Source organism: Grampus griseus (genome assembly GCF_964374135.1).
Source record: "Grampus griseus genome assembly, chromosome: X".
In the NCBI taxonomy this organism is placed as follows: domain Eukaryota; kingdom Metazoa; phylum Chordata; class Mammalia; order Artiodactyla; family Delphinidae; genus Grampus; species Grampus griseus.
The window spans coordinates 92925851-94079283 of NC_138999.1; the positions used below are offsets into that span (position 1 = coordinate 92925851).

The 1153433-nt window shown below is 40.5% G+C and overlaps 13 protein-coding genes across 25 annotated transcripts; 7 read left to right on the top strand and 6 right to left on the bottom strand.

Annotated features, from left to right (window-relative positions):
• Window positions 1-31537: 31537 nt before the first annotated feature.
• On the bottom strand, window positions 31538-89743 carry TSC22D3 (TSC22 domain family member 3). Of its 4 annotated transcripts, none has more exons than XM_082681800.1 (4): window positions 89561-89743; window positions 88500-88925; window positions 34201-34252; window positions 31538-33048 (listed from the first exon to the last, which is right to left on the bottom strand). In XM_082681800.1, exons 1-4 carry the CDS (start codon window positions 89653-89655, stop codon window positions 32818-32820), a joined length of 804 nt encoding a protein of 267 aa, XP_082537926.1. In that variant the 5' UTR covers window positions 89656-89743; the 3' UTR covers window positions 31538-32817. The 4 variants fall into 4 exon arrangements, with proteins under 4 accessions (XP_082537926.1, XP_082537928.1, XP_082537927.1 ...); XM_082681802.1 differs by lacking the exon at window positions 89561-89743 and adding an exon at window positions 89478-89492; XM_082681801.1 differs by lacking the exon at window positions 89561-89743 and adding an exon at window positions 89311-89410.
• LOC309839440 (COP9 signalosome complex subunit 9-like) lies at window positions 43225-45956 on the top strand (the record flags this gene model as incomplete). Its single annotated transcript, XM_082681192.1, has 2 exons — window positions 43225-43287; window positions 45649-45956. The coding sequence occupies 2 exons, from the start codon at window positions 43225-43227 to the stop codon at window positions 45826-45828; spliced, it is 243 nt and encodes an 80-aa protein (XP_082537318.1). The 3' UTR covers window positions 45829-45956.
• A 17909-nt stretch (window positions 89744-107652) lies between the features above and the next one.
• NCBP2L (nuclear cap binding protein subunit 2 like) lies at window positions 107653-110633 on the top strand. The gene is made up of 2 exons (XM_082681162.1): window positions 107653-107743; window positions 110043-110633. The coding sequence occupies exon 2, from the start codon at window positions 110115-110117 to the stop codon at window positions 110622-110624; it is 510 nt and encodes a 169-aa protein (XP_082537288.1). The 5' UTR covers window positions 107653-107743; window positions 110043-110114; the 3' UTR covers window positions 110625-110633.
• Window positions 110634-136230: 25597 nt separating this feature from the next.
• Window positions 136231-241091, top strand: MID2 (midline 2). 3 transcript variants are annotated; one of them, XM_082681440.1, is made up of 11 exons: window positions 136237-136287; window positions 139588-139661; window positions 148731-149446; window positions 165057-165152; window positions 218821-218928; window positions 220308-220456; window positions 229464-229591; window positions 230693-230836; window positions 237690-237851; window positions 239517-239724; window positions 240326-241091. In XM_082681440.1, the coding sequence occupies exons 2-11, from the start codon at window positions 139646-139648 to the stop codon at window positions 240726-240728; spliced, it is 2130 nt and encodes a 709-aa protein (XP_082537566.1). In that variant the 5' UTR covers window positions 136237-136287; window positions 139588-139645; the 3' UTR covers window positions 240729-241091. The 3 variants fall into 3 exon arrangements, with proteins under 3 accessions (XP_082537567.1, XP_082537566.1, XP_082537568.1); XM_082681441.1 differs by lacking the exon at window positions 139588-139661 and having other exon boundaries at window positions 136231-136287; XM_082681442.1 differs by lacking the exons at window positions 136237-136287; window positions 139588-139661 and adding an exon at window positions 148364-148455.
• An 8699-nt stretch (window positions 241092-249790) lies between these two features.
• Window positions 249791-297728, top strand: LOC309839088 (NACHT, LRR and PYD domains-containing protein 12-like). 3 transcript variants are annotated; one of them, XM_082680626.1, is made up of 14 exons: window positions 250455-250500; window positions 251490-251556; window positions 273799-273886; window positions 274930-274974; window positions 277659-279318; window positions 281291-281380; window positions 286777-286947; window positions 287061-287231; window positions 288855-289034; window positions 289727-289897; window positions 290006-290176; window positions 291076-291246; window positions 291365-291535; window positions 295662-297728. In XM_082680626.1, the coding sequence occupies exons 3-14, from the start codon at window positions 273817-273819 to the stop codon at window positions 295741-295743; spliced, it is 3153 nt and encodes a 1050-aa protein (XP_082536752.1). In that variant the 5' UTR covers window positions 250455-250500; window positions 251490-251556; window positions 273799-273816; the 3' UTR covers window positions 295744-297728. The 3 variants fall into 3 exon arrangements, with proteins under 3 accessions (XP_082536750.1, XP_082536751.1, XP_082536752.1); XM_082680624.1 differs by lacking the exons at window positions 250455-250500; window positions 251490-251556 and adding an exon at window positions 249791-249851; XM_082680625.1 differs by lacking the exons at window positions 250455-250500; window positions 251490-251556 and adding an exon at window positions 250072-250096.
• Window positions 283256-284533, bottom strand: TEX13B (testis expressed 13B; the record flags this gene model as incomplete). The annotated part of the gene is made up of 2 exons (XM_082681193.1): window positions 283256-283981; window positions 284075-284533. The coding sequence occupies 2 exons, from the start codon at window positions 284531-284533 to the stop codon at window positions 283256-283258; spliced, it is 1185 nt and encodes a 394-aa protein (XP_082537319.1).
• A 45191-nt stretch (window positions 297729-342919) lies between the features above and the next one.
• Window positions 342920-376005, top strand: VSIG1 (V-set and immunoglobulin domain containing 1; the record flags this gene model as incomplete). The annotated part of the gene is made up of 7 exons (XM_082646878.1): window positions 342920-342968; window positions 354339-354499; window positions 364624-364822; window positions 370599-370754; window positions 371147-371266; window positions 374792-374939; window positions 375702-376005. The coding sequence occupies 7 exons, from the start codon at window positions 342920-342922 to the stop codon at window positions 376003-376005; spliced, it is 1137 nt and encodes a 378-aa protein (XP_082503004.1).
• A 15525-nt stretch (window positions 376006-391530) lies between these two features.
• On the bottom strand, window positions 391531-398948 carry PSMD10 (proteasome 26S subunit, non-ATPase 10). Of its 2 annotated transcripts, none has more exons than XM_082680829.1 (5): window positions 398820-398948; window positions 396349-396447; window positions 395167-395313; window positions 394906-395072; window positions 391531-392688 (listed from the first exon to the last, which is right to left on the bottom strand). In XM_082680829.1, exons 1-5 carry the CDS (start codon window positions 398931-398933, stop codon window positions 392535-392537), a joined length of 681 nt encoding a protein of 226 aa, XP_082536955.1. In that variant the 5' UTR covers window positions 398934-398948; the 3' UTR covers window positions 391531-392534. The 2 variants fall into 2 exon arrangements, with proteins under 2 accessions (XP_082536955.1, XP_082536956.1); XM_082680830.1 differs by having other exon boundaries at window positions 392603-392688; window positions 394985-395072.
• A 242-nt stretch (window positions 398949-399190) lies between these two features.
• ATG4A (autophagy related 4A cysteine peptidase) lies at window positions 399191-462824 on the top strand. 3 transcript variants are annotated; one of them, XM_082680824.1, is made up of 13 exons: window positions 399191-399244; window positions 434506-434616; window positions 437970-438041; window positions 440136-440234; window positions 442620-442721; window positions 442943-443015; window positions 445363-445442; window positions 446151-446338; window positions 446460-446538; window positions 451015-451160; window positions 452587-452643; window positions 454068-454176; window positions 462276-462824. In XM_082680824.1, exons 1-13 carry the CDS (start codon window positions 399235-399237, stop codon window positions 462344-462346), a joined length of 1197 nt encoding a protein of 398 aa, XP_082536950.1. In that variant the 5' UTR covers window positions 399191-399234; the 3' UTR covers window positions 462347-462824. The 3 variants fall into 3 exon arrangements, with proteins under 3 accessions (XP_082536950.1, XP_082536951.1, XP_082536952.1); XM_082680825.1 differs by lacking the exon at window positions 452587-452643; XM_082680826.1 differs by lacking the exons at window positions 452587-452643; window positions 454068-454176.
• Window positions 462825-465779: 2955 nt separating this feature from the next.
• COL4A6 (collagen type IV alpha 6 chain) lies at window positions 465780-747648 on the bottom strand (the record flags this gene model as incomplete). The annotated part of the gene is made up of 46 exons (XM_082646879.1): window positions 465780-466040; window positions 466592-466878; window positions 467590-467781; window positions 468367-468483; window positions 469227-469373; window positions 470626-470724; window positions 470913-471074; window positions 471405-471521; window positions 481068-481193; window positions 481514-481585; window positions 482168-482275; window positions 482369-482476; window positions 482995-483069; window positions 483593-483656; window positions 485575-485756; window positions 486194-486319; window positions 486767-486910; window positions 487632-487802; window positions 489434-489595; window positions 489975-490196; window positions 491235-491342; window positions 491754-491825; window positions 494523-494576; window positions 497366-497549; window positions 498079-498258; window positions 498730-498890; window positions 500678-500782; window positions 501608-501748; window positions 502645-502752; window positions 503826-503895; window positions 505229-505282; window positions 505770-505814; window positions 507075-507134; window positions 513598-513651; window positions 514892-514984; window positions 515900-515941; window positions 516121-516156; window positions 516969-517031; window positions 519848-519883; window positions 521570-521638; window positions 524246-524362; window positions 530554-530598; window positions 531786-531920; window positions 622973-623056; window positions 747392-747443; window positions 747638-747648. The coding sequence occupies 46 exons, from the start codon at window positions 747646-747648 to the stop codon at window positions 465780-465782; spliced, it is 5121 nt and encodes a 1706-aa protein (XP_082503005.1).
• A 1933-nt stretch (window positions 747649-749581) lies between these two features.
• COL4A5 (collagen type IV alpha 5 chain) lies at window positions 749582-966920 on the top strand. Of its 3 annotated transcripts, none has more exons than XM_082681810.1 (51): window positions 749582-749696; window positions 845303-845362; window positions 851530-851619; window positions 858409-858453; window positions 860984-861028; window positions 861114-861176; window positions 863490-863543; window positions 864141-864167; window positions 867311-867391; window positions 869130-869192; window positions 870821-870856; window positions 870948-870989; window positions 871149-871241; window positions 872868-872921; window positions 873018-873074; window positions 873365-873409; window positions 874969-875022; window positions 876583-876624; window positions 878646-878778; window positions 885589-885762; window positions 886105-886188; window positions 889168-889260; window positions 891440-891510; window positions 891792-891983; window positions 892763-892931; window positions 894907-894999; window positions 895087-895191; window positions 899892-899989; window positions 901265-901415; window positions 907521-907634; window positions 912815-912982; window positions 913828-913917; window positions 914391-914540; window positions 915916-916014; window positions 917368-917457; window positions 917858-917997; window positions 937406-937532; window positions 940288-940368; window positions 941013-941111; window positions 941675-941725; window positions 943028-943225; window positions 951893-952026; window positions 954697-954769; window positions 954906-954977; window positions 955798-955926; window positions 956749-956847; window positions 958348-958560; window positions 963167-963344; window positions 965231-965345; window positions 965693-965865; window positions 966705-966920. In XM_082681810.1, the coding sequence occupies exons 1-51, from the start codon at window positions 749616-749618 to the stop codon at window positions 966784-966786; spliced, it is 5070 nt and encodes a 1689-aa protein (XP_082537936.1). In that variant the 5' UTR covers window positions 749582-749615; the 3' UTR covers window positions 966787-966920. The 3 variants fall into 3 exon arrangements, with proteins under 3 accessions (XP_082537936.1, XP_082537935.1, XP_082537934.1); XM_082681809.1 differs by having other exon boundaries at window positions 943028-943217; window positions 951879-952026; XM_082681808.1 differs by having other exon boundaries at window positions 943028-943213.
• Window positions 852152-852517, bottom strand: LOC309839846 (large ribosomal subunit protein eL39-like). Its single transcript, XM_082681811.1, has one exon. The coding sequence runs from the start codon at window positions 852466-852468 to the stop codon at window positions 852313-852315; it is 156 nt and encodes a 51-aa protein (XP_082537937.1). The 5' UTR covers window positions 852469-852517; the 3' UTR covers window positions 852152-852312.
• Window positions 966921-992827: 25907 nt separating the features above from the next.
• On the bottom strand, window positions 992828-997334 carry IRS4 (insulin receptor substrate 4; the record flags this gene model as incomplete). Its single annotated transcript, XM_082681858.1, has 2 exons — window position 992828; window positions 993535-997334. Coding segments are annotated over 2 exons (3801 nt in total).
• Between the last annotated feature and the right edge of the window lie 156099 nt (window positions 997335-1153433).

The following is a 1153433-nucleotide window of genomic DNA, read 5'->3' on the forward strand; positions in this document are numbered from 1 at the left end:
GGGCTACGAAGTAGTTGTTCTCCCACATCCATGGAACAAGGAGAAATGGAAGATAACTGGAGTAGCAAGGACTTTGCTGGGTGTGGGTAGGTAAGAACCTGGTGACCATCAGAAGTTGCAAACTGGCAGCTGACAGGCTGAATCCAGCCCTCAGGCATGTTTTGTTTGGCTCAAACAGTGTTTTCCAAAAACTTGAATTAGTTGCCAACCATTTAAAAAGTGGAAGATTTCACATAAAAATCCGTATTTCTGGCTTCTCTTGAAAAAGAAAATCTAGCAACTCTGGACCCACATGCCTGCATGACAGCGATTGTGGGAGGGGAGTGAGAGAGGGCTGCTTCCAGAAGGTCTCTCACACCACTGTTTCTCAAACTGTAATTCTCGGAGTAATCACCTGGGAGTTCTGTTAAAATGGACATGCTAATACCCAGCATAGGCAAATCCATAGAGACAGAAAGTATAAGAGTGGTTGCCCATGGCTGGGAGGGAGGAGGGAATGGGAAGGAGGGGAAATGGGGGGTGGAACGGGGTGATTGCTAATGAATACCAGATTTCTTTTGGGGGTAATGAAAATTAAACCAGATAAGGTGTGGTGGTTGGGACTTCCCAGGTGGTGCAGCAGTTAAGAATCCACCTGCCAATGCAGGGGACACGGGTTCAAGCCCTGGTCCGGGAAGATCCCACATGCCGTGGAGCAACATCGCCCGTGCGCCACAGCTACTGAGCCTGCGCTCTAGAGCCCGCGAGCCACAACTACTGAAGCCCGCGTGCCTAGAGCCGGTGCTCCGCAACAAGAGAAGCCACCACAATGAGAAGCCTGCGCAGGGCAACGAAGAGTAGCCCCCTCTCATCACAACTAGAGAAAGCCCGCGCGCAGCAACGAAGACCCAACGCAGCCAAAAATAAAATACATAAATAAATTTATTTTTTAAAAAAATAGGTGGTGGTTGCACAAGATTGTGAATCTAATTCTAGAAACAACTGAGTTGTCCTCTTTCAAAGGGTGAATTTTGTGGTATGTGAATCATATCTTAATAAAGCGGTTACTTTAAAAATGCAGATGCTGATTCAGTAGGGCCAAGGTGGGGCTGGAGAGTCTGCAGTTTAAACAAGCTCCCAAGCGTGGTCAGCGAGCTCTTCACACCACCGGGTTTCAACCTGTGCTGCACGCTGGAACCACGTGGGGAGTTTTAAAAACTACTCACGCCCGGGTCCCACCCCCAGTGATTCTAATAACTTTGGTCTGGGGTGAAGCCCGGGCATCAGGATTTTTTTTTAAAGCCCCTCACTTGATTCTACTTTGCAGCCAACTTTGAGAACCACTGACACCCCCTGGCCGCTTTCCCCTTTCCCATTTCCTTACTCGGGGGCGCCCTGAGGCATTTGACCCCTGCTTTGCTCCAAGCCCCTGGAGGCCAGCCTGGCCCTGCCCACTCCCCTCATCCCACCCTAGTTCTGGGATTCTGAAGCCAAACATTTCCTCCCCCAACTCCTCCCAAGTCCCTTGTTAGTGTAGGTTGTTTGGTTTTCTTGGGCAGCTTTGGGTGAGGACATCTGTCAGATGCTTTTGGAAAATCAAAAGAACTCCGATCTTCCCAGGTGCCTCGGTAACTAAGCCAGGACTCGCTGCCTGGACCCAGGCAGGGCTCCGCGGCCGCCCGGCCTCCCCGCCCCGCCCTCGTCTGGCTGCCGCAGGGCCCACGCGCCCTCCCGCTCTCCGGTGGCGCCGCAGGGAAGCCATGTGCTCGAAGGGGAGGGTGAGCGAGAGGCAAGGGATGCCGATTAGCCTTGATGCCCCCTAAGAACCAACCACAGGGACTCTTCCAGTGGGACAAGGACAGCAGGAGGGGAGGAGAGAGGGCGGGGGCTGGGGCGAGACCGTCCACGGAGGTTTACTGGGTAATTGACGATTGCGTGAGAGCATCTTAGAGCAGCAGCCCTGAGCAAGGTCCAGGCGTGGGCAAGTCATTCCAAGTGAAAAGAGGTTATAACCACAAAAAGAGAACATTTCGTTCTGAGTGGGAGGAAGACAGCTGGGCAAGGCCAATGGAAAGCCCCCCCCCTCTCCCGCGCCTCCAGCCAGCCTTGCTTTTACAGGACTGATACCATTTCCCAGATGTTTTAAGCATAACATCTGTATTTTTTTCCCCCACTGACTACTTATTTTCTCTGTGCAGTCGGCTTGAATATAGCTATTTGTGTCCTCTTTCTCTCAAGTGCTTGTCTCTTTTCCTAGAGATTGGAAAGGATTTAATTAGATTCTACCTAGAAGGTGCAGTGAAAGCTGGGGAAAAAGCTGGTGTTAACTCAAAGGCTAGATTGCTATAGCGATCCGAACTGATTTAGCACCGGGGACATTTTCACACTTGCTCTTGATAACTCCTGGGAGGTGCAGGGACAAGGAGGTGCCTTTGGAGGCCTGGTGTACAGTTTGGAAAGCGAACAAACACCTCCAGTGGTGGGTCACTGCCTGGCCCTCCAGGATCCCCTCTCTTTTCAAGACTAGCTTTGCCCCTTGGGTTTTCAGTGTGTGGTGTGAATCGGGGCACATGGGTGCCTGCACTGGAGGATGATAGCTGAGGGGCCACCGGGAGGGCTATGTAGGAGGTGATCTTTTGAGTTCTTTGAGCTCCTGTTCCTTCCTTCCACCCAGGAGATGATCAGAGATCGGCGCTGTGAGGGGACCCCACCCCTGCCCCCGTGCACAGGCCTGCTTTGGGCAAGAGCAGGTTTGGACATTCTCACAAAGCTCACTCCGTGGCGGCAGCTGCTCTCCCGCACTGAAAAAGTTCTGACCAGACAGACCCTTAGCATCTCCTCGGCCCCGCCCCGCGTAGCCATCTTGCTCTCTGCCCCTGCCCTTTGCCCTCTTTCTCTGGCTCCTTCTCCCACAATGGCACAAGAGATAAAAGGCAAAAGGCTGAGCTGTAGAGGCAAGTGGCTCTGAATTAGGATGAGAGGCCCCGGGAGGAGGCAAAGGTGGCCTGAGGGGGACAGTTCTGAGCTGTGACCCTGGGAAAAAAATCTGAGAGGGGAGATGGGCGTAAAGTCAAAGGGGGGTAATTATACTTCTTAAGATTTATTGAATGCTTACTAAGTGCCAGGTACAGGGCTAAATGCTTTACATGGATAATCTCATTTAATCCTCTCAACTATCCTAATTGCCACCATTTTACACCTGGGTAGTAGCAATTGTGGCTCGGAGAGGTTGAGTAACTTGTCCAAGGTCCACAGCTAGTAAAGGGAGAGTGAAGCTTAGACCTCAGCGCCATCTGAGTTTAGAGCCACTGCCCTTAGCTAGAGAGCCTCTTCACTGACCACATAATGGCCTCAGAGGTTACCAAGGAAGGTGCTGGCAACTCCAGCCCAGGCCCTGAGGGACAACTGCGTCCCACAGATCCTGAGGAAAGACAGCGGGGCTTGTGGGAAAAATCTCACCCCACCCTCTGTGACCAGCTTTGCAGCCCGAGACGATCCCTTCCCTTCTGTCAGCCGTAGGTCCCTGCCCTAGCCTGTGTAGAGCCACGTGCGGTGGGAGGAGCCTGAGATGGGACAGGATCAGAGGGCGGTGCAAGTTTCTGGGCTAGCTGGAAACAAATCAACACGCAGAAGCAGGCTCTTCCTTCTCGACTCTTGCGTCCCCAGGGAGTGCTAGGCTTGAGCTAGGAGAGTGTTCTAGATGTTCCTGGCCAGCACGGCTAAGATGGGGCATCTCTTTCATCAGCCGTGCTAAAAATCGCCCCAGAAAAGGCCAGCACTGTTTAGACACCTGTTGTTTTCCTCGATGCGAACCTTTCTGTAAGGGTTGGCAGTGGAGACCCTTCGGAATGTTCTTCGGGGTTGCCTGGTCCTTGCCCGGCAGGCAGGCCCTTCTGGCCAGGGACAGTGAATCACCCAGACCAGAACTGATGCATCTGCGTGGGAGAACACTGTGTGCTCTGGACTGGTGCCGGAGCCCGAGGGGAAAGGGAAGTGTGCAGGACTGAGCGGACCAGGAAGGACTGGGAGGGGCTTCTGCTCTGGCAGCTGCTCAGGCTCCTCCCCCTAAGCTTCGCCAGTGTCACCTCAACTCCCTCCCTCTGTGGCAGGAGGTAGTGGGAGAAGCCACGCGATGCCCGCGCTTGGAGGCAGCTCCCCCGCTGGCCCTGGGCATTGAGTCACAATCCCCATAACTTACTTCCCCAGCGTGTATTTAGCATTAGTGGAGGTCATCTGATTTGAGCTGGGTTCTCCTGGACTCCACCCCTTCTCTCTGCTCACCATTTCTGCCATGACTCAGGCCTTGAGCATCTGTCTCCTGCATTACTGTCAAAGCCTCAAGCTACCACCACCACCCCCTCAGCCCATTCCCCTTGCCACTACCTGAACCATTGTTCTGAAAGGTATCTGTCAGTCCTGTGGTTGAAACCCTTCAGTGGTTCCTCATCACCCCCCAGGGCACAGGGTAAACATTTTGACGTGGCATTCAAGGTTTTCCAGGTTTGGCCCAATCATGCTCTCCACCAGTGTAGGGATGCTGGATAAATGCAAGGGTGCTCAGTTAAATGTGAATTTCAAATACACAAAAAATAATTTTTTAGTTTAAGTACGTCCCTGGCATTGTGTCCGGTATTTTTATTTGTTAAATCTGGAAACCCTACTCCAGCCACATAGCCATTCTTACTGATATAGCCCTACTTCAGGCCCTTAGCATCACTCTCTTGGACGAAGTCGCCAGCATCCAGACTGACTCCTTCACCCCTGGGCTCTCCCTCTTCCAAACCATCCTCCCGTCCGCCCCAAGATGTTGCTCAGGCCATTCTCTCGCTGCCATCCAAGAATGCTCTTTGCATTTCCCACTCCTGTCCAAATCTTTCTCCACATTCGATTTCTTCCTCCATTATGCTCTGTCACAGTGTCCCAACAACGGTCACTCCCCCCTCTTCTGGGCTCCTGACACACCCTACTCTCCCACCTAACATTTGGTTATGTCATTGCTTCCGTTGCAACGCGCTGATCTGTGGAGAGTGTATCTTCTACACATCATGATGGCCAGCATCATGCCTCGTCCTTTTTATTCTCTCCCTCCTCCCACCATCGCAGAGTGGGGCCTCAGTCACTGTAGGTCGGTGGATCAATGCTTTCTTTGCTCCCTCACAAGACTGTGAGCTCCTCAAGGACGGTCTCTGGACTGAGTCTTCGTGCAGTTCTGTTTGGTTTAACAAACATTTCTTGAGTGTGTCTTCTGAGCCAGGATCTGTTCCCAACGTGAGGGTACAGAGATGGCATACAGGGGGCATAGTGGTGCTGCCCTCAGGGAACTCACGGTCTGTCTAGGGAGTTCTGATATGTATGGTTACTTACAAGGCAATGTGAACTGTGCAATGAATAAAGCATATACAAGGTGTAAAGTGCTTACAGAGGTGGAAGTGATGAACAGAAGTTGGGAAATGGGATGTCGGAGACATTATAGCAGAGGTTGTGCCTCTTTGGAGCGAGGGTAAGAGCATTCCAGGCAGGGGAACTTTGTGTGTAAGCACAAAAGCTTGGAGGCAGGAAAGAGCATGGTGTGTGTTAGGGAACCGTAGGGTCCGGTATGAAGGACCTGGAACAGTAACATGAGGTGTTTGGATGGTGAATGATGAGGAGCTGTTCAAGGGTTTTATCCCCAGTTTTATTGAGATATAATTGATATATAATATAGTATAAACTTAAGGTGTATGTGCTGATTTAATACACGTTTATATTGCAAAATGATTACCACAGTAAGGTTAGTTAACACATTCATCACCTAATTTTCATCTCATTCATTTCATCTCATTGGGCAGACTTGTGTATTAAGAGAGGCAATCAAAGCCCAACACAAAACACCACATACTGCATGATTCCACTTATATGAAATGCCCAAAAAAGGCAAGTCCGTGGAGACAGAAAGTAGATTAGTGATTGTCTGAAGCTGGGGGTGGGAACAGGAAGTGACTGCTAATGGGCACGAGGGACCTTTTTGGGGTGATGGAAAGGTTCTAAAATTGGATTGTGGTGATGGTTACACAACTCTAAATATACAAAGATCACTGAATTGTACGCTTAAAGCAGGTGAATTGTATGGTATGTAAACTGTATCTCGATAAAGCTGTTTCAAAATAAGAGACCATCAGTCTGGCCACAGTGTGGGAGATGGATCGGAGTGAGGCAAGCCTGTGTGGGGCGAGAGCAGTGAAGAAACTTCTGCAAAGGTCCGGGAAAGAATTAGTGAGCTCCGGTGCTAAGGCAGTGGCAGAGGGGCTGGGGAAGGAGGGTTGGAATTGACAGACACTTAGGAGGTGGAATCAATGAGATTCGGTAAACAAATTGCCTGGAGGGCATAAGTAAGAGAGACGGAAGGGTCCAGGGTGACACTCTGGTTTCTGGCTTTGATGGTGGGCAGGTGGTAGCACCATCGAGCCTCACAGCGCTTGGTATAGTGCCTGGCCCTCAGCACAGGTCTGTGGAATGAATAAATGATTGGACGAATGAATGAAGTGCATTCGTATCATCTCCTCCTGCTCTATTGCTCCCTCTCAGCCATAGGCTAGGCCTTTGGACCCCGGTGTACTTGTTTCCATCACTGCCTATTTGGAGGCATGGAGCGGCCTGGAGATTCCACTGTTCCCAATTTACCTCTAGGAAACCTGCATCTTATTTCTTCCCTTCCGGCCCAGAAACCACCCAAGCACACAAGGGGTCCCTGGTCTGGGGTGGGAGGCACTTGGGAATGGATGGCCACCTAGGCCCTGAGGACTCTTGCCATTGGCTCAGGACTCTTACACCCTTAAGCCCCACCCTCAACCAGACTCTCTCACTTATCCGCAAACCCACTCCCTCTCCCATCAATCAGCGATGCATCCCAAATGCTCAGGGAGCACTGCGTTCTTAGGCTTCCACTTAAGTTCCCACTCGCATCAGTGACCCGCCAGACCAATGGACCAGTGTTCCTCTAAGTGTTCTGTTTGGACCACCTGCCTCAAAATGATGTGGCGGGGGGCGACTTCCCTGGTGGCGCAGTGGTTAAGAATCTGCCTGCCAATGCAGGGGACATGGGTTTGAGCCCTGGTCTGGGAAGATCCCACATGCCGCAGGAGCAACTAAGCCCGTGTGCTACAAGTATTGAGCCCGCGTGCCGCAACTACTGAGCCCGCACGCCTAGAGCCCACACTCTGCAACAAGAGAAGCCACCGCAATGAGAAGCCTGCGCACCACAGTGAAGAGTAGCCCCCGCTCGCCGCAACTAGAGAAAGCCTGCATGTAGCAACGAAGACCCAATGCAGCCAAAAATAAATAAATAAATTAATTAATTAAATTAAATAACAAATTGACAGCAAAGTCCTTGGTCTATCCATTACTACTTGCTTCCTTTATATAAAAAAATGACTTGGGGCGTGTTTATTCAACACACAGATAGCTGGACCCCACACTTGACCTATTCTATCAGAATCTGCAGGGCTACTTTGGTTAGGGACTTCCCTGGCGGTCCAGTGGTTAGGACTCTGTGCTTCCAATGCAGGGGGTGAGGGTTCAATCCCTGACTGGGGAACTAAGATCCCACATGCCGCGCGGTACAGCCAAAAAGATTAAAAAGAATCTACAGGGCCGAGTAGGAGGAAGGAATGTGTGCTGCATATTTCTCCCTGGATGGTTGTGAGACCCAATAATGTGTGAGCGTGGATTGGGGGTGCTTGTGGCCGTGCCGCCCCAGCAAGCAGCCCCTGGTGGCCACCCGATGGACAGAGAGTCCTCCCCAAATGCTCCCTCCCACGGACATGGTTGTCCTTCCCCTGATGTTCACCTTCCTATCAGGAAAAACACTCGTGCCCTGCTGCTAATCAGGTCACCCTCTTGCACAATCTTCTGCCCCTCCTCCTTCCTCCACTAAGTTTCCACAGGACAGTCAGTGCTCAATGGCTCTCTCCTCTGTACTCCTGGCACTCAGCACAGTCTGCCATGCGTGAGAATTGTTTGTTTACATGGGAGCTCTTGAAGAGCCCAGACCAAGTCTGGGAAGACTAATACATTTAGACCAGCAGCCTCAAGGACACAGCCGGGCATAGAGTCGGTGCCTGATAGATACTAGGAGGGACTGAATCACTAAGGAAAGGAGCAAGAGGACTGAATGACATAAATCAAAGTCTTTCGCATTTGGCTTTAGGAATGACCGCATTTGCCTGACAGTGAGGTCAATAGGTCAACACCTCTGCGTTAGAGCCCCAGAGAGGGTGGGGACCTAGTGACCAAGCTAAGGGGCTATGGGGGTGATACTGTGGGCTGCAAGAAGCTTCATTCATTCATTCATTCATTGAAGCAATTTTTAGTGAGCTCCTCCTATGTGCCAGGCACTGCACAAGGTACCAAAGATAAAATGGGTGACAGGACAGACAAGCTTCCTGCCCTCACAGAGCTTACAGTTTAGTGGGGAAGACAGATGTTAAATAATTGCAGAAAGAATTATAGCTGGGAGAGGGCTATGAAGGCAAAAAACAGTGTCCAGTAAAAGCGTATATGACAGGATGACTTGAATTAGCCTGTTGGGAGTGGAAGGGCAACACTGTTCAAGGAGGTTTACCCAAGGAGGTGACCTTGAACCAAGATCATAAGCATGACCAGGAGGTAAACAGGCAAAAAACTGGGGAAGGGCATCTCAGGCAGAGGGTACAGCCACGTGAGGACCTGAGGCAGTTACAAGCTTGGTGTGTTTGTGGAACGTGCAGGAAGGCCGGTGTGGCTGGAACAGAGGGAGTGACAGGCTGGGGGTGCAGGAGATGACACTAGGCCAGATCACGTAGGGCCTTGTGGGTCTTCAAATTTTACTTAAAGCGGGATGGAGGGTTTTAAGCTGGGGAGAGGTACAATCTAATCTGTAGTTTCAAGAGGGTCTCCTGGCTGCTGTGTTCGTAATGGATTGAAGGGGGATGGGAGTGGAAGCAGAGAGACAAATCAGGAGGTTGTGATGGTCACCTGGCCGGGGATGGTGGCTATGGAGACCTCAGTGAAGGAGTTCAGCCCGCACATTTTACAGATGAGGAAACTGAGGCCCCGAGAAGGGGAATGACTTGCCCATGGTCACCCCGCCCCCTGGTCGTATTGTCCCACAAGAGGGTTACCAGAGAACCAAGCAGAGAAGGCTAAGTGGATTCTGGTAGGATGAATTCATGGATGCCTCGTGGCACATCTGGGGTTCTGGAAGCCGATGCAGATGCTTGGCGTGGGAAGGAAATGAAGTGTCTCTGGTATCCATTATTTGGGGTGCTCTGTAGTTCTACTGCCTGGGGGTGCAGTGAAGCCAGCACCAGCTCTCAGTCACATATCCCAACTCCGTGTAGTCTGGCCATTGCCCAGCCAGGAGCTAAGTACTTACTGGCCAGTTCCTTCCTGCCTCCATAGTATAACGAAGTGCTGAGCTGGGCAGAACTCCCAGAGCTCCTGGGTCTGGGAGCAAGCAAGCAGCAACCTCATGCAGGGCCATGTGAGGTCAGCGGGCGGGGCCTACACGCCTGAGCTTGTGTGGAATTGGCTGCTCATTGACACACCACTTGTGTGGATGGCCAATCACAAGAGCCACAGCATCCTTGCTCTTTTTTTCCCCTCTGCACTTATCCTTGTGAAAGCCACAGAACTTCCCACCACAAAGTGAGCTGGGGAGAGAAGTCCCTTCCCTCCCCTGTCCCACGCCAGGCCCAAAAGGCCTTGGGGAGAGGCACCCTGCTCACAGCCCAAGGAGGATGAATGCTTTGCTTTCCAAAGCAAAATGTTTGCTCTTTGGGGGGAACTCTGTTGAAGACCAATTAGGGAGAAATGACAGCAAATGGATGGTCAACCAAGGCTTTGCTGAAATAGCCTTGGCTGTAGATAATCATGAACCCTAGACAGGAGAATTCTCACAAGTCATCACCTGCTAGTCAGCATGGGTGCCCACATACACTGCACCAGCCAAAGTGGCATTTGTCATCTGCCTTCCCTGGGCTCCAGCAGGTCAGGCCTCTCCTCAGTACCTACCCATCTGCTTTGGGAGTTCCCTTCCTTGGGCAAGAGAGGCATTGAAAAAGTGGATTGAAAAGGGTCAGGGAATCTTTTCTTTTTTCAATTGAATTAGAGTTGATTTACAATATTACATAAGTTTCAGGTATACAACATGGTGATTCAATATTTTTATAGATTTTATTTATAAAATATATTTTATATATTTATATATATATTATATATTTATAAATATATTATATTTATAAAATATATTTTATTTATATATTTTATTGATTTTATAGATTTTATAGATTACTCCATTTATAGTTATTATAAAAAATTGGTTATTTTATAACCAATATTCCCTGTGCTGTACAATATATCCTTGTAGCTTATTTGTTTTATACATAATAGTTTGTACCTCTTAACCCCCTACCCCTATCTTGCCCCCCCCTTCCCTCTTCCCACTGGTAACCACTAGCTTGTTCTCTATATCTGTGAATCTGCTTCTCTTTAATCCTGTTCTTTCATTAGCAGGGTGAATAACCTCTCCCTAAGTCCATTTCACCATGTAGAAAATAAGAGGTCCAAGTAAATGCTCTCCAAGTTCCCTTCCAGTGGGGACATGCTAGGAGTCTAGTAGCTGCTGTGCACCAGATACCAGGCCAAGCATTTTACATTCCTCAACTCATTTAATCCCCACAGCAACTCCTGTGACATAGATACTATTATGCCCCACCTCCCCCGACTTTACAGATAAAGAAAATGAGGCTCAGAGAGGTTAAGCAACTTACTCAAGAACACACAGCTAGCAAAGGGCAGAGACGGGATCTGAGTTCAGGTCTGTCTGATCCCACACCCCACACTTGTAACTGCTTCCTTAAGCAGTGGCTTTACAGGCTCTACACCAAGGGCACCAAACTGCCCTTGAAGCCCTGCGAAGCTGGGAAGGCCCAAGACACAAAATGACCTTGCCTCGTCATTTTACATTTTGTGTGCCAGCCTGACAGGTTGGTAGAAGCAGGTGGACGCTTTGCTGCCATGAGCTGAGGGGTCAAGAGAAGGCCTCTTTCAATTAGTTCCTGGCAATGGTGCAATGGTGGGGTGTCCTGGGAGCCCAGGGAGAAGCAGAAGGGCACTGCCAGCTGGGAAAGTTGGCAGGAGGAATGCCTCATGAGGGCATCACCCGATTTATAGCTTTGGATCCCTCCCTCGCCTGGGTTCTGGGATGTCTGACAAATACTGGCCAGGTTCTCAGGTCTATACCCTAATGATATTAATGAGGGCAGGGGAGCCTAGTGAAAATTCAATAGACAAGTATAAAAAGTTTCACAGACTCTGTCTGCAGAAGTTCTTTTGAAGGTCTGCACAAAGCCGCAAGGTCTGCTTGGAAATCTTCGTCCAAGGAAATTATTAACCTTCCTCATTTCTGGAGAACGATGCTATTGGTTTATTAAATGCCTAAATTAAAGGGAGAGGATACAGTGCAGTTGGGGGTTTTCCATCATAATTCATCTGAGGCTCTCAGTCAGGGAAGTTCGAGCCTGGGGCTGACTGGGCTTCCTGACCACTTCCTGCTCCCAGGCTCCCTCCAACCCTGTGCCTCTAACAAGTTCAGGTCACTGGGAGTTCAGGTCTCATTAACCCTTTGAAGTCTGGGTGGATAAATCACAATTGAAGTCCACGAACCACGTCATGTACATCAAAGATTGGCCAGGGAAGCAATTGTTCCAGCGTGGATGCTTTTATTGTAAGGATCAAATGAGATAGTGTGTGTGTGTGTGTGTGTGTGTGCGCGCACGCGCGTGTGTGTGTGTGTATGTGTGTGTGTGAGAAAGCACTTTGTGATCCTGGAAGCACAGTAAACTACTTTTATTATTATTTTTCTCAATAGGATGGTTTATTTATTTACAAGATGCATGCCTGCCCTCATTAGGCACCTATAAACAAACCACGTTGGTACTCGTTGAGCCTGGAAAAGTACTAAACATTCTTTGTATTTCCTCCTGCGTTCTTCAAGCTAATTGACACTTAAGAAATTTCTGATAGACCTGGAGCCTTGCGCATGTGGAGCCAGTGTAATTTGCTGATTGTTTCTCCTTCACAAAGAATGTGAATCGCGGGAAGATGCAGGAGCGTTACCCAGCAATGCAGGGCGTGGGTTTGTCCGTTGCTCCACCCAGGAGGAGAAATCTCAAAGGGCAGAATTGTGTGCTGAGTGGCCGAGCAGCCTTCGTAGGCATTGGGATGGATCAGTCACAAAGACAGGGCAGCTAGGAAACGGAGCTAATGTCCTGAGGAAACCCTCTTCCAAAAATGCCTGAGGTGACTCTCATACATTACTGGTGGAAAAGAAAATGGATACAATCCTTTGGGGGAGAATTTGACAATATCTCACAAAATTATAGATGCATTTACCTTTTGACTCACCAATTGTATTTCCAGGGATTTACCCTGACAGTACACCTCCAACAATATAGAAATGCATATGCATTTCTATATAGAATATAGAAATTTCAACAATATAGAAATGCATATGCATGAGGTTATTCATTACAGCGTTGTTTATAACGCTGTTATAACGTTGTTTATAATATTTGCAAAATATTTGAAATTACCTAAGTGTCCATACATAAGAGACTGGTTGTATAGACTTTGGTACAGCCAAAGAATGGAGTACCATGCTGCTGTAAAAAGGGAGGAGGACCGTCTCTATGAACTGATAGGGAGTGATTTCTAGGATATGTTGGTAAGTAAAAAGAGCAAAAAGCAAAAAATATATATATCTGTAATATGCTTCCTTTTGTGTAAAAAGAAGAGGAAGTAAGAAAATATAGCTGCATCTGCTCACTTGTACAGAAATGCAAGAAGCATAATAGAATTTGTTACCTACAGAGTGGATGGGAACAGCACATAGTAGGTGCTTCATAGGCATTTCCTGATAATGACTGACAGGTGCTATAGAGGACACTGTGGAAGGAATGGTAGATTCAGCCTGGAGTATCAGGAAGAGTTTCTATTGCTGTCTTGAAACATGAGTATGTAGTCACCTGGTTGGCTGGCCATTATGGGAGATTGTTCCAGGCAGAGAGAAAACTTATGAGCAAAGATCCAGACAGGGGAGATAGCCCGGTGTGGAAAGTGGCTGGGACATTGGGTGGGAGGGGGGACTATTGTGAGAAAGGCTGGATAGGGCAGGCGGGAACCAGAATGTGGACTTTCCTTTATGTAATGATAGTGAGTTTGAATTTTATTCTATGTAACATGAGAAGCCATTGGAATATTTTGAGCAGAGGAATGATATGGGTCAGTTTCTGCTGCATCGATCCCTCTGGCTATGATGTAGGGTGTGGACAGAAGCGGGAGAGAGTAGAAGCAGGGGGCCAGTTCGGAGGCTACTGCAACCAGCCAGGTGAGAGGGGACAGTGACTTGGACCAGGAAGGTAGGAGTAGAGAGGGAAAGGAGTGGTCCTGTTCTGGATATATTTGAAGGTGCAGCTGGTGAGACAAATTGATAGACTGGGTGTAGGGGAGCATGAACAAGAAAGAGGAGTCTGGGATAACTCCTGGATATCTGGCTTTAGTGACTGGGTGTCTGATGGAGCCATTCAGCAAGATGCGGAACACGGTAGAAGGAGCAGAATGTGTGGGGAAAGGTCATGAGTCACCTTGGATGTTTCAAGTGTGAAGTGTCAGTGGATTGGGTCAGTTGGAAGTATGGGTCTGGGGCTCAGGGGAGAGACCTGCGCTGGGGCCATAGATGTGGGACCATATAGATGGAGGTTGAAAAGATGAGGCCAAAATGGGAGAGGTGTGTATCACAGTGAGGAGAAGAGGTCTGAGGGCAGAGTCCTGGGGAACACTAACAGGAAAGAGGGGCAGAAGATGAAAACCTCATGAAGGTGGCTAAAGAGAAATCATAGTAGAAACAGCAGGAGGACCAGAAGAGGGCCATGGAGGCCCAGGGGCAGGGAGTTGCAAGGGGAACACGCTCAGCAGTGCCCAGGGCTGCAGGGGGACCCCCAAGACAGGAGCTGCAAAGGGTCCATTGTGTCTGGCAGTCACTTCTGATCTTTGAGCAGATGGGAATCGGGGCTGGGTTAGGTGAAGCCAAATTACAAGGACTGCGGAGTGAGAGGAAGGGCTCAGTGAGGGGGGCTCTTCTTCAAGAACCTCTCACTGTGAAGGGAAGGAGTGAGGTGGGATGGCAGCTGGGGGAGGGGAGGATAAAGGGTTGGAGGAGTGTCATTATTATAAGGAAGAAACAAGGGAGCTCATTTTATCTCCAGAGTTAGTAGGCACACAATACTGAAAACCCAGAAGAGGAAGGACTTCACCAGTGGAGTTGGGTAGGGATGGGTGAGGGCCTAGGTGGCACAGAGAGCCCACAGATTGGGGTTAGGGTTGAGCAGGAAAAGGCAGACCTCTCTCTGAAGAGTTACTTCTCATGAAATCATTTTCAGCGCGAAGGAAGCAGCAAAGATCAGATTATCCACGTGTGACTCGGGGCTCTTTGTAAACTCCGAGAGTGCGGATGTAGTCATGTGTTAGTTCAAATAAGACCCTGTGCCGGGGTCACAAGCATCTGCAGAGGACGGTGTTGACAGAGGCACTAGTCGCCCGCTGGAAGCTGCAGACAGTGCACACTTCAGGTGCATTTGTACAGACTCAAACGCAGCTTCACGTACGCTTGGGAGCCTCGGATATTAATCAAGGTGAAAAGTCTCCCTTAAAACAAATTATGAGACTTTACAATTAATAAATAGGACCTAATGAGTGGGTTTGCCAATTGTTCTTTCCTGCTCTGGACTTTGGCCAGAAGCTGGAGGGCTGAGAACAGGACAGATAAACCTACATTGATAAACCTACATTGACACGTCATTATCACTTAAAGTCCATGTTCGTGTTGCACATCTTATGGGTTCTGACAGATGTATCCACCATCATAGAATAGTTTCACTGCCCTAAAAATCCTCTATACCCCAAGAATTTGTCCGTCCCTCCCCTCAATCCCTAGCAACCACTGACCTTTTTCCTGTCTCCCTAGTTTCGCCTTTTCCAGAATATCATATAATTGAAATCACACAGTATGTAGCTTTTTTTCAGATTGGCTTCTTTCACTTAGTTATAAGCATTCAGATTCTTCCATGTCTTTTCATGGCTTGATAGCTCATTTATTTTTAGTGCTGAATAATATCCCATTGTCTGGATATACCTCAGTTTATCTATCCATTCACCTACTGAAGGATATCTTGGTTGCCTCCCAGTTTTGAGAATTCTGAATAAAGCTGCTATAAACATCCATGTGCAGCTTTTTGTGTGGACATAAGTTTTCAACTCATTTGGGTAAATACCAAGGAGCATGACTGTGTGTGTTTAGTTTTATAAGAAACTGTTTTTTCCACATCCTCTCCAGCATTTGATGTTGTCAGTGTTTTGGATATTGGCCATTCTAATAGGTGTGTAGTGGTATCTCGTTGCTGTTTTGATTTGCATTTTCCGGATGGTATATGATGTCGAACATCTTTTCATATGCTTACTTCCCATCTGTATGGTGTCTGTTCAGGTGAGATGTCGCTTCAGGTCTTTTGTCCATTTTTATTTTTTTATTTTAAAAAATTTTTTGGCTGCAGCACGCACCTTGTGGGATCCTAGTTGCCCGACTAGGGATCGAACCTGGGCCCTCGGCAGTGAAAGTGCGGAGTCCTAACCACTGGACTGCCAGGGAATTCCCGGTCTTTTGTCCATTTTTAAATAGGGTTGTTCATTTTCTTCTTCTTTTTTTATTTATTGGAGTAAAATTGCTTTACAATGTTGTGTTAGTTTCTGCTGTACAATGAAGTGAATCAGCAATATGTATACCTACATCCCCTCCCTCTTGGACCTCCCTCCCCCCTCCGCCCCCCCATCCCACCCATCTAGGTCGTCACAGAGCACCGAGCTGAGCTCCCTGTTCTACACAGCAGGTTCCCACTAGCTATCTATTTTACACGTGGTAGTATATTTGTGTCAAACTTAATCTCCCAATTCGCCCCACCCTCCTCTCCCCACCCTGTGTCCACATGTTCATTCTCTACGTGTCCACATGTCTATGTCTCTCTTCCTGCCCTACAAATAGGTTCACCTGTACCATTTTTGTAGATTCTACATATATGCGTTAATATATGATATTTGTTTTTCTCTTTCTGGCTTACTTCACTCTGTATGACAGTCTCTAGGTCCATCCACATCCACAAATAACCCAATTTTGTTCCTTTTTATGGCTGAGTAATATTCAGTGTATATGTACCACATCTCTTTTTTTTTAACATCTTTATTGGAGTATAATTGCTTTACAATGGTGTGTTAGTTTCTGCTTTATAGCAAAGTGAATCAGCTATACATATACATATATCCCCGTATCTCATCCCTCTTGTCTCTCCCACCCTCCCTATCCCACCCCTCTAGGTGGTCACAAAGCACTGAGCTGAGCTCCCTGTGCCATGCAGCTGCTTCCCACTAGCTATCTAGTTTGCATTTGGTAGTGTATATATGTCCATGCCACTCTCTCACTTCGTCCCAGCTTACCCTTCCCCCTCCCCGTGTCCTCAAGTCCATTCTCTACATCTGTGCCTGTATTCCTGTCCTGCCCCTAGGTTCTTCAGAACCATTTTTTTTTTAGATTCCATATATATGTGTTAGCATACAGTATTTGTTTTTCTCTTTCTGACTTACTTCACTCTGTATGACAGACTCTAAGTCCATCCACCTCACTACAAATAACTCATTTTCATCTCTTTTTATGGCTGAGCAATATTCCATTGTATATATGTGCCACATCTTCTTTATCCATTCATCTGTCGATGGACAATTAGGTTGCTTCCATGTCCTGGCTATTGTAAATAGAGCTGCAATGAACATTGTGGTACATGACTCTTTTTGAATTATGGTTTTCTCAGGGTATATGCCCAGTAGTGGGATTGCTGGGTCATATGGTAGTTCTATTTTCAGTTTTTTAAGGAACCTCCATACTGTTCTCCATAGTGGCTGTATCAATTTACATTCCCACCAACAGTGCAAGAGTGTTCCCTTTTCTCCACACCCTCCCCAGCATTTATTGTTTGTAGATTTTTTGATGATGGCCATTCTTACCGGTGAGAGGTGGTACCTCATTGTAGTTTTGATTTGCATTTCTCTAACAGTTAGTGATGTTGAGCATATTTTCATGTGCCTCTTGGGCATCTGTATATCTTCTTTGGAGAAATGTCTACTTAGGTCTTCTGCCCTTTTTTTTTTTTTTTTTGCGGTATGCGGGCCTCTCACTGTTGTGGCCTCTCCCGTTGCAGAGCACAGGCTCCGGACGCGCAGGCTCAGCAGCCATGGCTCACGGGCCCAGCCGCTCCGTGGCACGTGGGATCCTCCCGGACTGGGGCACGAACCCGTGTCCCCTGCATCGACAGGTGGACTCTCAACCACTGCGCCACCAGGGAAGTCCAGAAGTTTTAATTTTAATGAAGTCCAGCGTATCAATTAGTTCTTTCACGGATTGTGCCTTTGGTATTGTATCTAAAAAGTCATTGCTAAACCCAAGGTCATCTAGATTTTCTCCTGTGTTAGCTTCTAGAACTCAATATTGTCATAGTTTTATGTTTTACATTTACATGTAAAGTCAGAGGACTGACACTATCTGACTTGAAGACTTACTATGAAGCTACAGTAATCAAGATCTTTGTCTAGACTCATCTTCTTTTGTATGTGGATGTCCAGTTGTTTGAGTACCATTTGTTGAAGAGAATACCTTTGCTCTGCTGTGTTGCCTCTGCTCCTTTGTCAAAGATCAGTTGAGTATATTTATTTGGGTCTATTTATAGGGCTGTCTTTTCTGTTCCGCTGATCTCTTTGTGTATTCTTTCACCAATACCGTACTGCCTTGATTACTTTAGCATTATATCAATAGTAGGTCTTAAAGTCAGATAGCGTCAGTCCTCTTTGTCCTTCTTCCATCTTAAGTTGCCCTAGAGTTTGCAATATACATTTACAACTAATCCAAGTCAACTTTCAAATAATGCCATACCATCCCATGGGCAGTGCAGGTACCGGGTTGGCCAAAAAGTTTGTTCTGGTTTTTCCATAACATCTTAGGGAAAAACCCCATAGAGCTTTTTGGCCAACCCAATATCTTATAATAACAAAACATCCTAATCCTCCCTCCCGTCCCTTGTATTATTACTATCAATCATTTTACTTATACATAAACACACATAATCAAATACATTATTGCTATTATTATTTTGAAAAAAATTGTTATTGTAAGATCAGTTAAGAATAAGAAAAACATTTATTTTACCTTAATTTCTTCATTCTCTGATGCTCTTCTTTTTGTCATGTAGATCTGAGTTTCTGACCTGTATTATTTTCCTTGTCACTGAAGAACTTCTTTTAACGTTTCTTGCAAAATAGGTCTACTGGCAACAAATTACCTCAATTTTCATTTGTCTGAGAAAGTATTTCTCCTTCACTTTTGAAGGATAATTTTACAGGGTACAGAATTCTATGTTGGTGCCTTTTTTCTCACAATACTTTAAATATTTCACTCCATTCTCTTCTTGCATGCATGGTATGTGGGGAGAAGTCAGATGTAATCCTTATCTTTGCTCCTCTATGGGGAAGGTGTTTTTTTCCTCTGGCTTTCTTCAAGATCTTTTTGTTTGTATATGATTTTCAGCAGTTCGTATATGATTTGTCCTTGTGTAGTTTCGTCAGCATTTGTCCACTTGGTGTTCTCTGAGCTTCCTGGATCTGTAGTTTGGTGTCTGACATTAATTATTGCTTTAAACATTTCTTTTTTCTCTCTTTGTTTTCCTTCTGGTATTACCACTTCATGTACGTCGCACCTTTTGTAGTTGTTCCACAGTTCTTGGATATTCTGTTGTTTTTTTCACTCTTTTTTCCCTTTGCTTTTCAGTTTTAAAAGTTTCTTTTGTCATATCCTCAAGCTCAGAGATTTCTTCCTCAGCTGTGTCCAGTCTACTAATGAGTGCTTCAAAGGCATGCTTCATTTCTGTTACAGTGTGTTTGATCTCTAGTGTTTCTTTTTTTTTTTTTTTTTTTGCAATACGCAGGCCTCTCACTGTTGTGGCCTCTCCCGTTGCGGAGCACAGGCTCCGGACGCGCAGGTTCAACGGCCATGGCTCACGGGCCCAGCCGCTCTGCGGCATGTGGGATCTCCCCGGACCGGGGCACGAACCCGTGCCCCCTGCATCAGCAGGCAGACTCTCAACCACTGCTCCACCAGGGAAGCCCTCTAGTGTTTCTTTTTGATTCTTTCTTAAACTTTCCATCCCTCTGCCTGCATCATCCATCTGTTCTTGTATGTTGTCTACTTTATCCATTAAAGCCCTTAGCATGTTATTCATACTTTTTAAAAATTCCTGGTCTGATAATTCCAACATTCCTGCCATATCTGAGTCTGGTCTCTGATGCTTGTTCAGTGTCTTCAAACTGTGTTTTTTGCCTTTTAGTATGCTTTTTGTTGTTGTTGTTGTTGTTGTTGTTGTTGAAAGGGATACATGAGGCACCAGGTAAAAGGAAGCAGGGTAAGTAGTCCTTTAGTGACATGGTGGTAAGGCATGGGGGAGGGGAAGCATTCCACAGTCCTATGATTAGGTCTCAGTCCTTCATGATGCTGTGGCCCTCAACTATGAACATCACCAGTGTGTCTCAGTTTTTTCCCCAACTTTGGTTGGAGTCGGTTGGAGTTGAGTACTTCCTTCCCCCAAGCTCAGCTAGGCTCTGGTAAAACCCCAGAAGGTTAGGCACTGGTTAATTGGCTTCTCCAGAAGGCAGATCTTTTTAAGAAGAACAGAATGCTCTGCTGTATTTCAAAATGATTACTTTTCACCTCCCCACTGCCTGAGCACAGGGAGTTTTGTTTTTTCTTTTTTTCCAACATTCACTCTAAGGACCTGGTTGAGCTCCTGGAGATAAAGTTCACAAAAGTATGATGGCTTCCCTATGGCTGGGTCCCCTGGAGTTTTAAAATCTCAGGCTTGTCCACACTGAGCCACCGGCAATTCATCAATTACACTTTAGGTTTTCCTACCCCAGTACTGGTTCCCATGGAGGTTTCTGCTCTAAGGTGTGAGTCTGTATCTGCTTGCCTGTCTCTCCAGTTTGGGGGGCAGCAGTTTACCCAGTGAGCTGACTTGTCTTATGAATCTAAGCCTTTTACTTGTTGTTGGATGGAGTGGTGACTTCTAAGCTCCTTACATACTGGACTAGAAACAGTAAGTCTCTATGGTTTTCTGTGTGTTTATTTATGGTTGGTTTCCCTGGCTCTGTAAGGACAGGAACCTTGCCTGTATTATTTGTCTTATATCCTCAGTGCCTAGCATTATGCCTGGCACATGGTAGGTCCTCAACACTCAGTGTATGTTCAATGAAAAAATAAGGGACCAGGAGTCAGAAGACATGGACCGTGTGATCTTGGGCAAGTCCCTTCCTCTCTCACAGCCTCAGCTTCCTCTCTACCTGATGTTGCTCTTGTTTGTTTCTTGATTGTCTGTCTCCCTCCACTAGAATGTAGGCTCCAGGAGATCAGGAACCTCATCTGTCAGAGAGTCTGGCACACAATATGTTCTCTATTAATATTTATTGAACGAACGAGTGGGTGACTGAATGACTGAATCTACAAAGGGCGGGGGTGGCTTTGGTAATTTGATGACAGGGATTTCTGGGAACTTTCCCTTTTCCATACCCTAACGGTGTGCCTGTCTGGGCTAGTTTTACGTACTCCCAAGAGAGCTTAATGCCTCGCTAGTAGAGGAACGGAAATAGGTCTCATGGGTTAAGATGATCAGAAGTGTATGGAAAAACAACTTGCCGAACTTTGGAACTCAGCAGCTTCCCTTCGTGTCGCCCAGGAGAACGCAGGCTGTGCTCTGACATGTGTGTCTGACAACAATTTGAAGCTTGATGTCGAGCCCTTCTAAACCACATAGACTTAGATAATGTGACCCAATTCTTTGGTTTTGCAAGGAAGGGGGTATGCAACCGGGAGAAGAGAATGCAGTTATTTACCGGTTTCTTCCTAAGGGCAAAAACCAGAATGTTCAGCATTCGTGGGAGGGCAGGACTTATGTTTTGCCTGAGGAATTCTTGCTAGCTGGATGGGCAGGGTCAGGTGACAAACTTCCACAGCTCAGCCTGGTACCAGAATGGGCTCTGCCCAGAGGCGGGAAAAATATTTTCTTTAAGTCCTAGTTTCCTCAGCATTCCCCAATCATGCCCTGGTGTCGCATTTCACAGGCTTGATGGGGGAGATCGAAAGTCATTAAACTGTGGACCTTCAAAGGAAACTCTTGTAGAAGAATTCAATTGGGAGCCCCGATGACCAAAGTTCTAAAGAGTCCCTTGCTTTTTGCTAAAAGCAAAATAAACCCATTCTTGGACCCTCTGCAAGGCAGCCACTGCCGATATGACATGGAAGCCTTTAGAGTTAGAAGGAGAAGGGAATTGAGGGAGCAGTCTGTCTTTAGGGGACACTGAATTGTCTATGTCGTTCTCCATAAGGTTGGCAACTGCTCTTCAGCAAGTTTGAAGGCTGTTGAAACAGATCCTGTATTCCTAGGTTTGGGGAACTAGGTGTGATTGGGTAATTTTCACCCACAAAAATCTTTTAGCTCTGCAAAATGCTACATTCCCATAGAAAATAATCCCCTCAAATGAGCATCTTCTCCACGCAGCCTGTCTGTCTGCTTTTCTTTCTTTCTTTCTTTTTGGCTGGGCCGTGCGACATGCGGAATCTTAGCTCCCTGACCGGGGATCGAACCTTTGACCCCTGCAGTGAAAGCACGGAGCCCTAACCACTGGACCGCCAGGGAATTTCGTGTCTTGAGTGTGACGTTGGAGGGTGGAAGACAGTGATGGTTGGTGGGGTGAGGCCGGACTCGCTCTGTTCCCACGGCATAGACCACACCTGCCTGCCAGCTCTGGTACATCCCCTTAGGTGGAAGTCAATGGCCACAGACCCTTTTATGATGCACTTTTTTATGCCTTCTTCCTCTTTTCTTCTTCTCTCTCTTTCTCATCTTTCAGTATATCCAAACACCCAGAGAAGAAACTTCTGGTTGTTTACTCCAACATGTATTCTTCTCTTCCTTATTACCAGTTGGAAGAGGGAAGGGAGACAGGGCAAGACAGGGGTAGAAGATTAAGAGACACAAGCTACTATGTATAAAATAGATAAGCAACAAGGATATATTGCACAGCATAGGGAAATATAGCCATTATTTTATAATAACTTTAAATGGAGTATAATCTATAAAAATATTGAATCACTTTGTTTTATACCTGAAACTAATATAATATTGTTACTCAGCTATACTTCAATTAAAAAAACCCCACAAAAATGCAAAAATATGTGCAAATTACACAACACCAAGTTAAACACTGGATCAAAAAATAAATCACAAGCAAAACATTGAGATGAGTAAAAAGAATACACTATGTATCAAACTTATACAGCTTAAGTGGTGCTAAGTAGAAAATGTATGGCTGTAAACATCTATCCATATTTAAGTAAAGTTTCAAATCAATACCCTAATCTTTCATCTTAAGAACTAGAAAAACAGCAAGTGAAACTCAAAGTAAGCAGAGAAAAAGAAAATTATAAAGGCAAACATGGAAAGTAATAAAATAGAAAGTATAGAAAAGTAGAAAAAAGTCAATAAAACCAAAAGCTGGTTCTAAGAAAAGATCAGGGCACGCGAGTGAGCTTGGTTGAAAGGAACTAAGCCCAGTCCAAATAGGCTGAGCCCTACAGACTCACGAGCTAAATAAATATTTATTGTTTTATGTTACTGATTCCGATGGTTGTTTGCTATGCAGTGTTATCGTGGCAATAGATAACAGATGCAGCTTCAAAAAAAAAACCTCACAAAACAGAAACTTAAATTTCTTTGGGGGTGGCCATGTATGCAGTTAAAGAAAACCTCCCTTAGGAGGAGTGGCCAGACTAAGAGCTGGCCAATGAGATGTAAGCAGAAGTGTTGTACAGTGTTTCTGGCAAGCTCCCTCAAAAGGAAGCAGTGATTTTTTCTTCCCCTTCCTCCTTTTTGTTGTCTAGATTGTGGATACAATGGCTGGAGCTTGAGCAGCCATTGTGGACAATGAGGCAACATGCTATAAGTCTGGTGGAGCAGCAACTTGGAAGAAATTTGGGTCTCTGGTGACTTTATAGAGTCACCCTATCAACCCTGGACTGCCTACCTGCAGACTTTTCTTATGGGAGAGATAAATGAACATCTATCCTTTTAAAGCAACTATTATTTTTTTTTTCTGTTATTGCAGCCAGAGCTAATCGTAACTAATACTATACAGTCTCCCTAAAATGAGACTGGAGCTTGACAAGTGGCTCCAGGTAATGGGGTGAAGTTTTATAGGTTAAAATTGGAGAAAAGTGAGCATTTAGACTGTCTTAAGGGATAACAGAGGGGATTTCTCTAGGCAAGAGGTATGGGAATACCACTAGGCTGTATGCAGTTTCCCTTCACAGTAAGCCCCAAGAGAACCCACATCACACTCTCAGATTTGTCACAGTATCCTCAGTGCCTAGGCCAGTGTCTGACACATAGGACAGGCTCAATTGAAAATTGTTGAAAGAATAAACAATTTGTTGCTTTCATAATTGACATAATCAACAGACAAATTTACATGTGTGATTTGAAAGACTGGGAAAGCTCCCTCCGTGTCCCCATCCAAAATTTCTTCCCTAACCTACCATCACCTGCTACAACATCTGAACCTCCCATAATTTTTTTTTTTTTTTTGCTGATCAGCATGTGTCAGGTCCTGGATTCAGCTCCGAGGATGTAGTGGTGAGCAAAACAGGTGTGGGTCCTGCCTTCAGGGAGCTTCCTGTGCAGTGAGGGAGAAACAACAAACAAAAATACGTGAACTAGTCATTCCCATTTGGGATAAGTGCAAGGAAAGAAACAATAATGGGGGAAACTTCTGTAGATAGGGTTAGGGGTGAGACCTGTCAGAGGAAGGGAGACAGCCAAAGGACAGGAGCAAACAGCCATGCAGAGAGTCGGGTGGCAGAGCTGGTGGGAGCATCTGGACTGAGGGAACCACGTGCACAAAGGCTCTGAGGTGTGTTTCAGGAATGAAAGACACTCAGGAGGGTTGGAGCTTGGTAAGAACGGGGGAGTGACACACGTAAAGGCTGGAGAGGTCAGCAGAGGCCAGATCACATAGGCACTTGTAGGCCATGCAAAGGAGTTTGGACTTTATTGTAAGTGCAATGATAAGCCTCTGATAAGCTTAAAGTAAAGGAATACTAGGATCTAGTTTTGCATTAAGAAAGTCGCTCTGGCTGCTGTGTGGAAGTGGACAAGGGCCAGTGTGCAAGCAGGGAGACCAATGTGTGAGGCCTTTGCCTCCATGTGAGAGATGAGGGTGGCTTAGACCAGGGAGCCGTGATGGGGCTGGAAAGAAGTAGAGGGATTCAGGGTGTGTTTTCGGAGGTGGAGTGGGTCACGCTGGGCGATGGATTAGATGTGGGAGCTGAGGGGGCGGGAGGAATCAAGCGTCCGGTTTGAGCAGCTGTGTAGATGGTGGTGCCTTACACTGAGGTCGGATACACTGGGGGAGTTGGGAGTCAAGACTTTGATTTTTATCAGGTAGATATTGATGTACTTGTGAAACATACATATGGGGCTGTCAAGGAGACAGTCGAATATTTGAGCCTGGAGTTCAGGGGAATGCTTAGGACTGGCAATATAAATTTGGGAGTCATTAATGGGGGGATGCTACTTAGGACCTTGGGAATAGATGGAACCAACCAGAGCGAGAAAGTAGGGTAGAGCCGAGCCCAGAGGCGCTCCAACATTTAGAGGAGGAGAAGCCTGCAAACGAGGCTGACAAGGGGCCATAGGGTTATTTGTATACTGCTCGTCATCCCCAGCAGAATGTTTTAGAGTTTGAGGAGGCTGATAAATAGCATCTTTTTTCTTCTGCCTGAAATCAGAATTGATCAAGAGAGACATACATATGAGTCAGAAAGGAGATAAGAATATCTCCTTTATTAATCATGAAGCTGCCTGGAGAAAGAGTAGAGCTGCCTGTAAACAGGCCTGTTACTATGAGCAGCCTGTCTCATCTGCCCTCTCCACATGGAGACAGGAAACCAGCACCAGGATCACAGGGCCCGGGTTTGCCCTGGCCCGTGCCTAGCAGAGGGCAGGGCACACAGCAGGTGCCGATGTGTGTGGCACGAATGGATGTCAAGATTGAAACCATCCTCACAGATCATCCAGGAATCACCTGGGGAGCTGACCAGTGCCGGTGCCCAGGTTACAATCCCACATCGATTTTATCAACATTTCTGGGGACGGAGTTCAAGACACCAGCATTCCATTAAACTCTTGCCAGGTCATTCCAATGTGCAGCCAAAGTTAATAATCATTGCTCTGGCCCAGTTCCTCCCTTTACCGATGGGGACCCTGAGGCCTAGAGCAAAAGGGTCATCTGTAACTCATGGGCTCGTCCTGGCCCTGCTGCCTACTGCATGAGTGGCTGGGACAAGCCTGTTTCTCTGTCCGGGCGTCCATGTCCTCCTCTGGGAAATGAGGAGGTTGGGACAGTTGATCTCAAGGGCCCCGCCCAGCACTGATGGCGTATTACTCTGTCCTCTGATCCCAGGTGTGACTTAACTCGCTGGGACATTGCCTGTCCCTCGAGATGCTTCTGCACGACGGTTAGGCTAGCTTTGCCCTTGAGATGTCTGGGTTCTGGATGGCAAAGGACGGCAAAGAAGAGATGTTTGGGACAGTTCGGGACCCACAGAGTCAATCTTTGGTGGAGAATTTGTCCTGTTTGTTCTTAGGCAGTGGCAGCAGGAAGTTCCCGGCAGAGGAGCCATGCTGAGGAAGGTCTAAGGGTCTGGGGCTGCCCCTGGGGCCCACATTCCTCCTCTTCTGGTTCCTGTCCTATCCTGCCCACTCTCTCCAAAGTCATCTCTTTTTCATTCCTTTCCTGCCCTCTCTCTTTATCTGCATCAGTCACAAGTGTTTCCTAGGCGAACCGATTCCCTCTGCCTACCCAAGATGACCTCTGTGCCACCCACCCACCTCCCTCCCATGTGAGTTTGGTGACCCACAGCTCGTAAGTGTGTTGTCACAATATAGGCAACCAGAAGTGATTCATGCAATGAGAAAGGCTGGGAAATAAGGCTGTAGGTGATTCCTTCCTCTACAAAATCACGTGGAGTGTCGGGGTGCTGAGCGATGTATCTGTCTTTAAAAGTGGCTTTTTCTTCAACAACTTGATAAGAACTCGATATGAGGATGAAGAGAATCTGGGGACTGGAAGGAAAACTGAGGCCTAGAGCCAGGAGGTAGCTGTACAAATCTCATGCCTAGAGGGCTCTTCCTGGCCCGGGTACTTCCTAGGCACGTGGCTGAGAATCGATCCTGGGTAACTGCTTTGTTTTGCAGGTTGAGAAGCTCACGTCTGGCGAGGACACCAATGACTTGCCCAAGGTCCTATAGCTTGTTAGCCAAAGACCAGGACAACAGCCCAGGACTCCTGACTCCTCTTCCTAGACTATCTCAGTTGCCTCATTCTACCCCAAAATGACCTTTAAGAATAGTTTAATTTAATAAGCTGGTGGGGTTTGTGCTAAGGACTCTGGAGAGGAAATGTCAAAAAGAATAGACCAAAAGATAAAGATGGGGAGGAGATCAGAAAAACCTCAGTGTTCCCTTGGGGCTTTTCTTGTCTTTCTCTGACACCTCCCAGCCGGCCCTCCCTCCTCACTGTGGGCGGCCTCTGAAGCGTGGCTCTGGGCTTTCTGCTTGGCCTCCTCTGCACCCACTTCCTGGGGCGCACATCCACTCGCATCACTCCAGCCCCTGTGACACGCAGACACACCGCATCTGGTGCTCCAGCCTCAGACCTCACATTTCTTTCCATGGCTGGTTCTGGGATATTTCCATATGGAAATATGCTTAGCTCAGCCAGAGTTCAAAATTGGAATTCATCTTCCCTTGGCAAATCTGCAGCCTTTTCCTACACCCCTGCCTCTTCGGTGCTTCCATTGTCTCCCAATCCTCTGGACTCCAAACTTTCACGTCACCTGAGGCTGCGGGGAGGGGGAAAAGGGGAGTTGGTGTTTAATGGGTCCAGAGTTTCAGTTTGGGAGGAGGAGAAAGTCCTGGAGATGGATGGTGACGATGGTTGCACAACAATGTGAACGTACTTAATGCCACTGGACTGCACACTTAAAAATGGTTGCAATGGTACGTTTTATGCTATATATATTTTATCACAGTTGAAAGGAAGAGAAAACACAAAACTTTCAAGTCATCCTTGACCTGTGGCTACTTTGCTTTCTCATCCCAACTCACTTTATTACCAGGTCATGCTGATAATTTTTTCACTTAGTGGTGGTTCCTCAAACTTTCACATCCTCCAGCATGACCAGGGGAGCTTGTTAGCGTTATCAATCCCAAGCCCCGCCCGCTCCCCTCTTTAGTCTGGGGGTAGGGCTTGGAATCTGCATTTTAAACCAACTTCCCAACAAACCTGAGGTGAGTGGACTGCAGACCACACTTGGAGAAACACTGCCCTACAGTGCCTTTTGGCTTTGTCCCTTTGTCTCTTTTCCACGACCCCCTCCCTGCCCCGGCTGGCCTTTATCACCTCACACCTGGATTACCGCAACAGCTGGCTTGCCTTCGGCTAGCCTTTCTCTGCTCCAGCCTCCCCAGCTGCCAGGACCCATCTTCTGCAAATATCTTTGGCATCACATCACTTCCCTGCTCAGAAGCTTACCATGGCTCCCTCAGACCCGTTAGGTCCTAGCTCGATTCAACTGGCTGGGAGCCAGCCAAGTTGGCCTCACATTCTTCCTCTTTCCTCCTTTCCTATTCACTCCATCCAGCCAGCTTCATTGGTCATTTTTAATCTCATGTTAGTCCCTCTGCTAGTTGGGGGTGGTCTCCTTTCTACCTCCCCCCACCCCACCCCCAGAACACCTCTGGTGACTTAGGGGGAATTATGAAAACTGTTGAGATTTTCCAGCCAGTTTCTCAATGCATCCATCTCCCCTCCCCTCCATCGTGGCCTGGCCATTCACTTGCTATAGGACTTCGGGCAAGTTGCTTCACCTCTCTGTGCCTTGTCTTCTCGTTCTCTCATCTGTAAAATGGAGATCTTAATGGTACATCCTCATAGGTTTGCAGAGATGATTAAAAGAGGCAATAGAAGTAAAAGGGCCTATAGAACATTGTCTGACACAAAGGAAGTGCCATGTGTCAGCTATTATTACTTAATCATTGTTATGATTGCCCCTCCCAGCGAGCTCTTCCCTGGAAACCGCTTCTGCTTGGAATAGCTAACTGGTGGCGTTCTCTGTCAAGCTTTGCCTGATCTAACAGAGGTAGTTAATTGTTAAGTATTTGGGTTCCAGCGAGCAGCTCTGCATGAGACAACCTGAGGAACTAGGCTGTCTACAAAGCAATAATTATGTCCATCGATTTCTAACCAACTAGGAGGAGAGGAGGTGAGATTTGAAATCAAGATTTTTCCAGGGTAAGTAGGATTATGTTAGGACACTTCAAAATACCCTAAGAGACATTGGGTTGTGCACGTTATTTCCTATGGTCTTTCTAGAATCCTTCTCCCTTACACGACATGTCCCAGTGGCCACGATTCCTCATCTGCTCACTCCCTGGGTTCCTTCTTGGAGCCTAACCAGAAACACCCTCTTCTGTGGTGGTTTCCAGCCTGGGAGCCCTGCACCTTGCACCCCTGAGGTCTTTGTCTGTAAATAATCTACCACCCACATTTCTGTTCTACTTTTCAAATCCACCTCTATGCTTTTGTGGCGAATACAGTTAAGTTCCTTTAAAAGCCCCATTGAATTCACAGTCACTGCTTGTCATTACGTGTTCTCTCTCTTTCTCAGAGAATACAGGCATACCTTGGAGATACTGCGGGTTCAGTTCCAGACCACGGCCATAAAGCAAATATCGTAATTAAGCAAGTCACATGAAGTTTTTAGTTTCTCAGTGCATATCAAAGTTATGTTTACACTATACTGTAGTCTATTAAGTGTGCGATAGCATTATGGCTTAAAAAACAATGTGCACACCTTAATTAAAAAATACTTTATTGCTGAAAAATGCTAACCATCAACTGAGCCTTCAGTGAGTCATAGTAACATCAAAGATCACTGATCACAGGTCACCATAACAAATATAACAATAGTGAAAAAGTTTAAAATATGGCGAGAATTACCAAAATGTGACACGGAGACAGAAAGTGAGCAAATGCTGTTCGAAAAATGGCACTGATAGATTTGTTTGACGCACAGTGGCCAGAAACCTTTAATTTGTAAAAAAGAAAAAAACAAAATGCAGTAGCCACGAAGCACAATAAAGTGAGGTATGACTATACTAAGAGTTCAACCACTCTCAGGTTGGGGGAGATCTGAGAAGAGTTTTGACATTTAAAAGGCGCCCTTGTTGACAAGGCTGTGGGAACCACTGCCCCATGGGATCACGGGGAGCCATGGGAGTAGCACGGAGCTCTCTGGCTCTCAGTTTTCTTATCTGTGAAATGGAGGTGAATCTTAAGTGCCTCTTTTTCTAAGGGCTGGCTGCGTGAGGATTAGATGAGATGATAGATAGGAGGGTCCTGGGAGAGGGGGCATGTCCAGGCAGGGGACCATTAAGGCTGCTGCTCTTCTGGTTCTTTTCCTTGTTCTGGGTCCAGCTGGACCAGCTGAGCCCAGAACACCAAAGCCTGTGAAGGTCTTTCCAGGAGCAATGTGTTCTTTTGCCTTTCCCCACCCCTGCTTGGTTTTCTGTGGAACAACAACAAGAGCTGCTCCTCTATGTGACTAACAAACAGCCACAAAGTTCCTCTTATCTACTCTAGCAACCGCTGCGGCCTTAGAAGTTGCAGTGTTTGTCTCTGTTTAGTCACGGTTGCCTAGGAAGCCAAGTTGTTCTCTCTTTCCCACTGTGTGACTGTGGGTACGTTTTTTCCCCTTTCTCGTAGGGAAGGGCTAGATGATCAGAGAGGGCTGTATACTTGCTGGGGCATCTTCTGAGATTGCTTTTTTCATCGGTTGGTTCTTGTTTGGCTGGAAATCAGGGCGTTGTAAGTCTGCAGATGAGCCCAAGAGTCGAGAAGTCTCTCAGTTCTTCCTGAGAGGGGGATGGGATGGGAGTAAGTGGGAACTTGGGGGGGCCCGGTTGGGGCAAGAGGTGGGGGAAGCTAGGGGAGTAGCTGCCTGATTCAGTTTGTGTCCATCCCAGCAACTGTGAAATCTGCACAGCCCCAAAATCAACCAAATGGGCAGGTGCAGACAATGAACTTGGCATCATGAGTAGGGAGGTGAGAAGCAGGGAGGGAAGTTGGGATTTGAGAGGCCAGCAAGCAGGGGTTTGTAACGTCCTAAGCGGTTTAGTGATTCGGAATGAACAGGCCAACATGTACGACCTCTACGGTGAAGGAAGCCTGACATTTGGAAAGTATTTAGGCAGCGACGGGTGCAAGAAAGGGAGCCAACACCTCTTGGTCCTTGAGGTTTATGGCTCAGGAAAATCAAGGAGTTCTTTTAAATTTCAAGTGACAAAGCGGGAGGTGCATATGTTATAGGAAGCTGAGATTGAATGGAGTCACTCACATTTGGGGTGATAGCCTCCCCTGGGAAACCAGGGGGCTTAGAACACAGCTCAGTGGCTCCAGGTTAGGGCGTGGTGGAGGAGACAATGAATGCCCAGAATCAGAAATGGCAGGACGCCAGATGCCAGAGACATGGGGCCAGGGAAAGGGTGATGGGTGAGGATGACCTTCAAAGAGAGGCAGAAGAGGGAAGTGGAGTCGGGATCATTAGACTTGGCCGTGCCCACGAGGCTGGTGGGTTTTGTGAGTGAACTTTCAGCAGTGACAAGTGGGGCAGCAGGGCTTGAGAGCATCTTTCCTTGGGGGAGAGGGATGGGGTTTGGGCCACCGCATACATTGTGTCCTTTCCTCACTGAGGCCCTCTTAGCTCCTTTGCCCATGTCAGGGGTCTCCTGTGGATTGGTATTAAAGAGAATGCACCAAGTAATCTGGATAATGTTTCAAAAGAGGGAAGGGGCCCACTCACATTTATTCAGTTCCTCACTTCATGCTCCCTCACATGGACCCCCTGTCCTTTTCTTTTGGACCTTCTTGGGGTATCCTTCCTCCCGAATCACCCCCTCGAGCTGAAGTTGTGTTAGTAGTCACCTCGCCACTCACTCCGAAGCTGTTATATGAAAGCAGGAGCAGGACAGAGGGATGGATGGAAGATTGGGTCCCAACTCGCCATAATAGCTGTGTGACTTTGTGCAAGTCACTGAAACGGGCTGAGCCTCAGCCTCTTCACCCGTACAATGGGGGTGTTGTGACAGTTACACAAGATCATGGCTGTAGCACAGGCCTGCCACTCAGGGGGTGCCGGTGAACGGACAGCGAGTCAGAAAACCAGTGCCCCTGGGGCCCCTACCGCCCACTCCATTTTAAACTCAGTAAGACACCAGGTTTATTTTTAGAAAAAAAAAGAGCAAACTTTATTGAAATTTCAAGCTACATTTGAAACATCAAAGTCCAAATCCTGGAGACATAACATCAGGATAAGATGTCAGAAAGTGGAAAGTGTTCTCACTGCCACAGAACTCCCTAGAGACAAGCTCCCTGAGCACATCACCCAGGCACCGTCGGGTCAAAGCCATTCCCTTGTCTATCCTTGTCCACAAGAGGACACCGGCAAGCTACTCATTCTGTTCATTTGCAAGTTTTCCAAAAAAAAAAAAAAGTTTTCGAATGACAATGTGGAGTTCCAGCTGATCTTCTCTCAACCCCATTCTATGTAGTCAGCACCAGTGAATGGTGGGTTTGGCATTCAAAAGAGGACCTCACATGTCTTCAGGGGACAGATGGGGCAAAGGTTGCAGCAGCAAGGCATTCAGAGGGTGCCCCCCCCACCTTTACTCTTTAGTTTTACTTAACCTAAAGGACAAACTGGATCAGCCTGGTAGATGAACACAGTCAAAGAATTAGCCTTAAGAGATAAGGGACCAGTCAATACTCCCAAAGCTGGTTAGGCCCTTCAACACATAGGTGTATGTGTATATGTATACATCGCTACACTAAGATACAGATCTAGCCCTATGGGTATATATACGCACGTATGGCTATATAGAAAAACTATGCCAACACTAACCAAACAGAACTTTGTAAGCGGTCATCCCAAAGCCGTAATCCCACACTGGGCTGTGCAGAAAGCCATGCATTACACCATATTAACCAACAGAAGGCTGACTTGGCTCAATCTCTCCCAACTGTGGCCCTGCCTTGGCGAGGCAGGGGAAGAGAGAGAGGCTGCCTCTGCTTAAACCACAACTGGCTTCTTCATAGGACAGTCGTTGTCAGGTGAAGCTGTTGAAGATGTCCATGGAAATGAAAAACCAGACCCCTTAGACTTTCTGGAGCAAACTGGCGGCCTGTCTCAAACTACCTTTCTCCTCTGCCAGTTGCAGCTAAGTTGCCCAGGCCCTGGGAGCCCCCAGGGCGCGGTGGCATTAGAGGCTCGCTGGCTTGGGGTGACGAGGCCCCATGCAACTCAGCCTCCAGAGACCTGCTCTTTGTCAGGGGTCTGTCACTGGAGTGGGCCCAGGTGGCCATGTCCTTGGGACATCTCTTGGCACCAGCTATGCTAGGTGTAAAGTTCTCCACGTGAGATGACGCTTGGGGAGCCAAAAACAAACTGGAAAGAACTAGGTAGAACAAGTTTAGTGGCTCTGCCCACCCTGAGGACAGAGCCACTTACACCGCAGAACCACCGGGGGCCTCGGGTGCTTCTGGGGTTTCAGGAGCTGGCTCCTCGGGGCTCAGACGGGACTGGAACTTCTCCAGCTGCTCTGGGCTCGCCAAGGTCTTCAAGAGAGTGTTTTCACGCTCCAGCTGGGAGTTTTTCTCCACCAGCTCCCGGATCTGCTCCTTCAGGATCTCCACCTCCTCTCTCACAGCATACATCAGATGATTCTTCACCAGATCCTGTCCCGGAGGAGATCACGACAAAGCTATCCGTTAGCCGCGGCGGCCCCTCTGCGGCACCTTCTCCTGGCCGTTGGGGCGCCTGCGCTGTCCCTCATGCTGCCAACCTCCAGCCTTCCCTCAGCAGCCCCTCGGAATGCTGGCCCCGCAGCCCTGGTCCTCCTGCCCCTTTCTCCGAAGCACCTAAACCTTCGCTCAGGAGAGCTGCGTGATCGGGGCCACGCCTGAGTTGGGAGCCCAGCTTTGAACTACATAGGAATTCCCCCCTGTAAGTTTCTGATGACTTTCAAAGCTGGCCTCCTGGAAGACTTTTGGGTGAGACTTCTGCTGGTTGGCGGTGGTATGCTATATCCCCATTTCCACATAAGGTCCCGCGGCTGGCCCAGATCCCAGGGAACACCTGCAATGCACCCTGTACTGTTGGTCTGCTTTACCCATCTCCACCAGGAGAACATAATGGGCTCTTCTGGAGACTTCTCCTGTCCACAAGACCCAGCATACTGAGCTGCAGCTGTCCTGCAGCCTGGCCGGAAAGGACACTGGCCCTGGGGGAAGGTACCCGGATGGCTTCATCCTCTCTGAATTCAGATGACTGCACTGGGGGCGGAGAGCTGTGTCATTAGGCTCCGGGGCACAATAAAGTGTTTGCTAAAACTGCTGGAGGCCCCAATCCCCTGCAGCCATTTTGGCTGCTTGGTGGAGTACGACCTCTACCTGGTGAAGGAGGGAGAAGGGGTGGGGTGCTTTGCTTCCTGTTTCCTCCCAACTCCTGACCCCAGCCCAGGCTCTGCAGAGGCACTGCAGTGCGGTGGCATCCAATGAGCTCTGGCCCCTGCCAACTGTGGGATGCAGACAAATCCAAGGGTCTGAGCTCCCTGCCCTGCCACGGGCCCAGGAGGGAGCCAGAGGCTGCTGCAAAGCCCTGGGATGGGAGAAGGAGGAGGAAAGGAGAGGGTCCAGCAAGGGTGGCCTGGAAATGCCCTAAAAGGTGCCACTCTGATGGGACTCTAGCTAAGGCCTCCAAGGGGACAGGAGGCAGGCTGTCAGCTTCCTCGGGCGCTTGGCTTTTGCACCCACCCGCTCACTGCCACCCTGAGTTACATAAGCAGTAGCCAGGTCTGGGGATGGGAATGACGCAGTGATGCCACTCACCATGGCCTGCTCGATCTTGTTGTCTAAGGCCACCACGCTGGCTCCGGAGGCACTGCCAAGACAAAAAGGAAAGCGACTGCGTTACCCACTTGGTTCCAGTCTGAGTACCTGGTAGTGGTGGCCACAAAGTCCTCCATCTGCCCCAGCTCTTCCTCTCTATCGCCTCGCTGGCCCGAAGTTCCGGGCACTTTGTCCCTAGGTCCCTCTCTGGCCCCTGCAGGAAGCTGCACCTCCCCACCCAGACCGGCTCCGCGCCGCCACCGCCCAGAGCTCCGCGTGGAGCAGCGCGCGGGTCCAGGGGCGCACGGGCCAGCGAGGCCTGCTCGGCGACATGCAAACAATGGGGGCGCGCGGCCCAGGGAGTCCCCGGCCGCCAGCCCATTCCGGCGCCGGCCCAGAAGGTCCCAGGCAAACCTACCGAGCTCCGAAGCTAGCTAGGAATTCCTCCTCGGCTCGACAGCTTCCGGCCTGCTCCCCAGCGGCGCACGGCGCGCGGCTAGCCCCCCTGCCCAGCCCAGGCCCACTGCCCCTCTGCCTCCGCCCCCGGCTGCAGCAGCTCGTTCTTACGGTGCAGCGGCCGCAGGGACGCTCCGACGGCGGATCCCAGCGCGGCGGTGACCCCCCCCTTCCCTGCGTCCCCTACCCCCGCCCCTTCCCAGGATGCTGCACCGCGGGGAACGGGGACCGGCGGCGCACGGCTCGCTCGGAGATCCCGCTCTCAGCCCAGCCCCCGCCGGCGCCCGGGCTTGGGAGCTGTGGCCAGGGGTTACCTGTTATCCAGCTTAACGGAAACCACATCCCCTCCAAGCAGGGAAGAGAAGAAGGAGATGTTGAAATTGTGCAGCTGGTAGACCGCCACCTCCATGGGGGTCTGATACATTTCGGTATTCATGGCTCGGGCTGCCGGGGAGCTCTGGCCGGGCTGCGGGCTGCGGGCTGCGGGCTGCGGGCTGGGCTGGGCGGGCTGGGCAGCCGCTGGCTGCTGGCGCGCTGGACGGGGCTGGGCTCTGCGCGTCGGGCCCTGGGGCTAGGAGGGGGGCGAAGGCTGCCGAGCGAACCCAAAGCCGGTCGGGCGTTCCAGAGTTGAAGGGAAGTGACTCGAGGGGTGTCACCTGGTGTGTCAAAAACTCCACGGCCGCCAGTCCAACCCAGACTCGGAGATATTTCGGCTCCTTCTTCTTTATATAGGAGGAGCCGGCTGCGTCACATGGCGTCAGCGGCATGCAAATGAGTCCTGTACCGGGCTTTGTGGCTCAGTTAAACCACATCCCCTCCCTGAACCTTAGTCTGGGACTGTAAACAGTTCAGCACTTTCTTGTGCCAACTGGCATCTCCAAAGAGGGCTCTGGAGATTGGTAAAAACCAAATGGAACTGATTTCTTAGAGAAATGAGAAGTACAAATGCCATTACAGGAGGTAGGAAGCCTTCAGTAGGGGGCGGCGCTGGTTTTAAAAGCTCTTCTTCGGATGTCCGCCAGCATACCTCCCGTGTCTTTGCAGTGCTGTCACAGGCCGCCCTCCCTGGACACCCGCCCTCACCATCAGGACCCTCACTCCTTCCTGGTGCCTGCCTTCTCAGCCTCTCTCCTGCACACAGACTTTGTCAGTTGCATGTCCCCTCACCCAGCCAGCTTGTCCACTGGCTTGCCCCCATCCGCAGCATCTATCCACTCACCTCCTCCTACGGATGTACCTGTCCGTGTACTGACACATGCACAGATCTGTGACATGCACGGACTAGCTAATCTGTACATGCCAGTGTGCATGTATGGAGGAGAGCATGAGTGTCCAGGAACTCAGATGAGTGGGGGAACATGTACAAGGGGGCAGCTGGGGGCCAGGTGGGTGACAGAGGAGGTGGGGAGGAGACAGTAGGGGAGTGGGCACTGCAGTGACCGCAAGATGCCAGCCCTTTTCTCTTTGGTCTCAACACCCTATTCAACATCATCCAGGATCTCATGTTCCTATTTTTAAAAACAAGATTTTGTTACTGTCCTATGAACAGCAAATGACAGCAAAACTACAAACCAAGGCTAAATATAAACCATCCCAGGAGAACACCTGCCCTGTGATTGGTCCAGCCACACACGGGGTTACAGGGTACTTCACAGACAAACAGATTCCAAATCACAGGGAAAATGAGGTGACTGTTGCCTACTAAGAGTTACACATGTTACCATCAAAATATATTTTCATTCTTTTAAGCGTCAAGCTTAAAAAAAAAAAAAGCCATCAGAGGTTTGAGGTCCTTTTATCCTGCTCTTTCCTAAGTGAGGCCACCTGGTGGTCTGAAGCAGAATTGCAGTCAGATGGAGGAACCTAGACCAAACAAGGGACAGGTGATGCAACTGGGAGTATTATTTACACCAACTCAGGGCCGTAAGAAGAACATTGGGTTTCACCACACATACAATAGTTTGGATGAAGTTAGGGCCAGTACCCATGAATCAGTTGGTGATTCAGGCTATGGTCCAAAGAAATACCCTAGTGCAATCAAGCTATTGGAAAAGTACTGGGGCCTCTTATCAGCAAAGAAGGTAATTATTATTTGCTTCAGGATATTTCACCTAACCAGGTACCTGGCACAGACACCCTGGCCAAGGCCCCAGTTAAGCCCAGTCTGAAGGCCTTAGTTTTCTTCAGGCTGCCCGTGCAGTCATGCCACCGAACAGCCAACATTTTTCACTATGACGTGGAGCTCCCATTGGATCCCACCGGTGGTAATACGTGCACAAGGGCCATTCTATTTGCAAAGGACCGACAAAGAGATCTACCCAAGCAAACCTACTGCATGCACTAGCCCAGGATGGTGATTTCCTTCACCCCAGTTTAGCTGGGAGACAATCCCAATCTCAGGATATCATGTTATCTTCAGGTCACAAACTCCCTGAACAAGGTGTTCATGCTAAGCTGCGTGTGGTAGACAGAACAAAGTGCATACCACATTTATAGGTCATCAAGAACATTATTTGAGCAAAAATAAAAAAAAACCTTCTTAAATCCAGAGCTTAGCTGATACTGGAATTCCCTGATATATTAATCTGCCCTCTGTGTCACATAGAGCTTTCTTGGTCCAGGAAGAGTCTGAGTTGACCTTTCATTGGCTTGTAAATCTTTCCTCAACTCACTATTGCTACCTACCCCAAGATTCCAAGGGAGATGATGAAAAGAAAGAAAGAGAGATAAATAAGCCGGGTCGGCAGGGAAAAAACACCACCAGGAAAACAGGGCATGGGACCAAAGAAAAACCAGCTCCTTCAATGGGGACTCCCTTATATGGAGACAGAGGCACAGAAATCCAGGTAGTTTGGGGAGGGGAAAAAAAACAACAGATGAAGTTTGCTAGCAAGGCTGTGTTTGAATTGTACATTAATTATACTTCAATTAGAAATAAGCTCGGCTTGAGACCCGCTGACAATAACAGCTACCATTAACTGAGCAACAGCTGTGGGCCAGGCACTGTGTTGGCTGAGTCACAAACCCTGTGGTGTAGGTGCTGTCACCATCATTTAACAGATGAAGAAACCGAGGGTCTGAGAGGCTACCTTGCCCAAGGCGGTGGCACAGCTAATAAATTATAGAGCTGGGACTCCAGCTCAGGTCTTCCTGAGTAGAGACCAAGTTTGTTCTTACTACACTTACTAGTGGGGGCAGGGAGTAGGTTTGTTGAATGAGTGAGTCAAGGAAGTTGGGGGACGGGTTGGAGGTGCCAGGAAAGTGGTGTAGAGGAAGAAAAGGTGAGGGGCAGGGAAAGTACTCCTAGGACTCCAGCAACATGGGGGACCAGAAGAATATACAAAATGTCCAAATGAGCTTCATAACAGGGCTTTGCTCACCTGCATTATTTCAAAAGGCAGCCACTGCAGTCCTTAAAGAAAGCCCTCTCTGCCTAGGAAATAGAAACTATGAAGCCAACTAGCTGGCTCCCAGAATGGACTCCACAGCGTCCCAAATTAGGTATGGAGTCTCATGACAATAATCACAGTCCAGTCAATTTCCAGTTTGTAACTGGCACCCTTAATTAACTCTTTCTCCCCCCTATACCTGCTGTGTCCAGCTTTTAGGAGAATTAAACCAACAAGAAAACAAGCTAATTTCAGGGATTTCGTTTCAGAAAAACAACTTTGAAAGGATGTCCCAGGTTCAGCCCACACTCAGCCAATCTCTCAGTCCCCTCTGCACCTCTAGTTTACCAACCAATAGTGAGAAGAGCTCACCCTGAGGGCTTATGATTCTCAGTTCGCAAATAATGGCTGGATCCCTGGATCGCAGGCTTTGCTAAAGGGAGACCACCAACCTAAATGTCTCTGTAGAAAGATTTTCAAACAGCAGGGGTAGGGGAGACAGGGGCAGATAGGAGGGGGAGAGGGAGAAGTTGGAGGAACCCAAAAGGCTTTCTGTGTAACCCTCGGCACACCGGAAAATTCCTCTGCCCAGAATAGCTGAGCCAAATGTTGCAGTGAGTGGAAGCTTGTGCTGTATAGGGTATCTGTGATCTGATCTAACTTTTCTGAGTAAAGTGCTGATCTATGAGGCTCTCAGCATCCTTGTGTCTCTGGAGGTGGGCCTCAGGCAGGAAACAGTGGCCTAAGGATTCAACAGCATAGCAACTCCAACATGTGTGTTTCCAAATTTCCTTTCTTCCATCCTGTGAGTTACATGGTAGGCTGGACCCAGAGCCACCGTGGTCACAGCGCCCAGCTGATGAGCCAGGTCCTTTGCTGGCTCTCGGTTCTAGGCCTACAGCTATGGGATTCTGTGATTAAACAGACACAGCTGACCCTCCCTCTCTCAGGGTGACTTTCTAGGTGGAGGGTGGCATGAGGAGGATGGGGTCAACTCCCACCGTTTCAGGTGGCCCTGGAAGCCAACTTGTTCCCTTTGAAGTGGAAGAAGGGTCTCAACATCGTCACCGTTCTGTTCCACTTCAAAAGCCAGACTCTCTAGGACAAGAGTCCTTCCTATTTCGGGTTCCCATGGTGCAGGAAGGCGGAGACTGGGCAGTCTGGGCCTCATAACCTGTGGGCAGGATCTCAGCACGCTGCCGAGGGGTGGGAGGCAGACTCAGGGTGGGTGCGGTAGGTAGGGGGTGGTGAGAAGGGGGAACATCTCACTTCCCTTTTTGTCACACTCAAAGCATTGTGTACCACGCAGCCCAAAGGAAACTCTTTATAGGCAAGTCTTCCTTATTTTCTACAGGGAATGTTCCACCCCCAAGGCTCGGCAATGTTGGCGGCGAAACACAGGGTCTTGCGGCAGGAGAAGCGGGAAAAGACACGATGCGAGAGGTGCGGGACAAGCCACCAAGCAAACGCTGCGTTAGGAGCTGGACAAGGAAATCAAAAAGGATGCTGAGCACCAGAGTGTTAGCACAGTTGACAGGGCGGCTGCAAAACAACCCTCCCCATTTACCCCTCCACGGCGGCCCCCTTCTGCCTGAAGCTCTGTCTACGTCTAGTTACTGACTTGTCCCTTTTTCTGAAGAGGCTGGGGGAATAAGGAGGCTGAAGTGCCATCATTTAATTTGTGCTGGCTCCACTCTTCTCTCTTCCCCTTGGTTCCACTCCAGTGTGGGAGACTATAGACAGGAAGGATGCTGCCACTTAATCTTTACTTTGGCCTCATGGAAAATCCCCAAAGTCCAGAAGGAGGGAAGCAAGAAGGAAAGACGGAGACAGACAAAGTGCCTTGTCCTCTGTGGGTCACGTGAACTGCCCTGCATGGCCAGGGCCCAGAACGTCGACTTTGGGGGGCAGGAAAACAGGGAGGAGGATGCGCACGCAGATGCAGAAGGCAGTGGTGGGCGGCAGGGAGCCCAAGAGGAATCGTGGTGGAGAGGGACACTGTCTTGGAAAAGTGGCTCTAGCAACTGATTTGGGCCAAACCCTGGCACTGAATGATGGCAGGAGCAATGAATTGTGCCTTTCAGCTCCCTCCCCAGACAGGATCCAATGTGAGCTTCACAAACAATCTCCCAGTGACACGAGGGATGACAGGCAGAACCAAACCCCATTTGGACAAGGCACTCCACTCCACTCACCCTCGTTCAAAGAAGTCAAAAAGGGCTCTTGTCAAATCACCTTTGTTACCCCAACTTTGGTGGCTAACTATGGGGGGTAGGCAGTCTCTCCTGGCATCTCAGCAAGACTGGAAGTACTGGCAACGTTATCCAGGAATGAATGCAATTTAGCTCAGTGGATCTTAAATTTCATGAACCTTGTATCAATATTTATGCTTGTCTCCCTTCTCTTTTTGCCTTGCAGCTGGGAAAATTTACGTCCATCATTTTTCTAAGCTCTCTTCTCATTTTCCACCATCCCCATTACCCATCTACAAGTATGAAACAGATATTCCTGAAAAAAGAGAATGTCAAATTAACCTCGGTAAATGGAATCCCCTCCTCCACCCAACACTAGTTGCCATCATCATTCAATACAATTCAATTCAACTCAATTCAAAGTTGATTGACTGCCTATTCAAAGTACAAGGCACATTTCAGGGAAATTAAAAACAAACAAACAAACTGGTAGTGCAGGTTAACAACTGTGCTTCCTTCCAGAATATCCTAGGCCTCTGGTGAACTCTGAAGTCTACCTACTGGTTAGATCTCAGTGAAATGTTTACTTCAGGAAAAAGCCTAGGGCTTGGGGGTGCTCAGGAGGGTAGCCTGGGGTTTGGGAAGGCCACACCACCGCCATCACCCCTGGCATCACTTCAGTCCTCAGAATCGGGCCCGCCTTTTTTCTCCCCACCCTGTCGTTTGGTCCGTGCCCATCTAGATGGGGATTAACATAGCAGCCACAAAACTTGGAATTTCTGTGGGACCCAAGGCTCCTCTGACATGGTGGCCAACAGTGTCAGGGTCCCTCACTCTGATTCCCTTCCTTTGTAAACCAGGGGAACAAAGCACAGGTCCTTAAGGGTCTCTGAGTTGCCAACCCCTTCCTTCTGAGAAGGGGGTCTATGTTTAGCACGGGGAGGAGGTCACCTCTGTCAACCTCCTCGTGGTCTTATCCTTGTTCTATAGTGCCCTCCCAGACCAGCGAGCATCTTCACGTGGGCAAATAAACTCCCTCATCACGGCCCACCTTCTGGGAATCCTGGCCCTCGACAGCCTTCTCAGGGGCTGGGAAAGGAAGCAGCAAGAACATGGCTACTCTCCGTGTTTGTTTGTCTGCACCAGCCCTCCACCAGCTTCTCCGGGCCAGGGAGACACTGGCAGGGCCTCTCCCCAGTCCTTTTGCTTTATGGAGCAGTCCCAAGAGCCGAAATTCCAAGCCTTTTTTTTTTTTTCTGGCAGTTGCCGGGGTTACTCTGAGTGGTATGTGAAGGACTTGGGACTATTGGCAATGCTTGGAAGACGAGAACCAGGAGAATCTTGCTGGGGACGCTGAGCCAGCAGACAAGGGGCCTGTGAAGAGGCCAGGGGCTCTGAGGTGCAGCACCTGACTCCCCTGTGGGCCCCGCTATAGAATGGGTGACCTCTGAAGTGGTCCAGGTTCCCTGGGGAACAAAACGACGGTAATAACGCCGGCCTCTTCAGGCGCGGGGGCTCCTGGGCCACGATGGGTGAGCATTATGAGTCTCCCAAGGCTCTCACATTGTACGCCCGAGGCCCTTGTTTAACTCACAGCAGAGCTATTCACCGTGGGCTCACTTGAGGTAGCTCCTTGATCCTCTGTTGTGCGACTCTGTGACTTGTGAGGAAAGGCTCTGTAATTGCAAAGGGCCTCTGGCTCTCCAGCCGCCTCCCCCCTCCCTTGGGTTTCCCGGATGGAAAGAAGGCAGCCCAGCTGAGGTGGGGGACGGTGGCAGGAAGGGGCAGGGGACACACTAGTCAGGAGAAGAGAAAGAAAGGACAGAAACAAGGCAAGCTTCTCCCTGGGGGCACCCCACCCAGCCCCAGCCATGGGAACAGAGCCAGGCAGCTCAAAGGCATGCGGGGAGGGGTTAAGGAAGGCCTCCTGCCCGGTTTGAGAATTGCTGACAAGGAATACACACACCTTATCAGGAAGAAAGGGCGGCACACAAGCGCGCACACACACACACACACACACACACGTTTATGCAAACACCCGTTCAGCCTTTGACAAAGTCTAATTCACAGAGCTAGGCACGCAGAGGGCATCATTCCATCTCTGTCTCTCTCACCTGATGCCAGCTTCGTGACCCCCAAAGGGGTAGTAAAGCAATAGGACATGCAAAGTGGCAAGGCAGGGCGCTGTAGACCCAGTCAGAGTGTTACAAGCCGTGGCCTCTGCTCTCTCTGACATCCAGAGCTGGCTGCGTGCTGTGCAGGGGTCATAGGTGACAGGCTCTTGGGGGAAGCTTGGAGTGGAAGTTAGGTGGGCATAGGGGGAACCAGCTTGAAGCTTCACACTGTACACCGGGCACAGGAAGTGCTGGTGCCGCCAGGTCCACAGTTTTCAAAGATGTCAATCACACATTCAAATGAAAGAGAAATAAAAACAAGCACCATTTGTGTACAATCAATCATGTGAATGCCTAGGAAATGATTCCCATAGGCTCCTCACGAGGACAGCTCTAAAGAGAGCCAGTCCTGGCATAGATGTCACATGTGACTGACGACCTGAGAAGTGTGATTTGAACGGCACTGAGAAAAATTCCTCTCAGTCCAAGCTGTTTGCCTGACCGGACTACTGCAGTGCCTACAAACGTCACCCTCGGAGTCATACCTTTGATTTATAATGGAATTCTTTACACTTTGAGGAATTAGGAAAGTTTTTTCTTCCAGTGCAAAAGCCCTGGGAGAGTACCACATTCTGCCACTATCAGCTATAAATACTTAAATAGGGATAAACTAAAGTTCTGTAATACTTTCAACACAGTAGTCAGTGGTGGATCAGCATCAGAAGATGATTAAACACACAGCAGGTACAACTTGCTGGTGGGCTGTGGAGGGAAAGAAATGGGTCCAGGTGAGGAGAGTATGGATATCCTGGGCTCCAGCCCTAGAAAATCTAGTAGAATACATCTGTGGCTTGAGAAGGGTACTTTCAGGAGATGAGGATGCAGCTCTTCTGGCCCCAGTCCATGGAACTGCTTTTGGGAACCACTGGCCTACAGGTGAGAGCCAGGACAGGATCTACCCGAAGACTCCCCAGAGTGCCACGACCACCACGACCCACTCTGTGTGACACACGATGATGGGGCTCAGCATATTCTGAGCCTAACATCTGTTCAGTCATCTCCTTCCCTGTCATGTCTGGCTACCTCTTTCCCTCTCACTCCTGAAAACTTGATCAGAACGTGAATGAGAGCTGCTATTAGAAAGATAACGCAAACTTGCTCTGATTTATAAATCAACCTTTGGCAAATTTGGCTTCTCTGTTAATGAGGAACAGATTGCTTCTATGACACTTCACAGCTGTCTGTGGGAACTCTTGGCCTGGGAGGTTGGAGGCGTGGGGGGCAGGTATCACAGGGCAGGAAGGGAGAAGAACCTGGAGAGAGGGAGAGAACGGAGAGGGGCTGATTTTTCTCCAACAGCACAGTCTGGTCAGTTAAGCTGCCCTATCCCCCTTCAACAAAAGCCAGCTCTCCTCCAGCCCTGTGGCTGTCCCTGCCTGGTCAAACGTGGATCCATTCCGAGGTTGGCTGGAGGGCTGTGACTCATTCCCCCCTCAGGAGCTTGCTGGGGCTGACTACAAAGACTTGCCAGGATCTCTGCAAACGTGCCCATCCCGTCCCTGAGCCAAGCCTTGCGCTCCCCTGCCCCTACCATCCGCATCCCATCCCATGGCTTGCAAGCGCCTCCAGGGCAAGGAGGGCACCCCTGCGGCTTACTGACTCCCCTCTCCCAAGGGAACTCACTGCTCTCTGTGGTACGCATCCGGCCTGTGTTTCAGTATTTTATTTTATTTTTATGTTTAATTTACACTGCCTGCTAGGTTTGGGGCTTAAATAAACAAAGGCTATGTTTCCCCCAAGGCCTGGACTTCCCGGTTGCCTGTGAGCAATAGAGTAACCCTTTTAACCTCTTTTCTTGCCCCTTGAGACACGCAGTGTTGGGGGTGGGATTGGAAGAGAAAGATACTTTGGGTCAAAAGCCTGGAAATTCTCAGTGCCAGCCTAAAATACCACCCCCTCGCTCTTCTCCACATGAATGTTAAGCCCCGAAGCTGCCTTAGCAAGTACAGACTTCCTTCAAAGGCCACTGCAAGACTGTAAGGGTTAAGGCACAAAAACGGAAAATTCAAAGTATTTGCATTGATTATTTGAAAAATCTACTTACAGATGTCTTTGTACCACTGAGCAAAGACAGAAGGGCCCAGGTCTTGGTGGGTGGAGCCTTGGCAGTGAGCAGCCTTAAAGGCCTATAGACTGAGCAGAGCTCGGTGGGCCTGCCTGGGAAAGGCTTCCTGCCAAAGCTCATACACCTTAAAAAATAAGAGGAACACTGGCCCCTGTGTCCTAGGATAGAGCTCTAACAGCAAAGTAACAAATCCTGGTCAACAGTTCTGACATCCTGTTATTTGCTAAAACTAATAATACTGTGGCGTTTGTTGACAGAGTTGCAGAAGAGCTAAAGTAAACATGGAAACTGAGGAAAGGCCAAGTATAGACGGTTACTAGCTCAGCAGTTGAGAAAAGGGAGTTTCACAGACACTCCTTGGACATCTGGGGGCAGTGGGGCCTGAACACAGTTGGGAGACAACCCAGAGGCATCTGTCTTGTCACCAGGTGATTTCTCTCTAACAATAGGCTGCTGCAATAATGGGCTTGACCCATGGAGCTGAGTCCTCAGACAGAGAGTAATGACAAGACGAATTGAGAGGGACTCTCCTAGTGCGTATGCCAGGGTAGGTGCCCCCTGAGAAACGCAGCTCTGGCACCCATTCTAAATGAACTAGGTCAAGTGGGAAGAAAATACGTCAGAAGGCCAGAGTTCCTTTTCTACCTTACCACCAGGCCCCCAGAACTGCTTAGAAGGCTTCTAAACCCCCTATGCTGCTAGCTCCTCGTTCATGAAATGGGAATGATGCCCCCCTGCCCCACATAAACAACACACAAGGTGTATATGTTTATGGACTCCCCAAAGTCTGGAAATGGAGATAACATTGTATAGTTTTTGCAGACTGATGATGTCCTTGACAACATGTATATATGTGCCTATGTTTCCAGACATGGTGGATATCCTATAGGCGGCATAGCTGAGTTCTTCAGGTAGTAAAAAGGGCCATGTGAATGCGATATGTGCCGTGATGAGTAAGGGCCCTGGTCCTCAAATGCTGTTGGCAAAATGGCTCACCAAACGAGCAGTCCTATCAATGCTGTTTCAAAGTCCAGCATTTCTAACTTCCTGTCCAGTTCCAGTTTGTTGTTTCCATGATTTCACAAGTTATGGATACTGCCTATGGGGAGGGGCATAGTTTGAGGGACTGATGTTCAGATGGAATCAACATTCAAAATTTAGTGTCTTGACAGGCGGAGGTGAAGCAGGCGGTGGACGAGATGTTTCCCGAGGGTGCCGGGCCCTACATGGATCTGGACGAGGCAGGAGGCAGCACAGGGCTCCTGATGGACTTGGCAGCCAATGAAAAGGCAGTTCATGCAGACTTTTTTAATGATTCTGAAAATCTCTTTGATGATGATGATATCCAGTGAGGTGTGTCCGGCGGTGTGTTTGCTCAAGTTTTGCCACGCGGTGGTGTGGCGGATCTCCTCAAAGGACAATTTCAGATGGTTCCAGAGAACTTGTGGAAATCACTTAAAATTAGGAGATGGTTAACCAAGAAAGAGAAGATGGTTTTAACCATCTGGATGAGGCCTGTTAATCTCTGAATGTGGTCAACTTTTGTCCTTAACTTCAATTAAAAAAAGTGATGTTATTAAAAAAAAAAATTTGCGTCTTGAAGGTCTTAGCAATCCTTCCCTCTCAGAGGACTTGTAACTTGCATGAAGTTTTGGCCTTGAGAGCTTCTCCAATGGCACAGTCAGTAATCAGCAGGACCCCTAGTCTTTCAAGCAGGACTGAAGGCACAGCGAGATACGATCATGACCACTGGAAGTGGACAGTGCAAATGGTCTCAAGTGAGCAGTGACTGGCTTTCTAGACTAGAATACAAGCTCTTCGAGGGCAGGGGCTTATCTTATTCATCACGGCACCCCCAGAGTCTAGACTAGTGCCTGGCACACAGTCTCAATGCCATAAACATGTGCTTAATAAGTAAAGAGAAGGTTTAGATAAGTATTAGAACTTGGCTAATGGCCTCCACAGGGAAGAACTACAGGCAAATTCATGAATTTGCCTCCTGTTAACATGTTAATTTGGGGACAATCATTGTACAAGAGCAACTCTGCAGTTAAAAACACGGAAGACTGGTGAAAATCAAACATACTTGGAAAACCCAACCCAAACACAATTTAACTGAGTAAGTGGCCACTAATGACCTAGAACCAAGGCCCGACCTCTTCAATAAAAGGGATAATTCACCCGTGTGTGTGCTCCTGGTTCTGCACTAATGCTGGGACTTTGCTCAGTTCCCATCTTTAGCTGGAGGGGCTGGGTCAGTTGGGAACAGGGCACCCACAGGGAGCAGTAGAGGGTGATGAAGCCCAGGAGGAGGGCAGCCAAGTCTCAGCTGGCAGTAACATCAAAGAGGGATTTCAGGCTAGCAAGCCTGATTCTGAGCAAGTGACAGCCACATAACTGGAACGATGTGGCGGGGGTGGGTTGCAGATAAAAAATCCATCCTGACTAAAAATACCCTGATGACCATCAACATAAAGGAAATTCTCACCATTAATGTCATCCTTGGGTTTGAAGTCTTGAGGGTCCCTGTTAAAATGAAAGGTCTTTCTCAGAAGGGGAACTATTTAGTTTTTCTCCGGGAAGGAACATGATGACCTGCTCACTGTGGTCCGAATAGTTGGGGGGCTTCTGGGAGAAGTGACCCAGGCTGACTAAGTATATAGACTAGGGGGGTACTGCCTGGGGTGGGCCATACAATGGGTCCTGGCTAACTGGTGGCCTTAGGCTTTCAGGGGACAGGCAAATGTGCCCAAATATTCCTGGACTCACTGTAAAGAAACCAAACTGCCTGAGTGGGCAGCTTTGAGTAGCAGAGTTTATGACAAAGGAGATTGTTTTCTCCTGCTCTTCTTGGTAAACACAAGCAAACTGTTCTGAAGAGGCCGCAAGGAGCAGTAATATATATATGTCCAAGCCCGACTCGGGGTATCTATCTTCAGTGCTTTCCCGTCCGGGGAATCTTGTTTGCATATGCTCATCAAAGCATCCTCCCTGGAAATCTCCTCCTCAAGTCCTACTGACTCACTGATAAGTTGGCATAGGTGAGAAATGGAAGGCTCTGTGACTGATAAGGGGTTGATGGGTTCTCCTTCCCCCTGGTAATTTCTTTTTACCAAGAGCCTCCTGTTGACCCAAAGGAATGCGTCCAGTGGGGGAAATGCCAGGCAGGAGGTCAGGTTGCTGGGGGGAGCTTTCTTTGGCCATCTTCCACCAGTCTCTGTTGGCAGTTGCCTTCTCTGCCTGTGTAGCAGGCGACTCTGGCGGCAGACACAGTACTCACACCAGAGCTGGCCAGGGCAGCCCTTGCCCCTCAGCACCCCTCTTTCTTGCCCTTGTAAAACTGGCAAAACCTCAGCCCCAGAACCCCACTCTAGCTTGACCAGGTGATGGCCAACTGCTTGATACCAGGCAGAGCTGGGCCGATGGAGGGAGGCAGGGGAGTAGGGCTGGGCAGGTTCTCCCACCCCCGTGGCTCTGTTGTGAGGTGCTGACAGCTGAGAGAGGACCTGAAACCAGTTAGCCTGGGGCTCCCAGCCAGCAGTGTATTTTCATCTTGTTTTGACTGGGACTGTCCTCCTCTGTGTAAACACGTCCATGTCAAGGGGAAGAAAATGTAGAACAGCTTAAAATAGGTGGGTGGAATGCATCCCACCCATGAATCACCAGCTCAGGGAATGCCCTGCAGGTAGGCCTTGCTTTAAGCAAACCTGACATATGAAAACCTTAATTCAACAAGAGGGTAGCGATGCACCGCTATTAGGTCTTGACCTATCACTGAGAGATCTCAAAGCCACATCTGGTCCAAATAATAACTTCAGTAGCTCCCATGTACTGATTACTTAGCAGGCACTGTGCTAAGAGTATATTCATTAGCCTTTTGAACGTTGTCAAGAGTTATGGATAACTGATAGTAGGAATTGGGTATCGTATTATCATTAAGCCCATTTTGTGGATGAGGAAACTGAGGCCCAGACAGGTTAAGTGACTTGCCTAGAGTTACCTGGCTCATAGTGGCAGAGGAGAGATGTGAACCTCTGGGGTGTGATTCTAAAGCTCCAGGCTGTCTCTAGCTGGGCATTTAACTTTGTCTTGAGATTTCTAGGCAGGGCTGCATTCTTGGCATGAATGTCCATTCGTGCTGAGCCCCCTTCATCACAGTTTGCAGAGGAATGATTAACAGGCCTTTATCAGGGTTAGGGTGGGGGAGCCCCCCAGGTGGGGGATGGTTCTTGCCACTGACTAAAGGATTCCCATAAGGGGGGCCCCCCTAGCATGCCAGGATCGGACAGATCTGCATTTCATTTCAGGCCTGGCAGACTGTTTAAGGGCAACTGCTTGACCAGACACAGGGAAGGTCCCTCCTAATTGCAAGTAAGTACAAACTACTCGACACCAGGCTGGGGTAGGGACAAAAAGACTCAGTATAATCCAGTATAAGGAAAGACCAAATGTAAACATGTATTTTGAAAAAAAATGTCACCAATCACAATGTTGGTGCAGGGCTGGCCCCCAGGCTAAACTGTGAAGTAGGAGTGTGTCTTCAGAACCTTCCTGCTTCATTTTTGGGTACCTTCTTCCTGCCTGTCCCTGCAGGTGACCTGTGCCCTCCTGCTGCCTAGGGTTCCATGGGGCCCCTCACTACTGTTTGCAGCTGCCTGTCTTCCCTAGCAATGCCCCCTTTAAGGGGGACTCTTAGTCTCCCTCCCCCAAATCATAAGGACCCAGCCCATCCTAAAGGACAAATCAGGAGATGTGTTTGTGTAAGTGATAAGTAGTAGCTTAACAGGTTTTCCCCAGATCATGGGGCTCTAACCCTTAGATTTCAGTCAGTGGTACAATTTTAGGCATGGGCGGGGGGTGTGGAGGTGGGCAGAGAACAAGCTGGGTGGGGGCAACAGTGGGAGTGGGGGAGACTGCTCGTCAGTGACCTTCAAATCTTGCCAAGTAGGCCATGTGCTCCTGTCAAGTCTGGGTCTGCATGGAGGGATAAGCGCTCCACCCTTACACTCATGCTGTATTGTTTCCAGAGCATGGTAGACAGGGCACTGGGATAATAGTCAGGAGACAGGAGTCTGGCCTGGTTTTGCCTCTGGCTACTGGAACAACCTTGGAAAAGTCTCATAACCACTCTGAGTCCCAGTTTCCCCTAAATGTAAAATGAGAGGATCAAGGCTGCGAATTTATAGTTATTTGGGGGCTTATTTGATGGATGATACCCCCATTTAGACTGGGAGCTCCATGAAGCCATATACCAAGGGCCTATAACAGTGTATGGCACATAGTAAGTGCTCAACGAATGGAATAATTGAATGAAGGAAGGAAGGAAGGAATGGCAAAAGTGACTTCTAAGGTTGCTGCCAGTTCCATCAGTCACAGCCTTGATGTCCTCAGATGCAGCTCTTTACAGCTGTGCCTCTGAGTGGAGAGGCCCAGGCCAAAGGCTGGGTTAGGCCTTCAGGCCCTTGCCCTCAGGACCAGAAGGTACAGGGGCAGCCTGCACTGCAGAGGGGCAGGCTCTGGGACCAAAAGCAGTAGGCAAGAGCTTCTGGGAGGCCCAGGAGGCTTGCAGGATGCTGGATGGGGTGGGGGTGTGGTAAGGAATGTAGGAAGGGAAGGGTCGGTCAGGAGAAGTCAGGAGAGTAACTTTTACACAGTTTTCTGTAAAACGGGAAGCTGAGATAAGAGAGACTTGATGGGTGTCTGGGCTGAGGTAGGAAAAGTGCCGAGTTGCATGGTGACTCAAGGTCAGGAGCTGGAATGGGGCCCAGAGCTCTCAAGCCTCTGCTCACCCCCTTGGGACTGGCCTCTGGCTCCAGGCCAGCTCCCTGAATAGCTCCCCTCCCCCACTCAGCCGTCCACAATTCCAGCTTCTTACGCCAACCTGCTTCCCTGTCCAGCTGATGCCTTGGCTGCCCCCTCCCCCTCCCCCACTGAGACGTGAAGTCCTCCCCCAACCTCCCTCCGAGACTCCGGTGCAGTCACCCATTAGACCTCTAGAAGCAGACTTGCCCACCCCCCTTCTCAGCATCGCCCGCATTCAGACTCTGACGCAACTCCTCACCTTCTTACGCAAAAGGCTGCCTCCCTCCCCTCCCCTCCCTTCCTGGCCTGCCCCCCTGCCCTCCCCTCCCCCACCCCACTCCGTGGCCAGGGCACTCTCCTAGGAATACTCCCAGACAATATTCTAAGGCGCTGAGATATTCTCGCGTGTCCCCACTCTTTCCTCTAGCACCCTTTCACGTTTCAACAGGAGCCACAGTTTCAATCCAGGAAAATGAATCTTTAAGAGTGAAATTTCAGGTATTAGTGAGTGGAGAGAGAGAGATTTATGGGGCAGGGGTCTTTCCCAGAATTCCTGATATAACGCTGTGGAGGTGGTTACCTCCATAGTCTGGATGCTCGTTAGACCAATTCTGTCTTTTGCTGCCCTGGGATTTGGGAGATCAAAGTTCTGGTCCCATCTCTGCCATTAAAACTGTCTGTGTGACCTTGGGTAAGTCATGTAATCTCACTGAGTCTCGGTTTCTTTATCTGTCAAATGGGAGTAATTACCCTTGCCCTACCCACCTCGACAGGGGTGTTTTGAAAATTAAAGGAGATGTGTGTGTGTGGTGTGTGTGTGTGTGTGTGCGTGTGTGTGTGTGTGTGTGTGTGTGTGTGTGTGTGAGAGAGAGAGAGATAGAGAGAGAGAGACCACTAACTGCAAGGCCCGGGACAAATATCAGGGATTACTCATTCAGGTTACTTGTACAGCCCTTTTTACAAAAATGCCAGTGTGCCTTTGGCCTGCCCCCTTCCTCTGTTTCTCCTCGAGGGCTTGGGCCTTAGCCAAATCTGGTCTCCTGTGTAACTCTGCCCAGCTTTGAGAACATCTCCCGCCCCTCCCCCAACCCCTCACCACCCATCCTGTCGCCCTCAGGCCTTCCTTCACCATCCAAGGGCCTCTTGCCACACTCTCTCCCTCTCTCGCAGCCCAGGGCCCAGGGCCATCCGTGTGCGCCGAGTGACCCTGCTCTCCCAGCCCTGACCTCAGCCCATCCCCATAAAAGCTTTGAAGAGGAAGGACTCTGGGGCAGGGGTAATGACTGAACTTGATGATTTGCTACAGAGGCTGAGCACAACGCAGAACACCCAGCATGCGCTCCAGAAACACATCATTGTTTGGTTGTGTGTGCTGAGGGAGACCTGGGGGTGGAGTCTGCTTTGGGGCTCCTGACATCGCACCAGATAGGCAACTGCTCCACCTCTAGATCCGCCAGGCCCCGCCCGCCTGGTCTTCCCACCCATCTTTCCCTTCACCTCTCAACCCAGAGAATGTGCTGGGCTCTTTCATCTCCAGGACCTGCATGCTAGAATGTGATTTGGGGCCTCCCTGGCCTAGCGCCACTGAGTTTCTCTGGTGACCCCACCTTTCCCCCAGGGACAAGAGGCTGAGAGCAGTCTGGGGCACCCTCTGAATTTCCCAGCATAAGCAATCAGCTCTCTCTGAAGGCCGTACCCAGGAATCTTCTCACCTGAGGAAACCTGGGTTTCCCTCTTCAGAATTAGGGGCTCCTGGGATTTTCCTAGGGGCTGGAGAACAATGCTTACCACAGTTCAGCATGGATCTAATAGCTCTGCTCCTATATTAGGTTGACAGCAGTCCCCTTGGCTGGAATGTCTCTTGGTCTAGCAAATACTAGAGAGGGTTTCTTCTAAATGGCGGGGGCAAAGCCCTTACTTTTATCCTTCAGGGCTTCGTTTCAACCTCCCCTCCCCAAAGGAGGAAATTAGAAGCAAAAGGTGACCTTGCTAGGCCTTGGCAGGGAACTGGTGACAGGGCGGCAACACAAGGCCTTATTTTGTTGGCCCCTGCCACCTGTCTCCCTCCCTCTGCCTGCTGTTGGGGCCCCATGTTGGCAGGCAGGTGGAGAGGAGGTGGAACTCTCTGGAGAGGCCACCTGGGAAAGCTGGTCTCATAATGAGAACCTCAGTCACCTGGAATTGGTTTTTCTTCACTCCATTTTTTCCCCTAAGAGGTTAACAATTCCAATCAGGGATTTGTTTAAGAGCATCCAATGAATGGGGCAAAGGTCACACAAGAGTACTGGGCTCTGAATCAGGAGAGAGACCAACTTTTGCTCCTGGCCCTGCCGTGACGTTGTTCTGTGACCGCAAGCTGGTTGAATTCCCTCTCAGGCCCTCAGTTTCCCCACCTGTCCAGACTCTATCTCTGGTCCTGGGCAGGGATCAGCGATGTATAAAATCCAAGGGTGTCAAATACTTAGTGATGGGCCCCTGAACCCTCTGTCCTCTGTGGAAGAAGCCCTGCCAATTTGAAAGCGTTTCCATTCCCCAAACCCCACTTGGAGCTTACCCTTTGGTGAGTCCACTGTAGCAGTCACCACCCTTAACATCTGGTCCAGGACCCACTCAAGACCTCTGTGCCAGGCGGTGGCTCCTTAACTGGCATGCCCTCCAACCAAGGCCCCCCTCACTGAACATGCATCCATGTCCCTCCCTTCCAATCTCTCCTTTGAGATGACCTCGCCCTGCCTCTTCCTCCCAATTCTCCTTGCTCTCCTTTCCCCCCAGCTCACTATTGCTCTGGGAAAACCATCCTTCTTTTCTCCTGGCAAATATGTCAGATACACACTGGCTGGCTTCCTCCTTAAATGGGCAATTCTCCCCTTTGGCCTACTTGGCATTGTCTGACCTCTTTTTGTTGTGTTTTGCCTTCCCACATATTCAGAGAGATGGAAGGAACCTTGAGGATCAACTAGTTCCAACCCCTCCTTTTATAGGCGAGGAAACAAATTTGAATACAGCAAATGACTTGCCCAGGGTCACATAGCCAGGCAGGGGCAAAGCCAAAACTCCATCCAGGTCTACCTGATTCTGGGGCTTCTGCTCCTTTACTCTGCTCCCTTACCCTTCAGGTAAGGCCTTAGCCCACCAGCTGCCATTCCCCTCTTTCTCCAAATGCACCTATTGCCCATGTCACACCGCTGAGCACTGATTCTATTCCCTAATTGTTTCCCATGTGTGTATCTAGGTTTCCCAACGAGAAAGTAGTCTACGAGGGCGGGAGCTAACTCATTCCTCCCACTTGAATGAGGCACAAAAAGGGGAAGTGAGCCACCTAAGGTCATGCAGCTCTCCAGTGGTAGAACTGGGAACCAGATCTAGGTCTCTGAGTCTCCACTTGGGGCCTCTTCCCACTATACCACGATGTGGTGCACCTCTCTTTTTATCCCATTTTTCCCATTCTGTACTGTACTGGGATGTTTCATTCTTGCTTCTTCTTTATATTCTTATCCTCCTTCTTAACTTCTGCATTTCTCACAAATCTGCTGGATTTTAGAGCTGGAAGGGACCTCGGGGATCATTAGTTTCACCTATCACTGCACAGATGAGGAAACTGAGACCAGGAGAGGGGAAGTCATCTGCTCGAAATCAGAGAGCTAATTAGTAGCCCAGCTGGGAGCCAAGTCCAAGTCACCAACTCTTAGTTCAGTGCTCTTTCAACCACCCTCTTCCTGTCTGCACTCTTTGCCAAGAGTCCTTCTTGTTTGGAAATCCCCCCTCCTCTGCCCTCCAGGTCCTGCAAGATCTGAGAGTGCTTGGGCCCAGGGTCATAGAGCATCATTGGGGAAAGGTAGAAGGAGCAGAGGCCTGGAACTGCCCATATCCTCCCACTTCCCACCCTGGAAGGCCCCAGCCTGGCCTTGCCGAGAGTGGTGACTACCAAGTATGTGTTGAGATAAAGCAATAGCCTCTCGGATTCTCAGTTCATGGCCTAGACGGTGGCGTCAAAGCCCGAGCCGGCTGCAAAATGAGGTCAGTTCACTGTCCTCCCAATGGAAAAATCTTGTAAAATCAATAGCACTTATAACGTCAACAGACCCGGAGACCTTTCCTGTTTATTTTTTCCTTCTTTCTCACCCACCCTGCTGTGAAGGCACAGACAACACAGGAATCTGGCCAGCGAAGCTGCAAAGGCCAGACCATAGCTCCCAGAGCCCCTGAACCGAATGGGGAGGGGTGGGTGCACATCAAGGTGTGAGTGACTTGTGAAGACCCCGGCCAAGGCCCTCCTGGCTAACCCTCGGGCAATGCTAATCAGATCCTAGGCCCTCCTTGGTAACTGGCACCTGGTTGGGAATAATCAGAAGCTGTCCGGAGCTCCAGTAGTGATTCTGGAAGCTCGGCCCTACCCGAGCTTTGCCACACTGGGCCTTCACTAAGGAAGAGAATAACTAGAAAGCCAATTAGACAACACCATGGGGCCTTCCTGCACTGGGAAGTGTCTGAGGCCCTCAGACTGGAGTGGATGTTGGCCCTTTTCCCAGACATCCTTCCTCCAGCCCCAGTGGGTGTATACTACCTTCCCTCCATGCACACAGAGAGTGGCTGCCCTCATGCTGTTATTTGCATGGTCACAAACAGGCTTCTTCCTCCTGCCCCGAAACTGGTCCTGAAACCAGACCACAGAGCCTGAGCCTGACATTTCTTCTATTAAATGCTGTCCTTTATATGAAAGTACTGTGAATTTATTCCAACCTGGATTCATTTCACAAATATTTACTGAGCGCCTACTCTGTATCAGACACTGGTAGCTTCTATCAACTGTGTTTTGTGCAGTTAAAGACTGCTGTACCTCACGAGTTCCAAACGAGCATGTAGGGTCAGATGAAGCTCGGGGGTCAGCTGCGAAGGCAGGTCCTGAGAGTAAGCGTGTACCATAGTGTGGGTCTCTGCACATCGGGGATACTGAGGCATGGGCGCCTAGGGTGGTGAGCTGGGAGATGCCACTTCTACACAGACTCCTAGGACCAGGGACAAACCTCACACACCAGAGAAGTTGTCCTGGGTAGCCGCAAGAGGCAGAGGTGAGGACAATCACAGGGCCTTCCATGGCTAAGGGACAGCTGTGCGCTCCACCCTCAGTCCTTGCCTGTTGACCTCGCAAGCAAGGCAAAGGACAGGACATTTTGGAAGGAGCGGTGCTCTCTTTTCTGATATGTCCCCCGGGCCCCTGAGTTTGGTTCCCTTGCTGGTCAAGAGGTATCCAAGGCATTTAAAGGCAACTAGGTATTTCTTCAGGGGACAGTGTTCCTGGTTAAACACCCACCCCCACCTCCCAAGTGCATGAACTTGACTTTGCAGCTCATCTTCTCCTAGGCAAGGTCTTGGTCCTGGGCCTGGTCCCCCAACCCTGCCCTCTGGGTGATCTTGCTAAAGGATGCCAAGGGAGTTGGTGGCAGGGGCTGGGAGCAGAGCCCAGGTTTCCTGGATCCTGGCCTGGCACTCTTGCCACCAGATCCCACTGCCTCTCCCTCTCTTCTCTTGCCCTTTGTGCTCTGTCTGCACCGTCTGGAGGCACGTGCCCTGCACCCCACTAGCTTTCACTGCATGAGATATTTCTGTCCGACACCAGTCAGCAGTTCAACCATATGGGGCATGGGGAGTCTGGCTGTCTGCTGCCCGTGGGGCCAGGCCCAGGTGGGGGAGGGGGAGGGCGGGTCGCTCTGCTGGTCTGGGATCCACAGAGCTGCAGCCCTAATGCAGTCATTTTTTTTCCAGGGGCCCTAGGTGGGGCCCCTAAGCTTAGCATCCCAGGGCTAGGGCTAGGTCACCGTGGGTCCCCACTCCCAGGGCTGTTGCTACGATACTGGGTTCTACAAGTGCTGAGTGGCACTGCCGGGGCCGGATGCAAACGGCATGCAGCAGGGTCTAGCTGTGAGCCAGTTGGCCAGCTGACATTTCAGGGTCCAAAGAGCTTGTGTGTACTGGACAAGCTGTTTATTGTGGTCTTGGCACTGCCCGGCCCTTCAGACAGCAACAAATGCTCCCAAACTGGGAAAGGAGAGGAAATAAGGAGACAGCCGTAGCCAAAGAAGACCTGGAATCTCTTTCCTCACACCATTTGCTCCCTGCAGCTGACATGGTGCTGGTGCCAACCATCGGAAGTGCCCCTGTGAGGGTACCGGAGGGGGCAAGCCCCACAAACCTCCATTCGTGAAGACCTACATTGCAAATCATGTACATGCCCACATCAGCATCCTTCCGACTGCCCAGCTCTCAGAGGCCACTGCTGAGGGAAGGTTGAGCAGTCAGAAAACACTAGGAATGAGAAATCTTGATGTCACAAAGTTTAAACACGCAGAAGAACTGGTACCCCAAGGCTGAAGGTTCTTCACACACACACACACACACACACACACACACACACCATCTTCAGAGAGATAATTATCAACAGGCCATGATAGAAATGGTCATTTCGAGTCTTAGCCTGGTTTTTTAAGTTACACTCAGGGTTGACAACATGCTGGGGAACGTGCAGCAAGGGCATGTGTATTAGAGCATAGGGTGGGTGGACAGATGAGACATAGGAGACCCCAAATGAGGGAAGCTGAGAAGCCAGAGTCCAGAGAAGTTGTAGGAAAGGTAGAGTTTCCCAGAAGACATTTGGCCCTATCCACGCCTGCGAGTCTAGTCTGGCCTATGGCCTGAGGAGAAGCCTTACTTGGGAGGGACGGAATCAGGGATAAGCGGTTGAACTCGGCCTCAGGCTCTTGACCTCCATACCTTGTTCCACCCAAGATTGTGGCTGCCAGGGCTGGACAAATGGAACTGCCAGAGTGCCTTCTGAGTGTCTTGGTCAGGTCCTCCAGTTTGTCTATGGTTTAGCACATAGTCAGTCTTATCAGCTCAGCTGTGCATGATAGATGCCTCCAATACACACACACACACACACACACACACACACACACACGGTAGCAGTAATGAACACCAGCAGTTAACATTCATTGAGTGCCTACTTTGCACCAAACATAGTTCAAAGCACTTCATATACAGTACGTATTTTATCTCAATTAACCCTCCCCAGTTTACAGAAGGGGAATCTGAGGTCCAGAGAGACGAAATAACTTAAAGTCCCACCAGGTAGAATGGCTGAATAGGGATTCAGTAGAGGTCTGGCTGACTGCAAAGCCTGTGCTCATTAAACTACAGGGCCCTTGTGACTAAGCATATGAATGTGCCCATTTATACAAAAAGCCTCAGGGAAGGAAGGAAGAGAGGGGTAAAAGGGAAGATTGGAGAGCTGGGCCTTGGAGAAGAACCACAATGGTGGAGGAGATGGTGGGCCATGGTGTGAAAGAGGGAAGATGGGCAGCAGAACGCCCACCAGATGCCAGAAGCTAAGATTATCTAAGTTTGCAACCTCACACCTCTTGGGAACCCCCAAGGCCCCCCATCATGGTGCTTGCCCTCACACCAGTACTCACTCAGTAAAACTGCTAAGGAGCAACCTTGGGGAATACACACAGACCAAGTTGCTGCCTCCCTCTTGGTAAGACCCAAGCTTTAAAGTGGTTTCCTCAGAGGCCAGGTCACCAGACATTACTTAAGCCCCCAGCACGTGGCAGGCACTAGGGGGATAGAGACAAACCCAACAGGCACCCTGCCCTTGAGATGTGGCAGGCTGGCAGAGGAGATGTTAGATTGGCCTTGAGCCACCCCCAGGGGTTAACTGGGGCTAACGGTGCAGGCTGTGCACAGTCAGGGAACAGAACGAAGCCCCTGGGTCTCCCCAGAGACAGGGCTGCTGCCTTTAGCTCCACTCACAGAGCTAGGCAGCCCAGCTGGCACCATTCTCCACTGGGTTGCTTCTACAAACGTAGCTCGGAGCAGCCTTTCAGGGCTGTGCCGGGACACTTTAGCTGACACACAGGGAGCCTGAAATGGGTGAGGGCTGGGAGAAGTGGTGAAGCCACAGGAGGATACCCTTGCCCTCTCGTTCTTTAGCTTCTGCCAGTGGGCCTCCCACCTCCAGCAAGGGGAGAACACTCTTCTTCAGAGCTCTCCCCCACCAGCCCATCGTCTCCTCCCTTCCTGGGAAGCCCAAGGCTTAGAGAAATGAGTCCAAGTAATTAACTAATTAATGAATATGGATGGGAAAGTTGCTGAGGTTGCTGGAAAACACCCTGTTGCAGCCAACACACACAGCCCAGTCAGGCACCCGCCTCCCAGCATGGGTGAGAAGGAAGCTCCGAGCGACTACTCGACTGTATCTCCCCAAGGCTCCAGCTGCATCAGAAGCACCCGCCACCCAGCAACCCCTCGCCCGATGCCAGGAGACCTGCCTCTGGACGGCACATCCCCTTGCAATGACAGCCACCACCACCCCACTCCAGCTGGGGCTACGATCTGCTCAGTTACTCGGCATCAAGGGTACTCTCTGTGGTCCAAGGAAGTCCGCCTGCGGGCTCTCCCAATGCAAAGTGCAAGGCTGCAGGAGATGGATGGATGGAGATAGGAGAAGGGGAGAGAAAAGCAGAAGGAGCAACCAAGAGGCACACACAGCTGGCAGGAGCCCATCTCCAGCTGTTGGGCGGGCTGTTTCCTTTGATAAAGCACTTGGCAGTACTCCCAGTTCTGTAGTTTCTGGCCTGCGAAAGCACACCCGGAGCACAAGCCTGCCTGTGGGAGGACTTCAGCCTTGCTTTGTTTTCTTTCTTTCTTTCATTTTTTTAAGCTTTAGAAGATGCCCCTCCCCTTCCAAGGAACCTCATCCCTCCCCCACACCTGGACAAAGTGAAGTTGTACCAACAGGTGATGTGGGCTGGGCTGCCAGCTGGTCGTCATAGAAAGTCAGTGCCACAGAGGCACAGGGGTGTGCAGTGAGGCCTAGGCCTGTGTGTGTGTGTATGTGTGTGTGTGTGTGTGTGTATGTGTGAGAGAGCGAGAGAGAGCGAGAGCGAGAGCGAGAGCGAGAGCGAGAGAGAGAGAGAGAGAGAGAGAGAGAGAGAGAGAGAGAGTCTGTGTTTGTCTGAGAGGCTCTGCTTGTTTGTTGTGGCTGACACTGCCTTCTGTGTGGCACACCATCACTGGTCTCCCCACCTAGCATCCTTCCAGGCTACTAATGTTTCCCCAGAAAGCACTGGGAAATAGGAGTCCCGCGGTCACGTGATCACACAGAACAACACGCCCTCCCTCAAACCCCTGGTCTTGTGGCTTTGTGGAAGCCAGTCTCCTCCGGCCCGTGTGAAATGAGGGGCCGGGCTTGAAGGCCTCCCAGGTCCCTTGGAGGAAGCAGAGCAGGCGCTGTAGCAGAGCCCCTGCCCCCTCGTCTCCCCCAGGCTCCTCAACAGCCTAATGACAAGCCGCCCCCAGGCCCCAGTGTCCCAGATCCCTGAGGGGAAGCTCATCGCCCGCCCGCCTGCCCGGGAGTGGCACGGGCTCCTCGCGGGGTCCCCAGAAGCCCCCACTCCCCGAGGGCCCCGAGCCAGCACCCACTCCCACACCCAGTCCGCCCCCGGCGCCCGGAGGCCGGGTCTCCCAGGGGGCCGCTCAGCTCGCTTCGCAAGGCTGCCTCCCAGGGGAGGAGGACCGGCCGGGAGGAGACACACAACTTCCTCCGCAGCCAGAGGGGGAGGCCCGGGGCGGCCCTGAACCACCGACCCGCCGCCCCACCGCGTTCATGGCCCAAACCGAGGGGCCGCCGGCCCTTAGCCATGGGAGAAGCCAGTCGGGAAGAAGCAAACACGGAAACAAACACAACCTGGGAACTGTGGACCAGCTTCCAAACTGAAAGTCCTCAAATATACCTTGGCCGCCCCCTCGCAAAAAAAGCATTTGCCTCATGAGAAAACCTAGGCACTTAGACTGCAGGATGGCAGAGCCAGAGCACCTCGGGGGATCATGTCGTCCAACCATTTCATCTTATGTATGGGGAAACTGAGGCCCAGAGTGAGGTGGAGACTTCTGCTGGTTAGCAGAAGAGCTGGCACTAGAAGTCAGGGAACTAGCCCAAAGAGTTCTGGGTCCTGGCCATGGTTGGAAGACGATATACCAACCCAAGGCCCAAGTAAGAATTCTGGGATCTAGAAGCTCTGAGTTGACATGGGCAGGGTAGCCCAGTGAGCTGAATGTGGCCATGAGGCTGGTGTGGGTCTGTGAGCACTTTAGATCCCTTTCACCTGTCAAGGGATATGCCTGTTGATGTTATGGGGCCATGTGGCCATCACACCTGGGGCTCAATGTCAAGTCGGAGTTGGGTTGGGGACCCCCGCTCTTTCTTGCCTTCACCTTTTCTAGAGTATTCTTCCTACCAGGGCTCAAGCTCTGGAGGGGGAAGAAACTCAGCCATAGTTTCTCCACCGGTTGGGGAGGGCAGTATGGGGGCAAGCCTAGGTATGTGACTTTTGCCACCTCTTTGGGATTCAGAGCCCACCTTGCTCCTTCACAGCCCAGGTATAATCCTCCAGTTGTGAACAGGGAAGAAGAAGTGGGTAGGCAGGAGTGCCTATCAGCTTCAAGAAGGTAATAAGCCTTAGATAGCTTTCTTAACTTTGAGCAAGCTCTGGGGTCAGATTGTAAGCAGATGGCAAGGCCCACAAGGCTAAGCCTGGCATGCTCAGGCTGAAATTATATCGACTGCGTCTGTCTTCAAGCCATGCACTGGGGCTCAAGCTGAGCTGACCCCACCCCCTCTGACGTAGCCAACCCTCCACTACTAGAAGCCACTAACCCTTCACTATGGCTAGTGTGGAAACAGCACCTGCTGTTTTCTGAGACACAGTGACCTGGATATCTGCGAGAAGCTCCATTAACATAAAGAGCTCAGCATGGAAGACAATCATGCCCAAAACTTTCAATACTTAAACACATGCTTTAGAACCTACTTTAACCACTTCCATTCCCCCTTGTTCTTGCTGAGGGCTGTGGTATTCAAGTAACAGTTAGAACAAGGTCCTTCTTGATCCCACCCATGAAGTTCTGCACCGAGATTCCAGACAGTTGCATTTACCACTTAATTCCACCCATCACTTTATAGAGACCATCATTTTATAAGACATTTTGCTATGTGTTATTTTACATCTGTGGACTATCTCTATCATTGTTCTGGAGTGATTTCTCTGTGTGTGATCTATCTCCCCAGCTTGATCCAAAGCTCCTGATGGGTGGGAAGCGGGCCTTTGGTGGCTTTTTCTCCCCTCCTCCCTCTCCCTGTAGCACTCAGGACAGTGGTGTGGCCAAGAGGATGGTCTCAATAGTGCTTGTTCAACTCAATAACAACAACTCGGGAGGCCAGCATAATTTCTGAATTCATCAGCAGGCGCATCCAGTGATGACGGAAATCTGCAGCTGGATGTATCCGCTGCTGTAAAGAAAGAGCTATTCTTGAAGGGAGGGTCACCCAAAGCCAGCATGTCAGTTGACTTAACTACCCCCTCCCTGTCCCATCTTGATGAAACAACAACTAAGCAGTTGGGACAAGAGTGGGGTGCCTCACACCAAGCGGCCATTAAGCCGAGGAGCTGGACATTCCATTTCCCAACATCCTCTATTCTGTTTCATCCATCTCTTTGGCAACAGAGTGTTAGGCTTCTTTCTAGGGTCGTTTCCACAAGTGACAGTCTCCCTGCGTCTAGCTGTGGGAAGACAGTGGACCCAGATTGAATTATTGATAGGAAATTATTTGAAACTAGAGATCATGTTTGTTCATTAATGGTTATTAACGTATACCTTGTTTATGGGTTTACCTAGGGGAAAATAAAAGAGGACTGGCTTTGATGGTGGATACACATTTATGGATGGGAACCTTGAGTATTTAGGAATACTTTTCCTAAAACACTCATTCCAGTCAGAACTGTCTCTAGGTTTTCCTTCTCTCCTGTTTCATAAGTGGCCTCACCAACTGAGTAGCTAGAAATCTTTCATTTCTAACAGGAAGAATACAGAGGTAGCCTGGAGACCTATGTTATAGCTGAGATTGAGAATTTAGCTAATATCTCTAACGAGTGAGCTACTTACTATTAACCTGGTCATTAATTAAGGTCATGGTTGCACTTCAATTGTCAGCCCCAAACATCTGTTTGTTTAAACCGAGGTCACTTCAGTTTATTACAGTTATAGCCACTGGTGAGATAATCTGCTTAGATTTCACAAGTATGTGTGAATTGCCTACCTCAGCCCTTATTTTCACAGAATAAGAGTTCTCTTGAAGGCACAGGGTCAGACTTAAGATAATACATGCTTTTCCTTCTCAATAGAACTAAAAACAAGGCTTTAATTAAGTCACCAAAATTCTCGGATTGAATATCTATATTACATTTCTTAATGATGTTAATCTGTCCAAGGGTGACCCACAGGATTCCCATTGATCCAAGAACAATCTTTAGGCAGACATTTTATTGGCTCGGAGATTGTTTCCCGATCATTCAGCACTGCCCTTCTCAATGGTGGAGTCACCCCCACTTTGTTGATAGAGACTGCAGGTGGCCTGGGAGAGGGGGGGCAGTGGGGAGGGATGATAGAGATCATGAAACAGAGAAAGGGGGGGAATGCAGAGGCAGAGAGCTTAAAGAGGTCTGTGAGTGGAGAAAAGGGAATAGGGGCCAAGATGGTTCTCCCAGGCAAGCCTAGGACTTGAGGAGAGTCCAGACATATACACCCTCACAAACCCTCACCACACACACACATACACACACACAGAGGCACACATGCCTCTTTTACATATACCTTCCTCACCCTGACTCTCAAGTCCCAAATACAGGAATAGGCTCAGATGGAGTTACAAACATATGTCACACACACAAGAACACCAACCCTCCCAGATGCCATCTTTCCAGCTGTCCCTTCACGAACACAAGTGTCCCTCCCCATCTACACATAAATATATTTACCATACATTTTCCATACCTTTTTTTGCATACGATTTGAACATATTTTTATGTACATTCCACATTACTACCCAAACTCCCTCCACACAACCAAGTCCTCGCATACGTACACAGCTACACACATACACACACTCATACACATCTTCCTTCCCATCAGAGGCCAAAAAAGTCTGTGCTCAATAAATTCTAGTGCTTTCTTCCTTGGTGCGTGGGATTTGAAGAAGTGGCTGGATAGCCAGGTGAACTAGAGAAGTGCTTTTCCTAGCATGGTTCTTAGCATGGTGGAAAAGTCCATCAAGGACATTTGAAATCCCTCACAGAGTTCACTCCCTTGGCCTATAGACAAGACACCAGCGGTAACCTTTAGCAGCTGCCAAAAGCATCTAAGACTCTCTTAGTTCTGCTATGCTAGCTGACCTTTGCAAGGAATCCTGGGTATTTTGAACCAAGAACATTTAGTATAAGAAACAAAACAAAACAAAACAAAAATAAAAATCTTTCCCTGACATTTAAGAACAATACTAAAGTGTCTGTGCAAATTCACCTGGCAGGCTTGGCCTGTGGCAAGATGGCAAAGAAGGAAAAGTTGATTTTAAAGCCCACCAGCCCTGGATGTCCTCTTGGAGCCTGTCCCCATCCGCCTCCCCATACATGCTCTGGAATCTCATTGTCCCCCACCAGGCTGCCTCTGTTCTGGCCAAAGAAGACTAGAACTGGGAAAAGGCTTTTGGATTCGACAAAAAGGAAGTGATGAGCAAGCTGAGAGTGTGCAGTTAGTCTATTAGATCTAAGATCCAGGTGGTGGGCACTGTGATCTATGCAGTGCCATCTGCATAGGAAGTCTACGGTCCAGTTAGTTTCTATCCAAGTCCCACCAGCCTGCCCATTAAAAAGTTGAAATGTGGCTAGGCTGAAAAGCAATCAGATCTGTTATTGACACTGTTTCATTCTGAATAGCACAGAGGACTAAAGGCTTTCTTTACTTAGTTCATTAGTTAGCTAACAAGCATTTTCCAAGCACCTACTGTGCATGGAGCACTGTCCCAGACACTCGCTCTTGCCATTGCTGCTTCTGCTATTTAATTTCTGAATACAGGCTGTTGCCAGACATCCAATTTTCTGAGTGCTTGCTCTGACAGGGAACAATGACTAATGAACCAAACATCAGGGAGGGCCCTCTGATCTCCAGCACAGAACATGCCCATAAAGGCAGAGTCTAATTTGTTCAGCAAGCAGCTGCCAATTCTTCTGGGATCTTAATTACCTGGAGCAGTTTATATGGGTGAATCCCCTTGGGAGAGAAACCCTGAACTCCGTCTTTCTCACATCCTATCATACGCCAGGCCCTACAAATGGCTTTAACCCCCAGCCACTGCACATGGGTACAAAGTCCAGGACACGGTGGTTCACCAGACAGGCATTCCGGCACTGCACACGACCCTCCTTCACACCTCTACACACACTCCCCTACACACACACACACACACACACACACACACACACACACACACACACACACACACACACACACACACACACACACACACACACAGCGGCAGCAGTGGCTTATAGCGGAAAGCACTCTGGACTGCAAGTTAGGAGATCTTGGTATCAACCCAGCTCTGCCTCTGCTTCTCTGTGTGACCTTGGACAAGACTTTTTCTGTCTCTGGGCTTCTGTTTCCTGTCCTATAACGTGAGGGGTGGGACTAGATGATCTCTGTGGACCTTTCCGGTTCTAGGACTTGACATTCTACTTCCTGAGTCCCAAGAGAGCTGTGTGACCAGGTCAGGTTTGTAAAATGGGGATAAGACAAGATGGGGGCAGTGGTCGACTCAAGCAGTCACCATCATGGAGAAGGGGATATCTCCTTGGGTCGGCCCCTCCCAAAGTTCCATTCTATTTCTGAAAAGTTTCACAAACCAGGCTGGGGGATCTGGTGGCACTGTGGGCTCTGCTGCTCCCTTCAACCTCATCCCCCTCCCCCATCATTTCTTTTTAACCCTTTTTCCAACTCTCATTCCTTTTAACCAGGCTTTCAGCTCATCCTGACTAGTTCCCTTTAGCAAGCTCTTCAGAGAGACGGATGATTAAATGGTCTTGAGAGTCTCCTGAGTCTGTAAAATGTAAATAACAGTCCCTGCCCTGGCGGCCTTCACAGGCTTTCCAGAGGATCAAATAAGATAAAGTCTGTGAAAGTGCTTTGGAAATTGTCAAGTGCTATGCAAATGCGAGGGATTATTATTAATGATGGTTGGGGAGGCAGCCACGTGATGCAAGGGGGAGCAGAGTGTCAACTTGCCTGCTCTCCTCACCATCTTCGCTGGGTGAAGGCACTGGTGTTGCCAGCCAGCTTGTAGCCGACTAACACATCAGTAGGGGTGGTTCTTTGATTAGCGTTACCCCCCATTGTCCCCTAGTAGAGTTCAGAACCAGAGGAAAGAGGACAAGGAAGGAGTAGGTTGATCTGGATATATAGAGAGTAAGGCCTAGGGTAGTGATTTTTTTTTCCTTACAAAAGCGAATCCTTTCTTTCAAACAGAGTCTCACATGGAAAACCCAATTTATAAAACAGATGAAAGCAGAGCTACTCTAGTTGAACTTGAGATGAGGCCCATGGATTCCCACTGGCTGGGCTCTCCGTTTGCCCTCGAGATCACTCTGGTGGCTCCCCAGGGCTCCAAAAGGAGCACATTGGAAAACTAGCAGTGTAGAGCAGGAGCTCTTGCCTGGCACCCAGTGCTCCAGACATCCAGGGGGCAGCCACAGCCTGGGCACTGGAGTGATGGGGGTACAGGGCATAGAGAAGGGGAGTGAGAGAATGCTATAGAAAGGCAGACAGAGTTGGGGGCAACACCTTTTGTTTACTCAGCAGCTTTGTCTAGGGTCCCAGGCCGGCATTCTCGGGTTACCCTAGAATGGGGCTGCAGTTTTGTGAATCAGTGCTGGAAGGCCTACGGAAAAACATGGGTCTAGAAATGGTAAAACAAAGGATGGGACCAAATGAACGTGAGCAGGGCTCCTGCTTTCTTATTTTGCTTTGAGGGGCAGGGGGTGTTGGGCCTGGTCAGGATTGGAGTCCAGAAGCCTGAGACATAGAACAAGGAGAGACAGCTGGGGAGTTGGGGGGTGGGGAAAGAGTAGGCTCCGTCCTGGAGCGCTTGCTCCATTTTCCCACCCTCCCCACCCAAACAGGCTCAGCGACAGGGCACGCTGACTGACTAGGCAGAAACCGATCAGATACTGCAGGTACAGGCTGAGGGTTCCAGGCCAGATAGGGGTATGTGTGTCCAAGACTTTCACACAGCCAAGACATGTGTTGTTGCTGACTCCCTAAGGCAGATGGAATAGTGTCAGGGATTTTGTTTGAGTCGCTGTAACTGGGAGGATATAATAATAATAATAAAAAATCACCTTAGACTAAATGATGCTGGCATCCGAGAAACATCCGGCGCTGGTATTTCTATATTATTCAGGCCGTTTGCAAAAGCCCAGCATCTTTCTCTCTGTGGAGATTCTTATTCCACATGTGTCTTCCCCTGATTCCTTTTGCACATGTGGTGGCCTAGAGCTCCTTCTCAAATTACCCTGAGGTAGCTGCTACAGAGACACGTTTGCTGTGCCAGGGCTGAGCAGGAAATGGGTAACCCAGAGCAGAGGATCAGCGGCAAAAGCCATTTGTGCTCGAAGGAAACGAGAGCATTTGGAAATCCGGTGTGCTTGGGCGGAGAGGAAGAGGTCGTTACATGGGCCCAGACAGCCTTTGTCCCTGCTCTTCTGGAAAGGAGCAGTGGGACCATCTCGAAAAATGTGTTGGATGAGAGAATCACTTGGCTAGAGGTTACTTCCCCTGCATAAGCCTGTGTGAGCACAGACACCAGGAAGGAGGTAGAGAGGGGGGCTCCTGAGGGGCCTGGGGAGGAACAGAACTCAAGGAGGAAAGAAGAGCAAATGAGCCAAAAATAGCTTAGCAACAGACCCCTTGGAAGGACTGTAACCCTTGCTCTGTAAGTGGTTAGAGCTCCTCCCTTCAAACGAGAATGGTTTTGCTATTACAAGTAATTGCCTCACTCTTGCTTTCTCAGATATTTAAAGTCAACTGAGTTAGGTACACACACACACACACACACACACACACACACACACGAGCGAGGATTTCCAGTTTCTTCCCAGCATCATCCAAAGTGCCTGCCTGGCTGGTGGGGGGAGGGCAGAGGCCAAGGCCGAATTTAGGCTCAGCTGGAGCCTTACCCCTGTGTATGGGCTTCTATGGGGATGGGGGCAGGGCACAGCCAGGACTCTCCCAGTTGCCTCTGCTAAAGTCAACTGCATCCCCTGGGATGACTTTGCACATACATGGAGAGGGTAGCTGCCTGCTTGGTATGATTTAAGGGGCTAAAGGTCAGAGGAACCTTGCCCAAAAAGGTCAGCTCTGCTAGCCCCCAGCTGAGCCTGCAGTTCTCACTTCACTTCCATCAAAGGTCTAGGTCTAAACAGAATTGTGACTTGGGCAGGGGAAGCACATTCAGTTACTACCAGCTGTTTACACCTTAGCTGGATTCACTGTACCATATTAGCAGTAGCAGCAAGTAAGCCTCCCTCAGGGGCATGGTTAAGAGGCAGGGTGATCAGGAAAGTTCTGGAACATGAGCTATCTATCACCCGGTAGCTGAGAGCCCTAAGCAGCTGGGGGTAGTTTGAGGGAACCTGTGCTAGAAAAGAGAAGGTCAAAACCAATTTCTACCCAGTTTGCCATTTTCTGTAGAATGTGCCTGCTTCCTCTATCCAGGCTGACAATGTTTCAGATTTGGCAATTAGGTTTACAACAAGAGAGATAAAATCACCTCTCCAGACAGAGGCATTTCCCCAGAATTCAGACTCATCGCCTCCCACATAACGTAGGGACCATGTGCTGGTGAGGAGGGATGAGATCTGGAGCCAGGAGTGTCATTCACCACCCTCCCTACTGGGCTTCAAGGCCTGGCATGGCCCACCCCTTGCTTCCTGAGAAGAGGAGCATGACAACAGTCACTAGTTTTTTTTCTTTCTTTCTTTCTTTTTGCTTTTAGTTCTTTATTTTTTTAATTTTTATTGGAGTATAGTTGCTTTACAATGTTGTGTGAGTTTCTACTGTACAGCAAAGTGAATCAGCTATACGTATACATATATCCCCTCTTTTTTGGATTTCCTTCCCATTTAGGTCACCACAGAGCATTGAGTAGAGTTCCCTGTGTATGTTCTCATTAATTATCTATCTTATACATAGTATGAATAGTGTATATATGTCAATCCCAATCTCCCAATTCGTCCCACCCACTCCCCTTCCCCCTTGGTATCCATACATTTGTTCTCTCTACATCTGTGTCTCTATTTCTGCTTTGTAAATAAGATCATCTATACCAACTTTTTCAGATTCCACATATATGCATTAATATATGATATTTGAGTCACTAGTTCTTTGTCATGGCGGGGAATCTGCTCCCTTGGCCAAGCCCCTGCCCTGGAGACAAAGAATAGGAAAGGAACACACAAAGAGCTGCACCTGGAGGCCAGGAGTCTGTTTCCGTTGGTGCTGGCAACAGACCTGAGTGGAGTGGGTGCTCCTAAAGACACTGGGTTGGACTTTGCAGCTGGGGTCCCTTGGCATTGGAGAAGCTAGAAGTCATCTGGACAACTAGAGCCCAAAAGATGGAGCCCTGCTGTCCAGCTTATATTCCCCAGAGACACCACGGAAGCCTAATGACATTGCCAAGGGAGCAATCCTGGCAGCCACGCTTCAGGGGAAGGGATGTGGAGCAAAGATGCAGTCCCAGGCTCAGCAGAGGGCCCATAGCCAAAATGTGCCCGGCAGGCAAAAATACAAACATCAATTCACAAAGACTGCAAAGAATTAAGTCTAGATAGAGCCCCCTGGCCTCTGTGGGCTGCAGGGACCTGAGGAACCCCATCCACCAGGTTGCCACAATGCCCATCATGGCAACATGGCATCCACTGCAAGCTGCTGTGACTGGCTCAAGGGTCTGGGGTCCGTCCCCTTGGCCTCTAACTGCCAGGAAAAAAGCAGCAACAAGCCTCCTTCCTTCACCTACAGCTTGGCCCCTGGCGGGATGCACCTGGCCAGCTCTGCTCTGTTTTCTTAAGTGTGTGCGGAGCCAGAGAGGAGCGAGGGAGGGAGGAAGGGGGTGAGGAGGGAGGATGGACTCGAGGAAGGGAGGAAGGGCCAGGATGCTGGCCTCCTGAGGTAGCCCGGATTCTGCATGAATACATTACTGACTGTGAAAGGTAGCAGTGCTGCCTCTTCCAATTCTAGCACTTCTGGGAGTCATTTCTCAGCTCACACTTCCCTCCTGTGACAAATACATAAATCCTTGGCTGAAGAGGCTGCCATGCCCCTTCCTGTCTCAGACGTGATTTTCCTCAGATGAATTGCACCACCTCCTTCAGTCTTGCACAGGTCGGGTGACCAGACTAGGCACAGTGCAACAGCCATCAGGCTATGGAGAAGAGGGAGAAGGGAACGACGATTTCCTGTCAACTCCCTGGCCCTGTGCCTCCCCAAGTCAAACTAGGTACTGGTAGGCAGACCCCTTAGACCTTCCTGGACAAATCCATGGCTTAAACAACTATATGACACATTCCAAAGACACACAGAGAAGATTTCTGAAAGCCAACTCCCAAGTATTTCTGGTGGCTTTTCCACTTTGTGAAATGTCTGTGGCAACACTTGGTCTCAGCTTAGCTTCTCCCTACACCCAGGTTCTCCTCCTAGTTTCTGTATACTCCAGGGATGCAAGCTCACTTTCATATGGGTCCAAATAATTAGGAAGGCAGAACTACTGAAAAAAGAAAACTAGACCCATAGTGCAGTTTGAAAGCTAGCTATACATGATTTTTTTGTGTAACTTTTATTTTCGATTATCTATGCCACAGGTCCAATGTTACCTCAGCCACGTAAAATTCAACTATGATCGTATTTGGAATCTGTGTGTGAGCAGATAATTTATTTTTGCAAGAATCTTCTTTATTTATGCTTGACTTGGATTGGTGTCAAAGTGACCCTGCATGCCTGAACACCCAGAGAGCAGCTCAAGGGTGTGTGTGTGTGTGTGTGTGTGTGTGTGCTGGCAACCTGGGATTCAGTGACTTCTATGGATAATCCCCGATGTGGATAATGAATATAAGAATAATCAAAGTATGACTCTACCCAGATACGAGAATGGGGCTATGTGGGTAGGGCAGCAAAAGACAGAGGTTGCAATGAATTATAAGCACACAATTTAGTATCATTAAGGAAAAAGCATGATCCTGGATGCTCTAAATAAGGAAGAAGCATGTAGGAACTCTGAGGTCATCTTCCTTCTCTATTCTATGGCCACTGGCCATTAATGAAACCCTACACTGTTCCAGTCTCCCGTGGGACAGCCAGCTCCGAGGGTTAGGGCAGGTGATTGGGTCCTCCGAGGTCCAGTTAATTTTGCTCCTTTCCTAACCTGCATTCTTGCAAATGTGTGTCACTGGTCAAAGGAGAGATTTGGGCGATTGGCTAAGGGCAGAGACGTGCCTGCTAACTCTCAGCTGTTACGGAGGACAGAATGAAGTTTCTGGTGGAGAATTTGGAGACTGTCTAAGGAATGGAGAAATACAAACTGATTCTAAGTATTTTTTAATAGATTTTGCTAATTTGGAAAAGAGAGCTGACAAAGGACATAATAACCACCATTTAATCATATTAAGGGGGTATATCTGAAAGCAGGAGGACAGAATTTAGGAGGAACAGTCTCAGAGAGCAGAGGTTGTTAAACACTGGAGTGTATGACCAAAGGACAATGTGGTATTTCCTTTCTTAGAGGTGTTGGAAGATCAGCTGTCTCTCCTTGAGCCTTTGGCTAAAGACAGTTCCAGGGACAATACAGGAAAGACATTCAAGGCTCCTGAGGTACAATCCAGGTGGAAAGCAGGAGACCTGACCCAAAACCTTTATCACCTTTCCACTTCCTTCCATGGCTCACCTCGCAATCCGCAAGGTGAGCCCTGGGAGGAAGCAGGACTAATAATCATGTTCCCTATCTCAGGGCAATGGAAGGAGGAAGTGGCCCAAGCTTATTTACACAGAGCCCATTACAAATTCTTGGCAGAAGTGGGAACCCTCTTGTACAGTTTGATTTTATACAAATTTCCCACCGAATCTTGCCCGAACCTGTCCGGAAATCAGCACCGGTTCATGCGAAATTGCTACAGTGACATATTTCCTGTCCTTCTACTGTGGCTTTGTGCATTCAGAGAAAGATTGGAACCTCTTTGACTTGCTTCCTGGATATACTCCTTAGGTTGGAGCTGAATATGTCCATGAACAATGCTGAGAAGTAGTCAGTGAAAGCTGGTGAGGACAACTTCTCAGTGCTGTGTCCCCGTGTGTGCCCGAGCATGGTAGAGACCATGCCCTGGAGCCAGGGAAAGGCCTGCTGCTGATCTGGAGTGTTGAGTGTCACGGGGCAGAGCAGGACACCAGAGATGTAAAAATAGCAGGGTGTTCTTACACTTGGAATCGGGCTGTCAGAGGGGGACTTCAAGCTAGGTGTACATGGACAAGACGATGTCAAGTCATACTGCATGGCTCCTATTGACCACTCTGCTAACACAGTGTGGTAGGATGGCCCCAAATCCAATAATTTGCCTACCACTCTCAAGATCTGGGCCATATTTGAGGACCACCAGTATTGTTATTTATTTACTACTTTCTCTAAAATAACTTAAAGCAGATTAACTTTTTAAAAATGCCTCCACCTCAGAAATATTTTTGAAATCATACAGTGTACACACTCCCCCCCATACATGTTAAATAAATAAATAGCTACAAAAATAGAAGAACAAAGTTAGTCCACGTACCACCTAAAATCATCTTGCACACCACCAGCGTATGTTTACCGCACTTGAGGGAACAGTGCCCTCTGTATAGTGCACGCAGATGGTCCCCACCGCCAACAAGCACGGCTTTATTTCCTCCTGCGATGTAAAGCCAGCAGGGCTTTAGAGGGCCGAATGGCCGGGATGCCTCCCTCACGCCTTCCTCTCAGGGCTAGAGCCCTGGCTCTTATTATTTTCTTCCTTTCAGGTGCCAGCCCCAGCCAAGGCTGGAGTTTGCAGCAGAACACAGGGCCCTTATTCTCGGTCAAGTGCTCCTTCCCTCGAGCTATTTCCCCTGCTGAGAATTCCTCACTAGACCTCACTTAACTCGGACAGTGCCCTCTGTGGAGTGGACTTCCTCAGCCTTGGCCCCAGGGGCTGCTTTGGCTGGAGTGCCCTAAGCCCACATCAGTCGCCTGCCTGTCCATCCCAGCACTCACATGGGCCCCAGCAACCTCCGGCTGGGAAGCTCGGAGCACGTGGTGCCCTTAGCTGGGAACACCGTATTCCCTGGGAAGCCAGCGACCCCCCTCTGAGCCTGCTCTCCGGGTGGTCAGGAGACAAAGGAGGCCCGCAGCAAGAACATGAGCAGTGGGGCTAAAGCATCCTGCAGGCCAGAAAGATTGTGCCAATGTTGGCTAAACACAAGGACTGTCTAACAATCAGGGCTGACCAACAAGGCAACCGGCTTGTGGGTAGATGCCTTCAAGCTGAAGCAGTGTGTCCACCCCCTGGGGATGCTTTACAAGACATTCTTGTTTGGGCTGCAGAGTTAAGGCCCTTCAGTGGCTTATGGCCTTTTTTGATGTTGTTGTTAAACAGATAGTCATTCCCCATCCCCATTTCCCCCAATCTGACCTGGACACTCTCAGGGTCCCTGGATACAAAGTCTTCAGACGAGCAGAACTGCTCTGAGGGAGGCGGGGCTGAGGCAGGGAGTTCCACCCACTCGGCCCAGAGCCCCCTAACTTCCACTACCCACCAGGAAATGCCTTGTAGTTCAGGGCAGCCCAGCTCGAAAATCCTCTGGTGAGGAAAATTAAGCCAGGTGAGGACCCAAACCCCTCCAACTTTAAAAGACACATGCAGATTTTTCTTTGTGACCTTATTTGGAAGTGTAACCTCTATTTGGTGAGGGCGGTGGCACAATCAACCTCCCGTCTTTCTTTCTGTCCTCCTCTAAACTCTCTCCTCTTCTCCTTTCCTCCCTTAAATTCACCTTCTCCCTGGCTTCTCCCCTGCCACCAACTCTCTCCTCCCTTTCTCCCTTCTTCTTTCCTTTCAGCAGTCCCTAAGGCACTAAGGAGGATCATAGCACTCTATATAGTGCAGCACTATTCCCTGTGGGAATTCTAAGATCCCTTGCAACCATGGGAATCTATGACTGATTAACTGAGGGGCAAGAAATGATTGTTGAACAAACTGAGCCAAGAAGAAGGAGGGTTAGCGGCGAGGAAGCAGAGTGTGCGGTGTTGAGGGTGAGGGTGCTAGGGCAGTAGGCAGGTGTCAGGACAGGTGGGGGCGGTTCCTCTTCTACTCACCCTCCCCACCACAGTCTCCCCAGCAGTGGAGAGGCTGGTGGGTACACGGTTGGCAGAGGACACTGGAGATGATCTACCATGTAGGGAACCCCGAGCTCTCAAGCCTCTTGAGAGCTCTCTGGTTAGTGAAATGGCACCTACTGTGGCTCTGGACCCTCACCATATAACCCAGGGAGAGATGACCCACTGTGAAGGAATCTGAAGGCAGTGAAATGTACCAAACACCAACATTCACCAAGCAGATTGGTTTCTGGTAGCTCATCTGGGCATTAGCTGGGGGGAGAGTAGCTATACATAGCAGCCGTCAAATTCTAGTCTTTCTTCTTAGGCAGTCTTTTAGGTCTGGATGTGAACATCCAAGACCTGAAAATCCCCCTAATTCGAATGAGAATTTCCACAAAGACACACATGAAGAACTCAAGAAACGCATTCTGGATTGAGGACCTGAGCTGTGGGGGTGAAGGCGCCACTGGGAGACATTTGGTGGAGGGCTCATTGGCAACTACACACTGACCACACCCCCAAACACCCTCGTTCTTGTTACTAACTCATTCCGAGCCCATCATCCTTGAGTTTCGAAAATGGACCCTAATGTTCTATTCAGCCTAGACCCTCTCTTGGAGTCACGACTCTACACATTTACCATCTTCTCCTTCCCTTTTTTGCTCATATGAACCCCCTCTTTGTCACTCCCACCATTCTAACATTCAGGGGTTCAATGACATATTCAACTGTCCATGCATCCCATCTACACACATCAAGATTTTAGAGATGTAGCCTTCCAGAATATCTGAATTGGAAGAGACCCTAGAGACCACCTTGTCTCCCCCCTCCCCCATTTTTTAAGTAGGGAAAGCAGCCCACAGAAGGGCAGGGAGTTACTTACTCAAGCTCAAGCATCAGATTGGTGGCAAAATCAGGATTCGAACCCAGATCTTCTGGATCCAAATCTGACCCACTTTCCACCACTTCGAGCTGTAGCTCCTCCAGGAACTGTGCCTCCTCCACGAGTTCAGTGTCCTCTACAAGCTGGGGGTCTTCCACGAGCTGGGGCTCCTCCAGCCTTTCCCCCTTCATCTCACTGTTGCCCAGGGAAACCTTGATTGCCTGGCTGGGGTTGGCTCCTGTCTCTCTCTCTCTCTGTGCCTCCCTCTCGCTCTCTAGCTCTCCCTCTGTAGCTGCCTGGCTAGGTGGGAGCAACTGGAAATTCTTTCCCAGGCTCAGAAGAAAAAGTGCTCAGGAGCCTTGGGGCCAGCCTGGGCTGGCTCAGCTGTGGAGGCGGGAGGAAGTTCCCGGCCCCGGCCCCGGGCCGAGTGCCTTTGGGGGCTCCCAGGCTCTGAGGGAAGGCTGGAGCTCCTGGGGCGAGCGCTGCCCTCCAGATCTTCTGCCGAGGCCAGGCCAGCTTCCTAAACTAACTCCCAGACTGAAGGGGAGGGCCGGATCCTCCGGGGGAGCCCAGACGGCGGCTCTGCCAGCCAGCCCCTGTGGTTGGAACTTTCAAAAAGACCAATGTTTCAGTAACTGATTTCTTTTCCAACCCGAACAGCAGGCCTTTCTGTCCCCCTTGCATGACTGTGGCTGTGGCATGCAGCCCCAGCCTGAGCAGAAGCAAGATTCCAGGGCTGGGACTCCGTAACATCCAAACCACTGGTCAATCCCGTTAAATGAAATCAAATTCAAAAACACCGTTCTTGGCATCAGGTAGACCCAAAGCTGGTCTCCTGGCATGGAGGTGTTGTGTACCTACTGGGATGGGATGTCCACAGCCATCTAGAGACAAGAAGTCATGAGGCCATTGGATCAAGAGAATCAGGAGACATGGTTTCTTTTTTCAGCTGGTCACTAATTGGCTGTTTGCTTTGTGGCAGGTACCCACCCATCCCTGGGCCTCAGTTTCCTCATCTGTAAGGGGTGGGCGTCAGACCGAATGGCTGCGGAAGTCCTACCAGTTCTGAGCTTTTGTGTCTCCGGCTAAGATGCATGTGGCAGCCACCAACCCTCGGGAGGGGGAAGCTCAAGGTCTTGAAGAGGCAATCCCCAGCTCCACTGCCCTCTGAAATCCTTCTCTATTTGCCAGCAATGCCAGTAGGGTGCCCTGGTGCTTCTGTAGGTCTTGATCTGTTAAAAATTTCGAAGCTCCCAGCAGCTCGTCCCCCCAACAGGAGGAAGACCAGAAGCCTTCTCAGTAATTTCCACCTGAGTGTGAATGAAGAAGGTTCAGAGAGCAAGCCTTGATAGGGAGAACGCTTGCCAGACTGGGCTGCAGGTGTTAGCTGGCTTTGGGCAGGATGGGGTGTGTGATTGACGGAGCAAGGAGAGGGGTCGGTGAGGGGACTGGTGAGAGAGGGAGATGAGGCAAGTCTGAAGAGGTTTTCTTCTGGCTCCACGTATGACTTGCCTAATGATAACGAAGGCTTCCCTTTACTGAGTGCTTCCTGGGGGCGTCCTCTCACTTAACCTTCCCAACCACACTTTCACCATTTTCTACACGAGGAAACTGAGGTCCAGAGAAGTCACTTGCCAAAGTCACAGAGTCTGTCAATGGTAGTCTTATCAGACTCTTCAGGAGCACACAGTGGCTAATGTCCTTCTCTACTCCTCAGCGGCTCCTCCAGGAACTTTCAAGGGTGAAGAAGCCCAACCCAGCTCCCCACAAGGGCCAGCACCTCCCACCTCCCTGGGACAGGAACCAGGGAAAGCAGAGTGGGGGCCCTTCCTCTCTGCAATCCTTGCTCCCCCAGTCTCTACAGCCCTGGGCACATCCTGCAGCCAATACTAGAATATACCAGCAAAGCCTCCCATGTTTGAATAGGAGACTGAAGATACAGCATTTTGGAGACATGGTCATTTTGGGGGGCCAGTTCCGAGTGTAATTTTCAGCACATTAGTTCTTTTTTCTCTTCAGTGACCTTCATCCTGTTCATCTGGCAGGTGATGAGCTCTTCAAAGCCTTTCTGATCCCGATTTTCAGCTGATAGGCTATTACGGCCCTTAGAGAATCACTCTGCCTAAATCATGGCTGCTTGATCTTGGCAATAAGAAAATTTCCTCGGAGGTTTGCTCCTATCTGAGGGCCCCAGTGAGCCAGAGGAACTTCAAAATCCACATCTTAGGGTATTAGCGGTGACTGGGTTCATTTTAACTTTCCTTGCTACTGATTTGGGGCAAGAATCCCTCACAGAGGGACACAAGCAGTGCCCAAGGTTTTAACAAGGTGACTTTTCTTTTTGCGGATTGTCTAATCCTGGGCGAAGCCCCCTTAGCCTGTGTTCTCACGGCTTCCTGCACCTTTTCTTCATTATGATCAATTGTAATGATATGGTTATTTGTGTAATTATTATTTGATGTCTGTCTCCACTACTAGATTGTAAATTTCCTGCCGCGGGGATCCTTCCTGGCTTGTTGGCTGCCACTTTCTCCCCTGTGTCTGATTTTCACTTGTGTGTGGAAGGAGAAATCCTCCTCTTCCCCATGTACCTGGGGTGGGCAGTCTTATCCCAATGCCCCCCACATTGAGATGCTCCCCCAAATTGTTAGACTATGGAGGATGGGTGTCCCATTGAAGCTAATTTGTCCAGGAGATAAGGCTGAAGGATGCGGAGGGGACCTAACCGCTCCTTAGTCTATTCCCCCACATGATTCCAGTCCTAGGAGAGTATATGCTAGCTTTCATGACTGTTCTCCAATGGAAATTTCATACACATTTCTATTATGAAAGTATCTTCCTAAAAACACCTTCGGGCTTCCCTGGTGGCGCAGTGGTTGAGAGTCCGCCTGCTGATGCAGGGGACATGGGTTCGTGCCCCGGTCTGGGCGTATCCCACATGCCGTGGAGCGGCTGGGCCCGTGAGCCATGGCCGCTGGACCTGCGTGTTCAGAGCCTGTGCTCCGCAACGGGAGAGGCCACAACAGTGAGAGGCCCGCATACCGCAAAAACAAACAAACAAACAAAAACAAAACAAACAAAAAAAACACTTTCATCTCTCACACAGGCACTTTCCTTTTCCTTATAAGCACCTACTCTGACTCCTTTGCTTTCCCCACCTGTCTATCCCCTTCTGTCCATGGTCCTTATAACCAGCCCTCTCACACTTTTATTCAGTTCTTTATTGCTATTGTTACCACCTTCCCCATATTTGTAATATAACATCCCTTGGTAATTTTGTCTAGCTTCTCTGAATGCTGGTAGGCAGGAAGTTCTTTCTGATATCTAATCGCAATTCTTCATGCTACAGTAGAGGCCTATTTCCTCTTGTTCTGTTCCTAGTGTGGTTTGGAAACAGCTAGTCACCATCTCTGAGTTGTAACTTTTCTTATATTTGAAGATCAACCTCTCTTCTCTCTCTCCACAACCCTCAGGCCCACCCTTAATGTTCCTCTCTGATCAATCATCTTAGTTCCTTTAGCCTGGCCACGCAGCTCCCTGAAGCTCCAGGCTTTAGCCCGTTGGCTAAACAAGCCTCTCTTCCCTTCTGCATTCAGGCTGTTTTTCAGCCTGGACAAATTATCTGACATTTGCAGCCCAGAAAATTTACACCCCAGGCCCCAGAAAGGAGTGCAGCCTGAAGCTCTGTGCCCCACTGCCTCTGTACGATGAGAAGCATTCATAACTCACAAGGAGGCCCACAAAGGGAAAAGAAAACCCAGACGACCCTCCCCATTCTTTTTCTTTACAGTAAATAATTTACAAAAACAAATTTTCCTCCCCATATGCTATACTCACTTTATCACTGGTCCCCAGGGCCAGCCTTTACGCATTTCCATACTGTCATGGACTATTTTTAGCGAAGGATGACGTTAAGTACTAGCTGCCCCGTGGGCTTCAAACTCATCTCTTCCTCTTGTCAGAATGCTGTCAGTCCTCCTCTTGTGGACCTGCTGGCCACTCATGGCCTAGAAATATTTCCAAGAGTGTGAGCAGCTACCTAATGTTATGACTTCAGAGGTTCCTGAGAAAGCCTCTGTCTAAACACGTCTCCTTTGGCTTGGGTCTGATGATTAGAATTTCAGCAATAGAGATTCATTTCTTTAGCGCAATATCACTTCCTCAGGAAGCCTTGTCTGATCCTTTGTTATACTCTCTGAGAGAAGCTTATTCCTTTTCCCCCTTGGCACATATTTGTAATTATACTTTCACTAGCGTGGCTCTTCTGGTTAATGTTCATCTCCCCCAGTCTACGGACTATCCCATGATGGCTGTGACCATGCCTTTTGTGAGTTTCCCACTCTATTCCCAGTGCCTAACGGTGAGCCTGTTACATGGAAGGCACGCAAGAATTTGTTGTTGCTATATTTGTTGTTGACTGAATCTGGTCATGAACTTAAATGTGAATTCTCCAGAGCACTGATAGGAAAGGGTGTGGGCGCGGATGCCCAGGACACTAGCACGGGGACAGGGCTGCAAGAAAGTAAGGTGCTGACCACAAGCAGCATCCTCCTTCCCCAGATGATCTGAGGCTGGTTCCTCTTTGCTACTCCAGCTCCCTCTCCTTTCCCGTCAGCTCGAGGCTTCCCTCCTTCCTCAGCCCAACCCCAGGACCGTCATTTATAGGGAACCTGGGAAAGAAGCGTTTGACCAAAGTAGAAGCGAGGCTAAAATGACACCCTGTGGGGCCTCCAGCGGCAAAAGGTATATATATTATCAGGGCAGCACCTTGGCACGCCCCTGCTTCTGTCACCCCCCCTTAGAAGGGGTCTGGTGGAGACTGTGCCAGAGGTGCACAGATGTGAAGCCATACCCCCAGGCTCCTCTGGTGCCCACCCTCAACTGCACTCCCAAGCTCAACGCTGCTGGTTCTGATGAGCTTTCCACAAGCATCCACGAGAGGTGCCTTCCTGCTCCCGGGCCCTGAAGGCCTCCACCTATCCAAGTCTAGCTAGGTCTCTGAGGGGAGGCTACTAGGGGCCAGCTTGCCCCGAGTCAGAGAGGGGCTATGAGAGGAGGGCCAGAGTAGGCCTCTCCTTCCTGAAGCTGGGTGACTCTGGGTTTCAGCCCAGGAAGAATAGAAAGTGTTCCTCACTGTTCCCACCGCAGCCAGCTCGTTCTGACCCATGAGCCCCGCTGGACTGGCAAGGTTCCCTTTCCCGCTCCCAACTAGAGAGCCCTACAGCTCTTCCCACAGGGCCACACCAATCCATTCTTTAAGGCCCTGCTGGAAGCCACAGCCAGAAAGAGACTCTCCTTTCCTAGTCTGCTTTGGCATCGCCTAAGCTCCGGACTTGCGGATCCAGGGAACAGCAAGCTCGAGGCCTTTCCCTCAAGGAGCAGAAGCCCCAGTGTGGCCTGCGGTGGCTCCGGTGGAACTGCTTGGTTCCCCGCCGGCCTTGGGATGCAGCTCTATCACTCTCAGCTCCCCGCAGCCCAGCCCGTGCCTCTGCTGCCTGCCTTCTGTGTCCTCTACAGTGCTTAGCGGGGTAGACATTCAATAAATCCGCAGTAGGCGCTAGATTACTAGCAGGCCCCTGGTCGATAAATGATGGATTGATTAACTGAAGTGCTTGGTCACTCAGTGCAGGGCCTGAGTTCATTCATTTCCCTGTGTACCTGGGGAAGGCGGAGTATATTGCCTTAAAACTGGGCAGAGGTTTTCTTTTTTTTTTTTTCTTTGTTTCTTTATTTTACTGCAACTGAGATGGTGGTCTTCAGCTTGTCTGAGGATTCATGACTCTGAGATTTGGATACAAATCATAACTGCTGGTAATTCCCAATGCCACCTTTTTGACTTTATCTCCCTGTTTCTTCCTCTTTTTCTCAGACAGGACAGCAGTGTCCCCAGCTACCCTCAACCTGTGAGCCATTTACCCCCTGGTGACACAGTGTGACAGGCTGGGCAAAAACGAGGAAAGAGAAGAAGAGGACTTATTGGTTTAGTCACAAACTTTGAGTCAATGCACTATTAGATCGATAGGGCTATTCTGTAATGTAGATATTCGAGTAAGCTTATTAGAGAAATACGTCATAGAATTCAGCAAGCCCCAGTTCACTGGGGGCTCAGTTGCACCAAACCGGTAATGCAATTTTCTGAACAGGCTAGGAAGAGAGCTAAGTATCACTGTGAATTCAGGCTAGCCTGGGGACTTTTAGACTTTGTGGAGAATGGATTGGTAATTGGCTTAGGCCTTCCTTTAAAAAGTTCCTCCAGCTTCCACTAAACCCTTCTCCCTAAAGTCTCCAGAACAGTACCTGAACCAACAAGCAGATAGATACAAAAGGAAGAAGAACTTCTGACACCTGTTTTGGGGCCCCTCCAGATGCACCAGGCTGACTCTTTAGCACCGTACCATCAGGTGATAGCAGGAGATGCCACCCACCCCCCAAAAAACACCCCAAACCACACTAAGCCCACAGCAGCTCACCTGCCTGGTTACATTTGCTGCTGAGTGTGGGGGCTCAAGAGGGAATCACCTTCACAGCCTGGCACTTGGCTCTGAGCAGATACTGGCCTGACACTAGGGAGAGCAGGCTGTTCCTCTGGAAGTGTAGTGAGCTCTACTTAGACCCCCATCAGGCTTCTGAATGCCTGGCCCCAGGGAAGTCTGCCACTGAGCAAGCAGAAGCTTGATGCCTCAGTAACCTGGCTCTGTTACATAAGGCACTACGCGAGATATGAGTCAGGGACCTCAGGCTGGCCCAGGCCCAGCCTAGTCTGGGAGTGAGGCTAAAAGGGAGGGGTGTGTGTGTGTGTGTGTGTGTGTGTGTGTGTGTGTGTGTGTGTGTGGTGTAAGCCAGGAAGGAGCCGCTGGAACCACTTCCCTTCCTCTCACTTCTCACCCCCTTCTTCCTCAGGGATAGCTGTAGCCAATCACTGGCCTAGAAAGCTCGGAGCGGGAATCCTGGCCAGACCCTAAGCTGCGAGCAGCTGCTCTCCATCTCCCCTGAAGAGAAGACAAGAGGAAGTAGGTTGAATACCCAAGGCTGTTTCGTGAGTAAATTCTTCCTTCGAGGAAGGATGGGGAAGGTCCCTGTGGGGCTTTGTCCACCGGCAGGGGCCTGATTTCAGGCTGGGTCTATTTGAGGAAAGTGGCTCCCAGAGGAGGAAGGCTGATAGCGTGCCTGGGGCATCACTGACCAAGCATGCTTCTTGCTCTTGTTTCCCCCTGGGCTAGTGTCTGCACATTGGGAAGCTTCCTAGTCAGTCTCCATGCTGGCTGGGATCTCACACCTCTTAAACTATTTCCAAAAGGGCAGTAGCTACTTTGGGGCAGGGATTTCCAGCTAGAAGGTACAAGTGAATTAGACTTGTCTGTAGAGAAGATTCCCTCCTGCCTGGATTAGCATTTGAAAAAGTTTGTTTTCTATTCTCCAGGACCCCATCTTATCACCGCTCTGACTCCTTCGCTAAGCTGGATTTCGGTATGGTACATGGTAGCTTCCATAAGCCATTTCCCTGCCCTGACTCCTCATCAAAACTGCTTTGAGGCTGGGATCTATCCTTCAGGCCTTCACAGAGATCCCATTAGCCCACAGGGTCCTGCTCTGCCAAAGCGGCGGCCCCACAGCGAAGCCCTAACCCTTGTCCCATTACTGCAAGCCTTGGGACAGTACATGTCCTGGGCCATTATTGCCTTCTTCATCTAAAAGGGAAATTTCATCTTTTTTGACCCCTGTGGTCAAGGAATGCTCTCCCTTGAGTGCACTGAGCACACAGATGCCCCACCAAATGGGTCCAAGCTTCGGGTCCAGGCAGCACATTGGCTTCTCCAGGGGTAGAGAGACTATTGCATGACACCAACCAATTTGTTATGTAAACCCAGCCAGCCATGGCAGATTATGGCTTTGTAGTTATCTTGAGGGCTGCCTTACATAAGAGGAGAAAGTTCAGGTAGGAGCAGAATCGTGATGAGCAAACACCATGCAATGGCCACCACCAGGTGCAGACATGGCCGACCTTATTCCTCTCAATCAGCCCACAAGGTGTGGGCAATGCTCTGCTGGGCTCCATCACTCAGGGGACCTGGAGACCCTGCAGCCATGGCCAGACACATGCATCTCCATTTTCCCAGACTTCCTGGCCTTCAGGACCTGTTATGGAAAGGATCCAAAGCTCTAGCTGGAACTGAAAGCTTGTTAGCTTATCTGGAAGTGCAAATATAAGCAGGATTGTTAACCTTCTCTTCAGGCTGGGAGGGAAAATAAGGTCATCCCGGAAAGAGTTCTTTTCTGAGGTGTGGGCTCACATGGGTCCATTCCTGACAAACCAGAGGTGGAGAAGGTGAAATCTGTGTTCTGTTCTTGCCACCTTTCTTGAAGAGCACGAGCATTCCATCTAGACCTCTCAAGCTCCATGCTGGCCAGAGCTCCACACTGCAGCAGGCCTTTCCAGAACTCCGGCCCCGTCTCTCTGCTTCTCTTCTCCAAACTTGGCTTTCCCATGTCCATTCCCATAGAACCCTACTCCCAGTGAACTGTCGCCCCAAGGAAAATTCTGATAAACTAATCCACACATAGTAGGTAATGACAAGCAAAGCCGTTACATGTTACTCTTTTAAAAAGGAAACCCTCAGGTAGTAAACCCCCGTAGACCCTGGCCATTCATTAGAGAGACACACTCAAAACTTTTGCCAGTTCCTAATTCATGAGCATCCTGAAATCTCATCATTTCTCTCATATGACTTCTACTATTTCTGTTGTTTGTTAAACTTCTTAGCTTTCTTTTCATTGTGATCACTAGCACTAGCAGTTGACTCAGGGAGGGGGTGTTCTCCCCAAAGAAGTAGACATTCACTCACTTCATGGGCATTACTACACTTGAATGGATTGACTAAGAGTAGAGGACCAAAAAACTGAGTTGAAAAGTAGGTGCTGGGCAACTCCACTCCTAGGTAGAGACCGAAAAGAATTGAAAGAAGGGACTCAAAAATATATGTGTATACCAATGTCCAAAGCAGCGTTCTTCACCAGAACCAACAGGTGGAAAGAACCCAAGTGTCCGCGGACAGATGAATGGATTAAACAAAATGTGGTGTATCCACACAATGGAATATGATTCAGTCATAAAAAGCAGTGAAGTACTGATACATGGATGGACCTTGAAAACATTACGCTAAGTGAACGAAGCCAGACACAAAAGGCCACATATTGTATGATTCCACTTATACGAAATATCTAGAATAGGCAAATTCGTAGAGACAGAAAGTAGAATAGAGGTTACCAGGGACTGGGGGGGAGGGGAGAATAGGGAGTTATTTAATAGGTACAGAGTTTCTGTTTGGGATGATGACAAAGTTCTGGAAATGGATAATGGTGATGACTGCACCACTGTGAATATACCTAATGCTACTGAATTGTACGCTTAAAAATGGTTAAAATGACAAATTTTATGTTATATATATTTTGCTGGTATATATGTACATACTAATACATACATATATATATACTTTATATACATATATAAGACACACACATATGTAATATATATAGTAGCTGCTAGTAGAGCAGTAGGGTCGGTCACTACCCAAAGCCTCTTAGCACATGGAATTCACATCTGTGCCTCAGCAAAAAGGCGATTTCTTACATATTGAGGTTCTCATGAGGTATACAAACCATAAATGTTAAGTTTGCAAATGCATTTGTGTTTTTAACAGAGAATGTGCCTTAATCCAAGAGTGCCTATTCTTTGTCAGACCACTAGGCACTCAGGAATTAGTTATTTTGAATTAACTTGGGCTAGGGAAGGACTTTCAAAGTTTGATGCCAAAAGCAAAAATCACGAAGGCAAAGAATGACAGACTTAACCACACGGAAACCCAAAACCTCTCTACAGCAAAGTACGCCATCCTCAAAATCAAATGGCAAATTAGTTGACAAAGGGTTGCAATCTCTAATTCAGGATTTCTTATGGTGTGGTCCAAGTACCACTGCGCTATGGGATAGAAGTTTTAGATGGTACAAGGACAGAAAACTGATCTTAGAATATGAATTTAGGCACTACAGCAGGCAGGCAGGAGAGTTTTGTCCCTCAAATCACACCATGTAAGTGGCTACGTCCTCAGAAATCAGGTCCAGGAATATACATTTATGAAGTCATTAGTCTGAAGATTCAGAGAAGCACACATAATTTTTATGCAATTTTCTGTCAGAAGCCTGATCTCTGAATCTACATCTTTCCCTTTACTGTTATATATACGTCAACAGGGAAGGTTAAATGAATTAGCACACATAAAACAATTAAAAATCTTTGCTATTATTATTTTCTGAGCATCTAAGTGTGGGGACCAGTTGTTGCCAGCTCAGAAGCTTAAAGGTAGACTCCTGGGGCTCTCCGAGCTGGAAGGGAACTCAGATTCAGAGCAGCTCAGATCACATTGGCTGATGTGCTCGGGGGCCAAAGGCAGAATAGAGCTGATTAAGTAGTTTTGGATAAAATCTCAGAAATAAATTTAAGGTTACAACAACAATGACAACAACAGAGTATGGCAAAAGCTCCCATTCCAGCTTGCTACACCTTACTGATCGGAGAATTAAGGCCTCTCAAATTTCAACTTTGCAAGTTTTTTAATAGACTGTATTTCAATTGGAAATTTTAGCTCTTTGCCCGGCATATTACATCTGCCTCTTAAGTTTTCCAGTTTTAGAAGCATTTTCAAACGATACGGTGTAGTCCCCTAATAATAGGGTGACCAACCATCCCAGTTTCCCTGGGACTGTCCCAGTTTGACCATTGAAACTCCTGTGTTGGTTGAAAGTCCTGGGATGGTTGGTCCCCTGACCTAATAAGGACATTTTAACCATTTGGTTAGTTTCTGGGATAATATTTACCTCTGCTTAACAATTCTTTCTTCATAGACAATTCTTTAGTGTCTTTCTGACCTTAGGTGGAGTCTTGGCTCTGCTCTTCATTGTAAGGCATCGGGCAAGTTATTCAATTTTCCCGAGCTTCAGTTTCTTTCATTAAAAAATGAAGAATGGTGATAACAGTACCCATTTCATTGGGTTGGTGTAACTATTAAATGACATTATGCAGCTATACTGCTTAGTACATGCTGTAAACACTCAATAGATGTTAGCTATTAATCTATTATAGTTATTAGTTACTTAACACAAGATTGAAGGGATGGTGTGTAAAACACATCATCTCCCCCCCCACCCCAGTAGTTTAGAGGCACCATTTACATACCAACGAGCTACATGGCCATTACCACTGATTCACATGTATATACACAGCACTGTTCATCAGGACTTCTACCAAGCTATCAGAATTACTGCATGTGGTTCATACCGAAAAAAAAATCACATTTAAACCTTAATAAGAATTTTCCAAGACTAAAGTTGTAAAATCTTTACAGAGGACCACACCAACAATTAAGCAGTCATCTAGCCAAAAAAAACCTTTACTGAGTACTGGGTGTATAACTAAAAGCCAAGGGAAAGCCAAGTAAGTGGAAAACACGCCCTACCCTCAAATTGCTTACACTCTTGTGTTCCAAGGAAACCAAGAGCTAAGCTGGGAGCCAGGGACAGGTCAAAGCAGACAAACCAGAGAGAAATCAAGAACTTGCCCCACCCTTTCTCCCAAGAATATAGGAGCCCTTGCAGCAGGGGAGTGGGCTGCAGGAGGAGGGGCAGGAAGAGTCGCTTCTCCAGAAGAGACAGCCTTGAAGGTAGACAAATTAGAAGAAAAAGACACCCAGGCAGGAATCTGAAATATCAAATCATTAAATGGAACAGAAGGAAGAATGATGGCTGTGGTATGAAGATAGAAAACCAGGGAATAAATGAAGTAAGAAGAGGAAATTTTCACTCGGGAGAAGACTGTCCAGCTCAGATTTTGGAGAAACCCCGTGACCAGTAATAATGGTCTCCTACTTTGCTAATGAGCATGTCATTCTAGGCAAAACCTCAACCAAACTGAGAATCTCCAATCTCGAAGGTCCCAGTTGTCAAGGCAAATGAGAGAATGCTTTGTCCTGCTATTGTCCCGCTAGAACCGTTAAGGCCGTTACCACAGGACCCTGTCACTCCCCAGCCTCATGGAAGCCTGAGGGCTTGAGATGCTCCCTCCACCAATGCTCTCAGCCCCCCACCCAACCTGGTAGCATTTCCAGGCTTTGCCAAGAACCGAACGTCAACAAGCAAGTGTCAGTGGAGTAGGTGACAAGGAGGTCTTGCCACTCAAGAAACCCAGACCACCAGAAAGCCTCCCAACGTGTGGCACAAGCGAACACTTCGATTTCAGGCTTTCAGTCTCACCCCTCACTCGCTTAGGTCTGACCCTCCCAGGCCTCCAACCTAGGAACCAGAGCCGAGGAAGCGTCCCCTCTTCTGTGTCATCAAGCCACTTCGGAGCCGTTTCTCTCCCAGCTGAAAGAGTGCAAGTGCTACAGGCGCGCTTTCCAGGTGTCTTGCCACCCCTCCCCCGCTGCCTATGAGCCCAGATCCCAGCAGATTGTTAGGAGCCTGTTAGGGCTTTCGCTCGGCAGGGTTGCAGCTGCTGTGGTCTGAATACGCTTGTAGTAATCTTTCACCAGAAATGAAGATTCCCTCGAAAACTTTTCCATACACAGTGTGGTTTCTTGGAGACAATGAGATAAATTGATGCGTAAAGTAAAATAATAGGTGAGAAAGGGCTTCGATGGCATGGAAAATGCCTGAAAATACAACCTGTTATAATAATGCTAATTAAGTCACTTGTCCCCTCCTGGAACTTCTGGGGCTGAGGACGCAAACCTGGGCTGAGCACTAAGTGAGGGTAGTTCTTGCCTAGCTCAATGGCTTTTAAACTTTCTTATTTGTGCCTCACTGAAAAGCCATTCAATTATTCAAGTATTCTGCGGGAGCTCAAAATTTCTTATTACCTTGTCTGAGCACATTACCTGCCCACAACCTGGCATCTCAGAACTAGAAGGAACCTTAGAGACCACAGAGGTCAGGCGGCTTGCTCAGGTTCACACAGGGAAGTAGAGCCATAACTTGTACTGCAACCCAGGTCTCCCACAGCGGGGTTTCTCTTTCTCTTACATAACCTGTGATGTTGAGAAAGAAGAAAATCCACCCGCTTGCACGCACGGACGCGCACACGCGTGCGCACACACACACACACACACACGCACCAGTGCCCTCTTCCTATGGCTCTAAGAACACCAAACACACCACTAGGTTTCCTGAAGTTGCCTCCCCTGCCTCAAAATTGCCTCAGTTGTCCCCCCAAGACCGGCTCTTACCAGAGTGTCTCATACTGGAGGACTGCAGCCACCTTTGGTCTTCCCATTGTGTTTCTATCCTTCCCTCTCTCTTCCTTGCCCTTCAGCAAGATTTCTAGAAAGCCTGACCCGCACTCCAACACACGCCTGCTATGACATGGATCATCCACCCTCCTGTCCTTAGGATGCTCTTTGGGGCTGCATTTAACCGTCATTGGAAACTGAAGGCTGTGATCCATGGAGGCGGTGCGGGGTCCCGCCTCATCCGGAGTTTCAAGAAATTCTCACAGGTCTCTAATTTTGCCTATCCCCCCCGCTCTCCCCGACACCAGCAGCAGCTTAATTTGTCTCAACGTTTTGTTTGCCCTCATCCTCAGTCAGGGCCACTCAGTAATTTTAAAGCCCTTGCCGTTTCCATCTGAGTTTGCATATTTGGAAATGGGCTTTTTAATGAGGGTGGGACTCAGATCCCAAGAGCTACACCCAAACCATCTAGGACTCTGTCCACCTTCTGGGCTCCAGCATCTCCCTAGGAAAGACTCTGCAGGCACCTTTCAAAACAGGGCTCCCACCTGCCAGGCTTCCCCTCAGCCGTACAGGAATCCAGGTAGCCTCAGGGTCCGGTCGTGGCAGCCCGGGAGCCCGACAGCCGCCCCCCCCCCGTGCCCCTTCTGGCCTTCCTGTTGCCCCTTTCTGTCAGAGGGGCGGGTCCAGCCGAGGCGGCTGCGAGCCGGGCCCGTGTGCCCACCCGCGTGCCCTGCCACCCACCTGTGGAAGAAGAGCAGGATGGAGAGCATGGTCTGGTCGATGTTGCGGTTGCAGATGCCCTCGTTGATCAGGTAGCAGGGGTCCCGCAGCACGGGCTCTAGCGAATCCTGCCGCATTATGCTGTTGAGCTTGTCGGTGTTGAGGTTCTCGAAGATCAGCTTCTCCTGCAGCTGCCGAAAGTTGCTCACGGTGGGGCTGCCCGGGTTGTTGTTGGCCCCGCTGCTGTCGCGCTGGAGCCCGCTGCGGTGGGCCAGGGCCAGGCAGCAGTTGCAGCAGTCGAGGCCGACAGGTGAGCGGCAGTCGGGCTTGGACTGGGCCATATTCTCCGCCTCGGGGGACGCCTGGCCCGCGAGGTCAGGGGCGGCCGGCAGGTGCGCGCCCGCCGGGCCGGCCTGAGGGGACTCCAGGGTGTCTGGGAAAGACAAGCTGTGAGGAGAAGAGTTGGAAATGAGCGCCGAGAGCCGGCCACCCTCGGCTCGGCCCCCTTCTGGCTGTGCCGCTCGGGGTGCGAATAGAAACAGCTGGACAAACAGCTCTGAGCGGATCCTTCGGGCTCACTTCCTCCTCTTCCTCCTCCTCTCCCCCACCCCCTCCTCTCCGGGCCGGGGCCGCCCCCCTGAGGTGCCACACGCGGCCCCAGAGCCGTCCCAAGTTTCCCAAGTATAAGCGGGGGCCCGGGGCGGACCTGTGGTAGCAGGAAGGGCGGTTGGCGGGGTAGAGGGAGAGCCGGGGCGCGCCCTCGCTCCCTCCCTCACGGGTTCGCTCCCTCCCTCACGGGTTCCCTCCCTCCCTCCCCGGCTCGCGGACTTGCCAGAACTCGGGCTCCCCGGGGCTGCGCCGGCGGAGCGGTAGCGGGAGCCGAGCGCGAGTGAGCGAGTGAGCGAGCAAGCGAGCCGCGCGTCCGGTAGTCGGCGCGGGGCCGTGACAACATGCAAATGACCCCTGGGGGGCAGGCGGACCACGAGGGGCCGCGCTTACCCCCGCGTGCTCCTCAGAGCCGGCGCGGTCCTGCCCCGCCCCCAGCCCCGCCCCGACCCCCGCACTCTAACGGCTGCCCGCACCCTCGCCTGAGGCGCCGGGAGCCCGGCCCAGCTCTCCCTCCCTCAACGCGCTCCGCGGCGCCCAAGCTCGGGCTCTCTCGCCGCTTCTGGCGCATCTTCGGCCAGAAATCCCCGAGAGCAGCCGCTCGGGGCGGCCTCGCCACCCCGGTCTCGAGCTCGGCGGGCGGGCCAATGTGTCTGTTCCCACCGCGGACGGGTGCCCCTACAGGAGAGACGCCGCCTTCGAGAAGCGGGGTGGCGGTGGTGGTGGCGGGGGGAGGTGCAGAGAGAGCGGTGGCCCCTGAGGAGAGTCTCAGGGCGCCGGGCACGCCTCGGGAGGACCCAAGACGGGCCTGGAACAAAAGTCACAGAAGCACACTCAACTGCTCCTTGGTCTCTGTCCCTTTCTTTTCCCTTCACTCATCTTCCCCTTTCCTCCCACTTGCTCTCTCCTGTCTCCCCTGAGCCCCAGCGGAGGCGGTCTCTGAGCTCGCTCCGGGGAGTGCCAGCCCCTCAGCGGGCTTCCCGCCGCCCCTGTTCCCTCGCTGTCTCAATCCCCCACCCCCCAGCCTGCCTTCTCTTGGCCCTTCTCCCATTCTTTATCTCAGTCTTCCTCTTTATTTACTCCTTTCTGCTCTTTCCTTTCTTTCTCGCCCCCCCCTTTTTTTTTTTTTTTGAGGTACCCGGACCTTTCACTGCTGTGGCCTCTCCCGTTGAGGAGCACAGGCTCCGGACGCGCAGGCTCAGCGGCCATGGCTCACGGGCCCAGCCGCTCTGCGGTATGTGGGATCTTCCCGGACCGGGGCACGAACCCGTGTCCCCTGTATCGGCAGGCGGACTCTCAACCAACTGCGCCACCAGGGAAGCCCGCCCCCTTTTTTATTCTTTTTCTGGATTCCTTTTCTTTATTTCCTCATTCACCCCTTTCCTCCCCCATTCCTCTTTTTCTTGCCTTGGTTTCTTTCTTCCCCTTCCTTTCCCTCATTTTATTTCCCCCTCGCTTCCCTCACCTCTGCACCTCCTCTTTCTCCCTAGTTTTGTCCCATCCTCCCCTCTTCACTTAGTTTCCCCGATTTTTCCAAATTTCCTCTCCCCTCCCTTTTCCAATCCCCACCTGCCACCTTAGGTGATCTCTGTCCTTACCCTTTCAAGGTGGGCATGTAAATTGATACAGCCACTATGGAAAAAGTGATACATACCAATAAATTGATACATACCACTATGGTATGGAGGTTCCTTAAGAAACTAAAAATAGAACTACCTTATGACCCAGCAATCCCACTACTGGGCATATACCTTGAGAAAACCATAATTCAAAAAGAGTCATGTACCACAATGTTCATTGCAGCTGTATTTACAATAGCCAGGACATGGAAGCAACCTAAATGTCCATCGACAGATGAAGAGATAAACAAGGTGTGGCACATATATACAATGGAATATTACTCAGCCATAAAAAACACAATTGCGTCATTTGTAGAGATGTGGATGGATCTAGAGACTGTCATACAGAGTGAAGTAAGTCAGAGAGAGAAAAGCAAATATCGTATATTAACGCATATATGTGGAACCTAGAAAAATGCTACAGATGAACCGGTTTGCAGTGCCGAAATAGAGACACAGATGCAGAGAACAAACGTATGGACACCGAGGGAGGAAAGTAGCAGGGAGGTGTTGGGGGGGGGGATAAATTGGTAGATTGGGATTGACATATATACACTAATATGTATAAAATGGATAACTAATAAGAACCTGCTGTATAAAAAATTTTTAAAAAGATTATAGGGCAATTGTGTCCAATAGAAATATGAAAATCACATATATAAATTTTAATTTTCATATAGCCATATTTTTAAAGTTAATTTTAATAATGTTTGAATAATGTAATTGAAAAACATCAATCTAATAGCCCTATATCAAACTCTAAATTTTGATAACAGAGAGAATATACTTTCTTTTCAGTTACTCAGAGAACTTTTACTAAAATTGAGTTATATAAGACTACAGAGAAAAGATCAAAAAATTCTAGAAAGTAGAGGAAGAATAGCATAGTGGTTAGCCTGTCTTGGGTAGATCCCACCTCCACCTTTGGCTAGCTGACCATGGGCAGTTTTCCCTTGAACTTCCTCTTTTCAAAATATCACCAATTAGAACAAGAACAGGCCATAATGCTCCAGCAATGTCCTGGTGGCCCCTGTGGCAGCTAACAGTCAATTAATGCTTCCGTTGCATGGAGGTCTCTTAAGAGGGAAGGTGGAGGGCAGGGGTAGAAGCCAGGATGGCCACGGTAGCTGGGAGCTTTGCAGAGGTTGGTGGGAGAGGCGGGGGAGGGGAGGAGGTAGGTGGCTCCAGGCAGCAGCTATTCACCAACCGTTATGGATGTATCTCAATATTTTAACAACTGGTGCAGCTTTATTATAACAATGTAACTGACTAACTAAAAAAAAAAAAAAAAAAAGAGGTGCAGAGATTGGATGTTCATGGGCACTGGGGTGGGGAGGGGGAATCTCATGAAACTTTGACCTGAGGGTTCTTGACCCTGAGGAGAAGGTGTCTTTGGAGCTGAGCTGAGGTGAAAGGGCAGACTTGTGGGGAGCACGGCAGGCTGATGCCCTGGGTCAAACCCCACCTTTGTGTGATGTAGGGATGCGCTGGGTGGGTAAGTGGTAGGGTTCTGGGGTGTCTCAGAACTTGGAGACCTGGAATACTTTGAATGCATAGGATTCAATAACTATTGGTTCCTGAAAAATATTTAAAATATTCATGATGTTCAGTTTTCACTCAAAACTCAAATGGATTTCAGTTTCAGTCAGCACTCCCCACCCCCCTTCTTTCACAAGCCCATGGCCCTTGCAATAGAGCAGTATATACTGCCATCTAGTGTTCAAGACTTTGAACATTTCCTGCCTGAGTCAGGTCTTGCAGAGACACTGAATTCCGCTAGTGGAATTCCACTTGCCTGCTAGTGGAATTCACACTGCACTGGTCCTGAGAGCCGGAGGAAAGAGGAGGTGGTTCCTGTACACTAAGAGGGCTTGATGGCCAGACTGACACCAGTTGGGGCAGAGCCACCCTCTTCTAGTGGCGCTCCACTTGCCTGAGTCCCTGTAGATTGGGCTTTCATAGATTTGACATTCCCTCTGTATGCCACGAGGATCACCCCCATGATTAGGAGCAAAGGGCAACCAACAAACTCCTGTTTCCAAGGCTCTTGGGTCTTATATGGGGCCCAGCAACTTCCGGAAATGGAAGGAGGGCCATACTCTCTCTGCTGTAGGGCCCAGAAAACCAAAATCAAGCTGTACCCCTGCTTCCTGACAGGATCCCAAGATAAGACGTGAAAGAGGCATTGGGAGGTCACTGACCAGTCCAGCAAAGCTGAGAGTATGCTGTGTTCTCACAGACTACTGAAGATTGTTTGTTCTCTCAAAACCCAATCCTTTAGATGCGTTAATTTCCCCTTTTCTTCTTCTTCGCTGTCTTTTTTTTTTTTTTAATGTTCTTGGGTAAAAGCCAGAGGAGGTAGTAGAATATGAAATTTCATATGCATTGTGTGGACTTATAGCCTACTAAATTGTTTTTTAATTACAGTGTTTATGATTTTCCCTCTTGTTTATAATTATTTTATGTTAAACATTATAACAAAATATATTAGCTCCATAAATGTTTATTTAAGTTGTGTTTTGAGACTTGCTGGGACCTTTTGCTTCTACACTTGCCTGAGTCCTCTTATCTTTGTGCATAACCTTGGGATGAGGCCCTGGTGGAAGTATTTCCTTCTTGGCATTTGGCACCATTAAACTCCAGATTTTGTCCCCTTGACATTTCTCTTGTTGTAGTCTTTGCTCGCAAGCAGTATTGTTAATAATTCAGTACAGCTTTGCATACTATATCCAGGCCTCTTTCCTTAGAAAGAGGAAAATCTAGATAGCTCGGATATAGAGTTCAGAAAGCTGTTGTGTGTTTGCATACAAGTCCAGCTTGTACTGACATATAGCATAACTCCCCGGGAAGGCTGACTGGGCAGGGCCTCCTTGACTCCTCTCTGTGAAGCCTTGCTTTGCTCACATATACTGTGTTGGATGGAGAGACTCCAAGTAGCAAAACGTTCTTACATAAACACAACAAGCAGAAGGGGCCCCCACTTGCAGACAGAGCTGGTGGCTTTCTGGGTGGAGTAGAAAGGGGAGAAAAGGGACACCTTCTTCTCAGATGGAGTCATCAACAGTCACATACTCTCCACTTGCCCTGTGCCAAGTATGGGGTTAGTGAGGTTTCAGAGGTAGATAAGACACAGCCCAAGCCCCCAAAGAACTCATGGTCTAGTTGGCAAAACAGATACGTAAACAGACAAATACAGCACAAACGGGAAGTGACGATGGAGGCCTGGTGTGTGTGTGGGGAGCACTGCTGGGGGAGTGTGAAGGAGGGGTCAGCTCTGGAAGGAGAGAAGGGCAATCTACATGGAAAGAGGAGAGAACAGAGGCCTGGAGGTGACAGCAGGGTGTATGTTGGGGGCTGCGTGTGGATTACAAAGAAAGTCGGTGTTACTGGAAAGTAAGATGTGAGAGATGGAACAATGAGAGTCAAGGCTAGAAAGGGATTTCAGGACCAGGTCTCAGGGGACCTTGTGTGAAGCATTAAGGAAATCCTCCTGCTTCACAAGTTTGCCATACATTTAACAATTATTAAGAAAAGGAATAGATATTACTTACTGAGGTCATGCTATGTGCTGGGCACTTTACATATATCATCTCATTTAATCCCCACAACAATCCTATGAAGTAGGTACTATGATTCCAGTGATGAGCTGGGCTTGGGAAAGTTAAAGAAGCTCTCATGTCACATAAGTAGTAAGTGGTGGCATTTGAATTTGAACCTACCCCTTTCCAACTTCAAAGCTTATGCCTTTTACCATTAGGTGACTTTTTAGTGATGGTTTATTATACATTTACAAAGTATAACATCTGTTTTAAGAAGATTGCATACTGCAAAAAAGTGCAATCAATGATTTATTAACAAATATATATATAACCACAATCTTATTTTTTTAATTTTTCAAAAATTTTATACAATTTAAAAAGTTACTTTCCATTTACAGTTATTACAAAATATTGCTATATTCCCTGTGTTGTACAGTACATCCTTGAGCCTATCTTACACCTAGTAGTTTGTACTTCACACCCCCCACCCCTATATTGCCCCTTCCCCTCACTGGTAACCACTAGTTTGTTCTCTATATCTGTGAGTCTGCTTCTTTTCTGTTATATTCACTAGTTTGTCATATTTTTTAGATTCCACAAATAAGTGATATCAAACAGTGTTTGTCTTTCTTTGTCTGACTTATTTCACTTAGCGTAATGCCCTCCAAGTCCAACCATGTTGCTGCAAATAGCAAAATTTCGTTCTTTTTAATGGCTGAGTAGTATTCCATTGTGTGTGTGTGCGCGTGTGTGTATACACATATATACACACATACATATGTGTGTATATATGTATATATACCACATCTTCTTTATGCATTCATCTGTTGTTGGAGATTTAGTTTGCTTCCATATCTTGGCAATTGTAAATAATGCTGCTATGAACATTGGGGTGCATGTATCTTTTCGAATTAGTGTTTTTGTTTTTTTCAGATGTATACCCAGGAGTGAAATTGCTGAATCATACGGTATCTATTTTTAGTTTTTTGAGAAACCTCCATACTGTTCTCCACAGCGACTGCACCAATTTACATTCCCACGAACAGTGTACAAGGGTTTCCTTTTCTCCACATCCTCGTCAACATTGGTAATTTGTGTTCTTTTTGTTGACAGCCATTCTGACAGGTGTGAGGTGATGTCTCATCATAGTTTTGATTTGCATTTCCCTGATGATTAGCGATGTTTAACATCTTTTCATGTACCTGTTGGCCATTTCCATTTCCTCTTTGGAAAAATGTCTCTACAGGTCTTCTGCCCTGACCAATATATTTAAAGACTTTTGTTTGTACTGTGGAGAGCCAGGAAGGAAATTGATAAGTCTGGTATAATAATTAATATTATAGTAGCTGATGGACTTCCCTGGTGGTGCAGTGGTTAAGAATCCGCCTGTCAGTGCAGGGGACACGGGTTTGATCCCTGGTCCGGGAAGATCCCACATGCCACAGAGCAACTGGGCCCGTGCGCCACAGCTACTGAGCCTGCGCTTTTGAGCCCGCAAGCCACAGCTAATGAGCCCATGTGCCACAACTACTGAAGTCTGCGCACCTAGAGCCGGTGCTCCACAACAGGAGAAGCCACCACAATAAGAGGCCCACGCACTGCAACGAAACTAGAGAAAGCCAGTGCACAGCAATGAAGACCCAGTGCAGCCAAAAATAAATAAATAAATATTTTAAAAATATTATAATAGCTGAATTTTTTATTACTACCATGGGCCAGGCACTGTGCCAAGTGCTTTACATGGCATTATCCAATTTAATTATCACAACAACCCTGTGAGATACTATCATCATCTCCACTTAAAAGATGAAGAAACCAAGGCACTGAGAGGTTATATAGAATATCTAGAGAATAGGAAGCTGCCGTCTAAGCACTTACAGTCTAATTAAGTTCAAGTCAAGGCATACAGTAGTTTTTAGATAAGTCCATTTCCCTACCATCAATATTTAATTTTGTTAAACTTTCTTAATGGGAGAAAGCAGAGTATCTTTCCTGAAACTTTCACAATTGTTCACAGATTTGTAGACTGCTATAGTTGGTAAGGGTTTAAAACCTTCTAGATCAGGGCTTCTATTTTTTTTTTGATGATTAGAAGATAAGGTTATATCTTTATTTAGTTGATCTGGACTTATAGTTAAACCATTTAAGAATTGTCCCGTGAAGGATTAAATCAATTTACATTGGGAAGAACCAATTATACAGACAAAAAAACAAATGATCTCAGTATCATGCATGCAATCTCTGAAAGAATCAGTTTCTTTTAAGAAAAAACATTATGAAATGGTAAGCAGTACACATTCAAAATATGTTTCTGTCAAGATTTTTTTTTTGGACTTACTATTTTTTAATGTAATTTTTTTTCATTTAAAATTTCTTTGGAAGCACAAAGAATAAATATAAACATAATATACAATATACGTATATAATATGTAAGTATAATATACATAAAATAAGAGGAAATAAATTAACAATTATTTCACCTTCTAGAAAATTGTGTTGAGTTTTTTCCTATTTGTCTCTATGCATTTATACACATATTTTGCATAATTATGGTTAGAACAAAGATCTAATTTGGTACACAGTTTTTCACTTAATATAAACAGTTTTATATAGTTTTATACAGTTCATAATTATAATTTTAAATGGCTACATAATATATTCTTTTATTTTGCATGCTCATATCAGCTTTATTATTTTCTACCTGCCAGCATCATTTACACAACTCTTTTTTTTAAGTTCTTTTTTCTCACACACACACACACACACACACTGTGTTTTATTTTTACAATAGATAAACTGACACCAAGCATTGTAAATGGATGACCACAACAAAAGCAACAATGATTGCAATTACCAAACACGAAACACCCTCATACTACGTCATAATATTGACATTCAGTCCAGTAATCCTCCACTGTAACCGCTCCTTTACTTTGCAGTGAAAATTGATTTGTATATTTTTTGCCTCTGAGTCCTTGTGGGATTTTTTTTTAATTCAAACAGAAAGTCACAAAAATTATAATCATCCTCATCAGTTCACTCAGTCCCATGTAATTAATTTTTTTTCATCTTAATCTTTGTTAGCACTTTTATGAATTCATCAGTTTTCCATTAGAGTTCTGAAAATGCTTATTCATTCAGTTCAGCTGTATAGTCAGTTACCAGAAACCTGTACTTGTCAGTCTTTTCCATGAATTCCTTGAAGATGAAACCCTTTTATAGGAACATCTTTGCAAAGGCAACAGAGTACACCCAGAACTGTCTGTAAATGACAAAAGACTTAAAAATGACCACGGTTAAAGATTTGATGAAAGTTCATAATAATGCAATTGACAAGGAAATTTAGTTATTTCTGAGATATACATTTTAAAGTAATAACTAGAATTATGACTTATAACATTATACCAGAACATATAAGATTTTTAGAAATTTCATGTAATGTCTGAAACATTTATATTAACATATTTCCATACAAATAATCCAAAGAAAGTTTAGTATTAGTTGGTTTTTTTGTTTGTTTTTTTATACTGCAGGTTCTTATTAGTCATCAATTTTATACACATCAGTGTATACATGTCAATCCTAATCGTCCAATTCAGCACACCACCATCCCCACCCCACCGTGGTTTTCCCCCTTTGGTGTCCATACATTGGTTCTCTACATCTGTGTCTCAACCTCTGCCCTGCAAACTGGTTCATCTGTACCATTTTTCTAGGTTCCACATACATGCGTTAATATACGATATTTGTTTTTCTCTTTCTGACCTACTTCACTTTGTATGACAGTCTCTAGATCCATCCACGTCTCAACAAATGACTCAGTTTCGTTCCTTTTTATGGCTGAGTAATATTCCATTGTATATATGTACCACATCTTCTTTATCCATTCGTCTGTCGATGGGCATTTAGGTTGCTTCCATGACCTGGCTATTGTAAACAGTGCTGCAATGAACATTGGGGTGCACGTGTCTCTTTGAATTATGGTTTACTCTAGGTATATGCCCAGTAGTGGGATTGCTGGATCATATGGTAATTCTATTTTTAGTTTTTTAAGGAACCTCCATACTGTTCTCCACAGTGGCTGTATCAATTTACATTCCCACCAACAGTGCGAGAGGGTTCCCTTTTCTCCACACCCTCTCCAGCATTTGTTGTTTGTAGATTTTCTGATGATGCACATTCTAACTGGTGTGAGGTGATACCTCATTGTAGTTTTGATTTGTGTTTCTCTACTAATTAGTGATGTTGAGCAGCTTTTCATGTGCTTCTTGGCCATCTGTATGTCTTCTTTGGAGAAATGTCTATTTAGGTCTTCTGCCCATTTTTGGATTGGGTTGTTTGTTTCTTTAATATTGAGCTGCATGAGCTCTTTATATATTTTGGAGACTAATCCTTTGTCCGTTGATTCGTTTGCAAATATTTTCTCCCATTCTGAGGGTTGTCTTTTCGTCTTGTTTATGGTTTCCTTTGCTGTGCAAAAGCTTTGAAGTTTCATTAGGTCCCATTTGTTTATTTGGGTTTTTATTTCCATTACTCTAGGAGGTGGATCAAAAAAGATCTTGCTGTGATTTATGTCAAAGAGTGTTCTTCCTATGTTTTCCTCTAAGAGTTTTATAGTGTCCGGTCTTACATTTAGGTCTCTAATCCATTTTGAGTTTATTTTTGTGTATGGTGTTAGGGAGTGTTCTAATTTCATTCTTTTACGTGTAGCTGTCCAGTTTTCCCAGCACCACTTATTGAAGAGCCTGTCTTTTCTCCATTGTATATCTTTGCCTCCTTTGTCATAGATTAGTTGACCATAGGTGCGTGGGTTTATCTCTGGGCTTTCTATCTTGTTCCATTGTAGATCAGGGCTTCTTAACCTTTTTTGTGCCAAGGATCCCTTTGACAATATAATAAAGCCCATGGATGTCTTCTCAGAACAATGTTTTTAGATACACAGAACACAATACGTAGGATTACAAAGGAAGTAAATTATATTGAAATGTACTTATAAAAATACTAAAAATGGAAAACTGTCATATAGTTATGTAAGTGCTTGTTATTAATGTAAGTAGCAAGATATGGATGCAGCTCTGATAACCACGGTAACTTCAAAGTAATGATGAGTGTAACAATATTTAAAGACATCTGTAATAATAGTAATGTGACATAAAACTGTGATTTCTACTGATGACAAAGTCACAGGTACTGCTAATACTACTGCGATCTATTCTCTGCATTTATAATGGAAGGAAATCTAAATTTCAGTTAGAGGTTGGTGAAAATACAGATGTAATATTTTTCCCTTGAAGTTCATTTATCCCCTGATTTTTTAAGAGTTCCTGTTCTAGACCAAGCACCTTATAATATTAATAACAACAGCTAACATGAATGAGCCTTTACTATATGCAAGGCACGGTGCTAAGGGCTTTACAACCATTTTCCATTTATTGCTCCTAGCAAGCCTATGAGGTAGCCTTGTTTTACAGCTCTCCAAGAGATGGAATTAATTTTCCAAGGTTACACAGCTGGCAAGTGGAAGAGAACGACAGAGATTTATTTTCTCACAGTTCTGGAAACTAGAAGTTTGAAATCAAGGTGTTGGCAGGGTTCTTCCGAGGCCTCTCTCTTTGCCTTGTAGATGGTTATCTTCTCCCCTGGTCTTCATGTGGTCATCCCTCTGTACATGTCTATATCCAAACATCCTCCTTTTATAAGGATACCAGTCATATTGAATTAGGGCTCACCATAATGACCTTGTTTTAACTTAATTACCTCTTTAAAGATCCCATCTCCAAATATAGTCACATTCTGAGGTATAGGGGGGATTAGGATTTCAACATATGGATTTTGAGGAGGAACATAATATCACCCACAACAGATCCCAGTTATAAGGATTCAGATTCAGTAGGTCTGGGGTGTGGACCAGGGATCTATAATTTTAAAAGGTCCCCAGGTGATTCTTATAGACAGCCAGGGTTGGGTTCCCAGCCACAGATTTTTCTTAGCACAGTGCTTGGACATGGTAGATGCTCCATAAATATTTGTTGATTGACCAAGAGGTGATGCCTGAACTGATCCTTGAAGGATGAACTGGGAAGGCTGAGCCCATTTTCTAGTGCCGAGTTGAGATACTAGATATACAATACTTAGTGCCTAGCACATAGTGAGAGCTCAATAAATGTTATATATTATTTTACCTGACCCTTTCAAACAAACTTGAAAGACAACCTGTGTTTGTACTGAGGCATAAATGAGATGATGCATGTAAAGTACTTAAGATAGTACCTGGTACATAATAAGTGCACAGGAAAAGGTGGCAGTGGATAGTGTTGGTGGTGGTGGTTTTATTTTAGGTTTTACTGGACCGAGATGGAATCGTCTATCTCTGATCTTCTGTGTTATATGACTCTGCAGTTTGTCCTGTTACATTATTTCATATATAGTGTCTCCAAGCGTGCTTCTATTTGAGATTTCCCTTATAACAAGCACTGGCCCAGCCACCACTACCACCATCACCAGTCATGTGGTGTGTTCATGTTGTAATCTCCAAAAGTGTATAGAAAATAGAGGAGCTGATGGTAGAAGAAATGGATCAGAACTCTGGTTGCCTTGGAAGATATTTTTGTGTAGTAAAGGGGTAGTCTCTTGTTTTCTGATCAGTACAGCCCCTGAAAACAGCTGGTAGAAGTGAATCAAAAGCTTTCCCCCTCTTTCTTGGGCACTTTCACTATCTGGTAGAGTGTACGTAGGCCACAGGTATGGTCTTCAGTCCAACCCAGTCTCCCCACAAGAGCCAGCTCTTCCTTCCCCACTAGCAGCTGATGATCAGTTTTCCCCCAGTTTCCCTAGCTAGTGCAAAACTCTTAGTGTTCTCGCAGAGCTTCATGGATATTGTAATGGGCATTCGTAAATGGTGGGTATCAGACTTTGCTAGCTTGCTGCCCTATTAACCCAGAGTTCCCCTGGATATAATCAATTTTCTTGCTAAGGACTTCAGTGAGAAGGCACAAAAGTCCTTTGTTTTTTCCATGGTCCTTTGTTATTAGCTTTCCACCTCTCTCCATCCTGGGAATCCTGTTTTCACCAGTCATCTCATTTTACCCAAAACAGTAGTCTTCTCCCTCTTTGTAAGGAAAAACTGTGTTGTACTTTCCTGAAGCTTGGATCTCCTCTTGAAAGAAGGAGGTAAGGGCAGAAGGAAGCCAAGTAAACCTGGGGGGTGGTTGTCAGGGTGTGGGTTGAGAAGGATGGAGGTTGGGGATGCTGTTTTCTGTCTTCTTCTCTGAACTGAGAATCAAGGCCAATTATAGAGAGCAATGCAGGAGGAGGGTAACCATCTCGCAGAGATAACTTGTAAGGCCTCTATATTGTTTGTAGATCCGAAGCTACTGATTAGGGGCCCCTGACCTAATATAGTAGAAAAATGGTTCGTGTTGTTCTTGCTGCTGTTTTTAATATCCTTCCTGAGGTGTATCTCCCTTCCTGTATTAGCTTTCTAAACCTTGATACTGTGCCCTCAGATTGATCTATTTACCCTACTTCCCGTTCCTTGGAGCTTTCTCATTTACCATTCAGCCACCTCTAGAATTCTGGAGTCGGTTTATCTAGCCCTTTGTCACCATTCCATATGTTGACATACAGGCAGCCTCCAACACGTACATAGGCTGAGATCTCAAAGTTCACTCTGAAGTCAATCGTTTGGAAGGTGACGTGCGTTTTTCCATAGGAGAAAAAAATTGTTAATACATGGTAGTTACATTTCCAGGCCAGCCCACAAAAGATATTTTTTAGCTTTAATGTACTAGAACAGTGGGCCATTTGCGATGAAAAAGTAGAAAATCTTCGTAATTCAGCAAAAACAAGAAGATAGTCCAAGGGAGTAAGAAATGCTTTAGCCTGACTCTGCTGGCTGGCGCTGGAATCAAGGAGGTTGAATTGGATGAGGAAAATGGGGCTTTCATGGAGGCTCTCAAGGGGACTTTGGAAGGCTACACTAGTTCTTTGTTATTTCTAACTTCACTTTGAAATGGATCGCTTTCAATAATAATGAGTACTATATACTGAGCACCTACTCTGTGTCAGGCCCTATGCTAGACAGTTTACATACTTTCTCTTCATTTCAACCTCACAAAAGCACTATGAGGCAAATACTATAATGACCTTTATTTTACAGATGAGGGAACTGAAGCTCAGAAAGGTTTATAAGCTTGATGAAGGTTATTCACACAGTACAATGGGAAACCAAGTCTGTGGTTTCCCACTCCCCAAACTCATGCTTTACGGCATGTTACCTGGCTACTCTTTTCTTTTCCTTATCTGGGCATATCATGAGCACTACTTTTAGGGCTCTCAGCCATAATTAGAGTTGTTTGTTAGCTTACAATGTAAACAAGAATCAGAGAAATCAAGAGAGGTGGAGGGAGGGAGAAAAGGAAGGAAGAAGGGAGAGAGAGTTTTGCTAGGCGAAAGTTCAGCTAAGAAACCAGGTATAGCAGTGCTTCTCAACCTGTACTGTGCGTTCAAATCACCCGATGCTGCTTCTGTTGCTCCACGGGCAACACTTTGAATTGCAAGGCCGTACAGTGCAAATGATAAACGAACAAACAAAACCCATTAAGCATCATTAATTTCTTGTTACTAATTTAATCGGGGTCAGCTTCTATACTGAACAGTCGCTTATTACACTCTTTTCTCCTGTGGGCTGTCCTAGGCCATCGTCTCTGCTTTGGGTCTGCCTGTCTGTTTCAGCTTATGCTCAACTGTTTTTTAAAATACAAGTGTTAAAGACATATGAGCATCTTCTACCACTCTGAGGCCTAAGCAGCCTCAATCAAGCATTACTTTCTCTTGGCACAAGCCAGATCTCTGGCCATGAGGTCCAGGCTTCAACAGCTGCTCTCAGCTTTCTGTGTCTTCCCAGGAACAGTCTTATAAAGGTGAGGCATGTAACACTGCTGTCCCAGCTCTTTCTAATTTCCTTTCTCAGAGCTACTGCCTTCATCTGGAGCAGGAAACAGCCTGGCTTTTTAAAGAGTCCAAATCTTTATTTCTTCCGCATAGTTGAAATAATACCAAGCATTAATTTAAGGCAGCCATTGAAAAGGTTCTTTGCAGAGTTCTCCTGCTAATTCCAGAAAGCCAGTAAAATTTGTTTCCTGGAAGGTTATTTGCTTTATCTTGCCACCTTCTCTCCTCCCTCCCCTTAGGATTTTGATTGTGATCATTTTGAGCCATTCTTCAAGTTTTTCTTCTATTTTTAGATGCTCTGACTCATTCTTCCCCACTAGCGAGAGTCAGGGAGAGCCTTCTATTCTAGCCAAGCTCTACTTTATGAAGTAGGAAATAGTCTCTCACAGTGTCTACAAATCAACTTGATGATCTGTGGCCTGCAACGACTCCATTGCTTTTCCATCTTCTTTAACAGTAGCCTTTCTAACTCCCTTTTCAGGTATGTATTCATCCAGCCTCCACTTTAATATACTAGGTAAGTTCACATTTCATCATTGGACACATGAAAAACTGTGCAGAAAAAGATTTGCAATCTTCTCCTTGTAACTTCTATCCATTAATCTTACTTTTACCATATGGAGCAGAAATAACCCTTCAAATGTATCATGAGGCCAGTCATATCCTCCTTTAAAGGTTAACTATCTCTTTGCTAGACTAAACATGCCCAATTCCTAATCAATCCACTCTAGTTTGTAAGTGTTCACTTTAAAATAAGGTGCCCAGGAATGGATGTACTGCTCCATGTTTGGTTTGACCAGAGCTGAGTACATTAGGACTGTTCCACCTTGTGATCTTCTAATGCGATTTTACTATTGTGTGGGCTTAAAAGAAGTCACTTCTTCACATTTATTGAGCACCTCCTTTGGGTCGGATACTTCACATCTACTAAGCAACTTCTCCACAGGTTCAGTGGCAGAAGTTCTCTGTTCTCTCTTACCCCGTGGAGCCAGGAAATGATATAGTTACCCTCTTCCAATCCTTCTTACTGTTATCTACAGCCCTCCAGGTCTCTCACTTACTGAGCACCTTGGTACCTCACTTATAGTCTCCCCAACTCTGGCCCTTAGATATGCTCAGCTTTCTCCTATTCAAAAAAGAAACAAACATGGACCTAGAGATTATCATACTCAGTGAAGTGAGTCAGACAGAGAAAGACAAATATCATATGATATCACTTATATGTGGAATCTAAAAAAATGATACAAATGAACTCAGTTACAAAGCAGAAATAGACTCACAGACGTAGAAAACAAACTTATGGTTACCAAAGGGGAAAGGGAGGGGGGAGGGATAAACTAAGAGTTTGAGATTAACAGGTACAAGCTACTATATATAAAATAGATACACAGCAAGGTCCTACTGTATAGCACAGTATCACAGAATCACTTTGCTGTATACCAGACGGTAACACAACATTGTGAATCAACTATACTTCAATGTTAAACAAAGAGAAACAAACAAGCAGAACTCTCCTTCGACACTATCCCTAACTGGTGCTCACCCTATTTCTTTCCTCCCACTATCGTAGAAGCTTTTCAAAAGAGTAGTCTACACTTATTGTCTCCTTTTCCTCACCTCCCATTCAAAAGCCAGCCCCGCCTCCCTCCACCCCCCAGTCTGGCTTTTCTGACCCCAGAACACCACTGTTAACTGCTCTTGTTAAGGAAACCAATGACATCCTGATTGCCAAATCCAACGAACAATTTTAAGTCTTTGTTTTACTGGACCTTTGTTTTACTGGACGTCTTTCTGCTGCATTTAACATCTCATTGTTGCTCCACGTCTGTCCTCATGCCTCTCTTTTTTTTTTTTTAACATCTTTATTGGGGTATAATTGCTTTACAATGGTGTGTTAGTTTCTGCTTTATAACAAAGTGAATCAGTTATACATATACATATGTTCCCATATGTCTTCCCTCTTGCGTTTCCCTCCCTCCCACCCTCCCTATCCCACCTCTCCAGGCGGTCACAAAGCACCAAGCCGATCTCCCTGTGCCATGCGGCTGCTTCCCACTAGCTATCTACCTTACGTTTGTTAGTGTATATATGTCCATGACTCTCTCTCGCCCTGTCACAGCTCACCCTTCCCCCTCCCCATATCCTCAAGTCCGTTCTCCAGTAGGTCTGTGTCTTTATTCCTGTCTTACCCCTAGGTTCTTCATGACATTTTTTCCCTTAAATTCCATATATATGTGTTAGCATACGGTATTTGTCTTTCTCTTTCTGACTTACTTCACTCTGTATGACAGACTCTAGGTCTATCCACCTCATTACAAATAGCTCAATTTCATTTCTTTTTATGGCTGGCTAATATTCCATTGTATATATGTGCCACATCTTCTTTATCCATTCATCCGATGATGGGCACTTAGGTTGTTTCCATCTCCGGGCTATTGTAAATAGAGCTGCAATGACTCTCTTGAAAGTGCCTACTCCTTGGCTTTGGTGATGCTGCTCCTCTCCTGATTCTCCTCATTCCTCTCTAGTTACTCCTTTATATGCTTCTTTGTGGACTCTTCTTCTGCCACCCGTTAAGTGCTGGTGTTTCCCAGGATGTTTCTCATTCTACACCTTTCCCTTAGATCATCTCATCCATCCCCGTGGTTTTATCGACTGTGCTGTTGACTCCCTAATCTATATCTATGGCCCCAGACCTCTCTTGTAAGCTTCAAGCCTGAATACTCAATTGCAACTAAACATGTGGGACATATGTGCCACAGGTACCTCAACACCAAACTGTGTGTCACAAATTCATCTTCCTTTTCAGATCTGTTCCTCCTGCTCTACCTACCCCATAACTACCATTTTGGTGACTCAGAACCTTATCCACAGTAGTCCAGGCCTGAATGTTGGGAGTCTTCCTAGACTCTTCATTCAACTAGTTACCAAGACCTGTTAAGTCTATCTTCTAAGTGTCTATCAGGTATGTCTTTTCTTTATATTACTACATTGTATTAGTCCAGAGTCCCCATCATCTCTTTTTTTTTTTAACTACTAAAATAGCTTCCCAAACGGTCTCCCTGACTCTGGGTCTACTCCCCTTTAATCTTTTCTCCATATTGGTACTAGAATGAGTTTTCTGTAACGCATATCAGATCACATCACTCCTCTGCTTCAAGCCCTAACATGGCTCTCCACTGCTTACTGGTAGAGTCCAAACTGTTCCACATGCCTTACAAGGTCTTTCACAACCTGACCCTGGCTACCCTTCTAGTCTTATCTTCTAGAATCCTTTCCTTACCTTCTTGCCCAAATGGTATCAAACTGAACACCCCACCATGCCTCCATGCCTTTGTACACACTGTTCTTTCTGCTTAGAATGACCCCTTGTTTTCCAGCCAAACCCTTATTCACCTTTCAGAATTGGACTTGATGTGTGTCTGGATAGATACACAAGAAACCAGTGGCAGTGATTTGCCTCTGCAGAGAACGGGGTGGCTGGGGCACAGTGTCAGAAGGCAGACTTGCTTTGCCCATCTTTTTGTATATCTTGTACCACAAATCTGAATCGGTTATTCAAAAAATAAATACAATGTGATCATTTTTTAACAGACTCAGGGATCATGTCCCCCTAGAAAGTCCCCCCCTCGTATTCCTCCTCTGTAGTTTTCTGTCCCTTCTCTGTGCTACCTCTGGGCCTAGTATGTGCTCCTATAAGTAGAATAATCACATTGTGTTGGAATTTATCTTGTAAGTTGCCTGACTCCCCAGGTTGTGAGCTCCTTCAGGGTAGAGGATGCGTCTCATTCTTATTTCCCTAGACTCTAGAGTGCTCCAAGAATGTTTATTGAATAAATGAAGAAATGAGTGAATAAATGAATGAACTATGGGATTATAAAATTATAAAACAGGACTCTTAAGCCTGTGCTCTTTCCAGATCTCCCTCACTCTGTCCTTTTGCCCTGTGTTGAATCTAAAAAGTATTACTTCACATTTATCCCTAAGTACTATCCATCACCTTGTCAGTTTGGGTTCAATCATCCAAGACTGCCCAGATCTGTTCAAAGTCCCTCCTAACTCTGTGTCATCAGCAGATTTGATATGTACTTATTCTGGGTCACTAAATCACAGAATTGGAATAATTTGTCTAGTGCCTGCTGTTTATTGAACACCTACAGTGTGTTAAGCACTGTGCAAGGTGTTTTCCCCTATGACCTTGTCACAGCATTTGCTTCAAGGTACGTGTTTTTATCTCCCGTTTACAGATGAGGAGATTGAAATCAGTGTGGTTAAGTACTTTGCCTAGGGTCATGTTGCTAATAAGTGGTAAAGCTGAGATTTGAACTGAGGTCTTTTTTTTTTTTTTGCGGTACGCGGGCCTCTCACTGTTGTGGCCTCTCCCGTTGCAGAGCACAGGCTCCGGACGCGCAGGCTCAGCAGCCATGGCTCACGGGCCCAGCCACTCCGCGGCACGTGGGATCCTCCCGGACCAGGGCACGAACCCGCATCCCTCGCATCGGCAGGCGGACTCTCAACCACTGCGCCACCAGGGAAGCCCTGAACTGAGGTCTTTTGACTTCAAAATTTATACTTGCTTCATAACACTACACTGGTTAAAAGGGGTGTCTACATTGCCCGACTACCGGGCAAGGGGTTCTCCAAGGCTGGCTTGAACTCCTCGGTGCCTAGTGTTCATTGCTCCCCAAGGCAGCCCATTCCAACTTTGGACTGCTCTGACCATTTCAAAAGCTCTTATTTGTAGGAAGCCAAAATTATAAATGAGCTGAACAAGACACAGCCAAGAATAGAGCTTTTTGGCTCACTCCTAGAACTTCCCTTCTAGTCTGACACCAAATCATTCGTTTGTTCAATCAGTTACAGACTCATTTCAACAAATAGCTGGAGCACCCAGCCTATATTCTGCCATCTCGTCTGCAATGAAATTATGGGAAACTTTGTCTAATGCCTGGATGAAATGAAATCCACTATAGCTATCACATTCTCTGATCTGCCAATCTAGTAACCAGGTCACAAAAGGAAAAAAAAAGGAAATGAAGTCTGGGAGGGATATTTGTTTTTTAACGGGGCAATTTGTCAATGACTCAAAGTAATGAGTTTCTAGCAGCAGACTTTCAGACACCATTGACAGGCTGTCAGGAAGATGATTTTGGGGCAGTGGTCTTCCTACTAAGTAGGAAGGGCCCCCCATTTTCATTGCTTTGAATTGTACAGCACCTGGTTTTATTTAGGCTCCCATTTCCGGCTTCTATGCTTTTATTTTTCTTTGTGTTCTACCCTTGCACATGTTTTCTCTATCTGGCTCTTTCCCTAAATTTCTACACCCTCCCCCCAAACACACACACACACACGCACACGCACACGCACACACACACACACCCTCCTTGTCATTTGAGAATCAGTGCACGCAGCCCTTCCTCTGGACACCTTCTCTGGTGCCTCCGAACTGGGACTGTTTCTCCTCCTGTGTGATGTAATGGAAAGTGCACGAAATATCCATCGCAAAGTAGATGCCCAATAAATGTTAGTTTCCTTCTCCCTTTCCCCAGGTATTTTGCTAAAATAGTATTGATCACACCATATCATGTTTTCTTGTTTACTTGTCTGGCTTCATCAGTCAATTCTGAATTCATGTGTTCTATCATTCAACACATATTTATTGCATGTCTACTGTATGTGCAAGTCATTGTTCATGCTAGGTGCTGTGGATACAATAATTTCTGAAAATCATACTTTCACTGTATCTTTTTCATTTTTGCATTTATAGCACTTAGCATAGTGCCTGGCAAATAAAGATTGCTCATTATAGGTTTGTTAAGAGAATGCATTTCCTCAGAAGAGTTTCTCAGAAGTGTGGTCCTTGGACTACTTGCATCTGGATCACCGAAGGGTGCAGGTTAAATGTTAAATGTCAGTTCCCAGATCTTGCTCTAGATCTGCTGAGTCAGATTCTCTTAAGGGTGGGCTTCAAGAAGCTGCATTTCAGTCTAGCTCTGCAGGTATTTCTTTCACACTAAAATTTGGGAACCATTGCAAAATAGGAGTCGGGGAGGGGGGAGAACTAATGCATATTTTTTAAAAGTGTAGCTAAAAGCAGTTGAATCATTTTTAATGCCTCCGACTACAGTAGGAAAATTTAGTAAAGGGGGAAAAGGGCATTCATTAAAATTATCTGGGAAGGTTTTTTAAGTAGACTTGGAATATTCAAATAATTAAATAAAAGTCTAAGATGATGAGTGGAATTATTGCTAGTAAAATCTAATCTTAATTTAGGTCAGATTTATGATGCCAGAGAGTTCTTATTTTTATAGAGCTTCTTGTGTACTTGATAGTACATAGGGATTCTGCCTAACTTAACAACACAATATATTGATTTCCATATTATAGACTTGAATCACAAATTTATTATTTTAAATCATAAAAGAGTATGCCACAACTGTATTTGCGCTTTGACCCTGATTATGTATGTGTTTTATCTGATGCCTAGTCCTTGATCAGGATGATACTAGTGCTCATTCTCCATGAAAATTTGATCCATTTTACTGTTTTATGCCGTATTTTCCGAGAGCATACTGTTATTAAATGTGTTCTTTGGTAATAGATGAGGTATGTAAGATCTGAGTCAACCAAAGGTAGCGTAACTTCCCTTTCAGGAAGACTTGCAAAATTGGATTTTATGACCATGTTCCTGGGGCTTTTGGAACTTTCTATTTTTGGTTTGCCTTGATGTGATCCTCATGGTCAAGAGCTGAGATGTCTATGCATCTGGGCACAAACCTCTTAAATATACACAGGTTTGTATTTCAGTTTCCCTCCTTGTAACTTTACTTTTGTTAAATTCAATCTAGGGTTTCTTTGGTGGTGATACTGCTGCTAAGCTGGATCGGGAACTGCTGCCCTCACAGCACCCACCGGGCACTATGTCCAAGGACCTGAGAATTCTGTACAGCGACTCCTCCCTGGAACTGAGCGAGTACCAGGGCCAGCTGTTTAGTAGCAACGACAATGAGCGTGAAAAATTACTGATGGAAAGCTCCACACTGTATGTGGGGAATCTTTCCTTTCATACAACCGAAGAGCAAATATTTGAGCTCTTTAGTAGATGTGGTGATGTCAAGAATGTTTTTATGGGCCTGGATAAAATAAAGAAAATGGCACGTGGTTTCTGTTTTGTAGAACACCATAACAGAGCTGATGCCAAAAATGCCATGCGATTCCTAAATGCGACCCACCTAGATGACCATATTGTCCACATAGCTTGGGATCTAGGCTTTAGAGAGGGCAGACAATATGGCCATGGCCAATCTGGGAGCCAGGTAAAAGATGAATTTTGTGAAGAGGAGGCTTTGGAAAACAGCCTCAGGTCCATGGTAGGAGAGGAATCCACCAGAGAAAAACCTGCAACTGTAGCCCCTCAAAAAATATATTAAAGAAAAATACCAGGCCAGCAAATAGCCCATTTCATAACAAATCTAAATTACTTTATTTGCTGGGCAGAAACCCTTTTGCTGTATCTTTCTCTCTGAAATGTTATTAAATGGTGCGAACCAAAATAGTCTCTTGTTCTTGTCTTAATTTTGAAGCTGGTTGTCAGATTACCAGTTTGATCATCAGATGGTCAGAAGTGAAGTGTTCTTCAGGAATAAATTAGGTACGTTAGATATGAGTCATGAAAAGCACAACTTCCCTTTCAGGAAGCGTCAGTTGGATTTTATGACCATGTTCCCAGGGCCTGAAATGATCATTGTTTTAGACTTTGCATAAAATAAAGTCAAAGAATTGGAAAACTTTAAAAAATTATTAAAAGAATACAAGCACATTATTTTAAAATATTAAAAAATCCAGAAGAGTCTATAATGAAAGCAAAAATCCTCCTGCCCCACCTCTTCCTACCCCAGGCCTATTCCCTGGGTAATAACTTTCAATTATTTTAGCAGGTTGTTTTGGTTTCTTTCCTGGTAGTTTCCTCCATATTTCTAAATAACATGACTGCTTATACTGTTTATTTTAATTTTAAATGTCATCTACTCACTCCCTGCTTTCATAGATGAGAATTTAGCTCACTTACACCCCCACTGGCACTTCTCTTCTCTCAATCCTCTCAATATAGTTTACAACACTTTACTTACATTTTCTATTGTTACATCACATAGGTTAGGTTATGCTGCAGTAAAAAACAACCCCAAAAGCCTTAGTGGCTTAAAAATCACTAAAGTCTGCTCCTCACACTACATTTCCATTGCTGATTGCCATGATCATGTTCCTTCTGGGGCCCAGAAATCTTATCTACTATCAGTAGTGTGAATCAGTTATGGTAATTCCCTCTTTCTTGCTGGTGATTGGTTTGGGAATCCACGCTTAAGCCAATCAGAGGTTTACAATCCCGTGAGATTAGTTATTAATAAGGTCATAGGTGGACAATGACCAGTGGGGTCCCCAGTAAGACAGAAATGAAAGATTTTTAATTTACGTTTGAAGGAGCGGTTGTCTCTCTCCTTCCCACTGGATGTGAATAAATATGTGTAAAATGATTGCTACAAGCAGCCTTCTTACAACCACAAGAGAAAAAATCCCTAGGATGAATTGGACTCTTTAGAAGGTGGGAAGAAGGACCAAAGAAACTGTGTCCTTCACAAAATTATCCAGCTGCCGAATCAACTAACCTTGTAGCACACACTACATCTGGATGTCCTATTATGTAAGAAAATACATTATTTTATCCTGTAAACCAGCTTGTTTACATGCATCTGAAAGTACTCTGATACCAAATACTTTTTCTTAATTTCATTCTTGTACAAAGAATTTAAATTGCACTCTCATGACCCCAAACTTACCTCTGCAGGGTTCATCACCTTTCATCTGGAAAGTTAGATAAAATCACCTTCTTACTCCTGACTCCTTCACCCTGTGACCTGAGGTTAACCTCTCCATTCAGTAACATTCTTTCCTGAGTAGAGGAGGAAAGGGAATGTCAATTTTTATAACTATTATGTTCCGGGAAATTTGCTAGAGGCTTTAAAACACAATTTCATTTACTCTTAACAGCTCTGTGCCCTTTACATAGATGAGAAAACTGAAGATCAGAGAGGTAAGGGCATCAACTAGTAAGTGGCAGAGCTGGGGTTCAAACCAAGGCATCCATGTCAATGATGGTGCCCTTAATCAAGGTACTCTATTATCTCTTTCCCTTATCTTCAGTCAGGCCAGGAGGTGGAAACCTCTCGTTGAGTTTCCTCTTTCTCAGGAAATTATCCCACTGACTACATCATATCTGAGCTCTCTCTCCCTCAAGCAAGCTTCTCAAGTGTGATCACCTTTCGGCCTTGACGTGGAGGATCACTCAGACTCCACCCAGCCATATTTATCTTTACTCTCTGGGAGAAACAGGAGTACCCGACATGCATTTCTGGCCAATTTAGCTTACTCTGCATACAGCAATGGAGTTTACTAACTTTTTAGCATCCCCTCTCTGTAACTTCCCTAAAACATAAAAAGAGATTTTTCAAGTCATGTGATTAAAATTTTGTTTTTATCACAGGATGTTTGTGGAGGAGTACCTTGGCATATCTCCCAACCACTCTTCATATTGGCTACCCACTTACCCTGCTCTCAAGGATGTCTTTAAGGATTTAACAATGTCCTATGAAGCATACTGTTGGTTACTTTAAAGGAACTTTCATACTGTATGGCTAGAGGACTCCTCCAGTAGTTCTTACAATATAACATATTCTTTAAAATCATGCTGAATAGGGGCTTCCCTAGTGGCACAGTGGTTAAGAATCCACCTGTCAATGCAGGGGACACGGGTTCAAGCCCTGCTCCAGGAAGATCCCACATGCCATGGAGCAACTAAGCCCGTGTGCCACAACTACTGAGCCCAGCTGCCACAACTACTGAAGCTCGCATGCCTAGAGCCCGTGCTCCACAACAAGAGAAGCCACCGCAATGAGAAGCCCACACACCACAACGAAGAGTAGCCCCTGCTCGCCACAACTTCACCGCGTGCAGCAACGAAGACCCAATGCAGCCAAAAATAAATTTAAAAATAAAATAAATAAATTTATTAAAAAATCATGCTGAATAAATCAACAGAATAAAGGATAAAAATCACATGATCAAACTTCAATAGATGCAGAAAAAACATTTGAAAAAATTCAATACGCTTTTCATGATAAAAATGCTCAACATAGTAGGAATAGAACAGGACTTCCTCACTCTGATAAAGGACATCTATGAAAACCCCACAGCTAACATACTCAATGATGAAAGACTGAAAGCTTTCCCCCTAAGATCAGGAACAATAGACTTTTATTCAATATTGTTCTGGAGGTTTTAAGCTAAGATAATTAGGCAAGAAAATGAAATAAAAGACATTCATATTTAAAAGGAATAAGTAAAATATCTTTACTTGCAGGTTGCAAGAGAAAATCTTAAGGGGTCCACAAAACAGAGAACTACTAGAGCTAATAATTCAGCAAAGTTGCAGGAGATAAAAATCAATATACAAAAATCAATTTCACGTCTATGAACTAGCAATAAAAAGTCCAAAATGAAATTAAGAAAGCAATTCCATTTAAAATAGCATCAAAAAGAATAAAATACTTAGGAAAAAATGCAAAACAAGAGTGCCAAATTTATACTCTGAAAACTACAAAATATTGTTGAAATTGAAGAAAACTTAAAGAAATGGAAAAATATATCCCATGTTCATGGATTGGAAGACTTATTAATATTGTTAAGAGGACAATACCTCCCAAATTGATCAATTGTTTCAGTGCAATTCCTATCAAAATCCCAGCTGGCTTTTTTTTTTTTTTTTGAGAAGTTGACAGGTTCATCCAAGAGTTCATATGAAAATGTAATAGAATAGCCAAAACAATCTTGAAAAAGAAGAACCAAGTTGGAAGGCTCACACTTCCTGATTTCAAAACATACTACAAAGCTACTGTAAACAAGACAGTGGTGTACTGGCCTAAGGATAGACATATAGATCAATGGAACAGAATTGGGAGTCCAGAAGTAAACCCTCACATTTACAGCCAAATTATTTTTGACAAGGGTACCAACACAATTCAATGGGGAAAGAATAGCCTTTAAAGCAAATGGTACTGGGACAGCTTTAAACGGATATCCACATGCAAAAGAGTAAGGCTGGACACCTACCACACAGCATATACAAAAATTAATTCAAAATGGATTAAATAACTAAAGATAAGAGCTAAAACTATAAAACTCTTAGAAGAAAACATAAACATAAATCTTTAAGACCTTGGGATAGGCAATGGTTTCTTAGATATGGCACCAAAAGCCAAAGAAGAAATAGATAATTGGATATCAACAAAAATTTAAAATTTTGTGCTTCAAAGGACAGCACCAAGAAAGTAGAAAGACAATCCACAGAATGGGAGAAACATTTTGTAAACCATATATCTGATAAGGAACTTGTATCTAGAATATATGAAGAATTCTTACAATTCAACAAAAAAAGACAAACAACCTAAGTAAAAATGGGCAAAGGATCTGAATAGACATTTCTTCAAAGAAGAAATACCTATGGTCAATAAGCACATGAAAAGATACTCAGTGTCTTTAGCAATCAAGGAAATGCAAACCAAAACCACAATGAGATGCTACTTCACAAACAGTAGGATGGCTATAACCAAAAAGTCAGATTCTAATAACAAGTGTTGGTGAGGATATAGAGAAACAGGAACACTTATACATTGCTGATGGGAATATGACTTGGCATGGCTGCTTTGGAAATAGTCTGGCAGTACCTTGAAATGTTAAGCAAAGGGTTGCCAAATGACCCAGCAATTCTTCTCCTAGGTACATACCCAAGAGAAATGAAAACATATGCCCACAAAAAAACTTGTACACATATGTTCATAGCACCATAATTTATTAGAGGCAAAAAGTGGAAACAACTCAACCGTCCATCTACTAATGAATGGATAGATAAAATGTGGTATATCCATGCAATAAAATATTATTTGGCCATGAAAAGAAATGAAGTACTGATACATGCTATAATATGGATGAACTTTGAAAACATTATGCTGAGAGGCACCAGTCAAAAAGGACCACTTATATGAAATGTCCACTGTAGGTAAATCCACAGAGACAGAAAGCAGATTAATAGTTGCCAGGATCCAGGGAGGTGTGGGGCAATGATTGCTATTTGGTATGAGATTTCTTTTTGGGGTAGTGAAAATGTTCCACACTGATTGTAGTGATGGTTGCACAACTCTATGAATATACTAAAGCCTTTAAATGGGTGAATTGTGTGGTATGTGACATGTCTCAATAAAACTGTTTAAAAAATCACACTGAATAAAAAGTTTGTTGGGGGCTTCCCTGGTGGCGCAGTGGTTAAGAATCCGCCTGCCAATGCAGGGGACATGGGTTTGATCCCTGGTCCAGGAAGATCCCACATGCCGCGGAGCAACTAAGCCCGTGTGCCACAACTACTGAGCCCTCATGCCACAACTACTGAAGCCCACGCACCTAGAGACCGTGCTCCATAACAAGAGAAACCACCGCAATGAGAAGCCCGTGCACTACAACTAAGAGTAGCCCCCGCTCACCACAACTAGAGAGAAAGCCCTCACACGGCAATGAAGACCCAGTGCAGCCAAAAATAAATAAATATATTAAAAAAAAAAGTTTGTTGGATATGGGCAGATATAGGGGGAGACAGGCTATTTTATCTGTGTATATCCTGGTGATATTGAAGTCTTCTTCAATTAAAAATTTATTGTATAAGACTTACCTTCCCTACAACCCTACTTTCACCCCCAATTCATCTTCTTTCAATTTGTTTTCTTTGATGGGTTTTTCTATGGTGCTAGCACCACCAACACTTTCCTTTGTGGGGAGGGGGGATATATATTTAGTCAGACATTTGGATTTGTTCCTGTATTCTCTTTGTCCTGATAAGGATAGGGCACTGGACCAATTTCTGATCTCAATCTAGGGATAACTGGAAATGATATATAATGCTACCTTTGAATCACTTCCTCCCTGAAAGACACTTTCTCTGTCCTCTTGAGGCTCTTGGATTTTTTATTTTTGCAACTGGACAGTGAGATTTTCATCTTCACCAATTTTCCAGACCAAAAAAGAAATCCCCCTGGAACTTTAACTAGCTGTCTCCAGTGGGTGTAAATTGGGCACAAGGTACAAAATAATGAACTGAGAATGGCCTTGTATCTCACCTCATAGGATCTCACATCTCATCTCATAGGATTCCCCCAAAACTCCCTTACTGAGATAATCCATGCTTTTCTCTAATAAAGTTCACTGTTTTATTATGTATGTTCTTTTGCTGGTGGGCAGATAAGACCTGCAGATAACAACTTATTCAAGGTTTACCAAGAAATCAGGGAAATGAAAAGGAGGGAAAACATTTTATAATGAGTTATAAATTTCTAATGAGTTATAAATTCTTTAATAGTCTTATAGTAGATTTCTAATTATTTTGAAAAACTGTGGTTTCACTATGTTTTTGTTTTTGTTTTTTGGTTTCACTATTTTTGAACTCATATTCATTAAATAATTATTGAGTGCCTACTATATGCCAGCAAGTCTGTAGGTTCTGGGAATACAACAATGAACAAGATGGACAAAAATTCCTGCCTTCATGGATCTTGTATTCTAAAAGGAGGAGACATAATAAATACATACAATATATATGTTGGTTGGTGATAAGTACTATGGTGTTAAAATAAAACACTACTTAGTGAATGAGCAGGTAGGATTGCAATTTAATATAGAGTGGTCAGGAAAGGCCTCACTCAGAAAGTGTCACTTGATCAAAAATCTTTAAGAGGTGAAGGAGCTAACCATTTGGATAATTGAGTGTGGTAGATTGTATGACTGTAATAATCTCTCTCATGCAGCATGCCCTTTTTGTAATGTGACTTTGCTACTCCTCCTATCAAGAAGTGGAGTTTCCCCTCTTCTTCTTGAATCTGGGCTGCTCCTGTAACTTGCTTTGACTAATAGAATGGAACAGGAATGATTTGTAAAATTATCTATGCTAGACCTTAAGAGGTTTTGCAGCTTCTGTTTTTACCCTCTTAGAACGTGGCTGCTACATAGAGAAATCCAAGCTCTCTTGATGTAGAAAGAGGCCACAAGAAGAATTAAAGTGCCCCAGTTGACAGCGAGCACGAAGGCTCCATTCTTGTGAGTGGGGCCAGACCTAGTCAAGCTGCCCCATCCAATACCATGTGGAGCAGAGATGAGCCATCCCCACTGAACTCTGCCCAAAGAGGAGACAGACAAAAAAAGGTAAGTAAGTAGAATAATTATAAAGTATAGTAAGTTCTACAAAGTAAACAAACAAGAGGCTAAGAAGGAGAATAATATAAGGGACCTAATTTATTTAGAAGGATTGGCCAGGGAAGGCGTATCTAAGGAAATGGCATTTGAGTTCAGACATAAAGGATGTAAAGGAATGGTGGTAAGAGTATACTAGGCAGAGGGAAAAGCGAGTGCAAAAACCCAGTCTCGAAAGAGAGCTTAGGTGTTTCAAGCACTTTTTAAAGAAGACAAGGGGGGCTAAAACAAGGGAGATGATTCCAGGGAAACAGACAGAGATTTGATTATACAAGGTCCAGCAGTTGATAAAGAATTTGTATTTTTCCCTAGGTGAACTAAAGGGTTCTAAGCTGTGTAGTGACATGATCTTTCATTTTAAAAGGGTCACTTTTGCTGCTGTGGGAGAATGGATTAGAGGGGTCAAGAATGCAAGTAGAGAAATTAGGTCCTATTGCAATCCAGACTTGAGTGGAAAGTAGTCCCGTTAGAGTGATGACAATGAAGATGGAGAAGTGTGACTAGCTTTAAGATATGTTTTGAAGATACAGCCTGCTGGGCAGTGAGGACAGGATACGGGAAAAGGAAGAATCAAAGATGACACATCGATTTCTGGCTTAGGAAATAGGATTGATGGTAGTGCTCACTACTGAACGTAAGGAGATGATTAGGGGACTCCAGACTTCAGTTTTGAATACATAAAGTGTGCTATATTTGTGAGATATCTTTATATAGGTGTCAAGTGGACAACCGGAACTCAGAGGAGAACTCTGATTGAAAGATTTAAATTTGGGGGTCATCAAAATAAAATACGGTATTTAAATCTATGGGAATGGCTGAGATCACCCATTGAGAGAACATAGAGTAAAAACAGAAGAGAGTATAAGACAGATCACTGAAGAATACCAATATTTTAAAATTAGCTAAAGGAGGAGCAGATAGTTAAGCAGAATGAGTAGTGGCTAAGCAGTTAGGGGGAAAATCATGGGAGAATGGTGTCAAGAAAGGCAAGAGAGACTGAATGCTTCCTCTCCCATTCCTCAGAATAGCTATTTTGACCCTATACTATGTACTTTCCTCCTTGCACTGCGTAGATGACTTTGCCTCCTACTCACAAAGAATATAGGCCATCAGGAAGGATATCTCTCTCACCAACTCCTTACGTACAAACTTACCTAGGTATGCACAGTCCCATGTTTTCTTTCTTTCTTTTTTTTAAAATTAATTAATTAATTTTATTTATTTATTTTTGGCTGCGTTGGGTCTTCCTTGCTGCGTGCATGCTTTCTCTAGTTGTGGCGAGTGGGGGCTACTCTTTGTTGTGGTGCATGGGCTTCTCATTGCGGTGGCTTCTCTTGTTGTGAAGCACGGGCTCTAGGCGCACGGGCTCCGTAGTCGTCGTTCACAGGCTCCAGAGCGCAGGCTCAGTAGTTGTGGTGCACGGGCTTCGTTGCTCCGCGGCATGTGGGAACTTCCCGGACCAGGGCTCGAACCCGTGTCCCCCGCATTGGCAGGTGGATTCTTAACCACTGCGCCACCATGTTTTCTTCCTTCTTAAGTGCAAATCTATCTACTCTCCTGTCTAAGGCTAATGCTCCAACGATGTGGAACTGCACCAATGTGCCCCATGCCAGCGATATCCCCTCTCTCCTGTATCTTTACCCTATTTCCACTTGATGTTTCCCCTGAGGCTATAAACTGGCACAAATCTGTCCCATCTGAACAACAGCAGCAGCTGCAACCACTACCACCACTGTCCTCCCTCTGGACTTGCCTCCACAGGCAAACTTGCTAAAAGAAGTCGAAAGTAAAGTAAAACTAGTTGAGAAGAAGTTGCTGTCTCCACTTCTTCATCTCAGAATCACTTCTGTGAAATTTTAGCTTTTTATTTGAACATAACTTCAGACACAGAAAACTTGCAAGAAGAGTTTTAAAAAAATCCCATTTTGCCCTTCACTCAGATGTCCCAAATGTTAACATTTTACCACATGTGTTTCCTCCTCTTCTCCCTCCCGCTTCTTCTTCTCCTTCTCCTTCTTCATGTCCCCCGCCCCCACCGCCACACACACACATACACACACACACATACACGCACACACTTACGTTCTGGACCATTTGAGAGTAATTTGCAGACATGATGCCATCTACCCTTATATATTTCAGAGTGTTTTTCCTAATAATAAGGATATTATTAGCACAATGATTATTATTAATTAAGGATATCAAGCACAATGATTAAAATCAGGAATTAACATTGATACAGTATTAATAACTCTACAGACCTAATTCCTAATTCAGATTTCACTGAATGCATTGTCCCAACAGTGTCCTCTGTAGCAGAAGAAAATCCTGGTTCGTGAGTAGCACTCAGCTTTCGTGTCTCCTTTAATCTGGAATAATTCTACAGTCCTTGTGTTTCACGACATTGACAATTTTGAAGAGTACAGGCCAGCTATTTCGTAGAATGTCCTTCAGTTTGAGTGTATCTGAATTTTCCTCATGATTAGGTTCAGATTATGTGCTTTTAGAAAGAGCATCACAGAAGGCCTGTGTCCTCAGCAAGCACATGATGCTGATTTGTCCCGTTAGTGGCCATATTAACTTTGACCACTTGGTTCAGATTCTGTTTGTTGGGTTTCTCTGCTGCAAAGTTATTATTTTTTCCCTCTTGTACTAATAGGTATCTAGTAAGGAAACACTTTGAGACTATATAAACATCTTTTTACTCAAACTTTCACCCACTAGTTTTAGCATCCACTGATGAGTCTTTATAAGAGAGAGGAAGGAGAGAAGTTAGAGAAGGTGATATGACATCAGAGGCAGAGACCGTGAAGGATATGTGACAAGATTACGCTGCTGGCTTTGAAGATGAAAGAAGGGGCCATGAGGCAAAGGAATGCAGGTGATCTCTAGCAGCTGGCAAAGGCAAGCAAATGGATTATTCCCTAGAGCCTCCAAAAGAACCAGTCCTATTGACACCTTGACTTCAGCTCAGTGAGACTGATTTTAGATTTCTGACCTCCAGAAGCATAAGAAAATAAATTTGTATTGTTCTAAGCCACTAAGTTTGTGGCACTTTGATAGCAAATGCAATAGAAATAGAAATACAATACAATAGGAATACAGTACAGTAGCAGTAAAAAGCTAATTCACTGGGGCTTCCCTGGTGGCGCAGTGGTTGAGAGTCCGCCTGCCGATGCAGGAGACACAGGTTCGTGCCCCGGTCCGGGAAGATCCCACATGCTGCGGAGCGGCTGGGCCCGTGAGCCATGGCCGCTGAGCCTGCGCGTCCGGAGCCTGTGCTCTGCAGCTGGAGAGGCCACAACAGTGAGAGGCCCACGTACCACAAAAAAAAAAACCAACAAAAAACAATTCACTTACCTCCTTGTTACTACACTGTCCTGCTTTTCCTACCTCTTTGGCTGCTCTTTTTCCTTCCTTCCAGGGGTCTCTTCCTCTGTCACTCCTTAAATAGTGAGGATCCCCCAAACTCTGTCCTCAGCCCATCTCTCACCTTATTTTGCAGCCTCTTCCTAGGTGAGCGTACGTGTTCTCATAATTCCACTGTGCACACTCATGATTTCCACATCTGTGTATTCAGCCCTTATCTCTTTTCTGAGCTCCCCATCCACATATCCATTTGTCTACTCAACAATTCCACCTAGTTATTCCCTACACTCCTCACACTCAACATGTCCCAAACTGATCTCATTATGCTTCCCCCACATTCTCCATCCCCATTTCTACCCAACGTCTGCTTCCCCTTCTGCATTCCCTGTCCCGGATAGTAACACCACCGTCTCCAAGTACCCAACCAGAAACCTGACTTTTTTCTCCTTCACTTATTTTGTCACAAAGTTCTAAATCTCTTTCATTTGTGCGCTCTCCTTGTTATCTCTTGCTTCACATATTGCAGTGGTTTCCCTACAGCTCTTCTGCTTCTGTCTCAACCCCTTCGAATGACTTCAGCTACCTGAGTAATTTTTCTAAAATGCAAATTTCATCATGGCATTCTTCTATTTAAAGCCATTCAAAGATTGCTCATAGCTTCTGGATAATGTCCATACTCCTTGGAATGTCATTCATGAACTGCCTTCGGACTATCTCACCAGCTTTTTCTTTTCATACTGCTCCATCCTCAACCTATGTGCCTACAATATTTTTTTAAAATAAATTTATTTATTTATTTATTTAGGGCTGTGTTGGGTCTCCGTTGCTACACGCGGGCTTTCTCTAGTTGTGGTGAGCGGGGGCTACTCTTTGTTGCAGTGCACAGGTTTCTCATTGCGGTGGCTTCTCTTGTTGCGGAGCATGGGCTGTAGGTGCACGGGCTTCAGTAGTTGTGGCACGTGGGCTCAGTAGTTGTGGCTCATGGACTCTAGAGCGCAGGCTCAGTAGCTGTAGTGCATGCGCTTAGTTGCTCCACAGCACGTGGGACCTTCCTGGTCCAGGGCTCGAACCCGTGTCCCCTGCATTGGCAGGCAGATTCTTAACCACTGAGCCACCAGGGAAGTCCTGTGTGCCTACGATATTATTCATTTATTGAAGTTACCATGTTCCCTTTGGCCTCTGTGCCACTGTGCCATCTTTCTGAAATGCCCTTCTTCCCCTGAACAACATCTACTCTGCCTTCGAAAGAAGACATAGTGTTTTCTTTTTTAAAGTCTTTATTGAATTCGTTACAATATTGCTTCTGTTTTATGTTTCCGTGTTTTGGCCACGAGGCATGTGGGATCTTAGCTCCCCAACCCGGGATTGAACACGCACCTCCTGCATTGGAAAGCAAAGTCTTAACCACTGGACCGCCAGGTAAGTCCCTCTACTCTGCTTTCAAGACTTACCTTTCCCTGGCTGCCCTCCTCCCACTTCCACTGCTTAGTAGGATCCCGTCCTACATGCTCTGTAGCAGCTTGTATTTATCGTATGTCAGTGCTTTATCACACTTTATTGTAATTGTCTGTTCACTTATCTTTCCCCTACTAGACTGTGGACTCCTTGAGGACAGGGACTCAGCACACACTGAAAAAATTAACGCTAGTATAATGAGTTTGATTTACATAAAGCACCAATGAAAACGAATCCAATTGTTTTGTAGTCACAGGCTTGTATTTTGTCTCATTGTATATGCATTGATAATTCCTTGAAGTAAAATATGACATATATATTTTTTTAAACATTGTTTTTTAAAATATTTTATTTATTTGGTTGTGCTGGTCTTAGTTGCAACTCACGGGATCCTTAGTTGTGGCTCACCAGCTCCTTAGTTGCAGCATGTGAACTCTTAGTTGCAGCATGCATGTGGGATCTAGTTCCCTAATTAGGGATTGAACCCAGGCTCCCTGCATTGGGACCACAGTCTTAACCACTGTGCCACCAGGGAAGTCCCAGATTTATATATTAATTGTCATGTATTTTGATATATTTGCTAATTCTCTCATTCTGTCCACCTGGACTCCATTTTCACTCCTTGAAGCTTATAGTTCCTTAGAACACAACTTAAAGTCCATTCTAAATGATTATCTTCAGTGAAGAGGTAATTTTCCACAGTCGCACAGAACTGAATTCTTCATTTTCTCCTACAAGCTTATCAGGAGTTAGAGAATCTAAGAGTTGAAAAAGATCTTTATAGATTTCATTTTCCAGTGCTTCCCGACACTGATAGCTCATCTGAGGGAGCCTGTAAATATACAGATTCTCATGCCCCACCCAAGAGGTACAATACAGTATAATCTGAGATCAGTATTTCTAAAATTTTCCTCAATTAGTTCAGATGAGCAACCAGTGTTTAGAACCCTTGATTGGGTCTAATCATCTTACCGGTGCTTAAATACCCTGGATGGCATTATAGCATATACAATTCTTCTTAAACTTTAAAGTGGAATTTTACTCGGTAGGTCTGGGTAGGGGGCCTGAGACTCTGTATTTCTAGGAAATTCTCCTATGATACAATGTGGCTGGTCCTTAGGCCACACTTTGAATAGCAAGGGCATGAAAAGCACACAATGGTGGAGTCAAGAGAAACCTGGGTTCAAATCCTACTTCTTCTACGTAGTAGTTATGCAACCTTGGGCAATTTACTTCACTTTTCTGATCCTCAGTTTCCTCACTTATAAAATTGATATGATAATGCCTCATTGGGCTGTCGTGGAGATTTTTTTTTAAAGAATACAAATTGACACAGATATATTCTTTTGAAAATTCAAGCAATCCAAACCAATTGAACTTTCTCTTCATCTTGATTATGCAGACACATTCGAAGAGAACATCTTTACAGTACTGTGCCTTCCTATACAGAAATGTTGCTGTGTATTTGTCTTTATGTGCCATGATTAAATTAAATGAAATAATGCTTTAGAAACACTTAGCATGGTTCCTGGCCATCTTAAGTGCTCAGAACATGGTAGCCGGTAGCTTTAAAAAAAATTGATTTTGGAAAATTTCAAACACACACACTGTAAAGAGGACAGTATAAGTGAATCTCCATGTATCCATCACCCAGTTTCAACAATTATCACCATATGACTAATCATGTTTCACCTGTACACCAACCCATGTCTCCTTCCTCTGGATTATTTTAAAGCAAATCCTAGACACACTTCAGTGTGTATCTCTGAAAGACCAGTCCCCACCCCACCCTTATCTCCCTCTCTCTCTCATTAAAACCATCATGCCATTATTTTCACCTAAAAATTGAACCCCAAAATCTTAATGTGATCAAATATCCAATCAGCATTCAAATATCTCCAATTATAGCAAAAACAGTCTTTTGAAGTTGGCTTGTTCAAATCAGGGTAAGAATGGAAGTTGTATTATTCTTATTCTTATCATCATCATCATTATTATCATTTCTACCACACAACTCTCCAGCCTTGACCTCCAGTGATGAGAAGCTTACCAGCTCTCACCCCAGTTCGTTTTTATTATTATTTCTTTTTTTTGTGGTGTGTGGGCCTCTCACTGTTGTGGCCTCTCCCGTTGCGGAGCACAGGCTCCGGATGCGCAGGCTCAGCAGCCATGGCTCACGGGCCCAGCCGCTCGGCGGCATGTGGGATCCTCCCAGACCGGGGCGCGAACCCATGTCCCCTGCATCGGCAGGCAGACTCTCAACCACTGTGCCACCAGGGAAGCCCTCACAGCAGCTCATTTTATTTTTCGATAGTGTGACTATGAGGTTTCCATTCAATATAAAGAAGATTGCTGTCTCCCTGTATCTTCCATCCATTTGGGTCTTACATGGAACAAATCTGCTCCCTCTGCTCCGTTACAGCCTGTATTAGTTTCCTGTGGCTGCCGTAACAAAGTGCCACAAACCAGGTGGCTTAAAACAGAAACTTATTGTCTCAGTTCTAGAGACTAGAAGTCTGAAATCAAGGTGTTGACAGGGCTATGTTTCATTTGAAGGCTCTGGGGAGAATCCTTTCTTGCCCCTTCCAGCTTCTGAGGGCTCCTGCTCTTTGGGTTGTGACACCACAATTCCAATCTGTGCCTCCTGCTTCACCTGACCTTCTTCCCTCTGTGTCTGTGACCGAATTTCCTTCTCAGAAGGACGCCAGTCATATTGGGTTAAGGGCTGACCCTATGCCAATATGCCTCATCTGAATGAATTGCATCTGCAAAGACTTCATTCAAAAGTAAGGTCACATTCTGATGTTCCAGAGGTTAGGACTTCAACATACCTTTTGTGGAGGGGGCAGGACACGATTCAACCCATAACACAGCCCTTCAAATATTTGAAGAAAATAATCAAGTCCCTTAGAGTCTTCTCTTATCCTGGTTAAACCTTCCCTGTTCCTTCAACCATTCCTGAACTTTGGCTTTATTTTTTTCCAAACCACTGCCATTTATTGAATAATCCAACTGAGCCCACTGATTGAAATGTTGTTCAGGCATAGTTTGACCATGCAAATAGACCCACACTATCTCCTCCCCGGTTCAACATACTCTATTTCTATCACTGCAGCTTAGGTTTGACGTATCATTTCCTCTACCTCCCCTCATCTCAGGCTGAATTGGGTGTCCCTTTTCTGTTCTTTTGTTTTACCTTTATCATTGCACTTACCACATTATGTAACAATTATTTGTGTGAAAAGAATTAAGGGTGTTATAAGTCAACCTAATGAGCCAACAGTATGTTATGGCCATAAAATAGTTGATTCATCAAATATTAATTGAATTCTTATTATGTGCCAGGCACTGTACATGGTGTGATGGATACAATTTTGAATAAAGCATAGTCCTTGCCCTCAGGAAACTCATAGTCTAATGAGGGATACGGGCATGTGAACAGACAAGAAAAATATGGCTGGACTAGTGCTGGGATAGAAGCAGGATGCTTTGGAAGCACAGAAGAGGAAAATCTAACCCAGCCCAGGATGGGACATGTTAAAGAAGCCTTCTTTTAGGAAATGATGCCGGGGCTGAGTCTGAGAGAATGAGAAGAAGTCTGCCAGGCAAAGGGGGAGTGAGAAGTAGAGAGGATGGGCATCAAAGCAGAGGCTGCAGCATGAGCAAAGTCATAGAAGTGTTTGGAGAATTGCAAGGTTGCAAGCAGTTTGGTATTGTTGAGACATTAGCTGTGAGCGAGGCAGTAGCGTGGGAGATGAAGCTGGCAAGTTTGAGATTTGCATGGCCCTGACGTAGCTTGGATTCCATCTTGCAGGTAATGATGAGTTACATGATCATATCTGCAATTTCAAAAGCTCATTCTGGTGGCTGTGCGAAGGGTTGGACAGGGTCAAAACTGGAGGCAGGGAGATCAACTAAGAGTTGGTTACAGTTACTAGGTGTGTGATGAGGTGAGAAATATTTGAGAAGGAAAATTATCGAGATTGGCTGGGGGGGACTTCCCTGGTGGTCCAGTGGGTAAGACTCCATGCTCCCAATGCAGGGGGCCTGGGTTTGATCCCTGGTCAGGGAACTAGATCCCGCATGCATGCCACAACAAAGAGTCCACATGCCACAACTAAGAAGTCCACATGCTGCAACTAAGAGCCGCATGCCACAACTAAAGATCCCACATGCCGCAAGGAAGATCCTGCATGCTGCAACCAAGACCCAGCCCAGCCTAAATAAATAAATAAGTAAATATTAAAAAAAAAAGATTGGGTCAGGATTTAGCTATGGGGGGAGTGAGAGGAAGTGAGGAGGCAGAACTGACTTTCAGGTTTCTGGTGTGGGAGGGACTGGGTGATGCCATCAGTTGAGACAGGGAATATAAGAACAAAAATAGATCTGGGGAGGAGATACTGAGTTTGGTTTTGGACATGTTCAAGTTGAGGTACCTGCAGGATTTTTCAGACTTGGAGTAAAGTTCTGGCCTGGAGTTATACATTTAGGTGTCATCAGAGCAAAGGTAAAAATGAAAACAATGAGGATGGATGGGACCATCTGGGAGAATTTGGAAAGTGGGAGAAACCAAGGACCCAGGATGAAATCCTGGTCAACACCTACGGGTTGATGGAGGAGGGGGATCACATGAAAGAAAAAGCAAGAATAGTCATAGAGGTGTGAAGGGAACAAGGAGAGTGTGGTGTCATGGAAACCACAAAAAAGAAAGAAATGAGCAGCAGTGTTAAACGACACTGAAAGGTCTAGTAAAATAGGGATTCCAGGAAAGAACTTATTTAATGCTTTGCTAAAATCCAAAGAAATCCAAGATTCCATTTGCTTATTCTTCCTAACAATTAGCCTCATCAAAGAAGGAAATCAGGTTAATTTGACTTATTCTTAGTGAAAACATCTCCCTTTAATAATCTGAGCATTCTAGAATTTTTATTAAATGGACATATATTTATTGAGCATTTAACTTATGCCAGGCATTGCACTAGGCTGTGTTCTAGGCTCATCATTAGTAGACTAGACAGAAAAAAATCCCTTCTCTTGTGGAGCTTGTAACTGAGATACACTATAGCTATGATTCTGACTCCAATTCCGATGAGTGTCAGGGGTTGTCCCCATACCACCAAGCGATTTTCCCACACCAGCCGAGTGTCCTACAATTCAACTCAATTCTGACACTATCCACCTGGACATAAATGTTAGAACACACAGGTTAAGGGCTCAGTCCTATAAGACCCCCACACCTTTAAATGTCAATCACAAGATCAGATTGTTGCCTGGGCTTCTGACCCACTGGCTATAGATTTGAGGTTCCAACGACCCCCTCCTTGAGTTCAGTTAATTTGCTAGTGCGGCTCACAGAACTCAGAGAAACATTTTACTTACTAGACTACCAGTTTATTATTAAAAGATATAATTTTAGGAACAGCCAGATGGAAGAGATGCATAGGCAAGGTATATGGGAAGGGACACCGAATTTCCAAGCCCTTTCTGAGTACCCAGTCTCCCAGCATCAACATGTGTTCATCAACCTGGAAGCTCTCCGAACCCTGTCCTTTTGGATTTTTATGGAGACCTCATTACACAGGCATCACTGATTAAATCATTGGCCATTGGCTATTGACTCAACCTCCAGCCCCTCCTCTCCCTGGAGGTCCCCTGACAACCAGCATCCTACCTTGGGTGTGGTCCAAAATTCACCTCATTAACATAACAAAAACACATTTCCCACTCTCATCACTTAGGAAATTCCAAGAGTTTTAGGAGCTCTGTGCCAGGAACAGGAACAAAATTCAAGTATATATTTCTTATTATAAATCACAATATCACAATAGCATAATGCTTATGAGCCTGGGTCTAAATCCTGGAATCACCACCTGCTAAACTATATGAGTATGGATAAATTACTTAATCTCACAGCCCTAGTTTCTTCGTCTGTAAAATGGTGAGACTAAGGATTATTGCCGGGAAGTTATTATTAAGGTTAAAAGAGCTAATACACGTAAAATGCTTTGAACAGTGTCAGGCGCATAAGAGCTCAATAAATGCTAGTTTTTCTGCTGTGTATGGGGGCATGGGGACAAGCCAATAAATAAGAAAATATGCATTAGTGCAATGGAAATAATTAAAATAGATTTGAAAGCAAGTAAATGCATAGTTACTTTAGATTGGATTGTCTTACTCTAAGACAAGGATGTTTGAGTTGAATTCTGAACAAAGAGGAATTAGCTGTGTAACAATCCTGGCAAAGTACACTCCAGGTAGACCAACTATGGCCCTTGGGCCAAATCCGGTCCATAGCCTGTTTTTGTAAATAAAGTTTGATTCTTTACATATTATCTGTGGCTGCTTTTGCTCAGAGATGAGTAGTTGCGACAGAGACCATATGGCCCAAAAGCCAAAAATATTTACTGTTTGGCTCCTTAGAGAAGTTTGCCCACCCCTGCTCTAGGCAGAAGGAATAGCAAATGCAAAGGCCCTAGGCAGGTATGAGCTTGGAGAGCTCAAGGAACAGAAAGAAGTACTGGAATGGGTAAGAGGAATGAATGGTAATGAATCTTGCCTCAGACCCACATTAAGTCCACACTGGTCTGTAGTTTGCAGAATCCACCTTCCTTCCCCTTTTGAAAGCCATTCATCTCCAGTCTTTGAGGATCTGATACTGGTACTTCTCCCTTGTGTACGATTTTCCAAGGATCACTAACCGTGGTTCATCGATTGTACTTGCAGGTTCTCATTGCCTAGGGAGTAATTCATCTGGGCCAGAAGATTTGAACTTATTTAGAGCAGCACTCTTAACATATCGCAGGCCAGTCGATACTAACAGTAAGCACTATCTCCAACCACAGCTTTATTTTAAACTTGAATCCCATTGAACTTCATTTCACTGATATTTTTGACTTGGAATTTATTGTCATGGATCTTAAGTTAACTCTGATTAATATCCATTATATATATATATTTATAGATATACATATCTATATGTTTGTCTATACATATCTATACTTGTCTATATCTGTGACAGTATTTCCAAAACTGTATTTTGAGAGATGCTAGTATCCTGTGAGATATTAATAAGTGAGTAGAACATGAAAGTTCCACGGTCAAATATATATGGTAAATGCTAAGCAAAGCTAAAATAGGTTTTATTTCTGGCAGGACTTCTTAAAGCCTTAATATGCTAATGTGTGCTGTGAGTCTCTGAGAGAGAGATTCAGTGTGCAACATTTCCTAAACTTACTTGATCAAATTCATTTTTCTTAGAACACCAGTTAGTACCCCAAGGGACACTAGTGTTTCTTGGGTCAGTTTGAAAATCTCTGGCTTTTAGGCAGTTGAGGCACTGAGAAATGTATCTGGCCTCCCTGCGTGAATCTGCTATAAATTTCTGCCAAAAGATCCTTTTCATGTGATATTCTCATTGCAGATTGAAAGTTGGGGTAAATCTGTATCAGTGTGATTAAAGTTATCTCTGGACTGTACTCTTTCCTGATTCTTGCCATCCATCCGGCAAATATTAGCACCTACTATGAGCTAGGTCCTGTTCTAGGTGTTGGAGATACACCAGTGATGGAGACAGACAAGGTTCTCGTTCTCGTGGAATATATATGCGTGCATGCGCGTGTGCATGGCGGGGAACATATAATAAACACATATGATAATTTTAGCTAGTGATAAGTGCCCTGAAGGGTGTTATATCAGAGAGTAATGTGAAGGGGTAACTTTAGATGGGGTAGTCAGGGAAGGCTTCTCCGAGTATGTGATGCATAACCTGAAAGAAGGAACTAGAACAGCTATGTGAAGAGTGGAAGGAAGAGCACTCCAGCAGAGGGAGAGAACTTGCAAAGTTTTGGGGATGGCCAAGAGTTTGTGGTTCAAGGGGTGTCGGAAGGCTAGTGTGTTTGGATTGTAGTGAGCAAGGGTGAGAGTGGATGGAGTGGGAGAGGTAGACAGGGGCCAGCTAATGCCAAGTCTTATAGACCATGTCAAGAAATTTGCATTTTACTCTAATGGCCATGAGAGGAGAAAGTAAAATGGTCAGATTTCCATTTTTAAAAGATCACTTTGATTGCAGTACTGATTGCAAGAGGGCAAAAGTAGAAGAGGGGAGACCCAAATTAAAACTTGATGGATTGAACATTGGGTGTTGTGGAGGGGAGAGCATCAAGGATGACATCCCAGTATCTGGTTTAAGCAATTGGGTGGGGTGCCATTTGCTGAGATGGGGAGGACTAGAAATCAATAGGTCTCTTTTGGTCACATTAAGTTAGCGCTGTCCGTGAGGCATCCAGGTGGAGATGTGAAATAGTCAGGTGGAGATGTAAGTCTGGACTCAGGGGAGAGGTCTGAGCTGAAGAGCTAAAGTGGGGATTGTACTTAAATCACGGGACTAGAAGAGGTCACCTAGGAAGTGTAGCTGTAGGTGGAGAAGACAGCCAAGGACCAAGGCTTGGCTCACACCAACCTTTAGAGGTTGAAGAGCAGGAGGAGGAAGCAACAGATCCCGAGGAAGAGGCAGTGAGATGGGAGAAAAACCTGGAGGATGTGAAGTCACAGAAACTAGACCCTAAGTGACCCGGTGCGCTGGTTAGGAAGTCACGGTGAGCCAGAAGGTTTAGGCTTGGCCCTAAAGATTAAAGCTCTAGGAAGCCCGTGAGCCACAACTACTGAGCCCATGTGTCACACCTACTGAAGCCCGCGTGCCTAGAGCCCGTGCTCCGCTACAAGAGAAGCCACCGCAATGAGAAGCCCACGCACGGCAACGAAGAGGAGCCCCTGCTCACCGCAAGTAGAGAAAGCCCACGCGCAGCAACGAAGACCCAACGCAGCCAAAAATAAATAAATAAAATAAATTTTTAAAAAAGAAAGCTCTAAAAAAAAAGAGAAAGCTCTAGGGAAATATTTACCAATGTACTATAGATTTCAAACAGATGCGTTCATTGTAACAAACACAATAATTCAGATAAATTACAAAATTAATGAAAGCAATACCAAAATATAGATCAAAAGTGAATAAGAAATACCAGGAGCATGCCATTTCTTCATACTGGGAATGTATTTATTTTGAACATGGCCTGTTCACAACTGGTTTTAGAACAATGTCTTATTGATGAGCCCGTGCCAAAGTACTTTTCACCATCCTGTTAAGAGCCCCCTGGTTAGAAAAGCCTTCAGTCAACCTCTGGATTTCAGACAACTAGCTGCTTCTTTTGAGAGCAGCATGAAGGTTCCCTTCTGCAGAAGCAACAATGCTCTTGTGCAACAAAATCTCCCTTCTGTGATTTTTTTCCTTCTGAAACAGACTGGGTTCTGTGCTTCTCTCTGTAGAAAGTATCTGGAGCGTTCCCCTGCCTACCCCGCCCCCCTATTTGTAGTTAGAAAAAAAGAGCCCATGAGCTGTCCCTTTCATACTCTCTCGGACTCTGGTGTCCTGAGTCTGCTTCAGATTAATTCAATTAAACACCTCAAGCTGAATCTGTCAATCGTCTTTTTTTTTTTTTTGCCATGGGCCTGATTTACTCTGTTAATAGGATCAACACATGTTATATACAAAGGTAACCATTAAATAATTATAAACAAATAATTTCACCCCATACTCCCAGCTGATTTTGCATCTCCTGCCAAATACAAAACATTTACTTTAATACATTTACAGCGATAATTTGCATAAAACTACTGAAAGTGGGGATATTTTCAAAGCAGCTGCTTATGTGATGTGATTAGCAAAATCTCCCTACCCCATCCCCATCCACCCACGCTATTCGTCATTGCTTTGAGTTAATACATTGAAGCCCTCTGTTAAAATTAAAACATTATCTACAGAGACAAATGAAGTTATTAACATTTAGTTCAAATTAGTTGATTGAAATCCTTAATCAGTAAGGTCCTTTGTGAAAGGAACCCAGAAGCAGTGTTAAGTTTTGAGGAAGGAAAAGGAAAGGTCCAGAATATGGGCTGCTGCTCGGGGAGGGAAGATGGATTTGGGGCACTCTGTATAGAGCTCTGGTAAGCCAGGGAATAGCTTGAAAGCACTGGAAGCTCAGGCGGAGGGGAGACTGCTAAAAAGTAAAGGAAAGGGTGGTTTCTAAAGGACAATAAAAGCCATTAAAAGCAAGTCTCCTTTAAGTGACAGTTCTGCCAAGAGCCAGCTAGCTTGTTTCCGGTGTGTCTATGATGAAAGTGGTCATTTCTTAACATTTTAGAAAATTCTCCAGCTCTCTGTAGGGATCATATCAAGTGAGGTTAAGGAATTCTCAGGCGTCAATTGACTTCTGACTCAACTTTGGGATTTTTGGAGACATATCTTAAAAAAAAAAATAACTACAAAAGAAATTCTCATTGTAGAATATTCAAACAGTTATAACATACATAGAATCAAACCTGGGGACTTCCCTGGTGGTCCCGTGGCTAAGACTCCGTGCTCCCAATGCAGGGGGCCTGGGTTCGATTCCTGGTCAGGGAACCAGATCCCATAGGCGGCAACTAAGAGTTCGCATGCCGCAACTAAAGATCCCACGTGCAGCAACTAAGACCCAGCACAGCCAAATAAATAAATAAATATATTTTTTAAAAACCACCTTGAAAATAAAACCTGAACGACCCCCTCAACATCCACCACAATTCTAGGCTCACACTATTTTACACTGTGCTTCCAGGTTACTTTCTATGCATTTACTGGCATATACATACATCTATTTTCTTACACAAATACAACAAGCTCTACCTGTTCTGTATACCTCCTTGTTCTTTATAAAATTTGTTTTATTGTGGTAAAATGTACATAACGTAAAATTTACCATTTTAACCAATTTTGAATGTACAATTCAGTGGTATTAAGTACATTCACAATGTTGTTTAACCATCACCACTATTCAATTCCAGAACTTTTTCCATCATCCAAAATAAAAACTCTGTAACCATTAAAGAGTATGCCCTCATTCTCCCCTCCCCTCAATCCCTGGTAACCTCTATTCTATTTTCTGTCTCTATGCTCCTCTTTCTTGCAAAATTGTTTTTGAAAAGGTAATACACAAACATTATAAAAAAATTCAAACAATACAAAAGGGCAAATACAATGTTAAATACCTCTTCTCCTATGCTTGACTCCCAGGGAACCAGGTAATCAGTTTCTTAGGTATCTTTACTGAAGAGTCTGTGCGCATACAAGCACACATGGACAGACATATACCTTCCCCCCTTTTTTACATAGTAGTAGCAAATCATACACAGCTTGCTCTTTTCACTTAATATCTGCGATATATAAATATATATAATACATATATATATAATTCTTATACATACACTTCTGTTATGCTAGGATCATTTTATTTCTGACTCAATTTTTTTAAATTAATTTTTTATTGTGGCAAAAAGCATATAACATAAGATTCACCCTCCTAACAATTTCTAAGTGTACAATACCATATTGTCACCCACATGCACATTGTCGTGCAACAGATTCCCCAGAGCCCCTCACCCCAGTCCTGCATGACTGAAACTCTACATCCACAAAACAACTCCTTCCCTCCCCTTCCCTCCAGCCCCTAGCGTGCACCATTCTGCTTTCTGTTTCTATGAGTTTGACTACTTTTGGTACGTCCTATAAGTGGCATCATACAATATTCGTCCTTCTGTGACTGGCTTATTTCACTTAGCATATTTATCCTCAAGGTTCATCCATGTCATAGCATATGATAGGATTTCCCTCTTTTCTAAGGCAGAATGTATATGCCATATTCAGTGCATATACGCTGAATGTATATGCCACATTTTCTTTATCCATTCATCTCTCCATGGATATTTAGGTTGCTTTTAATTCTTGTTATTGTGAATAATGCTGCAATGAACATGGGGGTGCAAATATCTCCTTGAGGGTCTGCTTTCAATTCTTTCATATATATTTCCAGAAGTGGGATCGCTGTATCATATGGTAGTTCTATTTTTAATTTTTTGAGGAACCTCCTTACTGTTTTCCATAGCAGTTGCACCATTTTACATTCCCACCAACTGTGTACAGTGTTCCAATTTCTCCACATCCTCACCAACACTTACTATTTTGTTTTTTGTTTTTTTAATACTGGTCAGACTAACAGGTGTGAGATGATATCTTATTGTGGTTTTAGTTTGCATTTCCCTGATGAATAGTGATGTTGAGCATCTTTTCATATGCTTGTTAGCCATTTGTATATCTTCTTTGGAGAAATATCTATTCAAGTCCTTTGCCCATTTTAAAATTTTATTTATTTATTTATTTATAGCGGTATGCCAGCCTCTCACTGCTGTGGCCTCTCCCTTTGCGGAGCACAGGCTCCCGACGCGCAGGCTCAGTGGCCATGGCTCACGGGCCCAGCCACTCCGCGGCATGTGGGATCTTCCCGGACCGGGGCACGAACTCGTGGCCCCTGCATCGGCAGGCGGACTCTCAACCACTGCACCACCAGGGAAGCCCCTTTGTCCATTTTTTAATCGTGTTATTTATTTTGTTATTGGGTTGTAGGGGTTCTTTACATATTAACCCCTTATCAGATACATGGTTTGCAAATATTTTCTCTCCTTTCTTGACTTTTCACTGTTGATTCTCCTGTTGCACAGAAATTAAGTTCGATGTAGTCCCACTTGTCTATTTCGCCTGTGCTTTTGGTGTGACTCTTTTACTTCTCTCAGGGCCAGACTTTCATCAGGATAGCTTGGTTGTGATTTTTGCCTTCCTTTCCACCTCAGTACTCTCTAGCACATTGTTTTGTTTTGTTTTTAAATAAATTTATTTATTTATTTTTGGCTGCCTTGGGTCTTCGTTGTGGTACGCAGGCTTCTCATTGCCGTGGCTTCTCTTGTTGCCGAGCACAGGCTCGCGGGCTCTAGAGTGCAGGCTCAGTAGTTGTGGCGCACAGACTTAGTTGCTCCGCGGCATGTGAGATCTTCCCGGACCAGGGCTCGAACCCCTTGTCTCCTGCATTGTCAGGCAGATTCTTAACCACTGCACCACCAGGGAAGTCCTAGCACATTGTTTTACAGGGGTGTTGGCTAATTACTATTGGTTCTCTGATGGGATACACCCAGAATTACCTTAATTTTTCTGGAATCATTCCCATGGAAGGTAATGCGAGGCCTGTGTGAGAGGGGGTTGTTTCCTCCCATTTTCTCACTTCTTTCCCTTTCATCTCCCCTTTTTCTCCCCTTCCAGAATCTCCTCTGGGGCCTCCTCCTTCCCTCTCCCACCCTCCTCGTGAGTGGGGCAGTGGTCTCTGAGACAATGACAGGTCAGCCCAAGGGCTTACTCCAGACCAATGAGCGCTTCTGGGTTCCAGATGGACCAATTAGCTTATTAGGGACATTGAATACCTGTATGGCTGGCATCTGTCCCATTGTCCTCTTATTAACGACCCTCTTGTCCATCAAGGATTTGAATGTGTAAATGAAGCCGTATTCTCTCTCCCATTTTTTTTTGTTTTGTTTTTAAATTTTGGTGGCTTTAATCCATCCCCACAACTTCTGCCCAAGGCCAATAAAACACAGCCATTCTCCCTTTGTAAAAAGAAAGAGGGGTTGGGTTTCCTTCAATTGTCTGCCCTTTTCTGTCTCCTCCACTATTTTTGTTTTACTCTGTAGTTAACTTTGCATAGAGCAGCTTCGCCCGAGGACCTGTGCGGTGGACCTAGGCACTCTTTTCTCACTGCCGGTTGCAACCGCCTTTTCGTTGTTCTAATCTGGGGGTTTGTGGGACCAGGGGCTTGGCGGCTGGGAGAAGAGTTTGGCCAGAGCCTTCCTTCTGCATTTCACACACATTCTGCTCTCGCTCTCTCTCTCTTACTTACACACACACACACACACACACACACACACACACTCTCACACACACCCGTTCGGGCCCCTCTCCGTGTGTCTTCCTTCAAGATGACAGGGCGCTGGAGAAAAGGCTGCTGGAATCAGCTGGTAGGTACAGTAGTAGCCCGAACCCCACCCACCCGCTGCCTTTGCTCGCTCAGGTTTCTCCGGTCACTCCTGCCAGGGGAGAAAACATGTAAACGCGCCTTCAGAGGAGGGGCAGGGGGAGCTGGGAGCGGCGGGGGCGGCGGAAGGTGAGCCGGGGAAGGTGGCCGAGCACCGTGCTGCCGGGCCCTTCCCAGAGCTCCCTCGGGGCGGCAGTCCCAGCCCGGTTCGCCCCCACCCCATCCCCCTTTTCGTCAGGATTGCCTTTTTTTCCCCTCCTTCTGCGGCGGCGGAAATGACAGTGTGGTGCTGCCGCGGTGTCATGGTGCTGCCCCTGGACTGAGGAGCGAAAACTCTAAGTTTGTCTCGGGAGACCCAGCCGCGGTAGCTTGGCGGCCGCCGTGCTGTCCCCGGCGGGGCGCGCGGGCGGGCGGATCCCGGCTGCTGCGCGGCGGCGGCGGCGAAGGCGGGCGGCGGCCTAGAGCGGCGACGGCAACGGCGGCAGCGGCGGCGGCGGCGGCCGGGGAGCTCGCGCCGGAGCCCGAGCCAGTTCGCGCAGGAGGCAGGCGAGCACCCGGCGCCCTCGGGCGCGCCGAGGACATGGCCGGCAGCCGGGAATGCTCTGGGTAAAACGCGCCCCCTCGCCGCGGCCCTGGGGGCCGAGCGCCACCGCAGGCGCAGGGCTCGGCCCCGGCTCGGGCCGCGTCTCAGGTGCGGCCGGGGCCCGGCGCGGGCAGAAGGCTGCTCCGGGGCTCGGCGGGGCGTGATGACGGGGCCCGCGAGGCTCGAGGTGGCGGCGGCGACGGAGGGCGCCCCGGCCCGGCCCTGGCTTCCCGTTGCGCCGCTGGGGCCCGGGCACCCGTCGCTGCCCTCCTGGGACGGAGTTTGCACTCCGCGATGCGGGGCGGGGGCGGGTCCACGGCCTCCCGCGCAGCCCGGTGGGGCCGGGTGCGGCCCCTCGAGCGGCTCTCCTGGAGCCTGGGTGCTAGTCTGGGAAAGGGCACCGCCGCCTTCCCACGCTCCCGCGGCCGGCAGCCTCCTCGGCCCGGGCGGCGCCCCTGGGCCGCCCGGCGGTGGCTGCTGCGGCAGCCGGTTGCTGCGGACAGCCTGCCCGCAGGAAGGCCCGGCGAAACTTAATCCCTTTGCTGCCGGGGGAGCGATCCTCGAGTCTCCGTCTGGGTGGTTCCTTATTTCTGGCCTAGCTGTGAAAGCAGCTCAGTGGGGGAGAGGGAAAACTTATAGGTGCCCAGGACAGGCTGCGACTGAACCCGGGAGAGGTGGGGTTTTTCCATTCCTGGCTCGTAAGAATTAAGTAAATAACGGCGGAGTAGATTTACAGAAACATTTTCGGTGATAAGGATTAGGTTACTTAGCATTTCGTATGCAGCGCATTTCTTGGAGGTGTTTCTTCTCGGAGCAGGAAATTGGGATCCTGGGGTCCTTAGGTTCTTCACTTTCTCTCTTCCACACTCCCCTACCCGCCTTCACGCTCACTCGCCTTCTTCCTACGTGGTCGTCACACATCTACCTGCCCACCCGAATCTCTCACCAACCACCCGTCCCCTGGACTCCTCCCCATCAATCTGTGCACTCCCAGCCTCCCAGCCATGCAGCCTCTGGCTTGTGAACCACTTTGCCTTTTTGAGGGTTTCTGAGTGTGGGGAGGGTGCATGGTGATGGTTGTTTGTGAAGAGGAGCCCTTATAAAGGAATATATTAGAGGCTATGTAAATAGACAAGTACTACTGTGTGTGAGTTGATTCTTCAGATTCTCAAGTTGGGCCAAGAGGTCTGCCTTTAACCCCATTCTGTTCCCTCCCAGTACTCTAATCAGTTCTCTGGCAATGTTCCAAAAGAAGGGAAATGCTGAATAGGGAGACTCCCTCCGTACTCTACCCGGGCTGGTTACCCCTAACCCTCACATGCCCCTTTTCACTTCTCTCCACTGATCACTGCCCTGGGTGGGGGAAGAGTCTTTGCTATTTTTCTATATTCCTGCCCAATCAATTAACTTAATGCAGATATATAATGTAAATTAGATTTCTCCTGATTGTTCCTCACACCTTGATTTATGTGCTTGAAATACAAATCTAGGAGCCAAGAAGATCAGAGAGTTCATTCCCAAATCTGATGTTGCATTGGCTTTGTGGCCTTAGGACATTCCTGTGACCTTTCACTTGTATGAAAGGCATCATATTGTGTACTGGCTATTGTGAGTCTTGGCATGGCCCTTTGAAGATGAAAGGGTTCTATAAACTCTCAGCACTATACTTTTCGAAGAAAGTTCTTCATTTACCTTTTATTGGGGTAATAGATTGGGTGTAAGTAGCAACCCTAGTTTACTGGGAACCCTCACTTGCCATTATTAATCCCCTTGGGAGGCAAATATATCACTCTACTTTGGTCCTAAGTCTGTTTCTTTTTTTTTTACTCTCGTGCACATGCAACTGAATGAAAACATACATAAAAGTAGGCATACAGAGTAATTGGCGATTATTTTACACTAAGGCTTGAATCATATCTAATGTACTCCAACCTGACAATCTGAGTCAGACTCATTTGAAAACATAACCTCACTAATTTTTAGCCCATATGGGGTCAGGTAGTTAATTTCTACTGAAAAGTGGCATAAATAATTTTAGTCATGGCTACCTGAGCATGATTAGCATCTAGCAGTGGTGAGTCAATAATATTTATTAAAAGCACCTACAGCGTGCAGAATCCTCTGTTGACTGGTCTAAGGCCGCAGCCTTGGCCTTGTATCTTGGCCTCCTGCTTGTTTAAGGCCTACCTCCTTACTTGCAGCTCCGGGATTAGGCCAGGGAGGGGCTGTGCAGGGCTGGGGTAGAGGCTATAGGGACATGAAGGAGCAATTGTTTCCCTCCCATTCACTTTCGTGACTACTAGACTCCTCATCTAGCATGTTGTACCTTGCAAGGCCACCCCCCGGGGAAGTACTGCCGCAAATCAGAATGACTTGCTTGCTTCATGAACATATCATCTGAACAGTGCAAACTGATTTAGGTGAAATTGGTTTAGTTAATCCCTCCTCTAAGTGCAGGGCAACTTGCTCAAACTTGTATATCCTAAAGCAGTGCCAGTGGAGTCTCATAATAGCGTCCAAAAATTGCTGTGGGTAGTGAGCCTGTCCATTCCCTCATCCCTCCTCCCATGAAATCTGCTGACACCATGACAGTTGAGAAGGAAACTGCAGAAGGAGTATGTCTTTACTACTTGGTGAAGAGGAGAGAATGTCCTCCCTTGACTCTGTCCCTTAGTACTCAGGTTCTCTCTTTCCCAACAGGGACAGACAGCCCTAAAAAGGAGGTGAAGACAGGGCGGAGGCACAGAACGTGTCTCAAATGGCTGTTCTCAGAGGTACCTGCTTGGCCTTGTGTGTGTGTGTCATTCAGTCTCTATGGGTCTTGGTAAGTCTAGCTGTTAGGCCATGGTCCTCTGCTGCTAGTGGAGGCCAGGGGGTGTTCCATTTCCAGTTAGCATTAAGTTTGTGGTCTTCTCTTCTGTGCAAAAGGGGAACATGTGGTACTGTGTTTGTGAAGCACCTCCTTACTTAGGCTGAGTGCCTTGACTTAGAGCATTGCATCACCAAGATATGACATGTAACATGTTGATACCGGATATACGACAGTTCAGGAGAGTTCACAGTTGTTCACTTTTTGATGAATGAAATTTGGGTACCAAGGTGGTGTTGTGCTAATGTCTGTATTTCAGGTCTCTCAACAAACATTGTGTTCATCACTGAGCAGTGTGAAAAATAGACTAGAAAAGTGTTTCTCAACCAGTGTGTTGGATCATGCTAACATGTGAGAAGACCAGATGAGTGGTGTTGAGACAAGAAGTTCCAACTCCAATGATCCCCTCTGTACGGGCTGCTAGCCCTCTTTTTATTTCCCTTCTCTTCCAAGGATCAATATATGTTTCTGTCTCCATTTTCATGAATTAAAACTCTGCTAAGAGTCTTCTGTGGGCACTGGAGGTTTGTGGCTCTTTCTACAGTTTCTCTTTTTCCATCTTCCCCTTCTCCATGATCACAGCCAGACATATTCTTTTTGACAGTCTCCCAGCTCCTGCATTGCCCTTAGAAATCCTGTAAGCTGCTAAGACTACTAGATGGTTAAAGTATGGGTGGTGGAGGGATTTTGAGTAATGTGCCAACATCCACTACTCCCTTCTCTGTGTTGGGTTCAACTGAATACATAATAAGGGTGTTGGTTCTGCCTAAGTGGGTTAGCAAAGTATCCTTAGGAAGACTTGTTCTACTTGGGTTCTTTTCTCCCTGCAGAGCTCTGACTGCCTGACCTTGGGCTTTGTCTCAGACTCTTTCCTGCAGGTCAGACTCCTCTAGTTGATGAACAGCATCCCCAGTCTCTGAATCTTCCTCTTACAGAGACCAGAAGATCTGATAACAAATTCATTATATAACCTAAAATCCTCCTGAAACAGAAAATCCCGGTATTTACAGTTTTCCCAGTTAGGGGTATAATGTATGGGCATGGTAGACAGTGCTAATGCAGGACAGTGACATGTCTGAATGTATACAGCCCAGAGATAGAAAAATGGTTTACGGTCCAGAATCCTCCATCGCTTTGTCTATAGCCCTTTGTTCAGTGTTGCTAAGATCCATGTGGTTCCCAGGGGAGTAGAAGCTTGATTTCAAATAGGCTTCTGTTCTCTGTCCCTTGTCTCTGACCTGAACTTGGGGTCCTCTCAGCCTAACACTCAACAGCATGCCCTACATACATATATTGCCAGTTTTATTCTGTAGAAGTAGAGATGACTGCCCATTTTGGGGGGGGGCACTGAACATTAAAAAATTTACAAATATTTTATTGGGTAACAGATTGGGAAAAGCAGTCCTAGAATAGATGGAAAGCTGTGCTGGTAGCAGTAGGTAAATTAAGTTTGTTCTCCAATCTGGAAACTGCTAGTGTAATTGGCATTAAGATAAAGGTGTTATGAATTATACTTAATGATTTGTGACAATTATCATGTGTTACCTTGGTAAATCTATTTCTTGGTTACTTAGATTAATCTATTGTGTTTGTAGCAGATCTAGGACTTTTAGTTCTGCTATTGTGATATTCCTTTTAATGTTTATGATGACTATATTGTATAAAATAGCCAATGGCTGGATTTAGGAGCTAATTATTAAAAAAAAAAGATCATTAAGGAACTTCCCTGGTTGAGACTTCGCCTTCCAATGCAGGGGGTATGGGTTGGATCCCTGGTGGGGGAGCTGGGATCCCACATGCCTTGGGGCCAAAAGGCCAAGACATGGAACAGAAGCAGCATTGCAACAAATTCAATAAAGACTTTAAAAATGGTTCACATCAAAACCATCTTTAAAAAAAAGTATAGGTCTCAAGTCATTAAAAAAATCATTAAATCCATGTACTGTAAAATATTAAGTAGGCTTTAATAACCTATTAGACAGGAACTGGCTCTGGTGCTGTCAGTCTGTAATCAACCTCCAGTCCTGAGCTCACCCTGTGTGTGATAAAAGCTTAAGAAAAAAGAAGAGAGACAGTTCTTCCCTTTGCGGGGGACTCCAGTTTAACAGGGGAGACATATGAGCATAATAAATACCACAAGAAGACTCATGGCCCTCCGGAAAACTTGTGGGGGAGTGTAATTGTCCTCCGTTATGTCAACCATGCATTTGGGGTGAATTTCCAAACATGTGCTATTTCCTTAATAACTTGCTCTGTATCTGTCATCTGTGAATGTGTGTTGAGAATATCTGTATTTTTAAAGCAAGTTAATAATTTTATTTTATTCTCATCTGATCCTCACAAGAGCCTGTGAGATGGGTAGGGCAGGTATTTTTCATTTGACAGATGAGGAGGCTGTGGCCCAAACAGTTTAAATGTCTTACCTGGGATCACTCAGCTAATTCAGTTTAGAGCTAGGACGACAACCAGGCTCTGTTGTGAGGATCAAATGAGATAGTGGCTTTGGAACCATTTGAAAAGTGTAAAACTGGTACACAAATGTAAGGTGACTGTTATTATTAATTATGCTTACTGACCGCCTAGCCTCTTTTTTCTGGGTTTCTATTTTCAGTCTATCTTTTTAGGGTGAGAATTCTATGCGTTGTTGCCTTTTATGTTCCCAAATGATCATTTCTGAAATTAAAGAGGTCTTTTCCTACTAATAGTATTCTAGGATTTGGTTGTCTTCCTTTTCTTCCAAAAGGTGTTGTCATTAGTTTGTACTCCCATGGGACTCTCCTCACCTTTAGTTGTTCCCTGGAACACCCATTATATCTTCTTTGAAGTACAACAGGCAAAACCAGCCACTGTCCTTGGGCACCTTGGCTTAGCCAAGGGTAAGTAATGCATTTTGTTTATTTCCAGTTCCTTTCATGATGATGCCCATTCTTGTCAGCCTTTCTTTTCTTTTTCTTTTTCTTTTTATTTTTTGGTATGCGGGCCTCTCACTGTTGTGGCCTTTCCCGTTGCGGAGCACAGGCTCCGGACGCACAGGCTCAGCGGCCATGGCTCAGGGGCCCAGCCGCTCCGCGGCACGTGGGATCTTCCCGGACCAGGGCACAAACCCGTGTCCCCTGCATCGGCAGGCGGATTCTCAACCACTGCGCCACCAGGGAAGCCCTGTCAGCCTTTCTAGTCACACTAATAAATAAGACTTGTGTCTTGAGGAGCTGGTTTTCAGTAATCCAAGGTGTCTTTCCTATGTGGTAACAGATAGCAAGAGCTCTGTAATAATAGGATGTCAGAGCTGGAACACATGTTAAAGAGATTGTCTGGTGATTCTAGTCCAACTTGAATGACATTTTACAGTTAAGGGAACATCAGACTAAGCCAGGACTCATTTGCTCATCCTCCAAGGCAGAGAGGCAGTTTCTGGTGTTTTTAGGAAGAGCTCATGGGACATTACTGTTAATATCCTGAAGAATGTAAATTCTACAAGCCAGCTGAATCCTCATTGTACAGCCCAGGGGTCAGGTTGGGTTTTATACTCATGGTCTTTCTGTGAAGAAAGGGAGACTGTGGCTCCTCAGGGAGGTAATGAGAGCCCAGACCCGTGTTCCGTGGATCTGGAAGATGAACACTAGATGGAATATAAGCTGTTGAAATAAGTAGGCATTTAATTATGTTCAAATAACACTTGAAATAATAGCATTCTGCCAAGTGCAGATCATGACTTCTCTCTCTGATCAGAGTTAGCCGAATTTTGGATTTGAAGGGCAATGCTGAAATCAATCTTTCATTTTGTAAGTGCAGAATGTATTATTTTTATTTTAATCGTCTGCATTGAAAACTCCTCCTTTGTATTTCTATCTACTCACACAGTCTTATGATACCTTCTTAAAGTTTATTCTCATCAACTTTTTTTTCAGGAGTCTCAGCCTGAAGGGGGGTGCAGGGTGACGATAAGCCATACAGAAACAGTTTTATACTAGAACAAGGGCAAATACATAAGCATCCTTATTTGACTACACAGCAGTAACTAAATGATATGGAAGGGAACAAATCAGTGGATGTGGATGTGGGCATTTGTTTCTTAACATGGCATTTGGTCTGCCCGCCTAGGCATTTCATCAGTGCATTTTTATGGCAAACCATTGTGTTTTCTGGCAAAAGCTTCATGATTGCCTGTCATTCAGTGACACTCTACCAGGTTTACATCCTGTCTTTATCCTTAGTGTATTCTCTAATTCTGCATAGATTAATGATTCACAAGCTTTTTGAAGTTGCAGCACTGCCATTGTTTTATTTTTTGTCCTACCACTTCCTCCTGTACTTCCTAAAGGTATTTTGTGATCTAGGAGTCAAATATTTTTTAGGAGTCTTATCATTTTTAAATGAATAAAAAATTGGGAGCTGATAATTTTCTGACACCCATTGATCATTAGAGATGTCCCAGGTATTGCAAAACCTAGACAGGGAATCACTAACCTAGAAGAGCAATTGAAAGGAGTAAGCAATTCAGTAGAGTTTAGAAATAGTACATAATTACATAGTTGACAGTATGGAATAGTGGTTAGGTGTTTGTTCACACTCTGGATTGTGGGTTTGAATCTGTTTTAAAAATTAAGGTAAAATCCATATACCATAATATTCACCATTTTAAAGTGTACAATTCAGTGGGTTTTAGTATATTCACAAAGCTGTGCAATCATCACTGCTAAATCCTAGACATTTTCATCATCGTCAAGAGAAAACCCATACCATTAGCAGCCACTCTCCATTCCCTCTACCCCCATGCCCCCCGACCCAGGCCCTTGACAAACACTAATCTACTTTCTGTTCTTATGGGTTTGCCTATTCTGGGAATTTCCTATAAAGGGAATCATATAATCTGTGACCTTTTGTGACTAGCTTCTTTTACTTAGCATAATGTTTTCAAAAATTATCCATGTCGTAGCATGTATCAGTACCTCATTCCTTTTTCTTGCTAAATTATATTCTGTTGTATGGACATACCACATTTGTTTATCTGTTCATAAGTTGAGGGACATTTGGATTGTTTCCACCATTTGGTTATTGTGAATAATGCTGCTATGAACATTTGTGTACAAGTTTTTGAGTGAGCATATCTTCAGTTCTTCTGGATCATATGGTAACTCTACATTTAACATTTTGAGGAACTGCCAAACTATTTCCCAAAGCAGCTGCATCATTTTACATTCCCACCAGCAATGTATGAGGGTCCCAATTTCTCTATATCCTGGCTGACATTTGCTATGTTTTTAAATTATGGCCATCCTAGTGTGTGTGAAGTAATATTATAGGTATCCTAGTGAGTGTAAAGTGGTATCTCAATGTGGTTTTGATTTGTATTTCCCTAATGGCCAATGATGTTGAGTACATTTTCATATGCTTACTGATCATTTGCATATCTTCTTTGGAGAAATGTCTATTCAGATCCTTTGCCATTTAAAATATTTTTTTGCCTTTTTATTGTTGAGCTGTAAGAGTTCTGTGTATTTCTAGATACTTGACCTGTATCACATGTATGATCTGCAAATATTTTTCCTATTCTGTGAGTTGTCTTTTCACTTTTTTGATGGTGTCATTTATAGTACAGAAGTTTTAAATTTTGATGAAGTTCAATTTATTTTTTTTCTTCAGTTACTTGTGCATTTGGTGTCATCTAAGAAACCCTTGCTTAACCTAAGTTCATGAAGATTTACACTTACGTTTCCTTCTAAGAGTTTTATAGTTTCTGTGCTTACATTTAGATTGTGGATCCATTTTGAGTAAATTTTTATGTATAGTGTGAGGTAGGGCTGTAACTTCATCCTTTTGCATGTGGGCATCCGGTTATCCCAGAACCACTTGTCAAAAAGATTATTATTTCCCTGTTGAATGGTTTTGGAACCCTTATCAAAAGTCAGTTGACCATAAATATAGGAGTTTATTTTTGGACTCTCAGTTTTATCTGGTTTTGAATCTTAACTTTGCTACTTGCAAACAAGTGTGACCCTGAACACATTACCTTTTTTGTTGTTGTAAAATAGTACCTGCCTTTTAGAGGGTTGTTGTGCCTGGCACATGGCAAAAGCACAATAAATTTAAAGGGGAAATGTGCTTAGGTAATCAGGGAGGTAGGGAAAATGGGAGATAGGTTGAAAGGATGCTGAAATATTAGGAGTGACCAGAACAAGGTGGCCTCATAAATGAGAGATGAGATGAACAGATGTTTGGAGAAGTTGCAAAAATACTCAGTTCCCCGAGATTGTAAAATAAAACAGAATAGAAACAGTATAATAGAAAAAGTTACTTACCATAAGGAACAGAGTGTAACCATCTTATATTATTCTCTATACAGCCGAAATCAGTTAAGGTAGTTATTTTAAAGCACTGATGTTTGGCTTTTTTTCTGCCAAGGACTCTTTTGAGAACATTTTGAATGCTATGGACAACCCTCTCCCCGTGAAAGTGTATATATGATATACATACAGCATCCTTTAAACATTTCTAGAAGTTTCAGGAATCCCTGGTTAAAAATCCTATTTTGACCTTATCCAAGGCAATCCTGACCCATAGCATGCTTTCCTAAGCTTAGTTTCATAGTGAGGTTCAAGTGTCTCACGTAGTCAGGAACAACTTTTAGGACTGCAGGAAAATTCGCAGAGCTTTTCCTCTGTACAGGAGAATTAATATGGCGTGATCCTAAGATTTAGAAGAGTTGTGGTACTCTAATTGTTTTTGTAAAGGTTACAACACAGAGGCAGGTCTATCAGCAATGCATCTTGACCAACTATAATTTTGGCAGGAGGCCTTACTCGATTCTCCCAGGTAGCTTCCAACACAGACACTGAGGAATGCAGACCTGCAGTTCTGGAAGAGGCAGTAATAGAAATGCAGAGTAAGGTGGAGATGGGCCTAGAAGAAAGAGGTATGATTCTGAAAGGGACTAGGAGTGAGAGGCAGATTCAGAGAAACTCAGAGGGACACAGAGAGACACAAATAGAAGTGGAAACATGGTGTCTATAAGCCCTCTTGTAAAATAGTCAAGATATTTGTCAAGTGAAGGAGGTGAGATGATTGAAATAAAGGTGTGTGGGAAAGAGCACAGGCCTTGGCATTAGACTGCCCCAGTGCTCTGGGTGTGTGTGTTCCTGGTTCATTTACTTAATAACACTGAGCCCCAGTTTCCCAACCATAATATGCATATAGTATTAGTACCTTCCGTACAGCCTTCCTGATAGAATTTAATGAAATATTGTGTGTAAAGTTCTTAACATGGCACTCAGAATACAGGAGGTACTCAATAAATGCTAGGCCCCTTTTTAACTTCCTCTACTTGAAGGGATCCTTCATTTAACAATTTTTAAATACTCTGTGAGTGTGAGGCACTGTACTATGAATAAAAATATGAAATAGTTGATGCCCTCAAGGAGCAAGGAGGGTTAGCTGGAGACACAGATGTGTAAATGAAATAAAACAGAATGTTCTGGAAGCCACCAAGTGGTTGAAGTGATAAACATGTTCAGTGAGAGAACTCCTAGGTTTCTAGGCTTGGATGGTGACATTCAACAGATAGGGAAAATTGGAAGAGGAGCAGGTGTTTTGTTTTGGGGGGCAGGGAAGAATAGCAAGTTCATTTATGGACATGTTGAATTTGACCAATGGAACTACCAAAGGCAATATTCCTGCTTTGAGTGGAAGTTGGAATCTATCATCTCTAAAGTCTCTTCCAATTCTAAGATTCTATGATATATGTACATTTTAATTGTTTTACTTTTTCATCTCTATAGGTGAATGCTGATAGATGTTATAAGCTACAAAATACTAGCCAACAATTTCCAAGCTCTTGTAAATTGTAAAATAAGAACACCACACACCTCACTTTTAAAAAAAGTGGTTATACAAACATCAAACTTATCAAACCAACTGAGAGTGACCATTTTACAAAAAGATTCTTCACTTTTACAGTCCAATTTCCTATAGATTTCCATTAAATAGCTAGTTAGTTAAGTGCACTTAAAAGGTTTGATTTAGAAACAGCTTTTAGGGATACATCTATTGTACTTATGCACAATGTATAATTGTACTCAGTATTTAAGTTTCCTGTGAGAGGGCTATGCAGATATCTCTGACAGATGACAAAACCTGAACAAATACCAGTGGCGGAATCAAACTTTCAAGCCCTGATGAGAGTCTCCGGTGATAGTGAGATGATGAACAAAAGTTATTCAAAAGCAAAAGATGCCTTTCTCTTTCCTATAAATAAGATTAACACTTTAAACCAACAAAATATATTTTATACTTTTTATATTTTAATATTTTTCCTATTTGTCTCTAGTAACTCAGTTTACTAGAAATAGGATGGAACAGAAATTTCCATGTGTGGTAACAGGAAGTAATTCAAGTTCACACATCGGAAGAACTTATTATCCTGTGCTGAGAACTACATTTTTCTAAAGCTCTCTCTTCTCTTTTTATGCAGGCTCTGAGAATGGGATCATTTCAAGAACTAGAGAGTTAGTTTCAAATATGGCCTTGTTTTCCTTCCACTAGATGTGAAATAGGAGCAGCCTCTGTATTTTAACTGGAAGTAAAATAGAGAACAATATTGGAGAATGGAGACTGAGAATTTGGCAGGGCCTCAGGTGCATCATAGTCCAGGACAAGAGATGTCAGTGGAGAGGGTGTGTGAGAGACTGATCCGCACCAGTGTGGTGAGTTGGAACAGGAATGTGAGTCAGTAAACCGGGATTCAGAGATGGCCTCTAGTTTCTGTTTATTAGTGCAGGAAAATAAACCCACGCATTTGTCAAAAACAAGGTTTAAAGGGGGAGAATGGCTTTTTGATTAATTCCCAGCTCACTTTCTTATTGCTCCAGCATCCCTGGGGAATCCAGCCTGTAAAACCTCCATTGGTTAGTGTGTAATTATGCTACATCCACGTTTCCTTTGGAAATGCTTAATGACTCTTGCTTCGTGTTCCTTGCAGGTGAAAGCCCAGCCTCTGCGGTTCTTAATGCCTCAGCAGGATTATTTTCACTAAAGATGGAAACACTGGAGTCTGAATTGACCTGTCCAATCTGCCTAGAGTTGTTTGAAGACCCCCTTCTGCTCCCTTGTGCTCACAGCCTCTGCTTCAGCTGTGCCCATCGCATCTTGGTCTCGAGCTGCAGCTCTGGTGAATCCGTTGAACCCATTACTGCTTTCCAGTGTCCTACGTGCAGGTATGTTATCTCACTGAACCACCGGGGCCTGGACGGCCTCAAGAGGAATGTGACTCTGCAGAACATTATTGACCGCTTCCAGAAGGCTTCCGTTAGTGGACCCAATTCCCCAAGTGAGAGTCGCCGGGAGAGGACTTACAGGCCCAGCAGCGCCATGTCTAGTGAGCGAATTGCTTGCCAGTTTTGTGAGCAGGACCCGCCAAGGGATGCAGTGAAAACATGCATCACCTGCGAGGTCTCCTACTGTGACCGTTGCCTGCGGGCCACGCACCCCAATAAGAAACCTTTCACCAGCCACCGCCTGGTGGAACCAGTGCCGGACACACATCTTCGAGGGATCACCTGCCTGGACCATGAGAATGAGAAAGTGAACATGTATTGTGTATCTGATGACCAATTGATCTGTGCCTTATGCAAACTGGTGGGGCGTCACCGAGACCATCAGGTCGCGTCCCTGAATGATCGGTTTGAGAAGCTCAAGGTAAGGGATCTGGGAGATACCCCTTACACGACTTTGTCTCTTTATACACAGTTATACAGTTAGCAAGTTCCTTAATAAACCAGGTCACTTTTTCTATATGACAAGTGAATTAACTCCAAATTCTTCTCGTGACAAATAGCCTCCTCGCCTGCAGGCTCTCACTGGAACCTGTTTCATCTGTTGCACAAACCTGTTTGCGTTCGTTCACCTCTGGCCAGTTCTGGGGGAATTAGCCTATGGCTCATACTAATAGTACGGCCAGAGAAACAGCAGCCTCTCTCCTCTGACAGTGATATATTGTACCCTATATATCTTTGCCGTGATCTTTCTACCTCTTCTTTTAAGTATGTGAGTACCCGTGTAGGTGTATTACAATTAGCATATGTGCTGATTTGCATATATATGCGTATAGCTATGGGAAGGTTGGGTGTGTCTCCGGTATGTGTGGGTGGAGGTGTCTGAGTGTATCTATGTAGGTGAGAGGTTTTTGTGGAGGACAGTAGTGTATGTGTTTGCACACTCAGTACACTAAATAAGCAAAGTTTTGGTACTGGCCACTACAAATTGCCACTAAGCCCTTAAGAGGGGGCTAATTCTAAACCTGCCTTAAAAAACAGAGCAAAACAAAACAAACAGCCAAAAAAGGGACTTCAGTGTACCACGAAGTTAGGAGGGATAATCAAATACCTGAACTAAAAATTTAAACTGAAGGCAATAAATATTTAATCCAGTATCATATTTTGTGCCAGTGTTGGTTTTGAAGTGCTTGTTTGCAGTCTCTGCCTGGGAAGTTCCTGTTCGGTTGCCAGAGTTTTCTGAAGTTGTTGTGCCAGCATAGTATTTATATGCAAGTCTAAGTGCCTATTTTTTTTAAAGCACTACTACGTCACGTTGATGTTAACAAATGTCAGATCCAGCAAAATTGTTTTAGTCCCATTGCCTGTCTGCTACGTGGCTTGATTTCTCTTAAGAAGCTACTTAACAGAAATTCCAGAAAAATAAAATGTTTAACTGAATAATAAGATTACCACTCCAAAATCAGGCCTAGATATATAAGCCAAGCTGGAAGGAAGACCCAGATGGGATGGAAGGAAGGCAATAAAAGAGTGGAGATCTTCCTCTTGCCATGCTATGGAAAAGTCATTGTAACATATGTAAAAATTATGATGTTGGTGAGGGTAGTAATACTCAGAATAGGATACATTTTCCCTTCTGTAATTTATTGAAAACAATATTGAGAGTGACATTGACAATGGTTTGTGCTGTTTTTGATTTTTTATTTACATTTAATATTTATAAATTTGTACAAAGTTTAATGTTTGTTGATTTCACTAAGGGTGATATTCTCATTCATATCAAGACTGCAGAGAGCAACAATCTCAGTGGCTGCAATTCTTTTTTTTTCTCATTTTTAATTTTTATTTATTTCTTTAACATCTTTATTGGAGTATAATTGCTTTACAATGGTGTGTTAGTTTCTGCTTTTTAACGAAGTGAATCAGCTATACATATACATATATCCTCATATCTCATCCCTCTTGCGTCTCCCTCCTACCCTCCCTATCCCACCCCTCTAGGTGGTCACAAAGCACCGAGCTGGTCTCCCTGTGCTATGCAGCTGCTTCCCACTAGCTATCTATTTTACATTTGGTAGTGTATATATGTCCATGCCACTCTCTCACTTCATCCCAGCTTACCCTTCCCCCTCCCCGTGTCCTCAAGTCCGTTCTCTACATCTGCATCTTGATTCCTGTCCTGCCCCTAGGTTCTTCATAACCATTTTTTTTTAGATTCCATATATATGTGTTAGCATACAGTATTTGTTTTTCTCTTTCTGACTTACTTCACTCTGTATGACAGACTCTAGGTCCATCCATCTCACTACAAACAACTCAGTTTCGTCTCTTTTTATGGCTGAGTAATATTCCACTGTATATATGTGCCACATCTTCTTTATGCATTCATCTGTCAATGGACACTTAGGTTGCTTCCATGTCTTGGCTATTGTAAATAGAGCTGCAGTGAACATTGTGGTACATGACTCTTTGAATTATGGTTTTCTCACAGTATATGCCCAGTAGTGGGATTGCTGGGTCATATGATAGTTCTATTTTTAGATTTTAAGGAACCTCCATACTGTTCTCCATAGTTGCTGTATCAATTTACATTCCTACCAACAGTGCAAGAGGGTTCCCTTTTCTCCACAACCTCTCCAGCATTTGTTTGTAGATTTTTTGATGATGGCCATTCTGACTGGTGTGAGGTGATACCTCATTGTAGCTTTGATTTGCATTTCTCTAATGATTAGTGATGTTGAGCATTCTTTCATGTGTTTGTTGGCAATCTGTATATCTTCTTTGGAGAAATGTCTATTTAGGTCTCTGCCCATTTTTGGATTGGGTTGTTTGTTTTTTTTTTTATATTGAGCTGCATGAGCTGCTTATATATTTTGGAGATTAATCCTTTGTCAGTTGCTTCATCTGCAAATATTTTCTCCCATTCTGAGTGTTGTCTTTTGGTCTTGTTTATGGTTTCCTTTGCTGTGCCAAAGCTTTGAAGTTTCATTAGGTCCCATTTGTTTATTTTTGTTTTTATTTCCATTTCTCTAGGAGGTGGGTCAAAAAGGACCTTGCTGTGATTTATGTCATGGAGTTCTCTTCCTATGTTTTCCTCTAAGAGTTTTATAGTGTCCGGCCTTACATTTAGGTCTTTAATCCATTTGGAGTTTATTTTTCTGTATGGTGTTAGGGAGTGTTCTAATCTCATACTTTTAAATGTACCTGTCCAGTTTTCCCAGCACCACTTATTGAAGAGCCTGTCTTTTCTCCATTGTATATCCTTGCCTCCTTTGTCATAGATTAGTTGTCCCTAGGTGTCTGGGTTTATCTCTGGGCTTTCCATCCTGTTCCATTGATCTATATTTCTGTTTTTGTGCCAGTACCATACTGTCTTCATTACTGTAGCTTTGTAGTATAGTCTGAAATCCAGGAGCCTGATTCCTCCAGCTCCATTTTTCTTTCTCAAGATCGCTTTGGCTATTCAGGGTCTTTTGTGTTTCCATACAAATTGTGAAATTTTTTGTTCTAGTTCTGTGAAAAATGCCATTGGTAGTTTGATAGGGATTGCATTGAATCTGTAGATTGCTTTGGGTAGTATAGTCATTTTCACAATGTTGATTCTTCCAATCCAAGAACATGGCATATCTCTCCATCTGTTTGTGTCATCTTTGATTTCTTACATCAGTGTCTTATAGTTTTCTGAGTGCAGGTCTTTTACCTCCTTAGGTAGGTTTATTCCTAGGTATTTTATTCTTTTTGTTGCAATCGTAAAATGGGAGTGTTTCCTTAATTTCTCTTTCAGATTTTTCACCATTAGTGTATAGGAATGCCAGAGATTTCTGTGCATTAATTTTGTATCCTGCTACTTTACCAAATTCATTGATTAGCTGTAGTAGTTTTCTGGTAGAGTCTTTAGGATTCTCTATGTATAGTATCATGTCATCTAGTGGCTGCAATTCTTAGACTCCTAAGATGGTAGGCCTTGGACTTGGTCTAGTTGAAGCCCTATGCCTTAAAGTGGTATAAATGGAGGCTTTGAGAGGTTAAGCAATTTGGTCAAAGTCCCAGAACTGGAACTGGAACTCAGCTTCTAGAGCTGAGTTGAATTAAGTACCTTTCTATTGCAGCCTGCTGTCACTTTGTTTTGCACCTAAATTTTCCCTATGAAATGTGATTTGAAACTTACTTTTATGCTCCAGCAACTGCACATTTCATGGGTCACAGATAAACGGTTAACAGAGTCAAGGAAAAGACATAGTATAAACTTAGAGTTTTTTAATGGCAAGAGTTGGGGGCGGGGTGCAGGAAGAGTGGGGGACATGGAGAGGTAGAACAATCTCTTGCCAAATATTTGCAGGTGTTGGAACTATAATAAGGCATTGGCCTTGAGAAATATTCCAAACAGAAAAATCTGTATCCATATGTACTGTTGAGATAACAAAAGACTGGATAGAATAAGCCTGTATCTACAGAGCACCAGCTTTTTGAAAACATCCGAAAACATGAAAACATTGGATGATTGATTAGATATTTGGCATCGTGCAGCTATAGTCCTTGTCTCCAGGGATAGATGGAACACAAAAGTATTTTACCAAAAGATCCTTTACTCTGTAACTAATCAGTAATTTTTGGAGAAAGAGAGGCCAAGTTTTGAATCGTTCCCCTTTAAGTTTTTAGGAAATGTGCAGAAAATTCAGATTATAAATTAAGTGGAAACTTCTTTGCTCATTTTTGGACGGAGAGTGGAAACATATGAATCATTCCCAACCGTGTGGTTTGTTATGTTGTCTGGAACATCTTGGGCTTTGAGGGGGGAGAGGGAGGTGCTGCTTGTGTGAGAGGGGGATGGAGTGGGGTAGGAGTCACTTTGGTTTGGTGCCAAGTATAAAAGGATATTAGTTCTCCACATTAAGCAGAGAGGAAGTCTGACTTTTAGTGTCACATATCCTCACTTCTTTGAGTTAATTTTAATTTAGGAAAGCATTTAGGATTATCCCCTTAATCTGCTTGATTCTTCCCCAAGGAGAAAGGAGAAAGCCAGCTGTCAGAAGCTATAGGGGAGATGGCCTTGAGTATACTCCCCTGGCCCTGAGAGGAGCACGGGAGTCCTACAGGAGTAGGGAAAGGGCTTTGACTTTCTGGCCAGTGACTGATACAGTGTTTGTTTGTACTTTTTTGTTCTGGAGACTCGTTGTTGGCGTTTATAACTACACTTTTTTTTTTTTTTACTAATCCCTGATTAGGATTAGTGGTCTCTAATATTTATTTGTTCAGTAAAGAATAAACAGATCATTACATTATAAATGAAAGGTCAGAATAACCAGAAGCCAGCCTGTCATCTTAACATGTACTCTAAATGGACTAGAGGGTTTGGGATACCTAGTATAGTTTATTATCCTTAGTTAATAGTCCAGTTTACCTAAATATCCTTCAGAAGGCTACCAGTGGTTCTTCAATTTGAAAGAATAATTGTGTTTATGACAGTTATTACAGTTGTAAGGCCTATCAGAGTAACTATTTTCTCTATCACTTTTCATTTACTACTTCCAATATATATCTTAGTTCATGATCTGTGTTGCGTTTCTAGTGCTTCACATTTTAGAGTTTTCATTGTCACATGACTTCCTCCCCTTAGAAAAGACTGATATTATTGTATTAATAAATGTGGCTTTATAAAAGAGGTCAAATTTGGGTGACTCTCTATTGGTGACTCAACTCAATATTCCAAGTTCTGTACAACTTGGTTCTCATGCTTGCCCAGCTGTCTTTTCTTCCTGCCACTCTCAAACATGTTACCTTCACCTGTCCAGTCTAACCTAACTGTCTGCTAAACATACTACTCTCTTTCCTGACTCTTAACTTTCACTCATACTGTTCTCTTGGCCTGCTTAGGAATCCTACCTATTCTTTAGTGCTCAATTAAAATCCCACAAGGCCGCTCCAACATACCCCTGGGGGCCAGGCACAATGTCTTTTATTTCTCCAATGTCTTCCTTAGTGTCTAGCACACATAGTATATGCTCAAGAAATCCAAGTGAATTAAATCTTTGTAATGGATTTGCAGTAAGTATACCAGCATCTATAGCTTGTTTCCATACTCATAAGGTATAAAGCTGTCTTACCATTATGAATACCTTAGAAGTCTGGGGAGAAAAATCTCCTGTGAACTACTGATAATGTTCAAAACCACAGTGTTAGCAAAAGTACGACATGTCCTTAATTTTAGGTGCCTATCCATTTTGATTGCTGGATTTTCCAACTGCCTAACCCCATGGTGACATCTGTATAAATCAGATGTGATTATTGTAATTCTCTTTGAGAGTGATGGCTTCACATTTCCATGCCCACAGCCTGCCAAAAATATAGCTGATGAAAACCAGGGGGAATAGAGGAATTTCCTGAAAGGAATAAACAAGTACATTTTCTTTATCTCATTACATTTCCACAAATTCATTACTACAAATAATTCTTTTTTTTTAAGATATTGGAAATGTCTGTTTCTTTTTTTTAAAATATTTCTTTCTTTCTTTATTTGGCTGCATTGGATCTTAGTTGCGACACGTGCGATCTCACTGTGGCATGCAGGATCTTTCATTGCTGCGTGCCGGCTCTTCCTTGTGGTGCGTGGGCTCTTCATTGTGGCATGTAGGCTTCTCTAGTTGTGGCGCGCAGGCTCTAGAGCACACGGGCTCAGTAGTTGTGGCTCGGGCTTAGTTGCCCCGCGACATGTGGGATCTTAGTTCCCCAACCAGGGATTGAACCCATGTCCCCTGCATTGGCAGGTGGATTCTTTTTTTTTTTTTTTTTTTTTTTGCAGTACGCGGGCCTCTCACTGCTGTGGCCTCTCCCGTTGCGGAGCACAGGCTCCGGACGCGCAGGCTCAGTGGCCATGGCTTACGGGCCCAGCCGCTCCGCGGCATGTGGGGTCTTCCCGGCCTGGGGCACGAACCCGTGTCCTCTGCATCGGCAGGCGGACTCTCAACCACTGTGCCACCAGGGAAGCCCGGCAGGTGGATTCTTAATCCCTGGACCACCAGGGAAGTCCTACAAATAATTTTTAAATGTAGTTACATTTACCTATCAGGGGTCTTGTTGTTATAAAATATAACCTGGTATTAGAGTAAGCTTTTTGTTATGGGAAAGTAAAATACACACACCACACACACAAAGAGAGACTGAGACAGAGAGAGCTAAAGATTGCCAAAGAGAAGGGAGATATGAAACTTGGAGAATATTCAAAGGAAAACCACAACGAGAGTCAAAAGTTTGGAAAATATGATATTCTAGAATCTTATCATAGTTGGTCACTTGTCCTTCTTCCTACTCAGTCACTCTATCATCTACCCACCCAGTCTCACTCAGCCACCACCCTTCTCCCAGTTGCTTGTCTACTCACCCACTCCTGTCTGCCAAAACAGATACCCTCTCAACTTATCTACCAATGGACATTTGACTGTTTCTGAACCAGTATGAATATGAGTATAAGAGAAGGAAGGAGAAATATCTTTATGAGAGACTGGGTTGAGAGGGCATGTTTGCATACATCTGTATGTGCCATTATATACGAGTGTGTGTATTTCTGCATGGGTGAGCGGCTGAGAATTTAATCTGTGTGTGTCTCTGTGTACCTATAAATGTGTGTCACTGTGTGTGAGGAGGAGAGAGTGCCTGTGTTAGTCTTCTGTGGGCTTATCTGTGGATAACTTGGGTGTGAGGGGGCCATGAGTGTAGGGCAAGTTTTCTGTGGTCACCCTAGGGAGAGTTAGGACTTCAGGAGAACCTATCCTGAGACTAGGGATCTCCCTAATAAATGAGCCTCATGATGAGACAAATCTTCAGTGGAGGCCAGGGTGGGTTACCATAGCTGAGGGAACAGAAAAAGTTGTTTCTCACTTTCACTCACTTAGGTACTGAATCACAGTAGCTAAATATAAGAGCAAAGCATTTGTGTCTAGATTTGGACTCTCTAAGGTATGGTGGTGGACATGTGTGCATGGGGTGGGTGTAATATCTGTCATGGGGTTTTTCAGCAAAACCAGCCTTCAGCTCAACAATCGTAAAATCATTCTTGCTTGTAGATCTTGCTTCTCTGTGGTCTCTTAATTGTCCAAGACTTGCTCCCCGTTACTTATAATATGTATAAATCTGTACATGTTTTGTATGTGTGTGAGAGGGTAAAAAATGCATATTATTCCATTTCTACTCGAACTGTGTGCTAAGACTCATTTGAACCCCCCTTTCCCCCCTCCAATAATTATATTGATTCTCTGGCTCTACTCTCACATGGTATTAACAGGACTCTGTGTTGGAAGATGTTTTCTATTGTTTCTTAGGTTTGAGAGCAAGTTTAGCTAGTGGATACTCCAACTACCTGTGTTCTTATCTTTCTGTTTTTCTTTTATTTCTTTTGTCCCAAGTCTCCTCCTCATCAACATCTGAAAGAGCTAACAATCATCAGTCTGAGAACAGCTTACAAAACACTGACTCAGAGATTGTTCTTGGGTGGATGAAAATCCTGTCTGTTATTATTGGGCAAGAGAACATGTTACAGAAATATAATATAGGTGAAGAAAGATTAAGGAAACAAGAATTATTGAACCCAAAGAAGTGAGGTTTAAAGGGGAAAATGTGATAATGACACTCAAGTTCATAAAGGGTTGATATAATGAGGTACTCTCTTGTTCTTTATCTCCCCTGAAGATGGACCAGACAAGAAGTTAAACTGTAGCCCCAGGGTGTTAGGCCAGGGGCTCATTCATTCATTTAAAAAACAATTAATGAACATGCACTTTGTTTATTAAACACTTAAATTGTTCAAGTCATTGTAGTAGGAGCTGGGGACACAGGAACTAAGGCACAGTGCCCGCCTTACTGAGCTCAAAGCTCAGTAAGGGAGATAGGTAAGAACATCTTCGAATTCAGTCTGGTAAGTGCCATGGCAGAGGTTTGCACAGGGTTCTCTGAAGCACAGAGGAAGGGTCAGTGAAAGGAAGTCATTGGGCTCAAAAGCAGGGAATCATAAATGAATTCCTTGGAGAAGAGGGCCAACTGGAGAGAGACTGTGAAGAAAGAATTGACAGGACTTGGAGAACGACTGTAGTGGTTATAGATGATGGAGAGAAAGAATTAAAAAATGATTTTTGAGGAGGAGATGTCTTGAAGAATGGTGGTATCGGTTACAGAAACAGAGAAATTAGGAAGGGACTAGCAGTTTGGGGCGATGACTTCAGACGAGTCTGGAGGTGCCAAGCACTAGAAAAGGGGTTGCGGTTCCAGTGAAAAAGACAGCACATCCCAGCCCTGGTGGAGGTGTCAGCGTAGTGTGCAGAGGCAGACGAGTGAGGACACAGTTACAAGACAGTGTGGTGAGTCCTGTGGCAGTGGAGGCACGGGGCGTGTGTGTGTGTGTGTGTGTGTGTGTGTGTGTGTGTGTGTGTGAGAGAGAGAGAGAGAGAGAGAGAGAGAGAGCTCATAGGAGGGGCATCAGAAGAGACTTTGGGTGGCGTTAGAGACTTTAGGTGTCCCTCCTAGTTGGGGGACAGGGATGGGGTCAGGGACAGGGAGTGTTCTAGTCCAGAGAAAATAGTTTGTTCAAATATCTGGTGGAGATAGAGCATGGGGCACTCTCAGAACTGAAAGGGCAAGTGTTCCAGAAGGGGTTGAAATTCAGACCTTTGTGGTGGCCGAAGGATCAGGGCAAGAGACATAGGTTTGAGGGTCTTCAGCGTGGAGGTAGAGCCAGGCAGTAGGGAGCTGAATGAAGGCTGAGGAGTGAGTCTTGCAGCACACTCCTGGTCTAGAAGGTAGACAGAGAGGAAGGGCAAGTGAAGGAGAAAGCGGAGGATGTGTATGAGAGGCAGGAACCGAAGAGGAATCGTGCAAGTGGAATACAATATGGAGGCCTCCGGGAAAGTAGAGTGGTTTCAGCTCAATATTATCAAAATGAACACTGGATTTAGGTTTTTAGTATAGGTTTTCTTTTCGAAGGTCCAAATAATAATTTATACATTTAAGCTAGAGATTTAACCATGCTATGCAACTGAACAGAGGGAAAAGAAAAGAATGTGGGATTGTTTGTGTAACATTTCTGATAAGGGGACCGGGAGAGGGTGTGTCTTTGCTGGATGATTTCAGAACCTTCTGAGAAGAGGAGGGCTGGCCACCTGTTTCACCTGGCTTGAAGACCAGTCTGGTGATCCCCAGCAAACCTCAGGTAGAGTAGACCTCATACCTCCAGTATGTCACCTGCATCTCATTCTGGGACATAGCCCGTGTCTATACAACAGCGAATAAATGTTTGGGGAAAGAATAAACTCAGGCATAAGGGTGTGGGCTTCAGTTTGTGGACCAGATGGTGTGTTCTGCTGTTGAAAGGCCATATGTAATTGATACATAAAGTGACAGACTGAAGCAAAAGCAAAGTAAGTATTTTAAGACAAGCAGTTAAAAAAAGAAGGCAGAATGTGACCCCAAAAGTGTGCTAAGATTTTGGCTGCTGGCTTTTGGAAGAGCTGGGAACATCAGTGAATAGACAAGATGTCAAAAAAGAGCTTATTAAAGAATAGTAACGGGGTCACTGGATCCGAGTATTTTTAAAGATGAAGTTGTCTTCTATCAATTGGGGAGGCTCGGGTTTGGGGTGGGTTGGCCCTTCTTCCCTTCACTTCTTTTCGAAAACTTCAAGGTTCAATTCCCACATCAAAACAGTTGGGATCTTGTCTAGTTTTAGATAATGTTCGCCTTGTACCTTGTAGAAAGTAAGAGAGAATATAGGCATTCAATGGCAATAAAACATGTTTCAATAGAACAAACAGGAAGGCTCTGACCCCTTTTTAGGCTTCAAGACTCGCTGTGTCAGGTAGGTGTATGTAAGTGTGCTCATACATGTGTGAATGCATGTGCCTTCCCGGAGCATGACATATGAAGAACACAGTCAAGTGTGTGCCATAAGGGGACTCTCTGGCTTCAGTGAAGAGCTGGTGTTTGGACATGTAGCTAGTTTTCTTCAGGGAGCCAATGAGAAAGTTATCTGAAATAACCTGTGTCTAAAGAAGTGGAAAAAAAAAAAACCCCAGCAATTATTTGAGAGTGTTAGTGAAGCCATTTCTTTTTATGGGAAGCTGTCTGGAAGAAAAATAGCCTGTGCCTAGCTTTCTCAGAAATAGCAAAACATTTTCCTCTTTGGGGAGGGTATAACAGAACACAAACAGGCCAAGTCTATATGACACAAATGAAGTGGAACTTGGATAAAAATGGAATCAGTGTAGACTGCCAATTTAGCTAACTTGGGCCTTTTAAAATCTCAATTATGCAAATCAGCCAAATCTTCCCCTCACTTTGTGCTGTTTAGACACATGTACAGTTTTGTGAGAGCTCTAACAATGTAGCCACCTGGAGGTGTGGAGGGTCTCACAGTTTCATAGCTGAAATGGCTTCTCTAACCTTCACACAGGGAAGCACAGGAGGGCCCAGAGCTAACCTCCTGCAGCAGGAAATGGGAGCTTCATCCTGCTCTCCCTGCCAGCCTCCTGTCCAGTTTCCTCCCGGCAGATATCTCCATTCCAATCTCCCCTGCCACTTGGGCTCTCTCGTTGTCACAGTTCAAGTGTTCTGAGAAAGCTGCACTAACTAGGCTTGGGCAGAAGGAGCCTGGCTCAGTCACTAAGTGGACTGCATGAGGAAAGAACACAGCAAACCGGTTCTTCACAACCAAGCAGCCACAACAACAACACAACAAAGAGACGTGTTTAGTTTTACATAAAATTTTGCGCACACACACACACACACACACACACACACATCCTTTGTGTTTACTTAGTCTGCGTATAGACATGATAATTACTTGGCCAAGTCAATGAAATTCATACCTAGAGTGGCCCAGAATTTCTAGTTCGAAATGATTCGTCAGGGCTAAGCATGATAAGGAAGGGTGAGGAAATCAACTGCATAATTGCTTCAATTCTCTGCTTCCCTTTGCATATGTTGATTATTGAGAATCAATTCCAGCTTGAGAGGCGGCTTTAATTCCTGGTAAATGAATAGGAAGTGAGTAAGTAAATGTTCGGTGTTTCCCTCAAATTATGTCTCGTAATGTAAGAAAACAGTGGCAAAAAGCCATCAACAGATGGTGTTTTCATTAGCCAAAGATTTATTTTTCAAAGCCTTTTCATATTAATGAAGTAAAGATGAAATTAGAGTCATCTTGTCAGTTCTAGTTCTGGATTGCTAAAATGTGCTGGCATTCTGCAAATTGCTAGGGGGCCAGAGCAAAATAACCATTTGCCATAATGTTGTGATGGAGACCCAAGGTCCGTAGTCTAACCAGACCCCAAATTATGTGTTCAGCCCTAATTTTTGTTTTCAGTGGCTTTACAGAAGCTGTGAGTCTCAGTTGTGGGCCACAAATGAGGAACACACAGCAGGGATCTTAGTCCTGCTCTGCATTATGAATTATTTATAAGATATCAGTTTCCTGACAAGTGTTGCAACAGGTTGCATACACTTGTTAGAAAACATTCTCCCCTTGGAATCCCATGTTTGAAAGAAAACACATTACAGTTGAAACACAGATTTCTTACACCGTATCTGCTCTGAGTTCCTCAATCTACATTATATTTACCTAATATGTCCATAAACTCATTTGTGAGACATGGAATTTCCACTGATCTAGGAATCTGGACCACTCTGCGGGAGGAAATCACAAACTGATTGGGCCCGTTACACATGCCCACTCTCTAACTTGAGCTGGACCTTTTCATCAAACTACAGCTCCATCATATTCACCTTACGTTCGAATTTTTGAAGAGGACTCCAGACTTGTAGCCTCCACATCGTCACTATTGACATACTCACTAACCCTGTACAGTTTGGCATTTGCTTCCAAAACTCTACTGAAACTCCTTTTCCAAAGGTCACCAGTGACCTCTAATTACCAAATCCAGCTGCCTTTACTCAGGCCTCGTATTTCTTGCGCTCTCTGCATATCTGAGAGTGACAAATCCTTTCTTGAAATGTGTTTCTCTCGATTATCCTCTTAGCTTGGCCTAGATCTGCATTACCAACTGCTTTGCATATTGCACTCTCCTCCTAACCAGTGCCCCTGCCCCCAGGCTCTCCTGTCTTAGTCTGCCCCACATAGGTTGATCTCATAAATGCAGCCCTGATTATGTCATAATCTTGCTCAAAACAACCTACAACCAAGATGACTCTACCCAGCAAGGATCTCATTCAGATTTGATGGAGAAATTAAAACCTTTACAGACAAGCAAAAGCTGAGAGAGTTCAGCACCACCAAACCAGCTTTACAACAAATGCTAAAGGATCTTCTCTAGGCAAGAAACACAAGAGAAGGAAAAGACCTATAATAACAAACCCAAAACAATGAAGAAAATGGGAACAGGAACATACATATCGATAATTACCTTAAATGTAAATGGACTAAAAGCTCCCACCAAAAGACACAGACTGGCTGAATGGATACAAAAACAAGACCCATATATATGCTGTCTACAAGAGACGCACTTCAGACCTAGAGACACATACAGACTGAAAGTGAGGGGATGGAAAAAGATATTCCATGCAAATGGAAACCAAAAGAAAGCTGGAGTAGCAATTCTCATATCAGACAAAGTAGACTTTAAAATAAAGACTATAAGAAGAGACAAAGAAGGACACTACATAATGATCAAGGGATCGATCCAAAAGCCTTTGGTAAACCCCTACTGCTTTCAAAAATAGATACAGACTCCTCACCTAGACATTTAAGACCTTCATAACAGGGCCTCTGTCTCCATTTCCAGCCTGTGCCCCTCTATTTTCTTGTACCCTCTGTTCTAGTCAAACTCACCTCTGTTCCCTGGATGTGTCCTATGCTTTATTCCCTTTTGCTCATGCTACTCCCTGTGCCTGGAACGCCCTGCCTGCCTCCATCTCTGTCTATTAAAATCCTGCTTATCCTTCAAGACCCAGCATAATTTCACCTCCTCTTTATCTCTGAAGTCAAACCACCTTGAATAGAGTAGGTGCCCAATACCTTTTGTATTAAGTAGAAATGAAATACCTTTTGTATTAAATCTCCGAACTGCCATTTCTTTTTTTTCCCCCTGACATCTACTTAGCTTAGAACTCATGTCCAAATCAACAATTGCGGCCCTTTGTTTTTCCTGTTTCTCTCCCTTTTTCCTTGCTGAGGAGAAGACCACAGATTGAGATGGTGGTGGGGTTAAAGAAGGCCAGGGGAGACACTGTATCCAAGCCAAGAAAAATGGAATAAATGGTGAAAAAATCACTCCCATGGGCATAAAGCCAAAGAAACCAAGCGAGATCTGGCCAGAAGCAGAGATTAAGCTGATTCTCATAATCCAGATTGAGAACAAGTGAGATCAGACTGCCTGTCCTAGAAATACATATATCTGTGGGAATACTCCTCTGGGATGGATTCATGGGACAGTGCCAAGGGTACTAAGGAGCCACAACTACCTAGCGGAGAAGAAAGGGGCCAACACGAGTCCTCTCCCCTTCTTCCCACTATCCCTTGCCCCCTCTCCCCCCTGCCCGCCCCGCCCAAAGCATGCACTTTGAACAGCTATGAACCATAGGAACCATGGAGACAGCAATGAAGCAATGAACACAACCAAGGGAAGGAATGCTGTGCTAGCAGGATAAGGACCAGGAAGTTGGGGTATTCCATTTGGAACAGACTTTGTGGGGATGTCGGGATGGTGAGTGAGAGAGGAGTGGATATTGGGGCAGGTCCTGGAAGAAGCAGCCGTCAGAGCTGAAGACTTGGAAATGAGGAGGAATAAAAAAAGCCCATTACCAATCTAGAGTGAATAACATTCTATTTTGTTCACATGAGGAATGTAAGAGAGTAGCTTGCTCAACTGAAAATATGCGAGGAGGTCTTAGTACAGTTTTAACTTATGTTATAATAAACAGATTTGCAAAGCGCTGCTAATGTTTCCCTAAAAGGATCTATGTCCCAGTAAACAACAGTAAACAATGGATGTCCTGTCTTGATACATACAGCTAGGCTTTGCATTTTGAAGTCTGGCATTTCTGTAGGCTATTGCTTAGTGCCAAAGGAGGGAAGCTGTGAGATACAACGCTAGATTTTGATGAATTCCACACTGAAAATGCCATCTTTTTTTCTGAAGGAACCTACTGATAAATATAAAGTGTTATCAACAAAGGCAAAAAAATCATGGACTACTGGGGCAAAGCTGTATCTGAAGACTAGAGACCTGGATTCCAGTCCTAGCTTTGCTACATACTAGTTATATGACTGTGCAAAACACTTTAAGCCCACTCTGCAGCTCAGTTCTCTCATCTGTAAAATGCTGACATCTCCTACTTCATAGACTGTCATAATTATTAAATGATATGTATGAAATTGCCTAGCATAGTGTCTGACAAGTAGTAATTGCTCAATAAATTATAGTTTTCTTAGTCAACTCATCTGTAAAAAAGAGAGAATAAAATCTGTTCTCCCTATGTCACAGGATTACTATGAGGGCAAAATGAGATATTGACTATGAAATACTTTTTTTTTTTTTGGCGGTACGCGGGCCTCTCAGTGTTGTGGCCTCTCCCGTTGCGGAGCACAGGCTCCGGACGCGCAGGCCCAGCGGCCATGGCTCACGGGCCCAGCCGCTCCGCGGCATGTGGGATCCTCCCGGACCGGGGCACAAACCCGTGTCCCCTGCATCGGCAGGCGGACTCTCAACCACTGCGCCACCAGGGAAGCCCCTATGAAGTACTTTTAAAAGTTAAAAAATATTATAGAAAACATAAAGTTGCTTTAATGTTATTAAATTCCTACATTCACAAAGTCATGAATGTCATTTTTTCCCCAATAATGACAGTCTGGAGCAAATGTACAGCATCATTACTTGCACCTAGAACAGTGCTTGGCCCATGTGCAACGAATCTTTGAAATATTTGTTTACTGACTGACTGATTTCCACGTGATACTGGGTCTCAAACTCATTGAACATGTCTTCTTTTTTCCCCTCTTCCCCGTTTCCCTCTGGCTTCATACTCTGCGATGGCAGCAAACTCTGGAGATGAACCTCACCAACCTGGTTAAGCGCAACAGTGAACTAGAAAATCAAATGGCCAAGCTAATACAGATCTGCCAGCAGGTTGAGGTATGTAACAGAAACATCTGTCATTCTTTCGAAGAACCTGGATCAGGCGATCCTTTTGGGGGGACTTGTTTTGTCAGAGTGTAGCTCGGACATTTGGAGTGAAGGGCTGAATGATCATTGTAAGAAGTCTCATTCCTTTAGGATGCCTGTTCCAAGAAAAGTGGCAGATAGCTATTGTTTAAAAAATAATAATAAGTGGTGGTGGTGGGTTGGAGAGACATCAGTCCCAGGGGCAATCCCTTCTCCTTTTCCAGTAGCAGGTGGTGTGAGAATCCAACATGAAGTGTGTTTCTTTCTTCATCAGACTGAACATCCTAGCTCTTTAAAAAGATTGCTAGGGAGTAAGGGAAGTTGGGAACCCCAGGTCCTCAGGGTAGAGCGAGGTTTGTTCAGTGCAATATTGTTTCTATAAGAATATCATCAGAACTGCTTCTCCTCTTCCTAACCTCTCCTCCCTTCTTCCCCATGCACCTTACCTGGTCCTCACTCGTCGCTTTTCCACTTATTCTTGTCATCAACAAATGGTATCTGTGTTAGAGTTATCTGTGAATTATCAAGTGTTGTACCATATGAGATTATCTACATCAGATCTCAGAACAGAGCCTACAAGAGGAGTCGACCTCTTCATAAGTGGACATAATAAAACAAAGATGTTATTTCTCTCTTTTTTGCAAGAGTGTGAAACTTCAGCCATAGCATTTGGTTTTGTGTTGCTTTTGTTGAAGAGGTGATGGTAGGTAGGGCTTAAAGTGTAAACAGGGTCGGGTAAAATATTATACAGGACTCCTCATGGGCAGTGGTTGGATAAAAATGTTTCTGTTTATAAACCTGATAGTCTAGTTCTAATCTTACTTGTATGACAGAAAATGTAATGGTTCAAGTTTATTTTATTTTAAGCAATAAAATAATTTTATTAAGATCTCATCTCTTAATACCTCCTGGGGAGTCCTATTTAAGAGAATGTGGAGAGTTTTCTTATAAGGCAAATAATCTTCTTATATAAGTAACCACTCCTGATTGTTTGAATATCTTAAAGTATTGGGTTTCTTAAAGTAGATTTTTGTTGTATGATGAGCATACCATAGCAATTTAATCCCTGCTGGGCACTCCATTTGTGGAAGAGACTGGTGCTATAGGTAGAGTACACAGGATACCAGTTAAACTCAGGTGTGAGATTATGGAATGGGGTGGGGAATTTAGGAAGAAGCATAAGGAATGGAAAGAAAGAATGCTGGAATGTAAGTTGGAAAGTTGGTTTCTGAACTTGACTCTGTCATTAACCGGTAGTATGAACTTGAGTAAGTCATCTAGCCTCTCAACTTCAGTGTCCTTACCTATAAAATGAGGGATTGAACTGAATACATGACCTTCAGTGTCACTTCCAGATTTCTCAAGTCGTGATTCTATGAATGGTTGCTTTCTTTATTCTTTTCTTTTTCTCTTCGGTCTCATCCTTTCCAAGAGGGGAGAAGCAAAACAAGGCATTTTAGAGTGGTTTTCAACTATTCAGATTCCCTTTATGTTCTACTCTATCAAAGCTTCTGATTATGCTGTTAGATTACAGTATAAGAAACCCACACTGGTGAAGAGACAAGGAAGTATTGTGAGCAGGAGACAAGATAAGAAATCCCTTGGTTTAGAATTTACATGATTGAGGGTGGGGCAACATCTCATAGTGAATAAAATGTGGTTAGAAATTGTAATCATCACTTCCTCATTCTCATCAAAAAGTTATTTAAGTAGAGAGCAAGTTGTAGTCAAATTAGCAAAGTAAGCAGTTTATTTTCATTGCTTATTCACTTTAGCACCTCTCTAACATTTTATCATTCCACCCCCCTGCACCGCTCCCGCCCAGGGAGTTTATCACTCTGGCCAGCCTCACCCAAACATAGCCCTGTTCCAACCTTTCCCAGCCCATCGCACCAATCAAACCTTTATGATTCAGGGCCCTACTCTTTTCAAGTGGCAAGGAGCTAGTCTCATAAAACAGTGCATCATTGTGTTAGTGGAGGAGGACTCATCCTGGTCCTCCAGGTTATAGGTGATGTTTTCACAGTGCCTTTCTGAAGTTAGTATTCCTGCTTGAGCCTTCAGGAGATAACACTAGTGGTGCCAAATGTAAGCAAAGTAGGTGGGAAAAGTAGCCCCATGGCAACCAGCAAAGGAAGGGTTTAAGAGACTCCCTCGGGATGCTTACTAATCCTCGGCCAATCGTCTGCTCTGGTACACAAAAGGTCACCTTTTATTAATACTTACTTATGCATAGCACTGTACCAGGTACAAAGAAAACAGCATAGACACAGTATTTACCCTCTGGGGGCTTACATGTTATACAAATCCACCCTGATGTGGATACACATGTGCAAGAAATACAGACAATGGAATTGAAATGTTAACTGAGAATTGGGAAAGAATCTTGAGATACTGCATTACATGTCAAGGGCGAGAGTGTATTTTGGGAGTTAACTTCATGGTCTTATTCAGTTTAGGATTCTGTCTTTGACAGGGGCCCTACAGGATGGTTTATGGAAGGCCATGGCTGTGCTCTATGACATCATCCCTTCTGAAAGGTTAGGGGTGTGCCCTAACTTCCCCATAATAATAGGGTGAATCCAGGGTACTTATTATGTTCGTTCAGCACAGAGCCTGTGTGTCCAGAAGGCTTCAAGACAAGCCCTGGGATTAGAAATGCAGTTAAAGAAGAGATTTGAGACTTCATAAATGCTTACAAATACTTTATAAAATGAAATAAATAGTAGGATACTTTCATGTAAGCCAGACATTAAGGGGTGGTTTGAATTTTTTTCATTTTATCTAATCCAGATTTGTCTATTGGGAATGACTATATTCACAGTGTAAACCAGGCATTTCACATCGGGCGGGGGTGGAGGATACCAGCTAAGGCCCTTCTGAGAAAACTAGAATAGGCTATTTTCCTGCCAAACCTGTTCCCCTTCCTGATTGTCTGCAAATGTTTTTGTCACAGATTGACTTTTCATAAAAGAGCCATAAATACTGCCTCCCTCTCCTGGTTCTTTCTCCCTGTTCTCTATTCTCCTCAGAAAGTAAACAAAGCTGCAGTCTTCCTATTATTACAGAAACAGAGATTAGGATCACCACAGATTTGTTAGCTGAATTCTTTGGTAATGCAGCCTGTTAGAGTCACTGCCCAGCTTTCAGAATTCAGTGGATAGGCAGCTGGAAAATATTTTCTGTCGGGGCTGGAGAACATGGGAAGGAGGGAGAGGCAGGCCCAAGACTCCTTTAATCTGGTTAAGGAAGGGCATGCTCTGACCTTGCTACTCTGGCCACTTGATCTCTATATATAGTTCTTTGTCCGGTCTCATCAGGCATCCTTTGTTTACATTTCCAAAGGAAATCTCTGTTTAATGCATAGCCAAGGGAAAATGTATACCAACAGATGAATAGTTCCTCTTGGCTTCCAAGTCTGCATGGTTTTGTGAATAAATAAGCATTCCGGAAAATATTGAGGGGAAGAAAAATGGTTAAATACTTAGTAATCAGTCAGGCAACAACATTTCTTGAGCAAACGCGATGTACTCAGTGTGGTAGGTCATTTGGGGGTTACAAAAGAAACATATTTTTTTGATGACCTCCAGAAACTTTTATTAGTCTAGCTAGGGACAACCCAGTATCGAGAGAGAAAGAGGAGTATTTATAACACAGCGTGCAGTACAGGGAGCACAGATGAATGTAGTATAGCCCTTCTGTGTTTACTTTTTTAGTCTTCTTGTTAACTTTTAGGGCATGGAGCACATTAAAGCATTGTCCTGGCTATTTCGTGTGCCATCTGTTTTCCTCCCCTCCAGAACTGCTGCAGGACAAATGGGTTGGTCCATCCCAGAAGCTCCATGGGCAGATTGATTTCTTTCTGGCTCTTCTCAAGCCTTTTAAGGGGCTGGGTGGCATGGCTGTTTAGCATTAAGAGAATGAAAAAAGAAAGGAGATGAGCTGGAAGAGAGGGAAAGGCTTCCCTTAGTTTGGGGAATTTCAGCTTTTCATCTTGCCACCAGGGCTTTGCTCCAGTAACTTTCAGAAGTCTTAGAGCTCAAACCGTAGGTGGCTTGGAGTTCTCCCCTTTCTGCTCATGTTGCTCATTGAAATGGTATTTGGTTTGGGAAGAGCAAGACTCAATGTCTGACTACTTCTCCAAGCATAAAAATAAGTGTCTTAATAGAAATTAGTTAAAAAAACACACCACTATGGATGACTTCAGCAGATGATCCTGAAATGTTTTAGAGTGGTCGGGCTAGAAGCAATAATAGAATCTAAATCATTAAAGCACAAATATGTTTGTTGGAGGGCTCTTCTGCAAGCACGGAGGACATGATAAAATGAAGGAATGATTAGACTGAAGTAAGTGTGATTAGGGAAAATTTAATGGATAAAATGCATTTTAGCCAAATGTTGCAGGAAGAAAAATAAATTCCTCCCTCTGCTGAGACAGAGAGCAGTGATATTAATGGAGGTGAAAATGAGCAAATTATATGGGCAAAGTGGTACACTATGCACTAGGTATACACTGGGTATATAGAGATAAATAGCAAATGGTCCCTGACCTCAAGGAACTTGCTTAACAGGTAAAATGTCAAATATAATGTGAAGTGATGATTACTGTAATGAAGGTAAGTGCAAGATGACAAGCTAGCATAGAGAAAGAAACAACTAAGTCTGCCTGAGGGACTTAGGAAGGACTGCAAAATGGAAATAAAAATCAAATTGTCTTGAAATAAGAGTAGAATTTTGCCCAAAAAATGAGAAAAGGGAGCAAAGGGAGCACCATGTGGGAACATAGAAGGGTAAACAGCATAGAGGTGTTCAGGAAATCACAGAAGTTTGGTTCAGCCAGAATGTGAGATGTGACATCATTGCAAGAGGTGAGTGTGGAGAAGTAGCTAGGGCCTGGATAGTGAAGGGCCTTGTATGCCATGCATAGGTGTTTGGACTTTGTCCTGAACACTCTAGGGACCCATGGAAGGATTTAAAGTAGGTGAATAACTGGATAAGGTCTTCATTTTAGGATTGCTCTGGCTGTAGTATGCAGGATGGAGCAAGGATCAGGGGTCAAAACTGAAGGTAAAGAGACCAGTTCGGTGGCTTTTCCTGATCCATGCAGAGATGAAAGCCCAACCTAAGGCAATGGCAGTAGGGCTAGGGAGCAGGGGATAAATTCAAAACACATTTGTAGTAGGTAGAATCAATATGACTTGGTGGTCAGTTAGATGCAGTGGGTAGAGAGATGAGAGAATAGTAGGGTGATCTATAGGTTTCTGGCTTGGGTAACTGAATGGACGTGTTTCCTTTAACTAGGTTAGGAAATAGATGGAGTTCTTTTTATTTTTTAAATTTTAACATTTTTTTTGAATTTTATTTTATTTTTTAATACAGCAGGTTCTTATTAGTTATCTATTTTATACATATTAGTGTATATAAGTCAATCCCAATCTTCCATTTCATCCCCCCCCACCCCACTGCTTCCCTCCCCCCTTGGTGTCCATACGTTTGTTCTCTACATCTGTGTCTCTATTTCGGCCTTGCAAACTGGTTCATCTGTACCATTTTTCTAGATTCCACATATATGCATTAATATACAATATTTGTTTTTCTCTTTCTGACTTACTTCACTCTGTATGACAGTATCCAAGTGAATCCACGTCTCTCTACAAACGACCCAATTTCGTTCCTTTTTATGGTTGAGTAATATTCCATGGTATATACATACCACATCTTCTTTATCCATTCATTTGTTGATGGGCATTTAGGTTGCTTCCATGTCCTGGCTATTGTAAATAGTGCTGCAATGAATACTGGGGTGCATGTGTCTTTTTGAATTATGGTTTTCTCTGGGTATATGCCCAGGACTGGGATTGCTGGGTCATATGGTAGTTCTGTTTTTAGTTTCTTAAGGAACCTCCATACTGTTCTCCACAGTGGCTGTATCACTTTACATTCCCACCAACAGTGCAAGAGGGTTCCCTTTTCTCCACACCCTCTCCAGCATTTGTTGTTTGTAGATTTTCTGATGATGCCCGTTCTGACTGGTGTGAGGTGATACCTCATTGTAGTTTTGATTTGTGTTTCTCTACTAATTAGTGATGTTGAGCAGCTTTTCATGTGCTTCTTGGCCATTTTTATGTCTTCTTTGGAGAAATGTCTGTTTAGGTCTTCTGCCCATTTTTGGATTGGGTTGTTTGTTTCTTTAATATTGAGCTGCCTGAGCTCTTTATATATTTTGGAGACTAATCCTTTGTCCGTCGATTCGTTTGCAAATATTTTCTCCCATTCTGAGGGTTGTTTTTTCATCTTGTTTATGGTTTCCTTTGCTGTGCAAAAGCTTTGAAGTTTCATTAGGTCCCATTTGTTTATTTGGGTTTTTATTTCCATTACTCTAGGAGGTGGATCAAAAAAGATCTTGCTGTGATTTATGTCAAAGAGTGTTCTTCCTATGTTTTCCTCTAAGAGTTTTATAGTGTCCGGTCTTACATTTAGGTCTCTAATCCATTTTGAGTTTATTTTTGTGTATGGTGTTAGGGAGTGTTCTAATTTCATTCTTTTACATGTAGCTGTCCAGTTTTCCCAGCACCACTTATTGAAGAGCCTGTCTTTTCTCCATCGTATATCCTTGCCTCCTTTGTCATAGATTAGTTGACCCTAGGTGTGTGGGTTTATCTCTGGGCTTTCTATCCTGTTCCATTGATCTGTATTTCTGGTTTTGTGCCAGTACAATATTGTCTTGATTACTGTAGCTTTGTAGTATAGTCTGAAGTCAGGGAGTCTGATTCCTCCAGCTCCGTTTTTTCCCCTCAAGATTCCTTTGGCCATTCAGGGTCTTTTGTGTCTCCATACAAATGTTAAGGTTTTTTGTTCTAGTTCTGTAAAAAATGCCATTGGTAATTTGATCGGGATTGCATTGAATCTGTAGATTGCTTTGGGTAGTATAGTCATTTTCACAATGTTGATTCTTCCAATCCAAGAACATGGTATATCTCTCCATCTCTTTGACTCCTTTCATCAGTGTCTTATAGTTTTCTGAGTACAGGTGTTTTACCTCCTTAGGTAGGTTTATTCCCAGGTATTTTATTCTTTTTGTTGCAATGGTGAATGAGATTGTTTCCTTAATTTCTCTTTCTGATCTTTCATTGTTAGTGTATAGGAATGCAAGAAATTTCTGTGCATTAATTTTGTATCATGCAACTTTACCAGATTCATTGATTAGCTCTAGTAGTTTTCTGGTGGCATCTTTAGGATTCTCTATGTATAGTATCATGTCATCTGCAAACAGTGACAGTTTTGCTTCTTCTTTTCTAATTTGTATACCTTTTATATCTTTTCCTTCTCTGGTTGCCATGGCTAGGACTTGCAAAACTATGGCGAATAATAGTGGTGAGAGTGGACATCCTTGTCTTGTTCCTGATCTTAGAGGAAATGCTTTCAGTTTTTCACCATTGAGAATGATGTTTGCTGTGGGTTTATCATGTATGGCCTTTATTATGTCGTATATGGCATAGGTCCCATCTATGCCCACTTTCTGGAGAGTTTTTTATCATAAATACGTGTTTAATTTTGTCAAAAGGTTTTTCTGCATCTATTGAGATGATCATATGGTTTTTATTCTTCAGTTTGTTAATATGGTGTATCACATTGATTGATTTGTGTATATTGAAGAATCCTTGCATCCCTGGGATAAGTTCCACTTGATCGTGGTGTATGATCCTTTTAATGTGTTGTTGGATTCTGTTTGCTAGTATTTTGTTGAGGATTTTTTTTTTTTCAGTACGTGGGCCTCTCACTGTTGTGGCCTCTCCCATTGTGGAGCACAGGCTACGGACGTGCAGGCTCAGCGGCCTTGGCTCACGGGCCCAGCCGCTCTGCGGCACGCGGGATCTTCCCAGACCGGGGCACGAACCCATGTCCCCTGCATCAGCAGGCGGACTCTCAACCACTGTGCCACCAGGGAAGCCCTTTGTTGAGGATTTTTGCATCTATATCTATCAGTGATATTGGTGTGTAATCTTCTTTTTTTGTAGTATCTTTGTCTGGTTTTGGTATCAGGGTGATGGTGGCCTCATAGAATGAGTTTGGGAGTGTTCCTTCCTCTGCAAATTTTTGGAAGAGTTTGAGAAGGATGGGTGTTAGCTCTTCTCTAAATGTTTGTTAGAATTCACCTGTGAAGCCATCTGGTCCTGGACTTTTGTTTGTTGGAAGATTTTAAATCACAGTTTCAATTTCATTACCTGTGATTGGTCTGTTCATATTTTCTGTTTCTTCCTGGTTCAGTCTTGAAAGGTTATACCTTTCTAAGAATTTGTCCATTTCTTCCAGGTTGTCCATTTTATTGGCATAGAGTTGCTTGTAGTAGTCTCTTAAGGTGCTCTGTATTTCTGCGGTGTCAGTTGTAACTTCTCCTTTCTTATTTCCAATTTTATTGATTTGAGTCCTCTCCCTCTTTTTCTTGATGAGTCTGGCTAAAGGTTTGTCAGTTTTGTTTATCTTCTCAAAGAACCAGCTTTTAGTTTTATTGGTCTTTGATATTGTTTTCTTTGTTTCTATTTCATTTACTTCTGCTCTGATCTTTACGATTTCTTTCCTTCTACTAACTTTGGGTTTTGTTTGTTCTTTTCTCTAGTTCATTTAGGTGTGAGGTTAGATTGCTTATTTGAGATTTTTCTTGTTTCTTGAGGTAGGATTGTATTGCTATAAACTTCTCTCTTAGAACTGCTTTTGCTGCATCCCAGAGGTTTTGGATTGTCATGTTTTCATTGTCATTTGTGTCCAGGCAGTTTTTGATTCTCTCTTTGATTTCTTCAGTGATCTGTTGATTATTCAGTAACATATTGTTTAGCCTCCATGTGTTTTGTGTTTTTTACGTTTTTTTCCCTGTAATTGATTTCTAATCTCATAGTGTTGTGGTCGGAAAAGATGCTTGATATGATTTCAGTTTTCTTAAATTTCCTGAGGCTTGATTTGTGACCCAAGATGTGATCTATCCTGGAGAATGTTCCGTGTGCACTTGAGAAGAAAATGTAATCTGCTGTTTTCCGATGGAATGTCCTATAAATATCAATTAAATCTATTTGGTCTGTTGTGTCATTTAAAGCTTGTGTTTTCTTATTAATTTTCTGTCTGGATGATCTGTCCATTGGTGTATGTGAGCTGTTAAAGTCCCCCACTATTATTGTGTTACTGTTGATTTCCTCTTTTATAGATGTTAGCAGTTGCCTTATGTATTAAGGAGCTCTTACATTGGGTGCGTGTGTATTTATAATTGTTATTATCCTCTTCTTGGATTGATCCCTTGATAATTATGTAGTGTCCTTCCTTGTCTCTTATAACATTATTTATTTTAAATTCTATTTTATCTGATACAAGTATTGCTACTCCAGCTTTCTTTTGATTTCCATTTGCATGGAATATCTTTTTCCATCCCCTCACTTTCAGTCTTTGTGTGTCCTTAGGTCTGAATTGGGTCTTTTGTAGACAGCATATATATGGGTCTTCTTTTGGTATCCATTCAGCAAGCTGTGTCTTTTGATTGGAGCATTTAATCTATTCACATTTAAGGTAATTATCGATATGTAAGTTACTATTACCATTTTCTTAATTGTTTTGGATTTGTTTTTGTAGGTCCTTTTCTTCTCTTGTGTTTTCCACTTAGAGAAGTTCCTTTAGCATTTGTTGTAGGGGTGGTTTGGTGGTGCTGAATTCTCTTTGCTTTTACTTGTCTGTAAAGCTTTTGATTACTGTCAAATCTTAATGAGATCCTTGCCAGGTAGAGTAATCTTGGTTGTAGGTTCTTCCCTTTCATCACTTTAAACATTTTGTGCCACTCCCTTCTGACTTGTAGAGTTCCTGCTGATAAATCAGCTGTTAACCTTATGGGAGTTCCCTTGTATGTTATTTGTCGTTTTTCCCTTGTTGCTTTTCATAATTTTTCTTTGTCTTTAATTTTTGTCAATTTGATTACTATGTGTCTTGGTGTGTTTCTCCTTGAGTTTATCCTGCCTGGGACTCTCTGCACTTCCTGGACTTGGGTGGCTATTTCCTTTCCCATGTTAGGGAAGTTTTTGACTACAATCTCTTCACATATTTTCTCTGGTCCTTTCTCTCTCTCTTCTCCTTCTGGGACCCGTATAATGTGAATGTTGTTGCGTTTAATGTTGTCCCAGAGGTCTCTTAGGCTGTCTTCATTTCTTTTCATCTTTTTTCTTTATTCTGTTCAGCAGCAGTGAATTCCACCATTCTGTCTTCCAGGTCACTTATCCATTCTTCTGACTCAGTCATTCTGCTATTGATTCCTTCTAGTGTATTTTTCATTTCAGTTATTGCATTCATCTCTGTTTGTTTGTTCTTTAATTCTTCTAGGTCTTTGTTAAACATTTCTTGCATCTTCTTGATCTTTGCCTCCATTCTTTTTCCGAGGTCCTGGATCATCTTTACTATCATTATTCTGAATTCTTTTCTGGAAGGTTGCCTATCTCCACTTCATTTAGTTGTTTTTCTGGGTTTTTATCTTGTTCCTTCATCTGGTACATAATCCTCTGCCTTTTCATCTTGTCTATCTTTCTGTGAATGTGGTTTTCGTTCCACAGGCTGCAGGGTTGTAGTTCTTCTTGCTTCTGCTGTCTGCCCTCTGGTGGATGAGGCTGTCTAAGAGGCTTGTGCAAGCTTCCTGATGGGAGGGACCGGTGGTGGGTAGAGTTGGGTGTTGCTCTGGTGGGCAGAGCTCAGTAAAAGTTTAATATGCTTGTTGCTTGTCTGCTGGTGGGTGGAGCTGAGTTCCCTCCCTCTTGGTTGTTTGGCCTGAGGCGACCCAGCACTGGAGGCTACAGTCTCTTTGGTGGGGATAATGGCGGACTCCAGGAGGGTTCACACCAAGGAGTACTTCCCAGAACTTCTGCTGCCAGTGTCCTTGTCCTCATGGTGAGACACAGCCATCCCCCGCCTCTGCAGGAGACCCCCCAACACTAGCAGGTAGGTCTGGTTCAGTCTCCTCTGGGGTCACTGCTCCTTCCCCCTGGGTCCTGATGTGCACACTACTTTGTGTGTGCCCTCCAAGAGTGGAGTTTCCCCCAGTCCTGTCGAAGTCCTGCAGTCAAATCCCACTAGCCTTCAAAGTCTGGTTCTCTGGGAATTCCCCCTCCCGTTGCCGGACTCCCAGGTTGGGAAGCCTGACGTGACGTGGGGATCAGAACCTTCACTCCAGTGGGTGGACTTCTGTGGTATAATTGTTCTCCAGTTTGTGAGTCACCCACCCAGTGGTTATGGGATTTGATTTCATTGTGATTGTGCCCCTCCTGCCATCTCATTGTGGCTTCTCCTTTGTCTTTGGATGTGGTGTATCTTTTTTGGTGAGTTCCAGTGTCTTCCTGTTGATGATTGTTCAGCAGTTAGCGTGATTCCGGTGCTCTCACAAGAGGGATTGAGAACACATCCTTCTACGCCACCATTTTGAACCAGTCTCCCCAGAGTTCTTTTTAGACATGTGAGGTTTGTTGTGCTGTCAGTCAGAGAGTCTTGTAGGAAATGCCTATTGGACAGCTGGCTGGATCTGGAGGTCAGGAGAGAGGTCTGGGAAAGGGATAAAGACTTGGGAGTCATCTAAGTGGCACTGAAAGCCACGGAGAATGTACAATGTACAATGAGAAGAAAGCCTAGGGCACAGAAATCCAATTGTTTGTCACTCAGAATACAACAACAAACTGAATTTACAAAAATAAATGGAAAGACTGTGGAGCTTTTTATGAGATTACTGAGGGTTGGCGTGTGTTTAAAAAATTAAATATCAGGAGGAAATTTTTCATTTGTGGGAATAGTCAACATTTTAGAAATTACCTCTGTAAAGACTATAATAATAAGTGACACTTAATGAAGATTTTTCATATATTGCAGGTAATCACTTTATATGTGTTAACTCATTTAATCCTCACAACACTATGAAGTAAACACTTATTATTCTTGCTTTACAGATAAAGACATTGAGATACAGAGAGATTGAAGTGATTTGCCAAGGTCATGCTGCTAGTAGGTAACAGAGTGGGGATTTGAACTCAGGCACTTTAGCTCCAGAGCCTCTGCCCCTAACCACCCCATTATACTTCCTTTTGCAAGGCCAAGGTACACATCACTTGGATGTCCCTTGTTTACCACCAGTGGTTCCTGACTCATCATGAGGATGGCTTGTAGTCAGTAAGGAGAATGATATATGGGTGTGAATTCTGGAAGAAAGCAAAAGAGAAACAGATGGAGCAGAAGGGAGGAAGAAAACTGACAAAACAGAGGCTGAAAATAGCAAAGGAAGAGAGGCCTTCAAGGTGTGGAACTTTTGATAGAGTCCATTGGAGCAGCACCATTATACAGGAAGATATCATTAATGACCTTTGAGGGAGAAGGTTCAGTGGAAAGGTGAGGATAGAGTCAGAGAGGTCAAAGAGAAAGTAAGTTGTAAGGAAATGCACGCTGTGAGAAGTTTGATCGTGAAAGTGAAGAGGGAAATAGAGTGGTAGTTATTATCCTTTTGAAGTGCAAAACAATCAGACTCACAAACACTCGTACAATATTCTAGTTGTTTATTTTGTTACTGGGTAGCTAACAGTAGGAGTCACTAGATCCACTGACTCTGACCACACATACTTCATTTCCCATCCTGACTTGGCTTCCAGCCATCTTTCCAATCCTGGGCCCTCCTGCCCAGCTCCAAGCCTCAGTTTCTACAATTCACTCCTCCTAGAAAGTGTGTAGGTTCTGGGATGCAATGTGATGTGGTAGCTTTGGAGTTGGGCATACTAGCTGTGTAACCTTGGACACACACATAACTTCTCTGAGCCTCAGTTTCATTATCTATGACACTTAGACTAATCATATTTTGAAGGGAAAGGTAGTACATGTAAAACACTTGCTACTGTAATTGGCAGATAGTCAAGGCTCAGTAAGTGGTAGTAGCAGTAGCAGCAGCAGCAGCAGTGACAATAGGAGCGGTTGTTAGTATTAATCGTACTAGTAGTACTAGCAGTATTTCTGGGCACCTCACCTTTGCCAGAGATTCCTAGCCCTGACCTCAGGACTTCTGGAGGATCATCGTTATTTCTGAGGGTGGGGAAAACAGTCAGTCCCCAGTGCTCACAATCAATCTTAAATTTAACACATGAACCAGAACTTTCCTTGGGAAGGGCGAGTGGTAATGAAATTACAGCACTAAAAATGTTGGAAATCTCAGCCATATGGCCCTATTTAATCACCCACCAACAACTGTGCAAAGGTGGTACACTAAAAAGGGTTATTATGTTCAATAAGCTGCCGGTTTTCAGTTACTGAATTAAACAAATTTTATTTAGTATGGAAAAGTTCACTGCCCTTCTTTACTTAAGTAAACTTGCCTGTTATCCTGCCCAAATTCCTCTTGATTACTGCCCCAAAGCAAAGGCAAAAGAAAAGTTTTGGGGAGGGACAGATGCTTTCACCTCTAGTGGTTTTAAAAACAGAGAGTTAGTTCCAGTTGCACAGCAACTGTTAGTTCCAGTTGCACAGCAACTGTTAGTTCCAGTTGCACAGCATAGCGATTCAATATTTATTTGGGATTTTAAAATGTTTATTAGCCAGAATGTTCTGTATTTTTGTGGGAGATGGAAGAGCAAGAGCAGCAGACTTAATACTAAGCTCCTGAGGACGATTTGGGCTACCAGTGCCTGGTGAAAATGAAATAGCTATTTTGAAACCAGTGTGGAATTATGGGTGGAGAAAATGGTTTTCATGAACAATGGGAAATAAGTACATAGTGACCTAGTCAGTCTCTGCATTTATACTACTGAAATGACTAATTCAGAGTATTATATTCAATCTTATTAAGTATACGGCAATTAATATTTAATATAGATGAAAAACCTAAGCCAACTGTGCAATCTGAAGTGTGGGCATAGCCTATTCTTATACTAGCAAAGAAAGTGCTTTATAATTTTCCAGATACCTAATGTGCTTGATTCTTTTTCAAAAAACTCTATGACAATTCTTGATATATTCCAGTGAAATAAAATTTTTGAGGACATTAAAGGTTGCATTTGAAACATTTGGAGCGTATGGACACATGACAGGGTTGTAAGGATAAAATGAGTTAGGATGAACATTGTTTTCCCTCCCCTCCTCCCCCATATCTATAGGGCATATAAACTTTCCAGTGTGGCCATGTTTTCATAGTCAGAACAGTTCATACAGGCATGCACTCTTGTTCTGTTTTTGCCCTTTTTTTTTTCAGTGCAGTGAAGCTCATTTTATAGCTCCATTCCCCATCTGCTGCCTTCTTCCTCCAGTTCCCGTTTCTCAGTGTTCAAATTCTATGTTAAATGACCAGAACACTTGCCTAATGTTGGACTCTTCTGCTTCCTCCGCTCTTTGCACAATCCACCCAAGTTCCCCATTTCCAATGTGCTCTTGGAAAGTTGGTGGAATTCTAATAATTCAAGTTAAAGCCCTATCAAGCCTACCCTGTACCTTTAAATGTTTCCAGTTCCACCCCTACCTCCAATCTCTCTTGCCATCAACCCATCCAAAATACCAAACAAATAAAACAAAACAAAGACCAAAAAAAAAACCCTAAAATGGAAATGACTACCACTATAACAGACATGCACACAGCCCTTGAAACGCCCTTTCTGTCTCTTCCTGTCTAGAAGAGTCCAGCTGTATGATATGGTAAGCAGAGATTGGGAGTGGGAGAGAATCGTATTTGAATCATATGTGCTGGTCTTTGTGCTAGAGGCATTCTTGTTTCTAATCTCAGTGTTTATGACGACCCTGTGATAATGTTGGTGATATCCCCATTTTACAAATGAGGAACCTGAGAGTGAGAGAAATTAGATGACTTATTCAAGGTCACACATAGAGTAAGCTCGGGCTCTGTCTTGCATCTCTCTGACTCTGAAGTCCATGTTCTTTCCGCTGCACTATTTGTTTACTTGCCACGGATTCACTTGTGTTCAGATAGAAAGGAGACGGCTTAGGATGTCCACTGATTTTCCTCCCTTCATTAAACAGCTCCAGAAGAATAGATGATCTACTGGGGGCCTTGGCATTCCTGACTCCATGGTAAGCCTCTTATGTACCTGTATTTGATAGCCCAGAGTGGCTCTCTGTCCTAACAGCCCTTCGTGGGGTTAGGAAGCAGAGGGAGAATGGCTGCTGGAGTTGGCAGAAGGAAGCAGTAGTGCCTACAGTTAAGGCACTTACTTGCTCAGATTATTTTTGGGCCATGAGACCCAAGTCAGGGGTTGAACACAGAGTGGGCAGCTCCAGGTATTGATACTGACCATGGTCATGCGGTCAGTTTACTGTGGGACCCACACTTCCTTCCTGAGACCGTTTTGCTGGGTCATCCTAGGGCATGACTGTCGTCTCCATGCGACACAGATTTTCTTAATTATTACAAAAGAGTTTGGCAGTAAAGATTTACTCTCAAAAAGTGTCCTTAATCTTATCATACTTTGACTATAACTAATAAATATAATACCACAGTGACTGCAAATATATGGATCTCCTCAGAAAAAGTGCATATATTGTTACTATTTTTAAAAATTCAATTTATTTAAAAAAAATAGAAACAGTTCACCCATTTCTCCCATCCCACCCCCATCCCTCACCTCTGGCAACCACCAATTTGTTTTGTATCTATGAGCTTATTTTTTTAAAATATTTTTTACATCTTTATTGGAGTATAATTGCTTTACAATGGTGTGTTAGTTTCTGCTTTATAACAAAGTGAATCAGTTATACATATACACATGTTCCCATATTTCTTCCCTCTTGCGTCTCCCTCCCTCCCACCCTCCCTATCCCACGCCTCCAGGCGGTCACAAAGCACCGAGCTGATCTCCCTGTGCTATGCGGCTGCTTCCCACTAGCTATCTACCTTACATTTGGTAGTGTATATATGTCCATGCTTCTCTCGCTTTGTCACATCTTACCCTTCCCCCTCCCCATATCCTCAAGTCCATTCTCTAGTAGGTCTGTGTCTTTATTCCTGTCTTACCCCTAGGTTCTTCATGACATTTTTTTTCTTAAATTCCATATATATGTGTTAGCACATGGTATTTGTTTTTCTCTTTCTGACTTACTTCACTCTGTATGACAGCCTCTAGGTCAATCCATATCCCTACAAATGACCCAATTTCATTCCTTTTTATGGCTGAGTAATATTCCATTGTATATATGTACCACATCTTCTTTATCCATTTACCTGTCGATGGACATTTTGGTTGTTTCCATGTCCTGGCTATTGTAAATAGTGGTGCAATGAACACTGGGGTACATGTGACCTTTTGAATTATGGTTTTCTCAGGGTATATGCCCAGTAGTGGGATTGCTGGGTCATATGGTAGTTCTATTTTTAGTTTTTTAAGGAACCTCCATACTGTTCTCCATAGTGGCTGTACCAATTCACATTCCCACCAGCAGTGCAAGAGTGTTCCTTTTCTCCACAACCTCTCCAGAATTTATTGTTTGTAGATTTTTTGATGATGGCCATTCTGACCGGTGTGAGATGATATCTCGTTGTAGTTTTGATTTGCATTTCTCTAATGATTAATGATGTTGAGCATTCTTTCATGTGCTTCTTAGCCATCTGTATGTCTTCTTTGGAGAAATGTCTATTTAGGTCTTCTGCCCATTTGTGGATGGGGTTGTTTGTTTTTTTGTTATTGAGATGCATGAGCTTATTTTTTTTAATTAAAAAAAATTTTTTTTAGATTCCACATATAAGAGAGATCATACAGTATCTGTCTTTCTCTGCCTGACTTATTTCAGTTAGTATAATGCCCTTGAGGGCCATCCATATTGTCACAAATGGCAAGATTTCGTTCTTTTTTTATGACTGAATAATATTCCATTATAGAAGTATATCGCAATTTCTTTATCCGTTCATCCACTGATGAACACTTCGATTGTTTCCATGTCTTAGCTATTGTAAATAATGCTACAATGGACCCGGGGGTGCGTATTTTTCAATTAGTGTTTTCATTTTCTTGGGGTAAATACTTGGAAGTGGAGTTGCTGGATCATATATGGTAGTTCTATTTTTAATTTCTTGAGGAACCTCCATACTGTTTTACATAGCAGCTGCACCAATTTACATTCCCACCAAAAGTACACAGGGGTTTTCTCCACAAGGTTCTTACTGCCTATGTTTTCTTCTAGGAGCTTTATGGTTTGGGGTGTTATGTTCAAGTATTTAATCTATTTTGAGTTAATTTTTGTGTATGGTATTAGGTAGTGGTCCAGATACATTGTTACTATTAACAGTGGGCCCATGTCCTTTGATGGAATGATTATTGAGAAGTGCATGTACACCCACGGAATCAGCTATTTACCACCTCAGGACAGAAAGAGAATTCCACATCTCAGCCCATTCCCACTACCTCTCCTCTCACCTACATCATATCTCGAATCTAAGTTTACCCCATCTCAGGCAGTTCTAGGAACTCATTACTCCTAAGAGCTTTATATGCTCTTTATAAGATTCATTTAATCTTTACAATAACCCTATGAGATAAGTATTATTATTATTCTCATTTTACAGACGGGGAACCTGAGGCACAGGGCAGGTAACTAATTTGTACAAAGTCACACAGGGAGTAAGTGGCAGAGTGAGGGTTTGTATCCAGTTAGGCTCTAGAATTCATGCTCTTAATCACTATGCTGTATTAAAAGTGAAAGGCAAAGCTAACCAGATCACTTAATGGCTCTATGTGCAGTGCCTTCCAAGTTGCTGATTACTGTGCCTATGATCTGGGTAAGGACAGACGTCTGTCTATATAACCAGTCTTGGTGTGTTATGTGAATGTGTGTCCATGTGGGAAGGACATGATGTGTATCTGGAGCAGTGTTTAGGCATGCCCTTCTTTGTGGTGATAAGCTTCCTATAGAACATGCATCTTAGCACCCTTGCATATGCTATGCATCTCTCTATTTCATACATGGCTGACTGAGCGTTCATGTCGTGTGTGTGTGTGTGTGTGTGTGTGTGTGTGTGTGTGTGTGTGTGTGTAGGGGGTATATTGTAAAGAGGATATATGTGGAAAGAAGAACATGTCTAGTGAGAGAATTAGTGTTTAATTAATTAAACATTAAACTGGGTTGTGAGGACTGCTTTGACATCTGTTTTTTTTTCCCCTCAAAGGGTTCTTTCCAAACCCTCGGAATTTTCCCCATATAGGGGAAGAAACTGGGAAACAACTAGAGGAGGTTGTCTTTTGTTTCCTCTGATTGGAAACATTGTCTCTTGTGTTCAGAGCAGTTTTTCAGCCCTCTTTTCCTCCATATCCCAGGCCTGTTCCACTTTCTTCTAGTAACATCAAAAGCATGAGACAATCATTGGCTTTGGAATAATTTCTAAACCAATAAAACTTTAGCCAAAAGATTGCATTGTACCAATGGGAGTCCATGTCGCATAGAATCACACACTTCTGCCTTTAGCTCCTCCACTCCCAATCTATATACAGGTAGTCACGCATTGGCACACAATGGCAGGCTTACGAGTGCACAAAGACGTCTTCTTTGAAACATCTCAGGTGGAGGGGCAAGCACAGGACAGGAGGAGGATTAGAGAAGAGGGCGAGAAGACCAGGCAGGAAGGGATCACAATGGTACACTGTGAGAAAGTATGTGAAAAGGAAGGGGGAAACAATCATAAGATGCCAGTTTAGTATATAGTGCACATAACAACGAAATTCTTGCCAAATCTGTGACGTGTTCTAGGATCTGAAGAGCTCTGAATCTTCTAGCCTCCTGGGGCTATTCTGGGCTTCTGATTGCCACCGAGTCATCAGCCAAGAAATCCAAACTATTTTAGGAGGATTCCATTGGCTTTCGAATGAAGTGGAATTTATATTATATTGGTAGCACAGATAGAACATTTTATTTAAGAAGAATCTGATCTCACAGGTGAGTAGGCAAGTTGCATATTGTCTGCAGGCCGGGGAGTAGAATTAAACATCTTCATGCTTTCGCATTCCATTTCTGTCAATAACAGGATATTGGCAGCAAACCATCTGAAAAAAAACCCACTGACCTACAGCACCATGCTTAATGCTAACCTACTGTACAGCTGGTAACACAGTGACACATCGTTAGCCCAGGCGGTAAAAGCAAATGGTGTTCCCAGGATATTAGCGTTTACTATTTATGGCCTTCCTTTTAAAAAAATAACTACCCTTATAGAGAGTCAGTAAAACTTCTGTCACTTTTCCTATGTGAACCTTTATCAAAAGGTATTTATTAAACTCCACTCAGTGCTTAGCATTGTGCTAAGTACTACGGGGGACTAGAGCAGGTATGTAAGTCACTATCCTTCTCTTCAAGGACATTATAGTCTAGTTGGGGAAACAAGAACTAACAGTATAAGCAATGGTAAACAATATAAAATAATTGGGTCCTCAATTGTGTGATGAGGGCTATAGGAGTTCAGAGGAGAGGGAGATCAAAGAAGGCTGACATTATCATCACTCTCATCAATAGCTAACATTTGTTGATACTTAAAATGTGCCAGGGGGCTTCCCTGGTGGCGCAGTGATTGAGAGTCTGCCTGCCGATGCAGGGGACACGGGTTCGTGCCCCAGTCCAGGAAGATCCCACATGCCGTGGAGCAGGTGGGCCCGTGAGCCATGGTCCGGAGCCTGTGCTCCGCAACGGGAGAGGCCACAACAGTGAGAGGCCCGCGTACTGCAAAAAAAAAAAAAAAAAAAAAAGTGTGCCAGGTATTGTGCTAAGTGCTTTACACATATTATCTCATTTAATACTCTCAGCTACCTCTGAGATAAGCATTATTATTATTATCCCCAAAAGATAAGGAAACTCAGATAACTAAGTGACTTATCCAAGGGGAGTAATAAAACCTGAGACTTAGAGAGGCAAGGAAGGACCTGATCAAAAAGGACCTTAAGAGCCATGTTAAGAAGTTTGTAATTCATCCCGAGGTCAGAGGGAGGCCAGTTGAAAATTAGAACGAAGCCGTTTTAAGCCTGGGAGGAGTGTGTTTTTTTAAAAGATTATGCTGCCTAACTGCTGGATTAAGAACACACTTTGTATTGGGAAGATACAGACCAGAGACAGAGGGACCAGTTAGATGACTATTGTAGCATAGTGCCTGGTACATATGTATTAGGCACTCAATGCCTATTTGTTGGATGGCTGGATAGATTAAGAAAGAGATTCTAGTGGACAGAACTAGTGAAGTAATAATAAAGGATAGAAAGGGATAGGTTCAAATTATATTTAGGAGGTAAAATATATGGGATTTAATGATTAATTGGATGTGGAGGGTGAGAAAGAGAAGTTAAGAACAATGCCCAGGATTTCTGAGGGGCTGGTGATGCCATTCATTCATTTAGGGAGTATTAGAGAAGAATCAGATTTAATGGAAAAGTGTGGGGGAAGGAGATGAGTTCAGTTTTGGAAACACTGATTTTATGGTTCCTGTGGTTATACAAATTAAAGTGTCCAGTAAACAGTTAGATATATGGGTCTAAATTTCAGGAGGGAGATTTAGGATGGAGAGAAAGATAAGTGAGGCAAATAGGGATCTTTTTGGGGTGACAGAATTATTCTAAAATTGGATTGTGGTAATGGTTGCACAGTTCTGTAAATTAATAAAAACTCATTGAATTCTCTAGCAGCACTATTTACAATAGCCAAGACATGGAAGCAACCTAAGTGTCCACCAACAGATGAATGGATAAAGAAGATGTGGTACATATATACAATGAAATATTACTCAGCCATAAAAAAGAATGAAATAATGCCATTTGCACCAACATGGTTGGACCTAGAGGTTATCAAACTAAGTCAAGTAAGTCAGACAGAGAAAGACAAATATCATATGATGTCACTTACATGTGGAATCTAAAAAATAATACAAATGAATATACAAAATAGAACAGACTCACAGACTTAGAAAACAAACTTATGGTTACCAAAGGGGAAGAGTGGGGAGAGGGATAAATTAGGAGTGTGGGATTAACAGATATACACTACTACGTATAAAATAGATAAGCAACAAGGATTTGCTACATAACACAGGGAACAATATTCAGTATCTTATAATACCTATAATGGAAAATAATCTGAAAAAAATATATGAAAAAAATCATTGAATTCTCCACTTAAAATAGATGAATTTTAGGTATGTAAATTGTATCTCAGTAAAGCTCCTTTTTTTTTTTTTTTTTGCCACGCCACGCAGCATGTGAGATCTTAGTTCCCTGACCAGGGATTGAACCTGCACCCCCTGCATTGGAAGCACAGAGTCTTAACCACTGGATCACCAGGGAAATCCCAAATAAAGCTTTTTTTAAAAAAAGATAAGCAAGGCACTGGCATATAGGTGGTATTGAGGCCTTAAAACTGGATAAGGTTGGGCTTCCCTGGTGGCGCAGTGGTTAAGAATCTGCCTGCCAATGCAAGGGACACAGGTTCGAGCCCTGGCCAGGGAAGATCCCACATGCCGCAGAGCAACTAAGCTCGTGCTCCACAGCTACTGAGCCCACGTGCCACAGCTACTGAAGCCCGCACACCTAGAGCCTGTGCTCCGCAACAAGAGAAGCCACGACAATGAGAAGCCCGTGCACTGCAATGAAGAGTAGCCCCCACTCGCCACAACTAGAGAAAGCCAGCGCACAGCAACAAAGACCCAACACAGCCAAAAATAAATAAATAAATAAATAAATTTTTTTTAAAAATGGATAAGATCACGAAAGACTGAGGGTGATAGAATTCTTGGAATACTGGCATTTAAGGTTCAGGCAAAGGAGTTAGAGTGATCACAAGGAAAACTAGGAGAGTTAGTGTCATGGAAGCCAAGGGAAGAGAGCATTTCCAGAAGAAGTAAATGGATGATTTTTTTTAAACTATAGGAGAGACTTAAATATCTTTAAATGTCAATGGGATCCAGGAACCAGTTGACAGAGAGAGGTTGAATGAAGGAGAGAGAAGGGAAGATTGATTAAGTGAGGACCCCAAGAGGGCAGGAGAGGATGAGTTGCAGAGCACAGGTAGAGGGATGAACTTTCTAGAGGAAGAGAGACACCACTTTTTTATAATGCTAGAAGAGGGCAGGATGGCTGAGGATGCAAGTATGTTTGTTTATTTGTTTGTTTTGAGAATTTGAGGGAATTTTCTGGAATGAGTACTATTTTCTTTGTGAAGAAGGAAGTAAAATCATTTGCTATGATTTTATTGAATATTATGAGTGAGAAGGGAGGTGGTGGCTTTGGAGCTTTGAGGACTGTGGAGATTTGAATAAGCTACTGTGGAGAGGTGGAGAGAGCTGTCAAGAGAATCACTAATATAGGATTAGTAGGAAACGTTGAGAGCCTGTTTGAAGCTGGACACCACGAATTTAAAGGGGAATCAATCTATGCTTGTGTGATCAGCATATAGGTCGCACTTAAACCCACAAGAATCAAAATGTTGCTTAGGTGAGAAGAAGGATGGAGATGTGTGTGTGTGTGTGTGTGTGTGTGTGTGTGTATACAACAGATAAAAGGTTAATATCACTAATATTGGAGATATCCAATATTGTATTATTATATTAGTGATGTTAACCTTTTATCGTCTCATGTTGTGATTTTTTTCCTGGTTTGTCATTTATCTGTATTTTCCTATGTCTTTTAGTTTTTCTGGCTTGTGGAGGAAGGTCTCCCCTCCTTAAACATTGTTTTCATATTTTCAGTGGTTTTCTTTTCTGTATTTCAAGCCTTTAGTATACCTGGAATTTATTTTAGGGTACAAAGTTTTGAAATTTATCTTAGGATATGTAGTTTTGTTTTCTTCCAGATAAATAACTCCTATGCCAAGACCATTTATTCACACAACAGTCCTTTTCCCATTGCCATATATTGGGTTTCCATATGTACTTGTGCCTATTCTAGACTCTACTCTGTTCTAATGATTTAATTTTCTATTCTTATGCCAATACCGTACTATTTTGATCATGGTGGCTTCATGGTAACTTTTTTTTAAACATCTTTATTGGAGTATAATTGCTTTACAATGGTGTGTTAGTTTCTGCTGTATAACAAAGTGAATCAGCTATACATATACATATATCCTCATATCTCCTCCCTCTTGCGTCTCCCTCCCACCCTCCCTATCCCACCCCTCTAGGTGGTCACAAAGCACCGAGCTGGTCTCCCTGTGCTATGCAGCTGCTTCCCACTAGCTATCTAGTGTATATATGTATATATATGTATATATCAGTGTATATATGTCCATGCCACTCTCTCACTTCGTCCCAGCTTACACTTCCCCCTCCCGTGTCCTCAAGTACATTCTCTATGTCTGCATCTTTATTCCTGTCCTGCCCCTAGGTTCTTCAGAATCTTTTTTTTTTTTAGATTCCATGTATATATGTGTTAGCATACAGTATTTGTTTTTTCTCTTTCTGACTTACTTCACTCTGTATGACAGTCTCTAGGTCCATCCACCTCACTACAAATAACTCAGTTTCATTTCTTTTTATGGCTGAGTAATATTCCATTGTATATATGTGCCACATCTTCGTTATCCATTCATCTGTCGATGGACACTTAGGTTGCTTCCATGTCCTGGCTATTGTAAATAGAGCTGCAATGAACATTGTGGTACATGACTCTTTTTGAATTATTAAGCAACTCTTTTAGGTTGCTTCCATGTCCTGGCTATTGTAAATAGAGCTGCAATGAACATTGTGGTACATGACTCAGGGTATATGCCCAGTAGTGGGATTGCTGGGTCATATGGTAGTTCTATTTTTAGTTTTTTAAGGAACCTCCATACTGTTCTCCATAGTGGCTGTATCAATTTACATTCCCACCAACAGTGCAGGAGGCTTCCCTTTTCTCCACACCCTCTCCAGCATTTATTGTTTCTAGATTTTTTGATGGTGGCCATTCTGACCGGTGTGAGATGATATCTCATTGTAGTTTTGATTTGCATTTCTCTAATGATTAGTGATGTTGAGCATTCTTTCATGTGTTTGTTGGCTGTTTATATATCTTCTTTGGAGAAATGTCTATTTAGGTCTTCTGCCCATTTTTGGATTGGGTGGTTTGTTTTTTGTTATTGAGCTGCATGAGCTTCTTATAAATTTTGGAGATTAGTCCTTGTCAGTGGCTTCATTTGCAAATATTTTCTCCCATTCTGAGGACTGTCTTTCAGACTTGTTTATGGTTTCCTTTACTGTGCAAAAGCTTTGAAGTTTCATTAGGTCCCATTTGTTTATTTTTGTTTTTATTTCCATTTCTCTAGGAGGTGGATCACAAAGGATCTTGCTGTGATTTATGTCATAGAGTGTTCTGCCTATGCTTTCCTCTAAGACTTTTATAGTGTCTGGCCTTACATTTAGGTCTGTAATCCATTTTGAGTTTATTTTTGTGTATGGTGTTAAGGAGTGTTCTAATTTCATTCTTTTAAATGTAATTGCCTAGTTTTCCCAGCACCACTTATTGAAGAGCCTGTCTTTTCTCCACTGTACATTTCTGCCTCCTTTATCAAAGATAAGGTGACCATATGTGTGTGGGTTTATCTCTGGGCTTTCTATCCTGTTCCATTGATCTATATTTCTGTTTTTGTGCCAGTACCATACTGCCTTCATTACTGTAGCTTTGTAGTATAGTCTTAAGTCAGGGAGCCTGATTCCTGCAGCTCTGTTTTTCTTTCTCAAGATTGCTTTGGCTATTTGGGGTCTTTTGTGTTTCCATAAAAATTGTGAAATTTTTTGTTCTAGTTCTGTGAAAAATGCCATTCGTAGTTTGATAGGGATTGCATTGAATCTGTAGATTGCTTTGGGCAGTATAGTCATTTTCACAATGTTGATTCTTCCAATCCAAGAACATGGCATATCTCTCCATCTGTTTGTATCATCTTCGATTTCTTACATCAGTGCCTTATAGTTTTCTGAGTGCAGGTCTTTACCTCCTTAGGTAGGTTTATTCCTAGGTATTTTATTCTTTTTGTTTCAATCGTAAAATGGGAGTGTTTCCTTAATTTCTCTTTCAGATTTTTCACCATTAGTATATAGGAATGCAAGAGATTTTTGTGCATTAATTTTGTATCCTGCTACTTTACCAAATTCATTGATTAGCTCTAGTAGTTTTTTGGTAGCATCTTTAGGATTCTCTATGTAGAGTATCATGTTATCTGTATGGTAACTTTTAATATTTGGTAATATCTTGTATTTCTTTGTCATAATTTTCCTGCTATTCTTGGATATTTTGTTCTCCATATGAACTTTAGAATATTTTTATCTAGTTACTGAATATACTTAATTTGGATTGTGGTTATCTTATTACATTGGGAAGAAATGGTGTTAAATCATCCCAAACAGAATCATAGTATATCCCTGCAGTTTTTTACGTTTTATTTTTGGGAACTTCTCTTTAGTATTTTATTGTATTCTTCAAATAGGTACACCTTTCTTGTTAAATTGATCCTTAGATATCTTACGATCTTTTCCATGTTGTGAGTGGATTGCTTTTCTATTTCCATTTAAAATAGCATGTGGAGGAAACTCTTGATTTTATGTCTTTTCTTATATGTAATAATCTTATCAAAGTAATATTTTTAGAATTTTTTAAAAAGCTAGAGTCTCTTAGGTTTATTTGAAGCACTTAAATCTCTTTTTTCACCAATATTTATATCAATTATTTAATTTTCTTATTTTCTTTTGCCTCAGCTAAAACATTAAAAACACTGTTGAATAATAGTGGTGATATCAAACAGCTTTGCTTTGTTCATGTTCTGGGACAGACCTTAGCATTTCCACCATTGACTATCATGTTGTTATTTGCTTTCTTTATTATATTTAAAAGTTGTCCTTTATGTATAGTTTTTATTTGGATTGCCTGCTGAATTTTGTTTAGAAACCTTTAAGAATGTATCAGTATAATCCTGTATGTTGATATATATTTCTAATGTTGAATAATTCTTTTATTTCTGGAATAAACCCTGTTGGATTATAGTGTTTCATTCTTTTGTAACCCTTCTGGATTTCATTTTCTATTTTATGTAGAGTCTTTCCATATATATTCAGAAGTGAAATCAATCTATTGTCTTATTATTTCTGGTACCTTTTTTAGATTTCTGGTATTTTGGTTATACTAGATTCACTAAATGCAATTGGGATCTTTTTATCTTTCTCTGTGGTCTTCATAGTTTAAGCAGCATGGGAATGATCTGTTTTCTAAAGTGTTTGTGGAACCCAGTTCTGAAACCATCTGAACGTGGAGTCTTAAAAAAAATAATTACACACCTTTAATTCCAGTCTGGCCTAAAGTTATCAGTCTCTCTAGGTTTTTTTACTTCTTCATGGGTAAAATTTGGTAGTATTTAATAGATTTTTCAACTGTATGCTGTAGGTTGCATGTAATATTCCCTTGTAATTACTTTTATATCCATCTAGTGGTATGCTGCAGTTAGCTAGCCAGTTGCGCACATTTCTGGGTTAAGTGAGTACACATTGGTAACTTAAAATCCACCATGGTGGGAGTTTTTACACCATGAAAATCAGCAAGCACTACAAATAGAGGGTTTTTTGAGAGCCGATTGTTAAATGTTTACCAGCATACTATTGTCTGTATCAATGAGTATATCTCCTTTTCCACTGTTTTTTTTTTTTTTTTTTTTTTTTTTTTTTTGCGGTATGCGGGCCTCTCACTGTTGTGGCCTCTCCCGTTGCGGAGCACCGGCTCCGGACGCACAGGCTCAGCGGCCATGGCGCACGGGCCCAGCCGCTCCGCGGCATGTGGGATCTTCCCGGACCGGGGCACGAACCCGTGTCCCCTGCATTGGCAGGCGGTCTCTCAACCACTGCGCCACCAGGGAAGCCCTGTGTTTTCTTTTTTGTTTGGCTTTGCTTTCTCTCTTTTTCCTTAATCAGGATTTTCAAAGAACCCACTTTTTTTTTCCTTTAAGTTTTATTTTATTTATTTAATTTTTTTTTTTTTTTTTTTTTTTTTGCGGTACGTGGGCCTCTCACTGTTGTGGCCTCTTCCGTTGTGGAGCACAGGCTCTGGACGCGCAGGCTCAGCGGCCATGGCTCACGGACCCAGTCGCTCCGCGGCATGTGGGATCTTCCCGGACCGGGGCACGAACCCGTGTCCCCTGCATCGGCAGGCAGACTCTCAACCACTGCGCCACCAGGGAAGCCCTATTTTATTTATTTTTTATACATCAAGTTCTTATTAGTTATCTATTTTATACATATTAGTGTATATATGTCAATCCCAAACTCCCGATTCATCCCACCACTGCCACCCTCTCCCCCCGCTTTCCCCCCTTGCTGACCATATGTTTGTTCTCTACATCTGAGTCTCTATTTCTGCCTTGCAAACAGGTTCATTGGTACCATTTTTCTAGATTCCACATATATGCATTAATATACGATATTTGTTTTTCTCTTTCTGACTTACTTCACTCTGTGAGACAGACTCTAGGTCCATCCATGTCTCTACAAATGACCCAATTTCATTCCTTTTTATGGCTGAGTAGTATTCTATTGTATATATATACCACATCTTCTTTATCCATTCGTCTGTCGATGGGCATTTAGGTTGCTTCCATGACCTGGCTATTGTAAATAGTGCTGCAATGAACATTGGGGTGCATGTGTCTTTCTTTTTTTTTTGTAATTTATTTTTTTCTCAGTTTCCCCATTTTTTTTCACACACACACACACTGTATTTTATTTTTACAAGACATATATAAACTGACACCAAGCATTGTAAATGGTTGACCACAACAAAAGCAACAATGATTGCAATTACCAAACACGAAACACACTCATACTATGTAATAATATTGACATTCAGTCCAGTAATCCTCCACTGTAACCGCTCCTTTACTTTGCAGTGAAAATTGATTTGTGTGTTTTTTGCCTCTGAGTCCTTGTGGGACTTTTTTTTATTCAAACAGAAAGTCACAAAAATTATAATCATCCTCATCAGTTCACTCAGTACCATGTAATTAATTTTTTTCTTCTTGATCTTTTGTTAGCACTTTTATGAATTCATCAGTTTTCCATTAGAGTTCTGAAAATGCTTATTCATTCAGTTCAGCAGTATAGTCAGTTACCAGAAACCTGTACTTGTCAGAGTCTTTTCCATGAATTCCTTGAAGATGAAACCCTTTTATAGGAACATTTTTGCAAAAGCATCACAGTACACCCAGAACTGTCTGTAAATGACATAAGACTTAAAAATGACCATGGTTAACAATTTGATGAAAGTTAATAATAATGCAATTGACAAGGAAATTTAGTTATTTCTGAGATATACATTTTAAAGTAATAACTAGAATTATGACTTATAACATTATACCAGAACATATAAGATTTTTAGAAATTTCATGTAATGTCTGAAACATTTATATTAACATATTTCCATACAAATAACCCAAAGAAAGTTTAGTATTAGTTGGTTTTATGTTTTTTTTTTATACTGCAGGCTCTTATTAGTCATCAATTTTATACACATTAGTATATACATGTCCATCCCAATCGCCCAATTCACCACACCACCATGCCCACCCCACTGCGATTTCCCCCCCGTGGTGTCCATATGTTTGTTCTCTACATCTGTGTCTCAAGTTCTGCCCTGCAAACCGATTCATCTGTACCATTTTTATAGGTTCCACATACATGTGTTAATATATGATATTTGTTTTTCTCTTTCTGACTTACTTCACTCTGTATGACAGTCTCTAGATCCATCCACATCTCAACAAATGACTCAATTTCGTTCCTTTTTATGGCTGAGTAATATTCCATTGTATATATGTGCCACATCTTCTTTATCCATGATAGTTTCATTTTGATTTCATTAATTTAACTTTTCAAAAATGAAATCCTTCCTTCTGTGTCCTTTTAGTTTATTTTATTGTCCTTGAACAGTTTGTTAACTTGAAAAATTAATTCATTTATTTTTCATCTTTATGCATTTTCCTGAGTAGAGCTTTAAGCGTACCCTGTAGATTTTGTTACTGTGTGCCTTTTCATTCTTTTCTATAAAATCAAGAATTTCAGTTTTAATTTCCTCTTTGATTCCAAAATTGTTTAGGTATATGTTTCTTAATTTCCAAGTATTTAAAGATTCAGGAATTCATATTCTTGTTATTTTCTTCTTATTTTACAGGATTATAATCAGAGAAGGTAGACTATAAAATCTTTTAAAAATGTATCTGTATTATGTTGTTCTTTGTGGTGAAGAACATGATGAATTGTAAATGTTCCATGAATAGAAGAGAAGAATGTATATTTTCTGTAGGGTGCAAAGATCTACATGTAACTTTTTTTAAAATTAATTAATTAATTAATTTTATTTATTTTTGGCTGTGTTGGGTCTTCGTTGCTGCACACAGACTTCCTCTAGTTGCAGCTAGCAGGGGCTACTCTTCATTGTGGAGCGCGGGCTTCTCATTGCTGTGGCTTCTCTTGTTGTAGAGCATGGGCCCTAGGCATGCGGACTTCAGCAGTTGCAGCATGTGGGCTCAGTAGTTGTCGCTCGTGGGCTCTAGAGCGCAAGCTCAGTAGTTGTGGAACACAGGCTTAGTTGCTCCGTGGCATGTGGGATCTTCCCGGACCACGGCTCAAATCCATGTCCCCTGCATTGGTGGGCGGACTCTTAACCACTGTGTAAACAGGGTAGCCCACATTGTTTTACTGATATTTTTTTCCCATATTCTCTATGTCATTGATTATTTTTTAGTCTGAAACCTACTTATTTCATCTGTCTGCTTCACACTGTAACTGTATATTTTCCCCTTTTCATTTCTCCTATTTTTAAGAATATGTGTTTCCTAGAAGTGCAACTGACAGGTTTTTTTTCTGACAGTTTAAAGGAAAGGCGCATCTTTAAAGTTATTAATACATATTGTCAACATTCTCTGTTCACCAAGGCAGTTTACACTCCCACCAGAAATGTACAAGGGAGCATATGGGGCTTTCCTGTGTTTTCCTCTACCATACTGTTACAGAATGCTACTGAATTCAGTCAACTCCACCTAGCCTTTTCGGTCTTCTTTATAAGAGAAGAATCATTGGATGCCAAGCAGTAGTTAAGAGCAGGAGCTCCCACAGGATTAGGGTTAGGGCTGACAAAATTGACATGTCATCCAATAGGCCTACTAACTCCTGTTGCAAGGAAGACTGTTGAGTCTCTGGGGTTTGGGTTGTTTCCATACAGAACGAGGTCAGAGAAATCAAAAGCAGTTGTGAGTAAGCAATTAAATATCCCCATGTTGGTCCTTAAGTAGTTTTCTTCACAATTCCTGCCACCCCCGCATCCCCCAGCTTCCTCACTCTCTTTGTTCTGCCCAGTGATGACTTTTTCTTCTCTCCAATATCTTTCAAAACTTGTTTTCTGGGACACTGAAATTCACAATGCTTTTATTTATTTATTTATTTATTTTTACATCTTTACTGGAGTATAATTGCTTTACAATGGTGTGTTAGTTTCTGCTTTATAACAAAGTGAATCAGCTATACATATACATATGTTCCGATATCTCTTCCCTCTTGCGTCTCCCTCCCTCCCACCCTCCCTATCCCACCCCTCCAGGCGGTCACAAAGCACTGAGCTGATATCCCTGTGCTATGCGGCTGCTTCCCACTAGCTATCTATTTTACGTTTGGTAGTGTATATATGTCCATGCCTCTCTCTCGCTTTGTCACAGCTCACCCTTCCCCCTCCCCATATCTTCAAGTCCGTGCTCCAGTAGGTCTGTGTCTTTATTCCTGTCTTACCCCTAGGTTCTTCATGACATTTTTTTTCTTAGATTCCATATATATGTGTTAGCATATGGTATTTGTCTTTCTCTTTCTGACTTACTTCACTCTGTATGATAGACTCTAGGTCCATCCACCTCACTACAAATAACTCAATTTCGTTTCTTTTTATGGCTGAGTAATATTCCATTGTATATATGTGCCACATCTTCTTTATCCATTCATCTGATGATGGACACTTAGGTTGTTTCCATCTCCGGGCTATTGTAAATAGAGCTGCAATGAACATTTTGGTACATGATTCTTTTTGAATTATGGTTTTCTCAGGGTATATGCCCAGTAGTGGGATTGTTGGGTTATATGGTAGTTCTATTGGTAGTTTTTTAAGGAACCTCCATACTGTTCTCCATAGTGGCTGTCCAATTCACATTCCCACCAGCAGTGCAAGAGTGTTCCCTTTTCTCCACACCCTCTCCAGCATTTATTGTTTCTAGATTTTTTGATGATGGCCATTCTGACCGGTGTGAGATGATTTGCATTTCTCTAATGATTAATGATGTTGATCATTCTTTCATGTGTTTGTTGGCAATCTGTATATCTTCTTTGGAGAAATGTCTATTTAGGTCTTCTGCCCATTTTTGGATTGGGTTGTTTGTTTTTTTGTTATTGAGCTGCATGAGCTGCTTGTAAATTTTGGAGATTAATCCTTTGTCAGTTGCTTCATTTGCAAATATTTTCTCCCATTCTGAGGGTTGTCTTTTGGTCTTCTTATGGTTTCCTTTGCTTTGAAGTTTCATTAGGTCCCATTTGTTTATTTTTGTTTTTATTTCCATTTGTCTAGGAGGTGGGTCGAAAAGGATCTTGCTGTGATTTATGTCATAGAGTGTTCTGCCTATGTTTTCCTCTAAGAGTTTGATAGTTTCTGGCCTTACATTTAGGCCTTTAATCCATTTTGAGCTTATTTTTGTGTATGGTGTTAGGGAGTGATCTAATCTCATACTTTTACATGTACCTGTCCAGTTTTCCCAGCACGACTTACTGAAGAGGCTGTCCTTTCTCCACTGTACATTCCTGCCTCCTTTATCAAAGATAAGGTGACCATATATGCGTGGGTTTATCTCTGAGCTTTCTATCCTGTTCCGTTGATCTATCTTCTGTTTTTGTGCCAGTACCATACTGTCTTGATTACTGTAGCTTTTGTAGTATAGTCTGAAGTCAGGGAGCCTGATTCCTCCAGCTCCGTTTTTCGTTCTCAAGATTGCTTTGGCTATTCGGGGTCTTTTGTGTTTCCATACAAATTGTGAAATTTTTTGTTCTAGTTCTGTGAAAAATGCCAGTGGTAGTTTGATAGGGATTGCATTGAATCTGTAGATTGCTTTGGGTAATAGAGTCATTTTCACAATGTTGATTCTTCCAATCTAAGAACATGGTATATCTCTCCATCTATTTGTATCATTTTTGATTTCTTTCATCAGTGTCTTATAATTTTCTGCATACAGGTCTTTTGTCTCCTTAGGTAGGGTTATTCCTAGATATTTTATTCTTTGTGTTGCAATGGTTAATGGGAGTGTTTTCTTGATTTCACTTTCAGATTTTTCATCATTAGTGTATAGGAATGCCAGAGATTTCTGTGCATTAATTTTGTATCCTGCTACTTTACCAAATTCATTGATTAGCTCTAGTAGTTTTCTGGTAGCATCTTCAGAATTCTCTATGTATAGTATCATGTCATCTGCAAACAGTGACAGCTTTACTTCTTCTTTTCCGATTTGGATTCCTTTTATTTCCTTTTCTTCTCTGATTGCTGTGGCTAAAACTTCCAAATCTATGTTGAATAAGAGTGGTGAGAGTGGGCAACCTTGTCTTGTTCCTGATCTTAGTGGAAATGCTTTCAGTTTTCACCATTGAGGACGATGTTGGCTGTGGGTTTGTCATATATGGCCTTTATTATGTTGAGGAAAGTTCCCTCTATGCCTACTTTCTGCAGGTTTTTTATCATAAATGGGTGTTGAATTTTGTCGAAAGCTTTCTCTGCATCTATTGAGATGACCATATGGTACTTCTCCTTCAATTTGTTAACATGGTGTATCACATCGATTGATTTGTGTATATTGAAGAATCCTTGCACTCCTGGAATAAACCCTGCTTGATCATGGTGTATGGTCCTCTTAATGTGCTGTTGGATTCTGTTTGCTAGTATTTTGGTGAGGATTTTTGCATCTATGTTCATCAGTGATATTGGCCTGTAGTTTTCTTTCTTTGTGACATCCTTGTCTGGTTTTGGTATCAGGGTGATGGTGGCCTCGTAGAATGAGTTTGGGAGTGTTCCTCCCTCTGCTATATTTTGGAAGAGTTTGAGAAGGATAGGTGTTAGCTCTTCTCTAAATGTTTGATAGAATTTGCCTGTGAAGCCATCTGGTCCTGGGCTTTTGTTTGTTGGAAGATTTTTAATCACAGTTTCAATTTCAGTGCTTGTGATTGGTCTGTTCATATTTTCTATTTCTTCCTGATTCAGTCTTGGTAGGTTGTGCCTTTCTAAGAATTTGTCCATTTCTTCCAGGTTGTCCATTTTATTGGCATAGAGTTGCTTGTAGTAATCTCTCATGATCTTTTGTATTTCTGCAGGGTCAGTTGTTACTTCTTTTTCATTTCTAATTCTATTGATTTGAGTCTTCTCCCTTTTTTTCTTGATGAGTCTGGCTAATGGTTTGTCAATTTTGTTTATCTTCTCAAAAACCAGCTTTTACTTTTATTGATATTTGCTGTTGTTTCCTTCATTTCTTTTTCATTTATTTCTGATCTGATCTTTATGATTTCTTTCCTTCTGCTAACTTTGGGGTTTTTTTGTTCTTTCTCTAATTGCTTTAGGTGCAAGTTTAGGTTGTTTATTCGAGATGTTTCCTGTTTCTTAAGGTAGGATTGTATTGCTATAAACTTCCGTCTTAGAACTGCTTTTGCTGCATCCCATAGGTTTTGGGTCGTCGTGTCTCTATTGTCATTTGTTTCTAGGTATGTTTTGATTTCCTCTTTGATTTCTTCAGTGATCACTTCGTTATTGAATAATGTATTGTTTAGCCTCCATGTGTTTGTATTTTTTACAGATCTTTTACTGTAATTGATATCTCGTCTCATAGTGTTGTGGTCGGAAAAGTTACTTGATACAAGTTCAATTTTCTTATATTTACCCAGGCTTGATTTGTGACCCAAGATATGATCTATCCTGGAGAATGTTCCAGGAGCACTTGAGAAAAATGTGTATTCGTTGTTTTTGGATGCAATGTCCTATAAATATCAATTAAGTCCATCTTGTTTAATGTATCATTTAAAGCTTGTGTTTCCTTATTTATTTTCATTTTGGATGATCTGTCCATTGGTGAAAGTGGGCTGTTAAAGTCCCTTTCTATGAATGTGTTACTGTCGATTTCCCCTTTTATGGCTGTTAGTATTTGCCTTATGTATTGAGGTGCTCCTATGTTGGGTGCATAAATATTTACAATTGTTATATCTTCTTCTTGGATCGATCCCTTGATCATTATGTAGTGTCCTTCTCTGTCTCTTCTTATGGTCTTTATTTTAAAGTCTGTTTTGTCTGATATGAGAATTGCTACTCCAGCTTTCTTTTGGTTTCCATGTGCATGGAATATCTTTTTCCATTCCATCCCCTTGCATTCAGTCTGTATGTGTCTCTAGGTCTGAAGTGCGTCTCTTGTAGACAGCATATATATGGGTCTTGTTTTTGTATCCGTTCAGCCAGTCTGTGTCTTTTGGTGCGAGCATTTAGTCCATTTACATTTAAGGTAATTATCGATATGTATGTTCCTATTCCCATTTTCTTCATTGTTTTGGGTTTGTTATTATAGGTCTTTTCCTTCTCTTGTGTTTCTTGCCTAGAGAAGATCCTTTAGCATTTGTTGTAAAGCTGGTTTGGTGGTGCTGAACTCTCTCAGCTTTTGCTTGTCTGTAAAGGTTTTAATTTCTCCATCAAATCTGAATGAGATCCTTGCTGGGTAGAGTCATCTTGGTTGTAGGGTTTTCTCCTTCATCACTTTAAATATGTCCTGCCAGTCCCTTCTGGCTTGCAGAGTTTCTGCTGAAAGATCAGCTGTTAACCTTATGGGGAGTCCCTCGTGTGTTATTTGTTGTTTTTCCCTTGCTGCTTTTAATATGTTTTCTTTGTATTTAATTTTTGACAGTTTGATTAATATGTGTCTTGGCGTGTTTCTCCTTGGATTTATCCTGTATGGGACTCTCTGTGCTTCCTGGACTTGATTAACTATTTCCTTTCCCATATTAGGGAAGTTTTCAACTATAATCTCTTCAAATATTTTCTCAGTCCCTTTCTTTTTCTCTTCTTCTTCTGGGACCCCTATAATTCGAATGTTGGTGTGTTTAATGTTGTCCCAGAGGTCTCTGAGACTGTTCTCAGTTCTTTTCATTCTTTTTTCTTTATTCTGCTCTGCAGTAGTTATTTCCACTATTTTATCTTCCATGTCACTTATCTGTTCTTCTGCCTCAGTTATTCTGCTATTGATCCCTTCTAGAGTATTTTTAATTTCATTTTTTATGTTGTTCATCGTTGCTTGTTTCATCTTTAGTTCTTCTAGGTCCTTGTTAAATGTTTCTTGCATTTTCTCTATTCTATTTCCATGATTTTGGATCATCTTTACTATTACTATTCTGAATTCTTTTTCAGGTAGACTGCCTATTTCCTCTTCATTTGTTAGGTCTGATGGGTTTTTATCTTGCTCCTTCATCTGCTGTGTGTTTTTCTGTCTTCTCATTTTTCTTATCTTACTCCTTTTTGCAGGCTGCAGGTTCATAGTTCCCGTTGTTTTTGGTGTCTGTCCCCAGTGGCTGAAGTTGGTTCAGTGGGTTGTGTAGGCTTCCTGGTGGAGGCGACTAGTGCCTATGTTCTAGTGGATGAGGCTGGATCTTGTCTTTCTGGTGGGCAGGTCCACATCTGGTGGTGTGTTTTGGGGTGTTTGTCGACTTATTATGATTTTAGGCAGCCTCTCTGCTAATGGGTGGGGTTGTGTTCCTGTCTTGCTAGTTGTTTGGCATAGGGTGTCCAGCACTGTAGCTTGCTGGTCGTTGAGTGAAGCTTGGTGTTGAGATGGATATCTCTGGGAGATTTTCGCCGTTTGATATTACGTGGAGCTGGAAGGTCTCTTGTGGACCAGTGTCCTGAAGTTGGCTCTCCCACCTCAGAGGCAAAGCACTGACTCCTGGCTGCATCACCAAGAGCCTTTCATACACACGGCTCAGAATAAAAGGGAGAAAAAGTAGAAAGAAAGAAAGGAAGGAAGGGAGGGAGGGAGGGAGGGAGGGAAAGAAAGGAGGAAAGAAAGAAAGAGGATAAAATAAAATAAAATAAAATAATTAAAATAAAAAATAATTATTAAGAAAAAAATTTTTTAAAAAAGTAAAAAAAAAAAAAAAGGATAGATAGAACCCTAGGACAAATGGTGAAAGCAAAGCTATACAGACAAAATCTCACACAGAAGCATACACATACACACTCACAAAAACAGAAAAAGGGGAAAAAATAATAAATCTTGCTCTCAAAGTCCACCTCCTCAATTTGGGATGATTCGTTGTCTATTCAGGTTTTCCACGGATGCAGGTACATCAAGTTGATTGTGGAGCTTTAATCCGCTGCTTCTGAGGCTGCTGGGAGAGATTTGCCTTTCTCTTCTTTGTTCGCACAGCTCTCGGGGTTCAGCTTTGGATTTGGCCCCGCCTCTGCATGTAGGTCGCCGGAGGGCGTCTGTTCTTTGCTCAGACAGGACGGGGTTAAAGGAGCCGCTGATTCGGGGGCTCTGGCTCACTCAGGCCGGGGGGAGGGAGGGGCACGGAATGCGGGGTGAGCCTGCGGTGGCAGATGCCAGCGGGACGTTGCACCAGCCTGAGGCGCGCTGTGCGTTCTCCCTGGGAAGTTGTCCCTGGATCATGGGACCCTGGCAGTGGTGGGCTGCACAGGCTCGCAGAGGGGAGGTGTGGACGGTGACCTGTGCTCGCACACAGGCTTCTTGGTGGCGGCAGCAGCAGCCTTAGCATCTCATGCCCATTTCTGGGGTCCACGCTGACAGCCGCGGCTCGCGCCTGTCTCTGGAGCTCCTTTAAGCAGCGCTCTTAATCCCCGCTCCTCGCGCACCAGGAAACAAAGAGGGAAGAAAAAGTCCCTTGCCTCTTCGGCAGGTCCAGACTTTTCCCCGTACTCCCTCCCGGCCAGCCGTGGCACACTAACTCCCTGCAGTCTGTGTTCAAGCCACCAACCCCAGTCCTCTCCCTGTGCTCCAACCGAAGCCCGAGCCTCAGCTCCCAGCCCCGCCCGCCCTGGCGGGCGAGCAGACAAGCCTCTCGGGCTGGTGAGGGCCGGTCAGCATCGATCCTCTGTGCGGGAATCTCTCCGCTTTGCCCTCTGCACCCCTGTTGCTGTGCTCTCCTCCGTGGCTCTGAAGCTTACCTCCTCCATCACCCGCAGTCTCCGCCCGCGAAGGGGCTTCTAGTGTGTGGAAACCTTTCCTCCTTCATGGCTCCCTCCCACTGGTGCAGGTCCCGTCCCTATTCTTTTTTCTCTGTTTATTCTTTTTTCTTTTGCCCTACCCAGGTACGTGGGGAGTTTCTTGCCTTTTGGGAGGTCAGAGGTCTTCTGCCAGCATTCAGTAGGTGTTTTGTAGGAGTTGTTCCACGTGTAGATGTATTTCTGATGTATCACTGTTGGGCCCCCAGGAATTACTTCTTCTGATCTCTTGCCATGTCTGAGTTCTTCCACAATGCTTTCTTAATGCATGAAAACTGCTGTACAGAGATTTGCATTTTCAAAAAATACATACATTTCTGAAAACAGAATTTTAAGGGTCAATAATTTAAGTGGAAAGAGTGCATGGTACTGATGGGGTCTTCCATTTTTTTACACCATGAAACAGCAGTATTTAATTATTCATTAGAAATATACATGTCCTTTGAAAAATCGGTATTAAATTCCTCTTCGTAAAGTATCTGATTCAAAGAAATCAACTGTAAAAGCATGTTTTTTACATAATTGGGAAAATTTAAATATGGAACAAGCACTAGATGAATGATATTAAGGAATTATTTTAGTCATTGTGATTGTGCAATAAAATATCCTTTTATTTTTGAGATGCAAACTGAAGTATTTAAAGGGTAGAATAATATAATGTCGTAGATTTGCTTTAAAATACTCCAGCAAAAAAGGGAAATAAATCAAACAAGTATAACAAAACGTTGATGGCTTTTGCAGCTGGGGGGTGGGTACATGAGGTTTTTATCTAGAGGATGCCTAGCTTTAAATATGCTTAGAAAATTTCATAATAAAATGTTTACAATGGTAATAGTGATGTATGTTCATTGCAACCAGTAAAACAATGCTAAAATGAATAAGGAAAACATTTTAATCTTCCCTACCCTCTCTCCAGTCAGAGTCACAGCCTAGCTTATTTTCTGTCTGCTGAATCCATTTCTATCAAAGTCCTATATCCCCCCTCTCGGGACTAGCCCAGTTTTCTCCCATGCCCACTTTATCTTCCTTTTTTTTGGTCACATTGTTTGAAGCTCCTCAGTGAGGTGAATGTGACAACAGGGAAAGATCCAGGTGCAAGAAGTAAACCACATTACTATCTAAAGACAGACCACAAGAATTGGCTGCTTGTGGATGCATCCTTCCTTAGAAAATGCAGTTGGAATCTGGTGCTGGAGATGTGAGATTTGAACTCTAAGGGATCTTAGAAGTAACTGAATAAGTTAGTTCATTGTTCAAATAAGGCCAACCCAGCCCTTTAGGTTCTAGATGAGATTAAGAAGAATGAGAGAATGGAAGTAACTTCCGAGTAATAATTGAAGCCTTTAAATGATTTGGGAACACATTCATATGTGCACCATACACACCTACATGTTTTAAATTCCAAAACTATCTCAAGTAACCAACAAAAGATTACAGAAATATCAGCTGTAAATGATAAGCCATCAAGAGTTGAAATGCCAGTCATCCTATTTTTACAGTAATATAAATAAGTATAGACATAAACCTAAGACTGAATTTCAGCGTTCTGGGAAAGAAGTACTGCATATTTCCAGTCTAGAGTAGCAAGTAGGGGTGTGGGAGGAGTGGGAAAGGGAATTAATATTTATTTAACTCCTGCTATGTTCCGGGTTCTGTGCTAAGGCTGTTATCTCTATTTTCTCATTTGGTTTTTAGAACAATCCGTGGGATAGGTGACAGTGCTTCTGTTTTACTTGCTGGAAAGATGGGCTCAGAGATGTTAAGTAACTTGTCTGAGGTCACTCAGCTTATAAGTGTTAAAGCTAGAATTCAGACTCAGACCTGCTTGACTTTAAATCCAGAGCTTTTTCCAGTCTACTTTTTGCCTCCCGGGAGAAAAAGGTGCTGAGAAGAAATGGCACCTTAGCACATGAAAACCCTCAAAAAGAAAAAGAGGAAGGGTGCTTTTTCTCTCTAGTTATAGCTACAAAGAGAGTGATCAAAGAGCAGGATTTCTTTGATGGTTAGAATGAAACACGGGGAATCTGAAGGAGCCCTGGCTTTGAAATTAGAAAACCTAATTTGGGTTGTAATTCCATTGCTTCGTAGTTTATATGACTTTGATAACTCACTTTACCTCTCTGGATCTCAGTGTCCTCATCTATAAAATGCAGACAGTAATGCCTGCCCTAGCAATCTTGTAAGGTTGTTATGAAGATCAAATGTAGAGATCAAATATACCTGAAAGCAGTCTCTAGTCTAAACCAAAACAACTACACAGCTATATTAACTACACAACTGTAACTAATGATTTCCTTGGTTATAGTAACATTGTATTAAGATGATCAGCTCTTTGGAATTTCCCAGCAAGTCCTTCTTGCTTCTCCTTTTCTTTGTATTTTCTCTAGGAGCTACTGGATTTCCCAAAGTGAGAAACTGAGCCCTGAGCCCTAGGCGGAAAGTAAAGACCCAAAGTAAATCACATTCTGTGCCCCCTTATACCGTCACTATTTATGTATGGGTGAATCAGGTTAAGGGCAACATCAAGGGCAGACTTATAAGGGAAAAGAAGCTCCCAAAAGGTAGCCTTTTGTCTGAGCAAGTGTGAGGTTGGGGGACACAGACCTACCTGCTTTGTCCTAGTGAAGGTGGACAGAGATTATGAATAACAGGAATTATACACACACAAGCACATATGCAAACACTCACACATATGTGAGCCTCAGGGTCTTTTCACCATAAGGCAATGCCCAACAGGATAGAGTCCCTAGATGTAACCTAGGGCCATCGCTGTTTCCAGTAATACTTGCATAATACCATACTTTCTGTTCATATTTTTGACAACTGCCTCTCATCTTTCCTCATCAATACCACAGGCAGGCTAACTGGTGAATCCCTGCTCTGTAGAGCAGGGATTGTGTGTGGGAAGGTGCATATTCATCAATGCATTAACAAGTATTTTAATGAGCCTCCAAGGTATAGTGCTCTACTATGCTTGGAGCTCAGAGTACAGGACAGATGGGGTCCTCTCCCTTAGGGAGCACCACAGAGGAAACTGAAACAGAATGTAATTACGGTATTATATTTTTGTAAGTGAGGGAATGTGTTAACTTTCTTGCTTACACCCCTATTTCTTCGAGACCCACCCTAATATCTTTTGGGCTCTGAGCCTGGGGAATTGTGTTAATTATGAGGGAGCCCAGAGCAGAAAAACAGAGAATAACAAGCTTGAGCCAGCCAAATTCCTTCCCAGCCAAAGATGTGAAATGTAATCAGTGTTTTGTCAGAAATCAGCACTTGATCTCCTTTCTGGCATCAGCCTTCTGCTCTGAATGGAGGGGGAAGGTGATGGTCTGGCTCCTGGTAGGAAGAGAGACCATTTTATCTTCAGATGCAGGGTGAACTCTGTCCACCAGTGTGGAGGTAACTACATTTGGGCATGAGATCTAGATGCTTAGGTGTGGGAAGAAGAATAAGAAAAGGGACATGGTAATCTCAGAGAAAAGCAAATCGTGACCCAGTATGTTCCAGAAAGCAAAAAATATGCAGAAACTGAATAAAAATAAACCAGATGATAAAACAGTGCTTGCTTGTTTGTTCGGCAGAAAACCCTAGAAGATATAGTGGTTTTAGCAATAGTAGTCACAGTCATCACCATCATCAGAGCAGTAGTAGTAAAACAACAACAACAACAACTATTTGACTACCTATTATATATCAGAAAATGTATTAGGTGCTTTATTTCTGTTGCTTAATCTAATAAGCATGTACAAAACCCTATGAGGCTAGATACTAGTATCATCCTAATTTACAGAATAGGAAATTTAGGCTGCTTGCCCAAGACCAGACAGAGCTAGGAGGCTAACCTGAGGCTAACTTCAGGTCTGACTTCAAAGCCCATTCTTTTAACAAATTTCAGTTTGGCTTTTGGTTCAGTAAAGATAAACCCCTACCCCAGGACACCCAGGGATCCTTCCCAGCGAGTGCCCGTGTGTGTGTGTGTGTGTGTGTGTGTGTGTGAGTGTGTATGTGTGTGTGTGGGCGCGCGCACGCTCTCTCTCAGTCTCTCTCCATCCCCAACCCCATCCCCACCAAGATAGCCTGACCAAGAGCTCTCCTCAGGACCCCTTTATCTCCTTGCGCTTTCCTACATAGAAACTCCTTAGCTCTGGTCTCTGTCCTGGCTCATGAGGCAGTCAGGACCCCTGGAAATACGTTCTCAAGGCATCTTTGTTACCTACTCACAGAACTGGACTTTTTTCTGGGGTCTCCTTTTTCACTGATGCTCTCGTACAGAATTTTTCAGGTCCGTGTCCTGAGGCTCTTTCCTGGTGCTTCTCTGTCTTCTTTCCCTACCCCCCAACTCCTCCACCCTCCGCAGCTTAGAAAGCAATATAGGCTCTTCTTCAGCTCTTTTCACTCTTCCACTGGGGCCCTTGCTCTTTCTAGTGACCATCTTCCTTTTCTGAACATGGATCCAGTGTTTTTTTTCCTTTTGTCATCTGAAGTCCCCTGTCTCATAAAGAATGACTTATTTCTCAGAATTATGGCTTCCCTGACCTTAGCTGTCAGAGTGTGAATTTCCTTGGCTCTCGCAGTAGATTCCTTGTTCTGTATGTATATAGGAAGTATCAGGATACCAAAGCCAACTCTCAGAAACAAAGGTCTTGGGGAGGGATGCTTATGTCAGACTTGAGTACAAAGTAGGGCTAAGTGCTCCCCACGGTCTAGTCTGAGGCTAAAGAAGGCATAATCTTTCATTGGCTCGCCCTGCTCTCTTTCTCTTACATAGTTCTGTGGTTGTGAAAGGTAGTTAAAAGGAGGACTTGGGGAAAAGCCCTAGACTCGGAATCAGGAAACCTGGTTTCTGATACTGGCTCCGCCGCCGCCCACTAGCTGCATGACCTTGGCCAGAGTGGCCAGTGCATCACGTTACACTGCCTGCTTCGCTGTATTAGAATTACCTGATTCTGTTTTGTGTCCTTCATTGGACTATAAGCTTCTTAAAGGCAGTGGCCATGACCACGCCATATTCATTTTGGAAACCGCAATTCCTAACTGGTCTCTCTGACTCATGCTGTCCCCCTCTAATCCATCTTCCACATTGTTGTGGGAATGATCTTTTTAAAATGCAAAGCCCACATGTCACTCCCCTACCACAAACCCTTCAATGGTTCTCCATCACCATTAAGATAAAGATTTATAAGACCCATCATGATCTGGACCCTACCTACCTCTAGCATGTGCTTTTTACTACCTGCACTTTATAATTTGTTCATTCATTCCACAGATATTTAAGCATATTTCTGCCTTGGGCCGGGCATTGGGAACACAGTGTGAACATGGCCCCTGCCCTCACAGAACTTCCACTCCTCCCCTTTTCTCCTGACTGACTACTACTTGTCTTTTAAGACTCAGCTCAGGCATCACCTCCTCCAGGAAGCCATCACACATGCTCTGTACTTCTCTCTCTCTCCTTACCCCGTGTACCTGGAACACCCTATGCATGCTTCTGTCATAGCACTTCTATGTACTGATCTGTCTCCCCACCAGACTGCAAACTCTGAGAGCGGGTACTGTGTCCTATCAACTTTTTTATACCCAGCACATGGCTTGGTACACAATAGGTATTGAGAAAGGATAACTGAATAAACAGTACCCTCTGGTGGCTGACTGTTGTAAGTATAATCTTTTATGCATCATAAGGTGAGTAAAGCACAGCCGATTATCCAGAGGAGGTAACTTTTTCTTTCTTTTAACATTGGGTGAAGAACCATTTCAGAGTATGTGATCTCCTAGCACCCAGGTTGTTATTCCGATATCTTTCCAAATCTTCCATAATGCAGCAAACAATATGTAAATGATAGAACAAAATTACCATTTTGAGTAATTATGTAAAAAGAAAACGTTAAGGGAAACTTGTCTCATGTAATGAAGAAATGTAATCTAGTATACAGTTTTGCATTTGTCCTTTATTTCAGGGCCAAAATACTCACATTCATTCATTAATTCAACAGATATTTGTTGAGTACCCACAGTGTGCCAGGCATTATTCTAGGTGTAGTGAACAAAACAAAGTCCTTAACTTTAAGAAGCTTACATTCTAGTTGGGGGAGACACACAATAAACAAATATGTTTTTATGAGAGGTTATAAGTGTTATGGATAAATATAAACCAGGGTGCGAAGTGGAGTATGAGATGAGATGCCATTTGAGCAAAGGCCTGAAGACATATTAGTTATAGCTTCAGAAAAATACATAAATGTTGGTTCACCAGACCTGCCTAAATCATTGTGGGACATCTAGAGTTTTCTTTCTTTCTTTTTCTTTTAATTTTTTTTTTCTTTTAAATTTTGAAATAAGTTTAAGCTCATATAGAAGTTGCTAAAATAAACCTAAGTGTCCATCGACAGATGAATGGATAAAGAAGATGTGGCACATATATACAATGGAATATTACTCAGCCATAAAAAGAAACGAAATTGAGTTATTTGTAGTGAGGTGGATGGACCTAGAGTCTGTCATACAGAGTGAAGTCAGAAAGAGAAAAACAAATACCGTATGCTAACACATATATATATGGAATCTAAAAAAAAAATGGTTCTGATGAACCTAGGGGCAGGACAGGAATAAAGACGCAGACATAGAGAATGGGCTTGAGAACACGGGGTGGGGGAGGGTAAGCTGGGACAAAGTGAGAGAGTAGCATTGACATATATACACTACCAGATGTAAAATAGATAGCTAGTGGGAAGCAGCCGCATAGCACAGGGAGATCACCTCAGTGCTTTGTGACCGCCTAGAGGGGTGGGATAGGGAGGGTGGGAGGGAGGGAGGGAGATGCAGGAAGGAAGAGATATGGGAACGTATGTATATGTATAACTGATTCACTTTGTTATACAGCAGAAAGTAACACACCATTGTAAAGCAATTGTACTCCGATAAGATATGTTAAAATAAGTAAGTTCCTGTATCAAAAAGGGAACTGTAAAAGATCATTAAAATCTAGCAATTTAAAAATAAAAAAAATAATTTAAAAAATTAAAGAAAAGAATTTACTAAAATAATAGAGTTCCAACATACCATTCATCTCCTCTTCCCCAGTGTTAACATCTTTCATAACCATGTAACTATCGCAATTAGGATATTGTCATTGGTACAATATTCTACTAAGCAAACTACAGACCTCATTCAAATTTCACCAGTTTTTACATGTACTCAAACTTTGGGGGACGGGGGAGTATGTGTATTTCCATGAATTTTATCCCATGTATAGATTCGTGTAATCACCACTATCATCAGAACAATACAGTTTCATCACCCCCAAAAACCTATGGGGTGCAAACTCTTTGTCGTCACATCTGCCCCCTGGCAACCACTGATCTGTTCTTCATCACTATGTAACTTGTAGAATATTATATAAATGGAATCACACTTTATGCGACATATTATGATTTGCTTATGCCACTCATCATAATGCCTCTGAGATACATTTAAGTTGTGTGTATCAATAGTTTTAAAAAATTTTATTGTTGATGTTCCACAATTTGTTTATTCATGCCTCCACTGAAGAGCATTTCGGTTGTTTTTGGCTAATACAAATAAAGCTGTTATAAACATTCATGCAAGTTTTTTGTGTGTTTAGACATACATGTTCATATCTCTAGGGTAAATACACAAGGGTGAGATCTAGAGAGTTTTATATCTTCAGAGGGGGTTATAAGCAAGTGCTGTGCTTCACAAAACAAGCAGTAGAGTAGGAAGAACACTGGATGGGGAGTTAAAGGATCTTGCTCCAGCCTTGCCCTGTCATTGATCAGTAATATGATGTTTTTTTTTTTTTTTTTTTTTGCGGTACACGGGCCTCTCACTGTTGTGGCCTCTCCCGTTGCGGAGCACAGGCTCCGGACGCGCAGGCTCAGCGGCCATGGCTCACGGACCCAGCCGCTCCACCGCATGTGGGATCCTCCCGGACCGGGGTACGAACCCGCGTCCCCTGCATCGGCAGGCGGACTCTCAACCACTGCGCCACCAGGGAAGCCCTAGGCCTCATATTTCTATCTGTAAAGTGAGGAGCTAGGAATTGATGATTTCTTCAGTCTTTTTAAGATCTGACAGTTCGGTAGTTCTGAAGAGACAGAAAGGAGGTTTCTGCCTCACATAGGATTTATAGCTATATATATAGAATCCCAGGTGCAAACCTAGATTATGCCTCTCCTACTTCTTGCATGTTCTAAACAGCAACCTTGTGTGGAAAGAGAATATGGGGGAGAAAGTAACTAACCCTAAGGCTACCAAGGTTTGGGGGTCTGATCCCTGAGGAGAAGGGACTCCAAAGCCAACAAAGAATTGCCGCACGGCACAGGGCCATTCCTAAGGCATGTATGTGGAGCAAATTGTCCTCTCTGTTGCCAAAACTTTTGTTAGTTAAACTCAGGGTGAAATAAATATGGAATACGTGTATGTGTTGATACACATGTGTGTGCATTATATATTCTAAATGTTACATTATATGCATTTTTATACTATATATTATTTTCAAAATCAGGAGGGAATTACACAAAATGTTTGTAATAGTTAACTCAAAGGAATGTGATTATCTTGAGAGGCAACTCTGAGAGGAAAAGAAGTATGTTTATGAACACATTTTCTCTGTCTCTGTTTCTCCCTCTCACTCTCTCTCACACGTGTGCGCGCGCACGCACACACACACACACGCACGCACGCACGTATGCACGCTGGTTAAATCACAGACAAGAGCCAGGCTGCCGGAGAGCAAATGCTAGCTCTGCCATTTACTAGTTATATGTATGACCTTTGGGCAAATTACATAACCTCTGCGTTTCTCAGTTTCTTTTGTAAAATGGCAATGATAACAACAGTGCCAACTTCATAGGGTCAGTGGGAGAAGTAAATGAGTTAAAATATATGAAGCAATTAGAACAGCACCTAGCACATCGTAAGCACCCACAAGCTGACAGGAAACGTGTCTGTCAGTCGATGTCCATGTGTCTCGAGGCCTCCCACAGCATGGATCCCTGGGCCCAATACGCTAGGGTTCTTACACTTCAAGAGATGGCCTGGCTGCTACCTCCTCAGCCACACTACTTTTCTAGTGTGTGTGATCCACATCCTAGATGGGAGTGATCCACGCCCATCCCCCACCTACCTCTACCCTGCAACCCCTCATCTACTTCTCTGCCAAGAAATTAAACTTAAGCACTGAGGCAGTAGGTTGCTTAACTATGCCTCAGGAATTCTTCATTTTTTTGTCTCCTAAGCTGCAGTTACTCCAGTACAGGGGACTCAAAATCCTATTAATAGTTTTACATGTCCCTCAGTCTGTTAAGTGACCCCCTCCCTCCCAATCCAATGAAACAGATAAAATTCATAAAAACAGCCCTACATCATTTAGTTATTTTTATGTAAAGCTGGCAGAATCATCTTTGAAATGTTGCAGTGTTTTGCTCTGGAAAATGAAAAAGAAGGTAGTCTCGTCTTCCTCTTCCTGTTATACATTTGAACCTTCCTTATACGAAGGGCTGCGGAGGTGGTGGTGTGTGTGATGGTGTCCTTTAAAGTGTGATCTGGATCAACACCTTAGCTTAGATGCTGCCACAGTAAGTGCAACATCTGTATCATAAACATCATGGTTTCTTCCCCCCCCCCAGCTTTATTGACATATAACATTGTGTTTTAATTGACATATCTCACATATAATTGACATATAATATATAACATTGACATATAACTGACAGAAAACATTGTGTAAGTTTAAGGCGTACAATGCGATGATTTGATATGCTAATATATCACAAGATTACCACAATAAGGTTAATTAATACATTCCTCACCTTACATAGTTACCTGTGTGTGTGTGGTGAGAATATTTAAGATCCACTCTCATAGCAACTTTCAAGTATACAATATAGTCTTGTTAAGTATAATCAAGGAATCTAAAAAAAAACCTGAACTCATAGAAACAGAGAGAACATTGTGTTTTCTTGACTGCATCGTTACGAGAGTAATGAATTCTTTGCAGCTCAGCAAGGTGACAGAGTTGTTCGTAACAATTCCTTGATAATCCGTCAGATGTTCAATTTACCTCTCACTTTTCCTTCTCATCTCCTTTGCACAGAAAGTGGCTGCGTGTAGAATGAAGGCCTCAGCCTCTTTTCTCTGACATTTTGGAGTCTGAGAAGGTGGGGCAGTGGTCACCTGGGTGCTCCTGGGCAAGAATGGGAAGTGAGAAATGTGTTGTGCCCTTCCACTTCTTGGAATACTATGCCTGCTTTTTCTCTCCACCTTGTTCTCAGCTAAGATGGTTAAGGTGTTACTATGGCATTAAGATCCAGACATTTAATCCAGGTACGTTCAAAGACTCCAAATGACAGTGCAGCTTTCCATAATATATCTGCAGTCTCCGTTTCTAGCCTTATTTCCCTCCCTTGCATCTGTCAGGCTGATCTGCTTTACCCAAACACGTTCTTTGCTTTCCTGCCTGTGTTTTCGCTCATGCTATTTATAGTATTCTCTCTGCCTGGAATTCTCTCCCCATAAACCTCATCCTTCAAGACCAGCTCAGCTACATGAAACCTTCCCTAATCCCCTGATTGTCCTTTTCGACAGGCCAAATTATTTTCCCTTCTCTATGCTCTCCTAGAGCTGTGTTTGTATTCTATTGCTTGTTCTGCTATTCGTTAAATTGTAATTAGCTGAATTCACACTCATCTTTTGCACTAGGCTGTAAGTGCCTTGAAGGCAGAAACTGAGTCTTTTTCATCATTTTGGTCCCACTCAGGAACCCTTGTATGTGGTGTGGGCACTCAATAAGTGTTTGTTGAAATAAAAACATTTCCAAATGATCTTTAATGCTGGCATTTCAAAATCTCCTAGGGGGAAGGGGAAGATCTATTTGGGCAGAAGGTTTCAGGAAATAATCATTTATTTATTTATTTTACTTTTGGTTGCACTGGGTCTTCGTTGCTTCGTGCGGGCTTTCTCTAGTTGTGGCGAGCCGGGGCTACTCTTTTTTTTTTTTTTTTTTTTTGCTGGGGGCTACTCTTCGTTGCGGTGCACGGGCTTCTCATTGCGGTGGCTTCTCTCGTTGTAGAGCGCGGGCTCTAGGCGCGTGGGCTTCAGTAGCTGTGGCACATGGGCTTCAGTAGTTGTGGCTCATCAGCTCTAGAGCGCAGGCTCAGTAGTTGTGGCGCACCGGCTTAGTTGCTCCGCGGCATGTGGGATCTTCCCGGACCAGGGATTGAACCCGTGTCCCCTGCATAGGCAGGCAGATTCTTAACCACTGCGTCACCAGGGAAGTCCAGGAAATAAACTAAGCTGGCATTGATCTTTTAGAGTGGAGTACACTAAGATGGAGATGCCGAGGAGGAGTTCTATTACCATGTAAATAAATTGCACTTGAGTCTGGGTAGAGGGCTCATCCACTATTTCATACATATTGTTCCACCTGAACATGAAATCTCAGTTCATCCTGAACTCCAGTGTGGTGCTCTGCAGGACTGATGGACGTGACTGAGCTTAGGGGAAGGTATGAGTGGTGAAGTTTCTCCTGGGGGTGGGCTGGAGGGAAGGCTGATGAACTTAAAACCCAGAGATAAAAGACCTATAGAATGAGTGTGTGGGAGATCTCCCAAGAAACTATGAAATAAGCTCTCTAAAAGAAGGGAAGGGTAAAAGGTTAGTCCATTTACATTTCAATAGGGAACAGGAACAATGACCAACATAACTTTGCAGTCTCTTAAACCTTGGCAACTTGTGGCTTTTGTGAGCCCCTATGTATTGATTTCCTTGTAGTGACCAGCAAGAAAATCCTTCAAATAGAGAATGTGTGTCTTTGTGTCAGAGAAGGATGGAAATTGGGGAAGACTAGGTCTGACTGGGTTTAATCTTTGGGCTGGGAGGTAGGAAAGAACTACAGGAAATAGAGTAGGGTGGGCAGTTGGAAAGAAACAGGAGAGTCAAATTCTTGCTGCCTTTGGGAGGAAAGAAGAGAGCACAGAGCAGAAAAGATCTGGAGCTTAACAGGAAGGCCCATGTTCCCTAGTGCTTAGGTCTTGGAAGACTGGTGCTCAGACTCAGTCTTAAACATCAGAAACTGCCCTTCCTTTACACAAATAGGTTGCCAAGATTACTGTAATGGTATTTTCAGGGAGGATAGATGTTTCCACAGACATAAAGCCATTTAGGCAAACCCACTAATCTAAACCAAAGAACAAACTTCAAATAAAAAGCTTGAGTCTTCCACAAACCACCAACCAACTAACCAATGAACCAACCAACAGATCAACCGACCAAGAATGCCTATCAATATAACCCCAGTTGTTTTCAGCTGACGGTTAATAAGCAAGTGAAATACCTCACTGCATTTTCAAAGAAAACTGCAAACATGGAAAATACCAGGGCTTTCAAGTGCCTTCCAAGCAATTTGAGATGTTTTATTCACATCATGAAGACAGATTTTCCCTGGAGTATTTCCTGTTCAGAAAACACTTAAGGACCCTGCTCTTTTGGGCTGCTTCTTGACATGGAAAGATTTTAATGTCACTGCTTTAACTTTAGTTTGGGATTTTGCCTCTTCAGCCAACTTTCTGCTCTACTAGTTGCATCTGGCTGTTTTATCTTGCCTGATGCAACTGTCCAAACCCCACCCAAGCTCCCTCACTCAACCTACATTTTCTCTACAAAATGCATTTACTATAGTATATTTTCTAATGTTTGCCATTCCTATTTTGATTTTTCACTTTGCTAAATCCATCAGTAAATGTTTCTTATGTGTTTGTTATGTTTAAGGCATTGTGTCTCTTACAATGGGAGAAACAAAGTGTCATAAAACCTTTCCTCAAGGAGCTTGCTGTCTAATTGAAGATTTTCAAGCAAGGGGGTGCGTCTCGTATTTGACCGTTCCTTTCAGTTCCTGTTACCCTCCTCGGCTAGGCCCTGTTCACATCACAATAGCCTCCTAAATTGTCCCCATGCTTACTATTACCCCCAGTCACATTAAGCCCAGTTCATCTTCTTAAAAAATTTAATTATAGTCATTCTCCCACCATCTTAGCCTCTCCCCCCCTTCCCAAATTTTCAAAGATACCATATTGTCTAAAGAGTAGGGTTCAATCTCATTAGCTTGGCTCAAAATTTCCCTCCTTCTCACCTTTTAAATCTGAGTCCTATCCATCTCCAAGGCTCAATTCAAGTCCCACTTCATTCAAGCGTCTTTCCTCCACTTCCCCACTGAGAGTGATCTTTCCCTTCAATTTCTGTAGATTGTAGCCTTCACCACTCATTGATATTTCACTTATGCTAACTTGACTTGTTTGCTTTACATGTATGAGGCTTTCCCCCATAAAATTGGCCAAGGAACCAATAAGCTGAAGCCCTTATCACCCTTTGTACTATACATTTATTGAGGGCAGGGCCTGAGCATAATGCATTGCACACAAGAGATGATTAATACATGGTTGATGATGAAGATGGTGATGATTTTCCCTGGTTTCAGGGTGTAGGGTGGATTACGGGGGGCGGTTACAAAGGAAAGATTCTAGAGGCAGGGGGATGAATTAATGAGGCTTTTACAATAATAGTCCAAAAAGATGATAAGGGCTTCAATTTATTGTTTCCTTGGCCCAGAGCCTCATTGTATTACGAGAAGAACTTTAGTGAGATTGAAAAGAAAAGGAGGGTAGGACTCTGGCAGGACTGCTGTGAATTTATGTGGGGGATGAGGGAGAAGTAGGTAACTGAACCTGAGCAAGTGCAATAATGATAGTAGAAATAACCAAAAAGAGGAAATCAGAGGTGGAAGCTGGATTTAGAGGGAAAGTGATGAGTTTGTTTTTAGAGGTACTGAGTTTAGGGTAACTTGAGTAACCAAGTGGACATGTCTGGCAAGCAGTGAGATACTGCCCCCCGTTCAATTCAATGCAACATATATTTACTGAACACAGACCACATGTCAGTCACTGTGCTGGAGATATCATCAAATACGACACAGCCCCTGGCCTCCAGAACTCACGTTTGATCAGGGAAGACAAACTAATAAATTCCTGTAATGTAGTAAATGGTATAATAGAATTATATATAAAGTACTATGGGAATATAAATAGGGAACCAACTGTATCCAAGCAGATGAGAAAAAGTTTCAGAAGTGATGATCTTTGAGCTGGGCTTGGAAAGATAAGTAGAACTTTGTTCAACAAACAAATAATGAAGTGACTTTCCAAGTGAAAGGAGAGTCTTGAGCAAAGGCACAAGACATGGTTGTGCATGGCCTTCTAGGGGAACAACAGGTAGTCTGAAAAGACTAAACAGAATGGGATGACAAAATAAAGATGGATGGTGCAGAAGAAGTAATGATAGTCAGGAACTGAAGACAGGATTCTGTTACACTACACTGGAGAGGCAGTTTAGTGTGATGGTTAAAGGTGTGGACTCTTAAAGTCAGACTCCGTGGGTTCACATCCCATCTCTGCCACTTACTAGGCGTGTGGCCTTGAGCAAGTCACTTAGTCTCTCTGTGCTCAGGTTTCCTCATCTGTAAAATGGGGCTAATGTTACGTCCTTCATACGGTTGTTTTGATGATTGAGAGAGCTAGTATATAAACTGATTAGGACAATGCCTGGCATGTAGTGAGTGTTATGTCAAGGTTAGTCCAAGGGCTGAATTATAAGAAACAAGGCACCATACCACTGTGTACTATACCATCAGCAGCCTCAAGAGGAAACTATAAATGGGAACTAAGTCTCCAGATAGTCTAAGCACAGATCCAGGGAGCACTAGATGAATCTCTTATTCTCACATGAGTGGGAGTTCTTTGAGAGGGTGATATTATCTGCTTTGGAAAGGTAGATCCAATTTAGGGAGAGAGTGAGGAGTCTGAGAAGACAAACTAGAATGGCCTGAGTGGGACTGTTCATTCAGGACAAATGGAAGCTCTCATTGTGGCATTTGCCCCTTGGAAAGTGGAAATAAAACAACAAGGTTGAAATTCGGCAAGCATATTTTATTTCAGTTAGGTAAGAAACAGAAAATTGGCCAGCAGGGACCTTAGAGGGTGAGAGAGGAGGCGGCAGGGTCCAGCGACAGGTATTTTGCTGGGCTTGGGCGTATGTAAAGGAGCCCTTTGAAGAGGGCTAGCAGTTGGAAATGCAGCCCTACCTTGCTAATGAAGCACATCTGGCCACTTGAGTTTTGGTGCTCTCAAGTAACCCATTGTCTATTCCTCGGCTTTTTAGAGCTCTACTCGAGTGATCCTTGAATAGACTCTTGGAATGATTGTGCTTCCCTGTGTGACTGCTGCTGAAATGGAACTGAACCTTGTCCGCCCACCTCGCCAGCCAAGGGGTTTCCCTTGACACGTCTTGGTTTGAATACTGGTCTCACCACGTCCCAGCTGTGCAATCTTGAGCAAGTTGCTGAAATTCTCTTAGCCTCAGTTTTCACATCTGTGAAATGGAAATAAGAATAGCTCCTATATTATAAAGTGGTTCTGATAATTATAAGAAATAATTTATCTATCAATATAAAGTAATTGACACATTAAATGCTTAAAAGAAGTAAGTTCCTTTCCCCTTCCTTTCCTTTTACACTTAGGCAGCCCAAAGATCCTCTGCCCTCATTTTAGCCCAGCTGGGGACTTCACATCATCTAATGTCAACAGTAATAGAGATGGGCAGAAGGACAAGTCAGTACATGGGAAGACAATGAAGAATGGTGGCTTTTTTTTCACCCCCTACCCTGACTTGACAGTAAAGATATTTTGATATAGCCAGTATCCCCAAGTAGGAAAGGTATTCAGATACTGGACAGCCAAAGTGAGAAATATCTACTAAGACATGATAACAACTATGTGAAAATATATCTACACAATCATATATTTAATGTGAAGATATAGCTATGCATTCATATATTTTAAAATGGAAACATTTTCTATATTTTAGAAAGGAACAAGGAAAACTGAAAACACTTTTGTTAGGATGATACAAATATGTTGTTGTAATGTTATCTTAATATTCTTGTGCCTGTGGAGAGGGGTCCTCTTTCCCTGATGTACTTAAATCTCCTTACCCTCTTTCCAAAAGAACAGTAGGAGGACAGGGTGCTGGAGTAAAGGGAATTTCACAGTGGGAATAATATGCCCCCATCTCATCTGTCCTTCTGCCCAGCCTCCATTAACCATCATGATCTACCAGAGGCCGGAGAGCTTCCTATCTGTGGTGCTTCAATGCCCTTGCATCATTAATATCATCATCTCTACCCTTCTTCTAGGAGTGGATCTTATGAGGGAGGTATGGAAGAAGTTATGCATGTTTAGCTATCAGTCCGAACCTTTGAGAGCCCGCAGTGGACAAAGGCAGAAATCACTGTGTAACACTCTGGACTTTCTTGGCAGGTGAATACTGCTATGCATGAGGCAAAACTTATGGAAGAATGTGACGAATTGGTAGAGATCATCCAGCAGAGGAAGCAAATGATTGCTGTCAAAATCAAAGAGACAAAGGTAAAGCACAGCAGTTCAGTGAGGCCAAGGCCGAGTTGACTTTACAAATGTCCAAGCTTCAAACCGATGGTTCCAGTTTGAACTTGGATCATGAAAGCAAGAAGAAATGAGGTTTTAGGGAGATGGGCAAAGAAGAAGCAATATTTTGGCCTAGTGCTATGAATTCAGTCAAAATGATGGCAGTTCTGGGGTGTTGGAAACGTTCTATATCATGACCTGGTTGGTAGTTACATGGGTGTGTGTATATGCAAAAAATCATGGAGTTGTACACTCAGATTTGGGTGCTTTACTGTGTGTATGGTATAAGTCAATACAAAAAGAATACAAAGTAATGGTAGAAATGTGGACCAGAATTACAGAAGGATCATGACTGCCATTGTAAGGACTTTGGGCTTGATCTGAAAGGCATTAGGAAATCATCCTAGTTTCTTAGGAAGGGAGAAGACTGATAGATACGGCAGAAGTGTGCAGTGTAGATCAGAATGGGATGATACTGAAGTCAGGCAAGCATGTTATGAGGCTTATGGAATGATTCTTGGCATGAGTTGATGAAGGCCTAACCAGGGAAGTGGTAGCACAAATGGAAGGGAAGAGCGTAGCAGGCATTGCTAGCAAGGAAATGATGGGAATCATCGACTGATTAGATATAAAAGATGAAAGAGAGAGAGAGAAGACTTCCAGGCTTTTAGCATGGGAACTGAAGAATCGTGGTCAAGAAGCTCAGGTGTGAGCCTCTATGCAGCTCTATGGTTTTACGCTTGCTGGTCTGCTGGTCAGTATAGTGATTGTGAGCTCATGCTGTGTGTACAGTGTGAGAAGTTATGAGAGCCTGGAGTGATAGCCATTACTTTGTGCCGTGCTGGGTGGTTCCAACTAACACAGGAACTGAAGTGTCCGAGAACACAGATCTGTGAACACATAGGTATGCTTAAAGATGCTTAGAGAAATATATACATAGAAATGTAGATACTCATAAAGAAAAAGGAGGTGCTTTTTATTAAACATGTATGTGACAATAAAGTGTCAACAATGGTGATCTCCGGGTGGTAGGGTTTCTTTTTATTTTCTAAATTTTCTGTAATGACCACACATTGCTTTTATAATAAAAATAATTAATGTGATCAATAAAAAGAGGAGGTAGGTAACCTGGAGTATATGACTGTGTTGCAGGGTAAGTAAGCGGGCCGTAGGTGGTAGGAGGGGTTGACAAAACACACATGGTGGGTAGGGTGACAAGGTGAGTGCTTAGTACAGGGACCATGGGATGTTAATAGGTCTTATTTTTAGAATCACTGCAGCAGATCTCCTTCATGTTGTCTTATCATTTTTAATTAACCACTGGATGTGTTATCTTATTTTTCTTTTGCTAATTCTTTAAGGTTATGAAACTGAGAAAGTTGGCACAGCAGGTTGCTAATTGCCGCCAGTGTCTCGAACGCTCAACGGTCCTCATCAACCAAGCTGAGCATATCCTGAAAGAAAATGACCAGGCGCGGTTTCTCCAGTCTGCAAAAAATATTGCTGAGAGGTGAGTTCCTTATGTTCTTGCAGCAGTGCTTCCTCTTATGAAAAGGGGCCAGCTTAAAGTCACTTAATTCTGTTCAGGCGTGTATCAATACGTAGCCGCTACCACCTGAAGATTTTACCGGCTGGCTAGTTACTAAGCCTCAGTGTGGTACATTGCCCTGTGGATTTCTGGCACCCGTCTCTCTATCTCTGTAGCCTACTGGTTCTTCTAATGCACAGCCAACCATGTGCCCTAGTGATGCCATGGCTCTCTGCTGCCCACTCAGGGCTGGAGCTTTCTATGTTGGTGTTGGCGTAGGAGCAGAGAAACTTCTGGCCACATAGATAGGTGGATGCCCTTCTAGTCTAGACTATAGCACTAGACTCCCTAGATTTGAATCCTGCCTCTGACCTTAAACTAGTTGGTCGCTCTTAGGGAAGTCATATAACCTCTCTGAGCTTCATTCTCATTCTCTCATTTGCAAAATGGGAATGATAATAGTGTCTATCTCATAAAGTTTTTGTGAGGGTTAAATGAGTTAGTACTTATAAAGACTCAGAATAATGCCCCACACAAAGTAAATGCTCAATACTATTATTATTGGAGAGCAGAAATTGGGGATGAGAGGAGATTGTTACTTCTTGCAGTATAACTATTAGCAACATTTGACTATTTAATTAGGTACAAGTATTATGTTAATATAAATAACTTTCAAATGTTTAAGAAGAGTAAATTAGAGGCGAAGAAATGAAAATTCTTTCAAGAAGTTTGCTATGAAGAGAAGGAGAGAGATATGGCAGTAGCTAGAATGACTATGCGGTAGAGGAAAGTTGTGGGTATTATTTTTTTAGATAGGAGAGATGTGAGTGAGTTTAAAAGTGGATGTAGGTCAGACTTCCCTGATGGTGCAGTGATTAAGAATCTGCCTGCCAATGCAGGGGACAAGGGTTCGATCCCTAGTCCCGGGAAGATCCCACATGCTGCGGAGCAACTAAGCCCATGCGCCACAACTACTGAGCTTGTGCGCCACAGCTACTGAAGACCTCACGCCTAGAGCCAGTGCTCCACAACAAGAGAAGCCACTGCAATGAGAAGCCTGCGCACTGCAACGAAGAGTAGTCCCTGCACACCACAACTAGAGAAAGCCTGCGCAGCAATGGAGACCCAGCACAGCCAAAAATAAATTAATTAATTTAAAAAAAGTGGATACAGGTCAGCTAGAGATGGGGCAAAACTGAAGCTATGGAGAAAAGAAGGTATGTGGCCAAAGCACAAATGAAGGGACATCTCTTCCATTTAACCAGAAGGAAGACGGAAGTAATGGATGTGGATGTCAGTATGCCCAGCAGTTTGGTATGAGAAATTGAGGAATTTATCGTTTCATACCTACCCCTCTCTTTGTAAAATAGGAGGCAAAGTCATTTGCTGAGCATGAGCAGGAAGGTAGCAGGGTTCTCTAGCTTTTTGAACATATGGAATACAGTTATAATAATTGCTTTAATGTCTAATTCTAATATCTGGGTCAGTTTCAACTAGTTGCTTTTTTTCTCCTTATTATGGGCTTTATTTTCTTGCTTCTTTGCATGTCTGGTTATTTCTTATTGGATGTCAGACAATGTGAATTTTATCTTATTGGGCACTATATATTTTTGTATTCCTATAAATATTCCTAAACTTTGTTCTGGGACACAGTTAAGTTACTTGAAAATAGCTTGTTCCTTTCAGGTCTTGCTTTTAAGATTTGTTAGGTGTGATCAAAGCAGTGTTTAGTCCAGGGGAAATTTTTCCCCACTACTGAGGCAAGACCCTTCTGAGTACGCTACCAGGTCCCCCATGAATCATGAGATTTTCTGGTCTGGCTGGTGGGAACATACACTATTCCTGGCCCTGTGTGAGCATTAGGGTTTGTTCCCTCTAATCTTTTTGGGTGACTCTTTCTCTAGCATTGGGCAGTTTCCTTATATGCATGTGTTAATCAGTATTTTATTGAATACTAGAGGCAAACCCTCTGGAGGTCCCAGAATTCTCTCTGTGCAGCTTTCTCCTCTCTAGTACTCTGCCCTGTGAACTCCAACCAACTTAGTCTCGTTGGATTCACAGCTCTGTGTTCTTAATTAGGGACTCCATCGGGCTCCACCTGATTCCCCCTTCATGTACCATTTTATTCCCTTAATTTTTGCTGGAACAAATTTTCCCACAGCTTCCTAAGAAAGAGTACAAGGTAAATAAAATTTTGAGAATTTTTTGTTTAAATAATATTTTAAATTTATTTTCTAATTTGATAGGTTGGAAATAAATTTTCCTTATAATTTTGAAGGCATGGCTCTATTGTCTCCTAACTTCCACTGCTATTTTGATTCCTGATCTTTTGAATGTGACCTATATTTTAAAATCTGAAGCTTTGAAGATCTTATCTTTAATCTACTTTTTTCTGAAATTTCACCAAGATATGCCTTGGTGTGGGTCTTTTATTATTCATTTTTGTTGGGCACTAAGTCAGTCTTTCCAGTCTAAAGACTACTGACTTTTAGTTCTGGGAAACTGTCTTTTATTTGCTAAGGACTTCCTCCCCTTCTCTCCTCTCTCTTTCTGGGACTCTAATTAGCCAGATTTTGGACACTCTTGATTTTCCCTCTAATTTTAAAAAATCTTTTATCTCCCACTTTCCATGACTTTATCTTCTTGATCTAAGATGTTTCCTTAATTTTTCATCCAATCCTTCTATTAAAATTTTAATTTAAGTATTTATATTTTTATTTATAAGAGCTCTTTCTTGATCTTTGCTTCTCTTTTAGCACTCCGTCCTTGCTTTATGAATACAAACTATTTATCTTCCTGATGATATTAAGGATCACTAAAAAAGTTTTCTTCTAAACTGCATTGTGTTGGTTTCCTCCACGTTCCTTTTCTCTGTTAGTTTCTGTCTTTCCCTAAATGTTTGGGGAGCTTTTCACGGCCTGTTTGAATTTAAGACTAAAAGGTGACTGGAAGATCTGAGGGGGTGGGAACAGTTTGTTGCTTGGTGAACTTTGCTATAGGATTATAAGGCGGAATGCTAGGTTTTTTTAAAAATTTATTTATTTTTATTTTTGACTGCGTTGGGTCTTCGTTGCTGCGCGCGGGCTTTCTTTAGTTGAGGCGAGCGGGGGCTACTCTTCGTTGCGGTGCCCGTGTTTCTCATTGCGGTGGCTTCTCTTGTTGCAGAGCACGGGCTCTAGGCACGCAGGCTTCAGTAACTGTGGCACGCAGGCTCAGTAGTTGTGGCTCACAGGCTCTAGAGTGCAGGCTCAGTAGTTGTGGCCACGGGCTTAGTTGCTCTGCGGCATGTGGGATCTTCCTGGACCAGAGATGGAACCCGTGTCCCCTGCATTGGCTGGAGGATTCTCAACCACTGCACCACCAGGGAAGTCCGGAATGCCAGATTTTTATTGAGTGGACCCGTCTGTAGGTGTTTTCTCTTGCGTCAGTTACCCGTGGAAGGAATCCACCAATCTCCTGCTTCTGGAGGGGGATGAAGGGTACAAGTCTGGCTGCCATTATTCTAGGAGCCAAGCAGGGAAAGGGTTTTAAGACTGGTTTTAGTATGGCGTCAAGATGAGAGAGGGGTGGTCTGTGGTTGAGTGGATCTGGTGGTCTTGCTGTTCCTCATGCAAACTTTCAACTGTCTGTGGCAATAAATCAGCTTCATGTTTTTGGCTTCCCAATTCAGCTTTCTCTGCTCTGTTGTTGGTTACCACTCATCCATCCCTTTCTAATTTCCAGACATTTGTTGACAATATCTTACTTGCATCTCTTTTTCCATTCTCTTTGTCTTTGTGGGTTTATGATTTTTTTCTTTGTCATTTCAGTGGGATTTCACGAGAGCAGAGATAAAACATATATTTAAACCACTGTATGTAATCATGTCCACTCACTCTTCAACTCTCTGAAATGTCTTGTGCCACTACCACACTATTGAAAGTATTCTTTCCAAGGTCACCAAATGAATACCTTGGTGCTAAATTGTAATCGACATTCCTTTGTTTTATCTTACTGTTTCATCTTACTTGGTCTCTCAGTAGCATTTGTCCCTACTGACCATTGTTACTTGAAATTTCTCTGCCGTTAACTTGAGAAAGCTCCTGGTTTTCTTCCTGCCTGTCTGGTTTCATTTGCCTTTGTGAGCAACTATTCCTTGACCTATTCCTTTATGCTGTTGTTCTTTGTGATTCTGGCTTAAGCTATTCTCTTTTCTCAGTACACATTCTCCCTGTTGCAGACCTGTAGCACCTAGGGCTTCGGTTACCATCTAGCTGTCGATGATTCCCAACTCTCTATATCTAAATCTTCTTTTCATGGGCTCATGTATAGCCTATGTGGTAGGAAGAATAGATGGCTAACTATGTGGTATGGCTTGAGAATCATCTATGCAACCTAAATATCTTTCTCACTGGTCTCTCATAGGGTCTGAAATTCTTTCCCACAATTATTCATTGTAATGTATTAAGAACCGAGACTTCAGTTAAAATGAAATTTTAACTGGGAGAGTTATTCCTTCCCCCTTACAAATGGCACTTATTATATATTATCCCTAATAGAGATCAGAGCCTTGAGAGATAGCTAATGTTGTGTTTTGCTTAAATACAGAAACACAGACACACACACAGACACAAACACTTACGTATATGTCAATGTCATCTTTATCTCATCCTTAACCTTCCAGCCACTGTTAACATTTGGGAGTGTGTGTGTGTGTGTGTGTGTGTATATATATATATATATATATATATACCTCACAAACATAAGGTCATGTCGTATATACTGCATTTTACCCTATGTTTGAAACGTAACATATCACGAACTTTCCCCTGGCATTGGATATTTTTTTATAACCTGATTTCCAGTGACCTTATAGTGTTTCATCTTTTGATGTATGACACATTACTTAGCTCAGTCCCCATTGTTAGACAACTAGGTTACATACAGTGTGTTGAGTGCTCTTATAGTTGTTATCTTTGCATATGTCTTAGTTACTTCTTTAGTAAAAAATTTATGAAGTTCTTAGTGAACGGGACGTCTTGTTTGCAAGTGGGAACCTCTGTGTAGCGTGTGATGAAAAAACATATTTTAAAATGGCTGATGTTGAGAAGGGCAAGAATATTTTTTAAAAGGTCAACCCAAGGGCTTCTCTGGTGGCGCAGTGGTTGAGAGTCCGCCTGCCGATGCAGGGGACGCGGGTTCGTGCCCCGGTCTGGGAAGATCCCACATGTCGCGGAGCGGCTAGGCCCGTGAGCCATGGCCGCTGAGCCTGCGTGTCCGGAGCCTGTGCTCTGCAATGGGAGAGGCCACAACAGTGAGAGGCCTGAGTACCGAAAAAAAAAAAAAAAAAGCTACTAGTGAGTAATATTTGGCCACTGCCTTATTTACTACAAAACAGAAATAGCTCATGACTTTTTTATGTGTACCATATTTAAATTGATCTCATACACCAGAATTCAGATCATGAATGGCTGATAGGATATTTCTGTTGGATAGTCATGACTTAAAGAAGATTGGCTTGTGGATAAATGAGTATGATCAGCTTTCTGAATTTTGATAGTAATTCCAGTTCAGCAAGTGCCATCACTATTTTCCCCTTCTATAGATATGATTGGGGGACTTCCCTGGTGGCACAGTGGTTAAGAATCCACCTGCCAATGCAGGGGACAAGGGTTCGATCCCTGGTCCGGGAAGATCCCACATGCCGCGGAGCAACTAAGCCCGTGCGCCACAACTACTGAGCCTGCACTGTAGAGCCCGTGAGCCATAACTACTGAAGCCCACATGCCTAGAGCCCGTGCTCCGCAACAAGGGAAGCCACCACAATGAGAAACCTGCGCACTGAAATGAAGAGTAGCCCCCGCTCACCACAACTAGAGAGAAAGCCCTCGTACAGCAATGAAGACCCAACGCAAAAATAAATTTATTTAAAAAAAGATATGATTGGACTTGATTAATAATGTTCAACTTTGCACAGAGGTGGTGAATGCCATCTCAAAACCTATAGGAGACTGTGTTTATATTTAGGTTTATATAACTGGTGGTATTAATATATTTAGATACTGAGAGGATCCCTTCACTGTCTCATTGAACAGAGTAAGGCTCACCTGTGCTTCAGGGTGTGTTCATTAGCCTGTTAAGGCCAGGACTAATGATAAGCTGGCAATGTCCACTTTCTCTTTTTGGTCTTAACTGTGCCAATTTAATCAAAATTCTCTGTATCTAAAATGTTGCCTTTTACTTAATGAAAGGCATTTTAGTCTGGTTTAGGTATAATGCCAAATAAAGAGTATTTAATACTTCTCACATTTAGAAAAAATAAATTTATTTATTTATTTTTGGCTGTGTTGGGTCTTCGTTTCTGTGCGAGGGCTTTCTCCAATTGCAGCGAGCGGGGGCCACTCTTCATCGCGGCGTGCGGGCCTCTCACTGTCGCGGCCTCTCTTGTTGAGGAGCACAGGCTCCAGATGCGCAGGCTCAGTAGTTGTGGCTCACGGGCCTAGTTGCTCCGCGGCATGTGGGATCTTCCCAGACCAGGGCTCGAACCCGTGTCCCCTGCATTGGCAGGCAGATTCTCAACCACTGCGCCACCAGGGAAGCCCACTTCTCACGTTTTTATAGATAATCTATAAGGTCGGATGTTTTTAAAATTCAGCATGACAAGATACAGTAGCAAATTTTGCTGGGGAATTCTTCACTAAGTCAGACCAAGTTATAATTCAGGATTGTCTTTTAAACAGCTATCCAAAAACACATACAACTGAAGAACTACTGTATATGTGTGATTGGTAATGGTGCTTTTCCCAACTCATTAGAAGGATTAAAATAGAGGAGATATACCATCAGCACAAATTTTGTACATTATGTGATCATAAGTCTTAAGAATTAAAACCAAAATCACAGATCAAAAACATTTTATGAAGTAGAACTGTGATGTCAGAGAATATTTACATTTTAAGCTATTTTGATATGTAATGCTAAATTTGGCCTCCAAAATTTGAATCATTTTCAGTCCTAATAAAAACATGTAGGCATTATTTAATATAGACATAAAAAGCTCCTATGATGTCTTTATAATCATAAACGCTATCTCATTTTAATTTACATTTCTTTGATTTTTCCTGTAGTTGGGCTTTTTAATATATTTGTTGGCTATTTTCATGTGTTATGAATTAACTTTCTGTTTTATTTGTCTGCACTTCTCCTGTCACCACTTTACTTTCTGCTCATTCCCAGACACCTTAAAATCTGATCCGCCTCTAGTTTTGACCCCTTCCAGTCCATCCACTGCAGCTGGAGTATTGTTCTTATTTTATTAATTTATTTTAAAAAATATTTTTTATTTTTTGACTGCCTTGGGTCTTCGTTGCTGTGCGCAGGCTTTCTTTAGTTGCGGCGAGCGGGGGCTACTCTTCATTGTGGTGCACGGGCTTCTCATTGCGGTGGCTTCTTTTGTTGTGGAGCATGGGCTCTAGGCGCATGGGCTTCCGTAGTCGTGGCACGCGGGCCCAGTAGTTGTGGTGCACGGGCTTAGTTGCTCTGAGGCGTGTGGGATCTTCCTGGACCAGGGCTCGAACCTGTGTCCCCTGCGTTGGCAGGCGGATTCTTAACCACTGCGCTACCAGGGAAGCCCTGGAGTGTTGTCCTTGAAACATAAATTTGAGCACATCACTCCTTTGCCTCAAAAGCTTCAGTGGCTCTCATTGTATTAGTCTTTCATTTGTTTATCCTGACCTGAATTTTATTCCTGAAACATCGCAATTTCCAGAAACAGCCAAAAGCTATTGTAGGTAGATGTGTAACAGGGTATCCATGCATAAGGATATGTATTTGTTTAACTCCTCATCCCCTTACAACTAGTTCACCATACAAGTTTCCTCTCTGCTCTTCCTGCATTCAATGCCTCTTCTCTCCACTCTAACATGCATATTGTTGCCAAGTTAATGTTTCTTTCCATCCTGTTATTTGCATGCTCAAGGATCTTCATTGGCTCCGATTCAGGTCTGGCACAGGACCTAAACATGCATATTTTGATCAAAGCTCAGAGATAAATCTGATGTGGAACAATGGTTTAGAATTGCTGAAGTATGTAAAAATATACCTTATTTTTTTAAAAAACAGGAACAGTCTACATGGTTAAGGGTATAAAGTTTAGAATTCAATGAACATGGGTTCAGTTATATATTTTTTTCTGATCCTTGTGTGACCTTGAGCAAGTTCCTTAACCTTTCTATGTCTCATTTACAAAATGGAAATAACCTTTGCTACGCAGGGCGATAGTAAGGAGTAACTTAATGTATGTAGAGTGCATGCGTGGTGTCTTACATGTACTAAATGCTCAATAAGGTTAGCATTTGTGTTGTTGTTAGTCATTCAGTTATTCATTCAACAATTATTTATTCATTATGTGTCCAACACTGTGTTAGGGACCATGGAAGATTATAAGAGGTACAAAATATGGATCCTCCTCTTGAGACTCTTAGAATTAGTTGGGGAGATAAAACTAGCATAGCATTATACAATTAGAGAATAATAAAATTAAATGTAAATGTTGTCAAAGGTCAAACAAAGTACAGGATTTAAGGGAAGGTTTTAACCAAGCCCCAGCATGCTGGCTTGTTGATTAGCATTAAAAAAATAGAGGGGGAGAAAAAATTCTCTCAAACTGCTCTTACCAAGCCTTCAGAGGTCTAGTTTTGATGCTGCCTGCCAGATGGAAAATGATGCAGAGGGGAAAGAATCCTGTATTTACTTCTCCTAATTAAGACAGGATGGGGGAGTGTGTTTGAGGGGTGAACATATGTGAATAAATATGGTATAACCCTTAATTGGTTCCTGATGATTAAAATTTAAATGGTTTCCATTGGAAAAGCACAGATATGATATTTTTCACTAAATGAATCAAGCTCTAGCAGTCATTTATTTTCACCTTGTTTAACCAGAAATCAAACATTGGATAAAGGTTGCAAACCTATTTTGATGTATATTGATGTACTTTTCTCTCTTCCAGGGTCGCTATGGCAACTGCATCTTCTCAAGTTCTGATTCCAGACATCAATTTTAATGATGCCTTTGAAAACTTTGCTTTAGATTTTTCCAGAGAAAAGAAACTGCTGGAGGGGCTAGATTATTTAACAGGTGTGAAAATACTGTGCTTTCCTTTCCATTTTAGTCCTTTTCTTTTGGTGTGCTTTGACTTTAAAATAATCTGTAAAGGGCAATATTGATCATGAAAATGCTTTTATAATCTTTAAAATGATACATGTATCTTTTTACATAGAATATATTTTAGTTCATGTAACAGAAAAGAGAAATGAGTTGTCAGTGTCTCCGGGGACAGAATGGGTATACATACCATCCTTACTTAAAGGTAAAAAACAAGAAGTTGCTGATGGTTTTCTCCTTATGAGCCTGTCAGTAATATAATGTCACTTGTTATAAGGGGTAGAACTCGGGTGGTAATTAAAGAATATTAGAGAATGTCTCACATGGATATAGGTACCACCCAAATGATTTTAAGGAAATTTAGGGATTAGCAGATTAGGAAGAAAAATATCTGAGTTGCAGAGAATTTTAGAAGATGAGGGAGACAACCAATCTGTTAAAAATACTGACTACCTTCAGGATTGTTGAATGATCATTCCATGAGAAAAATATACACACACAATAACTTTGTGTTTGTAGTTATCTTTGTTACTATGTTAAAATAGTTGTCATTTATTGAACATCTACTTTATACCAGACACTATATATTAATTTTATATCATGATCCTTACAACGAATCTGTGAGGTAATTATCATCCCCATTTTACAGATGAGGGAACTCATATTAATTTGCACAATTAACCCCTATTAATACTGCCAAAACTATATAATACAACTTACTTTGAAAAAAAAGAAATAGGTCAAAGGTCATGTAATAAGGAAACATGTGACCACTTTGCTCTAATATCTACATATGTGTTAGTGCAGGCAGAGCAGACGATGGGCAATCAATCATCTCAATAACTTAGGCTTAGATCTTTGCCTAAAATAGCTTTACCATTGAAGCAAAAGTGGTTTGGGGGAACTTGAGGTTTCAGCACTTGGATTCAGGTTGTATGGCACATGCAATCTAAAGCTTCTTATTAGAAAACCACCTTTCCATGAGATGTTGGGTTGGGCAGCAAGAGTAACGATTGTAAAATTCCAGAACAGAGAGTATGCTTGCCTTACCTTCTTTTCCACCTTTCCTTACAGCCCCAAACCCACCATCTATCCGAGAGGAACTCTGTACTGCTTCCCATGACACCATTACAGTCCACTGGATCTCGGATGATGAGTTCAGCATCAGCTCCTATGAGCTTCAGTACACCATATTCACTGGCCAGGCTAACTTCATCAGTAAGTCATGGTGTAGTTGGGGCCTGTGGCCAGAGATAAGGAAATGTAAGGAAGCAGTAAGCTGCTCAAGATTGGCCGGGGCGCCACGAGGCAAGTGTTTGTAAGACATGTTAGGTTGTTTAGTATAGTGTTTTGTAGACAGTGCAAGCTCCCCCAGGGCATTGCAAAGACCTTACTGATGGGTGACAAGCAAGTTGTGTATTTCCTTGCTGGGCAGTCACTGGGGCCACTCCCATTTGTTTATGTAATCCTTAGCTTTTCCTCAGTTAATCCATGTCACTCCACTCTCCCAAATCAGAACACAGCTCAGAATTCATTCCTGAGTAGCTAAGCCACCATCATTGCTGATTCTATGTGTGTGAACATCTCTCTCCTTGACTCTTCTTCCACTTCATTATCATGGTAAAATACATTACATTCAAAGACTACCACTTCCTTTACCACACCTATTTGTATCAGTGAATAAGTGAAGTGACAAGCCTCCTGCCTCTGTCACTCTTCCCTCTACCCCTTCTCCCTTTCCTCCAAGAATTACACCAAATATAAAATGGCCCATCAGTGGGCCATCAAATGAAAGACGTTCGCAAAGCAGTCATTTAGCCTACATGTTATGGTTTCACCTTCTGATGAATTGGAACAAGACAAGGCAGTAGGATCTTAACTAGAGCTGCAAGTTCCCCTCAATGTGCTGGGGAAAATGGAAATGAAAGCAGAATTAAAAGTGGACTCAAGATTGGAACTGATTTGCACCCTAAGGTTGCATCTGCATAGCTGCAGATTAGTATTTTCTTTTTACTTTGTGTTTGTCCTTCTGTGTCTGACTTCACAGACCCGCATGAGAGGAGTTTTTCCAACGAAACCGTCCCAATAGGCTTCCTTTTCCCATCTTGTGACAATTTAGGGCCACATGATGGGATGGGGAGGTGAGAGGACATTTGGGCTCAAACTCTAAAAAACACTTGCCTCGTGCAGCTCCATCCTAAGCCACTTGGCCCTGGTAGCTGCTTTCCTGGGTGTTTCTTCAGGTTGTGAAGTCGCAAAACGCTAAGGCCTCCCCAACATACCTGTTTGCAGTTGTCTTTCCTGCTTGGGAAAGTCTTAAAGCCAGTAACTGTGCTTCTCTTTCCTGATATGGGGAGAGCAGTGGTCTCCTGGGAGTTGAGAATAAGTCTAAGAAGTGACAAAGATCAAAAGGCTGTCACCTCTGTTTTCAAGGGTACATAGTCCTTTGTAAAGAAAAGCTTAGAGGATAATTCTTAATAGTGATAGGACCATAGCATCTTAGAATTGGAAGGGACCTCAGACGTCATCTTGTCAAATCTTCTTGCCTTCTGCCAGAAACCCTGTAGGTGATTGTCCTGTCTCTGCTCAAACATTTCCAGTGATGGGCAGCTGAATTCTAGCAAAACAGCCCATTCAATTGTTGTGCAGCTATAAATAATTGTTAGTGCTTCCTTATAAAAGGCCTAAGACTTCCTCCTAGTGAATAATAACAATTTGGATACGTATTATGCTTTCCCATTTACAAACACTCCCATATATGTTATGTCATTTGGTCCTCATAACTTCTCCCTTAGCCTTATGAAGTAGATGATAGTAATTCTATTTTATAGACGTAGAAACTGAGGCTCAAGTTAAATGAGTTGTCCAAGGTCACAGAGCTACAAACTGATGGAGTCATTATCTGAACCCAAGCCTGTCAGACTTCAAGGTTAATGCTCCTTGAATTAAACCAGCTACCAATTCTTCCTAGTCCACTGAGGATAGCTGTATTATTGCTCTTGTGTGTTAGCTGATGCCCCCTTGTCCTGTACCTTTTTTCCAGCAGCCATGTTGACTGTTGTGTTGACTGAGCATATAGTCAGCTGAAATCCCCAGGCATTCCAAATCCTATTCCTATATAATTGAATTTCTAAACTGAAATACAACATCTTGAATTTATTCCTATGACATTTTATCTGGTTAGTTCTGACTCCTTATTCTAGCCTACCAAAATTCCTTTGTATGTAGTTTCTGCCTTTCAATATATTTACTTTCCCTTCCAGCGTGCCTTCTATCTCTTCCTCCTTCGACCATTGATAGAAAAGTAGCATAGGACAGGAACAAAGGCAGAGCCCTGAAGCAAAATTTTGGATGGCAATGGGCAGATAAGTTGAAACTATTTTACTAGTAAAAAATATTCATGAAGATTCCAGTCCTACATGCTGGTCTGGCCTGCCACTGTTGACTGAACCCTGGTTGTGAGAGCTACTTTCCCTTGAGGTTTTCCTATATTTTCTCTTTTTTAAAACCACTTTATTGAGGTATAATTGACATACAAAAAGTTGTCCATCAACAGATGACATGGATAAAGAAATGGATAAAGAAAATGTGGTATATACATAAAATGGAATATTATTAAGCCTTTAAAAAGAAGGAAATCCTGCCACATGCAATAACATGGATGAACCTGGAGGGCATTATGCTAAGTGAAATAAACCAGACACAGAAGGACAAATACTACATGATACCACTTACATGAAGAATCTTAAAATAGTCAAACTCCACATTTTCTTTAACCAGAAATTTCTTCCTTGCTGGTTAGAATTTTGTCTGGAGAAGTACTTCTCCTTATTTTTTCAACTTTCCTCCTTTATTTTAAACTTTCTCCCCACTTTATGTAAGATTTGAAATTGTCACAAGCCAATAATGTTTCAGATGATGCTGTTAGCTGAATGAGAATTCCAACAGATGTTTAGATAATGGTCTTCCCCATTACTGTATATCTTTCCTCTGTTTCAGCTTTGCGTTTTGTATTATGAAAGCACTGGCTATAACCTCTCCCTGGCCAGGCAGTCTGTAACATACTGCCACAAAGATGTAACTTCTATTTCCCCTCATTTTCATTCTCATGCAAATGCTCTCCACACACATTTACACTCAGGTTCATGAATTTCCATATTGTGGTCTTTCCATTTTGAACACGGTTTATACTTCCATTACCATAATTCAATGATAAATCCCATCTCATTAAGTCTCAGTGATACCCAGAGGATCATATATTTACCTTTTTAAAATTTAGAAATGATTTCAAAATTACAGAAAACTTGCAAGACCAGCACAAAGAATGCCCATATACTCTTTACCCAGATTCACCTATTGTTAATGTTTTATCCCATTTCCTTTATCATTTGCTAACATTCTGTTTCTGTCCATTTTTTCTGAACCATTTGAGAGTAACTGGCATACATCATGGCCTTTCACCCCTAAATCCTTCAGTGTGTGTTTCCTAAGAATAAAGAAATTCTCCTATGTATCCACGGTACAGTTATCAACTTTAAGAGGTATGACGTTGATGCAGTACTTTTAACTAATCCACCATTCATATTCCAATCTTGACGGTTGACCCAATAATATACTTTATGACATATTAAGGACCCAATGTTGTCCTATATAGTCTAGGATCAGGCATTGGACTTAATTGTCATATTTCTAGCATCCTTTAATCTGGAACATTTTCTCAGCCTTTCTTTGTCTTTAATGACATTGATATATATATATATTGTGTGTGTGTGTGTGTGTGGTATGCGGGCCTCTCACTGCCGCGGCCTCTCCCGTTGCGCAGTACAGGCTCCGGACGCGCAGGCTCAGCGACCATGGCTCACGGGCCCAGCCGCTCCGTGGCATGTGGGATCCTCCCGGACCGGGGCACGAACCCGTGTCGCCTGCATCGGCAGGCAGACTCTCAACTACTGCGCCACCAGGGAAGCCCATACATAGATATTTTTTAAAGTGCCCTTTTAATTTGTTTATTATGCTGTTCCTTATTTTGAGTTTGTCTGATGTTTCCTCACGATTATATTCAGATTACACATTTATGGCTGGAAGGCTACATAAGAGACGTGTTCTCCTTGGGACATCACAACTGGAGACACACGATGTGTACTTGCCCTTCATTGGTGATGCTCATTTTGATCACTTGATCAAAGGTGTTGCCTGATTTCTTCTTTGCATAGTTACTATTTTTCCTTTTGCAACTAATAAGCAATCTGTGCCATGATACTTTAAGACCATGAAAATATCCTGCTTCCTCATCAAACCCATCCCACCCCATACCTGTTTTAGCATCAATCAATAATTCTCACCTGATCCAATCTTTACTCTGATGATGGCAAAATAATGATTTTCCAACTGAGCATCCACTTCCACATTTACAGGTTGCCACTCTGCATTCTACTGTAAGCAAGAGACTCATCCTTCATTTGTTTATTTTTTTTACTTCTCAGTATGGACTTACGAATTCTCTTTTTTCGATGGTTTATAATTCTTTACTGCCCTTATTTATTTTGGTGCTCAGATTGCCCAAATTTAGCCAGTGGGAGCCTTTTAAGCTGACTCTTGGGTCCTTATAGTCTTCCATCATTTTCTCCAGTGCTTCCTTACTTTGCAGCACAACAAAAGGTTGTACGCTCATTTTGACCATATCCTGCCCCAGCCCTGAAGTCAGCCATTTTTCCAAGGAACGCTGGTCCCTTTTAGTAGGAGAATGTTATTATAGACCAAAACCTGGGTACTAGAAGTACACACATACACCCATGTACATATACATATTCACACATAATATATGTACACACATACTTAACATATGTGCAATATGTATGCACATACACATACAAATACATATTTTAGAAATCATGAGTTTATACCAATATCTCCAATTCCAGTCCATCCCCACAGGTTCTTTCTTACCTTCCCCCATTTCATATTTGTATGTTCCTACTTCCACAATGAGAAGCCTGGTCCCAGCAACATCGACACGGATACTCATTTGCTCAATAACACATCTGAAATAGTTTCAGAATGGCGTTGCCCGTCCCACTGCAAACACAAACAATAGTGAGGATTTGCTTACAGTTCTCCTCTTGCCCTTTGCTGTGACTGTTTACATTTGAAATGCAGGTGGCTTCATTTTTTTGTTTGCCTTCAGTTTTAGACCCCACTCTTCCCATTCATATTGACAGCATTTAAATTTTTTGAACTTGTAAAACAACCATGTTTCCAAAAGGGAAAACTATACAAAAAAGGTGTACTCAGAGAAGTGTCATTCTCTCCTGTATCCTTTTCATTTTCTTCCCCCACCTCCATCCCCTGTAGGCAACCAGCTTCATTATTTTCTGGTTTTTCCTTCTTGTTGCTATTATTGTTTTGTAAATCTAAGCAAATATATGTATGTTTTCTTATTTGCCTTTCTTTCTCGCAAAAAAAAAGGTAGCATACTACATAAACTCTTTTGCAATTTTCTTTTTTAAATTAACAGTATATCTTGGAAATCACTCCGTTATCAGTTCATAGAGATCTTCCACCTTCTTTTTTATAGCTGCATAGTACTTCATTATGAAGTTAGTTTTGGTTTTGTATTGTTAGCAGTATATCTGGAAGATCATATATTTCCCTCTTAGTAGTAAAATTTAATGTGCAGTTTATGATTCATACTGTGCATTGATACATAGGCAGCCAAGCCCTCAAACATTTTTCCTTGCCCTTATCCTTGTGTCTTTTCATGCGAATCACTGAACATCGCCACCGATTATTCTTCTTTCTATAGCATATCTGTTTGCACCCCATTATGCTTCTTTTTTCTAGTTTTAATTTAGACTTCTTCTACTGCTCCCCAAATTAATTATAAAACCCTTCTGATCATATCTCTTTCAAATCACTTACTATTATTTCCAGTTTTTAACCTCACTAAATCCTTTGCTAGAGCTGCATAGAAATGACTAAATTCACCACTCATTTTCCCTGCCCTTTCTTTTCTATCCTCTGGTAGAATTATGGTTAAAAAGTGGTAACCTGACTGAAAAGCAGATAACAGAAGAGATAAGCCTAAATTCACAGGCTAGAATGTTGATCCCTCTTTTACTAAAAGTTAGCCAAATACATGTTTTTAATTATGTACATTTTCTCTGTTTAAGTCAATGTTTATGGTCTAAAGAGTTTCAAAAGCAGAAACCTAGATCTCTGATCCCTTTCCCTACTTGGGAGGGAAGGAGATTCCAGACAACAATGTGTTCCTGGACCACCCAACCTCAAATGAGTATTGGAATCAGAACCAGGAAGGGGTAAAACTGGGTAGTGTCAAGTGAGGAGATGATATTCTGCTTTGACTGTTATGTCATCTCCTTGGCTTCCCTATGACACCTTGGAGTCCACCAAGATTGGAAGTAAGGGTGAGGATGGTGTGGGAGAGTTGAATCATAAGCCCTGAAAGCTTCGCTACCTTGCAGAGACTAAGGAACATTACTGTTTGCTCCATGAATTGCGATGTAGTGGAGAGAACCCTGGACTAGGATTAAAGAGACCAGAGTTCTACTCTCAGCACCATCCCCAGCTATCTGTGGCCTTGGGCAAGTCACTTTTCTTCTCTCTGTCTGTTTCCTATTTGTAAAATGAGGGAAATATAGTGCCTAGTTGTCATTTTGGCTCTGAGATTCCATGTTACTGTGCTCTGCTCCACCCATTCGAGGTCAGACTCAGATCTCAGAGGATTGGACCTTTGGGATAAAGACCTAGAGACTCCATAAAAGAGATGATTCTGTGATTTTGTATAGACGTTTTCCTGTATTATTTGGCAGCAAATCGGAGTAACCTAACTTTCACTAGTGGTTACATTCAGTTACCAGAAGCAAGGAGCCTGGCGTAAGCTTAGCTCCGTGGGAGAAAAGAAGCAGAGGAGGTTCATCTCACTATGTCTTCCACGATTCAAAAGAAAACAAAATGAAATTCACTTTTTGGGGGGGCTTATGATGAATTTTCAGTGTGCTTCTCATCATCCTACCTCTATGACCTTAACATCCTTCCTTTCCCCACGTTACAGGCCTGTATAATTCCGTGGATAGCTGGATGATTGTGCCCAACATCAAACAGAACCATTACACAGTTCACGGACTTCAGAGTGGGACACGCTACATCTTCATTGTTAAAGCCATAAACCAAGCAGGCAGCCGGAACAGTGAGCCTACCCGACTCAAAACAAACAGTACGTTGTGGTGATTCCAAAAGGAGAGAGCAGTTTTGCCCTCAGTGCCAGCAAGTACACTTAGCCTGACACTGGCACCCACAGCAGTGTAAGAGGGCAGTGGCACTGGGTAGAGGAGCTGTACTGTTGGAGTCTGTGCTTTGGGCAGGGGGGTTGTTTGTGTCCTTGGGAGGTATGTGGACACAGAGATACACATAAAACAGCTGGTGGCGTGGGAGGATGTTAGTGAAGAGTTTTTCTCTGCACTCTGCCTCCATGCTTTGGGGACAATTGAGTAAAAGAGTACTGTTTGTGATAATCTGGTAAAATCCTCCTGCTGAGAAGCCATACCTGCTAGGAATGCTTTTGACTAAAAGTGACAGAAAAATCCAACTAATTTAGCTTAACAAATAGTATTTTTTAGCAGCTTAAACAAATAGTGTTTTTCTCTCTCTTTCGCATAGCAAGAAGCTCGAAGTTTAGGCGGTTCAGGGATGGTGCAGCAGTTCTGTGATGTCGTAAGAGACCCAGGCACCTTCTCCTTTTGTGTGTTGGCTTATTGCCACATGGTCACAACATGACCACTGCAACCTCTAGACGTCATATTTCCTTTCAAGATAGAAAGAAGGGGGAAAGTGTTGGTACACGTGATGGCTGTCCCTTTCATCAAGAAAGCAGACACTTTCCTAGAAGTTTCCTCCATCCTCTCTGACTTCTGCTTCCATCTTCTTAGTCAACCCTAGCAGCGAGGGAGGCTAGGAGCTTGAGTGTTTAGCTTTTCTGACCTCTACAGTAAAAGTGGGTAAGAGAGAAAAAGTAGGGGGTGGGTGTTACGTTCGCCAACAGTGTCTGCCAGAGGCGTTGGTATTGCCATACCCAGCTGTTGGCTTCTAGTAACTAACTGGTTCTGTCTAGGACTGTAAGGAGTAATTTGTTGGGAATGATCCTGCACAACAAATATTTTTTCTAATTATTGATGATGCAAAAGTCACTCTAACAAAGTTACCTAATTATGTGTTATTTACATCCCAGTAGTTAGAGGGCAAACAATTTGTCCCGTAGTTGAGTTATTCTCAGGTTTATTTGTTCTGCCACCAAGCAGCAGTTATCTCGTCTATTCCCTCACTTCGTCTCACCTCAAATACTCCTTCCCCTAAAATCTACTCAAAGCCCAAACCACCCACTGAAATAAAGCAAAGTGCAAAACTTATTTGAGGACATGAGACCCTGAGAGCACCCCCCTTTTTTTTGTTTTTTTTTTTTGCGGTACGCGGGCCTCTCACTGTTGTGGCCTCTCCCGTTGTGGAGCACAGGCTCCGGACACGTAGGCTCAGCGGCCATGGCTCACGGGCCCAGCCGCTCCGCGGCATGTGGGATCTTCCCGGACCGGGGCCATAACCCGTGTCCCCTGCATCGGCAGGCAGGCTCTCAACCACTGCGCCACCAGGGAAGCCCGAGAGCCCCCTTTTAACTTGATAGTCTGTGAAGGGGGCACAGCTTATTTTTATTTTATTGAAAACAGTGGCTTCTGGCCTGTTTCCTTAATATAATCCAAACACCAGTCAACTTTCACTGACTCAAGAATGATTATCTTGTCGAGACTCCTCTGATAGTGATGGTCCTGGAGGACAAAGATAGAATTCTTAAATACTTCCTCATGCATTTTCTTTTTTCTACTTTTTTCAGGCCAACCCTTTAAACTGGATCCCAAAATGACTCACAAGAAGTTGAAGATCTCCAATGATGGACTGCAGATGGAGAAGGATGAAAGCTCTCTGAAGAAGAGCCATACCCCAGAGAGGTTTAGTGGCACAGGATGCTATGGGGCAGCAGGAAATATATTCATTGACAGTGGCTGCCACTACTGGGAGGTGGTCATGGGTTCCTCAACGTGGTAAGTGGATCCCACTTTTCTTTTCTCCTCTCTCCCCTGTTGTTAGGTCCCTGGGAGATTCAGTTCTATAGCACAAACGTAATACCAGTAAGTCAAGGTTAAAAGGCATGTGATGGAAACCACTGCTAGAAAAATTTGCGTTTTTAAAAAATAAAATTAGGGAAAATATACTGAGCTAGGAGTTGAAAATTACAGCACTCTAATTGCTAACTATTTTTAAGGCTCTAGTGATGGGCTTCCCTGGTGGCGCAGTGGTTGAGAGTCCGCCTGCCGATGCAGGGGACACGGGTTCGTGCCCCGGTCCGGGAAGATCCCACATGCCGCGGAGCGGCTGGGCCCGTGAGCCATGGCCGCTGAGCCTGCGCGTCCGGAGCCTGTGCTCCGCAACGGGAGAGGCCACAACAGTGAGAGGCCCGCGTACCGCAAAAAAAAAAAACAAAAAAACAAAAACAAACTCTAGTGCTGTCAGTATTATGGATCTAAATGTAAACTATTTAAAGAAGAAACATGTATTCTGTTTCTTAGATATTCTGTATGGTGTCTAGCATAACTCAGATCATTAATAAATGTTTATTTCTTTCTCCTTTCTACTGTCTCACAGGTATGCAATTGGCATTGCCTACAAATCAGCTCCCAAGAATGAATGGATTGGCAAGAACGCCTCCTCATGGGTCTTCTCTCGATGCAATAGTAACTTCGTAGTCAGACATAACAACAAGGAAATGCTGGTGGATGTGCCACCACAGTTGAAGCGTCTGGGTGTCCTTCTGGATTATGACAACAACATGCTGTCTTTCTATGACCCAGCTAACTCTCTCCATCTTCATACTTTTGATGTGACCTTCATTCTTCCAGTTTGTCCAACATTCACAATCTGGAACAAATCCCTGATGATCCTGTCTGGCTTGCCTGCCCCAGATTTTATTGATTACCCTGAGCGGCAGGAATGCAACTGCAGGCCTCAAGAATCCCCTTATGTTTCTGGGATGAAAGCTTGCCATTAAGTTTCAAGAGAGCGTATAATTCACTGGCTCTCCAGTTCAGCAGTTCTTCCCCTCCTAAACCTCAGTTAGTGTCCAATATACAAGATACAAAAATAAAGTTCATTTGAAGCATCCAAAATAACTAGATATTATAGATTTAATTTTTGTGCATTAAAGCTTGTATTTGAATTAATGTATTGAGTTTCTCAGAACAAATTATCTGAGTAGTCTGGGTTCAAGCCATTGGAGAAGAAATTTGAAGAATGCTTCTCTTGTCATTGGAGAATTAAAATTAAAATAAAAATTCCCAGTGATTTAGGAGTATAAATGATATTGGAAGGGATTAGGGTCATTCTAGGTAAATAATGTAGAAAGATGCTCTGCACAAGGGGCTAGCCAGCTGGAGAGCAGGGGTGTGTCAGCCTTGCTAGTACTGGCCAATTAGGCCAAGTAGAATTTTAAAGTGTCAAATGATCCCATATTATATGTAGCTTTTTATGAGAAAACCTACAATCAATGATTTATTATGAAGAAAACATGTCTGTGTATATATAATATATATATAAAATGAATAAATAATATATATTATATATTCATTTTATAATTATATATACATAATAAACTTTTTAATTTAGTCATTTGCGTGAGAAATATACTGGAAGGGAAAATAAATTATACCATCCATTTTTGTCCCCTAAAGGGAACATCAAAATCAGTCAACATTTCTCCCCCCCTCCATTCATCCCTCCCTTCCTCCCTCCCGTCACACACACACATGCACATGCAATAATGACATAGATGGTGGGAAGAGCTCTAGGTTGGATCAGGAGAGATAGGGAGACAAGACTGCACAAGAGATGCTATTGCTGGATAGGAAATTGATCCAGGTAGATCTGTTATATGTAGCACAGTTTCATCGATGCTACTTAATGGAGGAGGTTTGTCCGAATTCTTGAAAATTCTGTCACAGAATATTTCAAAGAAGTACAGTTTTCTTACTCTCAAGTACATACAGTTACTAGAATTAGGCTTAAAAAAAGACTTGCATAATGGAGGTTCTTTAGGAACCTTCTTTATTTACTTACTCAGTAAGAATGGAGTGTTGTAGATGCAACAACTATTTGCATATAAATGTACTTATATTTTCAGATAAAACACTTCTGAAGTGCTTAAGAATGCCTGAGAATAGTTTGTTTTCTTAAACAGGTTAAATAATCATTCTTCCCGCAATCTTATTTACACTATTCATTTGCTTAGCCAACCCTTCATGGCAAATGCGGATGTAAGCTTCAACCCAGTCCTTAATCACTATCGTGGAAGGGAATCAAGCTTTATGGTCTGTGCTTCTGTCAGTTCCGCTGCTGGGATTGGGAGTGTCAGCACCAGAGCTTTCTCCTTTCAGGAGCTGAGCCGGCTTTAAGGAGTCTACTAATTGGGAGTCGTGAAAATATTGTTGTTGAACAACGTGTTAGTTGTAACAAGTCCCCAGATCGGAGCCTTGAAACAATGCCAAAACTTCTCCCCCTCTTCCTTTCCACAGCCTTTGGTGGACGTTCATTCATTAATTCATTCAACCAACTATTAGATGCCAGGTACCACGCTGAAGCTGACCTATTGGTAATCCACAGCCCCTGCTGTCAAATGGCTTATTATTCTGTAGGAGAGACAAAGTATCTATACAGATCCCCTAAGGAACAGTTTCGTATTGTTTGTACACCTAACATGGAAAGCAAGACTGATGCAGCTACAGATGGCAGGCTCAAACTTACCCATCTAGTGGCAAAGTGAGGTTTTTTGGTTTTAAAAACCCTACGTACTTACTGCTAATCAGGAAATGAGCAACCTCGGTAAGATTCAGCAGTGCTGGGAAATAGCTTGCAGTGATGGAAAGCTCATCATAGCCTTCAGACTAAAATAATCTATTTCCTCTGCCATTTACTAGCTGTGTGACCCAGGGCAAGTACTTCACTTCTCTGAGCCGCTGTTTCCTCTTCTGTACAATAATACCTACCTCACAAGGCTGTTGCAAAGATGAAAAGAAGATAGCACATTGAAACTGCTTAGCACACACCCGGCATTTAGTTAAGTATGGCATTAGTATGGCATACTTAACTATTAAGCATGGCATTTAGTTAAGTATGCAACAAATATTAATCTCCTCCGCTCAGCCCCAGGCCCAGTACAGTGTAGCAGTGCTTTAAAATGGATGTCTTTCATTTCTAAGTTACTCTAAGTCTCTCCTCTAGAGCCTATCTCCAAATTCTTAAACAAAACAGATGATTTTAACCCCTTCATAAAATCTTTCACTGGCTCCCATAGCATTCAGTAGAAAGTCCCAGTTACTTACCCACTTTGGCTTTTCAAGTCCCTATTTGCTTTCCCAGCTTCATCTTTTGCCACCTTCCCCCTCACACTGATTACTCTAGCCAAACTTAACGATTTTCACAAGTTGTTCTCTGGGCCTGGAATAGAGACGTTAGTAACAATTTTGATGCCCAGAGTAAACAGTAGGAATTGTTCTTAAATTAAGGGAATAGTGTGAAAATGCTGTAAGTGCAGAACACTCCACCTTCACCCCAGTCCGATTTTCTTTACCTTGGCCTTGGGACTCCCATGCCATTCATTTTTGTGCCTTTTAGATTTTACTGACCTGAGACAAAGCTTCAGTTTCTCCACCCTACTTTTGACTCTAGCCTGGACTTGCTTTCCCCACCTCTACCCCACTAGACTAGATTAACTCCTGCACCCCTAGGCTGGATTATGTTCTCCAGCTCCCATGGCACCCTGAGCACTACCCCCTCTCAGCAATAATCACATTGTATAGCAGTGTTTTTCAAAGTGTGGTCCTCAGACCACCTGTTAGAATCATTTTTGGTGTTTGTTAAAACAATTGATTCCTAGACCTCACCCTCGATCTTAATTAAAACGTCTGGGCACATAAGTGGAATTTTACATTTTTAACAAGCTCCCCCGGGTAATTCTGATGCACACAAAGGTTTAACATATAAGAATCGTCTTCCCCACTAGACTGTGAATACCTTGAGGGCAAAGACTGTGTCTTTTGGTTTTGTTGTTGTATTTTCAACACCTGACACAGGGTGTGGAACAGAGAGTAGTTGCCTGGCTAATGTTAATTGCATGAATGTATGAGTGAACAAATGAATAATCAAAGTTTCCCTGTTGTACTCTGATATCCATATTGGTGTTTGTTGTTTTCTGGGCAGAAATGCTTGGCCTCTTCTCCATTTGGGCTGTATTGATATTATTTTGCAAATGTCCTAGGACTCATACATATAAGTGAGTATTGTCTTCCTCAAAAGCTCTTTTGGAAGTTGACTTGGGGAATTGTCTGGAGCATGTGGCACCATTCTTTTCCATAACCTTTCAGTCTTTTCAAACTTTGAATGTGGATTTCAGTTTTGGTCATAGCCCAAAATCACTCAGAGCTAAGTCTACTGAATAAAGTAGGAAAATAAACTGGGTTTGGGGTAAGCAATGAAGTTTCTGAGCCGAATAATTAAAAGTGCTTTCCAAGAAAAAACATGGTGGCAAAGTATTCAGTGGGGGTGTGGTGAGTCCCAGATACTTCAGTAAACTTAAGACTTTCATAGAATACTGTCAATGCCAGGTACCTTAAGAGAAGTCATTGACTACCTCTAGCTAAACCCAGTTGGACAAAGGGAATAGGACCTGTATTTAACATCTTCAAGGAAGGAGACTCCAGAAGTTTTCACTGTTGCTCTCCTCAGTCTGTTCTCGTACAATCCTTTCTGCCAGCACATTATTCTTTCTGTCTGCAATTTATGCTTATTTTCACTTTTTATATCGTCTTATTGAAGAAAGCACAAAAATAATCAACAATAAAGTTAAACATGTTTTGAGAATATGAAAGAAATTTTAATGCCACATTGGAGTTCTGGCTACTTGTAAGTAAGAGTAACTGCATCTGTATGTATTTTTATCATACAATTCCATTGTGTAAACTTTGGATGCAGTGAATTTCAAATTGCAGCAAAATCACTTCTATGTTCTTTTCGGCTAAAATATGCTAGGTGAATTTTCTAAGCTTCCATGGTTTACATATTTATATATGACTACCTGGTTGGAGCAATCCACAGATGGACTTTTTGATAAGTGCAAATATTTGATAACCCTTTCTTCTACAGAATGGAGAATGTGAGGCTGACAGATGAGAACTACTTCCACACTTATTTTAATTCCTGAAGCCAACTGCAGCCTCAGAGCCATTGGGCTGTACTTTGTGTATTACAGGTTGGCCAGGTTGACCGCCATTAGATCAGGTAAAACTGCCTTTTACAGTCTGGTCTGCCAGCTTCAGACATATGCTATGTTGTTGTTCTCAGCTAGAATATTTATTAGACTATTATTGGACTATTTTTTATCAAATATTTTATCCCAGGCTTGTTTGTACTGGGAGCTCTGGACCAATAGTGTCTCTCCTAGTGACAGAAATCTGAGCATCTGTGGATTACACAGCCTCATCCCTCTAAAAAAAATATCCCAGCCCATTCAAAATGCTATATTATGAATTAAATAAATATATATGTATTCATGAGTTCTTGATTGTCTCTCACTGGAGTTTGAATTGGGGGAAGATTAAAAGGAAAAAGGTCATGGGTTACTGGAATTGTCTAAATGACTTAGGGGAAATTAATTATGTAGTGGGTAGAGATTTGGGCAGGGAGGATCCGGAGCATCTGGAAATCGAGATCCAATCATGAAGACTTTGGTTTCAGGAGGAAGATACAGTCAGGAAGACTAAAGAATGAAAGTATAAGGCCCAAGGAAACACGGCACATTCAGTTTCAGTGATTGGGCCAGAAGGTGGGAATTAAGGAAGAACAAAGAAAATCCCAGTGCTGGAACCTAGTGGTTAAAGTCAGGATAGGGCCAGATGTAAGCTGACTTGCTGTTAAACATCTGGCCTGTAGGAGGAGCCTGGGAGGGTTAGGAGATCCACCCCCACCCCCACCCCACCCCCGAGCTGGGCTTGGACATACTTTAATCAGAGTTACTAAAGGGGGCATGCAATGTGAAGCGAAGCAGGCCAGTCAAGGGTGGCAGCTAGCAAAGCGACTAGGAACTATAGCCCAAAGGCAAGAGGGTTAAAATATAAAAGACAAAAATTTGGAATTTCAGGGGTTAGTGGGCCATCTGGAGAACAGCAGCCCATGCAGAAGCTGAATATGGGGCTATTACCCACAGCTAAGAGTTTATACATTTTGGGGGATGTGATGTTTGGAAAGGCTGGCTCCATCTTAATGTGCCAGGCCAGAGCAGACATGGAGCTCTTTATATTCCCCTTCCTAGAAATAGCGTTGGTCCTAGGGTCTCAGTGAAGCTGAGCCTGTAGGTAGGGGCGAGGTGGTGTGTTACAAAGATGAGGAGTAATGGAGGCCAGATAGGTTGTTACATGGATACTGGAAATGTATATAGCATGATAGCTAATGAGAATGACTCTCCCTCACTGTGAATTTCTAGGGGTCAGGGTTAGGACCAAGGTGATCTTCCTGTAACTGTCGGGCATAACATGCAAGTTACAGTTGTGATAGGTCTGGCCTGGTCATTCACGCGGCGTTTATTTATGTTCCAAGGACTCTACTCATATCTGCGGGGGCATATTAAAAAGTATTCCTGACTTTATAATCTGGTGGGGTATGCAACTCAATAATTCTACCCCAATAATTTTCAATCTCTGAATTAGAGTTACTAGTAGTAGCTGAAAAACAAAGCTGTTATTGGAGACGCAGGGGTGAGAGTGGAAGCTCTTACCAGCCTTGTACATAGGAGATACTTGGTAAGTGCTGGTTGAATAGAATAAGAACCTGATAAGCAGAATGACAAATGGGCCACCTCATATATTGTGAGGTTTGTCTTAGGTGAACTCCACACCACCACTCATATAATTCCTCTCAGGCATGTATCTCTGGTCCAGCATTCCCACAACTCCCTCTTGGTTAACAGGCTATTGTTCTTTATGGCCAGTCTCTTTCAAAGGGAACAATTAGAAGAATTAATATATTAGCCATCAGTAATGTGTAAATGGAAGGGCATGGGCAAAATTCACATCTCGGGCTTCCATGGTGGTGCAGTGGTTAAGAATCCACCTGCCAATGCAGGGGACACGGGTTCGATCACTGGTCTGGGAAGATCCCACGTGCCGTGGAGCAACTAAGCCCGTGCGCCACAACTACCAAGCCTGCACTCTAGAGCCCGTGCTCCACAACAAGAGAAGCCACCGCAATGAGAAGCCCACGCGCAGCAACGAAGACCCAACACAGCCAAAAAAAAAAAAATTCACATCTCTATCAACTCCTCACTCTACCTCTTCCTTCCTTCTCAGAAAACAAGAAAATGTTAACAAGGACCTTCCAGAGGCAATGCTTTTGTTGTCTAACCTAGGGGTGACTGGGGTGGGGCAAGCTTCAGATTTTCAGGTTTGGAAAGGGTCAGCCAACAATGTTCTGGTAAGCCTGTTGGGAACATATTCTGGGCCAAGAGGGGTCTTTCAAATAACAGAATGTAAATGCCCACTCTACTTGTGCATAGACGGCAAAGAGGATCTGCTACTCCTCCCACCAGATTGGAAGTCCCAGAAACATGGAATTTGAGCTGATTCTCCCGATGTACAGTGGCAGGAAAAGGCCATTATGATGTACATATCTTTTTGTTCAGCTCAACTCCCTCAATGATAAGGGAGGGTGCTGTGATATACCAGAAATGTGAAATTCACAGCAAGCAGCAAGTACACAAGGCAAGGCAAGTCCAAGGCCTAACTCATTTAGCAGGTAAAGATACAATGAATGACGTTCAGAGTCAAACAGTTTTTTATTTTATTAGTGAAAGGAAAAGTAGTCAAAGTTTCCTGCTCCTAGTGGTTCGTATCCCAAGCACCAAAAAGAATTACACTGGGGCTTCCCTGGTGGCACAGTGGTTGAGAGTCTGCCTGCCGATGCAGGGGACACGGGTTCGTGCCCCGGTCCGGGAGGATCCCACATGCTGCGGAGCAGCTGGGCCCGTGAGCCATGGCCGCTGGGCCCGTAAGCCATGGATGCTGGGCCTGCGCGTCCAGACCCGGTGCTCCGCGACGGAAGAGGCTGCAGCAGTGAGAGGCCTGCGTACCGGAAAAAAAAAAAAAGAATTACACTGAAACAAAAGGGGCCAGAGGACTGCAATGGTAGTTATGGGATATCCAGTTGCTCCGAAGCCAATTCTAGACTGCAACTAAATGACTTTATAGTCTGTAGCTCTCTTCTGAGTGGGATGAGTCAGGAAGACTCTTATCTCATCAGATCTCAGCAGGTGGGAGGCGATGCAAAACTGTCTCTTGACAGTTTCCCAGGGGAGAGGCGAGATACAGAGGTGAGTGGAAGATGGCCGTGAAGCAACTTCTTGCAAGCCTCCTATCTTCTTGTTCTCTGGGAGGGTCACAGGCATTTTGCCAAGACTCAGATTAGCTGTGGTTCAAGCCTTTGCCTGTGGGGTTTATGTGGATAACGCAACTTCCAGGGTACCGTGGTGGAGCTGTTGTTCTACAGCAGTTAGCTGAAGGCCCAGGTACCTTCCCTGGAGGGGGAAAAAAGGAAGTAAAGTAAGGGTCTGGTGAGGAACTTCCTTTCTCCCTCCTTTCTGCTGACCTTCTATTTATGTCCTTTTATTCAGTCTCTTTGGGGCTTGGGATAGGGTGGGGCAGGAATTAAAGGAATAATGGGACACACAACAAATTCAGGCCCTGAAAGATTCAGTACCAAGGCCAGAGAATCCCAAAGCCCAAGTCCTTTGCTATCCATTTCTGGCTCTTAGTTTTTCAACTCTGAATTGAAATGTATGAGTAATCTCTAAGGTCCCTTCTCGCTCTAACAGTATTAATTTCCATAAATGCAAGTTTAGTGAATGTACTGATAGGAGCCTAATCTGCATACCTACCCCAAGAATGCTGGGACATGAGGGCAGATCATCAGGAACCCTATGACTAGAACAGAAAGGTGGATAACATTACTGTCACTTTAGGACCGCTATCAGATTTCCTTTTGGGGTCACTATACTCCTCCATACACACTTCGATTCATTCAGAGCTCCCCCCCACCAATCTCCCTCACTTAACATTTGCCACCATTATTTTTGAGTTTTCCGCTTCAGCCCTCTCCCCCTTCCTTCTTTACTTACTAACTGTACAAGATGCAAATACTGATGTAGCTAGCCACAGCTCAGTTTCAAATTTCGGGTCAGCTGTCTGACAGTCGTCCATGTAGGAAACTGCCAGACATTCCATTTTCCAAGGGCAGAGCAGGTCACTTGATATAGCAATCCACAGGAGTCCTATGTGCCACCTTTCCCAATCATAGCCCTTCTTCCTCAAACTTCCACAAACGCACCCCTTACGTGGCAGAGAAGGTCTTGGCATAGCCACTAGTCCAAGTTATCATTCAATCACCCATTTATTCATTAACTCAACAAATAATTTATTGATAGCTGCTTTGTGTCAGGTGCTGTAGTTCGGTGATAAAGAAAATACGTAGTCTCTGTCCTCATGAGACTCACAATCTAGAGGTGACACAGACCACCAACAAATGATCACCTTCGTAATAATAGGAGCTATCACTGATTGACTGCTTACAGTGTCCCTGACACTATTCTAATCACTTGAGATGTAGTAACTAATTTAATTCTCCCAGCAACACTATGAGGTAAAGACTACTAGTATTGACTCCAAAGGACGCGAAGAGTTAATTCCTGTGCCCTTGCCCAGCCCAGAAGATTCCGTGCTGCCCGGTAGTTGCTAGCAAGGGTCTTGGCTCTGGCTGCCTTTGGCACGGGGTAAAGAAGTCAGGGCCCAAAACCTAGGAAAAGATCCAGCCTAGTGGCTCCTGGATTCGGGGTTGACCAGGCAGGATTCCCAGGACTGCGCTAGACACCCTCGAAACCTCTCCCACCGCGGTTTTCCCATCCTCTTTTTTCCTCCCCTTTCCCTCCCGCTCCCCAATGCCCCCCCCCTTTCCAGGCCGGCCCCTCCCTCTGAGACGCCTCCTCTCTGAGTCATTTCCCCTTCTCCGCCCCAAGACCTTGGCTCTCCCTTCCCTCTGGCAGGAAGGAGAGGAAGGGCAAACTGGCTTTGGGAACCAGGTGAGCGCTTTTCTCAGCGAGAACGAGAAACGCCTCCCGCCGCACCACCCTGCCCCCCAGCGCCCACTCCGTTGGGAGGGACAGGAAGTCGAGGGAGTTCCCTCCGGCTGAGTGGCTGGCTTCCCAGTAGTCCGAAGGCCCCGGTGGCCGAGCGTGGGAGGTGCCACACCCCGCCCGGTGTCTCCTGGGATGCGAGGAGGGAAGCGGCGGCCCAGTTGGACTGGCCTGCCGCAGGCTCGTTCGGGGTGAGCTCAGCGCGCCGGGGAGGGACCTCGCTGCCCGCGAAGCTGGGGGGCGGGGAGGGCCGGGCCGCCAGCCCCTGAGGAAAGCCCGCCCTGGAAAGGGGAGATGGGAGAGGCTCTAGAGGATGCGCGTGTGGAGTGGGGGTCGAGGCGCGGGACTTGGGGAACACGCGTCTGCGCGGAGAGGCGCGGGAGAACGCGCCTGGTTGCAGCAATTTATGGGTGTGTGTGTGGAGAACCTTGGCGCGTGCGTGCGGCGCGTCTGTTGGGAGGTGCGTGCGTGTGGGGGGCCGTGCGTGTGGGGTGCGTGCGTGTAGGCGTGCGTGGGGGTGGGGGAGGAGAGAACGGAAAGGAATGCTGAGGGACGCCGGGGGTGGGGACTGACACCGCGAGCTTGCGGGATTGAGGTAAAGATATCAGAGCGTCTCTGGCTGACAGCTCCGAGTCAGCATTCTTAACTTTTTAATTTTTTGAAGGGCGGGTGGAGGGTGGACGTGACCCGTTTGAAATTCTAAGGAAAAGTATCGGTCATCTCCTCAAAAAGAAAAAACAAAACCAAAAAACCAAACAAAAGCACATGGTGGTTCCTGGGCCCAAGGACGGCCATTCGTAGACCCCAGACTGTGGCTGAAGTCGGGCAGAAAACCCAAATAGGTGACTTAGGTATTCGCCACTGGGTCTTGTGATTCTGCGACGGGGGAACGGAACAGGTGACCGAGCTGTTGCCTCCTTTCTCTGCGGGCCCGTCCTGGGCTTGGTGGCTTCCAGGCCGTGTCACCGTGCCTTTGGGAGGTGGGGCCCTCAGAGTGGGTGTAAGAAACGGGGTCGCTCCCCAGGGTACGGCCGCTCCGGGGCCCATGGCCTTCCCCATCCAGCCGGGGCGCCAGGCCTCGCAACCGGGTCCCGTGAGCCGGCCGGCTGCTCAGCCCAGGTCTGGGCACCGGCCTCAGACGTGCTGGTCAGTTCCCTGCTCTTGCTCAGGTCCTCAGGTCGGAGCGCAGCGCGTCCTCGGATCCCCGCACCCGCAAGCGTCTCCATGGCCCGGGTGTAGTGTGGGGAGTGCGGCTTTAAGGTTGGCCGTTGGCTGGGTAAGTGACTAGGAAAGAAGCGGATTGGGGTTCTGATTCCGTCTTTATCATTAACTAACTGTGGGATGTGAAGCAATTTCCCTCATCTTTCTGCGCCTCACTTTCCTCATTTGTAAAATGGGAGAGTAGCTCACAGCGTGGTTGGAAGTGTAAATAAGACTATAATAAATTCCCAGCAAACGGAAGCATTTAATGAATGTCATCATACCTTAAGTATAAACATAAATAAGTAAGTAGATAAGTTAAAGTAGAAATTGTATCCTGAAAGAATGTATTAAACTGCTGGTTTTCTTTTTGGTCTCTTCTAGGCACACCTAGTTGTGCCATCCTCAGCCAAAGCCCACCAGATCCATCCTGTAAAGTCACACGCCTGAAGTAAGTGGGCTTTTAGTTTGGATCTTTTGAGATGTTCTGAGAGATAAGGCTTAGTCCACCATCAACTCTCCCCTGGATTGCTGCCTTGGTCGCCAAGCCTTCACACTTGGCCTGCTTCCCTCCCGTTCATTTTCCGTGTTGTAGTCAGAGTTATCATTCCCTCTGAGCTACAGAGTAACCTGCTGGTTCGGAGCACAGACCTTGGTGTCAGACAGATCTCTTTCAGATCCCAGCTGCACCCTGCTCCATCACTTTCTGTGTGACCTCGCACAAGTTACTTCACCTCTTTAAGAATCCTTTTCCTTATCTGTAAAAGGGGGTAATGGTGGTCTCTACCTCATATAGGTGTTGTGAGAAGTTCCAGAAGTAATGCATATAGAGTGGTCCATAGTAACTCATAGTAGCTCAGTAAATGGCAGATTAAAATGGATTAGAGCAGTGAGGCTGCTAGCAAGAGTGTCTGAAGTGATGTACCATGGCCACTAGACTGGATAGGGAGTTAAGCAATAAAGTGGTAATGAGCTGAAGAATGGGAGAAGTCGAAGGATGGGAGATCTTGATGAGAATGAGGAGTGGGTATTCTGAGAACCAAGAAGTAATAAGGGTAAGAGGTTGTAGCCAGAGATTGGGTTAGTGGAGTTCAGAAATTCTGAAGTGGAGCAGCTCCATGTTTATCGGGTGGTCTAGGGCACTAATAGCTAGAAATGGCACGTGAAGTGGCATGTAGTCAGAGGTTGCAGAAGTAGAGGAGGTCAAGGGACAATGAAGCTAGAGTGTTGGATGAGTCATCCATAGCCTTTGAGGTTACTTATCTGATGACGTGGGTTGGAATGGAGAGGAAAATGGAGCTAGGGCCGATAAGGTCCACCCTGATTAACAGGGAGCAGTCATTTATTTCACAGATATTTACTGCGCTCTTACTAAATGTCAGGTTATAACAAGAGAGACAAGAGTCCTGCTATCATGGAGCTTACAGTCTAGTAGGAGTGATAACAGACATTAATAATCCCACCTATAAGTAGAAAACTGCAAATTGAGATAAGAGCTATGAAGGAAAAATAAGCGTTCTATAAGTACTTATAACAGGAGGACCTGACTCTGTCTGCAATGTCAGGGAAGACTCTCCTAAAGAAGTGATGAGAACTGAAGGATCAGCTGGGGTAGAAGGAGATAGAGGAGGGATGAATGGAGGAAGTGTTCCACATAGAGGAAACAAACATCATGTGCAGAGACCTGAAGCTAGAACACGTGCAAGGGACTTGAAGTACTGAAAGGTGTCTCCTGTGGCTAGAGCACATTAAGCAAGGGGGAGAGCATTGGGAGCTGAGACTGGATGGCAGGGCCCCTTAGTTATTTTGGGCTTTATCCTAGGAGCATTGGGAATACTCCTACTAAAGGGTTTTGATTAGGTGAATGACATGATTTATCTGTATTGGTTTCTTTTTTTTTTAACATCTTTATTGAGGTATAATTGCTTTTCAATGGTGTGTTAGTTTCTGCTTTATAACAAAGTGAATCAGTTACACATATACATATGTTCCCATATGTCTTCCCTCTTGCGTTTCCCTCCCTCCCACCCTCCCTATCCCACCCCTCCAGGCGGTCACAAAGCACCGAGCTGATATCCCTGTGCCATGTGGCTGCTTCCCACTAGCTATCTACCTTACGTTTGGTAGTGTGTATATGTCCATGCCTCTCTCTCGCTTTGTCACAGCTCACCCTTCCCCCTCCCCATATCCTCAAGTCTGTTCTCCAGTAGGTCTGTGTCTTTATTCCTGTCTTACCCCTAGGTTATTCATGACATTTTTTTCCCTTAAATTCCATATATATGTGTTAGCATATGGTATTTGTCTTTCTCTTTCTGACTTACTTCACTCTGTATGACAGACTCTAGATCTATCCACCTCATTACAAATAGCTCAATTTCGTTTCTTTTTATGGCTGAGTAATATTCCATTGTATATATGTGCCACATCTTCTTTATCCATTCATCCGATGATGGGCACGTAGGTTGTTTCCATCTCCGGGCTATTGTAAATAGAGCTGCAGTGAACATTTTGGTACATGACTCTTGAATTTTGGTTTTCTCAGGGTATATGCCCAGTAGTGGGATTGCTGGGTCATATGGTAGTTCTATTTGTAGTTTTTTAAGGAAACTCCATACTGTTCTCCATAGTGGCTGTACCAATTCACATTCCCACCAACAGTGCAAGAGTGTTCCCTTTTCTCCACACCCTCTCCAGCATTTATTGTTTCTAGAGTTTTTGATGATGGCCATTCTGACTGGTGTGAGATGATACCTCATTGTACTTTTGATTTGCATTTCTCTAATGATTAATGATGTTGAGCATTCTTTCATGTGTTTGTTGGCAATCTGTATATCTTCTTTGGAGAAATGTCTATTTAGGTCTTCTGCCCATTTTTGGATTGGGTTGTGTGTTTTTTTGTTATTGAGCTGCATGAGCTGCTTATAAATTTTGGAAATTAATCCTTTGTCAATTGCTTCATTTGCAAATATTTTCTCCCATTCTGAGGGTTGTCTTTTGGTCTTCTTATGGTTTCCTTTGCTTTGAAGTTTCATTAGGTCCCATTGGTTTATTTTTGTTTTTATTTCCATTACTCTAGGAGGTGGGTCAAAAAGGATCTTGCTGTGATTTATGTCATAGAGTGTTCTGCCTATGTTTTCGTCTAAGAGTTTGATAGTTTCTGGCCTTACATTTAGGCCTTTAATCCATTTTGAGCTTATTTTTGTGTATGGTGTTAGGGAGTGATCTAATCTCATACTTTTACATGTACCTGTCCAGTTTTCCCAGCACCACTTATTGAAGAAGCTGTCCTTTCTCCACTGTACATTCCTGCCTCCTTTATCAAAGATAAGGTGTCCATATGTGTGTGGGTTTATCTCTGGGCTTTCTATCCTATTACATTGATCTATCTTTCTGTTTTTGTGCCAGTACCATACTGTCTTGATTACTGTAGCTTTTGTAGTATAGTCTGAAGTCAGGGAGCCTGATTCCTCCAGCTCCGTTTTTCGTTCTCAAGATTGCTTTGGCTATTCGGGGTCTTTTGTGTTTCCATACAAATTGTGAAATTTTTTGTTCTAGTTCTGTGAAAAATGCCAGTGGTAGTTTGATAGGGATTGCATTGAATCTATAGATTGCTTTGGGTAGTAGAGTCATTTTCACCATGTTGATTCTTCCAATCCAAGAACATGGTATATCTCTCCATCTATTTGTATCATCTTTGATTTCTTACATCAGTGTCTTATAGTTTTCTGAGTACAGGTCTTTCACCTCCTTAGGTAGGTTTATTCCTAGGTATTTTATTCTTTTTGTTGCAATCGTAAAATGGGAGTGTTTCCTTAATTTCTCTTTCAGATTTTTCACCATTAGTGTATAGGAATGCCAGAGATTTCTGTGCATTAATTTTGTATCCTGCTACTTTACCAAATTCATTGATTAGCTCTAGTAGTTTTCTGGTAGCATCTTTAGGATTCTCTATGTATAGTATCATGTCATCTGCAAACAGTGACAGCTTTACTTCTTCTTTTCCAACTTGGATTCCTTTTATTTCCTTTTCTTCTCTGATTGCTGTGGCTAAAACTTCCAAAACTATGTTGAATAAGAGTGGTGAGAGTGGGCAACCTTGTCTTGTTCCTGATCTTAGTGGAAATGCTTTCAGTTTTTCACCATTGAGGACGATGTTGGCTGTGGGCTTGTCATATATGGCCTTTATTGTGTTGAGGAAAGTTCCCTCTATGCCTACTTTCTGCAGGGTTTTTTATCATAAATGGGTGTTGAATTTTGTCAAAAGCTTTCTCTGCATCTATTGAGATGATCATATGGTTTTTCTCCTTCAATTTGTCAATATGGTTTATCACATTGATAGATTTGCATATATTGAAGAATCCTTGCATTCCTGGAATAAACCCTGCTTGATCATGGTGTATGATCCTTTTAATGTGCTGTTGGATTCGGTTTGCTAGTATTTTGGTGAGGATTTTTGCATCTATGTTCATCAGTGATATTGGCCTGTAGTTTTCTTTCTTTGTGACATCCTTGTCTGGTTTTGGTATCAAGGTGATGGTGGCCTCGTAGAAGGAGTTTGGGAGTGTTCCTCCCTCTGCTATATTTTGGAAGAGTTTGAGAAGGATAGGTGTTAGCTCTTCTCTGAATGTTTGATAGAATTCGCCTGTGAAGCCATCTGGTCCTGGGCTTTTGTTTGTTGGAAGAGTTTTAATCACAGTTTCAATTTCAGTGCTTGTGATTGGTCTGTTCATATTTTCTATTTCTTCCTGATTCAGTCTTGGCAGGTTGTGCATTTCTAAGAATTTGTCCATTTCTTCCAGATTGTCCATTTTATTGGCATAGAGTTGCTTGTAGTAATCTCTCATGATCCTTTGTATTTCTGCAGGGTCACTTGTTACTTCTCCTTTTTCATTTCTAATTCTATTGATTTGAGTCTTCTCCCTTTTTTTCTTGATGAGTCTGGCTAATGGTTTATCTATTTTGTTTATCTTCTCAAAGAACCAGCTTTTAGTTTTATTGATCTTTGCTATTGTTTCCTTCATTTCTTTTTCATTTATTTCTGATCTGATTTTTATGATTTCTTTCCTTCTGCTAACTTTGGGGTTTTTTGTTCTTCTTTCTCTAATTGCTTGAGGTGCAAGGTATTTTGTTTCTTTTTTAAAAAATAAATTTATTTATTTATTTTTGGCTGTGTTGGGTTTTATTTGCTGTACACAGGCTTTCTCTAGTTGCGGCGAGCGGGGGCTACTCTGTTGCAGTGCGTGGGCTTCTCATTGCAGTGGCTTCTCGTTGCAGAGCACGGGATCTAGGCATGTGGGCTTCAGTAGTTGTGGCACGCAGGCTCATTAGTTGTGGCGAACAGGCTTAGTTGCTCCACGGCATGTGGGATCTTCCCGGACCAGGGCTTTAACCCATGTCCCATGCATTGGCAGGCAGATTCTTAACCACTGCACCAGCAGGGATGTCCTAGATTTATCTGTATTTCTATGTTTCTTCCTCCCACCTCAGATTCATTAAGATATAATTGATATATAACATTGTACAGTTTAAGATGTACATAACAACATAATGATTTGATATGTTTATATATTGCAAACATAATGGTTTGTTATGTTTATATATTGCAATATGATTATCATAGTATTTCTTAAGGAATGCACAACTATATGCTCATTAGAACAAAATAATCAACACAAGTATATAAATTGTGAAAGTCCAATTTGTATTTTTCTTTCTATGCATTAGAATACATATGTACCCACATATAATACAATAGATGTATACATTATTCTATATATAGAATTATATATAAGATATAGCAACTAGCTTTTTCCACTTAACAGTGTGCCTTTGACTTTTTCCATGTCTTTATTTTTTAATTACTCAATAATATATATTTTCATGGTAAAAGATTGAAACAGTACACAGGTGTAGAGATAGTAAATCTTGAAACTTGCCTTTTCTGCTCCCTCTATAGTTGTTACTTCCACCCTCACCCCCCAAAAAAAGCAAAACAAAGAATAAACTAATTGTCAACAGTTTGGTGAGTATCCTTACAATCGCCTTTCCATGCATTTATATGAATAAATAAGTCCTTAACCATATATAATTTATTCATATCATTATGCAGCTTTTAAATTTCTTATTTATTGACTTAATTACACAATTGACACACGAATACATTTTTCTTTCAGAGGATTAGAATGTTACAGGGAAGGCTTAAACCTTCTTTAGTCATTGATTTCCTCCCTGATTCTCTCCCTCCCTACTCACTGTTGGACTTAGCTTCTTCCAGATCTTTTCTCTCACTCTCTTTCCCTCTCTTGCTCTCTCTCTCACACACACACACACACACAATTTATATATATAGTATTATTTAGTGTTATTTAAAATGTAAATTATTTATACTCCAGTAAAGATGTTAAATATATATATATATTTTATCATGCTTATATGTATTGTTCTGCTACTTGCTACTTTTCACCCAACATAATGTCTGAGAACTTTTCATGTTAGTACATGTAAATGTAACTTGTTCTTTTTCACTGTTTCGGCGTATTCTACAGAACAGATATGCTATAATTCATTTAGCCATTTCCCCATTGTCATGATTATTTCCAAGTTTTTTGCTAATATAAAATGTGCTGCAATGTATATCCTTCTACATGCCTCCCTCTTTCCTTTCTCTACTCACTTCTAAATGCTACCTTTAATCAATACTAGATTCTTATGCATATTTAGGTTTGTTTCAGAATTCTTTATTTGGTTCTACTGATCCATTTATTTATACTTGCATTCATACCACACTTTAAATTTCTATAGTTTTATAACGTTTGATATCTGACATGGAAAGTCATCTTTTTTCTTCAATTTTGTGTTATTCTTGCATATTTACTTTATAATATGGATTTTAGAATCAAATTATCATACCCAAATAGAATCTTATTGGCATTTTTGTTGGCCCCGCATTGAGTTTCCGGATTTAACTGGGGAGAATTGGCACCTTTACATTAATGACTCTTCCTTTATATGAATATATGTGGTATGACTCTCCATTTATTCAGATTTTTAAGTCCTTTAATAACGTGTCATTTTCTCCATACATGTGTTGAACATATCTTGTTTGGGCTATTTCTAGATACTTTATAGCTTTTGTTGCTACTATTAATAGGATTTTTTCTTTCATTTTGTAATCAAGGGTATATAAGATAACTTGTTTTTTGTTTGAAATTGTGCCCAACAACTTTACTGAATTCTCCTTCTTTCTAATAGTTTGTTCATTGAGTCTGTTGGATTTTCTAGGTTGGCAAACAGATTATGTGCAAATATTGATAGTTTTCTCTCTGGCTTCAATCTGTATACCACGTGTATTTTTCTTATCTGAATGCATTGTCTAGGACTTCCAGTATAAGGCTGAATAGTAACAATGATATCAGACATCCTTAACTTATCCCTCCCTTTAATGGGAATGCTTCGAAAATTTCATCAAGTATGCTTCTTAGTGTGGGTTCTGGCAGTTGCCCTTTATTAAGTTAAGTAAGTTTTCTTTAATTCCTACTCTTTTGAGGCTTTTTAAAAGCAAGAATGGCTATGACATTTTATCAATTGCTTTTTCACCTATAAGTTGGACATATAGGTTTTTCCCCTTTAACTTGTTAATGCATTGAATTGCATTGATACCTTTTTTTTTTTTTTTTTGCGGTATGCGGGCCACTCACTGTTGTGGCCTCTCCCGTTGCGGAGCTCCGGACGTGCAGGCTCAGTGGCCATGGCTCATGGGCCTAGCCGCTCCGCGGCATGTGGGATCTTCCTGGACCGGGGCACGAACCTGTGTCCCCTGCATCGGCAGGCGGACTCTCAACCACTGCGCCACCAGGGAAGCCCATGCATTGATAGCTTTTTAAAAACTTTCTATTATGATAATTTCCAAACATAAATGACAGTAGAGAGTACAGTAAACCCCCATAACTGAGCTTTAATAGCCATCAACATTTTGCCATACTTGTTTCAGCTATTCCCCTCCCCTCTTTTGTGCTGGGATGTTTTAGGCTAATCATGAGCATCATATGATTTCACTCCTAAATATTTCAGTATGCCTCACCAAAAATTGTAGCAAAAATGACGTCTTCTCATATAATCATAATGCCATTATAATACTAATACCCGGCGTATCTTCCAATTTTTCCAATTGTCTAAAAAATGGTTTTATTTTTTAGACTTTTAAAAAAAATTTATTTATTTTATTGCTTGCTGTGTTGGGTGTTCGTTGCCGCATGGGCTTTCTGTAGTTGGGAAGAGCCGAGGCTACTCTTTGTTGCACTGTGGGGGCTTCTCTTGTTGCAATGGCTTTTCTTGTTGTGGAGCATGGGCTCTAGGCGCGTGGGCTTCAGTAATTGTGGCACGTGGGCTCAGTAGTTGTGGCGCACGGGCTTAGTTGCTCCGCAGCATGTGGGATCTTCCGGGACCAGGGCTCGAACCCGTGCCCCCTGCATTGGCAGGCAGATTCCTAACCAGTGCACCACCAAGGAAGTCCTAAAAAATATTTTTACCGTTGAGGTTTCTTTCAATCAGGGCCCAACCAACAACTCATTATATTAGGTTATATCTCTTAGATTTCTTTTAAGTTTTTAAAAAGCTAATACAGAACAACACCACCTCCCTTTTATTTTCATGGCATTGGTTTGTTGAAGAAACCTGCTATTTGTTCTGTAGACTCTCCCACTTTCTGGATTTGGCTGATTACTTCCTTGAGGTGCTGTTTTATCTGTTTCTGTATTGCTTGTATTTCCTGTAGACTGGAAGGTGGATCTAAGTGCTTGATTAGATTCAGGTTCTTATTATTTGTTAAGACTGTTTAGTGGTTGATACTATGTACTTTCTTTTACATAATGTTTGCTTGTCTCACTATTAATGATACTAAAACTGGATTGAAGTGGTGTTAGTCTGATCCTGTCATTGTAAAGTTCTCCATCATCCTTTCACCTAGTGGCTTTACCATCCATTTGATAACTATTATGTGAGTCAATTAGTTCATTAAGGATTTCAAAATAATAAGTTTCTAATTCTATTATTCTTTCTGAATTTATTAGCTAGCATACCTCTGTAAGAAGAACTATCTCTCCTCTACTAGGGCTACTTGGTAAGTCTAAAATACAGTTCCTATACGAAAGACAGGATAAACGCTTAACTCTTTCCCTGTAATTGCCAATTTTCCAAGTAAGGAGTTGGTGTCCTGTTCCACACCGACAGATCTGTAAGTGTTAAACTTCCCTGCATTCCTAATATTAACCTATCAGGTCAGGGAATGATGTGTTTTTTTTTTCTTTTTTAATGTACTCTGGGATTTGAGGGACTAATCTTTTATTTAGCAGTTTTGTATCTCTGTGTTCATAAGTGAGATTGCCTATAGTACTGATCCTCAGCCTGGGGCTAACCATCCCTCTAGGGGACATTTGGAAATGCCTGGAGGTGCTTTTGGTTGTCACAGTTTATTGGTGTGTGTGTGGTGGGAAGTCCTGCTGGCATTTAGTAGATAGGGATCAGGGATACTAAATGAAGAATTGTTCCGCCAAAAATGCCATCAGCATCCCCTTGAAAAATAATGGCCTGTAGTTTTCCTGTGCTTGATTATGGTATTAAGGTTATGCATTTTTATATCTACGTTCATAAGTGAGATGGGCCTATAATTTCTTTCCCTTTACTTGTCAGTTTTGGTATCAAGATTATACTAGCCTATAGTTGTATGGTGTCATTTCCCTTCTTTTACTTTGCTTTGGAAATTTTTGTGTAAAGCTTGATTAATCTGTTCCTAGATGGTGTGGTCAAACTCTCCCACAAAACTTTCTGGGGCTGGTGACTTTTGAGGTAGAGTATTATCATTTCACATTCTTCTATGATTAATTGGTCTATTTAAGTTTTCTATTTCTTAGGCCAATTTTGGTTGTTTATTTTCTTGGGAATTATCCATTTCACTTAGGTTTTTTAAATTATTGCTATAAAAATTATACATAGTACTTTTTGGATAATTTTTTAATCTCTTGTTTCTGTAGTTTGGTTCCCTTTCATTTTTTATGTTAATTTATGATGGCTTTATTTTTGAAATCATACTTGCTAAAAATTTGTTCATTCTATTGTTCTTTTCAGATAACTATCATTTCCTTTTATTGATTTACTCTGTTGTTTAATTGTTTGCTTTCTATTTTGATAATTATTGATTTTTTTAATTGAGGTATAATTGACATACAATGTTATATTAGTTTCAGGTGTACAAATATTTGATATTTGTATATATTGTTAAATGATCACCACAATAAGTTTAGTTAACATCCATCACCATACAAAGTTACAGAATTCTTTTTCTTGTGATGAGAACTTTAAATATTTAGTCTCTTAGTAACTTTTAAATATGTGATACAGTATTGCTAACTATAGTCACCATGCTGTACATTACATTCTCGTGATTCCCATGACTTAACTATTTTGTAACTAGAAGTTTGTACTTTTTGACTCCCCTCACCCACTTTGCCCACTCCCCACCCCCTCCCTCTCTGCCTCTGGCAACCACCAGTCTGTTCTCTGTGTCTTTGAGGTTTTTTTTTTTAACATTCTGTATATAAACAAGATCACGTAGTATTTGTCTTTCTTTGTCTGACTTATTTCAATTAGCATAATGCCCTCAAGGTCCATGCATGTTGTCATAAATGGCAAGATTTCATGGTTTTTTATGGCTGAACATAGGGGGTATGTTTTGTTTTATGTGAAACTGCCATATCTTTGTACCATTTTACTCTCCTACCAACATCCTTAGTAGCATTTGGTAGTGTCAGTTTTTTTAATATTAACCATTCTGGTGAGTGTGAACTGATACCTCATTGCAGTTTTTATTTACATTTCCCTAGTGACTAATGATGTTGAGCCATCTTTTCGTGTGCTATTGGCCATTTGTATATCTTCCTTTGTGAAAGGTCTGTTCAAATATTTTGCCCATTTTCTTTTTTTTATTGTAGTAAAATATATATAACATAAAATTTATCACTTTAGTCACTTTTTTTAATTTTTAAATTTTATTTTATTTATATTTTTATACAACAGGTTTTTATTAGTCATCAATTGTATACACATCGGTGTATACATGTCAATCCCAATCACCCAATTCATCACACCACCACCACCACCACCCCGCCACTTTCCCACCTTGGTGTCCATACGTTTGTTCTCCACATCTGTGCCTCAATTTCTGCCCTGCAAACTGGTTCATCTGTACCATTTTTCTAGGTTCCACATATATGTGTTAATATATGATATTTGTTTTTCTTTTCCTGACTTACTTCACTCTGTATGACAGTCTCTAGATCCATCCACGTCTCAACAAATGACTCAGTTTCATTCCTTTTTATGGCTGAGTAATATTCCATTGTATATATGTACCACATCTTCTTTATCCGTCTGTTGATGGGCATTTAGGTTGCTTCCATGACCTGGCTATTGTAAACAGTGCTGCAATGAACATTGGGGTGCATGTGTCTTTTTGAATTATGGTTTTCTCTGGGTATATGCCCAGTAGTGGGATTGCTGGGACATATGGTAATTCTATTTTTAGTTTTTAAAGGAACCTCCATACTGTTCTCCATAGTGTCTGTACCACTTTACATTCCCACCAACAGTGCGAGAGGGTTCCCTTTTCTCCACACCCTCTCCAGCATTTGTTGTTTCTAGATTTTCTGATGATGCCCATTCTAACGGGTGTGAGGTGGTACCTCATTATAGTTTTGCTTTGCATTTCTCTAATAATTAGTGATGTTGAGCAGCTTTTCATGTGCTTCTTGGCCATCTGTACATCTTCTTTGGAGAAATGTCTATTTAGGTCTTCTGCCCATTTTTGGATTGGGTTGTTTGTTTCTTTAATATTGAGCTGCATGAGCTCTTTATATATATATTTTATTTATTTATTTTACATCTTTATTGGAGTATAATTGCTTTACAATGGTGTGTTAGTTTCTGCTTTATAACAAAGTGAATCAGTTATACATATACATATGTTCCCATATCTCTTCCCTCTTGCGTCTCTCTCCCTCCCACCCTCCCTATCCCACCCCGCTAGGTGGTCACAAAGCACCGAGCTGATCTCCCTTTGCTATGCGGCTGCTTCCCGCTAGTTATCTACCTTACGTTTGGTAGTGTATATATGTCCATGCCTCTCTCTCGCTTTGTCACAGCTTGCCCTTCCCCCTCCCCGTATCCTCAGGTCCATTCTCTTGTAGGTCTGTGTCGTTATTCCTGTCTTAGCACTAGGTTCTTCATAACATTTTTTTCTTAAATTCCATATATATGTGTTAGCATACGGTATTTGTCTTTCTCTTTCTGACTTACTTCACTCTGTATGACAGACTCTAGGCCTATCCACCTCATTACAAATAGCTCAATTTCGTTTCTTTTTATGGCTGAGTAATATTCCATTGTATATATGTGCCACATCTTCTTTATCCATTCATCCGATGATGGACACTTGGGTTGTTTCCATCTCTGGGCTATTGTAAATAGAGCTGCAATGAACATTTTGGTACATGACACTTTTTTTTTTTTTTTTTTTTTTTTGCGGTACGCAGGCCTCTCACTGCTGTGGCCTCTCCCATGGTGGAGCACAGGCTCCAGAGGCGCGGGCCCAGCGGCCATGGCTCACGGGCCTAGCTGCTCCACGGCATGTGGGATCTTCCCGGACCGGGGCACAAACCCGTGTCCCCTGCATCGGCAGGCAGACTCTCAACCACTGCACCACCAGGGAAGCCCTGTGCATTAATTTTGTATCTTGCTACTTTACCAAATTCATTGATTAGCTCTAGTAGTTTTCTGCTAGCATCTTTAGGATTCTCTATGTATAGTATTATGTCATCTGCAAACAGTGACAGCTTTACTTCTTCTTTTCCGATTTGGATTCCTTTTATTTCCTTTTCTTCTCTTATTGCTGTGGCTAAAACTTCCAAAACTATGTTGAATAAGAGTGGTGAGAGTGGGCAACCTTGTCTTGTTCCTGATCTTAGTGGAAATGCTTTCAGTTTTTCACCATTGAGGACGATGTTGGCTGTGGGTTTGTCATATATGGCCTTTATTATGTTGAGGAAAGTTCCCTCTATGCCTACTTTCTGCAGGTTTTTTATCATAAATGGGTGTTGAATTTTGTCGAAAGCTTTCTCTGCATCTATTGAGATGACCATATGGTACTTCTCCTTCAATTTGTTAATATGGTGTATCACGTTGATTGATTTGCGTATATTGAAGAATCCTTGCATTCCTGGAATAAACCCCACTTGATCATGGTGTATGATCCATTTAATGTGCTGTTGGATTCTGTTTGCTAGTATTTTGTTGAGAACTTTTGCATCTATGTTCATCAGTGATATTGGCCTGTAGTTTTCTTTCTTTGTGACATCCTTGTCTGGTTTTGGTATCAAGGTGATGGTGGCCTCGTAGAAGGAGTTTGGGAGTGTTCCTCCCTCTGCTATATTTTGGAAGAGTTTGAGAAGGATAGGTGTTAGCTCTTCTCTAAATGTTTGATAGAATTCGCCTGTGAAGCCATCTGGTCCTGGGCTTTTGTTTGTTGGAAGAGTTTTAATCACAGTTTCAATTTCAGTGCTTGTGATTGGTCTGTTCATATTTTCTATTTCTTCCTGATTCAGTCTTGGCAGGTTGAGCATTTCTAAGAATTTGTCCATTTCTTCCAGGTTGTCCATTTTATTGGCTTAGAGTTGCTTGTAGTAATCTCTCATGATCTTTTGTATTTCTGCAGTGTCAGTTCTTACTTTTCCTTTTTCATTTCTAATTCTATTGATTTGAGTCTTCTCCCTTCTTTTCTTGATGAGTCTGGCTAATGGTTTATCTATTTTATCTTCTCAAAGAACCAGCTTTTAGTTTTATTGATCTTTGATATAGTTTCCTTCATTTCTTTTTCATTTATTTCTGATCTGATCTTTATGATTTCTTTCCTTCTGCTAACTTTGGGGTTTATTTGTTCTTCTTTCTCTAATTGCTTTAGGTGCAAGGTTAGGTTGTTTATTTGAGATGTTTCCTCTTTCTTAAGGTAGGATTGTATTGCTATAAACTTCCCTCTTAGAACTGCTTTTGCTGCATGCTATAGATTTTGGGTCATCGTGTCTCCATTGTCATTTGTTTCTAGGTATTCTTTGATTTCTTCAGTGATCACTTTGTTATTAAGTAGCGTATTGTTTAGCCTCCATGTGTTTGTAGTTTTTACAGATCTTTTCCTGTAATTGATATCTAGTCTCATAGTGTTGTGGTCGGAAAAGATACTTGATACAATTTCAATTTTCTTAAATTTACCAAGGCTTGATTTGTGACCCAAGATATGATCTATCCTGGAGAATGTTCCATGAGCACTTGAGAAAAATGTGTATTCTGTTGTTTTTGGATGGAATGTCCTATAAATATCAATTAAGTCCATCTTATTTAATGTATCATTTAAAGCTTGTGTTTCCTTATTTATTTTCTTTCGGGATGATCTGTCCATTGGTGAAAGTGGTGTGTTAAAGTCCCCTACTATGAATGTGTTACTGTCGATTTCCCCTTTTATGGCTGTTAGTATTTGCCTTATGTATTGAGGTGCTCCTATGTTGGGTGCATAAATATTTACAATTGTTATATCTTCTTCTTGGATCGATCCCTTGATCATTATGTAGTGTCCTTCCTTGTCTCTTGTAACATTCTTTATTTTAAAGTCTATTTTATCTGATATGAGTATTGCTACTCCAGCTTTCTTTTGATTTCCATTTGCATGGAATATCTTTTTCCATCCCCTCACTTTCAGTCTGTATGTGTCCTTAGGTCTGAAGTGCGTCTCTTTTAGACAGCATATATATGGGTCTTGTTTTTGTATCCATTCAGCCAGTCTGTGTCTTTTGGTGGGAGCATTTAGTCCATTTACATTTAAGGTAATTATCGATATGTATGTTCCTATTCCCATTTTCTTAATTGTTTTGGGTTCGTTATTGTAGGTCTTTTCCTTCTCTTGTGTTTCTTGCCTAGAGAAGTTCCTTTAGCAGTTGTTGTAAAGCTGGTTTGGTGGTGCTGAACTCTCTCAGCTTTTGCTTGTCTGTAAAGGTTTTAATTTCGCCATCAAACCTGAATGAGATCCTTGCTGGGTAGAGTAATCTTGGTTGCAGGTTTTTCTCCTTCATCACTTTAAATATGTCCTGCCAGTCCCTTCTGGCTTGCAGAGTTTCTGCTGAAAGATCAGCAGTTAACCTTATGGGGATTCCCTTGTGTGTTATTTGTTGTTTTTCCCTTGCTGCTTTTAATATGTTTTCTTTGTATTTAATTTTTGACAGTTTGATTAATATGTGTCTTGGCATATTTCTCCTTGGATTTATCCTGTATGGGACTCTCTGTGCTTCCTGGACTTGATTAACTATTTCCTTTCCCATATTAGGGAAGTTTTCAACTATAGTCTCTTCAAATATTTTCTCAGTCCCTTTCTTTTTCTCTTCTTCTTCTGGAACCCCTATAATTCGAATGTTGGTGCGTTTAATGTCGTCCCAGAGGTCTCTGAGACTGTTCTCAGTTCTTTTCATTCTGTTTTCTTTATTCTGCTCTGCAGTAGTTATTTCCACTATTTTATCTTCCAGGTCACTTATCCGTTCTTCTGCCTCAGTTATTTTGCTATTGATTCCATCCAGGGTATTTTTAATTTCATTTATTGTGTTGTTCATCGTTGTTTGTTTCATCTTTAGTTCTTCTAGGTCCTTGTTAAATGTTTCTTGCATTTTGTCTATTCTATTTCCAAGATTTTGGATCATCTTTACTATCATTATTCTGAATTCTTTTTCAGGTAGACTGCCTATTTCCTCCTCATTTGTTAGGTCTGTTGGGTTTTTATCTTGCTCCTTCATCTGCTGTGTGTTTTTCTGTCTTCTTATTTTGCTTTTCTTACTGTGTTTGGGGTCTCCTTTTTGCAGGCTGCAGCTTCGTAGTTCCCGTTGTTTTCGATGTCTGTCCCCAGTGGCTAAGGTTGGTTCAGTGGGTTGTGTAGGCTTCCTGGTGGAGGGGACTAGTGCCTGTGTTGTGTTGGATGAGGCTGGGTCTTGTCTCTCTAAGGGCAAGATGGGAATAAAGACACAGACATACTAGAGAATGGACTTGAGGATATGGGGGGGGAAGGGTGAGTTGTGACAAAGCGAGAGAGAGGCATGGACATATGGACATATATGCACTACGAAACGTAAAACAGGTAGCTAGTGGGAAGCAGCCGCATAGCACAGCGAGATCAGCTCAGTGCTTTGTGACCACCTAGGGGGGTGGGATAGGGAGGGTGGGAGGGAGGGAGACGCAAGAGATATGGGGACATATGTATGTGTATAACTGATTCACTTTGTTATAAAGCAGAAACTAACACACCATTGTAAAGCAATAAGATGTTAAAAATAAATAAATGAAATAATCCATTCACGTTTTCTTAATTGTTTTGGGTTTGTTTTTGTAGATCCTTTTGTCTTGTGTGTCTCACTTAGAGAAGTTCCTTTAGCATTTGTTGTAGAGCTGGTTTGGTGGTGCTGAATTCTGTTAGCTTTTGCTTGTCTGTAAAGCTTTTGATTTCTCCATTGAATCTGAATGAGATCCTTGCTGGATAGAGTAATCTTGGTTGTGGGTTCTTCCCTTTCAGCATTTTAGGTATATCATGCTACTCCCTTCTGGCTTGTAGAGTTTCTGCTGAGAAATCAGCTGTTAACCTTATGGGAGTTCCCTTGTATGTTATTTGTCATTATTCCCTTGCTGCTTACAATAATTTTTCTTTGTCTTTAATTTTTGCCAATTTGATTACTTTGTGTCTCAGCGTGTTTCTCCTTGGGTTTATTCTGTATGGGACTCTCTGCGCTTCCTGGGCTTAGGTGGCTATTTCCTTTCCCATGTTAGGGAAGTTTTCTACTCTAACCTCTTCAAATATTTTCTCAGGTTCTTTCTCTCTCTCTTCTCCTTCTGGGACCTCTATAATGCGAATGTTGTTGCGTTTAATGTTGTCCCAGAGGTCTCTTACGCTGTCTTCATTTCTTTTTATTGTTTTTTCTTTATTCTGTTCTGCAGCAGTGAATTCCTCCATTCTGTCTTCCAGGTTACTTATCTGTTCTTCTGCATCAGTTATTCTGCTATCGATTCCTTCTAGTGTAGTTTTCATTTCAGTTATTGTATTGTTCTTTGTTCTTTAATTCTTCTAAGTCTTTGTTAAACATTTCTTGCATTTTCTCGATCTTTGCCTCCATTCTTTTTCCAAGGTCCTGGATCATCTTCACTATCGTTATTCTGAATTCTTTTTCTGGAGGTTGCCTATCTCCACTTCATTTAGTTGTTTTCCTGGGGTTTTATCTTGTTCCTTCATCTGGTACATAGCCCTCTGCCTTTTCATCTTGTCTATCTTTCTGTGAATGTGGTTTTTGTTCCACAGGCTGCAGGATTGTAGTTCTTCTTGCTTCTGCTGTCTGCCCTCTGGTGGATGTGGCTATTTAAGAGGCTTGTGCAAGTTTCCTGATGGGAGGGACAGGCTGTGGGTAGAGCTCACTTTAGTCACTTTTATGTGTACAATTCAGTGGCATTAAGTACTTTACATTGTTATCCAAGCATCACCACTAGCCACCTCCAACATTTTTTCATCTTCCCAAAGTGAAACTCTGTACCCATTAAACAATAACTCCCCATTACCCTCTGCCCCCAGACCCTGGTAACCACTGTTATAGTTTCTGACTCTATGAATTTGGCTATTCTATGTACTTCATATAATCAGAATCATATAATATTTTTTATTTTGTGCCTGGCTTATTTCACTTTGCGTAATGTTTTCAAATTTAATCCATGTAGCATGTTTCAGAATTTTCTTTCCTTTAAAGGCTGAATAATGTTTTGTATGTCTAGACCACATTTTGTTTATCCATTCATCCACTGATGGACATTTGGGTTGTTTCCACTTTCTCATTTTCTTCTATAATTGCATTTTTCATTGATTTTTTCCTACTTTTACAGTTGATTTTTTCTATTTTTTAATTGAGTTATAATTAACATATAACACTGTTTTGGTTTTAGATGTACAACATAATGACTTGATACATGTATATATTGCAAAATGATTACCACAAGTTTAGTTTATAGCTTTTATTAAATTGATCTGATTGATTTTATTCACATACCATAATACCCATCCTTTTAAAGTATACAATTTAGTTATTTTCAGTATATTCACAATGCTGTGTAACCATCACCACTATTTAATTCCAGAATGTTTCTAACACCTCAAACAGAATCCCATAACCATTAGCAGTCACTACCACTTCCCCTTTTCCCCGAACCCCTGGCAACCACTAATCTACTTTCTTTCTCTATGGATTTGTCTGTTACGTACATTTCATATAAATGGAATTTCGTGTCTGGCTTCCTTCATGTAGCATAATGTTTTCAAGGCTCATCCATGTTATAGCATGCTTCAGTACCTTGTTCCTTTATGGCTGGATAGTACTCCACTGTAAGTATACCACATTTTGTTTATTCAGTTCATCAGTTGGTGGACATTGGGGTTGTTCCCACCTTTTTTGCTATTTAGTATAGTGATGCTGTGACTATTTTTGTACAAATTTTTGTTTAAATACCTGTTTTCAATTGTTTTGGGTATATACCTAGGAGTAAAATTGCTGGGTCACATGGTAATCCTGTGTTTAACTTATTGAGGAGCTGCTGAACTTTTCCATAGTGACTGCACCATTTTATATTCCCACTGGCAATGTATGAGTGTTCTGATTTTTCCACATTCTTGCCATTTTTAATATTTTAAATTACAGCCATTCCAGTGGATGTGAAATAGATTCTTATTCAGTTATAAAAGGGAATGAAGAACTGATACATGCTACAACATGGATGAATCTTGAAAACATTATGGTAAGAAAAGAAGCCAGACACAAAAGGACACGTATTGTATGATTCCATTTATATGAAATGTCCAGAATAGGCAAATCCTTAGAGACATAAAGTAGAATTGTGGTTGCCAGGGGCTGGGGTGGGGGGAGAATGTGGAGTGTCTGCTTAATGAGTACAGCATTTCGTTTTGGGGTGATGAAAATGTTCTGGAATTGGATAGTGGTGATGGTTGCAAAACTTTGTGAGTATACTACAAAGCAATGAGTTGTACACTGTAAAAGGGTGAATTTTATGATATGTGAATCATATCTCAATAAAAAAATCCAGAGTCTCATTCTAGGCCTGGAGGTGAGATTTGTAGCATTTCTTTCTCCTGTTTTTGGCAGCATGCATACCATGTCGAGTCACCATGAAAAGTTGTACAGTTTGTTGACTGAAAAGGCACACAGCCAAGGGTGTGAAGGGGGAGTGAAATTAGCCCATACCCTGCTCTCTAACCTGTGTTCCCTAGCTTGGTGCTCCCCTAGCCCAGAGGAAGAAGCACCATTTTACCATTTTGTAATTCAGCTGCTTGGAGGAGACTCAATTACTTACTTTGATTTCTCTTCTTGAAGAGGGCACCTTTTGGTACTTTGCTTAATGATTCCATATATTCTAGTGGAACTCCTAGTACAATGGATACTACTTTCCCATCGTGGAATTTGGGCCATCTCACAGCCTTTTACTCTAACTGGGTGTAATAACCAGTTATAAAATACCCCCATAGTTCCCTAAAGGTCTGTTGACTGTAACTAACTCTCTGGTATAATTTCTTTTTCTTTTCAATTTCTTTTTTTTTCTAGTTTTTTCGAGATATAATTGACATACAGCACTGTGTAAGTTTAAGATGTACAGCATAGTGATATGACTTACATACATCATGAAATCATTATGTCGTCTCATATAGGTACAACATTAAAGAAATAGAAAAAATATTTTTTCCTGGTGATGAGAACTCTTAGGATTTACTCTCTTAACAGCTTTTATACAGCAGTGTTAATTATCTTCATCATGCTGTATATTAAATCCATAGTACTTAATTTATCTTATAACTGGAAGTTTGTACCTTTTGACTACCTTCACCTAATTCCCCCCCCACACCTCTGGTGGTCACAAATCTGATTTCTTTTTCTAGGAGTTTGTTTCTTTGTTTGTTTTGGAAGTATAATTAACCTACAACACTATGTTAGTTTCTGGTACACAACATAGTGATTCAATATTTCTATACATTTCAAAATGTCATCGTAAGTCTAGTTGTCATCTGTTACCATACAAAGATATTACATAATTATTGAGTAGATTCCCCACACTGTGACTCATTTACTTTGTAACTGAAAGTTTGTACCTCTTGATCTCCCTCACTTATTTCTCTCCTCCCCCAGTCTCCTCCAATCTTGCTACCACCTGTTTCTTCTCTATATCTATGACTCTGTTTCTGTTTAATTATGCTTGTTAATTCATTTTGTTTTTTAGATTACACATATAAGTGAGATTATGTGGTATTTGTCTTTATCTGTCTGACTTATTTTGCTTAGTATAATACACTCTAGGTCCATCCATGTTGTTGCAAATGGCAAGATTTCATGGCTGAGTAATGTTCCGTTATATATATATATATATTTATCTATCAATGGAAACTTAGGTTCCTTCCATATCTTGGCTATTAGAAATAATGCTGCAATGCAATATCAAAAAAACAACCCAGTCAAAAAATGGGTGGACGATCTACATAGACATTATTTATATTGCACTTGGTCCTCTGCTAAGAGTTTTATGTGTGTCATCTTATTTAATCCTCACAACAAAATAATGAAATAGTTATTATTATCACCATATTTTACAGATGGGTTACTGTAGTCTCAGGAGTTTAAGTAACTTTACTCGAAGTCATCTGGCTAGAAAGCAGTGGAGATGGAATTTAAGTAAGGTCTATCTGAGTTCAGACATTTTTACTCTCTATCAAATGATACAGCAATGCCAACATTAGCTATAGTTTAGGATTATTGAGCCCTTACTATGTACCATGTAGTGTACTGAATACTTCATATGCATACTTCATTTAATCCTCATAATAACCTTTTAAGAAAGGTTGTGATCAACTGTTGTTATAAACTGTTGTTATCCCTATTTAATAGTTGAGGAATCTGAGGCTTAGAGATGTTAATTCCGTGGTTGTCACATAGTTAGTAAGTGGTAGAGTCAGGGCCTGAACACATCTGTTTGATTCCAAAGCCTGTGTGTTTCACCAATACACTCTATCAAAAAAACTAATTCTTAGAACAGTGGCTCTTTTCCCTGGCTGTGTATTTGAATCACCTTGGGAACTTAAGAAAAAGTTGATGCCAAACCTCATCATCAAAGATTCTGATTTAATTAATCAGGAATGCAGACTAGGCACTGTATTATTTTTAAGATTTTATTCATTTATTCAGTTTATTCAATGAACATTTAATGAATGTCTTCTCTATGTCAAACACTTTCTAGGCATTTACTCTCTAGCAAGATGTATTAGTTAGCTATTGCCACAACAATACATAACAACAAGCACGAAATCTCAGTGGCATGAAAAGTTAAGAATTTATTAAGCACTTATTCTCACCGATCTGGAGGCCAGCTGGGACTCAGCTGATTAGGCAGGGTTCTGTTGGGCAACTCTGATTCGGGCTGGAGTGACTCTGTTTTTCTTGCTGAAGGACTGTGAGTAAACTGGGGTGGCTCTACTGCATGTATTTCTCATCCTTGGATGAGTGGACTACCTGGGGCTTGTTTCTCTCATGGCTCATCTCATGCCAGTGGCAGAATCACAAGAGGGAGCATGTACAACTGTGCAAGCACATATCAGGGCCCTACTTGAGTCACATCTGTGTACACTCCATTACCCAGAGCAAGTTTCAAAGCTGAGCTCAAAGATAAGAGGTGGGAAAAAAAAAGATAAGAGGTGGGAAAATAAGTTCCACTTCTTTGGTGTGGACCTGCCAAGTTCATGGCAAGGGCTGAGAATTGGGGCCAATAATTCAATTTAAGGGGAAATACTGAAAGTGAATAATAAACCTAACTCATAAGAAAATAATCAAGTGTGTTAGAAATTGATAAGTAATATTGCAACAAAGAAAACAAATTCTGGAAGGTGGTGTGAAGGTAATTCTAATGTGCAACTGGGACTTAGGACCACTGATCTTACAATGTTCAACCTGGAAAGAAACCTGGGCTAACATTCTCTCCACCATTTTGAAAATAATAAAACAGATTCAGAAAGTAGACGAATCTTACTCAAGGTCCATAGGTAGATAGTTATAGAAATGGAACTAGGGCTTGGATCTCCTGACTCTCTAAACTGTTTCTCTTATACCACAGTATTCTAATCTGTGGTCTTAGACTTCTCCCTTTACCAGTGGTACCAAATTGACTGTGTTGTAGAAGGACACAGTCATTCTTTCTTATCTTGGCCACAAACATTAGAGGTATACTGCCTAAATCCTATCCTTCCCTTAATAACGCATTTTAGAGCTCAATTTGACATTTCCCGTATTTGTACTCTTCAAAAGTCTGTGGATATTCTATACTCTTTAGTTTTTTTTTCTCTTCAAGCTGAAGACTGTTGATTTTGGTCTATCTTCCTGTGATCTCCTAGTCCCACGCTAGCTCTCTACTTGGTTACTAGGCCTTCTCTCTTCCCCAGCTCTGTGATGCTTTGAGTAGTCTTTCTTGAGTTAATTTTTTACTCTGGGCTTCCACCAGGCATTAAAGTCATCATTTCTGTTTTGGGTTACAGTCTTCTTGATTTGCCAGGATGAACAGTCAAAAGAAACGAAAAGATATGGAACCTGCTTGCACCTGGAGCTTATTGTCTGAACAGAAAGGTGAGTAACTGAATGAGGTAAAAAAGGGTGTAATCTAGGTAATCTTGTTCATTCTCTTTCCCCTACTTCTCCTCATGGACTGTGGGATTTTTCTGAATCTTTAAAATTGTGTTGTATGTGTATAGGTATATGTATACTAAGGTATTACATGGATACAGAATTTACCCATTAATAATCTCTCCACAATTTTTGTGAAGAGGCATCTGGTGTTTATAATGTTTTCCATAGTCCCCAAAGCATCTATAATCCTAAAAGACTCTTAAGTCTCTTCCTTTACTGTAACCACAGATTTTCACAGGAAACAGCACAAAAGAGTAAAGAGTGAAGATTTCTGGAGTCCTTCCCCATGTGGCTGATTCCTGAACTCCAAGGAATGTTTAGTTATGGGGAATAGAAACTGGTTATCTTCAACAGACCACTCACTTGCTGCCCATTTCTGTGGCATTCTAATATCTGTCTCTCCATACTCTGCTTCCTCCCATCCACCTAGTCACAGCTCCCAACTATGTCTCACTCTTGCCTATAAAGGTGTGCAAGTACTAAAAACCTATAGGAATGTGAAGGGATGTGTGTGTGTGTGTGTGTGTGCATTTGAATATAGGTCATTGTATATTTCTGTCGAACTAACATCAGCAATGTCTTATTCTTTCTCATTAACAAATTAGGCTCAACAGAAGCTCCAACAGAAGCAATAAGCTAACGTTCAAAGGAAAAAAAAAATACCAGAAACAGTCACTTAAAATAATGAATTCCCCTTTAAATTCATGCCTAAAATTTTCCTTATTTATCATATAAATATAAATGTTTACACCCTAAATATATTTGTGCGGGAATTTCTTAGGTTTACTTTATGTTGGACATTAGCTATGAAATACCTTTTTGGTAAGTTAGAATAGATGTGAGGTGGCTTGCTTGCTTTGTTTTATTTCTGTTTGGGGAACAGCATGAATGGCTGTAATAGTGTGACTAAATTTCTGTGTATTTCATGTTTTGGTACAAAGGTGTATTTGCGATACTCTTAACCCCAGCTCTTCCTCCCACAGCTGCTTCAAGTTCTCTGGCTTCATTTTCATGGAAGGAGCTTACAGGTAGATGTCTTTTCTGATTTACTCTTTTTCTGTTTTGGGAATAGTGTCTCCCATGAACCCCACTCATCCCCACTCCTCTCCCATTTTTCCCCCCATATTCACTGAGCAACAATCAATGGTTTTTTTGGTAATATTCATGAAGTCCCAAACTGTCATAACAAATAGGACTTTTATATCATTTAGAATAGATATTCAAATACTAGGAGGACCTCTGATGATGGTAGTCAAGCACCAGATATACAGGACTTTATGGAGACAATAGACCAGTCTGCTTCTGGAATGATCTAGGTTGAGGTCAACAAATTACAGCTAGTGAGCCAAATCCAGCCAGCTGCCTGTTTTTGTAAATAAACTTCTACTGGAACCACCCATGCCCATTCATTTACATATTGTCTAGGGCTGCTTTCACGCTAATATGGCAGAGTTGAGTAAAGGTATACCTTGTTTTATTGCGCTTCATTTTATTGTACTTCACAGATATTATGGTTCTTTACAAATTGAAGATTTGTGGCAACCCTGTGTTGCCAGATGATGATTAGCATTTTTTGCACTAAAGAACTTTTTAATTAAGGTGTGTACATTGTTTTTTAGATAAAATGCTATTGCACACCTAATAGACTACAGTACAGTTAGTGTAAGTGAAACTTTTTTATGCACTAGGAAACCAAAAAGTTTGTGTGACTTGCTTTATTGCAATATTCGCTTTATTGCAGTGGTCTGGAACTAAACCCACAATATCTCCAAGGCATGCCTGTAATTGCAGCAGAGACCTAAAAGCCTAATCTATTTATGGAACTTTACAGAAAAAGTTTGCAAACACTTATCTAGATCAGCATTCCCCAACCTGAATTCTACAGAATACTATTCTCCAGGAATTAATAATTTTGCTTTTAATAAAGGGTTCTGTAGTCATTTAAGTCCAGAAAATACTAGATTAAACAAAGTTAAACAGTCTGTTTTTTTTTTAACTGTTGATTCGCTCAGAGCCTTTCATATGCTAATATGTATTGAGAAACTCTAAAATGGGATAGAAGGTGCATTCCCCTTACCTTATTTGACCACTGGACACCTTTTTCACAGCTCTCCTATTAATATCTTGCAAAAATGTTACACAAGAAACTTATTTGGAAAATACTAGCTTAGATATTCACTTAACAGAAGTTTGAATTTGATAACTGACTCCTTGGATTATTTTTTCTAGTTGCAGAAAGTGAAAAACTATGTAATATAGTATTTAAGCATATAGGCCATGGCTTCAGACAAACCTGAGTCTTCATTGAAGTCTCTGCCATTTACTAGCTGTTGAACCTTGGACAAGTTACCCAATGCTATAAGCAGGACTGGCTACATATTTATGGGGTATGGTGCAAAATGAAAAGACAGGATTCCTTGTTCAAAAATTATTAAGAATTTCAAGATAGGAACAGCAGAGCATTACACCAAGTATGGATGCTCTGAGCACGAGGCCTAAGCACAGATTGCACACCCATGAACGTATAACCCTGGTTATAAGTTTTCAGTTTCCTCAACTATAAAATCTGGATAATACCTACTTCATGGGATTATTATGATGATTAAATTTTTTAAAATGTATGTAAAGGGCCTAGTACAGTATCTGACACAGAATAGGCATAATAAATGGCTTTTTTTCATTCAAAAGCAAGCATTTATAGCCATTTTCAATAAATATTGAGTGTCTACCATGTTCCAGGCACCAGCTAGGTACTTAGAGTACTATGATGAAAAAGACAGACAAGGTCCCTGTTTTCATGTAGATTAGTGAGAAAGACAGATAATGAAAAAAATAAACAAGACAATTGTAAATTGTGCTAAGTGCTGTAAAGGGAAAACAGGGTCCTGGGAGAGGGTATAGTAGAGAGGATCTGCTTTAAACTGGATGGTCAGGGAAGTCTTCTTCTAGGAAGTAATGTTTAAGGTCTGAAGGATGAAAAGGGGATCTCCATGGGAAGAGCAGGAAGAAGTGTGTTCCAGGCAGAGATAATAGCTGGTGGAAAGGCCTGGAAGTGGGAAAGAACATGGCATTTGTGAGGAACTAAAGGTAAGCCAGTGTGGCTTTAGTATAGGGACTGAGAAGGAGAGTGATATAGAAGGCTGGGGAGTGAAGGTAGATAGGGCCCAGATCGTAGCAGACCTTGTAGGATGAGGTAAGGATTTTGGATTTGATATCAAGTGCAATGAAAAGCTCTTGAAAAGTTTTGGGCCATGGCAGTGACGTGATGTAATTGATATTTTTAGAAGATCACGTTGGCTGCCTGTGTGGAGAGGAGCCATAGATGGCAAGAGTATAAATGAGTAGGAGGCTGTTTCAGCAGTCCAGGAAAGAGTTGATAGTGCCTTGTATTGGGTGGTATTTGAGGTTGTAGTGGCAAATAAATGGATTGGAGGCTTATTTTGGAGATATAAATGATAGGCCTTGCTAAATGGATGTGGAGGATTCAAGGGGAAAAAAAGAAATAATGAATCCCAACATTTTTCTGAGCCCTGAGGAGGGGTTTTTTGGGGGGGTTGGGCAGTGGAATAGAAATCAAGAGCTCAGATGCATGAAGTTTGAGGAGGCTTTGAAACATCTGAGAAGAGATGGTGGTGATAGTATTAGTTATAGTTGTTGTTTATATTGTTGTCTAGTATTCTGTGATTACTGACTCTTGGTGTCACCCCATTAGATTACAGGAAAGTATTTAGAAAACATCTGAAAGAAAAATACCTAAAAAAAGGAGTTGACAAATGTTATCACCATGGCAAGCATATAGAGTCACGACTGCTTGTTGTAAAAGAACACTGTATATCAGAAAAGCCACCATGCGGAATTCCTCAACAAAATAATTTTATTGAGATGGAACATATATTTGATCCTGATGAAGAGGGCTCCAGCTTATCCCAAACTGTGGTGCTTCAGGGATGTGCTGGGATTGGGAAAACAGCTGTGGTGCATAAGTTCATGTTTGACTGGGCAGCAGGAATGGTTACTCCAGGCAGATTTGACTATCTCATCTATGTAAACTGCAGAGAAATAAGCCGTTTTGCTAACCTTAGCGCTGCTGACCTGATCACTAACACTTTTCAAGATATTGACGGACCAATCCTGGATGTTATTCTTGTATATCCAGAGAAGCTTCTGTTCATTCTTGATGGATTTCCTGAGCTTCAGTACCCTGTAGGTGACCAGGAAGAGGATCTTAGTGCCAATCCCCTGGAGAGGAAGCCAGTAGAGACCCTCTTATGTAGTTTTGTGAGGAAAAAACTGTTTCCTGAATCCTCCCTCCTGATAACTGCCCGGCCTACAACCATGAAGAAGCTTCACTCTCTGTTAAAACAAGCTACCCAGGCAGAGATCCTGTGGTTTACAGATGCTGAAAAGAGAGCATATTTCTTGAGTCAGTTTTCAGGTGCTAATGCTGCAATGAGAGTTTTTTATGGTCTGCGAGAAAATGAAGGCCTTGACATTATGTCTTCTCTTCCCATCATCTCCTGGATGATCTGCAGTGTCCTGCAGTCACAGGGAGATGGTGACAGGACTCTTATGAGATCACTTCAAACCATGACTGATGTGTATCTGTTCTACTTTTCCAAGTGCCTCAAAACCCTTACAGGCATCTCGGTGTGGAAGGGACAGAGTTGCCTGTGGGGCCTTTGCTCTTTGGCTGCAGAGGGACTGCAGAACCAGCAGGTCCTGTTTGAAATCAGTGACCTCAGAAGACATGGGATAGGAGTGTATGATACCAACTGCACTTTTCTCAGTCACTTTTTGAAAAAAGTTGAAGGAGGTGTCAGTGTCTATACTTTCCTTCACTTCAGTTTCCAAGAGTTCCTGACTGCTGTGTTCTATGCCCTGAAGAATGACAGCAGCTGGATGTTTTTTGATCAAGTGGGGAAAACGTGGCAAGAAATATTCCAGCAATATGGGAAAGGATTTTCATCATTAACAATACAGTTCTTATTTGGCCTCTTACATAAAGGAAAGGGAAAGTCTGTGGAAACTACTTTTGGGAGAAAAGTCTCTCCAGGACTTCGAGAGGAGTTATTGAAGTGGACTGAGAAAGAAATAAAGGATAAATCTTCTAGGTTACAGATTGAGCCAGTGGACTTGTTTCACTGTTTGTATGAGATTCAGGAAGAAGAATATGCAAAAAGGATAATTGATGATTTAGGGTCAATTATACTGCTTCAACCTACCTATACAAAAATGGACATTCTGGCTATGTCATTCTGTGTAAAAAGCAGTCATAGTCACCTGTCAGTGTCTCTGAAGTGTCAGCATCTACTTGGATTTGAGGAGGAAGATCAAGCTTCAGCATTCATGCCACCAACCTTGACACTTAATCAGTGAGTATACTAATGTCTTTTCACCAGTGTTTTGGCCTACAGAAATGATAGGCCTTCTTGTTTATTTCAAGTATTCAGGCACATAATCATTTCTAGCACTTCCAATAAATAAATTGAATTATCTCTGCTTTCCATATTGTATGTCAATCAACACAATGAGGATTTATTGAGTATCTATTACGTATTAAGCACTGGCCAAGGTAGACACTGAGGGAAAGCTAACATTTGTGAGAACTTAACTATGTGCTAGGCACTGTGTTAGCCACTGTAAGTGTGTGTATGTGAGTGTGTGTGTCCATTAGTCTTCACTGTCTCTCTGTGAAGGTGCTTTATAATTATAAAAAGTTATGAGCATATAAATCATTAAGATTATCATTGAAGACTCTGCTATTTTGGTGCTGATGACTATTCTGGAAAAAGTTGTAAATTTAACGTTCAATTTGTCCTCACTCTTCTCTACATATACTTCATCACTGAGGCCTCAAAGAGCTCCAGGTTGGTAAGGGACATAGCTGCACTCCTGTGTATATTGCTATAAAGCCTGGGTTCTTTCTTCTAGACTCACACCTACATGGAGAGTTGAGAGCTGGAGTTCAAAGAGGTTTAGGTAAACCACTTACACAGTATGTACTCTGTATACTACAAAATACAGCTCTACTGACTTACTAAAGCAGCCAAGGAGACTTATACCTGCATTGTCTGGAAAATGCCACTGGTCATAAGTCTGTTCTCTGTACTCAGGTTAATATCGACAGTGCCTCTCATTTAGTTGTGGGGCCAGGTGAGGGGTAGGGGACCTTGAGAAGGAGACAGGAGTGGGCAGAAGGCTCAACTTGGGAAGTGAGTTAACCCAAGTCTTTTCTCTGGTAATTGTTAGTTCCTCAGTGGGCAGTAGCATAGAGGTGGAATTGAACATGGCATAGGTATGTTTGTGGAAAGTGAGGAGGGGAAGGGAGGTGCAGCAAGACTTTGGGACCAGAGGGGAAGGGGTATGAGAAGTTACATGGACTTGGAATTACGAAGCACTTTGGCTACAGTGTCTTCATGAATTCATAACAGCTTCAATCCAACTGTATATTATAAAGTAAAATAATGGACAGTATACATTTGAGAGATTTTAAGCACTGATGGAAACACAAAGGGGCTTCTAGCTCATTTTGGGTTTCCAGAAAATCAGCCTTAGATGGAGTCCCCATCCTTCAACCCCATTGCTTTCATCAGAAGGCTTAAATTCTTTTCAAAGTTTAACCCCCACAAAAACACCCACTCTTCCCAAGTGTGTTGACTAAGTGAGAGTTTACTGCAGTTGATCCTTGAACAACAAAGATTTGAACTGCGCAAGTCCACTTACATGGGGATTTTTTTCAATAAATGTGTACTACAGTACTATAGGATTGAGGTTGGTTGAATCCTCAGATGCAGAACCTCCGATATGGAGGGATAGGGAGGGCTCACTGTGAAGTTTTATGTGGATTTTCAGCTGTGGGGGTGTTGGTACTCCTAACCCCCATATTGTTCAAAGGTCAACCGTTTTGAACTTTCCTAGTTCTCAATTATTGTAGTTAATTCTTCTATTAGTACTGACAACCAAGAATCAGTTACAGTGTACAGATAGCTTGGGCAAGTCACTTGACCTCTCTAAGCATCTGCAAAATGGTGATTACAATACCTGTCATTGGATTAAGCACCAGATAAGATAAATTCTGTGTGTAAAGTGTTTACCTTGGTGCCTGGCATACAGTACCATGGCTTTGGCTTTGGAGTCAGACAGACCTGAGTACTGACCTTCATTCTGTTCCTCTGTGACCTTGGGCAAATTACCTTTTTGTGCCTTAATTTCCTTATCTGAAAAATGGGGTAATACCTCCTAAGGTTTTTGTAAATTAGCACTAAGATGGCAACAGAAGCCAAAATAAGCCTTTTACTTAAAATTTTGTTAATCATTTTATTTTTGCTTTCTCATCTCTTTTAGGCCCTTCCAGCTGCGTAATTTGCCAGTCTCTCCACTACACTTGCTCTGCCAAGCACTGCGTAACCCATACTGTAAAGTCAAAGACCTGAAGTAAGTTGAACTTTGCTTTAAACTCTTAGGTATTTGCAGGTAAAGACTAGGTTGCTAGAAATTACACTCCCAGCTGATGAAAAGATACGCTACAAGCCTAGAAGGCGTAGGGAGTCAGGCAGCGATCCCTGCCAACCCCTCCTGCCTCTTCTCCTTTTGTATGTGCTGTTTTTGCTGTAGCAAGTGGGTGTCAGACTGTAAAATCCAAGAGTTTGTGTCTGATGCCCGTCCTGGCCCTACCCCACTCCCCTGCCTTTTCCTTCCAGACTCCCATTGTCTTTCCCCTTGGTTTCCTTTTCTCTCCCTCCATTCCCCACCCCTATCCTCCTCTGCAATTATTCCCCCAAGCGCCAATGCTCTGAAGCCCCCACCCCCCACCTGGACCTTAGGTCCTCGCTCACTCTCAGGTGACTTGTCTGCTTGTCTGTCCACATCATACACACACAGACAGGAGCCTGCTTGGTTTCCCTCCCACCTCCTCACCACACACAGCGGTGTCTGCTTTCCTTCCCTTCTGCCCCAGAGGAAGAGGTAGCCTTTCCAAACTCACCCGAATTCCAAACTCACCAAATTCACTTACTTTTATTTTTTGTATTTTTGTGAGCATTTATTTTACTTTACACAACACCAAAGTATATAAAGACATAAAAGCCCTCCATCCCACTGCCTCGTACCCCTCCCCACCCCATACCCCCACCACTCCTGCTTCCCCACTGGAGACTGGGGAGGCTTCTCCTGTCATGGGGCTGAATGATAGTAGTCTTCGTCTGCAGCTGGTGCTGGCGTCCTCTGTGTGCAGCCCTGAAGGATTCCTTTAGAGGTGGCCCTGTTGTAAGCCCGGGGTTAACCCCAGGCCTGTTTCTCATGATATAACTCACTCAGAACATGAATGAGCTTCCTGTCCAGTTCATTCCTGGAGACTTGGGATGCAGGAATCCCCACTACCCATCACTCCCTGATGCACCTCCCCTGCCAGTTCCAACATTTTCTTTGACGGTTTGTGATTTGCAACTGCTCTTCTGGTGTAAATTTCTGGCTTGGCAATAATCTGGTTGCCCAGACCAAGAACCCTGTGAAGTTAGCTTAAAGAAAAAAGGATCTGTGTAAAGTGGATTTTCACTCAGCACAACTGCAGGAAGTGAAAAGTGGTCGGGCTGCCACTCTGCACATCTGGGGTCACGGGATCAACTCCTCTCTGCTTCTCTGCCTCTCTGCTCCCTGGGGCCTCAGACTGTGATTCTCTAAAGGGCACTGGGCCTTTGTAGAGCACACGGTTCTGTTCCCCCACAGCCAAGGCCAGGCCTCAGCTGTGGCCTCGGTGTCCATGACCCCGACCTTGCCCCCAACTCCCAGTGACCCACTGCTTCATTGCCCGACACCACCCTGGCTATGAAATCTGCCTCTCTGTTCAGATTCTCTAGTGTGAGGATCTGTTTGGCTCAGGATGGGTCAAATGTCCACTCGTGCTCCAGTCATCTACAGTCTAGTTTCAGGGGTGGGGGGGGGGGAAGCAGAGACAAGGGAGTTATATACTGTCTGCCCAGGTCCACCAGATGCTAGAGTTGGGGAGAGACACACACAGAAGCGGCAGTAGTTCTGGGGTGTCGAGTACTAGTGCTCTGGAACACAAAGACGGTCATCAGAACACGTCTGTCTTTCTAGGTCTCTCTCTCCGTAAGCCCCCAATCTACAACTTCCCCGGCCACCACCCCATACCCTACCTTCCACCCCATTTCCGCAGCTCCCTTGCCCCATTCACCCACCCTTTCCTTCCACTCTTCCCAAGCCCTCCCCCACCCCTCCCCCTCCCTCTGAAAATTGATTTCCCATCAGGGTACGTTTCTATTCTGTTTCACATTTCTGAATTCAAGGGTTTTATAGCCAGATTCCCCTCCCACAGTGGAAGCAAGTTTTCTCCCCTGGCCTTTGAAGTACTGGAGGTCTCCCCTGCTGGTGGCGATCAGAGTCCTTCCCGTCTCTTTGTGGTTCTTGAGGGCCCATTCCCTGGCACCCCACATCAGACCACAAGCTAGAATCAGAGGGCCCCCAGCAGGGAGACGTCTGAGATGGAGCTCCTGCTGTGAACGGTGCTGCTGGTGGGGAGGACGTGGGTGCGTCTGGGAAGGGGAATAAGGGGCATGAGTGTGAGGATGGGAATGAGGCAGGGAGCTGGACAGGAGACTGTCCTGTAAGACAGTCCTGTGAGACTGTGCGCCTGGACTTCGCTATCCCAGGTAAATAAAGCGTGGCTGTGTCCATGGACCTGAGCTCTCCCTCCCTCTGCCCACCAGAGGTGTAAATTTTCTGGTTCCCAACTCCGAGAAGCTGCGTAAGGTCTCCACGCAGCTCCTCTGCTCCCTCGGCAGCTTCTGACCCTTCCACGTCCTTCTGTCTTCCTCCTCCTCCTGTGGCTCCAGAAGTGGCTGCAGTAGGAGCAGTGGCCTCTGCTTCTTCTTCCTCCTCACCTGCTCTTTCTGCCCCATCCCACTGGCAGTGGCCAGGCCTGGTCCCTTTGCAACCGACTCCTGGAGAGAAGTGAGCAGATCTGAGACCTGTTCTGGGGGCGGGGGTTCGGGTGGGGTGGCGGAGCGGCGAACGGGACTGGGGGGGGGGGTGGGGGGACGCGTGGGAGCGGCAAACGGGACTGGGGGCGGGTCCCGGGACGGGCCAGGGACCAAGTCAGAGTAATCTTACTGCCTGCAACAGCTTCCACCTCAGGAGGTCCCGCTCTTTCTGCACCTCCGCCAGCCTGGCATGGGCTTGCTGCAGCAGGGAGGCCGTCTCCTTGCGCTCCACGTCCTGCTGTGCCTTGAGCAACTTCATGTCTGAGACCAAGGCCCGCGCCACCGACTTGTGCAGTTTGGCGAGGTAGTACAGCCACTCCACCCTGTACCAGTGTAAGTGGCTCTGCCTGTGGAAGAAGCGCATGCCCAGGGCCAGGCTGCCCCAGACACAGGCCTCTTTGGCCTCGCTGGACACCTGATGATCTTCCAGTATGGCCTGGAGCTTGTCCTCCACCGCCGCCCAGGACAAGGATATATTCTCGAGATAGAACGCAGAGCCTTTTTCGTGCCTAGCCATGCTCTCGTTGATGAAGGCCACCACCTTGCCATGCCGGAACCCGTTACCAGGGTCCTCGAGTTTCAAGGCCATGATAGCTGAGGGCCTTTGGGGCTTGGCTGGCCCTGCGGGGATGAATCAACCAGTTGTCCCCTCCCCTCCCCCTCGGTCTCCTCATCTCCGCTTGCCTCCCCCCCCACCCCGTAAAGAGCTCTGCCCCAGGACACCTCCTGCCAAGCCTCACCTCCTGGCTAGTGCAGGTGCACGCCGAACACACGGGCCTACCACGTTTAAAGAGAGGGCACTGCTCGCTCTCTTTTTCTCCCCGAGGGCTCTGACTTAACAAAGAAAGCCTCTTGTTACCACTCCACACGGTCACCTTGGGACTGTTCCAACTTCCAGAAACAGTGGGGGTGGGTGGGGTGCGTGAGGAAGATTCCCGCCCCCCTCCACCGACGTAAGGGAACCCCCTACGCTGTTGAAAGTCTTTGCAGGCCGGAAGAAACAGGAGTGGTCAGAAAAGATTCAGAACCAAGAACGTGAAGCGCTTGTAATCAAGTACAAAAAGTCTCAAACACCCCCCCCCACCACCATAATGGTTTGTCCCACTCGGTGGGCCTGCCCTTCCTACAGGTGGAATATTCTAGAACCGGAAACAGCCCCCATTCCTCAGTGGCCTCCACTACCCTGTGGAGGAAGAAGGTGGAGCCAGAGTACAGCCTCATCCCCATCACCCTAAGTGGTAATAAATCCTGGCCATATCCCTCCCAAAAACGTGTCTTGAATTTCTCTGCCTCCAGCCCTTCCCCCCCGCCGGGCAATTTATTCCCTGGACCACTGCAGCCCTCTGACCCCAGGTTTGTTTCCTGCCCTACCCTGGCATCAGAGGGATCTGACCATGTCTCTTTAAACTTCTAATGGTTTTTCCAGGCCTAGAGGATAAACCAGACAGCCCTCAGGTTGAGTACTACTTTGCCACTTACTGTATGACCTTGTGCTATAATTAAATTTCAGTTTTTATCTATGGGCCTAAGATGAGGACTGAATGGCAAAGCGCATGTAAAGTAGTAATGTTTTCTGTGGTCCTAGTTTTGTAAAATGTACAAATCCTGTGTGTGTGTTTGCATATGTTTCTATGATCTTGGAGAAAGGAGTGGGAGCATACACATCAGACTCTCAACGCTGGGGACCTCTGGGGGGTGGAGTTGGAGGGGAAGTTGGGAAAAAGTTTTCGTCTTTTAAAATCTTTCTGTGATTTCACTTCTTACAGAGAACATATGATGCTATATGTATGCATGCATTAAAAATCTTCAGTGGTTATCTTTGGGTGGTAGAAATACAGAACTTTCTCAAAAAAACTTTATTCTTTTTTTTTTTTTTTTGCGGTACGCGGGCCTCTCACTGTTGTGGCCTCTCCCGTTGCGGAGCACAGGCTCCAGACGCGCAGGCTCAGCGGCCATGGCTCATGGGCCCAGCCACTCTGCGGCATGTGGGATCCTCCCGGACCGGGGCACAAACCCGTGTCCCCTGCATCGGCAGGCGGACTCCCAACCACTGCACCACCAGAGAAGCCCTAAAAAACTTTATTCTTTATATTTTTCTCTATTGTAAAAATTATTTATAGTAAACATGTATTATGTTTTTCAGATTTTTAAGATTTTTTTTCCTGATAACTTCTGATCACTGTAAGCAATTTCTAAATATCTGGAAAGTAAATGTCTCCCTGTAATCCAACCCTTCCCTTCAACCTGGAAGATAACCATTGTTAGCAGTCTGATATATATCTTCCAGTGTTTTAAAGTAGGCCATAGCAAATAATTGGCAGTTTCTCAGATGAAGCATCCCATCTCTTGCCTCCTGGCTTTCACTCAGGCTGCTGCATGAGTGGATTGTCCCTCAGCGCCTCCTGCTCTCCCCACTCCCATTCTCCTCATCCATCTAAGTCCTGTTCAATTTTTATCACCCTTTCAGAACAACACTCAAGTAGTGGTTCTTCTTACAAATATTTCTTGATCCTCTAAACCCCACCTCAAGCCAGGCTGAATTGTGCCACCTTTCTGTGTCCCCATGATATCTTGTGCATACCACTTGCACTACTTTTCACACTGTATTATAATCTATGATTTTCTAATTTTTTCCCCATTAACTGGGCATTCCTTGAGGGCAGGGTCTGGATCTTAATTATTTCTGTGGTTTCAGCATCTAGCACAGTGGTAAGCATCTGATAAATTAATTATTGAATGAATTTAAATAATTCATTACATCAGTAAGGGACAAATGGGTACCTTTAAAGAGAGTTCTATTTTCTTCTCTGAAATGCCTTTTTCTCCACACAGACTGATTTTCTGCCACCTCACAGCTTCTTATGGCAGAGACCTCGCCTTAGTATTTGAAACCAACCAATATCTGACAGATTTGGAATTTGTGAAGAATACCCTGGAAGATTCCGGAATGAAGCTTCTGTGTGAAGGATTAAAACAGCCAAACTGTATCTTACAGACATTGAGGTAACTGAGCAGGAGAATTTGTTGTCTGTGTTCATGTAATTTTTTTGTCAATTTCTTTTGTTTTGGGGGAGAGCATGAATAAGGTAATGAGGTCATTCTTCTGTTCTCTGAAGGTTGTACCGATGCCTTATCTCTCCTGCTTCTTGTGGTGCGCTAGCAGCTGTTCTCAGCACCAATCAGTGGCTCACTGAGCTGGAATTTAGTGAAACAAAACTGGAAGCTTCAGCTTTGAAATTGCTCTGTGAAGGCTTAAAAGATCCAAATTGCAAAGTACAGAAGCTCAAGTAAGTTGTCACTATTAGTTTCCATACTGCAAGAAAAAAGTTAAAAATAGTGCAGCTCAAGATGGATGTTGTATGATCAAAACACATTTCAAGGAGTCATGGAGAGGAAGAATAAAAGTGGCAATAACGTTAATGACAGTAATGAAAACCCACACTTACTGAGCAATTACTTTGTGCTAAGCATTCTGCTGAGTGCTTTGTATACATGATTTCCTCTAATGCGCACAACAGCTCTGAGAGATTCAGGTTACTATCCCCATTTTAGCAGATGAGGAAACAGAAACCCAAGTTCAGAAGGCTAAATAACATGGCAAAGGCACAAGTAGAAACCCAGATGTGTCTGACTTCAAAGTCCATGTAGTGACCATAATAAAAAATTTACCATATATATATTAGTCAGGTTTCTCCAGAGAAGCAGAACCAAAAAGATGTGTATAAATATATAGAGAGATTTATTTTAAGGAATTGGCTCACACGGATTATGGCAGCTGTCAAGTACAGTATCTGCAGGGTAGGCCAGCAGACTGGAGACACAGGGAAGAGCCAGTGTTGCAGTTCAAGTCAAAAGGCAGTCCACTGGCAGAACTCCATCTTCTTCCTGGGAGGTCGGTCTTTCTCTGATAAACTTTCAACTGATTGGATGAGGCTCACCCACATTATGGAGGGTAGTTTACTTTACTCAAAGTGTACTGATTTAAATGTTAATTTCATCTAAAAAGTACCTTCACAGAAACATCTAGAAAAATGTTTGACCAAATATCTGGTACCATGACCTAGCCAACTACTTGACACATAAAATTAACAATCACGACATATATGTGGGGTTTTCTAAAGTAAAATCTCTTTAGCATTAAAGCTTTCTAAATCCACTTTGAAACTCATTTTTTTGGCAAAATACCTCTATTTAAAATTTCCAAGTTGGGGAAATATAGATACGTGATGTCCTTATGAGTCCCCTTCAAGACTGAGTTTGGAGCCTGATAACTCAAGAGAAAATTGAAGACTCAGAGGTTGTAATGTATATCGTAGAAATTCTTGAAAGTGATGGAAGAGAAAGTTGATGGGAAATAGTTCAGGGAATTGGACTACCTAATATGGAGAAACAAAGATTGAGAAGACGGGAAGGTCAGTAAAAACCACTCTTTGTGCCAAAGAAGAAATGTTATATGGATGATGGTGATGAGCTGGGTCTCTCTAAGGATGGCAAATTAATTAGTAATGAACTTATAGATAAAAGGAAAGGAAAGGAAAGATCTTTTGACTGTAAACTGTATTAAGGATGATTATAGCATTTTCCCTTGTGATTCGAAAGAAGATATGAGATAGAGTGCTAAAATCCATGCAGGGAATTAAAATGAGATTAGGTCGTGTTGATATTTCCTCCCAATTCTTTTATTTTGGGGAGCAGTCAACATGTTTTGAGTTCTCATTGGGGGACACAGTGTTGTGGGAGCAACGTACAAGTCCCTCTCATGGGTAAAAGGGGGTTGTGACATATTCAGGGTTGGGGGGGGGGTCTCATATGGGTGAGCCTGTATTTTCTTTGCTCATGATATTTTGCAGGTAGGGAGTAGGATGATAAAGTGGCCAATTCTGTGTCTGTTCATCTTTCTTTCTCTCCAGGTTGTGTGCTAGCTTTCTCCCTGGAAGCTCAGAGACTATTTGCAGATATCTTGCCTCTGTTCTCATTTGCAATCCAAACCTCACTGAGCTGGACCTGAGTGAAAATCCCCTGGGGGACACAGGAGTGAAGTATCTTTGTGAGGGTCTCAGACATTCCAACTGTAAAGTAGAGAAGCTAGAGTAAGTTTTTTACAACTATCTGGCATCATCTTATAACTGTTAAACTTGTTAAATGCCTGCTGTGTGCCAGCATCTATGCTTGGTGCTTGCCAGAAGTTATTTCACGTAATTCACTCCTTGAAATAACTATATAGGGTGGGTTTTCTTACCCCATTGTACAGATGAGGAAACTTTGTGGATTGGGGGGAAAAGTGACTTGTCCAAGGTCACACCATTAAAAAGTGGTATAGTCAGGATGTGACTCCAAAATCTATCTCCATACCCCATGCTCTTTCCAGTATACTACCATCCTGTGTGTTTACAGGAGTGATGCTAATTAAACATTAACTCTGTAAAGAATACTACTATGTACCCAACACTGGGCTAGATGTGGATGGAGTTATCAGAAGGACTACAAGTGACAGGGCTGCCCTTAAGGACACACAGATATGAAACAGTTAGAGAGCAACACAGTTCAATGTGTAATCAAGTGCCGAACACTGTAAAATCATTTAGAAATGCCAGATGAGCCCAGGGAAAGGGAGGAGGTCACTGTGGGCTGGAGACCTCAGGAGGAGGCTCTGTGTAAGTGGTGGGCCAGGAGCTGGAACTTGAAGGATGGCTAGGACTTGGCTAAATGGGGAGACTGGGAGAACATTCCCGGGAAGCTAAATGACAGCAGTGGCTGATTTTTCTTCTTTGTCTCTGGGTAGCTTGAGCACATGTTACCTAACAGATGCTAGCTGTGTGGAGCTCTCTTCTTTCTTGCAAGTGAGTCAGACTTTAAAAGAGCTGTTTGTGTTTGCCAATGCCCTGGGGGACACAGGAGTACAGCATCTCTGTGAAGGTCTGCGGCATGCAAATGGTATAATCGAGAATCTTGTGTAAGTGTCTGCCTGTCCTTGTCCTTCTCGTGGGCACTGGCATTTGAGGTTTGGTGGGACTCCCCGCTGCCATGGTTAACCGCCACCTTGGTGTCCCCATCCCTCCAGGCTTTCCGAATGTTCCCTCTCTGCAGCTTGTTGTGAGTCCCTCGCCCAAGTCCTGAGCTCTACCCGGAGCCTGACAAGGCTGCTTCTCATTAATAACAAAATTGAAGATTTGGGACTGAAATTGCTGTGTAAAGGATTAAAACAGCCTGACTGTCAGTTAAAGGATCTGGCGTAAGTATCGTGGACAATAGCCACAGGCAGAGTTCCTTGATGTTTCAGCAACTCCCAAAATTAAGTGATTTTTTTTCTGGCCTCGTGATATAATCTCTGAGGAAACAATAAACGAAGACCCAGATAATTTAGGGGGAATAAATCTTCCCCTCTCCATAATCTCTGTTTGGCCCTGGCCCAAGGGATATTTTTTACATGACACTCTGATTTTCTTTTTTCTTTTTTTTTTTTTTGTGGTACGTGGGCCTCTCACTGTTGTGGCCCCTCCCGTTGCGGAGCACAGGCTCCGGACACGCAGGCTCGGCGGCCATGGTTCACGGGCCCAGCCGCCCCGTGGCACGTGGGATCCTCCCAGACCGGGGCATGAACCCGTGTCCTCTGCATCGGCAGGCGGACTCTCAACCACTGCGCCACCAGGGAAGCCCTCTTTTCTTTTAAAAATAAATTTATTTACTTATTCATTTATTTATTTTTGGCTGCTTTGGGACTTCGTTGCTGCGCGGGCTTTCTCCAGTGGTGGCAAGTGGGGGCTACTCTTGGTTGTGGTGCACAGGCTTCTCATGGCAGTGGCTTCTCTTGTTGTGGAGCACGGGCTCTAGGCGTGCGGGCTTCAGTAGTTGTGGCATGCAGACCCAGTAGTTGTAGCTCGCGGGATCTAGAGCACAGGCTCAGTAGTTGTGGCGCACGGGCCTAGTTGCTCTGCGGCATGTGGGATCCTCCTGGACCAGGGCTCGAACCCTTGTCCCCTGCATTGGCTGACGTATTCTTAACCACTGCACCACCAGGGAAGCCCGCCACTCTGATTTTCTAATGTGTTTTTCTAGTGGGTAATCCTAATACCTAAAGTGACCCAATGCAGATGAAATGATGCCAACCTTATCTACCTTACTTCCTGGCAGACTGTGGACCTGTCACCTGACTGGAGAGTGTTGTCAGGATTTGTGCAATGCACTGTACACCAATGAACACCTACGAGTTCTTGACCTCAGTGACAATGCCTTAGGGGACGAGGGCATGCAGGTGCTGTGTGAAGGGCTGAAACACCCCTCCTGCAAGCTACAGACCTTGTGGTAAGTGCACAGAGACTCTTTGTACCCTGGGCTCTTGTTCCAGGCTGTATATGAAATGGAGGGTCACTGTGGAACTTGGTAAAACCGGTTTCTTTCTTGAATCCCCAATCCCCCGTAGGCTAGCAGAATGTCATCTCACAGACGCGTGCTGTGGAGCCCTCGCCTCTGTCCTCAACAGAAATGAGAACCTAACGTTGCTAGACTTAAGTGGAAATGACCTTAAGGATTTCGGAGTTCAAGTGCTGTGTGATGCACTGATTCATCCAATATGTAAACTACAAACGTTCTAGTAAGTTACTGTGGTGGGGGAAGTGGGAGAGAGGGGGTCAGGACAGGCACGTTGGGTTTGATCATAGTCATTGCAGTGAGAAAAGAGAAGAAAAACTGAGGGATATCCATGCCTAGGCAAAATATCAAAGTAAGTGAAATTACCAGTAGGCCTCTTCCTTGGACACAGGGACAAGGAGAGAGGTAGGGAACAGGTAGGTGCTGGATACTACTGCTAAGAAAAACAGGGTGTAGGAAAAAGAGCATCAGATCCACATTCTGCTAGGTCTGGCTTAAATACTAGGTCTAGCATCTACTAGCTATATGACCATGCTTACTTACTTAACCTCCCTGAACTTGAGTATCCTTGTCTATAAAATGGGGCTAACATGAGTAGCACCTGACTACCTGGTGTTAGCATGGGGATTGCATGAAGTGAGACGTTAATTATGAATGTGCAGCCCCTGGCACGTAGGAGGTACTCCATAAATGTTAGACCCTTTCCCTTTCTTCTTCTAATACCTGCCAGAGGGCTTGATGTTTACATGTTGAGAGTCTTCAAGACTCAGGGGGATGAAGCTGTTGCAGAATTACAGTTACAGAAAGTGGAGGTCTTCACCCTTTCGGGTCAGTGTTCACCTGCCAGCTCAGCAGGCTGGCATAACACACAAAGTAATTCTTAATTAGGATGTAGCTCTGCTCTGTTGGCGGCTAACCAGTGGCCAAATGGCCATTTATGTCTGGCATTCAGAACTGGAACACATAATGGAAAATAACGGCTGAGTGCAAAAATTCCACATTCCAAAGCCAATTTGATGGATTGAAGCGTAAATGAAAACAGCATAAAGGCCTGATTACAAGTCTGGCTGAAACAGAAGCTGGTTCTCTACTAGCAAAGTGAAGTCTGTTAGACTCGAGACTGTGGCAATTACTGCCCAGGAAGAGGGAATTATTCACAACATAATAAGCCTCCGGGGTTTAGGGACCTCCCTGGTGTCTTTCTCAGAAAAGGGTGACTGGAGTCTGTATTTTCAGTAGGTTGAAATAAACTCAGCAATCAATCCTAATGATTCTTTAAATATAGAGTAATTTAATGTGGTAGCACCCTATGGTGTGTAAGCTTCAGCAAAGGTCCTAAACGACATCACAGAGAAATTATTTTGTGATGCCATTATTTATTTTTTATTGTAAATTGTTGCACCGTTTCCTGTTTCTCTCACCCTTTGTCTTTTAACCAATGTGCTTCCATTGTGTTTTCAGGCCAACCTTCAAACCCTTGTAATTTGTCAATCTACAAGTTCATAGCAGTGTGCAATAGTGGCTCAAAATACAAAATAAAGGACACACGCACACACAGAGTAGATACCATTCACTGACCTCAAATAAATTTTGAACATTAGAGTGTATATAAGACAGATAACACTGAAATCAATAGAAATATATACTTGCCCAAGTAAAGTGAGAGGAAACTGTTGATCATTTAATGTGGTGGTGGGCTAGAGAGGGGATAAATCCAGGAGAGCCTCCTAAAAGGGGAGTCTTGTCTGAGAATCGGAAAGGCTGAAGGAAGAAGGTTGTTTTCTAAGAGTTGCTTCAGTATGAGGTCTGAATCTTATTCCTCATTGTATTTTCCCCATAAACTTTCTAGTTCAGTGGTTTGCATTTAGTAAATGCATATAGGAAACCAGTTATTAATTTAGAGCATCTGGGGGCAAGGCAAGGAGACAGTTCAATAAAGACTAGGCATCTAGACCTTCAGAAGATTGAGGGGAAAAAAAGAGGTTGTGGCCTCAGAGTGACAAGTGCTCACCTTCACTCATTCTACAAGCACTTGCTGAATATCTGCTATGTGCTAAGCAAATGTGCCAGGTGCTGGGAGACAAGAATGAGTAAGATGAGAGACGTGATTCGTACTCTTTAGGGACCAGTGAACCTAGTGGTAGAGACAGGCACATAAACTTATGAATGCAGTAGGGTAATCATGAAATCTTAAGGGAACCACGGCAGGAGACAACTCACCCAGCCCAGGAGGCTCGGGGAAAGATTCCTGGAGGAAGGGCCACCTGAGTTGAGTCTCGGGACTATAGCCAGGGAAATGGGGGTAAGGACGGAGAAGGGTAGTCCATGCTCAGGAGATAGCATGAGCAAAGGTAGACAGACAATAAGCAGCATGTTTTGTGGTACTTGAGGGGGATAGAGGTGGGAAACCTCTAGGAAGTTCGCTATTGTTAGAGCATAAAGTGCAAAGCAGAATGTGTCAAGAAATGAGACTGAGGGGGTAGGCAAGGCCTTGTATGCCGTGTGTGATTAGTAAGATCTGTTTGCAGAATTCCGGGTTCAAATTCAGTTGTCACCCTTTTCTTTCACATATCTGAGTAGTAGTACATTTGGGCGCCTTTCCTCACCTTTCCAAAACTGGTTCCAAAGATGGAGCCAGTTTTGCTTCCAAAGCTGGTTGGAGAATCAGTCCACTGCTACTGCTGTTTCTTACTGCCACGTGGGGCTCACCTTGAGAACCGATGATCCTACCCAGTCCCACAGAAGCTTGGTGACTGGATGGTGATACCCTGGCTGGCGTGGATCCCTCCCAGCCCTGCAGTGCCGTTATACTTGGACTCCGAGGTTACATATATTTTAGTCCACACCCAAATGTGCAGTCATTGTTCTCTAAAGTACCATATGTGTCAGAGTGTCTGGGTCTAGAAGAGCTCTTTGAATCAGCCACAGGTATGTATGCGTGAAGCCAGTCCTTGCCCACAAAGATGTACGCCCCTGAGTTGAGTCAGGAGCCCCACTTAAGCCTTCTTCTTTCTTCAAGATATCTTATTTTTGGTGCCTTGGTGCCTTTCCCAGGCACTGGGCCTTGGATAAAGCCCCCTAGATCACCCTGACACATGTTCCTAATTCTAAATTTGGAAAGAAGGGGTTGAGAGTAGGTGGTCTCTTAACTCCCGGAAGACCCCCAGGCTTCCTAAGCGTATTGACCTGCCTCTTCTCCAGCAGTGAGTTATACATGTCAGGAGGTAAGACAGCTTTTGCTAAGTCACTCAAAAAATTCTAAAGTTCTTGTTACACTTCCATGGCATTAAATGTCTACTTACCCTACAATTGCATAACTAGCAGGGCTACTCATTTCACTTTGCTAGATAAAGATTAGCTTCTATCTATTAAAAACTAAAAACTATACCTCACTACACACTTGAAAGAGTTTATACCTTCTTTTGTAGTCAATACGTTTTAATCAGGGCTACACATGTGGAGTTTGAAGCGCCTGCAGGACATTGTGGGAAGTTTTCTAGTAGGTAACAGTTGGATATAGGAGTGTTCCCTGGAGGTGATAGCTGAAGCCATGGCAATGGATGAGATCCTCTAGGGAGAATGAGAAGAGAAGAACCTCTGAGGAACATCTCTTGGGAATTAGACCTGGGCAGTACCAACTTTTAAGAGGTGGGTATGGAAAGGAAAACCCATGGAGAAAACCAAGAGAGAAAGGTGTCCTGGAAGCTATGGAAGAAGTGAGTTTCAAGGAGGAATTGCTCAACAGTGTCAAATGCAGCAGAGATATCCAAAATGATGAGTACTGCAAAGTGTCCTTTGGATTTACCAATTAGGAGGCCATAGGTGACCTTGTCAGGGGCTGTTTAGTGGTGTGATGGGGCTGGAAACCAGATTGCAGTGACTTGAGAAGATGGAAGATAAAGAAGTGGAGGAGTGGAGACTACTTTTTCAAGATTTTTGTGAAAATGAGAAGAAATGTGGGGTTGTAGGCTGGGGAGGGATTGTTCGTTTTCTTTTTTGTCTTGTTTTTTTAGGATAGGCAAATTTGTAAGCTGAGAGAAAGGAACCCATAGAGAGGGAGAGGTTATAGATACAGGATCAGGGACAGATGGACTCATGGAGCAGGGCCTTGGACAATTGCAGGGAGGGATAGGAGTGAGAGTTCAAGAGGAAGTTAAGCATTTTCTCTTTTGAGGTCCGAGGAAGGGAGTTAAGGCTGAGGGAGAAGGTAGATACTGGAGTGGATGAAGTAACTGAGTGGTGGTGTGGTGCAAGTGTGAACAGGAATCTTATCCTTAAGAACAGGAAAGAAAGGTACTGAAGGCGTCTGTTGGCTTGACTTGACACAAGATTCTTTTCATTTTTCATAGCATTGACACGGATCATTTACATGAAGAAACATTCAGAAAAATAGAAGCTTTAAAAATGAGCAAGCCTGGAATCACCTGGTAGTTTCCAAGGAGAGCCCCTGAATCAGCTGCATATAGACCTCCTCTGTCTGGCACCATCTCTAACAGTTGTGCAGTATTCTTGTTCTAAACCTGTTAACCTTTGCTGAGGATGCTAGTGTGAAACAAGCAGCAGTGATTGCTATTTCTTACATAGACCCATCCACTAAATAGGATGTAAAAGGTGGAAGCACCTTAGTTGAAATGTCTTCAGCAATAATACCTTACATTCTTATATTGTGTTACAATGTTTACTGTGTTTTTACAAAAACCTTCCAAGGTTGGAAGATGAGGCTCAGAGAAGTTGTGACGAGCTCCAAGTCACACAGCTCAGTGGGAGAGTTGGGACTAGCATCCAGCCAGGTTTCTCAATACTCAGACAGGGCAGGGAAACAATAGAAAAAAAGACATGTGAAGGAGTCCACTTAAAGAGACAAGATACCTGAAATAATTAAAGAACAAGAGGGTGGACAAACACATGTTATATATTATGGTGCTGATTTTAAGTAAAACTGTAATTCACAAAAGAAAGTGAGAGGAATGAGTTGGGTTAATAGGTAAAGGCTTCATCGAGGTGAGACTTAATGTGGGCATTGAGAATGAATAGGATTAAGATGCGGGGAGATACACTGGCCAGTGGCTATAAGACTGCAGGCAAAAGGGCTATGTTTGTGAGCAGCTCACCAGAAGCACCTAGGGAGAGAGAAATACTTGCATTAGAGTTTCTTGAGCTGCCACAATATTCATATCCTAGGCTCCTGAGGGTGCTCTCCAGTTCCCAGGCTCCACTCCCTTTCTGAACTTTTAATACCTCCCCCACGTGTTTGTTCTTGTTCATAGACTCTTATGACTGACTCACTACTCATCCCTCACAGCGTATTCCATAGCCTAGCATGGATCCTGCACAAGCCCATGTTTCTATCTCTGCCTGGCTTCCACAAAACACTAGATGAGACAAGTGGAGAAAGGGAGTGCCAGGCAAGGAAAATAGCACAGAGCCTGTGGGACCGACAGAAAAGCAGGCTGACCTGATTAAGGTGTAGAGCTGTCTCTGGAAGCTACTTACTAGCTGTGTGACCCTGAATAAGTCACTTGGATTCTTGGAGCCTCAGTTTTCTAACCTATAAAATGGGGGTAAATTGACATTAACCTTGCAGGGCTGCTGTTCCCAGCATGGTGCCTATCCCACAGTAGGTACTGATTAATGGTAGCTGTATGTATGAGTGTGTTTATAGTTGAGCTGTGTAGTCTTTGAGCCCCCAGACCGTGTAGTCAGTGTGAACTGTGCATTTGAACTAAATGTGTGTGCTGGAGGTGGTGAATCTAGTGGGGGAAGAGACACACGGTGGAAAGTTATTGCAGGCGAGAGGTCCAGCTCTCCATGTCCTCATCTATTATCAGGTATTGTTCCCTGCTGCCCTGGGAGGTGGTAACTCTCAGAGACCCGGTTTGGCCTGAGAAGAATGGTCAAGGTAGCAATTTGTTTCCAGTTTTCTCAAGTTCTTCTTTCCCTTTAGTTATTTAACACTTATTTATTGAGGATTTATTATGTGCCAGGTTTTGTGCTAAGTGTTGGCTTTACAGAGGTGAATATACCTTTTTCTGTGCACTTTCCTTACTGTGTTCTCTGACTGCCCTGGTCCCTCTGTCAGTCTGGTGAACATCTGATAAAATTCAGTCACATTAAGGACTCAAAGGTATAACGTTAAATGAAAAATTGCAGAACCCTGTGTGTGTGTGTGTATGTGTGCGTGTGCGTGTGTGTGTGTGTGTGTCCTGTTTGTGTACAAAAGGATAAATATGCATGTGTATGTATGTGTCCAGGGTATGTAAGGAAGGATATATACAAGAAATTGCTAACAGAAGTTACCTCTGGCAAGAGGAAGTTGGCAAGCAGGGGCACTGGGAGAACACGAAAGGAACGTTTCATTTTCATCTATAGCCTTCTGTTTTACTTGTTTTTTACCATGTGCATGTATTACGTTTATAATTAATAAACTTGATGTTAAAAATAAAACTTATTCATACTGAGGGGTTATTTTTCTTCTTTTAAAACATGACGATTTAGAAGAAAATACAGGGCAGTCATACATGACATAAAAACCCAAAGGAAGAGAAAGATCTGACAACATCAAAATTAAAAATTTCTTTATGAAAAAAAAATCACCATAAATAAAATTAAAAGAATATTGATAAACTGGAGGAACATATTTGTCACATGTATAAAGATAAGACTAATGTCCATACATATAATAACAAATGTCCAAATATAAATAACAAGTCAGTATGAAAAACAAAACATAGAGGACTTCTACTTCCAGCAATAATGAAGTAACAGTGAGTGGATTTACCCTCTCACATGAACGACTCAAAGAATGGTCAAAATATGGGAAACAGCAGTTTCCAGACGTTGGATAACAGGCAGAGTTGGGACAAAAAATAGCAAGATGGTAGTTTTGAACAGAACTGTATCAGTAGTCATTTTAAAGTCAATGGTCTCACAGCAACCCAATTTAAAGGCTGAGATTGGTAGAATGGAAAAAAATATATTTTAAAGACTCAACCATATGCTGCTTATAGATAATCCATTTTAAATATAAAAACAAAAATAGGTGAAACATAAAAGATGGGGAAAGATATACTATGTTAACATTTTTTAAAAAGCTAGAGTGACTATTATTATCAGAGAACGTACACTGCAAAGGAAAGAATATTAACAGAGGTAAAGAGGGCCATTTCATAATAATGTGGCTAATTAATCATGAGGACATAACAATCCTAAAGATATGTGCATTTTAATAACATTCAAAATACATGAAGAAAAAAATGAGAAATAGACAAATCCATAATTTTAGTCAGAGACTTAAATATCTTTCTCAATAATGAATAGACCAAAAAGACAGAAAATAAGAATATGGAAAATTTGAATAACACAAATAATATATTTGACCTAATTGACATCTATACAACACTCGATCCAATAACAACAGAAAACATTCTTTACAAGCGCACATTGAATATCATGATAAACCATATCTGGATCATGTAACAAATCTCAATATTAAGTTAAAGGATGCAAGTCGTACAAAGTGTGTTCTCTGACCACAATGGAGTTAAATTAAAAATCAGTAAAAAAAAAATACATGGAAAGTCCTCCAAATATTTGGAAAGAATTACACACTTCTAAATAATCCATGGCTTAAGAGTAAGTCTCAAGGGAAATTCGAAAGTATTTTCAACAGAATGAAAATGAAAACATGAGACATATTTTAGAAAAGAAAGGTCTTAAATCAATGACTTAAGGTTACATAATAAAAAACTAGAAAAAGGAGATCAAATTTAATCCAAAGTAAGCAGAAAAAAGGAAATAAATATAAGAGCATAATATATATTGTATGATTACATTTTTATAAAATTCTAGAAAATTCAAAGTATTCTTTAGTGACAGCAGATTAGTGGTTGCCTAGTGACAGCTGAGGAAAGGAAGGGATACATTATAAAGGTGCACAAGAAAACATTTGGGTGTGATGGATATGCTCATTATCTTGTTTGTGGTGATTATTTCAGTCAAAGCTCATCAAATTGTACTCTGAAAATATATCTAGCTTATTGTATGTGAATTGTACCTGAACAGAGCTGTAAACACATACACAAACACACACAAACATGTCTGAAAGAGTCATTTAAGAACACCAGTTGGCTAAGCCCCTTATTCTGCAGATAAGGAGCCTGGGATCCAAAGAAGTCAAGGTCACACAGCCAATTCATGATAAGACTGAGATTAGAACTTGTGTCCTTATTCCTGGTCTTGCTCATCTTAGCATACTAAAGGCAGAGCTCAGATCAAAGGAATAAATTGCAAATGGTTGGTCTTCAGTCTTTTGTGGCATACCAGTGGGAAGGAGACATGTGAGTGATGAAAAGGGGTGATTTCCCAGGGTTCTTACAGTGATGTGCCGGAACTGGCTCATATTGACTGGTGAAAGTTGATGGTTACATTCTCAGGAATTTTGCAATCAGTTGTTAAAGCCATCATTAAAAAATCACATGATATAAACTTGCAATTACATAAATTTTATTAAAGGTAATAAATACTCTAGACTCATGACTTCCTACTAATTTTTATCACATTTTACCATCATCTGTGCTCTTGAGGTAACTCACATCTGTTGTATTTGTGTAGTAGAAATGTTAAATAATGGTGTTTTACTCTGCATCTCTTCGGTAGCTTGAAAATGGCCATAATGGGAGTGTTTACAACACAGAAATGGGCAAATGCTACAAATTAGGGATCCCCCTCCTCCCCCTCCCCAGGAGAGCTGGTTGTTAAAACTTTACCAGCACATTTTTGCCTTAGAGCATCACTTTCCCTGCCATTCATTTAAGGCTGGCCTGGAAGGCAACCCATCAGTACCTAAAGTCATGCTAGATAAACAGTGGGCAGTCCATAAATGTTTGAGGGTAACTAACCATCCCAGTTTATTCAGGACTCTTGATTCCTGAACATCCCAGGAAACTCCTCAGTCCTGGGAAAGCCAGAATAGTTGATCACCCTAGTGTTGGTACACTTTTTTTTTTTTAAAAAAAAGGAACCAGGTGGGTAAATCAATTGAAAGCTCTCTCCATTCTTGGGAAAGTAGCTTCAATATATCTCTTCCTGTGAGCTAACTAGTGGCACATTTGTGCATAAAGCTCCACACTTTACACAGTCTCAGTAGTAGCCAGGGGGAAAGATAGGACCTTACATGTGATAGGTGTTCAGAGATGTCCACTGGTGGTAGATGATTGCAGAGAGGCAGGCCTGTAATGGGAATGGAGGCCCAAGGATGGTAGAAAGCTGGAGTCGTCTGCCAGCTGCTGGCAAATGCAGGTGGCAACAGACTCTGGATCTGAGGCAAGCAGGGGTTGGGGAAGCCTCAAAAGAAAAAGGATCACAAAAGGTAGTGTCAATGAGAGTGATAATGAGTGTGAATACAAAAGGGGGTGGCTGCAACTTTGAGGTGTTTATTGTGGTTGTTAGCACTTTGAGGGCATCAAAGGAGTTTATTGGGAAGCACCTGCCTATTCCACTTTGTTTTCCTTTTCTTCAGTTCAAGACTCACTCCGCCCAAGGGCTAAGTAGACAGTTGCCTGTGCAGCATGGAAAAGTTTTCTTTGTCCAAAGACTTGCCCCCTCTGCCCCTTCCCCAACACCCAGACCTGTATTTTTTTCTTTTTTTCGGTACGCGGGCCTCTCACTGTTGTGGCCTCTCCCGTTGCGGAGCACAGGCTCCGGACGCGCAGGCTCAGCGGCCATGACTCATGGGCCCAGCTGCTCCGTGGCATGTGGGATCTTCCCGGACCAGGGCACGAACCCGTGTCCCCTGCATCGGCAGGCGGACTCTCAACCACTGCGCCACCAGGGAAGCCCCAGACCTGTAATTTTTATAAGCCAGTCTCTCTCATGAGTTAAGGTGCTCAAAAGTGCTGTTAACATCTCACTTCAGGTTAGTTAGTTCCCGATTGGTTTCCAAGAGTCTAGAACATACAGAACATGTGAGCTAGGTGGTAAGAACAGGAGCGGGGAAGGTTCTACAGCACTGACAGACAACACGGAAGACTGTCTGGGCATATCAGTAAAAGCCTAAATTGGAAAGAGAGGTAATGACCTTGGTGTGGAAGGGAGTCACCACAGACAAATGTCACCCACTTCTCAGTTTTGTTTATGGTTGATTGCTTCTCTTATCTCTTTCTTGCTTTTCCAGTCCAGGAAATCTTCCTTGAAGAAGTTCCATTCTGTGACTTCCCTGGTGGTCCAGTGGTTAGGACTCAGTGCTTTCACTGCGGTGGCCCTGGGTTCAATCCCTGGCCAGGAAACTAAGATCCCGCAAGCCACGTGGCACGGCCAAAAAAAGAAAGTTCCATTCCCTAGTGTGATTGTATCACACACTCTCTCTCACCAAGCCTCTCTCTCACTTAATCCCCATCAGAACGGCGGGAGCAGGGGGGGCATGCCCCCTTTTCTGAAAGAAACAGATAATAGTAGTAGGAGGAGGAGGAGGATGAATTATTACTGTTCAGGCATTCAGCTGTGACAGGCATTGTGCTTTACTATATATTCTCATTTAATTCTATGAAGTAGATATTTATTTTCTTCATGTTCTATATGAGATGCAGAGTGGTTAAGTAATTTGCCAAAGGTCACACAGGTAAGTAGCAGAGCCAAAATTCAAACCTATCTCACCCCAAAACCTGTGCTCTTAACAACCACACCTCTTCATGTGGACTCTGGCTAGGGTTGGAGGAAGAAGGAGGTAGACATAAAGGGAGAATATTTTCATTCAACACATGTGTATGCACTACTTACTATGTGCTGTGTTTATGGGGTATAAGAAGATGAGTAGGCACAGTCCTTTCCCTTAACAAGATCTCAGTTGAACAGAGGAGATATGTCCATTGTTCTAATAGCTCTGCTAGAAGGCAGAGTTTGATCAGGACCATAATATAATAATGATAATAGGAACCAGTTATTGAGAGCATACCATGTGTCAGGCACTATGCTAATGTAGTCTGCATATATTTAATCCTTGTGACAACTCTGGGACGATTACTGCATTTTACAGGTCAGGAGACAAGGCTAGTAGAGGTTTCATTAACTTCTGTGGCTCAGAATAATGTGTTACTGGGCCCTTCAGAGGCAGGAGAGAACTGGGCTGAACATTCACTTATGCCTTCCTTTTGAGTGAACTAAATGTATATGCACCCACCTCAGAGCCTACAGACCAGAGCTACCAGCTGCTTCAAGATCATGTATACCTCATCCAGCACTTGGTCTGAAGTACCTTGTCACTATACTTTCATTGCATTTGGAACCTTGAGAACAGTGAAGGCCACCAGAGTTCATCATTGGCCACCACCACAAATGCGCCTCACCAGCTTCTTTTTTGTTTAAAACCACTCATTCGTTATAATTGTACTTTGTGCCACTGGTCTGTACACTTTCAAATAGATAAAATGATACATTTTATGTTATGTGTAATTTACCACAATAAAAAACATTTATTACACAAAATGTTAACTTTTTTTTTTTTTTTTTTTTTTGCGGTACGCGGGCCTCTCACTGTTGTGGCCTCTCCCGTTGCGGAGCACAGGCTCCGGACGCGCAGGCTCAGCGGCCATGGCTCACGGGCCCAGCCGCTCCACGGCATGTGGGATCCTCCCGGACCGGGGCACGAACCCGTGTCCCCTGCATCGGCAGGCAGACTCTCAACCACTGCGCCACCAGGGAAGCCCCCTCCTGCTTTTTTGAGGCAGCTTCCTGGCCATTGTTTCTCTGCCCTGCTGGAAACACAACACTAAGTCACATGCTAGTCTAATCATCTACCACAACCTCATTTTTGTTGTCTAGACACTGTTCATGCCCTCAAAGTAAATCAGGCCTTTTAGCTTTTAATACACAGCCTTCCTTGCCAATATCATGTCATTGTCCTGAGGGACTTCACTGTTCACCTGTTTTATTCATCCAAAATTTTGGCCTAGCAGTTCTTGACTTCTTAAAACCTAATGACTTTGACCTACCTCCATATTATTTATTTTTTAATTTTTATTTTACATTAGAGTATAGTTGATTTAAAGTGTTGTGTTAGTTTCAGGTGTATGTTGATCTCTTTTATTATGGACTGAATGGAGTGACTTTGAGGAAGACAATTTTGTTTTTTTAATTTAATTTAATTTTATGTTGGAGTATAGTTGATTTACAATGTTGTGTTAGTTTCAGGTGTACAGCAAAGTGTTTCAGTTATACATATACATATATCCATTCTTTTTCAGATTCTTTTCCCATGTAACTTATTACAGAGTATTGAGTAGAGTTCCCTGTGCTATACGTAGGTTCTTATTGATTATCTATTTTATACATAGTAGTGTGTATATGTCAATCTCAAACTCCTGATTTATGCCTCTCCCCCCACCTTTCCCCTTTGGTAACCCTAAGTTTGTTTTCTAAATCTGTGAGTCTGTTTCTCTTTTGTAAAGAAGTTCATTTGTATCATTTTTTTAGGTTCCACATATAAGTGATATCATATGATATTTGTCTTTGTCTGACTTACTTCACTCAGGAAGATTATCTCTAGGTCCATCCACATTGCTGCAAATGGCATTATTTCATTCTTTTTTATGGCTGAGTAATATTCCATTGTATATATATGTACCACATCTTCTTTATCCATTCGTCTGTCGATGGACACTTAGTTTGCTTCCATGTCCTGGCTATTGTAAATAGAGCTGCAATGAACATTGTGGTCCATGACTCTTTTTGAATGATGGTTTTCTCAGGGTATATGCCCAGTAGTGGGATGGCTGGGTCGTATGGTAGTTCTATTTTTAGTTTTTTAAGGAACCTCCATACTGTTCTCCATAGTGACCTGCCTCCACTTTAGTCACGCTCTTTCATGGCTGCTCTCTTGACTTGTACAGCCCAATACATTGGCCACTAGCCACAGGTGGCTATTTATTTATTTATTTTAGACAGGTCTTTTAAAAATTTTATTTATTTAATTTATTTATTTTTGGTTGCGTTGGGTCTTCGTTGCTGTGCACAGGCTTTCTCTAGTTGCGGCCAGTGGGGGCTACACTTCATTGCAGTGCACAGGCTTCCCATTACGGTGGCTTCTCTTGTTGCGGAGCACAGGCTCTAGGTGCATAGGCTTCAGTAGTTGTAGCATGCGGGCTTCAGTAGTTGTGGCTCGTGGGCTCTAGAGTGCAGGCTCAGTAGTTGTGGTGCACAGCTTAGTTGCTCCACAGCATGTGGGATCTTCCCAGACCAGGGCTCAAACCTGTGTCCCCTGAATTGGCAGGCAGATTCTTAACCACTGCGCCACCAGGGAAGTCCCACAGGTGGCTATTTAAATTAATTAAAATTAAATAAAAATTAAAAATGAGCTCCTCAGTTGCACTAGCCACGTTTCACGTGCTCAATAGCCACATGTGCCGACCATATAGAGAAAATTTTCATCAGTGAAGAAAACTCCATTAGACTGCATAGCTTGTGACATCATCCTCACCCAGAATTGCTCCACCTCAGAATGTGTATCTACAATTTTCTAGACACTGTTCAAGGAGCTGAGGATACAGTGGTGAACAAAATAGGTATCATTTATTAAGGCTTACTACATTTATTAAGCTTACTACTAATCAAGATAATATGGCATTGGAAGAGGGATAGACACATAGATCACTGAAACAGAATAGAGAACCTAAAAATAGACCCACACAAACATGCCAAGGTTTTTTTTTTTTTTCAAAGCAGTTCAACGGAGGAAGGATAGCCTTTTCAACAAATGGTGTTGGAAAAATTGGACATTCATAGTTGAAAAAAAGACAGAAAAAGGAAAAGAAAAAAATGAACCTCAGCCTAAACTTCACACCTTATACAAAAATGAAAATGAATTGCAAACTTAGAAGCAAAATATAAAACTATAGAACTTTAGAAAAAGCATAGGAGAAAATCTTCAGAACCTAGGGCTAGATAAAATTTAAAACTTAATTAAAAACTTTTGCTCTGCAAAAGACTCTGTTAGGAGGATTAAAAGACAAGCTACAGGGCTTCCCTGGTGGTGCAGTGGTTAAGAATTAGCCTGCCAATGCAGGGGTCACGGGTTCGATCCCTGGTCCAGGAAGATCCCACATGCCACAGAGCAACTAAGCCCGTGTGCCGCAACTACTGAAGCCCGTGCGCCTAGAGCCCATGCTCTGCAACAAGAAAAGCCACCGCAATGAGAAGCCCGTGCACCGCAGCAAAGAGTAGCCCCTGTTCGCCGCAACTAGAGAAAGCCCGCGTGCAGCAACGAAGACCCAACACAGCCAAAAAGAAATTAATTAATTAATTAGTTTTAAAAAAAGACAAGCTACAAACCAGCAGGAGTATTACAAACCACATATCCAACAAAGAACTCAAATCTAAAATACATAAAGAAGTCTCAAAACAGTAAAAAACCAAACAGTCCAATTAGAAAATGGGAAAAAGACATGAACAAATATTTCACTGAAGAGGATATGCAGATGTCAAAGAAGCACATGAAATGATGTCAAACATCATCAGCCATTAAAGAAATGCAAATAGAACTACCAGAAACCCCACCCCCTGCAAAAAACACTACATTCCTACCAGAATGGCAAAAATAAAAAACAGTGATAATACCAAATGCTGATAACGATGGAGATAAAAAATCACTCATACATTGCTGGCAAAAAGTGGCACAACCATCCTGGAAAACATTTTGTCAGTTTCTTATAAAACTAAACATAAACCTACTATATGGCCCAGTAACTGTACCCCTGGGCATTTTTCCTAGAGAAATGGAAATTTATGTTCACACAAAAACCTATACATGAATGTTCATTGGAGTTTTATTCATAATAGCTCCAAACTGGAAACAACCCAAAATGTCTTTCAACAGGTGAATACAAAGCAACTTAAACCATGGTACATCCATACCCTGGAATACTACTCAATATTAAAAAGGAATGAACTGCGCAATACACATGGTGAGCTGGATGAATCTTCAGAGAATTATGCTGAGTGCCAAAAGCCAGTCTCAAAAGGTTACATACTTTATGGCTCCATATATATAACATTCTTGAAATGACAAAATTTAGAAGTGAAGGACTGATTAGAGGTTAAGGGCAGGGATGGGGGAGAGCACGTATCTGGGAGAGAAGAGGGTGTGGTTATTAAAAGACACTGTGAGAGATCCTTGTGGTGATGGGACTGTTCTGTATTTTGACTGTATCAATGTCAATATTCTGGTTAGGATATTATATTATGGTTTTGCAGGATGTTACTGTTGGGAAAAACTAGGTGAAGGATATGAGATCTGTCTGTATTATTTCTTATAGCTGCATGTGAATCTACAATTATCTTAAAAGAGTAATTTCAACTTTTTAAAAAGTCAAGGAGGTGAACATTTTAAGAAGGAGGAAGTGATTAACGGGTCAAAGGCTGCAAAGAAGTCTAGCAAGGTGAGAAATGAAAAATGCCCATTACTTTTGACAGTATGGAGGTTATTGTGACAAGAGCTGTTTTTGCTGTAGTAAAGGGCTGGAAATTAGATGGAAGTGGACTGAGGTGTAGACAGGAAGCAAGGAAACAATGACAGTAAGAAAGACCACTCTCTCAAGAAGTTTGGCTGTGAAGGGGAAGGAGGTTGCTTGAGTGAAGTGTGGGGTTAAGCAAGTTTTTGTTTGTTTGTTTTCTTTTGTTTTCTTTTTAATAGAGACACTTCAACATGTTTAAACCTGTTGGGAAGGATCCAGTGGAGAGAAAAAATTTGAACAAATAGGAAAGATGAGGGATCATCAATAGTGTAAGACTTCTGAAAGACAGACAATGGGATCAAAAGTATACACAGAGCTATTGCCAGTGGAGAGAACAAGCAACACCTTTTTTCTAATGTAACAAAAAAGAAGATGAAGATGGAAGGAGATAAGTTTCTTTGTGATGCTGGAAGAACTGCTGAGAATAGAGGTGGATGTGAAGGGAAGAGGGAGGTATATGAGGGAGAACTGGGATTTAAGGAGAATGAGAAGGTTTGAAATACCTGTGTGAATTTCTCTAGCAGTGCTCAGGTGCATGTACAGAGAAGACAGAGTTGGGCTTAGCAGGGTAGGTGGCTTACAAAACAAGTTCAAGGCAAGGGAACTTAGAACTGGCAAGAATGGTACTGAAATGATAAACCATGGCATCTAAGCTAAGTAATGAGAGAAATAAAAAAGAAGAGTCCTAATAGATTGGGAAGAAGTAGAGGGATCCGTGGACTTTAGGAGCTGAGACATTTTCATAGTGCTAGTTGAAAAACTCAAAATAGGAGGTTGTGGCTGGAGGAGTGATGACAACCAGGGTGAGGGCCTGGTGGGTTTCATCTCAGCAGATCTTGGAGGAGAGTGGAAACCAGGTCCGATGGCCAGAGTTCGTTCAGCCTAGCATGTATAGTCTCTGCCTATTTGGATTAACATGATGGCAAACCCAGAGGTTATAGTTTCTATACTGCCATAGCCTGGAGTGGCATCGATCCCAGAAGAGGTAGCTTCAATCTCTCGGTCCTTGTGGCCTAGCATTGTGGCATCCCTGGTGGCTACAGTTCCACTTCTCTGACCAAAACCCTCTATTTCTCTAGTCTTTATTGTCACTACAGTTATTCTTCTAAGTCATTTAACCCTCTACTCCTTTGACCCCTCCATTATTTCCCAAGAAATCTATCAGCCCTCTCTTCTTCATTTCCACCCCAGACAACTTACCAATATTTTCAAACTGCTTGCTGTTTGCCCATCTTTTGTACTTGCATACTAGCAGAACCCCAAACCTACATCAAACGAAAATGTCTATCTCTTATGCATGGGGATTGGCTTCAGTCTCAGCTGGGTTTTCCACACTGCCATGATGGATACTTTGTGTGTCCTTCATCCCTTCATCAGCATTCTCTCCCATTCACCCAAGAAGCCAGTTCAGCTCCTCACCAGTTTTCATAAGCCCCCTTCCCCCTGCCTCTCAGCAGTTAACCTGGACTCCTACGTTTCCATAATTACAGAGGCCAGAAATTACCCCAACTTCCTGCCACCCAACGTGATACACCCCTCACAGACTTAAAGACATCTATTTAATGTTAATTGTGGCATCTATGCCCTGTATCCTCCTTCTTTCTTCGGAACTTTGATCCATTGTTTGACAACCCTCCCTTCCTGCCTCCCAGCTGTATCTTCAATCTCTCTCTACTATTTTCTCCTTATCTCTCTCTCTCTCTCTCTCTCTCTCTCTCACACACACACACACACACACACACACACACACACACACACACACTTAGGTATAAATATGCTCAAGTATCATTCAGCTTAAAAAACCCAAATTCTCTTTTCAAACAAGTATTTCTCTGATATTTTATTCAGTTTCTTCATATTTTCTTCAAAATTAAGTCGATTTGAATTAATTACACTTCCAATCCATGATAGCTTGTGTTTGGGGGTGGGGGTGGGGAGTGGGATGGAAAATAATGGAAGAAGCTAGAAGGAAAGGAAAGGGAATGGAAGGGAAGGGAAGGATGCTGACAGTGAGAGAAATGATGTTTCAATATGGCCCATAGGAATAGCAAGAAAATATTAGAATGATGCTTACATAGCACGTTTATTGCTATTATCATTGCAAAGTGTTTACTATGTATTTTAATTAAAAAACAAGTTACAAAACAATATGAATGGTTTGATAACATTTTTCTAAAAATGTGTGCGTGTATGTATAGGACAACAATGGACCAGAAAGATAAATGCCAAAATATTACCTGTGATTTTTTTCTGGTTTGTGGGATAGCATTGATTGACCAATGTCTTCTAAATCTTCTACATTAAACATGTAAGTTTTGTTGTAAGAAAAAAAAAAACCTCCCTAGACACTAGGTTATTCCCTTCCTGTAGCTACCACCTTATCTCTCTTCTTTCTTTCAAATCTGAATGCTTTGAAGCCTCCATTTGCTTTTCCACGTCTTTCCTCTCCAGTCTCTCCTCAACTGTCTGCGATCCAGCCTGACTTCCCGCCACCTACTGAAACCATCCTCACCAGGTCATGTATGGCATCCTTGCTGCTCATCTGCTACACTTTTCCTGTACTTTTCTGACCTGCCTATGTTGTTGGACTGGATTACATGCTATAGATTGCTCTGTTCTTCTTTATATTCCTTAATTCCTTGGATCCCAGGACCACCCTCTTTCCTAGGTTTGCTGGTAGCAAATGTATTAACTGAAAAGGCAGACAAATCTGGGTTTGAATCCTGGCTCTGGCACTGACTAACAGCACACATTTTTGCAGGCTTCCTTAATGTCTCTGGGCCTGTTTCTTTCTCAGGAAAATGGAGATGATAATGCCTACTTCACAAAGTTCTGTTCAGGATTAAATGAGATGAAGCTTGTGAAGAACTTGGCATAGTCATTGGCACATGGCAAGTGGTAGTAAATGATAGTAGTAGCTTTGGTAGAATTGTTATTCCTCCTTCTCGGAATTCTCATCTCAGGTTCCCCTTTAAATGTCAGTGCTTTCTAGGACTCTGTCCTGGGTCTTGTTCTCTTCTGATGCTATGCCCTGTCCCTGGGTGATCTCATCCATGCTCATGGCTTCAACTCCCACCACATGCTGATAAACTATCAAATATGTACCCTCATCTAGACTCATTTCTCCTGAGTTCCAGACCCTTCTAATCATCTGCCTGAGGTTCATCACTTGGATGTCCCCTACCAGAAATTCAGAGATGGGAGGATTGTGTAGCTCAGTGGTTATCAACTGGGGACCATTCCGTCCCTTCGGGGGACATTTTTCAATGTCTAGAGTCATTTTTCGTTGTCATGACTGGCGGTTGGGGGGTGGGGAGTGTGTCCTACTGGTATCTAGGGGATAGAGGCAAAAGATGCAGCTAAACCTCCTACAATGCACAGGACAGCCATCCACAAAAAAGAATTGTCTGGCCCCAAATGTCAATAGTGTCAAGATTGAGATACCCTTGCGTAAATAACCCCTAAAGGCCCAACTCTGACATTCTTGCAGGGGACATTCAAGTGATGTTGAACGTGGACTGTGAGGTCTAGGGAAGGAGGTGACAGAAGGAGGTTTCAGTGGCAGAGCGATCATTGATGCCATCCTCCTCACTCCTCGTTTGGCTCCCAGCCCTCTTGCTGCTTCCCTCTGCTTCCTTTGTAAAATCTTCTTGTAACTATTCCTTAAACAGCTGTCCCTTCAGTCTTCTGTCCTCATCTGCGCCCCTCTGAATAACTGTCCCTGAGTGAGCGCATCTAGTTCCGTGGCTTCAACTTCAACCTTTATGCTGACGACTTCCAGATCTATGTTTCCAAGCCAGATTTTGATCTCTCAAGTTCCAGACTCATGTAGCCCCCTACTTCCTATTATTCAGAGTATCTTCTGAACATAATTTCTATTCTCATATTTAAGGCTTGAGGATTTTGAAGGACTATATACATGCTACTTTCTGCCTGTACCCTCTGTTTTATTCACTTAACTGCCTAGTGTCTCATGACCAATTTCCCACTTTTTTTCCACCTATCAAAATTTACCCATTAAGCATCACACTCCCCGGAATCCTGGCAGGCGGCAAGTGCTAATCGTATAAATTCTACTCATACAAGTATTTGCCAAATGAGTTAGTATGTCTGAGATGCAGCGTCGTCTTTGGGGAATTCAATATAAGGTTACTGTAAGAGATATAATCGATTAACGTTTATCCTGGTTCTGTCACTAACTGGCTGTGTGACTTTGGGTAAATTAGTTTCACTTACTGGGTCTCAGTTTCCTAACCGGTAAATTGAGAGGGTTAGAGGAGAACAGTTTTGGGAATGTTCCTGATTATAACAATCAGTAGAACTACTTGCTAAAAGTAAAAGTCTCCAGGCACTTCTCTAGAGTAGGATTCAGGATGGGTTATTATGTCATGGATTTAACCAGCTAAAGTCTCCTATAGCAGCCTTAATTCCAATAGACAAACTCAACAGCCAAAAATCTCTATCTGCAAAACTCGGGATTTTCCCCCCGTCAGCTGTCTCATCCCAAAGGACCCAACGCTCCCCTGCACTCCAGCGCTAATGCCTCTCCCTGTCTCCCCCTACTCACTCCATAGCCACGGGAGAGACTGCAACTGCTGGGTTGAGAGGGGACACAGAATTACCCAGGGCTACATGGAGGAGGCTGTGTTTGGGCTGGGCCTTGAGGGATAGGGCAGGATTTCCCCAGAGATGGAGGGAACAACTTCTTCAGAAAGAGACCGTGGTGTGAATTCATTTATTCAAATGGTGTTTACTGGTATCTACTACGTGCCACGGTCTAAGAGCAAGGTAAAGAAGGGCACGGACTTTGGAGTCAGTGGGACCTGGGCTCTGTCGACTGAAAAAAATGCACAACCTAAAAATTGAGAATTATGTTTTATTCAGGGGACTTTCTGAGGACTTAAGACTGGGAGGCAACCTCTCAGATACCTCTGAGGGACTGCTCTGAAGTGGTAAGGGTAAGGCCAGGATATATAGGAGTTTTGCAACAAAGACCAGGTAGTCGGGGACATCAAAAGATTACTGTCAGTAAAGCAATTATACTCTAATAAAGATGTTTAAAAAAAAAGAAAACCTAGACATCTCAAGTTAATGAATTTAGCACTTTAAAAATTTTTTTTGTATTTTTTATTGGGGTATAGTTGCTTTACCCCAATATTGTGCTACCTCGTGCTGCACGTGGAAGTGAACCAGCCATATGTGTATGCATATCCGCTCCCTTTTGGATTTCCCTCCTATCCAGGTCACCACAGAGCACCGAGTAGAGTTTGCCATGATATACCGCAGGCCCTCACTAGTTATCTATTTCATACCCAGCGGCATATATATGTCGATCCCAACCTCCCAATTCATCCCCCCTCCCCGCTTTCCCCCCTGGTGTCCACACATTTGTTCTCTACACCTATGTCTCTATTTCTGCTTTGCAGATATGTTCATCTTACCATTTTCATGTGTGGGAAGATGCAAGAGTCTGGGCTCATTGAAATCATTCCTCTAGTAGGCACCTTAGCTCTCTAGGGCCAGTATCCTGTTCTTTCCCATCCTGAGTCCACCCAGGGCTCACCGCTGGGGCGGGCTATAGTGGTTGAGGGCGTCCTTTATTTCCTAATATGGCAGGCACCATTTTTCATTTGCAGCTCCAAATACCTGTTTGTACCCTCATCCACAACACCCGCCTGACTGCCTACAGAACCTTGCTGTTCTCCTTGGGCCCCGGAAGCAGCTCCCAGCCCACTCTCGCTGCTCAAATGCAGCTGTCTGACCCACAGCCATTTTCCATCCAATTGCTGCTCCCCAAATACGCTTCCTAGGCAGCTGGAATTATGTCCCCATGCATCAGATGCCCATTTTGGTGACTTTGGAATTTGTCTGTAGCAACTCCAACTAAAGTACAGGCAAACTCAGGTGCAAAACTCTTGAGTCCCTCACCCCCTGGTATCAGGTCAGGAAAAGCCCTGCAGGCCCTGTTTGCATACTTTGCTCCTGGTCCCTCCCCCCCCCCCCCCCCCCGTGCCTCTGTGCGCATGTGCAGTTGGCTCTGGCAGCCATATTTTCTCCCTTTTGCTGGTGGTGTGTCGGCAGTTATGTTGTCCCCAGGGGCTGCGTGGGTGTGTTTGTGAGGGTTTCTCCTCGAACCCATCAGTATTAGTGCAAGAAGGTTTGGTGACCTTATAGTTTATTGTCCCAGCCAGGTTATAAAAGCAGTGCTACTAGTCTTTACACTGTGACAAAACTTCCCCCGCGGGGAGGTAAGTCCCTGAACTGCCTGGGGTCAGCTGTGATCTATGGTCACACTATTTATACCCTTATAAATACGAGGGTACAAAATCAGGGGTAAAAATATCCATATGCAAGCAGGGGTTCTGGCCCAGAAAGACAGTTTGAACCTCTTGGTATTAAGTCTGAGTCGATTGCATTAGTCTTTTGCAGTACCGAGTCGTATCTGCTTGCAGCAAAGTGGAGTGGAAAATCAGGGTGTAATGCCCAGTCTCCACTAATCTGTCTGTGATATAGTCATAAAGGGACAATGTCTGCCAAAAGGAAAGGGCGCCTTAGGGCCAACGAGACTACCTTAGGCCAAGGTAGGTATAAGTATTCAGAAAGTTTAGGAAGTTTTAATTTTGAAACCCCATTAGCTCAAGTAGTCAGTTCCAGCAGAAAGCAAGGTGAGATTGGAGCTCCAGCCCTGGAGACCTCCTGGCCAGGGCTGGTCTGTGAGCTAGAAGGGGGCTGGTGGGCAGTGGCTTCGGTACTTCAGTGACCTGGAATCCTTGACACTGCAGCCAGTCCGGTCCTGGCCTTGAGGCAGTGGTGACCCCACCCACTGTGACCTGAAAGTTGTATTGGCTTCCCTGGGTCCTGACCACACCTGCAGCTGATGGTCTCCCAGCCCACCCTGGCCAGGCCGCCAAGGATGTGGCACCTTTGGGCAGCGAGCTTGGTGGGGCAAGAAGAATGGTGGCAGCCCAGATGCTAGATGGGCTATGAGGAACCCTGAGGACCGGAGAAGGGAGATCAGCATGGGTGTCAGCTAGGCCACTTCAACTTCAGACCATGGACCCACACGCTTCTGAGGATCTGGTGTGACCACTGTTTCCCAGTTGGAGGAGATGCTACTTGGCCCTGGCAACAATGAGCAAAGGCTTTGCCAGACCAGAAGCCTGCTGGAATCCTGAAAGAAGACAAGTGGAGGGGTCAGTAGCCAATAGGTGGTCTCCATTCTACCAGACCTTGATAATGGAAAAAAGAAGGGGTAAGACAACATACCACATTTGGTCAATAGGAACACTAAGGGAAGATTTTCTGTCTCTTGTTTGAAGTCCTGTGTATATAATTGAAAAGGTTTCTCTTAACTTCCCCCAAACCATTAAAAAGAAAATTTATTTTGCTATATCCACACAGACCGTCTAGCATTAAGGATTCTTGTAAATGTTCCTTTTTTCCCCCTCTTTTTAAAATTTAAGTTTTGGGGCTTCCCTGGTGGCGCAGTGGTTAAGAATCCACCTGCCGGTGCAGGGGACACGGGTTCGAGCCCTGGTCCGGGAAGATCCCACATGCTGTGGAGCAACTAAGCCCGTGTGCCACAACTACTGAGCCTGCACTCTAGAGCCCGTGTGCCACAACTACTGAGCCTGAGTGCCACAACTACTGAAGCCCGCATGCCTAGAGCCCGTGCTCAACAAGAGAAGCCACCACTCGCCGCAACTAGAGAAAAGCCCTCGCGCTGCAACAAAGACCCAACGCAGCCAAAAGTAAAATAAATAAAATAAAATAAATAAATTTTAAAAATGTTAAGAAAAGTAAAAATTAAGTTTTTTGAGATAAATTTCGCTATTTTAACCACTTTTAAGTGTACAGTTTAGTGATTTTTTGTATATTCACAATGTTATGCAACTATCACCGCTATTTAGTTCTAGAGCATTTTTGTTACCCCAAAGATAAATCCTGTACCCTTTAAACAATTGTTCCCCATTCTCCCCCTGGCAGTCACTAATTCGTTTCCTGTCTCTATGGACTTGCCTACTCTGGACATTTCATATAAATGAAATCGGACAATATATGGCCTTTAGTGTCTGGCTCGTTTCACTTAGCATGATGTTTTCAGGGGTCATCTATGTTGTAGTATGTATCAGCACTTCATTCCTTTTACTTTTTCTTCAGCTAGGACAACAAAAGAGATGATTTATTGTACACCTGTTACATTCAGCCACAACTGAGAACAGAACTAGCCCATAACGTTACAGGTCCAGGGCAAAGGACCAAAAAGGACCATTTTGACATGAGCAAGGTGGGTCTCTCAAAGGTAGTTGAGGCAGTCAGAACGGCCATGGATGTTCTAGATCCATTGAGATAAGTTCTAGACAGTAGGCATGCAGTCCAACAATTTGTACCAGCGTCCCCGGCTATGGCTTCTCTTGTTTCTGCTCCTGTGGCTTCCATGGGTGTACAAGTTTACTTGGACCTCTGCCTCATCTTTCTTCTTTTGTGCTTTAGCCTGTGCATTCTCTTCTTCCTCCACTCCACTCTCATGGCACAGAGGTTTCTCAGAAGATGGTGCTAAGGCTGAGAAACTTCACTCCTTTTTGACGGCTGGATAATATTCCATTGTATGAATACACCATGTTTGTGTGTCCATTCATCAGTTGATGGACAATAGGATTGTATCCAGTTTTTGAATAATGCTGCTGTGAACGTTTGTGCACAGGTTTTTGTTTGAATGTAGGTTTTCACTTCTCTTAAGTATATACCTGGGTATGGAATTGCTGGGTCATATGGTAACTCTATGTCTAACTTTTTGAAGAACTGCCAAACTTTTTTCCACAGAGGCAGCACCATTTTATATTCACAGCAGCAATGTATGACGGTTCCAATTTCTCCATATCCTCCCTGACACATTGTTATTTTTCATTTCTTTAATTATAGCCATCCCAGTGAGTGTATGTCATTGTGGTTTTGATTTGCATTTTCCAAATAACTAATGATCTTTTCATATGTTTGTGCCATTTGTATATTTTCTTTGGAGAAATGTCTATTCAAATCCTTTGCCCATTTTTAAACTGGGTTCTTTGTCTTTTTATAGAGTTTATAAAGTTGTAAGTATTCTAATATATTCTATATACTAGACGATTATCAGCTATGTCATTTGCAAATATCTTCTCTAATTCCATGGGTTGTCTTTTCATTTTCTTGGTAGTCTCCTTTGACATACAAAAGTTCTAATTTTGATGAAATCCAATTTATTTTTTCATCGGTTGCTTGTCCTTTCAGTATTATGTTTAAGAAACAACTGCTTAGGCTTCCCTGGTGGCGCAGTGGATAAGAATCTGCCTGCGAATGCAGGGAGCACAGGTTCGATCCCTGCTCCGGGAAGATCCCACATGCCGCGGAGCAACTAAGCCCGTGCGCCACAACTACTGAGCCTGCGCTCTAGAGCCCATGAGCCACAACTACTGAAGCCCACGTGCCTAGAGCCCGTGCTCCACAACAAAGAGTAGCCCCTGTTTGCCACAGCTAAAGAAAGCTCACGTGCAGCAACGAAGACCCAACACAGCCAAAAATAAATAAGTAAAATAAAAATTTTTTAAAAAAGGAAACAACTGCCTAGTCCAAGGTACAAATATTTATTACCTATCTTCTAAGAGTTTTATAGTATTAGTTATTACATTTGGTTCTTTGATTCACTTTGAGTAAATTTTTACATATTATGTGAGGTAGGGTTCTAAATTATTATTATTATTAATTTTGCATGTGGATATCCATTTGTTCCGGCACCATTTTTTGAAAAAACTATTCTTTCTCCATTGAATGGCCTTGGCACCCTTGCCAAAAAGTGATTGACCGTAAATTTATTTCTGGACTGTCAGTTCTATTCCATTGATCTACATGTCTGTTCTTATGATACCCCCACTATTTTGATTACTGTAAGTTTGTAGTACGTTTTGAAATTGGGAAGTGTTAGATCCCAGCTTTACTCTCCTTTTTGAAAATTGTTTTTGCTATTCTGGATCCCTTGCATTTCCGTATAAATTTTAAGACCAGCTTGTCAGTTTCTCCAAAGAAGGCAGTTGGAATGTTGATAGGGACTGCTTTGAGTCTGTGGATTAATTTTGACAAGTACTGCCATCTTAATAGTATTAAGTCTTCCAATTCATGAACACAAGATGCCTTTTCCGTTTATTTAGGTCTTTTAAATTTTTTTCTACAAATTTTGTAATTTAGAGTGTACAGGTCTTACACTTCCTTGGTTAAGATTCTTCTTAAGTATTTCATTCTTTTTGATGCTATTATAAATTGAATTAACTTTTTTTGACTTTTCACTGCTAGTGTATAGAAATAACACTGATTTTTTTGTATATTGATCTTGTATCCTGCAACTTTGCTGAACTCATTTGTTAGCTATAATAGTTTATTTGTGGGTACTTTAGGGTTTTCTATATATAAGATCAAGTCATCAGTAATCATTGGTACTTTTAATTCTTCCTTTACTATATGGATGCCATGTATTTCTTTTTCTTGCCTAATTTCCCTGACTAGACCCTCCCATACAATGTTAAGTAGAAGTGTCAAAGGAGACATCCTTGCCCTGTTCCTGATCTTAGGAGAAAACATTCCTTTTTTCACCATTATGTATGAGGTTACCTGTGTGTGTTTCATAGATATCCTTTAGCATCTTTAGGAAGTTCCCTTCTATTCCTAGTATTTTGAGTTCTTTTTAATCATGAAAGGGTGTTGGATTTTTGTTAAATGCTTTTTCTGTGTTTATTGAGATAATTGTGCTTCTCCCCCTTTAGTCTATTAATGTGGTATATTATATTAATTGACTTTCATATGTTGAACCAATCTTGCATTCTAGGGATAAACCCCACTTAGTCATGTCATATAATCCTTTAATATGCTGATGTATTTGTTTTTCTAGTATTTTGTATCTAGATTCATAAGGGATATTGGTCCATAGTTTTCTTTTCTTCTGATGTCTTTGACTGGCTTTGGCAATGTTGGCTTTATAGAATTAGTTGGGATGTGTTCCCTCCTTTTCTGCTTTTTGGAAGAATTTGAGAAGTACTGGTTTTAATTCTTTTATTGTTTCATAGAATTCACCAGTGAGATCATCTGGTCTTAGACTTTTTTGTATTGTAAGTTTTTTGTTTGTTTGTTTCTTTTATTTATTTATTTATTTTACTGCTAACTGTATCAATGATTATACCTGTGGTATTTTAATTTGTAGAGGTGACTGAATGTCAACATGGAGAAGTTAATGCTACTGAAAGAAGATTTTTATAACTTATATTTTCCAGGAGGAGGGAGTATGCCGTACCATGCAAGGCCACATGGGGAAGCACCAGTATCAGTCAGTAGGCAGAAAGGAGTGAGTGGAAAGCCTAGGCCAGAGCCTTTACTGGGGTTTCCAGGAAAGGCAAGGCAAGGCAGAGCAGGGTAAGTAGCTTAGGACTGCTAGTTTGAATAATTCTAGTGGGGCTTGGGGCATAGAGGGGCTGTCCCTAGTTGTCTGTTATCTGGCCTGGGTTGACTTAGTTCAAGGGAAATACTGGCTTGGTATGTGAGAGTTAGATAAGGAGGTGGCTCAAAGTATGGGCTCTGTTTATATCACAGAGGAGATATAAACCAATTTGGCCATTAGTTTGGCCCTGTAATTAGTGGATGCCAAAGAGACAGATACAGCTTCTAAGAAAACTCAGTTCAAACACTGACTCACTTTACCTGTTATTCAGATTTTCTAGTTTCTTCTTGAGTCACTTTTGATAGTTTGTGTGTTTCTAGGAATTTGTCTGTTCCTAGAAACAGATTATCTGATTTGTTGGCATACATTTGTTTGTAGTATTCTTTATAATCCTTTTTCTTTTTAATTTCTCTAAGGTCAGTAGTAATGCCCTCAGTTTGATTCCTGATCTTAGTAATATGAGACTTCTTTTTTTCTTCGTCAGTCTAGATGAAGGTTTGTCAATTTTGCTGTTTTTTTCAAAGAATGATTAATTGATTTTCTGTATTATTTTCTGATTTGCAGTTCGTTTATTTATGCCCTAATCTTTGTTATTCCTTTTCTTCTGCTTGTTTTGGGGTTAGTTTCCTCGTTTTTCTAGTTACTTAAGGTGGACATTAAGATATTGTTTGACATCTTTCTTCTTCTTCTTTTTTTTTTTTTTTTTTGCGGTACACGGGCCTCTCACTGTTGTGGCCTCTCCCGTTGCGGAGCACAGGCTCCGGACGCGCAGGCCCAGTGGCCATGGCTCACGGGCCCAGCCGCTCCACGGCATGTGGGATTTTCCCGGACCGGGGCACGAACCCGTGTCCCCTGCGTCGGCAGGCGGACACTTAACCACTGCGCCACCAGGGAAGCCCTCTTCTTTTTTAATGTAGGTATTTTACTGCTATAGTCTTCCCTCTGAGCACTACTTTTGCTGCATCCCACATGTTTTGGTATGTTGTGTTTTCATTTTCATTCATCTCAATATATTTTCTAATTTACTATGTGATTTCTTCTTTGACTCATTGGCTATTTAGGAATGTGCTGTTTAGTTTCCACTTATTTGTGAATTTACCAAATTTCATTCTACTGACTACTAATTTCATTCCATTGTGGCAAGACATCATACTTTGTATGATTTCAGTCTTTTAAAATTTACTGAAACTTGTTTTGTGGCCTAATATATTGTCTCTTCTGTAGAATGTTCCATGTGCATTTGAGAAGAATGTTTATTCTGCTGTTGTTGGGTGGAGTATTCTCTAGATGTCTGTTAGGTCTAGTGGGTTTATAGTATTACTCAGGTCTTCTATTTCCTTGATAATCTTCTCTATTTATTCTATCCATTATTGATAGTGGAACATTGAAATCTCCTACTATTATTGTAGAACTGTATTTCTCACTTCAATTCTGTCAATTTTTGCTTCATATATTTTGGGGCTCAATTTTGGGGGGAACTTATATTTATAATTGTTACATATTCTTGAGTGTTTGACCCTTTTATAATTACGTATTGTCTTTCTTTGTCTCTTGTAACAATTTTTGCCTTAAAGTCTGTTTTGCTTGATATTAGTATAGCCACTCCAGCTCCCTTTTGGTTATTGTTTGCATGGAATACATTTTTCCATCCTTTTATTTTCAACCTATTTGTGGTTTGGGTTATAAACGGGTCTCTTATAGACAGCATATGCCTGAATCATGTTTGTTTTTTTCTTTCCATTCTGTCATTCTCTGACTTTTAATTGAGTTTAATCCATTTACATTAATGTAATTACTGATAAGGAAGAACTTCCTTCTGCCGTTTTGCTATTTGTTTTCTATATGCCTCATTTTTTTTGTTCCTCAGTTCCTTCATTACTGAATTCTTTTGTGTTCAATTGATATTTTGTAGCATACCATTTTAATTCCCTAGTCATTTCTTTTAATATACATCTTCAAGTTATTTTCTTAGTGGTTGCCCTGGGGGTCACAATTAACATTCTAATCTGTAGTAATCAACGACCAGGAAAAACTTCTAGCTATCCAGAGTGAAAGCAGACAATAGTAAATACATATTCAAATTCTTGTGACGTAGGAGGCTGTACAAAGTTCATCTGTAAATGTTCAAAGCATCCCTAAGGCTATGGTTTCTCTCTATGTCCCACCTTAAGAGTTTTTCCAGGGACTTCCCTGACAGTCCAGTGGTTAAGACTCTGCACTTCCACTGATCACTGGTTGACCCCTGGTTGGTGAATTAAGGGATTTGATCCCTGGTTGGTGAGCTAAGATCCCATGTGCTGCGTGGCCAAAAAAAAAAAAAAAGTTGTCCCAGAGCAGTTTTCAAGTTTGTTTACTATGATAGGTCATAGCCTGCAAATTTTTCATCAAGCTTCATTCCAGAGAGACTGGAGAGACCAAGGGACAGTCTTGGTGTCTCCATAGCCCATTTGATGAAGGGAACATCCAGATTTCTCCCAATATCCTTTTTTTTTTTCAGAGTCTGATGCTTTAACTGAAGTTTGCTCAAGGTTTCATAGAAGTAATCTGGAGTAACCAGATCATCTTTGATTTGCTGAGCCAAGTGAACTTGGGTGAGAGCACTCTGTTTAGCATACTGATCGGCCAAGGCATTTTCTTTCGCCTCATGGGTTTGTTCCTTAGTATGAGCGTGGGCTTTAATTACAGTCACTTTCTTGGAGAGGAGTACAGCATCTAGTAAAGCTTGAATGTGCTCACAGCTGCTTAAGTACCAGCAGCTATCAGGAAGCTCTGTTGTTTCATTAGTATGCCAAAATAATAAACCACACCAAAGGCATATCTTCTTTCTGTGTATATGCTAGCCCTTTCATTCCTTGCTGGTTGGTAGGCTAGAGTCAATCCTATAAGTCAACTAGTTACGTTAAGTGGACTTCAGGAAAATAATTGAATGCAGTAAGCTCTTAGAAAGTGGTGACAGTATACCTAACTTGAAAATATACTTGTTCAGTCTCAAAATATGAATTGTCTACAAAGAATTCTAAGTCTGGGTTTTGTGGAGATGTTTCATGGGGATAAGAAAGAGACAGATGGAGTTCCTAGGTTAAAGTTAAACAATCATGAGATTCTCACTTCTTTGGAAGAGGGAATAAGATAGCTGGATTAAGATTATGACAATAAGACATATGAATGGCTGGCTAATAAACACATGAAAAGATGCTCAACAGTACTAGTCATTAGGGAAATGCAAATCAAAACCACATTGAGATACTACTTCATACCCTCAAGGATGGCTCTAAGAAAAAAAGATGGACAATGTGTTGTAAGGATATAGAAAATGGAAACCCTATACATTGCTGGTGGGAATGTAAAATGGTGCAGTCGCTGTTGAATAGTTTGATAGTTCCTCAGAAGGTTAAACATAGTTACCATATGATCCAGCAATTCTACTCCTAGGTATATAGCCAGGAGAATTAAAAACATATGTCCACACAAAAACTTATGCATGAATGGTCATGGTAACATTATTCATAATAGTCAAAAAGTGGAAACAACCTGAATATCCATCAACTGATGAATGGATAAACAAAATATGGTATATGCCTGCAATGGAATATTATTTAGCAAGAAAAAGTGATGAAGTACTGATGCCTGCTACAACATGGGTGACACTTAACACATGCTAAGTGAAAGAAGCCAGCCACAAAAGGCCACATATTGTATGATTCTGCTGACATTAAAAGTCCAGAATATGCAAGTCCATACAGACACAAAGTAGATTAATGGTTGACTATGGCTGGTGTGGAAGGAGACGGGGAAGTGACCGCTAATGGATATGGCTTTGCTTTTGGGGATCATGAAAATCTTTGGGAATTATATAGTGGTGATGGTTGAACAACTTTGTGAATATACAAAAAATGGCTGAACTGTTCACTGTAAAACATAAATGTTATGGTATATGAATTATATCTCAATTTTGAAAAAGAGTATGACTTCTAGAGAAGGCAATATGAGCTGAAGACAGAAGCAGCAGTTCATGGGAAGTGAGTCTGAAAGCAGAAAAATGTTGAGTGTTTTTGGTGAGAAGAATTTGAACTGCGTGAGGTACCAGTAGGTGGAAAGGTGACCCCAAGATCAAATGCAGCTGCAGCTGTTGCTCTTAGACAAGTGGGATATGTTTAACTACCGAATAGGGAGAAAGATTGTAATACCAAATGAGTCTCTGATTTCCATTATGTTTCTGAGATAAAACACAAAGGACTTGACCATCCCTTTTATGTTTAAAGAGAAAAAAAGACTTTGTAAAATTTGGGGGTGACCCAGAATGGTAGGGTTGTGGATAGTAGCCTTGAGCTGGTCAAAAGCTAACTCTGTAGTACCCTCTGAAGGCAGAGGTTCAGGGATGTCATTTTTAGTCATGTCATAGATGGTGGCAGGTGATTCAGAAAAGTTGGGAATCCACTAACTGCAATATCCCTAAAGGCTCTAAATCTGCTAAGTTGCCTTTTAGTAATAAGGTGAGGGCGATTTTGAATGGCTGTACTTCTGTCTGCTCAGAGAGATTTGCCTCCCTAGGATATACCATGGCTTAGGTAGTGAATCTGAGTGTAACAAAATTGTAAGTTATCCTTACAAACTGTATGTCCTTTTATAGCCGAAGTTTCTAAGAGATAAAGAGGCCTCTTGCGAAGAGGTTATATCAGGTGAATATAAGAGCAGCTCACCTGTATATTGGATCAAGTTAGAGGAACAGAGAAATTGTAATTCTTGGAGATTATGATTGAGAACCCGAGATAAGTATGAAGGGGCTTCAGTGAGGCCTTGTGGCATCACAGTCAAGGTGTAATAATTTTTGTATGTTCAAGTGAAAAGGTATTGGAAATCAGGATGTAAGGGAACACCAAAGAAGGCTGAAGAGACATCTAATGCTATGAAGTATGTTGAATTTGGTGGTATAGAAACCAGGACAGTGTTGGGCTGAGAACCATAGGGAAATGTGGGACACTGTACAGTTTGTAGCCTTACATCTTATACAAAGAGGTACCTATGTCCATTAGGATGTTTTTACTGGATGGATAGGAGTGTTGCAGACACTAGTACAAGGAATGATTAAGCCTTTAACTATGAAATCTGTCACAATGGGTCATACTCCTTCTAGTGCTTTGGGTTTTAGGAGATATTGGCCAATTTAGGCAGAGGGATTGTGAGATCAATATTGACTTGTAAGGGTTCTATATCCTTTATTTTTCCCATATCTGTAGATGAGGGGGCCGTGAGGATATTGGGTAATGAAGAAATTAAATCAGAAAACTGAGGTAATTTTAGGGGGAAAGTGAATGGAGGACTCAGGAGAGTAGTCCTCAGGTACTACTCAGGTAGTTGAGGACAGCCAACATAAGATGGCATACTGGGTTATCAGAGTCTAAGAGATCAAGAAAAAGTCCTTTGGGGGTACACCTAATAGTAGTTCCCCATCGAACCAAAAAGTCCCATCTGAATTGGTTAGAGAGGGTGGAAGGACAGAAGAGAAAGGTACATTGAGCAGTTAAGGGTCCCAAAGATATACGCAAAGGGCTAAGCAAGAGGGAGAGAGTGTATTCAATTGGTAAATCCCATCACGGAGATTTTTTATTATCCCAAGGGAGGGTGGTGGGAAACTAGAAGGAATTAATGGTAGAGAGTGTGGCTCCAGTGCCTACTAAAAATGAGATTGAATGACCATTTGTGAATAAACAGTTATTTCTCCTTGTTGATCCAAAGGCAATTGGGGATACTCTAGGATGACTTTCTTGGAGGGGAGGAATCACTTTGTTTCTGACTGAGCAACCTGTATAGGGTTGCCAGGTAAAATACAGGAAGTCTAATTAAATGTGAATGTCAGATAAGAAACAAATCACTTTTTAGTGTACGTGTGTCCCAGATATTTCATGAGATATACTCACACTAAGATATTACTCGTTGTTTATCTGAAATTCAAAATTTCCTGTATTTTATTTTGCTAAATCTGGCAACCCTAGTTCAGTGTCTTGTTTCCTGGCCAAAGTGGGACATTCGCAGGCCCAGTGTCATTTTCTCTGCAATATCTACAAGTATGCATGTCTATCTGTGTTGTATTTGTGGAGGGCCGTTTATTTCCTTCAAGCTGTTTAAGTCATAATGACATAAATTTGCAGTGTGCGGTTTTCTCTGTGTTTATTATGCTCTCCTCAAAATGCTGAACAAAAAGTGCTGGACACAAAGTGTAACTCATGAATGGGTGTAGTCTGCCAGGCTATTTTGTGCTTCTAAATATCTGATATTTCAGGCTTAAGGACATTAACAAAGAATGTGAGAGAGTGGCATGGACATATATATACTACCAAATGTAAAATAGATAGCTAGTGGGAAGCAGCAGCATAGCACAGGGAGATCAGCTTGGTGCTTTGTGACCACCTACAGGGGTGGGATAGGGAGGGTGGGAGGGAGATGCAAGAGGGAGGAGATATGGGGATATATGTATGTGTATAGCTGATTCACTTTGTTATAAAGCAGAAACTAACACACCATTGTAAAGCAGTTAGCATTAATGCCCAACCCTGAGTATTCTTTAAAAGTGGTTTCTAATTGGTCCCTAAAGTTAGAGACAAATTCATTGCGCCCTTGTTGACAGGTTTGAATTATTCCTCAGTCAGTGGAAGAGGGAAAACCTTCAGGGATTGCCTTGAAAAGAGTTTCTCCTATCTCTATGCCTTGCGCGTATCTGGAGAGTTCTGAAGGTAGGGGTCTAAAGGTGAGAGGAAGCTAAGAAAGGGAAAGAGGAGGAGAAAGAGGGCAGAGTAGAGGACAGAGAGCAAGAGAGGAGGAAGGCCAGGAGGGAATTGGTTTATAAGGGGCAGGCACAGAGTTAGAAAGGAGAAGGTCTTTGGGAAGAGAGAAGGCTGAGGTTGTTTTAAGAGAGGACTCAGTAGATTGGAATATTTCTGTACTGTTTCTTTTCTCAGCTTCTCCTTACCAGTTAAAGAAAGCTGCCATCTTGTTTCCTTTTATTCTAAGGCTCAAGTCTTGACGGGTCCCAAGAGTCCCAAATGGACCACTGTGGTTCAAAATTGTCTTCCTCTACATACAGATGGCCGAAAAGCACATGAAAAGATGTTCAACATCACTAATATTAGAGAAGTGCAAATCAAAACTACAATGAGGTATCACCTCACACTAGTCAGAATGGCCATCATCAAAAAATCTACAAACAACAAATGCTGGAGAGGGTGTGCAGAAAAGGGAACCCTCTTACACTGTTGGTGGGCATGTAAACTGGTACAGCCACTATGGAGAACAGTACGGAGGTTCCTTAAAAAACTAAAAACAGAGCTACAATATGATCCAGCAATCCCACTCCTGGGCATATATCCAGAGAAAACCATAAATTGAAAATATACATGCACCCCCAATGTTCATTACTGCACTGTTTACGATAGCTAGGACATGGAAGCAACCTAAATGTCCATCAACAGAGGAGTGGATAAAGAAGATGTGGTACATATAGACAATGGAATATTACTCAGCCATGAAAAAGGACAAAATAATGCCATTTGCAGCAACATGGATGGACCTAGAGATCGTCAGACTGAGTGAAGTAAGTCAGACAAAGACAAATGTCATATGATATTGCTTATATGTGGAATCTTAAAAAAGGATACAAAAGAACTTATCTACAAAACAGAAATAGGGTTACAGGTGTAGAAAATAAACTTATGGTTACCAGTGGGTAAAGGGGGGAGGGATAAATTGGAAGATTGGGATTGACACATACACACTACTATATATAAAATAGGTAACTAATAAGGACCTACTGTATAGCACAGGGAACTCTATTCAACGCTCTGTAATGGCCTACATGGGAAAAGAATCTAAAAAAGAGTGGGTATATGTATATGCATAACTGAACCACTGTGGTGTACACCTGAAACTAACACAACATTGTAAATCAACTATACCCCAATAATAAAAAAAAAAAACCTAAAAATAGAACTACCATGTGATCCAACAATCCCACTCTTGGGCATATACCCAGAGAAAACCATACTTTGAAAAGATACATGCAACCCGATGTTTATTGTAGCACTATTTACAATAGCCAAGACATGGAATCAACCTAAATGTCCATCAACAAAGGAATGGGTAAAGAAGATGTGGTACATATATACAATGGAATATTACTCAGCCATAAAAAAGAATGAAATAATGTCATTTGCAGCAACATGGATGGACCTAGAGATTATCATACTAAGTGAAGTAAGTCAGACAGAGAAAGACAAATATCATATGATATCACTTATATGTGGAATCTAACAACTAATACAAATGAACTTATTTACAAAACAGAAACTCACAGACTTAGAAAACTTATGGTTACCAAAGGGGAAAGGTGGTGGGGGGAGGGATAAATTGGGAGATTGGGATTGACATATACACACTACTATATATAAAATAACTAACCAACAAGGACCTACTGTAGAGCACAGGGAATTCTACCCAATATTCTGTAATAACCTATATGGGAAAGGAATCTGAAAAACAATGGATATATGTATATGTATAACTGAACCACTTTGGTGTACACCTGAAACTAACACAACATTGTAAATCAACTATACTGCAATATAAAATAAAAATTAAAAACAAAACAAAATTGTCTTCCTCAAAGTCACTCCATTCAGCCCATAATAAAAGAGATCAACATAGAAGAAGAAAGAAAGGCCTTGCTCAACCTTAGGATCATCATCCCATTCTCTGCTCCCAGAGAACCTGAAAGGCCAGAAAACCTCAAAAGACGAAAAGGAAATAGAGGCAGTGACTTCAGTCATACAATGGGTTAACCCTTTCAGAGAATCAAAGCCTGCAACTTGCGTGCAACCAAAAAGAACATGAGTGGGAACAGGACTTACCATTCGACCCACCAGGGGCTTCCAAGAAGGGAGGAAGAGGTTCCCCAGCTTGCTCTGTCCGTAGCTGAATCTCAGTAGGCCCAAGGGTTATCCAGACCCAATCCGAGTCATAGCACCAGACTGTCAAAAATAGTTACAGTGACTCAAATAGAGGTTACAGACTTATTCAGTTGATATGCACCCAGGAGCACCTCAGCATCAGGTAACTCCCTGAGCCAAAGTAGGATTGCGGTTTTTACAGGACGAGCAGAAGAGAGGGTTATAGGACTGTGGTCTTGTTTCAGGTTGCAATTTTCTTTAACGGTTAGTGCTGCACAACTTGAAGTTGGAATGGTTGGAGATGTTCTGGTTTACGGCAACTCTCTGGGCATTGTTGGTGCAATCTCATTTTGGCTGCTCTCAGAACAGTTCTTTGGAAAGCTGTCTTTTGTAAGCCTGTGGGTCCTCTGTTAACTCTCTAATGCCAGTTAAGGTACAGGGGACAGAGGGCTAGAAAAGAAAGAAAACAAGAAGAGAAATAAAAAGAGACAACATTCCAAGCAAGGAAAAAACTGGGATCTGTTTTACTTCTTTCACAGTTGTCTCTCAGCTTCCACCATTTATGCATTCTCCACTCAGGTACACAGATTCTTAAGTTCAAACCTCAGATTTTTCCTTCCCCCTATGGCACAGCTCGAACCATCTCAGTGCTCCCTACAATACGCCCTTGTACCCCAGGTTTGTTGCCTTCATATCCTCCACCCCATAGCCACAGAACAGGTCACATCTCCTGGGTGAGGAACATGAAATCAGGGAAGGCTTCATGGAGGAGGCCGTATCTGAGCTGGGCTGAGAGATGGGGCAGGATTTGCCTAGGCAGAGACAGTGGGAAAGACTTTCTAGTAGGAGACAGTGGTATGAATTTGTTCATTCTTCAAATAAAGTATTATGGAGGGCCATTTTTATGCCAGGCATTAATCGGTTAACTGGGTAAGAGTGCGGACTCAAACCCCAAGCCTTGCCACTTTCTGGCCATACTAGGGGTTGGGGGATCAGCCATAACGTAATCAGTGAAGCAGGCTGAGTGGAGACTGACAAATTGGAGAGCAAAAGCCCTGTTTAATGAGGACAACTGCTCAGATGCTGACAGTCATAGCCATGTGGGCTAGTTGGGTGTGATATTCTGATAGTTCAAGAAAAGCTAAAATTCTGGATTTTTATGTGAAATACTTTAATTTTTAAAATATCGGCCACTACATTTAAAATAATAAGTTTGTACCTCAAACTATATACATCTGTAGGCTGGCTCTCTCCATGGTTGACAAGTTTTGTCCCCTCTGACTTAAAGGCTTAACTCTGTACTTAGTACAGCAGGCAAGACCCTATAGCTAGCACCTCTGCTTCATCCCCTGCCTTGATTCTCCCTACATCTCTCCTTCCCTGCCACTCTGTGGCCCAACACAGTAAAGTTTTTCTCCACATGGTTCTCTATGTTCACGCACATGTTGAAATGCCCTTCTCCACATCCTCACCTCAATTTTCTTCTCTTAACATCTCCTACTCTTCAAGAGCCATCTCCCTTTAAGAAGTAAGCCTTCACCAGCTCCTTCTCTGTGCTTCCAAAAACACTGGGTAGTACTTACTGCACTGTATTGTCATTCCCTGTCTACACATCTTTCTTTTCCACTAGTCTGAATATACAGTGCCTGGGACATAAGGGCATGCAATGAATATTTGTTTGGTAAATGAATAAATGGAATGAATGTGTGTTTACAATGTCACTTGCTATATGTAACCACACACCAAGAAAAATATGAAGTCCCCTTTCTAGCCACTCATCCATTTATCCAGCAGATACTTATTGAGCACCCGTTATGTGCCGGGGACTGTTCTCAGTGATGGAGATTCAGGAATGGCCATGCCAGACAAAGTCCCTATCTTCACATATCTGATATTTTAGTGTGGGAAGACACTAAACAAGATGTGTAATATAATGTAAGATGGTGATAAATGCCACGAGGAGAAAATAAAAGCTGGTAAGGCCTTAGAGGGTGTCAGGTGCACTTTTAGAGTAGTTGGGGAAGGGATCTGGGAAGGTGACATTTGAGCAAAGATTTGTGGGAAGGGTGGGAGCAAACCATACAGATAGCTGGAGGAGAACAGTAAGTACAAAGGCCCTGGAGTGGGAGTATGGTTGGCATGTTCGAGGAATAGCAAGGAGGCCAGAGTGGCTACAGAGGAGTGAGCAAGGGGGAGAGTGGTGGGAGGTCAGAGAGGCAACGGAGGGCTAGACCATGTTATCATCACCCTCCTCGACCACCCATTGAGCACAAAGCCTTAGCTGAGAAATGGGGTAAGGAATTTCAGACTTGCTGGGTTGTGTGGTGGTAGCACCTGGGAGATATGCATGGGTCAAAACAGCTTTCCCCAGAGACACATGCTTCTCTTAGTGCCCTCTCTACCCAGAGTCTTTCCCGCAAGGCTCTCAGATGCTGGTCCCACCTGAGACCAGGCACTGTTTGCCTTGGGAGGGTCATGAAGTAGTGGAGATTGGCCAGAGTTATTTCCTGATGGTTTGGGGCTGGGACCAGGCTGCGTGCCTCCGCCCAGCTGGAAAGGGCTCCCGAGCTGTTATTCATCAGATACGTGGGTGTTTAGAACAAGTCTCGAGTTTCCCACTTCTACACCTTTTCCTCTCCCAGGAAGTCATACCAAAAGCCAGGAGACCTGTGTTCTACTACCTGCTCAGCCTCTACAAGGAGCTGTGAGACCCAGGGCGAGGTTGGTGCTCCATGAAATGAAGCATTTGGACTCGATGGTCCAGAGGTGTCACATCATGTCTTTGTATTAACTCTTCCTGCGTGATGGGCAACAGGACTTCTAACCCTGGAAGTGGGCCTCCTGTGGCCCTCTTCGCGAAGCTGCATGCAGGTGTAATAGCCGTGGCGCTTATTCAAAGGCAGTGGCAGCGGCGGGGTTTGACTGAAGCCCCAAGGTCTCTTTCCCCAATTATCTCCTCCCACAGCTTTTCCTCTCCTGCATGCCCTGACATTCCCACCATTAATCATTCCTCACAAGCAAAGGTGGTGACACCTGGGAGCGGCCAGGCCTGCACACCCACCCCGCCCAAGCAGGACTCAATCACTCAATTGTGCTCCTGGAGGGCGGAAAGTACATCTCCTCTGAGCAAGAGACACACCGGCTTCGAGACTGTCGGAAAACCACTGCGGGTGGCTCAGGCCAAGGTCTCTACTGAGTGGTCCTGAGCAGCTCCAGCACACGAAGAGCCAGGGACCACTAGGAAGCCGACTGCCTGGGAATGCTACAATGGATGGTGGCTCTGAAGGAAAACTTGGTTGACCTCGCAGCGTGGTTTGGGGCTAGCTGCTGTGTAAATTCTTCCTGAGTCATGGAGCTTTCGGACCTTGAGGCACAGTTTAATACTCTAAACGAGCATAGGAGGAGGACATAACTTGTCAAGGCCTGGTCCCTCAGGGGAAGCGCACCCATTCCTGCTTTGCTGGTCTCAGCTTTGTGCTTCCCACACAGTTGCTGCTGCAAAGGATTATGGGAGCGCTAAGTCCTTCTTCCCATGAGAAGCACTGAACTGGGCAGGAAGATCTGAGTCAGTGGAGGAGGCTTTGGGGATGCGGGTGCTGGTGCCTCCCAGTGGCCCAACACCTGAGGCAAAGGAGGGACCCCAGCTGGGGAAGAGGACAGATACTTCCCTTAGACTCTAAGGGTGAGAGCATCCTGTGAGCTCAGCCAGGCCTGGGATCCTGGCCCAAATTGCTTCCTTTATGAGCTCTCTTTGTAAATATAGGGGCTTATTAGGAATCAGGATGTCCCTTTCACTTTAAACCGGGAGTCACAAGAGCACGTGAGGTGGGCCAGGTGTAAGCAGTTGGGGGTGATGGGAACTGTGAGCCCCATGTGAAGGCATCAGCCACTCCTCAGCTGTCCTCAGTTGATGCCATGCTGCAATCTGCCTGGATGGCCTCATCTACCAGTTGTTTTAGGAGAAAGATCTTTACACAGTGATTTTAGAAATTTCCCACATATTTCAATGTTGATAAGAAATTACATTTGTATTTATACAAAAATCACATCTATAGTGCTTACTATATGTAGGCACTGTTCCAAGCACTTTGCAAATAATAACCTGTATGATTCTTATAGCAATACCAATCTCATGAGATAGGTCTTCTTTTATCTCATTTTATGGGTGAGGAAAATGAGGCACAAAGAATTGAAATAACTTACCCACAATCCCTCAGCTGGTAAGTGGCAGAGCCCGGGCTTAAAGCCAAGCTGCCTGACTCTGGAGACTGTGCTCTTTGTTGCTTTGCTATGCTGCCTCATTAAAACTAGCAAACGAGCACACTATAAACAGCAAAAACAAAACACCGCGCAGGTCAAAAAACAAGCAGACAAGCAAACACAAAAAGAGGCCTTTCATTTGCTTCCCTACTTTAAACCAAATCTGACAGAATTTGACACCTTTGCCATTTTTCCTGCTTTTGCCATCTATCTTCTTTGTAAGCTCCTTCATGCCCGACCTCCACTTAACAACCTTTTTTAGATATTCCCAATGATCTTTTTTCCAGCCCTTCCATAAAGCAACCTGACCTCCTTGCCTTATTGTCTTTCTTGCCCTCTGAAACACTACCTCTCTCTTTTCATTGTTCATCATAGACCTTTACCTTCAAAAATCCTACTCAACTCCTCCCAGAATCCCTCTCTCCTGCCATGGAGCTCATTCTGCAAGGAAGATTTGTGGGCTCACCACCATCCCTTGCAGTGGCCCACATGCTGCTTTCTGAACTTGTATTTATTTGTTTTCTGTGTTGCATAATGTGGGCTTTCATAATCTCATACTTCTTAGCATCAATCCCTGTTTGGTGTGTATTTGTCTTGTCTTCCCAGCAAGAGTGTGAGCCATGAAAGCAGGAGCTGTGTTACCTATGTGTTTTACTGTCCCTTGTTCGCGGCTGGGAGGTCACATCACATAATTGGCAAGGGCATGGGCTATGGAGCTGTCACACTTGGGCTCAAGGCCTCACTCTGCCACTTACAAAGTGTGTGACCAATGAAAGCTCATTTTACCTCTCTGAACTTCCTTTCCCTCATTTGTAAAACGAGGAGCATAACTAATACTTCCTTCATAGGATTAGTGTGAGACACAATGCGTATTAAATGCTTAACGCAGGGCCTATCAGCTAGTAAGCCTTCAGCATTTGGCGACTCATTACTATGTCACAGTACCATTAATCGCCTCCCGCAGCTGTGAAACTCTTCAATCTCTCGGCTCCAAAAGGACCTCTGATTTTTAGGGTTCATTTCACTCAGGTATGGCAAATTTAGGAAGTGTTGAATAAGACTGGCTAAAAAAAAAAAAAAAACAACCAACAAAACCAGGGCCCTGCACTTGTACAGTTAGAATGTGATTTTTCTGGATTCAAGTCAAACTTGACCTCTCCCAGCTGGAAGGAATGGGATGGTCTGAGGCCTCTTTGGGTTGGATAGGTGTGTGCCTGTGTGTGCGCTCATGTGTGTGCGCTTGCGCCTGCACATACATGCATTTTCTTTCCGAAGCAGAGCCTAGGACATGTGTTTATACAGTGCGTCAACACAAACTGCCTAGGAGTAGGCTTCCCCAAACACATTAATGTACACAGCAGGTTGAGTCACACTATCGGTTAACATAGGGTTCCTGGTACTAACTCTTTCCAGCCTCCCTACTATCGCTAGGTAAGCAATCCCAGGCTACTCAACGCAATCTGACTCATACTTCTTGTTAAAACATGACTTACCAAAGGAGAACTTTCTGCATGATTCTTCCCTCCAGGACAGGAAACAAAGATTTCCCAAATTCGACATGACAGGAACCTCCATAGTCCTACTTAAATATATTCCTGACGTGCCCTTGCTTCACAGCTTTACTGAAAGCTGCTGCTGGCCGTTCTCTGGAGGCCTCTGGGAGGATTCTCAGCAAGGTGCTCAGAGAGCATATTTAGGGGTTGCGAGTTCACACGGGGTTGAGTGCCGAGGGAAATTCCTGTCCTTACACACAGGGATGGGAGGCAGAAGGAGGACTCTTTCACTGAATTACACCATCACGGAATTTCCTTGAGAGTCTCCCTTTCTGGAATCCCTAGTCTGGGACTCCCAGCCTCCTGGTGTGGAGAATCGTAGAATTACGTGCCACTTCTTTTTATTGTTTTTAAGGCAATTCAGTGTTAACTTGGAATAAGGAAGTTTGCTGTTGTTGATGATGTTATTCTAGATTTGTTTATCAACAAGTATACGAGATCGTGTACATCCAAATGAATGCTACCTTTCAAATACTCACTTTGATATACCATGAACTTGAAAAAGTGAATTCACCAAACATTACTAGGCCGGTTCCTTTAACTCACAGTCTACCATGAGTTAAGAGCACGTGTCCCAGAGCCAGCTGACTCGGGCTGAAGTCGTCTCTGGCACTTATGTGATCTTTGGAAAAATTCTCTCTGAGCCTCATTTTCAGCCATAGGTGGTTACCAGGGACTGAGGTTTTGACCAACAACAGCTTTGCTTGTGAGGAGGATGACTGGCAGCCATTTCTCAGCAGGGAACTGGTTAAGCAAGATAAACATGGCTGCTCAGTAGATGTGTGCAGTAAAGGACGGGGAGGGGGGCCAGGAGCCAATAGGTACTGCCCACTGAAGAGGGCAGAAGACCATCTAACTGTGCATGTGAAATAGGATGCAGGCTATATAACAGGAAGATTTGAAGCCAGTTGAGAGGGACGAGAATATGAGTCCTGAGTCTATCTGTTGCTATATGTGAGATTTGTGCAAATTGCTGGATTTCCCCGTGCTTCTGTTTCTTCCGCTATAAAATGGGCATAATAATACTACCTATATATCATAAAGCTTTGAAGAAGATTGTGATATAATACATATAAAGAACTTAGCATAATGCCTGGCCCATAACAATCTCAGTGTGTGTGTGTGTGTGTGTGTGTGTGTGAGAGAGAGAGAGAGAGAGAGAGAGAGAAATCACCTAAACACAGTCCTTATCCTCCTTCAGAGCTTGCATTCTTAGAAGCATGAAGAGGACCAGTACACGAGTAGCTGCATTAACCTCTAAGTGCTGGGCAAATGGTATTCACTAGTGCTGTAAAGATGAGATCACATCGTATGGGAATCAGGAGACAATCTATGGAGGAGTTAGCATTTGTGATGAGGCTTATAGGATGAGTAGATATTTGACAATGAGACTTGGTGGGGTGAGTGATCTAGAAGGAGGGAATAGCTTTGTAAGGGCACAGGGGTGAAAAAGTGAGGCATATGTTCAGGAAACAGAGAGTATTTTTTTTTTTTTTTTGTGGTACGCGGGCCTCTCACTGTTGTGGCCTCTCCCGTTGCGGAGCACAGGCTCCGGATGCGCAGGCTCAGCAGCCATGGCTCACGGGCCCAGCCGCTCTGCGGCATGTGGGATCCTCCCGGACCGGGGCACGAACCTGTGTCCCCTGCATCAGCAGGCAGACTCTCAACCACTGCGCCACCAGGGAAGCCCAGTATTTTGTTTTGTTTGGAGACTACTCGTAAGACTTCGGCCAGCTCTGACATTCTTTGGTGTTACAAATAGCAGAAAATAGACAGGAAAGGTAGATTGGGTACCTACTGGATGCCAGATAAAAATGTTTATGTCTTGGCAAAAAGATGATGGGGAGTCATGAAAGATTTTTGATTATAAGAATAACATGATTACATTGGACTTTAGGAAAACTTATCTGGCAGCGTTTTAAAAAATGGATTTGAGAGGAAGATTTGAGGCCAGGAGATGGGCTAGGAGGCTACTGCAACCATCTAAATGAGAGATAACAGTGACTGAGCTGGAGTAAGGCAAGAGATGGAAAGAAGAAGATAGACTATTAAAGACGTTCTCAATAGGATTTGGTACTGGTGGATTGGCAGGGTGAATAAAAGTAGAAGCCAACGAATACCCCAACGAAGATTTATAATGGGAGCACCAGCAACAGTGGCTGGGAAGTGGCACAGATTTGGAAACAGAGGATGATATGTGTGAGGTAAAGTTTGATGCGCAAGGTGGGGTATCTAAGCAGAGATGCCTGGCAGGCAGTTGGAAAAAGCAATGAAGCTTCAATGGTGCTGTGATTGCACAAGGAATTTTTGAAACAACTTCTTCAGAACCGTTCCAACAGGAATGAATTAAAATCTTAAGACTCAAAGCACTGACTATATGGTGCCCTTCTAAATATAATTCAAAATTTTAAAAATCATACAAAAGTGTAAAGAGTGTATAAGGAAGTCCAATAAATTCTGATTTTCCCATGTTGACTACTTCAACTATCAAAAAATATATATGTCCCAGGGAGGCAAGGATTCTTCAATACATGCAAATCAATCAATGTGATATACCATATTAACAAATTGAAGAATAAAAATCATATGATCATCTCAATAGATGCAGAAAAAGCTTTTGACAAAATTCAACACCGATTTATGATAAAAACTCTCCAGAAAGTGGGTATAGAGGGAACCTCCCTCAACATAATAAAGCCCATATACAACAAACCCACAGCAAACATCATTCTCAATGGTGAAAAACTGAAACCATTTCCTCTAAAATCAGGAACAAGACAAGGATGTCCACTCTCACCACTATTATTCAACATAGTTTTGCAAGTCCTAGCCACGGCAATCAGAGAAGAAAAAGAAGTAAAATGAATACAAATTGGAAAAGAAGTAAAACTGCCACTGTTTGCAGATGACATGATACTATACATAGATAATCCTAAAGATGCCACCAGTAAACTACTAGAGCTAATCAATGAATCTGGTAAATTTGCAGGATACAAAATTAATGCACAGAAATCTCTTGCATTCCTATACACTAACAAGAAAAATCAGAAAGAGAAATTAAGGAAACAATCCCATTCACCAGTGCAACAAAAAGAATAAAATACCTAGAAATAAACCTACCTAAGGAGGTAAAAGACCTGTACTCAGAAAACTGTAAGACACTGATGAACGAAATCAAAGATGACACAAACAGATGGAGAGATATACCATGTTCTTCCATTGGAAGAATCAGTATTGTGAAAATGACTATACTACCCAAAGCAATCTACAGATTCAATGCAATCCCTATCAAATTACCAGTGACATTTTTTACAGAACTAGAACAAAATATCTTAAAATTTGTATGGAGACACAAAAGGCCCCTTATAGCCAAAGTAGTCTTGAGGGAAAAAAACGGAGCTGGAGGAATCAGACTCCTTGACTTCAGACTACACTACAAAGCTACAGTAATCAACACAATATGGTATTGGCACAAAAACAGAAATATAGATCAATAGAACAGGATAGAGAGGAGGTGTGGAGAAAAGGGAACCTGCTTACACTGTTGGTAGGAATGTAAATTGATACAGTATCTACGGAGAACAGTATGGAGGTTCCTTAAAAAACTACAAATAGAATTACCATATGACCCAGCAATCCCACTACTGGGCATATACCCAGAGAAAACCATAATTCAAAAAGACACATGCACCCCAATGTTCATTGCAGCACTATTTACAATAACCAGGTCATGGAAGCAACCTAAATGCCCATCGACAGATGAATGGATATAGAAGGTGTAGTACATATATACAACGGAATATTACGCAGCCATGAAAAGGAACGAAATTGGGTCATTTGTAGAGACATAGATGGACCTAGGGACTGTCATACAGAGTGAAGTAAGTCAGAAAGAGAAAAACAAATATCGTATATTAACGCATGTATGTGGAACCTAGAAAAATGGTACAGATGAACCAGTGTGCAAGGCAGAAACAGAGACACAGATGTAGAGAACAGACATATGGGCACCAAGGGGGGAAAGCAGGGTGGGGGGATGGTGGTGGTGTGATGAATTGGGAGATTGGGATTGACATGTATACACTAATATGTATAAAATAGATAACTAATAAGAACCTGCTGTATAAAAAATAAAATTAAATTTAAAAAACATATATATATGAAAAGCTTTACTCCCAGATCTCTCTGTCTGTCTGTTTGTCTCTCTCATAATGGTGCCATAAGAATGGCCTTGGTCTGTCTTTTGGAAACCTGAGATTGACTTCTGAGCCAGCTCCCAAGCCACACGAAGACAGCAGGCTCATTACCTTATAATTATGCCTCATTTCTTGACCACAAAACAGCATTACTGAACTTGATCACCTACCTTCACTATTAGAATTAGCCTCAAATGAACTAGCTATTTTCAAAGAGAAAATTCCCTTAAAGGGTAAGGATTTGCTCTAATTTAGGACATTAGGGCGTTAAAAAAATATTTCGCCGTATGTCACACAATACACAAAAATAAATTCCAAATGGATTAAATCCAAATTCACAAATTTGTTCATTTAACAAAAAATTATTGAGTACCTGGTACGTGTAAGGCACCATTCTAGGCCCTTGGTAAAACAGACAGAAATTCCTGCCCTCTTGAAACTTACTTTCTAGTTGGGTGAAAAAGTAAACAATAAGTAAGCTGTATAGTATGTTGGACGTTAATGAGTGCTATGAAAAAAGGAAAAGCTAGTGGGGACTGGGAGGGCTGGAGTGGGGACAGCTGCAGTTTTAAATTGTGTGAATAAGGGAGACGTTGAAAACTGACATTTGAGCAAAGACGTGAAGATGAGGGAGTTTGCCCTGTTGATATCTGGGGTTAGAGTGTCACAGACAGAGGCAACTGCCAGTGAAAATGCCCTAAAAAGTGGGAGCATGCCTGGCTGGTGTGGAAGGTCAACAAGAAGAGCAGGTGGCTGGAGCAGAGTGAGAGGGAAGAATGGTAGGAGATAAGGTTGGAGAGGTGTGGAATGGGTGATGCAGATCACCTTAGGGTCTTCTAAGTCATTTTAAAGACTTTGGCTTTTACTGTGAGAGAAATTGGGAACTATTGGAGGATCTTGAGCACAAGTGAGACGTAATCTGACTTACATAGAAAAGAATCACTCCAGTTGCCGTGAGAATAGACAAGGGGGACAAAGGCGAAGCAAGGAGACCAGTTAGGGACCTATTGCAGTGAGCCAGGCAATTGATGATGGCGACTGAGACTCAGATGGTAACGGTGAAAGGTGGGAAAAGTGGTCAGAGCCTGGGTATATTTTGAACACGAACCCAGAAGAATTTGCTGATGAATTAGTTGTGGTCCATGAGGGAAGCAGAGGAGTCAAGGATAACACAAAGGCTTTTGGCCTGAGAAAGTGGAAGGGGAGAATTGCCATAACTGAAAGATGGGACAAAATGATAGAAACACTAGAAGAAAGTATAATATTATATATTAATATTAACATTATATAATAATATTTCTATAGTCTTGGATTAGAGAAGGATTTCTTAAAGAAGACATGAAACTCAGAAGCTGCAAAGAAAAAAAATTGCTAGATTTAACTACGACAAAATGCAAACTTCTTTATACTAAAAGACAAATTTTTTAAAAAAGTGATGGGCTGGAAGAAAATATTTGTAATGTATGTACCAAACTCAGATTAAGATTCATAACTGTAAAGAGTACTTCTACAATATGCAAAGATAACTCAGTGAGAAAATGGTATAAGGTCATAAAACAGGCAGTTTACAGGAAAAGGAACAGAAATTAGGCCAGTAAATCTATGAAAAGAGGCTTAACCTCATTAGAGAAATACAGATTAAAACAACAATGCAATACCAGTTTTCATCCATGATACTAATAAAATTAAAAGACTGATAAATTTCATTGTGGACAAGGCTGTGGAGAAACGGGCACTCTCATACGCTCTTAATGGAGGTGTAGATTTGTAAAGAATTTCTGGTGAGCAATGTTTCATAATCTGCCCCAAATTAAAATGTTCATACCCCTTGATCATCCAGCAATTCCATTTCTAGGTACCTAATCTACAGAAATAATCACATAAGTGGGCAGAAATATAAGCAAAAGGATGTTCATTTCACCATTGTTTATAATAGTGAAATACTGGAAATGACCTAAGAATTCACCAAGAGGAGAATGGTAAAGTAAGTTGTGGTATTGTACATTCATACTATGAAATACCATATAGCCTTAAAACGGATAAGGTAGATCTATAGATGTACTTGTACATGGTGACATAAAGAGATAACAAAAGCGCTTTCTGGGGGGAAAAAAACCAACTTAATAGAACAATACATATGTTATGATTACCTTAAAAAAAAAAAAGAAAAAACCCACCTTATGTGCATGTGTGTAAATTCATAGAAAGGCTGAGAAAAATGAAAAACTCCCATTGCTTGGGAACATGGCATGAGATTACACATGTGGGTGAGAGAATGGAGACTTTCTTTTTATCCTCTGTATGCTTCTTTGTTCTTTGAAATCCCTTTACAGTCAAAATGTATTACTTTTGTAATTTTTAAGTATAAAAAAAATGAGGGATAAGTCAGATAGTGCACGTTTCTGAAAGTTCCCAGAGAAGAACCCTGAAGGCAGTGGCATGTTTGTTACGATACAGTTACACTGTGCAGTGTGACAGGAAGGACAGCATCTAATCCGTGCTCTGTGGCCTTGGGAAAGACACAACGTTTCTGAGCCTCTGTTTTCTTATACAGAGAATGTAGATAATACCTGCCCTATTTTATTATCAGTTGTGAAGATAAAATGGAAAAGCAGTTTGAAAATTGTAAAGCTCTGTAAAACTCTGCAAGATATTTGATAATATTTCACATGCCAGTTAATGACTCGCTTCTTCTGAGCAATAGTCAATGACATCAAAATTCAGTCCGAAGTGGAAACTTTAGATGATCTCTTATTTTAACAGAGCTCTACCTGTCCAAGTTAGTTCCCACATAGCAACAGTGTAAGCATTTTACTTAAATTTTCTAGAGTGTTTTGTGTTTGTATGAGAGGTTCTGGTGCAGATGGATTTTGGCAATAGCCTTAAGCTATACCCTCCACTCCCCATCTCAGGGCCAATCACCCTGGACATACTGAATTAATCAGCAGCCTCTTATTTAGCACCTGCTTTGTGCTTAGCACTCTCCTGGGGGCAGGAGGCCAGACGTTCAGGTTTGCCTGGGACTGTCACGGTTTACACTATCTGTCTCATGTAATTGCTAATAGCACCACTTTCACTCTCAAAACTGTCCTAGTTTTATGATTAATTATATAATCACCCTACTATATCATCTATGGCACACGGAAGGAAACACAGGAAGTCTTTAGCTGATAAACACCGGACTCAGAGATTTCTTTCCCCATTCCAGCTCCCCACCACTGGAAAAGCCAGTATTACTTCCAGAGGAGCCATTATGAAAACTATGGGTCTCTCGGAGGCTTGGTGGCTCAGAGGTAAAGGCAGAACCAAGGCTGAGAAGAGCTGGTGTGGACCTCCAGAAGGCTGCCCTACAAGTTGTCCTCCTCTGTAAAACCTCCCTCAGACCATTTGTCTTTATTCATTGCCTGATACTCCTGTTCAGAGATTTACCTGGGGGAAGACAAGCGTTCTATTTTCAATAGTGTAAACAGGTTGGTGAATGTTCATGGCAATTGATTTTGTTCCCTCCTAGTATGGAGCTGATACCTGCTTATACAGAGGAGGGAGTGTGTTTCTTGGAGGAATAGGATTGGAAAGAAAACAGTAATTTTTCCGCACAGGATTTTGGGGGAGTAAGACCCTCCCTTAGGGAAGCCTAGGTACACAAGGGGCCAGTGGACCACGAGGGTGGGGGGCAGAAGGGAAGGTGGGTGACAAAGACATGTAATAGTTATTTGGGAAAAAACGTTGCCTTGTGCTCAACCTGTGTCTTGGGAAAGGAAAGGAATGTTCTTTCTCTGCCACCTGCTGCCCCTTCTTCTCCTCCCCTCCCCTACATTGCCCAGCACCCAGAATTCAAGCCAGCGCTAGACTATGCTCTGCGTAGGTTTGGGAATGAGACTTCATTTATAGCATTGCTTTAGCAGGAATGTGTACTCCTGGGTTCAAACAATGGGCTTACCAATACATTCTGGGGCATACCCTTTCTTAAGTTGGGAACTCCTTGTATAAGACCTGGTCCCTGCCCTGGAGGGGCTCACAGCCAGTGGATTTAGGGGAGACCCCATTAATAAACAGGAGACTACTGAAGAGTAATCAGGAGCCAACTGTAGGGTATTGGATCTAAGTACAATACAGATTTATCCAAGAGGGAGCCCAGAGAGGGGCGGTTTGCGGGCTCTTCAAAATTTTCACATAGGACAGCATGACTGATCTGTGCTAAGAATATGCTTAGAGAGCAAAAGCAGGGAGGAGAAAGTTCTAAGTAGTGATGGAATTCACCTGAAGCCAAAGTTTGGCATCAGACATGAACATGGACAGAGAAGGCTTTGAGAAGGTATCATACCTGATGAGAGCAAAATGGCTTTCTGAGGAGCAGTGGGAAACCGGCTTGGCTGAGATGAGATGGTGTCAAATATTTCCTGTGAATTAAAATTCATAAAACATCTCACTGCAACTTGCACATATTTCATGGGACTGAACACTTTGAGGCAATAACCTTTGACAGCATTTTTCAGGTGGATGACTTAACATGACTTAAGCTCAGATGAGGTGAGGACCAGAGGCTGGAAGGCTGGGAATTCAGAATAAGGACTTTGGACTTGATGAAAGAGTCCATAATGGTGTCATTGAAGATGCGTGATCAAGATTGGAACATTGGCATGTGGCTGGTACACGGAGTGAAGGGGGAAGGAGTCAGGGAGACCATTTAGGAAGCTGCTACAGTAGACTAGAGGCGAGGAGCTGCGTGCCTGGACCGGGATGGAAGCAGCAGACTGGAGAAGGGACAAATCTGAGAACTACTGTAGAGACAGAAACACCAGCATTTAGAGCTTGCAGGTGAAGAGCCAGAGGAAGCCCTTATGTATCTCAGGGTAACATAAGCATGAGAGCAACTTTGTTAGAAGTTCATGTTCAATTGAAGGCCTCTCATCTCTGCAGCCTGCCATTCCTTTCTAGTGAACCCCCTTTCCAAGTTAACTCTGTGGTACCTATTCAGTATCCTAATTCTGCAAAAATTCAGGCTCATCCAATGGAAGTCTTAAAGCATTTATTCATTCACCTGATTTTGCAAAATTAGGTGGATGAATAAATGCTATAGGGTTTCTAACTTGGAAGACAAAAGCATGCAATTCATCCTACTGCTAGGGCTTCACAAAAGTGTGACATGTCCAGAGTTTGTTCTCATAGAAATGAATGCTTTCTTACTTCATGTCCGCTGTGCCCTTCCTGTGAACCCTGTCCCCTGAGAAAATCTTAGAGCACCAATTTGCTAACTTAATTTGTAAAAGGTTAGTGAATCAATGCCCTGAGACTTTTATAGAAGTATTTGAAATTAATTAGCCTTGTCAACTTTTATTTATATAGGCTCTCTTCCAATTATATCTTTCCCCCCCAAGTATAACTTTTCAATAAGATTGATTTTAAACAATAAAACTTAGAGAATCTGTGTAAGATTGAAGAATTTAAATATGTGGGTTTATTATTAACACAGTAGCAAATATGTCAAGGAAACACGCCCCATGAAAAGTGTTTCAAAGAAACACACATCTGCTCTGAGAAAGGTCTGTACCCAATAAGTAAGCCCGAAGAGGCTTGTTTGCTTGGTGATGCCAGCAGATAAGACTGGCAAACCTCGGTGTGACTGAAGAAGCCAGTTTGAGACTCAGCCTAGCCCAGGAGAGCTACTGGACCCTGGCCGCGCTCAGCGAACCTTGGCACGATGGTGTTCACATTTTGGAAGGTCTTTCTGATCCTAAGCTGCCTTGCAGGTAAGGAAAGGATCTCCAACCGACCACAGATCATTGGGAATAGAGTTTCTTTTTAAACTGAAATCACAAATTTTTACATAGACTATTCCCCTCCTGTGCTTAAAAGGAACTATGATTCGTATGCTGAATAAAATAATTTTCGGAAATCTTGCTCAGCAAATATGTGTCATGCCGATATTTTGGGGGCCCAGCCTGTAAATAGAATTGTTTTATGTAGTTTCTGAATAAGGATTTCTTTCACAGGAAAATCACAGTATCTCCCTTTTTTTCGTTTGAAAGTTGAACAGATGAATTTACTCAGAAGCTGAAGTTTGTGCCAAGGATACATTTTTCTCTGTTTTACTTCAGCATTTCCTTCAAACTCATTTTGATTGACTTGCTAAGCCTGGCCGGGAGTGCCTGCCATGCTTTACTATCTAACATTTCTTAAGAGTTGTCCTTTTCCAAACATAAGACTGTGTTTAGGAAAATATGTGAGTGTTTTATCATTGTGCACACTATGGGTGTTCTTAGGGGTTTGAGTGGAACAAAATTATTTTTAGAGTCAAAATCCTAATGTTGGTAGGCCCAGGAGAGATCACTAATTCAGAAAAACCCCTTGGCCAGTTTTTTCAAATACCGGATACATTTTGAATCTGTTCTTATGATAAATTAGGTCCATGGTAGATACAAGAAGGTTGTTTACCCAAGAAATGATATTTTTAAGCCATCAGTAATATTGGGCAGTTATTAGAATGAGGTTTACTAAACATATTTAATGACATAAGAAAATGCTCAGGATAAAATATTGAGTGAAAAAGCAGGATATACCCACATTCCTAGAATAAATTACTAGAAGGTTATATACCAAACTGCTCATGGTGATTGCCTCCGGCTGCTGGGATTATAGATTTTTTTTATCTTATTCTCTGCCTTTTTCATATTTTCCACGGTTTCTACAAAGAATATTACATAATTTTTATAATCAGAAAAAAGTGTTACTTTTCAAAACTATATGGTATTTAGTAATAGCTCTCTAAATGTTCGTTACTGTTTAAACAAACATGTTCCGTGGAGTCACCAGAAGGCAATACTGCATTTATCCAGTGATCTAACCAGGACTTAGAGCTGGAAAAAGCTGCCTTTCTCAATTTCCATCCTAGTGGGAACATATGTTACTATTTTCCCTTTCCCCCAGGGATATTCATTTTAAAACCTTAACTTTAGACAGTGAAAGTCTTTGTTCCTTTTAAAGAGATTCCAGTCATTAGCTAATTGGGTCGCCCCTGGGCCTTCTGCACTAGCCCTCTAAAAATCACACCTGTAGTCAACACCTACTTCCCTATGTGACGCCTTTCTCTGGCCTATACTAGATGCCAGTTTCAGAACAGTTGCAAGAGTGGTTGTTCACTCTAACAAACATATATATATATATATATATATATATATATATATATATAATTTTTACCGATTATAAGTGTAATGTATGGTCTTTGTAGAGAGGTTGGAAATACGGAAATGTATAAATAAGAAAATAAAAGTCACCAGAAATCTTACCAGAGATTTGGGTGAATTTCTTATTTTTTTCCTTTGCAAGTGTATGTATTACATTACAAAATTGGGTTTATACCTTGTATACATTTTTTTTTATTGTTTAAAACTTACTTAGATGGTGTCAGGATCTTACTTGATTATGACTTTTGGAACAAAGCCCAATCAGAGTGACCAATAAATACTTCAGAGACTTTGTTTTTAAATTACTGTATAACTGTTTTTGTTGGTGTATAGTGTACATATACAATTTAGCTGGCCCAAAGCAAAATGTGGTAGTGTCAGTCTAGTAGATAGAATGGAAATATGGTACAATATATGCTACAATATATTGTTGTTTGCTTACATAAGTATGGAAGTCAGAGAAAGAAAGACTTCAGTAATGTATGCCTGGCGTTAGTAGTGTCCATCAGTTGATCCAGAAATGGCTGTGAGGTAATGTTTCCATCCATGTGTAATTTGATGTCCTACCTGGACTTGTTTCCTGGTCAGGAAGAATGTCACATTTTTGGTGTCAAGCATGGTGCTTGGCACATGGTGGGCACATAGGAAAGGTTTACTGAAAGAATTAACTACCTTCCGAAATCTTGCCATTCGTGACATGGATGGACCTTAAGGGCATTATGCAAAGTGAAATAAGTCAGAGAAAGACAAACACTGTATGATCTCACTCATATGTAGAATTGTATCTAAAAACAAAAAACTGAATTCATAGAAACAGAGAGTATAGCAGTGGTTACCAGGGGTGGTTGGTGTGCGGTAATGTAGAGATGTTGTTCGAAGGGTATAAACTTCCGGTTAGAAGATGAATAAGTTCTGGGGATCTAATGTACAGCATGGTGACTATAATTGACAATACTGTACTATATGGTTGAAAGTTTTTAAGAGGGTAGATCTTAAATATTGTCACCACAAAAAAGAAAACATAATTATGTGATGTGATGGAAGTGTTAGTTAATGCTATGGTGGTAATCATTTTGAAATATATATCAAATCAACACTTTGTACAGCTTAAACTTACACGATGTTATATGTAAATCATATTTGAATAAAGGTGGAAAAATAAAACAGTGGATTACCTCCTCAAACCCCAAGCATCCAGAAATGATTTTCACTTACATATATAAAATGAATTTTTTGTACAGGTAAGCATGACTGATTTTATTTTAATGAAAACCTTTCTGCTGACTTCTAAGGAAGTTGGGTTAAATTCTACTTCAGGAAAATAATGTGAATCAACAATGTCTTCTGCAAAAAAAAAATGTCTTTTGCAAAAGTTCAAGCATATCATTTTAGATGCTTGTAATATATATTAGTCACCTGTTGGAAAGATATGTTAATGTTGTTTCCATTCTCGGAAGGTACGTGCTATGCATTTTAATGCCGTAATATATTTGAACTTTGGTTTTGCAGTCAGATCCATAAAGTTAGTGATCATTTGGTTATATTATTCCCTAACTCAAAAATGAAGCAATTTTGCATGAAGTTGCTGGAAATTAAATCACTTCAAATGCATCAGGTCAAATATGGCTATTTGGTATAACAGGAGAATAATAATCCCCCTACAAGCAAAGTGCCTTCCACATTGTAGGCATTAAATAGATGAATGAACAATCATTACCAAAACATGAGGCATTTAAAATCTTTCTAGAGTGTTGATTAACTCAAGTGTATACAACTTGGATTATTTTCCTTTAATAGTATTCACTGATTTTTAAAAGCAGTCACACATATTTCAACCATGTATGTGTTTTTTTTGGGGGGTGTTGTTTTTAATTCAGCCAGGTCAGTGAGTGAAATTGCAATTCTGAGTTTTGTTTAAATCAGGTACTAATCTTTATTTTGCTGTTTATTCACAGTCTTGTCAATGTGGAGATTTTTTCTGACTTTTTCAATTTTTAAATAATTTCTCAATTTAAACTAAATGAATCCAAAGGAAGGGAACATTTTTTTTTCCTGACACACACAGAATCACTTTCAGTTTAAGACTAAATTTGTACTGTTCACTATCCACATGTGGCTATTTAAATATAAATGAATTCAAATTAAATAAAATAAGAAATTCTGTTCTTCAGTCACACTAGCCACATTTCAGGTGTTCCATAGCTACACGTGGGTAATGGCTACTGAACTGGACAGCACAGCTGTAGAACATTTCCATCATCACAGAAAGTTCTATTGGACAGTGCTGGGATAGACAGTGGTCTCAGAGGTTTAAGTAGTGAGTGTGCACTAATTGAATGATGTGACATTTTTTTTAAAGTTCATCTGGAAATATATAACTCAGCTCCGAAATGTATTGTCATTATATTAGAGATGGACAGTTTCTGAAAACTGTCTTTTCTTCAGAATTTAAGGATTGATTATGGTGCTGAGTATTGGGAATCAGGGCAATAAAAATGGCCTGGAAATATTGCCTTGCCAATTGTTACCTATTTACAGAACAATGTGTCGTATTCTTAAAAATATGTTGTCTCACAGTAGATTTGGAGGTTACCATACTTATTCCGAGGTGATATTGTTGAGCTTTTACAGATCTCAATTTACATATTTATATGTCTTCTATTAAAAATACGTTGAAAATCCCAAATCCTTGATTTTCATTTGCCTCCATTCTGGTCTGTACTATAAATGGTTCCTCATGCGTTGACATGGCAGGCAGAGATTTTGTCTGTCTTGTTCATTAGTATTTCCCCAGTGTTAGCACTGTTTGTGGCAGAAAATAGGTGTTCAACAGATACTAACTGATAGGCATCAAGACTTCTTCCATGGCTTACCTTGTGTGAGAATTGTGTTTACTCTGCCTTCAGGCACTTTTGTCAAGGGTAGCCCTTAAAGGCTTTTTTGGTTTGTTTTTGGTTTTTGTTCTTTTTTTGCCTTACCTATCATAAATTATTACCTTTAGCCAATCCCATAATAGATACTGGGACATAAAATAGAGGACAAAAATGATGGCCAAATAATACCTTCAACATCCCTTTTTTAGGGGAAAGTTTATGGGAACTTTAATGGCCACCGAATCCCCATTCTATCCCTTTAATTTTGGATGCTTTAAAGACATTTGGAAGTCACTATTTGGGCATAGCCAGAGGTGGATGTGGCTAACTTCCAGGAGAAATGAGATGGGCTTCTGAGGGCAGGAGAGAGTCACTTAGCTTTCTCCAGTGAACTTTCCATCAGAAAATGTAGCTGATTTCTGCAGGCCAATTTTGTTTTGGGGATACGCATTATGGGAACCATAAACACATAGGGAGGAGAACATTGGGAAAGGGAAAACCGCATGGAGTTAGAAGGTGCTGCATTGGTGTCTACCCTAAAACACTTCTCTCAATTCATCAAGACATTGGTTTCCATGTAAACAGCCAACTCTAACAGAGAAGCAGCTGGACCAGATGGCCTGGCTGTGACAAAGGACATGGCTATTGAATCCAGGAAACCAAGGGTAATCAGTACCATGGTTTGCTTTTTCTTTAAAATTTTCAAAATGTTTAATTCTCTGAGTTCCTTTTGCCTGACCACTGTCATTAAGAAAAAATAAAATTAAAGTTGTCTTTGGGAAGGGGGCCAGGAATTTGTCTTTCTGTACTATTTCCTCTGATCTTCCCACCATCTTTGTATCCTCATCCTGTCCCAACCTGGAAGGCAGCTAGCGTTCTCACTCTAGCCCCCCTGCAGCATAGAGAGCACCTCTTAAACTTGACCTTTTCTAATACTTGCCTGACAGTCTTATGTTCCATCCGGGAAAGCTTCTATACTCTGACTTCGCAATGGATAATAACCAGTTATTACCATGAGCCAATGCCTCTATAGTGTTACCCAAAATATTGTCCCCTATAACATCCCTTGGGAAAATGTTTACATAGTACTAAGGATTTCAAGTACAGTGGTAGGCTGGATTTTGGGGTAGGGAGCTCTTTGGTATTCCTCTAAATCGTATGGGAAGCAGATCCTTTTCTAAGGCCAATAGTTCTCTTAGGCCCCTTTTACAGTCTTAAATCTTGAGGGAGATTTCTGGTTTGGGCAAAATGACATAGATCTGTGTCTCCTTGCTTCTCCCTACTAAGCACAAGTATAAAGCCTCCCTGGAAATAATGCAAGAGACAACCAAGGGAAAACTCTGAAAGATAGTAAGAAGAAAGCAAACTGGCTTGGACCCTGGGAACTACAGAGAGGCAGGGTATCTTATGCCTCTTTATCCAAAGGAGGAAGGGGCCCCAGTCCTGGCATTTCTTGATCCTAACATAGCAGCCCACAGGGAGACTGATTCTTCCCCCAAACTGAGTGGGAGTCCCTCTAACATCAGATGAGCTCAACACCACTGGCAAGGGGCAATCATCAGGAGACCCACCAACGATAGTAGACAAAAGAAGCAATCTCCTTCCTCACTGGGCCTGAGACTCCCTACTTTCACCTAGCGATACTGAGGAGGGAGGGTGGAACAGATAAGAGGGATGAAACCACAGAAAGTATCTGGTTCTAGAAGGCTCTTTGTCTCTCCTCCCCCACAAAGAGACACCAGGGCAGCTGGGGGTTCCAATAGGAGTGTCCTGCCATACCTGTCTCCCACTGAGAGATACGCAGAAACCTGACCTAGGGAAATGCTTCCACGTGCTCAGGCGACGGGGTCAGGGATAAATAGAAGCCCTGGTGACCCCAGATAACCAAACAGACCAAAACAACACCACAAAAATTAAACTGGCATTAGAAATATGCAAAAATAGGCCAAGACCTGTGTGCAAAACATAAAACAAAAGTGACTGTCTGCTAAAATAAAAGATTTAAGTAGGAGTTTTCTAACACAATGCCTGTAGGTTTTGACAAACGTATAATCACATGTATCTACCATTATATTATTGTACAGAGTATTTTCACTCCCCTAAAAATCCTCTGTGCTCCACTTATTGATGTCTTCCTCTACACCAACCCCTGTCGACCGCTCATCTTTTTACTGTCTGCATAGTTTTGCCTTTTCCACAATGTCATATAGTTGGAATCATACAGTGTGTAGCCTTTTCAAATTGGCTTCTTTCACTTAGGAATATGCATTTAAGGTTCCTCCATGTCTTTTCATGGCTTGATAGCTCATTTCTTTTTAGCACTGAATAATATTGTCAGTGTCTGGATGTACCACAGTTTATCAATCCATTCACTTACTGAAGGACATCTTGGTTGCTTCCAAGTTTTGGCAGTTATAAATAAAGCTGCTATAAACCTGTGTGCAGATTTTTGTGTAGACATAAGTCTTCAACTTCTTTGGTTAAATATCAAGGAACACAATTGCTGGATAGTATGGTAAGAGTATGTTTAGTTTTGTAAGAAACCACCAAACTATCTCAAAATGCCTGTACCATTTTACATTCCCACCAGCAACAAATGTTGCTGGTGCTCCACATCCTCATCAGCATTCAGTGTGTCACTGTTGTGGATTTTTTTTAAAAATTTAAAAAAAATTTTGGTTGCGCCATGCGGCATGTGGAATCTTAGTTCCCCGACCAGGGATCGAACCTGTCCCCCTACATTAGAAGCGCAGAGTCTTAACCACTGGACCACCAGGGAAGTCCCCCAGTAGTGTTGTTTTAATTTGCATTTCCCTGCTGACATAAAATGTGGAGCATCTTTTCATATGCTCATTTGCCATCTATATAGCACCTTTGGTGAGCTGTCTCTTTAAGGTCTTTGCCATTTTATAATCTGGTTGTTTGCTTTCTTATTATTGAGTTTTAAGAGTTCTTTGTATATTTTGGATAATGGTCCTTTATTATCTTTGTCTTCTGTAAATATCATGTTTTTGGTGTCATCATCAAACCCAAGGTCATCTAGATTTTCTCTTATGTTATGTTGTAGGAGTTTTATACCTTTGCTTTTTACATTTAGATCTGTGATCCATTTTGAGATAATTTTTGTGAAATGTGTAAGTTCTATGTCTAGATCCTTTTTTTTTGGCACATGGAAATCCAGTTGTTCCAGAACCATTTGTTGGGAAGATTTTCTTTCCTCCATTGTATTGCCTTTGCTCCTTTGTCAAAGATCGGTTGACTATATTTATGTGGGTCTACTTCTGGCCTCTCTATTCTGTTCCATTGATCTATTTGTCTATTCTTTCATCAGTATTACACAGTCTTGATTACTATAGCTTAATAGGAAGTCTTTAAGTTGGTTAGTGTCAGTCCTCCAACTTTGTTTTTCTCCTTCAGTATTTGTCTTGGTTATTCTGGGTCTTTTGCCTCGCCATATAAACTTTGGAATAACTTTGTTGCTATCCACATAATAACTTGCTGGGATTTTGACTGGGATTACATTGAGTCCATAGATGAAGTTGGGAAGAACTGATATCTCGGAAATATTGAGTCTTCCTTAAACATGGAATATCTCTCCATTTATTAATTCTTGTCTGATTTCTTTCATCAGAATTTTTTAGTTTTCCTCATACAGATCTTGTACGTATTTTGTTAGACTTACACTGAAGTATTTCATTTCTGGGAGTGCTAATGTAAATTGTATTGTGTTTTTTTGATTTTAATTTTATTATAGTATAGTTGATTTACAAAGTTGTGTTAGTTTCAGGTGTACAGCAAAGTGATTCAGTTATACATATACATATATTCGTTCTTTTTAAGGTTCTTTTCCCATATAGGTTATCCCAGAATATTGAGTAGAGTCCCGTTTATAGATAGGAAAGCGATAAAGTTTTGTACATTAACCTTGTATCCCGAAAATTTGCAATAATCATTTATTAGTTTCAGGAGATTTTTGCTGATTCTTTTGGATTTTCTACATAGGCAGTCATGTCATCTCTTGTTTCCTTCACAATCTGTGTACCTTTTATTCCCTTTTTATGTCTTATTGCATTAGCTAGGCTTCCAGTATGAGGTTGAAAAGGAGTGATGAAAGGGGATATCCTTGCCTTGTTCCTGACCTTAGTAGGAAAGCTTCTAGTTTTTCACCATTAAGTATGATGTTAGCTGTAGGGTTTTTGTAAATGTTCTTCATCAAGTTGAAGAAGTCCTCTGTTCCTAGTTTATTGAGAACTTTTATCATGAATGCATGTTGGATTTTGTCAAACGCTTTCTCTGAATAAATTGATATGATCATGTGATATTTTTCTTTAGCCTATTGCTGTGATGAGTTACATTAATCAATTTTCAAGTGTTGAACCGGCCTTGCATAGTTGGGGTAAACCATTCAGTGTAATCTCTCATATCAACAGGCTAACTTAAAAAAAAAAGAGCATATCAATTGATACAGAAAAAGTACCTGACAAAATCCAACACCCATTCATGAAAGAGAGAAACCAAAAAACCAAAACAAAAAACCCAAAACCTCTTAGCATGTTAGGAATAGACGATGTGTTAGTTTCCAAAAGCTGCTGCAACAAATCGCCATAAACTGGGTGGCTTAAAACAGACAAATTTATTCTCTCACCGTTCTGGAGGCCAAAATTCCAAAGTCAAAGTGCTGGCAGAATTGATTCTGGAGAATCCATGCCATGCCTTTCTCCTAGCTTGCTGCTAGCAATTCTTGGCGTTCCTGGCTTGTATATGCTTCACTCCAATTTCTGACTCCATCTTCACATGGCCTTTCCTTCTATGTATCTGTGTGACAAATCTCACTCTCCTTGTTCTTATAATGACGGCAGTCATTGGGTTTAGGCCCCACCTTAAATCCAGGGTGATCTATGTCATCATTAATTACATTGCAAAGACCCTGTTTCCAAATAAGATCACATTCACAGGCACCAGGGATTAGCACTTGTTCGTATCCTTTTGGGGGCCCCAATTCAACCCATGGCAGAATTCCCTTAACTTGATAAAGAACATCTACAAATATCCTATAGCTAACATTGTATTTAATGGTGAAATACTGAATGCTTTTCCCCTAAGACTGGGGACAAGGCAAGGATGTCTACTTTCTCAACTCTCTTATTCAATAAAATACTGGAAGTTATAGCTGCTGTAATAAGGCAATAAAAATTAATTAAAGACATACAGATAGGAAAGGAAGAAATAATGTTCGCTCTACCCAACAAAAGACTAGCATCTAGGTTGTATAGAGAACTCTCAAAATTCAACAGTAAAAAATTAAGCAGTCAGAAAATGGGCAAAAGACATTTTGCTGAGGAAGATATACAAATGGCAAATAATCACAGGAAAAGTTATTTAGCATCATTAATTTGCATTAGGGGAATGCAAATTAAAATCACAATAATATATTACTACGCACCTATTAGAATGGCTAAATTAGAAAATAGTGACAGCACCAAATGCTGATGAGGATGTGGAGAGGCTGAACCGCTCATACACTTTGGAAAACAGTGTGGCTGTTTTTTGCTTTTACTTTTAGTAAAACTAAACATGTAACTACCATCTAACCCAGCAATTGCACTCTTGGGAATTTATCCCAGAGACATGGGAATTTATCCTCATACAAAAATCTGTACATGAATGTTTGTTGGAGTTTTATTCAACTGCTAAAAACTAGAAACAACCCAGATGTCCCTAAATGGGTAAATGGTTAAACAAATGATGGTACATACATAACATTGAATGTTACTAAGCAATAAAAGGCAATGAACTACTGATACACAGAACAATTTGGATGAATTCCTAGGTAATTATGCTGAGTGAAAAAAAGCTAATCAGCAAAAAGGTTACCATGCTTCCATTTACGTAACATTTATGAAATGACAAAATTTTAGAAATGGAAGACAGGTTAGTGGTTGCCAATGCTTAGGATCAGGGATGGGGTACAGGAGGGAGGTGAGTGCGATTATGGAAGGGAAATATGAGGGATCTTTGTGGTGGTGGACTGTTCAGTATCTTGACTGTGGTTGTGGATACACAAACCTACACATGTGATAAAATTGTGTAGAATTAAATGCATACACACACAGGAGTACAAGTAAAACTGGAGAAACCTGAAATGAATAAAATCAGGGGACTGTATCAATGTCAGTGTCCTGGTTGTGATATTATACAGTAGTTTTACAAAATAAGTTACCATGGGGGTGCTGAGTAAAGTGTACATGGGATCTCCATCTTATTTCTTAGAATTGAGTGTGAATCTACTATTATCCCAATAAAATTTTCAATTAAATATTGTTGAGGGCCCAAAAGACTTTTTGCTATGTAGGTTATTTCTATCTATATTTATTGTATTAGAAAGTAAAACTAAAAGAAATTTAAACACAAAAATACACAAACATGCATTCCATTAGCCACTAGAGGAATATCATTACTTGTCCTGTAACTGCTGGAACACTCCGTTGTACACTCATGAGAAGATGAGAGTGAAAAAAATAACAACTTAGTATTATTATGAACATCATTTTGATCTTGTAGCCTCCCCAAAATGGTCTCAGGGCTAGGATGACCAACTCATCTAGTTTTACTGGGACTTTCCTGGTTTAAGCAGTGAAAGTCCTGGCAAAACCAGTATAGCTTGCCTGAGACTCACCTGGTTTTAAAACTGAAAGCGCCATATCTACAGAACCTCATCAGCCCTGGGCAAACTGAATTGGTTGTTCTCCATACTCATGGACTTTTTGGGTCCTTGGACAACGCTTTAAGAACCTCTTTGTCAGGCCATCCTTACACAGAAGAAATTCCCAGTTCAGTGTTATTACCTCACCATCACGTAGGAGTTGAACATCTTCACATTGTAATTTGTTAGAAACTCCCCTACCCCATGCCAGTTGCTTGCTCGACTTTCCTATATGGTTCATTCTACATTCTCCTTACCTTGGATTCCCCAAATAAGATGTCATTGAAAGTGCTTTGTAATGAAAAAAATGTCGTCAGAATGTGAGTGTGTACCATCGTTTTTTGATGATTATCTTTTCAGGTCCAGTTCGTGGAGTGCAAGTGACCATCCCAGACGATTTTGTGAATGTGACTGTTGGATCTAATGTCACTCTCATCTGCACCTACACCACCACTGTGGCCTCACTGGACAAGCTTTCCATCCAGTGGACATTCTTCCATAAGGAGTCACAGCCAGTTTCTGTAAGGACTTCTTCCCCCTAAACTCCTCTCCTTTGGTAGTCCTGACATAAACTGTTGGGGTCAGTGTGAGAAGAAGGAATGTTAAGCCAGTGGCAACAGGAGCAGAACCTCAGATGCAAGGTGTTTGAAGATAGCTGTTTAGGGAAGATCATCATCTAAGTGACTTGGCTTTTGTCCTCTCCTCATATTCGGTTACAGCCTGTTATCTCAATTCTGTGTAGGTCAACATCAAGTATATCATGCATTCTAGAGTAGACAGGAAGGGTCTTTCTCACAGGTGAAATGAGCAGTAGTTCTGAAAGGGCTTCTCCCATCCCCCAGATCTCTCCCTATTATTTCCAGAAAACCCCAGTTCAAATATATGTCCTAGTTGATCTGCAAATCTCTGTCAAACTTAATATCTGGGCTCTGCCTGTCAAGTGAGCTAGCTCATTGTGACAGACTGAGTCCTGATGGAATGAGACTCTCCAGGTGGGTGGGTAAGGGCAAAGTAGTAATGAACCTTGGGAAATAAAAGGCATCTGGAGGCTAGAGGATAAGAGGCAGGAGGGGAGGCTAGGGTCTGGGGAAGAGGTTGCTGGAGGAGGGTGGGTGAAAGTCAAAGGAGGAGGATGATTCTACTTGCAAGCTGCCTATTCCCAGATTTTTTTCATCTGGCCCTAAGGGTAATGCCTTCTTTAAATTAGTCCAGGGACTAAAATGGTATACTCAAAAGTATGTGTGTGTGTGTGCATGTATATACACGTGTACGCATGTGCATGCACTCACGCATGTGAGTGTGCAAGCATGTATGCCAACACATATCCCTTGAGGGAAAAAGTCTGTAGCTTTCATGAGGTTTTCAGAAGGATGTATGATCCAAACAAGGAGTTCAGAGAAGAGACAAATCAGTGTGGTTTGGATATAGTGGAGTTGGGCCTTAAAGGAAAGCAAGGGTTCTGATTATAGAAAGACAGAGGGAGAGGCAAGTTGAGCGGGCTAGAGGAGGCCCAAGGGCAGACGTGGAGAAGAAGGAGGGCCAGTGTCTCTTCAGCCATCACTGGTCTTTTGGTCTTTTGTCTTTACCAAAGGTCCTGAATATTTGTTTAGCAGGAAACATCGTTCAAGGGGAGACTATCAATGCCACCCTCTAATCAAAGTTCAACAATTTTGCTCAGTACTGGTTACCTTAGACAAGTATCTGAATCACTCTGTGTCTCTCTTCAAAACATGGTAGAATAGTAATATTCTTCTACATGGGCAGCACACCATGTAGCATTCAGTTCTCAGATCCACCCACTTTTTTTTTTTTACATCTTAATTGGAGTATAATTGCTTTACAATGATGTGTTAGTTTCTGCTTTATAAAAAAGTGAATCAGTTATACACATACATATGTGCCCATATTTCTTCCCTCTTGCGTCTCCCTCCCTCCCACCCTCCCTATCCCACCCCTCTAGGTGGTCACAAAGCACCGAGCTGATCTCCCTGTGCTATGCGGCTGCTTCCCACTAGCTATCCATTTTACGTTTGGTAGTGTATATATGTCCATGCCACTCTCTCACTTCATCCCAGCTTACCCTTCCCCCTCCCCACGTCCTCAAGTCCATTCTCTAGTAGGTCTGTGTCTTTATTCCTGTCTTACCCCTAGGTTCTTCAAGACATTTTTTTTCTTAAATTCCATATATATGTGTTAGCATACGGTATTTGACTTTCTCTTTCTGACTTACTTCACTCTGTATGACAGACTCTAGGTCCATCCACCTCATTACAAATAGCTCAATTTCGTTTCTTTTTACGGCTGAGTAATATTCCATTGTATCTATGTGCCACATCTTCTTTATCCATTCATCCGATGATGGACACTTAGGTTGTTTCCATCTCTGGGCTATCGTAAATAGAGCTGCAATGAACATTTTGGTACATGATCCTTTTTGAATTATGGTTTTCTCAGGGTATGTGCCCAGTAGTGGGATTGCTGGGTTATATGGTAGTTCTATTTATAGTTTTTTAAGGAACCTCCATACTGTTCTCCATAGTGGCTGTACCAATTCACATTCCCACCAGTAGTGCAAGAGTGTTCCCTTTTCTCTACACCCTCTCCAGCATTTATTGTTTCTAGATTTTTTTGATGATGGCCATTCTGACTGGTGTGAGATGATATCTTATTGTAGTTTTGATTTGCATTTCTCTAATGATTAATGATGTTGAGCATTCTTTCATGTGTTTGTTGGCAGTCTGGATATCTTCTTTGGAGAAATGTCTATTTAGTTCCTCTGCCCATTTTTGGATTGGGTTGTTTGTTTTTTTGTTATTGAGCTGCATGAGCTGCTTATAAATTTTGGAGATTAATCCTTTGTCAGTTGCTTCATTTGCAAATATTTTCTCCCATTCTGAGGGTGGTCTTTTGGTCTTGTTTATGGTTTCCTTTGCTGTGCAAAAGCTTTGAAGTTTCATTAGGTCCCTTTTGTTTATTTTTGTTTTTATTTCCATTTCTCTAGGAGGTGGGTCAAAAAGGATCTTGCTGTGATTTATGCCATAGAGTGTTCTGCCTATGTTTTCCTCTAAGAGTTTGATAGTTTCTGGCCTTACATTTAGGTCTTTAATCCATTTTGAGCTTATTTTTGTGTACGGTGTTAGGGAGTGATCTAATCTCATACTTTTACATGTACCTGTCCAGTTTTCCCAGCACCACTTATTGAAGAGGCTGTCCTTTCTCCACTGTACATTTCTGCCTCCTTTATCAAAGATAAGGTGACCATATGTACGTGGGTTTATCTTTGGGCTTTCTATCCTGTCCCATTGATCTCCATTGATCTATCTTTCTGTTTTTGTGCCAGTACCATACTTTCTTGATTACTGTAGCTTTGTAGTATAGTGTAAAGTCAGGGAGCCTGATCCCTCCAGCTCCGTTTTTCGTTCTCAAGATTGCTTTGGCTATTTGGGGTCTTTTGTGTTTCCATACAAATTGTGAAATTTTTTGTTCTAGTTCTGTGAAAAATGCCAGTGGCAGTTTGATAGGGATTGCATTGAATCTGTAGATTGCTTTGGGTAGTAGAGTCATTTTCACAATGTTGATTCTTCCAATCCAAGAACATGGTATATCTCTCCATCTATTTGTATCATCTTTAATTTCTTTCATCAGTGTCTTATAATTTTCTGCATACAGGTCTTTTGTCTCCTTAGGTAGGTTTATCCCTAGATATTTTATTCTTTTTGTTGCAGTGGTAAATGGGAGTGTTTTCTTGATTTCACTTTCAGATTTTTCATCATTAGTGTATAGGAATACCAGAGATTTCTGTGCATTAACTTTGCATCCTGAACTTTACCAAATTCATTGATTAGCTCTAGTAGTTTTCTGGTAGCATCTTTAGGATTCTCTATGTATAGGATCATGTCATCTGCAAACAGTGACAGCTTTACTTCTTCTTTTCCGATTTGGATTCCTTTTATTTCCTTTTCTTCTCTGATTGCTGTGGCTAAAACTTCCAAAACTATGTTGAATAAGAGTGGTGAGAGTGGGCAACCTTGTCTTGTTCCTGATCTTAGTGGAAATGCTTTCAGTTTTTCACCATTGAGGACGATGTTGGCTGTGGGTTTGTCATATGTGGCCTTTATTATGTTGAGGAAAGTTCCCTCTATGCCTACTCTCTGCAGGGTTTTTATCATGAATGGGTGTTGAATTTTGTCGAAAGCTTTCACCCACTTCTGATCAAACACAGCACAGCCCATGCCTCGATAGTGAGGGTATGAAGGAAAAGGCAGTCAGTCAGTGTCTAAAAATGGTGCATGCAAGAGAAGCTTGGGAAAGATGTAGTTGGACCTGTCAGGCAAGAACACCTGTACTGGACCCCTTCATTGTTTGGGGTCTCTAGGACAATGGCACCAGCTTTTAGGAGTAGGATGGGAGGGTCTGAGTTTGGTAACAATTCAGATCAGCACAAGCCCCTGGCAAAGCTGGGACAGTCTTGAGTTTGCCTTCTCATGCCCATGTCTGGAATTCCTTTCAGCTTCCTCCAAAAGGCTTTGGGACCTGTGGCTGCCTTGAGCAGGGCAGTGGTCAACTCTTGTCATAAGTTCATCTTCTTTTCCTCCCCCAAGATCATTGTGTTAAAGGAGCAGTTGACTCCAAGACCTAGTATTTCTCAGTACCCTGGAGAGAATATCATCTCTTACTGACTATCCCCCCCATGGGGTTCCTTTGTGAATGGGGGCTATGGAAGTATTCCATAAGTCTTCTGACCAGGAGCCAGGGTATTCATTAGCATGCTATTTCTCTTAGAGAAGCCCTCCTCTCAGAAGACATGGACAGATTCAGATAGTCAGTCCCTCAGCAGGGAGTCACAGCTGAAGCCTCTAGGCCCCAGAACAGGCAGGCTAGCATAGAAGTTTTGGTTCCCCTCTGATCACATGAATGGCCTCCTCTACCACCCAGCTAGTCACTGGTAAAAGTACAGAGACTTCACCTGCCCATGAACAGAACAGGCATTGACCCTACTTAGCATGAGTCTCTCAAACAACACTTACTCTTCCAGAATAGCCACAGTGGAAGAAACCCTGTGCCATCTTCACCTTTCTAACACACATATAATGTGGACAACCTCTTTCTAGAACCTAGTATCTTTATATTCCATGGCCGCTCAGATTCTTCCAACTTGGCCTCTGCAGATAGCATTCTATCAAATGCTTTTCAGATGTTGGTGGAGTGCGGGTGCTTCATCTCCTCAGGGGCATTTGAAAATGAGAGGAATATTGGTTTAAGTGTTATAAATGGGAGTCACTACCAGCATTTAGTGGGTGGTGGCCAGAGAGGCTTATTGTCTTGCAATATGTAGGAGAGACCCACACAGGAAAGAATTGTCTGCCCCAAATGCCAGTGTGGCTCCCACTGAGAAACACTCCAAGTTCTTCTCTTCCCACCACCCCTTCCCATCAAAGTTTATCTATTCTGTGTCCCATTCCCTCAGGTGTCTATCCTTGTTAAATCTGATAAATTAGTGTAATGCTAAGGTGTTAAGGACTGGTGATCGTTCACTTTGTTGTCTCCCGAAGAAAATAATTTAAGCCGAAACCCTCCATGCTTCAAAGAAGCAGTTCGGTTGGTGGGTGTCTCAGGCAAATGGCAGGCTGGGAAGGGAGTGGTTTGGAGGCAGGGAAGCCTTCCTTTTGGTGTTATATTCCTTCCACGTGCAATCCCAGCCCCCCATGCAGTCTAGAGAAAATTCTGGGCTTGAGACCATTGCCACTCTATGCTCCTCACCTCCCATGGCTAGCGCCTTTATGAACAGTGCAGGAAAGCAAGAAGCTGGAAGGGAAAGAATGGGTGGTTTGCTGTGGACTTCCATGCCCTCCTCATTTCCAAAATGTACCCACAAAGCAGCTCTGGAGGCTAAAGGCATTTATTAACTCCAACTCAGACTCAAACAGAAAGCAGACTGAATTCTTTCAACCCTTCTTGTTTATACTCCAGCTTCTAGTTAGAGAGCAGTGTCACAAAGCTGAGGGGAAAGAAATCTTTTTGGACAAATCTGGCTCCCAGCTGCATGGCCTCCTGTGAATAGGAACTTGGCACAGTAGGAAGAGAAAGGCTGTCATTGCAGCTGGCAGCCGTCGAAGGCCTCATGTGGTGAACCCACTCGGCATGGGAAGCATCATGCCAATGAATAGCAGCAACTGGCAGGAGAAAGGTTGGGTTGGAGTAGCGGATGGGATGGCCCCAAGAGGGGAAGGCTGCCTGGGAATCTTCCTCGTCTAAGGCAGGGCTATGAGTGCCGTGTTAAGGTATTCAGCGGGAATTGGGAGGTCTGGATTCTAGGTCTGACTACAAATTGTGTGACCTTGGGAAGATCACTTCCTATACTGGGGCCTCAGTGTCCTTTTCTGTAATAGAAGAGGATGAATCAGAGGTTGCAAACTGGCAGCCTCTGGGCCTGATTTGGCCAGTGGATGCATGTTGGTTGGCCAGCCCAGTATTTTGTTCATTTCCACAGTTTGAAAGCCTTGTTTGTCTTGGCTCTCCAGTTCACCACAGTTCCCACTATCCTCCATGATCTTACCACTATCCACCAGCCCCTCCCAGCCATTTCCCATATGTCCAATATCCAGCTGGTTCCTGAAGGCTCTTCAGCCTTAGCAACCATGAGCTAAGTTATCTCTAAGGGGCTCTTATAACTAATGTGCTATTATGTCTCCACATGTCAGCCTCTAATATCACCAAGGGGCAGGCAGAGAGGACCTTGGGGGGAAAGTGGGGCAGTCTGTCATGAACACAGCCACAAAGGGCAAGTGGGCAAAAGAATGAACAAGCACCACTTAAGGGAACACTTGGATGGGTTTTCTTAAAGCTGACTTGTCAGCCCCCAAATCACCACCCCCAAAGGATGTGGCCTGTTGAACAACCATGACTTTTCCTGGGCCTCAATTGCTTTGATTTCTAAATTGACAATATACTTTCCTTGAAAAGTATACAAGACTCACAGGATCATGGGCCGGGATTTGGCCATTGTTCAGCTTTGATTTCTAAAAGGGTTATTCTTTTGTGGAAAATCGAATGAAGTTTCAGTCCTTCCTGTGTGATTAGATAAGTGGTTTCAGGAAAGCGTTTCATTTTGTTTCTCTTTACAAGGACAGTGTGACAGTGTGGACTTCCCCTAACAGAAAGTCCCTCCATCTGTGTGTCTGGCCGCTGACCTGCCCTGGGGACTTTCCTTCTCACACAGCACCCTGAGGCCAAGGCCTTTCCCTTTTAGGTCTCCATGTTACACCGCCTTACCTCCATTTCTCTCCCAGACACCTCCAGTATTATTTGTGCGACGGCAGGATATATCAGGCTACAGTGCGAGGAGCAAGGATAGAAGGGCTGGTGAAGGTCCTTTTTGTCGGGAAGTTACAAGTCCAGGGCCTCCTGACTTATTTGCTCATTGATTCCTGGCCAATCGTGAGACTTTTACAATGTGGCTTCTTTTCATGTCCTAGTGCTGACCTAAAACACATTCTCGTGGCCCCGTTTTCTGCAGTAATAAAGTCCTTTCAACTAGATCCTCTGGGACTTACTGTGGGCCGTAGGCAGGACTGATGTATCTCCCCGTGATGTCATCAGGCTTCAACATAAAACAGGCCGACCTACCCTCAGTCCTCCTAGGAGCAGGGAAGCGGCCAGATGTCTAAGTTGTAAAGGGCTTCCTTGATAGACCACAGGCTGCTTTCCAGGTAAGAGTCCACAGGACCGCAAATTGTTAATTAGAAAGTAAATAAGGCTAGCGCTGGCTAGTGAAATGGAAAGCTGGATATCTTGGACGTCAACTCACATGAAGGTAATAGACCTTTGACAAGTTGAACTTCCTCCTGGCCTACCTGAATACCTTAGGTTACACTGGCTTTCCAGTTTGTAAGTCAAACAAGACCCCTCTGGGGCAAAAGTTTGTGATTTCAGTAGGTGTGAATTGAATTATAAATGGTTCATTTAGGGCAGAAAAGAAAGCTAGTTGATGTTAGAGAACTGGAGGAGAGAGACAAGTTGTTTTCTCCTTAAATATACTCTTTTCTTTGAATTTTCCATCAGAATCTCCGTTTCTGCTTTAGTTTAAAAGTATATTGGCTTTCTACCTGAAGGAGAATACACTTGAATTTATCTAGACAATATCTTTTGGTTTACTGATTGCCTTCCCTCTCGTTAGCCTGTTAATGTAAAAGGCACTGGACAAGGAATTAGAAGAACGACGTTCTTGACCCGGCCCCACTGTTAACTTTGTGTGTCTTTTTTTTAACCTCTTTGAGCTTCAGTCTCTTCTGTAAAGTGAGGAGAGTGAATTAAATGAACCATAAGTCTCTTCTAGTAGATTTTATGAAATATTAATTGCCATTGGACTAGGGCAATCCCAGTTTATTGAATAATAAAAAACAATCACTGGAATTATACACATTTATATGAAACTAGCAAAGAGTGTAAATAGGCTTTGTGTATTATGAAGGGACCTCAGGGACCACCTAGTCCGGTGATTCCCAAAGTTTAGTCATTCATGTCTCATCTTCATGATTTGTGCCATATTTGTGTATTACCAACACTAGTAATTATTTAATGTTGTTTTCTCTATTGACTTGGTTTTTTTTGCTGTTGTTGTTTTGTTTTGTTTTTTTTTTTGGCCGCACCACGCAGCTCGTGGGATCTTAGTTCCCTGACCAGAGATTGAACCCGGGTCCGGTAGTGAAAGTGTTGAGTCCTAACCACTGGACCACCAGGGCACTCCCTGACTTGGTTTTTAAAAGTCTTAAAAATGTCTGCCTTAGTTTCCCTGTAAGCAATAATATCCATGAAGTCACAGATTGGATGTGATAGCTATGTCTCTAATACACATTACATTTTTAAAGTTTTCAATTTCTTGCCACCTAAAATCAACTTGTCGGCCTATGCTTAGGGAGTACATACCATATTTTAGAGAACACTACTCTGGTTCCTTATTCAGATGTGGAAACTAGAGTTTGGAGAGATTAAATAACTTTGTTTCTTATTGCAAAGTAGGTTGCCATGTAGACATGAGGAGAGGCTACTGCCCCCATGTCACAGTCAGAGGTCCAGCATGGCTAAAACCCAGGTCTTATGGAAGCAACCTAAGTGTCCATCAACAGAAGAATGGATAAAGAAGATGTGGCACATATATACAATGGAATGTAACTCAGCCATAAGAAGAAACGAAATTGAGTTATTTGTAGTGAGGTGGATGGACCTAGAGTCTGTCATACAGAGTGAAGTAAGTCAGAAAGAGGAAAACAAATACCGTATGCTAACACATATATATGGAATCTAAAAAAAAAATGGATGTGAAGAACCTAGGGGCAGGACAGGAATAAAGACGCAGATGTAGAGAATGGACTTGAGGACACGGGGAGGGGGAAGGGTAAGCTGGGACGAAGTGAGAGAGTGGCATGGACATATATACTACCAAATGTAAAATAGATAGCTAGTGGGAAGCAGCCGCATGGCACAGGGAGATCAGCTCGGTGCTTTGTGTCCACCTAGGGGGGTGGGATAGGGAGGGTGGGAGGGAGACGCAAGAGGGAGGAGATATGGGGATGTATGTATACATATAGCTGATTCACTTTGTTATAAAGCAGAAACTAACACACCATTGTAAAGCAATTATACTCCAATAAAGATGTTTAAAATAAATAAATAAATAAATAAACCCCAGGTTTTCTTACTCCTAGACCAGGTCTCTTTCCATCACACCATGCTGCTTCCACAGTTGCCATTATGATCTGAATATCCATATTCTTTAACAGAGATGGGACTATAATCAAGATCTTTCTTAAATCTAGTAAATTATAATAATAATAAATAAATCTTTATGGATTTGGGTGAGTCGTTTAATCTCTGTGTTTGAGTGTCCTTATTTGTCTAAAAGCAGTAATAATTCCAGTTCTGCCTCCTGCTATGTGGGGAGAAAGGTAGCAGCTACCATTGACCAAGCACTTCCTAGGCCCTTGGCTGAGTTACTTTGCTTCATTCTCGCACCACCACTATGAAGCGATGGGGCCAGATGGTTTCTCAGGAGCCTCTCTGCTCTGAAATGTTATTCTTCTAACAAACAGGATGAACTCAGTTTTGCTTACCCAAAGGAATATGCATGTAAGGAGCGTGAATATTCTTTTAGGGAAATCAGATATTCTAGATAATCCCACTGGGTAAAGTAAACCGAAATCAAAAATGTTTATCAAGTAGGAAAGACGATGCTTTTGGTTTTCCCATCAGATGTTTGTGTCCTATATAATGAGTTTCCTGATGAGTAGACTCATCAGGTGAGCATCTTGATCTGTTAGCCTAAGCTTAGGAGTTGAATTCTGTCAGCTCCAGCTGCCTACTGTCTATAAGATATGCATATCTCCCTGCCCTGATGACATCACAGAGTTGCTTTGAGCACAAATGAGGTCGTGGCTGTGCAATGCTGTGAGAAAGCTAAAGTGTCCCACTGAGCTGAGAAACTTTTGCCACAGGGACCTGTTCCTTACCGGGGGTGGGGGTGGGGGGATACTGCTTCCTTTTTTCATTCAATGTCAAAGTAGGTAACATTGGATAGGGGGAACTTCCACGTAGCTTACCCTAGCCCCGGACACTGTCCAGTTCTCATTTCTGTCATTTTCTGTCCTAGATTTACTATTCTGAAGGTGGACAAGCTACAGCCATCGGGCAATTTAAAGATCGCATTGTAGGGTCCAATGCTCCAGGTAACGCATCCATCACTATTGCACGTATGCAACCAGCAGATAGTGGCATCTACGTCTGCGATGTTAACAACCCCCCTGACTTTTTCGGCAAAAATCAAGGCACCCTCAACGTCAGTGTGTTAGGTATGGACAATTTTTTCTGCTTTTTCTCTTCTTGCAGCAACTTAGGAATTGAATGAGCTAGGGCAGTGAGTTATTGGTACCAATTAAGCCCCAGGGTAAATATCCTCCCTGCTCCTTTTATTATCGGGAAAATAAAGACACACCGCAAACCCAACCCACAGAGTAACACTGAGAAATCACTCATACAACATGTTGAAACAATTGTCAAACCAAAAGGGCTGCCAACATGACAGGTAGCAATAGATGACCACTTCCTGGATCCCTATCTCTGAAGGATGCGATGAGAACAGATGGGAAAATGCACAGTCCCACTATATGATCACTAGCAACTCTTTCCGAGGGAACCTCCAATTAGGGCCAGTCCTACCTGGGGGAAACAACTGTCAATTTGTTACCTCTCCAAAGCCAGCCACAATTCCCACCATTAAATCATTCTGTGGCATAAAGGCAGATGGATCCCTTTCTAAAATATTAATGCTATTTGGAAAAAAAGAAAGAGTTGAGAATTAATTTATTTATACACAAATATTCAGTATGTGACATGGGGCCAGTCATATCTGCTCTTAAATGAATTTGGAGTGGTTCATTTATGCAGCATTTATTGAGTGCCTGCTTTGTGCCAGGAGCCAGGATGGAGGCGTGGTTTCTGCTCCTGGGGAAGTTCACAATTTTGGTGATTCTTAGGAATCCTTCCAGTCTCTGTCTGAGAGGACAATGGGAGTTTTGCCCCTGTCTGTATGCCTAGCGGGTCCTGTCTGCAGGCCTTCAGATGTACTGAAGGGAGGGATGAAAGGGCTGTCAACCTTCACCAACTAACCAGTGAGCTAAGGGCTCTCCCACTTCTAAGTAACCCAAATGGAGCTTATCTAGCCGTTGCTGCTCTTGAGCTGTGTATATCCATCGCGGGAAAGGAGGAACTAGATCAAACCAGTGACTTGATAATTGAGTAGCTTTGAAAAGCTGCAATTGGTAACAAGGTGCACACCCCAGGAGGACTGCCCAGAACTGTCTGAGCTTGCTGCCCAGGTGATGCCTAAAAAGAACCAGCTATTTACTGTGAGGTTTGCCACTGCATCTACCCACCTGGAAAAGAAGAAAAGGTAATCAAGAGCTGATTTCTAGGAACGGGATGACTCTATCATGTTTTTATTTTGCTGTACCCTGTGCTAGGCTTTGGGGTAAAGGGGATGACAAGAGAAGTATACACAAGCCCTTTCCTGGGAGAGTTGATGTTCCAGTGTGGAATAGATGCTAGCACATCAGGCTGGGAGTCAGAAGACGTAGGTTCTAGCTCTTACTCTGCTACTCAGTGGCCTCAGACAAGTCAGTCCACCTTTCTCTGGCCATTTTGAAATGGGGTTGAAATTCCTGCCCTGTCATATTATCGTTATGAGAATCAAATGATATGCTGGAGATTCAGTGTTCATAGAATTTGAGGGATTAGTCCTCTAATGTTTTTCTCTTACTCCCTGGCTCTGGGTTGTCCTGACCAGAAACAACCTAAAGAAGCCAAGCCTCTTTTTCTCTGAACTTGGAAATAGCCCTGAGGTAAAGTTAGGGTGGTTAATATTCTTAAAGTTCAGAGAGTCCCCAATCAACTTCCATAAGAAGTTGAGGGTCATTTCCTCTCTAAGTTGTTTTTTCCCATGCGTCTTTGGGTCAGTTGTTCTTGCAATGACTGTGCCATGACTTTTCCTTAAGCATCCAGTATCCAGGCAAGATAAGAGACAGAAGGCTCTGTGGATTTCTTTGTTTGGGAACTCTCAAAATCCTATTTTTATTAATTAGGCTAAGAACAAAGGCATTCCACAAATTTATGCTTTCTGGAAATTTTGAGACTGATATTTCCTCTAAAAATTGCAGAGGCTGCTTGCAGTTCTCAAGTTCTATTGCACATGAGTGCCTGTTCTGCTTGCCCTGACTGAGGGGTGGGGCATGGTAGCAGCAAGTGTGTAAGGGAGACCAACTGAGGAGAAAGGTATTGATATTTCCTTAAATATTGCTCTTCCTAGCAATGCATCTTTCGGAGACTTTTCATAACCCAGTGGTAGACATAGATCCCATGCATTCACTCATTTATGCATAAATTCATTCGGCAAACCCTGAACACATGTTCCGTTACCATGGTAGGCAATGGAGATGGAAAGATGTCAAAGTTCAGCTCCCAGCCCTCCTAAACTTCAAAGTCTAGTGGGGGAGGCAGATATATAACATAAGCTTACAGTGGAGGGAGGAGAGGAGAGCTGGGAGATCACAGGGGAAAGGGCATAAAGCCGTGCAGGGGGAACTGGAGAAGGCTTCCTGGAGAAAGTGACTTCTGCCTTGAATGTTGAAGGATATGCAAGAGCGTGTCAGGCAGAAGAGGGGCTGAGGTGGCAGGGCACGATTTAGGTGAAGGAAAGAGCAATGCACAAAGGCCCAGGTGGTTTGGACGACCATTCAATTGAGAGACTTCCATTAGGTATGATAGCCTTAGAGAATGAATCTCTGAAAAATACCCAGCAGAAGTTTGAATAATTATTTTGTATGCACTTGGAAGGAGCATCATCTTCCTTCTGCAATTTGGCACGTAAAAAGAAAATGATGAATTTAGAGAAGATTTGAGAACACAGTGAAGCACTTTCATTAATTTTCTGAGGTGAGCCTCTTCTTCCCATCCCAATTCTGTAGAAAGCAATAAAGCTAAATGGTAGATCAGTGGCTTTGCCAGTAAAACATCCAAGTTCTGTCGGGGACTTTAACTGGATGAAATGTCAATTCAATACTGAATCAGTAGCCTTAGAAAATATATGGGTTTGGGATGTGGTTCAAAGTGATTTACTAAGTGTTTGGTTAATAAAAAATAAAGAAAAATGTGTTCAGCAAAATAAAAAAATGCCTATCTGGGTTTGATTCTGGGCTCAAGAAATGAATGCAAGTAATTCCAGGGTTTTGTCCATAATTAGTTCAAGTCCTGGGGTCTGGCTTCGTGATGAACACCCCCATTTAATTTTCGATTCAGATTATTCTATTCCACTTATAGTGGAATAAAATCACCATGTTTTTAAAAAAGGCAATATCTAAATCTAGTGATAGGTGCACTGGATTTCTGGTTAAATAGCCTAGTTTATTTAGGGTAGGCAAATCCAAGGAGTTACCTCCATCTGAGGAAATCAACAGTAAGAAAGAATAAAGAGGGACTTCCCTGGTGGCACAGTGGTTAAGAATTTGCCTGCCAATGCAGGGGACATGGGTTCGATCCCTGGTCCAGGAAGATCCCACATGCTGCGGAGCAACTAAGCCCATGTGCCACAACTACTGGGCCTGCGCTCTAGAGCCCGTGAGCCACAACTACTGAAGCCCATGTGCCTAGAGCCCGTGCTCCGCAACAAGAGAAGCCACCACAGTGAAAAGCCCATGCATCGCGATGCAGAGTAGCCCCTGCTTGCTGCAACTAGAGAAAGCCTGCGCGCAGCAATGAAAACCCCATACAGCCAAAAATAAATAAATAAATTTATTTAAAAAAAGAAAGAATAAAGAGCTAAACAGAAAAATACTTCTTTTAATTAAAAGACACCTGTTTAAAAGAAGGGATGGCACAACAGACAATTGGCTTAAGAAGGTATGGTACATATACACAATGGAATATTACTAAGCCATAAAAAAGAATGGAATACTGCTGGTTGCAGCAGAATGGAAAGACCTAGAGAATATTATGCTTAGTGAAATAAGTCCAACAGAGAAAGACAAATACTGGATATCATTTATATGTGGAATCTAAAAAATAATACAAATGAATGTATATGCAGAACAGACTCACAGACATAGAAAACAAACTAGTGGCTATCAGAGGGAAGAGGGAAGGGGGAGGGACAGATTAGGGGTGTGGGATTAACAGATACAAACTATTATATATATAATAGATAAGCAACAAGGACATACTGTATAGCACAGGGAATTATACCCATTATCATAACCAATAATGGAGCATAATCTGCAAAAATACTGAATTGCTATGCTGTACATCTGAAACTATAACAGAATATCACAAATCAGTACACTTCTGTTAAAAGACAAGAAGGGATTGTGAAATTTTCAAAGAACTATAGCTATATCCATCTGTTTTCCTGCTCACATGTACAGTGGGTTAGAGTCTGAGATTGGAAGATTATCAGTGGCAAGGTCGGAAATGTGGCAGCAGGAGTTCATTCCTGCCTGTGGCCAACAGCAATTCCACGTGTATGATACTATGTACATTATTTTATTTATATAAATACAATATATTTGGATTAGCTGGAGGCCAGGTAATCTCTTGTTCACATTTTACAGATGAATCAACTGAGGTTTGGCTATGTTAGGTTACTTGCCTAAATACGTCTAGGGTAAAGTTGTGGAGCAGTGTTCGGTGTGGATCCAGAGCTGTGCTCTTAACTGCTGCCTCCCAAGTAAGAGCCAGAGAGCTGGGCATCCTGGAGCATTTAGGGTCTAACTAGCCGAAGGCAGAGAATCTATGCCTTTGGAGTGTTTTATATCCAAATTAAGGAAGGTGAATTGGAAAGTATCGATTCAGATCCTTGTCTATAAGTCAGACTGAGGATAGAATAAGCTGTGAGCAGTAAGATAAGTGAGGAGAATCAGACTCTCAGCTTCCCACAGGAGTTCCCCATACGCAGATGAAACTCAGTATATCCCAAACTGACCTCATCATCGCCCCTTCCTCCTCCTCACTACTTCCCCGAAAACCTGCTACTCACCCTAACCCTCACCCTCACCCTCACCCTAACCCTAACCCTGTATTTATCTCAGGGGATGGCAAGATCATGTACCCAGCTGTCAAATCAGGAACCTGGGATTAATCACTGAGCCCACCCTCTTCCTCATGCCACAGATCCAGCTGGTCCTCAAGCCCTCTCGACTTCTTAATACTGCTTGAATCTGTCTCCTCCTGTCTCTTGGCTCAGGAAGCCCTGGAGTCAGAGCAATTCATCTAAAACGTTAGAATGATCATCATCCCTCCACTGCTTAAATTCCTCCTGTGGTCCTGCTGCTCTCGGTATAAAATACATGAAACACGAAGCCCCCTAATCTATGGCCTCACTGCTCTCTAGCCTAATCTCTTACCACTCCCCCACCCTACTTCAGAACTGTGTCAAGAGTCACTTTTGAATCTCTGGTGCCTAGTCCAGTGCTGGGCACACAGAAGGCACTCAAGTAAGTGCTTGTGGCATGAAGGATGAATCAAGATTTCAGTGCCCTGTAGCACACTCCTCCCCCGCAACGGGTCTCCCCTCCCGATGAGGGACACGGGCAAATTCAAACCCTCTATTTTGTGTCACCCCCAGAAGAATAAATGCCAAAAAATGACTCACAAAGGAAAAATATGGCATTAATAAAACAATGTTTTAAAAAGAATAAGTAACCAGTTATCTCAAAGTATTTAAGGGTTCTGTTTTCCTTTAAGACTGTGCTTCCAAAGTATAAACTATGTTCCTAGTTGTTTTGTAATAAAGGCATATTTTAAGGCACAATGCAGAAATTCATGGTTATGAATCTGGGGAGCAGGCAGATAGAATGGATGCTATTAGAATATTAATGGCCCAGTGACAGAAGGTCTTTGTACCTGAAGTGCTCTACTCCCACCTGGTGGTACAGCTAGAAAACTGTCAAAATAAGTTTTTAAAGATTAAAAACAAATAAGTATACATACTCTACAAAAGGAAAGTGAGGAAGTGACCAAAATTGGTACAGACTGCCATTCGTCATGCAGGATTTTTTACTCTTTGTCATTGCCTTACAGTCAAACCTTCTAAGCCCTTTTGCAGCATCCAAGGAATACCAGAAACTGGCCATCCTGTATCTCTTACTTGCCTCTCTGTGCTTGGAACGCCTTCCCCGGTGTACTACTGGTATAAACTTGAAGGAAGAGACATCGTCCCAGTGAAAGAAACCTTCAGTGAGTATCGCCCTCTGCTGCCCCTGGCAAGGCCTGGTGTGTGGGCTTGGTCGACAGCATGTGTGTGTGACTGGATGTTGTCCTTAGAGCACAGTCTTCGAGTTTTCTGGGAGGAGAATGTACAAAGAATGTCAATCTCTCATCAAGATGGCTGTCCTCCGGTCTTCTCCCCAACTTCTAGAAACCAAGACCATTTTTGGCTCGCAGGTGGTGGGTATGGAGAAAATAGGCATCGTCCCAGATGGGAGTCTCCAGGGGTCTAGTTGGACCCTGGACATCTCAAGAAAGAGAGGCCAATGTGAGGAAGTGGGTGGGCATTGAATGATCTGCTACATTCACATGATCTCTACCCACATAAGAGATTTCAAAATGCTATTTCCTGGTTTTGACAGACCCAGCCACCGGGATTTTGTTTATTGGAAATCTGACCAATTTTGTACAAGGTTATTACCAGTGCACCGCTATCAACAACCTTGGCAATAGTTCCTGTGAAATTGACCTAACTTCATCACGTGAGTTGATCATATAACTTTAACAGTTTCTCCTTAAGTCAAGTATGCTGGGCCTGCCAATCAAGTAAATTAATTAGAATCCCTGGTTAGTCCTTCCTGACTGGAGACTTTGGTGCTTTATTTATAGGTTGACATGGTGGATGACCATCCTAATATCTAATGCTTACATAATACTTAATATATGCCACATGCTGCTTCAAATTGTTTACAAAAATTAATTTGCTTAACCCTCACGAAATCTCCAGAAAGTAAAACAACAGCCTCATTCATAGTACGAGGCTGAATTTTCTTTGTGATGCTGTTGGTAGATCCAGGTGAAGCTACAGCAATCTGCGTCAAACATGGAGCTCACAAACTTTCCAGTTATTAACTAATTTGCTGAAATCTGCCTCTAATAATAATAGTAATAACGACACTTGCACCTACATTCAGAGCAGCTAATATTGCGGAGCACAAACTATGTGCCGGACGCTTGGCCGCGTGCTGTGAGCATTATCCCGCTCAGTCCTACAATCACTCCGTCTAGGAGGCAGAATATACTGTTAAGCTTCACTTTACTGAAAAGGAAACTAAAGCTCAGGGAGGTAAGTGACTTGTTCAGGGTCATTCAGTTTGTAACTGGCAGAGTCACAATGCCTCTAAACCTCAACTTTGCAGTTCAAACGTGCCTAGTTACTAAGCATAGACTTGAGGGCCTGAGATTGTCAAATTGGGCCAGTTAGGGGGCAAGTTCTCACAAGGGATACCTTGCTACACCTCTCAAGGATCACTTCATTACATTTCAGATCCTGTCATTTATTCATTTTTTCAAACTTCCTTTGAATCTGTGATTTTAATATATACCATATCCAGGGGGCCCAGTTCCATTGGATTATTATTCTCCTATGAAGCTGGGCTTTCTTCCTTTTATTTGTCCGGAATCAGACATTTTCCAACTCCAGTTTGCTCCTTCATTTTCGTATCACTTTCAGCCATTTTTTAAACATCTTTATTGGAGTATAACTGCTTTACAATGTTGTGTTAGTTTCTGCTGTATAACAAAGTGAATCAGCTATACATATACATATGCCCCCATATCTCTTGCGTCTCCCTCTCTCCCACCCTCCCTATCCCACCCTCCCTATCCCACCCCTCTAGGTGGTCACAAAGCACCGAGCTGATCTCCCTGTGCTATGCGGCTGCTTCCCACTAGCTATCTATTTTACGTTTGGTAGTGTATATATGTCCATGCCACTCTCTCAGTTTGTCCCAGCTTACCCTTCCCCCTCCCCATATCCTCAGGTCCATTCTCTACGTCTGCGTCTTTATTCCTGTCCTGCCCCTAGGTTCTTCAGAACCTGTTTTTTTTTTTTTTAGATTCCATATATATGTGTTAGCATACGGTATTTGTTGTTCTCTTTCTGACTTACTTCACTCTGTATGACAGACTCTAGGTCCATCCACCTCACTACAAATGATTCAATTTCGTTTCTTTTTATGGCTGGAAATGTCATCTTTTTGTGTGTCCTTTTTTGTGGTCCCATTCTGTCCCTGCTCCCTTGATCATTTCTGCTGTTTTTCTCCATATCTTCCCCAATCTCTTTTTGCCTTTCTAGAGGTACAGTCATATTGCAGATATAGAGACTCCTCAGATTTGTACTTGAGCCTTGCTTCCTTTTGAATCCTCTTTTCAATGATGTCTAGCATTTGGCTTCCTTCCTGCCTTCCTGCCTTCTTGACTTCCTGCCTCCCTCCTTCCCTCCATCCCTCCCTTCCTCAAACCTTCATTGACTATCTACTGTATGTCAGGGAATGTCCTAGGCGATGGAGATTCAGACATTAATAAGATATATGTCTTACACTCAAGGAGCTCACAGATTAGCTAGAGGCACAAACACTAAAATTTGTTAAATGTTATAACAGAGGTCTGCACAGGGTCTATAGGGTGCCAAAGAAGAAACAACTAATTATGATTATAGAACCAGGGCCAGCTTTACCAATGAAGTGCTATTTGAGATGGAGCCTGCAAAGCCTGTTTCTTTAAAATTAGGATGAGGGTAAAAGGAGGTTGAAGGATGACAGCAGAGCAGCAGGCTTAGGAGGGCAACCAGTCGACGCTCAGGGAGGAAGCTGGAGGACTCCAGAAGGGATGTCTCCAAGGGAGGAAACAACAACAACATAAGAAACTGATAGATTAGCTGATGTGTTTGAACTACCGAAAAGACTTTTGCTAGAAATTTTGGGGATTAGTAATAATACATTAAAAAACCCATAAATCCCCAAATGAGGCAATTATTAACCTTGGGGAAATTTTTAAAATGTTGTACAAGAAAGAGTCATACTATGTTCTGCAGCTGTGAACAATATTTACATGGTCATAATACTGCAAACATTGATTTAATGATACCTTATGTTATATTAGGAGAATATGGCGGGATGTGAGGGGAGTGGTGTAAGAGTTAAATCTTCAACCTCCAGAGTAGGAAGCCAATAGAAAATGACAAAATTTGGAAAAGGCAGAACATATTAGAACAAGTGTAATAGAAACATGGGGGCAAATTCCTCTTGTGAATGGGACTTAGAGATGGGAAGGAGTGGAGAAAGGAACTGCTGATTTTTTTTGTTGTTGTTAGAAGCCTAGTAGAACTGTTTGACTTTCTAAATGATGCACATGTAGTCCTTTAATCATAGAAAGTTAAAAGAATGATCAGGCAACTCAACTAGCCTTTCATCTCAGAGTATAAGATATTCATCCTTGCTTGAAGGGAGGCCGATGGGGATGGGCCCACCTGGAATCCAGACATGGTCTCTTGGGGACAATACCTCAGTGCTTGAAGGTCTGGCGCTCAGCTGGATCATTTCACACTCATTAAGTTTTTCCATAGACTGATCTAATAAACCAGATGCTTGTTTATGGAAATGGGCATATCCCTTCCCAGTGGCCAGAATGCATGAGGCTCTTTGGTGAGCATGGAATCTATGGAAGAGAAGGTTTTTAGGGAACTACTTCACGCATGCTTTGGGAAAGCCTGGTGAAATGTCCCTGCCTGTAACAGACGTCATTTCTCTGGTGACCGGATTGCAGCTCCATCGTGTCTCTCTCACTGCCCAAGCAAATGCACGGTGAAGACTTACTTCTCCAAACCGCATTTTTTAGTTCGGGGGGGCCGTGCCACAGGATCTTAGTTCCCCGACCAGGGATCGAACCCACACCCCCGGCGGTGGAAGCGCAGAGTCCTAACCACCGGACCGCCAGGGAAGTCTGAAACCGCATTTCTAAAGCGACCCCACCTCCCCCAAGTTGGCATATTCTTTTCTCTTTATGTGTGTAAATGTGAATGGGAAGGCTACATAGTCAAGCCAGTCACCTTTCTTCTCCCACTATGAGTCCAGCTGAAAGAGTTCTAAGGGTTTCCATGCTCTCAGCCTATACAAGGCACCTTCCCACTATATGAATGCCCTGGATATTCCCCACCGGTCACGAATGCACGTGGATGAGGCAGACACTATGCTCCACTTTACTAACCAGCTGCTTGTGTCCTCCAGATCCAGAAGTTGGAATCATTGTCGGGGCCGTGGTGGGTACCCTAATAGGTGCTGCCATTATCTTCTCTGTGGTGTGCTTCGCGAGGAACAAGGCAAAAGAGAAGGGGAAGAAAAGGAAGAGAAATTCTAAACCCACCACAGAACTCCAGTAAGACCTTACTTTGTTGCCTTTACTTGAATAGACATTTCTCAGGCCTGTCTCTTTCAGTCAGCTCTTCCTAAGCACTCCTTTTAGCATAAGATATAGAGGCATCTTTCTGCTCACCCTCACTGCTTTTATAAAAGAATGGTGATGGCTATCATGTACTGAGCGCTGTGTACCAGACTCTGTGCTAAGCATTTTATGTGTATCAACTCATTTAACTGCCACGACAATCCTTTTAGGGTTAAGAAAATGTTTTAATATATTAATATACTTGTCCTTCTACCAAGAGTGATAAAATGTAACTTTTAATGTTTATTTTATGGAACAAGGGGCCCATGGAAGCAAAAGTGCTGAGGGCCCAGGCTCTTGACCACTTTGTTATTTCTTATCAAATGTTATTTCTTATCCATTTCTGTGCTTCCACAACCAAGTGCCAAGCATTGTGCTAGATGGAGTGGGTGCTAGATATGCACCAGAGCCATGAATTTGGCCAAAGACCTTATTAGAACTTTAGACCCTTTCAACCTCATAAGTTTTCTCACCTCTTAAACACTGGTTTGTCTTTCTTGAACTCTCATTATATTGTTGAGACCTAACCTTTCTGCACTCCAAATGGAGACCCGTGGTCTGACAGTGAGTCAGACTATCAGAAATCACAGAGGTCCTGAACAGATTGGGACCTATGGTCACGGAGGCTACAGAGCCTATGGCTCCATGTGAGATGTCAAACCCTAACTTGTTCTTCCCTGGGCCTTCTTCCTGCAGACCAATGACAAATGTAAACCAAAGTGCAGAGTGTGAGACAATACCAGATGAAGATATCATCCAAATAGAAGCAACTCTGCCATCTTCCATCCATGAGGCTGAGCCTAATACCACCCTGGGGCCAGATGACAAGCCTCTCCCCAAGCCTGAGCCTGCCTTGCAGCCTGCCCTGGAGCTGGTCTCAGGGCCTGAGCTTGCCCCAGCGCCTGAGCTTGAGATCAAGCTGGAGCCACAGCAGGAACCGGAGCCCTCGATTGTAGTTGAGCCCTTCTGTGATAAGGGAGAGGGGGTGATTAAGACATAGGCCCGTGGCCTGAGTAGTGTTCATCACTAAGGAACCCATTACTGGCGTTTGGAATTCAGTTGACCTAACTAACCCACAACCTCCCTCCATTCTGACCAACCCTCTTCTAACAAGGTGCTCCTACCATCAATCCAAAGCAGACAGGTCAAGATAACTACTAAATAAATGCAAGGGTTCCTGCATTACCAGTATAGAGTACTTACAATTTGACTAACATGTAAACGCAACTAATTAAATGACAAATGATTTTGAACTCAGTTGAAGGTGTTTTACAACATGTGTGTCTTATTTCAGACAATCTGACTTCTCTATTTTTAGCTACTCTTTGAGATTCCACATGCACACATGACAAGGTGGCATTAACTGGATTCAATATTATTTCTAGGATTTGTTGTTGACAGAGCTTCCCTATTCATTTTCACATTGACCACTAAGAAAAGAATTCACCAGCATTATCTCATAGATTGGAAAAAAATTCCTTAAAATTCCAGAGGGAAATAAAGGGTACATATTAATTGGTACATAGCATTTAACACTAGGTCTTAAAATTAATGCTTCATTTATCATATTAGATTTCCCAAAGAACCACCAGCTATCCAATATCTGAGCACAGCAAAATTTTAAAATAACCCAATTTTTAAATGCAAAATAACGTACAGGCAAACAATTCCAAATACACTTTTCCTTCAATGAATACAAAATATTGATACTACAGGTGATGTACAATTTAGCTTTGCATGAGCTATTATGTTGTGACACTGTCTGATGCTATCTACTTTGGAAGGGCCAGAGTAGGAAACTGTTCTAAATGAACACTTAAGATCTATTTTGGATAATCGGAACTAATTAATCTATTTTACTGTTGGGATATTTCACATTACTAAAGAGATATCAATCTTGTATACATGCTTAATATTAACTAAAATGCATTGACATCACCTCTTCACCTGTTAAAAAGCTTTTCTATTGATCATTTTTTACCCACATCTGACTTTGAAGAAATTTACCAGTAGACTTTTTCATCTGTGTAATCAATCAGATTTTAAATCTTATTTTAAGGTTCAATAAGTAATACTCAATAAAAATCTTATTTTAATGATCCTAAGGTAAATCTTTTATAAATAATTTTATTGATATATACATTATGTACAATAAACTGCACCTATTTCAAGTGTAAAATTTGATGAGTTTTGACAGATGTATACACCCATGAAATCACCGTGGTAATCTACATGGAGCATTTCCATCATCCCAAAGTGTTTCCTGTGTCCCTTTGTGCAATCCCACCATCACCCTGGACCCAGGCAACCACTGATTTGTTTTCCATCCTTAGAGATTAGCTTTGCCTTTTCTTGACCTTCATATAAATAGGACCATACAGTATGCACTTTATTGTGTCTGACTTCCTTCTAAGTGAAGTCTTTGTTTAAAAAAATTTTTATTTATTTTATTTTATATTTTATTTTTGGCTGTGTTGGGTCTCTTGCTGTGCGCGGGCTTTCTCTAGTTGCGGTGAGCCGGGGCTACTCTTCGTTGCGGTGTGCGGGCTTCTCATTGTTGTGGCTTCTCTTGTTGTGGAGCACGGGCTCTAGGCACACAGGTTTCAGTAGTTGTGGCACGTGGGCTCAGTAGTTGTGGCTTGCGGGCTCTAGAGCTCAGGCTCAGTAGTTGTGGCGCATGGGCTTAGTTGCTCCGCGGCATGTGAGACCTTCCCAGGCCAGGGCTCGAACCCGTGTCCCTTGCATTGGCAGGCGGATTCTTAACCACTGTGCCACCAGGGAAGCCCCTAAGTGAAGTCTTTTAAAATAATGAATCTCTAACTTATCACATTCAGATTTTCATGTAGAGGAAACTGTGAAACCATTTGTATATAGATCATACCTATACACTAATTGAGGTAGAGTCTTAGAAGGTTTTAGGGTAGATTGAAATTAAAATTAATATTACGCTTGTCCAGAGTCATGGAGAGAAGAGATAGCAAGTTTTTACTTATGCATTTTCCTTGATGTGTTAATTTTCAGCCAATCGCAGGGATTTTTGAAGCATCTGTAATTCCATTCAGACCAAATACAATATTATGACATACGGTATCTGATGGGTTCAGGAAGCAAAATGATGAAGGTCTTAAGAATGATCTAACATTTACAGCTTAAAAATTTCAATTACCAGAATGCCAAAGTAGCTGGAATTCACCTTCCCTTCTACTCTTATGACAGAGGTAAATCGCAAGAGACTAAAAATATATAATAGTCAACACCGCCCCCAAATTTCTGCTGAATTGGTGCTGAACAGGAAGGCAGGCACTCTTGGTGGTCTTATAGAGCTCTGCTCTTATTAGCACTGTTCTGATCAAAATGCCGATAAATAGTTGGATTAGTGGTTTTTAACCTTTTTTGAGGCCATGGATCACTTTGAGAATACACTGAAAACTCTGGACCCCTCTCCTTAGAAAAATGCTTATACACACAAAATGTCAAGTACAGTTTTAGATAAATTACAGACTCCCTGAATCCAAGAATAAGAACTAGTGAATTAGATAAAAACACAGAAGGTACACTTAATAAATCATGCATCCTGGGGTGCGTGGATACTCAAAATGATCTTGATAGTCTGGAAGGTGAGTTGAAATCAACATAATGAATTTGCCAGGAATGGAGGGTATGGTCCAGATTTAAGGATATAGAGTACATGTTGCCAATGCAGAAACCCTAGCTGGGCAAGGTTGGGAAGTAGGTGAGGTTAATCTGAAGTGGTATCTTTGGGTCTCTCCTTTCAGTTCCCTTCTTGGCCTTCTGGCATTATTTTCCAGACACCCAGGGTTGTCATGCACCTACTGGCTCAGTGACCCATTTGGATCTGAGTCCCTCAGGCAGGATTCATTGCTCAACCTATCTTTACCCTTGCCACCCTTTCAAAAGGTAGCTGTTCTGTGACCTGTTCTTGTCCAGTGAACATGATCTTTCATCATCCGGTGATGTCATTCAGGTTGATAATAAACTAGCTCTCTTAGGAAAATTTATCTTTTAAGAGGGGACTCTTTAAAAAAATTTTTTTTTATTTTTGGCTGCATTGGGTCTTCGTTGCTGTGCGCGGGCTTTCTCTAAGTTGCAGTGTGCAGGGGCTACTCTTCGCTATGGTGTGCGGGCTTCTCACAGCAGTGGCTTCTCTTGTTGCAGAGCACGGGCTCTAGGCACATGGGCTTCAGCAGTTGTGGCATGTGGGCTCAGTAGTTGTGGCTCACGGGCTCTAGAGTGCAGGCTCAGTAGTTGTGGTGCACATGCTTAGTTGCTCCACGGCATGTGGGATCTTCCCGGACCAGGGATCGAACCCGTGTGTCCTGCATCGGCAGGCGGATTCTTAACCACTGCACCACCAGGGAAGTCCCTAAGAGGGGACTCTTGAAGACAGATAATTCTTTAATCCAACGATACTAAAAATGGTGGAATTTCAAGCACTGGAACAATCCAGAGGGGAGATATTCCTGAAGAAAGAAGCTTTCTCAGCCCCTCTCAAATCAAACCATGTGGGTTACCATCTAACTACTCCACCTACTTATAAGGCCACTCTGGGTCAGTGCAGCTTTTATCCCAGTCTCCTTAATTTTCTATTAGTACATCCATAATATACCATATATTTATGTTTGTGATGAATCCTGAGACTGTATAAAATACAGAATCATAACAAAATTGTGTTCACTAAATTTTACTTGGGCAGGAAAATGGACTCCTATGTTCAAGAGATTTCCAATAAGGGAACAAAAGAAAGTTTTTTTTTTTCCTGCTTATTCATCAGTGGATCAGAAGATAAGTAATGGAATAGGTCATTACCCAAATATTCTGATAGCTTAAGCTTCGACCAAATTGTTTCAGCTTAATTCTCATTCAGATAAGGTACCACCTGATTTATTTTGCTACAGGTAGTTAAAAGTTAAGTGGGTAGTGTAAGGCCAACTGGCCCGAGGCAGGGGAACACAATCAGATTCACAGGTTGCATCAGAACGAAATTCTCCGGACCACCCAGTTCCAGAAACTGCCCTGGAGACATTCCGGACCACCCAGTTCCAGGAACTGACCTGGGGACTTTGAAACCAGCCCAGCCTTCCCACCTTTCGAGGGGCAGGACTAACGGTCCCCCAGGATACCCGAAAAGACCACCAAATAAGGAATATCCTGCGCCCTCCCAGATTCACCACACCCCTTTCCCTTCTTCCCCTATAAAATCTTGCCCAACCCTCGCCCGGGCGCGACTTCTCTGGCCCCCTTTCTCTCGGACCAGTGAACCTCGCCCGGGAGTGCTCCCTAATAAAGCTCACTTGAAGCATTCCTCTGTTTCGTGGTGCCGTTTGTTTTTTTTTTTCTTTTATTTTTTTTTAATTTTTTTTTCATTTTAACATCTTTATTGGAGTATAATTGCTTTACAATGGTATGTTAGTTTCAGCTTCACAACAAAATGAATCAGTTATATATATACATATGTTCCCATATCTCTTCCCGCTTGCATCTCCCTCCCTCCCACCCTCCCTATCCCACCCCTCCAGGTGGTCACAAAGCACCGAGCTGATCTCTCTGTGCTATGCGGCTGCTTCCCACTAGCTATCTACCTTACATTTGGTAGTGTATATATGTCCATGCCTCTCTCTCGCTTTGTCACCGTTTACCCTTCGCCCTCCCCATAGCCTCAAGTCCATTCTCTAGTAAGTCTGTGTCTTTATTCCTGTTTCACCCCTAGGTTTTTCATGACATTTTTTTTTCCTTAAATTCCATATATATGTGTTAGCATACGGTATTTGGCTCTCTCTTTCTGACTTACTTCACTCTGTACGACAGACTCTAGGTCTATCCAGCTCATTACAAATAGCTCAATTTCGTTTCTTTTTATGGCTGAGTAATATTCCAGATGTGCCACATCTTCTTTATCCATTCATCCGATGATGGACACTTAGGTTGTTTCCATCTCTGGGCTATTGTAAATAGAGCTGCAATGAACATTTTGGTACATGACTCTTTTTGAATGATGGTTTTCTCAGGGTATATGCCCAGTAGTGGGATTGCTGGGTCATATGGTAGTTCTATTTGTAGTTTTTTAAGGAACCTCCATACTGTTCTCCACAGTGGCTGTATCAATTTACATTCCCACCAACAGTGTAAGAGGGTTCCCTTTTCTCCACACCCTCTCCAGCATTTATTGTTTCTAGATTTTTTGATGATGGCCATTCTGACTGGTGTGAGATGATATCTCATTGTAGTTTTGATTTGCATTTCTCTAATGATTAGTGATGTTGAGCATTCTTTCATGTGTTTGTTGGCACTCTGTATATCTTCTTTGGAGAAAGGTGCCGTTTGTTAAGATCCGACCTTACATTTGGTGCCGAAACCCGGGAGGGGTACCAAGCCCCGCGGGTTACCGCGCGGGCCGCTCCTCCCCTCCCCCAGGAGACAACCAGGGAACCTCTACTCATCCACACGATCCGGCAGAACACGGGGTAAGCCCCCCTCCCTTGTTCCCTCCGACCCTCAGAGTCCCTGCCCACCGGACTCCCTGTCCTTAATCGCGGCCGCGTCAGGGATCCCTCCGTCCTCTCTCCGGGCCTCGGGCAACTGTGGAGACGTCCCAATCGCCTGACCGCTCTCCGACCCGCCGGGCCTCGGGTGATTGTGGAGACGTCCCAATCGCCTGACCGCCCTCCGACCTGCCGTGAATTGGAGACTGAGACCAGGGACGCCTCTCTCCCTCTCCATTCACTCAGGGACAGACTGGGGGTCATGGGAACCTCACAATCGAAACCAGATCCTAAGACGCCCCTGGGGTGTCTCCTAGCCAATTTTACAGCCCTCGGTTTCTCCCAAGATCTCCGTCGCCGACGGCTTATTTTCTATTCCACTGTGGCCTGGCCACAATATCCTCTAGACAATCAATCCAAATGGCCTCCTGAAGGGACTTTCGATTTTAACATCCTCCGTGATCTAGATAATTACTGCCGCAGGACGGGCAAATGGTCCGAGGTCTCCTATGTTCAGGCCTTCTGGTATTTGCGCTCCCGCCCTTCCCTCTGCGTCGATTGTTCCACTTCCCAGATCCTTCTTGCCAAACAGACATCTCCTACATTCAAGCCCTTAATTTCCTTTGACGATGACCCCTCTCCACTAGCCGACCCATCCGAATCTCTCGCCTCTCCCCCCTCCAGAGCTCCTCTCCAACCTCCACCCTACCCTGAGGCGGTCCCTCCTCCTCCCGAACCCTCTCCGTCCCCTCCAACCGGTCCCCTGCCTCCCTCGACGGTTTCTCCTCCCACGCCCCTTGCTTCGCCAATTCGTGCACATACACGCTCTCACGACTCCCAAGATTCAAACCTCCTCTGCCCTCTGAGGGAGGTAGCAGGAGCGCAAGGATTAGTTAGAGTTCATGTTCCCTTTTCTCTCCAAGATCTCTCTCAAATAGAAAAGCGATTAGGCTCCTTTTCTGCCGACTCTTCCCGCTACATCAAAGAATTTCGCTCTCTCTCTCAAGCTTACGATCTAACCTGGCACGATATCTTTGTGATCCTATCTTCTACTCTGACCCCTGACGAGAGGGAAAGAATTCAAACTGCTGCCCGAAACCATGCAGATCAGGTTCACCCTACCGACAACTCCATGCCTGTCGGAGCGACTGCCGTGCCTGGCACCGATCCAGGCTGGACTTATCAGGATGGCCAAGATGGCCACCGTAACGCGACCTCATGATCCAATGCCTCCTGGCTGGCATGCAGGCCGCCGCTCATAAGGTAGTCAATTTTGAAAAACTAAAAGAGAGAACCCAAGAACCTAACGAAAATCCAGCTATCTTTCTCAATCGCCTTACGGAGGCCTTAACTCTCTATGCCCGGCTGGACCCCGACACCCCGGCAGGGGCAGCGGTCCTAGCCACCCATTTTATCACCCAATCAGCCCCGGACATCCGAAAGAAATTAAAACGGGCAGAAGACGGCCCTCAAACCCCTATTCGAGATCTGGTAAAGATGGCCTTTAAAGTCTACAATGGACCTGAGGATTTGTCAGAATCCAGCCGACAGGCTCGGATGCACCAGAAGGTGGCCCTCCAAACCCAAGCTCTTGTAGCCGCCCTAAGGCCGGCCATCTCCCATGGATCACAGCATCCACGGGGTCCGCAAAAGGCAACCCCGCCGGGGGCCTGCTTCAAATGCGGAAAAGAAGGCCACTGGGCTCGCCACTGTCCCAATCCCCGACCTCCTTCTAAGCCCTGTCCCAGCTGCGGGCTCACGGGCCACTGGAAGAGTGACTGCCCTACGACTGGCCCTCCCTCAGCGGCTCCACGCGGGGGGCAGGCCGACCCTGCGGCATTGCCACTCGAACTGCTGGGATCGGCTGACGACTGACGGCGCCCGGACTCGAAGACCCCCATCACCCTCGCCGAGCCCAGGGTAACGCTACAGGGAGCGGGTAAGTCCATCTCATTTCTGGTGGACACGGGGGCTACCTATTCGGTCCTGCCTACTTATTCCGGGCCAGTTTCTCCTTCCCAGATCTCGGTCATGGGTATTGATGGCAAACCATCCTTCCCACTCCAGACCGGTCCACTCCCATGTCATAGCGAAGGACTCCCTTTTACTCATTCCTTCTTAGTCATACCATCCTGCCCAGTTCCCTTGCTAGGCCGAGATGTCCTTTTCCACTTAGGGGCCTCCCTCCAGCTGGTCAGACTTGACCCTAAGGTCCCCTCCTCCCAACTCCTGCTTCCTCTTCTCGGCCTGTCTCTAGAACCCTCCCCCTCTTATCCCCCTCTTCCAATCACACCGAACCCAATCAATCCCCGAGTCTGGGATACTTCTAAGCCCATAATAGCAACACACCATTCCCCCGTCCTCGTCCGCCTAAAGGACCCCTCCAAGTTTCCATCAAGGCCCCAATTTCCCATCTCTGAGACTCACCTTAGGGGCCTACAACCTATTATCACCAGACTCCTAAACCAGGGACTCCTTATCCCCACTGACTCTCCCTGCAACACCCCCATCCTGCCTGTCCGCAAGGCCTCTGGGGATTATCGCCTGGTCCAGGACCTCCGAATAATCAATGAGGCCATAGTTCCTCTCCACCCAGTAGTACCAAACCCATACACCTTGCTCTCCCATATCCCCCCATCCACAACCCACTTTACGGTTCTGGATCTCAAAGATGCCTTTTTCACTATCCCCCTACATCCCGACTCCTATTTCCTCTTCGCCTTTACCTGGACGGAGCCGGATACTCATACTTCCAGTCAGCTCACCTGGACAGTTCTTCCCGAGGGCTTCCGCGACAGTCCTCACCTCTTCGGTCAGGCGCTGGCACGGGACCTCACTTCCTGCTCCCTTACCCCCAGCACACCCCTTCAATATGTAGATGACCTCCTCCTTTGTAGCCCGTCTCTCAGCCTCTCAAGACAACACACTGCAGATCTCCTCAATTACCTTGGCTCTCGCGGTTATCGGGTCTCCCCAGCCAAGGCTCAGTTATCTGTATCTTCTGTAACCTACCTGGGGCTCCACCTTACCCCTACCACAAAAGGTCTAACAGCCGACCGCACCCGGATTATCCGTGAACTCCAGCCTCCAGAAACAGCGGAACAAATTCTCTCCTTTTTGGGCCTTATAGGATTTTTCCGACACTGGATCCCTAACTTTGCTCTCCTCGCTAAACCCTTATATCTAGCCGCTAAAGAACCCCCTCAAGGACCTCTCCTTCCGCCGCGGTTCGACAGGCCTTTCTCACCCTCCATAACGCTCTGATATCTTCTCCTCCCCTTTCTCTGCCCAACCCAAACCGACCTTTTCACCTTTTTGTGGATGAACGGGCCGGAATAGCCACTGGACTCCTTGCCCATCCTGTAGGGCCTTCCTACCGCCCCGTGGCTTACCTCTCCAAACAGCTAGACCCAACCATTTGGGGATGGCAACCATGCCTTCGGGCCCTAGCAGCGGCAGCCGAACTGACCAAACAAACACTCACACTGACTCTGGCCCACCCACTAACCGTGTTTTCCTCCCACCGGCTGGTCGACCTCCTAGGCCACAAGTCTCTCTCCCTCCTGGGCCCCTCCCACATCCAGGAGTTCCACCTACTATTCATTGAAAACCCAGCTGTTTCTCTTGATCTCTCCCCTCGCCTGAACCCGGCTTCCCTCCTGCCTATCTCTGGCACTGGGGGTTTTCCATCCCATTCCTGCCCTCATGTCATAGAAGCCTTCAAACCACCAAGAGAGGGACTCTTTGACACCCCTCTTTCAAATCCGGACCGCAATCTCTTTGTCGACGGTAGTTCGATACTCGGTCCTGACGGGCGCTGACGGGCAGCCTACGCGGTGGTAACTATCTCAACTATTATCGAGGTTAACAGCCTCCCAGAAGGAACGACCTCCCAAAAGGCTAAACTAATCGCACTTACACGAGCCCTTAATCTTTCCAAAGACCAAAGGGTTAACGTCTACACAGACTATAAATGTGCCTTTCTCATTGCACACAGCCACTCAGCACTATGGAGGGAACGCGGATTTCTGACCACTAAGGGATCCCCAGTGGTCAACGCTTCCCTCATTGCAAAACTCCTGGAGGCCCTCCAGCTTCCTAAAGAAGTAGCAATTATCCATTGCAGGGGTCATCAACTCCCATCCAACCCAATAGCACAAGGTAACTCGAGGCCGATTCCGTGGCCCGAGAGCTTACAAAAGGGGATCCTCCAGCTCCACTCCTATTTTTCACCAGTCCTACCCAACCCACATATACCCCGCACGAGGAAGCTGCCTTACTATCAAAAGGGGGACACAAAGACAACAAAGGATGGATTTTTATAGACAACAAAATTGCCCTACCTCTGGCCCAAGCAGCCAGCCTCCTATCAGACATCCATAAATCCTTACACATTGGTCCAAAAGCAATGTTCCGTGTTTTGGACCCCCTCTTTCATCTGCCAGGACTTAGAGAGGCCATCTCAAAGACTCACATGGCCTGCCAAACCTGTGCATCCGTCTCCCCACAAGGAGGCCTACGGCCCCGAATTCCTGCACACCAGGTGCGTGGACATCAGCCTGGTGAAGACTGGCAGATCGACTTTACCCATATGCCCCGCTGCAAACGCTTCCGATATCTGCTCACTCTCATTGACACCCTTTCAGGTTGGATCGAGGCCTATCCAACAATTCGAGAAACGGCAGACACAGTCGCCACCATCCTGCTTCAACACATCATCCCCCAATTTGGTCTGCCGGTCTCCATTCAGTCGGATAACGGACCCGCCTTTGTCTCTCAGGTGGTTCAACAGGTATCAGAGGCTCTCCAGATCACCTGGAAACTCCACATCCCCTACCACCCCCAATCATCTGGTAAGGTTGAACGCGCCAAGGGGATCTTAAAAGACCACCTCACCAAACTGTCCCTTGAGGTCCGTGTCTCATGGCCCGACCTGCTTCCTCTAGCCCTTACCCGAATCCGAGCCTCATCCTACTGGCCTCAGTCCATTTGAACTACTTTACGGCCGCCCTTTCCTCCTTCACGACCTACCAACCCAGAGTCCACCCCTAGCCTCCTACCTTCCCTACCTCTCCCTGCTTCGCCGTCTTCTCCGCGAACACGCTGACCGTCATCTACCGACAGTGACTGTCTCTGAAACTTCCTCTCTCCCTCTACGACCCGGCGATAGCGTCCTCCTCAAAGAATTACACCCTCAATCTCTCAAGCCACGGTGGTCAGGCCCCCGTATGGTGATCCTCACCACTCCCACGGCAGCTAAACTCTTGGGACACCCTTCCTGGTACCATGTTTCCCGCCTTAAAATGGCCCCAACTCCAGAGACTTGGACAGCCCTACCGCTGGGTCCCACGAGACTACGGCTTGTCCGTCACCCTGTCTCTCCTCCTGCTGCTCCTCCTGCCACCCAGGACTCACCAGATGTCCCTATGGCGCTTCCATGTCCATGGGACATGGCAAGCTAAAGGTCGGACCCACACCCGAGTCCTGGGCACGGGAGACTGCCAACCAGATGGGTGCCAGGCCTTGGTAACAGTCCAGATCCCCATCTCTTAACATAGAAGGTGTTCCCTTGGGATGGTCCACCCCCGCTGTCTGCTTCACTTACGATCAGACCCGAGACTACTGTCAATGGTGGAATGAGACCTATGGGGGGTGCCCCTATCACTCATGTAACATCCATGTGGCAAAACTAGATACCAGGAGCTCGCTCCGACAATCCCACCTGCTCACCAGAAATGGCAAGGGTCAATTATTCATCAACATCAAAGATCCCTGGGACACAAGATGGGTAAAAGGGGTACAAGGAAAAACCTACCGATGGGCAACTGATGCCTACCCCGTGGGCTCTATCAGGGTCTTTCGCTCATATATCAGTTTGATTCCCAAAGTTATCCAACAGTTGAGCGAACAAGCCACTGCCATCCAGGGAACAGAACAAGCCCTAAGACACCAACTACCTCACCCCGAACACAAAGAGGATCCTTTTTCTTGGTTGACCCTCGTCCGTCAAGCAGTACAGATACTCAACCACATAGGAACAGGTAACATCTCTGACTGCTTTCTATGTGCCTCGCCTGGCCGGCCGCCCTTGGCTGCTGTCCCGCTCGACCAGCCCTTCAATTCTACTTCCCACACCTCCCTAACACATAGTGTTTCAACATCCCGCGACTTAGAACATAAACTCCAGCTAGCCATTGAAGCCTCCGCCGGCTCCATCTCCTCTCTCCAGCGCCAAATCACCTCCATAGCCCAAGTCGCTCTCCAGAATCGACGAGCCCTGGATCTCCTGACGGCCGACAAAGGAGGTACCTGCCTCTTCCTACAGGAGGAATGCTGCTATTACATCAATGAAACAGGACTCGTCGAAGACAACGTAAAAGCCCTCCATCGTTTAAGAGAAGAACTCCAACGCAAACACCAACAGTCCGCCTCGCCTCCCCAATTCCCGATTGGTGGCGATCCACCCTCTATACCTGGCTAACACCAATCTTAGGCCCCTTAATTCTCATCTGTATCTTGCTCATGTTTGCTCCCTGTTTTCTTAGGTTCCTTCGCAGGCGCATGGAGGAAGTCTCTCGGGTGGCCACAAACCAAATGCTCCTCGGTCCTTAACACCTTGCTTCCTACAGAACCCCCCCACTGGTCTCCCCTAAGCCTCGGACCTCTGGTCGCCCGACTCCCCTTTCGACGCCCCCATTCAGCATGAAGTAGCCAGAGATCAGAACGCCGCCCCATTACACCAAAGATGTCGGGATGTAAGGCCAACTGGCCCGAGGCAGGGGAACACAATCAGATTCACAGGTTGCATCAGAACGAAATTCTCCGGACCACCCAGTTCCAGGAACTGACCTGGGGACTTTGAAACCAGCCCAGCCTTCCCGCCTTTCGGGGGGCGGGACTAACGGTCCCCCAGGATACCCGAAAAGACCACCAAATAAGGAATACCCTGTGCCCTCCCAGATTCACCACACCCCTTTCCCTTCTTCCCCTATAAAATCTTGCCCAACCCTCACCCGGGCGCGACTTCTCTGGCCCCCTTTCTCTCGGACCAGTGAACCTCGCCCAGGAGCGCTCCCTGATAAGAGCTCACTTGAAGCTTTCCTCTGTTTCGTGGTGCCGTTTGTTAAGATCTGACCTTACAGGTAGTCCCAACGAAATTCGAAACCAGCCTTGGCTTCTTAACCATTCACTTCTCACCACCCAAAAAGACTTCCAGGAACTTCTGTCACCTCTTTGTTTCAGCATTTAGCAACTAGGATATGCTAAAGTCAATGGAACAGCTTTTGGGCTGTCTGTCGGTCCTTATTCTCCCCAAATTCATCTGTGTATTCAGTCACCCACTGGACACTTACTGAATGGGTACTATGGACCAGATACTGTGGCTGATGATACAATGGTGAGCAGAATCGGAGCTAGCTCTTGTCTTCATGTAATATACAGCTTTTCTAACTATGACAAGTTCTTGCACGTCATTATCAACAGTAGTGTGCTGACTGAAGGGAAGGCTGGAATTTGTACGGCACTGTGGAGGGCCTCCAAATAATAGTGATCTATGATAAAAAAAAAAGGAGTAAAACATAGTAATTCTTGACCAACAACCAAGAAATTATGCATTTGAGATCTCCCATGTCCTTTAGAGTACCAAGTGAACTTTCCCCACAATATTGTATGCTGAGAAGTTAATATTTGCAGCTTTTACACTGGCCTGTAACTCAGGTTTGATGAACTTTCAGTAAGAAGAACTAGAAAGGAGCTTTGAGATCAATAGTACTTGAACTTTTTCAATCTCAGTGCACCTGAGGGTAGTAACGCACACAATGGCCCACTCCTGACAATGATGGGGTGGAAGTGGGAGATGATGCAGAATTATATTCTTGGTGGGGGAGACAGGAAGGGGTAAGTGTAGTTTAAAAAGCTGGGTCATTCCTATAGAACCCCACCCAATCTCCAGAGGAGAATCCCTGAGTGAAGTGAGGTAAAATGATCTGCCTAAGATTTTACAAAGTCAATACTAGATCCCAAGTTCTCTGATTCCCAGTGTAATGCTCCTTCAACTGCACCAAACTACTAATTTCAATGAAACAAACCCAAGTTTTAGTAATAAAAGGTGGTTTTACAACCTTTAACCTGTAAAACAGGTTAGAGGGTCTCATAAAATGTTCAAACCAATCAATGAAGACTCAATCCCACTTGTCTTTGAAGCTTTGGTCTAAAAACAAAAAACTCGGAGATAATAATGAAGGTTCTGGGAAACCAGAAAACAAACAAAAAAAAAATCCCCCAAACCCACGAATTTAAAAAAAAGCACAGGGTTTGGTCGGTGGGGTGTTACAACTAATGGGTTATTATCAAAATACCACAGTACCTTCCATTTGGCCCACTGTTTTTGAGTAGAGGCAGAAAGAAAATGGATCAGGATCCAGGAAAGCTAGATTTTAGTGTTGGCTGTAGTGCTAGTTCTCAGTGTCTGCTCATCTGTAAAATGGAGATGATTTCTATCGTCTTAATGCCTGCAATGGAGAATGGATATAAACATTTATAAAGTGTGGTACTCTACTTTTGTAGAACCCAGGTCTACTGATAATTGATTCAGCATTCTTTTTTCTCTCAACCAGGGATCCTTAACCTTTTGGGAAGTCACAGATCCCTTTGAGAATCTGATGAAAGTTACTGAACCCTCTTCCCAGAAAAATGAACATAAAAATTTCTGCATTCAATTTTAGGCAGTCAATAGAACTGTGAAGCTAGAGTCATACAGCCAAAGGAAAGCTCCCACACTATATCAAACTTGCTAACAGAAGGTTTTGGGGGTTTGATAGTGTAAAAGGATATGGCAACAGAAAGTAGAAGACGCTGCCATGTAATGAACTCAGTGTAGTTGGTATAGTTAAATTGGGAAATCAAAACACTGGGGTCATACAGTTAAGCTGTTAAGTCAAAGATTACAAAGTAAAATGCAGAATTATCTTGAATCTCACTCATAGAACCTCACTGAAACTGTGGATTCCCTCCAATAGATAGTTGAGAATGTAATTTTTTCCACTCTTCTATTTACCTGTTTCTTCCATCTTATATTCTCAGTTAAGCTCTACAATTAAAATTGTCATCTTTCCTGAGTTCATCTTGAAAGTAACTGTAAAACCTGCTGAACTTGAATCAGCTTCATCTCTATTGGGTTTCCTACAGGGAACAGGTAACAATCTGATCAATATCCGAGGCCATCAATATCCTTAGTTTACACAAATCAATGATTGAAATGTTAAGCCACTTCACTTAAAATGCCAACAGCCTACAAATTACCTGAGGCCTGGTTCCATCTGTATTATAAAGAACTAAGATGAATTTTCTTTTGCATTCACAAAGCCTATTACCTCAGACAATAAAACTCAGTACTTATGAATACCTTCAGCCCTAACAGGCCCTATTAGATATAACTTTACTCTTTGATCATGCTAAAAAGCATTAGAAACAAATTATTTCCCCTGTCATTAGTTCTATCCCTGGCATTCAATAAACAAAGTTTAGTTCCATAAGAATATGCTTCCCTGATTAATAATCGTAAAGCTCAGCACTCAAAATACTTATGTAAAAGGGTCTGAATATCAACAACACGGTTTGCGTTTACAAAACTCATTTTAGATACTGGTCATTAAGTCTCTGACCCAAAATTAATTGAAGTTTGTGGACTCACTTGGATTACTCATTTCAAGCAATATTTGCAGCATAAAGTTCAAATTAAAAAATAATTTGAAGAGTCACCTGCAGTTCATTAGATTTTATGACTAGTAATCATTTAAAATGTTTCCCTAAATTGAGATCAAGTTTACACTTATTAATTTTCTTTTGCTCCACATTTAATTAGCAATTCAGAAGATTACTATTTTTAAAGATTTTAGCTGCAGGTCAAGCTTCACTGATTTTATTGACTTCAGAGCTACCCAGAAATTGTCTTTATAAAGAAATTGTCTTTATAAAGGATTTAAAGGCTTAAGTGGGTGTCTGATTTGCAAAAAGAATTGGGAGATTCTCTCAACATTTTATTTTTTTAGTTTCTGAAATACAAATAAAAACACATTTTTGTTACACATCATAACAAGCTTGACATTCTTTTCAATACAGGATGACTTAATATAGGTACTTTAAAACTTCCTTTATAAAAACAATAAACTTGGGCTTCCCTGGTGGCGCAGTGGTTGAGTCTGCCTGCCGATGCAGGGGACACGGGTTCGTGCCCCGGTCCGGGAAGATCCCACATGCTGCGAAGCAGCTGGGCCCGTGTGCCACGGCCGCTGAGCCTGCGCGTCCGGAGCCTGTGCTCCGCAACGGGAGAGGCCACAACAGTGAGAGGCCTGTGTAAAACAATACACTTTATTTTGGAGGGAAATAGCTCATCATTAAAAACATACATTGGTACACAGGCTATTATTTTTCATTATTTTAGTGTTTATGAATGCCAAACTTGGATAGCGTACCTGCCCTCTGAACTGAAAATTTCATCCTCACAATATGTAAGTATTCCTCCTATAACAAAAACAAATTAAACCATACTGTTGGAAAAAACAGAAATATTTGGCATAGGCCTCTGAGTGGGCTTGAAAAACGAGTTACGATGTGTTTCAACTGTATGGAAGAACATTCTAGAATCCACCTAGAAACATTTGGCAAAACAATTGGCCTGGTGCTATTGGGGTTGTTCTGCCTCAGAGGGGGATAAAGGGTGCATGGCAGGGTGCTGAAGACTCACAACAGCCACAGAATCACTGACTCAAAGTTAACCAAGATTCAATACAGAATAATATACAACAATAGAACAATCTCAATTATTATTATTGTTATTCAATGCCTGGAAAGCAAGTTGTAAGCTAAGAAAAAAATACCTCAGCAGGAACAATAGTCAACATGTTTATAATACTTGGAAGATGAAACAACTTCATAATTCATAGATGACATCTTGTGCACAAGTACATTAGTTTCTAGGACAGTAGGGGACAACCACAAAACATACAAAGTAAGAGTAAATCCAAGCTGCTTAACTTTCCACCATTCTCTTGAGTATTAAACCCAGACCACCTTTGGCCACTTGCAGGGGTGTCTTTTCTTCTTTATTCTCAATGTAAATACTTGCTCCGTGGGACACCAGCAGTTTTGCTACTTCCACTCTCTCCTCATCACAGGCTAAGTGTCTGAAATCAAGGCCCACAAAGATGGATTAATCATTTGCAATTCTATGTAAAGGTTAGGATTTCCTGACAGGTAGTCTAAACTGCATATTATTAGGTAGTGTAATATCGGAAAGTTACTTAATCTGGAAAGGAAAATCGATTTTCATGGGGAAGACTGTTTATAAGTTAAAATTCATTGGAATAGTCTTATAATACCAGATCATAAATCACAATTCTGGTCCTACTACAACAGAAGTGATGTAAATGCCGGCCTAATAACGTCCTTATTTTATGAAGATTAGTGGTTTACACCAAACACATGCAATAATTCCAGGCTAGAACTTAGAAAAACCTCCATACACAACCTGCTAACAGCAATTGTGTGGTTTAAATTTTGGAAAAGCAGTTTAAAAAATTTTATATTATCTGATTGTTACAGACACCTTGTAAGTTAGCAAGGTACTATTATCACCATTTTACAGTTGAAATTGTGACAGAGGTTAGTCTTTGCCTATGATGACATGGCTGAGCAGTAAGTGAGGGGGAAACCTTGTCAGGCACTTAACGGTTTACCAGGTAGGGTATTAGACCCTAACATGTTATTTTATTTAACCTTCACACCAATCTAGTGAGGAAGGAATTGTTATCCTCACATTACAGATAAGGAAATTAGACTCAGGAAAGTTAAGTAACTTCTCTGAGTTACTTAATATAGTATTTGATATAGTTGTTTAAGTGGCTGAGTTTGGATTGGGTAAACAGCATGTAGCTATTCCTTAATCGTAGGCTCTGCTCAGGACCCGATACTGCCTGACTCCTAAATTTCCTCCAGGCCACCCTGCCTTTCTTATTTGGAGAAAAGGGATAGAATATGCATGTTTTTCTAGACAGAGTCGCTCAGAACTACAGAAAAAAAATTGTAAAACTAAGAGTTAAGAAAACAATACTTAAAAAAAAATTGAATCCTACTTTGGACTAAAAAGAAGACTCACAGAATTTCTGGTTCAAAAAAGTCACCATTCGATAAGGAAGAATAGTGGCCAAGTACTGTAGAAAAAATATCAAGGTAGAGGACAGCTTCAGGTCAAGCATAAATCAATTCCAGATGGATTTGAGTTAAATGAAAAACAATAACCAAACCAAACCAATGCAATGTTTTAAAAAAATATATAATAAAATACAGGTGAATAGTTAACTAATTTCAGGGTGAGGAAGCACTTTCTAGTTATGAGGGAAGATTAATAGGTTTGACTGTATAGAGTTGAAATCTTCGGTTATTTCAAAAAAATCATAAACAAAATGAAAAGACAAACTGGGAAAAATATTTTCAACATGGCAGAAGGTTAATATTTGTACTATGTCAAGTCAAGGGTACATAAAAAAATCAGTAAAAATAAATTAATTCTCCAAAAGGAAACAGAGAAAGGGACACAAAATGTTATAATTTAGAGAAGGAATATAGTCATAGCCATTAAAAAATGTTTAGCTTCATTGATAATAAAAAATGTAAATTACAACTCTGAAATACCATTTTTCCTATAAGACAAGGATATTTTTGGTGTTGGTGAGGGGGTAATAGGCACTCTCACACTGCTATTGGGAGGGTACAATGATACAACTCCTCTGGAAGCAATCTCGGAATATACAGCAATTGTCTTAAACTATGTGTATCTGTTGACCCAGCAATTCTACTTCTAACTTCTATACTAAGATAATAATCAGCAGTATGGCCAATGATTTTTGTATAAAGTTGGTCAATGTAGCATTATTTATAATAATGGAAAACTCAAAAAAGCTTAAATATACAGTAATAGAGGAATCATTAAATTATGCCTTATCCATAAAATGGCGTTGTGGATAGCCATTCAAAAACGGTTTAGAAATATTTATTCACATTGGAAAATGCTCACAATATACTATGAGGTGAAAAGAACAAGATATAAAACTATATACACAGTATCGTCCCATTTACAATTAAAAAAGCATATGTAAAGTATGTACATTTGCATATAAAAGACAAGGAGGAAATACATTAAAATGTTATCAGTGGTTATTTCTGGGTGGCAAAATGATAGGCATTTTGAATTTTTATCTTTATACTTTTGTGTACTTTCAAATTTTTTTGCCATAAACATGTATTACATTTATAAGCAGACTAAAAAAAGAAATGATGTGTAAGAATTAGTGCAAGAGGGCTGATGTCAGGTAGAATACAAATGACTGCTACTTGTCACTTACAGAGGAGTGTTACCCTCAGTGTCTTGGATGTTTGTGGAAGCTTTGTAGTACAGAAGAATATGAATCATCTTCAAGTTACCCTTGGCTGCTGCCCGGTGCATTGCTGTAGCCTCATAATGGTCCTTAGCATCTGGATTAGCCCCGCCTTCCAGTAACATGACAGCAATCTGGGAAGATGGAGAAGAAAACAATGCAGGGATCTATTTGTGTTTGCGTACAGGTTTAGAACTCAAAAGAAGTAGCCTAGGAATGGAACCCTACCTCATGCCTGTTTTTGGAAGCTGCATAATGTAGGGGAGTACAGCCATTTTGATTGACAGCATTCACTTGAGCACCTTTTCCCAGAAGAGCTTTTACAATCTCATCCCGGCCAGCGGAAGCAGCAATATGAAGAGGAGACCAACCTGCCTGTAAAAGAAGTGGGCAGAACAAAAACCAGGGAGAAAAGGCACAGGGATTAATGCTAACATTTAGGCAGGGTTTACAGAGCTGTGTGTAAATGGTTTAAAAAAATAACATTCTTTCTCTTTCCCTCATTAAGCACTGCAGGATATTTAGAAACCAGATATATAGAAGAAAAGAAAAGCACCCATAATCCCACAACATGGAAATAATACATAAGTCTAATTCTAATGTGTTTTAAGATTGGGATCAAGGATACCCCAATAGGATATCAAGTTCCGTGAGGTGCATTTTCCACAATGTCCACTTATCATTACGTTGTGAAAATTTTTCTATGTCATTCTTTGGAATCATCACTTTATTGGTTGCATATTATTATCATTATCATTATTTTTTTTTTTTGGCCACGCCGGGCGGCTTGCGGGATCTTAGTTCCCTGACCAGGGATTGAACGTGTGCCCTCAGCAGCAAAAGCGCGGAGTCCCAACCAGTGGACACCCAGGGAATCCCCTGGTTGCGTATTATTTTATTAGGTGTATATATATGCTGTATTCAACTGTTCCTCCATTAAACTGTTTTTACTTTTTTGCCATTATCAATATTATTTCATTGAGCATCCTCGAAAAGGAATCTGCCTACAAAAACATTTCCATCCTTATTCTTCACAAGTCTTATCCTAATATAACCAATACCATTACACCAAATCTTTATATAACAAAAAAAGATATCTAGGCCCTCATTATTCAGGCAATATTCACCAAAAACAATTTCTAACATAATAAAAAGGATTTGTAGTCTCTTAGGGATCATCATAATAAGACTTGATCTGCATGTTTACCTTAAATTACAGGCTATGGGTGGCAAAATGAACATTCTGAAATAATGCAACCACCAGTCCTGTATTTGGTCACTGGGGCCATGCTGTAACTTCCTAGTCATAAAGGTTAAAATTTGTTTGTGAGCTTAATACTCGGGCTCTAGTAAACACCAGTCTGGAGTCTAAAGATAACTGGGAATTTATCAACTCTGCCTAGTACTCACATCATCTTTATCATTCACTGGCACTCCAAGTTGCAGCAAGAATTCAACAATTTCTGTATGTCCGGCTGAGCATGCCCAATGCAAGGCAGTTCTGCTGTCCTACACGGGAAGCAGAGAAGCAATAAGACCAACATTCTTGAAGAAAAATAGAAGCACTAAGGCAAGAAAGCAGAAACAAAAATTAATATTGGAGCCAGCAAACCTACAGTTTGGGAACAAGAAATGGAGAGCACTGGATCCTCAGGTAGGTAACCTTAAACCATATTACTTACATAAGAGAGACCAAGGTTTTAGTAACATGAGGAGAATACATTGATGAAAGTAGGTAATTCTGGGCAGACTAGAGCCATGAAAGCAATAGAGCAAAAAACTGATTTCAGTGCTTTGGCAGAAATACAGCTTTGGCTATTTCCATTATGTACGTACTTTTATGTCAGGCGCTGTGCTAAGAGTTTTACGTGCATCATCTCCTGTAATCCCCATGATCCTATACAGTGGATATTATCCCCATTTTACAGACTCCTCAGGGTGAGCAACTTGTTAAGGTCGCACAGCTAGTAAATCGTGAAGTTGGGACACAAACCCGTCAGCTCTGAATTTTCTAGATGCTCTAGGAAGAACAAATGTATCTTGTGGGAAAGAAATATTCATGAAACTAGTTGAGATTATAACCATTTAAAAAACATACCAGGGCTTCCCTGGTGGTGCAGTGGTTGAGAGTCCACCTGCTGATGCAGGGGACACGGGTTCGTGCCCCGGTCCGGGAAGATCCCACATGCCGCGGAGCGGCTGGGCCCTGCGCGTCCGGAGCCTGTGCTCCGCAACGGGAGAGGTCACAACAGTGGGAGGCCCGTGTACCGCAAAAACAAACAAACAAACAAAAAACATACCACACACAGAATTAGAGAGCAACATTACTTTAAAAAAATAATAAGCTAGGAGTTAGTCATGTTTCTCAAAGGGAATCTCTCTCTCTCTTTTATTTTTTTTGCAGTGACTGCTATATTTCTTAGCCCTATGTAAAAGAAAATGGTACTTTAAACTTTATTACAAAAATTTCAAACTCATATAAAAATACAGGGAACATAATATAATCCATATGCCTATCACCTACATCTTATAACTATTTTTCCATACTTGCCTCATCTGTTTTTCTCCTTGATGAGATTTTTAAAAACAAATCTTAAAAATTATGACCTTTCATACCTAAATATCTGAGTATCTAAAAAAATACTTTACTACATAGCTATTACACTGATTAAAATTAACACTAACTCCTTTATAACGTCAAATACCCAGATTTCCCCAACTGTCCCCCAAATGCCTTTTTGCAGTTGGTTTGTTTCAATCAGGATCCATACAAGCTACATAAGTTGCAAATGTCTGTTATGTTTCTTAAGTCTTTTCATCTTGAATAGTTTCTCCCTTTTTCATGCCATTGACTTGATGAAGAATGGTTAGAAGTATTATTAAATCTTAATATTGTTAAATTAAATCTAAAGTATTAAATATCACCAGAGCAAAATGAACGTAAACTAGACAAAGGCATTTTCAGGTTGAGCAATAAAGAAAAGTTCCAGAAAAAAAGTCTCTGAACTTCTAATTCTCTTCCCAAACACACAAAATGGAGATTTGTAATTATGTGACACTGTCTTGCTAGTGCTGAGCACGGTGCCTGTCAAATAGGAGGCAATCTATAAATGTATGTTAGCTTACTGAGGGCACCGTGAATCTTTCTAGAAACTCAGGGTGAAAGCATGAGGGTCTTTTGAGCAGGAGGGCAGAAAGAAACACTTCCCAAGGTCCACTCACTTGTGTTCTGCCTTTGCCTAGAACGCCCCTTCATCCCCCAGGGAAATCCCACTCATCCTTCAAGATACAGCCAATCTTCCCTCCTTTGCAAAGCCTTTTCAGTTACGACAACATTCGGCTTTTCTAAGCGAGATTAAATCAGGTTCTTCCATATGTTCTGAAAGCCCCACGTCAACTTCTCTCCCGAGTATTTACCACAATTTATAATCGGACATATGATTTGGGATTATTTTATTAACGTCTGATCCTTCTATTCGACAGTATCCTCAGCTCCCAGCTGAGGCGTTCAGTTACACGTGTTCCGTTGAATAGTCACTAATAAAAGCAAACAAATCCACTTCCAAAAACCAAAAACTTCCCTTCTCACGGATGTCTCAAAGATTGGGCATTTCTGAGAAACGCGCAAACGTTCTAGAAATATACAAAATACAGCGACTAAGTACTGGGCCAAAAAACAACACTGGCGGTTTGTGGGGCTAGCTCCGGCCGCCCGGTCCCGAGTCCTGAGGTGACCCTGGGGTAAGGATGGGGCGGCGGGGGCGGGGATCTGGCCCTCTCGGAACCGGCCTCCCCATGGGTTGGGCTGGGCCGGGCAGCCACGTTGGCCTCCGCCGCTGCCGCCGCCGCCGCCAGCGGAGAGGCCCTAAGCGTTGCTTTACCTGGTCAGTCCTAGTGGCCAGGGATTTATCGGCCAGGATCCTCTCCTTCAACTCCTCCAGCTTCCCGCTGTAGGCCAGGTTGCAGACCATTAGGTTAGACACACACCCCTCCATTTCGCTTTCCCAGGATCTCGGTGAAGCCTGACCAAAGACCGCCTCACGTCGCCAGCTCCGACTGCCAATCAAAACAGGCATTAGAGCTCCCCCAGTGACCAATCGCGCTCGTTCCTTTGCTTCTTTTCCCATCGCAGGGCGCCTCTGGGAGTTGCAGTTTGAGCGCAGTTCCGGGCGGGGAGGAGCCTTTGCCGCTGTCTCCGTCTCTGCCGTTAGCAGCGCGGAACTACGAGTCCCGGGGTCCCTTGCGGCCGCCGTAGTCAAGTGGCCGGTGGAATTGGCCCAGGATGACAGCTGGAGAATGGAGTCAGGTACGGGGAGCGGCTTCGTGTAGAACCGGGGTGGGTGGTCGCTGTTGGGGCATTGAGTCGGTGACGCGAAGTGGGTGCGGGGTCATGGCAAGAGAGTTATGGGAGCCAGAAAGTCCTGTCCCACGGGGGCCCTGACCTGCAGTGGTAAGCGGAAGGGAAAACGGTAGCAGCTGAGTACTACCTCCTGAGCTCGAACCAGTGCCTGTGGCCATCCTCCCCCGCCGCCAAAGGAATGGAAAGAACTAGGGGTTAATTATTCTTACGTTTCGACGGAGTGGCATTAGGGCAGAATTCTGCCACAACAGTGATAGCATATGACACCGTAGTAAGGTGATGTGCCAGGGTGATGCCAAAGGCAGGGTGTGATGCCATAGGACCCACTTGATATCTAAGAGATCTCGGGGAGTCCATGGCGTGGTGACATCACAGCTTGATGAGGGTCATCTTGACACTGTGGCATGGTGTTGGCTCTTTAATATCACGATAATAACGGTGACATCGAAGTTTTGCTACAACTATTAAGCTAATAGTGTTTCTATTTATAGGATTCCTAAATAGTGCCATAGCAGAAGAGATGCAAGGCTTATCCTTTATAGGGCATATCCAGGCTGGCATCATACCAAAACCAGGTAACGATAAGAATACACTCAAGAAAGAAACTGACTATGTTTATATTTACCCTGTTATGGTGTAGAACAGAGCTTGGCAACCTTTCCGTAAAGAGCCACATAGTAAATATTTTAGGCTTTGGGGGCCAAAAGGCAAACTCGAGGATAATTTGTAGGTACTTATATGACAAGGGAGAAAACAAATTTCAACAAATATTTATTGATGAAATTCAAGGTATAGTAATAATAATTGAGCATTTTTTTGTAATATGAGACTACTAATGAGAATAATGGAATTCTTTTGGGGGGGATAACATTTTGTTTATTTGGGGCTAATAGTCAGTGTTCCCTATCATCAAAATCATTTCAAATGTTCATCTGTTAATACTGATCTGTAATGAGATTTTACCCATTTCATCTTTGTAAATGTCTTTTCACACAGATAGGTATGAATCCACAAACATATTCTTGTTATTTTTTATTTAAATACATTTTAAATTTCAGAATAGCTTTAGATTTATGGAAAAGTTGCAAAGATAATGCAGAATTCCTGTGTACCCCTCACCCAGTTTCCCCTACTCTTCCTTTCCTATTTTTAACAGCTTTATTGGGATATAGTTTTCATATCATAAAATTCACCCATTTTAAGTATAGTTAAATATTTTTAGTAACTTTATTGAATGGTGCAACCATAATCATAATCAGTTTCAGAACATTTTCATTTCCCCCCCAAAGATCCCTCATGCTCATTTATTTACAGTTAGTCCTCGTTCCCACTCCCAGCCCCAGGTAACCACTGATCTACTTTGTCTCTATAAATTTGCCTATTCTGGGCATTTCATCTAAATTAAATCAAATAAGAAGTGGTCTTTTGTGCCTGGCTTCTTTCACTTAGCATAATATTTTTTGAGGTTCATCCATATTGTAGCATGTACCAGTACTTCATTAATTTTTTTTTTTTTTTTGCGGTACGCGGGCCTCTCACTGTTGTGGGCTCTCCCGTTGTGGAGCACAGGCTCCGGACGTGCAGGCTCAGCGGCCATGGCTCATGGGCCCAGCCGCTCCGCGGCATGTGGGATCTTCCCGGACCGGGGCACGAACCCGTGTCCCCTGCATTAGCAGGCGGACTCTCAACCACTGCGCCACCAGGGAAGCCCCTTCATTAATTTTTATTGCCAAATAGTATTCCATTATGTGGCTATAAAACATTTTGTCTGTCTACTCGCTACACATGTAGGTTGTTTCCAGTTTTTGGCTATTATGAATAATGCTGCTAAGGACATTAGCGTGCGAGTCTTTGTGTGGACAGGTGTTTTTGTTTCTCTTTGGTAGGAACCTAAGGGTGGAATGACTGCATGATATGGCAAATTTATCTTTAACTTTATAAGAAACTATAAAACTATTTTCCAAAGCGGCAGTACTGTTTTGCATTGTCACTAGTAATGTATGAGGGTTTCTGTTTCTCCACGTCCTTGCCAACATTTGTTATTGTCTTTTTGATATAGCCATTCTGAATGGATGTGAAATTATATCTTATTGTAGTTATAATTTGTACGTCCTTAGTGACTAATGATGATGAGCGCCCTTTCATTTACTTACTAACCATTCATACATCTTTTCCATTTTTAAATTGAGTTATTATCTTTATTGTCTTTTTATTATTGAGTTGTAAGAATTATTTATATATTCTGGATACAAGTCCCTGTAGATATGATATGTGGATATTTTCTCCCACTCTGTTGCTCGTCTTTTCATTTTCTTAATGATGTCTTTTGAAGTGCAAAAGTTTTAAGTTTTGACAAGATCTAATTTATTGGTTTTTTTTCTTTTATGGGTCATGCTTTTGGTGTTGTACACTTTTAAAAATTGTACAATTTAATGTTATTAGTATTTTAGAATTGTGTTACCATCACCACACTCTTATTTGAAACATTTCCATTACCCCAGAAAGAAACCTCATGCCTGTTTTCACTCTCTCCCCATTTCCACTCCCAGGCCTAGGCAACCACTAATTTATTTTTTGTCTCTATGGATTTTCATTTTGGGGGATTTTATATAAATAGAATCATACAGTATGTAATCTTTTGTGTCTGGCTTCTTTCACTTAGTATAAGGTTTTTGAAATTTATCCAAATTTTAGTTTATATCAATACTTCATTCATTTTAATGACTGAGTAATATTCCATTGTTTGGCTATACCATATTTCACTTATCTGTTCATGAGTTCGTTGGTTTCTGCCTTTTGGTTATTATGAATAATGCCGTCATAAACATTCACGTACACGTTTCTGTGCAGACATGTGTTTTCATTTCTCTTAGCACGTATCTAGGAGGGGAATTGCTGGGCCATATGGTAGCTCTATGTTTAACTTTGTGAGGAACTGCCAGACTTTACCAAAGTGGCTGCACCATTTCCCTTCCCACCAGCAATGTAGGAGGGTTAGAATTTCTCCACATCTTTACCAACACTTGTTAATGTCTTTTTTATTATAGCCATTCTAGTGAGTGCAAAGTGGTATCTCACTGTGATTTTGTTGTTTTGACCTGTGACAGCATGGGATGCATATAAAGCATGTTGACATTACTTATGATTCAAACAATGTTAGCTGTTGAAATGACTTTCCTGCAGTGTAAATTTCACACATAAGTGCTGTTTTGCCTTGTAATTTTAAGTTGAATTAATTAAGAAACATTATCAAGTCTGGAGCAAAAGCTAATTTCCAGGGCCATTCGGTGTTTGGTAGTAGTGGTTGAAGGCAGTTCTTCCAACAGTTAAAAAATGTAAAAATCATTCCTACCTCCCTTACCATAAGAAAAACACATAGTGGATCTAATTTGGCCTGCCAGATGTAGTTTGCTGATGGCTGGTGTGTGAAAGTGTCCTGTATTTAGCAGGTGTTCAATAACTATTTATCCAGTTGATTACAGAGGTACAGTAGGCCTGTTGTGTGGTATTCACACAGGATTGGGTATAGTAACATTTCACCATAATAATACATCAAGAAATTGGATTTGATTGTCAGAAACAACTGGAAAAACAACTCCAAGTGCCTCTCCTACTGAGTGACTTGTTTGGGTAATCTTCCTTTATAGACTGTGTGTTGTGCTTTTATTTTATTTGATATGACAGGATGGTTAACTTTCAATTCTGAGTCCCTTAAGGCCAAGGGTAAGGTATTCTTTGACTCTTTGGAAGCTTTCAAAGGTGTCTTCCCTTTTGTCACTGTCCTCAAGTATGGAGGAACAATGTGGTTACTGTTTATCAAGAAGAGTCAAAGGGGGGCCCTGTTAGGGACTCACTCCGTTGCTGTGCATACAATTGCATATTCCCTTTACTACTGGTCTTATAGAGTTTAGGTCCTAGAACAAGCCAAGTTCACCTTCTGGCCTTTAGAATAACTAACGTTTACTGATCACATGTGTCAGGTATTGGGCTTATCTCATTTAATCCTTCACAACAACCCTATGAGGGAGGTACCATTATCCTCCAGTCTCCACCTTTTAAAAAATGAGGATACAGGCACAGAGAAGCGAAGTAGCATGCCTGAGGTCACACGATTTGGCAAAAGTTGGAGCTAAAATTAAAATCCACTGCTATTCTACCCCAAAGCCCTAGCACTTAACCACTGCAACATACTGCTCAATATTGCTGAAGATGAAATTATGTGTAACTGCAAACCTCAGGGGCTTCCCTGGTGGCGCAGTGGTTGGGAGTCCGCCTGCCGATGCAGGGGACACGGGTTCGTGCCCCAGTCTGGGAGGATCCCACATCCCGCGGAGCGGCTGGGCCCGTGAGCCATGGCCGCTGAACCTGTGCGTCCGGAGCCTGTGCTCCGCAACGGGAGAGGCCACGACAGTGAGAGGCCCGCGCACAGCAAAAAAAAAAAAAAAAAAAAAATGCAAACCTCAGGTAACGGAATACTAATTCCTGTCAGAGCTCTTTGGGCTGTAACACTACCTATGATTCTTGGGAAATGTCATGATTTTCATGCTCTAGAGCAACACTGTCCAGTAGAACTTTTTGTGATGATGGGAAAGTTCTGTATCTATGCTGTTCTGGTAGGGTAGCCACTAGTCACACTGAGCACTTGAAATGTGTCCAGGGACTAAATTTTAAATTTAATTTTAATTATTTTTAATTTAAATAGTTTCATGTGGCAAGTGGTTATCATTGTGGACAGTGCAGAGAGAGGCAGTTTCCCCCTACTTGCTCCTTTCTAATTATCACTAAACATTTTATTTAATGTAAATATTCTTTCCATAGCACAGCTGGAAACCAATATATTCTATAGTGAAACAAACTTGAGGAAACCCTACAGAGGTATATGACAGTTAACTGTATGACAGTCACAGGAATAGGTTCTGTCTTATCCAGAGTGAAACTTCTCCATTCCCACCACTTACTAGGTAAAGTTTGAACAACTGGCCTGAAGACCCTTTGCGATTGATTTTTTTCACTGTTTGCAGATGTAAGTTGTTTATGTGGTTAATTGCAAACAATTCACAATAGCCAGTTGCCTGGTTTAAGATGAGACATTTTAATCTGTGGCTCTAATATTTTTTTAAGCACATGTTTCAATCCTACAGATAAAAATGTCCTTGGTATTGTGTGTCACTGACCTATGCAAATCTTCCCCGTTTAAATCTCTCTCTTCGTAAAGCTGGCATATTGTTATAGGCTATTATAATAAAACATTTTATTTACTTGCTCCCTGGGTTTTAGCTTCCACACACTCTTGTTTTCTGAGTTATTTGCTTTATAAATGGTTTACTTTTAAACTTTTTACTATAAAGAATAAGGGACTCACAAGAAGTTGCAAAAACTGTACCATACACTCTTCATCCAGTTTACCCCAATCATTACATTTTATGTAATTATAATACAAGGTAAGAAACAGGAAATTGACATTGGTAGGATGTGTGTGTACAGTTCTATATTATTTTCTCACTTGCGTAGATTTGTGCAACCATAACTGCAATCAAGATACAGAAATATTCCTTCACTAGAAAGCTACCCCTTCATAGTCACAGCTGTCCACAACCCAGCCAAATACTAATTTGTTTTCCTACTCTATAATTTTGTCATTTTGAGAATTTTATATAAATGAAGTAATGGAGAATGTGATACTTTCCAATTTTTTCCACTTTGTTTAATGACCTTGAGACCCATCCAGGTTGATACATGTATCAGTAGTCTGTTCTTTTTTTATTGCTGAGGAGTGTTTCATGCTATGGGTATACCACAGTTTGTTTAACCATTTACCTAATGAGAGACATTTTGGTTATTTGCAGTTTGGGTCTGTTGCAAATAAAACTGTTATAAACATTTGAGTATAGGATTTAGTGTAGACATAACTCTCATTTGTCTGAGATACATGCCCAGGAGAGTAATTGCTGGGTCATATGGTAAGTGTATGTTTAGTTTTTAAAGAAACTTCTCCAGAGTGGCTGTATAGCATTTTACACTCCCACTGGCAATGTATGAGAGATCCAGTTTCTCTGCATCCTTACCAGCATTGTCGTTGTAATTGTTTCTTATTTTAGCCATTCTGATAGGTGCATAGTGATACCTTATTGTGGTTTTATTTGCATTTCTCTAGTGGCTAACGATGGTCAGTATTTTTTCATGTGTTTATTTTCCATCCCTATATCTTCAGTGAAATGTCTCTTCATGTCCTTTGCCTATTTTCTTTAAAATAAAAAAAAATTATGAGGTAGCAGTGGTTAATAACCTATGTTTCATGTGTACAATATTTTATTTCTGTGTACACGACAGTGGGCTCACCACCAAAAATCTAGTTTCTATCTATCACCATGCAGTTGACCCCCGTTGCCCATTTTGCCATCCCTCCACCCCTTCCCTTCTTGTAACCACTACTCTGTTCTCTGTATCTATGTGTTTGTTTATATTTGGTTTCATTTGTTCATTTATTTTGTTTGTTTATACATTTCACATATAAGTGAAATCATACAGTATTTGTCTTTTTCCATCTGACTTATTTCACTTAGCATAATACCTCAAATTCCATCTACATTATTGCAAATCCTTTGCCCATTTTATAATTGCATTGTTTGGGTTTTTTTGTTTTTTACCTGTTGAATTTTGAGAGTTCTTTATATATTCTAGATATAAGTTCTTTGTCACATATGTAGTTTGCAAATATTTTTCTACCAGTCTATGGCTTGTCCTTTCATCTTATTAATAGGATTTTTTTCATAGAGCAAAAGCTTTTAATTTTGATGATGTCCAGTTCATCAATTTTTTTCTTTTATGGATTGTGCTTTTGTTGCTATGTCTAAGGACTCTTCACTAAGCCCTCGGTCTCAAAGATTTTCTCCTAAAGTTTTTTTAGTTATATTTTACCTTCAAGTCCATGATTCATTTTGAGTTAATTTTTGTATTTAGTGTGAGGTTTAGGTTGAGGTTAATTTTTTTAAACTATGGATGTCCAGTTGCTTCAGCTCTATTGAATTGCTTTTGTACTATAGTAGAAAATGAGTATGCTGTACTCGTATAGGCCTATTTTGGGGTTCTCTTTTCTGATTCATTGATCTGTGTGTCTGTCCCTTTGCCATCTCACACAGTCTTGATTACTATAGCTCTATAATAAATTTTAAAATCGGGTAGAGTGATACTTCTTCCTTTATTATTTTTCAGTATTGTTTGTTTGTCTTTCCCTATACTTTTCAGAATAAGCTTGCCTATATCTAAAAAAAGTTTGCTAGGATGTTGATAGGAATTGTATAAGAACTGTATATCACTTTGGGGAGAACTGAAATCTTTACTATGGTGAGTCTTTCAATTCATGAACAGGGCATATCTCTCCATTTATTCACATCTTCTTTTATTTCTTTTGCTAGCATCATGTCGTTTTCAGCATTGTGTAGTTTTCAACATACAAGTCCTGTATATGTTTTGCTAGAATTATAATTATTTCATTTTTTGTGTGACTGTTAATGGTATTGTATTTTAAATTTTGGTTTCCATGTGTTCATTGCTAGTACATAGTAATGCAATTGATTTTTATATAATTTGTACCCGGCAATGTTGCTGAATTTACTGATTAAGTTCTAGGAGGTTTTTTCTGTTGTTGGTTTCTTTGGATTTTCTTTGTAGACCATCTTGTCATCTGCAAATAGGGACAGTGGTATTTCTTTCTTTCCACTTTTTATGCCTCTTATTTCTCTGTCTTCCCTTATTGTTCTGGCTCAGAATTCCAGTACTATGTGTAATAGCTGTGGTGAGAGCTGAACCTTTGCTTTGTTTCCAATCCTAGGGGGAAAGCAGTCAATCTTTCAGCATTAAGTGTGATGTTAACTGTAGTTTTTTTTGGGTAGATATTCTTTTTAAAATTGAGGCAATTCCCCCCTAATTCCTAGTTTTCTGAGGATTTTTATCGTCAATAAATGTTGAATTTTGTCAAATAGCTTTTTCAGTATCCACTAATATGACCATGTGATTTTTTTTATTACACTGATTGATTTTCAAATATTGAACCCAGCTTGCATCCCTGAAATAAATCCACTTGGTCATAGTGTATAAATTTGTTTACATATTGCTGAATTCTATTTGCTAATATTTTGTTAAGGATTTTTGTGTCTCTATTCATGAATGATATTGGCATGTTATTTAATTTTTCAGTACTATCTTTGTCTGATTTTCATATCAATGAGATATTAGCCTTATAATAAGAATTGGGAAGTATTTCCTCCTCTTGTATTTTCTGGAAGAGATTGTGTAATAGTATCTACACAAAATTAATTGTGTATTAATTTTCCTTCAAGTGGTTGGTAGAATTCTCTAGTATAACCAACTGGGCCTGGAGATTTTTTTGGAGTTTTTTTTTTTTTTTAAAGGGAATTTTATTTTTATTTATTTATTTATTTATTTTTGCCTGTGTTGGGTCTTCCTTGCTGTGCAGGCTTTCTTTAGTTGCGGTGAGCGGGAGCTACTCCTCCTTGAGGTGCACGGGCTTCTCATTGTGGTGGCCTCTCTCGTTGGGGAGCACAGGCTCCAGGCACACCGGCTTCAGTAGTTGTGGCTCGCAGGCTCTAGAGCGCAGGCCCAGTAGTTGTGGTGCATGGGCTCAGTTGCTCCATGGCATGTGGGATCTTCCTGGACCAGGGCTCAAACCTGTGTCCCCTTCATTAGCAGGCAGATTCTTAACCACTGCGCCACCAGGGAAGCTCTGGAGTTTTAAAAGTACAGATTCAATTTCCTTAATAGCTATAGGACTACTAAAATTATCTATTTCATATTGGGTGTTTGTTTGTGTTTTTCATGGAATTGGTCCAGTTTTCAAAATTGTAAAATTTGTTTGTAATATTTCCTTTATCCTTTTGGTGTTTGCAGAGTCTCTAGTGATATCCCCTGTCTTGTTCTGATATTAATAATTTGTGTTTTCTCTGTTTTTTTATTTGTCATTCTCGCTAGAGATTTGTCTATTTTATTGCTCTTTTCAAAGAATCAGCTCTTTATGTCATTGATTTTTCTCTATTAATTTTCAGTTTTCAATCTCATTGATTTTTGCTCTTAAATTGATTATTTCCTTCCTTGTCCTTGCTTTGGGTTTATTTTACTCTTATTTTTCTAGTTTTTTTTTTTAAGGTGGGAAATTATATTTTTAAATTTGAGACTTTTCCTCTTTTCTGAGGTAAGCATTTAGTGCTATAAATTTCCCACTCAGCAGCGGTTTAGCTGCATATCACATATTTTTTTATTGTGGTAAAAAACACATAATATGAAATCTACCCTCTTAAAATTTTAAGTGTACATTACACAATATTGTTAACTATAGGCACAATTTTTAAAAAATATTATTTTATTTTAAAATTATTTTTAAAAAATTTATTTATATTTATTTATTTATTTTTGGCTGCGTTGGGTCTTCATTGCTGCATGTGGGCTTTCTCTAGTTGCGATGAGCAGGGGCTACTCTTCATTGTGGTACGTGGGCTTCTCATTGCGGTGGCTTCTCTTTGTTGCAGAGCACAGGCTCTAGGCATGCGGCTTCTGTAGTTGTGGCACGTGGGCTCAGTAGTTGTGGCTTGCAGGCTCTAGAGCACAGGCTCAGCAGTTGTGGTGCATAGGCTTAGTTGCTCCATGGCATGTGGGATTTTCCCAGACCAGGACTTGAACCCATGTCCCCTGCATTGGCAGGCAGATTCTTAACCACTGTGCCACCAGGGAAGTCCTCCCCACAATGTTGTTTTCATCTTGCATGACTGAAACTCTATACCCATTGAATAGCAACTCCCCATTTCTCCCTCCCCCTAGTCCCTGGCAACCACCATTCTTTCAGTTTCTATGAGTTTGACTACTTTAGATACCTCATTTAAGTGGAACTATGCAGTATTTGATCTTCTGTGACTGGCTTATTTCACTTAGCACAAGGTCCTCAAGTTCCATCTGTGTTGTAGCATATTGCAGGATTTCCTTTTTATATGGCAGACTAATATTCTATTGTATTTATATACCATATATATACCACATTTTCTTCATTCATTGATGGACATTTAGGTTATTTCTTCCTCTTGGCCATTGTGAATAATGCTGCAATGAACATGGGAGTGCAAATATCTCTTCCAAAGCCTATTTTCAATTCTTTTGGTTAAATACCCAGAAATGGTATTGCTGGATTATATAGTAGTTCTATTTTTAATTTTTTAGGAGCAACTATACTATTTTTCCATAACAGTGGCATCATTTTACATTCCTACCAACAGTGTAGAAAGGTTCCATTTCTCTACATCTTTGCCAACACTTGTTATTTTTTTTTAAATAGCCATCCTAGCAGGAGTGAGATGATGTCTAATTGTGGTTTTAATTTGCATTTCCCCGATGATTAGTGATGGTGAGCACTTTTTTCATATATCTGTTGGCCATTTGGATGTCTTCTTTGGAGAGATGTCTATTCAAGTCCTTTGCCCATTTTAAAATAAAGTTGCTATTATTATTTGCTATTGAGTTGTAGGAGTTCCTTATATATTTTGGATATAAACCCCTTATCAGAGATATGGTTTACATATATATATATATATATATAAAATCTCCTATACTGTAGGTTGCCTTTTCATTCTGTTGATTGTTTCCCTTGCTATGCAGAAGATTTTTAGTTTGATGTAGTCCCATCTGTCTGTTTTTGTTTTGGTTGCCTGTGCTTTTAGTGTCATATCCAAGAAATCATTGCCAAGACCAATATCTTGAAGTTTTTTCCCTAGGTTTTCTTCTAAGTGTTTTATAGTTTTAGGTCTTCTGCTGAAGGCTTTAATTTTGAGTTGATTTTTGTGTGTGGTGTAAGATAAGGGTCTAGTTTCATTCTTTTACATGTGAATATTCAGTTTGCCCCACACCATTTGTTGAAGTGACTATCCTTTTCCCATTGTGTACTCTTGGCACCCTTGTTAAAGATCATTTGACCATATATGTGTGGGTTTATTTCTGGGTACTGTGCTGTGTTCCATTGGTCCATATGTCTGTCTTTATGCCAGCACCATTTTGTTTTGATTACTGTAACTTTGTAATATGTTTTGAAATTAGGAAGTGTGAGGTACCTAGCTTTGTTCTTCTTTCTCAAGATTGTTTTGGCTATTTGGAGTTCTTTGTGGTTCTACATGAATTTTAGGATTTTTTTCTATTTCTATAAAAAATGCCATTGGGATTTTGATAGGGATCATATTGAACATGTAGATTGATTTGGATAGTGTGGACATTTGAACAATATTGTCTTACAGTCAATTAACATGAGATATCTTTCCGTGTATTTGTACCTTTAAATTCCTTCCAGCAATGTTTTGTAATTTTCAGTGTGCAAGAGTTTCACCTCTTTGGTTAAATTTATTCCTAAGTATTTTATTCTTTTTGATGCTGTTTTAAATGAAATTGGTTTCTAAATTTCCATTTCAGATGGTTCATTGTTAGCATATAGAAATATAACTGATTTTTGTATATTGATTTTGTATCCTGTAAAGACTTAATAGTTAGAGCATATGCTATTAATTTATTAGTTCTAACAATTTTTGTGGTGTCTTTAGAGTTTTCTACATATAAGGTCATGTCATATATAAACAGAACTAATTTTACTTCCTCCTTTCTAATTTGAGTGCCTTTTGTTTCTTTTTATTGCCTAATGGCTCTGGCTAGAACTTCCAGTACTATGTTGAATAGAAGTGGTGAGAGTGGGCATCTTTGTCTTGTTCCTGAATGAGGAAATCTTTCAGTTTTTCATGACGGAGTATGATGTTAACTGTGGACTTTTTATATATGGCTTTTATCATGTAGAGGTAATTTCCTTTTATTCCTAGTTTGTTGAGTTAAGAATACTCAACTTTTTAACCTGAAAAAGTGTTGAATTTTGTCAAATGCTTTTTCTGCATCTATTGAGATGATCATGTGATATTTTTCTCCCTTCATTATGTTAATGTGGTGTATCACATTGATTGATTTACATATGTTGAGTTATCCTTGCATCCTGGAGATAAATTCTACTTGGTTATGGTGTATAATTTTTTTAATGTACTGTTGAATTTGGTTTGCTAGCATTTTGTTGAAAATTTTTGTGTCTATATTCATCAGGGATATTGGCCTATTGTTTTCTTTTCTTGTAGTGTCTTTCTTCTGGTTTTTGCATCAGGATAGTGCTGGCCTCACAAAGTGAACTGGGAAGGGCTCCCTCTTTTTCAGCTTTTTGGAAGAGTTTGAGAAAGATTGGCTTCTGAAACTCTTTTTAAAAAGGAATGAAGTTAATTCTTTAAATTAAGAATTAACTTAGACATGAATTGAAAGTTAATTCTTTAAAATAAGTTAATTTTTCTTTAAATGTTTTATAGAATTCACCAGTGAATCCATCTGGTCCTGGGCTTTTTATTTGTTGGAATGTTTTTGATTACTGAGTCAATCTCCTTGCTACTTATAGTTCTGTTCAGATTTTCTGTTTCTTCATGATTGTCTTGATTAGTTATATATTTCTAGGAATTTATCCATTTCTTCTAGGTTATCCAATTTGTTGATGTATAATTGTTCATGGTAGTCAATATAATCCTTTTAATTTCTATGGCATTCATTATATCTCCTCTTTCATTTAAAATTTTTTCCTCTTTCATTTTTGATTTTATTTATGAGTATTTTTTTAAACTACTGTAGTTAAAGGTCTGTAAATTTTGATGATCTTTAAAAAAACCCAGCACTTAGTATCATCGATTTCTTTCTATTCTCTATTTTGTTTATTTCTGCTCTTAATTACTTCCTTCCCCTAACTTTGGGCTTAATATGTTCTTTTTTTCTAGTTTATTGAGGTGTAATATTAGATTGTTCATTTGAAAAATTTCTTCTCTTTTAATGTAGGCAATTTTCACTATAAACTTCCCTCTTAGTACTGCTATTGCTGCATTCCATAAATTTTAGTATGATGTGCTTTCATTTTCATTTGTCTCAAGGTATTTTCCAATTTCCCTTTTGATTTCTTCTGTGATTCACTGGTTGTTCAAGAGTGTGTTTTTAAATTTCCACATATTTGTGAATTTTCCAGTTTTCCTCCTGCTATTATTTTCCAGTTCCATTCCATTGTGGTTGGAAAATATAGTTGGTATGATCCCAACCTTTTAAAATTTGTTAAGAATTATTTTGTTACCTAACATGTGATCTGTCTTAGGAAATGTTCTGTGTGCACTTGAGAAGAATGTGTATTTTGCTGCTATTGGGTGGAATGTTCTATATATGGCTGTCAGGCTCATATAGTGTTGCTCAAGTCTTTTGTTTTCTTACTGATCTCATGTCTGAGTATTCTGTCCATTATTGAGAGTGACATGTTGAAATCCCCTACTAATATTTTGTTGCTGTCTATATCTCCCTTCAGTTTTGTCAGTGTTTGCTTCATATGTTTGTGTCCTCTGACGTTGCATGCTTTATATTTGTGTTGTTATAACTTACTGGTGAATTGACTTTTTATCATTATATAATGTCTTTCTTTGTATTTCTTGGCAATTTTTTTAAACTTAAAATCGATTTTGTGTGATATAAGTATACCACGCCTACGCTCTTTTGATTACACTTTGCATGGAATGTCTTTTTCCATCCTTTCAAATTCAGCTTATGTGTGTCCTTAAATCTAAAGTGAGTCTCCTGTGGTTTTCTGAGTACAGGTCTCTTGCCTCCTTAGGCAGGTTTATTCCTAGGTATTTTATTCTTTTTGTTGCAATGGTAAATGAGATTGTTTCCTTAATTTCTCTTTCTGATCTTTCATTGTTAGTGTATAGGAATGCAAGAGATTTCTGTGTATTAATTTTGTATTCTTCAACTTTACCAATTTCATTGATTAGCTCTAGTAGTTTTCTGGTGGCATCTTTAGGATTTTCTATGTATAGTATCATGTCATCTGCAAATAGTGACAGATTTGCTTCTTCTTTTCCAATTTGGATTCCTTTTATTTCTTTTTCTTCTCTGATTGCTGTGGCTAGGACTTCCAAAACTATGTTGAATAATAGTGGTGAGAGTGGACATCCTTGTATTTTTCCAGATCCTCGAGGAAATGCTTTCAGTTTTTCACCATCGAGAATGATGTTTGCTGTGGGTTTGTTGTATATGGCCCTTATTATGTTGAGGTAGGTTCCCTCTATACCCACTTTCTGGAGAGTTTTTTTTATCATAAATGGGTGCTGAATTTTGTCAAAAGCTTTTTCTGCATCTATTGAGATAATCATATGTTTTTTATTCTTCAATTTGTTACTATGGTGTATCACATTGATTAGTTTTCATATATTGAAGAATCCTTGCATCCCTGAGTTAAACCCCACTTGATCATGGTGTATGATCCTTTTAATGTGTTGTTGGATTCTGTTTGCTAGTATTTTCTTGAGGATTTTTGTATGTATGTTCATCAGTGATACTGATGAAAGAAATCAAAGATGACACAGATGGAGAGATATACCATGTTCTTGGATTGGAAGAATCAATATTGTGAAAATGACTATACTACCCAAAGCAATCTACAGATTCAGTGCAATCCTTATCAAATTACCAATGGCACTTTTCACAGAATTAGAACAAAAATTTTACAATTTGCACAGAGACACAAAAGACCCTGAATAGCCAAAGCAACCTCGAGAAAGAAAAACAGAGCTGGAGGAATCACGTTCCCTGACTTCAGACTATGCTACAAAGCTACAGTAATCAAGACAGTATTGTACTGGCACAAAAACAGAAATATAGATCACTGGAACAGGATAGAAAGCCCAGAGATAAACCCACGCATCTATGATCACCTAATCTATGACAAAGAAGGCAAGAATATACAATAGAGAAAAGACAGTCTCTTCAGTAAGTGGTGCTGGGAAAACTGGACAGCTACATGCAAAAGAATGAAATTAGAACACTCCCTAACACCATACACAAAAATAAACTCAAAATGGATTAAAGACCTAAATGTAAAGCTGGACACTATAAAATTCTTAGAGGAAAACACGGCAAAACACTCTGTGACATAAATCACAGCAATATCTTTTTTGACCCACCTCCTAGAATAATGAAAATAAAAACAAAAATCAACAAATGGGGCCTAATTAAACTTAAAAGTTTTTGCATAGCAAAGGAAACCATAAGCAAGATGAAAAGACAGGCCTCAGAATGGGAGAAAATATTTGCAAACGAAGCAACTGACAAGGGATTAATCTCCAAAATATACAAACAGCTCATGCAGCTCAATATGAAAAAAATAAAAAACCCAATCAAAAAGTGGGCAGAAGGCCTAAACAGACATTTCTCCAAAGAAGACGTACTAATGGTCAATAGCATGAAAAGATGCTCAACGTCACTAATTATTAGAGAAATGCAAATCAAAACTACAACGAGATATCACCTCACACCAGTCAGAATGGCCATCATCAAACAAATCTACAAACAATAAATGCTGGAGAGGGTGTGGAGAAAAGGGAACCTTCTCACACTGTTGTTGGGAATGTAAATTGATACAGCCACTATGGAGAATAGTATAGCGATTCCTTAAAAAAACTAAAAGTAGAACCATCGTATGATCCAGTAGTCCCACTCTTGGGCATATACCTGAGCCATAATTCAAAAAGACACATGCACCCCAATGTTCATTGCAGCACTGTTTACAATATCCAGGACATGGAAGCAACCTAAATGTTCATCAACAGAGGAGTGCATAAAGGAGATGTGGTATATATATACAATGCAATATTACTCAGCCATAAAAAGGAATGGAATTGTGCCATTTGCAGAGATGTGGATAGACCTATAGTCTGTCATACAGTGAAGTAAGCCAGAAAGAGAAAAAAAATATTATATAATACCTCTTATATGTGGAATCTAGAAAAATGATACAGATGGACTTATTTGCAAAGCAGAAATAGAGACACAGACTTAGAGAACAAATGTATGGATACCAAGGGGGAAAGGCAGGGGTGGGATGAATTGGGAGATTGCGATTGACATATATACACTACTATGCATAAAATAGGTAGCTAATGAGCACCTACTGTATATAGCACAGGGAACTCTCCTCATTGCTCTGAGGTGACCTAAATGGGAAGGAAATCCAAAAAAGAGGGGATATATGTATACGTATAGCTGATTCACTTTGCTGTATAGCAGAAACTAACACAACATTGTAAAGCAGCTATACTCCAATAAAAATTAATTTTAAAAGTTTTTAAAAAAAGAATACCAGGGCTTCCTTGGTGGCGCAGTGGTTGAGAGTCCGCCTGCCGATGCAGGGGACACGGGTTCGTGTCCTGGCCCGGGAGGATCCCACATGCCGCGGAGAGGCTGGGTCCGTGAGCCATGGCCGCTGAGCCTGCGCGTCCGGAGCCTGTGCTCTGCAACGGGAGAGACCACAGCAGTGAGAGGCCCGCGTACCACAGAAAGAAAACAAAAACAAAAACAAACAAACAAAAAAGTTCTAGAAGTGTGAACTGAATATAATGCATATTACATCACTAGAGCTACATCTAGAAGTCATAATTAGGAAAAACAAGGAAGGCAGTTACTAACTTCCCCGAACATATCTATTTTTAGTATTTATTATAATGGAATTATTTCAACTTTTCAGGTATCTTAGAATTTGAGTGTATGTGCTAATCCTGACTCTGGTGAAGTGTAAGATATGTGAAACTGAAATACAAGCTTTGAAATTTAAGTACATTTTCTATTGGCCACACCCAGGCACAAATTCTAATTAAACACAGCTTTGAGGATATTAACACTTATTTAAATTTTACAAAGTACTTTCACAACCATTTTCTTATTTGATCCTCACTATAGCTTTGTAGGGAGGAAAGTATTATCTCCATTTTATGGATAAGGAAAGGGAATCTTTGCTTGAAGACTGGCCCAAGGTAACTTGGCTAGTAAAAGAGCAGAAATAAAACCCAGCTCTTCTAATTCATAGGCCAGTGTTCTCTTTAGTATACTATGTTTTCTTTCATTAAGATTTGGGGAACAAATTCAATATATTTCTCTGATGAAGTGACTTTCAAATCAAAATGATCCTGTATAAATAGATAACATTTTAGAATGCTATAAATGGAAAAATCCAATAAATTAGCCTTATATCTAAATAATATCTGAAGCCCCAAACTACTTGCACTTATATTTGATGTGTGTGTGTGTGTGTGTGTACAGGGATAAATTCATAACTATATCTCTGCTCCTGATAACAAAATAATATTTTGTTGTTAGCATAATTTTTATTCGTATTGCCAATCTGTACCAGAAATAAATCCACTATAGGGACTTATCTTTTTCTTTTTTCTTGAACTGAGGTATTTCTTACAGACAATAAAGTACACAAATCTTAAGTGTACAGCTCAATGAAATTTTATGTATGTGCATCCTCCACCCATATCAAGACAGAACATTTCTGATCCCCCAGAAGTTTCTCTCTTGCCTCCTCTTAGTCAGTACCTTCTCCCAAGGGTAACAACTGCTTTGACTGCTATCATCATAGGTTAGCTTTTCCTGATTTCAAACTTTATATAAATAGAATTGTATTGTATGTAATGTTTTGTGTCTGGTTTCTTTTGTTTAACATAAGGTATGTGAGATCCATCTATGTTTTGCGTATAGTATTAGTTAGTTCTTTTTTGTAGCTGTGTACCATTCCCATGTGTTATTCACCACAATTTATTTATCCATTCCCCTTGTCTTAGTCAATTCAGGCTGCTGTAACAAAATTCCATAGACCGGGGGATTAAACAGCAAACATTTATTTCTCACAGTTCTGGAGGCTGGGAAGCCCAAGAACATGGAACCAGCAGATTAGGTGTCTGGTGAGGTCCCTCTTTCTGGATTGCAGATGGCCACCTTCTTGCTGTGTCCTTACATGCTGGAGAGAGATATCTCTTTGGTATCTCTTTTTATAAGGCCACTAATCCCTTTCATAACAGCTCCACCCACATGACCTAATTACCTCCTGAAGATCCCAAATACCATCACATGGGATTAGGGCTTCAACATATGAATTTTGGGAGGACACAAATATTTAGTCCATAACATCCGTGTTGATAGACATTTGTGTTTTTAGGTTTTGATTATTATGAATAAAACTGCTATGAACATTTTTTACCATATCTTTTGGTGGACATGAGTGCTCATTTTTCTTGGATATAAAACTAAGAGTGGAATTGCTAGGGTAGGTGCAATAAAAAGACATTTTAACTGAATTAATTTAACTTAGAATAATTTAACTTAGTATTAATGAAAGAACTGATGGCAGATAATAAGAAAACCCACTTTATGAAGAGCCACTTTTAGGGATTAAAAATGGATCTGTGTTTTGTTTAGCAGATCAAGATTTTCTGCCTGTCAGATATTAGAGAGTATTTTTGTTGTGGTTGGAGGGTTGGGTCTTTCATGCTTGTGGGTAGATAGATATTTATTTTCCTCATGTCTGATACATAGAGTGCACATCAGGGCTGAGGAACCATTTTAATACAAGCTGTATCTTTCCTGGATGGGGTCAAATTGTCTTTTCTTGGGTAATATGGCTCAAATGATCATAAAATAACATTGAAAAATCAAGTTCACTTTACAGAAATCTGCCTTAGGATTAACTTGGGAGTACATCTTTTGTTTTGGAAGTGAAGATACACATATAATTTTATGTAATCCAACAATTTAACTCTGGCAGTATAATTTTACATTACATTGGAGGTAAAGAATTTTTAAACATCATATGTCTGCTAGCAACATTTACTAATGAAGTGTGATGTTGAAAGAGTGTGTGGAAAATTCCTGTGGTCTGGGAAGTGGGTGAGGTGGTTGTAAACAGAGGAGAAAACTGGAAAAGTGCTCCAAATGAAGAGTACTGTTTCTGGAAAGGATTCAGGATTTCTCCAGTTGTGCTGTACCACTGAGTGTGCTGTAAGACAGAGACTCACCTTAAACCCTTCCTTGACAAAGATGGTTACTTCAGGTTTTTGAGGATTTCTGTTTTGTTTTGTTTTGTTTCTTAACAGAATTTAATTTGATAATGAATGTAAAAAAAACCCAACTACATTACAGGCAATTACTTGTTGCACAGCTTGGTTTCTGCAAATAGTGGAATACCTAGACTTCCTCTTGGATGTATTTGAAACCCTTCAGGGGCTCCATGAAGCCTGGGTTAAGTCCAGAATTTTTACCAAGGCTTCCAAGACCAGCATCTCTCAGCCCTGCCTGCCTCATCAACTTCAATCTTTGACAGTCTCCATGTGGCATCACTATTCCACAGTCTCTCAGCCCTCAGTGTTTTGGTACATGTTTCTCCTCGGCCAGGAACGTCCTTCCCTTGCCCAAATTGCCTAACATTTATCCGTTAAGGCTAAGTCCTGCCATCATCTTTCTTCCCAAAGCCTTCTCTGTACCTTAGGCTGGCTTAGACAACCCTCTGCTGTTCTGCCCTAGCCCCCTGTGCAGACACTGACCATACTATATCAAAATGAACTCTCCTTCTCATTATCTTCCCATTAGACTTGAAATTGCTTAAAATATATTGCTATCCCCAGGGCCTAGCACAGTGCTGGTCATATGCTAGGCACTCAGCAAAGGATTGTTAAATTAATGTGTGGATGGACATATAAACCAGCTTTTGGACTTTAGTCAGTGTGCCCATTCATTCAATAAACAGTTGTTGGCCCTTAGGGGACAACTTACTGCAGGACACTATGATCAGAACTGTAGGAGATACAGAGATGAACACTACGTGGGCTGAGATGGGAATTCATTCCAATAGCAGAGAGATGACATGCCTGCAAATAACAATAATCTAGAGTAAAAAGTGCCCAGTGCCATAAAGGAGATATAAATAAAGGACTATAGAGGCTTAGAAGAAGGAGCAAGTATTTCTTGGTGGGAAAATTGAAGAGGAAGGGTTCATAGAGAAGGTAGTATTTGTGGTAGGACTTATGTGCAAGTAGGACATGAATGAGCAAAGAACCTCCAGTGTATCATGTGGTTTATATTGGCTGAAAAGAGTAGATCTCATGAAGGAGTAATGAGCAGTGGGGAACAATTAGAAATGTAGAATGTGGCCATATTGGAGAGGGCCTTAAATGCCAGACTGATGAATTTGTATTTGATTCCTATCAGTTGGAGCGATCTGGGAAGCTGGTGGAAATTTCTTAGCAGCGTAGTGACATGGGCAGAGAAATCCTTTAAGATTAATCTGGCAATGTTGTATTTTAGTGTTTTCTTAGTAAATCATTATTAGGTAATTAATTGCTAAGCTAATAATTAGTTTTACTAAATAGGGTGGAAAAACTCCAAGGCCTGTAGCTCCTTGACCTTTTTGCACTAGTCCTTTCTCACTGGAAGTGTAGATGAGGTAAGAAATCATATGACCAATTAGTTTTCAGAAATGAAAATTGAAATCGACAGAGGAAAGAAACACTATCAAGTCAGAAATGGCTCATTAAAATGCATAGACATATAAAGTGATATTTGCTTAGGAACCATGTCCAAAACATTGCCTGCAGCTGTCTGGAAAAGTCCGGACACAGTATATGAATTATATTGTTAATATTTATTCCTTTGGGGGTAGTTTAGATCACTTCCAGTTAAAAATAACTCTAGTGTTCTAACCTCAGACTGTCTACTCTTACTCTCCCCTATAAACAGTGGGTACTGAATTGTCAGTCTGCTTTATGGGATATTATATAACCAGAGCATCTGGTTTCTTGCCACCTTAGGTCAGGCCTTCAACACTTCATGCCTGGATTATTACAACTTTCTCATTGGTCTCCCTCTCTCCAGTGCTTCAAATCTAGCTTTTATCCTAACAGCAAGGTATAGTGGGAAGAATACTGAATGGAGAGTAAGATTAACTCAGTTTGAATCCTGGTTATACTGTTCATTAACTATATAACCCTGGGCAAGTCATATCACCTGAGACTCAGTTCCTCAACTCTAAAATGAAAGTAATGATCCTTGCCCTGGCTATCCCAAGGGGCTGTCACAGGGTCATGTGAAAGTGCTCTGAAAACTGTTAATGGCTTTACCGAGACTTTGGACTATACTGCCTGGCTTTCCAGCCTCCACAATCCAGTCCTAAGCCACCTATCTAATCTCTTTGCTCAGTATTCTCTGGAACCTGTCCCTGTCTCTGACACACATGAGGTGTTCCTCTCATCTGGAATATTCTCCCCTCTTATCTCTGCTCATCCATATCCAAGCAATAATTTAGGGACCAGTCCAAATCCTGCATCATCCTCGAAATCTTCCCTGATGACTCCAATGCTGACTGACTTCCCCCTTTTCTGAATTTTGACAGCACTTAGTTATTATCAACACTTGCCTATATACATTACCTTGTATTTTTAGCTATTTCATTTACCTAAGGCTCATATGCTTAACTAGATTATGATTTTATGATGCCTTAGCTTGTTTATTTAACATTTAGTGAATGTTTATAAGGATGTTTCCTCTGTGTTCCTCACAGAACCACGTACGGAACTTAATAAATAATTGCCGCCTCAATTACTTAGAAATTCACATACAGGCTCTCTTAAGAAAGAGACAAGTGAACCCATCTTCTCTTCCAAGCACTTGGAGTACCCCTCCTAACAACCCACGCCACCTCCACCTCCTACAGAATCATAGAAATGCCATTAGAATAGGACTGTCCAATAGAACTGTGATGATGGAACTATTCTACAGCTGTGCTGTCCAATACGGTAGCCACTAGCTGCACGTGGCTATTGAGTGCTTGAAATGTGGTTAAGGCAACTAACTGAATTTTTGGTTGTATTTAATTTGAATTAATTTAATTGTAGATAGCTGCACGTGGCTAGTGGCTACTGTACTGGATATCATAGGTCTAGACCAGTGCTAAGAATTGTTATCCAGCTCTTTATTTTCAAAATTCTTGGTTGTCAGAAAAGCAGGGCACTGGAAGGAAGAGAAATGAAGATGGGTGCAGGACCTATGCACAGATGAGCAGAGGCTGGGAAGACCAGGACACTAAGTGGACCCAGGAGGAAGGGGATGAAGGTACATTTTAGGCTGAGTTTTGTTTTTCTGGATTCCTCCTGTTTTCCTAGGCTCTGCTAATCAACCTGCCATCTACGATGCCCGTCTACATGATCCCTATGCAGGTTGATTTTCCTCTTCGCTCTTTTTTTTTTTTAACCTCTCATTCCTTTGTCAACCAAATCCATGACTCCAACAGGTTCTGGCTGGATCAAGATTATTATCCCCCTATCCCCAACCATGTTTTTCTGCTACCATTTCATCACCCACACTTGAAAACTGCAACTTATTTTTGACTCTCTCTCTTTCTCACTCTTCCCAGACCCATCCCACATGCAGTTGCTTGTCAGATCCTTTTGGTGTTCCCCCATACAGGAGTTTCCTCCCTTCCCCCATCCCACTTATATCTTATTTCCATTAAGGTTCAGCTCTGATGCCACCTTTTCAAGGTTGTTGAAGATCCATTCATTCCCAGATTAATCATTTGTTGCCTTCCACATCACCTTCCTTTCTTTTTTTTAGATTGAAGTATAGTCGATTTACAATATTAGTTTCAGGTGTACAGCATTGTGATTCAGTACTTTTACATATTATACTCTGTTAAAAGTTATTACAAGACAATAGCTATAATTCCCTGTGTTATACAGTATATCCTTGTTGCTTATCTATCTTATACATAATAGCTTTTATCTCTTAATCCCATACCCCTAATTTGCTCTTCCCCCCTTCCCTTTCCCCTTTGGTAACCATTAATCTGTTTTCTATATCTGTAAGTCTGTTTCTGTTTTACATATATATTTGCTTGTATTTTTTTATATTCCACATATAAGTGATATCATACAGTATTTGTATTTGTCTAATTTATTTCACTAAGGGTAATATTCTCTAGGTCCATCCATGTTGCTGGAAATGGCAGTATTTCATTCTTTTTTATGACTGAGTAATATTCCATTGTATATATATACCACATCTTCTTTATCCATTCATCTGTTGATGGGCACTTGGGTTGCTTCCATATCTTGGCTATTGTAAACAGTGTTGCTATGAACATTGGGGTGTATGTATCTTTTTGAATTAGTGTTTTCGTTTTTTCCAGGTGTATACCCAGGAGTAGAATTGCTGGATCATATGGTAGTTCTATTTTTAATTTATTGAGGAACCTTCATACTGTTCTTCATAGAGGCTGCATCAATTTACATTCCCACCAACAGTATACAAGGGTTCCCTTTTCTTCACATCCTCTCCAACATTTATTATTTGTAGGCTTTTTGATGATAGCCATTCAGGTATGGAGTCATATCTCCTTGTTGCTTTGATTTGCATTTCTCTGATAACTAGTGATGTTGAGCATCTTTTCATGTGCCTGTTAGTCATCTGTATGTCTTCTTTGGAAAAATGTCTATTCAGGTCTTCTGCTCATTTTTTAGTTGGGTTGTTTGTTTTTTTGATATTGAGTTATATGAGCTCTTTGTATATTTTGGATATCAACCCCTTGTTGGTCATATCATTGGCAAATACTTTCTCCCATTCGTAGTTTATCTTTTCATTTTGTGGATGATTTACTTTGCTGTACAAAAGCATTTAAGTTTAATTAGGTTCCATTTGTCTATTTTTGCTTTTATTTCTTTTGCCTTAGGAGACAGACCCGTAAAAATATTGCTAAAATTTATGTCAAAGAGTGTTCTACCTATGAGCTCTTCTAGGAGTTTTATGGTTTCAGGTCTTACATTTAGATCTTTAATCCATTTTGAGTTTATTTTTGTATGTGATGTGAGGAAATGTTCTAATCTCATTGTTTTACATATAGCCATCCAGTTTTCCCAGCACCACTTATCGAAGAGACTGTCTTTTCTCCATTGTATATTCTTGCCTTCTTTGGTGTAGATTAATTGACCATAGGTGCGTGGGTTTATTTCTGAACTCTCTATTCTATTCTGTTTATCTATATGTTGGTTTTTGTGCCAGTACCATACTGTTTTGATTGCCATAGCTTTGTAGTATAATTATGAAGTCAGGGAGTATGATACCTCCAGATTTGTTCATTTTTCTCAAGATTGCTTTGGCAAGTCATGGTCTTTTGTGGTTCCATATGAATTTTATTTGTTCCAGTTCTGTGAAAAAAAATGTCATGGGTATTTTGATAGGAATTGCATTAAACCTATAGATTGCTTTGGGTAGGATGGCCATTTTAACAAATATTAATTCTTCCAATCCAAGAGCACAGTGTATCTTTCCATTTCTTTGTATCATCTTCAGTTTCATTCAGAATGCTTTATAGCTTTCAGAGTATAGGTCTTTCACCTCCTTGGTTAAGTTTATTTGTAGATAATTTATTCTTTTTAATGCAATTTTAAAGGGAGGTTTTTTTTTCTTACTTTCTCTTTCTGATAGTTCATTATTAGTGTACAGAAAAGCAACAGATTTCTATGTATTAATCTTGTATCCTGCAACTTTGCCAAATTCATTTATTAGTTCTAATAGTTTTGGGGTGGAGACTTTAGGGTTTTCTGTATAAAGTAGCATGTCATCTGCAAATAGTGACAGTTTTACTTCTTTCCATCCAATTTGGATACTTTTATTTCTTTTCCTTGTCTGATTGCTGTGGCTAGGACTTCCAGTACTATGTTAAATAGTGGAGAGAATGGGCATTCTTGTCTTGTTCCTGAATTTAGAGAAAAGGCTTTTAGCTTTTTACTGTTGAATATGATGTTAGCTGTGGGTTTGTCATAAATGGCCTTTATTGCATTGAGATATGTTCCTGCTATACCTAATTTGATGAGAGTTTTTATCATGAATGGATATTGAACTCTGTCAAATGCTTTTTCTGCATCTATTGAGATAATCGTGATTTTTGTCCTTCCTGTTGTTAATATGGTGTATCTCATTGATTGATTTGCAAATTTGAACCATCTTTGTGTCCCTGGAATAAATCCAACTTGAATAAATCCAACTTGATTATGGTATATGATCCTTTTTATATATTGTTGGATTCAGTTTGCTAATAGTTTGTTGAGGATTTTTGCATGTACATTCATCAAAGATACGGGCCTGTAATTTTCTTTTCTTGTAGCATCTTTTTGTGGTTTTGGTATTGGAGTAATCGTGGCATTGTAGAAAGAATTTGGGAGTGTTCCATCCTCTTAATTTTTCAGAATAGCTTGAGAAGGAGAGGTGTCAGTTCTTCTTTATATGCTTGGTAGAATTTCCCCGTGAAGCCATCCAGTCTTGCAGTTTTGTTTGCTGGGAGTGTTTTTTTTTTTTTTAATTACAAATTCAATTTCGCTACTAGTGATCAGTGGATTCAAATTGTCTGTTTCTTCTTGATTCAGTCTTAGCAGGTTGTATGTTTTTTGAAATTGGTCCATTTATTCTAGGTTGTCAATTTGTTGGCATATAACTATTCATAGTATTCTCTTATGATTTTTTGTATCTCTGTGGTATGGATGTCATTTCTCCTCTTTTCATTTCATATTTATTTGGGTCCTCTCTCTTCTTGGTGAGCCTGGCTAAAGGTTGATCAATTTTGTTTATATTTTCAAAAAAACAGTTCTTGGTTTCATAGATCTTTTCTATTGTTTTTTATCTCTATTTTATTTATTTCCTCTCTGATCTTTATTATTTCCTTCATTCTGCTGACTTTGGGCTTTGTTCTTTTTTTTAACATCTTTATTGGAGTATAATTGCTTTACAATGGTGTGTTAGTTTCTGCTGTACTGTTTGTTCTTTTTCTAATTCCTTTAGGTGGCATGATCGGTTGTTTATTTGAGATTTTTCTTGTTTCTTGAGGAAGGCCTGTATTGCTATAAACTTCCTTCTTTGAACTGCTTCTGCTACATCCCATAGATTTTGGAATGTTGTTTTTCCATTTTCCTTTGCCTCAAGGTATTTTCTGATCTCCTCTTTGATTTCTTCATTGACCTGTTGGGTTTTTAGTAGCATGTCATTTAGTTTCCATGTGTTTGTGATTTCCCCATTTTTCTTCCTGTCATTGATTTCTAGTTTCATACTGTTGTGGTCAGAAAAAATGCTTGATATAATTTCTATCCTCTTAAGTTTGTTGAGACTTGTTTTGAGGCCTAGCATGTGATCTATCCTGGAGAACATTCTGTGTGCACTTGAAAAGAATGTGTATTGCTGTTTTTCATTGTAATGTCCTGTAGATATATATTAAGTCCAACTGGACTATTTTGTCATTTAAGACCACTGTTGCCTTATTGATTTTCTGCCTGGATGATCTGTCCATTGATGTGAGGTGGTAAAGTCCCCTACTATTATTTATTATTGTCAATATCTCCTTTTATGTTTGTTAGTCTTTGCTTTATATATTTAGGTGCTCCTGTATTGGGTACATATATGTTAACAAATGTAATATCCTCTTCTTGTATTGATCCCTTTATTATTATTATATAATATGCTTCTTTGTCTTTTGTTATAGCTTTTGTTTTAAAGTCTATTTTGTCTGATATGAGTATTGCTACCCCCGCTTTCTTTCTGTTTGCATGAAACATCTTTTTCCATCCCCTCACTTTTATTCTATGTGTCTTTATCCCTGAAGTGAGTCTTCTGTAGGCAGCATATTGAAGGGTCTTGCTTTTTATCTAATCAGCCACCCTATGTCTTTTGATCAGAGCATGTAGTCCATTGACATTTAAAGTAATTATTGATAAGTATGTACTTATTGCTATTTTATTACTTGTTTTCCACTTGTTTTTGTAGTTATTCTCTTTTCATTTCTTCTTCTTTTTGCTTCTTCCCTTGTGGTTTGAGGATTTTCTTTAGCAGTGTGCGTGTGTTCCTTTCTTTTTAGTTTTTGTGTATTTATTGTAGGTTTTTGATTTGTAGTTACCATGAGGTTCATATATGCTGACCTATAATTATATCTACTTGTTTTAAAGTAGTAGTCATTTAAGTTCAAACACATTCCAAAAGATCTACATTTTTTACTTCCCTGCCCTACATTTTTTTTTTTTTTTTTTTTTTGTGGTACGCAGGCCTCTCACTGCTGTGGCCTCTCCCACTGCGGAGCACAGGCTCCGGACACGCAGGCCCAGTGGGCATGGCTCATGGGCCCAGCCGCTCCGCAGCATGTGGGATCCTCCCAGACCAGGGCACGAACCTGTGTCCCCTGCATCGGCAGGCAGACCCTCAACCACTGCGCCACCAGGGAAGCCCCATTTTGTGTTTTTTGATGTCATATTTTACATCTTCAATCTTATCCCTTTACTGTTTACTGAAGTTATAGTTGCTTTTACAATTTTTGTTTTTTAATCTACATACTGGCTTATTTAAGTGTTTGATTCTCAATCCTTACTATATATTTGCCTTTCCTAGTGGGATTTTCCCTTTCCTATAGATTCTTACTTCTTTTTCATTTAGAGAAGACCCTTCAGATTTCTTTTACGGTAGGTTTAGTATTGATGAACTCTTTTAGTTTTTGCATATCCGAGAAGTTATTTATCTCTCCTTGTAAATGATAATCTTGATGGGTAGAGTATCCTAGGTTGCAGGTTTTTCCCTTTCAGCACTTTGAATATATTATGTCACTCCCTTCTGGCCTGCAAGGTTTCTGCAAAGAAATAGCTGATAGCCTTATGGGGGTTCCCTTGCATATGACTCTTTGTTTTCCTCTTGCTGCCTTTAGAATTCTCTCTTTATCTATAACTTTTGCCATTTTAATTATGATATGTCTTGGTGTGGGTCTGTTTGGGTTCATCTTGTTTGGGGCCCTCTGTGATTCCTGTACCTGGATATCTGTTTCCTTCTTCAGGTTTGGGGAGTTTTCAGGCATAATTTCTTCATGTACATTTTTGGTCTGCTTTTCTCTCTCTTCTCCTTCTGGAACCCACATAATGCAAATGTTTGGATGCTTAGTGTCCCAGAGATCTCTTCAATTGCTTTAATTTTTAAAAATTTGTTTTTCTTTCTGCTGTTCTGATTGTGTGGTTTCCATTATTCTGTCTTCTAGATCACTTATGTGTTCCTCTGTATTACTTTGTCTGCTATTCATTCCTTCTAGTGTGTTTTTTATTTCAGCTGTTGAATTATTCATTTCTGATTGGGTTTTTTTTAATATTTTCTAGTTCCTTGTTGAAATGGTCACTGTTTAGATCAATTCTTTTCCCTAATTCAGTTAACATTTTTATTACCAATGTTTTGAATTCTTTATGTGGTAAATCGTTTATTTCCGTTTCATTATTTATTTTTCAGGGGCTTTCTCTTGCTCTTTCAATTAAGAGTAGTTATTCTGCCTTTTCATTTTGCTTAACTTTCTTGCGTCTGTGATTTAGGTGAAACAGTTATCTATTGCAGTCTTGAAGGTGTATTTTTCTGTGGGACCATCTCTATACAGACTGTGTATGCCAGATGCCTTTGGTGGGAGAGCTGGATTTGATGTGAATGCATGTCACATCATTCCTCAGGGTGTGCTGGCAGCTATCACCTTTGTAGCTGGTGTGGCTGGAGCTATAAGGGCTAGAGCTGGAGGTGGGTGTGAGGTGGGACTTCCTCTCTGCTCAGTGGCTGTCACCACCCTCTTGGGGGTGGGGCCTGAGCTAACTCTGTTCCCTTTAAGTGTGTATTTTTCCCTCTCCCCACACCAGGACCTTTGCCCCAGAGGAGGAGAGTGCTGAAGCAAGCGGGGCCATGCGCTGACAAAGGTCTAATGCACTGCCTGTATAGGTGTCTGTGGCTCCACATAGCCTCAGGTGCAGATCCCCTTTGTTCCTCACAGCCTCTGCCACCCCTGCCCTGTTGTGGAACTGCCCTACAGGAAAGACGGTGCCTGTGTGAACTCTCCATGTATATTGGGAGGTTAGCTGTGGTGCAGCAGCCACTGTCAGAGATCTGGGGGGCTTCTGAGGCACTGCTTGAGTAAGAGCTAAGAGTAGCTCCACTCTGGGACTGGGTCACCTCTGTGTCCCATAGTTGAGTCTTTTCCTCGTCATGGGCACCCCAGATCCAGTCAGTGCTGTGGCATGGGTTGAGCGGGGCTAGAGTATTCACTGAGCTTGGGCTGGCGGACACGGCAAGGCAGTCACGGGAAACCCAGCAGCTGCTAGGGCAGACCTCTCTCTGCCCTGCCTTAGGGGCAATTCCCCATTGTCTCTCACAGCTGGTCACTGTCCCCAGCCTCAGCTGCTCCCACCCTGTTGTAGAACTGCTCCTCAGGGCAGGCAGGGCCCTTGTGGTCACTCTGTGTGTATTGGGGTGGGGGAGTGAGCTGTGGTGGGGTGGCTGCCATCAGAGATCTGGGTGGCTTCTGGGACGCTGCTTGAGGAAGTGTCAACAATGGCCACTGCCGCCCCACCCAGGCTCCACCCCACGACTCAGTCACCTCTGCATCCCATGGTCAAGTCTTTTCTCTGGTCGTGGCTACCCCAGATCCAATTGGAGTGCTGTGGCATGGAATGAGTGGGATGGAAGCATTGCTCGGTTCTTCAGGCTGAGGTGCATGGCTAGCTGGTCGTGGGAAAACCAGCCGCCTCAGAGCAGATCGATCTCTGCCCTGCCTCGGGGACAGCCAACGTGCATGCACTCTTCACAAGTGGAGTCCAGTCTTGTTTGTCTAGCTGTCCTCCAACCAGCCGAGGGGCCTTGTCTCCTCCACAAAGAACCCCAGCTCTGGGACACCCAGTCTGTGGCTCAACCTGATCACTCCCCAGGGTGGGTGTCCACCCATGCGACCTCCCTTTTCCTCTGATTCCCCTCCCAGGGGCACGGGTCTCAACCTGATCACTTTTCTTCCCTTCCTACTGGATTATGTGTGGATCGTTCTTACAATCTTGGTTGTACAGGAGTGCTTCTGCCAGTTTCCAGGGTTTTTTTTAAAATTAATTAATTAATTTATTTATTTTTGGCTGCGTTGGGTCTTTGTTTCTGCGTGGGGGCTTTCTCTAGTTGCGGCGAGAGGGGGCTACTTTTCATTGTGGTGCGTGGGCTTCTCGTTGTGGTGGCTTCTCTTGTGGAGCACGGGCTCTAGGGGCGTGGGCTTCAGTAGTTGTGGCTCTCGGGCTCTAGAGCGCAGGCTTATTAGTCGTGGCACAGGGGCTTAGTTGCTTCACAGCATGTGGGATCTTCCCGGACCAGGGCTCGAACCCGTGTCCTCTGCATTGGCAGATGGATTCTTTTCTTTTTTATTTTAATTAATTAATTAATTTTTAATTTTTGTCTACGTTGGGTCTTCGTTGCTGCATGTGGGCTTTCTCTGGTTGCCGTGAGCGGGGGCTACTCTTCCTTGTGGTTCATGGGCTTCTCATTGCAGTGGCTTCTCTTGTTGCAGAGCATGGGCTCTTGGTGCACAGGCTTCAGTAGTTGTGGCACGTGGGCTTCAGTAGTTGTGGCTCACGGGCTCTAGAGTGCAGGCTCAGTAGTTGTGGCACATGGGCTTAGTTGCTCCATGGCATGTGGGATCTTCCCAGACCAGGGCTCGAACCCATGTCCCCTGCCTTGGCAAGTGGATTCTTAACCACTGCACCACCAGGGAAGTCCCTCCAGTTAGTTCTAGTGAGAATTATTCCACATGTAGATGTATTTTTTATGCTTTTGTGGGGGGAGGTGGGCTCCATGTCTTCTTACTCCACCATCTTGATCTCTTCTCTCTCACTTTCCTTTCTTATAGGACTTATTGTTGTTAGTTGTTTCCAGACCTATCCTCTCTACTAGATTAAAAGCTTTTGGAGGATGGAGGCTACATCTCAGTGATGTCTTATTCTCTGTGCTTAGCACATAGTAGGTACTCTGTAAAAATTTATGGAATGAGTATATTAATGTATATTCAGCCCTTACCATACCTGTCTGACGTGAACATTTTCTTATGTTTTTGAAGCTGTGACCTGACAGTATGTTAAATGTGTATGTATTAAACTAGTGAATATAACAAAAAGGAGACGGACTGACAGATATAGAGAACAAGCTAGTGGTTACTAGTAGGGAAGGGCAAGATAAGGGTCGGGGATTAAGAGGCGCAAACTACTATGTATAAAATATAAGCTACAAGTACATATAATACAAAACAGGGAACATAGCCAATATTTTATAATAACTATAAATGGAATATAACCTTTAAAAATTGTGAATCACTGTGTTGTACACCTGAAACTTAAATAATATTGTACATCAACTATACCTCAGTTTTCTAAAAAATTCAAAAAATGTATCGCTGAGAAGGCAGTTTTGGAAGCAGCAGTATCCTGGAGTGCTTTTAGAATAGGGTGATCTACAAGGAAGATATGCTGTGGTGCCTCAGGCTTTTTCTGGCCCTGAGATTCTGTGACCTTTTGATTTCATTTTAGAGTGATTGTGTTGTTTGTGGGGCACAAACCCCACAGAATCTGGGAGCCTTGATGTACAAGTTTTGTTAAGCCCTATCAGAAAATCTTGTTTAAAATGATTTTTTCTTCATTTACTTGCATTTTTACAAAATAATCCTTAGAAATATAGTCAATCACTGGAAAGCAAATTATTTATTTATTTATTTGCAGTACGTGGGCCTCTCACTGTTGTGGCCTCTCCCATCGCGGAGCGCAGGCTCAGCGGCCATGGCTCACGGGCCTAGCCGCTCTGCGGCATGTGGTATCTTCCTGGACCGGGGCACGAACCCGTGTCCCCTGCATCGGCAGGTGGACTCTCAACCACTGCGCCACCAGGGAAGCTCCCTGGAAAGCAAATTATTAAAGTAAGTTATCAGCAAAAATGGCAGAATGAGGACTTCTGAAAATTCTACCCATAATAGAAATGACAAGAATTGGCAAAAATGATCAGAATCAACTTTTGCAGCACTCTGGAAATTAACCAAAGGCTTGCACCAATCTGGGGAGTATTTATTCATGAAAAACGGCTGCATTTTGGTAAGAATAGTAAGCTTTGTGGCGTTTTCACTTGCGCTATGCCCATCCTTTGCTCTCCAGCTCTGCAGTAGCCTTGAGAATCCACAGCCTGCAGCCATAGGGAAAGCCAGCAACCTGGTAGCCCCTGGAGGACGCAGAACACAGTTGGAGCTCCTGTCAAGCCTCATTTCTAGAGAATTGTCATTATTTGATCTGTCTGACAATTCCCGGAAGACCCCACTTACAAGACTTGTATTTATTTGTCCTGACTTGGAGGTACAGAAAGCCTTCCCTGCCGGGGCTTTTTTGGAAAATTATTAGAGGCAATTGATTAACTTCACAGCTGTTTGAGGAGTAGATAACCAAAAAGTTTAAAAGGTAAAGCTAAGGAATAATATATCCACTGGGGCTTTGAAAAGTTCAGGCATATTCCTGGGAATATGGGAGGACCACATGCATGTTCAGGGCTATGTTCATTCCCAAGGCTGTGCGCATGCTCAGGAAAGACCTGAGAAGGCCCTCAGCTCTCACTCTGGCTATCCTCGAGCTCTGTACAAGCAGAAAGGGAAAACTAAGGCAGAGTTAATCAACTGCCTGGCTGACTGTTGAAGGCATGCCCCAACATGTACACAGAGCCACTTGGCCAAGACTGGGAGACTTTTTGGTTCCAGGAGTTTATGGAAACCTTTTTATGAATTATTAGTTGACTACGAAGCTAACCCAGCAGAGACTTCGGTGCAATAATTATTAAAGTAGAATGGAACAGAGTGAAGCCTATTGTCTATCGGACCTTGTAGAAGCTAATTCTTGGTCCACCAAGCTGCAGTATTTGCAGCTCTGCCTGTACAGTTCTATGTCTTTATAAACAGACTGAAAGGGCAAGGAACTCATATGGGGCTGATGTCTTGTTTGTTAATTTTAAGACAAGACAAAAGTAGTTTTCGAAAAATTTTTTCCAAAGGATTGCCGTTAGTGAGAAGTGATTTGTTTGGAAATGCCATTTCACTTCTGCGCCCCAGCCACATCCCAGCTGGCTTCTTCGTCTCTTGGAGGTCTTCTTGTGGAAGACCAATTCCTCTCTCCTCCCCGGACTCCCATTTATATACTCTCCCTGTGTTACTGCCCTTTGCTTCTGTTAATCTCATCTTCTGTTCTGGCTTTTCATTTGTTTCATCCATGTAGCTTTCAATTCAGGCTGGCTATGGCCTGACACACTGCATTCTGGGAGTCTGTTTTCTAAGAGGAGAATCAGGCAGAATAGAGACTGTAGTGCCCTTTCTGCTGGCCTTGGGGGGTGGTGTGGAAGAGCAAGAGGAAAATTCTTTGGCTACCATTTTGGTCAGAGCCATCTCAGATGAAGCAGTGCAGTTCTCACAGGCTTTAAGGGGCTGTACTAATTTGACCAGATAGCTGGGCAATGACTCACTGAGACAGGGTTGGCGATAGAAAAATGTTTCTTTTTTCAGCCAGTACTAAAAAAAGACCCAAGGCTTATATGCATACATGCTGTACATTCATCCAGTGCCACCCTTCCTCATCCCTACCAGGGGAATGCCAGAGAGGTTGCCCCTTTCCCACACTCCTCGCAAGCTACTTATTTCCTGACTTCTTTTTTCTCTTTTCTATGCTACACTGGATGTTCATCTTAAGCTGATTTCTCTCGCCTGTGAGGGGTGTAGAGTAGGGTGGGGAGGTACACAGTGTGATTTATGCCACCTCAGTCCACCACCTCCTGAGGATGGCCTGACCTGGATGATCATTTTTAGCCTGCTGTTTCCTGGGCATGGGCCAGGGGCTGAGGCCAGTGGCAGAAAGGCTAAGACGGCACAAGCTCCCTGGCAGATTCGGCAGTGATGAGTTTTCACTGGGGAATGAAATGGCTGTCTCATTTCTAACTTCTTTAGGTTTGAAATACTGCCAAGGCTGTAACCCTAATGATTAAAACATCTTGAGGAGAAAGGCTACCTAAATCCCTGAAAGATTGGACTTCTGGAATGTGTTTCAAGAAAGGCAGTATCCCTGGGTAGCTGTGTTTCTAAAATTTTAACTTCAAACAAATTATAACTTCAATTTATACAAATTATACAAAGTATAACATCAGCCTCCAACCACGTAACCTGTTTTCATGATCAGATAAGACTCATTTATACTTAAGAACATTTATTTCTATGAAAACAGCATGCCTTAGAAAACAAAGCCAAAAGAAAGCAATTTGTCCTTTCAAGTGAGCTTAAACACATCCCACGATGCCATTTTTTATAGGAAACTATTCCCCTGGTGCTCTTAGGGACTGGTCTGGGAGAGTCCCTGCAGCTACTTGTATCTGCACAAAATGACCCCTACTCTGTCTGAGCTCCCCTCCCCATAGGGGCTGGGAGCCTCCAAGAGCTGAGAAGAGAAGGTGTGTGTTGAGTTATCTCAGCTTTGAACTTGAAATATGATTTGTCATTGAAATAACACCATAAACTACGATATATACTAGCAATTTGATTTTTCTGGTTACAGGTTAAGATAGATTTTTCTGGGCTGGCTTGGAAACTTATTTACCTACAGTATTCTTTCTCTCAGAAAATTACTTAAAGGGAACTTTTGCAATAAGACCCCTTCATAAATCAGTCTCGACTCTTTTAGCAGACCCTTTCTCCGCAGGTGGTACAAAAGTGAATATTAACATATCTCGCATTACATGGCCATAAGTTCTGAGACTGTGGCCTGTGAACTTATGAGATTTAATTGTATTTTGTTCAGTTGCTTTCTCTTGAGAGAGAGTCACTTGTGAATCCCAAGAACAAGTTATATTTATCGGCAGCTTCAAGATTCTTCTTTGCAGAAGTTATAAGTGAATAAAATGGTAAATGAAAGTACTGTTAAAACATCTGGTCTTCCAGCTAAAATATTACGTTTTCACTGTTGTATAGTCTTTCAGGCTTATCATAACCCCCTTCTAAGCCACTGGCCGCTAGAAACCTCACAATATTCCCTGTGATGTGGACAGGGGTTAGGTATGCAGGTATTATTGTGCCACCTGCTACAGTCACACTAGGAGAAGCTGGAAAGTGACTATTTACAAAGAAAGCCCCATTGGAAAAAAAAAGTTTGACATAGCTGTGATCAAAAAATTATTCAGAGATGGTGCCACATGGGACCATGAGAAAGGGAAGGTCAAAATAGGTGGTCAAGAGGAAATCCCTCTACTAAAGAATTTTCAGGCCTTGTGAGTGTCTTTGTTCCTCAAGGAAAAGGATTTGCTTCCATTAAATTCTAGCCAGCCACCTTTTACCTTCAGGACAAAGGTAATAATCAGTAAACCAAAGAAGCAAGCCCTCTGTATTAAATTTTGCCTAAGTTTCTTTCTTTTTCTTTCAGTTTTATCCAAGTATGAAAACCAGATTACTATTTTCGCTGACTACCTAGAAGAATTTCCAGATACAGATGAGCTGGTATGGATCTTGGGGAAACAGCATCTTCTTAAAACCGGTAAGGTTTGGTAGCATTGGACTGTGAGAACCCAAATGAGGTGGGTGCCCAGGGTTAAGGTCCTATCCTGTTTTCCTCCTTGGGTTGATAAGGGTTAATGCTACTCCTAGGCGGATTTACCTGACAACCAGAGGAGTTTTAAGCCTCAGGCCCCTTGCTTGCATGCAAGGTCCCTTCTAAGGCCCTGAGAGGCCCTAGCAGCGTGTTCACATGGTCATTGGTATTTGTACGATTTGAAAAAGTCATGTATTTTTGTTCTTTTCCTTAAAGGAGAACCCCCAGATTCTATAAGCCTCGGGTTTCAAAAAACATGGACCTGCTCCTGGTATCACTAACCAGTATCTAGTCTTTGATGACTGGGCTACATACTTCTCATTCCTCTCACGTCCTTTTCTATCTAGATGAAAAACACTGCCACCCAAGGGACTTCTAAACAGCCCATGGCTGTTTAGAAGTCAGCAACAATATCAGACACTGAGAAGTCTTATAGTTTTAGAGCTTTTGCTGACTGCAGCACTGTCTCCGTTTATTCTGATTTTGTATAGAACTTTTTACCCACTGCAACTAGAGGGAAAGGAGGCTTGGATTTTTCTTCTTTACCCTTACTCTCTTATAGATTGGGAAAGACCTTTTCACCTGAAACTGCTAACAACCCAGCACATAGATAAAGCCTGAACTTGGAGAGAGGCAGCTCTGATTTTTGTATCTGAGGAGAGATCCTCTTTGGAGGCCCTAGCATGGCGGGAGGGACAGAAGAAGCTGATCAAAAGGCAGGAGGGGGGACTTCCCTGGCAGCTCAGTGGTTAAGACTCTGCGCTTCCAATGCAGGGGGCGTGGGTTCAATCCCCGGCTGGGGGACTAGGATCCCACGTGCCACACGGCATGGCCAAAAAATTAAAAAAATTAAAAAAAAAAAAGGCAGGAGAGGAAGTTAGCATCTCTTAACTCCATCTGAGTCTGGCTTCATCCTTTTGATTGGAGAATCCTGAATAGTAGAGAGCACCTAGTGCTAGCAATTAGGAGACCTTTTGTATTCAGGCTCTTCTACCTTGGATAATTCACTTTCTCTTTCCACATCTTAACTCCTTTCACCAGTAGTTAACTGGAGGGGGACTGGAGATGATCTCTTCTAGTTCAGCATTCCATGACAACAGGGATCCCCAAGTTGCCATATATGCCCATTTTCTTTTTTTTAACATCTTTATTGGAGTATAATTGCTTTACAATGGTGTGTTAGTTTCTGCTGTATAACAAAGTGAATCAGCTATACATATACATATATCCCCATATCTCCTCCCTCTTGCATCTCCCTCCCACCCTCCCTATCCCACCCCTCTAGGTGGTCACAAAGCACCAAGCTGATCTCCCTATGCTATGCGGCTGCTTCCCACTAGCTATCTATTTTACATTTGGTAGTGTACATATGTCCATGCCACTCTCTCACTTCGTCCCAGCTTACCCTTCCCCCTCCCCGTGTCCTCAAGTACATTCTCTATGTCTGCGTCTTTATTCCTGTCCTGCCCCTAGGTTCTTCAGAACCATTTTTTTTTTAGATTCCATAATTATGTGTTAGCATATGGTATTTGTTTTTCTCTTTCTGACTTACTTCACTCTGTATGACAGTCTCTAGGTCCATCCACCTTGCTACAAATAACTCAATTTTGTTTCTTTTTATGCTGAGTAATATTCCATTGTATATATGTGCCACATCTTCTTTATCCATTTCATCTGTCGATGGACACTTAGGTTGCTTCCATGTCCTCAAATATGCCCATTTTCAAATGTTAGGCTGGAAAAGGCCTTTCAAGGTGAAATTATTATTAAAATGTCTATACAACTTTTCCCCAGACTTTCTAGCATATAGGCAAGCTGGAAGACATAGAGAATATCAGAGGAAGGAGTGAGTGGCGTGAGCATTTGAGAGGAGGGAATATAATAACAGCTAACATTTACCTCAGGCTTACTGCATACTGTACCATGTAAGCTACTACTTTCCATGTAGTGTTATCTTGTTGAATACTCATAAGTCTATGAAGTAGGTACGATCACTCTCCCCATTTTACAGATGAGGAAACTGAAGCTTAGAGAGGTTAAGTGACAAGCCCACACAGTTGGTAAGTAGTAGAGTCAGGGTTCAAACCCAGGCAGAATATGGCTCCAGAAGTCTTGCTCTTAACCATTTTACGTCTGCTTCCCATAATGTGCTAGGCACCGGCAACATGAAGGGGAAGGAAAATCCAGACAGCTCAACTTTCTGATTTGTTCAAAGGAAAGGCAGGAGAAAAAATAGAGACTATTGGATAAAATTGAACTTCCTTTTCTTCTTTTAAAGTGCAATGGCTATAAGTTCTCTATAGAATACAAATATAGATGTGTTGTTGAGAAGGGGGAGAGAGAAGACTAAGAAAGACAGAACCACATCTAAGTACAGATGACATGTGGATGCCAGATTTGTGGCCATCGAAGTAAATTTATGCCATGAAATACAAGAAAGCATGCTTTGGAAAAAAATATACAAAAGCATTTGTGGTGTTATACATTCATTTAGATTAAAAACGCCAGTTGCAGTAGGTAGTATTGATAAATTTCTTATACACTTAATTTGCTTAGCAGGGACATCTCCTTCATAGTTAAACATTTGTGTGTACCCCCCCCCACATACACACACACACACATACACACACACACACACACACACACACGACCCATCCCTAGTTTTAGATAACAGACAATGGATGCTGATAAGAGATCCAACCAACCGTCATCATTCAGGCAGGGGCTGATTGCCTTGTGAGCAGGTTATCCAGGATCCTTGCTTTTCCTAGTCCTTGTCTTTTGGTCATGTGACCCCAGTGTTAAGTACCTATTGGGGCTTTGGCTCTCAGTGAGAAGGAGGCAGGAACCACTCAGCATCATTGTACTAGCCAGTAGCTCTGATCAAAACATAGGTGGGGGCTTCCCTGGTGGCACAGTGGTTGAGAGTCCGCCTGCCGATGCGGGGGACACGGGTTCGTGCCCCGGTCCGGGAGGATCCCATGTGCTGCGGAGCGGCTGGTCCCGTGAGCCGTGGCTGCTGAGCCTGTGCGTCCAGAGCCTGTGCTCCGCAACGGGAGAGGCCACAGCAGTGAGAGGCCCGCATACCGCAAACAAACAAACAAAAATACATAGGTGGGAGGAAATGCTGAAATTATTTGGCTAAAATGAGTTTGGGTTGCCTATGAATTTCCCTTAGCCTCATGACAATGGAATTGTCTGGTTATTTGAAATTGAGTTTGCTGCTGGCTCAGAAATCAAAGGCAGATATCTTCAGATGGGATACGGTGATTTAATTTTAATTTCACATTTAATTACAGAAAAATCTAAGCTGTTGTCTGATATAAGTGCTCGTCTGTGGTTTACATACAGAAGGAAATTTTCACCGATTGGTAGGTATATCATTTATTATACTGTGCTTTCTTCTTTGTAGATAGCTTTCCTGAGGTTATCAGTGACATCATGGAAACCTCAGAACTAACAGCTCACTATGGCGAAGAATTTAATGTGGCGGAGTAGTTAAATCTTATGCTTCATCCAGAAATCTCATTGCCGACGTGCCTCATCGTGTATGGTTCCATGGTGTTAATGTGTGATGCCAGTATACTTTTGAGCCCAACCACCTCCAAGTGTTCAGGCACTTAGAAGTGTTACTTGTTTTAATTCTAAGAGCAAGGCAAAAGTCAAGCTTTTAATTTGGACAGTATCTATTAAATTATAATCCACTGCTTTGTGGAGATATTTGATTATTAAAGTTGGCTGTACCTTGAAGGAAAGAAAATAATTCCTTTGCTTTTTTTTTCCCTGTGAGATGAAAACATCTTGCCACTGGGAGATGAATTATAATGGACTTGCTTGGAACTAATTCTAGTCAGTTAAGAGTACCAGCTGCTGTCTAGAAAAAAGGACAGTTCAATGAGCTAAGTGAATAGGATCCCTCCAGAGAAAATTTGTGAAATGTTTGCAAGTAGGGTGACCTCTTCCTGGTCTCGTGGTACTGTAGGAAAGGATCACCAAACTCAAATGGTGGAAGCTATTCTAAGAGGAAACCTGTCTGACTAATTTTGGTCCAGGACTGGACCTAGTAACTGGAGTGAAATAAACCTTTCTGATAAGTGCAAAGAGTGAAGTTCACACAGACATTTTTTTTTCTTTTTTTTTGCTCTCCACAGGAAGTACCTGAGCAAAATACGCAAAAGAACAATCTTTAGTACCCAGTGATTCTAAACTGTTAAACTTTTTTCTGGGTGAAGAGATCTTTGCAAGATTTGAAAACATTTGCAGTTCAACTCTGACAATGTTTTGGAAGAGATGATCTTTTTTTTTATGTGGGCTTCCTTGCATCTTTTCCATACTAATCTGGCCCATAATCCCACCATTAGCAAGAGCCAAAGGACTCCCCTTCCAGCTCACAAATTGGCTCAACCTTCCCCATCTTGCTGTAGCAACTCTCCTTCAGTCCCCACAACAAAAGGAAAGGAGCGGCCACCTTGGCCCACTTGTCTTACGTGGTTGATGACCCCCTTTACAGTTAGTCTTGTGAGACCATGCTTACAGCATACTTTTCCACTTCCATGTTGGGAAATGAAGCAATGAAAGCAGAATGTCTCTTCCACCATCCAAGTTATCTCATTTCACTGGTACCTTGAAAAAGGATACTGAGCTCACCCTGGCCACGTTTATGGGATTTTTGTTACATCAAGTGTTCTTAAAATGGAACCCGTTGCCTTATTAACTGGCTTTGTGCCTTTTAAAAAGGTAGTACATTTCTAATTTATTAGTGGTATTTTTAATTATGACCATACTCATAACACCAAATATTTACATCGTCCTGAGTGGGTTGTAGAACACTTTTAGACTCTCTCTTTTAATTCTTACAATATCCACTAATAGTAGGCAAGGCATGTGCTATTATCCCCAGTCTACAGATGAGACTGGTCTTCTGATGCCTAATCTAGGACTCTTTCCTCTATTTCACATTCTCCCTCTTACTGTTCAGACCTTCATAATGTATATTTAGAACAGTCAAGAGCCTTCCAGATTTCCTTGACCATTTTGATAATCAAGTTTGGTAGCATTTATTCCTTAACTAAGGTAAGATTGCCCTCCCTGAGAAGTGAGTTGTGAAAAGTCAGGTTCGGTCAAGCAGATGATGACATGGCATGGACTAAGTGTTGGTAGTCATACATGTTAGTCATATACCAAAACCGTACACATACCTGGATGTCTCTAGGCAGAAAACATAAGGGGCAGGTTTTGTTCATTTGTTTGTTTTCCTTTGGCCATAGAACCTGTTTTGGTTAACTCAGCATTATCTTTGCAAGTTCCACCCTGTAACAGACCCTGTTTGATGTCTGACTATATCTCTTGCCTCTCTATTCCGAGTATGTGTGCCTGTCTGTCTTGTATGATTCCCAAATATGCTGATGTTTCGGGAAAGGGCAGTTCAAGGAACTCATATTCATTCCCATCCATTTTGCCAACAGGGGGAACGGGCCCTTCGTCAGACGCCGGCTGGGGATGTATGCTACGCTGTGGACAGATGATGCTGGCTCAAGCCCTTATCTGCAGACACTTGGGCAGGGGTGAGTTCAATTTGTTCTGGAAACTGCCTTGGAGACCTCTGCAGTCGCACTTGCTGCTGGTAGTTTAGCACTGGTGCCGAGGGAACAGAGCTGCAGGTCCTGAAGTGCTCTCTGCAAGTCCAAATAGTGGGGCTGACAAGTTGACAAAACCTCTCGTGAGAAGAAAACAGCCGGCATTTCCTTGTGACTCACCAAGCTGGAGACATATTTTCCTGGGGCAGATGAATGCTGAGGCAGGTGTATCATTTAGAGTTTCCATCTTCACTATTGTTCGCATGAGTCCTTAAACAGGTCAGATAACAAAGGGAGCAGGAAGAAGGGTGTGGTGGTAAGTCTGTTTTTTGACCTCATTTAAAATATCTGCCTAGTGAAGGATGTCAGTGACCTAAAGGAAGTGCCTAATGAGGGAGATATTTTGGTTTGGGTTCACTGATGATGTCCATTCGATGATGAAGAAATCCTTAAATCAGCTTCCTCAGGAGGCTGCTTCATTAAGAACCTTCCAGTAATCACTGCTGGAACTCTCGAGTCTTGCTTTCTTAAGACATGCGTGTGCTTCCCTGTCGGCATCTGTAGGCTGACCTTGGGTAGATGCCAGTTCAGGCACTTGGGTGAAAGTCTGGTTTGCCTTGGGGATGAGGGAGTGAAAGAACACCTTGGATGAGATTGGGCTGCTGAACTCATTGGCTTTTGCTCCTTGAGATTCAGAGGTACAAAAACGTCGCTCCCTGTCCGGGACTACGCAACCTCACACATCTTCCTGCGGTTCCCAGAGAAGATTGGGGAAGAGGCTGGGGAGAGTTTAGGGCTTCGTGCCTTCTTTTCAGGGTCTAGGATGTCCTGTGCCTGTGTTTCCTGGGTAGTATCATAATTTCTGTTTTACAGATGAGGAAACTGAGGCTCAGGAAGTAAGGTGACTTGCCCTGGGTCAAACAGCAAGAAGGCATCGATTTGGGAATAGAATGCAGGTCTTCTGTCTCCTTGTCCAGTGATTTCTCTACTGTACACATACTTCTTGGAGCAGATTGTTCTTACTGTTTAACTTTCTCATTTATGAAACACTTCAAGATGATTCTTCTGGAAGTGAATTTTGTGGAAAGCAAACTGGGGGAAAAACCCCACAGTCAGCAATCTCAATTGTCTTAATATAAAAGCAAGTAGCAGGAAGAATGTATAAATAGATCTTGTAGCTAAGATGAATGAGAAGATGTAATTTTATAAAGAAGTATTTTGGAGTGTTTCCTATTCGGTTATTTTACAGTTGAGGTGGGGTGTTCACTTATCACTGTCATCAGTAAATATTTAGTGGTACTTAGAAGCCAGCTAATCAGGGTTTCCCCCAGACTTGGACAGTTTGGTAGCTGATGAAAAACAGTTGGGTGTTCTTCACCCTTTGAAGACTGCTGGATGCGAAGTTTAAAACTTTGGTTTCAGAAATACTAGAAGCGAAGAGAACTAAAGACTCTGGAGATAGTGGCCTTTGGCTTCAAGTAGATTTCAGTTGTGAATTCAAATGCTCTCTAAAACCTCAGGAGAGAAACTTCTGTCTTGGAAGGAAACTAAGTCTCAGAAATCTGTCCCATTAGACAGAGTTCCTAGAGCTGAGGGAATGGGAATAGTGCGTCCTGTCCACAGCAGTGACGACGAGAGTTTTTGCAGTTGTCCTCAGTAAGCGATAAGCAGCCCCTATTGGATTTGGGGGGCTGTGCCTGAGGCACAGATGGGATCCCCACAGATGTACTTATTTTAGTTTTGGTCATAAGGAAACCTGGAACACCTGATAACAAAGGTATTTGTTTTTCCAAAACTCATCGTGGCCTTTTTAAAAGGTTGTGTAAAAATGGCAGCATGCATTTAAAAAAAAAAGCTTCCTTAGTTGCAAATTGTGTGTATTCCCCTGGGAATAGGTGTGTGTCAGAAGAGCACTTCCCCCCGTGAGACTCTGTGGGCAATGCTGCCAAAATATACGAACCAAAGCCATTGCTGTCTGTGTGGACATGAGACATAACAGCGTCTGGGTGAGACACGGATATACTGCCAGGTTTTGTGGTGACCTCCTGTTCACTGAGTAGCTGACCAGAAAGGCCTTGTGACACTGTCTTCATGTAATATTTATCCAACTCAAGCTCGTGGGCTAAGTCAATTCCTTGGTCAACTTCTTGTTTTGCTTTTACTTTATACCCAGTGAGTCTTTGAAAGAAATCAGTTTCCAGATGTCTTGGTCATCAACATTAAAGATCCTTAGGAATGTTCTGACCTGATCGCTCCCACCTTCTACATGTAACTCTTTTGTTTTCCTTCTAACCTCGTAGTCCCAGTAAGAGTGCAGAGATAACAAGCAGTTATAAAAATGATTTTAACTCATTTTTTCTTTTTCCTAAAAAGACTGGAACTGGGAGAGACAGAAAGAACAACCCAAAGAATACCAACGAATCCTACAGTGCTTCCTAGATAGAAAAGACTGTTGCTACTCTATCCATCAAATGGGTAAGGTCACATGAGTAGTTTAAAGGCTGTCTCTCTGTTCTGTAGTTCAATTAAGAGGAAAGGAACACTGTATGTGAAATTCAGCTTACATTGCTGTACTTGCTTTTCTTGTTCCCTGCTTTATATGTGGCTCTACTAAGTCATCCCATCTACTTATTTATGCAAAAAATTAGGAGTTGGTGGTTTGCTAACCTGTTTATTATTTTTCCACATAAAAACAGCACAGATGGGTGTAGGAGAAGGGAAATCAATTGGCGAATGGTTTGGACCAAATACAGTTGCACAGGTGTTAAAGTAAGTAAAAGAGTCTGTCATGCGCCTTATGCTACCATCTCCTATGCCTCCCTCCACCAACTCAACATCCCATCAACCCAGCTGTTCCTGCCATCCCACTAAGCCGCCAAACATCTGTACCATTTTGCTCAGATAGTTCTTTGAAATGTATAATGTGTGTGGGCAACTGTCTTGGTAAATCACAGTTATAGTCATTGGTATCAGTCTATGGGGAGGCCCCTCAGGACTCATTCTGTATCCCACTTGTAGATTGGTGCTCACGTGCTCAGCCGTCAGCCTGAGGGTCACTTTGAAGCCAAAGGGTTTGCACTAAGTGGGGAAGCCTGAGCCAGCCTAGGCAAGACACAGACTCCCACCCTGTATGGTATATAAAAAAAAATTCTTCACTGATTCATTCAACATTTACTGGGTGCCTCTGTTGCCCTAAGTACGGAGTGCACAGAAATAAACTAGGTGTAGTTCTTGCTTCAAGGACCTCACCACCTATTAGAGGAGACAAACCTCAAGAGAGTCTTAGAATCAGTTTGTCATCTCTTAGGAGACTCAAGGTACCCCAGCATGGTACTTTCGCAATTGTCCTGTTAAGTCTCAGAATTCACCTCCCACAGCAAGAGGCGACATGGAGAGGCCAGGACCAATGCTTTGGAAATGAATGGGGTGAGTGGCATCAGCACCTACAGCTGCAGGCCACCTCACCTATTGTCACTCTCCTTTCTGACAACCTATCACCAAATGGGAACTCCATGAGGGCAGAGATTGTATTTACCTCGTTCACTCCTGTAATATTAGCACATGAAACTGCCTGGCACATGTAAGTGCTCAATAAATACTTGATGAATGAATGAATGAAAATGGCAGATAGAATCTGGGGCTGGATTTAGGCATCAGAAAATTGAAACCGTCTAGCCTCCTTTGGTAGCTACTTCAATTCCTGGCTCTCTGGCGTGTGATGATGGGACCTGCTCCATGCAAAATACAGATGGGGCACTGTTTCAATTATTAGCCAACCTTCAATGAACTGGAATGCTTTGTAAATGTGCTTTTGAGGGGAGTAGTCTGGACTTCCTGGGGACCCAAGTGAAACCTGTATCTTTGCATTACTCTGCTAACAGTGCAGCCTCTCTGAGACCACTTTCTTACCTTGGTCCGTAGTGGTTTTTGGGGTGTTGTTGATCTGCTGAGTGAGGATCTGGTGGTATTTCGGGAACCACTGTAGGAACCCAGGACAGAAAGTGTAGAAGATTAGAATGGCTGTGCCGAGCCCAAAACCTAGCTTGATATGGTTGGTTTATAAATGACATCCCTCAGAATTTGCTTCTTTCTTCTAAATTTTGAGCTTCCCACAACGAGCAAATGGAAACATACATTTTTAAAGAACTTAAGTGGGTTCTGAGTCATCGTGATTGTTATTAACAACAGTAGATGATGATGATGTCATCATTATTATTTGGGGGGAAAGATACTACATTAAATGAAATTAAAATATAATGGTAATTAACCTCTTCTTGGGAGTTCCTTTGGTTTGGGAGAGAATGTGTCTTTTGTTTTGTTTTGTTTTGTTTTGTTTTGTCAGCTATTGAGACTGGGCTTTACTGCAGAATTCCAGAGTAGCCAGGGTAAACATGTCTTCTTCATACTGGCAAGAGGAGAAAGAAATAAGGGAGAGATAGACAAGGTACTTTACTCAGACATCAGATAATCTCTCTTTTAAAGGGGTTTGCTTTCTAGTCTCCTCTGAAGTCATGCATTTCAGCATGCTCTGTCTTCAGTTGTTGACCAGCAAGGCCCGGCACTGAAGCCATCTGCGGCCCAAGTCTCCTGGGACAGCATCCTTACCGCATGTGGGAAGGGACAGAAGAGATCACCTCTCTCTCTCTCTCTCTCCCCCTCCCTGGATTTCCCTAGAACTTATTGTTTGTATTATGTATACTCCTAAACAAATATATATATGTGTATATTAATAACAGTTTTCTTTTTTTGAAAGAAGGAGTAAGTCAGAATGTCTCTTATTTAAGAAAAGAAAACAAAATCTCTTGGGAGAAGATGCACTGGTAACCTCTCTCTCTCGCCCAGTAGGAGTAACATTATTTAGCAAGGCAGCCTTTTGCATTTTGTAAAGCAGGCCTTATGTTTGAGGTGCGGAAACAGTGCCTCTGGCATTCTCAAGGTCCCTGGACATAGAATGTTCCAGAGCTCAGTCAAGGGAGCCAGACCTGACCTGAATCCCGACTTCTCTGTGGCTCAGTGTTCAGTAACTTCAGGAACGCTGGGCATACATAGGTCGTACTGCTTCCTGCCGAGATGTCCATCTTCCCCAATTGTGACTTCATTGTATGTTGCTTTGCAGAAAACTTGCTTTATTTGATGAATGGAATTCCTTGGCTGTTTATGTTTCAATGGATAACACCGTGGTTATTGAAGATATCAGTGAGTCCCGGGCCAGTTTACATTCTCGGGTGGCTGGGTGATGCGGTTCTTCCTCACCATTCAGAATGTGTGTGGGGCATGGTGGGAGAGAAAGACAGAAAGCGAGGGAGAAAAAGAGAAAGAAGATACATACACACCCCCATTCCCCCGCCCCACGACCCTCTGGCCTGCCCATCTAGCAGGACAGGGGAGCACCGGGCTCCGGTTAATCATTCCCTGTGCCCCTTCTTCTCTTCCCTTTCAGCTTTCTGAAAGGGAGAAAACAATTAGAGGATCTCTGCTGCCCCTCAGTGAGGCACCAGACCCTTTCCCTGCAGGACTCCCCAAGTGCAGGTAATCAGTTAAACCACTGACAGGTCTTCTGTGGCAGCCCCCCTGTGCTCCCTGCCACGGGGTTAGAGGGACCAACAGATACAGTCCCTGTTTCCAAGGCCCTTGCAGTCTGGTTGAGAAATGAGATTCTCCCAGTGAGCCCATAATATCTGACAAGAGGTAAGTGAGTGTTCAGTTGCCAGAAGGAGGAGAAGTAAGGGCTGGAGGAGTGGCCTGGGCTTCCTGTAGGAGGTTGGGCAGCAGGGCCCCGGTGGCCGGGGGAAGGGCCTTCCAGGCAGCGGCTGTCATGTGAGGTCTCCTTTGGTTTTGCCCTTGGCACATCTCCTAGGGCTGGATGCCCCTTATTTACCCAGCTCTCTTGTCTTCTGTTTCTAGAAAAAATGTGCCACACCCTCCCCTTGAGTGCTGAAACAGCTGCCGAGAGCCCCCCTGAGTCTCTGAATGCTTTGACCCAGAGTAAGGGCCCCTCTGCCTGCTCTCCAGCCTGGAAACCCTTGCTGCTCATTGTGCCCCTCCGCCTGGGCATAAACCAAATCAATCCTGTCTATGTCGACGCCTTCAAAGTAAGTCGCACCTTTCCCCAAGCCGCTTGCTGCCCGCCCATCCCACCGCCATGTGAGCACGGAGATCCGTGAGCAGCAGTCCACACATGAGCTGAGAATCTTGCGTTCTCTTTCCCTCCAGGAGTGTTTTAAGATGCCACAGTCTTTAGGGGCATTAGGAGGAAAACCAAATAACGCCTATTATTTCATAGGATTCTTAGGTAAGAAAAGAGGAATCACAAGTAAGTCATCATGGGCTAGGGGAGGGTGGGCAGAAGGTCTGCACGGGAGACCAGGCAATTCCAGTTTTAGGGGGCCCTCACCTAGCCTGGAGATGCTGTGGCCTCTGGGCAGCTCATCTTGTCTCTGGCCTGGAGAGTAACGTTTACCTGTGCCTGACAGAGAGCAGATCCCCCTTCAGTGCCTCTGCTTCATTGCCTCTTGACAAGATGGTTCTGTGGCTGCTTTCCCACTGGACGGCCCCAAGGTCATAGCATTGCTTCAGCACCTGTCTCTCTTTCCTGTGGCGCCCAGGGTGGCAGGGCTTCACTCCCCTGGCCTTGCCGATACCCCTCTTACTGGGGCTCGGGCGTTCAGGCTAGGAGCCGTCCTCTGGCTTCCTAGGCTCATGCAGCTTGGGTTGCTAGCTTATTGTTCAGAGCCCTGACTCTGGTGAGAATAAGAGGAGGCGAAGACAGAGGTATCCCTTTCCTGATACTGGAGGCTAAGCCTTAAAACGACTAACCTCCTAATGTAGATCCTGATGAGCAGCCCGGCATTACCTGCCTCAGTAGATGCCTCTGGAAACCCAGCCACTCACTAGCTGTGACCAGAGACATTTAAGGCCCTTGGCACACGACGGGAGCTAGCCCGGTGCTTCTCAAACTTTAATGTGCACATGAATCACCTTGAGAGCCTATTATAATGTGGGTTCAGCAGTTCCGGGGTGGAGCCTGAGAGCCTGCATTTCTAACTAGGTAGTGCCGGTGCTGCTGGTGCCACACTTTGAGTACCAAGGGCCTAGACACCTGCTTAGTGCTGCAGAGTAAGGGAGTGATGCGGTGAGGGAAATGGGATACGGGACACCTCTCGCAGGAGTGGGCTTCGAGGAAGCTATGAGCTTAGAGTGCAAGGGAGAGCCAGAGCAGGCGTGGGGAATGGCCTGAGGCACGTGCAGAGGACTGAGTGAGATGGGCTTGGTCACCTCCCCACTCATCTCCTCCTCGGGGTTTCATGGAGGTGGGGCGGGTGGAAACAGACCCAGCCCTGTATGTGGTCAGTGTCCCACTGGCTAGCTAGCTGTGTGCCAGCAGGAAAAGAGCGTCAGCTCTTTCAGTCTCAAGCTCCCTTTATGGAAGATAGGGCTGACCCCCAGCTCACCATGTTGTCCCCTCACAGGAAAGCACTCAGCAAAAAGAGCCAGCCTGACCCCAGCGCCTCTTTCCTCTGCTCGCTCTTTCTCTCTTTAAGGTAGGGTTTCTCCACAGTTGCTGGGGCTCTCTCGAATGCTGCCATCTACTGGTCTATCCTAAGAACTACAGCTTGATGGAACATTTGGAAAGTGGAGGCTTTTCTTTTTCTAAGTACAAACCCCAGTATTTAGAGTGTTATAAATTTAGATGTTCTCTGTTTCTAAACTTTTGGGTTCCTGTCAAAGAAAATGTAGCAAAAATATATTTCCTATTGTCCGTGCTTGAGGAAAAGGTGGAAACACTGGAAAATAATTTTGGAGGGATCTCAGTGAATCCTGGGCACCCTGGCCTCCTTTATCCCAAGTTACCCAGAGAGAATTTGCCAAGCTGGCATAGCCCTCCTGTTTCCTGAGGCCACTGGGTCGGGGAGACATTGGTGGAGTTGGACTACTTTTGAAAGAGGTGTGGGCAATCCTCAGTTCCCAAGACAGAGGTTTACATAGTGCCCATTTGCCCACTAATGTCCATAAATCCTTTGTTTAACCTTCACTTGAGGCTCCAAACTCCCCTCAACTCCCATTTTCTGACTTACCCCCTTACTGTATTAGGCTCAGGTGGGGAGAGTCTGGATTGGCAGAATGTCTGAAGGGAGGGGACAGATGAGAACTGCCATTTTCTGAACAAGGGACTCTGCAGAGGGTTCTCTCTCAATCTCTCTCCCCCTCTTTCTCTCTCTCTCTCCATGTATAAAAAAATATATATTTATATTACTTGTCATTATAATATATTGTTTCCTACGTTATATATAAATATATAATTTATATTATATAATATACAATTATATATTAAAACATATATACATGTATAGAGAGATATAGATGAATATCGATAGTTATGTAGAGATGTATAGCTTTAGATTGATTGATTGATAGAGTTAGCACAACACCTGAGGTAGAGATCATTATTTCCATTTATGCCTAGCGGAAGACTTAGAGGGGTTGTTTACTCAAGGTTACTGAGCTCAAAAGTAGCAAAGCCAGGATTCGATCCCAATTTGGCCGTCCCTGCCCACCACACCACATTGCTTCCCGAGTGCCCTCTTGCCCGGTGGGAAGCTGGGAGAAGCTCCTGGTGCACAGGACTATGGCCAGGGTGAGAGACTGGCTGGGAGATTTTTTTCTGCTTAGAATGTTTGTCCCCTGTGCTTTGGTGGAGGGTGCCACCTGGAGATCCGTCGCATGAGCCCAGTGTCTGCAGATGGTGGACCTGCCTGCCACTTCTTCTTGGGCCTCATTAGAGACCTTGATTTAGTCCCCATATCATTTCTAGGACTTTTTTTTTTTTTTTTTTTTTGTGGTACGCGGGCCTCTCACTGCTATGGCCTCTCCCGTTGCGGAGCACAGGCTCCGGACGCGCAGGCTCAGCCGCCATGGCTCACGGGCCCAGCCGCTCCGCGGCACGCGGGATCCTCCCGGACCGGGGCACAAACCCGTGTCCCCTGCATCTGCAGGCGGACTCTCAACCACTGCACCACCAGGCAAGCCCTCTCTAGGACTTTTTTGATCTACTGTATCTCTTTTAAGCACTCTCAGAAATAGGGCAGCCCACAGAGCTCCACTACACACACACACACACACACACACACACACACACACACACACACACACACACACACACACACACACACACACACACACACACACACACACACACACACACACACACACACACACACACACACACCCATGGGAAAGGGCCAGACTCAGAGAGGACACTGCTATTATTCCCAGTACCTTAACTCAAAACTGGCAGAACGCTCGGTCCTAATCCTGCTTTGGAGTCGCATTTTCTCGTGCACAGCTTCCTTCTCCCCTTCCCTTTCTATGGTCTTAGGTAGGCTTTCCTCTAAACATCCTGGATGTTGCTCTTCATTGAGCCTTGAGGCTTTTTTGAGATAACTGGTCTCACCCGCCTGTGGTCTGGGGGAATATGTACCTTGAGTTTCCTAAAGCAAGCCATATGGGGGCATTGATTTCCATATGCTCTTAAACATATATTTGTAGGAAAATCCTTTTGAGTCTCAGCAAGGTACATCTATGACTACCTTGCGTTTGTATTGTGTTTTAAGCAGTTCACAGAGGTGAGATCTTCTCATTCTGATAATACCCTGTGAGGTAACTGGAACAGACCCAGTGACCCCAGTTTAAAAGCAAGAAAATTAAGACAGAGTGAAGTGGTTTGTCCTAGGTCTGCGACAGAGATAAGTTAAACTTGGCATCAGACATCAGAAACACTCTTTGCCAACAGAAGCACTTAGATGTACGCAGAAGAATCCTGGGTGCCATTCCAGAGAGTGTCTTCGGGGTGTCCCTTCCCACCCCATCCTCCTGCCTCAGGCAGATCTCTCTCTTTGCTTGCTTAACCCAGTCTAGAACACAGAGGCCCAGATGGTTCTCAGGCCTGGACAGCGAGGTTGGGGTGACCCCTTAGGTACGTCAGCCTACTCGGTGTGCTGCTGATGAGCGTTAGAGGGACTCTCAACCCTTTGAACATTAGATAAAAGTAGAGATTTTATTATCCCATACTCCCCCCAGATCATTATTGGGCTAGACTTTTTCAATTTAATGAAGCAGCATTTTTCTCCAATTTGTAACGGTCGACCAATCTCAAAGTGAGTTTTCCCAGCAAGGCGTATGTGTACTGATATTACTGTGACCAAGGCAGTGCTTTCTGACAGGAATTACTGACTTGCTAACAATGACTAACTTGCTAGCGAATCAAGACCAGAAGTCAGCTCCCTGGTGTCTCACCCATGGCAGAGTCAGCATTCCCATTTCCTTTGGAGGCCAAGGCCTTTTTCCTTCCCAGATGTGCTCTTTGACCATAGGTCTAAGAACCAATGGTCTAGAGCAAGAGGCTTTCCAGTGTTGAAAGGGTCAGGAGGCTCCCTGATGGCACCTGGACTCATGGCTACTGCTGCTCACCGAGCCCGCCATGTCATCTGTGGTCGCTCATTCCCCCCTTTCCCCAAACCTGTGCCTTTCCACTTTTGGACTTGGGCTTTGAGGAGATATAAATGCTAGGGCAAGTCTTCGCATTGAATGATTGGCTTTGGGCGTGGGTGGCTTCCTTCAAGCATGGTCACCCTCCTTCAGGCTTTCTGTCATCTCATTCTCATTGTCACTAAGGGAGGGGTTAGGACAACCAGAGCGCCTCATCCCAAGGACAGCAGTGTGGCCAGGGCCGGTGGTTCTTCGAAGGTTAAGCATGTCTCATTCAAAACAGGTGATGAGCTCATTTTCCTGGACCCTCACACAACCCAGACCTTTGTTGACACTGAGGAGAACGGAACGGTTGACGACCAGACTTTCCATTGTCTGCAACCTCCACAGCGAATGAACATCCTGAGCTTGGATCCTTCCGTAGCATTGGTGGGTATCTGAAGGTTGGGTGGCCCAAGAGACACAACGCTGCCCTATCACAGTTTGGCTCCCTGGAAGTTATCCAGGTTGTTAGGTAGGGCGGCAAAAGAATGTTCGCTCCCCACCCCCACGAGAGGTAGTGTCGTGTGGTGTAGTGGGGAAGGAATGGGCCCTGAAGCCGAGTTAGGATCGAAGCCGCTTACCAGCCATGGACTTAGGGGGAGTCCCTTAACTTTTCTGAGCTTCGGCCTTCTCATCTCTCCAGTGGGCAAAATGGTAGTTCCTTCCTTGCATGGCTGTATGAGTACACTATGTGTAAGGCACATAGCACAGTGCCTGGCGTGTTGTAAGCATTCTAGAAATGTTAGTCATGACCAGTGTTACCATCTTTCCCCCTTTTCCTTCTTGCCCTCTAAATATTGCTATCCGGGCACCGGGAATAAGGTGAGACATAGGGAAGGAGGGATAAGGAGGCAAGACCTCCTGGGTGGACAATGTCCATTCCTCTGGGCACACAATCCAGGAAGCTGCAGGCTTTCCCCCGCTGGAAATATGACTGCCGTCCACACATGGAAGGGACAGCTGCCTGGGAAGTAGCCAGTTGTTCTGAGGTCTGTCTGCATCCTCTCTACCAGTTTAACCCGATTGTTGGAGGGCCAGTGATGGAGAGCTGACAGAGTCCTCCTCTTGTTTTGGACCATTCTTTTAGTGCTGTAGGATGGTTCTGAGGATGGGGAAGGAGGCTGATGGTTCTCTTTATTCCTTTTTTTTTTTTTTTTTAACCACCAGGGACGTCCCTGACTTTTTTTTTGAATTTTATTTGATTTGATTTTTTATACAGCGGGTTCTCATTAGTTATCCATTTTATACACATTAGTGTATATATATATATATCAATGCCAATCTCCCAATTCATCACACCACCACCTCTTTATTCTAAAAGATAATTTCCTTAAGGTCAAAGCCACCTTGTTAAGTAATGCCTCTAGCTAAAAGTACTATTTGGCTTTTGTTTGCTGGTTTTAACGGATCATTTTTTATACGTAGGTATATTTGTGCACTGAATGTAATGGAAGTAACCCTGTGCTTTGGAGATTGGTTTTCAAGTTACTATATCTCACCGTGTGAAGGGAGAGGATCAGGGAGGGAAAGGGACAGGGTAAAAGGGAAAGGGACAGAATAAGAGAAAGAGGCAGAGAGAGAGAGAAAATATGAAGATGAATGAGCAGATGTGTGTGTGTCCAAGTGAGGCACTGATCTAGAAGAGAGATAAGCTCAGACACTCTTCCTCCTTGTTGCTGGGAGGACACATCCAAAGGAAGTGGCCCACATCCTACTTCACAACTCCGGGCCAACGGCTCCATCTTGCAATACAAAGGGCCTGCCTGGGTGCCCCTGACCAGTTCTAAGTTGTCTTCTTTTGCTTTCCCCCAAGGGATTTTTCTGCAAAGAAGAAAAAGACTTTGATAGCTGGTGTAGCCTTGTTCAGAAGGTAAAGATGTATGTTTTTCTTAGTCTTAAAAAACAAGTGTTATTCAATATAATTCCTTTTCAAGACGGTTTTTCATAGTAACATAAATCCAGCCTGATATGACTTTATTGCAAAAGAAAGAAACTAGGATGTGGGGAATTGTACATAACTTTGGGGAAACTAAAGGAAAACTTTGGTTTGCAATATGCTTAGTGTGTCAGGTGAGCGATATTTTTAACTACTGAATGTTCCATCTCATTGAGCCCGTGAGTCAATGAAATATTCAACTAATATTCTACCATTTTAACTTAAAAATGCCAATTTCATATAGCTCAGCCTAAATTCTTCCTTACTCTGTTTGTAACACTGAGATGGTTGAAGAAGCCAAACTACTTTTCTATTTGTTTCGTGTCCATTTACAGTTTAATGTGTTCCATTATGGTTTAAGGGGCTTGCCTTTCTATTAACTGTCTTATTTATATAAAATATAGGCACACTGCCACTTAAAGCAAACACAGTTTGCAGAAATCTGTGTAAATACGAAAGCAAGTTATTCTTTCTTTTTGGCATTTTATGTCAGAGGGTATTTATCATTTTGCTGGCTCACAACTTTTGTATCTGCCTCCCTCATCCTTTGCTTCTAACACATGCCAATTATGTGGAAGATATTGATCAACTCTTATTGAAAGAATGAGGGGAAATCATAGGGAGTAGTTTAAAGAGCCCTGGATGGGGTGGCAGGAGACATCATGTTCTCTTATCTGCAAAACAGAGGGGTTGGAGAGATGGGATCTCAGAGCCTCTTGTAAGTGTAAGGAGGGAAGATTTTTCTTCGCAGGTGAACAAATAATTAACACTAAAGTCCCCAGCTGAATCTGAAACCGCAGTTAATAATTGGCTGAGACATAATGGAGAATTATTTTCTAAAGGCATTACTTACATTTCAGAATGCCACAAAACTGTATATCACATTTAACGTTAGAAAGAAAATTTTCTGATAAGACTATGCTATTTAAATTAGGACATATATCATACATCTTGGATTGAAACTGAAACCATGCCAACATGTACCAATATTCTTTGGGGGCAGATTTAACTTGACTAACCAACATTTCTTTGGAGCCAACACTTCAGGAACATCTCACCCCTAAATTGAGTTGGTCCCATGCAACTGGCGTAAGACCTCATGATGGAGCATGGGCAGTGAGTACTGGCCTTCCGTCAGATCCTCCCTCCAGCGTCCTTCCTTCCTGGCCAACAGTATCTAGAATTGAAGAGAGCTGGGTCTTCAGACGGGTCAAGTAGAGGATGGGTGTATTTGCTAAGCCTTTGCTTTCACCTTTCAACAGCCAGGCCACTCTCTTAGGGTTTGGAGTCATATACTGCCAACTGGGCAGATATGTAGTGACTCTGCAGTGTTTACAACTGTTTCTATGTCTCCTCAGGAAATTCTAAAGGAAAATTTAAGGATGTTTGAATTAGTTCAGAAACATCCATCACACTGGCCTCCCTTTGTTCCTCCAGCCAAGCCAGAAGTGACAACCACGGGGGCAGGTAAGCTGTTGTTCAGAAGCTCTCTGGCCAGCAGACCCATGGATAGCAGTTGCTTTTTGTTTTTTGGTTTTTTTTTGCTGTACTCGGGTCTCTCACTGTTGTGGCCTCTCCCGTTGCGGAGCACAGGCTCCGGACGCGCAGGCTCAGCGGCCACAGCTCATGGGCCTAGCCGCTCCACAGCATGTGGGATCTTCCCGGACCGGGGCACGAACCCGTGTCCCCTGCATCGGCAGGCGGACTCTCAACCACTGTGCCACCAGGGAAGGCCTAGCAGTTGTTTTATGAGACAGAAGCAATTGTGCGTCATGTTTTCTGTGGAAATGAAAAATTTCTACTCAGCTGCACTGATCAAGGAATGGTGCTTCTTCTGATGAACTAATATTTACCAATTTCAAAGAATGATAGTAAAAAAAATGAGCTCCGTGTAAAAGTTCCATACAAAATCAAAATGACTAGAATTTCTTTTTTTCATGGTCTGGTTCAGAAGACAAATCAGAGGCCATGCGTAATTCAAAAGCTACCTTGAAGGTCTCACAGAGCCTCAACTTCATCACTTTGATTAGGACTGTGTAACAAGTCCAGTTAGTTTGATTCTTTTTTTTTTAATTGAAGTATAGTTGATTTACAATGTTGTGTTAGTTTCAGGTGTACAGTAAGAGATTCAGTTATATATGTACTTTTTCAGTTTCTTTTCCATTATAGGTTATTATAAGATATTAAATATAGTTCCCTGTGCTATATAGTAGGTCCTTGTTTATCTATTTTATATATAGTAGTATGTATCTGTTAACCCCAAACTCCTAATTTATCCCTCCCCGCCCCTTTCCTTTTGGTAACCATAAATTTGTTTTCTATGTCTGTGAGTCTGTTTCTGTTTTGTAAATAAGTTCATTTGTATAATTTTTTTAGATTCCACATATAAGTGATATCATATGGTATTTACCTTTCTCTGACTTACCTCACTTAGTGTGATAATCTCTAGGTCCATCCATGTTGCTGCAAATGGCATTATTTCATTATTTTTTATGGCTGAGTAATATTCCATTGTGTGTGTGTGTGTGTGTGTGTGTGTGTGTGTGTGTGTGTGTGTGTGTGTGTATCTCACATCTTCTTTACCCATTCACCTGTAGATGGGCATTTAGGTTGCTTCCATGTCTTGGCTATTGTAAATAGTGCTGCCATGAACATTGGGGTACATGTATCTTTTCAAATTAGAGTTTTTGTCTTTTCAGGATATATGCCCAGGAGTGGAATTGCTGGGTCATGTGGTAGTTCTATTTTAGTTTTTTAAGGAGCCTCCATTACTGTTCTCCATAGTGGCCACACCAATTTCCATTCCCAGCAACAGTGTAAGAGGGTTCCCTTTTCTCCACACCCTCTCCAGCATTTATTATTCGTAGACTTTTTGATGATGCCCATTCTAACTGGTGTGAGGTGATACATCATTGTAGTTTTGATTTGCATTTCTCTAATAATTAGTGATGTTGAGCATCTTTTCATGGGCCTGTTGGCCATTTGTATGTCTTCTTTGGAGAAATGTCTATATAGGTCTTCTGCCTATTTTTTGATTGGGTTGTTTGTTTTTTTGCTATTGAGCTGTATGAGCTGTTTGTGTATTTGAAAATTAATCCCTTGTCCGTCACATCATTTGCAAATATTTTCTCCCAGTCCATAGGCTGTCTTTTCATTTTTTAAAATGATTTCCTTTGCTGTGCAAATGTTTTCAAGTTTAATTAGGGCCCATTTGTTTATTTTTGCTTTTGTTTCCATTACTCTAGGAGACGGATCCAAAAAAATATTGCTGCAATTTATGTCAAGGAGTGATCTGCCAATGTTTTCTGCTGGGAGTTTTATAGTATCTGGTCTTACATTTAGGTCTTTAATCCATATACTCAAATCCATTTTGAGTTTATTTTTGGATATGGTGTTAGAGAATATTCTGATTTCATTCTTTTACATGTAGCTGTCCAATTTTCCCAGCGCCATTTATTGAAGAGACTGTCTTTTCTCCACTGTATATTCTTGCCTGCTTTGTCGTAGATTAATTGATGATAAGTGCATGGGTTTATTTCTGGGCTTTCTATCCTGTTCCATTGATCTATGCATCTGTTTTTGTGCCAGTACCATGCTGTTTTGATGACTGTAGCTTTGTAGTATAGTCTGAAGTCAGGAAGCTTGATTCCTCCAGATTTGTTTTTGTTTCTCAAGATGGCTTTGGCTATTTGTAGTCTTTTGTGTTTCCATACAAATTGTAAAAATGTTTGTTCTAGTTTTGTGAAAAATGCCATTGGTAATTTGATAGGGATTGCATTGAATCTGTAGATTGCCTTGGGTAGTATGGTCTCTTTAGCAATATTAATTCTTCCAATCCAAGAACATGGCATATCTTTCCATCTGTTTGTGTCATCTTCAGTTTCTTTCATCAGTGTCTTATAGTTTTTGGAGTACAGGTCTTTTGCCTCCTTAGGTAGGTTGATTCCTAGGTATTTTATTCTTTTTGATGTGATAGTAAGTGGGATTGTTTCCTTAATTTCTCTTTCTGATAGTTCATTGTTAGTGTATAGAAATGCAACAGATTTCTGTATATTAATCTTGTACCCTGCAACTATACCATATTCATTGATGAGCTTTAGTAGTTTTCTGGTGGCATCTTTAGGATTTTCTGTGTATAGTATCGTGTCATCTGCAAGCAGTGACCGTTTTACTTCTTTCTTTCCAATTTGGATTCCTTTTATTTCTTTTTCTTCTCTGATTGCTGTGGCTTGGATTGCCAAAACTATGTTGAGTAAAAGTGGTGAGAGTGGACATCCTTGTCTTGTTCCTGATATTAGAGGGAATGCTTTCAGCTTCTTACTGTTGAGTAAGATGTTTAGCTGTGAGTTTGTCATATATGGGCTTTATTATGTTAAGGTATGTTTCTTCTATGCCCACTTTCTGGAGAGTTTTTATCATAAATTGATGTTGACTTTAATCAAAAGCTTTTTCTGTATCTATTGAGATGATCGTATGGTTTTTATTCTTCAATTTGTTAATGTGGTGTATCACATTGATTTGAAGATATTGAAAAATCCTTGCATCCCTGGGATAAATCCCACTTGATCATGGTGTGTGATCCTTATAATATATTGTTGGAGTCAGTTTTTTGTTGGAGTCAGTTTTTAGTATTTTGTTGAGGATTTTTGCATCTATGTTCATCAGTGATATTGGCCTGTAATTTTCTTATTTTTTGAGATATCTTTGTTCTGTTTTGGTATCTGGGTGATAGTGGCCTCATGGAATTAGTTTGGAAGTGTTCCTTCCTCTGCACTTTTTTGGAATAGTTTGAGAAGGATAGCTGTTAACTCTTGTCTAAATGTTTGGTAGAATTCATCTGTGATGCCATCTGGTCCTGGTCTTTTGTTTGTGGGGAGTTTTTAAATTACTGATTCAATTTCAGTACTGGTAATTGGTCTGTTCATAGTTTCTATTTCTTCCTGGTTCAGTCTTGGGAGATAGTACCTTTCTAAGAATTTTTCCATTTCTTCTAGGCTGTTCATTTTATTGCCGTATAGTTGCTCATAGTAGTTTCTTATGATCCTTTGTATTTCTGTGGTGTTGGTTTTAGCTTCTCTTTTTTCACTTCTGATTTTATTGATTTGGGCCCTCTCCCTTTTTTTCTTGATGAGTTTGGCTAAAGGTTTATCAATTTTGTTTTTCAAAGAACCAGCTCGTCGTTTCATTTACTTCTATTGTTTCTTTAGTCTCTATTTTATTTCTGCTCTGACCTTAATGATTTCTTTCCTTCTACTAACTTGGGGTTTTGTTTGTTCTTCTTTCTCTAACCTGTTTTAGGTGTCAGGTTATGTTGTTTGAGATTTTTCTTGTTTCCTGAGGTAAGCTTCTATCGCTATAAACTTCCTTCTTAGAACTGCTTTTGCTGCATCCCATAGGTTTTGGATCATCATGTTTTCATTTTCATTTGTCTCTAGGTATATTTTAATTTCATCTTTGATTTCTTCAGTGATCCATTGGTTGTTTAGTAGCATATTGTTTAGCCTCCACATGTTTGTGTTTTTTGCAGTTTTTTTTTTTTTTGTAGTTGATTCCTAATCTCATAGTGTTGTGGTTAGAAAAGATGCTTGATATGACTTCAGTTTTCTTAAATTTACCAAGGCTTGTTTTATGGCCTGGCATGTAATCTATCCTGGAGAATGTTCCATGTGCACTTGAAAATAATGTGTATTCTGCCGCTTTCGGATGGAATGCTCTACAAGTATCAAGTTCATTTAGTCTAATGTGTTATTTAAGACCTGTGTTTACTTATTGATATTCTGTCTGGATGATCCATCCATTGATGTGAGTGGGGTGTTAAAGTCCCCTACTATTATTGTGCTACTGTCAATTTCTCCTTTTATATCTGTTAATATTTACCTTGTATATTGAGGTGCTCCTATGTTGGGTGCATATATATTTACAATTGTTATATCCTCTTCTTGGATTGGTCCCTTGATCATTATGTGGTGTCCTTCTTTGTCTCCTGTAACAGTCTTTATTTTAAAGTCTATTTTGTCTGATATGAGTATTGCTACTTTGGCTTTCTTTTGATTTCCATTTGCGTGGAATACCTTTTTCTATCCCCTTACCTTCAGTCTGTATGTGTCTCTAGATCTGAAGTGAGTCTCTTGTAGGCAGCATATATACAGGTCTTGTTTTTGTATCCATTCAGCCAGTCTATGTCTTTTGGTTGGAGCATTTAATCCATTTACGTTTAAGGTAATTATAGATATGTATGTTCTTATTGCCATTTTGTTAATTGTTTTGGATTTGTTTTTATAGGTCTTTTATTCCCTTTTCTTCTTTTGTTCTCTTCTCTTGTGATTTGATAACTACCTTTAGTGTTATGTTTGGATTCCTTTTTCTTTTTTGTGTGTATATCTATTATAGGTTTTTGGTTTGCAGTTACTATGAGGTTTTTGTTTAACAGTCTCTATATAAATGTGATTGTTTAAGTTGCTGATCTCTTAATTTCAAGTGCATTTTAAATACCCTGTATTTGTACTCTCCTCCGCTCACGATTACAGTTTTTGATATCATATTTTACATCTGATTGTTTTCTGTATCCTTTAACTGCTTATTGTGGATACAGCTGACTTTACAAGTTTTGTCTTTTAACCTCCCTACTAGTTTTGTCTGTGTATTATATACTACCTTTATTTGTCTTTACTAGTGAGCTTTTTCATTTTATAATTTTCTTGTTTCTGGTTGTGGCCTTTTCTTTTTCACCCAGAGAAGTTCCTTTAATATTTATTGTAAAGCTGGTTTGGTGGTGCTGAATTCGTTGAGCTTTTGCTTGTCTGTAAAGCTTTTGGTTTCTCTTAAGGAGAGCCTTGCTGGGTAGAGTATTCTTGGTTGTAGGTTTTTCCTTTTCATCACTTTAAATATACTGTGTCACTCCCTTCTGGCCTGCAGAGTTTCTGCTGAAAAATCAGCTGATAGTCTTATGGGAGTTCCCTTGTATATTATTTGTTGCTTTTCTCTTGATGCTTTTAGTATTCTCTCTTTATCTTTAATTTTTGTAAGTTTGATTACGGTGTGTCTTGGTGTGTTTCTCTTTGCGTTCATCCTATATGGGACTCTGTGCTTCTTGGACTTGGGTGCCTGTTTCCTTTCCCAGGTTAGGGAAGTTTTTAGCTATTATCTCTTCAAATATTTTCTCAGGCCCTTTGTCTCTCTCTTCTTCTGGGACCCCTATAATGCAAATATTAGTGCACTTGGTGTTGTCCCAGAGATCTCTTAAACTGTCCTCATTTCTTTTCATTCTTTTTCTCTTTTTTCTGTTCAGCTGCAGTGGTTTCCATTACTCTGTCTTCCTGCACACTGGTGCATTCTTCTGTATCATTTGGTCTACTATTGATTCCTTCTAGTGTATTTTTCATTTCGGTTATTGTACTCTCCATCTCTGTTTGGTTGTTCTTTGTATTTTCTCTTTGTTAAAAACTAGCTTCTCATTCTGTGCATCCATTCTCCTCCCGAGTTCTTTGATCATCTTTACGACCATTACTCTGAACTCTTTCTTGGGTAGATTGCCTATCTCCACTTCACTTCGTTCTTTTTCTGGGGTTTTATCTTGTTCCTTTGTCTGGAACCTATTCCTCTGCCGCCTCATTTTGTCTAAGTTGCTATCTGTATTTTTCTGTCTGTGGTAGGTTAGTTACGTTTCTCAACCTTGGAGAAGTGGCCCTCTGTAGGAGGCATCCTATGTGTTCCAGCAGTGCACTCCTCTCTTGTCACCCAAGCTATATGCTCTAGGTGTTCCCCCTAAGAGGGCTGTTTGGTTCCTTCTGTTGTGGTGGGCTGACTATGTGGGTGGTCTGCTAGGCTTAGTTGGCTTCTAGTCTGGTTGGTTGCCAGGCCCTGCCTTGTGCAGATGCTGCTGGTTGCTATTTAGTGGGGCCTGGTCACGAGGTGGCTGGTTGTGGAATCCAAGGGGGCCCTGGAGCTAGTGCTGGCTCGCTGGTGGCCGGAGTCAGGGTCCTGAAGCCTCTGGGGCTGTTGCCCAACTACTGGCAGGGGTTAGTGCTGGATTACTGGCAGGCAGAGCTGCTTCCTGGAGTGTGGCTCCTGGGCCCAGGGATCCCAGAGCTCATTTCAGATCACTGGTAAGGGGGGGCTGGTTTCTGATACAGTTGGGTATGGGGTCTTGGGTGTCCCTGAGGTTGCAGTGGCCTGCTAGTTGGCAGGGTCAGGGGCCAGCTGGTCCCAGGATAGGGTCTCTGGCCTGTGTTGTGGGATTGTAGTTTTCTTGCTTCTGGTGTCTGCCCCCTGGTGGGTGAGCCTGCTTTAGAGTCTTGTTCAGGATTCCTTGTGGGAGGGGCCAGGGCCTGCCCACTGGTGCGTGGAGCTGGGTCTTGGCCCTCAGATGGGCAGGGCCATGTCTAGGGGCTTGTCTGGAGGCCGTGGGTCAGGACTTCTTTAGGCAGCCTGTCTGCTGATGGGTGGGGCTGTGTCTCTGCCCAATTGGTTGTTTGGCCTGAGGTGTCCCAGCACTGGAGCCTATAGGCTGTCGGGTGGGGCCAGGTCTTGGCACTAATGATCCAACATGTCAGCCACCAGGAGTGTTCATGTAGTTGAATGTTCCCCAGTATGTCTGCCACCAGGGTGTATGTGCCCCGGGTGAGCTTCAGCCACCCCCCCGCCTCTCCAGGAGAGTCTCCAGGCCCAGCAGATAGGTCTGGCCTAGGCTCCTATCAAATCACTGCTTTTGTCCTGGGTCCCAGTGCACATGAGATTTTTGTGTGTGCCCTTTAAGAGTGTAGTCTGTATTTCCCCCAGTCCTGTGGGGTTCCTGCAGTAAAGCCCCACTGGCCTTCAAAGCCAACTGCTCTGGGGGCTCCTCCCCCCAGTGCCAGACCCCCAGGCTGGGGAGCCTGATGTGGGGCTCAGAACTCTCACTCCTGTGGGAGAACTTCTGTGATATGATTATTCTCCAGTTTGTGGGTCGCCCACCCTGGGGGTATGGGATTTGATTATATCGCGAGTCTGCCCCTCCTACCCGTCATGTTGTGGATCCTTCTTTATGACTTTAGTTGTAGAAGATCATTTCTGGTAGGTTCCAGTCTTTTTCATCAATGGTTATTCTGCAGATAGTTGTTATTTTGGTGTGCTCATGAGAGCAGATGAGCTCAGGGTCTTTCTACTCCCACATCTTGGCCCTTAAACCTATTTTGATTCTTTATAGAGAATTGCTAATACTCAGCAGTGGTCCCACCTATAAGTCTCCTCTACACAAACTTTTCTGTAGCGAAGCAATTAAAAATGCATGGTCTTGGGGCTTCCCTGGTGGCGCAGTGGTTGAGAGTCCGCCTGCCGATGCAGGGGACACGGGTTCGTGTCCCGGTCTGGGAAGATCCCACATGCCGTGGAGCGGCTGGGCCCATGAGCCATGGCCACTGAGCCTGCGCGTCGGAGCCTGTGCTCCGCAACGAGAGAGGCCACAACAGTGAGAGGCCCGCATAACGCAAAAGAAAAAAAAAATGCATGGTCTTAACTACTGAGTAACTTATTGACCGCTTGAGACAAAGTGTCAAGCTTTTTTCTTCCTCTTTTCTGTATTGTGATAGAATTCATCGACTCTACTGAACAACTAGAGGAGTTTGACCTGGAGGAAGATTTCGAGATTCTGAGCATATAGAATAGTGGGAACTCACCTTGGAGATCTGTCTTCCATCTGGCACCAGAAGAACATGAATTCATCACAAAAAACTTTTCTAGTCAGCAAGTGCCTGATATGCCAACAGCATACAAACTTGATAGCAATCATGACTGAGCCAATCACCTTTTCTCAGAAAAAAACACACAAGTGAACAATATACCCCTTCCCCAGAAAGAACTAAAACAATCATGGAATCTAGGAGCAGAAAGATTAGGAGTCGTCTCTTGCACTTCCCAGCTTCTTACATGGCCACAGCGAATCTTCAGCTACTGAAATGAGGAGGTGGATGTCTGGAAGATAGACAGCAACTCCCACCTTGCTTCCAGCACCAGCAGATGAGAGATGGTTACCCTGTGCTTCTTCACCCTTTCAGGTTAGACCTCTCTGGGCTAAATACTAAGAAGCAACCTGTTCTCTTGCTCTAATAATAAAGTGATAATCGTATCAGGGAAAAAAAGTTCTTGTTAAATTATTTGAACATGTGTTTAAATAATTATAATTGATCTCAAAAAGTGTGTCAAAGACATTACATCAAATGTATACTTATTGATCTCCTTCCCATTTGCGAGAACCTTAACTATTTGATGCGTCACTGTCCCCATCTTTACTGATACTTTTGTCAGATGGTCACCCTGTCCTTAAATCATTATCATTTAAATCAGGGGTCTGCAGACTTTTTCTGTCAAGGGTCAGATAGGAAACGTTTTAGGCTCTGAAGACCACATAGTGTCTGTCACAGCTCCTCATCTCTGCTGGTGAAACCCCAAGACAGCCATAGACAATGTGCATGCACATGAGCCTGGCCGTAATCCAATAAAACTTTATTTACAAAAACAGGCAGAGGGCTGGATTTAGCCCACAGGCTGTAGTTTGCTCATCACTGACTTAAATTGTTGATTTTTGTTTGGGAAATTAAAAATTGTGTTTGAATTTGACTCCATTTTGCTTGACAGTCATAACTGGAAATAATTATTCATGTGGTGACATTAATCTGTGCATCAAATACAATTCCAAACCATTTCAGGACTAGCAAGCAACATACTAAATTTGAAAGCTCATATTCGTCAAATTGGCTTTGCTAACCACTCTCTTGTGTGGATGCACCTCGTGTCCCAGTGCTATCTTCCCCTTTTCCTCTCCTTGTCTTCTTAACCTATGCATTTCACCTCCATGCTCAACCAAGCCCCCAGGAAGGCCAGCAACTGCAGTTTGAAAGCTAGCACCAAACCAAGGTGGGTTTTTTTGTGTGGTATATTTAGGAATATTTGAACACTTGTTTCCTTAGATTCCATTTTTTTCTTTTCCAGTAGATAATATATTCCAGCGGTTCAGAATTCGAAAGGTGCAAAATGGTATTCAGTGAAATGTCTCTCCCTCCCACAGGTCAGTTCTCTTTCCTGAACACTCCCAATGTTATTAATTTCTTCTTTATCCTTCCAGAGGATATATTTTATGCATATACAAATATATGCACATATATCTTAGATTTGATTTTAATGACTAAAATTTCTCTCCATTTTTTTTTTTTTTTTTTTTTTTTGGCGGTATGCGGACCTCTCACTGTTATGGCCTCTCCCGTTGCGGAGCACAGGCTCCGGACGCACAGGCTCAGCAGCCATGGCTCACAGGCCCAGCCGCTCCACGGCACGTGGGATATTCCCGGACCGGGGCACGAACCCGTGTCCCCTGCATCGGCAGGCGGACTCTCAACCACTGCGCCACCAGGGAGGCCCTAAAATTTCTCTACTTTTGATTTATCTATAAATGATCCTGAGGCCCCAGAAACATGGAAATTCCTTTCTTGAACTCTAGCGTGTGATGGGGCTAAAGACAGTTGTAGGCTTATCTTGAAGCATGGTGTGGATTTGTTGCCTGTTGGAAGACATTATCGACCCTTGACTTTAATTGTATTTTTCCGTGTCTCAGTGTTTGTTTTGTTATAAAGCTCGACTTGCAGTGACAGGAACCCCCTTGGCTCTGAGGGGGGCTTATGAATTTCAGTGAGATGGACTTTAGAAAAGTTTTCATCAAAGAAAGAATGTCAAAGGAGTCAAATGTTCATATTGGATTCCTTTTATTTGCAATGTACAAAGCTGACACCATCCTTATTACTGAGGAGGTGAAGTTAACAATAGTTCAGGTTATACTGATTATGCTTTGTCTGTGTTGGCACAGTTTACATAATATTTAAGGAAACAGAATCACCTGGAAGGAATTGCCTCATGTCAACATAGCTAAGTGTTCTGGGAAACTGATAATTAAAGGAAATGGTTAAAACAAATCCCCCTAAACAGAATATACTTTACAGTCTACTCAGGCTTGCTTTGGGTCTGCTAACTGCTAAAGAGAGGACTGTGCTAGATTTTTATGAGGCTTTAAAAACATATCAGAATGGTTTAACAGGCTACCTGTGAAAGAACAACTGGATGGACATTTTAATGGAAAGTCTCTCACAGCCTCAAAATGCAAAGGAACCAACACTGCAGTGTCGAGTTGCCACACTGCACACATCTGTATGGCATTTGGAATAAACAGGGGCTTCTGAGAAATTGGGACAAGGGATTTTCCTTTTTGTTCCTGGAGTCAAAAGCAAAATTCACACCTCCTTACCCATCCTCCCCTCTCCCCCCGGTCCGGGAGGAAGGGCTGCGGTTCTCATTTCCCTTTATGGGTCTGACCACATCTGGTGCATCCTCTGCTCTACTCTGAACCAGGCCAAGTCTGCTGCCTGTGGCTGGGGAGGGAGCCGGCAAGGAGGAAGTGACTTGTCTACGACCATGTGAAGTTCCTGGGCACCTCTCGGCTGCTGGTCTTCCAGTGTCCCTAAGCAGTCTGGGGCCCAGTCGTGCTCACTCTCGAAGGGGTCAGAGCTCACCCCGGGACACTGGCTGGCATCTTATTCCAGCTCTGCTGCCTGCCTAGACACAGTGGGTCTCTGGGAAGAGGTGAGAGCTTGCCCTGTGCAGGCTTGAGCCATCCATAATGTTGAGCCAGAGAAATTTTTTTCACGTGGAGACACTGGGTTCTAGTTTAAGCCAAATGATGTGCGGTGACCTCTGGACATAATGAAATGACTCCTTTAGCTCTCATGAAGAGCTTTCTGATCAAGAGAGTGAGGAAAGCTAGCATTCTAAGAAAGTGGTGGCCCAGCAGGTCTTTCTGAGGTAGCCAAGAAGAGTCACACAAACTGTAGCACCGAAATGGGACAGCAGATCTCAGCAGGGTGGGCTCACCCATGGGGCCTGAGGGTGGAGGTGACCAGTGTCCAGTAGTCCAGCCCAAACGAGACTCCAATGTACAACTTGACAGATGGGCAAAAGGGCTTGGCCTTCCTTCTTCAGACCGTTCAGGTTTGTGAGGTGACCGTTGTGCGGGGCAGGGGAGGGCAAGGGGCAGAGTGGCAGGTGCCACCCTACACGCTTTTCATACACACCTGGCAGCGGCTGACCCGGGTGTGGAGCTGCCCGGCTTTCAGCGTCTCAGATACCGGCTCCTCCCCAAACTGCTCCCTCTCTTCCACCGTCGTCAGCCAGAAACTGTACTTGTTGGCAAAGTAGTGGCAGGTGCCGCGGGCACCACTGCACTCGATGAAAGGAGTGGCTCGGAAATCCTCTAGGCAGGAGCCAGGGGAGACCAGGGACTGGCCCCCGCCCTCAGCGCCGGCGGCCGTGTGCTGAAACAGATGGGCGGTGGCTGTGAACTGGTCACCTTGGGAGGTGATGGACTCCGCTGCTCCGTCTCTCAGCTCTGGTCTCTCGGCTCAGCCCCCCCTGTCTGGCCAGCGGACCAATAGCTATGTTTTAGGACGGGGGGCGCTCGTCCTCCCTTGTCTCAGCCTCAGAGCCAGGAGCGCCCCCTCCAAGCTCTCTAGGGCCCTCCTAACCCACGGCTCCTGGGCTGCGGCTGCATCCCAGCCAGTATTTCCCAAACTGCTGCCGTCCCGCCGAGTCCAAGGTGTGTTAGGTGCCCCCCGAACATTTCCACTGACAAATCTGAGAAAGGCTGAATTAAGGAAACCGCCAACAGGGCTCAGCATGCAGTTCTTCTCAGAGCCCTCCGTCTGCCCCAAGCCCTTGGCGGTGTGCTCCAGAGAAGGGAGAGAGCACGGAATAGTCCACAGGCCGTTAGACCATGGCTCCCTCAGCACTCGATTTCAGAATTTCCCTCCCAGCGCTCCCCGCCCTCGGCCTTCCTCCTGGTGGAGAGGGCGGTGCGGGACCTTACCATGAGGAAGGAGTACCCAATCCAGAGGCTGCGCCAGCCCACGGGGCACTGCGGGATGGTGATGTCCTGGCTGTGCACAGCAATGGCTTGTGAGGGCGCCTCACACACAGAGCAGCGGCTGATGTACGGGGGAATCTGCGTCTGGCCGACGGGCATCATGGGGATGGGCGCGGTGGTGGAGAGCCAGTAGGATTTATCGTTGCGCCGGGCATAGTGGCACACTTCGTTGATGTTGCAGTAGATGAAGGGCATGGTGCTGAAGCGGGGCAGGCAGGAGCCAGCAAACCCTGCAAGGAGAGAAGGTGGGCAGGGGCAGGAAAGTTCTGGCTGAGGGGCAGGGCTGCGATCGTCCCTGGAGCCACTACAGCTGGACTAGATGGTGGTTTGGGTTCATATCCAACTGCTTGTAGCAGAGCAGGGACGCCTTTCCTTCCTATCCCGGACCACTGTACACACACTGAAGTCTATTTTCTATGCACCAGGGAAGTTTGATAATGAAAAGAATCTTTTTAGAAACTGAATGATGACTCCCTAATTAGTCTGCTTTGTCAAATCAGCATTTAATAGAGTGAGACTGTGGTTCGCTGAAACACACACCTGAAGACAATTCAATTAATTCTTGGGTAATCATTGTTGCCGGCAGGTCATATTATTATTACTACTACTGATCGCTAACATTTAATGGATGCTTAATACGTGTCAAACGTTGTTCTAAGCATTTTACGTGGGTGATTCCCGTAATCCTTAGCCTACCCTATGGGACAAGTACTAGCATTAGGCTTGTTCCACTGAGAAGGAGGCGGAAGCTTAGGCTGAATAACGTGTCCAGAGTGAGCGGCAGAGCTGGGGTTTGAACCCAGATCTGCCTGACTCCAGAGCTGGTGCTTGTAACCCACTACCCAACATGGGCCCACCAAGGGTTGGGAGGAGCGAGGAGTGTGGCTCCTGGTCCTTGTGGGGACAGAGGGCCAGGGCTGGATGTGCGAGCCGGTACCTACCCAGGTCCTGGTTGTGGGCTTTCTCCTGCCCCTCCACGAACAGCAGGCTATAACCAACCCACAGCTGGCTCATCCCGACAGGGCACAGGGGCACCTGTTCTGACTGGCTGTGCTTCACCAAGGTGTAGCCCACTCTCACGCTCTGCCCAGGCATTCCAGCCCTCCCGAAGGGCCCCGGCTTCCCTGGAGCTCCTGAGATGGAGAGAGCAGAGATAACCAAGGACCCGCTGAATCAGAGGCAGTGAAAAAGCAGAGCCAGGGTTAGCGAGGCAAAAATCACTCCCTCCTCTCCTGCCCGACAGACGTGGCTAACAATCGCGGCACTTTCCCAGCAAGCTTCAGGACTGTTCTCTACTCAGGACAACTGATTTGCCGTCTCTGATATAAAATGGAAGGTAAGTAGCAGAGCAGCCATGTCTTATCTCAGATTCTCTTCTCCCTTGAACCACCCCCCTTCCATCCACGTCAGAATCCCTGGGTAGAAGACGAGGTGTGCAGGGCAGGGGGCCACGCTATAGTATAGAGCTATAGCTCTTAAGAGCTGGAAGAGAACCCAGAGAACTCTGTGGAACAGTCCTTTGCCTTCTGGAATGTAGGGCTCTAATCCTTCACAGGCTCAGAATGGAGTGAACAGATTCGAGCCCAGTTTTCCAGCCTGCTAGTAGTATCAAGCTTTACTGCCCAGTTTCCTAATTCCACGATTCGAGATTTTGACTCACCCTCAAGCCTCAAACCCTTACAGAAGCCCTCTGCCCCCTAGTGCCGACATTGCCAGACCTTCAAATCCTGGAGGGCCTTGCAGTCCAGGGAGACCAGGATCACCAAGAGCCCCAGGTGGGCCAGGGAGTCCATTGGGGCCGTCTTTGCCGGGGATGCCAGGTAAACCTTTGAAGCCTGCCAGGAGAGAAGGCCCACAGCGGGGTACTCAATGTGCAGTGTCTGGAGGAGCCTTCCTCGGAGAAAGGGGACTCGTGTGTCATGCCCAGGACTCACCAGGAGAGGGCGAACTGGCCATCACCCTGGAGTGCACGCTGAGCTCAGGACTGAGCCTCCTGGGCTAGTCCTTAGTTCACGTCCAGGCAGCTCAGCCCCGGGACCTCACTCTGAACTTAGCCCTTCTGAGCTCCTTCACACCCATGTCCCCCTCCCTTCCTCTCATCTTCCCAGCAATGCTAGGGAGGATGCAGGGCAACTGCTGGGGTCCCATGTCAGAAATGAGGACACCGAGGTCCAGAGAGACTGCTAGCTTACTCCGGCCGGGGCAAAACTGGGATTGGAAGCCGGGTTTTCCGTCCCCCAGCCCTGGGCTTTCTCCGTTGCTCTCTGTCCCCCCACCACGCTCCCTCCTTCCCGCAGCAGCGCGTTAGCGAGGGACGAGCTGTCTGGATTAGCTGCTGTGCTCTGCCCACACAGAGCACTTCGTTCCGTGTGCTTCATTCTCTGAAGCCAAGTACAACTGCTGGCCCTGCTGGTCCCCTCCTTCCTGGTGAGAAGCTTGGAAGCTTTGTGAAGGAGCCGAGGAAACGCTCCATGAAGGTGCCCCCTTGGAGCCGGGGTTCCCAGCCAGTTGCTTCAGCCTCCCAGCCAAAGCCATCTCAGCTCCCCGCGAAGTCCCCTTTCTCTGGCGCCCTCCTCACCTTGTAGGCCTCCAGGGCCTTGGGCCCCAGGGTCCCCCATGAGGCCAGGGATGCCATCGATGCCTGTTAGACCCATGGGTCCAGGAGGAGCCTCGATGGCTTCTGCAATTGGTGTTTGTCCAGGAGCGCCTCGGGGGCCAGATAAGCCTGTGGGCACGTGGGAGAAACGGAAATGTCAAGCGGAGGCAAAGGAGGTGGCCAGGGTGGGCTCCCGGAGGTTCAGCTGGCATCACAGCCGAGACCCCAAACCCAGCCAGCTGGCCTACTAATAGAAGCCAAACAAGCCAATTTGCTTATGAATTCATTGAAAAAGTATTTGAGGGCCTACTATGTGCCAGAGCCTGGTAGATCAGGGGATAGAGCAGTGAGTAAGACCTTTATGAGACGATGGTCTGGTGATAAAGATGAAAAATGCATAACCTGACAAAAACCATTAATCTTACTGCAAATTGTAAGAAGTGCTATAAAGGAAATGGACAGTGCACGGACAGTGGGAGGGAGCGGAGAGGGCTATGGGGTGGAGAACCTGCTTTAGAGAGAGTTATAAGTGGCCTCTTACAAGCAGTGACACTTAAGCTGAGACCATTAAAGCATTAGAACAAGCTGGGGGGTGGGGGAGAGTGTTCCAGAAGTAGGACTAGCATGTGCAAAGGCCCTGCGGCCTGCCAGGATAACTGGATAACTGAAAGAGGCTAGTGTGACAAAAGCACAGTGAACAGCAAAGGGGAAGGGCTGGTAATGAGGATGGAGAGGGAGGCATCACAGAGGGCTTCATGGCCATAGTTAATTCTTATGCCATGGGACGCCCATGAATGATTTCTGTTTTTATAAGACCTCTCTGACCACTGTATAGAGAAATGATTGTTGGGGGAGGTGAATAATGGAAGCAGGGAGACCAGTTAGCAGTCACCGCAGTGGTCCACGTGAGAAATGTTGGTGCCTTGGACCTCAGTGGTAGAGGTGGAGGTGATGAGAGGGGGGCAGATGCAAGGCACGTTTATAGGAGACACAGCCCTCAGGGCTTGCTAATGGATTGGATGTGTGTGTGAGGGGAGTGGTGATAAAGGACAGAAAGGATGGTTCTTCATTTCTAGATTCAGCAAATGGGTGAGTGGTGATCTGAGTGCAAACGCAGTGACCGCAAATGCAGAAACAATGCAGAGAGGGGAGGTCAGTGGCAAGATCCGTGGTGGCAAAGCGGCAATGGCCTTCAGTCCTGGGAGCTGATGGAGGCAGAGGTATCTCCAAGGTGGAGAAACTCCCTCCCTGGAGGAGCTTGATCCAGCTGCTTCAGCCATTCAGGCTTTCTTGGCGTGCTTAGCAGTGACTCCTGAAGGAATGATACGCCCCAACCCCTCCCCTGAGCTCAGGATCAGCCTGGCACATGCTCTCAACTCACCTCTTGGCCCTGCCTTCCCCTTCATCCCCGGAAGTCCTGGGTCTCCAGGTGGCCCAACTTTGCCTGGAGTCCCCATGAAGCCAGGCTCACCTCTCATGCCTGGCAAAGTCCAAAGGAAAGCAAGTCAGGGCCTGGCACGGTGGTGCTGGTGGTGGTGGGGTTGAGACTAAGCAGAGGCGAGGGCAGGAAAAGCATCAACAGCTGGTCTCTCTTCACAGGGCTGCAGGAAGGGGCCATATCTGACAGTGGAGTGGGAAAGGACCCAGTAGGCAGCCGCGCAGTCATACCTTTCAGTCCTAGCTCTCCAGGGAGGCCAGAGAAACCTGGAATTCCTTGGTCTCCCTTGGGCCCTTGAGGGCCAGGAATTCCAGGGAAGCCAGGGTCTCCCGGGTCGCCTTGATCCGAAGATGGCCCAGGGGGTCCTGGGGGCCCCGGGGGGCCTGGTCGGCCTAGGGATAAGATCGGAAGAGGGATGAGGGCAGAGGGAAGAGGAAGCGGCCATTGCTGAAAGCCTTGGGACTGATAGGAAGCCAAAGGCTATTCCCAGGGCAGATAATGTTCCCTTGCCTTCTGTGGGGCCCCAGTGCCCAGACCTTCCCAAACCCTTTTAGCAAAATGCAGCCCATTCCAACCCCCTGTGCCCCTGCGGGAGGAGGGACGTGGGGCCTCACAGGCCCATGCAGGTCCAGCAGTGGGGATGGGGCTGGACTGTAGACAGGCCCTCCCCAAACTCCAGACAAAAGGTGATGGCCAGCCCTCTTTGGGCTTCCTGACTTTACCTTGTTCTCCATCTAGGCCTGGTCGCCCGGGGTCGCCAGGTTGTCCTGCTATGACTGAGGGCAAGGAGAGACCTGGGGCACCAGGGAGACCAGCGGGGCCCTGGAGACCTGGGAAACCTGCAAAGAATAAATAAAAGGGGCTGCAGGGGCTTTGTGTGGCTAAGAGAGGGCCAGGCTCTCTCAGAGAAAACGGAAGTTCACACAAGAAAATGGAAGCCCTTAGGGTAGGAGCCAGACCAGCTGAGGCCAGCAGAGGGCTCTTCTCCCTTTCTCCTCCGTTGGCAGCCATCGGCCCAGTGCAGCTGGCAGGGGCTCAGAGACTCCTCGCTCGCAGCAGGCGCTGCATTGAATTGGGACGGACAGAGCTTCGGAAAGTTCCAGCTCCGCAACCTCGCTGGTAATGGAAATACTTTAGACAGATTTTCCCTCAATCAGGAAGCAAAGAAGGTATGACTGCAACACCTGGAATCGAAGTTTCCTACAGCGTTTTTAAACCTACTGTCCCTGTTGCACAACATTTCATCAAGTTAGCCAGTCCTGTCTGCGGCTACTCCGAGGAGGTCACAGATCGAGGTGGGGCACAGGCCCCAGCCAGTCAGAACAGACACCCACTCGCCCGCTCAAGCAGAATGGAGGTGGCAAGGGCGCTATGACCCCCGATGTCTTCTACAGCTAACTACTGGGTCTTCCAGGCAACCTGGAAAACAGTTTTATAGGTAATTCATGATATTAGCTGAATGCTTGCTAAATTGCCTGAATCCCTTCTCCCTGTTTGGCCAAAGAGAATAGCCATTTACTGGAGTACATACATAATACTCGTTTGCTCAAAGTTTAATACTGCTTTACATGTTTTCTGTTTGTGGAATGATTTCTATTATAATATGTTCAAAACCAAAAATTTCAACCGATTATAGTAGATTTATACAATATGCATACATTGAAAACATAGATGGTAATCTTGCTGGGAAAACACATCAAAGCCACGTATACAAATGTAGAAATCTATTTTATTCTTGTAACATGGAAGAAATGTATTTATTACTTTGGTATATTCTAAAAGATAGTCAAATGAAGGGGAATAGATTTGAATTGGTTGACAAACTGTTTTGGTGGTTGAGATTCTTGTTTGTGACAAGAAAATCCCAAAATATGATGTTGAATTTTATTTTTCTGACAAGAGAAGCTGAAAATATTAATGTTGAATTTCTCATATTTCGCTAAGAAATAGTATATCCATGATAATTTGTAAAGAAAGATGGCAGATTGGTTAACTTGGGTGTCTTTAGCAGCTCATTGATTAATTGAATACTGAGGAAATATAAAGGAGGAAAAAATAAATTTAAAGAAAAGTTTCCACTTATTAGAAGTCTAGAAAAGAAACAAAGGAAAAACAAAAAGCAAAACTAGTTGCAGGGGCTTCCCTGGTGGCGCAGTGGTTGAGAGTCCGCCTGCCGATGCAGGGGACGCAGGTTCGTGCCCCGGTCTGGGAAGATCCCACGTGCCGCTGAGCGGCTGGGCCCGTGAGCCATGGCCGCTGGGCCTGCGCGTCCGGAGCCTGTGCTCCACAACGGGAGAGGCCGCAGCGGTGAGAGGCCCGTGTACCGCAAAAAAAAAAAAAAAAAAAAAAAAACTAGTTGCAAAACCACTTGGTGCTACTTTTAGCATTGTCAGTTAGGTCTTGATGAATCGTTGAAGTATTTTTCTTTTTCACAAAGGTAGAAATCTGAAATGAAAGACATTGTATTTTTGTCCTGAAAATATAACTGCATATATCTATACATATATATGTGCTGACATTATGCAAAACCAATAAACAAGACACCAAATATAGTAGAGTAGGTGTGGACAGCACATGGATTGTAAAAATGTCTGTTTCCATGGCAATATTTGGAGCCTCCTTCTCTTTTCACCTGTTTCTTGATTTTATAATTACACCAATATATCATTAAACCTACAATAAAGGTACTACTGACCTCAAGTAGTTAAAAAAAAAAAAAGCTCAAGTATTTCTTTAAGAATGAGACACTTTTTTAAATTTTGGAATTTTATTTTATTTTTTTATGCAGCAGATTCTTATTAGTCATCAAGTTTATACACATCAGTGTATACATGTCAATCCCAACCTCCCAATTCATCATACACCCCCCAGACCCCTGCCGCTTTCCCCCCTTGGTGTCCATACGTTTCTTCTCTGCATTTCTGTCTCAATTTCTGCCCAGCAAACCGGTTCATCTGTACCATTTATCTAGATTCCACATGTATGCATTAATATACGATATTTGTTTTTCTCTTTCTGACTTACTTCACTCTGTATGACAGTCTCTAAATCCATCCACGTCTCAACAAATGACCCAATATCGTTTCTTTTTATGGCTGAGTAATATTCCATTGTAGATATGTACCACATCTTCTTGATCCATTTGTCTGTCGATGGGCATTTAGGTTGCTTCCATGACCTGGCTAATGCAAACACTGCTGCAATGAACATTGGGGTACATGTGTCTTTCTGAATTATGGTTTCCTCTGGGTATATGCCCAGTAGTGGGATTGCTGGATCATATGGTAATTCTATTTTTAGTTTTTAAAGGAACCTCCATACTGTTCTCCATAGTGGTTGTATCAATTTACATTCCCACAAACAGTGCAAGAGGTTTCCCTTTTCTCCACACCCTCTTCAGCATTTGTTAATGGTAGATTTTCTGATGATAACCATTCTAACTGGTGTGAGGTGGTACCTCATTGTAGTTTTGATTTGCATTTCTCTAATAATTAGTGATGTTGAGCAGCTTTTCGTGTGCTTCTTGGCCATCTGTATCTCTTCTTTGGAGAAATGTCTATTTAGGTCTTCTGCCCATTTTTGGATTGGGTTGCTTGCTTTTTTAATATTGAGCTGCATGAGCTGTTTATAATTTTGCTGCATGAGCTGTTATAATTTTGGAGATTAATCCTTTGTCCATTGATTCGTTTGCAAATATTTTCTCCCATTCTGAGGATTGTCTTTTCGTCTTGTTTATGGTTTCCTTCGCAGTGCAAAAGCTTTGAAGTTTCATTAGGTCCCATTTGTTTATTTTTGTTTTTATTTCCATTACTCTAGGAGTTGGATCAAAAAAGATCTTGTTGTGATTTATGTCAAAGAGTGTTCTTCCTATGTTTTCCTCTAAGAGTTTTATAGTGTCTGGTCTTACATTTAGGTCTCAAATCCATTTTGAGTTTATTTTTGTGTGTGGTGTTAGGGAGTGTTCCAATTTCAGTCTTTTATATGTAGCTGTCCAGTTTTCCCAGCACCACTTATTGAAGAGACTGTCTTTTCTCCATTGTATATCCTTGCCTCCTTTGTCATAGATTAGTTGACCATAGGTGCGTGGGTTTATCTCTGGGCTTTCTATCTTGTTCCACTGATCTATGTTTCTGTTTTTGTGCCAGTACCATATTGTCTTGATTACTGTAGCTTTGTAGTATAGACTGAAGTCAGGGAGTCTGATTCCTCCAGCTCTGTTTTTTTCCCTCAAGACTGCTTTGGCTATTCGGGGTCTTTTGTGTCTCCATACAAATTTTAAGTTTTGTTCTAGTTCCGTAAAAAATGCCACTGATAATTTGATAGGGATTGCATTGAATCTGTAGATTGCTTTGGGTAGTATAGTCATTTTCACAATGTTGATTCTTCCAGTCCAAGAACATGGTATATCTCTCCATCTATTTGTATCATCTTTAATTTCTTTCATCAGTGTCTTATAATTCTCTGAATACAGGTCTTTTGTCTCCCTAGGTAGGTTTATTCCTAGGTATTTTATTCTTTTTGTTGCAATGGTAAATGGGAGTGTTTCCTCAATTTCTCCTTCAGAATTTTCATCCTTAGTTTATAGGAATGCAAGAGATTTGTGTGCATTAATTTTGTATCCTGAAACTTTACCAAATTCATTGATTAGCTCTAGTAGTTTTCTGGTGGCATCTTTAGGATTCTCTATGTATAGTATCATATCATCTGCAAACAGTGACAGTTTTACTTCTTCTTTTCCAATTTGTATTCCTTTTTCTTCTCTGATTGCAGTTGCTAGGACTTCCAAAACTATGTTGAATAATAGTGGTGAGAGTGGACATCCTTGTCTTGTTGCTGATCTTAAAGGAAATGCTTTCAGTTTTTCACCATTGAGAATGATGTTTGCTCTGGGTTTGTCATATATGGCCTTTATTATGCTGAGGTAGGTTCCCTCTATGCACACTTTCTGGAGAGTTTTTATCATAAGTGGGTGTTGAATTTTTTTCTTTTTCTGTACGCGGGCCTCTCACTGCTGTGGCCTCTCCCATTGTGGAGCACAGGCTCCGTATGCGCAGGCTCAGTGGCCATGGCTCACAAGCCTAGCCACTCCACGGCATGTGGGATCTTCCCGGACCAGGGCATGAACCCATGTCCCCTGCATCAGCAAGCGGACTCTCAACCACTGCGCCACCAGGGAAGCCTGGGTGTTGAATTTTGTCAAAAGCTTTTTCTGCATCTATTGAGATGATCATACGGTTTTTATTCTTCAATTTGTTAATATGGTGTATCACATGGATTGATTTGCATATATTGAAGAATCCTTGCATCCCTGGGATAAATCCCACTTGATCATGGTGTATGATCCTTTTAATGTGTTGTTGGATTCTGTTTGCTTGTATTTTATTGAGGATTTTTGCATTTATATTCATCAATGATATTGGTCTGTGATTTTTTTTGTGTAGTATCTTTGTCTGATTTTGGTATCAGGGTGATGGTAGCCTCATAGAATGAGTTTGGGAGTGTTCCTTCCTCTGCAATTTTTTGAAAGAGTTTGAGAAGAATGGGTGTTAGCTCTTCTCTAAATGTTTGATAGAATTCACCTGTGAAGCCATCTGGTCCTGGACTTTGGTTTGTTGGAAGATTTTTAATCACAGTTTCAATTTCATTACTTGTGATTGGTCTGCTCATGGATTCTATTTGTTCCTGGTTCAGTCTTGGAAGGTTATACATTTCTAAGAATTTGTCCATTTCTTCCAGGTTGTCCATTTTATTGGCATACAGTTGCTGGTAGTAGTCTCTCAGGATGCTTTGCATTTCTGCGGTGTCTGTTGTAACTTCTCCTTTTTCCTTTCTAATTTTATTGATTTGAGTCCTCTCCCTCTTTTTCTTGATGAGTCTGGCTAATGGTTTATCAATTTTGTTTATCTTCTCAAAGAACCAGCTTTTAGTTTTATTGATCTTTGCTATTGTTTTCTTTGTTTCTATTTCATTTATTTCTGCTCTGATCTTTGATGATTTCTTTCCTTCTGCTAACTTTGGGTTTTGTTTATTCTTCTTTCTCTAGCTCTTTCAGGTGTAAGGTTAGATTGTTTACTTGAGATTTTTCTTGTTTCTTGAGGTAGGCTTGTATAGCTATAAACTTCCCTCTTAGAACTGCTTTTGCTGCATCCCATAGGTTTTGGATCATCATGTTTTCATTGTCATTTGTCTCTAGGTATTTTCTGATTTCCTCTTTGATTTCTTCAGTGATCTCTTGGTTATTTAGTAACGTATTGTTTAGCCTCCATGTGTTTGTGTCTTTTACGTTTTCTTCCCTGTAATTGATTTCTAATCTCATAGCGTTGTGGTCAGAAAAGATGCTTGATATGATTTCAATTTTCTTAAATTTACTGAGGCTTGCTTTGTGACCCAAGATGTGATCTATCCTGGAGAATGTTCCATGCGCACTTGAGAAGAAAGTGTAATGTGCTGTTTTTGGATGGAATGTTCTATAAATATCAATTAAATCTATCTGGTCTATTGTGTCATTTAAAGCTTTTGTTTCCTTATTTATTTTCATTTTGGACGATCTGTCCATTGGTGTAAATGAGGTGTTAAAGTCCCCCACTATTATTGTGTTACAGTCGATTTCCTGTTTTATAGCTGTTAGCAGTTGCCTTATGTATTGAGGTGCTCCTATGTTGGGTGCATATATATTTATAATTGTTATATCTTCTTCTTGGATTGGTCCCTTGATCATTATGTAGTGTCCTTCCTTGTCTCTTGTAACATTCTTTATTTTAAAGTCTATTTTATCTGATATGAGTGTTGCTACTCCAGCTTTCTTTTGATTTCCATTTGCATGGAATATCTTTTTCCATCCCCTCACTTTCAGTCTGTATGTGTCCCTAGGTCTGAAGTGGGTCTCTTGTAGACAGCATATATATGGGTCTTGTTTTTGTATCCATTCAGCAAGGCTGTGTCTTTTGGTTGGTGCATTTAATCCATTCACGTTTAAGGTTATTATCGATATGTAAGTTCCTATGACCATTTTCTTAATTGTTTTGGGTTTGTTTTTGTAGGTCCTTTTCTTCTCTTGTGTTTCCCACTTAGAGAAGTTCCTTTAGCATTTGTTGTAGAGCTGTTTTGGTGGTGCTGAATTCTCTTAGCTTTTGCTTGTCTGTAAAGCTTTTGATTTCTCCATCAAATCTGAATGAGATTCTTGCTGGGTAGAGTTATTTTAGTTGTAGTTTCTTCCCTTCCATCAGTTTAAGTATATCATGCCACTCCCTTCTGGCTTGTAGAGTTTCTGCTGAGAAATCAGCTGTTAACCTCATGGGAGTTCCCTTGTATGTTATTTGTAGCTTTTCCCTTGCTGCTTTCAATAATTTTTCTTTGTCTTTAATTTTTCCCAATTTGATTACTATGTGTCTCGGCATGTTTCTCCTTGGGTTTATCCTGTGTGGGACTCTCTGTGCTTCCTGGACTTGGGTGGCTATTTCCTTTCCCATGTTAGGGAAGTTTTCGATTATAATCTCTTCAAGTATTTTCTCTGGTCCTTTCTCTCTCTCTTCTCCTTCGGGACCCCTATAATGTGAATGTTGTTGTGTTTAATGTTGTCCCAGAGATCTCTTAGGCTGTCTTCATTTCTTTTCATTCTTTTTTCTTTATTCTGTTCAGCAGCAGTGAATTCCACCATTCTGTCTTCCAGATCACTTATCCGTTCTTCTGCCTCAGTTATTCTGCTTTTGATTCCTTCTAGTGTAGTTTTCATTTCAGTTATTGTATTGTTCATCTCTGTTTGTTTGTTCTTTAATTCTTCTAAGTCTTTGTTAAATATTTCTTGCATCTTCTCGTTCTTTGCCTCCATTCTTTTTCCGAGATCCTGGATCATCTTCACTATCATTATTCTGAATTCTTTTTCTGGAAGGTTGCCTATCTCCACTTCGTTTAGTTGTTTTTCTGGGGTTTTATCTTGTTCCTTCAGCTGGTGCATAGCCCTCTGCATTTTCATCTTGTCTATCTTTCTGTGAATGTGGTTTTTGCTCCACAGGCTGCAGGATTGTAGTTCTTCTTGCTTCTGCTGTCTGCCCTCTGGTGGATGAGGCTATCTAAGAGGTTTGTGCAAGTTTCCTGATGGGAGGGACTGGTGGTGGGTAGAAGGAATGAGACATTGTAAATGATCACATGAAAATGCAAGATGGCATGTTTTCCCAACTCATTCTATTGTCAGAGACCTAAAGAAAAAAAATCTCCAATATATGAATGCAGCCTCTCAATATTTAGTGCAAATACGAAAATGTTTGGCCTAATTTAATGTTATTTAGATGAAGGTATTGTAGGGATGGGGATTGTTCCTAGGAAATTTTCTTGGGGGTAAATCTTCATTGTACACTGATTTCTTTAATCAAATCTGAGATTCGGTTCCTGTTGGGGATTTCCTATATTCTTTTTTTTTTTTTTTTTTTTTTTTTTGCGGTACGCGGGCCTCTCACTGTTGTGGCCTCTCCCATTGCGGAGCACAGGCTCCGGACGCGCAGGCCCAGCGGCCATGGCTCATGGGCCCAGCCGCTCTGCGGCATGTGGGATCTTCCCAGACCGGGCACGAACCTGCGTCCCCTGCATCGGCAGGCGGACTCTCAACCACTGTGCCACCAGGGAAGCCCCCTATATTCTTTTAAAACAAATTTTTTTAATTAGACATTGAGAAGAACAGAAGAATATTTATAAATCATATGTTAAAAAATCATCCAGATACAATGAACATCTGTGTTCCAACCGCCCAATTTAAGGAAAAGAAGATAGCGATACCTTTGAATTTCTTTGCATGCCCTTCACAGATTCCACCACCTTCCCTCCCTCCCAGAGGCAACCACTCCTGAAGTTTGTGTTCATCATTCCCTTTTCATCACAGTTTGACCATGCATATTTGTATCCCTAAACAACATATTGGTTGGAGTCATACCAAATATATTCCTGTGCAACTTCCTTTTCTTCCCCCTCTCCATTATGTGCCTGAAATGTATCCACCTTGACATGTGCTGTTTACTGCATTTGTAATTGTGATTTTATTTCCTCAGATAGCCAAAGGCAATGAATAATTTAATGACCAGGAATTCATAGTCAAGGTTTAAAAACAGAACAGGCATCGTGCCTGTGCTTCCACCCAGGACCCTTCTTCTCTATCTCCTGCCAAAGAAGCCACACAACCTCCCTACAGGCTCAGACCCTGTTGGAGGCCTCACTCTGAAGAAGCTGCTGGCTTTCAGAAAAGTACAGGTTGGTCCAGACAAAGGAAAGAGTAAACACAGAGATAGCAGATGCCCCAATATAAAATGCAGCTGGAAATGAATTAATGCATGAATATAGTTCCTGGAAAACCTACACACACATGCACATAAACACATAAAATAATGTGGTGGGACATCAGGCCCCAGAACTATAAGGAACAGAACATTTTGAAAACATGATTTCCCCAGGTAACATGTGATGGTAGAATGGCCAGTGTTTCTTGACCAACTACTATGTGCCATGCACTGTGCTAAGTGATTCCATATACATTACCTCACCCCTCATTGATTCCTCACCAAACCTATGGGGTAGATTCTCTTATTCACCTTTTATGGAAAAGGAAACCCACGTTCCTTTGGGATGGAGGGGCACGTAACTTCCTTGTTCAAGGTCATGTAGCTAGGGAGAGGGAGAGCTGGAATTTGAATCCAGCAGTCTGACTTCAGAGCCCATACTCTTAGCTGTGATACTACACTAAATTCATTTCTTGTTCTACGTTGAGTGGGAGGTATATGCGTCTCCAGAACATTTCTAAGGAGAGTTAATGAATCAGAATTCATTCACACTATTTGAGAAGTGGGGAAATGGGGGCTCAGAAAGGGACTTCAGACTATGTGATGAGTCAGGGGCCGAGATTAAGACGAAACCGGATTTCTAGTAAACCTAGTAAATCCTAATCAAGTGCTTGCTGTATGCCTGTCCTAGGGAGACATTTATCCTCTTAGACCTGGGCTCCTTCCAGCAGCCACACTGTCGTTCCAGGGCCCTGGGACTACCAACCGCACTGGACACCAAGGAACTTCTGGTAAACCACTCGCTAAGTGGACAAGCACAGTCCCTCAGGACCATTAAACCCAGGCTGTGGCCAAGTGAGAAAGAGAGGCCCTGAGGTTAATAAGGGAGAGTGGGAGGGAACCTGGAGGCTGGGGGGGTGGGACTCACTGAACTGCTCTCTGACACTCCTTCCCAGGAAAGCCCTAAGTGTAGCCTACCCTCTTTTTGTCGGTGGTCAGTTCCACTGGGTTCTGAGATTCCCAGAGATGCAAAGACATGCACTGCTCATCCCTGTAAGCCACATGGCCCTAAAGAAACCCCAACCCTGGCTGCCCAGCCAAGCCTGACTTGGGCTCACTTACCCCTGCTACCTTTTGGTCCTCTCACGCCTGGATTTCCTGGGGCTCCAATGCCAATTCCTGGAGAACCTTTTTCTCCTTTGGGACCAGGCAGGCCAGCTGGCCCAGGCACACCGGTTATACTAGGTCCTAGGAAGAGATGCAGAGAGATGTGGGGACAGAAGTCAGTGGGGTGAGACCTTTGTGCCTATAGCTCACTTGCAGGGGGCCTGCTTGACAGACACCGGAGGCTGAGGATTGAAATGACAGGAAGGAGAGCTCGTTCGGGTAGAAGGACGAACCCCATCCTCCTTCTTCCCCACATCAAGGCATCCCAAATTGGGGGCTGGCAAGGAGACCTAGGAGTCTGAGGATATGGGATACACCACAGTCAAGAACTCAAGGCCAGCCTCTGTCAGGCTTCCGGAAGAGCAAGTGCTCTCCTCTATGCCTTTGAGGGTCTTGCTTACCTGGAGTTCCATGGGTTCCCTTGGTTCCTGGCAGCCCATTCAGTCCATGTAAACCAGGAAGTCCAGGGAAACCTGAGGGGAGAGAATATCAGAAATGGCTCCAGCAGCTCTGAATCATGAAGGGTCAGCAAAAGGTCCTGCCCCCAGGGACACTGCAAAGTCCTCATTTCAAAGGTCATGGTCTCTCTTGAGGCATTATTTAATGCCCTAAGGGAGACTGGACCACACCTAGTCTCCACCCTCCACCCTAAGTCTTCCTGCCTTTTATTAGAGACCAATATAGCCTAAGAGCAGGGTGCTAGATAATGAGGTATCTTCAAGAAGAAATCAGAGTGGCAATGCCAAGACCTTGAGTTGCCAGCTCCCAGAGACTTGCTGCCCAATCTCTAAGTCAGAAAAAGGCTACATATGCCAGGGCAACAACCTTCCTTCCCAACTCTGCTCTCCATGGATCCCATGTTCTCCTCTTCCCATTCACGTTTGCACTCCTTTCTTCTTCTTCTTCCTCCTTTCCTGTTATCCCTCATGAAACCCAGTCAATGACTCCCCTGGATACGGCTTAATCCCAGCTAGGGTCTCCTAAGAAAAAGTAGTTGCCATCCTTTTTTTGAGGAAAGGACCCTTTTCCCCACTGCCTACTCCCAACTCTCATACCTTTGGTTCCTATTAGGCCAGGGGGGCCCAGGGGCCCAGCTGCCCCTGGGTGGCCTGAAGAACCTGGAAGTCCTGGATTTCCTCTCATGCCTGCAACCCCGGGGAGTCCTAAAAGTGAAAACAAGGCAGAAGTTCAGAAGGGGTTGTGACCTGAAGCTGATCTGAACTTTTTCAGAGTAAAGTTGTCATGTGGCATGGTACCTGGGGAGGCAGGAAGGCCAACATCTCCAGAAATACCAACTTTCCCATCTTCACCTTTGTTTCCTGGGAAACCCACATCACCAACTGGTCCATCTTTTCCTTTCACACCTACAAAATCAAGAAAAATGCTGAGGAGTGATCAGGCCACAGTTCAGGCAGTGTGTTCCTCCACGGGAGAGGGGGAGCAGGAAGGTGAAGCCATTTTGAGTTGCCATGGGAGCTGGATCCAACAAAGATACTCTGAAAGGGATTGTGACAGCTGTCTTCATATTTGAAAGATGCTTCCCAATTGAAAAGTAAGTAAACTTGTTCTGAGTGTTCCCAGCAGTAGGAGCAATGGGTGGAAATGTTCACGAAGTATTTAGTTTAACTAAAAACTAAGGGGGAGGACACCATTATCTTAAAGGTCTTAGAGACTTATCCCGTAAGTCTGTGAGTCTTGAAGGAAAAGTAGGTTGGTTTGCTTGGGAAAACTGTTGACTGCCTCTAAGTGGATACATGTCAGGTAGGAATTTTTCTGCACTGCATAGAAGTTGCAGAACTTGGTGTTGGCCTCCAAAATTCCTTCTGATCCTCAGTTTTGAGGAGTTTGTGAGACATGGGAGACAAAAGTGCAGTAGCCTTACCTTTGAAACCAGGCTCCCCAGGTTGTCCCTTGGGTCCTGGGCTACCAGAAATTCCAAGTGTCTGGCCTTGATCTCCTGGGGATATCAAGACATTGTTCAAGTGGTCAGGAGAAGCTACAGCTCAATTTGCAGCACATAGATCTTTTGAGGGAAAAAAAATCATAGCCAGAGAGGCTCCTTGACACAGTTACCCACCGGGTAAAAGGTTATGCTTTTATGCCCCAATGAAGGGCTGGGATGCTTCCAGACAATTGGCATGAAATGCTGCTACATGCAGCATATCTCCATTGGGAAACACATCACTAGGCTCAGTATGGTCAGAGAAGATGAGAGGAGGGGCCCTAAAACATCACCAGAAGAGGAGACTGTCTAGAGCTGAGGTTCTCCTCTGCTGCTGAGTCTGGAAGGCAGCTGGGTCAAACCACTGTTTGTCGCATATCTTTGAGGAACAAAGACTGCAAAGGGGGTTCAGCCGAAGGGGAAATGTAAATCGATTCCTTTTCCTCGAAACACAATGTCTCCCCCAGGGAGAGCCCTGGGCCTGTTAGAAATCCACCTTGCTCTGGAAAAACACATTAAAGGGGAAAATGCTCCTTACCTTTTAAACCTGGGAGACCAGATGCTCCTGGGAGCCCAGGAGCTCCACTGGGACCCTGTGAACCCTTCAAAGCAAGACGGGAGTCAGTATTTCTGCCCAGCGCTCAGGGCCTCCCACCCTCTCTTCCCCTTCCCTTCCCTGAGCCACTGCTGGAGAGATGTCCATCGAGTGGTCTGTGGCAGGGGCAAACGGGTGGGGGGCATCCTGCAGAGGGGAAGGTGATGAGCAAGGGGGCGGAAATGCGTATTTACGGGTTATAGGGGAGGGATTCGATCTGCAGAGTAATCCTGGTCTTGTCATTCATAACTTCCCAATGCCTATCAAAATTGGTACCTTGGGAAATCAAGGTGTGAATGTTCTAGCAAGTCTCTTAGAAAATACGAAACTTAACAGTCAGGCCAGGCATTTGATCTGCTCTACATACAGTTGGCTATCACTGCCCATGCCAAAGCTCTGGAGCCATTATGCACGAGAACAAGTGTGACCTCACCAACGTGGGGCTAGCTCTCTGCCACAGGTTTCACAAGGAACAGAGTCTTTCTGCCACCAGGTAGTGGGCTGTATGCATACAGGTACTGGAGTCTGAATTTGGTCTAATATTTCCGTGATTTTCACAAGAAAAACTGCCTTCACTGGCGAATGTCCAACACACTATCTGAGTCTGGGAAATGGGCGTGTCAGCTGCCATTGGTACAGTTCTTTCCCTGGCATCTGGTATGGTTTTGATTCATTTGAGATGTACCCAGTAAGGACATACGCTACCTAATGCCTTGGGTAGGAGTCCAACTTGGGTCACTCTGGTCACTGGACCACGACCCAGGACACCCCCTGCATTCACCTGGCCTCTTCTGCGTATTGCCATATCTACTTATTCTGAGCCTCTGCTCATGCTGGGACCCCTCCCAGAACGCTGTCCCACTTTGATTCTATCCTTCCTAGTGTGTAAGTAGCAGGTTGAGAATTGTTTATTTTGCAATTGCTTCAGGTGTGTGTGTGTGTGTGTGTGTGTGTGTGTGTGTGTGGTGTTTTCTCTCCACAAGCTGGATTGACGCTTTTAAAGGACAGGGACTTTGTCTGCAGGGAACACAGGTGTCCTTTGATACAGTTTATTTAGTCCCTTCAATACTACTACTATTATTGCTACTATTTACTCAGAGCCTACCATGTGCCAAATACAACGTAACTGCTTTACACACATCAGCTCACTTAACCCTCACTATGGTCTGAAGAAGGTTTGGAAATTATTCCCATTTTTAACAGATGAGAAAAGCGAGGCTCCGGCAAGTTAAGCGATACGCACAAAATCACAGGGCTAATGAGTGATGGAGCTGAGATTCAAGCCTACGTCTTCTCATTGCTAAGCCTACTCTACCACCCAAACTTTTAAGAACCCAGAGAAGCTGGTTTTGAGTCTTTGTTGTCTCCACAAGAGGCAACAACTGGCAAAGACCTTTCTGAAATCAAAACATCAAATAGTCTGTACCGAATTCTTCTGCTGACCCAAACTCAACGTGGGATGCTGGCGGTGGGATGCAGGCCAAAAAGCATGCAAGGCGGTTCTTGTTCTCAAGTCCTAACAGTCTCATCGAGGAAATCAGACCCACACAGAACCAACTAGGATAAGTGTAAACAGTGAGAAGTGTAGGGTGCCAGCAGGGTGGGAGCTCAGGGACTCCTGGAGGGGCGGGTGCCTGGGCTGGGGCCTGAAGGATAGGCAGGTAGTCAGCAATTTTGAGGAGGACGCTCTGCCACGTGGGGGAAGATAGGTGAACAAGGGCCCCGGAAGGAAGAGGGGATGTTTGGGAAAGGGTGAGAAGACCTGGCAGACTCAAGGAGGGGCCTTGTCTGGGGTGAGCTGGGGGAGGGAGCTGGGCAAGAGGGCTGGGAAGTGGGCTGGGATCAGAAAGGTGGGCAATAGGAACACATCCCCCTGCTATGGAGGCGATTCCCTGGTGGGGAGATAAAGAGGTGGGCAGACTCACACTTTCTCCTGGTATTCCTGGGAAACCTGTGATTCCAGGGGACCCCTTCAGGCCGGGTAAGCCCCGTAGTCCTGCGGAGCCAGGGGAGCCTGGTCTCCCACTAAGTCCCTTGATGAGGCTGGGGAAGCCAGGAGCTCCAGGCAAGCCTGGTGGCCCAGGGCTGCCAGCCTCTCCTTTGTCACCTGGGAAAGAGGCAAAAGTCTTGGGGAAAGACTCTAGGCAAGAGAAAGTCTTCTCCCCAAGGTGCACGTGCCCTGGGTCACAGGCGGCCAAAGCGCAAGCTTGGGGACAGTTAGCTTAGGGGGAGGAGTGGGGATAGAGGGAGGTGCCTCACTGGGAAAGCCACTCAGTGCCCATCCCCACTGTCTGCCAGGCCCTTCCAGGGATACAGCCGCCCGTGGTTCAAAAACGGAGTTCCACGGTGGCAATGAAAATTGGCAGGCTCACAGTACAGGCCCCCCTCAGGCCCAGGGAAGGCAGCCTCCGTGGATCCCCAGCTGCCACCCATACTGCTGCTCTGGGGGTTCTTGTTCTGTGGGGCCTTTTCTCAGGAAAGAAGTTGAATTTGGTCATAAAAACTGTCTCGGGCATTTCTCCTGTCCATTCCCTGCCCCAGCACCTCTGGGCCCAGGAAATCCGATGGATCCAGGTGAGCCCTGAGAGCCTTTGTCTCCTGTGAAGTGCAGGTTCAGCACTGGAAGTCTGGGGCTCGGTACTCCGACTGGCCCCGGGTCACCTCTGTCTCCTGCAGGGATGGAGATCATGAGAGCCGTGTGAGCGGGAGCTTAGACACGAGGTCAGGCACGGGCTGACCGCTCATATCAGCTCTTCCGGCCCCACCCCAGGCCCCCTTTCTGGGCTTTTCCACCTTCTTCCCCGCCCCTGTTTCCCAAACTTTGCGTTAATGTGCACGCCCTCTCCCTCCTTTGACAAGCTCAAGGTCCACCTGCAACTTTAGACCCTACTCAAAACCCTTCTCCGTTGAGCATCGGGAATGTGTGTCCAGGCTTCTAACGCGCAGTAGTAACTCAGAGTGATTAGGTCTTTTGGTTTAAAAGGACTTCATTCAGAAACCTCAAATATTATTATCTAACACAGGGTTGGTATAAGCCACAGGAATGACAAAGTTGATAAACAAGATGTACCTTGGGAAGCATGGGTGGCAATTCCAGAATTCGATTCCCCAGCTCACCTTTTTCACCAGGGCTACCAGCCTGTCCAGATGGTCCAACTCTTCCCATCGACCCAGGAATTCCCTTTAATCCACTTGCACCAGGAATACCAGGGAGACCTGGAATCCCTGGAAAACCTATCAGTCCAACAGACCCCTTCTCACCTGTTGAGAAACAAGAACTTCTATTATTATCCCTGTTTGACATATAAGAAAATGGAAGCTCAGAGACGTTAATTAACTCACCCAAAGTCACACAGCTAGGAAGCTGCAGAGAAGGGATTCAAACCCAAGCTTCTCTAACCCCAAAGCTCAAGCTCTTAGTCAATACATGTTATGCTACTTCCCTGAAGAGGGACATTGTACTAAGCACCAGAAAGGAAAGAAGAGGTGGGAACCTCTCTTATGATTTGCCAAGTTAGAGCTCATGTTTGGCACAGGAGGAATAAAAAAAGCCTATGGCCAGGAGGCAGGGAGATGAGCTCTAGCCTGGTGCTGTTGCTAACCAGTTGTGTGACCTTGGACCAGTCACTTTCCCCCGCTGCCCAACCTCTGATGTCTAGCAGGACAGTCACAGGAATTGAGAGCTATCAGGCTCTATGGTAGAAGTTGTGCAAATGAGTAACCTTGGTGTGGCTGTTCCTGTCTTGGGCTCCCTGCCCATGCTATTCAGCCCAGTGATCCACCCAGCAGGCAGGGAAGGCGAATCACCTTGGGTGGGGTTCCTCCTTTAGCACTAGCCTTGTCCAACTATCTTGCCAAAAAAGCCCTGCCCACCTCCCTCCCCATTCCCCTCTCCCAGGCAGAGAGGAGGGAGGGGGCGAGCTGGGCAGCACGGCAGCTCCTTTTTGGCCCCCATTGGTGCCTTCCTGATACCTTCACTTACCCTTCGGACCTGGCAGGCCTGGCAGTCCAGTGGCCCCTGGCAAGCCGGAGTTCCCCAGAAAGCCAATTAGCCCTGGAGATCCCGGAAGGCCTTTCAGCCCAGGCAGGCCTCTCTTTCCAGCTGATGCAGGGGGACCTATATCGCCTCTTGGACCTTTCTTTCCAGGATGTCCTGAATCAGTACAGGAGAGAACACAGGACAGCTGTCAAGTGAGACTGTCCAGATCTGGGCCGCTGCCCATTCCCATGGCTTCTGGTTGGTTGGCTTGTTGGCGTTTATAAACTGCCCTTTAACAATGGCTTAGGCAGGCTGCTAACAGGCAGAGTTCTTAGCTGGCTGAAGCATTAGCACCTACCACCCAGGGCGCCCTGCCAATGGCAACTTCTTTCAACATGGCACTGTAGATGGCGGGGGGGGGGGAGCAAACCCCTTCTGATGATAACTCTCCCCCCTTCATGAATGTGGTTCACACTTTAGCCTCTGAATGGAGCTCTGGGAAGCCAGGGTGGCAACTGGACTCTAGTTTCCTGGTACTTCCAGTTTGAATCACTCCACAATGGCTGTTTCCTGAGCCAATTGGTGAAGTAGAGGTTAAAGCCAAGCCATTGTTTCAGCCTCCCAGGGAGCCATGGATACAGGGCTGCCCTTTTAATCCCTCATGCAAGCAGTTAAGTCAGCCAGTTCCTTGGCATTAGGGTTGAAAGACCCCCTAGTGCCAAGTACTGTAGAAATCCCCAAGGCCCATCTGGTATCCTAGGTATTCTGAAACTTCTTTCACCAGGCTTTAAGTTGCTCAATGGGATTAAGCTCCTGAGCTGCTGCCAAAGTGGAATGTTCAGGTACAAAGCAAGGAAATTAAAAAACCAAAGGATTAAATGAGTGACGACAGAGGTATTTGGGCCCCCAAGGACCTAAATGAATGGCTGACTTGGCCTTCTATGGATTGAAAAGCATCAAGTAGCTGCGAGCCCCAGGATTCTAATGGGAGGCTGTGAAGGGGATTCCACAACAAGGGAAGGAAATTCAATGGGGGCCAACCCCACAGCATGAGTTCAGGGACCCCTGGCCTTGCCAGGTTATAGTGTATAGTAAGATAATTCTCCAAGAGGCCAAGCTAGTGGGAGTGTTAGTCTGTGAGCTTGTGTGCTGTTTTCTCACCTGGACAGCCTATGTGAAGACCCCAGAAACACAGAAGGACAAAGGGGATAAAAAAGATATTAGTGGCTCTGTAAAAACTCAACTTCAGTCACGTGGCTGGGAGTCGGGGCGGACAGCAGGGTGAAGAGGGGGGTGTGAGAAAAAGGCAAGCTGCAGACGGTAGGCTGGAACCAGGGGGCGTCAGGCCCCGCTGTGGAGTGAAAGACACTCTGGCCCTGGGTCCTCAGAGGCCTGCTGGCCCGAGAGGCAGGCTGCCAGCACGGTGGTCACCCTCTCCGCCTGAGCTCCTCGCCCGGCCCCAGTGAGGGCGGTGGAGAGGGGCGAGGCCCACCTGCACAAGGAGGGCAGGAAGGCAGGAGGGAGGCTGAAGCCTGAAAAGGGGGACGGAGGCCATGGGGGAGGGGCGGGGAATGAGCATACTGTGGGGTCACATTTTGGAGGCTAAACTGCAGCGATTGGTTTGGCTTGGCACTGCGAGGGCGACTTGAGAGGTTAGGAAAGTCAGTCTCCTTGTCAACTCTGACCCTGTCACACTGCTGCTACTGCCCCTCAGGGCACCGGGTTGCGGTGGGGGTGGGGGTGGGGCGGAGGGGAGGGCTTAGCTTAAGTCTGTCAAGATGGGGCTCCTCCTCCGAAGGACCTACCTGAAGTGCCTGGAAAGCCTGGTGCTCCTGGGAGCCCGGGTTTGCCCTTGATGCCGAATAGACCATCAGATCCCCGGGGGCCTGGCTGTCCTGCGCGGCCTGGTATTCCAGGGCTGCCCCGATCACCTTTGGGGCCCAGCAAGCCCGACTTCCCAAGCAAACCTAAGGAAAGGAAGGGCCAGACAATTACAGCCTGGACTGATAGCAGGGACCGATTACCAAACCAACTTCCAGCGGAAGAGCCTGCCCAGGATGTACCCCACGGGCCACTGTCTTGTCAGCTCAAGCCTTGTGGCTCATCACAGGCTCTGCAAGAAATCTGACTATGGATTATAGATACTTCTGGAATTACTAAGACAGGAGAATGGACGCAGGTGATTTAAGAAAAAGTTCCACAAAGGGAAGGACAGAACACAATGACTTTTCATTTCAAGCCCCTAATTAATCCATCACCCCAGAGTCACGCAGGTATTCATGCAAGTATAGCAGTTACTGAAAGGTTTTCTGTAGACTGTCAGATAAGTGGGGCAAAGAGAGTCACCCTTGGGTCCTGTAAGGCCAGAGTCTCCAGGAAATCCTCTGTCTCCTGGCAGTCCCTGTAGGCCTTGCTTCCCAGGAGCACCATTTTCAGCACCAATGATGTCACCAGGGGCTCCCTTGGGACCTGGGAAGCCGGGACTGCCAACTTTCCCAGGCAAGCCATCTTTTCCAGGGAGCCCAGGAAACCCAGGCAAGCCCTTCTCTCCACGAGGTCCAGGAAATCCTAAGTGTAAAGAGGCAAAAATAAAAGGCCATGGAGGTTTAGAAGTGATAGGTTTGGGGAGAGGACTCTGACACAGGTTTTTTCCCTACTACAAAAGCTAACATATTAGTAATGTGTGTCGCTTCCCTTAAAGGTCAGGAGTCTCTGGTCCTGGGAAGACTTGCCCAGTGGCAGGCACTGCCCCGTGTGCCCTGGAGGAGGTTCTAGCTCAGCGGGCAGAGCTCAGCAACCCGCTCCTGGGGAGCCTACAGTGGCCAAAGAGCACAGGTTACACCCGGGACCTCCTGTCAAAGGCCTGGTCTCTTCTGGAGTCATCTAACTCCTGCCAAGTCACGCCTCCCTCTTTCTGGGTGGCAGACGGATCTGTAGCACTGATAAGCCCAAGGGAATGTGGCCTCAGATGAGCCCCAGGCTGCAGAGCAGGCGTGGTTCTCAAACTGAGCGTGCATCAGAGTCTCCTGGGGCAGGGGTGCTTGGGAAAAGCCAGATTGCGGGGCCCACCCGCAGAGCTTCTGATCAGTAACTCTGCCAAGGGGCCAAGGCACTGCGTTACTACCAAGTTTCCAGGTGATGCTGACGCTTCTGGCCGAGGGAACAGTTTGAGAACCACTGGTGCAGTGCAGAACAATGAAGCTCAGGTTGGAATGACAGGGTGTGAGCGAAGTCTTTGAAATACGACAACTTCCCTCTCACTCATCTGAATCTCCTTCTCTGACCTTTAAGGAGTTGATCCAGGAAACTGCCATAGAACTTGCAGTCAGACCATGTGGCAGAGTCCTGGCTCTATCACTAGTGACCTTGTGATCTCAGGTGAGTCACCTTCCATAGGAGCCTCAGTTTCCTCCTCAAATGGCCGTTACTGCTCTGAGATGCCGGCATTCTATAGCTCTAAGCTCTCTTGCCTGAGTATGAAATCAAAACCGTCCCACTTACACCAGAGCACAAACCTAACTTCCTATAGTGGGTGGATGGCTACCACAATCCGAACACACACTCACACAAAAGGAGAAGCAGGTGAGGAGAAGCTCCTTTTCTTACCTGGCATTTCAGGGAGGTGAACCAATCCTGGACTTCCGGGCTCCCCTTTATTTCCATGCAATCCAGGCTGGCCTGGAGTCCCAGGGAGGCCACGGGCCCCGTTAGGGCCTGAAAACCCAAATATGAGTGGTAAGGGGAAAGGAAAGTCGGTGTGGCTAGCTATGATTTGTGACGTCCAGTCAAGAATCCTAGTCTTGGGAATTCCCTGGTGGTCCAGTGGTTAGGACTCCGTGCTTTCACTGCCGAGGGCATGGGTTCGATCCCTGGTTGGGGAACTAAGATCCCACAAGCTGCACGGTGCAGCCGAAAAACAAACAAAATTCTAAGCTCTTGGAGAATCTCTCTTATTCTCACCTCCCCACACGACCCTCTCTAGCAGCCATTCTATTTCCTCAGTCCTCAAGGCCGCCCTCTCAGAAGGAATGTGGATCCCCAAATGCTACCAGGCTATCCTCAGCTTCCTTTGGTGCATGGCCCTTACAAGTGTGCTCAGTGGCTTTTTCTGGCCTCATTCCATACCTGGGAATCCGGGAGCTCCTGGAAATCCTGATGGACCGTATGGCCCAGGAATAATACAAGGCAAGGTGATACCTGTAAATGGTAACATGTGAGCAGGTGGTGAACCCCCTGAGTTCCCCCTAGCATGCGCCTTTACTCCCATTCCATCGAATGGAACAGCTAAGTTATTCTTCCCACCCAGAAGCTGGGAGCCCATACAGAAAAATCGTAGCATCAGAAGCTCTCGGGAGTTACTCCTAGTGCAATTTCTCACAGATACGAATGCCCCTAGTGTCCAAGTCAGGACATCTCATTCTAACAAAGTTTCCTGTTGTGTAGGAAGAGCAGCAAACGGCAGTTGCCTATTCACCCTGCCTTCAGATGGAGCCCCTCCCTGGGATGCGTGCTTGGTGTTAGTTATTATTATGTCCACATCACTAGATTGGAGTGTTTGAAGCCAACACCTCTCAAGTTCAGATGACTGCTCTTTTCTTGGAATGAGGCTTTTCCCAAACCACTGGGTTCTTTTGACACGTGTTATTTGAGATCTCCTGAAACCTATTGATTGTCCTTGGTCAGATGGACCCATATGTCTGTACCAGGTAAACACTGAAGGCCACTCTCTTGGCCATGGCAGACAGTGACCCTTCCCTCAGCTCCTCATTTGAAACTGTCAACTCTGCTACTCAGGGAGAAGGGGTAGTCAATTTCACTATTCAAGACATTGAAATTGACCTGCGGAGCCGCTCCCCTGGCAAATTCTTCCTTGCTCACTCAGAGTACAAATAAAGAGTCTGTAAGATCACAGGGGGGAGGTTTAATAAGATACCAGTGACCAAATTGTTAGTTGGCTCCTTCAAATGCCATTTATAAACAACTGCTAATTAAAATCAGTCTTGCCTATTCATTAAAACAACCCCCTGAGATCTACTTTAAGCCAGAGTCCACAGTTCTAATAAACTGCTATAGCTTTTGCCTGTACGTAAAAGAAATCACCAATTGCATCTCTTAAAGATATGTATACAACCTATGATTCAGACTGCTTACTGAACTGGCTAGCATTCCTCCTCCAGTCCCGCTTCCATTTTCCAACTTCAAGGCCTGATGGCATTTTAGCCCACCTGTTCTAGTCCTAAATCAAAATTGGGAATTGAACAGTATAATGTATTGGTTAAGAGGTTGGGCTCTGAAGCCAGACGGAGCTGAGCTCGTATCGTAGTTCTGCTACTAACTAGTTGTATGAGCAAGATACTCAACCTCTCTGAGCCTCATGTGTAAAATTGGAGCTACTTACGTCATATGGTGCTTGTGAGGATTATATGGAATAGTGTTAACAGCACTAAGCACAGCGCCTGGCACCCTGGGATGTGCTCAGTGAATACCAGTGTTTTAGTATCTTACTTAAGGAGGAGTATTCAGAAGAGCCCCCGCAAGGCCATCCCCTGCATTCTACCTCAGTCAGGTGAGTGACACTACTGTGTAGCCTGGGCAGCAACTCTCTGCCTTCTAGACCTCAGGCTCCTACAGTTATATTTTCACAGGTGGGAAGATGGCCACAAGCCTGATCTTCCTCCATAGGTAGTCATACCCATCTCCATCCTGCCAGATGTTGAAATGATGGAGCTATTTTGGAGGGCTATTTCCCCACTGCGGAAACATGCTTTATGATGGATGAGATGCTATATGGGGAGAGGGCTGCCAGTCCTGTGCTCGGCTTTGGACTAGGCTGAAGAACTGCCTCGCTAGATGGTATCATGAGAGGGACCCTGCAGAAAACCCTCCTGCCCCAACTATTTCAGTAGCTGATTGACTCTAATGGGTCAAACATTGTAGTTCCATTGCTTTATGTCTTAAAAAACAAACTGGATAAAAAAATACAAATCTCTCTGGGCCAGGTCCAAACATGAAGCCATCCATCTTCAATTTATCATATGTGTTTCATAGATTCTTTTCACCTGTGATAGCCAGAGCAAAACAAAATCTTTAGAAGATGGGGCCAAGGACAGGCATCTGGAAAGGTTCCAGGGCAGGAAAAATACTTAGAAAAGGGAAGATGAGTAGAACCCAGAGGAAATCAAGGACATACTTCCCTTTGCCTCGGACCAGTCCTGTACAACACACCACATTTGTGTATTGCAAGCAGAGGGTCAAAATGGTGAGAAGGTAAGGACTTCAAGTCATACTGCTACCTGACTCTTTTACTTTACATTCCTGTCTTTTATTTTACATCCCTGAATTCCGAGCCTTCTCCCCAACAAAGCAGAAACCAGCTCTACCCTTGTTCTGTTTTATAAGTGCAACAAATGACCTAGTTATTCAGAATTTTCCCCATTAATGACAAAATTCATCTTCAGAATAAAAAAGCACCTCTGGTTATCAAGTTTCTAATATCTCAGTTGATTCTGGTTCCAATGAATAAATATCAGACATGTGTGGCTCCTTCCAGGTACCTCCCAAGGCAAGTCATGGCCTCAGTTAAGTTCATAAGTGAAGATGCTCAAGGAAGAGATCAGCCAAGCCATCAACATGCACAGTGAAGGAGCCAGCCCCTCACACAGACTGCATGCCCACTTCCTCTGTCCTCCCTCCCAGGAGAGGCGTGCTAAGGAGACTTTGCAGCGGTGTCAGCGTGAGTCTTTGCACCCCAGCCTTAGGATCACCCCTCCCCAGCCCGGGCCTCCAGTGTGGTACTCAGACCATTGTGAGTGTCTGAGATTAAGTGAGCAAAAAGGAAGGGGTGGGGTTGCCATCATTGGTGTTTGAGAACCTCTAGACCTAACTACCTCTCACCTCCCTCTGTGTCTAAGTCTCCTTGCCCAACCTTCTCCCTGCAGCAGCAGTCACCTAGACCAAACAAGTAAAGAAGAAAATTAAACCGGGACAGAAGTTCCTTGAGGCCCAAGGGAAGTCTCGTCTGTAGCCCACCGATCAAATTCCCTGTCTGGACTGAGTCGAGAAAGCTGGCATCCACACAGGATCAAGGACACAGTAGCCGCTGCAGTGATAACCAGGGTGATTGATTACTATGAGCATCTGGATCAGAGCCTCTCTGGAAACAGCCAGTTGTCTCCTTGCCCAGGATTTGTAATAGTTCACACTATTAGGTTGAAAGGCTTCTGATTACTTCATTCCCTTTCCTGGCAACGTAGCTGTCCTAGCCTGAGCCACGACCAGTTGGAGTGAGTACGTTTAGGAACAACATCTTCATCTTTCATGGCAACAGTAATGGCCATAATGCAAATGTTTAGGGCCCACAAGTTAAGTGTTTTTACAATTGTGTGGAAACAAAGCTAGGTTTGAGGAGTTATATTTGGTGGCTGTAGAGAGAAAAAGAAAGCTAATGCTCTTAATTGAAGTAACTTTTTGGAAAGTCTTGGTACTGCAACAAGAACATTTTCTGCATAAGGCATCTCCCAGGCTATAGCTTTCTAGATCACTAGTTTCCTGAGAACTTTCTGGGTCCAGGGATAGTGAAGTTTGGGACAGAAATGTTCCTGTGGGCTTCCTTCTGTTTCCAAGCAGTTGGAATGTTGATAATATCCAGATTTGAGCATATCTAAGTTTACAGGCACCATGTTAATATAACGCAGTTTAAAACCTAGTTGCCTGCAAAATGGGTTGAACTAGAACGAAGACCCGATTGGCGGAGGGGCGGTGGAATGACCATGAATAATGTCTCTGGGAACAGAGCTGGAAGCAAAGCTATAGCTGACACCAGGACTTCCAAAAGGCCGAATGGTTTTGTTTGACACAATTCCTCACAGCCTTAATGGGGATACTGACTTGGACTGAAATACTGACTTGGGTTTAAGAATCCTGAATCACCAATTTTTAACTTGTACTGTAATCCTTATTAGACCAATTCACAAAAGTACATTTTAAAAGAAATAAATTTTTACAAGACCTGGTATCTGTCTTCTTTTTTTGTAATTCTTCAAGGTGACGAGGTGGAAAGAGGAGAAATAGGTCTAAGAAAAAGCTCCTTGGTTATGGAAAAGGCCCTTTCCTCTGTAAATGTATATTAGTCTCCTGTGGAACACTGCACTATACTAGGCAGGTTGAGAAACACTGAAAAGGATTACTCACCTTCCTTAGTATCCAGAGGCTTGCAATGCATTTGGAAAAAGTAAAAGCATTAATGGAAGGAAATATGTAATCTAACTGGCAAAGACATACCATAGGGGTCATGAGAAAGCTTAGTGGAAGAATTAGGGCCTATATCGAAGCCTGAAAGTTGGATGGGATGTGAGTACATAGAGAAAAGGAGGAGTATTCAAGAAAAAGGCAACATGGGCAAAATCGTGGAGTTAGAAATGAATATATTGTTTATGGGGACAGTGAAAGGTACAGTTGTCTTAGTGTTTTGTTTTGTTTTAATCATGAAGAGTATGAGATAAAGTCAGGTTAGAAAGGTTGGTTGTGTCCATGTTTGGAGACTTCTGAATTCTAGACTGAGGAGTTTCAACATTATCCTCTATTTAGTAGAGAACATTTGTGGCTTTGGACTAGGGGAGTAACATGATGGAATCAGCTCTTTACAGATTATTAAATTGGCAGCAGTGTTCATAGTGGAATTGAGTGGGGAAAGTCTAGAGGTAGGAAATGAAAAACTACTTAGGAAGTTGTCATTCTTCCATCCATCCATCCATCTATTCATCCATCCATCCATCTATCTATTCATCCATCCATCCATCTATTCCAACAAGCATATAGGTGTTAGCTAGGCATGAGATAATGAGCTTAATACCAAGAAGAAGAAGGGACAAAGATAAGAGGCATTGCAAATGAAGAATATGAGATGAATTTCAAGTTTTCAAACTTCAGACGACTACAGGAAGTGTGGTACCACTAATGGGAACATAGAAGTTGTGGAAACGTAGAAGTTAGGATGGAGAACTGTTCTAGCTGTATGCAAGAAGGCAAGTTAATAGCATAGTACCTTGATCTATAAGCAGGGCTGTCACTCATTATGATTACTAAAATTCAAGTAGAAAGAGAAGTTATAGACGCAAGAGGGAAGAGATATGGGAACATATGTATATGTATAACTGATTCACTTTGTTATAAAGCAGAAACTAACACACCATTGTAAAGTAATTATACCCCAATAAAGATGTTAAAAAAAAAAAGAAAAAGAAAGAGAAGTTATATAAATGGGAGGGATTTAAGGTATGAAATGGAGATCAGACTAGACAGAACTAGGGTCTCTTCTCAATCTGAGATCTCATGAATTAAGGAAAGGTTCTTCCCTACTGATGATATTACCATACAACTTAGAGGATACCTTTCTTGTCCAATTTCCACTCATTCCTTCCATGGCACTTGTAATAAATGGTCATCCAGCTTCTGCTTGAAATCTTCCAGGGATTATGAGCTCATAACCTCCCAAGGCCATTCTGTTATACTTTCAGACTGCTCTGTTAGGAAGTTTTTCACTTAGTAGGGCTGAAATCTATATTGTTCTGTGTAACTGTACCACAGTATGATCCTTTTTCCACATGAAAACCCTCAAGAGGATTGAAAGTAGTGATTCCAGTTGGCCTTCTTATGACACATTCCACGCATCTGGGTCATATCTACCCTCAAGGAGTCAGTTTTCCAAGCCCAAAGCCATCTGATATTCCCTGACTCACCTGGAATCCCAGGGGGGCCTGGTTGCCCTGGGAATCCATCTACTCCTTTATCTCCAGGAAGCCCACGAGGTCCAGAAGATCCTGGTAGCCCAATTCCTGGGGGGCCAATTGGACCAGTGCGGCCTTTTTCACCAGGAAGTCCTGGTAACCCCTTTTCACCTGGGAAGCCCTGTCCACCATCACCCTAGACAACACATAGGAAAGGATGAATCATTACTTAAGAGACTTATCTGGAGAGCCCTCTGACCATAGGAAGGAAACACCTAACCAGTATGAGCAGGGCTTTATTTTTTGGTTAAAATTCTCTGTCACTCTAGTTTTCCAATCAATTCTTCTGAGTCGAGTTAATAGGAATGAAGCTTGTCAACCCTGAGTGATCTGATAATGCAAAAGGTTCTAGATTGGTGTGGGTGAGGGGAAAGGACAACTCTGGTGGGGGGGGGGTCATAGAAAGCAGCTGGATTACTTGCAATGGAAAGCTCCTCAGAAGCTGAAACATTTTAAGTGATGTGGTCAGTTGTCACTAGCGTTTATCAAGTGAGCCAATGACCCATTCTGAGAAACAGATTCCTATTTCACAGAAAGGAAAAGCACAGAGACAAAAGTGTCAGTGGCAGAGGCAGGAAGTAGCCATCAGCTACTCCCCACCCGCCCACCTGCCAAGTCAGGTGTGAGGATTTACAGCACTATTTACCCAGGAACAATCGACTTACCTGAAAGCCCGGCAGGCCTGGTAAACCTGGTACTCCGTCCTTGCCTGGGGCTCCTGTCTCACCAGGGAGCCCCTGGAGACCAGGATCACCCTGATCTCCTGGCATCCCTGATCCTGTACTGAGAGTCGCTTCCCCTTTCTTTCCTTTGGGGCCTTCCAGACCTCGAGGCCCAAATACACCCTGACAAAAAGACAGAAGGGAATGATGAGGAGACGCAGACTTCATAGGATTCTGGCGCCTCGCATAGGTCTGACCTAAAACAGGTCCGTGGGTACATTATGGCACAGTTCTGGACACTGGATTATGTCGTCATCTTGGATTATAATTGCCCATTTATTTCCTTACCCTTTCTAAATTTTGAAATCTTTGAGGATGGGAACCTTGTGTTCAGGGCCTGGCACAGTTCTAGGCAAATGTAAATAATTTTGTGGAAGGAAGGGAGGGAGGAAGGGAGGGAACATAGGTAGGTTAAAGCAGAAAGGGACTTTCAAGATACCTAGATAGACTTCTTCATATTATGGATCAAAACCTTGAAGGTCTGCTTCATCCCCATCTTTCTTTTATGTGTTTTAGGAAAGTGATTGGTGAGGAGTGAGGGGCATTTAAAAGCTCCCATTTGCTCCCTCAGGGCCAAAGTTTGGTAAGACTTACTGGATCCCCTGATGGGCCCTGTGCACCCCCAAAGCCTGGATCTCCTCTTGCTCCTTTCAGGCCCGGAAGGCCCAGGAGACCTGGTGGTCCAGGTAGGCCTGGCCCCCCAGGTGGTCCAATGTTTGGGACACCACCATCACAAGCACAAAAACCAGAGTCCCCTGGAGGAAAAAAAAAGACAACATTAATCTAAGTGGGCCATCTTTCCAAGAAGAAGGAAGACCTGCCAGCGGTAATTCGTGACCTGAACAGCTCCATGGAGGAAATCAGAAGGCCTGCGGAGAACAGACTCGAATGAACTAGGTTCACTTTCCATCAAAGTACATCTGTGCTAGTGATTTGGATTTCAGTCTTCTGGGGTGGAGCCCAGCCATCAGTGAGTCTAATGTGCAGCCAGAGTTGAGAACCACTGACCTACACTAACCAACTGAGAGTCCGGAATCCAAGCCACTTGAACATACTATTCACCAGAATGTCTTTCCCCTGTCTTTTGTACACAGAGACAAATGCCCAATAAATCGATGACAGAGATTTCAGCAAAGCATCTTTGAAGAGATAGCAAGGAGTCACTAGCACTATAGCCCAGCCACTTATACCTTCCATGCTTCTGGTCTAGGAAATGAGACTTTGGATCAACAGAGGTGACTCTGAGTTTCCCTAAGATCCTGAAGGGCCTCTTCCTACCTTTAGAAAAGCGATAATCCCTGAAACTCTGAAAGAACAGCCTGTTCTCCAAATAATCATTTCTCGAGTGTGATCCATGACCTCCTGCCTGAGTCACCTGGGATGCTTGCTTATAAGGCAGCTTGCTGGGCCTCACCCCAGGTCCAATCAGTCAGACTCTCAGGCGGCCAGGTCCAAGAATCTAATTGGTAGTAATTTCCCCTAGGTGATTCTCATGTCCAGTGAATCACCTGAGAATCACTATCACTATTCCAGACTTAGAGAGAGAGAGAGAGAGAGAGAGAGAGAGAGAGAGAGAGAGAGGGAGAGAGAAAAACCTTCTGGTCCCATGGGAATATAGGAGGGGAGGCATCAGAGTTGGCCCTGTTTTTAAGTATGAGAATGGTATCAAGAAGCACACTAGCTCTGCAGTGAGTCAGGGAAGGGCCAAAGTTGACATCCTAGGTCGAGACTTGAAATTTAATATCCTTTGCCCTCAACCATCTTCCCTGGATCTAAAAATTAGAGATGGGGCTTTCAAAAATTTCTGAACTAGCTCCTATACTTAGGTAGTGCCATTTTATGACAGGGCAATGAGAAAGGAGAGGAGTGAGTTAAAACCTTTCTGTTTGAGGTCGAGGAGAGCTGTAAATTCCTTGAGAGAACAGGAGAGATCTCAGGTACCTGAAACCCCCAGGTATACCCAAACCTCTCTTCAGCCAGTACTTTCACCTCTTCCTCCACCCTGCCCTGGGCTGGAACTATAATGAAGTGATTTATTTGCACTTTAGCATCTGCCCCTCAGAGTATGAAATGGAGGAATGACCCAAAGACAACAGAAAGATGGAAAGTGCAAGGCAGCCGAAGGCTGGGGCAATCAATCAATCCTTCAGTCAATCTGTGGGGATCGGAGTTGTTTTCCTGGAGCCAGTTGGCTTTTTCAGAGTTCCAGGTCTTGACCTCTCCTTCAGGCTGAAGGTAATCATAAGTAACTTCCTGCCTTGGCCTTGCAAACTGAGAGGGGCTGCAGAATGTGCAGAGTAGCTTCTGCAGGTGGAGGGGGCAGGTAGAGTAGCCTGGGGGCCACTTTGTCCTGTGTGACCTCGACCGCCAGCCTCAGTCTTACAGCTCCAAATATAGCACTTCCAACAGTCGTATAATCACATTCCCACGCAAGATCCAGGATTCGTCCTGTTCAGGTTCCCAAGGCTGTTAGTTTGCTTCTTCCCAGAGGGCCTTCTCCAGGGAGTTTGGGGAACAAAGAAACCTAAGGGGACAAAATCACCTTTGATTCCTTTGAGGCCTGGGTTTCCTTTTGGACCTCGTTCTCCTCGGAGACCAGGCAACCCTGGCTCTGTGCTCTGTAGAGTTCCCGTCTCAAATGCTGGACCTTTAGGGAAAAAAAACATAAAAGATTGGCAACTTACAGGAGCCTGGGCTCATGTGACTCAGCATAGCAGCTCAGTCACCAAGGGTCCTTGAGCCCCAACCACCAGAGCAGAGACACCCTTCCCCCCAAAAATCCAAGACAAGGACCCAAAGTCTGTAGCAAGTCCAAACTCTGTTGGCTCAATTCTCTCTACTACTACTACTTATAGGATGTCTACTATGTTCTAGGCACTGGACTAGACACTGGGGATATGGGAATAACCGAGGCAGCTTCAGCAACTCAGCAGTCCCCATGTCTATCCCAGGAAGTCCTCTTAGGACAAAAGAGGAGATGGGTACAAGCTGCAGTGGTCAGGGGTTGCAGGTTACAAAGAAACATGCGGGGCATATTTCTAGCCTTTTTCTTAGAATCTAGAATCTCATACTCAGGTAGATGACCTAAGGAGAATAAGCCCTGTGGAGGCTTTTAGCAGCCACTTTGAGGATCCAGGCTTGGTTTCCCATTTCTTGGACTCTCAGCCTGCCCCGCTGGAGCCCTGAGGACCAGGGAAAGCTTGAAAGAGCCAATGCTGCTCCTTCAGGAGCTGCAAGACCACAGGCCTAGGGGCTGAGAACAGTGAAGGGGGAAAGGGAATGACTACGAAGTCAGAAGGCATTAGGTAGTGTCTGATCATCGAGATGGCCCTCACTTGCCTATTCCTTGGTGAACACTCTGATCGCTGTGGTCCCTAACCTGTGAGATGCTCCCTCCCTCAAAAATCAGGACTGTTCTGCAATCTGGATCACACCTGGATCTCAAGACCAAAGAGAGAAACACACAACTTACCGGGTAGGCCTGGTAGGCCTGGTAGGCCTGGCAAACCATCTCTGCCAGGGAGGCCAGCTGCCCCAGTTGTGGTGTGGCCGGGGTTTCCTTGGTCCCCCTTCAGGCCTGGAACTCCCTGGAGCCCTAGAGTACCGGGGCCACCTGGAAGGAGAAGCCCACACAAAAATGCTCATCACATCATCCTCCTCTTCAGGGGATTCCAATCAGTGCCGATGTTAGACACTAGCTCCGAGGGAGAATTTGGGAAAGCATTTGCCCTTCTCCTGCAGCTGAGTTAGAAGGGTCCCTAGGAATCAGCTAGCCTAACCTCTTGGGAAATGGAGGCCCAAAGACGTACAGAAACATGGTCAGGGGTGCAGAACTTCTAAGTGGCACCTGAGAGGGAAACCTGGGTCTCCAGCCTCCCATTTCTAGATTTTTTCCACCTTGGTGCTGAGATCAGCTGTACCTCCTCCAAGGGGCCGTTTTAAAAGCACAGGTATCCTTACAGAGGCCCATCTCCAGAGAATTTAGAAACTGCTGTCTTTAAAAGTAATGTCTGAGGCTTTATATTTGGAACATCACTGCCTCCCAGACGCTGGCATGCCCTTTCTCTGTTTACTACTATAGAGTGACATATGGGCGTGTTCCTCCAATGACTGTGTCAAGGATGTCGTCCACAGGATCCTGGGTTAAGCACAGAGTGAAGGGCTGGGTACAAACTTTCGTCTGGGCTTCTGTTAGCTCCTTCTGGCAAGCATCAACTGGGATGGCACATGAACAGAAGGGTGACAGGGCTCTGGCAGGCCAACCCAGGCCCCCTCGTTGATGGTCTGGGATTGCCTATCTAGCTATGGTACATTACTGAGGTCAAAGGAAAGCTGCTTCCCCAGGCCCTATTCTCATATACATTGGCCTTGGGCTTGCAGCAGGGAGCCTACTGACTATAGTCTACCTTTCTTCTGACTTTGGCTGGGTATGTACCCAGACCAGAGTATAGAAGGGGATGCTGAGCACCAGAGTGGAGATCTGTGCATGGGGTGGGTTAGTTTGTTTACCTGGTAAAGCTGGTAATCCAGGGGCACCAGGAGGGCCAGGCAGGCCCTGGATGCCTTCATCTCCTTTAAGGCCTGGGAGGCCTGGCATACCGGGGTCTCCAGGATAACCTGGTGTTGCAACAACAACAACAAAAGCAGTAAGCAAACCGAAGGGAGGCCCACAAATGCCACAAAATGCCTCAAAAGAGTTGCAAGGAGATGTCCTCAGGTTAGAAGCACCTCTCTTGCCCTTCACAGGTCTCCCAGATGCTAATGCTCTCATGTGACAATGGGCCTATTTGAGCTAACGCTCTCCTACTGTTCAGTACTGGTCTGGCCAGGGCTTACCTCCCATGGTAAGATCTGATAAGTACTAGGAAGGTTCTTCTACTACTAGTAATCTTTTGTCATGCCTCAAATCTCTGCCGTTTGGGTTAAGGTGTCGAAGCCTACTCTTCATGGTATACACAGGTTTCTTGAGCGTGGAACACAGGAAGCCACTGTCAACCATTAACACCTCAGCTTTAATGAGCTTACCAGACAGGGCACAGGCCTGAGAGGATGTGAGAAGGAAGTTAGGAGACCCAGATGGAAGAGGCACTATAGGAGAAGCCTTTGGTCAAGCGAGAAGTAGCTGGAGACACTGACATCTAGATCTCCAGAGAAGGCGAAGGGAAGAGTTGGGCACACACAGTAACTAGAACAAGGAGAGGTGAAGGCAAACTTCCAAAGTGTCACACTATTGAGGGCTGTCCTAACCGAAAGATACTTGCTCCCCTAACCAAAGATACTTTTCCACTTCCTGTGAAATTGTCAAGCTCGAGCACGCGTGGGATCACGTACATGAGACCCTGTGTGTCCCAGAGTATCAGGCTGAAGTTAGCCTAGCTGGGAGGGTATGAATCCTTCTCTAAGCATCACTAGGAGAACGATTTTTAGCAAATCCAGACCCAGGCCAACGCAAATCCAGACCCAGTCTTGGTGGACCCAACACAAACATGGAGTATGGGGCTTGGCTTCTTTGCCTAAGACATTGGAGTTAGATTCATTTCCCAAGTTTAGGATCCATGAGTGGCCCTTGTGGGGATCGGGTTTAGCAGCAATCCAGTGGCTGACAAAGTATCCTCTTAGCAATTACAGGGGATATAGAAGTCAACTTCCTATCTTTTTTTTTTTCCACTCCAATCAATGAAAAGTTGCACCTGAGATCACAGCACCATCTGTATCGATGAAAACGTCTGGGCCTGGCAGGCCAATGTCACCCTTTTCACCCTGCAAAGATTAAATACATTAAACACAAATATTTCTGTGACCTCATCACATAAGATTTATGTTCCCTCAAAACCATTCCCTGGGACAATGGAAGGTTCCTCCTTCTGTAACCCCCGATTTCCAGGGCCAAACAATCCATAGGTTAACTTCAAAGTCCAATAAATTTAAGATGAAGGTGACACAAGGCAGCCCAGAGGCCTGACACTCAACTGAGAACCTGTCAAGGACAAGGGATCCCAATTTTATCTTGCAACCTGACTCCAAGACAATCTGCTTCTGGGCCTGGGAAACATATCGCAGGAATAGAAAATATGGCTACACCCAAGAGGTGCTAAGGAGGGAACAGAGTTTTAATTTTTTCATTGCGGAGCACAGGCTCCAGACGCGCAGGCTCAGCGGCCATGGCTCATGGGCCCAGCCACTCCGCGGCATGTGGGATCTTCCCGGACCGCGGCACGAACCCGTGTTCCCTGCATCGGCAAGTGGACTCTCAACCACTGCGCCACCAGGGAAGCCCGAGTTTTAACTTTTATTTCCCACTTTCAGCAGGCTTGGGACTCTGCTACTGTCACGGCCCTTGTTAGTGGGTGATGTCAGGCAGAGGAAGTCAAAAGAGTCCTAATTCTCTCAAAAGGGAGACTCAGGTACCAGAATCAGACAGAGTGGCACAACCAGGCTTGGGAGGTAGGAGCTGTCTGCCCCAGGTGCAGGCAATAAGGGGATGCATTGCTTGAGAGAATTTAAAAACGATAACAAAACCCAAAAGTTGGCAATTCTAAACAATGTCAATAATAAAATATTTCTCCCTGTAGGGATGGATTTGCTTGTACGCATTTCGTGTGAAAAGGGTGACATCTAAAATGTCAAAATACTAAAAAATACTCCATTTCATCATATAGGCATTTGCTATGATCTGAATGTTTGTGTCTCCCAAAAATTCACGTTGAAAACCTAATGCCCAAGGTGATGAGGATATTAGGAGGTGAGGTCTTTGGGAGGTGATTAGGTCATGAGGGCAGAGCTCCCACCATTGTTAGTGCCCTTATAAAAGAGGCCCAAGAGAGCTAGCCTGCCCCTTCCACCATGTGAGGACACAGCAAGAAGTAGGCAGTTTGCAAGCCGGAGGAGGATCTTCACCAGAACCTAACCATACTGGCCCCCTGATCTCAGACTTCCAGCCTCCAGAACTATGAGAAATAAATTTCTCTTTTTTATAAGCTACCCAGTCTGTGATATTTTGTGATAGCAGCCCAAATGGACTAAACAGCATTTATACTAATTCTTCACCCTTCCATCTCCTCAATCCTGGATTTTCACTTCCTAAAAACATTACCTTAATTCCTGGGAATCCATTAAGCCCGGGGAAACCTGAAGACCCCTTCTTGCCCTGTGACAGAAACATAGTTACAACTGAATTGAATGTCTAAGAGCACAAGAGGGGCTGGTTTTTGGATTAGGCCAGGGCAAATGGCACAGGGATTTTGGCCGGCATTCCAGGATATATATGGATCATACCTGACTCTGGAAGCCGTAAAATGTTCCAGAAGGCAATATGGCGCTTAGGTAGCCAACTTGCATGTTAGGAGGTACAAGGGCCACAAGGCTAGAGACGAATACAAGCAGGCTGGCTTTGCTAGGCCCTGATAACATGTTAAAGGAGTACTACTTCATCATAGGACTGAACACTGGACACTCATCTTCTTGGGTAAAAACAAAAGAAGTGAGTGGCTGAGATTCTATCAAACAAAGAGAGGCGGACAATTTGAATTGTAAGCAGTGTTTCCCTTTGCATTGATGGTCATGTTAAGTAAAGCAAGAGGGCCTTCTGATTTGGATTTTATACACTGAGGCTTTAATGATATTAACCAAAATACCTGACTCCCTGGAGGGCCTTGGACTCCTTCTAAACCCGTGGGACCCTGTAAAGAGAATAGAGGTACCTTAGAAAGATTAATAGCCCATACTAGACAAAGCAACTAGACTTACATAACAAAGCTCTCCAACTGAGATCAGGATTTAGCAGCTCCTAAAACCAGGTAAGAGAATGTTCCTAGACGTGCCTTAATGACTTCTTTCTAAGCACTAATCCATCAGGCTGAATAGGCACACAGGGAAATTTTAAAGAGCTAAATAAATGGAAACATTTTAAGTACTATGTGGAATTGGGTAGAAGGGCTGGGTGGTATTATACTTAGTCTGCATTAGTTCCAAGTCATGAGATTTTTAAATAGATTGTGGGAGGGCCTCTTGTCTCTCTCCCCCAATGCATTTTTTGTTGGTGATTTTGTGTTTTCAAGACAGGGGAGTAGAGGAAAGTGGAGAAGGAAATGGCAGGGTAATGGGTGAACATTGCAGAATACTCAAAAGACTCTTGACAAACTTCATGACCAAGCTAAAAAGACAATTAATTCTCTGAAGTGTTACTTCTTTAAGGCTAAGGTTGGCCAATTACTAACAACGTTAAGACCTAAGTGCCTGAAGCTAGGAATCAGAGAGGCTAACAGTTATTTCTCCACTTGAAGTGAGATTATTATTGGAAACTGTTGACTCCAAACATTACTCACTATGTTCTAGAACTTCCCAGGTTTGTTTCTGTCCTATAAAAATTGCACTTGGTCCTCTTTCTTCCATTCCTGCAAACTGCCCCTACCCCACCTTCCCTCAGGATAGAATGGAATGAAAGTAAGACATGTCATTCTTTAGCCCAGAAGATAATTATAGTTGAGGACAAGGAGAGTAAACGGGCTGAGGAACCACCTGGTGTAGGGAGTACAGTAAGTCCCCTACATGCGAACGAGTTCCATTCCAAGAGTGCATTTTTAAGTCCGGTTTGTTCGTAAGTCCAACAAAGTTAGCCTAGATACCCAACTAACACAATTGGCTATATAGTACTGTACTGTAATAGGTTTATAATACGTTTGCATCTTTGAAAGGTTCACAACTTGAAGGTTCGTATGTAGGGGACTTACTGTACCTCATTCCTTATTCAAAGGAGCCACTAAGTCAAGGGAATGTGGCAGAAGGGAGAGGAAGAGGTCTTAGGGACCTGCCCAAGGGTTGAGAAAGAGAAACAAGAGAAGCTTAGGAGGCCATCAAGTTACATAACAGAGATGCAAACGGAAAACAAAAGGGACCGGGTGACTTGACAGATCCAGGCAAGCAAAATTCCAGGTTCGTACCCTAGGTCCCGGCAAACCAGGGATTCCCTTTTCTCCTTTTTCTCCAGCAATTCCAAAACCCTAAAGGAAAAAGAGACCACAGATTATAACATTCATTTCCTCACAGGTCTCCTGGCTCCATCCAAAGCAAGGTGGTAATTTCCAATCAGCTCCACTGTCCCACTGGGGAAGCTCAACCATGCTGAGCGTCTCGTCACCGCCTGAGAAACACATAGGCCTTGAAGATAATTTGAACCATTCATTAAAGGCTTCTTTTTGGTTCTAGAAGTAATGTCTTCTCCCCAAAAAACTATTACAAGTATTTATGGAAACACGAACTAACAGCATAGAAATAATGACAGATCTAAGCTCATTGATTTTACAGATGCGGAAACTAACACTCAGAAGGGCCAAGCATCTTGCATGGGTTAGAGAGTCAATGAGACAGTCAGGGCGTTAGCTTCCATTCCAGGGCCCTTTCCAAGAGAACAGGCTGCTTCCCACCATCTAGGAGCTTGGGTCAAAGATGACCCACAAATGGAGAATTGTGTTAATCCTTGGGGATCGATGCTAGAGAGAAGAGCTTTTGCCCTTTGGAGACATGATGACTGCAACATCCTCTTCAGTGGGAAGGAGTGTTTCTATCTAGGCGTGATCTAGAACCATGCGGGCTTTAGGAACACTCTCAAAGGGACTGCAAGATGGTCACCAACCCCTCTTGTCCTGCTCACAGAAGGTGAGGGCTTGCAGCCATGGACATGACTTGGGGATTCTCTAGGAATAAGCAGAAATCCAAAAAGCAGAGTGAATGAGAGAGCTTCCTCCCCTCTGGGTCCAGGGCAAGCACATTCTGGGCCCCCGAGATACAGAAGAATTCATTACCAGAGTGGATAAAGTCTTTCATGGCAAATGTAATCGAGGTCACTTTGTCGTTACTGTTTAAAATGGGACTTCCTGGAGCACGGATGTTGGCAGATAGCATTTAGGCCTATTATGAGAGTAAAGGAGGCAGTGAAGTTCTCTCAAATGTGAGCTTGTGAAAGACACTAGATGTTATGGCACACCTCCTGTTGTCCTCTTGATGTGACCTGGCTCAGCTAATTGTCAAAGCACTGCTCCAATCCCATTTGTAGTTTTTTTTTTCTTCCTCTTTCATACTCAGAGCATTCCCGTGGGTACAGTTGGCTGAATAGCCCTTAGTTTTCTAGGCCCAAGTTTTTACTTTCTTTTGTTTTTAAAACGTGAGTTGTTTTTACTGTTGTTGTTGTTGAGGAGGGCAGTGTACGTCTGTGAAGGGTCCAACTCAAAGCAGCCTTTGGCTCCTACTTGCCTTCCCTCTTTTCTACAGCCACAGTTAGGAGTCAAATTGCTCACACCTCATGCTGAATAGGGTTTCTATTTGAAAGGCCTGTGTGTCAAACTGAATGCAAACTTAGTTCTGCGGCTCAAATTGGAAACCGAGGCATGCTGCCCCCTGGTGGCATGTATCTATTGGCGGCTGAAGTCAAACACTTCAGGGAGCCTTCCCTGGCCTGTGCACAGAAGCTACGGCAGCCCACGCTGCCCCAAACTCTTCAAGCACTAAGCCAGGTTCCGGATGAAAGTCTGTGAGAGGTCTGTATCACATTCACTTCTGTCTCCTCCAAGGCATGTGACTGTAGCCTGACACATACAAGGTGGTCCAATACATACTTGTTGAATTAAATGGAACAGTGACCAAGGGAAAAAAACTGTTCAAAAGTGTGAGGAAAAGAATGTCCAGGTACCATCTCACAGCCTCCACCTATCTTTACCACAGTTGTAAAGACAAGGGGCCCTTGTCCTTCTTCTCCGGAAAGCAGAAAGAGCCTCTGGACTCTTGCTTTCTCAGACAGAGGGTGTGAGAGGTTGAGCTACAAGGTGAGCAAAAAAACATATACGAAGTTTAAAAAGGAAAAAAAATGTTAAAAAGCAATTTGTGTGTCGGGGTTAGAGCCAATAAAACATAAATGACTTGGCAAGATATTGGGCTGTAGGCTCAGCTTGTCTCCCAGCACAGGGAGGCCCTGTACGAGGCCCTGCTGAACAAGCTGTTCTAGCAAGATGTCTTGGGCCCCGGCCCCAGCCCAGTCAGTCGCCATCATGAGCTGACCAGCACCCACTGCTCCCTTACCCCTTCTCACCCACGGTCAGGAACGCCTCATCAGAGCCTAGCTTAGCTGTTTACAGGCCTGCTCTCTAGGGCCCTGGTCTCCTGGTATTTTGGGTTCATGGGTGTTAGCGGCTCTGCAAAAACTCAACTTCAGTCACGTGGCTGGGAGTTGGGGCGGACAGCAGGGTGAAGAGGGGGGTGTGAGAAAAAGGCAAGCTGCAGACGGTAGGCTGGAACCAGGGGGCGTCAGGCCCCGCTGTGGAGTGAAAGACACTCTGGCCCTGGGTCCTCAGAGGCCTGCTGGCCCGAGAGGCAGGCTGCCAGCACGGTGGTCACCCTCTCCGCCTGAGCTCCTCGCCCGGCCCCAGTGAGGGCGGTGGAGAGGGGCGAGGCCCACCTGCACAAGGAGGGCAGGAAGGCAGGAGGGAGGCTGAAGCCTGAAAAGGGGGACGGAGGCCATGGGGGAGGGGCGGGGAATGAGCATACTGTGGGGTCACATTTTGGAGGCTAAACTGCAGCGATTGGTTTGGCTTGGCACTGCGAGGGCGACTTGAGAGGTTAGGAAAGTCAGTCTCCTTGTCAACTCTGACCCTGTCACACTGCTGCTACTGCCCCTCAGGGCACCGGGTTGCGGTGGGGGTGGGGGTGGGGCGGAGGGGAGGGCTTAGCTTAAGTCTGTCAAGATGGGGCTCCTCCTCCGAAGGACCTACCTGAAGTGCCTGGAAAGCCTGGTGCTCAGCAGAAAGAGAACTCCCGCCTGTCCAGTAGTTGCCTCAGATCCACTCAATAGGTACCTCAGGATTCACCGCTTTCTTCCCTTCTCTCTCCCATCATCTGCCATGTTGCCTTACCCTGCGTTTGCTGGTGCCTTGGAGGGCACAGAGGTATGTGACTCTCTCTGACAATCTCCACGGGAGCATCTGTGGCCTACACATGAGTGTGCTGCTGGGACAATGTCATGAAATGTGTGAAGCTGGGGCTGAGCCAGAAAAGCAAGGATGCTGGGTCACTGCAGAAGGGGCAAGGGAAAGAAAGTGAGGTCTAAATCTCTCAGGTTGGCCACTTGTCAGCAGCTCCTGCAAAGATCTGGGCTAGGATGGAAAGAAAACAAATGGTTGAAGGGAACATTTCAGATTCCCCAGAGATTTGCACCCTCAGCGCTGCCTTGTTTCTCAGTGAGTGTGGATAATTGAAAGCCAACGTGAGGGCTTTTGATTTGAGAAGTGTGTTTCCTCCGAAAAGCCCAGAGCATCTCAAACACGTCACCACCTTTCTTCTTACAACTATTCTGGCAGAAGTCACAGAAGTTACCTATAGATGTTCCCATTAAGCAGATAGAGATATTAGCAGCAAAGGAGTTATAGGATTTGGCCAGGGTTGCATGTGGAATCCACACCAAAGTGGCCTGAGAACTCTGGTTTCTTGATTCCCACTCTCTGAAAAGATGCTGTACCATATAAAGGAAGCTTTTTTTTCCACCTTGGATGTCTTTACAATCAACTGGGGTTTCTATTTGTCAGGGCACACTGTGAAACACTGGAAACGCTGAGCTTGAAACGGTATTGCAGTTTACCACTGTGCATTGCTGTCAGTCAGTGTGTCTTTCACAGGGCAAAGGGAACGGGTGAAATTGCAGAAGGGGAAATCCTCTGACGTAGAACAGGGAAGGGAATGGTAAGGAGGAAGGGAGCGTGAGCCAGTGAACTGCAAAGCACCGGAGATCACGCAATCCACAACCACCATGACAAGAATGAACAGTAGGGGGCAGTATGGTATGAGGAAAAAGCCTGGAGTTGGCTAGTATTCAAGAAAACTGAATTTCAGTCTCAGCTCTGCTAATAACTTGCTGAGTGACTCTGGACAAGCCTCTTTACCCGTTCAGGCCATGGTTTCCTCATCAGTCAGGGATATAAACCCAGCCCACCTTGCTTACATCATAGGGATGATAAGAGGTGACTAGAATTTATGTGAAATGCTCACAAAGAAAGGTGCAGGCTTTATTCCCCAGCCCACTTGCAAAGTACTCTGTCTGTGCTGTCCAATCGAAAGATAATGTGAACTACTATGTTATTTTAAATTTTCTAGTAGCTTCATTAAAAAAGTAAAACAAATAGGTGAGGTTAATTTAACAACATTTTATTTAACCAAACACATCATAAATATTGTCATTTCAACACCGACGTAAAAATTGTTAATGAGATAATTTAGATTATTTCCCTCACACCTAGGTTTGGAAATCTGGTGTGTATTTTACACCTACAGCACATCTCATCTCAGACTAGCCACATTTCAAAGGATTGGTAGCTGTTATGTGGTTAGTGGTCATCATATTGGACAGCACAGATTTATACTTTGTAAAGAAACCTGATGAACATTGTGAGTTGGGCCTCAAAACAGTAGATATGACCATTGCCACAGGACATATATACAGAGAGGTTCAGATACTTGAAGGCCCAGAGCTGGGGCTGAGGCTGAAGTCCAGGTGTCCCGTCTCCAACATGAATATTCTTTCCCTTTATGATTCATTAGATACTGAGCTGATTAAAATCAAGGCCACTGAATAGATGGTTCTCTGTTGCCCCTGTGTCTCTACGGAGTAGTAGGGATCACTGTGGAAGTAATCTGTGCCAGTGGCTCTACTGGCTGTGTTTTCCGGCCACCTGGAGAGACCCAAAGTGTTTCAAAGAACTGTAGGGAAGCACCGGAGTCATCTCTTCCCACTTTGCCAGCAAGCCGGGGGCAGGCCTAGTCATCTTTGATTCATCCATTTCCCTCCTGACCCCTACACCCAATCCATGGAAATCTCATCAGCTCCTTCAAAACATATCTTGTAGTTTAAGAGATATATCAACCAAATGTAATCTGTGAGCGTCATTTGGATTCTGATTCAAAACCAGGTAATTATAAAAATATATATTTATGAGACAATCATAAACCTGAATTCTGACTTAACAGATATTGTCATTTCTGATAATTAATTAGTGGTGATGAAATCATCATTATGTTTTTAAAAAGTCCTTATCTCTTAGAAATACTGAGGTATTTGTAATGAAATGCTACATCTGTTGTTGGCTTCAGATTGGCCGTGAGTTGCTAATTATTGACGCTAGGTGATGGGTACACAGGGGGACCATTATGCCACTCTCCCTACTTTGTATGTGTTTGAAATGTTCTGTAACAAAAATTTAAAACGTTTTACATTTTGAATCCATGTACTTCTCTCCATTTCCACTGCCATCATCCTAGTCCAAGCCACCACCATTCCTCACCAGGATTGTTGCAGTAGCCTCTGTTTGCTGCCTTCCCCTCCCCCCATCCTCCATAACCCAGCCCCCCAACTCCCACTACCACCAGAGAGATCTTAAAAATACAAGTCAGGGCCTTCCAATGGCTTCCCATTACATTTAACATAAAAGCCACATTTGACCTACAAAGGTCTCCATGATATGGCTCCTGCCTCTCTGCCTGGTTCTTGGCCTTGCTCACTCTTCTCCACCCGCTCACCTTCTTGCTGTTCCTCTAAAGCACTGAGCTTGTTCCAACCTCAGGGTGTTGACACTTATGGTTCCCTTGGCCAGAAACACTCTTCCCGACCTTCCACATGACTCGCTCCCTCAAAATAAGCGATCCCTCAGAGAGGCCCTTCTTGACCACTCTGTCCAAAGGTGCCCATCCCATTACCCATCCACACTCCAACACTTTTACCCTTTTTTTGTCTTCTGTGTATCACTTACCAATATATGAACTTGTTCTCCTTCATTTGTTTACTTGTTGATTCTCTCCCCTCCCTCATCCCCACCAATTAGAATGTACTTTCCTCAAGGACAGGGACTTTTACTTATCTGACTGTTAGTTGCTGTTGCAGCCTTAGAGTCCAGCAGAAGGCCTGGCAAATAGGGGCCCTCAAAAAGTATTTGTTGGGTGAAAGAATCTAAGATACAAGGGCACATAGGAAAGTGAAAATAGGATTACTAACAGTAACTACCATTTACTCAACAATTGATACGTGTCAGGCATTTATTAAGCCCTTTTCATGCATATTATCTCATTTAATTCTCATAAGCACCCCATTATTATCCCTTTTTTGGTAGGTTAGGAAACTGAGGCTCAGAAAAGTTAAGAAACCTGTCCAAGGTTACATAGCTAGAAACTGCTGAAATCAGAAGTCAAGCCTAGGTCTGTTTTAACTCTAGAGCTTGAGATTATAACCTCTAAGCTATATAGTCTCATAAAGAACCTAATGTCCCCATGGGTTTGAGAAACAAGACATTTCCTTAAATGCCTTCTAACAATGAAGATGGTGAAATTCTCTACAATAACCATAGGAAGGAGGTCCTCCTGTTAGCTTTCTATTGGTATAGCTTTTGTCCAATCAGATCCTTGAATACATGTTGACCAAATAGGGAGACTTACCGGGAGACCTGGAGGACCACTTATTCCTGGGAAGCCCTGAAGCCCTGGTTCACCCTGGAAAATCAACCAAAGCTTAGTGAGTAGCAGCAGGAAGTAGTGAACATAAAGGAGATAGTTCCCTTGAGTTACTTGGGTTGGGCAGTGGGAAACCATAGGGTATCCCAATTGGGACACCAGAGGCTGGTGCAGATTGCCTAGTCTCCACAACTAGTAACTACACCAGGATGTCTTAGTTTACGGAGCCCTTAGTAGTGTGGAAAGGACCAAAGTCCATGACAGGCAAAGAAAACTATCCAAAACAGAGTCTCAAATGCTCAGGCTAATTGGAAGATAGAAAAGATGATCATCTGCTTTCTTTCTAGCGGAAGAAGCTGTTCAGTGCGATTTCCTCTAGCAAATTACTGGCTGCAAAGACACCAATGGTTTTGGGAAAAGAGTAACAATTACAGTTTGCAAAGGGAAACATAATACTCTAATCTCTTTCCTTGATATGCTAATTTATCTATAAGTGCCATGAAAGGGCTCCCTAAGGTTTGGGAAAGATTAGGGAGGCAGGCAATTTTTCATATGCTCCCAAACTGTTCCCAACTCAATAATTACTTCCTGTAAACCTGGAGAAGGCCCGGAGCTGTTGCTTCCACAAAGACAGAATTAAAGAAATGGGACTAAACACCTTCCCCTGCCTGGGTCCCTTGACCACAGGTGCAGGATCACAAAACTTAAGGAATCCCCAGGAAGGAAGGGAAGTCAGGTTATTGAAAGATATCTGCACACCTTAACAGCAAACAGTCATTCAAATACAACCACGTGTACATTCATATCAAAATACAGATTATAAAATATCTCGGTTAAACAGGTCTACAGCTTCAGCCTTGGTAGTTCAGATCAGGCAAATTAGGGCATCTACTGCCACTTGGTGACAGCGTACACTATTTGCAGGGTCATCTTCTGAGGGCAAATAGTTTCTTTAAACAGATAACTTGAAAGCAACCATTATACCCTATTGCTCTGTCACAGTGCTTTGGGGACAACATAAGTATTGACAGGGTTGGTAGTTAGGAGGAAAAAAACCCAACTATTCAATGTTTGTTTTAAGTTATTCAGCATTTTGATAACTGAATCTGCAAAACAAACACAGAAAATAGCACTTGAACGAATATTCAGAAACGCAGTTAAGCTCATATCCATATTACACAGAACCCTCTATCCTTCCAGTATACTCTGGTTATTAGAGTTGAACTCTGGTATTAATAGGAAAAGGCTTATTAACTTCTTGTTCTCAAATGTTCACTACCTTGGATCCTTTCTTCCCTTTGGGAAATCCCATGAATTCCAGTTCCCCAGTAGATGGTGGGGGTCCTGCAGGGCCAGGCAGGCCAACATCCCCCTGTAAGATCAAAGGAAACATTAAGCAAAGCAGACACCACACAGATATTTCTCCGGAGGGTAGGTTTGTCCTCAGGATGTAATTCACAAATCAACTGTCCATGACTTTAGCCTCTTCACCCTCACCCTTGCATCAATGAGGAAACAAAGCTACCAGTCTCAAGGGGTGAAAAGAATTATAAGCCTGACCAGATGCATTTTGTACCGGCACTGCAGAGGGAGGAAACAAGATGGATGAAAGTAAATGGCAGGTTCACGGTTGCCATGGTCATGCATGAAAGGGTGTTTAGAAGAAAGCAAAAAAGGATTTGAGCAAGGTAAATGGCTACCTCTTGGCAATAGTGATCAGACTCTAATTGGTCCAATCGTTGCCAAGAGCACAAGCAGAGGCAGTGAAGTCCGTGTTGGAACACTGAAGACTGGATTTGCTCCTTGAAGACAGTGCAATCTACAAGAGGCAGCCGCCAAGGATGGGGAGGGCAAGCTCCCAGTCTCCCTTGAGGCTCCTGAATCACTGTACAGTTTGTATAGAGGGAAATAGGAGAATGAGGGAAGGGAAATAAAAGGGAATGATGAGAGAGGGTTAAGAAGGAGAGATAGAGGAGATAGAGGAGGAGGAGGAAGGATGGAGAGAAGCGAAGCAGAGAAAAGGAAAGAGAAGGTGACACAATATAATACAAATCAGCAGGGAAACACCCAGGTGGAAGGAAGAGAAAATATATCTCAAGAGCGTATGTTTGTAAGACATGTACATTTCACAGGTAGGAAGCAGGAAGACTACAATATTTTGAAGGAAAAAGACTACAGTAGCCTATGCGTGCACATGCAGCCCTATCACAAGCAGGCATATGTGTGCAGCTAGACACATTTCTAGGAGCATATGGACTGCAGAGCGTATGTTCCAAAATTTATTTACCTTGACTCCTTTCTCTCCTTGGAAACCTAACCCCATATTCCCCTGAGGCACAGGGGTGTAGGGAGGAAAAACAAAATCAATTACTAAACAACCTCCAGGAACTTAAATTGGAATGCAGTCTTTTTTACCAGAAAGTATGTTTAACCAGACCAGAATATCTCTGGGGAAACTAGAGTACTTAGCGGTAGGAGGTCAAATGCCCCAAGACAAAGTATACTTACATCAGGACCAGGGAAACCAGGGGGGCCTGGAGGACCCTAGATTTAAAATGAAAGGAAAGAGCGCTTTTTAGTTTCAGCCCCGAAGAATGTAGGCATGTTGAGAGTCACTGAAGATAAGTCCCCCACCCCCTTGGTGTGGTCTGGCTTTGGTGTAGCAGATTCTAGCTCCTTCTCCCTGGGTTCCTTTTTTTAAAATCTCCTTTGAAATTTCCCCAGTTGACCTGATAACCACTTTCATGCTAAGGTAGTGAAGACTTCATGTGTCATTTTCCCCATTAGGCCAGCACTTTTTAAATGATGACTTTTGGTGAAAGTAAAGCAAAGTAATCAGTGGTGGTGGGATTTCACACATTGGAGAGAGAACAATCTGGGGATGTGGATTTCCCAGAACCACACAGATGACTGGCTATGCTCTTCCTGTAGCCAGTGATGGGAAATAGGTAGGTGGGAAGAGCTCTCCAAGGTGAAGGATTGAGAAAGATTTTGAAGCTGCCTCTGTGCTCAGAGTGGGTGATAATGGTGTGATTAATTAGCAATGTCTGTCGTGGGTAAGGGGAGTGGAAGGTCACAATAAACGTGCCGGGTATTAGCCATCCTTGGGCTATACTTTAGGTTGAGCTAGACTAGGAGGCTTTGGAGGCAGAGTGGATGGTCAGAGAGACTCTGATAAAAGAAGATAACAAATAGCTCCTTACAAGAGCATGCTTCACTTTAACCTCCTAGAATGGAAGTTGCCTTTCTCTGCTAGGAGGGCTTACATTTCATGGGCTTACATTTACTTCACGGCCTGGTAGGGAAAGCATTCACGTGAATGCTGTGAACACGTGGTAGATTTAGCTGGTTCTTACTTGCAATCCTGGTGGTCCTATGGGTCCCACAGCTCCTGGAGATCCGGGTGCTCCTTGTGGGCCCTAGAGAGGCATGTTTTTATCAAGGTCAAAAAAGTATGGCAGTTTCTCAAAAAAAAATATATCCACAAGAATTGCACAAGAATGTTCATAGCAACTTTATTCATGATAGTTAAAAACTGAGAAAACACGATGGCCCAAAACCTATGGGATGCAGCAAAAGCAGTTCTAAGAGGGAAGTTTATAGCAATACAATCCTACCTCAAGAAACAAGAAAAATCTCAAATAAACAATCTAACCTTACACCTAAAGGAACTAGAGAAAGAAGAACACACAAAACCCAAAGTTAGCAGAAGGAAAGAAATCATAAAGATCAGAGCAGAAATAACTGAAATAGAAACAAAGAAAACAATAGCAAAGATCAATAAAACTAAAAGCTGGTTCTTAGAGAAGATAAACAAAGTTGATAAACCATTAGCCAGACTCATCAAGTAAAAAAGGGAGAAGACTCAAATCAATAGAAATAGAAATGAAAAAGGAGAAGTAAAAACTGACACTGCAGAAATACAAAGGATCACGAGAGATTACTACAAGCAACTATACGCCAATAAAATGGACAACCTGGAAGAAATGGACAACCTGCCAAGACTGAATCAGGAAGGAATAGAAAATGTATATATCTGTATCTATCTTAGATGTGTATGCACCCATTAGCAGAGCTTCAAAATACATGAAGCAAAGACTGATGGAACTGTAAGGAGAAATAGATTAAAAAATCAGTGAGGACAAAGAAGATCCATTAGGTCTGTTTATATTTTGTTTAGTTGTTCTATTAATTACTGAGGGAGGGATGAAATAGATAAATTCATGATTCTAGATGGAGATTTTTTTTTTTTTTTTTTTTTTTTTTTTGCTGCCTGCAGGGTCTGTACTGATATCTCCTGTTTTATTCTTTTTTTTTTTTTAACATCTTTATTGGGGTACAATTGCTTTACAATGGTGTGTTAGTTTCTGCTTTATAACAAAGTGAATCAGTTATACATATACATATGTTCCCATATGTCTTCCCTCTTGCGTCTCCCTCCCTCCCACCCTCCCTATCCCACCCCTCCAGGCTGTCACAAAGCACCAAGCCGATCTCCCTGTGCCATGCGGCTGCTTCCCACTAGCTATCTACCTTACTACGTTTGTTAGTGTGTATATGTCCATGACTCTCTCTCGCCCTGTCACAGTTCCTAGATGGAGATTTTAACATCAGTACTCGCCCCAACCAGCTGAATACATAGTCTCTTCAAGTACATATGGAACATTCACCAAGATAGTTCCATAGGTTGGGCCATAAAATAAAACTGAACAAATATAAAAGCATTGAAATCATCCAGAATATGCTCTCTAACTGCAATAAAATCAAACTAGAAATCAATAATATAAAGATATCTGGAAAGTCACAAATTTGGGGAAATTAAACGCCACAAGTCTCCATGGGTCAAAGAAAAAATCCGAAGGGAAACTAGAAAATATTTTGAAATGAATGATGACAATATTGAAAGCAAGAGAACGAAATCTGAAGAGAAAGATGGTATGGGAAAATGCATGGCCCTGTTAAAGCTGAGGAGCAGGAATAAGGTGATATGTGCTTAGGCAAGGGATGGAGAGGCTAAGTGAAGTTGAGACTTAGGAGGGAGAGAAAGTAGGGGTTCAAAGGTTCCCCAGGAATATATGAGAGTAGAACATTGCTCTGACAATAACTCATAACCTGTGGTCTCCTTACTGATCACAACTCTCTTATCCAGCCAGGAACCCTCCCCCTTCCCCAAATCTAAGTGGTTTATTTATCATGTCTGTATATGCAAACACTGTACTTCTGGGGGCAGGGAAAGGCATCTCTAAGAGAAGTTATGCAGCAAATACACTGGATGTTATTCTACAGAATTAGGTAACACACCATCTAAGCCTATGTTGTTTCACTCTAGGAGACCTCTATGCCCTTGGTCCTCACTCATCCCTGTTTACATGTGCGCTTGCTCACACTACTCTCTCTGTTTAGAAAGCTTCCTCCCATTGCCAGTCAGCCTAAATGTCACCCACACTTTTCAGAGGCTACCTTCTCTTAGATATAAAGTTTCTCATGATGTAGCCTTAGGTGGACAGCATCTCTTTCTTGATGATGTCAGTGGAATCCTTACGCCACATTCCTACTAGTTTTTCACATCCTGGGGTGGGAGGTGGCTGTGTGTGTGTGCAGAGACCGTGTCTGAATTGTCTCAGGGATCACTCCTAGCCCTTTGCTCAGTATCTGTTCTGCTCAGTATCTGTTCTGGAATGGAAGAAGAAAGGAAGGAACCATGATACAGGAAAAGAGGAGAGAAGGGGCCTTTATGAAGCCACTTCAAAGGAAAATGATGACAATGTGGAAAGTCAAGGAAAAACGAAGCTCTTATTAATACAACTCATGGCCTTTCATGGACTCACTCTTATTGAGTCCCTAAAAAAAATTTCTACGTGGAATACCTTTTAAAGAAGAGTGTTTTGCTTCTTTTATTTTACCCACAGTACTCTGAACACACAGAAAACACTTAATAAATGCTTGCCAAATGCCAGGCAAAATTCTTTCCTAATACATCCCAGGGAGGATGCAGGTCCCTGGCCGAGAGGTCTGAAAGCCAGCCTGCCATGTCACTGGAGGTAGACAGTCCATCCTCTCAGTACTTTCTCATTTGGCAAATGTCGATAGAGTGATCTATTCTACTTTACCTCTCTGGATTGTCCTTGAGAAGCTCTACAAAGACCTTCGAACACCGTAGAGAGGAATGAAAAGGGGTCGTTGGTACTGTTGACTAGAAAAACATTGGGAGCTCAACACATAGTTAACAACTTACAGTGACTCCATCCAGTCCGGGCAGCCCAGGCTCCCCCTGAGAAACAGACAAAGGCAGGACATTGAAGAGATGAATACATTAAGCTTGTGGTATTTCACAGATAACTGACCTAAGATGCAATAGGCATAAAAACGCATCACTGAAGCTTGGGCCTCCTCTGTCAAGGTCTTGTGTTTTAAATAATGCATGAATTGGAGAGATTCAACCATCTACTTTTTTTTTTCCTAAGAAAAATCTAGACTCTAGAAGAAAAATATTATAGCCTTGGTTGAACAGGAATTCATATTTTACTTGGATTAATTAATTTTCACCTTTGCTAGGAACTTATCAATTAGAAACTGCTTCTGCGGGCTGGTGATTTTCCTGCTCTTTCTGGAGGAAAGCAAAGCTACCTTCCAGTGTACCTTCATCCCCAGAGAATCTGTGCCCATATGTATACAACGCAAATCAGACATTTCAAGGGAGAATCAATAGAGCATGTAGTCTCTGATTACGTTTTAATTACTTTGCAGCATCTTAAGTCACCGTAGGAATCTGTACTATAACCATCTTGTGGAAATTGCTGTGTTCCGCTGGGTCCAGGGTCTCTTTGGTTTTTGGCAAAACCATTTAATCAACGTTTGCTACAACAATGGTCACATTCTGACACCTGCTAGTCTTACCCCGCTTGGCTTATAGTGAAAAATCAGCTCTCTGCAACCTGGGAAGAGCACTGCCTGGGTTTTAGCTCCTCGGGAAGCTGGCTTGTGCCTGTGAGCGAGTCACATAGCCTCAGGCTACCTCAGTTTTTCTATCTGTAAAATGAGCAACATGAATCTGACAATCATGAGGTCCTTTCCAAGTCTAACATTCCACCTTCAGCTATGGCTTCTATAGCCAAGAACCCAAACCCTGTACCTTCTTCAGTTCTCAGCTACCCACACCCACCACTGCCTTCCAAAGTGATTTCCAATATTTCTGGCTCTGTGCATGGGTGGAAGACAGAAAGATGCCATCTTCAGCTGAGTGAGCTCGGGCGCATCTTCCCCTCAGATGTTGCACACATAGATTCCCGTCTGCTCCCAGGGAAATGATGGGCTCCCTTCCCGCTCTGCAAGGGATTAGGGTCAGTCATTTGGCACCAGAGTTTACTGAAGGCCCACAGGATACCAGGCAGCATACGTCAAGAATACAGCCACAAGAATACAAAAGGTTCTTGTCAATTCCAGGAAGAGATGAACGTTTCCAGCCAGCTGCAGGGTTGATGGGCAACTTTCGTAGATAGCCAGGGGCCCAGCGAGGGTGATGGCTGGTATGCAGGTACAGAAAAGGGCGGAGCCATGATCCTGGGCTGGTGGCCATGTTAAGATGGGCAGAGACATACATGGCTTCAAACCAAGGTATGCAGACATCAAAGATTCTGTAGTAGACTAAAGGTATCTGCCTCCAGGAAATGTCTCGGCTTGTCAAGGAAAATGACGCCCATGCAAACAGTTTGTTTGCTGATCTGTCCCCTATTTTTGGCCTAGATCTTACAAAGCAAATCTTTTTGACAGTATGGTTGCAAACATTTGTCAATGTTTCCACCACAAAAAGCTCTGGATTCTTTTAAAATCCAGCTTGGTCTGCTCCTTAAATAGAGACACAGATGCTAGTTCTGGAAATGTTTTCATTGGATGTGGGGCTCCATCCCGGGGAACTCAGCTTATAGCCTACTCAGCTGTCTGCCTTAGAGGCTCTTACCTTCATTCCTTTGAAACTATCTTGGGCAAGGATAGGTTCACCTTTAGAGCCTTTCTGACCAGGAAGCCCCTGAGCAAAATAAGAAAATTTTGTGAAGAAATGCACGCACGCACGCACGCACACACACACACACACACAGTATTGTTAATAGTGTGATCTGATCAGACAGAGGATGGAAAAGCAAGAGCCTGAAACCATGTGGCTTAGTCTATGGCAGAGTTGGCCATGCTAAAGGGGCAAAGTACGTCCCCTGAACTGTGCTGTGTCTCAGAGCTGCATGCCTGCTCCCCCAGCCTCCAAGTCAGAAGTCTGTAAAGGGATTAGAAAGTAGACTTTGAATCTATTCAGAGTACCAATCTGAACATCCACATATAATACACATGCCGTTTATAAGCCTATAGCTCACCTGCTCCATATCTCACAGGTACAAGTCACTGACAGGGACTAGGTCTAGGACAGAGGTTAGTGGACTTTTTCTGTAAAGAGCCAGATAGTAAATAATATAGGCTGTGTGGGCCATATCTGTGCTCTGGTTCATATTCTTCTGTTTTTCTTCACAGTCTTTTAAAAATGGAAAAGCAAGCCATGGGACAAGGGTCCCATGGGCCAGTTTGCAGACGCCTGGTCTAAGATATAGCTACAAAACCATCTCCATCCTGTGCTTCTACCATATAACCTCAGTTTCTACACCTGTCTAAGAGGCTGGTGTGTCTCACTGTTAACATGGAAAACAGTTCAAAGTATGCCCAACCCATCCAGTCAGCCAGACTTTCAGTGGCAGATGCCACCTAATGTCTGCTAGATGTTGGCCTCCTGGGGAAAATCAATATCCCTATACCTAAGCGGAAGTTGGGATTAGTGTTGGGGGTAGGGCTAAGCTCTGGGGACTGAAGCGTTGATTGAACGATGGATTCCTGAGTTCAAGGTCCATAGGTATAATAAAAGTACAATGTGGTTCCAGAAGCGCAAACCAGCTTCTTGCCTAACACTTCCAATTTCCCCTTATTCTCACGGCCACTACTTTCATCAAAGAAGATTCAAAGGGTATCCACTCAGTATTCGGCAGGGTTAGTAAGGTTCAGCTTAGTAAAATACACACCCAAGTTCCTATTCAGGCTTAAGGAGAGGTTTAGGGACAGGACTAGGTTTTACCCTGGTCCTTTGGCTGTCAGGGGCTGTTTATTACCTCAAAATTCCTTTTCTCCCTCTTGGGGGCAGTGATTCCTTACTTTGCTGGATTTCCATTGTCTTAACACAGATGTGATCTGTTTTCCTCCCCTGTTGCCATGGCAGTGTTTGGAGGCCTCTGTGACTCAACCAGCTCATACTATGTTGGTAATACATCTTTCTCCCCCACTCCCTGCTGCATATTGGTTTGGTCCTTAGTTGTGAAGGTCCTTATGCCAATCTGGCGCTTGTGCTTTCTCCGTCTCACCTTCTCACGTATGCACTCACACCCACAACTTGGTCACTGAAGGCAATTCTCTTCCAGTAAAACGCCAATTAATTCACGTAGCTATGGAGTCCAACAGATCGTGTAATTTCTAGCGAAATGTATCACATCAGCACCCTTACTCTCTTAGATTATTTCAAATGAGGTTGAGAATGGGCTTGAAATGTGTTATTTTTCTCTTTTCAGCCACTCATAAAAGTAGCCTTGCAAGGGCATGGTATCTTTTAGAGATCTTTTTTTATTTTTATTTTTTTATTTTTTATTTTTTTGCCGTATGCGGGCCTCTCACTGTTGTGGCCTCTCCCGTTGCAGAGCACAGGCTCCGGATGCGCAGGTCCAGTGGCCATCGCTCACGGGCCCAGCCATTCCGCGGCATGTGGGATCTTCCCGGACCGGGGCATGAACCCGCGTCCCCTGCATCGGCAGGTGGACTCTCAACCACTGCGCCACCAGGGAAGCCCTAGAGATCTTTTAGATTCCAATATTTGAGCTCTATCTGGATGAATGGAATGAAATAAAAGTGATGACACCAAGATCCAATAAACGTCTTAACAATCCCAGAACTGAGGGTTGTGATGTGGGGAGCGGGTGGGAAGAGGGAAAACTACGTCAGTGTAGAGCAGGATTTCTCAACCATTTCTCACTATTGATACTTTGGGACAGATGATTCCTTGATGTTGTGATGGGGGGCTATCCTGTGCCAGTAGCACACCCCCAGTTATGAAGACCAAAAGTGTCAATAATAACTGTCAAATGTCCCCGGGGGTGGGGCCAGGGCAAAATCGCCGCTGGTTAAGAATCGCTGGTAGAGACCAAGCCTGCCAAGCCCTTTGGGTCACTGTTAGCGCTCCCATGATCCCATGTAGGCCTTCCAAGTACTGCATCTCCCCATATCGTCTAATGTGGGAAAATGTCAAATAGCCCAAGTGTGTACTTTGCTCTAAAATTTACTACAGTCTTTTCATAATCTTGCCAACTCGAAAAGCATCATTAAAAAAAACCAAACCCTAAGTAGTGTAGCATGTGTACACTTCCCTGAAACTGGTATTCTTCTTTAGACTTTTAATGTTGTGGTGCTACCAGCACAGACTCCTGCATTGGACAAGGGTCTGCAGTGGTTGCCCCTCGGCTACTTAACGAGCTCTCCAGAGAAGCAGAAGATAGGGCACACTTGGAGGCAAGCAAAGACATTTGAAATAATGTACAAAGATCTGACAGCATACGGGTGGTCCAAGAAGCCCGGGATAGCCATCAGGGCCTGGAAATCCAACAGCTCCTTGAGTTCCATTACAGCCATCCAGGCCAGGTGGGCCTCTGGGTCCTGGCTGTCCAGGGTGGCCCTGTTCAAAGAGAAAGAAGGGATCAAGTCAGCCACAGGACTCTCAGCTACTCCAAGCTCCACAGCGAGAGAAGTCAAGGATGCTGTCAAACTCTGGCTCCTTGCCCACTCCCTTTGCCCCATCGCCTCTGCTGCCATCGCTGTTCATTATACTCAGGTGTAGGTGGCTGATGACAGCTCAGTGTTACCCCTCCCCAAAAGATCGATGTTTTAATAGGATCCAAGCTGAAACCAAAGGGATCAAACGTGAAGAGATGGGCTACACAGGGTGCTGCAACTTCACCTTCCTTCAGTACAAAGATGTACTAAGATGGGGCTTAGCTGCCAGGCAGCTGGACTGCTACCAACAGGGAATCATGCCAGGCCTTGGGAATTCCTCAGAACAGACTGGAACCTGGGCAGCCTGGCACGGCTTTCTGTATTGGAAGTTCTGCATGGGAAATGAGGCTGGATTTTGGTCAAGAGCAGAAGGAGTTTCCATAGCACCACCTCTCCTGAATGCTGCTTGGTCAAAAATAAACAAGTCAAGGAAGAACCACACTTTGAACCTTATTTTGTCATTATCTCACGTCATGCTATTGCTTCAGTCAAGGAACTGTATCTTCTCTTCTTCATACTCATTACTGAGGCAGTTGTTTTGCTGGGGAATCAGTAATCATTCACATACAGTTGGTGTCTGAATTCAATAATTCTGTGCTTTCTTGGTGCACAGAATCTACCTCTTTTTAGGAAATATATCTTTTTCAATCTATCAAAAGCAGGTTGTGTGTTGGGTATGGAACAAAGAGATGACCTGAAAGACCAAAAATCTAGATGGGTCAATAAAAGGTAGACTCCCACCCTCCCATACACACTTTTAAAAGCCATATATATATATATAGACACACACACACACACACACACACACACACACACACACACACATACACATATATATACATGTATATACATATATATTTTTTGGCTTTAAAATATATATAAAATATATATTTGGCTTTAAAAAGTATATACATATATGTATAATATATATGTGTATATGTTTAATGATTTGAGGGAAACATGCCATGTGTTCAAAAATCAACTTTTCAAATTATTAGAGGAAACAACCTTTTGTCAAATGCTTATTGTGAGAATGCTCCACAGAATTCTGTTTCATTGTCATTGCTATTATAGTTGTAGGAGATAGATGATATGTTAATGCAAGAGTATGAGTCTAGACTGCTGGACTTATGGAATGCAGAGTCCAGAGGAGTGGTCAATAAACATATCTTTGCAATAAACCTGTTATAAGCTGTGCCTCTCCAGACTCAGGCGAGGAGTTTTATTTGCACTGGGGAAACTGAGACAGCTTACTAGAGTCATCAACATCTTATTACCAAATGAGATGGCTATTCCTGTTTGCCCTGAAGATCTACACTCTACCTTCCCTAGATCTGTGCCTTGGGAGGCTGACCTTCACGGATGGTACTGTCTAGGCTCCCTTTCCCTCTGTCTTCCAATTATATTTGGTCACTGGGAGGCACAAGCAGGAGATGGGAGAGCACGAGAAGGACGAGCACAGATTGTTTATTTCTCCCATGCCCTCCCTCCTTGGCTATATTTCTGGCAGTGGCCACATTTCTCTATAATCTTAGCTCCCACTGGGCAACTGTTATTCCATGGCTCCAGGTCTTACAGGGTTCCAGTATTACCATTCCTCCTTTCCCCTTTGGGACTAGGGGTGGTAACAGCTTTGTGCTGGTTGCTTCACCCTGCACTGTTGTTTCCCTTAACCCCGCCTGCATCCTTTAAATAAGCCCTTCACTTAACTCTATTTAGCCGACCCCTTCAGGTAGAGTGTCTATTTCTTCCTGGGATCCTAATCACCATTTTTAAATGTCCCGGCCAAGTTTGCTAGGGGTTATCTCTCAACTGGGTAACAGAGATGAGTTAAGACAAGACAACAGGCTGGCTCAGTACTAGGGATCTTCCTTAGCCCTGGGACCTTGGTTTTGCCCTTTCTGGGTAGAGATAATGACTTTACATATGTGTGTGCCAGCTCTCCAAGGGAATGCAGCTCTTTGAGGGAGAAAACCATGGTTCTATATAATCACAGGGGATTGAACACACAGAATAGGTGGATCTGCTGTATTCCAGAAAAACACTGTTCCTCAGAACCCAGAGTACAAAGGAAAAGTTTCCATTTGGTGAGTGGTATGTGGTCACTTTGAAGATACAAACCTCGTGTGTTCATTTATGAGTCTCTAGGCGGGGAAATGTTTGAGATTGACTCCATGGGAAAAGCTAAACATAAATTGCAAAGGACAACTTGAAAACTTCTGCTTCCAACTTATTTGAACTGAAAACATTGGCTCAACCTACATTTCTCGTGGGTGCCAACAGCCCAACTCACAGCTGTGATATCATTAAAAGCCACAGCCCTACCGCCCCTCGTCCACGTTGTTTTAATGTTGAATATCTTTATGACTGCTTGTTTGTTCACTCTCAACTGGTGGCCGTGCCCCTTAGTGCACAGACTTGGATGCTCTTGCTCATTCATGTGGAAAGTGTCTACATGACAGCAAAAATGGAGTTCTGGGACCAAAACCAGTGACACAGATGTGAGCAGTCCGCCAATATCAAGAGGGGAAACCAGATTTGTGCAGTGATCCAGTTTAGTAAGATGTGTTTTAGGGAAGCTGTTGGTTTTAGTCAAATGGCTTAATAAAGTGCTGCTGAGAGTTGGGCAAAATCATTAGTCTGACTGGGCTGAGGGTATCTGAGGGAGTCTTGCCAGTCTGAGAACTGCTGCTTCTATAGGCACTAGAGGTTGGACTCAGTCCCCCCAATATTTCTGGAGTTCCTGCTCTATGCTGAATTTAGCCCTGGGGTCTCTGAGGCCTCTGAGAGGAGCAGAAGACAGACTCCGTGCTTTCAAGGAGCTAGATAAGGCTATCGTACAAGACAGTCAATAAATACCACGCACCATATGTAATAAGGAGCTAGAGTGTGTGGGACAGACGCCAAAGACTCCTGGAAGAACAGAGATGGAAAGGAGAGGTAAGCTGTCAACAGGAGGTGCTCATTAATACATCATGAATAGCTGGAAGAGAGGGAGGGAACAGGGGGTAATAATTTCTTAGAGTAAGTGAGGCTTGGAGCCTGAAGCTAAAGCGATTGAAAGTCAAAAGAAAAAGTGTGCAACCTTAGGTCAAGGGAAGGGCCAAGCTACGGGCCAAGGGAGTGGGGACTTCTACTGGGAGCAGCGCACTCATTTGGAGGAATCTGGACAGCTGCGACTCATTCTCCCAAGCAACGAAGCCCTCAAAGAGAAGTGGTCAATTTCTAGAAGCCCTCTGGCTCTGTTGGCCACAAGTTGGAGGCAGAAGTGTCCAGCTGGACTCTGGGGTGGGCTCCAGCTCAGAACTGGAATCAGCCTCTGCTTCACAGGATTCATTTCCTTCCAGCCCCCATTAAAAAGAGACTACGGGAGGAAGGGTATAGTACTGTTGCGAGCTTCAAATCCTCCACTCATCTCTGGTGAAGCCAGCTCTGCAGGATGAATGGAAGAGGTGGCCTCCAGTTTGCTAGTTTCCCTCACCCATTGGTTCCCACAAGATACACATTCTGAGTGGAGACTCTGGACGACGTGGTCATAGAACACAGACATGAGAAAATGCCAGGGGATGGCGTAAAAGGGTGGCCAACCCCATCCACTTATTTCCCCACTGGCCCCTTCCTGGGCATTTTTCAGACTCTGCAGTTGAATAACAGGCAGAAATATGATGGCCGATTTGTTGATACGTATAACAAATACAAGGTAAGTGAGCCTTCTATTCTCTAAATCCACAAATGTATATGAGATCTGGGGAAAAAGTGAATCAGATGATAATACCTTTGAGGGTAGAGCCATATGCCTTTTTTGTATTCCCATAGTAGAGTGTTAGCACATAGCGGGTACTCAAGAAATTCCTATAGATTGGCACAAAGAAATTCGAACCCCCTTAGCTGATACTAGATGATTATGTAGTGTAACACAAGAAGCTGTTAAGTCAAAAGTTTACCAAACTGCTTTGATATGATTCAAAAGAACTCCTTAGAGGTTGTTTGAAAGATAAAGGCATGAGGTAGGACTTCCCTCAAATGGAGGAGCTCCATTTTTTCCTGTTCTATATATGCTGAGCTTCTACACAAGATTTGGTTCTTCTCTTAAGGTTGAAAACCACTGCTAGAGGCAAACACAGTCCAGGCTAAAGATTAAATATATAGAGAAGTGCTGAAGGATATAACTAAAAAGTGATAGCAGTAAGTTCCAAATACTGTATCTTAGAGGCTGGAGAAATGTTACCATGCAACCTCCAGTGGCAGGATAAGTAGGGATATTGGGTGAAAATGGAGAAACTAAGGGATTGAGCTGGATGGAATGGGAAAAGGAGATGTCTGCAAGCTCCGGACTCCCCACTTATCTCTAGCAAAGCCAGTTCCTCAGGATGAATGGAAGAGGCTGTCTCCAAGTGACCTTAGGAGTAGCCACTTTGTAAAAACCATCAACAAAGCAAACAAACAAGCTAATGAATGGGAGAAGATATTTGAAAATGATATGACTGATAAGGGGGTAATATCCAACATATATAAACAGCTCATACAACTCAATATCAAAAGAACAAACAACCCAATTAAAAAATGGGCAGAAGAACTGAATAGACATTTTTCCAAAGAAGAAATGCAGATGGCCAACAGGCACATGAAAAAATGCTCAACATCACTAATCATCAGGAAATGCAAATCAAAACCACAATGAGGTATGACCTCACATCTATCAGAATGGCTATCCTCAAAAAGAACACAAATAACAAATGTTGACAAGGATGTAGAGAAAAGGGAACCCTCCTACACAGTTGGTGGGAATGTAAACTCGTGCAGCCACTGTGGAAAACGGTACGGAGGTTTCTCAAAAAAATAAAAATATAACTATCATATGACCCAGCAATTCCACTCCTGGGTATATATCCGAAAAAAACAAAAACACTAATTCAAAAAGATACATGCACCCCAATGTTCATAGCAGCATTATTTACAATTGCCAAGATATGGAAGCAACCTAAGTGTCCATCAACAGATGAATGGATAAAGAAGACGTGATATATATATACCACAATGGAATACCACTCAGCCATAAAAAAGACCGAAACTTTGCCATTTAAAGCAACATGGATGGACTTGCAGGGTGTTATGCTAAGTGAAATAAGACAGACAGAGAAAGACAAATACTGTACGATGTCAATTATATGTGGAATCTAAAAAATACAACAAACTAGTGAATATAACAAAAAGGAAGCAGACTCACAGATATAGAGAACAAACTAGTGGTTACTGGTGGGGGAAGGGAGGGGCACTATAGGGGATGGGGGAGTGGGAGGTACAAACTATTGGGTGTAAGACAGGCTCAAGGATGTATTGTACAACACAGGCAATATAGCCAATGTGCTGTAATAACTGTAAATAAAAAGCAACCTTTAAAAATTGTATTTAAGAGTCAAAAAGAAAAAAAACTAAAGGGAAATTCACTCTGAAATAAGGCTGAAGAAAGAAATTATTAAAATTAAATGTATTAAGGTATCACTAAGTATTTTTCTATCTAATTTCATGAACCCCCTTAATTTTCTTATAATGAGGATGTATGTGCTCTAATGTGGCACTATCTTCACACCAGTCCCTCATCCCCAATGAAAGCTCCCCTCAAGCCATAAGACCTAACTCACTTTGTCTAAGATACTGATGGTCTTTTATGCCTGCACATGTCTCTGCATCCCCCAACCATATGGTTTAGCTCTGCCCGTAACTGAATCCCAAGGAAACTGTGGATGAGCACTGCCCTTTAAGCCTTACCACGCACATCTCAACACTTGACCCTGAGCACGTGTGCCTGAGACAGGATGTTGTTAAGGCCAAAGTGCTTGAGCTATGAGGCAGAACCTAGAGGTTGTATTAAAAATGCCTCTGTGCAATGGATAAACAACAAGGTCCTACTGTATAGCACAGGGAACTATATTCAGTATCCTGTGATAAACCATCATGGAAAAGAATATGGAAAAAATGTATATATATGTATAACTGAATCATTTTGCTGTACACCAGAAGCTAACACAACATTGTAAATCAACTATACTTCAATAAAATAAATTTCAAAAATGCTTCTATGAACACACTCACCGGAATCCCATTGATGCCAAGAAAGCCAGGAACTCCCATGGGACCCTAAGAAAAGGAGGAGGGAGAGGAATGTAAGAGATGATATAACTGATCTCCATTAGATGAAGTGGGTTTGTTCATGTGATTCATGACCTAAGTCGTTAAGAAGTATTTTGTACCTCCCTCCCCACATTGCATCACCTTGCTCCCTATTCCACTTCCAAGCAATCACTAGCCTCTACCTAAGGTCTCGGACAGTTCTTGTCTTAGACAACGTGGTGTAAGACCTAAAAATAAGGCTCAATATTACATGCTGCCTTGACATCTGGGAAAACTGGGAGGGCCTCAAATGGCCTAAGCAAAAGTTCATTTCTCCACTCTGCTTCTGAAGATAAGGTCTCTTGGGCAAACAACCCTTCTTATTAAATAGACCAGGTGCAGTTCTCGCTTATTCCTGAGTAGTGGGTTTCCGTCCCCTGCTGGCCCACTGAATTTTTCAAACAAGCCAGTCATACTCTCCCTCGAGAATCAAGGGGCACTCACCCTGTTGACATGACAAAAGTCTGCTTCTCACAGCCCCTTGTGGCCCATTCTGTTCCAGAGCGCAAGCCCTGTGTGGCCCTGCATGGGGTGTGATGTCCTCCTCCCCTGTGCTGTGAGTGTATGTGACTAATAAACCTGTTGTTGATCTCTTCTGTCCAATGTCAGGTGTCATATCTTCGGCCATCCCCAGGACCCTAGAGCAGGAATCCCTCCCTCACCAATGGGGTGAATAGGAGGTGATTAAAATCGGCAGATAACATAAACTGAACTGCTAACCTCAGTCAGCCAGCCACCATGACATGACCAATCTTTCTTGCATCTCTTTCCCTATATTTGTGGCCCAGCTGGCTTCCAAGCATCTGACCCCTTGCATCCCGTTCCCCTTGCTTGGATTCCTTTGCTGCCCTGTTGATTGGCCTCCTGACCCGTGCCCAGTTCAAACCCACATGACTTCCCACCACGGTCAGCCCACTTGTCTAGCAAATAGCTTATACATGCACTTTCTGACTTGCTGGCTATGGGAATCTCTCCAAAAATGGGCTGTAGCAGCACAACACCCAGCCTGTCTCTTATTAAAGTATGTAGCCTGGCACCAAGGTATCTGGGATTAGTATCCTTTCCATAAATAAACAGAACTGAGATTTAGAACCTTTTACCTTCACACTCACAGCCCATGAGTCAAAGGAAAAATCAAGCTTTGGTGTTCTTACCTTATCTCCTTTTGGTCCATACGGTCCCAGAGGTCCTGGGGAGCCCCTTTCTCCTTTCAACCCTGATAAACCACTAGGGCCAGGAAATCCTTGAGGACCCACTGGACCTTGAATTCCAATTGGTCCTGGTCGCCCCTAAGATGGACAGAAGGAGTACGATTAGTCAACAGAGGACTTACCATCCCCGCTTCCCATTTTCCCATGCACAAAGAACACTGTCATCACTTCACTAAATAATTTTGGCTTAGAGACCTATGAAGCATGTCAAAGTTCCAGACACGGATCAGAACAGGCTATTTTAGGGGCTGCTAAGCTTATTTGGATAGAACATATTTTATAAGCACATTTAATAAGATTCATGTGCGCCAAGATCCTTCAACTTTGTACTTCTTAGGAGATTAGTTATTCAGGCTGGATAATATTGTCCTCTTCCTAGTTAATGCTAGGCCATCAGAAGAGTGAAAGAACAGAACTCTGGAGAGCATCAGGACGTTTTCGGACCCATGTCCAAATGGCCAACCGCATGCTTGCAGTGAAGCCCGGAAATGGCTGTGCCTGGAGAACACTGCCTCGGTGGGCCAAAGGGAGGAGAACCCAGAAACCCACGGTTGACCAACCTGTCAGCTTATCTTTGACGGCAGTTCCCAGAACCCCAGCACTGCAACTAGAAACAGACACTCACAGCGAACACACACACATTGTTTATCTGCTCCCTCTCTATGCCCCTGCGCCCCCGCCACCTGTACAGTGTTGAATGTGTAAAATCCAAGAAGCCTGAGAATATCCATCAAGTATCAATTATGATAGCAAGAGGGAGAAGCCTGAGGATTTTGAATGCCCTGGTGATAAAGTGTCTGTAACAATTAAATCTGAGAGTTCAGGCTGACATTTTCTAGCTGACCGAGATAGAGAATTAACCCCAGTGGGTGCAACAGAGGCCGGCTAGTCTGTTTAGAACAAATCCCAGAAGGGACTGAATTTTCTTGGCAGAAAAATGAAAACCATTAGTAATGTGCATTAACTCTCAGAGAACACAACACCGTATCAGGTAGAAAGCCTGTTTTCATAAACACTTCCATCTCTGCCCCTTAGCCCCTTTTACCGACTGTCCGCAATTTCCTACAAACCTGTGCAAAATTCTGAGAAAAGTCCATTAAACATGCCCTTTAATATTCACCTTCAAGATTTACTTTTGAAAGGGCTGAGAAGAGGACAGATGCTTTATGCAGTGGTTAGACTCACGTACTGGAGACGCAAATGTCAATCAGGCCCACGAAGACCCGGGACTCTTGCAAAGAAGTAAAAGATGCTCTTCCCAAGGAGATGCAATTCTCTGCGGCTGCCACCCACCAATCAAACTTTCCCGACCCGTAACACGCAACCTACAGAGGGTGCTAGGCTGCAGAATGCTTAACAGGCTTATTTCTGAGAATGATGGGGTGGGAGGTTAACTTTTGCTTTTTATGCTCTTACCTCCTGTTGGTTGGACTTCTGTTTACAATGATTCTCTTATTTATTACTCTTATAAATTTTCGCTGTATATACACACACACACACACACACACACAACTAAAAAGTAAAAGAACAACACTTAAAAAAATAGTGCTGGGTTGTGGTTGAGGATTAACAAAGAAGTCTAAAATGTGGGCCTAGCTTTCAAGACTAATGTACACAAAACCATTGCAAACAGTTCAAGTCCGGAATGGAGCAGAAGTGCTGTGGGAACACAAAGGCAGGGTTGGCCATGGAGGGTTTGTGGAATGCTTACATTCTGTCCACGGCTCAGGGGAGTCATGGGCCACACTGGAAAGGCTGAGTGGGCCCCAGCTGAAGTAGGCCTGGAAAGCAAGGCAGGGAAGTTGAAGACTTGATGTGGCAGGAAATAGGGAACCCTTAGAGGTTTGGGGACACAGGAGGGATGGGAGGAAGGCAGTGTTTCAGGGCTGAAACTCATCAACAAGTGTTCAGGAGAACCCACGCATGTGCGCGTGCGCGCTTGTGTGTGTGTGTGTGTGTGTGTGTGTGTGTGTGTGTGTGTGTGTGTGTGTGTGTGAGAGAGAGAGAGAGAGAGAGAGAGAGAGGATGAGGCCAGGGCAGGCTGCCTGAGGCTGGAACAAGGGAGACAGATAAGAACCAGCTGTTGGGGGAGGAAAGAACTGGTTGGTGGGAGGATGAGAGGCACGATAGGTTTGGCGAGACCATGTTATTACTAGCAAAGGAGATGCAGTCAGGGCACTGAATGCTTGACCCAAATCTGAGCCCTGCCCAAAGCTTTCGCGCATCAAGGGAGGGGAGGTGAGAGCATGATAAACCGTTGAACAGCTACTGAGAGGGCAGACTGTGGCGTGGCCCAATTCCCATCTCGCTCACATCACTAGAGCCCGAGCAGTGCCTGGTGTGGGCATAGGGGCTGGCACACTCCAGACCTGGTCTCTTGCCTTTGTGAGTGCACACTCAGCAAGAATAAGCAAAGAGACATAGGAGTGAGGCAATTCTCTGGCTGGATTTAACAGGAAATCTGATTCCATCCAGAAAAGGCAGGCTTCCATGGCCCGCTCCCTCTCTCTTGGCTGGGAGGGCAGGCTGAATTTACCATAGCCACACAGATGACTCCTCCGTTCCAGTCAGAGAACTTAAAGTGAGTCTCTGAAAGAGCTCATGGATTCTTTGAATTCGAATTCTTTTTCCAAAGGGGCATTTGAAACGGTACCCCTTGGAGGAAGGTGTACTTCTGGGCTGGTCCCGGCTAGAAACCTCTCAGACAGAAGCAGGGCCTGCGGGACGTCTTAAGGCCTCTGAGGCGCTGTTGGCCCAGAACTTCCTCTTTAGTGTGGTACCAGGCCCTTCTGGAGCCTGCAGTCCTAGGATACGAGACAAGGAGGCTTCCTATCCACTGAGGTCCCTTCTTTCATACAGTGGCACAGAGCACCGTGAACAGACGAAGATGGCCAAAAAAAAAAATTGAGAGAGACATTTCTTTCTTGGGCTGTTCTGTCAGCCATCTCTAGCTATGCTTACTCTGTGCCTATAGCTGTATGATCTTTTCCCTCGTCTCCAATGCACAGGCTTTCTGTCACCCTGCCCAGTGGACTGCTGACGCTTAATACTAAATCAGTGATGAAGTGCTTTTTTTGGTTTGTTCGCTTGTTTTCCTCCAAACAAGCTATCGGTGGCACTTTTCATAACGGCCAGCAGAGGGCAGTGTGAGAACACAGAGGCTACAGATAAGCAGGTGGGTGGGTGGGCCTCTCCCTCTCCCACTACAGAGAAAAAGAAATCAAACCGGTGTCAGAGAAGTCACGGAATGTTGGAGCAAGAAGGGTCCTTAGAGACCGTTCCATCCAGGCTCTATTTTATACACACGGGGAAAAAAGGAGGCCGAGAGAACGGGAAGGACTTGTTTAGGTCACGTAGCTAGTGAGGAACAGCATGGGACTCAAACTAGACCACCCGTTGCCAGCGTGTGGCTCTCTCCCTGTTTGCCAGTGGCAGATGTCCTGGGGGGGTCCTTGAGGCTGCCCCCCCTCACCCCAGGCCCGCCCCTGGGACTGTCCCCATCAGTAGGCTGCAGTAGCCAGATGCTCACACATCATTTCTCTCTTCCTAACTGATCATTTCACAGAACCAATCTGAAACATCATCACTGTTTGGACTGCTAGCAGAATTTCAATGGGCTTGGACCAATGCCCTGCCCTGATACATGTCATTTATTTTGGCAAATAGACCCAGACAGGGCAGAAGGGACTCCTCCAAGTCTTTCCAACAAGCTCTCCTGCCTCCATCTGCTCGGTATTTTAAATATGCACATCAGGGTCTAATTCTCAAGAGAGTGAGCTGGGACTTGAGCCTAAGGCCCAGGCTGGCTGCCTCCTGCTGACCACAGTGGGTTGGGATCAGCGTGTAGTGGTTCTTTTTTAGATAGTGCTTGGGACAACGCTGGCTTTTTAAAACTATATATAAATTTATTTATTTTGGCTGTGTTGGGTCTTCGTTGCTGCACGCGGGCTTTCTCTAGTTGCGGCAAGCGGGGGCTACTCTTCGTTGTGGTGCGTGGCCTTCTCATTGTGGTGGCTTCTCTTGTTGTGGAGCACGGGCTCTAGGTGCGCGGGTTTCAGTAGTTGCGGCTCGCGGGCTCAGTAGTTGCGGCTCGCGGGCTCTAGAGCACAGGCTCAGTAGTTGTGGTGCACGGGCTTAGTTGCTCTGCAGCATGCGGGATCTTCCTGGACCACGGCTCGAACCTGTGTCCCCTGCATTGGCAGGTGGCTTCTTAACCACTGCACCACCAGGGAAATCCCCAGTGTGTAGTTTAATTTCACCTTCGATCAGACCACACCCCAACCCCAGCCCCAGATTACTGGGTTAGCTGACCCAGAAATGGGCCTGCATATAAAGCAGTACACATATGCAGAAATAACATCTAAGAACCTTAACAGCACATGCCTCCAACCATGTAGAACTATGAAACTAAGAGGGGAATGACTTTTCATTACGAAGCCCATTTCTGCCTTTTTATCCCTCCCTCAAGGTTCCAGTGTCCTTCTCCCATAAAATTAAAATTTGTTCTTAAGGAAGAATCTGAAATTCATTCCCACTGAGGCATAAATGACTGACAACAACTTAGAGCTTTACTTCTCCCCAGGGGATTTGTATTTTAATGGAGAGCAAAGTGTTAAGCTAGGGGATGCAAATGATATTTATGAAGCACAGAAGGGAAAAGCGGTGTGCACAGGCTTTCTTAAGGACCTGGCTATACTGCAGGATGTGGTGGAGTGCTGTTACGTGGTATCATGGTGCAGGCTCTAGAGTAGGACAGACCTGGAGTCAGATCTTAGTGCCATTTAATAGCTATGTGACCTTGGGCAAGTGACTTAACCACTCTGAGTTTCTAAGGGCTCCAAGAAATAATAGCTCTAGTGTAGGGTTATTGGGAGCATTTGAGTCAGTGAATGTAACACACCTGGGAGATAGCATGAACGTATCTGTTTCCTCTCTTCTTTACGGCATGTTTATGGTAAAATGGAGACATTATAATTGGGTACTTAATGCTCCTTCTCTTAAGTATAAGTGGGCAATGCACAGACAACACTGTGAAACTCTCTTTGGGGCAGAGATGTGTGCCCAGGAATGAATTGGCACTCCACATCTGGGAGAGTATTTCCCCTCTTAGCACTGATGTCCTGGATCTCTTGGGCACTCAGCTCTTCAGGGTCTGCTCATTCTCCTCAAAGGGACCTCATCTACAAGCTAATGACTCCCCAGTCTGAACCTCCAGACCAGATTCCTCTTCTCAATGTGTCAGATCCTTATAGCCAATGGCTTACCAGACCTCTTCACCTGGATATTCCAACTCAAACTCAACAAGACTAAAGCTGAACCAATCATCTTTTCCCCAGCCTCATTCCCCAAACCAGATCCTTCCTCCTGAGTTAATGGAACTAACTCTGTAAATAGCAGTCCATCTACAAAGCTGATAAAGCCAAAAACCCAAGGGTCCTCCATGACCTCTCTCTTTCCCTCATCTTCTACATCCAATTCACCAGCAAGGACTGTCAATTCCACCTTGAAAATATAACTGAAACCTGTCCATTTTTCTCTGCCTCCATGGTCTTAGTTTAGGACTTCCTTGTCTCTCCCCTAGAGTGTTGCCACAGCCTCCCACTTGGTCTGCCATTCTCCAGTCTAGCTTTAGTCTCTCCCAGCATCCTGCCTCAGGGCCTTTGTACATGCCTTTGTTCTCCTGGCTAGCTCCTATTTATCATTCAGGCTCCAACCAAGATATCAGCTCTTCCAGGGAAACTTTCATGATTACCCCCCTCCACAGAATGGGCTAGATTGTCTATTTGTGTCCATACCCCCCACAAGAGATTGAACTCCTTTAAGACAGGGCCTGTGTCTTACTTCCCACTGAATCACTTGTGCTAACTACAGTGCCTCATACACAGTGGGTGCTCAGTAAATGTTTGCTGAATGGAGAAATGAATGAATGAATACACACACCAAGAAGCCAGAGGGCCAGGTGTATCAATATCTTCTTTGGAAGTCTGGATGGCTGCACTAGAGTACGAGCAAGAAACATCTGATCACGGAACAACAGAAAAGAGAGCTGCACCAGACTTAGGCAATCATCCAGTTCAGGATGGAGAAGTTGAAGCCCAGAAAGGGAAAGGGACTAACTCAAGTTCATACAGTATCACCTCTGGACACATCACAAGTGGAAGGGAGTGGATGGGGCAGCAAGACCAGAGACAGGGAACCCAGTGAGGAGGTTGTGATCTCTGGGAGAGAAATAATGGTGACCTGAACTAGGTTCATGGCAGTGAAGACAGGGATAAGATGGATTTAAGAGATATTTCAGAGGCTAAAAATGATAGGACTTGATGCTAGATTGGAATTGGTGGGTAAGACAGGGAGGTGTGAAGGAGGACTCCCGAGTCTCTTGATTGGGCGACCGAGTGGATCTCTTCACTGACATGAGGAAGCTTAGGGGAGGAAGTTTTGGGTGGAAGATGAGAGTTCACCTCTGGAGAGGTGGGGATTAAGATACCTTCGGACCATCTTGGGAGATGTTCAGCACCTGTTTCTGTCACTAGACTGGAAAGTCTGAGAGGGTAGGGAGCTCAACTGACTTTGGTTGCCCTGGTATCTCTGAGAGATGCAGTGTCTGGTGTGCAGTAGACCCTCAAAACATAGTTGTGTGGAAAAAGCACAATTGTGGAATGAATGAAAATACAGAATTAAATATGCACATGGGAATCCTTGAGAAGGCCACTTCCAAGTCTCATTAGGGGCAAAATGGGATTAAAAGACTTTGCTGCCATCCCGAAACATCCCTTGTGGCCTTTGGGAAAAGGGGAGCAGAAATTCCTGACCTCCAGCCTAGGGACCAGGTGGCTTGAATTCTACAATTTGTCCCTACTTTTCAGCTGGAGTTCCCATCTCAGCTATGAGGCCAGGGCGGAGTGGGTGTAAGAACTTAACAGATTCTGGCCTAAGTAGCTGGGATCTCTCCCTAGCCATGAAATATGTGGTAAGCAGGAAACTAACGAAGATACCCCCCAAGGGCAGATTACTTAAGAAACTTCAGAACACTATTCCTTTCACCATTCTTTCGGAGCATCACGATACACCTGTGAAGTAGGTGGCGGGCACCAAGCTACAAAGCGGCTAGTCAATGAGGCTTGCTAATTTCACACAGCTGGTCAGTGGCAGCGTGAGTATCAGGGCCTCCCCATCAGTTCTGTGCTCCTTCTATTGCGACAAACGGAAACAGCCATCCGTACAGCCCTACAGTCCACTCTCCTAGTAACAGCACTAATGGTCTAGCGCTGTCTGCAGAAGTAAATAACGGAGAAAGGACACCGGCAGGTGAAGAGTAGGTCTAAAGTCGGCAGATAAAGACTCATATTATACAGATATACAGATCCATTTGGTGGCCCAGGAAGCCCTGGTTCAGCTTGATAATGTTAGCATCATCTACAATTCGCCAGCACAGCCAGGGACCCTTCCCATCTTCCAAAAAAAAAAATAATAATAGTAATAGGTGATTGGTGTCTACCAAAGAAAGAACCCCCCAAATTCTCAGTGTCTGCCATAGCTGAGAAGCAGTATCAGAGTCTCGCCCTCAACACCCAAATGAAAACACGTTTATTTTCTAGTTCTTAAGCTATAATCAGTGTTTGAAGCAGCCAGCCCAGGCACGAAGACATGCATCTACATGTTTTGTTTGCAAAGACACACACCCCCATCCCATTGGCTGTTGTCAGCATGTTTAAATTTTTGGAAAGACACCTCCCAGAGTGCTAACGTTTAACTCTTGCTAGGCAAGGCTCTGCAGCCCTCCATTCTACCTGTTTATTCACATTTCTCTTCTGAAACATAATAATAACCTTCTTTTCACCAAACACATACTAAGTGCCGTCTCATTTAACCTGTCTCCTTTAATCCTCTAAACAGCCCTAACAGGTGGGTATTAGCTGCATCTTACAGATGAGGAAACTGAAATATAGACAGGGTAAGGAATTTGCTTGAATTCACACAGTAAGCAACTGGTGAAGCCAATTTTGGTGATACCAAATCCTCTGCTTCTTCTACCAAGCTTATATTGCCTCTCTGCATTGAATAATGCCCTGAAAGTATCAACAGAAGCACAAACCCACTTGAAGAGGGGCAGTGAGAGCTACTCTGGGCAGAAAATATTTTCATTTTCATTGATACTGGAACAATTCATCTCAATTTTCCCAATCTTTTCACTGGAACAGGTACTATTTAATAGAAACTCGCTTAACAGAATTAATAAATTAAGTCACAAAAGGCATTTCAAGGGGTAGCACATCCTAGACCTTAAAAAGATGGAAGATTCCTTCTTGTTCCACAATTAAAGTGGCCTTATTGATTGGTCTGTGGGCAATGGACAGTTTACTAGGTTCTCGTAGACAACTTCTAATGTGCTACGAGTCCCTAATGCTAGCATATTCAATTAGGGGTGGAAGGGGGAATACAGGCACAGTGTACTAATTTGACGATCATCGTGGTGAGAGAAATTGGTAATTTTGTCTTTAAACATGTCGTATTTTCCCTTGCCCTTGGGGAATGCTAATAAGTATTAAAATAGGACGAAGCAGAGACGTCTGCTAGATAGAGGCAAATAAGTTGATCAAGAATTTTCAGATCTCCCTTTTCTCTATAACATGTTCCTAAAACTACATCAGAAACCAGAAAAATCTTTTCTTTTGTGATAATAGTATTATAATTGGGATGGTCAAGAAGCCCAAATCAAATGAAACTGGAAATATGACCAATAGTTGGCCACAAAAATAAAAACAGAACAACCAAACACCTCTGTAACCATTACAAATGGTTGAATGAGTCCCCATAACCCTTCAAATATACACGCAGACTATACAAAGAGCTCCACTGTACTATAAAGTGTGTGCTGAGTTTCCAGACTGCATGAGAAAATAAATACAGCTCTATCTACTTAGGATGAATTTAACCTAAAACTAATACACACGTTGGAAAAATTTGAAATACTTAACTTACCATAATTTTGTTTTCCTTAGAATTTGAAGGGCAACTTGTGTATGGTTTGATAGCACAAGTCTCTTAGAAAGCCTTCTAGTAAACAGAAAATTCGCCTGTTTAAAGCAGAATTATAGGATTAAGTTTCTATTTCCTGCCCTCACTTTCTAACTGTGTGATCTTGAGAAAGCCAATTCATCTCTCGGCCTTAGTTTTCTCATCAGCAAAATGGGGATATTACTTGCCCTACCTATTTCCTGAATTGCTTTGAGCATCAGTTGAGGCAATGTATGTGAAAAGGGGCTGAGGGTTCATTCCACGGACTAAGCTTTGCTTCGGGGGAAAAAAAAAACCCTAGTAACCAAACTCCCAGTTTTCAAAAACCCCTGTTTGCTGGGCTCATAGTAAGCTCTTAAATAAATACAGGTTCACGAGGAGGAGATTTCAGTAGATAAAAAATTGAATGAAACAAAGAGCAGAATGTAAAGCTGTGAAAGGTAGGAGCAAATTGACGGTCCAGCACAGGGTTGTCATTATAGTTTAGAAATGATGTGGACCTACCCTCTTATCCTATTATTGTAGTTTAAAAATATGTGGTTTACAATGTTCATCACAGCTCTATTTACAATAGCCAGGACATGGAAGCAACCTAAGTGTCCATCAACAGATGAATGGATAAAGAAGATGTGGCACATATATACAATGGAATATTACTCAGCCATAAAAAGAAATGAAATTGAGTTATTTGTAGTGAGGTGGATGGACCTAGAGTCTGTCATACAGAGTGAAGTAAGTCAGAAAGAGAAAAACAAATACCGTATGCTAACAAATATATGTGGAATCTAAAAAAAAAAATGGTCATGAAGAATCTAGGGGCAGGACGGGAATAAAGACTCTGACCTACTAGGGAATGGACTTGAGGATATGGGGAGGGGTAAGGGTAAGCTGGGACAAAGTGAGAGAGTGGCATGGACATATATACACTCCCAAATGTAAAACTGATAGCTAGTGGGAAGCAGCCGCGTACGTAGCACGGGGAGATCAGCTCGGTGCTTTGTGACCACCTAGAGGGGTGGGATAGGGAGGGTGGGAGGGAGGGAGATGCAAGAGGGAAGAGATATGTGGATATATATATATGTATAGCTGATTCACTTTGTTATAAAGCAGAAACTAACACACCATTGTAAAGCAATTATACTCTAACAAAAATAAATAAATAAATAAATAAAAATATGTGGTTTATTTTAAAACACATGGTTTAATTACAACCTGGAGCCAATCTTTTTTTCTTTTCTTTTTTCTAGCAAAACATAGCCATGGTTTTATAAGTAAAAACTCAAAGTGAAACAGGTCTTGCCAGAAATTCACTTTACAGCAATTTTTGCTGTAGTGTACCTACTCCATTAGAAAAGGGATACTTGTGGCATTTTTCTCTGACATAACAAATTACCCATCATTGATATACCACACAACCTTTGGTCCAATACTGAGCTTGTGTGAGCTGATTGCTTCTGGATCAGTGTTGGCTTCCCCAAATCTCTGGTGAGAAGCCCTCAAGTTTTGGGGGTGGAAGGTAACAGGGAGTAACCAATTACTGCTCCTTAAACAGAAGGAGAAAAAGGAGGATAGGATCAAAGAAATCTGCTAGGACCCCATTGCCAAAGAACTCAGGGAGCTCTGAAAGGGGAGGGCAGGGCAGGGGAGGGAGAGGAACAACTTAGTCTCCCTGCTGTTCTCCTGCAGGCCCACACCCCTGCATTCATTTAGAACCAGAGGAGCATTCATTTCCACATCCATGCAGATAAAGAGATAGGCATTCCAACCCCAATACACATGCCCGCAGGCACAGGAGTCTGCTAAAATGGTAGGGCTTGCTGGTACTCTGGCTTAGCCTACCCTACACCTCCCAGCCAGCCATGGATTTGAATTCAAGAAGATGGGATGGCTTACAGCGCCCCCTGCTGGCTGTATGCAGTAGTCCCTATGGACAAGTCCAGTCATCCGCACAGACGTGCACAGGCCAAAAGGGAGAGGGGAAGGGGGTCTAGAGGGCGAGAAGCTCCACATTTCTGATATATTTTCCTTTTACGTGGTGGACAATGGGAATCTGAGATGAAATCAAGCTCTGTGTGCAACAGGAAAGACGGGCTGTGCTGCCGGAGGCTGCTGCAGTATAGGTGACGAGCAGAAGCTCCAGAGCTATTAGTGGCATCAGAAACAAGCTGCAAGCTTGCTTTGGAGAGGCGCTTCAGATTTCAATTGTGTTTGTACATCCACGACTCCACTGAATGTTCAGAATAACCCCATCTCAAAGTACTAGAGAAGTAATTGAGCCCAGAAGTGAATTAACTTGTCCGTTGCCACACAGCTTCTGAGCAGCTGAGCCAGACCTTCTTAGTCCCAGTCTGGTGCTCTTTCTGCTACTCCCTTTATAAAGAGACAGGTCAATTCTGGGTCCAAAATTCCCACAAAAATGTCATGTAACTCCACCCAAAGCCCTGGATCTGGAGGTTATTGAATCCTTTTGACTCTTCCCTTCATCCGTCTTGCTGCCCAGTGGCACACTTATTAACCAATTAAATAGATGCACAAAGGACAGAGAACTCAAGTCAATCTACATCGTCCCTTCATAACTCATCAATTGAGAAAACAGTTGTGGAGCGCCGACCGTGCGCCCGCCATGGTGCCACATGTTGGGAGCACATAGATGAAAGTAACAGTCCCTGCCCTTGAGGTGCACTCAGTCCAGGTCAGAGAGACTAGTTATGTACACACATGAATATACCATAAGGCAGAGGAAGGCAGAAGGGATAGGATTCTGAACCCGAGGGCTGTCGATAGGTCTGTCTTGAAGATAGAAGAGCACATTTTATCCCTCCAAACTAGAGAGTGGAGAAGGATGCATAAAGAAAAGGAGCCAGGATGAGTTTTGGTAAGAAAGAGGGAAGTGGAGAAAGTCCATTTCAACCTGACCTCAGTTTTCTCAATAAATGTAGGAAGCGAGGTTGCAGGTAGAGAGTGAGGGTATTTGAGGTTGAGGATGACTGGCAAAGGGCGGGAAGGAGATGCTGTGGAGGCCATGGCAGGAAGTCAATTGTTAGAAAAGTGTGAAGGGCTGTCAAGCAGCTCTGAGGGCTCTGCCGACACTAGAGAACGTACTTTTGTTGGGGAAGCTTCCTCAAACAGTACTTGGCAGCCCTGGCAAAGCAGGTAGTGGGGTTTTCCAGGGTTGGGTGCTGGCACATACATCAGAAGTACTGGGGGTGAGGGAGAAGGGTGCGTCCAACAGGAGGATATGAAAGCACTGTTGACACAACTGATCTTGGGGGCCAGGCTGGAGAGTGAGCCGGAGGGGAGCTAGCCATTTCTGATAAACAGATGACTTCCTAGATCATTTGGGCCTGGCTCAAAGGGAGAAGGCTGGACTAACTATAGCTAGGAACTATGCACAGCATTTAGTACTTGAGTCAAGGCTGTCAAGACAAATCTGGAGCCAGAGAGAGCAACCTGGTGATCCAAATGTGGAGAAATCCACCAGACCATTAGCGATGTCACGCCACATCTACACGACCTTGGTGTAGTATCCAATTCAAAGGGAGATGGTTTGGGCTGATGCAAAGATAATGGTGCCAACGCCCAGGACAGAGTCAGTGGCATGTGTGGGTAGGGAAGCAGGCAGCTCCCATGTTCAAAGTTCACTGAAGACATGTTTTGTCCGAGTTCTTGGTCCTCTGTACCTTCCCCACTGCCACAGTGTCATTTACAATTTTGTTATACTTCACTCTGCCCAACTATTCCCTTAGAGATAGGAGAAATGAAAGCACTTTAAACAGCTTAAAACAATAATCTGGTTCCCAGAGAAAGCAGAGTTAGGGATAAATCAGGAGAGGATTGTGAGAGGAATCCAGGTGGAAAATTGGGGAGGAAGGAAGCAGCAGCTGGAAAAGAAAGCAAAAGGAGCCAAACCCTAGGACCTGGGGGACAAAAGATATGAAAATGGAGCTGGCCTGTCCAGGGGCCTGGCCTGGGGAGGTTATCTGGGCGAGAGGCCCCATGGCCCCCCCTTACCTCTCCATCCATCACCACTTTTTTCATTCTCTGGTTTTATGAGGATTTTAAAAGCTTTTAGATCTGGTGCTGGCAATCTTTCAGAAAAAGTTAACAGAGAATTCTGCAGAGATAAAATCCCCAGTGAAGCCTGTAGCCAAGAGTAGCAACAATTGTCCCCTAAAGTTGAGTGGTAAACAGACCTTCAAGTGCTTTCCCCTTCAAGGCTTTGAGTGCTGCAGGTCCTTTGGCCTAAGAACCTAGCAGCTAACCACTTCTCTCAACTTGCTGACTGACAAAGAGAGGTTTCTTTGTTAGTCTAGTTTCAACCAGTCTCTGGAACCCAGCAGAAGGAAAAATAAGTGAGGAGGTGTAAAAGGGGGGCAGGGGAAAGCTCTAGTAAGTCATCTGGGAGAGGGATGCTCTCCCAAAGGCAAAACAAAGGAGCATGATTAGGGGAAAGGTGGAAATCAAGGTACAGCAAGGCTAGCTTTCAATGAGCATGGCCAGGTAGGCTGCTCCAGCGCTCAGAGGAACCCTCCTATCCCTTGAGACCCTACTCCTGTAACTACCCTCTCTTCCCCTTCTATCTTCTGGACTGGTTGTTTTCTGTTGGTCTTCAAGATGTACTCTCATCTGCTTGATGCTAAAAAAATAAAGAAAAATCTTTCCTCCGCTGCTCTGACCACTCCATCTCTCCATCACCCTTCCAGAACAAACCTCTTGATAGACATCACTCATTGCCGCCACTCTTCCTCTCCTACCACTCTCCCCACCCCCAGGCCATCTGGGTCGGCCAACTCCTCTGTCTCGAAAGTCCTCTCTGGAAAGTAACCAGTGATCCCTGCTAAATTCGAATCCCATAGGCCTTCTCTGCAGCTTTTGTCATTGCTAAGCACTCGTTTCCCTTCTGAAACCCTCTCCTTGGCTTTCATTGCTCTATACTCTGGACTCTCTAGTCTTTTATCACGTCGCCATCTTCTTTACTGGTCCCTTCCATTCTGCCCAGAGGCTCTTGCCTGTCTCTTGGTGATTTCATCCACCACCTACAGCTTCTACCACCTCCTCTATAAAGATGAGGCATCGCTCTAATTTATTTCTCAGGTCCTGTCAATTTCCCAAGTCCATGTCCACAGCACTATTATTGGTCCCCTTAGGGACCAATACCAAAGCTTATCTCAGTCCCTCATTAGCTCTCCCCTGGATAATGACAACAGCCTCTGGAGTCCTCTCTGTGTCCAAACATTGCCACAATCTAACACTCTGGACAGTAATCTTCCTAAGTCTGATCCTATTGTTTCTCCGCTCAAAACTGTAAATCACTCCCCATTACTTTCGCAACTAACCCCCCTGTACTCCTTAACTGGGCACTGATGGCCCTTCATTCAGTTCCCACCTGTTTTTGCAGGCTTATTTTTCCCCTAAACACCCTTACCTGCCCTAGACTCCAAGTATTAACAGTCTCCTCGCTGATTCTTAAATCCACACTGTACTCTCTCACCCCTGGGCTTCCAACCAAGTGGTTTCCTTGCCAAAAATACCCTTCTCTTCCAGAACTCTCTACCAAGGTTCTAGCCATCCTTCAAAGCTCAAAGCAAATCTGACCTCTTCCAAAAACACTTCTCTTATTTCCCTGCTTGGAGTTAACGTCTCCTTTTTCCTAACACTTGAAACAACTTTTTTTGGTTTGGAATTCAGCTACAGAGAGCTGGATTAGTCACACCCCTCAGTTCATGGCAAAACAGAATCATTAGTCCATATAAGGCCCACCCTTTTATTTTTAAATTTTCCTTCATCCAAATCTCCACTCTCATTTTTGTCCCCTCACAGGAAATTTCTCGAATGTATTTGATGTCAGTTCAAGATATCCATCTAGATCTAGATCTAGATCTACACCTACACCTACACCTACGTGTACATCACCTACATCCACATCTTTATCTGTCTCCTACCTTTGGTGTGTATGTGTGTTGTTTTTTGTTTTTTTTTTTTTTTTTTTTTTTTTGCGTTACGCGGGCCTCTCACTGCTGTGGCCTCTCCCGTTGCGGGGCACAGGCTCCGGATGCGGGATCTTCCCGGACTGGGGCACGAACCCGCGTCCCCTGCATCGGCAGGCGGACTCTCAACCACTGTGCCACCAGGGAAGCCCTGTATGTGTGTATTTAAATTCAAGCAAATGTCACTGGGCTATATAGAGATCATTCTATTTCTCCTTTCATGAGAATGTTTTTAAGATCTATGTTGGTATTTGCTCCTAATCCTTGTTAGTATGCATAGTATGCATTCAGCTTGCTTTCTATGTATATTCCCTCACTGACGGACAACCTAGTTTGCAGCCAATCCCTTAACACAAATGATTCTGTGATAAGCAAATGATTCTATGATAAATATCTTCATAAAGGTTCCATTTCAGAACTATGGAGAAGTTGGCCAGGATATATACTCAGGAGTGAGGTTGCTGGGTTGTGGGAATATATACATAGTTACCATCAAAAAGTGCCACCATACTGCTCTCCAAAAAGCTATTCCAGGGCTTCCCTGGTGGCGCAGTGGTTGAGAGTCCGCCTGCCGATGCAGGGGACACGGGTTCGTGCCCCGGTCCGGGAGGACCCCACATGCCGCGGAGCGGCTGGGCCCGGGAGCCATGGCTGCTGAGCCTTTGCGTCCGGAGCCTGTGCTCCGCAACGGGAGAGACCACAACAGTGAGAGGCCTGCGTACCGCAAAAAAAAAAAAAAAAAAAGCTATTCCAGTTTACACTCCCACCAGCAATACACGAGAATTCCTTTTCCCCCACACATGCTCACAAACGCTTGGTGTTATCTGACTTTTTAATTTTTGTCAATTGGATGAGTACAACTTGTTCTCTGTTATTTTAATTTGCATTTCTCTGAATATGCCTGTTAGCCAATACAGTTTTCCCTTCTGTGAGCTGTCCATACTGTAAATATGCTTTGCCCATTTGTCTATTGTGTTTTCTGCCTTTTTCTTGATAAGTTACCAGAGTCCTGCGGACATTCTAGATATCAATGCCTTGTCAGTTTTAGACATTGCAAATACCTTCAAGTCTATCATCTGTCTGTTAACTTTGCCTATGGTGTCCTTTCATTGAATTGAAAGTCTTAGGTTTGTTGTAGTAAAATTCATGACTTTTTTGACCTTATGTTTTGGAGTTTGGGGCCTTACTTATGAAGTCCTACACCATTTCAAACTATAAAGAAATTGTACATTTATAGTTTTACCTTTCACATTTAGGCTTCTAATCCACTTGGAAGTCACCTTGGTAGGTGATGTGAAGTAGTGATGCAACTTCATTTTTCTCCATATAGCAGCGCTTCTCAATCTTTTCGATGTCATGGCATAGAGAGTATATGGTAGTATGCGCCAAGCATAATGTGGTAAACGAATGGGGCTGCTCATAGCCAGAGATGGAGGCCACCGGAGCTCTGGCCACTTTAGGTCCTGCCTGGCCATCCTAAGGGTCAAGGGGATCAATAGCTCTACACCCCTATAACCCATTTGTGGCTTTCAGTATGACACACTGATTGGGAAGTTTTGCCACATGGTGACCCACTCCTTCCAATACCGAACAATCCATCCTTCCCTTGCTGTGAAATTGCACTGTACTTGTTATCATCTGTTTCTGTGCTCTATGTTCTATTCCTATGGTTTATTTGCCTTTTACTGTGACAGTCCTACAGTTTATGATGATGATGATGATGTCTCAAACTGTAGAAGAGCAAGTCTCTCATCTGTTCTTTTTCAAAATTGACTTAGATATTCATAGACATTTATTCTTCTATATACATTTTAGAATAAGTTTTTCAAGTTACTTAAAACATCCTGCTGGTATTTTTATGGGAATGACATTGAATTGATAGATTTGGGGAAAATTGACATCTTTACAATGATAAGTCGTCCCATCTGCCAACATGGTATATCCCACCATTTATTCAGGTCATTTATGTTTCATTAATGGAATTCAAAAATTTTATCTGGAAAATGTCTGATATACTTTTTGTTAGGTGAACTACTAACAAAAAAATATGTTACAGGTTCTCCTTTTTGTTGTTATTGTGAATGGTAATTTTCCATACAGAACTTTGCACCTCTATCATATATTCAGAGTGCGCATTGAACAACTAGAATTCTATGTCTAAGGGTCTGTTTCCCTAACTGGACTTGGAGCGTCTAAAGATGGGACTTTGCTTCACCTTTCTTTCCACTACTGTGCTTTGCCATAGTAGGTGCTCACTTAATATTGGTTGAACTGAATTGAGGGGTCTGTGAAGTACTGCAGAATGTTTTAGAAACTACCATGCATGTAATTTTCTGACAAAAATGCCATGTGATTCTCGTTTAAAAATAAATAGCTATGTTACTTCAAATTAGATATTGGAGGAAAGAGAGGGAAGGAGAAAAAGAGATTAACTAATGTAGAGATTTTTTTTAAATTAATTTTTGTTGGAGTATAGTTGCTTTACAATGTTGTGTTAGTTTCTACTGTACAGCAAAGTGAATCAGCTATATGTATACATATATCCCCTCTTTTTTGGACTTCCTTCCCATTTAGGTCACCACAGAGCACTGAGTAGAGTTCCCTGAGCTATACAGTACGTTCTCATTAGTTATCTATTTTATACATAGTATCAATAGTGTATATATGTCAATCCCAATCTCCCAATTCATCCCACCCCCACCCCCTTTCCCCTTTTGGTGTCCATACATTTGTTCTCTACATCTGTGTCTCTATTTCTGCTTTGCAAATAAGATCGTCTATACCATTTTTCTAGATTCCACACATATGCGTTAATATACGATATTTGTTTTTCTTAATGCGGAGTTCTGACTTTTGAACCATGTTATTGTTTTGCCTATCCCCAAATTATATTAAATTATGAACTATGGAGGGGGAAGGATCTCTGAAATTGAATAGAAACAAAAACAAATGAGTAATTATGGTGGGTAATAAATGGGAGGGGACATCTGGGGACTTCTGGGGTGAGGATGGTGTTTTATATTTTGATCTGATTGTTAACATGGGTGTTAACTTTGTAAAAATTCTTTGTGCTGTACACTTATGATTTGACTACACTGTATATTAAATGTAATTTAAAACTTGTTGTAGTCTATATAATATATAATTTAAAAGCTGTGAAAAATAAAAGTGAGACATGATAGGAGGTTCACATGTAATATAAATGCATATAAAACACAATATAGTATCTGCACATAAATAATAACACCCAGCATTCACTGTATGTCAGGCCCGTGCTAAGTACCTCATAAGGATGCTCTCATTTAATGCTCAGAAAGTCTTATGAAGGAGGTACCATTATCATCCACACTTTGTATATAAGGAAAATGAGACAAAGAGAGGTTAAGTAACTAGCCACAGTCATACAGTTGGAAAGTGGGAGAAGCCCTATTCAAATTCAGGCTTCCACACTCTTAACTATTATGCTGAACTGACATTCAGCAAATAGTACTATGAAGAGCCTCTGTGAGATACACAGAAGTAATGAATTACCTTTTTACAGCTTGGAGCCCTGAAGGAAAAGTGCCCTCTGACCAAGTAATTTGTAGAGGACCATATCATGGTGAGGGGTGCTCTGTTGATCCTCCGCTACCATCATTTCTAAGGGGCTTGACCTGAAAGCTCTGGAGAAGAAAAGGATTCTAGCTCTTGTTGTCTTCTATCAGATTGCTCTACTGGTCTTTCCTACATCCTTTCCAAAATGATGCGTCAGACTAGAAACAATTTTTAATATTTTAGTAACCTGTTTTGGGGAATAATCTTAGATTTATAGAGAAGTTGCCAGGGTAGCAAAGAGTTCTCATATACTCCACACCTCCATCACCTGATTTCCCCTAATGTTCACATCTTACAGAACTATTGTACATTTATCACAACCAAGAAATTAACATTGGTATGAGGCTAACAACAAAACTCCATTCTTCATTCAGATTTCATCAGTTTTTATCCTAATGCCCTTTTTCTGTTCCAGGATCCAAACCAAGACACAACACTGCATTTAGTAAAATGCATTATTTTTAAAAATTGTGGTAAAATGCAAGACATAAAAGATTTACCATTTCAACCAATTTTGTGTACAGTTCTGCGGCATTAAGTACATTCACGTTGCTGTGCAAACATCGCGACCATCCATCTCTAGAACTTCTTCATCTTCCCCAACTGAAACTAGTAAAATGCATTTTTACAACAACAAAGAAAACCTTATTGCCCAGAGTAGCTGGCACCAAAGAAAAACAATCACCACGCAATTAATGATTGGTTGTAACAAGACCAGACAAAGAGGGTGATTTATGTGGAAACCATGGAAACTGCTAAGTATGAGCAGTACATATAGGAAACATCTAGATTGGGTTAGTGGTATGCCCTCTTAATAATCAAAACCTTTGGTGATAATAAGCTGAGCAAGCCAACGGGGTGAAATTCATAGCCTGAAAAAGAGGCTGCAAATGGTTTTGAGAGAAGATAATTCTGTGAAACCGATCCAATAGCAAAAACATCACCAGGAAGAAAGAGGGGACTGCACTCCCGTTTTCAGAAGAGAACCTCAAACTGGTCACTTCACTCACATTGTTGGCAGTTACCCAGCAACGCGCATGGCACCTGAGTGCGTGATCAGACCCCAGCAGACCACCTCGTACTCTGTACCATCCAGCAATTTTCTGAAGACTGCCCAGCCAAGCATCTGGTATCGGAGATAATCCTATAGTTTGTGAAGGGCTCACATAGCTATTGTTGCAAATATTTGACTGCATAAGGAAGGAGGAAGATGCTCTAGAGTACAAACGTGTTAGATGTTCTCAATCAGCGCTTCTCAAAATGTACCGCGCATACGGATTACCTGGGCATCCTGTTAAAATTCAGGTTCTGGTTCCGGAGGTCAGGGGTAGGACCCAAGATGCTGCTTTTCTAACAAGCTCCCAGGTGATGTTGATGCTGCTGGTTGTGGGCTGCTATAAATTAGTAGTTCTCAGCTTGGCTGCATATTGGAATCACCTGGAGGGCTTTAAGAACTACTGATGTCTGGGTCTCATTCTCAGAGAGTCTGATCTAATTAATTGGTTTAGGGTATCCAGTGGGCTGAATTGCATTCTCCTAAAATTCATAATGAAGCCTACACACCCACCCACCCCATAATTATACTGGAGAAACAGGCTTAAGGAGGTGATTAAAGTTAAACGAGGTCATAAGGGTGGAGCCCTGATCAGAAAGACCTGGCGCCCTTATAAGAAGAGGAGAAACCAGAGTTCTCTCTCCACCATGTGAGGACACAGTGAGAAGGTGGCCATCTGCAAGCCAGGATGAGAGCTCTCACCAAAACTCAACCATGCTGGCTCCCCGATCTTGGACTTCCAGCCTCCAGAACTGTAATCAAATTTCTGTTGTTGAAGCCACAGCAATGATATTTTGTTATGATAGCCCAAGCTAAGACACGGTATGGCATGGCCACTGGGAGTTGAAAAAGCTCCCCACGTGATTCTAATGTGCACCCAAAGCTGGGAGCCTCTGCTTTACATAGTAGTTGAAGTGAATGCAGCGTGGAAGTTGCATCACCCTTGCACCTGCGTGAACACAAAAGCTACCGCATGTGTTTGGAGAAACATCACCCTATATCACCGCTTCATCACAGGATAGACACAAGCCCCCTTCCTGCTCAAACAACTTAGTCCTATCCATCAAACACATGAATGTCCTCCCCCAAAGTTGGGGCAGCTTATGTGACATTTAATGAAATGACAGCTGACATATTTTCTCTTTTAGTTCTCTTCAGAAGAACGGCAATGTTATGATCTGTATTTTCCGTTTGTGGACTTAACTAAGACATATGATCCCCTTGTCTGAGTGGGCATACGGGAAGCCCTGTGAAAACTGGGCTCTTCAGATGTGTTCATCAACGTTTTTTGCTTCCTTCATGGGAGAATGAGAAGTGAGCTATCAAACGCTCTTCTCTGATTACACCAAACAGGGCTCCATTGCCACAATGTGTTATTCAGTGTTCACTTTTAAGCAACATTCTCAGAGTTACAGTGCTTAGAATCAACATTGAGTTTGATCAGAGAAGATTTAATTTGAAAGAATTTTACAGCAAAATCGAAGGGTTGAGAGAATCAAAGTCTCTTGTTGGTCATCGTTGTATCGTTGGTCACCGATCATAAAAACATGCAACTGTGAGTTCAGTTTGCTTAGGCTCTGCTTCTCTTTGAGCTGCCCAGTAATGCCACAATTCCCCAAGTCCCAGGCCCAGGGCACCTGGAAACACACACCTGAGCACCTGACCTGCCGAATGGCATAGCTGTCGACCTACTGATCTACAGGGTAGCCCCTAATCATGGAACTTGCACTGGATTGTTGCGGGGGTTTAACGAGAATCTTCAATGGGAAAGTGCTTTGAAAAAGGATTCAGTACTAGGTGAATATGATCAGAGCTTGGTGATTAGAGCTTGCGAATGAGTGTGCTGAAGGCTGGTTTGACAACTGTCCTGACCGACACTCCTTTTCCACATACAGATCATCAAGAAATAATAATGAAAGTTCCTAACGGCTTCCCTGGGTTCACTCTTTTGCTAGTTAGCTCCAGGCACTCATCCAAAAAACAGCCAGCTCGGACAGCCATGGAGCTGGGTTTTGACCCACAGCAAAAAGACGTCTGTCTTTAGACACCATTTCGGGTGTCCCCTTGGCCCATTAGCAGACGGTTAAAAAAAAAGCATTCCTGGGGGCCCATCATGTGCTACAAAATACAGGACGCTCACAAATTTTCTCCCAACCTACTTGGCAGAAGTAGGGTTTTCTTCTTTAAATTATCAGAGAGAGAAGTTTGCTGAGGGTCAAATCACTCCATCAGTACATGTGACAATAATGAAACTCACAAATTCTCCCAACGAGCTTAAAAGAAGGTTCTTTTAACAGAAAGGTGTGTGTGTGTGTGTGTGTGTGTGTGTGTGTGTGTGTGTGTGTCCGTCAGTCCCCACGTGCATACACAAACAGGTCAGTCCGATAACACTCCAAAAGCCTTGGTCCAAGAAGCCTCCTTCACCAGTCTGCGTTTTGCTCCTTGCTACCTTCGGACTCTTCCAACAGAAGGCTCGCTGCTGTGAGATGTTTACTTGTCATTAATTAGCTTAATTAAATGGTATACTGAGCAGAGGGAACACCGTGTTATTGTAAGGATTCACAAGAGTCCCATGGAAGGAACTCCAGGCCCAGTGGGTAAGACTGAAAAGCTGTATGTGCCTGAACCTTCTCCCACCCACCCCTGAAAAGTTGTGGCTTACTGGCCATTGTCGTCTGCATTTAGCAAAGCAAAAGCTCCAGACCGCTGAGCTCAGGGTGAAAGTGACCATCTGCCCTAGTCACACAGAGAGGACAGAGGGTTGCCTGTGAAATTAGCTTTTGTGGTCATCTCCACATGAGCCACTTCAAAAGACGGCACCGACTACATATTTCAATATGTAGGTGGTATTAACGAGCAAGCCTTGCACCCTATACAGTCAGGCCACTCAAGATGGCTGTTCTCTTGCTCTTTGTACATCCCCTGCTCGACCAGTTCCTGCCTCGCCTACACCCTACTCACAGGAACCTGCTTGCCCCATGCCCTAGCTACTGATTGTTCGAATCCTTAGGCTCGAATGGCTCCACCTGCTATTTTATTAAAGAGAAACATCAGCCCTCGTGATGGTCATTAACCTGAGGCTGTGCCCAAGCTGCTGGTTTCCCTGGTAACTGATGAGCCAACCTGACATAGTTCCCCCTATTAATGGTAGCTGCCTTCTCCTCCAGGAGTGAGGATGACTGCCATGTCTTGCCTGCCGTCCACAGTGGGGGGTGTCACTCCAGGCCCTTTTATTGAGGACGTGTAATGTCCCCTACCCAATAAACCATTGACGTCCCTGTTGCTGTCTCTGGGCTCCTTCTTTGGCCTCGAGGCTGGGCAACTACAAGGCTTACAGGCCTGTGGGGTGCAGCCCAACACACTCTGTCCTCAAAAGGCACAGATTTTAGCAGAGGAAACAATATGGTACTTCAGCTCCTGTCACCTGGATCCAGCACAGGTCCAAGTGACCTGAAGAGAGAATTCAAACTCCACAGTCTAGTATACCTCTGGGCTGCAACTCAAATGTATTCTAGATGTCTCAGCAAGTAAAAGGCTGGCAGAGAACGTAAGAATTGAGAGGTCGGTGTAACCTTTTGACAGAGGCTCAAACCAACATTTTAATAGACTGCATAGAAGCAGCCAGAGGGAGATAAACATGTCAAACCCAAGCTGCTACTATCTCTGTTCCTTTCTCCTCTCTGTTTCCATGGTGCTGATCACTTTGGTGCTTCCACACAACATGGGGAAATAATTTTCCTTCATTTGCTATCTCAAAACAGGTCTGGGACTGCTAACTGCTCCATCTCCATTTTCTTCATTTCTTTCATGTATGATAGAGTCAGATAGAACTGGGCTGGAATTTCAGCTGTGTCACTTCCTTGCACTTATTATCTGTGTGATCCCGAGCAGATAAGCTCCTTGTGTCTTAGTTTTCTTCTCTTCAAATTGAGGTTACTGATAGCACCTACTTGTCTGGGTTGTTGTGAGGATTAGATGAGATAATACATTTGTATCAGTTAAAGTTCTTGGCTGTAAGCAACAGAAATCAAGTCTGCATATATTAAGCAAAAAAGGGATGTACTGGAAGGATGTAGAGCAGGAGAGGGCAAACTTTCTGGAAAGGGCCAGGTAGTAAATATTTTAGGCTTGTGGGCTGTATGTATGGTGTTGCAACTATTCAACTGTACGTATGTTGCAAATATTCAACTCTGCCACCGCAGGCCCCAAACAGCCAAAGACAATACGTATTGTATAAATGCATGGGCGTGGCTGTGTGCTAATAAAACTTTATTTGGAATAAAAGGTAATGGGCCAGATTTGTAGTTTGACAATCTGTGATATGGAGACTTCCAGAATAGATGGAAGGGTGGAGAAGACTTTGGAACTTCAGTAGCAGGAACAGTCTGGTTGAGGTACCATAACCACAGCCATGGACTACCATTGTAGTTGAATCCTGTCTTGTCATCTTAGCTTCAGTTGCTCCAGATTGAAAGTTGCAGGGAAAGTGCCCTATTGGCCTGGCATAGGTCCTGTGCCCACCCCCTAGCTACCCAGGAACGGGGAAAGAAAGCATCTGGTCTTCTTCAGCTTCCACAGTAAGGGGTGAAGCCCTGCCCTACAACAAGACTCATGCAATGGGGAATTCTTTCCAACTAGAAATGGCATTTGGGTGCTGACTGATTTTAAAATGACGTATATTCACTATGCCCCAGAGAGCGCTTGGTGGTTTTAACTACGCCCCTGCTACTGCCTTTATTATTATTAGAGCACTGGCACAATGCCTGATCCGTTGGGGTGCTCCATAGGTGCTAGTCCTTTCCTCTTCTCCTCTCCCCTGTGAACTTTCCCATCACTCACTCTCCACCCCTCACTCTTGAGACGCCACACGGAATAGAGCTCCGGGGTAGAGATTCTGGAGACCGCTTGGGTTGGAAACCTTACTGATACTTCCTAGCTCTGTGACTTTGAGGCAAGCTGCTTTATTTCAGTTTCCCACTTATAAAATGGAATGATGATTGTAATAGCACTTGCCTCACAGAGGTTGTCATAAGGATTAACTGAATCGATGTATGTAAAGTGCTTAGAACAGTGCCTGGTACATAAATGTTGACCATTGTTATTCTGTCTGTTCTCATAGCTGCTCTACTCCCATTCTTTCAACTCCGCAATCTGTGACTCCTGTCTGATTGTTTTCCCAAGCTTCATCCCCCATTTCTCACTGTCCTCAGATGATTTCTATTGGGATGCTGGGCTGTCATCTGAACCAGTTTACAGTTTCCAAGAATCATTGCCCTTCCTCCACTACCCCAAACTTGAGGCCTCAGAGTTGCCATTGATTCCCCTCCCTCCCCTCCATCTGCTACTGATCACTGAGACCCGCTCACGCTTCCTTTGAAATGTTATTTGCGTCTGTTCTCTTTTCCATCGTCATTACATTCGTACTTCAGGCCTGAGGTTTTGAAATAGCCTATTAATTTGTCTCCCTGCTTCTACCACCTGCCCTTCCCCACACCACCCTGGCCACAGCCAATTCATCTTATGCACGATGACCAAATTCAATGAAAAGATTAAAGTCTATAGGCTGTTATACTACTCAGAAGTCTTCAGTGCCTTTCTCCACCCAGGGAAGGGGTTCTTAAACTGGGGTCTAAGAATGGGCTTCAGAGGGTTCATCCCCTGTTCCACCGTTTTTGAAATTGTACAAAAAACTTAAGCATCTGTGCATGGATTTCTGGGGAGAGAAGACGACATGTAGCTTTCATCAGATTTTTAAAGGGCTCTGTGGTCCCAAAATGTTTAACTGATGCTCTAAGGCAGTGGTATCCAGAGCGGGGGCACAGGCACCCCAGGGGGAACACAAGATGATTTTGGGGGGTATGAGAAGGAAATATTAGAACTTTAAAAATTTTATTACATCATCCTTTATAATTTTTGCTTATGCTTTATAATGTACTAGTGCATTAGTATAAGTATACACTTTACAAATAAATATACGTACGTTGGGGGTATGCTAATGTATTTTTCTGACAGGAGTGTATGATCAAAAAGGTTTTGAAGATACTGCTGTAAAGGATCAAATCAAGATTCCTCTGCTCTTTACTCTGGTCTGAAGCTTTTTTTTCCTACCCTTACCTCTTTTACATAATCCCTCCACATACATTTATAGGCTCATTCCCACCTCCGGACCTTGGTTCGTGTAATTCTCTTTGCACAAGTGGCCCTCTTCCTTCTTCTCTTCATATTAAAATTATATGCATTTTTAAAGGCCCCAGGAAAAGTCTCATCTCCATCAAGAACCCTATCATGACTAATCCATCTGCTACATCACTGCAAAACTCTATCTGGAGCACTAATTATGTCACTTAGCACGTGGTCCTTAAAGGTATACATTGCAGATTTTGTCGACTTATCTCCAGTAACCAGAAAACAAGCTCATTAAAGGAAGACTATGGGAATATTTTCCATATCCTCTACAGGACCTAGCACAGTGCTAGAATTAGCGCTTAACAAAGATTTGCTGAAAAAAGCAACAAACTGCTTGGGATGCACTGGGATAATAGAGTCCTCTGATGGTTTTACCGGTGATAAGGCTGTTGGCTGGCAGATAAGTGAACTCATATGAAGCAGGGAATCTTTAGGGCTTGCTGATTATCTAGGAACTATCTGATTATCTATGCAACTATCTATGCACCTATTATTAGGTGTCAAAGGGTAAAAAGACTAAGCGAACAAAATCCTCTCCAGTCACCATAGAGAGCTTTATACTTTCAGCCCGTTTCCCCAGGGGTCCCAATTTTCTCGAGACTAATTTGATAAATGCATCTGAGGGGAAAAGTATTAATGACTGATAATGTATTTGATGCCTGATCGCATTCCAGATAATGATTGCACTCAGGGACCCTTCAATGGAGTGACGAATGATTGTCAGTGTAGATACGAACAGGATTGGTTAGGGAGATCTGGGCCTGGCATTTCATCATGTCCTTCACATCACATCCCAAAAATGAATAGGGAGAAAAGTAAAAAATGACGCATCCAGATATTTCACCATACAAAGAGGTGAAGTATACAAGGTCAGAGTAGGCACTAGAGCTCTGTGCTTTGCCTTCCTCTGCAGTGCTTTCTGCCTTCCATGACACTCCGCCTCCTCCCTTTCTAGAGCCTGCAGTGTATATATAACATACAATTCATGATTAAAACGCCCTCCATTGCACAGTTCAAGGTAGGCTGCAGTGACATGAAAGATATGGAGCTGGAAACGCTTGAAAATCCAAATAACTCTAAATTTGAGGCTACATTTATTGCAGCGGGTCAACTTCCCTCAGGCTGTGGAACCATGCAAATGAAACTCCAGGAACACAGAATGGCATCCCCTTCCCATCTCTCTTCAGCAGGAAGTCCAGAGGATCAGAGAGAGAGCGCCAGCTGGCCAAGCCAGGAAACTGTAAATTTCCAAACAATTTCCAATTAGCTTTAAAGTATCTGCTCTCTATACAGCACTGCCTTCTATTTCAAGTCTTTTGGGTGGTGGTAAAGGAGCTCTGACAGCTGGAGGCGAAAATTAAGACCATTAAGACCCCCAACAACTCCCTGAGAAGGGGACAAGTGAAAAAAGTAGCCCTTGGTGTTTAAAACTTCTCTCCACTGCAAAGTGGCGGATGTGCAGTGGGCAAACATCCTGAGATGAACTCTTTACCTATCTCAATTCCTCTCGGCTAAAGTCTATGAAATAATTAATTCCAGCCCCCTTGTCATCACTTACATGATCTAGAGAAGTTCATGGGCATTGATGACAAGGCTGTCAACCTCTCCCTACAGCGCCATTTGTTTGTGCGCATAGGCTCCCCTTCCAGTCTGCTCAATCTCTGGAGGACAGAGGCCTTTGTCTCCGAAATCCCTCCCTCCACAATACAATCAGGGCTTAAGTGACTCCCTGGGCCTGTAGAACCAGTCACAATGCCCCACGCTTCCTGCCCTGAGAGCCCAGAATTCATGACCGTGCAGATAAATGAATTATACACTTGGCCAGAGATTAAGCCTGGTCCTTTGTACAGCAACCTCTGAGGTCTGGGGGAAGATCTGACCTGTCAGGATCTGTGTTCATTCTGCCTTGATGAGAGGCAGAGCAAAGCGGTCCTGGCTGTACAATCCCACACCCTGGGGTGTGATAATCAGCAAATTGCAGACAAGGAATTGGCTATTGCCCGATGCTCATTGTCCAGGGCCCAGGCTGAACTGTTCAGTGGTTGGCAGGCTGTTTTTCTGACTCCAGATGGCAGACCTGTCTCTTGCCAACGAAGAAGAGCATCCTGAGTGGTGGTACCAGCTCCAGAGAGGTCACAGAGGAGTTTCAAGAGACTGAATGCACGGAGCTAAGTCTATGCAGAATCCCACATGGGGACTGAAGCAGGAGGGAAACATGGGTCTGAACTCCGTTGCCTTGGCTTTAAACCCAATGATTTAGGTAGAACTGGGAGACTGAGATAATCAACAAGAACCCCCGCTTACAAATTGCCACTTCGAACCCATTTCTTAACATGTCAACTGAGTATCCTGCAAATGGGAGTCACTTAAAAACCAGACACCTGCAGATTTCCAGGAGTTTTTGTATGCCATATGGGAGCTGTTTGTTGTCTAAAGGGTAACGCCCATGTCTCTGCTCAAATGTCTCTGGCTCAGAGAGACCCATCGAGATGCCCTGATCTACAGCAGATCCCCTTGTTATAATCTCTAATCACACACGTTAATATTCTTTCAAGGCACTTCTCATAATTTTTAATCATCTATATTTAATTTATTCATCTGTTCAACAAATATTTATTACACATTCACTGGCTCAGTTCTAGGCGCTGCAGCTACAACAGTGAACGAAACAGGCAAAAATCCCTGCCCTCGTGTAGCGGATATTATAGAAGGGAGCTAGATATACAAAAGTTATGTTATATAGTAAATAAAGGCCCAAATGTGAATTCTCATGTGAAAATATTTTTGCAAGAAGTTATATGCTGGTCAACATATATCCCTATAACGTACAGTGATGAACTAATTATGTTTTTTCTTTTTTTTTCCTAGTTCAGATAAATCTGATCTTAACCCATAAAAACAAAGTGGTCACATCAGCAAAGGAAATAATCATCCTTATAGCTATTTCTACTATCTGTCAAATAACAAAAAATGCTCACTTTGCATTGTGTTTATACCTCGATAATAACATTTACCTCTGTAAATTGTGATTGTTAATCTCTTGGTCTCCTTCTGTCACCAGGTAGTGAGGTGCTTGAGGGTGGGGTCTCTGTCTTGTTCATCTTTGTTTCTCTAGAACCTAGCCACATGGCCATGAAATATTTGTTGAAATGAGAATCCTGGATCCTGTCATAGGTACTGAGACCACTGAATGATTTCCACATACAAGCCCAGAAACCAAGTAAAAATAGAGAATGCATATATTCCCGTGGAGCCCAGGCCAGGCTGGGGCAGAACTAGAACCCCCACTTCTTCCCCAAGCTGCAGAAGGTCCTGTCTGATTCACAAGCAACTTCCTCAGCCCTTGGGAATTATATCCTAGGATCTGTGGGTTCCTGTGGGCCCTATCTTTTAGAAAACTCATTAATTTATTAAGGTATTTATTAGAGTTTACAGCAAATCTTTTAGGTAATGGGGACTCTTGGAGTATGGACTGTGCAAATTTACAGAATTGTATGGTTCATTGAGGCCTCATGGAAAAACCCTTATTGATGCAAATCTCTCTAAATTGTCAGAGGCAAACTTCCTGTCTCATAAGGTAGAGATGATAGAAAATCTTTCTTTGCTATTTGAGAGCTCAGTGGCTTCTGAGTTATTCTCCAGTAGATCATTTCCCATTGTCTGAGTCTGTATTTGTTAGAGCTTCAGGACATGGACTAAATGGGAAGGGGTCCCAGGATGCTACATGAAGGCTCTTTTTTTTTTTCTTTTCTGGGCTATATCCCTGACCTCTCGGGTCATTTCCCTCTCATATGTGATTCCTCCTAAAAGAGGAGTACCACAGATATCCCAGATAGCAAAGGTTCTGGCCTAACAAGATTTTACCGAACATTTCAGTGGGATGTGTAATCCTATGGGTACACCTAATTTAAAGGGAATGATTTTTACTCTATGATATTCTTCCCTAAGATGCCTGGAATAGGGTTGCAACGAAAGTACTCCTAGACAGTTATAGTTGACATCAGGGGACTTTTGTAATTTGGTTTGAATTAACACACTCCGAGTCCCAAAGAACATGACATGTTGGTTTGCTAACATGCAAGGGGAATAATTAATTCCTGTCTGGGAAGAAAAAAAGGTGAAATCAATCAACTGTACATGTTAAACGCACAATGATTTGAGGCCAGGATGTCCATTTTATACAGCTCACACACTTCTCTAAATCTTGTATCAATAGATGTGGTAACACTCATGGGCACTCTGCATATAGCTACCTCTGTTAGTTTTGCTTATCTTGGGGAACTGTGCAGAATAGAAGAGGGGTCAGAGGTGTGTATATGCCAGGATCAAGGAACTAGGATGGAAGGAGTACGTGGGGAGAGGGGAAGTTAAGCTTGGAGAAACCATCAGTGGGGTAAAACATTTTGTTTACTTTACCTTATCTGCGCAAATCCTGAACTTTTTTTTTCCAGTGAGATAAGGGTTTTTTTCCCATTTATATGGGAGTATAATTGTTATATATAGTTTCTGCTGTACAACAAAGTAAATCAGCTATATCTATACATATATCCCCATATCCCCTCCTTCTTGGTAGTGTATATATGTCAATGCTACTCTCTCACCTTGTCCCAGCTTTCCCTCCCCTCCCACCATGTCCTCAAGTCCGTTCTCTACATCTGTGTCATTATTCCTGCCCTGCCACTAGGTTCATCTGTACCATTTTTTCAGATTCCATGTATATGAGTTAGCATACAGTATTTGTTTTTCTCTTTCTGACTTACTTCACTCTGTATGACAGACGCTAGGTCCATTCACCTCACTACAAATAACTCAATTTCACTCCTTTTTATGGCTGAGTAATATTCCATTGTATATATGTGCCACATCTTCTTTATCCATTCATCTGTCAGTGGACACTTAGGTTGCTTCCATGTCCTGGCTATTGTAAATAGAGCTGCAATGAACATTGGGGTACCTGTCTCTTTTTGAATTATGGTTTTCTCCGGGTATAGGCCCAGTAGTGGGATTGCTGGGTCATATGGTTGTTCTGTTTTTAGTTTTTTAAGGAACCTCCATACTGTTCTCCATAGTGGCTGTATCATTTACATTATCACCAACAGTACAGGAGAGTTCCCTTTTCTCCACACCCTCTCCAGCACTCACTGTTTCTAGATTTTTTGATGATGGCCATTCTGACCAGTGTGAGGTGATACCTCATTGTAGTTTTGATTTGCATTTCTCTAATGATTAGTGATGTTGAGCATCCTTTCACGTGTTTGTTGGCAATCTGTATATCTTCTTTGGAGAAATGTCTGTTTAGGTCTTCTGCCCATTTTTGGACTGGGTTGTTTGTTTTTTTGATATTGAGCTGCATGAACTGCTTGTATATTTTGGAGATTAATCCTTTGTCAGTTGCTTCATTTGCAAATATTTTCTCCCATTCTGAGGGTTGTCTTTTCATCATGTCTATGGTTTCCTTTTTTTTTTTTTTTGCGGTACGCGGGCCTCTCACTGTGGTGGCCTCTCTCGTTGAGGAGCACAGGCTCCGGACGCGCAGGCTCAGCGGCCATGGCTCATGGGCCCAGCCGCTCTGTGGCATGTGGGATCTTCCCGGACCGGGGCATGAACCCGTGTCCCCTGCATTGGCAGGCGGACTCTCAACCACTGCGCCACCAGGGAAGCCCTATGGTTTCCTTTGTTGTGCAAAAGCTTTGAAGTTTCATTAGGTCCCATTTGTTTATTTTTGTTTTTATTTCCATTACTCTAGGAGGTGGGTCAAAAAGGATCTTGCTATGATTTATGTCATAGAATGTTCTCCTCTAAGAGTTTTATAGTGTTTGGCCTTACATTTAGATCTTTAATCCATTTGGAGTTTATTTTTGTGTATGGTGTTAGGGAGTGTTCTAATTTCATTCTTTTACATGTAGCTCTCCAGTTTTCCCAGCACCACTTATTGAGGAGGCTGTCTTTTCTCCATTGTATATTCTTGCCTCCTTTATCAAAAATAAGGTGACCATATGTGTGTGGGCTTTCTATCCTGTTCCATTAATCTATATTTCTGTTTTTGTGCCAGTACCATACTTTCCTGATGACTGTAGCTTTGTAGTACAGTCTGAAGTCAGGGAGCCTGATTCCTCCAGCTCCATTTTTCTTTTTCAAGATTGCTTTGGCTATTCAGCATCTTTTGTATAATCCTGAACTTCTTAACTCCAGTTATAAAAAAAGCAACAATGGAAAATGGTGCCTCAGGGAAAAAGCAAACCCTGGCCACGTTTTGTATAAACCCTTCCCTAGATCTGCCAGGAAAGCTTTCCAAAAGTTGGATGGCTTAAGAAGGCTCTATCCCTCTTGAGAGCACACTTACAAAGAACCCCCATTGTTGGTTCTGCTAATTGCTCAAGCCACTCTGAGTCTCACAGGGAAGAAGAAAAATGGAAGGGCACCTCAGAATTGAGGGGACTTACCTCCTGAAGGGAGCTGTATGCAAAGTTCTGCTCTGATGGACTGCTATTTGAATTGGACTAAGGTGAGGGTCTATGCTATCTAGAAGAGTCTGTGTTAGTGCTCCACACTAAAATGTAAAGCAGCATTTCTCAAAGTGAGGGCCAGGATGCCCTTGGGCGTTGAAAGAACTTGAGAAAGGAGTGATGGTTCTATAAAGAGACTCATCAGCTAAATAGACTTCTCCCATGCTTGCATATGGCCTACCAAACAACACAGCATTCGGAGCCTCTTTCCTCTTCCCTGCTCTTGTTTCCTCTTTCCTCTAACTTTGTTGAGATCCAAGTTGTGTATGTACCCTGAATCTGCTTTTCAGTTCACTCCTGTCACTGGTCTGCCAACCTCACCCTGTTAAAAACCTCTGACTGTTTTTCTTGCCCATGTTCATTTTTCACACTTCCTCCTAATTATCTGGCAGCCAGCATGTTCAGCTTCTCTTCCAACTCTAAGCTCTTAGGACTATAATCAACCATGGCCAAAACCCCTATGATATAAAAAACAGATGTTGTTACAGACCTATAAAATCAGGTTAAATGACAAAACCTTGCTAGAAATTAGGTGTCTTCAGTATTAGAGAGACAGCTGCTATAATGTCATCCTAAGGCAGGAGGAAGGGGTAGTGGGGCATTTCTTCCAAGAGGTAGTAAAGACAGTGTCCTTGTCAGGGATTTAGGAGACTTGGTCTCAGCTCTGCCATTAACTTTCTGTGATCATAACTGAGTACCTCCTTTCCTTTGGATTTCAGTTTCCTTATTTGAAAAGAAGGCTTATGAGTGACATCAATCCTCTTTCAAAGAGGGATACCCAAACAATAAGTGGTTTGAGGTGGTACACAGATAAATTTATTTTATTTTAATAGTTTTGTATATATTCTATCTTAAATTTGGAAAACACTGGTCTTCCATTTCTATTTTTATTTTAAAATAAATTTAGCCAGGTAAAACCATGAGCCAACCTAAAGAAAAGCATTTAGTAAAATAATGAGTACTACATACGGCAAGAATAAAGGTATTATGCAAATTTGGACTTGGATTTGGTGAGGGATGGCCTAGATTATTCTTACTGGCTCTAGCATTTTGGGTCGATTGAACAATAATACCTAACAAGTTACAGCATTTATTATGTGCCAGGTATGTGCCAGTGTACTAAGAACTATATATATTAAATCATGTAATCTCCACAACAACTGTATGAGGTAGGCATTATTACCTCTATTTTACAAATGAGGAAACTGAGGGACTAAGAACTTGCCTAATGTTACACAACTTAAGAGTCAGAGCCAGGATTTGAACTCAGGCAGACTGGATCCAGAAGCCACACTCTTAACTGCTATACCAGTGCTTCTCAAAGTGTGGCTCCTGGACCAGCAGCATCCACATCACTTGGGAGCTCGTTAGAAGCGCAAATGATCAGATCCTCACCCCAAACAGACTGAATCAGAACCTCTGGGAGGGGAGGTCCAATAATTTGTGTTTCAACAAGCCCTGCAGGTGACCTCTGACACACACTCACATTGGAACATGTATTACACTGTAACGCACTGTCCTGAACCAATGGCAGCAAGTGTGGAAAGATGGGAAAGTAATTTGGATTTCAAATTGAGGTAGAGTGAAGGTTTATGCAAGAGTGGAGAAACCAGGACATGTCTGATAGCAGAAGGGAAGGAGCCAGATTATGGAAAGATTATGGAAACAAAGGAGAAGTAGAAGAAAGCAGAGTAGCTTGGGGTCACAAAGGACAACGAGGATGGCTATCTCTTGAGCACTGGAAAAGACAGAGATGGACCCAGGGAAGAAGAAGCTGATGCTTTCGATTTTTGCTCATGTGACCAGAAAAATTGATTAATAGATTTTAGTGATGGTGCAGGGGATCTGACCAGATTTTTAGGAAAGAGATGGCTGATTCAAACAACCTGCTGTGAGCCACTGACACGGGTGAAATAATGTTTACTCACAGTGCTTAGGTCAGAGTAGCAGCTGGTGATGAAGATTTTCCAATGAACCAAGCCCAGTGATTATTAGGTTTTGTGGCAGCCCTGAAAATGTGCCACACAGTTCTCTTGCTTTGGGGAGCATAATTGACAGATGGCCCTAGCTGCTGACCCTCTGAATCCATCGCTGCATTTGAGCCGAGGTCATGCTTCCAGCAGGCAGTTCCTAGCCAATGGCTGAGCATGGCAAGAATACTAATGTGGGCCCCTTCCGTGAGACAGGGGACTCCTCTCTCATGGGCGACTTTGGCTTGAGGACTCTTTATTGGCTTGGCTGAAACATTCTCAAAACTGTCCTGCAATCTGAGATTCTACTTGTCCAATCCTCTTTCCTTCCCTCTTTTTCACAGGGGTTGGCCCCGCACTATGATCTAACAGCCCCTACTTCCTTTGGCTCCCTTCCCATTTTTCCTCATGGGAACTCAGCTCAATAAACCTCATGCATATCTAATGCCATATTAGAGTCTGCTTCACAGAGGTCCCAAACTAATAAAGAATTCTTCCCCAACCATGATTTGCTATATGGGCAAAGATATGGACTCTGCAAGTATCCCAGGGTTGGATGGTTTGAGGATAATGGTAACACACATTCTAAGGAGGTAAAGGGGAGTAGAAGTAGAGATTCCTTAACCCTAGACCTTTACAACAAAGGACCTGCAAATTCAAATTCATTCAAATTCCCTCACAGAGAAAAATGTCAGACATTTATAAATTAGCAACTGGAAAGCTCACCATTATACTGGTTTTGGTCTCTATGTGAATTCCACAGGAAAAGCTCTGATACAAGGCCTTGAGCTTAATAGTGTGGAAGGAGTCAATGATCTGAGTAGAATGGGTGGATCCTAGTGTGGGATGAGATACCTTCCTTCAGTATTGATAGGAAGGTATCTGATTTCATGTGAAAATGAGGCTGGTGGTGACAGCAATATGAGAAAGAAGAATGATCTGGAAGAAGTTGAAGGAGCTGATGTTGGCAGTCAGACTTTCCTTTATTAAGAGTGTACACGTAAACTACATATACTCTGTGGGAGGGGTCTCTTTGAGGCTAAATAGCGCCAGGAGAAGTAACATTTTCAAAGCCAACATTTCAGAGGGCATAGTCTGCGATACAGTTGGAATAGAGCTCATTAGAGATGAGTTATGGGGTCTCACTGAAAGAGGAGCTGAGATAATATGAAAAAAACACAAATTTTTACAACTTTCCCTTTTCTACTTTTACCCTGTAAGGGAAGACACTCACATCCTCTTCTCTGTCAAGAAACTTGAGTGTCCCATTTACCATTGCAACAAAAACCCACAGGCAACATCGTTTGCATGGTGAAAAACTGAAACCATTTCCACCAAGATCAGGAACAAGAAAAGGTTGCCCACTCTCACCACTACTATTCAAGAGTTTTGGAAGTTTTAGACACAGCAGTCAGAGACAAAAAAGAAATAAAAGGAATCCAAATCGGAAAAAGTAAAACTGTCACTGTTTGCAGATGACATGATATTATACATAGAGAATCCTAAAGATGCTACCAGAAAACTACTAGAGCTAATCAATGAATTTGGTAAAGTACCAGGATAAAAATTAATGCACAGAAATCTCTTGCTTTCCTATACACGAATGATGAAAAATCTGAAAGAGAAATTAAGGAAACACTCCCATTTACCACTGCAACCAAAAGAATAAAATACCTAGGAATAAACCTACCTAAGGAGACAAAAGACCTGTATGAAGAAAACTATAAGACACTGATGAAAGAAATTAAAGATGATACAGACAGATGGAGAGATATACCATGTTCTTGGATTGGAAGAATCAACATTGTGAAAATGACTCTACTACCCAAAGCAATCTACAGATTCAATGCAATCCCTATCAAACTACCACTGGCATTTTTCACAGAAGTAGAACAAAAAATTTCACAATTTGCATGGAAACACAAAAGACTCCGAATGGCCAAAGCAATCTTGAGAAAGAAAAACAGAGCTGGAGGAATCAGGCTCCCTGACTTCAGACTATACTACAAAGCTACAGTAATCAAGACAGTATAGTACTGGCACAAAAACAGAAATATAGATCAATGGAACAGGATAGAAAGTCCAGGGATAAACCCACACACATATGGTCACCTTATTTTTGATAAAGGAGGTAAGAATATACAATGGAGAAAAGACAGCCTCTTCAATAAGTGGTGCTGGGAAAACTGGACATCTACATGTAAAAGAATGAAATTAGAACACATTCCTAACACCATACACAAAAAGAAACTCAAAATGGATTAAAGACCTAAATGTAAGGCCAGACACTATAAAACTCATAGAGGAAAACAAAGGCAGAACACTTTATGACATAAATCACAGCAAGATCCTTTTTGAACCACCTCCTAGAGAAATGGAAATAAAAATAAACAAATGGGACCTAATGAAACTTAAAATCTTTTGCACAGCAAAGGAGACCATAAACAAGACCAAAAGACAACCCTCAGAATGGGAGAAAATATTTGCAAATGAAGCAAGTGACAAAAGATTAACCTTCAAAATTTACAAGCAGCTCATGCAACTCAATATCAAAAAACAAACAACCCAATCCAAAAATGGGCAGAAGATCTAAATAGACATTTCACCAAGGAAGACATAGAGATGGCCAAGAGGCACATGAAAAGATGCTCAACATCACTAATCATTAGAGAAATCCGAATCAAAACTACAATGAGGTATCACCTCACACCGGTCAGAATGGCCACCATCAAAAAATCTACAAACAATAAATGGTGGAAAGGGTGTGGTGAAAAGGGAACCCTCTTGCAGTCTTGGTGGGAATGTAAATTGATACAACCACTATGGAAAACAGTATGGAGGTTCCTTAAAAAACTAAAAATAGAACTACCATATGACCCAGCAATCCCACTACTGGGCATATACCCTGAGAAAACCATAATTCAAAAAGAGTCATGTACCACAATGTTCATTGCAGCTCTATTTACAATAACGAGGACATGGAAGCAACCTAAGTGTCCATTGACAGATGAATGGATAAAGAAGATGTGGCACATATATACAATGGAGTATTAGCCATAAAAAGAAATGAGATTGAGTTATCTGTAGTGAGGTGGATGGACCTAGAGTCTGTCATACAGAGTGAAGTAAGTCAGAAAGAGAAAAACAAATACCGTATGCTAACACATATATATGGCATGTAAAAAAATGGTTCTGAGGAACTTAGGGGCAGGGCAGGAATAAAGACGCAGATGTAGAGAATGGACTTGAGGACATGGGGAGGGGGAAGGGTAAGCTGGGATGAAGTGAGAGAGTGGCATGGACATATATACACTACCAAATGCAAACTAGATAGCTAGTGGGAAGCAGCCTCATGGCACAGGGAGATCAGCTCGGTGCTTTGTGCCCACCTAGAGGGGCGGGATAGGGAGGGTGGGAGGGAGATGCAAGAGGGAGGAGATATGGGGATATAGGTATATGTATAGTGGATTCACTTTGCTATAAAGCAGAAACTAACACACCATTGTAAAGCAATTATACTCCAATAAAGATGTTAAAAGCAAAAAAAAAAGAAACCCTGAGTGTCTGGTCTGCTTCTTCGTAGACCCAAGGTATGGCAGGAACCAAGCCAATCTTGTAAAGGAAATTACAAGTCACTAGCTGAAGGGTGTGTCTTCCTATGGAAACTGGGGGATCAGGCCTCTCCTGCTCATGCCTTCGGAAGAGCTGAGAAGCTTCAGACACACTGAAATTTAGTTTACTGAAAGGATTATAAGGATCTAATTGGAAAAACAAGAAGGGGATCTTTGAGACACAACCAAAGTGTTAAAAGGAAAAAAAGGAAGGAGAGTAAACTACTCTAATAAAACTTGCTGCTTAATGGGAATGTTCAACAGCAGGGGAAACTAGGATATAAACATACCTCTAAACAGAGGCACTGAATGTTTGTTCAGAAACAGATGCACCTGGCAGTTAATGATAATGCCATTAACCACAATTATACCCTTCTCCTGATTGTTCATTTATAGTCATTATACTACTTAATAAATAATAAATGTGATTCTCACTTTGCAAATCATTTAACATTGCCAACCTAAAGAACCATTTAGATTGTAAACACAATCTAAAGAACGGGTAACTCCAAAGGCGGAAGGGAGGAGGCATAAGTTAGGAGTATGGGATTAACAGATACACAACACTATATATAAAATAGCTAAACAAGAAGGATTTACTGTATAGCACAGGGAACTATATTCAATATCTTGTAATAACCTGTAATGGAAAAGAATCTGGAAAAGAATATATATATATATGTATACACATATATGAGTATATATACGAATATATATATATGTGAACCACTTTGCTGTACATCTGAAACTAACATAATATTGTATATCAACTATAAATCAAAAAAAATAATAAAGATGGAATAACCCAGACTCCCAGGTTCCTGCTACTGCATGATTAGAATAGCAGGTTTCACTCCTCTCTATTTAAAATGTGAGGGCTCAACCCTTAGAAACTGCCTGACAATGATATCAATGTTATTAAACTTAATAAACAGTTTATTAAGGCATAGGAGCAACCCCTCTTGAGGACACAGGCTGTATTAAGAGGAGCAAATTATTAGGTGAAGAGCAACACATTAACAAAGGCAAACATCCAGGAATTTGCTAATGATAAAAATAAAGATTGTATTTGTTAATCAGAACTAAACATTCCAGTGGGTCCTGCTAAGCTAGGGTTGGTCGTTTCAATTAATGGGCTGCTATTTCTTTCTTCCAATCAGTTGGCACTGGACACAGATGTCTGGAAAACATGTAAATCCGACTCATGGGAAAATATACCAGATAATCTGTTTGGATGTGGCCACACCACAAACCAATAGATGGGCCCAGTTTAATAGGCCTATCCAGCTCATTTGTCCAGGAAAGTAGACATCGTTTCCAGTAAACTCAAGAGCAATGATACTCCTGCACCAAACATGCAAAGTACAATTACCACGTGGTAGGCTGGAGACGGTGTCTGTCTTGCTGAGTCTGTCTGAGTCAGGAGGCTGGGATCTAGTCCTATTTTTGCCACCAACTGACTTTCTAACCTTATTTAACTCGCCTCACTTCTTTCAGCCTCAGTCTTCTCATGTATAAAATAAGGGGATTGGATTGCATGCTCTTTAGGGATCCTTTCAGCTCTAGAGCTGAAATATAATAGTATTTTACTGTGTTTTTGTTTCTTACAAATCGATCATGTCCACACGGCAAAAACCAGAGAGGGAAAATCAGCTTCATCTTAAATGTTGTCAGTTAATTGTCTCACTTGTTTGATACTGGCTGCCTAGAACACTGTGTTGAGAAGAATTCTGAGGCTAGGTCCAAGCTCAGTGGGAAAGAAAGCCAAAGACAAAGGAATGGGTGGGAAATGACAGCTTTCAAGCCATGGATTTACCAACCCTGACATATACAATACCACTTGGGCAAGTGGATCATATTCTTTAGAACTCTCCATTCTCACCAGTTCATGGACTGGCGTCTAATATTTTTTCAAATATTCCCAAGATTTATCATGAATGCTATTTGTACTATAAGAGCTATGATAGAAAGTCTTGACTAATAAATGCTTATTATTACTTAGTTATTACTGGTACTAGTTTTAGTAATAACTAATAATCATATATTATTTACTATATCAAGAAAAATATTGTAAATTTGGAAGCAAGAAAGGCAAGTCCAGGAACAGCCATAGCTGATTTTCAACTCAACGAGTTGTATAATGAAGAGCTGCCACTATTTTTAATTCAGACAGATGAATAACTCTCTGCAGTCAATGCTATGAAATATAGATCAGTCAACTATTAAATGGCAAAGAAACACTTTGCAAGTTAAGTAAACAAGCTCTTTTTTTGGTATAAAAAATGTTTAATGTGAAATGATGAAGGTTGATTCTGTGCAATCTGTGTGATGTCTTAGAATGCCCTACACTGATACTGTTTTCCCAGCTTACCATAGTGCAGCTAAAAGCATATTAACATTTCAGACAGAAAAAAAGAGGAAATCAGTTCAATGGCTTGACACTTTTTACTGGCATTAATAAGAACTCAGGAGTTGTACATTTTGAAAACCTCAACCCATCTGAGGATATCTGATTGTATCCCACCTTCTACATCAAAGAAAGAGCATTCCAACTGAGCAGTGTTTACCAACAACTTCTTTAATCTTCTCCAAATTAGAAACCGTCGTTAGCGCAGATAATGGCCTTCTGTAAGGAGCGAGGCAATACCATTGTTAATCGTCTAGCATTATGCTGCCCTATATGGTAGCTCCTAATCACAGATGGCTATGACATTTAAATTAATAAAATAAGATTTAAAATTCAGTCCCTCAGCCACATTAGCTACATTTGAAATGCTCCGTAGCTAAATGTGGCTAGAGGCTACCTTATGGGACACCACATTTCCATCATTGCAGAAGGTTCGATTGGAGGGCACTGCTCCAGAGAGCCTGAGTATTACATCTGGAGTGGGTAGGGATTTCAAATGGCTTAGAGAACGTTTCCATGAGGATTCAGAGCTGGAAGAAATTTTAAAAATTCAAATTCATCTCTTTTATTTTATAGATGAGGAAACTGAGGCCCAGCGAAGGTCACACACCTAATTGGTAGCAGATTGGGGGCTAGAATCCAGGTTTCCTGATTCTGAGGCCCCTCCTCATTCCATGATCCTGGTAATATACCTAGCGTATTTTCCTGGTTACTCTACTAGCTCGGGGTCAGCTCCCACCAACATCAGAAGCTCTGTTCCAGTAGCCAGATGTGCCCATCATCTCCCTGCTACTCCTTATAGAGAGAAAACATCAGGAGAACACTGAATAGGGTTGGAGGTGGGGGAAGAGTATGCAATTATGCAAGTAAATACCTAGTTCCAGAATGAAGAGTAAACATTCCAAATGATCTATAAATATTTAACCAAAGTCATACATCTGGGCGCCAAAGAAAGGGTTTTTTTCTTGGCATTTGCGATTAAAATGGATTAATCCCCTGACACAATGTTAATACTAACCTTTCTTGAGTATAAACATGTCCTAGGATACTCCACACTGAGTGTAAATGTATAGGAACACATTATTCACTGGATAGCCAGCTCTTGGCGAAAACACAATGGTCTATTCTCTGAGCACATGGATGGGGATATTGCATCAGCAAGGGGTTTGTTGGGTCCTGTTTTCCATGGGCAGGGGGGAAAGGAAATGGTCTTGTTTACAAGGATGATTAGGCTGTCCTCCAGACGTTTGGCTACTGGGACTCATTTGGCTGGGTCCAAGGCTGGATCCAAAACCTCCCATGGCAGTTCTGCAATGATACATTTTCACTGGCTGCCACTCATCAACTATCCCGAACCAGGTGCAGGGGCTACAGAGATGGCAGCGCCCCAGCACACTATTTCTCAGAGGACTCATGTTGGTTTATTTAGTTTAGGTTTTTTTTTTTAAAAAAAAATCTCTATTGGAGTATAATTACTTTACAGTGTTGTGTTAGCTTCCGCTGTATAACAAAGTGAATCAACTATATGCATACGTATATCCCCATACCCCCTCCCTCTTGCGCCTCCCTCCCACCCTCCCTAGCCCACCCCTCTAGGTGGTCGCAAAGCACCAAGTTGATCTCCCCGTGCTATGCCGCTGCTTCCCACTAGCTATCTACTTTACATTTGGTAGTGTATACATGTCCATGCCACTCTCTCACTTAGTCCCAGTTTACCCTTCCCCCTCCCCATGTCCTCAAGTCCATTCTCTACGTCTGTGTCTTTATTCCTATCCTGCCCCTAGGTTCATCAGAAACATTTTTTAAATAGATTCCATACGTGTGTGTGTGTGTGTGTGTGTGTGTGTGTGAGCACACGGTATTTGTTTTTCTCTTTCTGACTTACTTCACTCTGTATGACAGACTCTAGGTCCACCCACCTCACTACAAATAACAACTCAAATTCCTTTCTTTTTTTTTTTTTAAGTATAACTGCTTTACAGTGGTGTGTTGGTTTCTGCTTTATAACAAAGTGAATCGGCTATACATATACATATATCCCCATATCTCCTCCCTCGTGCATCTCCCTCCCACCCTCCCTATCCCTCTAGGTGGTCACAAAGCACTGAGCTGATCTCCCTGTGCTATGTGGCTGCTTCCCACTAGCTAGCTATTTTACATTTGGTAGTATATATATGTCCATGCCACTCTCTCACTTCATCTCAGTTTACCCTTCCCCCTCCCCGTGTCCTCAAGTCCATTCTCTACGTCTGCATCTTTATTCCTGTCCTGCACCTGGGTTCCTCAGAAGCTTTTTTTACTTTTAGATTCCATATATATGTGTTAGCATACGGTATTTGTTTTTCTCTTTCTGACTTACTTCACTCGGTATGACAGACTCTCATTCCATCCACCTCACTACAAATAATTCAATTTCATTTTTTCTTATGGCTGAGTAATATTCCATTGTATATATGTGCCACATCTTCTTTATCCATTCATCCAATAATGGACACTTAGGTTGCTTCCATGTCCTGGCTATTGTACATAGAGCTGCCGTCAACATTGTGGTACATGACTCTTTTCGAATTATGGTTTTCTCAGGGTATATGCCCGGGTAGTGGGATTGCTGGGTCATCATACGGTAGTTCTATTTTTAGTGTTTTAAGGAACCTCCATATTGTTCTCCATAGTGGCTGTATCAATTTTCATTCCCACCAAGGGTGCAAGAGGGTTCCCTTTTCTCCATACCCTTTCCAGCATTTATTGTTTGTAGATTTTTTGATGGTGGCCATTCTGACCAGTGTGAGGTGATACCTCATTGTAGTTTTGATTTGGTTTCTCTAATGATTAGTGATGTTGAGCATCTTTTCATGTGCCTCTTGACCATCTCTATGTCTTCCTTGGTGAAATGTCTATTTAGGTCTTCGGCCCTTTTTGGATTGGGTTGTTTGTTCTTTTGATAATTGAGCTGCATGAGCTGCTTGTATATTTTGGAGATTAATCCTTTGTCAGTTGCTTCATTTGCAAATATTTTCTCCCATTCTGAGGGTTGTCTTTTGGTCTTGTTTATGGTTTCCTTTGCTGTGCAAAAGCTTTGAAGTTTCATTAGGTCCCATTTGTTTATTTTGTTTTCATTTCCATTTCTCTAGGACGTGGGTCAAAAAGGATCTTGCTGTGATTTATGTTATAGAGTGTTCTGCCTATGTTTTCCTCTAAGAGTTTTATAGTGTCTTGCCTTACATTTAGGTCTTTAATCCATTTTGAGTTTCTTTTTGTGTATGGTGTTAGGAATGTGTTCTAATTTCATTCTTTTCCATGTAGCTGTCCAGTTTTCCCAGCACCACTTATTGAAGAGTCTGTTTTCTCCACTGTATACTCTTGCCTCCTTTATCGAATATAAGATTACCATATGTGTGTGGGTTTATCTCTGGGCTTTCTCTCCTGTTCCATTGATTTATATTTCTGTTTTTGTGCCAGTACCATACTGTCCTGATGAGTGTAGCTTTCTAGTATAGTCTGAACTCAGGGAGCCTGATTCTTCCAGCTCCATTTTTCGTTCTCAGGACTGCTTTGGCTCTTCGGCATCTTTTGTGTTTCCATATAAATTGTGAAATTTTTTTGTTCTAGTTCTGTGAAAAAATGCCATTGATAGTTTGATAGGGATTGCATTGAATCTGTAGATTGCTTTGGGTAGTAGAGTCATTTTCACAATGTTGATTTTTCCAATCCAGGAACATGGTATATCTCTTCATCTGTTTGTATCATCTTTATTTCTTTCATCAGTGTCTTATAGTTTTCTTCATACAGGTCTTTTGTCTCCTTAGGTAGGTTTATTCCTAGGTATTTTATTCTTTTGGTTGCAATGGTAAATGGGAGTGTTTCCTTAATTTCTCTTTCAGATGTTTCATCATTCGTGTATAGGAATGTAAGAGATTTCTGTGCATTAATTTTGTATCCTGCTCCTCTACCAAATTCATTGATTAGCTCTAGTACTTTCTTGGTAGCACCTTTAGGATTCTCTATGTATAATATCATGTCATCTGCAAACAGTGACGGTTTTACTTCTTCTTTTCCAATTTGGATTCCTTTATTTCTTTTTCTTCTCTGATTGTTGTGAGTAAAACTTCCAAAACAATGTTGAGTAGTAGTGGTGAGAGTATGCAACCTTGTCCTGTTACTGATCTTAGAGGAAATGGTTTCAGTTTTTCACCACTGAGAACAATGTTGTCTGTGGGTTTGTCATATATGGCCTTTATTATGTTGAGGTAGGTTCCCTCTATGCCTACTATCTGGAGGGTTTTTATCACAAATGGATGTTGAATTTTGTCAAAAGCTTTTTCTGCATCTCTGTAGATTATCATATGGTTTTTCTCCTTCAATTTGTTAATATGGTATATCACATTGATTGATTTGCATTTATTGACGAATCCTTGAATTCCTAGGTTAAACCTCTCTTGATCAGGTGTATGATCCTTTTAATGTGCTGGTGGATTCTGTTTGCTAGTATTTTGTTGAGGATTTTTGCATCTATGTTCATCAGAGATATTGGCCTATAGTTTTGTTTTTGTGTGACATCTTTGTGTGGTTCTGGTATCAGGTAATGGTGGCCTCGTAGAATGAGTTTGGGAGTGTTACTCCCTCTGCTATATTTTGGAAGAGTTCGAGAAAGAAAGTGTTAGCTCTTTTCTAAATGTTTGATAGAATTCGCCTGTGAAGCCATCTGGTCCTGGGCTTTTGCTTGTCAGAAGATTTTTAATCACAGTTTCAATTTCAGTGCTTGTGATTGGTCTGTTTATATTTTCTATTTCTTCCTGGTTCAGTCTCAGAAGGTTGTGCTTTTCTAAGAATGTGTCCATTTTCTCCAGGTTGTCCATTATATTGGCATATAGTTGCGTATAGTAATCTCTCATGATCCTTTGTGTTTCTGCAGTGTCTGTTGTTATTTCTCCTTTTCATTTCTAATTCTGTTGATTTGAGTCTTCTCCCTTTTGTACTTGATGAGTCTGGCTAATGGTTTATCAATTTTGTTTATCTTCTTAAAGAACCAGTTTTTATTTTATTGATCTTTGCTATTGTTTCCTTCATCTCTTTTTCATTTATTTCTTATCTGATCTTTATGATTTCTTTCCTTCTGCTAACTTTGGGGTCCTTTGGTTCTTTGTTCTCTAATAATTGCTATAGGTATAAAGTTAGGTTGCTTATTTGAGATATTTCTTGTTTCTTGAGGTAGGATTGTATTGCTATAAACTTCCCTCTCAGAACTGCTTTTGCTGCAACCCATAGGTTTTGGGTCGTCATGCTTTCATTGTCATTTATTTCTAGGTATTTTTTGATTTCCTCTTTGATTTCTTCCGTGATCTCTTGGTTATTAAATAGTGTACTGTTTAGCCTTCATGAATTTGTATTTTTTACAGATTTTTCCCTGTAATTGATATTTAGTCTCATAGCATTGTGGTTGGAAAAGATACTTGATACGATTTCAATTTTCTTAAATTTACCAAGGTTTGATTTGTGACCCAAGATATGATCTATCCTGGAGAATGTTCCATGAGCACTTGAGAAAAATGTGTATTCTGTTGTTTTTGGATGGAATATCCTATAAATATCAATTAAGTCCATCTTTTAAAATTTATTACTTAAAGCTTGTGTTTCCTTATTTATTTTCATCTTGGATGATCTCTCCATTGGTGAAAGTGGGGTGTCAAAGTCCCCTACTATTATTGTGTTACTGTCAATTTCCCCTTTTATGGCTGTTAGCGTTTGCCTTATGTATTGAGGTGCTCCTATGTTGGGTGCATAAATATTTACAATTATTATATCTTCTTCTTAGATTGATCCCTTGATCATTACATAGTGTCCTTCTTTGTCTCTTGTAATAGTCTTTATTTTAAAGTCTATTTTGTCTGATATGAGAATTGCTACTCCAGCTTTCTTTTGGTTTCCATTTGCATGGAATATCTTTTTCCATTCCCTCACTTTCAGTCTGTATGTGTCCCTTGGTCTGAAGTGGATCTCCTGTAGACAGCATATATATGGGTCTTGTTTTTGTATCCATTCAGCCAGTCTATGTCTTTTGGTGGGAGCATTTAATCCATTTACATTTAAGGTAATTATCGATATGTATGTTCCGATTATCAGTTTCTTAATTGTTTTGGATTTGTTTTTGTAGGTCTTTTCCTTCTCTTGTGTTTCCTGCCTAGAGAAGTTCCTTTATCATTTGTTGTAAAGCTGGTTTGTTGGTGCTGAATTCTCTTAACTTTTGCTTAACTGTAAAGGTTTTAATTTCTCCATCGAATCTGAATGAGATCCTTGCTGGGTAGAGTAATCTTGGTTGTTGGTTTTTCCCTTTCATCACTTTAAATATGTCCTGCCACTCTCCTGTGCCTTGCAGTTTCTGCTGAAAAATCTGCTGTTAACCTTATGGGGATTCCCTTGTATGTGATTTGTTGCTTTTCCCTTGCTGCTTTTAATATTTTTTCTTTGTACTTACTTTTCGATAGTTTGATTAATATGTGTCTCGGCATGTTTCTCTTTGGGTTTACCCTGTATGCTACTCTCTGCGTTTCCTGGACTTGATTGACTATTTCCTTTTCCATGTTAGGGTAGTTTTCGACTGTAATCTCTTCAAATATTTTCTCAGACCTTTTCTTTTTCTCTTCTTCTTCTGGGACCCCTATAATTTGAATGTTGGTGCATTTAATGTTGTCCCAGAGGTCTCTGAGACTGTCCTCAATTCTTTTCATTCTTTTTTTTTATTCTGCTTCCTGGCAGTTATTTCCACTATTTTATCTTCCAGCTCACTTATCTGTTCTTCTGCCTCAGTTATTCTGTTATTGATTCCTTCTAGAGTATTTTTCATTTCAGTAATTGTGTTGTTCATCACTGTTTGCTCTTTAGTTCTTCTAGATCCTTGTTAAATGTTTCTTGTATTTTCTCCACTCAGCTTCCTAGATTTTGGATCATGTTTACTATCATTATTCTGAATTCTTTTTTAGGTAGGTTGCCTATTTTGTCTTCATTTATTTGGTCTTGTAGCTTTTTACCTTGCTCCTTCGTCTGTAATGTATTTTCTTGTCATTTCATTTATTTTTTGATGGGTGGTGTTATATTCCTGTCTTACCGGTTGTTTGGGCTGAGACGTCCAGCACTGGAATTTACAGGCAGTTAGATAGAGCTGGGTCTTGGTGCTGAGATGAGGACCTCCTGGAGGCCTCACTCCGATTGATATTCCCTGGAGTCTGAGGTTCTCTGTTAGTCCGGCGGTTTGGACTCAGAGCTCCCACCACAGGAGCTCAGGTCTGACCTCCAGCCTGGGAACCAAGATCCCACAAGCCAGTCTCTGGGGGTTCCTCCTGTCCCCTTAGGTGTCCATGGTCCCCCACCGGTGCCTGGTAGGTGCCCTAGTTGTGAGAAGGCGCGAATTCCACGTCCTCTTAGTACTGCTTTGCATAGTTTTAAGGATAACTCTCAGAAGGTAAGGGTTGAGTATGGAGCTGAAAACAGGAATGGTAGCAAGTCTGTGTATTAGTCTCCCATGTGTCCTCCTTCACCCTAAGCAGCCTGGAAACGATTGTTCCTTTATCTGCTGGTCTTGGAGAGTCTCCTGGAGAGGCAGAAGGTGGCTGCAGCACATACTGGGGAGCTCCTTCTACTGCATGAAGCCCATGCTGGCAGGTGCCATTGTGGAGGCTCCTCCCTCTTGCCTCAAATTGGTTTTTCAAACAGCTTACCTCTGCAAGTAAATCCTGAAATGGGAAGTGCAAGGAAAAACCAACTTGCAGTAAGAAGAGAAGTTAGTCTTCGAAGCCTTGGGCTCTCTTTGTGAGGTTCTTTTAACTTCTCTTCTATGGTGTCATTTCTCCACCAAGATTGTCATGGCTCTTCCTTCCTGAGAGTATTGGAGGTATTGGGGACTTAATGTGTTAGTTCTGTTTATATTTAAAAACACGGATCTGACGAGGGAATGTTTAAATGAAATACATTCATCATTAGTGATGGAAATTCAAGCCTAAATGAGGAAATAGAGGGAATTTTTTAAAAAATGCATTTTGAGGAATAAGGGGGTGTTCCTACTGTATTCGGCAAATCTCACCATGTTTGGTGTGGTCATCCCTGCAAGGCTGACTCTGTCTGTGGTTGTCTAGCTGTCTTACACAACTAATGTGAGGCAGACAAACATAAAGACAAAGCTTCAAAAAAATGGAGTGATATTTCTTCCATTTGCTTCAAAAAGGACCAGCCAGGTGATGGGGTTCAGGGCATGCTACCCCCAAACATGGCACCTCGATATATTGAATATTTTAAGCTGAAGGAGTTTGAGAAAACTGCAGAAGTAGGAAGGTCACTCTGACCTTCCCCCCACCCTTCTCCCCTGAAACAGGTCATAAAACCCTTATGTGAGATGCCTTCCCCATACCCAGAGGAAAGGAGCATCCTTGTCTCCGAAGACAAAGAGACGCGAAGAAGAATCTGAACAAACAGGCCTTGCTAAGTGTTCCTCAGTTTACTACACTTACCTCATACTCCTTAACCTATCATATTTCTACACAACTGCCCACTCTTCATCAAACCTAGCATAAAAATATACAAGTATAACTCCTTCCGGTCTCCAGTTCCTTATGAAGGTTCTCGTATCATGTAAAACTTAAAAGTTAATTTGTATGCTTTTTCCCTGCTACTCTGTCTCTGTCAGTTTAATTTCTAGACCCAGCAAAGGACCCTAAGAGGGTCAAGGAAAAGTTTTTTCTCCCTTACAATAGCTAATCATGGATTGGCAGTTAAGCTGTCTTTTTGCTCCTACTAATTCACAGTGAGGGGCCTTGAAGGCCTCTCACTTTAAATACAACCTTGTCTTTACAAAGACTGTCTCTTAAAAGCATCAATTGCCCTTGTTTTCATTTGATTATCTAAATACAATTTAAAAAAAAATCTTCAAAAACCTTTCTTTATAGAGGTAAAAGATATTGGAATCTACATTTTATAAACACTCAGGTACACTCAGTAGCTCTTCGTTTAAAAAAATGAGTAAGCAACTGCAGCCAATGTTTACTTAGTCCAGGAAGACCCATAAGACAACCATAACCATAATAAATGATAGATTCTAGTGGGTAAACAAGGTTAGGGAAACAGAAGGGGTTCTACCGCCTAACATCAAGCCAAAGCACTAGACTAAGTCAGGGACGGAATCCATAGCAAAAGAGAAATGACATCTACCTGATGAAGTTCTCAAATGAGGTTCCTGCATCCTACTTCTTAGAGCATTGATTCTTAGAGTTTTAGCTGCACATTAGAATCATCCAGGTTCTACCCTAGAGAGTGTGATTTAATTGATCTGGAGTTAGACCCAGGCACTGGTGTTCTTAAGAAGTTTCCCAGGAAATGCTGATGTGCAGTCTGGGTTGAAAATCACTGTCCTAGAGTACAAGGTTCTGCTTAGAGTTGTCATTCATCTGAGGCATTATGAAGAGCTCAGGGCAGTGGTTTCCAAACCTGGGTGCACATCAGCTTCCTCCTGTGAGGTTTTTAAAAATACAAATTCTTGGGACCTATTCCCATACTTCCAAATTCAAAATTTTAGGAGTTGGTCCCAGGAATCCCCAATTTTACAAGCTACTTAGACAATTCTTATGCAGCCAGCCTGGCAGGTCCTTGTTGGAGGAAGTGCATTTGAGAAGTACTGAGTTAAGTCTTCTGTATATCTGTGATGGTACAGAGCAGTGGCTCTCAACCGTGGATGCTCGGATGCCTGAATCTCACCTCCAGAGAATCTAATTTAATTGGTCTGGGGTGGACTCCAGGTACCAGTATTTTTAAAAAAAGCTTCCTGTGATTTGTGTGCAATCATGTTAAGGAACTACTAGCTCTGAGCAAGAGTGGAAAAAAAAAAAGTAGATCATTTGTTGGCAGATTTTCATGTCCATGGCAGACATCACTAATCAATTCTGGCACTCTTTCCTGCAGAGCTCATATGTGGCCTCATAATTCTTCTCACTATATTGTTCTAGGCAGCCACTCATGCATGGAGTGGGCATGAAACTACTGTTTGCCATCTTTACCTTAAATCCTGCCTGGCAGAGATCTAATAACCTCTGGAGAAGCCTTCCTGGCTTTTGCTTCTAGTATCATACTTAAGTATCCAGATTGTTGTCCACCAGGATACTCTTTTGAAGCAGGAGAAGGTGGAAGCCAGAAGTGGATGCAATAGAGAGATCCCTCACCTAGCTACCTCTACTACCCAGTGAAGCACTTTCAACCCCAGCTTCTGCTACAAGTTGAAAGCCTTATGCAGAGGAATTTATCATATTGGGTTCATGGAGGGTCTCTGTATGACCTCCTAGTATCAAGTGTACAGGAAAGGCCAAGCATAAAGGGAGTTTCACTCAATATTTACCCTAAATTCAAACTAGAGTTCTTGTTTGTACATCCCAATCTATTTTCCATAAACATTCCACCTATTGATGGTTGTCTTATCACAGGACTCATACCCAGCACTCTGAACCTTTGTCCCAGGCTATGGTATGTGGGAGAGCACTTGAGCTTCAGAATGAAGCTCTTCTCTTGCTGTGCTGCTTCCTGGTTTGGAGGAGAAGAAAGGTCAAGTGGGCCAGAAGTTTCAGCAGTTTCTTCTGTAGCTGATAATTAATGTGGTATGTGAGGAGGGCAGAAAGAACATTTTTTTTCTTCTAAGAAAGGGCCTCTTCCCCTGGGGTCTGTTGTTTCTACAAATGCAGAACAAAGAACTGTAGGAAGACAGACCTTTTTCGCTCGGTAACATGCAATAAAGCACCTTTAAAGGCAACAGATCATAATTCTGATTAGGACTGTAGAGGTAAGTGCACACTGAGCTTGCCAAGGATCCAGAAGTCTGCAAATGAGGAGAGCTTTGTGGGAGGCAAGTAGCCTGGAATTAAAGGAAAAAGGCGGGCTTTGGAGTCAAAATATGTTGAGTGGCACTATGACTTATTATCTGTGTGACTCTGGGCAAATTACTTAACCTCTCTTAGCCTCAGCTCTCTAACTTACAGAATGAGGGATTAAATTAATACCTTCCTCATAGACTAGTGGAAAAGATTAAATTAGGTAATGATAGCTTTCTATAAGGCCTCCTGGAACAGACCAGTATCTGGCAAACAGTAACTATCAATGGATGGTATCTAATATTATTATCCGAAAAGGTCATTACACTGCTCAAACACTCAATTCAAAATCCATATTAGGCATTCTCAAGGTATGATTCCCGGACAATCAGCTTCAGAATGACCTGGGGGGAGCTTCAAAAACACAGATTCCTGGGCTACATGCTAGATCTAAAGAATCAGAATTGAGCTTGGCTTTAGGAATAAGCAATTTTAAGAAACACTCTGGGTGATTCTGCTTCAAATTTAAGTTTAAGAGTCACTGATCTATCTAATAGGGCCAATTATATCTGGCTTGTTCATCTTACAAAAAATATAATTAATTCATAGGGGGAAAATTATGTAGAAGTACTTGAGGAAAACAACATTGTAAACTTGCTAAGTAGTATTAACTAACATCATTTAGATGACAGGAAAGAAATGGAGTTAATTTCAGGATTCCAGGTTCAGGGGGAATCCCAAAACACTGGGAACTTTCTCATTGCTTCCTTCTTTATGTATAAGTGGCCTAAGATTTAAGAAAGGTATGTTTTGACTGGACTCCACAAAGATGCCAACATTGTTTTTAACTAATACTTTTAAAATATATACTATAAGCTGGGCACTGGTGGTGACACAGCAGCAGTCGATAAGATAGACGAGGTTCCTGCCTCACTAAGCTTACATTTTAATTGGAGGAGACAGATAGTAAACAGCTGTAAAAGTTGAGACTAAAAGATCATTCATTCATTAGTTCATTCACCCACACTCTTTCTTTCAACAAACATGGAGCTTACATCTAGAGGAAGAAAAAAAAATCCAAGTAATTACAAGTTAATAAGTGCTACAAAGAAATGCATGGTGCTAAAGGATTATGTGTCTAAGGGAGGATACTATCAAGGGAGGTCTAATATGGGGTGATTTTTAGTGAGGAGGGTGGGGGCAGGAGTGGGAAAAGAAATAGCTGATGATAAGCATTTCAGGAAGATGCAGCATGTTGAAGGCCCAGAGGTTGAAGAGAAGATGGAAAATATCACAAATGTTTGATATTTGAAAATATCAGAATGGCTGCTGAGGATAGTGCTATAGGCTGAATATTTGTGTCGCTGCCAAATTAATATGTTGAAGCCTACTCCCTCAATGTGATGGTATTTGGAGGTGGGGCCTTTGGGAGGTGATTAGGTCATGAGGGTGGAGCCCTCATGAATGAGATTAGTGCCCTTATAAAAGACACTCCAGAGAGCAACCTCACCCCTTCCACCATGTGAGGACACAGTGAAAACATGGCCATCAATGGATTTCGAAGTGAGCTCTCGCCAGACACCAAATTTTCCAGTGCCTTGACCTTAGACTTCAGCTTCCAGAACTGTGAGTAAAACAATTTTGTTGCTTATAAGCCATCCAGCCTATGGTATTTTTGTTATAGCAGCTTGAAAAGACTAAGACAGATGAGGAAGGTGGAGAATGGCACTAGAATATGAAGAGGAAGACAGGGCTGCTAGATCGTGATGACTCAGCGCTATGATGAAGAGTTTGGACTTTATTCTGAAGGCAGTGGGAAACCATCGAAGGGGTTTCCAATCAGGAAAGTAATAAAACTCAGATGCCACATGTAATAGAGGACAAAATGACAAATAATAAAGGACACAAAGGCGTGACTCAGAACTGTGCATACTACAGAGGCAAAGGTGAGCTGCTATGGCTGGGGAGGGGATTGTTGAAGGCAGACATAAGCTGGACCTGATAAATGGGAGAGACTTGGAGTTCATGAGGTCCTTCATTTTGGATGGAGGAAAACACCTGAGTGGAGTGGAAAGCTTACAACAAACATGGCCATGTGGGAAGATGATGGAGCATGAGGGAGCCATCCTTCTCTTTCCTTGGTGGAAATATCTGTTTTGTTGTTGGTATTTTTATGTTGGAAGACTGTAATGATAGAATTCTGCAAAGTCACTTTGTGGGATGGGTGAATGGGTGAAAGAGGAGGTACCGGAGTCACAAATCAAAAGCAATCTGAGGAAAAGGATTAGGGGAAGAATGGAGTTCGTAATGACCTAAACTCTCTGTTTTACAAATGAGCAAAAAACAATGTATTCCTCAGTCAAGACACATGAAGATGTTGAGAACCATCTTCCTGTAAAATATAGGTCTTGAAATGGGAAGAGATAATGAAAATAGCCTGAGAGCTCCATGAAGACAGATCCTTTATCTATGCTGTTCATCAGTGAGGCCTTAGCATTTAGTGTACTGCCTGGCAAATGGTAGGAACTTAGTAAATATAGTGCTTCTAAGGCCAGACACAGATATTAAGTGTAAATTCTGTGTCTAGGGTACCTGAAAGTATGAAGGGCCTAGGCTTCCTATAAGCACAGTTGCGGGACCAGGAGGTGGTAGTGGTGGTGATGGTTAGGGGATAGAATTTGTTGTTTGTCATCAACTTGGCTCAATGTCTGCAAGAGTTTCTTATTACTGCTATAACAAATTACCATAATCCTGGTAGCTTAACAACACAAGTTTATTGTTTTACTCTTCTGTAGGTCACAAGTCTGAAATGCATTTCACTGGGTTAAAATCAGTGTTGGCAGAATGGCATTCCTATCTGGAGGCTCTAGGGGTTAATCAATTCCTTTGCCTTTCTAGCATCTAGATGCTGCCCACATTCCTTTGTTCATGGACCCTTCCTTCTATCTTTAAAGCCAGCAACATTGGTCAAGTCCTTCTTACCTCACATCACTCTGACACTCTCTCTTCAGCCTCCCTCTTTCCACGCGTAAGGACCTTTTTGATTACATTGGGCCATGCCAGGTGATCCAGGATAATCTTCCCATCTCAAGATCAACTGATTAGCAACATTACTACTATCTGCAACCTTCATTCCCCCCTGTCATATAACATAGCATGTTCACAGTGTTCCGGGGATTAGGATGTGGACATCTTTGGGAGGGGAGGCATTATTCTGCCTATTACAAGCTCTCACCCATAAAGCTGGTAAATGTACTCTACTGGGCCTTCTTTCAAGCCCAGAGCATATAAACTACTTAACACAATACACTGACCATATAGTAGAAGCTCTCTTGTATATATAATACTCTCTTGTATAATAAGTAATTGATTGGTTAAAGTGAAGAATCATATAAAATGATACATATGGTCCTTAAGCATTTTATTTCAACCTAAAACACACAAATGTATATTCATTCAGCAATCTGGTGATGTGATGTAAGACCAAGCCCCTCTTTCTGAGTGTGGGTCCTTTGGCTGACATTTCTGACTCTTTCTTCCGTAAGTTACATCCCAAATGCATCCCATTTGATTTCCAGTTTCATGTTTCCCCCTGCCTCAACAATAGAGCAGTTTTTAAGACTTTTCTTTATCAAGTCTTTCCAAAGAATCGAACTTAGTTTACATGGAAACAGTAGCCTTCCTTTTACTCTCATATTTCATAAATTTACAATGTTACCTAATTACATTAGCAAGTACAACTGGCAAAAATGGGTTTGGTGATGAAACAACTAATTCTTTTTTTTTCAGATCAAGCTAAATATATTTGTGACCTTATAGGAGAGAAATGACATTTAATTCAGTGACTATAGGGCAGTATGCTCCATAAACGGTGCCAGCTGATAATGAAAACAACTAATTCTTGATAAGCATCAACTTGACACATGGGAGCGGAAGTATAAGGGTCAACTGAAGGGTAACTTACTGCCCGTGACCTTTCTCTGTGCCCTGAGCATTAGTCAGTATATATTTCAGTAGGAAGGGAAAGCATCAACTCAATCCACCACATCAGTTAAGTAGATGTCAGTGATGGGAGTTTTTACCATATTTAAGAGTTTACTAAAAAAGGAATGCCCAGTAGATACCACGTAGTCTCAATGTACTCTGGTACTGATTTCCTTCTTGAAAGTCCCCCCACCCAAAATGTGCATCAGCTAATGTTAACAATGGTTAATATTTATTTAGTGCTTCTTATGTGCCCAGATTTGTGCTAAGAACTTTATATTTTATTTAATCCTCATGACAACCATATGAGGTAGGATGCATCATGCCCATTTTTATAGATGTGATAACTAAAACTTAGAGTTAAGAAACTTGCTAAATGTCACACATCAAAAGACATTCAAGCCCAAGCAGTCTAGCTCTAGAGCCCACACTGACTACTACTGTACCATGTTGTCAACTATTAGACACACAAGTCAGGAATCACAGCATGTGGTGCTACCCTGTCAGCTGCCTCCTTGCTTCCTCTTCATATCCTAATGGTGGACCATACCAAAGTGAGAGACAAAATATCTATGGCGATGCTCCTAACCAGACTTCTTTGCTTTCTTATCTCCCTAGCAATGAGCCAGCAAGATAATCAGGGACCACAACTGGACACTGTTTGAAGTTACTGATAATCAGGGACCACACCTGGACACTGTTTGAATTTACTGAGGTTCTTTATCAGTAGCAGAAATTTGTTTCTTCCAGCAGCTGCACCTATTTTTTTTTTTTTTTACCAAGCTGGTCCTTATTCACTTTTCCTCTGGATTTAGCTATATTCTCCAAAGGCTCAAGGACAACCAGCATTCCCTCTTAGTTCTACCACTATAGAGGCTACTCACTTACCTTCTGCCTCCAGAAATCACTGCAAGTAATCTGTCTTCCAGGATTCCATGGAAGTATGGAGAAAGAGATCAGAACTCAGCTTCCTTGCTATGGCTAAGGCACATTAGCCCTTAGACTCAAAAGAGATTAGATGGAGCCTCACTGAATGATATAGCCAGACAGCCATAGCAACCAGCTGCTGGAAGTTAGACTACAGGAAAAAAAAGATAAGGAGAGAACCGTGCTAAGGAAAAGGGAGGGGCTTTCAGAGACTGGGGTCATGGAGACCTCTGTCTAGAAGGTTCATATAAGGCAAACACACTGTCAGTGCATGCTGGCCAGAAACCCTGAGGAGGAGAATTTAAGGGCAGATGGTATCTTCTACCTTTAGGATTCCAAAAGCCAGACTTAGCAGTGCAAGTCTACCAAAAGCCAGAGACACAGGTTACCATGGAGACTCACACCTGAAAAAATCTTGCAGGCTATATCAAAGATACCAGCTCAAATCTCTTCAGGCTAGGTTTGAGCAGCTTGGACTAAAATTCTACCCAGACCAGACTGGGCAGGATGGGGCAGAGGCATGATTTGAGGGCAACTAAAAACTCTACAAAGGCAGTCAGGTAAGGGCTAAGACAACACTAGCATGGACCTATTAACATCTAAGTAAAGCTCAGAGTCAGCAATAAGCAAGTTGACAGATTTCAGATGATTATAATATTCCCATTCTTCAAAGGACCATAGTATATTGGGGTTTGAGGCCACTCTAGTTCAACTAATATGTGATGTTTAGATTTTTTTAAAGATCTATTTTTATTAAAAATGGAGAGATAGGTATGTCTGTTTCAGGGACGGGAGAATTTGTGTCTGCATGTTTCAGTAGGAGGAACTTCCATCCTCCCCCCCCAAACAGGTCCAAATGGAAGAGTAGATTGTGACAACTGTGAAGGAGGCAAACCCTAGGGGCATAAGAGAGAACAGAAAAGGACCAGGCCATGAGGGTTCATCCCTGAAGAGAAAAGAGCCGTGGACCTTTACCTAGCTGTGTATGTTATGGGATCGTGGAATTTAGTGTGGCAAAAAGCAGAGAGGACTAGAAGTCATAAGAGTTGGGTTTGCATTCCAGACCTGCCCAGATTTTCCATGTGACCTTGAGCAAATCATTTAAGTTCTCTGGGTCTCGGGTTTCTCATCTGTAAAACAGGAACAGTCATATCTGCCCTAGCTACCTGTGGAAAATTGCATTACTGACCCCAATTCTTTGCCCCTGCCATCTCCCATCCATTGACTCTGGGTTTGATCATGGAGCTTGCTTTGGCAAATTGGATGATGTGGAAATAACAGTGAGCCAATTATGAGCCCAGGCCTTAAGAGGCATTACTGGCTCTACTCACCCCTGCATCTCTCTCTGCCTTACCATGAAAATAACACGCTCAGGTTAGCCCATGGTTCTAGGAGGAGGATGAGGAGCACGTGAAGCACAGCCACTCCCAGCCTAGGCCAGGTAACCCCTAGGCTTGCCACAGACTCATGACCAAGCCCAACTTAGACTGGCCTACGCCCAAGAAACCTACAGCCTGGTGAGAAATAAGAAATCTTTTAGGCCACTGAGTTTCGGAATGGTTTGTTACATAGTGACAGTTATTTGATATAACTTGTAGAGGTGATATGAGTCTCAAATATGATAACATATGAGAGTACTTTTACAAAACATCCAAGGTTTATACAAATGCAATGGACTGTTTTAAGAGTGTAGCAGCTTGAAGGGCTAGAATGCTAGGGTAAAGTGGCATTTGGTCATGTTCTGTTACTGCAGGTTTTAATTGAAAGGGTCCCCTTTGCCACAAGTAAACTGGGGGAGGGGGCTAAGTCTCAAGGTTCCACTCCAGTGACCTCATCCTGAAGTCATCGTTGCCCATGAGTCCCTGTTCAGGCACTTGAGGAAGAACAACAAAGCCTAGAGTAGAAGGAGATAGAAAAAGGATGGCTTAACGAGAAGCCTTGCAGACTTCTTCAGACAGCAGAACAGGATGCCAACAGCTCTTCACTGTGTCTCTTCAAATACTTGCTGTGTTCACTGAACCAGCCATAAAATTCATCGATGTTGGTGGAGTCATGTGGGCTGTGGCCGGCAGGCTTGCTGAGCAATAATTCTGTCAGCTCTCTATTCCAAGCAACTGTCTCTGAGAGTTCCAAAAGCTAAACACAGGAACACCACACCAGCCACAGGCCTCATTAACCAATAAACCCTTGATGGAAAGCAGGATCTCACACGGTTGTTTCTGGTACAAAACTTCCCTAAGGGAGGGGGACAGTTGTACTTAAAAATCCCACTGGGCTGACTAAAGATGCTCCCATCCTTCACAATTTACTTCACAGAGTTTGGGTCAGGCCAGTATTTCTACCCAGAAAATAAATATTAGAAGGGATATTTAGAAGACCTTGGCAAGAAAAGTATAAGTAAATATAAGAGCACAGGCAGGAGTATTTTGAGAAGTAATATTAACTGGACTCAGTGGACTAGAGAGTAAATTATTTACACTCCTAAGGAATCGGGCCAGACTCAGCCATTTAAGGGAAGGAGGAACGACCATCTGCTGCTTCAGCTACAAGTGACCAGCTTACAGGTCGCACGCCAAGCCTTGAACCACAGCCAAAAATATGAATCACAACCAGATACAGCCTCAGAAAATTCCACCTTGGGGGTCTATAAAGGAAAAAAAATTGTGTGCTCTCTTTACTGGCAGCTGGGATTGCTGTTTCTCACTGTATGCAGCTGTCCAAAGGGAGTTCTCTCCTTTATAGAGAATGCGAGAAAGCGAACTACTTTAAACCACTTTATTTCTACTACGTTTCCCTTGTGAAATCGATCAGTCACCCATTCACTCTGAGCAAGGGAAAGCCTATGGTGGATGAATTCCCTTAGTTATCAGCTGCCTTCAGGGATACCCAAGAACATCTGAAATCTAATCAATCAGTTTACCCTTCCTTTAACCACAATGCCAAAATAGATACATTTTGATCAGATCCCTTATTACCATCTTACCATCATACCCAAAGCTTGGCAACCCACATCCAATAGGTCCTTCAAATTTGCCTTTTCTTCGGATGCATCTCTGGATTTGTCCTGCTCCTCTCCCCTCCCACTGCTCTGCCCTATAATAGGCTCCATTCCCCATGCTTTGCTTACTGTAACAGCCGGTGGGACTCCTGGCTTTTAGGTTTTCTCTACTTTCCTTCATGTTGCACTCAGGTCGTCTTTCTCAGCTACCGTTTTGAAAAATCTATTCATTCCCTTTCTTTTCAAGGAATGAGAACGACCCATTTTCTTATAGCACTGAAGCCTCTGTGTGACAGCTCTGTCCCTCTAACTTCACTCATTGTGTCAGCCACTAACTTCAGGCTCATACCTGGAAAACGAATTCCCTCCTTTGAAACTGCTCATAACATTTCCTTTGGCTGGAATGCTCCTTGAGACCTCCTCAACATTCCTGCCACTCCATGTACGCATAGGCAGCCTCACGTTTCTATCTTCTCATGAAAATTCTAATAATAATACTAATGAGATGAGTGGAAATCTAATTGGAAACAAACTAAACAACAATAAAAGCAAGATGAGCTTTCTTCTTACCTCTCAGTCTTCTTACTACTGGGTTATTGGTGGTTTCCTCAGCAATGCCTTATTCACCCCATCCCTCCTTTTCTATTTCCACAGGACCATTTTATTTCAAGATTGCACACTTTACCCTCTACCTGCCAGTGGTTCTCAACCTTGACTGTATATTAGAAGCACCTGGGGAGGTTTTAAAACACTGAATACCCAGGTTGTACCCTAGACCATTAAATCAACATCTCTGGGGGTAGTGAGTCCCAGGTATCAGTACTTTAAAAATTGTTCTAGGAGATTCCGAGGTTGAGAACCACCAATCCAGATAACCAGTATAATCTCCTGCCAGGTTTCCTCCACTTCTGGGTTTTCTTAACTGTACCACATTTTACTGCTGTTTAAATTCTCAGCTCTAAGTGGTTCATTCCCTTACTCAAGATCTTTTAATGGTGTGTCCATATCTATATATCTATTTCTATTTATCTCTATATACATGAACATAAATATGCTACATTAAATGAAAAAACATAGGTTAGAGAAGAATATAGTCTGTTTAAATATCAATTTTATGTGTATGTTAGTTTTCTATCATTGCATAACGGATTTCCACAAACTTAGCAGTTTAAAACAACACAAATTTATTAAGTCACAGTCTCCATGAGCCAGGAGTCTGAGCATAGTTTGACTGCTGCTAAGGGTCTCTCACTGTTTTAAAATATCGGTTTTATTATCAGTCAAGTATGGTGAGGCCAACAGATCAGGGGATGACTGCCGTTGAAAAGATAATTTGTTACTACAGGTTCCAAGAAGAGGGGCACAGCACACCACACAGAGCCACATGGGAAGTGCCAGGGTTGGCCAGGAGGCAGAAGGAGTGAGGGAAAAGCATGGGCAAGGGCCTTTATTGTAGTTTCTATGGGAAAGGCAAGGCAAGGCAGAGTAATCAGGCTCAAGACTGGTTAGTTTGAATAATTTCAGTGGGCTCTGGGCTATAGAAGCTGTCACTAGTTGTCTGGTACCCGGCCCTGGGATGATTAGGGCAGAGGAATATTGCCTTCTGGAGTGTAAGAGCCAAACAGAGGGGGTGGTTCAGATACTGGGTCTGGATTGGTTGGTTTGCATATGAAAGGCACCCCTCTGGGCCAGTCATTTGCTATCTTTAAGAACTGGCTACATAAAAGAAGATGTAGTCAATATTTAGTAGGTTGAAATTACAGCATCAGCCAGGGCTGTGACCCAAGCTCACTACTTATTGTCAGAATTCAGTGCCTTGTGGTTTTAAGACTAAGGTCCCCGATTTCCCCAGTCAGTTGCTGGCTGACTGCTGGGGGTCAGTCTCAGCCCCTAGAGGCTGCTCTCAGGTCCTAGCCACATGGCTCTCTCACAACGTGAAGATTAGTCTTCAAAGCCAGCTGGAAATTCTTATATAATGTAATGTAATTACAGGCGTGACTAGCTCACCACCTTTGGCATATAACATGACTTATCAAGGGAGCCATAGCACATCATATTCACAGGTGTGCCCACACTCAAGAGGAGGGGATTATATAGGGCATATAGCCAGGGAGCAGGCATCTTAGAATTTTTCCTTCTACAAATATGGAATATCCAATAATATGGAATTATTTATATGTATAAATTTGCATGGGATAAAGTCTGGAAATATATATCTCTATATATGGAGAGAGAGAGAGAGAAAGAGAGGGAGAGAGAGAAAGAGAGAGATGTTAACATGAATAATCTCTGTTGAGGGGCTTTCAGGTGGAATTCTTTTTTTTTTTTTTAGATATTAATTGTTAGCACATATATTACTTGGGAGGCAAGGAAAGAAGGAAGGAAAAGGGGAAGAAGGAAAGAACCTTCAGTTGCTTAATGAACTAAGCATAAATTCATCCTCTCAAAACAGGCTCCCCACAATATAATCCCAACTCTGTTTAAGGAATCATCTTCCAATACAGCCTTCAAATGACCCCATATTCTAGCCAAATGATCTACGCTGGCCCACATTTTACCCTGTGCTTTGCTACCTGTATGGCATACTCACATTATTTCAATGCTTTGTTCTGTCAAAATCTATCCCTCAAGGCCCATGGTTATTTTCTCTGCAAACTCACCCTTGACTCCACCAGCCTTGAGGTGCTTCCTCTTGATTTTTGAATCCCTGAGCAACAGAGCATAGGGGTTAAGCTCCTAAACTCTGAGGTCGTATTGCCTAGGTTCCACTCCTGGCTCTTGCTACTTTCTAGCCAAGAAATCTGGGGTAAATTGCTTAACCTTTAATAAATCAGGACCACAGCTCAGAAGAGATAAAGCAAGTAGGAGAAGAAGGGCTTTTATCCACAATCCAAGGAGAAACAGCAGAGTGGGAACACTGGAATTGAAATATCTAAGTCAGCAACCCAAAGGAAACCACATATGTCTTCAGAAAGAAATCAACTATGTGGGACTGATAGTAGAATGGTGGTTCAAATGAGTGGAGCTCTGATCTTCAAGTCCAAAATGTAACCTTTGCCTTGGAAAATTCCCCAGTCAAAGTCACAGAAACTAAACAGAAAGCAAATGCTCCGTGAAACCAGGCAATGCCATCAATGACACTTCCCAGGCCATGTCTCCAAAACAGAGGGTTCTTCCTATTTAGGTCTCTATGCAGTGACGTATGAGTGTGTTCATTGCAAGTGAGGAAATTTCATTTGTTTTTTGAGAATTGAATTCATCCAAGAAAAACGAACATCCTTTTTGACAATTTTCTTCTCCGTGTATGCCAGCTCAATTATGAGAGGCAAAGCATAGTATTTTCCAGACCTGTGCTTTAAAGAAACCTAGTACCACACCCTCTATTTAGCTCTCTGTCCTGGCACAGTTGGATACACTAGGATTGCCAAACCCTACCAGGCTCCCTGGGAAATGAAGGATGTGCCTTGACTCCACCAAATAACATATGAAATTGGCATCCATCTGGTAAACCAGTTTAGCTCACCCTGGACTTGGATTCTGATTCACGAATCCTCATTTTCTTTGCCTATGTAATAATTGGGAGCCACATCACTGAAAGATACCACTTTATATTCCAAAGAAATAGCTATATGATTAAGATTTACCATTTATTGAGCACCTATTATATGCCAGACTCTTTGGATGCATGATCTCAATTAATCCTCACAATTCTACCAGCTAGGTAGTCTTATTGCTTTGTGAAGGATGAGGACCCACTTGGGGGAAGCAAAATGGGAGGCTGAACAATACCTCTCACTGATCTCTCCTTTCTCTGATACTGTGGAATAACTCAGGCTAAGCTCTTGGCTCAAGATACCCCAAAGCAACTTCCTCCTGCTCCTGAGACAAGTGACTCTTCTTAAGATGGCAGGCCACGCTGATATTTTAGAAATGTCTGCTGCTAGGCTGCTAGGTGACATGGGGAAGTAGATCACAGGAATCAGAAAACTGAGGGTTGCAGCTTCTAACTGGCCATGGAGCCACAAGCAAATTCCCTTCACTTTCTGGGGCTCTGTTTCCTCACCTGTAACACGAGAGGGTTGGACTAGACTTATGGCTTGTAAATTTTCAAAATCTATGGAGCTTTAGTGACACAAACAACACCTTATAGAAGTTCAAAGCAGTGTCACTGGTTGAAAGGGACAGAGGCAAGAAGGGCAGAGAGGCAGCATTTGAGGCACTTTGCTGAATCTTAAGGCTTGAGGATCCACAGTTTGAAAACATGGTTGTACTAGGTGATAACTAAAGGTTCTCTCCAGCCCTAACATTTGATGGTTCATAAGCTGGACACTCTATTCTTAGGTTTTATTATATATTTCCCTTCCCCAAGCTGAAAACAGAACATCATCCAAGATGGGGACCATGCTATGCCCATCTTATTTCTACTCTGGTACGTAGCTCAATGCTGTACACAGAATAGGTGTTCAGTAAACACTTGCTATGTACCTGTTGGTTCAAAGAGAATGTTTGCTTTGGGGTGTCTGTACCTTAAGGTGAACAACATCTTTTGTCCATAGAGTGGCTCTCTGAAGTTTCGAGGGGGAAGTGAGCCTCAAAGTCTCTCATTCTTATTCTCTTCAGTAGCTAAAACTGACAATTGTGGGATCTGACATCCTTGATTACAGGTAAGGGCAGGACACAGTGCTTTATAACAGGAATCCTTTAAAAAGCCTTTAAAATCTACATGACAAGGGCATAAAAAGTGACAAGAATGTATTAGACATGGGTTCCCAAGAAAAAAGAGGTCTTGGGAGGAAGGTAGAGCCTCTTTAATAGAGGGTGCTGGGGGAGGAAGATTGTTGGATGCTAATTTGCTGTTTGAAAGTATGTTCTGGTTATGTAAGACGACATCTGAAGAAGGGCCACACTTGAGAAATGTGAACAAGATGAAGAAGCCCAAATACGGAGGCAGAGAGAACTGTAACACGTTCAATAGGTTTAGTGTTACATTTATTGATTTGTTAATACTACGTTATTGCCCTGCCTGACTGGTGGAGGACAGATAGCTCTTGTGCTTTAGGCTTAATCCACTGAAAAGAAAGACACAGAGACCTAAAGCTGAATTGTCCTTTTGCATATTATTGGGTGAAACTCTCAACACGTTTTTTTTCCTCAAAGACAGCAAAAAATCCTCTTTGATTTGCCTCGTTTGTGGCAATTCACTGGTTGGATCCAAAACACTTCACAGATCTGGAGCCAACCAGTTCAAAGAATGTTATGTTTTCCAAATCAATAAAAAAAGAGGGGTCAGAAAGACAGGCGCTCAGATGGCAAACGTTTGCAATTTTTAGTGTTAATAGTCATTGACAGTTCAAGCATTCACCCCAATCTTTTGATAGCATGGTCAGTGAGGGGTTTGTTAGAATAAATGGAACAAAGTTCCAGTTTTTGAGCTCATATAGCATCAAGCTTCAAATACACCTCCATGCCTAACAGAGGTTTCCTTCTCACCTTCACCTGGAAAACAACTTAAGTTGTTAATGTCCATTTCTTATTGGGTGAAAATAGACACCCAGTCTCATGAGTTATCTTCCCTTTACATTAACTCTCCATCCCTACCTTCATTTTATCCAAACTTCAAGGTCTTACTGAAAACAAAATTACACCTGACAAACAGCATTTTGTTAAGTCAAAAAGCATCTCTTTCCATTTGGCCTAGATGGTATGCTCTGGGTCTACTGGATGTCCAATGGGAAACCACATTAAATAGGGCACAGCAGGTCAACGAGTGTGTTTACTGAATCTACTCCATCATGACTTCTGTGGACAGGTTCACAGTGGGAGAGCCCAAGAGTAGGCAGAGTGGTGGTTGTCCCGTTCTCTCAAAGATTTGGGGAAGGTTGAAATAGGAGTAGGGATTGAAACCGAGTTTCCCTAAAGCCGAGTTCCTCTGCTGAGTTTATGATTAACCTCTCTGTCCAAAATTGTATTCTCTTTCTTGTTCTGAACTTGTTCCCCTCAAGATTGAGGAGTATCAAACAAAAGGAGGAATTGAAACCGCATACAAGCCCCTGTGTCCCTGTCCTTTGAAGTAAAAGGGTTTTGCTTTAGTCTCCCAGGCCTCCCCTGAGTCTCGAAAGGCTGGCTCAAGAGTTAATGATTAGGAAATGTGAAGATGTATAAACAAAGAATACTTGTTGGGCCAGGAAACTGGTAACAATTTAGACTATAAATCCACCACATCGCAGAATCACTGAACTCCTAGTTCCCTGAAAGATGGAGACACAGGCCTGACACACATTCCTACATTGTTTATACAGGAAGCAGACCCCCACCAGATGAAAACTGCTGACCACAAGCATGTATACTCCAGACTGGTTGAAACCAGAAGGTTGGTGATGCTCAAAACTTAACCTTGATGCCAACCAATCTGAGAATTATGCATGAGCTGATCATGCACCCTGCAGCTCCCTCCCTCACACTGCCTTTAAAAACCCCTCCCTGAAAGGCATCAGGGAATTCGGGTCTTTTGAGCATGAGCTGCCCATTCTTCTTGCTTGGCACCCTGCAATAAACGCTGTACTTTCTGTCACCACAACGTGGTGTCAGTAGATTGGCTTTACTGCATGCAGGAGAGTGGACCCGAATTTGGTTCCATAACAAGGAAAGAGTCTTCCCCTGAGGTCACAGTCTGGAGTCCAAATCAGCACTGTAGGTTCTATCTCAACTCCTTCCACCAAAGCATTTCTTTAGGTTGTTAGTTTGCTATATGAAACTCCTATGTATGTTATACTTCAAAAATCACTATTATTTGGTGTAAAGAATAATGATGGTGGTGATGCTAATAATAGAGAAGCAGTGTGATTACAGGAGGAGAGAGCCTTTTGGGGAGAAAGTGCAAATATTCTACTGCAATGTCTGTGCAGAAGGTTATTAAAACATTACTAACTGGAGAGCATCCAGGCCTGACTTCTTGTAGATTTTTTGGTCTGAGTTGCTCAAGACAGCACACAGAGCTAGTGCAAAATGCTCTATGGGAAGACTCAGTGAGCCAGTCATATACGTGGTTTGTACGGCACCTTGAAAGAACTGCCATTTTTCAGCAATAGTTTCTTGCCTGACAAAAACAGATCAATTGCATGTCCACCTACCATCTCTTGCAAATAACAGATTGTATCTATCATGTGCTAAAATTTCCTCCATCAGGAAGAAGGCCCTGATGTTCCAGGGCATGCAATATGGATGCCCCTGTGAAAGTTAGTTTCAGCTGCAGGTGTTAGTGACTTTATTAGGAAAGAAAGAAAGTGAGCTGTTTCAGGACTAGGGCATAAACACATTGAATGACCCCACTTTCTTGGCCAGGATAAACATAGGCATAAGTCAAACAAAATGTTAAACTCCACCTTTAGCTTGGTGTCACTGATCGGGGAAATGGAGCAACTCTGGCAGTTTGATATAAACTCAAAATTACATGGAGGTATGGAGGTTGGAAGTCAAACAACCTCAAACCAAATTAGCCAGATTTTAATTTTTCTTTTTTTTTGAGGTATGCGGGCCTCTCACTGTTGTGGCCTCTCCCGTTGCAGAGCACAGGCTCCAGACGCGCAGGCTCAGCGGCCATGGCTCATGGGCCCAGCTGCTCTGCGGCATGTGGGACCTTCCCGTACCGGGGCACAAACCCGCGTCCCCTGCATCGGCAGGCGGACTCTCAACCACTGCGCCACCAGGGAAGCCCTAGATTTAAAATTTTTGAGTATGAAAAACACCGAGGTGTGTCTTATTCAGATTGTTTTTAAGCCAGGAATCATAATATTATTCAAACTGGATCAGGACCTCTCCTGCACTGATAGGAGCCTGAACTTGAAAAGTGGTGGCTAGTTGCCCCCCTATTTTGGTTCTCCCATTCTTCACTAAGTAGTAAAACTCTGACATTTTAACTGGGCACATAGCCACCCAGAATAAAGACTACGATTCTTGATCTCACTTTCAGACGAGTATGACCCTGAAACTATATTCTGACCAACTGGATGCCAGGGAAAGTGATGTCATGTGATTTCTAAGTGTCTTTAAATGGAGGGGCATACTATTTTCCCTTAGTCTCCAAACCTGCTGGTTGGAATGCAGATATGATGGCTGGAGCTAGAGAAGCCATTTTGGATCATAAATTGGAAACCATACGTTGAGAATGGGAGAGCATCAAGACAGAAGGAGCCTGGGTCCCTAGGGATCATGGAGATGCCATACAAGCCCTCAACTATCTATATGGACTTTTACATCATCTCAGACATTGAATTTTTCATCTCTAGAAGTTCTATTTTGGTCTTTTTAATGTCTTCCATATCTTTATTTCACATGCTTAATCCTTCCTCTAGCTTCTAGAACATATGGAAAATAGTTATAATAACTGTTTAAAAGTCTTTGTATACCAGCCCCATTATCTGTGTTATTTCTGTGTCAGTTTTAATTTATTTCTCTCCTTATTATGGGTTATATTTTCCTTCTTTTGGATGCCTGGAAGTTTTTGATTGGATGTCAGATGTGAATTTTGCCTTGTTGGATAGTCTTAGGCTTTGTTCTGGAACACAGTTAAGTTACTTGGAAACAGTTTGAGCCTTTCAAGGCTCTTTTTTAAACTTCATTAGGCAGGTCTAGAGCAGCCTTCAGTCTAGGGCTAATTTGGCACCACTACTGAGGCAAGACCCTTTTGAGAACTCTGATACTGTGAATTATGAGATTTTCCACTCTGGCTGGAAGGAACAGGCACTATTTCTAGTCCTGTGTGATGATATCTGTTCCTCTTGGGTGGTCCTTTTCCTAGTCTCACGTACATGTGTTGATCAGTATTCAGTTGAAGAGTCAAGGGGGACTCTGCAAATCTCCAGAGTTTTTTTCTGTACAGCTTTCTCTTCTCCGGTACCTTGTCCTGCAAATTCTAGCTGCCCTGGTTTTCCCAACTCCCAGTTCCATAGCCTCATCCACCTGGCCCTGCCTGGATTCCCTCTCCCTGTATCACTGACTGGAAACTCTTTCCAGGCAGTAAGCTGGGGCAATCATAGGGCTCACCTTGTTTGTGTCCTGTCTCTCAGAGATCACTGTTGTTTCTTGCCTGGTGTCCGATGTCTGAAGACTATTGTTTTCATTTTGTCTGGTTTTTCACTTGTTTCAGGCAGGAGGGTAAATCCAGTCCCTGTTACTCCATCTTGGCCAGAACTGGGGACTTTTACATCAGAGAGAAATAAATGACTGTATTGTTTAACCCACTGTTATTTTGGGTTTTCTGTGATTTGCGGCCAAGTCTAATCCTAACAAATACAGGGCTGATCCTTGATTTATTTAGAGCAGTTTCTGACTTTAATATAGAGAAGCTAAGATTTTTAGAATAACCAGAGACTTGAATAGCGCCTGAGTAAGGTCAAATACCTGGATGAAAACTGAAATTTCTGTCATTTCCCATGAGAAGAGTGGTGCTTAAGCAGCCAAATCAATTCCAGCTGGTGCCAGTTGACAAAATAAAGTACATATTTTTACTTAGTATGATTAATTTCTCATTCATGGAGACAGTACAATTAGAGAGACATTTATTCCATAAACTTTCCCTGAACACCTATGGTAGCCTAGGCACTAGGCTATATTCTAGGGATACACATATATGTATAGACTGGGACATACGCTTCCAGCAGCAGGTCACAATTTAGATAAGGAACCCCTTATTTAGATAAGATCTCTTGTCATGTGAATAGCTCATGAATTTGTCTAAGAGGCTTACTGCCAGCTTTTTTTTTTTAAATAAATCTCATCTTCTATTTTTTTTTTAATTAGGGAAAATGCCTTTTCAACCCATGGTTCTGCAGTGAACCATGTAATTTATATTTTCAGTAATAAGGTAATTTATACTTGTGGCATAAAGAAGCTTCTCCTGGAACAGGATATTCACGTAAACTCAAAACTTTACCAGTATCAGTGCAATGGAGAAATATGTTGGATACCACCCTAACCAAATGATCGAGTTTACCATTATCAATAATGGTAAAAATGACATGTTCTTCCTGTTGTGAGGCACTGAGAAGGATATAACATTATGGAAAACAAAAAAGTTTAAGCTCAATGTATTCATGAGAAATAATCAGAGGAATCAAATTGAGAGACATTCTGCAAAACATCTGGCCTGGACTCTTAAAAAAATGTTGATGACATAAAAGACAAAAGAAAAAAAAGTGGGGTGTGCGGTTCTAGATTAAAGGAGACCAAAGATACTGACAATTAAATGCAATTCATAATATTTTATTGCATCAAAAAAAAAGCTGTAAGGACATTACTGAGACAATTGGGGAAGTGCAAATATAGACTTTATACCTGTCTGTGGTATCAGAGTTGTATTTCCTGAGTGTGATGACTATATTGTAGCTATATAGGATAGTGCCCTTGTTCTTAGGAGACTCCTACTCAAGTATTTAGGGGTGAAGAGTCAAGATATCTGCAAATACCTCTCAAATAGTTCATAAAAATAGAGTTATAAAGTAGATGTGGGAAAATATTAAGAATTGGTAAATCTAGGTGAAGGCTATATGGGCGCTCATTGTTCTACTCTTGTAACGTTTCTGAAGGTTTGAAAATGTTCAAAATAGAAAGTTGGTGGGAAAATGAAAAGCTTGACAAGCAGGGAAAAAAAAAGTTTCTCTCATTCCTATGACAGGTGTTAGCTTTGGCTTTACTGAGAGGTTTCATGAATGGCCAGACCTGGACTTGCAGGCAGTAACCAGAAGCTCCTCTGTTCCCCTGGGCCTTGCCTTAAATTATCTCACCGGCTGGATCCTAACCCATTAACTTATACTCCCTTCCCCCTCCCTTTTTGACATACTAAAACCAAGCTCCTTGAATAATGCCCATACTTGAATTCTCACTGAGTTTATATACGCTCAGGAAAGCAACTGATTCAAAGTTGGTATTCTGCTTTTAGTGGTGCATTGGAACTGGTCTGCCTTGGCTTGTACTGGCTAGCATTGGTTCACAGAAGCCAATCACAATGGTAGTTTGAAATCAGGCCTGGTGGAAATATTTACGACACGACGTCTGCACATGCTACAAATCAGGGTCCCTCTACTCCCTCTCCCAGAGCCAGTGGCTAAACATTCACCAGAACACTACTGACTTTCAGCCTTACTGTATGAGAAGTGTCTTGCAGACCTTCTAATTGGTTTACAGCCTTACTAAAGAATCTTGAAGTTCTCTGAGGCTTGCTAACAAATATCCCATAGATTGTTCCCTGGTGTCCTCTATTTGGCCTAAGAGTAGGCTTTGACTAAACTGAAGATGTACGTAAGAAGAAGGTTGTCTACAGTAGAAAGAAAAAAAACTGTTGCCAATGTTCTCAAAAAAAGCCAAAAGGCTTTTGACTGGGTGGCAATTTAATAAAGTGGAAAAAGAGTGCTGGACCAGGGGACAAATGGCGCTATCACTTACTGACTGTATACACTTAGGCAAGGCGGTTAACCTCTCTGAGCCACAATTTTCCCATCTGTAAAATGGGAGTATTAATTGAAGTACTATCTCATGGATAGTACTTTTAGGGGATTCTCGTATCTGTCTTTTCAAGTTGAGACATATAATGAGTCACATATAATCACCAGAGCTAATGTTTAATGAGTGTTTACTAGAAGACAAGCATTGTATTAATTTATTTAGAAATATAATCTCACTAAGACTTCAAAATTCTACAAATTTGGAATTATTAATACTCTCCTAATCTTAGAATTGTGCCCCAAAGCGATGTAGTGTGTGCCTAATACATGTTTATTATTACTGATAATCCCTTGTATTTGCGAATAATTGAATATAGTCCGCAGAACAAGCTGGTGAGCAAACAAGGTAAGTGTGTATAGCCATAACTAAGACTGAAATTAAGTATCTTGCTAAGAGGCAGCAAAATAGGGAGTAGGGCTTCCCTGGTGGTGCAGTGGTTGGGAGTCTGCCTGCCGATGCAGGGGACGCGGGTTTGTGCCCCGGTCCGGGAGGATCCCACATGCCGCGGAGCAGCTGGGCCCGTGAGCCATGGCCGCTGAGCCTGCGCGTCCGGAGCCTGTACTCCACAACGGGAGGCCACAACGGTGGGAGGCCCGCAAAAACAAATAAATAAATAAATAGGGAGTAGAATTAAGCCCTTTGAATTCCCAGCCCAGTGCTCTGCTTCCTGTGTGACTTTGGTCATGACACTACCCATCTACCGGCCTCAGTTTGCTGAGTCTGGGTGACTAATGCATCCCAGTGTGCACAGAAATTTCCCAGTTTTAACACTTCAACTCCCACATCTTGGGAAACCCTTTAGTCCTGGATAAACCAGGATGATTGGTCACCCTACTTGAGTCCACCCTCTCGTTCACAGAATAGATCCAGGCCTCTTCCCAAGAAAACCCACCTAGCTCTGCTACCTAGCTATCTCCTCATTCCTTCAGATCTCATTAGCATCCTATTTAGGAATACTTTCTCAGTCTTTTTTGTGGGCTCTTCTTCCTCTGCCTGTCCAAAATTTCCCCCACAATTCTACCTCTTGGTGATAACCACTGCTAATTTTGTGGTGTATGTTCTTCCAGTATTTTTTTTTTACAGTTAGATATATATTATAATTATCATCATTACAAACTTGAGATCATACTGTACAAATACTTGTTGCCCATAATTCCCACTTAACATTATATCATAAGCATTTTTCCAAGTCATTAAAGATTCTTCAAAGAAATATCTTATCATCGACTACATTATTCCACTGCAAGGGATATACCATATTTCTTTACTTAACCATTCCCCTACTGTATGACATTTAGGCTTTTTCCACTTTTTACCGTTATACATAGGGCTCTGACAAATATCTTCATTCATAAATCTTTCTGTACTGCTTTATTTCCTTCAATTACATTTGTAAGAGTGGAATTACTGTGTCAAAGGCTGTGAACATTTTTAAGGCTATTGATACACATTGCCAAAATGCAGAGAGGATTAATTGGGAAGGGAAATTGGCAGCATTAATTTGGAAGACGCATTTGGAAATTGTTTGAACAGTATCTGGGTGATTGTGGAACTTCATTTTATAAATGGCTCTGTGGAAAGAACTTAGATTACTTTGGAAAGCACTTTAAAGTTAACATCTAAGAAGGTGAAAAAATTGTGAATAAAAAGTTTAGTCAATGTATATTGTATTGTTTATTTTAGGTGGCATTTTATAATTAGATGAAAAAAGAATGATACAGCAGGGATCCCTTTTATAATCATTATGTAGACTGTACCTGTGTCCATTATAAGGCACAAGCCTTAATTTTATTATTTGGAATTATTATAGTCCTACTGTAAGTATCTTTGCTAATATGAGAAATTGTTGGTCATATTTTAAATTTATTTGATATAGTATCCTTGGTTTGAAACATAGCTCCAATTATAACATTATTCTTTAAGGAAGTAATCTTCTTCGGATGTTATTTCCAGGATTGCATTTACAGTAAAAAGTGGGCACCGCTTATACCACCGTTCTTTCCTCCTTCCACTGACCACTAGAGGGAAGAAAGCATTCAGAGGTAGTTCACAGTATTATCTCCACCCTCCAAAAAGAGCAAGGTGGTTTCCAACAGAGGCCACCCATCTACCACAGTCTTCAGCGCTTTCCTTCTGAGCCTATTTCTGTAGCACCCAGACTCCATCCTTGCAAAATGGGGCCACCTTTTAGAAGAACTGTTGTCATTTAATTTACCAGAAGGCTACATAGCTCTTTAGGGGACAAAGAGCCACCTCCTCCTGCTTGTCATATTTTTTTTTATAGATCAAGGGAAGCAGATAAGAAATTTAAAGGTAGAGTGATAGGAGCTATTATTCTATTTGTGACCACTGAAAATTAGAATATATGAGGCAGTTAAGACAACGTCTCTGATACTGATACTCTCAGCCCCACCTCAGACCCTCAGCATGTTCTTCCTACCACAAAGTAGAAAAAACCATGACCCCAAGTCCAATAATTCTCTGGCTAAGCAGCGAGTCAGCTTTATCGCTAGGATCATTTTATCCTTGTGCCTAAGTCTCCAAGTGTGTGGCCTCTGGTTACCAGCAGTACTATAGTGTTTGGGGAGGCATTCATATGATGCAGTGGTTGAGGGCATGTATGTTGGACAGATCTGGGATTTAATCCCAGCTTCACCACTTTCCAGCACTATGATCCTTTGTTTCCTTAACTTTTAAAATGGGGAAGATAATGCTACTTACCCTTATAAGATAGGGGTAAGAATTAAATGCGAGAATGAATACACAGTAAAGCCCTTAGCAAAGTGTCTGTTTATATGGTAAATAAATAATGGCAACTATGCTCGTGGGTCAAGTTTGGGTCTCTGGTATTTGCTCCTGGATTGTGTTGGGGCACCCTGCTCTTTGGACCTTTGCTGACTGCTCCTGTTCGGATTGGATGTTGAAATTGACTTAAAAAGCCTAACCTGATAACCCTGCTTGAAATCTCTATTCCAGATTCTCATCTTAACCTGCTAACTCTAAAATAGCCCATGGGTTATACTCTCAGCTATATTTGGGCCTTTGACCTCTATCCAACCACATGGGTCTGCCAGGACTACCTGATCTCTTCAGGCAGGTCAGACCCAACTGGACACTGTGCCACTCCTGGCTGTGCTCAATATCTTCCAAGTCAAGTTTTGCTTTTTGATGACAACAGGGAAATGCTGTGACTGCTGTGAGGAAAGCAACCAGAGATTTAATGCCAGAAGGGATTTTTATGCTTTTAGTTGATTAACCTGGCAAGAGTTTGCAGGAACTATTTAACTTGATTGGTATACTACCTGGCAAACTATCATTCATTTCCTTGCATAATAAATGCTTTTTTTAATCAACATTTGCCCTGTGGGCCTGCAGTCTAGAGAGATTCTAGGCCATATATCTTAATGTGTGCTCTATAATTCTGCATTCTACCCACCCACTGAAGCCACCGAAATAACTACTGCCATTTACTGAGCATGTACTCTGTTTCAAGGCATTGCATTATATATTTAGCATGTATATGCCATTTAGCCCTCATAGCAGACCTGTGATGCGTGTGTACCATTATTATTTTTTGGCCACTCCACGTGGCGTGTGGGATCTTAGTTCCCCAACCAGGGATTGAACCCACGCCCCCTGCATTGGAAGTGTGGAGTCTTAATCACTTGACTGACAGGGAAGTCCCGCATGTATTATTATTATTATTATTTGCATTTTACAGCTGAGGAAACTGACACTCACAGGGGTGAACTGCCCAGAGTAACACATTTAGCATGGGGAAACCAGACTGGAACTTAAAATCTAAGCTTGATGTCAAAAGTTTTCTTCAGGGCTTCCCTGGTGGCGCAGTGGTTAAGAATCCGCCTGCCAATGAGGGGAACACGGGTTTGAGCCCTGGTCCGGGAAGATCCCACATACTGCAGAGCAACTAAGCCTGTGTGCCACGACTACTGAGCCTGAACTCTAGAGGCCGCGGGCCACAATTACTGAGCCCCCATGCCACGACTACTGCAGCCCGCATGCCTAGAGTCCGTGCTCTGCAACGAGAAGCCACCGCAATGAGAAGCTCCCGCACAGTGGAGAGTAGTCCCCGCTCGCCACAACTAGAGAAAGCCTGCGCGCAGCAATGAAGACCCAATGCAGCCAGAAGATAAAAAATAAGTCTTGTTCTTATCACTATGCTAAATGATGGCTTACTGTTAAACAAAAGTAGGCCTAAGAGAGTATAACAAATTAAAGTTTTATAAGTCTTTTAGACCTTCAATGCAAAGTCAAGTCACTAGCTGAGAAGAGATTTTGACAGGGGAACTGTGTGCTGTATATTAGTATGTATATGAAGGCGGTGTGAGCAGGAGGAGGGTGGTTGCTAGGGATACCAAAGCCATTAATCCCACGAGGGATAAAGGAGAGGAGGGCAAGAAGTGGAAGAGAGAAATAAGAAAGTTACGACTTTTCCCTTTAGTGTCCCTGTTGGTGGAACCGATAATGGACCATGGTACAAATAAAGGACCATCAAGGGGATAGAAAGAGATATATGGGTTTGGGGCCCAGAGAGATCTGCCTTTGACTCTCAGTTCCACATGAAAGAACTCTCAGTTCTTACATGCTGTGGGAACTTGGTAAATCACTTAACCTCACTAAATCTTTGTTTTCTCATTTGTAACATGGTGTTTAAAATAAATACTTACTCCCCATGGCTATTGTGAAAATTAAATGAGACAGGGTGATGAAATGTAATGGAAGTAGATAGTTGTGATGGTTTTGGGCAGCCTTGTGAATGTACTAAAAACCACTGAATTGTACTCTTTCAAAGGGTTAGCTTTCTGGTATGATATTTATATCTCATTAAAGTATTGAGACAACATACGTAAAATACCTAGTACAATGCCTGGCACATAGTAAATACTTCATAAGTGGTGACAACTATTATTATCTCGTTGTTATGTGTTATCACTTTTATGATGGCGACCATGAAAAAGATGACAATCATTTCCTCGGACAGCTCTGAAAGCAATGTCTATATCTTAGTAGGAAAAATATGTCTCTGTGAGCACATTAGTCGACATGAGGAGATGAGTGGGTGGTTTCTGGACACATTTAGATCACAGATGGGACTACTAGGCTAGGAGCTCATTTGGCATCTATAGAGGGCTCAGGGGACTCGGGCAGCTGGGTCACCTTTCCAGAATGAATTACAACTTCCCCCCTTGGGCTCTATCAACACTTCTTTCAGGAGCCTTGGCTATCTGTGGGCCCAGATGGGTATTGGAGGGTCTTTGACAAATAATAGTAGAGCTGCCAGAAGTCACCAACAGCACAGCCAGTTGGAAAATCATGGTGGCCTTTATGTCACTTGTATGTCACTTGTGTATTTATTCAGCACCTACTGGAAGGCTTAAAAAAACAAGCCTGTTGAAAAGGTTTAGAAAATTTAGAAACTAAGTTAATTTTTAGAAGATCTCTGAGTTGATGGCAAGTTCAAACCCAAAGAAAATTAATGCTGATTTGAAAATAAAGTTGTATTACCATAATTCCTTTTGAAGTCAATGGTTAGAGTTTTGTGGATTAAAAAAAAAAGTCTTCGGTTGTTAATGTAAACCAGGTTGCAATTTTTCTCTGCACTTGGCCAGGTCCCATCTGGCAAGTTACAGATAGGCTGAGCCATCTGTAAAGCAGGTTGGTTACTGCACATGGGCTATAATGCAATGCAAGTGAGCAGGGGTGTAGGTTTTAGATGGTCAGGGACTGAAAACATATGGGTTTTATTTAATAGCATTTCTTAGGGTCCAAGCTACGGACATTTCGTTTGGAGTAGGTGGTGAAGGAAAGAAAGGAAAGGCTAGTCATTACTTAATGCCACAGTTGGCAGTAGTTAATGGCATGAATATTATAAAAAACCAGTCATTCCATTTTTAATGGAAAAGAGAATCTTGGTTCAAATAGCCTATTTGGTTATTACCTCATTTTCACTAAAATGCTGACAAATTATGTTATTACAATGATCAGCAACACTTAATAGATGTTTTGAGTGTTCACAAGTTTTCTAATAAAATTTGGGTTATGTACTTTTTCTAATGGCTATCCCTAAGGAGCCAAATCCTCAGGCTAACATAAACGCCACTTGCAAATTTGTACAGATGCTAATAGGAGCTGATTAGTGTACAAAGTTGCTCAAAGTTCAAGATGACTGAAAATGAAGTGCAACCAGTACTGTGAATCAAGTGAATTTATGTTGCTTTTTACTCTGTCAAGTCCAACAGATAAGCTCTGTTCATGCTAACATTTGGTCACAGTCCCACTTCTCCCCCATACTTGGGAGAGGAGGAATTGAGATGATTAATGGGTGAGAACTGCTACTCCCTACCTTTTATGGTCTCATCATTTATGAAGAGGGGAGTGGAAATGGCTAAGATGTGACTCCCTTCTGGATGCCTGTTCCCATGAGACTCTAGCCACCCACCCCCACCCCCGATCAAGCTCTTCCAAACCTATTTCTCCTCTAAGGTCCTGCTCTAGGCTCGTGCCCTCGTCAAGTACTCTCATCCAGAGCAAACTGTTTTCTGGATATATACCCAGATTTGGATATATACCCTGCTATTGAATAAAGCTAAACGTTAATCCGTGCTCGAGGCTCATAGCCCAGTAGGGGAGAAGGATAATAATAGCAATAACATCAGTGGTAATAGTTGTAGTAGTACTGGTAACAGTGACCGGTTGTTAAGTGCTTGATGTGTGCTAATCACTTTACATACATGATCTCATTTAATCCTTAAAATAAATATTATTCATTACTTTATTCATTCAACAAAACAAAACAAACCAGACCAAGTCCTCCTCCTCTTGGAGCAAAGCTTTCTACATTGAGGTAGGAGGAGAATCAAAGGAGTGGTGTCCTGGAAGCCAAGCAAAGAAAGTTTTTCAAGAAAGAGGGAGTGAAAAGCCATTTCAAATGCTGATGGCAGGTCAAGTAAGATGAAGACTGAGACACGGTCGTTGCAATTAACAAAGTGGATGTCACGGGTGACATTTATAAGAAAGGAGTGGTGGCAAAGAAAGCCTGATTAGAGTAGGTTCGAGAGAGAATGTGAAAAGTAGAGATTTTGAGTATAAACAACTATTTCAATGAGTTATGCTGTAAGAGGAACAGAGATACAGGGCAGTAGCTATAAGAGAAGGTGGAGTTAATGGAGGGTTTGGGGAACTAATAGCTAATAATTAGTAGAGCACTTACTTTGTGCCAGACACTATGCTAATGGCTTTATATGTTTTAGTCTATATATTATAACAACCCTGTGAGATAGGTACTATTACTCCAGGTCACCGATGAAGAAACTAAAGCTTAGAATGGTTAAGTCATTTGCCTAACACAGGATTTCTCAACCTTGACACTCTTGACATGTTGGACCAGATAATTCCATGTTGTGAGGGACTGTCCTGTGCATTGTAGGATGTTTACCAGCATCCCCGTCCTCTACTGATTAGATGCCAGTAGCACCCCACCAATAATGGTGACCAAAAATGTTTCCGTACCTGGCCAAATGTTCCCTGGGGGGCAAGACTGCCCCTGGTTGTGAATCACTGGGTAAGGACCACACATCTAGTAATTGATAAAGCCAGGTCTTAAAAGATGGGCTTATCTGCCTCCAAAACCTGTGCTCTCAACCACTGTACTTTCTTGTACTACCAAAATGGGAAATTTCCCCTACCCTGTTCTGCGTACCTGTGAATCCCTGGGAAGTGGGAAGAATATCTGGTCACTGGGTTAAGGGCATTCCTGCTCACAAGTTCCATGGTTCAGTACACACACCCCTGGCCTTCATAATCAAGGAAAACTCCTTGGAGCTTAAGTCTCTTCCACACTATGGACCCCATACGTAAGATGAAACGGTTGGACGACATGATCCCCCGAGGTGCTCTGGCTCTGCCATCCTGCAGTCTAAGTGCCTAGGTTTTCTCATGAGGCAAATGCTTTTTTTGCGAGGGGGCGGCCAAGGTATATTTGAGGACTTTCAGTTTGGAAGCTGGTCCACAGTTCCCAGGTTGTGTTTGTTTCCGTGTTTGCTTCTTCCCGACTGGCTTCTCCATGGCTAAGGGCCGGCGGCCCCTCGGTTTGGGCCGTGAACGCGGTGGGTCGGCGGGTCGGTGGTTCAGGGCCGCCCCGGGCCTCCCCCTCTGGCTGCGGAGGAAGTTGTGTGTCTCCTCCCGGCCGGTCCTCCTCCCCTGGGAGGCAGCCTTGCGAAGCGAGCTGAGCGGCCCCCTGGGAGACCCGGCCTCCGGGCGCCGGGGGCGGACTGGGTGTGGGAGTGGGTGCTGGCTCGGGGCCCTCGGGGAGTGGGGGCTTCTGGGGACCCCGCGAGGAGCCCGTGCCACTCCCGGGCAGGCGGGCGGGCGATGAGCTTCCCCTCAGGGATCTGGGACACTGGGGCCTGGGGGCGGCTTGTCATTAGGCTGTTGAGGAGCCTGGGGGAGACGAGGGGGCAGGGGCTCTGCTACAGCGCCTGCTCTGCTTCCTCCAAGGGACCTGGGAGGCCTTCAAGCCCGGCCCCTCATTTCACACGGGCCGGAGGAGACTGGCTTCCATCCTGCTCTTAGCTATAGCCAGGCTTGGGCCTGATTTGGAAGGTAAACTCAAAGAGAGATTCGTGTGTCTTACTCCGGTGCCAGTCATTGGAACCTTGGCCCCAGGTGCCGGGACTGGATTCATCAGGCATTAAGCTCTGTCACATGCCTCAAAAACCAGCCCTCTGTTAGGCATGGTGGGACTCCCGGTATTTCTGCGCTGCTGAGCCTCTCTGAGTCTGTTTCTGAGGGGTGGTACCCTTGGGGTTTCTGGGGATCAATACTAATATCTCTGTGGATGTACAGCTTTAGGTACGTTTTTAAATTCATGGAGTGTCTGCGCTGGTTTTAAGAATAACAAATGTTGCTCTATATGGACACGTGTGGCTTTTCTGTGTGTGCTCAGTTAATCATTCTTCAACTGAATTGCAAAGGCTGTGTTTAACCCCTGGCTCCCCTCCCTTCCTGAGCTTTGTGAAGTTTAAGGCTCTGTTCTTACAGCACAGGGGCCCTGTCTGGGGAGCCTGTTTAGACCTGTCTCTTCCTTTTGTTTGCTTTCTTTTTGTCTCTCTCTGGGGAAACCTGGCTCCTGAACCCTGGTTACCCCTCATTCCATTCAGGGCCTCACAGCCTGTTTCTCCACAGCTCCCTGCTTTGCTCAGAGCTTTACTGGCATTCCCGCAGCAACATGTGAAGGGGGCAGCAACCACTGACTGGTGTCAACCCCAAGAAGGAACCCAACCAAAGCAGTGGAATGCCAAGTTGCTCCAATTACTTGAACTAGAAAAGACATGTACAGGGCCAGAGACCATGGTTTCTTTGATATGGCTGATAACCAAACATATACATTAATCTTCCTGGGGTCTAAAGGAACGAACCTTGTTTCCTCTGGGTTTTCAAAAATTAAGGAGTAAAACTAACCTTGTAAAAACTGTAAAAGCTGTCATAGCAAAGCCGAGTGCTTAGTTAAGTCCACAGAGCCTGCTAAGGTCCTAGCTGGTAGGACCAGGATAAGGGAACCATTCTAAGGTATTCTGTAGATTTCTCCGCTGATCAAGCTTTAAGATCTGTCTTATGTGAACCAGTGCCTTCCTTCTTTCATGATTCCTCAAACCCCACCTTTCACTCATAACTCCCACAACAAAATGCATCAAGTAGGAAACAGATGCTCTTTCAGAACCCACTGAGGTGGCCTTTCTCACTGGGCATTGTAGTAACTGTAGGAGCTTTTAGCATGTGATGGAGAGAAGCACCTTACTGTCCTCTCTGTAATCAAAATAAGGTCACTTCAGTGCTGCTGATTCCACTTGGTTTGGGGATGAGTTTTCCTCAGTTGGGATCAGTAGAGACTAACCAATGGGGATACTGGTTTCCAAGGAGTTAGAGGAATGTGGTGGAAAGGAACTAGTACCATCGTTCAGTTCATAAAAAACAAAAAGGTGATACCTTCAATGAAGACGAGCCTTCATCGTCAAATCACTGTTTGAATGTGTATGCATCTCTGCGTGTGTTCAAGGTTGGAGAGAATCATTTAAGAAAGACAGAATCTGAGCAGCAGAAAATGCAAAGTTTCCATTCTGCTGTGCTAGGGGATTTTGGACATGCCACTTAACCTCTAAAAATAGAGAGCATTCTATCCACCTATCATGTCTCTCACTCTAATCCACTCTGTACAGCCCCCATCAAATTAATCTTCCTAAAGAAACATTTTTGTCATAATATTTTAAAAAATAGTTTGTTTAATCACTCCAGTCTATACCAATACCTCCTTTTGAGGACTTGTGCTCTCTGGCACTCAGACTTCCAATCAGATGATGTAGTGCTGTGTAGTTAAGGGCTGCTGCTGGCTGTGGTGTGTGTGTGTGTGTGTATGTGTGTATGTGTGTAGTCTCCCTAACTCTGGTGCTTGTGATATGTCTGCATTCTCCGGAGTGCCTGCACGCCCCCCCCAGAGTGTTTCCTTAAATGTTTGTGTAGTGGGTTTGAACCTGATGCAACACAATGAGAAAAACAAAATGCAGAACATAGTCTAGGACCTCTACCTCTATAAGTAAAGGTGGTCACTAAATAATTGGCCATTTGCCTTATGTGTTAAAATCAAAGCTCTTTTGAAAAGACGACAGTGAGGTAAATTTCTGCAAAGCAATGCACATTTTTTCCCATCGACTTCTATAGCTTAAGAGAGATGCCATGCAATTAATTTTGTTCAACATTCTTGGAAGACTTCCATTAATGCAAGTCTTCTCAGAACAGACACCATATTATTTCCTTGACATATACTTGGTAGTTCCATCTCCACACATTTCTAACTCCATTGCAGAGAACTTCCATACAGCGAGTGGCCTACATAAAGGGACAGACCTGTATCAGAGCTGCAAAAACTGATGTGACACCTCACAAAACTTTCATCTGTGTAATCACAGATGAAAACCAGGCTTTCCTTATGCACGGATTTCAGTTCCTGTGACTTTTAAAAGACAGGGATATTAGGAAAACATTTTAAAACCCAGACAAGGATATAAACAGATGCTATACACATGGTCAGGGCTTACTTCTCACTGGGGCAGGGAAAGGACGATTGATTTGCTGAGATCTGGTCTACATCTTCTTGGCATCTTTTTCTTCTCCACTACAAGTATTCCTCCATTCACGACAATCTAATCAAGATGAGCTCAGCTGATTATGGCCATGAAATTAAGAGGCCATTTGACATGGTGGAAAGAACGCTGAGCAGGGGGATAGAATACTTGGTTCAAATCTCAGTTATGCCACTCGCAAGGGACCTTGGGAAAGTCTCTTAACCTCTCTGAAATGGCTTCTTCTAAAAGTCTTCACGTTTAAAGAGAGGGAAAGAGCATTCACACGCATGGTTTAGAAACCACGATATGCCACTTGAGGCTTGGATCCAACCTCCCAGGCTTGAGATTTTATGATTTTTAAATTTCTTTGCTGTCTCACCTCTCCCAGCTCCTGAGATATCCATTGCTTTATTTTATATAAAGTTGTCAAGGTGAGGCTCTAAAGTTGGTGGCATGGCTGTTCGATAGGGAAAGAACAAGAGATTTGGGGACAGTTATTCTTTTTCTTATCTCATTTATTATCTCATCTCAAGTTCTTTTGCCTCTGCTCGTGGGTCCCATCTATTTTAAGTATGGTCTAGGCCGGTGGTTTCCAAGTCTTTCTGATTGCACACCCTTTTCAGTTAAAAGAAAATTAGAGCAGGGCTTCCCTGGTGGCGCAGTGGTTGAGAGTCCGCCTGCCGATGCAGGGGACACGGGTTCGTGCCCCGGTCCGGGAAGATCCCACATGCCGCGGAGTGGCTGGGCCCGTGAGCCATGGCCGCTGAGCCTGCGCGTCCGGAGCCTGTGCTCCGCAATGGGAGAGGCCACAGCAGTGAGAGGCCCGCGTACCACACACACACACACACAAATGAGAGCATACTTTATATATATACACACTATATTATTAATGATTATATAAATTATATACATGTCCTACTCTGCATATATATGTACCTACACATATATTATGAAATGCACGCAATAAATAGAAAATGTAAAAGGATGAGCTAAAGATGAAATAAATAGCATGTCAAATGTCTTGTTCATTGTATTATTAGCTAATATTTCAAGGCACCATATACACTTAGGGAAAGATCTTTCATTACTGAGAATGGGTATAAATCCATATTTCATTTAGTCTTCTTGATTATTCTTGCATCATTACTTTTTTGCTGACTTCTTGTCAGGTATGATTAGGTTGCTGTGCTTTTTACCTCACAATGAGGCTGATGGAAAAACTCATTCAAGTAGTAAGAGAAGTGTGAGCGCTGCCATTTTCATGTGCTTACATTATTGGTACTATCTTTTTTTTTTTTTTTTTGCGGTACGCAGGCCTCTCACTGTTGTGGCCTCTCCCGTTGCGGAGCACAGGCTCCGGACACGCAGGCTCAGTGGCCATGGCTCACGGGCCCAGCCGCTCTGCAGCATGTGGGATCCTCCCAGACCGGGGCACGAACCCGTGTCCCCTGCATCGGCAGGCGGACTCTCAACCACTGCGCCACCAGGGAAGCGCAATTGGTATTATCTTCAATACATGGTTTATTTGCAGGAATCTTCTTAAGACACTTGTCCATTTTGTGAGGGTTAATGTAGTTAGATAATATAATCCGTAAATCTGCTTAACTGGGCCCAAGGAGGTAGCAATACCTCTGGTATACATAGAGGAAAAAAAAAAAAAGTAAGGGCTCCAGGGTCAACCCTTCCACCTGTGGGCTCCCATTCTTCCCTCAGAATACCTTACAAAGCATATGCAACAGAGGGTGCCAGTGACAATACGTGTATTGCATATTTGAAAGGCTTAATAGTAGTGCTAATAATAGCTAATATTTAGATAGCACTTGGTGTACGATACACTGTTTTAAGCACTTTACATAAATGACATTGCTTTAATCCAAATCTTAATTTCTTTCTAGATGTTTTCAATTTAAATGGAAATAGAAGTCGTAATATTTCCTTTCACACTGATTTTTACAATGGACTGATTTGCATGTGCCAACCTCCCCCTCCACCCAAACCCACCAATTTTGGAGACCACTGATCCAGGCCTTGAGATTTAGAATCTCTGGAGAAGTGCAATGCTTCTGTAAGTACATCTCAGCCACTCTTTCCGATCTCCTGCTGCTATCATTTCACACCTGCTCATAGAGGACAGAAAACAGGGACTGGTGACACAGGAAGCACTCCGAGGCAACTGAAAGCAGAGAGCAGTAACTGGGTGAGGAAAATGAGAATGAGGGATGGAGAGCTAGAAACGCTAGAGCCGGAGGGAGGGAAGCCGGGAAGGAGAAAGAAGGAAGTTAGAGACCAGAGAAAAACAAGGAGAGGAGAGGAGAGGAGAGGAGGGTACATCTGTGGAGGGAAGATGAAGGCAGATTCTGGGAGAGGAGAGACTACGTCACACATTAGCAGGCAAGATCCTCACCCATGTCTTGATATCCAATGTCTCTGACATATGGATGAGCAGGGCAGGACAAGGAAACTGAGCAGTCTCTAAAGATTTGTACACACGACTCGTCCCCAGAGGAGAGGCCTATGCAATTTATTCAAGCAATGCAAAGATGGGGCCATGCTTAACCTGAAGAGTATGTCTCTAAAGCTAGAACTGCAGGCAGGCCAGGCAGGGAAGGTATTTGGGGGGCGGTGTGTGGTGAGTCAACATCCCTGTGACTCTCTTCAGATCACACCAGCCAGATGGCCAAGGAGGAGAGCACGGCACATTCCTGCAGGGGCGCAACTTCAGCTGTTAGGCGCTTCTAGCATCGGCAGTAAAAAGCCACAGCGAGTGATTTACGTCTGAGGCAACTGCCAAGACACCATTCCAGAGGGTAGAACACTGTCAAAAATGGCCTCCGTATCTCACTGCCACACTAGAAAGCACGATAAGACACTTGAGGGGCAAGGAACTGTCATGGTACAGTAGCACGGGGTCTGACTTCGATCATCAGAGCTGGTGGGTTCTTTGAGATCACCCTGCCCAAACCCCTCACTCTTTTGACTGGTAAACTGGGATGCTGAGAGGGGAAAGCAGCAGCCCAATGTCATCCAGTTGGCAAAGCTCAGGCATGGCACTGAGGTCTCTGGCTACCTAAAGCAGTGCTCTTGACTCCACAGCTGCGTATTAATCTCCTCCTCCAGCTCCTTTGCTCCTCTTTAACAGAAGCCTGCCTCACTAGTACGGATAATATGTTCCATAAATCCCACACTGTCCCAATATAATCAAAGAGAGGATTAAGATAACCACAAACATCTGCTGGGCTACGAGTGCATCTTGACTCCGGACAGAGACACTAACTTTTAACATTACCATCAATTATCCTTGACCCAAACAACTATATTTAAAATACACAGGGCTTTTTGATTTTTTTTACTTCCCTCCCCTACTGTCACCCAGTGGCTACTTCCCTGTGCAAACACTTTTCCTCTCCCCCCACAAGGAAGAGGAACAAGGGAAACTCAAGACCATCAACTTTGCATAAGGTTAAGAGGCTTTAAGCAAAAGGTTTGGTGGAGAGGAGGGTGAAATCAATGTCAAAAAGAAAGGTTGTGATTATCTTTCACTCACGATTATTCATGAATGTCCTCATCTTGGAAAGAGAACGAATTGCTGGTAGTAAAACAGAGTAAGAAGCAATCAGGGTTTTCAAGGTCAAAACCCCAGAGGAGTTAGGTAGAGCAAAATCCCAAAGCAAGCTATGGGAACCAGAGTGTGGGCAAGAGCTGGGATCCTTACAGCTAACAAGACCTAAAAAAAGATATGGCAATGACTGCCCTGGCTCTTTGCCTTCTTTTAGCAGAATGGATTCCTCTCTAGACAAGAGACTCTCATCTGCTTCACAGCAACCTAAGAGCTAATCCAGGAGAGCAGGGCTGGAACCATACCCAACCAAATTGGTTGGTTGGTTGGTCAGTCCTTCATGAAACAATCTGTACTGCCTACTGCCCCTGCAGAGTCTAAGGAGACCAAATCTCTGCCCTTTAGGAATTCATAAGATAGTGGAGATCAGACAAGTCATTAGATTGCTGTAGTTCGGCATGAGAAGAAGGATGAGAAGAGTAGATAACCTTCGATCATGGAAAGCTTCTGAGGAGGTGAAGTCTGTGTTCAGTTTTAAAGGATGGGTAAAGAGAGGCAAGTCAGCAGAAAAAGGGTAGAGCCAGTGGAAGTACATATAAAGTGGAAGTACATGTAAAGGGAGTAGCAGGTATAAAACCTGGAATGTAGTAAATAACATAGCAGGTTCTGTGAACTATAAATAGTTCGGTTTATGTGTAGGGTTTTGTTTTGTTTCTTTTTCCAAAGAGGGAGGCTCCTAGTGATGAGAGGTAATGTTGGAGAGGTAGTCAAGGGCCCTGTCATGGAGGACTTTGTAAGCCTGCTAGAGTTAAGATTTTATTGTGAGATCTACGGGGAGCCATTGAGAGATTTTAAGCAAGAGTTTTGTGATCATATTTATGTTTTGGAAAGATGATGACAGCAGGGTGGCAAGTGGACAGTAAATAGTGGGACTGGGGGTTGAGAGACCAGTCTGGAGGCTATTACGGCAATTCAGGTAAGAGATTATACAGGCCTGGATTGGAGAAAAATTGGTATGGAGAAAAGTGGATGGATTTGAGCTCAATTTAAGAAGATAAATAGATGGGATTTGATGACGAATTGGAGGTGGAGAAAAGCAAGAGAAGACAAGAATGACTCCTGGGTTTCTGGCTTGAGCAATGGAGTGCTTGGTGGGGCTGAGATGGGGAAGACATAGGTAGGACTTAGGAAGGAACATGTCTGGTGGGAGTTGCTGGTTGAATTCTGTGTGATACATGTTTGTGGTGCCAGTGAAACTCCAAGCAGAGATATCCAGCGAGAAACTGATAATGCTGATCCGAAGCTACAGAGAAAGGTCTGAACTAGAGATAGACACTGAATATCTATCATCGTATGGGTGGTAGCTGAGATCTCTGGAATATATGAAACCACCCTGGGAGAGGCCTACAGTGAGAAGAGAAGTAGGATGAGGATAGAACGCTGGGGAGTCCCAATCAGAATAGGAAAGAACCAGGAGAGAAGAGCACGATGAAATCCAAGGGAACCGAGAGTTGCAGGAAACAAGGGGGCGTCTCGTGCAGCAAAGTCAAAGAAGATAAGAATGAAAAATGTCCATTGTTTTTGGCAACAGGAAGGTTAGTGGAGACCAGCGTTAGCAGTGAGGCCAGCCTTCAGAGGGGCAAGACGCCTGATCCGCAGGCAGCTGGAGCAAGGCCCGGCCACCCAAGGAGGTCATGCGCATTATGAGCTTTCGCTTTGGAACTGGAGAGGCTAAGGACAGTGGCTGGCCAGGGCACCCAGAGAGAACAGAAAGATGTTTTACCGGAATTGCCTAATTCAGGAGAAAATGGAACCACCTCTGGGTACTCTCGGTAGCCATGGCGCCAGTCAGCTGACACAGGGAATGCCAGCTGTTTGCAGGAGGAGAGTAAATTGAAGGGCTGGTGGTGAATGCATCTGGGCTCTGGAATTCATGGGAAACACACTTTGTGACAGAGAAGCAGCAGGATGCAGGAGATAAGGAATTAAGAACCCTGGGCTGCTTCTCGTGAAACTCAGGCTAGTCTCATAAACTCTCTAGCTAGGACAGCCATAAAACAGGGGCCAACAGCCCTTACCTAGGTGGGGAATCCAAACATTCCCTGTGGTTTGGGATTCTCTGTGATAATGCACCCTTAGATGGCATGGCTAATCAGGAGCTCTCCATGCTTTATGTAAACACCAGAACACTTAAAACAGGGAAAACTCTGAAACGCTATTAAGGAATAGTAGACTCAGAACAAAACAAACAGTCCCGCCTGCTCCCAACTCAGACAGACACCCGCCGGTAATGCAGAGACAGCTTTCAAATCCAGTAGGGAAAAGAGAGCAAGGGATGGAAATGTCAAGCTACAACGATTTGATCAATCCAATGGCAGAAGAAAAAAAAATAACCAGGGAAGAGAACAACTCAAAAGAATGGTTTTTCCAGATAACAACACTTACCCGCAAGAAAGAAAGCTTGAAGTCAAACATTAAATCCAAATTTAAATGTCCAGGGGCGGGGGAGAAACACCTTTATTTAACATTACTAGGCGTGTCATTTTTTAAAGTTGCCATTCTCCTGAAGTAGGCTAAATAAGGTTTAGCCGCTGACAGGCTAGTGACCTTGGGCAAATCACTTATCAGTATATTTGTTGCATACAGATAATGATACAGACCCTGGGAAAAGATGCTTTGGAAAGCACAGAGCAGTGCAGCAACGCTAGGCAAGGGCTTTTTACCAGGCATGGCATGCCTTCGAGAAATCAGTTTGAGATGGCTTAAAGCCCAAAAGGGTTGGATCACAGTTGCGCAGGAGTGCTAGGTGTTGTGTAAATGTCTTAATCAGTTCAAGAGGCCTTTGGCAAAGGAAAAATACACACTGCCCAGCAAGCTACGTGCTTGATGTCTCCCCAAGGCAGGAGGCAGGCCCTGCAAAGGGCTGCAGCATATCTCAGGGGTGAACCAACGTTCCGTTCCCCTCCCAGCTCGCAGAGCTGGAGAGAACAGCTTGAAATCCAAAAGGGGCCCTCTTCTCAGCTAAGGAAAACAGTCTCAAATCTTTCTGACATCTGCACAAAAGGGGTACTGAGGGGCTGCCCTGCAGGGTCAACAGTGCTGGGTCCAGTTTAAACAATCCTGCTTGGCCCTGGGAACGCGAGAGGGTAGGGAAGATGAGTAAAAAGGACCTGGCTGCGTGGGCAGCTTCAAGCATCCGTGTGCACAGGATCGGCCCCATGTGCACCGGCCTCCTGATCTACTTGGGAAATAGGACATTCCTGCTCTTGACTCATGAAATACAGCTTGGTCTGGTTCACTAACCTTGACAAGCGTTCCCAGAAACTTCAGGCTTCACAAATAAAGTTTTAGGAGCATATCTGACTGTGTGGACACCGAGTTTTTTAAATATTGACGAAAAAAATCTGTGCGGTGATATTCTATTTTTCTCCATCCCACGACCCTTCAACCACTCATGTTTTCAAAGGAGAAGCCAGATTAGGGCTCCAGATGTTTGGAATCCAAATGAGAGCTCCTCACAGAGGAAATCTACCGCCTTCTATCTTCAAAGATCAAAATCTCAGCCAGGGGTGAAACAATGAGGTCATCGTAGGCATGTTTGCCTGGTGTAGGACTGACCTCTGTTCAGAATATACAAGAATTTCTAGTTTTAAAGGCTCCCCAGCCCCACAAACAGTTCAGAGTTGTTTCTCAGTTCCCTGGCTGCTGGGTCTCTCATGCTCCATCAGGAAATGCCCTTTTGTGTCAAACTTCAAATCTCATCTGCTTCCACTTGGGCCATTTTTACTTGCTGTATCTTTGCAGGGGTGAAGTAAATCAATAAGAATCACCCCTTAGGAAAGTGGGGAGAGGATATGTCCAGGAAATTCACGGAGGAAATACAAACCTGCAATGAATACGTGAAAAGATGCTTAAACTTACATGTAGTCTGGGAATTGAGATGATTTTCACCCATATTAACAAAAATATCAAGTGATGGCAAGGGTATAGAAACATGGGCACTCTTGTACAACAATGCTGACGTAAATAAATTTGAATAGATACTCTGTGGGGTAATTGGTCATTGGCTTTTAAAATTAAAAGTGCCCATTACCCTTACATCTGGTAATTCGTATCCTTAGCGTCAACACTAGAAATGAGTACAAGGACGACTGTTCAAGGATTTCTACTGTAGCACTTCCATTTTTCAAAATAGCAAAAATTTGGAAACAAACTATGTGTTCATCAAAAGGCAAATGGCTAGATTAAACTTTGGGGTGGAGGAAAAGATCTTAAGGACATATTATGTGACCAAACAAACCAACCCAAAACGGCATAGTATACTTATGATTATAGTTTGGGAAAAAAAACCCAGAAAATGAAACTATTGTTATACATATTCATACCTATCTTTGATCATGCACAGAAAAAGACCAGAAAGACAATAGTGGGACCGAGAGAACATCAAGGGAGACTTTTGCATTGTCTGTGTTGCTTGCTGTTGTTTAAGAACATATTCATATATTTGTTGTAGAATTATTTTTTTTCTAAAGTGTTGCCTAGATATAGATCAGAGGAAGAACGTGGGCCTCGCTGGCTGTAGTGAACACGACTTCCCTGGGAGACAGCAGTGGGTAAAGTAAATAGGCGAGAAATCAAAAGACCCAGGTAATAGCCTGAATCTGTCATCAATCTGCTGTGTGACCTGGGAAGTCATTTTCCTTTTCAGAGACTGTTTCCTCTACCATCTGTGGATAAGACGAGAAGCTCACAAAGATACCTTCGCTTTCTAATATTTTATGATTCCCTAAGTCTCTGCCTTTAATGTATAATATGTCTGGTCCCTTTTGATGAAGAGATGGCTTTTTATACTTTTCCTTCAAATTCTGGCATAGTTTGACATTTCACTGTACTGCAAATGGAAAATAATGAAAGAGGAGGTAGAGTGGTCACTCTGTTCCCTGTTCGGCTATGTTTTTAAGGGTTTGGTTGACCTATTTATGCTACCTTCCTTTGACAATGTAAGCTCTTAGGCTGGTTTGAATGTGATGAGAGTGTAAATACAATGCTGCAAGTCGGAAGATCTCAATTCTACAGGGTGGCCATAAATTTTGAAAACGCAGATAGGATTTTATTTTTTTTATGGATTGATCCCCCCCCTTGAATACTTTTGCTGAGTTATACTAAAGATGCAGGTTTCTTCAGTGCAAATCAAAAATACAAATCATCTGGGGCAACACATCACATATGCATATACGAGGATTGATAGAAATGCTGTATCAAGGCACTGTGTTCATTGCAATTTGCACAACAATTTGAACTGGTCATGGCTATTAAAGGACAATACATTGAATAAATCACTTAATGTTTTGAAACGTGTCCTATGCCTTAATATAATATCTATAAATCATTCTTTATGTATAGTCACCTATATTTCTGGACTTTATGGCTACCCTTGATTTTGGATGAAGCACATCCCTAGTCTGTAGATAACGATTGGACCACTTGTCCCCCAGAGTGGTAGGGAAGAGCCTATCTGTAAATGAGCTATGAAAATTGATGTGCATCTACAAACATGTCATAATCTGGTTCTGCACAACTTAATTGCCTTTTGGAAATACCCCAGATGAAACTTTGAGGAAACTTCGCTATTGAGTCAATGAAAGAAACCTCTTCCCGGTCCGTCAGAGACTTTGACTAATCTAGTTCTGCCTATCATTAGTCAGCAAAGCTCCTTCCAGCTGGTCTTCATCACTTTGCTTGTTCCATGAGGTCATAAGAGAAAATTCTAAGCAGTTTAATTCTAAAGAAAACACACACACTTCAGATATCGGCTCCTGTGACTATCTGTCTTTCAACAATGAAGGAAGCAACTTACTCGGGCTCCTTTCTCAGGAGAGCATTTACAGCCCCCAATGCAGTCTTGGCCTCCACATGGCTTTCCATAGGGCTTCTTCTCTCCCTATTAAAAACAAGAAAAAAAGAAAAAAGTGAACCATGTGAAGCAAGAAGCAATGCTGCCCAGGAAGCATACCCCTTAGCCACACTCGTCCTAACGAAATAAATCAGAGCAGCTTGGCGGTGTCATGAGTCCCATGAAATAAAAAGCCATCTTAAGCTAGCACCCTTTTAGGTCAGGTCTATACCTCACTATATAGCCAGCTTGGTAGCTGGTTGGGGAACTGTGACATCTCCCCACATAGGTAGAAATTCCAGCCACAAAATACAACAGCATTTCTTTACATGGGGCTGGAAATAGACTCTAGCTGTATCCCTAAGCCCCGCTGGACTTATATATTTGCACTCATTGAGAAAGCAGCAACTGTAGCAGAGAACCTGAGAGAAATTCAAGTGCCAGAAATGTAATGATAGATGAAAATAGCCACCCTGTACTCTGCCCTCAGAATTGTTCTCCTCAGGGTCCCACTTTCAGCACAGCATTCAAACCCCTGTGCCCAGTTAGTCAGATCCAAGTTTCTCAGGTGATACTGAACACTATTCCCTAAACTCTCCAATCCAACTTCCTTTTCCCTTCTCTGCTTTTTTTTGGGGGGGGGGACCGCGCTGCGTGGCCTGCAGGATCCTAGTTCCCCAGCCAGGGAACGAACCAGGACCCCGGCAATGAAAGCGCCAAATCTTAATCCCTGGACTGCCAGGGAACTCCCACCTTCTCTGTTTTATGATGATGATTATAACAAGGTGAACTTCTCCAAAGTCCCCCGCATGACCTGACATGTGCTGACCCTCTCCAACCTGTTCTCCTCACTCTCTCCCTGGCTCACTCTGCTTCAATCACACTGGTATTCATGCTATTCTTTAAACACTTAAGCCTGTTCCTGCCTCAGGGCCTTTGCCCCAGCTGTTACTTCTGCCTGGAATGCTCTTCCCCTAGATGTTTTTGATCACTGGCCTCTTTTTATCACCCTAGTCTCAGTTCAATTGTCTATTCTCAGAGAGGCCTTTCCTGACCACTCAACCTAAAGTAGCCCCCAGTTACTTCCAATCATAGCACTGTTACCTTTTCAACATTAAACATTCTGTCTCCCCCCCCCCCGTTAGAATGTAAGCTCCATGTAAGTAGGGACCTTATCTGTGCTGTCCAACACTGCAACCCCAATGTCTAAAACAGTGGATGGCATGTGAAAAACGCTTGATGACCTCACGGAGCTGGGATTTGAACACAGGTCTAACTCCCAAGCCTTGACCTTAACCCTTATGCCTTAGTGTTTTCTAAGTCTTCTGTCTCAATGCAGACTCAAAAATGAGGAAACTGCCATTCTGACCCTACCCACCTTGGGAAAAAAGCAACACATAAATTCTAACTATTATCTGTAATAAGAACTTTATCTCTGGGATGGATTTAGTATCATCCAACTTTTTTGTTTAATGTTGGCTGTTTTGTTCAAAAGAGAAAGGCATATTTATGAGCCAGCCTCACACTTAATCATTCTTGCCTCTTTGTACTGTGAACCTTTTCCTAATTCCCAGGGAGCACTGTGAATTTCTCAGATGGTCTCTTATCTCTTTAGACATTCCCACAACCCTTTATCACCACAACACCTCGGTAATAAGGTAGTGATGGCAGAGCTATGACAAAATATTGCTATTTTAGATTCCAAACACCTTCTTGATATGAAAGATATTTTATCTCTCTTATATGCCTTTGACATGGTAAGTGCTTTTGTACAGTTTCCAGTTTGCCCTCCACTTTATGGTATACAGGACAGGCAAGTTTTCATAAGGGTGAGATCAAGAGGTGCTGTGGAAGGTGAAAGCTGGGGGCTGGAATGGAATAGAGAACAGGGAGGCAGAGCAGCATTGAATTTAATCCTCACCAGTGCTGTGCCCCCTTTGTCTAATGTTGAGTGCTATATTTCTCAGCATAATGGATAATTTCTATTGCTTTTCCATATAGTCCTGTATTCTCCAAGCAGTCTTCAATGAACACGTATAATTAGTAAGGAGAAAAAACACCAGTCTGTTTCCGGATGATAAATTCATCACCTTCAAGGGAGAGGACTCAACAGGCATTGCCAAACTGGTATCTGTTTGGAGCTATGGCCTAATTCGAAACAATGCCCTTTAGGTGTCCCATAAAATTTGTCCATCATGGACCAAAAGTTTCCAGATCTCTAGCGTGGAGCAAGGAGGCTGGAGGCAGGGAGCTGGATAAGACGGGGGAAAAAATCCCAATAACAGGAGCTGAACAAAAATATAAGGAGCACAAGCTGAGGTTTCTTGGGAACTTGGCATAACAAGGAGGCAAAGACACCCAGCTAACAGACAGGAAGCCATCACTGTCTTCTGTCACTGAGGAAAGTAACCAGAGAAGCCCCACTGGCCACAAGGCAATTTCCTGTAATGCTGGTCCTGGCAGTTCCCCCAGGAGTCTTCAATTACACTGGGCGGGGGAGGGGGCCGAGGGGAGGGCAGGGATAAAAGGAGTGGCTTCCAGGGAACATGGCAAGACCAAGAACAGAGGAAGTCTCTGACCTATCCTGGCTTGTCTGGGGACACGCTAACCGTTGCTAAACCAGGCCACATCACTGGTGTCATTCCCACCCTGGAATGCTTTCTCCCTTCCATGTGTATGTCTGCAATGCATATCCAGTGGTTAGGACTCTGTGCTTCCACTGCAGGGGGCCTGGTTTCGATCCGGGGAACTAAGATCCCGCAAGTCCCGTAGTGTGGCCAAAAAAAAAAAAAAAAAAAGCACTTATTATGCCATAATTGTATTGCAAAGAAAAAACAAAAGTAGTTCATAATGAAACAATATCTATTTTAATATGTAAATACTCATACATGGCTCTATTAGATGTAGGGACTTCGCTGGTGGTGCAGCGGTTAAGAATTCACCTGCCAATGAAGGGGACACGGGTTGGAGCCCTGGTCCGGGAAGATCCCATATGCCGTGGAGCATGCATGCATGGCGCGTGCATGTGCCACGACTACTGAGCCTGGGCTCTAGAGTCCATGAGCCACAACTACTGAGCCCGCATGCAACAACTACTGAAGCCTGCGCACCTAGAGCCCGTGCTCTGCAACAAGAGAAGCCACCGCAAAGAGAAGCCTGACTACCACAACGAAGAGTAGCCCCTGCTCACAATGACTAGAGAATGCCCGCGTGCAGCAACGAAGACCCAACACAGCCAAAAATAAATAAAATAAATAAGTTAATTAATCAAAAAAAAGAAGATGTAATGAAGTCATCAGAGGCTAGCAGCTTGATGCAGAATCACCAGGAATGCTACAGTCTGCTGAAGCAGAATGATTCTGGAATGTGGTATTGCTGACTCAAGTACCACAGATGGAGCTGCTATTAGTGCAGTGATTCTCTGAAACGGTGAATAACTCATGGTAAAGCTCTATTTTTACACTGTCAGATTTCTTCAAAACACCTTTCACACCAAATCTCATTTGATTCTCTACCACAAAATGACATAGGTGTTTTAGAGGTACAGGTATATGCAGCGACATACACACATACACAATATTACAATGCTTTCTTTACATCTTCACCTATCCCCCTAGACAGTAAGTTCCTCTGAGGTAATGTTGGTTTGTTCACTATAAAGCAAATCAGTTTAAACCCTCTAAGCCTCAATTTCCTCAACTATAAAATAGGGATAATAATATTTTAGCTCATTGGGTTTTGGGAGGTTAAAGGTAATGCCCCTAGCAAAGTGCTTGCCACATATAGTATGCTCAATATATGTTAGCTGGAATTATCTAGTACTGTGCCTGCCTACTAGGTGATCACTGGATGACTGATTTGCATTTTAAAGATGAGGAAATGAAGGCTCAGCTGTTAGTGACTTCCTCACCATAGGAAGTTAAGTATCAGAGTTGGGATAAGAAACCAGCTATCCTCACTCTCTGCCTTTTTTTTTTTTCCCCACTAAACCCACTGCCACCAATTCCAGGAATCAGCTTGAAATTGGGAAGTCAGGAAAAGAAAGATGGGTGTTGGGAGGTGTCTTTTTATTTATTTATTTATTTATTTATTTATTTATTTATTTATTTATTTATTTATTTATTTTTGCGGTACACGGGCCTCTCACTGCTGTGGCCTCTCCCGCTGCGGAGCACAGGCTCCGGACGCGCAGGCCCAGCGACCATGGCTCACGGGCCCAGCTGCTCCGCAGCATGTGGGATCCTTCCAGACCGGGGCACGAACCTGCGTCCCCTGCATCGGCAGGCGGACTCTCAACCACTGCGCCACCAGGGAAGCCCTGGGAGGTGTCTGTTTATTCTTTTGCTCTTTTTATCAAGATGGGTTTACTGACTTTACCATAACTTACATTGTTTGTACACTTTCTAAACAACCATCCTATAGATATAATTCTCACAACTACTTTTGAAACAAGGAACATTTATATATAAATTTTCCAGATTAAAAAAAAGTTTAAACCTGAGTCTCAGAGTTGGTATTACTTGGCAGTAGTGAAGACTCAAAGACAGGGCCTTTCTTTTCAGTGCACAGGTAAACTTCTAAAATGAAAAATAATACAAGATGCTGAGGTGCCCTTTTAAAATCTTCATTCCCTGCTGGTTGCCTCAGGGTCCAAAAACCGAGAGAGGCCTCTTTGGCTGTATCAGAACTAGTCCTGGGGCCACATTCATAATAATGGGTACCACTCATGGAGCATCTGCTATGTGCCTGGCTAAGTACTTCACTTTTGCTGTATCACAGAACTGTCCCAACTGCACTGTGTGGTAGGCACTATTACCACCATCATTTCACAGATGAGAAAACTGAAGCTTGAAGGGGTTTACTAGTTTGCCTACTCAAGGTCATATAGCTAGGGAGTGGCACAAATTCAGACCCAAGTTTGACTCAAAATCTTAGTGCCCTTCCATTAAGCCTGGCCCCCTGTAGCATCATCCTAGGTTTCTGTACTTTGTGATAATAATACAGAGAGTCTGGCTTTACGTTGAGCAATTCCAAAGCAAAACCTATTCATTGAAATTTACACACACACACACACACACACACACACACACACACACACACACACACGCTAAACCAACCTTAGTCTTCTCCCATGTTTAATGTGCATTTGCCTTTTAAGAACAGTTCCCTATGAGTTTATGAATGAAAGGCTCTGGGAAGAGAAGGAATGGATCTGTACGAGCTGGCTCCCTACAAGGTGAGACTTGTCACCCACACTTTATTTTAAGGATGAAGCTCACACCAGACATTGATGAGTAGTTCAGAAAGGCATTTCCCTCCGTCTGTCCAACTGTGTTCACACACGTACACAAACGCAACAGATGGGCTCAGGGGGTGGTGAGAGGAACAAGCATTTTGGATTTCACTTGGAAAAGCCCTAGCCAGCCAGAATGAACCAGGGCCTGAGGGGATGTACTGTCCAGCTAGACCTTAAAGTGAATTCACCAAGCAAATGTTTAAGACACACAAACAGAAAAACTAAATCTTGTCCATCATGTTCGTAGAACAGCATTTCTGAAGGATATATGAGAAAAATATGTGAGAAAGAGACTGGGAGAAAGTGAGGAATCTTTGAGCTTTAAAGCTGGAAGGGGCCTGAGGACCAGAGGTCACACAGTTCACATGTAGTTAGGGTAGCCAGTTTTAACAAATAAAAATCCAGGATGCTGAGTTAAATTTGAATTTCAGAAAAACAGTAAGTATATGCCAATTAGCATATTGTCTTACAAGTATGTCCCAAATTAGCATAAATATGTTCCATGCAATATTTGGGACATACTTACACTAAAAATCTATTTGTTGTTTACCTGTAATTCAAATTTAACTGGGCATCTTATATTTTATCCGGAAATCCTACAAGTAGCATCATGACACACTTGTGTGACAAGTTCAGATGTGAGGAGTGTCAAAAGTAATTGTTAGTAATAACATTTTAAAGTACAAACTCTGCAACTTACTTTTAAACATATTAAGAGGGTATTCACATTTCTTTCTGTAATTGAGTCACTCTAACTTATTTGCCTTCTAATATGGTTTCTAAAGCAGGAAGGAAAGGTACAGTTATCACTAACATTGGAAGGATTAGATTCATTCATTTACTCAACACATGTGTATTGTGTGCCTGCTGTGTATGAGGCACTGTGCTGGGTGCTAGGGGTAGGATGATAAAAAAAATTGAATATGACTTTTTCATGAAAGTTCATAGCAGTTTTATTCGTAATAATCCCAAAGTGAGAAGAGCCCAGACTTCCATCAATAGGTGAGTAGATAAACAAACTGTGGTATATTTGTACAATGGAATACTATTCATGAATTTAAAAAATGAACAAAGTATTGATACATGTAACTGCATGGATGAATATCACAGATACTATGTTAAGTGAAAGAAGCCATGCACGTAAGTGCATATTCAGTATGAATCCACTTATACAAAGCTCTAGAATAGGCAAAGCGAATATATGATGACAGAAATCAGTGGTTACCTCTGCAGGGTTGTGAGAGTGAGGTTGACTGGGGGCATGAGTACTTCCTGGGATAATGGATGTGTTCTATATTTTGTTTGGAGAGATGTTTATGAGTGTACACATTTGTCAAAACTCATGAAACTACACATGTATAATCAGCACATTTTATTGTCTGTAAAATATAATTTGATTGGGCTTCCCTGGTGGCGCAGTGGTTGAGAGTCCGCCTGCCGATGCAGGGGACACGGGTTCGTGCCCCGGTCAGGGAAGATCCCACATGCCGCGGAGCGGCTGGACCCGTGAGCCATGGCCGCTGAGCCTGCACGTCCGGAGCCTGTGCTCCACAATGGGAGAGGCCACAACAGTGAGAGGCCCACGTAACACACACACACACACACACAAAATATATATATATATATAAATTGATTAAAAAGTAAGCATAGTACTTGCCATCATGGAGCTGATATTCTCATATGGGATACAGATAAATACTTACACAAATATTTGAAGAATAATCATTGTGCAAAGTGTGATGGAGAAAAACAGGATACTCTGAAAGTTTACAATGTTCAAGTCATTAAGATATAAGCACTACTTCTTCATTCAACAAAGATTTACTGAGTGCCTACTCTGTGCCAGGCACTGGATTATGCCCTGGGAGTACCCTGTTAGACAAAATAGACTTGCTCCTTTGCTCTATGTTCTTGTAGAGGAGACAGATGTTGGAAGAGTAAATAATAATCTTTTAATTATAATTGTGCTATACGATACAAAGGAGACCAATGGAAGGATATGAGAACGTACAACAGGGACACTTGGCCTCCTTAATGGGATCAGAGAAGGTTTATTTAAGAAAGTGGGGGGGGGACTTCCCTGGTGGTCCTGTGGTTAAGACTCCATGCTCTCAATGCAGGGGGTATGGGTTCAATCCCTGGTCGGGGAAGATTCTCCATGCCGAACGGCGTGGCCAAGAAAACCCCAAAAAGTGCAGTTAAACTGACGTCTGAAGAACAGGAAGCATCAGCTAGGTCAAGGGATGGGAGTGAGGCAGAGAATCTTCCAGACAGAGGGAAAAATCAATGCACATGCCCTATGGTGAGAAAGAACGTGGCAGCTAGGAGAAGCTAAAGAAAGCCAGAGTGACTTTAACAGGAAAGTAAAGGGGAGAGTGACAGAAGATTTTGTTGTCTAGGCAGGCAAAGACTTGCTCATGCAGAGTCTTATGGGTCATGTTAAGGAGGTTTGGTTTAATTGTCAGAGCAACAGGAAGTCACTGAATTATTTTAAGCAGAGAGTAACATGGTCAGATTGATATTTTAGAAAAATTTTTCTAGTGGCAGTATCGCTAGTGGACAGGAGCGGGTAATAGTGAGGTGGGAGACCAATTAAGAGACTGTTGGAGAGGGATTTCCCTGGCGGCGCAGTGGTTGAGAATCCGCCTGCCAATGCAGGGGACACGGGTTTGAGACCTGGTCTGGGAAGATTCCACATACCGTGGAGCAACTAAGTCCGTGTGCCACAACGACTGAGCCTGTGCTCTAGAGCCCGCGAGCCACAACTACTGAGCTCGTGTGCCACAACTACTGAAGCCCGCGTGCCTAGAGCCTGAGCTCTGCCACAAGAGAAGCCACTGCAATGAGAACCCCGTGCACTGCAACGAAGAGTAGCCCCTGCTTGCCCCAACTAGAGAAAGACCGCGTGCAGCAGTGAAGACCCAAGAACGAAGACCCAAAGCAGCCAAAAATAAATAAGTAAATTTATATATATATATATATATATATATATATATATATATATATATAAAGAGAGACTATTGGAGAGAAGATGGTGGCCTGAACAAGGGTTATGGCAGTTGGATGAGGAGAAGTGAATGAACCTGAGACATATTTAAATAGAGGGGACACGACCAGAAAGGGACAAGTCTAGAACAAGGCTTTCTCACACCAAGTCTACTTCACTGATTTGACGACAAACTTCAATGCACACCTGCTATGTATTATCACTGTGTTGGGCACGATGAAAGAAAGACAAATATTTAGGAAACTTTTATTACACTCAAGGAGCTTAAAGCCTAATGACAACTATGATCAAAAGAAGAAAGTGAGAAGTATTATTGGAAAAGGTAAAGAGATACTTTTCTAAAACTTAGATGTGATTATGTCCTGTCTTCTCTCAAAAACCTTTCATGACCCTCTCTTACCTGCAAACTTCTAAATCCAGGCATAACATTTAAGAGCCCCTTTAAATCAGGCTAAACCACCATTGTAGGCCAAACTATCACCTCCAATATTCTACTCATTGAGTTCTATTTATCAGCTATTCCATTTTCATGGAATGCTTTTCATATCTTATCCATTTCTCTGGAAATCCTAGTCACATCTTTTCTTTCTCTTTTTTGTAACAATTTTATTGAGATATAATTCATATACAATACATTCATTCACACATCCTTTCTTAAATCTTACCCTCCCTCTTTTCCAATAGCACTATTTATGTTTCATTATGGTATTCATTGCTCACTCTAACAGCTTCTCCTTTTGACTGTTTCAGAGAAATTGTGGTGAGAGTTTCTAATAAAAATATACAAGATTATTTTGAGTGGCCAGGTGGATCCTCAGGTTCCTCAGCTGTGTAAAGCATGGTGGGGCTTCATGTCCTACTTTCTGTGAGCCTATTCTTGCTACTAGACTTTAGGCATACAGTGTCATGGGCTTTAGTGGCCTGTCCCAGAGCCTTATGGCTTATTTATAATATGATGTTTTTAGGGAAATCATTCCAAGTTGAAAAAAAATCCCTTAGGGTTTCTAGTTGGTAGCCTAAGTTAGGATGGAAGAGTCAATAAGTTCTCCAAGAGTTGAACCTACAGGAATAGGAAGGACTGGGATTCCAGGACACAGTATTCGACTTGCTGGAAATACCCTGACGGACTGTCTCATCTATTATTGAGTCCAAAGGATCAAGGACACTGCCATTTCTGTCTTTTGTACTTGGAAGAGAGAATTTAACCAATGCTCAGTTGAGACAGACAGTGAGTCCATGTGGAATTCACCAGCAGTAGCAACTATCAGAAGGATATAGAATGGGAAACAAATGCAGGTTGTTTCTATAATTTTTTAGCTAGATATTTAGCTCATGATATAGACAGTCTCTAAGGCATACTGATATAGATGAGAGTATAGATGTTCTGCTTGCTCAGAAATGAGCAAAGAGGACATGGGAAGGAGGATCTAAACCAGCGAAATAGAACGGTTCATAGCAAGTCCATCCCTCATGACTAGAAGGAAAATGAGAGGGAACCCCTCCCCAAATTACAAAACCCAGTACATAGAAGACTAGGATCTCTGTCTTCATTTGCCAAGAACTGCATGTTACTTTTACCTAATTTTATGGCTGTAATTTTAAGCTGTAAATCCTTTCAGAAGTTGTTTTTAATTTTGCTTGCACGGTAAGAAAGACAAACTAACTTGTCACATATGCCTGCATTTCTAAAATTAGGAGAAACAGCCCTAATCCCTTCTCATATGCAGAAAATAGAAACTAGTTGAGTAGTCTACTTGGTTGTGGGAACAGACTTTCAAAAAGAAACATGCCAAAAAATAAAAATAAAAATAAAAGCATGATATGTCGTAAGCAAAGTTAAACTCCAATTCAAACTTTTTGGCCTTAGCCAAAGCCCACAAGCAAAGGAGTGGGCCAGTATTTCTGTCTCTGATTCTGTTTCATGGCTTTGAAACTCATCTGCTTTTTGTTTCCAGGCAAAGTGACATGCAAAACTCATTTCAGAAAGCCCATCTATAGCAAGGCCTCAACTACACCTCTGGTAAGTCCTTTGCAATATACAACCTACCAAAGCTCACTGAGAAGAAACAGATAATCTGAATAGTCCTATATTGATGTTAAACATTGAATTTGTAGTTAACCCCTCCCCACAAAGAAAATTCCTAGGCCAGATAGCCTCCCTTGTGACTTCTACCAAAGCTTTAAGGAATAAATACCATTCCTATGCAAACTCTGCCAGAAAATTGAAGATGAGGGACTACCTCCTACCTCATCCTATGAATCAAGTATTACCATTACAGACTAATATCTTTTGGGAATATAGACACAAAAATTCTTAACAAAAATTTAGGAAATTGAATCCAATAGTATGTAAAAATAATGGTACATTATGACCAAGTACAGTTTATCCTAGGAATGGTAGGGTGGTTTAACATTCAAAAGTCAATCAATATAATTCATCATATTAGTAGACCAAAAGGGAAAAATATGATTATCTCAATAGATGCAGAAATATAATTTGACAAAACTCAACATCTATTCCTGATAAAAACCCAAAGCAAACTAGAAATGGAAGGGAATTTCTTCAGTCTGCTAAAGAGCATCTATGAACAAGCCTATAGGTAACATTATACCTAATGGTGAAAGCCTGAATGCTTTCTCCACTAAGATTGGGAGCAATGCAAATATGTCCACATTTACACTCCTGTTCAATATTGTGCTGGAGGTTCTAGCCAGTTTGATAAAGCATGGGTGAAAAAGGCACCCAGATTTGAAAGGAAGAAGTAAAACTGTCTTTATTCACAGATGACAATGTAAAAATACTACGATATCTACGAAAGAAGCAACTAGAACTAAGTGAGTTTAGTAATGTTTAATGACACAAGTTCAATATACAAACATCAATTGTATATATGTTAACAGCAAACAACTGAAAATAGCAATTAAAATATAATTATAATAGCATCTAATATATGAGACATTTAGGAATAAACCTGACAAAATATTGGCTAAACCTGTACACTGAAAAGTTAATTGAAGAGAAAATTAAAGAAGACCTAAGTAAATGGAAAGCCATTGTTAAGAAATCGATTTCTACCCAATTGGTCATCATAGATTCAATGTCATTTTAAAATGCATACAGAACTACAGAGGACCTAGAATATCCAAAACAACTTTGAAACAGAAAAACAAAACTTTAAGACTTCCAGGACTTGACTTTTGAAAGTATTATTATGAAGCTACAGCAATCAATACAGTGTGTTATTGGGACCAATGAAACAAAATAGAGTCCAGAAATAGACCCACACATATATGGCCGATTAATTTTCAACAAAATGGCAAAGGCAATTCAGTAAATAAAGGATAGATTTTAACAAATGGTACTGCAACAACTGGATATCCTATGCAAAAGAAAAGAAAGAAAGGAAGAAAGAAAGAAAGAGAGAGAGAGAGAAAGAAAGAAAGAAAGAAAGAAAGGAAGGAAGAAAGAAAGAAAGAAGAAAGGAAAGGACCTTGATCCGTACCTCACACCATATACAAACATTAACTTAAAATGGATTGCAGATCTAAATTTAAGCCCAAACTTTAAAATTTTCAGTAGAAACATAGGAGAAAATCTTTATGACAAAGATTTTAGGTTAGGCAAAGACTTCTTAGATACAACACCAAAAGCTTGATGTAAAGAAGAAAAAATTGAGAAATTGGACTTCATACAAATTAAAAACTTCTACTGTTTGAAAGATATTCTTAAGAGAATGTAAAGACAAGCTCCAGACTGAGAGGAAATATTTGCAAATCACGTATCTCCTAAGGGACTATAATAGAGTCAGTACCATAAATGAATATAAAAAATAAATATGCTAAGTAAAAGAAGCCAGTAAGAAAGCATTTATATTCTTTATTTCCATTTACATAGAATTCTGGAAAATGAAAATTAATTTATAGTGACAGAAAGCAGATTCGTTATTGTCCAGGGACAGGGGGTGATGCAAAAGTGTGAGGGGAGGGATTACAAAGGGGCATGAGGAAATGTTTGGGGATGATGAATGTGTTCATTATCTTGACTGTGGGGTATGTTTTTACGGTTGTATACATATGTCTAAACTTAAAATGTACACTTTAAATATATGCAGTTTACTGTATGTCAATTATACCTCAGTAAAGCTGTTAAAAATACTATTAGGGTAGTCAAAAGGACTCAGAAGCCAATCTGAATACACTTCCACTGGCCAAGTAAGTGATGATTTGTATATCAATAATGATAACTGCAGTGAATGAAATGCTTAAAATATTTAAAACTCCATGAGTTCATAATGGTACTCTCCTCCAGACCCCCAAACAAAAACCCCTCACTAGTCACCTTTGGAGGATGCTAGAGAATTAAGTATTTTTTAAATTGGTAGAAAAATAAATGGGGGGGAGTGGTGGTGGAACCAAGCATTTATCCTGCCTTTACTAAATGAACTATAACTCAGGGTAACCATAAGAATTAGTGAAGGAATGTTTCCCCTAAAATAAAAGATGGAATTACAGAATCAACATTTGCAAGCCCCTATGAGGTAAAGGATTGAGGCAATGCATATCAACAACTGCTGACATCCCAGAGAAACAAGCATATATTGCAGACATTTTACACCTCCTGATGGGAAGGATAAAATACGACCTGATGAAATATGATGAAACAGTCTTGGAGAGAGAGGAAGGGAGGGGGAGAAAGAGACAAAGAGGGAAGACAGAGATAGAGATAGAGGTAGAGATGAGAGAGAGGGAGGGAGGGAGAGAGAGAAAGAATCTGATCAAGTGTCTAGATCTAACTACCAATGCTTTACAATAATGCAAGAGCAAATGCAGGAAACGGCAACCAACAAATCAAAACCGTGGGCAACTGTTACAGGAAAAGGTGACTTAAGAGACTTACTACCTAATCATAATGTAGGGGCTTTATTTGGACACTCAAGTGTAAGGAAGCAAAACAATGAGAAAATATGAACACTGACTGGCTATTTGATTATATTATGGAATTATTGTTCATTTTGTTTTTGGTATGATAATGGGATTTTGGATGTTTTCGTGACTTATTTTTAAGAAATACATAATGAAATACAGATGAAGTCAAATGATCTCTGGAATTTGTTTCAATATAATTGAGAGTGAGAAGTGGGGATAGATGAAACAAGAGTGTCTGAATTGGTCAATCTGAAGCTGAGCACTTGGTACATGGGAGGAGTTTCACTGTACTATTCTATTTTGTATATGTTTGAAGTTTTCGATAAGAAAGGATTTTAGGAAAGGAATTTAGGTTTCCGAACTGGTGAATGGACGGATGAAGGTGAATGATGAGATGTGGGAGATGGAGGAGTCAAAGGTGACTCCTTCAGCTTGAGCAACAGGGAGGATGGTGGTGCTATTTGCTGAGATGGGGAAGCATGGAATAGGACCAATATGTGTGTGTGTGTAGAGAATGAGTTCTGTTTTGGACACACTGAATTTAAGGAAACTGTGAAAGCCAGGGTGACATATCTAAGTAGTCAGCTATATATGTACTTAGAGCTTGGAAAGATTTGGGCTGAAAGATATAATTGTGCAGGAATGACATTGTGCGTGGTGAGAAGAGGTCCTTGGGAAAAGGCCTGAGGAACACTCACATTAAAGATCTGAGCAGAGAAAGTCGGGTCTAAAATTGTATGGATACAAAGCGGAATGGGACAAAGCCTGCCTTTGGGGAGCTCGCACTTTAGCCAGTGAGACACATTCACTTAAGTTCTATAAGACTGGTACTGGCTCAGATACTGGGGAGAAGACAAACTTTTGAAAATATTCACATGCTACGTTGCATGGTTCTCCAAGTATTTTATGGACATTCATTAGTCTTCTCTCCCCCAAGGCTGTAAATGACTCCAGTGCAGGGAGTGAGAGAAGAGCTTGCGTTTTGGGGCATAAGTGGAATTCAGCACATTTTAAGGACATAGGTCTTCCCTAAAATACCAGGCCAGCCTTTCTGATGGGTGTTACGTGCAAGTTAGGCACTGATAGAGCCTGAAAACTGAAGAGGCAGTCCTGAAAACCAGGAGGTGGGAGCCGGGGGACAGCTTACTGTCCCAGCCCATAGATGCACTGTCTAGTTTGGCTCAAATCAAGTTGTCAGAGAGACAAATGCGCTGACCAGGAGCATCCATGTGCCTGGTTTTCACGCACAGTGACATCAAGCAACTTCTCCATACCTAACCTGGGCTCCAGAGATTAGGACAATATTAGGGAAAAGCTCTGGCAACACTGAGGCTTCTTAGATCGTCACCACTTTGTCATTATACACCATGTAGAAAGCCAAGATTCAATACATGTTTACTGAATTAATAAATTCAATCAATAGATTTAAACAATAGCCTAAAGAGAGAAGCAGAATCTATTTTTGCCTGGTGGCAAGCTTTCTCCTTCAGAATTAAGTATATTGTCCATTTACAAAGTCTGAGTGCCATGAGCATTATTAGCAGGTGTAAAGGGCAGCAGGAAATACACCTGTGTACTCTTCTTGTGGCTTTATTTTCCTACCTTGTCCTACCTTTGTCAATGTGCTTTGCCATATTTTGCCACATTGTACAAATCTCTTTGTACAGAGATCTCTTCTCTATCTTCCCAGAGCCTAGTACTGGGCCTGGTATGTTAGTAGGTGGCTGTATTAGTTAAGGTTCTCCAGAGAAACAGAACTATGAGGATGTGTGTGTGTTTACTGTATGTATGCATGCATGTATGTACATCTCTACATATGTCTGTACTTTTTTTTTTTTTTTTGCGATATGTGGGCCTCTCACTGCTGTGGCCTCTCCCGTTGCGGAGCACAGGCTCCGGACGCGCAGGCTCAGCGGCCATGGCTCACGGGCCCAGCTGCTCCGCGGCATGTGGGATCTTCCCAGACCGGGGCACGAGCCCGTGTCCCCTGCATCGGCAGGCGGACTCTCAACCACTGTGCCACCAGGGAAGCCCTGTCTGTACATATTTAAAGGAACTGGCTCATACAATGGGGACTGGCAAGTCTGAAATATGCAGGGCAGGCTGTCAGGGTGAAAACTCAGGGAAGAGTTGATGTTACAGTCTCAAGTCCAAAGGCAGTCTGGAGGCAGAATTTCTTCTTCCTTAGGAGATCTCAGTCTTTTCCTCTTAAGCCCTTCAACTGATTGGATGAGGCCCACCCACATTATGGAGGGTAGTATGCTTTACTCAAAGTTTATTGATTTAAAGGTAATCATGTCTAAAAAATACCTTCATAGCAATATCTAGACTGGTGTTTGAGCAAATATGTGGGCACCATAGCCTAGCCAAGTTGACACATAAAATTAACCACCACAGTGGTTAATACATGTTTATAAAATAGAACTGAAATCAGTGGACGGCCCACATTTGTATACTACTTTTGAATATCAAGTAGCAAATGCAGTGGGCACACAGGCATCTGGGAACACAGGTCACTGGTTTATTTCTAACTGGACAAAACAGTTTTTCAATAAAGCCTGTGAAACATGAAATGGGAGTAATTAAGGTACAGATGAAACTTATTTTCAGATTCCCTCCAATCTTTTAATCATTTTTTAACTGATGAGCCACTACATTATTCATTCATTTAGAGTCAAAAAAGTAACGTGAGCTGGCATTCTTGGAACTGGTTTCTAGTCCCTTCTTTACTATTAACTGGCTTAAGTGAATTTGGGTAATTCACTTTACCTCTCTTGGTTTCTGCTTCACCAACAGCAAAACAAGATCCCAGACATTCTTTAAAGCAAGTGTGGTATAGTAAATTGAAGCCTTCAGAGAGATCTGGGTTCAAATCTTGGTTTATAACACTTACTAGTTCTGGGCAAGTTGCTTCTGAGCTCGTTTCCGCAGCTGCAACGTGGGAATATGGACACTTACCTCACAACAGCGTTGTTACACAGATCGAATAAGACAAACTGAGTGCACAGTGTACAATGGATGTTAATTACTTTCACTGCCCCTTCCCCTTTCAGCACAAATACTATATGATTCTGTTTTGTGTAGGTGGAACATTAATCCCTCTTAGAAAAATACAGCTTCCAGCCAAGAGACTAATCATAAGCAGGAAATTCAAAAGATACATTTGAGATTATAGAGTCTTGAGCTGCTTTTGTTATGGTGTAATTTCATTTCATTTGGAAAGAATCTTTATGATCATTTGATATTCTTTCGAATCTGGCTAAAGTCTCTTGACTCTTTAACTCCCATGGGCCACATCGATGGCTTGGAGGGTGTGGGAAAGCAGGGAAGGGCAATGTCATGGGTATTTCTGCAGCAACAGACAGAGGGTTGAGAACTTGCTGTGTGGCAAGCACTATGCTTGCGTGATCTCATTTAACACTCATAACAAACCAATAAATGTAGGTACTATTAATATCCCCATGTTTACAGATGAGGAAACTGAGGCTCAGAGGGGTGAGGTAACTTGCCCAAGATTGCACAGCTAGGAAACACGGAATTGGAATTTAGTCCCACATCTGTTTGATTCAGAACACATGCTCTTAACTAGTACACTGTCTCTTCTTGGACAGTGTCTTATATAAAAAACACACAGGCTTTTGACATTTTAAAGAAACTTTTTGAGTAGAAAAATTAATATGTATATGTAAGTGTGTATGTATGTGTGTCTGCATATCTGTACATGTGTACACACAATTTACATAGTTAAAAACTGAGGTGTTAAGAAACCAGCATACCTCATTTCTCTGGAGATTAAGATCACTTCCAGAGTTCTACAAGGGGGTGCAGGGGTAAGTGGCAAAGTCAATAAAAGGGCTGTGCCTCTACTTATCTGTGATATTGACTATACATCACATTTAGCGTGAGACTTATAGAGGGTATTCCTAGTAGCTGCCATGTATTTAGTGCTTACTATGTGCCAGGCACTGTGCTAAGTGCTTTGCATGTATATGCCACGTAACCCCCCAAGCAACCATATTCAGCAGATGCGAAGACTGAGGCTCAGAGGTTATATCACTCGCTCGAGACCATACAACTAGTAAATAGCACAGCTAGGATTCAACTCAAACTTCAAAACCTTTGTTTTAAACCACTATGCTAGATTTCCATGAAAAGCATGCCATTTCCTCAATAAATTAAACATAGGTTTATCGTACGACCCAGTAATTCCACTATTTGTTATATACACAAAAGAACTGAAAGCTAGCGCTCAAACAAAAATTTATATACCTGCCTTCATGAAAGCTATATTCATAACAGCCAAAAGGTGTAAACAATCCGAATGTCTATCTACAGATGAATGAATAAACGAAATGTGGTATACACACACACACACACACATATACACAATGGAATATTATGCAGCCATAAAAAGGAGAAAACTTCTGATACATACTATAACATGGATGAACCTTAAAAGTATGCTAAGTGAAAGAAGCCAGACACAAAAGGCCACATATTGTGTGGTTCCCTTTATATGAAATATTCAGAGTAGGTCAATCCATAGATACAAAGGGAGATTAGTCATTGCCAGGGGCTGAGGAGAGGGGGGAATGAGGAGGGACTGCTTAATGGGTATGGGGTTCCCACTTGGAATGGTGAAAAAATTCTGGAATAAGATAGTAGTGATGGTTGCACAACATTGTGAATGTACTCATGGCACTGAATTGTAGACTTTAAAATGGTTAAAATGGTAAATTTTATGTGATGTGTATTTTACCACAATAAAAATCAATCCATCAGTCCATTGGTCCCTGATTTTCCCTGTGTCTAATCGTGGGTTGTGCCCCGTAAAGCATTTAAGTGTCTCTTCTCTGCTGGCCCATCAACACTCCGGGCTCATTTTCCTCTCTTTGCCATAACTCTTTCTGTCCCTTCCTGATTCTTCCTGGGACCTGGAGTCTCCTCCCTCCTCCCTACCAATTCGAATGCGACCCGCCCTTCCATGAAGACTTCCTGATTATTTCTTGTCTTCTGCTTCTAATCAAGAAACCCAGAATGACCCAGGTAAGCCCACTTTATTTTAAAATTAATATGAAAAGTTAACATTGCATGACTGTTCCTAAAACAACACCTTTTGGCTCTTAGGCCTGTGTCCTTTCTATTAACACCTCACTGTCTCCCATAGCACTTAGAGATGTCACCTGAACTGGCGTATTATTATTTTTTTAATTAATTAATTAATTTTAGGCTGCATTGGGTCTTCGCTGCTGCGCGCGGGCTTTCTCTAGTTGCGGCGAGCGGGGGCTACTCTTCACTGCGGTGCGCAGGCTTCTCATTGTGGTGGCTCCTCTTGTTGCGGAGCACAGGCTCTAGGCACACAGGCTTCAGTAGTTGCAGCATGTAGGCTCAGTAGTTGTGGCTTGTGGGCTCTAGAGTGCAGGCTCAGTAGTTGTGGGGCATGGGCTTAGTTGCTCCGCGGCATGTGGGATCTTCCCGGACCAGGGCTTGAACCCGTGTCCCCTGCACTGGCAGGCGGATTCTTAACCACTGCACCACCAGGGAAGTCCTGGAGTATTATTTTTTATACATACATGTGTATATGTTCTCGGAGGGGTTCCTGTGGGTTAGCCTTATTTCTCTGGTAAGACACTTCTTGATGGTAATACCTGTTTCTTACACGTCTTTGAATCACCCAACATGTGCTGGCTCATGATAGATGCCCAATAAATACTTTTGATGTGTTACCTACAAATTTCCACAATCTGCCTCAAACCCATTAGTGACATGTAAAATAGGACAATAAAATCCATCACTTCATCAGAAAGGAAACATCTGTTTATTCTACTGCGTTTTAGTTTCTAACAAATTAAAATCAGATGAGCTCTCGCTAGCGAAGCAAGGAGCAGACAGACGCTTTTCAAGAAGAGAAAATGTAGTGCACTAGTTAAGAGCATATGTTCTGAATCAAAACAGACATGGGAGTAAATTCCAATTCTGTGTTTACTAGCTGTGTAATCTTGGGTAAGTTACCTTACCCACCCTGAGCCTCAGTTTGCTCATCTGTAAATGTGGGATATTAATAATAGTACCTCCGCTTGTTGTGTGTTGTGAATATATCACTTATATGTGAAATCTAAAAAAATGATAGAAATGAAGTTATTAGCAAACAGAAATAGACTCACAGACAAAGAAAACACACTTATGGTTACCGAAGGGGAAAGGGGAGGAGGAAGGATAAATTAGGAGTCTGGGATTAAAATATACACACTACTGTAGATAACAATCAACAAGGACCTACTGAAGAGCACAGGGAACTTTACTCAATATTCTGTAATAACCTATAATGGAAGAGAATGTAAAAAAAAAGAATATATATATATATATATGTATATCAGTCACTTTGCTATACACCTGAAACAGCATTTTAAATAAACTATACTTCAATAAAATTTTTTAGAAAACAAAGTAAAAAAATATAAATGAGATAATGCAAGCATAGTGCCAGGCACATAGCAAGTACTCAATATACATTAGTATTTATGATTATCAATTGCTTTCCCAAAACTCCTTCCTAAGGACACAGTTTATTCATAGACTTAGGGCTCAGGGAAGCATTCAGCCTAGTTGTCTATATGCTAGTTTTCTATCAGTTCAACCATTGGATCCTAAATGGTGGCATCAGGACCCAAAGATATACATTAGGAAGCGCCAATAATCACATCCAGAAAAATGCAGGCTGATGCTCCGATACTGTAATTATGACCTAATAAGTCCAATTAACTGTGCCAGCCAGATTCCTTTTGGAATAACTGCAGCATTCCTAAGCCTGAGAACAAAAGTGGGACTTGAAAGAAGGGCTAGTTTGCATCCTGGCAGATGAACAAGGGATCTGCTTGTGGCTTACCAGCTGATAATAGAGAAATCAGTGCACGGGAATGAGATGGCATTCCCAGTGTTTAACCACAAGAATAAGCCTTTTAATTCCCTAAGCCCCATGGATCTCTTGGACACATGGGTATTCATCAATTTTCTTCAAACATCTGATTGCCCATGCATGCCAAGACAGTTGCCCATATTTCAGTAGACTGGCTCATGCCTGGGCACAGGGATTTGAGGCTGAAGAGTGAAGTTACATGAGGTGGAAAGAAATAGGGGAGTCAGAACAAGAAATAGCCTTGGGAATCAAAGAGCTGTAATCTTTGTAAAGAATTAGCAATGCACACACACAGCTCTTTCAGACTGGTCTTGTTCAGGAATCCAAACCTCTGACAATATTGCTAGAGGGTATAGAAAGCCATTGAGAAAGATTTCTGTGATTGCAAACCCACTGTTGGTAGACAGTTGGCTGCTCTCGTAATGCATAATCTCCACTTGAATGATTACTTTCCTAAGGTCAGATGAGTTTGTTTCCCCTTTGGGTGCACTGTGTCTAGCTCTTCTGTCATTGGCTTTGGTCCTCAAAAGCCATGGTTAGAAATGAGTTTGCAATATTGTAAGCAAGCTTATAAAAGAGCTTTGTTTCGTCTGGTCCTAGAATTGGTTATATCTTTATTTGTTTTGAAGGTAGGTACTACTCTGATTGAGTTTTGAAAATAACGACAGAAATCTGAACTGAGTTTGGACTATCTATAGCATGTGAAAGGATGAGGGGTGGGCAGGAGAGATAGGATTTTTATGGTCAAGCTAAGCTTCACAAGATTACAGACAGCGACATGGGATACCCTGCTTGACTCATGCACTTTCAAATGGCTGTCTCTGATTTTCCACTCAGAGCCAACTTCCCCTGTGGCCACACACCTGTCCCCTCCATGCCAAAAATGTTGGGGACCAGAATTTTTTCATCACTACCTCTGACTTGGGGAAGTTAGTGGATTCCGGGGAGAAGCTTTCCGGAAAACTAGGAGTGGACTTCAGAGCAACTCAGAGAGCCTGGGGCTAGAACTGTACTTTCTAACTGAATCAGACCCATGGCTTCTGAATCTCACACAGCATTCCTGTGTTTTGTTTTGTTTTTAATTTCCAGAAAGAACGCTACAATTAATTGAAAGCCAATATTAAGACATGTAAAATGCCCCCACTCGTATTCTGCTTCATCTTCCCCTTGCCCTTTTCATCCCCCTTTCCTTTTCGATCTGCTCTTCTTTTGCCACACCTGCTCCCTCACTGTCTCTTACTCTTTCCAGAGTAATTACTCTCTCAGAATGCTGTTCTCAGCAGCCTAGTCCAGGCCCCATCCTCCAACCTCCAAATGTTCACAGCTACTTGTAATGGGACCCAAATTCTAATCTTCTTCCACATTCTTCCAGATAACCCTCTCCTAACCATAGCTTCCACTTAAAGTGGAGAGGCCTCCCGTCTTGTGGGTGATGGCAATCTGCTCAGGAAACAACAAGATTTTCATCTCAAAGCCAGGAGTACACAGGCTTCAGAGATCTTCACATTTTTTTCACAGCCTCTGTCCTGAACTGCTCTCTCTGACCTGCCTTGCACTCTACCTCTTGGCCTCCTTTTAATCTTTTTGGCTTCTGACCTCATGACTCATTTTCCCCACTCACAGTCTTGCCTTGGATCTTATTCTTGCTACAGCTTCTCTGTTTTTGAGCTATCTGATTTCCTCCACAATAATGATTCCAACTCCTTTTCTTGCTATGTTGCACTTGACTGCCTTGGATAAACACCTTGCTCAATTCTCCTCCAAACTCATGCACAGGACCCTGAAACTCTGCTCAAATCCCACCCCTTCTAAACTTGTTTAGCTATTTTTCCTGGAACTCATTTAACACTTACCATATACAGCCTTGTAATGCAATATTTTCACATTCATTCATTCCGTAGATATCAGATGCTTTTTATGTTCATGGTATACCGGGCATGTGCAGATAAAGTCATTCTCCAAGGCAACACTGGGGAATTCAATAGAACTTTCTGCAATGATGGAAATGCTCTATATCTGCGCTGTTAAATTTAGTAGCCACTAGCCACATGTGGCTATTAAGCACCTGAAAGGTGGCTAGTTCAACTGAAGAACTGATACTTAAATTAATTAAAATTTAAATAGCCACATATGGTTTGTGGCCACCATATTGGATAGTGTAGATCTAGTGTATGTATCTAGGGATGGACTTGCTTGTGTTGAAGAGCATGTGCATTTTGTTTGTTTGTTTTCTTTTTCGTTTCTTGAGAGTCAATACATGGGATGATTTGGAAAAGTATACAAATTTTTTTAACTTTTTATTTTATATTGGAGTATAGCTGATTAACAATGTTGTGCTAGTTTCAGTGTACAGCAAAGTGATTCAATTATATATATACATGTATCTATTCTTTTTCAAATTATTTTCCCATTTAGATTGTTACATAATATTGATCAGAGTTCCCTGTGCTATACAGTGGGTCCTCTTTGGTTATACATTTTAAATATAGCAGTGTGTATACATCAATCCCAAACTCCCAATCTATCCATCCCCCTACGCTTCCCCCCAGTAATCATAAATTCATTCTCTAAGTCTGTGAGTCTGTTTTGTAACTAAGTTCATTTGTATCATTTTTTTTTAGATTCCACCCATAAACGATATCATATGATTTGTCTTTCTCTATCTGATTTATTTCACTCAGTATGACAACCTCTAGGTCCATCCATTTTACTTTTACTAAATATCACCAAATTTTCCTAAAATGGTTGTCTGTGTTATCCCAAAATAGAAAAATAACTTAAATACCCAACAAGAGGGAATTCCCTGGTGGTCCAGTGGTTAGGACTCCGTGCTTCCATTGCAGTGGGCAACAGGTCCGATCCCTGGTCAGGGAACTAAGATCCTGCATACCACACAGCATGGCCAAAAAAAAAAATAGCCAAAAAGAGACAAAAAGATACACAAATTATGATTATATGCATACAATGGAATACTAGATAATAGTTAAAATGAAAGAAATGGAATTATAACATATTTGAATCTTAAGACATAATGTTGGATGAAAACAGCTGTAAAATTATGCATCATTTACATAAAGTTTATAAATATGTAAAACAATATTCTGTGTTTTTGAGGAATGTAGTAAAAGTATAAAGACATGCATAGTGGACTTCCCTGATGGTCCAGTGGTAAAGAATCCATCCTGCAATGCAGGGGACGCAGGTTTGATCCCTGGTTGGGGAACTAAGATCCCACATGCTACGGGGCAACTAAGCCCACATGCACCACAACTACTGAGCCTGCATGCCTCAACCAGAGAGCCTGTGTGCCACAACTACAGAGCCCACGCACCCTGAGCCCAAGCACCACAACTAGAGAAAGAGAGAACCCGCACGCCACAACTAGAGAAGAGAAAACCCACACACCACAACTAGAGAGAAGCCCGTGCACCACAATGAACAGCCCATGCACCACAACGAAAGATCCCGCATGCTGCAATGAAGATCCTGCGTGTCGCAACTAAGACCGGACACAGCCAAAAAAAAAAAAAAAAGACATGCATAGGAATGATAAATATCTGAAATAGTTCATTAAAAAATAGAGTCCTTTCTTTTCCAGTAACTTAAAATCTACTAATAGAGGGGAGTAGACAGGAGGGTAGATCAAACTTGTATATTTACACAAATAGCTATGCTTTATGAAGGCCATGAGAGGAGAAAAATGGCCAGAAGCTTACAGGGGAACGATTCTCATATTTAGCTTTGTATAGTTAAACAATTTTTTTTTCTATTTTTTTGGCCACACTGCACAGCATGTGGGATTTTAGTTCCCCGACCAGGGATCAAACCCGTACCCCGTGCAGCAGAAGTCTTAACCACTGGACCTCCAGGGAAGTCCCTAGAACAGATTATTTTTTTATTGAAGAAGTATAGTTGATTTACAATGTTAGTTTCTGGCATACAGCAAAGTGTTTCATATGTATATATATGAACACACACACACAAGGAATCAAGGATGGTATGCAGGTTTCTCCTCTAGCAACTAGGTGGATGGTAGGACCATTCACTAACATAAAGAACAATGGAGCAGGACTGGGTTGGGGTTTTGTGGGGAGAGTAGAGGGGGATGTCTTTTGTTGAGTTTAAGGTTCCTTTGAGACATCCAAGAAGAGCTATCAAGTAGACAATTCAATTGCAATAATCTCCTAACTGGTCTTCCTCCATCTGTTCTTGCCTTCCTACAATAGCCAGTCATCCTTTGAAAACGTAAGTCTATAGTGTCTGTCCCCTGCCCCCAATTCTCCAAAGGCTCCCCATTTTACCCAGAATAAAAGCTAAAATCCTTACAATGGCTTACAAGACTCTATATGACCTACCTCCTCCCTTTTTAAACTCTCTAAGCTGACCTAAAACTCTACCTTCCATTTATTTCATTCTAGCCACACTGGCCTCCTTGCCACGCTCCTACTGCAGGGCCTTTGCACTGGCTGTTCCTTCTGCTTGGGACAGTTTTCCTCCAGATATCCACAAGGCTAATTTTCTCATTTTTTCAAGTGTTGCCTCAAATCTCACCTTTTCAGTGAAGCCTCTCCTGTCCACCCTATTTAAATACTGCTTCTTCATTCCCAGAACTTTCAATCCTCCTTACCCTGCTCTACCTTTCCTTTTTACCATAGCACCTCTGACCTTCTGGCATACTATATAACTTAATTATTATATGTATTGTCTGTTTCCTCTCCTAATGTAAGTGAAGTAAAAGCTGTTGTCTGTTTTGTTTCATGGTGAAACCAAAGTGGCTAGAAGAGTGCCTGGCACACAGCAAGCACTTGATTAATACTTGTTGAATGAATGAATGCCAAAGTGGGTCCGGAACTCAGAGCGACGGTCTGGACTAGAGCTATCACTTGGGAAATCATCAGCATATATGAGATCACTAAAGCCATGAAAATGCTTAAGACTGATTAGGGTACAAAGAAATGAAAAGAGGGCCTAGGGCCAAGCCTTAGAGCACTACATAATTTAGAGGTCAGAGGAAGCTGAGCCTCTGGAATAGGAAAGCACTTCCACACAGGAAGGAAGAGAATACACAACTTTGTTGAGAGCTGATGAGAGGTTCAATAATAAGAGGGATAGAAGTTACCACTGGACTTGGGAACAATTTATTCAGTGATAGCGCAGGCTCCTTATCTCTTGCCTAGATATTTGCAGCGGTTTTGCAATATCACCTTGCCCTCTGCCTCTCCCTTTTCTTTTATATCCAATATACCAAAACCAGATTAATATTCCTACAGACAGATCATTCAGTATTTACTGGGCAAGTATGTCCCTGAACATACATGCCATACATGCCAATGAACCTCATTGCTACCCAGCTTATCCATCTAGAAAATGGGGATCAGAATGACTGCTCTGCTTCATAGGATTAGCAGGAAGAACAAATGAAATGATGAATGTGTAACGTCTGGGTCTTGCATCCATGCAATTTGACATTACTTATGTGGAATACAGTCAGATTGGTCTAGGCCTGCCTTCCTTTCCTGGCATTCCTGGGGATGTCTGAAATAAAAACAGTTATTTATTCCACAAGGTTGCATTAAGAGGCATAAGTAACAAGATTACACAGTACACACACATGTTAGGTGAATCTGTGTCAGGACCATGAGAATTTCCATGCCGTATTATCCTTTCTATCACCCCCCTCCCACCATTCCCTTACCATCTACCAGCTTCCATGTTCCTCCCCAATGCTGGAGGTGGTAACTTCTCTGCTCCCAGCTTCTGAGCTTACTGAGTTGGAACTGACCTGAAGGAACTGACTTTGCCTCCCCTAAGGCCCCCAAATGGGGTTGAAGTTTGTTTCTTCCCCGGCTCCCCCTGAAGTACCCACCAAATCTTGGAAGCAGGCAGGAAATGTTGATCTCCTTTCACAGCCACAGGCCAAGTTGCTGGGGGATGAGAGTGAGGGTCTGGATGGGTGACATTAGGGGAACTCAGGCCGAGATGAGACCCACTCTGCTTCCAGAGACCACACAGTGATTTGCAGCGTCCCCCTAGCCTCCTAAGCAGGCCTTCTAGCTTGTTCTCAAGCTAAGACTTACAGGTTGCTAACCCTCACTGGTTTCTCCAGAGGGAGGGAAGCTCATTGTCTTTCCCTGGCAGTTTTCCCTTTTCTTCTTTCCCTCATTCAAAGTGTCACAGCCTCTTCTGGGGACCACCTCTCTCTACTCCCTGACACCTCCTATAAATCTTGGTCTTGTTTTTTCAATTTATATTAACACTAGAGTTAGCATACATGATAATAATTTGGTAAGATTCACTTATGCTCAAGAAGTGTATATCTCAAGGGAGCAAAATCATACATATCCACTCAACAATTATTTATTTAATACCAACTGTGTATCAGGCATTGTTCTGTTGGGCTGGCCAAAGAGTTCTTTTGGAAAAACCCGAAAGAACTTTTTGGCCAACCCAATAGATCTCGGTGATAGATCAGTGAACCAAAAAGACTGCAGGGGCCGCGGGTTCCATCCTGGTTGGGGAACTAAGATCCCGCATTCTGCGCAGCGTGGCCAAAAAATAAAAACAAAACAAAAAGACAGATCTCTGGCCTCATGGAGTTTACATTCAGTTGAAAAGACAATGGACTGTGATACATATATCAGAATACAGAGTAACACACGTTAATTGCCATAAGTAAGGTGCAAAGACAACTCTGTGTGTTCAGATTTAGCAGTAACCAGAGAAATAGCAGCACAGGGCAAGGGGACAAGCACAAGTTTCAGGGTTGACCGGGATCCAAGTTCCCTTTATGCTGCCTGATTACCTGTGTGCCTTGGGTAGGTAACTTAACTTTGCTGAGCCTAATCTTTAAATTGAGGATGAATGCTACATATGTTATAGGGTTTTGGGGAGATGTTTTAAATCATGCAGAGCAGACATAGAACATTTAGTTCCTTTCTCATTCTAGACAACTAACTACACCCATATCTCATGCCTTTAGGATTTTCAGATTTTTGAACTAAAGGTCTGAAAGACAGGCAAAATATTTAATATCTGTGAATTTCATTTTTTTATCTGTAAACTGGGGATTAGAATAACTACTTCCTAGGGTTATTTGAGAATTAAAAAGCCTCTAGTATAGTGCCTGGTTCATAGCAAGTAATCAATAAATGGTCATTGGCTTCCTTTATTATTCTTTCTGCCTTGTCCAGGTCACCTACATAGACTCATATCCAATGTTCGAAAGGGACTTAAAAAACTCAACTATCAGGTATTTGTTGATGAAATCTACTTTGGCAGGGTTATTGTCAAGATTAAAGGAGATGAGTCATGTGCCTGGCCTAGTATCCACACATAATAAATCTCATATTCCCCAACCCCGAGAAGTCTAACTGAAAAAATATCCAAGCCCAAGACACCACAATGGGTGATTCAGAAGAACTGGTCATACTCCATCAAAAACCACATGAGGCTCTCTTTTCTGAGTAAGCAAAAGAGCAGAGTAGAAGAAGCAAAATAAAGGTGGACTAGGAGAGCAGCAAGAAGTACTCAGTAGGTAGAAGTTGGGAACTTTGGGTGATAGTTAAGAACATCTAACTTTTAAAATGTATGGCTGGTAATTTTTGCAGTTGTGATAACAGTACTATAGTTGTGTTAAAAAAAAAAGCCTCCTTATCTTCTAGAGATACACACTGAAATATTTATGGATACATTTTTTAAAGGTATTAAAAATTTTGATTTAAATTGCACTAAACTTTAAAATTTTAGGAATATGAATACTTTAGCAGTAATCTGGTTTTCTAAGCAAAGCACATACGGGCCCAGTTGATACATCATAAACACGCACGCTTATTTACAAATTATATTCTAAGCAAGGACATTCTCCATTTCCTATCCTTTTTCAATTCAAAAACACACTATTAACATAATTACCCCCGATTTATTGAGCACCTACTATATATGTACAACGGTTGGGGGTTGGCAGTGTTCCCATAAACTACAAGGTACACTCAGTTCAGTTTAACAAACATCTGCTATGTGTAAGCCACTAAAATATGGCTCCTGCCTTCATACCATATAAACCAGCGGGACAGCAGTGTAGCATTATCTGGGAGGCATAGATAACAATCTAGGGCAGTGAAAAATTGAGGTTGAGGTTCTTAAGGTTCATTTTTGGTTGGATAGGATGTCTAACTACAGAATGAAAACTACTGCATATAGAACAGTCCCTCTCTTTCAAGAAGAAAAACCTAACAAAAACACTATCTAACAATAAATATTCCTAGCCATAGCAGTATAGCAGTATATAGGTTTGAGATAAACAGGATTTGGGGATTGGAAGGGAACCTGGCTTTGAGATTTGATTTCACTGATGAATTAACTCTCAGCTGAAATAGAAACCAGAGCATTACTAAAAGTTTAGAGTGACTGAATGCCAGAAGTGATTGAGGCACCAAAAAGATTGCAGTAAAACTTTGGTTTTATCCTTCCATTCCAAATTAGGATGAGAATGAACATAATTTACCAGTTATTTTTGGCTGCAGAGGCAAAAAGCCAAAAATGGCAGGGGGGGCGGGAGGGCAAGGACTGGGGAGAGTTAAGTTGCTGCCATTTAAATGTATCTAGCCGTTAACAAAAGGTGGTCCAATCAAACAATAGTGAAATTGATTAGAAACCTTAACTGTCTATTACCAAATGGTAGGGATAAAATACAATAGCTTGACTTACTGATTAGGGAGGGTGGGAGGGAGACGCAAGAGGGAGGAGATATGGGGATATATGTATATGTGTAGCTGATTCACTTTGTTATAAAGCAGAAACTAACACACCATTGTAAAGCAATTATACTCCAATAAAGATGTTTAAAAACATACAATAGCTTGATTTTTGTTGTTTTCTTTTTCATGAATGTTATATCTGTAAAGATCCACTTTGCCGACAGTAGCTGGTATGTACTGCATCCATTTAATCAAACTCCAAGGATAAAATCAACTCCATTCCAAAAAGTAATATTTCTGGAAGCCTCAGATCTGCATTAAAAGTTCCACGATAAAGCTCTGTGTCTAAAGTCAGCCCCTTGAAACACCCAAAACATTAGTTTCCATTTAGAGTGTACTTAGAGGCAAAAGTTGCCTCTGCTTTTCACTTCAAGGGAGCAGACTAAGGATTTCGAAACCCTTCATTTGGTAAAGTAGTGATCCCAGATAAAGAACAAAGCAGCCCAGGACCTCTCTCCTGGCCACCACAAATAAACAAGAAAGAGGGACAGCTTTACAAACAAAACAAACCGAACTATCCTCCCCTTCTGCTTTCTTCATCCTACTTGGCAGAATATCAGAGTTTTGGGGAAGATCTTGGAATATATAAGATTTGTGCTTAAGATAAAACTTAAATTTTGCTGAGGTTTAGCAGTAAGTCCCTTCCAGAAGGCATTATTTTTAACATTTCTGAAAGATACTTTAAACTTTTCTTCAGCAACTTAAGTCACACATTAAAAGCCATATTATCAATAATTCATTTCCAGTGAATGTTCTTTCTCCTAAGAATGCTTTAAATTAATAACATATTATATGATCAACCATCATTTGTTTCTGATTCGAGATCATCTGATTTCAAATTGGTAAATTTATATGCAACTGGGCTTTTTGGGGTTCAGAGAGTTGCTTCATAGATCATGTCCCTGTGTAAAAATCATATCCATTTTCCTCCATCAAGAGCAATGAGACTTTTACAGGAAAGAATCCAGGCAGAAATGCCAGTATTTGAGTGATGATTTATATTTCCATTTTACATAGAAATTAACTGCACACTGAGCCTGTTACCCAGATGAACACTAACCATGGGGGGTAGGTGGCGGGATGATTGTGCCTATATTACTAATATGTCCCACCCTGGATTAAGTGTCTACATCAAGCTAGAATACATCAAAATCATAAAGGGTGGAGACACGTTCCTAACTGCTGCCCTCTCAAGGTAAGTTTTTGTTGCCTGGCTTTGAGCCCTCCAAGCAAACAACAGTTGTCCTACTTGTTTGTAACCCATACTTAACGAAAACCTCAAGTACTATGTTCCCTTCCTCATCTCTCCCATCCCATGAGACTTCATTAACCAGACAAATCTGTTTTCATATGATTTTTAGTGTGTAATAATGAAGAGTGCATTTTACCACTTATCATCCACAAATGGGCCAAAATTACCAAAAGAGTTGAAAGTCGGCATAATTACATTTTATCTCAATAAAACACATGTAGTCATCTTCTGGAACTGACAGAAGGGCATGAGTTATAGCACCATCTGGAATTGTGGACAAGGCAGATACATGTTGAAGCCTAAATTAATAAAAGCTGAGCAATAGCTAACAGCCCAAGCATAGGAGATCAGCATTAATGAGATTAACTCTTAGGCTACTGTCATATGTTTACTCAACTTAATCACAAGGCCAGGTGTGAGCTTTTTTATCCTCCCTTATGCACATTGGACACATTAAACGGAGAGGGGTACAGTATGGCTAGGGGTGACATCTGGTAAATACAGGTGGGCCAATGCGGATTCCGTGGATTGGTGATTATTGCCCTGGGTCAAGAGATTTGGGAGGAATCTGTGATCGAGGCTGCAGTGGCAGCAGTGGCTGTAGTGGCACTCTGCTGCCTTCAGTGGTATGATGCTGATTTTCATCATCTTTATCACAGATGTGCAGCATCTGCCTAAAATCAAGTGGTTCTCGACTCTCGATGCACATTACAACCACTTGGGGAGCTCTGAAAAATCCCATTGCTCAGGCGCCACCACAGATGAATGAAATCAGAATTTCTGGGGGTGCGGCCCAGACATTTGTAGTTTTTAAAGCTCTGCAGGCAATTCCAATGTGCAGCCAAGGGTGAGAACGACAGGTTTAAATGTTGTGATTCACAAGGATTCGAAGCAACACAATAGAGGGAAACAAGGAGCCACTCTCCCCCTTCCATGGCACCGACACTTCACTGGAGGGTCAGCTGACTCCCTGTCTTGGGATTGCTACCTTACAACTAGGGCTATGAGGACATTGGCTTCCCCTTGGAGAAAATAGTCAGCATTGGATGGGCATTTACTCTGTGGCAGGCACTGTGTGTAAAGCACTGCACGTGCACTGTCTCATTTAATCCTTGTGACATCCCTACGAGGCATATATTAGTTATTGCCTTTTACTGAGGAGGAAACTGTGGCACAGACAGGTGAAGTGACTTTCCTAAGGTCACACAGCTAGTACTCTGCACTCCTCTGAAACTAAAAAATACTTTGTCTTTCACAAACTGTCCAGAGGCCTGGGTTCTCTTTGGTCACATTGTTTTCCCAGCTAAAAAGGTTTCGTCTCCCTGGAAGGAGCCCGACGGTCTACCTCACCAATAACGATGCATTAGAACAAAAATGTCAGCAAAAATGCATCAAACATCACCCATTTCTATATATGCAATTTACCACGACTTTAAGCAACTCCTAATTATGAGTTACGTTTCCCCAAACATTTTGTGGTTATCCATCTTTCAACTGTGGCCTTCAGGTAGGGAATCAAACTCAGAGAACATGGGAGAAGAGGATCTGTCAAGAAAATCCACAACTGAGATTAAGAGCCAAAAGCCAAGATTCCAGAAAGGTCAGCTACTTTACCTTACGTTTCAGCAACTCTGATTGGCTCCTATTCCCCAATTTAATAATGAGCATCTATTTCAGAAAGAAACATTAATTTCCCAGAGTCAATGATTTCGCATTGTTATTATGACTGGTAAATTTTTCTAGGGTATTGTTTCACTAAAATCAAGACTGAGTAGAGGGAATGAACAAATTCCATTTCTAACAGCACCCCACTGGGCTGGACATGTGTGAAGGATGGATGGCCCCAGGATACCAGATCAGACTGTTGTATGGTGAGCTGCAGTGAGGCAACCCCAAGCAGGGAGGGCAGAAGAAAACCCATTAAAGCGGCTCTGAAGCCCCACTTCAAACAATGGGGCCGAGCTGCAGGCAGCAGGAAACAAGCAGCAGGCAGGCCAGCCTGGCTACAGCAATAAGGGAGTGCAGGAGGGGGTTGTTTTCTGAGTTCCAGGATGACCTGAGGTCTCAGAAGAAGAGTCCCAATCAACCACCCCTATCAGCACAGCTGCAATTGTAACTCAAAAACAGTCTTTGTGTGTCCAGTGGTCTACAGACTGGAAAGGGCTGAGACTGTCACCCTGGTCTTTTGAGCCCCATCTGTACTCACAGATAACAATCCCCATTAGTAATATTATCTTCAAATGCGTGTAGAACATCAACATAAATATAGCTAACATACCATTTCCGTGAATACAAATAGAGTAGCAGGACCTGTACCGGGAGGATAATAATCTGTGGTATCTTTTCATTCTGTAAATGGATTTCTTTTACAGTAGAGCCATTTCTAAAAAAAAAAATCTATCTGCATATAAGAGAAAAAAATTAGAAATATGCACACTAAAATGTTAGCCATTGTTTGTTTATCTCTGGCTCTTGGAATAACAGATGAGTCTCTAACCTATTTTCTTTTGTTTGTTTGTATTTTCTAAATTTCCGAAAATAAACATATATTCCTTAGGTTATTTTCTAAATTTTAAAAGGGTTTTTGGCTGTTGTAGATTTTTTATTTCAAAAATAAAAACAAACAAACAACGTATAAGTGCCTTAATTTGTCCTCAATCTCAATGATATCATTTGAGAAAAGGGATTTGCATTTCTAAAGATAGAGCATGACACAATATATTCCTGTACCCTCTGGGGGGAAAAAAGATTCTATAAATAAGTCACAAGAGGCCCTTGACAGGGGTTCAATATCAGTAATAGAGCCAGGCCTAAACTCTCAAAGAAGAGTTGGCCAGAATACCAATTCTATTGAATTTTAGAATCCTGGCATATAAAAAACATTCATTTCTTTTGCTCTTGACTCTTGGAATCTTACCTTGAAACAATACCCAGGGTTTGGTTTGTCATTCTCTACAAGGATGGAGGTGGTGGTATGCTAGAGTCAGCTCACGTCAGCTCAAGACTCTGGATTGTACACATCTCTTCCCAACGATGCATTTAGTGACATCACTGTGATAGCTTGAAATCAGATTTGGTGGGAGTATTTATACCGTGGAAATTGGCAAATGCTACAAAACAGGGCTTTCCCCTCCTCCCATAGAGAACTGGTTGTTAAACATGGGAATATCTAACTTCCCCTCCTAATTCAGCAGAGCCATTGTTTGTCCAATGCTTTCGCTGGGGAGTGAAAACTTTTATTTGTAGGAAAGCAAAACTACACTGCCATAAAAACTGCAGAGGTTGGGTTCAACCCACGTTTGAACTCTGCCATTAGTGAGCTGGAGTATCTTGATCCCCTTCCTGTGCCTCAGCTCTTTCCTCTCTACAGTGGGAGGACCAGACTATGATGTCTAAGGTCCCTTTTAGACAGGGACAGCTTATGATTCTAAGCTGAAGAGGTAGTGGTTAGAGGTTCAGCCTTTGGACAGATGACAGCCCTTAGTTTATTTTTCTCTATTTCTTTTTTATTGAATGACAGCCCTTGGTTTAAATCTTCGCTCTGCATTCACTAGTATCTGTGTGACGTCAGGCGAGTTACCTAACCTCTCTGAGCCTCCATTTCCTCATCTGAAAAATAATGATGATAATAATAATGCCTTCATTATAGGGCTGTTATTAGGATTAGATGAGATCATTCTCAGCAGTCATAGTAGAGGGCACCAATAGATTCTAACTATTATTATTAAACTTGTTCCCGCTTGTCCCTGACACAAAAATGCCTTAGAACTATAAGGAAAACTTGATTTGCTAAGATATCTATGAGATGTTGCCTAGGCTCCCTCAGATATTTATAATCTATAACAGAGTAATCAGCACTGGAAATAGTGGTAGAGCGTCACTTGCAGTATAAATGTAGATAATAAAAGAGGGATAGAGGCCTAATATTTATTGTCCCCTATGCTAGGTCTTTCATACATGCTTTATCTTGTTTAATGCTCACTCTCCCTGGGCAAGCCAGGTGTTTTTCTGTTTGGGGTTTTTCCTTTCTACAGATGTGGATACTGCAGTTCAGAGATATTAGGGAACTTGCTCAAGGATCTACAGCTAATAATTGGCAGAGCCAGAAATCCTCTCTCCCAAAGAGACAGGCCCAGATATCATCTGAAGGTATTGGAAGACGACTGTATTTTTTCAGAAACACGAATATCAAGAGCAATTCTGTTGATTAGAAGGCACAGGGGTAGATAAAAAGGAACTCTGGAACAAAAATGCTGTTAAGAGATCTGAAAAGTAAAATCTGCAATATGTATGGAGTGGTGGAGTGTGGTGGTAGCTAAGTCCAATAATTTTCTGGAAAAACTCACCTAAAGCAAGAAGAGTATTTTGGATAATTTACAGTTTCATCTTCTCCCTAAATATTTTGGGATAGGATCCTTCCTGTACGTTCTAGTAGGGCAGTGGTTCTCAAAATCTGGGCCTCAAAGCAGCAGCAACAGCACCACCCAGAAACTTGTGAAAAATGCAAATTCTCAGGCCCCCATCCCAAACCTACTAAATCGCAAACTTGGGAGCAAACACCCTTTTCTTAAATCCTCCCGTGTCCCAGGTGTTTTTGAGGCACGCTACAGTCTGAGAACCAGAGCTGTAGGTGTTAAGTGGAAAGAGTGAAAAACAGAATTCAAGTGTCTAAAGAAATCTTTATATATAAATATATTGCCCTAACGTGCTGATGGGTGGTGACAATGTAGTAAAAGTGCTACAGCTTCAAGAAAGATTTAAATGATTCATCGTTGTTTTATACATAACAACTAAATCCTGCCGAACACTGAGCTTCACGTCCTTTTGCCACACATCCTACTCTCCCAAAAAGCACCTATAATTGATTTTTTTTGAAAGAGTGGTTTCTGAAAAATAGATAATGTTCAAAGGACCTTGGTACTTAGTACTAACTTTGTTTCTAGTTTGGGGGCAGTGAGGGCCTGGAGAGCACGGAGAGTTGACTGTCAAAACTAACCCTTACGTTTTCGAAAGCTAGAACTCAAGGTTTTAGCCAGCAATGAGCAGGGAAAGTTTTGCTTACATTACAGAGCCTGGGCAGGGACAGTCAATCCCTCTGAAACGGCTTCTGTTCTGGTACTTAATTCTACATTTCCTTCACAAGGAATTCTGCTGCAGCCACGGTTAGCCTCAGGGCACCCAATAAGCTCTCAGGTGCACATCCTAGCACCCTGACTTTGCTTCATTTCAAGTCACATTACTGTTTTCCCCCAAAGAACTGTGCCCTATTGACAGTTTACTATTCATTACTAAGTTGAAATTAAATGAATCTGTGTTCTGGAAAGATATAATACCCACTGTTAGAAATGTTAACAGTGGCTATTTTGGGGGAGAGGTGGTGGGATGGTCTTTTCTTCTTTATATTTATCTGCATTTTTAAATTTAAAAATAAAGTAGGGCTTCCCTGGTGGCGCAGTGGTTGAGAGTCCACCTGCTGATGCAGGGGACACGGGTTCGTGCCCCGGTCTGGGAAGATCCCACATGCCGCGGAGCGGCTGGGCCCGTGAGCCACGGCCACTGAGCCTGCGCGTCCAGAGCCTGTGCTCCGCAATGGGAGACGCCACAACAGTGAGAGGCCTGCATACTGCAAAAAATAATAATAATAATAAATAAATAAATAAAAATAAAGTATTTTTTAAAATTATTAACTTTCTTTTTTTTAAAACATCTTTACTGGAGTATAATTGCTTTACAATGGTATGTTAGTTTCTGTTTTATAACAAAGTGAATCAGTTATACATATACATATGTTCCCATATCTCTTCCCTCTTGTGTTTCCCTTTAACCAGTATAATTTAATTTTTAAATTTAGGGTTTAAACATAAAAATAAGCAGTATTCGGGAATTCCCTGGTGGTCCAGTGGTTAAGACTCGGCACTTTCACTGCCGAGGGACCGGGTTCTATCCCTGGTCCGGGAACTAAGATCCCGCAAGCCACGCGGTGTGGTGGGGAAAAAAAAGACAAAAAATAAGCAGTATTTTTAAAAGGAGATGACTCTGTGTGTGTGTGTATGTGTGTGTGTGTGTGTGTGTGTTGGAAGGGTAGCTGGGAAGAGTCTCACAGCCACACCCTGAGCAAATAAAAATAAAACCTGTGGTCTATTGCTGAAGTTCATGACTGTATTGCCCTGTGACAGATCCCAAATGGTGATACACTCACAGGACTGTACGTTGATCTTAAACTCAGATGCTTCAAGATGGAAAAGGAGACTTTGCTTGTAGAAGGGCAGGAAGAAGGGGAAAAAATCAAGAACAACAAAATAAAGTTATTTCCAACTGGGATAAATAGTGATGCTATGTGCAAAGAAAAACCATTGAGGCTGTATTTCTTCAGGTAGCAAGAAATAGAAATTAAACACACATACACAGAAGCAAGAGAGTAAAACAAGCTACCCATATATTCACTGCCCCAGGCTTGTAATCAGAGATCATTTCTGCCAGAGAGCACTCCGTCCTTTGAAAATTGCCTGGATAATTGACATCATATTACAAAACCTCGTCTTCCTTGATCAACATGGCAAGGTTTTGGGTACACAGGAATCTTGATCAGAACCCTCTGGCCTGCAGTCCTTGCTTTGGACTTAGGTGAACGCAGGCATTAGGAGGAGTATTCATGAGCCTGTCATGAAGAGTGTGTGTGTGTGTGTGTGTGTGTGTGCGTGCACGTGCATGCGGCACACGTGCCCTCATGCATGCGGCACACGTGCCCTCATGCATACATGCGTACTTCTAGATGGAAAGGGAGGGACACACTTGACCTATAGAAACAAATTCTAAAAATGTGTTAATGTGAATGCAACCCAACATTGTACCCTGGAAGGTGTGAACTGCAAAGTGCTTCCCTCAAAAGTGGACTTCTACTTTGCCAGGAAGCAAGGAGCCAATGTGCTTTGTACCCATGCTTCACAGAATCCTCGTGACAAACCTTTGAGGAAGATAGTAATCTCTTAATGGCCAAAAAACCGTATTCTGAGAGAAATTAACCACAAACACGTCCCATGTAGAGAGCATTTACTATCTATCTGGCGCTGGGCTACATGCTTTCTATGTATTATCTCACTAATCCTCACTAATCCAATCCAGGTTGAGAATATTCTGGAATGTTCAGTGGTGTGCCAGGTAGTCCCTGAAGGCCACAGCAGCATAAACCTGGTACACGTATTTGGAGCACCAACTTTAACTTCAAACATTATTTTATTTATTTATTCATTTTTTGGCCATGCCACAAGGCACGTGGGATCTTAGTGCCCTGACCAGGGATCAAACTCGCACCCCCTTCAGTGGAAACGTGGAGTCTTAACCACTGGACCGCCAGGAAATTCCCTCAAACATTAGTTTAAATATTCAAACACAGTTACATTATGGATGAGACTACAAAGCAGGTCTGGATTTTAAGACAAAGCATGAGCATCAAACTTATGGAAGGTGCTTTGGGCCACCATGCTAAGGTCCCTAAAGGGTATGTGCTTACTGCCCTCTGTCATTGGCATTACACTCTGTTATACTGCTTCTAAACAAGGTAGCAGGTAATTTTTGTCTATCATTTCATGCGATTTGCTAGAACTTGGGTTCCTTATGAGAATGTCTTAATGAAAGGAATATATATGGTTTTCTTTTCCTCTTATCTATTCCCTCCCTGTGGAATCCCATTATATAGTTTCCTTGGCATCAGGGTGATAGGCCACTGGTTGAAGAGGTGATGAGTTCTCTGACAGGCAGGCTGAGCTACACAGGGTAGTGGTGGCAAGAAATAAGAAAGACCAGACAAGGCCACAGTCCTCAGTGTTTGGTCCCAGTGCCCTTCCCTCTAAGGCTTGTGCTGTACTGCTCAGGGCAGTGAAAAGCCAGGTCTTCTGAGAAATTCCTTCTCAGTGGTAGTCAAGTAAGCCTCCTTCTCTTTGCCTGACTATCACTTCCCAAACAACCCCCCAAGTCATCTTCTCTTTGTATCATGGAAGACAATGAGAAAACAGGCTTCAGTATACAGAATACCTCCTGGCCAGCCTTGCTAGATGGCGGTCAATTCTGCCTCTAGGGCCCTGGGATATATGTGAATCAACCTACAGTTCATTTATGAGTCTACAAATATTTGAATACCTGTATGGAGGCTTTGTGTTGAGCCTTGGGAGGATGAAAAGAAGATTAGGAGAAAAGGCTAAAGGAATTCGCAACACCAAAAGATCACTTCCCACTGAGGTGGCATTTAAATGGGCTTTAAAGGATGGGAAGAATTTCATTAGCTAGAGATTATAGGGTGAGGGAGAGGCATTCCAGAGGGAAGGAACAGCATAAGCAAACATTCGGTAGGGGAAGGGGTGGTGGGAAAGATTGATCCAACAAAGCACGGGGAATAACCAGGAAATGCAAGATAAGTACTCCAGGATGTCTGAGATTAGGGTATATTTTGGAAGGGGTGGGAAAGCAAGCTAGAAAGATAGATCTTGAAAGGGTTTTAGTATCAGACTCAAGGGTTTGATTTTATTTAATTGGCAGGGAAGCACCATTAAATGTTTGGATAGAAAGCAAAGCTATCAGAGAAGTGATTCAGAAAGATTAATACAAGGGAGTGGGAAAACAAGAGAAACCTTGCAGATGAGACAGGGTAAGGTGCTATACAGGACGCAAAAGGAATGTTAAGATATGGTCTCTTCCCTCAAGAAGCATATACTCAGATAAACTGAAACCAACAAACATCATGAAATAATTCCGGGCTGCTTAGTTCACTTCTACCGTATAAGTGCTTTATTGTAGGACACTGACTATAACAACTTCTGAACACACATTTCCCCCTACAAATGTTATTTTCTGTGACAACAACTATTACAGGCATATTGCAGCCCTGACCTTTGAACCTTGTGACCTGGAACCCTTCCCTCTTTCCTCATATTAACACATCCTCATTCATCAGAGGGGAAAGGAAAGGCTTTCCAACAATAGCCTTTTTTTAGGATGGTCTTTAGATTCTCTTTCCTCACTTCATTTAAAAAAACTAGACCTTTATAGGGTAGCAAGACCTCCAAGCTACCATAGCCACCCCCTCCCCACTCTTAAATCACCTGTGCTAATTTGCTGACCAGACTTCTGAGATTACAAGCAAATATCATTTAGGAAGAAAAACATGCCATCTCCATGGCAACCTGAAAGTTTGAGAGGGAGCCCACCTTGAAACCACCAAACAATGGTCTCTTTGAGAAGTCTCCAGGGCCTGGGTTAGACAGTCTCTGTTAAGAGCTTAGCTGTTGTTAGTGTATCCACTTCTCAAATCCCCAAGTATAAGCCCTAACTCTTGAAATTCCTATGCAAGTGGTCTCTTTTCTTTCCACACCTCATTGACATATAAAGTTGTGACGCTAAAAAAAAAAAGCAAATCCATTCATATAGTGGATAATTATTGAGTACCCGCTGTGTGCAAATCATGTGCTAAATGCTCTAGTGATGATATAATAAAAATGGCAAGGTCATACCCATTGAGGTGTCAGGATCTATCCAGAGAGACCCATGGGAGGCTGTGACCAACATTATCAGGTACCCATTTTGCAATGACCTCCGTAGGAAATGCCAGCATTGCAGAGATCATATGCTTGGATTTTCCAATCCAGTGCTAATGACATTCTCTCTTCTATCCCACCTAAACCATTGAAAATGTACAAGAAATTTCAGTATTTTAGGATCCAAAGTATATCTTCCAATTGTTTCTTATACCTTGAAACACATAAAGGTTCTTTGACAGAAGAGGTTGCCTGGATTTTGGTTCAGAAAATAGAATAACTGTATTTGTTTCTTCGTTCAACACATATGAATTGAACTCTGCCACGTGTTATGCACTACTATACAGATACAGTGGTGAACAGGGCAGACAAGGACACTGGCCTTGTGGAGCTTACGTTCTAGGGAGAGTACTCAGATAATATGTAAATACAGAAAGCAGATGGTTTCAGAGAGTGGATACAGACAATGAAGTAATCACAGTGCAATGTGATAGAGCACGGCAGGGAGGGACCTACTTTAGATTAGGTGGACAGGGGAGGCGTCTGTGAGGGAATGACATTTGAGTGGACATCTGCATGATGTAAAGAGTCAGTCATGAATATCGCTTAGGGAAGAAAGTTATGGAGAGAGGAAATAGTGAATACAGAGTTTCAGAGGCAAATAATATTATTAACTCTGTGACAGGCACTGTTCAAATGCTTTACCTGTTGAAGTCATTTACTAATAATTCTCACCAGAACCCCCTGAGGTGGATACTATTAATAACCCCAGTTTTCATAGGTGGAAACTGCATGATATACAGAGACAAAGAGACAAAGAGAGGTTTCAAAACTAGCTTAAAGTCAATAGCTATTATGGGGGAGGAATGGAGCGGGGGTTTGGGGTTAGCAGATGCAAACTATTACATATAGGATGCATAGACAACAAGGTCCTACTGTATAGTACAGGGAACTATATTCAATATCCTGTGACAAACCATCATGGAAAACAATATGAAAAAGAATGTATCTATATATACAACTGAGTCACTTTGCTGTTCAGCAGAAATTAACACAACACTGTAAATCAACTATACTTCCATAAAATAAATTTTTTAAAAAGTCAATACCTATTAAATGACATGACTAGGATTGAAATCTAGGCAATCTTGCTCCATAGTCTGTACCTAAACCATACAAGGGGGAGGTGTCCAAGCAATATAAGAATCTATCCTTAAGAGTTGAAATTTGCATAACACACACTGAAAAGTCTTACATAGCAACCCAGGAAGTTATGAGGCTAACCCAAGTAGCTGGGACCCTAGGAAGCAGGTGGGTTTGAATAGTGAAATAACTCACTTTATATTGAATCAGATTTAAAACATGGGATTTTGATCTATGGAGTTGTGCCTCAGCACCCAGACTTAAACTTTTCTATTGATAAAACATTCAGAAGAATCATAAAAAGGGCAGGAAATACCAGAGTGTAGGAATTTTAACCCTCTTCATAAACAACAACCATAAATCCAAGTCTCCATCACCTACCTAAAGACCTCTCCAAAAAAACAGTTTGATTAAATAAGTGTCAAGAAGCTGGCAACATGTCATCAATATAGACAAGTCAGTTCAGGGGTATAACTATCATTCTTCATTTCCCTGGAATTTTTTTTTTCTTTATTAGGTCCCATTTGTTTATTTTTGTTTTTATTTCCATTACTCTAGGAGTTGGATCAAAAAAGATCTTGCTGTGACTTATGACAAAGAGTGTTCTGCCTATGTTCTCCTCTAAGAGTTTTATAGTGTCCGGTCTTATATTTAGGTCTCGAATCCATTTTGAGTTTATTTTTCTGTATGGTGTTAGGGAGTGTTCTAATTTCATTCTTTTACATGTAGCTGCCCAGTTTCCCCAGCACCACTTATTGAAGAGACTGTCTTTTCTCCATTGTATATCCTTGCTTCCTTTGTCATAGATTAGTTGACCATAGGTGCGTGGGTTTATCTCTGGGCTTTCGATCTTGTTACCTTGATCTATGTTTCTGTTTTTGTGCCAGTACCATATTGGCTTGATTACTGTAGCTTTGCAGTATTGTCTGAAGTCAGGGAGTCTGATTCCTCAGGCTCCGTTTTTTTCCCTCAAGACTACTTTGGCTATACGGGGTCTTTTGTGTCTCCATACAAATATTATTTGTTCTAGTTCTGTAAAAGAAATGCCATTGGTAATTTGATAGGGATTGCATTGAATCTGTAGATTGCTTTGGGTAGTATAGTCATTTTCACAATCTTGATTCTTCCAATCCAAGAACATGGTATATCTCTCCATCTGTTGGTATCATCTTTAATTTCTTTCATCAGTGTCTTATAGTTTTCTGCATACAGGTCTTTTGTCTCCCTAGCTAGGTTTATTCCTAGGTATTTTATTCTTTTTGTTGCTATGGTAAATGGGAGTGTTTCCTTAATTTCGCCTTGAGATTTTTCTTCATTAGTGTATAGGAATGCAAGAGATTTCTGTGCATTAATTTTGTATCTCGCAACTTTACCAAATTCATTGATTAGCTCTAGTAGTTTTCTGGTAGCATCTTTAGGATTCTCTATGTATACTATCATGTCATCTGCAAACAGTGACAGTTTAACTTCTTCTTTTCCAATTTGGATCGCTTTTATTTCTTTTTCTTCTCTGATTGCCATGGCTAGGACTTCCAAAACTATGTTGAATAATAGTGGTGAGACTGGACATCCTTGTCTTGTTCGTGATCTTAGAGGAATGCTTTCAGTTTTTCACCATTGAGAATGATATTGGCTGTGGGTTTGTTGTATATGGCCTTTATTATGTTGAGGTAGGTTCCCTCTATGCCCACTTTCTGGAGAGTTTTTATCATAAGTGGGTGTTGAATTTTGTCACAAGCTTTTTCTGCATCTATTGAGATGATCATATGGTTTTGATTCTTCAATTTGTTAATATGGTGTATCACATGGATTGATTTGCGTATATTGAAGAATCCTTGCATCCCTGGGATAAATCCCACTTGATCATGGTGTATGATCCTTTTAATGTGTTGTTGGATTCTGTTTGCTAGTATTTTGTTGAGGATTTTTACATCTATATTAATCAGTGATACTGGTCTGTAATTTTCTTTTTGTGTAGTATCCTTGTCTGGTTTTGGGATCAGGGTGATGGTGGCCTCATAGAATGAGTTTGGGAGTGTTCCTTCCTCCGCAATTTTTTGGAAGAGTTTGAGAAGGATGGGTGTTAGCTCTTCTCTAAATGTTTGATAGAATTCACCTGTGAAGCCATCTGGTCCTGGACTTTGGTTTGTTGGAAGATTTTTAATCACAGTTTCAATTTCATTACTTGTGATTGGTCTGCTCATGGATTCTATTTGTTCCTGGTTCAGTCTTGGAAGGTTATACATTTCTAAGAATTTGTCCATTTCTTCCAGGTTGTCCATTTTATTGGCATACAGTTGCTGGTAGTAGTCTCTCAGGATGCTTTGCATTTCTGCGGTGTCTGTTGTAACTTCTCCTTTTTCCTTTCTAATTTTATTGATTTGAGTCCTCTCCCTCTTTTTCTTGATGAGTCTGGCTAATGGTTTATCAATTTTGTTTATCTTCTCAAAGAACCAGCTTTTAGTTCTATTGATCTTTGCTACTGTTTTCTTTGTTTCTATTTCATTTATTTCTGCTCTGATCTTTATGATTTCTTTCCTTCTGCTAACTCTGGGTTTTGTTTGTTCTTCTTTCTCTAGCTCTTTCAGGTATAAGGTTAGATTGTTTATTTGAGATTTTTCTTGTTTCTTGAGGTAGGCTTGTATAGCTATAAACTTCCCTCTTAGAACTGCTTTTGCTGCATCCCATAGGTTTTGGATCGCCATGTTTTCATTGTCATTTGTCTCTAGGTATTTTCTGATTTCCTCTTTGATTTCTTCAGTGATCTCTTGGTTATTTAGTAACGTATTGTTTTGCCTCCATGTGTTTGTGTTTTTTACGTTTTTTTCCTATAACTCATTTCTCATCTCACAGCGTTGTGGTCAGAAAAGATGCTTGATATGATTTCAATTTTCTTAAATTTACTGAGGCTTGATTTGTGACCCAAGATGTTATCTATACTAGAGAATGTTCTGTGTGCACTTGAGAAGAAAGTGTAATCTGCTGTTTTTGGATGGAATGTCCTGTGAATATCAATTAAATCTATCTGGTCTATTGTGTCATTTAAAGCTTCTGTTTCCTTATTTATTTTCATTTTGGATGATATGTCCGTTGGTGTAAATGAGGTGTTAAAGTCCCCCACTATTATTGTGTTACTGTCGATATCCTCTTTTATAGCTGTTAGCAGTTGTCTTATGTATTGAGGTGCTCCTATGTTGGGTGCATATATATTTATAATTGTTATATCTTCTTCTTGGATTGGTCCCTTGATCATTATGTAGTGTCCTTCCTTGTCTCTTGTAACATTCTTTATTTTAAAGTCTATTTTATTTGATATGAGTATTGCTACTCCAGCTTTCTTTTGATTTCCATTTGCATGGAATATCTTTTTCCATCCCCTCACTTTCAGTCTGTATGTGTCCCTAGGTCTGAAGTGGGTCTCTTGTAGACAGCATATATATGGGTCTTGTTTTTGTGTACATTCAGCAAGCCTGTGTCTTTTGGTTGGAGCATTTAATCCATTCAAGTTTAAGGTAATTATCAACATGTATGGTCCTATGACCATTTTCTTAATTGTTTTTGGTTTGTTTTTGTAGGTCTTTTTCTTCTCTTGTGTTTCCCACTTAGAGAAGTTCCTTTAGCATTTGTTGTAGAGGTGGTTTGGTGGTGCTGAATTCTCTTAGCTTTTGCTTGTCTGTAAAGCTTTTGATTTCTCCATCGAATCTGAATGAGATCCTTGCTGGGTAGAGTAATCTTGGTTGTAGGTTCTTCCCTTTCATCACTTTAAGTATATTATCCCACTCCCTTCTGGCTTGTAGAGTTTCTGCTGAGAAATCAGCTGTTAACCTCATGGGAGTTCCCTTGTATGTTATTTGTCGTTTTTCCCTTGCTGCTTTCAATAATTTTTCTCTGTCTTTAATTTTTGTCAGTTTGATTACTATGTGTCTTGGCGTGTTTCTCCTTGGGTTTATCCTGTATGGGACTTGCTACGCTTCCTGGACTTGGGTGGCTATTACCTTTCCCATGTTAGGGAAGTTTTCGACTATAATCTCTTCAAATATTTTCTCGGGTCCTTTCTCTCTCTCTTCTCCTTCTGGGACCCCTATAATGTGAATGTTGTTGCGTTTAATGTTGTCCCAGAGGTCTCTTAGGCTGTCTTCATTTCTTTTTATTCTGTTTTCTTTATTCTGTTCTGCAGCTGTGAATTCCACCATTCTGTCTTCCAGGTTACTTATCCGTTCTTCTGCCTCAGTTATTCTGCTATTGATTCCTACTAGTGTAGTTTTCATTTCAGTTATTGTATTGTTCATCTCTGTTTGCTTTTTCTTTAATTCTTCTAGGTCTTTGTTAAACATTTCTTGCATCTTCTCGATCTTTGCCTCCATTCTTTTTGTGAGGTCCTCGATCATCTTCACTATCATTAATCTGAATTCTTTTTTCTGGAAGGTTGCCTATCTCCACTTCATTTAGTTGTTTTTCTGGGGTTTTATCTTGTTCCTTCGTCTGGTAGATAGCCCTCTGCCTTTTCATCTTGTCTATCTTTCTGTGAATGTGGTTTTTGTTCCACAGGCTGCAGGATTGTAGTTCTTCTTGCTTCTGCTGTGTGCCCTCTGGTGGATGAGGCTATCTCCCCCTGGAATTTTTCATCTGCAGTATTTATCTACTGAAATAATAAAAGCAGAAGTAGCACCTTTTGTCTGAAAAAACTAAAAATGCCTGCAAACATTAACTCATTGTCCTCATGATATTAAGAGCAAAGTGTAGAAACGTCTTTTCAATTCCTTTTAGGGAGGGAAAAAAAGAAGGGTTTTGAAGTTGAAATACTTTTGTCCACACCACCTCATACTAGACTGTCCTTTGTTCCTTTTCAGTTGTATCATGCTTTTAATATTATATTCTGAACATACATACCTCTATACAAACAGAGAAGTCTAGACAATTCATTCAGTGAATGCTTACAATGATGGGAAGAGAGCTTGAAAATACATAGGACTGGGACAAGAGAAAAACGAATGTTAGAGCTGGAAGACATCTGGTAGAGTTTTATCATTACACACCCTGGGAACTAGACTATACAAGATCCAAAAACCTGCAACAGATAGGCTAGGCCTCCTCTACTGGCTATTTCACAGTCCCTAGCCCAGAGGTTGGTGATTTCTCAATAAAGACATGATAAAATGATTTCACTCCATGCTGGTTTTGGCCCTAAAATGTCATTCCAACCTGGAATTTGGTAAAATTCCACTTGCACCCCTTGCCTCAGTTTCTCTCCCTGACAACCACTGAGATAGATCAGTGACAACACATGGAGTGACCCTCGCTCTTAAATACAGCTGCTTCTGTGGTTTCTCATTACCTTACAGGATGAAGTCCAACTCCCTTACTATGTCATACAAGGCCCTCTGTGTCTGCTTCTCCCACCTTCTCTTGTTACTTTCACCAACCTCCTTTTTCACTAAAAATTCCCCTCTTTCATCCCCTTCCTTTTCCATACACTGTTATTTCCTTCCTGCAATGCCACCCCTTCCTCTCTTTGCTTCTCCCTCTCCCCCTTCTTCTGGATAATTCCAACTCGCCAACTCATCTTGGGAACTTTTAGAAGAGTAACTCTGGCCTTTAGTATATGATGGCCCAGAATAGGGTTAGCTAGGAACTGGGAGGGTCCCTAGTTAAGAAGGTATTTTATAGTCTTCTGTCATAACACGTAGACCTGTTAAAAACAGTAGTAGGCTATATATAAACAATTTGTCACAAATAGTTGTTAAAGTACCAACGTTTGCAAATGACTGAAGCAGATTCAAGGATATTCTTATATAGTATCACTAACACTCAGGTTCCCCAGGAAGTCTTGCCTGATACCTCCCACACTATTTCATGTGTCCCAGATTTCTACCATACCCCTATGCATAGCACTTAGAACTCTTCCTTGGAACTATCAGTTTTCTTGTCTGTCTTCCTTACTAGACTATGAGTTCCTCAAGAGCCAGGAGAATATATTTTCATTTCTGTATTTCCAGTGCTGGGCACAGCATGTGGTACAGCATAGGCATATGCTGAATGGGAGCATGAACATTGATAAGTAAAGGAGCTAAGAAAACACTAAGAATTCATTCTGCCTCACCTATAACATCTGAGCAGACCTAAGCTCAATGGATAATTACTTTTAAAAATTTGTCTCATCTTCTCATTCTATTGGTTATCAGGGAACTCAATCGATATTCCTTTCGACTTGGGAGGCTGCAGACATAACAGAGCAGAAGTCTTTCTACAGCAATCCTTTCCTTTTGAATTCTATGAGCTGACAATACAGCATAAATTGAAGTATGAGTAGAATAAAGTAGCTGAAATGGAAAGTTAGGAGTCCAGATCCTTTCCAGAGGGTGGCGCTTCTAGACCAGGCACGGGGAGAGGGTATCATTTGAAGAGAACTTCAGAATGCTAGGGCTTGGATCTATACTAACGATATAGTTTGAACATGGTTCAAGACAGAACAGAATCCCAAACCATTCTGGAAGCAGCTGTATCCACTGCATTCTAGCCACAGTATTCAAAAGATACTATCTCTAAGTCCCTGCTAATCAGTGATTCCCTCCCTTTTTTGTATCAACCTCTTATTCTCTATTGGCTCCCTCCCTACCTCCCCGCAAATGCCCAAGTGTCCTGCATCATTTCATTTGATTCTCAAACCAACTGCATGCAGTATGCAATATCATTATCCTCATTTGAGAAATGAAAAAACTGAGGGCCAGAGAATGAATTACCCAGGGCTACACAGCTAGCAAGTGACCAGATCCAGAATTCTAATCCAGATCTGTCTGACACCAAAGTCCTTGTTTTAAACCACTCTGCTAATTTTGTCTTCTTATCTAACTCAAGCAAGTTGCAATTGCAGGTTTTTTTTCCTATTATCCTGTCTTCCCAGGTAATGGAGGACAACTGTCTACACTATCCATGTAATACTCTACCTTGTACCAGGAGATTCATGATCATGTCTCTCCTTAATCATTTCTTCTTAAAATTAAACACAGATGGTTTAGCCTATAGACTCTATTTAGCAGATCTCTAATTAAATCAGCCAAACCTGGAAATATTTATTAAGTGCCTACTAGGTACCTGTTCTGTGTTTCAGAACTCAATACAAGTTCTTGGCTTGAAGTGGGAGTGGTGTATCAATATGGAATGCAACATGGTGGGAAGTAGGTACGAGTGAGCAAATGTACATTATTTATTTCAAATGCTCACATGTTCAGCAAAATTAAATGACAGAGGCTGTCATCATTTGCCTTTGGGATGTACAAGTTTCAGGGAAATACTACCTGCATAACATATTTGGAGTTAAGGAAATAAAAGAATCCCCATGTATATATCTTCCTTGTGTAGAGTCAACAGATGTGATCCAGAAGTGCTATATTCAGAGCAGCTGCTGGAAGACTGGACACAGCTGGACAAAAGTCATTAACTTCAAGAGCAAAGTATGTCTAAGCACCCCAACAGCTGTGCCAATGATATTTGGAGGCAACCAGATGTTTTGGTCTGTGTGGTGGCTACCATCAAATACCTTTACCTAACTGTTAAATAATCCCAAACTCCAGAGATCTATTCATTTTTCTTTTAGTTCAACTGCTTGGGTCCCCACATCCTTTCATTCATGCTAACTATTAGTCTCACTTTTCCATTCTGTTCAACTACAACTCTCCTCAACATGAAGTTCTCAACCGATTCATTTAGTGTCTCATCTGCACGTGGTGCTGTTAGGAACACAGTGATACGTCATTTAAGGCAGCAGTACTAGGCTCTGTCTCTCAGAAGCTTACGAACTGCTAATATTTGGGAGACAAGAATGACTCACGTGAGAAGATTATTAGAATTTACTGCCTTAAAGTATGACGTGCCAAATGAGAATGCAGACAGGTGTATAGGATTTCAGAAGAGGGAACAGAAAGATCGATGTTTGAGGGTAAACACAGTCAGGGCAGTTTCAAAATGGAGTTGTCACCTAAACTCCTGAAGGAGCAGTGTGTTGTGATTTAGGAAGGAAGGGGACTTTATAAGCAAGGAGGGATGAGAATGATTCATGGGAGAGAGAAGAAATGGAGGAGTCTGGAAAACTAGTCTGGGGCCAGATCAGGAAGGTCTTGTATTCCTGGTAAACGATCTGACTGTCATCCTATAGGAACCTGGAAAGCCTGGGCTATCAGGATGATGGTCTACAGGATATTGCAAACATTGATTTACCATTTTTAATTTTGTGGAAACCAGTCCCCACGACCTCTCCATGTAATATTTAATTATTTTTCTGCTATCACTTTTAATCCTGTTTTTGAGGATCTTTCCCCCTCTGGTTGATTAAAATAATATATTTATGGTATGAACCCCCAGGTTCAATGCCTTTATCCCTTAGAAGTCACAACCTGAAAAGTTGATAACGTCTATCACACTGCGTTCAGTTTAATTAACTGCACAAATAGATTGATTCTCTAACACAAAAAATTAGCTGGAGAGAGAAATAAAAGGATAGGGAAGGAAGCTATGAGAAGCAGAAGCCAGAAGACAAATTTATCTCACTCAGGAAGCCATACTGGTTATCATAACAATAACAAATATTTATAGAGGGCTTTCATCCTGAAGAATCCCAGAGCCCCAGAGCAATGAACACTTGCAGTAAATAGAGTAAAGGAGCTACTCAGCCATCCAAGAGAGGAAGCCATCTCTCCCAGGCCCAGTGCACTAAGTCATCCCAGGGACAGCATTTGATTTTAGCCAAGGGATTTTTTTTTTCCTGCGGTACATGGGCCTCTCACTGCTGTGGCCTCTCCCGTTGCGGAGCACAGGCTCTGGATGCGCAGGCTCAGCGGCCATGGCTCACGGGCCCAGCCGCTCCGCGGCATGTGGGATCTTCCCGGACCGGGGCACGAACCCGTGTCCCCTGCATCGGCAGGCGGACTCTCAACCACTGCACCACCAGGGAAGCCCTTAGCCAACGGATTTTAAAGGAAGGTGGATGGAACTTTCAAGTCACAAAACATGGACAGCATGCATAAAGAACATCCCAGAATCTTTTCACAGGCGAGAGCCTGTGAGCAACAGGCATGCCCACAGTCATCTTAAGTTTCATGCATTAAGAGCACAGCAGCTTCAGGGGCCAGTGAAACCTCACTGATTTGAGATAAAAGAAGTCACAAATACCATGAGATATTGTTTTATATCTTGAAACCATAGATTTGCCTTACTAACACACAATTATAAATAAATTAATATAATACATATTTGGTGGGAGGATATTAGAGAAGGGCTTACTATCTCTTTAGAAATTAAAACCACACCATTAATAATGAAGTGTATGTTGTTCTGGTCACATTTCTGGATCTAAAATAAGTAGCATATGATCTTGGACAAAGTCATTTGGCATCTCTGGATCTCAATTTCACCAAACTACTTGTGTGTGTGTATGTGTGTCTGTCTGTCTGTCTGTCTGTAAGAAAAAGGGAGGGGGGAAGGAAGGAGGGAGGGGGAGAGAGAGAGAGAAAGAGAGGGAGGGAGAGAGGGAGGGAGAGAGAAAGAGAGAGAGAGAGAGAGAGAGAATATGTATTACATAATTCTAATAACTTTTCTCTGCCTGCATGGAGTGGTCAAAGGTCATTTGGCTCAAGGACCCCTTTGGAGACCTGAGAAATACAGTCTACTAGACAGCATAGAGCTCCCCACTTAGAAGTTTAAGGAAAAAATTAAAGAGAGAAGCAGATTACAAGACTGTAGAACTTGAACAAATGGGTAAAATCTATAGATATACTGATGTTTGAACATGGGAATAAACTAGACTGTAAAGGTCACTTAGGTCCAGTGGTTTTCCAATGATTCCTTGGAGTATCAGGCTTCCTTGAGAGCATCTCAGGGTCCACCAATGGGGCCAAAATGGCTGGCCTCCCAATCCAATGCTGAAATGTCCTCTACAACAGCGGTCCCCAACCTTTAGGGCACCAGGGACCAGTTTCGTGGAAGACAATTTTTCCACGGATGGGGTGGGGCGAGTGCTTCAGGCAGTAACACGAGCAATGGGGAGCGACGGGGAACAGCAGATGAAGCTTCGCTCGCTCACCCACCGCTCACCTCCTGCTGTGCGGCCCGGTTCCTAACAGGCCAGTAGTGGTCCACAGCCCAGGGGTTGGGGACCTCTGCTCTGCAACGTCCTTTCTGCTTTTGAAACACATTCAGCCTATGTTGGAATAACTTCAGTTACTGGGAATTCCTTCCCTCTTAAGGTGGCCTACTGTACCTTTGGAGAGCTCAGACTACTAGACAGCTTTCCTTCACGTTGAGCTGAAATTTATTTCCTGTAGCTTCAACATATTGATCTCAGCGCTAGTCCTTGTGGCAATATGACCCACGGTTACTCTCTTTCCCCCACGACGGCATGACCCTTCAAATATTTAAAGACCACTAATCTGCCCCAGAAGTCCCCTCTACTCCAGTCTCAACAGCCCCAGTTCGTTCACCTGTGCCTTCACTTCTCAAGCCACTCTCTTCTGAACACAAGTCAATTGCCTTACGTATGTGTTAAACCTCATGGCCCAGAACTATCCTTAAATTTTGAGGTATGATCTAACTAGTACAGAAGAATACAGGGCAATCAAGTCTCTTGGTTTAGAGACTCTGCCATGTTTACTTCTATTTATGCGTGTCATATTACGGTAGCTCAAAACAAGGAGAAACCTCCTCAAACCCAGAGTGGCTGAAGATAATTGTATTCAATACTAGCACAGGGGGGCATGAACTGTAGCTGGACGTGACACGGGCCTATTGGAGGAGCATAAACATAAAGTGGGATTATTATTTGGTAGGTATATTGTAGTGGGATTTTGGTGGGGTAAGCAATGTTTCCCCATTCCCTTTGAGCCCTTGAGTCTATGATTCCATGAATCAACTGACATCCTACAGTCTCTCATACATGTCTACATCTGGGATGATTGGAACCTCTTCAGAGGTTTCTCACAGTAGAGTCAATAAAGCAAGGAATCTAGTGGGCACTTACTTAGGAGTGTTAACACCCCAGCTGAGCTCGTGGTTTCATACAGGAAGATCTTTCCCAAGTACGGAAGCAGGTGATAAAAATAAAAAATAGCTGGGGCCTATTTTCAGCCTCCAAACATAGGCATAACTTTCCTCATACCCCATAACTAGTAAGTAGAAGAGCAAGGCTCAGATACTGTGTGTGCAGACCCCAAACTACAAGACTTCATCTTCACAGCTGTGAACTTATCCCAACTCCAACCTCATGTACTTCCACGTTCACTTTCAAGACACCTGCAAGTCTGTTACCTGTAAAGGGGGCCTGCAACAACCTAAGTGTCCATCAACAGATGAATGGATAAAGAAGATGTGGTATATATATATATATATGGAATAGTACTCAGCTGTAAAAACGAATGAAATATTGTCATTTGCAGCAACATGGATGGACTTAGAGATTATCATACTAAGTGAAGTAAATCAGAGGAAGAAAAATAGCATATGATATCACTTATATGTGGAATCGAAAAAAATGATACAAATAAACTTATTTACCAAACAGAAATAGACTCAGAGACATAGAAAACAAACTTATGGTTACCAAAAGGGAAAGGAAAGAGGGGAGGGATAAATTAGGAGTTTGGAATTAGCAGATACAAACTACTATATATAAAATAGATAACCAACAAGGACCTACTGTATAGCACAGGGAACTATATTCAATATCTTGTAATAACCTATAATGGAAAAGAATATGAAAAAAGGGGGCCTTCAAGGGCTCTTCACCTACATCAGACATTCTGTATGGGTTTCAATGACATAATAACCCACATTTTATTCAGATCAATTTGTTCTGAGCCTTTAAGTTGTGCTTTGACTTGACAATTCGGATAGCGAGCTCTCTTCAGTCAGGCACATTTTCCTCCCCCATCATGGCAGGCCCCTGACAATCCTAATCAAGACTGCAGAATCCAGAGCAAATTAAAGGACAGTTTGCCTATCCCCTTGAAGAGACTCCTCTCTCCTTCCGCAATCAATTCAAGGAAGTTTTATTGAGCACTTGTTATGAGATGATAATATCTGAAAATCACTAAGAACTACCTATTGTATAACTAAAGGAAAAAAACCCCATAAGTTTCTTAGTGTTATACATGTTGTATAGGATATTTTTTCTTTTTAACATCTTTTTTGGAGTATAATTGCTTTACAGTGGTGTGTTGGTTTCTTCTGTATAACAAAGTGAATCAGTATACATATACATATATCCCCATATCTCTTCCCTCTTGTGTCTCCATCCCTCCCACCGTCCCTATCCCACCCCTCCAGGCGGTCACAAAGCACGAGCTGATCTCCCTGTGCTATGCAGCTGCTTCCAACTAGCTATCTACCTTACATTTGGTAGTGTATATATGTCCACGCCACTCTCTCACTTTGTCCCAGCTCACCCTTCCCCCTCCCGTGTCCTCAAGTCCATTCTCTACGTCTGTGTCTTTATTCCTGTCCTGCCCCTAGGTTCTTCACAACCATTTTTTTTCTTAGATTCCACATATATGTTAGCATACGGTATTTGTTTTCCTCTTTCTGACTTATTTCACTCTGTATGACAGACTCTAGGTCCATCCACCTCACTACAAATAATTCAGTTTCGTTTCTTATTATGGCTGAGTAATATTCCATTGTATATATGTGCCACATCTTCTTTATCCATTCATCTGTCAGTGGACACTTAGGTTGCTTCCATGTCCTGGCTATTGTGACTTCAAGCCTAACTTTGAGCCTTATCTGCAGCCATCCAGCCGCCTCTGCCTTCCTCCTCCCCAGCATGCACACATAGCCCACATGATGTACGCACACCTGACTACTTGCCATTCCCTAAACATACCGTGTAGTGTGTGTGTGTGTGTGTGTGTGTGTGTGTGAGCGCTATTCACTCTGTGTGGGAAACCTCTTCTACCTGGGGGTTCAAAGTCAACTTCCAAATTTAACCCTAACTTCTTTCTGTAGCCCTTCTACCTCCTCATTTCTGAAATCACTTAATCACTCGACTGCACTCCCGAAGCAACACTGTTACAGCATTAAGAAACATTTATTAAAGATACTTGCGTCTGTAGAGAACAGACTTGTGGGTGCCAAAGGGGAGGGGGGTGAGGGAGGGCTGGATAATTTGGGGTTAGCAGATGCCAACTATTATATATAGAATGGATAAACAACAAGGTCCTACTGTATAACACAGAGAACTATATTCAATATCCTATGATAAACTATAATGGAAAAGAATATATAAAAAAAGAATGCATATATATGTATAACGGAATCACTTTGCTGTACAGCAGTAATTAACACAATATTGGAAATCAACTATACTGCAATAAAAAAAAACCCAGAAAACCAACCAACCAAATAAATAAATAAACAGCTACTTGTGGCTAGTCACCACCATACTGGACAGTGCAGGTATAGGAAATACAGAATGGCAAGAATACAAAAGTAATCTTGAAAAAGTAAGACATAGGTTACCACTCTTCCAACTTATTATGAAATTCTAGGAATTAAGGCATGGGGTACTGGTCAAGGAGAGGCTAATAAACCAATGGTATATTACAGAGAATATAGAATCTATCTATCTATCTATACACATACTGGTTCATCACACAGGGCATGGGAGGTTGGGGTTAGCAGATGCCAACTATTATATATAGAATGGATAAACAACAAGGTCCTACTGTATAACACAAAGAACTATATTCAATATCCTGTGATAAACCATCATGGAAAAAAGCATGAAAAAGAATGTATGTATATGTACAACTGAATCACTTTGCTGTACATCTGAAACTAACACAACATTGTAAATCAATGATATTTCAATAAAATATTTTTTTAAAAAAGATACTTGCTTATGGTCATATGTATTTCCACCAGACTCAAAAGCAGAGGCTTTGTCTTGCCTATCCTTATATTCCCACAACTAGTGTCGTGTATGTAACAGAGTAATGTTTGGAAAACGTTGAGGAATGGAAAGAAGGAAGGAAGGAAGGAAGGAAGGAATCCCTCCCTTTACTAGACCTTGAGCTCCTCAGGGTAGGTACTACATCTTACTCATTTCTGTACCCGCAATGGCTTATACAAAGGAAACCTCTGTGGAATTGAAAGCAAGTAAAAAAATGATTCCTAAATACAAAATCATTAAATAAATAGCTGCCTCCCAAGTGCTTACAGTCTAAAAGTTGAAAGAATAGTTTAACTGGGAAGCAATTCAGTAACAAGACAGACAACCCCAAGTGCTCTAGAAGTTCAGAGAAGGGAGAAGTAAAGGAGGGCTGGAGCTGTGTAGGACAGCACTTCTCAAACTGTAATGCACAGTGGGGAGTTTGTTAAAATGCAGAAGCTGATTGTTGGACTGCACCCTGCAGGCCTACAAGGCCTGTACTTGCCCAGCTTCAAGACTGAAAAAAGAGCCCGGAGTCAGTGACAGAGACATCAATGGTTTAATGGATGGGGGAGCTTACGTGTCTGAAGCAAGGTCCTGGAGCGACACCCCACTGTGTGCGGCCAACAGTGGGCAGGACATGGTAGCAGTCTTCACTACTCGGCGGCAGGGGGAAGGTTACTAGCTATAGGGGCAATTGACGTTAGGTTGGCTCATTGGTTACCAGGGAAACTAGCAGAGGGGCACTACCCCTTTTGATAAGGTATCATGGTGGAGATGCTCTGATCTAAAGATTAGAACAATCATTAGCTGGAGCCAGGGGCAAGCACCTAGGCATTTACTGATTAGGCTCTATGATTAAGAGGGAAGGTCAGTCATGTGAGTAGGGCGTAGGTGGAGCAGGGACTGGTAGAACAGGGGATGTACAGAGAGCAAGGGAAGAGCCATCTTGGATGGCCTGATCATAAACTGGTTCAGTAGGTCTGGGAGGTGCCTGGAAATCTGCATTTCTAATGGGCTTCTAAGCGATGCTGATCCTGCTAGTGTGGGGACCATGCTTTGAATATCAGTGAGGATGTAGAAAGCGTTCTTGGAGGAAGCACTTCTTAAGCTAGGTGCATTTCCTGGCTGTTCTAGTCAGGTTAAATAAAAGGGGACGGGCAAAAGGCAGGAAGAACAATATAAGTCAAGTAACAGAGGCACGAAGATAACGTTTTATTCACAGGAGAGCAAATGGAACCATGTAAATAGAGCAGAGAAGTCTCATAAGGGCATGAATGGGAAGGGTAGAGAGATGAGGTCGGGCCACATTATTAGCTGCATCAAAGCCTCTTCTGAGGATTCTGGACTTTCCATTGTAAATTCTTAAGAACCTGATGTATCATCTTCACACCTTATACTGTTATAGAAGTGTTCAGTTTATAAGACACATTTCTTACTCATTATTGTCACCTGATCCTCACAACGACACCGGGAGTTACGTCAGGTGTTTTGTTTTCATTGCTGTTTTACAGGATGAGGAAACTGAGGCTCACAGAAGTGAACTTACTTTCCGAAGTTTATCCAAACTTGGATTAGAGACAATAGCCAAACCAAGTTTTTATGACACCCACTCCAAAGTAATTTTTCATCACATCACACTGCAGATTGCCACTTTAAAACAGAGGGTCCTGAAAAGGGGCACTTGTGAAATTATCTTCACATTATTCCAATCTTCCCTTTAACTGCAGCTCATTATCTGGCTAAGGAAAATCTGCCTTTAGAATTATAATTCTCTGACCTAAAAGGCTATTAATTTCCTTCTATTTAGTCATTGAAGGATTTCTCCCTGCCCCCTCCATTCTCACTGTATGTTAAAGAATGAAATTATTGGAGTAAGAATATGAGGAGGCACCTGCTAATCTATGTTGTTTGAGAAAATTAAATGGAACCAGTTGGAGTCTTTTAATGATAGCATCAGAGTCTCCTCTCAGAGGCCTTCTTTTGTAGTTTCACTTGCCATGCATCTTTTGTTTGTATCTCCCAGCCTGGAGAATTGATCACTCTGTTATTGCCTATTGTGACCTTACAGGAGTCTATTATTCACAAATTTCCCTTCTTTACTGACTTTTTTTTGGAGATTTGCGGGGCTAGGGGACTGATGGTGTGGAATCAGTGTCATACTTTCTGATGCTTTCTTTTCAGTTGCAAAGAATGAGTTTTGCCGTGTTGGAATTAAGTGGGTCCAAATTCCATCTAAGCAGCTCAGGAATTAAGAAACACTTTATCTAGAAAGGAGAAGAGACAGAGAGATGGACTCAATCGAAAGGTCTACAGAACTTGTATCATCAAACAGGTGATACCTTAGGAGGTTCTCAACCAGCATTTCAAATTTGACTAATTTCTAACTTATCGGTTGAATGTTCAGACAGTACCAAATTGAGTTTATTTGTGTTTATCTTGTTACTAACTACTTAGGCAAGAAAAATTTACTGGCTGTGTGACCATGGGCTAGTCTCTTAACCTCTCTGAGCCTCAAGCATCATTAACTGAAAAGGGGATAATGAATTGTGTCAATCCTGCAGGACAGCTGTGAGGATTAAATGGTATAATTTACACAAAGCACTGTCCGGCACCAAAGTAGGAACTCAGTAAATGATGGCTTATGCTCTCTCACTCATTGTCATGCTTTGTCTGAAAGGAACATGAAAGGAAACAGACCTGAAGAACACATCCCTCTGCCTTTAAAGGCAGGCAACTAAAGAACAGAGCTGTTATCTGATAAACTGTAACTTTATAGAGTCAAGGCAGATCCTTTGGATCAGTGGCTCCCACTTTCTAGACTGACTCACAGTAAGAAATGCATTTTACATAGCTTCACAAAACTATTATTTCCAGTAATGCAATACGAAAGTTTCATTCATTTCTACTCCTGTCTTGTCCATTCCACTCTATTGTATTAGGAAACAAATGCTGGTCAGGATCCATACAATTGATAAAAAAAAAAAAAAAGAATGGGTTTCATTCAACCTGCAGTTTGAAAAATACTGATTTAGATGCCCCAAACTCCATTTCCATCAACCAAGAAAAGAAACAGATCTCACTAGTACTATCTAGATTATCAATCCTACTCATCCTTCAAATTTTAGCCGAAACGCTTCCTCAGAAATCATTCTCTGACCTCTCCAGTCCACAGCATATTCCTTTGTTATATGCTATCTTCGGACCACGTTCCTTTCCTTTAGAGCACTTACTACAGTTGAAAATTATATATTTATTTGTGATCTTTTGATTAACATATATCATCCCCAATAGAATGTAAGGTCAACTAGGACAGGAAATTTGTCCATGTTTTTCATTAGCATATTTCAGTATCTAGCCCAGCCCAGCACCTGGTACATAGTAAGAACCCTATAAATATGTGCTGAATGAATGAACAAACTAATAAATGAATGAATGAAGATGTTCATAAACCCATAGGTAAACCTGGTCAGTCATCAACCAGCTATGAAATAATTGGTTGGCTTTGCTTTCCAAAGTGAAAGATGTGCTGAGGTTCTGTTAAAAACTGTCTCTTCTAGTAGACTGTAAGCTCCACGAGTGCCAGGATCATGTCTGGTTTTGCTCCCCATTGCACCTCAGAACCAGTAGAGTCCGTAGTAAACAGCAAATGCTTCACAAAGAGTTGCTGCATTAGTGACAAATTTATAGATGGGGCCTCTGGAAAATTTCCAAGTTTTATGAAAGGTTTTTAAGATGAACCTAATGATTGCAAATAGTCTCGTGCATTAAGCCTTTAGCAGCATCACAAGAATGTCAGAGGTGGAAGAGACCTTACACGTCAATAAGCAGTCAGCTGACATTTTTTGTAAAGGGTCAAATAGTAAACGTGTTCAGCTTTGTATGCCATACAGTCTCTGTCACAGCTATTCAACTGTGCCATTGTAACTGCAAAACCGACCATAGATAATACCACATGAATAGGCATAGCTGTGTTCCAACAAAACTTTACTGGTGGTGGACTACATTTGGCTGCAGTTTGCTGACCCTAACTAACTCTAATCCAACCCATATTTTATAGGTGAGAGCAGAGAGGGACCATTTCTCCATAGGGAAGTGGCTTGTTCAAGGTCACACCACTAATAAATGACAAAGTGGGGACTTCCAACTTCTAGCTTCAATTCTCATGACATAGCAGCCATGTTTTAGGGTCTGCCTGCTTCAGTCCTGGTGTTGGTCCTACACTGCCTTGTTTATTGAAGCTAACAGACTTTGCCTTAAATTTGATTTGCATTGGTGGTTTTCCATTTTTACTTTTTATTCTATCATCCATGTAGTCTAAAATCCTTGGGAGAGATCAGCTTCACAGGGAAATTATACAACTCCTATTTTATTAGATGTAGGAGTTCTGTCTCCTCACATATCCAGAGAGGGTATGTACTAGGTTCTCTCAGGCAAAATATTCTGACCTGTATAGTATTAAGGGCTGGAGGAGACGAGGAGGTGAGGGCTCTGTCATATCATGTCCTACCATACACCTACCTGACTCTCTCATAAATCATTCAGTAGCAGGGATTCACTGAGTTCCTACTGCATATGCAGCACTACATTAGGTTTGGGAAGGAAGGAACGATAAGAATGAGAATATTAATAGCAGCTAACTTGTACAGGTTCTGATTATATGTCAAGCACATTATATACAGCTTCCCTAAAACCTCATCACAACTCTTTAAGGAAGGATCAGATAGACTAAATTGCTTGCATTGGAAGCCAATTTGGTTCACGTTGAAACCCTGGGCTCTCTTTACCACCATCGATGTTCTCAAGGCCATACATTCCTGAATACCCTTCTAAGGACTGGAGGTGAAAAACACAAAGCACCTAGCCCAGTGTCCAGCACACAGTATGCACTCATCTGTTCTCATTACTCACCACACTCGCTCGCCCACAGACACAGTCTCCGACCACACGGAACCTCCCAACACTCCTAGAACTAGCACTGTGCCTTTACAGGTGCTGTCTATTCTTCTTGGAATGCTTCCCACCACATGTCCTCTGCTCTACCAAGCCTCAGCTCAAATGTCACCTCTTCTGTGACACTTTCCTGACACCTCTGGAGACACCAAATCAGTTTCCCCTCCATGCTTTCCCCGTCCAGCACTTTGTTCAAATCTCTATTATTGGACCTAGTAAAGCATTTGTTCTCTGGTTCATCACACTAAGAACTCTACTGAGACAGGGGCTGTCTTACTGATTTCCTTTTTTAAATAACATCTATTGTGTGTTTTTAATACAGAGAAGTATAAAAAAGGGAAAAAAGAACCATAATTCATCTCTCAGAAACCTTTTTTGGTTTTTAAGAAAACACAGCAATACAGAACATACTAGGAAAATTCAAACTGTATAATAAAGGTACAAAATGAAAAGTAAAACCCTTCCACTAGCCAACCCTCACCCCAAAAGAAATCTTTGATAACAGTTGTTTACACAGCCTACCAAAAATATATTTGTACATATATGTCAGAATACATATATAGCATCTTATTAAAACAGGTTTCTTTTTCCACAAAGGTTTTTCTAAACATGATATTATGTACCTTAACTTTTCCCCTTAATTATATACCTCAGAAAATTTTTTTGAATCATCACATATAGATCAACCTAATTTTTAAAGTAACCGCATAGGATATTATTTGGGATGAATGTGAGTTAGTTAACGAGTATTCTATCTATGGACATTTATGTTTTTCTTGATCTTACTGTTACAAGTGACACTGCAATAAAAATCTATATGGTAACTTCTTGTGAACGTGGGGAAGTACCGTATTTCATTGAATCAAAGGTGCATCCCAACTGCACAAATATTAAGATATGGATAAAATGCACATCTATAATATAAGGGTGCATCTTAGAGTTAATGAAATATGGTATATTTGTGGGATATCTCCAATAAGTGGAAATGATGGGTCAAAGAGTACGTGAATTTAAATTTTTGACATATGTTGCCAAATTACCCAATAAAAGGCTACATCAATTTCCACTCCCACTAGCAAGGTCTGAGATCTACCATTTTCCCACATTCTTGCCAACACTTGGCAACAGTCAGTGTTTTAATTGCCAAAGAAAGAGACTGTACCTAAGTTACATTCATGAAGCACAGTTTGAGAATCATTGCACTAAATGCCTCTCAAACTTTCAACCTTGAGATACTCTGACTTCCTGTGAAATTTCAACAACTAATTGGCTCTAGCAAATTAGAAGTTTTCAAGTAAAGCCATTCAAAGGGCAAGTTTTCCATTTGGAGCAGTATCTCTGAGCCAAAGCACAGCAAGACAGACAATAAGGCCAGATGCAGGGCTGGAGATTTTATGCAAGAAAAACACTCCCTCCCTCCACAAGAGCAGCTGAAATCACTCAGATCTGAAACAAGAATTCAGCCCTCTCTGCCTTCTCTCCTAACCTTGCTTAGTTGATTGCCTTCTTAGATTTCTGCACCATTGTTTCAGCCAGCCTCCCAAACTGCCCCAATCATGCATCTTCTGGGAAAAGATCTATCTTCTCTAGGTAAATGCTGTCTCATTTTATCCATTGCTCTGGACATCTAGATAACAAAAACCTGCACTTGAGAGCAAGGCACTTTTAGCTGACTTAAGAGCTTTGAGCTATCATTGTGGTTGTTGTCTCCTTGGTGTTGAGGTGGGTGATTTCTCAGCTTCCCATAGGTACGGTTGATACCAAGAGTGAGATGGCGAGTGCAGTTCCTCACTTGGGAGAAGTGAGCTCATTGGGATCTTCGGCAGAGTGTCCGCATAATCCAACGACCCAGAGAAGAGCAGACAAAAGCTACTTATTTTATTCAACAAATATGCACTGAGCAACTACCAAGTGCCAGGCTAGTGGTGCAGCATTGAACCCCCAAGCTCCTGCCTCTGTGGAGCCTACATTGTGTATGTGGAGGGAGGGGGTATGGGGGGTGTAGAAAGGACACAACCAAGAAACTAACTAAAATATATAGTATGGCAGATGGTGACTAGTGTTATGATGAAAAGTAAAGCAGGGAAAGGGGAAAAGAAATACCAGGGGTTGGTTAAACTATCATTTATTTTGCCAGGCCCAGTGCCAAGTATGTTCCATACATGATGAGATGAAAGACAGGGAGAAGAAGAACAGGATGGGGGAGGGAGGGAGCCACTCCACTTAGCTTAAGCTTGTCTTTAGAATCAGTTTGAGGGCTGACACTGTCCACCTTCACTACAGAGTAGTGGACACACAAAGCAGAGAGAAGGGAAAGTGAACCACTTCTCAGGCTTTCACACTTTTAGGCCTTCCTCATAGTACATCTTCCGAATTTATTTTGCTGGCTGTTGCAAGATCAGAAACAGTCCTCTTTCTTTTTTTAATTAAAAAAAATTTGGGGGGGCCACGCCGCACAACATGTGGGATCTTAGTTCCCCATCCGGGGGATCAAATCTGCACCCCCTGCATTGGAAGCGTGGGGTCTTAACCACTGGACCACCAGGGAAGTCCCAGAAACACTCCTATTCTGATATTAAGCACAGTACAGCTCCCAAAGGCAAACCTATACTCTTTAGGATTATATAATTTCTTTTCTTCCAGTCACACAAATAACTAAGCATATAGAGAAGAGCTTGAATGCAAGGCGTATGTATGGTGAGGGGTTGCATGTGTCAAAAATAAATAACTAAAATGGGTGAGTGCCATGGAGAGGTATGGGTTAGATCAATGTAGACCATGACAGAGGTGCTATTTGGAAAAAAGACCAGCATGGGAGGTGGGGAAGAAGAGCGTGTGACTAAGTGTAAAAGATGGAAAAAAGAGAAACAACAAAAGCCGGGGTAGGGGTGGCCGGAGAGTCAGTTGAGCTGCCGCTGAGATCATGGGAAACAAGTAAAAAATGAAATCTCTGCTTTGCTTCCTCTGCGCAGACTTAAATCCCCACCCTCAAACAAGCATTGTACAAGACAAGCTAAGGGGTTGGTTGGTTAAAGCGCTTTTCAAGTGCTTTGCAAAATCAAGGAAACTAAGTCATTTTCTCTCATTGAGCAAGGCTGGGCCTCTCAACATCAAAGAATGGCCTCTCTTTTCAATGAGGCAGCTTCCCACAGCAGTACCTGGCTCCCTTAATCTCAGTAACTACAATAAATGCACAAGCCCCCTTTTGTGTGGAACTCCTATCTAATCAAACTAATCGCCAAACAGATCTTTGCCTAACATCTGAGTAACAGAGCCAAAGTCTTTACCCCAGCAGAGGCCCCCAGTAAGCCCCTGTGAATGAGAGGAAGGGTGGTCGGGACTGCCTGGTACGGGAAGTGGCTTCCTCAGTATCCAGTGAAAACTCTTGATACTGACAGGAATTAAATCAGATCTACGCACAGGCATCTGAAGGACAAGGATATGGTCCAACTCTCTACATCTAGATTGACTGGGACCAGGCAAATCCAGATACTGACAAATTGAGAATAGCAGAGATGCCTCAAAACCTGTTTCCTGGGAGGGGAGTGGAGGAAGTCTAAGCGTTGGGGGAAGGGGCTGTTGTGTAAGCTGACACGGAGGCCCTCAATTTAAAGATGATAAAAGCTCAGTCTCTAAGGAGGGGCTAAAGAGGCCCCTTTGTGTAATCTAACTTGTCTAGCAAAACAGTCAAGCCAAACCAGGGCTCCAGTAATTGGGAGCTATAAATGGCTACCATTTATTGAGTGTTTATGGCAAGCCAGGTGGGTAAAACATGCTTTGCTCAGATTAACTCATTTAGTTTTCAAAACAAGCCTATTAAGTATATAGTATTATTATTCCAATTTAAGAGTTAGAAAGTTTTGGCTCAGAGAGGTTATGGAACTTGCCTGAAATCATAACCAAGTGGATAAATTGGGATTCAAACCTTGGCCAGGTCTAGTCAAATCCAAAGCTTATGTTCTTTCTACTACATGATACCACCTCTCCCCAAATTTAACGGATTTGCATAATTTTTTAAAATTTTTTTATTTTTTATTTATTTATTTTTGGCTGCATTGGGTCTTCATTGCTGCGTGCGGGCTTTCTCTAGCTGCGGCAAGCGGGGGCTACTCTTCGTTGCGGTGTGCGGGCTTCTTATTGCAGTGTCTTCTCTTGTTGTGGACCACAGGGTCTAGGCACAGGGGCTTCAGTAGTTGTGGCACGTGGGCTCAGTCGTTGTGGCTCATGGGTTCTAGAGCGCAGACTCAGCAGTTGTGGCGCATGGGCTTAGTTGCTCCGCGGCATGTGGGATCTTCCCGGACCAGGGCTCGAACCTGTGTCCCCTGCATTGGCAGGTGGCTTCTTAACCACTGCACCATCAGGGAAGTCCCTAAGAGGGGACTCTTGAAGACAGATAATTCTTAACCACTGTGCCACTAGGGAAGCCCCAATTTAATGGAGTTGATACAGAATTTTCTCTCATGTATATTTTTCTCCATGACTGGTGTTTCCTTATTCTGGTCCTGAGCTTTAATGGAGGGGCCTTCAGAAGGTTCATTCCTCACCCCTGTAATCTTTCACTTTTCAGCCTTGAGACCTATTGAGAACTTGAGAACCTGACTGGATTTAAAATTTAAAACTCACTTCTCTGAGAAAGCTCTCAAATTCTAGAATGCCCTGGTTGGAAGTCCCTTATGTGGTCCCAACCCCTGCAATGTGGAGGGGTGACCTAAAGTTTTGAGAGGGGAAGTGACCAACCCAAGGGCAAGAAGCTGCAGAATGAAGTTTGCATCAGGACTAAACCCAGCTCTTCTGAATCCCAGCCCAGCACTCTTTTCCCTATAGCCTCCTTCTCCCCGTTTCCCCACCCTCTTCCTTGATTAAGCTCTCCTTTCCTGATTAAGCCCTTTATATATCCCTCCGAAGTCCATCCTACACACATCATCTTGTTCATTACTATCCAAAGCAAGGCCTCTACATTAGTCAAGCCTGTTACCTTATGCCCACTTCACTGCTCATTTACTGGAGAGTTCCTTCAGACATATGCATAATGTTTGTGGTTTACCATTTTTTATAACTAGCTTAACCTTCTCAGATCCATCAGCGCCTTTTAAAATTTTTCTTTTGTATTCTTCCGTATCCCGCATAGGCCTTAAAGGTGCTTGGTAAACATGGGTTAAATCAACAAATATTGACTCCTTGGAAAAAAACAAATGTTTGCTAAAATAATATATCCTCCCCTGAGAGAAAATAAAACCTGGTAAAAAGACTCCTTATCAGTTCTCGTTAGAATTTGACAAAGTATACACTAGTTAATTAGTCCTTCGAAAAGGCTTAGATAGGAGCTTGTGGATGCTAATTAACCCCAAGTCCCACACAGACCAAAGGCAGATAAGTGGGAAAATATTTTAAGCAAATTTTGTTTCCAAGAGAGTACGGTTTTGTGAAAACCAAACATGGCATATTTACAACATTACATGTTTAACTGCTGTAGCAACCGAGCCAGACTGGAAGCAAAAAGATCCTGAAAACAAGGCAGTTCATCTTCGAAGCAGCTCACTAACTGCTGAATTCTCAAAACACCTTTTTGAGGTAGGAAAGTATCATTATCCCACTTGAACAACCGGGAAACTGAGACAACCAGGCTAAGCGACTTGTGGGGTGGTGGGGAGGGAGCTAAAGTTATCTGAGGTATGTATACCTGGAATGGATATTCCACACATTTGTTTACTGTTCATAAATCACTAATAGGATGGTCCCTAAAATACAGGTGTGCTTGACAGTTTAGTCTTCGAAGGTAATTGTCAAAAGGGTATAAATCAAACCCTATTTTCAACACAGAGAGAAGGCTCCTGGTGGTGAGTGAATTCTTTAGTAAACTGCCCCCTCATTTATCTATTTGGTAAATAACCTCCTGCCTTGTTCATCACAAAGTGCCTGGACGAGCAGTCTGACCAAAGAAAAAGAGCTAGAATCTACCACTATAATTCACGAAAGAGCAGCAATTTCAGGTGTTTTTTCAAAATGTTAATAACTACTTCATTCATTATACTGATTAGAACTTCACGCTTGCTCAAAGGGTGGAAGTAAGGGTTGGCCATCCACGACACAGAAGGATTGTTATTATCAGGCCTTGGCAGAATTTCATTCAGCTATTTGAAATCAGGAGAGAGCTCTCTGATCCACTGTTAAAAAGCTTGCAGCCTCTTTAATAAACTTTACAAAAGTATTTTCAAAGCGTTAAGTAAGTAAACTGTGCAGAAAGTGTAATGAAGTTGTCTTTTCTGAGTTGTCTGTCCCCTGGATACCATTACCACCTATCTAAGTTAGCTCAAGGACTTAGTATCATTTTAAGTAATCAAGGGGAAGGCTCCAGACCTTTTAATCTAATTGCCATCTCCAGGGAGGTGCCTTCCTCACTCAGCTAGGCTGAAGGGGAAGAGCATCTCTAGGTATTAAGACATGAATGATTTGGACGGTAGATTTTTCAATCATGTTGATGGTGCTTGTCTCAGGAATTAGGGAGGTTCCCCGCCCCCCCCCCCAATTTGGTTTGTAGTGAAAACGCTGGTCTGGGTGGGCAGGTGTAACAATCTACCTCTTTGGGGAACACCACTAATCTGTGATGCCTGGTATGCTTCTTCTTAACATTTCAAGGGCTACAAATTGCTGATCGCAAGAATATGGACTACTTTGAATGGAAGATGTAAGAAAATAATATTATCCTCAAAGATTTGTTTTTCTGAGCTGCCTGGGGAAGAGAATTTTTATCATCAGAATCAGTGGGAGTTTAGAAACTTAACATGGTATCTGAGATTCTTAGAAAATTCTTGCTTTTAACATTCGTATTTGTATTCTGGTATAGAGTAGGTACCCTTACCTATTCCAACACTATCTTTCCTTCAGGTATCTTAATATACCAGTCAGGCCTCTACCTGGTTTCCAGCTTTTGTGGCTTTCCCTTTGGGGGCCATTTGCTTACCACCTGCAGCTTCAGCCAGGCTCCAACCCCTAGGATTAAGATAAATAATAGCTGAGAAACGAGGAGCATTTAAAGAACCCTAACTCAACTTTCTAGTCTATAGTCATCACAACACCACTGTCATTGCCAGTCTGGCCCTAATTCTGTATCCTAGTCCTCATAATTTGATGGCTCTGCTATTCAGTTCACTTCAGCAAGCTTTAATGAGCATCTATTTTGTGCCAGGTACTCTAGTTAGGCCTTGGAAATAGCTCAGCTTAGTCAGGTCCAGACATGTAATCTTAAAATATCACAGCATTTTTTCAGAGCTAGAGTTATGCCTAGGGTGCTATGAGGGTCTAAAAGAAACCTGGTCACTACCGCATAAGCTTGTTAATAATAGAAACTGGATTCTTCCACCCCTTCCTGGATTGTTCACGTTGCCCGAGTTTTTTAGTTCCCTTAGCTTAGTACCTTATTTGTAGGGTTGGAGACATGCTCTGGGATGTACATATATATATATATATATATATATATATATATACAGACTCCTACTTCTCCCACGGATACACTCCAGTCTCCTTCTTCAGAACTAGCCACTGTTAAAAATTTTCTGTGTCGTGTATGTGAATTTTCATCTCATGTCAAAACTTACGAAGAAAAAAGGTTGAGAAGGACGCTCAAACCCTGGGTTTCTAAACCTAAAGAAGCATCAGAGTGATGAGATTCTTTTCAAGTAGTAAATGTTTATTTTGTCTTACAGTTTCTGTGAGTCAGGAATGTGGGAACAGCTTATCTTGGTGGTTCAGGCCCTGTGTCTCACATTAGATTGTCATCGAGGTGTCAGCTGGGGCTGCAGTCATTTGTAGGCTTACTTAGGGCTGGAGGCTTCCCTTTCAAGGTGGCTTACTTATAGGATTGACCAGATGATGCTGGTTGTTGACAGGAGATCTCAGTTCTTCCTCATGTGGGCCTTTCCACAGGGCTGCTTGAGTGTCCTCCTGACATGGCACCTAGCTTCCCACAGAGTGGGAAAAGAGGTCAGAGTGGAAGCTGCAATGTCTTTTAGACCTAGCCTTGAAAATCACACACGGTCACCTTTGCCATATTTTCTTGGTCATACAGATGGATTCTGAGTCAATGTGGGAGATGACCACACAAGGGTGTCAATGGCAGGAGCTGAGAATCACTTGGGGTCATCTTGGAGACTGGCTATCACAGGTATAGAGCAAAGTGAAAATGGGCAGAGAATGAACTGGTGGGAATGGGGAGGTGGTGGAAATCAGAGAAAAAACAGCACCCTTCATTGACCACCCTACTTAAAACGTTATGTGCATTCTTGACATTCTGTGCCCCACGATTCTGCTTTATATTTTCCCCCCCATAGGACTTAATGCTACCTGACATATTACATATTTGTTAACTATTTTATTTGCTGATTTCCCTACTAGAATACAAACTCCATGAAATAAAGAACTTAGTCTCTTTTGTTCCCTGTTGGTACCCAACAATCTTTAATTAAATGTTTATGTATTTGAATTAAATATTTATGTATTTATGCATTTGAAAAAACAATTGAGTTTTTCAAAGTTCCAGATTCCCTGATCCTATCCTTAGAAATTCTGATTCTGGAAACCTGGAAATCTATATTCTTCTAAACCCCTCCTGGGTGATTTTTATTATCATCTGGGCTTCTGAATCAGTGCTCTAAATAATAGGGAGGTTGTGTTTGATACCCTAAATGACCTGTCCTAACTGGAGGGTGCTTGGAACTGGAATAGACTATTGGATGGAGAGAGAGAGAGAGAGAGAGATACAGATAGAGATAGAGAGATAGATAGAATCGATAGCTGTGGATAGTAAGAAGAAATCTAGTCTACCAGGCAGCACAAGATTTCATTTATGCAGCATTTATTGAGTGAGTATCCACTATGTGTCAAATGGTATTGTAGGCATTGGCAATACTACAGTGAGGGATGAAACAAACAAATGTCTTTGGAATCAAAAGTAAAGCTGAACGTGAAGGTGGCATGGGGGACAGCACGCCAGAGGCATGAGGCAGTAATAGGCATACAAACAGTAATATACAGAAATTGAAGTAAGCAAGTAATTGGTATAGGCAGTAGGGAAGGAATTTTATTTTTAACTATGCTCATGTATTGGCTTTACAATTAATTTTTTAAAGTTTTCATGCATGAGGAATTCCCAAGAGCACATCTGGGATTGCAAATAATACCCCCAGCATTACCTGTAACCCTGCTTCCTTCATCTCCCACTCAGAATGCAGGTTAGTATCAGTGACTTTATTATAAAGCAGCATTCACCGAAGTTTTTTAAAAAATGTATATACTGAAGGACTCTTCAGAGCCTTTGATATATTAATATCCATTATAAATCTCAACGCAGAGGGAGAATCTACTAAACATATTTCCCAATTCATATGGCCTCAGACCCAGTTTTCCTCTAAGAAAGTCTCCAGTGCCTGTGTTACATATGTGGAACATCCTTTGGGAAACAACGGTTTACAGCAAAGTTGGAAGTAACAAGCAACACATGCAATCCTCCACATACTTTCTCTCCTCTTATTTGCCCTCAGATGCAGAGAATTCTAAGAAAGACTGTGATGATGCCTTAGGCCAGGGTTGGCAAACTATGGTCCGGGGGTCAAATCCAGCTGCCACCTATTTTTTTGTAAATATATATATATTGGAATACAGCCACACTCGTTCATTTAAGTATTATCCATAGCTGCTCTTGCGCTACAACAGTTGTTGTAGTTGTGACAGAGACTGTATGGCCCACAAGCCTAAAAGTATTTACTACTTGGCCCTTTACAGAAAAGTTTGCTGACCTCTGCCTTAGGCCATCACACAAACTTGATGGAAGGAACGTGGGTCCCTGAATGACTGCATGGAACAGAGGCTCCTATTTCCTCCATGGACCCTCATTGGACCTTTATCATGTTAAGCCCTTGAAATTTGGGGTTTGTTTATTACTGCAGTTGGGCTAACATATTGTTAAGGGATGTGCTCGATATTCTTCTTGCTCTTCCAGATTGACTGTCTACCTTTTTCTACTCTGTTTTGTGCCCAGGGAGGATGCCTACACTTTTGTGAATGGTCACTTTATTAAATTCTCTTTTATTAGTCTTTTGAGTGTGCCATATGCTTTTTGCTGAGATCCTGACTGATACAAGGAATAACCTTGAGTCTGCTTTATTTATATTAAGAAATCCACACATTTTATATGTTACTATTAATATATTACTTGTAGTGCACTTCATAGCCGATGGAGATACAGTAGTAGTATTATAGCACATACAGGTAAAAAAAAATACTAGATTTGTCTCCATATCGCATTTAAAATAAGTTAATATTTTTAAAAAGCTCTCAAGGCTGGGTGGTACAGAAAGAATATCCCCCAAGGATTTGGCAATGAAGAGTCTTCTATTTGCTCTGCCCTGTGACTCCCTTGGTATCCTCTCACTTCATTATTTCCAATGAGCAGAGGTCTTCAGAGCTCTTTAGAAAGCTGAACCTGGTGGTCTGTCTTACACATCTCTCTGCCACCAGTATTTGATAATGACCCCAAGAATCCACCCACTAACTAACCCAACACACTAAGAATTCAGCATGGAATCTCCTGGGTTTATGCATTATTGAGATTTTCCAGCAGGGGAGTTTGTGCTCAACACTCAGTTAACGAGGTAAGGCTGTCAATCTACTATTTTAAGAACACAAGCTAACAGAGGCCTTCATATATTTAATTAACATAGATTAAATTTAAGGAGGCTAGTTTTTACTTCTGTGAATCAAGAATGTTGTTGATATTCTTTCCTATATAAATTGCTCTCTACAGCTTAAGGGGATTATCTCAGTAAACTAGTTCATAAATAGATGGCTTGCCATTTAAGAAAAAAAAAGTTTAACTGAATCACTTTTTAGAAACTGGATTTCTTCAGGGCTGGAGACATAGATCATGCACTGGCCAGAGTGAAGAGTGAGGTCTCCATTGACCCACAGGTTATTTACTGAGCTTTATAATAGACAGGGGATTGGATACACTTTGGACTTAGGAGTTTTTCCACAGGCAATAACATCAATTTCAATCCAGAACAATCTGTAGTACTGATTAACTTTTGGGATCTCTTTTTACCACTACTGATCTGTCTCATCTTTTATTCAATAGCTCCCTGAAAGAAATTGAGAGGCAACTCTGGAACACCTGAGGCAAATCCTACTTGCAAATTCTCTGCAACACTGTTAGCTCCTCAGTTTACAAACTGTCCTTAGAGAATGGGGAAACTGCCCAGATCTTCAGCTCTTTCTGAAACTGCTCTGGAAAGGACACTGAACCAGAAATCAGGAGCTCAGCGTTCTTGAGTCACTGAGTAGCTGTGTGTCCTTAAACAAATCACCAAACTGGTAGGGGCACCAGTTTCCTCATCTGTAAAGAGAGAATAATACTCATCTACTTCAAAGGGTTCTTGACAGGATTCAAAGAGATATACTCATGTAAAGCATTTATTACAATGCCTAGCACATATGAGCACTACTATTATTGGAGTATTATTTTTCATAAAGTAGATCAACTCTGCCTATGATTCTATTTTCACCCACTCTTCATGTAAGCCATCTGTTGTAAAAATGACCAGTTCATAACTATAACTTTAAACTGTGCCTTCAATTGTAAGTGTATTATTAAATTATAAGTTGTATTATTTATTACTGTTTTATCTATGTTTGTCTTTCTCTAAAATTCCCTGAGAACTGTAGGTATGTCCCATGTCTTAAGGATTGTGACTCATATCCCTACAAGGACGGTCAGATAACATAAATGAGTTAAGAAGGCTGGGTAGGCATTGAAGTCTATGAGAGCCTATGCTCTGTCTAAAGCAGAGACTCATTAAGTCCAGCTGAATATTGCCATGTGGGAAAACATGCCAAGTGTAGCTAGATTTTGGCATATATTTTAAAAGAAGCAGAAAAATCTGTATCTTTTAAAAAACGTAAATTGTCTTTCTTTTTACATGTTGAAAACAAATTAATTTAAAAAACGCTGCACAGACCAAACAAAAGATAGCAACACCTTCAGACTATATTTGGCTGCATTACTGGCTACTTTGTGTGACTTTGCACCTTAACCTTGTACCCTAGCTTCTATAACTGCAAAATGCGAATAATAGTACCTAACTCATAGGCTGTTATGGGGGTTAAATGAGGTAATGTATGTAAAGAAAATAATTGCAACAGTTCTGAGCACTTAGGTAGCATTTAGTAAATGTTAACCCTTATCATATTCATTTAAAAAGTTATTGGTGAGGAGCTTCAAGATGGCAGAAGAGTAAGCCATGGAGATCACCTTCCTCCCCACAAATACATCAGAAATACATCTACATATGGAACAGCTCCTACAGAACACCTACTGAACGCTGGCAGAAGACCTCAGACCTCCCAAAAGGCAAGAAACTCCCCACGTACCTGGGTAGGGCGAAAGAAAAAAGAATAAACAGAGACAAAAGGATAGGGACGGGACCTGCACCAGTGGGAGGGAGCTGTGAAGGAGGAAAAGTGTCCACACACTAGGAAGCCCCTTCGCGGGTGGAGACTGCGGGTGGCGGAGCGGGGAAGCTTCGGAACCGCGGAGGAGAGTGCAGCAACAGGGGTGCAGAGGGCAAAGCGGAGAGATTTCCGCACAGAGGATCAGGGCCGAACAGTACTCACCAGCTGGAGAGGCTTGTCGGCTCACACGCCGGGGCGGGCGGCGCTGGGAGTTGAGGCTCGGGCTTTGGTCGGATCCCAGGGAGAGGGCTGGGGTTGGCAGCGTGAACGCAGCCTAAAGGGGGTTGGTGCACCACGGCTAGCCGGGAGGGAGACCGGGGAAAAGTCCAGAGCTGCCGAAGAGACAAGAGACTTTTTCTTGCCTCTTTGCTTCCTGGTGCGCGAAGGAGAGAGGATTAAGAGCGCCGCTTAAAGGAGCTCCAGAGACAGGCACGCGCCGCGGCTAACAGCGCGGACCCCAGAGACGGGCATGAGACGCTAAGGCTGCTGCTGCCGCCACCAAGAAGCCTCTGTGCGAGCACAGGTCACTATCCACACCCCCCCTTCCGGGGAGCCTGTGCGGCCCGCCACCGCCAGGGTCCCGGAATCCAGGGACAACTCCTCCAGGAGAACGCACGGCGCGCCTCACGCTGCTGCAACGTCACGCCGGCCTCTGCCGCCGCAGGCGCGCCCCGCCCTCTGTGCCCCTCCCTCCCCCCGGCCTGAGTGAGCCAGAGCCCCCGAATCAGCGGCTCCTTTAACCCCGTCCTGTCTGAGCGAAGAACAGACGCCCTCCGGCGACCTACATGCAGAGGCAGGGCCAAATCCAAAGCTGAGCCCCGGGAGCTGTGCGAACAAAGAAGAGAAAGGGAAACCTCTCCCAGCAGCCTTAGGAGCAGCGGATTAAAGCTCCACAATCAACTTGATGGACCCTGCACCTGTGGAATACCTGAATAAACAAGGAATCATCCCAAATTGAGGAGGTGGACTTTGGGAGCAACGATATATATTTTTTTCCCCTTTTTTTCTTTTTGTGAGTGAGTATGTGTATGCTTCTGTGTGCGATTTTGTCCATATAGCTTTGCTTTTACCATTTGTCCTACGGTTCTGTCTGTCCATTTTTTTTTTTTAGTATAGTTTTTAGCACTTGTTATCATTGGTGGATTTGTTTTTTTGGTTTGGTTGCTCTCTTCTTTCTTTCTTTCTTTCTTTTTTTTATTACTTTAAAATATTTTTTTAATAATTATTTTTGATTTGAATAAAATTATTTTATTTTATTTTATATTCTTTTTTCTTTCTTTTCTCCCTATTATTCTAAGCCATGTGGATGACAGCCTCTTGGTACTCCAGCCAGGTGTAAGGGCTGTGCCTCCGAGGTGGGAGAGCCAAGTTCAGGACATTGGTCGACAAGAGACCTCGCAGCTCCGCATAATACCAAATGGCGAAAATCTCCCCGAGATCTCCATCTCAGCGCCAAGACCCAGCTCCACTCAATGACCAGCAAGCTCTGGTGCTGGATACCCCATGCCAAACAACTAGCAAGACAGGAACACAACCCCACCCATTAGCAGCAAGGCTGCCTAAAATCATAATAAGGCCACAGACACCCCAAAACACACCACCAGACGTGGACCTGCCCACCAGAAACACAAGATCCAGGCTCATCCACCAGAACACAGGCACTAGTCCCCTCTACCAGGAAGCCTACAAAACTCATTGAACCAACCTTAGCCACTGGGGGCAGACACCAAAAACAATGGGAAGTATGAAGGTGCAGCCTGCGAAAAGGAGACCGCAAACAAAGTAAGTTAAGCAAAATGAAAAGACAGAGAAACACACAGGAGATGAAGGAGCAAGGTAAAAACCCACCAGACCTAACAAATGAAGAGGAAATAGGCAGTCTACCTGAAAAAGAATTCAGAGTAGTGATAGTAAAGATGATCCAAAATCTTGGAAATAAAATGGAGAAAATACAAGAAAGGTTTAACAAGGACCTAGAAGAGCTAAAGAGCAAACAAACAGAGATGAACAACACAATAAATGAAATTAAGAATTCTCAAGAAGGGATCAATAGCAGAATAACTGAGACAGAGGAACAGATAAATGCCCTGGAAGATAAAATAGTGGAAATAACTACTGCAGAGCAGAATAAAGAAAAAAAAATGAAAAGAATTGAGAACAGTCTCAGAGACCTCTGGGACAACATTAAACACACCAACATCCAAATTATAGGGGTCCCAGAAGAAGAAGAGAAAAATAAAGGGACTGAGAAAATATTTGAAGAGATTATAGTTGAAAACTTCCCTAATATGGGAAAGGAAATAGTTAATCAAGTCCAGGAAGCACAGAGAGTCCCATACAGGATAAATCCAAGGAGAAACACGCCAAAACACATACTAACCAAACTATCAAATAGTAAATACAAAGAAAAAATATTAAAAGCAGCAAGGGAAAAACAACAAATAACACACAATGGAATCCCCATAAGGTTAACAGCTAATCTTTCAGCAGAAACTCTGCAAGCCAGAAGGGAGTGGCAGGACATATTTAAAGTGATGAAGGGGAAAAACCTATAACCAAGATTACTCTAACGAGCAAGGATCTCATTCAGATTTGATGGAGAAATTAAAACCTTTAAAAACAAGCAAAACCTAAGAGAATTCAGCACCACCAAACCAGCTTTACAACAAATGCTAAAGGAACTTCTCTAGGCAAGAAACACAAGAGAAGGAAAAGACCTACAATAACAAACCCAAAACAATTAAGAAAATGTTAATCGGAACATACATATCGATAATTACCTTAAATGTAAATGGATTAAAAGCTCCAACCAAAAGACATAGACTGGCTGAATGGATACAAAAACATGACCTGTATATATACTGTTTACAAGAGACCCATTTCAGACCTAGGGACACATACAGACAGAAAGTGAGGGGATGGAAAAAGATATTCCATGCAAATGGAAATCAAAAGAAAGCTGGAGTAGCAATTCTCATATCAGACAAAATAGAGTTTAAAACAAAGACTATTACAAGAGACAAAGAAGGACACTACATAATGATCAAGGGATCAATCCAAGAAGAAGATATAACAGTTGTAAATATTTATGCACCCAACATAGCACCTCAATACATAAGGCAAATACTAACAGCCATGAAAGGGGAAATCGACAGTAATCCAATCAAACTAGGGGACTTTAAGACCCCACTTTCACCAATGGACAGATCATCCAAAATGAAAATAAATAAGGAAACACAATCTTTAAATGATACATTAAACAAGATGGACTTAATTGATATTTATAGGACATTCCATCCAAAACCAACAGAATACAATTTCTTCTCAAGCGCTCATGGAACATTCTCCAGGATAAATCACCTCTTGGGTCACAAATCAACCCTTGGTAAATTTAAGAAAATTGAAATCATATCAAGTATCTTTTCTGGCCAAAACACTATGAGACTAGATGTCAATTACAGGAAAACATCTGTAAAAAATACAAACACATGGAGGCTAAACAGTACACACTTAATAACCAAGAGGTCACTGAAGAAATCAAAGAGGAAATCAAAAAATACCTAGACACAAATGACAATAAAAACACGACGACCCAAAACCTATGGGTTGCAGCAAAAGCAGTTCTAAGAGGGAAGTTTATACCACTACAATCCTACCTTAAGAAACAAGAAACATCTCAAAGAAACAACCTTACCTTACACCTAAAGCAATTAGAGAAAGAAGAACAAAAACCCCCAAAGTTAGCAGAAGGAAAGAAATCATAAAGATCAGATCAGAAATAAATGAAAAAGAAATGAAGGAAATGATAGCAAAGATCAATAAAACTAAAAGCTGGTTCTTTGAGAAGATAAACAAAATTGATAAACCATTAGCCAGACCCATCAAGTAAAAGAGAGAAGACTCAAATGAATAGAATTAGAAATACCAAAGGAGGAGCAACAACTGACACTACAGAAATAGAAAGGATCATGAGAGATTACTACAAGCAACTATATGCCAATAAAATGGACAACCTGGAAGAAATGGACAAATTCTTAGAAATGCAAAACCTTCCAAGACTGAACCGGGAAGAAATAGAAAATATGAACAGACCAAACACAGACACTGAAATGGATACTGTGATTAAAATTCTTCCAACAAACAAAAGCCCAGGACCTGATGGCTTCACTGGTGAACTCTATCAAACACTTCGAGAAGAGCTAACACCTATGCTTCTCAAACTCTTCCAAAATATAGCAGAGGGAGGAACACTCCCAAACTCATTCTACAAGGGCACCATCATCCTGATACCAAAAACAGGCAAAGATGTCACAAAGAAAGAATATGACAGGCCAATATCACTGATGAACATAGGTGCAAAAATCCTCAACAAAATACTAGCAAAAAGAATCCAACAGTACATTAAAAGGATCATCCACTATGATCAAGTGGGGTTTATTCCAGGAATGCAAGAATTCTTCAATATACACAAAACAATCAATGGGATACACCATATGAACAAATTGAAGGAGAAAAACCATATGATCATCTCAATAGATGCAGAGAAAGCTTTCGACAAAATTCAACACCTATTTATAATAAAAACCCTCTAGAATGTAGGTATAGAGGGAACTTACCTCAACATAATAAAGGCTATATATGACAAACCCACAGCCAACATAATTCTCAATGGTGAAAAACTGAAACCATTTCCTCTAAGATCAGGAACAAGACAAGGTTGCCCACTCTCACCACGCTTATTCAACATAGTTTTGGAAGTTTTAGCCATAGCAATCAGAGAAGAAAAGGAAATAAATGGAATCCAAATCGGAAAAGAAGTAAAACTGTCACTGTTTGCAGATGACATGATACTATACATAGAGAATCCTAAAGATGCCACCAGAAAACTACTAGAGCTAATCAATGAATTTGGTAAAGTAGCAGGATACAAAATGAATGCACAGAAATCTCTGGCATTCCTATATGCTAATGATGAAAAATCTGAAAGTGAAATTAAGAAAACACTCCCATTTACCATTGCAACAAAAAGAATAAAATATCTTGGAATAATCCTACTTAAGGAGAAAAAAGGCCTGTATGCAGAAAATTATAAGACACTGATGAAAGAAATTAAAGATGATACAAATAGATGGAGAGATATACCATGTTCTTGGTTTGGAAGAATCAACATTGTGAAAATGAGTATACTACGCAAAGCAATCTACAGATTCAGTGCAATCCCTATCAGACTACCACTGGCATTTTTCACAGAATTAGAACAAAAATTTTCACAATATATATGGAAACACAAAAGACCCCGAATAGCCAAAGCAATCTTGAGAAAGAAAGATAGAGCTGGAGGAATCAGGCTCCCTGTCTTCAGACTATACTACAGAGCTACAGTAATCAAGACAGTATGGTACTGGCACAAAAACAGAAAGATAGATCAATGGAACAGGATAGAAAGCCCAGAGATAAACCCACGCACATATGGTCACCTTATCTTTGATAAAGGAGGCATGAATATACAGTGGAGAAAAGACAGGCTCTTCAATAAGTGGTGCTGGGGAAACTGGACAGCTACATGTAAAAGAATGAAATTAGAACACTCCCTAACACCATACACAAAAATAAACTCAAAATGGATTAAAGACCTACATGTAAGGCCAGACACTATAGAACTCTTAGAGGAAAACATAGGCAGAACACTCCATGAGATAAATCACAGCAAGATCCGTTTTGACCCACCTCCTAGAGTAATGGAAATAAAAACAAAAATAAACAAATGGGACCTAATGAAACTTAAAAGCTTTTGCACAGCAAAGGAAACCATAAAGAAGATGAAAAGACAAACCTCAGAATGGGAGAAAATATTTGCAAATGAAGCAACTGACAAAGGATTAATCTCCAAAATTTACAAGCAGCTCATGCAGCTCAATATCAAAAAAACAAACAACCCAATCCAAAAATGGACAGAAGACGTAAATAGACGTTTCTCCAAAGAAGATGTACAGATTGCCAACAAATACATGAAAGAATGCTCAACATCATTAATCATTAGAGAAATGCAGATCAAAACTACAATGAGATATCATCTCACAACAGTCAGAATGGCCATCATCAAAACATCTACAAAGAATAAATGCTGGAGAGGGTGTGGAGAAAAGGGAACCCTCTTGTACTCTTGGTGGGAATGTAAATTGATACAGCCACTATAGAGAACAGTATGGAGGTTCCTTAAAAAAGTAAAAATAGAACTACCATACAACCCAGCAATCCCACTACTGGGCATATACCCTGAGAAAACCATAATTCAAAAATAGTCATGTACCAAATTGTTCATTGCAGCTCTATTTACAAGAGCCAGGACATGGAAGCAACCTAAGTGTCCATCGACAGATGAATGGATAAAGAAGATGTGGCACATATATACAATGGAGTATTACTCAGCCATAAAAAGAAACGAAATTGAGTTATTTGTAGTGAGGTGGATGGACCTAGAGTCTGTCATACAGAGTGAAGTAAGTCAGAAAGAGAAAAACAAATACTGTATGCTAACACATATATATGGAATTAAAAAAAAAAAGGTCATGAAGAACCTAGTGTCAGGATGGGAATAAAGACACAGACCTAGTAGAGAATGGACTTGAGGATACAGGGAGTGGTAAGGGTAAGCTGTGACAAAGTGAGAGAGTGGCATGGACATATATACACTACCAAACGTAAAATAGATAGCTAGTGGGAAGCAGCCACATAGCACATGGAGATCAGCTCGGTGCTCTGTGACCACCTAGAGGGGTGGGATAGGGAGGGTTGGAGGGAGGGAGATGCAAGAGGGAAGAGAGATGGAGTTATATGTATATGTATAACTGATTCACTTTGTTATAAAGCAGAAACTAACACAACATTGTAATGCAATTATACTCCAGTAAAGATGTTAAAAAAAAAAAAGTTATTGGTTACAGGGGTATTATTAACAACAGCAACAACAATAATGTTATTAATGACAACAGTGTAGTATACAGTCTAACATATACGTCATCATACACAATCGATGATATTGTTATTAATAATTGACATGATTACTTACTGTTTCTTCCTCAGCTTTACTCAGTAATAGGCATGCAGTAGGGTAGGGACTTTTCATTTTTGATTTTCCTCCTTTTTCTCTCTCTCCTTATGACTAATGCAATATCAGTTCATATTGATTCTAATGTATACATTTCTCTTTTTCTCTTGAATTTGAATTTCCCCTTCCACCTCCAGAATTACTAATTTTAGGACCTCATCATTTCTCACCTAGGCTGTAACAATAGTGTCTTCACTGGTTTCTCAGCCCTAGTTTTGGTACCCTCCAATACAGCAGCCAGAGTTATTTTGCTAAAATACAAGTCTGCTCACATCTCACCTCTGCTCAGAAATCTTCAAATGTACTCCAGTAATTAGAATATATAATTTTCCTTTCATCTCCATTATGTCTGCCAGGGTTTGGTTTTTTTTTTTTTTTTTTTTTTTTTGAATTTTTTTGGATTTTATGTATTTATTTTTACAGCAGGTTCTTATTATTTATTTTATACATATTAGTATGTATGTCAATCCCAACACCACCATCACCCCCTACCCCCACTTTCCCCCCTTGGTGTCCATACGTTTGTTCTCTACATCTGTGTCTCTATTTCTGCCAGGGTTTTAATCCTGGATCTGTTCTGTACTTGCTATGTGACCTTTGGAAAGTTACTGAGTCTCAGTTTTCTCATATCTATTCCATTAGGTGGTTGTGAGGATTAAATGAGTTAGTTTAATGTGTATAAAGCAGTTACCACAGTGCCTGGCATATAGTAAATAATTGATAAATGGAAATATTATGATCACTCTAGTCAGATTAATTGGTTATGTTAACCCCTATGTTGATCTCTGAGATCCAGGTTCAAAGAACATCTTCGTTTCCAAACATTCCAGATTATTCTCCACCTACATACTCATGACCATGTATATTGTGGTTAACCATAAACCTTAGTGCAGCCACTACAAACAACCTCCCCCTTAAAAGAAAAACAATAACCAAGAGACATAACTAAAGAGCCAATATTGTTAGGAGATAAAATGGAATACGAAAGAAAACAAAATTTAAAAACGTTAATTCAAAATAAGGCAGGAAAGGAAGAACAAAGAACAGAAGGGGGCAAATAGAAAACAAATAGCAAGTAATTAGACTTAAGCCCAGCCATAACAATTACTACATTTAAAGTAAATGGGCTAAATGTTGCAATTTAAAGGTAAAGACTGTCAAAATGGACAAAAAACAAGACCCATCTGGTTCAACCACAGACTCATAATTTTAGCATAAATAGTCACATTTGAAATGAAGACAAAATCAGACAAAATGTACTTTAAAACAAAAAGTGTTACTAGAAACAAAGAGGGACATTTCATAACGATAAAAAGGTCAACCCAGCAAGAAGATATAACAATTATAAATGTATATGCACTTAACAACAGAGCACCAAAATACATGAAGCAAACCTGATGGAAATAGATAATTCAGCAATATAGTTGGAGACTTCAATTACTCACTTTCAATAATGAATATAAGTAGGCAGAAGAGCAATAAATGTTCGGCAATGCTATAAAATAAATAGATCTAACAGACATCTTTAGAACACTCCACCAAACAACAGTAAAATATACATTGCACATGAAACATTTTCCAGGACAGAACATAAAAGAAATTTGAATAAGTTAAAAATGATAGAAATAATACAAACTATTTCTTCAACCACAGTGGAATGAAATTAGACATCAATAGACAGGAAATATTTGGGGAAATCACAAGTATGTGGAAATTAAATCACACATTGCTAAATAATCAAAGGGTCAAAGATGAAATCAAAGGGAAATCAGAAAATACTATGAGATAAATAAAAATGAAGACAAAACATACCAGAACTTAGGAGATGCAGCTCAATCATTGCTTAAAGAGAAATTGATAGCTACAAATGCCAATATTAAGAAGGAAGAAATGTCTCATATGAATAATCTAAGTTTACATTTAAAAGAATTGGAAAAGAAAGAGCAAATTCAACAAAATAAATTAATGTACTACACTATAACACATGACCATCTCTATAGACATAGGAAAAACACTTGACAAAATCCATCACCCTTTTATTATAAAAAATTCAACAAACTAGTAATAAAAGGTAATTTCCTAAACCTGATAAAGGACATCTTCAAAAAATCCACAGCTAACATCATACTTAATGGTGAAAGATTGAAAATTTTCACCCTAAGAACAGGAATAAAAACGAAGTTGTCTGTTCTCACCACTTTTATTCAACATTGTACTGAAAATTCTAGCTAGAGCAATTAGGCAAGAAAAAGAAATAAAAGTCATCCAAATTGTAAAAGAAGAAACTAAAAACTATATTTGCAGCTAACATAATCTTGTATATAGAAAATCCTAAATAATACATTAGAATTAGCAGAAGAGAACTATTAGAACTAGTAAGAGTTCAGCAAAGTTGCAGGATACGAGATCTATATACAAAAATCAATTGTATTCCTATACGCTGGCAATGAACAATTTGAAAATAAAATTAAGAAAGCAATTTCATTAAAAAGAATAAAATATATAAGAATTAATTTAATAAAAGAAGTGCAAAATTTATGCTCTGAAATTTATAGAACATTTTTGAAAGAAATTAAAGAAAATCTAAATAAATGGGAAAACATCCATATTCATTCATCAGAAGATAATATTTTAAGTCGCAATACTCCCCAAATAGGTCAACAGATTCAATGCAATTCCCATCAGAATCCCAGCTGGCTTCTTTGTAAAAACTGACAAGCCAATTCTAAAATCTAAAGAAATAGCAAGAATCCCAGAATAGCCAAAACAATGTTGAAAAATAAGATCAAAGTTGGAGGATTCACATTTCCTGATTTCAAAGCCTACTACAAAGCAACAGTAATTAAGACGGTGTAATACTGGTATAAGGATAGACACATAGATCAATAGAATAGAATCAAGACTTTATTGAGAAATAAGCCTACACATCTTGATCAACTGATTTTTGACAAGCGTGCCAAGGTCAGTCAAGGGGAAGGAAGTCTTTTCAACAAATGATGCTAGGACAACAGGATATCCACTTGCAAAAGAATGAAGTTGGATCCTTACCTCACTTCATATACAAAAATTAACTCAAAATGGATTAAGGTTCTAACTGTAAGAGCTAAAAGTACAAAACTCTTAGAAGGAAAGGGGGATAAATCTTTAGATTGGGCAATGGATTCTTATAAATAACTCCAAAAGAATGGGCAACATAGGGAAAAAATAGAGTGGACTTTATCAAAATTAAAAACTTTTGTGCTTCAAAGGACATTATCAAGAAATTGAAAAGATGATGACAGACATTCATACATCTGATAAAGAATTTGTATCTAGAATATTTAAAGAACTCTTACAATTCAATAATAAAAAGACAACCAATTAAAAATGGACAAATGATCTGAATGAATAGACACTTCTCCAACAAAAATATACAGATGGCCAATAAACATATGAAAAGATACTCAACATTATTAGCTATTAAGGAAAAGGGAATCAAAACCACAATGAGATGCTATCTCACATCTGCTAGGATGCCTATAGTCAAAAAGACAATAACAAGTGCTGACAAGGATGTGAGACATTGGATCCTTCATAACACTGCTGGGTGGAATGTAAAATGGTGCAGCCACTTTGGAAAACAGTCTGTCAGTTCTTTAAAAAGTTTATATAGAGTTATAATTTGACCCATCAATTCCACACCTAGGTATATACTCAAGAGAAATAACAACATGTCTACACAAAAACTTGTACATGAATGTTCCTAGCAACGTTATCCCTAATAGTCAAAATGCGGAAAAAAATCCAAATGTCCTTAAACTGATTAATGGATAAAGAAAATGTGGTATATCCATACAATGGAATATTATTCAACCATAAAAAAGAATGAAGTACAGATATATGCTACAAATTAATGAACCCTGAAGATATTATGCTAATTAAAAGAAGCCAGTTACAAAACACTGAATACTATATGACTGCATTTATATAAAAGGTCCAAAAGTGGTTGCTTAGGATTTGGGCAGATGAAGTTATGGGGGGGGGGCAGGTGACTGCTTATGGGTACAGGGTTTCTTTTTGAGATGGTAAAAATATTCTAAAATTAATTGTGGTGATGATTGCACATATCTGTGAATATACTAAACATTATTGAATTGTACACTTTAAATAAATGAATGTAATGTTACCAAATAACTATAAAGACATAGATAGGTTGAACGTAAAAGGATGAGAAAGGTAACCCTTACAAACATTAGTCACAAGAAAGTGGCTGTGGCTATATTATTATTTTTAACCTGTCCATCTTACCTTCTAAAGCTGTGAGTTCCTTGAAGGCATATAACTGGCCTATGGATTCCTAGCGGCTAGCACAATGCCTGGTATATGAAAGGCATTTATTATCTGCTTGTAAAATTACTGAATTGTTCACTAATAGTACATGCTGCTTGCAAAAACATGAATGAATCTCACAGACCTGATGAGACAAAAAAGCTAGACATAAAAGAATACACACTGTATGATTCCATTTTTATGAAGTTCAAGAACAGTCAAAACTAATCTATGGTGATAGAAGTTAGAAAGGAGTCTGGTGCAATTCTGGAAATGTTCTATATCTTCATCTAGGAGGTTGTTTTATATATTGAACTAAACAGTTAATGTTTGTATACTTTATCGAAAGTGTGTTATTACTCAATAAAGAGCTGGCACTAAAAATGATCCATATATGAATAGAGGTTCTGGAGTTCTATGTTGCCATTCACCACTTTCTTTAGTAAGGTATATTTATGTAGATTATCGCGTGAAGCTTGCTTTTATATTAATATTGTCACCATCCCATCCCAACCTCAGCCAATTTACGATTGCTTGCCTTTGTCTCTTGATGCATTACAGAAAAATAAAACAAAAAATAAGGACAAGAATACCCTTTCCTGCAAAGGTTATAAACAGCTCCTCATCAAAGGCTAAACGTGTATTAATGCATGGCCTTCCACATGCTACCTCCGGAACATCAGATTATGATTCAATGTTTAAAATGGGAAGAACTTATCAGTTTGGGGGTTGAGGGAGGCTATCCTCCATGACAGCAGATCCTGTGTGCACTATGAAATATGGCCCCTCAGTAAAAGGATCATTCTTTAGGTAAGGAGCAAAAGCCCCCTGGCGGTATTCATCAATCTCAAAGGATAAGTACGATCGAAAGAAAAAATCACAGTGAGTGGACACTATAACTGTAGGTATCTCAGATTTTCCCTTAACCCAATATCTAGAGAGCATTAAATCTGATAAAACAGAAATGACTTGACTTTGGTTTATCCCGTCAGTCTGATTAAGCACGTTCCACATTTCCTTCACCGTTTTAGGTGCCCTGAATTATATTTGATATTTGCCCTTACAGTTTGCATGGCAGTTTGAACAAATGCACTATGCTTATGCCAGTATGTATTTTATATTTTCTGAACTTAACTTCTGTCCCAAGAGTTTCTCACCAAGGCAGTCCAAAATACATTTAACTAGCTTTTCCAAAGGATTCCATAATAAGAGGGGCTGACCTCATTTTTTCTCCCAGTTAACCATCTTGCAGTTTTATGATGAATCAGAACAAACACAGTTTGTATTCCTTGTATTCCTCATTTAAACATGGCTGATCCAGGACAGCTTTAACCAGCATTAAACCATACACGCTGTCATTCTGGATATACTTATAAGTGTCTCAAAATGGTATTTGTCTCTCCTCCTTTCTCACGCTACCCCTCTCTCATTCCCCAAACTCTGGGGAAAAAAAGCAGAAAATATTAATATTAATGTTCATTCTCCAGAGCGAACTGTCAACTGTCTATGGAGCAATGGGAGTTGGATTACAAACTGCTTTCCCCAGGTATGTGAGAGCACTAGCCCGTACCTGTGCCTCACGCTGTTCACACATTCCTCTGTTGTGGAATTCAGGTCAGAAACTCCACTCCTCCTCCTCCTCTTTCCACTCTCCCTTCTCAAGGCCTCACAAGAATGAATGCACAGTCTTGGAATGAAGAAGGTGAACGGAGCTTTTTCTTTGCTCATCTGAATGTCTGTGCACTGGCTTGGGTTTTCCCAAATTGAGTGAATTCATCAAATGTGTCGGGGCAGAGGTGCTCTCTCTTGTTAAGCTCACTCCAGCACAAAGGCATTCTCTTCTCTAAAGTCTGTGGCCCAGTGCCTGAACTCCTGGCAGTGAGATACCTATAGAAGCTCCAGTAACTATTTCAGGACAGAAAGGTATGATACAGCACCACCTCGCAATGCTAAATGATCATTCAACAGGCTGGTTGGGGAAATAGGCTTACAATTTAGAAACAGTTCAAGGCACTATTCACTTAAGATTTATAAAATAATATCATTCAGAAGGTAAGTCACAGGAAGCGAGTTCAATACTGACCAGGAAGTCAGGGAAGGCAAATCAATGTCATGGGCTCCTTCTTCTTCTGCCTATCCAATTTCCATGCCTCTTTTAAGGTCTAACTGAAGTTTCACCTGATCCAGGAAGCCTTCCCTGACCACCGAGGCAAATGTTGAGCACTCTCTCTTTTGATCACTTATTGCCTGAAACTGACACTTATTTTAAAATTATTTCTATTTGTAATTAAATTTGTATTTCTATTTCTATTATTTCTACGCATGTAAATCATGCCTTTCCATATAGGTTGCAACTTTCTTGAGAATAGGAACCTTGTCTTACACATCATGTCCTCCACAAAGGCAATTAAACACACAGTACATTCTGAATCCTCAACCAAGAAGACCCTCTCTTTTTCACTAAGCCAGACCCCATCTATTCTTTAAGATCTAACACAAATAAACATATAATCCACAGAAGAATAATGTGCTTGCTAATGTACATGTAGCTTCAAGGTAAGTCCTCCATCCTCCCTTCTAATCAGATTGCCATCCCCCAAGCCTCTCCTATACAGAAATTCTGAATCAACCGTAATGGTGACAATCTGTTTTCTTTTTCTTTTTCTTTTTTGGGGCCGTGCCACGTGGCATGCAGGATCCTAGTTCCCTGACCAGGGATCGAACCCCCGCCCCCTGTAGCAGAAGCATGGAGTCCCAACAGCTGGACCCCCAAGGGAAGTCCTGACAATCTGTTTTTGAGACCTTCTCCAACGTCCCAAAAGGGAGGTTGCAGTCAATAATTTTTATTGTCTTTACCATTTACTATTGTTGCTCAAATATAGTCAGTCTTGCATCTTTTTTAGCTCTCTTTCATTATTATATCTTGTTTCTCAAACTAGGTTTAAATTACAGAATGACTGGGATCAGTGTATTATATTTCTGTTTCATCTGCCATAGCCTTTGAATGCATTGCTGTGTGTATAGTAAGCTCTCAAAAATGGCATTAAATGAACAGAAGATATTCAGGACAATAAAGTGCTAGGCAAATAGAACATAACTAGGAGTAGATCAGCCTCTGCCTATACTTGGAGGGCTGTGTAGTGTTGTTCACCCTCAGTGTGAACATAGCTCCCTGTAACGGACACCAAGCAAACAAATTCCATTGAAGTTAGTTTAAAAACTGCCAAGCAGACAAGATGTACCTTTTTGAAAGAATTAATTCACTGACATTTTGTGTCAAGATGGCCAACCAAAACACAAAATGAATAATCAGATATTTATTGAGCTTCTTGTACATGCAGGACCCTGTGCTAGATGATGTGAGAATTTAGTCCACAAAGCAGGTAACTATTCTTAAAATTATTTTGAGAAAGACAAAGCCATGAGCAATATATGATAAAATAGTTAAATAAAGCTCATTTTGCTCAGTCAAAAAGTACTCTCCCCACCCTGCCCTTGCAGCAAGAACTGACTAACGATGAATCAATCTCTGCAAACCTTCGGCACTGCCCATCTATTTTAGGCATTATCAGATTCTGAGTCACTTTACTCTTGCAATTAGTTCTGCACATTTTCCCTCATTTTATGTGAAGAATCAGACTCTTAGAAATCCTAGAGCTGGAAAGGCTGAAGGGGTTGTCCAGGGGTTCTGCACCATTGTGTGTTTGTGTATTTGGGCGGGGTGCCATGGACGTTTTGGCAGTCTGGTGAAGGCTTGGAGACAGAATAATGGCTTTAAATGCATAAAGTAAAACACATAACAGTGATTTGTACTATTTAAAGTTTTAGAACAGGTAAAACTAAACTAGAGTGCCAGAGTCATGACAGTGTTATCTTTGGGGGTTCTGATTGGAAGGGGGCCTGAGGGGCCCTTCTGGAGTGCATGTAATATGCTTATTTCCTATTCTGGGTGCTAATTATACAGTTATGTTCACCTTGTAAAAATTCATTGAGCTGTACACTATGATTTGTGTACTTTTCCGGATGCATGTTCTATTTCAATGAAAAATTTTAAAAATAAATAAGCTATATAGGATTACAAAGAAATCTATTACATTGAAATACAGTTCTACCCAGATTCGTAAGGGATCCATTCCTTAGGTTAATAATCTAGAAAAATAAAGAGGAAGGGTATACAAAGAGATATGAGACATTACAAGGACTTAAAAATCTACTTGAGGAAAACAGACTGACAAATCTGCAACCTGAAGAAACCAATAAGCATACTGGATAAGAGCCAAACTAGAGGAGAAGCCAAAAGAGAAACACGGGAATAAGTACTTTGGAGCTAGAGTGTCAGGGCAGAATAAGTAGAGGATGTGGAATCCATACTGTAAATGGAAGGGTGTGAAGTGTTTGGTTAAGTTGAAGTGAGAGCATTCCTCTTGTAGTGGGTAGTCAAGGGCTTAGGAGATCTTGTATCCATTTGGCCATGGTGAAGGAGGAATGACTGTACTTAGGATGAAATAAAGCTGGTGACTACTGCTGGGTGCAGAATGGGAAGAAGATTTTGAACTGGGATTTCTCACTAATAGAAAGCCATTGAATTTTTTTTTTTTTAGCTAATCAGTAAGACAGAACGTTGTTTTATGAAACGATTCAGTTCAATTTAACAAATGTTTACGAAATGCCTACTAGGTTCAACGTACTATGCTAGATTCTGCCCTGGTTGATGGTTTTAAGTATTCTCTAAGATTCTCTGTTTTGTATCTTTCATAAATACTAGACCTGTCTAATTTGTAAACTGCAACTCTTTAGATGTTACAAATCAAGCAAAACTGGGGCAAAAAGACAATAGGGTATCTTCCTATTTGGGTCAGGAACATGCCTCAAAGTTTTTAGCTGGATTCTTTCCAAGCGTACTGTTTGTCCAAGTGTTTCCCCTTCAGGCAATGTTCTTTTCAACACACGAAATGCTAGGGCTGGAAAGAAGATGAGACACCCAGGGAAGGCAGCAAATTTTAATAACCATTGAATAGCCCAATGAGTCACCCTAACATCTTTCATTATTAACCATTTTGAAAGTCTGATAATGAAAAAGAACCATGGAAAAGTCCATCCAAGTATATATACCCAGATAATGGAGAAACTTCCAAACTTCCCAGCCCATTCTGCTTTCCTAGTTGTCTAACATGGAGGTCACACTAAGTTGTAAGTTACCGAAAGTCAGTTTCACATTGAGGAAGGAAATGGAGATGGCTGATTTCAGGGAGTTTATTGTGTTCCTTTCAGTGCCTGAAAGCTATTCTATCTTTGTCATCATGACTACCAGTCAAGGCATGCTTTATGATTTCTATGACATTCTATCCAGACTACATGGCTGCCAATAAAATATTTCTTTTCTGAAGACCAACGCTAAGCCTCCTTTATTGTGAGGTGAAGGTTAGTAAAGATTAGTATTTGCTAGCAAAATGTGTCTAAGACAATTCTACAAGAAATTAGTTCTCTACCACATTTACTGCTGGGTTAATATTTTGCCCTTATTACCTCTAGGAAACAGAAATCCCTAGGCTCGTAGTTTGATTCTGCTCTCTCTCTCTCCTCTCCTTCTTTCCTCTCTCCTCCAGAGGATCTTAAACTATAGGATTTCTGTACTACAATGTATAAAGACTTTAGTCATACAAATCACATACAGGTGGTAATGTCTCACTAATCATTTCACATCAAAAGAGGTTAATTTAACTATCAGCATTTTAATAGTCACTCCCAGATTTTCATAGCCCTCTTATTTTTTCCCTTAGCTAAGACTAGAGCTGCATCTCAAAGCGATGATGGAGGGAATATGACTTTTATCTGGGCTCCAAGTATAGCGAGGTGAAACTGCTGTGTCTCATGTCACCTGAACCTCAGACTAAAAAGCTTCTTATAATTTCCATATAGTCTCAGAAAATCTGTTTTCCAGCTCCCAAACTGAAGGAGGCTAAAAAAGAAAGCTTTGACTTCTCTTTCTTGAAAAAGACCCAAGTAATCATGTGTATGTGTTTATATTTTCATACACATATACATGCACACACAAACCATAGATAACCTTCAGTTCTTTAAATAGTAATGGATTAAACTTTTCTTATGTAAATGTTTTCCCAAACGTGGCAGTCTACCAATTCTTTCGCAACGTATTTTTGACACAAAAAGTTTAGAATGTGCTCCAATGTATCAACATTTTTCCTTCTGTTTTAAGATTTTTATAAGAGTAGTTATTCCCTACTTCACACTTATGAGAACACTTCTCTACATTTTCTTCTAGGATTTTTGCAGGTTTTATCTCGTACAGTTAACACTTTACTGGCATGTTAAAACTTTACCTGGCATATATTCTGGTACATTGTGTTCAACACAGATTTGACTTTTTCAAAATTATTAGCCAACTATCTCCAAAAAATGATTTGAGATGCTACCTTCACTATATCTTAAGTTAATACATGTACCTGGTTATGTGCCTGAAGCTGGTAATTTCTTGGGTCTTTAGAAAAGGTGTATACCCTTTAACTTAGCAGTTTCACATGTAGTTATGTACCTTAAGAAAAATCATAGATAAGTATAAAGCCTCAGCTATAAGAGTGTTAATCACAGCATTATTTATAAGAACTTATATTGAAAACAACCTAAACTGCCTAACAATAGGGGAGTAACTCAATAAATTACAGTATAGCCATTTGATATGATTCAGTACAGCCATTGCATGATAATGTATAAAGTTGTTAGGGATGTGATATGAAAAATATTTATGATATTGATAAATGCAAAAAGGAGGTTACAACAGAGTAGTATGCACACACATAATCACATTCATGTAAGTTACACAAATGCACACACATACACAAAACTATTGGAAGGATATGCACAATAATGTTAGGTGTTGTGGAATTATGGGTAATCTTATTCTTCTTTTTTGTGCTTTTCTATATTTTTCTACTTTCTATAATGAAGATATATTATTTTGTAATCAGGAAATTATAAGTTTTACTGTTAAATAAAATAAAATTCACAATATCTGCAGGTTAACAGGAAGTAACCAAACTGAAATACGAGACATAAAATGTATTGCTTATTGCTTTAAAGATGTTTCAACCTCTGTGGAGATCAAATTAATTGTCAGGGAGTTATCCATATACTATTGTATGAAAATTTCTCTACTGAGAGGAGCATAAGTTTTTCTTCTTGAATCTATTAATATGGTAAATTACATTTATACAGGCATACCTTGGAAATATTGCCAGCTTGGTTCCAGAGCAATACAAGAAAGTGAATATCTCAACAAAGCGAGTCACACAAATTTTTTGGTTTCCCAGTGCATATAAAAGTTATGTTTGGGGACTTCCTTGGTGGTCCAGTGGTTGGGACTCTGCACTTTCACTGCAGGGGACATGGGGGTTCAATCCTGGTCAGGGAAGTAGGATACCACATGCCTCATGGCATGGCCAAAAAAAAAAAAAAAGTTATGTTTGCACTTTACTGTAGTCTATTAAGTGTGCAATAGCATTATGTCTGAAAAAACAATGTACATACCTTAATTTTTTTCCTTTATTTTATTTTTTATTGAGGTATAATTGATGTACAATATTATATAAGTTTCAGGTATACAACATAGTGATTCACCATTTTTAAAGGTTATATTCCATTTATTTTTAGTTATTATGAAATATTGACTATCTCCCCTGTGTTTGTACATACCTTAATTTAAAAATACTTTATTCCTAAAAAGACAATTACAATAGTAACATCAAAGACTGCTAATCACAAATTACCATAACAAATATGATAATAATGAAAAAGTTTGAAATACTGTGAGAATTACCACAGTGTGACACAGTAGACATGAAGGGAGCAAATGTTGTTGGAAAAATGGTGCCAATAGACTTGCTTGCAGCAGGGTTGCCACAGACCTTCAATTTGTAAAAAAATGCAATAAAGTGAAGCATGATAAAACAAGGTATGCCTGTTGCATTCCTGGAATTAACCCAACATGTCATGATAGTTTTTCTGTTTTATATCCTGATGGATTTATTTCTCTAATATTTTGTTTAGGCTTTTAACATCTATATTCATGAAAGAAACTATCCAGTCATTTTCCTTTGTTGTCATTTTATCTTTTTTTTTTTCTAAAAGTTATCCTTATTTCAAAAACTGAGTTGTGTGTGTGGGCATACTCCCACTTTTTCTATTCTCTGGAAGAATTTGTTTAATATTGGGATAATCTGTTTTATGAAGTTTTGGTAAAACTTTAACTACAGAATTCATTTCTTTAATAATTATTCTTCTAGAAAATTGTCCACTGTCAAAATTTATTGCCATAAAGTTGTTCATAACATTCTCATTATATTATTTTTTGCTTTAAGCCATTTATTCACAAAATATTCATGCATCAATTTATAACAGACTTTGTGTTATATACTGGGAATACAATAAAGAATAAGACGATGAGGTCTCTGCCCTCAAGACAACTACCGTCTATGGTAGGGAGGCAAACATTAAACAAATAAGTATAGAAATAAATATTTAATTACAGTGCTACAAAGGAAAAAGTCAGGATGCCATCAGAGCTTAAATTGGGAACTCAATCCAGAAAGTTAAGGAATTCTTCAATGAAGAAGTAGTATTTAGGCAGTCATATTTAGGTCATATTTAAATCAGGAATAGTACTTAGCCAGTCGAAGGAGAATAGGACTATTTCAGGCTAAGGAAATAGCATATTCCAAGTCATTTCCTCGAGTGGGATGAATTCCAAGAAGTTAAGAGTGAGATCAGTGAATGTTGAAGTTGTAGAAGAAGGTAGATCATGAAACATTCTATAAACCATGTAAAGATTTTGGATTTTTTTCTTTTTCTTTTTTTAAACATCGTTATTGGAGTATAATTGCTTTACAATGGTGTGTTAGTTTCTGCTGTATAACAAAGTGAATCAGCTATACGTACACATATATCCCCATATCCCCTCCCTCTTGCGTCTCCCTCCCACCGTCCCTATCCCACCCCTCTAGGTGGTCACAAAGCACGGAGCTGGTCTCCCTGTGCTATGCAGCTGCTTCCCACTAGCTATCTAGTTTACATTTGGTAGTGTATATATGTCCATGCCACTCTCTCACTTCGTCCCAGCTTACCCTTCCCCCTCCGCATGTCCTCAAGTCCATTCTCTATGTCTGCGTCTTTATGCCTGTCCTGCCCCTAGGTTCTTCAGAACCATTTTTTTTTAGATTCCATATATATGTGTTAGCATACAGTATTTGTTTTTCTCTTTCTGACTTACCTCACTCTGTATGACAGACTCTAGGTCCATCCACCTCACTACAAATAACTCAATTTCTTTTTATGGCTGAGTAATATTCCATTGTATATATTTTTAATATCTATCACATCTGTACTTATATCCTTTTTTCTAAAATATCACTCATATCGATTATTTGATTACTGACCTTATTCTTCTTGCCAGAGGTTTTTCAGTTTTATTATTCTTTTCAAAGAACCAGCTTTTGATTTTAAGGACGCTTTCCACTGCATGTTTGTTTTCTATCTCATTAATTTCTGCTCATATTTTAATTGTCTTCAATCTTTTAGATTTATTCTATATCTTTCTAACATCTTTTAAGGTAAATGTTTATACAATTAATTTTCAGTCTTTCCTTTTTATTATAAGCATTGAACACTATATATTTTCTTCTCTATATACCTTTCACTATGTCTCACAGTTTTGATATGTAGAATTTTCATAATCATTCCGTTCCAATGTTTAGTTTACATTATGATTTCTTTTTTTAATGTGTGCTTTTAATGTCTAAATGCATGAGGATTCAAAATTTTTTCTTTTTGTTATTGACTAACTTAATTTCAATGTGGTTAGAAAACATGTTCTGTGGATATGGATTTCTTTGAATTCTGTTGTAATTTGCTTTAGGGCACAAGACATGGTCAATTTTCATGTATGTTCCATGTGTGCTTGAGAAGAATGTGTATACTCTAATTGCTGGGTACAGCGTTCTATACACATTCATTATATCAAGCTTGTCAATTAGGTTGTTCAAATATTCTACAGCTTTGTTAATTTTTATCTGCTTTAAGTATCAATAATTGAGGGAGGTGCTTTGAAATCTTCCTCTAAGATGGTAGATTTGTGAATTTCTTCTTGAATTACTGTTAAATTTTGCATTCCATTGTGAGTGGTAAGTGATCTGCTATCACTTTAACTGTAGTTCCTTCGTAAGTGATCTTTCTGCTTTTAAGATATTTTTGTTGATGGTGTACTGAAGTTTCACTACCTTTGCCTAGGCTAGGATTCTCTCTCTCTCCCTCCCCATCCCTATCTTTCTATTTCTATCCCTGTCTCTATTTCCCTCATCCTGTTTGGTATAAGTTGTGCTTCCTGAATCTGGGACTCATGTCTTTCATCAGTTCTGTAAAATTCTCAGTGATCATGTCTACAAATAGTGCCTATCTTCAACTCCCTCTATTCTCTCCTTCTGGGGAGCTAATTAGATATAACTTAAGTGTTCACATTCTGTACTCCATCTCTCTCTATTTTTCAAAAATATATTTCAGCTCCTTGTGTTTCTGTCTCTATTGTAGATAATTCTTCCAGATTTTTCTTCTAGTTTACCAATTCTCTCTTCACTTGTGGCCTGAGCTATTGTTTTAAACAGTCACTGCATTTCTTATTTCAATAAATACATTGCTCATTTCTAATAATTAAGTTCCACTTAATTGACTAGAATACAGGTTTTCGACGAATGGAGGGGAACCTGGGTGCTTTCAGGATAATAATTCAATAAATAAGCACAATTATTTTATTTTTCAATAGATCAATTATACCTTATTTTAATAAAGAAAAATAATGACTTGCAAAAACTACTTCATTTTTAACTTTTTAAATATGCAAACTTTACTAATCCATTTCTATCAGAGAAATATAACACTGATTATCTTTATATGCTTGACTTCCAGGGATTTATATCCTTTGCTGATAACTCATAAAACTGATACAAGTTTTGTTGCTTAATTACTGGAGTGGGATGGAGGAGAGACAGAAGCTATCACCCTCATAAGCAGATTATCCTTTTCTCAGGTTTTCAGAAGAAACAATGACCAACAACCTACCAGAAGTTTTTATTTGTAGAAATTTCATCACTGAGTAATCATAATTGTCAATTCACCTCATGTGTCATATATGATGAGTGAAAAGGTTGAATGGCAGAAGCCCACTGAAGAACAAACTCAAGAGCATACTATTTAAGAATCTACATTATTTGGCCTTGTCTCAGTACCCAATACCTCATCTGGCAGGCATCTCCTAACAAATATGTATTCCATTTTCCCATCTATTAGCTCATACTTAGCAATATATGATGATTTAGTGATGTTGAAGTGAATGAAATAGAACTGAATGCTGGCTATATATCATTACCAATTTTTCAACATTGATCTCATTCCTTCCTTTTCACCAAAAGTAGAGTCCGAGGCATTATATTCATCCCACATATTTTGGTTTTTGATTATATTTAAATCAGTCCTTCAGAGAAGTGGTTGCCAAATTCTCTTTTTTAACAGTAAGGTCCCCATTCACCCCCACCCAAATCATTTACCCACACACAGAGTAGAAATGAAGGTGCTCTAGTTAAGCACTAGTGAAGCATGTTCTGGCATGAGTGAAGTGGCTGCCCAGCCTCTTCCTTGCCCCATGCAGCAGCCTCAGTGGTAGCTCCTCAGAACCCTGGCACTTTGAGGAACAGTTTGAAATTTAGTATTATCTTTTTTTAAAATAAAATTATTTATTTTTACTTATTTGGCTGTGCTGGGTCTTAGTTGCAGCATGCGAACTCTTAGTTGTGGCACGCAAACTCTTAGTTGTGGCATGTGGGATCTAGTTCCCTGACAGGGATCGAACCCGAGCCCCCTGCATTGGGAGTGTGGAGTCTTAGCCACTGGACCATCAGGGAAGTCCCAGTATTATCTTTAAGTAGGTTGTAAAGTGCTTGAGGTCAGGGCCCTCTTATATTTAGCATAGACACTCAGGAAGCATTTGTTAAATATTGATGTTGTACCAGGGTTCTATTCTCAGATCTCTGCTCTTTTTATTCTACATGTTTTCCTTGAGTTAAGCTCATCTATTCTCATAGTTTCAACTACCATCAATATATCCATCATTCATATATATCTATACATATCTGTATCTCTTATTATATATATATATATATATATATATGTATCTCAAGCTCAAACCTCTACCGAGAAATAGTATTTCCAACTGTCTCATGGTTATCTCCACTTGTAAGGACCAAGGGACATTGGGCATCTCAAACTTAAAACATCCAAAACTGATGTCATGTCTAATTCCTCCTAAATCTCTCCCTCTTCACGTGTTGAATCAATCATTGCCATCACTAAGCTAGACACCTAAGGTGGGAGTTTTCCTGAGTAATTCATCTTTTTCTGACCCCATGTGCACCAAATCAAAAAGTCCTACCAATTTTATCTCCCAAATATCTCTTGTGAATCTGCTTTTTCCACTCCACTTCTACGATCGTTGTCCTAGTTCCCATACTTATCAACCTCTTAGTGTACAACTTAGGAAAACTGTCACCCAATCATTCTACTAGACTTCTAGTATCCACCCTTATGTTAGAATCTTCTAGTAGATCACTATCATTTAGATGAAACATTTCAGGCTTCTTATGTTATTCAAGGTCCTTCTTGATCTGGCACCTGCCTGTCCTGGCTTTGTTTTTCATTGATTTCTACCTGGCGCATGGTGCTTTTCTAACACTGAACTGCTTGGAGATTTCCAAACACACCATGCTAGTTCTTGCCTTGGTTTTATGCTCAGTGCAGCAACCTCTGCTTTAGTCTTTCTTTCCATCTTCACCCCTGTCCCTGGAAAACTCCTTTCTATCCTTTAGGATGTCCTACGGAGACTTCTTTAGGTGCTTCCCTCCTCTTTGCTTTCGTAATACTCTTTGCATATTTCAAGTAGAATGCTATGCAATAAATGCAATGGAAATCTGTTTGTGTGTCTGTCTCCCTTGCTAGACATTTAACTCTTTCAGGGCAAGGACTGATGGTGGTGGTGGTAACGATGGTTTATAGAATGTTTGTGGAAGGAAGAAAGAAAGGAAGGAAGGGGGGCAGTAGTCCTCTAACTCTTTAAGGAATGGCAATCTAAATTTGCCTGCTGGATTTTAAGTACAGATTGTGTTAATATACAACTATCAGGGTTTTATGGTATCTGTGATTTTACGACCAGAAACCTCAACTCTGGCAGTGAATTATATGTAATCAAATGGCGTGGACTATGCTATGACTGCTAATGACTTTTAGATGGCTGCTAAAAGTAAATTTTATAACCAGAAACTGTCGAGCCTAAAATCAAATGTTTCTTGCCTCTCCTATGAGAGATTAATGCTAAAATGCAAACTCTCGGGAGAGCCCCAAACTGTGGTTTGAGAAGGAGGGCCAGTGACCTCTTAGTGACTGTTGAACAGGAGTAACTTCCTTTCCTTCTTTAGTGGATATTAAGTCCTTCAAAATCTGAACGTTCTCGCTGAGAAGCTGAGGAGCTCCTTACCTACATAAAGGTTAGTACCCTCAATTCAGGAGACAAAAAAAAAAATGTATAGCAATGTTGGAGAAAATGGAGAGGAAGACCAAGAAGAAAATTTAGTTTTATGTGGCAAGGGGTTTAGGGGTGAAGGGAAGTTTCTTTCAAATCCAGTGAAGTGAACTTGAATACAATCCAAGAAATAGTTTTTGAACATCTGCTGTCCCAGGCACTATAAGGATTACATAAATGAATAAAATATAGGGCTTGCCTGGTGGCACAGTGGTTGACGGTCCGCCTGCCGATGCAGGGGACACGGGTTCGTGCCTGGTCCGGGAAGATCCCACATGCCACGGAGCGGCTGGGCCCGTGAGCCATGGCCGCTGAGCCTGCGTGTCTGGAGCCTGTGCTCCGCAATGGGAGAGGCCACAGCAATGAGAGGCCCGCGTACCACAAAAATAAATAAATAAATAAATAAATAAATAAATAAATAAATAAATAAATAAATAAATAAAATATAGCCCCTGCTCTCAAACAGCTCATAATCTGCCAGGCAAGGACTTTGCAGAAACCTAATCAGATGTCTAGACCAGCGGTTTCCAAACTGTGTACTAGAGAACCTAGAGTTAGTATTTGACAGAGATGGACATTTAAAATGAAGCATTTAAAACGTTGTAAGATACATTTGAAAAAGTGTTCCCCACCAAACAGGTAAGATGCAAGGAGCTAAGGAATATATTGAACAATTCTATTGCTCTATGATTTAAGGAATTCAAGCAGATGCTGCTGGTGGTGGCGATCATGACCGTGCCAGTTAATATCTACTGATTGCTTACTACGTGCTAGGCACTCTGAAAAGTGTGCAAAATTCTTCAAAGATCTTTACATACAATATCTTATGTTCCCTCATAACCTTCTGAGCTAGGTACTATTGTACAAATAGGGAAACCAAGGCTCAGGGAAGTTAAGTAGCTTATACAAGTCCATGCAATTTTTTTCTATTAATATTCTTTTAAGTTCTGGATTAGTTATTAAGACAAACTCTGCAACAATTTTTGATTACTACATCTATGTGAACTTTATTTTTTTTAACTGTGTGGAAAACAAAATGCAAAAACAAATGTGGATTACAATGACAAAAGACTACAACTGTCATCCTTAACACCTAGTTTCATTTTTTGCACTGAACATATATACAAGTATTATATACATGCACCTATGAAAAATTTCAAACTAATAAAATACTACCTTTATATGTTTTCTATATTAGGGCTCTTTGTATGATTTCACGTGGGTGAAAAAGAGGTAAGCTGCCGTTCAAAAAGTTTTGAAAACCACTGTTCCAGACCATTTAAGGACTGTACTTTGGGAATTAAGAAGAGATGCAGCCTAACTGAAATGTTCAGGATCTTTGGTCTCCATAGCTGGGAACCCAGTGGTTGCAATGCCTAGCTTTTAAGCAGTCTATATTCACAGAAGGCATAATCACATTAGGTAGAAGGAACTTGGCCCGAGTTTGTAAGGAGAAGAATCTAGTAAACTCTTCTCCTTAAGCTGTGGCCCACAGAGCTTCCCAGAGACCTTCTATAATGGCAACGATGATAGGAAGTTATTATTTATTATATTAATAATTATAATGAAACTATGACATTGGGAGCAACTACCAGCAACAATCAAGTGATTACTATGCTAAGTGATTTAAATGTACCATCTCATTTATTCCTCAAAACAATCCTGATATATGGATACTATTATTATTCCTCTTTTACCAGTGCAAAAATTCAGGCTTGAGTCAACTCAAAGGAGTTAAATCACTTCAGCAAGGTCTCACTACTAGGAAGTGGAAGAGCTGGAATGGAACTGGGGTCTATCTAACACTACCTCCCGTGCTTTCACCACTATGTCAAACCCTGTTGCCCACAGTCAGCTCTGTAAAAACTCCATTATGTTGCTCTCTTTAATTGAAGCCCCTCAAAAGTAGTAGGAAAGGATGGCAAGGCATCAGGCAAAAAAAATGGGTTGGATACCAAATCTCGTGCTGAAAGCTATGACCCTTAAGGTCAATAGTGGCACTGTATGGTCAGGGGTAGAGGATGGTCTTCATTTTTCCATTGAATGGCTAATGAGATTGCTCCCAACAATGTTTTCCCTGAGCTGAGCATGACCAACCCTTCTGCATATCTCAAGCAGCTCATTCCAGGCTTGTCCCCTGAAGTCTTCTCCAGGATCCTCCTCCTATCATCCAGGAGAAGGATCCTTGGAGAAGGTGAGAAGTTGAGAATAAGGAAAGAGTTTCTCAGTGGCTGTCAAGCATCAGGTCGGAGGGTTTTTGGGAATTGATCAGTATGTTTTGTGAAGGTTCTGCATGCATACATAATTAATACGATTGATCAATAAATATCTCTTCAAAGACTGGTTATCACGATTTTAGGGTGAACAAGACTTGTTTTGCACTATCCCTAACAAAAGTCCAGCCATTCATGTTACTTTACTACCGCATATTTGTATTTTCTTGGTGAAATTTGCACGAAGAACTCAACTTCCATCTTATATGAATGACAAACGAGTTGTGGTGTGTTTTTTAAGCTTAAACAGAGAATGTTTTCTCCTAAACAAACTCTATACTAGGGCCACCTAGGACAATAATTTCCCAAACTTTTAATAACCGTTATCTGCCTAGACATCAACTCATACTAAAAAAGAGAAAAAACTGTCAAAGGGTAAAACAATCAACATCTGCAAAACTGAAGAATTTGGGTACAGTAGATGTAGATTAAAAAGTAAATAAATTGCATTTCAATATGGTGATTAATGCATAAGAAAGAGAAGCCCAGAGGTGGGCTAAGGCAGGCACTAGTAAATACCTTCTCTTAAAAATCTTGCCAGTAAATCATAATTACATACCAAGATCATAAAGTCTTTTCGAGAAGGTACGTTTCACTTGGTAAGTGGACAGTGTCTTAAAAATATAACAAAACTACAGAAAAGATTAATGATTATAATAAGTTTACATTTTAATTTCTTCTAGCTGCAGTTGATAGGAAGTGGTAGGCAGTTTTGGCTCCTTTGTGATAGGGAAGGGAGGTGTCTGAAATAATATAACTTTCAAGTTCTGTGGGGTCTTGTGTACACTTTCACTATTATGTGGCAATTTGGCTACAACCTTGTGAGGTGTACAGGGCAGATACTGTTATCATCATTTTGCAAAAGAAGCAACTCAGGAAGAATTGAAGTGAAATGCCTAAGACCACAGTGGTAGGGCCAGAAGTCCTCCAGTTGGTACCCAGTGAATTTCCACTACTCCCACCCCTTTGAAACAAACAGGTTAAGTAAGAGTACTAGGTTATCTATGAATTTAATTTATCCAGGATATTCTAATCTACCAGCAGGACAGAGAGATGTACTTCAATTGTTTTAGAACTCTAGGTACCTGACATCTGTAAATCCAGGGCACCTGTGCATGCCAGAGTTGATCCTTCAGAACATTAAGCTTTATTTTAAAATCTGCAAGCCTTTCAAGTGCATCTCTTTAGTTTCAGTTTTTTCCCTCTACTGCTATTTGGAGGGAGGGGATGCTCAGTGTTGAGGGTAGGGGTGGGATCAGAGGGAAGATGAGAGATTTATGGAGACCATGCAAGGGAGGCCATAGGGGTGCCTGTTGTGCTGGGGGGGTGCATTTCACATGCTAAAATAGGCATTTTCACAAAAGCACACCTAGATCTTAATGAAGAGGAGCATGAGATAAGCCTTATCAGAGAAAAAGAAAAGACTCACAGGAATAACATTAGTGTTTGCTTTAATAGAAAAGCAGGAAATGTGTTTTGGGACCCATCCAAAATGCCTGCCCAGGAAAAGGAGTGAGAGATGGTGTCAGTAGATTTGTAGGTTTATCTAGCTTTCCCCAAACAAGTACTATATGTAAATACTGGTTTATTACTACTCACTCTAATTATATTAGACGATCTGCCACAACTTAGGACAAACAAAGATTTATGTTCTCTCAGAAATATCAGACGCAGTACAGCACACTGGCTAGAGTTTCTATATCCCTCTCACAAGAAGTTTGAGAACAGAGGTAGTTTCTCGCTGCTTAACGTGTCTTAAGCTTATTACGTGAAGGAGCATTCTACTTAATCTAAGACTTCCATAAATTCAGAAAGGATGAGGAAGCAGAGGTGAGGGATAAGGGTGCATCATTATCATAATGTGCCATTTGAGGGGCCATTTTTGGTTTGTAGGAGATCTGTGGAGGGATCCCACAACACCATCCCTGCCCCTGTGAATTAAAAATGCTGCCCGCCATATCAGCAAACAAAGGATGTTGCGGCCATCAAGCCATCAGTCACTACCCGCACCAATGTTGAGCCTGAGGGAACTCAGGATGGAAACAAATGGGCTGTCCACAGCCAAGCCCTCAGCCACTGCAGCTACGCCCCCAAAGGTGTACCCTGAGGGGACTCAGGATGGGAAAGAACAGGATACTGGCACTAGAGAGCTAAGGTGCATATCAAAGGAGTGATTTCAAGGAACCCAGACTCTTGCATCTTCCCCTACGTAGAAAAGTGCTAAATTCATTAACCTGAGACATCTGGTTTTCTTTAACTAGCGGTAAATCTTCTGATGTCTTTGTTGCAAAAACCCCTATATATCCTGGCTCCTCCCTTACCTCTTTGGAGTAGTTCCTCACAGCTATCTGAGAGGCTACCTCCCCAGCTTGAGTCCTCAGAAAGTCCACCAAATAAACATAATTCTCAACTTTTAGGTTGTGCAATTTTCTTTAGTCGACACCCTACTAATTTGATAAAAAAAAACACTAAAATGCCTTTGCCTCTCCTGTGACCCTCTGGCACCCAACCACTTTAGGCACCAACTCCACGGAATGAAAAGGGAGCCCAGTTGACATAGGAAAGTTTCCGGGATTCTGACAGCCAGTGTATAATGATTCCAGTGGGTACACACCCGTTAGCTGAACAAAGGCATTTCCCTGATCCAGGAAACAAAACATTGAATTTCATGTTCAGCTAATTCAACAAAATTCTGGCACAATCAAAAAGTTTGCACAGCTTGGAGTACCGTGAAATTGATTTGGTATATGCATGCCAAATATTCAAAGCTACGGAAGTGACTTTCTTTTGAAAGGTCTTGTTAGTCATTGCTGGGCAGTCTATATATCATTTGACCCACATGCTGTTGTTTGGGGAAACTGAAGGTTGGTAGTACCTTATTGTGGAATTTGGAAGAGTAGGTTATATAGCCTGAATGTTTAGTAGTCTTAATGGCACACGGGAGGATTGCTACATCAGTCAAAGTAATCAGAGGTAAAAAGACTTTATTTGGGGATCATGTTAGTGTGTAAAGATGTGAATCTCCAAATGAAAGTACAAATGTTAAAGTTCAGGTGTAAGAAGATGATAGATTTAATCTTCACACATTTTAAAAGAAAGGAAATAGTCTATATGATGGAATTGAGTCAATGGATTGCCTGGCTTACGAAGTTAATCACAACACTGGGGGCTGGGGTCAGTCTAGCCCATCTGAGCTGATTCATCACGCTCTGCAGGACCCCGAAGAGAAGAGATAATATAACCCTGCCATCCTTCTAGCGGCATTCAGGCAGTTCCCACTGCTTTACTGCAAACAGGATGCACTGACTTTGCCTGGCTTCTAGACAGTCTATTCAGAACTAGTTTTCCCAGCCTAGGTCCACGGCACTCTGGAGGTTCACAAAGACTGAAGGCAATGTAGGAGTTAAACATCTATTACTACTGGTTTTCAGGGACCATGTAGATAATATCTAGTGATTCTCAGCTATGCAAAGCTCTTCAGAACCATCATATCCTCAAGAGACACTAATTAAAGGTTTCACTCTCTCCCCATCTCATTTGCTACAAAATGCATGGGTTGAGGGTTAAGTCTATGGCCAGTGCACACAGCAAAGGGAAATTCATAGAGACATGGAAAATGCACTGTATGACGATTTTTAATGGAACTCTCTAATCAGACCTCTCAGAGTTATGCTCAGTAGTCAGTGACTAATAGGTTGAGGAGGAAAAGATTATATTCAATCTGCCTGTTAACTACAAGACTTTAATCAATTTCAGTGGACAATGGTCTGAGGCAGAAAGAAATATAATAGGGCGGTGATCTAATCTCTAAGAAAGCTTGGTGCCATTTTCTCTTTTCTCTCCAGTTGTGGAGATGCATTAGCTGAGACCTTTCCTAAGTGTATTCTACATCAGTGCTGAGGAAGAAGAGGGTCATCTTGCTCAATGAACCACACATATCCTTAGCTACGAACTGCTGAAACCTGGCTTTCCCAGTATGGTTGTATTTCATCGCACCAGAGCATCTGGAGGGCCTTGCTGGGGGATTGTGGCAAGCCTGTGGGCTCAAAGTCCTGCCCTCCTGTCCAGGAAAGCCAACGGGGTTCTACCTGTAGCATACAGCATGATGAGAACAAAGCACATCTTTGAGCCAGATTTGGACCATGGCTCACCAGTTTGCAACCTCCAGTCTAGACCGTAATTATTAGAGGATTTTAGAGAAAAGGGAGATTAATGGAGGCCAGAATGGTCACAGCATGCTTTGCGGAAGTAGTGCAACTTGAATGGACCTTGGCAGGTGAGTAGGATTTCTCTTCGTCCAACGACTTCGTTTCACATAAACATACTTTTGAAAGGTCTAAGAACAACACCCTACCACCCCTACACGTGCTCACCAATCTCTATCAGCACCCCCATCAATTTAGATTCAGGGAAACATATCCTTTGCCCACCTATGGGATTTATCGAAGAAGGAGGGAAATTGATATATCATCCTGCAACTCAAATTTACAAAGAAACTTTCCTGATTATCCTCTTCCCAAATGGGCTCTCCCCTCAACCACCCCAACTGACTACTCTAGGACTTAATGTCTGTACCATTTATTTATTCACAGAAGAGGCTTGCAATAAAAGAGCAGATCTCTTTGTAAGATGGGATGTATCAAGTCACAGGATGGACAGAAAAGCAAATAATGTGGGAGTTGGAAGACCGCTGAATTCAGGTTGTGGCTCTGTAAATGACTTTTCTACTTATCAGCCAGGTGACCACTTAAAATCAGTTAGCTTCAGTCCCTTTCATTTATAAAATGGGTATAATAATTGCTACCTCTCTCATATTAACTGCTGAGTAGCTCAACTCAGATAACATATGAGAGGCCTAAACACAAGTGGAAAGATACCGTCATCATTATTACTCAACATTGCGGCCTGTGAGAATGGGTTGTTTAAAGTTCACTCCGGAAGAATGATCAAACTTTCTATTTACTAGTTGCAAAAAGCAACTCTCCTGACGTATTATTCATTATTCCTAGTAGCCTTGCATGACAAGAATTTATAAGGAACACATTTTGAGCTATACGTTGGAGATAAGATTTATATAAAGAACATCTGACTATATTGTTCAGGCTCCACTTGAGAAACAGCAACAATGAAGACCAAAGAGAATAAGTAAATAAGTACAAGTAAAGGCAAAGTAGCCAGTAATGCTGAATGAAAGGGAGGTGATTACCTAGGGGGAATCCAGGCCAAAATACCTGTCATAGGACTTGAGCCCACAGATTTGAAGTCTCCATTGTGACTTAAGTCAATGTTTGGCTCGGGCATCTTCCTAGCAACAATTCATACATTCCTTTTCATTCTCTTCCCCTTCTTTTCCTAACTCCCACTGATTAGGTAGTACAGGATAATGGTTAAGAATGGGAGATTTGCGTTAAGTCAGACCATGGTTTAAATCACTGTTTTGCTTTTCTGAGTCTCAGGTATCTCATTTGTAATAATGAGATAATAATAGTAATTAAGGCGCAGAGTCTGCCACATAGTTATTCTTTTTTTTCTTTTTTCTTTGGCTGCACAGCTTGCGGGACCTTAGTTCCCCGACCAGGAATCGAACCCAGGCCCCCAGCAGTGGAAGCATGGAGTCCTAACCACTGGACCACCAGGGAATTCCCTGGCACATAGGTATTCTTAACAAGTGTTAGTTATTGTTGTTACAGTAGATAATAAACAATTTGTTAATACACTCCTTCAAAATCTCCCTAGCAGTGATCCATGCTCCAAAATGATCTTTTACCTCTTTCAAAACTACCCTGGCCAAACACTCAGCAAAGATTAAAAAATATATATTGTACTAATCTATAAATGATCTGTACTTTCTAGAGATATATGTAATTAAGGATAATGTCTAGGAGTATCAGTGGCCAAGGGAATGGATCTATAATAGTCTAATTTTAGACAGTATGTGATAAATGGCAGGTAAAACATTTGGGGCCCTTCTGTAGCAGGGAGTTCCTGGGAAGGTTTAGAAGACTATATAGCTTAATGAATAGCCTCATACTAATGGCAAGCCTTATCTAAAATTTATTTTATTCTCATAGCTCTTCTTCTATTTAAGTATAAAATCTAACAATCCAAGTCAACAGGCATTTATCAAGTGCCTGTTGTATGCCTGACATCATGTTAGGTGAAAGATAAATGAGGATTAGTTTCTGTCTCCCTTTTAATCAAAAAAAAAAAAGATGAATATACTTTCAACAGTTCAAGAGGATTCAAGATTGAATATAACAGGAGCAGAAGGTGATGTGAAGAAGTCTTGTACCTCGAGCAAGTAAGAAGTATCTGAGCCTCCATTTTTTCATCCTAAATGAGTATATTACTGTAAAATATTTTCCTTTCCTATTTCATAGTGTTCCTGCTAGGATCACATGAGATAGTACACATAAAACAGATTTTGTTAACTGCATGTAAATTTAGATGCGAATGAAGTATCATACCCTGCTATGAGAATGAGTGTTACAGCAGTAGCAACTGTGAATGAAAAATGTTGCCTGCCATATTAGCAAACAAAGGATGCCCTCAGTCACTGCAGCCACCTCCAAAGGTGCACCCTGAGGGGACTCAGGATAGGAAAGAACAGGATGGCCCTAGATAGGTAAGGTGCATATCAAAGGAATGATTTCAATGAGCCCAGACTCTTGCATCTTCCCATGCAGAGAAAAGCACTAAATTCATTAACTTGAGATATCTGGTTTTCTTTAATTAATAACAGTAATCTTTTGATGTTCCGACTACCTGGTCTTTGTTGCAAAACTCCTATATATCCTGGTTCCTCCCTTACCCTTTCGGAGCAGTTCCTCAGAGCTATTTGAGAGGCTGCTGCTTCCTGGGTTTGAGTCCTCAGAAATTTTGCCAAAAAACCCATAATTCTCAACTTCTGGGGTGTGCATTTTTTTCAGTCGACACAACCCACTGCAAGATGGAGAAACTGCCCATAGGAAATACAAACAGATGAGCTCTAGCGCCTTCCACCAATGTACACTACCTGATATCAACAGTACCTCAAGCAAACAAGGAAGATCCTCTCACCCTACTTACTACCCTTGGGTTGTTGTGAGGATGAAATAAAAAAGTAAATAAGATCCTTAGTATAACGACTGGCACAGGCATTATCATCTTCTTTTGCTATTGTTATTGTATTATTGGTAGTAGCAGGCATTAATTTACATACAATAGCTTAAGCTATGGTCTTGCCTTTCAGAGCTCTGGAGTGAAAAATGAAAGCATTAGTAAGTTTGCATCCCAAAGCCTGCTTAGAATTCTCCAAAGCCACTAAGTAACCTGTGTTTCAGCAGATAGGAGTCCTCCCCCAGCAGATCATTGTTACATGTAATATAGGTATAAAATTAAAATAATGTTCAGTTCTGCATGACAAAAAAGTACTAAAACCTTCATTGTTGTCAAGTTCAATGCTTACTAATGGAGATGAATATAGAGAGAATATTGTTTTATTTACAGAGTATTAAAACCCAGTATAGAATCCTACCTTGATATGGAGACAGGCTTCTCTACACTGTACATGAGAGTAGAAAAGGACTGCCAAAATATTCTCCTACTGAGCCACCCAAGTTTACAGAATCCACACTTAAAGAAGACAATATCCCCGACCTCACATAAAACAATATCATATTGACAGAAAATATAAAAGTGTAGACTCCTTAACCTTATAGTAAGGTATTATGTTTTAACTTAAATAATTCAGTTCCAATACACCTTTATAATGTTATTTTCCACTACTAACTGTTCAACCTTATATTCTTCAGAAAGCTTTTTTCTCCACCAGAATGTCCACATTCTGTTCACTGAGGGCACAACTAAACTTTGGGGCCTATCTATTTGTTTCAATGGTAACTTGTGTGATAAAACTCTCAATTTTTCCTGTATTCTTCCCTCAGAGTGGGATTTCTGCTCCTTCAGAACTCTAATGAACTATGGAATGGATTCATGGATCTATTTGAGAAACACTGACTAAGAAAGTGAAATCTTGGGGCTTCCCTGGTGGCGCAGTGGTTGAGAGTCTGCCTGCCGATGCAGGGGACGCGGGTTCGTGTCCCGGTCCGGGAAGATCCCACGTGCCGTGGAGTGGCTGGGCCCGTGAGCCATGGCCGCTGAGCCTGCGCGTCCGGAGCCTGTGCTCCGCAACAGGAGAGGCCACAGCAGTGAGAGGCCCGCATACCGCAAAAAAAAAAAAAAAAAAAGAAAGAAAGTGAAATCTTATTTTATAAAAATGCCTTTTGATAATGCATTGCCATTTTAAAAGATAAGTACTGATAAAAGAGTTCGACATGAGTACAAGAGTGAACACTCAGAAGGATTATTACCAGTTTGATATTGGAAGAATGTTTCTTAATCTTAAGAACTTATAGATCCCCAAGAATACATTTGCTGATACCCAAAGGTTGATAGACCACAATATGAGAAGCAGTGGTCCTTTTCTAGCTTTTAAGTCCTTTGATACAATGGATAGATCCTGATAGGAGGATGTTGGCTCCCTCGACTCTAAGAATTTCTTAGGAAATTGGTTGATAACGACGTCTGCAGTTGAGCTATTCTAGTGATATGAATATTTTGAAAACTATTTTTCTGCTGGTGTGAATAAATCCTCTTTACGTAAAAGCCTAATATTTGTACTTACATTTGCCATAATAAGTGAAAAGATATTTAAAAATAGTTCATAGCCATGAAATGCAAATGATTATGATAATCCTCATAAAGACCTCATAGCAGATTGGCCATGAACTGATAATTGTTGAAGCTGGGTGATAGGAACATGAGGTCATATGATACTGTTCTCTCTGCTTTGTTCATGTGTGAAATTTTCCATGAGGAAAAAATTGACCTGGTAGCTAAATAACTATGGCAAAGGACTCCATGAGAAAACATTATGGAAGATATTCTATCACCACAGATATAAGAGAAATTGGCTTTGCCTTTGCACTAATGGCCAGTGTTCTCAGATATCTAGCCTTGTGCTTCTATATATGGCAATAATGCTGGGTTTTAGTGTCCAAAGAGTAATCAAGACCACCTGATAGCAGAAGGCAAAGTATTGGAACAATTCAGAATATCGTCCTAATGGGTTGTGTGTGGCATTCTTTAAAAAGGTTCCTTGTTCCTAACCTACAATTTATATTATTGAATGTATATAAAATGGTGTATTCTTCTATTAAGCCTGCGCAGAGGTTCGTGTTATCTGCAGATACCCTGGACCACCCATGTCATATTTGTTCATATCTTAACAAGAATTCTATGCCTGTGTGTTAGGGCTTGTTTTTGTATTAGAGATGCCTCCTTTATTATCTATGATTTTTAGTGATAGTCTCATTGGCTAGGGCCTTTTTTTTTTTTTTAATCTTTTGGCCGCGTGGTGCAGCATGTGGGATCTTAGTTCCCCAACCAGGGATCAAACCTGCGCCCCCTTCATTGGCAGTGTCTTAACCACTGGACTGCCAGGGAAGTCCCTGGGTAGGGCCTTTTCTTAAACAGTTATCAATAGTGAATTTGGTTAACACTAGAAATGCCACTGAAGAGCTTTATAGTAAACTATACCTGAGGAAAGCCCACAGCAGTTCACACAAAAACTAACTCCAAATTGAGACAGGCTGACACAGCTTGTGCAGTAATTCTTTCACTAAGCTATTGATACCATTTGTAATTTGAAGCCTTGAACATTGTCTCACATTCTAAATACTAGTGAGAAACAAACCTGCAAAAACACAATGCGTGCAATGCCTTATTCTAGATTGAGATAAAGTGAAAGTCCTTATTTGTTTGAGTCTTACAGATAGTCAGGATCATGTCATTGATTCATTCAGGGCCAGTTGTTTATTTGCTTCAAGAAAGAACACAAACTTATTGGCATCGGAATCCCAGGAATCTGATTTTATGACATGGAATTCATCAAAATACTCCAAAGGAGACATTTAAGTGGAAAATTCCTTCTGTTCAAGATTAAAGACTAGGTTCTGTTGTTACCAGTCATCTCTGGTAGTAAATTACAGAGCTGCCAGTTATACAACTTTCTTTATAATAGGGCCTGGTGTAATAAAAAGAAAACAGACTCTGAGTCAGAAAACCTGAGTTCTAGTTCAGGCTCCTCCGATACCAACTAACTACACACCCTTGGGCAAGTCATTTAATCCCATCTTTATGGTCAGAGGATCACAGAATTATAGCTATTCTGTTACTTACAACTGTAAACAGCAGGAGGTGAGGAAGAGTCCAAAAGACAGCATTTTATTTAAACAAAACTATTTCAAGCTAATACCTCTGTATATCACAGCAGCATACAACTGCAGGAACACCAAAGAGGCTGAAGGAATTCAAATCGAGGGGAAAAAAAACCTTGCATTAAACAACACAGCCTACTACCGTATGCACAATAATTACCAAACTGATAAGAAGTAGCTTGGTTTTTACAGAAGCAGATAAACAAGAATGAGTGAAATTGAAGGGAAGTGACTTAGCAAGATGTCCCAGGGAAAGGGACAGGGCTAGAGACCAGGGATGTCCTTCTACAGAGAACATTAAGTAACAGTGTGACTGAATATTTCCAGCTCTCCACCTTCAGGGCACATGGTAGGATTGCCCTTCTTGGCCTCCAGTTGGTCTCTGATCAAGGCTGACCAATGGTATATGAAAAAAGTGACATGTGTCACATACAGAAATAAGACTTAATTGGTAGTCCAGTGTGAGACCTGCAGAGCTCCCTTTCCCTCTGCTACAAAAATCAGTAGTGTTCCGGATGGTGGCTGTTCCCTCTGGGTCCTAGATTGAGGACCACATAATGTCCCCCAGATGACCCATGATGGACATGCAGTGTGAACCAAAAATAGACCTTTGTTATTTTAAGCCACTGAGATGTTGGGAGTAGTTTGCTATAGCAACATAACCTATCCTATCCTGACCGAAGGGATGGCAGTTATGAGGTCAAGCACTCTACCTAACAGAGGGCAAAGATAACTTGGCTGACTTTCTCTTAGCTGATGGGCCTCAGTGAGGGCATTGGTGCTTCTCAGAGGTTTGTGCCCTCAGATATTTTAAGGTTCTATTATGCATATGAACAAAAGTATGTCACTGTTACTGGCAGCTAATAGAGGACATGAAGGATAAAGAGGACAGCTCAGGACAGGGCAGACTCAGGGGACTGGTAACTTGATATAAATCCTTCCTCTCATTCTGTTCCAAGTAAATAGTGTCTGAAAGTCATATGGCTCTTCAATGGCCTGTCCAGGATAACTGGCCCTAGGCCAGCTTGAAGCCAGCAGGTGTCCTTCGTAATAGAGTTGGCACCTACATTTGTCAGTCTGTTTAGTAGCAGAGTGGGCAAAAAGCTGAACAAACAAGGAAAGGAGAACTAACTTCTTACCATCTGAGGTTTTTAAAGGTGACCAGGTTGAGAACAGCGTTACAAACTTTGGGGGATGAAATTTAAAACTATATCCCTATGTAATTCAAGGCTAACTAGACTTCACCTAAATTATTTTCTCTTAAAGACTCTTAGGATCACTGACCCTGCCCTAAGGAGAACTATGAATACGTATAGGGGTTACTATTAGGCTAATGAACAGCACTGCAGGAAGCTGAGGCAGTAATTGCAGGCTGTCTTCCTGGCATGACCTCTGTCCATTCATAACACCTTAAACAGGGGGCTGGGAGATGATGAGACACACCACAGTGGTATGAGAATTGACTGCGAATAATAGCTACAGTTTATTGAGCACATACAACAATCAGGCACTTTATGAACATTTTAACTAACCCTCACCACCATATGAGGTAGGTATTATACTTTTCAGGTGAGGAGACTGAAGAATGTCAAGAGAGTGCAGAAACCAAGGCGAGGGAAAGAGTCTAGAAGAAGTGAGTGAAGAGTACGATGCTACTGGTAGTTCAGTGAGGATGGGGACTGAGAAGAAGCAATTGAATTTGGTGATTAGGAAGTGACCTAATCAAATCAATCTCAGTGAATTGGTTGGGGAGAAAGCCAGAATACAAAGAGCTAAGCAATAAATGAGTGGCGGAAAAGGATATGTGCTAACTGCAGACTATTTTTTTGTGAACTCTGCTATGTCACACACAGCTTACGTTTATGCATGTAAATGTCATCAAAGCTATGGACCTTTTCCCCAGAAAAATGTACATGCATATCTAATTTTACATACAGTTTCAGGGCACTTACAGACCTACCTGAAACCCACTTAGAAACTCCATCTTACGAATGAATGATATATACCAAATTCAAGATGGTGGAGGTGGGGGGGTGGGGGTGGGGGTGGGGGTGGGGCTGGGAGTGATACACAGGTGGTTTCAATTGCATTTTATTTCTTAAGCTGGGTGATGGTCATATATTCATCATATTTTGTTTAATTACATTATTATATATGTTCATTATATTATTTTACTTAATATTATATAAATAACATTCCTGTTGCCTAAAATATTTCATAATAATTTTTAAGAGAAAAAATGACTACATAGCAGAATATCTTTGTTTGTAGGAAATATACACTAAAGTATTTGGGAGTGATGTTGGATCATACTGGCAACTTACTCTCAAATGGTTAAATGAAAAATTATTGTAGCATACTTGAAGCTTTTCTGTAATTTTGAGATTGTTTCAAAATTTTAAAAAGACAGTAAAAGACACAACACAAAAAAGAAAAAAAACCTGACAAACAAAATATGTTAAATAAATACATACTCTCACAGGTATACAGGAGGGCATAACCAAACTTACAGAGAAATGTACACATAGAAATGCATAGGGAGATCCTTCAAAATAGAGAAAGGAAGTGCTGTCAATTGGGCTCTAAAGTACAATGTTTTATGTCAGAACTCTCTTCTTCCCTGACTTATAGTCTGACAGGGAGAGTATAAACTGGGAGTCAGTGGACGGAGAAGCTGCCATCTCTCTCAGCACCTTTGGTTGTCACAGCCATTAGGGAAAGCGGGAGCCACAAGCCAGTCTCAGGGCTTCAAGACTGGAGATCGCAGGCTGAGGGCTCAAAACAGGTGCTGGACATTAAACCAAAGAAAGCTACGGATCTCTTCCAACTTGACCACTGTGCCTTAAATTCTTCAGGTGGTCCGGTAGGGAGAGATTTGGGGGTGGGGGGGAGAACTACAATGTTTTAATGGAGTAGGCATCTGGGTGATGTTACAACTTCTCGAGGAGGGGAAGAATAAAAGTGGTGATTTAGGATAATACTTAGAAGGCAAGAAAGTAAAGGCAAAGACTGTGGTTAAAGCTAGAGAGTAGTCTTTACAATGAAGATAAAAAGAAATCAATAAAAATTAAAACAGCACACTCTTAGTATGTATATGTGTATTTACGTTGGATATATAGGATACAGGGAGTTATATGTACAGGCACTTGTCTGACATATGAAGAGCGGGCAAAAGACCCACTGATCATGTCAGTATTTCCCTCAAATAGCAATCAGCACAGCGCTTTGTAGCCAACTTTTTCTCTCTGCCTGGGTTTTAAGACCTCCATAACCTAACCCTGCCTCAGCTGTCCATAATCATTTCCTTCTACTCCGGTGCTTTACCCAGGTAGGTCTTCTCGCTGTCCTCCATTCAACCATATTCTTGCTAGGGCTGCAGTGTATGACTGCTCATGGGGTTCACTGCAAAAGGAACCTTGACTGAGGAGGCACATGGGGGCTGAAATCCACACTGCTTGCTGCTCAGCAAGGAGTGAGGCGTGGCAGGGAGCTCTGACTGCCTAGAGGAAAGTGTGCCTTTTTCTAATTTCCTCAAAGACACTGCACCCTCATACCTCCTCCATGTTTTTGCTCATGCTCTGATCAGCTTGTCTCTTTGATATTTAATAGGACTACATTTAACTATCAAAGATAAATCATCTGTCCTGACAAATACAAGTATATTTATAGAGACCTAGAGAAGAAAAACTTGAAATCGGGGATGTCCTGGAAAAATCTAGAATATCCCGTCTCCACATTTATCATTTATTTTCTAGGAGTCCTTTAAGGCCCAGCACGAATTTTACTTCTGTGAAGGTTTCTCTAACTACAATCCATACTGACCTCTTCCTTCTTTCACTTTCTAGAACACTTCATTCTGATCTATGAAGTTTGATGCTGGCTTATCATATAATCCAGTGTTTTTAAATGGTGGCGGTATTTCAACAGTTCCACAACATCTGATTTTAATTTCAGTTAAAAATTCCATTTTAAACTATTTTAAGACTGTAATAAAACACAGCATGTACCATTCAAATGGGTTCCACACCGAACATTCACACATCAGAAACCATCACCGATTGCACTAATCTGTGCTGTCAAGTTGGCAATGTGTGTGTATGTGAGAAAGAGAGAGAATGAAAGTGAGAGGACAGAGAGAGTAGTGTATGTATACCTAGAAATATAGATTTTCTTCCTATGTCTGTTTAACTGAAGAATATCCAGAGATGACAAGACAAACTATTAGGCAAAAAGCCACTACTTATTTGGGGACATCAGAATTTTCTCCACACAGGAATAAACTGGAGACTAAGACTGCCATAGTTCTCAATTTCAGATTTTATGTTTTTTCCATTCTCTTCCTTCTTACTGACTTTACAAATAAATATTAAAAACTTTGACTTATTAGCAAAACACTTCGGTTTTTATGTTGGGGGTCATATAAGATTTTGTTCCGGGGAACAGGGTCTACTGCTGTAAATTTTGAAAAGTGCTCTCATCATTCTTCTTCATCCTTATCAGCATCAACACCAACATTATTATCTATGAGCATGTTCTGGGTATCTAGATGCTGGTGAGTATTTTTGCAACTTAATCTTATCGCAAAGGCAAGGTCACATACATCTTATAAATCTCAAGTTGATCTTCATTCTCAAGGGATCTGCTACACTCACAAACAGAATTTAGAGATTCTAGGCATTTTAGATTTTCTCTGCCAACTCTCTTTGCTCTGGATAAGGAAAAATTGTCGCTCAAAGATTTACAGAGCAAAGGAGAAATACCACTTAACTTTCCTTCTCTCCCCCAGAGAAAATGTGTCTCCCAAAGGACTAATTCAGTCTCTTGGCCAGAAGTCCCAGACATTTCTGGGAAAGCCTGGTCTCTCTGAGGTAAATACTGTTAGAACTTTAGGGCCAGGGAAATTTCCACTGAAGAACACCAACTCCCCCTCAGTAAAAGCAACCAGATTGAGAGATAATGGCAAACTACCTCTATTGTTGTTGGACTAAAGGGAACTGGGACTTCAAAGATGCCTGAAGAGGTGTCTTCAGACATCATCTTCAGTTGGTACCTTGGTCTCTACAGGAAGTCACAAAGGTAGGGCAGCAGAGGTAGAAGTGGCTTTGGAGAAACTGGAACAAATATAACAATTCTAACTCTTCTTCTCCCTTTAGGAAGCTTGAAATACAAATTCAACACATAATTAAGCAATTTACTCTAAAAATGCCCCCAAAATGGGTTCACCACTCATTTTTAGTGCAAAGGCAGTCACAGTGAGTGATGGGAGCAGAATAACAACAATAGTAATAATTTTTCAGCCAATAATACATTTAGTGATTTCTCCTAAGGCCATAATTAATGCTGAAGTCTGTATCTGAACTGAGAAACATTTAGCTCCAAATATGGAGCTCTTTACTTTTTTAACCACACTATAATCCATAAAGGGAAAAAAATCAGGAAATAGACCTCCAGGCTTAAAACATGGAACCCTCCCAAAAAGCTGAAGAAAAGACACATACCTCATGACTTACCTAAATTTTATAAATCTGGAAGGGGTAGATATGTGCCACAGGAGTGAGCCCTCCAGGCATAAGGGTTTGCCAGTGCTAGACACAGAGATGGTGGCCAGCAATAACTATAACACCTATTACACTCCACCAGAGAAATACACCTTAGTGCAGGCATTAGGTAAATGCTCTAAGGAATCAGGAGCCAATAAGAGTGCAGGGTAGGGACTTCTCTGGTGGCGCAGTAGTTAAGACTCTGTGCTCCCAATGCAGGGGGCCTGGGTTTGATCCCTGCTCAGGGAACTAGATCCCACATGCATGCCACAACTAAGGAGCCCACTGGCCGCAACTAAGGAGCACACGTGCCGCAACTAAGACCCAGTGCAACCAAATAAATAAGTATAACAAAACAAAACAAAAAGAGTGCAGGATATATCTGGTCCTTTCCTGTTCCTCCAGCCTCATCTCACACAATCTTCCACCTCCCTCCCTCTACTTCCCCCTCCCTGTGTTCCAGCCACACTGGCTTGGTACTTGCCATGGTCCTTCAAACAACAGGGATGGCCACAGTGTTTGACACATAGAAGGCACTAAATAAATCTTTGTTGAAGGAAACAAAGAAGGAAAAACAGAGGGGGAGACAGAAGGCTAGAAAGAAGGGGAGATTTCAGAAAAACATTCACTAAACTGGGCTTAAGGGAAAAATACTAAGTCCATCGGCAGAGACAGGAGGAAGAAAGAGGAGGAGAAAAGAAGGGTGTTTCAAGCAGAAGGCAAAGCAGGAGGATGTTGGCATGCTGAGCCAACATCAAAAGCAAACTGTGGTCTAAACATCAGAATGAGAACAGTAACAGGAGATGGGGTTGGATGGGTGGGCAGGGCCAGATGATGATGGGTATGGGGAACTTGGAGTGGCATGATCATATTTGTATTTCAGAATAGGCCCCTTGCTCGCAGAGGATGGCTATCAGGAGAGGGGGTGGGGGGCAGGGGAAGACTGAAACCAGAGGAAGTCAGGTCTGTTTTGGAGTCCAGATAAGAGATGATAAGATGCCTGAATTAGAGAGACAGCAGAGTATAGTGGGTTTTAACCCAAATGCTGCCATTTGCTGGATTTGTGATCTTAGAGAAATCAGTTAATCTCTCTCGGCTGAGAATATTTGCCCTATATATTTCTCAGGGTAGTCTTGAGCTGCTAATAAGATATTGAGAAAGTGCTTTGTAAACTTAAAGCACTAGTAATTATATGTCATTATGAAAGTGGTAGAAGAGGGAAAAAGAGACAAGGGGGCAATTGAGAAACACGACCATTCTTCTAGACATACAATCTACAAAACGAGAGTCTTGTCCGGCATCTCTTCTTTTTTTTTTTTTCCGGTACGCGGGCCTCTCACAGTTGTGGCCTCTCCCATTGCAGAGCACAGGCTCCGGACGCGCAGGCTCAGCGGCCATGGCTCACGGGCCCAGCTGCTCTGTGGCATGTGGTATCTTCCCAGACCGGGGCACGAACCCGTGTCCCCTGCTTCGGCAGGCAGACTCTCAACCACTGTGCCACCAGGGAAGCCCCGGCATCTCTTTTTATCAGTTGTCAAAATTAGGAAATACTTTAAAAATTTCCCTCAGCATTAAAAGAAATAGAGAATACTTTTCCATAGGGGGATAGAGTGGGGATTTAGCAACTACCTTGTGAATGGTAACTACACATACGTTCTCCCTTCTAATCACCCGACACTCTCAGGAGGAAGGTGTTATTATCCCTTTTTTACTGATGAGAAAATTGAGTCTCAGAAAGGTAAAATGACTTGCCTTATGTCACACAGTGGGCAGAGGCAGCATTCAAACATAAGTCTGATTCCAGAGTCCTTTCTCTTAAACATTATACCATTGAACAAGGTGGTTATTTTTCCATCAAAGCAACTGTTATTAGAGTTAACATTTATAATTCTCAAGAGAGACAAGGAAAAGGCAGTTGTTACAGGCCATTAGGAGTAGATCTGTTTACTCACTTGAAAGTCATCTACTGATCACTTCCTATATGCTTGGCAGTATCCTGGACATTGTAAGTTTGAAGAGGGCAACGTTGCATACAAACATAGGAATTTCACAACTATGTGGTAGGTTCCACCAAAGGGGCCCAAAGAGTTTTGGAAGCACAGGGGAAGGAAGAATAAATTCTTTCTGAAGAGGACTGGGGCTGTTTCATAGAGGAAACAACATTTTATCTGGGTATTAAAGATTGAGGAGTTCACTAGGAAGAGAAGGTGTAAATGGTGGAGAAAGACATTCCAGATGGAGGGGATGGCATATAGAAGAGCAAAAAATGTGAAAGAACATAAAGTAATTTGGGAATGGAGAGAAGTTCAGTCTGAATGAAGCGTAATGTACACTATGAGTTTGAGAAGGAGAGGTGGCAGGAAAAAACACTCAGACATGAGGCTGGAATGGTAGTTGGGGCCAGATAATGAAGGCCCTTAAATGTGTCAAGCCAAGGAGTATGTATTTTAATCTTGGAAGAAACAAGAAACCAACAAAACTTAAACCAGGAGATAACATAGCTGGATTTGTTGTTAATAAAATAACTCTGGTGGCAGTGTAGAGATTAGAATGGAGTCAGGGGGTAGAAAAACTAGTTAGGAGATTATTTATATATGATGATGAGACTTGGAACCATTCGAATATGAATAGAAAACTGGATTCTGCGGGGTTTTGGTAAAACTAACAGAACTTGGTGGAGATGGAGATAATGAGGTTTGGTGCCTGATTCTATAGTTTCTCGCTTGAAACTGGGTGGATGGTGATGACATTTAACAAAGATAAAAAAGATAGCAGGTTGGAGTATCATGGTAGAGTAGAAAATAATTTCATGTTCAGATACACTGTGTTTTGGGGCAATACAACATAAGACCTGGCATTGGTTGAGGGCTTATACTAAGCTCTAGGCGCCATTTTAAGTGCTTTGTATGTAACAACTAATTGAGATATAGGTACTTAGTAGGTAATTGGAAATAAAGATTTGGAGCTAAAAAGAGACATCTGGGCTGGAAATAAAAATTTGATAGTCATTAATGTATAGGAGGCATAGTTAAAACTGTTGAGGCAAGAAGAAGGCAAAGGATAAAAATGCTGAGCAAAACCACCATTTTATGACCAGGGAGTGATGAAGATTGTAACCTCCATGATGGCAAAGGTCATGCCTGACTTGTTCACCACTGTGTCACCAGAGCCTGGCATACTATTTAGAATACAGTGGCTGCTCAATAAATAAATGTTGAATGAATGAAATAAAAATATCAGAGGGAATTCCCTGGTGGTCTAGTGGTTAGGACTCTGCACTTTCACTGCCGAGGGCTTGGGTTCAATCCCTCGTTGGGGAACTAAGATCCTGCAAGCCATATGGTGCACAGCCCCCCAGAAAGAAAAATCAGAGAAGTGTAATGAGAAACAATGAGGCATCGTGACTTGGAAGACCAAGGGGGAAAGGCGGTTTGAGAATGACTAGAGAATGCCAAGCACTACAGTAAAGAAGTCAGATAAAATGGGGACTGCAATGAAACCATTGGGCTTGGCAGTCAGGTATCCATTAGTAACTTGAAAGAGGGCAATTTTGGTAGAATAGCCTCCTTCTAGACTGTAATAGGCTTAAGGGTAGATGGTTGTTGAAGAAGAGTAGAAAATGACCAGAAATTTGGTGGTAATGTGATTGAGGGGGTTAGAGTAACAGAGGAAAATGAAGCCATGGTTTGTTAAAATTTTATTTGTTTTTATAATGGAGGAGACTTCAATATTGTTTGTAGAAGAAAAAATATCCTAGGAGCGGGATAAATTACAGATGGTAAGAGTAGATAATTGTTCTTAGCTAATTTTCCTGTCAGTTTTCCCTTGGGCATGCTTATCAGGTGTTCTATTTATATTTAGACCTTAAAACAAGTTAGAGCTCTATGATCTGCCTCACTGGGACATTGGTCAGCTTAAAAGGACTTGGTAGTTTAATACAGCATGGTGCTTTCCTAATATCTTCTTTCTAGATGTATATGTCTTGTCATCTACGTAGGATAGGACAAGTCTATATACTCCAAGCATGGTGGTGAAATTATGGAATTAAGCACAAATTGAGGCAAGTGAACACCAATATGTATTGATAATTGAGGTCAATCTATTTGCTTCATTATTATATTAATGAAGTAATTAGGGGAATAGCCCACTTTGCTCCTGTGATTTGGCTTGACTATGATCTTATAGAATATAGAGGCATATTTACTGGAGGCGCCATAATATGCCTAGAATCTAAAAGGTTGTTGGCACTTGTCAATGCAAATGCCCTCACACCTGAAGATGCCTTAGACACCAAATTGTAAAAACCAACTGCATAACTAGATGGGTTCTTTTTCAGTACCATGGATTACTCTGACAGTCTAGTGAAGCCTACAGACTCCCTTTCAGAAAAGTATTTTTAAATGTAGTCAATAAAATACATGGGGTTACAACAGAAACCAATCATCAAAATGTATAATAAAACAAATTTGTGATATGGTAATATATCTATCTGATTCTTTAGTAACACATTAAATAATATCTATTTTCCCCTCCACTCCTATCTGAAAATGTTTCTTTTGACCTGTCAATAATATAACTACATTATCATCTATTGCTACCTATTTATGTAGTCATTTGATGGTTCACTTGATGATGCACTCATACATATGTATCAGCATTCCCAGTCACCCAAGATACATATTTGATGTCCGTGCAGACACACATATATATGTTATATATTCCAATCATTCATATCTAGCTGATATAGGATATTTGCTAGCAGGCAAAGCAGAAGACTACTTTAAGAATTCATATTAAGAAAATGAAAACATAAGCCACAGACCGGGAGAAAATATTTGCAAACTGTATACATGGTAAAAGACTCGTATCTAAAATATACAAAGAACTCTTACAACATAATAATAATAAGACAATCCAATTTTCAAATGGGCAAAATATTTGAATAAACATTTCTCCAAAGAAGATATCCAAATGGCTAATAAGTACTTGAAAAGATGCTTAATTGATTAGTCATTAGGGAAATGCAAATTAAAACCACAACGAGACACCACTTCACACCCACCAGGATGGCTATAATAAAAATGACAGACAATTACAAGTGTTGGCAAGGATGTAGCAAAACTGGAATTTTCATACAGTGCTGATGGAATGTGAGGTGGTACAGCCACTTTGGAAAACAGTTTTGCAGTTTCTTAAGAGGTTAAATATAAAGTTTTCATACAACCCAGCAATTCCATCTACTCAGGAGAAATAAAATATATGCCCACACAAAGATTTGTATGTTAATGTTCATAGCAGTATTGTTCATAAGAGCCAAAAGTGGAAAGAGCCCAAATGTCCATTCATTGGTGAATGCATAAAGAAAATGGGGTATATCCATAATGGAATACCAATACTAAATACCAATACCAATACTAAAAAAAAAAGGAGTAAAATACTGATATATGCTACAACATGAATGAATTTCAAAAATATTATGCTAAGTGAAAAATGCTAAACGCAAAAGATTATATATTAATTGGTTCTATTTATATGAAATGTCCAGAAAAGACATATCTATAGAGGTAGAAAAGTAGATTCATGCTTGCCTAGGCTTGGGGAGTGGGAATAGGGATTAATTAAAGGGATATGAAGGATCTTACTGGGGTGATGAAAATGTTCTAGAACTGGATATAGTGATGGTTGTACAACTTAGTAAATTTACTAAAAATCATTGAATGATATACATAAATGCGTGAATTTATGGTATGTAAATTATATCTTAATAAACTTGTTTTAAAAGAGAAAAAAAGAAAAATCCTAGAGACAGCCCAAACAAGGCAAATATTCCTCTTGATCCTTATATTAGGAAGGGATTTTCTCCATCTCTGAAAAACCTTAACACTCCCTTCATACTTTGATGACTGTGATTATGACTGAAAATCACATTGGAAAGGACCAATCTGAGCAAGTTACAACTTTAAGAAGTTTGTATTTCAATCAGATCTTGATTTGAATGTGGCTAAAGGCACTTTACCTGTGCTCTAGGCAGAGTTGATAATAGACAGGTGTTTTCTCCCCTTTGCCTCTTCCCCACTCCATTAACTCTCCCACTGGGCTTTGACTTTTAAATATGTCTGGTTGTATTAGATCCTCTTGTGAAAGTAGATTTGGGGCAAAATGGGAAGAAAACATGAGGACCCTGACTAATTTGGGATATATTTTAACTTCTAAACATATTGGCCTTTGGTGAGATATAGGTCTTTCTAGTCTCTTCTCTAACATGATGCTGATGGTAATTTATCAATAAGTATCCTATATTTTAAAAAATATTTTTATTTATTTATTTGTCTGTGCCGGGTCTTAGTTGCGGCCTGTGGGATCTTCGTTGTGGCACGCAGGATACTTTAGTTGTGGCATGAGGGATCTAGTTCCCTGACCAGGGATCAAACCCCGGCCCCCTGCATTGGGAGCTTGAAGTCTTAACCACTGGACCACCAGGGAAGTCCCAAGTATCCTATCCTTTAAGGAACAAAATGACAACCATTGTCTGAGAAAGTGAACTCCTACAGAGTTAGAGACTGTGTTTAAATAAATCTTTGTGTGTGGTGCCTTAGGCACTTAATAACCAAAAAACCAATATGGATGTTCTGAAATTCTAGGCTCTATCTCATTCAGATAAATTGTGAAAATATTTCAAATAAATGAAGATCAGCACTCTTTTAAAAGAAATTTAATGAAAATTCATTATTTAATCCTGGGTTTTAACATTTAGTTTTCCATCCCTTCAAAAGTACTGCTTTATAAACTCTGACAAAGAAAGAACTCAAAAGCACCTAAATGACCCTATCTTAAATGCTCACCAGTATTCCTTTATTGACAACGTTTAACTCTCACAGTGAAGAGACTTTGTCATAGTGAAGCACAACATAGTTCCTGCCAATCTATTTATAAGTTATTTTTCACTAATATAAGTCAAAAAGTTACAAAGAATTCAAATGTTTAAAATCATCTGAAAGGTGAAAAATATTACAAACCCAGATGATGAACTGGAATTGAGAGTAAAAGATGAGAACCAGCTAATATAAATGATAATCCAGTACAAAGAATACAAAGGAAAAAACTTCCCCTCAGCAAAGTCACCTTCTGAGAACTTATCCTGTTACTCTTCTCTTTCTCTTTGCCATTTTTCCAAAAATTAAAAATTAGCTTTACAATGTCAAACATATAATGCAGAAGTAAATAATAGGTGAATGAAGTAGTTATGAACTGAAGGCAAAAAATAAAGTACTGTCAGTGTATCTCAAGGTTTATTTTAGTCTTACCAAGGTCAGTCACACTGACATAGCAGGTGACATGGTAAAACAATGGGACAGAGTCTAAAATCCACACACCAAAGTAGTGGATGATTTTGGAGACATGCTTCAACACTTCTCAGAAATGAAGGCAACATCCTCTAGTAACTTTTAAAGTTATCAAGTGATAGGATGCAGTGTTTGGGAAATCTCCTAGAATGATTTGTTAATGCTTTTCCCAAAAGTACACTGAATACGATCAGCCAGAGTCTGAAATAAAGGTTTTACTGGAGGGTATTCTGCCCAAGCGTGACATTTTTATAAGTAGTAAGATTCCCAGACAAATTGTTAACTAATCAAAACCTGGCATTTTCAATAAATGTAGTATTGAGCCTCAAGGTAACATATAACTAAACTTGTATACTGCAGGAATCAGAAAGGGAAGTGTGCAGAAAACTAGATCAATACCTCTGCTTACAAAATCTAGAACTTACTTACATAAAAGCTGATGTTCTGAGTTAAGGGGTCACAAAACATTAAAAGTCAAGTTTTCTGGCATCATCCTCTTTTCATAAGAGAAGTCATTTCACTTTATTCTGATATTTTCTTAAAGACATATACCAGGACAAAGTAATCCATTTTTTCCCCATAAAAGTATTAGGTAATCTTATTGGGTTGAATTAAGTATGGCTCTATAAATAGTATTTTAAAATATCTGAAGTATTAAAAATAGAGCCAATCAGTGAAAATTGTCAAAACTCACAAAGTAAATATTTGGAATATATATTTAGCTGTCATATATATACATATATATATATACACACATATATAGAGTACATGCATGACTTTGGCAATTATTAAGAATTTTTAAAATAGAACAGTGAAACAGTACTCAATAGTTAACTTCATATTTGAACTCAATGATTAACTTTATTTCTGCAGGCGTAAGTTGCTAGTGAGTCTGGAAAACTGCAGCATCTCTGATTATTCAGGTCACGCCACTTTTGGTAGCTTATCCTAGTAATTCCATTGGAATTACTACTTTCTGGGATCTATTAAACTTTTCTTGACCAAACGTCTACAGAAAACCCTTTGCCTGCAGCCCCTAGCTGACTTGATGGATGATATCTAAACAGCCTATGAAATGTTAACTTTTAGAATTTTTTTTCCTATTCTAACCACTTTAACTTTCTGATGATAGAGAAAACCAGTAAAAGGAAACATCAGGCAGAAACTGAACATCATCTAGTAGTATCAGTGCAGTTCAGGCAGTTAAAGAATCCAGATGTTGTCACCTGGTACTGTCAGAGGACTCACAAGAAAATACTTAAGTTTAACTTCTAACAACATTCTCGGTACTTCCAAGTCCCACTTCTTGGATACTCCTCCCACTTTCAAACTTGTGTGCCAATTCATGTTCTTGTAAGCCAGGGAAAATTACATTTCTTCTGCCTTGGAGATCGATACAGAGAAAGGCATCAGATGTCAGTCATCTTTAAGTCGTCCGGGAAGACGCTCAGAAATGCGTGCCTCTTGTGTCTTCTACTTTTATTTTCCCAACCCCTTACGAAGTTTTGGAACAGAAAGATGCCTGAGTCCCAAAGGCATTAGCCTGACACTGTGCTATTCCTTTCTAAGAATCCCATTAACTCCCAGTAGAAATGAGAATGATGTGAACTCCGTTTCATGGCGCAACCCTCTGCAACCCCCTGCAACCCCCTTACACAAACACAAGAGGTGGGATGGGGAGGAGGTCAAAGGAGGAGGAGGGAAAGGGGTCGGGAGATGAGACTCACCGCTCCTGCCAGTTCCTCGGTCAGGCACAACGTAACCAGGAGAAGCCACAACCTGAAACGGGAGGGAGGGTGAATAACATGGGTTCTCTAGGCTCCGGGGTCCTGCGTCTGCCCATAGACCCCCGACCCCTTTTTGCTGCCTGCCCCAACTTTCTCTGTAATGACAGAAGTACAAGTATAGTCCCGGTCCGGCAAAGTGGCCCAGAATAGGAAAGAGGAGAGGAGCTCGGGGCAGCAACAGCTCACCCAGGGTGCATGCTTGCGGCTCCTCCGGAGCTGGGTCCCGGGAGACTGCTAAGCGGCTCCGCGGCCGCGGCTCATCGGATGCTTGGCGGCTGTTTCCTTATTCAAGAGGATGGGGTAGGGGGGCGAAGTGGCTCACTCCTGAAGAAACTAAACTCAGCTTCTAGATAAAGAGGTGCCCCAAAGGGAAACACGGTCAGCGGTGCCCGCTACAACTTGCCGCACTCAAAAGATAGTTCCATGCACCAGGGGAGGAAGGAATGGAGGGGAAGGGGGCGGGGCTGTCTGCTGTCAATCATCCCCCCTACCTCGGGCAGCCGGTCGTCTTTCTCACTTTCAGGCACCTCTACACGTAACATTCCCACGCATCTCCACAGCTTCACGCACAGGCCCACAGACCTACACACTAAGATGTAAGCAACTGTGCATCAAACACTTTCTTAAAGCACTGTTAATTGTTACACATATACAGATTAAGGCATACTCCTCCCACATAGACACATGGGCCTTTGCACACTTTCCCAAATGCATATCACTCATTCTAATTTATTGCACACTAACCTCTTGGGGTGGTGGTAGTTTCTGGGGTTGTAAAACTACCTTTAGCTGAGCTGAACCTAAGGATAAGTGGGCCCCCGTGATATAGGTCCAGAAGCCCTGAAAGACCCTGAAGTGGTAAATTCTAGGGTGTGAGATAACAACTGTTCTGAAGAATTCGTCAAGAAATCCCTAAAAGATCCCCCAAGGAGTCCACATAAAATATTTTCTGGGCCTGATGGTGCTTTAAAAAATCTGTATGTCAGAATTACCAAAGTAACGTTCAAGTCTACTTTATTTGGGAGACATCAATTCAACTGCCATTAACTCCATACAAATATTTCCAATTAAGTGTCCGTGTTAGTATTAAGGAAAATTGCACTAAAGTTATTTAATCCCCTACCCTAAATCTCTCCGAGAAACATCTGCAATGAGAGTCAATGCCTTTTATGTTAGTCAGTATGAGGTAAATATTAATTATGGCATTCAGTGTAGCTAAAGAAAAAGATATGACTGTATTACTATAACATCCAACCACATAATAATTACTCATATCTACTGAACGCTCCCAAATCTTATATGAATATAATATGCATAAAGTCTTCACACACGTGTACGTACGTTCATTTTCTTAATTCTTCAGCTGTAAGCATATATTTAATTATATAAATATATTTATATGTTTCTAATATTTTCACATTTTCTGTTGTATGTAGAAACTCCCTCCTGTGAGCAGGTGGAAGGCAAACAACCCCAGCAGCCCTGGGAGCAGGCACCAAAATTTGTTTCTAATCATTAACAATAAAAGAAACCGTTCTCTTAGATCCCTCCGCTACAAAAAATAGTCCCAGCTCAGGTCTATTTGTAATTGGCTTTGGTGCTCACACCAATGAGAGAGGGACTGGGCAGGGAAAAGGAGTATCAACGGAAGGTGCAAGTGAACGAATAGAAAAGCTTCCCGGGGGGAGTCAGGGTGCGCAGTCAACTGGGCTGGACGTTTCCCTCCTCCAAATAACTGAGCGTCACTCCCTCGCAGGTTGCTGGTGCGGTCTAAAACTGTGGCGGAGTGATCCTCAAATTCCCCAGGGCTGGTGGGGAGGGGGCGGTGCAGGGGAAGAGAGGGAGGAAAGTAGATCTGTGGGACTTGCGCGAGGAAAAAGTTTGCAAGTCTGGACAGAAGGGAAAAGTGCTCCCGAGAGACCGGCTTTGGGGAGGGGAGCGGGGAGGGAAGAATAGCTGCTGCTTTTTTTTTTTTTTCTTTTCCCCTTCCACTCTTAAAAACCTACTTTCTCCTCACCCAAGACGACCGGCACAATTGGGACACCCTCGCTGTCTCTCTCCGGCTCTAGCTCTCTCCCTATAAACCCTCAAGATTATGTCAGTTGGTCAGAGCCAGCCAGGGATTTCGTGCGGGTGCTGAAGGAGCTGCGGGAGCCGGAGAAGAATGAAACTGCGTGGAGTCAGCCTGGCTGCCGGCTTGTTCTTACTGGCCCTGAGTCTTTGGGGGCAGCCCGCAGAGGCTGCGGTAAGTCCTTCCTTCTACCCCCGACCCCCATCCCATCACCTCGCTCTCACGCTGAAATCACTTTTTGTGCCTTTACCTTCCTTTCTCCTGGGCCTCGGCTAGGGAATTCAGGTGTGCCTTCACTTGTTTAGGAAGAAACATTATTTACAACGCTAGTAACTCAAGCCTTCTGAAGTCCAAGGGAGAGATTTAAGTGTTTAAAAATAGGGCTGCTTGCTTTCCCTGCAGCTAGCTGCTCTGGGGGCAAGAGCAGAGCCTGGGGAGGAGGATGCATGTTAATAGATAACTAAGCTCTGGTAGATATTTAAAACTTTTCCTCCGCACCCTCCCACCTCGAGTGTTTCCCTACATGCCCGCTAACCTTTTCACTAGTTGTGCCCAATCCACGCACTCTTTAAACTTTGTCGATAGTTTACTATTTTGGCCTTTCTAAAATCCACCTTCCACCAAAGTGTTAAGCGCGCCCGTGAAGTTCTTCCCTTTTGCCTTTTCCTTAAGGAACATGAACCTACCCTCACCTCTGGTCAGTAAAGCCTCTGTAGAGACTGCTTCCCTCTTGACATCCTTGTTGCAAATGCTCAGGTAACATACCAAGAAGAATGAGGTAAAGACGGATGGCTTCAGGCTTCGGTTTTTCTGCATCTTTTTTTTTTTTTAAGTTCTCAGTTTTTGTTGTTTACTTTTTTTAGCTTACGAAGGCACCTGAAACAAATTGAGAATTTGCCCATCACCTATTTAAAGGAAAAGAACGGTCTCCTTTTCACAGGAGAATGAGTGTTCTGGTTTAAAGGAGAGTGGAGGAGGGAAGTACACGTGAAATGACAGAGCAAAAACTTCCACTCAGTTTTAGGAATGTAGAATTAAAATCCTAATATATCTCTTAGAAGGGTATCTAGGTCCCACCCACTATCCTTCTGGGGATGAGAGGCAGATCTAAAGGAATGAATGGCTTTGTCAGAGAAAATGTTCTCCAGACTGAAACCCATCATCCTTAATTTCACTTAACCTCTAAATAGAGAATTAAGTGTGTGACAAATTATTTAAAAGTTATATTTGAGTGAACATAATGGGTGGTTTTAAAAACACTTTAATATGAGATCATGGCTTAGGCCTTCACATGGTTGAGTGACTATCAATTCTTTATATGCAACTGCTGTGTTATATAGCTTACGTGGGTCCACTTGTAAGTTAGCTGTCTAGCTGTTCTATACACTCAGCATGCCTCAGGTTACATTGCCCTCCTCCCATCCTCCAGAAAGTGTGTACTCAAGATATGAGAAAAGTAACTTTCATATTGCTCTAAGCACAACATAATAATAATGGCAACTCTGCTGAAAAACCATGCATATCAAATATTTTTAATTACACTTGCCATAATTATTCCTCCATCAAAGTAGATAGATAATTTAAAATTGCTTTTATGATGCAGAGCTTCTTAATGGGCTAAGGTTTAGCCACTCAGTAGGGCTGCAGGCCCTTGGATAAAACTACAATTGTGTTGTTGAAAATAGTTCCTTTTAAAAACTTCATCTTGGTGTTTACTGCTTGTGGCATTTGGCCCAGGGGCAAAGATTTTGTGGATGTTTGATTAAATATTTCTCGTTTTTTTACTTTTGACGTTGCTATTAATAAATGTACGCCAGATACCAATCATACAGGTATGTATAGCTGTACTTTATGTCAGATGATATTAAATCATGTTATGTTGAAAATGAAATTTCTTTTTATGATTGACAAAATTTGGTAGCAAGCTTGTTTTCTTGGACTCTTTAACAATTGAGTGTTCATAAAGAAATTACAGAAGACACCAGGCAGTTTTTTTTCCTTTTTTCTCCTACGCAATTATTTATTTATTTTCCTCCTATATAATTTTTAAAGAACATTTTAGACCCCATTTCCCTACCATTAGTATAATGTGCCTCTAATAAAACCAGGGTTTGTTTTTTCTGCTTCACACATTAATATCCTAGTTAGAGTGATGTTTTAATCATCTCAGAGATATGAATGGTATCTGCTCTCCATACTAGTGCTGGGGATATTGGTGACCTTCTCCAGAGTAAACTGGATGGTAGTGGGGCTACTTGTTGACTGAAGTAGTCTAGTATTGGGACTGAAGTAGTCTAGTATTGGGACTTATACCAGGAAGAGCATTGCTACTTAAATTGCTTTAATTTTTCATAGTTAAGTGATTTCTTTATCTCTGAAGTCATGCCAAATTGGGATATCACAAATATGTGGAAAATTTTTTAGGTGGAGAGTTTGTTAGGTGGAATAAAGTAACTCTTATTCCGAAAGGTTAGCAATAAAGGAAGAAGGCAAATTTAGTTGGAAAGGTCAGTTCTAGTGATGGAAATACGTACTTTTATGTAAAGGTACCTGTGCTGACTCTCTGTTAGTAGGATATACACTTAGATTTATGAATATGGTGTGTTAAATTCTAGTACTACTATACAATTTTTAGTAACTTCGTGTGTGTGTGTGTGTGTGTGTGTGTGTGTGCACGCGCGCAATGGAGTGGATAAGTTTCTTTAAATGTACTATCTCCCTTGTGACTAAGAGCAACAACTTGTTAAGGGTAGCAGTGTGGTTTGTGGCCATGGAACAGTTTTTCATCTGAAGTATACTGCTCCACAGGGAGAATTTGTTGACATTGTTATCATAACTTAACGTTTTTGCATGTTTACTGTGTGCCAGGCACTGTGCTAATATGGAAATGTACATTATCATGTTTAATCTTCACAACAGACCTATGAAGTATATACTATTGTTATTCCCACTTTACCGATCAAGGAGCTACAGATCACAGAGGTTAAGTAATGTGCCAAAAATAACATAGTTAGCAAGTTGTAGAGCTGGAAATTTGAATCCAGGCAATTTGACTCCAAATTCTTTACCCTTAATGACTGTCCTATACTGCCTCCTTTGTATGTGGTCTACAGAGATGTATTTGCTGTTCAGAGTATTTGGATCTCTGCTACTTTTTTTTGAGTTTGTGGGAGACACAGGAGGTGAAATGGAAAATATAATGGGGATTACATCTCTTCCTGCTGATGTTAGGAGAAGCATCATGTTGTAATGGAGACAGCTCTGGGATTAGAATAAAAAGATCAGAGTTTGATCTCTATATGTATGTCTATTTATAGAGAGATAATTTAAAAGTAATCTAGAAGCAATTGCTTGTTGCAGATTGTATGATTTTATATCATTACATATATGAAAGGTTAGATTTATAGAACAAGTGTAATTTTGTGGTAGGTGATTATTTTGAAGAAAAATTTGTCTTATTATATTTGTAATTAGTGTCCATAATAATTTTAAATATACTGAACTTTTCAGGAGCGTGTCTATTGTGATAAGACAGAGTACGTGTATGTGGTAGAATACTTTGCTTAAGATGTTCAACTCACTTCTTTTGTTTTACCAAGTTACCCACCCATCATATCCAATTCTATGCACTCAACTGTCTCTATAACTTAAGTCTTGTGTGTGTATTTGTATAGGTATGTGTCCTGTGACTGTAAAGAGTGTGTACCTTTTTTTCCTGTGTTTTTACTTGGCTTTTGATGTATGTATATTCAACATATGAGACTCTACCTTGAGTTAAAATTGATAAGTTGGTCAAGGTTGTGTCTGCCAGGTTTATCCACTGTAAAGTCACTGTTTCTCCCTTTGTAATTACAAAGCGACCAGATTTTCTAAGACTATATGGGGCAATATTGCAAGACAATGTACATTTCTTGTTTCTCATCGTAGTTTTGCCCACTGTTTTAGCATCTGTTGAGGATTCTGACCTGAATAATTACTGCTGTGATATTTTTCAAATGGTGATCTTCAGTTATCAACATTTTCTGCATTTATTTGTTGAATTCTAATGTAACAAAGAACTTTACCTTCTTTTCTGTTTGTTTCTATTTATTTATTCAGTGATTTATTTATGATAGTATGGACTTATGGATACTTGTTTTATTCTATGAACTATAATGAATTATGCTATTTTTCCTTTTTTTTGCTGAAATAACCCCAGATTTGGTCAATAGAAGCCCCTTCCAATTGGCTCCTGTGTCCTTTCAGTGTGTCCCATCATTTTTTGAGCATTCTCTTACATTCTGGTACCACAAGGTAGTCCAGACTCATTTTCTACTTTCCCTGCCCCAACCCTGGAACGAGCCATTTTTCTAAGGAGCTCTGATTCTTTTTGTTGAGTAATGGTATTTAGAGATCAAGATCTGGGTGCTTGGCATGCTCATTATTACTGGGGTGTCATTGCTTCTAGGCCTTCTCAGCAGATAAAACTAGGGAATATATGTATATATACATAGACACATACCCACTTCTATATTTCTTACAAAACCATGAATTTGCACTGATATCTCTGATTCCAGTCCAAAATCACAGAATAAACATACCTCTTTGATACTATGGGATCTCGCTGCTTTCTGGTACCTCTCTTCAGGCATATTTTGTGGTCTTATACAGAGTCTTTAAGAAATTGGCCTCTGGAGTCAGATCTGGAGTCTGAGTGGAGGATGTGTGACCTTCGGACAGGTAGTAACCTCTGAGCTTTAATTTCCTCATTAGCAAAAGGGGGCCAGTGGTACCTATGTCACACATTGTTTTGAGGATAAAATGAGAGAAGTTATGTAAAGCGTTTAGAATAGTACTTGGTACATAGTAAGTGCTCAATAAGATTTCAATTAGATTCCATTATTGTCATTACAAACTAGTTATTGACTTGCCATTTCTTATTTCATTAACTCTCAAATTCTCTGCCTGATTTGCAAGGTCTAGCATGATCTTTCCCTTCATTCATCCTTATTTTTCATTACATCTTACAATACACTCCCTCCATTCTAGCCTAGGTGAACTTCCCTATAATCCCTTGAGCATTACATACATTTTTTAAAAATTTTATTTATTTTTTTATGCAGCAGGTTCTTATTAGCTATTTTATACATATTAGTGTATATATGTCAAACCCAATCTCCCAGTTCATCCCACATTACATACATGTTTTGCCTCTCCATCTTGTTTAGAATCCTGTGGATCCAAATCTTTCCTCAATTTCAGCATAACATTTACATTCATTCAGCAGATATTTATTCAGCAACTCATAAGTACTTAAGAATTATATTTATGTTGTTCTATTTCTCCCCTCATGGATATGTACTATCCACAAAATCATTTTGTGCTAGACACTATAGATAAAACTGAATAAGATAGACAGGGTCCCTGCCTTCATGGAGCTTCCATGCTAGTGAGCATAGATAAATAGTTCTGTGGAGCTTTCCCTTACCATTAAATCAGTTGCTGATTTTACCCTTCTTTGAACATTTGTCATATTTAGCCTCTTGTCTAGTATCTAAATGTATTTGGTCTTACAAGCATTTTGTTTCATGGGATTTTATGTCTTCTCCCTATTAGATTATAGACTTTTTGAGGGCAAGAACTGTATATTTGTTCATTCAACAAACTTACATGTTGATTTTGTCTGATGACAAAAATAATACATGCTTAATGTTGGAAACTTGAAAAATGAGAAAATTATAAAGAAGAAAATAAATATCTCTCCACAGTTCTACCAACAGCACAGAAATAACCTACATTATTGTTTTGATGATCTTCCTTCTTATGTATCTAATATTTTCTTTAAAAAGTAGATTGATTAAAATTTTTTAAAAGTTGGGATTACGATATATACAATTTTATATGCTATTGTTTTTTCACTTATTATTTTCCCATGTTATTAAAATTCTTAGTTTAAAAGTATTATTTTTAAATGATTGCATACAATTTGTATTTATACACACCACAATTAATTTACGTGTTCACTTTTATAGACTATATTTTTAAATTTCAATTTTTTTAGTCATTATAAGAAATACGGCCATAAACAATTCTTATTCCATATTTTGTATTATTTTGTTAGTACTGCCTCCTTCGTGGAGAATTATTGGGTTAAAGGTCATCAGTATTTTTAAAGTCTTTGGTACATGCAGTAGACCCTGACATTTACAAAGGCTGTATCAACAGATGATATGATAGCTAACTTTTTTTTTAGTGGTTACTATGTTATACCGTCTTAGGTAGATAATATTATTCCCATTTTATGTACAAGGAATCTGAGGCCAACAGGGTGGTTAAAAAAACTACCAGAGATCACACAGTTAATAAGTGATTGAGCAGTTTAGCTCTAGAACATGCTCATGAAATTTTCCTCAGTTCCTATTTCATTCACGGTAGTACAGAAAAATAGAGTCATGTTGAAAAGTTGAATAATTCCCATTACCGTTTCCATGAATTGATTCTAAAGATAGGCTTACCCACCAGTTCATCCTTTAATAGCTCTTTGCTATAATTGCCTGGGCCATTCATCCTCAAGGACCTAAATTTTAATTTTGTAAACCATGCATCCCCCTACATTTCTCCCCTATACGGAAGGTGGAGCCTGTATTCCATGAATACCTCCCCCACTGACCTCTTCCTAGCTATAGCAAGGGTGTAACATACTCCAAACTCACTGACATTCTCCCTCCCCCAGGAGAGTTTTGGAATGCATCTGAATATGGAGACCCCCTTTACCCTCTCTCCCCACCCCCTACCCCATAGCTGCCTATGAGCTTTACACTTAAATGCCGGTGTCTTTGCCTACTGTTGTCCCTTGCTTTCATCCTCCCTAAGTGATACTCCAAAAGTTTCCCCCCATTAATTTCTAATCTGTTTTTCCCACTTTGGGGTGATACTATTCCAGCCCCCATCTCCTGTTTTTAGCAACAAACTTGGAAGTACATATGGAGTGAGAGGTCCCCCATCCATTTTGCAACACTCCCGCCTTACCTTTTCCTTATGTTTCCTCACTAGCTAAGTGACTTTACTGCCTTTATGATAGCCTTGTGGCTTGTGCATTTCAAATGTATTCCTCCACAAAATCACAAACTGTTACACATTATGGCTTTTCCAGGTGGCATTTGAATAGCTGAACTTTAAGCTTCTGAATGATAGGGATCTGCTCTTGCCAAATTACTTTCCAGAATGTTTTTACCAATTATATTCCTATCAGTAGTATAAAAGAGTACCTATGAGACAGTCTTAATAATTTTTTTTCTATCTAGTACAGTGACTATAGAATTGATGCTCAATTGATTGCCAGTTGGTTGGCAGATTTGGTTCTATCCTCTAATGATTTTCTTTTTAAAATGTAATCCTTCCATCATCTCATCCCCTTCTGACAATAGCAACCATAGAACAGAAGTGATTTTTGAAAATAAATTCTCCTCTAATTAACATTATAAATGAACCACCCAACCACTTAACTAAATCCTCATTACAAAGATTGTTTTTAATAGCGGTAATTCTTGAGGTGTTTTGGAGAGGCGTCTTTAGTGTGATCTCTGATATATTAGCTTCTTTCATTTTAACCAGATTCTCATTTTATGCATCAATGCTTGAGTTTATTTACCTTCATAATCTGTATAGGTCCAACTGCCCTTGGTTCCTTTAGAAGCTTCTGCTGGCCTTTTACCAAAAGTGTAGTCTGTAATGGTACCTGCTACCCTGTTGAAAAGGGAACCTTAAATCCCTTGCTATTTGCTAACGAAAGACAACCAAAGGCAAATGTTACAAAAGAAACAGGTTTTTGCTAAATTTAATTTTTAACTTAAAAAAATTTACTAAATCATTTGCTTTACTTTTTAACTTGTAGAGAGACTTAAGCACCTTTTTTGAGCAAGTGCTAGTCAGGTTAATGGAATTGGTTTTATGACAGTGAGTACTAAAATAGAACTGGAAGAAATTCTGTTGGCATTTGTATCATCTTATAATTCAGTCAAATGACACTCTTCATATATGTTAACAGAACTGGCTGATTTGCTTCCAAAATTTCTTATAGTGTGTGTGACATTAATGGAATCCTGAAGGAGATATTGGAACTTTGGCGGGGGAAGATGGTATTAAGAGTGGGACACTAGTGAAAAATTGTTTCGTGTATTCTGTATTTTGAGCTCTCCAGGACTTGCTAAAGGAGGAGAAGTCCTTCTCTGTCCATAATCTCATAATCTAATTGATGTAGTAAAACACTTCTGTATGTGAAAGGCATAGTAGTGCCTGTTTATATCAGGTTGTTTTCTGTTGCAAGTGGTAGAAAACACTAATTCAACTGCCTTAACAGAGAAAAATTTTAACTCACATTACAAGAAGTTTGGAGGTAGAGTACCTCCAAAATTAATTAATTCAGCCTAATAGTGACCCAGGTTCTTTCCACTTTCTCCTCTGCCATACTCTGCCTATCAGCTTACTGTCTCAGATTCGTGCCCCTCATACTTGCAAGATTGCTGCTGCAGTTCCAGGGATCACATGCAGATGCCACAATGCCTAATAGAAGAAGAGTATGAACTGTTCATTTGTGTCCCTTTTTATCAGCAGTGAAAACTTTCTCAGGAGTCCCATACCTTCACCCTTACATCTGACTGGTTAGAATTGTATTACTTTACACCAGTACATTGGCAAGTGGAATAGGACCATAAATGTAGAGTTAGACAAGTGACTTACACTGCCACCTCCCCCTGCAACACACCAAAGCACATTGCTGCCTGGAAAAGTTAGAGGGTGGGAAAATTTGAATAAAATCAAGGTTCTTTTAGGAAGGAATAAATAGTTCCTGCTTCACAACCTCATGAGTTTGTTGTCAGGATCAGTTGACTAAAAGATTTGTAAGAATTTGATGTATTTGTTAAATGTAAGATGTCTTTCTTAATAGGGAAACTAATGTCTTATAGAGTTGTACAAATGAAAGATGTTGGCTATTTACGTAACTATAGATATTTTAGCATTGGAGGGACATTAGGTCAGTGGTTCTCAAAGTGTGATCTGAAGACCCCTGAGATTCCTGACATCCTATCAGGAGGAACATGAGGACTATTTGAACAATAATTTGAAGACTATTTTGCCTTTTTCACTGTGTTGACATTTGCACTGATGATGGGTAAGACAGTGCAGTATACCAAATTGTCCTAGTAGCTGTATTCTTCATAGTCTTGGAGGACAAAAAGCCAATTTTACTTAACAATGTCCTCAATGTAGCATTGATTTTATTCAATCTTGACCCTTGAGTACAGATATTTTAAAATTTCTGAATGACAAAATGGGAATTATACAGAAAACGCTTCTGTATGCTGAAGTAACATCATTTCTAGGAAAAGCTCTTGTGCTTTGTGAGTTGTGTGAGTTGGGGGCTGAACTAGCTGATTTTTGCCTGGAACACATTTTTACTTGAAAGAACAACTGAGACAAACTGTGGTTATTCAGACTTGAGTATTTGGCAGGAATTTTCTTGAAAATGAGCAAAGTGACTCTGTCATTTCAAGGAAGACAACTGGCAGTGTTTGTTGCCAATGAAAACATTTGAGCTTTTCAAGTATTAGAATTTTAGAAAACTTGAATCTTGAATATGGGCTTGATAGCTTTCCAAAACTTAGCCTTTTCTAATGAGATTGGTAACTATATTAATGTGTATGATTTTTTTATATTATGAAATAAAATGTGTTAACATTTGGAAGTTCTGCAAATCCCACTGAACTAATATTTTCCAAATGACTAATGCATGATGTTACAAAATCATGATGGCTAAAAGATCCATTGAAAGACAAGTTAGATCAATCAGTTTTAACGTAATTGAGTACAAAAATTAAATAGATAAGGTATCAGATTCTATGTTGCAACCTACCTTCTTTTAGGTAGACTCTTCTGTCTACCACTTGCAGAATTTTGGCATAGTATCAAAGAATATCTACAGTTATTTTAAAAAGGTATTAAAATACTCAGTTTTCCAAATATATAACTTCATGAAGCCAGATTTTCTTCATATATTTCAACCAAAACAACATATTGCAACAGAACGGATGCAGAAGCAGATATGAAGATCTAGCTGTCTTCTATCAAGGCAGACATTAAAGAGATTTGCAAAAAAGATGTAAAACAATCCCTCTTCTCCCTTTTTTTTTGTTTTGGAAAATATAATTATTTTCATGAAAATGCATAATATATGTTAACATGTAATGAGTTCATTATTTTTTAAACATTTGTTTGTTTATTTATTTATTTATTTTGGCTGCACCGGGTCTTCGTTGCGGCACGCGGGATCTTCACTGGGGCATGCGGACTCTTAGTTGCGGCATGCATACGGGATCTAGTTCCCCGACCAGAGAGCAAGGAACCTGGGCCCCCTGCATTGGGAGCGCAGAGTCTTACCCACTGGACCACCAGGGAAGGCCCATGAATTCATTATTGTTGCTTTTAAATGAATAAAGAAATAATTATTTTAATTATTACTCAGTTTTATTTTATATGGTACATACTGATAGATGTAACCCACATAAGCAAAAGCTTTGGGGTCCTCAGTGATTTTTAAGAGAGTAAAAGGGTCTTATAAAGTTTGAAAACCACTACAGAGACCAGCTCCCATCATTTTACAGGAAAGTGATTGATGAAAGATGCAGCTTGTTAGTTGCAGAGGCAGAGAAGTAATATTATTCCATTCCTCTCTCCAGTATACCACATTGGTTTAGGGATTGGTGATATGATTTTGTAATTTTATTCATCCTAGTAGATAGAGTTAAAATACCAAATAGAAAATGTACTAGATGGTACTTGTATCTTTCCTATAATCTTCAGTCTAATTGACAAGTCAGAAACATTCTCACTATACAAACCACAGCAGAGGAGACACTGATGAAGAAAGACTATGAGCTAAAGTTACAGTTATTTTTAGATACCAAATTGGAAAACCCATAAAACCAGAGTTCTTGGCTTACATATCTTTGTATTCGTCACAGTGTATGGACTGGTTCCTTGTATGTAGTTGATTCTCAATAGCTAATTGCGGAATGAATTTTGAATTTTGGGGAAGGGTAGATTTATTTGCCAAGAGACAAGACCTAGAATCAATTAGTTAAGTTATAGGAACTCTTGATATCAATTATTTTCTAACCATTAAGCTATTTAGTAACAGGAATGACCCATTACTAAAAGTGCTCAAAGAGAGGGTAGATGCTACGTTGTCAGCAATACCCACAAAGTCTCTTTCCACTCTAAAATTCTATTGTTCTGGTTGTTGGAAGGAACTTTCTTTTTTATTGAGCTCAAATCCTTGTCTCTATAATTTTTAAGTAACTCGGAGGTATAATTGACATAAAATAAAGTGCACATATTTAAAGTGTACAATTTAAGGAGTTGTGACTTATGTGTACACTTGTGAAGCCACCAGTACATTAAAAATAATGAACATATAAATCACTCCTGAAGATTTTCATGCCTCTTGGTAGTCCCTCTCTCCCTTCCTATTCCTATCCCCCATCCCCAGGTAACCACTGATCTGCTTTCTGTACGTTAATTTTGTTTTCTAGAGTCATATAAATGGAGTCATATGTACACTTTCTTTGTTTTGGATCTTTTTTTTCCAGCATTTGAGATTCATCCACATTGTAATGTGTATCCGTAGTTCATTATTTTCTTGTTGAGTCATATTCCATTATATGGATATACCACACTGTGTTTTTCTGTTCGCGTGTTGATGAATATTTGGGTTATTTACGGCTTGTCTATTACATGTAAAGCTTCTGTGAACACTTTAATTTTTGCATTTTAACAGTTATTTTATTGAAGTGTAATTTACATAAAGTGATATGTACCGATCTTAGGTGAACAGCTCAAATATATATTTTTTTAATTGTATACACTTTGGTAACCACCATCCAGGTCAAGATATAGAACATTTCCATTACCCAAGCTCCGCCATGCCCCTTTCCTTTCAGTGCCTTTTGTGTCTTCTATAAAAATGTTTAAACTCCAAGGTTGCAAAGATATTATAATATGTTTTCTTCCAGAATATTTATAGTTTCAGTTGTCTTTAGGACCATTTTTTTCTATATAGATAACCAGTCGTTCCAGTACCATATATTGAAAAGAAATACCTCTTCTCATTGATTTGGTTTGATGGCTTTATTAAAAATCAGTTGAATGTATAGGTCTTGGTCAGAACTTACTAGTCTGGCCTGTTGATCTGCTTGTCTATCCTTATTCCAATATTATGCATTCTTCATTATTTTGGCATTGTAATAACGCTTTAAATTTTGTAGTGTAAGTCCTTCAAATTTGTTCTTTAAGATTGTCTTGACTATTGTCTTGAATGTTTATTCCATATAAATTTTAGATTCATCTTGTAAATTTTTACTAAAAAACTATTTGAGATTTTGGTAAGGATAGCAATAATTCTATGGATCAATTTAGGAATAAGTGAAATCTTAAAATTATTGATTTTCCCAATCTATGAACACATCTCTCCTTTAATTGAGATATTCTGTAATTACCTTCATCATAGAAGTCGTGCTCAGCATTTGGTCAGTTTCTTCCTATGCATATGCTTGTATAGTAAATGGTATAATTTTCAAAATTGTATTTTTAGTTTGTTGCTAAGATATAGACATTCATTTATATATTGATCTTTTTACCCTAAGATATTACTGTTTTTTCTTTTTTAGGGTATGATTTATATATTGTAAAATTCACCCATTTTATGCACAGTTCTGTGAGTCTTGACAGATGCATACAATAGTAAGTGTAGTCAATCAAGATATAGAACAGCATTGCTAAGATTATTCATTAGGTTCTAGTAGTCTGTATTTTCCATGTACATAATCATATCATCTGAAAAATAGAGTTGTTTTTCCTTTTCAATCCATATGCCTTTTTCTGCTCTCCACCTTATTGTACTGGCTAAGACTTACAGTACAAGTTTAATAGAAGTGGTAAGAGAAAATATCCTTTTTTTTTGCACTCTATCTTTTGGGGAATATATTTACTATTTCGCTCTTATGTTAGCTTTAAGTTTTACACAGTAACAGATTGAGGAGCTCCTATCCCATTCCTATTTGCTGACATTAAAAAAAAAAGTTAAATTTCATCAAGAAATAATTTGCACCTATTTAAATCATCATGTTGTTAGGAACTCAGCTGAACTGCTAGGTGTCTTAGTAGCCAGTTAAAACAAGCAAGCCAAAATGAAAATAACAACCCCTTAACTGCTTATTATGATTGATAAGCAAGAGACTATATCAGGGAAAGTGCCAACTCCCCTTCCCTCCCATTTACATTTTTCTCCATGCAGTGACTGCAGGTCTGGTGGATCAGCACAGACTTGGGGATCAGGTCATCTCACTGATGCAGGAGCCTCAAACAAAAAGCTCCTGCACTTTTAGGGAGCTGGAGACCTAGGAGAGGAAGAGGAGAAGTGCTATGAGTGAGAAAGGTACTGAGTACTGAGTCAGATGGAGAAAATTGTCTTCAGAGTTTCCCCCCACTTCCTCTGCTATGAGTGTTGTGAACAAGTCTTTGTGTGGACATACGCTTTCATTTTTCTTGGGTAAATAATCAAGGAATGGAATTGCTGGGTTGTATCATAAGTCTATTTTAAATTTTACAAGAAACTGCTAAATTGTTTTTTAAAGTGGTTGTACCATTGAACATTCCACCAATGTATAAAAGTCCTAGTTGCTCCTCATCCTAACCTACGTTTGCTACTGTTACTCTTTTTAGTTTTAGCCATTTTGATGTCTGAGTATTGCTACCTCCTTGTAGTTTTCTTATAGTTCTTTTTATTTATTTATATACAGTAAAATTTACTATCATTGATGTACTGCCTGTGAGTTTTGATAAAAGCATACAGTCTTGTAACCACTGCCATAAACACGATTCGGAACAGTTCCATCACCTCACAATATTTCCTAATGCTGCCTCTTTGTAATTAGCTCCTCCACTTACCCACAGTTCCTGGTTATCAGTGATCTATTTTCTAATTCTATAATTTTACCTTTTTCATAATATCATATAGATTGAATCAGCCAGCATGTAACGTATTGAGTCTTTTTTCTCTTAATGTAATGCATTTTAGATTTATCCATATGGTGTCTATCAGTAGGTCATTTCTTTTTTCTTATATTTGAGTGGTAAGAGCTCTTACATATTTGGGATACAACATCTTTGTTTGATATATACAAGTTTTGTGGATGTGTTCTCCCATTTGGTGGCTTGCCTTTTTATTTTCTTAACTGGTCTTTGACTACTCCAAGGTCACCAAGATTTTCATCCGTGTTTGCTTCTAAAAGTTTTTTTAAAAAAGTAGTTTCAGCTTTTGACCCATTTAGTTGTTTGTGTATGGTGTTTGGTAAGGGTACTGGTTCAGTTTTTTCCCATGTGTTTAACTAGTTCCAGCACCATTTTTTGAAAAGATAATCCCTTCCCCATTTAATTACTTTGGTACCTTTGTTGAAAATAATTAACCATATATGTGTGGGTTTATTTTTGGACTCTAGTAAATTCCTCAATCTATATGTCTACGCTTAAGGTAATAAATAGCAGACTGCCTTCATTACTGTAGTTTTATAGTAAGGCTTGAAATCAGGCGGTGCAAATTCTCCAAATTTGTTCTTTTTCAAATTTTTCGTTCTCCTCCTCCTCTCCCTTCGCCTCTTCCTCCTTTCATCCTTCTTCTCCTCCTTTGCATTTCTATGTAAAATTTGCAGTCACCTTGTCAAGTCATACAGATAAACCTCCTGTAATTTTGAATGGGATTGTGTTTAATCTGCAGATCATTTGGGGGAAAATTGATCTCTTAACGGTATTCATTTATTCTGATAAATGAACATGGTATATCTTTCTGTTTACTAAGGTGTTCTTTAATTTCTCTCAGCAATATTTTGTAGTTTTCACTGTGAAGGTGTGTACATATCACTGTGTATGTGAGTGATATTTTTCTATTGACATATATACTGTGATCTTGCTAAATTAATTTATTATTTCTGGTAGCTTTTCAATGAATTTCTTAGAATTATCTACATAATGTGATTATATCTTCTGTGAATTAAGATATAAGATAGATTTACTTCTTCCTTTGTAGTCTGCACACTCAATTTCCCCCCTTATTTTATTGTTAGGACCTTCAGGAGAATGTTTAAGTGTTGAAACCACCGTCTTTGCTAACTTTTCCCAATGTATGAAAACATTTGTTTCACATACTTTGCAGAGTTTTTTGGTTGTTTTTGGCAAGATGGCAAGTCCAGTAGCAACTGTTCCAACATAGCCTGCTGTCATTTCTGTTGATAACACTGCTGTGAACATAGCTGAACAAAATTATTTACTTTTCAGATTATTTCCTTTGAGTAGACTTCTAAAACTAGATATTGTCATCTGTATACCTATATCTGTACCTATCTGTCTACCTACTTATTATCCATCCATCTATCTATCTATCTAAATTTACAGTATAAGAGTTACCTTGGAGGGGACTCCCATGGTGGTCCAGTGGTAAAGAATCCGCCTTACAATGCAGAGGATGCAGGTTCAATCCCTGGTCAGGGAACTAAGATCCCACATGCCGCAGGGCAACTAAGCCCATGTGCCACAACTACTGAGCTCACGCAGCTCAACTAGAGAGCACATGTGCCGCAAACTACAGAGCCCATGTGCTCTGGAGCCCGTGTACCACAACTAGAGAGAGAAAACCCACACACCACAACCAGAGAGAAGCCCGCGCACCGCAGCGAAGAGCCCGCATGCCACAGTGAAAGATCCCGCATGCCACAGTGAAAGATCCCACATGCCTCAATGAATATCTCATGTGCTGCAACTAACACCCAGCACAGCCTAAATAAATAAATAATCATTTTTTAAACAAAGAGTTACCTTGGAATGGAATTGCTGGGTCATATAGTAGTTCTATTTTTATTTTTTTGAGAAACTTCCATACTGTTTTCCACAGTGGCTGCACCGATTTACACTCCCTCCTTTTTTCTACATCCTTGCCAACATTTGTTATTTGTGTTTTTTTTGTTTTTTGATGATAACCATTCTGACAGATGTGAGATGATATCTCATTGTGGTTTTGATTTACATTTCCCTGATGATTAGCAGTGTTGAGCATCTTTTCATGTGCCTGTTGGCTATCTGCATTTCCTCTTTGGAAAAATGTCTATTCAATTCTTCTCAGTTTTTAATCGGGTTGTTTATTTTTATTTTTAATGTTGAGTTGTATGAGCTGTTTATATATGTTGGATATTGATCCCTTATTGGTCATATCATTTGCAAATATTTTCTACCATTCCATAGGTTGTCTTTTTGCTTTGTCAATGGTTTTCTTTGCATTGTTGTGCAAAAGCTTTTAAGTTTAGTTAGGTCCCATTTGGTTAGTTTTGCTTTTATTTCCTTTATATGACTTGACAGTTCCACTCCTGAGTATATATATGGAAAAAACAATAACACTAATTCGAAAAGATACATGCACCCCAATATTCATAGCAGCATTATTTACAGTTGCCAAGGTATGGAAGCAACCTAAATGTCCATCCACAGATGAATGGATAAAGAAGATGTGGTGTGTGTGTGTGTGTGTGTGTGTGTGTGTGTGTGTGTATACACACACAGACATATACACACACAATGGAATGTTACTCAGCCATAAAAAAGGACAAAATAATGCCATTTGCAGCAACATGGATGGACCTAGAGATTGTTATACTAAGTAAGTCAGACAGAGAAAGACAAATAACATATGATATCACTTATATGTGGAATCAAAAAAAGGCTACAAATAAACTTATCTGCAAAACAGAAATAGAGTTACAGATGTAGAAAATAAACATGGTTACTGGGGGGTAAGAAGGGGGAGGGATAAATTGGAAGATTGGGATTGACACACATTACTGTATATATTCACTAAAATAGATAACTAATAAGGACCTACTGTATAGCACAGGGAACTCCACTCAATACTCTGTAATGGCCTATATGGGAAAAGAATCTAAAACTCAGTGGATATATGTATATGTATATGTATAACAGACTCACTTTGCTGTACACCTGAAACTAACACAACATTGTAAATCAACTGTACCCCAATAAAAATTAAAAAACAAAAAAGAGAGAACAGAAGACTAGGGTCATTCCTATAGTTTTTATTTCCTACTACCTTATTTTACTTCATTTAAGTGTCTTATTTCTCTTCGATAATGTATGAAACAAAGAATTAAACTATAGGACTAAGATTGGGTAACTGATAAAAATATTTTAGAAAAAAATACAGTTCAGTTTATTTTGGGATGAGGAAGACACTTTTTCTAACTTTCCTTTATTTTGACTTAACTTCGTAGGAGAAATGTTTGAACGACGACCCTGTAGGAAATGGCCCTATCCATTTTGAGTTACTATGATTTAATTTAGTTTCAGGAAGCCTTCTGAAATGTGAAGCATTTATTTAAGCTTTAGTATCCCTTCTGAATAGTTTTCCTAGCTGACTATAAATGAGCCAATTTTCCCTAGCTTTAAGGTCATGTTAATTTTCATTGTTTTGTTTCAAAATGAAGGAGTCAATTCCTTTTATGTTGTGATTTTTGAAATAAGCTATACATTTTTTTCAGATGTGGGTATGTTGAAAGTTTCCACTATCTGGCAAGATTCATCTCTCTAGATTTCCCCCTTCCCATTTTCCTCACTCCTTAAAGGTACTAAATACATTTTGGAGGAAGAAAAATGATATCTTTTTTCTTCTAGTTCTTATGGTCAGTTGAGTTCCTGGGTTTCTAATTTAAACATTTTTTTTTTACCTTGGAGTGAATGTACTCAATTTATAGTAATTTGGTTCATAGTGAATAAATGCATCCTTAGCTCTTCTCTCAATTCTACTTGCTGTTTATCTTTTACAGCTTATTTAGGCATTTCATTTTTCTCCACAGTTGCAGTAAAGACTTTTTTTTGTTATAGCACAAGCTTATTAGACCTTATCATAGCCTTCATGCCTTCATTTGTGTATACCGTATAATGGAAAAAAACACAGACTAATGTTGTAAAGTAACAAATGAGATTAAACTGAGAAAGGTCACCTTTTTTAGAGGCGGAAAAAGAGGTTCATCTTCAGGGGCTTAGGTTTGTTTTGCTAACTAATTTGAATGACACATTTGAATTTGCAGATTGACAACCACTATATTTAAAACATGAGCTTACAAACTTATATGTATCCTAGTAGATTTTCACACCCATATTCTCATTTTTTCTGCACTCCATTATACCCAGATAGGGAAAGAGAAATATCTTTTTTCTTCAAATGGTTAAATCGTTATAATTTGAAGTTGACAATATGCTAAAAAACACAGGTGAGTTCAAAATCAGGTCTTTCTGATTTCCATGAGACATTATAAACATTTTGTTACTCAGGCTTTGTTTTAAAATCAGGTCCTAATTTATTTTGAAAAACTGAAAATATTCATAGGCAAGAGCGATTAAATTATTTCAGGTTATAATATTTTTCTTACTTCTGCTTACATGTCTACTTTTTCATCTGTATTCTTCATGGTACTTAAAAATTCTGTAAAGATTTTTATTGGGTTTAAATGTTAATAAAATCATAAATTATTATAGGAGAAAAGTATATAGACATAGGTTTTCATAAATCACAATTAATGGAAATGTATACTCATAGGAACATTCACTTGGTTCATTTTGGGTAGAATACTCTAGGGTGTAAAGTTTCATCTCCTTTCCATACCATTGTCTTTAAGAATGCAATATCAGTTTAAACATGAAATTTTTATATTAGCAAAGAACTTCTCTATGATAAATGTTTATTCAAAATTAAATGGAGAAAAAAGATTCAGAGGATGATAGATTATGGGTCCTTATTTTTTTTTCCTTGTCTATTTTCTCAGTTATCTATAGTAAATGTTTGTTATTTTTGCAATAAACATGTTTTTAAAATATTGCATACTAGTTGACGGCTGTATATTTCAACTTTTTTTGGATTTAAACAATTTAACAACACATTTTAGGGTTTAGCCATTTTTATGCCGCTATTCCTGTTAAAGGAAAAGAGGCTAGGTGAATTAATGAAAAACTAAAACAGGATTTTATTATTTTAATAAACATTTCGGGTCAGTTTTAGAGTTTTCCTTTACCTGTCTTTTTTTAAAAGAACTTCGGTGATTTTTTTTTTTAAGTAAAAAATTCCAGAGGCTGCCAGAATAACCTAATGCCAGTAGTAATTCTGTCATTGAACACTATGGAGAGGAAATATCTTTAATTTGTATGTACTCTTTCATGTAAAGTGTAACATGTATTCTCATCTTTTCCCCTCACTATTTACACCTTCCCACTTTTTACTTTACCAACACTAAAAAGAGTGATATTGAATGCTGGATTCAACTTTTTCACTTATATTTGGAGCAAAATATGTAATGTATGTATGAAACCTGTGATTTTATTTTAAGGTCTTGTAAATGTATCCAAAATATTTAGATAAATTGACACAAAATTTGTGATAAAATAGAAATTCCCTCTTAAAAGGAAGACTTTTTTATTTTTTTAAATAATTTTATTTTATTTATTTTTGACTGCATTGAGTCTTCGTTGCTGCAGGCGGGCTTTTCTCTAGTTGTGGCGAGCGGGGGCTACTCTTTGTTGCAGTGCACGGGCTTCTCATTGCGGTGGCTTCTCTTGTTGCAGAGCAGAGGCTCTAGGTGTGCGGGCTTTAGTAGTTGTGGAACGCAGACTCAGTAGTTGTGGCTCACGGGCTCTAGAGCACAGACTCAGTAGTTGTGGCACATGGGCTTAGTTGATCCACAGCATGTGGGATCTTACCGGGCCAGGGATCGAACCCGTGTCCCGTGCATTGGCAGGCAGATTCTTAACCACTGCGCCACCAGGGAAGCCCCAAAAGGAAGACTTTTAAACCTTACATTTTAGTTGAGTGTTTTCTGGTTGAATTAGGAATATTCAGGATTTGTAAAATATGTAGTAACTCTCTAATAAACACTTCAAGAAGGTATCTTAGTTTTTAATTACTTACAAGTTCTATAATTTATTCCAAAGCCTTAATAAATCATTTTAACTAATGATTTATTAAGGCTGTTTATGCTGTTTCCCAGTATTGGTTGAAAATAATTGGATAATATTACCTGTTGCTGTTCTAATCCCCACCCCATTTTATAATTTCCCTGAAGAAAAAATTGTGTCAGTCTCAGTGAGTGTCTGAGAGTTGACTTCATAGCCAAGATAGGGTGTTGTGGTAGTGAGATATACTTTTAGGGTTTATACTGATGAGAGGATGTACACTTTCTGAATCTGTCTAGAAGATGGTGTAAGTGAATGCAGCTGGGAAAAGTGAGAGTGGCATCCCATTAGGCATGTTGTACCCATCTTATTTTAGGATTCTGCACATTTCTTAGTCATTTCTTTAAGAGGTAGTCAGCATGTAGTGTGGGAGGTACATTCATCTTCTCCACACTGTTGCTTTACTGTTGCACTTTATCACAGCAAATTATTGGACAGAGCAGGATTTGGAAGTTAGGTTATTCAATAGAACTGGGGTAGAGAGCGACTGCTCAGAGAGTTTATCCTGAATAGCAAAGAGTCAGGAATTAGAATGGTGGATAGCTGTAGTACTTTGGTGTTTTGCAGTAGGTAGGACAGATTCCTCTCTTTTTTTGTGGCAGTGCAAAACCCCTGCAATGGCTAGTTCTAAAGTTACTGTGGTAGTATAATGTAATGGTTTAGTTTAAAGCATGGACATTGACATCACGCTTGGTTTAAGTCATGACTCTTCCACCTACTAACTTGGCTAATATTATTGACCTAAAGTGCCTTAATGCCTAGCATATAGTAAGTGTTCAACAAATGATAACAGTGATTCTCCTGCAGGATCTGTAGTCTGTCTCAATATAACTTACTGAAATCTAGTTGCCTTTCATAGGCATAGTAATTTGTTTTCCTTCTTGATTAGCTTTCTTCATCTCTGGTCTTTACCATGAAGTGGAAAAATGACTTAGAAACACGATTTTAGTTTATTTCTAGAGGTGTTGGCTAGACATTATGTCAGTTAAGTATGCCTATACCAGTATTTGATATATTAAAAACAGATATAATTTCATAAGTAGTGTTGTCTGACTAGAGATGAAATGGTCCGAAAGAGACAGGAAAATGGGGAAGTGGGAGTAGTTGTAAAGACAAAATTAAAACTAGCGTGTAAATAAGAAAGCAGGTTTATCTGCATCCATAGAGAAAAACTATTAAAACTACTTAGCTCACTTTAATTTCCTAGGAAGCTTCCTAAGGTTCTTAATTATTAAATTATGTATTTGGTTGAAACTAAATATTTAGATAGTTGTAGTATAGATATGCATGTCTGCATGCATGTATGTTACATATATGTAAATTTGTTATTCCTAAACTAATTTCAGGGGGTTCCTTCTCACCTAAAGGAAATTTAAATAAATACTTTAAATATTTTAGGAAATACAACATACCATTTAGTAAATTTACGGGAACAAGTGAATAACTTAGCTATTCCAACAATGTTTTGCCTCCGCATTCCTTGGCGCAAACAGGGACCTCAGTGAAGCGTCCCTCATGGGAGTTGCCTGTGGAAATCTTACAAAGAGGTCCAAGTCCCAATTCAGGCTCCCTCCCTTCTATTTTTTAAAAGTCAACTTTATTGAAGTATAGTTTACATACAGTAAACTGCATTCATTTTAAGTGCACAGTTTAGTGAGTTTTGACAAATGTATACACCCTCAACAATCAAGATAGTGAATAGTTTAATCACTCCAAAAAGTTCACTTGTGTCCTTCCCAGTGAAATCTTGCCCTGTCCCTGTACCCTGGAAACCACTGATCTGCTATCTTTTGCTGTGAACACTGGTGTACAGTCATCTTGTACACAAAATTTTCATTTCTCTTAGGTAAATACAAAGGAATGGAGTATATAATGTATTTAACTTTACAAGAAACCACACAAATATTTGTCACGATGATTTTACTGTTTTACATTCCTACCAGCAATGTATAGGATCTTTTTAATTATTGCTGAGTGAACAATTCAGTGGTATTTAGTACATTCACCATGTTGTGCAGTCACCACCCCTATCTAGTTCCAAACATTTTTATTACTCCAAAATAAAACCTTGTACCCAATAAGCAGTTCCTTCCCATTTCCACCTCCCTCCAGCCCCTGGAAACCACCAATCTGTATTCTGTCTCTGGATTTACCTATTATGGATATTTCATACAAACGGAATCATACATTTTGTTTATCCACTCATCCATTGATGGACATTTGGGCAGTTTACGTTTTGGCATTTGTGAATAATGCTGCTATGAACATGTGTGTACATGTATTTGTTTGAGTACCTGTTTTCAATACTTTGGGGTATATACCTAAGAGTAGAATTACTGGCCATGTGGTAATTCTATCTTTAAGTTTTTGAGGAACTGTCAAATTGTTTTCCCACCAGCAGTGTACTGGCATTCCAATTTCTCCATACCCTTTCAACACTTGTTATTTTCTGTTTTATTATTATTATTATTACCATTCTAGTTTGTTAATGAAGTAATTCTTCATTGTGGTTTTGATTTGCATTTTCTTACTGACTAATGATGTTGAGCATCTTTTCATGTGCTTGTTTGCCATTTGTGTATCTTTGGAAAAATGTCTATTTAAGGCCTTTGCCTATTTTTTAATCAGGCTGTTTGTCTTTTTGTTGTTGGGTTGTAAGAGTTCTGTTCTGTATATATTCTGAATACTAGACAAATACATGACTTCAAATATTTTCTCCCATTCTGTGAATTGTCTTCTTACTTTCTTAATAATATTAGTTTATGCACCGTTTAAAATTTTTTTCATGAACTCCAATTTATCTTTATGTTTTGTTTTGTTACTCATAATTTTGATGTCATATGTGAGACTCCATTGCCAAATCCAAGGTCGTGAGGATTTACTCCTTTGTTTTCTTATAAGAGTTCTATGGTTTTAGATTTTATATTTAGGTCATTGATCCATTTTGAATTAGTTTTTGTAAATGACATGAGGTAGAGGGCCAACTTTATTCTTTTGTGTGTAGATATCCAGTTGTCCCAGCACTATTTGTTGAAGAGGCTATCCTTTCCCATTAAATGGTCTAGGCACCCTTCTCAAAAATCAATTCACCATATGGGTTCATTGCTGGACACTTAATTCTATTCCATGGACTATTTCTTTATCTTTATGCCAGTACCACAGTTTTGATGACTATAGTTTTGTAGTAAGTTTTGAAATCAGGCAGTGTATGTCCTCCAACTTTCTTTCTCTTTTTTTTTTTTCCGATTATGTAGGCTACTTTGGGCCCCTTGCAATTCCATATGAATTTGAGGATTGGCTTTTCCATTTCTGCTCAAAGGCCGTTGGAATTCTGATAGGGATTTCATTGAATCTATAGGTTGCTTTGGGTGGTATTACCATCTTAATATTGTTGTTTTCCAATCCAAGAGCAAAAGATGTCTTTCCATTTCTTTTTGTCTTCTTTAATTTCTTTCATCAATTTTTTCTGGTTTTCGATGTACATGTTTTTCACTTGGTTAAGTTTTTAAAAAGTTTTTTTTATTGGGGTATAGTTGTTTTACAGTGTTGTGTTAGTTTCTACTGTACAGCGAAGTGGAGTTCCCTGTGCTATATAGCAAGTTCTCATTAGTTATCTATTTTATACATATTAGTGTATATATGTCAATCCCAATCTCCCAGTTCTTCCCACCCCCCCCCCTTTCCCCTCTTGGTGTCCATACGTTTGTTCTCTACATCTGTGTCTCTAGTTCTGCTTTGTAAATAAGTTCATCTGTACCATTTTTCTAGATTCCACATATATGCGTTAATATACGATATTTGTTTTTCTCTTTCTGACTTACTTCACTCTGTATGACAATCTCTAGGTCCATCCACGTCTCTACAAATGACCCAATTTTGTTCCTTTTAATGGCTGAGTAATATTCCATTGTATATATGTTCCACATCTTCTTTATCCACTCCTCTGTTGATGGACATTTAGGTTGCTTCCATGTCCTAGCTATTGTAAATAATGCTGCAATGAATATTGGGATGCATGTGTCTTTTTGAATTATGGTTTTCTCTGGGTATATGCCCAGTAGTGGGATTGGTTAAATTTATTTCTAGGTATTTTATTCTTTTGGATGATATTGTAAATGAAATTGTTTTCTTAATTTCCTTTTCAGATTGTTCATTGTGGTTGTATAGAAACAAAATTGATTTTCGTGTGTTGATCTTGTAACCTAACACTTTGCAGAATTTGTTTATTAGCTCTGGTATTTCATTTGTGGATACTGTAAATATTCATTTACTTGGCTGCGTCGTGTCTTAGTTGTGGCACATGGGATCTTTTACTTGCAGCACGTGGGATCTTTTACTTGCGGCATGTAGGATCTTTAGTTGTGGCATGCGAACTCTTAGTTGTGGCACATGGGATCTAATTCCCTGACCAGGGATGGAACCCAGGTACCCTGCATTGGGAGTGCGGAGTCTTAGCCACTGGATCACCAGGGAAATCCCCATTTGTGGATACTTTAAGACTTCTGTATGTATGTATGAAACAGACATAGTTTTACTTCTTCCTTTCCAATTTGGATGCCTTTTATTTTTTTTCCTTACCTAATTAACTTTGGCCAAGACTTCCAGACTATGTTGAATAGAAGTGGTGAAAGCAAGTATCCTTGTCTTGTTCCTGATCTTTGAGGAAAACCTTTCAGTCTTTCACCATTGAGTATTGAGTTAGCTGTGGGTTTTTCATAAATACTTTTCATCATATTGAGAAAGTTTCCTTCTGTTCCTAGTTTCTGAGTGCATTGATCATGAAAATGTGCTGAATTTTGTCAAATGCTTTTTCTGTATCAGTTGAGGTGATCATGCGTTTTCTTCCCTTTGTTCTATTAATGTGGCATATTATATTGATTGATTTTCTTATATTTAACCATTCTTGAGTTTCTGGAATAAATTTTACCTGATCATGGTGCATAATCCTTTTTAGTCAGCTATTGGATTTGGTTTGCTAGCATTTTGTTGAGATATTTTGCAACTATTTTTATAGAGGATATTGGTCTATGATTTTCTTTAGTGTCTTTGTCTGGTTTTGGTATCAGGATAATACTGGCTTCATAGAATTAGTTAGGGTGTGTTACCTCCTCTTTTTATTTTTTGGAAGATTTTGAGAAGAATTAGTGTTAATTTTTCTTTAAATATTTGGTAAAATTCACCAATGAAGGTATCTGATTGTGGACTTTACTTTGTTGTGAGGTTTTTGATTATTGATTCGATGTCTTTACTTGTTATAAGCCTTCTCAGATTCTCTATTTCTTCTTGAGTTACTTTTGGTAATTTGTGTGTCTAATTTGTCCATTTCATCTAGGTTGTCTACTTTTTTGATATATAAGTATTCATAATCTCTTATAATCCTTTTTATTTCTGTAAGGTTGGTAGTAATGTCACAACTTTCATTATTTATTTCAGTTATTTACATCTCTATTTTTTCAGTCTAGATAAAGGTTGGTCGATTTTGTTGATCTTTTCAAAGAACCAATTTTTGGTTTCATTGATTTTTCTCTATTTTTCTATTCTCTATATCATTTATCTCCACTCTAATCATTATAATTTAATTCCTTCTGATAACTTTGCCTTTGGTTTGATTTTCTTTTTCTAGTTTTTCTAAGGTGCAAAGTTAAGTTATTGATTTGAGATCTTTCCTTCTTTTTAATGTAGGTATTTACTGCTATATATTTTCCTGTGACCACTCCCTTTACTGCATCTCATAAGTTTTGGTATGTTGCGTTTTCACTTTTATCCTTCTATGTTTTCTAATTTCCTTTGTGATTTCTTCTTTGATGTATTGGTTGTTTAGGAATGAATTGTTTAACATCCACATATTTGTGATTTTTCTAGTTTTTCTCCTTTTATTGATTTCTATCTTTATTCCATTGTGGTTGGAGAAGATCCCTTGTATGATTTCAGTCTTTTTTTATTTATTGAGATTGGTTTTTTTGGTTTAACATATGTTCTCTCTTAGATAATGTTCCACATGCACTTGAGAAGAATGTGTTTTCTGCTCTTGAGTAGAGGGTTATATATTTATGTCTTTTAGATATAAGTTTATGGTACTGTTCAAGACCCCTATTTTCTTATTAATGTTCTGTCTGGATATTCTGTCTATTACTGTAAGATGGTTATTGAAATCTCAAACTATTATTGTACAACTGTCTAATTCTCTCTTCAATTCTGTCAATATTTACTTCATATATTTGGGGCTGTTTGCTGAGTATGTTTATAATTGTTATAAATTATTGATGAATTTACCCTTGAAAAAAATATAGAGTCCTTGTTTGTCTCTTGTAACAGGTTTTGACTTAACGTCTAGTTTGTCTGATATTGTTATAGCCAGGCAGCTAGTTTTCTTTTGGTCATTATTTGCATGGAATATTTTTTTCCTTACTTGAACTTTCAAACTATTTGTTTCTTTGGATTTAAAGTGAGTCTCTTATAGAGATCATATAATTGGATCCATGTTTTCATATCCATCTGCCAGTCTTTGCCTTTTGATTGGAGAATTTAATCCTTTGCATTTAAAGTAAATGGATTAATACAAAGGATTTACCTCTGTCATTTTGCTGTTTGTTTTCACCCTTTTAGGGTGCTTACACCCTTTTTGCCCCTCATTTTCTACCCTAATCTCTTCTTTTTTGTTCAACTTATTTTTTAATTCCTTATTTATTTATTTTTTATTTTTGTCTGCATCAGGTCTTAGTTGACACATGCAGGGTCTTCGCTGTGGCATGTGGGATCTTTTGCAGTGCCTGGGTTCTTCGTTGTGGCAAGCAGGCTGCTTTCTAGTCGTGGTGTGTGGATTTTCTCTCTCTAGTTGTGGCGCGAGGGCTCCAGAGCATGTGGGCTCTGTAGTTTGTGGCATGTGGGCTCTCTAGTTGCGGTGTGTGGGCTCAGCAGTTGTGGCACATGGGCTTATTTGACCTGCGGCAGGTGTAATCTTAGTTCCCTGACCAGGGATTGAACCCGTGTACCCTGCATTGGAAAGCAGATTCTTTACCACTGGACCACCAGGGAAGTCCCTTATTTATTTATTTTATTGTACCAGTTTGATTCTTTTTTCATTTCATTTTATGGTTTTTGTTATTTTGGGTTTTTTTGTTTTTGGCCACTCTGCATGGCTTGTGGGATTTTAGTTCCATGACCAGGGACTGAACTGGGATCCTTGAGAGTGAGAGAGTGGAGTCTTAACCACTGGACTGCCAGGGAATTCCCTTATGTATTTCTTTTACATATTTTCTTGGTGGTTACCATGGGGGTTAAAATTACTGTCCTAAATTTATAACAGTCTGATTTGAATTGATACCATAATTGTTGTTCTCACATGTTACATATTTATATATTGTGTGTACTTTAACATATATTTTTAGTTATCTTTTTATGCATTTGTCTGTTAAGTTATATAGGACATACTGGGTTTTATATTTACCCATGTAGTTACCTTTACTAGAGATCTTTATTTCTTCATAAGGCTCTGAGTTACTGTCCAGTGTCCTTTCCTTCCTGCCTAAATCCCTTTAGCATTTCTTATAATGCCATAGCAATGAAAACCCTCAGGTTTTGTTTATCTAAGCATGTCTTAATTGTTTTAAATTAATTTATTTTTATTTATTTTTGGCTGCGTTGGATCTTTGTTGCTGCACACGGGCTTTCTCTAGTTGCAGCGAGCGGGGGCTACTCTTCGTTGCAGTGCACAGGCTTCTCGTTGTGGTGGCTTCTCTTGTTCTGGGGCACAGGCTCTAGGCACACGGGCTTCAGTAGTTGTGGTGCATGGGCTCAGTAGTTGTGGCTTGTGGGCTCTAGAGCACAGGCTCAGTAGTTGTGGTACATGGGATTAGTTGCTCTGCAGCAGGTGGGATCTTCCCGGACCAGGGATCGAACCTGTGTCCCATGCATTGACGGGTGGATTCTTAAACACTGTGCCACCAGAGAAGCCCCTAAGCATGTTTTAATTTTACCTCCATTTTTAAAAAATTTTTATTTAAAAAATTTTTTTTAACATCTTTATTGGAGTATAATTGCTTTACAATGCTGTATTAGTTTCTGCTTTATAACAAAGTGAATCAGTTATACATATACATATGTTCCCATATCTCTTCCCTTTTGCGTCTCCCTCCCTCCCACCCTCCCTATCCCACCCCTCTAGGTGGTCACAAACCAACTAGCTGATCTCCCTGTGCTATGAAGCTGCTTCCCACTAGCTATCTATTTTACGTTTGGTAGTGTATATACCTCCATTTTTGAATGTTTTTTGCTAGGTAACGAATTCTTGCTGCTTCTTTTTTTTTAATACAGCAGGTTCTTATTAGTTATCAGTTTTATACATAGTAGTGTATATATGTCAATCCCAATCTCCCAATTCATCACACCACCACCCCCTGCCCACCACTTTCCCCCACTGGTATCCATACATTTGTTCTCTGCATCTGTGTCTCAATTTCTGCCCTGCAAACCGTTCATCTTTACCATTTTTCTAGGTTCCATGTATATGCGTTAATATACGATATTTGTTTTTCTCTTTGACTTACTTCACTCTGTATGACAGTCTCTAGATCCATCCACATCTCAACAAATGGCCCAAATTCGTTCCTTTTTATGGTTGAGTAATATTCCATTGTATATATGTACCACATCTTCTTTATCCATTCATCTGTCAATGGGCTTTTAGGTTGCTTCCATGACCTGCCTGTTGTAAATAGTGCTGCAAAGAACATTGGGGTGCATGTGTCTTTCTGAATTATGGTTTTCTCTGGGTATATGCTCAGTAGTGGGATTGCTGGGTCATATGGTAATTCTATTTTTAGTTTTTTAAGGAACCTCCATAACGTTCTCCCTAGTGGCTGTATCAGTTTACATTCCCACCAATAGGGCAAGAGGATACCCTTTTCTCCATGCCCCATCCAGCATTTGTTGTTTGTAGATTTTCTGATGGTGCCCATTCTAACCGGTGTGAGGTGATATCTCATTGTAGTTTTGATTTCCATTTCTCTAATGATTAGTGATGTTGAGCATCCTTTCATGTATTGGTTTGCAATCTGTATATCTTCTTCAGAGAAATGTCTGTTTAGATCTTCTGCCCATTTTTTAATTGGGTTGTTTGTTTATGATATTGAGCTGCATGAGCTGCTTGTATATTTTGGAGATTAATCCTTTATCAGTTGTTTCATTTGCAAATGTTTTCTACCATTCTGAGAGTTGTCTTTTCATCTTGTTTATGGTTTCCTTTGCTGTGCAAAAGCTTTTAAGTTTTATTAGGTCCCATTTTTATTTTATTTTTGTTTTTATTTCCATTACCCTAGGAGGTGGATCAAAAAAGATCTTGCTGTGATTGATGTCAGAGAGTGTTCTTCCATGTTTTCCTCTAAGAGTTTTATAGTGCCCAGTCTTACATTTAGGTGTCTAATCCATTTTGAGTTTATTTTTGTGTATGCTTTTAGGGAGTGTTGTAATTTCATTATTTTACAGGTAGCTGTCCAGTTCTCCGAGCAGCACTTATTGAAGAGACTGTCTTTTCTCCATTGTATATCCTTGCCTCCTTTGTCATAGACTAGTTGATGATAGGTGCATGGGTTTATCTCTGGGCTTTCTATCCTGTTCCATTGATCTATATTTCTGTTTTTGTGCCAGTACCGTATTGTCTTGTTTACGGTAGCTTTGTAGTATAGTCTGAAGTCAGGGAGTCTGTTTCCTCCAGCTCCGTATTTTTCCCTCAAGACTGCTTTGGTTATATGGGGTCTTTTGTGTCTCCTACAAATATTAAGATTTTTTGTTCTAGTCTTGTAAAAAATGTCATTGGTAATTTGATAGGGATTGCACTGAATCTGTAGATTGCTTTGGGGAGTATCGTCATTTTCACAATGCTGATTCTTCCAATCCAAGAATATGGTATATCTCTTCATCTGTTTGTATCATCTTTAATTTTTTTCATCAGTGTTTATAGTTTTCTGCATACATGTCTTCTGTCTCCCTAGGTAGGTTTATTCCTAGGTATTTTATTCTTTTTGTTGCAATGGTAAATGGGAGTGTTTCCTTAATTTCTCTTTCAGATTTTTCATCATTAGTGTATAGGAATGCAAGACATTTCTGTGCATTAATTTTATATCCTGCAGCTTTATCAAATTCATTGATTAGCTCTAGTAGTTTTCTGCTGGCATTTTTAGGATTCTCTCTATATAGTATCATGCTGTCTGCAAACAGTGACAGTTTTACTTCTTCTTTTCCAATTTGTATTCCTTTTATTTCTTTTTCTTCTCTGATTGCCATGGCTAGGACTTCCAAAACTATGTTGAATAATAGTGGTGAGAGTGGACATCCTTATCTGTTTCCTGATCTTAGAGGAAATGCTTTCAGTTTTTCACCATTGAGAATGATGTTTACTATGGGTTTGTCTTATATGGCCTTTATTATATTGAGGTAGGTTCCGTCTGTGCCCACTTTCTGGAGAGTTTTTATCATAAATGGGTGTTGAATTTTGTCAAAAGCTTTTTCTGCATCTATTGAGATGATCATATGGTTTTTATTCTTCAGTTTGTTAATATGGTGTATCACATTGATTGATTTGTGTATATTGAAGAATCCTTGCATCCCTGGGATAAATCCCACTTGATCATTGTGCATGATCCTTTTAATGTGTTGTTGGATTCTGTTTGCTAGTATTTTGTTGAGGATTTCTGCATCTATATTCATCAGTGGTATTGGTCTGTAATTTTCTTTTTTTGTAGTAACTTTGCCTGGTTTTGGTATCAGGGTGATGGTGGCCTCATAGAATGAGTTTGACAGTGTTCCTTCCTCTGCAGTATTTTGGAAGAGTTTGAGAAGGATGGGTATTAGCTCTTCTCTAAATGTTTGATAGAATTCACCTGTGAAGCCATCTGGTCCTGGACTTTTGTTTGTTGGAAGATTTTTAATCACAGTTTCAATCTCATTACTTGTGATTGGTCTGTCCATGTTTTCTATTTCTTCCTTGCTCAGTGTTGTAAGGTTATACCTTTCTAAGAATTTGTCTGTTTCTTCCTGGTTGTCCATTTTACTGGCATACAGTTGCTTGTAGTAATCGCTTATGATCCTTTGTATTTCTGCAGTGTCACTTGTTACTGTTTCACTTTTAATTTTATTGATTTGAGTCCTCTCCCTCTTTTTCTTGATGAGTCTTGCTAATGGTTTCTCAATTTTGTTTATCTTCTCAAAGAACGAGATTTTAGTTTTATTGATCGTTGCTGTTCTTTTCTTTGTTTCTATTTCATTTACTTCTGCTCTGATTTTTATGATTTCTTTCCCTCTACTAACTTTGGGTTTTGTTTGTTTTTCTTTCTCTGTTTCCATTAGGCATAAGTTTAGATTGTTTATTTGAGATTTTTCTTGTTTCTTGAGGTAGGCTTGTAGAGTTATACACTTCCCTCTTAGAACTGCTTTTGCTGCATCCCACAGGTTTTGGATTGTCGTGTTTTCATTGTAATTTGTCTCTACGTATTTTTTGATTTCCTCACTGATTTCTTCAGTGATCTCATGGCTATTTAGTAACATATTGTTTAGCCTCCATGTGTTTGTGTTTTTCACGTTTTTTTCCCCGTAGTTGATTTCTAATGTCATAGTGCTGTGGTCAGAAAAGATGCTTGATATGATTTCAGTTTTCTTAATTTTACTGAGGCTTGATTTGTGACCCAAGATGTCATCTCTTTTGGAGAATGTGTCATGTGCACTTGAGAAGAAAGTGTAATCTGCTGTTTTTGGATGGAATGTCCTATAAATATCAATTAAATCTATCTGGGCTATTGTGTGATTTAAAGCTTGTCTTTTCTTATTAATTTTCTGTTTGTATGATCTGTCCATTGGTGTAAGTGAGGTGATACAGTCTCCCACTATTATTGTGTTACTGTCAATTTCCTGTTTTATTGCTGTTAGCAGTTGCCTTAGGTATTGAGGTGCTCCTATGTTGGGTGCATATATATTTATAATTGTTATATCTTCTTCTTGGATTGTTCCCTTGATCATTATGCAGTGTCCTTCCTTGTCTCTTGTAACATTATTTATTTTAAAGTCTATTTTATTTGATATGAGTATTGCTACTCCAGCTTTCTGTGATTTCCATTTGCATGGAATATCTTTTTCCATCCCCTCACTTTCAGTCTGTATGTGTCCCTAGGTCTGAAGTGGGTCTCTTGTACACAGCATATATATGGGTCTTGTTTTTGTGTACATTCAGGAAGGCTGTGTCTTTTGGTTGGAGCATTTAATCCATTCACGTTTAAGGTAATTATTGATATGTATGTTCCTATGACCATTTTCTTAATTGTTATGGGTTTGTTTTTGTAGGTCCTTTTCTTCTCTTGTGTTTCTCTCTTAGAGAGGTTCCTTTAGCATTTGTTGTAGAGGTGGTTTTGTGGTGCTGAATTCTCTTAGCTTTTGCTTGTATATAAAGCTTTTGATTTCTCCATCGAATCTGAATGAGATCATTGTCGGGTAGAGTAATCTTGGTTGTAGATTCTTCCCTTTCATCACTTTAAATATATCATACCACTCCCTTCTGGCTTGTAGAGTTTCTGCTGAGAAATCAGCTGTTAACCTTATGGGAGTTCCCTTGTATGTTATTTGTCATTTTTCCCTTGTTGCTTTAAATAATTTTTCTTTGTCTTTAATTTTTGTCAGTTTTATTACTGTGTGTCTTGGCGTGTTTCTCCTTGGGTTTATCCTGCCTGGGACTCTCTGCACTTCCTGGACTTGGTAGGCTATTTTCTTTCCCATGTTATGGAAGTTTTTGACTATAATCTCTTCAAAATATTCTTGGGTCGTTTCTCTCTTCTCCTTCTGGGACCCCTACAATGCGAATGTTGTTGCATTTAATGTTGTCCCAGAGGTTTCTTAGGCTGTCTTCATTTCTTTTCATTCTTTTTTCTTTATTCTTTTCCGTGGCGGTGAATTCCACCATTCTGTCTTCCAGGTCACTTATCCATTCTTCTGCCTCAGTTATTCTGCTATTGATTCCTTGTAGCGTATTTTTCATTTCAAGTATTGTATTGTTCATCTCTGATCGTTTGTACTTTAATTCTTCTAGGTGTTTGTTCTTTAATTCTTCTAGGTGTTTGTTGAACATTTCTTGCATCTTTTTGATCGTTGCCTCCATTCTTTTCCTGAGGTCCTGGATCATCTTCACTATCATTATTCTGAATTCTTTCTCTGGAAGATTTCCTATCTACACTTCATTTAGTTGTTTTTCTGAGGTTTTATCTTGTTCCTTCATCAGGTACATAGCCCTCTGCCTTTTCATCTTGTCTATCTTTCTGTGAATGTGTTTTTTGTTCCACAGGCTGCAGGATTGTAGATCTTCTTGCTTCTGCTGTCTGCCCTCTGGTGGATGAGGCTATCTAAGCAGCCTCTGCAAGTTTCCTCAAGTCTTTGGCTTTTCTCTAAAGGTAATGGTGAGCTCTTGTAGCGTTTTGAGCAGAAAAATGACATGACTTACATACCAGTACCTCTCTGCCTGCTGGGTTGAGGCATGCATCTGATTGGAGCCAAAGCCTTCATTCAGATGTTCTTACGTTTCACACATCACTGTTTGCTTTGACGACCAGGTGAGATAACGCTTCAGAGAGGCAGCCAGAACCACAACCAAGAATTCTTGTTTTTCAGGTTTTTTTTTTCCTTTCAGTACTTTAAATATGTCATCCCACTCCCTTCTGGGCTGCATAGTTCCTGGTGAAAAATCAGCTGTTAATGTATTGAAAATCCGTTCTTTGTGATGAGTTGCTTCTCTCTTGCAGCTTTTCCAGATTCTCTCTTTGTCTTTGTCTTTTGACAGTTTGATTATAATATGTCTTGGATCTCTTTGAGTTTGTCCTACCTGGAGTTAATTGAAGTTCTTGAATATATTAATTCATGTATTTTGAAACTTGCGAAGTTTTCAGCTAATATTTCTTCAAATATTCTTTCTCAGCTTTTCTCTCTCTTCTGGTATTTCCAAAATGTTTATGTTGGTCTGCTTTATGGTATTCCACAGGTACCTTAGGCTCTGTTTTTTTTTCTCTATTCTTTTTCTTTCTGCCACTCAAACGGGATAATTTTAATTATCTTCAATTTCATTGATTCTTTCTTCTGCTTGCTGATATCTGATGTTGAACTCTTCTTGTGAAGTTTTCATTTCAAATATTATCCTTTTTGGCTTTAGATTTTCTGTTTGGTTCGTTTTCATTTTTTCTATATCTTTGTTGATAGTTTCCTTTTGTTCACATTTTTTTTCTGGTTTCCTTTATTTCCTCATCCATGGTTTTCTTTTGCTCATTGAGCATATTTAAGATAGTTGTTTTAAGTCTTTGTCTAATAAGGACAAAGTCGATACTTCCTTAATGATGATTTCTATCAATTTTATTTCTTGAATGGGCTATACTTTCCTGTTCTTTATATGCTTTATAATATTTGGTTGAAAGTGGAATTTGAATTTTTTCTTCCATTTTTATTGAGAAATAATTGGCATACTGTACTGTATAAGTTGAAGGTGTGTAGCATAATAAGTTGATTTACATACATCATGAAATGATTATCACAATAAACTTAGTGAACCTCCACCATCACATTTTGTATAGATACAAAATTAAAGAAATAGAAAAATATTTTTTTCCTTGTGATGAGAACTCTTAGGATTTACTCTTTTAACAACTTCCATATATGACATACAGCAGTGTTAATTATATTTATTATGTTGTACATTACATCCCTAGTACTTATTTGTCTTCTAATTGGAAGTTTGTACCTTTTGACTGCCTTCCTCCAATTTCCTCTCCTCTCACCCCTCCCACCCATGGTAAACACAAAGCTGATCTGTTTTTCTCTGAGTTTGTTTGTTTTTGAAGTATAATTGACCTACACCACTATGTTAGTTCTTTTCATTTTTTATTTTATGTTATTTAGTTTAGTTTTTTTTTTTGGCTGCCCCATGTGGCATGCTGGATCTTAATTCCCTGACCAGGGATTGAACCTGCTCCCCCTGGAGTGGAAGAATTGAGTCTTAACCACTGGACCACCAGCAAAGTCCCAACACTGTGTTAGTTCTTTTGGTATTTCTATACATTTCAAAACGAAATGATCACCAGGATAAGTCTAGTTACAATATGTTACCATACAAAGATATTACATAGGTTTTGACTATATTCCCTACACTGTACATTTCATACCTTGACTCATTTATTTTGCCGGTGGAATTTTGTACTTCTTAATCTCCCACACCTATTTCTTTCTTCCCCCCATCCCCTCCCCTCTGGCAACCACCTGTTTTTTCTCTCTGTTTATGACTGTTTCTTTTGTGATGTTTGCTCATTTGTTTTGTTTTTTAGATTCCACATATAAGTGAAATCATATAGTATTTGTCTTTCTTGGACTTATTTCTCCCTCTAGGTCCATCCATGTTGTTGCAAGTAGCAAGATTTCATTCTTTTTTATGGCTGAGTAATACTCTTCTTTATCTATTCATCTTCTTTTTCCATTCCTCTGTTAGTGGGCACCTAGGTTGCTTCCATATCTTGGCTATTGTAAATAATGCTGCAATAAAAATAGGGGACCATATATTTTTTCCAAGTAATGTTCTTGTTTTCTTGGGGTAAGTACCCAGGAGTGGAATTGCTGGGTCATATGGTAGTTCTATTTTTATTTTTTTGAGGAATTTTCATACTGTTTTCCATAGTGGCTGCACCAATTTACATTCCCACCAACAGTGCACAAGGGTTCCGTTTCTCCACATCCTTGCCAACACTTGTCTTTTTGATGATAGCCATTCTGACAGTTGTGAGGTGACATCTCATTGTGGTTTTGATTTGCATTTCCCTGATGATTAGTGATGTTGAGCATCTTTTCATGTGCTTGTTGGCAATCTGTATGCCTTCTTTAGAAAAATGTCTATTCAGATCCTCTGCCCATTTTTTTTGTGGGGGGCGTTCATGGGCCTCTCACTGTTGTGGCCTCTCCCGTTGTGGAGCACAGGCTCCAGATGCGCAGGCTCAGCGGCCATGGCTCACGGGCCTAGCCGCTCCACGGCATGTGGAATCTTCCCGGACTGGGGCATGAACCCATGTCCCCTGCATCAGCAGGCAGATTCTTGACCACTGTGCCACCAGGGAAGCCCTGCCCATTTTAAAAAAATTTTTTTAAATGTAATTTAAAAAGTTATTGGAGTATAGGTGATTTACAATGTTATGTTCTCTGCCCATTTTTTAATTGGGTTGTTTATTTTTTTTTTTGCTATTGAGTTGTATGAGTTCTTTATATATTTTGTATATTAACCCCTTATTGGATATATTTTTTGCAATTATCTTCTCCCATTCAGTAAGTGGCCTTTTTGGTTGGTTGATAGTTTCCTTTACTGTACAAAAGCTTTTTAGTTTGATGTTGTCCCATTTGTTTATTTTTGCTTTTGTTTTCCTTGCCTGAGGGGACATATGCAAACAAATATTACTAAGACAAGGTGTTTGTATATTTTATTGTAGTAACTCTGGAAATCCGATTCTTGCCCTTTGCCAGAGTTTGAGGGCAGCAGTTATCTGTTTGGTGACTTTAAAACCTATTTTAGCAGAGACCATATCCCTTGTTATGTGTGGTACTGAAATTTGTGTTCCTTTATCTTGTGTTTAGATAGTGTTTTGATAGGTATTTCTTTGAATGCCAATAATCAATAAAGAAAGAGAGGGAAAAGGATTAAAGAAACAAGGGGAAGGAGAAGGAAAATCTCTCCTCTCTCTCTCTCTCTCACCCCCTTCCTCCCTTCCTACCTACCTCTCTCTGTGTGTGTGTGTGTGTGTGTGTGTGTGTGTGTGTGTGTGTGTTGCAGCACTCTTTCAACACTTAGCCAGGCCATGTGTAGCTCTGCTTTAGCCTTTACTTCCTGCTTACACTGTGCCTGGAGATCAGCTAGAGTGAAAATTCAAGGTTTACTCAGGTCTTTCTTGAGCATGGGTTCTCCTCTGGGCATAGGCCTGCTTTTTAAAATTTCCTAGTATATATGGGCACTTTTCAGTGCCCTAATTTTCCCAAGGAAAGTCTCTTCCCTGCTTTTCCTCCCAGGTGTTTGGCACTGTCTCCATATTCCTCACCTGTAATCTTTTGCCCCAGGAAGCTGTAGGTTGTTCATTCACTTTACAGTGTTTTCTCACAATGCATATGGTTCTTCTGTCCTGAGTCTTTTCTAAGTTAGGTGAAACAAAGATAAGTGCCCTGCATTAGCCTTTTAGGTAGCCCCCACAGAGATTAGACAGACAAACAATTCTTTGTGGAAAAAATCTGCTCTATTCCCTCTGGAACCAGGGACAAGTGTTCCACAATGTGAACGTGGCTGCCCTTTTGAAGATTGCCACTAAGCTGGAGAGGCAGTTGGGTCAGAGCAAGCAAAAACACCACAGACATTTTATACCATCTAAAGTTGTGTTTTTCTTGATTCAACGTTTGCTTGGTTGTTGTAAACCTTAGATTGTTTTCCAGAGTTCTAAAAAATTTGCTTCTGATAGTTCCTGCTTGATTTTTTGATGTTTCTATGGAGGGACAAGTGTTTAGAGCATCCTGCTTCACCATTTTCACTGGTGTCCAAACATAATTTTCAGTATGAATATCCAGTTGTTCTTTCACTGTTTTTTTTTTTCTTTTGGAAAGACAGTCCTTTCCCTGTTGAGTTATGTTTTCATTTTTTTGTTGCAAGTCAATTGACCATATATGTGTGAATCTATTTCTGGACTTTATTTTGTAGATCTACTTGTCTATCCATATGCCAATACCATGCTGTCTTGATTACTGTAGCTTTATAGCAAGTCTTGAAATCAGACAGTGCAAGTTTGTTTTAAGTATTTTAACATTATTGTGTTTCCATATAAATTTTGGAACAGCTTGTCAATTTCTGAAAAGTCTCCTGGGATTTTGGTTGGGATTGCATTTAATCTGTAGTTCAGTTAACATTAATGATATTGAGTCCTCTTACACATGTCTATAATATATTTAGTTTTTAGGACTTCTTTAATTTGTCTTAGCAATGTCTTATACATTTCAGTGTACCAGTTTTATTACTTCTAGTAGTAGCTTTTTACAGATTCTAAGAACGTTCTATATGTACAATTATGATGTCTTTGAAAGGGGACAGTTTTACTTTTCCCTTTCCATTCTTTATGCCTATCTATTGTTTTCTTTGCCTTGCTCTCTTGGTACTGAACTCCAATGTACAATATTCAGTAGAAACAGTGAGAGAAAAGTGGTGAGATCAGTCATCCCTGCCTTGTTTCTGTTATTAGGGGGAAAGCATTCTGTCTGTTACCATTAAATGTGATGTTAGTTCAGTGATTCTCAATGGGTGGGGAAACTGCCACAGAGGACAGTTGGCAACATCTGGAGACGTTCTTGGTTGTCATGATTGGGGGCTGTTAATTGGCATCTAGTAGATAGAGGCCAGAGATGCTGCTAAACATCCTACAATACATAGGACCCCCACCTACCTACTCTGTGCAACAAGGAATCATTCAGGCCAAAATGTCAATAGTGCCACTGCTGTGAAACTCTTGTTAGCTCTAGGTTTTAAGGGATGTCCTTTATTGGATTAAGGAAGTTACCTTTATTTCCTAGTTTGGTGTGTTTTTATCACAATTGGCTACTGAATTTTTGTTAAATGTTTTTTTCTGTATCTACAGAGATGATTATACAGTATGTTTTCCCTTTTTCTATTAATATAGTGAATTACTGGCTTAGTCTGTTCAGGTTGCTCTAACAAAATACCATAGACTGGGTGAGAAATTTATTTTTCACTGTTCTGGAGGCTGGAAAGTTGAAGATCAAAGTGCTGGCAGAGTTGATGTCTGGTGAAAGCCCCTTCCTGGTTCATAGACAGCTGGGACAAAATCTGGATCTAGGAATACACTTGATTTATTTGGGATTTGTGAGACTAAACTGGCTAACAGAGCTTCACATTGGGAAGTGTGGAAAATAATTGTTACCCCTCTGTTGATTATCTCATTATAGTTGGGCTGAAATATATTAGGATGTTTTCAGAAATGAGCTAATACTATTAACATTATTTAACTATTTCGTTTTACTTGGCATTGAACATTTAATTTTCCATGTATATTTGGTTCCAAGCACTGCTCTAACAAAATACTGCAAACTGGGTGGCTTAAAATAACAGAAAATTATTGTCTCTCACAATTATGGAGATTAGAAGCCTGAAACCAAGGTGTCAGCAGGGCCATTCTTTTCTGAAGGCTCTAGAATAGGATCCATCCTTTCCTCTTCCTAGCTTTTGGTGATTACTTGCATTCCTTGGCTTATAGATGCATCATTCCAGTCTCTACCTCTGTCATCACATGGTGATATGATGTGTGTCTTTGTGTGTCTCTGTGTCCAAATTTGTCTCTTCTCATAAAGATATCAGTCATTGGATTAGGGCCTACCCTAATCCAGTATGACATAACTTTAGTTTGATTACATCTGCAAAGAACCTACTTCCAAATTAGGTTACATTCTAAGGTTCTTGATGAACATGAAGTTTGGGAGGACAATATTCAAACCAGTACACCATGTATAAGAACATTTCTTATTTGTGCTTTCAAAGGACACCTTGGAAAATATTTTCATTTCAATGTATTTTGGTCTATATGCCAAATCTAAATAGTGTTATGCGCAAATGTTCAGATAGACTAAGATTAAAATAGACTTTCCCGAAGTTTTCTAAACAATAAAAATGTGGAAGGACATGTTATCAATGTTACTTTCTTATGATTTAAATTTATCAGAATTTAGCAAATAATGATTACATGAGAGAGTGTTTGGGGGAGGAAGTTAGGCAGTTGTCAGACTTTCACATTGCAATGTGTATGCCAGGGTGAGTAGTACATAATCTCTTCACACCGCAAAGAGCTCACAGTTCTGTTGAGAAAGAAGTTACAATATAGCATGATGAGTGCAATACTAGAATTGTACATAAGGCACATAAAGAAAGAATTATCTATATTTAATTATAAAAAAAATCTCTGTGTGTGTGTATGTGACACAGAGGGAGGGAGAGAGAGAGAGAGAGAGAAAAGAGGGTTAACTGATCTGAAAGGTAATTAGGTAAACTGAACAACATTGTATATTTCACTTACACTAATTCAAAAGTAATGACCCTCACAGTGTTGTATTTATCAAAATGTTGACTTATTTATTCCAAAATGATGATTCTCTGATGATGTATTTTCTTTTGGATCTGGAGGATCTGCAAAGGTGAAGCTCTCATATAGCTTATCAGGAAACATCAGTGGGGAAAACTTACCAAAATACCATGAAACAAACATCAACCTGAATACTGATTTTGTAACTGAAATAAATTGGTACCTTTGGTTCTTACCCTGCCCCAAGGTGTTTTTTAGACAGGAGAAATTAGCTGTAATAATCGCTTCTTGAAGATGAGCTGTGCTACTCTGGATTGATTTTCTTTTTCTTTCTTACGTTTATTTTTGATTAGGTACTGCATTCAGGTGGTTCAAATTTTGGTAGTTATAAAAGAGTATACAATGAAAGGGCACTCTTTGTGTCCAGCTACATAGTTCTCCTTCCCAGAGCAACCTGTGTTAACATTTCTTGTTTTTAGTTCTAGAGCTATTTGATGCATAAAAAGCATGGGCACTCACAAACATAAATATACTTTATTGTTTTTCCTTATTTTTACACATTTTTATGTACTTTGCTTTACATCATTCCATATTAGTACATAAAGAGCTATGGCTACACAGTAGTGTTTGATTGTATGAATATGCCATAATTTATTTAACCAGTCTCCTGTTGAGGAATATATAGATTGTTTCCTGACTTTTGGTATTGCACTTCTGCAATGAATAACTTTGTAATAGGTCATTTCAGATATGTACTATCTGTAGGATAAATTTCTAGAAATGGGACTGCTGGGTTGGATAGTATGTACTTTTGTCATTTTGATGGATATAGCCAAATCGTCCTCCATAGACGTACCAGTTTACACTTATACCAGCAGTAGATATAAAAGCGCTTGCTTCCCCAACCCTCACCAACATATTGTGCTATCAAACATTATATCGTAATATGATACGTGAAAAATTATATCTCATTGTGGGTTTAATTTGCATTTTCTGGGTAAGGTTGAGTCATCTTTTCGTATATTTAAGACCATTTGATATTTATAAAAAATAATTTCCTTTTTACAATGGTTGGGATGCTACTGGATTCATGGGCACAATGTCTTTTCTCCTTAATATATACCTATGGGCATGTTCCTTTGCACAAGAGAACAAGGATGATTCCAAAGAGCATGTTTAGGTCAAATAAACTCTAAGCCAGGAACATTTTATGTGTTTAAAAAATTCACTAGCTTTTTATAATTCACTCATTATACAGCTAATATATCATGGTTGACAACAACTGAACTAACATCCCCTAGTAATTTTAAATGATTTAAATTACTCATAAGAAATTTAACTCAATATTTTGTTACTTCTTAACATAGATTGTACTTTTTAAAAATGTTTTTTATATTCCAAGAGAAATAAAATTATTCTTTAATTAGAAATTTAACAATGTGTTAGAATTTACACAGAATTATTTAAAATTATGATATGTTCTCATTTGAAGTATGTGTATGAAGCCACATTACAGGAAGGTTAAAATTTCAGTGTATATTTATTTATTTATTTTAAAAATTAATTAATTAATTTTTGGCTGCATTGGGTCTTCATTGCTGTGTGTGGGCTTTCTTTAGTTGCAGTGAGCAGGGGCTACTTTTCGTTGAGGTGCGTGGGCTTCCCATTGCGGTGGCTTCTCTTGTTGTGGAGCACGGGCTCTAGGTACGCAGGCTTCAGTAGTTGTGGCTCGCGGGCTCTAGAGCACAGGCTCAGTAGTTGTGGCGTACGGGCTTAGTTGCTCTTCAGCATGTGGGATCTTCCTGGACCAGGGCTCGAACCTGTGTCCCCTGCATTGACAGGCGGATTCTTAACCACTGCACCATCAGGGAAGCCCCAGAAGTTCAGTGTATATTTCAGTGTGTTTGATGATGCATAAATGGCTCTGGACTCTTTTGCATCATACAACAAAATTGTTCTCAGCTTTGTCTATGGCACACTAGATCACTTCTCTTATACGACTTATCAGTGTCTGCATGTATCATCATTAGTTACTTGTGTGTCTGCCTTTCTCACTAGATTGTGTACTTCTAGAGGATATAATTTGTATTCCACATTAGCACTAGCTTAAGAGTTTTGCATGTACCCCATACTCACAAACTGTTTCTTGAATTGAATTGGATCACATTTATATTTAGGTTTTGAGTTGCATTTTTAAAAACACTTTTCCACATATTGTTTGATTTTGTTTTTCTTGTAAAATCTTATTCTAATGCTGCCTGGATTTGCTTTCTGCTAATATTACTGACTTTGTGTCAAAAAGAATTACTCAGAATGCTCCTCTAATAATAGCATTGAAGAGGTAGATTTTTTGTACATATTTCTTTGCCATTCTTCATTTTTTCTGTCAAAGTCCTACTTTATTTCTAGCCACAGACAGTTCTATGTATTAATTGGGCAATAATGGGTAGACTGAACATTTTGGTGAGATATATTAGTTGTTTCATTTCACTAAGATTCCCAATTTATGCAATTTGAAATGTGCAATTAAAGTTCTGATCACTGCTAATATTAAGTAATTTAGAAGGTTCTATAGCAGAGTGAACAGCTTTTCAAATTGCTGCGTTTTTCATATAAATTTTTATTGAAATAATTGTAGATTCACATTCAATTCTAAGAAGTAGTACTGAGAGATCTCTTGTACTCTTTGCCTATTTCCCCCAATGGTAACATCTGTGTTATGTAATATCACAACCAGATATTAATATTAATGCAATCCACCAGTCTATTCATATTTTACCACATTTACTTGTGTTCATTTGTGTTTTAATACTATACAGTTTCATCAGGTATATAAATTCATGTATCCCCCACCACAGTTAAAATACTGAATAGCTCCGGGACTTCCCTGGTGGTCTGGTGGGTAAAACTCTGCACTCTCAATGCAGGGGGCCCAGGTTCAATGAACTAAGTCCTGCATGCTGCAACTAAAGATCCCACATGCCACAACGAAAGATCCTGCCTGTGGCAACTAAGACCCGGTGCAGCCAAATAAATATTAAAAAAAATACTGAGCAGCTCCAATATCGCAAAGATACCTGTATTGCCCTTTTATAATTACATACACTTTACACTCCCACCTTCACTATCATAACCCATGGCAACCAGTAATCTGTTTTTCCATTTCTAAAATTTTGTCCCTTAAAAAATGTTATACAAATGGAAGAGTATAGTATGTATCTTTTTGTGATTAGCTTTTCTGACCAGCATAATTTGCTGGAGCTACATCCAAGTTCTGATTATCAGTAGTTATTTCCTTTTTATTTCTGAGTAATATTCCATCTTACGTATGTACTGTGTAATGATTTTTTAAATCATTCATATACTGAAGGAAGCCTGGGCTAATTGCAGTTTTGGGCTATTATAAATAAAGCTACTTTGAATATCACTGTACAGGTTTTTGTGTAAATATAAATTTTCATTTCTTTGGGATAAATGACCAGGGGTATAATTGTTGGGGTGTATGGTAGTTGCATGTTTACTTTTATAAGATAGTGCCTAACTGTTTACAGGGTAGCATTCTCATCCCAAGTAAATGAGAGATCCAGTTTCTCCTCACCCTCACAAACATATATTGTTATCACTATTTTTAAATTTTTGCTACTCTTTACAGGTGTGTAGTGATATCTCAAGGTGGTTTCAATTGGTAGTTCCCTAATGGCTAATGATATTGATCATCTTTTGATGGGCTTGTTCGCCATTTTTGTATCCTCTTCAGTGAAATGGCTTTTGCTCTTTTTCTAATTGGACTTCGTTCTTTTTACTATTGAGTTTTGTGAATTCTTTATATATTCTAGTTCTAGTCCTTTGTTAGGGGTGTGGTTTGCAAACATTTTCTCCCAGTTTGTAGCTTGTCTTTTGTCCTCTAAACAGGATCTTTTTCAGAGCAGAAGATTGAAAATTTGATGAAGTCCAGTTTATCAATATTTCCTTTTATGGATTGTGCTTTTGGTGTCAAGTCTAAGAACTCTTCACCTAGCCCTAGATACTAAAACTTTTCTTAAAAGTTTTATAGGAGAGGACCTTCAAGATGGCAGAGGAGTAAGATGTGGAGATCACCTTCCTCCCCAGAAATATATCAAAAATATATCTACATATGGAACAACTCCTACAGAACACCTACTGAACTCTGGCAGAAGACCTTAGACTTCCCAAAAGGCAAGAAAGTCCTCACGTACCTGGATAGGGCAAAAGAAAAAAGAAAAAACAGACAAAAGAATAGGGACAGGACCTGCACCTCTGGGAGGGAGCTGTGAAGGAGGCAAACTTTCCACACACTAGGAAGCCCCTTCACTGGAGGAGACAGGGCGTGGGCAGGGGGTGGGGAAGCTTCGGAGCCACAGAGGAGAGCGCAGCAACAGGGGTGCAGAGGGCAAAGCAGAGAGATTCCCACACAGAGGATCTGTGTTGACCAGCACTCACCAGCCTGAGATGCTTGTCTGCTCACCCACCAGGGCGGGTGGGGGCTGGGAGCTGAGGCTTGGGCTTCGGAGGTCAGATCCCAGGGAGAGGACAGGGGTTGGCTGCGTGAACACAGACTGAAGGGGGCTAGTGCGCCACAGCTGACCGGGAGGGAGTCTGGGAAAAAGTTTGGAACTGTCTAAGAGTCAAGAGATCATTGTTTCAGGGTGTGTGAGGAGAGGAGATGCAGAACACCGCCTAAATGAGCTTCAGAGATGGGCGTGAGCCGTGGCTATCAGCGCGGGCACCAGAGATGGGCATGAAACGCTAAGGCTGCTGCTGCAGTCACCAAGAATCCTGTGTGCAAGCACAGGTCACTATCCACACCTTCCCTCCCGGGAGCCTGTGCAGCTGGCCAGTGCCACGGTCCCGTGATTCAGGGACAACTTCCCCTAGAGGACACAAGGCATGCCTCAGGCTGTTGCAACATTATGTTGGCCTCTGCTGCCGCAGGCTCGCCCTGCATTCCATACCCCTCCCTACCCCACCCTGAGTGAGCCAGAGCCCCCTAATCAGGCGCTCATTTAACCCCCTCCTGTCTGGGTGAAGAACAATTGCCGGAGGGCGACCTTCATGCAGAGGTAGGGCCAAAACCAAAGCTGAACCCCAGGAGCTGTTTGAACAAAAAAGATAAAGGGAAATTTCTCTGTGCAGCCTCAGGAGCAGCGGATTAAATCTCTGCAAATCAACTTGATGTACCCTACACCTGTGGAATACCTGAATAGATAATGCATCAACCCAAAATTGAGGCAGTGGACTTTGCGAGCAACTGTAGACTTGGGGTTTGCTGTCTGTGACTGACTAGTTTCTGATTTTTATGTTTATCTTAGTATCGTTTATAGCACTTGTTATCACTGGTGCATTTGTTTATTGGTTTGGTTGCTCTCTTCCTTTTTTTCTCACTTTTTAAATCATTTTTAATCATTTTTTAAAATTTATTATTTTAATAACTTTATTTTATTTTATTTTGTTTTGTCTTTCTCTCTTTTTCCTCCCTTTTCTTCTGAGCTATGTGGATGACAGGGTCTTGGTGCTCTGGCCGGGTGTCAGGCCAGAGCCTCCAAGGTGGAAGAGCCGAGTTCAGGACACTGGACCACCAGAGACCTCCAAGCCCCACATAATATCAATCGGTGAGAGCTCTCTCAGAGATCTCCATCTCAACACTAAGACCCAGCTCCACTGAATTACCAGCAAGCTCCCCGATGCCAAACAACTAGCAAGATAGGAATACAACTCCACCCATTAGCAGAGAGGCTGCCTAAAATCATAAAAAGTTCATAGACACCACAAAGCACACCACCAGATGCAGTCCTGCCCACCAGACAGGCAAGATCCAGCCTTATCCACCAGAACACAGGCACCAGTCCCCTCCACCAGGAAGCCTACACAGCCCACTGAACCAACCTCACCCACTGGGGGCAGACACCAAAAACAATGGGAAGTACAAACCTGCAGCCTGCAAAAAGAAGACCTCAAACACAGTAAGTTAAGCAAAATGAGAAGACAGAGAAATACTCAGCAGATGAAGGAACAAGGTAAAAACCCACCAGACCGAACAAATGAAGAGGAAATAGGCAGTCTACCTGAAAAAGAATTCAGAGTAATGATAGCAAAGATGATCCAAAATCTTGGAAATAGAATGGAGAAAATACAAGAAACGTTTAACAAGGACCTAGAAGAACTAAAGAGCAAACAAACAGTGATGAACAACAAAATAAATGAAATTAAAAATTCTCTAGAAGGGATCAATAGCAGAATAACTGAGCAAGAAGAACGGATAAGTGACCTGGAAGATAAAATAGTGGAAATAACTACCTCAGAGCAGAATGAAGAAAAAAGAATGAAAAGAATGGAGGACAGTTTCAGAGACCTCTGGGACAGCATTAAATGCACTAACATTTGAAATATAGGGGTCCCAGAAGAAGAAGAGAAAAATAAACGGTCTGAGAAAATATTGGAAGAGATTATAGTTGCAAACTTCCCTAATATGGGGAAGGAAATAGTTAATCAAGTCCAGGAAGCACAGACAGTCCCATGCAGGATAAATCCAAGGAGAAACATGCCAAGACACATATTAATCAAACTACCTAAAATTAAATACAAAGAACAAATATTAGAAGCAGCAAGGGAAAAGCAACAAATAATGTACAAGGGAATCCCTATAAGGTTAACAGCTGATCTTTCAGCAGAAACTCTGCAAGCCAGAAGGGAGTGGCAGGATATATTTAAAGTGATGAAAGGGATAGACCTATAACCAAGATTACTCTACCCAGGAAGGATCTCATTCACACTCAACGGAGAAATTAAAACCTTTGCAGACAAGCAAAAGCTAAGAGAATTCTGCACCACCAAGCCAGCTTTACAACAAATGCTAAAGGAATTTCTCTAGGCAGGAAACACAAGAGAAAGAAAAAACCTTCAAAAACAAACCCAAGACAATTAAGAAAATGCTAATAGGAACATACATATTGATAATTACCTTAAATGTAAACGGATTAAATGCTCCAACCAAACACATGGACTAGCTGAATGGATACAAAAATAAGACCCATATATATGCTGTCTGGAAGAGACCCACTTCAGACCTAGGGACACATACAGACTGAAAGTGAGGCATGGAAAAAGATATTCCATGCAAATGGAAATCAAAAGAAAGCTGGAGTAGCAATTCTCATATGAGACAGAATAGACTTTAAAATAAAGACTATTAGAAGAGACAAAGAAGGACACTACATAATGATCAAGGGATCAATCCAAGAAGAAGTTATAACAGATGTAAATATTTATGTATCCAACATAGGCACACCTCAATACATAAGGCAAATGCTAACAGCAATAAAAGGGGAAATCAACAGTAACACAATCATAGTAGGAGACTTTAACACCCCACTTTCACCAATGGACAGATCATCCAAAATGAAAATAAGTAAGGAAACACAAGCTTTTAAATGATACATTAAAGAAGATGGACTTAATGGATCTTTATAGGACATTCCATCCAAAAACAACAGAATACATTTTCTTTTCAAGTGCTTATGGAACATTCTTCAGGGTAGATCATATCATGGGACACAAATCAAGCCTTGGTAGATTTAAGAACATTGAAATCATATCACGTATCTTTTCCAGCCACATTGCTATGAGACTAGATGTCAGTTACAGGAAAAAAAAACTGTAAAAAATACAAACACAGGAGACCAAACAATACACTACTAAATAACCAAGAGATCACTGAAGAAATCAAAGAGAAATCAAAAAATACCTAGAAACAAATGACAATGAAAACATGATGGCCCCAAATCTACAGGATGCAGCAAAAGCAGCTCTAAGAGGGAGGTTTATAGCAATACAATCCTACCTCAAGAAACATCTCAAATAAACAACCTAACCTCACACCTAAAGCAGTTAGAGAAAGAAGAACAAAAGAACCCCAAAGTTAGCAGAAGGAAAGAAATCATAAAGACCAGATCAGAAATAAGTGATAAAGAAATGAAGGGCACAGTAGCAAAGATCAGTAAAACTAAAAGCTGGTTCTCTGAGGAGATTAAAAAAAAAAAGATAAACCATTAGCCAGACTCATCAAGAAAAAGAGGGAGAAGACACAAATCAGTAAAATTAGAGCTGAAAAAGGAGAAGTTACAACAGACACTGCAGAGATACAAAGGATCATGAGAGATTACTATAAGCAACTATATGCCAATAAAATAGACATCCTGGAACATATGGACAAATTCTTAGAACTGCACAAACTTCCAAAACTGAACCAGGAAGGAATAGAAAATACAAGCAGACCAATCACAAGCACTGAAATTGAAACGTTGATTAAAAGTCTTCCAACAAACAAAAAGCCCAGGACCAGATGACTTCACAGGCAACTTCTATCAAACATTTAGAGAAGAGCTAACACCTATCCTTCTCAAACTCTTCGAAAATATAACAGACGGTGGAACACTCCCAAACTCATCCTACGAGGCCACCATCACCCTGATGCCAAAACCAGACAAAGATATCACAATAAAAGAAAACTACAGGCCAATATCACTGATGAACATAGATGAAAAAATACTCAACAAAATACTGGCAAACAGAATAGAGCAGCATATTAAAAGGATCATACAACATGACCAAGTGGGGTTTATCCCAGGAAAGGAAGGATTCTTCAATATACGCAAATCAATCATTGTGATACACCATATTAACAAATTGAGCAATAAAAACCATATGATAATCTCAATACATTCAGAAAAAGCTTTTGACAAAATTCAACACCATTTATGATAAAAACTCTCCAGAAAGTTGGCATCGAGGGGACTTACCTCAATGTAGTAAAGGCCATATATGACAAACTGACAGCCAACATCATTCGCAATGGTGAAAAACTGAAACCATTTCCACTAAGATCAGGAACAAAACAAGGTTGCCCACTCTCACCACTCTTATTCAACATAGTTTTGGAAGTTTTAGCCACAGCAATCTGAGAAGAAGAAGAAATAAAAGGAATCCAAATTGGAAAAGAAGGAGTAAAACTGTCACTGTTTGCAGATGACATGATACTATACATAGAGAATCCTAAAGATGCTACCAGAAAACTACTAGAGCTAATCAATGAATTTGGTAAAGTAGCAGGATAGAAAATTGATGCACAGAAATCTCCTGCATTCCTGTACACGAATGATGAAAAGTCTGAAAGAGAAATTAAGGAAACACTCCGATTTACCATTGCAACTAAAAGAATAAAATACCTAGGAATAAACATATCTAAGGAGAGAAAATACATGTATGGAGAAAACTGTAAGACACTGATGAAAGAAATTAAAGATGGTACAAACAGATGGAGAGATATATACCATGTTCTTGGATTGGAAGAATCAACATTGTGAAAATGACTGTACTACCCAAAGCAATCTACAGATTCAGTGGAATCCCTATCAAACTACTAATGGCATTTTTCACAGAATTAGAAAAAGAAATTTCACAATTTGTCTGGAAACACAAAAGACCCCGAATAGCCAAAGCAATCTTGAGAAAGAAAAACGGAACTCGAGGAATCATATTCCCTGACTTCAGACTATACTACAAAGCTACAGTAATGAAGCCACTATGGTACTGGCACAAAAACAGAAATATTGATCAATGGAACAGGATAACAATCCCAGAGATAAACCCACACACATATGGTCACCTTATTTTTGATAAAGGAGGCAAGAATATACAATGGAGAAAAGACAGCCTCTTCAATAAGTGGTGCTGGGAGAACTGGACAGCTACATGTAAAAGAATAAAATTAGAACACTCCCTAACACCATACACAAAAATAAACTCAAAATGGATTAAAGACCTAAATGTAGGCCAGACAGTATAAAAGTCTTAGAGTAAAACATAGGCAGAACACTCTATGACATAAATCACAGCAAGATCATTTTTGACCCACCTCCTAGAGAAATGGAAATAAAAACAAATATAAATAAATGGGACCTGATGAATCATAAAAGGTTTTCACAGCAAAGGAAACCATAAACAAGATGAAAAGACAACCCTCAGAATGGGAGAAAATATTTGCAAATGAAGCAACTGACAATGGATTAATCTCCAGAATTTACAAGCAGCTCATGCAGCTCAATATCAAAAAAACAAGCAACCCAATCCAAAAATGGGCAGAAGACCTAAATAGACATTTCTCCAAAGAAGATGCATAGATTGCCAACAAACACATGGAAGGATGCTCAAAATCACTAATCATTAGAGAAATGCAAATCAAAACCACAGTGACGTATCACCTCACACTGGTAAGAATGGCCATCATCCAAAAATCCAGAAACAGTAAATGCTGGAGATGGTGTGGAGAAAAGGGAACCCTCTTGTACTGTTGGTGGGAATGTAAATTGATACAGCCCCTATTGAGAACAGTGTGGAGGTTCTTTAAAATACTAAAAATAGAACTACCATACGACCCAGCAATCCCACTACTGGGCGTATACCCTGAGAAAACCATAATTCAAAAAGAGTCATGTACCACAGTGTTCATTGCAGCTCTGTTTACAATAGTTAGGACATGGAAGCAACCTAAGTGTCCATTGACAGATGAATGGGTAAAGAAGATGTGGCCCATATATACAATGGAATTTTACTCAGGCATAAAAAGAAAGAAAATTGAGTTATTTTTAGTCAATTGGATGGACATTGAGACTCTCATATAGGGTGAAGTAAGTCAGAAAGAGAGAAATTTATACCATATGCCAACACATATATATGGAATCTAAAAAAAAAAGAAAGTTTCTGAAGAACCTAGGGGAAGGACAGGAATAAAGTTGCAGACGTAGAGAATGGACTTGAGGACATGGGGACGGGGAAGGGTACACTGGGATGAAGTGAGAGAGTGGCATGGACTTACATATACTACCAAATGTAAAATAGATAGCTAGTGGGAAGCAGCCGCATAGCACAGGGAGATCACCTCGGTGCTTTGTCACCACCTAGAGGAGTGGGTTAGGGAGGGTGGGAGGGAGACACAAGATTTTTGGGATATATGTATATGTATAGCTGATTCATTTTGTTATACAGCTGAATGTAACACAACATTGTTAAGCAATTATATGCCAATAAAGATGTTTAAAAAGTTTATAGTTGTACTTTTTAAATTTATGTCCGTGATCCATTTTTAATTAATCGCCCCAGCACCATTTGTTGGAAAGGCTATAGTTTTCCATTGAAGTGCTTTTTTACTTTTGTAAAAAATATCACTTGGGTTATTTGTGTGGTTGTACTTCTGCGTTCTTTATTCTGTTCCGTTTATCTGTGTGGCCTTCCACCAGTAACATACTATTTGGTTACCATAGCTATATAGTAAGCCTTACTGGGATGACTGATTCCTCTCACTTATTCTTTTTTCCCAAGATTGTTTTAGGTATTCTAGGGCCTGTGCCTTTTCATATGGATTTTTAAATTAGTTTGTCTGTGTCTATAAACCCTTGCTCAAATTTTGATAGCAACTGAATTAAACCTACAGAAAAATATGGGAGAATTGACATCTTTACTATGCTGAGTCTTCCAATTCATGAGCATGGTATGTCACTCCATTATTTAGATTTTTCTACCCAGAATAGTCTTTAAGGTGTTTTCCTTGTTTTGTTGTCAGATGGGAGTGCATACATTAATCTGGATTTCAACTTCTGTAGGCTTGCTGAGAATGATGAAGCTCATTTATTAATATTCATTCACTATTTATTCATTCATTCATAGTGCAGGTATATTTGTCTTACTCCATTGCGATTGATAGATATTTTATGTTTGTAATATTAATTTTGATTTTAAAGATTACAACACTGTAAATAGGTGAGGAATTGTACTAAAGAAAGAACAATAGTGTTATAGACTAAGGAATCTTTGTAATAATATTTACTGTAATTATTTTTATCTCTATCATATTAAATAAATGTGATAGGCTGATGGAGGGATTACTGACTAAAGGAATAAGGATTTATTGGAGGGAGGGTATAATCTTTGACAAATGTCTTATTTGACAATTTTTGAGCCCAATATCAAAAAAATTGCAGGTATGGAGAGGGTCAACTCAGGAGGTGGAAGTAAGTGATTATTATTTAGATGACCCCAGATAAATAAGCTTGGCCTGTACTAGAGAGATCACATCATGGAGTAATAAGAACATTTTGCTTAAGGTTGTAACTCCTTCTTGAAATAGGAAAATCTAAGGAGTTGTATTTATGGAACCCCTACTATTTTCCCCACTTTTTGCTGGGAACTGTTAATATATAGCTGTTAAATATATCCCTGAATTCATGGGATTTACACGGTAATATGATTTATGACAAACCAGTTAGAGCATGTATAGGTTTTTCAGCAGGTAAATGGCATGATAAACTCATTATTTGAGTAGGCCTATTTGCAGTTATTAGTGGCCAGTACAGTAAGGAATACCAACCTTGTACATCAATTTTTAAGTTAGGATGATTTTTTCTGGTTTTAATGGTTTTCAAGGTTTTGGAATCTATACATTTGAGATTATTGATCCTATTGTCAAGTTAATTATGACTTAAAATGTTTTTTGAGCCATTTGTGAACAGCATTTTATATATTTTTGGTGAATTGGTAATATATGTCAAAAGGGAAGGCGTATACAACCTTTGCTATAAGAAATCTAGCATAAATGGCTGATTATGTTAAAAATATGAGTCACATTGTACTTCTCTCTTCATTCATAAAAGATCAAGGAGTCTGTAGAAGCCTGTGTAAAGTTTATATTAAAATAGATACCCTGGAAAGCAGAAAAGTATACTTCCTGTCATGTTAAACAGTCGAAACCCACTTTAAAATGTGGTTTAGATTGAGTGGCATGTTAATAGGGATATTGGGAATGATTATATCTTTCAAACCATTGATTCTTTTGTGTATTTCATTTGTTAGATCACAACCATCTATTTTACAGTTTTAAAAATTCCTTTTGAATATTTTGCATTTTTAAACCTCCCATTCTTATTGGATTTCTATTCTGTGGAGTTGTTTTTGAGACATTAGTGATTTTTCACTGTTCACTTTCTTTGCTATTCTCAGTAAGCACATTTCTGGAAAATTTCTCTTAAGTCCCTAGGGACATTTAAAGGAAAATCTAATTTATAGGGAATAATATTTCCACATTTTTCTCTGAAAATCTGAATTTTCATGAAATAGAATTGCATAAAACATGGTATCTTATGCAGCTGCCTTTTATAAAAACCCAAATGTGTTAAAATATTTATAATTTCTTTAAAATAAATGAATATTTTTTTAACATCTTTATTGGGGTATAATTGCTTTACAATGGTGTGTTAGTTTCTGCTTTATAACAAAGTGAATCAGTTATACATATACATATGTTCCCATATGTCTTCCCTCTTGCATCTCCCTCCCTCCCACCCTCCCTATCCCACCCCTCCAGGCTGTCACAAAGCACCGAGCCAATATCCCTGTGCCATGCGGCTGCTTCCCACTAGCTATCTACCTTACTACGTTTGTTAGTGTGTATATGTCCATGACTCTCTCTCGCCCTGTCACAGCTCACCCTTCCCCCTCCCCATAACCTCAAGTCCGTTCTCCAGTAGGTCTGCGTCTTTATTCCTGTCTTACTCCTAGGTTCTTCATGACATTTTTTTTCTTAAATTCCATATATATGTGTTAACATACGAATAAATGCAATATGATTTGTTTGAATCTTTATTGGAGAAGCAGTCTGTCTATTTTAGTAAAGAGTAGGGATGGTTTGGGTTCTTAGAAATAGATATCCACTCTACCCCTTGATATGGGTGGGGTGGTTATTGTAGAATGGAACTGTAGTGTATTCCAGTGGTGAGGTAGTCAGAAGAGGATAGCTTGTTCATGAGCTCCAAGTTTCCATATTATCTATAACATATTTATTTTGTTCTCTTTTTTCTCTTCCTTATACTTTTTTGTTTCCTCTTTTTTAACTTTGTTTTTAAAATTTTTATTGGATTATAGCTGATTTACAGTGTTGTGTTAGTTTCAGGTGTACAGCAAAGTGAATCAGTTATACATATACATATGTCCACTCTTTTTTAGATTCTTTTCCCATGTGAGTCATTACAGAATATTGAGTAGAGTTCCCTGTGCTATACAGTAGGTCCTTATTAGTTATCTTTTATGTATAGTCGTGTGTATATGCCAATCCCAATCTCCCAATTTATCCCTCCCCCACCCCCACTACTTCCCCCCCGGTAATCATACATTTTGTTTTCTACGTCTGTGACTCTACTTCTGTTTTGTAAATAAGTTCATTTGTACCTTTTTTTTTTTAGATTCCACATATAAGCCATATCATATGATATTTGTCTTTCTCTGTCAGACTTACTTCACTTAGTATGACAATCTCTAGGTGTATCCCTGTTGCTGCAAATAGCATTATTTCATTCTATTTTGTGGCTGAGTAATATTCCACTGCATATATGTACCACATCTTCTTTACCCATTCCTCTGTCAATGAACATTTAGGTTGCTTCCATGTCCTGGCTGTTGTAAATAGTGCTGCAGTGAACATTGGGGTGCATGCATATTGGCTTGCACATGGCCAACATACCTTTGTAGCCATTCTGTATCATGGCCTCTTGGCTTTGTTCTCATTGCTACCTAAGTTAATCTCTTGCTATTTCCTGGTTCAAATTCATGAGAGTAAATCTGCTCAGTCTGATTGGTATAATTTATCTTTTCATGCTTGCCACATCATAGTCCACTGGCCAGCCTATGGGTTGATTGTCTTTGAGTTACCTTGCTTCCTCCTTGTCTATAATTACCTATAGTCATGTGCATGGGAAGCCTGGGTCATGTGGTCTAAAATATGATTGTCTGTGACTGGCCTTGTGTTAGGAACTGTTGGCAGGACCATTTCACTTAGAAAGGACTTTAGTTGTCACTGTGATCAATAATAGTAAAAAATAACTTCTGCAAATGTACTACCTTCAAGTAGGCTTATTTAGGCCTAGAAACTAGTTTTTAGGAAGGATCTCTCCACCGTGTTACAGTTAACTGGGATGTAATATTGATTCAGAGTTGTCTTCGTTCTTCGTTTTAGAAAGTTGCTGGTACCCTAAAGTTTGCATTGCACACATTACTTTTGGGAAAATGGACGAATTTCAGGTCTTCATCTAACAATGTTTATGTATACTGTATAAATATAATGAAGTGTAACTTACTTGGGCAGTGTCTACCTATTGTTCTTTACCCAGTTTGAACCTCATCAATGTTATAGAGATAACTAAATTGGTTTGTTTTATCTATACAGACCTGTGTCAACATTTGTATAGACTGAGCCAAGAGTACAAATACAAATCTACATGCCATATGTATAAAATTTTAAAAATTTGTAACCCAATTTAAGCTGTTAAATAAAATGAAGTCCTATTCTCACATTTTGACAAATATGCCTTTATAATGAACTGGAAGGTCAGGTTCAAGTTTAGAATTCTCAAACTCCTCCGACTTCAACACTGGCACATGATTGCACTGGGAAAGTTGGCTCCTAGACCTTGGCTGGCCTCCTTCTCTTTAGATACCTGTCTCTGTCTTGCACCAGAAAGGGCCTCTCACTCTAATGTATGCTTCACTCCAGCCTATGTATACAAGCTCTGTCCATGGTCCCTGTCACTGGCCTACTTTGACCACCCCTCGGGCTTAATAGTGGGCACATAGATAGCAAGATCCACCCTCTAGAACAACACTTCAAAATGAGTTCCAGGAGAGAATTAAACCATTAAATTATTTAAATAATTAAACCATTAAATGCTTTAAATTAAACCCCAAGGCATCTATTAGATGAAAACATTAAAATGCTATCAGCCTTGTGCTGTATTTGGGAGAGTGGAGAAAATGGTTACATGAATAATTTTCTTTAGGGCTTGAGAAAGGTTAGTGGGCTGAGAAAGGCTGGTGAAGAGTAGACCTGAAGAAGAGGCCCATGTGGGCTCATGAAAGTGGCTTGGGGCTATTTGGGCAGGGAATTTGGGGATCTTGGGTACACAAATTATGATCTAGAAGGGGGAAGCACAGGCTTCTGATGTTTTTTTCCCTGTGGCCCCACAGATTCTTTCCTCTAGGAACTGGGAGCAGCTGAGGAATTGGTAGAGTGGGTTCTGCTAAGTTATGGGGCGTCTCTTACCCACATCAAAGTGTGGCACTTCATCCATTAATTGTTTTTCGTGTCTTAACTATTAAATGCTATGTTAAAGTTTTTGTCTTGAAAATGTGTTTAGATGTAATCAGGCTTAATTCCAATGAACATGGCAGAGCAGGGAATCCCCAAAATCCATATTTCCATAAAATCACAAATAAACTAGCAGATACTCTCAGAATCAACCTTATTGGTATTCTGGAAACCAATCAAAAGTTTATAGCAACCAGGTAAATGCTTAATCAAGGAAAAAAACAGTTGAATCTCAGTAAGAGAACTTTGTGGCATTTTAACTTACCTTGTCCCCATCCCCTTCACTCCAGATTGGAAGAAGCTTTGAAGACAACAGTCCATATTCGAAGTACAAGTTCTTAGTGCTGGAGGTAGTAGAAGTGACCTCATTCTTAAAGAATTGTGGTTGTTCATTTTGACCAGCCTAGTGGCTCCCTGAAGACTAGCTCTAAAAGGCCTGCCCTTATTTTGCCTAACTCAGAACTCTCTGAAGGTTGAGGCAGCTACTTTGGGGGGCATTTAATAGATTTAAGGGCAAATGTATTAGCCACTGCCTCTCAGAGCAAGGAATAGCAGTTGGACAAACAATAGACCAACCGAAAATAATAGTATTTGGGTGTAAAGTATCTCTTTGAGACCCTGCTTTTAATTCTTTTGAGTACTTGCAAGTGAAATTGCTGGATCACATGGTAATTCTATTTTTAATGTCTTGAGGAACTGCTACACTTTTCCATAGCAACTGTACCATTTTACATTGCCACCAACAGTGCATAAGGACTTCAATTTCTCCACATTCATAGTAGTCACCCTAGTTGGTGTGATGTGTATCTGTTTTTTTAAAAAATATTTATTTATTATTTATTTGGCTGCACTGGGTCTTCATTGCCACCTGTGGGATCTTCGTTGCTTTGTGCGAGATCTTCGTTGCAGCATGCAGGCTCTTAGTTGTGACATGTGGGATCTACTTCTCTGACCAGGGATGGAACCCGGCCCCCTGCATTGGGAGCGCAGAGTCTTAACCACTGGACCACCAGGGAAGTCCCGCATTGTGGTTTTGATTTGCATTTGCGTGTTGATTAGTGATGTTGAGCGTATTTTCATGTGCTTCTTGGCCATTTCTGTCTTCCTTGGAGAAATGTCTCTTCAGGTCCTTTGTCCATTTTTAATCTGGTTGTTGTTTTTTTGTTGTTGAGTTGTAGAAGTTCTTTGTATATTCTGGATATCAACCCCTTATCAGATATGATTTGCACATATTTTCTCCCATCCCATAGGTTGCCGTTTCACTTTATTGATTGTATCCTTTGATGCACAGTTTTTACTTTTGATGCAGTCTAGTTTATCTATTTTTAGTTTTGTGACCTGTGCTTTTGGTGTCTTATACAAGAAATTGCTACTAAATTCATTGTAATTCATGAAGCTTTTCTCTTTATGTTTTCTTCTAAGAGTTTTATAATTTTAGCTACTATATTTAGGTCTTTGGTCCACTTTGAGGATGTTTTCATTTTTTAAAATATAATGTGACATTCATCATTAAAGGTGAAAAAGAAGGATGGAAGTTGTTGAGTGGGAGAGATTTAACTTGCTGTATTGCTCACTGAATAAGTGAAATGGATGAATAAAGTATTTAACACAACTGAGGGGACTCTCATTTACTAGTAAAATATGCTTTTATAGAAATAGATAGCTATTAAAAATATCTGGCCTCTTTATTGCATTATAACTTATAATTAAATTTTGGTTATTGTTCTGTCTTATTTTGATATGTAGAAGCTAACCCATTTCTCGTGAGCATATGGATTGATGAGTTTTGCTCAAATGTTAAAAAATCACTGAGTATTTTGCAGGATTTGGTTCTTTGACTCTAGATAAAATCGTATGTATAAACCCTTTCCCGAATAGTACCTGGTTTTGCTATATTTCTCTTTCTTCCAACTATATAGCCCAATTTTTACCGTCTCATTTGTACCTTCTACTGGGCATTTAAATTTGCTTAATATTTTCATTTTATAAAGAAAGCATTATATAACTATTTAAAAAATAGATTGTTTAGTGTAATACCATCTTAAACTATAGACCTCTAATACCTATCAAGACTTATCAAAAGGAAGAGGAATTTTTAAAAAGATACATTTATAAGCAAGGGTAGAGGGGGGGTTCAGTAAGTGAGTCTGGAATTGTGCATCCATTTCAGGGCTCTTATTAACAGAAAATAGAGAACATCAGGGAAAAGACTGTCAGTTTTATCAGCTGAGTATACTTCATGTATATAAAGCAATTTGAGTAGAGTTCAAAGGGAAAATTAATGATTTCAAAAATAAAAGTATCAATTTTACTTCACAAGCTGCTAACTCAAGTAGTGAGCATCCAGGAAATGTACTGGGACAGCCTATAGGTGACTTAAATATTTTTCTTAATTAAGCCTTTGTTGGAAGAGTTGAATTTAGTGATTAAGATGCTTCTTTGTGGTGTTTTTCTGTGTTGGCTTTTATTTACATACTTTATGTTGGTGACATGTCATCAGTAGAAATCGTAAGGCAATAGATATGCTGTTGTTTAACTCCAATTCTGTTTTTCTTAAAAAAGAGTAAATGTGTGTACAGAACAGTTTGTCTATTATCCAGGGATTATAGGGACTTAAGCCTTGGGTCTACATAGCCATCAAATAAAGTATCATATTTCACTTGAGGGAGCTCCCCAATTGCATGGGGCATTAACCAGCATTTATAGGGCTTACCTTGTATCTCCAACATAGAACTGATGCAAAGAATAGTATCGTTTAAATGTTCTTTGACATTTTAGTTGATTCTCACCTTTGTTTTGTAAATTAGTATTTTGGCGGGAATAGGCTAAAGCTAGAGTGAAGCACATTAAAATACGTTAAAATGTGACTGCTTTGTTTACTTTGTGATTTATTTTGATATTGGCCGATGCTCAGAAAAGAATAAAAACTCTTCATAAGAAACCAAATTGCAACTATTTAAGTACATAGTACTTCTTTCTTGTTTTTATAAATTAAATTTCAAGCACAGGCTATATTGAGGCTACATTTAAGGCTGGTTTTGAACTAAACAATTATGATACTGAACTCTGTGTATAGTTTTGTAGAATTCCTCTGTAAGTCCAAACAGATCTAGCATTATGGAGACAGCAAAAAAGATGCTGCCTCAGGGTGTAACAGGACCCATAATTGAATTACTTGAAATTATTATTCTAGAAAAATATTTCACTCCAACATGTAGATTTTCTTATAGGTCAGCATTTTATATAAATGAGCCTTATGGCAAATGGGTGATAGGAAGGGCAAGAGAGGAGAAAAGATCCATAAGTAAAGATATAATCAGCTGTAGTTAGTGTAAGGGGCAGGAGGTAAGAGGACATCTGGTTCTTCTATCTTTTCATTTTGAGATGCTTAAATCTTTTATAGATAAGAAAATATTTCACGTTTTAATACATTTATGCTATTTTCTTAATTTGTATTTCAGCATTCTATAAGCATTTACTTCCAGAAGGACTTTTTCTGTTATAAATTAAAGCACTGATGTTTTTTCAGATGTGTTTATTCAGTGCATTCATAGGTTAGATAATGTAAAGAGAGGTTTATGTGGAAATGATTGTTTCTATAAATAAACAATCATCCAGTGAGTCACTCACATGGTCTCAAAATGCCTTAAATGTATTAATATATATGAGTGGCAGATTCTATACTGCGGAAATAATGCCAACTTTGTAACAATTAAAATAAAATTAAGCTTTTTCATCCTCTCATTCTCTCTACCCCCATGATTGAAATTAGTATCACTGGGGATGAGAACTTACTTAGATAGATGTACACTTGATGTGTTCGGGCTCTGGGTTAGAGTAAAATGCTTAAAACTCAGTTATGAATATTGAAAAAGAAGAGTAAAGGTGGGAGGAATCACTCTACTTGATATTAAGGCCTACTGTATAGCTAAGTTAGTCACCGTAGCTGTGATAATGTAAGAGGGATAGACACATAGATCAATGAAACAGAAGAGAGAATCAAGAAATAGACCTACATAAATATGCCCAGCTAATTTGTGAGAAAGCAGCAAAAGAAATTTGATGGAGGAAGGATAACTTTTTCAAAAAATGATGTTGGAGCAGTCGGACATTCATAGACAAAAAGGTGAACCTTGACCCAAACCTCACATCTTTAAAAATATTTACTCAAAATGGATTGTGGACTTAAATGTAAAAATGAAACTTTAGACTTTTAGGAAAAAAAATATGGGGAAATCCTCCATACCTAGGGCTGGGTGAAGAGTTCTTACATTTGATACCAAATGCCTAATTTAAGAGAGAAAATACTGAAGAATTGGACTTCACCCAAATTAAAAACTTCTGTTCTGTGAAAGTCTTTACTAAAAGGATAAAAAATACAAGCTATAGACTGGGCAAAAATATTTGTAAAACACATATCCAACAAAAGATTAGTACTTGAAATAAGAACTCTCAAAATTCATTATTAAAAAACAAAGAATCCTATTAGAAAATGGGTAAAGGACATGAACATACATCTTACAGGAAAGGATATACAGATGACAGTTAAGCACATGAAATTATGTTCAAAATTGTGAGCCATTAGGGACATGCAAATTAAAGCCACAATCAGATATCACTATACCTATTAGAATGGTTAAAATAAAAATAGTGACACCACCAAAAGCTGAACAAGGATGTAGAGAAACTGACTCATTTGTACATTAGTTCTCCTTTGTAGTGATATTTCATCATGGTTTTAGTTTTCATTTCCCTAATGGCTCATGATGTTGGACATCTCTTCATATGCTTATTTGTATAACTTCTTTTGTGAACTATCTGTTCAAGTCCTTTGTGCATGTTTAAATTTGGCTCTTATTTACTTACTGTTCAGTTTTTCAGATTTCTTTATATTCTTGGGATACAAGTCTTTTGATTACTACGTGATTTACAAAATTTCTTCCAGTCTGAGCTTTTCTTTTCATTCACTTAACAGTGTCTTTCACAGTTCAAAAATTTTTAATTTTGATGAAGTACAATTAATCCTTTTTCTCTTCTATGGAATGTGTTTTCTTCATCATATCTCTAAGAATTTGTGTGTGTGTGTGTGTGTGTGTGTGTGTGTGTGTGTTAGACAGATTTTATTGTTGAATAATTTTGCCTAAGGAAGATTTTGTCCTATATTTTCTTATAAAATATTTATAGTCTTAAAGCTTACATTTAGATATCTCCTCCATTTTGTGTTAATTTTTGTGTAAGATGTGAAATTTCATTTAAGGTTTATGTTTTTGTTTATGGATTACCAATTGTTTGAATACAATTTGTTTAAAAGACTACCCTTTTTCCATTGAATTGCTTTTGTTCCTTTGTTAAAAATCACTTGACCATATTTGTGTGGTTTTATTTCCTGACTATTCTTTTACACTATGTGTATATCCTTCCATCTATACCACTCTGTGTTGATTACTGTCTCTTTGTCATTAAAAGTCTTAAAATCTTCAGTGGGTTTCTTCCTAATTTATTGTACTTAAAAATGTTTTGGCTATTCAACTTACTTTGTTTTTCTATGTAAATTTTTAAATTAATTTTTATTGGAGTATAGTTGCTTTGCAATTCCATGTAAATTTTAATACTAGCTTTTCTGTATTTACAAAAATTTCTGCTATGATTTTTATTGGAATTACACCAAATGTATCTATCATTTTGGGTAGAATTGACATCTTTACTATGTTGCATCTTCAAATCAACAAAATAGTATGTGTCTCCGTTTAATTACATTTTCTTTAATTTCTCTTATGAGCATTTTGTGGTAAAAATGCTTAAAAATATATAAATCTGCTCATAATTTGTAGATTTATACCAAAGGATTTTATTTGTTGGAGTTGTTGTTAATGATATTTCTTTCTTAGTTTCAGTTTTCAATTGCACATTGCTAGTATATAAAATACAATTGATATTTTCTATCTCTTTTTCCATTTACTGATTTGCATTAGTTAATTAATTAATTTAAGCTGATCATTGCAGTGATCCTCTTTTTGTAATAAATTTATTTTATTTTGTTTCTGGCTGTGTTGGGTCTTCTTTGCTGCATGCGGGCTTTCTCTAGTCATGGCGAGCGGGGGCTACTCTTCATGGTGGTGCACGGGCTTCTCATTGTGGTGGCTTCTCTTGTTGTGGAGCATGGGCTCTAGGCACGCGGGCTTCAGTAGTTGTGGCACACAGTCTCAGTAGTTGTGGTGCATGGGCTTAGTTGCTCCACAGCATGTGGAATCTTCCCGGACCAGGGCTTGAACCCGTGTCCCCTGCATTGACAGGCAGATTCTTAACCACTGCGCCACCAAGGAAGCCCCAGTTATCCTCTTAGAGTACAGCCTTGGTAGTCTCAATTATTAGTTATACATGATGTTTTGTTGATTCCCTGGGTTTTTTTACAAAGAAATTTCTTTTATATTTCTAGCTTATTAGGTTTTTATTATGAATAAGTATTTTATTTTCTTAAATGCTTTTACTGAATGAAGTTTTTATTCTCTAGATTGCTAATATGTAGGATTACATTGATTTTCAAATATTGAAGTACTTCATGCATCCCGGAAACATATCCCATTTGGTCACAATATATTATTCTTTATGTATATTGCTGGCTTCAATCTGCTAATGTTTTATGAAGAATTTTTGCGTTTATGTTGATGAGGGATACTGGGTTGTAATGTTCTTCTTTTTGTATTGTCTAAATAGGGTTTTGGTGTTAGCATAATGCTGGCCTTATAAAATAAATTGAAAAGTGTTCCATCTTCTTCTACTTTCCAGTAGCGATTATATAGAATTGGTATTATTGCTTCTTCAAATGTTTGTAGAATTTGCCAATGAAATTATCTGGGCTGAAATATTTTTTTCAGAAGGTTTTTAACAGTGAATTCAATTTCTTAATAGTTATGGGACAATTCAAGTTATCTGTTTGATTTGAGGTGAGTTTTCTAATTTGTAGATCTTTAGGAATTGGTTCATTTCATCGAAGTTGTCAAATTTATGAGCATAGAGTTGTTCGTAGTATTCCTTTACTATCATTTTAAGGGCTCTTGGATTACTAATGATGTCTTCTCTTTCATTTCTGCTATTGATAATTTAGGTGTATTGTTTCTTTAGTCAGCCTGGCTAGAAGTTTATCAATTATATTGATGTTTTCAAAGAGCCAGCTTTTGTTTTCAGTGATTTTCTCTATTTTTCTGCTTTCAGTTTCATTGATTTCTGCTCTACTCTTTCTACTTCCTTTGGTTTTGTTTTGTATTTCCCTTTCTAATTTCTTAAGGTATAAACTTAGATTATTGATTTGAGACCTTTTTTCCTAATATGTGCATTTAATGCTATAAATTTCCCTCTAAGAACTGTTTTAGCTATATGCCACCCATTTTTTAAATTGAAGTACAGTTGATTTACAATATTATATTAGTTTCAGGTATACAGTGTAGTGATTTAGTATTTTTGCAGATTGTATTCCATTATAGGTTATTACAAGATAATGGCTATAATTCCAAGTGCTCTACAATACATCATTGTTGCTTATCTATTTTATACATAGTAGTTTGTATCTGTTAATTTCATGCCTCTTAATTATTTTCCCCCACTACCCTTTGGTAACCACAAGTTTGTTTTCTATATCTGTGAGTCTGTGTCTGTTTTACATATACATTATTTGTATTTTTTTTAGATTTCATATGTAAGTGATATCATACAGTATTTATCTTTCTCTATCTGACTTATTTCACTATGCATAATATTCTCTAGGTCCATCCACATTGCTGCAAATTATATGCCACTCATTTTTTTTAATAAATTTATTTTATTTATTTAGTTTTGGCTGTGTTGCATCTTCGTTGCTGCGCGTGGGCTTTCTTTAGTTGCAATGAGCTAGGGCTACTCTTAGTTGCAGTGCACAGGCTTCTTTTGTTGTGGAGCACGGGCTCTAGGGGCACAGGCTTCAGTAGTTGTGGCTCATGGGCTCTAGAGCGCAGGCTCAGTAGTTGTGGTGCATGGGCTTAGTTGCTCCGCGGCATGTGGGATCTTCCTGGACCAGGGCTCGAACCCGTGTCCCCTGCATTGGCAGGCAGATTCTTAACTACTGCGCCACCAGGGAAGCCCTGCCACCCATTTTTGACATGTTGTTTTCATTTTCACTTATTCAAAATACATTTCTTTAAAGAATTCTGCTTTGACCCATAAGTTATTTAGACTTGTTTTGTTTCATTCCAAACATTAGGGGATTTTTCCTAGTATCTTTCTGCTTCTATTTAATTCTATTATGGTCAGATAATATACTTTGTATGATTGTATGATAATATACTCTGTATGATTGTTATTCTAAACTTATAATTTTTTATGGCCCAGAATATGTTTTATCTTGGTGAATGAACTATGTACACTTGAGAAGAACATGCATCCTGCTGTTGTTAGATGAAATGTTCTATAATTATCAAGTTGCTTAATAGTGTTCAGGTCATCATGAAGAAATCCTTACTGATTTCATCATGTTTGTTCTGTCAGTTACTGAGAGGACTGATGAAGTCTCAAAATTCAATCAGGGGATGATTTGTTCAAGATGGCAGAGTAGAAGGACATGCTCTAACTCCCTCTTGCAAGAGCACTGGAATCACAACTAACTGCTGAACAGTAATCGACAAGAAGACACTGGAACTCACCAAAAAAGATAACCCACATCCAAAGACAAAGGAGAAGCCACAGTGAGATGGTAGGAGTGGCGCAATCATGATAAGATCAAATCCCATAACCGCTGCGTGGGTGACTCATAAACTGGAGAACATTTATAGCACAGAAGTCCACCCACTGGAGTGAAGGTTCTGAGCCCCACGTCAGGCTTCCCAACCTGGGGGTCCGGCAACAGGAGGAGGAATTCCTAGAGAATCAGATTTTGAAGGCTAGCGGGATTTGATTGCAGGACTTCGACAGGACTGGGGGAAACAGAGGCTCCACTCTTGGAGGGCACACAGAAAGTAGTCTGTGCATCGGGACCCAGGGGAAGGAGCAGTGACCACATAGGAGATGGAACGAGACCTACCTGCTAGTGTTGGAGGGTCTCCTGCAGAGGTGGGGGTTGGCTGTGTCTCACCTTGAGGACAAGGACACTGGCAGCAGAAGTTCTGGGAAGCACTCCTTGGCGTGAGCCCTCCCAGAGTCCTCCATTAGCCCCACTAAAGAGCCTGGGTAGGCTCCAGTATTGGGTCGCCTCAGGCCAAACAACCAACAGAGAGGGAACACAGCCCCACACATCAGCAGACAGGTGAATTAAAGTTTTACTGAGCTCTGCCCACCAGAGCAACAGCCAGCTCTACCCACCACCAATCCCTCCCATCAGGAAACTTGCAGAAGCCTCTTAGATAGCCTCATCCACCAGAGGGCAGACAGCAAAAGCAAGAAGAACAACAATCCTGCAATCTGTGGAACAAAAACCACATTCACAGAAAGATAGACAAGATGAAAAGGCAGAGGACTATGTACCAGCTGAAGGAAAAAGATAAACCCCAGAAAAACAACTAAATGAAGTGTAGATAGGAAACCTTCCAGAAAAAGAATTCAGAATAATGATAGTGAAGATGATCCAGGACCTCAGAAAAAGAATGGAGGCAAAGATAGAGAAGATGCAAGAAATGTTTAACAAAGCCCTAGTGGAAGTAAAAAACAAACAGAGATGAACAATACACTACTTGAAATGAAAAATACACTACAAGGAATCAATAGCAGAATAACTGAGGCAGAAGAACGGATAAGTAACCTGGAAGACAGAATGGTGGAATTCACTGCCGTGGAACAGAATAAAGAAAAAAGAATGAACAGAAATGAAGACAGCCTAAGAGACCTCTGGGACAATATTAAATGCACCAACATTCGCATTATAGTGATCCCAGAAGGAGAAGAGAGAGAGAAAGGAGCCGAGAAAATATTTGAAGAGATTATAGTCGAAAACTTCCCTAACATGGGAAAGGAAATAGCCATCCAGGTCCAGGAAGTGCAGAGAGTCCCATAAAGGATAAACCCAAGGAGAAACACACTGAGACAAATAGTAATCAAATTGGCAAAAATTAAAGACAGAGAAAAATTATTGAAAGCAGCAAGGGAAAAACTACAAATAACATACAAGGGAACTCCCATAAGGTTAACAGCTGATTTCTCAGCAGAAACTCTACAAGCCATAAGGGAGTGGCATGACATATTTAAAGCCATGAAAGGGAAGAACCTACAACCAAGATTACTCTACCCAGCAAGGATCTCATTCAGGTTCGATGGAGAAAGCAAAAGCTTTAGATACAAGCAAAAGCTAAGAGAACTCAGCACCACCAAACCAGCTCTACAACAAATGCTAAAGTAACTTCTCTAAGTGGGAAACACAAGAGAAATAAAGGACCTACAAAAGCAAACCCAAAGCAATTAAGAAAATGGTAACAGGAACATACATATTGATAATTACCTTAAATGTGAATGGATTAAATGCTCCAACCAAAAGGCACAGGCTCACTGAATGGATACAAAAACAAGACCCATATATATGCTGTCTACAAGAGACCCACTTCAGACCTAGGGACACATACAGACTGAAAGTGAGGGGATGGAAAAAGATATTCCATGCAAATGGAAATCAAAAGAAAGCTGGAGTAGCAATACTCATATCAGATAAAATAGACTTTAAAATGAAGAATGTTAGAAGAGACAAGGAAGGACACTACATAATGATCAAGGGATCAATCCAAGAAGAAGATATAACAATTATAAATATATATGCACCCAGCCTAGGAGCACCTCAGCACATAAGGCAACTTCTAACAGCTATAAAAGAGGAAATCGACAGTAACACAATAATAGTGGGGGACTTTAACACCACTTACACCAATGGACGGATCATCCAAACAAAATTAATAAGGAAACACAAGCTTTAAATGACACAATAGACCAGATAGATTTAACTGATATTTATAGGGCATTCCATCCAAAAACAGCAGATTACACTTTCTTCTCAAGTGTGCATGGAACATTCTCCAGGATAGATCACATCTTGGGTCACAAATCAAGCCGCAGTAAATTTAAGAAAATTGAAACCATATCAAGCATCTTTTCTGACCACAACACTATGAGATTAGAAATCAGTTACAGGGAAACAAGCATAAAAAACACAGACACATGGAAGCTAAGCAATACATTACTAAATAGCCAAGAGATCACTGAAGCAATCAAAGAGGAAATCAAAAAATATGTAGAGATAAATTACAATGAAAACACAACAATGCAAAACCTGTGGGATGCAGCATAAGCAGTTCTAAGAGGGAAGTTTATAGCAGTATAATCCTACCTTAAGAAACAACAAACATCTCAAACAAACAAACTAACCTTACACCTAAAAGAACTAGAAAAAGAAGAACAAACAAAACCCAAAGTTAGTAGAAGGAAAGAAATCATAAAGATCAGAGCAGTAATAAATGAAATAGAAACAAAGAAAACAGCAAAGATCAATAAAACTAAAAGCTGGTTCTTTGAGAAGATAATCAAAATTGTTAAACCATTACACAGACTCATCAAGAAAAAGAGGGAGAGGACTCAAATCAATAGAATTAGAAATGAATAAGGAGAAGATACAACAGACTCCACAGAAATACAAAGCATCCTCAGAGACTACTGCAAGCAACTCTGTGCCAGTAAAGTGGACAACCTGGAAGAAATGGACAAATTCTTAGAAATGTATAACCTTCCAAGACTGAACCAGGAGGAAATACAAAATATGAACAGACCAATCAAAAGAAATGAAATTGAAACTGTGATTAAAAGTCTTCCAACAAAGGTCCAGGACCAGATGGCTTCACAGGTGAATTCTATCAAACATTTAGAGAAGAGCTAACACCCATCCTTCTCAAACTCTTCCAAAAAATTGCAGAGGAAGGAATATTCCCAAACTCATTCTATGAGGCCACCATCACCTTGATACCAAAACCAGACAAAGATTCTAAAAAAAAAAGAAAACTACAGACCGATGTCACTGGTGAATATAGATGTAAAAATCCTCCACAGAATACTAGCAAACAGAATCCAACAACACATTAAAAGGATCATATACCATGATTAAGTGGGATTTATCCCTGGGATGCAAGGATTCTTCAATATACGCAAATCAATCAGTGTGATACACCATATTAATAAATTGAAGAATAAAAACCATGTGGTCATCTCAATAGATGCAGAAAAAGCTTTTGATAAAATTCAACACCGGTTTATGATAAAAGCTCTCCAGGAAGTGTGCATAGAGGGAACCTACCTCAACATAATAAAGGCCATATACGACAAACCCACAGCAAACATCATTCTCAATGGTGAAAAACTGAAAGCATTTCCTCTAAGGTCAGGAACAAGACAAGGATATCCACTCTCAGCATTATTATTCAACATAGTTTTGGAAGTCCTAGCCATGGCAATAGAGAAGGAAAAGAAATAAAAGGAATCCAAATTGGAAAAGAAGAAGTAAAACTGTCACTGTTTGCAGATGACATGATAGTATACATAGAGAATCCTAAAGATGCCACCGGGAAACTACTAGAGCTAATCAATGAATTTGGTAAAGTTGTGGGATACAAAATTAATGCACAGAAATGTCTTGCATTCCTATACACTAATGATGAAAAATCTGAAAGAGAAATTAAGGAAACACTCCCATTTACTATTGCAACAAAAAGAATAAAATACCTAGGAAAAACCTACCTAGGGAGACAAAAGGCCTGTATGCAGAAAAGTATAAGACACTGATGAAAGAAATTAAAGATGATACAAAGAGATGGAGAGATATACCACGTTCTTGGTTTGGAAGAATCAATATTGTCAAAATGACTGTACTCCCCAAAGCAATCTACAGATTCAGTGCAATCCCTATCAAATTAGCAATGGCATTTTTTACAGGACTAGAATAAAAAATCTTAAAATTTGTATGGCGACACAAAAGACCCCAAATAGCCAAAGCAGTCTTGAGGGAAAAATACGGAGCTGGAGGAAACAGACTCCCTGGATTCAGACTATACTACAAAGCTACAGTAATCAAGATAATATGGTACTGGCACAAAAACACAAATATAGATCAATGGAACAGGATAGAAAGCCCAGAGATAAACCCATGCACCTATGGTCAACTAATCTATTGCAGAGAAGGCAAGGATATACATTGGAGAAAAGACAGTCTCTTCAGTAAGTGGTGCTGGGAGACTGGACAGATACATGTAAAATAATGAAATTAGAACACTCCCTATCACCATACACAAAAATAAACTCAAAATGGATTAGAGACCTAAATGTAAGACTGGACACTATAAAACTCTTAGAGGAAAACATAGGCAGAACACTCTTTGACATAAATCACAGCAAGATCTTTTTTGATCCACCTCGTAAAGTAATGGAAATAAAAACAAAAATAGACAAATTGGGCCTAATGAAACTTAAAAGTTTTTGCACAGCATAGGAAACTACAAACAAGACGGAAAGACAGCCCTCAGAATGGGAGAAAATATTTGCAAATGAATCAACGGAAAAAGGATTAATCTCTAAAATATATAAATAGCTCATGCAGCTCAATATTAAAAAAACAAACAACCCAATCCAAAAGTGGGCAGAAGACCTAAATAGACATTTTCCAAAGAAGACATACAGATGGCCAAGAAGCACAGGAAAAGCTGCTCAACATCACTAATTATTAGAGAAAGGGAAATCAAAACTACAATGAGGTATCACCTCACACCATTTAGAATGGACATCATCAGAATATCTACAAGCAGTAAATGCCTGAGAGGGTGTGGAGAAAAGGGTACCCTGTTGCACTGTTGGTGGGAATGTAAATTGATACAGCCACTATGGAGAACAGTATGGAGGTTCCTTAAAAAACTAAAAATAGAATGACCATATGACCCAGCAATCCCACTACTGGGCATATACCCATAGAAAACCATAATTAAAAAAGACACATGCACCCCAATGTTCATTGCGGCACTATTTACAATAGCCAGGACATGGAAGCAACCTAAATGCCCATCGACAGATGAATGTATAAAGAAGACGCGGTACATATATACAATGGAATATTACTCAGCCATAAAAAGGAATGAAATTGGGTCATTTCTAGAGATGTGGATGGATCTAGAGACTGTCATACAGAGTGAAGTAAGTCAGAAAGAGAAAAACAAATATCGTATATTAACGCATATATGTGGAACCTAGAAAAATGGTACAGATGAACAGGTTTGCAGGGCAGAAATTGAGACACAGATGCAGAGAACAAATGTATGGACACCAAGGGGGGGAAAGTGTCAGGGGGTGGTGGTGGTGGTGTGATGAATTGGGAGATTGGGATTGACATATATACACTACTATATATAAGATGGATAACTAATAAGAACCTGCTGTATAAAAAAATAAATAAAATTCAAAAAAATAATCATGGATTTGCTACTTCGTTTTTTTTTTTAGTTTTATCAAGTTTTGCCACATGTTTTTTGAAGCTCTGTTGTTCATTGCATACACACATAAATATTGTCATATTTTCTTGAATAATTTATCCCTTTATTATTATGTAATGTTCCTCTGTCTCTGTCAATATCACTTATTCTGGATAATATGATGTCAAAAATTAATATTGCTGCTACAGCTTTAATTTTTTAATACTGTTACTCTTTTTTTAAGGAAAAAGATTTATTGAGCTGTAATCCACTCATTCAAGATGTACAAATCAATTTTTTTATTGTATTCATAAATTGTTGTACAGTTATATGCACAATCTAATTTTGAAACATTTTCACTGCTCCATAAAGGAACCTCATACTACTAGCAGTAAGTTCCTATTTTCCCCTAATCTCTCAGATCTAGGCAACCACTAATCTACTTCTGTCTCCACAGATTTGACTGTTCTGGATATTTCATATAAATGAAATCATACAACATGTGCTCTTTTGTGACTGTATTCTTTTACTTAGCTGAACTTTTACAAGGTTCAGCCATGTTGTAAGATAAATTAGTACTTCATTCCTGTTCATTACTGAATCAAATTCCATTATATGGATACACCACATATTGTTCATTAATTCATGAGTTGATGGACTTTTGGTTGTTTCCTCATTTTGGCTCTTATAAATAATGATATGAATATTTGTGCAAAAGGTTTTGTATAAATGTATGTTTTCATTTATCTTTGACATATACCTAGAAGTAGAATATTTGAGTGATATGGTAACCCTATATGTTTACTTAATTGGAAAACTAACATTCTGTTTTCTAAAGTGACTACTTCATTTTACTTTCCCACCAGAGAGCCTGGTGAGGTTCCTGGAAAGGGCTATCAGAGAATGTCTTCCGTGTAGCTCCCAGAAGTTTCACACTCATGTCTGTCCATGCTTGACCTTTGGCAATTAGTTAAAATTTCTAATTTCATCCTCCTGCCTGCTTCTATGCATTCAATATTATCATCCCCAGATAATCAAATGTTCTAAACTGGTTTCTCTCTGTAAGTTTGGGCACGTTGTTTGCCCTGTGATCTCTTTTATCTGTGATTGGTCCAAGGAATGTTGTTAATCTGCACGTTGCTTAGCTTTCTCTTGTTTCAAGTTTAGGAGTAACGTCTTTCTAGTTATCTACATCTCCAAGCTAAAAATGCCATTTAATGTTCAGTTTTAACTGTTCCTTATATATTATGCATACTAATCCTTTATTATATATGTTTTGCACAGGTCTTTTTCCAGTCTGTTCCTTGTTTATTCATTTTCTTGACAGCGTTTTTTGATAAGTAGAAGTTTTTAATTTTGATGAAATCTATTTTTTTTTTAGTATTTATTTCTTCTGTTTCTTGTCTAACAAATCTTTTCCTATACCAAGGTCAAAAAGGTATTTCCTTTTTTCCCCTAGAAGCTTTAAAATATTATCTATTATATTTAAGGTAATTATTGATCTCAAGGTAATTTTTTGAATGATGTAAGATAGGGATTGACATTTCTTTTTAAAAAATATGGATATCTTGTTGCTTCATCAAAATTTATTGGAGAGTTTTCTTTTCCTAGTGAAGTTTTCTGGTACCATTTTTGGAAATCACTTGACTTTATTTTTGTGTATCTAATTTTGGGATCTCCATTTTGTTTCACTGATCTATCCATTCACTAACATTATACCATTTTGGTTGTGTAGCATTCTAGTGAGTGAGTCTTAAAATCGTGTAGAGTATGTTTTACAACTTTCTTCCCCTTTTCAATATTATTTTGAACTGTTTACATTCTTTTCATTTCCATATAAATTTTATAATCAGTTTGTCCATTTCTTAATGTCTCCTAGGATTTTGATGGGGGCAAAATTGAATGTATGGATCAATTTTTGGGAAATTGATAATATTTAGACTCTAGTACATGAACTTTGCATATATTTCCATTTGTTTAAGAACCTTTTAATTTTCTCAGCAATATTTTATTATTTTCATTGCATAGGTCTTGCACATCTTTCCTTAACTTTATCTCTTAGTAATTGATGACTTTTAACAACAGTGTAAATCGTATTATTTAACAGTTTTTAATTTTATAATAATTTAATATTAGTTTCATTTTTGTATAATTACTTTTTATACTGTGATATCACAAAATTCGCTTACTTAGATTTTACAGTTGTTTACACATGACTTGGAATTTTCAACATTTAATAATTATGTCATCTTCAAGTGATGAGAGAGGATATTTATCTCTGTTCCCAATCATAGAGAGAAAAGTCTTCAATATTTTATTATTAAGTATAATGTTAGATGTATTTTTTTTACATGCACATCATCCGGTTGAGGAAGTTCCCTTCTATTTTTAGTTTGGAGGCAATTTTTATTATGAATGGTGTTGAATTTTATCCAATGACCATATAATTTTACTCCTTTAATCTGTTAATGAATAAGATTGTATTTATTGATCTTTAATTGTTAAGCCAATCTTGCATTTTGGGAGCTAAAACCTATTTGAGCAAGATATAATATTCTTTTTGTGTATCACTCTATTCAGTTTGGTAATATTTTATTAAATTTTTTGCTCCTGTGTTCTTGAGGAATAGTTGTCTATAGTTATATTTTCTTGTAATTCCTTTGTCTAGTTTTTGTATCAAGGTAATCGACACCTTCTAAATAAGTGTTTTCTCTTCCTGTATTTTCTGAAAGTGTTTGTAGCATTGATATTAATTTTTTTCCTTTAATATTTGATCAGATTCACTAATGAAGCTATCTGGACCTAGATATTTCTTTGTGTTATAATACAATTTTTATTGTATTTATTTAATTAACATTATATCATGAGAATTTTCATGATATTCATGATATTCATGATATTCATGAATCATGAAATCATGAATTTTCATGATATCATGATATTTCATGACTTTTCAAAGTTGCATAATATTTGTTTGAATAAATATACCATAATGTATGTAACTAGTCCCCTACAGTTGGCTATTTTGGTTGTTAAATATTTTCCTCTCATTGATTTCTTATTACTAAGCAAGACAATTGAACTGTGATGTTCTTTTTATAAAACATCCATCAGTGTGTATGAATATTTATGTATAATATGTATTATATAAAGCTATATAACGCAATATATTATATACATTATGTACATAGATAATAAATGTATATGTTTATGTATAAAAAATACACACATATACACACATACACACTGAAAGAGATAGACAGATTGACAGACTATGGTATTAGATACATCAGTACATTAACATAGTCCAACTTTGGATGTTAGGAGTTTGGGAAACTTTTTCTTTCTTTTCATAGTTTTTGGTATTTCTATGTTTTTATTTCCAGACTGAAAATGTCACTTTATAGCTAGAAAGGAAAGAAAAAAAACTGAACTGTTTTTTTTTCTTGGGAATTAAAAAATAAAGGATTTATTAAGCTATCACAGGCAGTTTGAGAAATTACTAAAATACTATATGGTAGTTAAAATTCTAGCAATGTTGTACATTTGAGAATTTTTTCCCCCAACAGCAGAACATTAAATGATGTCTGAGTAGGTGCAGTATTTCAGGCTCCCATGGGAATTGCCAAATGATCAAAGGGGCACTTACGCTCTTTGGGAATAGGTCCAGGTTTTATTTTTGTCCTCCTTTTTCAAAGTCTTAAAGAAATAAAAATCTTCACAGCCAAATACATTTTTTGGTTCCCTTTGGTTTAGAGCATGGAAGGCTACCCAATGTCAGGAGACACTGGGAGAATTTGGCTTGAATTTTTAAAGCTATTTGATCGGGGGAAGGGAGATGAAAAGAATTACTTTGAAGAATTACCCAGCTAAATCTGGTTAATGTAGCCAATGATAGGATAAAGTAAGTTTTAGCACATGTAATCCATTGTGATTGCTCCAATTTTCCAAGCCAAGTAAGAAATAAACTTTATTGCTCATAGTCTTTAGAAGTAATGGAAAAATACATGGATACTTCATCAGGTGCTTGTAAAATTAAGTGGGTGACAGTTTAGAACTGTTACTTAAACTCTTTAACTTCTTTGTCTTGTACAAATGTATGTGACAGCTTATAAGTTTTTAAAAGAAACATTGAAAGAACAAAAATAGAGGGCTTTTTAAAAGGTGCATGTATATAGGTAGAGATCTAGTATTAACCCTCCCTTGCAATAAAATTGTGGAAAGAAAGATGTAATCATTAGAAGTCAGAGTTTACTTAGGCTGTTTTATATCAACCGTGAGGGATGAGTGTAGCAAGAGGAATAGGACCAGAGGACCAAGGAAGGATGAGAGGTTGTTGGGAGGTGGAGAGAAAAACTGGAAACAAAATAATTAGAGAAAAATCCAAAAGGTTATTGGGCATAGGGTGAGGAAGTTTTTTTTTTTCTAATTCCCTAAATTGGATGATTTCAGAATGCTCATATCTGTATCCATAAGTATGTTATTCTTAGATCAGTCTAGGATTAAATGATGCTAAGTACAAATAATGAGGCCATAAGAAAATGAAAAGAAATAAAATCTTATTTGCCCGATTTCTCTAGGTCAGTATCTCATGTGTAGTCAGAAGACTACCCAGTTTTGTCACCTGGGATGCTTGCTAAATAGGATATAGAGTCCTGAACCCGCTTCAGACAATGAATTTCTGAGGGTTTGAACCTGGGATCAGCATTTTTAACAAGCTTCACAGATGATTCAGAACATAGGAAAGTTTAAGAACCATTGCTATCTAGTGTATGTCAGACTTACTCCCATTATTTCCTAATCCATAACTCCTCCTTTTCCACCCCATCGCCCCTGCCCCCTTAAACACAAGTGTGGATCATTTATTTGATCTGGAATAGATGTCACTTATTTCAAAATTGTTTTGCTCTATCATTCCTTTTTTCGGTACTGAACTAAAGGTACATTTCTTATAGTTGTTTGTAGTTTTACTGCAGTACCAAATTGAATAATGCATCCTTAGGCCAGAAAGCAGTACAGGGCCATCACTTAGTTTGTGAGTGAGCCTAGGCAGCTGTCTGCTGGACAGCTATATCTCCTTGTGGCCGTATTTCCTCTGCTCATTATTAGGTACACTCTAATTGTTGTGGAGTTATAAATAATATTTATTTATTTTTTTGTTTGTTTCTTTTTAGTCATAATGATCCTAACCAGAAAGCTAACTGCTGATGATTGTGATGGAAGTGAAATAATGTGAGAAAATTAACCTTTAGTCATGACATAGCTGTGTCAGTGACCTTTCAGTTACATATTACTACAGTTTGTTTGGGACATTATATATCCTAGTGCTTTTTGTAATTGTGGGTTTTGTAGTTTGAAAATTTATGGAGAGCATTCTACCGATACTCTCTTTTTTCCCCATTAGGCAATCATCAAAGTCTTGTTGGGTTATTTGTGTTTCTTTATTTCCCTTTGATTATTTGAGAGGTAGCAAACCAAAGAAGAAGGACCTGGGGCTCCTAAAATGGGGCAACTTCAAGTATCACCTTTGTTTTTTTGTAGCCAGATGTTTGGTGAACATGGATGAAACCCAGAGAGTATAGAACAAAACCAGGATATAGGGTAGGTTTCAACAGTAGGCATTTTGTAAGTCCAGATATCTGTGTAGTCAGTATGGTTGAGAGTGTGGTAGGTATTGTTCACAAGTGAGTTGAGTACAAAATCCAGGGTAGCTAGCGGTAGGCAGTATGCTGAGATCCAAGTCAACATTATATCTCTGGTTGTGGGATTGGAGCAAAGTTGAAAGTTTTACAGTGATCACTCATGTAGCCACTGCCAGATTTATCATTTAATTTTGCTGTAGTTGTTTTATCGGTGTGTCAATTTATCCATTCCATTATCTATTCATTAATTCATATTATTTTTTAGAAGTAAATTGTGGAAAGACATCCCATGATCATACATCCCATGATCATACATACATGTTAGATGGCAGTACTCCCCAAATTGATCTAAGGATTCAATGCAATCTCCGTAAAAATTACTTCTGGCTTCTTTACAGAAATTGAGAAGCTGACCTAAAATTCCTATGGAAATACAAGAGAGCCAGAATAGCCAAGACAGTCTTCAAAAAGAAGAACAAATTTGGAGGACTCACACTTCTAATTTCAAAACTTACTACTAAGTTACAGTAATCAAGACTGTGTGATACTAATATAAAGAGAGACATATAGATCAATGGAATAGAATTGAGAGTCCAGAAATACATCCTCATTTTTACGGGCAATTGATTTTTTACAAGGGTGCCAGGGCAATTAGATGGAGGGAAGAATAGGCTTTTCAACAGATGTTGTTGGGTCAGCATGCAAAAGAATAAAGTTGGTCTCCTACCTCCACCATATACAACATTTAATTCAAAAACGGATCCTTTGTATGAAATGTACAGAATAGGCAAATCTCTAGAGAGAGAAAACAGATTAGTGGTTAACTAGGGCTGGGAGAGGATTGGAAGGAAATATGGAGTGGCTAACAGGTATAGGCTTTCTTTTTGGGATGATGAAAATGTTCTAAAATTAATTGTGATGATGGTTGCAAAACTCTATGAATATAATAAAAACCATTGTACTGCACAGAAATCATGGCTTAATAAACTGTTAGATAAAAACAAGTAAATTGTAGAAATCAGTACATTTTCCCCAAGTACTTCAATATATATTATTAATATACAATATTTGTTTACAGATTTTCCTTTTGATGTTAAAATTATATATAATGAAATGCATAAATCTCAAGCATGCATTCACTGAGTTTTGACAAATGCATACACCTGTGTGACCCATTCCTCTATCGTGTTATAGAACATTAACGTCATCCCCAGAAAGTTATGACCCATTCCTCTATCGTGTTATAGAACATTAACGTCATCCCCAGAAAGTTATGTCACCTTCCCAGTCAATTTTTCCCTTACCCCCATTAAAGGCATCCTTTGTTCTTTGTTCTGATTTTTTCCACCACACAATCATTTTGCCTGTTTTAGTATTTTATATAAATGGCATCATATAACACGTACTGTTTTGTGTGAGACTTTCACTCGGTATACTGTTTCTGAAATTAATCCATGTTGCATTTCTTTAATGGCTGAGTCATATTTCATTGTATGAATTTATCAAAGATTGTTTATTCATTATCTTAATGATACACACTTAATCTCTTTCCAGTTTCTGGATATTATGAATAAAGCTGCAATGGACATTTTATTACAAGCCTTTTTGTGATTCTGTGTTTTCATTTCTCTTAAATAAACACCTAGGAATGGAATTGTTGGGTCATAGGGAAGGTATATGCTTCCCTATGACACATAAAAGCTGCCACAGTTTTCCAAAAATGGTTATGCCATTTTACATTACCATCAACTATGTATGAGAGTTCCAGTTATTCCACACCTCTTCAATATTTGATGTCGTGTCTTTTTTAATCTTTAGCCTTTCTGCTGATTGTATAGTGGTATTTCATTGTGTTTTTAATTTGCATTTCACTGATAATTAGTGATGTTGATCACTTTTTCATGTCCTTATCGGCAATTTGTATATCTTCTTTTGTGAAGTGTCTGTCCAAATCTTGTGGCTGTACTTCCATTAGGTTGTTTGTATTTTTATTGTTGAGTTGTAGGAGTTCTTTTTATATCCTAGATATCATTTCTTTGTCAGATATATGTATTGTGAATATCTTCTTCCATTCTCTGCCTTTCTTATATTAATTATGATGTCTTTTGATGAATAGACATTTTGAATTTTGATGAAATCTTATTTATCAGTTTTTTTCTCTTACGGTTTTTCCTTTCTTTGTCTTGTCTAAAAAAATCTGTGCCTAAGCTCAAATCACAAAGGTATTCTCTTATATGCTCCTCTAGCAGGTTTGTGGTTTTTAGCTTTTATGGTTTTTTTCTATGATCCATTTCAAATAATTTTTGTGTTTGGTATGAGGTAGGAATTGAGGCTAATTTTTTCCCCATAGGGATATCCAGTTATCCCAGCACCATGTTTTGAATATATTTTCCCTATTGGATTGCTTTGGCACCTTTATTGAAAATCTAATATGTTATATTCTGTTTAATTGATTTATTTCCTAATCCTTAAGAAACCACACTGTCTTAATTACTGTACCTTTACAGTAAGTCTTGAAGTCAAGTTTGTGACCACCCCCCAAGATTAAGCAAAAGATCTAATAAAGAAAAACAAGCTTTTAACTAAGTTATAATAAATACCCTCATTTTCCTAATATGAATAATGATTCACTTTGAGTATTTTCAGCTGGATTAAATGAACCATTATAATTTTCGGAAGGCCATTTCAATTTATTAGGGAAACTACTCTAATAATATGTATAATTTGGGGCATAATCCTTAGGAATATGTGAACCTAGCATTAGGTAACCTTTCCTGAAACTTAGCAGGACTCACCATCCAAGACCACTGCACTAGTTTTGTACTGTTTAACTCCAGGGGGCGCCATTTACACAGGCATAGTTAGAAAAGTAAATAAAAGCACGAAAGAGATTAGAATAGAGAGGAAAGATGAGGAAAAGATAAGAGAAATATATGTTGTGTAAATGGTAGGTCATCACATGTCTGGTATCCTATAGATAGACTAGGAAATTTAGTTTCAAATATTTATTTTAAATGTATCAAAAAAGTAAAGCACATATAAAAGTGGAGCTTCTCTGTCTAAAGGATGTGTGTGTAATATCACCAGAGCTCCTTCCATTCACACCTTCACGTCTCCTATAGTCCCTAAAGTTGAAATCCAGTATATAAGGCTATTTATTATGTTGCATATTGCAGTTTGGACTTTTACACGTTATGGTGGTAAAAAAAAAAAAAAAAGTATTGTGCTACGTGCCAAAGTGAAAGCTATATAATTCTTTGAATCTTTTTGCCATTAAAGCAATTAACAATTATTTAATTAATTATGCAGTTGTCTCTGATTATTGCATCTCTGATTGATTTTGACCATTGGGGAAATTGTGTACAAGATAGATTTATTTAAAAACTATTTATTTGAGGTTGCTAACATCTATCTAGTTAAACTCAATGTAATGAATAAAGTACAATTCTGCACATACACTTACAAATATTTTCTTTATTCTCCATCTCTTTCACTTTCTTTCCATGTTCGATAACTAAGAGATGCTCAAAAAGAACACCTCAATCAGAACTATGACTTTTTCCTAACAGGTTAGAAATTCAGAACTGTCGTTTGTTCTTATTATGTAAGTGGGAGAAGGTAGAGAAATCTGCTGATTTTTATTAGTTGCTACGCAATTTTCTATTCATGGGTGTTTTATTTTCTGATCTGTAGTTTATTTACCATTGTTACAGGATAGGAGTATTTTGGTTTAGTGATTTTTCATTCTGGTTCTGGAATCAAAGATATTGGTGGGATTCTTGGCTCTACCATTTACTGTGTGAATTTGGACAAGTTACAAACATTTTTGCTACCAGTTTCGTCATCTCTAAAATGAAAGTAACTATTACTGCCACCCACAATTGCTGTGAAGATTGAGATATAATGCATGTAAAGCACTTAACACAATAGTTCTGATGAAGTAAGTGCTCAATAAAAGGTAGCTTCTAATGTTCATACCATCTTCTTCTGAAAAGGGTTTGATGTACGTCAGAACTGAGTACTCTTCCCTGAAATGAGACTATAACCCACCCACTTTTGTGTGGGTGGGTTATCAGTTTCTTAAGTTGTCATTTCTGTTGCCTGGTCTCTGTTACAGTGATGGAATTCTTCATTGTATGACTTAATTTACCCCCATTTGAAAGGGTAAGGAAGAAGGCTTACTTTTGATAAAAAATACATTCATGGCTGTTTTGACCAGTCAGCTGTACCCATGGAGATGATACTGTAAATGTTATATTTAGTGATAGCTTTGTAGATGATAACATCATGTTTGTTTTAGGTATAACAGTAATAGTTTGCTGCTTAAATTGAATTCCAATGAAAATGAAGACTTCACACTCTTTAATAGTAATTAGCTCAATGATATAAATAACAGATGTGGTATTGAAGTAGATATAAACAATTGAAAGGAACTAACCATCTCATTTAGTGTGTGTTCAAGAAACTAGACTGAATTAAATGGATCAATAGCACTTTACTATTTACTCACATGTACTTAAGCTTATTTACTTCCTCTTAATCATGAAAGTCTTTTTGACGTGGTGATTAACAATTTTTATGGATTTCATTACAGATTTTATCTGACAGTCTTTTATCAATTTTTTAATAGAATTGTCATCATTTTTTCTGAGCATGTTAGAGCCTTCGGTAGGCAACTCAGTTTTAATAACTTGGCTTGTTCAAAGAGGTATCATAAACTGCAGAGAAGCAGTAATAGGCAGGGTGTACCTTCAGATTGTATTGCAGGTCTGACAGCTGTGAAAGGACAAGTGGAAGGAAGTGTGCCAGACTGCAGTGCAGCTCTAACAAAGTTTTGACCAGGCCAATGGAGAGTCCTTGAGCCAAAGTCACCTGTTGGTGGAGTCCCTTGTCCTACAAGAATGGATCTGTAATAGCATTCCTGCTATGATCAGTCATTGTCTTGGAGCAGCCTGAATGAAGCATGGCCTTATTTTGAGCATGATGGTGGTCTAGAGGGATGGCAACTTGGACTGTAAATCCGCCATGATCCCTGCAGTACATTTGAGTGGCACATTTCCATAACCCCCACATTCCCTGTGCTGCATACATCCACTTGCCCATGCAGATTTGGGGAGCAGTTTGTCCATGCATGGTGCCCATGATCCTGTCTTCTTGAGGGGAAACTTAGAAGAGAGAGGTTAGTTGGATGAACCATGGTCTCCCATTCTTGCAGTTAGTCTTGGGGCTTCCATCTTGCCAGAGATTATTGCTTCTAATAAGGAGGAGGTTGGGCTGCTTTTACACATGTGGGATCAGGGAAGAATACAGGTGAAACCCAGGGGATCTACTTGATGTCTCCTTGCCCCGTTTAAACTGTGAATGGACACCTGGAACAACTCTGACATGACAGATGGATCATTACCAATGGATTAATTCCTTCAGGAATGAATATTTAAGTCACACCAAGACCCATAGAGGGAAAGCTAATGATGAGAGGGATTTATAATGGCTAGTAGAAGAAGGAGAAGATGAATAGCACTGTTTCAGATATTGGGATCTACTAGCGAACAGAATAAACTCATTGTCTTCATGGTTACATTCTAGTGTGGAGACAGAGTATACACACACACACACACACACACACACACACACACACACACACACACACACACACACACCCAACCACATAATGAGTCATAAGTACTATGAAGAAAAATAAGAAATAGAGAATGATGGTTTTGCTTTTTTAGAATGAATGATCATGGCAGAACTCTTTGTAGGGATAATATTTGAGCTGAAACCTGAATGAAATGAATGAATGAGCCAGGTATGTGGATATCTGGGATTGGGTCATTCCAGTCAAAGGCAACAGCAAAAGCAAAAGCCCTAAAGCATGAACACTCTTCGACATGTTTGAGGCAGGGCAAAAAGGTTAGACAATAGGATAGTGTGAGAAATAAGGTCTGAAAGATAGGAGAGGAGTCAGATATTGTGGGACCACCTTGTGGTCTATGGAAAGGACTTTAGGGAACTCATGTGACTGAATCATAATTTCATCCAGCCACATTTTGCCATTTTATCTATAAGTATATTGTATTAAATGCCTTGCTGAAATTAAAGTCACTATGGTATTCCATTTCCCTTATCTAAAAAACTATTCTCTTATTTCACCTGTTAACTATTTCAACCTGTTAACTAATTTCACCTGTTAACTTTTCTGTAGTTCCTCTAATTCTTCTCTTTTTAACAATACTGAAAATTTTCCAATTTGAGTCATCCAAACATCTTTACTGTTTTCCATACATTTAAAGATTTTCCTAAAAGTGGTTATGAGAAAGCTTGCATTAGCTTAGTGCCTAATTTATTTGAACCTGGAAATGTGAATACATTTAACAGTTAATGACATTGCCTGCCCTTTAGTTAGGGTCTCAACTTCTCTTCTGTCCAGTTTGAAGACCACCTTTCTTGTTGGAGATGAAGGAAACCAAGTGTTTCCCAAATAGCACACTAACCACGTCCCTGTTTGCTACTTTTGTTTTTCTAAGCATTTTTTCCCCCATGAGCTTTGGTCCCTTTTATGTTTTTACCTTTCCTGTGATTGTTCTTACAGGTTTATATTACTCATTTGTGCCTTTCTTCATTTCTTTTTCTCCTTTTTCTATCTTTTCACATTTTAAAAATCTAATTTAGTCAGAGTGTTCCCTGTGTTGTACCTCTGGTTTATTCATATGGCTCTATTTTCTTTGTCATTGAATTCTCATACTTGTATGATAGAATTTTACTTTTTAGGATTGCCCATAATCACTATGCTATTAGAGTCTTTGGTCATGAAATCACAGTTATAATTTTGAACTTTCAGAAATCTGCTTTTTAGCTTACAGGGTCTGCGGTTGACTGAGCTCAGCCTCTCTTCCCTTACTATTAACAACCCCAATCTGACATTACAGTTTTTCTTCCTTAGGTTCCTTTTACTGCCAAATGTCAATCACCTCAACTGTGCTCTTCAGCCTTAAAGAGCAGAATGCTTTGGTTGGAAATAATCTGATTTCAACCACCTTTTGAAGACTGAGTCTTCCCAATTTTTTAAACTTAGTGGTTCTCAGCCTTGGGTGCACATTAGATTTAATTGGTCTGGATTGGGGACAAGGCAGTCAGATTTAGGACTACCATTGTAACAGAAAAGGAAGCTGCACAGACATTTTTGTATTACCCAGGTGATGAGAAGGTGTTTTTGTTTATTCATTATCATGTTTTTAATATTTCCTCTTATTATAAGATAGTTTTTCCCACCCACTCTTCATTATTCTTTTTTCTTGGTTCTGTCTTATAGCCCAAATATATCTCGCCAGTAACGATCACAATTGTCATTTTTGTTTTCTAGATCAGCTTTATTGAATTGAAGTATAAGGCATGTGACCCATAATTTAAATTTTTCTACAAATGACCTTAAAAAAGCATAAAAAACAGGTGAAATGAACCTTCATAACATGTTTAACTCACTATATCTAAAAATGTTATCATTTCATCATGTAATATATAATTTATTAGTGAGATATTTATACTCTTTGAAAGCTGGTGTATATTTTACATTTATAGCACATTTCACTTTGGACTAACCATATTTCAAGTGTTCATTAGGCATAGGTGGCTAGTGGCTACTGGTTTTTTTTTTTTTTTTTTGCGGTACGCGGGCCTCTCACTGTTGTGGCTTCTCCCGTTGCGGAGCACAGGCTCTGGACACGCAGGCTCAGCGGCCATGGCTCACGGGCCCAGCCGCTCCGCGGCATGTGGGATCCTCCCAGACCGGGGCACGAACCCGTGTCCCCTGCATCAGCAGGCGGACTCTCAACCACTGCGCCACCAGGGAAGCCCGTGGCTACTGTTTTGCACAGAGAAGTTCTGTGAATAGTTGTCCGCATTATTTTCCCTTAAAATCTGCTATAGAAAATGCCTGTTGATTTGTTCTTTTGTCATGACTTTTTCCTAATTAGAATTAATCCTTTATCTTTTCTCACATAGCACTTTGTTTTATACTTCCATCATAGCATTTTTATTTCCTATTGTTTTTATTATATTATAATAATTGATTGGCCTGTGTGTCTCTCCAACTAAATTGCCAGGTGTTCGAAGGCAGATTTTGTGTACTGTATTGACCTTTGTGCCATCTTTCCCCATCCTCAGCAGTTATCATTGCTTTCTGAGATAGTAAATCATGCAATAAATGTTTATGGAATTGAATTGAATACAACCCATCTCGTGGTGTGTCTACATATTACAGAGGGTTAGTAACTAACTAGGAATGTGGTCTGTATTCCCTCAAGAATAAGGAGAAATTCCGTTTTCAAACATCTAGCCACAAGTCAAGATAGTGTACGTTCTGTTCTGATTTTGTCTACTCACATATGTGTAGCTCTTCTTCTACCAGATGTACCATTTGAATTTCTTTTTATGATTTTCTGTTATGTAGTATTTATTCTTTTTGTTTCAAATTCAGCTTTGCCTTCAATTATACTTATAGATGACTAGCCAGGTAGACTTTGATTTCTAAAATTGTTTTGCTAGTTTATGTATGGTTCTTAAAGCTTTTCACCCAACAGTAGTATTTGTTCCTAAGAAATGGACTGATGATGGAAATCAGGTACAATATCATGTTAACAAACTTGATTAAATAGCAAATTGCAAGGTTGTTGCAATTTTTATTAAAATAAAAGCTCATAGATTGGCTCTGTATATGTAGGGTATGTGTGGACTCTTTCTGCCTGTAAAGGATTTTCTATCTTCATCTTCCAGATCTGTTTGTCAAATCATCTCTCTCACCTACACTTCCACCGATCTCTCTAAGACAGGGCTAAGTAAAGACAGATTTTTGTCATGACAAGAGCACAAAGTGACAATAGATTTTTGAGTAGTATATAAATTGAAGCTACTTTGTAAATACTCTGAGTGACAAATATTGAAAAAGTACTGCCAGCTTTAATGTTAGAGGAAGTTGTAAGTTTTCTAAATATTGACTTGACAATTACCAGCCTATTAGATGGAGCTAGAGCTTTTGTGATTTGGGAGGGGTGGCAGCGGTGACGGTGGTATACTGCTTCTCACCTTTGATATGTGACTTTATGTAATCAGTGTCCCAAAATCAAGAACACTATTAAGAAGGCATTGATTTTTTTCCTTGCTGATTATAAATGAAACAGCCAGAACTGAAGCATGCCTGCTTTTTGTGATTGTACTAAACTAGGGTTTTCTGATTTCTGTTTGTGTTGGAAAATACCGTGGAGGTTTTCATGCAGAACACTTGCTTTACTGAAAGTGGTAGCAGGGTTTCCTGCTTTGCTGCCTGTGAAATAAAGATCATATTAGCTCCTCCTACCATGAATACCAGCTGCTGCGGTGATCAGCCAGTAATTCTGTTAGAAATGCACAGGAAATGTTGGTCTACTCAGTGTAAGGGCAAAAAACAATTTCTGCTTCTTACCTTCCTGCCAGCAGCCAACAGGGAGGCCTAGGGTATATTAGTGCATTTTTACACTGGCATAGGGCCCTAGAATTGGATGCACTGAGTCTTTTTTGGTTTTTAACATCTTTATTGGAGTATAATTACTTTACAATGGTGTGTTCGTTTCTGCTTCATAACAAAGTGAATCAGTTATACATATACATATGTTCGCATATCTCTTCCCTCTTGCGTCTCCCTCCCTCCCACCCTCCCTATCCCACCCCTCTAGGTGGACACAAAGCACCGAGCTGATCTCCCTGTGCTATGCGGCTGCTTCCCACTAGCTATCTATTTTACGTTTGGTAGTGTATATGTGTCCATGCCACTCTCTCACTTTGTCCCAGCTTACCCTTCCCCCTCCCCATATCATCAAGTTCATTCTCTAGTAGGTCTGTGTCTTTATCTTAAATGCACTTAGAATACAGGTTTTGACTGCTTCATAGGAGACATTCCAGACATATTTATTCTCAGCAGAACTCTGAAGTTTTTATTCTTATTATCATGGTACTGTGGTCTTTCTGCTTGTTTCTTTTATCTGTAATGTTAGAACTCTTCCAAGGCCACAAATAACTCAGATAAGTTCAACTTGTGCTATAACCTCTTTACATTAATGGAACCGCTTTACTGAAATCCTAAGAAAGATGTTGAAACTCAGGATGTCTGTACAGGCTTGGTAGAATGGAAAGCCACAGTGCTTTCAATAGCCAGTCTATAAAAATCTTCTTGCTACAAAATCAAGGTTTATTTTACTTCTCAATTTTCTTTTCTCAGTGAACCCATAGTTGTGGTTAACTCATTTATCTGAAAGTAAGTCATTTTAAATGCTATTGGAAGTTTTCATAATGTCCAGAAGTAAATTATAACATAAAATCCAATGATTTTATTATATTACTCATGTTTGTAATTCCATCATTCTGGACCACTGATTTTTAATTGGAAATTTTGGATACTTTCTTCCAGAGTTAGTAGTGGAAGGAACATAGCATTTGGAGGCAAAAGACAAAAACCTGAGTGTAAGTATTAGCTTACTGTGTGGTCCTATATCAAGTCATTTAAGCTCTCTAAATCCCCATTTCTACATGTGATACCATAGGTAAGTATAGCTGCATACATCCCAGCAATATTACTGAGACGACCAAATGTGATATATATCATATCATTTGTAAATTGTAAAGGGCTATTAAAATGTTGGTTATCATTTTTATTATTCTACAACCCTTTCACCCTAAAATCTTCAATACATTTATCTCAGGCTTATAATCCCTTAGTGGCAGGTTGGATATGATAGTATCACTTAAGAATGTATGTTTTGGGGCTTCCCTGGTGGCGCAGTGGTTGAGAGTCCGCCTGCCGATGCAGGGGACGCGGGTTCGTGCCCCGGGTCCGGGAGGATCCCACATGCCGCGGAGCGCCTGGGCCCGTGAGCCATGGCCGCTGAGCCTGCGCGTCCGGAGATGTAAAAAGAATGTATGTTTCGTTTTACTGCTGAAAATGTATATATCACCAGATTTTCATACGAAGTTTTCATATTAAAAATGAATAATAATTCCAGCAGGAACAATTTATGTGTAAGCACTGTCCATCTCCTTCTACCCACAAAGTAAAATAACCGCTTTTAGTTTGAGTAGGGAAATTAAATGTTTCTTCTTCTGCTTATATTACAGCTTTATTAAGTGATTCATTGGGTTGATCTCATTTTAAAGTGATTTTAATCTGTTACTTGCTTGAGTTCCCATTGTTGAATTTTCTTTGTAAGAGACTTAAGCAGATTAAATCTCTTACTGCACAAGTGTCTTAAACCTTAGTACTATGGGCTGCATTATGAGTTCATCACTAGAGGTGTTAACTAGGTGAGGCTGGATGGCTAGAAATGTTTTAGGTGGATATCATAGATCATACAAAGCTAAGAATTGGAAAGCTGCTAATTCTGTGATGTGATCCTTACTTGTGTTTATTTTCAAAGTTAGATCATGAATATGCTTATAGATACTTATTTCCTTCAAATATTGCTTGTACCACTTAAAAACTTTGGAAATTCTTGCTAGGGAAAAGTCTACTAGAGTAACATATGAAAAAAAAAATTTTGTGTGTGTTATCAGTTTTCTAAGCATTTTTTTCTTTTTTCAGTGTTCATAATACTTTATGTTCATCTTGTGTCATTTATCTTATTCTGTCTAATAAATACTAATTTGCTTATTTCTCTAATTCCTCTTTTTAGGTTATAAAATTTTCTAGAGAGATAAGTTATTTAATAATCTCCCTATACTCCATATTAATTTGTACAGAGCCAGACTCAATAAAAACTTCTCAAATTTAATTTATGGTTACTGGTACCTAAAATTGGGGAGAAAGTTGCTCTTGATTAAGGTAGCTTACACTTGGTTTTTCTTCCTATCTGCCAATCATAGAATCTTCTCTCAACAAATGCCATTCTGATTTAGGGTAATTTTCTAATGTAAAAATCCCATTTATACAAACACCATTAAAAGTATCTAGTAACCTAATTTTTTAAAAAGTTCCTCCATTTCACGTATTTCCAAATGGTATCCAATAATACTTGGAAATAATAAAATTTGCCCAAAATAGGTATAGCTTCTCCACCCTAAATGTAAAATCACTAAAGCTAATGTGAGTAACTTGTTTGTGGATTTTTAAGGTTAAAGTACTTCTGGTAATAAAGCATTTGGTAATTTGTCCAGACTAGATGCCAGAAGAGCTCCACTGTCTGATACTTGATATCTTTAAATATTTGGGTTCACTTTGACCAACCTTAGTTTATGAGCATAAACACATAAACTAAGGTTTAGGCCACCGCCTCCTTTCCCCAACATTCTTCCATCCCTGTTGGAAAAAAAAAATAGAATCTTGAAAACCAAATGAGTGTGTCTTTTTCTTTAGTTATCTTAAAAATTGTAATGTTTTTAATCAAGGAAACTCATTACCTATGTTAGTATTGGTGAATCACATGTTGTAGTCATCAAATTTTTAATGAGTCTCCATGTATTTTTTAGTTCTAGATTTGTAGGAAGTGGCAGGTGCTGCTTTGGTTAAAAGGCTTTCAAACTGATTAATAGGTTCATCTATAATTTGATTTTTAAAGAAATACATTTATGATAGTGAGAAAATGTTTCCTCTTCATAAAAAATCTGGCAAGACATACTGGCTTTTGCTCAGAATTTGAAAGTATATGGGAAGCAGTTTGGAATATTGAAAAAGTCAAGAAACTAATTCTAGCTCTGGCGCTGTCTTTCGCCGTCCATTTCTTTATATTTAAAATGAGGGAGGTATATTAGGTAATTTCTAAGACCTCCTTCAACTCTACTGACATTCTTTTATTGATAGCATTTATTCGGAAGAAATAGATCTGTTTATGGATTGTGTCAGGATATCAAATGAAGGGATGTAACAAAAGATACATAAATTTTTACCCTTGGACTGTTAAAGAATGGCGACTCTGTGCCCACTCCATCCCCCAAAATGGAGGTTTTGTGTTAAGAGTAGGCAAGTCAAAGATGACTTATGTATTGAAATCTTAAATTACTATCTTCTAAGAGTTTATGAGACTTGTGAGAGTAGCCCTTGTGTGATGATATGGCATAGTATTATATTGTATGCATATGGTATTTTTTTAACATCTTTATTGGAGTATAACTGCTTTACAATGTTGTGTTAGTTGCTATTGTATAACAAAGTGAATCAGCTACATGTATACATATATCCCTATATCTCCTCCCTCATGTGTCTCCCTCCCAACCTCCCTATCCCACCCCTTTAGGTGGACACAAAGCAACGAGATGGTCTCCCTGTGCTATGCGGCTGCTTCCTACTAGATATCTATTTTGGTAGTACATATATGTCCATGCCACTTCCTCACTTCGTCCCAGTTTACCCTTCCCCCTCCCTGTGTCCTCAAGCCCATTCTCTGTGTCTGTGTCTTTATTCCTGTCCTGCCCCTAGGTTCTTCAGAACCTTTTTTTTTTTTTTAGATTCCATATATATGTGTTAGCATACGGTATTTGTTTTTCACTTTCTGACTTCATTCTGTATGACGGACTCTAGGTCCATCCACCTCACTACAAATAACTCAATTTCATTTCTTTTTATGGCTGAGTAATATTCCATTGTATATATGTGACACAACTTTATCCATTCATCTGTCGATGGACACTTAGGTTGCTTCCAAGTCCTGGCTATTGTAAATAGAGCTGCAATGAACATTGTGGTACATGACTTTTTTTGAATTATGGTTTTCTCAGGGTATATGCCCAGTTGTGGGATTGCTGGGTTGTATGGAAGTTCTATTTTTAGTTTTTTAGGAACCTCTGTACTGTTCTCCCTAGTGGCTGTATCAATTTACATTCCCACCAACAGTGCAAGAGGGTTCCCTTTTCTCCACACCCTCTCCAACATTTATTTTTTGTAGATTTTTTGATGATGGCCATTCTGACCGGTGTGAGGTGATATCTCATTGTAGTTTTGATTTGCATTTCTCTACTGATTAGTGATGTTGAGCATCCTTTCATGTGTTTATTGGTAATCTATGTATCTTCTTTGAAGAAATGTGTATTTAGGTCTTCGGCCCATTTTTGGATTGGGTTTTTTGTTTTTGATTTTGAGCTGTATGAGCTGCTTGTAAATTTTGGAGATTAATCCTTTGCCAGTTGATTCATTGGCAAATATTTTCTCCCAAAATAAGGGTTGTCCTTTCGTCTTGTTTATGGTTTCCTTTACTGAGCAAAAGCTTTTAAGTTTCACTAGGTCCCATTTGTTTATTTATTTATTTTTCATCCATTTCCCTAAGAGGTGGATCAAAAAGGATCTTACTGTGATTTATGTCATAGAGTGTTCTGCCTTTGTTTTCCTCTAAGAGTTTGATAGTGTCTGGCCTTACATTTAGGTCTTTAATCCATTTTGAGTTTATTTTTGTGTATGGTGTTAGGGAGTGTTCTAATTTCATTCTTTTACATGTAGCTATCCAGTTTTCCCAGCACCATTTATTGAAGAGGCTGTCTTTCCTCCATTGTATATTCTTGCCTCCTTTATCAAAGATAAGGTGACCATATGTGCGTAGGTTTATCTCTGGGTTTTTTATCCTGTTCCATTGATCTATATTTCTGTTTTTGTGCCAGTACCATACTGTCTTGATTACTGTAGCTTTGTAGTATAGTCTGAAGTTGGCTATCATAATCTGAAATTTTAATAAACATCTCTAGGTGATTCTGATTCATGTGTTCTAAGATATATACTACAAAATAACGGCATAGGGAAACGATACCCCAATAATGGAGTTAGGTATCCAGACTGATATGTCTACTTAAAAAAAAAGATAAACAAATGGATAAATCGTTAGCCAGGCTCATCAAGGAAAAAAGAGAGAAGACTCAAATCAATAGAATTAGAAATGAAAAAGGATAATTAACAACTGACACTGCAGAAATACAAAGGATCATGAGAGATTACTACAAGCAATATATGCCAATAAAATGGACATCCTGAAAGAAATGGACAAATTCTTAGAAAAGCACAACCTTCTGGGACCGAACCAGGAAGAAATAGAAAATATAAACTGACCAATCACAAGCACTGAAGTTGAGACTGTGATTAAACATCTTCCAACTAACAAAATTCCAAGACCAGATGGCTTCAGAGGTGAATTCTGTCAAACATTTAGAGAAGAGGTAACACCTATCCTTCTCAAACTCTTTCAAAATATAGCAGAGGGAGGAACACTGCCAAACTCACTCTACGAGGCCACCATCACCCTGATACCAAAACCAGACAGAGTTGTCACAGAAAAAGAAAACTACAGGCCAATAACACTGATGAACATAGATGTAAAAATCCTCAACAAAATACTAGCAAACAGAATCCAGAAGCACATTAAAAGTGTCATCCATCATGATAAAGTGGGGTTTATCCCAGGAATGCAAGGATTCTTCAATATACAGCAATCAATCAATGTGATACATCATATTAACAAACTGAAGAAGGAAAACCATATGATCATCTCAATAGATGCAGAAAAATCTTTTGACAAAATTAAATACCCATTTATGATAAAAACTCTCCGGAAAGTAGGCACAGAGAGAACTTACCTCAACATAATAAAGGCCATATATGACAAACCCACAGCTAACATCATTCTCAATGGTGAAAAACTGAAACCATTTCCACTAAGATCAGGAACAAGACATGGTTGCCCACTCTCACCGCTATTATTCAACATAGTTTTGAAAGTTTTAGCCACAGCAATCTGAGCAGAAAAAGAAATAAAAGGGATCCAAACAGGAAAGAAGAAGTAAAACTCTCACTGTTTGCAGATGACATGATACTATACATAGAGAATCTACCAGATGCTACCAGAAAATTACTAGAGCTGATCAATGAATTTGGCAAAGTGGCAGAATACAAAATTAATGCACAGAAATCTCTTGCATTCCTGTACCCTAATGATGAAAAATCTGAAAGAGAAACTAAGGAAACACTCCCATTTACCATTGCAAAAAAAGGAATAAAATACCTAGGAATAATCCTATTTAAATAGACAAAAGACTTTTATGCAGAAAACTATAAGACGCTGATAAAAGAAATTAAAGATGATACAAACAGATGGAGAGATATACCATGTTCTTGGATTGGAAGATTCAACATTGTGAAAATGACTCTACTACCCAAAGCAATCTACAGATTCAATGCAATCCCTATCAAACTACCACTGGCATTTTTCACAGAACTCTAACAAAAAATTTCACAATTTATATGGAAATACAAAACACCCTGAATAGCCAAAGCAATCTTGAGAAAGAAAAACAGGACTGGAGGAATCAGACTCCCTGACTTCAGACTATATACTACAAAGCTACAGTAATCAAGACAGTATGGTACTGGCACAAAAACAGAAATATAGATCAATGGAACAGGATAGAAAGCCCAGAGATAAATCTACGCACATATGGTCACCTTAGTTTTGATAAAGGAGGCAAGATAATAAAACGGAGAAAAGATAGCCTCTTCAATAGTGGTGCTAGGAAAACTGGACAGCTACATGTAAACGAATGAGATTAGAACACTCCCTAACACCATACACAAAAATAAGCTCAAAATGGATTAAAGACCTAAATGTAAGGCCAGAAACTATCAATCTCTTAGAGGAAAACATAGGCAGAACACTCTATGACATAAATCACAGCAAGATCCTTTTTGACCCACCTCCTAGAGAAATGGAAATAAAAACAAAAATGAACAAATGAGACCTAATGAAACTTAAAAGCTTTTGCACAGCGAAGGAAACCATAAACAAGACGAAAAGACAACCCTCAGAATTGGAGAAAATGTTTGCAAACGAAACAACTGTCAAAGGATTAATCTCCAAATATACAAGCAGCTCATGGAGCTTATTATCAAAAAAAAACCCAATTAAAAATGAGCAGAAAACCTAAATAGACATTTTTGCAAAGAAGGTATATAGATTGCCAACAAACAAATGAAAGGATGCCCAACATCACTAATCATTACAGAAATGCAAATCAAAACTACAATGAGGTATCACCTCACACTGGTCATAATGGCCATCATCAAAAAATCTACAAACAATAAATGCTGGAGAGGGTGTGGAGAAAAGGGAATCCTCTTGCACTGTTGGTGGGAATGTAAATTGATACAGCCACTATGGAGAACAGTAAGGAGGTTCCTTAAAAATAGAACTTCCATACAACCCAGCAATCCCACTACTAGGCGTATACCCTGAGAAAACCATAATTCAAAAAGTGTCATGTACCACAATGTGCATTCCAGCTCTTTTTACAATAGCCAGGACATGGAAGAAACCTAAGTGCCCATCGACAGATGAATGGATAAAGAAGATGTGGCACATATATACCATGGAATATTTCTCAGCCATAAAAAGAAACAAAATTGAGTTATTTGTAGTGAGGTGGATGGACCTAGAGACTGTCATACAGAGTGAAGTAAGTCAGAAAGAGAAAAACAAATACTGTATGCTAACACATATATATGGAATCTAAAAAAAAAAAAAAGGTTCTGAAGAACCTAGGGGTAGGACAGGAATAAAGACGCAGACATAGAGAATGAACTTGAGGACACGGGGAGGGTGACGTGTAAGCTAGGACAAAGTATGAGAGTGGCATGGACATATATACACTACGAAATGTAAAATAGCTGGTGGGAAACAGCCGCATGGCACAGGGAGATCAGCTCAGTGCTTTGTGTCCACCTAGAGGGGTGGGATAGGGAGGGTGGAAGGGAGATGCAAGAGGGAGGAGATATGGGGATACAGGTATATGTATAGCTGATTCACTTTGTTATAAAGCAGAAACTAACACCTTTGTAAATCAATTATACTCCAATAAAGATGTTAAAAAAATAAAAATAAGTCTATTTAACTCTTAATGTAGTTGGCATATAGTACTAAAAGCAGAGTATATAACCTAATCACCCATGTATAATAAATAGTGGCTATATAACTGTTTCAATTAGAAATGTCAAGTTCACATCTGTTATTGGAACAGTCTTTTGCAATGTGCATGAGAAATTTCCCCCAACATCAAGCCCCTGTAGTTTGCTGTTATAATCAGGAAAAGGAGTTTCAGTATGAGGGTGACTTCGAGTTGCAGCTGAGTGGGTTAGGATTTCTAACCGGAAGGACAAGGTTAGTAGTTTGTTAAGGATTGGGGAAGGTACACTGGTAGTGATTGGAGTAAAGGAAAGCGCGGAATGATGGGACGGAGGCTATCGTACATTTTAATTCATAGTCTCCCATGGCTGAACATTGATAAACATTATTTGGTATTTACATCACATAAAAATTTCTCTTATTTGATGAGAAGCGTAACCCCTTATTGTACATAAATGCTGAGCTATCTACATATGTTAAACTAATTACTATTTGTTTTTCTAAGCAGTTCAGCTTCATGCCAGAGTAAAGGATAGTTCTGGATGGCAGACATCATCTATTGTCTTCTTGTCCTACAGGTTCTTATTTTGGAGGAGTATATTTTTCTGGCTCTAGTACCTCAATTCCTCATATGAGTGAATGAAGTTGTTACGAGTGGCTATTTAGGACACCTAGGCTGTGGGAACAACTTTTGTGGTAAAGCTTGGAGCTATTAGAGACTGAGCTACTAGTGATGAAATAGTGGAAGCAAAGAAAAGAAAGGTGGTAAAAGACAGTATGTATTTCATGCTCATGAATGCAGAAGAGCAAGGGACTTTAAGTGGCAGGCATCTTTGGCTAGTTGCCGAGGTCTTTGCTCATATAGATTGAGAGGTAATTTCTTATAAGTGATGTTAGGAGAGGAAATGAGTTCCTTAGAGCTGAAAATCATATTACAGGGAAGTTATATGGATTTCTTTTTCATTTATAAAAAGACATTTTTCGGGCTTCCCTGGTGGCGCAGTGGTTGAGAGTCCGCCTGCCGATGCAGGGGACACGGGTTTGTGCCCCGGTCTGGGAGGATCCCACATGCCGCGGAGCGGCTGGGCCCGTGAGCCATGGCCGCTGGGCCTGCGTGTTCGGAGCCTGTGCTCCGCAATGGGAGATTAAGATTATAAGTATTTGCTCATTTTGAAAAGTTCAAACAGAAATGTATACAATAAAAGATGAAAGATTCCCCAGAGGTAACCTTTGTTTGCAATTTTGTATATATCCTTTCAGATGTTTTTCTGGTAGTTGTTTTACAAGTTTGGATTATTGAATTCATTTGAGCTATAAGTCAGAGTCTGGTTTTCAGGTTCATATTTAATGATTTTCCTCCCCTTTTCTCTTCCTTATAGGCTTGCTATGGGTGTTCTCCAGGATCAAAGTGTGACTGTAGTGGTATAAAAGGAGAAAAGGTAAGATATGAGATGAGCCTTAAAAAACTTGGAAAACCAATAAAATCGTGATTTTAATATTTTTTTAAAAAAATAGGGCTTGTACCTCAGCATCTAATTAAATAAAATGAATTTTACTCTACTGCTTATTTTAGATTGCTTTAAGGATTAGACTATATCTCAGAGATCAGCAAACACTTTCTGTAAAAATACATATGGTAAATAATTTAGCCTTTGTGAGGCACATAAGGTCTCTGTCACATAATTTTCTCCTTTTTTAAAAGTAGCCCTTTAATAGTGTAAAAACATTATTGGCTCTTGTACTATACAAAACAGGGATCTGACTGAATTTGGCCTGAGAGCTGTAGTCTGCCAACCTCTGATGAATCTTGTTGCAGTCAATGACTTAATAGGCAAAAGAATGCAAAATTCTTAAGGAACCAAACAGTTATCAGGCTACTAATCTGTGCTAGTTACCATACAATTTCATGTGTTTCATGTATTTTTATCTTATCCATTTAAGTTAAGGATGGTCTATCTCTGTTTTCATCTCACTTTAACCACAACAGCATCCCTATTATATAGATATGATGATTACAAAGTAAGTATTGGTGATGATTAAATAACATAAACCTAGCCACTATGAATCAGTGACTGACATTGAAAACAGAAGATTAAAAAGGGATAGTGAATTGTGGCCAAAAAGGAATTGTACTAGGAGGAAGGTGATCATACCCTAGTCTTCACTCTTTGGGGCTCATTCATTTTTGAATGAATTATTGAATATTACTAATTATATATGAAAAAGTTTGGGATAATATCTCAAGAGCATATTCCATTTAGGCGTATAGAAGGTACACTAGCATACTAAAGGTGTTTAAAAGTCCTGGAGTAAAGAAACCTATTTGTTTGTTTTGCAGTGCTGTATTTCCAAGCTCTATTTAACCATTTAACCCACTTTCCTTCCTTCTAACGGAACACCTATTAATAATAATTGAAGAGTGTTATACAGAACCCTTATTTGAATAACATTAGCTTGAGGGGAATAGTTTTATAGTAAAGCTACTTTCTGTAGCAGTAAAAACACCAAGAGGGATTCATTTCTGATATTAGCAGAATGACTTTTATCAGATTAACTCTTCTTAAGATAAGAAGTAAACACTCTGGACAAAATATAACAACTATTTAATAGTACAGGAGAGTGGCCAAAGTAGGAAAAAAGTAGAGAGGAGTCTTTTAAAGAAGGGAAGTACAGTGGGCAAGTTTGCACTTATGTGCCTTTTCTCCTGGGTGGACACTTCAGTCTGCAGGGCAAAGGATGGCAAGAACCCAGACAGAAAAACAAAGTCTCAGTGGCTTGAGAATTCCAGGACAGAATTGAGGATGCCAGAATGGCTGGAAAATGATGGGAGATATGCTGGAATGGAGGGAGTCACAGAATGGAGAGACCAAAAATCTGCTTGTAAATGCAGCCCAAATACTTGGTTGGACCCTGGACTTTATATGTGTAGGGGAGGATTCATGCAACCCAGCAAGAAGGAACAGCTGGAAGCCTGCAATAAGTGAACATAGACTAAACTGCTGTCCATTGAAAGGAAAACAGTTTTAAGTGTTAGTTCAGCTGAGTTAGCTATTTCCTAAAACAAAAGTTCAATACTTTTTAGACAATATAAAACAATCCAGTATGTGTGCATATTAACTACAATGTCCACTATGCAATTAAAACTTACTAGACATGTGAAGTAACAAGTAAAAGCGACCCATGGTCAAGAAAAAGACCAATCAATGAAAACTAACTCTGAAATAACACAGATGTTAGAATTCTTAGACAAAGATTTAAAGCAGATAGGATAAATATATTTGTTGATTTAAAGGGAACTCTGCGAATAATGAGTGAACAGATAGAGAAGCGCAACAGAGCATTGGAAATTGTGAAATAAAAAGGAGGGAAATCTAGATTTGAAAAGCAAAATATAAGAAAGAACAGTTTACCAGGTGGGCTTTTAACAGCAGAATGAAGAACACTGAAGAAAGATGGGCAAATAACTTGAGAAATACACATTACCTAAAACTAAGTAACTAAATGAAGCAAAATATGACTAGCCCTATATCTACTAAGGAAATTGAATTATCATACTCTTCCCACACACACATAAAAATTCCAGTCCAGAAGTTTTCACTGATGAATTATGTGAAACATTTATGTAAGAGACAATATCAATCTTGCATAAACTTAGAAAATGGAAGTGTAAGGCCAACTGGCCCGAGGCAGGGGAACGCAATCAGACTCACAGGTTGCATCAGACCGAAACTTTCTGGACCACCCAGTTCCAGAAACTGACCTGGAGACTTTCCGGACCACCCAGTTCCAGGAACTGACCTGGGGACTTTCCACCCGGCCCAGCCTTCCCGCCTTTCGAGGGGCGGGACTAACGGTCCCAAGACTGATGCGACCGGCACCAGATATTGCCACGATACCCGGAAAGACCACCAAATAAGGAATAACCTGCGCCCTCCCGGATTCACCACACCCCTTTCCCTTCTTCCTCTATAAATGCTGCCCAAACCGTCGCCCAGGCGCGACTTCTCTGGCCCCTTTCTCTCGGACCAGTGAACCTCGCCCGGGAGCATTCCCAAATAAAGCTTGTTTAAGCTCTCCTCCGTTTCTTGGTGCCGTTCCTTACAGGAAGCATTCGGGCTGATGTCCAACTAATTTTATGAAACAAATATGCCCTAATACCCAAGCCGGACAAAGGTAAAATTTTAAAAATCATTAAACTATGGCTCATTAACATAGATGCAGAAATGAAGAACAGAATTTTAGCAAATCAGATCCAATGGCATATAAAGTGGATAATGTGTTCTTACCAAGTGGGGTTTATGCAAGGAATGCATGGTTGGTTTAACATTTGAAAACCAAAATTATAATTCACCATATTAAAAGACTAAATACAATTTTTTTTTTTTTTTTGCGGTACGCGGGCCTCTCACTGTCGTGGCCTCTCCCGTTGCGGAGCACAGGCTCCGGACGCGCAGGCTCAGCGGCCATGGCTCACGGGCCTAGCCGCTCCGCGGCGCGTGGGATCTTCCCGGACTGGGGCACGAACCCGCGTCCCCTGCATCGGCAGGCGGACTCTCAACCACTGCACCACCAGGGAAGCCCCCTAAATACAAATTTTAAACATAAATAAGCCTACCATGTAACTATCTCAGCAGATGCAAAGAAAGCATTTACGAAAATACATCATGGATTTTTTTTTTTTTAAGGCAAGGCTTTACTGAGGCCCCTGCTGCAGCAGGGGTAGGGGTGCATCCAGGGATCGGGCCAGAGGGGTGGCTTAGGTGTTTTGCCCACCCCTCTGGTGGTGGTGTGTGCAGGGGGCATGCTCAGTACCCTGCTTTTGCTCCTGACACCCTGTTTTTGCTCCAGGCTCTTCAAAAGTGGCAGTTGGGTTTTTTGATCTTTTGTATCTTTTTGGGTCCAGAATTTGCCCCAACTGCACATGCGTGCAGTTATTTTTAGTCCCATATAGTTTCTTTGTGTGTTGTTTTTCCAGGAGAGCTGTGTCCAGGTGCAAGCATTGCAACACTGTAGCAAAGGGTCCCAGGTCCCAGCCTGTTTCTTTTTTTTCTTTTTCTTTTTTAACATCTGTGTGATATTCAAGTGGAGATGTTTAAGATAGTTGGCCCTGTGAGCCCAGTTTTTAGGGAAAAATGTGTTGATGTTTGAGATTTCCCAGGGAAAGGGGGAGAAAGGGTCAAAAAGGGCCTCCAGAGAAATACCAATATTTAAAGGACAGGCAGGGGGAGAAGAATATTATTCCATAAAGAAAAATAAGACTGATTTTTTATTCAAATATGGGCAGGCAGCATAAACCAGGTTTTTTTAAAGTTTGACCTTCAGAAATAGATGTTCTACACCATTTTCTGTGTTAGTGAGTGTTAGAAAATTACAGTAAAATCTAGGTAGCTGTAAGGATTAAATAATTGCCTGACAACCAGTAGCAAAGGGTAGGCACATAACAAATGTCAGCCTTCCCTGCCATCTGTATTAGGAATTAGGTAGAGGACCCTCCTGGCACCCTCTCCTCATGGAAGCCTTCTATAGTTTCTACTGCAGGAAACTTTCTACCTTTCAAAGGCTGGGGATTGCTATTGCAATTCTTTTTGCTACTTTCCAGTAATTGCCCTTCTATCTTCTGTGGTATAATATTGCTCTGTCAGCTAGATAGGACTACAACATCGTTTGACTATAGTGTGAGATTTCAGGACAAGTATCTGGTATAGGTATATGGTTTTTAATAATCCCAGCACAGTTAAGCTTTTTAGCACTCTCTACTTTCAGTTTCTAGTGTATTCCTCTCGTATCTATAGCCTGGGTAGCAGTTTTGCTTCTGAGAAAATATAGCTCTCTTCAAGCATTATTCTCGAGTTTTGGCAGAGATATGCTTTAAATACTAGCGGAGATCCCAAAAGGTAGCTGTGTTTTCCACTTATGGAAATATACTCGAACTAGATTGTCTTTTTCCTTCTAGCTTACTTGTGGTCTGGCACTTGTGGTCAGATTTCTACTACCTGCTCTGCCAATATGGGCTATGTAATGATTTGAGCCAATCCAGCTCTAAAATTTTTGAATCTTTTATTTTTCTTCTCTTGTTCTATTTCCTTCAAAATAATGACATTGAGATTGATGGATACTAAACTATCATAATTCTATGAGCAATTAAAACAATAAAGAGATATATTTATAGAAAATAGAGAGAAAATGCTGTAATATGTCAATAATAATTATTGTCAAAGTTACAGGAATGTTTAGGTCTACCTTTAACTGGCTAACATTTGCTTCATTTGCTTTGAAGTAATAAGTGAAAACTGATCAGAAGTAGCCTTTTCAAAGGGCTTATATTTATTGTAGGATGCTTCAACATAAGAAGTTATTCAATACAAGATCATCTAAGCTATCTAGGCTAAACTTAGTATTTACCCCCTGTTGCCACACACACACAGACACACACAGATACACACACATACTGGGGTTATGAATGAAAGTCTATTGTACCTTAACCTCCAAGGGTAAGTGCTTCTAATGGCCCATTAGTCAGTTGCCTTGTAGATATGGATGCTTTCTCTTTCTCAGGTGCTGCCTAGGCTGTCACTGTGGATAGGATCTGGGGAGAAGAGGGTTCCCAGAACAAGGTCCAGAGCCTCTGGCCGGAGACTCCACCTTCAAGCCTTAGGAAAGTAGAGGAACTGCTTGCAGCACTGCAGTTGGAAGCACATGCCACGGAGCTGTGAGCCCTTAGGGTTCTTAAACTTAACAGTGATGAATTTGCTTTCTGTGACTGGATCCCCTAGAGATGTTAGGGTTCACACTCTTAATATAAATTGACTGTATGCAAGTTAACTAACCCTAATGTGTCTATCTAATGGTATATTAGTATACATGGTCGCCCTGCAACACCCACCTATCTGGTTGTATAGATATGCACATCAGGCAGCCTTTCCTGATAGATGGTGATAAGATGTAGACCTAGTAGACCCTCACTAGTAGGTAGACAGCCCTCCTGTGCTGGTGTTGATAAGTGCTGTGGTCAGAACTGGGACTTGAGTCACAATTGCTGGTGGTTTTTTCTTTTCCTCTACAACAAACATTGATTCCTTTTTGTATTGATTTTACAGTCAGAGAAAAATATAAAAATTTTGATGTTATAGAGCCTTTTTCTAGCTAACTCATCGCTAATCAGCAAATGAATTTCCATTCTGAATAATCCTGCAACTCTGTACTCCACAGCAAACCTGAAATCTTCTCTGATGTTTTCCTTTTGCACTTCTTCATCCCTGCACCATACTTATTTCATGTAACCCCTTCATTCCTGTTTTCCTGGATTTATTGCCATCTTCCCTGTTAAATTCTTGATGTCAGTATATATAAACTTCATTTCTGATAAGCTTTTTACTTTTACGAGAAAGCAAGAGATTACATTACCAAATACGATATAAATTCAGAGTGATTTGTATCTTTCCACTCCTATCTTACAGGTTTCTCCATGTTAGTGGACACTCTGAACTTAGCATAATTAAATTAATTTAGTCTTCTCTAGATAGTCATTTGATGTTTTTGAATCTCAACGATGTTTGTGCTTGAAAATTCACAAATGACTTTATCTTTCATTCTTGTTCAATTGCAGGGGGAGAGAGGATTTCCAGGTTTGGAAGGCCATCCAGGTTTGCCTGGATTTCCAGGTCCAGAAGGGCCGCCAGGGCCTCGGGGACAAAAGGTACGTGCCAAATTACCAACCAGTAATACTAAAGGAATTAAGCCATCTTAATGTGGGACAGGTGTCAAATCAATTAAAAAGTTACTGAATTATAGCCAGAAACTAATATTTAAATAAAACAATAGAATGGCCAAGAATCTATACTTCATTGTTGTTGTTTTTTTAAAAAAGCTGAATATTACTGCTGTATTCAAATGCTTTTGGAAGCTGTTAATTGTGTGTGGTCATTGGGATCCTTAACAAAAATTAAGTCCTGTCAGGAGCTCAGCTGAGCTGGAGAGAGCTTAACTGCCAGGTGTCAGAGTACTGATTAAGACAACAAGCCAACATGAAAGTAACAGTCAAGGCTTTAGTCACTTAACCGTGACAGTGTGTATAAGCAAAACATAAACCAGAGAAAGCGTGGACTCCCCCACTCTTCCATTATTCCTCATGGAACAGTGCCAGTGAGGGTGAAATGGATAAGCACAGACACAGGGAATTGTTTCACTGCTCAGGGAGCTTGGAGCAAAAAACTGCTGTTTTGTTTTTTTTGTTGTTGTTGTTTCCAACAAAAGGTTCACATGTTTATTACAGAGCTACACAGTGAGCAGTGATGAGGAAAGCTCAAGAGGAGAGAGCATCAAACACAGGCAGCTGTTCCAGACACTAGTGATGTTCTGATAATGTGTGTGAATTCATATGTGAGGCTCATTATAGACCCAGCTTGGTTCTTCTCCAATGTCTTCTCTTAGAGTTGTACCTGATTTTATTACCAGTTTTCATTCGAATCCATTGGGGAATGGGATGATTCTGCTTTTGTTTCTTGGCCAGAAATCGCTTGATCCTGAAAGTCTTGTGAGAAGACATGGCGATGATCAAATCCAGCCGCAGATAGAATGGAGGACAAGAGAAAAGAGCAAAACTGCTGTTTTTTAGTATACCTGACAGCGGGATGAAAGAAGGGAGGGGGGAAGGGCTAGGAGTGGAGAACTACTGAGTCAGAGTACAGAAAAAATGTCCTCAAGGTTCCCCCTCTTTGAATGAAGACGTCTTCACCAAGGTTCCACGTAAAGAGGCCTTTCAGTGCAGATATGCATAAGAGCATGACCAGCCAGGGGGACTGACTCCTTTACTACAGTTCCCTTCAGAGACTGACATGCATTGGCTGTGCACTAATTCTGGTGTGGGATGGGCAGCTTTTCTCTATGAGGCTTACCATATGGTTGGGCCTGAAAAATCACACATAGGTCTTTAGCCAGGAGCCAGATTCCTCGATTCCATTTCCTGATTTTTCAGGACCCAAATGAGAAACATAGGTTACTCCAACATGGACCTGAATGGGTCGGGCTTTGAGGAGTTATGTCAAAAAATAGGTAGTTAATCTGAGGCTCCAATGGATCATGGTCCAAAATTATTCCAAGCAGGACAATCAGGCCTGCCTGGAGGAGTGAGTGTAACCATAAGCTCCAAACATTACCAAGCCAGGAATAGATGGGGTTGGGTGGTGAGAGACATGTCTACCAGTTTGTCAAATTTACAGTGGTGGCAGCTATCTGAGACAGGTGTATCAATGAATTTGGTGAGGTGGAAGTCACACAGGCTATTCTGTGGGAGAGACAGAAGGAGACAATATATCCTTACACTCTCCCTCTCCTGTACCCAGGCTCATAGATCCAAAGGTGCTGTTATCCTGTCAGTTGGGAATACCTTTCCCCGTTGACTGCTGTGTGGGCAGTTTCTCCTGTACCACGAGCAAGGATAGCATCTTATATGCATGTTAAGATATAGGATGTGAAGAGATAATAGTGAATTTTAAGATTGGGAAAAGCTTCTGTTTTTTTTTTTTAATGGCTCTTTGACTGATGAACTGATATATGAAAGGGCCAGTTCTGTTCATTTTCCTGGAAAATAATAGTGGTTTAGAAACCCTTTTTTCCTAATTTTATTTCATGGAATAGTGGTACATCGTGTCATTAGAGCATTAAGGAAATCAAATGGATACTCATCAAGTAGTCCTCTGAGTAAAGGGGGAAAATTAATTTAAACGCACAAATACTTTTTAACACTTAACTATACCATAGCATAGATTGTGGGAATAGGCTTGAGCATGATCTCTCAGGAGGTGGCAGTACACCAAGGAAGTTTTATTAGATTCAAGAGCAGAAGGGACATGTGCTAAATTTCCTGAGTAGAACTTTACACTGAGGAAAAGGCAAGACTCTAAATGACTGCATAAAATTTAAGTAGATGGGCCATACAACAGAATTTCCTATGTCCAATGAGGTGCAAAATAGCAGAATGTTTCTTGTGCACCCAGAAAGAGCAGAAGGATCTGAAAGAGTCAAGTGGGTAGAATTGAGCACTAACTCAGCAGCAGTCCATGTAGACTGCTGGCATGGGACATCTCAATGGATTCCAGCTTGGACTAGACTGTCCCACCCCTCAACGTCTCAGAACTACTTAAGCCCTCCATAGCTTAGGCACAGGCTTGTGAAAATGAGGTGGGAAGTCCAATTAACTGAGGTTAAGTTTCAGCCATCTTAGTGAAATGGGTGCTCTGAAATAGAAATTAAGTTGAACCATAGAAAAATAAAGTTACATTTCTTGTATCTGAGTTTACCTGGGATTTGGGGCTGAGTTTCTTGCACACTATGCTCAGTGAGAGGTGGCAAGTCTAATAAAGATTTAGGTCAGATTAAAAAGAGCTTCCCTGGTGGCGCAGTGGTTGAGAGTCCGCCTGCCGATGCAGGGGACACGGGTTCGTGCCCCGATCCGGGAAGATCCCACATGCCGCGGAGCGGCTGGGCCCGTGAGCCATGGCCGCTTCCGGAGCCTGTGCTCCTCAACGGGAGAGACCACAGCAGTGAGAGGCCCGTTTACCGCAAAAATAAATAAATAAATAAATTAATTAAAAAAAAAAAAAGAGCTAACTACATCAGATTTTTTGAAATAGTTTAGCATTAACTGGGACTATTGTACAATAGTATGATAATTTTAAAATGTGTGGTTGTATGCAGTTTAAATTTAGAAAGCAATCCAGTCTTTTGCTGTGATTCCATTTCTATATCCATAAAAGGAGGAGGTTTGACTGCTTTCTAAACTTTGGGGATTTTGAATTAGAAGCATTTTCTGCTTCTATCTTCAGTATGACTTCATGCTCCCCAACATAGCTGAATTTATACTTTTTATGTGATTGAGTAGTCGGGCATATGTGTATGTGTTAACATACATACCAAGTCAAAAATTTTGTAGGATTATTCTTTAATCTGTATACTCATATATGAAAGTAAATATATATAAAACAAATATATATAGGAGTGTATATATAAAGATTACCAAAGGATTTCTTTATTCTTAAAAATAAAATTTAATTGATTTTCAATAGATAATATATTCATTTTGTTCAAAATAAATTAACATAAAAAGGGTATACAATGAAAAAAATCTCCTTTCCACTGTGTCCATTAGCCACTGAGTTCTACATATTCCTAATGGGCATCCACTTATGTTATTTTCTTGTGAATATGCCCAAGAATTTTCTATGAATATGTGTGCAGATACAAATATATACATGCACATACATGCATATACACACATACACACTTTTACCTCCCTTTGTTTATAAAATGGTATCCAACACATTGTTTGACCTTTGTTTTTCACTTGATATACATTGTAGATATCATATCAGTATACACGGAACCTCCTCATTTTTTATAACTGCATTGTATTATATTGTGTGTATAAACCATAACTCATTAAGCCAGTTCCCTATTGATGATCATTTAGGTGGTTTTCAATTTTTTGCTACCACAAACAGTGCTGCTATGATGTACAATTTAAATAGATTTTCTTTCCCCAATAAGGGATTATCTCTAAGATTACTAGAAGTGATTTTGCTGGATCAGAGCATACATGTATTTATATATTTTTGTGGATATCGCCAAATTGCCACCCAAGAAGTTGTATGATTTATCCTTGGTTCAGCAATGTACAAGATCAATTTCCCTGTAGCTTCACCCAATCCTATTATGAAACTTGGATTCTTGCCAATCTGTTAGATGAAAAATGGCCTCTCAATGAACTTTTAGTTTGCACTTCTCTTATTAAAAATAAGATTGAGCATCTTTTCATTTCTGTGAACTGTCTATTTATACCATTTGCCCATTTTTCTACTGGATTGTTGGTGTTTTCATATTTCACCGAGCTATTTATATTTTAGGGAGATTGCCCTTTATCTGTGTTGTGAGTTACAATTATATCCCACCAGTTTGTCATTTGTCTTCGATGGGTGTGTGCATGTGTATGTGTATATTTATGTGTGTGTGTGTGTGTGTGTGTGTGTGTGTGTGTGTTTTGTTTATCAGAGGTCTTCTGTGGCATTTGGGTTTTGAATATTACATGCCTTCCCCACTGTAAGAGTATAAAATAATTCTCCCATGTTTTCTTCCAGTATATTAATAGTTTCACTTTTTTCATGTGAATGTTTTATTGATTTCAATTCATCCTGGTATGGTTTGTGATGTAAGTTCCACTTTTTTTTCCAGATGTCCTCACAAGTGTGTCCCAATATAATTTTCCCCACTGATTTGCAATGCCACTTTCATTATATACCAAATTCACATGAATATATGGACCTGTTTCTCAACTTTTCATACTCTTCCAATGGTCTGGTTATTCAAATATCAGAACCAAACTATTTTAATTATTGACATCTTATGCTATATTTTTATATCTGCCAGTACTAGTGTCCCCTCATTGATCTTTTTTTTCTTCAGAATTTTTCTCAATGTAACTAAATTGTTGATAATTGACTTTTTTAATGTTGAATCCTATTATCCAGGAACATGGAATGCCTTTCCATTTGTTCCAGTCTTCCTTTTTGAACTTCAGAAGTGTTTTAAAATTTTCTTCTTATGAATCTTAAACATTTCTTGCTCAGTTCATTGCTAAATATTTTATCTTTTTCTGCTATTGTAAATTGCACATTTTCTTCCATTATGTTTTCTAACTGGTAGTTGTTGGTATATAAGAAAGCTATTAATTCTTCATATTAATTTTATATACAGTTACCTTACTGAATTATCTTATTGATTATAGTTTTTCATTTAACTATCTTGGGTTTTCCATGCATACAATCGTATTATTTGCAAATAATATGTTTTACCTCATTCTTTCCAATTTTTATACCTCTAATTTCTCTCTCTTATTTAGCCACGTTGGTTAGTATGACCAGTATAGTTTTAAGGCATCCTTGTCTTATTTTCACCTTTAGTGGGAAGACACAAAAAGATTCATTGAAGAAACAATTTTCTAGTTTTAAAATAGAATTAGATTTACTTTAATTTCCTTAGAGATGCATCTTTTGTGAAAAGAGTAGATTATTAACCTTGTTTTAAGGCAAGGTGTGGTAGGCAGAATAATGCCCACCCCCTAAAGATGTCCATAACCTAATCCCCAGAACCTGTGAATATGTTAGGTTACACAGGTAAGCAAAATTAAGATTGCAGGTAGAATTAAAGCTGCTAGCTAGTCAGCTGGTTTTAAACTAGGGTAATTATTCTGGATGATCTGGGTGGGCCCAGTATAATCATAAGGGTCCTTTCAATGTTGAAGAGGGAGGCAGAAGAGTCAGTGTCAGAGTGGTGCAATGTTAGAAAGATTCATTCAGCCATCACTGACTTTGAACATAGAAGAGGGCCATGAGCAGAGGGATGCTGGTAGCTCTGGAAGCTGGAAAAAGAAAGTAAATGAATTCTCTCCATAGAATCTCCAGAAAGTACATAGCTCTGCCACTGAGACCCTTCATACCTCTGACTTCCAGAACTGTAAGATTGTATTATTTTAGGCCACTAAGTTTGTGGTAATTTGTAAGAGGAGCATAAGGAACTAATACATCAGGTAACCTTTTCTTCAAATAAAACTTTTCATGGAAGCCCCAAATAAAACAGATAAAAACAGAGCGTCAGTGATTGAAGGAGGGTGGCATAGGCATAAAGGAACCTCCAGGGGAAATTCTAGGGTTGTAAGTAGAGTAGTTTGAAAGCCACTTGTATAAAGCAAGATGTCCCAGTTTAATAAAAACTATCTAAAGGCTCAGATGGTGGCCTACTAGCTGTATGTTCCACTGAAATTCCTGCCTATTGGAGCAGAATTAGGTTTTCTTTATTCCATTTTTAAAAGAAACTACATAGTAAAACTTAGTGAGGCAAGACTAAATTCTCAGCAATGCGGTTGTAACTAGAAATGGGTAAATAGATTAACAAACATGTGGGCAGCCTCTTTTGCATGGAGTCTATAGCAGAAGCTTGAAAGGAAAGTCTATGGTTTTCTTTTTCTTTCTTAGCTCTGCCAGTAGAAAGTGTCTTATAAAACATAGCAAAGGTTTAAAACAGCAAACTCAAGAACAGCACATATTTAGGCCCAGAGATGATGCAAGCAGATTGACACAATATAGAAACTGCCCAGATTTTCAGCTCTTATTTTGTTTATGCATAAATGATTTGGGGAATATCTATACTACTATTTCATCTTTCTTTTCTTGCATGCTTCATAATTAACTTTACAGGCATAAAGTTTCTTCTACATGTTAACAGTTTTCTTCTCAGTAAATAAAGGCGTTTCTTTTAGCATCTGACTTACCTCAGTGCTTTCAGTCTCAATAATACATGCTTCTTCCTTGGGCATGTAAGTGTCTCACTAACTTTCACAAAGGTTCACAAAAATGTGTCTCAGTTTACAGTCTAAAATTAGTTATTTGAGGGCTATTTTTGAAGGAAAAATAACTAAATATGTTGTATTTTTCAGGGTAGTGATGGAATTCCAGGGCCACCAGGACCAAAAGGGATCAGAGTAAGTGATATTTGCTGTATCAAATGCTTTGTTGGTCAAAATAGAGAAGAAGCAAATGAAGTGTTATGAGGCAACTAGAAAAGACTCATATTGAAATGCAGAAAGAAAACTGAAGTCTTTAAAAAGTTAAATGTAAGAGTTTGTATATGTCTACAATTAGCCTTTCTCTAGTATTTTGATAGTTACCTTTATATATCCAGATGTCTGTTTAAACTAATGAAAGAAGACTTTTGGTTAAGAAATAGAAAGTGTTGAATTACAACAAATTTTCAATTTATTAAAAATATATATCATACAGGTGATTTAAAGCAGAACTTCCCAACCAGTGCGATCATCTCAGTCCTCTGGGTTCAGAGGGCTGATCGATCACATCAGGCTGTGTACCCTCCCCAGGTCCTACATACAAATATTATAATTTTATTTGTGTATCTTGAAGAGAACAAGTTTGTGAAGCACTAGTTTAAACCGTTAGGTTAAAGAATAACTATTTTTGGAAGAATACAATATTGCCTCAGTTCTAAGATGTATGATTTTTCAAGTTTTAATGTTCTGGAAATCAGGATGTGTCTCAAAATTGAAGTGCACATTTAGTGTAATTTTTCTGAAAAGCTTTTAGGTTGATATATACTTTTCAGTGTGTTTTAGATTTGGGAGGAAACGGTGATGTTTAAAAATAGTACTGGCTTTTGGAAAATCATATTTAACTTTTTGAGCCTCAGTTTCTTCATTTGTTAAATTGAAGAGAGTCAAACAACACAATCTCCAAGGTCCCTTTTAGCTCTGAAATTCTGTTGTCATGGATTGACAAGGTCCCTGAATTTGAATATAAAATATATGGGTGGTGGCTATGTGTTACAAAGACAAACATTCTGATCTTCTGGATCTCCAGAAATTTAGTAGATGTACACATTTTATATAAATATTTAAAACAGTCTGTTTGCTATCTACGTCTTAACAACATGTAGCTTGCCTTATGCGCTGCTTACGACTGGTGTGGGTAGGGCACTGGAAAAGCAAGGAGGAAACTCAAAACTCTTCGTTTATTTTAGCAGACATGTATCTATGTTTTTTTGTAGTAACTGAATATCAGTATACTATTAAAGCTCTTCATAATAATCATATCTCTTAATAGCTATAGCTACCATTAACTATGTTCTAAGCACTGTTGAAACTAAATAGCTTCAAAATAACAATATGCAAATAAAACAACCATTTCAATTTTAATACTAATAATAGAATTCTTAAATGCCACTAATTATTTCTTTGCTGTTCTTCTTTTCCCCTTTGAATTGACTAATTTCAGTCAAAATATCATGTTTTAAAGACACTTGAAGTAATTCTCTTCTCTGTATGGTTACTGTCCACAACTTGCTGTACATTAGGTTCATTGGTCCCAGTTTGCTTTCAAGTTTTAACGATTTCCTTTTTACCGCTTTCTAATTTTTCATTATTTAAAACATTTACATTGTTCTATAAGGCAAGGTATAGTCAGAGATGCTACCTATCCTTCCTTCCATCTCCCTATTCTCTTTCCGCCTTCCCCCAGAGGTAATCATTTTTATTATTTTCTGTTTATCTTTTCATTGTTTAGTATCACTACCCTTGCTATAAAAAGTTAGTGTATTATATACACTACTTACACTTTGTTTCTTTTGCTTACCATTATATCCTGGAGATCACTACATATTTCAATGTACAGAGATTTTGCTCATTCTTTTTAACAGCTGCATAGTTTTATATTATGCGGATGTACCATAATTTATTTAGTCATATCCCTATTTATTTAGTCATGTCCCTATTTAGGTTAGAAACCTAAAGGTTTCTAACCTTTAGCTATAAATATGGTTATACGGCCATTTCTAGACTTTAGCTATAATAATGCTTCAGTCAGTAACCTTGAATTTCATATTTTGTTTCATAATTTCTTGTGTGCCTTTGGGATAGATTCTTAGAAATGAATTTCTTCGAAGAGTAAATAAATACATGTGTAATTTTGTTAGGTATTTCCAAATTTCTCTCCATGGTGTTTAAATCCCATTAGCAGTTGTATGAGAGTACCTCTTCCCCATAGCCTCACCTACAGAGAGTTTTGTCAAACTTGTATTTTTGCCAATCCTGACAGGGGAATTTGATTAAAGAATTTTGTGGGTGATCACATTGATGTTCTCAGGGGCAGATATATTTGCCACATACCCATACCCTGCTGAATTCAATATTCATCACAAACCTGGGAGAATCACTTTGTCTTTTAGAAAAGACCTTTCATCCACTAATTTGCCTGCTCCTGCTAAGTGCAATAAAGGCAATGCTCCCTCAAATAGGAGTTTTTTTCTATAGTTTTCTATAAAAGAGATTTTTAAACACATATAGGAGTTTTTTCTATAGTGTTTAAAAGAACGAGTGGTAATAATCAATGAAACACATTTTGTCCATTGCTATTCTAAATGTAATTCTCATAATTCCCTTAGGTAGGATATTATTTTATTGTTACTGATTATTATTTGATTCAAGGAATTTATTTCTTTTATAGGGTCCTCCTGGACTTCCTGGATTTCCAGGGACACCGGGTCTTCCTGTAAGTAGGATTTGGCTTCTTATTTTAAAATTCCTTAAAAAGTAATCTAAGAAATATTATACATGTGTTATATCCCCTTTCAAAGGGAATGCCAGGCCATGATGGGGCCCCAGGACCTCAAGGTATCCCTGGATGCAATGGAACCAAGGTGAGATTTCTTTGACTTAATCTTAAGCAATATGCTTGATAATAATAGACTTAAAAATTTCAAGGAATCAATATGAAGAATGTCAAAGAAGAGATATAGTAGCTTCATGTCTAGGACAGACATAGGATATGTTCTCAGTTAACATTTTCAATATATTGAAACATCAGTAATTCTTGAAGCTTGTGTAATTAGCTGGGATATTGCATTGGGTTGAAGATTATTTACCAAATCCTTTCTTTTGACTTTAGTGTAAAGTAAGATGAGAGTTAAAAAGGAATTAGGATATATATGTTTCAAATATTGTATCGGTTGTTAAGAGTAATACTTGTGAATGTCATTCATTAGCTTTGTCTTTTTTAAACAACTAGGTACAGTTTAAGTTTTCAAATCTTTCATATTCTTAAAACTTCTTTACCTTGCCTAATAACTTCCTTAAGAAAAATCTTAAAAATCTATATGTAATATATCACATCAGTTTTTACCATAAACTATTAGTATGAAACCTGAAACTTCTCCATCAGTGAAAATAATGAATTTAACAAGTGAAAAAATAAAACTTCACATACTACAAACATCGTTTCCTGACCCACTTTTCTTATCTTTAGTCAATCCTAATTCCAACTATTTGGATTTAATATAAAATGAGAGAAAGAAAAAAAAAAGAGGAAAATCTGCTCTTTTTGAATGCTTACATATTATTGTTTCTGCTTCTTCTTCCCTCACTTTTCTCATTTTCCTATAGGTTAATGAAATTTATTATTATTTTCTGTATATCCTTTTGGCATTTCCATTTTGTACATAATATTCAGTGAAACTATTTATGAAATACCCTAGATTTTTCTAACTAATGACATGTGTCATATTTTATATTAGGGCATATATTTAAAATAACTTGAAAAAACTATTTTGCATTATGGGAGGCCACGTTTTGTGATAATCGTTGTAGTATATACTTGAAGGCAATAAAATATTTTTACCTCCAATATTTCTCCAAGTCGTTGTGACCCTTGCCAATAATAATAATAATAATGCCATTATTTATTATTATTATTATCATTTTGATTTTGATTGTGGGTTTGTTTTGTGAGGCTTAGTTCTTCATTTCTGCTTGGGGTGACCTTACAGTGATAGAACCAATGTGGAATTAGTTTGCATGGCACATTGCATGTTAAAGTAGGCTACATTTGTATGCCTATTCTGGTAATTTGTTTGGTTTTTGCCAGCACGCCTTGAGCAACAGACCACTAGCCAGTTTTAATTTTGAAGACCAGATGTATCTACAATGAGTATAGCATGCTATGTGATTAAAGGGATCTTTTTCTTTCTTTTTGTTAAAGCAGCACCTTAGCAGATCTCATGATTAGCTTGTGTTTGAGGCAACAAAGTTTTTGAAAATGGATTTATTATGTATACTTTCAGATTAAATGGTTTCTTATATTTCTAACTACGTAACTAATAGAACGAACCCTAGAGATGGAGCCAGAATACATGGGTTGTTTTGTTTTCTGTCTTCTAAACTCAGTGTACAGGCCACTCCCTTTCTCTCTGGGCCTACTTTGTCCATGTGTAAAAAGTGGTAGAGAGAGGGATATTGGACAGTAACTCAAAGGCACATAGCTGTAATCATTTTACTCTTTTAAGCCTCTGACGAGGATGTTTCTAAGATTACTATGGCATATAGATATTTGAAAGGAGGTTGCATTGGGGTTCTTCTACAGCAATTTTAGCTTTTGTTTTCTAAACCAAATGTCCATATTAGTACTTTACAAAAGGGAGTGAGAAAAATTGGGTGCCTAGAGAACATAATGACCTGCAATTGCTAGAACTATTGCTATTATTGTCCTTTTGGTGATATTAATGGCGTTCTTTCTTATCATCTTTTCCTCTTTACAAAAATAATTTGAAATAGTTTATGATGAAAGAAAAATGCAATAGGGCAGTTAAAATAAAAATCTATATAATACATGGGCAGGAAATTGGGGCAGATCATTAACTATTAAATGTGATGATGGCCAGGAATCTGTGGTATGATTGTCTCAAAATGGATTTGTCAGAAGAAAATGACTAAGGTAGAAGATTTTTTTCTTTATTTCTGATTGGGATTGATGAGTAGAGATAAAAGTATCTTAGAAGGCTGAATTGATATGGATAGTAGATATTGAAGTAATTGGAAAGTGAAGGCTAATGAATTTTTGGCAATCTGGTATGTTTCAAAATGGCTTTTACAGAAATCTTTTCAATAAGTCATTGTTTGTTGGTATAGCTACGCTTTGTTTTTTGTTCCTCACGCTCTTTATTTTTAACTCCTTCTAGGGAGAACGTGGATTTCCAGGCAGTCCCGGTTTTCCTGGTTTACAGGGTCCTCCAGTAAGTTATAAAATTTGGGATTATAATGAACACAGGAATTAACAGAAGAAGCAGAATTGTAGAAAGTGAGCTCAGTGCATTCATGTGGAACAAAGGAGTACATTTTGAAATACTAAACTAGAAGAGGATTTTTTAATATAAATTTATTTATTTATTTATTTGTTTATTTATTTATGGCTATGTTGGGTCTTCGTTGCTGCACACAGGCTTTCTGTAGTTGTGGCGAGTGGGGGCTACTCTTTGTTGCGGGGCGCGGGCTCAGTAGTTGTGGCGCACGGGCTTAGTTGCTCTGAGGCATGTGGGATCTTTCCGGACCAGGGCTCGAACCCATGTCCCCTGCATTGGCAGGTGGATTCTTAACCACTGTGACACCAGGGAAGCCCAAGAAGAGGATTTTTTATAAAAGAAGTTAGTAATACACAGAGCTCTCTGCTCTGTAAAACTAAAGATTCTGTGGTATTTAATATAAATGTCATCTCTAAGTATCTTAAGATACCTTGTACTCAGAATGATCTTACAGTAGTCTATTCAATTTGTGTTCTTTTGCTTGCTCCCCTCTCATGTATATAAAATAATCCCTTTTCTTTTTAATAATAGGGACCTCCTGGGATCCCAGGTATGAAGGTAAGCATCTCATGTTGGGAAGGTAAACATTTTGAATAAAATATTTAGAAAGCCTGCATCTTCAATCAGATAATGTCTCTGACTTCTGTCTTAAAATGGATGCTTCTAGAAGTTGTGCAGGTGCACATTTACGAGCTCTCCTTAAGTAGTCTCCTTTGTTCTCGTGGCTTTAAGTACCTTTTATGGGCTGATACACTTGCAAATGTGTATATCAGACTCACATTTCTTTTTTGATACCTTCCTCATCACATTTTTAAAATATTTATTTATTTATTTATTTGGCTGCACAGGGTCTTAGTTGTGGCACGCGGGATCTTTGATTTTTAGTTGTGGCATGCGAACTCTTAATTGCGGCATGTGGGATCAAGTTCCCTGACCAGGGATAGAACCCAGGCCCCCTGCATTGGGAGCGCAGAGTCTCAGCCACTGGACCACCACAGTTGACCACCTGCTCCCTCTAGAAATATTCTTTCTCTCTGGCTTCTGAGACGCTACCTTTTCCTGATTTTTCTTATGCATCTCTGGTCATTCTGCAGTCTTCTGTGCAAGCTCATGTTATTCTATCCAGCAGGTATCAGGACACAGTCCTGACCCCGTCTTCTCTTCTATGCCTAGCAATATTATTAATGCTCATGTTATTGATTGCTGTCTAGTTATGGAACACCTACATTTCTCTGTCTAAAACAGAATTTTCTTCTGTGTTAGATGCATGTATTAAACAGCCTCCCTGACATCTCCACTCAGATATCTCCCAGACATTCAAATTAACATGCTCAAAGTTAACCCAGACCCCCAAATGAACCTGTTCCTCCTGTTTTCCCCATCTCTAAAATTTGTATCACTATCATGTACACTTTTGCATGTATCAAAACCTGAGAGTTAGTATTTGCATTTTCTACTTCTTCACACAGCTCCTCATTCCATGCTATCTAAATGCTGTTAATTTTGCTTGTAAAATATATCATAGATTCATCCACTTTTATTCATTTCCACTGCCACCACACTAATCATAATGCCTCATCTGGACTAGGTAGTAGCCTCCTAACTAGTTTCTTTTTTTACACACCCTCACCTCCCAGCCTGATTTATTCTGTACAGAGCAGCCAAGAATGATCTTTTAAAAATGTAAATCAATAATTTAATCTCCCTCCTTGTTATGAAGCACAGAACTTTTGGAGAAACCTTGAATCCCAGAAGAGAGGTTTTTGCTGCCTCCATGGCTCCTAATGCCAGACCTCGCTCTGTTTCTGGTGTGGGACAGCAAGACAGAATATTTGATTTGAATGACGTGTTTGCCAGCAAATAGATTGCCTTTCTATTGCATAATGTCATTTCATACCAAAAGATACAACAGTCCAAAAGCCATAATCCTAAATAATGTTGAGTCAGTATCAGTCAGGATACACTAAGAATATAAGAAGTTTCCGCATAATAAAGGACTCTCACAAAATGAAAAATATTTAATCTCCCTCCTTATAAACCTTCAAGGGCTTTCCACTGCATCTAGGATACAGTTCACATTCTTTTCCATTGCCTGTAAGACCTGCATATTCTGGTCTTTGCCCCATATTCCAGCCGTATCTTAAACCACTTTTCCTTTGGCTCACTGATCACACCTGTCTGCATTAAGTTATTTGAATGTGCCCAAGCTCTTCTCTTTCTGCGTCCTTTGTTCATGCTGCTTACACTGCCTAATGCTCTTCCCCCATCTTCACCTGGCTGACTCCTTATTATCCTTTAGATCTCAGCATGAATGTTAACTTCATAGATTGCCCTTCTTTACTACCCAAACTAATTTCCTCCACTATTTCTTTTTTTAGTTGAAATATATTTGATATATAACATTGTGTAAATTTAAGGTGTACAACATGTTAATTTGATACATTTATATTTTGTAATGTGATCGCCATTGTAACGACAGTTAGCCCCTCCATCACGTCACATAATTATCATTTCTTTTTAGTCCTCCACTGTTTCTTTTTTTTTAAAATTTATTTATTTTTGGCTGTGTTGGGTCTTTGTTGCTGCACGTGGGTTTTCTCTAGTTGCGGTGAGCGGGGGCTACTCTTCACTGGGGTGCATGGGCTTCTTATTGCGGTGGCTTCTCTTGTTGCAGAGCACGGGCTCTAGGCACACAGGCTTCAGTAGTTGTGGCTCGCGGGCTCTAGAGCGCAGGCTCAGTAGTTGTGGTGCATGGGCTTAGTTGCTCTGCGGCATGCAGGATCTTACCGGACCAGAGCTTGAACCCGTGTCCCCTGCATTGGCAGGCAGATTCTTAACTGCTGCGTCACCAGGGAAGCCCTCCACTGTTTCTTTATCATGTACCATGTAGTTTTCCTTTATAGTCCTAAACAGAAAATTTTGTCATCTTATTTGTTTATGCATTATGGTCTGAATTTCCCCAGTATATTATTAGTGCAATAAGAACAGAAGTCTTGTTTATCTTCTTCACTACAAAGCATCCAAAGCCTAACATAATTCTTGGCAAATATTTATATTTAATAAATGTTTTTAATGAATGAGTAACTAAAGGTATGACAGGTTCTTAATCGACTGTACTTCTGCGTACTCTGGCCACTTCCTCATTTTCCTTTAAAAGGTAAATTTAAAAAATGTCATGAAGAACCTAGGGGTAAGGCAGGAATAAAGACGCAGACCTCCTAGAGAACGGACTTGAGGTTATGGGGAGGGGGAAGGGTGAGCTGTGACAGGGCGAGAGAGAGTCATGGGCATATACACACTGACAAACATAGTAAGGTAGATAGCTAGTGGGAAGCAGCCGCATGGCACAGGGATATTGGCTCGGTGCTTTGTGACAGCCTGGAGGGGTGGGATAGGGAGGGTGGGGGGGAGGGAGACGCAAGAGGGAAGACATATGGGAACATATGTTTATGTATGACTGATTCACTTTGTTATAAAGCAGAAACTAACACACCATTGTAAAGCAATTATACCCCAATAAAGATGTTAAAAAAAATAAGAAAAAAAAATAAGGTAAATTTATTCACGTTAATTACTGAGATCGCCTAATCTTTGGGGACACTTCCGTGACAGATTGAATTCTCAGATCACTTTTTTGTGTTCTTGCCAGTTTTCATGTATCATAACTATTACTTACAATTTCCATTGATGATTTCTTTCAGGGAGAACCAGGTAGTATAATTATGTCATCATTGCCAGGGCCAAAGGGTAATCCAGGATTTCCCGGTCCTCCTGGAATACAAGTAAGCATCTGGTGATTTTCTTCTTTGCTATACTGATTAAATCAGACCACAGCATCACTTTTTTATCCTCAGCCTTTAATACTCTCTGTTTTAGTTATAGAAATTATCACTTGAGGTTTGATAGATATTGCAGGTACCTTGTACGTGAAAATAAAAGTATTCTGGACCAGGGAGAATTTTAAGAAGCGCTGCTTTGTTCTTTTAACTCTCAGTCCAGTTTCCATGGAAATTTTTGTTTTGGGGTTTCGCAGCAGAAATAGGCTTCTATATTCTTATTCCTATGCTGTGGGGATCAGTAGGGTGGTAGGAGTAAATGGTCTGATTAAAAATAAAAATTGTGGGTTTCCCATTTAAGATATTAGAAGACATAATTTGTAACATTATCAGTTATATATAACATGAACATATTTTGAAAGCTAAAAGGATAAAATTTATACATAGTGAACATCAAGTATAATTTTCAGAAAAATAGTCATGTCAGCCTACACATAACATACATGGAGACAACAATAACTTTTGCGAATTTATAGATTAGGAAATTAATTTCTTGAGGTTTATTTTTCATGAAGATTGATCCCTTTGCCAAAAATAAAAATCAGTACTTTCTAGTATTTGATCACTAAGATACAATTTCAGGAACTTTTTTCATTAGCCACCTTCTCATTCCATACTTGATATAACCCATCCATATGTTCTTAAGTACTCCCAATCTTTTATCTCTTATAAATTTGTATTATGTTATATTTGAAAATATCAGAATACATGCAAAATATATGTAGGTTATGAAGCATAACAACCAAATGAACACTTATGAACCCAACACAGTGTTTAAGAACTAGAACATTACAAATAATTTTGAATCAACCTGTGGTTTCCTTGGCAGCCACATCCTTCTGCATTCTCCCAAGATGTGACTACCATCCTGGGTGTTCCATTGCTTCTTAAAAATAGTTTTATTATATATACATATATCTTTAAACAAGAGTATTTAGCTTTTGAAATAATACAAAATTTATGTGTAGTTTTCTCCAACTTTTTCTATTTGATATGTTAAGATTCATCCATATTATCATATGTGGCTGTAGTTCATTCAGTTTCACTTCCGTATAACAGTCCTCGTTTGAATATACTAGAATTTGTTTCTCTGATCTCCTATTGTTGGATATTTGGGTTGTTTTGAGATTTTTTTAAATTACAGAATAATCCAGGATTTATACCTAGATATAAAATTACTAGATTTCAGGGCAGTCAAAATTTCAACTCCTTAAATGCCAAATTGTGTTCCAAAACAGTTATATCATTCCCTCACCTTTTGTCCCAGTTATTCTCACTTCCTTCTTTGTCTTTAATCTTATTTATTTTTATTTTAAAATTAGAGAAGCCACCTTGAATCTAGTAGCCTTTCCCTTCCCATTTCTAGCATAAAAGCCCCACTAAATGCCCATCGTTATTGCTTTATATTTTAAAACTTCCTTACTATGTGTTTGTCCCACATTTGTTATGTACCACTGTAAAACATAAGTTTTCTAATGCACCCATTTTGTTTAGTTGAATTTCTTTATAGTTATTTAATGCTTTTATTCTTCTACATTTTAAAATTCTGCTTATAACACTTCAGGATTATAGAAATGTACAACAGAATTCTGGCAACTGAAGTTAGAATTTCATCCATTTAGTTCTTTATACAATACAGTGAGACTTTTTTTTCTCATCCTTTTCTTTACTTCCTTTGTAACAGGGCCCAGCTGGTCCCACTGGTATACCAGGGCCAATTGGTCCCCTAGGACCACCAGGTTTGATGGTAAGGTTGCTTCTGTAATTTCATTTCTCCTTTTCTTTTGATTTCTTTCACAAATATTAATATTATTTGTATTACTTGAAAGTATAATGTATTTATAGTGTTCATGATCTATAGTTTTCTTAAATTTTCTTATTTATGGGAGATTTTACAGTGTTATGGTGAACAATATATATGCTAAGTAATAGCTCCATTTTATAGATGGAAAAAATGAAGTACACAGAAGGAAAGATTTAAAATATTTTGTCAGTTCTGGCCATCTTATGAAGTCTTCTAAGGCAGTTCTTCAGTCACTTGATGAAATATGTTTCTTCAAGCTGTGGTTTGCTGTTAAAGAGGTATTCACAAAACAGGTATTCACAAAAAAAATGGCTCTCATTTCTTAAGGACCTGTAACAAAACAGTAGGATTGGTGAGGGTAGTGAATCACTGTGCAATGGGATAAGGATTGGTATTCCCCAGGAAAGAAGCAAAAACTTATAAAGACCCTGAATGTGCAACCAGTTCTCTTACTTTACTACCTGTATGGTCACTTACATTTTCTACTCTAATAAATTGTAAGTACTTTTACCCCTGAAATACTTAGATTTCATTCAAGTCATGTTTTAGACTTAGAGCTCTGCTGTTGCCCTCTTAAAAGGGCAAGAAAATTGTACTTCAGTCAAAGTAATTTCTCATATGCCACTCTATCGCTCATCTACCATATATTTAAGTGACAGTTTTCATTATACCTTTATAGAGTGTACATTTTTGCTTGTGACAATTGGTCCTCTATTCATGAATGAAGGAAATAATGTTCGATAAATACTAGAAGATCTATCAGAAAAAGATTGTGATTTTGTCTTTTTTATAAATCTTTGGGAGAGGATTAGAAAACCTCTGAGTTTAGTTTGTTTTAGTTGTAGGTGTCTTGCAAAACATGAGATTCTGGACCATGGCACTTTTTCCTAACTCTGTTATTTACAACCTTGGCCTACCCTAGGTGTATTGTTACACCTTGAATTTCGTTAACTCTTGTGACCACATAACAGATTCACTCTGTGCTTCTTAATGTCCCTGCAATTAACCCTGATTCAACAGATGAAGCAAAGTCTTAGAAATGCCACCAAGGTACAATATGTAAATAAATAGGTCAGCTGACATGAAGAAGTGATATACTTGGGCAGACAAATGCCAATTTAACTTTTCAAACCTTGAAACATTCTCAAATATACAAAGATTATATAAAATAAAACTGGACTAAAAAAGTAAACACATGCTTTTTAGAACTAGACAGTTAATTGTCTTATGGTACCTAAATTTAACCTATAATTCTGATACGATAAATTTGATGTTTGTTGAGATTAATTTTTGTATTGATTTTTGGCACGAGTGTTACTCCTCTGCCTCTACCCATCCTTGCATTTCTTCCCCCGCCCACGTGTAGCCTGTCATGAGAAGTCTCCACAATTATCTAGTTTCTTTAGATCAATTTAAATGTGGGTCTCTGACTAGAAAGCAATGAGAAAAAACCCCAGGAAATCTTATTTTGAAGGGCTTTTTCAGTCCTCACTTTTTATGAAACCAAATAATTTTTTAATATACTCATTAATATAACACTTTTTTCCCTTTTCTGTGTCTTTTATTCTTAGGGCCCTCCTGGCCCACCAGGACTTCCAGGACCAAAGGTAGTTTTCTTTTTTTTTTTACATCTTTTATTTGGTGTGGATTATTTTTGTTATTGTCAATGAGGTTTTAAATTGAAATCTTTCTCTTCAGGGGAATATGGGCTTAAATTTCCAGGGACCCAAGGGTGAGAAGGTGAGTAAAGAAGAAAGTTGCTTATTTAGCCCTCAGTTTTTTCCTGTCATAGTCATTTGAACTTGTGGTTTTGCTTCCTGCAACTGTCTTAGCTTACATGTTATATTATTGTCTGTTTAAACTATGAAATATCACTTTCTTATTTTATCTTGAAAACAGGGTGAGCAAGGTCTTCAGGGCCCCCCTGGGCCACCTGGGCAGATCAGTGAACAGAAAAGACCAATTGATGTAGAGTTTCAGAAAGGAGATCAGGTGAGTATGTAGGGAGGAAATCAATGAATATCTTGCTATGAAAGTAGCATTGCATTAAAATGCATTACAAGCTGGAATAAGGTTATATGTGAAAGGCCTTTTAAAATAACAAGGATTTGAGATAATTAAAATTTTAAAGTAGCTTGATTGAGATATACTTTATATACCATACAATTCACCCATTTAAAGGGCACAATTACATATTTTTTTAGTATATTCACAGGGTGGTGAAACCGCCACTACAATTTAAGTTTAGAACATTCTCATGAGGCCCCTCCAGCAAAACCCCATACCAGTTAGTTATGACTCCCCATTTCTCCCCAAACTCTTGAGCCCTGGGCAACCACCAATCTAATTTTTGGCTCTGTAGATTTGCTTATTTTGGACATTTTGTATAAATGGAATCATACAATATACGGTCTTCTCTGTCTGGTTTCTTTTACTTATTATAATGTTTTCAAGTTCATCCATGTTGTAGCATGTATTGGTACTTTGTTCATTTTTATGGCTGAATAATATTCCTATGTGTGTATATTCCACATTTTATTTATTAATTCAACAGTTGATGGGCACTTGGATTTTTCTCCATTTTTGGCTATTATGAATAATACCTTCATATACAAAATCAAGTCATGGTAAGATAGATTGTCATTGTTTTAGATGACTCTACATTTCACTGATATGCGGGGAGAAAGATGGTATTACTCTATAAAATCTTGTCGTTTTTAGAAATAATTTTCTGATACATTGCTTCTACTAGAGTAGATGAGGGGATCAAACACATCTTTTATAGAATAGTGGCTCACCCTTCAACAGAGTGTGTGCATTGTTGTTTCACTTAAATGCTAATAAGAAAGTTAAGAATAAAGGACAAATTATACTGAAACTCTACCATCAATATGTATTGGGCCATTTAAATCTCTGCCAAAATGGATGTGTGTTATATAGCTCCCAAATCTCCAAGTTTTAGGTACCCTTGCTTTTTATAAAATATTTTATAAGAATAAAAAATCATTAATACTTTTGGGACTTCCCTGGTGATGCAGTGGTTAAGAATCCACCTGCCAATGCAGGGGACAGGGGTTCAAGCCCTGGTACGGGAAGGTCCCACATGCCATGGAGCGACTAAGCCCGGGTGGCACAACTACTGAGCCTGCGCTCTAGAGCCCGCGAGCCACAACTGAGTCTGCGTGCCACAATTACTGAAGCCCGCGCATCTAGAACCTGTGCTTCACAACAAGAGAAGCCACCGCAATGAGAAGCCCTAGCACCGCAACGAAGAGTAGCCCCCGCTCGCCGCAACTGGAGAAAGCCTGCGTGCAGCAACAAAGACCCAACACAACCCAAAATAAAATAAATAAATAAACTAAAAAAAATCATTAATACTTTAATTTGAAGTGTTTTCTTGCTATTTACCTCAAAACTTGGCTTGTCCTAAAAATTAGCTGAAATGAGCAAAGATGGCTCTAGATTTTTTGCCTAGTAGATTTCAACTTTGAATTTGAAACATCTTATTATCTTTGGTTATATTACATGAGTTTATAGTTCAGCTTGTTAAAAGTGTTCCTAGCTAGCTCTAGTGCTAACTGTATTTATATTGCTTTCCTTCTCCCTACTACTGCATAGGGACTTCCTGGTGACCAAGGGCCTCCTGGACCTCCAGGGATACGTGGTCCTCCAGTAAGTAACCTAAAATTCTTTAGCATCATTTAATGTAAATTGATATTGACACATAGTACTCCATGAACCAATGTAAAATTACTTTTGTGTGTACAGGGTCCTCCAGGTGGTGTGAAAGGTGAGAAGGGTGAGCAAGGAGAGCCTGGCAAAAGAGTAAGTGTTACGGCTACTAATACTCTTTGCAAAAAATTTTAAATGTGTCTATGTGTGTGTGTGCGCCTGCCGGTGCACATGCACATGTGTGTCATTTTCTTTTTTTCCTCTTAAATCCTGCTTTCATTGCCTCAAAATGTCATGACTGACATATTCATTTATTTATTACAACACTGAAGTCCGAAAAGTCTACTTAAGAGAGTCCCACGCAGGAAAAAGCTTGTTATATTCTTTAACCTTATATTTCCAAATAACAAATGTATATTCTTACATTTCCTTGAATCCTATAGGGTAAACCGGGCAAAGATGGAGAGAATGGCCAACCAGGAATTCCAGTGAGTATTTAAAGTCTATCCCTTCCCTCAAAAAAAAAATGGCAACATTTGTACATGTTGGTAAAGAAGCAGGATAGCAAAGAAGCTTGGCTTTGGAAGTAGTATAAATGAATGGAAATTTTGCTTTCTTTCTTTTCTGAATGTGAATTTGAAATTTCTCTGTTTTTCAAGACAGATTTTTGTCAGGTTTACTGAGATATAATTTGTATACAGTAAAATGAACCATTTTTAGTGTACAGTTCTGTGTATTTTGCTAAACACGTACAGTTGTGTAACGATCTCCATAATAAAAAATAGTTCCGTCCCCTCAAAAGTTCCCTCACGATCCTTTGTAGCTATTCCCTACCCTTCCCCAAAGCCCCTGGAAACAACTGATCTGTTCTCCATCCCTATAATGCTGCCTATTCCAGAGTGGCATATAAATGGAGTCATATTGTGTATAGCTTTTTGAATCAGAATTCTTTCATATAGCATAACGCACTGTACTGTATATCAGTAATTCATTAACTTTTAATTGCTGACCATTATGTGGTTATATGGATGTACCAAGGTTTGTTTATGCATTTACCCATTGAAGGATATTTTGGTTGTTTCCGGTTTGGGCCATCAGGAATAAACTGCTAAAAACATTCCCATACTATTTTTTTGTGTGAATGCAAGTTTTTTCAGTAAAAGTTTTGACATATAATTCTAATTGCTACCAAAAAAAGAGGAAAATAAAATATGCAAGTCCAGGAACACTACTTCAGGCAGCCTCAGTTTCAAGAGTATCCACCATAGATGTTAAAAGAGGTTTTCCAGGACAGATAGAAAATTTGATGAAATTTGGAGACTATTCTGAAGGAAAGGGAGCATTCTTAACAAGACTGGAAGTTATAAAGTCAGATAAATTGATTTCCAGATGATTTTCCTAAACAGGCAGTCCTCAGCTTATAAACTCTAGATTCACCAATGGCTTAAACATATAAAATGGCATAAGGTGGGGTTAAATTCAGGGCCCCAGTTACTGGCTTCCTTTGGAAAAGTGATTTAGGCAGCCATGATGTTCAGCAATTCCCTCTGATTGTTTTTGACTGATATCCCCAGGGAAAACGCTTTTCTCTGTTTGCACTGGGAGAACTAAAATTAGGTCAAATAAACATAGCCATGCAAGTGGGATCTTTCTGGGAACCACCAGACAGGTCAAAAATGACAATTCTCTGGGAATGGGGCTTTGAAGAAGCTTCAACCTGGTTCTTTCCCTTCCAGTTGCTGCTGTGCTGCTGGTTTTTACCTTGATTGTGAGCTGTTGGTTTTCAAGGCTACTGCGGAGCTGAGGAAGTGTGATGGGAATAGAACCACAAACCTCTGTGTTCTCACCAAGATTCAATCTTTTATTTTTTTTCAAGAAACACTTCCTGGATTGCTGCAAGCCTTTGGTTAATTTCTAGAGTTCTAAAAAGGTTGACTCTGACCATTTTTGCAAGTGTCCTTGTTGCTTTCATGGAGGAGAGGATTTTTGGAGGTCCTAATTACTCCACCATTTTTGCTGATGTCACTCTGTCTTCCATGTTTTAAAGGGTTTGCCTGGTGATCCTGGTTACCCTGGTGAACCAGGAAGGGATGGAGAAAAGGTAAGAATTTTAACACTTTGAAGTGACTGGTTTTATTCCAGTTAGTACACTCCTTTTCTTGCCCAAGTTTGAGTTATAAATGAAAAAATTCTAAATAACTAGCTTTTGTATTCAAAACATACCTTCTTTATCCATCTTTTGGTGTTGCTCCCTTTTCTGTTATACCAGTTCCTCTAAATTTTCACTCACTATCCTAAATCACAGTCCATGTGATAGAAATACATGGAGAAATGTTTAACTTTAGCATTTCCATTGTTAAAAGTTGATGCCTTTGCTTTGAGCATGTATCGGCAAAACTTTTGTTCTCCAGAAAGAGGATTCAGCACTATTTTAGTCAGGTCCTCATACTAAAAAGGCTTATATAGTTGTGAATTTAGAATGTTGCCACTAAACATTTCCATTCTCTATGCAGTTATTGTCTGGAAGTCTGTGGCTAATTCTTTGTTGTTTTTTTCATTTGGCTATGCAGCCTGACTGAAGTCATTTATTTAGCAGCCTATTTTAAAAGTGACTTTGAAAGAATGTATGAAGCACACAGTTCTCCTATTTATAGCAAATCACAAAATATCCAGTTTTCCAATCTCTCTGGTCTTTAATTGCTTTCTATGAAAACCAAAACTGAAAAGCTTTGTTCTGCAGGCAAGGAGGGAAAGGTGTTACAAACTTGAACGTACCCAGAGGGCACACGTTTTAATGGTGGTTTATCTCTAAACTAGATCCAAGTTCTAGCTTGGCTTTAGAGGCACAGCTAGAATAAAGGAAGATAATAAATACTCAGAGAATAGAATTTTGTTTTTCTAGTGTAAGTAAAGTTATAGGATAGAGTATCTTCTTAAACTAAAAGGAGTTTATAGATAGATGAAAGGTTCCTATGAGCAAGTCTAGAATGAGAACAGAGGTGTGAGAGAGATACCTATTCTTGGGTCTTGGCCAGTAGAGTAACAGTTGAATACTGTGTTCTTCAGCTGTTGTAGCTACTGGTTAAGGGTAAACAGTTTTGTCTGAATTTGTCTTTCATTAGATTCTAAGAGCAAAGTCACAAAAGTAATTATGATTTATTAACTGTTCCTGATAATAGTTAAGTCCATCATCTCTAAAATATCTGTCACTGATGGAAATGACACTAAATTTATGCCGTTGACACGTTTTTTGAAAAGGAGCATGGCTAAATGTAAAAAACAAAAATGTAATGATTATAGCTGATTCTAGTGCTACAAGTTTGTAAATCAGCATCTTTATAGAGTATAGTTTGCTGGAAAATAGGAATTTTAAAATCAAAGGATGTTACAGCTAGACATACCTTAGAAGTCTGGTCTATATATAAGGCAGAAAAGTTAATTGATTTAGTCAGCATCATAGAGCTTGTAAATCTGAGACAACATCACAGGTCTTCCTAGGCTTAGCTAAGTACTGTTTCATTACCTCATTTTGTATTTCTCTTTGAGATATTTTATTATGGATTTCTGGGTCTTTATGAAACATAGTTATCTGTTATATCTTTGAGAAAATGGATGTTTTCATGTGATTTTTACTAACCTGTTTTACAATTGTATTGAACAGGGCCAAAAAGGTGACATTGGCCCAACTGGGCCTCCTGGACTTGTAAGTTTTTTGTTTCAGTTTTTATTTATTAAATTTATTAGTGCATTTTAATTTTCATGTTTTAATTATATACTCCATAACTTTTCCTCATAGAACACAAAATTCCAAGATCAACTTTTCCTGGCTTAAAAGTCTTTACATCCGAAACTTCAGTGATGTTGACCTCAAAGTCTTTGTATTGTTCTGCCTGTATATTGGTTCTCCATAATAAAGGTCCAAAATTACGGCATTAGGTTGTTTTGCATCATGATTGCCAAATCATTTCTCAAGTAACCAGCAGGTGGTGCAAGTGTTGCTTACAAAGTTTCAAAAAAAGAAAGTGTTGAGGAACTAGGGGATTGGTCCTTTCCCCTGCAGAGCTCAGGGGAAAGATGGATTTGGTCTTAATAGGTTTTCTCAATTTGTAATTGTCTGATTCACACCTCTTTCTTCCCTGAGTGTGTGCTTTCTAGGAGCTCTTAATCAGAAATGTAGGAAACTGCTCTGTAAAAGAATACTTGAGGGGTTTACAAATCTTCTGTCATGTTTGCATTCACCATGAAATTCTAGTCAAATATATTTTCATTCTTATTAAGAATAAAATGACACTGTTGCAGTTGACATATTGGTTTTACTATCATTGAAATTTGCTAAGACTCTTGACTTTAGGCTGCACTGAAGCTGCAAAGGGTCAAGTGCCTATAAAACATTCAGACATTTGAATAACATTAATTATTTTTGTCCATAGTGAGTATCAGATATTGATACTTGGTACTTTACCAAATCTAATGAGGAGGTACTTAAAGAAGATCTTAGACAATTTTTATTCACTTGCATTTTAAAATCAGAGTTTTACTTCTCTAAGAAGCAATTTCTCTGAAAAATGAAATAAAATTTTGATGAACATCAGAAGAAATGGAAATTTTGAGAGTGCAATCCAATCCAACAGCTCACTTCCCCTTTTGAACTACTATCCCAATTCTAGGTCCCACAAATTTCAGTTCCATTTGTCTGAATATTTCTTATGTCTAAAAGAGCCAGGATAAATATCTCACTTTGCCAGTAGGTGATGATTTCTGTCTCAAACTGATAGTTTCTTAAATGTAAAGCTTACTTTACCTTTATAGCTCTATGAAGTTAATTTATTTATATTTAGATTATTTAATGTAAAATTATTTAGGCATAAGGGTTTAAGAAGATAGAAAGGGAATGACCAGCTAGTTGATTTTAATTAATAAAGCCTTCCTGGTAGAGATGTGTTTTCTTTTTTTTTTCTTTTTTTTTTTTTTTAAGAAGAAGAAATAAATATGGGTTGACAAAGAGAAAGATTGGGGGAAGGCATTATAGATGTTTAGAATGGCATATTCAAAGGCAAAAGCAGGAATCTGCAAGATGCATGAAGTGGTTATAATCAGATCTCACTCTCCTAAAAGGTCATTCAGGACGTGAAACAGGTGAGAGAGGTATTGGGAGTGAGAAGTAACTTGACAGAGTCCAGGGTTAAAAGTGACATCAGATATAGTAAGAAGTAGTGAACAATTTTGAATCCTTTAACAGGATAAGTAACACAGAAAAACTGGTTCTTGAGGAAGTGTGTCCAAGTAGTAGATTTGGATTAAATGGGACAAGCTCAGAGTTGCTTCTGTTAGTCCAAGTGTAAGGTAAGGATAGAAGCTGTTGCAACAAGAAAGAAGGGGACACGTTGGAGAGACATTTTTAGTAAAGAATGATCAGGCTTAGGTGATTGGAATGAATCGAATGTGAATTATAAGATAAGAGACATCAAACATAATTCTAGCTCTGTAAGTCTGGGGCTCAGGAGAGTGGTAATATTAGTACTGGCATTGAACATTTTCTAATCTGTTGAAGCATAGAAGTAATATAGAATATGACTCACAATCTTCGTAAGTAGTCTTGATGATTTTGCATCTGAACACTTTGTGACAATGATACACTGTAATCATATATAGCTGCTAGGTTATTTTCAGAAGAACAAGTCTCTTCCTCTTTGAATTCCTTTATTTTTTTCTTTCATAATAAAGGTGATTCCTAGGCCTGGAACTGGTGTAACTGTAGGAGAAAAAGGAAACATTGGGTTACCTGGCTTGCCTGGAGAAAAAGGAGAGCGAGGATTTCCTGGAATACAGGGTCCACCTGGCCTTCCTGGACCTCCAGGTAAAAGAGACTGTGCTGTACTTAATAGCCCTGAATTTATAGTATCTTTACTAATCCAAGTATACAGTATTATCATACTAGTTCCAGGGTGAGCATGGCAAGGAAGACAGAGGTATTTTTTAATTGACAGAAACTTCTCAACTCTTACTATAGCTTTTCTTACCTGTTTTCTTACCAAGTTTCTTACCTGTACTTTAAAAAAAAAAAAAGAAAAAAGCAAAGTTACTTGAATAGTGTCCTTTTACCCTAAAAAAATACCATTTCTACCTTTTGTTATTAACAAATTACACCAAACAGTACTATGATCCAAAAATTAATCATTATACCTTTCATGCTGTTATGAAAGGGAACATTGTGCTAATAATGCCTAGTTATATAAGATTTACTGTATTTTTATATAGGAAATAGCACTATCCACTTAGAATTCCAGAAACATCTACTTAGAAATCCCCATGGTGATTTTGCTGTGCAGTCAAATCTTGGAGCTCAGTACTGAGTTTTATATCATTCCTTTGTTGAAGATACACAGTATAGTAGAGCATTTCTAATTTGGCCACAAACTGAGCAGTACCCTTGCTTAGCATGTTTATTTGGATGTTCTGTGAAATGAGGTGATAGTAAGGATTTATGTAATATTTGAAAAAAACATCTACAGTATCTGTCACACATACATGTATAATAAATTATGGTTACTTTTCCTTCAAAAATATTTGGCTAATGAAATATTACCATGATGAGATGAGTGACACTCAGTGTTCCTCCCAAGGAGAAAGAGAATAAATTGTAGGTCCCATTTCGCTCTAAGTATGCACTTTGGATTTCGAACTTCAAGGTAATGGACTAAACACATACTGTGTCTGGAAAATTGAGATAAGGAATTCTCCAAGGATGTAGCAGAAAAGTTAAAGTGTTAGATAGTATGAAATAAAATTTAAGACGCACAAAGGATAAACCTAGAAGTCCCAAAATCCAGCATGAAGGAGTTCAAGGAGAGAATAGGACAAGAAGCAATATTTGAAAAATTAATGGCTGAGAACTTCTTTCTATTAAAAAATGATTCCCTGTGAAAAGGCTTATGAATTACGAAGCAAAAGTAAAATAATAATACAAAAATACGTAACTAGACAAATTTTAGGGACATTTTAGAATTTAAGGGTAAAAAGAAATTCTTAAAAACTGAGAGCAAAGGCAGATCACCTACAAAACAGTGAGAATAAGAGGAGGATAATGGAACACATTTTCAAAGTAATAAGGAAAAATAACTATGAATTTGAGATTCTATATTACATCAAACTATCATCCTAGTGTGAAGATGGGATGCTTAGAAAGTTTACTACCTCCAGATCTTCTCTGAAATAGTTACTGGAGGTTTTACTTCAAGAAGAAGGTAATGAATTCAGGATGAAGTTGGTGGTGGGGGTGGGTAAGATATAAGAACCAGTGGTTAGGAAAGATATTGATAAAGTATTTTAAGTCTAAATAAGTATGGATCATAAAAAATAACAGAAGTATTTTAAGTAACAATATGGAAGTATAATTGTACACATGACTAACACAGGATATGGACGTACAGCGAGAATGGGGAAGTGAATGATAAGGTTTTTTGTCTTGTTAGAGGGAGAGAATATAAATATTATTAACTCTCTAAGTTTTTCGAAAAATATAAGTTTTAGTACATAGGTTAAACATTTTAATAGTAACCACTAGGAAAGAATAGAAATAATATACATTACTTACTTGTTGAGGAAAGAAGATGACCAAAAAGCTGGATCTATGTCACACAAATTAGGATTGGGACAAAACAGACACAGATAAACCGGAATAAATAGAAAAAAATAAATAAAATGACAAGAAGAAGTTAAAAATAAATCAGCAACTCCAATAAATGTGAAAGGACTAAACACTGATTAGTAGACAAAAACTAAAATAAAATTAGAATAAAAATATCTGTATGCTGTGCACAGTAGACATATCTAAAGTAAAACAGCATAGAAATTTTGAAAATAAAGCAATGGGAAGATATTAAGCAAATGCTACCAAAGGAAAGCTGGTTTAGCAATTCTAATACAGTGTGAAATAGAATTCAATGAAAAAATGCATTAAAAAACAGATATTTCACGTGATTAAATAGACAACTTATACCACAGTGATATAAAGGTCACTAAACTTATACATCTAAAAATATAGCTTTGAATATGTAAAATGAAAACTGATAAACTACAAGGGATAATTTGGCAACTCCCCAATATATCAAGTAAGTGAAAAATAAAAAGGATATAAATGATTTGAGCAACACAATTAAGCTGTATTTATGGGGGAGAGAGAAAAACTGTGTGCAGCAGAGAATGTACATTCGTTTCAAACACACATGAAGCATTTATAGAAATTGACTCTATTAGACCAGAAAAAATCTTGTAAAATTATATGCGGGCCATGCTCTGTGACCACAGTGAAATGAAGTCAGAAATTAACAACAAAAAGCACCAAATATTTGTATATTAAAGTGCATATTTCTAAATAACTCTAGAGGTAAAGAGAATACAGAAATGGAGATGATGAACTACTAAATGCTAAATAAACAACCCGTATCAAAACTCATGGTACCCTTAATTTATCACAAAATTAGAGATACTGAAAATAAATGAGCTAAGTTGGAAAAATAATAAGAAATAAAACAAGCACATGCCATTTGCAGCAACATGCGTGGACCTAGAGATTGTCATACTGAGTGAAATAAGTCAGACAGAGGAAGACAAATATCATATGATAGCGCTTATATGTGGAATCTAAAACAGGCTACCAATGAACTTATCTACAAAACAGAAATAGAGTTACAGATGTAGAAAACAAACTTATGGTTATCAGGGGGCAAAGGCGGGGAGGGATAAATAGGGAGATTGGGATTGACATATACACACTACTATATACAAAATAGATGACTAACAAGTACCTACAGTATAGCACAGGGAACAGTACTCTGTAATGGCCTATATGGGAAAAGAATCTAAAAAAGAGTGGATATATGTATATGTATAACTGATTCACTTCGCTGTACATCTGAAACTAACACAACATTGTAACGCAACTATACTCCAATACAAATTTTAAAAAAAAGCACAAGCAAAATAGATGGAAAAACTTGAGAAAGGTAAAAATAAAATATGGTCAAGATAAAGGGAAGAGAAGGCACAAATAAAATCAGTAAAGCAAAAAGATTATTACCATAACTACAATTAAAATTTTTAGATTACAAGATAACTCTAAAACTATGTCAATATATTTTAAATTCTAGGTGAAATATACATTCCTCATGAAACAGAAAACATAAAGTAATAAAATTTTCCCGAGAAAGTAGGACACCTAAGTAGATCAATTACCATAGAAGATTTTGAAACGTTAATGGTCTCCATGAAAAAGCATTGGTTTTGTGGGTGGTTTTATAGAGTTTTATGGATGAAATCTACCAGGTTCTTGAGCAGGTGATTCTCATAGTTTATAAACTGTTTCAGAACATTTTTTTAAAAAGGAAATTCAGTTTAGCAGTATCAATACCAAACCACCAAGGAGATACACTGGAAATAACTATAGTTCAATATCACTTATGAATGTGGAAGTAACAATCTTAAATAAAATATTATCAAATCAATCCAGAAGTATATTAAACAATATGATATTATGACCAAATAGATTTTACCCTAAGATTGCAAGGATGGTTCAACATCACTGTCATTGACCACACTGACGTATTAAAAGAGAATAGGCCAATAGATGCAAAGAAAACAGTAAAATTCAATACATATTCATTTTTAAAAGGAAAAAAAATCCTTAAACTAAGATTAGGGACTTCCCTGGTGATGCAGTGGTTAAGAATCCACCTGCCAATGCAGGGGACATGTGTTGGAACCCTGGTCCAGGAAGATCCCACATGCCATGGAGCAGCTAAGCCCATGCGGCACAAGTCCTGAGCCCATGCACCTAGAGCCTGTGCTGCGCAACGAGAGAAGCCACTACAATGAGAAGCCCACGCACCACAGTGAAGAGCAGCCCCTGCTCGCCGCAACTAGAGAAAGCCCACACTCAGCAACGAAGACCCAACATAGCCATACGTAAACAAATAAATAAATACATTTAAAAAAACAACTAAGATTAAAAGGGAACTGTTTTGAAGACCTAAATAGACATTTCTCCAAAGACATACAGATGGCCAAGAGGCACATGAAAAGCTGCTCAACATCGCTAATTATTAGAGAAATGCAAATCAAAACTACAATGAGGTATCACCTCACACCAGTTAGAATGGGCATCATCAGAAAATCTACAAACAACAAATGCTGGAGAGGGTGTGGAGAAAAGGGAACCTTTTTGCACTGTTGGTGGGAATGTAAATTGATACAGCCACTATGGAGAACAGTATAGAGGTTCCTTAAAAAACTAAAAATAGAATTACCATATGTCCCAGCAATCCCACTACTGGGCATATACCCAGAGAAAACCACAATTCAAAACGACACCTGCACCCCAGTGTTCATTGCAGCGCTATTTGCAATAGCCAGGTCATGGAAGCAACCTAAATGCCCATTGACAGATGAATGCATAAAGAAGATGTGGTACATATATACAATGGACTATTAGACATAAAAAGGAACGAAACTGGGTCATTTGTAGAGACGTGGATGGATCTAGAGACTGTCATACAGAGTGAAGTAAGAGAAAAACATATTGTATATTAACACATATATGTGGAATCTAGATATTGTATATTAACACATATATGTGGAATCTAGATGAACTGGTTTGCAAGGCTGAAATAGAGGCACAGATGTAGAGAACAAACGTATGGACACGAAGGGGGGAAAGTGGTGGGGGGTGGGGTGTTGTGATGAATTGGGAGATTGGGATTGACATATATACACTAATATGTATAAAATGGACAACTAATAAGAACCTGCTGTATAAAAATATAAAATAAAATTCAGAAAAATAAAAAAGGAACTGTCTTGGGCTTCCCTGGTGGTACAGTAGTTAAGAATCCCCCTGCCAATGCAGGGGACACGGGTTCGAGCCCTGGTCCGGGAAGATCCCACATGCCATGGAGCAACTAAGCCTGTGCACCACAACTACTGAGGCTGCGCTCTAGCGCCCGTGAGCCACAACTACTGAAGCCCGTGCGCCTAGAGCCCGTGCTCCACAACAAGAGAAGCCACCGCAATGAGAAGCCCACTCACCTTCATGAAGAGTAGCCCCCGCTCGCCGCAACTAGAGAAAGCCACACACAGCAACAAAGAACCAAAGTAGCCAAAAGTAAATAAATAAATAAATAAATTTATATAAATAAAAGGGAACTGTCTTAACTTGAAGACAGAATATAAGACTTGATGCCTTATATTCTCTTGAAGCTATCTACTTCATACGGGAAGTACAGGACTGTTCGGGAAATGTCATACTTTCTGGTGAAACATCAGGAGCATTCGCATTAAAGTCAAAAATCAGGTAAAGATATGGTCACCAGGGCTTCCCTGGTGGCGCAGTGGTTGAGAGTCCACCTGCCGATGCAGGGGACATGGGTTAGTGCCCCGGTCCGGGAAGATCCCACATGCCGCAGAGCGGCTGGGCCCATGAGCCATGGCTGCTGAGCCTGTGCGTCCGGGGCCTGTGCTCCACAACGGAAGAGACCACAACAGTGAGGCCTGCGTACCACAAAAAAAAAAAAAAAAAAAAAAGATATGGTCACCAATACTGTTTGATCTTATACTGAAGATCCCAGCCAGCATACTAAGTCTGGAAAAGAAAGAGGTGTATGGATAAAAAACAAAAAGCAAACCAAATTTTGGTTATTCACAGTCCATGTGATAATCTACCCATAGAGCCTAAAAGAATCAAACGACAAATTACCAGAACTTAGAATGTTTGCAAGGTAGCCAAATATGAGTTGCAAACTTAAATAACTTACCTTCCTCTAAACCAGCAATAAAATAATTAAACGTACAAGAGGACAAAATCCAGTTAACAAAAGTAACAGTCATAAATCTGACATTAGCAATCAAATTTACCCATGAATAAACCAAACAAAAGATGTGTAAGATCTCTTTCATAACTTTGTAAAATACTATTAAATAATATAAAATTAATAAATGGAAAGATATAATAATTATTACTTGATGTGAGAACTCAATATTATATACAGGCGATTCTACCAAAATTTAATCTTTAAATTCAAATTAATCTCATTCAAAATTACAATGGCTTTTTAAAATGAAACTGACAAGCTGACTCTGAAATTCACTTGGAAGAGTAAATTTGTAAGTGTAGTGAAGATGGTTTTAAAAAGAACAAAGATGGGTATATTTTCCTTACCAGTTTTGAAAACATTATAAAGCTGTAGTAATGAAAAAGTGTGTTAATGGTGCAGGAACAGATAGTGGAACAGAAGAAAGTCCAGAAACAGAGCCACGTTTACATGAGAACTTTGAGATGCCTCTTTTTTTCCCTGTAAATGGCTTCCTGGTATTTCTGAGATTAAAAAATCATAGTCAAAGGAGAGTGAGTAGAGAGTTAGTTATTAGTACATTTCCAAAAGTAATAAAGCTACTTTAAATTAGTCTTTCTTATACTCAAAGTAGTACTTACATTATTGGAACTTTCCATCTTTTCTCTAGATGTTGATTCTCATAGAAAAAACTAAGAACATAACTGGTGTTATACATTAAAGGAAGATCTTATCATTACTTAATGTCTCATTGAGACCCAAAGTAATATGTCTAAAATAAGATCATTTTGATCACTTTTAATGGGTATTTGTTTTTATCTTAGGACTTGCAGTTACAGGTCCTCCTGGGCCCCCTGGCTTTCCTGGGGAAAGGGGCCAGAAAGGGGATGAAGGTCCACCTGGAATTTCCATTCCTGGATCTCCTGGACTTGATGGACAGCCTGGGGCTCCTGGCCTTCCAGGGCCTCCTGGCCCTCCTGGCCCTCACATCCCTCCTAGTAAGCTATAGTTTTTTCCTCTTAAGTTCTATTGTTGTTTTTGTTTTGTCTTTATTTATAAGTGAATCTAGCTGAAGGTTGACATCATTCTTTGTATTTCTGATAGCTAAATATTCTTCCACTGCTTCTACTTTTGATTTTTGGTGATTCTTTGATATTTAGATTTGTTCTTCAAATTATCACTAATATTATATCTTCCTTTTGTTTATAGGTAGTTGTATTAATGCAGAGAAATAACTGAAAATAGATCTCTTTTTTTCCTAGCCTATCAGACTTTCTCTTTGTTGTCTTCTGGATATTTTACAAAAATTGGCTTGCTGTTCTTGTTTTATCTTATCTCAGGTGATGAGGTATGTGAAGCAGGCCCTCCTGGCCCTCCAGGATCTCCAGGTGATAGAGGACTCCAAGGAGAACAAGGAGTGAAAGGTTTGATTCCCATATTCCTTCATCCTTTGAAATCATCAGCAAAATCCCCTATATCCTCCATCCTACCTCAGCCACTCACTCCTATGGTCATACCCCAAGACCACACGTTACCAGTAGTGCACACTTCCATATTTTGATTTCCCGAATCTCATTTTGTGACCACTACATCCTATCTTTCTAGCTTACTACCGCTAATAACCTGACTCCAACATTACTTCACACTCACTGAAACCTACCAACTTTGACTGTCCCTCAACCTTTTGATGTCCTTTCTGCTCTCTTAACCCAGCTTAAATTCCATAATCAATCGCATACATAAACTCTTGACACCTTTGCCCTCCTCTCCTGCCATTGTACTCACTTCAAACAAAAACACAGCCCTGGTAATTCCAAATTACCACCTCTTCTGAGCCTGTGCCTTCTCTCTTCAAACTTCTAACACCTCCTCTTCCATTCTTATTTTAGGATTGTGACTTTGCTTTCTCCTCCACTGACCAATTGAAGCAATAACAAGAGAACTTTCACAGATTGCCGCCACCACCATATTTACCCACCTATTTGCATCTTGCCCCTATATTCTGCCTTCCTGCCTATTACTGTTACTGCTCCTATCTAAAGCAGTTCTTCTGTTTGTACAATAGATTCAGTTTCCTCTTGTTCTCCCCCAAAAATTCATTCCAGAAATTCTTGTCACTCCCATATCATCAATTTTCCCCTTTTACTGGATCATTCCCAGCAGTATACAAATGTGCTTTTTTCACCCATCTAAAAATATTTTATCATAATCCCACTTCCCCTGCCTGATACTACGCCATTCCTCTGCTTCCATTTGGAGCAAAACTCTTCAAGAATTTTCTACTCACTGTCTCTAGATAACTCTACTCTCATTTTCTCTTAAACATACTCCTCAGGACTTCACTCCCCTCCCCCAACCACTCCATAGATGCTGCTTTTGTCAAAGTCATCAGCAGCCTGTTCACTGCCAATTCAAATATCAAGTCTCAGTCCATTATTTCCTTGATTTTTCCATTCTTTAACACTTTCTTCACTTGGTTTTCAGTATATTACATGCTCTGTTTTTCTTCCTACCTTCCTGGCATATCGTATATATGAGATATAGATATAGGTATAGATATGTCTCTCTCTATATACAGATATGTCTCCTCCTATATATACTTTGTCTCTATATGTATATCTCTCCGTATGTATGTCTATCTATTACCTCCCATGTAACTACTGTCTAAATCAAAATATAGAACTTTTCCAAGACTCTAGAAGACTCTCTTGTGTATCCTATACAGCACTCCCAAAGGTAACCACTGTTGTATCCTCAATCAAACAGTTTGCCTAACTTTGAACTTTGTATAAATGGAATCATACAGTATGGGCTCTTTTATGTCTTAATATTTTATCTGGTTTCTTTTGCTTAATATTATATCTGTGAGGTATATCCATGTTTTTGTTTGTAGCAGTATTTTTTCACTGCTCTTTGGTATTTCATTGAATGAATATTCCTGTTCATATTCATCCATTCTAATGTTAATGGACATTTGGTCTGGGGCTATTATGAATAAAGCTGCTATGAACATTCATATATATATATATATATATATATATATATATATATATATAGTAGGACATAAGCATTCATTTCTGTTGTGTAAACCTGGTAATGGAATTGCTGGATCATAAGGTAGATGTATCTTTGATTCCATAGATACCACCAAACCATTTTACAAAGAGGATTTAGTTTCCATTTTCCTCACAACTTATTGATGCTGAGCCTCTTTTCTTATAGTCTGTACATTCTTTTTGTAAAATACCTATCTTCTTCTATTTTAATTGGGTTGTTGGATATATGTATCACAAATATATTCTCCCATTCTGTGACTTGCTTTTTTACTCGCGTCTTTTCTTGAACAGAAGTTGTTAATTAAAAGAAGTCAAATGATTCATGTCCTCTTTTATGGTTAGTGCTGTTTATGTCCTGTTTTAGAAATCTTTGCTTATCCCAAGGACCTGATGATATTCCTCTATGTTTTCTTCTAAAAGCTTTATCGTTTTTGCCTTTTACATTTCAACCTTTGATCTGTCATGGGGTCATCCTTGATTCCCTTCTTCTTTTGAATTCTGTATGATCCATGAGAAAACCCTATTGGCTCTACTTTCAAATATGTCCAGAATCTAACCAATTCTCATCATGTTCATTGCTGTCACTCTGGAATGAGCTACTATCTCTCCTAGATCACTTCAGCAGTAGCCACTTATGTGTTTACCCTGTTTCCATCCTTGTACTTAGATTATATTATTAACATAGCAACCAGAGTCATCCTTTTAAAACTTAAGTCATATCATGTTGCTTTTCTGTTTAATTGCTTCTCCTAAATTCTCATTTCACTCACAGTAAAAGCCACAGTCTTTGTGGTGGCCTATGTGATATTTTATGATATGCCACTTGTTATAACCCGTTAACTGTCTGACCTGGTTCCCCTTCCTCACTGTACTCCCGCAATCTGTTCTCCTTGATGTTCCTTCTATATGCCAAACATGGCTACTCTTTCTACCTGGACTGCACTATAGTCGTTATGCACGTGCCATGTCCTTTAAGTTTTTTTAATCACATGTCATCTTCTCAATGAGGTCTTATCCTGACCACCCTATTTAAAATTGCAACCTGCCACCCACCCCTAAGCATATCCAATTTCACTTACCCAGCCACTGGTAGAATGTAAACACTGTGAAGGTATGGATTTTGTCTGTTTTGTTTATCAATGTATTACAAACTCCTCGAACAGTGCTTGACACATAGTAGGTGCTCAGTAAATATTTATCAAGTAAATTGATTCTAGATATAGGCTTCTCCAGCTACACTGTTAGGTAGGAATATTGTCCCTTAGTGCTAACTTCTTTAGAACCTATCTAAAGAAGGTATATGTACCCCTTCAAGTAAAATTTGTTTTTTATTATGGTTTTCTCTAGGTGACAAAGGTGACACCTGCTTCAACTGTATTGGAACTGGTGTTTCAGGGCCTCCAGGTGAACCTGGTTTGCCAGGTCTTCCAGGTCCCCCAGGTAACACATTCTTCCTCAGGGCAACCTTAAAAATATTTCTTGGCTAGATATTAGTGAGCTTATAGTTTTAAATGATGCCAGTGTCTCATTTTATGACTAGTCACTCACATCCATAAATAATTAAATATGAAATGTCACTATCTGCTGTGAAATAAATTATGCTCTTGTTTCCAGTAGCTGAAGCTACCAGCATTTTCTATTAAAGAATTTCGACAGTATTACTCCAGGAAAAATATCTTCCTTATTTTCCATATGGTGAGGAAAATACTTATACAGAGTCAGACTTCTTTATTCCAGAAAACTGGGGAAAATGTTCATAATACCTGACCCCTGAATATGGTTTTCAGTGGCCAAGATTCTAGTCATTGGGATGTATCACATGTTGTCATTAAGAAACGGTCTTCTACCAGAGTTTGGCAATCAACTGCCAATATTCCTCTTTATTTTTTTTTATTTTTAAAAATTAAAAAATTTTAAATGTTCTTTCTTTTTTAAAAAAATTTTTATTGGAGTATAGTTGATTTAAATGTTGTGTTAGTTTCATGTGTACAGCAAAGTGAATCAGTTATACATATACATATATCCAGTCTTCTTTAGATTCTTTTCCCATTATAGGCCATTACAGAGTATTGAGTAGAGTTCTCTGTGCTATACAGTAGGTCCTTATTAGTTATCACTTTTATGTATAGTAGTGTGTATATGTCAATTCCAGCCTCCCAATTTATCCCCCTCCTCCCTTACCCCCCTTGTAGCCATAAGTTTATTTTCTTCATCTGTAACTCTGTTTCTGTTTTGTAGATAAGTTCATTTGTACTCTGTTTGTAAATTCCACATATAAGTGATATCATATGATATTTGTCTTCCTCTTTCTATATATAACTCCCCCTTCCCCATTTCCAGCTCTTTTACTCAACTGCCTCTTGGGGTTTCCCAGGATTATATTCTCTTGAAATCACACTTCATGTCTGAATCAGTCAGGGCTGAGAATAGATACCAGATCTCTTACCTTTCTGTCTAGTGTGTCTGCCAAACACACATTTGGTGTTTGGAAATAGATTTTCAGCAAGTCTTATAGCTGCCCCTAGAAGTTAATCATCTAGCCTTGTACTTCCAGTCTAGTGGTTTTCAAACTTGGGAGTGCATCAGAATTACTTGGAGGGCTTGTTAAAACCCAGATTCCTGGGTCCCACCCCCCAAAATTTCTGATTCAGTAGACCTGGGGTGGAGGGCCCAAGAATTAGCATTTCTAACCAGTGCCCAGGTGATGCTGATGCAGCTGGTCCAGGGACCCATTTTGAGAGCACTGCTTTAGTAATATTTTCTCTAGTCTTTGAGCACCAATCCTTTCTCGTAAACCAAATTTTAGGGAGTGACAAACCAAAGAAAGAACTGGTAGGAATCTAGGAAAATTGTTTAAGTAAGAACAAAGAAAGATACACAGACTTTGTCCTTATCTCCTTCTCACCTTGGCAATGGGGTGGTTATAAGAGCAGAGCATTTCTGTGCATAGTACTTGGTAGCTGCGAACTCTGAGAGGATTTGGAATTGGAAATACCTAAGGATACAATGCTGTATGTACCAGGAAATGTTAGCTTTACCTAAAAGAAAGGATGATCTCCTCGCCTTCAGAGCATAGAATAGAAAGATCAAAATGTGACTTGTTAAATGGGATTGAATGGCATTCTTATTTTTTAATTAATTAATTTATTTATTTATTGGCTGTGTTGGGTCTTCATTGCTGCAGTGGGCTTTCTCTAGTTGTGGCGAGCGCGGGCTACTCTTCGTCGCAGTGCATGGGCTTCTCATTGCGGTGGCTTCTCTTGTTGCGGAACATGGTCTCTAGGCGTTCGGGCTTCAGTAGTTGTGGCACGCGGGCTCAGTAGTTGTGGCTCGCAGGCTCTAGAGCTCAGGCTCAGCAGTTGTGCCGCATGGGCTTAGTAGCTCCACGGCATGTGGGATCTTCCCAGACCAGGGATCAAACCCATGTCCCCCGCATTGGTGCATTGGCAGGCAGATTCTTAACCACTGCACCACTGGGGAAGTCTGGCATTCTTATTTTAAAACTTGACTTCCTGACTTGCTGATTTTTATATGAGCTTTGTCAGGATTTCAAGCTCAAAGCTCACATTACTCTGTGTGTGTGTGTGTGTGTGTGTGTGTGTATGTGTGTATGTATTAGGATCTCTTGGTTTCCCTGGACAGAAGGGTGAAAAAGGACACGCTGGTGCAACCGGTCCCAAAGGATTAACAGTAAGTTTTGAGTATATCATATAACAAAAGAAGTAGAAGAAACCTATTTACACTTTGATTTTCACTTGTGGATATATATAAAAGAAATTTAGTTTTCTTATTATGATATATTTGATACTTTCGCTCGCGCTGACTCATATGTCTCACTTGACTCATAGCTTGGTACACCAAATGTTATTGGGCAGGTTGATGGGATAAACTGGAGAAAGTATTAGAAAAAAAGAAACTGAGTTTCTTTTTCTCTCTCTTCTTTTTCCCCTCTTTATTGCCCCCCCCCCCAGGGCATACCAGGAGCTCCAGGTACTCCAGGCTTTCCCGGACCTAAAGGTGAACCTGGTGACGTCCTCACTTTTCCAGGAATGAAGGGTGACAAAGGAGATTTGGGTTCTCCTGGAGCTCCAGGGCTTCCTGGTTTACCTGGCACCCCTGGACGGGATGGATTGCCAGGGCTTCCTGGCCCCAAAGGAGAACCTGTGAGTTGGTTTGATATTCTTGGTTTTGTCATGTCAAATTGTTAGTGATGTTTCCTAGGATAGGCCTGGTGCTGAGATGAACATGTAATCAATGCTTAAAAGAATGTGATTATATATAGTAATGGTACATTGTTATTGACTACATAGGGTTTCTTTACAGTTCTTTTCTCAGTGGTTTTATTAATTATTTCTGCTTAACCCACTGCTATATTGAGTAATATTTGCTATGACTAGGTAGGCAGGAGGTTAAGATGCTTATGGGTCACTGTGAGGTTCCCCTTTTCTTATCCCACATAGCCTTGTCTGGTTTTTTTTAGACCAGACAACAAAAGACTAATTTGGTTTTTATATAAAGTAAGCTTAGAGATTAGTGTGAGTAGATGGCCGTGTGAAATGTGCCATGGAGCCTACAGATTGAAGATAAATGAGTAGATTCTTATTTTGTGCACAACACACAGCCCAGGATATTTAGGTAGAAAGTGCTGTTTTATTAAATGTTAGCTAGGCTGTAAACTTCTTGACTTCATGAACACAGAGATTTTTGCCAATTTTTATTCTTTGCTTTATCACCAGCACCTGGCACATAGTAGGAACTCAAAAATATTTGTTAAAAGAATGAATAAGTAGAGTGAGCACACATACCACCCGATAATAACACACACTTATGTAGTTTTTAAGAACTATTTATGGCTGTATCATTTCTCTAGTTGTACTTAGTAATACCAACCTACAGATAGCTGTTATATCTATGTTTCTGTATTAAATTTTTCCCTTTTCAGGGTGGAATTGCTTTTAAGGGTGAAAGAGGTCCCCCTGGGAACCCAGGTTTGCCAGGTCTCCCAGGAAATAGGGGGCCTATGGGCCCTCTTGGTTTTGGCCCTCCAGGCCCACCAGGTGAAAAAGGCATACAAGGTGTAGCAGGAAATCCAGGCCAGCCAGGAATACCAGGTGACTTTATTATGGTTGTTTTGTTTTTAGTTTGGTGCTTAAAAGCAGAAATGTATTTATTATCTTTTGGCCATTCTTGGCTTCTTTTTATGAGAGTTGTGTTTCCGTCGCCATTTATATTTGGGCCTTTTCGGAGCTTCTTAGCAGGGAAACATAAGTGTGTGTGTGTGTGTGTGTGTGTGTGTGTGTGTGTGTGTGTTTTAAGAGGGGCTTCTCTTTAAATTTTTTGACTATATTTATTGTTACTGTTGTTGTTTTTAAGTGCATGATATATATAATGTACATGATATATATAATGCAAAGTTTAACAAATATAATGGAAACACACACATAACGACCACACACGTCAAGAAACAACATTGCCAGCATCCTCGAAACCCCTATCCTCCTCTCTCTGTTCTTTCCTAATCATAATCCCCTTCCATTTCTCCAAAGGTAAACACTGTCCTGACTTTTGCATAATTTCCTTCCATATACAGTTTTATCACCTAGATATGTATTCCTATCAAAGTACTTTAATTATGCTTCTTTTTGAGTGTTATATTAATGGAAGCATAGGGTAAGTATTCTTTATGTTAACTTTGTGTATGGATATAGCATATTCATTTTCACTGCTGTACAGTATCCCACTGTGTGTGTGTGTGTATCACCGTTGCTTTATGCATTCTATTGTTAATGGACAGTTGGGTTATTTATAGTTCAGGCCTATTATGAATAATGCTTCTATGTGCATTCTTTTATATATATTTCTGGTGTACATGTGCATACACTGATCTGTGACAGAGATCAGCAAACTACAACTCTGGCCCTCCACATGTTGTCATAAATGAAAAGTTTATTTGAACACATCCACAGCCATTCACTATTGTTTATGCTTGCTTTTGCACTACTACTGCAGAGTTGTTGTTGCTACAGAGACCAGATGGCCCACAAAGCCTAAAGTATATGCTGTCTGGTCCTTTACAGAAAAAATTTGCCAATCCCTAGGCTAGGGTATATATTTAAGATTAGCATTCTTGAGACATAGAATAAATGCATCTTCCAGCTGTACTAGATAATTCCAAACTACGTCCAAAGCAATTGTACCAATTTATACTCCCACCAGCAATATTAGAGGTTTCTTGTTGCTCTGTATCCGCATAAGTATTTTGTATTGTTAGACTTTTTCATTTTTGCCAGTCTGTTGAGTGTGATATATCTCATGGCAGTTTTATTTTATATTTCTCTGATTATATTAATGTTTACCACCTTTTCATATGTTTGTTGACCATTTGAATTTCTCTTTGTGAAATGTCTATTCAAGTGTTTTGACCATTTTTTCTTTTGGATTGTTTCTTTTTCTTATTGATTTGGAGGAATATATATGTGTGTGTGTGTGTATATATATATATATATATATATAATTTGTATTAGTTCTTTATTAGCTATTTATTTTGTAAAATCTTAATTCACTATGGCTTGCCATTTTCACTCTCTGTATGGTGTCTTCAATGAACAGAAATCACTTTGAATGTAGTCAAATATATCAACCTTTTCTCTCTCATGGTTAGTGCTTTTTATGTCATGTTTGAGAAATCCATCTTTGTCCTGAGCCTATTTCAAATTCTTATTTCAATTAATGAGAAGTAGTTGTACTTGGACTTTGCACACATAAAACCTTAACCAAAACTAGTTAACCAAAAATAAGTATTTTTCTTTTGACCTACATTTAGAAAATATTTTTATAGATGCCTAATATTTTTATAGATGCCATCTTCATGGAAACCCTTAATACTGTCATCTACTTTTATCTTTGAAATTTCATCCTTCTGTTTAGTATCTTCCTTGAAAATATATACAGGATTGTTTTTCTCATGGATTTTTGTTAGTTTGAATTTTTAGAAGATTGTAAGTACTTTGTTTTTTGTTTTAATTAGCGGAGATCTTTAGTCAAGTGAACACTTCCCATTCACTATTAATTCCCACTTGTTCTTAGGTCCTAAAGGTGATCCAGGTCAGACCATAACACAGCCAGGGAAGCCTGGCTTGCCTGGTAACCCAGGCAGAGATGGTGAAGTAGGTCTTCCAGGTATGTGAGGAATTTATTTGACCATGTCTTCAACACTTGTTGGTTTCTGTCTTTGGCTACTTCCAAAAAACTGCTGTTTCTCCGTAGGTGAACCTGGACTCCCAGGCCAGCCAGGTTTGCCAGGTATACCTGGTAGCAAAGGAGAACCAGGTATCCCTGGAATTGGGCTTCCTGGACCACCTGGTCCCAAAGGTATGTAGGACTGGGTAGCAGGCAAGGTAGGTTAGCTGGTTAGTATGATATTATTCTTTGATATAGCTCACAAAACAGATAAAGTATATTCGTGCAACTTTTTTCTATGTGCAATAAAGAATGTAAAGGAAAAGTCACAGCATGTATGTACTATAGTTTCATTGTCTTTATGTAAAACATTCCAGACAAGAAAATATCTAAATCCTAGATATGCAAAAATGATATACAAGCTTTAAATATCACAGTAATTATTGTCTTTTGTGTTCATCACTGTATTTTCAGGGCTCAGAAAAGTCCTGGCACGTATTAAGCGCTCAATAGATATTTGTTAAATGAATGAATTGTATTAAACAGAAAACAGATTTATTGCACACTTATATCCAAGTAATGTTTTATCCTAAATCATATTCTCTTGATTTACTGAAATTTTTAGGGCTGTTGCTTCAGTTATGCTTTATTCTTCACAGAATTTCTTTTCTCATGAATGGCAAGAGTGTCCATTGGTCTGAGATCAGTGCTTAAACATGTCCTTACTCATTTATGCTACATGACTTCAAAAGAGTCAGATTTGATTTTATGTGTATATATGTGTATAATATCTGCGATTTTTTTTACATCTTTATTGGAGCATAATTGCTTTACAATGGTGTGTTAGTTTCTGCTTTATAAAAAAGTGAATCAGCTATACGTATACGTATATCCCCATATCTCCTCCCTCTTGCATCTCCCTCCCACCCTCCCTATCCCACCCCTCAAGGTGGTCACAAAGCACTGAGCTGATCTCCCTGTGCTATGTGGCTGCTTCCCACTAGCTCTCTATTTTACATTTGGTAGTGTATGTATGTCCATGCCACTCTCTCACTCCGTCCCAGCTTACCCTTCCCCATCCCTGTGTCCTCAAGTCCATTCTCTATGTCTGCATCTTTATTCCTGTCCTGCCCCTAGATTCTTCACATCCATTTTTTTTTTAGATTCCATATATATGTGTTAGCATACGGTATTTGTTTTTCTCTTTCTGACTTGCTTCACTCTGTATGACAGTCTCTAGGTCCATCCACCTCACTACAAATAACTCAATTTTCTTTCCTTTTATGGCTGAGTAATTTGCATTGTATATATGTGCCACATCTTCTTTATCCATTCATCTGTCGATGGACATTTAGGTTGCTTCCATGTCCTGGCTTTTGTAAATAGTGCTGAAATGAACATTGTGGTACATGACTCTTTTTGAATTATGGTTTTATCAGGGTATATGCCCAGTAGTGGGATTGCTGGGTTGTATGGAAGTTCTATTTTTAGTTTTTTGAGGAACCTCCATACTGTTCTCCATAGTTGCTGTATCAATTTACATTCCCACCAACAGTGCAAGAAGGTTCCCCTTTCTCCACACCCTCTCCAGCATTTATTGTTTGTAGATTTTTTGAAGATGGCCATTCTGACTGGTGTGAGGTGATATCTCATTGTGGTTTTGATTTGCATTTCTCTAATGATTAGTGATATTGAGCATCCTTTCATGTGTTTGTTGGGGATCTGTATATCTTCTTTGGAGAAATGTCTATTTAGGTCTTCTGCCCATTCTTGGATTGGGTTGTTTGTTTTTTTGATATTGAGCTACATGAGCTGCTTATGAATTTTGGAGATTAATCCTTTGTCAGTTGCTTCATTTGCATATATTTTCTCCCATTCTGAGGGTTGTCTTTTCATCTTCTTTATGTTTTCCTTTGCTATGCAAAAGCTTTGCAGTTTCATTAGGTCCCATTTGTTTATTTTTGTTTCCATTTCTCTAGGAGGTGGGTCAAAAAGGATCTTGCTGTGATTTATGTCATAGAGTGTTCTGCCTATGTTTTCCTCTAAGAGTTTGATAGTGTCTGGCCTACATTTAGGTCTTTAATCCATTTTGAGTTTATTTTTGTGTATGGTGTTAGGGAGTGTTCTAATTTCATTCTTTTACATGTAGCTGTCCAGTTTTCCCAGCACCACTTATTGAAGAGGCTATCTTTTCTCCATTGTATATTTTTGCCTCCTTTATCAAAAATAACGTGACCATATGTGTGTGGGTTTATCTCTGGGCTTTCAGTCCTGTTCCATTGGTCTATATTTCTGTTTTTTGTGCCAGTTCCATACTGTCTTGATTACTGTAGCTTTGTAGTATAGTCTGAAGTCCAGGAGGCTGATTCCTCCAGCTCCATTTTTCTTTCTCAAGATCGCTTTGGCCATTCTGGGTCTTTTGTGTTTCTATACAAGTTGTGAAATTTTTTGTTTTAGTTCTGTGAAAAATGCCATTGGTAGTTTGATAGGGATTGCATTGAATCTGTAGATTGCTTTGGGTAGTATAGTCATTTTCACAGTGTTGATTCTTCCAGTCCAAGGGCATGGTATATCTCTCCATCTGTTGGTATCATCTTTAATTTCTTTCATCAGTGTCTTATAGTTTTCTGCATACAGGTCTTTTGTCTCCTTAGGTAGGTTTATTCCTAGGTATTTTATCCTTTTGGTTGCAATGGTAAATGGGAGTGTTTCCTTAATTTCTCTTTCAGATTTTTCATCACTAGTGTATAGGAATGCAAGAGATTTATGTGCATTAATTTTGTATCCTGCTACTTTGCTAAAATTCATTGATTAGCTCTAGTAGTTTTCTGGTAACATCTTTAGGATTCTCTATGTATAGTATCATGTCATCTGCAAACAGTGACAGTTTTCCTTCTTGTTTTCCAATTTGGATTCCTTTTTTTTCTTTTTCTTCTCTGATTGCTGTGGCTAAAACTTCCAAAACTATGTTGAATAATAGTGGTGAGAGTGGACAACCTTGTTACTGATCTTAAAGGAAATGGTTTCAGTTTTTCACCATTGAGAACGAAGTTGGCTGTGGGTTTGTCATATATGGGCTTTATTATGTTGAAGTAAGTTCCCTCTGTGTCTACTTTCTGGAGGGTTTTTATCGTAAATGGGTGTTGAATTTTGTCAAAAGCTTTTTCTGCATCTGTTGAGAGGATCATATGGTTTTTCTCCTTCAATTTGTTACTATGGTTTATCACATTGTTTGATTTGCGTATATTGAATCCTTGCACTTCTGAGATAAACCCCACTTCATCATGTTGTATGATCCTTTTAATGTGCTGTTGGATTCTGTTTGCTAGTATTTTTTGAGAATTTTTGCATCTATGTTCATCAGTGATATTGGCCTGTAGTTTTCTTTCTTTGTGACAGCTTGATCTGGTTTTGGTATCAGGGTGATGGTGGCCTCATAGAATGAGTTTGGGAGGGTTCCTCCCTTTGTTATATTTTGGAAGAGTTTGAGAAGGATAGGTATTAGCTCTTCTCTAAATGTTTGAAAGAATTTGCCTGTGAAGCCATCTGGTCCTGGGCTTCTGTTTGTGGGAAGATTTTTAATCACAGTCTCAATTTCAGTGCTTGTGATCGGTCTGTTTATATTTTCTATTTCTTCCTGGTTCAGTCTCAGAAGGTTGTGCCTTTCTACGAATTTGTCCATTTCTTCCAGTTTGTCCATTTTATTGGCATAGAGTTGCTTGTAGTAATCTCTCATGATCCTTTGTATTTCTGCAGTGTCAGTTGTTACTTCTCCTTTTTCATTTCTAATTCTATGATTTGAGTCTTTCCCTTTTTTTCTTGATGAGTGTGACTAATGGTTTATCAATTTTGTTTATCTTCTCAAAGAACCAGCTTTTAGTTTTATTGATCATTTCTATTGTGTCCTTCATTTCTTTTTCATTTATTTCTGATCTGATCTTTATGATTTCTTATCTTCTGCTAACTTTGGGTTTTTTGTTCTTCTTTCTCTAATTCCTTTAGATGTAATGTTAGGTTGTTTATTTGAGATTTTTCTTGTTTCTTGAGGTAGGATTGTATTGCTATATACTTCCCTCTTATAGGTACTTTTGCTGCATCCCATAGGTTTTGTGTCATATTGTTTTCATTGTCATTTGTTTCTAGGTATTTTTTGATTTCCTCTTTGATTTCTTTAGTGATCTCTTGGTTACTTAGTAGTGTATTGTTTAGCCTCCATGTGTTTGTATTGTTTACAGATTTTTTCCTGTAATTGATATCTAGTCTCATAGTATTGTGGTTGGAAAAGATACTTGGTACGATTTCAGTTTTCTTAAATTTACCGAAGCTTGACTTGTGACCCAAGATATGATCTATCCCGGAGAATGTTCCATGAGCACTTGAGAGGAAAGTGTATTCTGTTGTTTTTGGATGGAATGCCCTTAAATATCAATTAAGTCCATCTTGTTTAATATGTCATTTAAAGCTTGTGGTTCCTTATTTATTTTCTGCAATTGTTTTTAGATCACTTCCAGAATTATGTAGTAGGTCTTTTATCATACTGTATCCAGATGTAAGCAGAAGAAAAGTTTCTCTGCATTTTTGTGTTGGATTCATTCCTTATTTTTAGTTCTGTCTCATTGGTAATAGCTTTGATTTTCCTTAGAAGAGCATATCTTCCACACACATTAGCCCTATATGACAATAATAGGGGACCATATGGTGACTGAGAGAGAATATCAGGTATCTGTAAGGCTTAGTCTGAAGTAGTCATCTAGAATGTCATTGTGGTTTTACCATCTTACTGTAGTCACTAAGCATGATTGAATAGGGTGAAAATGTGGGTTTGGGAGTTTGGGTATCTTTCTTACAGTGTCTTCTCTTTGGAGATTAAAAAATGGCTTCTAATTTTACAGGTTTCCCTGGAATTCCAGGACCTCCAGGAGCACCTGGGACACCTGGAAGAATTGGTCTAGAAGGTCCTTCTGGGCCACCAGGCTTTCCAGGACTAAAGGTCTGAGACATTTTAATTTATTTTTTATTCTTTTTCTATTCCCCCTACCTTCCTTAGCCTTCTCTATTTTGATTTAGACATCATCCCAAGGCTTCACTGTATAAATAAAACTTAACTTATTGTATTTTTATTTAAAAATATTTAATTCCAAATACTTTTTAATAGTCCAAGGGGTCAAATTTGAAGCAAAAAAAAGAAGTTTCTGAACCTGTTTAGAGTGACTGGTTATATGATGAGATGAGATGAGAGAATACAGTCATCAGCTTCCCCTGTGCTTTTCTGTAATACCATCATTCCATTTAATCTCTGTCCATGTCTGTGTGATGTTTGGTTGAAATGGTGTTGAATATCATGCCAAGTACTTCTCATACATTTCCCCTCTGTCCCAATTCCATCCCAGATACTTAATGCAAATCATTGCTATTGACTTAGTACTAATAATGGTACTGTGTTTAAGTTGGTTTCTGTCCCTCTTACTACATTTTAGCTAATGTAAAATTTTCCTTAGTCAGTCTTCAGCAAACTGCCATGGTACGTAATTATCCTAACTGTTCCTGTATTTTCTCTGTGTTTAATTAATTTAAACTTCCTGTGTTTTTATGATTACTATCAATAACTTTTTTCCATGGGAAGAAAAATTGACCATGGCCACAGTTGTCATGAGAAATCACTTCTCTATTGATTGTTTTTATTTTATTATTAACCTTTTCAAATGAACGCAAAAGTAAAAGGAATAATACAGTGAACTTTCATATATCCATCACTCAGATTCCAAATTATCAAGATTTTATCATATTTGCTTCATCTACGCTTTTTTTCTTTGCTGAAGTATTTTAACCCAAATCTCAATACTGTGTCATTTCACCTATAAATATCTATACTTCAGTATTCATCTCTAAGTAAACAGACATTATATAGAAAACCCACAATTCTTTTATCATACTTAGTCAAATTTAAAATAATCATCTAATACAGTACCCAGTCTGTAATCATATTTCATCACTTTGGTTCTTTAATCTCATGCTGTCTCAGTTATTTCTTTTTTGTCCTGAAACCAGACCAAATAATTCAATTTGTTTTACTAAGCCCAGTTTCCTATCCTTCCAGATATTCTGTCCTGCATGCCAATTACTTTTCATTTAATTATCCTACTCCCTTTACCATGGCGGGGGGGATATTACCTTGTATTTTCTGCTTTAAATTCTCTGTAGTAAACAGTAAACACCAAGAAAGTCATGGAAGTCTTTGTTGTGTCTTATCATGTGTACGCTCAAGGGAGAACCAGGATTTGGGCTACCTGGGCCACCTGGGCCTCCAGGACTCCCAGGTTTCAAAGGAATACTTGGTCCAAAAGGGGATCGTGGTTTCCCAGGACCTCAAGGTCCTCCAGGACAAGCTGGCTTGGATGGGCTACCTGGACCAAAAGGTATGGAGGCTGTTGCTACTTCTCAATTTGCTTTTAAATTTATAGAAATTTAAAACTGTTGTGACAGTTTATGGGTGATAATCCCAATTAACTAGAAAGCCTATGCTGCCACTCTATCATGGCTTTTTGTTTTAATCCTCCATTGGTATATGTTGTGTTTTATTTCATTGTATAGATGATACAATCATATATGTATTGAAGTAACACTTTTGTAAAGGTCTTCCCTTTACCCCATATCCATCCATTATGTTCCTCCCCATCCTATATGTAGCCATTTTTTAGTTACTTATTTGTCCTTCTGGTATTCCTTCATACAAATACAAGCCAATAAGAATATGAATATATATATATTATATATATATATATATAGTTTAACATCTTTATTGGAGTATAATTGCTTTACAATGGTGTGTTAGTTTCTGCTTTATAACAAAGTGAATCAGCTATACATATACATGCATCCCCATATCTCCTCCCTCTTGCGTCTCCCTCCCACCCTCCCTATCCCACCCCTCTAGGTGGTCACAAAGCACTGAGCTGATCTCCCTGTGCTAAAGAAGAATAAAGAATATATGTATTTTTATTTACTACCTTTCTCAAAAGATAGAGTACTACCTTTTGCACTTTTTTCATTTAACTTTATATTCTAGAGAATCCTCCATGTTAGTACATAGAGATTGTGATTTTTTAAAAATAGTTGCCTAGTATTGGATTGCTTGGGTATGCCATGTTTTATTCTACCAGTTGCTAGTTGCTAGACTGTGTTTTTGGCAATATTTTCTTATTAGAAATAATGCCACACTGAATAATCTTGCATACATGTTATTTCATGTGTGTACAGGTGTAATGTTAGAATAGAGTAATAAAAATGGGTTTTCTGAATGGAAGGGCAAATGCATTTCTAGATATTGACAGATTCCTCTCCATTTGTACCTTTTTACACTCCCCCCCCAAAATGTATGGGTGTGCTTGTTTCCCCACAGCCTTGCTAAGTGAGTATGTTGATAAACTCTTGGATTTTTGCCAAACTGTTGGAAACAAGTAGGTATCTCAGTATAGTTTTTTAAACATTTTATTGTGAAAAATCTCAAACACACAGAAAAATTAACAAGAATTGTACAGTGAAAACCCATCTATCTACCACCTAGATTCTACAATTCACATTTTATCTCTCTGCCAACATTTAATTTTTTTTTTTTCTTTGCGGTACGCGGGCCTCTCACCGCTGTGGCCTCTCCCGTTGTGGAGCACAGGCTCCGGGTGCGCAGGCCCAGCGGCCATGGCTCACGGGCCCAGCCGCTCTGCGGTATGTGGGATCCTCCCGCTCCGGGGCACGAACCCATGTCCCCCGCGTCAGCAGGCGGACTCCTAACCACTTAGCCACCAGGGAAGCCCCGGTGGGGCTTTTTAAAAATTTTTAAAAGTTTTTTATATAAAGCAAAGTAGAAAGAATTTTACAGTGACTACTGTATACCCACCATTGATATTCTACTATCAACATTTTACTATGCATGATTTGTCACGTATTTGTTCATCCCTTTCTACTTTCACTGACTTATTTTTAATGCGTTTCAAAGTAAATTACAGTAGCAATGCACTTCTCCCTAAATACTGCAGCATGCATGTCTATGGTTGTTCTTTTTCTTTTGATACACTACCAAATGTAAAATAGATAGCTAGTGGGAAGCAGCCACATAGCACAGGGAGATCAGCTTGGTGCTTTGTGACCACCTGGAGGGGTGGGATAGGGAGGGTGGGAGGGAGGGAGACGCAAGAGGGAAGAGATATGGGAACATATGTATATGTATAACTGATTCATTTTGTTATAAAGCAGAAACTAACACACCATTGTAAAGCAATTATACTCCAATAAAGATGTTAAAAAAATGAAATGTGCAAATCTTAAGAGTACATTTTCTGGATTTTAACAGATGCATACTCCTGTTTAACCAAACCCCTATCAAGATATGATCCCAGAAATTTTCCTTTTGCCCCTTTTCTCAGTCCTAACCCCAATATCCACAGTGGCAACCATACGGTAATGATTTTTTTCATCAAAAATTAATTCTACCTGTTCTAGAAATCCTTTGGAATTATACAGCATGTACTTTCTTTGTAAGGCTTCCTTCACTCAGATTATTGTTTTTGAGATTCATTCATGTTGTTGTGTTCATCAGTAGTCCTTTTTTTTTTTTAATGAGCATTTCATTGTATAAGTATACCAAAGTTTGTTTATCCATTCTCTGTTGATGGACACCTGGGCTGTGTCAAAGTGTTTGGCTATTATGAGAGAAACTCTTAAGAACATTCTTTTACAGCTTTTTTTAATGGACATGTGCTTTCATTATGCTTGAGTAAATACCTAAGAGTAGAATTGTTGGGTCATAAGACAGGTGCATGTTAGTTGTATAAGACACTACTAGACCTTTTTCGGGGAACCCTTGTACATCGTTGGTAGGAATGTGAATTGGTACACCCACTGTAGAAAACAGTATGGAAGTTTCTCAAAAAACTACAAGTAGAACTACCATATGATCCAGCAATCCCACTCCTGGGCATATACCCTGAGAAAACCATAATTCAAAAAGAGTCATGTACCAAAATGTTCATTGCAGCTCTATTTACAATAGCCAGGACATGGAAGCAACCTAAGTGTCCATTGACAGATGAATGCATAAAGAAGATGTGGCACATATATACAGTGGACTATTACTCAGCCATAAGAAGGAACGAAATTGTGCCATTTGCAACAACATGAATGGACTTGGAGGGTATTATGCTTAGTGAAATAAGTCAGACAGAGAAAGACAAGTACTGTATGATAGGACTTATATGTAGAATCTAACAAATAAAACAAAATAGTGAATATAACAAAAAGGAAACAGTCTCACAGAAATAGAGAACAAACTAGTGGTTACTGGTGGGGAGAGGGAAGGGGGAGGGGTAAGATAGGGTAGGGGATTAAGAGGTACAAACTACTATGTACTATAAAATAAATACAAGGATATTATTATTATACAAGGATATATTGTACAGCACAGGGAGAATATAGCCAATATTTTATAATAACTATAAATGGAGTATAACCTTTAAAATTGTGAATCACTGTGTTGTACACCTGAAACTTATATAATATTGTAAATCAACTATAACTCAATAATAGAAGAAGGAAATTACTAGACCTTTTCCCAAAATGGTTGTATCATTTTCTAACCAATACGGTATGAAAGTTTCAGTTGTTCCACATTCTCTCTAACATTTGGTTTTATTAGTCTTTTCATTTTTGAATTTTAGTAGGTATGTAGGTAACGTATTTTGGTTTTAGATTTCATTTCCCTGATGGCTAATGATGTTGAGCTCTTTTACATGTACTGGTGAATTATTTACATATTCAGATATTTTTCCCACTTTAAAATATGGGTTGTTGGACTTCCCTGGTGACGCAGTGGTTGAGAGTCCGCCTGCCGATGCAGGGGACATGGGTTCGTGCCTCGGTCCGGGAAGATCCCACATGCCGCAGAGCGGTTGGGCCCGTGAGCCATGGCCGCTGAGCCTGCGCATCCGGAGCCTGTGCTCTGCAACAGGAGAGGCCACAACAGTGAGAGGCCCTCGTACCGCAAAAAAAAAAAAAAAAATATATATATATATATATATATATATATATATATATATATATGTTGTTTCTCTTTTTATTGTTAAGTTGGAAGTGACCTTTACGTATCCTGCATACTGGTTCTTTGTCAAATACATGTTTTATGAGTATTTTATCCCTATCTGGCTTGCCTAGTGTATTTTGATGAGCAAAAGTTTTAATTTTATTGATTTTTCATTTATCAATTGTTTTCTTATTTGATGATTATTTTCTGTGTTTTATCTAAGAAAACTTTCCCTGTTCCAAATATATTCCTTTTTATTTTGTAAATTTTATAGTTTTAGCTTTTATGTTGGAGACTATCATCCATTTCAAGTAATTTTTGCTTAGTATCATTTATTTAAAATAGCTCCCTCCTCATTGGATTATTTTGATGTCTGTGTCAAAAATCAAACGACTGTTTATGTGTGGGTGTATTTCTGTGCTGTCAGTTCTGCTTATCTATCTTACTATCCTGAAGTTCCTACCAACTGTTTATATTACAGTAGCTTTACAGTAAGACTTGATGTCAGGTAATATAAGTTCTCCAACTTTTTTCTTTTTTAAAAATTTATTTGGATATACTAGGTCCTTTTCCTTTACTCTCAGGGTAGTTTAAAATTTGTATTTCCATTATTATGAGGGAAATTGACCATCTTTTCATATATTTAAAGGACATACATATTTTTTCCTGTAAACTGCTCATGTCCTTTGCTCATTTCTTTATTGGTTTCTTCTATCCCCTTGATTTTGATTTCCCTAATTATGTATATGAATAGAATTAGTCTAACTGGTTTGGCAATTGTTTTTTTTTTCTTTCTGGTTTGCAAGGAAGTAGACTCTCCTGGTCAACGTTTTGGCCTCCAGAAAATAATCTGAAGAACCCCATGCTTCTGAAACATGTTGGATTGATTCCTATTAAAGCAATAAAACAGCATTGCCAAATTTAACCAGCCTATATTCTGCCAGCAAGAGCCCCAAACTAACCCAATACAAATTGTTCTCAGATAAGCGCTTTTAAAAATACCTTCCTGTCTTTGAGTACACAATTCTGGCTGGCTATAAACTGTAACATTCAAAGTTACAGATAGTGTTTCCCATCAGTTACCTCCCCCAGCTTAAACCTGTGACCCCCCCAAACTTGCAGATAGAAACATTTCAAATGATAGGCTATGTGGCAAACAGTCTCCATATGGAAATTACTCACTCATTATACTTTGTTTATGAAAATATCCTTGAGACAGAGGTTGGGAAGAAAGGGGTTGAAGCCCATTTAAACTTCAGCTCTTTATCAAGCATTTGCCTAACCTTTGAAAGGAAGTATAGGATCCCCATATCCTAATAGGAATCATTCCCAAATATTAAAACCTCAGTACAGTTCCTAAGGTGCTAGGAAAAAAAGAATTTGGGGCTTTCTGCCACGTAATTCCTTTATTCCTCAAACATTCATTATGTTCTTATTCTGTGTCTATTACTACTTGAATCGTTAGAAACACAAAGGCATAGACTCTGCTCTTGAAGATCTCAGAGATTGTTCTCTACTATAAGAAAATCTAGGTGGTATCACCATGATAGTGTTTATCTCAACCAGAACTTTTATGAATATGTAGCACTAATGTTTTGGACCCATAGACCATAGTCAAAACACAGCAAGCAGATCACAATAAAAGTTCACCCACCAGATATACTTACGCCAGTGGCTGGGTATCAGAACTTAGTGACTAAACTATAGGAGAAATTGGTACAGCATCTTCAAGGCAACATAGTGACCAATAATAAATTAATAAGGCTAATATCCATCAGGAAAGAACTATAAGAGGAAGAAAATGTGCTTAATACTGAACATTGGAATCATTGAACAAAAAAGAAAAAAATGATGACTTTGGAAGCATTTAGTTTACCTCATATGTTAACTTTTGTTCAGGGCCGCATCTAAGGTGCCTTGGGAAGCTTCATATACAAGGTGACATTTGAACTGAATCTTTAGGGAAGGATGTTCCAGGTAGCAGAATTACGTGCAGAATATCATTGTGACAAATAGAATGGTGTGTTTGTAAATATTGAAACAAATAATAAATAAAATATAATTTGCAAAAAATCTATATCATATCCAGAAATTAATAAAACAAAATGTGCCTAATGTATTTGTGGGAAAAATTAAAACTCTATTATTAACAGCTTGAAACTTGTGTTTTGAAAAATGGTAGAATTAATTGGTTAATAAATCGTATGTGTAGATGGGAAGAGACAGTCAATTCTCCCTAGATTTGTCTGCAAATATACTACATTTTCAGTGAGAATTCAAGTAGAAATTTTCTGGATATGACATAACTGATTCTGAAACTTGATATTTAGCAAACATATGATAAAACATACTACAAACTCATTGTAATTATAACTTGTGAACCAATGCTAAAGACTAGTGACTCAGCTATTGTTGTTTTTAATATCTAAATTATGTTTATTCCTTAAAGGTGACATTGGACCAAATGGACAACCTGGGACAATGGGACCTCCTGGGCTGCCAGGAACAGGTGTTCAGGGACCACCAGGGCCACCAGGAATTCCTGGACCAATAGGTCAACCTGGTAAGATTGGAGTAAATGTGCATTTTGTAGCACTAATTATGTAGAGGTTGATTAGCCCCTCAATAAAGTGTAACCTATGTAACAGTCTTCCAGAAAACAGATTTGCGAGTTAACATGTCCACTTATATAATTATGTAAAAGTGAAAGAGCACAGATCACAAGAGCTACTTTAATCCCTGAAATTTCCCCTCCCTGTTAATTTAAAATTGATCTATTAACAACAGTGCAATTTAACAATTGCAGTGTGTTGCCATGGCTTATAATCATTGAGCTAGTCATAGCCTTGGAATCCCAGACCTTCTAGTGCTAATCATTTCAGACCTGAGTAGCTATATGGCATTAATAGACCTTTGTGGAACCTCGTAACATTTCTTAGCACATGAGAACTAGGGTTAAAAAAGTTCTTTGAAAAATATTTCTTAGGCATTCTCAATTTTTTTAATAAGATAAGTGAGTTTACTTGAATTTTCTCTTCTTTTGCCCGTAAATCAGCATTTACTTTGCAACTCATAAGCACGCTAAGGTTTTTCTTAATATGAATACTCAGAATAGTTTTGTCAGCTTGTAACCTAATAGAGAATCATATGATTCCTCTATGTTTGTGTGAGAGCTTACTCGAGTTTGTGGATTCTGAGACATCTGGTGATGTGAATTATTTTTATCTTAATCTAGGCAGGCATAGTAAGGGCCACACTTGGGCCAAGATTATGTTATTGCAAAGCACTATAATAATATATGAAATTAAAACAAATATGGAACATTTCATCATTCCTTACTTCACATGAATACATCGGATGACTTAAACGCACCGTTCAGATATACATACATTGACTTTGAAACAATGGAATATATTTTCTGACCTTAAATGCCAATAGGTATTTTGTTAGTTATTATGCTAAACATCTAGAAACACTGATTAACAATATAAAAGCCTGGAAAGTAAAGGTTATTTTTGCTTATGTCCTATTTTAAACATTTATTTTATGGCGCGTTATACCGTTTTTTTTAGTGGCCCCTAACATGTCACTACTGATTTAGAAATAAGAAAACTTACAGTGTTGCTTAACCAGCTTGTTAAAAAGTAAGTGCTTCAACATTCATGAGAAAATCATCTGTCCAACTAGCAGAGGGATCTTGAGAGAAAACAATTAATTTTTAGGTTTGGCCATTATAGTCTTGGCCCGCTGTTTCACAAAATGGCTAAAATGAATTTATCATTTCTGTTGTGTTTTGTCATTTATTTTACTTCCCAAAATTGCATGAGGTTTTGGAAGCATTTTGAATTCTTAAATCACAGCTTAGCAAGAATAAAAAGAGACCACTGTTAATACCAATATGAACAAAATAAAAATACATTCATTTGTGCTTTATGCCTTTTCAAATTTAGCTAATGCTCTACGATGTTTCATTCATCTAATGTTGTTTCTTTTTAACTGATGGATATATAGGTATATTTATAAAGTCCATATAGAATGGGCAGGGGGAAAAGTAATGATGCTGAATTTAATCTCATCTCTTCCTTCTGTAAATATATATTTTGCTACAGAATTGAAGATCTTAACTAATATGGTTCAACAAACAAAGGAAGTTAACAGCAACCGCCATGAAAATGTATTGAATGCATTCTTATTAATATAGAAATGTTCTCAAATCACAATTTTTTTACCAAAGGATGACCACATTTTGTATTTGATAATAGCAACATGTACTCACTTTTAAAGTAAATTTTATTTGTATCACCAAAGCAGAATATTATCTTAGTCCATTTCAAAAATACCATAATTTCTGTTTGTACCTCTCAATAACAGGATGATCAGCAAGGCTACTACTAACATCTTGATACACCTGACTTATACTGCATGGCTGAAATTCTAACTACCAATTTTTTTCTAATAAGAAGCTTATTAAATATACTTGCTGTGTTTCATTTTGTAGTAGAAAACTTAATGCAAAGTATTCTATGTTGTCATTTCTCCAGAAATATATGCTTTTCAGGCTTTTCTTTTGACTCCAGTTTTCTATTATTTAATTAAGCTTTACTATTTGTCATTCTCTTTTCCATAGCAGGCTGTACAGTTTAATGCATCTTTATAAGTTAAAGACCTGTTGAATATCAATTCCTCATTTGGCAGTAGGGAAATAAATTTTTTTAAAAATGCTAAGGGACAAGAAGCAAAATGCTTTTCACCCCATGCCCTAGTAACCCAGGCAGAAATGGAAGTTTTTGGTTCTTATTATTTGGTCTGGCCAATAACTAGAAGATAATTGCTTTAGTCAGTCGTTTTAGAGGTCAGTTAAATATACTCAATTCCATGTCTACAGATAATACCCTAACCTGAGTTAAATGTGGTGTAACACTTGCCCAGCCTCAGGAACACGTGCATGGCTGAATCAGCTCAGGCTCATCACCACTAATGTGAATCAAAGGAACAAGGAATTAGTCGTGTCATTTTTATAGATGAAGGAGAGTACATTGTAGTTTTCTAACTTTTTTTGGCTATAAAACCCTTGGGCTGTGTGTGTGTGTGTTTGTGTGTGTGTGTGTATGTAAAGTTTTCACAGATAATGCATGCTTTTGGAATTTTCTCTTTTTTCCCATAAACTCATTCCATTTGGCTGCAAATAAATTTAGAGCATTATACACCTCTAATGTACTTAGCCTCTATAGATATAGCCATATAATTCCTTTTATTGTATAAGGAGATTCAGCAGAGCCTTTGAATTTATATTGACTTTCTTCATTCTGGATCTTACCAGGATGCCAATTCCTGACATAGTCGTGGAAAAGATCTATGCTGTGAAAAACGCAGCATAATATCTGTTACTACTACTAATGACAATGCAGAGATCTTTGCCTTGTACATGTAGTTTGCTTAATCATAGACTGCACTAATAATTATTGAGTTATCTGTACCTAACCTGTTACAGTATAAAATCAAGTTTATTTTTAAATTCTAACTAACCTTTACGAGCTTAAATTCCAAAGTGATCATTCACAGCAATATAAAGATCAGAGATAAACAAGAGTGTAAAGCTGAACTTCATCAAAAAGTATTACTTTTTGTGAATGTAAATATTTTATTGTGTCCCTGTTGGCAAACACATTTATAGTATATGTTATATGAGCATCTGAGCAAATGCCTAAAATACATTTCTTTACTGATTACTAATATATGTTAGTAATGAATCAATATCTAATAAATTCTATTCGTAGACTTTTTGTTCTAATCTTTACATGGTTAGTTTTGTTTCCTAACCTAATGAATCTTTTTGCAACTTGCTTCTGCTTGGGTGGTTCATCTTACTGCTGAACTGTAACTTCCTGCCTCTTGAACTTCAGGTCTACCAGGTACTGTAGTTCTCTCTCAAAAGCCTTATCTTTTTCTTTTTTAATATTGAGAATTTATTATACTAGTGCAAATAGAAAAATATCATTCAAATATAATAGGATCATCGTAAAAGATGCAAGAGATATTTCATGAAAATGGTTCTGAGAAACTGTAAATAGGATATTTCCTTTGATTTATTATCTTTTGAGCTCTATTGAGGTATAATAGACAAATAGAATTGTAATATATTTCAAATGTACAATGTGATTATTTGATATATGTATACGTGGTAAAAGGATTTTCACAATCAAGTTAACACATCCATCACCTCACATATTTTCTGCGTTTTGTGTGAGAACCCTTAAGTTCTACTCTATTAGCAAGTTGCAGTTATACAATACAGTATTATCAATGATAGTCACCATGTTATACATTAAATCCTCAGACCTTATTCATCTTTTTTTTTCCCCAAAAGCCATACCTTAAAGCTTTAAACTTGGAAAACAAACAAGATTTCTCCAGATTGAAGTCTTTGGTTTCTTTTAATTATTTTGTAGAACCACTCTCTTGGAGCATATTTCAAAGGACTAATTAGTTATCTTGAAAACTCAGCTATTAAAAACTACTTGGGCTGTAATATAACAATAGACAGTGATTCATATAGGGCTATAATTGTGCACATGATTAGGTATCTCATCATATTTAATAAATATAATAATATAAAATATCTCTCCCCTTTTAATAATCTTTTAACTATGAAATGGCAGCATTGGAATCATCACTACTGTACCAACTAAATGGAATTCTCTAATCTTCAAAGTGAATTTAATCAGTTTAAAGGCATGCTGGTATATGACATCAAACAGGTCTTAAAATGCCAGTGTCTTGCTCTCTTATAAAAATAATTGTCTGTGAATCTTCAACAGTAATAAAATTAGGTCTTATTGTTGAAGGGATGCTTGGAATGGTCACCTGTTTCATCCCGCAGCTTTCAGTCAGTTATGGCACATCCCCATTTAACAGATGAGGACCAACAACATTAAATGACTTAATAAGTCACGTAGCTGATAGGTATTGGAGTGTGAACTTGCAACATGTTTGTAGTGTAATTCTTTTCACTAAACATATTCTTTTTTAACCACCTTGTTTCCTGGAGTATATTTTTGCAATGACATATTTTTTCTATAAAATCCTGGCTGGATTACTATGAAACAAAAGTTAACAACAAAGACTAATAAGAATGTATTATTAAAACAACATGTAAAACAAAGCCAAAATAAAGTCAAAAGGGCCCATGTAACTTACTTATTCAGTAATTAATCTTTTTATGGATTACAGAAATACATCTTTATAATTCATAATACCTTAGAGCAATGCAAATCCAAGTGTGGTCAATGGACCAATGTCTAATTACAAACTGTTTGTTACCAGTCTGCACTGGAACTAGAAGAAATAGAGAGTAAGCATTTAGAAACTTTTATAGCAGTTTGACAATGTAATTATATTGAATATAATAACCAAAAGGTAGGATTGTATTTTATATGTCTTTAATTTTTTATTTTAGTAATTTTTATTGTATTTTATTAAAAAAATAGTCCATGATGGACCAGGAATTAAGAAAAGATTGATCGTTCATGAGAAATAATTTCAGAAGCACCTTCTTAGAGAAATATACTTGAGAATCCTAAACTTTTATTGTTGGTTATTTTCTGTGCATGATGCCAAAAGTGTCTCTAACTCACTGTTAGGTTTGTTATATACAGAATTCTATCACTTGTTTGCTAGAAAAATAACCAGATACATCTCTTAAAACTGCTTCAATACTTCTTAATATTGGTTTGTATTAAATAGGCTTGCATGGAATACCAGGAGAGAAGGGGGATCCAGGGCCTCCTGGATTTGATGTTCCAGGACCCCCTGGTGAGAGAGGCAGTCCAGGGATCCCTGGAGCACCAGGTCCTATGGGACCCCCAGGATCACCAGGGCTCCCAGGAAAAGCAGGTGCCTCTGGCTTTCCAGGTAATTTTTAAGTCTTCCCTGATTTTGGATTCAGGAAATTAAAACTAATATGACTCTGATATATTATCCTCTTGTACTTTTCTGGATTGACACTGTCCTTTAAGAAAAAGTGTTAAATGTCTTTGATTGTAGGAAACTCACTTTGCTATTTGCATTACACTTTTTCTGTCTGAGGGCTCCAGTTATATATTGCTGTGTAACAAATGACCCCAAAATTTAATGATTTAAATCAACCTTTTAATTTTGCTCAAGTTTTGCGGGTTAGGAATTAAGGGATGGCTTGCCAGGGTTGTTTATCTCTGATCCACACGGCATCAGCTGGAGTGGTTGGTGTTGAAGGATCTACTTCTCTGACACCTGAGTGTTCATTGGCCTCTTCACATGGTATCTCATTATCCATAGAGGTACTTCGTGTTATGGTAGTATCAGGGTAGCTGCTCTCCTTCCAGGGCAGCTGGCTTCCAAAAGAGAGAATCCCCAAAACTGAAAGTGAGTGTACTAAGAGCCACAGATGGAAACTGCAGGACTTCTTATGATCTAGCATTGGGAGTCATACAGTGTCACTTAGTCAAGGGTAAGGCACAGAGTCATCCTAAATTCAAGGGGAGAAGGCTACTCTAGGCTGTGTATACTGGGAAGTGTGGTTCATTTGGGGACCATCTTTAGAGACTAACTACCACAATGATATAGGCAGTAGTGGTCACTAAGGTTACAATAGTTGGAAAGGGGTGAAACAGTGCCTTCCCTCCAAGTTTCAATAGTTTTCCAGTTGACATCTTTAAACTTATCTTTTATCTTTCCAAGGTCAAGGAAAGGTAAAAGATACTTATCGATATTCTTAAAAGGTGCCAAAGGTGAAATGGGTATGATGGGACCTCCAGGCCCAACAGGACCTTTGGGAATTCCTGGCAGGAGTGGTGTTCCTGGTCTCAAAGGTAATATTCAGGGTTTGCTGGCAGATGCATGAAAGAAAGAAAATTAAATGTTTTACTTTATGTCAATATAGAATATTTTTATTTGACTGCTTTAAAATGAGCAATGCTTACTTGTATTTTGTTTCTTGTATTTTCATGGCATTTAAATAGGTACTGTTTTAAGTTTGGTGGTATGCTTAGCTTGAATACTATGAAACATGGTAAGTGCTTAGCTCAAAATAACAGAATATAGGGATTAAATTTTTACTTTTTACAGTCTTTGTAATTGTCCAAGAATCCCAGAAGAGAGATTATTTGAGTGTAAAAGTGTGTGTGAGCTCGAGTTATTTATAGACAGTAAATAAGGTGCCTAAGTGTTTTGGGTGGTCAGTGGCCTACCCAACTATGTAACATATGAATAATCTTTATATATGCATTAATCCTGGACGGATAAATCTGATCTGCTGTGTCTTCCCCACACATGTTGTGTTTAGGTGATGATGGTTTGCAGGGTCAGCCAGGACTTCCTGGCCCTGCAGGAGAGAAAGGTAGTAAAGGAGAGCCTGGCCTTCCAGGCCTTCCTGGACCAATGGATCCAGATCTGCTGGGCTCAAAAGGAGAGAAAGGGGACCCTGGCCTACCAGGTGAGTGAATGCATTTATTTATTAATGTGTTTCCTGCTATATATGAATTTTAATTTTTAATAGCATGGAAAGTGACTTGTAATCCAGGGCTCACCAACAAAAGGCAGTTAGGTACATCAAATTTTGGTAATGAAAATTAATTTTCACTGATTTCACTGATCAACTTTTGTTTGAGTATTTTCTTTGTAGTTTATCTGTCACAAACTATGAGGTTTTAAAATAGACAGTCACTTTCAGGCCTTCCAGAAAATAGTATATAGGATATGGTCAAGAGAAAAAAGATCTATAGCCAGAATTACTTGGAAAACAGATTTCAGTGTTTGGAAAATTTGCTGGTCCTTTAAACTTTTTCACCTTGAAACCAGATGAGGATGAGTGGTACTTTGTTGCCCTGCAGTGTTTTGATATCCACATCATGCTTGACTTTTACGTACAGTTCATTGTTATTCTACCCTGGAAGAATAAACAAGTATTGGACTTTGAACAGCCAAGCTCAGCTCTGGGGGAGGTCGCTGAAAGTAGGTCTAGGGAATGACTGTGTTGTTACAGTTATTTTATTAGAAGCAAATAAGGTATGAAGTGTAACAGGTTTTTAACATTTAAAAGTCCTTTTTTCTTTTTATAAAAGTATAATATATTCATAACAAAGCACCAGAAAATATGAATAAGCACAGATCAATAAATAATACACAATCCAATCTATATAGAATAGTCTTTCAAACAACATGGAACTTTAAAAACTATCTATGTTTATTTGCAGATCATAGTAAAGTTTGTGACTCTTTCTGTGTTGTAACCATTACTACTGTCAGTCCACGTGTGAGTGTGTGCAGGTGTGTGTGTACACAGATGTTATAAGCTTCCCTATGAGCAGGACCTGGTGGGATTTCTCCTCAAAAAAGAGTGTTAAGACATTACTGTATACAGTCATGAAAGAAGCAAAGCCACCTAATTTTTATTCTTGTTAAAATGAGATACTTTCTTGACTTACTTCTTTCAAGGCTTCTCTTCTCTTTCCATTATGCCTTCTGCAAAACAGAGGCAGTAAACTGTATTTGCCTGTGATATAGGGTTATTAAAGATAGTTATAGACTCTAAGAGATAGCTTAGAGATAATCCTCCCCAATTCCTTCATTTTACAGTGTAAGAAACTGAGGACCAAAGAGGAAAGTGACTTAATTATTGAGTGCTCTGCAATTCTTAATGGTAGCTAAATAAAAAAGTGGGGGATTTTAGTGAGTCCAGTGCTGTTGGTTCATACTGTATCAGAATATCACTGTATTTCATTCATATTTCAGAGTTTGGTTAGCTTGCTTCACCAAATTTATTTAATGATATCAGCCTAACTTGTCTTTCTTATACTCATCCTTGGAAGGTATTCCTGGAGTTGCAGGGCCAAAAGGTTATCAGGGTTTGCCTGGAGACCCAGGGCAACCTGGACTGAGTGGACAGCCTGGATTACCAGGACCGTCGGGTAAGTATGATAAACCACCTGTAGCAATTGGGTGGTTGATCCTGAATCCTGGAACAAAGTAATTATGTATTTATCATGTGTGATGATATTTTGAATCTGGTCGTGGCAATATGCTTGGGTAGCTACTGAGATACGGACCTCTCCTCAACAAAGATGTTGCCATTTGGCCCAAGTGTCAACAGACAAGATTTGTAGAATATTTTGCTTGGCTCAGTTTCTTCTTTTCGTGGCGTCAGTGTTTTATTTATATACATTGCAGCATATGTACATAAGACAGGCTATCTGGTAGGAGCATGAAGAATTCACCCTTTTCAGTTCTCTGTCTTCAGATAAGTCAATCATGAAACCATGTAAAACAGATGGCTGCCAATTCTATTTTGAAAAGTTTCTAGGGATAAAAATTTCACAGTCTACCTTGGTAATGTGTTATAGCATTAATCACTCTTACAGTCAACATGGATTTGTTTTTCTTATTTCTAATAAAACTCTTTCTTGCTGCTTCTTAAGCCATTTTCTTTTAGTTGGGCCCCTAAGGAATAAAGAGTAGCTCATCTCCATCTTTGTAGGAGCCCTTTAGGTCAGTTATTCTGTTCTGGACTCTGTACTGCATTACCTTGATGTAGTAGGAAGGAGAAATTATCTCCTTTTCTATCCTTCACATATTTTGCATTTTCTTCCCCAAGCTGGAAGACAGTGCGAAAGAAAAAATAAAAGAAAATAATATTTAAGGCAGCATTGTGGTCCTTGGAAAATACCTGGGTGACACCACAGAGCTCAAGTATCTAAGCTCTGGGAAGAACGTGTAAGCACAACAGCCATGACTGTTGAGGGGAGGTAGTCCAGTACTTCTCCATCAACTCTTATCTATCCCTGGCCTAATGTGCTGAGGGTGTATCATGATAGGTTACCACTTTCCTCTTCTGGTCTCACATGATCAGGCTGTACATGGGAATGCCACTTCTGAATCTTTTAAAAAGAGTCCCTTTATATTGGATTTGCCTGTGATAAATATAGTAAGGTACTTACTTATACACAAACAACAAATAAGATTTCAGGTGATTGGAATAGTTTTAGGGCAAGAAACAAGGTGTCTTGGTGAAAGTTTTGCATTTTTAAAATAAATTTGTATTAGGAAACCTCTGTTACCATGATTATATTGTAATGTGTTCCTAAAGAGATTTCTTAGGTAACTCTTAACTGTTTTATGCTGAGTTAGATCTGTGGAACTTAATCATATGTTAAGATTTAATCCATTCAATCTCACGCTTGCATTTTAATTACAACCCATACCAGGAAACCAGGAAACCTTAATATTGCTGAGTTGTCTTAATTTTACCAATTTGACTTTTGTAGGTCCCAAGGGTAACCCTGGTCTCCCTGGGAAGCCAGGACTTACAGGACCTCCTGGACTTAAAGGAAACATAGGCGATATGGGCTTTCCAGGTGAGTGATGAAAATTTCCCAAATATTTAGTTCCATTAATGGAAGATGGTTCACTATCTTTGTTATTAGAAATGAGACTGGTGTTGATAGAGTCAAACAGAGACAATATCTAAGGCAGTCAGTGGGTAGAGCTCTCTCATTACCCAAATATTTGAAGTGTGATTTAAGAGACAGAGCTTTAGAAAGAATTCACAAACTTACATTGTTTTCTCCAGCATACCCTTTCACTTAAACTTCCTTGAAAAATAGGCTTTTATATAATCCTGGTTGTAAAGCTCATTATTATATATATCAGAATTTGAAGAATTCTTTTTAAAAGTCTTTTTGCTTGGTCATGTGCATCATATATATCCCACAAACAATATTTTGTAAAAGATTGCATATTACATGTTTCTAACAGGCCCCCAGGGTGCAAAAGGGTCTCCTGGACCTCCTGGAGTTCCTGGACAATCTGGATCCCCGGGATTACCTGGACAGAAAGGAGAAAAAGGTGATCCTGGTATTTCAGGCATTGGTCTTCCAGGTCTTCCTGGCCCAAAGGTAATCCTCCTCAGGCATATGCCTGAGCAGATATGATTTTTCTTTAACATTGTACTCGTTCCTAATTCTTACTTAAACTATAGAATGACGTGGTATAGTCTGGGCAAGAAGTTCATTCCTTCTCTTTTCTCCTGTATTGTAAGGAGATATATTTTAGGTTTGCAGACAGTCCAAAAAAAGGGGGGGAAATCTTTCTGATTTCTTTACTTTCCCTCTATCTTACTCTTTGAGCATGTTTCAGTAACCCAAAAGCATATTTCTGCCTAGTTTGGGTTTTTTTTTTCCTTTTTAGTGATGGAGTTGTTGGTCTTTGTCCTAATATTATTATTAACTAATTTGAAGAGGCTTATAGGCAAAGTAACTTATAAAATTAATGAAGGTGCAGTAGTATTCTTAACTGCATATCTGAGGTGGTTCTCCGAAAACAGTTTTACATATCTCTCTCTGTCCCTAGTCAGTGTGAAAACTTTGGTGGTATTTCTCAAGCAGTCAAATCTAGAACTTGTTTAAGAATCACTGGACTCACAAATGTTTGATAACTGCTTAATTCCATGTAAAAAGGTAGTAATTGCTATTGATTTGCAGAAGTATTTTATAACTAGCAGAGAGGTATCCATTGTCTAATATATACGTTGCAAGTATTTTCTCCCAGTGAATTGTTTGTCTTATAACGATGTTTAATCATTCGGTTACAACACAAAACCTGAGAGTATTAGAAAAGGAATTGTGTTGCTCAACTTCCATGAAAGTAGTGAAACTTCCCACTGAGATAAGAAGTTATTGAATAACATTTTAAAGATAATTTCTTTTTAATAGTATACAAAAAGACTATATTTATTTTCTTTCTTTTTTTGGCTGCATCGGGTCTTAGTTGTGGCATGCGGGATCTTTTATTTGTTGCAGCGCGCGGGCTCTTCGTTGGGGTATGCAGGCTTCTCTCTAGTTGTGGTGCACGGGCTCCAGGGCACGTGGGCTCTGTAGTTTGTGGCACACAGCCTCTCTCATTAAGGCACGCAAGCTCTGTAGTTGTGGCACATGGGCTTAGTTGCCCTGCGGCATGTGGGACCTTAGTTCCCCAACCAGGGATCGAACCCGTGTCCCCTGCATTGTAAGGCGGATTCTTTACCACTGGACCACCAGGGAAGTCCCCAAAAAGAATATCTTTTGATTGCCCAGTCCGTCAACTTATTTTAAGAAGTAATCAAGAGAAATTTCTGCATATTAATTGTGGATTAACAGTATAAAGTTTATTGAAATGAATCTTAATTTTTTCTATTTAAATTTTATCAGTAATACATGAACACATATTTTACTAAAAATAATAATACAGACATATCAAGGGCAAAAGTGAAAATCTCCTTTATAACACATCTTCTTTATTCCATTCCCTTCCCCATAGAATCCACTGTTAATAGTTGGTGTGTAAATTTGAATCCCTTGCAACATATTCTCTTTCTCTTTCTCTCAGTACACACACACACACACACACACGCACACACACGCACACACATATGTACACACAGAATTTTGTTTTTTCTATAGTTTGTGTATATGTAGAATCATAGAATACACACTCTTCTGTATGTTACCTTATCACTTATGCCTTTTAATATTTCTTCTTTCAGTATATCTTAATCAGTTTTCTTCCTCAGTGTACATCATTGTTAATGGCTGCATGATATCCTACTTCTGTTGCAATTCATATCATAATGAACATTCTTACACATATCTGTGGACACATGTACAATTATTTATACTGTAGAGATTCTTAAAAGTGAAATTGCTGGGTCAAAAGATACGTGCATTTCAATTTTTGTCTTTTTAAGTTTTTATATTAATAGTAACAAATTAGATTGATTTTAAAAATCAACCAGCGCACCGTAGTGTATACAGAAGTAGAAATATAATGTTGTACACATGAAACTTTTATGTATAATGTTATAAATCAATAAAACCAACCAGTATGAAGTGATGTAAAATGAGAACTCGTCTTTCCACACATTTACATACTCCAAATCCACAGTTCTTCCCCAAGGTAACCACGTTTAGTAGTTCCTCATGTATTTGTACAGAAAAGGCTTTTTACGCATATATATGTTTGTATATATGATAGGTATTTCATGAATTTTAAGACTCAGTTTTGTACAATTCAAAATCTCTGATATTGAGGTGCATCTCACAATGGGAAACATCTTACGATGATAATTAGAAGCATTTTTCCCTCAGTTATTGATGCATGGAATGATGTGGCATCTTCGAATGGAAGTTATATTTTTATTTATATGCATGAAATCATATTCAGTACTATATATCTGCTCTGGACCTAGTGGTCATAGTTTGTAGATCTTAGCATACTTGCTTTATCAGGCTATAAATATACACCTCATTCTTTTTCATAATTATAAAGTATTTTCTGTTTAGGTTAACCATAAATAATTTAACCTATTATTAGTACTGAAGTTGTTTCTATATTTTCATGATTACAAACATATGTTGCACTGAAATTCTTATCCATATCTACATAAATATCTTAAGATTATTTGGTAAATATTGCCATAGAATAAATTCTGAATAGATTTGCTGGAATCCAGCATACATATGCCTTTTTGTTTTTTACATCTTTATTGGAGTATAATTGCTTTACAATGGTGTGTTAGTTTCTGTTTTATAACAAAGTGAATCAGTTATACATATACATATATCCCCATATCTCCTCCCTCTTGCATCTCCCTCCCACACTCCCTATCCCACCCCTCTAGGTGGTCACAAAGCACCAAGCTGATCTCCCTATGCTATGCGGCTACTTCCCACTAGCTATCTATTTTATCTTCGGTAGTATATGTAAGTCCATGCCACTCTCTCACTTCGTCCCAGCTTACCCTTCCCCCTCCCCGTGTCCTCAAGTCCATTCTCTACATCTGCGTCTTTATTCCTGTCCTGCCCCTAGGTTCTTCACATCCATTTTTTTTTTTTAGATTCCATATATATGTGTTAGCATACAGTATTTGTTTTCTCTTTCTGACTTACTTCACTGTATGACAGACTCTAGGTCCATCCACCTCACTACAAATAACTCAATTTCGTTTCTTTTTATGGCTGAGTAATATTGCATTGTATATATGTGCCACATCTTCTTTATCCATTCATCTGTCGATGGACACTTAGGGTTGCTTCCATGTCCTGGCTATTGTAAATAGAGCTTCAGTGAGCATTGTGGTACATAACTCTTTTTGAATTATGGTTTTCTCAGGGTATATGCCCAGTAGTGGAATTGCTGGGTCGTATGGTAGTTCTATTTTTAGATTTTTGAGGAACCGCCATACTTTTCTCCCTAGTGGCTGTATCAATTTACATTCCCACCAACAGTGCAAGAGGGTTCCCTTTTCTGCACACCCTCTCCAGCATTTATTGTTTGTAGATTTTTTGATGATGGCCATTCTAACTGGTGTGAGTTGATGCCTCATTGTCGTTTTGATTTGCATTTCTCTAATGATTAGTGATGTTGAGCATCCTTTCATGTGTTTGTTGGCAATCTGTATATCTTCTTTGGAGAAATGTCTGTTTAGGTCTTCTGCCCATTCTTGGATTGGGTTGTTTGTTTTTATGATATTGAGCTGCATGAGCTGCTTATAAATTTTGGAGATTAATCCTTTGTCAGTTGCTTCATTTGCAAGTATTTTCTCCCATTCTGAGGGTTGTCTTTTCGTCTTCTTTATGTTTTCCTTTGCTGTGCAAAAGCTTTGCAGTTTCATTAGGTCCCATTTGTTTATTTTTGTTTTTATTTCCATTTCTCTAGGAGGTGGGTCAAAAAGGATCTTGCTGTGATTTATGTCATAGAGTGTTCTGCCTATGTTTTCCTCTAAGAGTTTGATAGTGTCTGGCCTTACATTTAGGTCTTTAATCCATTTGGAGTTTATTTTTGTGTATGGTGTTAGAGAGTGTTCTAATTTCATTCTTTTACATGTAGCTCTCCAGTTTTCCCAGCACCACTTATTGAAGAGGCTGTATTTTCTCCATTGTATATTCTTGCCTTCCTGGGATAAACCCCACTTGATCATGGTGTATGATCCTTTTAATGTACTGTTGGATTCTCTTTGCTAGTATTTTGTTGAGGATTTTTGCATCTATGTCGATCAGTGATATTGGCCTGTAGTTTTCTTTCTTTGTGACATCTTGGTCTGGTTTTGGTATCAGGGTGATGGTGGCCTCGTAGAATGAGTTTGGGAGTGTTCCTCCCTCTGCTATCTTTTGGAAGAGTGTGAGAAGGATAGCTGTTGGCTCTTCTCTAAATGTTTGATAGAATTTGCCTGTGAAGCCATCTGGTCCTGGGCTTTTGTTGGTTGGGAGATTTTTAATCACAGTCTCAATTTCAGTGCCTGTGACTGGTCTGTTTATATTTTCTATTTCTTCCTGGTTCAGTCTTGGAAAGTTGTGCTTTTCTAAGAATTTGTCCATTTCTTCCAGGTTGTCCATTTTATTGGCATATAGTTGCTTGTAGTAATCTCTCATGATCCTTTATATTTCTGCAGTGTCAGTTGTGACTTCTCCTTTTTCATTTCTAATACTATTTTTGTAAAGGATCTTTTTTTTTTAGATGTTGGGGGTAGGAATTAATTAAGTAATTAATTAATTTTTGCTGTGTTGGGTCTTCATTTCTGTGCAAGGGCTTTCTCTAGTTGTGGCAAGCAGGGGCCACTCTTTATCGCGGTGCACGGGCCTCTTACTATCACGGCCTCTCTTGTCACGGAGCACAGGCTCCAGACGCGCAGGCTCAGTAGTTGTGGCTTATGAGCCTAGTTGCTCTGCGGCATGTGGGATCTTCCCAGACCAGGGCTCGAACCCATGTCCCCTGCATTAGCAGGCAGATTCTCAACCACTGCGCCACCAGGGAAGCCCTCTAATACTATTAATTTGAGTCTTCTCCCTTTTTGTCTTCGTGAGACTGGCTAATGGTTTATCAATTTTGCTTGTCTTCTCAAAGAGCCAGCATTTAGTTTTACTGATCTTTGCTATTGTTCCCTTCATTTCTTTTTCATTTATTTCTGATCTGATCTTTATGATTTCTTTCCTGCTGCTAACTTTGGGGGTTTTTTGTTCTTCTTTCTCTAATTGCTTTAGGTGTAAGATTAGGTTGTTTATTTGAGGTTTTTCTTGTTTCTTGAGGTGGGATTGTATTGCTATAAACTTCCCTCTTAGAACTGCTTTTGCTCTATCCCTTAGGTTTTGGGTCATCGTGTTTTCATTGTCGTTTGTTTCTAGGTGTTTTTTAATTTCCTGTTTGATTTCTTCAGTGATCTCTCGGTTATTTAGTAGTGTAAGGTTTAGCCTCCATGTGTTTGTATTTTTAACAGATTTTCTTCTGTAATTGATATCTAGTCTCAACGCGTTGTGGTTGGAAAACATACTTGATATGATTTCAATTTTCTTAAATTTACCAAGGCTTGATTTGTGACCCAAGATATGACCTATTCTGGAGAATGTTCCATGGGCACTTGAGAAGAAAGTGAATTCTGTTGTTTTTGGATGGAATGTCCTATAAATATCAATGAAGTCCATCTTCTTTAATGTATCATCTAAAGCTTGTGTTTCCTTATTTATTTTCATGTTGGATGGTCTGTCCATTGGTGAAAGTGGGGTGTTAAAGTCCCCTACTATGATTGTGCTACTCTCGATTTCCCCTTTTATGGCTGTTAGCATTTGCCTTATGTATTGATGTGCTCCTATGTTGGGTGCATAAATATTTACAATTGTTATATCTTCTTCATGGATTGATCCCTTGATCATTATGTAGTGTCCTTCTTTGTCTCTTCTAATAGTCTTTATCTTCAAGTCTATTTTGTCTGATATGAGAATTGCTACTGCAGCTTTCTTTTGATTTCCATTTGCATGGAATATCTTTTTTCCATCCCCTCACTTTCAGTCTGTATGTGTCCCTAGGTCTGAAGTGGGTCTCCTGTAGACAGCATATATACAGGTCTTGTTTTTGTATCCATTCAGCCCATCTATGCATTTTGTTTGGAGCATTTAATCCATTTACATTTAAGGTAATTATCAATATGTATGTTCCTATTACTGTTTTCTTAGCTGTTTTGCTTTTGTTATTGTAGGTCTTTTCCTCCTTTTGTGTTTCCTGCCTAAAGAAGTTCCTTTAGCATTTGTTGTAAAGCTGGTTTGGTGGTGCTGAATTCTCTCAGCTTTTGCTTGTCTGTAAAGATTTTAATTTCTCTGTCGAATCTGAATGAGATCCTGGCTGGGTAGAGTCATCTTGGTTGTAGGTTTTTCCCTTTCGTCACTTTAAATATGTCCAGCCACTCCCTTCTGGCTTGCAGAGTTTCTGCTGAAAGATCAGCTGTTAACCTTATGGAGATTCCCTTGTGTGTTATTTGTTGTTTTTCCCTTGCTGCTTTTAATATGTTTTCTTTGTATTTAATTTTTGATAGTTTGATTAATAAGTGTCTTGGCATATTTTCCTTGGATTTAGCCTGTATGGGACTCTCTGGACTTCCTGGACTTGACTGATTATTTCCTTTCCCAAATTAGGGAAGTTTTCAACTATAATCTCTTCAAATATTTTCTCAGTCACCTTTTTTTTCTCTTCTTCTTCTGGGACCCCTATAATTCGAATATTGGTGCATTTAACGTTGTCCCAGAGTTCTCTGAGACCGTCCGTAATTCTTTTCATTCTTTTTTCTTTATTCTGTTCTGTGGTAGTTATTTCCACTATTTTATCTTCCAGCTCACTTATCCGTTCTTCTGCCTCAGTTATTCTGCTCTTGATTCCTTGTAGAGAATTTTTAATTTCATTTATTGTGTTGTTCATCATTGTTTGTTTGCTCTTGAGTTCTTCTAGGTCCTTGTTAAACGTTTCTTGTATTTTCTCCATTTTATTTCCACGATTTTAGATCATGTTTACTATCATTACTCTGAATTCTTTTTCAGGTAGACTGCCTATTTCCTCTTCATTTGTTTGGTTTGGTGGGTTTTTACCTTGCTTCTTCATCTGCTGTGTGTTTCTCTGTCTTCTCATTTTGCTTAACTTACTGTGTTTGGGGTCTCCTTTTTGCAGGCTGAAGGTTAGTAGTTCCCATTGTTTTTGGTGTCTGCCCCCAGTGGCTAAGGTTGGTTCATTGGGTTGTGTAGGCTTCCTGGTGGAGGGGACTTGTGCCTGTGTTTTGGTGGGTGAGCCTGGATCTTGTCTTTCTGATGGGCAGGTCCATGTCTGGTGGTGTGTTTTGCGGTGTCTGTGACCTTATTATGATTTTAGGCAGCCTCTCCGCTAATGGGCGGGGTTGTGTTCCTGTCTTGCTAGTTGTTTGGCACAGGGTGTCCAGCACTGTAGCTTGCTGGTCATTGAGTGTACCTGGGTCTTAGTGTTCAGGTGGAGATCTCTGGGAGAGCTTTCACCGTTTGATATCACGTGGAGCTGGAGGTGTCTGGTGGACCAATGTCCTGAACTCGCCTCTCCCACCTCAGAGCCACAGGCCTGACACCCAGCCGGAGCACCAAGACCCTGTCGGCCACACGGCTCAGAAGAAAAGGGAGAAAAAAAGAAAGAAAGAAAGAAAAAATAAAATAAAGTTATTAAAATAAGAAATAATTATTAAAAATAAAAACAATTAAAAAGTAATAAAACAAAACAAAACAAAAAAACCAGACAGACAGAACCCTAGGAAAAATGGTAAAAGCAAAACTCTACAGACAACATCACCCAAAGAAGCATGCACATACACACTCACAAAAAGAGAAAAAGGAAAAATATATATATATCATTGTTCCCAAAGTCCACCGCCTCAATTTTGGGATGATTTGTTGTCTATTCAGGTATTCCACAGATGCAGAGTGCATCATGTTGATTGTGGAGATTTAATCCGCTGCTCCTGAGGCTGCTGGGAGAAATTTCCCCGTCTCTTCTTTGTTCACACAGCTCCTCGGGTTCAGCTTTGAATTTGGCCCCACCTCTGCATGTAGGTCACCTGAGGGCATCTGTTCTTCACTCAGACAGGACGGGGTTAAAGGAGCAGCTGATTAGGGGGCTCTGGCTCACTCAGCCCGAGGTGGGCATGGAGGGGTATGGAATGTGGGGCAAGCCTGCGGTGGCAGAGGCACACATGTCTTTGCACCAGCCTGAGGCGCGCCATTTGTTCTCCCTGGGAAGTTGTCTCTGGATCACGGGACCCTGGTAGTGGCGGGCTACACAAGCTTCCGGGAGGGGTGGTGTGGATAGTGACCTGTGCTTGCACACAGGCTTCTTGGTGGCTGCAGCAGCAGCCTTAGCATTTCATACCCGTCTCTGGTGTCCGCGCTGATAGCCGCGTCTCGCGCCCGTCTCTGGAGCTCGTTTAGGCGGTGCTGTGAATCCCCTCTCCTCGCACACCCCGAAACAGTGGTCTCTTCCCTCTTAGGCAGGTCCAGACTTTTTCCCTGACTCCCTCCCGGCCAGTTTTGGCTCACTAGCCCCCTTCAGGCTGTCTTCACGTGGCCAACTCCAGTCCTCTCCCTAGGATCTGACCTCCGAAGCCCGAGCCTCAGCTCCCAGCCCCCGCCCACCCCGGCGGGCGAGCAGACAAGCCTCCCGGGCTGGTGAGTGGTGGTCAGCACCGATCCTCTGTGCGGGAATCTCTCCACTTTGCCCTCTGCACCCCTGTTGCTGCGCTCTCCTCCGTGGCTCCGAAGCTTCCCCCTGCCATCCCCCATCTCCACCAGCGAAGGGGCTTCCTAGTGTGTGGAAACTTTTCCTCCTTCGCAGCTTCCTCCCCAAGGGACAGGTCTCGTCCCTATTCTTTTTTCTCTGTTTTTCCTTTTTTCTTTTGCCCTACCCAGGTACGTGGGGAGTTTCTTCTGCCAGCGTTCAGTAGGTGTTCTGTAGGAGCTGTTCCACATGTAGATGTATTTCTGATGTATTTGTAGGGAGGAAGGTGATCTCCACGTCTTTCTCTTCTGCCATCTTGAAGGTCTTCCTCTAATTGCTGCTTTTCCTCATTTTCTCGTGGAGTGTCTAACTTTTTTTCCCTTGTTGCTTAGTCTGGTTTCCCTTGCTCATAGGGGGCCGCATGCAGAGTTCTCGCATCTGGCCCTTCAGACCAGAGTTCCTCCTGGGAAATAACTGTGCCAACACCTCAGCTCTGGGATGGTGTGCAGAAGCCTGTATATTCCTTTTTAATATTGATAGTTACTGGCAAATTTTTCTAATTAAATAGCTCTACTGCTTGATACTCCCTTGATCAGTGTAAGAAATTTTCTATTTTCTCCTCATTTTACAAGTATTAGGTATTATCAGTCTTTCTAATTTTGCCAATCTAATGGGTAAAAGGTAGCATATCATTGTTTAAATTTGAATTTTCCTGATTCCAAGTGAGATTTCTTCTATGTATATCTGCTCAGCAAATTTTCTATTCATACTCTTTGCCTCATTTTTTAGGAGGGGATTTGCTTATGTATTTCCTATTGATTTGTAAAAGTACTTTATAAACACCAAAGATGCATCCATTGTCTATTATATATGTTGCAAATAGTTTCTCCCAGTCAGTTGCTTGTCTTACTACAGTGTTTACTGTATATTTCATCAAGTAGAAGTTTAACATTTTAACATAAACGAATGTTATACTCATTCATTCATTCAAAAAATACCTATTGAGTATGTATGATGTGCCAGGAACTATTTTAGGTGCTGGAGATAGAGTATGAGTGAAACAAATTCACTGCCTGCATGGAGTTTACATCTAGTCAGTGAACAAAATAAACAAAATAAATAGGTTTGTTAGAAGGTATTGCAAAATTAGAGTGAGGCTTGGGGATAAGAATTGCTGAGAAATGTTACATTTTTTAAAATAGGGTAGTAAGGAAAAGCTTCTCTGATAACCATTGTTTAAGTGGCTTCATGCAATGAGGGGGTTAGTCATTCAAAGACCCTGGCATTTCGAGAAATATAAATGAGGCTAGTGTGAATTAAGCCAAGTATTGAGGTGAAAGTCAGTAGGAGATGAGATCAGGTTGGTAATGGAGGGTAGATTATCTAGGGCTTTTTAGATCATAGTAAGGCTTATACTCCTAAGTGAAATAAGGGACAAGTGGAAGGAATAACATGATTGTACTTTAATTTAAAAAAAATCACAGCTCTCATTTTGGATATAAATCACAGAGGAGTAAGGATGAAAAGAGTGAGACCAATTATGACACTTTTTATTATTATTATTTTATTTTTATTTTTATTTATAATACAAACTAGAGATGTTGATAGCTTGGATCAGGGTGGTGGCAGTGGAAGTGATAAGAAACTGTCAGAATCTTAAGATATTTTCCAAGTCAAGTCAGCAAGATTTGTGTATGGAATATGAGAGAAAGAGAGATGTCAAGAATGACTCTAAAGTTTTTATCTGAGCAACTGCAAGAATGGAGTTGCTACATACTTAGATAGGAAAGATTTGGGGAGAAACAGATTTGGCAGGAAAGATCAGGAGCATAGTTTTCTGAATGTTATGAAGACTTCTATATCTAAGATTATAAAAAGAATCCTATATATTTTATTCCAGTACTTGCATGATTTTGTTCTTTATGTTTACATCTTTAACCCATCTGACTTTTTCTGTATGTTTTGCAAGGTGAGGAACTATATATTTTTTTCCAAATAAATTATCCAAATAACCCAAACCCATTTGCTATGAGCTCCATTCTTTACTCATTGATTTGAAATTACATTTTAAAATTTTTCTAAATTTGTTTATACATATTTTTTTCTAGACTGAGTGAACTTTAACATCCATATAGTGCAACCAAAATTACCATAATAATTCATCTCTGAAACTATAATGGATGGCAGCAGAAAACCATGTTTCAACTGGCCAGTGTCCACAGTATATTCAACTCTTCAAGCAAGAGGCTAACTCTTAGTTTTTCTATGCATCCTACAAGTATATTTCAATAAGGAAATCTACACTAAATTTGGACATTTGCAGAGCTGACAAAACCAGGAAATCATGTATTTGAAGTATCCTACTCTTTCTTTCAGGTGGTATTATTTTATCTTAAAATGATGACATATTTAAAAAATAAGATTTTACCTCTCAGTTCTAATAGGCACAGGCAGTCCTTGCTTTGTACAGTTCTGATATGCACAAATTTGTTACCACAGTTTAGTTAAATAGCATCATTCCACAACAATATGGTTCAAATTTAATTTACCATGATATATTAGCTCTTCAATCCCTAAACCACTATGTAAATATCTACTGTGCATCATGATCAGTGAGCAGTCATTTCACTTCTTTCAAATTCTGTCAGTGATTCATCACTGTGAATCTATTGTTCCCATAATGCATTGACAGCAAAGCATGTAGGTGTGTTGCCTCTGTCTCTCATTGATAAACCAAACTGAAATTTAACAAAAATGGATAATCAAAAGAGAAAATTGACCAACAATGATGAAAGTGCAGTAAAAAAAAAAAAAGGAAAGGTGATAATACTGGAAATGAAATTTAAATCTAATGTAGATGGAGTTAGAGATGAAATAGCCAGCCAAAGGAATGTTGACACTGCCACCATTTGAGAGACTTTAGATGTGCAGCCAAGAAAGCTAGTGAAGTTGAAATGATCAACATATGAACTTGACTCTCTATACATGTATAACTGACAGGAAGAGGGATTTTAGTGTTTTGAGAAAAACTTTTACAGGTCATAGAATGATCATATTTTTCCCATTGATTTTTAAAATCTCTTTACATGGTTTCATCTTGCATTTTCATTTTTATAGTCCAATACTGTTATGCAAAATGAAGAGTGCCTGCCTATATTGTAAAGGAAGAGTAGAATAAAAGTTTCAGAAGACATGATAGTATGATTGGGGGATGTCAAGCATAAGAAAAAATTCTATAATTAGTGAGCTGTTAAGAAGTAAGGATAGTGGTAAAAGGTCAGATGGTAGTTTGTTTTACAAATGACACAATTTATGAGAGAGTGTCCTTGTTAGTCAAAAAGCATAATTAATATAGTACACTGAAACCCAATAGGCAGAACTTTGAGTCCCATGTCTGTCTACATGACCTTGTAAGTCACTTAATTCTTTTGTATTTTCACTACTTTGTCAGTAAAATAGAAAGAAGAATTATACCTATTGCACAGAGTTATTGTGAGGCTTCAGTTAGATTTAAAAATACACTTTGTAAATTATAAAGCACTCTATACATAATGTTTGTCTGTGAGATGAGACAGCTGGGCTAGGTAGTACCTAAGATTTCTTCAACTCTTAAACTTAATGACTGTATTCTTTAAATGTGGCATAATATTTCTAACCTCCATTAATCCTTCTTAAAATCTAATCATACTACAGACTCAGAGCAATCCCTATCATAATCCCAGATAGCTTTTTTGCTGAAATTGACAAGCAGAAAGTCTTAGAAGAAAACATGATATATCTTCAGGACCTTGGGTTAGGGTAATTATTTCTTAGATATGACACCAAAAGCACAAGCAAACAAAGAAAAAATAAATGAATTGAACCACATTAAAATTTTGTGCTACAAATGATGGCATCAGGAAAGTGAAAAGACTACCCACAGAAAGGGAGAAAATATTTGCAAATTATATATCAGATAAGAGATTTGTATCCAGAGTATATTTTAAAAACTCTTATAATTCAATAAGAAAGCAAATAGACCAATTTTTAAATGGGCAAAGTCAATTGGGCCTAACAGACCTATACAGAACATTCCAACCCACAACAGCAGAGTATCTATTTTTTCAAGTGCACAAGAAACATTCTTCAGGATAGGGCATATGTTAGGCCACAAAATAAGTCTTGATAAATTTTAAAAGACTGGAACCATACAAAGTATCTTTTCCAGTTACAATAAAATGTAAACAGCAAAAGGAAAGCTGGAAAATTCACAAATATGTAGAAATTAAAGAACATACTCTTAACAACCAGTGGGACAAAGATGAGGACACAAGGGAAATTAGAAGATATCTTGAGACAAGTGGAAAAGAAAACACAACATACCAAAACTTATAGGATCCAGCAAAAGCAATGCTAAGAGGGAAATTTATAGTGTAAATGCTTTCATTAAAGAAGAAAGATCCTAAGTCAACAATTTACCTTCATACCTTCAGGAACTAGAAAAAGAAGAACAAACTCAACCCAAAGCTGGCAGAAGGAAGGAAATAATAAAGATTAAAACAGCAATAAATACAGTAGAGATTTAAAATAATAGAGAAAATCAGTAAAACCAAGAGTTGGTTCTTTTGAAAAGATGAACAAAATTGAAAAACCTTTAGCTAGGTTGGCTAAGAGAAAAAGAGAGAAGACTCAAATTTCTAAAATTAGAAATGAAAGAGGGTACATCACCACCAATTTTACAGAAATAAAAAGGATTATGAGGATACTATGAACAAGTGTACAACAACAAATTGGATAACTTTGAAATGGACAAATTCCTAAAAACACAAAATGTACCAAGACTGAATCATAAAGAATAGATTTTCTGAATAGACTTATAGCAACTAAGGTAGTATCTTCCTTGGGTGGTAAAGGATACCATAGGGTTCATTATTTTATAAACTTAGTTCATATTATTTTTCTCTAAGTTCATCGCCTTTTCTCTAAGTTCATCACCTTACACATACTCATTGAATCCCATGTACTGTGTTTTGGCCTGCTCAGGCAGCTTTGAGCCTTTATTTATCAATTTGTCCCTGTTAGCTTAAAATTTCACTACCTGGGAGAGGAAAGTAGCATGCAAACTTGAAGATCTTATTTTATACTCCCTTTCCTATATCATTTAGTAAAATGTTAAATAAGAGTATCTCTGCATCCACGCTTTAAATCCCTATTGTTAATATTTCCTAACTAAAGAAGAACCTATATATGGCTTGGTTCATGGTGTCTTTAATCTCCAAATATAAATTGAACTGTAAAAAAATTTAATAATTATGTGAGAACCACAACTTCCAACTGATTGGACTACTATTGCAATACTCTTCTTGCCATAAAACAGGGTGTGGTTTTTACCCTTTCTCACCAAATATTTTCAACTCATTTTACTGTGTTTTTTTTTTTCTACTGGCAGTGCTTCTTCAGTTTTACAGTGGAACACAATAGCAGTGTTAGCTTTTTCACCAACTTTGATGTCTTCTATTCTGTATATTGAGGTCAGCCTGATATTTTATTCCAGGTCTTAGGTTATAGCATGGAATGGAAACGAGATTCTGTTATTAAGAGATAGTAGAGAATGACTATGATCCAAATACTCTTAGATAATCAATTTGGATTTTAACAGCAAAATAGGTATCAACTTGACTCCTTTTTCTACGTGGAGTGCCTGTTATACAGCACAGTGACCTTGAAAGCAGTTCTAGTTTCAGGCTTGTTAAAAAGCATTTTAGTCTTACAGTGTTACTGTATTTGTTAGGTAGTTTCACAATGTTAAATTTGACTCATTAGGGATGATATATTCCATTTTCAGTTATATCAAATCTCCCAAAAAATAAAAGTCTAGAACCAGACAGCTTCATTGGTGAGTTCTGTCAAACATTTAAAGAAGAATTAATACCAATCCTTCTCAAATTCTCCCAAAAAAATAGAAGAGAAAGGAATACTTCAAAATTCATTTTATGAGGTGAGCATTACCCTGATACCAAAACCAGACGAGGAGGCCACAAGAAGAGAAAATTACAGCCAATATCACTGATAAACACAGATGAAAAAATCCTCAATAAAATATTAGCAAACCAAACTCAAATACTTTAAAAGGATCATACACCATGATCAAGGGGAATTTTCCAGAGGTGCAAGGATGGCTTAACATCTGCAAATCAAACAATATTATACACCACATTAGCAAAATGAAGGGTAAAAATCATATGATCATCACAATAGATGCAGAAACGCATTTGACAAAATTCAATACCCACATATGATAAAACTCTCAACAAAGTGGGCATAGAGGGAACATACCTCAACGTAATAAAGGAGATACATGATAATCCCACAGCTAGCGTCATACTCAATGGTGGAAAGCTGAAAGCTTTTCTTTTAAGATTAAGAACAAGCAAGGATGCCCACCCTTGTCACTTTTATTCAACATAGCATTAGAAGTCCTAGCCAAAGCAATTAAGCAAGGAAAAGAAAGAAAAAACAAATCGGAAGGGAAGAAGTAAAACTTGTTTGCAAATGACATGATATTATATATTTTTAAAACCCTAAAGACCACACCAAAAAACTGTTAGGACTAATAAACAAATTCAGTCAATCTGCAGGATACCAAATCAATATTAAAAAATGTGTTGTGTTTCTATACACTAATAACAAACTAGCAGGAAGAAAAATTAAGAAAACCATTCCATTCACAATTGCATCAAAAAGAAGAAATATCTAGGAATAAATTTAACCAAGGGACTTGCACACTGAAAGCTGTAAGATGTTGATGAAAGAAATTGTAGAAGACACAGATAAAAGGAAGGATATTCCATGCTCATGGATTGGAAGAATTAATATTGTTAAAATGTCCATTCTACCAAAGCAATCTGTAGATTCAGTGCAATCCCTATAAAATTCCAGTGTCATTTTTTCAGAAAATAGAACAAACAATCCTAAAATTTGTATGGAACCATAAAAGACCTCAAATAACTGAAGCAATAGAAAAAAGGACAAAGCTGGAGGCATCACACTCCTTGATTTGAAACTATATTTCAAAGCTATAGTAATCAAAAAAGTATAAAGACTATATTTTCAGGGATCATTTGTATAGTTTGTTACTAGAGAAGTTTTTATGAACGTGTAGAGCACCCGAAACCACGAGAAGGAGGTGCAGCCTTCTCTCCTGAGTGTGAAGTCAGCTCTTGGTGTTACTTCTGCAACTGCCACTAGCCACTGATGATTGTTCTTCTCTTCCTTTGGGAGAGTAAGAGGGAGAGAACGCTGTCAGAGTTAAAAAAAAAAAACAAAAACAAAAAAAAACCCAAGATGGTATTCACACAAAAACAGACACATAGATCAATGGAGCAAAATAGAGATCCTAGAAATAAACTTAAGCATGTATGGTCAGTTAATTTATAACACAGAAGCCAAAACTATACAGTGGGGAAGGGACAGTCTCTGTAATAAATGGTGTTGGGAAAATTGGACAGCCACATGCAAAAAAATTGAAACTGGACCACTATCTTAACACCAGACACAATAATCAACTCAAAGTGGATCAAAAATTTGAACATAAGACCTGAGACCATAAAACTCCTAAAAGAAAACACAAGTGGTAAACTCCTTGACGTTGGTCTTGGCAATGAGTTTTTGAATTGGACTCCAAAGCAAAGGCAACAAAAACAAAAAAATAAACTAGTGGGACTACATCAAACTAAAATACTTCTGCACAGGAAAGGAAACCAACAAAATGAAAAGGCAGCCTACTAAATGGGAGAAAATATTTGCAAATCATATATCTGATTAGGGGTTAATATCTAAAATATATAAAGAACTCATTCAACTCAATAACAAAAAAATCAATCTGATTAAAAAATGAGCAGAGGGGCTTCCCTGGTGGCGCAGTGGTTGAGAGTCCGCCTGCCGATGCAGGGGACGTGGGTTCGTGCCCTGGTCCGGGAAGATCCCACATGCCACGCATGGCTGCTGAGCCTGCGTGTCTGGAGCCTGTGCTCCGCAACGGGAGAGGCCACAACAGTGAGAGGCCCACGTACCGCACACACACACACAAAAATGAGCAGAGAATCTGAATAGACATTTTTCCAAAAAAGACATTCCTATGGCCAATAGGTACATGAAAAGGTTCTCAATATCACTAATCATCAGGAAAATGCAAATCAAAATAATGAGATATCACCTCACACCTTTTTGAATGGCTATTATCAAAAAAACAAAAAATAACAAGTGTTGGCAAAGATGTGGACAAAAGGAACTCTTGCACACTGTTTCTGGGACTGTAAACAGTATCCAGGTTCCTCAAAAAATTAAAAATAGAACTACCATATGATCCAGCAGTTCCCCTTCTGGGTATTTATCCAAAGAAAATGAAAACACTAACTGGAAAAGATATATGCACCCCCATGTTTCTTGCAGCATTATTTACAGTGGCTAAGCAACCTAAATGTCCACTGATGGATGAATGGATAAAGAAGTGGTGTATAAAAAAGAATGAAACCTTGCCATTTGTCATAACATAGATGGACCTTGAGGGTATTACGCTAAGTGAAATAAGTCAAACAGAGAACAACAGATACCATGTGATGTCATTTATATGTGGAATCTAAAAACAAATAAAATCAAAACAATAAAACAAACAAAAACCAAGCTCATGGATATAGAGAATATATTGGTAGTTGCCAGAGGCAGGGGAGGGTGGGGGTGGATGAAATAGGTGAAGGGGGTTAAAAAGTACAAACTTCTAGCAATAAATTAAATAAGTCATGGGGATGTAATATACTGCATGGTGACTATAGTTAATAAATTATATTGTATATTGAAAATTGCTTAAAACTTTTCCTCACAAGAACAAAAATTTTATAACTGTATGGTGATGGATACTAACTAGACTTACTATGGTGATCGTTTCACAGTATATGCACATATTGAATCATTATGTTGTACACCTGAAACTAATATGTCAATTATATCTAAATTTAAAAAAGAATTATATCAAAGCTTGACATTAGAATAAATATAGATATTTGTGCTTTAAGTGTATGGATAAGTGTGGTTTAAGTCTTGCCTAGCTGTTGCTGAGAGTATTAGTAGACTAGAATTTTCCCTTCTCAGAGTGATTTATAGGATTCTTGGCCAGGTTGTTGATTTTCTGAGTACTCTTTTTCATTATCTTCTTGCTTATCTTTTTAGAAGCTCATTATTTTTTCTGCAAGTGTATGAATAATAAAAGTTTAGGTGAAACTTAAACTAGCAAATTGTAGTACTTTTCAGAAGTCCTAGTGAAAATTTACTTTCTTTTTTACAGTTCACTTGGTTTGAAGGAGTAGGGCCATACAGTGGTAAGAAGAACTGTATCAGGGAACAAGAACTGGTCAAAATTACAATTTGGGGTTATTTGTAGAATTTAAAATACTTCATTATAAATAATCAGAAGTTTATCTACTGCATTTCACGTTTACCATTAGCAAAATAATGGAATTTTCTTCTTGTTTTTTTAAATTTTGATATATGTCATTGGTTCATCAATAACAAGAAGAATTATGATAGTTTATTCAAAGCTTTTCTGTGTAAGTACGTAAGCTGGAACCAGTTCAATCCAAAATTCAATTGTATACCTATTATGTGTGTAAAAATATGCTAGATATTTGATTTATAATGGTTCAGACAGAAATACATATATTCCAAGCACAAGATTGTTAATTGTTTTTTAAGAAAGGGAAGTAAGGAGAAAAGTCATTAGTTTAAAAAGCTTTTACCATAGTGTGGAAACACTTGAGTCACAAATATATGATCTTACTCACCTAGCCAAGCATAAGCACTAAATGAAAAAGAAAGTATTCAGCAGGTGATGTTGAACACTTTGTTGGACAGGTCATGGTCCTCATGAGCAGAGCAGTGAACACTGTGGTAGATTTAGTGTTATGACATATATTCTCATTGTTGTTGGGAAAAACTTGTTTTAATCGTGAAAGTGGGTATGAATTCTTCTAAGGCTTTATTAGAAGAAAACAATGCAAATGTTCGTTGAGCAAAAGTGCTTATATATGAATTATCTCTGACCCCAAAGAAGTTTTCAGTGTAATTGAAGAGTCAAGACATGCATATGTGAAAGCATTATAAACATAATGGAATAAGAACCTACCCTAAATTTTTAGGGTAGGCTTTCTGTCCTGGAAGTCTTCATGGAGGAAATGGGATTTGAGATGTCCACTGAAGAACTGATAGACTTCTTCATGTTAAGATGAAATTTCCCTTTTACAGTAGAACCTACTGTAATTATTGTTTGACATGCTTATTGTAAGCCATGAATTTCATTGTAGTATACTAGGGATGATGATCACAGGTTCTGAAATCAAACTGCCTGGACCCAAACTCAGATTCTACCACTTATTAGCTGCATTACCATCAAATGGGAATAATAATAGTATCTTTCTTACAGAGTTAGGATTAATGAGAATAATGCATCTACATATCATGGGAATAGCATGAGCTCTGGAGTCTGACAGATCTTGGTTCAAATCCCAGTTCTGCTACTTACCAGAGACCTTAGGCACTTGAGTTCTCCAAGATTCAGTTTTCTCATTTATAAATGGAGATGATAAAGCCTAACCCAAAGGGCTGTTGTGATGATTAAATGAAGCAATTTATGTAAAGCACTTAGTAGAGTGCCTGACATACAGTAGAAGCTCTATGAATAATTTTATGTTGTTATAAAATCTAAGTCATGTAGAGACTTCAGTTTTATCTTTCTATTCATGTTTTTAGGGTGAACCTGGTCTGCCGGGATACCCAGGGAACCCTGGTATCAAAGGTGCTATGGGAGATACTGGTTTGCCTGGATTACCGGGGAGCCCTGGAGCAAAAGGACAACCAGGCCTTCCTGGATTCCCTGGTAATATTACTTTTCTTAAATGCTTCCTTCTCTCCTTTCTTATCTACTCTAACCCATGTCACAAAGCAACTTCTTAATTGACAGACTTCTGTTCTATTTCTCAATTAGCTATGGACCAGCAAAGCAATCTCGAACTAGCTCTTTAACATTTTTGCCCAAATTTCTTTCTGTATAAAATGAAAATGGGCATTACCAACTCAGCAGGACAATATCCTGTGGGCAGAGAGCACTTTTGAGTCTTTGACTGCTAGCCACAAGTCAACTAAGAGGCCTTACTAGTTTGCTAGGTGATAATGTACACTGCTAAGCCCTAGCCTGCTGCTGATTCCCTTAGAATGTTGTACTCAGGCACAGGTGGGTAGCTGTTGGTAGAACAATCATGCAGTTCATTCAAATGATAAGGACTGAGTCATGCAAGCAAAGGGACTTAAGCACTGTAGTCAAGTAGGTGGTCTGAACTCAATTGTTATAGTACCTGCTCTGTTTACGCTTGTATTTTTGTTTGTTTGTTTGTTTTTTGGATTGCACAGTGGCATGGATGCATTGGGCCTTTGGTTATCTTTTCCTTCACCTTTTTATTAAAGTATAGCATACAGTAAAATGTACAAGACAATAAATGAGTTTTTACATTATATATATATATCCATGCACCTACCACACACATCAAGGTATAAAACAGTTCCCTTACCCCATGAAGTTTACCTATGCCCCTTCACAGTGACACCCCCCTTCCCCAGGTAACCACTACTATGACTTCTATCACCACCAGTTAATTTTACCTGTTTTTGAAATTCACATAAATGGAATGATACAGTATATATCTTTGTGTCTAGCTTCTTTCACTCATCACTATGAATGTAAGATTCATTTATCTTGTTGCCAGTCAGCAGTTTTTGTGCTTTTTTTTATCATTGCTCCATAATATTCCATTGAAGAAATAAACCATAATCAATTACCCATTCTCTTCTTGATGGACTTTTGGGTTGTTTCCAGTTTGGGACTATTAAGGAAAAAGATGCTATTAACATTCTTTGACACGTCTTTTGCAGGACACGTGTACTCATTTCTCTCACACAAAAACTTAGTGGTAGAATTACTGAATCAGAGGGTAGGTGTACATTTAACTTTAGTAGATGGTGCCAGTTTTCCAAAGTGATTTTATACATTACAGTCCCACCTGCAATGTATGAATGTCCATGGGTGGCTCCTGGTGGCTTGCCATAATCATATAGTAGTTAGTACTTTGTGTTGTGAAATGTCCAGTTGCCTGTATCCTCACCTCACTTGATATTGTCAGTCTTTTTAATTTTAGCAATTCTTGTGGTTATATAGAGGTATTTCAATGAAGTTTTAATTTACCTTTTCCTAATGAATGACAATGTTAAACACCTTTTCATATACTTATTGGCCATTTGGCATCTTTATGAAGTACCTGCTCCAAGTTTTTTTTGCTCTTATTTAATGAGTTGTTTGCCTTTTTTCTTATTATTCAGGGCAGTTCTTTATATATTCTGGATATGTATTACAAATAGATTCTTTCTGTCTCGAATTTGCCTTTCACTCTCTTAATGCTGTCATGCGATGTTAATAAAGTCCTTTCTTACTCTTCTTTCATGGTTAGTGCTTTTGTGTCCTATTAAAGAAATATTTGCCTACTCAGGTTTATGGAAATATTCTAATTTTTTCTGTAACTTTCAATGTTTAAGGTTTAAGGTTTTATATTTAGGTTTATGGTCTGTCTCGAAGAAGAATAGTTTTATGGTGTGATTGGGGTCAAGGTTCATTTTTTTTCATACAGATGTCCAATTGCTCCACACTCTTTTTTTATTTTAAAGAAACTGAGTTCTTCTTTTCTTCTGCTCATCGAAAGACACCATTAAGAAAATGAATAGGGAAGCTACAGACTAGGAGAAGATACTTGCAAAACATGTATCTCATAAATGACTGATATCTGGGATATATAAAGAACTTCTACAACTTAATAATAACAAGACATGCAATCCACTTTTCTAAATGCCGAAGACTTGGAACGTACATTTCACAAAAGAAGGTTCACGGATGTTCAATAAACACGTGCAAAAGCGATCAATATCGTTAGCTATCAAAGAAATGCAAATTAAAACCACAATGAGGTAGCACTACATTTCTACTAGAATGGCTATTATTAAAACAATTGGTATCACGATATGTTGTACAAGGATCTGGAGCAACTGGAATTCCCAAATATTGTTGTTTGTTTGTTTATAAATCACAGCATATACCTATTCTGTGACTCAGCAGTTTCACTCCTATCCAAGTATTTACCCAAGATAAATTAAGACTTATGTCTACAAAAATACCAGCACAGAGTTATTCATAGCAGCATTACTCATAATAGCTAAGTAGACCAGGTTTCCATAAATAGAATAGATATTCATGATAACTAAAACCTGACAACAACCCAAATGTCCAACAAGAAATGAATGGATTCTTAAAAATTTGGTATATCCATACAATGGAATCCTACCAATTAATTCTACCAGTATAATATGTGATAATTGTTTTTATTATGAATATAAAATAATGTCAACCTCTGGATAAATCAATTTAAAACTTAAAATTATTCTTAAATCATCAAGCAAACACCAGCATCTTTTTGGGTTTTCTTTCTATTCTTCACTGTTTCTATGCTAACACTCTAAATTGTAAATTTGAATTGTAGCTCTCAAAGCAGTGTGGTTTTTCTTTTATCATTAAATTGAGCTCTTTACTCTAGGAACCCCAGGCCTTCCTGGACCAAAAGGTATTAATGGTCCTCCTGGGAACCCTGGCCTTCCAGGAGAACCTGGTCCTGTAGGTAAGAATGAAAAATAAGGGTTTCCTGTTCTGTTAAACTAAGGCTTTATTCATTTTTGGAAAGTCAGATCATTTCTGGGAGCTGTGAACATTTCCAAGACAAAGAAACATGGTGATCATTCACTTAATACTACCTGTTAGGTACGAAGTGAGCAATTCTTAATAAAAGTTGCTTAAAATTATTAGTATGGGACCTTATTTTGGGGGCTCACTTTTTCCAAGGAGAGTTATTTCAAGTATCCTATAATAGTAGGTAGACACTCTGATTATTTTAGAATGGCAAGGTGTAGTTTTCTTTGTTTACTGAATTCTAAAGCAAATCACTTCCTTTGGCCCCATACAAGGCCTATAATTCACCCCACTTCCATCCCCCCACACATGCACATCTTGCTTATATATTCTAAAGGTAGATTAAAATGAGAAAGTGAAATGTTTTGAATACTGAATGAATGATAAAGCAGTTCCTTATTCTCAAATTATCCTGTATTTCTTTTCCACAAGATTTCATGATTTAAAAGGAGTGTCCCAGAGACACTTTGTGTCTTTTGGGTAGAACTATTTGAAGCCAAAATGGAAAGAATTGGGGATATGTAAGGAAAAGGGAATTAGGAAGATAGGTGTAACCTGCTGTACTCTGTTCTTTAGGTGGTGGAGGTCGTCCTGGGCCACCAGGGCCTCCAGGTGAAAAAGGCAAACCAGGTCAAGATGGTATTCCTGGACCAGCTGGACAGAAGGGTGAACCAGGTGCTATATTTTTTTATTGTCCTTAATTTTCTAATTTCTTCCTTGTCTACTTTAACTTTTGCCCTTTTTTACCCATAGTGAAATTGTATCTTCTTTCTTACCCTCTAAGCTACCACATACTTTTCCCTTCCTAATTACCTTCTTCCACTCCGTCCTGCGAATATTACCTCACATTTATCGATAAAGTTGCCTCCCTCTTATGAAAAACTCCATATCCTTTCTTGTTCAATTTTTCATGTCAGGAAGCTACCTGGACAACTTCTTGTCATCAAGAAGTCAACTACTCTGGATGACCTCCTTTCACTATGCAATCTCTATTCCATTTATATATATACACATATATTCATATGACATGAGTTTTTAAAGATAACACTCATCACAAATAGAATATAAGTTTATATGGTTTTCTCATGTTAGAATTGTAGTTCCATGTTGGAAATGTCTTCATGTTTCACATAATATACATTGCAGCACTTACGAAAAACCTAAATGATCCAAAAATAGTTTGTCCTTGTTTCAGTTATTATTATCTATTTGAGAATTTTTGGTTTATGCTCTAACAGGTCAACCAGGCTTTGGAATCCCAGGACCCCCTGGACTTCCAGGACTTTCTGGTAAACTTTAATGAAGCATGCTAAATCAGTCCATAAAATATAATATTCTCCAGTACACTTACTTATTCATCTCCACATACAACCCCAGACAACTCAAAGCTAGAGTTACATCTTAAAGCATTTCTTAATTAGCAACTTAGTATAAAGAGTTGTACTATAAAAAATGCACCATTAAGAACATTTACATATAGATATCTCTTCATTAACCTCATAAATAAGTGTTAGGGGTGGGATAGGGAGGGTGGGAGGGAGACGCAAAAGGGAGGGGATATGGGGATATATGTATACATATAGCTGATTCACTTTGTTATACAGCAGAAACTAACACAACATTGTAAGGCAATTATACTCCAATAAAGATGTTAAAATTTTTTAAAAAAGAAAGCAAAATTGTACGAAGAGGTAGATATCACTAAGTTTTTAAAAACCCTTTTAGCCAGAAGAAAAACACTTTTTTCTCCCCATGGAAACCAAAACCAAGGTAATATAAGAAAACTGTAGAAATATGTACCAATAATAAAAATGTCTATTGAAAACTCCATCTTAATTTACATCTTGCATTTTGGATGGGTAGGTGTGCACACACATCTACCTTCCCTCATTTGTTCTTACTATTATTGTAAGCACCAAGTAGTCAATTAAATGACTGAATGTGTGTACAGATATGTATGTTTATGTTCTGAAATGACCATTGGCTATTCTATGGAGGCTTTTTTCAAACCACACATAGCTCTCTTAGAAATTCCTGTATTTTTTTCATGAATCCAACATAAAAATTATTAGTCTAATCTGCGACTGTTTTATTGCTCTCAAGCATGTCGGTGGTGTAGAAAAGGTGTTGAAAAGAGTTCATCTAGATTGTGTTTCTAAATCTTGGATAGAATGGTCTTCGGGGACACACAGCAACCGTTGAAGATCCATATCTTCCAATGGTCTCAAAAATTAGTCTCAAAACATTTGTGTTAGGAATTTCCTCCAGCTATCTCTAACCTATTGTTGCAGATATTTTATACTTTTCTATTTTTCTCCTTTTTTCTCATAACTACTGGTCATGTGATCATTGCTGTGTGTCCTAATACAAAGGATATCTTTTAGGATGCAAGTTATTATTGTTTCTATATTTCTATACATAGAAATAACAGTATGGGTTTTCTGGATGGGCTGGGGATTTGGTAGGAGGTAGAAATGACCTCAGTAAATTCCATTACTTGTTCTAGTAAGTGGGAGCAGCTTTAGTCTTACAGACAAGCCTGATATTCAGTATCATTTAATGTGTTCTCTAACATGACTTCACTTTCATAGGTCAAAAGGGTGATGGAGGATTACCTGGCATTCCAGGAAACCCTGGCCTTCCAGGTCCAAAGGGTGAACCAGGCTTTCATGGTTTCCCTGGTCTGCAGGGTCCCCCAGGCCCTCCTGGTTCTCCAGGTCCAGCTCTGGAAGGCCCTAAAGGCAACCCTGGGCCCCAAGGTCCTCCAGGGAGACCAGGTATGTACATGAGTGGTAGGGGAATGGTCTATTTATTAGTCCATTTATTTCATTTTGCTGGTAGGTTATTCAGTCTTTAGGACTTTCGAATCTATAATCCAAAGAACTTCTTAAAAAGAAAGAGCTTATTTTATTCATAGCTCCATCCATTTCCATGGCATCTAATAATTCTTTTCAGTAATGCGTTTCATCATTTAAAGTTGAACTAAAACATACCAACTTGGAGGAAAAAAGGAAATAGTGGATTTATTAGTCTTTTTATTAAACATAAAGCTATACTGATAACCTGGCAGCAAAATGTCATCTGCATTTTTAATGTGAGCTTCTCAGCATGTCATCACAGAAATCATTTTAGTGATCACCCAATAGATGCTTGTGGTCCATACCAAAAGTGTTGCTATGGTTCTGTCATATGATCAGCAAATGTCACCAAGCACAATAAAGAAATTTTATCTTCTCTAGGAGCTAGGCAATCAAATTTATCTTCAACATCACAGCATGATTAAATTGAATAGTGATCTCTTCATACCAGCTTCATGTCTATACCTCATTTGTCTTGTGTTAACTGCTCTAGTAGTCTCAGTTTTGCATCCAATGTTCACTTTTCATTTTGTGTTTGTGCTGTGTCATTTCATTTTAGTAAGTTTGGAAACGCTCATTTTCATCCTGAATTAATGTCGCTGAGCTCAATCACTGGAGATAGATTATTAATACATTCTTGAGACTTGATATTCAATTTTTATATTTCTAATTATTGAAAACTTGGCCCTCATCGATTTTTTAAAAATAAGAGAAATGTAAGATTAAAAAAACAAAGCAATTGCCTTTTTATCCTTTGAAGGTCTCTGACCCATTTTTAAAATGTATTTAAAAGTGAAAATTTCCATAAACTCTGAAGAGATTGCAGTCAGTTTTAATACAGTGTGCTCTAAAAACATGAATTAAATGGGATCACATACTTTGTTCAGAAGATCATTTTCAAAACTAGATTTTATCTGGTCTGATTTGACTGTTTATAGAGAGTGTTATTTAAAGTTTTACTTTGGTTTACTACTGAAGAAAAGCAGTGAAAAGCTCCTCAGCCATGTTAATTCTCTTGCATGTAATGTAAAGAATTGACACAAATATCTTGCTTGGTTATGCATGCAATAATTCAAATAAACCAAACTATTATCATTTTTTGTATTTTAATCAGCACTGTGGCTGCTTATTCTTACTAGTAATAGAGCTCAATGCTGAACATTACTCTGAAATATGTCAACATAAAGACATCAGTCACAAAGGTTCTTTAAAAATTACTGTTTCGGACTTCCCTGGTGGCGCAGTGGTTGAGAGTCCGCCTGCCGATGCAGGGGACACAGGTTCGTGCCCCGGTCTGGGAAGATCCCACATGCCGCGGAGCGGCTGGGCCCATGAGCCATGGCCGCTGAGCCTGTGCGTCCGGAGCCTGTGCCCCGCAACGGGAGAGGCCACAACAGTGAGAGGCCCACGTACCGCAAAAATAATAATAATAATAATAACTGTTTCTAAAAGAAATAATAACAAAAGTAGTCAGAAAAGAACACACATCTGACGAGTATTTGTGACTCCTTGATTTGTTCATAAACTACATATTAAAATGGAATTTTAAACCCAATTGCTCTTAGAATTGATTGTTGTCGTCTACACTCATAGTAATAATTATTATCAAAATGATTTTTGGTCTTTCAAAATTTGTTACATGTGCTGTTTTTATTTTAGTGTTGATGTGAAGTGGTGATAGTTTGGTTTATATACAGATGCATGAATATGAGCTGCAGAGTATTCTTTTATTGAATTAAAGTTTAACTTGAAAGAAGTTAGTGTAATGCTTTAGTTTCTTGATATTTCTAACAATTTTGATATTTTTCCTTTTTGTTAATGATGACATTGGGCCTTGGTGAACTTTGATCCCTATCCAGGTCCTACAGGTTAGCTCCTTAACTCCAAAGTAGTATCTGCATGAAGTATGAAACTTTTCTTATATTTATATATATATATATGTATGTGTATATTATTTATATACACATATATAGTGTATGTATATGTGTGTATATAGGTGTATATACACCTGTACCTAATATTTTCAAGTGTTTGAATATATTTTAAGAGCATATATGCCAATTCAATTCTTACATGTTGATCTATCTCTGAAAGTTGTCAGGAACTTGCAGAGTCCAGTTTTTCTGTCTATTGGAATAACTCAAAATTACCTAATTAGGAAAACTGATTTATCATTTTAAAATTCATATATTTGTGTCATTTTTAGTTGAAAATTTTTAGTACTCAAAAGTATATTGTATACTATTTTACGTTTACCTTTAGAGTGTATTTCCTATTTTTGCCTCGTATCTGTTAATGTAAATGAAATATTCTTCAAAAAGACATTCTTTTTAAACAATAATATGTATTATCAGATCCTGCAAATATGCAATTCTTGACGAGCCATACCTCTTGTAATTTTTCAAACCATCCCATCTTCACATTTTGGTTTGTCACAAAGTTCTAAATTCTGCTATGTAAATGGACTAATAGGCACAGAGTAAATAAAAAAGTCAGTGCAACCAGCACAGACTAGAAACCTCTTAATCTTACTTTCATCCTATACATATAAAAAGTACACACTCAAGAAAAGTTACCAAGAGCTGCCCATTAGAAAACTGCTAATTCATATTAAAAGATGTTCACCTAATCAGGAGTAAAAAGAACCACAAATATCTGAGTGTGTTTATTATTTTTCAAGATAAATAGCCCTTTTCAAATTTCTAAGGAGGAACTAAAAGGGGAAAAAGTATAATCCTGAGTTCTGGCTATTGGAAATGGCAGGAAATTTTCTCTTCTTATGATTTTAAAATTCATAATTTTTCAAGATTCTTTTTAGGAAGCCATCTATCTCTGTGTGAATCAATTCCCTGGTTTATTACTCCCCCACAAACCCATCATTTCATATAACCATAGATTATCGATCTAGAAGGACCTCATTTTTACATTTGTCAAAGAGGTATTCACAAGGCATTTGTTGATGATAGCAAGACAGATTTTATTCAAGACTATTGAATTAGGGAAGAGACTATTGTAATAGGAGAGACTGAGCTCAGCTCTGAGTACAACAAAGTCAAATGGAGATTTATAGTCCACTAGCAGAGTGAAGGAGTCAGTGGATGAAAAATTACTAAAAGGAGACATCAAGGGTAAGCAGATTCTTGCTAAACTGGCCTGTTAGAGTTCTCGCTAAAGGCAGTCCAAGGACTTACACATCAGGATAAGCAATGAGGAACTTGATCAGATATCAAGGGTGGGGAGGCTCTCCCTAAACTGACTTAGCAGGATTCTTGCTAAAACTGGACTCAACAGACCAAGGCCAGGGCCCAAGGGGTGAGGCCTAGTTGAGAAGAGGGCTCAGAGAAACCTGTCTAAAGTTTAGTCACAGATGAGGAAACTAAGGCCCAAAGAGGTTAATAAGCTTGCTCCAGGTCATATTGTTAGTTACTGGCATAGCTGGGAATCTGACTTGGGGCTCTCCAGTACTCCGTTAAGTGTCTGTTCTACTAGTAACATGTATCATCTTTCCACAAAGGCAGTTACATAGCTTGATGCTTATGATCTGGCCTCTTATTCTAGTTATAAATATGATAAATGATGGAGCAAAGCTGCTTCTGCCATTTTAGGAGACTCTTATAGATAGCAGACTGGGCCTTGACTTCGCTTTCTTGTTTTCTGTTAACTCAAAAGCTCCATCAACCCCTACTAACTGCTTCTTGTGTTTTTCCTAAATGGACGTCATCAAAAAGTTTAAGACAAACACATGATATTTAACTATTGCCAAGATAAAGAGAAGACTAGGGTATTCTTTGAAGTAATTTTGAGTCCTGTCCTATCTGACTTACATAGAAGTCTGCTGCCTTGATCACTTCCAGACTTTACTGTCAGCTAGAATATTGTTTTCTTCTGAGGCACGAGAATATATTCAAAGAAGAAAAAGGAAAGTAGCCACATTACTTTAAAACTGATTTGACAACTTATTTACCAGATGTACTCTAAATTACATAGTTATTGGAATCTGGTATCTGCAGCGTTCTCTTCTTTGCAACAGTTGAAGACTACAACCTTAAGTGGAAACTGGATTTAAAATTTACCAGTCAATTCATCAGCTTATCTTTAGTTATTACCACGTATATACAAGACTTGAGATTTTTGTTTTATTTTGTTTTTCAGCTAAACTTTGTTAGATCATTTGAGAAATAATGGATTGAGAGCCTCATGTACAAAATTGACTTGGCATATAACTCATTAAAATGTTACCTTTTAGAAATTAAAGTCTTAGAAGTTTTGCTATGATATGATCTGAAGTTTTCCTTGTTACTTACTCAGACTGAAATATCATATAGTTCAATGACATATTTTTCTAAGAGTTCTTGTTTTGGTCCTTCTATATCAAACACATATATAAAATGTCTTTACTCAAACTCTGAATTATCTTTGGTAGGAATTCTAATTTATCTAGCTAATTGTGTTGCCAGACTGCTCAAAGTGTTGTCTTGAGTCAGTTTGCTGTATGTGATTTAGAAACCATTTAAACAAACAGAAACTGAGTTTTGGCCTCCTGAATTTCAAATCGTCAAATGCTTTAAAAGTTTTATCACTAGGTAGTAATAGCAATGTTTTATATTTATATGACATACCACCATTTATATCATGTAACATACTTTCATTATAAGCTCCTTGAAGGCAGAATTTGGGTCTAGCTAATCTTTGAGTTCCCTGTAGCATCTTTCACATGGCAGATATCAGGTCAACATTTTTTTAAATGAATTTGATCTTTAAAACAACTCTGAAGGAGGTTAGGGCAGACAACACTATTCCCATTATGTGGGTGAGAAAACAAGCTCAGAGAGATTGAATTACCCAGAATCCCATAGATATAAGTAGTAGAGCCAAGAATAGATCCTAGGTCTTCTGATTCCTAGGATTCAGTGCTCTAGCACAATTTATTCTCTCTGCTAACCTCAGTACTTATAAATCATAACAAGACTTGTAAGAAAAGGAAATTGTGTTTATAGTCAATTAACATTAACCAAGGGTTGTCCTGTTTGTAGGCTTTTTATCTTTTTATTTAATGATCCTTCTTTTAATAGTTAATAGCCTATTTTAATATGTGCATTGAATAATATAAAGTAAATGTGATATTTTCTGTGGTTTGGGGTGGGATATTGCATGCCAAAATATTTTGAAGTGTCCCTTCACTGATGGTCTTCGTATCTTTGGAAAATTCGAACTCAATAGTGAGCAAACATATATTGTCTTTTTGTCTTTGAGTAACTTATTACAAGTAATAATGCACAGAAGAACGCCTCTTGACGGATTATTTTTAAAAATCACTATCTGGCTTCATGGAATGATTTTCAAAGAAGACAAACAGAAGTACAGTTGGTAATGGCCACTGTATACTCGTGTTTTAATTTCTCTATTTGATCACCTATGATCTTTGTATATTTGTCTAATAAGGCCTTTAAATTTAACTGTAGCTCCTTGGAGCAGCCTGCACACACCAGTAAATTTGCACCTCATGTTTTTACTAAAGAATGGCAGAGGCCAAGATAAACTTTTACCCAAAAGTTTTACCCAGAGGAATAGAAGGCTATCAGTGAAGTGGTACTACCTTTCCAACTTTAATGTTTTGAAGGTGCTAACTTTTGGAAAGCCACTGTAGCAGTGTTAACATGTCTTCAGTAGAGTTTTGCATTTTTTGCATTAATGAAAATTAGCAGCTTATTTTCTAGAATAAGCTCTATTTTAAAATATTTGGCTCTCTATACTCCTGTAGGGTCCTGTTTGCATACTGATTACGCTGTAGGTATAAGAAATGCTGGCAAAGAGGATTATTGTTTAACTTGTGCTATAATGTGAACCACTTCTAACTCATAATCTTATTTTGTACTGTGTGATGTCTGATACTGCTAACATCGATCTTTGGGCTTTGGTGAACTCTGATCTTCCCAGGTTTTCAAGGTTAGACTCTTCACTGGTCAATTCTTTTTTTTTTTTTTTTTAATGCTTTGTATGTGTGACAAGAGAAATGCACTTTTTTTGCTATAATTCAGAAGTCATTGAAGAGTGCTGTTATCCTCAAATACTACCTGCTCTGGTATTTAACATTTTGGTGAAGGTAATGTGACTTGTTTATAATCAAGTTTGAAATGACATTAGGTCTTTGTGGTTTCAATTATTTATAATAGGTAATTCATACATAGAAACATGTTGAATTTTAAGTGGAAATACACTTATTTTTAAGACTGCATTAAGATATTCAGGCAGGCATCTGGCCCATTTGTAACCTCTGTATATTGATTTTATTTTCTTGAATTTTTGTTCCTTGAGATTGATCAGATCTGTGTTTTCATGGCTATTTTCAGTAATGGAAGAGGGTAACTACTGAGTATTGTTAAAAATAAATCTTGCATCATTAGCAAATCAGTAATTTAAATTTGAGAGACTCTAGAACAACAGGTCTGAATTAATAACATGTAAATTTCCCCAAATTTCCTTTTAATTGCAAACAGAGCAATGCCCAAAATATGCCTACTTTTTTTCCAAATGATAACAATGTTCTGTTTACTTTTCAAACTGGGGAAGCAGGGTGTAAAATGTTCCTTTTTTTCTTCCTCTTACTCTTACCCTAGTCATTGTTAGGCTGATTCACAGATAGTTTACTTTTCTCTTAATGACCTGATTTGCTACCTGATTTCTAGTCCAAATTATACATATGAATGAGACTAACAATTTTTCTTAGAAAACCCTATCAAGGGGTTTGAACTCAGAAGTTGTTTTTAATTTGTTTGTTTAAGTTCAAAGTACCCCAACCCTTTCTTTATGATTGGGAAGGGAATTTCTGAGTGTGTCTGTCTGGTTGCTGGGCTAGGGTGACTATATGATTAAAACTGTTTAAAGATAAAATGATTGTTGTACTGTGGTGAACCTGCTTCCTCTTTCTCATGTGACAGATAGAACACTGTTATATTATGAAATCACATAGATATAGCTGAAAGATTAAAAACAGGTTTATATTTTAAAGATATGTTCTTACCTTCAGTTTTACCAATAATGAAGATAATACTAGTAATAATAATAATTGTTTAAAACTTCTTAAATAATTCTTACTATGTGCCAGGCACTGTGTTTATATATATTATCTTATTTAATTCTTGGAACAACCTGATAAGGTAGGTACTATTCTTATTTCCATTTTAAAGAAGAGGAAATTGAGGCTAAGATGGTGAATAAACTTATTGAGGTCAAACAGCTAAAGATTAATGGAGCTGGGATTCCAACCCAGCATTCTAGCTCCAGAGTCCGGCATTCATAATCCCTATAGCATGCTGCCTTGTTAGCCTGTAGCCATTGATTCTGGGTCATAAGAGTATTGGAAAGGATAGGATAAAAAATGAGACCTTTTGTGCATATTGTAAGCATGAACTCAGTATTCTAAATTCATATGCCTATGTTATTTCCTTCAAAAATAACCCCTACATATTTTCCTTTTTTGTTGAAACCAATGAAAAACTAAGATTACTGGAGGAGAGAAGGTATAAGTGCTCACTAGTTGCTGTTCATTATTTGGGGCTTCGTAATTATTTTCTTAAGGCAGGACTACTTAGTCTCCACCTCAGCTATTGCTTAGCACACTGCAGGCAAGGAACAGCTATTTCGCACCTGGTGAGAAAAATGTGGCCATTTATCAGATCTTCTTGGTTGCCTAATGGACCTGATATATTTATTTAGGAAGAAAAGTTTAAAACACAGAATAAGGAAAGAGCTTACCAAATCCCCTTTTAAATTATTTATTCAGAAGTTATATGCCAAATCCTTTATTTCTCTTCAGAAATATTTAAACTGTAAATAATACAAAAACATATTTAAAATAAATTCAAAAGTACTATATTGAATCAATAACTTTCTGACACTAAAATATTCCCATGTATTAAGCATGTCACTAAAATGAAATTAAATTAGTTTGCTTAAATAACTATCTTAATTACATAGTAATACAAGCTGAATAAAAGTAACTACTTACAAGTAAAGAAATTTTATTTTAATCACAATGAGACAAATGGTTTGAATCCCTGATTGCCCTACGAATTGTGGTCATGAACCAGCAACTTCAGCTACAGGACACTAGTTTATCTATAGGGCATTTGTTAGAATGCAAATTCTTGGGCCCCTCTCCAGCCTAACAAGATTCAGAACTCTGGGGTTAGACCCAGGAATCTATTTTAACAAGCCCTCCTGGGTATTCTGATGCATTTCCAATTTGAGAACAGTGTCCTATGGTGTCTCTTTTGGTTCACTTAAACACTTAGGGGTTACAGAAGCAATCTTTATTATAATGTCCAAAGTCCTTCCTTTAGATATGAGCTTATTGGATTAAATATATAATAAAATACAAACTAAAAGAGTCTGCAAACCAGTGTTAATAACAAAAAGAACCCAGCCCACTTTACATTAGAGAGTCAGCATGGATCTATATATTTAATGTAGTCTGGATTTTATTCTGCAAACTAATAGTATTTAGATGACTAATAGTATTTGGATAATGTAAAAGCCTGACTTTGATGCTATTCTTATGTTATACTGAAATGTGATTATTTGTTTTGCATTATCAAGGTCTACCAGGTCCAGAAGGTCCCCGGGGTCTCCCTGGAATTGGGGGCATTAAAGGAGAGAGAGGAAACCCGGGCCAACCTGGGCAACCTGGTTTGTCTGGTTTGAAAGGTGATCAAGGACCACCAGGACTCCAGGTAGGAAATGGGAGTGTTTGGTGAGGAAGGGGTGTGGGTGCTTGCATTCCAAATGAGAATTCCAAATTGCATTATTTTAATTAGCATTTACTGGTCAAAGCTCTTGACTAAGCTATATATATATATATATATATATATATATGAGAGCATTGCATGTGGAGGAGTAGTCCTTCCATAGAGAAGTAATCATGGTGAGTGTGGGGATATTTTAGACTTTGAAATTAGATAGAGTTAGGGTCAGATTTCAGCTCCTCTGTACACTTCTACTTTGTGTCTGTGAGGAAGGCAGACAGACACTTTGTGTTTCTGTCTTTACCTGTAAAAAGAGAATAACAGCATATCCCCACGTCTGTGTTCATGTGTTTTCCACCTTCGTTTGAGTGACCCAGAAAGTCACATACTTCTTTATGGATCCTCAAAGCTTCCTTCCTTCATTCAGGAGGACTGTTGTTAGATTTTGCAGCCAACAGAGTCTGGGCTCAGTCTTTTAACTCTGATGGCTGTTTTATAGCAGAAAAAAATATCTATAAAGAAATTGTCCTTAAAGCTTTCTAACAACTAACCATTTTTTCCTGTTATCACTATTCTTCTAGACATCTAGACTTAAAATTTTAATCTTCTCTTTATTCATTCTCTACTCACTTCCTACCTCATTCATTTCCCATGTCCTTCCAGTTCACATGTCACTATGCCTGATTCAAGACTACTGTCTGATGCCAACATTTTATAAATCTGGTATTGTCGAGTTCTGTTCATTTTCTTTCATGCAAGTTCTTACATTTGCACCTTTCTAATTTTTGTTTGGAAATAATGTTAAACTTATAGGAAAATTGCAAGAATGGTGAAAAACCACATTTACCCAGATGAACCAATTGTTAATGTCTTGCCCCATTTGCTCTCTGTATGTATGTTGTGTGTGTATGCGTGTGTGTGTATAATTATGTATTTTTTTTCTGAAATATTTGGGAATAAGTTGTATCTATCATGTCCCTTTATCACTAAATACTTCAGTGTGTAATATTTCCTAAAATTAAATATATTCTTTTATATAACCATAGTACAGTTCTCAACTTCAGGAAATTGAGCATCGATGTAACATTTTTATTTCTGCCCACATGTTCTAATTGTATCAATTGACTTAGTAATATCCTTTATAGCATTTTTCCTCATCCAAAATAAGATCCAGACCAAACTATGCGTTGCATTTAACTGTTATATCTCTTTATTCTCCCTCAATCTGAAACAGTTTCTAAACCTATTTTTTTCTTTCATAACCTTGACATTTTTGAAGAAATGTAGCCCGTTCACATTTAAAAAAAAAAAAGAATGTTTCTTCTTTTGTCTGCTGTTTCTTCATAATTAGATTCAGGTTATGCATCCCCAGTTGGAATACTCCATGAGTTGTGTGTTCTCAGATATGGAGGCCCATGGTGTTCATCTGCCCTTCATTAGTTATCTTAATTTTGATCTTCCCATCAAGTTGTTGCCTCGTTTCTCCACTGCATGGTTACTATTCTTCCCCTTGTAACTGATAAGCAAAACTACAGGAAGACACATTAAGATAATGCAAATATATATACTATTCCACATCAAAATTTCTCCCTAGATATAATATCTATTTATGATTTTTGCCTCAACTGTTCAATACTGTGATAGTGGCAACTACCTCCACATATACCACTCAGCCCTACTGTAAGCAAGAGCCTCCCTTCTCTTCTATTTACTATTTGTTATCATTATGGACTCATAAATTCTCATTCTCTTCAATGATTCATAATTTTTATTCTATTATTACTTATTTTGATGCTCAACCTGTCCTAGATTTGGGAGCTCCTTCAAGCTGGATCCTGTGACTTTCTGACATGCCCCCCGTTTTAAAGTTCTTTCTTACGTTTGGGCATAAGATGTTCCAGGCTTGCCTCTTTTTTCATTACTACTAATAAGAGCTGCATCGTTCCACACTTATTTTCCCTTAAGATCCATTCTAGAGTTATTTTCAACTCTTCTTCTTCCCATTGTTTTCCTGGGTCCTCAAACCCACTATATTTTTTTGCTTAGTCTTTCAGACTTTATCATTTCTTAGATTCTAATTCACACACTTACCACATCAGGGCTACACTAAAAAAGAAGTGCCGGGTTTCCCTGGTGGTGCAGTGATTGAGAGTCCGCCTGCCGATGCAGGGGACACGGGTTCGTGCCCCGGTCTGGGAAGATCCCACATGCCGTGGAGCGGCTGGGCCCGTGAGCCGTGGCCGCTGAGCCTGCGCGTCCGGAGCCTGTGCTCCACAATGGGAGAGGCCACAACAGTGAGAGGCCCGCATACCACAAAAAAAAAAAGTGCCTTTGTTAATGATAGTAAAATAATAACTAAATTTATTAAGTATACATCATATGCCAATCAGTTTTCTAAGTACTTAATATGAATTATCTCATGTAGTCCTCACAACAACTTCATGGAGTAGATACTATTATTTTCTGTATGTTAGAGGTGAGAAAATGATGCATCAAAGAAGTTAAACAACTCAAGGTCACATAAGCTAATTAGAGGTGAATTGGGTTTTGAATCCTGGAAGTCTGACTCTAGAGCCAGTGCTACAAATCACCACCTATGCCCTCACTTCCTTCCCTCCCCCCAACTTTTTTCTAAAATTAATGATTTTATTTATTCAGGGTAATCCTGGCCGGCCAGGTCTCAATGGAATGAAAGGAGATCCTGGTCTCCCTGGTGTTCCAGGATTTCCAGGTATTTGAAGGGGTGTTTGGAAGTTTCCCTCTTTACATTAAACTACTTTGGGAGAAGACACCCATTTTCTGATTTGGCTGGGTAAAGGCTGTGGCCCTGTTGCTTTGCTGTGCAATTGTGTGTACCTTCTTTGCAGGCATGAAAGGACCCAGTGGAGAACCTGGTTCAACTGGCCCTGAGGGGGATCCAGGACTTATTGGCCCCCCAGGTAAGAGTTATTTCTGGAGCTAGTTATACCTGATACTTAAACTCATTGAAAAATTTGAAAGTTTGCATTCTGCCTTTCAACCAAAACTTTCAGAGTCTCAGTCCCCAACAACTGAGGGGAAATAGGCAGGACTCTCCCTCTATGAACTAATCTTCTCAAGCTCTCTATTTCAATAACGTAATATCAGGAGCAGACCTTTTAAGTTTAAGGTAGATGCAGGACCAACAAGAATGCTTCAATGAGATTTTTATTGACCTTTATACTAACTTTCCCGTATTCACTTGAATAGATCACAAGAGCAAGTCACATAAGTATGTTTGTGTATTTTTAATATGAAAAGAGTTCTTTTTGCTGAGAGACTTAAAGAGGTTTCCTGTAAACTGTGAAACAGAGCATCTACTAAATTCCTCTACTAGTTAGTTCAGTGGGTCCCTTGACAAGCACAACAAACAAGAACTGCAAATGATGTTAGAATCAGAATGGACTCTACAGCAAATAGAATTGTCTAACCTTGACACCAGTGTTCACAGATTTGCAGTGGATTAGACTTTCTTGTAACCGAGTCATGATTCAAGGCTTGAAAATTGAGACAATATGCCTAATTTGTCCATGGACCCTAAGAAAATTATTCATTTTTTCAGCCTTTTGGGTGAGATAATGATAATTTTCCCAAACAGATTTCTGTTGGACATAGCAAATTCTAATACATGTAACTTGTTTCTCTCAAACCAATTCTTATTCTGATCTGAGGTTACTTTGGCATCCGTTCTTTCCGACCTTTCTCTTCCCTACCTTCAACTTCATGTGCTTTGCCTCTTAGGCCCCCCTGGATTACCTGGTCCTTCAGGACAGAGTATTGTAATCAAAGGAGATGCTGGTCCACCAGGGGTTCCAGGCCAGCCTGGATTAAAAGGTCTACCAGGACTACCAGGACCTCAAGGTTTACCAGGTACCTTTGTAGATCATCTTTTTAAGCCTTATGTATTTGAAAACATTTCCCTCATTCTTCTTTCACTTGTTAGAGTTTGTCTCTGACGATAGGAGTCTCAGCAACTAGTAGAATACCAGACCACTAGGTTCCATTTCCTTTTCTCCTTGAAAGTGTTCATTTCTCATGCCCTAATTTCTTTTAGGCCTAGTCCAATTTCTTTTAACTCCTCTGGCTATCCTAACTTGAATGATTAGGTTAATGTTGTTAAAATCTCTGTAATGAAATTAATATGCATTTAAGATATGGTGCTTTCTCTATCCCAACCACAAGAAGGATAGAAGGCTGATTTGGTGGGCTATCAGTTCCCCACTGTGAGGCCGCCTGATTTTCAAACTAAATCCTATCTAGTTGGCCATTTGACTCTATGCTTGCAGCCAACTTTGATTAAAAAGAAAGCTAGAAACTAACTTGTCTTTCTGTTTTATCAGGTGGCTTAATAGCAGTTTTTTCATAAATAAAGTGTACCAGGCAGTAACAGCCTTGCCTATGGTGAGATATATAATAAAAGTTGGCCTTGTGCTCTATCTTGTTCTGAAGGCGAGGAGAACACAACTGCCATATTATGGAAATCTCCACAGAGGCAAATGAATTGTTTAAAATTAAAGCTAAATCCTTGTCTGCTTCTTTTGTCCTGGGCTTGAGCTGTTCCTTCATTTATCTGAATTAAAGACAAAACCAGATTATGACTTCAGTGACACTCGAGGACCTAAGTGTCCCAAATCTATCTGGATGTGGATTTATTCTACCCACATTTGAAAACCCTACTTCATTTTCCTATAGGTCCAATTGGCCCTCCAGGAGATCCTGGACGCAATGGACTCCCTGGCTTTGATGGTGCAGGAGGGCACAAAGGAGACCCAGGTTTACCAGGCCAGCCAGGTGAGACATGCTGCTGATACTAGTTTTTAAGTCTGGGGGACCTCTGGACATACGGCCTCCGATTGAAGCTGTGAGAGCCTCCTCTTGAGAGAGCATAGCTAGGTAGGGAGTCTGTTGCTTGGGAAAAATGGGATGACACAGATGTGCCAATATAAGAGAAGCATAGAAAGGTGGTTTTTATTTATGTGTTTAGAGCACTGGAAAACCCAGCTTTTCCTCAAAATGAGGATTTTCCAGGTACTCACTGTACTTAACTTCTGATAATTTTCAGTGTTTTTTGAATAAATTTATTTTATTTATTTATTTATTTTTGGCTGCGTTGGGTCTTCATTGCTGCGCGTGGGCTTTCTCTAGTTGCGGCGAGCGGGGTCTACTCTTTGTTGCGGTGTGTGGTCTTCTCATTGTGGTGGCTTCTCTTGTTGCGGAGCCCGGGCTCTAGGCGCGTGGGCTTCAGTAGTTGTGGCACATGGACTCACTAGTTGTAGCACGCAGGCTCAGTCGTTGTGGCTCACAGGCTCTAGAGCACAGGCTCAGTAGTTGTGCACGGGCTTAGTTGCTCCGCAGCATGTGGGATCTTCCCGGACCAGGACTCGAACCTGTGTCCCCTTCATTGGCAGGCGGATTCTTAACCACTGCGCCACCAGGGAAGTCCCTCAATATGTTTTAACAACTTTAGATAATATAAATATAACTCTAAATAATATAAACATAAAGGTTTGTATTGGTAAAAACTAGCAGCGGCAACAAGGCAGGTTGGTGATAACTGTGTTGCTCCTAGAACCAACACCCTCCTGTTTCATTAACTGTATTTCTAGGGAAGAAACAAGTTAGTGCCATCTTCATCACATATATGGGCATTGCTGTGAAATTCCCCCAAATGAAATTCTATACACACAGTGGCCAAAGGCCTGTAAATAGAGAAAATTTTTAAATAAGCTCAAGTCGAGTGGCCAAATGGAGAATGGGAACCAGTGGTAGATTGAAATTAGACATTTTGAAAAGTTTCCTTAGAGTACCCAGCCTATTCTCTAAACAAAAAGGTACGCCTGAGAATAATTCCCCAGACAGATTCAAAGGAAAATGTTTATCAGCACTGAAGCTGGCAGGTTGATGGCAGCCACACCCCTCCTTTCTCGTTGATGAACAAAACAGCAGGCTGAAATTTCGTCATGGGGTTTGCACTCCTTTAGTACAGCAAGAGACTAGATAACACAAACCCCCCAAATAAGCATCACATTTTCCCATCTAATGTTCCATTCACTCAGTATTTATTTAGTGCCTAATGTCATCAACCAATTTCAGAAGAAAAAGAATACATTTAAATCTCTTTGAGGGCAGGGACTGTATTTTATTTATCTCCAAATCCATGATATCTGACAATGCCTTTGTAGACATTCTATAAATATTAACTAATCAAACAAGGTCATAATGTTGTGTCGATAGCCAAAATAGGGAATCAGAGCTTACTTAATTTGTATACTGATGATTCTTTGGAAATAGGTATCCGTGGTTTGGATGGTCCCCCCGGGCCAGATGGATTGCAAGGTCCCCCAGGTCCCCCTGGAACCTCCTCTGTTGCCCATGGATTTCTCATCACACGTCACAGCCAGACAACAGATGCACCACAATGCCCACAGGGAACTATCCAGGTTTATGAAGGCTTTTCTCTCCTGTATGTACAAGGAAATAAAAGAGCTCACGGTCAAGACTTGGGTGAGATAATCAGCATCTTATTTCTTACTATGCATTTTGTTTTTGTTTTGAAAATCTTGTTGGGTTCTAGAGTAGCCTTGGCCAAAGTGTCTCTCTCTATTCTTTTGGGGCTTCTAAACTGAAGATCATGTCAAGGGCAGCTGAATATATTCACTATATGTTTTAAATAAATAATATTTAACTTTAAACTAAAAGCATTGATTAGCTAGTGTGAGGTACAATTCTTGGCCTAAAGCAAGGCATTTGGAAAGGGCCATATGTACTTTTGTTAGCTTAGTTATTGAGGAAACAGATTCTCTGGGCTCTCTATAGTATAGCTGCTTAAGTGGGCAGTGTTCGTAACTCATGGGAGATAGTTTCCTCTTTCCTGACACTGGTCTTTATCAAGTTAAAGATAAGTGCTGAAGAGAATCTTGGATTCTAGATCAAAGAAAGTAAGGTCATTGCTTAATTTTGCTAGTTCATGAATAAGCACCTTAGCTTTATAAAGTGTTATCAGAGTAGTTTAAAGCTGTACAAAGCACCATATTTCCATATAGGATCCACTTCATTTAATGTGTTCTCATGTATCTTCTCTATGCTATAGGGTGGGCAGTTTTGTTGATGGGATGAGGCTGGACTGAATGACTTTCAAGACCTCTTCCAAATCCCTAACATTTCTTTTTCTGGAATTCTGACTTTTCATTTTGAGGCCCCATTGTTTGACCTGGGGCTGCCTATTTTAGAAATCACTATCCCTTCTGCCTCCATAAAGACATTTAAGAAGATAGTCTAGGTCTCCAGTTTCTGGGGTCTCCATAGTAAGAGGCCTTCTGAAGTCTCTTTACCTGGGCCATTCTGTGAAAACAGTTCTGCAGCAACAGAGACCTCCAGAGGTCTGCTGTGCTCACTCTGTTCCAGGGCACATGGCCACACCTGCCAGGCACATCTACCTACATGGAAGCCAGTAGTCACAGGTCATTTTAAAGAGCCTAATAAAGTAGGAGTTTGCCAAACAACTTTCTTCTTTCTCTTCTACTTCTCTTTTTTTCTTTTCATCTTCCCTCTGCTACTTTTCCTTCTCTCTTTTGCTTTCTTTATGTAGCATCTTTTTCTAATTTTAGAATCAACAAATCTTTATTATGAAAATACTCTTATCTTTTAGATAATTTTCTCTAGTTTTTCTCCCATAAACTTTTTTTTTTTGCGGTACACGGGCCTCTCACTATTGTGGCCTCTCCCGTTGTGGAGCACAGGCTCCGGACGCGCAGGCTCAGCGGCCATGGCTCATGGGCCCAGCCGCTCCGCGGCATGTGGGATCTTCCCGGACCGGGGCACAAACCCGTGTCCCCTGCATCGGCAGGCGGACTCTCAACCACTGTGCCACCAGGGAAGCCCTCCCATAAACTTCTTCTCCTTTTATTCCGTTCTCTCTTTACTGTCAGAGGCTAGCTTATACCCGTAATCAAGCTTATAAACTTCAAATCTCTAACCTATCTAGTGAATAGAAAGCATTAGAAGTTTTTGAACATCATGAAATTCACAAATGTAATGCAAAGAAAAAATGGGATCTCTTACCCTGTATATCACTATAACTTTTCAAAATGTGTGTATCTGGTCAAACGAGACCCATCATAGTATGTATTCAGACGTAGAGGCTATAAACTGGCCCTGACTCAGGTACAGCTTATGCCTCAGACATAGGAAGGCCATGATAGGGCCCAAGATCCCAAGTGTGATACTGGATTGCAGGGTCTATGCTTAGAGCTCACTCAAGGATCAAACTGGAGATATCTTGATGGCTAAGCAAAGAATAGTTATAGGTTTGATGTTAAGGAAACAATCACCTGATTAAGTAAATACATAGTCTCTGCTGGATTAGTGAAAGGATTATGGTGTATAGAAAAGAGGGTGGAGGAAACACACTGAATACTAAAACTGTTCTGTCTGGGAGAAAAAAAGCATACTAGGAACCATTAGTCTATAGTGTTAATAGAGGCATTGAGAGTTCATGAGATCACAGTCTCTTTGAATGTTTAGAAACTATAACCAGAATTCTGCATCATTATAGGTAGCCTACAGCATAAATACAACCAAACACCCATGTTCTCATCATTATGGGCATTCCTTTTATGCACATCTTCCTTTTCTTTCTGAGACCAGGGATATTTCCATCTCTGTCCCTGATTAGTAATGTTAGTTTTATTTTTAAATTACTTTATAATTTAAAAGTACTTTCATATTCATTATCCAATTTGATTTTCACAACTATGATCAAGAATGATATAGGACAAGTATTGTATTTTTCCACTACACACACCCACATGCACGTGCGTGCGCACACACACACACACACAAACTGGCTAAGCGGTTAAGTGACTTATTCAAAACCACACACTCAGAAAGTGATGGAGATAAGAATTGACTCCAACACCTACCAATTCTTTTTTATTTATTGAAGTATAGCTGATTTACAATGTTGTGTTAATTTCTGCTGTACAGCAAAGTGATTCAGTTATACATATATATGCATTCTTTTTTATATTCTTTTCCATTATGGTTTATCTCAGGATACTGAATATAGTTCCCTGTGCTATATACAGTAGGACCTTGTTGCTTATCCATTCTATACATAATAGTTTGCATCTACTAACTTCAGACTCCCAGTTCAACCCTCCCCAAACCCCCTACCCCTTGGCAACCACAAGTCTGTCCTCTATATCTGTGAGTCTGTTTCTATTTTGAAGATAGTTTCATTTGTAACACCTACCAATTCTAAACCCATTCGTTTTTCAGTTATGTCAGTTTTGTTATTTGCTCTCACTTGACTTTGAAATCATTCACCCCTCTGAGCCATTTTTTTCTGAAAAAAGTATAAATTACAATAAATCAATGCTTTTCAACCTGGGGAACTTTTGAAAAGGTTCCTAGGCCCATCCCAAACCTATTATATAAAAATTCCCAGTGATTCTGACAGTCTACCAGTTTTAAGAATTATTGGTCTTTTGTCAGTCACCTTCAGCCTGAGATAAGCATACCCCTTTGGATACATGAGGAATTTCCAATGTATAATTTTAAAGGACTTAGTTTACAAATCCTCAACTTTCATATGTACTTTCTCCTAAAGTCGAACTGCCTGTGTATGTGCTTTGGATAATCTTGTTTCCCACGTCCCCTTTCACTACCACGCATCTCCCACTTTATAAAAGACTCATACTATGGCATATTGCCTTGAAACATGAAAACCTCTAGGGGACAAATTCAGAGGAACAATTCAAAATAATGGCTTTGTTAAAGTCTCCATCAACTCAGGCTCTATAATTCACTTCTAATCCATCTCATTAGGAAATGCATTTCCAATAAAAGTTTTCTTTTAACGTTTAGTAATTATCAAAATTTATAATAAACTATCTTTTTGATCAATGTGAATTAGTAATTATTATGATGATGACCATTCAAAATAAAATATTTAACATGTAAAGCCTTAGGGTCACAGAAAGTTTTTAAAAGTTACTTTAAATTTTTGTTTCAGAAAACTATGATTGGATAATCAGTAAAAGACTTTCAAAAATAAAAAAAAATACATTAGGATAAAACTGTGTGAGAGAAGTGGAATGGAAATATAATTTCCAAATGCAAAAGGAGCACTGTATAATTTCCAGTTATTAAAGATGAGTTTATGCACTTTTCAAAAGGTTTATTGTTAGGTTTCAAATACTTACATTGGATACATTTAAAAGAGTGATGTCGAAGTTTGTTTTTAAATATAAATATTCACAAAACACTACAAATGACAGCTGGCAATGTTGAAATGTGGTTTGCAAAATTCCAGGCTCCGATATTACAAAGTATAGAAGGGTGGGTTTGAAGCCAAGAGACAATAACCAATAACTTAATAACTGGCACAGTATCAATTTAAACTTCTGATGAAAAATTTGAGATGTCAACTTAAAAATGTGTGAGGGGGTTACATCATTTTTCATCATTCTTTTGTGAGTAAATGAGAAAAGAATGGCCTAATCGCTGGTAGAGATAACCTCTATTGCCCCTACCAGCTCAGAAATTTAAAGACTCTAGTTCCTTTCCTTTTTTTTCCCCTTACGTTCTTCCTTTCTCCCTTATTTACTTTTTTCCCTTGTATTATTTACCTGCAAACCTGTCCATGGTTGCTGTGCATATTAGTCAGCACTACAGTTTTCCCTAGGCTTAAAGAGATTGTGAACCCACATAAGACATATACTGGGGATGTCTTGGAAGAAGCGAGGACAGCCTGGAGAGGAAATACTGATATGATATTATAAGGAATCAGTGTGTGCCTTTCACTCGTCTACAATAAATTACCCAATATTCTCCGTAAGACACCATTGTTTATAAGATGCCTCACCAGTTTAAAAACAGTGCTGGGGAGTATATAATAAGCTACCACAATAAATGTCTACATAAGTTGTAAGATCTGTCCTGATTTTAGAGATGTAAAAATATGAGTAAATGTGCATCTTATAACTGAAGAATTAAAGTATCTTTATTATCTAAGAGATGGGGGAAAGTTCCTCTTTAAAAGGTTGTTAGTATGTTAGAAGAAACTAATCATCATGACATTTTTTCTTTTTCTCCCCATTCTTCCCAGGAACGGCCGGCAGCTGCCTTCGTCGCTTCAGTACCATGCCTTTCATGTTCTGCAACATCAATAATGTTTGCAACTTTGCTTCAAGAAATGACTATTCTTACTGGCTCTCCACCCCAGAGCCCATGCCAATGAGCATGGAGCCCCTGAAGGGCCAGAGCATCCAGCCATTCATTAGTCGGTGAGACACTGGTATACCTTTGATTTTTATCAATCTCCAGTTAGTTTAGCTAGTTACTTTAGCTAGTTAGAAATGAGTCCAAAGCTAATAATCTGATCATATTCATCTCAGGTTAGGTAGAGTAGAGGTGCCTTTATAATACTCAGTGCAGTATGTAGTTTGATCCATATTTATCAGGGATCTACTTTTGACCAGGACCCATGATAGACTAGTGTAATATACAAAAAAAGCTCACAGTCTAGTCACTAGGCAAATATATGTAAATTAATATGTATCAGGCTTGGGCTAAGTGCTGCAATAGATCCAGTAAAGTGTTATGAAAGCATTGGGAAAGGGATATTTAATTCCAGCTAGAGAAATCTGAGATGACTATATGGAAGAAATACGTTTTGAACTGCTTAGCCCTTGAAGGATGTAAAGGACTTGAGACACAGGCATTTATAAGGGAGAAAGGCATACTAGGTAGAGAACATTGGAATGGGTTGTAGACTGATAGGTCTAGAATGTAGTTTCTAAAAGTTGCAGAGGGAGAAGAGATCAGAAAGTTAGCTTGGACCTAGACTGTAGAAGGCTTCAAATGTTAGATTTTAGTTCTGAATTTATTTGGTATGTAATGGGGACATCTGACATTTTTGAGCTTTCAGGGAAGATTACAGAAACATCAGTGTATAACATGGATTTCAAAGGGGATAGTCCAGAGGTGGAGAGAGCAGTTAGATTGAGAATATCGCTGTAGTCCTGGTAGGAGTGGATTGGAACTCTCAGTAGGGTACATGTATCACATTAATAGAATAAATAAGATTTGGCATGATTAGTTATGGGAAGGAGAAAGTGGTAGCTGAGACTTGGCGCATGAGTAACTAAGAGGAGGGTGGTACCATTAATAGAGATTTCCTACAGTGTTGCTACATTAGAACCCTAGTTTAACTCGACCTCCTAGGCATGTTAGATATTGCCATTTTCATTCTGATCATGACCTAATTGACCTAGGAGTCCAGTAACCATAAAGGGTGAATCATTGGAAACTCTAGTTTCTTTGACATTGAATATAAAGGTTAAACCTCGTTCAGCCTCTCTTAATAGCAAATTCATGGTGCCCTTTTCAATATATTTGCCCTAATCCTTTGGGAATTCATTTTTTTGTGTGTGATTTTTTTTTGTCAGTCCCAACCTTGGGAATAAAAGATCCCCTAAAGGCATTCCCTATTTTGTAGATAAACTTTACCAAATTGGTTTAGTCATATTTCAAAAGGTACCCTCATGCTCTTTACTAAAGATTTGGTAGACTCAGCTGTATTTTACTTGATTTTATAGATTTAAGCCACATCTCCAAGTGCCTGGGTACTTGCCCAGCATTCTGGGTATGTTGTACTTCTACAGATATGGCCAAATGGTTAATAAATATCCTTTGGGCCAAAAATAATGGGTGGGGATTAAGAAAGTGTCTGTTTCTTGTCTTTTTAAGTTTACTAGACATTGTTCTTACCACAGTTTTAGCATTACTAAATGTCTCCCCTCCAGTTGGGCACTTTGACAGCAAGTAGTATGTGCAGTACACTGAGCCAAACTCTTACAGCAATTATGACATTGACTATAGCAAGTATGGATACAAATTTAGGGCAGAATAGAAAATGAAAATGCTATAGCAGTGGTTCTGTAGTTTCTTTTTAAAAAAGCTTACACTTTTCATTTATAAATTTATTATGTATATTGGGAGACTGGGCTTATGCAAAAGCAATTCTCAAAGTGCATTTTTCTCCTCTTTTTCTGAGCACTGAAGACACCTTAATGGGCTTTTATACCAGGAAGCCTTCCAAAGAAGAGGGACTGCTATTTCCCATATGCTTACCCTGTAGATTGTGTTCCTTCTGCCTTTCCCTTACCAGATGTGCAGTATGTGAAGCTCCGGCCGTGGTGATTGCCGTTCACAGTCAGACCATCCAGATTCCCCGTTGTCCTCAGGGATGGGATTCTCTCTGGATTGGTTATTCCTTCATGATGGTATGCAACACTCTTCCTTGTCTTTGTCATCAAAGCTGACTGTCCGTCATATCTACATTTCTATCTAATATGAGGAATCCCTATCATCTACGTAGTAAGAAGCTTGAACCTCATATAGCTTCTATCCAAGCACTGTGTTCCCTCTCATACATTTGCTGGAACATATTTTCATAATCTGCCTGTTTCTTCTGTTGGATACCTTTGGTGTGGATACTGTTCTGTTACCTCTGGCTCTAGTTCCTTCACTGGCTTTGAATTTTTGGCCCAGCTCAGCATATATCTTTGGATGTTCACTAGGGTATCATGGCACATGGGTATTGTGGCACATTTTCCCTTGTCTTTTCTAGCACACAAGTGCAGGGGCAGAGGGCTCAGGTCAAGCCCTGGCCTCCCCTGGTTCCTGCTTGGAAGAGTTTCGTTCAGCTCCCTTCATTGAGTGTCATGGGCGGGGGACCTGCAACTATTATGCCAACTCCTACAGCTTTTGGCTGGCAACTGTAGATGTGTCAGACATGTTCAGGTAAGGTGCTTATGGCTTTAGTTTAGGTCCTAAGCTTCGTTCAGAGGTGCTAGCGAACAGAGAGGCAGTTCATGGATGGTTTATACCCAACAAATATTAGGGATTTAAAGGACCATGTCGTTTATTCTTGCTTGTTCTCCTCATATACCAGACTCTGGTCAGCAAAGCAGACTTGGCTAATAATAGGTATATGTAGTTTGGGATGGCTTGGTAATAATTCTTCAAAAGCAAAACAGAGCAAGGAAAGGTTATGTGACCTGCTCAATAACAAGTGAGCGACTGAAGCCACCCCAGAAATTGAAGCAATAATCTGTGTTGCCTTCCCCAGTCCAGTAGTCTCCTTTCCCAGAATGTTTTCAAGGCTCTCATCCAAGTGTTTGAATGAGTAAGACCACATATGATACATGTACCTCAGGATACTTTATCCTATTGGAATTTTTTTTCAATTTCAATTTATTTTTATATGTTGCTTTTTTGTTATCATTAATATTTTTCTTATGTATTATCTTTATGTAATTGTTATGTGTTACGTATTATCATTTATTCATCATCAATTGCCCAGATCCCTCTTGTTCTAGGACCATTAAAAAAATGTATAAGAGAAAGAGAGGGAGAGACAAATAGACAAGTGTAATGGCGGCAGGGAGGAGAATCACAAAAATACCTATGACCACTAATGACTCTTAGGCTATAGCAGTCATTGCGTTAGACTGCATTGCTCAGAAGTTAACCAGTAAGTCATCAGAAGAACTACTGAAACACAAAGAGAATGTTTACATATGAATTTGAACCAAATACCAGAAAAGGCTAATCTGATAATCTTGTTTCTTATTTCCCAGCAAACCTCAGTCAGAAACGCTGAAAGCAGGAGACTTGAGGACACGTATTAGTCGATGTCAAGTGTGCATGAAGAGGACATAACATTTTGAAGAATTCCTTGTGTGTTTTTAAATGTGATATATATATATATATATATATATATATATATATATATATATATTTCCCAGGATGCAATGTCTCACTCTCCCCAACTTTACCACTGCTGCCACCAATGGTGCTACTATATATGACCAGGAGAACATGCTGACTAGTAATCATGAAGATTCAAATGTACCTCAGCAATGTGCCAGAGCAAGGTCTCTATTATTTTTCTACGAACAAAATAAGGAAATGAATTTACTTTTTGGGTCCAGAATGACTTTCCCCAAGGATTATAAGATGAAGATTATATATTTTGCCCAGTAACTAAAATGGCACGTTAAAAATTCAATTAAGAGAAGAATCACACTGAGTAAAATAAAAGACTGCAGTTTGGGGGAAGAATTATTTTTCATGGTGCTACTAATCCTACTGTATCCCAGTTTTTTAATATAAAAGTGTTAAGCTTATTTTGCTCTGTAAGTACAGAATGTGTATATTGTGTAAACAGCCTTTTAGCTCAAAATGTTGAGTCATTTAGATGTGACCTGACATGAATCACTCTTTACAGAAAACTTAGGAAAACCTAGAATACAAACAGCAAGATTTTATATCCATGTTTATCAAAGTGAGAGAATTTATATTCTTGCATCAAGTTATTACCAAGAGTGAATATAACTTGAGTTTTATCCCCTAAGTTCTTATTTGACTTTTTTAAAAAAAATAGGTCATTTTTAGTCACTTTAATCAGAATTTTAAATGTACATGTTACATACCAAATTATAATATTTAATGAAGTAATTTCTCTTTTGCTGTATTCTCCAAGACACTCTTAACACTAGATGCCCCCAGCTTTGATGTTTCTTACATCTTGTTTTTGCTCATCCCCGACTGGGCAAAGTTCTCCCAAATAATTTTGAGAAACAAAAATGTATTTAAAAAATTGACAATTCTTTTCCCTGTGCTTTTTATGTAAGAATTATTCTCCTGTGGGCTGTGCTTGTACAAGAGCTGGGAAGACAATACTTAGTCTTCTCTCTTCAATTACAAAGCCAATTGATATTTCTTACTTTTTTATTTTAAACGTTTTATTATAAATAGTCATAAGAATACCTTATTTCCCTAGCTGTCATCTTCTCACTTAATGTTTTTTAACTCACCAATATCAATTTAATTAAAGATATCATATGTTGTAAGGATGGTTTGTTGTGTATCTCTTCAGGCTATGTGTAAAAATCTGCTCATTTACAGATAGACTACACATCTGCACATCAACAGGTAGTCTGCCTTCTCAGAGAATCATTTAGAGCAGTTCTAAAGCAAAAGGAGTTTCTGCAGACTTTGATCACTCTGATACCTGATAGGAGCCATAGTAATGTACTTTTTCCAATGAAGAAAACAACTCCTTGGAAAGTATTTTTGAGGTAATAAATTTATTAACAACATTGTGTTGATGGCTGAGAAAGGAAGCAGAACTACTTTCTATTTTGAGAAGAATTCATTAATAATCTTTAAAGCAGATTAGTGAGTTAATATTCCTAATGATTAAGAATGAACACATGTAGCTCTCTGAAATCGTTGAGGACTTGCCTCTATAATAAAATGTGTATTATAGCTAAGATATGAAACAACCAAATGATTTTGAGAATTTTAGACCCTAATATGAACCCATGTAAAAACTAAAGCTTAGAGTGTATAGTGGTAAAATTTAGGTTCTAAATAATGGTAGATCATAGTGCTGATTGCTCGTAATACTGTTGATTTCAAAGCTAGCCAATTGCAAATTCTAGCTTTATTTTTCCATGAGCTACACGCATGAAAACACTAACGGGTAATTGTAAGTGAAAATGCCATATTACACCCCATACATTTTTCTATATGCTGTACACCTGAAGGTTGCTCCTTGAGTTACAGCTGCAAACACTGATTCCAGAGGTTTTGCTGTTTGTAGCTTTCCCTCTCAATGTTTAGCTGGTTGAAAATCTTGGCTCAGAAAGAACCTCCTAATATTTTATATTTTAATAGTTGCGTGTGCAGCTGGTTTTGTGTTTCTTAAATCCCCTAACTAGCCCCAGCCCTGCTTTGTTGTTTAAAGTACATGAACCCAGTCCATTCCAGGATCTTAATGTTGTTGACTCACCCTTGCCACTGAATATTCAAAGATTATTCTGATGTAACTGCTCTAGTAGTTACCTATAGTGAGTTTTGCAGTCAAATACAGTTAATGGTTTTCCCACATAGGCAGGCAATGAATGAACTGTTCTGCTTAATCAGATACAAATAGTTATTACATGTACCAACCAAACGAGCTATGTGTGTGTGTGTGTGTGTGTGTGTGTGTGTGTGTGTGTGTGTGTGTGTATGCCACATTGCTATCACACTCATCATCTCCAACACTTCCAAAAGTGTTTTCGCTGGACACCTTGTGATTATACAATGCCTTTTCTCACCTGGGCAAATTTGAAAAACTCTTTCTATTTCTTATGGTGCCAGTGAGGTTCTTTGCCTCAATTGGCATGTTTAATTGAAATCTCACTGGTCATGCCAAGCCATCAGAAGTTTATTCATATGTTAATCACAAGAGGGCACTATCGCCTTTAAAAATAAATCAACATGGGAAAAAACTAAATGTCAGCATATATTTGTTGAGCTCATTGTTGATGAGATTCCTCGTTTTAGCTTCACGTATTCTTTCATCCTCATAAAGATCAGTAGCAAGTATTTTAAGAGGTGGCCCAGTTACCCAATATCTGCATCCGAGATAAGGGACAACTTTGCTGTCAAAGATTTTCTTAAGAGCCTGATTAAGAGTTGGCTCTGGTAGTAATTCCTGTGCCTCTCAACACAGAAGCAAATGTCCCTGCTCCCCTATGCAGCCACTTTTGTTTGGCCAGGATTTCAATTGGCTTCTTCAGCAGAGAAGCGCTGTTCTCAGACTGGACTGTAAAAACACCTTCATCTATAGGCAGCTCCAAAATAAATTGAATAATATTTTGAAATCATATGTCATTTCCATTTTACAGCAGTGGTTTCTAGAGTATATTCAGGATGTTTGGAAGGTTTTTACGGTAGAAGCACTCGTAGGTTGGGACATGGAAGGAAAAAGTTGAGCTAGGCCTGTCTCCCAAGTTCCATAGCAACGAACGTTCATTAGGTACTTATTAGCTGTAGGGCACCATAATAGATAGGAATCTAAAATCAACTCAACCAGAAAAATAGGTAGTCACTCTAATATATACTCCTAAGAATAGGTATGCTGTTACTACCAAATCTAATTCTAGGCCGGACTAGGACAGATCATGAGGCTTTTTGCCAGCAGTAGCTGTCTGGAGAAAGCTGGCTCACCCACCCATTCTCTAACACATGGGCAGGCTAAAATCACATTTATGTAACCGTAATTCTCTTCTTTTATGAGTAGACAGCATGCCCAACACCTGACCCCACAGGACGACGAATTGCTGATATCATACCAATTTATGCCACATATCTTCTGTTTTCCTCTTCCGGATTCACATTGCATTCTTCACCCTGCTTTCTGCCCCCGAGGGTTACTGTGCCCTCTGGCTTCTGCTTGGGTTCAACCAATGCGATTCCCCAACAGGATAGCAGAGTGATGTGCAAGACTGAGATTAGGGTATTTATTTTTATGGGGCCTCTAGGGTCACCTCAGGTTGGCTTGTACTCCTCAATTGAATGTCTCTGCTCCTCTCAAGATGACCTGTTCTTCTTAATTATCTCCCCCTCTGATTGTAGTAACCTCTTCTCATCCCTTCAGGTCTATGTTTATGATGACAAGTCTGCTGTTGCTGTGCTGCTCGTCCTGGATTCCTGCATTACCTTCTGTGGTTTCCCTACAGACTCCCTATATCTTTCTAATTAAACTCTCCTCAGACTATCCTAATATAAGTGTATTGTATGTTGTTGATAACCTGACGAATGAGCAACTGCTTCTTGTTTCCAAAATCTGTTGGAGGTGCTTTATTCTGCAGGTGACACAATGAGGCTGAATTGATAAAACCGACATGCATGACTAGCACCTGCCACTTTGTACTGAGGGATAAGCCAACAGAAATGACTTAACATCACTTAGTCTAAGACCTAGTTTACCAAGCTTTATTGGAAGCTGTGTTCCAAGGTTCTTAGGGTGAAACGAGGCAAAATATATTTGTTAATCTTAAATTATTTAACTCTTTTCAAATATTGTTTCACTGGATCTCTAAAGAATGCATCTTGACTTCCCCCAAGGTGGTCATTTGGCTTGCTTCATCCTACTCTGAATGAAGATTCTCAGTTGGCAAACTAGATGCTAAGCACTGGTAACTGATCCCTGAAAGCTCCAGAAAGAAAACTCCTAGTAGTACTACTTCCCCCAGAGAAATCTGCCAAGTCAGGTGTACACGCCTGTAGTTAGTTAAAAACCCCAAAGTATTACTAGGCCAAGAAATAGACAATTTAAATCACCTAAAACAAGTGGTGTTCTAACTTCAAGAGTCCCTGTGAAAGGTGAGCCAGCAGAAATACTTCAGATCTGCTTCCCTGTGTTCATCAAGGGTACCAGAATGAATACTTAGACTGGGGATTGTGGAAGATGTAACAGCCTCTAAAGCCAAAGGCAGTCTGAGACTACTTGTAAATTTCAACCAGGGCCACACGGAGCCTGCCAAGAAGTGAAGATATTTTCATTTAAAGTGAAATCGTTTTCTGGTTGATTTCCTTGGGGCCAGTAAAGTGTTTGCTATTGCCAGTCTATCGCAAGCCAGAATGGTAAACCACATGTCAGGTTTTTGTGTCTTTTTCTGATGCGGTAATTTGACTCTTGCTTGGGCTGTAAAGAAACACTATCACTGATGCCTCAGTAGCAAACAGGAGTAACACCTTACATTTATATAGTTCTCATTAAAATGTCATTCTTCAAACATTATTTCATCTGAACCTCAACAGTGCTGATCTATTCAAACTGCATTTTACAGATGCAGAAGCTGAGCCTTAGAATGGTTAAGTGACTTTCTCAAGGTCATAGAACAAACCGCTAAGTTCTTTTTCACTCAGAATCTAATCATCACCATCTAGTCATGAAGATGCCTGTATCAAAAAATTCAGAATCCTATGTATTGGAGATTCCTGGCACTACAGGGCTCTCTGCCTCATGAGAAGTGATAAGTTGCATGTTTTGAAAATCTTGGTTCCTAGTTAATGATGAGTGATTTTTCCCAGCACCATTGCAGCACCTGAGACCCTTTAGAATTAGCCCTTGGACATAGGGGACTTACAGTAAACCCACGGTACCTCAGGATACTTTTGTCTGTCTGGTTCAAGTCTCTGTAGCGAAAGTAAACCTTGTGAGTCTGGCCTGGTGTCCGCCTCACATGACCTTCCTCGGGGATCTTGAATCCAGATGAGCGCCTGGAATTTGAATGCTCTGATCTGCAAACACTCCAGTGCTACTAGTGTCCAAGTAAGGACCAGTGTGTATTGATTGCTATGTAAACCTGAGACCATGCAGATACTCTCTATTGTCTATTTTAAACAATGTAAAAAGTACTCTGGGGAGGGGAACTTTTCTTTAGTTCCAACAGGAAAGTTCATTATATTTCATTAACACCAGCATACATAAACACACAGAAGCAACTAGAGTTTGCTAACTATAACCTTCACTGGTCATACTTTACATGCAATAACTTCCCTTATTTGGCTCCCTTCAGCAGAAATTTAGGCTGGGAATCAAATGAACCAACATCAAACCAACTGGGCCAAGCAGTATGTGGTTACTTATCAGAATAAAAATGAAGGGAAGGTTGAAGACAAGTTGGAAAACATGTAGGCTAAAATAGGGCCCTGCTTAGCTTATAATAATCAGTACAGTAAGAAGCCAGGCTTTGAGATTACTAGACTTAAATATGTTCTTAAATTAACTGTGTACTTTCAGGTGGCAGCTGTTGCCCACCTCAAGTCCAGCAGCAGCACAGAAAACTGCCCACATGGAGTGGAAAGAGATAACAGTCTAAAGCCATTTTCACAAATGCATCCTTCTCCTGCTCTGAGAAAGCGGTATTTTCTTTTTTTTTTCCTGTATTCAGTTTTTTTTAAATTGAAGTATACTTGATTTACAATATTATATGTTTCAGGCGTACAACATAGTAATTCACAATTTTAAAGGTTATATTCCACTTATGGTTATTATAAAGTTTTGGCTGTATTCCCTGCGTGTACTATATATCCTTGTGGCTTATTTATTTTATACATAGTAGTTTGTACCTCTTAATCCTCTACTGCTATCTTGCCTCTCCCCACTGATAACCACTACTTTGTTCTATATATCTGTCTGTTTCTGTTTTGTTACATTCATTCATTTTATTTTTTAGATTCTACATATAAATGAAAACATATAGTATTTGTCTTTCTCTGATTTATTTCACTTAGCATAATGCCCTCCAAGTCCATTCATGTTGTTGCAAATGGCATTCTTTTTTATGGCTGAGTAATATTCCATTGTGTATATCTGTCTAGATAAATAGATAGATAGGTAGATAGATGGATAGATAGATATACACAACATCTTCTTTGTCCATCCATCTGTTTATGGACACTTAGGTTGCTTCCATATCTTGGCAATTGTAAATAGTCCTGCTATGAACATTGAGGTGCACATTATCTTTACAGATTAGTATTTTCATTTTCTTCTGATTTATACCCAGGAGTGGAATTGCTGGATCATATGGTAATTCTATTTTTAGTTTTTTGAGGAACCTCCATAATGTTTTCCATAGTGGCTGCACCAATTTACATTCCCACCAACAGTGTACAAGGGTTCCCTTTTCTCCACATCCTCACCAACATTTGTTATTTGTAGACTTTTTGATGATAGCCATTCTGACAGGTGTGAGGTGGTATCTTATTGTGGAGAAACTAGTATTTTCTTTTGTCCTCTCTGAGCAAGCAGAAGCAGCCATGGGCACATGACAATGTGCTAAGGCTTTTCTCCTTGCAGGTCTGTCAGGTTTTGCTTCATCTATTTTGCAGATCTCTTATTAGGTGCATAAATATTTACACCAGTGGGTGTAAAGTGGTATCTCATTGTTTTGATTTGCATTTTCCTAATGCCTAATGATGTTGAACATCTTTTGTATGCTTGTTGGCCATTTGCGTGTCTTCTTTAGAGAAATGTCTCTTCAGATGTTTTGCCCATTTTTAAGTTGGGTTATTTTTCTTTTTACTGTTGAGCTGTAAGAGTACTCCGTACACTCTGAATACTAGTCTCTTATCAATATTTCCAAATATTTTCTTCCATTTGGAGAGTCGTCTTGTTACTTTCTTGATGGTGTCCTTTAAAGTATAAAAGAGTTTAATTTTGATGAAATCCTATTTATCTATTTTTCCTTTTGTTGCTTTTGCTGTTGGAATCATATCTAATCCAAGGTCATGAAGATTTGCCCCTATGTTTTCTTCTAAGAGTTTTATAGTTTTAGCTCTTACATTTAAGTCTTTGATTCATTCTGAGTTAGTTTTTATACATGGCGTGAGGTAAAGGTCCAACTTCATTCTTTTGCATGTGGCTATTCAGTTGTTCCAAAACAATTTGTTGAAAAGACTATTTTCCCCCCATTGAATTGTCTTGGCATCCTTTGAAAAATCAATTGATCACAAATGTGTGGGTTTATTTCTGGACTCTCAATTCCATTCCATTGATCTATATGTCTGTCTTTATGCCAGTACCACACAGTTAATTACTGTAACATTTTAGGAAGTTTTGAAATTGTCAAGTGTGAGTCTTCCAACTTTGTTCTTATTTTTAAGGATTGTTTTGGCTTATTCAGTCTCCCTTGTGATTCCATATAAGTTTTAGGATCAGCTTGTCGCTTAATTCAAGGGAAAATATAGCCAACTGGGATTTTGATAAATTGCACTGAATCTGTGCCTCACTCTGGGGAATTTTGTATTTTAATAATCACTATTCCAACCAATGAACACAGGATGTTTTATCATTTATATAGGTCTTCTTTAACTTCTTTCAATGATGTTTTGTAGTTTTCAGTGAACAAATGTTGTAGTTCTTTTATTTAATTTATTCCTAAGTATTTTATTCTTTTTTACACTACTGTAAATGGAAATTTCCCCTTAATTCTCTTTTTCAACTGTTAACTGCTTGTGTATAGAAACACATTTTTTTGTATATTGATCTTAGTATCCTATAACTTTACTAAATGTATTTGTTAGCTTGAATAGTTTTTAGTGGATTTCTTAGGATTTTCTATATATAAGGTCATGTCATTAGCAAATAGAAGTAGTTTTACTTCTTCCTTTCCAACCTTTATGCTTTTTATTCATTTTCTGTTATTAATTGATCAGGCTAGAAACTCCAGTATAATATTAAATAGAGATGATTAGAATGGACATCTTTTTCTTGTTTCTAATCTAAGGGGAAAAGTTTTAGTCTTTCACCATTAAGTATGATGTTAGCTGTGGTTTTTCATAGATGCCCTTTGTCAGGTTGAGGAACTTCCCTTCTATTCCGAGTTGGTGAATGTTTTTATCATGAAGCGTTGTTGAATACTGTCAAATGATTTTTATGCATCAATGAGATAATCATGTGAGTTTTTCCTTCATTCTATTAATTAGGTATATCACATTCATGGATTTTAATATGTTGAACCAACCTTGCATTCTGGTATAAATTCCACTTGATCGTGATGTATAATCCTCTTAAGATGCTTTTGAATTTGTTTTGCTAGCATTTTGTTGAGGATTTTTCACATCAATATTCATAAGGGATGTGAATCTGTAGTTTTCTTGTAGTGCCTTATCAGCATACTACTGACCTCATAGAATGACTTAGGAAGTGTTCCCTCCTCTTCAATTTTTTGGAAGAGTTTAACCAGGGTTTTATTAATTCTTCTTTAAATGTTTGGTAGATTTCACCAGTGAAGCTGTCTGGTCCTGTGTTTTTTATATGTTGCTTAGCTGGATTTGCTAGTGGCTTTTATTGTTTGTTTGTTTAAAGATTTTGTGTCTGTATTCATAAGGAATATTGGTCTGTAGTTTTTTGTGGTGTCTCTCTCATGTTTTGGTATCAAGATTTTGGTATCTATGAGGTTTTGGCCTCATGGAATGAGTTGAGATGTTTTGCCTCCTCTTCAATTTTTCTGGGAAATTCTGTGAATGATTGGTATTAATTCTTCTTTAAACATTTAGTAGAATTCACCAGTTATCTTGTTCTAGGCTTTTATATGTGGGAAGTTTTAAAATTGATTATTCAATCTTTTTACTTGTTATATCTATTCAGTTTTTTCCATTATTTATTGTCAGTTTCGGCAGTTTGTGTCTTTCTAGAAATATGTCTATTCCATTTAATGTGTCTAATTTGTTCACATACAATTGTTCATAGTATTCTTTTATAGTCATTTTTATCTGTGTAATGTCAGTAGTAATGCCCCCTTTTAATATCTGATTTTAATAATTTGAATCTTCTCTGTCTTTTGTCTTATCTATGCCATGAATTCTAGCCACATTGACCTCCTCGGACTTAGAGGTCCATCTCTTTAATTCAAGGAATTGGCTTAGATTCCACAACCCTGCTCCATGACCTGAAGTTGTTCTCAAGGCAGTAAGACAGGGCAGATGTAGGTCTCACCAAGTTTGTTTCTCATCTCTTAGGGATCAGTATTTTTTATTACTTGATATCTAGTGTCTTGAACCCCCTTGTTTCATATTCTGAGGTTCTTTTTTCAGTTGTTCAGGTGGGAGATTAAATATGGTCTACCTTGGCCAGAAGTGGAAGTCTCATATCTCATTGCTTACAATTACTTGGTGCCAGCACAGGGCAAATATTCATTACAACAGTAGGTCAAAATCTTTGTAGAGGATTTTGTTTACTATATGGCACATAGGGCTTTAACTGTAGGGTCATCTGTTACCTCTTGTAATATGAATATTTGTATTAGGATAGCCTAGTCTTTTGTCTCAGCTGTGATTTAACAGTTGGAGTTTCAGATAAGATATTTTTCTCATTAACTTTAGTAATACAGTGTTTTACTTTATTGTAAGTGGGGAAAGTAGAAGAAACGGTTTTAGGCTCTGAATCCACAAAGTGAAATATTGTGAGCACCATTGGTGTAATGAACATTTCTTAGTGGGGGTGGGAAGTATGAAAGCAGGGAAGGAGAAGTGAAAATCCTCCTTTCAAATCCTATATGGCAAACTCTCATTTTTTTTCATGTATCATGGGTCATAGAACTCTAGACTAAGAAGAAATCTTTCCAATCATTACATCCTATTCTCCTACTAGACCTCTTATGACTTTAAATAGCTAGGAAAGATGGTTAAAATAGACTTCTCCAAGGGAGAGAAGTGGATGAAAAAAGAAGTAGTTGGAAGGGTGGTAGGGCCTGGTCTATACAATGCCTAAGATCCCTTGTAGTTCTAAACCCAATTCCAGAGTATCAACTCTATACAAACTAAGAGTCAAGTGTAGTTTTCTAAGGTGTTAAGGAACCAAACTGGAATCCTTGACAACTAAAAGGTTGACCTATTGTCATTGTCGTGCTCCCACCAAAAGACCTGGTAGTCTTGCAAAAAAAGTTTTTTGCAGTTTCTGTACCTTATATGCGTTATATCTACTGTGTAATTAATGTGAGATATTTAGCTATAATTCTAAGTACTGTCTAAGCACCACCACCAATACTGCCTGTCTTCCTAGAATGAGCATATTCTTAATATAAAGAGGAAAAGAAAACATAATAAAAAGGCAGGGTCAGAAAGATGGTTCCTAAACTGCTTCTGAGAAAGTTAAAATAAAACAATAACAAAAATCTGAGCATGGACATATTTTCAATGGCCAATATGCATTCAATTCCCTGAAAATGATGCAGAAAGTACAAAAATGTTGAAAAACTTCTTGGGAGTTACAAGTGTGGAAATACAGAATGAACTGTGGGCATCACATTTTTCTGTAGATGTTTAAGAATCTGCTTCCCATTTCAATATTTCCTTGCTCCTTTTGTTATTGAAATGATATTTCAGGTTACTGCCAGTGCAACAGAATACTCTATAACGCATATTCTGAGATTGAAAAGTCAAATCATTAGCAAAATGAAAAGGCAACCTACTGAATGGGAGAAAATATTTGTAAAGCATATAACTGATATGGGATTTGTATCCAAAATATATAAAGAACTATATAACTCAATAACAAAAATACAAAACAAAACAAAAACAACCCCAAACAATCTGATTTAAAAAATGAGCAGAGGATATGAATAGACATTTTCCCAAAAAAAGACACACAGATAGTCAATAGGTACATGAAAATATGCTCAACATTACTAATCATCAGGGAAATGCAGATCGAAACCAAAATGAGATATCACCTCACACCTGTCAGAATGGCCATCATCAAAAAGACAAGAAATAACAAGTGCTGGTAAGGGTGGAGAAAAGAGAACCTTAGTTCACTGTTGGTGGAAATGTAAATTGGTGCAGCCACTATGGAAAAAAGTATAGAGGTTCCTCAAAAAATTAAAGGTAAAACTACCACATGACCGAGCAATTCCACTTCCGAGTATTTGTCTTAAAAAAAAAACACTAATTTGAAAAGACACATGCACCCCTATGTTCATTGCAGCATTATTTACAATAGTCAAGGTATGAAAACAACCTAAGTGTCCATCAGTGGGTGAATGGATAAAGAAGGTGTGGTACATATGTACAATGGAATATTACTCAGCCATAAAAAGAATAAAATCTTGCCATTTGCAGCAACATGGATGGGCCTTGAGGGCATTATGCCAAGTGAAGTCAGACAGAGAGAGACAAGTGCCATATGATCTCACTTACATGTGGAATCTGCAAAAGCAAATGAACAAACAAAGTCCATAGATACAGAAAACAAAAAGGTGGTTGTCAGGGGGAGGGGGGATGGGTGAAATAAGTGAAGGGGGTCAAGAGGTACAAATTTCCATTTATAAAATATATAAATCATGGGGATTTAATGTACAGCATGGTGACTATAATCAATAATATCGTAGTGTATATTTGAAAGTTGCTAAGAGAATAAATCTTAAAAGTTCTCATGGCAAGAAAAATATTTTTTGTAACCTTGTATGGTGACAGATGGTGACAGACTTATTGTGGTGATCATTTTGCAGTGTATACAAATATTGAATCATTACATTGTACACCTGAAACTACCAGTTTTATATGTCAATTATACCTCAATTAAAAAAAGAAAAAAAAAACAAACAAGAAAGGTCAAGGAGGGGATTGTTTCTATTTCAGTTCTATGGACCCAAATGTTTAAGTTAAATCAGTGGTCTTCTCTGAAATTCTCAGGACTTTAAAAAGTTTCCCCCATTTATATAGCACAGCACTGATGTTACTGACAAATTCCCATGTAGTATGCAACAGTGGTTCCTAATTGCTTTAGCGTTTATCATGCACAAGAGACAGGAGGGAAGTTGTCTCATTTTGTACAGCTCAGTTGCATTTCTTATCTCCAAAGTACGCGTAAGCAGCGAACTGGGACTTAAGGTAGCTGCCTGAAAACCAGCATCCGTTGAAATGCCTGTCTTGGAGGGAAAATGTATTGGTTTTTCTAAAACAGAATACAGTTGAGCCTCATTCTGTGCCTTAATTTTGCATGATTTCTCTTTTGCACATTTTATAAATTAGGGGCCCTGATCTGGTTTACCATATTTTCATACTCACATTTTCCAGGTTCTGCCTTTGAGCATTTTTGTTTTCAAAACATTTTAAAAAGCATTTTGGTGCATTTCCAAGATGCCCTTTGGGGTCAGTTACCACCTAGTAATATTTTTCTAAGCAGTCACTGAAGGTGCTTAACTTGTGTATACTTAGGCATGTTTTACCTGACAAGTCTTCTGAATAGGTTTTATGCTTTAAAGAAACAGTACCCCTTCACATTGTACAGTGAGCACGTGGCTGCTATGTATGTGATTAGAGGAGTGGAGAAGCTGAAGTTCTGTTCACATACTCTTCAACACAGGGCTTTCCAGCTGGCAAGTTCTGCTGATAGTCAAAGCAGCCACACTGACTATGCCTACTATTGCAGGAATTCAAGTTCCATTAAGATGTGAATCAGCAAGTGAGTATACAATGATTATACAGACTGAAAAGCACAGATGTGCCTATCTGTCTTTGAGGGGCTGTTTGGGATGAAAAAAATATATTTGGGCTATGCCTTGGCAAATATAGATTGCCTACCTTGAAGAGAGGAGAGATAGATCTATCCATATATATAGATAGATAAATAGATATATTAAATCTGTAAAGTGTGTGTATATGTATTTATATATACATATGTGTATGTGTGTACACATACATGTACACATATACACATTTTAATTACAGATTTTAAGATGATCTCTGTTGTGGACACTTTCTAATGATAAAGGCAGTCTAACTAATACATTCCCACTGTGATATTCTTTTACACACAACTTCTTAGGTGCATCAAGTAAACTCAAGCTGTATAATGAACTCAATTGTCCACAAACATACAATCCATGAAGCTCGTGGCTTATGCACATGATGTGGGAACTGCTTCCTACTCTGTGGCCCATCTGACTCCACTGATCCCTCCCCCATTTCCCCGTTGATCCTTGAGCAAGCATGGGTCCCAAAGTCTTATTACACTGCCCTTCTCTGTGGCAAGGGCGATTTGGTAAAGGAAGGAATCGGGGATGCAATCATTTGTCTAGTGTTCCTTTAAACCTTTGGCTTCTGATTAGGCTGACAATACAATTTACTAATATATTCTTGACATTCAATCCATTCATCAATGCAGAAATGTTTGCTGTCTGTTCATTGGTGAATTTTCCATGTACTCATATTTATCTTCCCAGGGGTTAAAAATAAGTAAATATAAAGGGAGTCATTTAAAGGGCAAGAGTAAGTGGCAAGAGAAGGAGACAAAAGAAAACTGTAACTGATTACCTGAAACCTTATTGAGTAGTCCCTTCTACTTGGGATTCACACATTATCAGGATTGACATGAAAACTCAGGTTAAGTTCTATACCAGGGACTTCCCTGGTGGTCCAGTGATTAAGACTCTGTGCTTCCACTGCAGGGGGCACGGGTTCGAACCCTGGTCATGGAACTAAGGTCCCACATGCCACGCAGTATAACCTCCACTTTTGGAGAATCAAGACTTGGGAGATATTAACTCTATTAAAAAGCCTCAAGTTTCTAGGCATAGTAACTTTAACCCAAACCCTCAGTTATCCCAACTGCTTTATTCTGAAAAATGCAGTCAATCCTACCATGGAGCAGAAAAATATATTTATAATGAAGTAGTAGAGATAACACTATTAAGAAAAAATGAGTCTCCACACAAATAACTTTCATGAACACATTTATTGCGAGTAGCTCTATGGAAAGGCAAGTCGGATATATATATAAACACTATACAGAGTTGCACGTTTGTCTCCCAAAACTGCAAATGAGATGTTTACAAAGAAAAAAGAATATAAGAGTATTTACAAAGGAAGACAAAGCCAGAGCAACTCAAAGCAGATCTGTGAAGCAGAAATAGCAAATGTAATGAACTGTTGGAACTGTAAAGTTTTAGATTTTACTGACCAAGTGACTATGTCTGATACCAAATGAAATGTAGACGTCACAAAAAATCGTTCCATCATTGGTTTTTCTTAACAGCAGCATAAACTGGTAGCTGGACGGTAAGTGATATATTGGTACACATATTCTAAAAAGATTCTTCCATCACAATACTGAATAAATTAGTTGTGTCTGTAAACTAAGAAGTAGCGTCAAAAGATTGCATATTTGTTATGCTGTACCTGTGACTATTTGTACCTGTTACTATTTGTACTGTTGTGTATGAGGTTTCCCATTCATTTATTCAGCAGTGTCACATCTGTGCTGTACCCTGTCTGCTGGCAGCCTCTGAACCTAATATGCAAATAAAGCAATACAGCATTTTCCCCCAAATAATCTTTTCATTCCACAATTCTGAACGATTATGACTTAACTTACTTGAAAATAAAATGGTGACAGAAGGCTTGAGAAAAGGCTGCCTAAAGACGCATTGTTACCATAATGAACAAAAGCCACACTGAATTCTTTGATTAGGTTGGAAAAAGAGAAGAGTCTGAAGGAACTGATGAAACTGATACCCTAGCAGTGACCAGTAACTGGAGTAGTGATTGGTACTGCAGCCTTATCCTCTCCTCAGCACCACTCACAAGGGAACAAACAGTAAAGAGCCCCCCCCCATCCCTTTGGTTGGTAGGCAAGGAAAAATCACAGAAGTCAACTCGGTTCTTCGGAAAAGTTAGTGTAGCAACACATGTACTATAAGCCTGCTTGAAGATAGAAGTATACGTTCAAAGACATCAAAACCAAGTGGCGAAAAACTTCTGGTAAATGTTATACTATTTCAAAGTTGCACATTAAATGCAAAGCAATTTTTTTAAACAGAGTTACGCACAACAGGTACATCTACAATCACATGTACACAAAAGGTGTGCACACACGTTAGCACTCACACAGTTATACAGACACTCACACCCATCTTTGATATGATGAGGTTTGCCAGTGATGGTACAAGTCGTGATTTGTGTGCCACCACGTAACAAAGCTCTAAGCAAGCTTCAAGACCTTTGTACCTATCCTCTGTGATCACCACCTGTTAGTGTCATGTTCTCAAAGGTCCAGGTTCCTAAAATCTTAATTCAGTTTCCATCAGAGGCAAGCAAAAACGGGAGGGGCGAGCTTGCTCTGATTCTTTTTTCTTTTTTTTTTAATTTGGTATATCTTACATAGTCTCATTGTCCAAAGGGAAACAAGACCTTATAAGAGGTTCCTTTTGGCTTAAGTTTTAGTCAGAATATTGATTGATATGTATACACTAATGTCTTGAATATGGGAAACTGATCTCTTTATAGGAGCCCTGGGCATAGGAGGGAAAGTATGTGTCAAGGAAAGAGCCAGAAAGGGGGGAAGAATGGAGGGTGAAAGGGGGAGGCCCAGAGTGGCAGAGAGGGTCTTTGTGAGGAAACGTTTTGAAGAACTTGGTTCTTTTAGGGGGAAAATGTAGGTTTTAAAATTTTTTAAAATTAATGAGTTTGGAAATCCTCAATTGATTTGCAAGCAGAACATCACAGTATTGTATAAGAAGAAACAGATCACCTGTTTCTCAGTTCTGCCTTTATAACATTGGAAATGTTCAATCACAGTATCAGTTTAGTTAACATTTAATGTGGACAGAATGTTGCAGTTTTGTTAATGAGCAAAACTGAGATAATCTGCCCTTTGGTGCTGCCTTTAAAATATTAGAAATGTCCCATCAAGGTATCAGTTCAGTTCATGTTTAATTCCTTGATCAAGAAAAGTTTTGTGTATATACTACTCAGAAAAAAAAGATTCCAGATCATACCTACCTTCTCAGGAACATACCTTTCTTCTTTATCTCCTCTTATTTCAAAGGTTTTCAACTTCAAAACTTAATCTAAGTATTATACATTAGTAAAATGGGTATTGGCCAAATTTACACATATGTAAATAACATTTTTTTTAAAAGAGGAAATGAGTTATGAGATGCTCACTTTTATAGTATTTGTTTCCTTTCAAAAAGACAGATTGGGGAGGGAAGCCAGAAAACAAAAAGAAAATACAGTGGGAATTTCTTAATTCAAAATCACTGGATCTATAAGGCAGCAGTACGAATGATCTGTTGTAGGATCATTCAACTGACAGCATCCACTTGTAGGCTTTTAGAAATTCAGGTTGCTTTCTATTCAGAAGCCTGTTATTTCTCTTTCTTTTAGGCAGATCTGGAGTAGACAAAGATGAAATTCCATAAGCATCACTTTTCTTCTAAAATGTGTTTTTGTGGCAATGTAATCACTCTAGGAAAAAAAATGACAGAATAAAAGTTACTTTCAGAATTAAAGTGTGAAGCGCTTTTACCCGCACCCTATTCTAAAACAAAACAAAACGAAATCGAACTAGTAGTTTTGGGGAGCCATATTGAGGAGACTGCCTTTGCACGGACATGCGTAACGAAGCTGGCTGCCTGTGACGTTTGAAACGCCAGCACAAGCCCAGCAAAGGCCAGCAAAGGCGCAAGGGCAGTTACTCCTTTTGCCCCCAGGCTCCACTCTGACTTTTCTGGTGGATAGCAGCTTTGTCAATCAATGTGCATGCACTGCTCTACTTTCTCCCAGTGGGGCCAGCAAGTGAGCCTGGCATTGGGCAAAGAGAAATTTTTTCTTCTCCTACATGCTTGATTATGCCTTCATCAAATTATGTGGCACGAGTCAAAGGCTTTAAGCATAGACTTGGTGCTAGTCTCCAGATTCAATCACTAAATTTTGTCTAGAAGAGCAAAATCACACCTGTAAAGGAGATATGACTGAAATCTCCATCTGTCTAACAAAAAGAAGTCTGGTATTACTCTCTTGGCCTTCTGCTTATTGAGAGGGTACATAATCGGGAGTGGGGCAGAGGAAGGGTGTCTAGTACATTGAAGAAGGTGCTAAACTGGAGAAGGGATGGGGATAAAATGGTCAGCAAATTGATTATGGGATGTGAGTGTTAATTTAAGATCAGGTCACATCAAAGAACCAAATATTCTATTTCATTATAGCCAATGTAAAAAAATCCATGGAACACACACACCCCGCCCCTGCCCCCGGCCCCCCCCCCAGAGTAGGCTTCAAGTACAAGATCTTGCATTAAACCAGCAGTATACGTTTTAACTATTCATTCTTTCATCAGAGGTTTTAAAAACGTAACAACTTGCATCTGGATGAAGCATCAAAGCTCTCCATTCCCCTCGCACCTACTTATGGCTATTCATCGTGATTCATTGTATAGGGCCATTCCTCCACATTAAAAGTTTTCTTTTTTTAAATTACACCTTAGATTAGTAAAGACATTAAGTTTTCTTGTCAGTAGTGGGCTTAGGAAACTTTAGATTCTATGTATCTATCAATTTTACACAGGATGAAAGGTGTGATAGCTAGAGGTTAACCACGACAGTAACAGTACATACTAGCAACTCAGTTATCCACTGCAAAATTAGGCTAGACATTGTGGAATTTTGAAGCTCCTGTCAGCTAGAGGATTTTAACAGAAATTTAAGGTTAGAAAGATATTGCAGGGGCAATATCAAAACTAAATTAGGTATTTAGTTTTCTACTTTGTTTTAATATAAAAATATGTTCATATATAGTATACTGAATGGGCTTTAAAAGAAATTTCTTACTACCCTCTATAATATACTATATTTCACAGGTATTTTTTCTAGAAACATACAAACTAAGCTCCATCTAACTGCCCCATCAACATTACACTAAGCCTGAACTTAGGGGCATTTGTTGCTATTAGAGGTTTCTTTCTTCTTACTTTTTAAAAAAATGACAGGGGCTCTACTAAAAATTTGATTCATATCTCAAGTGCTTTCCTATAACACCTACACACCAGCAGTGAGTGAATGGTTGACAACATACTAAAACCTAGCAAATAATGGTGTGATTTCAAGTTTACTTTACAAAATATATTTGTCAACTCTTGATTAGCCATGCTGGTAGAAAGGAATAATGCTATCCAAAACAACATAATCCAAAAATAATTTAATTTGCTTTTGAAATGCATTATGGGAACTTGACCCACAGATTTACCTTTATAATCCTGTTTTACTTAGGCCAATATTAAAATGAGCTTACATTCCCGGAGCACATTCCAAAGAACAGCGTAGGAAATAACCCAGAAGCTTGCTGGGTGGCAAAGGAAAGCAATTTGGGATTAAAACTCCAGCAAAAACAGTCTGCAAAATGAATCAAAGGGCTGACAGTCATATCTTAGTTCTGTTTCCTGTTCATTTTGATATCATTCCACCACCAGAAAGGTAAATGTCGATGCTTTTAAGAATGTGATCTGATTTTGATGGATTACTTCCACTTGAGATTGACAGGTTGTAAATAATTACTGTACCAGGTATTCTTACTTTCTGATTAACCAAAGATCTCTTTAATGACAAGTTAATTCCACCCCTTTTAATGGGAGGTATGCTCTTCAAGTAGTTTTTCTCCATAAGGGAGAAAACTCAATGGACTCTGGATGGGTCAAAATATTTTCCTACTCTTGGCCCCCCAAATCTGGCAGGTATCATTTTCTTCTCAAAAACAAACGCAGTAAATGTTTCTGGTTCAATTTGTCTAATGATATAAACCTAAACATTAATCTTTAGTATACTAATAAAACACACATGACTTCAATATCCCTGGAAATGTGCAGGGTGAGCCAGGAAGGCAGTTCCTCCAGGGCATTCCAGGCCTCTTCACATGAATTGCAAACATGCCTCTATTACAGCCTGAAGTCCAACACAGCAGTGGTTCCCCTGCCCAGAGAAGCCCAAATGATAACGATATATCCAGTTAGCCTCTCATTCTCTTTCTACTCTCCCCAATCTCGTGGCCTCAGTTATATTTCTAACTCCAATCTTCCTAGAACTGAAAAAAAAATTCAAGTTCTTTTGAAAATTTCTCACTGTTTATTAGTCAACATGCTAGCCATCCCCATGATCAACTGGTGATCACAAACAAGCAGGGGCAAACAAAGCATTGAAGACAAGCAAATGAAAGTAAATGAGGAGAAATGGAAGCATTTACCCCAAAGATGAGTGTATAGTAATACAGTTACATTATTTAGCTTAGCACTGCTTCTGGCTTATACACAGTTTTTTTCCCCCAATAAGAACAGATCATCACACCTTTCTGTGCCCTGTAAATATATGGGAGGATGACCCTCAAGAGCCTGATCAAAATCGAAGTGCTGTCCCTCAAGGGTGAAAACTAGCAATAATTGCTGCTAGTCTTTACAACACCAATCACAGCGGACTGTTGTCTCCTTTACAGATTAGAAGATCAAATATGCTTCTCCTCATGGCGGCAACGGTTTTGTGATGGAATACTCAAAAGAATCTGTTAAGGGAAATGGATGACGCTGGTAAACCTCCATCTCCTCAAAGGTCAGCTCAATTGTTTCACACCTGCCCTTCGCAGGCAGGCCCTGGACCACTTACGCATGTTCATTCCAGTCTTGATTATCTGGATACAAACTATCTGGGGATCAGCTACAGGATTTTCCTCGCAGGTCAGCTTCGCCACTACCTCCCAACACACACTTGGGCCACTTCACTCTGCTGCCTAGTTACTGCAGACTTAAAGAATGCAAGTTACTAGAACTCTAATATAGGCAGTCTCCGATTTACAAAAGAGACATATTCCAAGCCTCATTGTTTAGTTGAAGCTCAGAATAAATTATCCTACAGAAACAATGTTATAAATAAATGGCGGATAGGTTCCTAGGTTCACCCACACATGCCTGTATTAAACCTATGCAGGTCCTGAACTGGGAGAGGAACGATTTTGACTGCACCCAATGGTCACTTATAACATCATTTCTGTGGGGAGATCTGGTTGAAGTTTCAATATGAGGCTCCAGGAAAAGATCTCTTCTAGCCATGGCAATAAGAATAGGGTCCCCTAAATTCAAGCAGCTAAAATAGCTGGGGGCAGGGTGGCAGGAGAAACTATGGTCAGAGCTGCAGCCACAACAAGGAGTCCTTCATAGGAGGTGGCAGGTTTGCGTGTGAGGACAGTGTTGATATGCCTTCCAGACCAGAGGCACAACTTATGAAGAGGCAGGAGTTAAACACCACACTTATTGGTCAGACCTTCAAGGGCACCGTGGGTGCACACGTGAATCATTTTTAAGGTGAATTTAGAGGTAGTCTTCGTGGATATTCTCTCTGAGTTTCAAGTCTACAAGTAGCAAATTAGTAATCATAGGCCAATTATATAAATTGTGAAAACTAGCTCAAGTGACTACAGTTTATGGGGAATTGGATATTCAGTAAATCCAGAAGGTCTGGCTAGCATCAGACATATTGTGGTCAACCCAACCAGAAAACGGCTTTAAACACCAGCCCAGCTGCCTCTGTGCCAGCAAGTGAGAGAAGGGCAGGCAGCACAGCCCAGGACCTGCAGAACAAGAAGGCCACAAGGAAGGCTGTTCCTGCGAGCTAAGCGCAAGCAGCCTGTGAACTAGGAGTGGCAACGTCTGGGGAAAGAAATCCTCCCTCTGGGGGCCTCGAGGGACTCCCAGAGCAGCCTCACCTTTACAGCTAGAGAGAGACCAGGAAAGGCATGTTTTCCTGAAATTAGGGACACAAGTTTGGCAAAGGGCACAGGAGGGTAAGACTCACATAATGCAATCAATGCAACCCTAACCAATAAGAAAGGGCATGTCAGGAAGCTAGGGAAAAAATAGCAATAATTTTCTCATTTCAATAAATAAATATTTAACTACATATTTTCCATTAATTCTAAAAGGAATTAAGTCCTCAGTCAGAAATTGTAAGGTACCCTGTAAAAGAATGCAAATTTAAACTAGGATAGAGGTCTACATTAAAGAAAATCTTTAAAAAGTCTTATTTCTCAAGTGTGCAGCCCAACATTTTCAAAAGAAGATGGAAATCTAAGACCTGTTGCTGCACAACCAATAACCAATGCAGAATTGCTAGAGAACGTATTTTCATTTCATGTGGTGAGTGCACTATCTTGGCAATTTTATCAATAGCTTTAAAATTAGCAATCTAATAGTTGTGGTAAAAACTGAGTGTGCTATAATGTATTCATTTCATGATTATAAAAGGTAGCCTTTTTCATCTCTCATTTCTCACTCAGGACCAAGCAGTACTTTCCAGTAAATGATCCTCACCATCTTTGAGCCTGGCAGCACCTCTGAGACAAAACATACTGCAGGCTTTAATTAAGCATTTGACAAAAGCTATTTTCCAATACTGCCAATAAAATGTCTGAGCTATTTGAGCTATTTTTACATAGTCTTAAAGCATTTTCAAAAAGGTGCTAAACAAAATGAATTTAAAAACGGATTTTTTGGTCCCAAGGAGAGGATTTGATTTTCAAGGCTTCTAAAGTCTACTTTCCTGACTGCCAAAAGCAAATTTGCTTTTTAAACAAATGAAGAGCATCTCTTTCTTACAGTGCTTTTGCTTCCACCTGTGTCATTTTATTCTGTTTTTTCCCACCATGATGGTGCAGATTAAAATATCAGATTTTATACATATGGAAAAAATGGAATTGAAAGGCTTTTGGCCATAACTGGCAAATGTCAATGGATTATTCGGAAAACCACACATAGGTGACTTCAGTTAAGGAAAGGACCATTACCGGAAGTTTACTGAATGTACCCCTTTCATTCCTTTCAGTGTTTCCGTGGGATCCAAGTAGATACACACACTATTTGTGTTTGAGAGGTAAAGATGAGCAAACTCCTCCCCCAGACTGAAAACCTTCGATTCCAGTACAGGTCAAATACTTTTATTCTAAAGCTATGGCAAACAGTTCAATGTAATGAAAATGACCCAAGCTCTGGTGGATGGCTCACAGTCGTAACACTCCGAATGAATTACTTACAACGAGATTGGATACTATCAAATTCAAGAAGACTTTAAATTTTCCCAATCCTTGCCTGTATAATAATCTTTCATCAACAGGAAAATAACATATTGAACATCTGATGAAAGGGCAGTGTGGTGTTCTGGGTGGAGCACTGGGCTTGAAATCAGATGTGTGGGTTTGATTTTCTGCTCTGCCACTTACCTCTTTGGCCAGGGGGAAATTCTTAACACCAGCTTCAGTTCCAGTACCTACTGCCCCCCAGTAAAATAATGAATGTAAATATGCTTTGCCGATTATAAGGCAGTAGGCAACTGTAAGGCACTTCCTCCATCAACAAGCTGACAATTTAACAACGATCCCTTTTAAATCACATACAATATTCCTGATTTCTCCCTACACCGGTTATCCTCATCTCTATTCCAACATGAAGACTTAGGGGGATCACTCGAAGAAGCCCGAGTTTGTTCCCCAAACAATTCCCTGCCAATGACTGAAGTGTTTTGGTTCATATTTGGTAATTAGGGGGAGGAAAAGAAAGCAAGAGGTCTTCTTCGAGTTTTGATGCATGTGTGATATTCAAGTCCCAGTCCTTGTTTAAAGAAGGTCTTTTGCTAGTGAATGGCCAAAATTTTTACCTGGGAAGCATCACTCTTAAAAATGGAATGAATGCACATGGATAATGATTGCCAATAACTTTAGTTAACTTTAACTGAATGAAATCTTTAATTGTTATAAGTCAAATATATCTGCTCCAAATGACTGTCCAGTTGTTTTTTTTTTGGTGGGGATGAATGTTGCCTAAAATAAGTGACCCATCCATGGTGACTGACATATCTCTGCTATATGGAGATTTTATTCTAGTAACGTATAATAAATAAGTCCAATACAACAAAAAATTTGCTCTCAAGCACCTATAATTTATAGCAAGAGGAGTTGGCAGTAGTACACTGAAAAGAAGCTTATATCTCCTTCATGTTAATAACACTGTCTACAATTTCAAAAGATAATTACTACAGATTTTTTTTTTTTTGCTTTTTCATACCAGGTGCTGTTATAACTTTACTAATTTGGCTGGCCAATTCTCTCACCTCTCTTAGAGCTGCTCTTATCTTCCCATCTCTGGAATGGAAAAATCAGTGAATTTTTTTAACCTTAAGTCATTTCATACTATGAATTCTATATCAGATACAGCAGTAAAAGAGGCAAAAATGCATTCGTGGGTCAGGAGTCACACTAAACCATATAAGAAACTGCATTCTCCTCCTAAATGCTAATACTTATAACCCATGTGTTTAAAATCTGAAGACTTCACACTTCTTAAATTATTTCATTTATAAAAAAGTCAAGTCCAGGTTATATTTCTGTGTGCTTCTTTCTAACTGACTTGAACAAATGGCTTTGAAGTACTTACTTATATGCAATGTGACTTGTAGGTAAATGAGATTATATATTAATTTTGTGTTATATGAAAAAAGTTGTCTCACTGCCTTACGGGCTCCCTTCATTTCGCTCAAGTTATAAACAGATCCCAACTATGAAGATCCCAACTCTGAACAAGCATGTAAGCCATTTTAATTGAAAGTAATGACTAACTGAAAAGTGGGATTTGGGGACACAGAACTTTAATTTAGCTTTGTGTTTCTAAAGGTGATAATAATAAGAACAGTAACAACAATGGTAATAGTAGTATAACAATTCATGTATAACACCTACTATGTGCCAGGAACTGTTCTAAGCATTTGCCATAGATTAAAATTACTCTGGGAGATATCTAACTCCTAATGAAGAGACTGTGCCTTTGCTCCTTTGTCAAAGCATATTTGTTATTTTCTAAGATGATCTTTTTTTTTAATGTTAGATAGGAAGGTGAAGAGAGATCAGAAATGGGTGAAAATTATTCTATAGCTTTATAGAATCAGAATTAGCCAGCTTGTTCTTAACCCTTCACAGACAACATTCTACCATATCAATTTACATAAAGATGGTAGCGAAAGTAATTTCCTGCAATGAGTTCTTTCTACATATCCTCCCTTTTATATATCTCAGCAAATCACGTGCTTTAATCAGTCTCAGGACCAATCATTTTGGCAAGAAGCTAAGTCATCTGTTGAAATTGTCGAAACTTCAATGTTTGTTAATCCAATGACAAAATTAAAATATCTTACACTTGTAAAGTGCTTTAAAGGTCCAAAGTGCTTCCACATTCACCCTCTTGTTTTAACCTAACCACCTACCTCCCTGTGAGATACAGCCTCCTTGCTGTAGTTACTCAATAAAGTTAGGAATTTCCTCAATGAACAACACATTTAGAGAACATTAAGCCTCCAGAATAGCTACGAAGTCATTTGAAGTTATTCATAAATCAGTAACTTATGCTAAGATAATGTTAATTATTTTAGAATCTAGATAATATTTGGGAAGACAGGGTTTATTTAAGGAAGAAGAAATTTTCACTAATTTTCATCTTTGCTTAAACAAAGAGTAGTGGAAAGTATAGACAAACCTCTATGAAAACTTGTCCTTTCCAAAGTACCACAGGGACATAGACGGCTATGGAACACCCACATCAATATCATAAATGGTGTCTTCAGCAGCTAGGTTCAAACAGTAGCTTAAGACCAATTTCCAGGTGTACTTTACAGAATAAAATAGATCTGTTCTTGAAAAGCTGGTTATGAATTAAATTCTTGGAAATAGATCTGTATATTTTAAGTGCATGGTTCTAGTGGTAGTGGTGATTGTGTGTGTGTGCCTGCACGTGTACGTGTGTGTGTGTTGGGGGAAGCTCACAATTTAAAGGAGATCTGAATTGAATCCTTTGGCAAGCCAAAGCATCCTTTGGTCGTTTTAATGATCACTCTTTAATGTGTCCGTGCTGCAAACGTGAGTTTTTGTATGGCAAGTTTTCTAAAGCAGGGGGAGAAAGGGGAGGGGGCCTACACCTGCACTAAATAGGGAGCTTGTTAGGTGACTGCTGTGATCAGTCCCCAACTTGTTCTGCCTGATCAAGCACAGTGGGCAGAGATCCAATCACAAAAGCATTCCACAAAGCAAGCAAAGCAAAAATCTTCACTAAACTGACTACTGGAATGAAAACTGCTGGGGTCCATCCCTTCTCTTCCCTGGAAAAGCAGCACATTCTGGTAAAGAGGGAAGGCAGTTGAGACTATGGAGACATCATCTTCCAAAATCATTTCTTGAGAATGTCTCCAGACACCCTGATAACAACATTGCACGATGTACACGGCAGATTTACTCGAAGTCTTATTTCCAAGATCCTATTCTCTCTTACTTCTTCCTTTGGAAAAGTAACCCTTTAAAAAAAACTTCCACTCTTCCAGGGTAGGCTGCCCCTGGGGTCAGGTCTTCCTCCAGCCCTTATTATCTTGCTTACTGAATTGCCCAGAAGACGCACCAATTAGATGTTTTAAATGCTTTCTAAACCTTTCAAACAATATTCATACCCATTATAGTGTTGTCACCATACCCTCTTTGGGGGGAGTTACATGAAGAAAATGAGGCACAGCAGAGGTGACTTGCCTGTCACTGTTAGTGACAAAGAAAAGGAATGCTCAAGGTTTCTGGCAACTTATCCTGTGCAGAAACTAAGCAAATCAACACAAAAACACATTCCAGAGCCAAATACCCTCTTCTTTCAATCACCTGTTGTTCTGGATTATTTACCTTTTGTTCCCTCCAGACGTTCATGCTAACAGTTGAGATTTAACTTTCTTGGTAAATCACAGCAAACCAGCATAACAATGACTGCTTTTTAAGAAAGTAACTTTCGGAAGGAGAATGTCATCAACCCCCAAAGGTTAACAGTTGATTATTACTGCTCAATATTCGGTGCTCTTATTAAATTTCCTGCAATTAAATATGGTCATTTGTAGAAAAGCAGCTTTCACTTGTTGATCTGAAAATGAGTTGATGGGATTCAATTTACGATGTCCTGTTTGTATAAATCACTAAGCGTTAGGGAAGGATATCTGAAAGCATCCTCATGCTACATATCCTTAAGTTTGAACTACTCCTAAAATGTAGAACCAATGTTTAAATGATAATCGGTTCTTTCCGGGTAAAGAAACTTATCATTAGATTAAAACAAGTTTTTGCAACGATCACAAGGTATTGCATGATTAAAACTGAATTCTACTTTCCATGCTAAATAAGCACCAGTGAATGAAATATTAGCTCACATTTTCCTAACAATGCAGACAGAGTAGTGCATCGATCGATTCATTAAGCAATAAGCATTAACTTCAGGGAAATGAATTCTAAACTCACCAACCTCTTTGGGGAGAGTCGAACTTCTCGTTGTCAGGTCTGGCAAAGTCCATTCTCACGTACGTGTCGTCGTCGTCAGAATCTTCTTGCTCTGGGGGTCTCGGCGCCCGGCCGCGGCCAGGTGATGGAGGGGGAGCGGCGGCTGCAGCGGCAGCCCCGCCGGCTCTGTTACCTCCCGCAAGGTCTGCCGATGGGTTTTGGGCTCTGGGGTTCGAGCCACCCGCAACGTCTTGGGCCCCTCTTACCACTTCGGCACCAGCAGCATTAGCAGCAGGTTGGAACCGGCTGACGGAGGCGGAGTCAGATCCCGCGGCGGCCTCGAGGCCCGCGGCGGCAGCGCCGCTGCCCGGGGCAGCGACCAGGGTGGAGGCGGCGGCTAAAGCCCGGCTCACGGCTAAGGTTGGCGCGGTTGCCGCGGCCGCGGCTAAAGAGGCGGAGAGGTCTCTCTCGAGGCTGTCGGTCGGGAAAGCAGAGACGGCGGCTCTGGCAGCTGCAAAGAAACTTTGCGAACGGCTTTGTGGGCGTCTTCTCTCGAGCTCTTCTTCCAGCAGCAGCCTCGCTACAGGTGGTGGTTCAGAGCAGCGGCTCGGGGAGAGAGAAATGTCCATACAGCACTCAGAAAATGGGTCGACCACGTAGATGCGACCTGTTTCAGCATCGTAGCGAATGGCACTGTCAGCAAAAGGCACGGCTGGTGTCATTGCTGGGTTGAAAATCACTTCAATGTAGTCACCTTCTTCCTCATTAGCACTGTTACCTGTAGCACTGGGAGGAAGAGGCGGAAGTGGCCACCTAGCACCGTCCAGAGAGAAGGGGTTGGCACCTGGAATAGCTCTTAAAAGATCTGAGAGGTCGTTTGCTGGATTTGGAAATGGCACTCCGAACTCAACATTCACGTAATTCGAAAAGGCGAACTGTCTGGGGTCGGCAATTATGCCCCACAAACCTGGCAGTCTTTGAATACAGGGAGCTGGCATATTGCTACCTCTTTTAGGGAAGTCAATCTTGATGTAGCCACTAGTGCTGTCGGCTTCTTTCTGCTCATGCGTGGGCTTTTGTGGTTTTGGCTTGATTTTATTCCCTTTTGTAATAAAAGGAAGTCGATTAGGTCTCTTAGTCTTGTTCTTGGGGGGCCCATCACCTGAACGCTTGGAAGGTGATCCCTCATCTCTAGGCTTTGAGAATGACCCCTCAACTGAAGGCTTTGAAGTTACATCTTTGGGGCCTCTGTTAGATGAGGCTTCTTTGTCTAGGCCCTTCCCCAGGAATTTTCCAGGTAACATTGGTACATACTCACTGTGGTCACTCTGCCCCAATGGGGAGCTCCGAAAAGCATTTGGCAGAGAGAAGTAGGAGCTCCAACTTTTGGAGGAAGAGCCTCCCTGAGGATTTCTGGGGTTTTTTGGAATTGCACCAGCTCCAGGAGCCATAAACATGTAGTCACTGTCACTGTCATTGTCCTTTGAGTCATCCTCTTTGTCAGGATCAGGTGCTTTTGCAGAACTTGGTGCAGGTGGTGGGCTCACCCTGGGAAACATCATCATGTACCCTCTTGAATCTTCGAAAGGTGATCGAGAGTGGCGCTTCTTTGACACAGAAACATTTTGAGGAGCCATTGGCATATAATCGCTGGAGCTTGAGAGAGGGGCAGCCACCCCTGGCCTCATTGGCACGTATGGGTCATCCTCATCTTCATCAAAAGCTCTGGCCCTGTGGGGACCCCGAGCTGCACCTTCTGGGGTCTCTGCGTCTTTAACTTCTTTGGCTTCTTTGCGTTCTTTTGTGGCTCCTCTGTCAGCACAAAAATAAAGTCGGAACCTTCCCCCAGACTTTCCTTTTCCACCAGTTGCTGCAGCTGGCGGGGGTGGAGGCAGTGAAGGTGGTGGCATTTGCTGTTGCTTGCTTTGAGTTAATTTGCCAAAGTAGGATCTTTTCTTCAGAGATTTCCCATGATCACCATTGCCTTCGGAGCCTTTCCCACTTCCTGAGCCTTTGCTCCCTCCAGAGTTCCTGCCCCTGCCTGAGCCATGGCCATCTCCGGGTCCTTGGCCACGGCCTGAGCCGTGCCCACCTCCAGCTCCCTGGCCACTGCCTGAGCCATGCCCACCTGAGGTGCCCTGGCCATCTCCTGAGCACTGGTTTCCTCCTGCACCCTGGCCCCCAGAGCCCTGGCCACTTGAGCCCTGGCTGCCACTTGAGCCCTGGCCACCTCCGGAGCCGTGCCCCCTGCCCGAGCACTGGCTTCCTCCAGAGCTCTGGCTACTGGAACCTTGGCCACTTGAACCCTGTCCACCTCCTGAGCCCCGGCCATTTCCAGAGCCCCAATTGTTCATGGGCATATAGTCGCCTCCGTTTCCTTCCTGATCCTCTTTTCCCTGAGGATTGCCTTCTTCCCCAGAGTTGCCAGAGCCGGAACCAGGTGCTTCAGAAGACAGGCAAGCTCCCTCGCTGGGGGCTTCTGCAGGGTGCGGGCCACGCACGGGGCTGGGTGCTACACGGCGAAAAAAGCTGGCTGGCACTGAAATCGCTCTCCTGGATCTCCGCGCTCTGGGCAGGTGCAGTCTTCCTCGCCTGGAGGGGGGCACAGGCTCACTGGGTGTTATGTAGCGCCTGGCGAGGAGCATCTCGTCTTCCCCATCACCGATGGCTCTGAGGTGGCAAAACTGCTCAAAGCGGGACCTTCTGAGCCAGCCGCCGGGCTCGAGCGGCAGCATGTCCAGGTGCCTCCTAGTGGACAGCAGGGTTAACAGGTGGGCGCCGATACTGATGCTGTAGCTGCGGCAGCGGGCTCTGTATTCGTCTGCACACAAGGCTCTCATCTTCTCCAAAAACAGCTCGTGCATGTTTTGGGCCACCACACAGTCATCGACCTGCATCCAGAGCTCCCCCGGACCGATGACGGTGGACCTGCCAACTTCCAAGAAGAAATACTGCTCCGAGTGCCCGCAGCGACGGATGCTCAGGAGCTGGACGACCACGCTGGCCACTTCGGTATTTAGCCTCACAAACACAACCTCCTCGTCGGTAAGACAGAGCCGGAACACGCCGCTCAGCTCTTTTCTGTGCCCCAGCCCCCTGGGTTTGACTATTACCTGCCACACATCTTTGTAGAAGGGTGGCTCCGCCGCCGCTGCAGCCGCCAGTGCGGCCGGCTCTCCATCCGGCTGCGCGCCGGGCGTGCCGCAGCGGCGGCGCTTGCTCTCGAGGATGAGGCGGCTGAGCAGCAAGTACCAGCTCTCTTGCTCCGACTCGTTCTCGGCCACCATCGCGAAGTACTCGTCCTGGGTGAAAAGAGCGATGAGGTGTCGGTACCTTGCGTCGGCTCGCTGGCTCACCGAGAAGCACTGGTACAGGGTGATCACGCGCCGCGGTGGGATGAGCGCGGGGACCGCGGCGCCAGAGGCAGCCGCCGCTGCTGCAGCCGCCGCGGCGCGGACACTGTGCCGGAACTTCCTGGCATTTTCGTAGTATTCCAGTCGAGCTGGGGCGTCGGCGGTCTCCAGTTTGAGCACGAAGTAGCGCCTGTGGCCATGCTTCTGCTTCCGCAGGTAGCCGCGTTTGCAGACTTCGTCCCCGACGGGGAGGTCCTCCTCATCGGACTCGGAGTCTGACCGGGAGCCTGTGGCCGTGGAGAGCCACATGGCTCCCGGACAAGACGACCCGGTCCCAATGAGTGCGGTCGGGGTTCCCGAGGAAAGAAGTGGGGTGGGCGCCACCGCAGCTAGAGCTGCCGCTGTTGCCGCTGCTGCAGCTCGCAGTCTCCTTGTCGCTTGGTCGCGAGCGAAGGAGCAACTCGCCATGGTGATGCACGATGGTTTTAAGGTGAGCGGGCGGAGGGGGGGGCTCGGGGAAGCGAGGGTTGGGGGAAGAGGCCGTTTACCCCTGTCCGCCCGCCCGCCCGCCTCGGCCCGCGCCCCCGCCCACTCCACTCGAAGCGCGCGGCGGCGGGCAAAACAACACGTGACCGCTGCCTCACGCGGCGGCCGCTGTGGCTCCGGCTACCAACACAGTGGAGGGGCGCGAGCGGCCGCCAGCAGAGGTGTGCGAGGGAGGGGGCAGTGGGCCCGAGAGGCGGGGCCACCTCCTATCCCGCCTAGACCCTCTTGGAGAATCTTCCGGCCTCTGGGCCTCGGGAGGACCGACGGGAGGAGGAGGGGCTCTCTCGCCACGCAGGTCCTCACGAGGAGTCCACGGAGGCACGGGCGTGGTAGGCGGGGTTTGGAGGGAGAAGTTCGAGAGACGCGGGAGAGCGGGCCGCGACGGGGGCAAGAGCACGGTTGGCTGGAGGGGGCGCTAGGTGGCGGGAGGAGGCGGAGCCTCCGCAGCTGTCTTGGGCGGTGCAGGGGAGAAGAGCTGGCAAGGTTCCGGGACGGTTTGTTTGTTTATTTGGGAAGCCGAAGCCAGGTGAAACTGTTACAAGGTTTTCATTGGATGGGATGGGAGCCAATGGGAGTGTCTGGCAGGGAGGCGGCCTCGAATTAATTAGTTTGGGGGGCAGGAAGGGAGCTGAGGGGCGTGGAGGAGTGGCTTGCGTCCCGTAGTGGGCTCCGCTGTCTGGTTGTCGCGCGTTCGGCGGTAAACAACCCTCTGCGAGTAGCTATTAATGGTAGTGATAAACTCATGCAAATCCCCAAGCCACGGTGAGCCGGGACCGAGCCGGGCGCCCTCTCTTTTTCTTCCCGTCCCTCACATAAATTCTCTCTTTCTGTCACAGTCTGGTCCACTAGTTGCTGCCGCGCACGGCGAGCCGAGAGTCTCGGGAGAAAGCGTGGGCACCCCCTGGAAACGTGTTAACCACCAGGGCACTCAGACCTGCCGCCCACTGCGCTGCAGGCACTCGCGAGCTCGCTTCATCCCTGACAAAAGCCCGCGAGTCTGAGGCACACAGATAACATCGATGCGTTCAAAATGAACCTAATCTTTCATCAGGGCGCGTCTGTAGCCCACGAGACGCAGGTTGGCAAAAGATGGTGTTTCTGGCTATTAGATTAATGCTGACTATGAAAGCACAAATTTGGGGGCCTGCAAAACAGCCATGACGAAAAAAACATCGGACTCGATTCTTACTCAAATACACCAGTGTTGAGCTGTCGTGATATTTTCCCGTGGGAGATGCTTTGAAAGGCGTCTTTAAGAGAATTTCAAAATAATATTAAGTTTCCCTTTCCTTGATCGAGACCGAAAAACTTTAGAAAAAGAACAGCTCATACCTAGAACAAAGGATCATACTGAACACATATCCTAGAATATATTTCACATCCCTTGCGTCGAGAAAAGAAGATTTTTGCTGAATCTCAGTCTACAACTTGACACCTCAAAAATAAGAACTACTGCCTCCTCTGTTTCTGGAAAAACTGCTGGAGTGTAAGTGCAACCTGAAGTGTTTCTCAATTCCTCTCTCTCTCTCTCTCTCTCTCTCTCTCTCTCTCTCTCTCTCCTACTAGGATTTCAGCTTCCTAACTGTGGAGATGGGTCCATGTTACATTAAAATGTTAAAGGGGTGACCACAATTGCAAAGAGGGATTTTGGAGGGGGAGGGTGGGACGTGGTATTTCTAAAAGAATGGAATGTCAGTTCACCTTTGCCCTTGGGTAGATGCTGCAAAGCGTATTATTCATAAAATCTAACAGTAAACCAAGCAATGTATACATCATAAAAATAACCCCCAACCCTGCCCTCTTAAGAATTTGTTCTCTGTTAGTAACAGAATAAACACATTTGGATGAATGACTCCTTTTTGATGTTCCCATTTTGGGAGAAAAGAAATTGGTTTTGGCTGTCTCCAAAATATTAGAAATAACCATTAACATTCCCTCTGCTGCCACCGGTTTATAAGCCCAGTATATTCACAGGTGCTAGGAGCAGCCGTGATTTCTGAAAGGGGCTAGAGGTAGAAGGAGTGTGGATGCTGACAGAGCTCTGACTGCAGCTGCTACCCACGTTTCAGCTGCTTGGTCACATATATAGAAGATTCCCTACTCCTATAACCAAAATGAAAATGATTAAAATCATTTGAGATTTTTATGATAGATGTTATAATGTTTCATAAGCCTTTCCAAGCACTGGGTTTTGCTTTAGATAGAAATGTTTTGAAAACAAGGCAATGCATTTGAAAGTGCTTTGAGTAAAAACTTGACATTTAAAAATGTATGGGAAAACATTAAACTGCATGTTGAATAAAATTTTGAAAATACTGAGAATAATAGATTTTTAAATCCTCATGTCTTTATACAATTTTATCATAGAGTGGTAGGCTTACAATGTATAGAATATTGTATCTTGTTCTTTTCACTTAACATTACATGATAACATTTGCCCATATTATTATAGATCAACCTAAACATTATTTAAAATGCAGCAAACTATTCTAGGCAGCTGTATATTAATGTACTTAATCATCCCTCTGTTCGAGGTATTTAGGTTGTTTTCTTTTTTTTAATATTATAAATAATGCCGCAATGAACATCTTGGACCTATAGATTTTTTTTTTAATGTTGAGAATTATTCTCCTGGGGTAGAAACTGAGGAGTGGAATTACTGGGTTAAAATATATGAACTTCTATCTGATGCATTATTTTTCAAAAATATTTTATCAGTTTACCCTGTCACCACACTGATTGCCAGAATTGTATATTGTTATTTTTTTAAATCACTGATAAGATGGGTTAAATGGTATTCCACTGTTTTTTTAATTTGCATTTTTTTTTACTAGTGAGATTAGGAAAAAAAAAACCTTTTACATATATTTGCGGACAATAGTGTTATCTTCTTTAAAGTGTCTTTTTGTGTCCTTTGCCTTACCTGTTGGGTTCTCAGTGTTTTGGGGGTGGGTTTTTTTGTCTTATTATGTGTGACTTGTTTACATAATAAAGATATTAAAACCTTGTCATATTTGTTGCAAGTTTTTTCCTAGTCTGTTGATGAAAAATATCACTTTTAAGCTAGATTCTCTTCTGTTTTGAAAGATGTGTAAATTTGGCACAAGGAGGTTTGTAGTGTAGTTTAGAAGGGAGATACTGACACACACAAATGTTACCATGATCACTTCTAACCTTCTTTTAAACAAACTCACATATCTAAACTTACCTGCTATTTTAAAGAGAGAACTAAGTTTGTTCTCATATCAACAAATTATAAGAGAGCTTCTATACTTCTTAAATGTTATGGAGCACTCTTAAACAATAGTTTGTAAGACATTATTTTCTACTCTAACGGGGGAACCCCTAGGACTAATCAATGTGTTAAACAAAACAAAAACAAGCATGAAAATAATTGTAAATAACTGCAGTGAAAGATTATCAATGTTGATTATTTGTATGCAAAGTATATTATTTGGCTGCAACAGAATGGAATTAGAGAGAGAGTGAAATGTTTCATAGAGGGATCTTACTTTCTGTGTTTTCTACGATGGGAGAGGATATGGTCAATATTAGTATTTGTGAACAGGGAGAATGTGTGGCTAGAAGAACGTTATTTTCTTTACATAGGTTAACCAAATCTCCTCAGTTCTAAAAGTTGTTCCAACACTGAAGCTCTCTGGAGGAGACGATCATTACTGAATTGCACCAGATGCTGTAGCTTGTCTGACATATATTTAAACTTTCATCTTCCTGGACAACTTAATGATATAGAATAGTTGTTTAGTTTAGGTCAGGTTTCCATAGGCAAAATAAAGCAGAGGGGTGGTACAGACCTCTAGATGGTTCAGGCAAAAAGGAGAGACTTTGTATTTGGCCTGAACTCACCAGATGGTTGCTTTTACTGTTCTACTCTCCTTTGGTTGTAGATTCTTGTCTCTTAATTTTTTGTTTTCATATTTAGGACAAGTTACCCCAGAAAGCTCAAGTTGTCATAATTTCTGTAAAGTTTGGACTCTGAATCAAGAATCTCAAGCACAGATTTTTAAAACAGCAGATAAGAAGTAATGAAATCTACAATATTTTTTATTTGTTTACCACTTTAGCTGAAGGGGGGAAACTCAAGCATTTCAGCTGGTATTTTACACCTAGAAACTAAGATCAATGGATAAATACAGCCACAGTACCTTTAAAACAGTTTCTATCTAATGAAGAAATATGCCTTTAGTGCAGTTTGCCTTTAAAAGGAATCTCCTGTGAATCCTGTTTTAAGAAAGCAGTTGTTTGACTGAATTGATAGTCAGTAGTAATAAAAACTCATCTGCTTTTTTCCTCATACAGATGATCATCAGTCTTCTAAATTCCACTTGTTCTGAAATCAAAATGAACAATAGAAATGTGGATTTACTTAGCTTGAAAATTAAACCGTTACTTTAAATAGGGACATTGTTCAAGAGAATAAAGCCTGAGGGGAAAAAGTAGCCAGTATTAAAAACACTATTATTCTCGCCCAATATATAAGTTGTCCTTTAAGTATTAACTCTAGAGTTTTTGTGAGCTAACATCCAATTATGTTGATAAAAATGTGGTACTACCTTGATATCAAAAAATGATGCTAGTGATGATGATTGCTTTCTCTGTTAGGACATAAATAAAATCATGCACGATAAATGATGTTTTCTACACTGTGCAGGAAAAGGGGCTGCCCTGTGATTTGTGGCTGCCGCCACTGCTTGCAGATGATGGCTTTTCGTCTCAGCTTTACTTCTGTGCTACTCAAAATCTCTGCTGGAGAAAACAACCGTCAAATGCCTGGCTGCTGCGCACAGAACAGGTCTGTTTGCTGCTTTTGTTTCCTTGCAGTCTGCGGCTAAAGTAATTAGAGCAAATACATGGTTTAATTAGGCTCCTAAAGCTTCCCTGTTATCTCAGGAGTCAATTGAAAATTAACTCAGTTAAAAATCAAGCATTTCTTTCCACCTTCAAAAGATAAAACTTTCATTTGGAAGTGACTTAGTAAGTAAACTGAACATCAGAACAATTAAATCTAACAGATTTCACATAAATGTCAACAACTTCATACTATATGCATTTTCTGTGTTAATATAAATGAACAGTAAAAAAAAAATTAGCTAATGCTGTTCCTTGTGGTATCATACAACAGCCTCGTTCTTAGTATCAAAAGATTATCAGTTCATACTGCCTCATCGTGAAGAGTTAGGATCTTTATTTTGTAAATTAGATAGGATTGTTATATGGCTAAATTTGCTATTTTTAAGGAATTAGTATTAGAGACTTACATTTTTCTTTGGGTGTTTAGAAAGCCAGCTATCATATTTAAGATGTAATATATTATGCTTATCATCGATTCCTTTCTCCGCTCCTCACGTGGTCTTGCAATATCTGTGAGATTGAACCCTTCCTTTCATTTCCATAGTCACCATACTGGTTCATGCCCTAATGAACTCTTCCCCAGGGTTGCTGAAGTAGCCACTTAAACTGGCCTTACCCTTCTTCAGTCTCTATATAGTCAGCAGAATGGTTTTCCTCATACGTCACTTTCATCATACTGCTCGAGGACAGAGTAGCCACCCCCCTTTTTTCCTGCTCTGTCAGAACTAAGCTTGTAACCCTAGCATATGTTTCCCTCTTCCCAATTGACACTACAACCAACCCCCTCTCTCCCTTGCTACCCATTCTTCCAAATGCCCTCTTCACCCTATTACAATACGTTCTCACTGCCCACACTTCCAGTTAAGTTGGTCTCTTTAATGGCATTCTATATATATGATTTATCCATTTCCACTGTTACTTGGGCTATTTCTCACGTCTAAATGTCCTCCCCTTCCTAGTCACCAATTAATGCCAATCTTCTTTCTCAAGACTAAGCTCAGGACTCACTCAGGAAAGCTTCCCTCACTCACATAATCTCACGACAACCACTGCCTTCTTTTCCTAACTGTTGGCTGTAGTTAGAGCTAAGGATTTCATTGGTACCCATTGATACAGTCATATCATCATTAAATGACTGTCACTGTTAACCATTTGGTAAATAGTTACTGCCACAAACCAATCCCCCTCCAAGTGCTGTTACCTACCCAATTATCCTGGCTACTCCAACCCCTCCCTCAGGACCTCCTTCCTCGCCACTATGCAGCCACTACAAGGTTAACTACTAGCACAGCAGTGGATTTCCAGAACCCTACTCTGGAACCTTGACTGGCATATATTCTCATCGGTAGGCTTGTGCTACATGGGTTGCTAAGTAGTTAAAAGTACTACCCCTGGATATAACGAATCCCTGAGTTGGGAACGCTGTTTTAGGCTATAAACTGCTTGAGGACCAGGGCCAGGACTGTGTCATATTCCTCTTTGTATCCCTCATGCTTAGGATTGTGCCTGGCAATCACCAATATATGTTTGCTTCAAGGAAGGAAGGAGAGAAGGGAGGAAGGGAGGGAGGGTGGAGGGAGGGAAGAAGGAATGGAAACAAGGAAGGAGGAAGGGAGAAAAAGAGGAGAAAAGAAATGGCCAAGACAGGTTTAAATGGCCAATGCAAACTACCTCCTTTTAACAGTGCCCAAGCTCTCTGTGACTGATGGCAAGGCTTTGGTGATTTCTGCCTGATGTAACACCCTTCCTCCTCAAAGGAATCATGCCCATTTTCTTTCTCTCATTGGTCATAGCTGAGGTCATCTTTTCTAACATACGTCCCTCTCCCATCCTGGGGTTGTTGCCAGAAACCTCGGGAAATGTCTGTGCCCTATATTTGCCCCACCCTCCTTTAGTTCCATTTAGAACAAAGAGGCATTCCAACCCCAATCATGGAGGGTGGTAAATATAAAATTAATATTGGTCATAAACAGAGTAATGGTCAACACGAAGCAAGGAAAAGCACTTATCCGTTCTTGACATCATTGTTTTTCCCTCCCAGCCCCCACTAGAAGGTAAGATCCCTGTGTTCCGGTGTGTTCCCCATGCGCTCTCCCCATGTACTCCCAGTGCCTGACATGTAGTGGAGATCCTCAATAAATACTTGTTGAATGAGTGAATGAAAGTGAAAAATATATATTTTGAAGTTGAAAGAGAGATATGTCGCGGACTGCAGGTGTTCTTGATAGGGATTCCTTTCTGAATCTCCACAGAAGTCTTCATCCACCTGCTTTAATTAAACATGCTCTTTCTCAAGCCTCAGCATTCAGAATATATCGAGATGTATTTTATAAACCTATTTCATAATCGTTTTTGTTTTCCAATTTTTGTCTAATAGTATTACGACACTTTTGCTTTCTACTGTATTTTCCTGGCAAATATACAGAGAAAATTTCCCTATATTCCGAATTAAATGAGTTTCTTTTGGCAAGCCTATAAACCCAATCAGCATTTATTTATCACATTTCTGTTGGTAAAATGTGTTCTAAGTTGAAAACAACACCCTTACAAACTGCTTTAGTTTCGTGAGTTTCTACGTTCAGTCTGTGCTTTACTCTCAGACAATTGTTTATGGATTGTAAGTACTTTTTTCAGTTGCCTCATTAGTGGATGCTTTATCTTCCCCAGTGTATTTAAGCTCCCCTGAAGGCAGGGATTATGTTTTTCTACTTTTGTTCACCTCTTCATGGTGCTTAGTACTGCATTGAACTCAGTAACTACTTGTTGAATGAAGGATTTTACCTAAGTGCAAAATACTACATAAGGTGATAAGCCCAGAAGACAATGGATTTTTTTTTTCTGCAAAAGAGGAAACATCAGTCATTCAATGCACTCTTCAGTATTTAGGGCCACTGCCCTTGAGAGTCACGTTAGATACCACGTTTTATTTAGGCTTGTTAATCATTCTTCCCTGTCAAATTTTTCACATGAGGTTTTTTAAAAAAAAATAGCAACAATACAGGACAGTAAGTCATAATTATAAAAACGTCAGCAGCATAGGTTTAAAATATTTCGTTCTTCATTAACTATACGTTCCCTCTTCCCCTTGAATACCTCACCAGGGAGCATCATGAACTATTACGTAAAGAATTTAATTTGAGTTCAGGAGTTAGGAAGTAAGGTGTTTGTACTTGTTTACTTCAGGACCTTTTCCAAATTTGGGACTAACATGTCAAAAGAGAAATGAGGAGGGAAATTTTTCATTTTTGATTAAGGAACAACAAGGAAATTTAGACTCTGTCTCATCGTAAACTGCTCCCTTCCTTCTGTGACAGTGCATTGAAAAACACCTGGGATTTTATTTCTTAACCTGAGTGATAGTTACGTGGGCATTCAGTGGGTAGTTATTATTTAAACTGCACATATGTACTTTGTACAGCCTTCTGTGTATATGATGTATTTTACAATCAACGAAAAGATACCTTAAAGAAAAATCTGGTCCAAAGAGGGAAACATCAATATTTCACATCGATTCAAAATCAAGAACCAAGTATGAACCATTCCTTCTTTTTGTTAATTAGCATTCAGAAAGGAATAATGTTAACATTTGAATAGAGTGTTTAGGAAATAGTCACATTTGCATCTGAAAAGAGGTGTCCCTTGGAAAATAAAATTCGTGCTTTCAGAATTAAAAAACAGAAACCAAACGAAATAAAGTTTTGCCTACCTAAAAAGATTTCTTTAAAGATTGTTTCAAGGTCCACCTGAAGACTTTTGTCACATGGTTCAGCACTCCTCTGGAATCTCTGAGGTGTTACAGAATCAAAGCTGAGAGCACTCCAAAAAGTGAGACATGTAAGCTGAGAAACCCTATTCACAGTGCCTAATAGTACAAGCTGATATTTATCAGGGAAGAGATACCTTTAAAGTTTATTTACTTTCTATGATTTTTACCCTCTGTGCATATGTGTGTACAATACAATTGTGGGTTTTGATGTAAATTTTTTTCTCATCAACGTGATTGTAAATTTCTTGAGGACAGGGATAATCTGCTGTCTTTCATGCTCCCTGAGTGTCCTAGCTCTGTGATAGTCACCTAATACCTCCGCTTGATTTGCAAATGCATTCATGTCATATTCTGATACCTTGTGACTCCTTTGTCTCCGCCATTTTATACTCAAAAGAATTTTTGCTGGAGAATATAAGGATCACAGTCTCCTGTCCTGTAATGCATATGATCTGGAGGCATTATAACCATTAATTGTAAGTTTTAGGGTTTTTGTACAGTGAAAATAATTGAAATATAAATGTGAAAGCATGCTGTGATCTGGAAATCTTTTAAAATAGTATTAACTCCATAAATCAATTTTGAAGATTTTCAGATATCCAGGTTAAGTTTTTGCCACTCTGACCATAAGTTTTAAAAAAAACTCACTCAACTTACTAGAACTATTGGCTTGTGCCTTTTTTAAACTTCTATTACTTAAAGTGGAAATTGATTTACTATATACAATCTTTCTGTGAATTGAACATCTAATATGTTAAAATTTAATCCTCTGTGACATTTTGCAATGTTACAAATTACTTCTAGCACCTGTATTGCAATGCATCTCTAACTTTTAGATGTCATCATTCAACTTTAGCCAAGTGTTAGTTTTTCATGAGGATTGAACACGTGTGATTCATTTTTGTTTTACAATTTTAAGTTCTCGCCCATAGCAGACCATACACTCATAAGTAAAACTTTCTTGAATTCATTAGTTCTCTTCATGAAAGACCTATCTTTTAAGCTTTGTTATGCCATAATAGAAACAAGTATTTGATAATGACCAAAATATTTATTTTTAGTAATAAGAAAGGTGTGGAAAGAACACCACACCGGAACTCAGGCGAGGTGGGTTCCAGTCCCAGTTCTGCAACTTACTAGCTGTGTGATCATTTAATCCTATATATATATCAGCAGTCCCCAACCTTTTTGGCACCAGGGACCAGTTTTGTGGAAGACAATTTTTCCACGAATGGGGTAGGAGGGGTGCTTCAGGCGGTAACGCAAGCGATGGGGAGCGACGGGGAGCGACGGGGAGCGGCAGATGAAGCTTCGCTTGCTCGCCCGCCGCTCACCTCCTGCTGTGTGGCCTGGTTCCTAACAGGCCGCAGACCGGTACCAGTCTGCAGCCTGGGTGTTGGGGACCCCTGTTATATATCATTGTTTACTCTTCTGAAAAATGAGAGGTTGGGGACAAGTGATTTCTAATGTTTCTGAGACAGGGAGGAAGAGGACAGACATATACATCCCAATTGCTATATATTTAGATTGTTCCTTATTTTGGACCATCCACAGAGAGTAAGGTTTACCGTGTGCCCTTGGAGCAACAAATCTTAACCACTGAACATCTCATTAAATTATTAAACAAAATTTGTTTTCATCCTATTTTTTCATTCATTTATTTAGAAATACTTATCACAAATCAGATATGTTCCAGATAGTGTTTTAGGAGCTGCAAATATGGCAGTGAATAAGATAATGTCTTTAATCTCATGGAGTTTACATTCTAATAGGGAGTAGCCAAATAAATAAATGCATAAGAAAATACCAGGTGGTAAAAAGTGCTGTTTAAAAAATGGAATTGGGTGATATGATAGAGAATATAACTGTGTTGGTTGATCAGAAAATGTCTCTCTCAAAGGAGAGGACATTTGTTCTGATATGCAAATGCCAAGAAGAACCGAGCCATGCAAAGATCAAAGGAAGCATTCCAGGCAGAGAAATAGAAAGTACAAGGCATAAAAGCAGGCATGAGCTTGGACTGTTAGAGGAACAGAAAGAATGCAGGGTGCTGGAGCATAGTGGGGTCAGAGCCAGGGGCCACATCAGGGAGGGGATTGTAGGTTAGGGTGAGGAGTCTGGAAGTCTTTCTAGATAAACTGGGCAGCCATTGGAGAGGTTTTAGCTGAAGAGTGACATTACCTGATTTATGTTTTAAAATGGACACCACACCACTGTCACTTGGATTGATGGTGGTCAAAAGTGGCAGCTGACAGACTAGCTGGGAGAATTTTGTAGTGCTCCAGATAAAGCTGGGTTAAAAAGTGTTGATAGTAGTGGAGGTAGAGATAAATGGACAAAGTTGGGATATATTGATATTTCGGAGGTAAAGTCTACAGAAGTTGCAGAGGGATTGGATTTAGAGTATGAGGGACAGGGATGAATCAAAGATAACTCCTAGGTGTTTGGCGTGAACAAGTTTAGTGGAGTTATTATAAACTTAAACAGTTTTACAGAAAATAGAACCCATTGAACATTAAACTCTATAGGATTTCATTTCTTTTTCCATCTCTTAGTATAGTCTCATATGATTTTACTTAACTGTAATAAGCGAAGCAGGAAGTTTGAACGGTTTGATGTTATTTTCAACTTAACATTATTTTCAGCATGACTATATCATTCTCATACATTCCCCTGTTTTGTAGATACACCTTGTTTTACTGCACTTCATTTTATTGAGCTTCACAGATTCTGCGTTTTTTTTTTTACAAATTGAAGGTTTGTGGCGACCCTGCATCAAGCAGTCTATCAGTGCTGATTTTCCAGCAGCATTTGCCCACTTCTTGTCTCTGTGTCACATTTTGGTAATTCTCACAATGTTTCAAACTTCATTATTATTATATTTGTTATGATGATCTGAGATAAGTGATCTTTGATGTTACTATTGTAATTGTTTTGGGGTCCACGAACCGTGCCCATGTGAGATGACAAACCTAATTTATAAATGTTCTGTGTGTTCTGCTTGCTCTACTGACTGGCTGTTCCCCCATCCCTCTCCTTCCTCTCGGGCCTTTCTATTCCCTGAGACAGAACAATATTGAAATTGGACCAATTAATAATCCTACATGGCCTCTAAGTGTTCAAATTAAAGGAAAAGTTGCACATTTCTCACATTAAATCAAAAGCTAGAAATGATTAAGCTTAGTGAGGAAGGCAGGTCGAAAGCTGAGATAGACCATAAGGTAGGCCTCTTCACGAAGCAGTTAGCTAAGTTCTGAATGCAAAGGAAAGTTCTTGAAGGGAATTAAAAGTACTAACTTTGGTGAACACACAAAACAGGCTTTTTGCTGATGTGGAGAAAGTTGTAGTGGTCTGGGTAGAAGATCAAGCCAGCCGCAACATTCCCTTAAGCCAAAGCTCAATCCAGAGCAAGGCCCTAACTCTCTACAATTCCACAAAGGCTGAGAGACGTGAGGAAGCTGCAGAAGAAAAGTTTGAAGCTAGCAGAGGTTGGTTCATGAGGTTTAAGGAAAGGAGCCATCTCCATAACATAAAAGTGCAAGGGGAAGCAGTGAGTGCCAATATAGAAGCTGCAAGTTATCCAGATCTAGCTAAGATCATTAGTGAAGGTGGCTGCACTAAACAACAGATTTTCAATGTAGGCAAAACAGTCTAATATTGGAAGAAGATGCCATCTAGGACTTTCATAGCTACAGAGGAGAAGTCAATGCCTGGCTTGAAAGCTTCAAAGGACAGGTTGATTCTTAGGGGCTAGTGCAGCTGGTGACTTTAAGTTGAAGCCAGTGCTCACTTACCATTCTGAAAATCCTGGGGCCCTCAAGAATTCTACTAAATCAACCCAGTCTGTGCTCTATAAATGGAAGAACAAAGCCTAGATGACAGCACATATGTTTACAACATGGTTTACTAAATATTTTAGGCCCACTGCTGAGACCTACTACTCAGAAAAAAAGATTGCTTTCAAAATATTACTGCTCATTGACAATGTATCCGGTCACCCAAGAGCTCTGATAGAGATGTGCAATGAGATTCATGCTGTTTTCATGCCTACTAACACAACACCCATTCTGCAGCTCATGGATCAAGGAGTCATTTCAACTTTCAAGTCTTATTATTTAATAAATACACGTCCTAAGGCTGTAACTGCCATAGATAGTGATTCTTTTCATGGATCCAGGCAAAGTAAATTGAAAGCCTTCTGGGAAGGATTCACCATTCTAGATACAATTAAGAACATTTGTGATTTGTGGGAAGAGGTCAAAACATCAACATTCACATGAGTTTGGAGGAAGTTGATTCTAATCGTCATGGATGACTTTGAGGGGTTCAAAACTTCAGGGGAGGAAGTAACTGCAGATGTGGTGGAAATAGCAAGAGAACTAGAATTAGAAGTGGTGCTTTAAGATGTGAGTGAATTGCTGCGGTGTCATTATAAAACTTAAATGGATGAGGAGTTGCTTCTTATGGTTGAGCAAAGAAAGTGTTTTCTTAGGACTGAATCTACTCATGGTGAAGATGCTGTGAAGATTGCTGAAATGAAAGCAAAGGATTTAGAATATTACATAAACTTAGTTGACAAAGCAGCGGCAGGTCTTGAGAGGATTTGACTTCCAATTTTGAAAGTTCTGTGAGTAAAATGCTATTAAACAGCATTGCATGCTAAAGAGACACCTTTCATGAAAGGAAGAGTCAATTGATGTGGCAAAATTCATTATTGTCTTATTTTAAGAAACTGCCACGGCCACCTCAAACTTCAGCAAACACCACCCTGATCAGTCAGCAGCATCAACATCAAGACAAGACCCTCCCCCAGCAAAAAGATTATGACTGGCTAAAGGCTCAGATGATTGTTAGCATTTTTTAACAATAAAGTATTTTTTCATTAAGGTATTTACATTGTTTTTTAAGACAATAATGGACTACAGTATAGTGTAAAAATAACTTTTATATGCACTGGAAAACCAAAAAAATTGTGTGACTCGCATTATTGCAATATTTGCTTTATTGTGGTAGTCTGGAACTGAACTCACAATATCTCTAAGGTATGCCTGTATTCCTGTTATCACCCTAACCTTAAAATATATATTTTTAGGAAAAAAAAAAAGAAAAAAATATATATTTTTAAAAACACTGCCACTTTAAATCAGGGGCCCATTCCACACTACTTTTCCAGGTCTGCTTTTCATCTTTATCAAACATTTATTAAACACCTTTACTTACTAGGCAACTAACCACATTGTTTTATTTTAAAACTTTAAAAAAAAATACTGTGCAACTCTGGAGGAGGTTAGGTACATAAGCACCTGAAAGCAATTGAGGAAATTTTGTCCTACTTAGTTGCAAATACAGTATTAAGCCACTTTATGACTAATGCTGTCATACACGATATGAATGATGGCTGTAGTTATCTTCATGTTTGGCTAGAACTATAGGGCTCTGTTGCACAAAACGAGTACACATACAGAGATGGTTCACACCCTTATGATAATTCTTTTTTCAGATTATGGTGGTGTTATGCTGGAACCTGTGTTTGGAAACAGTCATTCAATATCTGATAGCTACAGAAAACAAACTGATGTGCCTTCTGTTGCTATTATTTCTCAGCTGAAAATAGAATGCTACATTGTTTGAAGTTTGTTTTCTTTTTATTCAGAATGCCCATGAAATGCTTCTTCTGTTCTTCTTGCTTATTATTTCCTTTCTGAAGATCACTATTCCTGCTTTCATCCATTCTTCTCATTTACTTTGCAAAGATTCTATCTCATAGAAGACACTAATGAAAAACTCCAAAAGGCTATCAGGCTCTTTATAGTAGTCTCTGATTTTGGGAGAGGCCACAAAAGTGAGAGGCCCGCGTACCGCAAAAAACAAAAACAAAAACAAAAAAAAAACAGAAAACAAAAAATAAATATCTCTACAAAGCTTGTTATAAAAACAGCTATGGGGCTTCCCTGGTGGCGCAGTGATTGAGAGTCTGCCTGCCGATGCAGGGGACACGGGTTTGTGCCCCGGTCCGGGAAGATCCCACACGCCGCGGAGCGGCTGGGCCCGTGAGCCATGGCCGCTGAGCCTGCGCGTCCAGAGCCTGTGCTCCGCAATGGGAGAGGCCACAACAGTGAGAGGCCCGCGTACCGCAAAAAAAAAAAAAAAAAAAAAAAAAAAAAACAGCTATGCTCTGTTATAAAAACAGCTGTGCTCTTCCCCCATTTGATCATGGTGTATGATCCTTTTAATGTGCTGTTAGGTTCTGTTTGCTAGTATTTTGCTCAGGGTTTTTGCATCTATGTTCACGAGTGATATTGGTCTATAATTTTCTTTTTTTGTGATATCTTTCTGATTTTGATATCAGGGTGATGGTGGCTTCATAGAATGAATTTGGGAGTGTTTCTCCCTCTGCAATTTTTTTGAAGAGTTTGAGAAGGATAGGTGTTGGCTCTTCTCTAAATGTTTGATAGAATTCACCTGTGAGGCCACCTGGTTGTGGACTTTTGTTTGTTGGAAGATTTTTAATTCTGGTTTCAATTTCATTACATGTGATAGATCTGTTTATATTTTCTAATTCTTCCTGATTCAGTCTTGGAAATTTGTATGTTTCCAAGAATTTGTCCATTTCTTCATGGTTGTCCATTTTATTGGCATATAGTTGTTTGTAGTAGTCTCTTATAATCCTTTGTATTTCTGCAGTGTCAGTTGTGATTTCTCCTTTTTCATTTCTAATTTTATTGATTTGTGTCCTCTCCCTTTTTTTCTTGATGAGTCTGGCTAAGGGTTTATCAATTTTGTTTATCTTCTCAAAGAACCAGCTTTTAGTTTTATTGATCTTTGCTATTTTCTTCATTTCTCTTTCATTTATTTCTGCTCTGATCTTTATGATTTCCTTCCTTCTACTGACTTTGGGTTTTCTTTGTTCTTCTTTCTCTAGTTGTTTTAAGTGTAGGGTTAGATTGTTTATTTGAGATTTTTCTTGTTTCTTGAGGTGAGGTTGTATTGCTATAAACTTCCCACTTAGAACTGCTTTTGCTGTGTCCCATAGGTTTTCGTTGTCATTTGTTTCTATGTATTTTTTAAATTCTTCTTTGATTTCTTCAGTGATCTCTTGGTTATTTAGTAGCACACTGTTTAGCCTCCAGGTATCTGTGTTTTTACAGTTTTTTTTCCTGTAATTGATTTCTATTCTCATAGCGTTGTGGTCAGAAAAGATGCTTGATATGATTTCAATTTTCTTAAATTTTCCAAAGCTTGATTTGTGACCCAAGATGTAACCTATCCTGAAGAATGTTCCATGTGCACTTGAGAAGAAAGTGTATTCTGCCACTTTTGGGTGGAATGTTCTATAAATATCAGTTAGATCTATCTGGTCTGTTGTGTCGTTTAAAGCTTGTGTTTCCTTATTTATTTTCTGTTTGGATGATCTGTCCATTGGTAAAGTGAGGTGTAAAAGTCCCCTACTATTATTGTCAATTTCTCCTTTCATGGTTGTTAGCATTTGCCTTATGTATTGAGGTGCTCCTATGTTGGGTTCATAAACCTTTATAATTGTTATATCTTTTGCTTGGATTGATCCTTTGATCATTATGTAGTGTCGCTCCTTATCTCTTATAACAGCCTTTATTTTAAAGTCTATTTTATCTGTTATGAGTATTGCTACTCCAGCTTTCTTTTCATTTCCATTTGCATGGAATATCTTTTTCCATCCCTTCACTTTCAGTCTGTATGTGTCCCTAGGTCTGAAGTGGGTCTCTTGTAGACAGCATATATATGGCTCTTGTTTTTATATCCATTCAGCCAGTCTGTGTCTTTTGGTTGGGGCATTTAATCCATTTACATGGTTATTATTGTATGTATGTTCCTATTACCATTTTCCTAATTGTTTTGGGTTTGTTTTTGTGGGTCTTTTTCTTCTCTTGCATTTCCCTCTTAGAGAAGTTTCTTTAGCTCTTCTTGTAAAGGTGGTTTGGTGGTGCTGAATTCTCTTAGCTTTTGCTTGTCTGAAAAGCTTTTGACTTCTCCATCAAATCTGAATGAGATCCTTGCTGGGTAGAGTCATCTTGGTTGTAGGTTTTTCTCTTTCATCACTTTAAGTATATCCTGCCAGTCCCTTCTGGCCTACAGAGTTTCTGCTGGAAAATCAGCTGATAACCTTATGAGGATTCTTTTGTATGTTATTTTTTTTCCCTTGCTGCTTTTAATATTTTTCCTTTGAATTTAATTTTTGTTAGTTTGATTAATATGTTTTGGTGTGTTTTTCCTAAGGTTTATCCTGTATGGGACTCTCTGTGCTTCCTGGACTTGGGTGACTATTTCCTTGTGAAATTGGGAAGTTTTCAACTATAACCTCTTCAAATATTTTCTCAGACCCTTTCTTTTTCTCTTCTTCTGGGACCCCTGTAATTCAAACGTTGGTGCATTTAGTGTTGTCCCAGAGGTCTCTGAGATTGTCTTCAATTCTTTTCATTCTTTTTTCTTTATTCTGCTCCTTGACAGTTATTTCCACCATTTTGTCTTCCAGCTCACTTATTCGTTCTTCTGCCTCAGTTATTCTGTTATTGATTCCTTCTAGTGTATTTTTCATTTCAGTTATTGTGTTGTTCATCTCTGTTTAGTTGTTCTTTAGTTCTTCTAGATCTTTGTTAAACATTTCTTGTATTTTCTCAATCAATGCCTCTATTCTATTTCTGAGATTCTGGATCATCTTTACTATCATTACTCTGAATTCTTTTTCAGGTCGATTGCCTATTTCCTCTTCATTTATTTGGTCTTGTAGGATTTTACCTTGCTCCTTCATCTGTGACATATTTTTTTGCCATCCCCCCCCGCTTTTTTTAATGAGTGGGATTGTGCTCCTGTTTTACTGGTGCTTTGGCCTGAGGCTTCTAACCCTGGGGTTTGCAGGCTATTGGGTGGATCTGAGTCTTGGTGCTGAGATGAGGAACTCCATGAAACCTCACTCTGATGAATGTTCATTCCCTGGAGTCTGAAGTTCTCTGTTAGTCCAGTGGTTCGGAATCAGAGCTCCCACTGCAGGAGTTTTGGCCAACCCCAGGCTCATAAACCAAGATCCCACAAGCTGCCTTGGGCGGCAAAAACAAAATAACCCAACAATAACAAAGTAAAAAGTAAAATTAGACTAGAAAACTAAGAGATATGTTAGGAAGAATATAAAAATAAAAATATAGATGAATTAACAACCAGAAGGTACATCAGTACCACAATAGTAAAAAGGAGGAGGAGAGAAAAGAAAATAAAAGAAAAGAAAAAGGAAGGGAAAAAGCCTTGTCTGTGGAGGGTAGGGCCTAAGCAAGGGCAAGGTTTGGGTGGTGGGCAGAGTGAATGCTCAGGACGCACAGGGATGGAAAAGGCTCTGTGGGCTGTGGGGGGTGGGGCTTAGGCTCAAGGTACAGAAAAAGTAGGAATGGCTAGGCACGAGATGGCAAGGGCAGATTTTTCAGATCAGAAAGATGGTGGACTTTTTTTTTTTACATCTTTATTGGAGTATAATCACTTTACAATGGTGTGTTAGTTTCTGCTTTATAACAAAGTGAATCAGTTGTACATATACATATGTTCCCATATCTCTTCCCTCTTGCGTCTCCCTCCCTCCCACCCTCCCTATCCCACCCCTCTAGGTGGTCACAAAGCACTGAGCTGATCTCTCTGTGCTATGTGGCCACTTCCCACTAGCTATCTATTTTACGTTTGGTAGTGTATATAGGTCCATGCCTCTCTCTCACTTTGTCACAGCTTACCCTTCCCCCTCCCCGTATCCTCAAGTCCATTCTCTAGTAGGTCTGTGTCTTTATTCCTGTCTTACCCCTATGTTCTTCATGACATTTTTTTTCTTAAATTCCATATATATATGGTAGCATACGGTATTTGTCTTTCTCTTTCTGACTTACTTCACTCGGTATGACAGACTCTAGGTCTATCCACCTCATTACAAATAGCTCAATTTCTTTTCTTTTTATGGCTGAGTAATATTCCATTGTATATATCTGCCACATCTTCTTTATCCATTCATCCGATGATGGACACTTAGGTTGTTTCCATCTCCAGGCTATTGTAAATAGAGCTGCAATGAACATTGTGGCACATGACTCTTTTAGAATTACGGTTTTCTCAGGGTATATGCTCAGTAGTGGGATTGCTGGGTCATATGGTAGTTCTATTTGTAGTTTTTAAAGGAACCTCCATACTGTTCTCCATAGTGGCTGTACCAATTCACATTCCCACCAGCAGTGCAAGAGTGTTCCCTTTTCTCCACACCCTCTCCAGCATTTATTGTTTCTAGATTTTTTGATGATGGCCATTCTGACTGGTATGAGATGATATCTCATTGTAGTTTTGATTTGTATTTCTCTAATGATTAATGATGTTGAGCATTCTTTCATGTGTTTGTTGGCAATCTGTATATCTTCTTTGGAGAAATGTCTATTTAGGTCTTCTGCCCACTTTTGGATTGGGTTGTTTGTTTTTTTGTTATTGAGCTGCATGAGCTGCTTATAAGTTTTTGAGATTAATCCTTTGTCAGTTGCTTCATTGGCAAAGATTTTCTCCCATTCTGAGGGTTGTCTTTTGGTCTTGTTTATGGTTTCCTTTGCTGTGCAAAAGCTTTGAAGTTTCATTAGGTCCCATTTGTTTATTTTTGTTTTTATTTCCATTTCCCTACGAGGTGGGTCAGAAAGGATCTTGCTGTGATTTATGTCATAGAGTGTTTTGCCTATGTTTTCCTCTAAGAGTTTGATAGGTTCTGGCCTTACATTTAGGTCTTTAATCCATTTTGAGCTTGTTTTTGTGTATGGTGTTAAGGAGTGATCTAATCACATACTTTTACATGTACCTGTCCAGTTTTCCCAGCACCACTTATTGAAGAGGCTGTCCTTTCTCCACTGTATATTTCTGCCTCCTTTATCAAAGATAAGGTGACCATATGTGCGTGGGTTTATCTCTGGACTTTCTATCCTGTTCCATTGATCTATCTTTCTGTTTTTGTGCCAGTACCATAATGTCTAGATTACTGTAGCTTTGTAATATAGTCTGAAGTCCGGGAGGCTGATTCCTCCAGCTCCGTTTTTCGTTCTCAAGACTGCTTTGGCTATTCGGGGTCTTTTGTGTTTACATACCAATTGTGAAAATTTTTGTTCTAGTTCTGTGAAAAATGCCAGTGGTAGTTTGATAGGGATTGCATTGAATCTGTAGATTGCTTTGTGTAGTAGAGTCATTTTCAAAATGTTGATTCTTCCAATCCAAGAACATGGTATATATCTCCATCTATTTGTATCATCTTTAATTTCTTTCATCAGTGTCTTATAATTTTCTGCATACAGGTCTTTTGTCTCCTTAGGTAGGTTTATTCCTAGATATTTTATTCTTTTTGTTGCAGGGGTAAGTGGGAGTGTTTCCTTGATTTCCCTTTCAGATTTTTCATCATTACTGTATAGGAATGCCAGAGATTTCTGTGCATTAATTTTGTATCCTGCTACTTTACCAAATTCGTTGATTAGCTCTAGTAGTTTTCTGGTAGCATCTTTAGGATTCTCTATGTATAGTATCATGTCACCTGCAAACAGTGACAGCTTTACTTCTTCTTTTCCGATTTGGATTCCTTTTATTTCCTTTTCTTCTCTGATTGCTGTGGCTAAAACTTCCAAAACTATGTTGAATAAGAGTGGTGAGAGTGGGCAACCTTGTCTTGTTCCTGATCTTAGTGGAAATGCTTTCAGTTTTTCACCATTGAGGACAATGTTGTCTGTGGGTTTGTCATATATGGCCTTTATTATGTTGAGGAAAGTTCCCTCTATGCCTACTTTCTCCAGGGTTTTTATCATAAATTGGTGTTGAATTTTGTCAAAAGCTTTCTCTGCATCTATTGAGATGATCATATGGTTTTTCTCCTTCAATTTATTAATATGGTATAGCATGTTGATTGATTTGCGTATATTGAAGAATCCTTGCATTCCTGGAATAAACCCCACTTGATTATGGTGTATGATCCTTTTAATGTACTGTTGGATTCTGTTTGCTAGTACTTTGTTGAGGATTTTTGCATCTATGATCATGAGTGATATTGGCCTGTAGTTTTCTTTCTTTGTGACATCCTTGTCTGGTTTTGGTATCAAGGTGATGGTGGCCTCGTAGAATGAGTTTGGGAGTGTTCCTCCCTTGCTATATTTTGGAAGAGTTTGAGAAGGATAGGTGTTAACTCTTCTCTAAATGTTTGATAGAATTTGCCTGTGAAGCCATCTGGTCCTGGGCTTTTACTTGTTGGAAGATTTTTAATCACAGTTTCAATTTCAGTGCTTGTGATTGGTCTGTTCATATTTTCTATTTCTTCCTGATTCAATCTTGGCAGGTTGTGCATTTCTAAGAATTTGTCCATTTCTCTGATGTTGTCCATTTCATTGGCATAGAGTTGCTTGTAGTAATCTCTCATGATCTTTTGTATTTCTGAAGTGTCAGTTGTTACTTCTCCTTTTTCATTTCTAATTCTATTGATTTGAGTCTTCTCCCTTTTTTCTTGATGAGTCTGGCTAATGGTTTATCAATTTTGTTTATCTTCTCAAAGAACCAGCTTTTAGTTTTATTGATCTTTGCTATCATTTCCTTCATTTCTCTTTCATTTATTTCTGATCTGATCTTTATTTTTTCTTTCCTTCTACTATCTTTGGGGTTTTTTTGTTCTTCTTTCTCTAATTGCTTTAGGTGCAAGATTAGGTTGTTTATTCGAGATGTTTCCTGTTTCTTAAGGTAGGATTTTAGTGCTATAAACTTTCCTCTTAGAACTGCTTTTGCTGCATACCATAGATTTTAGGTCATTGTGTCTCCATTGTCATTTGTTTCTAGGTATTTTTTTATTTCCTCTTTTATTTCTTCAGTGATCACTTCGTTATTAAGTAGTGTATTGTTTAGCCTCCATGCGTTTGTATTTTTTACAGATCTTTTCCTGTAATTGATATCTAGTCTCATAGCATTGTGGTTGGAAAAGATACTTGATACAATTTCAATTTTCTTAAATTTACCAAGGCTTGATTTGTGACCCAAGATATGATCTCTCCTGGAGAATGTTCCATGAGCACTTGAGAAAAATGTGTATTCTGTTGTTTTTGGATGGAATGTCCTATAAATATCAATTAAGTCCATCTTGTTTAATGTATAATTTAAAGCTTGTGTTTCCTTATCAATTTTCATTTTTGATGATCTGTCCATTGGTGAAAGTGAGGTCTTAAAGTCCCCTACTATGAATGTGTTACTGTCGATTTCCCCTTTTATGGCTGTTAGTATTTGCCTTATGTATTGATGTGCTCCTATGTTGGGTGCATAAATATTTACAATCGTTATATCTTCTTCTTGGATCGATCCCTTGATCATTATGTAGTGTCCTTCTTTGTCTCTTCTAATATACTTTATTTTAAAGTCCATTTTGTCTGATATGAGAATTGCTACTCCAGCTTTCTTTTGGTTTCCATTTGTATGGAATATCTTTTTCCATCCCCTCACTTTCAGTCTGTATGTGTCTCTAGGTCTGAAGTGGGTCTCTTGTAGACAGCATATATATGGGTCTTGTTTTTGTATCCATTCAGCCAGTCTGTGTCTTTTGGTGGGAGCGTTTAGTCCAGTTACATTTAAGGTAATTATCGATATGTATGTTCCTATTCCCATTTTCTTAATTGTTTTGGGTTCATTATTGTAGGTCTTTTCCTTCTCTTGTGTTTCTTGCCTAGAGAAGTTCCTTTAACATTTGTTGTAAAGCTGGTTTGGTGGTGCTGAACTCTCTCAGCTTTTGCTTGTTTGTAAAGGTTTTAATTTCTCCATCAACCCTGAATGAGATCCTTGCTGGGTAGAGTAATCTCAGTTACAGGTTTTTCTCCTTCATTCCTTTAAATATGTCCTGCCAGTCCCTTCTGGCTTGCAGAGTTTCTGCTGAAAGATCAGCTGTTAACCTTATGGGGATTCCCTTGTGTGTTATTTATTGTTTTTCCCTTGCTGCTTTTAATATGTTTTCTTTGTATTTAATTTTTGACAGTTTGATTAATATGTGTCTTGCTGTATTTCTCCTTGGATTTATCCTGTATGGGACTCTCTGTGCTTCCTGGACTTGATCAACTATTTCCTTTCCCATATTAGGGAAGTTTTCAACTATAATCTTTTCAAATATTTTCTCAGTCCCTTTCTTTTTCTCTTCTTCTTCTGGAAGCCGTATAATTCAAATGTTGGTGCGTTTAATGTTGTCCCAGATGTTTCTGAAACTGTCCTCAGTTCTTTTCATTCTTTTTCCTTTATTCTGCTCTGCAGTAGTTATTTCCACTATTTTATCTTCCAGGTCACTTATCCGTTCTTCTGCCTCAGTTATTCTGCTATTGATCCCATCTAGAGCATTTTTAATTTCATTTATTGTGTTGTTCATCGTTGCTTGTTTCATCTTTAGTTCTTCTAGGTCCTTGTTAAATGTTTCTTGCATTTTGTCTGTTCTATTTCCAAGATTTTGGATCATCTTTACTATCACTATTCTGAATTCTTTTTCAGGTAGACTGCCTATTTCCTTTTCATTTGTTAGGTCTGGTGGGTTTTTATCTTGCTCCTTCATCTGCTGTGTGTTTTTTTGTCTTCTCATTTTGCTTATCTTACTGTATTTGGGGTCTCCTTTTTGCAGGCTGTAGATTCGTAGTTCCCGTTGTTTTTGGTGTCTGTCCCCAGTGGCTAAGGTTGGTTCAGTGGGTTGTGTAGACTTCCGGGTGGAGGGGACTAGTGCCTGTGTTCTGGTGGATGAGGCTGGATTTTATCTTTCTGGTGGGCAGGTCCACGTCTTGTGGTGTGTTTTGGGGTGTCTGTGGACTTATTATTATTTTAGGCAGCGAGTCTACTAATGGGTGTGGTTGTGTTCCTGTCTTGCTAGTTGTTTGGCATAGAGTGTCCAGCACTGTAGCTTGCTGGTCGTTGAGTGAAGCTGGGTGCTGGTGTTGAGACGGAGATCTCTGGGAGATTTTCGCCATTTGATATTATGTGGAGTAAGAATTAGTAAAAGAAGAGAGAGAGAGAGAGAGAGAGAGAGAGAGAGAGAGGGAGGGAGAGAGGGAGGGAGGGAGAGAGGGAGAGGGAGAGGGAGAGGGAGAAAGAGAGAGAAAGAAAGAAAGGAAGAAAGAAGGGAGGGAGGGAGGGAGGAAGGGAGGGAAGGGAGGAAGGAAGGAAGGAAGGAGCGAAGGTAGGAAAGAAAGAAAGAAAGAAGATCAAGTAAAATAAAATAAAGATAAAATAAAGTTACTAAAATAAAAAATAATTATTAAGAAAAAAAATTAAAAAAAAAAACGGATGGATAGAACCCTAGGACAAATGGTGGAAGCAAATCTATACAGACAAAATCTCACACAGAAGCATACACATACACACTCACAAAAAGAGGAAAAGGGGATAAAATCATAAATCTTGCTCTCAAAGTCCACTGCCTCAATTTTTATTCTTTTTTATGCCTGAGTAATATTCCATTGTGTGTGTGTGTGTGTGTGTGTATGTGTGTATATATATATATATATATATATATATATACATACACACACATATATATATACACACATACGTGTATATATACATATATACACACACACACCCAACTTCTTCTTTATCCATTTGTCTGTTGATGAACACTTAGGTTGCTTCCATATGATGACTATTATAATTAGTTCTGCCATGAACACTGGGGTGTGTGTTATCTTTTCAGGTTAGTATTTTCATTTACTTCAGGTATGTACCAAGGAGTGGAATTGCTGGATCATATGGTAGTTTTTTGAAGAACCTCCAAAATGTTCTCCAAGGTGACTGTACCAATTTACATTCCCACCAACAGTATATTAGGGTTCCAGTTTCTCCACATCCTCACCAACATTTACTGTTCATTGTCTTTTTGAGGATAGCCATTCTGACATCTGTGAAGTGATATCTCATTAGGGATTTGAATTTCTCTAAGGATTAGTGATGTTGAGCATCTTTTCATGTGCTTGTTGGCCATCTGTATGTTTTCTTTGGAAAAATGTCTATTCAGGTCTTCTGCCCATTTTTTTACTTGGGTTGTTTCCTTTTTTGATATTGAGGAAGAGCTCTTTATATATTTTGGATATTAGTCCCTTATCAGACATATCATTTGCAAATGTATTCTCCCATTCAGTAGGTTGTCTTTTCATTTTGTCAGTAGTTTCCTTTGCTGTGCAAAAGCTTTTAGGTTTAATTAAGTACCATTTGTTTATTTTTGCTTTTGTTTCCCTACCCTGAGGAGACAGGTCCAAAAAAAATATTGCTAAGACTTAGTCAGAGTGTACTGCCTGTTTTCTTCTAGGAATTTTGTGGTTTCCAGTCATAAGTTTAGATCTTTAATCCATTTTGAGTTTAATTTTATATATGGTGTGAGAAAATGTTCTAATTTCTTTCTTTTACATGTAGCTGTCCAGTTTTCCCAACACCACTTATTGAAGAGATTGCCTTTTCCCCATTGTATATTTCGGCCTCCTTTGTCATAGACTAGTTGACCATATGTGTATAGATTTATTTCTGGGCTCTCTATTCTGTTCCATTGATCTATGTGTCTGTTTTTGTACCAGTACCATACTGTCTTGATTACTGTAGCTATGTAGTATAGTCTGAAGTGCAGGAGCCTGATTCCTCCAGCTCCGTTTTTCTTTCTCAAGATTGCTTTGGCTATTCAGGGTCTTTTGTGTTTCCATACAAATTGTAAAAGAATCCACAAACCAAGGCATCAAAAGCATGTGAAACAATGGCACCAAAAATACCATAAAATACTAGTTATAACTCTAATAAATTATATGCAGGATCAGTATGTTGAAAACTACAAAAGACTGATGAAATGCAGTCCTAAAGAAGTGGATAAATATGCTATGTTCATGGATTGGAAGACTCAGTATTTTTCATATGCCATACTCCCTAATCCTGTGATTCAATGCAATCCCAATCAAAATCCTAGCAGGATGTTTTATAGATACCAGCTTGTCAGTTTCTTATAAAATTACGTATACACTTACCATAAAACCCAGCAATCCCACTCCTAGGTATTTAGCCACAAGAATGAAGACTTAAGAAAGCACACTTAGAGAAATGCAAATCAAAACTACAATGAGATATCATCTCACACTGGTCAGAATGGCCATCATCAAAAAAACTAGAAACAATAAATGCTGGAGAGGGTGTGGAGAAAAGGGAACACTCTTGCACTGTTGGTGGGAATGTAAATTGATAAAGCCACTATGGAGAACAGTATGGAGTTTCCTTAAAAAACTAAAAATAGAACTACCATACGACCCAGCAATCCCACTACTGGGCATATACCCTGAAAAAACCATAATTCAAAAAGAGTCATGTACCATAATGTTCATTGCTGCTCTATTTACAATAGCTGGGACATGGAAACAACCTAAGTGTCCATCATCAGATGAATGGATAAAGAAGATATGGCACATATATACAATGGAATATTACTCAGCCATAAAAAGAAACGAAATTGAGATATTTGTAGTGAGGTGGATGGACCTAGAGTCTGTCATACAGAGTGAAGTAAGTCAGAAAGAGAAAAACAAATACCGTATGCTAACACATATATATGGAATCTAAGAAAAAAAAAAGGTCATGAAGAACCTAGGTGTAAGATGGGAATAAAGACACAGACCTACTAGAGAATGGACTTGAGGATATGGGGGAAGGGTAAGCTGTGACAAAGTGAGAGATTGGCATGGACATATATACACTACCAAACGTTAAGTAGATAGCTAGTGGGAAGCAGCCGCATAGCACAGGGAGATCAGCTCGGTGCTTTGTGACCGCCTGGAGGGGTGGGATAGGGAGGGTGGGAGGGATGGAGACACAAGAGGGAAGAGATATGGGAACATATGTATATGTATAACTGATTCACTTTGTTATAAAGCAGAAACTAACACACCATTGTAAAGCAAGTATACTCCAATAAAGATGTTTAAAAAAAAAGAAAGCACACAAAAATTTGTATGTGAATGTTCATAGCAGTTTATTTTTCATGATCACCCCCAACTGGAAACAACCCAAATATCCTTCAGTTGCTAAGTAAAGAAACAAAAAGCTTTGTTTCATCTATACAATGGAATACACTTCAGCAATAAAAGCTAATTAACTACTGATACAAGCAGCAGCATGCATACATTATGCTAAGCCAAAGAACCTAGACTGAAAGTCTACAAATTGTGTAATTCCACTTATATGAATCCTGGAAAAGGAAAACAATAGATACAGAGAGCAAATCAGTGGTTGCCAGGGGCTGGGGTTGGGAAGAAGAGTTGACTACAAATGGGTAACATAAGGCTAGATTGTGATGGTTACATAGCTACATGTGTATTTAGAACCATGCATAAATGTTCAATAAAAAGAATGAATTTTACTGTATGTAAACTCTACCTCAATAAAGAAGTATGAAAGAAATGGAACTAAAAATAACCTATGATTATTTGACATTTTAACCTCCGTCCTCTGCTCCCAGGAAGTGAACTGTAAAAGCCTTCCAGCCCCCAAAGAAGGGCATACTATTCTCCTAAGATTCACTTCCTATATACTTCAAAAGGTAGACCTGCGGAATATGAAGGAAATAGGTAAGAGAATTGTCACCATAGGACTTCCAGAGGAACTTACCTCACTGCTAAGGGAGGGAAAGAATCATCACAATCATGTTTAAAAGGATTCAATGATTGCTACAGGGCAGTGATTACCACATGTTCTCATTCTTACTTTCTTTGAATGGAAGTTTTTATTGAATTTTATTTTGTCCTTACCCCACCATTTTGTATTGGCTGTTTTGAGTGTAGGGTAGGGAGAGGAAGGTAACATGTCATTTACACGAAGCTGAATCTACAGCCTATCTAAAACACTGCATGGTCTGTTTACTACAAGTTAATCTCTTCTATTTGTTTTGGTTGCTGTCTTTCATAAGAAAAAGTTATCAGGTTATCATTTGTTGTCTGCTCATTTTAAAGATTGTGGAACTAAAATGTTCCTTGGGGACTTCTGCTTCTGGTAATTGCAGATTTGGTAAATTGGACTAACCTTCCCACTGAGGATAACCGCAAAAAAAGAACTAATCTTTCCTGAAATCTTCAGTGTATCAGAGAATAAACAAGGTAGTGAAGAAACATTGGACTTGGATCAAAGAAGATGGGAATCCAGAAATGTGAGCTATCCTTTTGGAACTGCTCTTCCCCTTGGATGTTGTCAATTCTATAAAACATGTCAAAGATACAAAGCAGAAATGTTGAAAGACTCTTGAGTCTAGAGGGGCAAAAGAGTCCATGATCTGCTAAGAGGCAGGAGGCCTGGGTAATCCCATATGTTTTGGATTGGAGCCCTGAAGGATCTGCCATAGAAGTAAGGGTAACCTTGAAGTAGGTTAACTTTTGCAGGGATTGCAGCTTCAATCCAGCTTCAAATCATATTCATCTCTGAATTTGTAGTATAGTGATTCTATATTGTTATTTCCCACAGGTGCTTGGCAAAAAGTTAATGTAAATTTTCTCTGGAGGATGGTAACATTATCTTAAATTTCAAATTATTTCTATAAACAAATTTTAATTAGAATGTTTAATATACAATTAAATCACACCAAGAGACAAAACAATATGAACAAGAACCAGCAGAGAAAATAATCAATAGCAACATATGCATGGGGGATCCCGAAATATGAAGTATCACACACAAATTTTAAAATAACTATGTTTACCATGCTCAAGGGGCTATAAGACTAGATTGAAGTTTTTGGCAAGATACTAAAAAGAATTTTTAAAAAGACATGAGGGATTTGAAAAACAACAAAATGGATATTTTAGAATTGGAAAATTATGGTAACTGAAATTAAAAATTTGGTGGACGTGTGGGGTTTTTTTTAACATCTTTATTGGAGTATAATTGCTTTACAATGGTGTATTAGTTTCTGCTTTATAACAAAGTGAATCAGTTATACATATACATATGTTCCCATATCCCATATATGTTCCCAGTTATACATACACATATGTTCCCTCTTTCGTCTCCCTCCCTCCCACCCTCCCTATCCCACCCCTCTAGGTGGTCACAAAGCACCGAGGTGATCTCCCTGTACTATGCGGCTGCTTCCCACTAGCTATCTATTTTACGTTTGGTAGTGTATATATGTCTCTGCCACTCTCTCACTTTGTCCCAGCTTACCCTTCCCCCTCCCCATATCCTCAAGTTGGTGGATGTGTTTTAACATCAGATAAAACCTAGCCGAAGAGTAATTTGATGAACTGAAAGATAGGTCAGAAGAAAACTGCCCTAATAAAGCATATACAAAAGGTGAAAAATAAAGAAATGAAGCTGGAACTATAGAGAATGCATGGAGAAGTTCTAACATATGCATAGCTGCAATTTCAGAATGAGAGGGAAGAGAGAATGGGGCAAAAGTGGTATTTGTAGAGATAAAGTAAAGGCTTTCTTTCAACAAATAATGCAGAAACAACTGGATAGCAATTTTGAAATAAAAAATTAAATTTTATTCTTACTTTTCACATTCATAAAAATTATTTTCACAAAGAGTGTAAATGTACATATGAAAGGCAAGATAATAAAAACTTCCAGAAGATAATATAAGAGAATATTTTTATGATGTTACGGTAGAGAAATATTTCTTATACGTGATAATGTACTAAAAGGAAAAAAATTGATAACATAAAATTCAGAGCATCTATTTAGCAAACCATTCAGAAAGGGAAGAATGAAGCCATGGAACATATTTGCAAAATATCTATTTGACAAAGGACTCATATCCAGAATGCCTAGGAATCTATAAAATAACAGGCATGAACATGCTGTTCCAAAAAGAGAACATCCAATAAATGTATGAAAAATTGTTCAACCTCCTTAGTTATGAGGGAGTAAATCAAAACCACAATGTGATAACATGAATGATCCAATAAAATGGTTAATACCAAGTGTTAGCAAGGATGTGGGTTAACCAAAACTCTGAGACAGTGCTAAGGGGAATATATATTGGTACACTATCTGCAAAACTACTTGACTCTATCCACTAATTTAAAAATATCTGTATCCTATGATCCAGCAAAGGTATATTTCTAGTAGATATGTGTGCATATGTGCATGAAGAAACATGTACAAGACTATTTATAGCAGCATTATCTAACTAGGCAAATTGGAAACAATTCATATGTCCATTAATCGTAGACTAAACAAATAGTAGTAGTTAATAGTAGAATAAACAAATCATGGCATATTCATACAACAGAATATTATATAGCAGTGATTCTCAAAGTATGATTCCTGGATGAGCATAGCAGCAGCATCCAGAAAGTGAGTAGAAAAGTAAATTCTTGAGCCCCATCCTAGACCTTCTGGATCAGAAACACTGGAGGTGTGGGCCCATACATTTGTGTTCTAAGAAGGCTTCTGAATGATTCTGATACTCTCGAGTTTGAGAACCACAGCTCTACAATAATGAAAATGAATGAACTACAGCTATATGCAACAACACAGATGAACCTCACAAACATAATGTTGAGTGTAAGAAGCCATATATAAAGTAAGCTATGTGATTTTATTTATATAGAGTCTAAACAATTAGGCAAAACTAAACTATATTGTTTAGGGATGCATGCTGAGGTAGTAAAACTAGAAAGAAAAATCAAGGAAATACTTGCTCTAGAAATCAACATAGTGGTTATTTCTAGGTGAGGAAAGAGCAGGTAGAGATTTGGAAGGGGCTCTGAGGAGTCTTCTGGGGCTGATAGCGAGCTTCCTTCATCTGCATGGTGGTTACTCAAGTGTTGTTTGTGATCATTCATTTGTTTGCTTATCTATTATATATATCTAATAACTATATACATAAAATATTTCACAATACTTTTTTTAAAAGGTGATTGTAAATTCCACATCATTTTGAGGAGAAACCCCAACGTTTCTTTCTCTAAAACGTTACTTTTAGAGATTCAGATTTCCAAGAAGAATCTTTAAATCTCTTGCCTGGGAGGCCTGAGGCCTGGCTTCCAATGTTCTGAGAACGGAGAAAGAGGGCTTTCCTGACAGTTAACAGTTACCACTTGTCCATCTGCTTACCTGAAATGTTGTAGCTTTTACCTCTTCTTCCATAATTTTTTTTTGTCTCTGTGGGTTTAAGCCTTTACGCAGTCCTTACTGTTGCTTTAGTGGGGTTTCAGGAGGAAGAAAAATAAACGTATGCGTTCAATTTCCCATCTTTGCTTGGAAGCCCTCTATCATTAGGACTTTATTTCACACGTTGGAAGACTTCATAAGGAAGTGTTCCTTGTCTATGTTCATAACTTAAACACTAAATATATTCCCATTGGGTAATACATTCCCATTGAGAAAAACATAAATATAAATAAGAAATTAAAATTAGTCTTCTTTGATCTTTTTAATATTTTTCTTAAGTGCATACTATATCTATAATTCTTTCTATTTTTTCATTTAACTTTGTATTTTCTCATGTTATTTAAACTATAGAGAGTGACATCAGCAAAATGGCAGCATAGGTGGTTCCCTGTTCTTATGTCCCCTCAGCAACAATAATTTGGCAGCCATCCACAGACAAAAGTTTCTTTGTGGGAGCTTTGGAATCCAGGTAGTAGACTGTGACATCCCAGTGGAGACCAAGTCTGAGGAGGTCTACTTTCACAAGGCTGGCCTATGCCAGGGTGGCAGACTCACCCACTGTGGTCATGGCTATAGACTGGGCAACAACACTTTCCCCCTGTGGATTCAGATACAGCTCCATTTAGCCTTGGTCCTGCCACTAAGTGGTACTATCTGCCAAGGCACCTGGCAGGAGTTACATCTCCCCATGCTTAAGGTAACAAGCCCACCGACCTTTGTCCTGGTTGTGGACCCTGAAGTGGCTAGTGACCTGACTCCAGCCCCTCTTAGCCACGGTCAGGGAGCAGTCCTGCCCACCCAGGGATCCACCGGAGTCACACCCATCTGTGCTTTCAGAGGTAGGCACACAAGCCTCAGCCCAGCTGCAGATCTTGAAGTGGTACTGTAAGCTAGCTCCAGCCTCTCCCAGCCATGATCCAGGAGCAATTCTGCCCGCCCAGGGACCCCCCAGGAGTCACACATCTCAGTGCTCCCAGAGACAGGCCCATCAACCTCAAGTCTAAATGCACACCCTTAAGGAGCCTGGTGAACCGCTCCAGGCCCACTTAGCCCAAGTCCAGGAGAATTCCTGCCTGTCCAGGGCCCCACTGGGTCCTCTTCGGCAAGAAGTCAGTTGTCTGCAACTCGGAAGAGGGCTTTCATGAGAACCTCACCATGTTGGCATCTTGATCTCAGACTTCCAGCTTCCAGAACTTGAGAAATAAATTTCTGCACTCCCGTGTTCATTGCAGCATTATTTCACAGTAGCGAAGATATGGAAATGACCAAAGTATCTGTCTGTGGATGAATGGATAAAGAACATGTATAAAAGTTCAATGGAATATTATCTAGCCATGAGAAAGACGGAAATCCTGCCATTTACCACAACATCTATGAACCTGGAGGAAATTATGCGAAGTGAAATAAGCCAGACGCAGAAAGACAAATACTGTATGATCTCACTTCTATATGGAATCTAAAAAAGTTGAGTACATAGAACCAGAGGGTAGAACAGTAGTTGGCAGGCGCAGGGAGGTGGTGAAATGGAAAGATGTTGATCAAAGGATATAAACTTTCAGTTATGAGATGAGTAAATTAGGGGGATCAGATGTACAGCATGGTTACTACAATTAATAATACTGTATTGTATGCTCAAAATTTGCTTAGAGAGTAGATCCTAAATGGTTGCACCATACACACAAAAAAGTAACTATGTGAGGTGTTGGGGTGTTCATTAACTTGATTGTGGTAATCATTTCACAATGTATATGTATATTAAATCATTACACTGTACATCTTAAATAAGCACAATTTTGACTTGCCAATTATACCTTAATAAAGCCGAAAAAATAAAAGGATCAAATCATTTTATTTTTAACAGCTACATAATATTTCATCATAGAGGCAAGCCAGAAATTTACTTATGTATTACTATGATTTGATTTATAGAGTTACCCCCACCCCAACTTCCCTTTATTATGAGGAATGTTGCAATGAATAGCTTTGTGATTCTGATCTTTCCCTTAGGAAATATTTCAAGAAATATATCAAAGAACACAAAAAATTTGTCTATTTTTCTTCCAGAAAATGGAATAATTGATTGATATTTTTCTGGTTATAGAGCTAACACATGCTTCTAGGAACTTTCAGAAAGTAAAGTAGGACAAAGCAGGGAAAAATTACCCACAGTTCCACAAGCTAGTCCTAGAAATAAGCACTGTTAACATTTTGGAATATCCTTCCACAAATATTCACAAATACAAATACAGATTTAAACATGAATCTATTCTTATAACTTATACTTAAAAAAATTGAGATATAATTGACATGTATCATTGTGTGGGTTTAAGGTGTACAACATGTTGATTGAATTCATTTATATATTTGCAATACGAGTACCACCATAGTGTCAGCTAGCATCTTCATCATGTCACATAATTATCATTTTTTTGTGGTGAGAACATTTAAGATCTAGTCTCTTAGTAACTCGGAGATATATAATACAGTATTGTTAACTATAATCACAATGCTGTGCATTAGCTTTCTAGACCTTAGTCACCTTCTAATTGCATAATGTACACTTCTTGTTTAACAGCCTGCTGCAGACATCTATACACCACTGTCCAGTAGAACTGTTTGGAATGATGGAAATATTCTGTTCTACACTGTCCAATATGGTAGCCACGAACCACATGTGGCTAGTTCAACTAAGGAGGTGGATTTTAAATTGTATTTAATTTTAATTAAGTTAAATTAGATAGCCACATAAAGTTAGTGGCTCTTTTATTGGACAACACAGGTATATAATATCTACATATTCATTTTCATAGTTTGCAGAGTACTTCATTGTATGGATGCACTATAACTTGTTTAGTTACTATCTAATTGGTAGGCATAAGTTTCTTGCAATTTTTGCTATTATAAACAATGGTTCAGTGAATTCTGCAAAGAAAGAATATGTTGAAAGAATACTGGGCTAGTTCACCTTTCTGGTGTATTATCAGTTCATAATCTTTTGCCAATGCTATACATAATTCATTTGATTACTCTTTTAATTCAGTTATGGAAATATTTTGCTGTACCTGGATAAATGTTTCATAACTTTAACATTCTGAGTATTTCCTTTTGGAAGATTTTCCTAGTGTTCAGGTAAATTTTCTCACACTAGTTCCCTAGTGTGACTGAATATAATATTTTTATTCCATACCAATTATAAAACACTCTTGTGATGGCAAGGAATGGATAATTTAGTAAATTAACCAGCCTTAGAATATTAGTGAAATTCTCAGAGAACTAACTCTATGTGATATACTTTTAATATATTTTTTCCTTTATAGGGTAGTAGTTTTATATTTTTCTTAACTTTGAAAATTTCTTAACTTTGAAAAGCATACACACAAAAAATATATTGAAAAGTGTTTCTAAAGTTGATGGAAAAAGTAAAAATCAACATACATGCATGTACCACTCAGTCTAAAAAATAGAATATTACTGTACCCCAAAAGCTCTATACATGACTCTCTGTCATCATATATATCCTCCCATTTCCCAAGAGATTAAACACTTGACTTTTGTGTTAATCATTCCTTGTTTTCTTTAAAGTTTTTAATGCTTAAGTATGTATCCTTAAAAAATACATTGTCTAGTTTTGCCTGTTTTTGAACTTTATACGCATGAAATCATAAGTATGTTTTCTGTATGGCTTCTTTTGCTTGAATTATGTTTTGTTATTGATGATGTTATTGTTTTATATTGAAGGATAACATACACACAGTAAAGTACATTAATCTTTATTGTACATCTTATTAATTTTTTAAAATTTATATTGCCACCCATATAGCCATCACTCTTATAAAAATAAAAATTTTTCAGCACCCTGTAATATTCCCATGTGAGCCTGCCCTGTCCATCACTCCCTTAGAGGAAACTACTATTCTGATTTCTATCATTAATGGTTAGTTTTGAATGTTTTTGAAGTTTATATGAATGCAGTCATACAGTATGCGATATTTTGGAGTCTGGCTTCTTTTGCTTAAAGTTATATATTTGAGAGTCATTCATGTTGTGATACCATTTATGTGTCATTATTATTATTATTTTTCAATAGGATTGCATTGTATAAATATACCACAATTTTTTGGCAACTTTTTTGACGATGATTATTTGGGTTGGTTTTAGTTTTTTGCTATTATAGAAAAGGTATTATGATCAATCTTGTACATGTCTTTTTGTGGGTATAAGCATTCATTACTTTGGGATATATTCCGAGGAGTGAAATTGCTAGGCCACAGAGCAAGCATATGATGAGCGTTGGTAAATACTTGCAAAGAGGTTTCCAAAGTGGCTATACAGTTTTACATTTCCAGGAGGAGTGTATGAGAGTTCCAGTTCTTCCACATCTTTTCCAGCAATTCATATTGTCAATATTTTTAATTAGAACCAGTTGGGGTTGTATCTCATTGTGGCATTAATTTGTATTTCACTGAGGAGTAATGATGATGAGCACCATTTCATATGCTAATTGGTCACTTTAATCCTCTTTTGTAAAGTGTCTCTTCAAGTTTTTTGCCATGTTTTTATTGTTTTCTTTTTCCTATTAATTTGTAGAAATTACTTACTAATTTGTAGAAATAAAATTTCTTTTTATACATTTAATATGAGTAATTTGTCAGATATGTGCATTGCAAATATCTTTTGGAACCCTTTAGCTTGCTTTTTCATTTTATAAACGATGTACTTTTAAATAGCCTTACTGAGACATAATTCACAGATCACACATTTAAAGTGTGCAGTTCAATGGCTTTTAGAGTTGTGCAACCATCAACAAAATAAATTTTAGAACATTTTTATCACTCCATAAAGAAATCTATTACCTATTAGCAGTCACTCGCCACTGTCCCTAAATACCCCCAGCCTCTTGCAACCACTAATCTGCTTTCTGTCTCTGTAGATTTGCTGTTCTGGATTTTTCATATAAATGGAATTATACCATATGTGGTCTTTTGTGACTGGCCTCTTTCATTTAGAATAATGTTTTCAAGGCTCATCTATGTCGTAGCCTATATCAATACTTCTTTCCTTATTGTGGCTGAAATAATATTCCCTTGTATGGATATACCATATTTTTTTGTTATTCATTCATCTGTTAATGGACATTTGGAGTGTTTCCACTCTTTGTCTATTATGAGTGATGCTGTTATGTACACGATTTTGCATGGACATATGTTTTAATTTCTCTTGGGAATATATCTAGGAGTGAAATCACTGGATCATATTTTAACTCTTTGCTTAGCTGTTAGAGGAGCTATCAGATCATTTTCTAAAATGGCTCACCTTTTTTTTCCATCCTCAATAACATCTACGTGGGTTCCAATTTCTCTGTATCCTCACTAACACTTTGTTATTATGTGGTATTTTTTGACTATAGCCATCCTAGAGGATGTGAAATAGCATTTCACTGTGGTTTTGATACGTATATCTCTGATGGCTAATGATATTGAGCATCTTCTCATGTGCTTCTTCACCATTTGTGTATCTTCTTTAGAGAAATGTGTATTCAAAACCTTTGCCCAGGGCTTCCCTGGTGGCGCAGTGGTTGAGAGTAAGCCTGCCGATGCAGGGGACATGGGTTCGCGCCCCGGTCTGGGAAGATTCCACATGCCACGGAGCGGCTGGGCCCGTAAGCCATGCTCGCTGAGCCTGCGCGTCCGGAGCCTGTGCTCCACAACGGGAGAGGCCACAACAGTGAGAGGCCCGCGTACCGCAAAAAAAAGTTTGCCCATATTTAGTTGGCTTTTCGTTTTATGATTGTGTTGTAAGATTGTTTATATGTTCTGGATATAAGTTCCTTGTCAGATATATGATATGACACTAATTTCTCCAATTCTGTGAATTATCTTTTCACTTTCTTCATGGTGTCCTTTCATGCACAAAGATTTTATTTTGATGAGTTTAATGATGGTATTTTGATGAACAGCACAGGACTTTTAATTTCAGTAAAGTCCAGTATGTAATTTTTAATTATAAATGCATTTTGTATCCTATTTAAGAAATCTTTGCCTATCCAAATGTCATGAATTTATTCCTTTGTGTGTTCTTATAGAGCTTTTTGGATTCATTTTACATTCAGAAATATGATCCATTTTGAATTCATTTTCTCTATAGTGTGAGATAGTCATCAAGATAATCTATTTCTGAATTTTCTTCACTTTCATTGATCCATTTGTCTATCTGCTAATACCACACTGTCTTAATACTGTTGCTTTATGGGAAGTCTTCAAAACAAGTAGTATGAATCCTCCAACTTCATTCTTCTTCAAGATTGTCTTGGTTATACTAGATCCTTTGCATTTTAGATTTTTAAATTAGCTTATCAATTTCCACAAAAATTCTTCCTGGAGTTTGATTGGGATTAAAATAAATCTTTCGAGAATTCCCTGGTGGTCAAGTAGTTAGGATTCCACACTTCCACTGCTGGGGGCCCGGGTTCAATCCCAAGTCAGGGAACTAAGATCCCACCAGCCTCATGGCATGGCCAAAATATATATATATATATATATATATATATATCTGTAGTTCAATTTGAAGAGAATTGATATCTTTGATTCATAATTGATATGTTAACAATGTTGAGAATTCCAATTCATGAACATGATACAACTCTCAACTCATTTATGACTATGCTCAGCAATGTTTGTAGTTTACATTGTAAAATGCTTGTACATCTTTTATTGAATTTAGCCCCAGCTATTTGAAATTTTTGTTGTATACATTAGAAAAAAGCATTAAAAAACACATTTTCCAATTGTTTGTTTCCAGTTTATATAAATGCAGTTTATGATCCTTGTCCCTATGGTGAGCCACAGCCACCCCCCACCTCTGCAGGAGACCCTCCAGCAGCCATGTCTCCGGCCAGGTATCAGGCCAGAGCCTCTGAGGTAGGAGAGCCGAGTTCCGGACATTGGTCCACCAGAGACCTCCCAACCCCTTGTAATATCAATTGGTGAGAGCTCTCCCAGAGATCTCCATCTCAAGGCTAAGACCCAGCTCCACTCAACGAGCAAGCTCCAGTGCTGGACACCCCATGCCAAACAACTAGCAAAACAGGAACACAACCCCACCCATTAACAGAGAGGCTGCCTAAAATCATAATAAGGTCACAGACACCCCAAAACACACCAAAGGACGTGGTCCTGCCCACCAGAAAGACAAGATCCGCCCTCATCCATCAGAACACAGGCACCAGTACCCTCCACTAGGAAGCCTACACAACCCACTGAACTAACCTTGCCCACTGGGGGCACATACCAAACACAACGGGAACTACAAACCTGCAGCCTGTAAAAAGGAGACCCCAAACACAGTAAGTTAAGCAAAATGAGAAGACAGAGAAATACACAGCAGATGAAGGAGCAAGGTAAAAACCCATCAGACCAAACAAATGAAGAGGAAATAGGCAGTCTATTACTCTGAAAAAGAATTCAGACTAATGATAGCAAACATGATCCAAAATCTTGGAAATAGAATGGAAAAAATACAAGAAATGTTTAACAAGGACATAGAAGAACTAAAGAGCAAACAATGATGAATAACACAGTAAATGAAATTAAAAATTCTCTACAAGGAATCAATAGCAGAATAACTGAGGCAGAAGAAAGGATAAGTGACCTGGAAGTAAAAATAGTGGAAATAACTACCACAGAACAGAAAAAAGAAAAAAAAATGCAAAGAATTGAGGATGGTGTCAGAGACCTCTGGGACAACATTCAATGCACCAACATTCGAATTATAGGAGTCCCAGAAGAAGAAGAGAAAAAGAAAAGGATTGAGAAAATATTTCAAGAGATTATAATTGTAAACTTCCCTAATATGGGAAAGGAAATAGTCAATCAAGTCCAGGAAGCACAGAGAGTCCCATACAGGATAAATCCAAGGAGAAACAGCCCAAGATACATATTAATCAAACTATCAAAATTTAAATACAAAGAAAAACTATAAAAAGCAGCAAGGGAAAAGCAACAAATAACATACAAGGGAATCCCCATAAGGTTAACAGCTGATCTTTCAGCAGAAATTCTGCAAGCCAGAGGGGAGTGGCAGGAAATATTTAAAGTAATGAAAGGGAAAAACCTACAACCAATATTACTCTACCCAGAAAGGATCTCATTCAGATTCAACAGAGAAATTAAAACCTTTACAGACGAGCAAAAGCTAAGAGAATTCAGCACTACAAAAATAGCTTTACAACAAATGTTAAAGGAACTTCTCTAGGCAGGAAACACAAGAGAAGGAAAAGACCTACAATAACAAACCCAAAACAAGAAAATGGTAATAGGAACATACATATCGATAATTACCTTAAATGTGAATGGATTAAATGCTCCAAGCAAAAGACATAGACTGGCTGAATGGATTCAAAAATAAGACCCGTATATATGCTGCCTACAAGAGACCCACTTCAGACCTAAGGACACATACGGGCTGAAAGTGAGGGAATGGAAAAAGATATTCCATGCAAATGGAAATCAAAAGAAAGCTGGAGTAGCAATTCTCATATCAGAAAGAATAGACTTTAAAATAAAGACTACTACAAGAAACAAAAGAAGGACACTACATAATGATCAAGGGATCAATCCAAGAAGAAGATAGAAAAATTGTAAATATTTGGGCTTCCCTGGTGGCGTAGTGGTTGAGAGTCCGCCTGCCGATGCAGGGGACACGGGTTCGTGCTCCGGTCCAGGAAGATGCCACATGCCGCAGAGCAGCTGGGCCCGTGAGCCATGGCTGCTGAGCCTGCGCCTCCGGAGCCTGTTCTCCACAGCGGGAGAGGCCACAACAGTGAGAGGCCCGCGTACCACAAAAAAAAAAAGATTCATGTACCACAATGTTCATTGCAGCACTATTTACAGTAGCCAGGACATGGAAGCAACCTAAGCGTCCATCGACAGATGAATGGATAAAGAAGATGTGGCACATATATACAGTGGAATATTACTCGGCCATAAAAAGAAATGAAATTGAGTTATTTGTAGTGAGGTGGATCGACCTAGAATCTTTCATACAGAGTGCGGTAAGTCAGAAAGAGAAAAACAAATACCATATCCTAACACATATATATGGAATCTAAAAAAAAAAAGGTTCTGAAGAACATAGGGGCAGGACAGGAATAAAGACGCAGACGTAGAGAATGGACTCGAGGACACGAGGGTGGGGGAAAGGGTAAGCTGGGACGAAGTGAGAGAGTAGCATTGACATATATACACTACCAAATGTAAAATAGATAGCTAGTGGGAAGCAACCATATAGCACAGGGAGACCAGCTCAGTGCTTTGTGACCACCTAGAGGGGTGGGATAGGGAGGGTGGGAGGGAGATGCAAGGGAGGTGGATATGGGGATATATGTATACGTATAGCTGATTCACTTTTTGATACAGCAGAAACTAACACACTATTGTTAAGTAATTATACCGCAATAAATATGTTAAAAAAAAAAAGAAAAGGAGCAGGTTTGGGAATTATGAAGTCAGTTTGGGATGTGTAAAATTGAGATCAGGGTAGTTGTTTTGCTCTGGGTGTGATCAGCTGCACAAGTACAGATTAGTTGTATGGATTAAACAAGATTTATCAAAAGAGTGACTCATGAGACAACAGAAGGCAAGAAATATGATTACGAGGGTATATGTAATTATTTTAAGGACAAAGCATGGATTAAAGACAGAAGCTGGTTCAGGAGCTCATTAAAAAAATGCAGTTTAGTTTTGTAGATTGATTTTATGTCCAGCTACCTTGCTAAACTATCTTATTTATTCTAATGATTTATCTATAGTTGCTTTTACATATCCTTGGTATACTATATTATCTGTGAATAATGACAGCTTTGTCTCTTCCTTTCCAATCCTTATGTATTTTGTTTAAAAATTTTGTCTATGTATTCTACCTAGGTTCTTCAGTACAATGGTGAATAGAAATGGTAATAATGGGCAATTTTTGTCTTGCTAATGATCTTAAAGGAAATATCTTCACTTTTTAAGTAGATTAGTATGATCTTTTCTGAAGAAATTTTGCAGATACCCTTTATCAGGTTAGAAAAGTTTCTTCTACTTTTAGTTTTCTAAGAATTTTTCTTATGAATGCATGTTGGATTTTATCAAGTCTTTTCTACATCTATTGAAATGATCACTTGTTTTTTCTTTTTAAACTATTAATGTCATGGATTACATTATTTGATATCAAAATAAGCAAATTTATATTCCTCAAATACATTTTTATGATGATACGCTATTTTTTATAATTTTTAGATTTAATTAGCTAATTTTTTTAAATTATTTTTATATCTTGGTTCATGAATGAGACTATCTTGGGATAGTTTATGTGAGATTTGAATTCCTTGTTCTTTGAATGTGAGATATTGCTCACTAGTAAACCTTGTGGAGCTGGAATTTTCTTTCTAGACACATTTTTGAATAATGATTCATTTACCTAAGGGTTATAAAACTATTCAGGTTTTCTATTTCTTTCCAGTTCATTCTTAGTAAGTTACATAATTTTGGGGGTAATTTGTTTGGTTTATACAGATTGCTAAAATTTATGGGCATAATTTTGTTTATAATATATTATTTTTCATTGTCTGCAGTATCTATAATTAGGTACCCCACTTCATTCTTAATATTGTTTATTTCTGTTTCGTATCATATTTTTCCTTGATCAATCTTAACAGTAATTTTGTTAGTTTTATTAGTTTTTTCGAAGAATCATCTTTTGTCTTCATTCATTTCCTCTATTGCTTGCTTTTATCTATTTCATTAATTTATGCTTTTATTCATTATCATTTCCTTCTTTCTATCTTATCTGAATTTATTTTACTGTTCTTTTACTAAGTTCTTAAGATATGTATAGTATATATAATTTTCAGAGCCACTTGGGAGTACATTGTAGACAGGATGATTGTTTAGCCCTAAATATTTCAGTATGTATTTTCTTAAAAACTTTTTTCTTACATAACCACACTGCAATTATCAAAATTAGGAACCTAACACTGGTTCATTTCTATTATCTAATCTACAAACCTCATTCAAATGTTGCCAATTATGCTAATAATGTCATTTATATAAAAAGATTTTTATTTTCTGGTCTAGGTTCCAGTCCAGGATCACACATTGCATTTATTTGTGATGTCTCTTTAGTCTCCTTTAGTTTAGAACAGTTCCTCATTCTTTCTTAGTCTTTAATGACTTTGTTACTTTTGAAGAGTTTAGGCTAGTTATTTTTGTAAATTGCTCTCAAATTTTGTTTATTTGTTGTTTTTCCATGACTAGATGCAGGCCACACAATTTGGCAGGATTACCACAGAAATAATATTGTGTTCTTCTCAGAACATTATATGAAGACTCAACTATGTTGATCTGTCCCCTTCTGTTGATACTAATTTTGATTAGCCACAGCCACTTGTGTTAATATCCATTGAAAATTCTTGCCCAAGTCAATTATTATTATGGTGATTTGGTTGCCAAATTCTTATTCTGTAATCCCATCATTACTTTTACATTTGTTAGTTGGCATTCTAATGTAAGAATGAGGTATTTTGCTCTTTATTTGTTTGTTTGTTTACTTGTAGTATGGATTCATGCATTCTTATTTTATTTAATAGGTTACAATTCATAACCATCATTATTTATTTTGATGCCCAAATAGTCCTACATTTGGCCAGTAAAAGCCCTTTCATAGAGACATCTGTATCCCTTTGGCATGTACTCATCATTCTTTGAGCCCTTCCTTACTTTCTGACTCTACAGGATCCTCAGACTCATCTTTTAATTTCTCAGCTCCAACTCTGGAATGAGTCATTTCATCAAGGAGTCCTGGGTACTATGTGTGCTTGTTGTTACTAGTGTCATTGCTTCTAGGCCCTCTATATCTATATAGGCCAAGCTATATACATTTCTGTTTAGTTATATACATAAAATGCTAATTTGTTATATTAGTTATAAAGTTATAATTTTACATATATTTTATGATATGTATGCATGAAAATCAAGAGTTCACATTGATACGTCTAATTCTAGTCCAATATCACAGGGTTGATTCTAGCTTACCCCCTTTCCACAGTTGTAGCTCCCTTTTCCAACAGTGAGAAATCTGGCTCCCATTATCCATAATACATTTACTCATTTGCTCAATCCTAGAATGCACAGAAAGCAGTTTTATGATTGCTAACCAATTCTACTGTGAGAAACAAACCTATAACTCAAGCTCAATATTTGTTTATAGGGGTTTTTGTTTTGTTTTGTTTTTAGACTGAGGATATATAGTCAAAATACTGCATTCAAACATTACTTGGGTTTATTCTGCCCCCTCCTTCAGTTTGGTTATAAGTTAGGTTCATTTGTTTCTGTTTCCATTTTATGTTTTCCCCATCCCTTTTTTGAGTATGTGAAATATTAACATGGTTCCAAAAGTCAGAACTATAGACAAAAGTATTCTCAGAGAAATGTAGCTACCTCCAACCTTTATATCCCATTTACACCCCCATCCTTTCTACCCTGCCCCCACCCCAACATATGTATAAATCTCATTATTTCTGCTTTTTTTCTTCCTATGTTTCCTTTTGCATAAATGAATAGACATTTTTTCTTATTTTCCGTTTTTGCTTACACAAAGATGACTTACAGTAGACACTCTTTAACACTTTGCTTTTTCCATCCACTTAGTGTATCCTGGAACTGATGTTCAGAGATATTTTTCATTCTTTTTAAAAAATTATAATTAATAGACTTTTCTGGAACAGTTTTAGGTTTACAGAATAAATTTAGCCAAAAGTACAGAGTTACCATATGCCCATTACTTCCCAACAATTTCCTCAATTTTTAGCAGCCTGCATTAGTGTGGTACATTTACAAATGATGAGCCAATATTGATACACTATTATTGAAGTCCATAGTTTACATTAAGTTTCACTTTTTGTGTTGTACGTCCTATGGGTTTTTGATAAATGTGTAATGATGTTTTATCCATTATTACAGCATCATGCAGAAAAAACTTCATTGTCTTAAAAATCTCCTGTGTTCCATTACCATATAATTAATCCCCATCACCCATTTTGCCCAACCCCCAACCCCATTCCCCCCTGGTAACCACTAATGTGTCCTCTGCATCTATGAGTTTGTTTCTGTTTTATTTTGTTCATTCATTTGTTTTGTTTTGTTTTTTAGATTCCACATGAGTAGAATCATATAGTAGTTGTCTTTCTCTGTCAGACTTATTTCACTTAGCATAATACATTCAAGGTTCATCCATGTCTTCAAAAATAGCAGGATTCCATTATTTTTTATGGCTGAATAGTATTCCGTTGTATATATAACCACATCTTCTTTACCCATTCATCCATTATTGGACACTTAGGTTGTTTCCATATCATGGCTATTGTAAATAATGCTGCAATGAACATAGGAGTGCATATATATTTTCAAATTAGTGTTTTTGTGTTCTTCAGTTAAATACCCAGATGTGGAATGGTTAGATCATATGGTAATTCTATTCTTAATTTTTTGAGGAATTTCCATACTGTTTTCCATAGGCTTTTGTTTGTTGGGAGAGTTTCAAATTATTATTTCAATCTCCCTATTATTAATCAGTCTATTCAGAATTTCTCTTCATTCATGATTCTATTTTGTGAGATTATATGTTTTCATGAATTTATCCATTTCTTCTAGGTCTTCAATTTGTTGGCATATAATTGTTCTTAGTAGTCAATTATAATCCTAGTCATATTATAATACTACTAGTAGTCTCTTATAATCCTTTGTATTTCTGTGCTATCAGGTGTAACTTCTCCTGTTTAATCTACGATTTTGAGTTCTCTCTTTTTTTTCTTTGTTAGCCTAGCTAAATATTTGCCAATTTTGTTTATCTTTTCAAAGACCAATTCTCAGTTTCATGGATCTTTTCTATTGTTTTTTGTTTTTGTCTCTATTTCATTGATTTCCCTTCTGATCTTTATAACTTCCTTCCTTCTTCTAATTCTGGGCCTCCTTTATTCTTATTTTTCTAGTTTTTTATGTGCAAAATTAGATTATTCGAATTTTTTCTTATTTCTTGAGGTAGGTCTGTATTGCTATGAACTTTCTTCTTAGAACCACTTTTGCAGTATCCTATAGATTTTGATATGCCATATTGCTATTTTCATTTGTCTGCAGGTATTTTTAAATTTCTCCTTTGATTTCTTTGATGACCCATTGGTTGTTCAGTAGCATGTTTTTAATCTCCATGCTTCTGTGTTTTTTCCTGTTTTTTTTCTTTGTGATTGATTCCTAGTTTCATACCATTTGGTTGGAAAAGATGCCTAAAGTGATTCAACCCTACTGAATTTATTAAAACTTGTTTTGTGACCCAAAATGTGTTCTATCCTGGAGAATGTTCCATGTGCACTTGAGAAAAAAGTGTATTCTACTGGTTTTAGATGGAATATTCTATATATATATCTATCTATTAAGTTAATCTGGTAAATGTGTCATTTACATTCATTGTTTCCTCATTGATTTTCTGTGTGGATGATCTATCCATTGATGTAAGTGGCATGTTACAGTCCCCTATTATTATTGTATTGCTTTCAATTTCTCACTTTAAGTCTATTATATTTGCTTTATATATCTTGGTGCTCCTCTGTTGGGTGCATATACATTTATAAATGTTATATCTTCTTGTTGGACTGACCCCTTTATCAATATATAATGATATTCTTTGTCTTTTGTTGAAGTCTTTGACTTCAAGTCTATTTTATCTGATATGAGTATAGCTACTCCAGCTTTCTTTTCATTTTCATTTACATGGAATATCTTTTCCCACCCATTCACTTTCAAACTGTGTGTGTCCTTTCTTCTGAAATGAGTCTTTTGTAGGCAGCATATAGAAGGATCTTGCTTTTATATCAATTCAGCTACTCTATATATTTTGATTGGCAAATTTAGTCCATTTGCATTTAAAGTGATTATTGGTAGGTATGTACTTATTGCCATTTAGTTAATTATTTGCTGGCTGTTTTTGTAGTCCTCTATGTTCCTTTCTTCTTCTTCTCACTCTCTCCCTTTGTATTTTGTTGGGGTGTTTTAGTGTTATTCTCATCTTCTTTTGTGTATTTATTGTAAGGTTTTTGTGGTTACTGAGGTTCACATATGACATCCTAGGTATTATTGGGGTGGCCACAAGGTTTATTCGGTTTTTTCCATAAATGGCTCTAGTAGTGCTTAGTTGTCTTTAACTTCATTCAAATCAATTTTGTTAGATTGTATTGTGACAGCTGTCATATCAGCGTGCATTAAAAAAAAGACATCAAAATTGGTGAATTTTTGTGTAGCCATTTTAATATTGAAGATGGAAGAAAAGAACAACATTTTTGGCATATTATGCATTAGTATTTCAAGAAAGGTGAAAACACAACTGAAATGCAAAAAAAAAAAGAGACATGCAGTGTATGGAGAAAGTGCTGTGACTGATTGAACGTGTCAAAACTGGTTTGTGAGATTTGTGCTGGAGATTTCTTGCTGGATGAGGCTCCACGGTTTGGGTAGACCAGTTGAAGTTGATAGCGATCAAATTGAGACATTCACTGAGAACAATCAATGTTATACCACGTGGGAGATAGCCAACATACTCAAAGTATCCAAATCAATTGTTGAAAATCATTTGCACCAGCTTGGTTATATTAATCACTTTGATGTTTGGGTTCCACATAAGTTAAGTGAAAAAAACCTTCTTGACCGTATTTCCCCATGTGATTCACTACTTAAATGTAATGAAAACATTTTGTTTTTAAAACAAATTGTGACAGGGAATGAAAAGTGGATACTGTACAATAATGTGGAATGGAAGAGATCATGGGGCAAGTGAAATGAACCACCACCAACCATACCAAAGGCCACTCTTCATCCAAAGAAGGTGATGTGTATATGGTGGGATTGGAAGGGAGTCGTCTATTATGAGCTCCTTCCGGAAAACTAAACAATTAATTCCAACAAGTACTGCTCCCAATTAGACCAACTGAGAGCAGCACTCAATGAAAAGCATCCAGAAATAGTCAACAGAAAACGCATAATCTTCCATCAGGATAATGCAAGACCACATGTTTCTTTGATGACCTGGCAAAATTTGTTACAGCTTGGCTGGGAAGTGCTGATTGATCCCCCGTTTTCACAAGACATTGCACCTTCGGATTTCCGTTTACTTCAGTCTTTACAAAATTCTCTTAATGTAAAAATTGCAATTCCCTGGAAGACAGTAAAAGGCACCTGGAACAGTTCTTTGCTAAAAAAGATAAAAAGTTTTGGGAAAATGGAATTATGAAGTTGCCTGGAAAATGGCAGAAGGTAGTGGAACAAATCAATGAATATGTTGGTCAATGAAGTTCTTAGTGTTGGACAGCTACATGTAAAAGAATGAAATTAGAACACTCCCTAACACTGTACACAAAAATAAACTCAAAATGGATTAGAGACCTAAATGTAAGACTGGACACTATAAAACTCTTAGAGGAAAACATAGGTAGAACACTCTTTGACATAAATCACAGCAAGATCTTTTTTGATCCACCTCCTAGAGTAATGGAAATAAAAACAAAAATAAACAAATGGGACCTAATGAAACTTCAAAGCTTTTGCACAGCAAAGGAAACCATAAACAAGACGAAAAGACAACCCTCAGATTGGGAGAAAATATTTGCAAACGATCAACGGACAAAGGATTAATCTCCAAAGTATATAAACAGCTCATACAGCTCAATATTAAAGAAACAAACAACCCAATCCAAAAATGGGCAGAAGACCTAAATAGACATTTCTCCAAAGAAGACATACAGTTGGCCAAGAAACACATGAAAGGCTGCTCAACATCACTAATTATTAGAGAAATGCAAATCAAAACTACAGTGAGGTATCACCTCACACCAGTTAGAATGGGCATCATCAGAAAATCTACAAACAACAAATGCTGGAGAGGGTGAGGAGAAAAGGGAACCCTCCTGCACTGTTGGTGGGAACGTAAATTGATACAGCCACTATGGAGAACAGTATGGAGGTTCCTTAAAAAACTAAAAATAGAATTACCATATGACCCAGCAATCCCACTACTGGGCATATACCCAGAGAAAATCATAATTCAAAAAGACACATGCACCCAAATGTTCATTGCAGCACTATTTATAATAGCCAGGTCATGGAAGCAACCTAAATGCCCATCGACAGGTGAATGGATAAAGAGGATGTGGTACATATATATAATGGAATATTACTCAGCCATAAAAAGGAACAAAATTGGGTCAGTTGTTGAGACGTGAATGGATCTAGAGACTGTCATACAGAGTGAAGTAAGTCAGAAAGAGAAAAACAAATATCGTATATTAACGCATATATGTGGAACCTAGAAAAATGGTACAGATGAACCAGTTTTCAGGGCAGAAATTGAGACACAGATGTAGAGAACAAACGTATGGACACCAAAGTGGGAAAGCCGCGGTGGCAGGGGGTGTTGTGATGAATTGGGCGATTGGGATTTACATGTATACACTGATGTGTATAAAATTGATGACCAATAAGAACCTGCTGTATAATAAATAAATAAATAAATAAATAAAGTTCTTGGTGAAAATGAAAAATGTGTCTTTTATTTTTACTTAAAATCTGAAGGAACTTTTTGGTCAACCCAATAGTAACCTGTTTTAAGTTGGTAGAAACTAAAATGTGAACACATTCCAAAGCTTTATCGTTTTACCCCTTCCCGTGTCATTTCATACTTTTGAAGACACATTTTATACTTTTGAGGACACATTTTATATTTCTATACTGTATGCATCCCTTAGCTAACTTTCTGTACTTTTACTGCCTTTGTCTGCTAACCTTCATGCTTGCTTTATAAGTGATTGATTCATTACCTTTATTATATATTTACCTTTTCCATTATGATTTTTTGCTTTCATATGTTTTCTTGTTATTAATTAGTGCCATTTCTTTTCTGCCTAAATAAGTTATTTTAATGTTTCTTGTAGGGCTGGTTTAGTGTTGGTGAACTCCTTATCTTTTGCTTATCTGGGAAACTCTTGGTCTCTCTTTCAATTCTGTATGATAACCTTGCTGGGTAGAGAATTTTTGGTTGAAAAATTGTTTTCCTTTCAGCACTTTGAATATGTCATGCCACTCCCTTCTGGCCTGTAAAGTTTCTGCTGAAAAATCTGCTGACAGCCTTATGGGATTTCCCTTGTACATGACAAGTTTTTTTTTTTTCTCTTCCTGCTTTTAGGATTCTTTCTTTATCCTCAACTCTTACCATGTTAATTATATGTCTTGATGTGTGTCTCTTTGGGTTCATCTTATTTGGAAATTTCTGGGTTTCCTGGACGTGGATGTCTGTTTCCTTCTCAAAATTAGGTAAGTTTTCAGCCATTATTTCTTCAAATAATTTTTCTGGTCCTTTCTCTCTCTTCTCCTCTGCGACCCATATAATGTGAATGTTATTCCACTTAATGTTGTCCCAGAGGTCCCTTAAAATGTCTTCACTTTTAAAAATTATTTTCTCATTTTGCTACTCTGTCTTGGTGAGCTCCTTTGTTTTGTCTTCCAGCTCACTGATTAATTCTACCTCATCCATTCTTCTATTGAATCCCTCTAGTATATTTTTCATGGGTACTTTATTATATTTTCTATCTCTTTTTTTGAAGTCCTTACTGTGTTCATCCATTCTTCTCCTGAGTTTGGTGAGGATTTTTATGACCTTTACTTTGAACACTTTATCAGGTAAGTTACTTATCTCCATTTAGTTTAGTTTTTTTTATTTTTTGAGATTTTTTCTTGTTCTTTCAATTGAAACATATTCTTCTGTCTCCTCATTTTACCTAATTCTCTGTGTTTGTTTCTATATATTAGGTGTATCAGCTATTTCCCCCAATCTTGAAAGAGTGGCCTTATTTAGGAGATGTCCTTTGGGGCTCCTAAAAGCAATCCTGCCTGGCCACCAGAGCCAAGTGCTCAATGGGTGTCTCTTGTGGTGGGGCCAAAGCTGCCATGGGACACTGCTGGGTGGATCTGTACCCCTGGACTAGCTCTAGGACCTGGTGGTAGCTGTGAGAGGACACTGGTAGGTGGAGCTATCACTTGGCTGACTTTGAGGCCTGGTTAAGGTGCAGAGATGGGCAGGGCTCTCAGTGGGGCATGTACACTGGTGCTAACAGGTTAGATGGAAAGTTCCAAAATGGCAGCCATCAGCACCAGTGTTAGCAAGGTAGCCTGAAATTGCATAAATGGTTCCCACCAATGACTCAGTCCCTGGGGAGCATCTGAACTGGTTCCTGCCTCTTTGACAAATGCTTCAAAATTAGTAAGTGGGTCCCTTTCACCTATGATGTTTTTGTACTGGTTTTCAGGTTGAGTGTGTCTGCATGTGAGCCCATTAAGAGTGGATTTTCCATTTTCTAGTTTTCCTGGGCAAATTCCCATTGGTTTTCAAAGCCAGGTGTTTAGGGGTATTGTTTCTTCTGTGCAGGATCTAAGGGTTGTGGTGCCTGATGTGGGGCTTGAATCTCTCACTCCTCAGGGAAAAAATTTTTACTTTTGTGATCCCTCCCAATTGTGGATTGCTGCAACTGGGTTTTGGGGTTTTTTCTTGGCAAGCTTGTATCTCTGCCTCTCCTACCCATCTCAGTGCTGTCATTTTACCCTTTTTTGTGAAGCCTCTGTTCATCCAATAAGGTTCCTTTCCAAGGAATTATTCCATATGTAGTTGTAGATTTGTTGTTTCTGTAGGAGGAGGTGAGTTCAGGATCTTCCTATGCCACCATATTGAACCCTCTTGGCAATTTTCCTCTTGGTCTGTTGGGAAAGCAGATTTATTTATAGATTATTCTTAAACTGACCTCAAATTTTTGAGGTTCAAGATTTCCATAAGGACCTTTTGGTTGATTCCACACCTTGAGGAAGCCCTGAGCTTTCTCTTCTGTTTTCTAAACCCTTTAAATCTGCAAAAATTAATGCTTAATTCCACGTAGTTTGGTGAGTGTTATCATGATGAAAACTTTAGTGTTCCACTTAATTTACTGTGAGGTAATTTTTTTTTCTTTATTTTTAGGTAATTTTTTAAATACCTAGCCAAACAATTCCTTACTTTTTGTCAGACCTTAAAAGGCCCTAAAAATACTTTAAAGTGTTTTACCCATTATTTTTATTGCTTTCTTATGGAGGATCATTCTGGTCATGTAATCTGCTTTGTTGCTAAAAAATGGAACCATTTTGAAAGGACAGAAAAGGTAGTGATTTTATGTTTTCCTATATTTTATGTGCAACAAAAATATATTCTATTTTGATTTTGGGGTGGTCTTGACTGGTAATACGGTAGATTCAGAAGGACTAGAGACAGCATGTCAATAATGAAAAACAGATAAATTTTATGATAATCATTCTTATCAACTTTATTTTCTTTCTACTTGAAGAACACGTTACAAGAGATAACTCTGAAATCTTTTGGCATTATTCACTGTTTAATTTTTTAAGAGATAGCCTTTAAAGGCATCTTCTCTTGACAGCGTACTTAAAGATATGCTGTCAAAGCCTGTAGCATTATGTTTCTTCAAGCTGTGAAGGTAGTGTATTGCAGTGAGTGAATGATCGCTGTCACTTCTTTAGTAATCCCCCTGTCTTTGTGATTAGAACCATCTTATCTCGGCAATGACACTGTGAAAATAGGAAATAGCTTTCATTTTGCAGTTATCTTAATGGTATAATATTCTTTAGCGATATAATAATTTGAAAAGCCCTGAATTTCTGCAGCAAAGAATTAATTTGGCATGAGCTTGTCAAACAAGGCCATAATTTGAAGTGGAAAAATTATCTTCAGTTAATCTTCACAATTTCTGAATTTCTGACATTCTCTGCTGTTTTGAGTTTCGTAAGTCTTGATAAAAAGTTTTATTATGCCCTTACACTATAGAAAAGTATCTACCTACTATTACAATCTAAAATTTCTGCCAATTTATGCTGCAAATAAAGTTGCCATCTATAAACAGATAACACAATAATTTCTTTGACATTTGTGGCTAGCTATGATAATGATATTTAACAGAAATGAAACTTATGACACTCATTTAAATGCTATTTTAACTTTTCCTTCCAGTTTTATTGAGATATAATTGATATACAGCACTATATAAGTTCAAGCTGTACAACATAATGGTCTGACTTACATACATCCTGAAATGATTATCACAGTAAGTTTAGTGAACATCCATCATTTCATATAGATACAAAATTAAATAGAAAAAAATGTTTTCTTGTGATGAGAATTCTTAGGATTTACTCTCAACAATTTTCAAATATAACATATAGCAGCGTTAATTATATTTATCATGTTGTACATTATATCCCTAAGGTAGCCATATTTTTAATCTGAGTCCAGCCACGAATCCAGATACCAAATGCACAAAGCTGGAAACCATGGAGGTATGGTCAGAATTGAAATTGTTTTGAAAGCTTCCTGCAATTGCTTTGTTTATTTCTGTTCAGTTCAGTAGTGTGTATAATTGTAACAAATTTCTTATCTCAGAACTTGAAGTCAGAGTAGTTACAAAGAGATTTATCTTTGATGCAACCAAGATATAATCTATCACCATTGGTGCCTCCAGTTACATTTCTCAACCACTAACCTGATTGTTTTACTTCCCAGCTCAAAAAAAAACCTTTGCTGTCTCCTCAGTACTCAAAGGATAAAGTTAAACTCTCTCTCTATATATATATATGAATATATACTAACTTAAAAGTCCTAATATCCTCTCCAGTTTCCTTTCCTATCACTTTCTCTCAATGTCTCTTATTTTTCCATGCTTTAGCTGTACACATCTTGCCATTCCCATATCACATTGTGCCTATATACATGTGGACATCCTGTTCATTCTGCCTGCAATGTCCATTCCTTTCATTGACACAAGAACAACTGATTCATTTTTCAAGGCCCACCTCATATATTACTTCCTCTGTGAAGCCTTACTTTACATTTCCAGGTACAGTTAAGTTATTCTTTCTTTATTAGATATGGTACACCAGGCTTCAGTAATAAATGGATCCCCAAATTTTATCACGTTAGCACTATATAAATATTTTCTGTCTTTTAACATTTGTGAGAGATTTTTCAGGTTGGTGGACTAGCTCTCCTCTATGTAGTCATTCAAGACCTAAGCTGAGAAAACACTCCAATCCTCAACACATGACTTTCATTTTGCCTTGAATGTCAACATCCTAGGCAGCCAGAAAGAGGAAAGAGCATGGAGGAGCAGCAAGCATGGGTAGTTTTAGGATCTAGATCTGGAAATGGGGTATGTCACTTGTGTTCAAATTTTATTTGAGACGACATATTCCCTTGGCCATACCTAACTACATTAGGTGCTAGATTGTGGCCTAGTTGTGGGCCCAAAAATGGAAGAAAAAGTTTAGTGGAGAGCTGTAATTTCTGCCATATCCTCCTAGAGGGTTCCCATAACACTACATAAGCATATTTCCATTTGTAAGTCAATTATCTTTTTGTATGTTTATCTCTCTCAATAATATGGTCTTAAACTGTGAGTTTTTTGAGAACTGGGACTTTTGTCAGTATTCATAATTCATTCCCTCAATAAATGCTTATTAAGTGTCCTATGTGTGGCAGTGTCTCAGTACCTATTACATATTTCCAAATTAATTAGTTAAATGACAGAGCTTATAGTATTATGGAGTAGGGATTGGCAAATATTTTCTGAAAAGGGCCATATAGTAAATATTTTAGACTTTGTGAGACACATACAGTCTCTGTCACAACTACTGAACTCTGACTTTGTAATGTATAGGTTTCCCGGCTTGGCCTGTGGCAGGCCATAAATTGCCAACCTCTGGCATAGGGGAATATATGCTAAGATATAAAATCACTGGCTATTTCTATAGCCAAAAAAGGTATAAAATATATCAAATAGTTTTAATAATTACTTGGAAGGCCAATATAAAAGAATTTTGTTGGCTGAAGCAAGATGGCAAAGACTCAATTTTCCCTGTTTCTTGGCTCTAAATAAAATTAGATACTATAACAAAGGGGCTCAAAAATGTAGAAAGCAAAAGGTAGACTGGCTGGAGAGCCCAGAACGTGGAGCAGGACACTACAGTGAGCTCCCTAGGTTTTCTTTTTATCTTCCATGTATCCTTGACTGGGTGCTGGAGAGTTCAGCAACCCAGAAACACCAATAGGTATAGAAAAAATAACCCTCAAAAAAGTTTGCTGCCTCTGGCCAAAGGATTGAAAATGGGGGAGCCCAGCAGGGACTTAATGGTAAGACCTAAACCTGCTGGCATCAGTAGAAATGATCCTCTAGAATTAGTGGCAAAAGTGGATTGATTCAGGGAGTGATAGCTCACCATGTTCCCCACACCTGCTGGAGGAAGTGGATACAATCTGCCCACAGTGGTAACAGCAGAACATAGGCAGGACAATTCCCTCCATACTCAATACTAAGAGGTAGCAAGTATGCCCCTCTGCCCATATTAGAGGCACCACTGTGCCTGGTGTCTCCTGGCCCTCCACCCAGAAGAATGTGACTCAGGGCTGGCATCTCTTGACCTTCCTCCAATGGCAGAGAGTGACTTAGGCTTGGTGGCCCCAGCCCCTCCACCTCGTAGGAGAAGGAGGCCCAGGTAAGCACTTCCCTTCCCTGAAGGCAAAAGCAGAAATATAGTGGGAAGTCCATCAGCAGGCATCCAGTGGGAGAATAGGTCAGGGGAAATGCTCTCCATCCTCTGGGTCTAGTATACCCACTCCATACCTAACAACACTGGGTAGCATCACCAGGGATCCAGCAGGAGCTCAAGCAGAGCTAGAAGTTGGAAACACCAAAATAGCATCATAAGAGCTCAGAAATCTCAATTTTCACTGGAACTACAGATCACAAAAGTAAGCCATAATCTACATGATAAACCTAAACAAGGTGACTGCTTGCTAAATTCAAAGATTTAGATAGGATCAAGAGTCTCCTGACATCTAAAATATATACACTATGACAGAAAATCACCCATCATACCAAGAGCCAGGAAAATCACAACTGGAATGGAAAAAAAAATGATTCCAACACTAAAATGAATCAGAAGTTGGAACTACCTGATAGATATTTTAAAGCTGCCACCATAAAATTGCTTCCTTGAGCAGTTACAAGTTATCTCAAAACAAATTTAAAAAAGAAAAATCTCAGCAAAGGAAGAGAAGTTATAGAAAAGAATCAAATGGAGATGATAGAACTAAAAATATGATAACTGAAATAAAAACTCACTTGATGAGATGAATAATGAGTGGATATGACAGAAAATATAATCTGAACTAGAGAGCTGAAAAATAGAACTTAATCTGAACAAAGCAGAGAAAATAGACTGAGAAAAAATAAAGAGAAACAAGGGATCTGTGGGAAAATAACAAAAAAATTAACGTTTACAGATGCCAAAGGGTCTATGAGTCCCAGAAGGAGTAAAGAAAGAATAAAGGGCTGAAAAAGTTTTGAAGAAATAGTGGTGTAAAACTTCCCAAATTTGGCAAAAGGTATAAACCTACAAATTTAAGAATGGAGTGAATCTCAAATAGGATAAACCCAAAGGAATCCATGCTAAGATACAACATAATTAAACATATGAAAAGTAAAGTCAGGAAAACATCTTCAAAGCAACCAGAGATAAATGGCCCATTACTCATAGGGGAATACCTATGTGAGTGGCAGAGGAATTTTCATCTGAAATCATGGAAGCCAGAAGGAGGCACAACATTTTTCAAGTCATGAAAGAAAAAAATCTATATACCCCCAAACCTATATCTATTCTTCATTAATGAAGTGGAAATAAAGACATCCTCAGGCAAAGGGAAATTAAGAGATTTTATTATTAGCAGACCTTTCCTAAATAAATGATTAGGAAAACTCTTCAAACAGAAGGAAATTATAGCAGACGAAAGCTTGGAAACTCAGAAAGGAAATAAGAATAAATAAATTGATAAAATATGGGTATATAATAGACTATCCTTCCCCTCATAAGTTTTCTAAGTCATATGTGATGGTTGAAGCAAAAATTCCACCAACATCTATTGTAATGCTCAATGTATGTAGAAGAAATACTTGAAACAATTATATTTTAAATGTGTGAGAGTGAAAGGAAGTAAGCATCAATACTTCTTTCAAAGTAGTAAAACATGGATACTAGCAGGCTGTGATAAACTGTGTATAGATATTGTAATACCTGTAGAAATCCCTAAAAATCTATGCAAAATGACATACCCAGAAACAGTATAAATAAAACAAGAGGAATTCTGGAAAAATGTTCAAGTAACCTACAGGAAGGCAAGAAAGGGAAAACAAAGGAAAGAAACAGAAAATTAATAATAAAACACAGACAAACCCTAATAGAACAATAATTGCATTAAATATAAATGGTTTAACTACACTAATTAAAAGAGATTCACAGAATGGATTAAAAAGTATGAGCTAATAATATTCTGTCTACAGGAAATTCATTTAAAATACATCAACAGAGGTATGTTGAAAGTTAAAGGATGGAAAATGATATATCATGCTAACATTAAGTTAAGAAAAATAGGAGTGGCTATATTAATATTGATAAAGTAACTTCAGAGCAAAGATAAATAACTGCCAAAGAGATATTACATAATGATAAAAGAGTCGATCACCGAGAAGTTATAGTGATCTTAAATGTGTATGCATCAAATAACTGAGCTTCAAAAATACATTAAAAACCCAATAAAACTAAAAGAATAAATAGAGAAGTCCAAAATTATAGTTGGGGACTACAACACCCCACTCTCAGCTATTGATAGAACTTACAGATGGAAAATTTGCAAAGATATAGAATAACTCAACAAAATCATCAGCCAATAAGATCTAATTGGCATTTATAAAATACCCCACTCAACGACAGCAGAATGCACATGTTTTCAAGCACCCATGGAACATTCATCAAGATAGACCATGCATTAGTCTTCGTGCTGTCATAACAAAATACTACAGACTGGGTAGCTTAAAAAATAGAAAATTTATTTTCTAATAGTCCTGGAGGCTAGAAATCCAAGATCAAAGTTCTGGCAATTTCAACTTATGGTGATATCTCTCTTCTTACTTGCAGACAGCAACCTTCTCCCTGTCTTTACATGGCCTTTCCTCTGTCTATGCATGGAAAAAGAAAGGGAGAGTGAGCTCTCTGGTATCTCTTCTTATAAGGACACATTCTATCATATCAGGACCCCACCTTTATGATCTCATTTAAACTTAATTACTTCCTTAGAGGCCTTATCTCCAAATACAGACACATCAGGGGTTAGGGCATGAACATATGAAGTTTGGGGGGACACAGTCAATTCCTAACAGACCATATCTTCAATCATAAAACAAATCTCAACAAATTGAAAAGAATTGAAATTATACAGAGTATGTTCTTCAAACATAACATAATCAAACTAGAAATCAGTAACACAAAACCAATAAGAAAATATTCAAACATTAAAAATTAAACAACACACTTCTATCTAATCCATGGGTCAAGGAAGAAGCCTTAAAAGAAAATTTAAAATACATAGAACTTAATGAAATAAAAACTTAACATATCAAAATATGTGGTATGCAGGTAAAGCAATGCCAAGAGGGAAATTTATAAAACCAAATACTATCAAATAGAAATGAAAGGTCTCAAATCTATAATCCAAGTTTCAAGACACTAGGGAAAAAAGAGCAAGATAAATCCAAAGCAAGCAGAAGGAAGGAATAAAGGTATGAGCAGAAATCAATCAAATTGAAAGTAGTAAAACAAGAATATAAATGAATCCAAAGCTGGTTCCTCAAGAATATCAATACAATTGACAAATCTTATGCAAAAATGACAAAAATAGAAAGAGAGAAGTCATAAACCACCAATATCAGGGCTGAAAGAAATCATATAGCTACTAAAAGACACTAAAGGAATATTGTGAGGAACTTTATGCACATAAATTTAACAACTTAGAATAAATGGATCAATTCCTTGAAGACCACAAACTACCAAAACTGAACCAAGATGTAACAATTAACCAAAGTAGTCCTATAAAAATTAAAGAAATTGAATTTGTCATTAACAAGCTCCTGAAAAAGAATTTTCCAGGCCCAGATGGTGTCACTAGACAATTCTACTATGCACTTAAAGAATTAACAGCAATTGTATACAATAAATTTTTCAGAAAACAGAAGTTTTAAACTTATTTTATGAGGCAAGTGTTAACCTTGATATCAAAATGAGACAAAGAAAGTGCAGAGAAATATACAGACTAATATTTTTCACGAACATAGACATCACTCCTGGTGAATATGCTGTGAAGATTGTTGAAACGACCACAAAGTATTTAGAATACTACATGAATTTAGTTGATAAGGGAATGTCAAGGTTTGAGAGGATTAACTCCAATTTTGAAAAATTTTCTACTGTGGGTAAAATGCTACAGAGGAATTGTACATGAAAGGAAGAGTCAATTGATGCAGCAAACTTCATTGTTGTCTTATTTTAAGAAACTGCCACAGCCATCCCACCCTTCAGCAACCACCACCCTGATCAGTCAGCAGCCATCAAAATTGAGGCAAGATTCTCCACCAGCAAAAAATCATACAACCACTATGGAAAACAGCATGGAAGTTCCTTAAAAAACTAAAAATAGATGTACCATACCACCCAGCAATCCCACTACTGGGCATATACGCTGAGAAAACCATAATTCAAAAAGAGTCACGTTACCACAGTGTTCATTGTAACACTATTTACAACAGCCAGGACATGGAAGCAACCTAAGTGTCCATCATTGGATGAATGGATAAAGAAGATGTGGCACATATATATAATGGAATATTACTCAGCCATAAAAAGAAACGAAATTGAGTTATTTGTAGTGAGGTGGATGGACCTAGAGTCTGTCATACAGAGTGAAGTAAGTCAGAAAGAGAAAAACAAATACTGTATGCTAACACATATATATGGGATCTAAAAAAAAATGGTACTGATGTACCTACTTGCAGGGCAGGAATAAAGAGATAGACACAGAAAATGGACTTGAGGACATGGGGTGGGAGGGCGAAGCTGGGGCGAAATGAGAGCATCGACATACATATACTACCGAATGTAAAATAGTTGGCTGGTGGGAAGCAGCAGCACAGCACAGGGAGATGGGCTCAGTGCTTTGCGATGACCTAGAGGGGTGGGATAGGGAGGATGGGAGAGGCTCAAGACGGAGGGGATATGGGGACATGTGTATGCCTATGGCTGATTCACTTCGTTGTGCAACAGCAACTAACACAGTACTGTGAAGCAATTATACTCCAGTAAAGACCTATTAAAAAAATAGATTATGACTGGCTGAAGGCTCAGATGCTTAGCATTTTTAAGCAATAAAGTGTTTTTAGTTAAGTATTTACATTGTTTTTTAAGACATAATGCTATTGCACACTTAATGGACTACAGTATAGTGTAAGCGTAACTTTTATATGCCCTGGAAAACCAAAAAAATAATTGTGTGACTCGCTTAATTGCAATATTCAGTTTATTGCTTTGATGTGGAACTAAATCCACGATATATCTGAGGTACACCTGTAATATGCTTAAAATTACAAAATTATAAAAGGTGGAGAACAGATTAGTGGTTGCCAGGGGTTAAGGACACACAAGAGAAGTGGCTGTGGTTATAAAAAGACAACATGTGTGATCTTTTTGGTGATGGAACTCTAAAAATAAAACTGATGAAGTCTGAACAAGATTGGTGGATTGTATGGGTGTCAAAATCCTGGTTGTGATATGGTACTATATTTGGGGGAAACTGATTAAATTTATGTGAGATATTTCTGTATTATTTCTTACAACTGCACGTGAACCTACAACGATCCCAATGTAAAAGTTCAATTTTAAAAAGTATGGTTTGGCATGAAAGAATCAGAAGTTGGTTAAGTCTATGAGAAATGATTTTCTAAAAAATTCATAAGAAGGACACCATCTAACGATGCATTTTTCATAGCTAAAACAGGAAGCAGAATTATGAGAAGTATTTTTATGGAAAATTACTCTAATGGTCAATTGTGAATTAAAGAAAAAAAGTAGAAATGTGAATATAAATGGAAATGGTATGCTCTTTTCTTTGGAAATAGTATTAAATTTACTTCTTGAAATTATAACAAGTAATTTTACTGATATTTTGCTGCTCTATTTTTCTGATGAAATAATACTGGAATAAACTACCAGAAAGATGTGGATTTCCAAATCCATGAGGGATTTCAGACTCTGTGTTTGCACTCTTTGCTTTGGCAAGATCACTCTTATTTGGGGACCATGATTCCTGCTTAATTCAAAACCCTTCTGTATGGGGAGGGAATCTTTCCCCTTCATGGAAATCTTGCCAGAAAAACAAAATTTTTTTGTGAAGACCAAAAAGCTGACAGCGTTTTTCATCTTGGTAGAAATTATTTTAATTTTTTCAGAATATTTGTCTTCTGAAGTTTATCAGAAGTTTATTTTAATTCTATTAAATTAATACATTCTGAAAGAGGCATCACTGTGTTTAGGGCAGAGGTGGAGAAAGAGAAGGGGAACAGGTTTGACCTCCATAGCATCCAAAACATAGATGCCAGTTTTCTTCTCTCTCCCCAACATATTACGTGCTTTTTAAAAAATATTTTATTTATTTATTTATTTGGCTGTGCCGGGTCTTAGTTGTGGCACATGGGATCTTCGTTGCAGCATGTGGGATTTTTAGTTGCAGCATGTGAACTCTTAGTTGCGGCATGTGGGATCTAGTTCCCTGACAAGGGATCGAACCCGGGCCCCCTGCATTGGGAGTGCAGTGTCTTAGCCACTGGACTGCCAGGGAAGTCCCTCCCCAACATATTATGTTTATTTCAGGACTCAACCTTGTGCTGTTTATTCTATCAGGTGGCTAATTGTGGAAGTAAATCCCCAAAGGAAATTTTCTGGGGTTTTTTTCTGGTGGATATAGGTCAACTTGAAGATCTGATTCTCCCTTGGCAACATATTACCACTTGAAGCTACTCTTCTACCATTTCACCCTTGAGTTTCTTTAAACATTAGAGTAAATGGCACCTTCATATGTGTATCATTTCACATCATATCTATAACTCTGCCTGCCTGTTTATGATCTAATATCTGACTTCATTACTTCACATTTCATTTAGATTCAGGATTCTCCTTCATGGATTCCACAGTAAAGAAAAAAAAAACCTCACTGGGTCTCTCTGCTACCACTCTTTCATGCTTGATTATACTTTTGGCCTGATCATAAGGCAGCCCCCCTGATTCTCTAGCTCATTCCCTGGTTTTATATCTTAAAAATATTTTAATATTCATTTAGGAATGTCTTGTAGGGTGATCCTTGAAATTATTTTTTTTTTTTTACTCCACCAGGCACACATTTAAAGATTTCCTGTTCTCTTCATGTAGGGAATTTTTTTTTCATCTTTGAAAAGTGTATTCCCCTCTACCCCCACCACCTCTCTTAGCCTCTTTTACTTTGTCATATAGCTGTGGAGATCTTAAAGTGTTTTTATTGCTAAATTGTTTTTAATACACTGCACACATTTTTGGTCTTTTTAAAATAGAGATGTAATTGACAAATAACACTGTGTAAGTTTAAGATGTTTAACATATTGATTTGATACATTTATATTGCAATATGTTTGCCAATGTACCATTAAATAACACCTTTATCAAGTCACATGATTATAATTTCTTTTTAAGTACTGGGAACAGGGGACTTCCCTGGTGGTCTAGTGGTTAAGACTTTGCCTTCCAATGCAGGGGGTGCAGGTTAGATCCCTGGTCGGGGAGCTAAGATCCCACATGCCTCGTGGCCAAAAACCAAAACATAAACAACAGAAGCAATATTATAACAAATTCAATAAAGGCTTTAAAAATGGTCCACATCAAAAAAATCTTTAAATAAAAGTACTGAGAACAATTAAGATCTAGTCTCTTAGCCAGTTTAATGTTTATAATACAGTTTTGGTGTCTATAATCACTGTACTGTGTATTACATCTCCAGGACTTATTTATCTACTAGTTGCAAGTTTGTACCCTTAAACTCTCCCATCCTCCTACTTCCCAGCTCCATAGTAATCACCATTCCACTCTCTGCTTTTTCAAATTCATTTTAAAAAAATTTCACATATAAGAGGTATCACACAATATTTGTCTTTCTCTGTCTGACTTATCTCACTTAGTGTAATGTCCTCAAAATCTATCCATGTTGTCCCAAATGGCAGGATTGCCTTTGTTCTCGTGGCTGGATAGTTGTGTGTGTGTATGTGTGTGTATGTGTATATCACATTATCTTTATCCATTCATCCATTGATGGACACAAGTTGTTTCCATTTCCATATCTTGGTTATTGTGAATAATGCTGCAATAGATATGGGAGTGCAGATATCTCTTAGATAATATGCTTTCATTTCCTTTGGATATATACCCAGAGGTGGGATTGCTGCATCATATGGTGATTCTTTTTTTAATTTTTTGAGGAACCTCCATACTAGCTGCAACAGTTTATAATCCCACAAACAGTCAGTAACAATGCCTTGTTCTCCATATCCTTGCCAACACTTGTCTTTGTATTTTTGATGATAGTCATTCTTACAGGTGTGAGGTGATAGCTTATTATGGTTTTTCTTTGTTTCCTTGATGATTAGTGATGTTCAGCACTTTTTCATGTACTTATTGGCCATTTGTATTTTTTTTGGAAAATGTCTATTTAGTTCCTCTGCCCATTTTAAAGTCTGATTTTGTTGTTATCGAGTTGTATGAGTTCTTTAAAAATTTTAGATATTAACCCCTTATCTGATACAAGGTTTGCAAATATTATTTTCCCATTCCATAGGTTGCCTTTTCATTTTGTTCATTGTTTTGTTTGCAGGGAAGAAACTTTTAAGTTTGATGTAGTCCCACTTGTTAATTTTTGCTTTTGTTGTTTGTGCTTTTAGTGTCATATCCAAAAAATCATCGCCAAGACCAATGTTGAAGAATTTCTTCCCTATGTTTTCTACTAGGAGTTTTACAGTATGAAGCCTTATGTTTAAGTCTTTGGTCCATTTCGAGTTAACTTTTGTGAGTAGTGTAAGATAAGAGTCAAATCACATTTTTCTGCATGTATTTATCGAGTTTTCCCAGCACCGTCTGTTGAAGAGACTTTCCTTTTCCCATTGGATATTCTTGGCTCCTTATCGAATATTAGTTGACCATATATGCAGGTCATTATATGCAACTAATTCTGGGCTCTTTATTCTGTTCCATTGGTCTATGTGTCTATTTTTATGCCAGTACCATACTGTTTTAATTACTGTAGTTTTATAATATAGCTTGAAATCAGGAGGTGTGATACCTCTGGTTTTGTTCTTCTTTCTCATGATTGCTTTGGATGTTCGGGGTCTTTTGTGATTGCATACAAATTTCAGGATTGTTTATATGTCCATGCCAGTCTCTCACTTCATCCCAGCTTCCCTTTCCCCCTCCCCTACCAAATGTAAAATAGATAGCTGGTGGGAAGCAGCCTCATAGCACAGGGAGATCAGCTTTGTGCTTTGTGACCACCTAGAGGGGTGGGATAGGGAGGGTGGGAGGGAGACGCAAGAGGGAGGAGATATGGGGATATATGTATATGTATAGCTGATTCACTTTGTTATAAAGCAGAAAGTAACGCACCATTGTAAAGCAATTATACTCCAATAACGATGTTAAAAAATAAAAATTAAAAAATAAATTGAGTTTCTTGCAGCCAAAAAAAATTTTTTTAAGATTGTTTTTTCTATTTATGTGAAAAAAATCCATTGGAATTTTGATAGGGATTGCATTGAATCTATAGATGGCTTTGGATAGTGTCAAAATTTTAATATTAATTCTTCTGATCCATGAACAAAGGATGTCCTTCCATTTGTTTTTGTCTTCTTTGATTTCCTTCAACAAAGTTTTGTAGTTTTCATTGATTTTTGGTCTTTTAAAGTGATTTTTAAAAGATTTTAGTTTGTAAAGGTATGTTTTAAAAAGTAGCAACACCTGCATTTTATCATCACTCTCTTTGCTGAAACTGAATAACCAAGTGATTGATAAGTCTGTTTTTTTGTTTACACTAGTATGCGAAACTTAACCACTCTTATGCAGTAGTTCCTATGGATATTTTTGGTCTCTCAAAGTCATATTTTTTTTATTTAGAGTCATACAAATCTCATTATAAGAAGTGGTCATTTGTTTTATGCAAATCTCAATTATCTATTTCATCTCAATGACATGTTTGATAAATTTGCTTGTGAATAATTAAAAACCTCCAGAAGTATAACATTGACTTATTTCCATTTTGGGTGGCAAAATTGTATTATTCTGGTCAAGTCTTCTGTGAAGTAGACATAGGCTACTAATTTTGTTAATGAACTTTACATTTTAAAGATGGTATCTTTGCACTCACATAGTTTGTATTGCCCTTTCCTTGTCTAAATATTCTATGCTTATACTATGTATGTTGACCCTTATACACACAACAGTATACTTCTCTATCAGCCCAGGCTGGGCCTTCCTGTAGTTATATATAACTTGGCATTGTAAATGGTTGGTTTTCCTCCTTCTATCAAATTGCTTAAAGGCTAGTTATATATCCTTACGTGCTGGTCTACATTCCAATTCAGCTATTTTCCTTTTAAGTCTTCTAGAAAAAGTATAAAAAATATGTACTTATATTGTATTCTTACTTATTTTAAACCACTTCCTATATATGTCAATTGCGTATTTAAGAAGTTGGCATTGTAAGTTGTCTTCAATTTTATTTATGCCACTGTCATAGCCCTTACCCATTTTCCATTCCTTTCTTTAGTTTCCTTTACTCTAGTGGGATCTACATTGGTTTGAATATTATGCTTTTCTACTAGCTTGCCTCATGTCCTTTCCGTTTTAGTACAAGATTCCTGATGACATTTTGTTCAAGAGGAACATAGCCTTCCTATATAGTCTACAACTATTAAAAGAGTTCTGTTGGGTTAGGAAGAATTTGGAGTATCCATTCTTATTTCTCTGCATGGAACTGATGCTTTTTAGAAAACATTAACATAGAGATTTTGGCGTTGAGTTTCTTGTCTAGCGCTCTAAATTTGGCCTCCAAGACTAAATTTTCTTCAGTCTTAATATTTAAATGTGCAATGACTACTGGCTTTTCCTCCTGCCATCACTTGAGGCTTGCCTGGCACATGGTAGCCATGTAGCTAATATGGCTTAATGCTCTTACATAACCTTCATTATTATCATAGGCATGGCTATCTATGCAGTCTACGATCTGATCTATCAATACTAACACCACGTGTTGCTAACCTATCTTGGAGACATACTCTCCATATATAGGACATTGTAGCAACATATTGATGATTGGATCTCATTTAAGGATCTTTTTCTATTCAAGTCCACCTTCTTTAAGGATTTTTTTTTTCTCCTGAGCACCACAGTAACTGCCCTCATGGAAATGGGATTATTCTACAATAATCTAGAAACCCTTTGATGCTGTTTGTATCTGCTACTTCTCCTGCATTTACTGACAGAAAATGAGCCTATTCTATGAGGGCCAAGAGTTCTTTGAACTTAACGTGGACACACCACACTTTTCAGGGATGCTATAGCTCCCATGCTAGTCCTGACATTTAAAATTGAACATAGCAAGCCATACTAAATATTGTGGTGTTCAGAGTCCAAAGCTCTGACTTTGGGTCCTAGCTTCAACTATTTATATCCTTGAAGAAATCATTTAAACATTCTGTGCCTCAGTTTTCTTATCTGTAAAATGGTCCACCCCACACAGTTGTTGAAAGGATTGAATTAATTAATGCATTCAAAGTGTTACATAAAATTTTGCTATATAACTATATAAAATATGTATTAATATAACATACTAATGCTATATATAATATGATATATAATATTAACATACTATATATCATATATATAATACTATATGTATATGTGTTTTTACAACTTAGATTTCATAGACTCATAAAATATTAGACCTGAAGCCACCCTAGAGATCATCTAATCCAAATACATAGTTTTACAGATGACTAATCAGAGTCCCCCCCAAAATTAAGTTGCTCAAGTTTACTACAGCTAGTGTGGCATACCTAGAGCTAGAATACAGGTGTCCTAATCTGTTTGCTTTCTTTCTGTTTGTTTCCTTCAGTCACTCACCAAGTCCTATAGATTCTGCCTTGGAAAAGTGTTTGAATAATAGTTAACGTTTATTGAATATTATTACTGTGTGCTACACACTCTTCTAAGTATTTTGCATGTATTTCCAAATTTAATCATAATGACAACCTCAAGATGTAGATACTATTTTTATTCCCATTTTGCAAATGAGAAAATTGGGGGGGCAGAAATACTAAGTACAGTAAGTCCCCTACATATGAACGAGTTCCATTCCAAGAGCGCGTTTGTAAGTCCAATTTGTTCATAAGTCCAACAAAGTTAGCTCAGGTACACAATCGGCTATACAGTACTGTACTGTAATAGGTTTATAATACTTTTCATACAAATAATACATAAAAAACAAACACAAAAATAAACATTTTTAATCTTACAGGACAGTACCTTGAAAAGTGCAGTAGTGCAGTACAATAGCTGACATACAGGGGTTGGCATCGAGCGAACAGGCAAGAAGAGTTACTGACTGGAGGAGGGAGAGGAGGTGGGAGATGGTAGAGCTGAAGGATCATCAGCAACAGGAGACGGAGGGCAAGCTGCAGTTTCACTCACGCCTGACGTGGATGGCACAGGTTCTGGTTCCTTGCTGGATTCAATTCTATCTACCCTCTTGAAAAAACGGTCCAGTGATGTCTGGGTAGTAGCTCTTCTTTTCTCGTCATAGATGACATGGTAGCACTGGATTGCATTCTGAACGGCTGCTGCAACCTTCGTGTACCGTCCTGTGCCTCAAAAACTAACAGTGCCTCCTCAAATAAAGAAAATCCCCTTGCCATTTCCTGTGTTGTGAATCTCTTCTGTTCTTCAGTTACTTCTTCTTCCTCTTGTCTCTCTTCGTTCTTTCTCTGGGCCTCCAATTCCATCAGGTCTTCATTAGTAAATTCCTTGTATTGCACAGCAAGGAGTTCAATGTTATAAGAACGAGCGACGTCTACCATCTTTTCGCCTCGCTACACTTTCTCAATTATTTTCACTTTTGTTTCCATCGTTATTGCTTGGCGCTTCTTAGCAGTACCAGTTACATCACCACTGCTCTTACGCTTGCTTCTGGACATCCTGGGCTTGAAATAAAGATACTGTACTACTGTACTCTATACAGTACTGTACAGTAAAGTACACAAAAGCACAACTACTTGTAGGGGATGCACGCACGTGACAATGTACTCCAGACACGTGAACTAACTTACGTGATTGGACATGAGAACACATGTTCATATCTTTGAAAGTTTGCAACTTGAAGGTTCGTGTGTAGGGAACTTACTCTAATTTACTGAAAGATATGTAGTCTTCCTAGGATTAAAGTTTCAAATGCTAATGAAATAATGTGACTAGTTGGATAGAAGTGATATGATTGGTATCCAAAGTAGGGTAATGTAGGGTATAAATAGCAATGGTAGATTCCAGATTCTAACTCAGGCAGTCTCCAGAACTCATGTTATTAACCAAAGTACTCCTCTATCCTTTTCTCTATATTTCCCTCACCACCACCATAGGCCAAGCCCTCAGTTCCTCCTAAAGGATTTCCCTGCTGTATTCTTGCTCTTTTCCCTGCAGTCCATTATCTTCGCCTTGGTCTGATCAATATTCCTAGGCCACAACTTCATTCACATCATTATCTTTTTCAGGAACAAGTCATGTTTCTTAATTGCCTATCATATCACGTCCCAAATTCTGTTTCACTCACTCAAGTTTCTCTACAATATAGGCTCTCTTCATTGTCCAATATGATTGCTCACTATTCACCAGCATGAATCCTTTGCTCTATTCGCATGAATGGCTGGACAAAACCTGATTTCATTCAAATAAAGAGAACTTACTAGCTCATATAACTTAATAAAACCAGAGATAATTCTGGCTTCAGGCAAGGATCGATCTAGCAGTTTAGTGATGTTACCAAGGATCCAGGTTTACTCTGAATATCTTCCACTCTGCTTTCGGTGATGTCCATACCAACCCACAAGGTCCACATAGTAGATCTTTGGCAACTGCAGGGTCTCCCTACAACAATGGTTTTAAATGGCTAGAAGCTTCGAATCTTCATAATATACTAACCAGTAGAAGAGAGATCTGTGTCCCATTCTCAGAAAATGTGCAGAAGTTTACTATGATAGAAGCCTTTAAGAATCTACTTTTATATTAATTACTGGGGCCAGAGGAATAAGATTCAGTAATTCGTTTAGACTTGGGTTACATACCCATCCCGAAGGCAGTCACTGGTGCCAGGAGGATAGACTATCCTGATTGACTTAATGCAGTTATCATGCACACCTGGAGCTAGAGTCAACTCTGCCTAAAGCACTTGGCTGAGAATTGTCTATGCAATGGTTTCCCAAGCGAGAATTCAGCAATACTGCAAGAAGAAGGGAGAAATAGATTTTTGAGGGGAGGCACTCAGCAAATGAGTGATACAGTTTTTCTCTCTCTTCAGCAATTCAAATCTTATCTTTTCTTTCATGTCCAACTTAATTTTGCTCACTCTGGTTCATACTGATCTCTGAAGCCACATAGTAGGTACCATATTGTGTACTCTATACTTGGGTTTATACTGCTTTAATAGTTTATATCAAAGCAGTATAAACCCCATTAGAAGACGATGTCTTCTAACTCTATAGCCCCCACAGAATCTAGAACGTTTCTGGTCATATAGCCAGTGCTATGCAAGCACTTGTTCACTTGACATTGACTGGTTGGTTTAGGTACAGCCAATTTGTTCATTTTGGTCATCCTCAAGATTGATGCTGATTGCTCTGGTTCACTCAGTCATTTGGCTCTCCACATCAATCATGAAGATAACCAAAATAAATGGGTTGGCTAAGGCTTCAGTTCATTCATTGTGCAGTTATGGATAGATATAGCCTTGCTGGTAAGTAGTACTTACCTGTATGTACCCAAATCATACTCCATAGTTTTGTGTAGGTTTTTGAAAATGTATCTTTTTGTTTAGCTATAGTTACTGTTAATACCATTTCTATTGAAAACATTCTCTAATAATTGGTTACATCTGAGTTACTGGTAAGTGCTTTCTATTTTGCAGTGTTTACTTGCATTAATTATTGTACCCTATTTGGTGTGCATCTACCTTAATCTTTTTCTATTTTGTGTTATTATATTTTTCATGTCCCATAATCAGACTTCTGGAAAACAGCATTAGCCATGTTGAGTGCAGTTCATCTTGTACACATAATCCACTATTAGCATGATTTCACCTAAGTGGAACACTCAACTTTTTCTCCAGATCCATGGGACTTTCATTTTCCTAACAAAAAAAAATTAAGTGGATCCCAAAGAGTTGTCTTGTCCTGCCTTTAAGATTAGTTTCAAAGCTAATGAAAAGATAATGTGGATAGTTGAATACCAGTGATATGATTGGTATCCAAAGTAGGGCAATAGAGAGTGTAAGATTTCGTGTCAGAAGACCTCAACTAGAGTCCTAATTTTGCTCCTTACCTACATGATCTTAGTGAGTTCACTTTACATTTTGTGAACTTAGGTTTCTTCCTAAGTAAAATGAAGAAAATGATATCTACCCACCAGGATGTGGAAAGATAACGTGTATGGATAAGACTTTAAAACTTTCAAGTACCCCCAGAAAAATTAGTGGCTATAATTATAGCAAAGGAATTTTGGAAAATGACCTTTTTAAAAGGTATGATTGATTACGTCATCCCCTGCAATGTCTTCTAATTGAGCTTAAGAGTATTATTATGCCTATAAGGCCTTCCATGATCTGGCTGCAGTTTCTCCATCTTCATTTTCCTTCATTTTTCTCCTCACTCCCTTCCTATACTCTAGCTGTGTTCCTCCTCACACACTACTAGGTCTTTTTTTTTTTTAATATTTATTTTTTTATTTATTGGCTGCATCGGTCTTAGTTGGGGCATGTGGGATCTTTTCTTGCATTGTGCGGGCTTTTCTCTAGTTGTGGTGCACCGGCTCCAAAGCGGTGGGCTCTGTAGTTGCAGCACTCAGGCTCTCTAGTTGTGGCACATGAGCTTAGTTGCCCTGCGGCATGTGGGATCTTACTTCCCTGAGCAGAGATCGAACCCGCATCCCCTGCATTGCAAGACGGTTTCTTTAACCACTGGACCACCAGGGAAGTCCCTAGGTCTTGAGTTATTTCAAGCTTTTTCTTTCTTCTGGAAATTTGCAGACACTAGTCATTCTTCCTGGAGTCACTCTTCCCGATTGTTCACCTAACTGTTATTACTCCTGCTCATTCTTCCAGTCTCAGCTAGGTTTCATTTTTTCATGAAAGCAGACATTGTCTATGTTTTGTTCACTGCTGTATTAGGTATTCAGTAAATACTGACTGAATGAATGAATGACACATTATTTACTCCCATCTCTACTAAACTTTAATTTGCAGTGGATTGATATGTGTCATTTTCAAGTCAATGCAACATCTACTTTAAAAACCAAAAGGGTCATAAATATTTATCTATTAAACACTTAAAAAATTTTGGAGATATCTATTTAAAAACAAAACAGAAATCTGCAAGTTAAATGGAGGTAAGCTCAAGTAACAATAAAGATCTACACTTAAAACTTCCTGTCTTGAACATTTTAGAGTAAAGGAAATAAAACCTTAAGACTTAACATTGAAAGATTTATATAAGTTAATAAAGAATCTGTAAACACATAGTGGAGAACCTATTTCCAAAGGCTAGTACAGAGTAATCTTTGTTGTTTGGGACATGTAAGTTAACTAAGAGTTATATTTGGTTTTTATTTCTCCCAAACTTCTAAAGATTTCTGCTTTCTGACTCTGTGCTTTCACCCATCAGATATTTCTAATAACTTTTGAGCTTTAAAAAAATATTGTTACACAAGTATTGCACTCATGGAAGAAAAAATATAGGTAAATATAGACAGGAAAAATAAAATAAAATCACCCATAAAGTCGCCACCTGACGTAAAATACCGTTTACATTGTGGTGCTTAATCAACTGGACATTTTAGTGAACATATACACATATGGTGGGCACAAAATAGGATCATGTTATACATGGTTATTTGCAATTGGCTTTTAAAAATTGTGGTAAAATATATGTAACAAAATTTTACCATATTAACCATTTTTAAGTGTAAAATTTTGTGGCATTAAGTACATTCACAATGTTGTGCAACCATCATCACTATCCATTTCCAGTACTTTTCATCATCCCCAGAAGAAACTGTACCCACTAAATTGTAACTCGCCATTCCCTTCTCTCCCCAACTTCGGGTAACCTCTATTCTACTTTTTGTCTCTATGAACCTGCCTGTTTTAGATACCTCCTATAAGGGGAATCATACAATATATTTCCTTTTGCCTCTGGTTTATTTCACTTAGCATAGTGTTTTCAAGGTTCATCCATGTTGTAACATATATTTAATTGATTTTTTTGCTATTTAAAACATATTGTGATTCTCTCTCTCTCTGTCAGTAACATAAAAATAACAATTTTAATGGTTGCATAGCATTCCATTATAATATGGGTTTACATAATTTAACCAACTATCATTGAGATTATTTCCAATATGTTGCTATTATAAACAACACTTTGCCGAATATTCTTAAGCATACATCTTTTCACCCTTGTCTGATTATTTTCTAAAAGTAGAATTCTTGGATCAACAGATATGCACATTTTTCAAGTTTTTGATCCTTATTGACCAAAAGCCCTTCAAAATTCTGGTACCATTGGAAACAGCCACCTTTGGTAGAGGAGTGCTATTTCATACATCCACTTGATTATTTTTGCTGATCTGATGGGTGACAAAGGTGTATTGTTTTTGTTTGCACTAATTTAATTACTAGTGTTTAGTACTTTTTAACCTATTGTTGGCTATTGCACTGTTTACTGGATAAATTGCCTGTTTATGACTTTTGCCCATTTTTCCCTGGTATTTTTGCCTTTTCATATTGAACTGTAAAACTGCTTTGTGTATTGATATGGTATAAATTTCATTACGCACACTGTATATTATCATTCTACAAAAATTATGAAATATCGACGAGTGAAGGGCAAAGAAAAGCAAATAAAATTCCACCATCCAGAATCAACTACTGTTGACATTTTGATGTATATCTTCTCAAAATGTTTCCATACAAATGTGATCATAATATGCATAACTTTTTTTCACTTTATTGACTGTGAATCTTTTCATATCAATAAACATACACATATATAATTGTCTTAAAGGCTTCATAAATATTTAACCAGTTTTTTATTGATAATTTAAGTTGTTTCCAATTTTTTGAATGAAAAATAATGGTATGTTGGACTTCCTTATCCACCAGCCTTTTTACATTTGTCCAATTACGTCCTTAGAAAAATTCCTAGCAAAAGGATTGCAAAGTAAAATGGTACGAACTTTTGAGGACTCTCAGTATATGTTTCACCCAAATTGCCCTCCAGAAAAGTTGTGACAATTTATCTGCCCACCATCAGCATTTGAGATAGTGTCCATCTTCCTCCATTTGCTCAACATTGAGTATTTTCATTTTATTCTAAGCTTTGCCACCCTGATAGACAGAAAATGTATGTCATTATTCAATTTGCATTTTTTGATTACAGGCAAAGTTGAATTTTTTGAATTTTCTTTTACAGTTTATTGGTCATTTGTATTTCTTATTTTGTAAATTGCCTGATCTTGTTCTTTGTCCATTATTTTCACCTATATCTTTTCCTTATTAATTCATAAGAATACATTCTATATTAAGAATATTATTCTTTTGGCAGTCATATATATTTTAAATATTGCTTTTTATTTTGCTAGCTGTCATTTTTATTTCATCAAGATTTTCCAGTTTATTGCATATAACTTTATACTTATTTTTTAAGAATCTCAGGACTTCCCTGGTGGTGAAGTGGTTAAGAATCCTCCTGCCAATGCAGGGGACACAGGTTCGAGCCCTGGTCCGGTAAGATCCCACATGCTGCAGAGCAACTAAGCCCATGTGCCACAACTGCTGAGCCTTCGCTCTAGCTAGAGCCTGTGAGCCACAACTACTGAACTCACGTGCTGCAATTACTGAAGCCCGTGCTCCACAACAAGAGAAGCCACAGCAATGAGAAGCCCATGAACTGCAACGAAGAGTAGCCCCCACTCGCTGCAACTAGAGAAAGCCCACGTGCAGCAACAAAGACCCAACACAGACATAAATAAATAAATAAATAATTTAAATAAATAAAGTTTCCTTAAAAAAAAAAAGAATCTCTATGCTGTAATAATTGTTTAATTTTTTTAATTCTAAAGTTTGGTTGTTTGGATTTCTCTATTTTGCTTGTTTAATATTACTGTTTCTCAACATTTTATTTTGAAAAATTTAAACCTATCAAAAAATTGCAAGTGTAGTATAATGATCACTTTCTATATTTACCACTCTCACTATGTTTGCTTTCTCTCTCTCTCTCTCTCTCTCTCTCTCTCTCCTCTCTCTAATATATGGACATATATAGCTGTCATTTCCTTATTGAGTCTGTTTGTAATTTCGCTCCACATAAAACTTGAAATTTTTATGGAGTCCAATGCATTACCCTTTTCCTTTATGAATTCTGCCTTGAAGTTCATATTGGAAAGTCTCTCCTCATCACGGGATTATGTGTATATTCACCAGTATCCTATTCTTTCTTGTTTTTTATTCACATTTTAAATCCATATAGAATTGATTTGGGCTTATTGCTTTGGGTAGGAATTTTTTTCCAAATGGTGCGCTAACTTTTCTTGCTATATAAATAATTCCTATAAATCAATAAGGGAACAGACCAACAATATGCTAGAAAAAAATAGGCAAAAAATAATAACTAGATAATTTGTATAAAAGGGAATAAAAATGATGGCTTATAAATATATGAAAACATGAAACTCACTTATTATAAAAGAAATGCAAATGAAACAAGTTCGAGATAACATTTTTCACCTGTTAGATTGGCAAAGATCAAAAAGCTTCTGGTACTCTGTTTTGGGAACAGTCAAAGGAATCAGGCACTTTTATGCATTGCTGATGTGAGTTTAAATTGGTAACTCCTCAGTGAAATAAGTCAGACAGAGAAGGACAAATACTGTATAATCTCACTTATATGTGGAATATAAAAAACTGAACTAATTGAAACAGAGGACAGATTGGTGGTTACCAGAGGCAGGGAGTGGGCAGGTGGGGAAAATGGGTGAAGGTAGTCAAAAGGTACAAACTTTCACTTTTAAGTACTGGGGATGTAATGCACAGCATGGTGACTATAGTTAACAATACTGTATTGTATATTTGAAAGTTGCTAAAAGAGTAGATCTTAAAAGATCTCATCACAAGAATATGAGGTGATGGATGTTAACTAAACTTATTATGGTAATCATTTCACAATATATAAATACACTAAATCATTATTTTGTGCAACTTGAACTTACACAAAATGTCAATAATATCACAGTAAAACTGGAAAAAATACATTGACATTTCCTCTATGGAGGACAGTTTGAAAACAATATCTATCAAAAATAAAAGGAGACAAACCGTTTGACTTAGAAATTCCACTCCTAAGTACTTATCCTACAAATACAGTCATATTTGAGTGAAATAATTATTGCAGCCTTGTTTGTACCTTCAAGAGATTGGAAATAACCATCACTGAGAGCTACTTAAATTATGATACATCTATATAATGGAATATTATGCAGTTATTAAAAAGAGTTTGGCAGCTCAACATGTAGTTATATGGAAAGATATCCAAGATATTTTTAAGTGAAAAGAACAAGGTGCAGAGCAATGTGGTGGTATACTACCATTTGTGAGGGGAGAAAAGAATGTATAAATAGGAAATCCTTGAAAGTGCAAAGATTATCTCTGTCAGGATATACAAGAAACTTGTAACACTCCAGGGAGGTTGTAGTACACGGGAGAAAGGGAGACTTAGCCAATTATCTCCACTTTATTTATTGAATAATCTACCATTCACTACTGGCAGTGGTTCATGCAAGATGCTCCCTTTGTCATGTATTAAATGTTAACATGTATTTGGCTCTGGTCTGGACTTTCTATTCTACTGATCTACCACTTCAATTCCTCAATGGTACTATACTATTTTAATTATTCATTATTCAATTTTTAACATGTAAAAATACCTACTATAGAAAATTCCCCTTCTTTACTCATTTTTTCTCAAAGATTTCTTTACTATACCATTATGCTCATTTTTCCCCAAACAACTGAATAATCTCTTTGTCAAGAACCCTTTTCCCCAAATACTACTGGGATTTGATAGAAATTATTTAAAATTTATACATTATTTTTCCTTCATTCATTGTATAAGTATTCATTGAGCATCTATTATGAGCCAGGCACTATTATACATACTGGGAAAAAATGAACAAGTCAATGAACAAGCCAAACGAGATCATTGCTCTTGAGGAGCTTACATTTTAGTCAGTGGTGGTAGTGTGGAGGTGGGTAGTAAACAAGTAAATATATACTGAAATAAGTTCAGATAGTAGTGAATGCCATAAAGACATTTAAAACAATGTACTGTGATATGAATATCTGTTTCAGCAAATGGAGAGGAGTATTTTAGATCAGGTGGTCTGGGGAGTTGACATTTGAACTGAGACTTAATTGATGAGAAGAAGCCTTACGAAGATCTAGAGGATAAGTGTCCCAAGCTGAAGTTAGAAATCAAAAGTTCTGTTCTGTACGTTTGAAGTTTGATATGCCTAAGATGCATCAGTGTGACAGTGTCAAGTAGGTAGTTGAATATATGACTCTAGCAGTCAGAGGAGAGGTCAGTGCTGAAGTCATCAACATATGGGGAGTATTTGAAATCACAGGAGAAGATGAGTTGACTTAGGGAGAATGCAAATAGAGAAGAGAAGATGCTTAAGGACTAAATACTTCAGAGGTTCCTGGGAGAAGGAAAACCCAGGAAAGAAGACTAAAAATGAGCAAGGAAAACAGGAGAAGATTATAGAATAAATGCCAAGAGAAGAATGCGTTTCAAGGAAAAGAGAGTGGTCACACCTTTACACTATTAAGTCTTCCCATTGAGAAACATGACATGTCTCTCCATTCATTTAATTCTTCTTTTATGTCTTTTCTGTTTCTCAGTGAAATTTTGTGGTTTTCTTCACAGAGGACCTTAACACACTCACAAAATATTTAGTTTTGCTCTGAGTAGAGAAATGACTCACTTTAGAGTTGGTCTTGGTTTATTTTGCTAAGAGATCCAGCTGCAACTTGATATTTACATTTTTATCACTGATTACTTGAATATCTATGTTATACTTGTCTATATTGTGTGTGTGTTTTTAAACAGATTTTAGCTCCTTATATCTATTTCTAGTCATACTTCATTTTGAATGATTTGTTCTTTCTCTTGGAATTCAGATGTCTACCTATGTGAATTCTTTTAAATGGAAAATATTTTTAATATTCATGAAAGTAATTCAAGTTAATTGTAAAAATACAAGCAGTACAAAAAGTGAAAAATGAAGTCTCCACCATTTCCATCTTTCAAAGAGAAACTTTGTTAATTGTTTTGTGTCTATCCTTCCATATATTTATCTATGCATACATGAACCTACATATACATATTTTTTCTTTACAAAATTGAATACTAGTTATATACCACAACCTGCTTTTCTTCCCTTAAAATATATGGGGAACATCTTTTCATGATAATACATAGAGTTTTAATTCATTCTTATTCTTTAACCAAGTAGAGATGCACTTATTTTTAACAATTTATTCTACTTAGTCTATCATTCATGTCCACTCTTTCTATATTTTTTATTTCAGCACTATTTTAGAAAAGTTGCACTACAGCCCTTTACTCCTAAATATTATTCAGCATGTGTTTCTTAAGAATGGGTATATTGTCTTACATGATAGTACACTCTCCAACTTCAGGAAATATAACATTGAAAAAATAATTTTTTCTAATCTCCTATCCATATTATATTTATGTTAGTTGACCCCAAAATGTCCTACTAGAGGATTCAGTCTAGTGTCAGGGATTGCAGTTAACCGTCATGCCATTTTTGTCTTTGGTTACATTGACAGTTTTGAAGAATACAGTCTCATCCTCTCTTTTTTCATAAAAGGTTTCTCATTTTTTCTGATATGTTCTCATAATTAGATTTAGTTTATGCATTCCTGGCCAAAACAGTACATAAGTAATGCTGTGTTCTTCTCGGGATACCATTCAGTAGGCACACAATGCCCATCTGTTTCTCCTTGGTGATGTTACTTGTGATCATCAGTCAAGGTGTTATCTGATTTCTCCACTGTATAATTAGTATTTTCCCTTGAAAATAATAAGCAATCTTTAGGGAGACACTTTCATAATATGAAAATATCCTTCTCCTCATCAAAAATTTTCCCTAGATTAAGCATCCATTGATGATTCCTGCCTGGACCGATCTTTATCATAATGATTGCAAAATGAATCATCTTCTAACTCATCACTCCCTTCACATTTATCAGTTGGCACTCAGCATTCTAGGTAAGCAAGAGACCTCCTTCCTCTCCAATTTGCTTACTTTTTATCTATCTAGTTGTTACCAGTATGAATTCCTGGGTTCTTATTTTTTCAATGTTTTATAATTAATCATTGTCCTTGTTTTTTTTGGGTTTTTTGATCCTAATTTTGTTCCAGATTTGGCCAATGGTGGCTCATTCAAGGTGGCCTCTGTGTACTTTTGATACGTTCCCATCACTTTTCTAAAGCACTTCCTTACTTTCTGGCATAACAGTGTTTGCCAGGCTCCTCTTGTGCCTACCCTGCTTCATCTCTGAAATCAGCTATTTCTCCCTGGTTCCTTTTAGTACAATTTTCTTTTCAAAGACTGCATATTATTTGACTATATAATATAGCATATCTATTAAAACTTTCCCTTATGGTTGGACAATTTATGTTGTTTCCAGTTTTCTCATTATTTTAAATGCAGCTGGGTGCTCTATTTGTACCTAATTTGGATGACAGTCTGTAGAACCAATGAGTGCTACAAAACCAGGGTTTGTAGAACAAAATACCTTTGAGGGGATCTATTTGCATGAGTTGATATGCATGGGGGCTTAAAGAAGTTTCGTTTTGTTGCCTGATGAAGATCTTTTTGTTAACTAGGGTAGAGGAAGGGAGAAGATAAAGATAATGTGGATAGGTAGGTGCACTTGGAAAATGCTGTACATCGTCATACAGAGCCAAAATAAAATTTCGTGGCCCCATATTTTAGCAATATCAAAGAGGAAACAAAGAAGAAATTATAAATCAAGCATAGATTTCATATTTGATCAGGGGAGGCCACTTCATATAGAGGGAGCAGAAGGGTAGAAGGATCATAAGGATAATTTTTTTTGTAGTTTCCAGCACAGGAATATTATCATCAGGTTTAAATTATGTGATAATGACTCATATTCTGGAAACCATGGAACCTCTTTATTTGTGAAGTTGTGTGCCTAGTCTTGAAATCGCCTGATGCTTTGAGGTTTGGAACCTATATTGAGTCCAGTGACCTATTTTTGTCCTTGATCCCTTCTTTAGTAAACACTAGCACTATGAGCAGGAGATGGAAGAGTTGATAGCCTTAAAACCAGTTAATAAGGGGGAACCTCCCCATAAGCACATGGATGAAAGTGGGTGTGAGCTCGATCACATGATTTATAGAATTGTTGGCCAATTATGCTTATATAAAGTGAATTGCACTTTTGTGAATAGGGCTGAGATCAAGTGAATTACTTCCTTGGTATGTACCTTATGTAAGGAATTGTGAAAAGGCATAAGAATAGATAGCCAGACTATTCTGTAGAATATCTGATAATCCTTCATGATGGCTTTTAGTGAATACCAGTAAATATTCCTAGAAATAAGAAGTGGCCTTCATCAATACCCAGCAGCCCTCAAGTAAAATGCCCTCCTGGTTCAGAAAGTAAGGAAAACTAATAAAATGTTCTTTTCCCAAATTTTTAGGCGGCAAGTGTGCTTGTTCATTCAGAATTAATTATTCAGCTACTGGGGTCTTAATTTTAAAATGGTCCAGTCTTTATTCTTTTTCAAACAGAGTGCACTTTGGACGAGAAGAAAAGGTTCGATTAAATCAAAGTCAATATTTCTCAACTCCATGCCTTCAAATTCTTCTCTTTATGAACCATACCATTGGAAGGAACTGAAACCACCTCCTAGATCATACTGTGGATAAGCAGTTATATACAGGGCTCACTAGCTCCATGTACAATCAAAGAGATATTTTAGTCTCAATGCCTTGGTTATTTGATGAATTTCCCCAAATCCAAAGGTGAGAAAATGAACTTGGGAAAACCGCTGCCTCGATTTGAGTCCCACCTCAGCCATTCACTAACTTACAACCTTTGACAAATATCTTAACATTTCTGATACAGTCTGCTCCTCTATAAAATAAGAATGAGGATCAGGGTATGGATAACATAGCATAGACTTGTCTCTTCCTGCTTCCCTCTATTAAATACAACTTTAAATCCAGGAAATAATGCAAGGTAAGTCTGAGTAGTGGTAAGAGGAAGGTGAATTGGTTTGGGACTTAAGGAATAGAGGAACAACATAGTGGCAGTGTGTAGAACCACACAGCAGAAGAAGGTGACCCAGGCCCAGAATTTCCTCACCCCCCCCCACCCTAGAAACAGAAGAGAGCCTAGGTAGGCTTGTTCTTCCTCCAGTTGCACAAGTTCCACAGATAAGACCAAGCAAGCCCAGAAGGTAATGAGGATTGACTGACTGGAAGTCTTGCTGACAATAAGCAGTCTGGTGAAGTGCTCTTCTTCTTGAGATTGGGCCCAAGATTCTGCTCCTCCACTGAGAAATACTGGGGTGACAAGCGCCAGGAAGAAGGACCCCACCTTATGAGATGACCTGGCTTGGGAAGCCTTTATGTCCCTGCAGGTCAGAGACTTCCTTCTCCTTCCCAGAGACAGCTGGAGAGATGGATGGCACCAGCAAGAGGGGCCATACTACAAAAAGTGACCAGGTCGGTACCCCTTTGGTCTCCTGGGCCTGAGACTCTCCTCTCCCTCAGGGGGAATAAACTCACTGGATGAACTCGTTAGTAGAGTGAAGATGACAGAGGATAGAATCAGCTAACTTGAAGATAGATTAATAGAAATTACCTGATCAGAACAACAGAGAGAGAAAATAGTCTGAAAAAAAAAAAAGGAACACAGCCTCTGTCTGGGACTGCAGCAAATAACAAAAGATCCAACATTTGTACCATTGGAGTCCCAGAAGGAGAGGAGAGAATGGGACTGAAAGGGTATTTGAAAACATAAGGCCAAAACCTTCCCAAATTTGGCAAAAGACACAGACTTACAGGTTCAAGAAGCTGAATAAACCCCAACTAGGATAAACGTAAGAAAACCCATGTCAAGATATATGATAATTAAATTTCTGAAAACTAAAATGGGGATAACAAATTTTGGGTCATTATGAGGATTAACTGATGCATTTCATAGAAATTGCTTGGGGCATAGAAAATACTCAAAATATATGAACTATCATTATAAGCTTCTTTCTTCATTATCTCTATAGATAGTAAGAGATGATCCTTGAATCATAAGAGTGTACATATCACTATGTCCAGAAGCAGACGCTTCTTTCCATATCTTATAGGTTTCATAACCTTTCAGAATTGGGATATCTAATTTCTGTTTGTGAGAAGAAGGGCAGGGCAGGAGAAAAAGAGGGTAAATTACCTGGGAATCCAGTCAGTGTCGTGGTAGGAAAGAGATGACATGCTTAAATGGTATAATTGAGGAAAGCTTATTAAAGGGGCTATTAGCAAATGTGTGGTCAGGGTTAGGGGAATGCAACAAAGGATGGTGCAAGGTCCTAGGACTAGAAACATCGGGGAGCCTATAGGCCCAAGGGAGCAAGAGGACTTCACAGTTGCCAGAATCCATTAAAAGCTGTACGAGGACAGCCTGACAGAAGGTATGGCTCTTATTCGATTGACTTAGACAGCCCATGGTGATGCAGCAGAGAAGGAACTAAGGAAATAAGTATCCTGATCTCACTATGATGCCCTTAAGTCATCTGCCAGTATTTCCCATCGGCCGCACCTAATGTGAAGCCAAAGGACAGGATGACCTGTTGATGCAGCCTGTAAAGTCCAGTTTCCCAGGCCACAGATCAGGATGAAAAAGGGTAGAAATGGATCTGAAGGGCAGGGGGGGACAATGGAATATAGCTAGCACAGGAAGTTTGAGTCTATCAATTGTTCATACTCTAATTAATATGAATTACTTTATTCAGTAACCAGAATTATTTCCTTTTTGCTAGTCAGCTGAGGGAACAAGATCGTAGGGAGTGGGAAGAGTCAGAAAGAAGATTATTTTTAGTATAAATCACTTTTTTATTGAGGTATATAACTGATGTACAATGTTATATGTTTTAGGTGTAGAACATAGAGATTCACAATTTTTAAAGGTTATATTCCATTTATAATTGTTGTAAAATGTTGTCTATATTCCCTTTGTTGTGCTATATATCCTTGTAGTTTATTTATTTTATACATAGTAGTTTGTACCTCTTAATCCCCTACCCCTATCTTGTCCCTCCCCTCTTCCCTCACCCCACTGGTAATCACTGGTTTCTATATATTTGTGAGTCTGTTTCTTTTTGTTATATTCACCAGTTAGTTTTATTTTTTTAGATTCTACATATAAGTGATAGCATACAGTATTTGTCTTTGTCTGTCAGTATAAATCAATTTTGAGGAGGGCATCTTGGGTTACTTTGAACTTACCGAGGCCACGGGATAATACAATGGCCCTAGATAGTGGTGAGGAGCTGCTAACTGCAAGTGAGAATGGCAATCAGAAAAGAAGGTGAGAAGGGTCAAAACCAACTGCGCATACTCTGCAATTTGGCTTTAGCCCTACTGGTCATCAAACCTCCCTGCCTCATTTCCTCTGGCAACTTAACTGATACACCATACAAAATGAGTGAGAATAGCCGTCTGAATCTTGGCTCAAAGCTTGGCTCAAAGCTTTCAAAGCTTAGCAGTACCTTAGGAATGACTAATGTCAGAGCTTTTCAAATTTTGAAAAGATAGGTTTACGTCTGCCAGGGCAACTAAAGAGTATAGATTTATAATCAACAGTTTTTAAACTGTTTTAAGGCAGGAATTTCCTGTATACACATATTATCAGAGCTCAGATTTCATTTAATATACCTAAATGCACTCACTTGAACACTGATTGTTATCTTAAAACCAAATGATTAGAACCTTAGCATGGCTATTCAAAAGACAATTTCTCTTATGGATTAAGCGATTCTGAAGCCACATTTGTAAACATCATTTACCAAAAGAGCCAAAGGACTGAATGCTCTATGTCCCGTAGTACCTCTTGCAACCTAATATTTTAATGCAGAAACCAGAGGTCCAGAAGCATATGAAATGGTACCTACAGCTCCAGGCAGCTTATGAACTTTTGAGTATCTCTCCAATAGCATGGAAGAAGGCACAGATTTTAGCTACTGATAAAAATACTGAATTCTAAAAATTTTGGCTTTCCTCAGGTCTCCTATCCTGGAAATAATCTCCTATCCTGGAAATAATCTCCTTTGGCTCTGTGTGGTTTTAAGAGCAAAGAAAACTACAGCTCCACTCTCTAAGCATTGATTCTAACTGGCTCATTAATGTTTTACTGAAAATCATGGATAAGGCCACATTGTTAGGCTCACGATTTTGAATAAGAAATAACTCTCCTGTGTTCACCCTCCCCCCAACCCTTTCAGAGGTGAGAGGGAATGTTCTCTCCCAGGTTTTGTTTTATATTTTATGGTGGATGCCAGACAAAAAAAAAGAGACATCAAATGTTTTATGAATTTTGTTATGACAGCACTACTCAAAATGCATAAGCTTATATTTTCTAATGGATAATCAAATGTAAACAAAATATCTGTATTGAACAAAAGCTGACAAACAGAGCAATATATGGGAATTTTAACTTAATTTCTCAGAATTAATTTTAACATGAGAAGCAGAATGCATTTATATTCCCCAAAGTCTGTTCTTTGCTGTTTACAAACATAGCTCTCCAATAGGAGATAAGCTCCTTTATTACTGAAATCTTAGAATTTTTATCAATGACATGCTTGATGGAAAAGTCATTTTTACAGCCATTTTAGAAAACGGTTTGGATGTTTCTTAATAGGTATTTACCTAACGGAAAGAGAAACATATGCCCATACAAAAACCTGTATGCAACTGTTTATAGCTGCTGTATTCATAATCGCCCAAACTGGAAATAGCCCAAATATCCATCAGCTAGAGAATGGAGAAACAAACTGAATCTTCCATCCATACAATACAATACAATTCATTAATAATAGGAACAAACTGTTGATACATGCAACGACATGGATAAATCTCATATTTGCGTTGCTATGTGAAGGAAACTAGACTCAAAAGGCTACATGCTATATGATTGCATTTATGTAACATTATGGAAAAGGAAAAAAGAACATAAATCAGACGAGTGATTGCTGGGGAAGGGGTCAGGGTTAACTACAAAGGGAACTTTTTGATTGTGGTTGTGATTACATGGCTGTATACAGTTGTTAAAATCCATAGAATAGTACACCAAAAGGGTGAATTTCACTGTATCTCAAGAAGTCTCCCCTTAAGAAGCAGCCGCATAGCACAGGGAGATCAGCTCGGTGCTTTGTGTCCACCTAGAGGGATGGGATAGGGAGGGTGGAAGGGAGATGCAAGAGGGAGGGGATATGGGGGTATATGTATATGTATAGCTGATTCACTTTGTTATAAAGCAGAAACTAACACACCATTGTAAAGCAATTATACTTTAATAAAGATGTTTTTTAAAATGTCCCTTTAATAAAACACACTGTAAGCTATTAAATTAATCATTACAGCTAATAATTAGTCAGAGATGATTAATCATTTGGTGAAATTTCTAGGCCCTTTCTTTCTCTTCTTGCACACATCTTCATTGGTTCCTGACATATTCACACTTCTACCAAAGAGTGATGGAGGCCAAAATAAGAATGGAGTAAACCTTAAATCTGTTGGTATATATTAATTATGGAAAGTATAGAGATAAATGTAGGAAAACCAAGGTCTAAAATTAGATTTGGGGGCATGCTATGAATTTCAATGATCTAGCCCCAGTAGTTCTAAAACATGAGTGCACAAAGAGCTTTGTTTTTGTGAATTACATCCATCAATATTTACCATATTATAAATTAAAACTGAGAAAGGTTAAAATATTTATTTCTTAATTCATTTAAAACGAACAATAATAAACCCACTATATGTTAATATAACAATATAACATATAGCTGTAAAAAAACACTACATTAAAAAATATAATAGTGAAAAGTGAGAAGAGTGACATTATTTTGCATTTTTGCAAATCTCTTTAATATCTGGCTTAATAGAAGACAGCTGGATTGTCCAAGCTGCTTCTCCATTCAATCCGTTGTGGCACCCCACTCCACTGTAAACTTCTAAGAGGATGAGAGTGAAAAAGGCAAGTAATATTTTAGTGTTATTATGAAAATAGCTTTGCTCTCACAAACCCCCTGAAAAGGTATTGAAGACCTGCAAATTTCCCCAGACTACATGGAGAGAACAGCAGTTCTGTACGATTAGTGTGGCGGAAAGGACACAATATTTATGAATTACCTACTATGAGCCAGGCACTGTGCTTAAGGCTTTGCATACATTGTTTATTGTTGTTCCCATTCTATAGATGAAGAAACAGATGTTCAGGGCCATTAAGTTCCGATCACACCAGTAGTAAATGACAGCTTTAGGATTGAAACCTAGGTCTTTCTGCCTCTAAAATAGGGCTTTCTTCACTGTACCCCAACTCCATTTTTACTAATAAGTAAAGTGTACTCATAGAACCTGTTTCCATCCTGTAGTTGAAAGAAATAGTATTTTATATTATTGGAGCAAGTAGAGATTTTACATAATTACTGTTTTATTTCATGTGTTTAGAATTTATTCCTGATGAAATTGCAAGGGATTAATGACTCAGAAGAAAGGAATGCATTAATGCTAGTAGAAGTGCATTCCAAACTCCCTTTGAAATCCTCCTTTTCCCTTTTTATACCTCAGTATCTCTTGCAGGAAGGGATCGATAAAACTAATTCTCACTTAGGTGTTAGGGATTTAATGATACTCCTCTGAGGAGTATTTTTAGTACCTGAGGGTGGAGAATGGCTCTTATTTATCTTTGTAACCTCAGCAACCTGTACACTGTCTGGAACAGTCGGTGTACAATAAATATTGGTTGCCTTTATAGACTAATGGGAAGTAAAAAGCCAAAGAGGGAGTTCTTAAAACCAAAGAGTGGAATTTCAGTCATCAGCAGAGGAAATATATTTATTGGATTCAACAAATCACAACACCAAGAAAACTACATATCTAACTGCATGGAAAGACAGAAACAGCTGCTTTCATGTAAATGCCCTTTACATTCAGTTTTGATTTGATTGTTCTAGAAACTCTAGAAGGTAATTAATCTTTTAAAATGTTCAAATTAGCTGTTAATTACCAAAATTAAACTAACATTTTTTGGCCACAGTATTTGTTTTTATGCTGTTGGTTTTCCTCATGGGTGTTAGAGAAATGGAGAGAGTATAACTCCATTTCAACTAATAGCAATGTTGTTCATTACTTTTCTCATCAATGGTTTGTCTTTATTGTAGCTTCTGTAGTAATTCGAAGAAAACTCCTAGTCATATTTTTCATTTGTTCCATTTGGATGTTTGACCTAATCTAAAAGGCAAGAGGCTTAGTCACTGCGGAGAGGATCAAAAGCAGGGCACAGCACGTAATATGTGTGTTCTACTGTAAACTAATCTCTACCTGATATCAGTATCAGTTTTGTCTGTAGCCAAATTATGTTTACATTGCATGCAGTTTTTTAAACCTGCAGAGAAATAATGCAAATGATAATTGTGTGTGATGATTAAGGAAATATGTTTTTCATTTAAAATTGGAAAATAACCATGTTCAAAGTAATAGCTTCCAGCCAGAACTCATCCTAAAAATTCTGATGGAGATGGGCTCATAATTCATGCAATATTATTAAATCTTTGGTGTGTTGTTTGCAATGCTTTTAAACTTCCTCTTCCATAATCCTAAACCCAATACTGAATTTGTCCATCTATAGATAACGATTGATAGACAAGGTTATTAAGTTTTGTCTTCTTGGTGTCGCTGCTCTCTAGAATAATGAAAAATATTAATTTCCTTTCAACCTCTAGGATAGATGACTGTTATAAAATCCAGTGGACAACTTGTCCTACCCATGTGCTTGTCAGTAAAAGATCAGTCTTAGAGGAATTCAGCTATTAATTATACAAGTTTCTTAGATATTTGCAACCCATTATCACTGGCAGCCACTTTCTATGCATATCGACATGTTATTTCCACTCTGGGCCTTGGATTATTAAGATGGTCAAAATAAGTCATCATGTGTATGCTAAAATTACCCTGGGCTGATGTGGTTTTTATAACATAGAGAATATTTAAATGTGACCAGGACTTTCTTTTTTCATCACTGTAGCATATAGCTCTGAATTACTGAGCTAATTGGATTCAGATAAGTAATGGGCTGGCCAAAAAGTTCTTTCAATGTTTTCCGTAAGATGCTCTAGTAGCTCTTAGTTGTCTTTAACTTCACTCAAAACATTTTTGTTAGATTGTATTGTGATAGCTGCCATATCAGCATGCATTTTTTAAAAAAACTTAACAAAATTGGTGAATTTTTGTGTAGCCATTTTTCTATTGAAGATGGAAGAAAAAAGCAACAAATTTGGCATATTATGATTTATTATTTCAAGACAGGTAAAAACGCAAGTGAAACACAAGAAAAAGATTTGTGCAGTGTATGGAAAAGGTGCTGTGACTGATCGAACGTGTCAAAAGCGGTTTGTGAAGTATTGTACTGGAGATTTCTTGCTGGACGATGCTCCACGGTCAGGTAGACCAGCTGAAGTTGATAGCGATCAAACCGAGACATTAATTGAGAACAATCAACGTTATACCACGCAGGGCATAGTCGACATACTCAAAATATCCAAATCAAATGTTGAAAATCATTTGCACCAGCCTGGTTATGTTAATCGCTTTGATGTTTGGGTTCCACATAAGTTAAGCGAAGAAAACCTTCTTGACCATATTTCTGTGCATTTCTCTACTTAAACGTAACGAAAATGTTCTGTTTTTAAAACTGTGGTGGGCGATGAAAAGTGGATACTGTAGAATAATGTGGAACGGAAGTGATTGTGGAGCAAGTGAAAGGAACCACCACACCAAAGGCCGGTCTTCATCCAAAGAAGGTGATATTGGGTATATGGTGGGATTGGAAGGGAGTCCTCTATTATGAGCTCCTTCCGGAAAGCCAGATGATTGATTCCAGCAAGTACTGCTCCCAGTTAGACCAACTGAGAGCAGCACTCGACGAAAAGCATCCAGAATTAGTCAACAGGAAATGCAAAATCCTCCATCAGGATAATGAAAGACCGCATGTTTCTTTGATGACAGGCAAAAACTGTTATGGCTTGGCTGGGAAGTTCTGATTCATCCCCCATTTTCACCAGACGTTGCACCTTCGGATTTCCATTGATTTCTGTCTTTACAAAATTCTCTTAATGGAAAAAATTTCAATTCCCTGGAAGACTATAAAAGGCACCTGGAACAGTCCTTTTCTCAAAAAGATAAAACGTTTTGGGAAGATGGAATTATGAAGTTGCCTGAAAAATGACAGAAAGTAGTGGAACAAACCGGTGAATGTGTTGTTCAATAAAGTTCTTGGTGAAAACGAAAAATGTGTCTTTTATGTTTTACTTGAAAACCAAAGTCACTTTTTGGCCAACCCAGTAATTGTAAGTTGAAGTAATAGCACGCTGTCAATCTTGCTAAGAGTATATCTCATGTAGAAAATAAAAATGGTTAATATTTTTGGGCCACTTTTCTAACCACTAATTTTCACTCTAAAAACCTGCTTTGTAGTGAAGGGGGTTACGAAATGCTTCTTCTCCAGGGTGATGTGTCCTATCATGTGGAGGTTTGGCCACCACTGTAATGCACTTGACCTCTCTCCACCCTTTACTGTGCCTCCCCATGAGAGGTGGAATGACATGGCTAGTGAGTTTGGGAACAAAAACTGGATTTGAATAGTCCCCTCTCTTCTTCTTGGGAATGAGCTATACCCTCTTTTGTTCTTCTTTTGCTCTCATAAGGAAAGGACTCTCAACATACCCTGTGGGGAGAGGCCTGATCTCATAGAGCACTGCCTGTGCCTGGGTTATTATCTCTGTTAATTCTGGAATTTGGTATCAGGAAACTCTTGACTAATGTTATGAGCTACATCTTCCAACCCATCCCTTATCAGTGATAAAGGCTCACTGTTTTGTCTTATTTCACAATAGATCCAGAATTCAGGCAGGGAAAGGATGACCTTTCTAAGATGCCAACACCAATTTCCATCATCTACTTACTGAGCCATTCTTTCCAGTGCCACCTATTCTCCATTCATCTGTTCCATTCTCTTTCTATCTACATGCCCACCAAGCCATACACCATCTGAAAGAACTGCTGTTATCGCTACATTTTCTGGTAAATGGTATAACCTCGGATCATACCTAGGAAGAACTCAACATCCTAGCAACTAAATTGAAAAAATCAATAATAAATTTGAGGCACGGTTTTCCCTAGGACACTGTGAATTCAAAATTGTCCAGGTCTCTTTGCCTAAGGGAATAGGTAGTGAAGGGGAAGAAGTGATTCCCTTCATGAACACTAAAATTATTTGAGACTTTTATAAAAACAATTTCATAGAGCTTCCCTGGTGGAGCGGTTGTTGAGAGTCCACCTGCCGATGCAGGGGACGCAGGTTCGTGCCCTGGTCTGGGAAGATCCCACATGCCGCGGAGCGGCTAGGCCCGTGAGCCATGGCCGCTGGGCCTGCGCATCCGGAGCCTGTGCTCCGCGACGGGAGAGGCCACAACAGTGAGAGGCCCGCTTACCGCAAAACAAAAAACAAACAAACAAACAAAAAAACAATTTCATAAAATCTCCAGTTATCTCCAATGTAAAGTAATTGGGCTACTCCTCCTCACTTCCAACGTATTTCCTTTTAATTTTATTTTCCTTATTGAATGCTACCTCCAACGTACGTTGGAAACTTATTTACCTGTAAGTAGGTTTACGAATATGAAGAGAGGTTGGGTAGAAACACATGGTGTGATTTCCTCCATGACTTCCTCCTCTGGATGACTCTGGGTTCATGCCACCCTAGAGGGGTAGGTACATTCAAGTAAATTGCCCAGACCAGTGGATACAACCTGGCCACATGTTATCACCAGGCTGCCATGAATCTCAGGGATGACAGAAAGCAGGTATTCTGTGACAGCTTTGGATCTGAAAGTTCAAATGCAACAAGCATTCATTCTGTTCTTAATATGTGCATGACTGTACTAAATATAGTGAGGAATATGAAGATATCCACAGTGTATTCCATCACACAATCCTGACATTATCTTAAAGCTATCCAAGAATGCAGAGCGTGCAACAGGGATGACAAAAATGCCAGACATTCACAACACATGCAGAGGGCCCTCAGGGCCTCGGACTTAGCTCTGGGTCATATAACACGGAGTATACCCTATGAGGGTTTGTTTTTGAACATGAAACCTTAGAGTCAGAAGAACCTTAGAAATTATCTAGACTAGCCTCCAACTCAGTGTAGGAATCTCCACTACAGTACCCCTTAAAGGTGGTCATACAGTCTCAAATTCAATGTCCCCGGTGATGGTGAGCTAACTACCTCAAAAAGGCAGCATGTTATGTGTCTATAAGCTTCGGATAAAATTGCATGTTACTTGGGTATTTACGTATGTAATTTAAATGCTTATTTCGCAAAATTTTTTTTTCTACAAAGTACTCAGCAAAAGCTCATATTACCAGGGCAACAGAAAATGTGGCATATTATGGTTGTTGAACAAGTGGGTTACCAATAGTGCCCGTAAAAGATGAGGCGCCACATAAAATCTCAACCCAAAATAAAGGAGAAAATCCTAGGGACCTTCTCTAGTAACTTGAAGGAAGTGTACTTCTTGCTGCAGTTCAGCACTGGCTATGTGGCTATCAAAACCATCTAGCTGCCACGTTTGGGGAGTAGGCAGAAGTTGTACAAAGCATCTCTCTGGACTCCATATTATCGGGAAAGATGGAAAGCATCCACAACAATTGGGGCAATATTATTAAAAGAAAACAAAGACGTTTTAGATTCTAATAACATAGAAAGAACTCAAAGCTAAGGCAAGATTGCCAGTCTTTCTATTTTAGCAACTATAGATTTGTATCCACTGTCCCTAAAACAATGCTCTGCTCATAGTTGAATTTTCATTGAATGTGTCGTGGATGAGCAAAAGGAGAAATAAAAACGCCTGACCCGGTGAGGTATACAACATGTCCAATAGGTGTAAGGCCTTTTACCCAGAGAATGAAGCTTGATTTTTTTAAAGAAGCAGCAGCATCCCAGGATCCGTGGGCCAAAGGTGTCATGGCTAAAGGTATCAAAGACAGAGTCATGGAGGGAAATAGGAGAAAGGGTCACAGAAAAGGAAGAGAAGGTGAGGAATCACTGTACAACTGCAAATAAATATAAACATAAATATGTATAAAACATAATAATAGATGTGTGACTCTAATCACAATGGAGTGAACTAGACCATCTTTAAAAGCGCAAATTACATGAAGGATTCCTGAGCACTATTAGAAGCAAGAGAATGTGCTACAGACCTTCAGGGGAGCCATATCTTGGCCGTTAGGATTTCCCATGGAAGGTATAGAGGAAGTCGGGAGTGACTCAAATACGGCCAACCTGAAAGTGTACCATCTTCCAGGAGCACTTATCTAGGATGGGCCATAGGACCTGCAGAGACTTACCAAAGCTACTGATCACTACCCGTTCCTGTCGATGCTTAGGACACCATCAGAAGATCAGACAGATATCTCTAAAGACTGTGAAATCTGTGGCAGTAAACTGAGCGACCTGGGAAGCTAGGAACACAGGTCTTTTTTGTTTGTTTTTCTATTTCTCCTTTTCGAAAGTTGGGCCTTTGGAAGAAGAGTTAACAGGATTGGAAGGTGGCTGCCTGATTATGCAGATTGTGTCAAATAATAAAGAAAAATGCATAGATACTAAATCTAGTTCCAGTAGAGGAAAGCAGGTATGACAGGAAAAGGGGAAAAAAGATCAAAGTTTAGAATTTACCTGGTGATTAACATGAGAAAGCAATTAGGGAAAGGGCTAGTCACAGTATTGTGTCCACAAATGTTTGTGTACTAATGCCCAGAGACAGTATGTGTAATAAAGTGAAATTTGTATTAGAACTCAGGACATTAAATGTGAGCTCGTCAGTATCACTGAGACCTGATTGAATGGAACATCTGGCTGGAAATTGGAGTTGGTGGGTAACAGGAAAACCTATGGTGAGAGGACTTGGAGTACGATTGCAACAACACTATGTACACCAGTCTGAAAATTCATGAATGGTGGTGTCGGAGGAGCATGGTGGCATTCTCTGGTCAGTTACACCAGTCAATCTTCAAATAGATATAGACCTGCGTTTGAGGAGAGCCATCAGGATGAAGGGACTCGAATGCCTTATGAAGTTCAGATGAGGGAACTAGGAATGTGGGAATAACGAAAGGATAACAGACTTTGGACTTCGAAGTCGAATCCCAGCTCCACCACTTACTGGCTGTGTGACTTGGGCGCTGAGCCCTACTCATTCAAATCAGTTACTGTTTACTTTAACACCTGCCATGTGTCAGGCGCTGTGCTAAGCACTGGGTCTATAATGCTGACATAAACAGGCACAGTCCTCGCCTTTAGAGAATTTTAGTTTCTTCACTAGTAAAATGGGGTTAATAATATTAAGCACGTCCCTTATACAAGATTATTGTGAGGATTAAATGAGATGATGCATGTTCGTGATGCATGGAGAGTTCGGCTCAGTACATAGTGTTGGGGCTTTGTCAATGTGTAATAAATTGTAACTTTATGTACATGTAGGGATGCATGGATGTTTTACTTATATTCAACTATGTCCTGTAGAAGATAGGGTAGGCTTTTCTGTATGTTAGAACCAGGAGGTACAGGTAGGAGCCTTGGGGAGAGGCAAATTACTGCTCAGTAACGGAAGATGTTTCTAATAGAGCTGACCAAAGATGGAACGAGTTGCTTGAGAAGCTTAAAAGTTCCCCACTGTGAGAAGAAATTAAGCAGAGGGTAAATAGCATCCTTACAAATATGTGCCCTGTCTTAATTCTTGGTTGTGTGGTCCCAGTGTTTTGTTAAAGCTCCTTTGCTTGTATGAACTGCATAGTACCAGATGCAGATGAGGCACTGGATTTTCTTCTGGTTTTCCCAGTCCAGATGTGGCCTGATGGAGTTTGCTTTTTAGAGTGAGGTACAGGGCCAGGAGTAGGATAAGGCAAGACAAATGCCTAAGGTGCAAAATTTAAGGAGACACTCATTCTCATGGCCATGCAAGTATATGGTTAGCAACTGCATGACCCTGAGAGTGAGTGCCTTATTCAATTTTGCACCTTAGGCATTTTTCTTGCTTCACCCTAGTCCTGGACCTGTTGACATATTAGGACAGTAAGGAGTGGGTTTGGTTGGGAGTTCTTTCAAACAATAATGACATCGACTTTCTCGGGTTTAGGTGTCTACGTTGCCACTTACGGTACCCCCTACATCTGCTTTTGACCCAGGCAGTTGGTGAGCTCGAGGCATCTCTTATTCCTGAGTGACTCCACCTTGTTCATGTGCTGCTCAGGTGCTAATACTGCCAAGACGTGGAGTGCACTGCATTCTGCACCTGGTGAAAACTCTGAGCACCGAGGAAGTCTCCAGGGGAACACTCCCTGAAATAAATAACTTTGTAAAAAAGACATGTTTATGGCTTTTCTCTTACCCTGTAGGTATGTGCACATTTGTCTCTGTCACCAGAGGTGCTTCTGATCTAGGGTTTCACAGTTTTCATCTCCTCATCCATCTCTAGGAATCCTTTCTTCCCCACCCGTTTTGCTTAACCTGCAGCTGAAGATGCAGTACTGAATTCTTTGACTCCCTTGTCTAGCTGCCTGGAATCTGGGATATGGGCACCCAGGCTCTTAAAGAGCCCTGTTAAGAACACCTTTACTAGCACACAGAGAACTTAGGGAGATGGTTGAGGAATCTCCCCAGGCAGAAGAGTTCTGAGAATAGAGGTATTGGGGCAAGGCAGCTGGAAACCTCTATTACACGTAGCTTGGTTTACCGCTACATCTCTGGTGTGTCAGGCAGGGAAGGATGCCACCTACAGAGTCTAGCGTGCTTGGCATGTGGAAATTTGCTCCATCCCAGGAACCAAGTCTTGGGGTTATTGGGTTGCCCTATTTAGAGTACTCTTCACTTCCTTATTTTTCCCTATGGCTGTCTGGAGGATTACAGGGATTCCAAGGAGGAATATAGTGAGGGTCTGGGTTGGCATCCAGAGAGGGAGGTACTCCTCACATACCCCCATCCCTACTTCCTTCATGACCAGCTGTTGTCAGTGAGCACAGTTGTATCAGGACTACCAGACCTTTTTCCGGTAAATAGTGAAGAGGATTTGGGGACTGGTGGCCAGGTTATAAGACTATAAGTTTAATACTACTGATCAAAGAGAGGACAAAGAGATGGCCCCTACTCCTTCACCCCTTCTGGGGAAGGGGGTCATGGTGTCAAGAGTAAGACAGGATTTTAACCAGAGGTAGATGAGGATTGAGAGCTCTGGACTGTATCCTGACTCGCTGTTTCATCTTCGGGAAGAGCGCTCTGACAACCTGCCCCAAGGTCTTCTGCAGGGGAGACTGTGAACTCAAAGGGCCAGATTACCCTTTGGGAGCCTCAGAAAAAGTTGCAAACATTAGTGAGGTGAGTCGCTGCCCCACCTTAGCCCCGGAGCAGAGAGAGCAGTTCCAGCCTGCTGCCTTGCTCGGTGCCTCTACAGCGACCCCAAGGATCTGCCACATTTGCGAGCAGCTCCACAGCTGGGCACTGACACACCCACAAGCTGCCTATGCCGCAGCCGTCTTTTTTGCTTTTGTTTTTTTTTTTTTTTGCTGTGAGGCCGGGCTTTGGGGGTGGAGTGTCATCTGGCTGCTTCAGAGGACTGAGTGGTTGGAAAGAATTTGGAGGTTTCGGGGCGCGGGGGCTTGTGGGAGAGAAATGAAGAGAAAACAAATCGGTCGGCGAGGTAGTGCCTAAGTAACGCGCGTGATGTTGGGAAATGAAAGCGGAGTGTATATGGTCCCAGGCAACAACTATACGCTGCATGGTCTTAAGTCCGCTCAAAGTAGCTGAGGGATTTCAGACCCTTTCTAAACGAGGTGGAGCAGTGTTTGTGTGCTGTATTCATGTGCGCAATTGATCGTGGACAGAATGGCGAGGGAGGCACAGTTAATCTTTGGTCTTATCCATATTTTAAGTGAACGGAACAAATCTGAGTAAAGTGTGTGCGGTGTGTGTGAGGGTGTGTAAAATTCCTAGAGGCTCATAGAATTCAGCACAGAGACTGGCTTTGAATGCCCTCCTTTGCTTCCTTCCCAGGCCTCTTCTCCTGCAGCCCCTGCTCATTACCTCTCATATTGGGTTTCTCGTTCCCCCTCCCCACCTCTGCCCCCTCTTCAGTTCTCTGCTTCCCTCCACCTCGGGTCCCTAGCCCTTCTCCCTCTCAGCTTCCTTCTCCCTGCTGCTCTCCCCTCTGGTGTCTCGTTCTCTGCACTCCCCTTCTCTGTACCCCTCTCTCCCACTCTCCTCCCTTCCCTCCTAATCCCCCTCCTGTTTTTCTTCCTTCTGATCCAACTGCTCAGACCTCCCAGATTTCTCCCCTCCGGGGGCCTCAATGTTGACATTCTGCTCTCTGCCTTACTTTCTTCTAATACGAGGCAGAAAAGGATAAAACCCTTAAGTCTTTACATACACTGAAACTGGTCTAATTCATCCTAATTGCGGACTGGAGGTGGAGGGTGGGAGAAAGGGAGGAGGTAAGGTCAGTCTGAATTAATGAAAAATCGAAGTAATAGAACGTTTTGCAAGAAAGGTAATTGTACTACTTTCAGGTACATCCAGTAATACTGCTAACTGGAACAGAAGCCAAGAGACTCTTATAAATGCTTTAACAAAGAGATAAGAATCATGGATAATTAGCATTATTATGCAGCTGTAAGGCCCTCACTCTTAAATAGGCTGATATTTCCCTTATTTATACTCTAAATCTGTTAGTAGACCTCTTTTCTTAGCTAGAGGTAAAATCCTATTATAAGGGTTCTTTATAACCCTGATTTCCATGTCACTGCAGATGGTCCATTATAACAGTGCTTTGTTGATCTGGTTACCAAAATTACCGACAGCAATGATGTACAACAAATGATTTTTCTGGTCCCTATTTAATAGTTATTCTCCATAAAGAGAGCTCTTTTCCACTGTAGATGGTAAACAGGAGAGGGGAGTGGAGATGAGTTATTCTGGAGCTAAGCCATGTAGATGTGTGTATTTGTGTGCACAGATCCATGGCTGTTGATTTGTGGGGAAGCATTTAATGGGATTGTGTGCACAGTAGCATATATAAGGGGGTCGGCTGTGTGTCTGTATGTACAAAGGCCTGGTAGGTACCTGGATGTGCATTGAGGTCACTAAGTATGTAAGTATCAGGATGTGTGTGTCTGAGATCTGAGTCTTTTTATGGGTATGGGCGTGTGTGAGACAATTTGTTTAAACAACTGTATGAAGGGTAGAGTTTGGGGAAATTGTAGTTTAACCCTGTGAGCGTAGCTATGTAATTTGTTATGTGTGTGTAAGAAAAAGAAAGACTATGTGCTCTGTACACTAGTAATTCTCAAAACAGGGCTATGAGATACTCCTTAAACCTACTCCTCTCCTAATATAGATCCTTTGAGTTCTCTTGACCACCATTTTTTCCTTTGTTGCCTCTCTCCCTTCCCTTCTTCCTCCAGCTCCTTCTCCCCCCTTTTTTTTCCTCTCTGATTTCAAAGGAAAAAACCTCCTCAAGCCTCCGTCAGTTATTCCTATCTTAATCCTGTCTTTTCTTCTCCATCCATAGACTTGTCAGTTTTTCTCTCCAGGAACATTCAACCATGATTAATTCAAAACACCATTCAGAAATGTGCCCAGCACTCTACTAGGTGCTGAGGAAGAGCAGGTGGGGAAAGCTGCCGAAAAAGCCTTGTAAAGGTGACAGTAGGGAAGACAGTACAGTAGTCCCCTGTTTTCCACGGGGAATATGTTCCAAGACCCCCAGTGGATGCCTGAAACCGAGGATAGTACCGAACCCTATATATACTATGTTTTTTCCTATACAAACACACCTGCAACAAAGTTTAATTTGTAAATTAGGCACAGTAAGAGATTAACAAGAATAACTAACTAATAATAAAATACAACAATCGTAACAGTATACTGAAATAAAAGTTATGTGAATGTAATCTCTCTTGAAATATCTTATTGTACAAATTAATTGCCTTTTCCATCTTAACTAAGCACTTACCATGCACTGTGGCCATGACTTTTGCTGTTTGAGGGTTATGGGTGTCCCTGGTGGGACCCGGGAGGAGGGGGATGGCATGAGATTTCATCATGCTTGTTACTCAGAACGGCACACAGTTTTAAACTTATGAATTGCCCATTTCTGGAATTTTTCATTTGATATTTTCTGACCACAAATGACCACGGGTAACTGAAACCATGGAAAGTGAAACCTCAGATAAGGGTGGACTACTGTAGTCTCCTTTGGTGAGTTCAGCAATTTTAGGATACAAGATTCCTCAGGTAACGCTCACAGTGTCTCCCTAGTGCCTCTGAAAACACCCTAGCACCACAGTGATGGTGCCGGCTTTCTTACTCCCAGTGATACTGCACACCACTTCTTCAACCCCCTGAGGGGAGGCTAAGCCTTTACCACTCACAGTTCTTCTTCCATAATTTCCCCAAACTCTGAATTTTGGTCCCACTTACTATAACCTATTTATTCACTTATTCATTCATTCACTCAACAAATATTTAGTGATGGATATTCATGTATCAGTTACTGTTTGTTTCAGCCATGTGGGGTATATTACTGAACAAAAGGGACAAAAATCCCTGCCCATGAGCTCATATTCTAACGTGGGGGGACAGATAAACAGCAATGAACATTAAAAAACATGTAAACGGTATACTCTATTAGTCGGTGATAAAGTAGACCAAAGTGAGACAGCTTGGGAGTGTATAGGTCCATTGTGGGAGTGGGTGTCACATATTTCAATTTTAAGCAGCGTAGTCTAAATTGCCCTCACAAAGAAGGTGACATTTGAGCCCAAACTTAAAAGATCTGAGAGAGTGAATACACTAGTCCTCCCCACCCCATTTGAGGTTTTGTTTTCCATGGTTTCAGTTGCCTGCAGTCAACCATGGTCCGAAAATATTAAACGGAAAATTCCAGAAATAGACAATTCACAACTTTTAAATTCTGCACTATCCTCAGTAGTGTGATGCAATCTCAAGCCATCCCAATCTGTCCTGCTTGGGATGTGAATCATCCCTTTGTCCAGCATATCCCACCCATTAGTAACTTGGTAGCCGTCGAGGTTTATCAGATCTACTGTTCTTGTATCGCAGTGCTTGTGTGTTCAAGTCACCCTCGCTTTACTTACTAATGGCCCCAAAGCACAAGAGAATTGACGCTAGTAATTCGGAAAGGCCAAAGAGAAGCCATAAAGCGCTTCCTTTAAGTGAAAAAGTGATTTCTTTCTTCCTTTAAGAAAAAAATCAAATGCTGAGGTTGCTAAGATCTACAGCAGGAAGGAATCCTCTATGCGTGAACTTGTGAAGAAGGAAAAGGAAATCTGTGTAACTTTGGCTGTCATACCTCAAACTGCAAAAGTTATAGCCACAGTGCATGGTAAGTGCTTAGTAAAGATGGAAACGGCATTCAGTTTGTACAGTAAGGTATTGAGAGAGGGAGAGAGAGAGTGAGAAAGAGAGAGAGAGACCACATTCACATAACTTTTATTTCAGTATATTGTTATAATTGTTCTATTTTACTATTAGTTATTGTTGTTAATCTCTTACTGTGCCTAATTTATAAATTAAACTTTATCATAGATGTGTATGTATAGGAAAAAACATAGTGTATACAGGGTTTGGTACTATCCTTGGTTTCAGGCATCCACTAGGGCTCTTGGAATATATCCCCTGCAGATAAGGGAGATTACTGTAATGTGGATTCCAGGGAGAAAGATCTTTGCAGCACAGAGAATAGCTAGTGCAAAGGCCCTGTGGTGGAAGCATGGCTCATATTTTTTAAGGCACAGGGAAGATGCACAGTGGCTCTAACAGACTCAACTGTTAGCAGGAAATGTGTTCCAGAAAGGAAATGGTGAAGGGTTGGGGGGGGTGTGGGGAATTTGTCTATATACTTCTTGTCCTCTACTCCTTGTTGTTCACCTCATCGTGATTACCTCTTACATAAAATGCTTAAGAAAGAGGGTTATGGGCTTCCCTGGTGGCGTAGTGGTTGAGAGTCCACCTGCCGATGCAGTGGACACGGGTTCGTGCCCCGGTCCGGGAAGATCCCACATGCCGCGGAGCGGCTGGGCCCGTGAGCCATGGCCGCTGAGCCTGCGCGTCCGGAGCCTGTGCTCCGCAACGGGAGGCCACAACAGTGAGAGGCCCGTGTACCGCAAAAAAAAAAAAAAAAAAAAAAAAAAAAAAGAGGGTTGTGAGGATTTAAAGAGAAAACATGTATACGGAGCGTGGAACATTATAGGTCCTTTTGGAATGTTTTCCTCAGCTCCTTCCCACTCTCCTTAAGTATCCCATGACTGGCCCTTCACCAATAGTATATGGAAATTTAGTGAGAAGTCCCATAGTTTCTATTTCAAAATGTTTAACTTCCTCCTCTCTCTCTTGCTATATTCTGCCTTTAAGAAAAAATTATTCCTTTCTTCTTGCCAAGGCTGACTCCTCTGTACCTGTGCTTGGTCTTCCCATCTCTCCCTCCTCTTTATCCCCTTTCTTGCATGCATTTTCAAACCCTCTCTTTCAGCTGGCATCTTCTCTTCTGGGGACAAGTATGCACAGGCCTCCATTACCATAAAATACCTTCCTTTAACTCTACTACATACTCAAGCAACAGCTTCATCTGTCTCCCTTAGCAAATTTCTTGAGTCTTGTTGCTTTTTCTGTTTCAACCTACATGCAATTTGACTTCCACTTTCATTTCTATATAGAAACTGAACTCAGGATGGTTACTAATATCCTCTTTCTCACCAAATCCCAAAGTATATTTTTAGTCCTCCTCATTCTTGTTTCCTTTGCAATGGGCTTTGATGAAAAGAGCACAGACTGGATCAAAACCAATGAGGTTTTGGATTCAAATCCTGGCCCCGCAACTATGTAACTTTTTTGAGCTACAGGTTTTTTTCGTCTTTAAAAAGGTGTTGATAATATTTGCTTTGCCAGGTGTTGGTGAGGTTTAGAAACAATGGATGTAAAGTACCTAGTATATACTAGACACATCGAGTAATTTACCTCTACCTTCTGTGATTTTTTTTAATTGACATCCCTATAATTCAGTAGATACATACTTTGTTCTTCTAATTTCTTTTTTTTACATCTTTATTGGAGTATAATTGCTTTACAATGGTGTGTTAGTTTCTGCTTTATAACAAAGTGAATCAGTTATACATATGTTCCCATATCTCTTCCCTCTTGTGCCTCCCTCCCTCCCACCCTCCCTATCCCACCCATCCAGGTAGTCACAAAGCACTGAGCTGATCTCCCTGTGCTATGTGGCTGCTTCCCACTAGCTATCTGTTTTACATTTGGTATATACCGTATGCTAACACATATATATTGAATCTAAGAAAAAAAAATGTCATGAAGAACCTAGGAGTAAGATGGGAATAAAGACACAGACCTACTAGAGAATGGACTTGAGGATATGGGGAGGGGGAAGGGTAAGCTGTGACAAAGTGAGAGAGTGGCAGGGACATATATACACTGTGGTTGATTTTTAAATCACTTTTGCTGAGTCTTCCTCCTCCTGAATCCATAAAAAGATTTGCATGACCCAAGATTTTGCCCTTGAATCTCATCACACTGAAACTTCCCAGTCTGTTACCTACTGCCACCTCTAATACAGATATTTGGATGACTTTTACACCTAATTCTAGGTCTCTAGAAACTTCTTCTAAATGCCTGGCATGGATTTCTGACTTAAAGGTACCTTCTAGTATGTACTTTCTGTGATTCTATATTGGAAATAAATGAAAACAGAGCTTTAGAGGGGCATGGATAGAGAGACAGCTGAGGTAGGGTACTACCTACTCTAGGCTGATGAGTTTAAATTGATAAAGTCAGCAGACTAAAGGAGTTCTGAGAAGTGGAGTAACATGATTTGAATTTAGCATCTATGTGGGTTGCACTAGAGCAAAGCAAAGCTGGGGCAAGGAAACCATTTGAACATATATTATGAAAGTCTTGAATTACTTGATGTGATTTTACAAAGGAAAATTAAGCTGCAACCCAAGGAATTTTGCAGAGGAAGAATTAGAAAGACTCAGCAATATATTGGATGTTGTATAAAGATTTGCAGGAAATCAAAAATATTCCACAGTTTCAGGGAAAAGACACTGGAAAACTAAGGTGGTGGTGGTGGTAGTGGTGAGATTAGGAGGAATTCTTGTTTTAAAAAAGATCCAGAGAGTGAAAAAGGAGAATAATTAAAAATTTGACATATTAAATTTCAGGAGACAGTAGGAGACCTAAGGGAAAAGTATCTTTTGGGCAACTGGAACTAGAATACAGAAAAGAAAATAAGAAACTAGTATCAGTCAGTGCTGGTGCTAGACATATTAGATTCATTTGTATACAAGGAGTAGCCAAAATTGGAAGAATAGATTAGCTCCCCCAAAAGAGTGAGTACAAAGGGGAATGGTTGGGGGACAAGAATTGAATTTTGGGAGACAGCCAGAGGGAATAAGTAGGAGGAAGAAGGAGAGCTGGAGGAGCCAGAAACAGAGAATTCAAAAACATAAAAGGAGAAGCAGTGTGAGAGAAACCTACTGAGTTTCACACTAATTCATTGGTCCCTGACTGACTTTTCCATTTTGTACCCACTCTCTTTTACTCCCCAACCCGGTCCCAAGTTTTTCTTTCCATCTATCGTTTATCTGGGCCTCCTGGGCCTCAGAGTCTAATTATTATTCCTACTTTCGAAATCACTCTCAATTAATGCTTCCCTGCAACATCAGTTATTAACTCTTCTGTCCTAGGTAGTTAATACAGTCAAGAATACTCATTCACAAAAAACACACAGAAGGTGCTATATTTGCTAATTTGGTAAGTGATGTTTATGAACTGGAACACAATAGTAGAGGGTCTTCCTTCCCAATAGGGTGGTCTGTAGGAACAAATACAGATGATCCAGTACACATTTATTTGTTTAGAAACAATGAGTGAAATATCACATTCTTATTAAGGCCCTTTGTGTGTCCAGCTGCCCCAAATCAATGAGAATATTGTGAGCAAATTAATATATAATATGAATCAGAGTAACATATCTAGACTTTTGTGCACTCTTTTTCTATTTTTTAAAGCTTTCCTTCCTCAACATACTTCTTGCCTCCCCCATTCCCCCTTTTCTTCTTTTACACTCAATCATATTTCTTTTTTTCCACGTGCTCACAGTCTGCACACATCCATAAATATTTTCAAAGACTCAGGACTCTTCTACATTGCACTAACTTGCACACAAAAACTTCCATTCATGTTTTTATACTTTTCTCCAGCTTGAATATTCAGCCAACTCAATAAAGAAATGTCCTCAAAAACCCAGCATAAGAATTAAATCATTTATACTTGTCCATCTTTGTATTTCTAATAACATTTTGCTAATGGAGGGTGTAACATAGAGATCTAATATTGTCTTTGATTCGGAAAGTGATATTTTCTCCTGGATTAATATTTTATTTTATTATGGTTCTAAAAATTTAAAATATGTCTTTATTATTTCATCTGATTACTGAAGCAATATATATATATACACACATTAAAATATTAAAAATTTAGAAAAATATAAATAATAACCAAATATCCTCTGCAACCATGACAGAGTAGCTGGCAATGAACTTGATCTCCTGCCATAAACAACAATGAAACTAGAGAAAATATTTAAGGACACTATTTTCAGGAACTAGACAATAGACAGTACAGGAATATGAACCCTAAGAGAAGGGAGACAAATGAGGTGAGCCTCACATTCTCCCACCTCTCTGCCTGGGGACAATTTTCCAACAATGGCACAGAGACCAGAGTTTGTGAGAGGGTTTCCTTTACGTGTTTGGCTTAGGCCTGAACTGCACAAGTGCAGAGCAAGATGCCATGAGACCTAGCAGACTGTGGCTGTTAGAAGTGAGCAGAACGGAGATTTTAGAGGTCACACAATGCAGGGAGATATTAGGATTCAATTCCAGCCAGAATGGAGAGACTTTGTTAAAACCTAGGCACCAGAAGGGCCATGCCTTAAGAATAAAGACCATGCCCTAAAGATAGGGCCACTCTAGACACATCTTAACAAAGCTTAAAACCAAGCCTCCACAGGGTAAAGGAAAACTACTAGTAAATAAACTGAATATCAGAACAAAAGTTATCATTCTTTAATGGAAGTAAAATCCAGACTCCTTAAAGTGTATCTTTGACAATAACTGGCATGCAATAAAAAATCACTAGACATGTGAAAAATCAGGAAACTATGACTAAAATCAAGAAAAAAATATGCTGTCAATGGAATACAACTCTGTGATGATCCAGATATTGGAATGATCAATCAAGGATTTAAATCAATAATTTTTAAAATGTTCAAGGTCATAAAGGAAAATACTATTTTAATGGACAAAAAGATGGGGAACCATAGCAGAATGTAAGTTCTAGAAACAAAAAGCACAAAAATATAACATGAAAAATAAGCTAGATGAACATATCAGATTGATGATGACAGAAGAAAGGGACAGTGAACTTGAAATACCATAGAAATGACCCAATCTAAATAATGGAGAGAAAAATGATTGGGAAGAAAATGAACAGAGTTGCTGAGACCTGTTGAAATCCCAGATGGGAGGAGAGAGGGAGAGAATGGAGCAGAAAAAAATATTTTAAGAAGTAATGATTGAGGGACTTCCCTAGTGGTCCAGTGGGTAAGAATTTGTGCTCCCAATGCAGGGGGCTCGGGTTCGATACCTGGTCAGGGAATTAGATCCTGCATGCCACAACTAAAAACGATCCCGCACATGGCAACAAAGATCCTGCATGCTGCAATGAAGATCTTGCATGCAGCAATGAAGATCCCTCATGTCACAACTAAGACCCGGTACAGCCAAATTAAAAAAAAAAAAGAAAGAAAGAATGATTGAAAATTCCTCAAATTTGGTGGTATTCAGCAACCTACAGATCCATGAAGCTAAGTGAACATAAAGAAGAAAAAAATACAAAGATGTCCACACCTAGTTTCATTATAGTTGACCTGCCAAAAAATAAATAAATAAAGTGAAAATTTGAAAGCAGAGAAAGAAAAATGACACATTACATACAGAGGGAAAGCAATATAAATAAGAGCTGATGTCACATCAGAAAAAATGGAGGCCAAAAGTCTGTGGAATGATATGAATGAAAACAAAAAACCTGTCACTCCAGAATTTGACACCCATCAAAACATAATCTTCAAACATGAGGGTAAAGAGAGGACATTTTTGGATAAATGAAAGCAAAGAAAATATGTCTGCAGTGGATCTTCACTATAAGAAGTATTAAAAGGAATTTTTCAGGCAGAAAGGAAATAATACTAAGTAGAAATATATAATATATAAATAGGAAGAAATAAGGAACCAGAACTGATAATGAATGAAATATGTGGAGAAATATGAGACAAGTTTTTTATATTTTATTAAACTTTTTAAAAGGCAAATTACTATTTAAACAAAAATAATGTCATTGTAAGTGTTATTGCATATATTAAAGTAAAATATGTGACAACAAAACAACAAAGGATGAAGATTAATGGAATTATACTGTTGTAAGTTTCTTACATTTGTGGAGTATGAACTATGAAATAATACAACATTAATTTTAAGCAAATTATGGTAAGTTAAGAATGCATATTCTAATATCTAGAACAACCACTAAAAATTACCTAAAGTGGTAAAGCTTAAAAGTTAATGGTGGAAATTAAATTGCATATTAAAAATATTCATTAAATGCAAGAGAATACAAAGAGAAACAAAGGGAAAGAAACAAATGAGGCAAATAGAAAACAAATAGCAAAATATTTAAATCCAAACACATCAATAATTACGTTAAATATTAATGGAAAAAAACTCCAAAATGTCAGATTGCATTAAAAAGCAAGAATTCTCAAATATATGTTGCATATCAGAGACAAATTTTAAAGATGCAACAAAGTAAAGGATAGGTAAAGATATTATGCGAATGTAAGAATATGAAAACTGGGGTAACTATATTAAGATTAGTCAAAACATTATCAGATGGAGGAAAACTTTTAAAAATTTGTTACCATCATACCTATCATAAAAGAATAGCTAGTAGAAATTCTCTAAATAGAAAGGAAATGACAAAAGAAAGAACCTTCAAAACTCAGGAAGCAAGAAAGAACCAATGAAAGAAAGAATACGGGTAAATACAATAGGTTTTCTTCCTCCTCTTGAGTTTTTCTAAATTATGTTTGATGGCTGAAGGAAAGATTAAAATCCTGATATAGTTCTCAATGTACACAGAAACATATTTGACAGTTGTATTATAAATAAGGGAGGGTAAAGAGATGTAAGGGAGTTTAGGTTTCTATGCTCCTCTTGAACTGGTAAAATGTTAACACCGGTAAACTGTGATAAATTAAATATATATAATATAATGCCTAATGCAAATGCTTAAACAGCAGAACAAAGAGATGCACTCAAAAACACTATAGATAAATTCTATAAAATGTTCAAGTAACTCACAGTAAGGCAGGGAGAAGAAAATGGAGACATCAAAAATAGAGTCCAAATAGAAAACAAAAAATAAAATGGGATGCTTGAGACTAATGTCAATAATCACATTAAATGTAAAAGGTGTAAAGACACCAATCAAAAGTCAGAGATGTCAGGATGGATAACAAAAAGTGACACAACTCACTCACTTCAAATGTAAAAATATAGGTTGACTGAGAGAGTAACAGGATGGGAAAAGATGTAACAGTGTGGAAAATATAATCACTAGAAAGCAGGAGTGGGTATACTAATATCAGATAATGTAGGCTTTGGAGCAAAGAAAATTACCAGAAACAGATAAGACTATTACATAATGATGAAAGGGTCAATCCATTGAGAAGACATAGCAGTCCTAAGTGAGTATGCACCAAACAACAGAGCTTCAGAATATGTAAAGCTAAAACTGATAGAATTGAAAGGAAAAATAGACAAATCCACAATTATAGTTGAAGAGTATAGTACATCTTATGAAGAATTGATAGAATAGAAAAAAATCAGCAAGTATATTGAAGAGCTCAACAACACCATCAATAACAGGATCTAGTTAACATTTGTAGAACACTGAACCCAACAACAGCAGTATACATATTCTTTGCAAGTGCCCTTGGAAAAATATATGAAAGTAGACCCTATCCAGGGCCATAACACAAACCTCAACAAATTTAAAAGAATTGAAATTATTCAGTATGTTTTTTGGCCATAATATAATCAAACAAAAAAATCAGTACTAAAAAAATAACAAGAAAACCTCAAAACACTTGGAAATTCAACAGAACAGCTCTCAATAATCTGCAGGTTAAAAAGTAAGTCTCAAGAGAATTTAAAAATGCATGGAACTGAATGCAAATTAAAATACAATATATCAAAATTTGTGGGATGCACTGAAAGCAGTGCTTAGAGGAATATTTATAGCACTAAGTGCTTCCATTACAAAAGAGATAAAGTTTCAAATTAATAATATAAACTCCTGCCTCAAAAAACTAGGAAAGAAGAACAAAATGAACCCAAGGCAAGAAGAAGGGAAAAAATACTAAAAATAAGAACATAAATCAAAATGAAATTGAAAACAGAAAATCAGTGAAACAAAGATCTGGTTCTTTATAAAGATTAATAAAATGGACTAACCTCTAGTAAGAAAAAAAGGAGAGAAAATACAAAAATTACAAATATTAGGAATAAAACAGTGGACATCACTACAAACTTTGCAGATATCAAAAAGATGAGTAGGTCCAACTTCAGAGTACTTAAATAAATTAAGTAAATATTAACAGATCTGAAGGGAAAAATAGACAACAATTCAATATAGGGAACTTCAATACCCCACTTTCAACAGTGGATTGATCATCCAGACAGAAAATCAATAGGGAAATAATGGACTCAAACTATACTTTAGATCAAATACACCTAACAGACATACACAGAACACTCCATCCAACAGCAACAAAATACACAGTCTTCTCAAGTGTACATGGAACATACTCCAGGATAGATCATATGTTAGGTCACAAAATAAGTCTTAGAGAACTTAAAACATTGAAATCATACCAAATATCTTTTCCTACCATAATGATAGGAAACTAGAAATCAATAACAGGAGGAAAACTAATAAAAAGCGCAAATATGTGGAAATTAAACAGTACACTCCTGAACAACCAATGGGTCAAATATGAAATCAAAAGGGAAATTTAAAATTCTTGAAACAAAAATGGAAGCACAACATACCAAAAAAAAAAAAAGGTAGTGTTAAGAGGGAAGTTTAAGTGATAGATGCCTACATTAAAAAGAAAGAACTCAAATAAACCACCCAAATTTACACCTCAAGGAACATAAAATAGAGAACAAACTAAGCCCAAAATTAGCAGAAGAAAGGAGAGAAAAAGATCAGAGCAGAGAGAAATGAAATAGATAATAGAAAAAAAATAGAAAAGACCAACAAAATTAAGGGTTGGCTTTTTTTTTAAGGTAAACTAAATTGACAAACCTTTAGCTAGACTTACTGCGAAAAAAAGAGAGAGGAGGGGCTTCCCTGGTGGCGCAGTGGTTGAGAGTCTGCCTGCCGATGCAGGGGACACGGGTTCGTGCCCCGGTCCGGGAAGATCCCACATGCCGCGGAGCAGCTGGGCCCGTGAGCCATGGCTGCTAAGCCTGCGCATCTGGAGCCTGTGCTCCGCAACGGGAGAGACCACAACAGTGAGAGGCCCGCATAATGCAAAAAAAAAAAAAAAAAAAAAAAAAGAGAGAGCATTCAAATAAATAATTTTAAATGAAATAGGAGACATTACAACTTATCCTACAGAAATACAAAGATAGTAAGACACTGCAATGAAAAATTATATGTCAACAAATTGAACAACCTAGAATAAATGAATAAACTCCTAGAAACATATAACTTATGAAGACTAAATCATGAAGAAATAAAAAAACAGAACAGGCCAATAATGAATAAAGAGTTTGAGTCAGTAATCAAAAATGTCTCAATGAAGAAGTGCCGAGAACCAGAGGGCTTCATGGGTGAATTTTACAAAACATTTAAAGAAAAATTAACACTAATCCTTTTCAAATTCTTCCCAAAAAGTTGAAGAGGAGAGATCACTCCCAAACTCATTTTACAAGGCCATTATTACCCTGACACCAAAGCCAGATAAGGATACTACAGGAAAAGAAAACCACAGGCTAGAATCCCTGATGAATATAGATGCAAAATGTCTTAACAAAATACTTACAGATCTAATTCAACAGCTCATTAAAAGGATCATATGCCATGATCAAAAGGGATTTATACCTGGAATAAAAGATGGCTCAACCTATGCAAACCAATAAATGTGATACATCACATTAATAGAATTAAAGATAAAAATCATATGATCATCTTAATAGATGCAGAAAAAGCATTGACAAAATTCAACATCCTTTTATGATTAAAAACTCTCAACAGATTAGGAATAGAAGAAAATTACACCAATATAACAAAGGCCATATATGACAAACCCACAGCTAACATCTTACTCAACAGTGAAATGTTGAAAGCTTTTTCTCTAAGATCAGGAAGAAGACAAGGGTACTCTCTCACCACTCCTGTTCAACATAGCACTGAAAGTCCTAGCCAGAGCAATTAGGCAAGAAAAAGAAATGAAAGACATCCAAATCAGGAAGAAAGAACTAAAATTATCTCTTTCTGCTGGTGACATGATCTTGTATATAGAAAATCTATATACAAAAACAGTTCACCAAACCCTGTTAGAACTAGTAAAAAAAATTCAATAAAGTTGCAGGATACAAAATCAATGTACAAAAATCAGTTGTGTTTCTATACACTAAAAATGAACTATCTGAAAAAGAAGTAAAGAAAACAATTCCATTTATAGTAGCATCAAAATACTTAGGAATAAATTTAACCTAAAACTGTAAGACATTGATGAAAGAAATTGAAGAAGAAACAAATAAATTGATAGATATTCCATGATCATGGATCAGAAGAGTTATTAATGTGAAAAAGTCTATACCACCAAAAGCCACCTATTGATTCAATGCAATTTCTATCAAAATTCCAATGGCAGTTTTCACAGAAATAGAAAAGAATCCTAAAATTCATATGGAACCACAAAAGACTCTGAATAGCCAAAGAAATCTTGAGAAAAAACAAAGCTAAAGACATCACACTTTCTAATTTTAAGCTATATTACAAAGCTATAGTAACCAAAACAGTGTGGTACTGGCATAAAAAGAGACAAACAGACCAATGGAACAGAATTGAGAACTCAGAAATAGACCTACGCATATATAGTCAACTCATATATGACAAGGGAGCCAAGAACACTCAATAAGGAAAGGATACTCTCTCCAATAAATGGTGTTGGAAAAAATGGAAATTCACATGCAAAAGAATGCAATTAGACTTCTATTTTACATCACTCACAAAATTAACTGGATATAAATTAAAACAACTGTAAGAACTGAAACCATAAGACTCCTAGAAAAAAACATAGCAGAAAAGCATCTTGACTTTGGTCTTGGCTATGACACCAAAAGCACAGTCAACAAAAGCAAAAATCAACAAGTGGCACTATATTAAACTAAAAATGATTCTGCACAGCAAAGGAAATAATTAACAAAATGAAAAGGCAACCTATAGAATGGGAGAAAATATTTGCAAACCATATGTCTGGTAAGAGATTAATATCCAAAATATATAAGGAACTCATACAACTCAATAGCAAAACAAAATAAACAAAACAAAACAAGAACCCACAATCTGATTTAAAAATGGGCAAAGGACCTGTACTCTCTGTTTCTTTGAGTTTGTCCTTTTTAGATTCCACATAAAAGTGATATCATACAGTATTTGCCTTTCTCTGTCTGATTTAGTTCTCTTAGAATAATACCCTCAAGATCCATGCGAGTTGTCGCAAATGGCAGGATTTCCTTCTTTATCATGGCTGAATAATATTCCTATCTTCACATCTTCATTCATCCACTGACAGACATTTACATAGTTTCCATATCTTGGCTATTGTGAATAACACTGCAATAAACATGGGAGTGCAGATATCTTTTTGGTATCTTGTTTTCAATTCCTTTGGATATATACCCAGAAGTGGGATTGCTGGATTATAAGATAGTTCTATATTTAAAAATTTTAGGAACCTCTATACCATTTTCCATAGTGGCCGCATCAATTTGAATTCCCAGTATCGATGCACTAAGCTTCCCTTTTCTCCACACCCTCACCAACACGTGTTATCTCTTGTCTTTTGATGGTAGCCATTCTAACTAATGTGAGGTGATATCTCATTGTGGTTTTGATTTGTATTTCCCTGATGAGTAGTGATGTTGAGCACCTTTTCATGTACCTGTTGGCCATTTGTACATCTTCTTTGGAAAACTGTTCAGTTCCTCAAAATGGGCAAAGTATTTAAACAGATAATTCACCAAGCAAGATATATGGATGTTAAATAAGCCAATAAAAAGATGCCCAATATCATTAGTCATTAGAGAAACAGAAATGAAAACCAAAAAAATGAGATATCACTACACACATACCCTAGAATGGCTAAAATAAAAACACTGAGTATATCAAGTGTTGTGAAGATGGGAGCAACTGGAAATCTCAGACATTGCTAGTGGGAATGTAAAATGGCACAACTACTTGAAAAACAGTTTGGAAGCTTCTTTAGAAGGTAAGCATTTCACCTACCATATGGATCTAGCTATTCTTCTCCTAGATATTTACCCAAGAGAAAGGAAATGATATGTCCCTATAAAGATTTATACATAAAAGTTTACAGCAGCATTATTTGTAATAGGTAAAACCTGTGAAAGTCCAAATGTTCATCAACAGAGAAATGGATGGATAAACAAATTGTAGTTTGTCTATACAAGGAAATACTAGTCAGGAAAAAAAGAAAAGAATGAACTACTGATAACCCAAGAGCATAGATGAATGGCAAATAATTATTCTTAGTGAAAGAAGGCAGACAAAAAAAGAGCACATTTCATTCATATAAAATTCTAGAAAATCTAACCCATAATGACATACAGCCAGCCAGTCGTTGCTTAGATGGAGGTGGGATGGTAGAAGAGGTAGGATGGGTTGATTGTAAAGAAGCATGAGAAAGCTTTGGGGGTAATAGATGTGTTCATTATCATGATAGTGTGGATAGTTTCATGGGTGTACGTGTATGTCAAAACATCAAATTGAACACTTTAAAAATGTGCAGTTTATAGTATGTTCGTTATACCTCAATAAAGCTGGCTAAAAAAGAAATTTAAAAAACTCCTTGAAATATTTGCTTAAAATCTCTGTACTTTATAGTAAAAAAATTATGCTTCAATCAAGCTGATTTAATTTTAAAAATGGAAAAAATAATTATAATCACTGTTGGCATTTAGGTATATACCTTTTTGGTCTGTTTTCTATGTACAAGTATAGAGAGGGATGCATATTTTACAGGCATATTATACATACTATTTTAAATTTGTTTTTTCACCTCATTCATCAAAAATATACATCTATTCCAATAGATATAAAGTGACACAATCTTTTTAATGGCTATATAAAATTCTATTGTATGTATGTACTATATTGTATTCAATGGCTCCCCTATTTTAACTTTGGTTTGTATTTTATTATTACATACAAAACTGGGATGAACATCCTTATACATATATTTTTGCAAATTTTTATATTATTTTCTTATAATAAATTGTTCTAATTGATTTCTATGTCAAAGGACATTCTTTTTTTCTTTTTAGGGCTTTTGGTGCATACTGCCAAATAGTCATCCATAAAGGGTTATAGCAACTTATACCCTTGTCAGAAATATATGAGAGTGCCTATTTCCAGTCATCACTGAGTATATCCATGTTTTCTTTGCATATCTGATGTGTGAGAAGTGGTTATCTCATAGCTATTTTAAATTACATTTCTTTGAATAATATTGAGGATGTATATTAAAATTTTTTTTGGCATTTGTATTTCTTTTGTGAATTGTCTGTGCACATCCTTCTCCATTTCTCTATTAAGGTGTTATTTTCTTATTTATTTAATGGAGCTATTTTAATAGTAAGGATATTAACCGCTTGTCTGCCATGCATATTTCAAATATTTTCCCTCATTAGTTGTTCATCTTGTCGTTTTTTGTTTTTTTTTTTTTTTGCGGTACACGGGCCTCTCACTGCTGTGGCCTCTCCCGCTGCAGAGCACAGGCTCCGGACGCGCAGGCCCAGCGGCCATGGCTCACGGGCCCAGCCACTCCGCAGCATGTGGGATCCTCCCGGACCGGGGCACTAACCCACATCCCCTGCATTGGCAGGCGGACTCCCAACCACTGCGCCACCAGGGAAGCCCCATCTTGCCTTTTAACTTGTGTTTTGCTGTTTAGAATCTTTTCATTTTATATTCTTTTTACAATTTATATTCGTAGACTCTAAATTTTGTGTTGAAAAACAGGAGTTATCATTTTGTGTCTTTCACCATACATTGTGTTGTACTTATTTGATATTCACAAAATGTAAGAATGCATAGAACTATACATGTAGAGCACTAGGAACAGTGCCTGGCATATAGTAAGTATTCAATAAATTTTAGCTACTACTATTATTGTTATCCTTATTAAGTTAAAAAGTGAGTCTGATGATCTGGGAAATGAGATAGTTATATCAAATACAAAAATAAGGCTCCATTTTGTGGCCTCCACCCAGAATGAAATATAAAGTTGACTTCATCCAAATATCAACCGTCAACTTCTTCCTTTTGCTCCCTTTACATGAAGATTGAATGGCTTGATCTTTGGAGCTGATATAAATCACCCGTCAAGTCTAGTTGTCCATCCTCTATGCTTACAAATCTACCCTAAAGCTCCTTTTGGCTCTGACAATTTCAATGGAATATTTTGGTAAAAGGAAGATTCCCTAATAATTGAACCTGAGTGTGCAGAAAAAACTTTCAAACATCTCACCTTTCCAACTCCTGTAGCTGCAGGCATCGTACAGAATGAAAGTAAAAGGAGACAGTAATGATGCCATAAACAAGAATCTGAAGCAGTCGCCAAGCAGCTGAAGGACTCTGAGAGCACAGTGATGCCTGTTGGAAAGAAGTTGTCTGATATCGGGAATGGTAGCATGTGATTGACATAGGTGAGGGTTATAATTGACCATCTCTCTCCAGCAGGGCAAATAGTGGGTAAAGATGTGTTCTTATCATAGTCACGTTTGTACTTTAGAGATGTTCAAAGCATCTAGAGTACATGAATTTGGAGGGTGATATAATGAACATGTTAACAGTCAATTCACTCATTTTATGAATGAGATTTGGGTAAAAGTAATAATGAAATGGATGCCTGGACCTAATATAGCACTGTAGCATTTAATCATAATCAGAAACTGTGCCTTATCTGGATCAATGAGAAAAATAAAATAAAGTTAACCATGGAACACTAATGAAGTTTGCATGAAAATTAAGACATATACTTTACTGCACACAATATTTATGTTTTTAAGTGGGTTGTACAAACGTAAGGTTTTAATTACAACAGAGAACAATCACATAGGCATCTCTTCTAAAAATATTGTCTATTGGTCAGGTAGCCCCTATAGTTTATCACAAAATCCAACTCGACTAATGCTGGGTTACAATGCTCCCATACCCTTATCTCACTGCCCGAAATGCTAGTGTCATGCTTCCCCCGTCCCTTTTTTTTTTTGCCTCTCCTGGTAGATTCTGGGGAACTCTCAGAGGTTTCTGCATCTTCTGATGTCAGCAGCAGCTGTCCTTGCTGGTTTGGTTGAGAAGCATAATAGTGCCTCGCCATAAAAACCTTGGAGAAGATTGCATTTAGACTGTAAATAAAAATAACCTGCAAATGATCTTTCATTCATTTTCTATTTTCCTTGGATTTATTTTTCTTCAATAAGGATAAGGATGATGAGATAGTATGAAGAGAACACACGATGCTTCAGGAACCTCTTGGACTCCATTATCCTTGACCTGTAGTTGCCTGTCACGCTTTAATGGTGATCATCCTCTCCCTTTTGAAATTTTATTCTATTGGTTTCCATGACACTGTATACTGCATTTCTCTTGCTTACCTCGCTCTCTGCTACTTCCTATTTTTCTATCTTCTTTGCTGATCTCCTTCAAAATCTTGCTTCCCAAATGTGTGTGCTTCGGGTCAGTCTTTGGCACTCTCCTTTTCTCTGAATACATACTGTCTCCACGCTGTTTCAAATGCCACCAAAATGTGCATGACTCCCGAAATTTTCTCCCAGGCCCTAATATTTCTCCAAGCTCATTTCACCTTCAAATCCTGGCTGGGTATTTCCACTTGCTTGTTTCACCTAAACTCAATACATCTTGAAATAAGTTCACTACCTTTGCTATTCTTCATGTGAAGTGACTTTTCTTCTGACTGAATTATTTCTGTTAACAAGCTCTTTTCCCAGTTACATAGTTGTGAAGCCTCTGGATCACCTTTAACTTCTTTCTCTGTCAGCCTTCTACACCCAGTCAGTTACCAAGTTCTGTCTGTTCTTCCTTCCCAATTAGTCTCATATTCTCTATACATTTTATTTCCCACTGCCACCACCATACCTTACTATTTCACACCTTGTTTATTGTGCTGGTCCTTCTGCCTCCTGTATTTCTTTCTTCTAAACTACTTAAACAAAAGTCCAAGCTCATCTTTTTAATATACCATTCTCATTGTGTCATTAAATGCCTGAACCTATTGTCTCTTCATTGAAATCCTAACTCATTATTTTGGCGTTTAATCTTTCTAATATTATGGTCTCAATTGTCTTGTCCAAACTTATCTTCCATTATTTCTTAGAAGAATTTAACTCTGTTTTTCCACATCCAGATTTCTATGATATTGTTGCTGCATTTTAATTCTATATTGTTAAAATCCTCCAAAGGATTATTATTGTTTCAAATAGTCAATATTCATTTAGATTTACTCAAATGTTTACCACTTTACTCTTCACTCCTTCTTTCTTTTTCCTGGAGTATATCCTTTAGAATACCTTTGATTCTATTTCACTCTTCTAAAAGACACCTTAGTTTTTGTTTGTTTGAAAAAGTCTTTAAAGTAATAAAATACTAGTTTCTAGGTTAGTAGTTATCTTTAAGCTAATTGAAGTCATCATTTCCTTGTCTTCTTGTTTCCATTGTTGCCTTTGAGACATCAGCTGTTGTCTAACTTGCTCCTTTGAAGGTAATCTGCCATTTTTAAATTCAGGTTGCTTTAAAGATTCCCTCTGTGTCTTTGTTTTACTGCAATTTTACTCTGATGTTTCCAGGTGCAGCTTTCTTTTTATTTATTTTAGTTCATATTTCTAGGACATTTTAAATTCATGAATTAGGTTTTTTCATTAGTTTAATGAAATTGGCAAGTATTATTTCCTCAAACATTACCTCTGCTCCATTTCTTTTTCTCTCCTCTCCTGGGTTCTGATTAAACAAATGTCACATCTTCTCACTCTGTCCTCTGTCTCTTACCTGCTTTTCTTTCTGTATATTCTATAATTTTTCTCTTTGTGCTGGATTCTGGATATTTTGTTTTGACTTATTTTAGGTTCGTCAGTTTCTCTTTGGCTATGTCTAATCTGCTGTTATACCCACCAAAGAGCTTCTAATCTTGACATTGAACTGTTCAGTTCTAGAAGTGTATTTGGTGCTTTTTCATATCTGCTGTATCACTTTTTATGCTTTCGTGTTCCACGCAGACCATATTCATGCTTGTCTCTTATTTCTTTAAGCATAGTAACCATATATATTTCTTAGTCTGTATCTGATAGCCCCAAATCTGAAGTTCTGTGGGCCTGTTTCTGCTGTTTCTTGCTGGTTCATCCACATGATGTATTGTTTCTGTCTTTGTAGGCTGACAATTAGATCTTAATAACTATTAGTAAGAAAAATTCAAGGTCGAGAATGATGGTATCCTCACCAGAGAAGATATTTCTTTAACATCTTTATTGGAGTATAACTGCTTTACAATGTTGTGTTAGTTTCTGCTGTATAACAAAGTGAATCAGCTATACGTATACATATATCCCCATATCCCCTCCCTCTTGTGTCTCCCTCCCACCCTCCCTATCCCACCCCTCTAGGTGGTCACAAAGCACGGAACTGATCAGAGAATATTTTTGATCCTTCTGCCAGGCCCCAGGGAGCATTACCAATTTGGGACCATGTTAACCAAAATTTATGGCCTGAGAGTGTCTGGGCTACTCATGAACTGGGTTGCAAGTCTATGGAAGGGCAGGTCCGGTTCCCCTTTACCCTGAGGGTGTAGCCCGTTGGGGCCTGAGCTTATTGACAAAGGGAGTTTATCAGAATCTCCACTTTGAAAAGGCATTGGGCTTTGACTTCTGTTCCCCTCACCAGTGCCGCTACAAAAAACACTACTCAATTTCACAGCTATTTATCTCAGACTGTCAAAAGACCTCAGGACAAAAGCAGCTTTTAGTACTAGGCTTACCTCTCTGGAATATTGCTTTCTCCTAGGTTTTGAAAAAGCAATTCCTATCCAGTTAGTATTTTGATACTTTTAAGATGATTTTAAAATATTTCATTCTTCCTAACTGGGAGCCATCAGTAGGAATTACCTAGCCCACAATTATCAGAAGCAGAATTTCCTCTATGCTTCTTTTCAAAGAATACTGTACTCAGGCCAAACTGCCCTGTGCCCTCTTACCTGAAATGTGATTTGCATATTCCCAATTACTAGTCCTTTCTTATGTTATACCTTATGTTTAATTCCATTCTCTTTGGTTTTCCATTTAAACCACTCACCTGTCTGTCATTTGTCTCTTGTAATCTGACCTATGCATTAGGCTCTGTTTATTCTCACCTCCTTTATGTAGTCTTCCCTTACTAGAGATTAAAATGAATTATCCTCTGAACTATTATGAGAACTCTTTGCCTAACCTACTCCTTTGTCACATATATATTGTCTTTTATTTACTGCATTTCATTTACCCCAGGATGCCATTCTGATTTCAGAAAAGTTAACATGAGAAAAAAGTACATATTTGAATTGATGAAATTTGATTTTGTATTAATTGCACCATTTCTTGTGTACATCTAGAGAGTAAGCTGCTCAAAAATAGAGACTGTGTCTTAAGACTTTTCTGTAACCCCTTGAAGTATATGTCACATGCTAAGTTCTAAATATATGTATTACTTGGTTTATTGGTTCTTTCTGTGATTTAATTGGAAAGTTGAAGATTGTGGCACTAGAATAATCTTTCATATTTCTTGTTTAGTGTTTTCTCAGTCAGAAGGACTCTGGAGGAGAAAAAGAGCTCTACTTAAAACTTGTAAAATATCAAAAACTATGTTGTTATAATTTTCAGCATTTTATGTAGCCTATCTTTAAAGAAATCAAACTTTTAATTTTGAAATAATTGTAGATTCACATGCAGTTATAAAAATTACAGAGGTTATATACCCAGGAGTGGAATTGCTGGGTCATATGGTAGTTCTATTTTTAGTTTTTTGAGAAGACTCCATACTGTTTTACACAGTGGCTGCACCAATTTACATTCCCAAAAACAGTGTATGAGGGTCCCCTTTTCCCACATTCTTGCCAACATTTGTTATCTGTGGTCTTTTTGATGATAGCCATTCTGACAGATGTGAGGTGATATCTCATTGTGGTTTTGATTTGCATTTCCCTGATGATTAGTGATGTCTTTTCATGTGCCTGTTGGCCATCTGCATTTCCTCTTTGGAAAAATGTCTGTTCAGTTCTTCTGCCCATTTCCTAATTGGGTTGTTTTTTTTGACGTTGAGCTGTATGAACTGTTTATATATGTTGGATATTAACCCCTTATCAATCATATCACTTGTAAACATTTTCCCCCATTCAGTAGGTTATCTTTTCATTTTGTCGATGGTTTCCTTTGCTGTGGAAAAGCTTTTATGTTTAATTAGGTTCCATTGTTTATTTTTGATTTTATTTCTTTTGTTTTAGAAGTTGAATCCAAAAACATATTGCTATGATTTATATCAAACAGTGTTCTGCCTATGTTTTCCTCTAGGAGTTTTATGGTATCTGGTCTTCCATTTAGGTCCTTAATCCATTTGAAAAGCTACATGCACCCCAATGTTTATAGCAGCATTGTTTACAATTGCCAAGATATGGAAGCAACCTAAGTGTCCATCAACAAATGAATGCATAGAGATGTCACACACACACACACACACACACACACAGGAATACTACTCAATCATAAAAAATAATGAAATTTGCAGCAACATGGATGGACTTGGAGGGCAACATGCATCATGCTAAGTGAAATAAGTCAGGCAGAGAAAGACAAATACTGTATGGTATTGCTTATATGTGGAATCTAAAAAATACAGCAAACTAGTGAATATAACAAAAAAGAAGCAGACTCACAGATTTAGAGAAAAAACTAGTGGTTACCAGTGGGGAGAGAGAAGGAGAAAGGGGCAATTACAGGGAAAGGGGATTAAGAGGTACAAACTTTTAGGTATAAAATAAACTATGAGAATATATTATACAACATAGGGAACATAGCAAATATTTTATAATAACTATAAATGGAGTATAACCTTTAAAAATTGTGAGTCACTATATTGTACACCTGTAACTTATATAACAGTATACATCAACTACACTTCAATAAAAAAATACAGATGGATCCCAAATACTTTTTTCTCCATTTCCCTCAATGGTAATATTTTGCATAACTATAGCACAATATCACAACTACGATACTGACATTGATACAGTTAGTTATATCACCACAAAGATATATTATGTTGTGCTTTTATAATCACACCCACATTTTTGCTTCCTGACCCCACTTAAGCCCTGGACACCACTAATCTGTAATCCGTTTGAGTTAATACTTGAATAATTTATGAGACTTAAGTCAATGTTCTTTTTTTTTTTTTTTTTGCCTATGAATGTGCAATTTCTCCAACACCATTTGTTGAAGACAAGTTTTCCTCTACTGAATTGCTTTTGTTCCTTTGTCAAAAGTAAGTTTGGTATATATGTGTACATCTTAGTTCTTTACATATGGGTTGATGTATGTGTCTATCCCTAAACTAATACCATACAGTTTTGTTTTGTTGGAGTAATACATTCTTTTATTTATTTTTATTTTTTTGTTAGTTTCTACTTTATAACAAAGTGAATCAATGATACATATACATATGTTCCCATATCTCTTCCCTCTTGTGTCTCCCCCCCCCCCCACCCTCCCTATCCCACCTCTGTAAGTGGTCACAAAGCACCGAGCTTATCTTCCTGTTCTACGTGGCTGTTTCCCACTAGCTATCTATTTTACGTTTGGTAGTGTATATATGTCCATGCCACTCTCTCGCTTTGTCACAGCTTACCCTTCCCCCTCCCCATATCCTCAAGTCCATTCTCTAGTAGATCTGTGTCTTTATTGCTGTCTTACCCCTAGGTTCTTCATGACATTTTTTTTCTTAAATTCCATATATATTTGTTAGCATATGGTATTTGTCTTTCTCTTTCTGACTTACTTCACTCTGTATGACAGACTCTAGGTCCATCCACCTCATTACACATAGCTCAATTTCGTTTCTTTTTATGGCTGAGTAATATTCCATTGTATATATGTGCCACATCTTCTTTATCCATTCATCCGATGATGGACACTTAGGTTGTTTCCATCTCTGGGCTATTGTAAATAGAGCTGCAATGAACATTTTGGTACATGACCCTTTTTGAATTATACCATACAGTTTTGATTACATTACCTATACAAGTCTTAAAATCAGAGTTATTCCTCTAGTTTATTCTACTTCTTCAAAACTGTTTTAGCTTTCTAGTCCTCTTGCTTTTCCATATAAACTTTAGAATAATCTTTCTTATATCTACAGGAAAAAACTTACTGAGATTTTGTTGGTAATCCTGTTTATTAATTTGGGAAAAATTGACATCTTTACTATGTTCTTTCAGTCCATTAACATAGTATTAATCTCCATTTATTTGGACCTTTTCTATTTCCTTCATCAGCATTTTATAGTTTTCAGTGTGCAAATCCTGTACATGTTTTTTACATTTATACACTATTTTTGAGCGGTTATAAACGTTATTACAGTGGCCATGTATGTGTCCACTGCTAATATATAGAAATGTAATTGATTTTAGTGTTTATCTTGTGTACTTTGACCTTCCTGAACTCACTGAACTCATCTAGGAGGGTTTTTTTTTTTTTTGTAGGTTCGTTGCTTATTTTCTACAAATATCACCATGTGATCTGCAAATAAGGATAGCTTTATTTCTTTTCCAATCTGTATTCCTTTCATTTCCTTTTCTGGCCTTATTGTACTGGCTAGAATGTATAGTACTATGTTGAATCAGAGTGATAAGAGCAGGCATCCTTGCTTTGTTTCTTAACTTAGGGGGAAAGCATGTAGTCTTTTACCATTAAATAAAATTTTACCTCCAGTTTTTATATGGACGTACTTTATTAAGTGGAGCAAATTCTCTTCTATTTCTGTTTTTCTGAGAGTTATTTAAATCATGAATAGATGTTGAATTGGTCAAATGTTTTTTTGGCATCGATTGGTATGATCATATGATTTTTTAGCCTGGCTAATATGGTAGATTACACTGATTTGATTTTCAAATATTGAACCAGACTTTTATCACTGGAATAAACTCTATTTGGTCATGGTGGATAACCCTTCTATGTATTGCTGAATTCTATTGCTAATATTTTGTTAATTTTTTGTATCTATATTTATAAGGTTTGTTTGTAATTTGCTTCTTTTGTACTGGCATCTCATTGTTATATCAAAGTAATACTAGTTTTTAAAAAATTAATTCCCTCCTTATTCTATTTTCTGGAATATTGTGTAGAATTGGCAAAAAAATCTTTAAAAGCTTGGTAGAATTTTCTAGTGGAACCATGTGGGCTTGGAAATTTTGAGGGGGAGGATTTTAAAATAAGAATTTAATTTCCTTAATAGATATAAGGCTGTTTAAGTTATCTACTGAATTTTGGATGAATTGTGGTAATTTGTATTTTTTGATGAATTGGTCCAATTTATCTAAATAGTCAAATTGATATGTGTGGAGTTGTTTCTACTATTCTCTTATTATCCTTTTGATGTTTTCTTTCTTTTTATTTTATCTTCCTTGCTAGAGGTTTGTCAATTTTATTCATCTTTTCTAAGAATCACACCTTTGAATTTCATTGAATTTTGTTTTGAATTTCATTGAATTTTGTTTTGAATTTCATTGAATTTTTATTGATTTCTTCTCTTACTTTTATTATAATTTTGCTTCTGCATTCTTTGGGCTTATTTTGCTCTTCTTTTTCTAGTCTCTTGAGGTGGGAGTTTAGAATATTGACTTAAGACTTTGCCTCTTTCTTAACGTAAGCATTTAGTGCTATAAATATCCCTCTCATCATTGCTTAAGCTGAAACTCACAAAATTTGGTATATTATTTTATTTTTCTATTTCACTTGAGACTTATTATTTGACCCATGAATTATTTAGAAGTGTGTTGTTTAACTTCCAGGTGTTTAGAGATTTTCTTGTTTATTTTTCTGTTATTGATTTGTAATGTGATTCCATTGTGTCAGAGAAAACACTGCATATTTCAATTCTTTCACGTTTGTTTTATGGCCCAGGATATGGTCAACTTTGATATATGTTCTGCAGGTAGTTGAAAAGAGTATGTATTCTACTGTTGTCAGGTGGAGTGTTCTATAAACATCTCTAAGATCCTTTCAGTTGATGATATTGTTGAGATCTTCTATAAACTAGCTGATTTTCTGTCTAGTTGTTCTGTCAATTGTTGAGAAAACTGTGTTTAAGTTTCCAACTATAAATGTGAATTTGACTATTTCTCCTTTCATTTTTAATCAGTATTTGCTTTGCATATTTTGCAGTTGTGTTGTTTGGTTCATAGGCATTAAGAATTGCTATGTGTTCTTGGTGGATTTACCCTTTAAATATTATATGATGTTGCTCTTTGCCTCAAGTAATCTTCTTTCCCCTGAAGTCTATCTGATATATCCACTCCTGCTTTACTTTTATTAATTTTTGTATGATATATCTTCTCTCATTTTACGTTCTACTAGCCTGTGTCTTTATATTTGACATGAATTTCTTTTAAATAGTGTATAGTTTGGTCATGTTTTAAAATCCAATTTGCCAATTCTTGTCTTTTAATTGTTGTCATTAGACCATTTACATGCAATATAATTATTGATATCTACCATAATTTGAATTATTTGTCCCCTATAAGCAAGATGTCATTTTTCTCTGGCTGTTTGCCAGCTTAATTTTCTCATTAATTTTCAGAAGTCTGACCATGATATTTTGGTGCGGATTCTGTTGGGGGTTGAAAATTTTCTGGAACCTGTAGCTTTATGTCTTATGCAAAATGTGGCAAGTTTTCAACAATTTTTTTTTCAGCACTGCTCTCTTTTTCTTGCCTTCCAGGACTCCAGGTACGTGACTGGTAGATCTTTTGTTACTGTCTCACAGATCCCTAAGGCTCTGTTTAATTTTAAAATCTATTTTCTCTCCGTTGTTCAAATTGCATAATTTTTATTGTCTTAACTTTAGTTTTGCTACTTTTTTCATTTGTCCCCTCCATTCTGTTCTTGAGTCTATTCATTGTGGTTTTTATTTTATTTTGTTTACTGTAATTTCTTAGTTCTAAAACATCCATTTGTGTCTTTTCCTTTAATTGTGATAAAATACCTATAACAGAAAATTTAGCATTAGTGATATTTAGTACATTCACAATGTTGTACAACTATCACCATTATCTAGTTCCAGAACATTTTCACTACCCCAAGGAGTAACCTCATACCCATATGTAGTCACTTCCCATTCCACTCTCCACCAAGTCCCAGCCAACCAATAATATGCTTTCTGTCTCTATTGATTTGCCTCTTCTGGATATATCATATAAATGAAATAACACAATATGTAGACTTTTATGTCTGGTTTCTTTCACCTAGCATGTTTTTGAGGTTCATCCATGTTGTAGCATATATAAGTACTTCATTTCTTTTAATAGCTGAATAATATTCCATTGTAGGGATATGTCACATTTTGTTTATACATTAATCACTTTATGGACGTGTGTATTGTTTCTACTTTTTGGCTATTGTGAATAATGCTGCCATGAACACTTGTGTATAAGATTTTTTTTTGAACATCTGTTTTAAGTTCTTTGAGGTATATATCCAGGAGTGATGGGTCAAATAGTAATTCTATGTTACATTTTTGAGGATTGCCAAACATTTTTTCACAGTGGCCTCACTTTTTTACATTCCCACCAGAAATGTATGAGGATTATATCTCCACATTGTCACAAACACTTGTAATCCTCTGTTTTATTATTATTATTATTATATACATCCTAGTGGGGGTGCAGTGGTATCTCATTGTGGTTTTTATTTGCATTTCCCTAATGACTAATGATGCTGAGCATCTTTTTATATGCTTATTGGCCATTTCTATGTCTTCTTCGGAGACAGGTCTATCCAAGTCTTTTGCCCATTTTCAATCGGGTTGTTTGTTTTTTGTTGTTGAATTGTAAGAGTTCTTTATATATTCTGGATACTAGATCCTTATCAGATATATGATTTGTAAGTATTTTCTCCCATTCTATGAGTTGTTTTTTCACTTTCTTGACTGTGACCATTGATCCACAAGTGTTTTTTTTTCACAAGTGGTTTTAATTTTGATAAAGTCTAATTTAACTAGTTTTCTTTGTTTTCTTTATTTGTTGCTTGTGCTCTTGGTGTTATATTTAAGAAACAATTGCCAAATCCAAGATCATGAAGACTTACCCCTATGGTTCCTTCTAAGAGTTTTAAGGTTTTAGCTCTTATCTTTAGGTCCTTGATCCATGTTAATTTTTGTACAAAGTGTGAAATGTATGCAACTTCATTATTTTGCAAATGGCCATCCAGTTGTTCCAGCCTCATTAATTGAAGAAAATATTCTTTTCCTGTTGAATGGTCTTGGCACTCTTGTTGAAAGTCAACTGACCATAAATTTGATGGTTTCTTTTTGGTTTCTCTATTCTATTCTATTGATCTATATGTCTATCCTTATGCCAGTGCCACACTATTTTGATTAGGGCAGCTTTGTAATAAGTTTTGAAATTGGGAAGTGTGAGTCCTCCAACTTTGTTCTTTCTCAAGGTTGTTTGGCTATTTGGGTACCTTGCAATTCCATATGGATTTTAGCATAAACTTTTCCATTTCTATGGAGAAAAAGGCTGTTGGGATATTGATAGCTATTTCATTTGATCTGTGGATTGCTCTGAGAAGTATTGTCCTCTTAACATTGTTGAATCTTCTAATTCATGAACTTAGAATCTTTTTCCATGTATTTAGGTCTACTTTATTTCAGCAGTGTTTTATAATTTTCAGTTGTACAAATCTTGTACCTATTTGCTTAAATTTATTCCTGTGTGTTTTATTCTTTTTGATGCTATTTTTTTAAACATCTTTATTGGGGTATAATTGCTTTACAATGGTGTGTTAGTTTCTGCTTTATAACAAAGTGAATCAGTTATACATATACATATGTTCCCATATCTCTTCCCTCTTGTGTCTCTCTCCCTCCCACCCTCCCTATCCCACCCCTCCAGGAGGTCACAAAGCACCGAGCTGATATCCCTGTGCTATGCAGCTGCTTCCCACTAGCTATCTACCTTACGTTTGGTAGTGTATATATGTCCATGCCTCTGTCTCGCTTTGTCACAGCTCACCCTTCCCCCTCCCCATATCCTCAAGTTTGATGCTATTTTAAATGGAATTTTTTCTGAGTTTCCTTTTCAGATTGTTCATTGCTAGTATATAGTTGTACAAATAATGCTTATGTGTTGATCTTGTACCCTACAACTTTGCTGAATTACGTTTGGTTCTGTGTTATATGTTCTATTTATTTGCTGAAAGCTTCTTTTTCTTTCTTGAGGCTTTCTATCTTGTCATTTGCTTCAAATGTGTTCATAATTGCTGCTGAAACATTTTTATAAAGGCTATTTTAAAATCCTTGTCAGATTATTCAGATATCTCTGTTATCTCGGTGTTGATATTTATTTATTGTATTTTTATCATTCAGTTAGACATCTTCCTGATTCTTATTACAAAAGATTTTTTTATTGAAACCTGGCTTTCAGATATTATGAGACTCTCATTCCTATTTAAACTTTCTGCTTCAGCTGGTCTCCCCTAAGACCATGCCATCAGAGGAAATGAGAGTGCCACTTAATTACTTCCAGGTGGAAGTAGAAGTCCAGTTTCCCTACTTGGCCTGTGTAATAAAGAGGGTGCTCTTTATTACTGTCAAAAGAGTGTGGTAGTTCTGGCTCTCCGCTTGGCCTACAGTGATACCTCCCTGAATGGGAGGATCAGGTATTCCTCATTAATGCTCCCCAAGTAGCCTTCACTGACACCACCAGATGATGGCCTCCTTATCACTGGGGTTAGTGAAAGTTTTACTCTTCTTTAGGCCTTTTCTGACATTACCCTAGTGAGGAGGGGGAGTGGTGCTTCGTCACTGCCAGATGGGAGTGGGAGTCCAGGCTCCCCACATGGTCTCCACCAACACTGCAGTAGTGGGAGTCAGCAGGCAGGGGGAGGAGGAGAACCTCATTACTTCCCAGCAGGAATGAAGTCCCAGCTCCCTACTTGTCCTTCTGTGACACCACCCTAGCAGAGTGTTTGGGGCACTTCATTACAGCCTGGCTAGCCTGGAAGACTTGGCTTCCTACTTGGTCTTTGCTGGTATGTAAATGACCACAGATTTTTTCCTGTGGTGTTTAGCTGGAGTAGAGTCTGTATTGTCTAAAAGATTTCTGTCTTGCTAGGCTGCCTCTTTCCTTGTCCTTTGGCTAGAGAAAGCAAGATTTTGTTGAAGGCTTTATTTTGTCCAAGTCCATTAGCATTTCTGGGTTGCTGGCTCCTCCAGTACCTAGTCTGGGATATATAAGGCAAAAAGAAAACCTAGGGAACTCATTACTGTGTTATTCTTCAGATCCTGAGGTTTCTAGCCACTCTGCCTTTTCCTCTCCTCTTTTCTTGTGTTTGATATATAAGTACCAAACATATAACAAAATAATATATATGTATATTCATTCCATATATAAAGTTGTTCTTAGTGAAAGAAATAAAAAAAAGTATGTCTACTACATCTTCTCAGAAAAATAAGTCTCTACAGAGGTCTTAGAACAAGTCTGTGTAGACCGTTTCTAAAGAACTTTTCATTTTATTCTTACCACATATTCATAATGGAAAGGTAAATAATATTCATGTATCAGAGATAAAGAAACTGAGGCCCAGAAGTATTAGATACTTCTCCATGTGAAGTCATGATTTCTAGGTGAGTACACGGGGAGAACCAAACCCCATTGTTCTGATCAATAACCTAGGGTATTTCCATTAGGTCGTGCTTTATAACCCAGGTAAACTTCCAGTCTTCTATGTGCAAAGAAATAATTTTGTTGTAATAACAGGATACATGCATGCTAGTGCATGCTGTGGAAACACTGAGAATTCTTGAAATTCTGGAAGAAATAAAGCCACAGGGAACCTCAACCTGTAGGTTATGATCAGATGGGACATAGCTTAGGTGTAGCATCAGCTATTGCAGGATCCCTGTTGCAGACATCAGGTAAATGATTTAAGGTACATTTTTCTGGTAGAAATTCCTAGTCAGTACACATTTTCCAAATATGGTTCCTGGTACAAGCACAGGTCTTCAACTTCAGGTCAATTTATAAATGTAGAGTTGAAAGGGGTCTCAGCTTTTCTTAAATGAATCCTTGCTGCTTCTTAGAGCTAGCAATCTTTTTTTTTTTTTTTTTTTTTTTTTTTTTTTTGCTGTACGCGGGCCTCTCACTGTTGTGGCCTCTCCCGTTGCGGAGCACAGGCTCTGGACGCGCAGGCTCTGCGGCCATGGCTCACGGGCCCAGCCGCTCCGTGGCATGTGGGATCCTCCCGGACCGGGGCACGAACCCGTGTCCCCTGCATCGGCAGGCGGACTCCCAACCACTGAGCCACCAGGAAAGCCCAGAGCTAGCAATCTTAGACTTACCAATCTGTGCTGGGTGGCTCTAGAGAACAAAATAAAGGACAATGGCAATTAGAGGAAGACAGGTTACATATTGATATAAAACTTTTCAAACTATCAAAGCTATCCATTATGATATGGGCTGCATCATTGAATAGTAAGTCCTTTATCACTGGATAGCTTCAAGCCAAGGGATACTGTAGAATTGATTCTTGCACTCAGTGGGCACTTGGTCGAGATGAACTCAGAAATCCCAACTTACTCTAAGGTTTTATCATGACTTCTTGTGCAAAGTCAACTCAGCAATGCCCTCTTAGTGTTCTCAGGCTGCCATAGCAAAATACTATTGATTGGGTGACTGAAATGTATTTTCTCATAGTTCTGGAGCCTGGAAATCTGAGATCAGGGTGCCAGCATGGTCAGATTCTGGTGAGGCTTCTCTTCCTGGCTTGCAGATGGCCACCTTCCCACTGTGTCCTCACATGGCCTTTCCTCAGTGCATGTGCCTGGAGAGAGAGTGTGAGTTCTCTTTCCCTCTTCTTATAAGGGCACCAATCCTATTGGATTAAAACTTTACCCTTATGACTTCCTAAAAGCAGTATCTCCAAAAACAGTCACATTAGAGGTTAAGGCTTCAACAAATGAATTTTGAGGGACAATTCAGTCCATATCACTCTCTCCTGTTCCTGCTCAAGATTTTGTTTGTTTGGTTGGTTTGGGTTTTTTTTTTTTTTTTTTTTTTTTTTTTTGCTTCCAATCCTATCACCTAGAACCCAGTCACACCAAATTCATTGCTCTTTCCTGAGCACATTAAGCTCTTTCATACCTCCAAACATCTGCCTGGGTAAAAGTCCCTTTGCCTGAAATGGCCTTTTTTATCTTTTCACCAGGCAACACCTTCAAGATCCAATTCAAATGTCACAATCTTTATGAAGACCTTACTAATTTCTCAAGAAAAAAATAACAGTTTATTCCTTTAGATTCCCCAGCATTTTCTTCATGCCTCTATAATAGCCCTTCTCACATAGCCTTACAGTTATTTATTAACATCTGTTTCCCCCACTAAACTGTGAACTACTTAAGGGCAGGAACCCTTGTCTCTTTGTACTCCTAGCACCTACTGAATAGTAAATAGTGGGTGTTCAGTAAATGTTTATTGGAAACATATGTGCTTTTGAGCTGCACAATCTGATAGTTATTGAAGTATATTTAACTTACAATGTTGTGTTAGTTTCAAGTGTATAGCAAAGTTATTCAGTTATACACACAGACACACACACATGCGCACACACACACACATATATATACACATATATATTCTTTCTCAGATTCTTTTCCATCATAGGTTATTACAAGATATCGAGTATAGTTCCCCGTGCTATACAGTAGGTCCTTGTTGTTTACCTATTTTATATAGTAGTGTGTATATGTTAATCTCAAACTCCTAATTTATCTCCTCCCACCATAGTACTTTGGCTAGTCTTTTTATTTAGAAGTGAAGTTTAGTTTTATTTAAGATATCAATCATGTAAAAATAAGATAAATAACAGAATGAGAAATGTAATCATATTTATTTTACATATATATTTTTTACAAGAAATTTTGTGATATGTGGAGGTGACATGTTCCTGAAGGACTAGTAAATTTCACGTCTCAAAAGTTAAATAACCCTGAGGAATACTATGTGTATGCATAAAGAAGCACTCATACTTGTAGTTCTCTTTTTCTGATTCAGCATTATTTTGATTTTAGCATGTAGTGTTTTAAATTAACAGAATTAATACACATTCCATCTAGAGAAAGGTAGTTAATTCAACTTTCCAGTACACATATTAAATCTGTGCCATTTTGTCTAAATAGGCTTTATGTAGGCATATGTGAAAAGGATCTGTACCTCCATTTTAGATGTTGCCACCTGATAATTCAGTTACTAAAGACGTTTTTCACTAAATTTTAAATTCTAATATCAGTCCTGTAGTGGAGATTGAGAGATATGGAACATTAAGGGAGCAGAGATTAAAGGGAAATTGTCATGGTTTCATAAACACTTAGGAAAAAACCCATCCAAACAAAAGTTGAAAGAAATAGTTATCACTAGATCTCTATCTACATGAAGTTGTCCATGTGGACTAAGTGAAAATTAGAACAAAATTTTGGCCAATATTGGTTAAAATATGAGAATTATCTTTCTCGTCTTCTCTAGATAAGTGTTTTGCAGTATGACCTGCACTAGCTGCATCAGCTGCTGACAACTTGCTAGAAACTCAAATTCTCAGGTCCTACCAAAGACCTGATGAATCAGAAACTCTTCAGGTAGGGCCTAACAACCTGGTTTTTAACAAACCCTGCAGGTGATTCTGATATGAATGCAAGTTTGAAAACCACTGCTCTAGATTTCTGGCATTTATGAATTCCCTGGGTAATTAAATATCTTCCTTCCTCATTTTTTCCTTTATGGGGCTGATGACACATTGTTTTCAGGTGTTAATCATCATTATTATTATTATAAAGATTGTTCCAACTCCCTTTGTCCGTGGGCTTTGCAATACTTGGACTCCTAGCCCAGAAGCCCCAGATTGGCTTTCCATCCTTTGATACCTAATTTGGCCTCCTCTGTCATAGAATATAAGTTTTATCTTGCCAGCTGATGAAACCTGGAAAACACACTTTCAAATAACAGAAATAGCACACACTGCTTTCTGGGTGTGTAGACTGTGTGTGGGAGTGAACTCTGCCTAAAAGTCCCCTTATCTCATTTCTGGAACTCTGTCCTAAGAATATATAAAACAAATGTGGAGATAAATATCCAAAGTTTTTCACTGTAACCTTGTTTGCCAATATGAAAAACTGGACAACTCAAATATTTGAGTTTGGGGATGACTATATAAATTATGTTAAATTCATATTATTGAATATTATGTATCTGTTAAAAGAATTTAGTAGCTCAGCATGTACTGGAATGGAAAGATATCCAAGATATGTTGTAATGGGATACAAGTAAAACCATGGTGCAGAACAGTATTGTTTATATGATCTCACCACTAGAGAGGAAAGGATATTTGAATTTTCAGCATGGACATATTTCACATTTACAATGAAAAAAGAGAAATAAGAGCTATATTAGAAACAAAACATGATCACAATATGCTTTTAACTGCAAAAAGAGTGCACTACAAAACAGTATGCAATAAAAACTTTTGGAAGCAATGTGTTTATCTCAATGGGTCTTGGGTTGTATGCGTGTATGCATTTTAAAAAACTCATTAAATGGTACCCCTAACATTTGTGTGTTTCACTGTATGTGAATTTTATCTAATTAAAGGGTCATACAAAAGAATGAAACTGGACCCCTAACTCACACCATATACAAAAAGCAACTCAAAATGTATTAAAGACTTGAATATGGGCTTCCCTGGTGGCGCAGTGGTTGGGAGTCCGCCTGCCGATGCAGGGGACACGGGTTCGTGCCCCGGCCCGGGAAGATCCCACATGCCGCGGAGCGGCTGGGCCCATGAGCCATGGCCGCTGAGCCTGGCGCGTTCGGAGCCTGTGCTCCGCAACGGGAGAGGCCACAACAGTGAGAGGCCTGTGTATCGCAAAAAAAAAAAAAAAAAAAAAAAAAAAAAAAAAAAAAAAACTTGAATGTAATACCTGAAACTATAAAAATCCTAGAAAAAAACATAGGGAGTAAGCTCCTCGACATTGGTCTTGGGAATGATATTTTGGATTTGATACCAAAACAAAGGCAATAAAAGCAAAGATAAAAAAAGTTGGGCTACATCAAAATAAAAGCTTATGCTCAGCTAAGGAAACCGTCAACAAAATGAAAAGGCAACCTTACAGAATGGGAGAAAATATTTGCAAACCATATATCTGATAAGGGTTTAATATCCAAAAAATTTTTAAAAGTAGCCAAATTTAAAAATGGGCAAAAAGACATGGAAACAACTTGAATGTCCATCAGTGAGTGAATGGATAAAGAAGTCGTGGTATGTATGTATGTATGTATGTATATATATATATATATATATATATATATATATATATAAAACAGAATATTATTCATCCATAAAAATGAGGAAATCCTACCATTTGCGATAATATGGACGGATCTTGAAGGCACTGTGCTAAGTGAAATAAGTTAGAGAAAGACAAATATTGTCTGATTTCATTTACATGTGGAATTTAAAAACAAACAAAACGCCTTACTAAACTCATAGAAAAAGAGATCAGATTTGTGGTACCAGAGGCATGGGGTAGGGGGAGGGGAAATTGGAGGAAGGTGGTTAAAAGGTACAAACTTCCAGTTATAAGATAAATTATGTACTAGGGATGTAATGTACAGCATGATGAGTATAGTTAACACTGCTATATAATATATAGCAGTGTTAACTATAGTTAAGAGAGTGGATCCTAAGAGTTCTCATCACAAGGAGATAGTTTTTCTCTTTTCTTTTTATTGTATCTGTATGAGATGATTGATGGTAACAAAGACTATTGTGGTAATCTTTCCACAATATATGTAAATCAAATCATCATGCTGTTCACCTTAAACTTCTACAGTGATGTATGTCAATTTTTCTCAATAAAACAGGAAAAAAATTTTAAATGGGCAGAGGACCTGAATAGACATTTTCTCCACAGAAGACAAACAGATGGTCCACAGACACATGAAAAGATGCACATCATTAATCATTAAGGAAATGCAAACCAAAACCACAATGAGATACCACCTCCCACCTGTCACAATGGCTATCCTCAAAAAAGACAACAACTAACAAATGTTGGCGAGGATGTAGAGATAACGGAATCCTTGTGCACAGTTGGTGGGAATGTAAACTGGTACAGCCACTATGGAAAACAGTATGGAGTTTCCTTAAGAAATTAAAAATAGAATTGCTATACAATCCAGTAGTTCCATTTCTGGGTATATATCCAAAGGAAATAAAAAATTATTTTGAAGAGACATCTGTTCTCTTATGTTAATAGCATTATTCACAATAGCCAAGAGATGTGTGTGTCTGAGTGTGTGTGTGTATATATATATATATATATATTATTCAGACTTAAAAAAGAAGGAAATGCTGTCATTTGTGACAAGATGGATGAACCTGGAGGGCATTGTACTAACTGAAATTAGCCAGGCAAAGACAAATAGTGCATGGTATCACTTACATGTGGCATGGACTTATATATACTACCAAATGTAAAATAGATAGCTAGTGGGAAGCAGCCTCATAGCACAGGGAGATCAGCTCAGTGCTTTGTGACCACCTAGAGGGGTGAGATAGGGAGGGTGGGAAGGAGGGAGATGCAAGAGGAAAGAGATATGGGAACATATGTATATGTATAGCTGATTCACTTTGTTATAAAGCAGACACTAACACACATTGTAAAGCAATTATATTCCAATAAAGATGTTAAAAACTTCCAAATATAAAAAAATTAAATTAAATTAAAAAAATAAGTTGAATTTGTAGAAACAGAAGAGAAAAGTTAGTTATTGTCAGGGACTGGGGGAGGAAATAGGGAGAGGTTGGTAAAAGTGTATAACTGTCAGTTATAAGATAAATAAGGTGTGAGGATCTAATATATAACATGGTGATTATAGTTGATGACACTGAAATTGTTAAGGAGTAGAACTTAAATGTTCTCATAAAAAATAACAAGAGAGAAAGAAAGAAAGAAAGAAAGAGGTAAATATGTGAAGTGATGGATGTATTAATTAACTCAATGGGAGGAATCTTTTCACAATGTACATGTAATATAAAATCGTCACATTGTACACTTTAAATATCTTACAATTTTTATTTGTCAATTATACCTCAATAAAGCTGGAAATGGTTTTTAAAAAGTCATAAACAAATATTGGACTCTAGTTATTCATACAAAGGTATTTAGGGGTAATTTGTACTGGTATCTGCAATTTCATGTGAAATGTATCAAAAATTAAGAGGGATTAATGGACTGACAGATATGTGTAAAGCAAACAAGATGTTAACAAGTGCAGAATCAAGATGATGAGAACATAGGAATTCGCTGCATATTTCTTTCAACTTTTCTAAATGTTTGAAAATAATCGTATTAAGTGAAGTAAGCCAGGCAGAAAAAGACAAATATCATATGATATTGCTTATGTGTGGAATCTAAAAAAATTATACAAATGAACTTATTTACAAAGCAGAAATAGACCCACAGACATAGAAAACAAACTTATGGTTACCAAAGGGGAAAGGGGAGAGGGATAAATTAGGAGTTTGAGATTAACATATACACACTACTACATATGAAATAAATAACCAACAAGGACCTACTGTATAGCACAGGAAACTATACTCAATATTTTGTAATAATCTATAAGGGAAAAGAATCTGAAAAAGAATATATATATGCATGTATGTATGTATATATATATATATATACACACACACACACACACATATGTGTGTGTGTGTGTATAACTGAATCACTTTGCTATACACCTGAAACTAACACAGCATTGTAAATCAACTATACTTTAATTTATAAAATGTTGAAAAAACAGCATGTATAGGATAATCTCATTGTAACTCATTTTTTGATTCTCCATGATTTTGAGTTTGGCACATAGTCTATAAATTAACAGAATTTATATAATGTTACAGTACAAGAATATTTATTCTTGACATGGAACGATATCTAACCTTTTAAGTGGACAAAACATTTTGCAAAACATCATATATAATATGATCTCATTTGTGTAAAAACCAAGGTGTTTATATAGACAAATTAAATGTCTAGAAGAATGAACATGAAACTGTTAACACTGGGGATCCCTGGGGGTTGAAATAATGAGGGCTTTCATTTTCTCTGTACTATTTTAATGCTTTACTACATTCAAGTATATTCAGCAAAAAAAATAGATATCTCCATTTTAAAATTTAATTGGTTTTAATGATGACAGATGGTATAATTTAGGGGAGAAATGGGAATTTTCCAACCTGTGCTTGAATACCTCTGGGCTTCAGGAGTTACCTACGTCAAGAAACAGTCTGTTCCATTGTTGGAAAGGCCTTAATTGTAAGAGAGGTTTTGCTTATAGCAAGTTAAAATCTCCTTGCCTCGGTGTTTTTCTTATTGGAACAACACTGAACAAGATGACATTTTACTATACGACATAGTGGTCTAACAATATAAAGGGAACTAGAGCAACTAACGGTGGCACAATGTATGGGTGATGGACATAGACAAGGAGCAATAGTGAGGGCTATAACAAGAGTTTTTGAAAAGAAGGCACAGTAACTTCTAAGAGATTTGACCCAGGTCCTACCTGGAGTGAGAGATGACAAAGCCACAGAAATTCATCTGAGAGCTTTCTAGGGGTTCCCAGTTGTTCTCTGCAGGTCTGGGGGCGTTGTCTTGTAAGGGGCATTGTATTTCCAGTGATTCTGTTTAGCAGGAACACTACTTGACAGTACAAACTAAGACTAGAATAAATATCTGTGCTAATAGACATGCTCAGCAATCAGAAAATGATGAAGCTCTAATCAAACTATCAAGATGGCGATTGTCTTTAAGTACGTAATTTTATTATGCCTGAGATATGTGTTTGAGGAAAAACTCATCAAGTTTGCAAATGATACAAAATGACACAGGGGCTGCTAAATATTCTCAAAGGCAATTCAATTCAAAATGACTTTGACCAATTGGGGGAAATGTCCCTACAACAACAGGATAAAACTTAAAAGGGAAAAGTACAAGTTGTTACTTTTAGGATGGACTGATGGTTAGGTGCATGTGTAAAAGGAAAAGACTGAGTAGGATGGAGAGGATCAGAATTTACCAGAATCTATAGCATAAAGTTGTTGTGGGAAAAGTACCAACCAAATACTGGGGTAAAATTAGGATTAAGTAGTTCTGGGAGATGGGCCTTTATATTACAAATTTCTCAGAACTCTCTTATTCTCTCTTTCTCTGTCCCCTTACCCATTTATTTATACCTTGCCTTTTCCCAGAAATATAATTATACATCTTATAATGACACATGAAATAAAATATAATGTAAATAAAAATAGATGGCAAAGAAGAAAGATAAACAAGTGTGAGGATGTAAGACTAGGAATGGGGCTCAAACATGCAAGTTATAAAGACATATATCTTTTCTGTTGGTGGAAAGCAAATTTAGCTTTAAGCTTATTCGCTGCTAATTAAAAAGAGAAGAAGAAAGAAACAAAGCAGGCCAGTTATATAGTTTAGAAGTGTATGGTGTTTATAGTAGGCTACTAGAGTAATAAAGTGTACACAAAGTGGAAATGTGGTTAAAGAAACTGAAATATCAATCCTATGATGAAAGGTTAAGAGAATTGTGGCTATTTAGCCCAAAGAAGAGAAATTTAGGGAGTGACCTATTTTCAAATATTTCAGAGGACTTTATGTGAGAGATTCAAAGTAATTGTTTTCTGTGCCTATGGAGAATAATAAAAAACAAATGGACAATTTAATCTAGTGACAATTGTGATGTACCTAGCAGGTAAAGATTCATATCCACAATATATAAAGAACTTCTACAAATTTGTAAGCGTGCTTAAAACAACTTAACAGAAAAATGGTCAAATACATGAACGTGTAAGTTATAGAAGAGGAAATACAAATGACCAATACAAATGAAAAGATGCTTAACTCCACTAGCAATCAGAAAAAAATACAAGTTATATTGGCACCATTTTCTTCCTGGACTGGAAAACAAACAAACAAAAATACCATGATAATAACAAGTGTTGAGAAGAACATAGGGAGATATATATGCTCACAGTCTGACAGTGGGAATGCAAATTGGTGTAGCCACTTTGGAATTTAATTTGGGTGTGTATATTAAAGTGGGAAATGCGTATGCCCTATGACGTCAATATTGCTGATTATTAGAGTAATTAGTGATCTTCACTGTTATTCAGTTCTCCTTTCCTTCTGGGCACACAGTAGGACTGCACTCAGTGGTTCTCTTATGGTTGATTAAGACTGTGTCTAGTTCTGGTCAACGAGTTATTATTTCTGTGGCAAGTGGGAAACTCTGAAAAGCTTTTTCTTCTGCCGTGTGGACTGTCAGTGTTCAAAATGGTGACTGCTCCAGCAGTCTGGGTCCCTGAGTCCAATGAGCAGAGCCCTCTAACCCTCAATGGACATGTAACATGAGCAAGAAATAATACCTTTTTAAAATATTAATCATCGATCAATGTAGCGAGAACTCAAAAATGTACGGTTAAGTTTTAAAAAGATGAAAAATGATATGCCTAATACGATACCATTTATGAACAAAAAATCAAACCATCAAACTTCAAAGTATATTATATCTCTTCTATAGCTCCACTTATGTATTGTCAGTTCTCAGAAAAGAGTCAAGAGGAATACATCCCATAACACGCAACCTCAAAATGGTGGTTACTTTGAGGGCAGGACTAGTTAGACCAGATTTGACAATGGTGGCCAAAGGCCATTTAGCTTACTCTAAAATGTTTTAAAGGAAGAATATATTAATTTTAAATAAAAAATATTTAAAATGTTGAAATGGCATAAAGTCAGGAAGATTTTTATTGTTCATAAGGGAAGAAATTTTTACTGTTAGTTTTAAAACATCAATGGAGTGTAAACTCGGTAGATAATAAATTGGTCATATATATCCATATAAAAATGCACATATCCTGTGATTCACCATTCTAGGGGCACATGTGCATGTAATGTGTGTACTAGAATGTTTATTGCAGCACTGATTGTGAAAGCAAAAACTTGAAAAAAGCTTGCAGCCTTCATTAGGGGATTGGTTAAATTAGTTGTTGTACATTCGTAAAATGGAATACCTGGCAGCAGTTTAAAAGAAAGAGGAGGAACCATATTACTGATATGGAAAGATGTCCAAGATAGATTACTAAGTGAAATGCAATGTATAAAATATTTTGTATAGTATATTAACATTTATAGAAAGAAATGTAAACAACAAAAACAAAGAACGTATCTATAGTTCTTCTCTCCAAACCAACAAACACAGGAGCAGACAAATCTTGTACAAGATAAGAAGGTGACAAAGGGCCTCAGCGTGTCTATGAGTTAGAAAAATAGCTTACCCCAGCCAAGAAACATCAAAAAGGTTTTTACTTTATCCTGGAATATTTGCAAGTATAGTAATAGAAAAGGATTACTTTTGCAAGGAGGCCTATACAGGACTAAACAAATGATGTCTGAGAAAGCAGTGATTACAGAGGAAACAAGATAAAATGTAAGCAATGGAAAACAATTGGTTAATGGTAGGAGAGGACATGCATACTCCTGCGAGATGCTGAAGGAGCCACTGAGGCTGAGCAGGAAGAAGATTCCAAGAGTATAGGTCCTATACTAGAGGAGACAATACAGGAAGACCTGGACCAGTGTTTCTAACAGTGTAGTCCCGTTATAGTGTAGTGGATCCTCTGGTATGTAGGCAGTGTAACCTCCCGAGATGGAACTTTAGACTACTTCATATTCTGTATCACTGATGCTCACGAACATCTAGGTCTACTCTGGCATTAGATCCTATTCTCCTCTGGCCATGGATGCCCGCGCCATCACAGATGAGGAAGTGAATATGCAGTTAGGCTGTGTGCAATATTAAAGTGAGATTGTGGGCTCTCTATAAGTTTGCATACTAAGATGGGCATTCATAGGTACCCAAAGTTACTATTAGTTGAACATAAGCAGTTTATTAATAATATAAAAAGTCTCAAATAAGATTGAAATTAAAAATGAAAACAAGCTGTAGTCAGGCATTCATGGGTCCATTTTGTAAGTTTTACTTGCGCTATTACCGTTATTATGCTGTGATTCTTGATAGGCAGCTTCAGCCCTCAAGGGGCTATGTTTTTAAAAAAAATTTACTAACATCAACTCCATCACCAATATCAGAAACCTGGTTGTACTCAATTTCCTCCTTTTTCTTCAGCTGAAAATAATTATTGCAACAGATTCCCAATTAACGTCCCTAACTACGTACTCTTTTCATATATTCTTCAAATTATGACCTGAGAATTACTTTCTAAAATCTAAGTGTGCTAATGTTGCTCCTCTTTACAACTCATCAATTGCTTCCCATCGATCTACTGAGTAAAATGCAAATTCCTTAGCACCATAGGCAAGATTGTTTAGTCCTCGACACTTCAACCCTATCTCAAGGGGCTATTTTTTTCTTCATCAGGTACTTTGCCCACAATTAGAGTACAGTGCTTTTATAATGAGCCCAGTAGGTGTCTGGATTCATACCGTATCATGATTAAATATACAAGGCACATGTTTTATCTTCAAGTTGAATCACAGACATTAACTTTCCCCTCAATATCATTTTATGGTCAAAAATACAAGCCTTTGCTAAAAGAGTTGAATTGAAACATTAATAACAAAGTAGATAGTTCACACAGAACAGTGTTACAGGAGTGTGGTCCTTTGACCACCTGCACCAGAAACAACTGGAAGCTTGTTAAAGCTGCAAACCTCTGGGCCCTATGCCAGCTCTATCAAATCAAGCCCTGTGGAGGTGGAGCCCAGGAATTGGTCATTTTAATAGGTTTCTCCAGTTGTTCCTGGTGCACACATCAGTTGATGAACCACCTGCCTGTATGATGACGGTGACAGCAGAATTAAGGAGAATAAAGTAGAAAGAAAAAGCTTTTTTTTCTCAAAGAAGTGATAATTTAAAAACTAATTAAATGTGTGCAGGGGTTAGACGAGTTGAACATTACCCTAAGTTACCTCATTCAGGATGTTAAGAAAAAATGATCAAATTTCCCCTTTACGATAGGAAAGTTTAGCCTGAAGGAAGCCACAAAGAATAAATGTATGCTCACACTGACGGTGACACTGATAGACATCTGCTAGAAATCTTTTCAGTAAAGTAAATTCATTAAAAGTACAACTAAATGTGGTTGAATTTTTGAATCTTTTCAAGTCTTCATATGAATAATTCACAGATCAGAAAAAAAATCCTTTGTCAGGTCATGCATATGTCTCCTGATTTTTGGTGCAGAAAATATGGTTGCCTTAGTTATACAGGACTGAACCCATGGATTAAGCTCAGCGCAGACAAGTAGAATTGTGTGTCATCCACAGAGACGATAATTGAATCCAGGAGACAGATGGTATTGACCCTGGTACAGTAAACCCACCACATTCAGAACTGTGCAACTTGATGGTTTCATAATTTCAGCAGAAGCCAATGCTATGGGCAATCAGCACGGAACTGCTAATCTCTCTTGATAGAACTTTTAGCTTGGCTGATTTATTAATTCAGTCAAGGAAGATGTACCTCCATCTCTCTTGTTGACATCTTTTAGAATAACTAACTTTTCTCCTCTTCCCGTAGTACAAAGATCTGTAAGTCTCTTTGATTTGGGGATCTCTAACAGTTCGTCTAAGAACAGACAGGGCCTCATTTGTAGAGCAATAAAAAATCCCAAAAGGGAGTCTTAAGGCCAGTGGGAAATGCTTTGATGTGAAAGTATGGAAACAGATACTAGAGAAGAAGCCAAAGATAGGAGATGCAAACCAGATGAAGACTAATATTACTGAGGCCCAGATTGGAGAATGTGTTTAGGAGTATGTAGTGATTCATGGTATCAACAGCAGCAGAGAAGTAGATATGATAAAGAAAAACTATCCTTTGATGTGGCACTGAGGTTTTTATTGACCTTAAAAAGCCAATTTGAGGGTAGAAAAATCCAGAGATTTTTAATACACAGTGTTAAGAATTCACTCCAGAAATTTGGTGATGAAAAAAATAGAAAGAGGATTAAAGTTTATTGATGCTTACTGTGTACCTGCCACTTTATATTTGTTATTACATTTCTCCCTCACAACAAGGGTGTGGAAACTAAGCCTCAGAGAAGTAATTAACCAAGGTTAAAACAGCTTCTAAGTGACAGAAATTGGTTTTGAACCTAGTTCTGTCTTATTCCATATGTAGTGCACATTCCATTGTAAGAGGCTGATCACATGACATTTAACAGGATTTTGTGACCCACCAGCCTTTTATCCTTTAGGTCCCTACTTTGGACACTGGAGTAACATCAAGGTTGAGGTAGCAGTTGTGAGGAGTTGATTGGCTGTAGGTTGGAGGAGTGGAAAGAAACCTTAAAGGTACTTAAAGATTACTAACTTATTTAAGCCTCACAACGATCCTATGATGTAGGTACTATTACCATTTTGCAACTGAGAAAAATGAGGTACAGAGCATTGAAGTAACTTATTCAAAGTCACCCAGCCAGTACAAAGCGGTATTCAAACCAAGTTTGTTTGCACTATGCCGTATTGCTTGGAGAAATGAAGAAGTCAGGTGTTCGTTCTTGCAGATTGAAGAGGAGCCAGAAGAGAAGGCTGAGAGTGAAAGATCGCTTGTTTGGTTTCAGACTAACATCCCTCCTGTGACCCTGAATTAATTCTCTCTCTCTGTCTGCCTGACTCTTGCCCTTTACTGTATTACTCAATAAAATCCCTCCTCCATCCCTCTTCACATGTTATTGTTCTTATTTTAAACCTCTCATTACTATGGTCCTCTCTTTAAACCTAGTAATCCCATAGCATTCTTTCACATCCCTAAAACAATCTCTTGTTCTTTATCATCTCTCTCTTTATTCTAATCCATTATGTAGGACAACCTCAAATCCCTACCAAATGTTAGAACCCATTTCCTCTTACCTCTCCAGTTCATCTTACCAAGTGGAACTCTTGTTCTCTCCTGCGAACACAGATTTCTCTATGGACTCACCAAAGAGGTCTTTTTCAAGTCAATGGAGGTTCTTTCAACTCAGTGGAGTTGAGGAGGTGTGCCGGTGGCACACTCAGAGCTTCACCTTAGAACATGTACCATGAAGTATCAAAGCTGAATGGGGACCCTACTGATCATTAGTCCAACCCTCCCACACCACCTTCTTCAGTGGAAAAATCTGAGTCCCAGAGACTTTTCCTTAAACTGCATATATCTCAAAGTTCATTCATATACTAATCATAACTATGGTAGGCTAGACCCACTTCTCTCCTAGCCACCCCTTTATCACCTTCTCTTTTGTGGGTAACTAGCGCTTAGATGACTTTTTCCTCTCTACTTCTTCCTTTGCTATTTTCTCAGCAACATTTATGTTAAGCCATCTATCAATCAATATTTATTTTTAGTGACCGACCAGGTGCCAGAGATAGAGGAGTCATTGCTCTTCTAAACTTTGTTTAATGCTTGCCTTCACGCTACATTTACCACTCACCAACAATAATAGGACTTCATTCAGCCCAGCTCTATTTCAAACCACAATCTTCTTACAAGCTCCCTGATTTCACCAGGACACTCAATTGCTCTGACTCCAATAACTTCACTGAGATCATTGATTCTCTTCATGCTTTGCTGGACTCCCTCCGCAGCCTGACCACCATTACTCACTCCTGTATCTTTTATAGTTCTTGAGTTCTCGTAACCCCCATTTGTTGTCCAACTAACTCTTATCTCAAGCATCTTCTGTAACAACCTCTAGCTAACTATTATGTCCTTACCTATTCAATTATCCTTCCTGTTCATGACCTCTCTCTACCTTGCCTGCCATGCTAATGTGTCTCTGCTTATGCGTCTGCTTTTGCCTGTTGACCAAATGTCTTCTTATGTTTTTATCCCCAAATTACTTGCTTGATACTTGCCTGTCTACCATTGGCCTATTATTCCCAATTAGTCAGGTATGCCAATGATCTGCCCCATAGTGTGCCTTGCTAGGGATATAGATCACACCCTATAGTAAATCTGCAACATCTCTGGTCTTTTTTGGGGTATTCTCTCCCTCTACACATCTGCCCCACTCAAGTGAACAAAATAGAAGTGGTTAAAGTGTTCTGCCTTAATATTGGCAATTTAAGGCAAGAACATGATATCTGATAACAAAGGTACTAATTGCTATTCTTGTCTTTGGTTTATGTTCCGTGTAGTTGATAGAGAAGTGAAGAAAATACTCTAGTTGTAGGATTTGTATTTATGTGAATTTGGTAGATGAACCTAGACTAAGTTATATATGATATGTAAACAACCAGAATATAGAAATGGAAAGCAGTTTATGTGCTCCATAAGGAGGAGCAATTAGTAAATTTATGGTTTGGAGTTGACGTTATTCTTGTAATGTGAAAATAACTATTTGTTAACTAAAGTTAGTTTTTAAAAAATAAGTTAATTAATTTATTTTTAGCTGCATTGGGTCTTCGTTGCTGCGCGTGGGCTTTCTCTAGTTGCGGTGGCTTCTCTTGTTATGGAGCATGGGCTCTAGGAGCGTGGGCTTCAGTAGTTGTGGCTTGCGGGCTCTAGAACGCAGGTTCAGTAGTTGTGGCACACGGGCTTAGTTGCTCTGCGGCATGTGGGATCTTCCCGGACCAGGACTCGATGCCGTGTCTCCTGCATTGGCAGGAGGATTCTCTTTTTTTTTTTAACATCTTTATTGGAGTATAATTGCTTTACAATGTTGTGTTAGTTTCTGCTGTATAGCAAAGTGAATCAGCTATACGAATACATATATTCCCATATCCCCTCCCTCTTGCATCTCCCTCCCACCCTCCCTATCCCACCCCTCTAGGTGGTCAGAGAGCACCGAGCTGATCTCCCTGTGCTATGCGGCTGCTTCCCACTAGCTATCTATTTTACATTTGGCAGCGCATATATGTGAATGCTACACTCTCACTTCGTCCCAGCTTACCCTTCCCCCTCCCCGTGTCCTCAAGTCCATTCTCTACGTCTGCGTCTTTATTCCTGTCCTGCCCCTAGGTTCTTCAGAACCAATTTTTTTTTTTAGATTCCATATATATGTGTTAGCATACGGTATTTGTTTTTCTCTTTCTGACCTACTTCACTCTGTATGACAGACTCTAGGTCCATCCACCGCACTACAAATAACTCAATTTTGTTTCTTTTCTTTTCTTTTTTTTTTTTTTTTTTTTGGAGTATGCGGGCCTCTCACTGTTGTGGCCTCTCCCGTTGCGGAGCATAGGCTCTGGACGCGCAGGCTCAGCAGCCATGGCTCACGGGCCCAGCCGCTCCGCGGCATGTGGGATCTTCCCGGACCGGGGCACGAACCCATGTCCCCTGCATTGGCAGGCGGACTCTCCGGACCGGGGCACGAACCCATGTCCCCTGCATTGGCAGGCGGACTCTCAACCACTGCGCCACCAGGGAAGCCCAATTTTGTTTCTTTTTATGGCTGAGTAATATTCCATTGTATATATGTGGGCAGGCGGATTCTTAACCACTGTGCCACCAGGGAAGCCCAGTTGTTATGCCTTGATTACAATGACCAATATATAAGATTGTTGATGGAAGCTCTTACCCCACTATAAAATACAAGACATGTTGACTTCAGATATTGATATAAATTCTAAACATGCTGTTGCCTAATCATAGGAATTAATGACTTTAATGAAGTCAGATTCTCTTTCTAAAATCACACAAATGAATGGTCTTAGTCATAAAAAGAGAGTCTGTTCCTTATTTATGAATGTATTAATTGTCCTTCAGTGTTGGTTTGCTGCATCGGAATCCTCATCTCCTGTCATTTCTACTAAGGAAGTGATGGTTACCTTTCTTACCCCTCCCTATCACACCCCCCAACACCTAAATGCTTCTGCCAAACCAAACCAATCCTTTGTTAGTTCCTAAACATATACTTTAATGTAAGTGGAGCTTCAGAGAGCTTTAGAGCTCTCATAACCTTATCACCCTTCCAAAGCCATCCAAATAAATACCCAAGCTATGGAAACGTGATGATGTGTCTTCTATGAAAAAATGGCCTTATCACTTTAAGAGAAGTTTCCTAGACCTTCCTCCTATTCAGTTTATCCTCCCCAATTCCCCCTATATAAAATTTCTTGACCTGTCATGGCCTTTAACAATGTTAATCTCTATGCATGCACAATTATTTCCCACTCCCACCAAAGTTCAACCAATTTCTAATTTTCCTTCAAGAACTGCCTCAAATGTTGCCTTCCATGAGAAGTCTTTTCTGATCCTGGACTCAAAATAGTGGATTTTTCTTTTGTGATCTTATACTGTTTTGCTAAAACTATAGCATTTCTCAATTAATATTCCAAAGCTTTACTTACATGAATGTCCCCTGCGATAGACTGTCAGCTTCCATATTCAAGAATGATGTAGTTTATATTCTCAGTTCCTGCAACAGTGGCTGACATAGGTGTTTAATTCATTATTTAATACGTGAATACATTATATTGTAAATCAATTATTGCAAAATCTATTAATAAGCATGTCCTCCACAATATAAATTATTTCTATTAAGTGCCCACTGCACTGGATGTTGTACAGAATGCATTATGAACTAATCAGACATGAGGTACTCATATAATCTAGACATTTAAAACCTCATAAATTCTGATTATACTAATTTAGAAATTGAGACAATCCAGATGGACCAGCCTCAAGATTACCTTGGTTACAAATTCCTCTCTTCGTTTTTGCGAAATAATAGTAACCATATTCAAGTACCCTAGAACAATTTTAAAGTGTTTTATATAAAATAACTGATATCCTAATTAGCAATAATTCTTGTCCATTTTCATTAAAGCAAATTTCCCTAAGGACCTCTATTAGGATACAGTTTTTGTTAGCTCACATTTAATTATAATATGTACTTGAGGGTAATGATATTTACTGAGGAAAGAACTGAAAGTGGGAAGAGTGTAGAATCGAACTTGGACTATAGCTCACCCCAAAGGGGCATAGACTCAGAGCAAATTACATTTATACCAAAAGGTCTACTGCAGTTCCTTTCTTCACCTTAAGCCCCAGTATCTTAAAGGCCTCCAATAAATATGTTATTTTCTCTCTCACCTTTTCCCTCATACAAATCTATTCTCAGGAAAGTATCTGAAAGAATTTTAAAGAATGTTCCTAACACCATGGTCCCACATATCCACATTTAATTCGTTTGTTTGTTTGCTTGTTTTTTAGTGTGGTAAAATATACATAAAATTTACCACTTTAATCTTTTTAGGTTTACAGTTCAGTGGCATGAAGTATATTCATGTTGCTGTGCAAACGTCACAACCATACATACCCAAATTTAATTTTAATAGAGATTGAAACCTTGAAGTAGAAATAAAGTCTGGACTGTATTTTCAGCCAGTTGATGAGAAAATACCTGGGTGAGGTGGAGTGGGCCTTCCTTAGATCTGTGACATCACTTCATTGGGATTCTATTGCCTGCTACTCAACGGTGACTTTTATTAGGCTTGCACTAGGTGAAGGGCACAGATGTCGGGATATTGGTTTCACCTCCTCGTGACGGTATACATTTTTTCTCACGATGAACAAAAGTTCTGTCAAAGTTTAAAGAATTATCCTTTATTATGAAGTGGGTAAATGTGTCCCACTGAAGCCCTACAGGCTTCCAGGGCCTTTCCAGAGACAAAGCAAACCTTTCCTCTTTTCTAACATTTAATGAATATTGAGAGAGCATCTGAAATCACATTTTTTCCCAGAAGTAAGTCTTCTGAGTATATTCATCTCTTGCCTCAGCTAACCTTAAAATTCCAGTGGGAATCTTTTGTTATGAAATAAGAGTTACTGCACTTTTAACATGTGAGGCACATTTCTGCTAGTATTCCAGTTTCACGTTGTTATAAATTCGTTTAATTGGTGACTGGTTTAACGATTGTGTAATGTCTCTGGAAATATAGAATGGAGTGAAGAGCCAGAAACAGATTTTTGGTTATAGTTGACATCAAGATCGATCTTCCTCCAAGAGGAAACTAAATGTTAATTTGCAGTCAAATTGTATGTAGACATGTGGTTGTTGGAGGGGGTGGCGGAGAAGCTGAAGAGAGAAGAATCTAAAATAGAATCTGGTATGAATGGAACACCAAGAGAATCAGGGTAATGAGATTCCAGTTTCAAGTTTATTGTCTTAACTTTTCCCATTGCTGTCCCTAGCTGTAAAATGGACAGAATTTCCTTCCCTTGCCTACTAAAGGGGCTGGTTGAGGACAGGGATATTTCGAGTGCCCTTTTTAAAAGGCCCTACTCATGTTTAACAATTAATTGTCATTGTAAAGGCAAGCCACAGAATAAGAGAGTTATTTGAAGTTCATATATTCAACAGAGGACACATCAGAATATATAAAGAACACCCAGAAAGCAATTTAAAACCACAGTATACTCATAGAAAAAGTGGTTAACAGATTTGAATAGGCACTTCTCCAAAGAGGATATCTAAACAGTCAATAAGTATACAAAGGATGTTCAATGTCAGTAATCATCAGGGAAATGCAAATTAAAACCACACTGACATGTAACCACAAAACCCAGAACGGCTAAAACGAGAAAGACAACAAATATCAAGAGCATTGGTATGAATACATTCTGGTGGAAACATAAACTGAGACAACAATTCTGGAAAACTCTCATAGTATCTTCTAAAGCTCAGTATATGTGCACACTATAACCCAGCAAGTTCACTTCTAGGTAATAAACCAACATAAATACTCTTATATCATCAACATAAGATATGTACAAGAATCCTAATAGCAGCACTATTCATAAAAGGTAAATACTGGATTCAAATGTTCATCAACAGTATGGATAAATGCATTACAGTATGCCAAAAGAGTACACAAAGGAGTGCATAAAGTATGATTCCATTATGTGAAGTACAAACACAAGCAAAACTAATACATGTTATGAATCAGGATGGTAGCCACCCTTATCTAGGGAATGACTAGAAGGAGACTTGAGGAGGGCTTCTGGGATGTTAGTTTTGTTGTTTTATTTTTATCTGGATGCTGGTTACATGGGGGCGTTCAATTTGTGAAAATTCATTGAGCTGAAAACTTAGGTTTTCTTCACTTTTCTGCATGTGTGTTACACTTCAATAAAACTTTAAAAAGAATCACTAACGTTTTTTTATCAGGACTCTGAGACCCTGGTTGGTTCCGATATTCTTTGCACATGAGCTAGTAGGCAAATATTGATAATTTAATCTCTTTTTTTTCTAGTTTATCATCTGAAAATGGGTTGATACCTACTCTACCTGGTAGGAATCTCTTTATATTATGTCATTTCCCTTTTGTGAGGAGAGAAAAAGTTTTCCCAGTACCCACCCAGTACATTTCTACTGTGTGTATTTAACTTTTATGGTCTTTATGGTGGAGGCAAGCAACACATTCAGGTTTTTACCATTGAGTATGATGTTAACTATGGGTTTGTCATATATGACCTTTATTATGTTGAGGTAATTTCCTTCTATTCCTAGTTTGTTGAGAGTTTTTATCATGAACGGCTGTTGAATTTTGTCAAATGTTTTTTCTGCTTCTATTCATATGATCACATGATTTTTACCTTTTATTCTGTTAATGTAATGTATCACATTAATTGATTATCATATGGTGAACTATTCTTACATACCAGGGATAAATCCCATTTGGTCATGGTGTATAACCCTTTTAATATGCTATTGAGGGCTTCCCTGGTGGCGCAGTGGTTGAGAGTTCGCCTGCCGATGCAGGGGACACGGGTTCGTGCCCCGGTCTGGGAGGATCCCACGTGCCGCGGAGAGGCTGGGCCCGTGAGCCATGGCCGCTGGTCCTGCGCGTCCGGAGCCTGTGCTCTGCAATGGGAGAGGCCACAGCAGTGAGAGGCCCGCGTACCGCAAAACAAAAACAAAAACAAAATATGCTATTGAATTCAATTTACAAGTATTTTGAGGATTTTTGCATCTATGTTCACCTGGGATGTTGGCTTATAGTTTTCTTTTCTTGTGGTGTCTTTGGCTTCAGTATGAGGGTAATGCTGGCCTCACAAAATGAGTTTAGAAGTGTTCTCTCCTCTTCAATTTTTTGGAAGATTTTGAGGAATATTGGCATTAATTCTTGTTTAACTGCTTTGTAGAATTCACTCATGAAGCCATCTGGTCCTGGGCTTTTTCTTTTTTCAGAGGTTTTTGATTACTGATTCAGTTTCCAAACCAGTTATAGGTTTGTTCAGACTTCCTATTTCTTCATGATTCAGTCTGGTAGGATGTATGTTTCTAGGTATTTATCCATTTCTTCTAAGTTATCCAGTTTATTGGTGTATAATTGTTCATGGTGGTTTCACAACCCTTTTTATTTCTGTGGCATCAATTGTAATGGCCCTCTGTTTTTAGAAGAGTAAAAATAATGTTTTATTTTTCCCCTTTAAAGAAACATGCTGAATAAAAGTGATGACTTGGAATAACATTATGTAAAAGGATATTTTTACACATAAAATTTTAGTAGAGAAACTCTGAAGTTAGTCTGCCCATAAATACTTACTGAAAGGCTTACCATATATTTGGCAATACAGCAGTAGCAGAACAGTGACAAATAAAAAGATCTAGATCATGTTAGTCTAAAACAAAATTTTACATAAACTTCTGCTACCAGTCTTATCCAGCCCTCCATTACTTTTGATCTAAATCCTTTTTTTAATTATAGTTGATATATAATATTATATTAGTTTCAGGTGGACAACATAGTGATTTGATATTTTTATAGATTATACTCCATTTAAAGTTATTATAGAATATTGCTATATTTCCTGTGCTGTACAATATATCTGTGTATCTCATTCTTTTTATCCATAGTAGTTTGTACCTCTTAATCCCCTACCCCTATCTTGCCCCTACCCCCATCTATCTTGCCAATGGTAACCACTAGTTTGTTCTCTATATCTGTGAGGTAATGATGCTTTTTTCATTTCTGATTTTATTTATTTGGGTTTTCTTTCTTTTTTTCTTAGTCTAGCTAAGAGTTTTTCAATTTTGTTTAACTTTTCAAAACACCCAACTCTTAGTTTTGTTGACCTTTTCTATTTTTTTCTATTTCCTATTTTATTTATTTCTGCTCTAATCTTTGTTATTTCCTTTCTTCTTCTAACTTTGGGTTTAGTTTGTTCTTATTTTCTAGTTCCTTCAGGTGTAAAATTAAGTTGTTTATTAAGATGTTTCTTCCTTTAATGTAGGCATTTATCACTACGAATTTCCCTCTAGTACTGCTTTTGCTATATCCCATGAGTTTTGGTATGTTGTGTTTTCATTTTTGTTTTTCTCAAGGTATATTTTAATTTCCTCTTTTATTTCTTTTTTGGTCAAATGATTGTTCAAAAGTGTGTTGTTTAATTTCCAAATATTTGTAATTCTTCCAGTTTTTCTTCTGCTATTGATTTTTAGTTTTATCCCATTACGGTCATAAAAATACTTAATATGATTTCAGTCTTCTTAAATTTACTAAGACTTGTTTTGTGACCTAACGTGGAATCTATTCTGGAGAAAGGTCCATGTCTTCATAGACTGAGCTCATGCAGGAGATGACACTCACCATGTAGCCTAGCCAGAGATTCTGGAGACCTCTACCAACTCTCAGTTCCCAGGAAAAAGCAAGCAGCTGTAGTATTGGTTGGCTTGCTCTGTGTTGAGAGAGCAGGAAGGAGGAGGCATGACATCTACCAGCCCAAGCTGCCACCTCCATTTTTCCATGGGAGGCTAGACTGTGCTGGACCCATCACAGCTCCAAGACTGGCAAGACAGAAGCCAGTCCTCTGGAAATCTCCCTTAGAAAATTTGGAGCACAGGACATGTGAACCAACCCCTTCCTTCCCCTGGGTGAAGTTGGGAGCTAGGGGGTCTCTTCCTGATTCTATCGTGCTGCAGCAGGGGCAGGGGTTCTTGTGAGAGAGTGTCGTGAATCTTCGTGCCAGCTTTGGTGAATGTGGTTTTGTGTCCTCCCAAGGTGCAGGAGCCTTTCAATTTGTTTCTGATTTCTCACAAAGCTAAGTTGTCCATGAATTGTTACTGAATCAGTGTGTTTGTAGGGGGAAGGATTGTCCAGGGCTTCCTCCTCTGCCATCTTGCTGACCTCACTCTCTAGAGAAAATTGGTCCTTATCTCTAATCAAATCACAGTTTTGAATCTCTCAACTTTGTTTTCTGTCAATAGAGAATGCCATCAAGTAGTTCCTTGCACCATAGTCTAACTAGCCCAGCCCACTCTCTTATTTACCCTTATCTTCTCTTTTATCCACCATTCAGCCCTCATCCTTCTTTCACCTTCTTGTCCATTTACCATCTGCCTTCATCCCTCCCTTTCTCCCTCTTCATTCTCTGCTTCTTCCTTCCTTTTGTATTCTTTATACTTTTCTAACTGTGATGGTTGACATCTTGTTGTCTATCTTTGCCCATCCTATGTATGTTTTTCCTAGAAGTGTGTGCATGTGGGAGTTGTTGGGGATTGTGACCAACTATGGTTGCATGAATTTGAAGGACCTATATGGGAGGGTGCAAACATCCAATGATGGTGCTTGTATATATGAGAATAAGGACAGTCACATATGCTCCAACAGCATCTGTGAAAAAGATAATCTTAATCCCTTCTCTTTTTTTTCTTTTTCTTACCAAAGTGACTTTGAGGTTCTCTTTCATGGTTTTCATTGTAGATGGCCAGATCAGGATAGTCTGCTACCTCCTCACTCTGATGTCACCACCTATATCCTTTGTAAACACACATAGTTTTTCTGTTTCTGTGTTTCTCTTTGGGGGAACAATGTAGGATTTGAGATGGAGAGAATAAGGTCCAGGGTCAGCTTCATGGGCATATGATCTGTGGAGTCACACAAGGCTTCACACTCAAAAGGACTCCACGCTTGATTTAATGCTCTGCTGTCACTGTCTTGAGAGCCTTAATAATTTTATCTTTGAATTTGTGTTTTGTAAGTGTAGTAGAATGGGACGATTCATGTGTGTGAGCAGTGGAGATACATGCAATGTGTGTGTCCATCACCATTTTTTGCCACTGTATTTGCATATAGCGTTCATGATGCCCCAGAGCACAGAATTCCAGTGGACCCACTCTGTGGGAGTTCTACATGTCTAATAGTGAGTAAGGGAGACGCTGTCAGCCAGAGAGGCCACACTTTCCATTCCAACAAGAACTTGCTTCTAACACAGAAAAAAAGCAATAGCATCCTAAGAAACATGAACTATCAAGGAACCCTTCTTATCTCCTTTCTTACTTGTGCTACCTCCCCAAATCATCCAACCACTTAAGCTGAAAGCAATGCATATAAAAAAAGGGAAAGATACAGCAAACCATTCTTCCTTTTCCTTTTAGTCCTTCCATATTCAGCAGCAAACTGAAGGTAGAGAGTATCAGTAGAATATGAGTGTAAAAATAAATTAAATAAAAACGGTTGAGTTAGTTTTGTGCAGCGTTTCCACAGTTCTGGTAAGAACAAAATATATAGGCAAGTACGGGCTATGAAATATGAATTGTGTCTTTTCAGTGATTTCACATAGGAGTTCAGTGCTCTTATATTTGCATTTGAAAGAGGCATTTCACAATATAAAGATGAATGGTAAAATTCATGCTAGTACTTTAATGTTTTTACTATTTAGAATGGCTTTCAATAGCCAATAGAAAGCACTATCACAAGATGAGAGAGAGAGACAGAAAGAGAGACAGAGAAGGGTGGTATTTTAGTACCTTTAATGACACTTTTTTGAACAAGGAGACCCACATTTTCATTTTGCCCTGGCCCCTGAAAATTATGTAACTCACCCTGTTTAGGTCTGATATTGTTTCTGCTGTTCTTTTTTGGGGAGAGTGGGTATTCATTTTCATCCAACAGAAATGGGCTGCTGAAAGTTTCACTGCTCAAACAGAAGAACAGAAATAACTGTTTCTTCTCCTTCCTATTAATCTATAACCTTCTAAGTTCGTTGTTGTGCAGTTTCTCTATTGGATTCAAAGATCCTACCCATTAGAGCAATATGACTATAAGATGGCATTAGAAATGAGATCAGAGTAAAATTTTCTGTTTGCTCATAAGTACTTATTCATTCAACATATATTATTAATTGCCTACTATGTGGTAGTCACAGTTCTATGTGTGTGATATGGCAGTGAACAATGCAGGCAAAGTCCCTGCCTTCAGAAAGCTTAAATACTCTATCACAATAACATTTAATGCATTACTAATTGGTGAAGAATGAGGAATCTTGGGTTCTCCTATCAGCAAATAATATATTTGTCATGAGTTCACACAGCTCTGTCTACATCATTATGATGAAAAGAAGAGTGTCAAGTGATTTAGATGATGAAATTCTTCAATTTAGGTATGAAAACTTTCCTTTTCCCCCAATGGCGTGTTTTTCCATTCAAATTATCTAAGTAACTGTTTCAACTTTTTGTCTCTGTCTATGTAACACTCACTAAATATTTTTTCTCTTTGGAGTTATCTGGTCAGTCTAATAAGTGAATAGCACCCTTCTCATTCATCCAGGCTAAACAACTCACTGTCGCCTTTGGCCTCTTTTCCCTTGCAGCCCACGTATAATCAGCTCCACTCCATAGTAGTACTGAGATCTATTTCCTCCTCTCCTCTATCCATTATTATCTCTCTGCAATAGTTTGTTATCTGATCTCCCTGCCTCTGGATCCTGAAGGCACTCTCCTCACAGTTGTCATATTGATCATTCTAAAGCATGACTCCAATTGCCACTTCAGGCCTCAAATTTTTCAGTGGCTCCCCATTGCCTACTGGATGCAATCCAGACCCCTCAACCTGGCAGTCACAGTTCTTTACAATATGGCCCCAATCTACCTCTTTAGCTTCATTCCTTTACACCTTGAACTCTTGCCAAAACTAATCTCTCGTTCTTTCTTAAAATATCCCATGTTGCTCATGTTATTCCCTTCCTTTTAAGCCACATATTTACACATATAAATCCTACCTATCCTGCAAATTCAAATCTCATTTCATGAAACCTTTCTTTAAACCCGCAAAGCCCCAAAAGAAAATAATTTCTCCATCCTCTGAAACCTCAAATATCAAATTTGAACATTTCCTACAGTATTTACCTCTTTATATTTTTGCTATAAAATTTTGTACTATTTTATGTCATTTATAATATTTTATATTTACAAAATAATTATGCTTTTACAATAATTATCAACCATGATAATTATTATAATCTGCCTTCAGAGATTTGAAACTCATACCTGGTCTATAGAATATACTAAAAAATGTTGAAAGAATGAGCGTATGGATGGATGACAATAATAATTTGTTTCCCAGAATATGAACTGAACACCAAGAGGGCTAATGAAGATTGAAAAGCTCTCTGAAATTTGCAGCTGAAAAATCCCTTTAGATACAAAGTGTAAATATTTGACAAATTAAAAAATCAACCCATGAGGAAGAATCTTATTTGTAGAAAAAAAAAGCCTTGTATTCTAGTAGAACAAAACAAAACAAAACAAAAAACAAGCAAAATACAGGATAGCTAATCTTGTGGAGTTATCTTAGATGAGAACCAGACTTCATGAGTCCCTTATTCCTTCATGCCTTCGCATTCTGTCCCTGAAATGTCTTGTATTACGCCCCTTCCTATGTACTCCCACTGCCTGGGTCCAGAATTTTATATACTTTTTTTATCTGTACCATTGCAAATTACTTACTGTTTTTGCTACCTCCAGTTGTACCAAATTTTACAAATGCTTTAAGAGCAGCTGAAACATCAATCATCCCCCTACTTCAAACTCTTGCCTACTTTCCTTTATCCCCTACCTAGATAAAGTCTAACTTTTTTTTTTTTTGCTGTACGCAGGCCTCTCACTGTTGTGGCCTCTCCCGTTGCAGAGCACAGGCTCCGGACGTGCAGGCTCAGTGGCCATGGCTCATGGGCCCAGCTGCTCCGCGGCATGTGGGATCTTCCCAGACCGGGGCACGAACCTGTGTCCCCTGCATCGGCAAGCGGACTCTCAACCACTGCCCCACCAGGAAGCCCAAGTCTAACTTCTTAATAAAGACATTCAAGGCTTTTCAGAGTCTGACTCCAACCTATTTGCAATGGTCATCATTTATATTTCTAGCTGCCTATCCAACATCTTATGAATAGGTTTTCTATGTTTAGAAAAATGTCAGTGTATTTAGGCTCACTCTTTAGCTATAGATGTCAGAACTCAAATTTCTAGCCTCCCTTGCAGCTAGGAAGCAGACATTTAATCTAGGATCAAACAGGCACACTCATGTGAGACATTGATTTGCGAGTGTGTAACATGAGGAAACTGGCTCTGTGTGGAGCTCTCACTTTGCTGGCACAAGTGGTGGTAGAGGCATCCAACTTTCAGGAGCAGCAGCAACACAGACGTGGCGTTGGTACTGGCAGCAGTACCCGTTGCAGTCAAGTTGAGTTCCTGGCACTTAGTTTTTGGCAGTGGTAGAGATTGCAATTTCCTTCTCATCAGGCCAGTTCTGTGGTGTGGTTTTGGGCATTATTCCTGGAAGATTAGCCTTAAGCCTGTTTCTTCAGCCCTCCCAATAATACTATGAGCCACCTAATAACTGTTAATAAATGTCTTTATGCTTTAAATAGCTGGAGTGCATTTTGTTGTTTGCAACTAAGAACTCTAACTTCAGCCTTGGGTTTTTTTGTTTGTTTGTTTTTACCAATTTCTCTCATGTGTGCTGCCACACCAGATTACTTACTCATGACTCCATGCCTTTCCTCCTGTGCTTCTCTTTTCTTAACATACACTGCATTCTCCCCACTCTCTCAAGCCTAGTTAATTCCTACTACTCTTCAAAATCTGGCATTGAAAAACTTTGGGCGTATGTTCCAGGTCCATCTTTCACCTTCATTATTTTCTTCAGCATAGAGTTCACACTCTTCCTAAGCATCCCAAACTCAGCTGTCTTTCAATGAAGTTTATATTCTGAGGCTGTCCTTGAAGACATAGCACCTGCCACATAGAATTCCCCAAAATGTTCATCCCTTTATGACAGCTTGACTTCATTGTTTTACCAGGAGTCTTTTTCCTTAACTAAATTTGTGTTTTTATTACAAGAGTAATACATAAATATATTCTCATTGTAAAAAATCAAACACAAGAAAAGCAAAAAATTTATCTCTTTATAAACAACTCTAAATTCCAGAGCAAAAAATGTATCTGTGTTATTCCTGCTCTGTCTCTAAGAACATAGTTCATACTCAATAAATATTTGTTGAATGAAAAAATGATTCTTCTTCTTCCCATGAAAGAATTGAAAATATGACTTAGATTCAATAAGACAGAAGGTCTCTCTTACGGCTTTGATTCTTGAGTGAGTGAAAGAACGCTCTGCTGCAGTACTCCATGGAGCTTCTGTTTTGTGGCTTGGCTTTGGGTCCCGCCTCCTTGGTTCCACACAACTTTCTAAGCCTGATCCTCCAGCTAGCCACCGATTCTCTGAATCCCTGATGATCTTCCAACAAATTCCCTTTTTGTCTAAGATCATCACAGCCAGTTTCTCTTTCAGGAAATCAAGTACCTTGACTGACACATCTTTCTTAGATGATTTATGCTAATCTCTCCTATTTTCTTCTCCCCAGAGCTTCATCCTCATGAAGATACTGGCATATAATTCACATCTAGTGATATTCTGCTTTTATGGATCATTACTATTGCAAGGGCAAAATTGTAGATTTTTATAACTAGAAAAGATCTTAAATATCTTGTTTGATTTTCTTATTTTGAAGAAGGGAAACTGAAACTCAGAGATATGTTGAATCCATTATCCAGGTCTCTAGAACCTTGGTCTTTTATTTCCACTGTAAATCTTTATGCCTCTCTATAGACTCCTTGAGGAAGTCCTAATTACATAGCTCCAAAATGTCCTTAAAGTTTAAGAGTAAGATTACTTCACTTACCTCACATTTTGTCTTGGAAGGCAAGAGAAGGTAATTCTTCCCCAAAGGATGCATTTTCCCTTTTAAATTTGCAATACCTTTTGTACTTTTGGAAAAAAATTAATAAAAAGAATACAGAGAAGTGAACAATTAGTTATATTCCCACCACTATGGGTTAATAACTATTATCCTTTTGTGGTATTTACCTCTAGTCCTTTTTCTTTTTTAAATATATAGAAAATTACATAGAAATTAAAATCTCCTTTAGGGACCACCCTCATTTCTATTGCACTCTTTTACCTGCCAAGGGGAAACTACTACCAGAATTCGGTATATATCTTTCTAGTCCATTTTCTATATAAACATATCTATAACTAATACATAATATTGTGTGTTATTACATGTGTGTTTTTCAATTTATAAATGATATGAAGCATATAGTTTTATATATTCCTAATATAACTCAGTATTATATATTTGAGATATAATACTCTATTGTGAGAATGTACCATATTTTATCAAATCTATTTCCTTTATATGGGCATCTAGTTGTTCCCAATATTTTACATTTATAAATAATGCACCAACTGAATAA

Coding starts and splice junctions, on each gene's coding strand:
- TSC22D3 (XM_082681800.1), bottom strand. CDS start 89,655: ATGCGCCAGAAGCGGCGAGAGAGCCCGAGCTTGGGCGCCGCGGAGCGC. Junction 34,253..88,499: donor ATCCTGCTCTTCTTCCACAG/GTGGGTGGCAGG, acceptor TTGTCTTGGCAG/TGCCTCCGGAGCCAGCGTGG. Junction 33,049..34,200: donor ACAAGATCGAGCAGGCCATG/GTGAGTGGCATC, acceptor CCTCCGGGACAG/GATCTGGTGAAGAATCATCT.
- NCBP2L (XM_082681162.1), top strand. CDS start 110,115: ATGTCCAAGGACCTGAGAATTCTGTACAGCGACTCCTCCCTGGAACTG.
- MID2 (XM_082681440.1), top strand. Junction 237,852..239,516: donor TACCCGACTCAAAACAAACA/GTACGTTGTGGT, acceptor TACTTTTTTCAG/GCCAACCCTTTAAACTGGAT. Junction 239,725..240,325: donor GTCATGGGTTCCTCAACGTG/GTAAGTGGATCC, acceptor ACTGTCTCACAG/GTATGCAATTGGCATTGCCT.
- LOC309839088 (XM_082680624.1), top strand. CDS start 273,817: ATGAACAGTCAAAAGAAACGAAAAGATATGGAACCTGCTTGCACCTGG. Junction 273,887..274,929: donor CTTATTGTCTGAACAGAAAG/GTGAGTAACTGA, acceptor TTCCTCCCACAG/CTGCTTCAAGTTCTCTGGCT. Junction 286,948..287,060: donor TGTATCTTACAGACATTGAG/GTAACTGAGCAG, acceptor TGTTCTCTGAAG/GTTGTACCGATGCCTTATCT.
- PSMD10 (XM_082680829.1), bottom strand. CDS start 398,933: ATGGAGGGGTGTGTGTCTAACCTAATGGTCTGCAACCTGGCCTACAGC. Junction 396,448..398,819: donor TGGCCACTAGGACTGACCAG/GTAAAGCAACGC, acceptor CTTCCCGTGTAG/GACAGCAGAACTGCCTTGCA. Junction 395,073..395,166: donor CTTCCAAAAACAGGCATGAG/GTAGGGTTCCAT, acceptor CCATCTTCCCAG/ATTGCTGTCATGTTACTGGA.
- ATG4A (XM_082680824.1), top strand. Junction 440,235..442,619: donor CTGCAGACACTTGGGCAGGG/GTGAGTTCAATT, acceptor TTTCCTAAAAAG/ACTGGAACTGGGAGAGACAG. Junction 442,722..442,942: donor CTACTCTATCCATCAAATGG/GTAAGGTCACAT, acceptor ACATAAAAACAG/CACAGATGGGTGTAGGAGAA.
- COL4A5 (XM_082681809.1), top strand. CDS start 749,616: ATGAAACTGCGTGGAGTCAGCCTGGCTGCCGGCTTGTTCTTACTGGCC. Junction 851,620..858,408: donor CAGGGCCTCGGGGACAAAAG/GTACGTGCCAAA, acceptor TGTATTTTTCAG/GGTAGTGATGGAATTCCAGG. Junction 917,458..917,857: donor AGGCGATATGGGCTTTCCAG/GTGAGTGATGAA, acceptor TGTTTCTAACAG/GCCCCCAGGGTGCAAAAGGG.
- LOC309839846 (XM_082681811.1), bottom strand. CDS start 852,468: ATGTCTTCTCACAAGACTTTCAGGATCAAGCGATTTCTGGCCAAGAAA.